The sequence below is a fragment of the Penicillium pulvis genome, assembly GCF_028828015.1.
Source record: "Penicillium pulvis strain IBT 33274 chromosome Unknown scaffold_8_segment0_segment0, whole genome shotgun sequence".
NCBI lineage: Eukaryota > Fungi > Ascomycota > Eurotiomycetes > Eurotiales > Aspergillaceae > Penicillium > Penicillium pulvis.
Genome location: NW_026643080.1, coordinates 4,386,362 through 5,446,872, shown reverse-complemented (window position 1 = coordinate 5,446,872; position 1,060,511 = coordinate 4,386,362). Strand labels below are relative to the sequence as shown.

Sequence of the window (1,060,511 nt, the reverse complement as noted above, 5' to 3'; positions counted from 1 at the left end):
AAAATGTTGACCAATTTCTGGTCCGAGCGCTCTGCCAGCGGATGGGCTGCTCTTGATTACCCTCTAAGTGTTATGGACCATGTTTTTGCCGACTGCGATATCATCGTACGCGAAGATGAGCCGAGCTCCCTCGTCGCATTTGCATTGGACTCGTCGGACTACAAAGAGAAATTGGCCAGTATTCAAAAACGGTATGAAATGGAGGAGCATGTCTCAGACCTTGAGGCTGACCCCGAAGTCGCCAAAGAGGCGCGAGTTGAGCACGCCCTTTTGCGGCCGACAGGTACTCACTTGAAATACCAGTTTCAAGAAGGCCAGGCCAAGATGCTTTGCAAGGTGTTTTATGCGGAGCAATTTGATGCGCTTCGCAAAAAATGCGGCGTGGCTGATCGTATTGTGGAATCACTGTCTCGATGTGCAAAGTGGGACTCCAAAGGCGGCAAAACCAAGTCATTGTTCCTGAAAACTCTGGATGATCGTTTTATTCTCAAGTCTCTGTCTCCCGTTGAGACCCAGGCCTTCCTCAAGTTTGCCCCAGCCTATTTTCAGATCATGTCTGAGGCATTGTTTCACGAGTTACCCTCGGCTATAGCCAAAATGTTTGGCTTCTACCAGGTTATCATCAAGAACCCTGTCACTGGAATCGAGTTCAATTGGTTCCTGTTGTTGATGGAGAACTTGTTCTACGATCGCAAGCCGAACCGTATCTTCGATCTCAAGGGTTCGATGCGCAATCGGAAGGTCGAGAGCACCGGCGAACGGGATGAAGTGCTGCTAGATGAGAACATGGTTGATTTCATTTATGAAACGCCTTTGTTTGCGCGTGAGCACTCCAAGAAGTTACTCGCCCAGAGCGTATGGAACGACACCCTTTTCCTCGGCCGCCAAGACGTCATGGACTATTCGCTCATGATTGCCATTGATGACAAGCGCAGTGAATTGGTTGTTGGTATCATCGACTGCATTCGCACTTACACTTGGGACAAAAAACTTGAGTCATGGATCAAGGATCGCGGCTTTGCTGGTGGCGGTCGCAATCGTCCGACTGTAACCAGTCCCAGGGAGTATAAAAGTCGGTTCCGAGAGGCCATGGCCCGATACGTCCTCCAAGCTCCGAGGTAAGTGCACTCCAATACCTGATTATCTTTGAATTGAATACTAACTTGATTCAATTAGTTGCTGGCATCAATTACAACCCAGTGCAATGTACCGATACCCGCAGGGCGAGGTGTCCAATGTCACCGAGTTGGACGTGGATGAGAATGCTGAAAACAGCATCTAGAGACAGAAAGCAACAACACCATTTCCCCTATACATAAGCTCCACCCCATGATGCTTCTCTGTTTTTTTCTTTTTTCTTTCTGCATTATGACTGATGACTTGATGACATTTGAACGTCCAAGACTGGTGTCTTGAGATATCATATTCGTTCCTTTCTAGCGCCATAAAGTGGAGATGTATAATAGAGGCATTTCACATATACTGCTGGGCCAAACCCTAACAATGCTTAGCTAATGATATTGAGCCACATAGTTAGTCACAATCATACAATTAATAAGGATTTGATCTCGTCCTATTGCAGTTTATAATACCCCAAACATCCATTTGTCCGGCGTTTACCTTGAATATGCCTAATAAATCAGGCCCAAATAACCCGAAGCTCCTCGGTAGAAACCGGGATCAATCGGGTCCGTTATCGGGAATTGTGTTTAGCCATTCAAGTCTGAAGTTTCCAATAATTATTGCTCCGATCCTTTCAATTCTTCAGTTTTCATTCCATTCAGCGGATTTTACACAGTGCGACTTTATGTGGTGTTGATGGGATATACAACGCAATAGCACCGCCGCAATTGCGCGATCATGCAGTCACCCATGCATAAGCCTCGGCCTCGGGCGTTTTCGTGACCTCTCCCCGCAACTGAGAGCCTTCGCTTCTCTTCCGGCTAATTGTTCTCTTTTTTTTTTCATTCTGCATTCTTTCGCACACTTTTATCCCCTCATTATTGTGGGTGGTTTGGAAGCGCCATACTTGGAGAGCGCTTTGCCTTACGAATACAGGCCAAACGGCTCGAGTGATCTACAACCACCATGCGAAAATTCACGCTATAAGGTTAGCGACGACACAGACTAACAGGGACGAGAATTGCAGCAACTCTAGGTCTATTGAACTTTTGTTTCCTCCAGGGAGAATGTCTAGACTAACTAACATCGCACTTGACCTGAAGGCATTAAATTCGTCTCACACATGTGTACATGAATGCATTAACTTTCTTGAGACGCGCGATGGTCCAGATCGCAGAACAGGAACGAACTTGGCTTTAAAGGAGAAACAGGCAAAGGAAAATAAAGGTATGTGTCCCACCATCGCACCAGCGATTAACCAATTAAAAAGAAGACAATGTTGGACCAGTTATCGATCCTTGTAGCTTACCAATTTTAGTTTGCTACGTTTACTCTTCGGCCAGGCCGAGGTTCTCCTCAGCAGGAACCACACGAACGGTGTTGGTGTGGCCCATACCGCCACGCCATCCCTGGACGCAGACAATGGGGTCGCCCTTGGTGATAACACCGAGCTTGAGACCGTGGTTGATAGCCCACTTGAGGCGGCGGTCGACATCCTCCTGCCAGATCTTGACGTTGAAGTCGGGCTTCTTCTCGGGGAAGTAGAAGGGCCACACACCACGGTACAGGTGGGAGTACTGGAGACATTGTTAGCATGGAAACCGAGCTCGAATCTTGAAGAGTGCAGCCTTACGCGAGAGGCGGTCTCGTTACGGGTGACCATGAGAATGGGGCACACGGGGCGGTACTTGGAGAGGAGACGGGCGGTCTTTCCACTGCAAAGTGTGTCAGTACATGCGGGTTTTTAACAAAAGCCATAGAGGGGATGGACATACCTGGTGGTGAGGACAACAATGGCACCGGCGTTCAGCTCGAGACTGGCACTGACGGCAGCCATGGCAATGGACTCGGAAGTCTCAGTGGGGCGAGGAGCCAAGTTACGCAGCTCATCGAAGACGCTGAAGTGAGGAGTGGCAACCTCAGCCAGGAGACAGGTCTCGTGCATCATCTTGACGGCCTCGCAAGGGTAGTTACCCTTGGCGGTCTCGCCAGACAGCATGACACAGTCAGCACCGTCGAGAACGGCGTTGGCAACATCGGAAACCTCGGCACGAGTGGGGCGAGGGTTGTATGTCATGGACTCGAGCATCTGGGTGGCGCAAATAACGGGCTTACCCTTGATGTTGCACTTGGCGATCATCATCTTCTGGGCAATGAACACCTTGGGGGCAGGGATCTCGATACCAAGGTCACCACGGGCAACCATGACACCGTCGGTCTCCTCGAGAATCTCGTCAAAGTTGTTGACACCCTGCTGGTTCTCGATCTTGGCAATAATCTGAATCTCCTTACCCTCCTCGCCGAGGACCTCACGGATGTGCTTGATATCGGCACCGCGACGGATAAATGAAGCAAAGATCATGTCGACCTTGTTCTTCACACCGAACTTCAGATCACTGATATCCTTCTCGGAGAGAGCGGGAAGGTCTACGTCGGTGCCGGGCAGGTTAACACCCTTGCGGGAGGAGATGTTGCCGTTGTTCAAACACTTGACCTTAAGGTTCTTCTCATCGACCACCTCGACCACCTCGAACGACAGAATACCGTCGTCGACATAGATGAGCTTGCCGGGGGAGATAACCTTGGTCAGGTTCTTATAGTCGAGGTACCTGTGATCGCGCGTTTGGTCAGCTCCAGTCTTCTACTCCGCTTGCACTCCGCTTCTCCACTCGATGGGGTCTTACATGTTCTTGTTGTCACAGGAAGTAGCATAGGAATCGTCGGTGGTAATGTTGAGCATATCGCCCTGGCTGATAGGGAAATCCTTATCATCGACGGTGTTACCGGTACGGATCTCAGGGCCCTTAGTGTCGAGGGCAATGGCCAAAGGACGGCCGGTCTGGATACGAGCAGCCTCACGGGCATTGTCGATCACAGATTGGTGGTACTGCCATCGAAGTCAATGGATATTCATTACTGGTGTCCGCAGACAAATTGCCAAGGGAAGTACTCACCTCATATGAGCCGTGGGAGAAGTTCATACGGACAACGTTCAAACCAACTATGATGCTTATCAGTCTTTGCTCGGATTTTCATTTCGGGTCTCTTATCGGGCTGCCATACCAGTGCGGAGAGCATTGATCCGCTCGACGGAGTTGGTCTTGGGACCTGGAGAGCAATTGTGCGTTAGCGAAAATTTCCCACGCCGATCATCAAGGTCCTCATTTTGAAGTAATTCAGAGCAAGAGGCATGACTGGGGGCTATTTTACGAAGGACATACCAATGGTACCGATGATGGAGGTACGGCGGAAGTTCTTGGCCGGGACCATCTCGGTGTTGAGCTTGGAGTACCACTCCAGCTTCATCCGGTTGGACAGGTGGTCAAGAGAGTTGGTGGCCGCCATTTTGAACTTCTGATCAAACTAATTGATTTTAGTATGGTAGAAGAGAATGAGATGATTTGAAGGTGGGATGGGGAAAGAAAGGTAAGGAGGGGAAGAGAAGAAGAAGTTGGGTGAGGGGCGGGGCCTGGAAAATGTTGGCCGCCGATACTATCTCCGCTCACCTAGAATCATTTATGTTGCCCGATGTTGCCCCGGTGTAGAACTACTCCATATTCTCAATTGATTACAAGTTCATGGATAGAAAGTGGATTTTAACCAATATCTCTTCTTTTGAATTACTTATTTCTATCGCTATTCTAAAGTTTAATTCCTTTTCTAGCTATAAGGGTTCCTCTCACCGTTTTTTTGGCCCCCCCGCTCCCAGAGCTATCGGCAGCGGCGGGAATATACAACTGCAGGCAGAAATGAAAAAAATGGATAGCAACCCCAGGGCAAAAAAGCGGAGGGGCCCGTGCTGGTCTGCCCAGCGTACATTGGATCCCTTTTATCAAGTAAACGTGACAAATAGCGACACCCAATTTGACCAAATAAAGCGGCTTCGACTGAAACGGAATTTCGGTGGGATTGAGCTTATCGATAATGGATGTGGCATATGTGGCGGTGTCTACATTATATAATCGAAGCTGTGGCGGTGCGGGAGTCTCCAGACGTCATGTGCAGCCCAATCTCCACGTGATCCTAATTTCCCCGTCTGCTGCCGTGCATCATCTGCCTAATTTCAGATAACAGCAGCTTTCCTCGGCTTGAATCTGCCATTCTTTCTGCACTCTCGGTGTTGATACAAATCTACAACCATGGTAGGATGGAAACGTCCTCCTCTTATCCCACAGGAGCTTCATGAGCTTCTCCAATCCATAAATATGGTGTGACTGACCGATACTCCAATAGCTCGGCCGTCTTACCCACTACGCATTTGATGCGGTCCTTTGTGAGTGCTTTTGATTTTGCACACTAGGCCTATAAGTGACTTTGAGCTAACATATCTTTCTATTATAGTTTCCGCTTTCCTTGCTGGCGTCAAGCGCTCCACAGGCCTCACGTAAATACGACCCCTCGGACCCCCTCTCTTCCTGCTTCTGTTGCTTGCTGCGTATATGCAATATGCCCATGCAATACCTGCATCCACAACCGCACATAAAGGATCGTCCAGCTAACTGTGTTGACCCCCGCGCCACCCTCCGTTGGGTCGTGTGCGTGCGGGGGCCGTCCTTAGCCCCAGTGTGAAGACCGAACAGCTCTCCGATAACAAAGAAGTCAAGAAGTGGTTTGACAACTACCTTGGTGTTGGCGAATGGGTTATGGATCAGTCCGTGGCGGTGATGGGCTCCTCCAGCTGGTTTGAGCGTCGACGATAGATCGGACAGAGATAACCGACTCGCTGAAACGGGCTACGATTGATTCCCTTTTAAGTTCTGTTTGCGCCTCAACTTGAATCATAGCTTTGAAATGGCGCACCACATGGGAGATGCAATATGCGTTTTGAATCACCAAACCGAACACTTTGTTGTTTTGTACAGTTTCAAAGTGCTGGACTTTCTAGCTGGCTTTCCCCCATGTTGGCTTTTGAGCAGATCCCCATATCACAGCTAAGGTGACGAGTGACGACTACATCTCCCTTCTGCACTGTTACTACTGCTTCCTCCTCATTCGACATCATGTTCAGAGCTATGGCGTCTTTGGCTTTTTTCTATGCGATACCTTTCCGTCAACTCTGCCTGTGTTATAGCATCTCCATACACAATCAATTGTATCCTCCACTATTGGATGGACATCATATCATGAACTTTGATTTCGGTATCAGGCTGGATGTCATCCGACTTGTCAAAAATATCGCTTTGGGCTGGGAGGGTATCGAGCGTTCAAAGGCTTAGCCTGTCGCGTAGGGACGAGTAGCTGCAATGGGTCAAGCTTACGACCATGAGATGAATGGCTCGCTTCTTGGGGCAGAAGCGGCGTATTTCAACCACCATATGGATTGGTCTAAACACAACATCTGTTGATTCAGCCCGTAGTGGCGTCGTCTTGTTATTCATAGAGCGGTATAGGGCACTATGTATTTGATAGTGACTAGACGCGACTCAGATGGGTATTTGGGAATTGAATATCACAATATGAATGCAAAATTGTAAAGCCGTTCATATCTGGACGAGGGCATCAATGTCCACTCGGCGGTAGTAGGAGACGTGGCCCATTTCCTTCCAATAATGTGCTATAAAGTTCGGGGAAATAAGAATAAGTTCGGAGTTGATGAACGTATCTGGGAAATTCTGTAGTTAGTGTTCTGCTCAAGGATAACACAGTGACGGAAATATTTACCATCCTGGAAGCCAATACCAGCGACATGACCCAAGCACCGCACAATACGTGCATTCTCAAACGGTTCCCTGTCGTCTACACGAACGAGGCCTCCAGGACCGATATCGTTTGCCACGAATGATATTTGGCCACGGGGAACATTCGGGTCACCTGTAAGCTTGACTGCTTCCAAGCTTCCGCTAGGACCCGTATCCCCGTCCTCCGCATCCTGGCTCTGCACACCTCGTTGAATGAACAAAAGGAACTCACACCCATGAGCTGAGTAGTCTCCAACCCAAATACCTTGGTACGGTCTCTCTTTCGTTGGTACATACAAGCTCGGATCAAGGGTAGCGTACGTTGTCCGTGCTTCGTTGCGTCCCGGGGAGAGCACTCCATGGAAATTGGCCCACCTCCGAATGCGAAATGCTCTCTCGGAGGCTCCAGAAGCGCATTTAGGATCCGGCAATCTCTGTGGGGAGTTCTCTCTGCGTATACGGTGCTCACTGGGGATGGTCACCGGAGGCCACAATGGTCCTTGGTTAATCTGAGGTTGCGGGTCTTCTTTGGGACACAATAAGATTGAGCTGAAAACACTCTGTGATTCCGCTGCCATTGGCATTTGACGCTCCATCTTCCAAGTCTGGCAAGCAGCCCTGGGTTCCATAGGCGCTGGGTCTTTGATAAACAGCACAGGGTCGTCCAGCCACAGGACTACTTTGGGATCGAACGATTGAATCATGACATCAGGGTTCGACTGCCACATCTGAAAGTTGGGGCTGCCTCGATCTGCGATCAATCGGTAGGCTTCGATAACCCCTCTTCGGTTATCATAACGAGCCAGAATCAAGTTGCCCGTGTGCTCGTTATCCGCAAACCAGATTTTGTATTGGGGTATGAACCAGTATGATAGGTGTGCAAGGTAAAGGCGTCGAAAGGATGGGAAAGGGCCCGGGTCGGAAATCGAGGAGGGCAGGTGGGAGTTGACGAGGTTGGCCCATAGTCGGTCGTCGGAGCCATGCTCGGAGAGTACTTGACAACTTGCAGACACGCGAGCAAGATCGCGGGCGGGCAGATAGGAGAGGATTTCGTGGATGATCTCGGCGGGGAGTTTATCCAGGATGGAGGTGTCTTTCATTGACTGGGTCCACGACTGTTCATGAAGAATCTCATCAACCAGTCTCTCGTGGTCTTGATGGTCGCGGTCGCTCGGCTGCAGTAGTGGGGTGACCCCTCGGTGTCAGCAAAAGCATCCACAGCCCTAGAACCAGACTATGTGGCCTGGATCTCAGATTTTGGGTATACTAACCTCTTGGAAGAGCGCCACACTTCCCATTGTGTATATGGTGGTCAGGGTAGTTTCAACGGGTCAAGGCAAATGTTGTTTGATGCTCGACCGCCTGCAGTAACGCAGATGACATCACTTGTAAGCGTGTTGAAGAGGCATCGCTGGCTCGCGCACTGTGCTTTCCAGATGCGAACTAAACGAAGCTATATAGGCACCAAACTGTTTTGAGCTAGACAATCTGTCGGCAATCCATGAAGGGCAAACAAAGCGATAGCGCTCGTGGTGGGTCTGATAAGAGATAACGTCAACTCCCCACTTTCCAGCGAATGGAACATAGATGATCTGAATCATCGTTCTATAACATGTTTCCAAGTTATATCTTTCCTTTCGAGGGTAAATTTATGGGAGCGGTGATTTGGATCCTCCTTGATTGGTTATTGACGTCACACTCATGGACCAGGCGCGACAATCGGGTTTCGGAATCTTATGATATCATCGAGCCAGACTGATGGATATTTATTGCACATGTATACGGTACAATTAAGCTGAACTGTTTTGAGACCCTCCTTAGATGCCACTTTAATTGCGCCGGGTCACAGATTATTACCAAATTCAATTTTCTACAATTCCCCATGAAAATGACACGCATCTTCATCACCGGTTCTAGCGATGGTATTGGCCAAGCCGCAGCCAAAATCCTTGCTGATCAGGGCCACTCAGTTGTCCTCCACGCACGAAACGCAGACCGCGCCGCCTCGGCCCATAAAGCTGTACCCAAAGCTGAGGCAGTATTAGTTGGTGATTTGAGTTCAATCTCCGAGACTAAGAAACTGGCAAAAGAAGCCAAGGGAAGCGGACCGTTCGACACCATCATACACAATGCAGGCATTGGTTACGGTGCCACATCCAGTCGGGAGATCACTGCGGACAATATTTCTGCCGTATTCTCAGTCAACACGCTTGCGCCATATATTCTCACTTGCTTGATGGATAAACCTACGTCGCGGCTACTCTATATGAGCTCGGATTCCCATTACGGTGGTGATGAATCTCTACGCAACGTGACGCAGTCACACTCATATGGAGACAGTAAATTGCACGATGTGATGCTCGCCAATGCTTTTTCCCGGCGATGGGGCGATAGTATACAGGTTGTGAGCATGCATCCAGGCTGGGTGAGGACCAAGATGGGAGGCTCTATGGCTCCTGGTGGAATGGACAAGCCGGCTGAAGCTTTGGCAAAGTGGGCTACTGGACAAGGCAAATTGGCCAGCCTCAAGAGTGGAGCATTCTTCACCCCAAGCGGCGAGGAGTCGACACACCCTGGGGCTGGTAATGTGGGGAAGCAGGAGGAGCTATTGAAGATTTGCCAGGAGGTGTCTGGAGTTCCAGTTCCGGAGTAATGAAGAGTTGGAGCATTGAACATGTTCCAAGGTTACAGTGCATATCCAGAGTGCTTCATAGTAATCCGATGTGGTCTATCCCCACCTAAATATCTTACCCGTCTCAGATCTATCATCATACCTGATACCCAACGCCTTGCATGAAATGAGATCATGCATCAAGGACAAACATTAAGGCTCGAGCCTAGAGTCCTTTAAGCTGAACTAGTCAGATGCTTCTCTCCATAGCTTTCCAAGCTCGTATCTTTTGGAGCCTTCAATATTTACATATACAAGTTTGGACGCGCCTTGATTCCACATTTGGCACCATGCCTAGAGAGCCATTAAAATACAATCGTGCATTTATCACCCAAAAGCATAAAATGAACATCTTGCGTCTTCAATGTACTGCCTTACTGCCTCATAACAGATGCACGTGACCGCCCAAAACAGCAGCTTGTTTACACGCGCCGGATCGGGGATCATAAGGGGGCCCTAGAACGCGCTGAACGCCTCTGCTGCCTGCAGGGACCCACTACTGTTTGTTTATGTTGTGATCTATAGAAAAACGCCTCGAAAGCGCCAATGGGATTTTTCTTAACAGCCGCATCCATTGTTTTTTTTTCTTATTATTCGTCCCACTTATTATCCCAGGTTCTTTTGTTCTCCCCAATAGCCGCAACTTGGTTATCTATATTCTCGATACATCTACTAGTCCTTTGAATACTCCATCCATTCAATATGGAGACAAGACAGTCTGTTAGGAAAAGGCGAAACAGCTCCGTTTCCAACTCGAGGAGCTCATCGCCTGTGTCGCACCGGACAAGACAGAGTATACCTGGATACTCTGAGCAGACTGCTGCATCTCCTGCACCCAAGTGCGCAATCAGCACGCCAAAGAAATCGAGGAAACGAGTGCGATTCTCGGATCCAGGTCCTCGACTACTCGATCATGATGTTTGCTCGACTGGCTTAACACCCGCCATGCAGCGAACTGCAATAGTTGCCGGGTTCCCCGGATCTGGGGACCGTACGCCCAGCCGGAAAGCCCGGCGTCGCTCGGCACCTACACCTCGCTTTCGCCGATTATTTGATCCGGTGGAGCCTTTTGATGAGACATCATCGGAGCGTGTGGTGCAATTCACCCCCTCTGCGACAAATTCTGGATACGCGTACTCAGCGGAGGATCAAACGGATAGGTCTGAGCGATGAGCTCAATCACATTCAGCGTGAGAAGCGCGACGTTGCGACTTTCGAGAAGACTTTAGCGACCTTGCTTCGGGAGCGAGATGCCCTGCAGCAAGAGTTGACTTGCATGAAGCAGTCTCGAGAAATTCCGGAAGACCAATTGCCGTCTTATGAGTCTTTCTGGATGTCTTCTCAGGTTCAAGCTCGAGAAGCCGAAGAACAGACAACCTTGCTATGTGATGAAGTATCCGTAGCCTCGCATCCGAATTTGGAAGGGCGCGGACCGTCTCTTGAACATGACGGTGATACTTTTATGCTGAATGATAGTGCCATCATCGCTTCCAATTCGCCTGTCTTCCGAGGTCGACGGAGCATCCACTCACGTAGTCCAGAAAGGCTAGGCCTTTTCGACGGCTCGGACTATGATGCTGCAGCTCAGACACCAGTCGATGATGGTCCAGAGGATACTGATATGCGAACCTTAAACCTTGATCTCGAGACCGCCAGGAACGAGAAGAGAGATTTATTCGACGCATGCCGCTCACAAATGTCCGCCCTCGAGAATTCCGAATTGGCCGATATTCTCCGCAAGCCATCTCCGCCTCCTGACTTCTTCGAGAACATCCTGGCCACTCTGACCGCTGCTTTATCTCGCGCCTCAGATGCTACCAAGACTCTTGAAGGTATTAGCCAGGAATGCACAAACTTAGGCTTCTCTGGAACCAACACGATTGAAGTAATTTCGGATATCAGAAGCCACTTCCGCTCAGCACGCCTTGAACTTGAGCGTGCCGTTCCAGGAGAAACAGCCGATGCAGCACTCGGGGATGGGAAAGCCACATTGCGCGCCTTGGTAAAACGAGTCAAATCGCTGGCTAAAGAGCTTCAATCGGAACGCAAATACCACCATGGCTCATTGAGTCGTGAAAAGGCCCTTCGCGGACAATTCGACAACTTATTACACCGATACGAAGCAGCTGCCGACAAAATTGGCAGCCTCGAGGACTCAATCGCTTCCTCTGCAGGTGACATGCTCCACACCAGAATGCGGATGCAGGACCTCGAGAGCGAAGACCAGGAAAAGACCGTTGGGATTGACAGATTAAACACGGCACTGGATAAGTACCACGAAGATGTGAAGGGCCTCGAAGATTTGGTCAACAAGATGGAGGATGAAAACGTCGCGATAAAGTCGAAGTACCGCGCACAGATATCGTCTCTCCGTGAACAAGTTGCTCACGAGCGCAAGCAACGATCCATCGCTGAGCGCTGTACCTACGAGCACGAATCTCGCATCCGTCAACTCGAGGAGACTGTTCAGCGGAACCAAACCCGTGCATCAGACCTGACAGCCCAGATCAATGCACTTGAGAAAGCGCACCAAACCGCTCTTCAAGAAAAGACACAAGACCAGCAGCAACATGCACAAGAAACAGGCACATTGAATGTGCGAATTTCAGAGCTCGCAACATCCCTTGATGCCATTCGGACGGAGGCTCAACGTCTCCGCCAGGTCAATAGTGGTCTCGAGGAGCAGTTGCAAATCGAGCTTGAGGCCCGTGATGGACTTTTGGATCAATGGGCTGCTGAGCAGGCACGCTCATTTGCTCATATGAAAGAGACTGTCAGCTCTGAGCGCCGCAGAGCTAAGGTTCGTGCGGCTAACTGGGAGCTTAAGTCCGATGATCTCATGTCCGATGGAACCACAATCGCGGGAAGCGAGCCTATTACCCCAGTCAGCATGACGCGCTTTGTTGATGTGGAGATGGGGAGGGGGAAGGTCCGAAGGCGCTTGGACAGTGGTGTTGGGATCCTTACGGGAGATGAGCTCCTGGGGAGCGAAGACGTCTCGGATAATGAATTGCCGACGTCCAATGTCTTTGGTTTATAAGACATGCTTTCTCTCATTCATTTCCTTTGTTGATACCTACATACCCTGAGCCTTGATTCATTTTGGATTTATCTTATTCTATACACGACTGCATATACATAATTGGACTCCGTTAATTACCAAAGTTGTTCACATCCAAGACCTTGTACAATCGACGATGTTTCTGGATGCACCAGTGTCCTGTCCTCTGGTAATATTTATGTGTAATGTTACCGCCTGGGTGCGTATGTATCAAAGTGACTACCAAGAAGCCAACGAGGAAGTCTTACGCCCAATGAATGTAGGTAGATGACCAAAGAAAGAATGGATTATTGAACACGAAACTCCAGAAACAAACTAGCGTCATGTCTCAGTAGAAGGACCAGAATGTGTCTGCCGATGTCTAACATCTGCCTGAGTATTAGGAGCAGCAGTCGACACTTGTGAAAGCTCAACACCGTCCGAAGTGGTCTTCCTGCTATCCGTTGCAGTAATAGGCTCAGACTTGTATTTCTTATCATGAGCCGGATCCCCAAAGATGGAGCCGAGCAAGCTGAACATGTTACTCGCACGTACCACCATACAATATGCCAATGTCATCCCAGTAATGAGCATCTCATCCCTAACGCCCTCCTCATTTGACGACGGACCCATCAATTCGATCTTTCCGATTTTCTTGATGCCCCACAAGTTCGCAGTGAACTTGGCAACAGGCATCTGTTGTTCGTCGGTACAAACAAAATCCCACTTCGAGGCACCGACATCACCTGTCCAGGTCATCACAGCGGGCTGGCCTTGGGGGTTCTTCAGAAAGCCGGAGCGGTGGGTGTATAGTGTTTTGAAACGCTTTTGGGCCACGAGAGTGTCTCTTCGGCCTCGGCACTCGTAGTCTGCGTCTATGCTGACCATATGAATAGAACTGGTACCAATGACATCTTTTGTGGAGGCTGATTTGTAGATGATTTGTTTGGAAGAGAACAATTTGTATTTGATGATGTAGAGGGGTTCATCGGGTTTGTTGATGTCTGAAACGAGAGATTTGAAATTTCCCCATTTGAAATCGATTTGGAGCGTGGCATGTTGATCGGTAGTCTGAGGAGATTGAAAGTGCGAGGATTCAACTGCAGTTGTTTCTGAAGATTGAACGTTGGTGATTTGTGGATGTTCAACGGGCTCCATTGTGGATGTCTCAAAGTTGAAATTAGGGTTCGTGTTTAGAGCCGTCATAGTATATAACAGTTCTTGAAAAACAGAAAACCCTCGCAAGATCAGCTGTCTTTCTCGTCTTTATGCTTTAGCCAGGGGCTCTGCTTACTTCAACGAAACCCCTCAAGGTCCACATCGCTCATTGAACCCCGGGGCGCAGGGGACTTGGCACGTTTAGGACCCGTCTGATCCACTCTGCTTCGGGAATTCATGACCTCTAAGCCAATCACAATTCTTCAGAGGTGAGCTCAGCCTTGCAGTCCATGCTTATGATGTCACGGCCCCCAAATTACACATCCATATATAGGAGACGGCCCCATGTTGCCCGTGGAATATTCCTTAAGTGGAGATCGGATTGTAGGTCCAATTAAACTTTACAGAGCACAGAATTTGGAGGCGGCTGAGATAGTGCTGATGGTGGAGAACGAGTAGAACGAGTATGCCAATCAAATGCCCATACAAAACCTCAGCATCACCACTGCGCAGCAACAGTCCAAAATCGAATAGTGATAAATGACCAAGCAGCCCTTACTCCAGAGCATGATTTGGTAGGAAGGAGCTCTGAAGTGATATCGATTAGGGCCCACAAAAGTACTATGCATTTGATAGTGGGCTTCTACTGGCTAACCCTAATTAACTCTATCTGGTGGCTGACCATCCAGAACAATAGTAAAGTAGGACAATGGGGCTTCTATTGTGGGCCCTAATTAATATCACTTCAGGGCTTTTTCCTGGCAAGCAATAGCACTTGGGGCTTAACATCCAGGTACCTAAGCTGCTCAATTGCAAGTCTCATGATGCTTCAAATTTGCCTGTTTAGGCTAGTGTCTCTCACGAAGTTTTCTACATCTTCATGAACTCTTCTCCTTCCTCCTTGCTTCCTTCTTCCCTCTTCGTGCCAATTACCAATTTTCACAGCCAATGGTTTACACTATCTCTTTTGATCCATTGGCATTGAACTTGACGACTTGGTACCCCTCCAACAGTTCGTTTCTTACACCCAATTGTCATTTCCTCTCGTCTCATTTTTCCTCCTCGTCATTCTCCTTGGCATAAATCGTCTGATACCATGCCTTTCCCTCGTCTTTACCCTGATTCGGGCGTCCAGTACCGTCTGCGAGTGATTGCAGGCACTGAGGACAACAGCACCCACCACCAAAACGTCCAGGTTAATGGAGCCATTAACTCCCTGATTGGCCGCTCGGCGACTGCAAACCTTGCCGTGAAAGTCAAGAACTACCATGGTATGTCACAAGTTCCAATGACCTACATCCATAATATAAATACTTACATGGTCCCCAGGCCTTCCCCTCTCCTCTCCTCTCACGTCGAACTACTTCGACCACGCCCTCCACCGCGATGATGAGTTTTCCATCGCTTTCTCTATCGTCTTTGACCGTGACGTAAATGGCAACGATCTGGTGTTCGGAAACTTCTTCGATCGCCCAATTGAGCACAAACTACCCGTTGGCTTCCCTATCCTGTCTGGCCTCGAGAAGAGGTGGGGGGACAAATCCATCGAGTTCAACGTGCAGGGCGACTTCCCGTCGATCCACGCTCCAGCCCTTACGAGCTTTTCTCAGCTCCGTATTGGCGTCGAGGGCCCAACGGAGGCTCAAAAGCTCGGCCGCCACTCCGTCGTCATGGAGGGTTCTGACACCGAAAGCGGCTCGAACATCTTCGCGCAGCAGGGTGTGCCCACCACCGCCAAGGGCCGCAAGCAGTTCTTCCAAGCTGCCGAAAAGCGAGAGGCGTTCTGGTTCTTCGGAGGGATCCAGTACTTTGCCGACTTCGGCAACCACGATTTGAACTTCCGAGGTCAGTGAAAGATAGTCTCTTTACCTGTTCCATGACTTCAGCTTCCATTCTCGAGATGTATCTGAGCTAACAACTCTCTGTATAGACCTGTGCCTAAAGTTCCCGGGGAAGGAGCTCCCCTACTACCAGCTCTTGGATGATGAGGAGCACGAACTACGATACACGTTGAAGAACGTGAAGACTGGGGAGGTTTACTTGGTGGTGGTCTTCTCCGTCGTGATGAGCGAGGGGGAGGCCACCACCTTGTCGGACAAGCAGACTGCTGCTGCCGACCTGGTGGCTATGGAGGAGGAGATGGCGAATGTGCGCCGCCAGAATCGGTGTCGATTCTGAGGGGATGAGGGGATGTGGATGAGGTGGAGATGGGGGGGGGGGGGGGGACCCGGGCTAGAATATCGATAATGAAGCCGTTTCTCCTCGCCTTCTTCCATTGTAATTGCCTTTCTCTGTTGTAAATGCTTCGATTCTCTTCACATAATACTTGCTCAACTACTGTTCATCTTCACAGTTCAAAAATAGGATTTTCTTCAATTGCATCTCATGTAAACCCTCCTGAATTCTTCGATTTGCCCTCACTTCCCAGCAAATTTCAACGATCAGAACTGACAATGGAAAAAATGTCATCGCGATGGAGGTTTGTGGTTCAAGTTTTCATACATGAGAGGGGCGGAGGGGCGGAGCAGTTCGAAGCAGGAGTAGTGGAAACTGAAAGGATAACATGAAGAAGAAAAAAAAAAAAAAAAAGAGGTCATTGAAGTCCCGAATCTTCATGTTCAAACACGGCGAGTAAGACAAGTGGTGGGAACCATACGTCGTGGAAACTGGGAAATGGTATGATCACCTTTTCGGGACATTATTTATCGACTTTCTCTTTCACTCTCGAGGTCCAGATGACAACAGCCACGGTCTGGTTTTGGGGTACGACTTCGACGACTTGACTATTACCATCAATTATCATAGCAAGCCAGTCCTCCCCCGATTATCCAGATTTATGCCCATGACAGCTTGCCGTCTATAATCGGACTTGATATAGAATCTACATGTATTGGAAGATTCACATAATGGGATATTCATTGAGTATACACGCAAATTCGAACAAATTTTTTGAGCCTTTACCCCAAGCACAACATCATCTATACACAACTAACCCCTTACAGGCGCTTCAGGACGTCGTCCAGAACCTGCTGAGTGGTAGCCTTGCCACCCATATCAGGAGACAGGAACTGAGCCGCATCCAGGTTGCCGTCAACAGCAGCGTAGATCTTAGCGGCAGCAGCCTCCTCACCAAGGAACTCCAGCATCAGAGCAACACTGCGCAGAGTAGCAATGGGGTTGGCAATACCCTGGCCCTCAATGTCAGGAGCACTGCCGTGGCAAGGCTCACCAATAGCGAAGCCATCACCAACGTTGGCGCTGGGAACAAGACCCAGACTGCCAACAAGGGCGGCGGCACCGTCGGACAGAATGTCACCGTACAGGTTAGGAGCAACAATGACATCGTAGTACTCGGGCTGGCGGAAGAGCTTGTAGACCATGGAGTCGACAATCTGCTCCTCGACATTCACGGAGGAGAACTTCTCAGCAGCGAGAGCGCGGCGAGCAGTCTCACGGAACAGACCGTCGGTCTGGGACAGCACGTTGGACTTGTGGGTGATGGTGACCATGGGAGAGGAGTGGACCGAGGCCACACCGGAGGTGGAACGAATGTTCTGGCGGCGGAGAGCGATCTCACCGGCAATGTTGGAAATACGGTAAGAGGCACGCTCGGAGATACGCTTAATGGCCTCAGCGACCTTACCCTCGGGGGTATCCTTGGTCTGCTCCTCCTTCACGTACAGGTCCTCGGTGTTCTCACGGACAATGACGAGGTCAATGGGCTTGCCGTTGCTGCTGCCGGCAGTGGTCTTGACGGGACGCACATTGGCGTACAGGTCGAGCTTCTTGCGCAGGGCAACAATGGGGGAAGAGTAGCCGGCGACCTTGGTGCTCGGGGAGCTAAGGGATGAGTCATTGTTAGCATGTTCCTCCAGCGCAATGGGTACATGCCCGATCACAAGGGAAATTCCAGCGGACATATTTACCTGACAGCACCGAAGAGAGCACCATCGCACTCCTTCTTGAGAGTGTCGACAGTCTTATCTGGCAGAGCGGAACCGGTGCGCTGGAAGGTATCGAAACCAGCCTCGAGGTCGACGAAGCTGAACTTCAGGCCCAGAGACGAGGGAAGAGACTCCAGGACACGACGACCAGCCTATTTCCAAGCAATTGAGACTATGGTTAGTGGATTGGTTCTGATTTGGTCGTGCTCATGCGAGAACGTACCGGGATCACCTCCCGTCCGATGCCGTCACCGGGGATGAGACCTATGCGGGGCGCCGATTAGCTTCAATTCGACGACAGACAGAACTCCAACCACCAGAATAGGTCTTACCAATGCGAAGAGTACGAGCAGCAGCAGCCATTGTGAATTGTTCAGGGTTGCTTCCTGATTTCGAGAAATGGCCGTCATCGGAGCTTTGTCTTTTTGTATGCGGAGCCGGGTGATCATTGATCCCACTCCGGGGTCCGTACGTCGGGAGTATAACGCCATCGGGCACAGTTGTACATATGGAAGGAGAGGTGTATCAAGGAGGAAAAATATGAGACTTTTTGATTTTATTTCGGACTTCGTATACAGATAGCAATCACAGAATGTAATAGCCCCCACTTGTCGTCACTTAGTCGAACATAGTAAAACTATGAAGCAAATAATAATTCTCGGATGTCGATCATTGCCTAAAAAGGACTGATGTCGCGAGCTTTAGATCTAGGTTGATCTGCGCCACTTCTATTCTACATGCTGATTTTTATCTTGTTTTTCCCCCTTCGCTGACTTAGGCACGAAATATGCATTCTGTGGTTGATCTAGACATTTTGAGAGTTCAAGTCAGCTAGCTTCTTTGACCGGTGGTGATCTCCCATTCTATGTAGTAGTCGCGGCCGCTTTTGTGAGCAAGCTTGGTTCAGGCTCAACTTGAATCAGCCCCTACATACAGTGAGGCTCTTTCAGAGTGATTGGCTGCCCGAGGTCGATGACCCTCCGTTGAGGCATATACATACTTCAGTATCTTCTTTCTTTGACGTTCTACATCGCCCCCTTCACCCGGGACACCATGGATCTCAGACTTCCAAAAGCGGGAAAAAGAAAGAAAAAATCGAGTAAAAAGCCGAGCTTAGCAACAAGAAATTAGAGGCTGCAAAAGCTTCAAAGAACCGTGGTACCAACTTTTTACAATCAAGGCTCTTTCAATAGGTCAAGGCATTACTCTGCATGAGGTCGCCAATCAAATCAAGTGCCACAAAGGTTGCGCCTCAACTTATAGAAACTTTCAATGAACTACACAAGTACTTGATAGTCATACTCAAGCATGCGAGAGATCATGTCGCCCTCATCATTTGTTGTTTGCAGTACTTATAATGTGAGCGATGATCAGAGCGGCTCAGAAGCACCCGGTTCATGCTATGGGGTTCGTGAGCCAAGACAACATTATTGAACCGGGGCTTTTCGGTAAATTAGAAGAAGCACCAGTGCTTGAAAGGCACATCAGGGAATAGGGTTGGAACCTATCAATAACTAGAAATTGATGCCTTCCCATGTGGACCTACATCGCGGTTACTGACCAAATTGGGTTTAGCGCGCATGTTCAGTACGAAGAGGCCCGGGATACGATAGAGGACCACCAGGAAGTCGCTCGTAGAATATTTAAAGAGAAGAGTTCTCCAGTTCTCTGGGATTTTGAAACGAAGTATCACCTTGTCTGACTGATTTTTTGTTCTCGAGAACCTGCCTACAAGTCCTCTACAACACTCATCAGCTTTCCAGCCAACATGACTATAAATCTCTTGTCCCGCGCGACAGCAAATGCTTCCATTCCAAATGGACTGCACAGCTTTGCAATCGCACAGATCATCCTCTTCTCCACTATACACTTGGTCCAGCTTCCCATGAGGTACAAGCAGGAATGGAAATACTGGCACCATAACAAACGCCAACACCCCCTCACGCTGTGTCCTTTACTCCGGGTGGAGCATGGTTGGCCTGCTAGCTATGAGTAAGTTAAGACATATTTATCGCGTCTGCTATGGGGCTAAGCAATTGTTTATGGGCAGTTCGTATCGTCGGATCGGCTATGGTTCTTTCTCATAGTAACCCGGACGAGTCGATGCTCACAGCGGAAATATCTTTGCAGAGCGTGGGCCTTTCACCTCTCATGTTTGAAGTCAGTCTGGTTCTTCTGCGATGGTATGTGACCTCTTCTACACAAAAGCAGGGCAAATGTATGCTGACAATTTCCTGTGGTAGTGGACAAGCTGGAGAATTCGGTCCCGGACAATCGAAACACCCCAAACCCTTGCGCTTCGCATTGCATGCATTCCGCTTCCCAGTCTTTGTTGCTATTGTCCTCGGAGTCGTGGGCAGGATTATTGAGATAGAACCCCTTGGAGAGGCTGGATCAGTCGTTCTGGTCGTGACTTTTGCGTTTGTGACTGGCCTTATTGCTTGGCTCGCAGTGAAGTCCCACTCAACCCTTCCCGTGGAGGGTCATCGTGGTGTCCTTTTGGTCTCCCTCGCTCTCCCATTTTTATGGGTACGAGTCATCTACTTCCTGTTGCAGGAGTATGGACCCGCAAGGTTCAGTCTTGCCTCGGGTGATGTGGGTGTCTTGGTGGGGATGGGATTGATCATGGAAATCATCACTGTCTCTTTGCTCCTAACAGCCCGCGCAGTTGTAGAGCCAATTTGGTCAACTGATGGCAAGAGGCGTGTGGTAGCTGATGACTTTGAACAGGCTTGATCTAGAGGTTCCACCGTGGGCAGGCATTGGACCGGCTGTTGTGATTGAATAGCTTTGGAATCACAAATGCTTCAGAGTCTTCTGTGACGGTTGTTGCTGCATGTATGTTTCTCTCAATTATGCATTTGCAATTGGCTTGTAATTCTCTGGTTTGGCTGCGGCGTAGATCTTTGAAAACTCTTGCAGGCGACTTAGAAGCCACGATCTTGTCACGTCGTCTGCAGTCTCAATCGCAACCCGCACGGGGAATCCAATTCGATAGGGGCCTAGTACACCAAATGCAGTGTATTCAATCGACTTGCATATTTGATCGCGAAAGTAAGAGACTATGGTCTCTTGGCGACCTGGGTACCCAAACGCTCTCAAGGCTTCGTGAATAATGATCATGTAAGCATAGTAGCCGCAATAGATCGATGCATCAAGTAAGTCCGCATAGGTCAGAATATTGGGGTATAAAGGGTCGCCCGTCGTAGAGGGAATCTCAACCGGAGGAGAGGAGATTCGAGACCACTTCTCGTACCAGGAAGTCATTTTGCTTTGCATGTCCAGTACTTGAGTCAAAGCCTGTGATATCTCCTGTAGAATTTCAGGATCCGAGTGGTTTTTCTCTCTCAAACTGTAAAGATTGTGTACGATGCGTGGAGAATGAGTGAAGTAGGCAAAGAAGTCCTCGATGCAGTTGTGATAATCCAAAGGCAACGTAGCCAGATGCTGCTGTCTCATCATGTGATGCCATTCATCAGAGGCCAAGAAGCAATCTTCGCCTGCGAACATCGAGTGCATGACTATCAGGCCCCGTGCAGACTTCAACAAGGAGATATCAAGCTGGTTGCAGTAACGTTCTGGTCCTCTAGCTTTCACTAATTGACCAAGTCCCTTTGCGTGCTTCATCCACGACTCCGGATCCTCAGTATCCGTAAAGAGCTCGTACATGCACAACAACACAACGGCACAAAATATATTCGAAGAAAGCGATTCTGAAGGGTTCATCAAAGCCTTACGGAGCCAGTGCAATGCTTCGCCGTAAGCGGAACGAGCATATATGATCATTTCCTGGTTTTGAAAGCCCCGACCAAAATGATGCGCTGCGAATGACTTAATTGTTGCATCCAATGCTCGGCTCTCCCCATAAATGGACGGAAGGAGTTCGAACCAGCTGGACATTACATAATTAGGGGCCTTCAAAACACGTGGGGATGAGAAATCCTCAATAAGAGCTCCTATGCTCTGTAAGACATTCACATCAACCGAGACCAAAGTAGGCGGAATCTCCCTTTGGACCAACACTTGGGTCTCTGGTCTAGACTCCCCTATGGTGGGGCTTGAGCTAGACGAGCTGGGACTGGCATTGGGTCTTGCATTGTTAATCCCAAGGGGGCGCCGCCGAGTTCGGTAAGGCTTCCCAGCGATAAATTTGAAGCCCTTGTCATATCCAGGGCATGGTTGACCATATGTCTCACACTTTGCACACCCTGGAGCACGTTCATCACACTGAGGCGTCATTAGTCTTGATGTCGGCTTCTTCGCAAACACACATACCTTGACCCGGCGCTTTACACAGAGTCGACAGCCACTGCTGCGAGGCACACCGACCATCTTTGGTCATCTTTTAATATAAGTTTGAAGTAAAGAGCCTCCCATGCTCTCGTATTTCCCCCACCTGCTTATATAATTCCGGGAATTAGTTGAGCCGGCCCGTGCCGGCTGTAATCATCAGTCGTGAAATGGGCAGGGGTTTTACAGTCATTTGATCGCATTGTATCTACAGGGCTATATCTATTGATTTGACTTTGCATTATGACTTGCGGGGGTGGAATGCCACAATCTGCCATGTGCTGGGCCCATCAAAATAGGTGCATGAAACCAAAATGTCACACATACCGGGTCCCCACTGTTTACGTAGGACTAAGAAGGAGCTATGTCCTGGATGTGGGGAGACATTGGCTAACACCTGTCCTCTGTAAGTTAGTGGGTTTTGTATCCTTCCAGGAATATTCTAGAACATTGGAATGGCATGAAGTTTTTATTATTACTAGTATACTCTGGATCAACCCGAACCATGGTCTTGACTGAAGCTATGAACCTTGGAAAGGCTGGAACGCCGATCGGTGTTTACCTACTGCCTGAGGCCAACTTTGTAGGCTTTCGTTCCTTTTGCCTGCTGTAAGGAGTTCTAGAAATAAAAGACGTGTCTAATACCAAACTGAAATGGTACTTGTTTCTCCATAACAGAGAACAGAGTCATATATGCCGAGGCAGTCGCACGGAGAGGGATCGGAGATGAGCAGGAATGAATAAAGGAGAAATGCACGAGATCATGTCACAGACAGATGATCTGAAACATAAGTTTGACAGGCGATAACCATAATACATAATACATAGTACAGTAAAAATGCCCCTGAAAGAACAAAAAAATAGGAGAGGGGTGTATAGGAACTGTAAGGCGCAGAGCTGTTTCACCCCATTGGATACGCTAATCAGTCACTAGTGCATTAGCTTTCCCTGATCGACCCTTCTTCACATCTTCTCCCCTTCCATTGACTCCTTGGAAAAACACCGTGTTCATTGAGACTTGTCTACCCCAGGAGGGGGCTCATACGGCCTATATTCAGTCGCTCTCCCTGCTTCTCCCCGCGCGTCCAGCTGCGCTCCTGACGCGTTCCTCCGCCCCTCAATTGCGCCTATGCCCCCTGACTACATTCCATACCCCAGAATGTCGGACAACAACGCCCACCCCGGCGTTCGAAGCCTGCTGGCCAAGTTTGAGAACAGCCCGAGTTCAGTCACGTCGCCGCCCTCGCGTGGAAGATCTCCCGTTAGCTCCGATACCCCCGGATCGTCCCGCCAGCTTTCGAAAGTCCGCGCCAGCTTCGTAACAGTTGACGGTGTGGTTCAGTCAAACCCAGGCTCACCACTACGGAAGACAAGTGGTCGGAGCGATAGCCCAGGAATGTTCGGACCCAAAATCAATGAGCAGGATGTGGAGGCACGTCGGCAAAGTTTGGCATCCCCCACACCTGGCAGTCTAAATGATGGTCAGAAGGGTGTCCTTGATCAATTGGTCAGCCCTGTCCTGCCAGGGCCAACCTCTGTTCCGACGACGCAATCAAAGACCGTACCTGCTGTCGACAATAAGGGTCCAGTAAAGCCAGAGATGAGTGCCGCCGCGCCTGCCTCAACATCCGCATCCGCAGTCGCACCTGCCAGTGGAACATCGGAACAGCCGGCTCATAAGACAGTCACAAAGCGTCCGTCGACTATCAATGCTACACGGAACAACATCCCAAATACCAAGCCTATATCTTCCCTGGCCTCAGCGGCCAAACAACCTGCCAACACAAGCACCAAACCCGCAAGCTCCCGGGAAATCGCAAAGGAACGCGCCAATACCCTTGCTAATAAGCCGAGCCGCGCTTCCTTGAATCCTGCAACGAAGACCGTTTCTCGGACCGTTCGGGGTTCCACACCGTCACAGGAGCCTTTGAGAACATCGCCCCCGAACAGCGCCAAATCTCACACACGATCACCCACTAGGCCTGTTCGCCTGCCAGCTTCCATGACTGCACCAACACAAGCATCTGTCGCAAGGCTAGGCAGTGCGGCGCCTCCCACTGGGCGAACCACCACTACCGCCTCAACACTCACGAGGAAGCCATCTTCGCTCAAGAGTGCTGCAGGAGCAGGCCAGACACGGCCTACTGCGGGGTCCACAGCGGGTGTGCGCAGACAATCATCTCGCTCTTCTCTTCCCCCTCAGCCTGCCCAAGAGCGGCCCAGCTCGCGGACCAGTGATGCTGGCCCCAAGCCGGCCACCGAAGGGTTCCTGGCGAGAATGATGCGCCCAACGGCCAGCTCAGCCAGTAAGACCCACGATCGACCGGAGCCTAAAGCTCCCCAGAAGAGCACCACAACCAAGCCTCCACGGGCATCAATGGTACGGGCACCTGAGCGCAGTGCGCAACAGCCCAAAGCCAAGCCTGCGGCTCTGCGTCCCCAGACTGAAAAGTCCCAGGCAGCCAACAAGGAACCCCTCCCAAAGAAAGAAAAGGAGGAGGTTAAGATCCCTCAGCCTGAGCCGGAGAGTGAAAAAGAGAATGTCGAAGAATCTACTCCTGTAATTCCGGAGGAGTCTGAAGTCGCCGAGTCCAAGGACGCTGTTATCGAGACCCCTAAACCCGAGACCACAGCCAACACGACTCAAGATGGGAAGTTGGCCGAAGAATCCAAGCAGGAGGTTGCCTTCGAACCCGTTGTGGCATCTGTCAGTGAGCTAATCGAGTCCACCATTGTGGACCCTTCCACAGAGACTCCCCTTGAACAAGTCCCCCAGGCAGTTGCCAAGGAAGTCATGGAGGCTCCCATTGAGGATCCTGCCGAGGTTCAGTCCAAGGATGGCCAAGCACCGGCGGAGGCTAGTGTTGAAGAACCCGCCGAGGCCCCAACGGAGTCTCCTGAGGAAGTCTCCCAGGCGCCTGCCGGCTCCACCCCCGAGAATGAGCTTGCTGCCGTTGAAGAGGACATCACCCCTGAAGAACTCGAGGTCCTTGAAGTCTCCCAGACAGCTGAAATCCCCGCCGTTGTGTCCAACGATAAGGTCGCTGGACCTGCTGAAGATGTCACCTTCGCTGAGCCTTCGACCAAGTCAGAGGAGCCTACTGTTTCTGCTGAGAAGCCTGCGGCTGAGGCCAAGCAAAACGTCGATGACATTGACTTTGTCAGCCTTGCACTCAACTAAAATGCATACATCTTCCCTCATCATATTCATTCTTACTCTATGGGACACTATTATAAACTTTGTGCTAATACATTTGACAATTCCGCCACCAGAACACATGGCTCGATCTTCTTCCTTGGCCATTTCCCCACACTTTGTTGTCAGATTTCTCTTCTTTTCCTCTCCAGAGGGCTCCTCGTTTCTACCGGCCTTCAAGATGGCATCTGGATGATTTTCTGGTGTCCTCGGGTGTCTCGCGTGGTTGCATTTTCTGGTACTCTGATATCGAGGGCATACTGTTTTATTAAGCGATTGATTGCATTCTTCGGGTTGAGCATATTGTATTTCTCTGTCATTTATCAACAAAGCGTGATTGGCTTTTTATTCAGGTCAAGGTCAATGTTACTTTTTCAGAACTATTTTTCTCTCCACTTTGAATCATATAACATGAAATTGCTGAGGACAATGGTTTTCGTAGTGTCTGCCACATTGATTCATGACTTGCATGAGCCGTCCAGCAGCTCAGCCGCTTAAAGATACCAGACTATGCACAAGAAAGAACAACTTGAGAGAACAAATAAATGGGAAGCGACAGGAGCAGGAATGAACCACCTAGCCTAGCTTCTTCTCGAGCCTCTTCAAAAACCGATTCACCCCACCCTCCATCTTATGCGCCTTGTCCTCTATTTTATGCGGCCGCTCTCCAGGCGCCTTCATCGCCTTGTGAACATGCTTCTGCGCATGCGAACGCACCTCTTCATGCGTAGGCCTGTAAACCTGACTATGAATATCATACTCTGATCCACTCCGCTGCACAGGCTGCGGCTGTGCTTGATCGTACGAGTAATTTGAGAGCCCAACTGGAGGCTGGTGCACTGCCTGTTGCGGCGGCGATTGTTGCGGCGTAGTGTGGCCCTGCTGGCCAAACAGGTGAGCATTAGGATCCTGCGGTGGCGGTGCAAAGGACATGCCACTGGCTCCAGGGAACTGTTGACCAGTCATGAAGGATTGCTGGTATGAAGGGAGCACAGGGCTTTGGAGTGCGGAACCCGCCCCAGGACCAGAGAGTGGGAATGTGTTTGGGTGAACTAAGCCTGCGCTTGGGGGTGGAGATGCATATCCCGTTTGCGTATATTGCATGCTTAGTGCTGAGGATGGTGGAGGTGCGAATGAGCTTATCCCGACACTGTTGGCCCTTTGATGTGGCGGTGTATATGGAACACCTGCATCTGCAGCTGCCGCCGCTGCGAGGCCTGTACCATCTTCTGGAGGAGGTGGAGTTTTCTCACGATGCTTGATCGGTTCTGGTGCAGCGGGTGCAGCTGGGTTATAAGGGAGTGGTGCGGGTGTCACATTCTCGGGCTCTTGTCTTTCTTCTGGGGTGATCGGGGAGACCGGTGAGTCTCGTTCTTGGGAGAACGACGGGTGTTGAGCAAAGGATTGGTGCTGGTCGGTTGATGGGCCGCTTGGAGGTGGTGGAGGGAAATTGAGGGATGCTGGAGCGGCCTGGGCAGTGGGTGCTGCTACGGGTGGTGGGTTGAATCTTGAATCGGGGGTTTGGCCATTCTGATAGGCGGGGTCTGAAACAGCAATGTTCTCGAGCTGCTGGACTACAGAGCTTAGGGACTGATCTGACTGCTCAACTGCGCTTTCCCGGTCTGTTTCCAGTTGGGCATGTGCCAGAACATGGGCGGCTGAGTCTAGGAATTGGTTGGCGTCGTCCAAGGTCCAGAAATAAACATCTAGCGTGTTGAGACGGATCAAGTCATTTTGCCCATCTGTGCTTGGGAGCCGCCAGTCATACTGGGAAGCTTCTTGTTGAGGTGCACCGGTGTATCCGTCCACCGTCACGGTGCATAAGGTCGGAAATTGTGTAGAGTGTGATATGTGGACATTATCCAATGCGCCTTGGAATGCATCTTGGTCTGATGTACCCGGATTATTGGCAACCTCGATTCTTGCCTTATTTTGCGAAGGATCTTTGTAGATGTATAGATAGGAACTTTTCTCAAATCGATGATAGAGAGGTTTAGGGGTCGGTGTAGTGAAATAGTAATGGATATCAGCTAACCTATCGCAATCAAGAGAGTTAGGATCAGCTCAGTCTGTTTCTAAACTATGATCGCGGGGAAGTGTCAGTCAACTCACACGTTCACCAATATTTCCTCGCCCGGTCGTGGAGGCATGGTTGCGTTAAATTGGATGTGCGGAGTGAGAGTGCAGGGGAGATGTACGAAGAAACAAAAGACCAGAACTTTACGAGAGAGAGAAAGATCAATTAATAGCGCATAGAGGGGTCATCATTTGAGCCTGTGAGACGCGGCCTCGAGCCGCCCTGTTTGGCTGGGCGCTTATAGTTAGTGTGATGTGATGGGTCACTAGTACTTGGCTATCACATCTACTAACTATGAGTGGGGCAAGTACTGTTGACTTGTCAACTGGTCAACACTGGAGTTGCCGGCCGGAAGTACTCTTTCTCCGAAAATTTCCATCGCGATCAACTCAAACATCGCGGACTCCGGACAAAGTCGACCTCGTGTGCATTGATTTCCTCCAGCCCAGACATTGAGGTGCTGCCTACATTGCATTCCTATTCTATTCTCTTTGGCACGGTTTCATTGCCTTCTCCGCCAGCCCTACCATCCGGGAACTGCCACTTGCGTCCTCCGCACTTTTCCTCCTTCCTCCGTTCAACGACCTCCGCAAATTCAATTACTACGCCAATCAACCAAAATGTCTCTCGTCAACCTTGCCGCCGTGTGCTCCCACCTGAACAATGCTACCAAGGCCCGCCTGGGTCTTACCTCCATCCCCAATAGCAACCTCCACCTGAAGCTCTGCCAGGCCTTGCAGAACTCGGGCTACATCTCCTCCGTCGTCCGCGGAGGCCCGACTCCTCCCCCGACACACCCTATTCTCGGATTCCCCACAGCTAGCGACGAGGTTGAGGGTGTGGAGGCCATCACCCGCGATAACGTTGCGTCGAGACGCCTCTGGTTGGGTCTGAAGTACTGGCAGAACGAGTCCGTCCTTGGAAAGATCAGCATGGTCAGCAAGCCCAAGCGACGAATCACTCTTGATGTCGAGTCCTTGCGACGGATCGTTCGCGGCGATGAGGCCCATCACGTTGCTGGTCTGCGTTCGCCCGGCGAGAGTCTCTACCTCTCCACAGACAAGGGTATTATGGAGGCTCGCGAGTGTGTGGAAAAGAAGATGGGAGGCTTGGTCCTTTGTCGCGTGCTATAGGTCCATCCGAAATTATAATCGGTTGATGGATCCGTCTTATCTAGGCGGGAGAGTGTGTACTAGGATACCTTGGTCTTGTCTTTCTTTTTGCATTTACTCTGGAGTTTGTTTGGTTCGTCGCAGCGGAGTCTCCTTTTTAAGACTCGTTTCTTTCGCGTCTTTCGCGACTGTTGGTTAATTCACCTCGGTCGAGGATCTGTATATTAGATGTTTGCGTGTATCGCATTTCTTGTGCTCTGCTCAAGGTGGTTGTGGATCATCTGAGCAACACCGTGTATAGATAACGACTTGAAAAAAACATGTCTAGATCTTGTTCAATTTTCCAATTAAGTTCTCAAGAGGATTGATTAAATTGTCAACATCAATCCATTTGTTGATGTGACGCCTACAATTTCGAATCACCCATCGTCGATCCCTCTCGGGTATCACACTGTGCCAGGAATCCAAACATTGCACTCTCAACCTCATCATGGACCCCAGTAATTTGAAGGACATGTTGAAATCGAAAAAATTCTCATCTCTGGGGGTACAGGGTTTGTTGGCTCCGCCACGGTGCATGCCCTGGCAGAAAAGCATCCCTGTTGCGCCATCACCGTCATCGACCGCAGCCCCCCACGCCCACCATATGCATTGCCAGAGGGGATTACATGCATGCAAGTCGATGTGTCCTCTGCGGCCGAGGTTTCCAAGGCATTCACGATGGTCAAACCGGATGTAGTGATCCACACGGCTGGTATTGTACCGGCGCTGGCTGACCGATTCGGTCGAAGGTTGGAGAAGGAGGTGTGGAAGGTCAACGTCGTGGGTACCCAGAATATGCTGGATGCAGCCACAGAAAATGGGGCCGTTGCATTCATTTATACCAGTAGCTGTTGTGCTGTGACGGACGACATGCGATCATCCTATGTTAACATTGACGAGCGATGGCCCACATCGCCAACGTCCCTCATCTATGGTGAATCCAAGGTAATTCCTCCCTTTCCGAATACCGTGATTTCTTCATTCTGGATAAGGAAAAGGGAAACTGACCAGAACTAGGCTACGGCGGAGGCTCTTGTTCTCCAGGCATCAAGCGATAAAATGGCGACCTGTGCCCTACGCCCCTCTGTACTTTGCGGTCCAGGCGACTATCAGTTGGTGCCAGCCATTCATGCATGCATTGCCAAGTCCGAAACTCCATTTATTATTGGCACTGGAGATAATCTGTGGGATGTCACTCATGTGAGCAACGTCGCCGATTCGCACGTCCTAGCTGTGGAGAACTTGATGACCTTCCGCACAGCGGCCGGAGAGGCGTTCTTTATCCAAAACAATGAACCCATCACTTTTCGGGATTTATGCCTGGCGGTATGGGCGCATTTCGGGCATAACCCGCCCTTCGAGATCCGAATTCCGATATGGCTAGCGTACTTTGCAGGGTTGGTCTGTGAAATCGTCACCTGGGTGACTGGGACCACCACAACCTTGAGTCGAGGGAGTGTACGAGATGCATGTGCTATACGGTATGCTAGCGGCGATAAGGCAAGGAAGATATTGGGGTACGAGGCTCGCATTGGCATGGAGGATGCCATTCGTTTGAGCTGTGAGGTAAGCCGAGATATCATCGTACCAGATGGTATCGATTCAAATCGTTCAAAGGTAAATTCAGCGACTTACCTCGGATCCGCAGGACTATGCTCGCCGTATCGGAGTAAAAATCCCTGTCCAAATCGATCAAAGATATCGGACACGAATCCATGAACATTGACATTAACTTTCTGCGCAATCAGGATTGGACACCTTGGTAATTAAACCAGATCATTATGGAAGCCATCGACTTCAGAGGCGCTCCTTAGCTCTAGCCTAAATTATTTGCCACTTGATGGGGTCAAGTGGTCCGATTGCATCTATTATGGGGAAAGCCGGTCATGTCAAGTCTGATCTATGGGAAATGTAAGACATTGGGCGGTTCATTGGGCTGCTAAAGCCCCTAAAGCGGGTTATACTTCGAGCGGATCACGGCCGAAGTAATCAAACTGAACCATAAAAAAAAGAACGCAGGTTGATCGCCGCTCCACCAGAGATAATCAAAAACTTGGTCCATGCGTTGATTGGGCAACAATACACTTACCTGCCCAATAATTACACAATGCGCAATCCCCGGGTGAAATCGAAGCTCTTCGAAGTTGTCAAAATGTGCCCTCGATGAATGTCACGGGAATTTCATGTGCTCCGCCTCCACCGTCAGGCTCACTCATCTTGTTCTTGCAGATCATCTCTCGGCGCCTTTCAAGTCGTCATCTAACCACTAGAAATGAGAGCCTGAGCCGGATCCATGCCGTCCTGCCCAACATGCTGCCCAAAGATGTTCCCCCGGTTCAATCGTCGCACCCAGGTGAGGTGCTGCGGCCTACTGTTGGTTTGAAGGCAGCGGGGCTTGTGAAGATCTGAGCTATGGATTTCAAACCCATCCCCATCCCGGTGTGGATACGGATTCCCCCAACCATTCTAGAGCCGCGTCGTAATGCCCCGTCAAATCAGTGCGCAAGGCGCACCGGTTTCGACCGCGATCGATCGACATTCCTGTCTGGAAAGACACCGGTGTGGCACAGGGGCACCGGGGGTGTTCCCTGTCAATGTTATGCAATTGGCCCCTGTCGAGAATAATCGCCCAAGGTCACTGGTGCATTGTCTTCCATGTTATTTTCCCCACTCTGGGCTTGATGCCTTGATGCTTCTCGCGCGGCTCTCCATCCACTTGTGGGTGTGTAAAAGCACGGTCCAGCAACGGGCGTCAGGCACACCTACCAGAAAGATTCGACCCAGGTCTTCTGGACATATAATACTCGGTATTTGGCCACCCTGCGCTTCTTCACACCCAAGGATTCGCCAACCCTTTTCATTTTTTTCTGCAACTTATTTCACGCATCTTGCTTTCCCCTATAAGTTACAACCAGCCCCGACTATTTAGTTTTTGTTCATTCCCATTGTTCCCTCATTCTGTCTCGATGGTCCCAGCCTTTGCTCCCCCTTTGACGGCTGTTCCAGTGAGCTTCCAGCCACTATCTGCGACACCAGCAAACATCCGATCTCGAGCGGGTTCGGTTAGCAGTAAATTGGACTTTCTGTCTCGCCCCAGGTCAGCACAAACAAATGCCATTCTTGCCTCATCCTATCTTTTCTTCCGTGTCTGTTGGAGGGAATGACTGGCTCACAATTTGACAGCAACAACATGGCTCAGAACTCCATGTATATACCTCCGGGAAACCCTCCCATCATTCATGCTCGGCAAAGGTACTTTTATGCCATGTATAGTGGTCTATCCATTCCCCAAATTTGGCATTTCATTGGCCTTAATTACTCTTGCTAAGCGGTAAAAGGGCTCCATCGACACCTCGACCATACGGCGCCAGGGACAACCGTCCACTCATGGTAGACTTTGAACAATCACGCCCTTACTACCCAGGAAATTCAGCTCCCATGGAAAACTACGGCCATATGATGAATCAACCCGTGGGACGCCTGTCTTATCCTCCAGGGCACTCCATGCCTCCGGTCCCTGTATACCCAGAATGGAATCATCCTGTCCACGAGCCGCTGCGACAGGATGTTGGACCCCTGACTGCCCCGGAAAGCCCAACTTACATTGTGGAAAGAGCCAACCGGCGAGGTGCGGATGCAAACCGCGGAAGTTCCCAGTACATTTCTCAGAGACGAACCTCCATCCGGGGTGATGAATTCGATGGCCCCCATCAAATCCTGGACCCTCCTTCGTCTCGAAGTGTGCCCACTCGAGAGGAAGAGCTACCACAGCTTCCCACTAACCTAGATGCTGCTGAACAAGACAAGATCTTGCATGAAGTCAATGACCGTCTGTCTCTATCAGCTTATGAGTTTTTTGCAAGATATCAATTCCCCATTCCCCTGGAAACGGACAAGAGGCCCGTTCAAGTCCCTTCAGACCGGGAGTGGAATGAATGGGTGCATCTTCTGAAAAGACTTGCCACTAGACGTCGGATCCCCCGACACACTCTGCACAACGGCCAAATCAAGCAGCTCATCACTGTTTTGGAAAATTCCCTAGAGATGCGTCATGCTGCCAAGCATAGCTCGCGACCCGTCAAGGATGACCGTAACGTGCTTCAGCTCATCTCCGCAGGAACGCAGGTTGCAAAAATCCTCAAGGATTCCAGCGCCATGCAGTTCTTCGATCGTCTTTATGTGGACACGGAGAAGATGATTCATGACCGACGCCGCCGCGTCAGATTTGCTAGCCCTTGAACCCCTGGAAATATGGCCATTTCTTAATCACCCTGATTACCTTTAATCCCATGGATGTTTCCTTCCGTGGATTACTATTTCCCTGGACCGCCATGCTTCTGTTTTTCATTTTTGCTTTGAAGGACCCGAAATTTCCGTGGATTGCCTCGATTACTCCATGAGGACCATAAGTAACGGCTCCATGTCGTGGCCCAAGGATTTCCTGCTGGCTCAGGATTTGTTTCATGTTCGGGGATTACCCCCTGGTTGGGGACATGAAACCACCCTGGCTCAGCAAATACATTAACTACGCCCACGACGGAAACCACTCTGCGCTGCCTACCCCATTTGCGCACCTCATACCTATGTCTGGAACAACTGCAAATTGTTGAGCTTACACAAGCTCTCACTCATTTGACAGTCAAGAGAAGGGAGGCCAGAATCTACCCCAAACCTATTTGTTCGGTTGGTTAATCATTTTTCTTTGGAAATCTTTTGTTTACGGCGTTCTCTTTGACGATTATGTTTCAAGGTCTTTGTCTTTTGTTCTCGGGCTGGCTGTCTCGTATACATTGAGTTATGTGTTTATGTGTTTATGCTTTGATGTCTTTCATGTATTACACCCCAAGACTAGGGGTAAATTGGACGCTGAAAATGACTATCTTTGACGCCAGTTAGGCGTCTTTTTTTTGCCTGTCTTTCTAATCATCGATAAAGATTTGGTGATCGAGACCCAGATTTCCATACGCTACGCGTAGCGCGTATCATGGGTGACAACAAAGAAAAGCCAGCAAAAGAAAGCCAGGGTTTCAGTGGTTCAACACAAGCCTGACTCAGCCCCGCACAAGAATGTACTATTCTCCCTTTGACAGACTCATGATGCTCCTTTGTCCACCACTTGACTTGACTTGGCAAGTAGAATATTTTCATCCGCTCAAGAAAACACTAACGACACCATGAGTTCACAAGAGTTGCTACCAGAGCTATGGTACCTTATTTTCCAAGGTGGATGTGCCCGTGCTCAGCTACGCTCTATTTCATAAACTATTTCATTACAAAACATCATACAGCTACCGACTCAAAGTGACCTGGTAAATGCTTGCACGGTTTTCAGGTCGTTTGAGAGTCTCGCTAAACCATTGTTGTACCTATCGGTCATACTGCGCACATCAATAACTGGTATAAGCTGGAATGCCCTCTCAAGTGAACTTAGAGATCCAGATAAAGCGAAAGAAGTATCCTTCAGCCTCTTCAATCAACTTTTTTCGAAGATCGAAATGAGCGTTTGAGGGCCCTTGTTCGTGATGTTACCATCCACGATGCAGGAGGCATGGGAAGAACCCAAAGGCTAGGACGACTCGAACATCCTTTGGTCCGCTTGTTAAAGAAATTACCTAATTTGGGAAATCTTTCGTACGTTACCTCTCTCTTACTTCTCTCTTACTCGAGACGACTTTCTACACTGTTCTAACTGGAATTTTGGACTATATAGCTTTCATCATGAATTTCTATGGCCAAAAAGACTTATCGAAGCATTTTGCAATCACAATAGATAGCCAAAGCTTCATCTGCTCGGAGAGCAAGGCAGGATTCAAGTAGAAGTACTTATGACTGGTGTTAGCACGATGTGTATCTCATTGAAGGCTCTTTCTCATGGTACAGGCCCCAAACGACAGGAATTGGATCTTGAGGAGCTGTTTGCTGCTTATTCAAATCTTGACAGTCTGTTGATATTGGTGAATAGACGCCAAAGTGGCTATAGAGTGGCAAATTCTCCAACTACTACGAGGATTAAACCACTTACTCCATCCAAGAACTGGACGTTTTCACCTCTGCAAAGTCTCTCCCTGAGTGGTTGTCATATCGACGAGCAGACGGAGACCTCTCTCTGGCGAGATTGATTCCTCTTAGAGGGGCTAAAGTCACTTTGTTTCGGCCACACGAAAATGAAAACCAAACCCTCCTCAAACAAATCAGCGGCCAGGTCAAGAATAACAGACATTGAGTGCACTGAGATCACCCACTTGGAGATTGATGTAAATCTTGGAAGTGCATGGGTATGTCCCACAAAGCTTGAGCTCCCTGGTCTCGACCAAACTAACGAGCTTTTCCTAGTCCGATGCCTTTATCAATGCCCTGGCTGTGGGTTTTCAAAATCGTCGTCGTTTTTCAATTCACATCGCACTATAGATACCGGTATACAGGAACATGGAGGGCGAAGAAGGAAAGCACAATTTGGGGCAGTATTGACAGATTTCAAATCACAGGACTTTGGAAGTCGCTTATTCGAGCGCAGAGGACCAACATCTTTTCTGGAGATGACAATTCTACATACAGGAGGGAGCTTACGCTTCTGCCTGAACTCCTTTCCTCTTTACACGGCTGTGGAACGCGAAACTGCAGAGATGTTCGAAGTCCACCGTCCTCGGGATATTGGAGATGAGCCTCTCAAGGAGCTGCCATACTGGTGTTCAGTCATGTTGGTGTGATGAAAGAGACCTTGCTCATATCTTGGGTAAGAAATCTCCACGATCTTGGACTAATTCTTTAAATCCAGGAACTGCCTATACTCTAGTGCAGCTGATCTGCAGTAGTCTTTGAAATTGATTACACCTCCACGATCTTATTGCTTGACTCGCGGATATTCACCAAGCACATTTAGCGTAGCACGATAGGAACAGCTTAGACAACCCGCTACTATACAATATCTCTGAGATATCATTGAGCATATGGCATTGCTTGATTCTAGTCAACAAGCAAGATAAAGCTTCATTCAAGCTGGATTGTGCACTAAAAGTTCAATACTAAGACTCAATTACTTCTTAACCATCTTCCAATCTTATCGTAGCCTGACCTTGGTAATGTGGGTATGTATTCAGTATTCTTACTCCACGTTTCGAATAGTGTGCCTTGCCTACAACTAACTTTTGGGTAGTTCAATTGTCACACTGCCTGGTCATAGAAGGCGGTCAAGGCTGCTGTCTTTTGGACATGTTCAAATTTGGCGGTGAGAAACGCGTTACACGCACAAAAAAAAGTTTAATATTCTGCCCAAGCAACAAAAAGAGCGTCAAAGCAACCACTTTTTCAAAAGAAAAAGAGAAAGCAAAAAAAAGATGACCAGACTGGGGCTCGATCCCAGGACCTTATCGGTGTTAACGATACGTGATAACCAACTACACCATCCGGCCAATTGATATCAGGAGGTGGAGATTTTGGCGTTATGAACCAAGACTTCTTCTGCCATCCACATTGTGGATCCAAGGACTACCGAAGCCGTAAATGGTCTAGTCTAAAGGCTCCGTGGATTTTCGACGACTGATCTAGTCAGTATTCGCTTGCGCGCAATGATTTTAAAACTGCATTAGATGTGTATCACTGCATATCAGGTATTCGATGTGCTGTGGCGTAGGTTTCGATGAATAATCTCGTGTTTGAGAAATTATGTTAAGGTTTTGGTTGGGTCTTGTATGGATATATATATGGTCATACCTGCCAGTGGCAGATCTAAGAGAAATGTGTGTTGGATAACCACCTGGGCAGACTTGATAATCATCGAGACAAATTGTGATGGCTCACCTGAATGTCTACCTGGGTATCTACTCATTCCGACCAAGCTGGCGTAGATAGTGTCGTTGTTCCAAAGTTGGTAATTTTTGCCAAAATCGAAGAGATGCTGAAGCAGTCGTGATCCAATTACAGCTCGCATCTGGCCTTGCTGAACTGTCGCTTCCGCATCGATAAACAGTATAATGGAGTAGGTGTCATCGGTGGATCATTCCTCTTCAAAAATGCACGTTTGACGTGTCTTGTTGGCCCCTTACCTGCATGTATAACGCATGCAGAAAGATGTCCCAAGAGAGCCACCTGTTCTATAGTGGATACAAAGAGCACTTAATGTTATTATGGGGCACCGGGCTGCAGATCAGTAACGTAGCTACAAGCGGGTTTTAAAACGAGGTGACAAGATCATGTGCACTAGTATAATGACGGCCACCTCAGAAACTGACATACCATCGGTTTTGATCGATATCCTGATTATTACGTCAGAATTTGTCCATGTATTCCGCTATAGTCGCTGACATTATTAATGAGCATTGTTTAAAACTTCAAGCCATGTTATAGATGCATTTATGTCTCCGGTCCTCTCGTTAGACTTCATGACAGAAGTACGATTTATTTTCCAGCCTTTGAGATCTGGATTTACTCAGATGAACCTGGTGACCCTCGACCGGAAAAATCAACACGAAATGAAAGTCCATTTCCGCATATTCACATTATGATGGACAGAACAGCGAAGACCAGATGTAGATGAGAATCGCGGCGTCACTTAGTGCGCAGTAAAAGCCCGTGCAGCTTGTAGAGCGCGAAAGTCTGTGATACAAAGCTTCCACGTTGTTGGCGTGGCTCAAGAGATAGAATGAGACGCCCTATCTTGTAATTGGCACATTCCTGGCAATTAATTCCATCTGTCTGGAAATGTCGCATTCCCCAGGGTTGGAGATTAGAATGTAATGCTATAATATTGTATTCGGTATATATCACTGACCGGATGGTGTAGTTGGTTATTCGGTATCGTTGATACCCTGTGAATTACGCAAAAAGGTTTAGCGGCTTTTTGTATTTGCTAGCAAATTCTCACTGCTTTGCTCTTTGTACTTGTAAAATGAAATCAATCCTCTAATATCAATTGGCCGGATGGTGTAGTTGGTTATCACGTATCGTTAACACCGATAAGGTCCTGGGATCGAGCCCCAGTCTGGTCATCTTTTTTGCCGGTTTTTTTTTTTTGGTTCCCATTCCAATCGGAAATTGAGAGAATGTTTCTGGTGGGGCGTATGGCATCCCATTGGCGGGTACCAAATCCCGCAACGGTAAGAGGAGCAGGTAACGAGCTTTGTTACCAAATTAATGCTATTAAATACGGTGCAGTGACAATTCAAAGTCCAGAGTGGCAATATAATCCAGTATAACCCGACACATAGCTCCAGGGCTTGTTACCCTTACAAGGCTATCCCCAGGCCTGATTATGCGATTGCTAGTCTAATGTGAATGGGATTCTAGAGTGACGCCCACCAAGTGGGCGCCTTTTACCTAGGATTGAAGTGTTACTGTAATTCCTGTTCGAATGAAATCTTATCCTACGTGGTGAGTTATTTAGAGCATGGCCATATACTTCAAATTTACTCAGATCGATACTTTATATTTCATGCTATCGCAAATCCAATCATTTTGCAATACTGGCTTAGCATTTCAATATTATGCCTAAGCAAAACCTATTATCTATCATAGGCAGAGATGACTTACATCCAACTTCCCCGACATCGCCCGGATACCTTGCTCACGATAAGATTTTTTGAAGCCTGTATATCTCCAGCAATTGGACTACCACTCCAATTGCCAGGACCGTTGCTGAAGATAGGTCGTATCGCATGAATTCCAGCTTCACCCGCGGCGATCGTAAACCCCTTAAGGTTTTTGCCATAAATGTCTACTATCATATATTCATCCGGTAGTCGATACCCCAAAGTCCACTCTGGCTCGTTCAAATTCTTTTTCAGTAGACCAATTCCAGTTATATAGGTGTCTGCTCCTTCGTACCGTATATATATGACCAAGCTAACGACTGAACCATATAGTGGAACCACTTGGGTGAAAGGGTTGTGTTCCACCCAGCATCGATCACATAAACTGCTTTGGGTTTCTTATTCACGATTTCTGTCACATCTTAACTTTGTCGATATGATTCTCCAGGATGTGTCGCCGATGAAGTCTTTATAGTCATCAGACGGCTTTATCATTGTGTACCTTTGTCTTAACCATCGATTGTTTCTCCACTGACGTCGCTTCTCCCAAAGAGGCGTACCACGCGGACCTTTTTTGCTTTATTAGTACACCGATAGATCATTCGCCAATCCTGCTCTCGTTTAGGGCTTCTGTGCTGTGTTGAGTGGGCTGATTGAGCGTCTGGTAGCAGGGAATAAAGGAATCTACGGTCTCCACATGGTGAAAGTCTTGACTTCCAAAACGATTGGTCTTCAAAGACTTCCGCCATTGATCGAGATAAAAGTCTCAGACTGAGAAAGTCTGATGTAGGTACCTTAAATGCAATTTTGGTCCGTATCTCCGAAGGAAGAAAGCTGAAACAGTCAGAACTAGAGCCATCGACATATTTTCGCTTTCTTTTCCGTTCCTTTGGAAGCTCGAGTCGGTTCTTGGCACTTCGAAGTCCTCGTACAACAGGACGTTTCGAAGGGGGATTTTCATTTTCTGGCAGGTTGAGTGTAGAACAATCTCTTCGACTATGTTATTTTTGGATTTGAGCCACTCAGAAAACGGGTTCTTGAAAGTTAACTCACCGTTAAAAAGTCTGCCTGAAGGAGGGATATTCTTACAAACTTCAAAAAGCCGATCGAAATTGATTATTTTCTGAAATTGCTGACTCAGGAATATCCAACATTCTTCATGGAACGGAAGAGCCTTAATGGTCTTGCCTGGGTCATTGGGTACCAAGGGCCAAGCTTTTCAGCAGTCTCGTCAGGGAAGCCGAACAATTCTTCCTCTGCCCAACTATATTCAGTCGAATTAACACCTCCTAGCTTAGTACCCCTCTCAGTCAGATAAACTAAATGTATTATGGAGGTTAGATACAGCATCCCAGAATACAGTAATGGAGCGAAGACCCACGTGCGCGATAATATCTCATCCAACAATTTTGATTCCCAGGATTCTTCCCTCCAATCGCCTTCCCACAAGATATGCAAAAACAGAGCCAGTTCTCGGAGGCAACGTCTGAAGGAGTTTGTGCGCGGGTAAAATCAGGATCTAGAGACTCAAGGCTCATTGCGGCTATTAAAGATGTCAAATCAAAGGGTCTGAGGGGTCTATTGAGGTAGAGGCAAAAATAAGATTACCCGGATCCTAGGCTATGTCTCAAGGAGACAACCACTTTTGGAGGTCATCACGACATCAAAATCCAAAATAAGTCGCCAAGTGGAACACTATGGAATCTCTGGACATAAAGATAGATAGAGGTCATCATGACATCGATCTTTCTTCCCTCCAGCTATCTATAGTCTATTGGAATGATATGATATTCTATCGATGAGTATCCATCAAACCACGATCCCACTGCATTCCAAGATTACCCATGCGCCGATTGAGCCATCATTTCCTCATATCTAGTCGTTCCAGTTCAATTATTGTCAATATTCTCAATTGAGCTCTCAAGGTTATTGATCAGATCTATTCAATTTTGCCTAGGCCTGCAGCAACCTTGGAAAAGGTACTGTCAATTGAACATCATGGAGTGTCGGTTAGACACCTCATTAAACACGTATGTGTGATGCAGTGTTTATCATTCATATAGAACGCTATAGTTCCCTATAAACCAGGCTTTAAAGGCCATATGACCTCGCTTGGTTCAGGTCAAATTGCCATATAATGTTTCACTCGAGCGCGGATATAGCCATAACAGGCACCGGCTCAGTGGGTATCAGTTCTTAATAACCGTCACATTCTAGGGTGGCCTAGTGTGAACCGGTAGGTACCTGAGAATCCATACTATAAAATTACTACTCGGAATATTGAATAGCGCGCCTTGCCTAATACCGTTGGTTTTCAGAGTTGGTGATCAATTAACAATTCTCCTTATAATAAGACTAGGTTTTAAGCAGAATTAGAACGAGTCTTTATATTCCATATACTAGATGTCCGTTTATTTACACCTCGTGGCATTGCACCAAGGCCAATACCAAAGGTTGTAGGGACAAATCGCTGGCATGAGATGATTCGATCGTTTGCAAAGCATGGAAGTACGAGAAGCCGCCAGAATGCATTATTTCCAAGATTCGAACATATAGCTTGAATTCGATGTATCCAAACATTGATGTACGCCTTCTTGCATATTTCAAGGCTGTTGACGCCGCATGAAAAATAACTGATAGGTATGCAGTAGCGCCTGCGCTAATAGATGATCGCCCAACCCAAGATATCCGGTTCCAATTTATTAAACAAATCATGTTTTTTGAGGCGAGGACCCACGGGTAGATGTTCCGTCTGTGGCAGATGACTTTTCGAGCTCAGGTGAACTTTCGAGATAAGGAGGAGTCGCATGGGTTGGCCTCTCCAGTGACGGAGACCTAGATTTGCTGCCTATGGAGGACTCGGCGACAGGCGTCGGAGTCCTGTGGGGAGGTCGTTGCGCAATTTTTGTAGACTCTGATGTGACATTGGTTTCCTTTGCCAACTCTTCACTTGTTGGCTTCCGTGCCCAGATACGTCGCCTGTAAATAAGTCAGTTGTGTCACTTAAGCATGTTGTGTTCGAGCTTACGCGAGGATGTAAATGTGATGGGCCGGGTTTTTCACTTCAGCTCGAGCCTTCGCCACTAGAACCTGAACTTCCTGTTTTGACCACGGCTTGGGAGTACCGTATCGTGTGAGCAGATACATGGCCCACCCCTCCATACCGGACTTCCACATTGTGGAATTTAGTCTCCCTGCCTCTTTCAGCACTGGGTCTTTTGCCCAGCCTCCGATTGGCCATTTGTACACTTTTTCGTGTACGTCGATGAAGCCGGCCTTTTCAATCTGCTCTCGCATGGTATCGAGGGTGCCCATCGGACGTCCTGATTTGTTTGAGGCAGCAATGAGATTATCTCCCCAACTTGCGAGAATGCTGTCTTCGGGTAAACTGCCATCATCCGACATTATATGGCAGGCACCTTCGAATTGCTCAATCCAGCCTCCGGGTGTTAAGTTGCTGAAGGTCGCTGTTATTGAATTGTCTATCTCGACTTATAAAGAGAGAAATCTTACTCGTAGCATTGCTTGTAGACTCTCTCCCATTCATCGGTGGAAAAAGCACCTAGCATGATGCTCATGTGAATGAAATCAAACGACTCGCGCCATGTCCATTCTTGAAGAACATCGTCTACCTCTAAGACGCAATTTGGAGGCATCCAGTCAACCGGTGGTGGAAAAAGATCGACTCCGCGGATCATAGCTAGCAAGGGTCAGCATATTTCACCACAAAGATTGAGTGGAGAGATTACCGCTAGGGAACATATCTGCCATATCACTATTGAATACTATTAGTGAGTCTCACTCCATCCCACTTGAACCCGCTTACATTGCCCAGGTCCCTCGACCTGTACCAATATCAAGAACATTCTGTACCATAAGTAGATCAGTACTCCAATTCAGAGGTTATATTTCCAATGATGATGTTACCTGAGGATTCTCAACGGGAGACTGGAATAAAGCGTTTGGGGATTCAGAGTCCATGACTAGTTGTGATAAATATCTACCGTAGTCAGCACGTGATGTGTCAGACGAACGGAGTACTTACCCTGCTTCGAGCGCCTCAAAATGCTGGTCGTCCGCCGGACCCCTGATGAAGTTAGCGCTCCTATTCTTAGTTCATAGGGGGTCGCCTTTACCAGTATTCGCCTTCGCGCATAGTTTGATACCTAAACGTAGAAGAATGAGCAACGATTCCATAATTTGGAGCGGTGGCTGTCAAAATACCGTCGACCATTTTCCATCACCCCCCGGTATATCGAAGAAGCCAGAGAGTATGTCTCTCTAAGTCGTAAAAAGGCAGATTAGGTCGGTTGTCACCGTCAACAGCAGGATCGCAAGCACCTACGAGTGAATATCATCATAATTTGCCTTGCCTTTTATAGCTTGGAAGCTAGGGTCCTGTAGAACGTGGAAATAAGCAGCGGGAAGCACGGTCGGTTCTCCATTTTAGCCCCCACTTACGACAAGAATGGAATTATCTGCCTCCACAGTGGAGGAACTTTCTCTCTTCATCCCGTCGAGTTGTACCGCGAGTTTCCGATCCCGAAGTAGAAGAAATAGGAGAGAGAGAAAAAAAACCAAGGGTGATGTTTGAAGGTGATGAGGCGGGGTTATATCACCTCAGTGAACCCCGACCCGAGAGTTTGGAGACGGTGGGTCAAAAGATTAGCTTACCTCTGGCGATTAAAGTGTTGCGCTTGTTCGGAGGCAAAGAGGACACGGGAAGGGTGATCATTCCTTGATTTAGCTTGAAATAGGCGCTGCGATGACACCGTTGTTACAGTGAGGCTACGAAAAGCTCTGAACAGGTGGTGTGTGCAGGGCTTTAATCTACGGGGAGGGTATTTCGGATCCTGGTGGGGTACTGAGGATCACTGATTTGTGGATATGTGATCCTGGAGGCAAGAATTCGGGAAAAGGCTGAAGGTTAGAGGTGCTATCCTAGAAAGTTGGAGCCCAGGGGACCCGACAGTCTGGGACGCCTGCCGAAAACGGCCAGCGTTAATGTTTCTTCTTCCACTAACCTTGGAAAGATCCTTGCCTTCCGGTACGGAGTCTATTAAGTACCCCGGCCCATTGTTCTCTAGAGATCTTCTACAGGGAACTTAATTTCAGAGAACCACCCGGCAGTATGTGGATATCTCCTTGAAAGGGGAAGAAGGGGGGGAACATGATGATGCGCATTGATAATGATTAGTCCAACTTTGCTTTTGGGCTTGACCGATCATGCACCGAGAATAATACGGGCCAGATTGGCTCCGAAATCCCAAAGACTTGGAACCATGATGCGTTCCCCAGACCAATAGTTTGGTCTAGCCAGCTGTAGCTTTCCCTGTGCTGCATGCAACGTACTTTGAGCCCAGTGATACGCTCCCGGCTATTATTTCCACGGTCGCGCGTAATTACTTCAAGTATAAGTAATTTCTCGATTTTAACCTTATAACAACAGGTCAGAAAAGGACTGCAAAAGAAAATGAACTTTCATGGTACACATATGCTCTGCACTCAATAAATGAAAGTCCAAAGGAATGTTCGTAACTACATCAGCCAGTTGACTTACTAACCCTTGCAAGCAATGAGGTTACACTTTCTTTTGCTTACATAATGATCACAGAATGTGCTTACATAATGGATTAACGTATTTCACCCCTAAGCGAGCCATCCCGCTCGGCCGGGCCACCCCATCAAATATTGATAATTCAATCCAACGTAATATGATCAAAACAGCGTAATATTTGATATGCAAGCTATTTAACTAAATTTGAACAATGTGTGATCTTATGCCCCCGAATTCCACAATTCGAACACTTTGGTGGAGCTCGCTGGCGTGGTTCTTGTGCTTGAGATTGACCGGTTGATGGGGGTTGAATTGGTGCTTCTGGAGCTTCTGGAGCACGTTGAGCTAGCTCTCGAAGCTCTGCCACGGATACGCCTTCTGGGCGAGCTATCTGCCGATTAGATCTTGCTTTTTTCTGCTTGATTTTCTCGTTTCTAGCACGTAGAAGCTGGTTTTCTCGAGCTAGAAAAGCTGTATTTTGCATGGTTATTTGGCACGCTTTTAGCACTTGATCTATTGCAGAATTCACCGGGCTTGGTGGACTTCTAGAGCGTGCTTTTAAGAGCTTTTTGATAGAAGAAGCTTGCTTCTGGAGCTGCTCGTAATTTGATGGCGTTCTTGGCTCCCATACGCTGCTGCTTTGACTACCTCTTGAAGGTGGTGGTGTAGGTGTAGAAAGTCGAATATTTAGCTTTGAAATCACGCGATTTGGATCATATGGGACTAAGCCAGTTGCTGCGAAGCTATTTTTGATCGTTTCTGGTTTAAAAGCTTCGATTCGTGCGGTCGGAAAAGCGTCGAGAAAGTCCAATTTATCAATATGGTTTGATCCAGCGCGTACGACGTTTTCAACACACTTTCCATATATACGCTTCAAAACCGCAAAACAACCCACATCAAGAGGTTGTAAAAGATGTGAAGAGTGCGGTGGCATACAAAGTGGAATCACATGATTTTGAGAGCAAATTTCGTCGAATTTTGGAGTTAAATGACTTCCATGACCGTCAAGAATGAGGAGTCGATATTTCCCCTTCATCCTCGAGAAAGTCGAAGGAAGAAAGACTTTTTGAAGCCAGCGAAGTCCAATTATATCCGAGGTCCATCCATTATCGCTAACTTCGAATTGCCAATCGTCTGGAAGTCCATCCGCCCAGCTTGTCATAAAGACTTTGCCCTTGAAGATAACCATCGGAGGAAGGCTAAATCCAGACGCGCCAGTACACTCGATCGAGGTTACCTATTCACGATTTCCAGGTTGTAAAAGAGCGCGCCGACCGTAATATTCAGCTCTCGTAATAACTTTCGCGGTCGCGGTCAAGCCCATCGCGAATCCTGTCTCATCAAAGTTGTATATATCGTCTTGCTGGATCCCGTTTTCGTGAATCGTCTTTTGGACCAAGTTAAACCATTCTTCTATGATTTTTGGATCCTCACACTTAGCGCGCTCGTAGTTATAACGTCTTGAAAATCGTGTAGCGAGTTCTGGGTGTCGTTTAACGTATTTCGTGACCCAATTTTTGCCAACAGTTTGAATTGGGGTTGTTCCACGCGTTGCAAGTAGAAGATTAGCCATCTCGTGCACAGTTCTATGCCGAGGTGCTGCTCCACGTATATCCATAGAGATAATCCATTGTTTTAACGAATTCTCCTCGATTTCTGTCAATTTGAACGATTTTACGCGTGGTTTGACGCGATTTTCACGCCCGTTGAAGCGCGCTTGTAAGGTTGAACGTGGTATGTTGTATATATCCGCTGCCTTGCGAATTGACAATTTTTCTTGCTTTTTAATAGCTTGTATAGCAAGCAAGATACGCCCCTCTTGCTCTATCAATTTTTGACGATTTTTAGAGCGAATTGGTGGCATGGTGGCTGGTTGAAGATGGATAGTCTAATTAATTACGCGTTTTGGTTGGGGTGGCCCGGCCGAGCGGGATGGCTCGCTTAGGGGTGAAATACGTTATCAAACAAACCGATTTCTTCAGCATTAAGTAAGCGAAACGCAGCAGGCCTCAGGAGTCAGAACGAGTCTACATGTGGCGTCGCCACTGACATAAGCAGAGGTCGCCAGTAACTAGGCCTAATTAGGAAATAGAATAATTTTTACTGGCGACCTCTACTTATGTCAGTGGCGACGTGACCTATAATTTTAGGTCCTAAAACGACTATATTACAGAAGGGCTTAAGGCTATACCCACTACCTTACTTTATACCCACATTCTAACTTATTAAAATTTAATAAATCTAGCAAAATATTAATAGAGGTAGATTCTCTAAGTTAACTAGTAAGTGCTTATTAAGCGTTTAGGAAGCGCTTATAGCTCTTACTTATCTTTTTATAAGGAGGGAGCTCTAACTCTCTAGTCTTAACTCTCTAGACTCCTAAAGGTAAATATATTCTATATAAATCTTATTAGTCTCTAACTAAATAGGGGGGCGAAACCTTATTAGCTATTATAAAACTAATTTAAGCACTTAAGAAGTACTTAAGAAGCACTTAGTAAGCACTCCATAAGTGATCAGAGTAAGTGCTCACAACGAAAGGGGGGAGTTCACGAAGCGGTGACAGAGGCGGAGAAGAGATGGTGGTGGAAGGAAGTAGAGTTGGTTTTTAGTAAACAGTAATCTATTATGGGGGACCTTCCTAATCAGGCTAGCTTACTTTCAATGGCGACCTGTGGCTTATGTCAGTGGCGACGTGACCTGTACCCTCAGTCAGAACTCTTTCGTCACCACGTGTTTTGATTTAAGAATGGGAACTAGTGTGAGTGGCTTCAAGCCAAGTCGGTTCGGACATCGGCCCGGTGCATACAAAAGTCGCCGAAACAATTGGTGCTCGGGGTAATAGATTGCACCGCCAGTGGAGAAATTTTGATTTAGTGGATACAAATTCAATGGGTCATTTACTGGCACATTCCCGAACCGGTAGATCGAGCGATGAATAACCTGCTGCGGATAGACCGGATTAGTGGAACCATCGGAGGTGTTTCTTAATGAGTTTTTTCCCCCTGCCGTGGGCCATGGAACGAGAAGAATTCTCTGGAATAACCTTAATCTTTTTGCCCCAGGCCTCGGCAGGTGGAAAACCGGCACAAGTGTTTGATGATGAGAAATCAAAGCTATGGAGTATCTTGATGGGGTCCTTTTTAAATAGCAGGCTCCGCAGCTTTCAATGCTATATCTTTTCCAATAACCAATAGACCGATAACGCCACCCATATACCCACGTTATAATCTCCATCTAACTACAACGCAATGAGCGTCGCATTCGAAGTTTTTCGTGGTTCGAAAGAGGGCAAGATCGTCGCCGACACCACAACACGCACCTTGGGCCCCAATGAAGTCTACATCGAGACCACGCACTCCGGCCTTTGTGGAACAGACGAGCACTTCCTGAAGTCCGGTATCGTCCTCGGCCACGAGGGTGTGGGAATTGTGCGCCAGATTGGCCCAAATGTCAAGAATGTCAAGGCTGGAGATCGTGTTGGATTCGGATACACCCACTATGTCTGCGGAACTTGTGAGAAGTGTTTGACTGGTACGTGCAGAGCTGGATAGAGACGGAATTCACTCAGCTAACTTGAATACCAGGGTGGGACCAATACTGCGAGAACAAGAAGGAATACGGCACACATGACCACGATGTTGGATCTCTCAGCGGCGGTGCTGTTTGGGATGCTGGCTGTGTGGTCCCCATTCCCGAAGGATACGATTCTGCGGACGCAGCCCCCCTGATGTGCGCTGGCGCCACAGTGTGGACATGTTTGACCGAATATGGTGTCCGTCCCACCGATCGAGTGGGCGTGATGGGTATTGGTGGACTAGGTCACTTGGCAATCAAGCTGGCCTCCGCCATGGGATGCCACGTCGTGGTGTTCTCCAGCTCCGAAGCGAAGCGGGAGGAAGCCTTCAGCTTCGGTGCCTCCGAGTACCATGTCTTCCGCGCCGGCCAGGAATTGAAAGATTGCAAGCCGGTGAACCATCTTCTGCTGTGCGGCAGTGCCAATGTCGATTATTCCTCGTATGTTACCGCGTCTATGTCAACAATGTTAGGGTCGCTTACTGATCTATTTCCACAGTCTCATTCCTTTGATGGATATCCATGGATCCATTTACCCATTGACCGTCGACTTCGCACCCTCCCCCGTTCCGCTCCTGTACATGAACGTCAAGGGTATCCGGATCCAGGGATCTTTGGTGGCGTCTCGGCAGAGCCTTCGGTCCTTGGTGCAGTTCGCAGCTGATAAGAAGATTGTCCCGACATCAATGCAGTTCCCTTTGACTCAGGAGGGAGTTGAAGAGGCAATGGAAACTCTTCGTCAGGGCAAGATGCGTTACCGGGGTGTTCTTGTGCGTTAATGAACCGAACAAAAAGTTTGCTGGGAATATACATAGATGTAGATATAGAGGTACTAGACTAAATGTAAATATACAATACATTTCATAATCATCGTCACTTGTTCTATGGTTTCCTGGTGTTGTGGTTATTATTGCCCACGGTTATTTCCTTCACTATTTAACGGTGTTTCCTCTCGACTTCTCTTTCCTTCCTCTCCCTCTTCCCACAACCCTCTTCTTCTTTTCACTCTTGACTCACCCACCTTGAATCAGCCTTAGCTTTGACCATCTGATCATTTGTTATTTCTCACTTCCACACCACACCTTCCTGCCTGACCCGAAGAGAAAGCCGCGACAATGGAGGACGCTCCACCCATCGAGGAAATGGCAGTTTCCATAGGGGATGGAGCAATCAATCAAGTTTTTGGCCTTCCAGAAAAGATTGAAATTGACGTGTTCAGCGGCATGGACCGACTGGAGGAGCCCGAGGACTTTGACCTTTGGCTGCGCAACACAACCCGTCTTCTGAAGTCTGCTGGCTTAGACAAGCTAGTTGATATCCACATCCCAAGACCTGAAGTACAGAATGAGGGATCCAAGCGCTGGCTGCTTTACTCAAAGTTAGTACAACACTATCTGTCGGAGAGTATTGCAGATGGTCTGTTGGCAAATATTGCGTCCCGAGGAAAATCCATCAAGCTTGCCGACGAATTCGTCGACGAAGCGAAAAGGGCCTTCCAAAATCCGGGAATATACGCAGACTTGGATGGAATTGCCAGTATTTGCTCTATTCAGCTGTCGAATCACAAGACAGCCCAGGAGTTTGTATGGGAGTTCAGAGAGCACTGCAAGCGTCTTTGGGATTTGCAAATTAGCATCCCACCTTATGTCGCAATCTGCAAGTTGATTAACCAACTTGACACCATGGAAACAAAATTTGTCGTGGCTTCAACAATTGCGGATCTGCACAGACGAGCGGAAACGATGAATCTGTGGACTGGATTTGAACAAGTGGACTTTCATGTGGTTTCTTTCAACATCATCCAGCGCCTTGAAGCGGAAATGCAAGATCATGACAGACCGAGATTCAGGATGCCTCTGCTGGAGAGTGTGGGGAATAAGCTCGACTTCGAATCTGTTGACAAAGAATTACAAAACTTCAAAGCATCGCTTGACCAGCATGCTGTGAAAGTACCCGATGTCGATCAGTCTGTTCGAGATCTGAAAAGGTTTACCAACGCTGATCGAAAGCACTTTCCTAAAGCCGGAGTCAACAGAGCCGCCTACGCACAGCAGCTACGCGATACATTGGGCGAACTGGAAAGCAAGGACTGCGCCTATTGTGGACAAAAGTTTCACACCGCTGCAAAGTGCTTTTACCTCAATCCATCCTCCCGCCCAAAGCATTGGAGGCCGGATCCTAGAATCTGGGTCTTCATGTACGGAGTAGTGGGAGAAGAGGAACCTATCCCAGCGAAGAAGCTCGTAGTAAGTCCGACTGAAAACAACAAAGTGGTGACACCTCCGGAGAAGAAGCCCCGAGAAAGCTTGACTGGAAATAAGAAAGTGCAGACACCCACAGTGAAGAAGCTCGAAGAAAGCTCGCCCCAAAACATCAAAATGGAGCCAATCGCAGTGAAGAAGCTCGAAGCAAGCCCACCCGGAAACAACAAAGTGGAACCAATCACAGTGAACAGGCTTGAAGAAAGCCCACCCGGAAACAAACAAGTGACAGTGAAGATGCCAGCTGAGAATCAAAGCGCATTAAAGCCGAAAGGGGTTATAACAAAGGAAGCAACAGGTGAAAACTCGTCGGTTGAATCCCTGACCAAATGTGATACGGATTCACCTTTTGTCGGATCTGCATTTGACACGTCCAACTCATTCACTGCGTCAAAGTGCGACTGGCTTGTGCTTAAAGGCCCCGGCCACCATATTTGTGCTGATCTGACTGCCATGACCGAGTACTATGAATATGGTCCCGAAGATATTCCATTTGAATGGACGTGGAACGCCCGGGGAAAACGCTCCGAAGCTCACGCTGTTGGAAAGGGCAAGGCAAAGATCAGCCTGTTGTGCGAAGACCGTGCCACAATCATGAAGCTTTTCGTTGATTGCTACTACTGCCCGGATTCTCGGTTCAGTCTACTCTTCATCGAGAAAGCCGAGAAGGATCTCCTTCTTGAATACAATGATGAAACCAAAGCCTTGCATGATAAGGAGAACGACATGAAGATCGTCGGATACACGGTCAATGAGCATGGTCTATCATTCTTAGGTACCTTGGACTCGACCATCAAAGAGGTCAATTTGATGGACATGGACTGAGCCAGGACATATCAAAGGATATGAAGAGCGTTTGAAAAGGTAAAAACCCACCAAAAAAGCCTCCGCTTGTTTCTTTTTTATTTTTTTAGTCTTTTTTTTTTTTCATTTTTTATGCTTTCAACTTTTGTGTCTTTGATTTTTACGGAGCTCGGTGTTGCTATTATGGACATGTTGAGGTTTTCAATTGCATCGGGTATGGCATATGGGCCAATGTATGGAAAACGAATTTTCAAATTTAGCGCTATTCTTATGTTAGTTCGCTTCTGGATTGGAGTCTTCCCTTAGATTGAGTGAGCCGTAAAGTCTTAGATTATGGTGACTTGATGCTGTGAAAGCTGATCTCATACGGGCTGTATGAGGTGGACGAGAAACAGATATCATGACAACATCGGAAGCTTCATTGAATCAAACGCATGCTAAAATGCGGCGAGACTTTGCCTGTTACTACCCCCACAGTATTCTTGATTTCTGGAGAGTGGAAGTGCGCAAGCTTCTGTCGCATATCATGATCCCCAATGTCAAGCTGGTTCAAAATCTCTGACACTGCCGAATACAATATCCCGATATTACCATCTTCAATCTTGACAGCAATTCCAACTGCGCCATCAGCGCCAAATCGTTTCGTCTGCTCAGACGCCCGAACTCCAACCCCATAACATCCGTCTGCCCCGAGCTTACCGATAAGCATCTCCGGGAAAGCGCGCATGAGAATAGTGCAGAACCGATCCTCACCCGCAACAAACTCAGGATGTCGAGACATGGCCCGGAACACTCGAGCCTGCATTTGCACTCTAGCACTTCCTGCACCGTTACCCTCACCATCAACTGTATCAACAGCCTCAGCAAAAGAAGCATACATCCGACCCAAAGAAAGCAAAGGAAAAGCCGGAGCAGGCAGATTACATCCATCAATACTCCAAGTTGACTCCCGCTCTCCAAGCTCACAAATCTCATCCACAGTCCTCTTCAACCGCACCTGCAGCGGATGATCACCCAAATGATATGTTGCTACATCAGCACCAAGCGTCTTCGTCGCAGCAATCATACCAGCATGCTTGCCAGAGCAATTACTGCATACAGAAGTAGGAACAAAGTCACCCTTGATCCATGCTCGATTCACAACCTCAGAAATAGGCGTATGACCACCGCATTTCAGATCAGCTTCATCGGCGTCGATCTTTGCTAGTATCGCGCGTGTGCGCAAGATATGGCGCTCTTCACTGCTGTGCGATGCACACATAAGAGCTAGATCAACTTCGTCCAGATCATATTTGTTGAATGCGCCGGTTTCAAGGATGGCGACTGCTTGTGCAGGTTTTGCGGCTGAGCGTGCGAGTGTTGTTCTTGCTGGGTCGCCTAGGGCGTATAGAAGGCGGCCTTTGCTGTCTACTACTGCGGCGTGGACAGCATGGCGGTTTTCAATTACGCCGCCTCGGTCTGAGACGACGAAGTCATTTGAGATGTTCGTTCGCATGATAAAGGGTCTTTATGTTTTTCTTGGCAAGTGAAGGTATGTTGGATTATATATTGCTTTTTGTTTTGTTTTATGGCAACCCCCGTGGGGCACTTCACTTTGTGGTCATTGGGCGGGATGTGTTGTCCTATTACGGCGTCCGATAGTGGCCGCAGGTTCGTATGCCGATTGGTGTGATCCTAAGGACCAGGAGGAGCAGTGGAGCAGATCGGAAAAAACTGCTCAAATTGGCATGCGAACCTGTGGCCGCTAACACCGTGATCATCTTTCGGAGGATGTTTTAGTGTTCTTTGAATTTAAGTGTTCTTTGAATGGATTTGTTTCTCTAGAAATTATATGATACGGCCTGCATATGTATTCTGCCTTCTCGAAACCGACATTTCACCTAATAAAGTCATGCATATATGGGAAAAGGCCACCATTAGTTACAGAGTGCTCTTTACACGCTGGTCAGTAGATCGTCGTATTCTCTCCGTGTTAAACTGGAAACATTCCGGAAGGCCAGTATCTTGCCACGAAAGGCCCGATATCAGCTTCGCCAAGCCAGGAGCACAGGTGAAAATCCCAGCCATGCCTATATCTTCTAGTCAGTCCAGTAACTTGAGTTCGAGAAATGGTATGCATATTTACCATGGCCATTAAACCCAGCACAGATCCATTGACCGTCAAGGCCCTCAATCGGCCCAACTAACGGTGCGCCATCGGCAGTCATACCAATAATTCCAGTCCATGCATGATCCAGCCCTTCACCATGTCGGAGTGAAGCAGAGTCTGGCTGGTGGCATAGACCTAGGAACTCCTTTGTACTATTTTGGGCGAGACGATCACTGTATCTAGAGTCGTCGAACGTGATCAAGTCTTCCGAAGTCATGTCTGAGCTGCTTCGTGTACCGGTACCACCCAGCACAACCGTACCATTATTCAACGCATTAACCGAGAAGAAGTGGTCTGCTCGATACCTCAATGCCATAGTATGTTTCAATGAATCTTCACCAGACAGAGAAAGCGGCGGAACAAACGAATTGACCTGTGACCGGCGAGGCGTGATAAACTTCCCCAGCTCCGGCAGAAGATATGCCGCATAAGCATTCGTACAGTGGACCACGGTCTCGGCAGTGACGATGCCACGAGGGGTGTGGACCTCCCACCTGAGACTGGGACTGTTGTCGCTTCTGAACCGGTCGATTTTGGTGACTGGACAATGAGTCCATAGCTTGCCTCCTTTAGCGATGAAGTCGTTCAAGATCCATTGGACCAGCTTCCCGGGGTGATTAGACGCAGCGGGTGACTCGTAGGCACATAAGGCTTCAGGACTCCTTGTTTCTTTCTTCGCTGCCTCTCCTTCGTAATACTTGACGTGTGAAACATCACCACCAGCAGCCTTGAACGCCACCAGTGACTTGCTGAGACTATCAACGACTTCGTCTGTAAGTGCTACCTCGAATGTTCTCATATAGTTGAAATCACAGTCGATGTTGTGCTCTTTGACAAAATTTCGAACATTCTCCAGGACAACGCGCTCATTCTCAAGGATCTTTCTTGCTTGTTCGGGTCCGTGAAATTTCGCATATCCAGGGAATCCACGAAAAGAATCTAGGAAAGAGTCAGAGTTAAAGATAGGGATTAGTCAACTAGGCATGAAAGACAAAGCTTCTTACCCGGTCGGATATGTCCAGCATTCCTTCCACTGGCACCAGAAACAGCTTCTCGGGCTTCGATAATCAAGATATCCTCAGCATTGACCCCACTTTCAGCCAGTTTCCATGCAGTCAGGACTCCTGAGATACCAGAACCAATGATGAGGTATTTTGTTGAAGTGGGAACGGGAGCTAGACGATTTGCATGGAGATGAGGAAATGAACGCGTCGTCCTGTGCCAGAGTGAAAGAGTTGAAGATGGCTGGGGGAGTGATGGCTGCATTGTCTTTGTCATATTGAATGAAGCAAATATTCAGAGTGGTTTTTCTTCCAAGCGATGTTTGAGTCTTTGAGAGAGTCAATTGCAGCGATACTGCGGTGTCACCATATGCCATGTTGATTGTATCGGAGCGGGGATATGTGAGAGGGGCTTATCAATGCTCTTTCTCCACTTTCGGAGGGTTTCCGACCAGTAAATTCCTATTTCAGTAAAGATTAGTATCTATAGGATGTAGTATTCTATACTGACTAGCTTATTTGATGTTCTATCTAACATTCACGCATATTGTCCAACCAAATGAGCGGCATCTATTTGCCGGACGCCGACATCGGAACTTCAACAATTGCAAAAACTCTAGAACGTAGCCTCAATGCATTCTTGATCCTATACTAGAAGCTTGTACACCTCCACGCATGAAGAGAATCAATTTCCACAAATCAATAGTAGTTCTTGGCTTATTTAGCTAGATCGGCCCATCCCCACCGGCACGGATATCCAAACAGTTCTCAGCCTCGTCCTTTTCCCGCTTAACCCACCCGAGACACTTGATTGGTGTAAAAACAGACCCTCGAGGTCCAAGTGGATACCAACAAACATGTACCCATCCTCTTGACCGCTGAATCAATCATAATGTCTCATTGACCTCGCCAAGACACTACCAAGCTACATCGAGACTGCTTGGTTCCCCAAACCTGAATCAGAATGGCCCCCAAAGCCGCATCTCACAAAAGTGGCGATCGGCCAGATAATATTTTCAGCCGCTTCTTGAAAATATTTCGCTGTTTATCAGTCCCGATCGCCACGCATTCTGTGGGGTTGTGAGCCACCACGATCCGCCACGATGGGGGGCTTCGTCGGCGAGACAGGGTTCTCGAGACTCATTTTACGCGCGGTCTCGCTTATGTCTGCCGTTGGGGGCATTGTCGCTGTCAGTGGCATAGACTATTATGCCCAGCAGTTTTATGACTATCTTTTCGTAAGTCAGGTAGTATTTTATTTGAAGATGGGTCGATCTAATAGATGGTAGCTTGGTTTATGCGGGTTATGGTCCTTGATCAATATCGGGCTGTTGTTATTCAAGCGTGCTTCACACCCTGGCTATTGCATCTTGTTCGACATGTTGCTAGTCGCAGCATCGGCATTTCTCGTCACGGTCTCGGGCGTTGGAGCTGCTTTTAAAGGATATGATTTGGTAGGACGCGGTATTGCCGCGGTTGTATTTGCGGCTGTTGAATTGTAAGCTTTTCCATTCCATGATTATGAGAAATCCTGGGTGGTTCTTAACCTTTGATAGCGTCGTTCATTTTGTTCTGTTCATGTTGGCTTGTTCCGACTTTCATGCTAGGCGTCGAAGGTCAAGTAAGAAGTTTTACAGACATGGAGAAAATGTCAATATATAATGAATCATAATTAAATGAGGTCTACGCTTAGAATGTAAATTAAAGTGACATTCAATTATTACTGTAGGTATATGACCCATAGGTGACTATCACCTATCATCAATGTCACTGTAGCTGAAACGGAAACTACCTTTCGAACACATGAGAAAAGTCCCATCAGGTAGATGCAGAACCCAGGCAGAAATCAAACGTATCCCAGCCCTGAAGATCCCATGCCCTTCCACACAAACAGAGCAAATCAATCAATGCACACGTACATGGGAAGATTGAAACCCTTGTGCAACTCCTCCATAACCATTTCCAAGAACCTGGTAACCATGTCTGCGGCGTGGTAGGTATCATTGTAGCAAGCCTTCAGCGTAAGCTCATTCCGCTGAATGTAAACGTAAACGTTAATGGCGGGTGTAAGGACTTCACAATGGAAGTCAAGCTCGACAACCTCCACTTCGCGGCCAGTATCAGGAATGAATCTTTCCAGATGGCCCAGGTTAGTGAGCAAAGCTTCGGCAGTACAGAATTCTTCATATTGGTCCAGAGAAATGGAGATATTGATCATTTCATCCACGACATTCGGAAGCATAGGATCCTGGACAATCTCCTGATAGTCATGTTTGAACTGACGCATGACACTTTTGAAGTCTGTAACATGGATCGAAGGGAACCAAACGGTGCTGTAAATGGTAGCGGGATGATAATCCAGATTGAAGGGGCCTCTTCCATCAACGCAGAATACACCTGTGTACTTGTCCGAATCGACGCTGATGTTGATTCTCTTTGTTGCGCATGCAATAGCCGCGTGGACTGCATGATGATAATGGAAATCCTCTTCGGCCATCAGACGGAGGATTGTCTTTGTCTGGCTGTCAGTCAGGCTCATAATGCAACTCTTGGTCTCGGTGGGTTTGTACCAAACCCAATCCCATTCCCAGATCTTGGTGGGAAGAGCCATGGAGAGGAGATCGGCACGGTATCGCTCCATCTCTCTCGCGGCCTTTTCCGTGTCGTGATGAGTGTGGACAGGGAGACAGGCGGTTGTGTGGTAAGGTGGAGACAGAATAACAGATTTGTAGACTGGCTCTGTCTTATCGGGATCGGTTGCATGGCGTAGCAGAGTGCCTGCAAGAAGCAGGATACCCTTGTGATCAATGTGGGTCGGTGGCGCTTTGAGAACTATCTCGTTCGATGCAGGCAGAAAGTAGAGAGTGGGTCGTTGAATTGAAGGGATCATCTCTTTTATCTGAGTAACTGTCATCGGCTCATTGACAACTTTGAAGGTTTCGCTGATCCAACTGTCTATCTCAGCATCATTGGGGGCACGGTACTTCCACGTTCTGTTAACGCGGTCGAGCTCGCTCGCCAGAGTGCCGTGATCGAGACGAATCGTCTTCCATGCTCGAAGCAAATCATCGGCAAACTGCATAGGGGGAATTGCAAGTTGCAGCCGAATTGTGACTGAGAGGGTTAGATGCCTCTTGTTGGATGTGTACATGCATGAGCGCATTCTCATCCAGCATTCCATTGGGCATGCATTACGCTCCCACACTCCAGAAGACGTCTCTCGCCATTGATCGGCCAACTCGGCCATTGTGTTGACTGGAACAACGGTTGAAGCCATGGCGGAGGACTTGCACGGAGCGGTATTTCCCCCACTTCCACCTCCCCCAATAATATGAGGAGGAGAAGAAGAGGAAAAGGGAAAGGGTAAAGGCGAGTAGCAGGAAAAATAAGAAGGTAATTCGTAGCAGCAGGGAGAATATTAAACGTGGGTATGTTTTTGTGTTAAGATCAAGGACGCGTCGCGGGGTTGTTGATAAATGGTTTCTAGAAGGTCATATATTCTGATTGCGATATTCGACGCTAGTACTATCGATAAAGTCAACCCATAAAGAAGTGAGAAGTATAAGGTTCCAAGGTTCTGAGAAATTAGCCACGGCAGGTAACCCTTTAAACACAAAGAAGCCCACGGGTCACACGAGTATAGGTACCTTATTGCAATTCCTAGCAAACGCAATTCCATCAAAGCTAGAACCATATATTAGAGCAGTGTTGCATTGGAGAAGATGATAAATGAAGCCATAGGCGCATACGCAGGTTCGCATCTTGCCTAGGCGAGCTTGAGCGCGATAATTGGACACCACAAAAATAGGTGAACGACCTCACCAACCGCACTCCAGGTAGCGCAACAATTGCAATTCAGAGGGATTTTATAGCAATTGTTTCAAGTACATCACATCACCTCACTTAATTCACGTCAATACACGAGATAACGCTTCATTAAAGCCATGATATGGGTAAGAAAGGGTGGCCCAGTGGGTATCACGCTTTAATCACATTCATACTCCAGCGTAGTCTACAGAGCAGCATGAGCAAGTAGGTACCTAGGCATGTACTCGATAATATTACTCCTTAAATCTTGCATACTGCGCTACTTCAAACGTGGTTAGTGAGGGTTTTTAACTATTTCTGTGGTGTTCAATCAAAAAGCTCCTTTAGTAATACGTGGGCAATTGCTTCATGTAGAATGAAGGTATATTGATATTATTCCATAAGAAAACCCAAGATCTACTATATAATAGCTAATAGGAAGGTTCAAAGATTTAGAAACGTCACTTGTTTTATTTGTAGCACGTATAGTCATGGGGCAAGGTGAGTTTGGCGGTTTTCCTGTGGCAGCACGACTACAAAGCAACCACACTTGTACAAGTACACGTGGTCAAATCCTGTGGAATCCTGCGTGAATTCTCCGCGGATCTTTCATTACCAAGTGCCAAATGTCCGATTCTTTTGGAGCTGTCCAGGCTTGTTACATGCATGCTGCATGTATGCCCAGCCGCCATTCTCACCCCAGCCCAACTCTACAAACCTTCTAGAATTCTCTCAAACAACCTGCCCTCCACAGCTGTTCCTTTCTTGACATATCCCAAAACCTAGTCAGTGAGCTATCCAATTATCAAAACCAACCATTGCTTAGCCCATCGCAGTCATTCCAGAAGTCCTGTTAACCAATCCACGCTGAGAAGCTTTAGTAACTCATCACACTGTTAAGCCCTCCGCGCGGAGATCATATGTTCTCCAAATACAGGGCTGCTGTTTCGCTTTCACATGAGGGACTCGGCAGTCTGATCAATACACAGGAGACACAGTTTCGCGCCCAGAGAGCATATAAAGAATTCCTTGCCGAGGAGACCTTTCAAGGACACAAAAGCTCTGCCAACGCCTGGGATACCCAGTAAGATCCATTCTGCCAGAATAAACGAACTGCAACCTATAATGGACGGCGAATTTGGGAAGTGAGTCTTCTATTCTGGTGATAATGAGCCAAGTCTTACGCATTACAGATGCCTTTCTTCGCCCCTGTTCACGTTCACGGTTGGCGCCGATCAGACTAAAATCACTGTGCATTCTTCTGCTTTGGCAGGGCTTTCAAAAAGTCTGGATACCCTTATGAACGGCGACATGATCGAAGCGAAAACGAGACACGCCGACTGGTCAGAGGTAGATGTGGATACATTCGTCCGTCTTTGCGAATTTGCTTATTTTCGGAACTACACGCCTCCCCCGTCAGGCTTGTTCAATGATCGTTCACATGTGAAGGGATATTCAAAAGCCGCAAAGAAAAGAGCGATGCGCAAAAAGGCTCGGTCGAAATGGAGCTGGAACGGGATTGTCCCTCCGCCAACTGACCCTGAGCCAGCACCAGATGCAGAACCCGAGCCTGAACCCGTGCCTGAACCCATGTCTGAGCCCGTGTCTGAACCCGAGCTTCCTCCACCTGACAAGACTATCTACGACGATTCTGAAATTACATATAAGGAACGAAGCATCTGGACCGGGCAGCTGCGCGATGCATTCGCAAGCAGTTTGGCCATTCCAGCTTCACGAATCCCTGACCTAAGCCATACTTTTATACCGCCCGTGAATTCTGGCTCTTGGGACGACTTCACTCCCGTATTTCTCGACCAAGCTAGACTCTATGTCCTGGCCGATAAGTATTGCATAGACTCACTGTGTCAGCTGGTCCTTTCTAAGCTGCACCAAACCTTAAGCAACTTCAAGCTTTATGACAATGGGGTAGATGGTATTATTGAGTTCGTTCGATTTGTTTACTTGAACACCCCACCGAATTATGGCGATCGGGTGGATGCCCTGAGGAATCTGGCAACACGGTATGTTGTTTCTATCCTTGGACAAATTGGCGAGAATGAAGAGTTTCAGAAGCTTTTAGAAGATGGCGGTCCTTTCGTTTCTGACTTCTGGCACATTATTTGGAGCGTTAAGGGAGAGGCGCACGTGTGAATTTGACGCCTTCGTGAAATGATTTAGTTGCCACGGGATTTATGCAAGTACTCTTTTGGCAAAAAGACTTTAAAACTGATGAAAGAGTAGCGCCCTGAGGCGATGACAAATAATCAGTAGGTCCAATTTTCGAAGTTGTTGTTCTGACGCATGGTCCATGGTTTATACCAAGGTCAAGGTTCCGACGCTACTTTTGGTATCTCAATAATAGGCAATTGCTCCATAACAACCCAGATAACGCAATCCTCCGATCTAAATTGGGATTCGCCTTTCCATTTACCAAAGATCAATGACGATATGTAACGGATCTCCCATGGCTTCAAGGTGGCTAACGCCATGGCCCCACAAACGCGTCATTGGCCGAATACGTGCTCACAAGTGGATCAAGTCTAGAATGGAGCTTGCTACTATTTATAAAATGGAAACGAATCATGAAACGTAGACCAGCTAGATTGAGTCCAATGGTGTATATTGTATATGCTTTGAAGATCCGAGTGCATAATCCAGATCTAAGTGTATAAGTGTATAATCTATCAACGCTAAAAAAAGAACATTTCCAAAGTCGCTTCCAAATCAAATCGCTAATGTAAACACGAAAAAATATAATCAGAAGGAACTCCAAATGTACAAATGTACAAATCAAAACCATAACAAATCTGTCGTATATGCAAAGAAAATGTCTAGAAGCTGAACAAGCCAGTGCGCTTCTTGCCGAAGGGATAAATGATAAGAGCAGACATGAACAGGCCGACGGTAATACCGATGGCAACCTGAATCATGCCGTATCCGAGACTGGAAACGGATGTATCGGAGTCACTGGTTGATGATGTGTTGCCAGCAATGACTTCGTTCGCGTAATTCAGACCGGAAAGGAGGGAACCACTGGATGCAAGACCCGAAGGCACGAGCACGAAGATACCGGGTAAAATAGCTGTGGCGGCGTGACCGTGCCACAGACGACTGTACAGGTTACCCAGGACACCGACTGTAAATGCGCCGACGGTGTTTGCAACTTCAGACGAGGAGCCGAACTTCAAGGTACTGAAGTAGTTGGCGATGTAGCCGGCTGTAGCGATGAAAACCATGACGGGCATTTGCTTCCACTTAGCCTGGTTGACGAGGGCAAGGAAGACGGCGTAGATGGCGACGAAGGGGAATTTTCGGACGTAGACGGATCCGTATACGTCAAGGTTGGGGCAAGTGGTTTGGGATGAGGCATTGCTGTCCATCAGTCCATAGATAGTGAGGCCGACTGTGATACCGTAACCCAGGAAGAGAGAGTAGATGATGGCGTACACCATTCGGATCGAGCCAGCGATGATTTGGTGTGACTGCAGTTCCAGACTGCTGCAGAGGACTGTGAAGCCAGGGAGAATGAGAGCGATGGAGGATTGAGCGAGGGCGGAGAAACAGAACAGACGACTGCCGTTTACTTCGATACTGCCGAGGGCGCGGGCAAGGAAAGATGTTAGGATGGCGGCGGTGACTTCAAAGACATTGGAATAGAGGACGGAGCGAGGAGCGAGAACGTGTTGCATGAAGCCCACCAAGGAGCCAAGGAGGAAGATGATAGGCATGTCGATTGGGCGGGCTTCGAAGGCGAAGGGGCCGACCGCGGTACTGGCAATACCATACAGCAAAACGATCAACCACTTGTTGTATCGTGGCTTGCGCTGCATGATGTCGTCCAGCTCTTGGCTGGCCTCCTCGACACCGATCAGATCGTGAACGACGTTCTTGTACACGTTGTGGGTATCAGCCAGGCGTCCAAGATCAACACCCTGGACCATCCGCACCAGCTTAACCTCAGCGGTACGGGTGGCCGGGTCGTCAAACGACATGATCATACAGCCGGGAAGGTACAGGAATTGACCCGAGATGTCCAGCACCCGCGCGGTCATTTGCATGTACTCCTCCAAACGGTGAGTAGGAGCACCATAGCGCATAAGCGCTCGGCAGAGCTGCATGATATAACGCTGACGAGAGATGATCTCGGCAATATGCACCGTAACCCGAATCTCATCCTCCAAGCGCGTCTTGCGCTTGTTCTTCTTAGGCCGCTTGCCCGGCGGCATGGCCTCAACAGCCGCCGGCAAGCTAGCGGAACTAAAGTTCATTGAGGCATTAACCAATGACGAGGTCGACCGGTGGGCCGACTTCTTGTACCACTTCAGCTTCTCCTTGCGCGGGGTGGCGGCACCCGAGGTGGGCATCGACGGTAGCATCGACGGGGAGCGCGAACCCTTCTTGGGTGTCGTACCACCCGAGGAGAACTGTGTCTCACTATCCGAGTCATCGGTGATGACACTCTCCGGGCGCGATGAGCTCCCCGTCTGCACGGCCTGCAACTTCAACAGCTGTGAGAGAATGCCACTGCCTCCGCCACCGAAATTACTTGAACGGCGACGGGCGGCAGCCGTGTAATCACGCAGCAAGCCCTCAGGCGTAGTCTGGCCAGACCGCTGGTACGCGCCACGAGGCTTGCGCTTCAGTCGGTCCTGGACCATGGTCATACTGCGCACGAGGCGATGAGCCTCAGCACTCGGCGCGGGCTGGGTGACCTCCTCACCAGCCTCCAATGAACGCAAGTTATCGGCATCGCGGCGTGCGCGACGAGCCTGCAGTTCCTCCAATGGGATATTGTCGAAATCATCCGGAAGGAGGGAGGCGTTGAGGGCCTCGCCATCGTCGGAGGGGCGACCGAGGCGTTCCGTCAATTTCGTGGTTTTCTGGCGAATGAGCTGACCCGCAGCTCTGAATCGGTTGCGCGCAGAAGAAGTTCGCTCGATAGAATCCGGGTCTTCTTTCTCTGATTTCTCTGAGAATTCGACAGGTGGGCTGCGACCGCCGTGGCGGGAATGCGCGGGGGCCGGCGGGGTGACGGTTCCGGAATTAAGAGGAACATTTCTCAACTCCGCGGGCGGCAACAATGGATCATTGGATGCGTCCGACTTGTCGGAAAAGACTCGATGGGAATCAGATGGGTGTAGGTATCGTTCACTTAGACGGCTCAAAGAGCGAAAGCGCACTCGAGGAGATCGGATGCGAGGTTCGATTTGGGGTTCAAGTTCGGCTACCGGGATTTGGGGCTCGGCCTCGGGTGTGGTGGGCGTGGTGGGCGTTGTGGGCGTTGTGGGCGCCTGCAGCCCTATGTATGGGTTGTCATCTGCTGTAGGTTCGCGCTCCAAGCTCTGACGGCTGGTTGGAGTAGTAGGAAAAGGGAATTCGGAATATTCTTCGGCAGGACTGGGATGCGGGAAAGGAGTAAGGTCGGACATTAGAACTGTAAGGGACCGAAGTACCCGAGTCTATGCACCGGAACGAATGTGAAGTGTATGAAGGAATGAGAAAACTAGAGCATGGAGGAGGGAATAATAATGTTATAGAAGTGGCAGTGTTCTAGATCAATGGAATCGGAGGATTGAGCTAAGTTTTCAGCAAAACCACGGATTCACCTATATTTATTGATTTTTATTTTATGCTAAAAGCGGGTTCAAGATAGGATCCACATGAAATCATCGATAAGCAAATAAACTGCATGACACCATCTCCACTGCTGATTCGCCGCTAAAAGGCAGAGATTTTCATACATTTGATATCCTTGTTGACCCATAAGTTATACTCTGTACAGGGGTGTACAGTATATCACATTGTGCTACAGGGCAGATCCTCAAACTTTGGTTCTAAGATTCTAGAATGAACACGTACCACCCGTACATCACCCATGGTGGATCCGTCGGTGGCGATCCAGAACCGGCGGCAGCCAAAAAACACCCCGAGGGAACCGTTTATCCAGAGTTTACCCTGCAAGCTAGATTTTTAGCGTCCATAGCTCAGCGAAAACTAAAAAATTGGTGCCCTTATCAACCGCACAGTCAGGGCACTCGGCCTACCCGAGGCGTCGATCCCGGGATGCCGGTCCACGGCCAAATCCCTTGGCGGATATAGCCACCTCCTGAGAGAATTGGTCCATGCGAGGATAGGAGAATATGACAGCGCAATGATCCACTCCTATGTGATCATCAAAAAGATCGTCGCAAGCTGAGCGCGAAGACGAACCACAACATGGAAGCGGGGAGCTCAAAACCCGGTTATAGATAGAAACATGAAAATCTCTGCCCCACTATGGCGAGCATCAACATTACGAATCAATTGGATGAGAAGTGACATGGAAAAGGGCCCTGGAAAACGAGCACAGACGCCACAAGTGGATCCGACGCACACCACCTGATGCTAGTGCAGAAAAATATCCATGTTTCGCTACACTCTACACTGGAAAATCCAGAACGTCCCCACTAGTATCCATATCACCGTGTTACATGCACTTTGAAACAGAAGCATAACACAACTATTCCGAGCGCTTTTTCTCCGGCAGTGTCCACCCATTGAGGTATCCAACTCCGACATTCAGATAGGTAGCGTATCCCAGCCACGCGGCGTACGGAGTCATTAACCAGAACGCCGTGCGGTCCGCACTCCACCAGTTGACGAGCAACAAGGCCACATTGCCCGCCAGGAGTGCCATATCGCCAAGGGCCGCGGCCGGCCGCCCCACCCCGAAGAAAAGTGGCATCCAGAGGAAGTTCAGCGCGAGTTGCGTAGTGTACAGGGTCTGGGCGCTAGCGTTGGCGTCATGCACGGCCATTGAGAGCGAGCGCGACGCCGTCGTGGTTGCATGGTGGGACGCATATCCCATTAGTCCATACAGGAGTGTCCAGGCCGGTCCGAAGAGCCAGCCCGGTGGGCTGAAGGGCGGTTGCCGGAGCTCACGGTATGTGCTTTGCGTGTTGTTTCCTATAGGATGGTCAGCGCTTGTTGAAGCTTGTTTCAGATTGTTTTTAGTGGTCTCCTCTACGCTCGGGATCGGAGTCGGGGGTTTCGGGGATTCTTACGGTTAACAAGGAGGGCCGTGGTTGTCCCGCCGATGATGGGCGTTGCGACCGCCAGTAGCGGCGACGTAAACACTCCCTGCGGGAGAGCAAATGACCAAGGCATTGTGTAGATCTGATAGTCGGGGATTGATGAGCTTGTTGTGCATGAACAAATAAATCTGGGCTTAAATGCAGGCGCGAAGTTGCATCGATCGCGATCTGGTAAGTCCTGCGTTCCACTACGTCACTGGCGCGTTCCGTGGCTTAGAAGGCCATCCCACTACACTATTTTTCAGCACTAGATACATAACATTCGGATGATTTTCAAGCTCCACCCGGGATTTGTATTTTCATGCGCGATATCTTCAGATAATTTCACTGCCTGATGAACGACCGTGCTTCGCTCCACTCAAGCTCATCCCCTGCACGTTCGTCACAGACCAGAAAAATCATGAAACCCCTTTTGCGGGTCTCATTTGCCAAGTTGAGACGGTCAAGGAGGATTAAGTATGACGCTGCCCAATAGATTGTCCGTGTGTTCAGGCCTGTGGCGTCGCGCAAGGGCCGATATCAGATGAAATGGCCAGATAAGGAAAGTCGAGCGAGGTCCAACGGTCAGCTGTTGGGTATTGAAGTATGAAACGCTAGATTCATGAGGAAGGTAGTGATAGCTACCCCTTAGGCATTGGTGGAACGGGCTAAACAATTAGTATCAATGGAAGAGCTTTTAGTGTGTAGCTTATTCTGAGGATCCATAGTTAATTGTTCAGATCATTGCATCAACCGTGACCAAGAACCGACCAGGTAATGATCGACCAGTATATAGTGTCTTGATCTTGACAGGCGGGCTAATTTGCCGATCTGCAGCTGCACCTTCCTGGAAAGCGTGGCCTCCGAGGGTTGTGTGGGCCTTTGCAGCTACATGCATGAAGCTATCCATGCTTTTTGCGGGCTAATTACTGGCCAATACATGTCGCTCATTCCCACCTTGGAACAAGAGAGGATATCGACGTAATGGATGGTCTGACTTGACCAGGATCTGAGTTGACCAGGATCAATCTTCTAACGTCTTAAGTGGAAAGCTCATGAAAACTTGGTTTAAATCAAAATTCAATTCCGCTACAGCCGCGGTTATTAAAAACAATAACTATTTACATGGTTGACCGCCAACCGCCTCTAATGATCTAATCTATCCACCCAAAATCTAATTATCTCTGACCGCTTATTCGGCCTTCTTGGAAGCCTTGGTTCGCAGCTTCATCAACAAATAAACAAGAGCGTACGAGCTGCACGCGAAGAGGGCAACAATGCCAATGTCACGCCAGCCGTAGTAGTACTCTTTCAGGTTAAGGTTCTTCAGATAGTCGCTTCCCTGCGTGTACTCGCAAACCTCGCAGCCCTCAGTGGCGTTGGGGTTAAGCAAGTTCATGTAGATACCAGTGCCAGACATATAATCGGCCAAGTAGTTGTAGCAGGTGGTTCCATTGGGGGTGTTGAAAACGGCCAACTCGGATTTCTTGCAGTTAACGGGGGTGTCCCATACGTTGAAGACAAGCAGACCACCGATGAGGTAGTTGAAGGGATTCAACCAGTAGATCCAGTAACGCCAGAACTCCTGGATCTGAGCGTATGGCACCAAGACACCACAGAAAGATACCAATGTACCAATAATCAGAGGGTTGACCAGGGCGGCGAAGGTGGCGTTGGGAGCGTATGCGGCGACGAATTGACCAATACCGGTGTAGACGAACTCGTAGAGGAGCATCATGAAGAAGGTAGCGCCGGCCTTGCTGGATTCACTCGGGAAACCAACGGTGTAGTACCAGCAGACGAAGTACAGCACAGCGCAGATGCACAGGTAGGGGATCTCCGAGACCACGAGAGCAGTGACGAAGGCGACCCACGAGTACATCTTGGACTTCTTCTCACGCTGCTCGTAGATTGAGCGACGCTCAATGAAGAGCGGTTGCAATTGGTTGATCACACCGGGGGCGACAAAGATGAAGTTGAAGATCGTGAACAAACGAAGCTGCATGCTGGCGACGCTGTCGCCGATCATCCAGAACGAGAAACCGTTAAACAAGGCAGACCCAATATGCAAGGCCATCTTGTTGTTGATGTAGTCGGTGTTACGGTACAAGGCAGTGCTCATGCGGATGGTCACCAACTTGCATTGTTCCCAAAGCGATGTGGCGAACTCCCGGCCATCATCGAATGTTCCAGGAGGGCTGGCTGCGGCGGTAGAGATGATCTGGTCAAGCTCCTGGGAGGCCTTTGTGTGCTCGGGAGACTCCAGCCAGACCTGATTCCAATCCCTGCCTTGGCTAAGCTGACCCGAAACGACGTCAATCATGTGTTCGGCAGGGTTGGCATTGGTAGGGCAAGGGGCACCATAGCGATTAAAGTAACCCTTAACAGTTTGACCATTATCACCGATGTCACCAAAGTAGACAGTCTTACCACCCTTGGTAAGGAGCAGCAGAGTATCGAATTCGGCAAACAGTTGAGCAGAGGGCTGGTGGATCGTAACGAGAACGGCCTGGCCAATATCGGCCAACTTGCGCAAGAAGCGCACGGTGTTGTAGGCAGATTGACCATCGAGACCCGAGGTGGGCTCGTCCAAGAAAATCAAAATGCTAGGCTTGGACACAAGCTCGACACCGATGGTGACACGCTTGCGCTGCTCAACACTCAGACCGGCACCGATGCGACCGATAAGAGTGTTGGAGATGTCGTGAAGCTCAAGCAGATCCAGGATCGTATCAACGTATTTCAACTTCTCCTCGCGAGGAACATCCCTAGGCTGACGCAATAAGGCAGAGAACTCTAGGGATTCACGGACGGTAGCGAAGGGCTCGAGAACATCAAGTTGCTCACAATATCCAGCAGAGCGCTGGAACGAGACCGGCAACTCACGACCATCAACCATGATGGAACCGTTGATCGTACCGTCAGTCTTACGCTGAGCCAGAACATCAAGTAAAGTGGTTTTTCCGGCACCCGAGGAACCCATAAGAGCTCCCAGCATACCCGGCTTCACCCATCCGTAAACATTGTCGAGCAGAACACGATCACCAGTGGGGGTCTTAACGGTGTAGGTCAAGTTCTTCCAAGTAAAGACGGATGTGTTACGAACGAGCTGATTTTCGATGTCATTGCTGGTATCACGGGCATCGTTCTCAGAGGGCTTAGTCTTCTCCGAAATCTGAGCCTCCTCATCGCCTCCAGAAGACTGGTGGTGAGCACTGAGCTTCTCACGAGGGATGACAAGGCAGGATCCGCCCTCGCCGGGGGATTGCCATCCAGACGTGGCAAAAATAGTAACAGCGACGAAGAGAACCCACCAGGCCCAGAGAATACCGAAGTTTCTCCAGAGATGCGAGTGACTATAAGACAACGAAGCTAGGTAGTCGACACCAGAGACGGAAGTAGCGCCCTGAACCGCTCCACCAACGCCCGCACAAGACTGGTATAGCGAGTTCTCGTAGCCAGAACCATTAGGGATGAGATTGTTTCCAACACAAGGAATTTCTTTGCCATAAAATTCATTGGAAAGAAGAGCCTCGAAACCGTAGGCCAAGGGATCAATCCAGTAGATCCAGCCAAGCCAAGGGTGCATCTCCGGCTTCTCGATCATGTAACCAACGTACATAATGAGAGCGGAGATCATGAATCCGGAGACCTTGGATGCACCATCAAATGTCGAGAAAAGAGCACCGATAGCTCGGAAAAAGGCAGTCATACACTATCGACAACGTTAGTACATGGTCTTTATTGGGAGAAAGGTTAACTTACCATAGTAGCCGTGAAGACCACAATCCAGTAGGTGAAAAAGGCGCCAGCAGACATAGTCAAGCCAACCATGAAGTAAACAACCAGCGAGAACATGCTAACTTGGAACAGAAGAACCGGGATATCCGCGGCAATCTGAGCCAAGCAGAACGCAGCCGGGTGGAAGTATGCGAAACCCTTGTGTTTGATAAGGACAGGGCGACCGCTAAAAGAGTCCGTAACCTCGGACATGGCGAGCAAACTGTTGTAGAGCAGGGAGAAGAAAAGGGCACCGGACTTCACGAACAGTCCACTAGAGTTGTCGGCAGCAGCGTAGAAGAGAGATCCAGCAATCAAAGCTTGCATCAGAGTCGCAACCTGCTTAATGATGAAGGTAGCCTTATCTCCCCAAATAATCTGGTATTGTCGCGCAATACAGGCCTTCACCTGCTCGATGATGCTAACAGTCAGGGGGCTGTTCTTAGGAAGCCCCTTAGAGGTCTCAAAGGCAACGCCGTCTTTGAAATCTTGTGTACGTTGTTGAGCGACGTCCGAAGTGGGGTAGTCGTATTCAGAGATCATGCGCGAATGAGTAGATGATTTATCGTAGACCTCGCGAAGCGCGTCCTTATTCCGTGGGAAGCGATTCTCGTAGCCCTCGCGAATGCGGCGCTCGGTGGGCACGGTGATACCAGTGAGGAAGTCGGCAACGTTAGAACCCTCACGACAGATGAAGCCCGCCTCCTCCATGAATGGACGAGCCTCGGCGCGAGGGCCGTAGTACACCTGCTCACCCTCGTCAAGAACCAAGACCTTGTCGAAAAGGTCGTAGATTCCGTTACCAGCCTGATAGAGAGTAACGATCGTCGAGAGACCCAGGGTATCGGTCATAGCACGAAGTGATTTGGCCCACTCCAGGGCAGTACTAGCGTCGAGACCACGGGTACTGTTATCCCAGCAGAAAATGGATCCGCGAGTAGCCATGCACTCGATGATGGAGACACGCTTACGCTCACCACCAGAGACACCGCGAACGAACTCGTTTCCGACCTTGGTATTCTCGGTGTGCGAAATTCCCATAGCTTCGAGCAAGAATTTCTTCGACTCTTCACGGTAAGCTTCGGGGGATTCAACGCCGTCGGGAAGTTTGAATGGAACCTTAAGACGAGTTGCGAAGTCCATCGTCTGGCCAACTGTCAAGGTGGGGAAGAACACTTCCTCCTCGGTATTGATGACGATCTGGCCGCGGTAGTTGCTTGCCTCATCAGAGGTCAATGAACCGAATCGAACATCACCCTCCACGGATTTATATCCTCCTCGCTTGTTGGCAAGCATCTTCAATAGTGTGGTGCAGCCGGAACCAGGACGGCCCAGGACCAGAAGCATCTCACCGGGCTTGACGCAACCATGACTGTTGTGCAGGATACTCCGGAGTGGGGGCTTGTTGCGCGACTCCTTAATGTGGGTGGGAATATTGAATTGCGAAAGGAAGTTTTCGTTGACAGCAGCATCGGCACTGACCACCTCCACGTTGAGATTTTGCCAAGTGACACCCAGTTCCTGGCGCTTGAATCCGGAGTTCAGGTCTCGCTCATGTTGTTCTTGGACGCGCGAGAGTAAACCCCAGTCGTTGGTATGGCTAGATGCAGAGCTGGATTTAGAGCTGTTCTTGACGGAAGCCTCCTCTCCAACGATAGTGACAGCGGCACTCTCTGTATCATCTTTAATATCCATCGACCCTCTTCGGGACGATGAGGGATGGTTAGAACCCTCCATGATGAAACCGAATTGTTGGTGAAAACGTAGGGTCTAGGTTCCAGGTGGGCAGCCATTTTCCTTTATAAAGAAGTAAGACGTATCTTCTCAATCTTTAGAGTGGGTCAATCATCTACGGAACGGCTTTCTAAATTTGCCCGAATGGCCGATTTCCAATCATGGCTCGGCATCAGGGGAATATATCCCGAATCGAGCCCGGAGACCACTGTTTTCCACGCGGCGGGCCAGCCAACAGCGACAGATCAATTGACTCCGCGACCCCTTTTTGACACATCTATTTGTTGAAACGAATCAGGGACCCACGTCATGCGTGGAAATTTCTGCTCTCGAACCAAAGGTGGATCTCCAGGCAGGGATGACCCACGATAATCATTAACTCGGGCCCTGGCCCTTCCGCTGACTCATCATTTACTTTGTTTCCCTTGCCATGCAACGGTTATGCACATTCTTTTCCTCCGGCTTTCTCATGCACAAGATGCATCTCATGAGGCTGTCAGCTCTAAGGGCATCCGGACCTTCCATCCATGTGGTTATCATCTCTTCCGATCGATTGATCGGTGTTTGTCGGCACTAGCGATGCAACTCGGGCTCCGGATGATTGTTCATCAACCGGGTGGAGTCGGTCTTTGCAAATACCCGCTGACTCAGCGGGACGGAAGCCAGCTTATCCCCTGGATCTAATGTAATGTTCCAGAGCCTGGAACGGATATACGGATGTTTAGTATTTTGAACCTGACCACGCTCCACCAGGATCACTAGGCTGCAAGATAGGCTGCAAGATAGGCTGCGGGGAACGCGTGGCTATATTCTCGTAATTGGCAATTATTGATCTGTGCTCAACTTCCAAGGTTCTCTCCTGGAACAGCACATGCTCTTGACTTTCTCCGAGGTTTGTCTTCTACCCTTTAATCTAGAACATATGTCGATAGATTTGTCCTTGCCTTGGGCACCAGCTTCAAAAGTTCATGATTTCTGGTGTCATCCAAAAGCCGAAAATCAAAACAAGATGAATTTTTTTTGAATAAGATTTATTCTATGTCTGAAGATCTCAAAATCGTACCTTGTGATGAGAAAATCGGAAAAGATCATCACGTGGCTTTTAAGTTTTGTGGGGCGGCCCGCGAAGCCCATTATACGCCTCCCGGGAAATCATATGCCTCCATGACACAACCCGGATCTCATGGTCATACATGTTATCTTTCATCTCGTAGAAGACGGCAAACCTGCAGGGCTGAAGCCACGAAATCCCAGCCTATCCCTCAAAAAGAAAAAGTAGCCCCGGTGGTGGTGAAACAAAGCAAATATCTTCACCAGACATCCCTCCTACCCGGAATAAACCTTTGACCAAACAACTGAATCTCGAACTTGTTCTTTGAAGTGCGAAACAAAGATTGTTCTTTTCCTTCATCATCGAGGTGGTATCCTAATCTTAGGCATTCAGAAAATGGGTGGACTGCCGGTAGCTTGAGTTCTTTAGGGATAGCCATCCCGAGGGTTCGGGGAATATATATCGCTGCCCTTGAGTCTTTGAGCGGATTAGTCAATCAACCAAGAAACATCGTTTGGCAGCCTATCTCGAAAGCCGTGCAAATAGTCTTCCAACTACCAGTCATCCAACCCAATTTTGAAACGAGGAGATGCCTCCCAACAAATTCTCTGGTGCACGAGAAAAAGTATTTCTCGAAATCGTAAGGCATCGTTCTTCTATGAGCGAACAGAAGGACCGTTTGAACAAAAGGATGGAATGAACGTGAAAATTGTCCAAGGCAGCCTGGGAAGATAATTTTGAGATGAACTTGCAAGGCTATCTTAGCTAGCAACTGATGACAGACCATTGAAACAAAGGATCCATGGATGCCGCATTCAAAGTTTCTGCAACCCAGACCTGGACCGGCTGCAGCTCAACCGTCTCTCTTCATCCCCAGCCGTGTTATTGTCCTCACCAGGACCTTCTTTTTTCGTCTCCTTTTCTTATGCAATAGCTGTCATCTATTGGGACTCACATAATGACGGCTTGTAATAGCCATGCGATGCCTGATCTGATAGTTACTGGCCGGGGCAATAAGCATACATGACCAATTGATATACTTGCGACTGTGATGAAGTTCAATTTGGGTATAAAATGGGTGTCAAACAATAGAGACTACAAGCCAAAAAGAGAATGCCAGCCAATGAGCGCCTGATACAAAATATGTAAAGTTCTGAAATTGAACTTCAATCCGAATCGATAACAATTGGATCAAAAAGATTGCCCATACCTTGAATAGACGAACATTGGAACCGTGGAATACTGTTCATGTCAATAGAGGCCATAGACTCTGGCTTGACATTAGATACCTGAAGGGCGGGTTCAATCTCAATATGACCTGTCTTGTAAGCGAAGAAGTTGATTTCGGGATCAGGCTGGGCTTCATCATCTTGCGGAAGTCCATAATCTTGCGGGAGTCCATCATCCTGCGGGAATTCATCATCCGGCGGAAGGTCATCAACCCGCGGAAGGTCATCATCCTGCGGAAGGTCATCATCCTGCGGAAGGTCATCATCCTGCGGAAGGTCATAATCCTGCGGAAGGTCATCATCGGGCGAGTATTCGTCACCGAGCTGAAATTCGTCATCGAGCTGGGATTTGGTGCCAAGCCAAGGTTTGATATCAGTCTGGGAACACGTATTGGCAAGGAGATCAGAGTCCATTCGGGATTCAATACCAAGCTCCGATTGCACTTCAAGCTCGGGCTTATTGTCGGCCTTAGGGTCGATCTCCATCTGGGATTCGACAACCCGCGACTGGTCATCATCTGGTTTCAACTTCGTTTCGTGAGAGCTCTCAGCGAAGTCAGTCGGCTCATCACCACGGCAGTTGTTGCAGCGGACATGCTCATCACCACACTTGTCGACAAACTCTGGACGATCTTCCTCGTGGTCTCCATAAATGCAGTACTTCTTCTCTTCCATGCAATAAACACAGATTCCAGAGTACACAAGGTTGGAGTTGCGGGGAGTACCACAGCTGAGACAAAAGTGGTATGGGATGATTTGTGGTTCCACCTTCGAGTCTTGGGAATCGACGGACATATCCTCCACCTTGGAGACTTCAGACTTGATGGACGCATCGAGATCAATTTCCATTTTCGTAGTCGTTTCGATGGCTGAGATTTCATTGACGGGGGTGATATATGAAACCTCATGGCTATGCAACGGTGGTGATCCAGTGCCGCTTGTTCCCAAAGCTAGAATCTCATCAGCGGCACCTTTTCAATGCTGAGGAGATAAGGACTTACACTGACTTCCTCGAAAGAACTTTTCATACTTGGTCGCGAGAGCCAGCATATTTTCACGGTGTTCCCTCTCCCTCCTTTGTCGCTTGTAAATCCGATCGGCCTGTTTAAGCGTTAGTGATATTCTAAGCCGCAGAGAAAGTAGAGAAGACTTGCATCACGATGGAACATCCGACACGCACTGCACATCTTGCAAAATTGCCGACCATTCATTGAGACAAACTCCTCTGGTCCGAAAACCTGCCGGCATTTGATACACCCAAGCTGTTGGATGCCCTGGGCCTGGGCGGCCTTGGCCGTATTCCAGCCCTCCATGCGAGCAAATGACGGGGAGGTATTGTAGAGGTGACGAAAAGAAGACGGGGGCTCTTGGGACATCTGGCGGTTCTGATGCACAAGGCGTAAGTTGTTAGGGCTCGAGAAGTTCGGGTTGTCAGATCACGGTTTGAACGACATGAGATTCCGAGTTGTGGACATGAGTAGGACGGGGCTGCAGGATCTGCTTCCACTGATGACGGAAGAGCATTCAAGTCTTGATTGTGCACATTGAGGTCAGTGTAGTAGTGGTGGATAGAAGTAGAGCTATGCAGGCGTTTAGACATAGCAATCAACCAATTGTCAAGTATACGAAGGTGCATATCGGATTGGTGGCTAAAACCCGTGAAACAATTATCTAGATCTGAACCGTTCCATGGCAGATTAATATTAACAAACTCTGACAAAGTAATAGAACGATTTGTGAAAGTGATCGAACGATTCCTCTAGCTTATAAGCCCGTTAATCGGATCTGAGTCGATAGGTTGTATAGATGATATCGAATTCTCAACATTTGCAACGTTATATGGCAAACGTTTTCTCATAGACTATGATCAAGTGATGGAACATTTTTGAGAAAGTAATTGAACGATTTATGAAAGTAAGCAAACGATTTTGCACCCAATACGCCGTTCAATTCCCTTCCATCACAATACTGATTTATATCACAGCTTTCAAAGTATACACCTTGATAAACCTCAACTAAGGAGCTCTATTAAACCTACATCCAGTATGAAATATGACTCACTATATACTATCTAGCCTGAAAATTTATCAAGCTAGACATATAAATCGGGCTAGAAGCTGGGTTAATCACAGCCAATACATAATGATATGGAAGGGCCGTAATGAAAGGAATTGTATATGGTCTGCAGGCTCTGCCTCCACTAGGTAGTGGAAGAATAGCGGACAAAAATGCCATCATGCCCCTTTTGTATGAGTAGTATGTAATGTAGGATCTTTTTGAGTACGAAAATCAAGTAATAGTAACAATAGACGCCTAAAGGGAATCACGGGTATGAATATGATACAATTATAATGCACGCCTAGTACGAAGCGCTGGCTTTACAAAAAAGTTCTATGGTTACTTGGGACGTTCTAATCTGGATTTGTGGGAGTTATTCACTCCTTGATAATTACCTATATGTTATTCCATAGACAATGGACTAGCTATCGCCTTTTATTTAGAGCCATTCATGGATGATTAGCCCACCCAAAGTAATATGAAGTTGATTATCAGATATGAATGTTGATTTAGAGCTACACGCGAATTTATAACGCCCCCATCCTACTACCCATATAGAGTATATATGAGGATAACAATCAATGTGTCTAGATATATGCCTACGAATTTGTCTACTAGTATTGCTTCAATAATTTTCCTATTCTATCAAATTTGGTACTCGGATATATAATAAAGCTTTTGTATTTGTTATTATTCCAGTCCAGAGTAAAGATTCGATGCCTTCCTTGAGATATTCAAATGTTAAGTACACACCGTTCCTCCTACCGTTTACAAATATTAACGAATAAAACTCGTAGGAAACAAAGAGATCAAACCCGGGCCAGCAAATTCTGCAGGTTACAGATTTGTACATAGGAAACTAAATTTGGTCTTTCCGTAATATTTTGAACTAACATGTTGAGACTGAAAATTGACACTACAAGTCTAGACCTCCTGGGACGATCGCTTCTGCCGTTGAAGCCTGCTTCGAAGGTGTGCTGTGTATCCGAACAAAAAAAGGAAGCCTATTGTCACGATGAATATCAAGGCATTGAATCTCTTGTGACATATTTGCTCATCATTGAAGCAGTTGCATGCGATTAGAGAACCATAAACCAAGATCAACAGCGCCAAGAGAGTTCTAGTCCTATTAGTCAGGGGTTTCCGCAGGGATAGGTAGGTTTGAATTTCTCACTTGAAAAAATGTCTGGCAAATGGCGCAATGCAATATTTGGCAACAAAATCTCCAGGATAGGAATCCACAATCTCAACAAGGCGGTTAGAGGGTGCTCCATTGTCCAGTTTGCTGTGACCCGATTGGGGCCCGCGACCTTGCGCATACTTTGGTTCCATATTGGCTAGTGCCGCTGATGAATGATATATTCGAATTTGAATCGGAGGAACTGAATTGTAGAAGACGGGATGTAGGGAATATCGCAGGAGAATGAAGAGTGGGGGCGCAGGCGGTCAGAACCTGAGACATTAATATCAGACCCAAGCTATACGCTCTTTCACCGGGTTAATCCCGCCATTCTGGAAGATAATGAACAATAACAGCTCGAATGACAGGTAAACAAGCACAAATAATGGCTAGTGCTGACATACTGGGCTCCGTGCTTTACCGACAGCAATAGATCTTTCAGGGCTGGCTCTGTAAAAATCCAGGACAGATTCCCTCATCCACAAGCTCATGCTCGGGGTCAGGAGGCGTGAGTAGGAAAGGAGGCGCCAAGTCGGCTTTCTTGCGAAAGAGAAAACTGTACGCTTGGTGAATTCATTTGTGATTTTTACTTATGACACAAGAGGAATTTGCATCTTTCAAGAATTGTCAAGAGGCCCGTTGCAACAGAATGGCCAAGGCAAAGGGTAGATATTTGCGAAGCGCGACGATATGATCTAAGTTCTGGCAGTCGAGGCAAGGGCATCAGACGCGAAGAAAAAAAAAACGTGCCTTAAGATCATGGCCGGCGAAGACACATGTTGAGTGGATGGCCAGTATAATAAGTCAAGATGATGACTCAATGGATGTAGTATTTTGTGACCAGTGTTTAATCAAGGTACACAATCTATTTGTAGTAACATAACTGCGCTTGAAATTCTTTGAAGCCATTAAAGCGATATAGTTATTTGTATATTGAACTATCGCTCTGCGTATCATTGGGGCTGGTCAAAAACTAGTGAGTGATGCAGCCCACGGATGTACTTGATACTATTGAAAAAATCCCACTGACCAAAACCGAATGTCGCTTCATGATGTACGTACTCCTGCCGCGTCCAAGTAATCTCCAAAATTAAACGCCTACTTAAAACTTTTCTTTGGCTGTGTGGAAAAAGTCAGCGCTGCCCCTGTGGTAGCGTAAGTGGTGTAGAAAGAAACATACCTCATCACATCTCCTTGATTTGCTGGAAGCAGATGAACCGAGCTAGCTCACCCCTCCTGCTTGCCGTTTCTAACTCGGATACAGCGATCTCAAGTGATCTCATGTCCATTTCGTCTTCATCCCCCATCAAAGGCTCATCCGCTCCCGGAAGTAAGGGCAGCGCGGGGATATCCAAAGCGGTTTGTAATGAATCAAGGCGATACAAGAGGTCTTGTTGTGCTAGGCGCTGCATGGAAGTACATGCAAGCACATGACGGATATCAGGCTCAGAAGCCCGGGCTTCCTTCTGGATCTTTTGTAAGGAGAGTTCGCATAATCGGTAAGCAAGTTGATCAGAGTCGGTGGGTGGGTTGTGTGTTGCGAATGATGGGGGAGGGGGGTTGGGTTGACCACGCGCAGTTGTTTTCGCCGTCGGTTGAGGCTTGGGGAGAGGTTGCGGGTGATGACTCTAGTAGCTTGCATGATGAAGAATATGATGCTGAAGAGATGAAGTTTGTGCAGAGGAAACACGATGAGGCTTTAGATATTAAAGGTTTGGACTTTCTACTATGAATTTATTGTATCATGGGCAAACAATGCCGCCGCGTCATACCACTCTCTGAACACTGCTCTTTTGGCGGGAAACCCCGTCTATGGTCCTTGCATGGCTTTCGCCACTGCATCATGCATCATGCCACCTCCGCACGGTTGTGCAGCAGCCCATCGACCTATTGGGGTTACAAATGGGCCATACCCTGTCGATCCTTTCCACCTTACATGTTTGCTAGTTCTGAGTTGTTTTAAATCCTTAAGTCGGGATTGCGAAAGCGCTACCAGAAGTGGGTGACGACCATGGTTACTCGAAACTGGTGCCATCGCTGCATTATTTTGCTAGGAACCAATGCCAAGATCCACTAGTCTATATTAGGAATGGATCAGGAATACCAATATTCCCGTATCAGTGTCAACACGGTGACTTGGCTTAACTTTAATACATTTGATCTCTCTTGTGACTGTATTGAAGAAACAAGGCCACTGGAAATTTCCATGTTAATGAGACCCAGACCTCGGAGCCTGGAAGAACCTCGAGAATCTGGCGAGGTCCAAGGAGGAACATCCAGGGGCCAATCAGTAACTACAGATATAAGGACTCCACCCTTCAAGCCTCTGACTTCCCCCCTTTCTACACCGTCAGCCTAGAGTCAAGTACCAATATTCCTCCAATGCCCGCTACAGTCGCGCAGATCATCGAGCATGATGAAAACGATCCCGAGCTCTTGGAGCGCATAGCCTTTCGAACGGTAAAACCACCAATCACCATTATTAAGCCCAACCCAGAATGGCCGCAGCGGTACGAAGAAGTCAAAGAACGGATTGAAAAAGCCCTTGGGGCCTTCATCTTAGACATCGCTCATGTCGGCTCTACCAGCGTTCCCGGCCTTCCAGCTAAAGACATCATCGATGTCGATCTGTCTCTAAAAGATGCCACGCATGAAGCATCCTACGTGAAGCCCCTGGAAGAGGCAGGATTTCGGTTCCTCTTACGCGAGCCGCGATGGCATCAGCACCGGTTCTTCGTGGAAGACTGGCCCAAAGCTTACCACGTCAATCTTCACGTGTGGGGTCCCGACTCGCCTGAAACTGTTCGACATCGTATTTTTCGTGACTGGTTACGCAAAACGCCAGCGGATCAAGATCTTTATGCCAAAGTGAAACGCGACGCGGCTGAACAGACGGCTGTAGCTGGAGATTCCCTTTTGGAATATAATCTACGGAAAGAAAAAACAATAAAGGAGATCCTAGAAAGGGCATTTCGTGATTTGGGCTACATTGAATGAGACACTTCAGTGATTTAAGTGGCGTCGGAACTGTGAATATGTATTTGAAGCTTACGAGTCATGCTGCTGCTCACTGAAGTGTTTTCTGTACGAAGTATTGGCTTCGTTTTGCCCTTACCCCGCACTTCTTATCTTTATGCAAAACACCAAAGCAGTGCCCAAACTTTGTACAGTGTGAGCAAATCGCACCTCATCTTCAATTATGATGTAAACACGCCATGGAGCATTAGATTGACTCGAGGAAGTTCCGTGAACATTGAATTCTTTTCTATGGACCTATCATTTACATACCTCCAGAGCTACATATACCTATCACCCGGTACATTCCGCTTCTTTATCCTGGCATACAAGGGTGACCATGGTCAAACCAAGGCTCAGATGTCAGTCTCTCGCAGCCACCTGTCATACATGGATATCAATTGAGGATATATCCTTGAAATTGGACAAAACACTCCTTCCAGGCCAAGTCTACCTAAATAGACCCTAGCTCCATTTCGACCCACATCTTTGGAAAGCCTTTCCCGATTGCGACCCCGAACCCCCCCAATACAACATCTAAGACCCAGTTTTCTCGGGATCAAGCCCGATCAACCAATCTTCATTCGTGAACAATGCAAGTTTATCGCAATGAGTCACCGAAGTCGGCAGCGACAACCGATACAAAATAAATCTCAGTCTACACTTTTCGTCGCAAAGAAACGCACCATCTATTACCATAACTCTAAGGTACTATAGCATGGCCACCGAGCACAAAGCCAGCACCATAATTGCTGAGCAACCATATCATTCAGCAGAGTATGGAGAACCTTCGGCATCAGTCACATCAGCCAATGTGTACCCCAGTGTACGTGACGAAGAAGCCCCGCAGTCGGCATTTTCGATCATCGAACCACCCGCGCAGCTTTCGACCGTCACAACGCACATTCTAGACCCGGTCCCCAATGACATTTTCCCCGATGGCGGTCTCCGCTCCTGGAGTGTGATCACAGGATCATTCCTCTTGCTCATGAGTACCTATGGCTTGATGAACTCCACCGGTGTGCTGCAGAGTTATTTTGCGACCCACCAATTATCGACTTACTCCACCAGTGCTGTGGGTTGGATCCCCGGTGTCTTTCTGTTTTTTGGACTGGGGTTGAGTGCTCAGGTGGGATCGATGTTTGACCGGTATGGTCCGACGGGGATTCTGATCACGGGTACTGGGTGCTATGTCGCGGGTCTCTTGCTTCTGGCGGAATGTCGGCTGTATTGGCACTTTATTTTGACGATGGGGGTGTTGACTGGAACGGGTTCGGCACTTTTGAGTACTGTTGCGTTGTCGGCTGTGCCGCATTGGTTTGATCGCAGGGTCGGGTTGGCCATGGGGACTGCTATGGCTGGTGGTGGAGCCGGAGGTGTGGTCTTTCCGCTGGTACTAAGGGCGGGGTTTACGAATTTGGGATACAGGTGGACGATTAGACTGCTGGCTCTGATCATTGGTATTTTATGTGGGGTGGCCATTCTGCTGGTTAGGTCTCGTTTGCCGAAAGGTCGAAGCCGGTCGACTATCAACCTGCGGGCCTTCAAGGATACCAGGTTCACTTGGTTAACATTGGGAACTTTTAGTAAGTGTACTTGAGATGGTCCATTATCAATCTTGATCGATGAGTAACTGAAACCTATGCAGGCTTGGAGTTGGAAGTCTTTGCCGGGATTGGTCTATACCCAACATACGTTGTGATGCAGGGTTTTAGCACTTCCACCAGTGTTATTCTTCTTGCCGTGCTGAGCGTGTATGAGCAATCATCCATCTCTTCTCCATGATGTATCTATGAGCTAACGCATTTGATCGGTAGATTTTCCACTGTTGGTCGGCTGATGGCTGGTGGCATCGCTGACAAGTACGGACGGATCAACACACAGGCCATTCTTATCGCGCTCGGGGCCCTAGCAATTTTCATAATATGGTTGCCATTCGGTGACACACTGCCTGGTCTGTATATGTTCAGCGCAGTGTTTGGGCTTGCATCTGGCTCTTTCCTGAGTTTAGCACCGGCATGCATCGGACAGATATCCAAGGCGAGTGAAGTCGGAGGAAGATTCGGGATTTGCTACTCCCTGGTCAGCATAGCGTGAGTATCGAATTCCTGTTATGCTCTTGATATTCAATGATCTGACTATTTATGTACCCACAGAACCCTGATCTGTATTCCTATCGGTGGTGAGATGTTGCAAAAGGTGGGCAAGAAAGCGATGGTCGGTTATCTGGGAAGCGTGCTCATCGTGGCATTGGGCATGTTTACCATGGCGCGATGGGCGTGCTTGGGCTATCGGTGGAGATGGCAGGCCAAAATCTAACCAAATACACACTGCTCAACAGATCAAAAGAAGCCGGGCGCATTCAATCTTTGGATAATTCATCATTGTTATGGCAGTAGACAGCCATGCAGGCGTGTCAAAGCTAAACTGGCAAATTTAGAGTACTTCGTTAAGACATAGATTGCCATTCATGGGCTCGGATGTTAAATCCGGTCTTTTAATTCACATAAAAGCTTGAATTGCGACCGACAAGAGTAGAGTGCTCTAGTTTTTCTCGCCACCTTGTCCGGAGAGGAGTTCCTCCCTAGGGTTTATTAGCACAAGCGACCGACGATTGACGGATGATGGAGATCTCATACAGGTGCTGGTCGAGTTCCTCATTGTGCTTCTTGTGTTCCTTCAGTTTCTTCCGCAGAAGCTCGAGCCTGCAGGGACGAATTAGAGTTGTGGGCAAGGTATTCGAGGGGTGCTGGAGGAACGGACTTCTCCTTCTCGAGTTCATAAATGTACATTCCCTCATTCGCAGCCTCACGTCGGGTGAATTGGTCTTTCCTGTTGCCCAAGTCAACATACATCGTACACATCTGGTCGAGGTCAAATCGGTAGCGTACTCGACCATAAATCCATGCGCCTTTGGGTTGCCCGTGTCTCCTCCCGCCATCATCGAGGGTACAGCGGAGAACGATCGTTTGTGGGTCGCGCGAAGGGTGGACCGGAGAATGGCGGACTGCATCGTGACGGAAAGTGGGGGGTTGTGGATCAACAAAATTGGATGGATGTAGGTCCGAAATTTTCAAGGAAAGCTGCTTTTTTGTTTCAAAAATGGCAGGAAAGGATTGAGGGGTTTCCGGGAGGGGGATGGTGCAGGAACCAAGGCGGGAAGTCAGTGACAATATGATGTGGTGTGATTCTGGCTGAATCCGGGAGCTTAAATTGGCTGTCATCGGTGTCATCGGCTTCTCCACACGAAAAGTGGGTCTAAGTGGAGAACATCAACCGGGGAGCAATCACGACTCAAGGGTACCTAGTATACACCTTGAAGAACAATTATTTGGAAGTGCGAAGGAAAAGGAAAAAGAAAACACAAGCAACGTATCAAGGGTCGAACCAGCGACCTTCCAATTCCGGAATAAATCAAAAAAGTGGTGAATCGATCAAAAAAGGAGGAACAAAACCACACTTGGGAAGCAAAATACTCACAACAATGTCACTCGTCCTCAACTCAGCCTCAAAGGTATCCCCACGATGCCAACCATAACTTCAAAAACCAACAACAAACCATATCAATTAGATATGTTTATTTTAATTTGACAAAAAAAATTTGCCGATACATTGTAGCAGGTCCGCTGCCCAGCTCCTAACCGCGGCAACCCCCCAAACTAACTGGGTATGGCCAGGTGTTACGCTCGCCGTACTACGCAGTATCCCCATGGCTCCCATGGGTCCCGTGTACCTGAAGTGGGGGCCCGCAAACCCAAGTGGAGACGATAGCGAGCTGGAAACCACTGGGCTACGTGGAGGCCGGATGGGATTTTGACCCTAGCTAGGGCCCTTAAGGGAGAAATATAGGACTTGGTTGTCTGCTCATTGCCTACCTATTGCTGCCTAATTGACCCATAGCTCTTATCTTGGCTCATATTATTCTTGTCCCAATCTATCTTTGCTCTCTTGATCCATTCCACCTTTCCCTATCCATGCCCCTTTACATGTCTATAACTACCATCCCCAACGACTTCATGAATTTTGATACACTACCACTTCTACTTCTTAAATTGTCTCCCTCAACTCTTGGTATCTATGATTTTGAATCAAATCCCATGAAAATTCAATCGGAATATCATTCTCGTATAAAAGACACAATTCACACTATAGAATGTACCGGAATCCCTTCTGCAACTGTCGTGCAGAAGCAAGATCAATTCCCTCAAAGTCCGCAGTGACTTGAAGCCGACGCAGCTCTTTGTCAGTAAGCTGGTGATCCTCGTTCTCCAAGCGTTCTTGTCGCTTGTTGAGCATGCGCAGGTTGAGATACATAAACAAACCACACAAGCCGCCAAGAGTTTGGAGACCAATACAGACACCCAATGCGGTTCGATAGTATGGCGCCTCGGTGGCAATGTAGGTGTATGGTGTCCAGATACTAGCCGAGTTGCCAATTGAATTGATGAAAGCATAAGCCGCCGCACGCTTAGCAGGAGGTCGAGGGATGGCATTGGCAATCCAGGAGTAGAGGGTGCCGTTTTGGGCAAATACGAAAACCATCAAGAACATGGAGAAGTATCGGGGGCCAAAAGACCCGACAGTCATGAAAATGACAAAGCCGACGATGGTGGCCACAATCGGGTAGACGAAGAACCAGAACCGGACTTCCATCTTGTCTGACAGCCAGGAGTGGGTGAGACTGTAGAAGACCATGAAGATGTATGGTGGTGCTACCAAGAGGAGGGAAATGGTGTCACTGTAGCCGAGGGTCTTGACCAATGTTGGGAAGAAGTTTTGGAAGCCAGCTGCTCCGGTGATGCACATGTAACCGAGAGCTAGAACGTATGTCTTGATATCTGTCATCGCCAACTTCAAGCCTTTCAGCTGGCTCATTCCGCCCTGTTCATCTACGTCCGCTTCAGCTGCTTCGATTGCAAGGCGTCGCTCAGCGACGCGACGCATCTCGGGCGTTAACAATTTCCATGTCTCCGGGAAGTCGGGGAGGATGCAGATAATCACGAGTCCGACACAGACGGTAATGGAACCTTCGATGATATACAGCCATTGCCATGCCGACATGCCACGCTTTCCCTTAAGACCGCTGAGAATTCCAGCGGCGATGAGGTTTCCAAAAGCACCACTAAGCAAAGATCCAGAGTAGAAGATGCTCATTCGGAATGCCAATTCGTTCTTCGTATACCACTTCGATAGGTAGAAGAGCACGCCGGCGAAGAAGGGGGCCTCTAAGCAAAATGGTCAGTGACTGCTTCCTCATACCCAATTATTTATGTTCCACTTACCGACCAGTCCCAACAGAAAGCGACACGCTACAATGCCACCATAACTCTTGACCTGGCTCGTCAGAGCTGACACGAGACCCCATGCACAAACGAAAAATCCCAAGTAGAAAGACGGCCGACCCATGTAGTTGAGAAGCAAGTTACTCGGGACTTGCATGAGGATATAGGCAACGAAAAGAATTGATAAACCAGTTTGGTATTGTGTGTCCGTGAGATGAAGCTCCTCTGTGAGGCCTTGAAGCTTTGCGGCAGCATAATTATTGCTTTCCAAATAGTAATTAGTATAAGATTGCCAGAGTTGCATGAAAAGCGACTTACCGGTCAATGTAATTCAACAAATACACCAGTACAACCAGGGGCATAATCAATGAGTCAATTCGAACGCGCAATTTGCGCTCAATGACCTTCTCCTCTTCGGTGAGCGAGGCCCTGTAGATAGCTTCCTCGTGTGAAACCGAGGCCTTGTCCACCGCTCCGGCTGGAACGACGGTCTCCGGCCTGAAGGCATAGTCCGTGCTATTCATGATGAAAGAAAAAGACCCAGTCTAGAGGTAAACCAGGGGAATCGTGGGCGGAGCGAAAAACACCCCTTGAGAACTGGGACGGGCCAACTCTTTATCGGTTTCTTTCCAAGGAGGGGCCCAGCTCGATCAGACCTTGTTGCATGCTTCTGCATGATAAGTCCAATACGAGGGAGTTAACCTCCTTCCATTCTTTCACCCGGCGATCGCATTTACCCCGAAGACAAGTTTCTGGGGTAGAGTGTGGGGCGTGGGGGGACCAGGTCAAACCCGCCAGTGAGAGGGCGGGATAGATCAAGAATGCGGAGAGATACCGAGGGTCGATGGCGTCGTGATATTCATACTCGGCCAGTGATAGGCTGGAGAATGTGGCACACCCCACGCGGTTAAAGCCACTTATATCTGGGGTACACAGCCAAGCCGCGTATTTCAAGGAGAGCTTGATGTACACGGTTCTTGTGATGGACCGTGTCAGTACTTTGGCCACCTTGCCCAGAATATAGGCGGTAATGGTCGGAGCAAGTCCGCGTGTTGAACAACCATGTTGGGGGTGGATCTGTGGAAAGTCTTGAGGTTTGATTGGCGGTTTTTGACTTTTTTCCCCGCGCGTGTTTCTCAGCATGGTGCTTGGTCCGATGATCGTTGCTGCACAGGTGACATGGAAACCCGTCCCCGAAGCTCTTTGTTGAAGAATTGACATCATTCGAATAGGAGGGAATCTGCAGGCACAAAGCATTCTTCTTGTGGCTTGGTCTGTTCCATGGCTTTTCGGTGCGTGAAATCATACCCGACAAGTGCATGACCAGCTACCCCTCGTTTTGACTACTTAGAGCATTCAAAGCCTTTGGTCCCCTTATCATAGTGATGAATGGCAAATTATTTGGATTACATTTCCTTGGCCTCAATCAGCCAGAGGCAACAGCCACAACCTTTTCTTCTTCTGAGTCCTGGTGGTTCCCCCATCTCCCGGAATTCACCCAATGCGTGACAATGGAATGCAATAACAATGTCTGTATCCATGACAGAGTTTATTCACTGGGTAATTGAAATGTCAATCTGCCCTTTGAATGCGCTCGAATAAAAAGAAGAAAGAAGGGTTGGAATGCGAAAAAGATGGGGCTGGTTATACTCGACCGCATGGCACCTTCCCAAAATAGAGAATTTATCCTTACATTCAAAAATGAATAAAACTCACTTTATACAGAATGCAAATGATCACCGCTTCCAAGAAAATAGGTTCGTCGAGCCCTGGCGGTGATTGTCGTCTACCCCAGGAACTACATATAAAGAGTCAGCTGCTGGGGTCTTTCTGTAGCCGCAATTTACAAGCTTATCAAAGCTCCCAAGTTAGTGATGGGTAGAGAAGTTTGCCCTCCAAGTAACTTTGTTTTCTCCAGTCTTATCGGAAGTGGCATCTCTCTTGTGTAGACAATATGGACCCGCAATGACTCAATACAATGGTCAACGTCAAACCTTGGCGTCTTGCTCATGTACGGCTGCCTATTATAACAAGAGCAAATGTTCTTCAAGGGAAACTGCGGCTATCGACTATACAGTCAAAGTATGGCTGCTCAGAACAACCTTAAAAGGATCAAGGCTTACAATCCCAGAGTTCTTGGAAATTTCGCAGACAAGAATCAGTACGAGGCTCAAAGGTTCAACATCGAAAGAAGAATTATCGGATACTCCATAGTCGCACCTATAATACCCTTAAGCTCATGCTGTACGAGATGCAAAGTGCCATGCTAACCCAAGAATGCCTAGTCATTGATGATGTTGGCTTAGAACGAATGGGCGAAACCCTGGCACAGGGGGTCTAACGCACTCGACACATTCTTTATCAAACCACAGTTGTTTCGGCTTAATATCAGTTTGCAGATTAATCATTTGAATCGTACGCAACGTCATGCCATTGGTGTTTGCATTGATTTGGTTCAATGAGATCAGGTGACCCTAGGTGACCCGAATAGGTAGGAAACCCGTTAACGCACATTACGTGCATTACATGTGTCTCAAGCCATTGACTTTGCTTAACTTACGGTTCCAATAAATAATTTACAGAAGAATTTCTATTTTCACCAACAGCTAACCTGGAAACCTTGAAGATGTTGTCTTCAAGGACGAGTTTGAAGCGTCTAGAAAGTAAAGTAACGAGACTAAATAACAAGCTGTGTATCAACAAAGACCTAAACTCATGAAACGTGGGGAAACAAATACACACAGACTCCATCCAAGATTCCACAAGGCCAATCGTACACAATAACATTACTAGAAATGGGTAAAATTGCTTTGCGCCAGGTGGACCTCCTTTATGGTCCGTCAAATAGACCACTGGGATGGAAATTTCGTACGGGTCGCGGAGGAGCTTACCTTCCCATACCGCCCAAGCCATTGGCCATCCCATCCACTGTTTCTCTTCCATCGAATCCGACAGGTCGTCTTGCAGCCCTAACAACTGGCCCCTCATTACCGATTAAGGCGACTGACAGCCTCCCATGTCTCATAATATTCCATCACGCCAATGGTGTCGCCGCGTGGCGGACCCGGTCGCAACGGGCGGAGCTGAACCACTTTCCACCTGGCCTATCGGAGTCACCATAGGGCAAGCTATTGAAGCTACCACCAACCCAAAACTGGGCCCTTGTGAAACGGCCCACCGCCCCGAGAAGGAGATCTCGGGCGAATCTCACTTCCCAAAATCTCGCAGTGTCGTTGGTTGCACCATGCTTCTCTCCTCCCCCTACACCCCATAATCGCGTCCCCATGGTCGGTGAATCGCGAACACCCGCCCCCGACTCACGAGCCAAGAAGGCGCCAAACCGGCAGTCGCGCTCCTGTAAGGTCTGCCGGCTCCGTAAGGTCAAGGTACGTCCCGTGCTCAGATCCCTTACGACGGGAGGGACCGACGTTCCCGTACCGGGAGCCCTGTCCCACTACATTCCTTCAACAGGGGCCTTGGAAACTAACGTCGATCCGCCAGTGTGACCGTGTCAAGCCTTGTCACGCATGTTGTGCGCACGGGTATCCGTCTAAATGTGTTTACGAAACAGTGCCTGGCGACGAGGCGCGCCCGATCAGCCAGGCGGAGGAAATCCGAAATCTGCGGGCCGAGATCCAAGAATTAAGAACAAGGATAGATGAGAGACAAGATGGTATGTTGGCAGGCCCCTGGTCGCCTATAGCGGGTACCCTCGGCAACTAGATCCGTCCAATTGTGGGACTTCCATTGACACGTTTCCTGCAGGGTCTCACGATCAAGATCTGGAGCGGCTGGACCGGCTTGAGAGCTTATTTGAGTCTATTCGCTCTGCCCCGCTTAGTGTGGTTGACCACATCGTGCGCGAGGTTCGATTCGCTCATGGTGGGATAAAGAAAGATTTGGTGCAAGTAGGGCCATGGGAGGGTCATGAGGGTAAGTCGGCCATTCCAGCACTATTGGACCTGATTGCGCATGCTCACATAACGGCCAATCAGCATATAACAGCTACCACAATTCACGTGCTTCTCCACCACTATCTATCATTCCAATCCGCCAGCGAGCAAGCGACTCGGGTTCGGACCTCAATTTCAGTGATCCTCCGATGTATGAGGATGATGACAGCGAAGACCAAATGTCTCTGAGCAGCGTTTCAGACTCATCGGGGTCCTCCGGTACAATTTATTTGATCGGCATGCAGCGGCCTTCTGTTGACGTTTTTGTTGAACGTTTCGTCGACGCATTCAGCCCGCAGGTTGACAACAAATCTGGTCGCGCAGGAGCATTGAGGGCCGCCGCAGGCATTCGGATGTTCTCGCCACTCATCTCGGATGCTTTTGAAGCAGTCTCTGTGGCTTTCTTTGGTCGATCTATCCAGAATAAACAACTCGAAGCTTCAGGATTCCGGCTGTATCCCCGCGTTTTGCGCGAACTGCAGGAGGCATTGATTGACCCAGAGCGGTCCAAGTCCGAAGCGACCTTGGTAACAGTGACACTTCTGCTTGCCTTTGAGAGTGTGGAGCGCACCACAGCTAAGGGTGTGCCAGCTCACGTAAGAGGTGCAGTACGCTTAATTGAGCATCGTGGCCCAGAGAATCATATGTATGGTGTTGAGCACCTCTTGTTTACCGAGCTCCGGCCTTATTGGATTGCTGGTGCATGTGCGGGTCGAGAGCCTTCATTCTTAGCCCACGAAGATTGGAGGACCATTCCGTGGTCGGCTGGGACGACTACCAAAGATATCCTGCATCATTTACTCGACCTCGCCACGGAGGTGCCCGCTCTGTTGTCCCAGTCTGATTCATTCAAGGCAGCGCAGCAGGGCGCATCCAAAATGGGAGCCCAAGAAACTGCGGCCAAACAGGCTGCACTTTGGAACGGAATCACCGATCTCACTGCCCGCTTCTATCAGTGGTATCATGACTGGGTCAAGTGCTACCCAGACGGCCCGCCGGAGGAAGTCGAGCAGACGGAAGACCAAGACTTCCCCATATTCAAACGACGCGATTTGCGCACTGGCGCTACCTACACACCAACGAGGCTCTCTTACCCGAACCTTCTCCTTGCACAAACCATGTGTGTGTATTACGCGTTCCGCCTGATCCTGTCCTCGATAGATACGCGCCCAGAGGATCGGGTGAGCGTTCCAGAGCAGTACGAACTGGGATGCGGTATTTGCCGCACCTATGCATTCTATATTCTTACAGCCCCAGGAAACATGATCAATCGCCTCGCATTCCCTACACGCGTAGCATGGGAGGCCTTCCCCGACAATGGGCCCGAACGGGCTTTTATGACTGAGGTGCTGCAATTGGTTGAGAAGCGCCATTCCCTAGCGCTTTGGGGTGGTGGCATGTCGGAACTCTCGGCTAGGCAAGGCACCCCCCTCAACACAGCATGATGATGATGATGATGACGATGCAAATGTATTTATCCATGATTTGCAATTAATGAGCGCTAGATATCCTTTCGGGGCTGAGTTCATGGGTGAATCCCCCAAAAGCTTACGTCAATTTGTTTCACATGGAGTATGATTCTATGCATATGTATGTAGGCAATAATAGTAACCCGTGCAGTAGCCCGCCCGTGTCATCTTAGCGAGCCGTGGAGCTGAATAGATTAGAGATGACAAAAGCTCGTTTCCCTAAGCGCTGTCATTGGGTCGGACCTGAGGGAACCCTTCCCCACTGAGATGAAGCTAAGCTGTATCGGACTTGGGGGTCCACTACACCAACCAGTCATAGTCCCATATCTGCGATCTGCATTCAATAGTGCCAGGAACCAGATGGATCCAAAGCCATTGTGGGAAATGAGCATGAAGAAAAGGAGATAGATCAGATCTTTCAAATGTCACCTGTCCGTGCCAGTTTTCCACCATAAAAAGAAAAAGCCCGGTCCCTGACTCGTACCGTGGGTCACTCCAGCTCTAAAAAAAATCCATCATCACAATGCCTTCTTTGCATCAATTATTTACCTCGGCCCTGCTGGCCGCTACCGCTGCCCACGCGACATCAGTGAACGATTTCACCTGCGAGAGCGACTCCAACCCCATTGTTTTCCTCCACGGTCTGGGCGCAACCTGGTATGAAGACCTGAATTACATGCAGGACTGGTTCCAGCTCCAGGGCCATTGTACATATGCCAAGACCTATGGTGCTTATGAGGGGTTCCCCTTTGTGGGCGGTCTCAAGGCTATCAATGAGTCCGCCCCCGAGATCGCCGATTACATCAATGAAGTCATTGAGAAGACCGGCGCAAGCAAGGTGAACCTGGTTGGCCACTCCGAGGGTGCCTTCCAGTCCCTCTACGTGCCAAAGTTCGAGGGCGTCTCGGACAAGATTGACAAGATTGTCGCTATCGCGCCTCCCACCCACGCCACAACCTTCGCCAACCTTTACGATCTCGCTTATATCGCCGGCAACCTCAGTCGCGACATCGTTGGTGATGTCCTCGATGCCGTGGGCTGTGCTGCGTGCAATGACCTCGGCCCCGACGGCCCTGCTATCGAGCGTCTGAATGACGGAACGCCCATTGCGCAGTCTGGGAATACCCTTACCATCATTGCTTCCAAGCATGATGAGCTGGTCACCCCAATTACCACTGCGTTTGTTCACGAGTCTGGAGTCAACAATATTTGGGTTCAATCTACTTGCCCGCTGGACCCCGTTGGTCACATTGGTGAGGCTTATGATTTGAATGTCTGGAACTTGGTGAAGAATGCCTTGGAGGATACTCCCAACCGTGAATTTATCTGCTTGCTCGGATCTCCTGGCAAATAAGGGCATTAACAGGGACAGTAAATATAGCATGGGAGGGGTTTTGGTCGCATATTGACTATAGCATTAATTTTGTAATTAGCCTAGTTTACCTTAATACACATAGTCAGGTTGATTATTATGGCTTCTGTATCAAAGAAAAGATGAGATTTGGGCTTATTGATCTCTCACATCTGACGCGTGTTGCTGGCTTTGTTTGACACGAGAAGCTCCACACCGCCTTCCCAGTATCTCCAATTGCAACGTGACACTTGACCGCTATCTTGACGAAGTTCTTTGATTGGGTGAAGCAGACTGGAATCCTGCAGAATATCCATGAGGGGGTCGTTTGGACACAAAAACCCGCAAAGTGGAAAAGATTCGCCTGTCACTTCCCTGGAACTCTGGGTAGTCTTTAAATATTAGCCCTCTTCGGGGCTCAAAATACCCTATAACTCCCTCCTCGACCTATCAACGAGTGAAAGGGGCAAATTTCCTTGATCGGCCACACGACATTGAACAAAAAAAATATCTCCGCCTCAAGATCATCCACGATGGCTGTGCCAGAAGGAGAATCGGCAATGGATGTCCAGATGCGGGAGATGAGGGAGCAGCTTGCGCTACTACGGAAAAACCGCGAGTTCATCGAGCTGCAGACTCAGCTTGTGCTGGAGAAGCAACGGAATGCGGAGGAGGAGAAAAAGCTGCAAGACGCAAAGGACAAACTCAATGCGACTCGAGAGTCAATCGTAGCGGCTCAGCAGCACACTCAGGCAGTAACTTCAGCTCCTCAAGATACGAGTAGTATGGTGGCAGCGTTCATTGAGTCGGTCAGAAGCCCTGACACTGAGAACCCATTACCTGTCAACGGACATACTGAGAGTGCAACTCCGTTCAAGGGCCTCAACAAAAACGGTAATTGGATCCAAGCTGGTACTCTTCCTCCACCAGGGAATGCGTTTCAAACCCCAAAGCCCTCACCCGTGAATACGCACCAAACTCCAAAGTCTCTGCCTGTGAACATACCCCAAGCCTCAAAGCCTTTGCCTGCGGACACGCCCCAAGCTCCAACCCCTTCGCCCGCACCCTCAAAGGTGATACCACGCTATGAAGTGTGGAAAAAGAAGGTGGAGCAGGAGCGGGCACTGGCGGCCGCGACTGCTGCTTCGAAGAATGTCAATGGGGCTGCAACTGCTCCAAATGGAGCTTCTACCCCTCCGATGAACCAACCATCTGGGAAGCGCCCGGGCGAAGGAACTGATATGACGCCTGTCAAGATCCAGAAGCAGAATCCACCTCCACCCCAGGTGGGCAACCAGCCGCCACAGCCACAGATATCGTCGACATCTGCTTTGTCTGGTGCTGAGAAGAGGCTGGAGCAAAGGCTTCAGCAGTTGCCAATGGAACAACCTACTGGACAAATTATGGAATCAGTTCCGCCGACTGGGTCCAGAGAGCGAGTGCGCTCGCCACCAAGACACCCAAGAGCACGCTCGCCCTCGAGACCGGGCCGAGGGTATTCGCCGCTCAGATCAATGAGGGCACCTTCACCTTCCAGATATAGAGCTCGTTCGCCTTCCAGGCATAGGGCGCGCTCCAATTCTAGGCCTAGAGCTCGTTCGCCGTCTAGATCAGGAAGAGCCCGCTCCCCGCCTAGAGGGTACAGACCTCGTTCCCCATCACGCAGACGCAGGACTCGTTCACCACCGAGAGAGCGCTTCCGCTCGCCACCAGGTAGCCGCTACGCATCACCCAGGCGTGAGCGTTCGCCCCCAAGAGCGCCCAGAGAGCGCACACCACCAAAGGCTCCCAGAGCTCATACACCGGCGCCGCCAAAGCAAAACCAACATATTCTACTTGGATCACCTGTCGCAACTGTACCCTTTCAAAATCGTCAAGTTCCTCCTGCACCCGCACCTATTCAGAATTCTCAAGCCCTTGCTGTGGGAACCCCACCCAAACCAACAGTACCCGTATACGGGGCAGCCGACTGGCAGGAATGCAGAAACTTTACTTGTAGCATAGAAGCCCACTTCCAGAGATATCGCACATTCTACCACAACGATGAGACGAAGGTCGAAACCGGCAAACTCGTGCTTGCTGCACCACTACTGGATCGGTGGAACGCATACACCATGCAGCTCCCAAGGGCTACCTGGCTCACTTTCTGCACCTTCCTCGTGGAGCTACTTCCACCCGACGGGACTGAGGAGGAGTGCCGTCGCACTTACTCGTCAATTAAACAGAGACCCACGCAATCTGTGCGGGACTTTGTTCTCTTCATGCTCCGATACCATAAATGCTGGACGGGCAACAACCATAACCGCCTGCGGCACCTCTGGGATCGGATTGTCCAACCCCTCAAGAACCACTCAGAGAAGTCATGGAAGGATTTTGAGGACTTCCATGAATTCGTCGAGTATTTGGAGGGGGTTGAGGCTTTTATGATAGCCCAGGATATTCCCTTCGGTGATGGTATGACCCCAAAGTCAGCGAGGTCGAAATCAGTAGGCCCCTCAAAGCGTGGCCGTGGAGGTGGAGAACGCGGTCGCGGCCGTGGAAAGCGTGGCCGTGGTTAAGGTTTGAACCCGCCATGTGAGTATAGCCCATTTTTAACATCAGTCGGGGTAGGGAAACATTTCGAACCAGTCATCTGGTTTTTGCCGCTACTATTTACTTCTTATGTGGGGGATAGAGAGACATCGAGACTTAGTGATTCATTTGCTTAGAGATATCAATTGCTAGAGTTACCATTTATTAGGCTCAAAAGCCAAACACATCTTTTCCATTGAATTCACGGTTCCTCGCATAAACCTCCATAAACATCAACGGTACCCCTCCAAGATCCGTCTACAGTTTGCTATCCATCTCCACTGCCTCAGTCCGCGCCAGGGCCTTTTCAATCTGTTCTTTGCAAGCCATCAACTTGACATCCCTCGTGCCATCCTCCTTATAGCCTGTAGACGACCCATACTCACTCTCATCTCCCCAAATATCACGATACTCCTGCTCCTCGTAATAGAAAGCCTTGCCATCGTGGAACCCACTCAGAATAGTCGCATCTGGATCCCCACGGCAGCAAGCACATCCTGTATCATCCTCCGGCTCAGGGACCATCGATCCATCCTTCTGGCCTGCCATGGCAATTTCGAAGACTTGGCCGTAGAGTTCTTCGAATGGCTCGTCCAGTGAATGGTGGGTCAGGCGGGTTTGGAACGAGGCGTGTTCTGTTGTGCAGCGATAAGCGCAGTCCAGGAAGATTCTTCCTAGGTCATTCAGGCGGGCTTCGCCTTCGTAGTCTGGGTGTCGGATCAAGTATACGCAGGTTGGGGTTACGCTTCCCGTTAAACCTGGTAAAAGGTCTGCGATGGCCTGAATGGCATCGGGTAGGGCGAGATTGTTGAGCTCGTCAATGTGGGGTTTGAGCTGAGGGGCCATCTTGGCTTATTGATTATTTTGAAGGGGACTGTTTCGTTGTTCTTGTCGGTATGGAAGTTCAACTTTGAATGAGACTGTGGGATGTGTGATAGTGAGGGAAGGTGGTGAGAGAGAGAGAGAGCTGGCAACCTGTTATGTTCTGGGCTTTGCGGCTCTGCGCTTCCTGACTCTTACGTCTTACATCACTCGACGTTGCTACTGGACCAAGGCATACCTTTTTGTCTAGTTTCATTGTGCTTGTATTGGAAACGCATTCTGACAAGGGCCGATAAATAAGAACCCTTGTGCAGTATATGTAACCTATAATTGAAAATCGATATGGTAAGTGGCGGCGAGCGTCGGTGTGCTACAGTGCCGACCGACTCTTTCCAGTCACATTTTCTTTGTGGCCTGTTATTAGCTTCTGCTGAAAGACCTTGTCAGACCTGACGACTTTGAGTGTTATGTGAGGCTCCAGAAGTCCCATACCCCCACTAGGCAGACTGCCATCTGCAGTATGACCGCACTATTCCAATAGTTCATGAGGCGCAACGCCCCGCAGAAGGCCGCAAGGAACCGTGCAACACCATCAACCCCCACAACCAATCCCGATGTTTAGGAACTGAAAGGCCCATTTTAACTGCTTATCTGATTTGGCAGTTCTTATCTGTCGCATTTGCATCCTAGCCACATCCCAGAATTCACACCTGCAGGGCCCAGCAGTCGGGCGGCCCATCAGAATACGTGGATTTCTCAGCCGATCAATTTCATTATTTGCTTTTTCTGCACTCGCGACCCCTCGGTCTGTATCTTCACCAATGAGCGGGTCTGGGTGGATGGCATCGTGATCGACCAACACTCCGACCGCTACATTCCTGAGCCCTGATAGGCCTTGCATCCAGGATGCCCCCACCCCGTGGACCCCCTTCGATCAGCAAGCCGTGGTTCAGCTAGGATTTCCCGGCTTTGTTATTATCTTACTTATCTACTGAGTGGTCCCTCGCCTAAAAAAAGGGCGCGATGAACATTCCTTTGTATATTCGTGCGGAAGGGTAATACCGTGGTTGTGGTCGCTTCATGAATCTGGGGAACTCGGCAGGAGGTCCTTGCGCTGATAATTTAAGTCGCGTGAGCTATGGAGGATTTGAAACCCACCGAATCAAGCCCTCCTTCTGGGAGAAGATACAAACCATGGCGAGAGAAGACTGGTCGCTGGATACTCGCGCTCTTGGCAGCTGTCGTTATTGTTAAATCTTGGATTGATTTCGTTCCTGTGGAGAAGCGGCGGGATCCGGATCCTTCCTCCACAGTAACCTTCAGGTGGGAAGAAGTGCAGCCCTCGGAGACGTTGTATTATTACGACTGTGGAAATGGCTTTCAGTGTGCTCGCCTTGAGGTGCCTATGGATTATGAATGTTTAGAAAGCCAAGCGCGACAATTCGTGTTGGCAATAGTGAAAGTTCCTGCCAAGGTGCCTGTCGGAGACCCTCGTTACGGTGGTGCCATGTTAATTAACCCAGGTGAGTCTGATGTCATTCATTACTGGTATTTATAAGCTTATAAGAGATATAGGTGGTCCGGGGGGTTCTGGAGCTTTGCAAGCGTTGCTGTCAGGACGCCATCTCCAGACAATTGTCGATGCAGAGAACGACCCGTCCTCGGGGCTGGGTGGCCCCGATGACAAGTATTTCGACATTATAGGGTTTGATCCCCGCGGTGTCGGACAAACAACACCGGCCGTAACATGTTTCCCCGATTCGACTTCTCAGCGAAATTGGGAATTGGCAGTCGAGGCTGAGGGATTGATCGGGAGCAGCGAAGATGCACTGCGAAGAAGCTGGCAGCGAACCCAGGCGCTGAATTTAGGCTGCTCTGTGCACGAGATGAATGATATTCAACAAAATGCGTCAATGATGGCCTACGTCAATACACCACTTGTTGCACGAGATATGCTCACCATCGTTGAACGTCATGGGGAGTGGCGTGAAAGGGAAGGTCTCAAGGCACAAGAAGCGCATGACAGCTGTCATGGCTATGACACTACGCGCTCAATTGCCAAACGTACAGAATGGCGCGAGGGTCAAGAACCGCTCTTGTACTGGGGTAGATCTTACGGCACGGTCCTAGGCACAACATTTGCAGCGCTTTTCCCAGATCGAGTATCTCGGGCTGTGCTCGACGGGGTTGTAAATATGGATAAGTATTACGAAGATAGAGGGCCGAGCGTCATCATTGACGCTGATGCTATATTCGACCGCTTCGGTCTCTATTGTGATGCCGTCGGCCCAGACGAGTGCCCCTTCTTTGTCGTTGGAGGCTCATCCGCAATCCAGGACGCGTACTGGACGCTTGAAAATCAAATTCTCAATAGCTCCATCCCGGTTATGGCATCCGCGACCCGGGGTCCCGAGGTCATAACCTGGACAGACGTGAAAGCCATTCTCCGCATAGCAGTGTACCAGCCACTGCTTGCTTTCCCTGTATTGGCGGAGAAGATCGGCGCACTTGCTAATGGGAATCCGGTCCCCATGGCGGATTTTAAGCGTGGTCGGCACTTCAGTACGTGTCCATCAAACGAATGCAGCATGATGGGTCCGTGGTCTCCACAGTGCACCCAAGGGCAGGATAATACGCTTTATGCGATGTCAGCTATCTTATGTACTGATGCTGAATTTCTGGTTGACAAGACTTTGGAGAGCTTCGCAGAGATGTGGATGGATCTCAAGGCTGATAGCCAAACGTTGGGGGATTATTGGGCTCAGATGCTACTCTCCTGTGCAGGATGGAAAGCAAAGGCAAAATATAAGTTTACAGGTATGGAACAAGAGTCCTCCGGCCATGAAAGTGCTACAATGCTAATATGATATAGGACCATGGGATGGCATCGTCACATCACATCCGATGTTGTTTGTTTCAAATACTCTAGATCCAGTGACGCCCTTGTATAAGTATGTCTCTTGAACCTTCCAAAGTGACCGGTATATCCACAGCTCTAACACCAGAACAGTGCTCAACATATGTCGGATAAATTTCCCGGCTCTGCCTTGCTTCAGCAGGATTCTGAAGGGGTGAGTCTGCTTTGCTTCTGATGAAATGAATAGCAGCTAAATATCTACTTAGCACACCACGCTTGCCGCACCATCCATGTGCATAGCAAAATTGATCCGGACTTACTTCCAAACAGGTGATCTTCCTGACGTTGGAACACTATGTCTGGCTGATTTAAAGCCAATGGTGGGACATGTCGACCAAATGCCTATAACCACTCAAAGTATGACTGCTGCCGATCGGAAGCTATTTGATGCTTTGATTGCAGAGACTAAGCAAGGATATCTTGCTCTCTGATGAATAATGACTGATTAATGAAATGTCTTGGTGGTTTTTAGCGCTTGCACGAGAGTTTCGGCTATATCCTTGATGCGACGCCGGGGGTGTTCATTTTATTTCATTCAATGTTTTTTAAGCAATCTCTGATACATCTATATCATTGATACCTTTAGCTAGAGTAAATTTTATTATATTTGCTATATTCGCTTACCCCCACTCTCAGGATCAGTAAACCTCGGACAACTGCGAACTCTATCAGTAATAATGCGGAGAACATTCCATCGACCTCGGCTTTACATCCAATCCAATGACAGCGATTAGATGGCAGTAACCCCGCCTCAACTACAAAACTTGGAATGAGACTCAACTTTCTTTTACGCTCAACTTTGAATAAACATCAAATTTATCACTTATCAGTCAAAATGACACCCCCGATCGCAACCGATCTAGCCGGCTCCGTCAGCGCCCAGGCTCATGAGCTGCACCGGACAGCTCGCGCCGAGAAGGCGAAAGTGAAGATGACTGTGCTCGAGCAGCCTGTCTTCAAAGATAAGATTGAGGAACGCGAGTACCTGAAAGGTCGTCTCGCCGCCGCGTTCCGCATTTTTGGCAAATTTGGCTATGATGAAGGTACTTGAGAATCATGATACTCTCGCCTTGGTCAATACTGATCATTTTTGTCGATATAGGCGTTGCTGGGCACATTACCCTTCGGGACCCTGTGGAACCGACGACATTCTGGGTGAATCCGTTCGGCACCGCTTTCTCACTGATGAAGGCTTCCGACCTCATTCGGGTCGATCACCTCGGCAAGGTGATTGAGGGTGGAAAGAATCGCATGCTCAACGCCGCGGCATTTATGATTCATGAAGCTATTCATGAAGCTCGACCTGATGTTATCTGTGCAGCTCATTCACACAGCCTTTATGGACGGGCATTTTGCTCGTTGGGTAGACCACTTGATATTATCACCCAGGATTCCTGCGCTTTCTACAACGTTAGTTTGTGATTCCCTCTGATCTATTGAATGTCGCACTGACCGTTATCTCTGGGTAGGATCATGTGGTTTATAATCAGTTTAATGGCGTCGTGCTGGAAGAGGATGAAGGTGTACAAATTGCCGAGACTCTAGGAAACAAGAAGGCGGCTCTCCTGCAGAACCACGGTCTGCTGACAGTTGGACAATCGGTTGAGGAAACGGTCTTCTGGTTTGTTAGCTTGGAGAAATCTTGCCATGCACAGCTCTTGGCAGATGCGGCGGCTGCAGGCCGGGGTGGAGCAACCGTTAAAATTGACGATGCCGACGCGGCCCTGACATACAAAACAGTGGGGACCCCCAAGGCTGGATGGTTCAGCGCTAAGCCATTATTTGACGTGATCCACCGAGAGACCAGGGGCGAGTACTTGGAATAGATTGCCGCCTCGGCGGGTAGCTCCACATCTAGCTAGGACTGTACCCTGCAAATAAAGAGGTGGAGAAATGACCCTCTAGACCAGGGTCGTTTCCACTTCCCTACATATGACAGCATGTGCAAATGAACACTCTTCACTCGTCGGATTTCAGTCTTATTCGAAGGGAATATCCACTTCTCGGACAATGCTCCGTCCCTGCGGACTGAAGATTAATGCGCCAATCAGCGATTCGATATGTGGAGAACCTCTTGTTTCACCAGCTAGCTTCCTCATCTTAATGCGTTTTGAGTTGGAACACCAGGGTCTTGGCTGACACCTTTTCAAGTAATGGGCCAATAGGGGACTCCACGGCAATTCAAAGCAGCAGCATAAATAGTGGGCTTGAAATCATGTCAAAACCGTTGTAGATATTGATTCAAGCTCGATTCTTTCTATCGTGAAAGCAAACAGTCGTCATGCAGATCATTCTTCCTCTTCTTGCCGGTGCTGGCCTTGCTAGCGCTAGCCTGCTCAATGGACGCTCCGCGAACGTCAAGAGAGATAGCTGGGGTGGAAGCGTGTCGCTCGGTCCGACCAAGTCCACTATCATCAACGCCGTGACCACTATTATCCCCGGTGCAGCCCCTGCTACCCAAAATGGAGAGTTATTCCTATGGCCTGGCATGTCCAACGGTACTGGTGACCTGATTCAGACGACCCTGGAAAGCTGGTCTAGCAACGCGTGGTGCGGTGCGACCACTGGCCAGTGGTGTGTCCGTGCCAGTGTGTTCGGATCTTTTGGTCAACTCGACGGTGATGGAAGCCCCGTCAGTGGAACGGATCAGGTGCGGATTGAGTACAACCTTGAGAGCGATGCGGAGACCTGGAACCAGTAAGCAAATTGTTGAGAAGCAGTTAATTATTTTGAAGGGGATGGATGAGCTAATAATACTTAGAACTGTGACCAATGTTGAGACTGGAGTGCTGCTGTCTACATACGCAATTGCCGCCGGACCATACATGACTGGGTGAGTCTATTAAATCAGGGCGTGTTTTATTTCAACTAACAACAATTAGATACGGGACTGGAACTGAATGCGATGATGACTGCACCGGTACTATCGCTGCCCAGAAGTACATCAACACCACCATCACTCTCAAGTCTGCCGACACTACCTTCGGAGAAACCATTGCGACTGCTGCTGGTGCCACTTACACTGGCTTAGCCTCAAGCCAGGGTGGCAAGGTCTGGACCATTGAGACCATGAACATCCCTGCTATGTAGAGGGATTCAGGCATAGGACGGAATGTCTGCTGTGTGATAGAGAAGAAGCTCGTGTACTTATAAAAACACCATGCCTCCCTAAAGAATTGAAATAGCCTTCCAAGGTTATATACATGCATATCTAAACACCGCATTACTCCTTATAATCTAGTATCACAACGAGCCGCACCGGTCCAGGAGAAGCAGCACCTCCAATCCCATCACTATTCCGCTCCGACTGTGTATAAGCATCAACAACCTTCTTAGCACCAGACGTAATCGTCGAACACCCTTGGCCATCAGCCTGACACATCCGCATGCCTTGAACATCCTGGTTAGCAAGCTGTGCCTGAATGGCAGAAACATCCCACCCTGACCATCCACTGTTCTCCAAATCCCCAAAACTGAACTCGCCCCAGGTAGACGTATATCCACCATATTGGTCCGTCGGAAGCCCATCCGTTCCAGGCGCAGCACCCCACGCACCCTCCGAGTCTTCATCGAAGGCAACATACTGTGCCTCGTTGGGTGCAAGGACGAAAGTCAACGCAGAGTGCCCGTACCAGCCATCAAGCTTGTTGTCGGGTCCGACTTTGTTCCAGATAGTCACTGTCCACGGCTCTGTGTTGTTGCCCGTGAACTGGACTACGTATTTGTACTTGTGAGCTTCTGTTGGGCTTACGGCGATGATGTTGCTGCCCCATGGAATGCCGACGTTTCCGCGGTAATTGATTCCAGCGCCTTTTGGAGTGCTACGACCTCCGAATCCGTCTGTGGAGACATCGCTTTCTTTGGGGTGAGATGTCCATTGGAGATTCAGTGGTAAGGGATGTCCGTTTAGGTCGAGGACTTCGCCGATTGAGTTAAGAACCGGTTCCGCTGTTCCTGGGAGCAGTTGTGGAAGTCCGGGTAAATTTGGGAGGAGTCCTGGCGCAGGGTGTGGTGGGGCATGTTTTTCGGCGGCGGCCTCCTTTCCTTTTGCCCCTTTGGTGGATGGCTTTTTCGCTACTTTCTCCTTTTGTAGCGCCTTTTTAGGTGTTTTTCCTTTCTTCGGCTCCTTTCTTGCTGGTGCATATCCAGCCAGGGCAATTCTTGCGGGTTCTTGTTCTGCATGAGCCTCCCCAGAGTGTTCTGTGATATCAAGGGCAACTGTTACGGTCGCATTGCCAAACCCAGACAGGGATGAAGTAACCGTAGTCGTAGAATGAATACCGCCCGTTGTTTTCTCCAACATGGCCTCTCGAGGTGGCGCGGTCATGTCAAGTCCCTGGAGGCCATCAGAATTGCCATTTTCAGGGACTGAGCCGATTGTCTTTGTGATCGCTGGTGTTTCTGTCACAACGTTCATCACAGTTCTTGTCATGTGTACTGTTGTCGTGAGCTCGGGCTCTGCAGAGTGTGTTTGACTGATAGCGAGTTGTGTGGGCTCAGGAAGCATGTGGGTTGGCTCTATCGTAATGTCTTCAGTCACGGTCGTGGTGACATAAATGGTATTTGTTGGCGCGCAATCCTCGTAGACCGTTGTTGTAATGGTACGGAATTCGATGAACAAGTCGGCGGGGATCTGATCAACCCATGCCACGTCTCTAGGCTCCAGTTTTTCGGCGTGTGGCATGAGATGGGCATGTTTATGGAGATGCCCGTGGGACGCTAGGACATAGTCGATGCTGGTGAGCACGAGCAGTATAGACGAAGTCCACTGCATGGTGAGAACTGCAAATGAAGATCTCTAGAGATTTCCGAGGTGGGGCTTTCAAAGGTAATTGAAAAGTCGGCCGCTGTAAATGAGTCTATATATTAGTAGGATAAAGTCTCTTCAATCCATGTCTAGCAGATCATGGTCGCAATGGTTGTCGGATGCATGTCTAGCAGGTGGACACGCGATGAGCGACGCGGCCAGGTTTTGTAGACATGACTAGGTACCCGGCACTTTGTACCGGGGGCGAAGTGGAATGTTGAGTCGCGTTGGATCTCAGAAGGGTGATCTGATATGGACTGTAGCAGCCCTGAATTCCATCCCATCTTGGCCTTGTCTTGGCCTTCAATAATTTGACCTTGAGCAAACACTCGCATTATTTTGATTAAGAGATGACCATTTACTAGACAGAACAATTCCTTTTGTTATTTCTTATTTCTTTGAGGTCTATCTGGCTCAGAGATCGGATGGGGTGAGCCAGTCCTGCAGCCCCTAGCGCGGGACATTCCCAGCCCTGGCTTACGCCTCGACTCACGTCTACACGTGGAGTTCCTAGAGGAGGCCAGATGGAATTCTTTGGCTTTCTATGGCGTAGGTGGCATCATGGTATTAAATACCTTTTCTAAAATGATCCCACCTTTCCAAATATTCCAACAACCGGGTTGTCCACTTGGGCACGATTATTCGAGTAGAGACGGGCCAACCTTGGAAGTACTCGTGCGGTATATATATTCAAGTAACAAGCTAGTGTTCTTACCAAGAAGATAAACACACTACCGCGAGTGTATTGGTTGTATTAAATCAAAGTAGGCATTCAGCTAATCCCAATGCCGCGATGCCCGCTTTCCATACTCGTAGATATATATCGAGCTCTTTGTAAGTTGTACAGGAGATGTAGAGAATGGTCTCAAATAACAACAGTCTGAATCCAAAGATCTTCAGACATTTTCTTCAACTAAGTTGTCCGCTCGCACTATATCACTCTATTCATCAAATATCAAAGTATCTTAGCTATCATCAATTAATCAAAGAGGGTTGAGCTACTGAACATTGGAAGTTCCCCTTTATCATTGGTGGATACTCCAAATATTGTGGGGCCATGTGTTGCAGTACAGATCCAGATGATCCGAAGTCGCACACTGCTGTGCAATTTGCATGAATGTTTTATGGTTGTTCTCCTCATTCAATATGTAGAACTTATCTCAGGGCCATAGCAGTGTTTTCATTTCTAATACTCCGAACCCAAAACTTTGATATCTCCAATTCCGAGAGCCAATGAGAACAACGCGACTATCAGCAGGCATCAACGCTAAACCGCAAATGGGGAAAGTCGCGCCCGGTGGACTAATCTCAGCCAATCACACCCAAACCCCCACCTGGCGAAAGATTTACTCGAAAGAGTTGCCAAGGGCTCCGTTTTCTTGGGGATACGGGGTGGGTATATAAGACCTAGAGAATCGCCGGGTCATCCAGAGTTCATCTTGTTTGAACCATTCGATCAGATCCATTCATCATGGCGAGCCTTCACCCCTTTGACCCCATCACCCCGGGAGAGATCCAATTGGCCGTTCGGATCTTAGAATCCGCCTTCTCTGGTGTCAAGTTGCGATACAAGCGCATTGACCTTCAGGAACCCATCAAGCAAGATGTCATCCCCTACATTGAAGCCGAAAGGCTGGGCAAGCCTCGTCCACGCAAGCCTGCACGTTTGCTGATGGTTCTGTTTCACCGTCTGGATAATGGATCTTTCTACAAGGCCCTGTTGAATGCAGACACCAAGTCTGTTGTGTACGCCAAGGAACTTCCGAAGGATGTCCAGGTACGGAGACTTATCCACAAAAACTTATCTCATGTACTGACAACCAACAGGGCCCCCTTGATGTGGACGAAATGCTCGAAATTGAGCAGGTCTGTCTGAATCACCCAGCTGTCAAAGCGGAGATTGAGAAATTAAAGCTCCCATCCGGCATGACTGTCTGCCTGGATCCATGGATCTACGGTACTGATGATGCCAAGGAGACCCGACGCTTATTCCAGTGCTATATGTACATCGTGGCAACAGACCATCCTGGCAATAACCAGTACTCTCTTCCTTGCCATTTTTCTCCAGTCTTCGATGGCATTTCCCACCAACTCATCCGCATGGACTACCTACCTGGTGGCGCTGATCACCAATTCACGGAAACACAGCCGTGGAAGCCTGTGCCCACTGTCCAATACGCCCATGACTTGTTGGATGAGCCACTGCGTACAGATTTGAAGCCATATATTGTGCAGCAGCCTGAGGGTGCTTCTTTTAATGTTATCGGAAATGCTGTTTCGTGGCAGAAATGGCGGTTCCGCGTGGGTTTTAACAACCGTGAAGGACTGGTATTGCACAACGTGACCTACGATGGTCGTAACACTTTCTATCGTTTGTCGTTCTCGGAGATGACAGTTCCCTACGGAGGTTGGTTTTGACCCTTTCTGCTCAAAGTAATTTCGTGAGATAAAGCTAACTGATGTAGATCCCCGTGGTCCTTATCACCGAAAGCAAGCCTTTGACGTCGGTGACGTCGGCTTCGGTATCACAGCGAACCAACTCGCACTGGGCTGTGACTGTCTAGGCCACATTAAGTACTTCGACGGTTACCGCACAGATGCCCAGGGTGCTCCTATCCAACTTAAGAATGTTATCTGCATGCACGAGCAAGACGCCGGTCTCCAGCACAAGCACACCAACTACCGCACCGGAGCTGCGACTGTTGTTCGCAACCGCCAGCTAGTCGTGCAAATGATCTGCACCGTGGCCAACTACGAATACATCTTCGCCTTTATCTTCGATCAAGCCGCTAATATCGAACTGGAGGTTCGCGCGACTGGTATCCTTTCCACGGTGCCTTTCGACAACACCAACGGACAGACAGTACCATGGGGTACTAACGTTGGTCCAGGCGTCATGGCTCCCTTCCACCAGCATTTGTTCTCTCTCCGAATTGATCCTGCTCTGGATGGCTTTAAGAATACCATCTATTACGAGGACAGCGTGCCCATGCCTGAGGATGAATCGAACCCTTGGTCGGTGGGCTACACTACCGAGGAAAATATTATGAAGCAGAGCGGTAGCGCCTTCACCAGCGTGGATCGCCACCGTGTGTTCAAGATCCGCAATGATAATATTGTTAACCCCATTACGCACCACCCCATCGCCTACAAGCTGCAGACATCGCCCAGTCAAATGATGTTGGCTTCGCCCAAGTCATTTGGATTGAAGCGTGCTCAGTTCGCGACCCGTCCTATTTGGGTCACCAAGTACCAAGAGGATGAGCTTTTCGCTGCAGGCGAATTCACAAACCAGAGTAAGAGTTCCGAAGGTGTGGAGGTCTGGGCTGGCAGAAAGGATCCTGTCGAGGATGAAGATGTGGTTTTGTGGCACAGTAAGTTCCTTTCCCGAATATGTTTTGGTGATATTAGCTTACAATCTCCAGCATTCGGTCTCACCCACAACCCTCGCATTGAGGACTTCCCTGTCATGCCCGTGGAGCGGGTTAGCGTTATGCTGAAGCCGGATGGATTCTTCACTAAGAACCCAGCTCTGGATGTTCCTCAGTCTTCGCAGTCGTTCAACAAGTCTATTGAGCACCCTGAGCCGACATGTTGCTCGGGTGCCCAGGACCGGAACCAGGTGAAGCTATAGACGATAGAAGAGTTACGATTCATGATCTAGTAAAAGCTGGAATATATGTGTGAATAATCCAAGCAAATTTGCATTAATTCTTTTGTTATGATACAATCTACCAAACAGTCCCTAAAAAAAAGTTTTTTAGAAGAGTTTATCGTATTCTGATACAGACCTTAGAGACATGCTGGCTAAAGCGAGTATCCAATTAGACTGCAGAAGTAGGAATGAAAGAGAAGTAGTGATACATGATGCAAAATTTGCCTAGTAAAGGTAAACATGATTCATGAAACTGCCTGCAAAGTCCTCAACAAGAATACCGCGAGTCATTCGTACCACTTTTGATTGCTAAACCCCATTGAAACATGATTCAAGTAAGTGCATAACCCGATTTTTAAGCATTCGAAGCCTTAATCCCCAACTGCCTGACCCACACCTCGGCATCAACAACCGAATGCTTCCTGTGGAAAACCTTGTCCATCAAAACACGGTGCACCTCCTCATCCCGATCCATACACATATCCCGCAAGATAGTAACACGGTAATCGAGATCAGCTGCCTGTCGAACAGTAGACAAAACAGCGCCGCTGGTGATAAGTCCCGCAACAACAACATGATTAGAATTCGCGCATCGGAGAATCATGTCGAGCTCTGTACCAAAGAAAGCAGAGACGCGGCGCTTAGTGATAATCGGCTCGGTAGGGGTTGGAGTGACAGAAGCATGAACTTGCACGGAGTGGTCGCCTTCTTTGAAGAGACCACGCGCTGCAACGCCGGGGACGGAGGAATTGGTCGAAATGTTCTCCGGGTAGCCATTTCGGAAGGCTGTGATAACGTGGACGACATTTAGGTTGTGGCTGCGTGCTGCAGCGAGGACTGAGGTCAAGCCTTCAAGGTATGACTCGGGACATTGGAGTGGGTCGACTGTGCCATTTTGCACGTCGAGGAGGAGTAGGGTGGTGCGGGTACCCATTGTGGAGGTTTGAGAAGGAAGGTTATGTGAGGATTGAAGAATTGCTTTGGGAGTGTGAGGTAGAAGAAATACTTTTATGGGTTGAGCAAATGAAGAATCACATACTGTAGAATTAAGGATTGCGATCCCGGTCCCGCTATTTGTGACGGTTAAGCTATCCCGGTTCCGGGATGCTGACACTAATAAGCTCAGGACCAGCAGTCTGAGGTCACTTAGGCACTGACTATAACACTGGAATTAAGTATCACCTTGCAGAAGATTTTTGAGTCTTGAATGGGAACTGGATTAGAGCAACAGAGTCAAATCGAGGTGCTTGCTTTGGCAGTAGTATATCCTTCCCTTTCTACATTTCATCTTTCCTTTTTTCTAACACCACATCACAAATACGCCAGATAACAAAAATAGCCAATTGGAGGAAGACAACAATGAACAACAAGCATACCATTGTGAGAGCATTGTGAAAAACGCGACCTGACCCTGGTTCGACCCGGGTTTGGAGCCCCTCCGATCCACAAAGTGGAGCCTCAGAACGGTAACAGTCGATATTATAAGCTTTGACCTGCCCTCAATATGCATATTCTCCGTATTCGTTTCAAGATCTCAGAATGGTACACATCAATAGTATAAGCATTAAGAACCCCAATTAAAGTTTGAAGCTAGGTACTACATCCAAGACAGCCGGAGCTTACATAACAACTACGTCGTCTCGACGCGCAACATTCATCTCAGAATATCTCCCTAATGCTCATGGCAGCTATGATCCTAAACCTCGGCGCAAAAGTGCGCATACGTTATTGATAAGGGCGCTTACAACCTAAATCCCGGTAAACAATCATGGCGAAAGTCTCATTCACACATGGCAGAGACAGTAAGTCTCCCGGTCTCGGCTTGAGCAGGTCAAGCTAACGAACGAATCAAGAGCTTCTGGGTCCCGTCGCACGTCTCAACGGCCGTGTATTCGATACGGACCCCGTTGTCACATACATGCTACTGGAAATGTCAAGAGAGGAACGCCTGGCATATCTGCCTATCTACTGGACAACGCTCGTCAAGTCAGCTCTATTGAACGATGCGATCATCACCGAGGCGGATGGTTGGAAAGCTGCATCCGTTATAATCCCACCTGGAAGATGCGTCGATAACGTCTGGACGCTAATCTATGCTGGATTCCTTTGTGTTCTGTGGAGGCTTGGCTTCTCGGGCTTTAAGGTATGTTCCGCAGGATTACTGAGATGAGAGACAGGGCTAAACATACTAGCGCCTTTGGACCGAGTTCTCCGGTATGACGGATAATGCAAAAGAGAAGGGCCTGCGTGGTCAGAAGCGGTATTATTACATTTTCAGCATTGGGACTGAGCCTGAACACCGTGGGAAAGGTAGGCTTGGCTTGCTGCTGCTTGAACTCGGGGCTGGGTTATTGACATTGCTACAGGTTTGGCAAAAGCTATAATGCTCGAACATCAGCATACTGCCCGGCGTGAGAACGTCCCTATTTGGCTCGAGGCTACGAGTCCAGGCTCCCGTAATCTCTATCTGTCATTGGGATTCAAAGAGATCGAAGAGATTATTGTTGGGAAAGGCAAGGTCGCGGCGGATGCTACAAGACAGCCAGGCGGTCCTGGGATTCCTATCTATGCGATGGTGTGGTGGCCGGAGCAGTCGCCCTCTGCGCAGCTGTGATTTGACACTCCTTTGTACTTGTGCATTCATAAAATATCCTTATGAAAGATCACTCGTTTACTCTGTATCACCTGCATGATGCATTTGAAGCTGTGTTTGATAGGGCGAGGGGATCTGAGCTGATATAGCCCGCAGGAAACTTTTTTGGTGACGTCGTAGTTGGGTTGGTACTGTCTTCCAAAACAGACTTCGAACTCAGACATCATAATTCTCGGTCGCTCGCGCCGTAGAATACGCCACATTCTCCTTTCACCATGGCTTTCTATTGTCCACCTGCATCCGAAGCATGCAGTTGTTCAATATTAGCAGATACAGAGTTTCAGACATCCAACTCTGTGCCTTGCAACTGGCGGTGAGAATCACATAAATAACCTGCCTCGATGGCTTCGTAATGCAAGAGACATGTAGCATTCGACCTTCCATATGTCCCTCATTTCCCGGGCGCTGCATGGCCAAGGGCATTTCATTTTCGGTTGTCTCATCTAAATCAACATTGACAGGGGACTAGGTACTTCTGTCTCTAAGAAAATGAGACACTAGAGACAGTCAACAGGATAGCAACTTCATCGTAAGGAAGACAGTAAATAAATCCTCAGTAACTCACCACTAGCCATAAATGGATCAATAATCACAAATCCAAATCAATAGAGCAGACTCGTATTGTACAAGCCGGCAGATTTAGGCGATCTCATCCCGAATAAATGTGGCCCGTTCATTAGGTTGCATCTTGCCGACTCTTTCGGCCGGTTGGCAGCTCACATTTCTATTTCGGAGAACGATCCCACCACAGAAATTTCCCCAGATGTATAGCCTATAGGCTAAACCCTGTTCGATATCTGCATGTAAGATCCGGACATAACGGCCCATCGCATGACAGGTCGGGCAGAACCCCACGAGAGCCCGGGTTTTGGGTGAACCCCGATGGCAGTGGGGCCAATGTTAGGGCCAATGTCGATCAGACGATCAGCTTGCGGTGATTTCTCGGCCGGCCGAACAGGATAAGGACTCCAATGTGGTTCGGGGATCGAAGCTACGCTACGCCTTGACGTAATAAGAGAGATTAAATGTTAGATATCCGAGGCGGTCCGCCCCGGGTCCGAGTGCGCTTGGGACGCCATGAGGATTATTTAGTTAGGGGCTTTTTCGCTGATTTATTTGAAACTTCCGAAAGTCGGTGACTCTGGTGTTTGGATGAGATGATATCATGGTATCACAGGATCTCTAAGTGCTAGCGAGGTATGTGCAAATAAACAACGCTTTCCCCTCCCAAAATTCGAAATGTTTCCCACTGCGCATTTGGAAGGCGTGTATTGACCAAATTGGCTGCAGTGGGGGTATATGACCCAATCATCAAAATTCCTAGCAAAACTCCCATAAACTCCATGCAAATTACCTAAGTGGCCGGGTTCTGTCCACTCATACTTGGGAACAGCATGACATCCGACACACGACCCAAAATATTGCGCATACTCCAATCATCCATGGGAAGCGCGGAACCGCCAGTAGCCGCAAAGCTTGGAGGGAAATCGGGGGTGGTGTCAATTGATGGAGGGGAAGGCAAAATTAGGGGTGAGTAAGGTTGGTATTGGCTTTGTGCTGGGGCAGTCGACACAGGTTTGCCAGTCGACGCAGGTTTGCGGACACGGAATGCCTCCCGAATCTCACGCAGGGCACGAAGAGACGAAGCAAGATGCTTAGCAGAATCAGTGCGATTGTTATGATTGGCGTCACCGTCTGCATATACGTGATCTGCTAGGACTTTCTCTAGACGATCAATGAGCTCCCATGTCCGCGGGCCATCATCATTGGTGATCAGCAGAAAGGCCGAAGCAATGGATCTTTGCAGGCTGATCCAGGACCGAGAGCAATGTGGATTGATTTCATGCAACTCCACGAATGCATCCACCGTGTCAATCAAGCTTCTAATACAGTCCTCCCGAATCAATACTCGACGGTGTTCATCTAAATGCGCATGCGAATCTAATGACACTCGACACAAGACTGAAAGAAGATACGAAGCGTGCAGTCGGAGCTCAGTTCGTTCGATATGTTCGGCTAGCGATCGGCAATGTTCTCGATGGCGCAGATGTGGTGCGGCTTCGGCAAGCATGCGCTGAATCCGGTGCTTGTATTCTTGAATCTCATTGAACCGGGGTTGGGAATGGTTTGGGTGCATTCGTGACCGCAACACCTCCAATGCAAGCGATACGACCCGGCATAGGGTTTCAAAATAGGATCGATGCCCCGGCATGGATTTACGATCATAGGGAATTTCGGGTTGGCTGACCATGGTGATGGAAGGTCGATCATAAGCGAGTGAAAAGTGGCTGTTCTGGAAAGCCATCGACCACCTAGCTAGGTCAGCTCGAATCTATTGTGGGGAGACTGAGAGTTTCAACTTACCAGACACGTCTTCGAATGTCTTGCTCCTCAAAGGAGAATCCGGTGGTTTCGACATGAAGACCGAGAACAAGACACATCCGTTCTGTCATGCCAAGTAATGTGTAGGACGCACCAGCGTTCATATTATATGATAATACATTGCTGATAATGAGTAGAATCTGTATAACCTCTACCGTGGGTTGCGAAACGTAATTCAGCATTCGCAAGCATTGGTATGCGCAGGATACTGCATCAGAAGTCAGCATTGTGTCCAAATGAGGATCAGACTCAGGAACGAACCGTATACCCATGATGTCAGCTCACGGTCACGCTCCGGAAGATCGGACAATTGACATCCCGAGGCCAGAATCGCAAAAAGCAAGCTGAGGAAGGGCAGCTCCATCCCGAAAGGTTTGACTAAACCATTGGCGTCCGGTTTATAGACCCCACCTGCCCGTTGCCTACCCAAAAGTATCTGATTCGTCTGTCGCTCGATCTTGTCAAGATCTGGTAGTACGGGGTACAACACCGCACCGATATCTTTATAGAACTTCACAAATCTGGAGATTCCATCGTCAGCATGGCTCCCAAATCCCCTTTCACCAAATTGCTTACCTCCGGCATTGAACATCGTCCGGTAGAACCGCGCACACTCCAGCAATGTTGAATGTGTAAGGATCGGATGACCAAAGATCCACGAATGGGTATGCGACCGACTCATTGCCCAGCGCCAGTTCGGCGAGGAGATCCTCCTGAGGTAGCGCCTGCGCTGTATCCTCCGAGCCCTTGGATTTGTCTAGAATATCTACCAACGCGGACCGAGAGCCGAGATGGACGGTACCGGTTGTCAGCACGTTCGACCCGTAGACACCCTCCGACCGGATGGATTCCTTCCGCTCCATGCTCTGATCGTCGGTTCGTTTCCGGGACGAGTGTGTTTGGAAGAGTGAATGCAGGCTTCCGAGAATCTGTTCCATAGCGACCATCTTGTTATTGATATCATCCCACTCGGCCTGCGAGATGTCGATGACCTCCGAGGGATCCAGGTCTGGTTCATCGCTAGCTGCGGAAGGCGGATCGACAGTATAGGATGTATATGATGAATCCCGTTGGGATTGGGAGTATGATGGCGCAACAGCGGGCGATGCGAACGACGACTGGAGCGGCGTGGAGGTTTGGTGGAGAGTAACCGAGGCTGATAATTTGTTGGACGGCGGGCGACCGTAAGAACAGGTGAAGTTCCGCTTGACGCAATTCCCGCAGGGCACTTCGCGGTCGCAGCGGACCTTACTAGCGCGACATGGCAAGCATGTCTTGCACTCGCGTGGTCGGCGGCGGATGGGATACGTCGGCATGTTTTAGAGCCCCGCGGGGTGGTCTCGGAGGAGGAAGGGGAGCTGAGGACAGGCTGCCTGCAGCGAGCGAGAGGCAAAGAGCAGCATAGATTGGCAGAGGCTAGTGGTGAGCTAGTAACCGTAAAAGCGAGGAGTCGAATCTCGGGTAAAAACCGATGCAGCTGTGGCGGCGTATCGTGGCAGGTCCGTGAGCTTGCCCCGGATGTTGGGAAAAAGCAGAAACAAGGATCGACGGGCCCGCAAGCGTTAGAGAACTTTCCCGGTGTATAACGTGCCGATCGCCAAAGGTAAATTTGCATGCGACAATCGCTAAGGTTACTGACATAAAATGTATGATTTCATAATGCATTCGCATTCCTTGGTTGATAGTGCCTAAAGCGGGATTGTTTTGGTGGCGTTTTGGGTTTTCTATGTAGGATTCGATATGTTTTCCCCCACTCTAACCGAAATAAACAAATAGTTATAGTAATTTTGGCTTTGATCATTGGCTTTAGTTTCTCGCTTTCTGCTACACTTCCTTGAGCTTCAATGGAAAAATGCTTGTTAACGAAACACGCTCAATCATGCTATGTAGGATAAAGAATCTCGCATGATCACGGCGCCGGCTTCTGAGCAACCTGCGGCACGCTCCACCAGTCATGCCATCGGTTCTTGGTCCCGATCTCGGGAATGGTCACCTGCAATTCCAGCTTCTTCTCGGTCGAGAGATTTTTCTTGACCATCTCGATAGCAATGCTAGCTCCGATACAGGCACGCATGGTGTCTTTGATTCTACGTTGCCAATCTGCTTCAATGGCAGTGGCAGAAGTCTGCGTGTCCCCGGACGGATCCTCAATGAAAGCGCCAAGGCTAAGCGTTGCCTCCCAAGCTTTCCGAGCCTCAGTGATCGCCTTCGAGGCACGTTCCAAAATCGTAGAATCGGTATCACCTTCCAGGGTCGCCTCGCGCTGGTACTCTTCAAATGGAACCAGCTCGGGCAGAGAAATGGGAAGGAATGGCTTCATGCGAATTTCATACCGTAATTTGTCCGTCGAGTATGCATCCGAGCCCGAGGCAGATGGGAGGATCTTGTGTCGGGCCAGGAGAACATATAGGGCATGAAGGGCAATCGCAAAAGCGTCCACCGCAATCAAGTGCGTCGTCAATCTCTCCAGGCACCGGAATGACTTGTGAAATGCGGAAGCTCTCCGGGTTGCATCAGCCGCCCGATTACTTGTTGAAGTTAAGTCTCGTCTTCGGGCCGCGACCATGAAAGTCCGAATGCGGTCTAGGTGGCCGAGGTGCGTGGAGCATATGTGCGAGAGATACCAGTACATCCCGGGCAGCTCCTCTGGGGAATAGATCGCAAGTTCAAATCCCATTTGAAGGATAAGCCGAAGCTGCGTTAGTTTCTGGTGATATGCCCAGCTACTAAGTGGGTATGAGTAAGTCGGCTCCCCACCCCCGATCTGCAGTGGGGGCTCTCCGCTGAGGGCTTGAAGCTGCAAATCTAGTTCCTCGGCCTTGAGGAGTCAGTATAGGTACTTTCTACTTGACAGCTGGGGATGTCTCACCTCCATCTGCAAACTATCCCAGTCCACGACAGTATGGCAAACGGTTCGACGAACCCGACACCGGTTCAGACAAGAACATCGCACTGAGTCCACAAAAGGCTGTAATTGATTAGGATCACTCGACGTTTCTATTTGGCTGGATAGACATACCTGGGCAAATCGTTTCACAAAACCGTCCATGTGGCGGGCAATTTGGAACCGAGGATCCGATGGGAGTTCCACGTCGTCGGTGTTTGCCTCCAGAAGAATACTACATGGCAGTACCAGCTCTGCAAGATCATCAAACAGGAATTTTTTCACTGAAACGGCGCCCAGAATGGTCATGTCGCTAACAATCAATGCCTGAATAAGACAGCGAATATAAACTGACGGCTGAGGTTTCCGGGACATGAGAGTCCATATGGCAGTCTATGGTTCATGTTAGGGCAAAAGGAGATATTGAAAGGTCTTTCCGCGCTTACCTTGAAGTTGGTTGGGCCACGATAGTCAAGTATCTGCACAATATCAATAGCGTCTTGGCAGAGCCGTTTTGAATGAGCAAGAGCATCTTCATGACTGATATGCACAATGGGACGTGGGGGAACAGTGCTGGCGAGTTTTCGTTGGATCTTCAAGCTGAAGGCTTCTGGTACAGATTTGCCTAGCAAGTGCGACTCTTTCAGTTCATCAAGGTGTGACAAACATGCCCTGAAGCTGTCTGTTGCTCGGGTTTCCAAAATGTCAAGATCCTGATCCAATGCAGCCAGAAAATCGTACCGGAACAGTAGTCTGCAGCGAATGGCGTCCTTGAGCTTTTTATCTATATCTTTCTGTTCATCCACCCACGCAACCGCCTGGTCCAGCAGGCGGTAAAAATGCGATCCATCAAAGACAGACAAGAGGTTACGATTATACAGCTGGGTGACAAAGTCCTCCTCCTAACAACATCGGACACTGTCAGCAGCTGTCAAGGACAAGTTCCTTGCCCAACTCACCTCGTAGTAATACTCGACCGCCACTCGGGCATGGACATAATCGCAAGCCTTGACCAGTGCAAGACAATATGCTCGAAGCACAAGGCTTACGAGGATCGATTCACTGGGCACGCGATCAAATCGAGCGTCCTCCATGGTCTTCGGCACTGGCGACAATAATTTATCAAGATAGATAGATGTGAAGAGGGTTTGTGAAAGCGGATGGCCCATATGCCATGCCATCTAGACACCCATCAGCACCGCCAAAATCCATATGAAAAGGGGCACACACCTCGTGGCAAAGTAGCTGATCCATCAAGCCCACAACCTCCTCTGGTGTCAATTCTCGTCGCACGTCGTAATCGTCCTCTAGCGCCTGCGCTTGATTTTCACCTGGGGCAATGTAACCGCTGTCCATCTTGGAGTCCATAATCTGTATCAATTCCATATCTCGTTAGCATCATCTTGCCCCGCATGTTTATTTCTGGTGTGACAAAAACGCACCTCCAATGCGCCCACGGCTTCGAAAAGGGTAAACGTCTCATCTTTCACAAGCTGGCCGGTCCGTAACTCTAATTTGACGAACAAATGTTAGTTCATAAATAAAAGTATCGGAATCGGCCTGTTGTGTCTTACTTGAGGCGGCCTCCGTGAACTCGGCCGTGATGTCGCGCCGAGGAGCGGACGGCGCAACTTGCCGCGGGGGCACTCGAACCTCGTTATTCGGCAGCATCGCAGAGGATTATGAAGCTCTGCAGTCTGCTGCCGGCTCTTGTCATGCAAAGAAAGAGTTCAACAAACTGAAGACGAAGTTTGGAAGAAAGCAAATGGATCGAGGGGTGAGTGGGGGAGGCTGTGGGCGGAAAAAGTGATTCGGGCAGGCAGACCGGGGACCTGTGACGTGCAGCTGCGGCCGACCATCAGATCACTCTACAACAATGCTTTCTTACGACGTTCCGAAAATCCATAGTTCAATGGCAGCAAGTATACGATGGAATATGAAAAGAAAAGCAGAGTGCGATTTCTAGGCCATGTCTATCCCAGACAGACCTGTATTGCTACACATGTACAAGTTGAATGCTTCCCCGGAGTCTCTTCTCCTTGGCCGCTCACGCCCGGGTCTATCATTTCTCCATCACACCCTCACGATCAAGGTATAGCTCGTTGCGAATTGGTCGTCTATTTCTCAGCGGCTTTGGCAACGGCCTCGTCGTTGGCCTCGGCGAGCGAGCGAACGTTGCCCTGCTTGCCGTTCTATTTATCGATTTTGGTCAGTTTCTCCGTCGAAGCTCCAGGAACTTGGTTTTCAACTGACCTCCCACTTGGCAAAACGAATGTCCATAAGACCGCGACGCTCAGCAGCAAGACGGGGCTCGTCCTTCAGGGACCGGCGCACCGTGCGGGCGGCAATCGCCAGGTAGCGGTTGTAGCTAGAACGATGTCAGAAAAACAATTGTCGAATGTATTGGTTTGCGGCGGCACGTACGTGAGGCCGGCGGCTTTCCAGGCAGCAGTCATTTTGAATGGTGTGGAAGGAGGGAGTGGTTCGATTGAAGGGGGTGAAAACGGCTTCGGGTGAGTTTGGAAGCGTTCGACTTCGGAGGATCGGGAGTGGTGATCACGTGTGTTGAAATATCACGTGTTAGAACTGTACTCATATTAACGTGACTGTTTGTGTCACGTGTAAATTTGGAATGAAGGAAATTAATTATTGTATCACGTAAGCTAATGCCATCGTCGGAGGGCATCCTCTACCTTGTCTCGACCACCTTTTGTTCATTCATTAGTAGCAAATGTCGCCAGTGCGTGGGCGCCAATCAGAATGTCTCTTATTCCAGGTGTAATTGATCAATGGTGACGTTGAGCTATGACAATAGGAATAGACAGGGGTATGTGATCCATGATTTCGGCGGATTTACATTGAGACCCTAGTCAGGGCGTAGCAACCCTGTGCTGTTTGGCATTGGGTCCCGCAGATGAGAGCTTCCGAATCAGTCTCTCCTCCATAGGCCTATTATCATGTATGTACTATATATGCCAATCAACGATTGGCTCCGACCACTTGCAAGCTCATTCTTACTGCATCGAATCCACCTTTCTCTGTGGAGCCAATTCTGTATTTGCTGCAACATTATGTTGACATTCTTCTAATATATTCCCATAATGTCATGTTAGCTCCAAGGAATTGAAGAGTGTTGAATTCGAACATCCCAAGTTGTTGGTCTCGAAGGCAAGGCATCGTGGCATACTCGATGTATCATCACGAAATAAGGCATAAGGCACCATAGCAGAGATCTTCTTGCTGTAATTTTGCTGTGCGTAGACTGTACAATTAGGTACAATTGGTATAGAAGTGGAAAGAGGTCCTGAATCGTAGTAGCTCTTGTGTCAGTCGTTTTGCTTCCCCAACGCGTCACTCCTGGGCCTGGGTCCACGATACATTTTGCACTGTTGACAATTACGCCCTCACTTATTAAGATTGAATAATTTGCTGTTCCCCCCATTGTAGCAGCAAAGTGATTTCAGTAACCTCAGCAGTTTCCTCTCACTTTTCTTCCTTTTCTTCTTCGCTCACCTCCCACTCGCACTCCATCCTCTATCCGTCACCCAGCCGCCCACAACAAGCTCGAAGGTCAGTGAACCAATATTTCCATGTTTTACCTCGCTTCCTCCGCCATATTCGGCTGGTTTCTTGGTCCATAGCAGAAAGACAGACAACGGGATTCGCGTGGTAGATCATGAAGGAGGAAGGGAGCCAATGTCAAGCCTGATATCTTGATCCTTCTGCCCTGAATGATGCCACTCCGCCTTTTGTCTCTTCTGGCCATGCAACAGTCAACGTCTGAAAGGATCGTGGAACATGTTCTCAGCGTTGTGGTTTCATGCTCAGGCTCAAGAATTTCTATCAAACCTCCTCAAAACATTGACGATCTAACTTTTTGCATGTACAGGCCATCCTCGGTATCCCAAAATGGCCCCAAATGGCAAAAAGTCAGGCGACAAGAAGTCAGGCGATAAAAAGCATAGTAGCTCAAAAGGCCGCACCTTGGTCCGCTGGGACAGTAAGTACTCCATTCGTGCTGCAATTTGCTTCAGATAAGGCTTTTGTCTTGTCTTGCTTTTGTCACTTTTCTCTGCGGATGCTATCTGCTCAAGTCCTTCTTTGCATCGGAATTTCCTTCTGGGTTTGCACATACAATATGCTTTCATGCAGTATAAAAAGTTATATCATGAAGAAATAGTGATCTGTGGCCAGGGCTGACCGAAAAAAGATGATCTAGACATTCAGCTCTTGCTTACCGTCCAGCAAGCATGCAACGCTAATGCCGTGAAGATCCCATGGGAGCGAGTTGCCGCCACTATGGGCCCAAAATTCACTGAGGGCGCAATCATTCAGCATCTTTCAAAGGTCCGTACTCGCCGTGAGAATGAAGGGAAGCCTAACCCACCGTCTCTACGCCGCTCAGTGCCAGCTTCTACATCGGCAATGACTCCTGTATCGGCATCTGGAGGGGCTGGTAGGAAGAGAAGAAAGACGGTCACCCCCAAGCGTGATGACGCGCCCCCGCCAAACGATATCGATGGAGAAGACGATGGCTATGACACCGATGAGAGTGAAGACCCTTCGTACTCAAACAAACCCAAACGTGCCAAGCGTACCAAGACCCCGCGCAAGAGGGAGACCAAGACCAAGAGACGAAATACCACTACCAATGGTGTCGAATTTGATACCGATGATGAAAACACCCTGTTGTGCGCTGGAGCACCCTTCCTTGCACTGAAAGGTGATGCTGAGTCCTATTCTGGATCTGATGGCTCTCGTGCTGAGTCCGCAGAGGGTGACGTCGAGGTAGAGGATATCTCGCAGGAACACGCCATAGAACAACAGTCAATGGTGGTTTCTCTGGGCGTCGACCCAGCTGCACTGCAGAATCTGCAGGATACCGGCAACATGATGCCTGTTATGCCCACGAGCGCCCTGGATCAGCATCTTTCGCCCTGGCATCAAGGCCATTTCCAGGATCATACTTCTTACTTTGGTCATCAGAATCCACACCTGGGTCAGTACGGGGGTATTCCGTATGGGTACCCCTCGCCTCAACCACTGACCACTTTCTCCGGTGGCCCTGCATACATGCCTCATGATGGTTACGACTCCAGTATTGATCCCAGAACCATCACGAGTCCCGGTGTCCAATTTGCGCCGCAGCGAGGCGGATATATGGCAGATTTCACCCACTTCGCAGATACCTTTCAACAGCAGTCAGTTCAAATGCCTGTTCAACAGATTACGGGGCAGCGTGCGGGGTCTAATGAGTTGCCTGACCAGCACGTGTTGGACTTCATGTGGACCAGATCGGAAAATGGCGAAGGTAATGAGTTGGAGTGAACAAAGGCAGTGTCTGTGGTTTAAACCTTGACGACTTCAAGTGAAAGAGGTCAATTAGTTAGGGGTGGCCAGCAGTCACTTGCAGGAGTATGTGAGAAAGTCGCAATTCTCGGCCTTCTTTTCTTCGCCGATATTGTGAGCCACAGTCTGGCCTCAGGTACTCAGGTGGATTTCTCGTTTCTGACAGTTTTGAATTGTTTTCGGGTATTTTCGACTGCTTTAATTCGAAGTTTCATTCGATTTGAGATTAGGTAGGGTGTCTGGTTTTCCGTCACTTTGACGTGAGGACGGCGTCGGGTTTGGGTATTGATGCTGCGGATTTTCCAGGGGCCAGGCAGTCAGGGTTAAGGATTGAGAGAGCTTAAAATTTCTGTGGCGTCATGATTTTCACTGCCCCTGGGTTTTGAATATTTTCTGAAATATTTCGAGCAACTTGAAGCCAAAGTTAGTTAACAGATTAGCAATTCCACTCTTACATATTATTATTCATCTGAGCATTAATGAGAAACTAAAGACCCATAGACCTGACAGGTTCGCGGCGCCTAGCATTTACCATCTAGTAGGTGATTTCCTGGTCTGCTTAGATCAACTCGGACATTCCCAAAGCTTTCCGGCATAGAGCGCACGCAAGTGCGACCCTTGAACCTTCGAGAAATGAATATATAGATACAGTACTGTAGAAGATTTCTTTGGAACCCTGAGACGTCTCTTTTAGTGAACAGTATCTTTTAACTTCATTAATTAGTTACATTAGTTGAAGAAAGACTACTCCGGGGATGCTTACCTCAGGTGTGCAACGGAGGTTGTCGTAATGAATTGCACATAGTACCTCGCAACCGTGGAATTGTACACCGAAACCCGAGTATATATTTTGCCGAACATAGCCGGTTCAACTATGATGGTGTTGCTTCAACGCTCAGTTATCCACGAATAAATTGAGAGACTACAGCATCAATTCATTAGTTTTTGCAAAGATAGAGCTCAGCCTTGAAAAAGTAAATAACTATATCTAGGTATAGGTAGTCGCGTAGGATAATGCCGCTGACCCGGCCCTCGGGTAGTCAGGTGACCTTCTAGCTCTTTCTGCCGCCAAGCTCTGGGGTTGGGGAAAGAGAAGCGCTTGGAAAATTTTCGAGACTTTGGCTTCATCTCCAGCTTCTATCCTCCCATCCTTCCTACCCTCCCGTGTCCAATTCCATCGGGCATTTCCTCTCCTCTATAATTTACCTTATTGTTTTTAATTCCGTTTGATCTTTTTTGTTTTACCTGAGCCATGCAGCGCGCGCTCTCTTCCCGGACTTCGGTCCTCTCCGCCGCTTCCAAGCGTGCCCCTTTCTGTCGCTCGACCCTGAACCTGCAGCAGCAGCGTTTCGCCCACAAGGTACGTAACGCCTTCAATTCATCTCCGATGATGCCTCCAATTACCTCCGATCCCAATTTCCGTCGATTCCGAAGAATCCCTGACTGACCGCCAACAGGAGCTTAAGTTTGGCGTTGATGCTCGTGCCAGCCTCCTCAAGGGTGTTGACACTCTCGCCCGTGCTGTCACCTCCACTCTTGGTCCCAAGGGCCGCAATGTCCTGATCGAGTCCGCCTACGGTTCCCCCAAGATCACCAAGGGTAGGTCTTTTCGTGATTGCTGTTCAGAATCAACAAACAAGCTAACCTTTTATTTTTCTTCATCAAACAGACGGTGTTACTGTCGCTAAGGCCATTCAGCTGCAGGACAAGTTCGAGAACCTCGGTGCCCGTCTCCTCCAGGATGTCGCCTCTAAGACCAACGAGCTCGCTGGTGACGGTACCACCACCGCTACCGTTCTTGCCCGCGCTATCTTCTCCGAGACCGTGAAGAACGTTGCCGCTGGTTGCAACCCTATGGATCTGCGCCGTGGTATCCAGGCCGCCGTTGATGCCGTTGTCAAGTACCTGCAGGAGAACAAGCGAGACATCACCACCGGTGAGGAGATCGCCCAGGTTGCTACCATCTCCGGCAACGGTGACGTCCACGTTGGCAAGCTCATCTCCACTGCTATGGAGCGTGTCGGCAAGGAGGGTGTTATCACTGTCAAGGAGGGAAAGACCCTGGAGGATGAGCTCGAGGTCACCGAGGGTATGCGCTTCGACCGTGGTTACACCTCCCCCTACTTCATCACCGACCCCAAGTCCCAGAAGGTTGAGTTTGAGAAGCCTCTGATTCTGCTGTCTGAGAAGAAGATCTCCGCCGTTCAGGACATCATTCCCGCCCTGGAGGCCTCCACCACTCTGCGTCGCCCTCTGGTCATCATTGCCGAGGACATTGACGGTGAGGCTCTCGCCGTTTGCATTCTGAACAAGCTCCGCGGTCAGCTCCAGGTTGCCTGCGTCAAGGCCCCTGGCTTCGGTGACAACCGCAAGAGCATTCTTGGTGACCTTGGTGTTCTCACCAACGGTACCGTCTTCACTGACGAGCTTGACATCAAGCTCGAGAAGCTCACCCCCGAGATGCTTGGTTCCACTGGCTCCATCACCATCACCAAGGAGGACACCATCATCCTCAACGGTGAGGGCAGCAAGGACAACATTGCCCAGCGCTGTGAGCAGATCCGTGGTGTCATGGCTGACCCCACCACTTCCGAGTACGAGAAGGAGAAGCTCCAGGAACGTCTTGCCAAGCTCTCCGGTGGTGTTGCCGTCATCAAGGTCGGCGGTGCCTCCGAGGTTGAGGTTGGTGAGAAGAAGGACCGTGTCGTTGATGCTTTGAACGCCACCCGTGCTGCTGTTGAGCAGGGTATCCTTCCCGGTGGTGGTACTGCTCTGCTCAAGGCCTCCGCCAACGCTCTTGACAACGTCAAGCCCGCCAACTTCGACCAGCAGCTCGGTGTCAGCATCATCAAGAGCGCTATCACCCGCCCCGCCCGCACCATTGTTGAGAACGCTGGCCTCGAGGGCAGCGTCATCGTTGGTAAGCTCACTGATGAGTTCGCCAAGGACTTCAACAAGGGCTTTGACAGCTCTACCGGCGAGTACGTTGACATGATCGCCAACGGTATTGTCGACCCCCTGAAGGTTGTCCACACTGCCCTGGTTGATGCCAGCGGTGTCGCCTCCCTGCTCGGTACCACCGAGGTTGCCATCGTTGATGCTCCCGAGGAGAAGGGCCCTGCCGGTCCCGCCGGTGGCATGGGTGGTATGGGCGGTATGGGCGGCATGGGCGGCGGCATGTTCTAAACGCCTCCCCTGTTCCCCAATAACCTTGTGCCTTCCTGACGACTTCCTTGCGCATCTCTTGCATCGCCGTGTCTCCCTCTACGGCCCTGGATCTTTGTAATGTTTTGGAGTTACTTCCTATACCTGTATTCTTGTGTGTCTTTTTATTTCCCCTCTCCACTCTCCTGGGGCTCGAAAAAGGTTCCGGCGCAAACCTGTATCATATTTTTCTCTCAGTCTATGTGGTTCTAATGCATTAAAATTTGATGCGATGATGTTTTACATTTTTTTTTTTTTTTTTTTTTTTTTTTCCATATTTCCCTTTTCCAAAGCAGAATTAGGACAGGACTGCGGAGTAGAGGATTGGGTATTATTGGGTCGGGGACTTTTCTCCGGGGATGACAATTTCAATGTCGATCGGCTAAGAGGTTGTAAGTGGACCAGGGAATAAGGATCGTCCCGCATTGACAGATCTGCATAAACTCTAGTACTTACAGGTGATTGTTTATAGATCATAGGAGACCACCTAGTTAGCATGCGCCTAGATACCATAAAGAAACACAGCATTCCAATGGTGGTGGCAAATAATTCCGAGGTCCATAGCTCGGGTAATTTGACCTTGAAAGTGAGGATTGCGCGCCATCGGCGGTCTAGACTAGACCCGAGGAAAAACCCCCGTGTTTGCTTTTCTCTTTCCCTTTGTACCACTTTCTCCCAATTTTGGTCTAACTTCCGAGAACCACTTTTTTTCTTCTTCTGCTGACACTCCGGGGAAGTAACCAGCTGTGGGACTTGGCAAGTCGGTTATGCATACGAGCGCGCCCACACGATTTCAGCCTTGCTGTACCTCTCATCTGCGAGGCGGGACTTGCTTCTCACCGGACCCCCGAGTCACGGGACATTTGTACGAATAACACTATCGGGATTTACCCCCTCAACTGCGACTTTGACTGTCAGACAAGAGTGGAGCACGTCACTCTTACTTTATCCCCACATCGTGGTGGTTGACATATTCACCGTCAGCGACTATGGCCGTAGAAATGGGCCCAGCCGCCGACGTTGATCTCTACCAGGCTCGTGCAGCCCTGCAGCACCAGCAGAGCCCGGAGGTTTCGGTTCCACGGGAATTTATTACACAGATTGTTGAGGAGCTCATCCAATGTCGCGAGGCTCACTCATCCATTGCCGAGATCGAGCGGGAGTGCTCGCATCTTCGGAAAGAATTACGCAAACACACCCACATCAACGAGGCGTTTCAGAAGGAACTGGGTGAGATTGGAGAAATCATCACTCAAGTTGCTCATGGAGACTTGTCGCAGCGGGCCCGCATGCACCCGCTGGAGATTTCGCCTGATATCGCTACCTTCAAACAGACCATCAATACGATGATGGATCAGTTACAGGTCTTTAGTCAGGAGGTTTCCAAGGTTGCTCGCGAGGTCGGCACCGATGGAGTCCTGGGCGGACAGGCGAAGATCGAGGGCATCAAGGGTATCTGGGAGGAGCTGACCGTCAACGTCAACGCCATGGCGAACAACCTTACGACCCAAGTTCGCGATATTACCACGGTGACGACAGCGGTCGCGCAGGGTGATCTCACACGCAAGGTGCAAGCAGATTGCAAGGGTGAAATCTTGCTGTTGAAAAACATTATCAATTCTATGGTGGATCAGCTACGGGAGTTCGCCTTCGAGGTCAGCCGTGTCGCTCGAGAGGTGGGATCAGACGGAACCCTTGGCGGCCAGGCTGTGGTTCATGGCGTGGAAGGAACTTGGAAGAACTTGACCGATAATGTGAATCGCATGGCCTCAAATCTAACCCAGCAAGTCCGCGAAATTGCCAAAGTGACGACCGCTGTGGCCCGTGGAGATTTGACTATGAAGGTGACTGCAGATGTCAAGGGTGAAATCTTGGATCTTAAGTTGACGATCAATTCAATGGTCGACCGACTCAACCAGTTCGCCTTCGAGGTCAGCCGAGTGGCACGCGAAGTGGGAACAGATGGTACACTAGGTGGCCAAGCACAAGTGGAGAATGTTGAAGGACAATGGCGGAACCTCACAGACAATGTCAACACCATGGCTCAGAATCTCACTATGCAAGTCCGGCAGATCTCCAATGTGACCCAGGCCATTGCGCGTGGTGATCTGAGCACTAAGATCGAGGTCCATGCCCAAGGTGAAATCTTGACACTGAAGGAAACGATCAACAGTATGGTGGATGGTCTGAATCAATTTGCACGTGAATTGAAAGGCGTGGCACGAGACGTGGGCGTGCGAGGACAACTGGGCGGACAGGCGAATGTGAACGGATCTCTTGGTATTTGGAGGTCGATCAGCGAAGATGTCAATACTATGGCAGACAACCTGACATCGCAAGTCCGAGCCTTTGGAGAGATCACAACAGCAGCCATGAGCGGCGATTTTACATCACTCATCACGGTATCTGCATCTGGTGAGATGGATGACTTGAAACAGAAGATCAATAAGATGATTTCGAGCCTACGAGATAGTATTCAACGCAATACTGCCGCTCGCGAAGCGGCTGAGTTGGCTAATCGCAGTAAATCTGAGTTTTTGGCGAATACCAGGTTTGTCTTCGCCCTCAAATCTACAGATGAACATGTTGAAACTAACAGACGACAGTCACGAAATTCGTACTCCAATGAATGGAATTATCGGACTGACCAGTTTAGCTCTCGATACCGACGATCTCCCCGCCTCTGTTCGCGAAACACTCAGTATGGTGCACAGCCTGGCTTTCAGTCTTTTAACTATTATCGACGATATTCTGGATATCTCCAAGATCGAAGCAAACCATATGAAGATTGAAAAGACCGCATTCAGTTTGAGTACTACCGTGTGGAGAGTGCTGAAAGCCTTCGACGTACAAACAGTCGAGAAAGCTTTAAGCTTGATTTACTCGGTCGACGGCAGTGTACCAGACTACCTCATCGGCGATGCCTATCGAATCCGACAGGTGATGATGAACTTGGTTGGCAATGCTGTCAAATTCACCGACGACGGCGAAATACATGTTTGCATCAAACACATCCAGGATAGCACTTGCGCACCTGACGAAGCTACCTTCCAGTTCTCGGTTTCCGACTCTGGCATTGGAATCGAACAAAGTAACCTGGGCCTTATCTTTGACAAGTTCCAACAAGCGGACGGGTCCATGACACGACGCTTCGGGGGCACCGGTCTGGGACTCGCTATTTCTAAGCGTCTCGTCTCCCTCATGGGTGGTGATATCTGGGTTACGTCCAACCCGGGCAAGGGAAGCACATTCGGGTTCACTTGCAAGTTGAAAGTCAGTGAGCCTCCAATAGCTCTCGCCGAGCAAATCCTGCCTCATCGAGGTTGCCAGTTCTTGGTTGTTGGCGATGCGGAAAAGACTGGATGTCCGGCTGTCCGCATGCTACAAGAGCTAGGCCTCCAGGCCGTGATAGTAACACAAGAACAAATCAGTTTGGGTCAATGCAACGGGAGCATAAGCCTTGCCTTTAGCGCGATGATTGTCTCAACAATGGAGGATGCCGTCGCGCTGCGCGCATGTGGCCACTTCTCGCACAACCCTCTTATCTTCATGGCCCCCGATTTATCCTTGCCAATGAAGACCGCCGGCGCACTCGGTATAACGGCCTATATCACCACTCCTTGCCGCCCTATCGATCTTTGGAATGGAATTGTTCTTGCTATGGGGAACCGTCAAAACCATACCCAACCCGGATATACGCGCCCTCTCTCAATCCTGCTCGCTGAGGATAATGAAGTCAACGTGAAGGTAGCCGTCCGTATTCTCGAAAAAGCCAAACACCACGTCACTGTCGTCGGAAATGGACTTCAAGCTGTGAAAGAGGTCAAATCGCGACGCTATGACGTGGTTCTGATGGATGTCCAGATGCCCATTATGGGCGGCTTTGAGGCAACTCAGACGATTAGGCAGTACGAGAAGCTGCAGCAACTCCCTCGAACACCCATTGTCGCGTTGACGGCGCACGCCATGCTTGGAGATCGCGAAAAGTGCCTTGAATCTGGCATGGATGATTATGTCTCCAAGCCCTTGCAACCCAATCATATGATCGAGACGATCCACAAATACTCAGCGATGAACATCTCATCATTACCAACAGGGAAGACTTGAAGGAGTTATTTGCTTGGTCACCATTTCTTTTTCTTGAACTTCATGCCCTCACAGGCCGACTCTGAGTCTCGTATACGCCTCGCTCTCAGGACAGATTCTATCCCATCATTTCCGCGCGCCAATTTTACAATGACTTCCATTTGATGTGTTAAGCTGGATTTGTTAGACCGCAATCCTTTTGAATCGCATATCTGGGTGCATCCTTTCCTTAAACATCGTTCGGGCTCCGTGCACCTTCTACTCTTGATTATTTGGTGGTCATTTTCATCAGTAAATCATACTGGAATCGAAGAGCTATAGTCACCATGTCCACCCATCACCTATCAGTACATATCGCTAGGGATGGAACTTGGGAAGGTATCAACTAGGAAGATCAATGCCTTATTTCTTTCCTACAATACAAAGATCTATTATTATGATGCATGACCAGTGAGAATCCTTTCATCGGAACTTCGAAAAGCAAGTCGGGAAACGTGTTTCCATGTGTTCTAGAGACACCCGCTACAGGAGTTGGCCATAAGGGTAACCGATCAAACTGCCAGGTGCAGGACAAACGGCGAATCAAACGGAAGAAAATCAAATTTGAATCCAAGCTCAAAAGAATTTATGATAAAACAATCAAACGAACATCAGAAACGAAATCCGATTAAAATTAGGCCCATCAAAGATAGGATATAAATGTAGAGGATCCATAAAATACAAGCAGTCCAACGCAAAACAAACATAAGAATAAATGACGCTTCCTTCCTTAGACCCACGCTTAGGCGAGAGCTTTTCGTCATCTGTAGTACCGTGAGAGACGCCCAGCCGAGCTCTGAGCTGGGGTATTTTGTTGAGGAGAGCGATTCCTTTTTCATTGAGACTTTCATGTCTCTGCTTAGGGTAGTAAGTCTACGGTCACCAGTATGGAGGCGCAGTGTCAGCGGTAAAGCCGGTTAGACTTAGGAATCAAAAGTAGCTTATCATTGTAAGGCTCAAGGAAAAGACAAATGATTAGAAAAGATCAAAAAGATCAAAAAGATCAAACATAAATCGGAAACGGGAAGGCAAAAAACCTGGGTCGTCTGAACATGCATACGTTCCGAGCCGTCACGCCGCGTAAGATTGGGAGGACAATCGACGCCACAAAAGCATGACAAACCCGTTAACCCTAAAAATATCAATCCCACAAAAACACATAGGCCGTGAAGGCATTTCACATCATGGATAGATCAGCCCTTAAATAAGGAAACGGTCGTCCTTGTAATAGATCTTGTCCTCCCCAGGGACGAGATAGCGGTATCCAGGCTCGCCATATTCGACGTCATCCATGCTCTCAAGGTGGGCAGAGTAACGGTGGAACTGACAACCGTACTTGGCGGCAAAGCTGGCGTCCTCTCGGCTGTTTGTGAGGAAACACAAGATGATCAGTACATGATCTCATGAAGGAAAATCAAATTGATATGCAGATGGAGAAGGAACTCACGCAATACGCTCGAGATCCTGACAAAATAAATCGATGAGGGACCCTTTGTCAGAGCGAATGGGCTCCATCCGATATTTGGCTTCACGCCAGCCACCAGTCAGCACCCACCGTTTAAGAACATTGACACTAGTGTTCCAAGCGTGGTTCATATTGTGGCGCATAGGGCGAACAACTGTATAACATCAGTATGTATGCAACTGGCCGCGAATACCACGGGACAGAAGCAACCAAGGAATTGTCAGGAATAAAGCTGGATACACTTACTTGCGCCGTGGTGTGCAGTTCGGAGATGGGCATGCATCTCGGAACCATTCTTTGCTTTGAATCCACACATAATATCGGGCAATACAACGATGATATCACATCTAGTAAGATAAGTTATGATCTTGTTGAATGATTCAAGAATGGAAGGAGATGCTTACATGCCGGAGTTATGGGGATTGATAAGTAGCATCTGGCGCGGTGGGCGAGGAATCACCAGCTTATGTTTGGTCTGAGCGGTGCTTTCAACTCCAAGTGCAGCCTGAGACCCCACAAGCTCCATAAACTCCCCCAAGATGCACTCAATGTCAATAGGCGGCTTCACGACGACCTCGTCTTCGTCCTCGCCCTCGTCATCTGAATTAACAGGTGTCTTCAACACAACGTTGGGGTCGAACATGGGACCTGATTGATGTTAGGAAATAATTGGGGGTTTTGCACACGCGTCATGTAAGATTATTGACTTACCATGGGTAAATCCCCAGTGCGGATGCGGGTTTCGGGCATTCAGAACCTCGGGGTTATCGAAGTCCTTCCGCGTCAACTGCATAGGCGTGGTATCCGTGCCAACCATGCACCGCCTCTTCATGATCGAACGTTTATGAAAGGGAAAAAATGGCGGGGGTGTGGTAGGCGTCCGAAAGACGCGATAGACAGACCACAGGAGAGGAAAGGAAGAGAAATGAAAACAAGCGGACCGATTTCTTAAAACGCCCGGAAAACGCCGTTTTCTCTTTTGATACGGTCAGGTAGCGGTGCACCTCATGTTTCGTTCCACAGAAGTACTCTTTAGTCTCATTTCAATAATGACATTACACTGGAACCACACGCATCGTTTCGCCCAATGAATCAGACTCCTCGGTTCTGTGATTTGCAAGCTTGTAGTTCTTCCATTCAACCTCCAAGACTGAGTTCTTGTCACCTTGCCTTCGTTTCCAAAAATCTTCGTCGAACTTAACCCGATGCTGCTCATAACCTAGATACTGGTCGAATAGTTTCCGTAATCTCGAACCCTCGACAGGCATAAGAGAAGGCATAAGACCCTTGATTGAACTCCAATGTAGAAAGCTTTTGACAGGATTGGAAACAAAGTCTTTCCATAGACCGTGGCCAATCTTACGAGACTTATTCACGGAGTCTCGTAGCTTTTCGCTAAATGCCATTAGGAGGGCTACAGCGATGATGGCAAAAGATGCCGGGCCTGGGTAACAGGTTAGTGATTGAGATTGCTTGAAGATAATCATTCGAGATCGTGTAAGCCGTACCAGCAATCGCAAACATCTCGCCCAGTGGGAGATTGGTATCTTGATCACTCCATTCCCGTGCATTCATGCCAAAGAGGGACGTGAAAAAAGATAGTGGTAGGAAACTAAAAAGATTAGTCACATGGTAAACAGATATGAACTACCGGGTCATACATTACTGTGAAGATGGTAAAAACCATCAAAGATCTTGATTGGTTTTGCGTCTCCTCTGCCTGCCAGCGTGCCATCTTGGCCTCGTCAACGTTTGCCTGTTTCTGCTTGAGATCTAGCAAGGTTTCCACCTAAGCATAAGTTGGTGTGATTAGTATATGACAGCTGAAGAAGAAATTTAATGACCAGGTAGCGGTGATCTTACTGCTTTTTGAGCAAGGTGGCTGTTCTCTTTCATCTCGCTGAGTTGCGATCGATATTCGTCAATCCTTAGCTGAGCAGCATCAAGAAACATTTTCCCGCAACCATCTCGATCGAAATATTTCACCATGCTCTTTATGACAGTATCTTGCTGATCAAGAAGCTTTATTATAGTCGAAAGCTCGTCCTCGATATCCCGGAGTTCCAGCAGAACAGACAAGTCATCTCGGTTCCGTCGTGCCGACTGGCGATCTCGTTGATCTCGTTGCGCAGCTGTCATAAATCTTCCTTCGGCAGTTCGATCATGATCAGCAGGTCTGTTGGCAAAACCGCGGTTACGAAAACGCTTGAAGGATTTGGTCACTGATTCCGTCTGCATATTTGGGTTTAGTATCTATCCACAAACTGTCGTGCGGAATTAGGAGCATACCAAAATACTGATGGACTCCTCGAAAATTCTTAGAACCTGCAGATCATGATGGAGGGTCCGTTCGAGCAGAACAGTCACAGCATGCAACATGATCAGGGCCGCAAGATCACCCGCTGTTTCAAATCGCCGCGCCAAATCTCCATTCAACTCGTTATAGATACTGCTATGCAGATTCGACTGCTCGAAAAGCTTGCCTTCGGAGGTAGTGGCTTCTTGATTGGGGAAGAACGTCACAATGGTCTTCTGGTCAACAATCCACAGCCACAGCTGATCAACCATTAGTACGTTACCATCCATGAACTCCGCTGGCTCCGATTCCTCAGGGTCGTCGCTTGCGGCGTCAAGATACTCTCGAAGCTGTTCATCCAGACGAGCCGGTCTGCGCGTGCGCTTCCACAGCATCTGATCGTCATCTCGAGCCACTGTCGACCGTAGATTTGGGTATCCGAATTGATCGAGTGTACGTCTAAAATGAATGGGTGGCTCGCAACCGAGGTACTGCCAGATAAGTTGGGCCTCAAGGCTGGATTTAGCAATTCGGGGTGGGACCGGATGAGAGCGACCCTGTCGTAGTCTATCCTCGACTACCTTGCGACGCTGTATGAGGTTGCGGTATGTGTCCCAATGAAGCTGGATGGGTGGTTAGTAGAAACTCAGGGACGCTTGCATATTACTCACGTAGGGCGTCTGCAAAACTATTAGTATGATGTCCTTCGCTATTTTGGCACGATGAATAACATCGAAATTAACTCACATAAAGCGCCAGCTGGGGATCTGCGGATGCCCCGGCCTTCGGACTTTGAGAGACATCCATCTGGCGTGCATGGATACATTGCGGCCGAACAAACCGAGCATGCGGCTCCAAATGTCGAGCTCGATTAAGATTAAGATACCAATTCTTGTCATTGATGAATTTTCTCACGCTGCATATATGTCACGGGTTAGTGGAGAAGCCTCCCAACACAAGGAATGAATCTTACAAATTTTCTTCATGGCGATCTTGACATGCCCGCCGAATAACTTGCGATACCCATCCCGGATGAGTATAGGGGACATGGATCCAAAGTAGCTTTTCAGTGCCGGGCTCGGGCCGATCAAAGCGAGGAACTGAACGAGGTATATCCGGCGCATCTGCATTTTGATTGATACGATCCCGCGTCGAAGCAGGAATCGCTAAGAACCCTGCGCTTTGCGGCGGCGATGTTGAGCTCCTATAGTTTGTCAATAGCAGTTTTTCATTTTTGTACCTCGAAGGAAATCTTACGATGCTGGACGTGAACTGCTTCCTTGTGAGCTAACATCAGAAGTATTGCGCCTGTGAGCACGCAGCTGTGTCAGACCCAACGCTTTGGCAATCGAAGTTTTCCGTTTCCGCTCTATCGGCGGCGGAGGACTTTCGCTTGTAGGACGATCGCGATCGAAATACCCATCCCTCCCTGCTTCTGTGATATGGATCTCTGGGGAAAAGTGATTTTCACCCGCTATGAAGCTGCGAATTTGTCGCATAGGAGGTCGTGAAGTTCTAGGCATGGCAGCAGTATGGTGAGTTTCCTGCTGATTTTCATGGTCTTCTGGATGGTCATCATTCTCCGTGTCTGCCGGGAGGTGTGTAAAAGAAGGGCGGCTGTCAAAACTGCTTAGAGAGGAATCATCTAGTCCAAGAGGCTGAATACGCTTCAAGCGCCCTCGGAGGCATGCGCCTGGACCCTTGGCCAGATATTCCTCTAAAGGCACGTGGGTTGACCACATCTTTAGTGGAGTATCGTCACTGACACCCAGAGCAGCATCCTCAAAGAACCCGTTAATTTGCACCATTACCGCCTGTTCGACGTTCAACGGAGTATCTTCGTGACCGGAAAGCTCCACGGCTGAATTGACCGCACCGGCTAGCTCGATCAAGAAAGCGTCGCGGAACGCCTCTTGGCCTTCGAAGGTTGCTGTTCCGGCATGGTCTGTCGCCATAGGGGTTTCCTTTTCATGTTCGATGTCCAATAATCCAGATCTTATGGAGGTTATAGGAGCATGGAATTCCATGGTATTACCAAGCTCCGCATCCGATATAGTCAGAGTAGAGTCAATAGTTTCCAGAAATGACCAGACTTTCATATCCGCCGACAATGCTTTGAACTGGTTAGAGAGATGCCACAGTTTCTCTTGTCGGGGACGGAATTGCTCTCTTAGCGAGGCAGGAATGTCCTGCTCAAGATGAAGCAAATGACCGATACTTGGCATATACTCTTCTGCGAATAAATAACTCGAGCCCTGGTGTGGTGTGGCAAAGAAGGCGATGCCATAGCAGCTGGTCAGGATAGCCTGGCTCGGCTCGGCCCGTGAAGCTAGAGACAAACACGCCTTCGCCACGAGGCCTCCTGTGCTATGGGAGAGGAAGAATAGTGGCCGACGACTACTGTGATGCCTCCGCTCGTCCATAAGGAGGTTCAATAAGCGTTGACCAAGACCCTCGATTGTGTCATGTTCATGTAGGTGCCCATGGTTGTACAATAGGATTCGTGCCCTAGGCATCCGATGAATCAACTCGGTCCGGAGCCAGGGTGTTTTTGAGCCCGCTGCAGTCCATGTTCTTTGATGATGTGCTCCAATAGGTGGTATGGCAACAATGCTATAAACCAGTTAAAATGGCCCCCAACGAGCGGGGAAAAGGGCCACATACTCCACGTTTGTTTTCGACACGGCTTGGATATGCTCGAACCATGGTGGACGCCCCGACCCGGACGATGGCGGCATACTTTATGCTTATCGGGTAGAATGGTGCTACCGTCGCAAAGGATATCCCTGGAAGACGGAAAATACAGGGATGGGTCCATCTTAAATCAGGGGAACTTTCAGCCTCAACGATCAGATGAACACGCCCGGCGCGCATACTAGTTCGCCCTATTCCGGCTGTGCCCGCTGATCACTGAGTCAAAGCACCCGGGCTAAATAAATACGAACTAATTACAGTCTCTTGTCAGTAACTCTACGGTGAATCACACCTAGTCTGGTGATATTACGGATTCAAGCTACGTAATCAGATTCCCGTACTAGATTTCCTTTCTTGCTAAGTCCGTTTTAGACAACAACCAGACAGATACCCACGACTCACATTGACCAGACGCGGGTAGTGACTCAGGGCTACGCAGAACACAGATCTCAGGCGTGTACCAAATACCTTGACCTCGAAAGCCACTATACGTAAAACGTGACCTTCGGACATTTCGTACCCAGGAACAGGTGATATGCTTTTCAAGTTGAGATTGTTTCCGAATAGAAAACCTTATGTACACAGGGGCTTTTTTGATCCCAGAAAACCACTCCACATATGCATTAAACAAAAGAAAACCGATGCGTACTCTATCATTTGGCTGATGCGGTATCAAAAATGAACGCCAGAAAGAACAAGAGAGTAGGGATGGGACGACCGAAGTGCGATCGCATGCATTAATAGTACAGACGAGAGGAGGATTAGGGAGTTTCGTGTCTGCGCTCATTGACCTCTCGGGCCATGCGCTTCCCCAGTTCATAGGTAGAGATCATGATTGCGCAGGCTGGCGCAACCTTAAGACAGCGTGCTGACCAGCCACGGAAGAGTCCAGCCATACCTTCTTCACGGAAAATATGGAGGAGGAATTTAGGGAGGGGGAGTTGCTCGGGGACAACAGCCTTTGCCACTAAAGTATTTCGCTGAGCGGTAGGAACGTGATCGTCCATGTGTCTGTAGACCTGCTGTCGCGTCTTGCCGACGTCGAAAGGCGTTGTCACCAATGCTGCGACGGATCCAGAGGTAGCACCGGCGATGAAGCTGTCCAAGAAGGCAGTGGCACTGGTGGGAGCTTCGATTTCAGCACTCGAGATATTCGGCGTCTGCTGACGTGCAAGCTCCAGATTTAGCTTGACCTTCTCATACCCCCACCAGTAGAGACCAGAAAATGGAACATCGCGCCACATTGTCAGCGACAGTCCACGCCAAAGAGATGAGTAGCCTTTGGCAATTGTCATCTGGTGTAGCCCTTGTAAAGTGGCCTTGAAGTGACCAGCACCGGTACCGGGGGTAGCCTGGAGACGGGTACGGAACATCTCGACAGGACTGGTGGCGGCAGCAGCTGTTGTTCTCGCGATCGCACCCCCGATGAATGGCGCATAGGCTTCTGGGACAAGCTTTCTTACTGGGCTGTTCTCGTCGGTGCGCAGCCAGTCATACCCAGCGAAATAGATTATATTAGCCGGAATTCCCATCATCAAGGTCGCGCTGAGACCGCGCCATAATGTAGAAACACCCTCGTTCCGAGCAATCTTCCGTAAACCATCCAAAGTCGATGTAAATGTTCGCCGCTGTGTCTCCTCGACGGCGCAGTCTAGCGCGGGATGTGCCTGATTCCCCATCGTACTGGCCTGGGGGCCTAACATGCACATCTGCGCATTGTCTCCAACCCAAAACACTTCACGGCAGCACGAGGTAATCCCGATATTAGCAGGGAGGTTCTTTAGAGACTGGGTTGTATGTGTGGTATATTGTGAAGTGTTCACCATCTGTGATTGCGATTGTAAACGAACTCGTACGACATCGAGAGGGGTGACTGTGATAAATATTAGTTATGTCATACATTTCGAGGACCTTGCCGAGCAGGTTCTCCAACTCACCGAGAAGTCCGGTCAAAATGTTTCCCGCTGAGGCAGATATCATTCGCTGTCCGATGGAAATATCATGATTCAGAGGCGCAACGGCAGTGGCCGGCGTAGCGCCCGGCACTACTGGAGTGGACATGGGAGTCTCGTCAAACTGGGACGCCCATGACGCCCCCGGAGCGGAGTCGATCTCGTTAACGAATTCGCTGCCAGGAGGACCTGGAGGGGTATGAGTATCGGTGAAATCCAACCCGGTCGGCATTCAATCGATAGGCACCGCCTGGAGATAGTTTGGCGATACTAGGTGCTTACGACGCGAGTGGTTGAGGTGTGGAAGAATGATGCGTCACGACCAGAAGATTTTCGGGGTTTTGCGGGAGGTGGCGAGCGGAGATAAGCTTCCCGGCTTTCTCTTTCTCTCTTCTACACAGCTCACCGAGTCTCGAGATCTCACACTTCGGAGATCGACCAAAAACTTTTCTTTCACGATCAATGGCGTCGACTGCAGTTGTTGTTTAGTCTACGTTTGTCCTTCTCTTGTGCTTTGAGCTTTGCCCCCAGTGGACCCCTCAGGTGGGCTTATCAATCGCGACCGATCTCCGAGACCGGATAGTGGCCCCCCTCCCGCCATGGCAGACAACCCCGAGCTCGAATCATTCCGTCGCAAGTGGCGCGAGGAAGTTGCTGGTAGATCTAAACCTAGAGCTGCCCCTCCCTCTGTGGCTCGGGACCCGCAACCGACAAGATTCCCACCCAGACAACATGAGGCGTCTCACCGCAAGGACCTTGAAGAAGAGGGGCCCCCGCCGGCATCTTTCGATCCCGAGGAACTGGCCCAACAGGTTGGGCAGCTTACCGTGAAACCAGAGGACGAGCATGAGGAGGACGGATTCACTCGTAAAGATCATCATGAGCCCCGCTCAGCCCTGGAGCACTTCGAGCGTGCAGTTGAGAAGGAGGCCGCAGGCAACCTGGGTGATAGCCTGCATCATTACCGCAGGGCCTACCGGGTAAGTGACAAACTTTGATATTCCAGCTTCACTCGAGATTTGGTACTGACTACTGCACAGCTAGACGCAAGTGTGGACAAGTCCTACCGGAATAAGCACTATGCCCACGTGTGGAAAAAGCCTACACAACCTGCACCCGGGACAGAAGCCGTTCCGGCCGAGGCTGTTCCTGCAAAAACCACGGCTTCTGTCGAATCAGAAACTATCCCTACTGCCGAGTTGGTTGCATCATTCGCGAACCTACCCATTCCCCCGGCAGAATCGCTCGTTGAAAACACTCCTCCGCCACCATGTCCTATCGCAAAGATGCCTTCCGAAGTGATAGGGGAAATTCTGCAATATGTTGCGCTGCAAGATCCGGCCACGTTTGGCCGAGTGGCTTTGGTTTGCAAGCGCATGGCATATCATTTCGCCCATGAACAACCAATTTGGAGAGCAGTATGCCAGAACCCTGAGTTTGGATTTGCTGGAATGCATTATACATTTGCCTGCGATATCTATGGCAACCCAGTCTACACCCTTGATGGCGTACGGTACACACCATTCCCAGAAGGAGGCTCCTTTGAAATCCCAAAGCCTCTTTCTTCATGGAGTCAAGTGTTCCAATCCTTCCCACGCATTCGATTCTCTGGTATCTACATCAGTACAGTCAACTACACCCGGCCCGGTGCCCAATCAAGCCACCAGACCGTGTCCTGGAACAGTCCCATTCATATTGTGACCTATTACCGTTACCTTCGGTTCTATCCGGACGGGTCTGTCGTTTCCCTGCTCTCAACCACAGAGCCGGTTGACGTGGTACCACACATTAACAAGGAAAATATGATGGCCGCCCGAGCTATCTCCCATAAGCAACATCAGCGACAGCTTGCAGACCAAGGACAGTCCTTATCTGGCGCAACTGATCCTGTACCTGCAGTCGCGATGAATGCGCTGAGACACGCTCACCGCGGACGCTGGTGCTTGACTTCACCTGTTCCTCGCCCAGAAAATTCAGTTGAAGAGGAGAATACGGGAGCAGGTCCAAACGGGACCGATGAATCCTCAGACCCACGGGATATTGTTGTAGAGACCGAGGGCGTTGATCCAAAATACGTCTTTACTATGCACTTGAGCTTGCGGTCCCCATCTTCATCCAAATCCCACGTGAACCCGTCAAAGAACACAAAGCTGGTCTGGCGCGGCTTCTGGAGTCACAATAAGCTCACTGATGACTGGGCAGAGTTTGGTCTTCGTAACGATCGGGCATTCGTCTTCCGACGCGTGAGAGGCTGGGGAATCCATTGAAGTGATGATTTACGATATAAAAGAACATATAAAGGCATAGATATCGATATTGAACGGAGTTATGTGCATTATGGAAGACTAATATCTCCACAATGTAGCTCAGCTCAGAGCTCTCACATAGGTGCTCATCATTCTTTTCTATTTTCCGGGCCTAGGTAGTAGTGCATGGTAACCTTAAGACTATCTGGCTTTAGGCAGGAAAGGTTGGGGCACCTGGGGTAATAGTCAGCACTAGAGACAACCCACACACGGAGACCATACAATTCATTGGACGAGGCTCGCGGAAGAATCCTGCCATTCTATTTTGCCTGGAAACCAAGAGCCCCAGACGGTCTGAACACCACCAAAAATTGCCGAATTAAGGTGAAGATGGATAACCCTTAAGGTCTATTTTACGGTTCTTGACTTCATGATTGGCCTAGAAGACCGTGCCCGGCTACCCGTGGGGCCTGTGGGCCTTCCTTTGGAACCTGAAAAGGGCCTTTTTGGGGAGGGACTAGGCACTAAGGAGTGCAACCCTGTAGTAACCGCCCCCGCCAAGAAAGCACTAACTAGTAGATCTATTCTCGTTATACTCAGGGGCTCTGATGGATTCGCTTGACTTGTGCATCCTGTAAAACCTTGTGAATGTCTTAAGAGGAATAGGCTGCGGCTCTATTCGAGAGTATAAATAACAGGCGGATTCCGGTCCTGTTGTCATTTTATACTACATCCATTTGTTTTAATCTACACTTGACCATGTCATTCCTACTAGCTGGCCTCTCACTTCTGGCTGCTGCTCATGCAGCTACTGTTGAGCCGGTTGCTCTCTCTAATTGCTATAATCTCCCAATGTGGGAGGCCACCGGCCCCTCGTCTGGCTTCTCTGGCCCCTGGGCTCTTATAGTGGATCAGTGTGTGAATACCACCGACGTTAACGGCGCGTGCACGATGGAAGGATTCCGAAGCCAGTCCTCTAGTATTGACCAGCAGGTTGATAAAGGCTATGTAAATCTTCCCCGCCATGGTGCTTCTGATGTCTTACACATATGCTAACGCAGGTATCAGATTGGTATTGTGGGACAGCAGTACAATGCCTACACTCCCCTCCGCTGCGTGGATGGAAGTGGCTTTGTTATCAACGTCGTGACTGGCCCGAGCAGCGCCGAGTTCGTGACTGTTAACATCACCAATGTGGCATCCGATGCGGACCTTGGGTACGGCCTGGGTACGGATACTGAGGCTATTCAGGCTTACACCCACTACATTGATGGCGTGAAACAGGATGGAATCTTCATCGGTGCGCATAATGTCACAACCTGGGGTATGCAGCTCCAGGGTGGTGCGGGGGCTTGGTGGAAGCTTCGGCTTCTGGGCCCGGGCAGTGAGGATGCCTCGACTGGAAACGCACTGAAGGATGGGGAATATCAAACTTATATCCGGATTGATGGAAGTTGAAGAATGATGGTTTGACATCAGCCAGTGTGAGATCATGACTGTGGAGTATATAGCTGAAGTTGGTTTGCGTGCTTCGAACGAGAATTATGAATCATTGGGATATTGTGCGATATATGCAAAAAAGAGACAAAATATAACACCGGCGCTTTTAGTTCCTCCAATTAATTAGTGTTTCTTCGTCATCGTCCACAATAACCACCATCCAGACTCCTACTTGACCATTACTGGCGATCAGAGGCGTGCAATGAACCCAGCGGTTGCGACCCTCGGTGTTAAACCGAGTGACCCATTTGATTCGTGCTGTGACACTGCGCCCCTGCATCATTGCCTCCACAAGTTCGTCCTTGACACTAGCAGAGCTACCGATACGAGAAAGAAAAGATGACTGAAGCATGCCAGGAATCTGGAGAGATGGGGAGGTAAAGAGGACGCGGAGGGACGGATATGGCCGAACAAGCAAATACTACATCTAACGATAAGCCTTTGATCATGAAACCATATATGCGGGGAATGACTTACGTTCTCATACACACCAGAAAGAGCTCCACGAAGTAATGGCGACTTCATATCTCGCAGGCGAATCGCTTCAGTCTCGCTCTCCAAGGAGTCGCTACCGATGGAGCCTCCGCGTTTCATCCACGTCCGATGGCCCCTCATCGTTGCCCGGTTGTTCGATGGCTGGAAGAGATCGCCACCGTGCTCATGAACAGAATTCAGTTCGCGAGGACTAAAGAGCTCGCATAATTCCTGGAACTCGTCTTTGTGTTTGGGCTCAGGCATCTCTGCCACACTTTCCTCGTCGGGATCGCGGTATCTGGATTGCAGCTCAATCAAGGATTCCATCTGTGCGCCGTCTAGTGCTAATCCCGACACATCGATTTGCGCGCCGATGAAGTACTTGACGCGACCTTGACTGTCGCAGAGAGGGGAGCATTGAAGAAGGTTCATGAATGGCGAACCATCACGGCGATAGTTGAGGAAAAGCTCCGAGTGATGACGGCACTCTTTGATTGCCTCTCGAATACGCCGAACACTGTTCGGGTTTGTCTTTGGCCCTTGTAAAAATCGACAGTTGCGCCCGAGCACATAGTCCATGCCATATTGTGTTGTTCTATGGAATTCCTCAGAGGCAAAAATGATAGGATTATCAGGCCGTGTCGGATCCGTTAAGCAAAAGACTTCTGCCAATGCGTTTGAGGTATCCCGAAACTTCATCGGCAGTGTACCACGCACACGTTCCTCGACAATCTTGCTGGTGATGGTGATACACCTAGCCGTGATAAATGCAGGAAGTTCTTCGGCTGTTAAAGCGCGCAGACCATCCTCGACTCTTTGCTCCAAAGCTTTGTTGGCGGTGATCCCGACAGCATCGCTGTCATCTTGAACATTCTGAATAGCGGCAGGCGGGACGTCAACCGATAAGCGTACCAGCGCATTCGCAAATTGGATTGCCTTCAGGGCTTTGGTGGCATTGAGGTAATAGGTGAGCGTAGAGATTGAGCGTGGCCGCTCTTCCAGAAGGTATTCGCGAAACCGAGCTAGGTAGCGCGGGTTATTGAGAATATGTAACATATGCTCGGTGCCGAACATGACGTCGGAGACCCGCTCCAACTTGTGGAGTGGTGCCTCGTCGCCCTCGAAAGGCGCAATCAAGTCATATGATGCGCCTTCCTCATTGACAGGGTGAAACTCCTCTGCATCCTCGTAGGGATTGGTTTGCTGGAGCAGGGGGAGGTCATTTGTTATACCCATGCCCAGGTTGATATCATTTGTTGTCACAGTCCGTCTCATATTCTTGATAGACGACCTGGGAGTGGGATATACTTTCTCCTCGTCAATGGCGTCGAGATTTTGAGGCCGACTAGGCGGATGAGGGAAATCGTCAAGGATTTGATCGTTTCTTGGTTGCGATTAGCGGTGAACAGATCGGACAATGGATTGTTCATTACTCACCGTGAAGACCTCCCAGATTCAGAGACCCATTCGTGATACTCATCCGGTAACGTCTCCGTAAACGAACGTAGAGACTCGGCGTCGGGACTTGTCAGTCCAACATGGAAATCTGCAGCCGCCATGATTAGGATAAAAAGGAAACAAGGTTTTTTCTTCTTCTTGTGCAGCGCAACTCCGAAAGCTGGGGAACTTGCCTTTTCTTTAATACCCTAATCAGACTCCGCCATTGGACGTGCGTCTTGATGCATCAATTGATCGACTGTGTTCACAGCTCAAATTCTATCTCTGTCCAGGGAAACCATGCGAACAAAAGTCCTCAACATAGAAGGCAAGACAACCATTACGACCGCGAGTGGTAGGTCACAATTGGCAAAATTGGCGATCGATCGAAGCGCGGCGGCTCTTTCCACGAGATCGGGGTCGATCTGGAGCGGTGATGCAATTGTGCAGGAAAGGATTTGTTTAAGACATTTTTAACATGGTTTGCTCATCTGCGGCAGTTTCCGAGTCTATTACGTTCCGCGGCAAGACTTTTGACGTAGCGCCGTGTTCGTGGTGATTGGCTTGCATGGTTTTCGATAGATCGAACCGTTCGACATGCACTCCATGGTTACATTAGCCATACGGCATGGGCAAAGAATAGGAGGTTCGTTTCAAGCTTAACATGATTGGCCTGGGCTCGGTTGCACAGCACTCGGGACATCTTTAAGCATATCCGTGGTTAATCGGGCTGTTTACATGTCACCCCTACGCTCGTCCCCTGGAGATCAGCTCGGCAAAAAGTACGAGGTCTGAGCACTGGCGCACTTGAACTCCGGGCCTAGATTTGCAATTTGACGGAGTTCGACCCGACCGTTTGGAACCGCACAAGAATAGGTCTAAGAGATCGACAAGACGGCAGCGACTATTAAAAAATCCCGTGTTCAATGTGCATTGTGGAGGCTGTGGATGTGACGAACTTGGAGAAGTCGGGGATGGTTCGCAGATAAGATAACGTATCGCCTTATCGATAAGCGAAAATTTTCGGGATCCGATTAGCTGTCACAGGCTTGTCCATGTTGACGCCCATTCACAATGCCCGAAAAGGTCCACACTCACTTTGGTGCTGAAGAGAAGTCTGCTCCTCAGCAGCTTCCCTTGACAGCGGCGTCAGCCCCCGAGGAAATTGGCCGGAAAAAGAAGCGTGGTAACAAACGGAAGCGCGACGAGCCCACCGAACCCCAACCGCCTCGCGACCATGAACCCATTCAACCCAAGAAGCCTGCACCAGCCCCTCCTTTGCTTGAAGAAGAGGCCAAGCCGGAAGCGGAACCAGAAGAAGTTCATCAACGATCCTTGAATAAGACCGCGCTCAAGGGGAAACCTAACAACAAGCCCAAATCCCTCACCGATACCAAGACCAACTTCACATCCCTCCGGGAAAAAGCCAGTATTCTCTACGAACAGCGAAAGAAACTTCCAATTTTTGGACATGCGGATGAGATCAGAACAAAGCTTCGGGAACAAGATGTTATGCTCTTGGTTGGTGAGACTGGTAGCGGAAAGAGTACCCAGATCCCCCAGTTTCTGGTGAACGAATTCTGGTGCCGACCGACACCAGCGAAGGTACCGCAGAAGGATGGCTCCGTCAAGTCGATGACGGTAGGTGGTTGTATCGCGATCACACAGCCCCGACGAGTCGCCGCCATCTCCCTGGCCCGTCGTGTGGCAGAGGAGATGGGAACACCACTTGGATCATCATCGCCAGCCAGTAAGGTTGGTTACTCGGTGCGATTCGACACATCCACCTCGCCGAGTACCCGGGTCAAATTCTTGACAGAGGGAATGCTTCTACAAGAAATGTTGCATGATCCTTGGCTTACTCGGTACAGTGCGATCGTGGTAGACGAGGTCCACGAGCGCGGTGTCAACGTTGATTTGACCACTGGATTTTTGCGAAACCTGGTGTCTGGGAAGCGGGAAGGCCGCGGAGGAGTCCCTTTGAAAGTGGTGGTCATGAGTGCTACAGCGGATATGGAGAGTCTACTTGGCTTCTTCCAGGAGGGATTCAAGAACCAACCCCAACTTCAAAATGGCGAAGCAAATGGCACTGCTGAAGAGCCGAAGGATGAGGAGAGCTCCAAGCAGATTTCTGTCTGCCATATTAAAGGTCGCCAATTCCCTGTGCAAACTATATATTCGCCAGAGCCTGTCCATGACTACGTTGATGCAGCTCTCAAGGTCATTTTCCAAATCCATTACAAGGAGCCGACACCTGGTGATATTCTCGTGTTCTTGACTGGTCAAGAGACCGTTGAAGCTCTGGAAAACCTGGTCAATGAGTATGCCGTCGGGATGGATCCCTCTTTACCGCGGATCCAAGTCCTTCCGCTTTTCGCAGCTCTTCCCCAAGTTGCCCAACAGCGAGTCTTTGCCCCTGCACCGCCTCGTACCCGCAAGGTGATCTTAGCGACTAATATTGCTGAGACTTCAGTGACGGTTTCTGGAGTCCGATATGTGGTGGATTGCGGTAAAGCGAAGGTCAAACAATTCCGCACCCGACTTGGTCTGGACTCCCTGCTAGTGAAGCCCATTTCCAAATCAGCCGCCATCCAGCGAAAGGGTCGTGCTGGTCGTGAAGCGCCTGGTAAATGTTACCGTTTGTATACTGAAAGCGACTATCTTACCCTCGATGAAACGAATACCCCCGAGATTCTCCGATGTGATTTGAGTCAGGCACTCCTCAACATGAAGGCTCGTGGTGTCGATGACATCGTCCGATTCCCCTTCTTGACGCGGCCTCCGCGTGAGGCACTCGAGAAGGCCTTGCTCCAATTATTGGGTATCGACGCGCTCGACGAGTCCGGTGGTATCAGCGAGGTCGGCTTGAAAATCGCCAAGTTGCCGCTTACACCCACCCTTGGACGAGTCCTATTGGCGGCTTCGGAACATGGAACTGAGTGTCTGCTTGACGTGATTGACATCATCTCCTGTCTCAGTGTGGAGAACATCTTCTTGAACACCACTTCCGAGGAAAAGAAGGAAGCAGCCGAGATCGCCCGTCGGGATCTTTACCGGCGCGAAGGAGATCATCTGACGATGCTATCAACGGTTCGGGCCTACGCGGGTGAGAATGTTGACCGAAAGGCATGGGCTGAGCGGCACCTGGTGTCGCACCGGGCGATGCAGTCCGTTATGGTATGTCCCTATCGCGAATTTATGCATGTCGCGATAACGTAAGCTGACAGGTATATTAGGATGTTCGAAAACAACTACGCAGTCAATGCCGCCAAGCAAAACTTCTGCCTCGTGATGACCGATTAGACCAACATTTTGATACGTCACCAGTGCCTATCTTGCAGAGCTTCTTGTGTGGCTTTGCGACCAACACCGCTCGCCTTGTCCCTGACGGTAGCTATCGTACTGTGGTCGGCAACCAGACTGTTGCGATCCATCCTTCCAGTGTCTTATTTGGCAAGAAGGTTGAGGCTATCATGTATAACGAGTTTGTGTTCACGAACCGCAGTTACGCGCGGGGTGTGAGCGCGGTACAGATGGACTGGGTTGGTGAGGCCCTTGCTGGCCAGTGAAACCTGTAGATGTTTTCCCTGTTTGGGATGTCATGCCATATTGTATCTTGTATATACCCCCCAATGAGCGATCATAATATGCATATCCAGTGGTTCCCAACATGTAGGGGTAGAAGCACCTAAAGTCCGATCAAGATGGATGCGGGCGATCAGCGTATCCTTGCATTTCTCCTGTTAGTAAGTCCGTAAACTGACGGATGTTTGTCGATCTCTTTCGCCACTTCCACGTCAGACATTACTTGTTTGTTATCTTGGCTTGATTTCAGTATTACGCTAATATTGTTTGGTAAAATTAGTCTGTCAAGGGGCCATATAGATTAAAATCGTTCTTTTTGCTAGGGAAATCACACGCGAGCAGTCACATCGCGCTAAGTACAACGTATGCATCTCCTGGGCTGACGAGGCGCCAGACATAATCTCCTGGTTTCGTATTTCCCTGATATCTCACCGATCCTTATATAGGCGAAAGACTTTCTTTTCCCACTTGGCTTTCACCTCTTCCCCATCGAAGTAATCAGTATTGCGAGAGAAAGTGTATAGAGTGGTCCGATACCGCCATTTGGATCATCCGGGGGCTCCACCGCCTTATCGCTGGATTTCGTTATCAACGCATCATCATCCCCCAACATCACGCTTTGTGTCTGTTCTTCCTTGATTCTCGTCCCCTTCTCCCACAATATACATATCGACATCTGTTGAGTGTGGGAACGCCCTTTTCAACGGATACTCCGCTTGTGACCGCTTCTACGGTTTTTCGTTGCGGGGACGATCCACATATCTAGAAACCTTGGAAGCCTTATCTGATTCTGTGCCTGCCCGAGACAGCAATCATGGCATTCCGTGTCCCTCCCCAGGCTCCTCGAAGGAGAACCTCTTACTCGACTCCGCAAGCTCCCCCTCCCCTCGATGTACTATCCTCTGCCCCGGAACAACAAGACGACGACACGACACAATGGGTACTGTTCTCTCCGACCGCCCGTACGCACACGACCTCTACCGACCGTACGCAGACAGCAGGAGCCTCTCGACTGAGTGACTTTGGCTCATTTGGTACCGCAACTCGATCCGCAGCTGGACTGGAGGGTCTTGCGGCTGATGAAGAGGCCTCGGAAGACCAGTTGGACGAAGATGGCACTGAGCTGGATAGCTTGGATGATGGGTTGCATGCGTTTCGCGCCCCATCACTGCCCCCCACATCCCCCGCACGGGTGGATCAAGGACCACCGGCCTTGCTTCCGGCTCACGATGGGTTGGGTAGCTTCCAAGCGTCGAGTCAGCTAGCTCAGGAACAGCTCTGGCAGCATGAACAATATAATCCTCAACGGCGACAGTATGCCTCACCACGTCGACGGACAAGTGTGCAGCGGCATCTTGATACAGTTGCAGAAGGGGAGGCAAATGTTGAACGCGATCGCTGGCAGCGGATCGAGCAGTGGAGGATGGATCAGAGTCGGGCTTTGCTGCAGGAGATTGAACGCCAAACTCGGCAGCAGCGGAACAGTCGTGCTAGCGGATCAAGTATCTACGATCCGACTGAACAAATTTCACCTGCCCGGATCACTGGAACATTGCCAGATGCCGTACCTGAAACCGAGGCAGACAACGAGGCGGATCCAGAGATGGATGAGACCTTCTGGCGGCGTATTACTCGAAAGGTGATTCGGGATTTGATTGGCATCGATGACTCCTTGCTCGCTGTCATTTTCGGCGAGTCGTTACCTGAAGAGGAAGCATTGACAGATCAGTCTGGAGAGCTCCATATGGATACTGTTCTGGCCCGTGAACCGGATCCAGATAACTCGGATTCGCCAATGTGGCAGAGCAAAGTACTTCAACGCATCGCACACGAGCTTGGAGTTTTAGTACATCAGCTGTGTGAACACCCGGGCGCATTTACAACGTACTACCAAATGACCAAGGATATCACGAGTGAATATGCAGGCATGTCCCTCGACCGCTTGGCTGAAAGTGGGATCTCCCAAAAGCCTACTGAACACGCAGACTCTACGTCTGCCAATACGGAAACCGATAGCTCCATGCTATCCCCGCAATTCATTCCCACCCTTCGTGACTCAAATCGAGAGCATGAAGCACAATGGGGCATTGAAGAAGATGATCCTGCAGCAGACCCAGTTTCTGAATCTGCCCGGTTGCAGCAAGAACAACAGTACTGGGAACATGGCCTAGATGCCATGATGGTCTTCCGTTACCTTCGCACTCGTTTCACTCGCCGAGGATACATGCCTAATGACAAACACACTTCACCACCATCACCCCGCAACACACAAGATGCCTCTCGTCGCGCCGCTATGATTCGTCACCACCACCCTCTTGTTGCACGGGCCCATTCCCGCTCCCAAACACAGGCCCGTCGGCCCGCTCAGTATTCTGGTGTGACAGGTTCCGTGGGCGTCTCATCCCCCTTACTTCGGCCCCATCTTCGTCGACCCAGCTCGAGCTGTGCGAGTCAAAGCGCGAAAATTTCTAGTCGTCGAACCCTGACAGGATCAAGTCGCAATTACTGGGATATTGGTGGTAGTGTTGAGAGTAGCAGTGCTATTGGCGTCGGAGCTGGACTCGGTGCATGGGGTGAGGTATGATTATTTGCTTATTATTTGTGATGTTTTTTACTGGAGTCCATCGGTGGTCATATACCTATATCATCTTAAGAAACTATACATAACAGCAGGAGAAGCGGGTTTGAATTTGTGTTTTATTTTCATTCGTTCAGCCTTTTGGCAAATCTCGGGGCGGTCCCATCATGCTTATGGCTTCATGGAGAATCATTTCTCTCAAGCCATTAAAGTTTATTCATGTTCATATCTTTCTATTCCTCCCTGGTCTCTGATATATATCGCATCATCCAGGTCTACTGCATATATTTTGGAAGTACATTGCCATCCAATAACTATACCCGGATAATGCGTACTACCCACATATATTGAGAAAACTGCTTCACACGCTAAGCCGAACAGAGGGGCAATATGGCAGTGTTGCGTACCAGGAATATCATACAAAATCCACCGCTGGTCACGAAAAACAAAATAGAAGGAAATGACTCGATGGAAAAATGGTGGGAAAGGGAGGAATGAAGGCGAGGTCAAGAGAAAGTGACCTCGGAGTCTGGAGTTTTCTAAGGAACATAATCCCATCCCTAATACTATACTCTATCTCTTACTTTCCCAATTTTCTTTCCCTTTCCCTTTGTTTTTCAAATCCTTCTCCATACATGAGCCACTCTGACCTTCCTTTGGTATCAGTTTGAATCAATTCTACGTACTGAGTACAATAAAAAAAGCTTGTATAATTTAAGCAGATGCAAGAAACGACGCAGCAAACAACGGCCTCTCGCCTCTCTTTGCCCTCCATTGATTCGTAGAACGTATAATCTCACTACAACCCCGAACAATCCAGCCCCATTTCGTCACGAACCCAGGTTGAAGCTCCCAATTCCCGATATCAGAAGGATCACCCCAGACAATCAGCCCCTGAGGATCTGGCGAACCTCCATTCCAGAAGCCCATGATATCTGTGCATAGGTCTTCATCGTCCCACTCATTTCCTGCCCTCACAAGGTTATCTCGCATTATAGGACAAGGAAACAAATCAATCCAGGTGTGGTGCTCACTCCTTCGCTGGAGAGGTGTTGGAATCAGGGTTGGCCGTGTCGGTAAGGCCTCCTTTGCCGGCCCTACCGTGTAAAATGGTGATATTGAATCGTCTTGCATCCATTCCCAGGTAATCCCCAAAGTTACCATATTGCACACGAAAGCGCGGTGAACGTTCATTTTTGTCAGGGTGAGCAGATGATTAGATAATGGACAGTTCATGACATAGCTATTGTGGTATGTGGCGAGTTGCTCTATTAATGCCTTTCGCTTGTGGGGCCATGGCATTGCGAACCAGAGTCTCATCATGTGCGGGGCGGACGAGAATTGTTCTGCGCAGGATTGACTGTCTCCACTCGAAGATCGGGGACTGGGTTGGGGAACAGTGGCTGCAGCAAGTATTGCCAAATCTTCAAGTTCGGTGATCTTTTGATTTGGAGCTTGATGACCCTTAAGGTTTTGCTCTACTTGATGCGATTGGCCAGCTGTGATGGATGGAGACAAGAACTGAGGACTGTTTGACTGTGCATTCGCATGTCTCCTTCTTCTGGCCTCTTCGCCTATTTACGGATGAACGTTAGAATATTAAATAGATCATATAGGAGGAGTGACTTACGGTGCCGTCGTTGATTTAACCGGTTTTGCCTTTTCCTGCGCTCCTTAGCATCCGCCAGACCATGCCAGTCATCTGCCGAGGATATCTCCGATTTGGTAAGTGGGATGCGCTCTCCAGTAACGTCAGCAGGATCATGCTGAGGAGCTGGCATTTTGGATTTGATTCGAGATCTCGGATCTTCGGGAACTGGAGTCTCCTAGACATCGACAGAGTTGAAGGATGCAAAATGCTGACACTTCGGTAGTTAAAGGACCCGGTTATGCGGAATGCTGACACCCTGACCCACTCGATCCACTCACCTTAACCCTAAAGTCCGGGCGTTATTGCCGGCCCCTTACACCTGGGCCAATTGAATCAATTATTAGATAGATCGTCTCCGGTGGATACATCTGTAGCCAAACCAATGAGAATGTTCTTCGTATACTTCATATACTGATAAAAAAGGGTTAAATTTCGGAAGAATGTCCAACACCGTACGTTCTGGACAAGTTTGTCAACCTAGTATCTATTTCTGAAGACTAATAGACTTTTGTCCTTCTACCCACTCAAATCGGGTGTTGGTCGCACGGGTAAGACACACATCCTGGGGACCAAAAGCACCTTTAGGCTTAGAGCCATCAAAAAGCGTACCACTGAGAAAAGTATGGGGGAAACCGTGATCGAATTCGTAAGCCGAATCAATTTCAGCAATGTCGCTTTCACTCAGGCGAACTGCCAGCGCCGGTACATTGTCCTTGAGATGATCCGTTGTTCGAGCACCGACTATGGGAAACACGAAAGGAGCCTTATGCATGACGTATGCCAAGGCAACATTGAACAGCGAGTGACCAGTCTTTCCAGACACTTCCTCAAGCTTACTAGAGACCTGCTGGTCCCGGGCGGAGAGAGGTATGAAGTTCCGTCCTGGGTTGTGCTTCTTCCGCTCCTCGAACCCTTCAACTGTTTGGAAGCGACCTTGGTTCAGAACGCCGTAGGGACAGAGACCCATCCCCTCGTCCATCACCATGGGAATGATATCTCGCTCGAAGTCACGCATCGCTGCATTCCACATGCCTTGGTATACCACGAATTGACGAAGACCGTGGTCGCGGGCATATTGATTCGCCTTCGTAACCACCCAAGCGGGGGCATCTGAAATACCTAAGTAATACACCTTCCCAGAGGAAACCAGGTCGTTCAGGGCGTGCATCAACTCTGGGATAGACGTGGTGTAGTCCCAGAAGTGGACGTAGAACAGATCGATATACGTGGTCTGCAGATTTTGGAGCGAGCGCTCAAGAGAGAGACGCATAGATTTGGTGCCGTTGCCATTGTAATTGGCCCGAATAGCTTTCGGGTCTGCGCAGTATGGGCTGGTGTACTTTGTTGCCAGCACAATTTGGTCCCGGATTTTGCGATCCGTCATCCACTCTCCCAGCCACTGCTCGGACTGGCCCTCGTGGTAGGTGTTGGCGGTGTCGATGAAGTTACCTCCATTATCGTAGAAGGAGTTCATGATGTCAAATGCGGTTTCCTTGGTCATTTCACCATACCGTTTGGAATGGGTGAGCCCAAAAGTCATTGCACCCAAGCATAATGGGGAGACTCGGACGGAGGCAGATGGTGCAAGCTGGCGGTAAGACGAAAGGAGACCCTGGGGATTTTCAGAGACAGACATGGTTGTCATGTAAGAACATGAATAGATGGTAAGTAGAGAATATTACAATCTTGGAATATGTGAATAAGTGAGATGCAGTTCAATCCCAGAGATCACGACAATGTCGGCTTTATATAAGTTTAGAAATCCAGAAAGAATACCTGCACTATCATTAGATTCGATGGATTTAATGAGCGGATTTAATGAGCTAGATGTTTTGCGGACTTTCTTGGGCAGGTCTGAGGATCCAACGAGGGCTTCTAACTTGGAATAATTGTGGGTCAGCAGTCAGCAGCCCGCATCACTCATTCCTTACCAGCTAGCATTTACCCACCTAATGTCTGCTATTTGATGACATTGAAACACATCACGACAATTACCCACTAGTGAGAGATGTGCAGTGGACCCAGCTGTAACGGAGTAGTTTAAGTCCGAAGAAAACGAACCTAGAAAGCTATTATACAAATATTCGAACTCAATAGGCTAGGGAAGAACGCTGAAGGGAAGAGAAAGAACAATATCTTCAGTTCCATCTCAAGTGCTGTATGTAGGGAGTTCCTTATCCATTAGAAAACAAAGCATTGAGTGTTGCTAGTATTATAAACAACTCGAAGTAATCATGCTTCTTGCTGCTTAACATGGCTTAACCCCAATTTTCCTACACTCAGGTCCTCCTTCGCTTGTTCAATATCGGCAGTCAAGCGACTAGGCTCTTGGCTAGCTTTGAATGCCCAGATACTCTCCTTCTCGAAGATTACATCAATCTCTTCCAAGGACTTGCCACATGTTTCTTGGAAGAGAAAGAATACGTGGATCGCAGCAGCGAAGCAAAATGTGCCGAATACACAATAGATCTATGGGCCATGAGTGGTGTTTTTCAAGCTGGAAGAAACGTGACACTTACCTTCCACTGAATATTTTGGAATGCTGGAGGAGTGAAGAATGTCAGGGCAAAGTTGCATCCCCAGTTGAAGAAAGTTGCAAGAGACACCGCCTTGCTACGAATGTATAGTGGAATGATTTCAGGAGGGTATGCCCTATATCAATATCAGTATGTTTGATCTGGTATTCATCGTTCGCAGCCATCCACGTAGGGTACTAACCAGCCGAGAGGACTTAAGAAGAACATGTTAGTAAATGGCTGGTCAATTGATATGGAGCAACTGTACATACCCCCAAGTTGGCGCATAGGATGCAATAAAAAGATAAGAGCACGCAATGATGGCTTTCGAGGCCTTTGAGTTGGTGACTTTCCATGTCACGGTCGGTGATCCTTCCAAGCCACCTGGTACGCTGTGGCCGTATGAAGCCACGAGTCCTGCCTGGGTAAATTGGAGAATACCCATTGCAAGAGCGCCGAAGATAAAGAGGCGACGCCGGGGAAGACGATCAATAAAGATGAGAGCAGGCAATGTCATCACAACATTGATAATGTACTGAACAGAGGCCGAGAGAAGCGTGGCGTTCCCAGTGAGGCCAGCCATCTAGTAATTTGTTAGGCACTCTACCAAGCCAAGGTGTCTGCGTTGTGGTCATACCTGAAAGATGTACACAATGTAATACATCATTGCGTTGGTGCCCGTCAACTGGGACCATACGTGTGTGAAGATACCGCAATGTACTCGAACTATGTTGCGCTTATTAAATAGTTCCAGCCAAGATGTGCTTTCATATTGACGCTCCAATCTGTATATTTCTCGTTAGTCAAAGTTTTTGAAAGCTGTTCGCAAAGAAAACTCACTCGATCTTCTCACGAATTTCATGGATCTGTGCTACGACGATAGGGTCAAGAGTATCACCGTTGCCATGTAGCCGAGCAAGCACTTCTGTGGCTTCCTCCCATCTATCCTGCGATGCTAACCAACGAGGTGATCGGGGTATCATGGGAAGAAAAGCTAGCAGCACAATAGCTGGGATCATTTGAAGACCCCATGGAAGGCGAAACACGCCATTATTCCCCATAAATGATGCGCCATAACTGATGAAGTACATGATCAATATCTGGAAGCTATGTCAGTAAAGAGATTGCGAATATCTGGAATGAGAAAACCTACCCCCCAGGTAATCATCCACTGCTGTAACGACAGCAGCCGCCCACGTTGATGAGGTAGACTGATCTCTGCAATAAGAATGGGGCCTTGACTGGTCAGCATTCCCACCGCAAACCCGTTCAAGACTCGCGACACGACCAGCATCGCAACGTCCTGCACAGCACACATCAATGTTGATCCAATCAACCAAATGATGCATGCAATAAACAGAGAATCACGACGACCAAATCGGTCGCTGGTCCACGATGACACAAGGGACCCCAACAAGGAGCCGCCTGCCATACTGGCCGTGATCCCACCCTGTCGAACTGCGTTGGGCTTATTGAAGTACTTCTTATACTCATCGGTGCCAATGATCGCGGACATACTCGACACGTCGAATCCCTGTATTAGGCCACCGATGGTCGTCAGTCCGCTGATCACATACACATTGTTCAAACCTCGCTTTTCCATAATGACAATTGACCGGACTGGAGGTACAAAAATAGGCCATGGACAGCCCTGCAATCTGCAGGCCTGGGGCCCCGGATTTTATGTACTCCACCCAATCGAGCAGCTTTCGCATGGTGAGCCAATGGCACGAGATGGTTAGCCGACATCCGTTGAGGACCGGGAGCAGCGGGGTCACATTCAGTTCGTCAACCAACGTCAGAATGGTACCATATTGACATTGATCCACAACAGACGAGTTCTCTCAAGTGAAACGAATGAGATTAATCTCCAATTGCTTGGAAATACGAGAAACCCAAATGTGGGAGGCATTTCTGCCGTAGGTCACCGCAGCTAACGCCAAATATAGCCGAGAGCCATGCGAGAGCCGTTTCTGCTCTTGACAACTATCCGCTTTTGCTATGTTGAGAAGCAGAGAGCCGATTGGGTATGATCCGGCGCTGGATAATGCATCCGAGACGCGAAGAGCTAGATCAGGTTAGACCGGCCGTTGGTTTCACGCCCGCTTGAAATTGACACCGACTAATATCTGAATCAGGTTGTACTGTATGTCGAGCTCGAAAAGTCAAATGTGACGAGACATGGCCGATATGCTTGAAGTGTGACCGTTTGAAGCTAAACTGTCCTGGTCCACCCGTGCCGAGAGCAAATGCTCGATCTAGGCCTCGCAGGCCAGGGTATTGGAACACAGAATTCACACAAGCCGGAATACTACGACGAAGAGTCGTCCAGTCCTGTAAGGAATGCCGTGCTGCAAAGACAAAGTGTTCTGGTCAGTCTGTCTGCGCGCGTTGCTCTGAGAAAGGCCTTGACTGTGTGTTCCCGATCACGTCGCGTCACATCATCGAGGAGCAAAGCAAACTTTCACGACAACCTGTAGAACAGAGTGAGTTCGAAGATTTCAATCAAAGCCGAAGGCTCCAGATGCCAATTCCAGGATCATCTTTATCTTCACCTGCGGTTAATAGCACGGCGAACTCGCTTGCATGGTACGCCATTGACTGTCTGCATTTGAAACCCTTACAAAGCTAACGGCAGAAGGCTACACGCCCCAGAGCTTCCAGATGGCGAGAGGCTGAGAACTTTGGTTGAAGAGTATTTTGCTCATATCCATCCGTTAAGGTGCAATGGGTTCATACACAAACCATCATTCATGCGACGCTTAGATGAAGATGTGGATTCATGTCGTCAGAGCGAGTCGTTGCTTCATATTATCTGCGCATTGGGCGCAAAGTACGTCAATTCTCTCATTGTTGGAGAATTTGACTGACATCCATCCAGATTCTTCGCTCTAAATTACACTTCCCAACTATCACCTGAGGCAATCCTCATGGCCGGAAACCAATGGGCCAAAATTGCAAAAGCTAGGATATTTGTGGACATGGATGATTTATCTTTAGAAAAGCTGATGGTAAGTCCGAAGAGTGCATCTGAGAATACATTGTTTGTGCCTATATACTGACCTTTTGGCCTTATGTTCAAGACCGCCATCTTACTATATGACCATGATCTTCGGATTGGAAGCTACGCCAGTGCTTTTATGTTGAGCGGCATGACAGCAAGGATGTCTCAAGCATTGCAACTGAACCTTGAAAACTCAGCAGATGTACTTTGTCAAAAATCAGATTCAACTACAGTTACCAGTGAGACTAGGCGGCGGCTCATGTGGAGTTGCTATTTGCTTGATAGTTGGGTGGGGAGCGGTGTCAACCAACTCACCCTACTTGAGGATCGCGATTTAAAAATTCAACTTCCGTGTCATAGTCAGAATTACACACTAGGTATTCTCTGCCTCACAGAAACGTTACATGAAGGGGAAACACTGAGCTTCATTCCCCGGGACCAAGTACCCCCAGACCCTTCCCAAAACATGGGCATTGAGGCGTATTTCATTCGGCTTGTCAGTATCCGAAAGAAAGTACTACGGTCGGTGAACCCCCTCTCTACCTTCTTTTTTCATTTTTCATAGCTGACGAGATCACAAGCTATGTCAAGCATCTCGATACAGCAAAGCCCCCATGGCAAGAAGATTCCGAATTCCAATTGCTATCTGCAGAGTTTGAAAATAGCCGTCTTTCTCTTCCCAAAAGCTTGTACTGGAACTCTGAAGCGATATATGCGCGAAAGGAATCCTCCCAGCTAGGGGCCTTGGCACTATTATGGTGCACTTTTCACCAAACATTGGTGGATTTATATCGTATTGGCATGCCGGCTCTATTTCGCCTTCAGAAGGAAGTGAAATTTCCGCCTGAACAACAGGAGTTCCTCCAGCACTGTCGCACATTCTGTTTTGAAAATGCCCGCCAAGTTTCCAGAATCATATTAGAGGCATTAAGATACGGCCTTAAAGTTCTCGCTGATTCGTGGATATGTATCATCGCCCATGACAGCACCAAGGTTATGCTCCATTATTTAACGCTGAATAAAAAGTCAACTGATTTTCATCAACGTGAGGTGAACGATACAATCTCATTGGTGCAAAGTAATCTTGATGCGTTGCTACAGATGAGGTCTATTGTAGCAACAGCGGAACATTGTGTTAGTATTCAATCTGAGAGGAGTCTGGAGCATCTATTGACTTTTTTTCAACAGTCACTTTCGATTGTTAAAATGATGGCAGCAGCTGGTATTCAACCTGAGGTCGGACTGCAAGCCCCCGCGAATGACCTGTCACGAGAGGAAGAAGATGCGTATGTTTAATTTTGATAGACAAATGTGGCTTTAGAATTCCAACTAACAGACTATAGGTCCTCTCCCATGCAATCAGCTCAAGAATCCCCGGATAATGTTCTTAACCCACTAGCCATATATCGTATGGCTCGAACAGCCTTGCACGAAAAGGACACCCAATCATCAGCGTCACATTCACCATCAACACATAATTCTGCCTCTCCAAGATTCGCCTCCGGGCCAATTCACTTCCAGCCTAGGCCAAGGCCACAAGTGCAAGCTCCAGAAATCACACATGACCATAATGGGGAGCAAAGCCAAGGGTCCCTTCAAGGAAGCAATGGAGCTCCTATTATGGAGTCGTTCTGTATACCTCCCAACCAGAGTAGGGACGACACATCTTCAATGTTCAATGCTATAGACTCACTATCAGGCCCTGGTATCGGAGGTGTATGGGATCCATCAGACTTAGCGTTCATGGACATGTTAGATGGAGGAATGACTCCATGGACAGCCGATTATCTGACAGATGGGCAGTCCGGAGTGGATCCATTTCTCTTCCCTTTCTAATGGCATTATGAGATTGACATCAAATGTGACATGATACAAGCAACTCAAATCAAAAACATACTGGAAATTTAGTTTCATGTCGGATAAGAGTGGGCATACAATACCAGGAGGCTCCAGCTCGTGTATCCCGACTAGCCACCGATTCCAATTCAGAAATTTCCGAGTCCAAGCCTCAGATGAACATAACATGTTTTCGAACAACCGTACGTGACCTTTTCAATAGTGCATATATAAGTCATATTATATCTCAAGGTTTTTTTATGTTCTATCTGACGGGCGATTGAACGGTTGCGAGATGGATACCGATGCCTTATGAAACTGGCGGCCTGATTTCCAACCCCTGCAGGTGGAAATAGGCATTGTTTGAATATGAAACCTTATTTCTCTCATTTGATATTTAACAAGCAGGGCAATCGTTTCCTAGTTCTTCTTTCCATACTATCTCACTTTATCACAAAACCTTTCCATGTCCTAGATATTGTTTTGGGCAAGTCTAACCGTCACGTGGATGCGCGGGGAAGATATTGAGATAAGCTTTTCATGAAGGAAGGTTGCGCCGATACTAGCTTATATACTTCAGTATACTTGAGAATGCCTCGATCACATGAAGATGTGGGCTCATGCAGTCATGAAATCTATAAAGAATGCCCGGACACTCCAGAGAGAGCCAACAGTTTAACCGCTCCTGAAATCCATCATGGGATCTACTCAAGTTGAAAACTACGATGTTCTTATTATCGGTGCCGGTCTATCTGGCGTATGTAGTCTCTACCACATGAGGAAGCGCTTCCCTTCCTGGCGCATCCGTGTGCTGGAAGCAGCTGAAAGCGTTGGCGGCACTTGGAACTGGAACCGTTACCCAGGTGCCCGAGTCGATTCTGAATCTCTATCCTATGCTTTCTCCTTCGATAAGAATCTGATGAATGAATGGCACTGGAAGGAATCATTTGCCCCTCAATCGGAAATCCTCCGATACATCGAACGAATTGTAGACAAGCACGATCTCAACAAGGATATTCAATTCAAGACCAAAATCCGGTCTGCCCGCTGGCAGGATCACCATCGGACATGGCTATTTGCAGATGAGGCAGGCACTCAGTACCAGTCAACCTTCTTTGTAAGTTGCATGGGATTTCTGTCCACTCCAACTCTGCCTGCAATTCCTGGCATCGATAGCTTCAAAGGAGAAGCATTCCATACGTCTCGCTGGCCGAAGGACTTCGATCTGAGTCACGACTTTGCAAACAAGCGTATCGGTGTTATTGGAACGGGGGCGACGGGTATCCAGACAATAACTGCTGTCTCCAAAGAGCCCAGTGTTAGGTCTGTGACTGTCTTCCAACGAACTCCCAACTGGTCTGCACCTCTCCACAATGAGGACATTACTCTTGAGCAAATGGCAGAACACCAAAAGAACTATGATGATATCTTCCAACTTTGCCATAAGACCCCCGGCTGTTTTATGCATCAAGCAGATCCTCGGAAGTCATTAGAAGTTAGCGAGGAGGAGCGTCTAGCGTTATGGGAGGAGGTATACGCCAAGCCAGGATTCGCCAAGTGGCTCGGCGTGTTCAGCGACACCTATACTAACCGCGAAGCCAACAAACTTTACTCGGATTTCATAGCCAACAAGATTCGCGCACGTATAAACGACCCGGAAGTGGCAGACAGCCTGATTCCTAAGACTCACGGATTCGGAACCCGGCGGGTTCCCTTGGAAAGTGGTTATTTCGAATCATACAATCGACCCAACGTTCACCTTGTCGACTTGCAAAAGACCCCTGTCGAGAAGATCACAGAGACAGGGATCACAACCACAGACGGTACACATCACGAAGTCGACATTCTCATCTATGCGACTGGCTTCAATGCTATCACCGGTGCCTTCAGCTCTATTGAGTGGCATGCTAAGGATGGGCGACCCTTGCTAGGTAGCAGTGATAGCCCGCAAGGCAAAGAAGCCATATGGCTTGATCATAGGCCAGAGACCTACTTAGGTTTGACTATTTGCTCCATGCCAAACATGTTCATGGTCCTTGGGCCCCACCAGCCATTTGGAAATGCCCCACGCACAATTGAGCATGCTGTGGCCGTGGTGACTGACTTGCTGCAATATTGCAAAGACAATGGTTATGACTATGTCGAGCCCACGCCTGAAGCGGTCGAGAAGTGGACTGCGCATGTGGTGGAGTGCAGCAAGGGACATCTTTCCAATGAGGTTGACAGCTGGATGACTGGTGTGAACAAGAATATCAAAGGGAAGACTGTTCGCTCTGTTGCGAGGTACTCTGGTAGTGCGGTTGAGTATCGCCGAAAATGTGCTGAGTGTAAAGTAGCTGGCTGGGAAGGATTGAAATTCCTCACTTCTCACTCTGGCAGCGAATAGGTGCATGGCGCTAGAAGAGAAGCATCTCATCTATAACCTTTGGGCCTGTACTATTCGTTCCATGGCGTGGTATACCATACGCCCCTCGACCTTTGGACAGCAGGATGCCATGGTTGCACGTTCCGTATGACGATTGGAGTCTATCAGTTTTTAATAGAATTATTCTTTGTTGGTCCACGTCAATGCTGCTTGCAGATAGTCGTCAGCCTCCCGCCGCTTTCAAATTAGAGTAGCCCGGTGAGGAAGTAGGTACCTGACACTTTTGGTGTTCAACTTTCTTCTGCCACACACAAAAGTAAATACAGAAGTAAAAATTCGGAGACCCCCTCCAAGCGCCCGGTTAGACCGAACCCTTGGTGGGGAGGTCCTTCATGGACACAGCCCTTCATCAAGCTCAGCGTCGTCGTCATCATCATCTTCACCAGAAACTATCAGGACTTTCACTCATCGTTGGGGTCGACTCCATACACTGAAATCCCTGTTGCTCACGGCAAGGTAAAGCGACCACTGTATAAGTGTTAGCGTGAGGGAGCCAAGTGAGACATGATGACCTTACCTTTGACTGCTCGTTGATTCTCAGCAAGTAAAGCGGTATATTATGTGCCACAAGGCTGCGATTTGTAAAGCAATCAGAAAGTAAAGATAAAATCCTTGAAAAGGGTACACAAGGCAAAGCTTCAACTCCCGGAGGTAAGAAGAAGAAGTCGATCATCCAGAAGGAGGAAGGACGTAAGGTAAACAAAAAATTCTCGGACTCGCTCAGAAGCAAGTCGAAGCAGCCATCAACACGAAGGAGGATAGACAAACCTTGCTTGAGAAGGTGATCAAAAAATTCTCGAATTCGCGCGAAAGCAAATTGAAGGTGTCGCATACGAGGCATGCCTGCGTTGTTATATATATATACCTTGTCGAGTGTCGTAATGTTGTCAAGATGTTGAAGCGTTGTCGTCCACCATGCCTGCCTGTCGCTCATCCCAAGTATCGAATTGTTGTCGAAGTATTTAAAGTGTAGGAAGCTGAAATGTCGAAGTGTCGGAGTGTCGAAGTGTCGAAATTTTGTCGAAGGGGTTAAGTGTCGGAAGGTCTGGTAGATCATGGAAGGAAAGGAAAGAAGAGGACGAGGAAAAGTTGGGGGTAATTATAGTCTGGAGATAGTGAAGTGAATTCACGACACGTCCCAATTAGGACATGTTTGCTCCAGTGATCTTCTATTTCTGTGGCCTTTTTTGTTATGATTGAGAAATGTTTTCTATCAATATCAGTTGCTCTCCAAATCCAGACGAGGTGTCGCCTGGGGTTATGCTTTCAAATCTAGGACAGTATTTCATTTCAAGTTGACGTCTTCTTTGATCGGCACCGCTCAACCTGATTCGTATCCTATAGAAATGGAGTCTCTGGTCAGCCTGGCTCTGGGGATGTGCATCGTGAATTTCCAGGAGTCAAGGTATAACATTGTGGAGGTGTAGTCAATTTCAAACTACTGCAGAAGTCAACTGGTGGCTTTCAAGTTGACGGCGGCTACAACAAATGTAACATCGCTTGGGTTTTAGGGAAAACCCCCAAATATCTTTTATTGTGACATTTGGAGCGGATACCTAAGTACCTAGCACTAAATTTCATTTTACTTATGCAACTAAAAATGCATATGGCCTGGTTCTTTCTTGTATAATTGGCTCTCCAATTGTTAAGGTGAATTTGGACCGTGAGGCGGATTGCAGATTTGTATAAGGGTACCGTACAGTATTGTATTGGTTTGATAACCGTAATTTGCAAAATGTTGCACCTTAACGATAATACAGGAAGAGCCGGACCCAGCACACATAAAGACCGTCGCCCCCTCCCGAATGTGCCAAAAAAATTCAGCAAAGTGACCTTGTTTATCGGTGATGGCAACAACCCTAAAAGAATTTGCTCAATTAGAGCCCCTCTGGGACAAAGCAATTCAGTCCCCAGGAGATATCTCATTAGGGGAGAAATACTTGCTGATGGAATGGCCGCCCCAAGACGAGATGCAAGCTAACGCCAATAAATACCTGGGCATGTCGGTGGAAGACTTGTTTCGAAAGGCTAGCGGAGACCCTCACTCCCTGACATACCCGGAATGTCGTCTCATTCGCGATAACTTCCGCATTATTGGAATCCTCGACCAGGGTGATCGATTCTGTTGGCGGCGGAAGCGTCCCGACCTTTACACTAAGAGAAATCAGGCCCGAGAGGCTGTGTTAACATCAACTGAGCTATATGCCGTCCAAGCTGTGGATGAACTATTCTATCAAAAAGAAGAAGAGGCCTTTGAGGCAAATGAAGAAAAGCGACAGCAAAAACCGCCACGACATATGCCGCGAGAGTGGGTACAAAAGATCATTGATCGAACAGACGATAAGAGCTGGGGTTACGTTTTCTATCATCCTAAGGGTATGGCCGGATGGGATGCGCTTATGGAATTATTTAAGGGCGTTTTTGAGATGCCCTTGTATTTCAACGGGTATGAAGAAATACACGATTTCAAATTCGCTCAATTCATCCCAGTTGAGACAGAAGAGGCAGAAATAGGATATTTGAAGCAGTGAGTCAGTCCGATCTACGTTGACTTATACCTAATATCTAACATAAGAACTAGGGAATTTCTAAGCCGTCGTGAGAGAGGTGACCTAAAACCTGGTGTTATGAAAAATGTGTTCTTCTTCATAACGGATGAAGATCTTTTATCTTGTGGCACATACGGCCCAGATCAGTTTTATGGACATCTTTTGGCGATCGATCCCGACTGGCCTTTATCAAGACTTGATGAAGATGATGATGGTTATAATGGCCAACTTAAAATCAATATAGCGCTAATATTCTACCGATTCTACGAATTCATGTCCATGGAGTATTCACTGAAGGATATTTGGCGGGATTTCCATTTCGTGAATTCTAATAAGCTATACCCAGCCTCCTGGGGGGAGCTAGAAGCTTGGTGCATTACGCACCTTGATCAGCCTGTATGGCCTTGGAATTGAGGTCTTTAAAATTTGTTGAAATTTCCGGTCTTGTTATTTCTTGCCTCATCCTCTTTTCGCGACCAGGGTATCATCCCTGACTACATTCACCCTAACAGACTTTGTGCTCTATTTTGGCCTGTCCAAATGTTATTGGGCGCGTTGGGATCGATGGAAACGTCAGTGCACTCGTCTTCATTTGCGAGAGCAAATCGCACTGTTCATCCATTAGCACGTTGCAGGTTGTCACCATTTCCACCATTTGGATAGGCTACTGACGTGATGATCATGATTCGCTTCAGGCCTGTCACTGGAACAATACCACAATTGATGGTGAATTCCCGGGGAGCACCATCACGCCTGTCCAATATATGAAGATATCTTTTTGTTGATTCGCTGTCTGAATTGGTTCCGTAGGTATCCAAGTCGATCGAATATTCAGTATCCCACTTGTCAAGATTACTGACAGGGCACGTCAATTTCGAAGCGCCAGAGGCTGTACAATTCTTGATCATTTGGTTCCAATAGGAAAGGTTGCAGATAATGCGTCCAGCAAGATCCTCTGCAATTGTAGGAAAGAACTCGTCAGCGACATCTTTTAAGAACGGAAATAGGGTGGTAGACACCAGGTAGATGAACTTAGCACCTATGATGTCGTTCCAGGCTTTGATTCCCTTGACGGCCTGGGAGGTCATGGTGGTCGCGCGATGTGCGTAGATAATATCCCTTAGCACGATGAGAATTTGATTGCTTGTGAAGACAGTCTGGTCCTGACGTTGTATAAAGATGTATTAGAGGAGCTGGTATATCGAGGAGCACATCTCAAACTGAGCATATCTGAATGTCCCCTTTTATCGACAGGGTCAAAAGTATCTCCGTAATTATACCCATAGCCGGCAGAACATTTGGGATTGTCCCTTCATATTGAACGGCACTGCCCACTTCCTAGTAGGTAGGCATAGAGCTCTATCCAAGATGGTCAATCATCTAATTGTCACTGTGTCTTTTTCTCTTGCTCGGGTGTTTGCCCGGTATACAGGAAGAAATTAAGACAGACCAAATAATCATTTTGATTTTTGGTTCATTATCATAGCAATATTTATCAGTACATCAATCTGGATAGGACATCTGGCTAGGAAAGTATCCGCGCACATTCAAGATAGGCAGGTTTGCGCTATTTTGCTCCACCCTTATCGGTTCCCCGCAAATCTCAGTCTCCACCCAAGATGTGCATCAACATCGTTGACCTGGCCGGTCCACTGCATTCACTATGGCAGGCGACAATTCTGAGCGGGCCGAGGCTAGCTCACGTACACGATCCTTCACTGGGTGCGCAACGGTATGTCCTCCTCAGCTTTAAAGTGGCATCAACTGACATCAGTAGTGCCGGCGTCGCCATGTTAAATGTGATGAGGGACATCCAACATGTTCTATGTGCTCGTCCTCGGGTCTATCTTGCGCTGGCTACAAGAAAGATGTTTTTTTCGATGCAAGAAACCCCAACAGTGGGGTTCGCTTTCGAAGACCCCCATTGACGGAAGACGAGCGCCAAAGAATGAGTCAATGGCTAATATCGGCCGCACCTCCCAAATCAACAAACCAATTACTCTTGACAATCGACGAAGAAAGCGAGAAATACAAATCGAGTCACAAAGGACTGCAGCTTTCTTTTGGTCCCTTCGGGGTCTTTCAAGTGCAACTGGAGCAAGATAAACCTGCTTCGCCAGATGGCCCTTTACCACCTGTGGAGGAATTTGAAGATGCATCTACAAGCAGTCCTTCGCAAGATATGCCACAGGTCCTGGATATCTTCCCCATCACCTCTGAGTTCTCACAATGGTCGCCTGGGTTTATGCAATCACTTCTTGAGCAGCCCGATCAAAGCTCTAGTCCATTGTCCCCAGACTTGCTGGGCATGCCAATGGATCAAACCCATGTGGATACTTCAATCCTCCCACGAGAATATCAGCTCACAAACTTTCTCTCGGATTCATATTGCAATCCAATGTCTCCCACCTCTCTCACCTCCCCTCCCAGTCTCACCAGGGCCATCCCCCAGGATGCCGTTTTTCTGTTGAGACACTACTCATCAACAGTTATAAGTCTCATGACCCCAGTCAGGCATAAGAAGACCCCTTGGCATATCTTATTCATTCCCCATGTCAAGGAATGCCTAGCAGCTTTGGCTCTGGGTGAAGACATGAGCCACGCTAGCCTATGCAACTTTTACGGCACCTTGGCCATCAGTGCATTCAGTCTGGGTGGAGTCTCTCGTTCTAAAAAATGGCTTGAGCAAGGAGAAACATATCTCCAACGCGCACGAGAACATGCAAAGTTAATGCTTATGACCGCCTACGATATTCCAAAACCAGCAAAATACAAAGCCATCTTGATGGCGATCCTCACTATGGTACAGGTTTCTAACTTCTCTGGACGTGGAGACCGTCACCAAACAGAGATATATTTCTTAGAGGCTGAGAAGCTTATCCGACTTAAAGGTCTTAAGCGAAAGAAGTCCCGCAAGGTCCGCCTCCTACATCACTGCTACGTCTTTGAACGTATGTTCCACGAGAGCATATTCATATGCGGTGCCAACTCGGTTCAGCGCCGCCATGTCCGTCGAGCAGTCGAATCCAGCGGCCTTTCTCGCTGCAGCGTAGATGGGCTTTCTTTTCGTCTGTATAAGTGGCAGAACCTGGAAAAGGAGATGCTACGTGTGAGAGATCGCGAGGAAGGTGAAAATGACCTACATCTTGAACGACCGGGGCTCTTCTCCGCAACACTCTACCCCGAAATATATGGTGTCCCAGAGCCATGGCTTCTTCTTCTATCCCTAGTCATCCGTCTTGGGGTCGAGAAAGATGAATCAGAGCAAGAGCTCAATGGCAATGGCCTCAATCTCAAAGATTATATCAGTCGTGCCAAGGCACTAGAGGACTATATCAACCAAATGCAGCAACCCAAAGAGCCATTCTTTATGACTCATCAATTCTCTATTGACCAACATATTCTCGAAACCATGCTCGAAGCCATGCGGCATGCTCTAGCCATCTACTTCTATCGGCGTATCCATAACCTGAATGCTTCAATGCTACAAGACAAGGTGGCCAGTGTCCGTGACTGTTTGCTACAGTGCGAGTACGCTGACTCGAGCGTCGTGCATGGGTCCGCGGGTTTTATCTGGCCTGCTTTCATTGCGGCCTGTGAAGCCGAAGACCCTGAGGTGCAGAAGTCGTTTGCTTCTTGGTTTGATATCTCTGCACAACGCAGTGGCCTTTCTTGCTTCAAACAGACACTAATATCAATTGAGAAGATCTGGGAAGAGAAGTGTCGGGCCCAAGGGCGTAGTTTTACATGGTTGGATCTTATGAGGAGAGCTGGTTCTCAACAGCAGGGCTTGGTCGTGTAATGATACGAAGCTTCCAGCGTCACTGTACAAAGCAAATCACTGTCTGTGATGTTCAATACTGTGAACTAGATCACCTGCCATTTATATTCAACGAATGATTTGTCATACCTACTCTTTCTTCCAAGATTGTCCGCCTACCTCTAGGTCTCTACTTCTCCAATTCCGTTGTAGTCTCCTCAAGACCCACCTTCTACAATGCGCGTGATAATCCCCGCATTTCGTGGCGATATGCAACTTGCCTAAATGATCTTCGATAACAGCCATCTGGCGGTTTAGGAAGGCTTCCGCGAACCCCACTGCGAAGTATACCCCGTTCTCCAGATTTGTTTACCACCAAAACAACCCTTGAAACTAATTATTATTGCTTGGTTCTCCTGTTACATCTTTCACAAGACCCATTTTTTTCAAACAACTCACAATGGACGTCCCCGGCATCGCATTGATCACAGGAGCCGCCTCAGGCATCGGCAAAGCCTGCGCAAACGCCTTCGCCAACGACGGTGCCTCCGGCCTCGCCTTACTCGATATCAACCAAGAGGCCCTAGACGCAGTCAAAGCCGAGATTGAAGACAAACAAAAACAAAAAGGTGTTGCGAACTCCATCCGCATCGAAGTCTTCCCAACCAACATCGCGGATGAGACCCGAGTCAACAAGGTAGTCGAAGAAGTCGCGAAGAAATTCGGCCGCATCGACTACGTAGTCAATGCAGCCGGTATCGCCATGAAACACCAAGGCGGCGCAGCATTCTGCGAAACAAGTGACTGGGAACGAATCTTGAATATCAACCTGTCGGGAACATTCTTTGTTCTTCGTGCTGCGGCTAGGATCATGCTTAAACAGGATCTTATTCTGTCCAGCATTGATGGAAGACCTTTGCAGCGTGGGTCAATTGTCAATTTCTCTTCTATTCAGGGTGTTGTTGGAATCCCGTTATCGACTGCTTATACGACGAGCAAACATGCTGTTATTGGGTTGACAAAGACTGCGTCCGATGATTATGCGAATCAGGGATTGAGGATTAATGCTATTTGTCCCGGTTATACTGAGACGCCGCTTACGACCAAGTCACCGCAGATTCTGCAGGCTATGATGGAGCGGGTTGCAAGTATGGTGCCAATGGAGCGCATGGGAAGGCCGGAGGAGATTGCTGATGGGGTTCTGTATCTTGCTGGAGGGCGCAGTTCTTTTGTCACTGGGTCTTCGTTGATGGTTGATGGTGGTTACACTGCGCGGTAGAGTATAGATCGAGCCCGCCAATCAAACGTCTACATTGCAAATTTACAGAACCTGTGAATATTTATAAGTGACTACAGAATACGCAAATATTCTATTCTATTTGTTTCTCCAAATTGTTAATTAACTTTTGATGACTAAATTTTAATCTAGAACGCCGATAAGCTGTCAGCCGTCTGACATCATCACTGGCTGATGCTTTAATCGACTCGACGAGTAAGAATGTCTGTAAAAATAATACATTTCCCTTATAAAACCCTCTTACCTTTACACTGAGTGTCATTAAATATGAGCAGAGCAAATCTGGTATATTCCTTGAACATTACATATCGTGCTCGGGCCTTCCAAAGGTCTCAATCGATCGCACCCCTCTTCGTACATACCAGATACGTTTCCACCAACACAAAACGGCCCTTTAACCCAGGGAAATCCGACATTGAACATAAAGGCATTCACCTACAAAAAACCAACATGAGCAGTCAAAGAGTCCCCATCGAGCCCCAGCGCGTCGACGCACCATTGACCTCGTCAGCAACCTTCTTGGTGGTAACAGCAACCGATAAACCGGACGCAATTAAGACCATCCGCTCAACCCTCGCGGGCCTAGACAGCCTCGCAAAGAACGTGTCGATACGCGACCTTAATGCCCAATTTGCCTGTACAGTAGGCATCGGCAGCGCAATCTGGGACACCCTCACCGGCCTGCCTCGACCAAGCGAACTTCACCCCTTTCGCGAGGTCAAGGGATCCAAACACACCGCTGTTTCCACACCGGGAGACCTACTCTTCCACATCCGCGCCGAGCGCCGAGATCTCAGCTTCGAGTTCGAGCGCCAGCTACTGGACCAACTAGGTGATGCAGTATCCGTAGTCGACGAAACAGTCGGATTCCGCTACTTTGATGTACGCGATCTACTCGGTTTCGTAGATGGGACTGCTAACCCGGTTGGTCCTTCTGTTCCATCTTCTGTGCTCGTTGCCGAGGAAGATACCTCGGCGCAGGGTGGAAGTTATGTTGTTGTGCAGAAGTATACTCATGATCTTGAATCGTGGAAAAAGCTTCCAGTTGAGATGCAAGAGAAGATCATTGGACGGACTAAATTCGAGAATATGGAGTTGGATGATGCGGAGTCTGGGCAGCGGTCTCATAAGACGCTTAATACTATTGAGGATGAGGATGGGAATGAGCATGATATCCTAAGGGACAATATGCCTTTTGGATCGCCTGGCAAAGGGGAATTTGGAACTTATTTCATTGGATATACGCGGAGATTGTGGGTTATTGAGAGAATGTTGGAGCGGATGTTCGTTGGGGATCCGCCTGGCCTGCATGATCGCATTCTGGATTTCTCGACTCCGTTGACGGGAATTACGTTTTTTGCGCCGTCGGCGAGTTTGTTGGCGAGTTTGGACTCGGATTGAATACAGCGTTGATTCAAGGTACAGAACACTGAACGCAAAGATGAACAGCTCCTGGTCATTAATTGTCAAATATTGTCGGATATCATTGACCTGGTATATTAGATGATAGACTCAATCAACTCTTCACATATTTTAATTCACAATTGAACTCCAATTCACCCCAACAGCCTTTTGAACACTTTGAGCAGGTAATCCAACCATTCCCTTCCAAAACTCCGACGTCCCAGGTGGGACTAGCTCCTCCACCTCCAACGAGATCAATGTACTAAACACCCAATCCTGACACTTTCTCCTTCCATCCCTCGGAGCCGGCTCCTGGCTAATGACCTCAATGGCAAATCTCCTCTGCTGAGAATCCAGCGTGGCAAGCTTGCACAGACCCAATGCCTGCATGATATTGAGATCAGTGCCAAAACGGGGCTCAAACTCGTACCAGAGTTTCTCGATATCGACGGGGCGGACGTGCAGGAGGTCACCGAATGATCGGGTTGGTTGATGGATGACAAAGCCCCAGTGGGAACGATGTTTGGGGTCCTCGCCTGTGCCGAAGACTTCGATTGAAAGATGGTATTGCATTGAATTGTGAGGGTTTGGATGTGAATTTTCATCTGGAGATGCGAGATTTGCCATCTTTATAGAAGACCGCTTATAATTGCATGTTTTGAGGCTTATGTTGACGAGTCAAAATGTAAAAAGCGGGGAGCGGCTTTGTGCTTGGGAAAACACCACAAAAGAAGCTCCACGTCTCGCGCAGACGCCACATTCAGAGTTTCACAGAACCAATATAGATGATTTTGGTTCAGCTGAAGTATTTTGCTTATCACTTCAATGCTATTGGACCGGATTATCTCTGTGAGGAACTGGGGTGGCTACAATGCATTTCAAGCCGATTCTAAGGTATATTCATAGCTATTTACGATCATGAGTACAGTAAAAGGAGTCCTAGAATGAGGGTATTGCAAATAGAAAATTGAAAAGTCGCCCGAAGACAAAGGGTAGATCATGCAAAGTGTACGCAATTAACCGTCCCATAAGTCTATCAAACAGTCATGACAGAAAACACATGAAACAAGACTCAGGTTCCAGTCATTAAAGAGCCCACTCGTCTGTCTCCGAGGCAGCGATGAAGGGCTTATCAATCTGCTTGATGGCATGATCACCGCAAAGAATACTGAAACATGTTAGTTAGAGATACAATCTAATACGAGAAAAGGACTCACCAAGTCTCAGCAACGAGTCCATCAAGCTCCTTGACAATCTCCTCTCGCCGGGAAGAAGAAGGATCTCCCTGGCTCAATTGTGCCTGCAGATCCCGAATATACTTCTTCTTGCCTCCTGCACCCTCCAACACCTCTTTACCAAGGCAATCACTGTGGAACGCATGCTGACAGGGAAAGACGAAGAATTGGCGACTCAGTAAAGGCAATGAACAGATCCAACACTTCTCGCCAGGTTCCACAATTGCATAGCGAGTATCCAAGCTAGCAATCTCGTTGCGGATCTGGCGGGCCGTATTGGCTGAATTATCCATCTCCTGGCGCAGAGCATCAATGTGACGTGAGTAGTCTTCCAATGCGGTACAGATCTCATCTTTGAAGTCGTCAATGACCACAAAGTCCGGAAAGAAGGGAATAAGGTCCTCAATACGGAGAAGTTCGCAGCGGCGCAGGAATTCGATCGCATCTTTGATGCCGGTGCCTGGCTGACGGATCTTCTTCTCGGCCACTAGAAGCCAAAGTTTCTTGCGGAGCTTGTTGTTACCTTCGGGACGATCGGCGACGATGGCAGCGAGTTCAATATCATCATGCTCCAGGGCAAGCTCTACTGCCTGCAGGTACTGGCCCATGGCGCTGTAGATATGGATGCATGACTGCACTCGCTTGTGCTGGATGCACAGTCGAAGAGCAAAGTCCGCATCGTATGCAGGCGGCGACGATGGTTGTGACTGGAGATAGGTGAGCAGCCCAGCTTCTGAGGTGGACTGACTGGAGGCGTGGATGGAGATGAGCGTATTATGAACAGCAGCGGAGGGATGCGGATGATTGACAATAATGAAGTTCAAGTATCGCACGGCCTGGTTATTATTCAAAGCGACACTGGCGGTCTTATTATAGTTTAACAGTGCGGGAATAAGCCGTTCTGGGTCAAGATTGGTTTGTCGCATCAAGATCTCGATCAACCCTGTAGCCGCATGTGTCATAAGCACACTGCTGTACTTGTAGAATACGTCGGGCTCGCTCTGTCGCTGAAGAACATTAAGAGCTTCAGACCATTTCTCTCGCTGGATCCAGTAAGATAAAACGTAGTTGAAATCACTAGCTACGGTCGCAAAGAAAAGTAACTCTTCTTCACGACCATGGCTGCTGATGATGCCATAGACGGTCTTCTTATCCAGGTCAGTCTTATGCTTAGTGACAAATTCTTGGAATTCAGCTCGAACAGTGCCAAGTTCATCCTTTATTTCTCCCGTGGTGGCACCATCGGTCAACTCCGCTTTAGTTGCGATATTATCATCCAGAGAGTTCAGTTTGGACATGAAAAGTTCCACCAGCCAACTTGCGACCATGAGTCTCTGCATGACAGATGCTTTTTTGTATGTTGATATCTGCGAGAGGAGGTATTTGCGCAAAGCATCATACTCCTTATTGTCGATCATTGTCAGGCAAACTTCTTCGAACCCTTTGCTGCTCTTGCCCCATACTTTCGCTGCCTCGAAGAAACGGCCTTCTTTGGCTAGGGAATCGCCTGACGCAGTCAAGACTGTATCACGCTGTGCGGGACTGCGAGCATATTGAAGCGCTTCATCAAACTTCTGCTCGCGGAGAAGAACCTTCCACACGTCTCTATCTTCGTCGTTGGCGACAACTTCATAGATCTCCTGGCTGGTGAAAAGCCAATAGGTGTTTTGAGTGAGATCCGTCAGAATACCTAGAGAACTTTGTCTAGGCTCCAAGACTGTTTGCTCGTACACAATCTCTTCATTTAGACGGTTGACCGCAACGACCTTTCCTTCAACAAGCGCCAATATATGCCACTGGGACAAGGCCATTGCCGTGATTGGATCCTGGATCATCTTTTTTCCACCTCGCGCAGATTCAGAGGCGGGAAACTTCGAGCGTGGGAGCATCTTCGCATTTTCAAACGGAGACGAAGAGGCAAGTTGGCCATGATAGATTCCATGGGAGCTGAGCCACGCAAACTCCTTTCCAGTGTATCCTTCAGCTTGGGATCCCCCAGCAGTAGATGTAGATGATGAGACCGTCAATGTTGATGGCGCAGAGCCAGATGGATGCGGGATTTCATAGCTCAGGGGTGTCTCGCGTTGGAAAAGCTCCGCATATATAGATCCACCCCCTTCCCTTCCATGTTTCGTAGACCCAACTCGACCCAAGAAATGAACCAAGCCTCCATAGGCTGCGACGATAATCCTTCTCTGGTCGGCTTTCGAGGAAACTGCCTCGGCGCTGATGCCAATGACGGGTGAAGCATCTGTCACCTTGTAAACAGCAGTGACATATTTCTCCTCGCGCCGATAGAATTCTGTCGATGGTTCGATGTATGTTTCATAGACACTACCATCCGTCGTACCCAAGAGGATCTCGCGTGTTGAGGCAGTTGGTAACGAAGGGTTCCAGGCAATGCTTTCGATGGATACACCCTTTAAGCGGGACAGGGCTTTAGGGTGTCGCGACTGGGTATGGAGGTAGTAATTTTCGCCGAGGGTAGTGCTGATGATAAGATGCGATGCAGAGGGATCAAGAAACATGCGGCGGATCAAACCGATCTCTGAGGACTTCTTGGGCAAGTCGATGTCTGTTTCAAACGAACACTAGTAAGCTCCGCCGGGTCCGGTCACGATTGCGGGGAAGGGCTCTGATCTATCTTACCATCGATATCCTCTGGGGAATCAAGATCAATCCGGAGAATTCGGTTGGTCGAGAGAGCCAGAATTAGCACATTGTTGGCGACCTGCGCCGCCACGAAGTCGGCCGCGATGGGGAACTGGAGCTGCACCCGCTGCACGTCGAATATGGGTAGGGAGTCTGCGGGCTCAGTCAGGTTGTTGGGAGCAACATAACTGCTGGATCCGTCCAGCGCCATTTTGACCAGCTATATCATGCCGCCCGTCGGTTCCGGGCAAGCTGCAGAGGAGCTGTTGGAGCTTAAGGTTGACGAGGGAAGACAAGCTGGAATGCGGAGGACGGGTGTGTGCCTGGATGCCTAAGGCCAGGCTACAACTCAACTACGTGAGGCTGGGAATGATACAAGCGGAGAATCGACTGACGCTGGGGTAGACTCTAGGACTTTAATTTCTCTAGAATGTATTTCTTCATGCCTCATGCATTGGGTATCATCAATCGAGAAGAAGAAGAAAAAAAGCCAAGCAGAAATCATTAGAACATATGTGCTTGGGGGTATCATGAATCCACCAGAAATAAAAACCGATTCCCATATTACATCACAATGCATTCCCGCTCTGGCTTGCGGACCTTTTCCTTCGATTTCTCCTTGCTCTTCCCTTTCATACCACGATCTTTAGTGCGCCCTCGTCCATTCTTCTCTTTGCCTTCGGCTGATTGAGGCGGCCCCAGCTTTCTGTCCTCGGGGGCGGGCTCGTCCACATAAACAGCCAACTCGTCAGCCTCACCCTCACTGTCAATGGTGAATCTGTCTTTGCTAAGCCGACCAGCAAATCGGGAAAAGGTTGCGCCAATTCGATTCTCACCAGACTGGCTACCAGCACGGCTTCCCGAGTTGCTCTTGGTGGCACGGGACCCGCGTCGTGAGAAGGGGAATCCTTTGCTGCTGTCCTCTTCCATAGGTGCCAGTCGTGGCGAGGAAGCGGGCACTGACCGAGGGTGAGGGGGGTTGTTGCTAGCTTCCGAAAAAACAATGCTACTCGGTCGGCCACCGCTGGTTGAGAGTTGGGGAGCGGTGTCTGGTGCGGTTATTTCAACGCTGGGTCGAGCGGAGCATCCGTCCTCGGTCATACTGCCGTCGGTTGTCTCATCAATGGTCTGGTTCGTGAACTTCTTAGAGAATTCTATCATGTCCACATCAAGCGTAGCATCTGAAGCCTGAGAGGACGTGGCCTGGCTTAGATAATTTACCATGGATGCATCCTGGTCGATGGGGAGGATCTGGTAGAACAGGAGATAGGGCGATTCCGTCTTCAGGGCTTCTTCGATGTCAATTAGAGTCACCCGTTCCTGGGCCAAGTCATCAAAGCGCATCCAGTGTTTGGGTGTTTCAGTGGAAATGTGACCTGAGCTATCACTAGAGCCCGGTGGTGCTGGGTTAGGGCTTGTGCCTCTAACAATAGAAATGTAGTGCCCCGAGTCGACTGAATTGCCCCGGTGGCAGACCATCGACTGCAAAGACAATTTAAAATTCCCGTAGATCGGGGCATTTGCATCGAAGTTGTCATCCTGAATGAAGTGGGGCAGGCCAATTTCGGTTGGGATATCGACGTATGTATTCAGCCGAACCGCTTTGCCATTAGGGAGGAACGAATAGCGTTTTAAGCACATGCCAAGAATGGGTCTCTTCAAAGAGAAGTGTGCCGCAACCTGAGCATCATTGGTTGGAGTGTTATCAGTGTACCATGCTACGCGAGTGAAACCATTAGTGCGATATTCATCATAAGTTTTCGAGGGGGAATGACATACGAATGAGGCTGAAGAATTGCCATGCGGGCATCATCACTTCTTTTCTGAGAATACCCCTTCGTTGAGGCGGATTTTCCGAGGCAGGTGAATCCGCGGCGCCTGCAGCATCATCCGGGGAGTCAGGAACAAACCGCTCACGAACTATACTATCCCGTCGACCAATTCTTCGTGCTGATAGATTTTCACTGAATTCCGAGAAAGAAGACCATGGACTTGGCTTCTCAGCGCGAGGCGAAGTAGAATGAATAGACTGATCAGGCGTCATAGTGGGCGTTGTTTCAACCTCCTCCACATGAGATGTGAATCCTTTCGAGATGGATAGCGAATCCATCGATCGAGTGGAGCTCACTGTATTTCGTCGTTCCAGATCCCGCTTCACTTCGATCCTGTTGTTGAAGTAAGCTTCCAGGCAGTCTTCGAGCGTAAGCTTTTGCCCATCGGTAGGCTCTGGTGGAATAGCAACTTCTAGCAGACGCTCGTTGATGAATTTGTGATCGTCGCTAGCATCCTCCTTCCCGAAATGGTAGATGTCCATTTTTAGAGTAAGCAATGGCAATTCTAGCTTTTCTGTAATGAAAGTGAATGCTTCAGAGGCATCTTGCTGCCGAAGCATAGCTGCATCTTTCCAGCCACATTCAGCCAGGGCATCTTGAATGTGTTTTGTCTGAAAGAAGTATTAGTTAGTTTATGTGCCTCGCAGAAAGGATATATTGACGTACAATATCGGTTGTAATCAATCTCCCGGACCGTAGCATATTGACCCAGAATCTCAGCAAGATGACAAGTTTCCGGCGTGGCTCATCGTTGAAAGACTTGTACAAGATCGCCTCAAAGCAGTCAAGACGGGCGAACATGGCAAACAACAGAGCGTCCAGAAAGCAGGTCACGCCCTGGCGGTTTTCCGCGCCGAGGAGTTTGGTACTTGGTGTATAATTTCTGATAATTCCCTCGATCGAATCTTCCAGTAACAACAGCAAACTTATTGCTTTATCGACGTCGTCCTTGGTGGACTTCAATGCATAACTAAAATGACGCTCCTCCAAGGCTGCGATTCCCATCGCTCGAATTCGGGCTTCAACTGTCTTGATCTATTGATCGATCCAAAAGATTAGAGGACAGGGGACAGATAGCGACCGGGAAATGAGGGGCCACCAACCTTCTTCTGGTGCTCTTGGTTATCCTCGCTTGCGGGGTGAGAGTCAAAGAATCCGTGAAATAAAGGGAGTGCAAGGGCGTGTGTTTTCTAAAAAGAATGGCGATATTAGCATTCATGATTCATAGTGCACAACCATGCCTGGAGCGACAGTAATGGTTTTGAAAAGGGCAAAATGGCGACCATACCTCTTCATCTTTGCCATGCTTGCGCCGGTCACGGCGAGTGAGAAAACGATGAATTCCGCTCATATCGGAGGCTGTGTAAATCAAATCTGAATATTAAGAGCCCTGGTCCCCCTAATGAACAGGGATGTCAAATGGATCGACAAGATCTCTAGGTAGGCGACATGCGGAGAGGCGGGTTAGGAAGCTCTATTAGACTAACGCCGGGCGGAATCGAGGCTGCAAGATTCCCATGGAGCGCCTGGAGAACACATCATCTGCCACAATGGCTCTTAGCGTAGGGCACGGGATATGTTAGAAGAACCACTCAGAATTCGAGAATTGGTGAATGCAAGATGATTCGAGAAGAGATCGCGGGATGATCAAATGAAGCTTAGACATGTTGATCACTTGCGCGGGGCATTGACACCTAACTTTCGCCCGATATATCAGGCGCCAATATACACACGTGACTTCTTCCGGCTTGCAAACAATTTTCCCGAATGTCCCTGGGACTCTAGAACGTCGAGTTCATCAGCACCATATCTCTCCCAACACACACAATGGCTTCCAGGGAGCCATCCAGATACCTGACAAGGGCATTGCCCCGGGCATTTGCACCTTCTGCTCGTTCCCAGGCCTTTTGGGGACGGCGCAATGTCTCCGACGAGGCTCCGGTTAGGCGTCTGTCCGATCTGGAGACCGAGTCTTCATTGATGACGGCTGTGTCCGAAGATGCAGCAAAGTCCTTTGACCCTATTGCGCGAAGCAAATCCCGCAAAAACCAGCTTCCACGGTCTCGGTACGTAATAATCAAGTCGCGACCTGATTCCCTTACTCGTGTGACAGCGAAGAGCTATCTCCATGATAAACAAGCTTGACTAACCCAAATCTCAGTTACCAATTCCGTTCCCCGAAGTACAATCGCGGTCCTCTTCACCCTCACCAACCGCCTCCTCCCTCCGATCCCTCATCCCGTCTCTTCGTCCCGGGCCCCTTCGCTCTTCCCCGTGCCGAGCAAACCTACAACTCGACCATCGCATCTGACATTCTCACTCTTTGCTACGTCCACACTCCTCCGGGCTTCACCCCTCCCCCTAAAGCGCCGCGTCTGCGTGAATGGGACGACAGCTCGCCGTACCACAAGAACCGTCCTCTCCGCGGTCCCCGTGGTGGAGATGTGCTGCGGTTGATCCGCAAGCCGATCAAATTCAACAACATCCCCAAGATCGAGCGCATTACTATCCACAGTTACGTGAAGCAGGCTGCGCAGGACAACTCTGCGTGGTTGCACGTTGCTGGTATGGCCGTTCAGGCTATCTCCAATGTGCGTGTGGAGACCTACAAGTCCAAGGCCAGTGTTGCTACCTGGAGCATTGCTCCCGGCCGTGACACCGTGGCTGTCAAGGCTGAGCTCCAGGGTGAGACTATGTACCATTTCTTGGGCAAGCTGATTGATGTGGTCCTGCCTCGCATTAAGGATTGGCCCGGTGTTAAGGGTAGCAGTGGTGACAGCAGCGGAAACATCACGTTCGGTCTGGAACCGGAGAATGTGGCCATGTTCCCCGAGATTGAGATCAACTACGATATGTGAGTTTTTTGTCCTTTGCCATGGACCGTCATGTCAAGCTCTTGGTTCTAATATTTCACTCTAGGTACCCTCCCAAGATGATCCCCGGTTGTCACATCACCCTACACACGACTGCCAAGGCGGATAAGGATGCCCGTCTCCTCCTCAGCGCCATGGGAGTTCCCTTCTACGGAAAGATCATCCACTGAAGTGCTAGATAAGTCGCCTACGGCACTGCTGGCCCTGATTTTTCTACTTTCTCCTTAGGGCGTTCTGTTCCCATAAAACCTGTAACTTTAGAGGTGGCCTGCATAGTGGTCATTGCGATTCACCAACCTTGTGTATTATTTTCAATTTCCAATTCATGTCAAGCGAAACATATCAGAGAAAGACCCTCTTAGCTGTTTACCACTTTACTGAGTAGGTATTGTGGTATGTTGGTGATGATCATCATATTTTAAGAATACCTAATTAAATTTGCGTGGATATTGATATCGTAATACAGACGAGAAGAGAAGACAGGATTAACAATACCTCATCATCCCAGCTTCGGCATAGCCAAGAATTTACACTTCAGCAACTCATCTGCGCTAGGCCGCTTCTCATAATCAACCTGGAAAGTCATGTCCAGGAACTCAACTGCCTCTTGACTAACATGGTCCGGAGCCGGCGGACGCGCCTGGTTGCTACCGATAGCGAAAATAGCCTGCAGCTGACTGCAATCGGGGAAAGGGTGAGCGCCGATGAACATCTCGACGACCAGACAACCCAAACTCCAGATGTCTGCTTTCTTTGTGTGGGCCGTTTGCCGCACAACTTCGGGCGCCATCCAGTAGACGCTACCCTGCAGAGATGGTCGGTTGAGATGACCACCACCGCCATGGCTGGCTCGGGATCCGAGGACATGGGACGCTTCGACACGTTTGGAAATACCGAAATCGGAGATCTTGACTCCACCCTTGTTATCGACGAGAATATTCGCACCCTTGATATCACGATGGATGATATCTTTGCTGTGCAGGTAGGAAAGACCTGCCAGGATCTGGCGGACAAAGTTCTTGACCAGGGGCTCCTGGAAGGTGTTGTATTGCTTCAGCATGGTTGCAATAGAACCACCAGGCACATACTCCAGGAAAATGTTCAGGTGCTCTTCATCGGCAGCTGTACCCAGGTATTGCACAATGTTCGGGTGGTGCATTCCTTGTAGAAGCTCAATTTCATGCTTAAGGGCAGTGACCATAAGGTTTTTGCGTTGATCGAACTCCGTGCCCTTGGTGCCGGAAGGAACCTCAACCTGCTTCACAGCCATAAGCTCTCCAGTGATGGAGTGGAGAGCCAGGAAAACACTTCCGAAAGAACCCTCGCCGATCAGAGAGCCCTTCATCCAGTTTGCCGGTGCGAAGTGATTGCCAGCCAGGAAATCGGACATGCCTGGGTCTTCCTCCTCTTCCTCCTCCTCTTCATATTCGGCTACCATAACACTCATTCGGTCATTACTGGAACCACCGTCGGTGGCAGCGACACTCATACTCTCCTCCAGCAGGCTCTGTCGTGAGTGGTTTGGCTCATCCGAGCCACTATCAAGTGAGACATAAGACTTGCGGTTCGGCTCTGTTGTAGTCGGAGACTCTTCTTGGAGTGGTTGAAGGGTGCTCGACGCAATCGAGTCGCGGTATGAAGATTGGGGAAGGTTGAATTTAGAGATAGATGCTGGCCGCGCACGCGCCGCCGGTGCTCCACCTTGGTGTTGAAGCCAGGCATCGGCAATATTGGGCATTGGGGGGATAGGAGGAATAGAAGGCAACGGCGGAAGTGGAGGCGCGTCCTTCATACTCGACGCAACACTGTAGTTGCTGACAACACTGAGGCGACTTGCAGCACGGCTGAGACGCTGCGATCTCCGCATCGTCTTTTCGATATCTTGTCGATCGTGGCTAGGGAAGAACGAGGGAAGCTCGTGAATAATCATCTCACTTGGAGGTCGCTGGCCGAAGAATGACCGAAGCTTAGCCACTGGATTGCGCTGGTCATTGGGTGACATCTGGTCTTGTTCGATGGAGGGGGTGGAGCGACTGCGAGGTCCCTGTGGAGAGACTGGCTGCTTGGTATTGATAACTTGCCAGGATTCACCTGTGAGCTGTTGGATCTTGTGTTGGTTGCGACGATTAGATCTGTTCAAGGCGATTTGATGTGTAACGGAACTTTCGTCCACAGCCAGCTGTGATGCCCGACGAAGTTCATCACCATCCGGCTCGCCAGCGTGAATCTTGCGCAAGATCAAACGACCGCGTTCGGACTTGCTGACGCCTTCACAAATTTCCATGAGCTCGCTCTCAGTCAACCGTCTGCAGTTCGCCAGATCCGGGTCTAAGCCGTCCAAAACGTAGAAGCAATAGTTCCTGTACTGGTGCTCTGGAAGCTGCAACTTTTTCAGAACGCCAACCATCACCTCATCTGGCGTTTTGCAGTGTCGAATATCAAGGACCTTGGTTTGTCCACCAGTGTAAATAACACGAATCACAGGCGAGTTGGGTGGGAGTGGACCCATTGTCAGCCCGTCAAGACTAGGATTCCGAGGGTGAGAGCTTCTCGAGCCGTCGTTGGCAGTACGACCGGTCCCTGAGCCTCCTGATGATGGCTGATTAAGATAATCTTTGCGCCAGGAGTCTCCAGGTGTTCCAGGTTGTGACGATTTGCCGAATTCCTCCCCTATCTGAGACATGCGTCCATTGCCGAGAGATGGGAAACCTGAGAAGCGCGAAGGTTCAGAGGACAGGGCTGCAGCCTCCATGGCAGCTAATTTGTTCTTTACAAAAGTCAGCATCTCAGTCACAAGTGAATTGTCGAAACTGCATACAATATTCTTTTGCCTTGGGTTCACCATGGCCTTGTTCCGAAGTTGTTTGATCGCAATAAAGATGCGCACTCGATCACCCACTTTCTTGATGCCTATCTCCTGCAATATCTTCTGGTCGCAGTCAATCAGATTGTCGCCGTTAAAGTTATTAGCTACAGCGATGTCAGTCCTTATTCATTCTGCCACAATAATCAGTGAAATGATACCTCTAAAGAACGATTCGTACTGGCCGCATTTGATACTGTGAAGCCATGCGACGACCTTCTTCTCATCCCAAGCTCTATATCGGGTCAGTCAGTGTCATTGTCGAGACCAATGCTGGTTTTTGTCTCACCGAATGGCTGCAAGCTCATCCTGCCCGTCGGAGAATTCGGACTTTGTTGGGCTTGTGAATCCAACTCCATCCACTTTTGTCGCCGTCGCGGGTCGAGGGGTTGTGGTGTGATAAGCTGTCACCGGAGTTGGTGCCCCTAGGGGACCAGCAGAGTACTGGGTTTTAGCCAGCATGGTTGTACCGGGTCCTGCCACGAGCTTTCCTTGCTATTTCGGTATTGAACTTGTCGGATGTTGATTGCGATCGGAGCGCCCTTGCCTCTGCGGACAAGGGCCTTTTAAGCCGAGGTTCGATTCGCAGCCGGAGGAAGATGGTGACCGGTCAAAACATGGTCTCAGCACCTAGGATCTTATGGTCAGCTTTCGTCGTTTCCAAGGCCTTGTAGCAGATTGTTAAATGATGGGGTTTGGGGGCCAAGAGGGGCAACGTTCGTTCCGGTCCGACGACGACATAGCATTGGGGTCCAGTGGCCAGGATGACGGAGGGCTGACTGACCTGCGTTCCACAATGGTACAATAGATGCGAAGGATCCCTGGTGGGCGGAAATGGAATTGGGGAAGAAAAGAAGGCGGGTGACGACTGATCTTGATGTCTGAGCTTTTTTGGGGTGAGATCGGTGGAAAGTGGACTTAGTGTGGTCGAGATCGGGCGTTATCGAGATAAACTCCCCACCGGGCTTGACAAGACAATTAATAAGAAGGAAATGAAAGGAGAAGATCTGAGGGGGGAAAGAAGTCGCACAGATCATAAATGAATTGAAAATTCAGTTCCTTATGAGATAGAGTCTCAACCGTGGTCTGCATCAAGGGGCTGCATCCCCCACACGTTTCAAAAAGGTACAAAGTTTGGTGCCATGTCATGTCTCATCCCTAGATTCTGAGCCAAATTTTTATACTCTCTTAAGGAATATATGGAACATATAGTCTTCGATCTCTGTGCCTTTGTAGTCTGCTCATTTTCTCGCGATACTCCTCAGTACCTGATTAATTTAGATTATCTAGATGTCTAAATATATATGGACCCCGTTGTTCATGGCCCCACTGGTGAAACAGCGACTCTATGGTCTGAAACTAGTCTTGACCATGTTCAGACCCATCCGAATCCCACTGATAGGAGTATTACAATTCACACAATGGATATTGTAATATGCTACTATATAGATAACATGATTCAATTGGTGGTGGTATATATCTCATATCGAGCAGGGTTCCAACCTGGGCCCAAAATTCATTTTCAGCTATGTTAGGGCAAACCTTCTTACCTTGGAAGACACTTGGGGACATTGTTATATTTGATAATGATTCAAGAATTCGGATTTCAAACAGACATATACCTACCTACTTTACTCACTTTCAGGCTAGATCCACGGGCTGTTGGAATTTTATTTTCGAAACAAGGTGCGCCATTGCTTGACTCTTTGGCCTTTCGTTGAAGTTTCCAATTGCAAATACCTGTGGCTATGAGTGTTGATCCCGGCATTTCCACGGAGACATTGGATGCTTGACATCCACGTGGGCTCGGTCATTCTCATGTAATGCACATTTATGTACCTAGTGCGGATGGACGGAGTAACGGGCCATACAATTGCCGTGGAAAGAACCCGATAAACCAACCTTCAGCCCGAACTTGTTCGAGCACGATACATGGGATCATAATTGCTGTGTTTTTTTATTGTCTATAAAGTAGCTACTAGTCAAGGTTCTCCATTTACTCCACCTAGGAAACTCAATGTTTTGCATTTGCATTGGCATTTTTCCAACTCCGGTCCAGCATGGCCTCTCCGCACCAGTGGAGACGACGTGCATAACGGAACCTTAGGCATGTCGGCCATGAAAAACCACCAACCATCAGACCCATCATGATCCCAAAAATATACATTCTCTAGACCTATAACGTCGAACTGTACTTATCGTCTGGTTGTTTCAAACAACACGTGACCGTGGCATCCCCCCTCACAGTGCGCACTAAAACCCCACAGTTCTTTTTTTTCCCCGCTCAGTTCCCAAAGGGCCTCAAATTCTTTCCCCTCTCTCCCCCAAATCGGAAATCCCCAACTTTTGCCCCATGGAGGACGACAAAGCTGCCAAAGTAAAGAAGAAGGGGACCACTCATCGAAAGTCCCTTTCATGCGAATATTGCAGCCGATCCTTTGCCCGCTTGGAGCATCTCCAACGCCATCTCCGCACTCGTTGAGTAACCCCCCCCAAGGCCTCCCTAGTCACTCGCTAATGTAGGACAACTCAGATACCAAGGAGAAGCCGTTCTCGTGTGACATCTGCTCCAAGTCTTTCGCCCGAAGGTAATTCCATAATCAATCTGCTTTTCCCCACATCACATCCCGTCGCAATCGTCCAATCGCTTATTCCGATGCACCCGCAGTGACCTTTTAGTGCGACATGAGCGCCTGGTTCATCCTGCTGAGGCTGCAGCCGGTCGAGAACATCGTACACACAACGGAAATGAGAACAGTCATCATGAGATTCCAGTCCAGTCGACGATAATCCAGCCTGCCCATCACGAGTCGCGCATGCTCGAGTTGGCCGACGCTATTCCCGTCCACACCCAGATTGCACCTCCACCTCCCGAGGTACAGATCCAACAACCACCCCCAATAGTAGAGACGACACACTTCAATCCGTCCTGGGGCTATGACCTCAATTTATTGTCGCATGCTGCAAGTCATGTCGCTTTGGAGGGACAACAGGAGAGCTTGGATTCAATTCGAAAATCGTCGCATTCAGTCGGCACACCATCACAATCTTTTCAGGCGCCAGAGAGAGCCATTACCGATAACTATGGTTTAGAGCCCTCCATCCTTGATCTGACAGACTTGGGCGACCCAGTTCAAGATTTCACGGTTTTTTTGGAAAGTGTGGGCCTGTCATCGGATTGGGATTCCGGAGTATTTTCATCAGTAGAAGAGCCTATGTTGCCTCCAGGTATACCAATGGATTCGAAACATCATGTTCGAGAGACACCATCTTCGACAAGACTGGGTGGTGAACTCATGAGTGACCCACGAATGCACATGGATGAGCAGCCATCTTTCTCTAATTTTGGGTCTCGATTGCCGTCGCTTCAACCCGAATCCCATGAGATTGAGGATCGCATTGGTCTCCAGGATGAAGGCTCACGGCCAGCTTGGGATATCACCAATTCCGATCGGCAAGTGTTCGTCTCAAAGCTCGAGGAATTCTCGTTTGTTCTTCCGAAAGGCTTTGTTCCGCCCTCGCGCCACGCTTTGTCCAGATTCTTCGCCGGGTATATCAACGGGTTGAATGAGCATTTGCCTTTTGTGCATGTCCCTACTTTATCGATCGCCAAGTGCTCACCGGAACTTACGTTAGCGACAGCAGCTGCGGGATCGCACTACCGATTTGAGAATGGTCGGGGAATCGAGTTATTCCATGCGGCTAAAGCCATATTGTTGGAGCGTATTCGTCGAAGAGACAGCCGGCAGGTACCTCTTCCCACGTGGAACTACATTTCTCCGCCTTCTGGCTATCCCAATTCACGGGGTTCTTCGATGATGTCGAACACCGCGAGCAGTCCCTTCCAAACCCAACACCATATGCCAAACCAACCCTTCAATGCCTCAATATATACGCCAGATGACTCAGATGCTCATATGGAAGTGATACGAACTTTCTTACTATTGACTGTATTTGCATCCTGGGAAAAGCAACCGGAACTTTTGCGAGAGATTCTATCCCTCCAGAGTACCCTAGCAAGACTTGTTCGAGAGCACGGCCTCACGGAGGCACCACCTACCATGGAACCCATCAGCTGGGAAGAATGGGTGCGAAGAGAAGGCAACAGGCGGACCAAGCTCATTGTATACTGCTTCTTCAACCTACACTCCATTATGTATAACATTCCTCCTTTGATTCTCAATGGAGAGCTGAAGTTGAATATGCCCTGCTCCCATGATCTATGGAAGGCAAGCAACGCGGTCCAATGGCGCCGAGTGTCCCGCACCCGCCAAGGCTCCGATGTATCTTTCCAGGATGCATTCGCTCGACTTTTCTTAAAATCTTCCACCTCCGTCCCATCCGCCCCGATCTCTCCTCTTGGAAACTACATCCTCATTCACGCCATCATACAACAAATATTCTTTGCCCGTCAACTCTGCCTCTCTGCGCCGAATATGCAAGGCACCAGCTTGAGACAAGAAGATCTCGTCGTCCTGGACAACTCACTGAGCGCATGGAAGGCTTTGTGGAAACGCACACCTGAATCCAGCATTGATCCCCAAAATCCAGCTGGTCCCATCGCATTTACATCCACTGCACTCCTCGGCCTGGCTTATATCAGGTTACATGTTGACCTAGGGCCCTGCCGGCACCTAATTACTCAAGACCCAATGCAGATCGCTATAGCTTTGAGCGAATCACCGCCTATCATCCGCAGCCCGCGACTGATTATGGCTTTACTACACTCTGCTCACGCTCTTTCTATCCCGGTCCGTTTGGGAATCGATTTTGTGGCAAGGACACACTCGTTCTTTTGGAGCATTCAGCACTCCCTCTGCAGTCTTGAATGTGCTTTCCTTCTTAGTCGCTGGCTGCTCGCCATTCCTGCAACGCAGCCAGACCAGCGGTTATCGGAACATGAGCGCAAGCTTCTCTCGTGGATCAAAAGCATGATGGATGAGACCGACATGGCTGTAGATCCGCCTGGGCCGCCAGATTTGGACTTCATGGCTAATCCGTATAAGGTGCGGCAATTGAGTGTCGCTATTGTCCGTGTTTGGGCCCGCACATTCAAGGGCAATACCAGCTGGGCGATCGTGGACCTCGTTGGCTCGAGCTTGGATGCCTATGCAGACCTCCTAGAGAACTAAACGGTCTTGAGTCTTGTATGCTTTTTGAAACTTCAAAATTCAGGACGCGGCTTCCTATATTAGAGAACTTCTCCGATGCCGTGGCCTGGCCACTTTAATGATGTTATTGCTTGAGGGTTTTCATATCTCCTGTTTGTGCTTATGTCTGTTGCTTTCTGGTGGACATGATATCTGTCGGAGTTCTGTACATGTTTTCTTTTTCTTTTTTGTGATTGTTCGGAAGGATCTTCTGGGAGAACTTTCAAGTTATTGTATGTATCATGACTCGTGATTGGTGTCTATACCCGGTACTGCGTGTTTGCCATTGAATTCAAAATTTATTTTCATGCGCTTTTGTCGGGCTTCGTGCTTACCAAATGAATGCTTACAATTCAGGTATTTAATTTCTATAGACTAGGTAATTTTGAGCAAATATGCCAAGGTTTAGAGAATCTGCTCCACAGGTGATTTTCCTGTTGCATAGAGAATGCTTGTGCAATGATCAAGATACATGGCGACACGCTGAAGAAGCTTCATTCATGATCTATTGACTCTTTTCTGCTTTATCCACACAAGATGCGATTTAATTGACCCTGTTGAGCAAGACTCTTCCAAAATTCCTGTCGAGTGTGTCAGGCCATGTGACCAGACACTGTAGCTATATTAGCTTTCCCCTCCTCTCTTTCTTCCCTTAACCAATCACCCACAATATGCTATTTTCGGATATGTCCTGTGCTGAAAGTACAATGTTCCTTTCAGCAGTCAGAAATGTAGACTTTTCCTGACTGGTATATTTGACGATCACTCAGGTGCTTACACGGACATGCATCGCCAGCCGTCTGAACCATTCTCTGCTCGTCTTCCACTTTGATATATCATTTTTGAGTACCTGATCCTTAGATGCCTCGATTGCTCCCTAAGAATAAAACAGATAGACACCGCATTTCTACGCTATTGAAGTTATATTCTGCTCAGCCACCTGGGCACCATCATCTTGTCACTAAGAGTTTATCTATTCTCTATGGATTCACAGACCTATAACTGATCTAGTATCTTCATAGTCTGATCACAATGTCCGAACGCCAAAGTGGTGTAGATCAATGGCTCAGCGAGGAGAAGGGATATGGCTTCATCACCCCAGACTCCGGCCCAGATCTGTTTGTTCACTTTCGGTCAATTGAGGGTTCTGGATTCAGGCAAAGAGGGACAGGCGGTCACTTTTGGAGCAGTCATGGGGGCGAGAACTCCCCAGGCGGATAAAGTCCAAGTGCCAAGTTAATATTTACATAATGCGACACAAAAGTATCTATATAGTCTATTTATTAGGATGTCTCTAGCTTTCTCATGAAACTAGCCTCGCTCCTATCACCGGTATAAATCAGAGTAAGAATGGTATCACAAAATGAGAGATGGACAGCACCTGAGGGGTCTACATGGATTATGAATAGATCTTGGACTCGAACCCAAACTTCAATGATATTCTTGAATCCAAATATTGGAATTCAGCCCTTATTCGTTATCCAAAAGGTCTATGGTATATGTCGTTTTAAGGCCTCGAACGCGATCCTTTCGCCCGGTTCCTCGCGACACTAGAAGGCACAAACCGAAGCGCAGACATGGACCGCTCCAGGTCATCGATTTCCATGTCATCCGAGGTCGGGGGCTTCATTTGAATTGGCGGAGGGATTGTTTGAGATGCTGAGCTCCGCCGCCGCAGCCGCCCCTCATTGATTGACGAGATAGACGCCGTGGAAATGCGCCGTCGGGTGCGGTCGCTGTTCATTGGCCGTAGTAGCGAGGTTTGCTTGTCGATTCCATCATTGATAATGTAAAAATTATAGCTCTGCCAGTCTCGTTAGGTTTTTTTTTCATTCTTCAATGATTTGGGGGGTTTATAATCCTTACCCGAGGAAACATGTGCTTGTCTATCAAGTGTAGCCTCCGTTTCTGGGGAGTCGAGCATTTCCGTTCACATGTCTCAACGAAGCAGCCATACTATTCAATTGATTCAATTATTAGCATTGACAGGGGGTTGGCCTAATCATGCGAGAAGAAGCATAATAACTTACAGTTTTGTCCCCTCGTGCCCTTCGAGCCGCTGCAAGAGGATCATGATTTTCCTCGATATGAAGATTCAGAAAATGGCCAGTAGGAAAGTTCTTACTACACTGTGAGCAGCGGTTGACATGTGCCTGAGCGTAATGAACTTCATAGTCCTCGTAGGAGGTAAATGATAGAGTCTCCCTATGTGGCGGTAGCGCACAATGCATGACCTCGGAAACAGGGGTCGAGTCCCGTGCGATCTTCGCTCGTTCTGAATCAGCAGGCCTGGTACTGCCTGTATGTATTGAGGACCTTGATTGTGACTCCGGGTCCGATAGGGAGTGTGAACAGCTTCGGGAGCGTTTGGACATGATTGCAAGGTACCTTTACTTGTGTCGGTCAAAGATGTGACCGGTCCACTTTGGCGGGGCTCAATGCAATAAGGGCGCGGCAAGGATTGGCTCATCCACCAGGTGAGGGTGTTATGACATGATTCAAAATTGGGATTACATAGAAAGAGAATCAGGAATTCAAGAATGAGTGTACTTCTACTGTATAAAACTCTCGGCATAAAATGAAATTGTACGATCAAAATCCCCACTTTGCTAAGCGCCCAATCACATCTCCCCACCAAAGGGGGAGTTTCCGCGCTTGTGCCTTTTACTCCACGCTTTTTCTTGATATCGAATCTGAAATTACTCTCCTCCTACCCATCAGGACTGATGGCTTGGCCACTGTTCTTTAAGTCCGACGTCTTTCAAGGAGCCATCTGACGGGCGTCTGAGCGGGGTTAACGGACTTCCCCTCCCCCGAGCATGGCGTCCTCGTTCCAGGATGCGTGGCAGTGAGTGCTCCTTGCCCCCAGAAAGCGATCATGCCGAACGAAAGAGTGAGATGACTGTGACATAAATGATGCTTACTTTGATTGCTTTAGAATTACGCTCGATGCCGAACGCGAGCTATTGCGATGCCTCGCTGAGAAGGAACCGACCTTCGTGGAATTCTCGCACTATCTGTCCGAGTCAGTCTTATTTCCGCCCGCGCGCCTCTCGGCTTACGCTGACTGGAAGGGTCTTCTTTGAACAGGTTCCGCACAGCAGCTCAAAACGCTATTCTCCTGGATTTCGATGCCGCCCGCGAATATGATATTGAAGGGCGCCTGTGGGATGCGCACCTGAAACTCAACACCCGGTTTCGCAAGAAGCTGTCTCGCGTGAGTGCCGACCACTGGAGGTCGCACGTAACAGGCTTTAGCTGACTAGTGCGATTTGGATAGCACAAGGAGGAAAATGTCAAGAAGAAGCCGGTCGAAAAACGGAAGCTAGAGAAGCATTACTTGGACTTCATCAAGTCAAGCCAGCGATTCTACCGCGGATACATTCAGCATCTCTCGTCTCGATTTGCTGGAATCCTGGAATTGGAGAAGGTTGCCTGCAAATTCAACTTCGAAAGTGCGCAATACCCTTTAATCTCCCTGGCTAGCAGTCCATCCAGGTTTGCTAATGTTCTCTTGTTCAGATCTGTCTGCGCAACCCCCGTCCACGGTTACCCCTGACCTGCGCAAGCGCATTCTCCAATCCTGTCATGCAACACTTATTCGACTGGGCGATCTCTCTCGTTATCGGGAAACTGAATTGGTCAGTAAAGATCGCAATTGGGGCCCGGCCATTGGATACTATGATTTAGCTTCGGTTATTTACCCTACGTCTGGCGCATCACACAATCAACTGGCAGTCATTGCGCTCGCTGATGGCAATCATTTTCGTGCCACTTACCATCTCTATCGGGCCTTGTCCGCCCGGGACCCCCACCCCTCGGCTAAGGGAAATTTGGAGATTGAATTTAGAAAAGTCATGAACGCATGGGCTAAGCGGGAGCTAATCCGTCCAGAGGATGCGGGTATTCCAGGTAGAGCTCTGGCTCCTTGGTTTGTCTATCTGCATGCGCAATGTTACAAAGGAAACGACTTCTCTGAACATGATGAGTTGGAGAGTGAAGTTATGAGCCAGTTCGCAGTGGATATTCGAGAACAACGATCACTGGAAGGCACGCTCCAGAAATATTGCCTTGTCAATATCGCAGCAGAGGATTTTGCTCGAGCACGATCCACTGAAGAATCGGCAAATGCACGCATCTTCTTCCAGCGCATTAATGTTAAGACATTTTTCACACTACTGCAAATTCTACTGGTTGAATTGGAACGCTTTGCTGTGGAGGATTCGGACATTAAGACCACAGACAATGTCCCAGACAAGGTGACTGTGGTCGCCCGTCGTATCCTGCCTGCGCTGCGTCATTACAGCTCCTGGCTTCTCACCACTTGTGACTTTCTTCTTGCACAGAAAGAAGAGAAAGATTCGGCTTTATCCATTCAAATCCAGGAGTTTTGGAAGATTTATGCAGGAACCTTGACTCTTCTTGCGTCTACATTCGATGTTGTGCATCTTCCAGAGATCGACTATCTCCTAGAGGAGGATGAAGAGAGCCTAGGGTTTGCACCCCTAGATCAAGAAGCCACCAGACGCCGATACTACGCTGCAGATGAGCAGCTCAAGCCTCGGGTTAACGACCCCGGTGTCGAAAGAAGCCATCCCAATATGGAAATGCTATACCGAATTCGTGAATTTGTCATCGATGGCCTTGATATGGTCGTGAGAAATAGAATCCCGGTCGTCCTTGTAGATGATGAGGATAAGAAGACATTCATCTATCAGGAAGATGGACTGCCTTCTCAATTCTTCTCCAGCCCCCATATCCACCAGGATACACTCTCCAGCGCTAACATTGAGCGTGAGGACATTCCGCCACCGACTCAAGATTCCAACTCTATTGCTGAGGGTCGCAGCATGTTCGGGGGCTCTCAGTCTGCCTCTGCATCCATGTCTGCTAATATGAACCGTATCGTGGAGGGTGTTGAGCGCCTCGTTGAGTCTGATACATATGAGAATGCGCCTGATGTCCCTGGTCAGTTTGAACCGTTCATGCCCGACACCGGAGACATGCCCACGCCATCCGGTCATATCAGGCCTAGCCCTCATGCTTTCCCCTTCAATGAGCCAGGTGTACAGTCGCTTGGTACCCCTATGGCACCTCCTGGGCTAGGTCCACCTATTCACAATGCTGAGACTCTTCGCGCGTCGTCGGCTCAGCCATACACACCATTGGCAGCTCTGCCCAGCATTCCCAGCATCTGGAATACCTCCTCTCCTGGTTCCTTGAGAGGTGCTGCATCACCCCGGACTCCACCCGGTCTTGGCCAACAGGCCCCATTGCATTCAATGGCGTCGGTTGGTACCAACGTCTCCGAGCGCTCTCCATCTCAAGAGCAGATTTCCAACGAACTACTTCGACAGAGTATCATGGGCCAAACCCCACTTACAGATTCTTACGAGACACCGACTGCCCCCTCGTGGATGGCACCTTCCAACATATCCGCTGCAGGTCACCCTCGTCCTTCCGCAAATCAATGGGAGCGAGAGTCCCTCAACCGAATGACTTTCGGCTCCTACCAGTTCCCCAGCCAAGCCATGTCGAGCATGCCAGCTCCATCATGGGCCAATGAAGCCTTCATCGCCAGCAGTTTTGCATCCGGTGGAGGCCAGTACCCCCCTGGGCTTGGCCCTCATCGCAAAACGGCCACCCAGCTCGGTGCAATCGGGCAGACTCCGCCATGCGGCCAAGGTGGCTGATTAAAGGTGTCTTTACGACTTTTATTACGATACGTATGAAACATCGCACTATGTGCACAGTGCATACAGCCCACATCTATCAGCTATGCGGGAAGAGACTGACATCGATATCCTACCTGCGCAACCGGAGTCAATTTTCCTAGTTTTCCGGGTATCGGTGTGCTCTGTTTCCCCGTTTCTCATGGACAAAGACTATACCCAGCACAGACAGCATGAACAACAAGATTGCCCATGCTCGTTTTGGCATTTCCTTTCCGATGCAGCTGTGGTTCTGGAACTAGGTCTAGCAGAAACCTTTTTCTATGGCCTTGTCTTCCTCTGGTTAGGAATGCTCATGGTATGCTTTACTAAAATACATGGATATCCGCAAGACCCTCTTTTCCTTTTCTCTTCACAGTCCTTTCCTTTCAGTTTCCCGTGTAGAGGATGGTAGGCGCTGTGTGTTCAACACTCAAGAAAGGGGATCGAATCGAGGGATTGGGAACTCCTTGTCACATTGAGTTTATTCTTTTCTTTTCATTTTTTGTTTCTGTTTCATACGAGATGAAGTCCAGTAACGAGTACCAAAATCGGTTATCTATCTTTATCAGCCCAGTACTTTTGTTTATCCCAATGTTTTCAGCTTGGAGGATTGGCATTTTTCGATGGCCCAGAGATATGATTTCCAGGAAAGGGTTTGGTCCAAGAATGGGTTTTCTTTATGCAGACAATGCGGCTAGAGTCAATGCAATGAATGTCACTTTTTACGTTTCTAATCTTGCTAGTATAAAGTAGTTCATCTTAATCTGTTGTATTCATTATATCGTTGTTGAAAACGGGGTACTTTTAGAGTTCCCATGCTCGTTTCTAAATTGCACATGACACCGTGCCATGAGACACTGGGTGGTCGTAACAGACAATCGAGATGACCGAAAGATTCTAAATAAGGACAGATACTAGAGAAACGAGAAACAATATTCTGACCAAAGGTCAAGCGCCTTCGCTTCATCGTCTCGATGTTAAGTCGAAGTTTTATAAGAAATGGAAAAGAAAGCAAAGAAATATTTGGGTATAGAGGGTTGAATCATCCAAAGGTTAGTAGTGCATAGTCAATTGGTATTGAGTTGCACCGAGATTTTCCAGAGTGGAAAATCTTGTGTTGAAAGGTCTTCATTACTGATTTTGGCTTTTAGAGATGGTCGTTTATGACCGGGAGTAGGTCTGCTTGGGGTAGGGGTAGCTGAAAACATTCAAGGTTAGTCATTTGTTTTCACATTCAACTGCGATAACAACAGAGAACTTACGAAGGTCCAAGCTCCTGGATGCTCTTGGCGGCGAGCCACTGGCCCATGTCAACGGAGTCCTCCAGGGACTTGCCAGCGACAAGACCAGCAACGAAACCACCAGCGAAAGCGTCACTGTTAACACTCAAGTTAGCTTATTGCAATACGAGGCATGATGTGGGCCTTTAAACTTACCCGGCACCGTTGGTGTCGTTGATAGCATCGGCGGAAAGCTCGTGGACACCGAACTTCTTAATCTCGACATCGCCGCTGGTGGAAGCGACGGCAACGATGGTGGGCTCGGTACCCTGGGTGACAATGGAGATACGGGCACGCTGAGTGTTCACCTTGGGGAGGAGGGCGAGCTTCTTGGCGATCTCGACAATATCCTCAGTACCCCACTGGTGGCTCTCAGAGTAGGCAAGGGCCTCAGTCTCGTTGCAGACGGTGTAGTCAGTGTAAGGGAGGACACTGTCCAACTGCTCCTTGAAGAACTGGGGGATGAAGGGAGCGGAGAGAGAAAGCATGAAGGGCTGGAAGAGTTGCAAATGTGAGCGGGTATGATCTATACGTTAGGGCAAGAAACTACATACCTTGTTCTTGGCAGCAGCCTCCTCAGCGAGGGCCAGGATGGCGGGAACGCAGACAGTCAGGTGGAAACCACCGACGAAGTAGAATTGGGCCTTCTCAACAAGGTCCCAGATGTGGGGCTGCTTAAGGTGCTCGAGCTTGTACTCGTTGGCAGCAGCAAGGTGGGTGCACAGGCTGCGGTTGTGGCCAGTGATGACGGCACCACACTTTCCAGTGGGCTGGGTCTCGTCCACACGGTACTCGGTGTGGACACCGGCCTCTTCACAGGTCTTCTTGAGAATGTCACCGTAGCTGTCCTTGCCAACACAGCCAATGTAGAGAACAGAGTTATCGGGGAGCAGGTACTGGGCACCACGGGCAGTGTTCTGGGCAGCACCACCGGGAATCAGCTTAGCATCAAGCTTCATGAGCTCATCGTAGAGACCCATGTGCTGCTCCTCAGCAAGAATAGCATCGTTGGCCTTCAGGCCATACTTCTCCAGAAGAGCGGTATCAGCACGAGCCTGGATATCGAGGAGAGGGTTCTCCAGGCAGAGCAAAGGGTAACCTTGGGGGGCAGCCATTTTAGAAAGAGTTAAATAATAGATTGAATAGGGGAAGGAAAAAGAGAATTGGAAAGGAGTAAGAAAAGAGGGACGGGGCCCAGGTGGGATGGAGGGGCTTTTCTGCCGGGTTCGGGGCGGCAAGTCCCCGGCTCCACTTCGATGATGTTCATCTCCTGCAATAAACCATCCAATCTGTTTACAGCTACGGAGTATAGGTCCCTAGCAAACTCCTAAATCACTCATCATGGCCGACCACGCGCTGGAGATCCCTGAAATTATTCAGACAGCCTCGATTCAACACAATCCTTCCGCCGAACACGACATCAACCCTGCCACCGCAGCTTCGGAGAAATACCCCGTGGTCGAAGCCCCAGCTTCGGAAGCCGGTAGCCTTGCCTCGGACATTGTCGATGAACACCGGGTAATCCGGCCCATCCGCCGACACCAGACACTTCCTCCCCTCCCAGATCTGCGCTTCGAGCAGAGCTATTTAGCTAGCTTGAAAGATGCTGACACTTGGGGGCGAGTGGCTTGGATTACCGTGAGAGACCAGGTAAGCAGGCAAACATACCCTTTACATCATGAGCCACGCCCGCGAGAGACTCCGTTTCAAGAAACTTGGACAATATGGCTGGAGCTAAATGAGACGCCAATGGCTAATTTCTCTTCACCGTCCTCTACAGGTCCTCCTTCCGCTGATCCAAGGTACCGTCTGGACACTCGCGCTTTCCGGCTGGAAGTTTTGGAATCGCAATGCCTCGCTCAGTGGACAAACGGTTGGCAGCCGTATTCGCAGGTGGTGGTATGATGTCAACAACTGGAAGCTTCCGCCCAAGTGGACGAAGAGCCCACAAGTGGCATCGCAGGTCGAAGAAGTAAGTAAACCGTTATGATTGCTTCTCTTCTGCTATTCTAATAGTTACAGTGCCGCTAACGCTACTGGAGTTTCTAAAGTTCTACGAGGCCCAGTTTTCCAATGCTGGCTCGGATTAGGTTTTGATTATGCTGAGCGTGGAATCTAGATCCAGGTGCTTGGATACTAGCATTTTTGGCGTTGGGTCTTCTGGTTTTGACTTTGTTTTCTTCTGTTCTATATCCCAATATCTAGAGTGTTGTCTCTTCCCACAACTAACTTGGATCTAAAAGTTGTATCTACCGGTATCACTTTCTCAGATAACTCGTGCATGGTACTTGTATAAGCAAATTTTCATTAGATGCAGTATTTCATGCCTATTCATAGTCGTCCCACTATAGCCTTGCAATAATACATGATGAGCAACTCAGGAAAAGCCCTCAGTAAGCAACAAAGTGCTAAGCTTAATAGAAAGGAAGGCTTATCACTCCAGGAGCATACAATGGCAGAATGTTTCACCGTCCGATATTCAGGGCTGCCTTTTAGCTCCTAAAATATTGAAACTTCAGCCTTGGGTAGTAGGTGCTTGTGGTTGGGGCAGTCCAGGTTGCGGCCGATTCTCAGTCCCGGTGCTATCTCGAGGCAATCCATTAGACTCAACTGGCTGCATAGATTTCGGTGTCTCTGCCGACGGGGCAGTAGGCATGCTTGATGCACTTGCCGTCATCGGTAGAATAGTCTCTTGGGGCGTGGGTTCGGAGGGTATAGGAGGTTCAGCTACCACTGAAGCTCTAAAGACCTGTTGGGGGCTCAGTGCCTGCGGTGGTACTTGGTCTGCAGCGGGCTGTGATTTTGGTGGTACAGCTTCACTGACATCCTTCATCTGAACATCTTTTGCAGGAGGAGGTTCATCGTCGGATGGTTTGTGTTCACTGGGGACATTGATTTTGCCGACACGAAGCTGAACCACCAGACTTTGGGGCTCGCCATTCGTAATGGATTCATCCCCGCTCGCATTTTCTCCTTCATCTTCACCCTCACCCTCATTTCCGTCGTCCCCGCTTTGCCACTCGTTCCCACTCTCAACTGCACTAGACTGGGCTTCCGACTCGTCCTCAAGGTCATCGGCAGCATACCCGGAATAACCATTGGGGTTGGTGGAAGTTCGGGCTCTCTGCGGTCTTGCGATATCCTCTTCCTCTTCTTCGGAGTCTTCACGTTGTCCAGTAAGCAATGTCTCTCCGTAAAGACCCCCAGCACGAGACCGGATCTGCCGCCCACTGGCTGTGAATCTAGTACGAGGCTCGGGAGCTGCCACGTTGGAAGATGTATTGCGAGCGGATCGCCTGGAAGGCTGCTCATCGGAGAAGATGTCCTCATCGTCGGAGTATGTATACTTCAACTTTTTACCACGCGTTCGGCCTTCGTACATGGAAAATCCAGGCTCAGGTCGGGTGAATGCCGCCTTGCGAGCAAGACGGTAGTCCCGACGTTTGCGTTTCTATCCATTCGTCAATTTATGAAGCCCTTATCAATTTCATGTAGCACATACCTCTTCTGATGCTTCGAACCGGGGAATGGCATTGTATATCCTTTCGGCAAGCTTCTTCGAATTTGTACCTTTTTCTTGCTGCAGTTTATCGGCGATTTCCTGTATCTCGGGGATACTCCCTGCAACGCTCCACCAGCTTACATGTTTGAGGGCAGGGTTGCTCTCTCGGTACAAGCGAAAGTTGGTATCATCTTGCCCTTCAATGAGCCAGTATCGCCGTTTCAAGCTATCACGGCCCCATGACTGAACGGATAGAGGCTGGTTGAGGTCGTCGTCGTGGCGCGCTTGCTTATAAGACTCCTTGACCTTAGCCTGAATAGCTTCGGACGACGAAAGTGACCAGAGGATCAAAGACCTAAGCAGCTCAAGCTATTAAGAACGGTCCAAGGTTAGAATTGTTGTTCCGATTAGTGTGAAGTTATTGGTTCATACTCGTTGTTCGGGTGTCATGGTCGTGAAGCTACGGCCTCCATGAAGGGGATTCTTGCCCTCCCACGATTTCGGCCACTGCGGTTGGTGGGTATGAATCGCCTCTTCCAGTGGCCGTGTGTAATGATTCCGTCTAAAAATGGTAACCATTTGATTAGCGATAGATTCTGTAGTCAATTGGCGGACGAGGGTGAAAAGCGCGCGGGTTGTCGGGGTCTGCGCGGGACCGAGTATCGGGTGGCGAACGTACTCAACATCTTTCTTGCGGTTCAAAACAAGACCTAACAATGCGCAAAGCAGTCGCTCGATATATTCGCCTGGAGTAGGCTCTTCAACACCTCTCTCGATGTCCTGTGGACCAAAATGTGGCAGGCTGCGAGGAAAAGCGTCATGGAATCGCGCGCGGAACATGACGATAAACTAAACATTGCGACGGGTCAGTCAACGTGTCTTCGAGCAAAATAAGCGCGTCACAGTCATGCTCCTGAATCTGTCATCCAGGCCACTGCATCGGCGACAGGAAAACTCACGGCAATACTGGGGTTATCTGCCAGCACATATTCATGCGGTGGTGATGGCTCCCGCTTTGGCGGCGGAGTCTCCGACTCCTTCTTGAAGTACTTTGCAATGCCAACGGGGGCTTCGTCGACAGCCATAGCTTCATCATCTGTCGGCGGTGCTGACGATAATGATGACAGATCTGAATCTGAGCGTGTCATATTGAAGGTGGTGGTGGGGAAAGTTGGAGGTGGTGCGAAGGACAAAGTTGAATTGCGCGCAGGAAGCGTCACGTCGGGCCTGGCACCTGCGCGCCCGAGATGATTATGAACGGAATTCCTTACACACTTTATGTGGACCATTCTGCCATATGCACTGTCTGGCCAAGACTATTGGGATGAATTGAGTTTGTTTCATTATATCAAGATCTATATAGGGCTCGACATGTTTTCATTTGGATACAGCAGAGCAAGAGTCGTATATGAGCATGCTGCGCTCGAGAATCACATTCATTTTCACCCAGAATGATTCAGAATGAAGCTGCACTATAGCACAACGATCATTCTGTCTCGATGAATTTGTGGCCACTATTGGTTCCTGAAGGCCAATCTTGGGACTTGATGGCTTGGGAGCATATTCGACGTAGACGCCTCTTTATATAGACTCCTCTATCTTTGAAGAAAGCGGGCTGGAATAGTAAGGTAAATCAAATGGAAGGAATCACATAGAAGAATGTTTATCAAGTTTATGCATGATAAGCTCCTGACCTCCGCATGGGAAGCACGGTCGGCAAGTGCAATGATGATGCCACTTCAGGGCTATCGGTCGGGTCATGTGACCTGATTTATCGAACCGAACAGTTCAAAGGAACATAGATAAGATCACATTCATTATATTTGACTTAGAGAAAAGGACTACCCATTTAGAGGACATAGTAATCAACTTGTAAACTGATTGCAACCCTTTATCTCCATTCACTTCCAAGGACTTGAATCAATTCTTTTCCGTGATGTTAGTCACATGATCGCGAACCACGGTCCATATCGATTTTACATAAGCAGTCAGACGCTAGCCCTGATTCGGTTTGGTTAGCGACCGCGCCCTAAAGCCCACACAGTCCCATTCTCCGTCGATTTCTCATCCTCCCAAACGACAAGCCTATCTTCAATTCGAGGTACGACCTTTTCCCTTCCACCGTCCCCGACCTCGTCTGTCCTCCTCGTTCAAACTAACACAGGTTCTTCTTTCCTACAGACAGTCGCCATGGGTCGTGTGATCCGTAACCAGAGGAAGGGCCGTGGCTCCATTTTCAGTGAGTGCGACCGCATCAAAATCCCACAAACACCTATATTCGAAAAATTGTCGGCGCTGCCCCTCAGAGCAGGGAAGAGATGGAAACAATACTACGGACACCACACACAACGCATGCGACAGGATTAGATTGCTGATATCGATTTTTTTTTCTCTTACAGCGGCCAACACCCGTCTTAACAAGGCCCCTGCCCAGTTCCGTACCCTCGACTACGCCGAGCGTCACGGTTACACCCGTGGTGTTGTCAAGGAGATCATCCACGATGCCGGTCGCGGTGCTCCCCTCGCCAAGGTCCAGTTCCGTCACCCCTACAAGTTCAAGATGATCACCGAGACCTTCATTGCCAACGAGGGCATGTACACCGGCCAGTTCATCTACGCCGGTAAGAACGCTCAGCTCACCGTCGGCAACGTTCTTCCTCTCGGCTCTCTGCCCGAGGGTACCGTCGTCTCCAACGTCGAGGAGAAGGCCGGTGACCGTGGTGCTCTTGGCCGTACCTCCGGTAACTACGTTACCGTCATTGGCCACAACCCCGAGGAGGGCAAGACCCGTGTCAAGCTCCCCTCCGGTGCCAAGAAGGTCGTCAAGAACACCGCCCGTGGTATGGTCGGTATCGTTGCCGGTGGTGGCCGTACCGACAAGCCTTTGCTCAAGGCTTCCCGTGCCAAGCACAAGTTCGCTGTCAAGCGCAACTCTTGGCCCAAGACTCGTGGTGTTGCCATGAACCCCGTCGATCACGTAAGTTATGGCCACTTCAGAGACTGTCTACTTTTGGCTAACCAGATTTCTCTCTACAGCCTCACGGTGGTGGTAACCACCAGCACATCGGTAAGGCCTCGACCATCTCCCGCTACGCCACCCAGGGTCAAAAGGCCGGTCTCATTGCTGCCCGCCGTACTGGTCTGCTCCGCGGTACCCAGAAGACCAAGGATTAAGTGCAGTGATGTTTTGTGGAGTTTTTCTTGTGACGGGTTGAAAATGGACTTCTGCTATGAGACATATGTACCTAGGCGACTGCGGATAAGCGTCCCATGCGCCCTTAGCGAATTAAGGCTGTGGTCACCATCCTTTTTCTGAATAAATCAACAAAAGGGTGATGGAATGGGGTCCGGGGTTGGCCTCATGTCAAGGGCAGGACGAAAAATCAAAAAGGCCCAATAGGGCTCTGAAATGATACATCTATGAAATTCAAACTGTCCTTGTCCCCACCCTGTAGATTGCATGTAGACCTGGGAGTGTAGACCTGAGACCTGGAGTCATCTAGAGAATCTGTCGACTCTCACCCTTCGAGGTCCCATATCCTACCTTATGACTATTTTGCTATCTCGGCATATGCATGCCAGCAGCACTTGAGTTCATATTCATGGCTCTTCAAAAACCGAAATGTTTTGAACCAGCATCCTATTGATTCGAGCCAGCTACGGATGCTGTTCCTCATGGTTCCCATTACCTACTCATCTTTCCAATGATTTAAGGTTTATATCCTGTTTCTTTTATAAGTATGCAAAAAGGTTCTGGGTTTCATGTTCGCATATATGCATCTCTAATACTGCGACCTTTGAAAGCCTACTTTTTGTGGGGCTAGGTTATCTTCCATGCTTTGCAGGAACTGGGATTGCCTCTAGAGCTATGTGCCTTTGAAGGTTCTAGCCGTAAGTCAACTGGCACGACTGAATTCTATAACTTGAAACAGTCCTCTAGGTAGGACTTCGAATCAATTCAATTCAGGTTAATAGACTAAAAGAATCACTTAGTATTTAAATCTATTATCTCAGCAGGTCTTTCTACTTTTTCGTGGGTTTACAGTACAATGAAGTGCACACTGGTGTCCTTAGATTGGCGGGGGCGGGGAGATATATTTTAGTACAAATTCTGCTTAACCGACCCTGATGTCATACGCAGTGTCGCCTTCTCAACCTACAACTAATTTAATCCGCAATAATATGATCGTAGAAAATTGTAAAATTGTACCAATATCCAGATCCTAAGGTGAAGTCCACATTGAGACATAGAAACTCACAAGTCTAGCCCAATGACTTTCCAACGTTGGGATCATTGATCTCAAATTGACCAATCAGTGACGTGGATAGGACCTTGGCACCAACTTGTGACCTTATCAACTAAAAAAGCTCCATCCCATTTCATCACTTTCTGATCTCTACGGTACTATGACATGCAGTTGATTCTACCAAGGCCTACATAGGCACTACTCCAAAATGACCAGTGCAGATGCCCCGCTGGAAATCCCCCGCCTCAGCCGATCGGGCGATACTCTCACATCCGCTGAGCGGTGGCAAGCCATCACCAAGCGCGACACAACAGTAAACAGCTTCGTCTACGGCGTTCTCACAACGAAAATCTACTGTCGACCGTCCTGCGGCGCGCGCCTCGCTCGGCGAGCCAACGTCGAATTCTACAACACTCCCTCCCAAGCCGAGAAAGCAGGCTTCCGGCCCTGTAAGCGCTGTCGGCCAGAATGCGGCGGCACGGCAGCGCAGAGTAATCCACAAGCGTTGATGGTTGAGAAGGCATGCCAGACAATACGCAACGAAGTTCTTGCAGGGCTGAAACCAAAGTTGCACGATTTGGCGAATCAAGCAGGGCTGACTCCGAGCCATTTCCATCGTGTGTTTAAGAAGATTCTCGGCGTAACGCCGGGTCAGTATATTAGCAGTGTGGTTCAGCATATCCGCCCATCACCGGAATCTTCGGCGCCTGATGGTTTGTCTGAGCTTGAAACACCTCCTTCAGCATCACCCCTTGGGTTTGTTGGGGCGGATGGGACGGAAGAGCTGAATTTAGATCGTGGCCAAGGCTCCGCGCTTCCTGGGTTGCCGGCGGTTAGGCTGGAGGGTTTTTCTCCTGTCATCTGGGATAATGCATGGAACGAGTTTGATATTTTGCTGGCGGCAGAGGACCAAGGGCAGATGGATCCTTTGGATTCAGTCTCAATTGATCCCCGGGTTCTCTTAGGGCCTAGGTGAGATGGGCGCGAACCGGTTCATTCCGTGACCATTAAGTTGTGGGTCCAGGCCCACGATGCTAATCTTCACTATTGAATGAAGCGTACGAATACGACGACAAATACCTAAATTGGAACATTCAAATCCTAGCTCCGGACTGTACAATGTAGATGAGCACGACCCAAGGTTTTATCAAAGGAGAGTTTAGCGGGGGGACTGTGCCAAGGGGCGTCCCTGCAGCAAGGCACCAGAAGAAGCAGTAGATTAAGTCAAATTTGATCTCCTCTCATGATTCGACGTGGCTATCTTCATCGCCACCACCATCCACTTGGCATCAATCAGCAAGGGCGGGGTGAAACACCGACGAAACCTGACCGAAGAGACGCTAAGACAGCTTTCTGGGTGTACCGTGCACCGGAGTACGTAGGCCGCTCAAGCATTGGGTTTTGAGCGATCGGCGACACGCATCCGTTGGGGAACTAGAATCTCCTCTCACAGCCACTGGGCCAGAATTCGATTGGCGCCTGGTTTGTGACCTGATCCATCGCAGGACCCTGTTTCCTTGACGGTGGCGTGTCACTTTCTCTGAAGATAATTATAGCATGAAGATCCGGGACAACTTCCTGGTCTTCCAATTGGAATCATGGTTTCCCCACTGATGGATCCACTAACGCGTGTCACCTTTAACCGCGATGGTCGAGCCCATTTGAAACACTTTCAATTTCCCGGGTTTTGGTGTGGATAAGGGGGATTGGTCGGCCTTTTCTGGGATTTTAATTTTTTTTTATTTTCATTTCTTTTTTTGCCTTTCAACAGGAGATGAGAGTTTATCTGTAGTGAAACTGACTGAGATCGGTGGCGAGGAAACCAATGTAACAGAGCGTGCATCTCCAATGAATTCATTGTTGAGGCGCATTCCCCACCGATCGACACCACATTGTATTTCTGCATGCAGTGAAACGCTTTAGTAGAATTTCGAGAAACTTTGTTAATGATTGATTATCAATTGCGTGCCATCAGGTTAAATTGAACTAATTAAAATCAAGTTCAGATTGGAGGGGTAGTACGTACTCTGTATAATATCAAGTGCTCCCTTGCCCCGTTCTTCCCAACCTCCCCTTTCTCTTTCCCCTCTCTTTCCGTCCACACCCTCTCTTCCAACAATACCCTTCGTTTTGATCTGAACCTCCGGATCTGTCCTTCGTGTTCGGATCACTTCACGATCGTTTTATAACACCATCGTCATCGCAAATATCACCCCGTCGATCATTACTCCGCTGCACCGCTGCTCCGGCTAAGTTTGACCTCAACCCTGCCATTCGATTTCCCACCTGGGAGAGCCAGCTACGTCCACAATGCACGTGAATAAGCGAATCGGTCGTTTCAAGCAATGGGCGGGAGAGCGCATGGGTGGTGAGGCCAAAACTTGTCAATCGGATGATTTCAAGGCCATGGAGACAGAGATGGGTGTGCGCCATGAAGGTATGCATCTTTAAATGACCGTGTTACTACCCTACATACTGACATTCTGCTTTTACAGGTGTTGATCACATTCACAAGTCCATGACTGCCTACGTCAAGGCCATCTCGAAGCGTACAGAAGGAGACGATAAAGAAAAGACCCTGCCAATCGCGCACTTGGGAGGCAGCATGGTCAGCCACGGAGAGGACTTTGATGGAAATTCCGAATACGGGCAGTGCCTGATTAGTGAGTTAAACTTCGATCCCAAGACCACGCCTGAATTACTCGACTGACAATCAGGGTAGTGTTTGGAAGGACCGAGGAGCGCATTGCACGCATTCAAGAGAGTTACATTACACAGGCGACTTCAAGCTGGCTTGAGTCCCAGGAAAGATCTCTCACTCAAATGAAAGAGTACCAACAGGCTCGCAAGAAGCTGGACAGCCGACGACTGGGATACGACACTTCTCTCTCCAAGATGGAGAAGGCCAAGAGAGAGGATTTCCGGGTCGAAGAGGAGCTTCGCAACCAAAAAGTCAAATACGAAGAAGCCAACGACGAAGTGCTTCGCCGCATGCAGGACATCAAGGAGTCGGAAGCTGATAGCGTGATGGATCTGGGCACCTTTTTGGATGCCCAGCTGGAATACCATGACCGGTGCCGGGAAGCACTTTTGCAGCTGAGAAATGACTGGCCTGGCGGGTGAGTGCTCCAAACAAACCAACACCCTCGAGAGACTGTACTAATCTTGCACTATAGGTCCGGCCAAGGCCCAGCGCCACGTCGCCCCACACGAGCTCGCTCCAATACTGCGCATTCATACCAGGAGCGGTATGAGCCCGTGCAGGAAGAGGTGACGAGTGCAGTGGAGAACCGGCCCACTATCCGGCCGACTAGGACTGTGTCGTCCAACTTGGCAGACACTTTCCCGAGAGAAGTCCAGAGAGAAGCTCAGCCTGCCAGCAGTGCCTACTCCCGTCCGGTTCTGAGTCGGGTCCCCACTTTCGAAGGCCCGACCCAGCTTCGACAGGAACAATCCCCTGTCGCATCGCAATGGATTCAACGAACGACCAGTGACACCCTCACTAGCCGACGCAACAGCACATACCTGAACACTCGAGCCGCTGATCCATATGCCGATTCTGAAGTCAGCTCCTACGGCTCGTATGGTCGCTCCAGCCCGGAACGTATGTATGGTGATCGTTCATGCTCCCCGGCTACGTCCCATGGCAGTAGTGTTGCCTCGCGAAAGCCCAGTTCCACCGCTTTGAATGCGTCCCATCTGAGCAAGAAAGCCCCTCCACCACCACCCCCATCTCGTTCAAAGAAGCCTCCTCCACCCCCACCCCCAATGAAGCGGAGTCTGTCCACTGCACCAACGGCGTAGGGTGAAATGATGGTTTTTCATTCGGGCCGGAGTTTTGTGGAGTTCTGGATTGTCATGACGACCAGTGGTTTCCGTTATTTTTATTTCCACAGCGTTTTACCTGCCAGTGCTCATTACCTACGGGCTATTTTTCTTCAAACTTGCGTCATTGTGATAGAGAGAGGCATTGAAATATTTCTCTGAAGAAATGCGGGTTTTGAGCCGTTTGAGACGAGCTGAATGTTAATGGTACATGGTTTGATCCGGGTGATAGTACTTGGGTCAGGCTGCAGACCCAATCGAGGCATACGTTACGATTTGCCATTATTTAAATCTCAAGATTATGAAACGGACTGAGAAGAACGTATAAGCGCATGTAAATTTGTAGATGGATGCCATGTTTAAGAAGCTTGGACATTTCCGTAGCTCGGTTGTTCCCGTGAAAGCACCAAGGTTGCATTGGTGCCTTAATGCCTAGCAAATAAAGCAATGTGATTGGGTCTGGAGAATACTAAGACGGGACTGATTCACTGCGTTCAGCACAGACCAGGCTGAATCAGCCATACACGTGACTCCCACTGAAATCTCCTCCTTCCTGTTGTTACCAACTCAGAGAGCACCCAGGTTTCCCCGAGAGAGAGTCGCGCAACTCGGTCCCCTCTATCTCCATTTCCATCCACGGCCACGCGCCATCCCCCCACCGTCACTGCCTTTCACTTTTTTGAGGCACTCACAGTGAATCTGCTGGGTACCCCCATTTAATTCCCTTTATCCCCTTTTGTTCCCAGTACCCGCCCGCCCCCCCATAATCCCATCGATCGCATCCCCGAACCGCCGACCACGCGCCTAAACATCGCGTCTTATCGCCAAGAGGTCTCTCCACGACCATTTTTGGCCACCCTCGACTCCCCAATCGTGCCCTACTTGTCGCATTTCTACCCTTCCACCGCCACCCTCCTATTCGGTGTCCAGTCGCGACCTACTGTAGGGACGAAGTGGAGTCCGCGACATTCACTTCAGTTCCGCGTCCATATCAATCCCATATCACTACCAACCTTGTATCACCACTTATGAATTGAAAGAAATCACGCGTATCATGGCTTCTACCCAGTCGGCGCCGAATATGGCGTCAGCCAATGGCACCAGCGCCGCACAGGGCGCGAATCCATTGCAGAACCTAAATGGCGACCAAGTCAAGGAGATTCTTCACGTAAGTACTCGGTCCATGCCCCCAATCTATAGTGCCTTACCACATTCAATACATTTTATCCTATCTCAATCCACTTCTACTATCTATATGGTCCATATTCTAACCTCGACACAGAAACTCCGCCAGATGAAAACACAGATGGACGCCAAGGGCATCCGCGTTGACGACCTTCCAAGCGACAAAAAAGAGACTTACAAATACTTCCTTTCTGTCTACGTTCAAGTCATGGCTTACCAACAAAAAAAGGCTGCTGCTGCCAATGGTGCCCAGGGTATGCTTTACTGCGCATTTACTTACCCAGGCGTTTCATTCATCGCTGATCATCCTTTTAGGCCAAAATGCTTCTACCCCGTCTAATGCTGGAGCTCAGCAAGTTCAGCCCCAAGCTCCCGCTCAAAAAGGTGCAACGGTCGGGAATGGACCATGGTCCAAAGCTCAATATGAGCTATACCGGCACCAACAGCTATTGCACGAAAAAGCGAAGAACAACCAACCACTCACCCCAGCTGATATGCAGAGCCTGCAGGAGTACACCTCGGTAGTCGCCCCCTCACGGCCGAAGTTGGTTGCTGCGGCAGAGAAGATCGTGAACGAGGTTGAGAAAGGCTCGGTTGAAACAGCTGCGAGCAACGGAGATGCCACTCCTGAGAAAACATGGTATAACAACCTCGAGCAACCTGATATTTTGCACCAGCAAATCAACTACCACAAATATCGCATTCGCCGCAACCGCCCCACCATTCCAGCTTCCTGGCCTTATGGCCTTGACTTGCAGGAGATCCGTGCGCGCCGCCAAGAATCCTTGGCCAATTCGATGGCTCGCCGACGAGATGAACTTGCTTCACAGTCGGCTTCCATCGGTGTTTGGGACACTGCCAAGAATGACACTCCCACCCGTGACGATTCATTGAAGATTCGAATTTACAATGAGCTCTCAGCACTGGACAAATATGCCAAGCAGCAACGGCTTCGGGACACCATCTCCCGGGAGATGTTCCAATACAGTCAAGGAATGACTGCTAACCGTTCTGTTCATCGCCGCCTGAAGAAGCCTTCGCTTCGTGAAGCTCGGGTCACTGAGAATCTCGAGAAGCAACAGCGGGATGCCCGTGAGACTCGGGAGAAGAAGAAACAGTTCGATCAACTTCAGGCCATTCTCAGCCACGGTGTTGAGCTCCTGAGCAACGCGGCCCAGAACCGGTCCCGATCCCAGAAATTGGGCCGCATGATGGTTCAGCATCACCAGCATATGGAGCGTGAAGAGCAGCGACGTGTGGAGCGCACCGCTAAGCAACGTCTTCAAGCCCTGAAGGCCAACGATGAGGAAACTTACCTGAAACTGCTTGGCCAGGCCAAGGATTCTCGTATTACGCACTTGCTCAACCAGACTGACAAGTTCTTGAAAGAGCTTGCTGCATCTGTGAGACGCCAACAGCGCAACCAGGCCGAGCGGTACGGCGAGGACGATGAAATGGAGGATGAGGAGGAGGAAGATGAGGAAATCGCCAACAGTGATGTTGATGAGGCTGAGCAAGATCCCAACAAGAAGACGATCGATTACTATGCGGTGGCTCATCGTATCAAGGAGCAGGTCACAGAGCAGCCTTCTATTCTTGTTGGTGGTTCATTGAAGGAGTACCAGCTGAAGGGTCTCCAGTGGATGATTTCGTTGTACAACAACAACTTGAACGGTATCCTGGCCGACGAGATGGGTCTCGGAAAAACCATCCAGACCATTAGTTTGATCACCCACATCATTGAAAAGAAGAGGAACAACGGCCCCTTCCTGGTTATTGTGCCCCTCAGTACACTCACCAATTGGAACATTGAATTCGACAAATGGGCTCCCTCTGTCGCCAAGGTTGTCTACAAGGGACCCCCAAATGCACGAAAGCAGCAGCAGCAGCAGATCCGTTGGGGTAACTTCCAGGTTCTTCTGACTACTTATGAGTACATCATCAAGGACCGACCCATTCTCAGCAAGATCAAGTGGACTCACATGATTGTTGACGAGGGTCACCGTATGAAGAACGCCAATTCTAAGCTGAGTAGCACCCTGTCAACATACTACACTAGCAGATATCGTCTGATTTTGACTGGTACCCCGCTGCAAAACAACCTCCCCGAACTCTGGGCTCTTCTGAACTTCGTTCTGCCCAACATTTTCAAGTCCGTGAAGTCGTTCGATGAATGGTTTAACACACCGTTTGCCAATACTGGTGGCCAAGACCGCATGGACCTCAGCGAAGAAGAACAGTTGCTTGTGATTCGTCGTTTGCATAAGGTTCTTCGCCCGTTCTTGCTGCGTCGTCTGAAGAAGGACGTCGAAAAGGACCTGCCCGACAAGCAAGAGCGTGTCGTCAAGTGTCGGTTCTCCGCCTTGCAGGCCAAGCTTTACAAGCAACTTGTCACCCATAACAAGATTGCTGTTGGTGATGGTAAGGGTGGAAAGACTGGCATGCGTGGTCTCAGCAACATGCTTATGCAACTGCGGAAGCTTTGCAACCATCCCTTCGTCTTCGAGCCCGTTGAGGACCAGATGAACCCTACTCGGATGACCAACGACCTTCTTTGGCGAACGGCAGGTAAATTTGAACTGCTTGATCGTATCCTGCCCAAGTTCCGTGCTACTGGTCACCGTGTCTTGATGTTCTTCCAGATGACTCAGATTATGAACATCATGGAAGACTTTCTTCGCATGCGCGGCCTCAAATACCTTCGTCTGGATGGATCTACCAAGTCCGATGATCGATCGGATCTTCTGAAGGTCTTCAACGACCCGGGTTCCGATTACTTCTGCTTCTTGCTCTCCACCCGTGCTGGTGGTCTGGGTCTGAACCTGCAGACCGCTGACACGGTCATCATCTACGATTCGGATTGGAACCCTCACCAAGATTTGCAAGCCCAAGATCGTGCTCATCGTATTGGTCAGAAAAACGAGGTTCGTATCTTGCGACTCATTAGTTCCAACTCCGTTGAGGAGAAGATTTTGGAACGTGCGCAGTTCAAGCTTGACATGGACGGCAAGGTCATTCAAGCCGGAAAGTTCGATAACAAGTCGACGAACGAGGAGCGTGATGCCCTTCTTCGAACCCTTCTGGATACCGCAGAAGCTGCTGACCAAATCGGGGAACAAGATGAAATGGATGACGATGACCTGAACGAAATCATGGCTCGTTCCGAAAACGAAATTAAGGTGTTCCAGCAAATGGACCAGGACCGACTACTCAATGATAAATATGGCCCCGGAAAGCGCTACCCTCGTCTCATGTGTGAGGAAGAGCTGCCGGATATTTATCTGCAGGAAGATAATCCCGTCACTGAGGAAGTCGAGGCGGAGGTGTACGGTCGTGGTGCTCGTGAACGCAAGGTCACTCGATACGACGATGGCCTGTCTGAGCAGCAGTTCCTGGATGCCATGGAAGGTCTCGAAGAGGGTCGACTTACTTTGGAGCAAGTCATTGAGAAGAACGAGCGACGTGCCGCTGAACGTGCGGCCAGGAAAGACAAGAAGCACAAGAAGGCAGCAGGGGCTGATTCTTCACCAGAACCAGAGCCGTCTATTGTTGATGAGGACGAGACCCCTCAGAAAAAGCAGGGTCGTCGTCGTGGTCCTCCACCCAAGCGCAAGGCCGAGGAGCCTATTGAAGAAAACCCACAGCCCAAGCGCAAGAGAGGCCGTCAGCCCAAGATCCCTGAGACTTTGAGTAGTGCCGACCGTGCCACCCTGACCCGAATTATCACCAGCACCATCCAGTCCCTAAAGGAGATGGAGCAGGAAATTCCGGCTGAGGGCTCCGATAGCGAAGAAGGCCCTCTTCTACGTGCCATCATTGAGCCTTTCATGAAGCCCCCACCACGCTCACAGTATCCCGACTATTACATGATTATCAAAAACCCTATCGCAATGGAACAGATCGAGAAAAAGTTGAAACGCGATGATTACCAGAGCCTGAAGGAGTTCCGGGATGATGTTCACCTGCTCTGCCAGAATGCCCGAACCTATAACGAGGATGGCAGTATCTTGTTCCAGGATGCGAATGATATCGAGGTAAGCATATCTTTTCGAACCTCCATTCTCTACACCACATGCTAACTATCCGTCCAGAACAAATGCGTAATGGAACTGAGAAGGCAGACCGAGGGCTACCCTCAATTTGCCAATTTTGATGATCCTGGGTCGATTGCTGGCGACGGTCTATCGACCGGAGCTGACACCCCGTTGACTGCCGGAACCCCCGGGGCCCAGCCTAAGCTCAAGCTTACCTTCAACAACTCCAACTTTGACAGTGCCAGTACCTTGAATGGTACTGATTTCAGTCTTGAGGATGAGTAATGCCCTGTTCACCAGGACAAGTTGTCATACATACATTTTTTATTCTTCCCTGCCTGTGTTAGTGTCATATCCACCCCGAAACTTTATTCCAGTCATGCAATTTCGGGAAGGCGTTTGCTGTGATTTGATTTAGGTGAACCGGAGAAGAGATTCATGCTTTTTTGTTTGCCACGATTCATTAACGAGAGGTGGTCTTTTTAAACCTTGTAAACGATCTTTAGATCGGTCGGACCCTTTTATGTTGTTAGCATGTATGGCTAGTCGAATTACTCAAGAACGATTTAAATAATCGGTTCATAATTTCCCACTCTATCCTTATTCTTAACCTTAATCTGATCGACCTCGTATTAAGCCATATATAGATAGCCTCGACACGTGATCGTGATAGTGGCGATGCTTTAACCTTATTTGATTTCAGCTGAGAATCCATCTTTGTCACAACATGCCTCATGTGTGGAAGTCAACGTGGATAAAAATTATATCCATTACGCCATGCCGGCGAGCAGCCATTCTCCAGAGCTTTCATCTTCCCATGATAACACTGGTGCTCGCAAGCTTCAGACTGTATTTCGGGTATCTCCCCCGGGCCAGAAACAGAATGGATTCCATTCAAGGAGGGCCCATAAGAAATCTCGAGCCGGCTGCTTGACATGCAAAAAGCGAAGAGTCAAGGTATGCTATAGCCGAACAAGCTCAGTAGAGCCATGCAACTGAGACCCATACAGTGTGATGAAGAGAGACCAAATTGTCAAAGGTGCAAAGCCCGAGGCATTGAATGTAGTTATTCCTCTGAATCAGATGATGCTGGGAATGATACAAAAATATTGATATCTTCTACGCCAAACGCCACCATCTCCTCTCTTGCTATTGAAGATATCACGAAAAGCATCCAGACTACATTGAGCTTTGACCCAGATTGGAGTCCATATGCTCTAATGAACAAGAACTCCGATCATCCTCTCAGTACAGTTGCCTTTCAGCATTTCGTCAAATCTTCAACCGATACAGTTGTCGTCCCCGCCATCCGCAATGTCATGCGAACAGATATGATACGCGTCGCATTCACAGTGAGTATCATGTCCACAATTGAAAATTCCTCTGTACAAACATTCTCATTCAAATGATAGAGTGCTCACCTAATGTACACCATTCTGGGTGTTGGTATGCTCCACTATAATCGATACTCACCAAACAAAGAACGATCAGTCGCAGAGTCTTATCTCTGGCAACATGCCATCACACTATACCAAAAAGCTCTCTCCTCCAAAATACGACCCGAAAACGTCGACGCTCTCTTATCAACCTGCATGCTCATGGGAATAATGACTATCTGCCCCGAGAAATTCGAGCCAACAGAATCGTGGGTTCTCACTAATAAACCGGAAGCCATGAACTGGCTTGCATTACAAAGCGGGTTGAAAACCATTCTGACGCTCGCATCTCCGTATCTTTCTACCAGTATTTGGGGAGAAGCATTTAAAGAGGTCGATGAAACAGGTGACAAGATATTCAAACAAGATGAGGCCAAAGGACGAGAAGGTCTTGATCCCCTTTTGGCAGATTTGTGTGGAATTGACGACGAAAGTACTGAGAATACGAGTGTTTACTATGCTCCTCTGAGTTATCTTTCCAGGCTTATGAAGCTAGAATTCAATGGACCTAATGCTGCTCATTGTGCGTCGTTCATGGGGAGGTTGGAGTGTGATTTCCTGGCTCTTCTGAGGAGACGAGATCCTCCGGCCCTTATGATTTTGGCCTATTGGATGGGACATATGTGTTTGTTGTCTGAGTGGCAGCCTTGGGTTGAGGGGAGGATTAGGCAGGAATGTGTGGCTATTTGTATGTTTTTGGAGTATAGTACTGACCCGCGGATCTTGTTGCTGTTGCGGTTTCCGGCGGAAGCGTGCGGGTATAAACTCAGCTTTCTTTAGAGTTCAGTAAGCATAATATGAAGAGACCCCTGGATTGTTTGTCATGTCTAGATCAAGTGATTATCTCCACGGCTTCCCCGCGAGAGTAATGGCATTTAAGTAAGTCATCATCCTGGTGACACCCAGTTTGTTTTGAAATTGAGGCACAATACAAGAAAAAGCAAGCAAAGATTCAGTTTCCATTGGGCTGATCTCCTTGCTTGGCTGCGCAAGAAGCAATTCTACTTGGGTCAGCTGCATTGAACCCATTGAAATCATTGGTGAGAAAGAAAGTTTACAAATGCAATATCATATGCAGCATATGCAAGGCTTTGAGACTATGAACACCGCACCGTGCAACCTTCAGTCTTATCCACTTGGGATAAAACAACGATACTTAATTCGATGCCGCGCAGTTCTGTGGGCTACCTCTTATCTATTCACCTGTGCGGGGTAGGAGGATCTGGAAAAAGAAGCCACACAACATATTTCCGGTACATCTTCTGCGACATCGGACCTACACTCTTCTCTGCTTGAAAAATGTCCGCGAATGAAGAATCATTGCTTATCCAAAGGTCCATTGCCGATGACCAGGATCTGGAAAATGGATCTACCAGATCGAAGATTGGGACCAGCTTTCTGGCTGTGATGCTTCTCTGTATGATGCCGCAACATATTTTTAAGGATCAATCTAATGGTCTTTTGATGACAGCTGCCTTTTTGGCTTCCTCCGATGACTCGTTCGTTCTCTCTACGGCCTCTGATATTGCAGCCGACTTTGAAGCTACCAACATCAGTACGTGGCTTATTACGGGATTCAATCTCGGATATATGGTTTCTTTACCGATTGTAAGCCAAAACAATTTTCTTCATCAATTGTAGTTGGTATTCATCCGCTGATTCCAACTAGTATGGTCATCTCTGTGATGCCTGGGGCAGAAAACGTACTTATCTATTCTCCTATATTGTATATGGAGTAGGCTGCTTGACAATGTAGGAATCGATCAATGCCTTGACGATGATTTGCATGCTTACTACTGATAGGGGAACTTCGCTCAATATCTACATGTCTATTCTTGCAAGAATCATCACTGGCTTTGGGAGTTCGGGAATGCTAGATCTATCTTCCGTGCTCTTGAATGGTAAGTCAAAATGGAACCCCAAGCTGCAAGAATTGGAACTAATCTTGGTTCAGATATCGGTGGTCCCTTCGGAGTTGCGGTGTTACGAAGCTACTTCATGACTGTGACGATGATTGGATTCAGTGCTGGAGGGGCTCTAGGGGGATTTTTAGCAACATTGGTAGGATGGAGATGGTGAGGATTCCCTGTTTATGGTATATTTCAATGTCTAATTATGATCTATTAGGTCATTCCTCCTCCATGTTCCGATTGTCTTCCTTTGCGCTCTTGTCACGGTCCGCCAGCTTCCAAAAGACGCCCCCCAGGACCCACAATCTGCCGTACTTGATGCTAATCAGGAGAGACAAGAAGAAAAAACCCCAGGTCCTGGAAACATGGATATAATAGGCATGATAATCCTTGTGTGTGCTATTGTATCAGCCTTGATGATGGTTCAGGTGCTACAAGGCACTATAACTCCAAAAAGAAAACTATACATTAGCACTGGTCTTGGGCTCGCTAGTTTGCTGCTTGTGGGTGTCTTTTGTGTGCACGAGGTTCAGTGGGCCAAGAGACCCTTGATTCCATTATCCTTTATGATGTCCAGTCAAACCGGCATTGTATGTGTAGTGCAGATCTTATCAATGATCGCAGACCTCGCAGTGAGTTACACTCCACCTTTGCCCTCATATTGACGAATGCTGAGACCTACCAGATTGTCTCGACAGTCAGCGAGTACTTTGTTCGGACAAAAGGCTTTTCGATGGCCGCCGCATCGGCCTGTCTAGCACCTCCAGCACTTGGAGGTGCCCTTGGTGGCTATCTAGCAGGAAGACAAATCCAATCGTTGGTCGCCCCTGTGTCAATACAGTGTCTTTCTGTCCAATGGAAACTAATGAGATTCCAGAACTGGTAAATATCATAGATTGACTCAGATGGGATTGATCCTCTGCATCGCGAGCTGCATCCTGATTGCAATCCGATGGTGCTTCTTCAATCCATCACTCTTGGAACTTGCCTATCCCTTCTGTTACGGGGTGGGATTGGGCATATTATTTTCCACCCAGTTTGTGGCATTATCTGCTCACTCACCGAAGGACTACTCTGCAAGATTAATCACGACGTATTATCTGATGCAGCAAATTGGGTCTGTGGTGGGTGTATCTGTTACATCCTGGCTAGTTCGAAGTAGCTTTGCGAATAGTCTGGGAAACGAATTTGGAGTAACTCCAGATGGGTTGAGAGTGAGTGAACAGTCTCTGCTATTGTCTTTCTCCTTCATGAACTGATAAACATGCAAGATGGTGAAGGAGATTCTAAAAGACCGTCACTACGCTGCTTCTCTTCCCAAAGAAGTGCGAAAATCAGTGGAGGTGATTTTCCGAAGAAGCTTCGTCGCTGCACCAGGTGAGTGGTCCCATAAACCAAAGATGTGTTGACCTAATAACAAAAGTATTTGTAATTGCGGCTCTGATCCTCACCGTTTGTCTCGTGAGAGGGGAAACGGAAGAGAAAGAGACTTGTCTTGATGAGCAATGTCATGATTAGTGCTTATTCACTGTGACCGCATGCACTATCGCTTCGTATTCACTCATGTGCTTTCAGCCGAGCAAGTCCAAGCCACAGAACCTTGAAGTACGGTTGACCTGCATCACCCCCGTGCATCAGTGGAACGAGTCAGATACACGAAACCAATTAGCTGTATATATTCCTCACCGATTCTTTTGCTGCAAAGCGACGATCAATTATTATATTGGAATTATTTTAACGAACCCCTCCAGACCAAAATTAACCTTCATCTTGTCACACCCCCACCACAACCATGACCGTAAACAAGAATTTGGCTGGAAAAGTGGCCCTGGGTAAGAAATCCCCTTTGGAAACGCGTTTCTTCATGTCTATACCATGTCTATACCATTTATATACCCCGTACATATCCACTGTCACTAAACTTAGTCCAGTCACGGGAGGAAGTCGAGGCATCGGCGCAGCCATCGCCATCAAACTCGCCGAGCACGGCGCAAACCTCGCAATCAACTATGTATCGTCCGCCACAGCTGCAGAGGCTGTTGCTGAGCAAATTCGCTCGCATGGCGTAATCGCCATCACAGTGAAAGCCGATGTTTCCCAAGAGGGAGAAGTAAGCGCGATGTTCAAGACGATCATGGAGCGATTCGGTCGACTAGATATCGCGGTCAGTAACTCTGGAATCGAGTATTTCGCTGAGCATTCGGAGACGACGGGCGCGGACATCGATCGGGTCTTCGGCGTTAATGTCAAGGGTCAGTATTTTGTTGCGCAGCAGGCGTATAAGTATATGGCGGATCATGGGCGGGTTATGTTGACTTCGTCGATTTCGGCTGTTAAGGTATGGGTATTTGACACTAGATCATGTCTACGCCGGAGCTAATCTGGGTTTCTTTAGGGTGTTCCTCGTCATGCTGTTTATGCTGCCTCGAAAGCCGCTGTTCAGGGTATGACCAAGTGTCTTGCCGTTGATTTTGGTCCGCGGAATATCACTGTCAACTGTATCGCTGCGGGTGGTGTTAAGACGGATATGTATGACGAGAACTCGGCCGAGTATATCCCTGGTGGAGATAAGATGACGCCGGAGGAAATTGAGGTCATGTTATCGAAGTGGTCTCCGCTGGGTCGTGTTGGGCTTCCGGATGATATTTCGAACATTGCGGCCTTTATTGCAAGCCCTGAGTCACAATGGTTGACTGGTCAAACCTTTCAGGCTACTGGAGGTGCTTATATGGTTTAGTCTAATGTCGCATTCAATCCGATAATCCAAATACCAGGGTTGTTATATTGGTCCTTTTTGAGTAGACGACCTCGAAAGGTCTTCAAAGGCTTAGAAGCCACTGTATTGTCTAGGTACTCGTGTATATTGTAACCTTGACAGAAAACCAGAAATTCAAAAAGAGCCAAGTATAAGTGGCCTGTATGCCAGGGGTATGTGCGTGAGAATAATTCAGATGTACGTGAGCGCTGAAAACGAATCAACTAGAAGACTAGGGCGCTGCACTGTCTGCAGAGTCAACTGTCATGTTTGTCCGATGTCTTGGTAGAGAGCTATTCGAAGAATGCGAGGCAGTAGAAGGTCTGTCTTCGAGTAAGTTGGTTGGGCCTGAATCGATGCCATTGACACCATTAACGCCATTTGCATGAGCACCGTTGACGCTCTTCGGGCTATATGTCTCCAATGCGTCAAAGACATGGTGAAAGACCTGTTGGTCCACATCAGACGCCCACAAGAAGTCCAAGTGCTCATAAGTAGGTATAGGCTTTGCGACAGTCCCACGAGGCAAGCCCTGCAACATAACATTGATATCGACAAGGCTATCACTGCCACCATAGAGGAGTACGATTGGTGTCTTGATGTTGCGGGTTGGGTACTTGACAGGCTTGTAGAAGCGTTCACTGGCAACAATGCTGAAAGGGGTTTGCAGTTCGTCGTCGTAGAACTGGAAATTCTTGTTGCGGATTATCTGGAACCAGTGGACAACGGACTTGGTACTCGTGAAGGAATACAGGTGGAGGTATGCAGCTAGCTTCTGGGTTCGGGTGATATTGCGGCATTGCCAGTTAAATAGGACAGACAGGGCCGTGTCAATGATGCGGACATAGATTGGCGGGTACAAAATTGTCTGCCACATCGTTGTCGAGGAGAGGATACTGCGTCTGCCGAAGAGGAGGAACAAGAAGTTCGGTGAAGCCTTCATAAGAGAATCGACGATGCGATTGCGGAGGCCAGACGGAGCCATTGCCGGAGCCAAGGCCACGAAAACATCAACCTTCTGGTTGAGCAACGGGTGGATAGATAGTGTTGCAAAAGCCTGCGCGGTACCCTGCGAGAAACCAATGTACGATAACGATGGCTGGGTGGTCACATCGAGGATGTATTCGATGCTGTTCGGGATATCGTGAAAGGCGAACTGATCAATGGAGAAGTCCCAAAACTCATTTGACCCTGGTGAGAATTGGGTAGACTTCTTCGCATACTTGTTGCCCCTGTTATTGCCCAGCCAAACATCGTATCCCTTTTCGACCAGCTGGAAGGGAAGACACCGCTGTTCATCGGTCAAGGCGACCCACACCTCACTAGACATGAGGAGACCATGGTGAAGGTAGACAACCTTTTTGCTAATTGAGCCAGGTCCTTGGTTAACCCGCATATTTTCTTCCCCTCTCCGGTAGGCCAGTCTATGCAGCCCAAGAAGATACCCATCTGAAGTCTGAACGATGTGCTCCTCCGCCTCATATCCGAACAGGGCGCACATGTCCACGAAATCCGACGCCTCTGCTATAGACGAAGCAAGAATCTCCTCTTTTGTCCGTTTATCATGCGATTCCTTTGAAATGAATACATTGAAGAGTTTCTTCGACTGATCGTGACAAAATCGAATGATAGGTGATGCTAGCTGCACGTCAGTTGGAAGCACGGGGCAGACAAGAAAATGCACTCACGAAGGCAGAATGTGATTAGATGAATGACAGTCTCCAGGAATACCAGGATCAATGATCCTAGCAGTGCCAGGTACTCAAACCTAAAGAGGTACGACATTAATTGCCACGATCTTCGAACCATGTTGTGGTACTTGGCGCGCTCAGGGTGGAAACCTACCAAAACAACCTCCCGATAAAGGGTACACGAGACATGATGACTCACTGTCTAGTTATTCATACATATATTCAGGGAGAAAAGCGTACAATTAAACACCGACAAGATCGCAAGTTGTTAAAGAAGTTGAAGATCAATTGACATCGATGTTCGCGACGTCATCTGCGCATGTGAAAGCGATCAGGGCGGCGCTTACTCATCCGGGGTCAACCAATCAGAATCAAGTGGTATGATCCGCCTGAATTTGTCCCAAATGTTCCGCTTCGGAGACTCACCAAGTCGAGCAGATCACCATGCCTAGCTCGTGCCAGGATATTAGTGAGTCATACACGATCTGGCAGCGGCATGGTCCCCGTACCGCCTGCCGGGACACATGTTCCCAATTTGTTTTGCCGGGGCGCTGACAACATTGTTTGTAGGGGAGGCATTGGCCCAATGCCTGCAGGAGTCGGACTGCATTATGGTCCAGCGGCACACGCCGCGTGAGTGCCTGAGCTCTCCGCTGGCAGAGCAATTGCCCACAAAATGCCAGCAGTTGAAGAAAGGATTCAGCGAGTGCAAGTAAGTGGATCATTCGGCGACAGCGGACTCTCGAGAATCCAATTACAACGAATAATGCTGATCTGTACTTCCTATTCTGACAGGCGCGGAATGATCGATATGCGCAAGCGTTTCCGAGGAAATCACCCGATTTCCATGGCCAAGGATGCCGATGGACATGGAACTCAGTCGGAACAGCTGTATGCTGGACGTCCGGCGTACACTACTGTTAAGGAGATCAGTGGTGATGAAGTGCAGATGGACCCCGAGAAGACCCGTGGTCTGTAAAGAAATATTTGAACATTTAGGGGAAGAAAGATGCCAATCGATTGCAGAGCAGCATGCTCTCGTTGTGCGGCTTCTGTGTATTCTACAAATGCGTGGAAATTTTGATTCATGCTGGCATGGTCTGGAGTTCTATTTTATCATATCATTGAAATATTGGCACGATCTCCAATCTCTATTATAAGACGCGATACCTCTACAGATATGTAACGTACTTATATACCGTGGAAACTCAGGTTCATTTGTAGCCTAAGAATACCTATGCAATCGCAGAAAAAAAAAAGTATATAATTTCACATCATCATTGACGGTACAATTGAATACAAGTCTACTGGGTCTTCTTGACCTTGTCAGCCACAGGGGCGGAGTAGAGCCAAACAACGACAAATGCCAGGAAACCTCCAATCACCGACCACAGACCGGCGATCCACACCCAGCCACCAGTGATGGCCCAGCTGCGAGGGTATTCGTCGTGCGCAAAGTGACGCACGGTAACCTCGTGCTTCTCCTCAATGTTGGTGAGGAAAGGACGCTTGTAGTCCACACGGAACGAGAAGATACCGTGCTGATCGGGAGTAGTGAACTGGGTGCTGTACACAGCACTGGTCTCAGTACGGACGGTAGGTTTGAGGGCCAGGCGGTGGAAGGGAGAGAGCATGGTGAATTCCAGCTGCAGCTCATCCTCAGCAGGGACCTCGAAGGGCACCCACTTGTCATAAGAGTATTCGGAAATCTCAATGTTGAAAACCTATTGAAGAAGAAAGCGGTTAGCATATAATGAAAAAAAATAGCTTCGAAATGTATGTTTGACGCACGGTTTCGTTCTTAACACGGTAGATCTTAGGGTTCATGTCTTCCACAGCCACCTCACCATCAGTGGCCAGGTGGTGCTCAATCTTTCCGACCTTCAGAATACCAGTCTCCTTGAAAGCCCAGCCAGTCAATTGCTTAGCAAACTCCCGGTTAACGGTAGGAACCTTCTTGCCGTTGGGAGCCTTGACAGAGCCGGAGAACCACTGGTCCTCAAGGGCCTCCACGGAACCCAGCACAACGAATCGGGCCGAGTTGAGAGCCTGAACAGCCGAAACCACATTCAACTGAGAGCCGGTGGCTTCAATGTCATCCGGCGAAGGCATCTCCTCCTTGGGGTTGTACGCGTAAGCGGTGGCAGGAGCTCGCAGGATGGGCGAAATGAGCTGGCTGTTGCTACCCAGAGTCTGGGGGGCGACATGCGGGAGAGCGAGAACACCCTCGCCATCGAAGAAGGCCTTCACATCGGGACGCAGGGGACCGGGGCGCTCGAGCAAGAGGACATCGTGCTTCTCAGCGGCCGAGATTGTATCGTAATTGAAGTGGTCAATGACAACAGCGGAGCGGTCGTTCGAAAGGTGGATATCGACTTCGAGGAGGAGGGAGCTGATAGCACTAGAGGTAGAGGCCTTGCCGGAGAGGGCAAGGATGATGTTGCCATCCTGGTTCATGAAGTCCAGGATGTTCTTCGGGGTCAGGTTGGGGCCAAGTCCTAAGTTAATTAGTCAATTGAAGTATTCCACTATGAATAGTCAAGCTACTCACCCTTGGACTTCGGGGGAAGGATCAGGAGGTGGTCGTAAGCTCTTTCGCCATGTTCGAAGAGGGACAGCTTGTCACTCTTAGGCGATTCGAAAGAAAGGTCGTATCCGCGGCCTATGAAGGGTAAGCAACAATAAATAAGGCTTTAATTGGTATCTATTACCTTCCAAGTCTGACCACAGTATCGAGTAAGCGCTCTTGTCTGTGGTATCATCCAAGACCACCAGCAGACGGCTGCCAGAGCTACTCAGAGCATTTACCGCAGCCGCAAAGGCGCTGACAAGCAACGCAAGGTACCACCGCATTTTGAGGATATTTCCGCACAGCGGAGCGGGACACCTTGAGAAAGAGAAAAAGAGGTGATGGAGGTTGGTGAGGGGAGGTGTTCGGAGTTGTATAGATCGCCAGAAAGGGCGACGTGTTAATCGGGTGGATGCCAAGACTTTCGGGACCTGCGCATCTTCGGAACTGAACCTCACCTCTTCCCCACGGTCTCTCGATTTTGATCCTCGTCAACGGTCTATCCCCCTCCAACACCACAACATACCAGTGGTCTCGCTTGTCCTCAATTTCTCTCGCCTGAAATTGTGGTCTACGGAGTCTTTCGGACATTGACGCCGCATTATCGAAAATCTTCACCTCAAAGTCTTGTCGACTGACCTCGTCCCTTCACCATGTCTTCCCCTCAATTCTGGTCAACTCCCCTCCGCTACGTCCGCTGGGCCGCTCACGAGAAGCCTGCCATTTTCTTCTCCCTGATCATTGGCTCCATGGGCCCGGTCGCGCTGGTTACCCTGCCCCCCATCCGTCGGGCTCTCGGCGACGTTGACCCCGAGCCTATTCCCCTCACATATCCTCGTAAGGACTCTCGACCCCTCCAAACGCTCGCTGAGTGAGAATTTCTATGTTTGAGTGTATAATTCTAATAACCCTACTCATTGCGCACAGTCCCGAAGGGCCCGCGGTCAGTTCCTCAGGGCTTCGATGACGAGTAAAAAGACCGATAAACGTCGAGCCGCTAGAAACAAAACCCACGTTTGACAATTTTTGGTCTTAGAGTTGATGCGCGTTATTTGAGACGGAAAGATGAGGATTTAGCAATGTTGCCTTCAATTACCGAGGTTGATAGCAGGGCTGTTCAAAATAGCCTGACCTGTTAACCAGCAAGAAACGATCCCATTCTTGATCGTTTCTCCCCACAAAGAGGCGTTTTGATACCAATCTCGTTCGCGTATATGGCCTCGGCACAGCGGGTGTCGAGACCATTGCGCTGCCAGTGTATGTACTATGTTTTGAGAGTGATCATATAACCGACACCGAGTCGCTTTCCTGTTCAAACTTATCTTCAATGACCTATGCTGGACTTAGTGTGGATACTGGGTTTTAAGATGTTTACGGTCATTTGGGCCCTTGGTATCAACGTAGACATACACCATTGGCCGCGTATACCAGGTTTACAACGTTAGATGCTCTACGTTGTTTTCATGTGTATCTCTTTTTGTACCATCAATTGATATGAGAACCGACCTTGTTAGCAAATCCGACCAAAACGTGGATTTTCTGTTCAGGAATGAGAACTTTCATTGTATTTATTCAGGTTAGAAGAAGTATAACTTAGAGATCGCACGCAACCTTGAACTGAGGATTTCGGGGGGTTCTTTCTCTTGTGTGCGTGTTAGGACGTCAAGAATGTGCTTGGCTGGGAAAAGTCGACGGTGTGAGTAGAGAAATCACTATAGTATCGATTGATTACCATGGCCCCACGCTAACGTCAAACTCCTTCGCGAATTATCAAACGGTGACATATGTACAACCATTCTGAAATAAGGTGATTAGTCTCTGGCGGAACCTTTTTGTTTTTTTAAGAAGTGAACGATTTAAGAAGATCAAAATGGAATTCGTACTTGGGATCGATCAGTCTGATTGGTCCTAGAGGTCACAATGTGGACTACCTCTGCAGTTTGAATTATTCTCTTCTTTAAAATAAGGAGGGATCGCGGTAGAGAGCCTGGAGAAAATGAATTGAAAGGTTCAATTAATATTGATGAGACCAATCAAGATCAAAGCGTCAACCACAGAACGGATAACGCCGTATATGCTCATATCTACATGTAGTTCGTTCATCAGCATCGCTTTATCAAAGCAGTCTCTCCCAGCCAGAAGGCATCAATCCAAAAAGCAAACATGCGAGGCGCGAGCCGTATGTCCCACCATAGGTCAAGTCAAAAGTCCCCAGGGGAATAGGAGCAAACATTGCTAAAAAAGAACACAAATCCTGTACACCATCAAAACAACCCATGAAAGATATAAAAAAGCATGACAAAACCCCATGGCTAGTGAGTATCCGGGCCAAGTCATTAAAAAACAGAAACGAAACATTTCAAACTGGAGTCAAGCCACCCTTTTCGTGAAACCCCCCGTTCAACGCATAATGCTCCTAACCGGCCAACTGCACGATAGCGCAGAATAATTAAATGTGGAAGACCCGTGGATCTTACTCGAATCACAGACCCGAGGTGTGGCGCCAGTGGTATCCAGTGGGGGATTCAGTCCGTGGAGAAAGAAATGGCATCCATATCCGACGAATCGTGGAAATTGGGCCTGACTTGGACCATGTACTTGATGAATAGTCCCTCGGTGGGGGACGTCCTGGACTTTCAAGAGAGGAGAGGAGAGATAGAGAAGAAGCAAAGTCGATGTTTGGAGAAGTGAGAGTGGAAAGGATCCAAGGAAGGTTTTTTTTTGTTCATCGACATCATCAAGTTCCAGGATTTCATCACAGTCCAGGGTGGCATAATGGAACATCTCATCCAGTGGGCCACAATGGGGGAGAAAATTATCCATGCAATGCACAAGACGAAACTAGATGCCAGGCTGGCTTAAGGTTTACCGCCGGCGATGCGGGTCTCGTTCTCTGGTGGGTTGTGGCCTACTGCGCTCGTATTCCGGGGTATATCTCGGCTCCATTCCTCCTATCCGGGGATCTGGGGCGGTAGTAGTAGGGTAAGACATCCCAGTGGTCTGGGGAGAGTAGTCCGGCTGGTCATTATAGCCGGGTCCTGGATATCTGGGGGCATTTCGGCCACCCTCGTAGCCATAACCAGTTGCGTAGGTATAGGAAGTGGGGTGCATGTCAGCAGCCGTAACCACGGGTTGGGGAGGACCAGAGTATGAGACTTGGGGTGGAGGGTACGGAGCTTGGCCTGATGCGTAGGGTGAATGTGTGGAGCTGTAGGAAGAAGGGGGTTGGTTGTAGGAAACATTCTGGGATCCGCCATAGGAACCCTGGGGATATTCCATGTAGGTCTGTGCGGGAGCCGCACTGAAGGTAGTTGGGGACGGCCCCTGTTGTTGGCGAACCTCATGGACAGCCGAAGTGGCATAGCTGGCTGCGCCAGAATTAGGAGGATGTGACATGTTCACATCTTGGATGTAACTACCTCGTGGATAGCCTAGGTCAGCCCGACGTGAGACGTCCGCCTCCCACCGAGCGGAGTCAGCCTTGAGATCAGCAATCATTTCCTGTTTATCCAGATGGTCCTTGGTCAGATGGAGTTCTCCTTGTCGTTGGCTTGGCTGGATTGATCGACACATGTCCACTTACTGATGTGAGATTCCGATAGGCACGGATGAAAAATCCCGGGCGGCCCTGTGGTGGGGTTAGTGAAGACGCTCGAAAAACATAGCAAAGAAAAGAGGACGGACTTCATGGTTGCCGGGTCGCACAAGTGCATCATTTCCAAGGTAGCGACAGATATCTGCCTGGATCACCTCGCGGCTGATTCCATCACCGGGGATAAAGTATTCATTTTGACGGCCTGTCATAATGTGTTCCTGAGGATATAAAAATGTCCGGATAGTTCAACGGTCTCCTCAAGTCCGGGCCAAAAAAAAACGAAAGGAAAATCCGTGGTATTGGGATCCTTCTGGTAAGGAGGTTGTTGGATCCGTTATATTGGAAAGAATGTACAAGGTTTGCTTTGGTTTTCTATAGAGCGACCGGTGTAAAGATGTCCACGGTCGTCACCACTTTTAATGACGGGAGCAAGTCGAATCCTGAGGGGAGTTTCACTGATTTCGAATATATTCCACGGAAGATGGCCACAGTAGAAAAAGAGGATCCTAGGGTCGGAAGAGCAAAACACTGGTGTCCTTTTGTCCAGGGGGAGAATATCCAGGGAATCCTTAGGAGTCCAGAGTGGTTGTCCAGGGCAAATAATTCAAATCAAATCCTAGGGAGATATATCGAGTCCAAGGTCGAAAAGACTAAATCAAGTCTGCGAGGCTGAGGGGGAGAAAAAGAAACACCGAGGCGAGATTGAAAGGTCCGGATATTGGAAAGCTAGGTCCACGCTTCCTAATTTTTCCGCTTTATAAGGGTATCCAGATTCTTTTCCCTGCAATAGACGAGTCGAGAGGAGAGGTAGGGGGGGGAGGGGAGAGAGATGTTGGATGGGAAGGAAGAAGAGGAGGAGGAGAAGGGGCGAACTAAAGTGGGCAGGGCGGTTGGGCCGTCCTCTTGGGCTGGTGCCACGACTCCCCCCACTTCTCTATCAAGTCAAGGCGTGAAAAGCATGCACGGTCGAATACGGCTTAGAGTGGGAACCAGAAAAACGGGAAAATCGAAAATTAAAAATTAAAACAAAGTGCAGTGTACCACTCTGTCCCTAGCCGATGCTAGAATCCACAGACCCTGGCAAATAAACCCCAACCCTGAGTTAATCCTTGTCCTAGTCTTGATCCTAAAAGACGCCGTAAACTTTGCCAAAGGCCGATCCCCCATAGTCTGTCCCAGCTTGGATTGCTCTTTAGTCTGTGCCTTTGGGCATCCTCTCTTCCCACGTGATTTTGATGGGTTTCCTGCCCAGTCTCTTGCGTATACCAACCTTTAGGTATATAACTGAAATGTTGAGTGGACCAGCGGTCAACACATAAGTGACTAAGGGGCACAAATGATGGAGTACTGCCTTGTGGCGAAAACACCGGGATTTTCATTCCGAGCTCGTGAACAAGGCGACTACAGTGGGACAAATCGGGGCCTGGGAGGCCTACGGAGGATGATCCTCGCCCTCCTGCTGCAACATCCGTTGCAGCAAGGGACCAATCTGCGGCCAGATCGGTGGGATGGCGACAGAACGTTGCCACTTTGAACCGCAGGACAAGCGTTGGGCACGAATGCGTGTTGGGCACGACTCCGTCAGCGCGTGGACCACTCAGAGCTCGGCTATGTCAGCACAGGGTGAGCTAAACGGGAGATCACACAGCGGTTCTTGTCGGGTCTCGAACTGCACAAGATGGGAAAAGCAAAACAGGTCTTCGAATCGCTGACGAAATTTGGATTCGAACGGGGAGGTCAGTTCACGGAATTCAAAGTGGTCGCTCTTGAACTATATGTGAGATCTTATTATGAAGTACATTCTGGAGTACATCGGACCCGAGATATATTTTGTTCAAATGTTAGATTGCTAGGGTATAAAACCATTGGAAATGGGATGATTGTAGGTCAAACATGGTGAGTCAGGTCCAGATATGAAGATACCTCCAGTCCAAGGTGGTTGAAAGATGTCATAAGACAGTAGTCATGATATCGAGTGATACTGATCCTATAGATCGTTGGAATGTTTGTTTGTGGAAAACCTGAGGCTCTGGAACTACACGTGACCATACTAATCCCGATTGGGACATATATCCAAGGGTCGCGAAAAACCCCAGAATCCAGTCCACAGATCACATCCCATCCTAGCTAGGGTCATTCCAAGGTTGCTGCAGAATTACCACCCCCGACGATGACGAATACCCAGGGATGTCGTCTGCAGACCCGCCCAACACCCCCGATGCCGTGAAACGCTCCCGCTACACCTACCGCCACTTCCAACTGCTACGCCAAAGCTCCACCGCAACACCGTTACGCGCCATTGCGCATATCGACCTCGATGCCTTCTACGCCCAGTGTGAGATGGTCCGCCTGGGGACGCCTCGCGACACCCCACTCGCGGTGCAGCAGTGGGATTCACTGATCGCCGTGAATTACGCAGCGCGACCGTTCGGTGTCAATCGCATGGTCAGCACCGCCGAGGCGCGCAAACTATGCCCGAATATTGTCTTACAACATGTTGCCACTTTCCGGGAGGGCGAGGGCGGTCACTGGGCTTACCGGGATGACTCGTTTCGGAGTGTAAAGACCGATAAGGTGTCTTTGGATCCTTATCGGGCGGCATCGCGGAACATTCTCGCGACTATGAAGGATGAGCTGCAAAGGTGGTGCACAGATACATCGGAAGGCCAACTTGATCACCTCACTCAGGGAATTACGCCTGGGCTGGAAAAGGCCAGTATCGATGAAGTCTTCATTGATCTCTCGCCTCTCATCTACAGTGTCTTGCTCCGGAGATACCCTGAGCTTCGGGCCATTGCTCAAGACGAGAAGCAAGTTGCCGAGCTGCCTTGCCCACCTACTACAGCGCTGCAATGGGCATCTGAGGACTCGCTGATAGATTTGGATCCACTAGAAAGCGAGGAAGATGACCCGGATTGGGATGACATTGTCATGCTGGTGGCCGCCGAGATCACGAGGTCGGTCAGAAATGCTGTGTGGGAGAAGCTAAACTATACCTGCTCTGCCGGTATTGCTCGGAACAAAATGCTTGCGAAACTTGGCAGCGCTTGTAATAAGCCTAATAAGCAGACGGTGGTACGGAATCGCGCTATTCAAAAATTTCTGGGCGGATACAAATTTACTCAGATCCGGATGCTGGGCGGCAAGTTGGGAGATCAGATCACTGCTTTTTTCGGCACAGAGCAAGTGAGCGAGCTTCTTAATGTGTCCCTCGAGCAGCTGCGTGCAAAACTCGATGATCATACCGCAACTTGGCTATATAGCACCATTCGGGGAGACGATCGCAGTGAGGTCAATCCTCGGACGCAGATCAAATCTATGTTATCTGCGAAATCATTTCGCCCTAGCATCAATTCAATCGATCAAGCAGAAAAATGGCTGCACATCTTTGCTGCTGATATCTACGGTCGCCTAGTTGAGGATGGCGTGCTTGAAAATAGACGTCGTCCTCGAGTGATTACTCTTCACCACAGAGTCGTGCAGAGTCGATCCCGTCAAACCTCAATCCCTGGTTCCATTACTATCGATGAAAATTTGCTATTCGAGCTGGCTAAGAATCTGCTTCGACAAGTGATGGCAGATGGACAGGTGTGGCCATGTGCAAACCTGTCATTGAGCGTGAGCAGCTTTGAAGATGGGGTGGGTAAAAACAAAGCCATTGAAGGCTTTTTGGTTCGTGCCGACCAGGCCAAGTCTCTGATCCATGCTAGACCTCGAGATGCCGGCATCCTCAGTGAACAGCCCCCGGCAGACAAAAAAAGGAAGATTGACGGCATCAAACGCTTTTTCAATCAACCTCATGCTGATGATCCTGCCGCATCTGATAATGAAAGCCCTCAACCCCCATTAGCTCAAGACTCAGCACCTATCATCCAGGAAGATATTGCAGTATCACCGGACACTTCTGATATCCTGCAGTTTACCTGCATTCGATGTTCCAAATCTATTCCCGAGTATGACAGAGAGGAACACGACGACTGGCATTTTGCCAAAGATATAGCGAATCAGGACAGACAAGAAGCACGGGATGCCCAACAGCAAAGCCACCCACCGACCAACTCCCGGGCATCTAATACTCGTGGCCGACCTAGTCGAGGTGGCCGGGGAAAGTCAGAGAAAGGTCAGATGCGACTGGCCTTCCAATGAAAGGAGCAATTTTGTGACATGGATATGCTGGTCTTTTCTAGTGGCAATTTCGCTCTATATCAACCTCACAATCACCCCTATCGTATTTTCATACCCAATTTAAGCCCCCATTGTAATACATGTTAATATTGCGACGTCATAATCGTCGATTTGTGCCCAGGTCCAAGTATATGGGTAGACCCAACCAGGGATGCCAAACTCAACCATGGATCGAGCCAATTCCGATCTATAAATCTAAAATCAATGTAAACAAAATAAAAGATCACCCCTTTTATCATGCAGAATTACCACACATCATCATGCATGGAGTGTCTTCACACCCCTTGACCCGTATGTGACATCAGCGGGGTCATAGGACAAGCGACTATCGTCGCTGCGCCCCAAGTAGCCCCGAATAACTTCTGCGCTTTCTGCCTCTTGTTCGCAGTGCCTTCTATTCCTAGGATACAAGCAAACGATCGCGAGTACTAACTTTCAACCACATTTCACCTTCCTCACGTTCCACGTCATTGCTTGGCGGCATTTGATTTTCGGGACGTGCCGCGCGATAAATGATTGTTCTTGAGTACCCCGCCGAGCTACTCTTGAAATCAACACGTCTCGCTGCGGCGTAAACTGCGCACGATAACGACAAGCTTCTTATGTGCCTGTCCTTTCTGTGAAGCCTAGTCACTTTTGGTTTGTTGCCTTAAGCTCTGGAAGTTGAAGCTAGCTCGTTTGCGCATGCGACTGACCGCAACTGACGAAACCTTGCGATTGTGAACTCGCAGATCTATTTTCACACAAGTAGATCAATGACCTGATGATCCGGGGCAACTGGGTTGTATCTTGTCCTTAATTTTTCGTGATCGTTTCCTTGTTGCTGCCTGATAACACCAAGGTTTGAAGTGAGTTGCCTGCGCATCGGGCTGCTCTTGCTGAAGACATTTCGGTACCCGACTTGCGACGAAAGTAGCCAGACTTGCGATTGTTCATTTGTATGACCTCTTCTCATACACAGGTCCATGACTTGACGCCTCTAGACGGCTGGCTTCTGGTTTCCTCCACCTTTCCTCGATCGCTTCCCTGTTGCCGCAGAGGAACCGGGCCATCTTGACTTCGCCTGAACACGACTAGATCGACCATGCCTCGCCGAGCACCACCGCCATCGGCGTACTACGAGGAAGATTACTTCGAAGCCGAACGCGAAAGATATCCCCGCAGCCGTCGACCCGAGCGGTCATCATTCGAAGATGACGTGAGATACAGACGCAGGGAATCAATGCCATTAGGCCAAGATATTGAGCGCATGCGGGTCCGAGAACGTCCTCCACCTCCAGGAGAGTTCGTGCGTGAGACTTTCATAGTCCCACCCCGAGACCTTGAACCACCCGTGCGTATGAGAAGGTCCGCAGATGATATTGGACCCATACCGGACAGGGAAGAGGGATATATGCGCACGCGACCACGGAGGAGTCACCGACCTCCCGATATTGATCCAGACGAACTCATTGATGAAAGAGATATGCGACGCAGTGAACGACATCACCCTCGCGATCTTGATGAACAGTATGCTTATGATGAACGAGAGCGACGTGCTCGAAGGCCTCGCCCGGAACGAGAATTCGAAGAGGAAGAGATCGCGATCCGGCGCAGGGCACAAAAGCCACCGTCACCGGTTTATGATAGCGAAATAGATCCACGGCCTCGGGAAAGACGCTACTCCGACGTGCGAGACGAAGTTTATGTTCGCTCTTCGGAATCACGTCGCAAGCCTCATTTTCGGGAAGTGCAAGTAGAAGCAGACATTATTGATGAGCGAGAAGAAAGACCGCGGCGCTCAAGGCATCGTGATGGGTCATCACCGACTCTGTCTAAGGAGGAAGAGATGGTCATGCAGTGGAAAGATAGACCTTCTCCTCGGGAACTTGAAGAAGAAGAGGAGATCAGAGTGCGAGATACGCGGCGGCGCTTTCATCAAAGCCCACCCCGGGCACGATATGGCCGAGGACCGCCGGGCAGCTGGCCCGATAGTCGAGACGATGAGGACGTGGATGTGGAGAATGATCTACGTTCTTCAAGACATCCCAAATCTAGACGGCAGGCAGAGGATGATTTGGAGCTGGATGCTCGCTCCAGAATGAGATCCAGACCTGGCCGGCAAGAGTTAGAGCATGATGAAGAGATTGATGTTCATTCGTTTAGGCGCCCCAATCCTAGATGGGAACACACGGATGACGACGAGCTTGATGTTCGCTCTTCAAGACGCCCCAGACTTGAGCGAGAAGATATCAAGGAGGACGAAAGAATAGATATTCGCTCTTCAAGACGCCCTAGACGTGAGCGGGAACAGATAGATGACGATGAGCTTGGTCCTCGCCCCCAAATACTTTCCAGACATGGACGTGGGAATATTGAAGTCGACGAAGAGATTGATATTCGATCTCCAAGACGGTCTAGACCTGGACATGGAGGTATCGAGGTTGACGAGGTGATCGATATTCGGCGAGATGAGTTTGATAGAGAGCCTCGCAGAAAAATTACAGAAAGCGAAGAGATTATCATTCGCAAAGACAGAAGGGGGTCGACATCTCGAAAACGGAGCCCATCGCCGGAACCTATACGAGCGCCTCCGATTCACCAGGACGTCATAACACACCACCGGCATATTGACCATGGTATTGTCCCTGAATACACGAGATTATTAGATCTAGCGCTAATTCGTGGCAGGGTTTGAAGATGTTCGACCGCCGCGCGCACCAAGCCCTGAAAAGGCATCCACGCAAACTAGCTTTGATGAAATCGACATCCGTCACCAGTAAGTTTATTCCTGTCGTAAACTATCTTACATGATTACTTAACCATGGCAACAGGACTCGAAGAAGCGGCCGCCAATCCGAAGAAGACATTTCCTTCAAGCATAAATATCGTGATGAGGAGGAATCCGTTTCGCCAACTAGCGATCGGTCTGCCGACTTCCGCAATCCATGGAAGCGTGACGAGCGCCGTTCACGCCCTAAGCCCCGGTCGCTAAGCCCCGAAGACGAATCCTTGGTTGCCGAAAAGTCCTATAGTCGTAGTCGGCGAGGTGTTTCACGCGACCTTGATGAGATCGAGGTGAAGATGAGCGAGAAATTGCAAGCTTCATCTCTTGGCGACGACATCCCGCGCACCAGTATCGATGAGTGGTCCGTTGTTCACGCTCCTCCAAAAGAGGAGACTGTGATGACCGGAGCCCTTCTTGACATAGTCGAGGTGGCTCCAAAAGGTGCTTCTCTTGTTGATTCGGAGTCTGAGGAGGAGGTGGAAGTCGAACAACATAGCAGAGCTGCACCAAAGGTGCACAAGGAGCGGCGCGATGAACGGTGGACTGAGATAACCAAGGACTTGGTGGTTCGTGATGCTATCGAACAGCTGGGATATGAGTTTGAGGAGACAAAGATGTTTTACTACATCTTCTCGTATCTTGAGCCGGTACGTTTTGCAATTCATATGGGGCCTTGTAAATGACTAACGTGATTGCTTTGTAGGCTGACATTGATGAGCTGGTCGAGCTATCAGACCACATTCGCCGGACTCGCCGGCGACGAATCAAGGAGATGCATCGCGAGCGAGTATCAATTCCTGCTCGCTCTGCATCCTTGATAGATCGAATGCCTCCTCGGGTTCGAACAGGAGGCGGGAGGCATATCAGGGAGCGGGAATGGGTTATCGAAGATCACCGTTGAGATGGTCAAGTAGAGGGATGAATGAGGCTTGCCGAGGTGGAGTTAACGATCATCATGAAGACGACATGACATATGACTAGAATACGACAGCAATTGAAATGAAGACAACAGATTTTATGTGCTCTACATGTCGACGACCTGCCCGCCGAGGCATTCGCGATACCTTTATTTGGGCCGTCTGCATCATTGTAGGACCTGTAAATCAGCATGACATGACCGTGCGCTTCTTTCTATCATTAGCTTTTGCTGCATCTCCTTTTCTCTCATCAAAGGCATTGCCAGCTTTGCTTTCTGCTGTCATATTCTACCTTCCAAGGCTTGTGGGTTATCAAGTCAGAGACTGCACTGTCATGCGCAGTCCCCGGTCGCTCAGGGGCTTCACGACAAACTCATCAACCATGATCCTAAGCAACTCACAATATTACTAAAATTGGCCCGTACTGCCACTGCTTCTATACTTGGGCTTCGGCATCTTACACGCTCTAGACCTCTACAGGCCTCGGAATATCCACTCAGTCACAGTGCGACCAAGCAAACCGGCACAAAGAACCGATAGACAGAGAATCTTCCATCGTTTTCCAACATATGCAGAGACATCACAAACAAAGACCAACAATGTGCATAAAAGTAAGACTCTAGATATCCCGAGGTTGTTTAATATTCTTAGCAACAGTACATGTATTCTTAGAAGCAAGCCACAGCCAAGTGGACGACGTCAACACATGGGAATCTTTTACCGCAGCAACAAATCAACACCAATCCCCCCTGTTGCCAAGCCCAGCCGCAAGCCACCGGACGCAACAATATGCACATGTACCGGGTTTCCTGTAAAACATATTCGACTAGAAAGAGTAATCAGAGACAATCTACCATTAGATCCAAGTTTAAAAATGCAAGTGCAGCCAGCCCTGGCAGTAGCCTGGGGCTCCCAACAAGCTCGGGACAAAAAGTTGGCGGGCGATCATTAGCCTAGAACCATGTATCCCCTTGGTGCAACCCAGTCCGCATTACGTTGCACACCTATGCACATCCCTGCCGCCACCCGCAATAATCTTGTGGGCTTGTCTCAGGCATATTAATGGACCATTTGGGAGTGGGGGGCTTGAAAGAGTCGGGTCAGGTACCAGGGGCCTGTCTAGAATTGAGTGATATTCCTTATGGAATTGGGTTTTAGGAGGCAAAAAATAAAATGGGGCTATTCGGGAAGTTTCGTGATCGTGATTCGTATACATAGCAGTCCATGAACGTATTTTAGCCTGGGCGGGTTGTGGGAGTACGGAGTATTGTTTTAGGTATTCCGAAATAAGCAAAGTATAATCTGATGTAGAATTGATGTGAGGGATGTATGTAGTTATATTCATTGGAATCATGGATCAGATTACAAATTGATCGATCGCGATCTCGTTACCGTACCGAGTAAAATGTCATTGAACTGTGCCAATTTACGTGGTGGAGCAGGTTTCCACTTTTTCCAAGATTCTGTCAAGTCTGGATCCGTGCCCCGTAAGATTAAACCCCGAGGACGTGGCCGTAAAGATGTGGCTCAAATGTTACTGACAAAGCTAACAAGGAATTTTACAATGTTGATCAACTCCGGAGTTGGTCAACTGGTGATAGATACCCCTGCTAGGGAGTGCACAACAGTACAGTCGGGTAGAAGTATAAGAACATCTTGAATGCAGGATACCCGGAAGTCTTTTGATATCGATAATCAGTTGACTGTTTTTTTCTGGTTTGTGGTACCCGGACATGGACAAATGTCAAGTCTGTCAGCATTTTGCTTATACCAAGCCTTACACTCGGATGTAGAAGGCTTTCGCTCACGGCTTTTACCCAGTCCTAGAAGACGCTGCCATCTAGAGTACCGGTGGAGATTTTGACACTCAGTACAATATACCCACAGCTTGTTTTGAAGGCGAAGAAGTAGCTCCGTCCTGGGCAATGTTGATAATACGGATATTCCACGTTGTCTGTTATATGAGACATAGCAGGCATGCAACCTTTTACAGCCAAGTGCAAAATATGCTTTATCTAGATCGGGAAGGAACCGAAAGATTGTGTCCACTATTTCTGATGGGATCGTCCAGAGTATCTTGAATTTCCGAGATTCGACCTTACAAAATGTGCTAAAAGTGCTTCGAGGCATGGTGAGGTATTGTAAGTTTATGTTTCGAAGGTGTGTACAGGGAAGTTCAAGGAAGTTTTAAACATGGAGAGAAGCTTCGGGGGACTGTCATATGACGCGCACACATGTCATAGACCACCCGTTCATACCTCTAGAGTCGGCTCCGGAATCAAATGAGCCAAGATGGTTCCCGAACGAGGATTTAGACTTTACATCTTTCATCTACAAAGTCCAGTACAATGCCATGTGTGGTGTTTCAGAAACAGCACTAAACTTAATTTGGCAATGCAGGTGAAAAGCCCACGATTTAGCCTCTTAAAGGCCACGCACAATGGTCTTTTCTTAACTGGAGTTCCTCCGTATCTCCGTACATTAGGAATTCAGGGGAACAAGAGAAATAACAAGCAGATTCTGACTGGTCGAGGGGCAATGAACCGCGGAGGGGAGTATGCATGTGCCGTCACACTCGGGTATCATTCTGAGTTCTTCACAGGATGATCGTCGCCTCTGGCGTTTATGCCCAGTTTTCTGATCAATCAGAATGGTCGTGGATATCATGGATATCATATCAGTTAATCAAAGCCAATCCACAAAGAGTGCAAGTTCCAAACTTTACTAGCAGTAAGACAGGAAGGGGCCAAGAGTGTATACCCGTAGTGTATTGTGGTTCAATCCTGAGACACTAGGGCCTGAATGTGATTTCCTTTCTAAGGTTGTGATTTCATATTAGGGGCTGTGCTAATTTCCTTGAGTCTGGGGAGTCAAGTAAAAATTCTGAGTGAAAGTCGATGCATAACTTTTCGTGTGGCTTACGGGTGAGCTCTATGTGGCTTGTTTGGGACGCAGCTCTGAGACCACTGTGATCCACACATTACGTATGCTTGGCTCTAGTTTGCGCTATCGCCCCTCTGGTCACACTTCCGGACTTCCGTGTACGTTGCCTTAGACCATCTAGAAGAGAGAAAGATGAAAGACGTGCAAGACAAAGAAACTACACTGTGAGGTATGAAGGGCCAGGAATGTCACGGGAAAGAATCTCGTACCTGGCCCAACTTCCCAGTTCCATTTTTTGATTTTGTTGCGCCACGCCAACCAATGTTACAAAAAGTGGAGACGCACCAATCTGGTATTCGGTTTACTGTGCGCGTCAGGTTTCGAGTCTTTTATGCAATAAACAAAACAACCGACCCATGGGACTTCTGCAGGGAACCACCATAGCTACCTACTAAAGAGAACAACAACGAAAAAAAGGCCCTAGAAGAGAGTGAATTATAGAATAGAGAATAAAGAAATCTATAATAAAAACCAAGACGTGCGAGAGCATAAATGTAGACAGAAAGTACCCACCAAGCTAGCGGCAATGCCGGGAGATACTCGTAGCAGAAACGTCCCTAATCCCCGTGACTTTCATTTACCCTTTCTCCTCTTTCCCTTTCTTTCCCCTGCACCCATCCAACCTTTCGGAACTTCCCCAGGAAATCGACCCTCTAGACAAGTTTAAGGGAATAATGCAAATGCCCCTTTGACTGTCGCTGCCTTCGTTTACAGAATATCCTGGTGGCTAGGTGGGGGATCTTCAATCGCTTCTCTCACCCTCTCCCACCTCCCGTGTATGGGTGATCGACATTAATCACCGGTCGGCACACACTGCGTTTTTCAATCCTATCACACCCGGAACAGCACCCTCGTCAAGGAAAGACCGTGTTAGTGGAGGGTGATCCTCAAGGGACACGACAAGAAAGGGCGTTGAAAAGAAGGACTGGGTGGTGGTCTGAGACTCGACACCCAACCTCTGCCCACCATGCACTTCTCACTGCTGGTGTCGGCTTTGGCTCTGTTGCCCCGAACTTTTGCATCTTCGACCTTGGCCTACTGTGCTACGGAAAATACTGGATCGTCTAGTAATTCATGTGGGTGATAAACGGAGTCAACATCGAATTGAATGTCTTGCTGACCATTGTACAGCATCGAGTATCTACCAATCTAACGGCCTCTGTGAGGGAGATTGTGCAAGTTACGCCTTCGGTATCCTTCAAGGAAAGGTTTGTTGGTGTTCGAATGTGGCACCGGCCTCCGACACTCGAGAGAGTACTTCAAAATGTGACACTGGATGCCCGGGCTATCCCTCGGATAGCTGTGGTAGTGCATCGAAGGGAGTCTACGCCTATGTCTCCATCTCTGGAAACAGTGCGACTAGCACCGCAAGCAACAGTGACACCACTTCGTCGTCATCGACGACGACGACCTCAGTAAGTTTCTCCTTTGCATCCTCAAAAATCCCCCAATAGTTCCTTGGTTGTTCTGGGTTTTTTGAATCTGCGCTTCTTCCATGGGGTCCCGATTTTTAATACCTGGATTAGGGGACTACTACAAGCACATCGTCAACCTCAACCATCACGACATCAACTGTACTATTATCAATTCCAAACGGCTAGGTTCATCCCGCTAACTTGGACCACAGACTAGCGGTTCTACCACCACGACTGGAGCCAGTGTCGCCTACACAACCTCCTCGAATGGCGAAGTCAAGACCATCACCGTTTCTGGCTCGAGTGCCACCTCCGGCGCGGACGGGAGCACGGTTACCACGACTAGCAACAAGAGCTCCGGCTTGAGTGGTGGCTCGATTGCGGGAATTGTTATCGGCGTCGTTGGAGGTCTCGCCCTGGTTGGCGCGCTTGTTTTCCTCGTCTTCTTCTACCGCAAACGTGCTCGATCATCAAGCCCCGTCCCAAGCCAGGATATGGCCGACCGAACAAGCCAGGGCTCGAACTGGTCCCGTGGTGTCTTCCCCGGTGGTGCTGGTGGATCTGACCTCGGACGCAAGGCGACTTTCACCGATAACCGTATGAAGACAAGCACCGCTATTTATCCCAATGGAGCTCGGGATAGCAGTGTCTCGCTGCAGGACAACGAAGACTACTCGCGACCTGTCCTTCGCGTAAGTTCTACTCTACATCCACTGATGTGAACACCTGCTAATCTATATCAATAGCTCACCAACCCGGACTAAATATGACTCGGATTCCCTATCCTCCACGTTTTCTTTCTTTCCACCCTTGACTCCGCGAGATTGCCCTCACCATTAATTCTGCGCGAATCTGCCCAAAACAATTCTGTTATGATACCCAACTGTCCCTTGACTTCTTTCCTATTCTTAAGGTGGTGGCCGTGAAGAAAACCGACATGGAGGACACTTGAACCAGGGCTTGAATTCCACCACAGCATTGTGAATGGATGAGAAAAGGATGGTTGGGAGGCACTACCCGACATGAAAACGAGCCTATTCGACCCCTGGAAGCGATGATCTGCCGTCGAGACGAGTTCACGAGCAACAGCATACATACCTACATACAATACCGTGGATGATGAGCCCCTGCCCATGTGATTCCAGTACATACATCCGACTCTCTCCAGATCGCCTCATCTCCTTGATCTTTCTTTTTTCCTAATTCTCATTTCATCCGTTGTACCATCCAGCCAGCTCTTTGCTTTCCTTTTATCCTAATCCACGTGTTTTTACTCGTTTGGGTTTCTGCCACGGCGTTCCCTCCCTGGTGTTTAGAGAATGATACATCTACAATTCTACTGAAATCTCGATAATTCCGACAACAGCCTCGGCTGGATTGTTAATGTAACCTCTCTAGCCGAGGGTTGAACTTCCCCCCTGACTAGTATTTACTTCGACGTGGCATGATGGATGCTGTATACTACGTCATGTCTGACTGTTCGTGGGCCAGAACATGTCCGTTGTGCCACTTGGGACAGTTGGATCTGCAGTTCTAGGCCATTTTCGAATAGTTCGAATAGAAAACTGGATCTTGTTTGTCGATCATTTGAAAATCAGACTAATTCAAACAATCATCTACAATCGCGGTTTACAAGTGGATTTCAAATCTGCAAGTCGTGCATTGTTACAGCTTCTATGATTCGACTAACATACGGTGGATCTCCGAATTTCCACTCGTATCAGCTAACCCAAAATCAGCAATACTCAATTCCGGCCGACGATCCCTCAGTAAGGATTGAAGGAATAATATCCCTGTGAATCCCCCGAATCACATCATGAATAAAACTTACAGGCGTGCGGATCCAACTGCTAGGCCCTCACAAGTCGATATCCACACCTTTGCCAAGCAGCAAGCCAACCATTTCCACTGACCTCACCTCAACAGCGAAACGTACTTCAGCCTTGTCCTCCCTAGTAAGGCGTTTCAACGCACATCTAGCCTCAATCAGCTCTCATGACCAATTCAAATAGCATTGCTGCAATGCCAAATGAAGCGCTGTAGTGCCATTGCTGCTTGTAAAATTGATATCGATACCTCCAGCAATCAACATCCACACTAGCTCCCCTTTACCTTTCTTGATAACAGTGTGAAGCGCCGGACTCATAAGGTCTGACATCATTCAGCATCCAGCTACACTCCGGTTGAGAAAGTTTTCAGCTCAGAATATTGTGATACCCTCGGGTTGCGGCAAACAGTAGAAGGGAATGCATCCACAGCAGATTAGACCTCATCCTCTCCAATGCCATTACTATCATCCTAATGTCCTTCTTTTCAACGATGTTCTCGATCTCACGAGTTCACTCAAATCCGCGCCAGCGAGGATCAATCGCTGCGTCATAAAATCATGTGGTGCGTAGCCCAGTTTTTTTTATTTTTATTTTTTCACATGGTATATCCCTTACATTTGGGATTACGCCATAACTGAAAAGCGAGTCTACCATTTCTATATCTTCGTTGTTGACTGCCTAGTTGAGAGTATGAGTTGTCATTCACGCCCAGTTCGAGGAGAGCTCGCACCGTAGAGTTTACCTCTTTGTACGGCGCGAACGAGCCGGCCCTCATTATATTCGAAATATTGGCGGTATGAGTTCGCTGCCCAGGTGGGAGTAAAGCTTTTTTTTTTTTTTTTTTTTTTTTTTGTTTTCGCGTTTCGTCTTGTCGAAGGCCAGGGCGGAATGGATGCCTTTGCAGGTTTGTGATAACCGGGCCAATGATTGAGAGTGTCGCAGAATGCCGCAATTATAGTCGGATGTTGCAGAGAGAGGGAAGATAGGGAAGGTCCCCTTTGGTTGGAGGCTTTTGAGCCCATGTTGAAAATGTGGTTCATTACGACTCAGATGTCCTATGATCGCGATATGTTGTGCCAGCAAAGTATATCTCGTTTGACACATGTATTGAATAGAATGAGAAGAAAATGATGATGAAAGGTTGTTTGTGGACCTATCTCATTTATGTCAACAAAGTCAACGGAAAGAAGCATATAGTGACAGTACTTAGGGCTTGATGTGGGGCTCTGTTTCAGGTGTTAAATCCTAGAGTGCGCCTGGTCAGCAACATGGATATGCATAATACTGATTCGACCCGGTGCTACCAGCAAGGATTGATTAAAGCAATATCATCGTAATACTGGTGTTTGGGGTGCGGTGCCCCCAAGGGGCTGGCTGCTGTGAGTATGTAGCATCGCCCCGCGGTAGTATAATTGATCAGTGAAGCAATATTCCAAACCATAAACCACAAAGGGGAATGACTGATCTGATACTGCCTGATATTGTGGCCACTCTTTGCGGGCAGCCACATGTAGCGTCAGATAGGTATCTGTTGTGAAAGTTTGCAATATTATCATTTCAGCTTGTTCAAAAATAGGACGGTACCAAGCTCGAAATGTCTGTCATTCGCGAAACAAGTTGACTCATGAAGCACCGAGCCTTGAACCTCCCAAGGTCAGGAACGGACCTGGGAGAGATCGAAAATGAAAGTGTGACCCAGTAGGCTATCATAAGGGCAACTAGGTTAAGATACTGATGTGTCCAATGAATGGGCCAACATTGCCCAGTTCGCGGATGCTGGACCTAACAACGAAGTATGATGTCTAGGTCAGGGCGACTAAACCTAGCGAAGGTACAACATTTGGGGCATGCAAACAAAGCGATCTTTTCATATGACGACTAAGTGATTCCATACGACGACTGAGCTATCCCATACGACGACTAAACGATCCTTTCGTACACCGACTAAGCGATCTTCTACGACGACTAAGCGATGGTTTGCGATGATTTTGAAGCTCTTCGAACAAAGTCCTACCTTCCTCCCACTTACCTTTCTGGATGACCACCTATCCTGTACCTAGTGGCTTCCATGCGACTTTTGAAGGTTCCCTCGTCCTAATTCTCCTCAACTTCTTTCCCCCAGAGATCTCATTCCAAAATGGATCCCCAGTTCCGACAGAGTTGGCCAGATGACAATACACCCGCTCTCGAGGGCTGGGCCGGCATCAACATTCCGACCCAGTGTGCGGTTTGCAGCAATCCAACCACCAGGCAGTGCTCCGGCTGTGTCAATGGGCTTGCATATCCCACTCCGGGTCTTAGCAACGTTTATTATTGTAGCCGTGACTGCCAGCAAGTCGACTGGCCATGGCATCAGGAACTCTGCAGCAGGTTGAAGCTGCGAACAAAGATCCATCGGATTGCAACCCTCCTGAAAGCAGTCATGCTTGCGTACCGAGAGATTGTCTATGATATGGACATCACCGACATCACAAGCAAAGATGGCATGTTTCGGTTCATTCAGATCAACCACACAGGCAACAATTGTCTGCACCGCGTGCATGCTCCTTTCCCGAACAACATCACCACCAATCCCGAGCACAAGGAAGTGGCTCTGCTTTTCGAACAAGGCACGGCAGCTATGGCTCTGCTAAGCCGCTTGACCAAAAAGCTCCTCATAGGTAGGGTTCCTGTGCTACCCCCGCCACTTCCTGATATACTAATGAAAGCATGCAGGCCTGGACGTGACGCTTGTCCCAATGGAGATACTCATGAAAAAGCCGAAGGTGCCAGCCAGAATTGGTCCAGGCCGAATCCCAGAATACTTCCCACATACAGTCTGGTTCATGGAAATAAACCGAAGCGGCGAGGTCTGGATTCTCGACCCAACAGGCGCCCAATATGGAATCCAAGATGTGTTCGTTCCCTGGAAACATTACATGAATGAGTATGAATGCTGCTTCATCGGCCACTACCCATATCATAGGACGGAAACAGGGGATCTGGATTATTTCGCTACACTCCCACAGGCGAGAAAACTCGCAGCCAAGATAGCGGTGGAGCGACAGGCCCGCATCGTCTTCTCGTCATTTGTCGACTATCTGGTGATAGGGAACTTGCTCGATGTGTCGGAGCCCGAGTTCAAGCGGAGGGTGGAGGGATTTCTGGAGAATCTGAAGGAACATATGAGCAGGTATTTCCACTACAAGGAAGCAAATGCGTAGGGACGGGGTCATTATTCTGGATATCAGTCTTGAGGATTTGGTGTGGTCCGTAACGGCCAAATATGTATGGATGCACAAGGTTGAAAGGATGTTGAATTAACTGAAGCTATCGACTTGCAGAATTAGCCATGCATGATCTTACTTGATTTTCTGTTCTACATATGAGATCCCTTTTCTTCCCCACATGCCGATCGATCCACTGTAGTTTTCAAGCAGCCCCAAGACGGTAATGAGCGACGGAAAGTGATATCTGGGTGAAACTCGGTGCAAACCCCCCGAATTAGACAAAGACAGCGAATCTTCCCCACGACCTCCCCACGACACTCTCCAGCCACCAAAATCCGCCCGCAAGCCTCAATGCACATCGCCAAGATGTTCGCAGATGCCCGACTGAGAGTTCCTTGTTTGAACTGGCTGGTCTGTGCGTGGGTGAGTCAACCCTCCATGTTTTCCCCAGATGCAGATGGGACGAGAAGAGGTCAAAGCCATTTGAAAACTACAGGTCAGAAACACCCGAGTATACTTCGCGCTAGCCAATCTCGCTCAAGGACGGCCAAACCCGAGCCAGGGACGGAGAAAAGGTCCGACTGCCATTGGTCGTTGACAGAAGCGAGTAAGCATTGGTCAGGGATTTCATGGCCGAGACCGGAAGAACCGGCATGTAAGCGGGTTCGGATGGCCGAAGCGAAATCTATTGCAGCAGGGAAAGGGAAAAAAAAAGTGCACTAGCTGCATCTCATCTCCGCCCCTAGGGGATGAGGACCACTTTGACAAATTAAATTGCCGTCTCTTGGACCCCAGATTTGCCTCCCCGGCATTTGTTTTGTATCGCTTCACCGGGCGTCTGGAACTGGCAAGGTGCTGAAAGGAAGCGATCAATCTCCAGGTTTCCCGCCCCATGGGCGAAATAACGGGGCCACGCGTCCATCCGTTACTCGGTTCCCCGAAAAGCTTGGCAACCATTCCGAGACAGCACAAAAATGCCGAGACAGTAGGATTGGGACAGACAAGTACGGAGGACGGGTAAGAATATAGGCCGGACAGCAGCCAATCCATGGATCTCACCCGAGAAAATTTACCTCGTGGCTTGTGGAGATGGGGTTCCAGAATGCTACGGTCCCTCCTTTGGTGCCCTAAATCATACATACCATGCTAGATCTGGGATCGCTCTTGATCTAGGTGATTCCAGATGAGGTTAATCCCCACCATTCTGGCCCCCGCTTTATCTAATTTTTTCCTTCTTTGCATCGTCGCCTGGGACGCCTCTCTCCAGAATCCACAATTAGAAGCAAGAAAATTTTCTTCTCATCACAAGGACTCGGCTCAGCCGTCCAGAGGCTCCGATAGTGTTGCGCAATTTGGGCGTTGCCAAGTATGGAGCATGGTCAGACCATGCTCGGATCAAGCCGAAGAGATTTTTTTTTACTTTCCTACTACCCTACGATACATTTCTCTACTACCCTAGTTAATTTTTTCAGGGTACCGGCCAAATATCGGTCAGGCGGGGTATTAAGGTCTGGAGGGAATTGCCCGTTGTCCCGCAGTAAGCACTAGGCATTAAACAGAAGCACCCCGGAAACAAGGACCCTAGGGTATTGGGGCCATGTTGTACTAGCTGACATACTGCACACAATAACTTCCGGCTCGGCCAATAGTGGCGTTCCGTGGGACAGAAGGCTTGTTCGTTGGGAAGTTCGGCGCCTGGTCCTCCACTCATCGCCATGGCTTGACACGCCAATGCCTCTTTCCTTGGCCACAAAAGCTTAGTGGCGTTCGCTAGCCTTCGAAGGTTTGATGGCTTTTGTTTCGTAAATCCGGATCATATCATTTCCGACGTATGCTTCCTCCCCGAGTCTAACCAATTCCATCCGTAGCGTTGGATTAGCTTGGTCTGGCACATGGGATCTTGTGACCCAGGGTCCCCCATAGGACGTTGTCAGCCGTGAAGCTGGGGCCATTGGCACGAGGACCGCTCTTTTTGCTTGGCTAGAACACTAACCCCAGAAAGTGGGAAGAAATGGATGGCGAAAAAGGAAGAAGTAAAAAAGAAATTGCGGGAAATAAAATGAAAAGACATGAGAAAAAAAAAAGTTTATATAGCCCCAGCTTGTCCCCTCCCCGGGGTTTCTTTTTCCTGCACATCATTTCTTCCCTTTTTACTTTTCTTACCTTTGATTATACGCTATCATCATGGCGGTTAGTCAGTCGGTGGTTGGCCGCAACAATGCGGAGAAGGCCCACGGTATCGTGGGTATGCTGAAGAATCCCTATGTTTTCTTGACATGTTGTTTCGCATCTCTCGGTTGTATCATGTACGGTTACGACCAGGGTGTGATGGGACCTGTCCTGGTCATGGAGAACTTCGAGAACCACTTCCCGACTTTCATGGGTTCCACCATCCAGGGTTGGTTGGTGTCTGCTCTTGAGCTTGGTGCTTGGGCTGGTGCTCTGATTAACGGTGTCCTTGCGGACCGCATTTCCCGCAAGTACTCCATGATGGTTGCTGTCATTGTCTTCACTCTTGGTACTAGTCTCCAGGCTGCTGCCCAAAACCCTGCCTACTTCTTCGCCGGTCGTGTCATCGGTGGTATTGGTATTGGTATGTTCTCTATGGTCATTCCTCTCTACCAAGCCGAGATTGCTCCTCCGGAGCTGCGTGGTTCCCTCGTGTCCCTGCAGCAGCTCTCCATTACCATCGGTACCGCAATTGCCTTCTGGATCGACTACGGCATGCAGTTCGTCGGTGGTAACACCTGCAACCCCGAGGGCATCAGCAACCCCTACCTCGCCGACGGAACCTTCAACGCCGCTGTCAACAACGGACACACCTGCCTGGGACAGAAGACCATTGCCTGGCGTCTGCCTTTGGCCCTGCAGATTATTCCTGCCTGGGTTCTGTTCTTCGGCATGTTCTACTTCCCCTTCTCTCCTCGTTGGTTGATGATGAAGCACCGCGAAGAAGAGGCTCTTTCCACTCTCTCCCGCCTGCGTCGTCTTCCTTCCAACGACCCTCTGATTCGCGCCGAGTTCCTCGAGATCAAGGCTGCTGTTATGTTCGACGAGGAGACTGAGTCGGAGCTTGTTGGCTCTGCTGGTCGTTTGGGCCCCTGGAAGGCTCTGTTTGCTCCCAACATGCTCAAGCGTCTGTGGCTCGGCTGCGGAACCATGATTTGCCAACAGTTCACTGGTATCAACGCCGTCCTCTACTACGCTCCCCAGATTTTCAAGAGTTTCGGTTTCTCCTCCACCAAGCAGACTCTTCTCGCTACTGGTGTGACCGGTATCCTGCAGATCGTCTTCACTGTGCCCACTGTTCTGTGGCTTGACAGATTTGGCCGTAAGACCTTCCTGATCGTTGGTGCTATCGGCATGTTCTGTTGTCACATCGTTGTCGCTACTGTCGAGGGTCTTTACGAGGATAACTGGAACCTCAACGAGGGTCTCGACAAGACACAAGGTTGGGTGGCCATTGTCTTCATTTGGCTCTTCGCCATTAACTTCGCCTACTCCTGGGGTATGTTTATTCCTTTCACCTTCTCTTCACTAAATTTAGTTACTGACTTCCATCACAGGTCCCGTCGCTTGGGTCTTGACTCAGGAGATCTTCCCCAACAGCCAGCGTTCCCGCGGTGTCGCCATCGTTGCCTCGACCAACTGGTTGTTCAACTTCATCATCGGTCTGACCACCAAGGACATGCTTGACAACATGAAGTACGGCACCTACATCTTCTTCGCCATCTTCAGTGGTCTGGGTGGTCTGTTCATCTGGTACTTCGCCCCTGAGACCAAGGACAAGACCCTGGAGGAGCTTGATGTTTACTTCGGTGGCTCCGATGCTACCATCGCCGCCACTGACCGCGAGCGCATGGAGCGTATTTACGAGACTCTTGGCCTGGCCGGTGTCGAGAACGTTGAGGATCTCAAGGTTGCTGTCACTGCTGACCAGATTGAGGTCGCCCACGAGACCAAGGCTTGAACTTGAACTCGATCAATTTATGTAATATGGATTTAAGGAGAATTGCTACGATCATACGCACGCAGTTATGTACTGAATCATGGTTTTATGGTCAGCAAAGTTTATATTGATTAATGCTTAGTGCTTGAAATGATAATCTCAAGACTGATGATCTGTGATTAAAGTCTTGCTTGAATATTGAATAACTTTTTTTTTTTATAACGTTCCATGTTGAAAGATGGTTTTTGCCTTTTGCCTCGTAAATTGGCAAAGCAGCCAAAGAAGGCTTATTTTACGGCCGAAACTCAAAGTCTCCAAGCCGTGATCTCCAAGGTTTTGGCTGTTGACGGGAGGGAAGTTTATCTCGCCAAGTTCCAGCCCAAAACTTATATTTGAAAATAGTGCCTTGGCGATGAACATGCCACTGGGGATTTTCACCAATGTCACAAAATTTTAAAGGTCATAAATAGACGAAAGACTCAGTTCCCGATTGATTCCACTTGATTCTTGAATATTCAACCTTGGAGATTTTGGACCCTACTTCCCGATGTTGACACTTCAGACTTATACAAGCGCCCCGAGGTAGGAAATCTCAACTGTATATGAGGGAGGTAAAGATGATGAATAGGAGTACAGTATTTCCAAAAATTGGTGTTACCGTCTCCACCTACAAAGATCTACTATACTGTATTTAAATTAGACCCGGGAATTCATATTTCTGTTAACTTACCTATAAAATAATTCACGTCAAGTGATACATGTGTCCCATTACTGCAAGGAGGAGCTTGAAATTGCCCATATTATTGCAAGGAAGATGTCACTTCCCTCTTTCATTCCCCTCCCCAAGTGACAAGGTAAAGGTCGAGTGAGTGCACACAGTTAAGCTATGCGAGCATAAAGGCTTACGGAGGGCCTCCACCATGAAGTCCTACCGGTACCATATTTTGCTCCGCCTTAAACGATGATTACCATGCTCGGAGCTCTAGTCGACTATGGCAAACTACAACGAAATAGAGTATGTTGAATTCAGAGCCATATGAATCTCAAAGGATCCTACTACCACCACTGTAGCGCCATTTAAATTGATCTTTGCTCCCAGGTCCTTCTAATAGATCAGAAAATAAAGACATGACAATGAGAATGATCGACACTACTAGGCTTGAAATCCAACAAATGAGATAAGCCCTGATGCGTTTCCTAGGGCAAGTAAATTGCCATTGATAGCGGAACAGCTAGGCCGGAGCCCAGGAGGAAGCCAAAGAACGTTTTTACCGTTCACCTTTATCCAATGTTGCTCGATGGAGATCTCCAGATTAACATTTTTGGAATAAGTTGCATGATTTCCAAAGCCGGGTTGAACATCAAGCAAGCCCAAATCAGTGAATAGACATGGCCCATCTTCATCAGATTTAAGGTCAGTGACTCGTCCATTGGAACTAAGAGTTTGCTGCAGCGCGCCTGTCGCCGCGTCCCAGAAATGCACGGTATCGTCACAAGAGGCGGACGCTAGCCATACGCCGTCGGGTGAGAAGGCCACTGAGTTAACCCAGCTTGAATGGCCGTTGAGGGTCTGCTGCAGCGCGCCTGTCGCTGGGTCCCACAGACGCACGGTTTTATCATCAGAGGCGGACGCCAGCTGCGCGCCGTTAGGTGAGAAGGCCACAAACCTAACCCAGTCTGAATGGCCCTTAAGGGTCTGCTGGAGTGCGCCTGTCGCTGTGTCCCAGAGACATACGGTTTTATCATCAGATGCGGACGCTAGCCGCGCGCCGTCAGGCGAGAAAGCCACTGATATTACAACGCCTAAATGGCCCTTAAGGGTCTGCTGTAGCGCGCCTGTCGCCGCGTCCCAGAGACACACAGTCGTATCATCAGAGGTAGACGCTAGCCGTGCGCCGTTGGGTGAGAATGCCACCGATATGGCCGCGCCTGAATGACCCTCGAGAGTCTGCTGTGATGTGCCTATCACCGTGTCCCAAAGACGCATGGTTTTATCATCAGAGGCGGATGCCAGTCGCGCGCCGTTGGGTGAGAAGGTCACTGAGTTAATCCAGCTTAAATGGCCCTTAAGGGTCTGCTTTAGCGCGCCTGTCGCCGCGTCCCAGAGGCGCACGGTTTTATCATTAGAGGTAGACGCCAGCCATGCGCCGTCGGGTGAGAATGCCACTGATGTGATCGCACCTGTATGACCCTCGAGGATCTGCTGTAGCGCCCCTGTCCCCGCATCCCAGAGACGTACGGTTTGATCATTAGAGGCGGACGCTAGCCGTGCGCCGTCGGGTGAGAATGCCACTGATTTGACTAAGCTTAAATGGCCCTTTAGAGTTTGCTGCAGCGTGCCTGTCGCCGCGTCCCAGAGACACACATTTTTGTCATCAGAGGCGGATACTAACCGCGCGCCGTTGGGTGAGAAAGCCACCGAGTTAATCCAGCTTGTATGGCCCTCTAGGGTCTGCTGTAGCGCGCCTATCACCGCGTCCCAGAGATAGATAGTGTTATCACGAGAGGCGGACGCTAGCCGCGCGCCGTTAGGCGAGAAGGCCACTGATATGACTTCGTCTAAGTGGCCCTCGAGGGTCTGCTGTAGCGCGCCTGTCGCCGCATCCCAGAGACGCACAGTTTTATCACGAGAGGCGGACGCCAGCTGCGCGCCATTAGGCGAGAAGGCCACTGATCTAACCCAGTCTGAATGGCCCTCAAGAGTCTGCTGTAGCGCGCCTGTCGCCGCGTCCCAAAGACGCACGGTTTCATCCTTAGAAGCGGATGCCAGCCGTGCGCCGTCGGGTGAGAACGCCACCGATATGACCGCGCCTGAATGGCCTTCGAGGGTCTGCAGTTCCGGACTCCACCTTTCCTCAACTCTTGGTAACTGGCATATCCAAGTGGGAAACTCGGCTTTGAAACCTTGCCGAATTATTGACATTTGGGGAGCAAAAACAAGCCCCGCACAATAAAGCTGAAGAGGCGCCTCGTCGGCTATTTGGCGATTTTTAAGAACGAATCGCTTTGCATCTTCAAGAGAGGTAGCTAGCTGATGTGACTGTATCTGCCAGTTAGTATAGACTATTGGTTCCAATACAACGTCACTGACCTTTGCCATGGACTGCAAAGCCGTAATGTTTCCAATCGCTTCCGAAACCCATCCAAGCAGGCTCATCACTTCCAACCAATGCAAGAAATGCAACTTCAGAAAGTTTTCTATCGGTCTCCAATCTACGCTGGACCGGTCACCATGCTCTAGATGGCGTATCCAGTATCGACAAGCGTATCGAAGCTCAGGTGAAACATAACTCTCAATTACCGTCTTTCCAATTTCGTTCCTTCTTACGCCCGGGTTTGAAAGGCGGGCTATGTCTCTCTTTAATTCTTGGTTCATACACTCAAGACAATCCTTGGCAAGCCGTGTATTGCCTGCCGCTTCGTCAATCCAGAAGTCGTTGGATGCTGAATGATCGACGAGAAATTCTCGAAACGAGAGATGAAGAAGCTGCACAGGGGCATCACTATCTTTTGGCACTGATAACACAGACTGAAGCGTACTGAGTCTGCTTTGGACTTTCTCTTTCTCTGAAGAAATGAGTCTGGCCAGGGAGACAGATGAGAGTGGGCTGAAGAGAAGTACAATGGCGCCCACAATTCGGCGAAAGTCATTCATCCAGCAACTGAGTTCTTTTGACTCTTTTTGCGATACAACATGCTTTAAAACAGGATGATAGATTTTGGTTAACTTTGAGTACTCGCCATCAATTTTGTCCATACCGTCGCTTGATTGTGAACATAATATAGCTTGCAGTCGGTCATTCGGCAGTTCTCCTTCGCAGTCGATAAATCGATATATTGTCGCGGCAAAAATGAATAGAGGAACAGCCATATTTACTAGCGCATTGAAAGTCTCTTCCCCGGGCCAGCTTTCCGCTAGTCCGTGATCATCTCTTATCCTCTCAAGCCTTTCCCGGAGAAAGACCGATATATCATGCTCGACAATTGACCTCTCAATTTGATGGAGAATAATCTCATCTTTGCAGATCGGTCGGAATCCTTTAATCACGGGTGGCTCTGGCCTGCTTGTAATGAAGACTCGTAATTGGACAGTTTTCAAGTCGGTCAACTTAGGCAAAGTCAAAAATAGAGCCGCAACATCAGACGGCACTTGACATTCATCCAGCGCGTCGATGACAATGACCAGAATTAACGGGGATATTAAACCAAGATCGAGGCTCTTAAGCGGCTTGAAAATCAATTTGTTGAACTGTTCTTGTGGATTGCTGTTCCCAATACCACGCGTTTCTTTGATTGCCCTCTTGATTGGTTCCTGAAGACGAGGTAATCTTTCCAATATTTGTTTGGTAAGGGTGGTGAACAGTCGTTTGGCATCTGCTCGGTCTGTTCCACCCCTTCTAAAGAAGAAGCTGCCACCCAGCAAGCCCTCGTCGTCCAACCATCGAGCCACTGTCCTGGACACAGTTGACTTTCCTGTTCCTGCCATACCCTGCAGCCAAAACACAGCTTTTCGATCCGGATCGGTCGCCCAGCTTTTGATGTCCTGAAGGAGTTCAGTTCGGGTGTCTTGCAGACATTCTTGATACTCCTCCCCGGTATTTGCATTGTAATGAGCATCTTCTGCAATCTTGAGCTCCGCAAGGACCGACTTGCTACTGAGTTCATTGAGTGAGTCCATGACTTGGTCAAGGTTAGTAAGCATTCTGTCCGCCTTTTCAACAAGCTCCTTTCCCCTGTCTTTCTGTTCACGTCGGTCAACGATCTCAAGCCATCGGCTCAGATGTGATTCCGCCTCATCAATAGAGACTCGGAGAGGGGAAAGAGAATCTCCAGAAATACTTTGCCAAATTAAGACGGCGCGGTTGCGATCATAAAGTGACTGGACTTGGGCAGCGAAAGTCAAAACCGCGACGTATACCTGGATAAGAGCTGTCTCAACGTATTGATCGGTATTCGGGTCATTTTGATACTCCCCTTCTACCAAGCTATACCGGGTAAGAACGTCTGCGAGAAAGGCGCAAGATTCCAGCCAAGCCATTTTCTGGCTGCGATAGTTTTGCGTCATCTAAAAATCGCCTCTTTTAGTTACTTGTTCTTGAGAATTTTCTTGAATGGGGAATTTGAGCATACAACCAACCCCAAAGATACAACTGCCCAGACGCTGGTTGCGTGTCCTGTTGGATCGAACGCTACAGCTGCCTGGACCAGGTCCTGAAAACCAAGAACAGCCTTGATGATCTTTTGGGCTGGTTCCCTGATCTTGGACTTTCCCTGGTCGACTTGATACTGAGTCTTCACGGTCTCGACTACCCCATTTAGTGCCTTTAATCGATTGGTGACGCTGGAATTTATTTTCACATCATTGGAGTCGATAGTTTTGTTTAACTCTGGTATCGATATAGATTTGATGAGTTGTTGCTTCTTTGGCTCGAGAGCATCAAAAGCGCGTTGCCACAGATCTGGTTTTGTAGCAATGGCGGATGCATGATGGGTCAAAGAATCATCCCTAAAATGATTCATTTGTCTAGACTGGGATATCTTCTCGTCGTCCTTACCCAATTGCCGCTTTCGGAAAAACCGTCCAAATCTTTCACGGGCCATGGCTGACTAGAATGAATCGTCGATGATTCTGATTAAGGAATTCGCTTTTTGAGAAATAAAAAAGATGGACGAAATCATAGGGTAGAAAGCGGGGCAAAAGGGGGGGTCTGGCGCTTCTCGAGTGCACCGCCTCATCCGGGAGATGTTTCCTAACTGTGGGCAAATTAATACATGTTGGAAAGCTAAGACTCAAAGTCTAGATAAGGTACACCACAAGAAGGGAGCAATTTCATATATTCAAGGGGGAGTACCGTAACTCAATCCTAATGTGCTCCGAGAACGCAAACAAAGTCATTCTGATGGTACTGGTTATCGGCCCGAACCGACCCAGACCCATGTCGTTGCTCTGCCGCTCGACTTGCCCCTCCCAGCTCGAGATCAGCGTGACAATATCACCAGCAGATCGCCGACTACCTCTCCAATAGCCGAAGCAACTGGCTGCAACAAAGCTTTCAGTCAAAATATCAGTACCAATTTTCAGAGGACTAAGTAGAAGAGAGTTCGATCAATTAAGCAAGTATTTAGTACTGCGGCTAGATTTGGTCAATTTGCGGCGGAAAATTGAGGTGGCGATATATTAATTAAAATGCAACATACAACAAGGTACCGCTTTGATTCCTCACGTACAATGCGATTGTACAAAACCTATTGACCGAGGTACGGTGTTCCGGAAAAACTCCCAGTATGTGTTAGCGTGTCTTGGCAATATAGAAGAGTCCAGATGGTGACACCAGTTACGGGAGGTGCTGTACTGTTGTAAAACTTGAGCGTTCCATTGATATTGAATCAAAGATTGAGTACTATATGGTATCATATTGTGATACTCGCTAGGTCGTCGATCTACCCATCTCGATTATCCGGGGGCTATACAGCTCCACTTTCATTGAAAGCGACGCTGCGCCCAGTTGCTTTCCCAGCCATTGAGATGTCACAAAGAGATAATGATGGCATAGTTGCAGTGATCAAATATCGCAGTCTCACTATAAGTTCAATTGTGATAACGACGAAAGTTCCAATTACCAATCCTCAATATTATTAATTAATAATATCTAACCCTATATGAACGATGCCTTGGGCATATTTAGAGCCATCATCCTCGACAACGAGAAATTGAGTACACATCGTTCATCCATTAAGTACTAACTCAAACATGCCGGAGTTAAACGAAGCAGAGCCGCCGGAAAATGAATATTGTGATGAATCAGTTTCTCCGGACCAATCCCAATGTCTATCCCTATCACAATCAGAAAGCGACTGTGACTGCACGGAGAAGAAAGACGCATCAAATATCCCACCACTTGGAGACCATGAAGCAGGACAGCAGAGTGGCAAGAAGAAGAAGAAGTTATCATTTCTTTTTTCCTGCATTTATAGCTCTGCTGCTTATGGTCTTTTTGGTTGTTAAGCTGGGGGTAAGATAGAGGAAAGAACTAGGATGAAAAGAGAGCGAGGGGAAGAAGAAATGAAACTAAATTAGAGAGATACTGACTGTTTAGATCCCACCTGGGTATCAAAAGGTAACATATCTCAGTCAAGGGCACAATATAGACAAAACTTCCGCCTGCATAATCAGGTATATCATCAAGGGGCGAACTAGTCATCGGCAGAACGGTAAGTCCAAAAGAACCTTGCATTTCGGATGTAGATTTTTCCATCAAGATGATGTGCCTTTCTGAGATACTCGAAGACGCTAACTGGCATGCAGCTTGGAATTTAAACCATATTTGAACGGAAAATCGAGTGTAACATGTGTTTACACTCCCGTAGGCCCAAAGTCAACTCCGGGTTTCATGAATCCCTAGTTGATCCTTGAAACACGTCAGCTCATCTAAAATTCCAATCAATCAGAAGCGAGGCATTAAATTCAATCTTCACATGAATATTACTGAAGAGCCCGAGTTGATAAATACTTTCGAATACATATGAACGAATTACGAGGGGTTGCAGAATACATTGAATCACTTCGCCTATCACAATTTTGACTCACCATTGTTCAGCATGAGAAATTTCACATACAAGGTCGGATCAAAAATTGGGCTGACCTTACTCAATGTTCCTTGGCATTAACAGAACATGAATCTTATGAAGTGGAACTCGCTTAGTACCTGTGCATGATCACATCGGGAAAGGATCTGATAAGATTTTTCGGCCCTAGCGCATAGCCAGGGATGTAGCCAGTAATCATTTATCCGGACTAATATTGTACAGGGTTGAGGGTCAAAAGCTGCGTATGCATCTGGGATCGACATGGAATTATTCCTCTTGCAATGGACTGGTGGACCCGATGTTCTATGTATCAGGGCAGGCATTCCTCTTTATGAGGTGCAGAAGCGTTGGCACTCGGGGCTTGGCCCCGAGGGCTCCGTCTTGGCATTATGCTCTTGGCTACTCATAAACAGGTGGTAGAATGGTCGAGCGTAAAGGTCGGAAGTTATTCACGCTCCGACATCCACCATACCCACATCGAACTAAACTACTTTGGGGGAATTTCGGATTGAACCGATTTAAACTATGTCGATCTTAATACTTCAGGGTTGGGGTACTGATATCAATCTGTAAAACCAACCAGTAAAAATGACGATTTATCGAAGGATGGTACACCTTGTGGATATCCAAGCGAAGTCAAGTGGATGGTTGCACACCCGACGTGTCATCGTGGCCCAGATTACTATATTCGTTGCCAATAGGCGAATTGCATACGGAAAGGTTTCGGATTTATGGAAATGGAAAATAGTAGAGTATAAATACCTGGTTAATTCCACGAAGTCTTTCCAGTGTGTCCATAGTTTTGACTGTCAGTTCGTTTCCATCTCACTCGGAAACTATGCGAGCATCATTAGCTCTATTGGCTGGCCTGGCTGCCAGCCCAGCTTTGGCTGGGTGCCCATATGGCTTTGACAAGAGATCAGATGCCGACGACCATGCGAAACTCCAAGCTCATGCCAACATGCGCCGAAGTGTTCCTTCTTCCAGCGTTGCTTCCGCCGCCCCGACTACCAGCAGCACCACTGATGGCAGCAAAGGTGTCTTTATGATGAATCGAATTGCTCCCGGCACCTCCGACCTGTACATCGCCAATGCAGATGGTACAAATGAGCGACAGCTTCTCTCAGACCCGGTATTTGAGTACCATGCTTCATTTTCGCCCGATGGAGAGTGGATCACATTTACTTCGGAACGAAACGGCGACGGAAATTCTGATATCTATCGCGTCCGACCAAACGGTACCGATCTCGAGAAGATGGTCGCCACATCTTCAGTTGAAGACTCCGTTATCATGTCTCCCAATGGAAGTATGGCTGCTTATGTTTCCACTGCCAACAACATGAAAGCAAACATCTGGATCATGGATATGGTGACCGGAAAGAAATGGAATATCACGGACAACGCGCTCACAGCATTCAACTCATCATTGATGGGTGGCTACTTTCGCCCCGCTTGGTCTCCTGATGGAGAGTGGATTGCATTTTCATCGGATCGCAATACGCAATGGAGTGGTCATGGAGAACCAACCTATCTTGGTCTCACTGGATGGGAAACGACACAAGAGCTCTCCATCTACGTGATCCGCCCAGATGGCACAGACTTCCGCCAGATCGCTACCAAGCCATACTACTGCCTGGGATCTCCCAAGTGGTCCAAAGATGGCAAACGTCTTGTCTACTACGAGATGACCCGCGAGGACACCTACAACGCGCACAGCTCATTTACTCTCGCATCGGCCAACTCCACCATCGTCTCCGTGGATGTTGCGACAGGTAAAGATCGCAAGGTGGAAGCATCTGGTGCCGGCATCAAGATTTTCCCTCAGTACATCGACAACAACGGAACCATTGCCTATTTGCTCAAGAGCGGTGATTCCAATGAAGGTTTCTACACCACTTCTGGTTCGTTCACCAACTTCACTGGCACCGTGCGCTCACCTTGCTGGTCTCCCGATGGCAAGCAAGTTGTGTACGAGAAGACAACTTGGGTGATTCGCGATGGCTACAAGAAACTTTACAGCTGGGACCCTGAATGGGACTACCGCTTCACCGATGTCTTCCCCCAATACTCCTCCGTGGATGATCGAATTGTCATTACTCAAAAGCAACTTGGAAATTCTTCCATCGTGACCCTGAACACCACCGGAGGAGACCTGAGCCTGGTCTACGACCCCAGCACAGCTGACTTCCTCACCTCCTCCCAAACCTCTGGCGCTGCCGCCTACAACCCTAACTGGTCTCGCGACGGCGAGTGGCTTGTTTTCGGAGTTGGATTCTGGTTCGAGACTCGCGAAGCATCTGGTGGCTGGATTGTGCGATCAACCGCCAACGGTTCTTACTCCGAGGTTATCGTCGACAGTGCATACTCCATCACAAACAGCACCACCCTCAACAATGGCTACCCTAGCTTCTCGCACGACGGAAAGAAGGTGGTATACCGTGTCTGGGGTGCTGACACAGCAACCTACGGCAACAAGTCTGAAATTGGTCTCAGAATCCTCGACCTCGAGACGAGAAAGACGACTGTCTTGACTACTGAATGGGATAACCTGCCTGAGTACTCCCCTGATGGAGAACTCATCCTCTTCACCCGGAAAACAAGTGCATCCAACTACGATGTTTGCACAATCCGTCCTGATGGAACCGACCTCAAGGTTCTGACTACTAGCGGTGCCAATGATGCACATGCTGTCTGGTCTCATGACGGTCGCATTATGTGGTCCACTGGTATGAACGGCTTCCGGTATGAGTGTGCGCTTTATGATGATACTTTCCAGCCTTACGGCCAGATCATGATCATGGACAAGGATGGTTCAAACAAGACACCTCTGACGGATTCCATGTGGGAAGATTCCATGCCGTTGTATCTCCCCAAGGCTGTTCTATGATTCGTGTCAGCAACTCCTTATTCTGCTGCTGGCTAATGAATCTGGTGCGAAGGAGATATTTGGCCTTCGTTTTCTCAAAATTACAAAGCAGGGTCTAGAGAGGAGATTCGCTTTTTCTTACATGTGCCCCGGGCATTGATTTTTTTTTCCTCGGAAATAGGTATACCTAGTTATGCAGCTGATTGAATGAATGACTTTCCGAATTATGTGAATATATCAAACAGAATCTCGAACTTAAGGTTGGCTCCAGGCTGGCACCTGGGCACCGTGAAAAGATTGGAATGGACATTTTACAGATAAAGTCTTGAGTAGATACTAGTAGGCATAGATGCGAAGCCTTTGCCATGCCGTTAAGTACTCGCTGCCATTTGGGGCAGACCAACCTTGGAAACAGTGAAGCACCCGGGTTCACGATGATGTAGGTTCTTCAAGACATACTAGGGATCAAGATCGAGTAGGTTGTCCGGCACGAGAGTAAGATCAATTTGTACTTGGAAAAGAAGATATGCAACAAAGCAAATGACAACGCAGCAAAGAAGAACAGAGAAACAATATCACGCTCCAAACGCCAAATTTGCATGCCATAAAGAGATCTGAATACGCGACCCATGTAAGAAGGGTACGTAAAGAAGCGAGACCAGAGTGAAAATTCACATCTAGCAGATTCATGAAAGCAAATACAACTGTTTTTTGCCTGTAGACAGCAAGCAACAGAATTACTAGATAATCGAGGTATCTGTAATCAAACGGTATATTGCGGAGTTTTATGCAAAAAGAGTCCTCAGTGAGAGGCAATAAAGAATGTGTTGGTAATCAAACACACGACCATAACCACAACACCATACCCGGCAAGGGCCAAGCTTAGTCGACGGAGCAAAGATTTGCGCCAATGGCGGGTATGGCGACGAAGTATGCCACTCTCTGTCAAGGATCTAGCCAAAGAGCCCTCCCCATCATCGTCGACATCGTCATCTTCGTCAGACATATCATCCGCAGCCTCGTCATCTTCCTTCAGGAGACCACGGTGAGCCGGTGAATCGGGTGCCGAGATCTTGTAATAGAACAACCCCGGCAAGATAAAGCTGATACTCGTGCTACCAGTGCTACCAACATAGGCCAGGACAGCTTCAAGGGACGACACTGTCATAGCAACGAGGTAGCTGAGGATGAGGATCGTAGTGGTGATGACCGAGAAGCGGAGGTCACTCATCGGTTCTGGTGTACGGGTTCCGCGAGGTCCCAACAGTGGGTGCCGATGAGGCGAGCCTTCAGCACGAGTGGATTTGGGATTGGGTCGCCACTTCAGCACGGCATCAACTGAGGCTCGGCAAGGATGGCATTGCAATGGGTAGGAGAAGATGACCAGCATGACAATCGCTGCTCGTCCGATGGTGGCGTAAACACCTGGGGGGTACATGCCAACGATGTTGCCTCCGACGTTGTTGCCAAAGGAAAGATAACCTGTGATGGCGACGAGGATGTAGGTGGCAGCAGCACTGCCAGCGCTAGCGACGACAACACTAGTCGTGCGGAAGTGGCTGTTGTTGGCGATTTCGTTAAGAATGGAAAACATCTAATAGAAAGTTAGTTTCGTGACAAAGGAAATGCAAGATATTGCTGAAAGCCTACATTTTGGTGACATGTGAAGGCAAAGATGATCACAGGCAGACTGCTCAAAGTAGGAATGGGGCCTGCCCAATGGCCCACACGGATTGGACCCCGATCAGCTATTGTGTCACCCTTGATAAAATGATAGACAACCAGAACAACGAGGTAGGCCATTGATACAAGGGCGGCAATGCTGGTGTACTTCAAAGAGTCCAATCGGCGCAGGTAGGAAAGAGGGATTACAATTAACCTGTTCAACATCATCGTCAGTATAACTTTCTTGGATGAAAAAGAGTTCTTCGCAGAAGCACATACATGAAGGCAGTCACCCAGAAATGGCGATCTACCAGGAAGTCGTAGGATGGGTCGCCGCCCACGAATCCTTGAACCACTCCTGGCATGAGGTCACCGATAATGATGAGATAACTCACTCCGACACCAAAACACTTGATTGCGATAGCGGCATCAAAAACCACGGCGGCGTTTGGATAGGTCAGTTGCGAAAGCGCAAAGAACGAAGCGCTGCCTCGATCCAGGTATTGCGCGCATCGAGATTGAAGGTAGAGGCCGAAACCTGCAGTTACAGCCGACCACAGGATAACGAATATGCCCAGCACGATTCCGAAATGCGATATAGCGAGTGGCATCGCCAAAACACCGGCTCCAATGACTATAATAGTTTCCATTCGTCAGTATCCGTCTAATGTCTTGTGACTATGCGCCTCCCACTCACTTGTGTTGACCAAATTGATCACACTGCTGGCCCAGCTAGCCTCGCCGACGATGCCCGTGGTTCGTTTACCCCGACCAATACGTCTGACCCAGAAATTAATGTTAGCCACTGCAATTCTTAAAATGCTTGACGAGCAGATAGCGCCTTGACTCACCGTCGTAGTCCGCCTTGAGAGGGACCGGCAACGCCCCCGACGGCCGCCTCTTCCTCCATGGCGATGAGAATGACACAGTTATATCGGTTGATTGATTGGATACGCAGGACCTGATAGCAACCGCGTCCAGCACAGCTGGGCAGAAGATGGTAGGCTGAAAGATATGTAAAAGAGAAGAAACGGCGCGCTGGCCTCTTATCAGTTCGGCCCCGATTAGACCCACCCACATGACTTTGTCTCTCCGCACTTCCTCCGCTTAAAGATTGTGGCTTGCTCACAGATATGGCATCATATGTTTCGTTATCGCCGTGATCTTCCTGACTTAATTTACAACTTCGATAGTCCCCATCCCTTCTGCGACAAAAGTTCCCAATTTTCGTTCTCCACCGCCTCGATGTCCGAGACTGTGTTTCCCGGCCGATTTCCAGGGCCCTCATCATTGAATTGTTTAACTTCCCGCGCCGTCTTTGACACCTCGATAATCGTCCCACCCTTCACCTTATACTGCGTTCCTCGACCAGATCGATCTCCAATGATTTCGCTCACCTGATCCTGCTGTACCATCGCCAACATCACCTCTCCTACTTCCTCGGGCGTCACCCAGGCGTCAGAGCTGTCAATCACCATTTTGATCTTTTCAGGATGGTCCGTCCATAAGGGAGTCTTGATAACACCAGGTGCCACTGCCGTGACACGGATACCAATTCTCTCCAACTTGGCTAGTGATCGCACCAAGCCGTTGATGGCATGCTTCGTGGCAACGTAAATAGGTGCCGAGAACGACTCATTTTGTCCAGCAATACTGGAGATGTGGATAATGTGCTTCAGGCGACCGTTCTCGCGGTGCTTCTGGAAATGCGCAATTGCCAGCTGTGTGACACGGATTGGGTGGGTGATATTGATGTCCACCAGTGCATATCGGCCGCTGTCACGGGAGTCTTTGCTTGCGGTTGAGCCAGGTGGACGCCAGAAGTTGGTCCAGTGCTGCGACGCTGTTAGCGGGCTTACGTTCACCGTTTGGCTTCGTAGATTATGGTAAACTTTGCTGCATGAATACATACTGGCTCGTAGATGCCCGCGCCTGGGCAAACAATGTCGATCGTGCCGAATTCTCTCTCGGCCACCTCGAACATTCGCTCAAGTTGGATCCAGTCTGTAACATCGGTCTGCTGGAAGACAGCTCGTACAGGGCCAGAGGTGTGCTTATCAACTAGCACTTTGGCCTCGGGGCGCAAAGCTAGGTCGGCGATGACAACGTTGCATCCATTTTCTACCAACAACTTGGCAAAGGCCAGATTGATTCCTGATGGGAATGTAAGCATATTTACAATTATGAAGCTGTAAGCATATGATATGATGCCATACCAGAGCCTGCGCCGGTGATGATGGCTGTTTTTCCTTGAACTGAGACTGCCATTGCCGTGGGTATGGGTACTTTCACGTGAGTGGAAATCGTGCAGGATAGGGCGACCCCACGAGAAAGTCTACGTTTCTTATATGCGTACGACCTTGTGGAACTTCGGGTTCCATTGCAGCGAGTATTCTAGCCGTTTTGGAGAAGAGGGGAAGCAGAGGATTTAACCGCACGTATGCAGTATGTGTTGTCAAGAAGGTTCGCCGAGGCCGGCAAAATTCCCGAGATCTCTGTGATTCTTTCGGCTTCATTTCTGGGTCTGCTTGGCTACCTTTGGCCAATCTGACGGGTCGGTGCGATACATGGCTTTCTCATTTCTTCATTCTCCTCCCGGGGTCCACTGGATCGTCCGTGGAGCAAACGGATAACTCGCCAAACTTACCATTTCAACATGCCACTGCTTCATATGTAGAAAAAGGTAGAGTAAGGCTTAAAACTTATTTAGTGCTTTGCAGACTTTGATTTGTTCTAGTGCATTCATTCTAAGGGCCTTCTTTATTGTCAAGGCTTCATATCGTTGCGTCAATCGGGTCGGCGCAACTCCGAGCATCATAGTCTGGCGGGTAGAATGACCTCATCTGGCAATGACCACTGCGGATGGGTTTCTAAAACAGGCAATGTAATCGTCTCTAGGAATAATTCTCATTAAAAATCTTTCATGCCAAAGGCCTAGCCTAGGAGAACATTTCTTAAAGGAGCTAGAATTCAAGAAGCAAAAACACGCTAAAATTTGCTGCCTCGCTCGATATAGATGCCTGGAACACCTGTTCCTTCTTAAATAGTCGCCAAGTGTTAAGATAGCAATCAGCTCGTGATCTCACAATCAGCCAATACAACCAAAGGAACACCTGTCGCATCCGTGTGGTTGTATCCGAGGTTAAGCGCCATGATCTGGCCAACTGTAATGTTGTACGTTGTCGCGTAGTCCTGTAGAGTGCCATAGTCGAAGGTAAATTGCGTAAATGTGCATGCCGTGTTATCGCAAATTGGGATTTTGACTGTCTCGCCCTCTTGCAGGACATCGTAGGGGCCTGGGTCCAGAGCAGCAATATACCCGGTCTGGGGGGAGTTGTTCATGATTGACTCGACGGTGATGTTGTAGCGCTCATTTGCAATCTTCTGAATTGTGTCACCCGGAAGGATGGTGTAGACGTGAGGACCACCGTAGATGCAGGTTGCAGTGGCTTCAGTGTTATTTGTGCTGAAACAAGAGGTGTCGTCGGGGAATGTTGCGATCTGAGGAATGAGCAGCGTCTCATTTGTGTAGATGTAATTGGGGTCGGCAAGAACGTTCACTCGGGCAATGTCACAGGCACCGACATCATACTTGGCGGCAATGGTGTGGATAGTATCATTGTCTTTCACAGTATAGGTACCGTTGCGGAGGGCAATGTTCAAGTTGAGAACACTTCCGGCTTCAGATGGGACTAAAAAGGGAGAAAGGAACCCAGTCAGAACTTGAGACGATTTAAAGACAGGAAATCACTAGGGCTTACCGTTATAGTCGATAGTTGCCGGGAGAGCGGTGCTCAGCCTTGCTAGGGTGACGAGACCAACCAGTTGCTTTAGATACATCATTGTTCTAAGTGAAATAATGTAATGAGCACAAGGGAATTGCAAGGGTAGCTAGTCAGAGTGATGTTGTTATAGAAAACTGACATGAAACTGAATGTTTAATCTTGTCTTCGGAGTGATTATCTGCATATTTATACCATGAAATTCTGGACTTGAAAAAATCAAGCTTGAGCTATATCCGAGCCTTTAGACCTCGGACAACCAACAATTTCGGGTAGTTCCGCTGAGCTTAGACCTAGAGGGAATAAGTGTCGGTGGAAAGCATCGTGTGTTAGTCCACTATATGGTGGAGCTCATACCACCGACCACTAGGGTTATTGCGCTAAGAAGCTTTCCTTCGCCTACTACACGTCCCCCCGCCTTCTGTATTGCTATCCCCACAAACATGGATTCTCATTATGTTTGCTACTATTGGACTAGAGGAATGTGGGTGGGCGGGGGCATAGTCTAAGCGGAGAAGCACACGAAAATTGGGATACCTCTCCAGGTTACGTTAACCCAAGTGTCTTAGTTCATAGAAAGGATTAGCATCTTCAAGTAAGCTGACCAAGATCTCATTTTTTGCATATCTCTTGAGATATGTTTTGATTGAGACTGAAATCATAGATTCTGTCTGCATCCTGTTCCACAATGTGACCCCATTAAGCAACTGGAAAAGGTCATAAGCACTAGGGGAAGATGATATAGCCGGAATCTAGCGCCAAAACACCTGGGGTTATATGATCCTTCTTCTGGGGTCCACGATTTGTAAAATTCGGCTCTTTCGGGTGGCTGCAACAACTTTTCAGTACACTAGCGTGAGAGTTAGAGTTAAAGGCTCGGCCTTGATGACCAGATTCGGGTTGACGCCTCCGCGGTTTGTTCCCCGGACTATGGACTTCTCCACGCCATTTCTCTTCTTTTTGACCGGTGGGAACTTGGAAATCAAGAGTTCCCTGTTATTCGTATCAAAATTGGGGCTATCGGCTTGACAATGTGCCGAAGAGAGTTTCGATATTTTTACGTCTTTGTCATAGACATGCAGACCGATTGTTGACATTGAATCTCCTTGATTAAACCAGTCACTCACAATGCTTCAATTAATTCTGTCAATATGCTACTGAATTTTGCACAATTATTATCCCCATCGGTTGACCAGAAAACTTTAGCGAGAAAAGAACTGGCGGGGTTTGGTAGACCAAAGTGGACAAATGAGTCACAGTGGCGCTGGAGTAGAAAACATCCGAAGTTATGAGACCTAAAACCTAACTGAGTCAATAACGTACAGACAATCGAAGCTAGAAGTTAAGGTAATCAATTCTGCGAGCTCTTTGAGGTCGAGTGACTGCTAATTCCGTGCCTTCAAGAGCTCTCGTCATCTAGACTCACTTCATCTTCTATATGAAATCGAATCCAGTCATGGCCCCTGCTCAACCTTCGAAGAAGCAGTTTTACAGCACCGCCTCGCCTTGGGAAGCTCGAATTGGCTATTACCGAGCAGTGCGTCACGGCGATTTGATTTGGGTGTCTGGAACAACTTCCGCAGATCCAAATTCATCACCATCATCACCACGGGTCCGCTTCCCTGGGAATGCTAGGCAACAAACGCGTCTTATACTGGAAGAGATTATTGAGGCTATTCAGGCCGTGGGCGGACGAGGTGCCGAGAGTATTGTGAGATGCCGTATGTTTGTCAGCAGGAAAGAAGACTGTGGTGCGGTAGGGGAAGTATTTCGAGAGGTTTTAGGGAAACACCGCGGAGCGCAGATTGGGGCGGCCGCAACGATGATTGTAGCCGATGGCTTTGTTGATGATAGTATGCTCGTGGAGATTGAAGCTGATGCAGTTGCTGACTTGGATGTTTGAGGCAAAGTTTGAAAAGTGGACTAAGCCTCCATCCAGGGCTCTTCATCTACATGTGATACTATTAATTTTTATCTTTATTTTGGAAAGCCTCAGATGTTGAGATGAATCCTGCAAAGATCCATGTTCTGTATATTAAACTGTCGCCCTGCAGAAAACAATATTTTCACACTCAAGATTTCTCATGAGATCTGTCTTTAGGTTATTGAGAGTAAACCTGACTTGCGCTACCGGACACTGGCTGGCCCAGGCCGGGGCCAGTTGACTGATATATATCTGCCAGTTGAGTAATGTAAAGTCCAAACAAACTTGAGCTCGCATTTTCACAAGAAAACTCTGTATATCAAAAATGATCACTTGAGCACACACAATCAGTCGCTAATTCAAGACCCCAGATGCTATCCAATGAGCGTTTGAAGAAGCTGGGGTGGATTTTTGAGGAGAAAGCAAAGAGTGTGGTCACGTCAACTTTGATTGGGTCCGGGGAGAGATCACCGCCCGCGCTTCGCCCGAAGCTCGACCAACACCACCTCACCCGAGTCAGCTCATTAATGCTCGCGCGATAGCAACATGAGGCTCCAAGTGGCCCTTTTTATCGCTGCGTGCGTGTCGCCCGCAGCAGCTATCTACCCCGATGAGGTGAACCACATTGACTTCCACCACGCCCTCATCGGTACCCCCTCCCCCCGACTCGACCTTCTTCCTCAAGCCTTCCTCCGCCTCGAATGCATCCCTTCTCTACACAATCTCCGATAAGTCCATTCTAGGTGCCGTCAATCCTCGCGATGGTGCGTTGATCTGGCGTAAGGATCTCTCTCGGGCGAGTTTCCCTACCAGTAAGGGTGGCATCCTGCGCGGCTCGGATGGACATAATGCTGTTGTCGGCGCAGCCGGAAACTATATCTCGTCTTGGACTGCCCAAGACGGCAAGTTGATCTGGGAAAACAAATTCCAAGATGGAGTGGTTGCGGACATCGAGCTGCTGGAGCTGGAGGAGGCCAGCGCGACGTCCGGTGCCAGAGATACCCTGGCATTGGTTGGTAGCGAAAGTGCCGGTATTGTGAGACGGCTGGATGGCAACACTGGAAAGACGAAATGGGAATCGAAGGACACCAGGTTGGTTCATTCTGGAGTTTTTTGAAGCTGTTGCTAATAGCTGGGTTTAGTGGTGATATTGCGTTTCAGGTGTCGTCTTCCCCCACGGAGGTCTTCTACATTTCGCTCCAGTCAGCTTTGCTGAAGGGCTACAAACTCAAGGTCACTGCATTGGATCCCGTGAATGGTCGCCAAACTCGCCAGTATGTCTTGAATTCGGAGAATGAAATTGCAACCCCGGAATCAGTTCTGTACGTAGGCGCCAATGTTGCCTCGCCCTTGATCGTCTGGGCGGACAAGACACATAAGACTTTGAAGGTCAATGTCATTGGCACAAAGCAAGTTCAAACAGTCAATATTGAGAACACCTCCGGCCAGGACATTCGTCAGATCACGGTTCACGCTCCTCACAAACTGAATTCGCTTCCTCACTTCTTGGTCCACTACGTGACTGAGAGCGGCGCATGGGCCGAGGTCTACCATGTGGACTTGATGACTTCTGCTGTGACTAAAGCCTATAAATTGCCCTACTTGCAGGGACAGTCTGCGGTGGCTACTAGCAACATTGATGCAAATGTTTACTTTACCCGCATTACTGACTCCGAGGCTACCATTGTTTCTTCCGCATCGCACGGAATTCTGGGACGCTGGGATATGGAAGCTGCTTCTACTGAGCGTGCTCTACACGCCGTGTCAGAAGTGGTTTCCAAAGGAAAGTCCGTGGCAGTGCGTGCCGTTGTTTTGCGGGAAGCTGGAGCCTGGGAGTTGGTCCGTAATGGCCAAACCGAATGGACTAGACACGAAGCCTTGATTGATGCCGTGGCTGCTACCTGGGTGGAACAAGAAGCCCAAGAGGCACTGGCTCACGAACTAGAAGTTGAGGGACACGAAAGCTTGATTGGCGCATACATTCACCGGGTGAAGCGTCACATCCGTGATCTCCAGCATCTTCCAGACTGGCTGAAAGAATTGCCTCAACGTATTGTGAGCAGTGTGTTGACCGACGAAGTCACTAACCTTGATAACTTTGGTGTGGCCAAGCCGGTGATCGTGGCCACCAAGAGTGGCCGTCTGTATGCCTTGAACACTGGCAAGCAAGGTGCTGTTGAATGGAGTGTCCAAGTCGAACAAACCTCGCAATGGGACGTGAAATCTATTGTTACTCGGCCTGGAGAGGCGACAATTTATGCCAGCGACGGAAGCTCTGCGACTGTCAACGTCTCTACTGGTGAAGTCACTTCCCGTACTGCTCCTACAGACGTCAAACTGCAATCAATTCTCTCCCTTGAGAACCACTCGATTCTTGGAATCAACGAAGACGGTTCTCCGGCTGCTCTATTTGACGATAGCATCGGTTTCTTGGTGACCACCAGCGCCGACGGTCGTGTTCTTGGCTGGTCTGGACAGGACAACAAGTCCCCAGTCTGGGAATTTGTGCCTCCTTCCAGCCAGAAGGTCATTCATGCAACCTCTCGCCCTGTGCACGATCCCATTGCATCGATTGGCAAGGTCCTCGGTAACAGATCTGTTCTGTACAAATACCTGAACCCCAATCTGGCGTTAGTCACCGCTGTGAACGAGAAGAACAACACTGCCGGGTTCTACCTTCTGGACGGTGTGTCTGGCAAGGTCCTCTATGCCACCACCCAGTACGGTGTTGACCCTACGCAACCTATCGCATCAGTCATCACCGAGAACTGGTTTGCTTACTCCTTCTATGGCGATGTTGTCGATGAGTCGTCCGCCAAGGGATACCAGCTCGTGATCTCCGAGCTTTACGAGTCATCTGCTCCTAACGATCGTGGTCCTCTGGACTCGGCTGGAAACTTTTCGAGTCTTCACGGCAGCAATGGTGACAGCCCTCCATCACCTCATGTCGTCTCCCAGGCATTTGTGATTCCTGAGCCTATATCTCACATGGCCGTCACTCAGACTCGTCAAGGAATTACTACTCGCCAGCTCCTCTGCACTCTGCCAGAGTCTAGCTCTATCGTCGGTATTCCCCGTCCTGTGTTGGACCCTCGTCGCCCTGTTGACCGGGACCCTACTTCCTCCGAGGCGGAAGAAGGACTCTTCCGTTACGCTGCGTTCCTAGAGTTTGATGGCAGATGGTTCCTGACTCACGTACGTGATGTTTCAGGCATCAAGACTGTCCTGTCACAGCCTACTCTATTGGAAAGCACCAGTCTCGTATTCGCCTTTGGTGGCGATATCTTCGGAACACGGGCTACTCCCAGCCAAGCTTTCGATGTCCTTGGCAAGAGCTTTTCTAAGTTGCAGCTTGTTATGACAATAGTAGCATTGTCAATCGGTGTCGCCTTCTTGGCTCCCATGGTGAGTTTGTCTCTTCTCAATGCTCGATGTTATTCGATGCAATTGCTAACCACACAATTCATAGGTCCGAAAGAAGCAAGTCAATCAGCTGTGGAAAGCGGTCTAAGTAAATGGTGGTTTTCTCACTTCCATAGATGCATGCATATATCTGAAATGGCGCTTTCTTAAGAATGTAATCTATATTATTCACAATTATTACTTTGATTTACATTGACAGTCTTCTGGCTGTTGTACGACGCATGGGATTGGTGGAGGCATGCCGGTCTTCAATAGGTGCGCATTTAGTGCGGAACTACCGCTTAACAAGTGTGCATTCGTGATAGTAGAATGCTTCATTGTCATGCCCAATACTCCTCGATATTATGCTAAAACTATTCGACTGTATCTCATCTTCAATCCGGGGCCCGCGTCCGCAATTCGCTGCTCATTTCAACCGCCGCTAGACAAGATTTGACACTAGCCTCCTGCTTCTGTTGTCAATTACCATGGGGAAGACCTAAATTGGTCATTGTTATAATATAGTAAGGGTCCATAGTATCTTTCATGCAGATGGCTCCAAACAGGTATTCCAGGTCTTGGTGATCTGGCAAGATCGTGAAGCAATGGTATTTCACCCCTCCAAAATTAATTTTTTGCATGGTTGATGAAGAATACACATAGTTTTGAACCCATAAAAATGGGCTCAAATGGGGGCCCATTTCAAGCCCAACCCAAACCAACCCAAGGGCCCAATCCATATGCCGAAGCCTAGCTCTTATCGTGCCGCATTAAGTCCGGTCCCCACCTGGAACCCTGACGATCAGCTGCTTAGCAGCCGATATTACTGGTTTTTGGCTCCTCATTCGCTCCCTGATCAAGGCCGGAATCGTAAACCTGCCCTTGAATCTCAACATCGAACAGTCAAAGATGACAAGAGAACTACACTTTGCTGATGATTAAATACCAAGAGGATCACGTGCGGAGCAGTAGAAAATTAGCAACAACATACCCTGTATCCTTATTTGACTTCGAGGTTCTTAAACTGTTGCCTAGGGGAAAAGCTTAAGTCCTTTTCGATGATCTGGTCTCAACGGCTGAGCCAACTGTATCTGGCTAGGATGTGTCTTCCCGGTCTATTAACAGCTTCTAACTTATCTGTTCTTTACGTTTTTGACCACGGACATTCAGAAGCTCCCGTCGTATAAGTACTTGCCATTTTCTTGTGAATTTCCCGAGCTGTCGAATCAATATCGCGTACCCTAGATTTATGATTCCGCGCTAGACGGTCTGTGATTATTTATCTATCAACCCCACTATTCTTTGGGAACGATGGATGGCTCCCTTGGCGAACAGTCGGTCTCTGGGTAAGGCTACTCCACATCAGCTTTAAACTAAACTAAGCATTGGTATTTCCAGCGCCGCTCATTATACGCCTTCAAACCCATCAGAGCCCAAATGCTCAGAGCTATTTCGAATCACTCCGCCAGAAAGCTGGGCCATCGACACAGGTAATTTCTGCCTACCAATCTCAATCAAACCTAAGCTGTCCTTCCAGATACAGCAACGATCCTCCTGGAACCAAGGCTCCATCTTCCCACTATTCAACATCTGGCGTCCAGGACTTTTTGGTAGCTCGCTTTCACAACTAGGGTCCGACCCTGTTAAGCTAAATCGCAAAAACGACCTCATCGTCACAGCACACGAAAATGACACCATTGACTTCAAGGAATGTGACAACGATATTATTGCTTTCAGCACAGAAGGCCTAATCGCCGGCATCGATGTCGATCCACCCCCTTCTTCGCTTGCAAAGTGTGCTGTTGCCACCGAGGACGAGTGTTCCTGCCCAACGGCGAGCGCTGGAAGTGGATTGAAATCGACTGCGAGCACTATCAATTCCAGCGCGACGATGATGCTCGGAATACGCATGTGCCCCTGAGGACGCTCATATGGCAATTTGACTGCCACATGATACCCAGTCGTTCCAGAGGGCTTCCGAAAGACTTGCCCTTTGCTATAGATGAATTTACCCGCGTCTGTCGGATCAACAAGTCCGGCGTGGACTGGGAGGCGGATCCGAATGAAAGCCCCGTCGCTGTTATGAATCGAGATGGGTTTGTTTTTCTTGATGGGATGGGATCGAAGATGGCTGAAAGTCAGAGTGAGGACAATCGGAATTTGATTCTGTTGTCGGGGCTTGCGATTGCGCAGTATGAGGGCTGGTTGACGGAGTGATGGGGATCTCATTGAATCTATTATTATTTGCTGCCTTTGAGCGGAACAAAACTTGGCCTGAATTCTCAACTGTGTATTGGTCATTGTACTTCAAGATTTCTTGCCCTCGCTTAAGCATTCGGCTTACGGGCAACCATTAGATACATAGGCGTGAACAGCTGCTCTTTCCCGCCAGCAACAAGGCAGTCTGCTCCCTCGGCGAGCGAATCAGCAGTCTTCTGCGAGCCCTTTGGGGCAACACCCATCATCTCGAGAGCCCCAACGAACTTGTGTGCCAGGCCACGGCCAATATGCGTCATGCGAATCAGTGTAGGCAAGTCCCAAATGCTCTGGATATACCCGAGGTTACCGCTGAGGGGCCAGTACCAGGGAAGCTCATTGTTATGGTCACGCTCGGCAAGATCCTCATTGACCTCGAGGTCGAACCCTGCCTTCTTTATCGCCTCGAGAGCAACAGAGATCTTCTCCATATTGCTAATACCATTGCCTTGCTCGATCCCAAGACGGATAGCACGGTGGCGTAGGTCATCGTTGTTATAATTCTCGGTCATCAACCACTCGTAGACACCAAAGACGCCGCCTGGCTTTAGCACTCGGAAGATCTCGCTGTAGATGCCCTCCAAGCTAGGAGCGTGCACAGTAGCCTCGATAGCGTAGACAGCATCGAAGCTGTTGTCCGGGAAGGTCATCTGCATAAAGTCCCCCTTTATGAAGCCGACTTGGTCACTAAGACCCTCCTTTTGTGCGTAAAGAGTACCACGCTCGACCTGGTAGTCGTTGTTGTTCAGACCGAGGACATTGCAGCCAGTGAACTTTGCAATCTCCCTTGCCGGTCCACCGACTCCGCAGCCAACGTCGAGCACATGCTGGCCCTCCTGTATGCCCATCTTTAGCGCAAGGTAGTGCTCATGTCGCGCTAAGGCCTGCTTGAACGCCTCGCCCTTGCTAAATCGGCAGAAGTGGAAGCTCTGTGCCCAGCCATACTCGTAGAAATCTGTCGCAAGGTTGTAGTATTGCCTGGTGAGGGTAGCGTATTCCTTGCGTCTTTCCTCGCGGGTCCCGGTGGTCTCGTCCACGGCGGCTTTGTTGTCCCAATGCTTGAAATATTCGTCGACGGCAACCTTCTGAGCATCCTTGTTCTTGCGTATGATATTCATAAACGAATTGCTATCCTGGCCCGTTTTGCCATGCAGCGCCCGCTTGAATTCTGCATCGCGCTTAAGGTCTTGTGGTTCGAGGGTGGCGGCCATGAGGCGAGTGTCACGTAGAGGGAGATATGAACTTGAGAAGAGAAGATGCGTCAAGGCAGTATATTGGACAGTGTGCTGAGGAATCGCAAGATGGAGTGACAGGTTTTGAGAATCTGGAAGCGCGTGTCCAACCGGGGGTGGTGGCCTAGGGGCCAGCTAAATATACAGGGGCCTGTCAACGGTTGTCGACAACCTCATCCGAAGTGGCCTGACACACTCCAAATTAAGAGCTAAGCCTTCGAAAGTACGGGCTGTTGCTTGACTAGGGCTACAGGCCCGCAGCGATCCGCTCATTGGATCGCGCATATTAAGAGCTAGAGAGATCTAGGGTGGTTTTCACCGATTACACGTAAGCATAATTTACGTCTTCATTGGATCCATTCATCCATATCATCCGTGTATCTATCGTGCAGCAACCCCTGCTTAGGCGCGATAACGATATGAGCTAGGTTTCGGCATATGGGCTCCTTGGGTTGGGTTGGGTTGGGTTGGGGTTGAAATGGGCCCCCATTCGAGCCCATTTTTATAAATCCAAGATTTTGTGTATTTTCCATAAATTATGCAGAGAAATAGTGGTTGCTATATGTATACAGACTAGAGTAGACGCAATCAAAAGAAAGTCTCGGCAAGAGAAATGCATTTCAGGCATCAATGTTACCCTAATAAAAACGCGGGCCCCCCAAATGGGGGCATGGATTTTTGGGTTGGGGTGGTGGCCCATACTTAATGGAGTTCGCACCTTGAGCCAATGCGGCACCCCCTCGGCTACACACTGACAGCTTTGATTTTGTATTGTCTGTCCGACCATTGAACGTCTTCTGGCCCTTGCGATTCAACAGTATTCAGTGCATTTTGTCGTAAAACTCAGGATCACCCTGCTTTGTTCACTTTATGCCAAGGGTCATTGTCATTTCAAGAGATTTGAAAAGAGAGGCAGAAACATTCCTGAAGGGTATTTGGTATATAGCAATTGCTAGCATTCTATTCTAGTTCTCGAGGCTTAAGTCAAATGGACGGGCGCATAACGCTAAAATAATACCAAAGAAACAGAGATTCGCCAGATTTCTGGACTCGTAGCAGGGGCCAATGCCAGAGTTCGTCATTGCAACGAAAGGCATCCCGAGATAGTGCAAGGTTATAGGCGCTTTGTGACCTGTGAAGGGACAGCCAGATCTTACAAAGCCCCAGCAGTCGACGTCCCCATGCGTCTCTCCTCAGCAATTCTCTCTTTGTTCATGGTGTCAACTGTGTCTGAGCCGGTATCGCTGGGGGGAGAGGAGCGTTTATGCGCAATGTTGGTTTCGTCCGAATTCATTGTGTCGGCAGCATCTAAGAGTTGTCAGCGTGTATTCGTCACGGGAATAATCAATCACGTTTAAATGACGACAAGACTTACCAGGTTGAGGCTCCTTGGGCGGGGGGCAATAAAAGCCAACAGCGAGGCAGATAATCATAAGAATAATCTCCTCGAGGACACCCATGCAGAGATTGACTGTGGGGTTGGGCTCAAACAAGTTGAACCGCGCGATGGTCGTGTAGTCACCCAAGCAGCCGTAGACGGTGCGCACGATGAGCAGTGGCGCACAGGCGTAGACTGAGTACAGGATGATCTTCTCGTTGCGAGGCATCTCGTTGCGGTAGATGGTCAGGTACCCCAGAATGGCCAGCAGAAGACCCAAGCAGCCGACGAACATGCCCAAAGCGGCTTGGAGCATGGGGGGAATGGTGTAGCTGTCGAGGGCCTTGATAGCGCCGGCGATACCAAGGGCCAGCCCGACCAAGCTGATGATGCTGACAAGGATGAAGATCCATTTGGAGAGCTTGTTGATCGAGGCGTTTCTGAAAAGGCATACCTACGTCAGTCTCGAAATATGCGTAGGTGGATATCAGGTTGCGACTTACACTCTTTGCAGCAAACCCACGGCAGCTAGTGTTAGGGGAGCGATGCCCAACAAGTCGCATGTGATTTTTGTGGTGACAACATCGATCGAGTCGTCAGTGATGGTGATGAGCTGGCATATAGCGCCGGCAATTCGGAGACAGGCGAGGATAATGAGAAATCTCCAACATGATGCCACAGCCTTCATTCCTTGCTGGTAACACAAAAGAATGGCGAGGAAGAGGCAGGGCACGAAGGCGATGAGCTGCAACAACGCGATACCATCTTGATAGCTAAAGGTCATCTTGGATCGAGAGGGGCCGAAGCGGCGAATATGGCGGGCAGGTGTCTTGCTGATGGCTGATTGATGGGCAATCTAGGTTACAAGGTCAGGGAGAAATTGAAGGCCCTGGAAAACCGTTATGATCTGATGAAACAAGTATGAAGGATAGGGCGAGAGTTGGGAGTCATTCGAACACCAGCTCTTGCCTTGGAGGAGAAAACAATACGAGGGTAATATATGGAATGTCCGAGGGTAAAATAAGAGAGCGTCCTCCCGTGGTGGAGCAGGTGTAAGATGAAAAGATTGCAATGCCTTCGGGCTGTGCACTTGAACGAAAAAGACGAACGAGACATTCAATGACAACTTGAGGGTTTCGACCATCTCCATGTGGAGCAACTAAATAGAGCATACCTCATTAGGAATAGACTCAAGATGTGGCAGTGAATGAGGTGGATACTTGTGGATACCTGTGCCTGCCGGCTAGTCTACTACTGGACTAGTCATCGCCCCAGAGATCTCCTTGGCGGTAAGGGTCCCCATCTTTTGGGCTCTGCGTGGTAGCCTCTCTTGCGCTATTCTGTTTCCGTCACCCTTTGCCGGGCTGCGAGCTATCCATCTTGGGTAATATTTCCCACACAACCTTACGGCGCTGGGCGAGGGATCCTGGCGGAGGGAGAAGAGCCCAGTCTCGTCCGGGTTGAAAGGGCGTGGAAGCTCATCAACTCGGGCATGAAGTTTCCGCCGGCGAACATCCCGTCTCCGATATCGACGTCGCCCATGTCCAGCATGGTCTCGTCGACGTCGGAGGGGCGGCTGGCGTGATAGACCGGTGCGGAGGTGTTCTGTTGGTGAGGCTGTGCGCTCCACCGAGAGGCGGTCGGTTGGGGCTGTCGAACTCCTCTTGGAGACTTTTGAGCGGGCGCGGTTGATGACCTGGGTGCTCTCATCGCGAAAGATGAGGCTTGAGGGATCTCTGTACCCGGGGCATCTCTGACCCGTGCGCAAACATTGGCCGCATTCTGGGACTGCTTTGTCGCACTTTTTTGAGGTTATATGTGAAACAAAATGTCTTTTTTCAACTTTTTTTCCCCCTGATAATTTGCTGTCTTTTGTAAAGGGGCGTAAACAGTAATGACTTACTCTTCTCTTCTTGGCGCGACAATTGTCGCAACTTGTTAAAGGACGACCGCAGTAGATCATGATAGCGATTCTACCAAGTGGTAATGATGGTTGTGGATGGATAGGCGGGGAAATGTGTCAGGCATCATATCAATCACTTAGTACGTGAACAAGAGAGAGGAGACTGTCCCATTGGACACAAGGTAATGCTGCATGAGGTGTATGCCACGTTCGGACAACGATACGGTAAAGAAGGACTGGAAGAGAAAGCAAGACGACAAGACGAATTGCTACCACTGTAGACAACCAACCCTAGTAGGCTAAAATGTTTTTGTGTTGTCTCATGAATCTCGCTCGCCATCGCTTTTCTATTCGCTCAGAATATCTGCGACCTCTTGTTCCCACGTACGCTGACGCAGATCTAGTGAGTCGATTGGGTGGATATGAGCGACAGCCCACTTCACTCGGGGACCATCTCCCAGCCTCGAGCGCAAGAACCTTGGACACGTGATTCTCAATATCTTAGAGAATCCGAATGGGAGAAGGACAAGGTCTATGATGAGGACCCGCTAAGTTGTATGTGATTTGAACGTCTTTGTCTGTTGGCTCAATTCCTTGAAGTGGTGATAGTCTTGATCCTTTATGTGTGAGATGACGTTGCCACTTTGAATGACTTGCTGAAGATGACCGACAAGGTCATCATTGTGCCTTTGCAGTGTTGCTGACGTCAATACCTTCTTGTCACCACTAGGTGCACAGCGGTGCATCGTCAAGCTGGCGATCCTAATTGGTACTCTTCGGTACGGTGTGGGGTGGCCCTTGAGTGCAGAAAAGAAGGCCGGTTGGATGACCGGATCTACACTTGCTGGGTGCAGGTGATAGTGCTTTTAATCCTCGATCTTGACACTGAATAGGTTGGCCGTTGCTGAGTTCTGCAAATGTACATATGTGACGGACACATGTTAGTGTTGGAACACACGGGAAGGCGTTTAAGTAGAAGGATCTGGAGAGCCGGGAAAGACACTGGACGAAAGCCCTTATTGGTGACACTAAAGTGAAATGGGGAAACGACAGAGCAAACCATGCAGAGCTATGTACAAACGTGCTGATCAGGTGAAATATCAACAATATGGTACCGCGTATCTTTCTGGCATAATCAATATAACTGGGCGCGTACACATTATCCACTCTGTGCCCTTGACTAGTGTCGACTGGGAAATAGATTTTATTGGCAAGCCAAAGGCCCCTGATGCCTTTTGGCCCAGCTGTATAGCACCTTCAAGAGTTATGAGCCCAGCTTGACACATCCCCATATACTCTCAGCATATCCTATCTCGGAATGATTGACATTGCTATAATGGTAAAACCTCTTCGACAATCCCTCACAATCAATATTCCAGGTACGCGAGATATTTGCTCTTTGACTCACTCAAAAAAAGTCTCGAAAGAGTCCGCTCCTTTTTCTCCGATCAGATTCTTTCAACGTCTAACCCCTCTCTCAATACCCCGCTGAACATTCACATCATGGAAAGGTTCCTCTCCGAGACTGAGACCCTGGCACCAAGCGGTGAGCAATGGATGACCAAGCCTGGGATGCCATCCGGGCATGACATCGTAGGCTCTGATGATGCAGGTACGGATGAAGATGTGCATTTCTCATCAGAGAGACCCTTTCAGCAAGACTGCGAAGCAACTCTGGAGTGTGGTCACCTATGCCCAATTCAATACCACCGGTAAGTCACTGAGTGAGCTCTAAGTGAAATGTTATACTGATTGGTTTTATCCTAGTTTCGACCATAAACTGGTGGCTTGCACGGCAAAATGCGGCCATATCTACGTTTGCTGCAGTGTCACATGTGGTCGATCATGCAAAGACCACCATGAGCACTCCTGCAACTGCATCGTCGAAGTGACGAAAATCCAAAAGGTTGACGACAACGAGGAGGATGAGATTCAAAAGATGATCGACGATCTTGGAAAAGCCGCGCTTGCTGGCGAATTTTCTCGTGGCCCGCTGCGTGGCCCCGTCAAACAAGGACGTGCGCCTGCCAGACAAGGCAATGGGGCCCTTCGTTACTCTCGGGGTTCATACCTGAACAAGGGTAAAGAAGCCCGACGAGGCTTTCGAGACTCCCGAGCTACGCCAGTAGATGCGCCGCAGGATTTTGAGGCCCGGCAGAAGTGGCATGCATTTGCGAATGGCGGTGCGAAGGAAATGGACGGTCACCTTGATGTTTTGTACAGAGCAACGGATGCAAACTCCGATGGCGTATGGAATGCAGTTGCCAGTCTTGACAGATCCTTCATTCCCAGAGCCTTTTGGTCCGTCAAAGAGGCCCAGGAGCTCCAGGATCAAGAGGAGTCAAAGAAGATGCTCAAGCGAGATGAAGAGCTTCGGCAATTCCAGGATCTCAAGGACGATCAGCAGGCGGGGGATTACAAGAAGCCCGATGCTAATGTAGCTGAGGGAAATCTCCTGGACTTGGACTAAGTCAAGCACTTGATGATTTTCAAAAAAGGAAGAGTTCTAGTAGAATTTGTGGTTTGAGGTCGGGAGAAGGGATGAAACGTTATTATTACCATTGAGAACAGGAAGCAACACACCTGGGCAGTGCTATTCTTGACTTTGGGCGGAGATGGTACCAAGATAAGTTATGGCTGTTAAAGGCTTTTGCCTAGCACAAAGCGAGTACGGGTGGCGTTGCCGCTATATTCTACAATGAGCGGGCGTCTGGGCAACGATAATATTTATTAGATACCCCTGACTCAAAGATGACGTATACAGAAAATCATATAAAAATTTAGTGGTCAATTATGGCTGCTTCCTACGTAGTGATCTTCCTGAAATAACGATCAAACCGACTTTGATCGTCGATATGCTTATTTCCAGATAGGAATTTGTCGATGGACTAAATACGTCCACAGACTCCACTTTTCCCAAACACGCCAAACCCCCGCAATCTCTCACTCTTATCAGCCCCACGCTTGGCTCTGAACGTGATAAGAATTGTCGGATGGGTCAGCCGGTATGGTATGACTAATATATAAAGGTTCGTAATGTCTGAAAGACTGCATCGAGACTGACATCCGCTTCCACCAGCGTTCGTCCCCCTTGCGACACATATCATCTATCTTTGAGAAGCAGCCTTCCAAAACATCAACTTACCAATCTTCTTGACCCGAGCTGTTCAAAGACCTTCAATTGGTCCAAAGAGCAACATTTGACCCGACATGGCGATCACCGACTTTGGCAAAGAACTTCTCCTTCGTGGCACACCATATGTACAGGGACAGGCTTCAGGGAAGCTTATTGCAAGTGATTTAGAATTGAGCTTCTGGGGTGGTGTTAATCCTCGGACTAGCGAGATTATTGACCGCCATCATCCATTGAGTGGACATCATCTTGAAGGCTCCATATTGGCTATCCCAGGTGGACGGGGCTCGTGTACCGGAAGCACAGTCATGCTCGAGCTTCTGCTCTGTGACAAGGGACCGAAAGCGCTGATATTCGAACGGAGAGAAGATATTCTCACTCTCGGAGTAATTGTCGCTGAAGAAATCTTTGGAAAGGCCATACCTGTGGTGGCCCTCGACCCAAAAAACTTCCGAGAACTTTTAAAGAGCAATGGTCGCCTTGTCCACGTCGCCGATGGTCAAGTCTCAACGAAGCCATCCCTTGATGTGGTAACAAAACTCTCACCAGGCACTAGCGAAACAGAGCCAACGCTTTCAGTGAATGACATGATCCTCACAGAATTGGACAAAGCTCTTCTCAAAGGTGCACACGGAGACGCTTCCCGTGCAGCAATGAGAATAGTTCTAAGGCTAGCAAGCATTCTCGGAGCCACAGAGTTGATGGACGTTACGCAAGTTCATGTAGATGGATGCGTCTACACAGGGCCAGGCTCTCTCGCCTTTGCAGAAAATCTACGAGACCGTGGGGGCAAAGTCCGAGTGCCAACGTCACTGAATTCCATCTCCGTCGACAAGAACCTTCGCCGAGTTCAAGGCGTCAGTCAAGAGTTCAGTACTGCAGCCGGCAAGCTGGCAGATGCCTACACTGATATGGGGGCGCGGCCAACTTTTACCTGCGCACCATATCAGCTTGATACCGCACCGAAGCTTGGAGATCAAGTCGCTTGGGCCGAGTCCAATGCAGTTGTTTACGCGAACAGTGTGCTCGGAGCGAGGACTATGAAGTATCCCGACTTTCTTGACATCTCAATTGCGTTGACTGGTCGCGCACCCAAAGCAGGACCGCATGTTCAAATCAACAGACTAGCTTCAATCATTGTAAAGGCTCCAAAGATCGAGAAAGCCAACGTTGATGATTCTTTATATCCCCTCTTGGGATACCAAGTTGGCAATTTGGCTACAAGCCAGATCCCAGTGGTGGTAGGGCTGGAACTTTTGAATCCGACCCTAGACGACCTGAAAGCCTTTGGGGCAGCGTTTGCCACGGTATCCAGTGCTCCGATGTTTCATATGGTTGGGGTGACGCCCGAGGCACCTACCCTTGAGGCAGCACTAAGCATAGGACCTGATGTCCGTTCTGTCGACGTGCACATGGGTGATATAATGGAATGCTGGGACTCTCTGAACCGTGCATCGAGCCAACAGCCAATTGACCTGGTTTCTTTGGGTAATCCGCACTTCTCACTGGCTGAGATCGCAAAGCTTGCCAGTCTCTGTCGAGGCCGCCTTAAGGACAAAAATGTCGCCGTCATGGTAACATGCAGTCGAGTGACTTATGCTTCGGCTTGTAAGACTGGCTTGACAAATGAGTTAGAATCGTTTGGAGTTCAATTCATTACTGATACGTGCTGGTGTATGATCACCGAGCCAACCATTCCTGAATCTCAAAATGCCATCATGACCAACTCGGGGAAATATGCGCATTACGGCCCGGGTCTCACCGGAAAGAGCTTTTATTTCGGAAGTCTTGCCAGGTGTGTTGAAGCTGCATGTGGAGGGGACTATGTGGGAAGAAGACCGCAGTGGTTTGAGTCTGAGTTGCAATAGATTAGTAAAAAAGCGAGCCTGTCCTGGCAAGGGCTAGGATATCAAGAAACGGCCATCTTGAAACCTTTGATAAAATTATAGAGCTGGTAGTAGCTGGTAATACTGTGTGGTTATTGAGCACGGGGACTGGAACTGGTCAACTCATTCTCTAGGCACGCCCACTTGACATGTCGCACCGATGCTAGCAATTCCCGCTCGAGAGTGTCTGCCTTGTCTTCGCCCGATCAACACTCACCACTCGCCTCGCAGTTCAATGTGGAGCTCTTAGCCGCATCCTCTAATGCGCCGCAGCGTCAATGAACCCACTTGCAACCTAGGTCGACCAATCATCATTTGCAGCTCTTTTCAGGACAGGATGAATTGTACGATGATCAAGTGCGCATGCAGTAGGGGACAACCCCCAACATAGTTTTTTTGGCCAATTAATCGCACTTCTGAACAGCCGCGGTGTTTAATTTCTATGGTCCGTGGGCTTTTTTGGCTTATACATGGATCGTTACATACTATATGGGCATACATATGCAGGAGGAAGAAACCGCCCCCAAACAGCCGTGGACGTTGCTTTTAATAGGTCTAGAGCCATTTTGCGGTACTAGTCGTCATCCAATAATAACCCGATTCTATACCGGGATGTGATCTCTCCCCCACCCGTAGCTGATATGCTGGTATCTTTGAAGTTAACACCCCTCAGAATCCCTCTGCCTAGACTCCTGTATCCATTTCCTACTGCTATTATCTTTCAATTTCTTGCCACAAAGCTATGGCTGCCCCCTCTTCTGCCACCTACTTACTAAAGCGCGATCGAGTCGAAGCAATCAGGTATTAAAGTCTCAGCCCTAGAGTCGAATCACGAAGACGTGCTAATCGGCCCGCACCGCACTCCAACCAGACTTGGATCACAGCATCTGTTATGGCAACTGCATATGAAACATCTCCTTCACCCTGATATCCCTGTTAAAAATGACATGGCAATTGCCGATATCGGGGCAGGCACGGGGTAGGCAAATCATTCACCCATGTCATTCAAAGACTCTTTGTCGTCTCTAATACACATCACCACGCATGCAGGATATGGGCTGTCGAATTAGCCGCTCAGCTGCCCCCCTCCGCTCAAGTTGTGGCGTATGATATCACCGATGCCCACTTCCCCACCCCAGAATACTGGGCTTCCAATGTCAAATTCGACCATCTCGACTCCCTCGGTGATATCCCGGAGTCTCTGTTCGGTCAATTTGATGTGGTTCATTTACGCATGTGGGCATTTATTATTCGCGATAATGACCCTAGCCCGCTGATCCAAAATGTCGCCAAAATGCTCAGTAGGTCTTCATGCGTGCTCCCTATGCGATAAACTGCAAGCAAATTGATTAATTATCTTAATCTATAGAGCCCGGTGGCTACCTCCAGTGGGAGGATGCCCGGTTCGGAAGCAGTGTGGTCAGAGGCGATGCCGCCCTCCAGATTCGACAGATGATGGACCGCATGGGTAGTGCCACAAAGCATAACTTCCAGTACGTTACAGCACTTTAGCTCATACCCCACATCCTCTCCAATGTTTCCCCAGCCTATATTGAACAAGCAAGAAACAACTTCCTCATTTGCTCTTCTTGAGCCGAATTCAGGTGGCTCGATGAGCTTGATCAACACGTCAAACGCGCGGAAGCCAGCCTGGATGTAGTCGACTGCCAGTACAAGCCCGTGGTCGACTCAGCTGATCCCACTCTGCATGGACACCTTCTTGGCAGCTCTGGAGAATAGCAGCGCCGCTTTGGACCGTTTGAAGCAAGTTGCGCCATCCGCTCCTAGCTCGGAAGAGTTCATGAATGCCCTGGAGGCTTTGTACAAAGAGATACGGAAGCCGGATGGCAATCAGCTCTACTGGCTTCCAGTCACGCTGCTAGCTAGGAAGAATGATTGATAGCTAGTAATATTTTAGACAAGCCTCATTATATCTAAATGCAGCCCCCGCCTGAATTATAAACTCGAATCACAGTTTTAGGAGAAGTTCAAAGCGCTCCATACCTCTTGAATGGTCAAATCTTACAATTTGTCGACTTTCTCGAAATGATATTGTTGCCCATGCGGGTCACATGACCTGTATGCCACCATATCCCTTCACTTTTAGTAGCTTAAACTTCTTCTCTCCATACCACATCTTCACATCGAATACGTTCCGTACTCTCCACACGTACGTCCGTAAAGATATAAGAATCTTGGTTTTGAACGCAAGAGAAGGGCGTGGCATCGTTTGGTGGAAATCCTGCACTTTACCTAGCCCTAGCAGCCAGGCGCCTCTAACCGAGCCAATTATTACCACTGCCAGGCGCAGTGACACGGCATGTAGAACAATTAGGCTATGAGACCCACTATATCCCTTTAGCAGCTGTCGATAGCCGCGCTCATTGAGTTTGACGTTTCGCCGAAGTAACCCCGCCCGACTTCTATCAGAACCTACTGGGATTAGCCAGTGTGACCCAAATTGACATTCTTTCCATTATATTTGAGTGTTTGTGTGGAGTCATAAGACCTTTTGGGGGCCTAAGCCGATGATTTGTTTCACTGGGGCACTCAATGGGCCAACTTCCACACAAAAATGTCTCAGTACATATTATCAACGGGAGCCGCGGCTACTAACATCTCAATATAAACGAAGTAGAAGGGAGCGGGCGTCACTAGGCTTCCTATCGTATTTCAATGTGGTAACTCATTAATGATGAATACCAGATCATAGGTCATATTTTGTTTATCATCAATGGTATTAAGTTATGGAGACTTGGGTGGGGTGACTCATCTCCACTATATCTGCGGGGGCTTTCTTCATAAATAGGACCAAATACCAACGAAATAGACCACCACTTATAGCAAGCGTCGTTGAATAGTTGATTTCTTCCTTCCACATAGATACATTCGGTCGTATTCTGCGATGATTCCAAGGTTGCCTGATCTTTGATAGAAATGGATGTTGGATATCAATCTGAAGGTGAAGATCAGATCAAAGTGGGCCCTGATTACTGAATACTAGACTACTGGTTTAATGAGCTTTATGATCTATCCAGTCTGACAAGATGGTTGAAATCGCATTCGATATCGGAATGTGATCCTCTACATTTAGTCCACACCGTCTTTGTCAGGCGAGCATTGATTATGCAGTCCAGAGTCAAATAACTTCCTATCATCGGGTAGCAGCATTTCAGCAAGGAGCATTCCTTGAACGAATGGCCATTAGAGCCCTTATCCCTTGAATTATGGAGCATTGCAGTGTCGATAAAGGTGAGATGGGGTGACTTTCTCATCCACACCGCCGGTACAGTGGCGCGGTTGCCGCGTCAAAAGAAAACAAGCTAATCGCGCTCTCTGACATGCATTATAACTGTTATCTATAATCAATATATTCCCCCATAGATCCTTATCCCTCTTTCTTTTCTTTTCAACTCCTCCAAATACTGGATCCCGCCCGCAATCTTCTGGAACGTGTGTTGAGATTCCATATCCCAAATCAAACGCACAGCCCAACACAGAACAATGATCTAAGAAAATGCAAAAGACATGTCATCCGATCCCAATGAGCATGGATTTTCTAATCTGCCCGAGAGATGCATTCACTCTCCTGATGAAAAACGCCTGTGGTGTCATTTCGTCAACGTCACGTGTCATGTGTTGACTCTGCCATTCGAGGGAAGCTATGACCCAATCATGTCGGGCATCATTTCGAAGGCCTTACACGATACAATGGTCCTGAATGCCATTCTTTGCTTAGGGGCATCGCATTTGATCAATCAATCTCAATCCGGATCATCCGAAGTAAAGTGCTTGATGGGAAGCAAAGAAAGTCTTCTGGGGGGAGCGCAGCAAGAACTGTCCACAAGGGTCATCGCTCTACGGTCGGCAAAGGGAACAACAGAAATTCAAAGTGCGGAATACGAGGCATTACTCACGGCCTACCTCTTACTTTACCTGTACGAAATTTCAGAAGGCACCGGTGACAACTCATGGAAGGTTCGATTAGATGATGCAAGGTCGTTTGTGTATGGCGTGCTTCAAAGCCATCGCAATCCGAGCGAATCAGGTTCTCCAGAGTCAGAAATTGATGAAGTTCAAACGCTTTCCTGTGAAGATTTCGAATGCCTAGGTATCGATATATTTCTGATGCAGTTCTTTTCTTATCATGACATTCTTGGAAGTGTGACCAACAACCACAAGAGCTCCTACCAAAGTCAGAGAGATGGTTTAATATCATTACAAGCCTTGCAGACCGATTACTATGATCATGAGCATATGCTAGGATTGCATCATGGGCTGATTGAGATCACCTCGCGCGTCCACGCTCTTCAATTGGATACTTCAGATTCTACAGTTCCCAGCCATGAGATCATAACCCGAGCTGTTAGTATCTGGCAGGATGTTAGTGAGTGGACGGTGCCTGAGTCTGACTTGGATCTCTGTCATATGTACGAAGCTTTTATTGCCGCTATATCTATTTGGATCTTATCTATCATACATCCGGGCGATGTTGCAAAGGACAAGGTACAGACCATGGTGTCTAGAGGCCTCAATAGCCTGTCTTTATTGGAAGGATTTGAGATACAGATGGTTTCACTATTACCATTTTTCGTCATTGGACTTGGTTGCATCCGTCAGCAAGATAGAGAGGCGCTTGAGAAGCAACTCAGGCGACTCGAAACGGCTCGGTGTTTGGGGTATATTCGGGTTTCTAGGGCGAAGATTCGAAAGACATGGCAGGATTATGACGAAGGGAACAATAGATCATGGAATTGGATTTGTATATCGCAGGCGGATGGCCTAAGCCTACCACTCGCATGAAATTGTGAGTCATTTGGGAATATAGATGAAGAATTAGACTTATTAGACAGAACGAATGCACCTTATGTTAGTTGGTTTCACAGTGTCACGAGCATAATTGCATAGCAAAACGTCATTTCAGTATCAAAAGTTCAAGGCTTCATTCAATCATGGGCATAGACATAAACTCTAGCATGGTATCAAAAATATAAACATCACAGACTCGGGAAAACAAACGGAAAAAGAAATGATCATCTGGCCAGCCGTCTACCCAATTTTATAGAAACCAAGCATGCACGGGAACCAAATCATATGTAGGACATCGACAAAAGTACCGCCACAAAATCAATACAGCGGCATGGGCGACTGATTCACATAATCCACATTATGCTCCACTGACTCAATGCGATCATAGCAAGTACCGAAAATGCGATCCCAAAGCCGAGTCTGCTTTCCATAGTTATGGCTCTTCTTCCAACCCTTCCGGTGATGCAAATCATGGTCCTCAATAACCAGCTCCGCATCAAAGTAACGCAACAGCCAGTTAAAAGTCGAAGGCGGGCTAGAGTGAACACGAAGACCACTGTGTCCCGCCAGCTCAGCGAAAACAACATACTGGTGACAGACCCACCACTCATAGAAGCCCATCGGCATCCCGACGAGCTTCATGGTGAAGTACGTCATTAGCGGGATACCAGCGATATCGAAGAACTCCTGCTCCAGATCCGCGTAGAGGGTGAGGAGTGGGTTGGGATGCTTGGTCAGGTGGTGGGTACGGTGGTATTTCCACAGTGGCTCGAAATCGTGCATGAGGCGGTGGTACCAGTAGAACCAGAAGTCGAGGATGATGCCGTATAAGCCGATTTCCAGGGGTAACCAGAGGAAATTCATGGATGCGGGTGCTTCGTTAGTGCGGTAGGCGAGGAATACGGACATCATGGGACGTATTGTGGAGGTTGAAATTAGGGATCGAACGACCTTTGCGACACCGATATCTGGGACGCCGTCGCGGGCGTGCTTATCGCCATCTAAGAAGCCGTGGATATGGCCTAAACGGCGGAGGACGTGTAGTTCGTGGATGGCAATCAGCTTGAAGCTGATGCTGTAAAAGATGAAGGCGGCGAGGGTGCTGAGATTGCGGCCTGTGTACTGGACGTAGGCGTGTTGTAATAGGAGTGGAATGACGGCGTGAGTGATGACCCAACGGTGTGTGGACCAGTTCGGTACATAGGGAACAGCGTCCTCTTTCAGGTGAACAGGGACGTTCTGGTCGAGATGTTCCGGGTGAACTCCGAGTAGTTCGTAGAACCAGTGGAACAGAGTCCACTCTGAGCGGGCCTGCCGGCGCCAAGTGGACTTCATGGAGTCCTTGGGATTCCGTTCAGCCATGGCGTATGATATAGTTGTCTGCGCAGTTTTAACGTCGAAATGCAGCGAACCTCACTTCCCCCGGGGAAACTGGGGTAGCGTGGGCTTATAAAGGATTGAAAAGGGACTTTGACCTGTCGATCCCCTGAGCCACTAAATCACTTCGGCATCATGTGAATCTCCACTCTCCGCAAAAACGAGCCTCGGACTGGTGTCGATCCCATCTGATTGTGGTATGGCGTCTTCCCCAACATTTTCGGTTCGAGTCCAGATTCCACTTGGCTTATGATGGCTGTGGATCATGCACGGAGGTTTATAACCATTTTGGGCGCTGGGGCGTTTACCTGCATCAATCATATCCGTGCTGTCCAAATCATGATGACACCATGATTTGTTGCTAGACGTATCAGATAATCTAAGCATATGAAAGTACTTACTGTAAGTCAACCCTATATGTATACTATGCATGTATAGATGTGAAAAACCGGAAATATGCACGTGTTGTTACACCTAAATGTCCCGAACCATGAGGAACCCCTTGATTACGTGATCGAAATGCTAATTGGTGGATGATATCTGGTGATTTTTTTTGGCAAAGGTGGCAAGGCATACAAAGTTATATTGATCATTTGAATATAGCAGACTTGTGGCATATTACCGAAACTTGGTTGTGTGAGGTGCAGATGGACCATAATGCTGAACGGTTTGGATGGAACCTGGTTCCTCTCCTGTCATGTGGACTATCGTGGAATGCCAAGTTGAATTCTAACTTACCTGAGTGGATGACGCGAGTAAAGAGATGAATAGTTCAAGGCAAAAGCAATCTTGGAAGTTGTGCCAGGTGAGCAGTAGAAATACAGAGAAATATCAAATCATCTAGTTCAAAAACATAACATCCATTCTATCTACTACCACCCAAGGGAATATAAACAAATATCGAATAAAAACTTGAACCAGATGAATAGATCCTGTAGGATCGTCGTCGGTTAGGCAGAAAGAAAAGTAGGCGAATCATTAAACAGGCTCAGCGGCTGACAGCCCACAAACGAATCCTAAAAACCCCGAAAATGAAAAGAGAAATGTTGGGACGCAAAGGCCCTCTAATGCAGATGCACATGCAAATCCGATATACTAATCAAACAATTTCCAAAACCAGGCAGACGCGATACATATGAGTCCACTCGATAGCCTCGGTTTGGTTGACGATCGACGTCTTGTAGTCTTGGAATCTTGTCCCGCTGCGGTTCTTTTTGCGTCTATGCCGCAGCGGTGGTAGTCTGAGCCTCCTCGGCGGAAACCTGATCAATGTTGACCGCTACCTTCTCGTTCTCCGTCGGGACGGGGGTAGATTCAGCGTCGCTTGCAGACTCGGTAGGCTTATCAGCAATTTCGGTGGCCTCTGACATAGGCTTCTGCTGCGCTGTGGGGACAGGGATGGTGTTCCGGCGGTCTTTGCCATTTTCAGTGCCCAACACCTCGATCTGATCGCCCTTGAACAGCATAGGTCCCTTCAAAAGACTCTTCTTGTCGCCCTCTTGAACCTGAGCGCCCTTCAGCAGTTCGCTAGCGGGCTCGTCCAAGTTTGGCATGTCGCCCCATTGCCACTCCAACTCGCCGCCGTACTGCTTCGGGATGCTGGCGGGGTCCATGAAGGAAGTGAGAGTAGGCTGCACCTCCGCGGCGGACAGGATGAAGATCTTAGAGGTGGTTCCTGGGTCGAACCAGCGCTTGATCCAGCCCCAAACGGTAGGGAAGAAACCCGGGGCTCCAACAATCTATTCACCAGTAAGAATCATACGTCAAGATAAAAGAGGAAAAAAACTCACAAAGATGCGATCCAGCGTCTCAGGATAATGAGCCGTAGCCAACACACTAGCGTCCTGCATGTGGCTCTTCAAGTTCCAGAACTGCTTCAACCCAACACCACTCACGTCCACAATATTGGTAGAGGTCACAATAGGCGTCTCGGGGTTGGGCCGGGACAGTGCCGTGCAGAGCGGCATAGTAAAGTGAAGAAGGTTCTCATACAAAGCGAACAAGTTGAGCAAGCGCGCTGGCACAGAAGACGATTTATGAGTCTCAGGGATAGCAGAGCTCACGGTAGAGTTGTATGCGGCCATTTCCTTAGAGTTGAGATGGCGGATCTCGAAGACGTAGATGGGGATGCCACGTCGATCACGACGACCAGTCCATTGCGGGTACTGTACAAACGAGAGATCGCGAGTTAGCCCGTTGCACCGCATTTCTGTACGGGGATGAGTGGGAAGGTGGGTTACGAACCATGCGTCGTGCCGCCTCGTAGGAGTCCACGCCAATGTTCTCGTACAATGACTCGATGGCATTCTCCTTGCGCCAATCCTCTGTGTCCTTGAACTGACCCCACGCACCCTCAACATCGAACCTGCGAGCGCGCAAAAAGCGTCTATGAAAATGATCAGCATCAATTTACCAACAAAACCTTCATATTTCATGGAGTAGAACATACAGCAGGGTCGCATCATCATGGCTGGCGGGCTTCTCCCCCTCAGCGGCGGTATAGTACCCACGCTCAGCACAGACCTTCTTGAACTCGACAAGCTTCTCTTCTTGCTCGGGTGTAAGGTGTTTTAAGTGACCCGCAAGCCATGCTGTGCCCGCGGCGGCGGTGGCGGAGGCGGCAGGGTCATTGTTGGACGCGGACGCGGTGCGCGACAGGTCCTCGGCCTGGCTGTGGTTGGACTTTGTTCGCCAAAGCATGGTGATGGCTGTTTGTGTTTTTCGAGAGTGGGATCGTCCCCTGTAAAATGAGAGTGGCGGAGTGTGATCGGGGAGAAAAAGAGGCGGTCAGCCGCAATGAATCTGCGGAGTATTTCCAGACCCTGGAAATGCGCCTCCCCAAATCCGGATGTTATCGGAATTTAGCCAGGGGTCGATCGCGGCTTATCTGAAGGATCTACCTTATTCTAGCTTGCTTCTAGATCAGGTTGCACTATATCTAGGACCCGATCTGCCATCTTGTCAGGTTTTCCCATGAATTTAGAAATGGTGAGGTTAATGGTGGCGTTCACAGGAAAGATTTTTAAGATCACGCCGATTTGTCTGGAACCCGTCCATATCAAGAAAAGTAACAATAATTATGATATATTAGAAGGATAACAGGTCCGAAATAAGGCAACTTGTCTATCAATTGCTCTCTATGGGTAGTTGAATATGATTAAGTCTCATGGCCAAGTGATGAACCTGCGGGGTATACTACTAGCACGGACCATGTATAAATTGGCAGATTCTAGACTACAGGACTCGATCTCTTACTGGAAGGTAACAGTACAAATCCGGATGGGTACGACAATAGACCCATACGTGCATGGCCCTCCAAATACTTGTACATATATGGAGGTTCAAACGGAGTACTACAACTCATACTTGGACAATACCCGTGAAATGATTGGTTCTAATAATCCACACGCGCGGCTACTATTTATACCAAATAGGCAACTCATTCTTATCGTCTCCACACGAAACCAGTTCCTGGAAATTGCTTCTCTCTCGATCAACATTTGGGAATTTATATAGTCAGTGGAAGTTATATTCCAAGGTCATCTCATAGGTGGCCTCAACGCAATCACATTTAATCTTATTGCGCGACTCTGCTCCTTCTCGTCACATCTCAACTGTTGCCTTTCCCTCTCAAGGGTATTTCTCAGAGGCTTGGAACCTCCACCATGCTATCCAATATCGACGAGAAGGAGAACTTAGCCCGCATGCAGCGGGGTGAGCTATATTACGCTTTCTCTCCAGAGCTGGTCGCTGCGCGCAAACGTTGCGGGCGTATTGTTGGCCAACTCAATCGTGCGGGGGAACTGTCCCGTCGAGAGCTGGCAGTGTACTGGAAAGAGTATGTCGCGAAGCTTCAGATTCCACGTTCTTAACCCAGAGAGCCGGCTTTTTGTCAACTTGATTGGAGGAAGATCTCATGACTGGACTCGCTAATGCAAAATTTAAACAATAGTCTAACGAAAGATCCTCGGCCTCTGCCACCCCCCGGTGCGACAGACGAAGAAGAGGATGCAATCCTGCATGAGTACCCGTGGATTGAACGACCTATCAATATAGATTATGGAACCAACATCAAAGTTGGCAGCAACGTCTTTATTAACTTCAACTGCACTATTCTCGACACATGTCTCGTGTCGATTGGAGCGCGCACTCTTATCGGCCCTAATGTGTGTTTCTTTAGTGGCACCCACCCTTTAGATCCCGATTTACGCAATGGTACCAATGGCCCAGAGCTAGGTCGTCCTGTCACGGTTGGAGAGGACTGCTGGATCGCCGGGAATGTCATCATCCTACCAGGAGTGACAATTGGCGATGGATGCACCATTGGCGCAGGAAGCGTGGTCACAAAGGTAAACATCACATCGTTTTGAAGGCGGCTATTCGGTTTTTCACAGCTAATTTTGGGCCTTACTGCGTCTAGGATGTTCCAGACTGTCATGTCGTGGCTGGCAACCCTGCTAGAATCATTCGCAAGATTGAGCGCAGTGGTAGACCAGACCCCGAGGCTAGAGTGCAAAGTCAGAGGAACGGTTCTTTACAGAATCATGAAGAATAGTATAATGGAGTCAAGCATTATGAATGGTACTACTGAATCTTCTAACAGGCGATTCTCAAGGTGAATGTATAGCCCGCAGAGACCAGTGGTCATGTTTAGGGTCCGTGGAGTGAGACGCAAGGAATTGTCCGGGCATCAAGATAAATCTCACAAATACCTCGACGTAGAATATAATGTACATACTTCTGTCTACGTGTATCATCATCTCGCGTGCATTGTTAGGCGACATTAGGTAGAATATAATGCCGAGGTATGGGAAGCAGAACAGATAGCTCACTACAAGAAGTAGCAGCGTCTATTCGGTTCTATATGGGAAACTTCAGAAGCGATGAAAGATGCCCTGCTTTTCAGGGCCTTTAGTCAGGCCCAGCCTTTTTTTGGTGACTCCTGCCAAGAAAACAATAAGTTCCACCACTTAAACTGCGTATTGCCACGTGATACCGTCCCCGCCCCATGGCATAGATGGTCATGCTCACACCTTTGCGATTTACCTTCCCGCGGATAATCCAGAGCGAAGATGACGGAAGACGCTTCGGCACCCCATGGTGTCCAAGTCAAACCACGTATGCGATGTCGAAGTGGCTGCTTAACGTGCCGGCGCCGCAAAAAGAAGTGCGACGAGACTCATCCCTCTTGCGCAGGTTGTCAACGCAACAATATCGAATGCCAGTGGGAATCTAGTGCCTCACTTTTGGTACCTAGACGTCGCACCCCACGATCGCGTCTCGCTGAGAGTATTCTGCCAGAAGAGGCGCGGGAAATGGTGAATGTGTTCACTGTCTTAAAGCCAGATATGATTACTCGCTTGCTCGGTCATTTTCTCAATGCCAGCCCAAGATGGCTTTCAACTCGGACGGGGTCACGAAGGACTGACTATCTCAAGTGGCTATCCCCTGCTATATCAGATAGCCCTCTAGTCCTGGACTGTATTCTCACAATTGCATCGGCGGATCTGCTCAAATATCACCGTGACGACCTAGAACTCCGGTATGTTGCTGTGGAATACTACGGACAAGCAGTATCGGGACTTCGGGTAGCCATTGAGAACGAGATCGCTGCTTCTCCGTCAGACAACTCTCTTACTGGTGCGTACCTCACTTCTTCCTCTTATCAGGTATATTTGAGCCAACACGCTAATACAATTTCATAGATTACAATCCGCTCGCGGTACTTTTACTATGTTTGCATGAGGTAATTAAGCTACAGCCCTCGTGATCATTTTCTCTGAAGCTTCGAAGTAACAATTTTAGACTCAGAACTTTACCGACAGCGAAAGAATACTCCCGCATCTTAATGCCGCTGTCTTTCTACTACAGAATCGCATATTACGTGGAAGTGCAAACTCAGTCCTACTGGGCTTCGTATTCGAAATGTTCTGCTACTTCTTCGCCCTGGCAGCGTTCTCCCTCGGTCCAAAACTATTGATTTATCAAGCCTATTTCATATTTAATTCCCCGTCGGTCATTGGACATATTCAACACGGCAATATTATGGGGACTTCGCAGCACCTATTCATTATCATTTTCCGTGTCTCAAGTCTAGCCCAACGTTTGGACTCTAAAAAGCCCGAAGAGGCATCCATGGCCAGAGCAGAGCTACTGCTGTTGGACCAGGAACTGGCTTCCTCCCAGAATGACTTCAACGCCAAGCAAAAAATGGACATTGGATACCTTAGTGACACTATCACATCGGAATTATATCGTTTAGCGTGTCAAATCCATGTCAAAAAGCTCCTTAATCCATCAACACCTGATGGAGATTCGGCGATCCCCTCTCTGGTAGAGGCTTTCGTTCATCAGCTGCAACGCCTTCCTTCAAACTCCCCATCACACAGCATCTTGAGCTGGCCATTAGTGGTGGCAGGCTGTTTCGCAACTATCAGTATACATCAACGAATAATCGCTGAAAAACTCGTGCAAATATACGACGAGTGGCGATCAGATATATTCTCAAAGAGTGCGGCATTCCTGCGAGGAAAGTGGAAAAAAGATAGGGAATTGAAAAAGGGTCTTCCTACTCGGTTGTCAACCGATACCAGTCCAGTCATCTGGTGTAAATTTCCTGTCATTTTGGCTTGAAACTATCTTCGATACATTCAAAGGTGCGGTTGATACCTTTTATACAGTTGGTGTTTATTACTAGTCAAAGCTTGAAACATGGATCATGAGACCAATTACCATGTTGCCTGATCATGAGAGGGAAGGAGGGGGGTAGGGTATAGCCATTCACCCTTCCTTGAAGCCATTCGAAATGTATGAGATCTAAATCGTTTCATACTACATCAGTCAAGAGCTCCACATATGTGATATTGCAAGCTTGTTGAACTATTATGGGGAAATCAAGAGCGAAGTTTGAATTAAAGTATATCTGAATTCCAATGCACTTAAATTCTGCAAAGTCTATTCAAATAGAAACCCAATCCACATAAAAACCGGCAATTGTGCCGTCACAAAGTTGCATAGGGCCACCCAGCCCCGGGAAAAAATCAAAACAAAGCAATTACAGAAGGATGCGTATCATATGGCACAAAGTTTTCCTTTTCCCATGCCCGAATCCCAGTTTTGTACAAGACAAGCCACTGCAAGGCCAAAATCTCCAAGACTATATGAAGTGAATTTAGTCCTCAGTCAGATCACCGTACTCCCACATGCCGCGGCGTTCGGCCTTGGCCTCGTCCTCGAGAGAACGAAGCTTGTCCAGGGTGTCGGCTGAAGCGCGCTCCCAAGCCTTCAGCTTACGGGGGACCATGGCCATACCCTCGGTGATAATGTCAGCGTTGATGCTCTGATCGAGGCTCTTGGACACTGCTGGGTCCATGAGAGTGACGTGCAAAACACCCTCAGGGTCAACATAGTCGACATTAGCGACGAGCTGGCGGTCAAAGGCTTGGTCGCCGATGAAGTTCACGGTGTCCTCAAGATAGTCGGGAGAGGTGGGGAACTGGCAGAAAGAGAGAACTGCATCGACGGCCTGGGGGCGGAGCTTCTGGGCCGAGAACTGGGGCTGGGTGAGAGGGCGTAGGCTAGACCAGGGTAGGGACTCGGAATTTCCAAAGTCAACGTAGACCACCTCAGCGGTCTGCTTCTCGCGGTCGTTACGGCGGATTCTGGCGCGGTACCAGTTGTTATCCTCTGTGAATTGAGCGGCAACCCAGTCACCAGCCTTGGGGGGACCCGCCAGAGGGGTGTCGTTGGCCTTGTTGATATGGAAGGAACGGAAAGCGGACATCAGCTCGGTCAGAGCGCTAGTTCCATTTCCAATCTGCTGCACCTTCAGACGACCGGTCTCGGGGTCAATGTAAGTGACCATGACATCACGGTAGTCCTTACGACGCTGGGCAGGAGCGGCATCGCTGTCAGTGGCGGTAGCATTGGCAGCATCTGCGGCGGCTTCGGCCTCGGCGGCCTCCTTTGCCGGGTCGTAGTCGTGCCAAAGACCCTTACGAGCATCCTTGGCACGTTGCTCAGCAGCGAAATATTCGGTAGCATGACCAGACTGCTCGGCTGAGTATGCGTGCACTGTAGCAAAACCCTCTTCCAGCAGGATCTTGGTGAAATTCTCCTTGTTGACGTACAGGGTACCAATGAACCCACCAACCTTATCGATGGTCTCGACATCAATCTCAACATCACGCTGCATGCAACGACGGTTGGCCAGATCGTGAGCTTCCTGGCCAAATGGCTCACCAGCCTCGTTGGGACCGCGGGCTGATCGAGGAGCACGAATACCAGAAAGCACAAGAGTCAACTTGGCATTCTCACGAGGAACCAAAACAGTGAAGCGAGAGCCAGACTTCACAAAGTCGACAACAGCGGGAATTCGCTTGGAGCGTTGTAGCACACCAACCTCAAGCTTGGCCTTCTGGACATTCTCGGAGTAGTCCACGTATTGCTTGGACTTAGGTGGCTTGGGGGACCACATACCACGGCCGTCCTTCTGCGCTTCAGCCTCTGCGGCAAGGAGAGCATCGTAGTCGGGGGAGCGGTCATCATCATCCATACGGTGGCGAATGACAGAAGCGTAACCAGCCTCGACCAGGGCCAGACCAATGTTGGTGTTGCCCTGGACAACAGTAGCAACCTCGCGTGCTTCATAGCCCTCAGTAGCAGGCTTCTTGCCATTTACTGTAACCTTAACGTTCTTAGCGATAACACGCTTGCGCAGGAACTCCTTGGCATTGGCGGCGAACAGAGCCTGGTTAGGGTCAGAAGGCTTAGGTTGGCGAATGCTGGTGAGGCTAATTTTCTTCTCCTGACCAGCCTTGTTGCGAATGAAGATAGTGTCAGCATTCAGCACGCGAGTGACAGTATAGTCCGCGGCAGTGGCGCCGGAGGACTTAGGTCCAACGTGGCCTGTGAAGACACCCTTGCGAGCATCCTTGGCAGTGTTCTCGGCCTGGCGGAGAAGGGCCATATCGGCACCGAGGAGTGTAGAATGGTGATCCTGGCAGCGGGCGAGACCAGCCTCCAGAATGAATCGAGCAATGTTTCCGTTTGGGTGGAGAAGGGTAGCCACAAGCTGACCTTGCGGTGTGAGACCAAGCAATGAAACCATCACCTTGCGCTGCAACAAACGCTCTTCAACGAATTGCTGTGCCTCATCACCGAAAGGCTCAGCAGCCTGCTCCTTGCCCTCGGCCGTTGTACGCTTAGCGGCAGGGGCGCGGATACCAGCAACGGCAACCACAGTCTGTGCGTGTTCCTTGGGCGAGACCAACAGACGCAGCACCACACGATCGCCATTCAAGACCTTCTCAACAATACCCTCAATCTGCTGGCCCTTGAACTTTTCCACGAGGGTTGCACTGCTCCATAGTTCATTGTTTGTGTCAATCAGGCCGTCGTCTGAAGTAGCCCAGGTACCCTTGTTCGCATCCTGTGCCAAGGACTCCAGCGCACGCAATCGACCCAACAGCTCTACAGTTTCCGGGGAGTCATCGCTCCGCTTTCCTGCCTCCTCGCGGACCCGAGCCCAGCCCTCTTGCACGCAGATGTCGGGCAATTGAGCGTTCAAGCCAGGTAGCCTGATGATACCATATTCACGCTTGGCGCCGGTGGGAATGGTGTAAACGACTTGGAACTGAATAACCTTGCCGACAAGGAGCTCACGGAGGAATTCACGGGATTGGAAGCCAAATGCCTAAAGTAAAGCAATGCGATGTCAGTTCAATATCCGTTCCCGATCTGCGGGCGGGCAATCTGCATCTCCAAGCAGCTCCAAGTGACGTGAAACTCCTAAACAAAGATGAAGATCGCCCATTGAAGTACCCAATTGACATGAGAGAGCACATACCTCATCACCTTCCCGCCTTAATCTAGGAGCCGATACATAGGCCAAGCTCAGGATGCGGTCTTGTGTAGGGTTGGTGACATGCGACAACACAACCGTATCGCCTGATAGGACAGACTTGACGCGAGCTTCGAAAGGCATGGTGAAAAAAGGACACCGCTACCAGAAAGAGGTAGCACAAAGAAATTCAATGACAAAAATGGACGCGGGAATTGAACAGCAGAAGTGAAGTCGAGCAAGAAGGGGGCAGCCAGCTTCGGAGGCGAAACGTGGCCGGTGTTTATGTGGGGGAAAGCGGTCTGGGCACTGACCACACGATTTAGACTACACGGAGAAGTATAAGGAACTCCCGACAATATGCACATACTACAACTGATCAATCAGAAGATTAAATAATAATTGACATTGAATTCATCTCATCCTAGCCAGGGAATATCCTGAACTTTTCATCTTCCAGAAAGATGGAGGGATACCAGAGCTGGTTCATCAAATTTAAGCGGCAATACCAATGACACCTGAAAGATTCCGTTAATAAAAGGCACATTGTAACCATCGGAATCGATGAAACTTACCACAAGCAGGGCGGGGTCCAGCGTTACCAGTCTTCTTAGACTCCTCGTTGCCACCCTTGCCGAGGTCGTCAGTGCCGGCGTGGACGACGAGAGTACGCTGTGAATGTTAGTGAAAGTTCCGGTCACATCATTTACAAATGGCTTGCTCAAAGGAGACTTACGCCCAGAACGCTCTCGGCACCGATCAACTTGACAAGCTTGTCCTGAACGGAGCCGTTGGCGTTGCCCTCAGCATCAGTCTTGAAGTTACCAAGGTCACCAACGTGGCGGTCGGCATCAGTGGGAGCACCGTGGGTCTTGCCGAAGGGGTTGACTATGTGCATTATTAGCCTCAATTCTTGGGAAGAGTGCATATATGGGGTATAGTCGATCTTACAGTGGGGACCGGCGGAGGTGCAGCCGTTGGTGTTGTCACCGAACTGGTGGATGTGGAAACCACGCTCAGCGTTGGCGTCGTGGCCGGTAATGTTCCAGGTGATGGTGGTGGGGACAGACTCGTCGGCCTGCTCGAAGGTAACAGTACCGGCGATCTTCGAGTCACCACGGATAACAGCAACTGACAGGCATTGTTAGCATGGAAATTGAATTAAGTGTATATATTCCAGAAAGCAGATGGAATGTTAATCGGTCCCGAGCCTGTGGAAGCTCGGAATGATCTGAGCATCCCGCTCCCGCATCTGACGAGCCTCCAGCCCCCAGCCTCTTCGCAGCAAATCAGGGGATAAGGACCCTGGAGAGTAAAGGAGTATAATATCTGGTGGAGAGGTGTAGGCAACAGGGAGCAAAGCCGATAGGTCCGGGCTGATCCCCAAGGTGCTCAAATGTGCTCACCCCAAGGTCCTTTGCCACGGACGTGGAGACGGGGGAGATCCAATAACAAAGCCCAGATCCATATAGAAGGAGAATTATATATCACTCACCAGCCTTGACCATTTTGACGGATATGAATTCAATTGATATGAATCTTTTGGGGAGGAAATAATTTGTGAGGGGAAGAAGAAGAGGAGAGAAAGGCGGGAGCAGCAGAATAATAAGCGGATGATGTTGACGTGACTGCGTTACCGGGAACCTTCCATACCTCAAGAGGTACTAGATACTTAGTGTGACCAGCAAAATTTGCGGTGGGCTATTGGTACCAGATACCCGATTACAGCACCAAAACAGCTTCCCCCACCTTCCTAAGCGGGACGAGGGGAAATGACATAATGCCGAACTCATCCCGAGTCAGCTATACAGCTATACCTACAACCTTGCAAGACTATTATATTTGATCATTTGGTCCTTTGTTCAATTATAAGATCCCCAGAATGCATATGGGCATTGAAACATCTGATAGAGTTCTCAGCGTAATACAATGTTACACTGTGTACAAGTGCGGGGTTCATTCCGAAGGTCTAGGATTAGGAATCCTGAATAAGCCGACCTGGTCCAGATCCCCAGCGGTTAGGCTTTGGCGTCGGATGTGTCGGTCCTGCCCTGTCCGAAGACTGAACATACTGCCGAAGGGTTGTATATTCCGAAAGTTGTAACCTACCATAGATACTAAGATATTTTACAAGGAGACATCCAGCATATTTGTAACCAAAAAAATATTCATATTCATCAATTCGTATCTACCGATTCCAGCATTTTGAGGATTGCCAATTTACAAATCATAACTGTAGAAAGAGGGGGTAACATCGAAAAAGAAAACAATCACTCAATCTAAGCCTCGATCTTGGCCTTGAGGAGATCCTTAAGGGTGACGGCATCGGCAGCGAACTTGGAGATACCCTCACGGAGCTTCTCAACAGCCATAGCCTCCTCGTTGAAGTCGAAGCGGAAATCGACCTCGTTGTGGAGGTACTCGCGCTTGGGGATGTCCAAGCTGGAAGCGTTGCCAGAATCGAGCTTCTTGGGCACAGCATCGGTGGAGTTGTACAGGTCCTCCAGCAGGTTGGGGGAGATGGTCAGGTAGTCGCAGCCAGCAAGCTCGGTGATCTCACCAATGTTGCGGAACGAGGCACCCATGACAATAGTCTTGTAACCGTGCTTCTTGTAGTAGTTGAAGATGGCCTCGACGGACTTGACACCGGGGTCCTCCTGGGGAGTGTAGTCGCGCTTGTGGGCGGCCTTGAACCAGTCAAGGATACGGCCAACGAAGGGAGAGATGAGGAAGGCACCGGCCTCAGCGGCGGCGATGGCCTGAACGAGGGAGAACATCAGGGTGAGGTTGCAGTTGATGTTGTACTTGGACTGCAGGATGTGCGCGGCCTTGATACCCTCGTAGGTGGAAGCGATCTTGATCAGAACACGGTCCTTGGAGATACCGTTCTCCTCGTACAGCTGATGTTATTGTCAGCTTTGAATTCTGCTGTACATTTTTAATTTCAGAATATGTTGCATACCTTGATGATCTCAAGGGCCTTCTTGACGGAGCCCTCAGTGTCGAAGGACAGCTTGGCATCGACCTCAGTCGAGACCTTGCCGGGAATGATCTTCAGGATCTCCTTGCCGAACTCAACCAGGAGGCGGTCCAGGGTGGCCTCAACCTGCTCATCAACGGTCTTGCCGACCTGCTTGCCGTGAGCGACAGCAGCGTCGATGAGGGCGGCATACTCGGGCTTCTTGGAGGCAGCCAGGATCAGGGAAGGGTTGGTGGTGGCATCCTGGGGCTTGTACTTGCCGATGGCTGTGATGCGTTAGTTATCTAGACCGAAAGAAAGATTGTTCGATGGAACAATGTTGGACGCCACTTGGTGGCGAACGAAGGAGTTACATACTGGCAAAGTCACCTAAATAGCGCGCAAGTCAGTGGAGTGTTCAATGCATGCTATATCCGGATGGATCGGATGAAACTTACCAGAGTCGCAGACCACGACAGTGCCGGTGGCCTTGAGCTGCTCGAGAGAAGAAGACATGATGATATGGAGGGATGAGTAGAAAATTAGAGAGGATGAAGAATTGGAGAGGATGAAGACAGAAGAAGGGAAAAGTGGCGAGGAGAGAGTATTTAGAGGCGGGGGTAAGGTCCATGGTTAGAGCCAGGTGAGCTATTACGGAGAGGTACATCCACTGACTATGGGACCCCCATAGTTAACAGAAGTACCAAATGGTTGATTTCAGGTGGGATGTAGAAGTGGGGCAATATGACGCTGCACAATGAAATCACTTGAATTGATCTTCCCGCTTTTGGCTACTTTTACCCCTCCATTCGACAGTTATTCAGGTACACTTTCACTTATACATGGTTAGTTAAGAAAAGAACTGGCTTAAGTTGCCACTGATTATTCAGAAGCCCATTCATCTTCCAATAACATACGAAAAGACTTCATTTGGTTTACAGAAGACCCTGGGAAACGATGATTCGGCGCAGAGTGCTCCGGCAGCGCCATCCGGAGGATGGTCGACCGGCCAACGGCCCACTAGATTGTAACGGGGCCCTGCACTTCTGCTTCACCGGGATCCGGTTAAATGTCATGGTTTACGGGGTTGTGCATGTGCTGAATGCTTTCCATTCCCGCTATGTATATGCAACGCTAAAAACCCCGGATCGAGGCGATGGTCCAGAGGACGCGACTAGGAAATAAAAACAGGAAATAACATAATAACCAGAAATTATCCGGTTTCGAGACTAAGCGCCCCATACTTTTAAACGTCACTGCCGTTTATTTGGAGGACAGTCTTCCGAACATTTCAATAGCCGTACCGACGGAACTCATATCCGAGTTTCAACGCCGCTGGACGCAATTCCACTCATACTAGATCTCTGTTAGTTTACGAATTCCAAATAATGCAGGGCAATTGGATCAAAGAGAGTACTCACCACCCGACCTGCCTCATCCCCCGTATAGACAACCTGGGGAAGAGCCAGAATACAACTAATTCCAGCAGAGATATTCGCGCCATTGTCTCTACTGTTGTCGGTATGATGGAGCTGTCGGATAAGCTCAAGCTCGAAGAGTCCATCATGAATGTTTTTGGCCCAGATATTGACCACACCTCGACTGTGGCCAGTTAACACGAGCTCACGCTCGAGCCATTCGTTTTGAACACCCTCATAATAGACACAGGATAGAACGTGATCATCGCTGGATTCACAGACAGGTTGATCGACCAGCACATCTCCATTCAGCGTGTACATGGTGATACGGTTGCCACGGCAGACAATGATATCTCCAGTCACGTCGTTGATTCGAGCGCACTGGGGGTTTGTTAATAAGACACAAATACTCATATAGTCGTAGGAAGTACTTACATCAACTGTGCCATCAGCTGGAAGAGCCCGGACGAAGCACCGTCGGTTCAAATCCCATAGCATGATCTGACCATCATTCGACGCAGACAGCATAGCGCTAAATGAACGGGAAGTTGCAAGTACGGTAACCGGGGCACGATGACCAAACAATGACCCAATGGGTTGGAGATCAATCGACCGAGCGGTCGAGGTCACTGTCCACAAGGAGATTGTACAATCTGTTCCACATGTAATAAGTGTGCGCGAGTCTGCGAAGCTAGCATATGAGAGTTGACCAACATGGAGGTGCTCAAAATGCCCGAGGAGCTATGAATAGTTAGCTATGGGTCATAATCGGAGTATTTCAGGATGTGCAGATCCATACCTTGCGACTGTCGGTGGAATAAAACCGCACGCTTCCATCGAAGAAGCCCCATTCCATATATTGGTCATACGTTGGTGGGACATTCAGTCGAAGTGCAGCAGTGCATAAAAGGCGATCCTGCTTCATGGACAGAGTATTAACTCGCTCTTCAATATCAAGCAGCGATAGTGGCATCTGTGTTAACGATTCCGCGAGGGTGTCGAGCCGGGGGATACGGTGTCGCTCATCTTCTCTCTGGGGATGGGTTCGCTGGAAGATTTGGTGGGGCGTCTGGCCAAAGTTATGAATGATGCCAATCGTGGCCAAACGTTCCATTGGGTCGTCAATGGCGTCCAGGTCCTTCGCACCCTTGTAGGAAAGATGATGGAATACATTGACAGCTTCCACAGCTGCATCCCCCTTTTGCTTGCTGCCGAACACAAGATCTATCCAATGGTGGAGGTTTTCAGACACATAAGGGCTCTCGAGGGCCTCACGATGCTTCTGGATGAAAATCTTGGGATCACCCTTGGCCCATGGTGGGAGCTCAACCGAGTCAATGGTCGTTGTCATGTTCTGTAATAGCCCAAAATCGTATTTGTTGGAATTGACCAGAAACTCTGGAAGATAGAAGAATTCAGGAGTCAATTCTCGGACATCAGTCATGTTTCCCCGTGATGCAGACTCCCATGCTTTACGGATGGAGTAGAAAAGGCGATCTGCATGATCAAAAGTGCCACCTTGAAGGAGTAAATACGACTTCACAAAAGGCTGGAGACGGATGAGGTATGAGCAAACAATCATGGCAGAGGAGTAGTGGGTTCCGTAATGGAATGGTGGAGAGTTGTCGTCACCCATTTCTGCAAAGGCATTGTATCTTTCGCGGAAACCAGCTTCACGATCTGGTGTTTGGCAGCCCATGGGCCTGGACAGGTCGCGGAAAGTCTTTGGGTTGGTGAGATCGAGCTCTTCACTTGTGTAATCGGCAAGAACCCATGGGAACACCGGGTACTGGGTCAGATCATTGAATGTCCGCCCGGCAAGCGTATTGATCAACATGAGATAATGGAAGTTGGATATTTCGCCCCTGACCCATTTTCGGGTCGCTGGACTAGATGGGAGGTGGCCAAAGACACTGGCAAACTTGGACCCAAGGGACTGCGGAGCATCCTCTTGGCTGCGCAAAGTCTCAAATCGCCATATATCCTCCGGCCGCGAGTGTCCTACACTTCCAGTCACTTGAGGAGCCTTGTTGCCGAGCTGACTGCACAGTTCATCCCGCACTCGCGCAGAGAGGAAGGTTAATAGATAGCTCGTGCCATCGGTGAAAAAGATCTCAAGGGCAACGTCCCTGAAGAGGAAGCGTCGTTTAGAGACGCTGACCAAATCGGACCATTTCCAGCTTCTGGTTTCATGCTCCTGCGATCGGCGGTCGTTCGATTCTCGCCCAGCAATCATTCGCACGTAGGGGTCTCGCTCCTCAGAGGGTGCTTGCCAAACATTGACAATCTCTCCATCAGCGCGTTGGAAGAAGTTATCCAGAATGTAGATGCAGTCTTTCCCAATGATCAGAAGGCCTTCGACAGCCTCGAGACCAATTATCCGTGATTGATTGCACACATTCTGTACCTGGTCGCCTCGTTGGAGCGATCGCATTACTCTGCGATTTTTGTCCTCGTAATCTTCCAGTTCAACCTTCGGATCATCGATCATTTCGAAGTTCTCTTCAAGTATGCTGCGGTCTTCGGGATCGCCATCTTGTTCCTCGGGATCAACAGCCTCTGGCTCTGTCGTGAGGCCAGTTGGGCTCCCGATGGCCTCACCTTCGGACAGTGCACGCACTCGAGTGTCAATCTTCATCATGGGGGGCTCAGAAGCCTTGCGTTTGGGTTGGTAGTCTTGGCGTTCGCCTGAATCATCCGGGACAACGCGTAAACGCATACGACTGCGGCCTTCCGTCTGGTCAAGCCTGGATTTTCTTTCTTTCTCCTCGGACAACAGACCACCTGGTCGTCGAAGATCCACCAAGAGGCCAGAGAAGGCTGACCACATAAAAGACGAATTGTCCTGGAGGTCTTGCAGACACCTCTGCGACTTGAGGGTTTCCGACGCGGAGATATTGGATATCCAATGGGGCAAGGTTGCATCATGTTTACGCGTTACTTCTTCATCAAATTTCTCCAACTGTACCCACTGCTTAAGCTTGTCCTTGCGTTTTGCAATCCGGGTTTTAGCCGATTCTTCGCTTTTAGTATTCTCGTCTTGGACGAACGCTTCCCATGTTCGGCCAAGGATACCTAGGAATAAAGAGTCCAGATCGTCACGCTCATCATCGATCCAATGTAAGAACGCTTCGTCTTCCATCCCCGCCAGAGCTTCAAAGCCATCTGATAGTCGACGCTGCAGGGAAGGAGGTCCACGAGCAATGATATTATTCATTTCGTCGGGCTTTTGCACCAAAATGATTCTCCAGAGACTAGCAGCAGCCAGGCGAATATCATCATCCGTGCTGATTAACTTTGTATAGAGAAGATAGCAGAAGAGCTGGAGATGTTTCGACTCGGTCTCTGATGCGCTGAGAAGGACTACCTGCCAATAGTTCAGACGTTTCAAAACGGCCAGAGAGTCATTTTCATCAGCCTCTGACAATTGAAACAAGACAACGCGATACAAGATAGAGTGGGTTGTTGCCACCGCTTGATTGCACAGCCTAATGCTCTTCAGGCTGGAGATGTCCGGTCGCTGGATATATTCCAAGATTGGGCCGAGGCTTTCCAAAGTGGTGGCAGCTCCATCAATAAACCATCCCTCGTAGACTGCCTCGGCTAGATGTGTTGCGAATCTGGCAATGTTGGTAAGGGTACGCGGTTCCTGAAGGAGCCGAGGTTTGGAGCTGGGTAGTGTCTTGAGAGTTGACAACAGGTGATTGAAGATCCAAGAATTGAAATATGCTTGATGTTCCAAAAAGCCGGGAGGATTTTTATGATAAAGCCCCAAGCCCGAGAAGTCCTTGCGTTCCAAGAGCTGATCCTCAAAGACGGTGAGAGCTAGTCCAAAGATGGCCTTGACAAGTGGGTGATCCACGGAAGACCTATCATTCGAAAAAGTAGGATGAATAACACGCCTAATACGTGCAGAGGACGGTTGATGGGTTGATTTATCAGAGGAGACAAGAATGAAGGATCCACGGCGAGCAGAGCCAGCGCATTCTTCGGGACTGGTGGGACAATCGACTGTGGTGGTCTGCAGCACCGTTGACGTGTTGGCAGCACTCGAACGTGGTCGCAGGACCAGATTGCTATCATCGAAGGAAAGACCACCATATCTGGTGTTCAGCTCGGTGTTGGCACTGATAGAATCCGAATTGACGATTACTGGATACAGAACAGCCAGGACCTCTTGTACATAGGTGGACTGGACGGTGAATTCTTGGAAGTTCCGAGATATGGTGCTCGCCTCCTCTAGGAATTCCACCACTGCGAATAAAAGAGAAACTTTCTGCCCTTCGCGGTCTCCCAAAGGAACATCTGTTGAAACAAGAGTGGTAAGTCAGAACATCCACATACTCAAATTAATTGTTGGAACGTACCATTAAAGTTGACCGATAACATCTTGAAACTCTTCCGATCTGGTTTTGGCATACCTGTGCTGGTTTGCGCACCAATATCACTTTTTAGAGCCGTGCTTCTCAGCCCACTCTTCAGCATTCCAGTGATCACCGGGAACATCTCAGGATTCACAATTCGAAGATCTCCGTCACTGAGAAACAGTTTTAGAAAGCCAGGGCCGTCAAACGGTCTGTCAAGGTTCAAAAGAGCAATGTCTCGACCAAATAAGATGGAAAAGCAGATGGTCCACAGTGCAGGAACGTTCCACCATCTTTTCAAGTGGTGCTCTAAGATCGTGTACCCCCCATTTTTGTCAGAGAACTTCTTACTATACCCACTGCCATGAACAACTAACAACCGAGCTAGTATCTTCGTAGCAAGGACCACGACTTCTGGTTCGTCTTCACATGACAGATAAAGTAGCCACTGCAAGCCTTGTCAGAATGGTGTTTCAAGTAGAGCGTAGCTTATAACAAACCTTGTTAGTTACCGCTTTGGCAAATTTCTTTAACGGTGTGGAGTCTAGCGGATTGCACAGCACTTCTGTATACAACCGCAACATTTCAGTTCCTTGCATGGTGGCCGAGATATGCTTTTCGGAATGGGATTTTGAAGAACCCGGTCGTGAGGGAGCCGCGACAAATCGAAGACTCTTCTTTTTCTGGAGACTAGTAGTGGGCTTTGGCATGTGAAGTGTATATGTGATGGATAAAGCAAACGACCGCAGGAGATCAGGAGACATGCCGCTCTCCATCAAAGACCGGAAAGCAGAGAGACAAGGGTTGAGCGTCTCGAGAGTTAATTCGCCGCCCTTCAGTGTCTCAATCAATTTCTTGCTGGCACGCATGCGACCAAGCCGTTTTGCGTTGAAGCGGTGATAGTTGCTGTCAGTAGCAAAGGCTCGGAATTGATTGTAGTATAGCTCGAGGACCGGTGCTTCGCCATATCGCCAAATATCCATGTCAACCAGCAAGACCCGGTAGGCGAGCGGGTTGGTGATAATAGAAAGGTTTGGGTGCTCAAAATTATATCCCACGAACTCCAGTGTCAAGCGCAGAAGATCCAAGGTAAGAGAATTTTGTTCTTCAGCACTTGAGTTGGCCACGGCAGGTTTACTAGACGAGAAGTTACCCAATTGAAAGCCTAGTTTTTCCCGCAAGAGCGCTGCAAGAATGCCATAGCCGTTTTCTCTTTCCATTGCTTCACTGTTTCTCCAATTGTCTTGGATAGCTTCATAAAGAGCTTCGACGGCCAAGCGGAGGGTTTCGGGGGAGCCAGAGGATTGAATCAAGCTTAAATGCACAGCGGCACAGCCACCAAGGCACCAACTGGCGTCGTCTAATGACCAGGGGACAGCAACCACCGGATCACCCGTTAAAATTCCGACTCCCTGGGGCTGAGTTAAGCCATCGTTGATTGCCGGAGTAGCCCCATTGATTGCAACGGCATTACCGCCGGCCTTGGTTAATTGTTGCAAGCTCTTTGCTGCCTGTCTTGATAAGCATTTTATGAGCTGTGATTCATCAACGTTGTTGCTGTCATCATCGTCAAGAACAGCAACTGGAGAAACATTAATTAATATCGAATTCTCACGAACTAAAGTGCTGGCTCGTCTCCTGATGGCTGTCACAATATCCGAAGACTCCTCCTTCCCAGGATGGAGGTGTTCGTTGCGTAGATTTAGGGTTGCAGAGGCCTTATAGGTTTGAAAAGAACCAAGACAATCCTGAAAGTTGCCATAGTAGCGGGGCCCGAGATTGTAGAAGACAGCTATCATATCATCACTAAAGGCCTCGTCGAGGAGTATCCCATTGGCCAAGGACCATCTGGACGTCGAAACTCCCTTGCCAAGACGCATTGCTAGATCCTGGGGCGTGCCAAAAAATGCTTGGATGTGAGGTGGTCTGTTCGGGTGATTACTGGTGGGAACGGAGGGGTAGTCAATCTTTAGCTGCTCCACAAATTCGCCATCTACGAACAGAAATGCTCGTGATGATGAGGTGGGCTTTGGCCGTTTGTGGACCATGCAAATATGATACCATCGACCAGGCTTGAACTTAACGGACTTGAACCGAACACTGGGGCGGAGACCACGGATTGACGTTTGAAGAATAAAGTTGTGAGTATCCTTCTCCAGGTAAGCAAGCAGGAAGCAGGTCTGGCTGGCATCGAACGCGCCAAATATCGTGGTATGTGTGTTGAGATCGAACTCATCAAACCGAACCCAGGCTGCCAAAGTATAGCCGCCCGAAGAACTTGGGGGAAATGGTCGACCCAAAGTCGCGAACTCCACAGAAGAAAAGCCATGTATAGACATGTCGAATTGTATTGCAGGAGGCTCTTTAGAAGCTTTGAGAGCAGACACAAGGAATTTCAAGACCCGTGGGTTCTGATGTGCTCGACGGTACAGAGCAACTGCGTCATCCAGGCTACTCATTCCCTGGACACTGAGAAGCCGAGCCAAATGCTGATAAAGTTCTGTCTCGTTGTCGGGCCGGCCGCTGTCGAACAGAAGTGGAAGAATGGAAGTCAGCATACCGGTGGCATGCAAAGCTACAACGTTCCTCAAGGATTGGGATGCCAATTGACAAAGACATGCGGGGATAGCAAGGCGTAGAGTACCATTGCCTGGGGAGGCAGATTGAGTCACCCACGCCCGAAGTAATGGTCCCAGAAGCTCTGCCACTTCTACAGTCTCGGCGGGTCCCATGCACTGGTCCACGGCATCCCGCAGCTGTGTTGGAGATTGGGACCTCTCAATATGTGGGAATTTCGCACTCAATGTTATAAAAATTCCCGAAACGCTCTCCTGGCACAGCGCAGCGGCCAAAACCGCACCATATATTTGGTGTGCATCATTTTCAGCCTGGCCTACTTTTCCAACAAGTACAGCCAGACTTCGCTCTAGGGCTGCCGTTCCCCCTCCGACGATCCTGCGCGCAAAGTATCGTCTATTGCCAAAATGATTCTTCAATGCCTCAGCCAAGACTCCCAGCACATCCTTGTAAATGGCTAGTAAATCTTTTCTCTCGTCCTTGGATAAAGCATTGATGTCATATAGCTCTGCTAATTGTTCGGCAACACGCAGCAGGGTCTGGAAGCCCCACAGTTGTCGGAATGCATCTTTGGCGGTTCGCGGGTGGGCATCATCAATAAAGGTATGGCGCAGACGGAGGAGAGGTTCGGTGGCTGTCAGTACCTGCGGGAAGGTAATTGGGTTGCCCACCGTTAGGGACTTTAGCTGGTCCAGCGCGGGTGCCAGCTCTTCGACTAATCGCTCAGTCGATCCGGAAGGGGAGGGAGAGAGGGGCGGCGGAGCCATGACCAAATCTTATCCACGACCGTTCCGATGGCGGGAGACCATCAGAGACCGTGAATGGACGATTGACGAGACAATTGAAGCGGTCTGCATTGGTATGGGGGGGGGTCGTGGTAAGTGGGGATCGGACCAGAGCACACTGACACACCAAAGCAGAGTGAAACACCAAAGTTGGTTCAGGACGATCCGGACCAAACAAGCCCCGATATTGCCTTGTACAGGCTACAAAAATGGATCGGCAGCCTTGGAGAGGCTCTATCGACGGCGGGGAGCCTATCAGGTGACTTTGGGGGCGTTTTGGGGCGCAGTTGCGTGTGCCAAGTTTGAGTGCTGTATTTCCGAGTATTGTTAGTCCTCTTTGGGCAGTAAAGTTACGGCATGATAAGAGCGATAGAAGATAACAGATAACTAGCAGCTAAAGTGTGGAGAACGGGGATCCCTTGTGATCAATGATCATGGTATTCATAACACTGTAGCGACTATCACTGGGGAATTTATCTAAGCCATGCATTGACATGTCTCGCGTCACCCGGATACTTACCTTGTAGAAAGCACGCGACTTCGGAGGCTGCAGTTTGCCTTGATTCGCCACGTAGATAGCTGTAAAGTCCGTGCGACCGTGGCCAACCCCCTGCCAGGTACCCGGGAAGTGCGACAAGACCCTTTTTGAGTCGGTCCGGTTCTCCATATGATAATGACTTTCTAGTTCCAGGAAAAGTAGTCTGATCATCCAGGGTAGATCATATGGCATCCAATAGAGAGCAATAGTGTATGACGAAGATGATGTGATATGGTGCGATAAGAGCATTCCCGGCTTTATCTGCTTTCCGCCTGCTCGTGTGTTACTGGGGAAAGCTGTTGTGCTTGTTACAATACATTACCGTAACGCCCACCCCCGGCCTCGCTCCCCACCCAAGATCGACAGCCAGCGCCAAATCGACAAGTCATCTGCCCCCGTATCCGTAATGTAATCGCCCGCTTGCATCATCTTCCGGGTCCCCTAGATAAGGTCACTGACTTACCTCCTCATTTCTCCTCACCTCCTCATCCTCTTCTCTTTCTCCTTCAACCTTCCTTCCAACCACCCTATATCCATCCCTCCCATCCACCCAACAGTGTCTATTATTCCTGTTCATTCTCTCCATTTCTTCTCTTGCTTCTGTCGTTAAAGTCGATTTCGCCCATCATGAAAGGCTTCCTCGGCTTATCGCTGCTGCCGCTGCTGGCAGCTGCGTCACCTATGGGAGTAGGCTCCATCCACAACGAAGCAGCTCCCATTCTCTCATCCATGACCTCTGAGGAGATTCCGGACTCTTATATCGTTGTGTTCAAGAATCATGTCGATTCATCGGTCGCAGCTGCTCACCACGATTGGGTGCAGGATATCCACTCCTCCCAGCAGCGTATGGAGCTGAAGAAGCGTTCGCTCTTCGGCTTCAACGATGATGCCTTCACAGGACTGAAGCATACTTTCCACGTCGCTGGTTCGCTCATGGGATATGCTGGTCACTTCCACGAGGATGTCATCGAGCAGGTCCGCCGGCACCCGGATGTGAGTCATTTGCCTTGAACCTCATTACAAAGTCCTCTATTAACCTGGTTTCTATTCATCTAGGTTGAATATATTGAGAAGGACTCTGAGGTCCGCATCAACTCGGAGCCTGCCCTCGAGAAGAACGCTCCTTGGGGTTTGGCCCGTATCTCTCACCGTGACAGCCTGTCATTTGGTACCTTCAACAAGTACCTGTACGCCGAGGATGGCGGTGAGGGTGTTGATGCCTACGTTATTGACACCGGTACTTACGTTGACCACGTTGACTTTGAGGGTCGTGCCACATGGGGAAAGACCATTCCCCAGGGTGATGAGGACGAGGATGGCAACGGCCACGGCACCCACTGCTCTGGTACTATTGCCGGTAAGAAGTACGGTGTTGCCAAGAAGGCCAATGTCTACGGCGTGAAGGTTCTGCGCTCCAGCGGCTCTGGTACCATGTCTGATGTCGTAAAGGGTGTTGAGTGGGCTGCTGAGGCTCACATCAAGAAGACCAAGGCTGCTAAGGACGGCAAGGCCAAGGGCTTCAAGGGCAGCGTTGCCAACATGTCCCTGGGTGGTGGTAGCTCGCGCACTTTGGATCTTGCTGTCAATGCCGCTGTCGAGGCTGGCATTCACTTTGCTGTCGCTGCTGGTAATGACAATGCTGATGCTTGCAACTACTCTCCTGCCGCTGCCGAGAACGCCGTCACAGTCGGTGCCTCCACCTTGAGTGATGAACGTGCCTACTTCTCCAACTACGGAAAGTGCACTGACATCTTTGCCCCTGGTCTGAACATTCTGTCTACTTGGATTGGCAGCAAGTACGCTGTTAACACCATCTCGGGAACCTCCATGGCCTCCCCCCACATTGCTGGTCTCCTGGCCTACTACGTCTCCCTGCAGCCCTCCTCTGACTCGGCTTACGCTGTTGCTGAGATCACCCCTAAGAAGCTCAAGGAGGCTCTCATTACTGTCGCCACTGTCGGCGCTCTCTCTGACATTCCATCTGATACTCCTAACGTAAGTCATCATTATTTGCTTCACAGACAACCTCGTATTGACTTTTTTAATAGCTCCTCGCCTGGAACGGTGGTGGTTCGTCCAACTACTCTGAGATTGTTTCCGAGGGTGGCTACGAGGTTGCCTCCGAGGCTGGTGTTGAGGAGCGTCTCAAGGAACTGCTTGGTCACGCCGAGAAGACCCTCCACCAGGAGATGGGTGCTATCTACAGCGAGATCAAGGACGCTATTTCTGCTTAAAGTAGACAATCAACAGAGCACCCGTCTGTGACGGGACTCTTCACATGGGCATATGGATGGATGGATTAACACACCGGCGCAGATCGTTTCATTTGGCTTTATCTCTTGATTTCATTTTTTCCTTTTTCGTTTTCCCTTTGGGATGGTCCAACACCACGGGGCGTCAATCCCTTCCCAACTGTCGTTCCCCGCTTGCTTGGTATCATTACCGTAGTATATTTTTTCGCTACAACGATACATTTCCGACACCATCTAGAATGTGTTTAGGGTTCATACACGTGTTTCAACAATCCTTTTTCCATTCGCTTCATGTAAACTCTCGGCCAATGGAGTGGATATAACGTAGTATTCACAACACTGCCTTGATAAGTCGCACATCACCCTGTTTCTCTAGATCCCAGCACCATTGACTCGCCTTCTCAGCCCGCTCCTGACCGAGCACAGGAATGCACTGATCGACGAATTTCTGGACTAATTGAGTATCCGTCATGGGTCGTTCCAAGCTCCCCACCGCATGACTCACATGCTTCTCAATCGTGACATTCTCCCCACTTTCATTCCTCAGAAACGCAGTAAGATGACACTCATCAGCTTTAAGATCCTCGTTTACCTTAGCTTTAATCCGGTTTCTCATCCCCACAACCCGTGAATCAGTAACGACCTCATCCTCATACTGCGCCGGTGTAGCCTTCCCAAACAACAATCCAACTGCTCCACCGTGGTAGACGCTAAATTTTCCTTCCAATCCATCCTTGGGCGCCGTTTTACCAGTCAGCTCAAGAACAAGGGGATGAACCTCTGCCTGAACTTCCACGACCTGATCGGCCGATAATCCAGCGCGATCCAGCTCTTCATGTAGCAAAATACACCCATCAATTACAGGATGCACCACAATCCCACAGGGAAATGGCTTAAACGCATTCTGCACGATCTCCCACCGTCCCTCGGGTGCAAGACTGCCGATCTGCGCATTGAGTTCATGTGAGCTGCTGACCACATTTGCCCAGCCGCGTTTTGCTTCTAGCGCCTGTGCAGAGCTAGTATAGTCCTCCTCTGCAAGGATAGCAGCTAACAGCCCGTTCTGAGCGGCTCGGCCCGGGTGGAAGGATTTCGTGTGTGAGCCGAACATCTCCCGTAGTCCTGTGACCTGTGTCGCAGCGAGACCGATTGCATGCGCTGTCTGGGTAGCGTTTAAGCCAAGAAGCTTGGAAACAGCCACTGCAGCGCCGATCGAACCGGTTGAGCTCGTGATATGCCTATTAAAGAGAGCAAATGCCGCCATAATCAGAACAATTTTCTTGTATCTTCGCGGTTCAATAAGCACGGAGTACCAGCACATACCATCCAACATCATAGTGGCTAGGCCAAACCGCCAACCCAACCTTACACTCCGCCTCCACACCCGCCACAAGCGCAGTAATAAATTCTTCCCCTGTAACTGGGCGATCCAGTGACTCGGACATTGCCAGCAATGCCGATGCTACCGGTCCAGTGGGGTGGATGATTGTATCCAGGTGTGTGTCGTCATAGTCATGCACATGGGAGGCGATGCCATTGAATAATGCGGCGTGCATCGCGTCGACATCTACGCCCTCCTCCGAGCCTAGTAGGCGGGAGGTGGCCGGTCCTGAGAACCGTGCGAGCGCTTTGCGTGCTATGCTTGTTGCGGGGTGGGCACTGCCTCCCACTGTACAGCCAGCCCAGTTGTAGAAGCTGCGGACGGCGGCGGTTCTAACTTCGCTTGGCAGGGAAGTATAGTTTAGGCTCACGGACCATTTGGCGAGGGCTAGTGTGGCCATTTTTGGATTCAATTTCCAAGATTCGATTTGGTTAAGGTGTGCAAAATTAGTGAGCTCGAAGGTCGGTGGTGCTGGGTCAATGATTGTTTTGGTGGTTGACGATCCCTCCGATATAGGAGATTTAGGTGCGGAGTGTATATATCAACGATCAATGCTTGATGGACGGCAAAGACGGCAACGGCAACGGCACCGGCCCCAAATTGTGGGGTCTTTTTGCTTGTTGGAAGTGGAGACAAGAAGCGCCTTTCCACAGCTAGTTCAAGAAATGACACGAGCAAAATCGGAATCTAGAACATGTAAGTGGAAGGTCAAGGATAGTCCGATCTTAGGCTGCTTCCCTGTCAAAGTGGTTATGGGCGATTTCAATGCACGGTCCACGAGAGTCGACCTTAGAAGCTTACGTAGTCTACGGAGGAAATCGGCAACATGGTAGTCAGAAGTCACCTTCTAAAAACTTATCGCGCTCATATTTTCCAGATGTCTCTCAAGGCTCCGGTGTCCCGAGTGATGTTGCACTTTGACAACTAAGACCCATGTTTGCTAGTTCAACGTTATACGTATTAGCCCTGGCTACCTAGGTAGTAAACATAAGCACCGGTGACCTTTCTCAAGGTTACGCCACGTGAAAAGCATCATGGTTATAATATGCGAGAGCAAAGTTAATCCATAATATTAAACTCTTGATGCGATAAAGATGTCAACCCTGATAAGCAGGTTCAACTAGCAAAATGCCCTAGACTCCGTAAAATGCATCCGTCATGGTAAACCGGAGAACGACCCGCGTTGTAAAGTTGAAAGAAAAGCCGATCTTCGCCATATATCTGTAGCCAATATGCCGACGCCGAATGCTGTGTTGAAAAAAAAGGTGGTGGCTTCGTGTCGCTGAAGTGGAGCGCGGCCAGCTGGCCTTCATAGACCCTTCTCGTCCTCGTCCTCGTCATCCTCGTCGGCATCATCCTCACTCGCAGTCAGTTGATCCATATCGGAGTCCCCTTCAGAGTCACTGCCACCGAAAGGGTCACTATCCACTTCCGAATCAGCCCAGAAGTCGGCATCATCCTTCTCCAGCTCCACGCGGGTTGTTTCCTGATCCGGCATCTTAAAATCGGGCGGAGTCATCGCTTTAGAGGCCTCGACATTCGCTATGACCCGAACACGATACTCATCTGGATCCTGTCGCAACATCACGGCCGCATCGACATTGGCGGGAGAAGAGACCTCGGCGTCGTCCAGCAAGGAGAGAATGGAGATCAGGACCGACTCTACCCGCTGAGCAGGAGACCAGCGCTCCGCAGCCAGCTCGCCCGACATCTCATCCTCGCCAGGAGGATGCAGGATGGAGATACACACTCGGCCGTCGGTGTAAATGTTGGGGTGGTAAAGAGGGAGGAGGAAGCGAAACTCTAAAGTGAGGTCTTCATCAGTTTCCGTGTCATCGATATGATCCAGCATCAACTGTATAGGGAAGGGAAAATACCGGGAGGTGAATAAGGGTAGTTCTGGGGGAAAGTCATCCGGGCTTTGAAATAGCCGCCATGATAAAGGGAGTCCTTGTTTAAGACGATGAGCGCAACATCCCATTGGTAGATGTTCTCCCTGTGTAGCTATAGATATGCAAGTTGACCGGTAAGCTTATATCGCTTGACATATAGAGACTTTGAGGAGTAGAAAGCGTTGCACTGACCTCGACGTTCAACCATTTCTCACGCGATAACGCCCGGAACTCATTCATGAGGATTCGCTCCGACATGGCGAAAGAGTGACAAGATAATTAATCAAAGCTACTTTATTTTGCTTTCACTGGTATCTTTTCGCGGCTTTCTTCTGCTGCTCGTCGCTAATAATCCACTGCGCGTCCCCGACTGTTGGAGTGGACCACCGGGAGAACCTGAGAGGGGGAGAAGAGAAGAGTGGATCGATGATGTCGAAGCGCAAAAAAGGAAAAAATTGGGGAACTGTTTTAGTCAGGCTCGTGGCGAATGGTCACACAACTGTGGCGATCGAAGTCTACGATTGCTTATTCTTTTGATTCACGTGGACTTTCTGATTCCTGCCCATTTGAGTCATATCATAGTACTTATTCGGCTTAGTAGCAGTATCAGGTGAAGTGAAGACAGATACTTTAGCCGATAACGGGTGGGGAAAGGCAAACATGCGCGATAAGCAGCGATCGGCATTTGGGGTCAGATGAGCCATCGAAGGAGTGTATGACTTCAGATCATATCAATCTGATGAACTGTCAATCCCACTCAATCGCGCTATAAGGTTATTCAGATCGACATATAATTGCATTGTTTCGGGAAATTTGGTTTTAGTTTCGGTCTCGGTTTTGCATGTAGTGGTACCTGGATCCACTACGCTGATGTAGTGGTGGTCCATGTCACCCTGTTAGAAAGCCGTTTTTCTTCCACCGCCGGCTTTGGCCCAGACCCCATTTGCCTCTTACTTCTCCTTCTCTCTTCTCTGGTGTACCTCAATTTTCGGGTTTTATAACTTCATTTATCACTTGGGATTAAAGATACTTATCCCTCCCCGCATCCTTGAGCCGTTTTCACCCCTCAACGGCCCTCGGTTCCGGACTTTTCCACCCGACCTCGCCTTTCCGCATTCGTTCGACTTTGCGATGCGAGCCTCGTCTAGTTGTCGAGCCGTGTATTGTCGCTAATTCTCTGGGGGTGGACCTTTTCTCTCACTGATTTACTATCGGGCGCATTGCATATATCTTAGTTGCGCGGTCGCAGAGCTTGAGAAAGCTGTGAACTGATCAACAATCGGCAACTGGCCCTCCAGGAGCTTTCTCCCTCGTTTTTCCTATCGTATCGCCCTATCTAATATGCTCCCACAATGTCCCGGCCCCGTCTGGGCCGTGGATGACCTGTCGCGGTGCTTCCAGCGCAAGTGAGTGGTAACGTTCCAGTTGTTTCTCATTCTTGATTTCACGTTTTGGTTTAATGCCGGCGACCGTTCCAGTACTGATCGTCGAAAATTTGATATAGCACTCTGCAAGTCACCCTTCCCCTCGCAGCATGCATCGTATCGCTGCTCCTTATCGTCACGCGTCTAGCCTATCGTTATGTGGTCTCCAGCAAAGGCGTTGCTTACAAGGTCCTCTCAAACGATGCCTCCGAAAATGAGGTTCCCAATGGCCCGGAATCCGAATCCGATCCTATGTTGTTCCAAGCGGCACAAAGTGAACTCGAACACTTGAAGCTGGAGGTGGACCGCCCTCGTGGAGAGATCGTGGTCGTCGCGCTGGAGATTGCCGCACTCGTCGGTCAAGTCGCACTCTATGTGGTGATTCTGTCGACTAGTGGTTGGGGCCGTCATGGTACTATGCCTGCGATCGCCGGCCTGGTTTCCTGGGGCTATATTCTCTTCTTGGTTCTGGTGCGACTTTTACTGTCGACTATGGATATTTCCTCCGCCCCGAGACTTTGGAATCACACGGCGGCGTTGTACGGCCTGCAATGGCTCTTCAACATCATGGTATTCCGATCTGCCGTCATTCATCCGCTATCGAAAAACGCCCTCATTCTCAGCAGCATTGGATTCGCGCTGAGCACATTGCTTCTCTTGATCGCGCTTACTACTCGCCGTGGCAACAAGCCCGTTCTAGTTGAGCGCGAGGACGGATTAGAACCTCCGCGTCATCCAATGGCGAGTCTTCTATCCTTGGCCACCTACTCCTGGCTGGATCCACTTATCATGAAGGGCTACCGGCAACCGCTAGATATCAACGATGTGTGGAACTTGACTCCTCAGCAAAAGGCGGCCGCGGTTGTGACCGATTTTCGAAAGCGGCAGATGAAGGGCTCTTTGGCGTGGAAGCTCATCCGATACTTCTTCGGGACCATCTTGAAGCAAGGCCTCTGGACAATTTTCGCCAATCTCTTCGTCTTCGTTCCTAGTCTACTTCTGAAAGCAATTCTCGAATATGTCGAAGACCCTCGCTCGACAACCCCCAATGCGGCTTGGCTATATGCGATTCTCCTATTCTGCTCTGCCATTGTTCAAGGTGTGGCAGATGGTCAGGCGCTCTACATCGGTCGTAAGATGGGTGTCAAGATCCGTGCTATCATCATTGGTGAGATTTACGCCAAAGCCCTCCGGCGCAAGGCTGGTGCGTCCACGGACGTTGCCCGTAAAGCACTCGAGGAGCACGAGGCACCCAAGGACACCAAGAAGAAGAAGAACCGGATCTTCTCGTTCGGTCAGAAGAAGAAGTCTGCTGATGAGAACGATGCCGAGAATGGTGCCAAGCCCGAGTCTAAAGTGGAGGAAGCCGCTTCGCAGGCTAACGTTGGTACCATTATCAACTTGATGGCCATTGACTCTTTCAAGGTCAGCGAAGTTGGTGCTTACCTCCATTTCCTGTGGGCCAGTGTGCCGGTGCAGATTGGAATGGCCATTTTTCTCTTATACAAGATCATGGGCTATAGCTCGTTTGCTGGTATCGTGCTGATGGCTTTGATGCTTCCAGTGAATCTCTTCATTGCCCGACAATTCAACCGCGTTCAAAACCAGATCCTCAAGGGCACCGATGCGCGTATCCATGCCACCAATGAAGTGCTCCAGAATATCCGGATCATCAAGTATTTTGCTTGGGAACAGCGTTTCCAGGATATTGTCAATGACAAGCGCCGGGCCGAATTGAAGTCGTTGCGACGTCGCTACATCCTGTGGTCTTGTGCTGCTACGGTCTGGTATGGCACTCCCATCTTGATTACTTTCCTCTCGTTCTTCCTATACACAGTTGTCGAGAAAAAGCAATTGGTTCCTTCGATTGCCTTCCCCGCCTTGTCCATGTTCTCGCTGCTGCGTGTCCCCTTGGATCAATTGGCGGATATGGTGGCCCACGTTCAGGAGTCCAAGGTCTCCCTCGATCGTGTGGACGAATACCTCAACGAGGAGGAGACTGAGAAATACGATCAACTACGTGATAGTCTCCTGGATGGCCCAACTCAGATCGGACTGGAAAAGGCGACCCTCACTTGGGGAACCTCCAAGCCTAACCCCAAACAATCCTCTTCATCTCCTGAAAATGGTGCCGACGCCTTCCGCTTGATTAATGTGGACGTCAATTTCCCGCTTGGTCGTCTAAGCATCATCGCCGGACCCACCGGCTCTGGCAAGACGTCCCTGCTCATGGCATTGCTTGGCGAAATGAGACTCATTCAGGGTCGCGTCCATCTGCCTGGTGGCATGGCAAATCGTGCTGACCTTCCGGTTGACCCCGAAACTGGCCTGATTGACAGCATCGCCTACTGCGCCCAAGAAGCATGGTTAGTGAACGACACCGTGAAGGAGAACATTATTTTCGCTTCCCCACCCGACGAGAAGCGCTACCGCGCAGTTCTGAAAGCGTGTGCCTTGGAACGTGATATTGCTATTCTTGATGCCGGTGACCAAACTCTGGTTGGCGAAAAGGGAATCAGTCTGTCGGGTGGACAGAAGCAGAGAATCTCTCTTGCCCGAGCCATCTACAGCAGTGCCCGCCACTTGCTGCTGGATGACTGTCTCTCCGCTGTCGACTCTCATACTGCTAAGCACATCTTCCGCCAGGCCCTGACCGGCCCCTTGATGATCAATCGTACTTGCATTTTAGTGACCCACAACGTTTCTCTCACCGTTCCCCAGGCTGAGCATGTGGTTGTCCTTGATAATGGAAAGATCAGCGCCCAGGGCAAACCTGATGACGTTGCTGCTACCGGCGCCCTTGGTGATGAGTTCTTGAAGTCTCGGCCAGCCTCGCGTGCTAGCTCACGCGGCTTATCTCGTGTTCCATCAGATGTCGACCTCGAAGACGAAACCACTGCTGCAATCGGGTCAACTAACGGCACGGCGGACAAGTCTCAAAAGGACGGACAGACCGTATTGAAGGAATCAATGGCTACTGGTAGTGTCAAGTGGTCAACAGTTACTATGTATCTGGGTTCAATGGGATCATGGTACTATTGGGTTATGGCTGTTGTGGTATTCTGTCTACAGCAGCTGGGCTCGGTTTCAACTAATCTCTGGATCCGACAATGGGCGAATGCCTACCAAACTTCTAGCGTGGGATCCAAAGATGATGCCGGTACTTACGCTGCTGTTGCTCACCTTAAGCCTCCAACTTTCAATGTCGGCAGTGTTTCCAAAATGAGCACATATGTACCCCCACAACTATCATCTAGCATCGGCCCCACCACCCCTGATGGCGATGTCAATGTGATGTTCTACTTGGTAGTGTATGCTCTGTTGGGTATTGGTTACATCTTGATCTCTTTGAGTCGCGAAGCTGTACTGTTCTGGGGTTCTCTCCACGCATCATGGAAGATCCATGACCGTCTTCTCAAGACTGTCATGCATGCCAAGTTCCGTTTCTTTGACTCTACACCACTTGGCCAGCTCATGAATCGATTCTCCAAGGACGTTGAGGCGGTTGACCAGGAAGTTGCACCTGTGGCAATAGGTATGCTGCACAGTCTTGCTTCGGTCATCATGATTGTCATCCTGATTTCTATCATCACTCCGGGATTTTTGATTGCGGGCATATTCATCACTTTGGTGTACACTGCATTGGGTGCCATCTACTTGAACTCTTCCCGTGACCTCAAGCGTTTGGAGTCTGTGCAGCGGAGCCCCCTGTACCAACAATTTGGCGAGACTTTGAATGGTATTGTCACCATTCGTGCTTACGGTGACGGCCCTCGGTTCATTATCGACAATCACCGCCGCATCAATGCCTACAACCGACCTCACATCTATCTCTGGGCTGCCAATCGCTGGCTTGCCCTTCGAGTTGACTGGACTGGTGCTCTGGTCTCGTTCTTCGCCGCGACCTTTGTCCTGATCAACGTCGGCAATATCGATGCCGGTGCCGCTGGTCTTTCTCTGACTTACGCCGTCACCTTCACTGAGAACGTGCTGTGGCTTGTTCGCCTCTACTCGGAGGTTCAGCAAAACATGAACTCGGTCGAGCGAGTACGAGAGTATCTAGAGGTTGACCAAGAAGCCGCTCCCGTTATCCCGGAGTCTCGTCCGGCAAAGGGATGGCCGGTTGAAGGTGCTGTGGAGTTCTCTGGCTACAGTACCCGTTACCGCCCTGATCTGGATGCGGTGCTTAAGGAGGTCTCTTTCTCTGTCAAGGCCGGTGAGAAGGTCGGCATCGTTGGTCGCACAGGTGCTGGTAAAAGTTCACTCGCCCTTGCTCTCTTCCGCGGATTGGAGGCTGAGAAGGGTAAGATCCTCATCGACGGTGTCGATATTGGTGCAATTGGTCTGCGTGATCTCCGTGAAGCCATCACAATCGTACCTCAAGACCCCACTTTGTTCACAGGAACCATTCGCAGCAATCTCGATCCGTTCGGTCTGTTCACCGACGAGGAGATCTTCACTGCGCTCCGCCGCGTGCATCTGATCGGTTCTCCGTCAGGATCTACAACTCCACTGACCGGAACCACGTTCAACGCAACCGAAGGCAATGGTGTTGTCGATGCTGGTGCCAACGGCAGCGCCGTGACAGTCGTCGACAATAAGAATGTCTTCCACAACTTGGAAAGCTTGGTCTCGGAGTCTGGATCTAACTTGTCTCAAGGCCAGCGACAGCTGCTGTGTCTTGCCCGCGCACTCCTCAAGAAACCGCGCGTTCTCATGATGGATGAAGCCACCGCATCCATCGACTATGCCACCGACGCAAAGATCCAGGAGACTCTTCGTGAACTCCACGATAGCACAATCATCACCATTGCCCATCGTCTGCAGACTATTATCGACTACGATAAGGTTTTGGTTCTTGATCATGGTAAAGTGATCGAGTACGACCACCCCTGGACCTTGATCAACAGTGAGGATGGCCTATTCCGCGGCATGTGTGAGAACAGCGGGAATATGGACGTGCTTCTCGATGGTGCGAAGCGTGCCTGGGTCCAAAAGCGCCTGGTCGATGACTCCTAAGTAGTTTCTCTTCCTTTCCTATTACTCGCGTACATATTCACTGTTCTTATCCTTCACACTTTTTGCCTTCTTGTCTATGGTCATGCCTCTTGTCTGTCACTTCTTTTGGACGGAGACGACATTGCAAAAAAGATTTCTTAATTTTCACAATTTCTGTTTATGGGTGGCTCTTGTGTCAAACTGATTGTTTTTGATCCTCATCGTTAGGTATTTGGCTTATCCTTGAACCTCATGGCGTCCTAAGACATTTTTTACATATACAAATCATTATTATTCCATTTTGCATATTGTGCTTTAGACTTTTCAAAACCGAGTCGTGTGGTTAGATCCTCCTGCTCCCCTTTTCCATTGCTCTTCAAGGTGGAATTTGACGTCATTTTCAGGGGTGAAACAATGATGAATCCCGAGGTCTGTTCAAGTCATTGACGTCCAAAATGGGAGGCATCAATCGATCAATTGACCTCAATCATCAACTATGACAAGTGCATTAAATCCCGGGTTCCAAGGTTTGTTCACGAAATGTGACTATGGGAGATGGCTAGAATCAAACTTTGGTATAAATTTATTTGAGTTTTTTTTTTTTTTTTTTTGGATAACTTCGTATTCTTATTTGGACAAAGTGGCCTAGATTTCTGTGTACAAATGTAAAGCCAGTATAGATAGAGCCACCGATGGCGACTAGTCAGGATGATTTCCAAGTCTCCGGGCCAGACAGAGAAGACTTTCGCTAGGAAGCGAGACTATGTGTTGTGCATGTGCAGCCCTCGGATTCGTAATTGGATATACGAATACGCCAGCTGCTTTACGACAAGGTGGGTCACACCTTGGTAGACAGTGTGCGGAGTACAGATCGCAACACCGGTCAATCGATAGATCTTTCAAGTGAGATTCGCTCATAAAATCTGCTTAATTGTGCCTGTAACGGTAGCCTTCAGGTGTCCCCAAGTAGACAGTTGTATATTCTCACAAGACAGGTCTCGAAGAAGGGTAACATCACAATTATGTCAATGTGTCGGATGCTGGTGCTACCGAGCTAGGCTGACATCAAATGTGGGCCCCGTGCTACCTGCTGCCTGATTATGGGACCCATCTGGTTTGCAGCCAGTGGATAGATGAAATCTTCACGGCGCGAGGGGCAAGTAGCTAGCACTCCATTGCAGGAGCCGCGGTTGATTTCTTTCTGTCTTCCCGTGTCGAGATAGGTAAAACCTATTTTTATTTGTGCCGGGAGGGGGCTGGGAAGATAACCACCCTTCACGACCAACGGAGCAAGGCAGGCGAGATTCCAGATCATAGGGCAGCAGAAGGTTTCCAGCGGTGTGCGGGGAAGCTTATGCAGGTGGTGCAGCTGGAAGGGGTAATTTGGTTTCGGGAGGATTTAGCATGTTTCTGTTATCGCAGATCGCGAAGCCCAATGAAATGCCAGGACCACAAGCGAAGGAGAAAAAGAAAGGAAAGAAACGCGACCGAGCGTTTCCACTTGGCATTCCTCAGCGTTGATGACGTACACCGCGGACCACAGTGGCAATGCACAGGATAGCAGCGATGAAGAGCAAGAACATCATGGATGGTATAATTGGGGGTGTAGCGATGAGGATTGGGGCTTCAGAGATGACCCAGTCGATTCGAAGAGCCTGGCTAATCACAGGGCCGTTCTGAATTTCATGCGCAGTACGTGGAGAATACGAGCTCTCCAGCGACTGGTCCAGCTCGGCACTCGACTCCCGATCAGGAAGAATAAGCATCCGTGCACGAGCAGTGTCGATCGTTGTAACATCCGGCGTGTCGATTGACTGCTGAGGTTGATCATGTGCCTGATTTTGGTGCACAGGTGTTTCGCTTCCTTTTTCGGATGCCGCCGCGCCGGTGAAGCCAGCTTCGCGGAGGGCAGTCAGTCTTTCGGCAATTTCATCGTTGTCGGGCATGGTTTCGGGAAAGTAGTAGGGAGTTCTTTGGGGGAAATCATGAGCTTCCGCGTTCTTGTTGGCTGATTGGGCAGATACCCGAGACAAATCGGTGGACTCCCCCGCTGATTGTGGTACGGAGGAGTCTCGGACGCTTGGGATTGAGAACGATGGAATAGCTGCCGATGTGGCGAAGCTGCTGAATGCCAGCAATAGAGGTAGGAAGGCGAGCATTTTGATCCGGGAGCTTGGTGTATACAGTTGAGAACGGGTCAATTGCACTGATAACGACTGATAAGAAAGAAAGTTGATCACATCACTGGCAATATGGGGAAGTTGAGGTGAGAAGAGCCAAAAAATAATAATTTAAGTCGTGAAGGAAGTGACCTATGATATGTGCAAAGATTGGAATCAATATAGTGAACGGAAGAGGGGAAAGAAAGGAAAGAAAAAAAAGATAACGAATGTGATTCGGATGCGGCGGGAGCTTCTGGCCAAGCGGGTCTGAGCTTAGTTTGCATTAATCCACTTTGCACTAACTGTGGATTCCTTTATGAAGTAAATATTTGAGCCCAAAATATGATTCTATTTTCCCTTCAGCCTCAAGTTGACCCGCTGTTGTCTGCACAAGAAAACGCGCCAGAAATCTGTCCATCGCGATAGGCCTCGTTGATCTGGACAATGACCCCATAGGTACCCCCGACCGCCATGAACGCCCCCAAAAAGATCAGAAAAACATGGAATCCATACATTATCTTGCGCAACAAAGAGCCCTTCCAGTAATCAGCATGACTGTACAGCCATAGCCAACCAGGCAAACTAATTGCCAGAGGTGCGAAACAAAGTGCGCCCACGAGAGCGAGCACGTAATTGAAGATAGGGATGGCGCATGCAAGGATGAAGGAAATGGCTGCCATGCTGGTTGTGCAGCCCAGCCAGGTGCCCCAATGCACGGCGGTATTAGCCTGCAGATGACGCGAGGTACGTAAGATTCGTACAAACAAATATTTCGCCGCGACATGCACATACAAACACCCGCTAATAATGAGACCAGGCAGAGCAACACCATACGCTACTCGCTTGACCGTGGTACCGGCGCTACCGAGTGAGGGCGATGCGATCCATTTACCACACCAGGCATATATGACAAGACTGAATGTGAGGTACGATGCAGTCACAAGACTCATGCTGAGGTAGACTGCTTTGGGGTAGTCCTTGGGCTTGCGCATCTCCGAGATGACGGGGAGAAATGCGGAGGTTGCAGCGCTAGAGACGAAGATGGTCGCGGCGGCGGTGATACCAGTCGTGAAGCTCGGGTCGCCAATGACCCTGTATCCCAGGTCAAAATCGCCCGTCTGGGGCGCAGCAGCAGGGCGATCTCTCGTGGTCACGCCGATACTATTATTGGTGAGCAAAAGCGAGAAAAAAAGGGGCAATGAACGAAACCTACACAATGATGAAGACAGCAATATAGACGCTAGCAAATCCGGCCCAAGTGAGCCAGCCAATGTGCGAAAACTTGCGCACACTCGCACAGGCAGCAATGACGATTGTGCCAATAAAGGAGAACCAGACCGTGCAAATGGCATGCAACGACAAGGCATTGAGCGCGGTGGAGACACCGATGATACCAGACGCAGCGACAATAACATAGCTGACCGTAAACAAAAACCCGACCACTTCCTTCAGGAGCGGACCCCCCACAACATGCGCCATATCGGCGATGGAGTGGCAGCCTGGGTGGGCATTGCGAAAATTGCCCTGCACAATAGCGCAGTATGTGTTGAGAAGTGTCCAACCTATAACATTGAGCGCACCCGGGAGAGCTCCCAGTTCATACATTAAGGATGGAATGGAAAGTACACCAGTAGCGAAGATGACTAGCAACAGAAAAATACAACTGTTAGTAATCCACATGTGCTTCTATGTGGGTATGGTATATAACTCACTTTTCAAAAAGATCACGCCTGCCCGAATCCAGCTTACAGTACGAAAGTCGACCTGGCCATCACCTCTCTTAAAGACCTCATTCTGATCCTCCATCTCTGCCTTCTGTGTATCATGATAGGAGTCATCTGCCAAATTCGAGGCATCCTTGATGTCATCCGCAAAGTCTGTCATGACTGAATGTGAGAGCTAGGAAGCTATGGCACAAACCAAATCTCCAAAATCGACCTCCAAAAGCTTCTGAAGGAGAATATATAGGCAGCAAGCGGCACACCAAGGGGCTTATCTCGGGCCCCCGGCTGGTCCATGCATGGCAGGATCATTTCCTGTTTCCGTGGCCTTGCAGTAGGTTCAGGGTATGGGTTTCCGATACTCTGGAGCTACTAGAGTAACGATAACGGGATTGAAGAAGTGGATTGGCTCCACTACTTCCCCACGAATTCGTATTATCTGATAACAAGCACATTGGTTCAAGCTAACGGATGGCCTGGAGTCATTTGTTGGAGAGTTCGTCGGAGTAGGTTCCGGCTTAATGGCCAAAATTGGTTAAGCGTCGGGGTAGAACATTCCAGTGCTAGAGTACGATGTGGCTGGAGACAGGAGATAAGGCTGTACAAGGCAGTGGAAAATGTCACTTATGCAGATTGTGATATTCACTAGGTAAAGGGGTTGGAGAAAGCCGTTGGGGTCATGGAACTATACTGATAGGATAATACGAGATGTAAGATTCTGATATTGATTCAATTAGAAATAGAAATAATGACATAGCAATCAACTATTCAGCATCGCCCCCACAGGAGCTGGCATCAGAGCCCCTGGAGGAGGAGCATTCTTCTTCTTGAACTCGTCGCAGACCTGCTCCATCGTGACAAACTCTACACCGTCATGCTTCTTGAAATGCTCAATGAGCCTAATCTTGATTAGTCTCAGTCCGTATAGACTTGATCTGAAACACTCACCTCTCATGCATCAAAAGCACATGTGGTCGACCAGAGACATCCGGATGGATTGTGATCGGGAAAATGAACTCATCATACTCTCGATAGAAATAGTCGAAATGATCACGCCAGATATCCTCCACATCCCGCGGATTGACGAAACCGTGACTGTTCGGTGCAGATTTGATGAACATCATTGGTGGCAGATCATCAATGTACCAGTTAGATGGAATCTCCACTAGTCCCGTCTGGGGACCATGCTCAAGTGGCTTCATCCAGGTCTCAGCCTTCTGCTTGTAATCGATGTTGGTCCAAGTGTCGCCCGTTCGCAGATAGTATGCCTGGCAATCTTCGTGACTCATGCTGTGGTCGTACTCGATGCCATAGTCAAGAAGTAACTGGGCACCCTCTCTGCTGGTTTCCCACCTGTATTTCGTCAATGTTAAGGTAGAGCCATAAGACGTAGATTGGAGTCTACATACCAAGGCGCTACGCTTCCTCTTGGGGGCTTTCCCGCAAACTCAGTGAGCATACGGTATGTTTTGTCAAGCACATCACGCTGTTGCTCAATGCTCATATCTGTTGGGTTCTCGTGCGAGTAACCATGCAGTCCGATTTCGTGTCCTGCATCTCGGACAGCTGCCATGTCCTCTGGGAAAGTCTCTAGTGAATGGCCAGGGATGAACCATGTTGTCTTAATGTTGTACTTGCTGAAAAGCTTCAGTAGACGTCTCGTTCCAATAGTACCCGCCCACATTCCTAGTTATCTGGTTAGGGGATGTTTTGATATTTGTCAAGGACCAACTTACCCCGACTAATGTCGTTGGTCGAATCCTCGCCGCCGTACGAGCCAAGCCATCCAGCGACAGCATCGACATCAACTCCATAGGTGATAAGAACTCGCTTGGGGCCCATTGTGTGTGGTTAGTTGCAAGACGCAGTGATGTGAATGTGATAGACTCTTTCTTGTACTGATCAACATGCGGGGAACATAAAAAGTACCCCTCTTGGAGTTGTCGGGGTCATTGCAATATTAGTGACCAGCCGATCGTCATATCATGAAACTTAGATAACATTATCACATTCAACAAGTAATCTGAATTAGTTATTTGACATCCCGCCTATTTTCTACCATTTTCATATCATATCATCGTCTCTTGGAGGTGGATAGCTGGTGTGGGTCGTGTCTGGAGTCGATTTGGGGTCGATTTGGAGTCGCTCGACGGTCGGCAAAACGGTCGCCAGGGACCCAGATTCATTGGGCAAAGGACTACTCCGTCTTGGAGAAGGAACATGTCGTCGGAGGGCGCCGGTCATGAAAATGAAAATCCTGGGGGCTCTATCATAAAATCTTCATTAATCCAAAGAATTTCCGTTTCACCATTCAGAGTGCCCGTCCACCATGTCCGTTCTTTTCACCAGTATATCAGAGTAAGTATTTCCGCCGAGATAACGTAGATACCGCAATATTTTATTGTTGATTTATAATACATCAAACTAACCACTCGGACTCAGGAATAACCCTGTCAAGCCAGGAGATGCTGAGGCTCTCATAGAGCACCTAGGCCTTACGATCGATCCTTCGGAATCGGATGATTTTCAAACGTTGTTAGCAGCGGTCCATGACTGCGCAGAAGGTGTCGCGGCCCTGCCAGATTATCAGCCGATCCCTGATCAGCTCAAGTATCCGCGAGAGAACATTCGTCGACCAAGTAAAGAAGAGCAGGTGTTTGGCCAAGCCTGGGCCCATCGGTTTCTTATCCGAGGAAAGGAAGGAGGCGTGTTGACTGGCAAATCAGTCAGTCTTAAGGATGTCATTGCAGTAGCTGAAGTACCTCAGCTATTGGGTAGCGATATCATTCCATCATGGACGCCTTCGACAGATGCGACCGTGGTGACACGACTTCTTGAGGCCGGGGCTGATATTCATGGGACATCAACATGTGAAAATCATTGCCATTCTACATCCTCATATACTAGTGCTCAAGGCACTATTGAGAATCCTCACGCGACAGGGTACTCAGCTGGAGGTAGCACGTCAGGGGGCGCTGCTCTGGTCGCAGCGGAGCTAGTCGACATTACCATTGGAGGTGACCAGGGGGGGAGTATCAGGGTCCCAGCTTCATTTTGTGGATGTAAGTTCAAACCTCGTGAACTGCTTTGATCCCTCTCTCTAATAAACAATAGGTGTTGGCTTGAAGCCAACATTCGGACGTGTTCCCTTTACTGGAGTTTCCAGTGGTGATGCCATAAATGATCATGTCGGCCCATTGGCTCGCACAACGATGGAAGTGGCAACATGTCTAGATACCATCAGTGGATACGACGGCATTGACGATAGATCGCTGGGCAGTTCGAAGCCAGGCTCAACCAGCTTTGCAACCAGCATCAAGGGCACAGAGAGACTTGATGGACTGCGGATTGGAATTCTCAAAGAAGGATTTGAGCACGATGCCGTATCATCAAGTGTCCGACACTCGGTGCTGACTGCTGCCAAGAAACTCGAAGATTTGGGCGCAACTATCGAAGAAATTTCTCTCCCAGACCATTTGCATGGGCCAGCAATCTGGACCATCCAACAGCGAATGGCCGGTGCACAGACATTACTGGGTCAAAATACCGGGCGACGTGGCCTGTACATGACGGAGATGGAGCAGGCCCGATTACCTTGGACAGATGAAGGCTTCCAACGAGCCTTCCCATCCACAAAGAATGTGATTATCAATGGCCTGTATTTGATGTCTCGCTTCCCGGGTCTTTATGGAAAAACTGCCAATATTGGGCGGCAGTTGAGTGACAAGTACCAGGCGTTGTTTGAGAAGTTTGATGCAATTGTCATGCCCACAACGCCGGTCGTGGCTCCCAAGCATGGAAAGCGTGGCCAGCCAGTGGAGTCACTTAAGCCAAGTATGGGGCTAACAATCAATACTGCAATTTTCAATGTGACAGGACACCCCGCATTGTCAATTCCAATTGGATTTGCACCTGCCAAGGAAGATGATCAGGTCATGCTACCTGTTGGTATGCAGATTGTTGGTGGGTTGTGGCAGGAAGAGAAAGTGTTGCGAGTTGGACATGTTTGGGAGACTCACTACGACTGGAAGAAGATGCAGTTCACGACTGATCAGAACTAGGCATGCACTGTGGATTTAGCGTTTGATCAGGTCCTACACTATTTCACTGAAATAGCCCTCTTTGAAAGAGTATTTACATAAGTACAAGTGTGCTAGCAGCCTCAATGGGCGGAGACCCCGCTTGAATGAATATTAGGTTATGGTGTGATCATTTCACAAATTTAGACTGTGATATAACCTCCGTCAACAACCATGGCATGTCCCTGGACAAATGAAGCTTGTGTCGAACACAGAAATAGGACAGCGTCAGCTACTTCGGCTGGTTTCCCCATTCGCTGCATTGGAGCAATGTTTGCTGCCGGAGTAATCGCCTCCCTTACTTCCGCCTTCTCCATAACCAAAGGGGTTTCAATTACACCCGGGCATACACAGTTCACTCGAATTCCATTCCTCGAGTAATCGATCGCATCGGCACGGGTCAATCCAATGATTGCAGATTTTGACGCACAATACGCCGCTATATGAATTCACCGTCAGCCACTCAGTGTATTTTGACTGCAAGGCTCACTTACGCGCATTTGGACGGCTGACAATCCCCAACTGGCTGGCGATGTTAACGACGGCACCACGTTGTGCAGGGCGAGTAGGGTCATGACTGGGAAGCGGATCTTGTTCAAGCATCTGCTTGAGCTGTGCACGGGAAGACAGCCAACATCCTCGATAATTAATGTTGTTTACTCGGTCAAATTCTGCGAGACTGGTTTCACTCGATCGCATAGGCACACCAAGTACGCCGGCACAGTTCACAGCATAATCAACGCGACCGAATGCTTTCGCAACTTTTGATACGAAGGACTCGGCAAACTGATCATCTGCTACATTTCCAGGCTGAGCCATCAACTGGACCTTGGGATAAGCTATGGCAATGGCGTCCCTGGTCTTCTCTAGAGTCTCTTCATTCACATCTGTGATTGCGATCCTCTTACATCCTGCTACTGCGAACGCATGAGCTACTGCTGCCCCGATTCCTGTGAACATGGTATCGTTAGTAAGGATATATATCTGACAGATCCCTTTGCTCGGGTTCAAAGGTAAGCATACCAGTTCCCCCCGCTCCAGTGATGACAGCCACGCCGGGGAAAAAAGTCTTGTTCAGCATTGGCAAACCTGAAAAGAGGTCAAGAAAAGTCGAATCCTGCTTCTATCAGTTTACAGTACTCCGTACTTGTATACACGATGGATGATAAGATATATGTGGAGACGCAATGGAAGCGGTGATAAGAAGTGGGGCAAATTGGAGTCACCGCTTGGAGAAATATGAGGAAAGTACCATTTCCCCCGAAACTTCCGACGAACCCGAGTCCACTTTCGCAGTCTCCAAGTACTCCGACATGACATCCCCATCGCCATCCCCCCAGATTAAAGGCCGAGCAAAAGCACGGATCTGTAGTCATTGCGGTCGAGGCTTTCGCCGGACTGAGCATTTGGAGCGCCATGTCCGAACTCGTAAGCGGCCCCATTGGAGTCTAGTACCTCGTGGCGAGACTGACCGCAAGCTGTAGACACCAAAGAGAAACCGTTCATCTGCTTCTGTGGGTCTGCCTTTACTAGGCGCGATCTATTGAAGCGACATAATCGAATTACTCACCAAGATACTCTCGCCTCCCCTGATTCACAACCTGCAGCTGTTGTGAAGGATCTCCAAGGACCCCACACTGTGACACCTGCAGCCCCTCCGCAGCAATATGATGCACCCACCCGTCCAGTAGGGTCAATTTCGGGGCCGTCCCCGGTGCATCAGTGGCCAGCACCTCCAAACGATCATGTGTCATATCTATCACAAAGTCAGGCGGGCGGCATGATGCCTGGCCATGCTAATGCCCCCTCGGCGCCAAACGGCCACCCCGGCATGCATGACCCGGCTATGCTCCAAGCAGCACAATTACTTCTTCCTGGCGATTATCAGACCACTGGTGCGATTTATGATACATCACATCCATTTATGGATGCAACTGCTGACAATCCGCCAGCACTACCTTACTTGCCAGAAGATCTCAATCATTTTCAAGAATTCACTCACTTTTTAGATTCCATTGGTCTTCCAGCAGAATGGCTACCTGCTGAAGGTGAAGCTGCTCAAATACAGGAAATTGGTCTTGAAGATGTGTCAAGGCCTAGTCAACCACCCCAAGAGCAACCAAGACCTCGAGGGCACACCCGAGAAGAGTCGCGTGGCGATTCTCCTTTTCGGTCATGGCTACCATCAGTGCCGAGGGGTGATCAAAGCTTAACCACAATTTCGGACACAGGTGTGCTTTGAATTTTTATGTTTGCTGTATCGACTGGAGACTGACAGTATCCAGAGCCGCCGCATGCCACCAAGTCCTCGGGTTTCAATGTCTCTGAGGACCAACGATTTCGACTGGCTGCTTCCCTCGAAGACTTTCGAAATGTCATCCCAGATTTTACCCTTCCATCTCGCCACACTTTGACCCGTTATCTCACGTCGTACTTTGAAGGATTCCAGCCTCATATTCCTTTTATACACATCCCGACCTTTCGCTTCAATGAGTGTTCTCCAGAATTAATATTGGCGATGATGACGATCGGAGCCCAATATCGATTTGAGCACCGAACCGCCGAGAAAATATTCCACGTATCCAAAGCAGTTTTGTATGAGCGCATGTCAAGAGAGTCGAGAATTGCAGCTCAGGGGTATTCGGTACCATTAGGAAGACCTCCATACTCGGAATCGAGAGAGGGCCAGCCCAGGAACGCGTTAGTAGCCAGCTCCTCGAGACAGATGGAGGTCATTCGTTGTCTCCTTGTTCTTATGGGCTATGCCACCTGGGAACGAGCCGGGCTAGTACAGGAAGCACTTCAGCTTCAATCTCAACTCGTGCAAATGCTTCGCGAGGCTACTTTGACTGAACCACAGTCTGACCCACACGCCTCATCGACAGACTGGTACGAATGGGCCGATCAAGAGTCAGTCCGACGTACAAAACTCATCTCATTTTGCTTCATACACATACATAGCATCGCATATAATGCCTACCCGTCGCTCAGGAGTAGCGAAATCCACATGCGACTACCCTGCTCTACGAAGGAATGGATAGCGCAAAATGCGACCGAATGGGAGGCTGCTCAGCGTGAACGAGGGCCTCAGCAACTTTTCTTTCAGGATGCCTTGACACTTTTACTGCAAAAGTCACGACCGGCAGTACCACTCGACCCTATTCCTTCGCCTCTGGGAAACTACATGCTTCTCCATGGCCTACTCCAGCGAATTCATATCGTGAGCGAGTTGTCGTTACCCAATGGAAATCACTCCACTTCTCTTCCAACTGAGGAGTTGAACAAAATTGAGCGGGCTCTTCGCTCATGGACATCCGTTTGGCAACAAGCCCCCGAGTCAAGCCTGGACCCACAGAATGCGAATGGCCCTATCCCATTCACGTCAAGTGCACTTTTAGGCCTTGCTTATGTTCGATTATCTTTAAATCTTGGTCCATACCGACGTCTCGAAACACGAGACCCATTAGTTATAGCCTCCGCCCTTTACCGATCCCCGAAGCCAGAAAGAAGCTACCGCCTCATCCCGGCATTGATATATGCAGCCCATGCTCTCAGCATTCCGGTGCGGTTGGGAATCGATCATATCGCTCGCAGTCAAGCATTCTTTTGGAGTGTGCGCCACTCACTGGCTAGTCTGGAATGTGCTGTCCTATTAAGTAAATGGCTTTTCACACTTGCTGAAGCTGCCCCGGACCAGGCACTCAGTGGTAGGCTTTCCCAATCTTTTCAGTGAAGAAAGTTCTGAGTTGCTAACAATCTAACAGAAAATGAAAGTCGAATCCTTCGGTGGACACAATGTATTGTGGAAGAGGCCTTTTCTTCTATAGACCTGGATGATGAATCCGATGCCCCACCCAACTTAGAGCCGGCATCTTTGGGAATGGCCGTTCTTAGATTGTGGGCAAGGTTATTCAAGCGAAATGCACAGTGGCCATTTATAAATATCCTTGGCCAGAGCTTGGAGAGATACATGTCTATGATTTGAACGTTTCTATATACATATCTATTACCTGGGCGGGATACCAGGACGTCCTTCTTACGAATACCCAAATGCTTTTTTTTTTGATTTAGGTCATGTTCGAGTCCCTTGAAATACTTCAAGTTAATGAGTCTTTCATAAAATAATCCCCATTAGCTCCATCACACGTGGCCTTTCTCGTGGTTCTTTGATGGCGTCACATAGTCATTACGTTGATTCCTGTAAGGTTACAAACCTAAATAAATGACTAGGCCTGTTAGGGCCAAGAGCGATTCACTTTATCACCCCCATTTATTTTTTTCTCCTCCCCGTTAATGAACATCTTAACATTACAGAAAGAAAATTGCCCGTTCTCAATATGCAACCACAAGGGACTATGGGGCTCCCTACGTTGGCAGTTGATCAGCTTCGCCTTATAGATGGTGAAAAGCTTTCCACCTCTGGAGCCGGTTTCAGATTCCAATTATGATACCCAAGGACTGCAGGTCTTTCCTTAGTGATATTGACACATCGATCTCCAACTCAGATAGATTACATGAGACTTCGTTGCAACAGCGTCTCATTTTCCTTCTTGCTGCTGTCTATTCTACTGCTCCTGAAGACCCTTGCTTCCCTGGTCTAACCCAGTTTCCTATATCGGGCAAATGTCCAATTATCATTTCAGCCAATCGCATACGAAGGAGAAATGCGCCGTCTTGAAGGATCCCCTGATCTTTCTCTTTGGTACCAACCAGATGCTGGGGAAGAAGGTCTAGACATCAGCTTTATTATCATGGACACAAAAAAGGGCCAATCTCATCTTGGCGTGCCCCAGGCCCTTGCATATATGGGTCAGCTTTTCTACTCTATTTTCACATCAGCGCTGATTATCTACCTAGGCATGATTCGTAGAGAGCGGCGCTATGAGGGCATGGTTGAACATACAATTTTTGGTCTCTCGACGGATCACAATCACTTCCAGTTCCTTTAAATCAATACCAAAGGAAAGGTAACAAATTCCACATTGATTAAATGAGTCACACTTAATCGCACTAGTGGTCTCAACTAGCCTTAGACTATTCTAGTCAACGCCAGGAGATTATCGACATCCTTGCCTACTTACACAGGCACGCCTCTATACTATCGACCTTGCCTTACAGTCGTGGATCTAGGAACTTCTCGAGTTCTCAAGTAGAGGGAGGCGTTCTCGAAAATCGCGTGGCAAATTGAAAAAAAAAACATGGTTTACGTTTCAGGCCAACGGCTGCGATTCGGACGATGATTCTGGTGGTGAATAGACCTAGTGATTGAATTGCTTTTTGCTTCGAGAAGATATCTAGACCAAAACCTATCGCTGTATGCTAAGTAATAGAAGTGAGCATTATGTCACTGCCTTTCCTAGGTTACCCATGGCTTGGGCGAGGAGCGTCTCACATTTGCCGATTTTATAGCAACGAAGAGACTAAATTCGGTGGCGCTCCATGGCCAATTGTGTGTTCACCGCTTTGAACCCATCTTGACAGTCGGATCCTATAGGAGTGGCAAAGTCGCCATGGAGTTGAGAAGATTATCACTCTTGTTGATTTGCGCGGTAGCTCGTCGCCAGGTCGGCTGTTGGGCACTGTAGGCCTATAAATCGTAGTAACTACGATTATAGTACATCGGAAGTCAGAAGTTTTCATGTCGCAATCTATTCAATTCACTATATTGAAGTGAGTTAGAACTAAGATATGACTTTTTATTGTTCCTGTAAGCCTTTAAGTCTTCTGTAGCTTATTCCGAGGTCCTTTCTATACAGCGGAATAGTTATGTGGTCCGTGCAGTGATGCGACCCTAGCGGGATCTTGATTATCCGATTTCAAGCGCCTTCCATATCCTCTGCTACTCAAAACCAGTCAATCCACTTAAATCAGCGGAGATTGAGGCTCACGTCTGCAACCTTGGGTGTTTTGCTGGAATTTGACACGCTACTATCAAGCTGCGCTGGGGCCGACAAAGTTTGCGCGTGCGCCGCAAGACTCCGCACAGGATCAACCATCCCCCTCAATCGCCCTTGTACCATACTCAGGTCTATTAAGAGCTCACAGTAGATCTTCGGAGGAAAGCGTATAAACTACAATCTACGGGAATCATGCCGTCCATTGACGAGGACGATGACCGCGATCTGGCCGGTAGGTCGCTCCTGCTCATTCAATTCTCCTCATACCCCACAAAGAAGGCGCGAAGCTGACAATCTCTTCCTCCTACCTTCTAGGTTCCCAAGATGGAAGTAGCGATAACGAAAATGAGATTGACGACAACATGCGCGATGTTGATGACGCAGATGCCGACGGGGACGGAGACAATGACAATGACAACGACAATGAAAATGAGGCCGATGGTGACGCGGACGGAGACCAAGACCCCGATAGCCCTTCAAATGCAAGCCAGACGTCAGAGGGCGGTATGAACTCGCAGCCTAATCAGGACTCAAGGACTATGTCATCGGGAAACGGGCACACGAGCATGGCGGATTCCTTCTCCATCTACCACCCGAGTGTGCGCCCTGAATGCCTAACGGCCAGCACCTACGATATCGCCCCTACCACTGCCGCACCTCATAGTACTTCCATCAATGCGATCACGGCGACAGCTGATATGCGCTGGGTTTTTACTGGAGGATCCGACGGTTATACCCGAAAGTTCAACTGGGCGGATTCGATCAACAGCAAGCTTATGTTGACGGTGGCACAAAGACACCCGTTTGTGGATAGTGTTGTGAAAGCCGGTGTATTGATGACATACTGGGAGAATATGGATGGGAACAGCTTGTCGTCGGTGTACTCTCTGGCATGCCAAAGCGAAGGCTTGTGGCTCCTCTCTGGATTGGAGTCAGGTGCTATTCGATTACAGACTTTGCGTCATGACGAAGGCAGAGAGATTGTGCAATTACGACAACACACTTCTGCTGTTTCGTGCTTAAGCTTAACTTCAGATGAAAAGTCACTACTGTCAGGCAGTTGGGATAAGCGTGTGTTTGACTGGGATTTGAATACAGGACAGGCTCGTCGCGCATTCGGCGGGAGCGCAGGTCAAATATCCACAGTGCAAATCCGACCGGAGTCTAGTCTAGCAGTTCCGCAAGATACAGCTGAGCCTTACCTGAGCAATGGCACCTATACTTCCAATTATCAGGCTAGGGACACAGGCACATTCAATTCGAGTGGTGCTGCCGAAGACGCTGGAGATTCAGGCGCCGCTGAAAACCCGCAGGCGGGATCACCAGCGGATTCACTCTTCGGTGGAGCAGATTCATTATTTGGTGACGGGGATGGTGGAGCAGGAGATGGAGGGGAGCCTTCCGGCGGCGTGTTTGGAGTGGACGAAGATGATGAGTTTGGCAAGGCGATGGTTAATGGACTCGCCGATGCAGATGCCCCTGGAGAGATTGACACCGATATGCCACAACCGGAAACTAATAACCAGCCCGATGCTGCTCCTGCTGAACCAAATGATACTGCGGATGGCCCACAGCTAACCAACGGACATATCGACACTGATATGTCAGGCACAGAGGCACACCCGCTTACGAATGGTAATCCCAGAGCTGAAGAGCTTGAGTCATTGACGGAACAAGATCCTCCACAGACAATGCCATCTGAGCAAAATGGATCTGGCACAGATAGTACATTCCTGGCAGCATCCATGGATGGAGCAATCCGGGTGTGGGATAGACGTCAACCTGATCCAGTTGCTCGGATCAGCCCTCATAACGTTCCTCCATGGTGTATGAATGCTTGCTGGTCTCCAGATGGAAACTACATTTATGCAGGGCGACGAAACGGCACCGTGGAAGAATATAGCTTGCACAAGGGCCTCCGCCAAGCTGAGCGGACATTTAAGTTTCCTCAAGGAAGTGGTCCGGTAACAGCACTCAAGGCGATGCCAAATGGTCGCCATCTCGTGTGGTAAGTTAATGATTTTTAGATGTGCTAGATCCCTCTAACATATTCCAGTGCTTCTCATGATATTCTCCGCCTTTATGACTTGCAGCATGACCAGTCCTCTCGTCACACTACTCCATTCTTGATTATTCCAGGCCACCGCACCGGCACCATCTCTCAACTTTACCTCGATAATGCGTGTCGGTTTATGATATCCACCAGTGGCAATCGTGGCTGGGAAGGAAACAGCACTGAAGTTCTACTGGGCTACGAGATTGGAGTTCCTCAATGACAGGGAGTCTGATTTGCTTTGGTTCCGGATTGATAGCGTCAATGAATCGTACCTAATGACTCGGGGATATGGATTTAAAGTCCTCCCCATCTGGCCCAGCTACCGTGATTGAATATGTAAGTAGTAATAAAACCTTCGAAATGCCCTTGCCTAGGTACCTTCCTAGGTCAAAGGTATGAAATAATGAAAGCTCGTTTAGCTATGTACCATGACCTCATAAAGGTAGAGAAAATTATCTTCACAAAACCAACGCCAGATCCAGGGCTCAGCCCGCTAAAGTGGTATAGTCCCAATTAACAATTAATCATCGCTCGTCACGGTAAAATCATCATCAAAGTCTAATCCATCGCAGACCTCATTCCGCTGTGCTCGCCAATTCTGATAGTAAGGGCTCCCCTGCAACTTGATACTCTGTTGATGGTCGGATTCAAAGTACATGTAAGCCGGCGGTTGAGCGATTCCGTCTCGATGCTCATCCTCATCTTGGGACATGATCATATTAGATCCCCGAACAAGGGCTTGAAACATAGGCAGGTTGGAGCTGGGCACATGTGTCCGAGCTTGAACATTCCCGCTTCCAATATTATTCACCGTTATCAAATAGACAGGTGGCAAGTTGGCATCACGATCGGGACGAAGACTCATTGGCGTCCATGCCAGATTATCATAGGAATCAGGGCGGTTTTTGTCATACACAAGTGGCAGTGCCTGCGACAGGAGAATATCGTCAAGTTTCTCCGTGTCTATGATCATGCCACGGGATGGCAGATATAAAACACTATCATACTGCATAAATTGGATTTGACCTAGTCGTAGCAGCTTGGTATCTGTTGCCGAATAGCCTTTTGATGACGCCTCAGTCATATCAATTGGTAGGAGCCAGATGTCGTATTTGATACTGGCAGTGCGCAAGATAGAAAGAGCGGTGAGAGCAGGCTTTCCAAGTTGCTCCTCAGACATCCGGTCCCATTCTTCAGGATACATGAACAGTCGATCCTGGATGACACTGTTGTTGGTTGCAAGTTGTTTGAAGAATGAGATAGAAGAGCAGATGTCAGAGGGATCTGGGCTTGAGAGCAACTGCAGATATGCGTAGTTCCCCCCTAAGCTAGGACGAGGGTCTGAGCCTAGATCTGAATTTGATAAGCCGCGTTTTTGAGCGGGACTCTGGAATGTGGATCCTTGTGATCCAGATCCTCCGTGACGAGATACAGGTGGACGCAAAGCATGCTGGATGTTCTTCACCGATTGTTGTTGTACCACGTATCCGGCCCAAAATAACATCAACGAGAAAATGCAGACTACCCCAAATGACACGATGGCGGAGACCGTCGATGAAGTAAGAAGGACCATGGCTTGTACTTGTGGACGCTAGACATGGGAAGAATGTAATTGTGGAAGATTGGACAGAATTTGAATCATCATGCAGACCTGCCTGGTCTCTGACACCCTTATCTTGTTGTGGTTCCAGACTCCATGGTGTCAGCCCCGTGTTTCAATGACATCAGTTGTTTACCAGGTTGGCCGTGCGACTATCGATAAGGTCTTGGCGGCCCTTGGCTTTCTGCCGCTTTTCACCTTCTTCTCATCCTGACCGTAGATCCTTTCCAAGCTCTTTACTCCACATTTTCGACATCCACATCGCTATGGCGCAAGCTCATCGTGCTGATGCCAGTCAATTTCTCGACAACCGAGGCTACACCGGTCCCCTGGTGCGCGGCGTCAACCCTGTCACCCTCTTCGAGAAAGCCGTGCGCGACCGCATCACAGATTCATACTACTGGAAGGAACAGTGCTTCGGTTTGAATGCGGCAACGCTTTGCGATCGCGCCACCGAGTTAACATTTGTCGGCGGTACATACGGTATTTCCGAGAAGCCCTCACCATTCCTCTGTCTCGCCTTCAAGCTTCTACAACTCAATCCCGAACGAGACGTCATCCTCGAGTACCTCAACTTCAGTGACCCCGGCAGCGACGATGAGGATGGACAAAATGCGGTGTTAAATTCTCGCGGCGACTTCAAGTACCTTCGCGCGCTGGCGGCATTCTATGTGCGACTTACCTTCGATGCGGTGGACGTCTACAAGACCCTAGAGCCGCTACTTCTCGACTATCGGAAATTGAAGCGACGAGTACGCGACTCGTTCACTTTGACATATGTGGATCAATTCATCGATGAGCTTCTCACAAAAGACCGTGTCTGTGGTACTAGTTTGTGGAAGCTGCCACCACGTTCACAATTAGAAGATTTGGACATGCTGGATGAGCGGATCAGTCCCTTGGCGGATGAGCTAGAGGAGCTCGATCAGGACAGTCAGAATGGGGAAAATGATGAGCACGATGATGAGCGCGACCGCAGTGATGGAGAAGTCTCGAGCTCGAAGGATGACAATCATGACTGAAGCTTTCATCTGCGAAGCCCTTCTGGTTCGTGCCACACTTACGCTACCTGGTGCCCAGTGCTCTTATAGTCAACCCAATTATACCCCAGACTATCAACGATCACTGATTGCATAGAAAAACAGTGGAGGAATGTTGATCATCTCCCCATCTTCTGTCTTTCGTTCAAACCGCGGGCTACCACATGCGAATCTTCACCTTACGATTTGTTGTCGGGCATATGTTTGTACACTTCACTGCAAATGGTGTTCAAACCAGACCTATGGGACAACTTTCCATTAACGCCTTCTGTGGTACTTCTGACTTCCGTCAAACATCAGAGATCATGGATGGATTCGGTTTATACCGAAGCACAATCAATCAATTCAGCAATTTAATCGATCATGCTGTGATTCTTGACGAAGCCATATCCTTCGAATGTATTATAGATTAACAGAAAGGCTCACAGGTAGTCGCGGATATGAAAGAAATGACCATAATGCAAACAAAAAAGAAATACACCCTAGAAGCCCTGTTGGCGATGCCATTTCCCCTCCCAGCCTTTAAACCAAGGACTGTCATCCAGGGTCGCAACCTCCCAATCCTTTGGAACAAGACCCGCCTCCTCCTGCTCCTTTGCCCACTCCTCCATCTTTGGCAGAACGACATGCTGAACATGCCATACTCCCTTATATTTCATCATGCTCTCCTTTCCCTCTCTCAAGAGCTTTCCCAACAGGGCTGGCACGGCAGGCTCGTCACGAAACTCTGATACCGGTGTGAAGAGCGCCTTGAAGTTGAAAACGACCGATGCCGACAAAGGTAGACGACGAAGGGTCTGCCAGTCTACACGCAGGGTGCAATCATCAAGATGCAAATTAGGATCCTGCGATAGCCTAAGAGCCCCATGTGGGTCACCCGGTGCCATGTACAACAACTCCTCGGCTTCGAGACCCCATGAACCTCGTTGGATAGGCTTTTCGGTTGGCATCTTGGTGAAATATCTATCATGAGTTTCATTTTCGTCAGCTTGGCAGAAACACAGTCGCGCAAAGGAAAGGGCGTCTTACCGGTCCATGGAGAACTGCATTTTCTCTTTGTAATCTGGAATGGGCTCGTGAATCGCATCCAATCGTTTATCAATCTTGGAAGCAACATTCCACCCCAATGCTGAGCAGATCACAGCTGCACGCAAGAAATAATAACCAGTCTTCTCGTCTCGCAGCGTGAGGGCAAAGTCTTCGGGAACATTGTCAAGAAGAATTTCCAAAGGAGGCTTGCTTCGAACATCCTGCTCTGTACCGAGGATTCGATTCTGCAGTATACTATTGTCGACCAGCGTGAAATATTGCGGATACCGAGCACAAATGAACTGCAGAACCATCTCCATGAGTTCCTTGCAGGCCAGTTCGGAGCCAGGCCTAGCGTCGAGAACTGCCTTGCCGTGCTTCGCAAACAGTTCTTTGCGTTGAGCAATGCGGCTTTTGTATGTGCTTTCAAGCTCAATCCACCAGTCTGGCTCCAGCTTGGTTAAGGCTATTTCAGACATGAGTGGACTTCCTTTCTCTCTGGGGGGGGGGGATTGAACTCATTTCCTGCACGTACACATGGTTTGATGATAAGCCCACCGGAACGGCCTGTATGGCCGAGGCTTAGCTTTCTCAATAACATGCTCGGGGTAAGAATCAGGGAGTGGAACTCCACTTAAAGTCGCATAATCCGGAAAGTCGCCAAGGGCTTTCACTTCGTCTACCGAGAATCCGGTGGGTGTATATAGGTTGCCTGGGCTTTTCATATAATCGACAGTCATGGGCAAGGCATTTTGGCGCACTTCGGTTTCGTCGATATCGCGCCAGCGAAAGGTGACTCCTTTAAGCTGGAGGAGCGACTCTCTACGCTGCGGTGGGAGGGCATGGTTGTAGCTTGGGGGAGATGTGGCGCTATTGGCATTTTTCTTCTCGGGTGATATGGATCGTGGGGGTGTTCTGGCTGTCGAGTCTTTGCGGCCGCGAAGGGATATTCTGCTCCAGAGAGGTTTGTTCGATGATCGATAGAGAATGGAGTAGACTGCGGTGGCAGCTACCAGTATTAGACCGATCTTCCAGGCGCTTTCTGGGCTCGTCAGGAACTCCATTTGGCTTACACCATGCGAGGAAAGCAATGAGGATTGAGTGGATATTCTTGGAAGTTGATTTATACTGCCGGGTCTGGTTTATTATTTCCAGTGGGCTTGGTGCATTGGGCTGTGGTGATCAACCAGATAGATGGATTGCAGGCAGGGAACGTGCCCTATAAGTACTCCTCATGTTTGACATATCCAGAACCAAGAAGATTCTGAGTTGCACTCAGACCAAGGTTCAAGAAGCGGGGAAACTCGTCCATTCAGAATGAGGGAATCCGCATCGAATAGCTTCTTTGGTTGACACTATTTGACTAACCTTTCCGTGTTTGGCGACTGTATGCGTCTCTATGCTTGCTATGACGAGATGTGCATATTGTAGCATAATATCAGAATGGCCTTATCTCATTGTTATCTTGTTATCTTAATATCGAGATTGATCTACTATGCATGCTTACTCTACTGGCAAGCCGAGGTGGTGATACCTGCTGCAAGTCTCACACTACTATGAATGCAGGCTCTGAATCCACGGACTTCGGTTCAGAAAGCTATTCGGAGAAGACAGTATTCATTAGGCAAATCGATACATCAAGCGCAAGAAAGAAAGATAAGGACAATCTGGAATGCGTGTACAGAATGGGATGATAGGTTCCGCTATACCCGAAAGGGTAAAAATGTCCAGGCGCTTGGCAAATGATGTTTGATCAACCAGCAAACAAATTAAACATAGAGCTTTAATATAGAATAGTGTCTGTTACACAACCCCTCTCAGCTCTTTCAGGCCTGTCCATTGATTCTGGAATTGAAAACAGGGCGTCGGTGCGGGCACAGGAACGTTCATAGTTGGTTCTTAGGTTCTCAGGTATGTGTTTATCATGAATTGATGAGAAACATCCAAAAGGCGAGCACTTGAAATTTACCATTATTGAGAATGCTAGAAGGTAGAAAAGATTTTGTGTGCGAGAGCAAGTCAAAACAACTAGTCATTAAAGTGGACGCATGGCTGAAGTTTTAGAAGGCTCCCCGGATTAGCTAGAAATTTAGCCATCTCGATGGCTTCATATTTTGGTATATACTTCCCGTACTCTGCCATTTGCTCTGACCAAATAGAGATCGAAGTCTGGAAAGAGATAGATGTCACTGGCGGTGCATAGAGAAAAAACTCAAATCACCTCGTTCAGTCTTCGAATTTTGATTCAATTCTAGCCCGATATTAAACTGTCTCTGAAACACCCATAATTCCATCTGGCTCTTTCTCACTACAATAAAACTTTCAAATTTAGTCATTGAGACATCTGACCGAAGTTTAACCCTGTCTCCATCCCGTCGGTTTCCAAGGTCATCGACGGCTTTGAGGCCCTGCCCTTGGACGTTCCCATTACAGCTCATGATTTGTGCCACCGACAGAAAGAGGGCCCTTCTTTGTCATGATAGTGAGGACCTCAAACAACACATCGGCAGCAGCCCTAGAGAGAAACGCTGTTAGAAACGCTGTTGGGAAAGGGAAGAACTTTGCTTACATAGTAGTCAGCTCCGCATTAGTATCATATGCAGGTGCGACCTCGACGATGTCGGCACCAATGAAGTTAATCCCATCAAGACCACGAATGATGGTTCTCAGCTCACGAGTGGACCAACCGCCAGTCTCGGGGGTACCAGTTGCCGGCGCGACTATTTTAACTCGTCAGTAGCTGTCTGCGGATTTGACAAACCAACTCATCTGGGGTAGGCCACATACAGGCAGGGTCGATGGAATCAATATCGATAGAGAGGTAGACGGGGTTCTCGGTGCCAACACGGTCTCGGATCTTTTTGATAATACCACCGGTACCTGGAAGGAAGATATCTATAAGGACCATCTTGGTTTGGGAAGATATTGGTTAACATACCGATTGTGTCAATTTCTCGGGCTTCGACAATTTCAAATCCACAATAACCATCGTTCTCATAGTCGGATGGCCCAGAGACAGTTGTGCGAATACCGGCATGGATGTTGGTGTCGTTCTTCAGCAAGCCTTCCATGGCAGCATGATAAAAGTAGGTTCCATGGTTGACGGCGGCAACCTCACTTGGAGAACCGCCAAAAACCTTTGGCTTCCACGAGTCACTGTCGAGTATTTTTGTTAGGAAAATCTCTTGCAAAGCAAAATGGAGTAATCGTAAATTACAGATGGCTATCAAAGTGTATCACAGTAACAGGGCCATAGGCTCTGTTGATGCTCCGCAGCAGGGGTAGGGTTATAGTGTGATCTCCTCCTAGCGTGATAACGCGAGGAAGAGTCTTGCCAGCGGTAGAAAGGCCTGCTTTATCTGCGTCCGTGTAGGGCCTGCGCATCAACACACTATTGTGTCCCTCTTCGATTTGCTGAATGGCCCATTCATTGTCGTACCTAACATGAAGGATTAAATGGAATTAGTTGACTTAGATACGCCTTCAATGTGAGGGTTCATCACTCACGAGGTGACTGGAATATCTCCGCAGTCGAGGATCTTCATGTCTCCGGAGAATGGATTAGCCTGAAGTGGCACATTATATCCTCCACTAAGTATCATCAGCATTCCTTCTCTATTCATGTCCATCTTCCCTAGACCAATCTGTCGTGTAGGCCGACATACTAAAGATTGAGACGACGAGACCCTTGTCTAATACCACTAGGTCCGAATCGTGCACCGGGTCGGTATGAGGTTCCAGTATCGAAGGGAGCACCCAGAAAAGCAATATCGTACTTCACGTCATCGGTGGACAGGCAAGGGGAATAAGGCAAGCGACCGAAGGTGGATATTCCAGAGAATACTGAATCAGCCTAGCAAAAGAGTACCAGGTCAGTCACTTTTAGACCTGCGGAGGTAAACATTGACTTGGATCCATCCACATACTTGAGTGCCCCCGTCTCCTGGTAGAGTATTGTACCAAAAGTCTTTGTGTGGACCTGCCATGGGGATTTGATCATGGTCTCCATGGGCCGCCGATAGACTTGCCAGGGCAAGGATTCCCGCAAACGATTTCAACATAGCAGAAATGATAAAAATTGAAATAGAAAATAGTATTTGAAGTAAGTACTCTCGAAATCACGAATTGGAATGTTCAAATTTGTGGCAGGGAGATTTTCGAGAGGTTATTGAGGAAATATATACTTGAAGGCAGTACTGAGATAGTACTGAGATCCACTTGTACATACTGCCTTCTTACTCGAACATTGAGACACATGGGAATGCCAGCGGCCCAACAAATTTGCCCATTTCTCTCCGAATTCTTGTGTACCAAGTATCTGCTCCCTATACGAAGCCACTTTTGTGACAATTACATCAGTATATCTCAGCACCCTATCTCTCCCATTTTTACCCCAATTCGGTTAGACGACATCCATCTGGAAGGCACGGTCAGAATATACCTAATGATCAGCCAGCATATCATTGGAACAGGTGGCTCAATGGTCCGTACCTTGAACTCTGCTGGCCTTCCGAATAGAGAAATGCATCATCGTATTGCGGAGTTTTCGGATTTAGCTGCACGTCATCATATGCAAGACAGGATGAAACAATCCCAAAAGGGAAGGAAATGGGAGAATTGCAAGAAGGCTGGATCTTATAACATGGGGAAGAAGATAAGGTGGATTTGGGTTATTGAAGAGATGGCTTATCGCTTGACGATCACTGGTTAGAGGCCAATGAGGGGAAGATCCTCTATCACAAACAACGAGAAATAAAGTGTCCTCCGACAACGGACATGAGATGTGGAGAAAAACGCCCCGCGGAGAACAATCTTATTTATTTTTCAAGTTTATGTACAACTTCAAATTTGTTATCTCTTTGTGTTGAAGTTTGTTTGGAATTCGGTGCGACGCTGCTGTTTTGGTTTTAGATAAGGCATTGGGTATGCTTGAACCACTAGGTACCATGTACTTCAGTGAAAGGCTTTGTTCGGTTACAGCGCTAGAACGATTTCAATAGTATTTCTGGTTCGATTGTGGCGTAATCATGTCGAATGGTGTTCTTTGCTTACGATTGAACACTAAACTATCTATGGAGTTGAAGTCACTGATAAGGGTTGTTCTAGGGGGGTAATCGAGAGTTTTCTAAGTAAGTAATATAACTTGTGAGAGGTCAATAGATGATAAATTCTCTGATTTAATAAAACTTATATCCTCTAGGCACTATTATATATGCTTTTTATTGCTCATTACTGTCATTATGAACGATCAAAAATATACCGAGAAAAGTGATCCAGACCAAAGACTCAGCGAATCTGGTGACCAGACACCAGTAAACGTCGGTCATGGAGCCCAAATTGCGATTGAAGTGCCGGCTGTCAACAAAGAAGGAATCAAGCTACATCCACAGCCTACATCCGATGCCTTAGATCCCTTGAACTGGTCAAAGTTTCAGAAGCATGTCATTCTTGCAATTGTTATGTTCAAGTATGTTTTCCAATTTGGAATTACTCTATACCAATCTCTGACTACGGCCTTGGTAGATACTTTTTGTTTACCTACCTTACGACAACCACGGTTCCCTCCTTCGCGGAAATTCAAACTCAATATCAGATCAACTACGCCCAAGTTAACTGGACTGTGGCTATTCCCGCCCTGGGTCTGTCAGTTGGCCCACTGATATGGTCTTCGTTGAGCGATATATATGGGCGAAGAACTATCTTCTTACTTGGGACCATCATATCGTTGGTATCAACAATTGGTGCTGCAGTCGCAGATACATACTCGGGCTACATGGCAGCGCGCTTCTTTCAGGGATTTGGTGTCAGTCCTGCATCAACAGTGGGAATGGCTGTCGGTAGGTGAGGTTCATGACGACTTGATTATTTAATAACTAATGGATCCAGTGAATGATTTGTTTTTCGACTATGAGCGTGGACAAAAGCTTGGCCTCTGGGTTTTGGCCATTGACTCTGGGCTTCTTCTTGGACCAACTTGTAAGTGAAAAATTCAAACTACGACAAGCAACTTAATTGACTGACTGAATTGAAGTTGGCGGTTTTTTGAATGTCGTTAGTGCTCAATGGATTAATTGGTTCAATGCCATATTATTCGCGGTGTTGCTGGTGCTTGAGTTATTATTCATGCCTGAAACTCTCTACCCTCGTCAGCAGATGTTGCTTAATGAAAGCATCGTGAAGTTCAACGAGCAGAATGTTTCTGAGAACGAAAAGCACGAAGCCGACAAAGAAGCTGTCACTCCCCAGGCAACAGTTCCAGCTGAGGTATCATTCTCAGACCCACCCCGGACACGGAAGCTGCCTTTCGTCAACTTACGACCTGTACCGGGTATGCGTCACCCTAAGCCGTGGGATTCGATTGTTAGATTTGCTCTCACTTTTCGGCTGCCTGCAGTGGTGATTGCAGTCATTGGATACTCGTTTCTCTGGTACTGGTGGGTTTTATCAGTTATTACCATGGTACCCTCGGCATATGCAACCTACAGTCCACTTATACAAGGTTTACTGTTTATTGGTTTGTTTTTGGGGACAATCCTTTCGGAAATATGTTGCTCTGGAAGTCTGAGTGATTATATTGTCGCAAAGCTCTCGAAACAGAATGGAGGCCATCGAGTCGCCGAGATGAGGCTGTGGCTAGCATACCCTGCTATTCTTGTTACTGCTGGTATGTACTGCATCAGGCTCATTGATTACTCAAATATTGACTTTCCTCAGTTGGGTTGATTGTCTGGGGCGTCAGTCTCGATCGAGATTACCATTGGATCGTCGGCCAGATCGCTTTCTTCCTATGTATGTTTCGTACCGAACGCCAGAGATAATGAGCCTAAGCTAATGCTTTCCAGTTGCTGCCGGCATTCAGGTAGGCAACACGGTTGCAAGCAGTTACATTGTCGATGCCTATCCTTTGCAATCGACAAGTGTCATTACTTTCTATGCAGTCTTTCTCAACTTGAGTGCATTCATCAATCCAGTAAGTGGGCGGTACTAAAACCCAATATGAGCATTTGAAGTGAGTCGCTGACTTGCTTATTTTTAGTTCTTCATTGCTTCTTGGCAAACTTCCATGGGATGGACCTGGACATTTACTACGCAAGCATTGATCGTCGTTGTGGGGGGAGGATTGATGATAGGCGCGCTTCACAGATACGGTGCATGGATGCGGGAAAAGGCACCCCAACCCTCGTGGGTAAACCCTGAATATGACATAGGTGTGTAGGTTCGAGCAATTGATAGACGCGGTTTTACTTGTTTGTCTGCAAACAATCACTGCGTATTGCCATAAGGAAGGCACTAGACCTAGAAAGGTTTAGCAGTCAGGCGCCTCAGGCATCCTGGCCTTGTCATGCGTATAATAGAGATTATTTCCTACTTTTCTGCCACTGAATAATATAAACACTGCTCCTTCCCAAGATGATAAATCTGGCAATATTTGACTTCGCTGGAACTCTCTCTAATGCACACGAAATCTATCTCCAAAACCATTAAACTCACCTTGAACGGCCTTCTTCCTTCTCAACCCATTAAAACCAAGCACATATTCTTCATTTACAATATGCAAGATAGCTAGCATTATGATCATCTTTTATTCTGTCAACTCTTTGAGCCTAGCAGGTATAACAAAGGTCTACCATTAAATGGTGCAACCCTTGCCAAAACTCCTCCTAGGTCTCTTTACTTCGAAACATCGATTCCCTCTCTTCCTCCCTCTCCCCTCCCCGATACAGAAAGATTCTTAACAGTTGAAATCAATGGTGCAGACACTGCCCTTTTGCAAACCGGAGCCGGAGACCTTGCCTTTGAGGGACGTCTGGTCGGCGTACTTGCCCTTGCAGGACGCGGGCCCGGCGCCGTAGCTATTGGCGGCCCAGACGAAGACGTAGGGCAGCTGAGAGTCGATGCTGATCCACTCGCCACCATATGGGTTGCCACTGTAGGAACCAACGGCATTGCCGTTCTTGTAAATGACAAGCGACCTATGCTCAATAATGGAGCTGCCAGTGAAGGTCGAGGTGTCTTTGAGGATGGTCTGGCAGTTGGTGGCGACGACCTGGGTGACCTGGAATAGGGCTGCCGCAGCCAAAACAATAGTTTTAGGGCTTTGGTTCGAGTGTTAGCATATTGCTTTCTTCTTTGTCTCTTCGAGTGGTGGATGTATAAGTATGCAAAAGACGAAGGGGCAATGACCTACCCGAACATTCTTCTTTGGATGTCAGATGGTTTGTTCTCGATTGTGGACTTTAGATGATTTCCTCTTGTATTAAAGGATATAAAGCATGCTTTTATATGTTTCTGGTATAGGTTGTGGGCTGGTCAAATACGCTAACAGAAATTCTACCACATGATTGTCTGTCCGGAGATGACTTCTACCGCTTTCTGGCGGAGGCCAATAGTCATATGGTACATTGAAGCTATATTGATATTTTAAATATGTTGAAGGGTTACATCGTGTCGAATCCTTTCTTCACCACGCAGTGGAGACTGGGTGAGTCCTGACCTCTCGGTCATAATTTCGGCAGGTCGGGTCACGCCAGGGTAATCTGGCCGGACGAAGCTTACTTCCTCGGAAATTAGTGCTCATGGCCAATCTTAGATGCTGAGTCATTGCGCCAGAGCCAAAGATCGGGATATGAAGCCACTGACCTTCAATTGCTCTCCCTCACTTCAAATGGCAAAGCTATACCACGTCGTCAGACTTGGGCTCTTTGAAATGTTGATGGAATTCAGACCCAAAGGAAGCTTTCATGCAGGTAAGCTAAGCCTTCGCTAGCAAGAGCACTCTCCGAGAATCCTGGTCATATAGCATCCAGGGTTTTCAATCCGTGATCAGCCGGGGATCTCCACATTTGATCCCCACATCCCTATTCAGTTAGGGTCTAAATTTGACCCACGAATCAGGATCTGGCTATGAAGAGCTGCCTATTGTTTTTTGTCAGTTGAGGCTTGCGCTAATACCGGTTAGTAAGAAGGGTCTGGCTGTAGGGCGAAACTTAACCTATCGCCTCGCCCTATTCCATGCAAGGGACCTATTGCTTCGGCTTATTCTCTCATACAATGGAATCCTTTCGCAATTAAATCTCCATATTGCCTCGGGATACTCCCGAAAGACCATCTAAACTAGGTCCGATGGGGTGCTACTCCGGCTATAACGCAAATCCCGGGCAAAGGGCAATTTTTCAGGTTTCACCTCCGTTTTCTTCTATTTACCTGTACCCACCCCACGTAGTACATCACAGAATTCCATGAGAATCTACAACTTCTTCTTGAAGCGATAGAATGTACACGAGTTGAAGTTCTGTTTCATGTATACATGAGATTCAAGTCAATTTATCTTAGTGGCTGTGAGTAATACGCAGCGGGGAGAAATGCTACTGATTTGTGGCATTAAAGGTACAAAGGTATAAGAGGCGAGTGATCCACGAGAGTTCAAAGCTGAAAACGGAAAAGGCGAGACGGTTTAGACGGTTTAACTCACATATATCTAGCAATAACATCAGGCATGTATCCCTAGCAATATGTATATGACAAAAAGTCTGATAAACGTCTTATTTCCTTGTGAATGATGGACGGATTGTCGTAGAGAGTAGTATGCCGTTTAAAAAAATTAAAGCAAAACGTGGTTAAAAGCTCAGCCCTTATTCCTCCTTTTTCTCTTTTCTTGCTCATCACCTTTCTTGTCCTTGTGACATAAGACTCTTTTTCTCTCTAAACGATTTGGCATATTAGAGCACCGTATCTTCCAATCAATCATTATTCAAAAACATGATTGAGTATAACCCCGAGCGTGGTTCATGTGTCAGCAGGTAAAAGGTAAGGGGTACATAGACCGCGGGGTCTTTGTCGGTGACAATGACATCAATTATATGCTTTCCTCTGATTGGACTATGGTGATAGCTTATCAGCTGCTTTTTTCATTTTTCTTGTACACTTTTGTGGGGTAATGGTGGAGTAATACCTACAGCTACGTGGAGGCAATCCGGAACTTCCGGCCTGCAGCGCAGTATTGAGGGCATGCACGAGAACATTTAGAGTCTCACTTTGGGTGATCATGCAGAATAGGTGTACATGTAATCTGAATCAAGGATTTGGTCTGAGAATCTTCGGGGAATTGATCTCGAAGTCCAGATTTTCGGCTTTCGGATGGGATCCTTTGAGGTAGCGTGGGCCAAGTTTGGACAAAGAGATTCAATGAAAAAAGACACACAATGAAAAATACCATAAACAAGGCAATGAAGTTAAATTTCATGAAATCTGTCAAACAATTGATGTGAAATTTTATGTCTGTCTGAGTGGTATTTCTCAAAGAGATTTGTCCCGCAGATAGTGTATGAAATGAAATATTCGTCATCATGGAGGGTGATGGGCGAAAGGCCTCAATGGGGATTGCCATTTTAAATCCAGAAACAGATTCGAAATACAATTCTAATGCTCCTATCTATCCAGATTGTGGAAACTTTATCTTATGCGCTATAAGGTGTCAACAACGCACTTACTACGTATTCTACCCCGCCTTCCTAATTGGGGTAATGTTTCGAGAGCCTCAGTGTGTCCGCTCTAGACCCATTGACGCGGTAAAATTCCATATCGAAGATAACCATGAGGATGTGTCACATAATGACTGGGTGATCTTCATTTGACCTTATCATCAAATCTATACCCAATGACATGGTTGTACAAACAAAACTCAAGATACCAAAAGCAAGATCAACCCTGCTTTGCAAACTGCTATACCCCGAAATCGGAGCAAAAATAGAAATGAATGAGCTGGCTGGCATGATAACTCACTGCACTTCCAGTTTGGGTTAAGTGGAATTAGCCTGTTGGGTTGGCTCCGATCTACCTCCTTTGTGTACAAGGTACTCCAGGGCTGTCTACAACTCTGCAGTTCACAAGCATATAAAATGTATTGTCTGCCTTATCAATGCAGCAGAACCGCTCCTCTCATTATCGCTTTTAATTGTTCTGTGTTCTGTTTGTTTCTGTCGAATCAATGGCAAACCTAGGAAAGGACTATTGCCCAACCATTGGCAATACCCCGACGAGTACACCAGATGAATATACATCACTCTTGAATCCGCCGATTCCACACAATGACCATGAAACCTCCTCGCCCGGCGCTACAGGCAAGACAAGGCAAAATTCTCTTATTGTTGAATCATGGGTCTTGCTCAAGGGCGCCGTTCCTGTCATTCTTGCCTACATGCTCCAAATGAGCCTGCAGACCGTCACTGTTATCATTGCAGGTCGCGCCTCCCCGCTGGATCTGGCCGTCAGTGCATTCTCTCTCATGTTTGCCTTGGTGACAGGATGGATGATTGCACTGGGAGGAACAACTGCTCTGGATACCTTAGCCTCATCAACGTTTACCGGCAGCAAAAACAAATACGACTTGGGTATACTGCTCCAACGAGCATTCTTGGTTCTTGGTGCCCTCTACATACCTGTCGCTATTATCTGGGCATGCTCCAATCCCATTTTTCTGGCTCTCGGTCAAGATCCTCAACTTTCGTATCAAAGTTCAAGATTTCTGATCTGTCTCATTCCCGGGGGGCTCGGATATATCTACTTTGAGATCATGAAGAAATACTTACAGGCACAAGGTAAGACAGAAGTTGTTGTTTTTATACGATAGTCCATTCGCGGGGTCTAATACACCGAATATAGGCATCATGAGAGCGGGAACATACGTTCTTATGATTACATCACCTCTCAACGCAGCCTTGTGTTATACCTTCTGCTATACACTCAATATCGGTATCCTCGGTGCCCCCCTCGCAGCCAACATTTCGTACTGGTTGTCCTTCATCCTCTTGGTTCTTTACGCAAAATATATCGCCGGTTCCGAATGCTGGGGTGGGTGGTCGCGAGATGCTTATAAAAACCTGGGGACGTTCACACGGCTGGCAATTCTTGGGATTCTACATGTTGGTACTGAGTGGTGGGCGTTTGAAATCGTCGCACTGGCTGCAGGTCGGCTCGGTACTATTTCGCTCGCCTCTCAAAGTGTGATCATGACCGCCGATCAGATTATGAACACCATTCCGTTTGGAATTGGCGTTTCTATTTCATCCCGGGTGGGTAATCTACTAGGATCACGAGAGGCCCAAGCAGCAATGCGTGCTGCTCACCTGGCCACCGTACTTGCTTGTGTCTTTGGCGCGGTGGTGCTTGCTATCCTGATGGGCACTCGAGATCATTTCGCCAAGATCTTCAACAATGATCCCCGTGTGATAGATCTCACTTCGGAGATTATACCATATGTTGCGTTGTTTCAGATTGCAGACGGTATTAATGGTGCCTGTGGTGGTGTTCTGCGAGGTATGGGGAGACAGCACTTAGGCGCGGCCGTGAACATTGTCAGCTATTATTGCTTTGCTTTGCCTTTGGGTATTTGGCTTGCATTTCAACATGGCTGGGGTCTTAAAGGCCTTTGGGTTGGTCAGTGTGTTGCTCTGTATTGTGTCGGTATTTTGGAGTGGATCGTTGTTGCCTGCACCAAATGGGATGACGAGGTGCGCAACGCATTCAAGCGTATGGATCATGAGATCTCGAATCATATAAATGAGGAACATGTGGGTGATGTTTGATTCATGGTTGAGAATTTTCTTATTTTCTCGATACATCCCAAAGTTGATAGACTTGGTTATTAGCAATTCCCCATTTAGCCCGCAATATGAACAAGCATTCCAAGGTTGTAAACTTTTCCACACGCTGACGTAGATGTACTTCTTTTTGGACTTGGTTTGATTCATTTTTGCATATACATCTTGTACTATGGTCGCAGTACAAGCGACCAAAATTTGGGAGCTACCAACCCAAGAATTATGCAGCATTCTTCAAGAAAGGGGTCTCGGATGTGGGACAAGAAACGTTCCGGACCCACACTACGCGACACGACCAATCAGAAAAGAACCCGAGGACATCGCAAAGCACGAGGCAACTTCGATGAAAAGTGGGTCTTCTGGAACAATTGATTGCTCGCTTGGACGTTGCCATGTGTAGTGCAGCTCGATAGGCACTCACGCATAAGCCAATAAACGTCTATTTTGGGAAGCACCTGTCGGTAAAGAGACGCTATTCCAAGTACAGAACAGATTTCAGCGCTATTTTGGTTAATCAGGGTATGGTTGCATCCCGTTCCCGGCCAATTAAATGAAGTTTAATGACTGAGTCAGGGACATCTCGCCCACTTTTGAGTGCTCGTGTTCGTATTGCGTACGTCCATACGCATAAATTTTAATGTGCCATCTGTGGAGATGGATCGGAAGCCTTTCCTCCCGAAACGACCAAATTCAACCTTTTGCCTTCTTATTTGACTTCCAACTCCTTTCCATTCTTTAGCTACTTTCTATTTCCAACTATCAGTCACTCGTTGCGCCTATCTTGCTTGGAATGCGCTAATCTTAATTTAATATTGGATCGTGCGTGAATACCCCGGACCACGTCATGATGCGCTTGTTAACCTTTGTATAGAATAAGTTCGGAGGTGCCTAGAAGCACAAATCCAGGGACATGTCGAATACCGCAACTACTGACAGGTCTACTGAAGACTCTGAGTATGTGGACGAGAAGCAGACCAATATTTCCCAGGGTAACACCGATGTTGACTACACTTCCAAAGAACATGACCTTACGAAACTTGATTCGAAGCGTGTGACTGCCGAAAAATCACTGGGTGAAGATGATCCATTCAAGAACATCCCTCCGGCAGAGGCTGAGATCCTGCGACGACAAGTTGAGGTACCGCCCGTTCAAGTTGGTATCAAGACCTTGTATCGCTATGCGACTACCACCGACTTGATCATTATTGCAATCTCCGCTCTTTGCGCCATCGCTGCTGGTGCTGCTCAACCGTTGATGACTGTTATCTTCGGTAACCTTGCTGGTCAAATTTCTTCGTTCTCCGCTGGCGGCAGTGCGTTGGAAGACTTCCGCAGCAAACTCTCTCACAATGTCCTTTACTTCGTCTACTTGGCTATTGCTAAGTTCTTCACAACCTACATCTCGACTGTTGGATTCATCTACACCGGAGAGAAGATCAGCGCACGGATTAGAGAGGAGTATCTCGCTGCTTGCTTGCGCCAGAACATTGGCTTCTATGACAAGCTCGGTGCGGGTGAGATCACCACTCGCATCACAGCTGATACGAACCTTATCCAAGATGGTATTTCCGAAAAAGTCAGCCAGAGTCTCGCTGCGATCGCAACTTTCATCACCGCCTTCATCATTGCTTTCGTCAAATACTGGAAACTCGCCCTGATTCTCTGCTCCATCATCGTTGCGATTGTGGTCGTTTTGGGTGGCTGCGGCAAGTTCATGGTAAAGTACAACAAGCAATCACTGTCTGCTTATGCCCTTGGAGGAACCGTGGCCGAGGAGGTTCTTTCGTCCATTCGAAACGCCGTGGCCTTTGGCACACAAGAGAAGCTGGCTTTGCAGTACGATGCGCACTTGGCCGAAGCTCAAAAGTGGGGCTTTAGACAGAAGTCTGTTCTGAGCGGTATGATGGGATTCGCCATGTGGGTGGTCTATCTCAGCTACGGCTTAGCCTTCTGGCAAGGTTCTCGCTTTCTCGTTGATGGTGAAGTTGGCATTGGTGCAATTCTCACCATCATTCTTGCTATGTTGATCGCGTCTTTCAGTCTCTCCAATGTTGCCCCCAATGTCCAGGCTTTCACGACTGGACTTGCTGCTGCCGTGAAGGTTTTCGACACTATTGACCGCGTCTCGCCACTTGATCCCAAATCAGAGACCGGTGACCGGTTGGAGCACGTTGAAGGAAGCATTGAACTCCGCAATGTCAAGCACATTTACCCTTCGCGCCCCGAGGTGTGTGTCATGCAAGATGTCAGTCTGTCCATTCCTGCGGGTAAGAAGACTGCTTTGGTCGGTTCCTCCGGATCAGGAAAGTCAACGATCGTCGGTCTCATTGAGCGTTTCTACGACCCAGTCGCTGGTACTCTCTACCTTGACGGTCATGACATCTCGACTTTGAATCTCCACTGGTTACGGCAGCAGATTTCTTTGGTGAGCCAGGAACCAACTTTGTTCGGAACCACCATCTTCGAAAATATCGCCCACGGTCTCATCGGCACAAAGTTCGAGAATGAGAGCGAGGAACGCCGGAAGGAACGAATCTTCGAGGCTGCAAAGATGGCAAACGCCCATGACTTTGTCAGCGGACTACCGGATGGATATGAGACTAATGTTGGTGAGAAGGGTTTCCTGCTTTCTGGAGGACAGAAGCAGCGTATTGCGATCGCTCGTGCGATGGTCAGCGACCCGAAGATTCTTTTGCTTGATGAAGCCACCTCAGCACTCGACACAAAATCCGAAGGTGTTGTTCAAGCCGCGCTGGAAGTCGCCGCGGAGGGCAGAACCACAATCATCATCGCCCATAGATTATCTACTATCAGAGATGCCGACAATATTGTTGTCATGTCCGAAGGCCGTATTGTCGAACAGGGTACCCACCATGAGCTCATTGAACAGAAGGGCACATACTGCAGTCTTGTTGAGGCACAGAGAATCGGAGGCACAAAAGATTCGACACCTCAAGAAGAGGATTCACTTGATGACGAGGCACTGTCAGATGAGCTCAACGATGAGAAGAGCCCCGTGGATAAAGTTCTCTCTCGCAAGCTTACGCTCGATCGCACCAACACGCAGAAATCCCAGTCTAGTCAGGTTCTGCGGAATCGTCAGCCGGAAATTGGGCCGAGGTACTCTATGTGGACTCTTATCAAGTTCATTGCCTCGTACAACAGCAGCGAATGGAAAGTCCTGCTAGTTGGTCTTTTCTGGGCCGGTATCTGTGGTTGTGGTAACCCAACTTCTGCTGTCCTGTTTGCGAAGGAGATTATTTCTATGTCAGCTTACGGAGTATCGGCAACTGGCGCTGAGGTTCGATCAAGCAGTGACTTTTGGAGCTGGATGTACTTCATGCTGGCGTTTGTGCAATTTATCGCTTTTGTCTCTCAGGGTGTGATCTTTGCCTGGTGCTCCGAGAAACTCGTCCATCGAGTCAGAGATGCCGCCTTCAGAAGCATGCTTCGCCAGGATATTTGCTTTTTCGACAAGGACGAAAATACCGCAGGTGCTCTTACCTCTTTCCTCAGTACTGGCACCACTAGCGTTGCTGGTCTCAGTGGCGCTACTCTGGGATCCATCCTTACTTGTCTGACTACACTGGTTGCCGCCATCTCTCTTTCGTGCGCTATTGGCTGGAAGCTGGGACTTGTGACTACATCTACTATCCCTGTTTTGATTGGATGTGGTTTCTTCCGATTCTGGATTTTGGCTCGATTCCAGGCCCGTGCTAAGAAGGCCTACGAGTCCTCCGCCAGCTATGCATGCGAGGCCACCTCTGCCATTCGCACCGTCGCTTCATTGACTAGGGAAGACGATGTTCTTGTGCACTACCAGGCTGCATTGGCTGCGCAGGGCAAAAAGAGTCTTCACTCGGTTTTGAAGTCTTCAACCCTGTTTGCTGCGTCCGAATCCCTCACTTTCCTTTGCATGGCGTTGGGCTTCTGGTATGGTGGTACCCTCATTACCAATGGCGAATATACCATCCAACAATTCTTCATTTGTTTCCCTGCTATCATTTTCGGAGCCCAATCCGCTGGAAGTATGTTCGCATTCGCACCAGACATGGGCAAAGCACAAGAGTCCGCTCGCGAGTTGAAAACACTCATCGACTTCAAGCCATCAATCGATACTTGGTCGACCGAAGGAGAGAAGGTGAATGAGATCGAAGGACGCATTGAATTCCGTGACGTCCATTTCCGTTACCCAACCCGGCCTGAGCAGCCTGTTCTCCGTGGTCTCAACCTCACCGTTGAGCCTGGTCAGTACGTCGCATTGGTTGGCGCTTCGGGTTGCGGAAAGTCTACCACCATCGCTCTTCTCGAACGTTTCTATGATCCACTTGTCGGAGGTGTCTTCGCCGATGGCAAGGAGGTTTCCTCTTTGAATCTGCCAGAATACCGATCATTCCTCGCTCTTGTGTCCCAGGAACCTACTTTATACCAAGGCACCATTCGTGAGAACATTCTCCTGGGTACCACTCTCAAAGATGTCCCCGATGAGAAAATCGAAGTCGCGTGCCGCGAAGCGAACATCTACGATTTTATCATGTCTCTGCCAGATGGTTTCTCTACCATCGTCGGTAACAAGGGAGCCATGTTGTCTGGAGGCCAGAAGCAGCGTATCGCTATTGCCCGTGCCCTTCTTCGGAACCCAAGAATTCTTCTTTTGGACGAGGCTACCAGTGCGCTAGACTCGGAGTCTGAGCGGGTTGTGCAGGCTGCCCTCGATAAGGCTGCCAAGGGACGCACTACCATTGCTGTTGCTCACCGGTTGTCGACTATCCAACGTGCCGATGTCATCTATGTCTTTGACCAAGGCCGAGTGGTTGAGGCCGGAACACATGGAGAGTTGATGAAGCTTGGCGGCAAATACTTTGAATTGGTGAACTTGCAGAGCTTAGCATCATAGTCCACGGGCTTAGACTTAAACATTACATTGTACATAGACTATTACACATCAGAACTGAAAATACAATCTCATAATTAATAGAGTCATTTGATCAAATGCTGCCAGGTATGACCATGACGTCATATGTATAACGTGACCGCTTTATGCGAGTTGGAGGGGCATTGTAGACAACTCACTTCTACCAGCTGAAGTTGCCATTCGAAACTCCATTCTTCCTAACAATTACGCAGAAATGTCTACAAGTGCAAAGACTGTCATCGCCACCGGCGCCTCGTCGGGCCTGGTACGACCCCCTACCTGAACACTGCAGACAATGCTCTAACACAGATACCAGGGCTTTGAATCAGTGAAACAATTGCTGGAGAAATCCGAGCCTTACAACTTCATCTTGGGCGCTCGAAACACTGAAAAGGTGCAGGCTGCCTACAATGACCTTGGTTACGACAACAGCAAGCATTCCGTCACTATCATTCCCCTTGATCTCTTGAGCCTGCGAAGTGTGCAGCTCTTCACACAGCAGGCACTCGCCAAGTTGGGGCCTAACCGCGTCGACATCCTTTACCTGGCTGCTGGAACGCTGGACAGCGCTGAAGGGCCCGGCCCCCACGGTTCTCAGTGGTGTGAGGGTTATGTAGTGAACCATTTGGGTAAGTGGGGAAATGCCCCGCTAGATCCGATTCCTCAAGAAATTGCGGCTTAATATGCTGATAACATTAATAGCTCAGCACTACCTCGTTCACCTACTCCGTGAAACACTCATTGCCTCAAAGACTCGTCTCGTCTTCGTTTCTTCTGGCGCAATCCGCAATGTCAGAGACCAGGACCCTTGTTAGTATTCACCACCTGACAACTAAACTATACCATTTGTATTAACAATTGGGTCTATAGCTACTCTTGATAAAGACCTAAAGGCCAAATCAGGTGCAGGTGTTGGTACAGTGTACAGTGCCTCGAAATTCGTGCAATTGCTGGGTGCTCACTACTGGCGCCGCAACCTGCCTGAGTGCACTATTGTTGCTGTGTCCCCCGGTCTTATTCCTAGCACTAACCTTGCTACGAGCATGGGTCTGAGCATGAGCATGCCAGATGCTAAGACTGTCCCCGAGGGTAAGGACCAATGTTCTCCAAGATTGTCTCTTTTAGACGTGAATTCTAATTTTCTTACAGGTGCTCAAAACCTTCTTCGTGCCTTCACTGTCAGCGACCTCCCTGCCGATCCGGAGCAAATTTTCCTCACTAGCTGGGGAGAGTGGTGGCCTAAGGATGTCTATGCTATGAGTCTTGACACCAAGCTCCAGGACAAGTGGTGCCTCAGCTTGGAGGAAATCGAGAAAGAGGAGGGTCTTTCTAACCAGTAAATGTCTGGATGGTAATTATTTAGATTACCATTTGGACCTTATCTGTATCATGTGTACCCAAGGTATATAGTTACATATTAGGGTTGCACATACATTGAGGTGTGACAGATCATCCTGCATGGGACGATCTCCCGTTCATAGCCCCTTTAGCTTCAACAAAGTTCTCGATTCTCTCAATAGGAACAGTCGTATCCTATTCCCAGAGAGGAGATGCAATTACCAATTGAGAGAGCTACTATCAATGTGTGTATTTTCTAAAGCGGTCGATTATTATTACACTGGTGAGCCCTGAAGATCAAGACTTCAATTGACGTTATTGTAATTGGTAAATACGTAAATAACAGGAGCCAAGTATTACTGATGTCCGAAAAGACACTCATACACACTCCGTTAGATTATTTTTGAGCATACTTCCAAAAATAGTTCTCTACTCCTTAAAGGCTTGTCGACCAAGCTCCTCTGTCTCCATGGTCAATTCCTTGATAAACAACGAGCTCAAGAAGCCCACAGCACCAAAAGCTGCAAGTTCATACCAGATTGTTTGCATCGCATCTTTATATGCCTCTCGGATGAGGTCACGTAGGGCAGGAGAGATATCCACAGAGCGCAATAGTGGAATAAAACTAATAGCCTCACTAGGATCCTTCAACAAAGCCACAGAAGCGGGCAGTGAGGCGATTGCATTAATCTTCCCTTAAAAAACGCTGCTAAACGTAGTCGCACCAATCGCAAGGCCAATAAGAGCGCCAAAGAGGTGAAATGCAACCATAATGCCCATAGCAAGACCTTGGTCTTCGGCCGTTGGTGCACTGGCCTGCAGGGGAATTGGAGGCACACTGAAAACCGTGCCAATACCAATTCCAGCAATCACCTGGAAGCTGGCTGTCATGGCAAGAGACGAGCTTTGACTCCATAATGATAGAATACCAACTCCAACTGCAAGAAACACCCATCCCACCCAGATCTCCCAGCGGTATTTTCGGAAGAGATCCACGGCCCAGGCGGCGATTCCCGTAAACACGAAGACCACGCAGCAGAACGGTAAGATTGAGATTGAAGACTTGAGCGGCGTCTCTAGGTAGACGGCCTGGAAGAAAAGTGGAAGGTACTGCAGCAGAGCATAGAGAATCATATCATGGATGAAGCTACCAAGGAGGGTCATCTGGGCAGTCCGTGAGCGGAAAATGCGGTAGGGAAACACAAGGTCATTCGGACGTGACTCGTAAAGTGCAAATCCCAATAGCATCAAGGCACCAATTACGAGCGGTACAATAGTCCGCCATGAGCTCCAGGGGTACATATTTCCGGCCCAACTCAGCGGCAAAGCGAACAGAATGCAGCCGACCATGAACATCAGCATTCCTAGCCAATCCATTCGTTTCACTTGCTCGAGAGGCTGTGATATAGGTCTTAGGCGCATGAAGAAGATCACCAGCACGAGTGCAATGCTGATCACGGGAAGATTGATCCAGCCGATTCAGCGCCAGGAGACATACTCGCTGAACACTGCACCGAGGATTGGGCCCATGACACATCCTGCTGCCATTGGAAGAGACAACATGCCAATGTACACAGCGCGCTCTTGGAGAGTGGTGTTGTCAGCGATGATCAATTCACTGAGGACGTCGGGTCCTCCTCCGCCTAATCCTTGAATCACACGGCCCAGGATTAGGACTGCCATGCTTCACGCGACGGAAGATACAATGGATCCGACTCCGAAGACAGCGAATGCCGTGTATAGTAGGATCTTACGGCCAATGATGTCGGAGAAGCTGGTGTAGATGGGCTGGACCACCATGACTGCTAGGGTGAATGATATTTTGGCCCAGAAGGCAGTTAAGTCGTGCCTGAAAATCTTTGGTGACGGCCTATCAAATCAAGTGAGCAGGTACGTATGTTCAAGGAATGTGCAAGGACCTACAAGGACTGGAACGGCCAAAGTTGTGGCGTTCAATGAGCTGAATACTCCATTTCTGTCCCCTACTAATCAAGCACCAGCTCTTTTAAAGCTATAATTGATCATTACATCATGCTGGGTCATTTGTGATCTTGGGTGTTGCATTTGGACCAAAGTGCCGCACTACATATTGTATTCTCCGAATCCAGGCATATTCTACTGTACATTATTACAGCTATCTCAAATTGACCAATCCTATTCTCTCAATCTTCAACGGTTGGCAACTTGGGGCCAATACTTTTGTCAACGTATTTTGCAGCGGTAAGCATTAGATTCTAATTGGACAGATGTGCATGGACGGCTGCATGATGCATGAATGATGAAACCACACCAAGCCTCAAAATTTTAACTCCTCTCTGCCTGCCCTTAAAACCTTTGGTAGTGGTTCTTGTACTTCCGGGGCAGCTTTTGCACTCATGTAAGCTCACTGCGTCAAAGAAATGGAATGTTTACATTCACATGAGTTAAACATACCCTTATATTATGCTGTCTTTAATAGATATTTCATCTGCTTATAGTGATGCTAGCTCTTTGGTCTTTGCAAGGTAAGATTACTCTAGAACTGATTCACCTTGCTAGCTATAGTTTGGGTAGTACACCCTAAAATTTGGACTCTTCAGATCCAGGGAACAGAAAATTATATGACTATTCCTGTGAGCTCGATGATGCACGGTACAAGAAAAAGAAGGGCTGGGCAACCCAGCAGAGCGAGGACCTCAAAGGCGTACATCGAGTCACTGGGAGTTTCGAACATGTGATGTACGTATTTGGTCCTGTTTGAAGCAAGGGAAGGTGTCAATCGCCAAACCTGACAGCCCCGGAGGATGCTCGATGTAAGGAAGAGAGGGTAGGAAGGAGCAACCTATAGCGGCCGCTGCTAGCACCTAGGGTCAAATAGTCATCGCATCGGGTGATCAGAGCCGTCAACAAAAGAGCTAGTACTAAGTATTTGGCAGACTGTCTAAGCGAAGGAAGCGGAGGAATCGATCTTGTATTATATAAACTCCTTTAACAGGCATCCATAGAAACCTTCTTGCACCTGGGCAAGATTGCACACCGCGAGAACATGAGACTCTCATACAATATTGATAAGCAAAATTTCGAAAGAGAGAGGTAGTAGCAATATGCAGGATTTGACTTATGATAGAGAGGTAATACAAGCAGAAAAAGGAAGGAAAGACACTGATTCTCATGATTCCAGCTCCGAGGAGCGTCCTAATTCCAATCTAATTCCGATCATAACTTTGCCTATTTGTGACCTTCTTTGGCAATAGATGCCAAGTACTGGTGCGCTTATTAAAAGCTTGCACCTAGTTGTTATTCTGTCCATTCAGGATACGGAGAATGGACATGAACAAATTCAGCACATCCAAGTAGAGCGAAATAGCCGCAGCGATTTCCTCCTCGACATGGTAGTGACGCATGACTAGCTGCGTATCAACCAAGATGTAACCCGAGAATATCAAGGCACCAAGCACGCCATATACAGTCTCCGTGGCGCTGCCGAATGGCAGGAACATCGCAACGAAGCCGAAGAGGATCATGAACCACAACGCGCCAAATAGATACGGCATCCAGCTTGTGAAGTCGTACTTTGTCTGGCATGCGAATAGTGTCAAGGCAAGGAAGATACCCAGAGTCAAAACGAGAGCCTGAACGACAACTCGCGCATCGTAGAAGGATGTCACCACGCTGATAGAGTAGGCTTCCATGACCGTGAAGGCGGAGAGGAAGAGCAGGTTGGAAGGATAGGACTTGCGCTTCCAGTAGGTCGCTAGCATGAATCCAAGGGCGCCGAAGATAGAGATGATCATCAGCCAGAAGTTGGATTGGATCCATGTACGGTAAGAGTCGTTGAAAAAGGAGATGGAGCTGAGGATGGTAGTGAGGAGAATTTGAGCAGTGCTGGGAGAGATTCGAGGTTAGTTCGAAGTTTCGACTTTGTTCGTGAAAAGGAAGCCCTTAGACTTACAGGATTGAGTACACCTTGCGCACAAATTGCATCCTGATTTCAATGGTTCCCTCTGCCACAGTACCTCCGAACTATATCAAGAGACCATTGTTAGTATCTTCTAATCCTGTCGTAAATGAGAGGATACCTTCTGAATATCCGACATACCTTGAAATCATCGGGAAGATTATCATTCTCGGTGCGAGGCCCAACTGGCTCAGCAGGCTCAGCAGTTGCCTGATAAGACGGTGGCGCTTGAGTGTAGTGCTGGTCCTCAAAGGAGTCCCGCTGCGGGGCGGGCTCATACCGTGCGTTCGCAGCCATGTCGTGGGGTATCAATATTCTCTGATCTTGCGTGTCGTTCGGCTCTTGGCTCGATGAGAGTACTGGGTTGATGTGGATGGAAAGAAGCGTGGAGTCCAGGATGACAATGGGGCGCGGGCCATGTGACGCTTGATCGAGTCACGTGTAGCCTTATCTGTCAGATAAGAGAATGCGGAGAGCTTCGACCACTGTATGGAGTATAGGATCGATCTACACTATGCACTAATGAACACTCCAAGAAGACAACCTTTTTCTACTTAGAATTGAAACTGAGCTTAAAATTGAGCTAAAAAAGAGAGCTGGCAAAAAGCTTTACACTCATAATTATTGATATTTCTCCCTTGGAACGACTATGTCCAATTCAGACTGGATGACATCATTAAGTATATGTGCATTTCATCAAAGAAAGGTTCAGGTAGCTATCATGAAGTCAAAATCATGTTATGTTCAAGCGAGTCGTATAACGAATTATTCATTGATCCGGTGCATCGCAGATCGCTGGTCACCTGTCATCTCTGCGTCGTCATGGTCGGGGCCAACATCAACCGTCGAGCCCGAGTCTTCATCGGTGGTTAACTCTTCATCCTCATCAGAGGAATCATCAGCACCGCGTAATGAGTCACGCGTGACTCCCGTACCGGCTAAGTACGATGGAAGGCGCCTTCTCTCAAAGTCGTGAGCATGGGCACCCGCAACCTTGTTTCCAACGCGAGCGAAACTAGCCGATGGACGTCGGTTTCGTGCACGTTGACTGGTCATGGATGATGGTGTTCCATGTTCAGCATCTCCTGCAGACATGAAAGGAGTGTTTTGCTGTTCCTGAAGCTGGACATCATCCGCATGGGCACCATCAAGCGCTGGTGTGGCAGTAATTTCATATGGAAGGGGTGTGTCTCGTGATGCACGGAACAAGAGCACGTTGGTGCAGTGCTCGTTCTCCACACGAAAGATAGTCCAGACGCCTCGACGGAAGACTTCTGAGAGTGAGACAACAAAGCTGAGGACAGCTGAGTGCTGGATGTCGTTGACAAATATGGCGTAGAAGATCCAATTAAACCGAATGATCACATCCAAGACCATTGCGACATAGTACACCCAGACTCGTCGAAATGCTAGCATTTCACGCAACAGAGGATGCCTAGCATATGCATTGCCCAAACTCCAATCCATTATCAAGTCCCATACTGAAGTATAGACAGAGTTCAGAAGTGCAAACGTGATGAATGAGGCCTGAAAACGAGTGTGACGGTCGATGCGATACATGCTCAGGGTGGCGTAGTAGAGGATGCTGAAAATGTACTTTCCCAAATTCAAGAGATGAGGGAAAGCATTCTTCGTGTCGACGTATCGCCTGATGCACTGAAAGGATCGCCATACTGCTGGAAGACAGGTGAAGAACCCAAGCAGCCTAGAGTGGCTCGAGTTACACTGTGTAGGGTTACTCCAAGCATTGGCGTAGAGACAGAAGAATAGCTCGATGTTCTAAAAGGGATTAGCGCAGTTGTTTGAAAAGGTAACAAAAATCCTTACCCCCATAGCGTAACTCTGGGAACAGTACATGTCACCGAGAAAGAAATCTCGGAATTCGACAGGGTAAACACCGGCAAGTAGAAGACGCCACTGTATTTGTTAGAACGAACAATAAAAAGCATCTAAATAGGCTTGACTCACATTCGAAAATGCCCACCACTTTCTGCTGCGGTGATACAGCACGCGGGCTGGCAAGAAGACGATGACCAGGGTCAGAAATATGAGCACAACAGGCCAGTATATGTACATGGAATTAATCCATGAAAAGTTGAGCCACATGAAAAGGCCCAGGGCGAACATAAAAAACGCGGGAATCTAAGGAGGCGTTAGTTCAAAATAGAAAACTGGAAATGGAACCATGAGGCGTAAACATACTTCAAGCAATTGGCGCCACTCCAGCGTGTGTCTGGTATCATATTCGAATACAAATGCATAGTTAATCTTCGACTTGGTCCAGATCATACAGTCCAGGGAAAATAGCAAGACGTGAAAGACAATTAAAAAATAGCCGCCATAAATCTGGATCGAGTCAGCGATGTACGGTTTACACGGGGGGTGACGTAAGGGAGGACAAACCTGCAATAGATAACTAGTGCGAACTCGCTCCACTGCTTCGGCAGCGCGCAAATGCTGTGACGCATATACCAGCGACTGTATAGCGAAAAGCACACCCGCCATGAGCAGGAGACCTGCTCGAAAAGTGCTGGGAGAATAATCGCCGGATTTGTTGATTGTGTGGCGAAGCTTGGACACAGCAATTTTGCGATTACCACGTTCAAAATATCGGGCATATAAATCTTCGACCGCCGCGATCAGATTCTCGGTCTCTTCACTCTGCACAAAGGACGCTTTGTTGACTCGTTCAGTCATGTACCGCAGCAACGGGCGGGCATTGACAGTTTTGTCGTATTTTTTGTTGATCTTGCGAAAGGCCTTACGGTTGAGATAAGCATACCCCTTCAGGAGTTCGACCCCACGGTAAAACTCCTGCAGTGCATGTTTGAGTTTGCGTTTCGCAGATCGATATGACACGTCATTGTTTTGTGGATCCTGTCGGCGCATGAAGTCTCGTCGGCTGGCAATAAATTCACGCTCTCGCTCAGGGATCCTCGGGGTCGCCATCGCTGCTAACGCCTGGGTATTCTTTCCGATCCGAGATTTTCCAGTCAGGGTATCCTTGATTCGGGAGCCGTTGAGTTTGCCGAGCTTGTTCGTGCGCTGGGTTTGGTCATCCTTCATCAGCTTTACGGCTCGTTTGGTCTCATACACCTCTTGGATGCGCTGATCTCGCATAACGTGCAACTGTTGTCGGAGAGCCTTAAGTCGGTTGTGGGCCTCCTGCTCTTTCATCTTATAGAAGGAGTCGATTTTGGTCAATTCGCTATCCAAGAACTCAAAGAACTCATCCTGGCGCTTCTCGGCGTCAAATGCAGAGTCCATCGCTGATTTCTTCCCTACTCCTTCGCCTTCTGTATGGGAGAATACTCGCCGAAGAAGCTGCGACCCACGCTTTTGTGAGTTCGTTTTGGTCAAATCTTCTCCTTGGTGGCTAAGACTCTGAGAAGTGGGATGCGTTGCCAACGATGGGACCCTTTGATCTCCCGGACTGTTTCCCCCTAGTTGAGCTGAAGGCGTACCGAACGTTGCGCGTCTGGTCATGACCGGGGACGGGGTCCTGACATCCTTGCGACGACCCGAATCCTGGTCGGTACTCTGCCCCGGCGGCGAGTACTCATCTGGGTCCATTATAGGATCTGGCAGCTCGAAAGATGCCCCATCTGATCCTGCCTTCCCCAAGGGCTCCGGCGGCGTTGCCATGATGCTTCCATAGCTCCCTACGGTCTCTGGAAACCGTGCCCCCGCAGCGCGCAACGGCTGTCGCTCTTGCCCAGGCGTAGATTTGGATCGTGGGATGGGCTGGGGACTGGAGCCCCGACGTCGGGCATTCGGTGTTGAAAGGTCATCTGGTGCGGTCCTGTCCAGAGGCTTATCGACGGTTGGTGTTTCAAAGGATGATTGTACAGCGGTATGTGAGGACGGAGCATGTCGAAAGGATGGGGGGAGGGGACTTCGGTTGCCCTTCTGGATGGCTCGTGTGATACCCTTGAGCTTTTTCTTGCCCGTCTACAGAGGAAGCATGTTAGTCACAAATCTCTTGGCGAATGTAACCATAGAGAGCCAGGATATACCTTGTAGTCGAGATACTTTGCCCTCCACTCAGGAACTAGTTCCTGTTCCAACTCTCTGTGTGAAAATGGTCAGTCGTCGAATGTGCTGTTGGGCATGAGGGGTAGACAGACTTCGCGAATTTCATCCTGGCCAGCGAATCTCCGTCATGGCATACCTCTGGGTGGTTGGGAGGGGAAGAGAAGTGAAAAAGTCAATTAATAGATTGGGCGTGAAGAATTCACTAAGATTGGGTAGTGCGATTCACGCCGGCGCAGATAAGCTGCAGGGCGCAACTTTCGGGTTCTAGTTGATACGGTGGAAGGAAGAACACGAAGTAAAGTATTCATCAAAAGCAAATAAAAAAAGTGGATGTCGATCTAGGGCTTGCCAGAATCAGGGACCAGGATTCTCGAACTCCTGTACCCCAAGATCTGGTTAAAGTCTCATCGCATGTACAGTTTAAACGCAACAATCAACGACGCTGCCTCGGGCACGTGCTGGTGATGATTTCATCGATTCCTGGATTCTCAGGCGATCAGGCCCCGCAATTGGTCAGCCGCGCTCTCTCACTGGCTGAACAACCGCGCTCATCTTCCGTGCCATGGCTGAGAATTCCATAGTTTATGTTTATGGTTATCGTGGTTGACTTGCAATCCCTGCAGTTTGTCCCACGCTCTATTGCTCAAGTACACTAGCCAGGGTCAATTGTTGGACATGGCTGGTATCATAGGCGAGAAAAGTGCAGATGGACATTTATGATCGACGAGCTTGATGGAATGCGATGTGGATCCGGAATGTTGCTCGGCGGGTTCTCATGGTGATGACTGGCTCGGGGGATAATCATGTAAAAACAAAGACCAAAGAAATCCGATCCCTGCAACCCTGGGCTGCAGCATGCATGTCATAATACCTTGAGGCATAATTCCGGAGCTACGTATGCCTATATAGGGCTACATACACTACTTAGCCACCCGAAAGGGGGCCGGGGAAATATGAAGGTGGATATGCAAACTAGAAAATTCCAGTAATTCTACCTTATCAATGCTCGTCTTCCTATACAAAAACTGGGGAATAAAAGAGCCCAGGGAATCTCATGGAAACAAAATCATGCCTTCGTCCAATGCGTGTCTTTTCGAGGCCGGGTTTACCACTGGCGCTCGAAGCGCTCACGGCGCTCAAAGTGCTGGGGGGGCTCGTAGTGGGGGTGCCACTCATCACCACCGTGCCGGCCGTAGTGCTCATCGTACATAGCCTCGGCGTGCTTCTGGCCCTCATGCTTGGCCTTCTCGCGATCAATAGCGTCCATACCCTTGGTCTCGGCAAGCTTGTCGACCTCGGCACCGATGAAGCCCACGAGAAGCTCCTTGGCAAGGGCGTGCTTCACAGGCTTGCCTGTTAAGAATGAGTCAGCAAATTGCTCGGATTACCATGCGTATAGAGCTTAAGGGGTGGATGAGGGGATCGACGTACCCAACTTGCGCTGGTGGTCCTCCCAGGCCTTCATGCCAGCGAACGAAGCGGCACCGGCGATAGCCTCGTGCGAGAACTTCGCCTCGTGGTGGTACTCCTCGCCCTGCTCGTACACCTGGCGGTGAGACTCCTCGGCGTGGTCTAGGTTACTTGTTAGTTTCAGCTCATAGAATATTTCTGACTTGAGACGAATTTGCGCCATGGGGAAAAGGTCAAGAAGACAGGTGACTGAGGTAATGCACGTGGTGTAATGCATGACGTAGATCCAAACATACCAAAGAAACCCATTGTGAATATAGTAATGTGAGAAGGTGTTTTATAGAGTAGTTTGATGATGAGAAGAAAAGAATATTTAGCAGGGGAGTTAGCGGGGTCTTATACCCGAGCTACGGGGGAGCGAATAATCGAGAAGTCTACAGAATACGTGTTCCGCTCAGTGTAGCCAAGAGCAGCTCTTTTCCTTTCCTGTCTCAGCCTGAGCTGCCCCACCAATCTGTGGACAGTGTGGCTGAGGTGAATTTCCTATGGGGGGTGCTATCCTGGGACAGTCATAGGGAGACGGAGTAGGACCCTCCAAAATGTTGTTGGACCATGGATTTCCACCGACCAACGGAGTCTTTGCCCCTCCATAGTGGAGCTGATCGATCGCACCGCCATCCTGAGTCTTTGTTACGTATGTCTGGGGGTTGGGCTGACGAGGGGCAATTTGAAAGCTGACCCAGTGATATCAGCGCAGGGATCTTAGTGTTATTGGGAGGCCTATCATGAGCTCTAGCTTGGGCCGCTGCATCGGACCACAACTGCGCCCAGACTCTAGGCATGACCCTCGAGGACGATCACATACTAGCCAAGAGTCTTTTTCGCCAGTATGCTTTCCTCATTAGCAACTACGACGAGTGAGGATGTCCCTCTATATCCCGTGCCGGTACACATTATCCGGCGCTCAACAACATTTACGACCTTCACCCAAGTAAACAACCGCCTACAGACTACAGTGATGCTTCTGGCCTTACATGACCGGAGCGCCGCGCTTCAGTGGTTCCGAGTGCTGAAACGAAACCGAAACAATATTCGAAAAAGGGTACGAGTACGTGTCCCACTCGGCCCAATCGCACGCTGATCGGGGGAGGGGCAGGATCCATTCAGCCCTACTCCGCTTACCGATAGACGAATCGAATCTGTGTACGCGCACCACTAAACTCAATTAGTCGTAGCGGTAAGACGATGGATGCTTCCGGAATACGCGGTAGTACCAGCTGAAGCGTATGCAGGTATTGTGATGTGCAGTGCATTGAGCCGGCGTCTCCGGGCCAAGCTTCTCCCGGGAGGCTTGTCCACACGCCTTACAAGGAGAGTTCTTGGCGGTATTGAACCAGCCACAAGGACAAGCGGTGAACAATGAACAACTCTTCACGTCTTGGTAATGATTGACCCGGCTAGAGTTCTAGATAAAACCACAGAGGCTCAGGTGATTGTTATTCCCTGTCATGTTCTTTGTTCTTTTTTTAGTGGGATACAGTATGGTTCACATTACGTACTCCCTGCACCGCCCCATGTGGCGCCCGGTCAGGGACTGCCGCCAATTCCGATTCTACTAGTTTGACTCATTAGACCACAGACCAAGAGACCGCCTTGCGTTTAGCGTTATGTTGATCGACTATTATACCTATGTGCATTGTTGTTTTGGTGTTTCATCCGACTTCTATCTTCGTATACATCAAATCGTAGTTCGAAAGTAAGTATATGGTCACTATTCGTGATCATGGAAGGGTTATATTGGCGACGCCATCTATATACATATTGCAGGGGTAGATTGTCTTGCTGCAATTAAGAACAGCCAGCTTAATTATCTCATTCAATGACCCTGAAAACGTAATTAGTGTCATAATACTACATAAACATTAGGAACGTAACTAAAGCTACCAAGGTCCTGGTCACCCGGAGAGTCTTGGCAGCGGGGATCAATTTACTCCCTAGGCAACGACAATACGACTATTTTTACATGCAATTTACACCTCCATACACAAAAATCAGCCCCGCAACCCTCGGCTCCCAACAATCCCTGGTTTATGACAAGATCTTCGGCATAACGCCGCCGACATCAGAAAGGGTCGTGTTATCCGTAATCTCCGAGCTTCAGCCACAATTGACGGCATTTGGTGATTCAGCCACAGGCAGCCACAAGCTGCTACACCCACCGGTCAATAATTTCGAGCAACTACTATTCTTAGAGCTTGAGAAGGTAGAGCAAAGCTCCCTGTCGACCAAACCAGCTTGTGAGGAGCTAAGCCACAAGCTATCCAGCTGCATAAGCATCAATTGAAGCCCTTGAAAGAAAAAAAAAACCACATTCACCATGCCCACCAAGACCCCAAGCCAAGCTGATTTCCCCTCCAACCTTACCGTCACCATTACACTCCCACCAAATCCCACCTCCAGCCCCTCCCCAAATATCCTGCTCCTACTCCACGGCCTCGGTGACTCAGCCGCAGGCTTCACGCCCTTCGGCCGAGCCCTGCACCTCCCCGAAACAACAGTCATCACCGTCCAAGCCCCCGCCCCGGTCCCCTTCGACCTAGGTGGTTTCCACTGGGGCGACGATGTCGCCTTCGACAGCTCCACCGGCGGCCTAGATATGGACGCCGGTTTTACGAGGAGTCCAGCTATACTCGTCAAGGACCTCGTACGGGGCGTTCTAGTCCAGAAATGCGGCTACCGACCGCGCGAGATCCTGGTGCTTGGATTTGGACAAGGTGGGATGGCTGGGCTGAGTCTTGCGCGGGAACTTGGCAAGGCTGGAGAGGGCGTGGATAGTGAGCCTTTGGCGGGTGTGATTTCGATTGGGGCGCCCTATCCGCTTTCTGGTTCGCGGGCAGGCTCCAAGAATCGCACTCCTGTGCTTTTAGTATCCGGGCGGGATTCGGTCGTTGTCTCGGATGAAGCGGTGCGTAGGACTAAACAAGTTTTTGAGTTTGTTGAGGTCAGTCGGTATGCGCGGAAGGGAGATGGGATGCCATCTAATCGAGATGAGATGCTGCCTATCATGCAGTTCTTTGCCAGGCGGTTGAGGAGTAGACAGGGTGTTCCCGAGGGAAGCGTTGAGCTTGGTTGAGAATGCAGGGAATAATACAGGGTATGTATCTCTTAGACGGCATAGATGGAGTGGTGTTTGTAGCATTGGTAGGCGCATGATATTGATCCAATAATGGCCCCAGCTGGCGTTTAAATGTTTCTGTTATATCGGTCCTTAATTCGGAGCTACAGATGACTACATTTACTAAGACCTTGATGGCACAATTCATACTATGTACGTGAATGATTCATTGCTATTTATATTACACGTGCTCTGTAAGCGGTGTTGATACAGCGGCCAGCTTACCCACCTTATGTATGTACTCATGCATATATCTCTCACAGAGAGAGAACCAACTCCTTCAACTTCTGGAAGTCGGGGGTACCCAGACCAGTCACTGGGTCCCATCCCGTGGTGGCATTCCAGTGAGCGCCGGGGATAATGAGTGCGCCCGAGACTTCCTCGTCACTCTGAGGGTCAGTGCCAGTGCATCCATAGGAGCTACCCTCGACAATATCGTTCAGTGCCTTGTAGCCCTCCGCGTACAACCAGGGGTTCAGGAAGCCCAGAGCGGGCTTTCCGGCACGCAGACGGGCATCATTCAGAAGACCAATGATGCCTGCGAAAGTAGGCGCAGCAGCAGAAGTACCACCAGAAAGGGACTCCTCGCCTTCGACAACAACGGCGATCCTGTGAATAAATATGTTAAAAATACAGTCTGTGAGACTAAGTCAGAGGGAAACATACCAAGGGTACAAGCTGTGAGCGGACACGTCGGGGAATCCACGGCCCTCAAAGTCGGCGTACTTGGAGTAGTATTCCTTGGTCTCCTTGGTGACGTGAGTGAGGTAGGTCTTGACGGCAGACTCCTGGTACCAAGCACGCTCAAAGAAGTTGGAGAAACCGCCAGATGACGCGTTCCAGGCGACCTCTGGGCTCACGGCCGAGGTACCACCCACGGCCGTAACGTAGGGGCAAGTTGCTGGGAAGATGGGGTTGAACTGGGGAGTGGTTCCATCAACAGCCTGGCAGGCCGAGCCGACACCTACAGTTGTTAGCTTAATCACTACTTTGGCATATTGCTGATCTACTTACCCTCATCACCGGACGAGTGGATAATGGTCAGGCCACGCAGAGTGTTCAAGCCGATCAGATTGCAGACAGACTTGGCATACTTCTCGGGAACGGTCTATAGGGAAAAATGTTAATAACAAAGCCACGATTGATTTGAAATGATTCTTACCTGCTCGTCATCACCATACGATTGCGAGATCACCTGAGGGAGCTCAGAGTTCTTCTTAGAGAGCAGGTACTCATAGTAGATCAGGTAGGGCTCGTTCTCATCGTCTGACTCGGTGGGCTCATCGGCATCAGGGATGAAGGGACTAATTACAATTAGCTTTTGAATCATGAAAACAATTGATAGACAACGTACGCAACACCACCGGTAATAAATTCATGGATGGGCAGAGGGTGAGACATGGCACTGATCAGCTGCACATCCAGGTTGGCTTCGCCGCGAGTGGTAGAATTCTGGTCGTTCGTACCACCGTTGAGAAGTTCAACGGTAAATGCCTGGGCAGGAATGTCGAAAAGTTTCTGGTACTCAGCCAGATCGGATTGCGAGGCAGTCTCGTTCAAGAAGCTGCCGAAACCAACAACACTACCGGCCGAAACCTTAGGGGTGTAGTCACCCACGTTGTACATCTCTCTGAGGCACGCAGGAGTAATGTAATCCTCGCATGAAGCAGAGACAGTTGTGCGAGCCTCAAGGTTGTTTGACTCGCGAGGCATAGGAAGAGCCTTGCGGGTCTTGCCAAAGTAAACAGTGGGAGAGATGATATCGATATAATCGCTTAGAGCACTGGGGATCGAATACTCGGTAGTGCGGAGCTTCACCGATCCCTCGCTCTCATAGTTGGCGAAGGTAGTGTTAAGAAGGCTGTTCATCGACTTAACGCTACCACTGAACTTGAGCAAAGCACCATCGAGGGTGTAGGATGTAATGTTTGCGCTCTTCAACCAGTTCACAACTGGAGTCTCGGACACCACAGGGAACTGGGAGTCCACATCGGCCTTCTCCAGCCATTGGCCATACTCCGACTCACCGGGAGTTGAGACTTTCGTCAAGGTGGATTGCAGCTGGTCGATGTTCTTGCGAGTTAACGAAATGGCTAACGACATAGTCGAGTCAGAGGGAGTGTCGATAAGCGACCAACTACTAGGAACACCTCCAGATAGACTTTCCCAGACCACGCCCATTGCAGGCGCGGCCAGAGTACAGAGCAATCCAGTATAGATTGTGGAGTGCATGATGAACAGTCTATCCTTGGAGAATGGAAAGAAAAACACTACAGAGGAGAAGTGGCAGGGATCGTCGGGTCTACTTATGCATCGTGCCCCTTGCCAGTACCTGAATTGCAGTGCAATGTCCTCGTGCGCAAATTATTGTTTGATTAGCCAGCCCCGCTCTTGCTCATCAATGCATTTTTTGGAGCTCATCGCGATTCAGCCGACGGACACCCCGGCCCGGGCCAGGAACCAACAATACTTTGTCCATGGGTTACATCCTGTGGGGTTTTGTTATCAGTAACGCGAGCTCCGCCATTTCCCCCGGGACAAAGGCAAATTGGAGGCACACATTGCTTACTGATTCCTCAGCGATGTAATCAAAACTCCCATGGCAACATGGTGTTGTTGTCGTCCCCAAAGTTCTGATTGGATCTTCCATGTCCTTTCCCTTAAACTCAATTGTCTCTCAACAATTCTTTCGGTTGAGTGAATAACAATGGGCTCATCGGCAAACATAGCGATCGGCAGGGGCTCCACTCGCCTGAGCAGATACTAAAAGCCGGAGTCCGCCGGGCTTGAAAGGAAGCCACTCTGCGAAGCTTGTCCTTTCCAAGCTTCTGCCGAACTTTGAATGTCTCCACGCATATTAACCGGCTCTCTAAGCGATTTTATTCACGGCAATTAAGTAGTCGCGTAAACGCCAATGCTCTCTGAGATTGCAAAAGAGGGGGATGCATGACGTGGAGATATGGGTCCGAGCTTCCATTGTTGATAACAATAAATCTTATCCGTTGCCCTGGCATAATCATTGCAACATCAAATAGAACGCGGGGCATAAGATGCGCGAGAAATCTGTGGAGATCTAGACTGTGGCCCTAATTCTTTCCTAAAATCCGGCTCCAAGGTGCCATTCCTTGCTTACCTGCCTTCTATAATCTTTCCAGGGCTCTTGCAAATTGGCCTTTGAATGCAACCTGCTCAGGTGAAGGACTTAGCCCGTATCATCTTGGTGATTTGAAGATATATTTGTCCAACTCGTATGACTGCAGAACGCCCACCCTAACGTTTCTCATTCATTATCTAGATTGGTTCTGCCGTAATGCGGTTTATCTCAGAGGATTTCGTTTTTCCTGAGATTTCGTCGGAAATGTGTTTGCCTATTTGCCCAATAAGTCCGATCGCCGATCGTACTCTGCTCTGAGACTGGAGCAATGGGGACTTCGGGATTTGGGGGAGCACAACGCCACGCCCCGCAGGGGAAATGAGGGTCTCATAATAATCGAATGGTGACTCTCACTCTATGATCAGTGGAGGATGGCGACACACTGTTTATGCAAACCTTGCTGCCGGATAGTACATGTCGAATTCCAAGGGAGGTATCTTGTCAGGTGATATGACATGGGTCACGGTAGACAGATCCGAAGATCTATTCCTTTTGAACATCTAGTTCCCCGAGCCGGCTCGCCGAGAAACTTATGAAAGCCTGGCTCGCGTCAGACCAAAACTGCTGCATTGATGATCTCGCACCTGCATTCTGGCAGATTAGAAGATGTGGGACAATTACCTTTGTGTCTCTCCAAATAACTTGTTTTTAAGATGTCGCTTGCAGAAAGCGAGGCCCAACAGTCGAAGCTTCAACGACTTCATGACATAGCTGACGGCACAGATCACAATTGAAATGAGGACTTAACAGGGTCAAAAAAATTATTATAGCTCACTAATGCTGTTATTAGTATAGTATTCAAGTATTCAAGTACTGACATTCGCTCCAGGGCTGCCATCAATTCCAAGGTCACTTCATTGTAAGTCAAGTCCTCTAAATTAGACCCAGCAGGGGAAATTAGTACTGAAGATACGACAACGAAGTAGAAAAACATATATGCTGTATCAAGTGATTTAATGAACCCAAAAAAGAGGGCTGAGATTACCAGCTTGTATATCAACCTTGATAATTAGGAGAAAGAGGTAGCAGACTTCACGAAATCTTCACTATGGGATTATATTTGCACATGCAAATAAGTACTAGAAATTTTCGACAGAAATTGCTTTAGCAGATCCTTAATCGACTTTTCTAATCTAGTTGGTCATATGGTCACGGAAGAAGTCCACAAAGTCAAAGATGGTCCTCTTGAAAGTTCGTGTGAGAAGGCCGTTGGTCCTATTGACACTTTGCATGCCGTACCTGCTATCATAGGTACCCAATTCGTTGTTGTCCACAAAGCTCCAGGCAACGGTACCGATCACGTTCACGCCGTCTTTGTGGATGGCTTTGAGCACTTCGTGTAGAAACCCCTGATAGTATAGTGTCCGTTCCAAGTCATATTGTTGTGCAGGGACAGTTTTTTGCGATTCGGCGAATACTGGGAAGCCAAATTCAGCAACCAAGATGGCGGATGGCTTAAATGTATTCCACAGGTAGCCGAGCTGCTGTCGCACATACTGTGGAGCGATATATGGATAGGCTTCCGATCCATCACCCATCAACCATCCGTTGGCTTGCACGTTGGTCAAAACGACGCAGTGAGGCCACAGAGGATCAGAGCTGTTTTGCACACAGGCCGTCATATCTTCCGCCGGAGAGGCGTACTGAGCGACATACGGGTCGATGGCTAAGAAGTCAATCTTGCCGTGAAACGAAGAGATTTGCTTTTGTGTGAGAGGTGTCAGGTCAAGGTCGGCTGTGCTGAGCACGTCCGCCGGGTATTGTTTGCCAAGGAATAGGGGGTTTCCCAGAATTCCAATCTCGAAATCTTGATATCTAAGTGCAGCAGATGTGTGAGACGATTTGCTCGGGTCTAGAGGCACCGCTAGATTATTGCCAAATTTCATACTGATTTGCCCAGTGCCTTTGAGCTCTGTTTTGTACCAGTCATACACTGCCGCATGGGCTTGCAAGATCACAGTCATAGCGTTGTAAGTCTCAAAGGTCAAGCCCGGGCCCATGTTAATCTCATTGACCGTAATCCAAAAGGGGACTCTGTCGGCGTATCGGGTCATAACTTGCTTGGCGTAGTACAAGAAGTGGGTTTGAAATTCAGGTTCATCAATATTGATCGTAGTGGGCAAATCAAAATGAAACAGCGTCACGATTGGCTTGATTCCATATTCGAGGCAAGTCTGGATCAAGTCATCATAGTGGTCGAGTCCCTCTTGGTTAATTGGGGATCCTGCCACTCCGAAAGGCATCACACGACCCCATGATATCGAGAAAGAATAGTAGGGAATTCCCAAGGCAGCCAAGCGAGCCAGATCCTGTTTATAAAGGAAATAATTCATGTCCGCCACATTCGAGTCATTGGCACCGGAGGATAGAGTGATGGCTCCAATTGTCTCATTAGAGCCAATTGCTCCGACCAAATCCACAATACTTGGGCCCCGTCCTTCCAGCTGCAGGCCGCCTTCAATCTGCCAGGAGCTCCCGGCAACACCCCAGATAAAGTCCGAGGGTAGTGTCAAATGTTCTTCTGGGGCCATCTGGAATGGAAGGTCTGGAGGGAAAACTAGCTCTTTCTTCGCTACTGGCGTCGGGGAGACGGTGGTGGTGAACGGAGGTATATTAGAGTATGATAAGGTGCCCCACATAGCAGCATAAGCACTCTGTCCATATTCACCGTCCATACTCAATGTTGCGCTTGGGTTCAAAGAGTAGGTAGTGTAAGTCGCATCTGTCGGTAACAGTGTGGATGCAACACCAAATGATGGGGCAAAAGGGGTTGGATAAGTGAGAGATGGTTTCAGAGCCGTGGGATAACGATCTGAAGTCACCTGCGTATAGCTGAACGTGCTGTAGGTCGGTTTTTCTGCTCTGGGGACGAGAGCAGCGGCTTGATCATGAAAGAGGAGCATGAGAAACAGACTTGATAGACGCAACAGATCCATCATGATTGTCGATATATCAAATGACTTTTTGAATTGTTGAGGAACGATCAATATTCGCAATCTCGAACTCCACAGCTACCCTTCTTATAGTTATGAGGGAAAGTTGGAGTGAGGCATTCTGCGAATGCTCTCTAGGTCTTCCTGCTTGTTTATGAGTATTGATTGGTGCCCGCTTTATAGGTGGCTCATTTAAGCGAACTATGCATTACTTGTTGCTGGAGAATCTACGGTGGGGTGTCAAGGCTCATCGGATGTTAAGCATGACTACTCCCACCACCTATGTATCATTATGTATCGATTAGCTGAGCTTTGAATCTACCTTATCACAACTTACTTTGATTACTGAAAACCAATAGCCCTGGTAGCAGGTGTTCGAACGTAACGGCGCAATAATAACGTGGGGATCCTCTGTCCCACTTCATACGTGCCGTGCAAGTGGCGCTCTATGCAGATGGTAAGCGAGGTTCTGTTTGCTTATTTTACTTTTATTTCTTGAGTTGATTGGACCTTTGGGAAACCAAGATTTTTCCATTGGTTGGAAAATAGCCCATTAGCCCTTCTTGCACTAGTAGACTACTCGGCTGGAATTGTCTTACCATAGTGGGACGCTCGAAATAAGCCAGCTCAGATGCCTTTGATACTTTGTGGGGCTAGAAGTTCTCCATGTAGAAGGGCTATCCGTTCTTGAAATGCGTATGCTACCCTCACCTCACTTTGAGACTTATTGTTCATATCGAAATAGCGCTGTTTCGAATAAGACTCGCAAGTACTTCCACTATAGTCACACCAAGTGATGCTCTATCCAACTGGATACAAATCAGGTCAATAGAGGACCATTCTCTGATTTCAAGGACAAGCTGGTTGTTATCTCTGGGATGGGTGGTCAAGGTAGGGAAGCCACTTTGTTCTTTGCTAAACAGGGCGCGAAGTCTCTAGGCTCCGATGTTCCCGTACGGGACTATATATATCCTAGCAAACAAGATCGCTTGAGCCAATAGAGAGACGTGGGACCATGGGGCTCGCGAGTGAATATCCACCCTAATCTGACATTTTTGCGTTCTGAGCGCCCGACCTGTATTGCAAAGGCCAAGGCAAAAGGATCGCAGCCATGAGAATAGGGAGAGGATAAACCCTGCTCCGAGTCGCTTTTGAACCATTCAGGTATTTACCTGCATCTTGATGATCTTTAGGCAATGATTCCAAGGAAACATATCCTTTTCGAGTAAATAAGCAGATAGTTTCGGGCTAAAAGCTGGAGCTGCGGGGAAAAGTGGGATGTGTAGTGGGACGAAGGCGTCAATGAGAATCCCCGCAGCCAGCTAAGCGACTGATAAATTATGTTAGAAATCAAGGAAGGTAGGGTCAGTGCAGTAAATCTAGTTTGTTTATTGGAAAATCATGGCTTTCTGCTTGGGGCTTCCGGACTTCAAAGCGATCCTCTTGAACCAATTTACTAAGAACGAGAAATTGGGGCCGTTCTCGCCCGCTATAGAGCAGCTCGGGTATGCAATAGATTCTAGGGCAACCTAGAAGGTGCTTTTGTATACGAAGATGTTTGACCACTATGTTTGACAATTCAAAGATCCCCGAAAATATTTAGTCATCAAGATCTGAGTCAATAGCTTTGTCTTCTTGCCACCAAGGAAACCCTGGTGGACCAACCAAATTCACCGCCGCAACAAGTTCCATGGGACCGAGCTAGGAAACGAATGACAGCTGTCAACCAGACTTATTATAACCACTTGGATCTCATCTACGTCGTCCATCATCTGATCATCATCGGGCCTGATAAAAAGACGATTTTTGGCAGTGAGAAACCTGGAAACCTCCAAACTAATGAATATTGAATACCTATCTATCCAACATACTCAACGGTCCACAGTTAAATATGTCATCAGGCTCATTCAATAACTTTCAAACTCTCCTTGACCAACAGGTCGGATCACTTCAAAAACCATCATCATGGCCACCCATGCCAGGTAGGGCCCAGGTTCTTTCAAAATCGAAATTGGCACCGAGCTGCCAAGTACGTATGCTAACACCGAATAGTCGCAACAGATAACCGGAACAAACAGACCCGCATACCGGCCAGCTCATTGCGTTTCCAAGGCGCTGCCTGGGTTACCGCTGGTGGCGGCATGGCTGCAACACTAGGTGGTGTCCGAAGGATTTTTCGAAACTTCCGGGGAATGAAGTATATCTGACGCGATGTCGAGAGGGCTCTCGAAATTCAAAAGTCATACGACAATAACGTTTCTTGTTTACAATCGATCCCACCAGCAGCAGAAACCAAGGTTCCGGGGTCTTTAATCTCAGTCTCGGTGTTTAGTGAAATATTAATGAATTGTTATCTCGAACGATGTCTATCTTGCTTTACAAATGTTGAAAACTGAATATCAATTACTCGTAATATTTAATGGTAATGTATTATGTTTTCATTCATAACATCGAATTAATTAGGTATTTAGTTAAGTTATCCAATGCCGCTTCATTAACACCATGCGCATCTTCTGAGATGATATTAGGGATTCAACACTTTAAGTCTAACCGTGGTCAAGAGCGTCCGGGGATGAAGGAGTATCGTTTTGCCTGAGAAGGAAAGGGAACCTTCCAAGGTTGGAAAGGCAAAGGAAAGACTTCGGGAATACTTCCACACTCAGCTCCAGGCCCCGTAGATCCAGAAGCAGAACTTTTATCTTTCATGTACACACTCACTTTCTCCCATTTGGAAAGGTCAAACATGTCTAATTTTTATTGGGAAGCCCGATCAAGGGTTCGCCGATATATACAATTCGTTCAAAAAGTCATGTCACATCATGTATCCACTTGTCACTTCTTCAATCCAATAACAGCCAGGTTCCGCGGACTCTCGCTATAATCAAACACAGGCTCAACCCAGCACTCCTTGACAGAGTCATGCTCCCGCAGGTATTGCCATCTATCCACAACGATAACAGTCTCAACAACCTGTGCGCTGAAAGCCATCAAGCTCCATACAACACTCAGATTCTTCCTCGCCTGCTGATACTCTGTATCATAGCGCTGGAAGTCCTCGTCAGACATGATGCTAACTCTTTCCGTAACTTTGGCGCCGTGGTGCGGATCGCGGGTCAGCTTGACTATCGCGGCACGCATATACGCGGTGAAAGACTTGAAGGCACTCTTGCCCAATGCGCCGACAATCAAGGCTTTGGTTCCAAGTGATTCCTCGTAGAGATCCTTGACGGCGCCGGGCTTGGGGACGACGCCGCGATCGACGAGAATGCGTTGGAGGAGGGCACGGTAGTAATTACGGGTGAAAAAGCCTTCGCTATCGGCATAACCCCAGTTGTAGGGAGCTTGAACAGCCATTGAGCGGGCAGTGATATTCAGCTTCATGCCCTCTGCGCCGGCACTTTTATAGTTCTCATAAAGCTTGGACATGGGGAAGCCGTGTGGGTCATATGAAGTTCCGGTTTCGTGGAGACGTGGGTGAACCGATCGAAGGATAGGAAGTTTGTATGTCGCAGGACCGAGGCGCTCTGTCATCAAGTTATAGCAACAGCCAATCATGGCGACGGCGATGACTGATGGGTTCAAAATAAGCGAGCGCACGCCATGGTGGACCAAGTTTCCGCATGAATGTAGGGAGACAACCATGACTCGAGGATCTGTTCGGCCTTCTTTCGTATGCTGCTCAGTGATCGAGGTTTCCTCAGGCTTGTTGCCGTTTTGCGTCTCTGCGGGTGATGGGTTCATCACATGGTCGATGATAGGCTCCAGGTACCCATCTTGAATCTCATGTTCAATGTAACTGAGCGTGCCTCGAGCCTGGATTGTTGGTTGCTGGGCCTTTTTGCGAGGCGCATTGGGTGTGCTCGAACCGGCGAGCTCTTCGGGCTCTAGGCTGATTTCTCCCAACATTTTGAAAATGGTGACATCCTCTATGTTCTCCTCCACTTCGCGCGCAGGGGCATCTCCAAATTTAGCATCGGATTCTTGGGCCTGAAGAGTGTCCGTTTGCTCAGAGTCTGCTATCTCTGGGTTCCCATCGCAGGCACTGCAAGCCTTATTCTTTTTATTGTTGACCACGTACGTCTGATCCTTCTTCTCTTTCTCAGCCAGTTTAGCATAAACATCCATGTCCTTAGCTCCACTGATATACTGGTGCTTTCGTTCAATGGCAATAATATGCTTGTGGTAGGGTGAACTAGCCAACGCTCGTCCAAGATAATTCTGCCCAGAGCCAAAATCCACAATGTGAGATACAGGCTCACCACGCCGTTGCTCAACGGTCTCCGAGAGGCCAGCCACATATCGTGAAAAATGCTGCACCTCATGAAGCTTCTTCTTCTTCATGCCCATCGCAACATGTTTGTTCAGTTTCTTATTCTTTTCCGCGTCGGGGGACTTGAACTCTCGTCGAAGAGCCAACCGACGAACGTTGTAAATGTAGTCCAAGAGGGTCGCGGGAGGGAATGCGCCTCCGTTCCAAGTGCGGTCCACACCACCGTCTTCTCGTAGAGGCCCAATATTCTCTCGTAGAAGCAATCGGATTATATCTTGCGTGTCATGTTGTTCGAAAAATGCGATCCAATCGTCCGGGAGTAGCGTCGTATATAAATCGGGCTCGCGCGTTAGGAAGTCGAGGATGTGCACGCCACCACATAGATTTATGAATAGCTCGTTCGATGTTGCGAAAGAGAGGAGTGCCTCTATAAAGGAATCAGGATCTTCCCACTCATCGGCGAGTGGAAGAGGGCGATTGCGAGCCATTGAGTAAGTTAATGCAACTGTCCCGCACAAAAGTCCGTGGAATCTTCATCGTGGGGAAGCGTTATCTTTTTTTTTTATCGGAGATCCGCTTCGCGGCTGAGTAAGAGAAGAGATGAAATGCATTGAACCTGACTGAATCACTTCAATTGCTAATTTATTTAGAAAGCATTGTTATGATAGTTCGAATGAATTGAGATAAAATCGAAAGTGAATGATAATTATGAATTTGACTGCAATATAACGCATCAGAGTTGTCGCTGTACCGCTTATACTTCTGGGCCCCGACCTTTACACGTGATTCCCCGAGAAGCTGCCAGCTCCGCATCAATCACTCCGTCAGCCATCAATCAACAATCAACAATCTCATTACACAACAACAATGGAGAACGCCGACCCTTTCCTTCAAGTCCAGGTGTAAGCTACTTCAACTGCCCTTGCGATAAATCATCCAGAAATCCTGGAAGGAGCGTCCAATTAACTTACCATGGTACTAGGGACGTTCTGTCCACACTGCAAGCCAGCCGCCCACTCTTCTCCTCATACCTTCGCATCCGCTCCCTAGCGAAGAACCCGAACAACCCAGAGCTAAAGCAATCACGCTCGGAGCTGGAAACCACATTAACAGAGCTAAATGCCGACCTCGACGACCTAGTTGAGAGCGTGCGCGCCATCGAACAAGACCCCTACCGGTTCGGACTCGAGCTCGAAGAGGTGCAACGACGGCGCAAGCTCGTCAACGATGTTGGAGCCGAAGTAGAGCAGATGCGACAGGAGCTGCAGCAAACAGTCTCTCATTCTGCGGCTGCTGAGGCGGCGAACGATCTGCCCAATCCGACGGAGTTCGATGCAGCCCTGGAAGAGGAGGAGCGCCAGCAGCGTGGTGGTGGTGGCGATGATTATTATGCTTCACTGGAGCAGCAGCGGCAGTCGGAGCTCATGCACGAGCAGGATGAGCAGTTAGATGGAGTGTTTCGGACAGTTGGGAATCTACGGCAGCAGGCCAATGATATGGGGCGCGAGTTGGAGGACCAGGCTATTATGGTGGATGAGGTTGACACCTTGGCCGACCGCGTTGGTGGGAAATTGTCGAATGGAATGTCGCGCATCAGACATATTGTTCGCCAAAATGAAGGTAAGATGCTACTGCTACGACCAAGCCATGGATATGGATTATTGCGGTATGGGAATCACGTATTTCAAGCTAACACTTTTCAAACCCCTAGATACATGGTCCTCCTTTTGCATAGCGGCGCTCATTTTTGCGCTTGTGCTATTATTAATTCTTGTTATTGTCCTGTGATAGTACATCATCAATAAGGGGGCCCATAAAAAACAACCAGCATCACCCGGAGCAAAGGCGTTATTATGACGTTGTTCAATGATTTAAGTGCGAACCTTCTTGCGGGGGTGGGAGTGATCGCACTCCTCGTCGTGATCGTGATCGTGTTCCATCATGTCGGCCTCAAGCTCCTCCATGTCAAGGTCATCAAGGTCGCCGCCAATCTCGAATGATTGAACTGTGGGATGTTAGCTGGGGTACGCCTAGTTGTCTCTGTCGGTGATACATACCGTAGTACTTCATGGCGTCGGTCCAGAGGTCCTCGGCAATGGAGATGGCGAGCTCCTCACCATCGGGGAAGGCCTCGCACTCATCAAAGTCGTCATCGAGCTCCTCGTCATCATCATCCTCCTCATCCTCATCATCAAGCTTCTCGCCGTTGGAGATCTTGACCCAGCGCTCCTCGTCCTCCTTGTCGGCTTCCTTGGACTGCTCAGCGGTGACATCACGGCCACGGTAACCGAACCAGTTGAAGAAGCTGATACCAGCGGGGCTGGAGGAATCATCATCCTCATCCTCATCCTCGTCATCATCATCACCCATCTGACCCTTCATGGCCTCAGCCTCAAGCTCGCTCAGCTTGTTGACAAGAGCCTCGAACTCGGGAAGCTTGGAGCGCTCGCCACCCTTCTTCTTCTCGGCATCGAAGAGGTCACAGGCAGCATTGAGCAAACCCTTGGTGACATCCATGTCCTTCTTCCAGTTGATACGGACAGGCTCGGAAACCAGACCCTCCCAGGTGCGGCGCTTGCCGCTAGCACTGCGGGTGATCTGCTTGCGCCAGTAGAACTCCTTGACGAGCTCAGAGTTCTCGAAGAAGGGGTTCTCCTCGCCGGTGCTGAAGGTGAAGGTGAAGCGCAAGCTGCGGGGCTCGCCCTGTCCCTTCTCGTTCACCTCGAATCGCTCGACTTTCATGTCCTTCAGGGTCTGACCGAGCACGGTGGCATCGGTGGGCAGAATGTACTCATCAATCTCGGCAGGGGCAGTGGAGAACACGCGGACCCAGAAGTCAGGCTTCACCTCAGGGTGGTTAATGATCTCATCGCGCTGCTTGAAGAGCGGGGCCAGAAGAGGGACTGACGCGCGCACTGTTTATGGGTTAGCATATGACCTTGCCTAGCATAATAAAACAATAGGAATTGTGCATTGCATCATGAAGATCGGTATTCCAACTCCTGATGCTACAACCGCGCAAAACGGAAATTTTCATAGCCAATCCAATCACATGAAGCAAGTACCCCCCACCGGCGGAAAAAAGAAGCAGAAGGACAATAACTTACGCTGCTCGACCTCTGCGCGAACAAACTGATCCTGCAGCTGGGCAATCTTGGTCTGCGCCTCAAGAGGAATAGTAGGGAACTCGATACGCTCCGAAAGGGACTGGTCGTTGGACATGATGTATGTGAGGTGGGGGTTTGGGTATAGATAGGTCGTAACAAATAGACAAGGTCAACAACAATTGATTCGTCTTGAAATATGCAAGACCGAAGACGTAAACAAGAAAAGTTTTCAAGAGGGGAAAAGGGTATATGGAGAGAATATGAAAAAGAGAGAGAAAAAAAAGAAGGAAGGAGGGGAACTAAAAAAAAAAATTCTAAAGTCTGGCAGATCAGCACAAGCTCGATGCGCGCATCAGAAACTTTGGGCGGAGAGCTCCATGTACACCGAGTGACTGGACGATACCTTTGTTTTGGTGGGGCTATTGGTGGGGTGACAAGTACCGATATGTAGTCTCAAGTAGACACGGTTGGTACACTAGGCAACGGGTGACGGATTCGTTGGCGGTAAGCTGTCAACGCCTGAGGAATTGGGTATCCATGGAAAAACTCGGTCGACGGGACCATATGACGAATTATGTGGAATCGATTGGTGCACATGGAGAGCTTGTAGTAGCTTCTCTATGATTCGATTGCCACCCGGGATTAAGTAAAATGTCTAGCAATCACAGTGCATTTTTACTGGGGCTGTGATATTAGCTCGTACATGAGTAATTCGGCCAGTTCTCTCTTGAACTCTTAATTGTAGCTGTCCCCAATTACATAGCTCTCCCCGGAAAATAAATCCAACAACACCTATTTGCAGCCAAATCGCTGATCTAAAAATTCTGAGCCGCCAATACCATATATAGATCACTGTATTCAATTATCGGAGGGCCCTGTCCTCCTAGCGAACCAGCCAACCAGACTACTTTTAGCAGCACGGTTCTACGCTCAATTCGGAGAAAGTGTTCAGCACATTGCTTTTTCCGACCCTCATTCCTGAACTCTAGTCCACTGGAGCAAGCGGGCCCTGGAAAAGGTAAAAGGCAAATAGAGCACTTTATTTCAACGGCATCTCATGCTAGAATTCTAGACTTGCAGCCCTGGGAGTAATTGAAAATTCTTTTCCAAAAAGGTTCGAAAAACTCGGGGGATCTCTCCTCATACACCATTCCGTTTTAGAGCACTGCCACAAGTCGCAAGCTTTATTTCTTTCGTGCACCGGTGACCACGAGAAAAGGAGCGGTCTGTCCAAGTGCGCGGAGTGGTCATTGGTCCGATAAGCATCCTTGCCATCAACATACTTCATGCTGCATACAACCGAGGTTATTGCAGCTTTGATGTCAAAGCGTAGTTCGGGTGATCTTATCGAGAACCCGATCAAGGGGTGCAAAGAAAGAGGAAGTTACAAAGAGAGAGAAATGAAATCCAAATAAATAGTTTGTGGGATTTTCGCCATGGGTGGTGGCAGATGGGAAACTGTCGTTGATATGTCATTTCGAGTGTTTTTTTAAAGAAAAGTAGAAGCCAGATGCTGTGCCGCAGACTTGGCGTCTCCCCTGGCGATCAGACACCGGTTTCAAAAGCAACATGTAATAAAGAGAACTTTTTTTGGAGATAATCAATCCCCATTTGGCCCGGGGGCATCCGATTAAGAACGGTGGGTAAAAAGAAAAAAGTCATGTCCCATGTAATTCCCATGCCCATTCGCCAATAATGCAACAATTAGAGCAAAGAAAAAAGAAACATAAAGCGCATGGCACGTCAACATGCACAGGCATCATCACCATGCACGTCTGCCGGGGATTGAACAGTCGCAAAGAGGTGAGCAGAATAGACCCCAAAAAATCAATCCAATGTGGAATGGGGTTGCGAGGTCATGAGCAACCCACATTCCAGCCTGCGCGGAATTTTCCCTGTCGTGATAAGTAAAGAAAAAGATAAAAGAAAAGATTAGATCTCGAAACTTGTAGCTTCAAAGCATCCAATCCAGTCCATTAGCTTCCTCTTCCACGGGGAATACCTCACGCGCATATTCCTCCATATCTCGCCAGCCCTGCCATAAATGCCGGGCCTCATCAGTCACGCGTTGTGAAACCACTCCACCAGGCCCCTGCATCATACCAGCACCAGCGCCCTTTCCACCTGCTGGGCCTAGACCCTTTGGTGAACCGGCGGCCGGTTGTGAGAACTCCGGCTGTGGGAAGTAAGGCGCATTAAAGTCGCCGAACAGGACTTCTAAAGCTTCGAGTTGTTCCCGGTATCCGGTAGGCACGTTGACTTTAATTTCGATCTTGGGCACGCGCACGTAGCGACAGGGCCGGCCAAGTGCGCGCTCAAACGCGGCGCACACTTGATTGGGGGAGAGGGTTTCGAAGGTGAGCGCGATTCTGTAAAAAGCAAGAATTAGCATTTTCTGTTTTCTTTGTCTTCTCTCGGCGAAACTCACCGATGGCCGTGCCATTTCTTCGGTCCATCTTTGAAGATTTGGAGAAGTGTGGGCCCTACGTCGTGCTCGGCGTCTAACCAAGGCAGTTGGGTTTCGGCATCAAACGGAGCGTGCCATTCAAAGGAGCCATCTTCAAGGACCTCCATTTGGAAGAGCGGGTATGGAAGACTTGTGAAATTGTTGTTGTAGATACCGGCGTAGACGAAGGTTGCCGGAAGACCTAGCTGGCGAATGTAGTTCTCGACGGTGAACTTGGGGGCCCATTGCGGAACTGCCGGCCAAGGTCCATGGACGGAATGATCCGGCATACTGCTGTAGATGTAGTGCGTGATAGAACCGGAGCGTTTGGCAGCATCCGCCAGGGCGCGGCCGATGGCCACCTCGTCGCCAGATTGAGAGGTGGTATTGATGAATGCCAGGGATGCGCCTTTGAAGAGGGCATCCATTAACTGGACATTGCCGAGCAATGGGCCCTGCAGGAGGGTCACATTGGGCAAGCTCTGAAGCTCATCTGCAATAAGACCCTTGAGGGAATGAATCTGGGCACGAACACTGTATCCTACAGCTGACGCGACTCGGATCAAAGAAGCTGCTTGCCGGCCTGTCGCGTTGACGACGGCAATGGTCTTATGCGGTTGTGTCATTCGGGGTTCGGGGTAGCCAACCGGTGGCTCGGGAGATAGGGTAAGTGAGGTAGGGGGGAGGGGGAAGCAGTAAAAGAAGTGGATCTGAGGTGATTTTGGAGGGCCAGGGCAGTAATAAAAAGGAAATCCGGAGTAAGAGCCTTGGCGAGAAAAAAAATGGAGGTGAGGGTTTTGCGATAGTGGGGTACCTTGGGAGGGGAGCAAAAAGTAGTATGTAACAAGAATCGCGATCAGACGGCGGGGGCGATCCAGCTCCACCGTGGATTATGTGATAGAAACAGTCATTCAGGACCAGAGGAGATCTGCAATAAACCAGTGGTTTCCAAAAGGGGGTTCAGTTGGAGTCTTCAGTGAAAGAATTTTTTTTGACAATTCCTCAAGAATTGGTTCCGAGAGAAAACGCGGAGAGCAGGATAAGATAAGGCCCTAACACTATATAAAGGCACTTTCTCGATAGTGGAGTGAGCTATATTTGAATTTTCTACTTGGCCCTAAAACAATACATCATGAAAAATTCGGTTTCCATGATGACACCATCGTTGGCCTTTTGGTTCTTTGGGGTTTTTCTTTACGTAAAAATCGGCTCTTTCGTCGGCACCACTTGGACGGGAGGATCCTGTACCGGCCACGCATCGGGACCCAGAGCTTCGGCCCCATCCATTCAAAGCACTTGTTGGCTAGACGTGCGAGTGAAAAAAATGATTAGGTCCGGTTAAAGGCTAAGCTAATGCCAAGCCGTGGATACTCATGATCGAGATGACCAAAGTGGTATTAAATAGCGCAAAATGGCATGGAGCAAAGAGGAAGGAGGACGAGGCACCAAAAGGGGGCATTAAATGGAGTACGGAGTAAATCAGTCATAGTATATGCAAATCCAAAATGTCATAGGTGTTCGTTCCACCAACAACCTGTCAGGGGCGCTCTCACGTGGTCCTGAATGCGGATTCTTTCCACTCCAATTGGCTTTATTATTTTAAACCAGTAAATAATTTCTCTTCATTTATGGGGAGGATGGAGCCTTGGGAATAATCTCTGTTTGATCAGCTGGACATCGGAGGGCCAACGCACTCCTTTGGCCCGGCCTGGCCGAGCTATGTAGTTCTGTAAGGAACCTTGGAAGTTCTGTACGAAGTACATCGGATCACCTCACGAGGGGGTTCCTTATCCGCTTCTAGTGCAGACCCCTCGCTGCTTTGATCCCGCGGGGTAGAATTGAGCACGATGCCTGATCTGCTGATCCAACCCCAATAAAATGCACCCTGACATAGCATTGCATAGATCTTCCCGAAACCAAGCCAAAAACACAACACAAACATGTGAACATTAAACTTGAGACACATGAAAATTACTGGAATGGAATTGGAGAAGCAAGCTGTTTGCGAACTAGTTTGAACTGCGGGGGTCCGTGACAAAGCTATATGTATGAGCGGCGGAGGGTTGCCTTCTCACCCACCTCTACTCCGCAGGCCGTCTTCGTTCGCAAGCCTCCGACTGCAGAGTCTCCAGCCATGGTCAAGGGCATAAATGTTTTCCCCACGGAAAACAATGAGCATTTTCCCGACAGCCATGTAGCTTGAATGTGGTATTTCAATTCCACACACACTTAAATGAAATTAATTGCATGCAACCCACTAAAAGCTCTTACGTTTTTGCAGACTGTGCGAAGCCTGGGCAACGAAACCCGGAGCTGTAAGGTACTGTATTATCTTTCTGCACAGCCACCAAGTCATACCACGCGCCACAGTTTCCGATACAACTCAACGGGAGCCGTAATCTAGAAACATCTCTCTCATTCAGAAAATCCTTTGTCACCGTTCTTCCATTCTTCCTCTCTGACGTAATAATCAAATATCGATAGGAAAGATGAGGGTTAACTAGAATCAATGTTCCACTATGTATATCTCCGTATTGCAACCTAGAGGTAAGTCTTTACCTCCCTGGGCACTTGCGCCGATTTTACGTAAATAAGTGTGTCCATAGTATGAAACCAGTGGTCTGCTCCCAGTTGCTCCTGAACATAACAATACCTATCATTTCCGTGGCTCATTAGCCTTTAATTGATTACAAAAGCGCTGGAGTTACTGCTACTGGCTTAGATGCCTTAGGTCTTAGGTGTCCTGCAGCGTTTGCATGCATCTACCCGTGGATATGGAGTATATAGACAGAGCTCATCCCTGGCTCTATCTTTCTACTTCTTCTTCTGCTTCCCTCTCTAAACAATACTTCTCCAACATACCAATACACTATTCTCCCAAGATCTTGTTTCTACTTACATTATACGACGCCACGGACCGCGTTGATGATGTCTTTTCTATGCTGCTCTCTTGCTACTACCTATAATTATAACGTCCAGGCTATGATTCTCGCTAGCGGCCCCCTTTGTACCTTGTTTCCATTCCACATATCCCGCGCATCACTTCCAAGCTTTCAAGGTTCCGACATGTGAGAAGCTACCGAATATACTGCGGACGCAGAAAAGTCATTTCGTTGATGATTATTCGATCGACTTCGAACGCTTTGCTCGATTCTGCTGACGAGTGTCGCATAAAGTCGGTATACAATTAAGAAAGAGGAGCAAAACATGAATGATTCTTGTTTGTATTATGCACTGCTCACTCGCTCCCTCTTGAAGCAACGTACGCTATGATATTCATTTTATACGCTTGCATTATGCGCTGCTCGCTTTCACAATCTTTACGAACGCACGACATGGCTCTTCCGCTGTCAGCTCCACTAGCAAAATCGCACAACATGTCACCAGTCTCCCACCTGTTACCGAGAGCTCGCTCGGCACCCGTGACGTACACCACTCTGGTCATTTGGGTATCGGTTATGATAAGCCTTGTTGCCATCTGCGGCTGCGTGGCCTTGCTCATTTTAATCAGACATAGGCGCCGTCACTCAAGGTATTTATTTCCCTCGAATTTACCCGCAAAGTTGATACCCTGCTTCTCCCGATCTTGGTGGCTTAATGGAACCCTCACTAATGGAGCTCATTGTCTAGGAACAACCAGAATACCACCAGGACCAATCGGCTTGATGCTGCCATGGATATGGAGACCTGACCGCGTGTGCTTTGCTTTTGGACTCCCCATCTATAGGGCTCACCTCATCTTCTGTGCATACCAGCGAACTACGAATATCATATATTGCAGCCTTAGGGGAAGTACATCATTCGAGTTTCATATCATTTAGTGTTTAGGATCAATTGAGACTACTCCAATGCTACTCTTCTCTGTCTGAAAAGAAATCGCCTGAACGTGGAAGTAACTTTATATTTTGGGTGGGTAGAAAGATGGAAATTTAAAAGACAGTCAATGAAGTGAAATAAGGAATATGTACTCCTATTACTAAGTACGTCCTCGGAGTCAATTAAAGCCTGAGCCTGTTCATTCACCCCATTCACTCTGGTTGTTCGTCATCAGGTCCGTTATAGATAGGTCTAAGCTTGACGGCAGCCCAGCCCCCGGCTGGCCGAGCAATCCGGTACCATAACCGCCCGGTGAAGGGAAACTAGCAAGACATTCTATAATAATTAGCCCCCGCGTTAGATGAGGTTTTATGTGGGATAAGAAAGAAACACAAAGGAACCAAGCCTGAGAGATGGTTTGTGTTCCTTTCCATATTCAATTTCTCACCTTGATAAGCTTCCCAAGCGAACTGATCGAATGGCATCATATTACTCGGAGATTCGAATTGAGTGGCATCAACAACAGCTTCGGTATTATCCCCGAAGAACGGAGGCACAGGGGCTTCTACTTCTCCCTGAAGCCCCAACAGATTACCAAGGTGCTTTACTGCTTGTCGGGCCTCACGAGATACAGTGCTCGAACGCAGCCAAATGGGATATGTGTCGCGTAGCAGGCTGTATATTTTCGACTGTGTTTCCTCGTGAATACAGATATCGGTCCGTGTTTTGGATAGTTGCACATAGTAGGTGAGGATGCTCATGCCGTGAAGGAATACAAATTGGCTGAGCGATGTCACCATCCAGCGGACAGGATATAATAATCCATCCGGTCGTGTCTCTTCGTCTAGCAACTTTTGGCATTCGAGGATCTTAATGCCAGCTTCTAAGCAAGCATTGCGTGAATATTCGTACGCCATCTGCTGGTGGGAAGAAACGAGGAATTTACGGTGGAGCCAGATTTTCAACCGCGGGATGGCAAGTTGGAGCCACACACGCTGCATAATGATGTGCGGCGGCACCATCAGCGACTGGCTGAGGGGTTGCCATTTGAAGATTGGCGGCAAAGAGTCCTCGGCTTGATTTAATCTGTTGTCCAGAGCCATGATATCTGAGTAGGAATGCTCCCGGGTGTCAGCGAGAAAATCGCTAACCAGCCCAGACATATGGTCAATCCTGTTCTTGGCTAGAATCGAAAGTGTAGGCGTGACTTCGGTTTCTGGTCTTGAAGGGGGTAGCTCGGTAGTCGTTTCATCAAAGTCTGAGTCCAGCAGGTTAGAGGGCTCTGCTGTGTCGCATTGATGTAGCTTCAAGAGGCGTGGAAATCCCATCTGACTTGAGAGTCGCAGATCCGTTTGCACTACAACAGCCCAGATGCGACGCCTCATTTCACCTGCGAATGCTGAAATTTTGGGGAATTTCTGAGGATCTCGGTGATAGCCCAGGCTTAGAGCAAGCTGCACAAGTATACCTAGTGCAAGCCAGACCCCAATGTCTGCATCCTTACATAGAAGCACTTCGAGAGTCAGGTGGTGAAGCAGCGTCTCAATCACATACTCTTTGCCCCTGGTGAATTCACCCAAGATCAGACAATTAATCGTCCTTTCACGGAATATTTGAACCCGAGATAGAGTTTCAGGGTCAGCTGGGTCTTCTATCAATTGCTGGTATTGCATAGTCAAAGCCATAACGCTGAACAGGAGGCCAATCCACAACAATGGAACCGAGGCTGGATCCTGCCAGAATCTTTCATACTATGTAGATGGTTGGGTATCAGTTACGTATGAGAAGGAAGGGGGAAATATACCATACCTCTGCGAGGAATTGTTTGTTATGCAGCACGGGCAGCGGGGCAGTGTCTCGGAGAAAAAAGTATCGCGCTACCATGCGATCGACAACGGGACGGGCCGGTATTGACGCTAGAATCTCAGCTTTGGTTACATTGACAGGTTGGTATAATAGAAGAGGACCAGGGCTGCGGTATGGCACACGGTCGTTATTGACCAGCATCCTAGCCTCTTCTTCTTCCTCGTAATGGTCCTTGAGCTCAGATATGCTGTCTAGTACCGCAGCCCAATGGGCGCTTCCAACGTACTCAGCACCGTGAGAGTGTGGACGCATACTTCCATATTCTGACGATGCTGGAGATGGAGCGGGCGATGTTTCATGATCTTTGCCTTTCGATACAGACGCATGACTGGATGGTAACATAGAGTCAGCATCGACCGAGAGCAGTGGCATTGCTCCTCCAGGATCTCGAAATACGTTGTGTGGTGACTTTCTGGGCGCAATTCGCGAAGAGCTATCCATTTGGTCATTCGTGGCCACAATATTGAGGCCTGCCGTCGGCATTGGTCGGGTCTGTTTCTGCCTGTTTTGAGCCAAGGAACGCACCAACTTGTCAAGTTGATCGATTCGGTCGCCAACGCTTATTTTGGCCTTGCCTTTGCTATTTGGTACATATGTACACAAGTGGCCAATTCCTTTACCTGTGCAGGTATTGCATGGCATCTGACGATCACATCGTACCCTGTTTTTTAGGACAGGGTTTGCGTCAGGACGAGAATGAAATGCATAATGGTGAGTATGGGAGTGGGCATGGGTGGTTTACTTGCGGGTCCTACAAAATGTACATGACAGAACAGATCTCTCTCTCCGACGATCTCGCAGACGTAGTGATGGGTCTGCTGCAGTGTCTGTCTCTGATGTTGCGAAGTTCGGGATTTCTCGATCAGCAGCTTCCTGATTGGCTGCAGACAAGTGGTCCATCCAGGGCGAATTCATAATCTTGGATGCCTTAGTTGCGAAGACACTGAGCGGCTACAGGGCGGAGTCCGATGATTGGCGGTGACCAAGGAAATTGCCGGATAGCAGAGTTGATGCATGCGATAGAATGGATTTCCTTCTTTTCTCGGAGCTTATTTAAACAATGGGGGCCAAAAAGCGGACCCACTATCACCTTTTTCCAACACTCATTCGTTATCCAGTTTATAACCTTGATTTTGGCTATTGGCCTCGGAGAACTATGTATTAGTCTATATACTGGTATATTCAAAGTGATAAGATTGAGGAGTTTGAAGAATAGAATAAGTGAAGCAGTGGAGAAATTCTCAACACTGACGGTCAGGTGATCTTTTACACAGTTATAAAGTATACATCATTCACCACGCTAAATATTCAAGAGCACAGATAGAAAGCGTTCGATCCTGCTCTGAGATCATTCTCAGCAGCAGGATAATCTAGTAGGTCGGGAGGGTAGCGAACCACTCCTTGAACAGCTGGACCTTAGCCTTGGAGGCCACGGGGATGGGGCCCCAACCGTTACCAACGTGATGCACACGCGCATCGTCAGCAGTGGGGGACCAGTGGACCAGACCATTTCCGTTGGGGTTGCCGTTCTTGATGAAGTTGGACCAGTATCCGTTCATCTTGGCAGCGATTTCATAGTCCTTTGCGGTCCAGGGCTTGTCAGTGGCGTAAAGGTTGTTGAGCACGTAGTTGATCTCAGACTCGTGGTAGGCGCCCTGGTCCTGGCCGGGCGGGGAGTGATCCCAGAAGTAGGTGTAGACATCCTTGTTGCTGGATTCAGCCCAGAGCTGAGTCCACATCCAGGTGCCAACCTTGGATCGGTCGGTCCACATGGAGTTGTAGGCACCATCGGCACGCTTGTCGTTATCGGCGGGGTAAAGCTCAAGGAATCTGTTGGACCAGTTACCGGTGGTGTAGGTATCCTCCAGATCCGCGAGGTATTCGGCCACAGTGATATTGGTCTGCTTCTCAGCACCACTCTCGTCCTTGGTATTACCTGTAAGGACTGGGACATTGTTGGCAGCTCCCTCTTTCAGAGTCACGGCGTATTTAGCGGGCATAGCGTAGTAGTCCAAGGTAGCACCGAAGCTCCAGCCATCCAGAACGTTGTCCTCGAGATCAGACATGGGCAACTTGCGCAGCTCAGCAATAGTGCTGACATTCTTCTCAGCGGTGTAGTTCAGGCCCTGGGCCATAACATACTCCTGGGTCTTGTAGCCCTCGGCAAGAGAAGTGCACAGAGGGTCATGGGGGTCACGGACACCACTCTCGATAATGGCATGCTTGATGAGGCCCTTGGTAAGGGGACTGTTGAGGATGTGGTAGGTCGCGGCAGATCCAGCAGATTGGCCCATGACGGTGATGTGGTTAGGATCTCCACCGAAGTCAGCGATGTTCTCGTGGATCCACTTCACAGCCTCCATCTGGTCGAGCATTCCCCAGTTGCCGGAGCTGTTGTGGCCAGTGGCCTTGTAGACCTCCTCGTTCAGCTCGGGGTGTCCAAGCCAACCAAAGGATCCAGTTCGGTAGTTGTAGTTGACAAACACAATACCCTTGTCGGCCATGCCGCCACCGTCGAAGAGAGCATCAGCAGCGGTGGATTCGGCCGGGTAGCTCCACATAACGACAGGAAGTTTGGCGCCAGTGGACTTGGCGGGACTCCAAATGTTCAAGTTCAGGCAGTCCTCGGAGATGGTGAGGTTGGTGTCGCTGGTGGCGGCAGGACACACGTTGCCAAACGACTTCGCATCTAGGGTGGTGTTCCATGAGCTTGCCTTCTGAGGAGGACGGAAGCGGTTTTCGCCTGCAGTGTCGGCGGCAAATGGAATACCCTTCCAGACGGTGATGTCCTTCCAGTTGGTCAAGTTGCCAGTGGGCTCGCTGGAGAAGGCAGGGTAACCCTGGACCTTGCCATACTTGGTCTCAATAACAGAGTTGTATAGCGGCGAGGAGCTAGGGGCGGCAGAAGCCAAACCGACCAGAAGACTTGCCGAAGCAAGAAGCTTCGGGATGGAGTAGTCCATGATAGTTGGCCAAGAAGGTTAGGGATGAGAAGGATGAGGAGAAAGTGCGAGGTGATAGGAAGCTTCAACTTCTTTATTAACCTAATGATAAAGCCAAGAACAATGAAACATCCAATAAAATCTTGGAAATTGTGGTCAACTTTGAATAACGGGGTACATCATCAGGTCCACTTCTGTTTTACGCGAAGGCTCGTCACGTAACACTATAATTCCTGCAGACGCGGCCAACCGAAGCTAGATACTAGGAATGGAAATTAAAGTGCAGATCTTTGCTTTTGAAGCCAAAATGCTTTTGAAGCCAAAATGCTTTTTCCCGCATATGAGACCACGGATTACCATGGACAATGATCTTCCGAACTATTTCATTGCTATCTCTTGGCATTCAGGGACTGGTCCCACCCGGAGACAGCGTCCAGCTCAATTTTGAATTCACACCATAACCTTTCGATTTTGCGTTGGCTATGTCATAAGGTTTCATAGGCTGTTTGAAGTTATTTTTTTTCCCCCCAAGTATTCAAGGTCTGGATGTAGTGGAGAATAGCAGCATCTGGACTGTATCCGGAGTGGCATGAAGCGGATTTTAGTTAAACCCCGAGGATCTACGGAAAGTGGCCACGCAATCGCCAAAAAGGAATTTTTGAATTTCCCCACATACCTTCCATCGGGTGCATGGACGAAAAGTATAGAAACTTGTATAATCGACCCCTGGGCAAAGCCGGCGTTAAACCTAGTCTAGTACCGAGTACCGATTACCGAACAAATAAGAGTTTCGAATAAGCCACAGTTACGCAATCCCCGCCTGTGGACCCACTTTGCATTCTATTCATCACAGAGATCTGCATCATAAGGCCAGCTACGGAAGAGGCGGAAATATAGCCCATTTGGGTAGTCGTCACAACCAAGGTAAGGAGTTATAATAATTGAAGGAGTCCTGGAAGGATAATTCAAGCATCCTGACAACTTTTCCAACCATGTTCCTCAAGACCCTGGCTGGCTGGGCTGCATTGCTCTCGGCTGCCAATGCCGCATTTCCAGTTGTCGACACTGCTCAAGGCAAAGTGAGAGGTACTGCGTCAGAGTATCGGTCCAATGTCACCGTATACAAAGGTATCCCCTTCGCTGCCCCGCCCACCGGGGGATTGCGGTTCAAGCCTCCTACCTCACCAAAAAGCCACGATGGAGTCCTGGACGCAACCAAGTTTGGTCCCCAGTGTATGCAGACGTCCAGTGGTTCTGCGAGCATTTTCTACACTGGTAGCGACCAGATGAGTGAGGACTGCTTGTACCTCAACATCTGGACACCCACCTACGATGATGATGAAGACCTCAAGTCTAAGAACCTGCCAGTTTACTTCTGGATCTATGGTGGCCGTTATGAAATGGGCTCTGGTGATGTGAAGACTTACGATGGATCCGGTCTTGCGATCAAGGATGTCATCGTCGTCACCGTCAACTACCGTGTCGGTGCCTTTGGCTACTTTGCCCACCCCGAACTCTCAGCCGAGTCTGCTCATAATAGCTCGGGTAACTATGGTACTCTTGATCAAATTGCTGGCCTAAAGGTAATTTCGCTCTTTCACTCTATTGGTCGGAGATTTTATACTAACTTCTTTATTTAGTGGGTTCATGAGAACATTGCCAACTTCGGTGGTAACCCGAACCAGATCGTCACTGGTGGACAGTCCGCTGGCTCGGCCAGTTCTCTGATCATGGCCTACAGCCCTCTGTCTCGCAAGTACGTTGCGGGAGCCGTCTCTGAGAGTGGTGCCCTGTCCCCTCACGACCCCAACACCGCCAGTATCGCTGTCAGCTACCGCCAGAAGGCCGAGGCCGAGAACTTCGGCGTGAAGCTCTTCAAGCAGCTCAATGTCACCACCCCGGCCCAGCTGCGCAACCTTTCCGCGGAGGTCCTTAACAACCTGGACTCCGAAAACGAGGATCTGCTCGCCGGAACTCAGTTCGAGAATCTGGACATGGAGCCCCCAGAGTGGCGCCCCGTCATTGATGGCTGGGTTCTCAAGCAGAAGTACGGCCAGCTGCTGCGGGACAACGACCATGCCGATGTTCCCATCATGACCGGCTTCAACAAGGATGAGGGTATCTCGGACTACAATACCACCGAATACAAGACTCTTTACGCACAGGTGTTCCAAAACTTCTCCTCTGAGTTCTTCAAGCTCTACCCTGGTGGTAGCGACGCCCAAGCGACTAACAGCTCCAACACCTGGAAGCGCGATATGTCTCGTGTCACTAGCTGGAAGTATGCCGCAGACTGGGTTGCTGGTGGTGCCGGCACTAACGTGTACACCTACTTCTTCACTCGTGCTCCTCAGGAGGATCACTCTGGTGGTGCTTACCACGGTGCAGAGCTGTGGTACACTTTCAACAACATTCCTTACGCGGACTACACTGCCAACCTGACCTGGCCGGCAAAGGACTACGCTATTGCTGACCGTATGTCTGACTACTGGGTCAACTTCATTCGGTCTGGTAACCCCAACGGAGATGGACTGCCCAAGTGGGAGCCTTCGACCCAGGAGGCCAAGAAGATCATGTACCTTGGCAACACCTGGGGCATGGAGAGCATCGCCCCTAATGCCGTCGTCGAATTCCTGATGGATTGGTTCAGCACTCTGTACGAGTGGTGATCTAGTGCGCTTGGCATACCGAAGGCCTAGCAGTATATTCTCAGGCATATAGATAACTTAGACAGTGTCACGATAGGTTTTATTCTAGATTTGGCAATATGTTTGGAAATATCCTCTTCTCGTTACCCTCATGGTCGTAATTTGCTACGTAAGAACAACACTTTGTATGAAACACTTTCACGAATGATCTTTCGAAACTTGGAATGAAGACAGTCGATACACGTATCTCACTTACTAGCGCAAGGATTTGTACAACGTATAGTTAACATATAAAATATATATATATGTCCTTGATAGGTATTATTATTAATACATGTAATGAGTATAAGTCTTGTAACAATAGAAGCTAAATTTGGTTTGTCTATAAATAGCTTCTAATGTTACAGCCGTCTGAAACTGAAGTTTCGAGGGTATGGTCTTGCGGCTTTCATTGTAATTGACCAACCTAGATTCTAGCATCATGATAAAAGTTTAGGTATCTTCCGAGAATTTTATCTTAGGGTGTTGGTTTAACCATCCGTGGATGCATATGTGAAAATTGAATAATTGACCTCATCGAGGCTGCATTGGACTATCTAAAAAAACAGTCTTGTGTAAATGATTCTAATATATATGGCGCTGGAAATATGCTTACCCGGCCTGAATGAAGTATACAGAGAGAGGGAAGAACGGTAAATCTTCCAAGCCCGCAGTAGCCAAAAAAGGTCTAGGCCTTAGTACAGAGGCAGCTTGTAGGCATCAAAGTTGTAGTTGAAAGTGTCAATGGAGGCCTGGTCGTACTCGCAGGTGAAGTTCTTGCCTCCATTCTTCCAGTAAGGACGAAGAGGCCAGGCACAGAGCTGCTCGTTGTCACCCTCGTAGTCACCCTGAAGAATGGTGGCATTCAGGGTGACAGGCTCAATACCCTTCTCAACCCAGCGAGACATAACCTCGAAGTTGGTCTGGGGGAAGGGACCGTTGGGCTGGGCGGTGTTGGTGTCACAGTGAGCAGCTCCGGGAACAAGGAAGAGCTTATACCATTCCTTCAGGGCAGCAGTGGAAGCGTTGTATGACTTGCCGGGGTACATGGTCTGGCGAACGGAGTTGTAGTAGTGGATGGAGGAGCCAGTGGGGATCGACTCATCCTGCTCGCCGTGGAAGTGGATAATCTTTCCACCGTTCTCGTAGAAATCAGTCAAGTCAGGAATAGTAGTCTGGAGAGAGTCCATGTAGCGGGTCATGCCCTGCTTCATGTAGCCAACGAGGGTGTCGTAGGTGTAACCCTCCAGGCTGGACAGGTTGTCCTCGTCGTGCAGCTCCAGGAAACGGGCAATCCATTCACCGCCAGCGCCGGCAATATCCTACAATCATTAGTAAGATGGAAATAGCTTCATTAGAGAGGAAAAGTCTTACCAGTCCCCACTCGCCAGTGGTAGAGTCGTAAGAGGTTGCGGCATCATCGAACGCGGCACCCATCTGGTAAGAGATGTAGGCGCGGCGACCCTTCGAGTCATGCAATCCGTCGACAATCTTCTGGGCCACAGCAACACCCTCGGCACTGACAGTGCCGTTCTGGGCGGGCTCGGTCGAGTCACGCTTGCCGAATCCAAGGCCAAGGCTGCTGGAGCTGGAGCTGGCGCAGTAGTAGGACTTGCCGATAATCGAGGTCATGTTGAATTGCAGCTGGCAGAGATCGGAACGCGACACAACACCATCCTTACGGCCATCAAGAGGATCACAGGCGGCAATGGTCTCGTTAACGATCTTCTCAAGCTCGCAAGGAGGGGGGTAGTAGTCCAGGGTCTTCTCGACAATGTTCGAGTAGAGGTGGTTAGCCTGCTGCTGACCGTAACGAATGGCGGGAGCACCAATCATCAAACCATCATACTCCTCACCAGCGCGCTGGGCTTGGGAGAATCCCTCACGACCTCCCTCGGAGCAGCCCTGGTAGTAGGAATAGACCTTGGTGTTGTTGGCGACGTCGTAGAAGTTCTTGGTGAATTGCTTTCCGATGATAGTCATCTCCTTGATAGCCTGGTAACCGAACATGTAAACAGACGGCCAGTTGATTGTACCGTTGTTAAGCAGGAAGATGTCATCGAAGTCAGTGTCCATGCTTCCGAATCCTCCATCGGTGAAGCCCGAGGCGGCGCCGTACATGACACCTCCGGGGGCGGACATCGAGCCGGACTGGATGGCATAAGCACCACCACCAGTAGCAAGGAAGCGGTTCTTGAAGTTCGAAGGCGCTGGCAAGTAGTAGCCAAGAATCACGGTGTCATCCGACCCTTCGTGGGTGTAGGTGAAGGTGACATTGCAGTAGTTGATGGTGGCATCGGGGAAGAAGACCTCATCAGAGTGCGAGGAGTTGTAGACAGCATTGGCAGTGACCGAGTCTTGGTCAAAGGTGACACCCAGAATGTAGCCGTCCTCGGGCAACGAGTCGCGAACACGCGCAGCTGTGCATGCACTGCTTAGAGAGGTTGCATAAGCCGCACTGGCCGAAGCAAGGAGAATCAAGGCCCGATTCATTCTGGCGGAAACTTTTAATGGTCTTGATCTACAATTTACTGGAACGGTCGTGGAGAACTTATACTAACCGTCTATAATTACTCAGTACTCTTCACATTAAATGAGATCATCCCTTAAATTACGCGTACGATTGCTTGTTCTGAGTTAAATTGAGCCGTACGTCGGCTGCATCGACCATTGAAGTTTGGTGACGCGGCCGGATAAACGCTCAAGACAACAGTGACGAAGGTGGGCCCTTGCAGATCGATAACCGGGCCATGATCGACGACTAGTTCTCCTCATCCGGTTGTTTTGTCCGTTTGAACCGAAGCCGAGGCCCTGTTCTTGGCACGACCCTGCCACAAATTACGGCACTTTGTCGGTGTATTTCAGACGGCGACTCCACTTTGAACCTTGGTTATGTTCATCCACTATAGCGCATTTATTCAACAAATTCGGGAGTTGTGCAAACCAGACTCCCATCTGGGAGCCCTACCATCAAGCCATTCCAGCCGCGTAGGCCGCGAATACTGATGAGGGCGTGAGGACGCGTCTTGTCGAAATCAAGGTATATCGTCATTGCGCCATCTGGATCTTTTGCTATAGAGGCACCCATGGGCAGATTAAAGTACAATCAATTGGAAACCCCAACAAAGTTGCTGAGGAGCATCGGATTGAAAGAAAGTTCCGCTCTTCAGACGCGCAACCCCTTGGAACGTGTGTTTGGAATACTCGCAGAACTAGCCCTTTCAAGTGTGATGTCCGGAGTCAAGATAACGCACTGCGATAGAAATCGATAAACTACATTTTGTGCTATCTACATGTCCTCAATGTGTCCTCGATCCTCAAAGGTCTCATGTCTTGTCACTCGAAAGGACACTGAGACTTGGGCGACCGTGGAAGTATTCAGCCTTATGGAGAACGGTAACGGAGTGAACTTCGCCATTCAACGCTGATCTGATTAGATGGTCAATCTAAACGCTTATTTCCTTATTTCGCACTGAGTGCTTGAAGCGAGGTCACGTGTGTCTTGTTACCCGCTTTGCAGCGCGGCAGTTCGCCTCTCTTGTTTTGCGCGTCAGGCTCTTCTGTTTCCAATGCTGTCAGATACCATCTCTAGTTTGTTTCCCTCTTTTGCTTCGTCATTCGAGGGGCATTTTGCCATTTATGACATGCTCTTTATGATTCTTCATCTAGTCATCAAAGGGTGACCAGCTAAACACTCGTACCTAAAGTTACTTAGTGAGGTCCGAAACCCATTAAATCGAAATTAACCTTTGGCACAATCTCTAGATGAATCCCAATACAGACTTCAGGGACTGGCTTGACAAGACCTGGTCGTAAAGCTTGAGAAACAGATAGATCCGCAGTATTTCCAATATTTCTCTTGATGCATTACTGAATATTGGAACACCAAAGCCAACTTGAAGCCAACTTGAATGACCTTAAAACATAAAGTGGCTCGGTGCTTCTTGCCCGCTTTATTGTGAATCTCGGTTGTTCATGGACCTCTTTCAGGCTAGATTTCATGACATTTATCGATTGCCTTGCATGAAATAATATTAGTTCAACAATCTGAAAAGGATGAACACTCGGCGGTAGATCTGGAAGGGGCTTGTATTGCTGTAGCCCTTCCAAGGTTGACACGATCGAACAAAATATCTCATGGCGATTGTCCCAAGAAATTGTTCGGTCTATATCCACGAGTGGCTGCTAGAAACTCAGTCTGGCCAGTCAATTCATTGGTTTGGAGGAGCAGTGGGTACACAGGAAGGTTGTAGCAGAGAGTAACGTCTTCGGTAAGTGAGTCGGCCATGTAAGCCAGCCGGCCACCCAAATCACATACATAGTCAACTGTACAATAATCACAATTTCATATCATAACAACAATCGGTCACAATGTTTGGCGTTAACTTCAATAGTCATAGCACTTTGCGTCAAGCTTAGGGCTAGCGCCTTAATCCGATTTGGAGGAAATTATTTGGCTTGGCTATTGATGAATTCAGAACTATATATTTCTGCTTCACATTGAGGTAATATCACATTTACTATTTGTTTTGGAGTGGCCAGCTGGCTTACATGGCCAACTCTTGCAAACACCTCAAGTGTTAACTCCGGAGAAATTAGACCTCGGGGTTGCACCAACAAATAGGTGTTGAAGGTCTACTCATGGTCGAACTGTCCTGTGTAGCAACCATGGACTGTATAATTGAACAGCTATTTACATTACCATACGCCGAATTTGAAATTTTAGAATTTGTGAGTGGCGGTGCTGGCTGCGTACTTTACTGTAATAGTGTGTACATGCGGCCCCCATAAATTACCTGAGCATGCCCAAATGGTTGGCTCTGATAGCTCAACTCACACCTGTCTCTTCCAAGACTTGCTGTCATATTACATTGAATAATCCAGCTCTCAAGGCTACACTTCTCTGGATCATGATCTAGATGAGGTCATCGGCTTCTAAAAAAAAAAAGAGCAGCAACAAATATAATGTGCCTTGAACCCTGGAATGTTTACTGCTCAGATCTAAATATCGGAACTACAGATTGAAGAAGCAATTATACTTTAACACTATATTGAGACTTCGAATGATATACTACAATAAAATCCAGTTCAAGTTTAGACCTTGATTTGCTCTGCGAGCTGAGTGCTCAATAAAGGGCCACTAGTGACGACCAAGCGGAGATCAGACTGAGATGTACGCGCAGAGCTTCCACCGTGCGGCGCTCACAAAAGCAGCGACAACTCACACAGGTACGCCCCACTTCAAACTTGCAGAAAAACGCAGGTATAGGTACGCATACGTACCTACGACGGTGTGCTGGAGAGGCTTTCCTTTTGGAGCCATACAAAATGCAGGCATAGACTCCACGCTGTGCATAGGTGCCCCCTAACCCCGCAAATTCAATCTGCGATTGGCAGCTGCCTTCGAAGAGTCGGAAAGGCTTCCGATATTTGGCTACAGGTACGGAGTCCTCCGAGGAGAAAGCTATCCCACTAGCAGGGATCATGGATGTAATGGGAGAGTCATGCAGCCAACTTAGAGCCACACAATGTACCTGACAGTATACGTCATTTCATGAGTCTGAACATTATTCTCTAAATTTCTAAGGATATGAGAAAAAAGCAAGCAAAAGCTACTCTAAAAGATGTGATGGATGGCGTAAAGTCGGGACGAAATGCGGTGACCCCAGAAAATTTGGTATGGCTGAGACCCCTCCGGCGGCAAGGCCCGATGTCCTCCGCGGAGATCTAAGCTCAACCTTGTGGTTCGATAACTTTCCGTGCGCTTAGGACTGTGCACTTGTACCCCTGTCCTACCGCGATGATGTGACCTGCCTAAGATAACCTTCTTTAGCTCCACCCCGCCTTCTGGAAGAGAGGCATGTGAGCAAGTCACGTCTTTACCCCTATAATCACCCCCACTCACGGTGCTGACCCGGCCATGGTCCGACTCCGCCCAGCGCCACTGTTTTCCTCGTCGAGTTCGCGTTGGTTATTTTCTCTGGGGTCAATGCCCGCTAATCCCCAAACACCTGGTCTACGACGAGCTAAGAGCTCAGCGGCCGGTCGCTCATCTGAGTGCAAATGAGCTCCGGATTTCCGGAGGAGCAACACATGATCCGAGAGACCTGCATTTGCGGCCAGGAATAGGGGTGTGCGACCGTTGCGGTTGCGTAGATGAACGGATCCACCTTGTGAAAGAAGGAAGTGGAGTATAGAAATGGCGGGAGATGTGGCCGCCAAGTGCTGATATCGATTAGCATGACAGAATAAAACAACACATAGCGACCAAAAGGGGAAGGCAGTAAAAATCAAAAACGCCATTGTTGCGTTGACTTACAATAGGTGTGTTGCCGGAATAGTCGGCGTCATTTAGTAGCCAGTGTTGTTCCGTTTTCATGATTGTCATGACTTTATCGAGATCACCCTGTGCGATGGCGTAACCCAGAACAGTGAGCGTCTGTACGCGCTCGGGCAGAGCTCCGTCGGGATGTCGGAACACCGGAACAGAAGATTCGGTCAGCTCACCCCGGAGGGATAGCGACATGTTCTGCGCGACGGACTCCGGTGTGGAATCTGGCAGAGCGAGTAAATAAGCGAGCTTTGTCAACGCGGCCTCTGTGGTCATATCGAGACCAGCCACAACACCTGCTCGTGATAAGCTCATGCCGGTGGCATAGACAGGGCTGACACTGCCAGTAAGACCTAGAACAAAAACCCCGTGAGCCTCCCTCCAAATCGTTATTCGCTGACAGTGGGGTAACTCACATTGAGTAATGTTAATAATAACAATTCCTCGCTGAATGGCGCTGGCCAGCACGTTAATCATGGCATTATCCTGCCCGGACGGCGCGTTACCAGCCCCAAATGTCTCCAAAATCAAACCACGCAGTCCGTCCAGCTTCAAAACAGCATCCACCATCTCAGGCTTGATACCAGGGAAAATCCGGAGACAAGCAACATGAGTCGTGTCCAAATTCGTTTGGATACGGAACTGCGCCAGGCTCGTGGGCCGGTGCACCATATCCCAATTCACATTGGTGCGCATCGACGTGGTCGTAGCCAACGGGGGACAGTTCGGGGCATCAAAGGCCGCAAAATCACTAGCAGAAACCTTGGTAGTCCGGTTACCCCGGAACAGCTTATTATTGAAGTACAAACACACTTCAGGGATCATGAAGTGGCCGGCCACGACAAGCGACCCAAGCAGGTTATCAGTCGCGTCATTTTGGAGCTCCAGCATCGGCGCCTGCGATCCCGTGAGCACCACGGGCTTTCCGAGATTCTGGAGCATGAAGCTCAAAGCAGAGCAAGTGTATGCCAAACTGTCTGTGCCGTGCAAAATCACGAATCCGTCGAACAGCGTGTAGTTCTGATAAATGGACTCCGCAATTTCAGCCCAACCTTTCGCGTTGATGGAGCTGCTGTCTAGCAGCTCTTCGAATTCATAGACCGTGTACCGCACTTTGCGGCCGTATCTCGTGACTGGGGTGCTCAAGCTGGGATGGGCTGTGATATCGCCCTTGGAGTTGGTGATGACGTCCATCGGGACCGATAACGAACCATCGTTGAATGAGGGGACTCGCGCCATGCATTTTTCTTGGAACCCTCGGGCAGGAATGAACCCATGTGGTGACTGCTGCATGCAAATTGTACCTCCGGTCATGATGATCAACACCCTAGATTCCAAGATCGCCTCCTCTGGCTTCTCATCCGCCAAGGTAGGCAGATTCGCATCGTTGAGAGCCATTGTGATTCCGGACGCCTGATAAGGCATTAAATGATAGGGGCACTTCACAGAAGTGAGATAAATCCCTATTGGATTGAAATCAAAGTCTTGAGACTTGTTAACTCGAGCAACTTAGATCTCAATTCGTATCGCTCCTTCAATGCGACGATCCTGTAAGCTCCAACTACCCCTCCAAAATATTCGGATCAGTGGATCGCGGGGAGATGACGCTAGGGCAGAAAATTTTCCTTCCCTTTTTTTTGTAGTCACGCACGCGGTTAGAGGCCGAGACACGAATAATGAATCGGGTCTACAGGTAGATCGTGATTGAATCATTTGGCCGAAATGTTGGTGGAAACCCCAAACTGACCCCGAATGTATTACGTACGGCAGCCTTATTGGAGAGAGATTTTCACCGATTTCCAACTTTAAACCGTCTCCACCTGGCCTGGACCAACGGCGCGACTCGGTTTCCGAAATTACCCCAATCATTTTTTCAATCGGAACATAAATTTTAAGATTTTAAGGCTATTTTCTGGGTCACTTTAGTAAATCAAAAGAACTATATGTTGTATGCCAAGCTTGCTTTTACATGTCAATTGCCTATCCACGTCATTTTAATGCGCAATCTTGGAAGCTTTCTACGACGGCAATCCAACGCTGGCCCGGGGATAGGTGAACTCCGCAACACGGAAACTGTTTGGCAATATAGCTCAGAGATCGCGGTTCCATGTACAGGGCTGTCCACCAATGATATGCCTTGGAAGAGAATATGGAAATGGGACGCGATATAAAACGATATACACAACCGTAAGAATCAAATATATCATTATATGCTGAATGATGTCGAGGTCTGGAACCTCATGTAGTATAATACAGGTGACTGAGGCATGGAAACCGAGGCATAGAAATTCACCCTGAAGAGCTGTCATAAGAATCAGCACAATAATCTTTTCCAGTTAGCCCTCAGATATTTGGATTGAACTGAACTAAATCCTCCTCCAAAAGCCCCATCATATACTGATTCCCAGAGAACCAGTTCCCCAACTGCGTCGCCTGCATCATCTCAGCTTCAGACATGGTCTCTTGACTCTGGCCTTGGGGTTGCATAAGTGGCCCAGCTACCTCAGTCATATGTGTCGCAGACTCCGGGACTCCAACATGAGTGGCTAGCATGGCATCAGGCTGAAAGTAACCTTGGCCACTAGTGATCGCGTTACTAGGCGCTAGTCCCAGGGCGCTAAGGTAAACGTCAAACTCCTGTCCGACCGAAGCAAGACCTGAATCTTCTCCAGCCTTATTTCGGGTTTTGGCTTCGACATATAGTCTTGCGACAGTGCCAAAGACAGAACAAATGTTGTGAAGCCGATCGACAGATTGGGAGATTGAGCATAGAGTGTGGAGGGAGGCGATGAAATCTTCTAGGAGAGTGAGATCTTTTTTGTCGGACGTTGCGATTACATGGCAGAAAATGACAATGAAAGGGACAAAGGGGGAGACGAGAATTGCCCTGTGCGATGTTAGGTGTTATAGGAGACTCATTCTTAAGATTCACTTACCAATGCATATAAGAGCGTTGCATGATCTTATTATTCTCTCCTATAGTACCAAAGCACATTTGGTGATGCTCAAGTGCAGCTCGAGCTGTCTCAACACATTCAGGTATGAATGTGCTAGACGAGCCAGTTCCGGCTGGTGCAGGAATCGCACGGTATATCAATGTTAACATTGATAGACGACTGACCTTGTCGCACTGAAGGTATAAGATATCTACTTCGCAAAGTCTTTGGTCCGAGGACATCATACGCTGTACGATAATTAGCAACCATGTAAATTCAATTGATTAGATCAGCGTACTTCAAATGGCTCGATGATGGTGGATTTCATCTCAGCGGCTAGACTGCGCGCATGAGATACTCTCACACTTTCGGGCTGATTCAGAGCTGCAGGGCTGTACAAAGTTGTGTACACTTTGTTCTGTATCATAGCCTGTGTGGTCCACAAGGCACATATGTGGCCCCAGATATCATTGCATGGGAAGGTCTCAAACGGTGAGGGCAGCGCGATGTCGAAGTCTTGGATCACAGAAGCACGCCCAAGTCGCAAAGACATCAAATTTAATATTGTGTACACAGACCAAAAGAGACATTGCTTTTCTTTCTGGACTGACGGGGGATCATGCTCCATGGACGATATGCGATGATAGCCTAATGTTTGACACATATGCATAGCAGTTGAAGCAAGTGTCCAACTAAGCGAGGGCTTTGAAATCTCAACTCCATGAAGCGCCTGATGTTATCGTTAGAAGTTATCCGTATTAACACAAAACCAGGAAGAATGATTACCCCGAGAGATAATGCCACGATATATTCATGTGTTGCAGGCATTAAGATGTTCAAGTTTGCCAGCGCTGCCTCCAGGCCGTCCTTGCACATCTGCACATATTGATTGTACTCATTCCGAGTGGCTGGTTCTTTCTCAGAGAATGATAACTCAATAAAGATGCTGTAGAGTCCAAATGTGGCAGCAATAAAGGCTGCATCAGAATAATCATCGGTGGAAAAGTAGACGTCTCGGCATTTTTCGATAAAATAATCTATCTCGAAGAATGGAATATAGCCACTGAATGACGATGTTGGATGTTCTGAACAGTGCAATGAGCGGGAAATGAGCTATCAAGTTTAATGGATCCGACCATACCTTTTAAATTTCTGAGAACTATCAACACAGCAGACAGCGGTGGTAGCTCTAGCTGGCGAACATCAAAACGGGCACCTAACCTGTTCTCTTGATCTGGAAACTGAGCCCGTTGGGGGTCAATCTCTCGTTGCTTATTTTGCATCTCAACAATCTGTCGTAGTGAGGAAAGTGCCTCGTTGATTTTCGGACTGGATAGGACTTCCGGCGTACTATGCGAAAAAGCAGATTCCAGAAACTCTCTTGCATAGGCCGAGTGTGCAGCAAGTGAGGAATTCCCCTCGAAACCAGAACTCGGATCATGTTGCTCAATAGCAGGGTTAGATGTATAACCAGGACCCTTGAGGTTGGCCTGATCGGATTTTGTCGCTGGAGAATCAACTTTAACACGCAGTAAAGGCGAGGGCTGAGATGATCCATAGGAATTCGGTGGCCTGGCCCCATTCAATCGGGAAACGGTGACCAATTCTTGCAGAGCCTTTTCGATGTTTCCCAGTCGCTCTTCCATCAAGTCTATCTTCTTCTCACTATCGATCAATGTTACCACCTTTGCTAAGGCTCAGTGTATTTGCGGAAGAAGAGAGCATTACTTACTATTGACTGGAAATAAGCACTCGCCTTCTCTGTTGCTGTGGCTTTTGACCCTCGCCGGTAGACCGACATACAACTTTTGAACTGCGGCAATTTGAACATGGCGAGCGTTTATCACAACGGATCTACGAAATTTCCCGTTAACGTCATATACGTGTGCAATCCTCTCCAACTCACTTTTCGGGTACGACACTGATCGCACTGGACAATTTGTTAGCAAACTCCATGATAAATATAACATTGTTCCTTAGAGAATCCACTAATGCATTATGCACTGGATCTCGGAGCGGAGTACAATACATACCGCACGTCGGGACAGGCCATTGTTCGGCACCTCGTATTCATCGTGGTCGGATCCCTCGGGTTCCATAACAAGGATTGATTGAGGATTATTGTTGAGCTTGTGGGATTGATGTCATCGGGTAAAAGCGGTGCTGCCTAGGCAAATCTTTGGTGATCACGTGGGGCCTGTTGAAAAGCTTAATATACATGTTCAAGTAATTGTCCTGAGATCTTGTGGAGAGACAAGCTTTCCATAAAGTCATCAAAGACAACAAGGTTCTATTGTATCTGATTGAAGAGAGTTGTGGAAACAAAGACGATGGACTACATGGTGTTCGCCCAGGGGGCTGCCAATCGGCGACATATCCAAACCCCTGATCCACTTCTACTCCATGCTTCCAACGACAAGGGATCGGAGGTTTGCAGTTGCTCTTTGACTGAGTGTCATCTTGATTTTGAGCGGTGTGGATAATTTAGCCTAGATTTTTAGACCAAAAGGGAGCCAATAATGCTCTACCTGCACGTATAATGTACAGTCTCTCACCCATCTACAAACTTTCCATGACTTCCAAGATAAGAAACGCCTCGCTGGATTGCGTTCCAGCCTATCTTCTTTGTCTGGGCCACTTAGACCACATCATCTACCCTATCAGATTGCTTCTTGACTATCTAGTGGACCGCCGGGACCCAACGGCTTTGCTTATCAAGCACGCGAGTCGGCTTGTGCGGGGGTTTGGGGATTCCTTGGTTCTTGGGGAAAGATTAGAAATACAGATATAGCGTCCTTTTGGTCTTGTTTATTTTCTTTCTTCCAAATTCCAACGTGCATTAATTTTCCGACCTGACATCTGCACGACCGTTGAGCCGCGATCAACATGACAGCGACAGCCCCACACCCGATGGATTTGTCACACCACTACTCCTACACCACCAAAAACCGTCTTGCGAGTTTCGTCAAAAGCTATTACAAGTACTACCAGATTCCAGGCCTGGCCAATTTTGCTGGAGGTCCAGCCCCCCAAAATCCAATGTTGGTGCAACCGTGACTGATTGTTTATTTACACAGGTTTGCCACACCAGACATACTTCCCTTATGACACTCTGGAAGCAAACATCGCCCGACCAGACCGCCTGAAGCCCATTAGCGCCGGCGACTCGAGATCAGAACGTCTTGTCGTCCCCAAACAGTCCCAGGCCACCGATGTTCAACGACGGATCGACTTGACCACGGCTCTGCAGTATGGCACAGCGGAAGGTTATCCGGCGCTGCTCTCATTTCTGCGACAATTCACCCGCGATCACCTCCATCCTAATGTACCCTACGCAGGGGGTCCGGAAATCATTTTGAGCTGCGGTAACACCGATGGCTTCTCCAAAGCTATTGAACTTTTGACCAATATCTGGAATCCCGATCGTGATTGGATTCGGCAGCGGGAGGGGGTGCTATGTGAGCAGTTTGCCTACATGAATGCTATCCAGACCGTCAAACCACGGGGATTAAATGTGGTCGGAGTAGCTATGGATGAACAGGGTATGTGTGCTTTTGGTGAGGGTGGTCTCGAAGACGTCTTGGAGAATTGGGATTTTCGACGTGGTCGTCGACCCCATGTTATGTACACTGTGACGTAAGTTGAAAGCTTTCACATCCTTTTCAAATCTTGGAATTGACAATTGAAAACAGCATGGGTCAGAATCCTACTGGAGGTGTGCTACAAATTGAGCGCAAAAAAGAAATCTACGCCCTTTGCCAGAAATATGACGTGATCATTGTTGAGGATGAACCATATTGGAACTTACAATTTCCGTCTGCTTACGAGATGGAAGCTCAGGCTCGCGGTTCGTCCATTCCAAGCCCCCGAAACTACAATGCGGAAGGAAAGTCATCGGGCTATCCGTTTTTGGATGCGTTGGCCCCATCATATCTATCCATTGATACAGAGGGCCGAGTAATCAGACTCGACACCTTTTCTAAGTCCATCGCGCCTGGAAGTCGACTTGGCTGGATCACTGCACAGCCCGCTATCATCGAACGTCTGACTCGCATCACCGAATGTTCTACTCAACAGCCTAGTGGATTCGTGCAGTCCATCGTTGCAGAGATGCTCATGGGTAAGCAAGACGGCGAGACAAAAGCTCGGTTTTACAAGCTGCAAGATTCTCCAGGGTGGCAGATGGATGGCTGGGTACACTGGCTAGAAGGCCTGCGAGAAGGCTATGAGAAGCGTATGCAATCCATGTGTACCATTCTGGAGGATAACAAATTTTTCCTCTCTGGATCTGCAGATCATGCTCAAGACTGGGAGGTAGTCGACAGAGCTCAAATGTTCGAATTTATCTGGCCAAAAGCTGGTATGTTTACTTGGATCGAGGTGTACTTCGAGGCACATCCTCTTGTGTCTCAGTATAGCCCTCAAAAGCTGTCCAGTGCTTTTTGGATCCACCTTACGCAAAAGCCAGCCTTATGCTTAATTGGCCCAGGCAGTATGTTTGCTGCCAGCCCTGAATCAATTGAGCTGGCTTACAGATACTTCCGGCTTTCTTTCGCACCAATGAATGCCGATGATGTTGCAAATTTCACACAGAGACTTGTTGATGGAATCCGGTCCTTCTGGCAGCGCAAGAATCTTGATGGTTTAGAGGATGCTGATACTTTGGATATGCGGATGCTACAGCTGAGCCCTGAGGCCAACTTCTTGGGTACTGGCTGCTAATTTACTTTCAAGGTGCATTATCCAGTGGAAGAATCTTTCTGTCCTGTGATCTAATCTAATGCCCTCTTGCTTAGTGAGGTTACGCTATAGATTGAGAACAATAATTTCTTGCTTTAAGAATGCGGGTTCGTTTTTAATGCCATTTTAGTGACACGAGTCACGAATCAAGAGTCAATTTCGCTTTCCTAGTACCAGACTGTTTCCCCGTAAATCCCAGGAATATCTTCATCTCTCAGTAACCCACTTTTCCAATTATGTCACTACTCCCATCCTCCTCCATGGCCTCCTCCATGGCCTCCTCCACGGCCTCCTCCACGGCCTCCTCCTCTGCCGCCACCTCCACCACCCCAGCCTCCGCCTCCTCGTCCTCCTCCTCTACCTCCTCCCCCGCCCCAGCCTCCGCCTCCTCTGCCTCCACCTCGGCCTCCACCCCCACCCCAACCTCCACCTGGAGGTCCCCTACCATCATCGGTGGTAGTACCCTCGTTCGCTGCCTGTTCCTCCTCAGCCCGTTGGACTATGTCAAATGCTGATGAGACTTAGTATATCATCTTACTTGCCGATCAAAAAAAGAGTACAAACCTGGTTCTGGCTCAGCAATGGCGGCCGCTAGGGCGGCGCTTGTTAGCCCAAGCAAGGCAAGTAGCCAAGCAAAACGCATTATTGCTGATTGGGTGGTTTGATGTTATACTTTGAATTCTCAAAAGACTCCAAAGAGGTGTAAAGGGGGTTTCAAGGAATCTCACAAGGAGACTTAAGAGAAATGAGTTAATCAGAGATAATGGCTTTCAAAATCAACATGGGAATCACTACGTGCTTTATATAGCCTCATGACTACCTTACAAGAAGCAGGGTTCCAGTTCCATTGGTTGGGATCTAAGAACTAGATATCCCCCGAAGTTGCCACAATCAACTCCAGTCACCGTGTCTCCTCGCTTCCGTCACGAAGTCAAATCATAGAAAGGGTTCCCTTGTACCAACTGGCCGCGCATTTTCTTGTGCTGATGACGATAGAGGACTGGTCCAGAAAGTCTACTAGGTTGTTTGATTCGAGGAAATACTTTTAGCATGTTTGTTGACGGAGCTACGGGGTCATTCAAGTATGCTGACATCCTTTGCTCAGGCTGTCCGGTTACGCTTGATTGACCTGTAAGACGGTAATCAATAAGGATGCCCCGGTCTAGCTTGCGAAGGGTAACAGCCGTAGAGGCAAGATGAGAAGAAGAATATCGCTTCATTCCTACTTAAGGGCTTGGCCTGGCTACCTACTTACTCCATTTAGATATCACATGAAGCTGACCTTATTGTCATAGCATTTAGTCTTGATGATATCCTGTGCGGGCCCTAGGGTATGTAGCATGTTCCGGCATTCCTGGGAAAGATTGGTGTGACACAAGTCAGGTTTCTAAAGTTACGTCTCTCACTGACTTCATGCGTTCATGACCCGTATATTCGGTGGCTCTGTTTGGTATACAACCCTGGAGTAAGACAAACATGTGGGGAATCGCCGTAAGCAGCTAGGATTACGATGCTGAAATAGAGCGACTTCTGAAGAATAGAGTGCATCACACGAGATTAGCTTTTTCAGGTTGAACATCTTACATTTCAAAATCCATAGATCTAGCATTAGGTGCTAATTCCAAACAACTCGGGTTAGACAATAATTGACCTTGTTAATTATTCGGGGGGGTATACTCAAGGTCAACCAGACAAATCCTAGTGTTTAGAATTTAGATGTATAAGTAAATGGAGATATCTCGCTGTATTGGTGAAGTGTCAATTTCGTGGGACAAGGAACTGCTATGAGGGTTTGTCTGCAGGGCATTTGACCAATCATAGGCAGTGCATCGGTTGATGGGAAGCCATGATCAATACAGTCAGCAGAGTAAACACAGGACAAAACTTTCAGTTGTATTTCCCATTAGATCAAGGAACAGGTCAAATGCATCATACTATCGTCCTAGGCGTAGAACTACTCTCAAACAACCTGATAGTATGCTTAATTCATAGACTGGATTAGATGTGTCCGTGCCTCGCAAAACACTAGCTCGATTGTCTTCGTCTCCTGCTCCTGCCAGACACATAAAGAATGGCAGTTGGTGCCTTGTTGCCTGAAAAGGATCTGCGGGGAAATCAACATTTCTCAAATGTTCTCCGCAGCACACCAATCCGCTCTCCAAAGCCATGCCTAACAATGTCGCAACTAGACAATCTACAAAACCGAGATTTGGCTGAAGAAATCGAAGCCATCAATGCCATTTACGAGCCCGATACTATCACATTAGACCGAGCGGGCGCATCGTCCACTGCGAACAACACCCTCGACTTGGGGAGCGCTGGGTCATCCAATGACGATGCGCGAACCACGATAACACTCCAGCTTCCCGGCCAACCTCATCTTTCTTTTATAATTGGGTTCGGCGAGACCTACCCGGAGACCCGACCTGTGATCCTTGGGACCGCATCGACTGCTGCGCGCGGGGAGGGAAAGATCGCCGTCGATGTATTGGAAGATATTGTGCAACGGACATGGCAGCCTGGTGCTGTGTGTTTGTTCGACGTTATAAGTGAAGCGGTCGAAATATTTCCTGAATTGAACATCGGTGGAAGCAAAGAAAGCGAGCAAACCGGGGCTGCGGATTCAACATCTACCTATGGATCATCTCTTAGCCAAGCAACAACAAAAGCCGATAACTCGACCACGATGCTTACAGAGGTAGCCGAGGGGTTCGGGGCTCTTTCGTTGAAAGATGCATTTGGACTCGATAGTCCACCGGATTGGATTCTCTCCGATGTTGTAACGGAAAAGAAATCCGTGTTTGTAGCCAGGGCAGCACGAGTTTCGGACCTTGCGCAGGCACAAGCTTATCTGGACCATCTCACTGCGACTGATAAAAAGGTCGCAGTGGCATCTCACAATATAAGCGCATGGCGTATAAAGCAGAAGAAGGATGTTCCTCCAGGTGCAGATGCAGCCGAAACGCAAATCCAGGATTACGATGATGATGGGGAGACTGCCGCCGGGGGCCGCTTACTGCATGTTATGCAATTGATGGATGTGTGGAATGTCCTCGTTGTGGTCTCGCGCTGGTATGGAGGTATTCATCTCGGACCTGCGAGATTTCGACTTATTAACGATGTTGGCCGCGACGCCTTGGTCAAAGGTGGTTTCGTCCGTGAGCAAACCCCTGGCCCTGAGAAGGGAAAGAAAAAGGGCAAGAAATGAGAGGCAGGTGGAGAGCTTTGGCCTCCAATACTCTTACTTATGAAACACCTACCAGAACTACTGGTATTAAAGTTTGGCGACATAACATCCGACCTGTCATCATAGTGATACAGAAAAGTCACAAATGAGCGAGGCTTGATTGCCTTGGGAATTGATCCCTCTTATGGATCATCACCAGCTTGGCCCTATGGTCACTCGGCGTCAAAAAAAAATCCGAGCGAGGTTGCCATCGTCTCCCAGCCGAACCATTCTACTGTCTGGTTGAATGGACCAACCTGGTCCGGAGCCCTGGTCGGATGAGAAATAATCTCTCAATGCATCCATTTTAGACACTGAATCAGAATTTAGACTTAGAAGGGTGATCGCATTCAACAAGGTTTGTGTGTGTGTTCAGAACCATTTTGCATGCCTAGATGTACACGATTTAAAATGCCAGAACAGAATCATCACTTGTGTGTTTGTGGATACGGCGTTCATTCTCCTTCTGCGGGTGCTACCAATTGATGTGACATTGGGGCCAGAAAAGCCCAATGAAACTTTTTTCGTATCAGACATTAAGTCATCAGGATCAGGGGACGCTGCTCAACATCATTGAGGCATTTTCGACATCACCGAGCATATCCGTAATTAGATACCCACAGTTTTGACATCTCGTTCTGGTGATGGCATATCCACTTCCAATTCTTGCACCAAATTGTTAGTCCCACGCGAAGCAAATAATCTAGGCAGCCATCTAGCGGCATGTTTGATTGTGATGGACAGCCTGAATACTTTTATGAGGTCGTGCGCGAGCAGATAGCCAAAGATCAGGGAACGGGCCCTGTTTACGGGAGTTTGTGCCTTAATTTCACATCGAGTCAGACCGAACTATCACCGTACCATGGTACGGGCAGCTCGACGAACGAGTCAGAAACTTCCTCGGTCGACCTTGCGATCGAGTGCTTGTGCATCGAAGCTATGAAAAACTAAACTATAAGGGCGCATCCACTTTATGCAGGGTTATAGTTAACCGAAATGGCGCCAAGACGCACGAAATTGCAGGGACCGACCATTAGAAGGTTATTAGGAGTTCTCTTACTCCACATCCGAACAACTAGGCTGACAGGTATCATATGGGGCTTGCTATCAATCTGAAACGGCTTCAATGACCCCTAAGGGATTGGCGGTTCGGGTGCGGAGAGCTAGAACCGTGGATTGAAGCAACATCAATATATTGCAGGCAAGTAAGACCCACAACATCACTAAAAGCAAAAAAACATAGTCTCCATTCTCGATAGCTTTGAAGCGGATCAGTATGAATGTCAGGCAATCGATGACTTGAGAGATACCCCTTGAATGACGTCTAAGAACGTGTGGCAGGACTCTGAAACAAAGTTCGGTTGATACCGTCCCTTCTGTTCGGGATACCCACAGCGATCTTTATAGCGCTAAGCCATACCATCCTGGTGGATATTCCTGTCATTCTTGAATTTTGTGCATGATCTACTGGTAAGTCAGTTCTAGCAGCATTGGCGGCTTAAAGGAAATGCGATAGTTGCGGTCAGCATCTCCCTGATCCCATGCCAAGGCCACGAAAATCAGTGTGATATTTGCAGGGTTTGCGAGTATGCATTTTGCTTCGTGATTAAAAAACGGATCTAAGCGGTCTGTTGAATTTGGCGCTGTGAATACGTCATGTTGTCACATCTAAGTTTGTTACCAGTCGCAAGGGCGCGACCCGTAGATGCATGGACATGCCAATCGTGATCGCGGGACACCGGAAGACTACTGCACAATGCCGAGTCTATGGCGGAGCTGTCAATATTAGGGCAAAGTGATGAAACGCAGGCAGCGTTCATGTTCATTGTAACCATGAGTTTCAATTCCGTCGTGCCATATCGGCATTTCCCGTCAATTGATTGGCGCTCGACCCGCTGGCAAGAAACCATAGGCGCCAAGGGTGACCCCCCGCAGCCAATCCCGCCGGTCGGAAGGACCAAACACATGGCACCCCTGGCTCCCAGGATAGATGGTGCGACACGGTATGAGGTCTCTTGACAAAGGGGGAGGCGTCTGGGGGTACCTTGCGCCGGTCTGTGCGGTGGTTGACTCCCTCCAGCGGATCAGTTTGGTTGGAAGAAGCAGATCGCAAGTACTGGAGGGTCCCCATTCTCGCGTCTGACTGGCTGGAGTCCACTAGTTCTTCAGCACCACTCATCGTCCAGATACATGCGTTTGCCAGTGAAAGGAGCGATTGTGAAACATCCCAGCTTTCTCGAAGTCTCGCTCCCCACTTGCGACCTGTCTTCGGATCTGGCAAAATGAGATCGTCGAGCATTTTCTCGTCTTGGCGTGGAGAAGATCAGACTTGAGGAGTATCCGATTGATTGGGGGACCCATCGAGTCCATTCAGGGTCTGCTTAAACATTGATGCGTGACACACAGGGTCCTGTCGTATGAGGAAGCTGAGCGGGATATATAAGACTCTTCAGCGCCTATCCTGCAGATTTCTTTTTCTCCGTCGTGCATCTCGATCTTCTTATTCACTTCCAAGGTTCACGGTTCGATACCTAGCAGGCTAGTCCTGTCTTTCTTTCTCTCCTTTCATTTTTTTGATCTGGTAGTCGTTGCCTGTGGCAGACTCCTACATTCCTTTTTTTGGATCAAAATCTGTGACAGTCCTTTGGTTTGTTCTAGCTTGAAGCAAAGACATTGGTATTATTCACTTGTTCCAGTCTGTTACAGTAAGGGTAGGTTATTCTTTGTTCACATCCTTCACCGGCGTTTGGTCCCATTTTATTAAATGGACGATCCACTCCTTTGCCAACAATACCTTTTCTTCCGGGTACATTCACTGGCTTCACTTCAATCCCGGCTATATAACCCCCCATTTTCTCTTCATCAATGCTGTTTTCTCCATCTCTAATTCTCTGGCGCAGGAAGCCTCCACAGTCTTTTCTACAATTTCGTGACTACCAAACTTCAATCCTTTTCTATTTGATTTTATTCGTCTGGTACGAATCAGATCATACATTGCAACATTTCTGTCGAACCAAACTCCCCCAAAAAGTATTTTTACAACATGTTCGCCAAATCGATGCTTTTTGCCATGCTGGGGGCCTCTGTGGCCAGTGCCCACATGATTATGACTAACCCTGTCCCTTATGGAGTGGACACCCTCAACAATTCTCCTCTGGCAGCCGATGGCAGTGACTTCCCCTGTAAGCTGCGCTCGAACACATACGAGGTTACCGAGGAGAATGTGATGGTGATCGGTCAATCTCACAACTTGACCTTTGAGGGTAGTGCCACCCATGGTGGTGGATCCTGCCAGATTAGTCTCACCACGGATTTGACGCCCTCTAAGGATACCGAATGGCAGGTCATCAAATCGTTCGAGGGTGGCTGCCCGGCCAATGTCGATGGCAATCTCTCCGGTGGTGCTACCATGGTTGATCCGTACTCTTTCGATTTCGCCATTCCAGAGGGCATCGCCGCTGGCAAGTATACTCTTGCCTGGACCTGGTTCAACCGTATCGGCAACCGTGAGATGTACATGAACTGTGCCCCAGTCACCGTGAAGAGTGCCAGTTCCTCTAAAAGATCCGAGGAGGTTGAGGTCAAAGCAGTCGAGAAACGTTCTTCCACCTTCCCGCCCATGTTCGTTGCCAACATCAACGGCTGCACTACCTCGGAGAACGTTGATATTCGTTTCCCTCAGCCTGGTGACGTTGTCCAGTACCTTGGCGAGGCTTCCAACTTGGCCAAGGTGGGTGCCGCAGCTTGTACTGGTACTCCCACCTTTGCCAGCGCAGGTGACTCTGCCACTGGCACCAATTCTGGATCCGGCTCCTCTGGGTCCGGCTCAGCAGTGGTGACGTCCGCCGCTGCAGCCACTACCCCTGCATCAACCCAAGCCGCCGAGCCTGCTCCAGCCTCCACATCGGCTTCATCTGCACCTGAACCTGCCGCTCCTTCCGCTACCTCTGCGGCAATCCCAGCTTCTCCTTCCAGTTCTAGCTCTAGCTCCAGCTCCGGTTCTTCGAGCTCTTCCAGCTCTTCCAGCTCGGGTGCTTTAAGTGGCTCGTGTAGTGATGAGGGTGCATGGAACTGCATTTCCGGAACATCTTTCCAACGTTGTGCCTCCGGTGTATGGTCTGCCACCCAGGAAATGGCTTCTGGAACCTCCTGCACTGCAGGTCAGAGTTCGGAGTTGACAATTGTTGCCACCAAGCGAGCTCGTGCTGCTTCGGAGTTGCGTTTCCGCAAGCGCAGCATTGGTGACTCTCACCACGCTTAGATACGAACAATACCTGCTGGTTTCGGGTATTGTCCTCATCCCTTCTTTTCTTTTCGTTGCATATCTTGCCCCTTTTATCTTTTTCTTCGTTTCCGCTCCTAGATAGGCGCCCTAGGATGGACCCTTTTCTTACCCCCTCAATGCATCATTTTTGTCCTTTTCATCATGTACATTTTAGGATACGTGGCTTAGATGTGAGAGTGAAATTTTTGATGGACCAAAGAAAATCAAATCTGAAAAACATTGTCAAGCAACTGTTCCCCAGGATTCGTCCAAGTAAGTCGATTTCTTTGAAATCGCTTCAAATCCAGAGATAGTGCCAGGTATACTATACCAAGTCGTGCATTGACTCAAAGCCATTCTTGGAGATTAGTATCGTATTTCTTGTTTCATGTTCTGTTATCCTGTAGCGCCAGGTTCACAGTATACCGTGGCATTCCTTCTTTCATGTACGGAGTATAAGAGAAAGTAAATGGTGGATCGCATTTGCTCCACGAGATGGAAGATCAGGTGTCAACAAACCTAAAAGGGAAAGTTAAGTGGAGCGGATTGATTACGTAAGGCGGTGTGGCCCCACTACTCTCAATGTGGTTAACCAGGGCTTAGGGTTTTTTCCCGCACTGACTGGCGCAAGCTCACTAAGCGAAGAAATCCACAGGACAGCCCGACTGGGAAACTTTTGATCTTCAACCTCACCAACGACACCGAACGACAACAATGGCCACTCGCCCGACCGTCTCGATCGCTACGGCTGAGGGTAAGCCCTCTGGGGCTACCCAGACCCTTCCCTCGGTCTTCTCTGCTCCTATCCGTCCGGATATTGTCCAGTACGACATCTCTGAAGAAAAATTGGTATCCGGGGCGAAATGCTGATGATTTCCCTACAGGCAGGTCCACACCGGCATGGCCAAGAACAAGCGCCAGCCCTACGCCGTCAGCGAGAAGGCTGGTGAGCAGACCTCTGCTGAGTCCTGGGGTACCGGTACGTGATTAAAATTTCAGTCTTCGATATGCGATTTGGATTTTGCTGGGGCATCATGAAAAGTGGGGGTGGATGGAGGCAATTGAAGAATTTTCGCTGGGGAACGCCAATGATGAAAGGAAACAGGCCGCTAACGAGACAATCTTCAATTGAACAGGTCGTGCTGTCGCTCGTATTCCCCGTGTTTCTGGTGGTGGTACTCACCGTGCCGGTCAGGCTGCCTTCGGTAACATGTGCCGTTCCGGTCGTATGTTCGCTCCCACCAAGGTCTGGCGCAAGTGGCACCAGAAGATCAACCTGAACCAGAAGCGTTTCGCTACTGCTTCCGCCCTGGCTGCTTCTTCCGTCCCTGCCCTCCTCTTCGCCCGTGGTCACCGCGTCGGCAAGGTCGCCGAGGTTCCCCTCGTCGTTGAGTCCAAGACCTTCGCCGGTGCTGCCCTGACCAAGACCAAGGCTGCTATCGCCCTTCTCCAGGCTCTCGGTGCCGGTGAGGAGCTCGTCAAGGTCTCCAAGTCCCGCAAGCTCCGTGCCGGTAAGGGTAAGCTGCGTAACCGCCGCTTCCGCCAGCGCCGTGGTCCCCTCGTTGTCTACAACCCCGAGACCGATGGCAAGGAGCTTGTCCGTGCTTTCCGCAACATCCCCGGTGTTGAGACCTCCTCCGTCTTCTCCCTCAACCTCCTCCAGCTCGCCCCTGGTGGTCACCTCGGTCGTTTCCTCGTCTGGACCTCCTCCGCTTTCGAGGCTCTTGACCAGGTCTACGGTTCCACCACCACCCCCTCGGCTCTCAAGAAGGACTATCTCCTGCCCTCCAACCTTGTTGCCAACTCTGACATCACCCGTCTTATCAACTCCTCTGAAATCCAGGCCGTTGTCAAGGCTCCCAAGGGTGAGGCCCGCACCAAGCGTGTCAACGTCCAGAAGAAGAACCCTCTGCGCAACAAGCAGGTTATGCTCCGTCTTAACCCCTACGCCTCTGCTTACTCCAAGCAGAAGCTCGGTCAGCAGAGCGTTGAGGGTGGCAAGCCCGCTCGCGCTGGTGAGACTTTCCTCAACACTCTGTCTGAGGAGTAAGCGTTGCCTCTCTCTTGTTTTTCACGGTTAAAAATGGTAGTGTCAGAGCAAAAATGAATTAATGCCTTTTTGCAATACCCACGGGTCCTGATTCGGAGTATAATATGACGGTTATGTTAATGATCCCATTATATTCCTTATCGTAGTATAGCGCTCAGGTGGTGAGTGATAGATGTAAGAGCCGCAGTTGACATTAGGTCACTCTCTCCCAAAGTCATGTTCAACTTTGACCTTCTGTAGGCATACGACTATCAACATTTGAAGTACTGGACTTGCCAAACTCTTTGCGGTGTGGCTCTACCTGTCACGACCCTCAACATTGAAAGTCTTCGGTCGTATTTAGATCCAATTGGTTTCAGGATTATGTCTCAATCTTCTTGACTTTCGTCGCAATGACACCTTCTAGCTTGACTTACAAAAAACACTGGGCAAAATCGTTTCCATGTCTTCGCTCCGCTCTACCTAGTTCCTACATCTACATGGGCAACCTTGGGTTGCTTTTGAACTCCAGACGCACCCAACACTTGAAATGTATACTAGGCAGTTAAGACGTACTGATTATAGAGTCCCAGGCCTGGAGTAGTCCATTCCAAGGTTTCAAGGTTGTAGAACATCGCAACCCTAGAGGTTCTTGGCCTAACCCAGGGCCCGGACCTTTACTAATTCCACCAAGCCACAACAAAATAAACGTATGACTCGGCATTCACGCTGACCCAGAGTTGTGGATATTGTTCTCCACGCGCCGGATCACATCTTCCTTCCTCGCGGCAGGCAACAGCATTCAGGTGTATCTGCAATATATGGAAGTATATGTTCTCCAAGCACCCAAGTAATTAAATGTGTCTTAAAGAAAAAGACTTTATTTAACCCCTGACGGCAAAGCAGAATCTGCCACGTATTATTTAGCTTTGTGAGACGTTTTATGGAAGGAAAAGCCATGATCCAGAAATTAGCCGATCCTTGAGGGAGCGTTGAATGTTGTGGCCTTGCGACTCCACATTTGACATACAAGGATGACGGCGGGGGATGCATGTGCCTGGATCGACTTTAAAAGACAGAGGGGGGCATATTCTGAAGTGCTCGAAGCTTAGAATTGAGTGTGAGGCCGAGTACATGGCTACTCGTCCGCTGAGAAGCATTTGAGTTCGGGGCGCTAGATTGATGGAGGCGTCTACCTCCCTAGCCCGGCGCTAGTGTCAACATGGATATACTTTTATGCCCATATGAATACAAAAAGCCACATTCGCAGAGCATACCGGATAGGCAGGACAAGGATCGGTAGTGTATCACATGCACTGTTTCGGCCGCGACCTAGGCATCTTGAGATCCAATCTTATATACCGCAATTTTAGATCAAATGTACGTTGATCCGGGGGCTGTGTCATATTTAGATTAAGACAACATGCAGAACTAGTGTAGCATTTTAATCACGTTCAACTGTGTACGAGACGGAGTCCGTTGACTTGATCCAATTGGCAATGGTACCATTGACATAAATTTGCAAGCTGTCAAGTTGGTGATCCGAATGGATGGAGATCATAACAACGTTGAGGCTGAAGACAGCAGTGCGACGTGAAATTAAATTAAATCCTAAAACTAAACCGCTCAATAAAATGAAAATCTTACTATGCTTCACATGTCATTCTTCTAGAAGCTCAATTTATTTAACGTTAGTCGGTAGGTGCCGGTTTCCCCATGGTAGTACATGGATCGATTGAAGAGAAGAAAAAACAAATTTACGCTGAAAGAAGACGGAAATATTTTCCAGCCGAATACATGGGTATGTTGGGATCCTACTAGAGCAGGGCGCAGGCGTTACAAGCAATGTACTTATGCATAAGCGAACAGAAGAAAAAGCCGACACGAATGAAAGGCCACGGATGAACGCTGGGATTCGGGAAAGTCGACCGAACGGTCTACAAGCGGCCCAAGCGATGAAGATCGCACGGGCGCCAAGCTTACATACCGTCAGGGTCCGCGGCTCATGGCTTTTAGCAACCAAGGAGGCCTGATTTGGTCGAAGTGGGGATAGATGTACGTCAGTCCTCGGGCGGCGCGGACTTTCCGTCTATCGAGCAAGAAAAGAAGGTTGGTCCTCTTTTGTCAAATGCCATAGCCGAGTTCGGGATTGAAAAGCTCTACCGTGGAATTGAGTTTGGGGCGTGCGGTACGATGACACAAAGTTCGTGTTTTGTTGGAAATTTTTATTTTAAAAAATAATAATAAAGAATTATTTCAGAAATCCTGTGCAGAGTTACACCGGGGCGAAGTTCGCTAGCGAGCCCACTATTGAGCTAAAATATGCGGTAACGAGGGACTAAGTTTCCGGAATAATTATGGAAGATACAGAATGTAACAGGAATGAAATAACCGAGATCCCTTTCAGTGCTTAGACTAGTCGGAGAATATTTGTCCTCCGATCCGGTTTGCGCTATACGTGTACAACTAGTTCACTAGGAAAAGGACTTTAGAATATGTACATAAAAGCGGTCAGATGACAGTCCTGCTCGCTCCGGATCTACTGATCTGAAGTAATCAAAATGGACACCTGTACATTTGTATATGCAAAGTAGCCAATACGGTGAAGTAGTTGAATGTTAACAAAAAAAAAACTGGATCCGTCCCGGATAGGCTAAGTCTCCATTTGCAGATCCCCGGCGATTTGCCATGTATAAGACGCATGTCTCACCTAACACGAATCTGGGTCAGGGGCGGTCTGCTTCCACGGGAATCAAGCCGACACGAGCGGGCAATGCAAAACATATCTATGCCTAGAGTCACAGTACAGTAGTGCCTTCGATAGCTCAGGAACCAAGGGACCCTTTTCCGGTTAGTCTTATAATCTTACTTTATATTAATCTAAATCGCATTTGAATTTTCTTGTTTTAGATTACTTTTCTTTTTCTTGGACATGGGGCTGATAGAGGATTTGGCCCTAGTGCATGAGTGTATCGCGTGTCACCGTCCTCATTGCTAGGATCAGATTGTTTTTTTTCAACCATTGAACGGGGCGTAAAAATAAAAAATAAAAAAAAACATGCATATGTATACTCCACAGAATTGGGCACGTTCTATGACGTTGAAAAGCCGAAATAGGATTCCATCACCGCGAGTGGATTCTCTCTACTATCTCAACTTTTTTTCTTTTTTTTTTTCTTGGCTCTAAAAGATTCCCCATACATACTAACTCTCAAATCAGCGTCGCAGTCGGTATTTATTCGGAGTAAAATTGGGTCCATGAAAAAGCTGAGCCAATGGCGTGATCGCACCCTAACCATGGTGAAAGACGCGAGTTCGGGTGGAAATGCCAGATGAGACTTTATTAATTGCCGGGTGGGAGTAGAAACCCGATAGCCGGGTCTATCCTCCTCCCCTAAGATTCGCGTTAATTACTTTAAATTTGTTTGTGATTTTTGTGACCACAGGGGCTTGGGACCGAATAGGTGACGATCCCGGATGACGGCGTGCAGATCAGATCGCCATGCTTTTGAGACACAGATACGTGGTCAACTCCGGAGTGCATCACCGTTGGAGTAGCAATTCCAGGAATAAATTAGTGGGGTTGAGTAGTCCATAAAGGCCTATTGGTAGAAAAGACCAGGGTTCCCGAATAGTGTAGAAAGCCACATAGAAGGGGGACAAGACTGCATACGATACTTCCTGAATAATTTGCTTCTAGAGGCTGCATGGCTGCCTCTTGGCGAAGAAAGTAAAAATCGATACCTCGTGTGTACGTATCTGAAGAAAGCACGTCGAGACCGCAAAATCTGCACATGCCAACCTAGGTATTTTCCGCCGAGCATGCGAAAGGGGTGGGGAGCAAGATTACCCACAGCCTTTGAGACCCAATATTCAGCAAATCATCCGGGAGGATCTCGGGTTTGCCTCTTCATTTGGACTTTAATTCCAGAGGACCAGGCCACAAGTAATTCGTACAACGTATTATACAGTAGGTGATATATGGAGAAACCAACCGAGCCCAACCGAGGGCCCTGCGCAAAAATTGGAAATCGGTGGTCCACACGGTCCACCTGCACGACCACGCGATCCAGCGATCCTCGTAATTCCAAAAGAACGATAAGCCCTGTGGCTCCGACGGATCCAAGGAGGATTTTCCTGACTAGGCATCTAGTCTTCCGCGCCACTTGTCGGCCGAGGACAAGCATGATCCACCATCAAGGATATTCGCGGCCGTCGTTCCGGGCCCCAAACAAGCTCTTTCATCCAGTCAGACGGCTTCGAGCTAAGGGCCAGCCGCCGAGCGTTTCTTCAGCCGATCGAAAGGTTCTGGCGCTTCGCCCCGACGGGATGACCGTAATCCTCCGTTATCCTCTGGACAAGGGAGAAAGGTCGAGCCAACCAAATCCCGAAACGCCGTCTTGGGTGCATAAGCAGGGAAAAGGTCTTTTGGGCATGAGACTGGTCAATCCATGGCTCCATCTACGGTAATACGGACAGTACAAGCAATATTCCGAGTCCTGGGCTTACATCCCTGATCCTTGGAATTAATATAAAAGGCTGGAGTTGGCTTTAAGGCATTTCGGATGAACCTAAGGGGCGTTCCGATGGTTTCCATTACTGACTGCGCCAATCGCGACGAGGCACGCACCGATGGGCGCACGCGCTGCAGCTCCCGCTATAATTCACCGTCTATGAGCACTCTCCCCACCACCCCCTTTGAATATAAACGCATTGTACCCATATTGAATCAGATCATTGGGAAATATACTCTCCCCACTCCTTTTACGGGTAGTGCCATCTAATTGCCGGCCCGGTTAAGGATTACGCCAGCGTTCCCCCATTATTTGATGTCTAAGACAAAGACCGAAATGCCGAATATTGATCAGAGTGGAACCGTGGGGGATCCACTCCTGTATAGCTCGAATGGCTTGTTCGATTTTTGGGGACTTTCTGTGTCCTATAGATGGCCCTATAGGGAGGTAGGAAGCGAATCGCGCCTTTGTCTAAGATTGGCACCGTCTCGGCCGTTGGCCGCATGTGGCGTTCACCAAGGAGAGCCTCCTGCAAGCCCATATCCGAAGAAAGCAAACGAGGGGTCCAGATGTCTCATTTCGGTATTGAATTTTGTGTTTGGGGTTTTTTGGGTTTTCGGTTTTTGGAGCAAATTTACCTGCGCGGACCGAGCAACCCAGAAGAGTATAGATCGATCCCACGTCGATCGTATGGTTGTCATGACTCGTAGCTAAATTAAAATCCATCAAGTATCTGTACTTTTGGACCCGTAATTATGTATCCATGATACAAACGGTCTGTTTAGTCCTTTTCTGAAGCATCGTGAACCCCTCCTCCTTCCCTCCCCTTTCGATCTTATCTTCCTTTCTGCTTCTTCTCTCCTTTTTGGTCTTTTCTTTTCTTTTTCTTCTCGGCTTTTGGCCCCTCCTTTACCCCAAAGTATTTGTGTGCTTAGCCTTTGCGGGTAAAGCTGCCAAGGGTAATCTCAAAGAGCAGTGCTGGCTCGCGGGGCAGCCCAATATCAATTCTTAGTGGATCAAATTCGTCGCGGAGGACGCTGCTTTAGCGCCTGATTATTGCCCGGGGTTTCCTGCAACTCGTTGGCAACGCACAAGTCACTTTCCCCAGTATAGCCAAGTCGTGTACCGAGGATTTCGACTTGAGGTTATCACAGTGCTCTATATACGAGTCTGCTGGACCGGATCAATCTGTTCTGCTTTTCTGCTTATGTTGGTTTCCTTATCTACTTAGTCCCCAACGCCCTAGACTGGAAGCCGCAGATTCTTGCATAAACACGGCGTTCGGTGAGCATTGGGATCACAAATTCTCCGTGATATTCCATTCCTGCGATCGTGGATCTATTTCTACTTTGATCAGCCGGCCCGCCTTCCGCGACTTCTGGGGTTAATTGATGCTTGCGACTCCCCGGTCCCTCGTCGCCTCCTGTGAAGTCCATGCGAGTCACTGGGATTCTGCAGCCACCCTGGTATCATGAACATGCCCCCCAGCACTGCAACTGCTATGGCCATTTGTGAAATGCTATTCTAAACCGATCTCGACCTCTTCATTCAATCCCACTTGGCGTTACAAGCAACGGAGTTAACACCGCTTTCTGGCCTCCAAGGATTCGAGTTTATTTAGCCACGGCCTTGGCAATTCTTTGGGACTTATCGCATTGGAGGACTTCTCGACAATTTTAACACTTTGAGATCTTGACTTGACAAATCGGCTTTTGGACTGCGGTTGCCTCGATTGCCTGTTCAACGACTTCCAACGCCACCTTCATTTTCCTGCAAAATCGCCGAGCAGTAATAAGCTGAGTTTGAAGAGTATGACTTAAGTATCTTGAGGCGCAAAGGCGAATAACTTTGCTAAGATGCTTATTAGTTTAGGCTTCGCGTTCGGCCATTCGATTTAGAGTCACGGATTCTCGATCAACAACTTTCGAAAAGGACTGAAAACGGTACCAATCTAGAAGATCGTGTTCCAGATCATTGTCACGGAATTTGCACAGATCGGGGGGTTTGAAAACCGGAGAAGACCGACGACATTGATGATACACACGTCTTTAAAGTAGATGTTGATCTCACACGCACCCAATCCGCATCCTATCATTCGATCCACACGCCTGCCATGTCAGGTTACTATGTTGGACCCTTCGGTCGTATGTTACCCGCTACCGACGGTCTATCAACCGAGCAGGATCCGGAAGGCCCAGCTAATAAGTCAGATTCCGGGGATAACCCATACCAGCTTCCACCACCACGTGCACCAGCAAACTTGCAATTTGGAACAGATCCATTTTTACGACAACGAGAAAATGCCGAGTCAGGAATAGGCCCAGGGGAGGCTGCTTCACAGCCGCAGCCCCAAAGAACCGAACAACTACCCTCTGTGCGACATTTGTTAACCCCTGCTGCCGGTCCAAACACGCCGCCTGCCTACCATCAGCCGTTTGGGAATTCTACGCCTGGGACCGACCATCGTGAATACTCCTATCCGTTTCGTGGGCATGAGCCATCACATTCTTCACAGATTACTCCAGTCTCTGTGCAAGATAGAGGGCGCTCAGAATCATTCCCGCAGCCACAGACAGGTAACCTTCCGTCACTGTCACAGGTGACTATGCATAGTCCTCGAGATATGGCACATCACGCGGCGACACGAAGTGACCCGTCCGCGACTTCCTTCCAGCATGGTCAATCACCGTACCACGGAGGGTCATATCACGAAAACCCTTCGAGTGTAGGAGACATCTCATCTCCCGAGAGCGCGAGTCGAACACAAGCCCAGTCTTCGCTTCCGCTGGTAATCGACGAACGATACGTGGAGGGAGAGGGAATGTGCTATTTTTATGCAGATGGATCGCATGTCCCGAAGCTGATTAATGGTGTCCTGGTGAATGCCAATTGGGGCGTCACCAAGGCTGGAAAACCGAGAAAAAAGATTGGCACAGGCTTGTCTGACTTGTCGGGAGAAGAAAATCAAATGCCAGCCGAACCTACCGAAGTGTGACCAATGTCAGAAGTCCGGGCGCGAATGCAGGTTCGAGAGTGCGTACGTATTTTTTTTGCTACCAGAAAGTCATACAATTGGGATTGACGCTGACCATCTTTCAAGTCCTCGCGGGAGTCGTGGTTCTCTAAGAGGATCAGCCTCAGCAGGACCGTCAAGTAGATATGACGCGAGAGAAGGCTTTTCACCAGGCCCTCATGCAGCCTCCGACGTTTCCCCCTCACTTTACAATATGCCTCGGGCTTCAAACAGCGCCACCTCGCTTCCTGGAACGGGCGGTCATTCGCCAGGGTCCGAAGGTCCATTGCCATCAGCAACCGAAAGCGCATACGATACAATGACAGATGCAGAGCGAGTATACCGGTCAAGAATGTACAGAGCCACACGCCCCTTCACTGCGGGTGATGACACGAGCACGAGGGCCTCTGAACATACCGAGATGCTTCGACCAGAGCATTCTGATATCTTTGGAGATCTAAGGGACATCAATGCCGATGACCCCCTTGCTGGTTCCTGGAACGTTGATCCATACGACAGTGATCCAGAAATGACAGTACACTACGTGGAGTCCTACTTCACATCAGTCAATGAACTTTATCACATATTTCCACATGCTCGTTTTGTCTTATGGCTGAAGTCTTGTCATACTAAGTCGGCTGAAGACAAGATGTTGCTATATTCGATGATGGCATTGGGGTCCATCTTCTCCGACCGGCCTGACAGACTCGGAGCACTGCGACGATATTCCAGAATTGCACGGTTTGCTATTCAAAAGAGTCAACATGCGCTGTCTTTGCAGCTTGTTCAAAGCCACTTAATTATGAGCCTTCTCTACTACGCCACGGGATCATTGGTAGGATGTTGGGATTCGATCGGCGCAGCTGGACGAGCAGCCAGTGGCCTGCGATACAACGTGGAGTCCGGAGGCGTTATCGTGGAACAAAACCAAGTCTGTGACTATGGACTTCATCCACAGGCTTTGATTGAATGTCGCCGTCGGACGTACTGGGTTGCGTTCATTTTCGATGTGAGAGACTTCAATACTTATACGAGGAGAGCACGGGCTAACATGATCACAGCGAATTTCAAGTTTCTTTTCCGCAACTTCCACCTTCATCTCGTCCGAAGCAGCTTTGATCCGACTTCCTTGTCGCGAAGAAATATACGAGGCGCAGCAATACGCAACCGCGCCATACTTCCAAACCGTTCTTAACCAGGCCACCGTCACAGATGATGATCTATCGGCTCTCAGCCCCATGGCTTTCTTAATCCAGATTATGTCAATTTGGGGAGACGTTTCTTTGAATGTGTTCCGCTTGGCACACGCTCCATCAGAGGGTTATGCCCAGCTTGCGGAGGAATTCCACGAGATAATCACCCACCGCGCCGAAGACTGGGTAAAAAGACTTCCTGAGCACCTAGTTTTCTCCGCTGTCAACCTCGAACGAGCCGCTCAAGTAAAGAAAGCGGACGCCTTCCTTTCAATCCATTTGTTCTACCACGCCACTTTGATGAAGCTGTACAGACACGCCCGATATTCGAGCCTGAGATCTGAGATACTGGTCCAGTATATCCACCGAGCTCGATTCCACGCAGTTGAAGCCCTGAGGATTGCCATAGCAGTCATGCCATACACCAACCCTGACACACCCGGGCTTAATGTGACGCTTCTCAGCCCACCAATGGGCTATTTGGTTCTATCTGCCGTGGATGTGCTCAGTGCAGCTGGCTTAGTGGCAGAGCTACCAGACTGTATTCCATTGATCAGAGGGGCTCTCAGCGTAGTGCAGCTCTTGTGCCGTCATTGGGACAGTTCTTTGGATTTGGCCAATTCCATACAAAGGCGTTTGGCAATAATGATTGATTGCTTTAATGACAGAGCCCGATCTCCAGACAAGATTGTGTTTGCAGTGGATGGGTCATCGTTAGAAATCAAGGCCCGCACCGGTGCGCCTTCATCTCAACCACTCGGTGGTCTTGATGAGGACTTATTCTACGGATCAATGCCAAGAGAGATGCTCCTCCATGCTATGCGGGTTGACGATATTCCTATCTCAGAGAACAGCATCTTCTGGCTCAAAGACCGCTAAATTACCTTTCTGCCTTTTTATTCTTTTTGTCTAAAAGCGGGCTATTCTTCTGATCTGATCTTTTCCCCAAAATGGGTGGTTACTTCATTCTGTGAGCGGTATAGAAAAGAAAAACCTCATTCCATCTGCATTTTCTTATCTAGTCCCGTCTGGAACTGTTCACATACTCGAAACTTCGAGAAGAGACAAAGGGCACCAATGACTGGCTGTCGTGGTGATTGCTTCTTCGACCTTTTTTACGACGTGATGGTAATATTGTCCTGGTAGCAGCTTGTTTCCCCTTGAAGCTCTCCAATCATCTTCGGCAAGATTAAACTTGTCTTTTTTTTTACTGAATTGTATTATACAATACGATATTCTACTCTTCTTGCTTGTTGTTATGCGTCTATTGAGCGCTTTTCTGTATATTATATCTTCATTTGGGGTAGATACCTGGATCGTTAGAACGGGAGGTGAATTTCTGTGTCTGGGTGTCAACACCTTCATCGCGCCGCACCCACATTTCAACTACTTTACCAACACTTTACACCCCGAGGCACCTATGAAACATAGAATTGTCGATCAAGAGCATAGGAAGATTATAATGTACATACATAAGTAGCTATACACAGGTAGCAACTGTGTTTATCAGTCCCATTCACTCGTATCGTACCGTCTGGCCCAAGCCACATTGCCCTTTGATGGATCCATGATAGTGGCATAGTGCGTACATTCATTCAGAACAGGATACGACGCCAGCCAGTCCACCACACGACCCTCTTTAATAGCAATATCAGAGCCATCATCCATGTTCAAAGCTGCGATCCGCTTTTGTTCCGCTTCTACCTCAATCTGCTCTTCTTCTCTCAGTTTTCGCAATCGCAATGATGATCTCGAACCTGATGGCTCAGCAAGGATCCGGGATCGCTTCGAGGGAAGTTGATCCGCTACTGCTTTTCGTTTTCGAACCTCATGATCCCATTTTGACTGCATACAATCCCGGCGCACGTTGCTGTCCTCAACCAGATCCGCCATAACCTGCATCCCGTCTGAAACCAAGGTGAGACCGACATGGTTCTTTCTTTTGGCATCGGCCACGGTTTCTGGTGGTGTTGAGTCTTCCTCTTGGTCATGATTTGTTGCGACGATGAACGACGATGAGGAGCGCACGACTGCTGTTCGGTGATCTTTCTCCATAGCCACCGTTGATGATCCATCACTGAAGATCAGATAAGCGGCTGTTGTGGGAATGCCAGGGACATTGGCAACGATGTCAGCCAGAGTTGTAAAAAGTGGCTTCTTATGATGGGCTTCAGAAGTCGGAAGCAATATGCACTGTCGCAGCAGCGAAGAGATGGACTGCCGCAATCCGAGAAGCACGAAGAGATGATTGGCATAGAATGCATAATTTCGGGTTGTATCATGCACAGGCCTAAAATTGAGTGAGACACTCAAATCCTGCCTCACGCCCGTGAGCACACCAACAAATCCGACGTAAGTGATGCTAGTTGCTATCACTTTCTCCGGATCCGCATCGCGAACGAATTCTAACTGAACAATTAAGTCGCGCAACGGATCCATGCCCCAATCCAGAGTCCTGAAATGCAGCATTCTTGTCCCAGATGCACTGGAGCATACTCGTACCCCGCCACTTGTGCAGCCCATGAGCAGGTCAAGCACTGTATTCAGGCAGATGAGCAGGTATATGTCGATATCGGTGGCGCGGCTGATCCCTCGCAATTCCTCGGTTTCATCCCTGGTGTGAAGCCTGCGCAGACAGAGCCAAGCAAGCTTGTGTATCAGCTGAACTGGAATTTTGGGATTGATGGACTTGATCAGCTCGTCGAACATGCCTCGCAAGGCACGCATTCTATCGCGGTACAATGTTGCCAATGCGACATATCGTTCAATTGGCGGGAGTGAAAGGTTGATTCTGAAGACTGGTATATTCTGACCCATTTGAGCCAAATCTACCGACTGTTCTGTGATTTCCGCCATGGAATCTGGAGTCAACGGGAGTGGCTTTGTGTAGACGGACTCAAGTGTTTTGAAGACTGCCTAGAATAGCGGGGATGGGGCTCTACTGCTGGTCCCCACCGTGTCACCCCAGACCCGCACCTACATAAGACGGGTCATTACCGTAGATCATCTTCAAGGATATCATTTTCTAAATTAGAGCAATTAGGATATTACATATTAGTACTTCCGTGGTTTCTTGCTTAGAGCAAAATACATTTAAGTCACGACATGAAGCTTTATGAATACCAAAGGCATAAGACAAATTGAAAATCTTAGGCTTTTAAATGACCAGAATCTTTGAGAATTAGAATCAAAATGTTTCAAATGCTGATACCTAAAATGAAGTATAATCAAACTGATCCTATTGTGTTTTAATGGTCGATCAAGTTCTGCCTCAGGCACCATTTGTTCCTTGTTCTTCTGGTTCCCAGTCAAACTGTACTTTTCGCAAGCTTTCCTCAGGACCTCTAATTATATAGCTTGTATTTGATTTAAATATTCAGCTCCAATATTACCAGCTCTCTTTTTTTCTCTCGATTGGCGTTATGAGCTCCATCGAACCTCATTTCAAGACCAATATATTACCCCTTCGATTTGCGGGGCCTGCGGAGACCGGAAAGTTTCTCCGATGCGGTCTCAACCTGGCTTTGTCGTACCACTGACCTTCGCTCAAAACCAACAAGATCATGGAGATTTGTCGCATGTGAAATCTCAGATACGATCCCGGCTTATAAAAAACTCCAATGTCGTCTACCTTCAGCGACAACGCGGCGACCGCGGCGCGAGGCTTCGGCGCAAGTGTGGAGGATGACGGACTCGACCCAGAGAACAGCTTGATCGCGGACGAATACCCCGACGAGGTCGACTATTATGCTCTACTAGGCCTTTCTCAACAACCACCTCCGACCGAGGCCGAAATCCGTTCCGCGTACCGCAACCTTTCCCTCAGCTTCCATCCGGACAAACAACCGCCGCATCTCCGCGAGGCCGCTAAGCGGCATTTCACCCAGATACAGGAGGCGTACGATACACTCATTGACCCTCACAAGCGCACGGTATATGACTTGCTTGGAGCGGAGGGTGTCAAACAAGAATGGAGTACCCAGGGTACCATGGGTCCCGGGGGAGAGGCGCATACACAGGATGTTGGCGTGAAGGCCATGGCGCCCGAAGAGTTTCGACAATGGTTCTTGAAGACGATGAAGAAGCGTGAACGGAAGGCTATTGAAAAGCTTGTGGCATCTAAGGTATGTCTTCAATGCTTTTGATATCTTATTATCTAGATCAACGTTCTTTTTGCTAACATGATTGGCTGGCACTATAGGGCACAATCATTCTTGGGATAAATGCTTCAAACACAATCAGGGTGGATAAGGTTAATGAAGAGGTATCTATACAAGTACCATCGCCGAAGCTGAGTACTTTTGGTGCCACATATCAGTTCAAGGCTCCCTTGCGTATGCCTGGGTTTCTTGCCAGACCCGAGAACAGTAATGAGGATGAGGAGGAGAATCAAGACAAGGACCAGTCAGCGGAAGCTGATACAATGGAGGAGGAGAATTTTGGAGATGTGACATTGAATGCAGCTGTTACCGGTGGTATGACTCGTCAAAAACAGCCCTACATTGTCCAATTCGAGGATGGAACAGAGCAGGAAATCCAGGTCAGTTTCTCTCGTCAGTATGGGCCCTAGTCTCCCTTGTTAACCACCATACAGGTACCGGGTCCTCGCCTGTTAGTAGCCAAGGAGATACACCTTGGTGCGACCTTTACTCCCAACCTCAGAAGCCTAGCAAGTAACAAGGGAATCCTGACTTGGCGCCCTTTTTCGTTTCTTAGAGACTCGGCAGTCTCTGTTGAGGGTATTCTTTTACCAGATCCAGCCTTAAAAACCTCGATCGCTCGAAGTATCCAGCCAGTTTCCGGTATTAGGCCGTTCTCAGTTACAGCCTCTAGCACTATCAAACACTCCCTGTTTGAAACTCCTCCTGCATTGGATATTCAAGTCAGCAAACAGGTCGCTCAGCGAAAGATAGCTTTCTGGTCATGGTCCAGTGGCTCATGGGGATGGCCTGAATTCCTCTTCAAGCGCCTCATATTTCTTGGTATGAGTCCCGATACCCTTTTCGCCACGGAAGAGGAACACAGCAACTTCCAAATCGGCCTTATCTCGCTGCCTGAATCTAGCGGAAAGGTGCATGATGTGGATGATGAGGAAGACGACGAAGAAGACGAGTATCGCCAACTTTTACAGAAGAAGCGGGCCGCCAGTCGTACTGCAGAGACGTGGCAAACATTCCTGCAGGTTTCACCTGGCGGAGGTGCCATTGTCTTGAAATATGGACGAAATTTGTTCTCTGGAAAACCAACTGATGACCCTATCAAATCAGAGTGGAGCGGAGAGGGATATTTCCCCATGCCGAGGATGGAGGAAGCTCGCGGTGTGCGACTCGATGTTAGTAGTGTTATTTCTCACGATCTGAAGCCTAGCTGGACTGTCAAGGGAACCCGACGAGTTGGCGAGTATACCACCGTTGGGTTGGGCGTTGGTATTGCACACACTGGTGTGCATATGACTGTTTCCTGGAACCGCCTTGGGCAGGGCTTCAATATCCCTATCGTTCTGTGTCCTGCGAACGAGGCTAACCAGGATGCTGCTGTTTTCGCTACGCTTGCTCCATGGTTAGCTTATTGTGCAATCGAATTCGGTTACATACGGCCACGCGATCGTAAGAACCGACGACAAGCGGCGGCTCGTCGTCACAATGAGTTGAAGAAGCTCATACCTCAGAAGCGAGCAGAGAGCCAAGAAGCCATTGAGCTTATGGCTGATCAAGTACAAAGGCGACAAGCCCGAGAAGCGAAGCAAGATGGCCTGGTTATTACCAAGGCTGAATACGGATATGTTCCCTCGACAAGCAAAAAGTTACGGGCTAAATTCCCGGAATCTCGACTCATTGATGTGACGATCCCGGTAGCTGCGATGGTTGATCAAGGTCAACTAGGTATTCCTTCAAACATCGTCAAAGTAAGTGATTTGCCATTCTTTAACCTATTGCTTCATGCTAATATAAGTACACTAGTTCCACATCATGGGATTCCATGACCCTGCACCTTTGTTACCCAAGCGACTACGAGTTTGGTACACGTTCCAGGGTCGCGATCATTTCGTGGATGTCGGTGATAAAGAGGGCATTTCTTGCCCCATGCGCACGCACTTGGTCTCGACCTGAGCATTTTAATACCCTGCAGATATGAGTCTTTGGCATTTGGAAGCGTCTGCTTGTGTTGTATTTGTATTGCATTTTTTGCCTCTAGATAGTCGCCACACAACATTCTCTGCTCATGTTGTCATCTACAAGAGTTTCCAGTGAACATAACAAGTCAAATCATTATTCATTTTCGAAGGCAAATCGAGATCAATTGAGACTTTGTAAAAGCAAAAGCGAAAAATGAAAAATAATTAAATATCAAGGAGGACGGGTGAAAGTATATGGTGATCGCGGTAGGGCGGGCTAAATACACCTGTTGCGCAGCTCCCCAAAGTCAAGCGCATCACTTCGAGATCTTCATCCCACCCAACCACCTTGACTTGACAGCTTCGCTTTGCTCTCAAGTCTCACAATGGCTTCTCTTGCATCAGGACTTTTTAAGTCCCTCCCAAAGCCGAAATATACTGGCGAGGAGGAAGAGATACCCAAGCATGCGCAACCCCGTGGTCCGCGTGTGGTGGGCGCCGACCACCAGCTCGACCAAACTCAAATCGTCCTACGGGTAAGCTCTCAACGGGTCTATTCAAGTTCTTCAATATAGGCTGACTCGACCTTTCTTGTTCTACAGAAAACTGGCCCCCCGCCCTACGGAAACCGCACAGGATGGCGACCACGAGCTCCCGAGGATTTTGGCGACGGCGGCGCGTTCCCGGAAATTCTAGTAGCACAATACCCCCTCGATATGGGTCGGAAGGGAACCCCCTCAACATCGAATGCGCTTGCAGTCCAGGTAGATGCTGAGGGCAAAGTCAAGTACGACGCGATTGCCCGCCGCGGCCATAGCGACAATCACATTGTCCATGCCTCGTTCAAAGATTTGATCCCGCTGCGGCAGCGGGTGGATATGGGAGAAATCTCTCTTGACAGACCATCTGAGGAGGATGTTCAGGCACAGATGGAAAGGACGAAGAATGCGCTGGCCAGCCTGGTGGATGGAGCCGTGTCCGCACAGAAGCCCAAGAACGTCAAGGGCGGAAGCAGAGCCGAACCAACTTTTCTCCGATATACGCCGGCGAACCAGATGGGTGATAATAACAGCAAGAATGACCGGATTATGAAGATTGTGGACCGACAGCAGGATCCCATGGAGCCGCCCAAGTTTAAGCACAAGAAGATTCCTCGTGGCCCGCCATCTCCTCCACCTCCCGTTATGCACTCGCCGACAAGGAAGCTCACTGCGGAAGACCAAGAAGCCTGGAAGATTCCCCCGCCTGTGTCGAACTGGAAGAACCCCAAGGGTTACACTGTTCCTTTGGATAAGCGTTTGGCCGCGGATGGTCGTGGATTACAGGATGTTTCGATTAACGACAAGTTCGCCCAGTTCGCTGAAGCTTTGTTCACAGCTGATCGCCACGCTCGTGAGGAAGTGCAACTCCGCGCTCAGATGCAGCAGAAGCTGGCGGAGAAGGAAAAGGCTCAAAAGGAGGAGCATCTACGACAATTGGCACAGAAAGCCCGCGAGGAGCGTGCTGGGCCCAGTCGTCGTGACTCTCGAGCCCGATCTCGCTCCCGTAGCGCCAGTCGCAGTGTTTCTTCTTACTCTTCGCGATCTGGTAGCCCGAGCGAGGACGAAAGTGCAGCTCGGGAGCGCGAGCGGGAGCGTCGTGAACGTCGACAGGAGAACGAGCGGCAGCTTCGTCAGTCCCGTATGGGTACGGAGCGTCGTATTCAGGCCATGGCGCGCGAGCAGAACCGTGATATCTCGGAAAAGGTTGCTCTCGGATTGGCCAAGCCAACCCAGAGCTCCGAGTCCATGTGGGATTCTCGTCTGTTCAACCAAACTAGCGGCATGAACGCTGGGTTCAACGAAGATAATCCTTATGATAAGCCACTGTTCGCTGCGCAGGACGCCATCAACAGTATCTATCGCCCCCGGGCTCAAGCTGATGCTGATGACCAGGAGGGCGATGAGGGCGAGATGAGCAAGATCCAGAAAACCAACCGTTTCGAAGTTCTTGGGCGGGCCAAGGAAGGTTTCCGCGGAGCTGCTGATGCCGAGGTGAGCAAATCTAAAATTCCTTCGTAAAGAATTCCTCAAGCTAACAATTATCATTTACTAGGAGCGCCAAGGTCCTGTTCAGTTCGAAAAGGACACCGCTGATCCATTCGGCATTGACAGCATGATTGCCGATGTGACCACAGGTCAGAAGCGCTACGGAATCCAGGAGGCTGAGGAAGAGGATCGTGGTTCCAAGCGCGCCCGAGTTGATGACGACTAAATCTCTGTATTATTGTGCATTATACGACTTTCTGGTTTATTTTTGTGCCCTCTGGGCGTGAGGCAAGGCGAGGGGCAGTCTTGCGTGCATTACGGGCGTTCGGCGATGCGATATCTACCCCATTTTCCAGTTCAGACAACCCAAAATTCAAGCGACTTAATTGAGATACCTCATGGAAATACTCCTGATGGGCCCAGATTTGGATTCCCCTTCTAACAGACCTTCTACTCATACCCGTCTACAGTACGCAGTGAGTCTGAACCACCGTAGAAAAGATCATATAATCAAGAATCCAAATTGACAAGTACAGAAACTATTAAAACTACATATCGAAGTCCCGCCAAACCCTAGTTCTTGACCTCCATTATGTTGGGAGAGAGCACATCCTCCAGCCACTTGTAGGAGACTGGCAGACTATTCGGGTATCCCATGTGCACCATACCTTCAAAAAAGCGACCTTCCTTTGCTCCACCGTGGTTGAACAGTACCAGGCAATCCTCAATTGGGACGACACCATCGTTCACGCCCTGGGGTAAATGTCAGCTTGATATCCTTGTTTAATGCACAAGGAACACATACGTTAAGCAACAGCAATCGGCAGTTAGGTTGATCAACAACACCAGTCTCAACGAGCGAGAACTTCTTCTGCGAGTTCTTGATGAAATCATCCGTGCTAGAATAGCCATACTTCTCAGCCCAGCAATCCGTGATCCTAAATCCAAACCGTCAGCTCCGAACCCTTCAACCCTTGAAAAATAGCTCTACTCACGTAAACGGATACTCATGATCATTCACCTTAGCCAACCACTCAGGACTAAGGAAATGATGCGATCCAGGGCCATGAGCCACCGAACCCGCAAGCTGAGTCCGATGCGTACAAGCCGCCCGAATAGCATAGAAGCCACCAGCACTAAGACCCCAAGCCGCAACACGACTCATATCAAACTCGGGCTGCTGCGCCATATACTTCAACACAGCAGTCCACTGCCGATCCGCCGACTCCGGATCCGCAGGATCAGCCGGCGAGTCTGCCGTACCAGGAATCTCACAGATAACCGCCGCCCAGCCGCGGTTGATGATCTCATGCGTCCGCTGGCTATTGTCAGGCCTGTACCCGTCCAGCCCGGTCATAAGCAAGACGACAGGAACGGGGTTCGAGGCGCTCGCTTCGTTGGGAACGCGAACGTACAGCGGGATGCTGGGTCCATCGTTTGCGGCGCGGTGCGTGTGTGGGATAATCACTTCTTTGATGATGGGGTTCCACAGGGATGCGGCCTTGAGGTAGAGGTCTTTCTGGCGGTCGAAGGTTGCACGCTTGATTGCGTTGTCTGGACGTGTGGTTGGGCTTACGTAGGGGAAGCGGGCGATGCGGAGGACGACTGATGCGCGGCGGTAGAGATCGGCGGCGCGATCGGGGTGGCCGTACTCGAGAGCTTGGGTGGCTTGTTTCTCGAGGTTGTCTACGATTGGTAGGAAGGTTTTGGTGTAGGCGTCTGTGAAAGGGTCGTTGATGTTGTCCTGTTTTTGTTAGTTCTATTCGAGTATAAATTGCAATTATATCACAAAAGTTGTACTCACGGCAATCAACTTCTCGAAAATAGGCTCAAAGTCCTCGAATGATCCATCGTGGAAAGGATAGATGGATTTCTGGGACTGTATGCCATGCAAGATTAGCACTGTGTATAGAAAGGGTAGCGGGGAACTCACGCAAAACTTCCACTTTGTCTCCCATAGAGCTTTGATAGATCCTTTGTGAGGATACACCGTATCAAACCGGTCTCCCATCATCCATTTCGACATGATGAATAGCAAGGTATTGAATATCTAAGGATAGATTAGACGGACTGTGGTTGGATTTTTGCTAAGAAGCAACTAGACTAGGAAATAATAAATCGAAACAGCGAATTGGCAGAGTATTTTAATTTAATCTACTTGCACATTGCGATGTTACTGAGAACAGTGGCATCTGGGTAAGGGTTTTAATGCATGATGTAAACGTATCTGCATGAAAACAGTAAATGTGGGGATAAGGAAAGACCAAGAGGGCATATGATCGGAGCCCTCGGTGTTAGTTGCCACCGAGTCCGAGACAAAGACCGCAATACAAGTGAATGGACTTGTTATTTCCGCGTGGCGGGGAGAACAAGGGGTCGCCGGATCCGGCGTCCTTTGAGATAAGCTGGGATTACGCTCTTTACTATACGCTATACCTATGAGCTATGTGTGCCTTGTACTTGTACAATGTTCAATGGATATGAAGCTGCTGCCTTGGTTAATTACTTCAAAGTCCATTGCAATATCTTCTTACAGATGTTTGGGAATCTCGATGTATGGTTGACTATTCCATGGATGTGGAATGTTGTGCCCACACGACTTGCTGCATGCGGAAAGAGGAGATCGCCAAGATGGCACCCCTACGATCCACATTCCCTGGTGCTGAGAATGTAACTTCGAGGAAAGAGAGGATGAGGGGTAATAGATACTAAGCTAGATTCGTTTACAACCTTGGAAGACAATTGATGTAGAAAGAAATAAAATGATTCGTATATTGATGGCATGAGAATTAAAAATTACTCCCAAGACTTCGTCGACCAAAGATTAGCGATATGCAGCTTATATACAAGCCTGTTCAACATGCAAATGGGGTCTTCTATTGCGTGTACTGTCCCCAGTACTGGAAGTCCTTGGGCAGGTCATTGGGACTATGAAGTAATTAGCAACATGTATTTGGAACGAAAAGATGAGAAACTTACCCAGAGTCGGGTGCAGGGTGGATGACATCGTCCCCATCCTGAACATATTCGTTGTTCTCTTGGGAATTAGGCCAGGGACCCTTCGTATCATCAGTGTGAGCGACGATAGGCTTGCCGTCACCGTCAGGAACTTGAGCTTGGGACACATCAGTTTGAGAGTTAGGCCATGGTCCCTTGGTGTCTTCGGTGTGCCCGTAGGTAGGAGGGCGACCATCTGACCCATCGCCAATTTGGCCGTGGCTCTGGTCAACATCGGACTGAGGCCATGGACCCTTGGAGTCGTGCTCCTGAGCGTAGATGGGCTCATCGTGAGGGGGAGAGTACTCGGGAATAGTCTCCACAGGGTGAGGGGCAGGATATTCGGGAGCCACTTGGGGAGCCGGAGCTGGGGCATGGGGAGCTGGAGCTGGGGCATGGGGAGCTGGAGCTGGGGCATGGGGAGCTGGAGCTGGGGCATGGGGAGCTGGAGCTGGGGCATGGGGAGCTGGAGCTGGGGCATGAGCCGGTGCTTTGCCATGAGGAGCTGGAGCTGGAGCATGAGCTGGTGCTTTGCCATGGGGAGCTGGTGCCTTACCATGGGGAGCTGGTGCCTTACCATGAGGAGCTGGTGCCTTCCCATGAGGAGCTGCCGCTTTAACATGGGGAGCTGGGGCTGGAGCTTGGGGAGCCGGGGCTGGGGGAGCGGGCTTGTGAGCTCCGGACCCTTGAACCTTAGTAGTCTGGGAAGTAGCTGGTGCGGCCTTAGCTGGCTCGGGATACATAGCACCGTGATCTTCAGTGGGAACTTGGGTATTGAAACCCGACATATCCAGACCCTTCTTGCCACCAGCGTTTCCGCTAGTGGGATTCGGGTACGCGGCGCACACGTTGTAGTGGCTCTTAGGCGGGGGGTTCTCCGACTGAGGGAAAGTCTCGGGAGCCTCAATGATAGTTGCCATTAGACCAGCCTCAACATGCCATTCGACGTGGCAGTGGAGCAGCCACACACCAGGGTTATCAGCCCGGAATCGCAGAACGGTGTGTGACTGAGGTTGAACCATGATTGTATCACGACGGATAGGTGTCTTCGAGACATTTTTGAAGTACTGTCCGGTGAAGAAGCCATAATCGGGTCGCTGCAGAACCTGGAACTGGTGGCCATGCAAATGCCATGGGTGCAAGTTGTTGTGGTGGTTGTTGATAACGAGCTCAACAACTTCATTGTGCTTCACCACAAAGGGGTTAACCTGACCGTATACTGCAGGGTTTGACGCATACTCCGGACCCACTGTGTTGGCAGTGTAGAGGGTAGGCACATCCTGCGGCAGGTAGGTCTGATTGTTGATAGTGAAGCGAGGCATGCCGTTGATTTCAGCGGAGGATGTATCCAGAATGATCTGGTGATTGACCGGTTCAAGCAGAGCTTCGCGGTCAGCGGGAATGAAAGCAACGTCATCCGCGAAGTCCAACTCCGCAATAACAGGTGCCGGGGGAAGAGGCTTTGCCTCGTCATATACAAGCCATGCGGTGACATTGGGGTTGTAGCCCGCTGGGATGGCCCGGTCCTCATTGAAGAACATCATGTTGACATCCATGCTGTCCCAAATAGCAAAGTTTTTGCTGGTGTCGGACTTGGTGTGGATGAGAACGCTCGTCCGCTGTCCAGTAGCAAGACGAAGCTTTTTGTCACCGGTAGCATAAGGCTCGGTGTATACACCGTCTACTTCAACCACGGTCATCTCATGACCATCAATGACCCAGGTATGGCCTGGCCAATTGCCAACGCAAATGATGTGCACCAAGTACGTTCTGTTAGGCTTTACCTTGATCTTGGTGTTGGTAGAATCATTGATCAATGCCGAATTGGGGAGTGGTTCTTGGCCGTGGAAAGCTGCCTCGTTTTCTTTTGACTGGTACTTGGCGAGCAGGTCTGGCATCTGGTCATGATACCAATCACTCAAGGTGATGGTGAACTCATCATCGTATTGGAATGGTGGCTTGGGGTCGTGAACAATCAGGGCGCCGCGGAATCCATCGGGATACTGGCCCATGTTGTGCGAGTGGTACCAGTATGTTCCAGTTTGGTTAATCTGGACCAAGCATGTCAGTATGATCTTAGAGACTACCGAGCTCCAACTCTTAACTTACGTCGAAGTGATACTGCATGTGCTCCCCCGGAGGAATTCCACACTGGGTAACAGAAGTGGCTCCATCCATGACACCAGTACCATACTGGTGGAATCCATGCCAGTGAATGCCGGTAGACTGGTTCCCTAGGTGGTTTTGCACATCCACAATCAGACGATCACCAACGTCCACGTCGATCTGTGGACAGGGCCATTGACCATTGATTCCAATCACCGGGCGCTCAAAGCCATCCGGAGAGGCATTGACCCAAGTGACGTTCCAATCCAGGTAGACATCCTTGGCCGCAGCCAACTTGGCGGCCCAACTGGCCAAAAGAAGAAAATTAAACTTTGCCATCGTAGTCGTATAACGAGTGACTATCGGACTTGCAATCAGAGCGATACCTAAATCCTCTGATAATGCAATGCAAGCCGATTGATGTGGTAGGCCGAAAAATAAAAAATTAAAAATTAAAAAACGAGTGTGTCGGCGGCGTTGTTGATCGAAAAGTCCAAGAGAATTCGAACGGACATGTCTTCCTTTAACAATGTTCCGGCCGATCTGTGCTAGGGAGAAATGTTGTTTGGCTCCTCAATCCGGTGCCATACTTGCTGTAGTGCTAATCTCCTCCGGCGTCATTCAAGGATCAAAAACAAAGCCCTACATACGGCGGCTCTGGGCCAGACAGCGCCTCAAGCTTGCTTTTTCGCTCCTGGGACATTCCAGTATTCGGCTGGCTGTTCCGGTATGTTAATAAATAACCCATTTCGGCCTTCCCTCTGAAATTGCATGCAAGGGGTCGCATACCAGCCCATTCCCTTCGGGTAAATCGTAAACACTCTTGAAAACGTGTAGAAGCGCAGATTCTTGCTCCATAGATATTAATCTGAGCTCAGACAGACACTTGGGATGCAGTTAGTCAGACTCGTGGGTCTGCAATGGCAATTCCACTCCATACAGTATGTTGGAGATTGCTGTCTATCATCCAGCTTGTAACATAGATGTCAGTTGGCTGAAATGAGTAGAATCCATTGGGACTTTGTGTATATTTTCTCACTCTGCTCCTGCCCAGGTGTAAATGTTCTATTTTCCTTCGCAAGATGTCAGGGTCAACGGTCATCAGGAAGTCTTGTGTGTCCTGAGGTCATTGTGGGCCAGCAAAAAAGGCCGGTCATCATTATGGTCACCACGTATCAGCGGGGGTATGAGCGCCCACTCATTGCACACATGGCTCCACCCCGGACAACCCATGGTCCTTATCGCAGATCGTCGTTCCGGTCGGGAGCCAACCCCAATCGAGTCCGTATCAGAGGGCCAAGCGGGGGCCTCATGTCCGAGAGCTGCCATAATCGGATGACAGAGCCGGTTGCCGTCGGCTGTCCAGGTGTAGAGATAGTGAAAGTTCCTGATTAGAGGCAGCTGCAGGATATATTTGCCCACAGTGGCCAGTGCTCCCGGTCGATCAAGTGGACAGCGCGGGGTTGCAGATTGATAAATTAATGTTGTCTTATTGGGTGACTAGGGGTAAAGGTCAAACTAATGCATCATCACAGGTACCTACCATGTCAGAGCTAGTCTTCATCTCCCCACAGAAGGTCAGGTACCAAGCTCACTGCACGACATAGAGGTCCGTGGGCAACCGGGCGCCTAGCGCGGGGTTGGATGATAAGAAGAGATAAAGCGGATTTTGCATGAAATTTGGTAAAGGTTGGGCGATTACGATTGAAAAGAAAATTCAGTCACGGGTCTTCCTCCTTTTCGCTTTCTCTTTTATCTTGCTCCTTCTCCCGTCGACGCATTTGGTTTCACCTTATCCTTTGACTCAGCTACGGCCCGAGTCGATCCTTCTCAAATCCCCACTGACGCAAACTCACTGCCGATGGCGTGTATCCCGTACTAGGTCTGTCGCTGCATCAATGGCGTAATTTTTGGAAACGCCATGACATGCAGAAAGACCCCATGGAAACTCAACGCACTGTAATTCTCGAGTTTTCTTCTTTTCCCTATACCACGATTAGCCCTCGTTGCGCCACTTGCCACCAGATATGGATCAATCTTTGACTCTAATCGACGCCCAGGTCCACTTTGTGGTAAGTGGAGCCCAGCCCAATTATCTAGCTCCGTCATTTACCACATGTAAAAGGAAGAGCGACTGGTCCTCGTTCACATCCCACTGGAGTTGTACCCTTACTTCTTCAAGTCCGTCTTGAGATTGATCTATGATGAAATCGCTCCATTGGAAGAAGACCATAAGGACGATGATGGCTCTGCGGACTTTGACGATGGCTCTGTGAAAGAGTCAGAGTATCGATCGCCGGCATTTTTGAACGTGTCCATCACCCCAGTCGAGGTCTCCGTGATCTGCCCCAGAGCTCTTGTCGAGAAGTACTTCGACCCTACATTCACCAAATTGGACCAGTTAGACATCCAACTTCGTTCGCGGTTGGTTGTGAGTGACAATGACTACATTGCGATGCAAGTTCTAGGCCAAGGCCTTGTGGCTGGCAAACGTGTGCTGGAATTGACTAGTCCGCTTGCGCTGGCGGGAATGTATGCTCATATATATCGCCAGCATATATGAAAGAGACAGTATCGTACTAACATATATCTTAGTTCCATCTTCTTCATTTCAACTTACTTTTCCGATTACATCCTGGTACCATTCCACAGCAAAGCAAGTGTAATATCCACTCTCGAAAACCGAGGGTTCCAATTCGAAAATGCCACAGCAGCCTTCATCAACAGCTCTCTCAGTCCAACATCGCCATGCATCGAAAAATCACTTGGCGAGCTGATTCCGCCTGTCACTCCACCTCCATCAACACTTGCCGAGCTTCAAACCCGCACATTTGAAAACCTTCGCAAACGCCAAATCTCCCCAGTGGTAGATGAAACTCTACGCCTTGTCCAGTGTGCTGCCCACCATCAATACAATAGCGAAGAAAGCTCCATGTCCATTCTCCGGGACGCCCTCACGACCACCCTCCTAGTCGACAAACCACGCTTTCTCTCTCTAACCTTGGCGGCGCTCGACCCCGCCGCATCCCTACTCCTAGAAAAGCGGCTACTCCCCCGCTTCGCGAGCCCGGCAGCCTCACACCAGAACTACGAAGACGGCTCGGGGCTTCTCCTCGGCTCCAAAGAGGACTACCTTATTCCCATCATGCTCGACCTGCGTGACCTGCCCCTTGAAGCATCTGGTATCGTTTGCGGCGTGGCAGGCCGACTTGCAGAAGCAACTGACAGTCACTCCCCCCGCACCCCGAACGAGACCCAGAGTCCTGCCAGCGGCAGCTCTAACAGTGTTATTGGATCTGTGACTGAGCTGTTTGATACATTTGGAACGCGATTGGCACTCGGTGGTCTGGATAAGAATAAACGTCCCCCGCCACACCAACCCGTACCCGCGACTACGCACCACCTGAAGCCGGACTTGGACTTGTCGGCGGATGCGGTGGAGATTAGTTTCTTAAGTACTGCGCGGGCGGGTACTATTATTGTTGGAGAGGATGAGTTGCGCCGGGCGATTGATGCCTTGGAGGCGGAAAAGATGCATGATGATGTTGTAGGGGAACCAATTCAAGGCGAGGAGCCCGACGACACTGCATAAGATAGTGCTCTGAACCCTGCTCACGCCATGTTTCATCTCTTGTCAGTTGCATCGGGTTGGTGTGTTTCGCTGGTTCTTCCGCTCTCATCTTGTTTGTGATGATTGAGAGTAAAAGTGAATTTGTTGTTTTACTTGATTTCTTTGCCTCTTTTATGTCGCCTGTTAAGCCATGTATGTATGATAACATGATCTCCCATGCCCAATTTAGCTCACTTCAGACTGATCTCTACTTTTTTGCCAACGTTGCTATGCGAGGATTTCATTATATGACTACATAATACGCAAGTGACTTAATGTGTTTGTTCCGAGATCCCTGCCCGTGGAAGTGTATATATATGTATATAAATCCTTATCCATATGCCGCATAAGTACCTGCTATTCCCATATGTGCAGTCCATATCCATCATACCGCCTCATAAACATACAAGGTTGAATTGTGCTGATCAGGAAGACAATAGATCCTCAATTTGCCATCCACAACTGCGATATCGATGGGGTTCTCTGTCATGGATGTGCCGAGATCACTTGTCAAGGAAATAGGTACCTCCCAGAGCGGCAACATGGTCTGCAGATCGATCAGAGCAATACCTCCCAGGTTGAACGAGGACGAGGATGATTCGATCGTAGCAACACCACCACAAAACATAATTGGCCTTGTGGGATTCCAACCTCCAAACCGGGCTGACATAGCACTAGGTAATGCATGATGACCAAGAAACTTGCAATCCTGATAATCAACAAAGAATGATGGGTCTGACACGGACGACTTTGCCTCAGTGAAGGCGGGAAGAGGGGCAAATCCTTCGGGATAGTCCTTCATCGACCAGGTTGTGGCATTGCGACCACCCCAATTCAGCGTGACAATGTCATCAGTAATTGTATCGTGCACGATCCCACCATTATGGTCATGGGTACGAAACAGGGCCTCTTTTTGCAAAGTAAGAGGGTCGATGCGAACAATCGTTGCTGTGGTATTTGGCCGATACTGAGCTATTGCGTCCCAAATGTAGCGGCCGTCGTAATCGATACCACCTGTGTGGTACTCAATATCCCCTGGAGGTGTCAGAGTAGCATTGGCAATGAGCCTACCCTGACTATCGTATATAAGCATATGTGCGAAGCCTGCGCCTGGGCTTCGGTCCGTGCCGTTGATCGGATGAGCATATTTCTGGGTCGCGACAGTATATTGACCGGCTGAGACGAAGAATCGGTCGTCACCAACACGGACCATGCCTTCTGGTTCGCCTGTGTCCCCTTCAAAATGGGTCTTCGAGATGAGTTTCCAAGTTGTGGATCGGCCGAGGTTTGCGAAAAGCTGGACGATCGATGCGCCATCCGAAGTGGCATGCGATGGTGGAAGCTTGTTGTCCGGAAGGAATGGATCATTAGGTCGAATAATGGTCACATTTGTGGCAAGACTTAATTTTAGTGCTGCAGCCACAGCAACGATGTTTGAAGCTTTCATTTCGATCTGTAAATGAATGGACGAATCCTGTCCTTTCAACCTAGTAGAGGATTATCGGCATAAATACCCTGTAACACTATACAGGTGAATGAATCTGCCGAGCCGACTCCCGCTATTTCAAGGCCTCGGAGTGATTCGAAATCCCGAAATCGGAAATGACGTTGAAAATCATCCACGAAAAATAGATTAGATGCGGAGACCCGTTAAGCCCACGTTGGGCGGCGGCGATCATTCGTTGGTTGATCCTTTGTTCAACCAAAAACCCGGACAGTACCTGATCAGCACGTTAGCGACAGTATCATCCAGCTTTAGTCAAACAAAGACACGCCACTTACCGTCAGAGCATCCACCGGCCCAATGGCCAGTTGGGTTCCAGGCCACACAACTCACCACCTTGACTTTCTCGTCCATTGGCACCGTCGCAGCGACCTCTCCAGTGAGTACATCCCAGGCAAAGACTGCAGCACCGAGACTTGTATCATTCTTCGCAGCTTCACTGCCACTGAGAACCACTCCATCGCCCTGCGCGAAGACAGAGCGGACTCGCAATTCAGCGTTCCGGTAAGTATGACGAGGCTTGGTAGCGTGCGAAAAGGAGTCCTTCTCTTTTTCTGGACCACCAAAAGCCGCAAGAAGGTTTCCATTAGAGCGATCCAGCATCCGGATGTAGCCATCCAGGGTAGAAGCAAGAAGGACATTCCCGTCTGCTGAGCACCGGATACTCGTCACTGGGTGCGCGAGGACGTCATCAGTTGTTCTGCCCATGCGAACATCGTATACTCGAACATGACCATCGTAGCTGCCGCTGGTAATAGAATATGATGGCATGTGAACATGTAGAGATGAAACAGTGTCGCTTGCTTCTGTGAGTGACTGAATAGGCTTGTAGTCTTTGGAACGGGTATCCCAGAGATTTACCGTAGTATCTGCGCTACCTGAAGATGACGAAACAACTGTCAGCAATCTCCAACGTCTTCATCAAGATTCGGACTGGGGTAGAACAATACCAGTGACGACAACCGAATCACCGTCGCCGGCAAATTGCACCGCCTCTACTCGACTGGTATGCCCCGTCCACCGTCTAGTCGTGCTGCCTTGCTCAACATCCCATAGGAAGACCTGACGATCCCCTCCTACGCTAGCGAATCGTGCATTGTCTGCAGCGACAGCCACGTCGAGGACAGAGTAGCCATGGGCCTCATAACGTTGGATCGGGGTGTTGGTTTCTACTGGCTCCGTGAAGCTTCCAGCATTATTCGGGATAGCGCGCGACAAGTGAATAGCGCGGTCGGAGGAGCCTGTAAGTATGTATGTGCCTGGGTAGCTGGAGAAGGTCACGGCGTTGACGGGGGCTGGCGAGAAGAGTTGGTGTTAGTATTAAGTCATTCTGTGAGGGCCCGGCACGCTAGAGCTTACCATTGTGTGTTTTCAAGGTATGCAGATGTCGGGTAGGGAATTTTTTAGCGGGCATGACGAGCGAGTCGTTGCAGACAAGTGCTGTTAAGTGGTGGGGGAAACTTGGAGAGACTGCGGATGCGCGTGGAGCTCGGCCAAACTAGGGCCGGAGGTCCTCCCTCATACTTCATGTAAATTGACAGCTAGGCTTCGAACTCTCCATACAAGCTATGGTAAGATAGGTACGCAAACTACTTTTTTGTTTGTTTGTTTTTCTTTTTTTTCCATGTGCAGAAGGAATGATTAACTCTGTATTTTCCCGCGCTACAGAAAACAGGAGGGGGTTATTATCAAGAATGTAGACACCATCGCTAGCTACCAGCGGTAAATGGATATAACAGAACAAAACGGACCAGCCTCTTGAGGCAAAGGTGCGCCCTCCCAAGCGCGTAAACCGGCAAGACGTAGGGTACTCAAGAGAAGAAAAAGAACGAGGGAGCATGCACAGCCTGCTTACTCCCTTTTTGACATAACACCATCTTAACGACGACCATGGCTGCGGGTGCTGGAGCCCTGCAGGTTCTCGATCTCGCCCTCGAGTTGTTTGATCCTAAAAGCAGTTAGTATCGAGTAGTGCAAATTGGAACCCAAGTGTAGAAAAAACATACGCTGCGTGGGTGGCCTCCAGGTCCTTGTTGAGGCGGTCGCGCTCGGAGATAAGCTTCTGCTCCCACTGGCGGAAGCGCTGCTCTTCGACCTTGACCTGCTCGGTGAAACGCTTGCGAAGGTTCTCCTCCTCCTCCTTGAACTTGGGGTTGTCCAACTTGCGAGGCCGAGCCTCGCCAAATTTGCGGGTCTCCATCTGCTGGGCGCGGTAGGCCTCGTAGTGCTGCTCCTCGGTAGTGTGGATGAGATCGAGCATATGGGTGCGGATCAAGATCGATCGGAGCTTCTTGAAGTCGCAGTGGTCCTCGTTCTCAACCTCAGCGACACCCCAAGCGTACTGACGACCCTTGACAACACGGCCATCGTTAGCCTTAACGTCTTTCTCGGAACCAATGACGGCGAAGGGCATGGCAGCCATCAAGCTGCGGGCGTGAGTAGCGGCGTGCTCATCATCCTCCTCGATAGGCGGTGTGTAGATCTTGATTCCCTGGGCCTCAATGACACGGCGGATCTACGAAGAAATTGTTAGTCGGGTTGTTTGTTGATTCCCTTATCGCTCATTAGCCTCCACTCACTCTCTCCTTGTAGCGAAGCAGGTCGGCGTGGCTCAGGGTATCGGCCTTGGCGACAACGGGGATCAAGTTAACACGCGAGCTCAGGCGCTTCATGACCTCAATGTCGAGGGGCTTGAGAGTGTGTCCAGTGGGGCGGATGAAGTACAAGCAGGCGTGCACACGCATGTCAATCTTGTCCGTCCGGCGGGGCTGCTGTTCCTGGAGCATGTAAGACTCGTGCTGGTCATCCAGGAACTCGATGATAGGCTGCCAGGAGTCACGGTTGTTGACATAGTCACCGAAGCCGGGGGTATCAATAACGGTCAGGCGAACTAAACAATAGACAACGAATCAGTAAGTGTCATTTATTGACCCCCTCCAGTCATGAAACCCCACCTTTGAAGAACTTCTCCTCAAGCTCGGCCTTGGTGATCTCAATCTCGACAGTGCGGTCGACCTGCTTCTGATGGCGGCGTTTGTGGTCGGCGTAATTCTTAATAGTAGTAGAGAAGAGGGTGTTGATGAAGGTAGTCTTTCCCAATCCCGACTCTCCAGCAACCTGCCGATATTGGTGGTTAGTCGTCAATGGATTCTGTTCTTGTATTGCAAGCTCCGACACACCATAATTGTGAACGCCGCACCCCGCTTCGCGACAATCTTGTGTCTGAAGGGTTATCAATTAGTATGTTTATCCTAGGCCAATTTGAGGTATCGAGTCGAGTTCGACGGAGTACGCACCGCTGGTTGGGGAGCTACATGGGGGCACATATATTGATTAGCGACGAACTCGATTAAGCTTCATTTGGAGGTTGCGGGAAATAGCTTACATTGGCAATGCCAATAGGCGTGGCGGTCTCAGTTGTCGACATGGTGGGCTTAAAGGGCAAATGAAGACAAGAAAAAGAGACTCCTCAAGTGTATACCTGAAGGGAAAAAGTGGAAAAATGAAACCCCCAAGAAAAGCGTTGAATTGTAAAAAGGGGAAGGCGTGAACTTGACTTCCGACCAGCGGTCTCTTTCCCCCCTGAATCTCCTTTCTCGTTTTCTGGAGTAGAGCTGGCCCTTGCCTATCTGGGTTTAGCGCCTAACACTATACCCCTTACGGTTCGGGGCCGGAAGAACTAAGGATGCGACGCTTATCGCATGGATTCTGCTAATCAGCTTGAAATTTTGCACCGTGAAGCTGTCGCAAGTGGGAAAATGAAGACCGATTTTAAGGTGAGCAGTGCTATTCTGCATGAATTGTACGGTGTATCTGACCATTGAATCACAGTTCTCCAACCTTTTGGGGACGGTCTATCGTAAGGGCAATTTGCTCTTTACTCCAGATGGCACCTGTCTACTTTCGCCCGTAGGCAATCGGGTCACAGTCTTTGACCTCGTCCAGTAAGTGCGCTTCTCATGGCTTTATTGTAGTCGTTGACGACAAATCATCCGGAACCTTTGGTCCCTGACTTTCAATTTTCAGCAATACCTCTTATACCCTTCCATTTTCGCACCGCACCAACATCGATCGCCTGGATCTTTCCCCGAAAGGCAACCTGTTGCTGACTATCGATGAAACTGGCCGGGCAATTTTGACCAATTTCCAACGGCGCATCGCTATCCACCACTTTTCCTTCAAGGGGCGCGTCACTTCACTCAAATTTTCCCCGTCGGGTCGGCATTTCGCAGTAGGCGTCGGAAGACGCTTGCAAATCTGGCAGACCCCATCTACCCCTGGAACCGAAACCAATGGCGAGATTGAGTTTGCTCCGTTCGTTCTCCACCGCGACCTTGCCGCGCACTTTGACTCTGTTCAAAATATCGAATGGTCGAGTGACTCCCGGTTCTTGCTGACCGCATCCCGAGATTTGACTGCGCGAGTGTGGAGCTTAAATCCGGAGGATGGTTTTGAGCCTACTACTCTGGCGGGCCACCGCCAGGGTGTGGTGACAGCACACTTTGATGCAAACCAGGAATCCATCTACTCTGTTAGTCAAGATGGAGCCCTTTTCCGCTGGGAATACGTGACGAAGAAAGACCCAGAAACCGATGAGGATATCGCAGAAGCCCAGTGGAGAATTACGAAAAAGAATTTCTTTATGCAGAATGATGCGAATGTCAACTGCGCCGCATTTCATGCACCCTCAAACCTGCTGGTGGTTGGCTTCTCCAACGGTCTCTTCGGGCTGTATGACTTGCCCGAGTTTAACATGATTCATTTGCTGAGGTATGTGGAAAGATTGTCTTTTTGTGGTCTCTTCGGTGTTAACTTACCATGATTGTGTTTAGTGTCTCACAAAGCAACATTGATGTTGTGACCATCAACCAGTCTGGAGAATGGCTTGCCTTCGGATCCTCCAAACACGGTCAGCTGCTAGTCTGGGAGTGGCAGTCAGAATCCTATATTCTGAAGCAGCAAGGCCATCTTGACTCCATGAACTCCCTAGTTTATTCCCCGGATGGACAGAAAATTGTGACCACCTCCGACGACGGCAAGGTCAAGGTGTGGGATGTAAAGTCAGGCTTCTGCATAGTGACTTTCACTGAACACACTAGCGGAGTGACGGCGTGCGAGTTCGCTAAGAAGGGAAGCGTTCTATTTACTGCATCCCTAGACGGCTCTATTCGAGCATGGGATTTGATTCGATACCGTAACTTCCGCACATTCACCGCACCTTCTCGACTTTCATTCTCTTCTCTGGCGGTAGACCCCAGTGGAGAGGTGATATGTGCCGGATCTCCAGACTCTTTTGATATCCATGTGTGGTCTGTACAGACCGGTCAATTGCTGGATCAGCTATCCGGTCACGAGGGCCCTGTGTCCGCCCTTGGCTTTGCTGCTGATGGTAACCACTTAGTCAGTGGCAGCTGGGACCACACTGTGCGCATCTGGAGTATCTTCGGCCGAACCCAAACTAGCGAGCCCCTTCACCTTATGTCTGATGTCCTCAGCGTGGCTTTCCGGCCTGACGGACAACAGGTTGCGGCCTCAACCTTGGATGGTCAGCTTTCGTTCTGGTCAGTGGAGGATGCTGTTCAACAAGGTGGTGTCGATGGACGCCGCGATGTATCCGGTGGCCGCAAAGTATCTGATCGCACAACTGCCGCAAATTCGGCTGGAACCAAGTCCTTCAACCGTATCACCTACAGTGCAGACGGTAGCTGCATTTTGGCCGGTGGTAACAGCAAGTATATTTGCTTGTACGATGTGGGAACAGGTTCTTTGATCAAGAAATTCACGGTCTCGGTGAATCTGTCTCTAGATGGTACTCAGGAATTCCTGAACAGCCGGAATCTCACCGAGGCTGGACCTCGCGCCCTCATTGACGAAACAGGAGAGGCATCTGACAAGGAAGATCGTATTGACAGTACGCTCCCTGGTGCGAAACGTGGTGATGCTGGTGCTCGTACTACTCGCCCTGAAGTACGAGTGACCTCTGTCGATTTTGCCCCAACTGGCCGCGCCTTCTGCGCTGCGTCTACTGAGGGCCTTCTCATCTACAGCCTGGATGACGACTTTGTCTTTGACCCCTTTGACCTTGACATCACGATCACTCCATCCAGCATCCTCGCCACAGTCGAGGCTGCTAAGAGCGCTGCGGCCGCTGGCACTGTTGATGGGGAAAACACATTCCTTAAGGCACTAGTCATGGCATTCCGCTTAAACGAATCCAAGATCATCCGTGCTGTGTACGAGTCGATCCCGCCATCTGATATCCCACATGTGGTCCGTGCCGTACCTACGGTCTACTTGCCCCGTCTGCTTCGTTTTGTCGCACACGCAGCCGACGAAACCCCTCATCTTGAATTCAACTTGATGTGGATTGAGTCTCTGTTCAGTTGCCACGGCCGATACTTCAAGGAAAACTCGGGAACATTTGCCCCTGAACTTCGCGCTGTCCAGCGAGCCGTTGATGATATCCGTGAAAACCTCAAGCGGTTGACCGAAAAGAACCTCTACGATCTCAACTACCTTCTCTCTAAGCCTGTCCTCGCCGATAAGAAATCATCGAGCGCAATGTTAGCAATGACTGCAGGTGACGCCGAGGAAGATGACGACCAAATGGCCGACGCCGACGTCGACGACACAGAGGGCGACTGGGTTGGATTGGAATAAATTATTTCGTAATTCCCCCTCTGTGTATGTCTACTTTGCATCTGCGCTTGGCGTTTGTATATTATAGGACGGTAAAGGGAATCTAATCCCTCAAAAGTGCTGTATCTAGGTATTAGAGATTATGTCGCCCTTTGAATGAAAACATATACCAAAAGGATTCTGCAGCTTCTTCTGTTTGTAGTTGTGCCCCCCGCGATTCTAGGGCTACATTTATAGAAAACCATTCAAATCCTTCAGTCCATTGTAGGTATGCATCTATATGATTTTTAGCGGCAAAGACTTGTTTGGATTTTGTGAGTTTCAATATATCTATGCTAAAGGCCATCAAAAAGATGTCGGGGTCCCCTTCACGCTTGAATGACTGGATTTCAGCTCTAGGGCTCATTTGAGACAGAGTAAATGATGGAAAATTTCAGATAGTTTGTCTGGTTGCCAAAAACCAATATGAGCAAAAAGAAGAGGTCGTGCCCGGGATCGAACCGGGATCGCCAGAATCAGAATCTGGAGTGATAGCCATTACACTACACAACCTTACTTGCTGTTAAGATGTGTTTTTTTGAATCATCAACCTGAGCTTCAGCCCAGCGTTACAAAGAAATCAATTCTAAAAAATAAATTGGCAAAACTTTACATAAGAGCACACCTTTGCCGATGATAATATAGACAAGAATCACAAAAATAAGGTCGTGCCCGGGATCGAACCGGGATCGCCAGAATCAGAATCTGGAGTGATAGCCATTACACTACACAACCTTAATTGGGTTTAGTGCGAAGTTTGAGCGCTTATATTGAATGTTACCAGTGACTACTTCGGGAGTGACCAACCTCGATGGGGATTCAGAAGCTGTAGTTTAATTGCACTCCAGCCTCGGCAGATATGCTAGCTATGGCCCGGTTGGAAAACCCTGCCCAAATAATCAATGGATTCGTGGACCGACATAGCGACTCGGAGGTAAAGGGGGCCAACTTAGTTGTATATTTATACAACGATGTCATCCATGAATGAGAGCACTTAAGCTTGGAAGCCAGGTGTTTGCGGGTGGCAAGTAATAGTTTGGAAGTGTAGTGGTCTAACGCATGTTTAGGAAAATACTGCTTGAATCTCATTAACCTTTCATTCCTCTCAAGATAGTCCCTGGTATTTGGATTGTATTTCTGATTCATCCAAAGAAGATTCTATTTGAATTATGCGTCTGTGGGCGTATTGAAGAATGTTTAATTTGGAAACGGCATTGAGAACGCCACACTAGCAATAGTATATAATCTGGAAGTAAGAGTAAGTAGTAAATTTGTAGCGCAAATAATTGTGATTAAACTAAATTGTCTCGGTTCGTGATCGGCTCATCCGCTAAAGCCGTCGAGGGCTTGTGGCTAAAACCGAAATATAGAGCTGATCGAAGCTATTTTACCCGGATCCACAGATATACCTGTTCAATAAGCAGCCCCGTTACAGCATTGAAAACCTTCCGATGACATGGGCGTTGGTCGTCAAACTTGAGCCCTAAATCGATTGTCATAACTCGTATAGATGAGATGTTAGCGTCAATTATGGCCAATCTGATATCACTTTCTCATACAGTGGTCCAGCCCGTTAGAAATCTGGGAAAGAGATTAAGGTGAATTATACAGTATAAACACTTGAACGAACGAGCTCCTGTAGAAGTGACTGTACACTCATCCATGTGTTGATAGTCTTTTTTCATCACCTGTCTTTCCCTAAAGAGACACACTTTTAAGCGTGACTTGTGAGTACTTCAAGATCACCCTTTCATTTTCGTTGATAGTTAGAGCCAAAAAATTATTGGAGGAGGGCAATCAGTCCATATCAAAGTACAGATTGGGGGGAAAAATTCGTCAAAAAGAAAAGGTCGTGCCCGGGATCGAACCGGGATCGCCAGAATCAGAATCTGGAGTGATAGCCATTACACTACACAACCTTACTTGTTAGAGTGATTCGACTATTAACCTATATGTTCCTACAGTATGATCTAGACTTAGTGTTGTTACTAGTGAATCTTGAGTGGATTCTTTCCTGATTGGGAAAATTTGACACCACAACCTTCCAACATACACGAAGGCCATTATCGCCGTCGGGAGTCTTTTTCCCTTTCTTCTTGGTTTCTAGCACTTAAAATAGCGCCGCCTGAGAAAAAAAAATTTAAAAATTTACAAAATTTTGCCCTGAGGATCACTACCGCGCGTTCTCATCCCGCCAATTCCTTTGCATATGATCACTGTGGACTTCATATCAGGCCTACCAGGCGATTCGCGTTAATCACCTATTTAACACCCTGATAGGAGGTGGTGGCTCATTTGATGCAATTAAATGATTGTAATCTCCCGGTCGTCATCATTACGGAGTAATACCATGGTCATGGTTGTCATGATTGTTTTTTTCATAATGAGATTTGCTCAAGCATACTTATTGGCGTAGCTCACCGATGGGCTCTACTAGAGCTTATTGGGGAGCGGGGTGTTCCACCTCTGATCTATTTAATAATTTAGAGAGGGTCCTCTTAACTTCATCCATGTTTTCATATTAGTACCATGTCACTCACAAGTGACAATCTCACAATCCTATACACTCGTTGTTTCATTAACTCTATTTTGTAATTACAGAACAATTCAAAAGTAAGGTGGAAAGCATCTTGCGGCACAGTTCTTGGTTTGTCCGAGGCCAGAATATAATATCACCAAGCTAGCGGGTCAATGCAAAATTCACTTCCGTCACTTGTTGTCTTATACGAAACCTTATCACAACTAAGGTTGTGTAGTGTAATGGCTATCACTCCAGATTCTGATTCTGGCGATCCCGGTTCGATCCCGGGCACGACCTTGTTTTTATCAGTTTTTGATGGTACTCTTGTTCTTCGAACGTGTTGTGGTGTGGGAGGATCCACCTTTTTTATATTCACCTCGGCTAATGCCCGATAGAGTATTAGATAAGTATGGCCTTGAGTCTTCCCGGTGGGTTACGTAATCGTTGGACGGCTCAGTTAGTTATCCAACCTTGGGACAATACATATGATCCCTACCTTTATGTCCTGTCGCTCTTGAAAACATTAAATTCGATGTTACTAATCCTGTAGCTAAAAGATGTTATCACTATCATGACCGTGCCATCGGTAAGGAATTCATTGTCTTTCAAATATCTTATTGAAGATAAAAAATTGGGCATGTCACCAAAAACAGATGCTGAAGACAAATGCAAAAAGAGGTCGTGCCCGGGATCGAACCGGGATCGCCAGAATCAGAATCTGGAGTGATAGCCATTACACTACACAACCTGAGTTGCTGAACCTGGCAGATTTTAAAAAATATAATGCTAGACTACGCCAAACAGGTCATACTAACAGTCAATTATGTAGAAATGTGGCTGCCTTGTTGCCTGGCTTTTTTGGGCACACCTCTTCTTCGCTATAATGCCAATCTCGCTTGTGTTAGACCAATTATATGGACTGTTTGCCTAGGAGTATAGCTTTCAGCGTAACGTAATATAAAATAGGCGTAAACATAGGTGCCATAATGCTCAAAGAGAGGCCCGTTATATATTTGCCGGCAACTCCGAAGGTCAACATCAACTCATAGAGATTATCGCAATAACGAAACCCGACAGCATAAAAGTGCTCACGCTGGTCGAGTCATCCTTGTCTTCCCATCAAATCGAAGCATCGGTCTTAATTTCGGTCTTAGGCAAAGCGAAAAGAGGCATCTGTGTTCCTGATTGGACGCTGACGTGATGCAGCTAGTTATACACCTCCGGAGTTAAAACGTGCGAAACCCGACCCAGGCGCCACCGATGTTCTGAAGTATATTTAACTGAAGCACACTACCATTCACCCCGGTTTAGATAATTATTGTATTCATCTCTATACAATTCATTGACACCTAAACATAACCTTTTAACATGGCCAAAATTGTCTTTATTACCGGCGCCAACACGGGCATTGGGTTTGAGATTGTCAAGGCCCTAGCTACCTCCGATCAATCCTATATCGTTCTCGTGGGAGGTCGGTCCCTAGAGAAGGCACAGAATGCCGCAGCTACTGTCCAAGGCCTTCCCGAGTCAAGCAGCCAATTTGTTCCCATCCAAGTGGATATCGAGCACGATGATTCGATCAAGCAAGCATTCCACGAAGTACAATCCAAGTTTGGCAAAATAGATGTACTTATCAATAATGCCGGTCAGTAATTACCTCTGTTAAAAAGCCATACAAGCCTCTAATAGCAACAGGGGCCCAATTCGATCGGCAAATCGATCAGATAGGGGAGCGCGAGATGTGGAATCGTACTTGGAACGTGAATGTGACGGGCACGCAGATTTTAACATCGACATTTGCTCCACTACTACTAAAGAGCGCGGACCCACGCCTGCTCTTTATCACCTCGGGCACATCGACGTTAGAGGGTACCGAGAACCAGATGGTACCAGTGAATCGAGTACCGGCCAAAGGATGGCCCAAGACAGGGATCAATTTGCCGGCGTACCGCAGTGCCAAGACAGGCCTGAACATGCTTATGCGAGAATGGCACCGCTGGCTGAAGGAAGATGGAGTTAAGGTATGGGCAATTTCGCCCGGCCTCTTGGCCACCGGCTTAGGCGGCGACACCGAAGTATTACGGAAGATGGGTGCGCTTGATCCCTCGATAGCGGGGCCGTTTATCCGTGGCGTCGTTGAGGGGCAGCGTGATGCTGATGTAGGCAAAGTGATAAACCGTGATGGGGTGCAGCCCTGGTGAAGAGGGAGCGGAAGCTGTATGTGATCACGCTAGGCTGTCGTGAGGAACCTAGAAGTGGTGTGTATCTCGCAGGTAGAAGCTCTCAAGTATCCTGAAATCTAGATTGAAAACTGAAACGCAAGCCTCTAAGTAGGCATTGGCATCTCTATTCAATAATTATATCTACCGAAACCGGTGATGAAATAAGTCAAGCTCTCAATTGTAATCGAGAGCTTCACAAGTTGGCTGTAGTATCCAAAATATCTGGGTCATGTCATCCTACCCAACCTACGGGATTATTGGCAAGCTGTGAAGCACGGGGAAAGCACAAGAGATTGGCCAGGGGAGAACAACAAAGCCATTATGTTGGCCTACTATAGTTTAGATACGAACCACGTTATACTCATTGTTTTACATCCGTACGTGGTACCGAAAAATTCAGCAACATCAGATATGCAAATGCCCTCTATAGCATGGCGAGAAAGACTAAATCGGCGCAACTAAGATAGTATAAAGGCTCGTTTGCATTCCCGTTTGCATTTTTGTTTGCATGTAAAATGGTCAGCTACATGCGTCAAATCTTCCGACTGATACCTTCTCTCATTTTATATCATCCGTTCACTTCCGTGTCACCCTCCCTCACTCTTCAATCCCCCTCTCATATCCATGACCACTTCACTCCCCGAATCCAAAACGTTTGGAACTTGTTTCTCTATGCCTGGCTACATCATATGGCCCCTCTTTGGGCTTTTGATGTACTTCCTGCTACGTCGGAAGACTGACTCTCGCCTCAAGCACATCCCCGTCGTTCGATACAGTGGCTACCTACCTGATGTATTCAACAGGTTCATCTTCTATCCAAGGGCTTCATCCATGATTTATCGAGGGTATGAGAAGGTAAGTCAAAAGCCTCTGGAGGTCACAATTTTGAGATAACTAATACGATGCAAAATACAGTACAAAGATGGACCCTTTCGCATACTGACGGGTGATGGCGAGCTCGTTGTCTTGCCAGTCAGATATCTGACTGAGCTTCGATATCTTCCACCTGCAGTGATTAGCTCTCTGGATGCACAGTACGAGGTATGAGCTTCTACAAGACCTATGCTATTGACATTGCTCGGGTATGACATTCTCACTTCAGAACTGAACATGCTGCATTCAGAACGCCCTAGGAGACTATACCAATATCATCATCAACAGCTATCTTCCCTCTATGACGGTCCGGAAACGTTTGACTCCAAATCTCGGTGCTTATCTGCCTTTCAGCAACCAATACCCTGTGTCCAATCGCTGACATGTACAGCGCGAGTGATTCCGTGGGTGATAGATGAGCTTCGCTATGCCTTCGATGCCGCCATCCCCGAATGTGAAGGTAGGACCAGCCAACCCGTGGCGTGCCCCCAGGAATCTATCAAAAACGTTCTGCTAAACACGTCGTCAAAAAGACCACTGGGCAGCCATAGACCCCCATAAGGTATTCGGGAACCTCATCACCCGCGCAACATCCCGCGTTTTAGCCGGCGACTCACTCCGCCGCAACGAACAATGGCTCACGACAGCAAGCAAGTACTCCGTCAACGTGGGCGTGACTGTCTTCCTCCTCCGTCCTTTTCCGAATTTTCTCCGACCCATAGTAGCCACCTTCCTGCCCTCTGTTCGTCAAATGAAACGCCAGCTCCGCTTCGTGAAAGACCTCTTCATCCCCATGATCATTGAGCGGCGCACCACACGCGAAAAAGCCATCGCAGAAAATGATCCGGGCTATGTGGCTCCTGATGACTTTCTACAGTGGATGATGGATATGGCAGAAGACGAACAAGATTTGGATCCGGAGCTGTTGGCGCATCATATGCTTTTGCTTATGAGCCTAGCGGTTGTGCATACGAGTTCTATGGCAATGTGTCATGCACTTTATGATCTAATTCTGATGCCGGAGTATCTTGCTCCACTACGGGAGGAGATTGGAGAGACGCTGGTGTCTGGATGGGAGAATGCGACGAAGGCGTCTTTTGATAACCAACGGAGGTTGGATAGCTTCTTGAGAGAATCACAGCGATTCGGACCGCCAGGAGAATGTGAGTATGAACTGCCTATGTCGTCGAGTTTGCTGTGTCTTCTCTCGCATCATTTAGGCCCCTGTCCATTTCCAAATTTGCCAAAATTCGAATGCTGATCTGATCTATAGTATCCTTCCACCGCATCTTGAAAAAGCCTCTAACCCTATCAGACGGCTTGTTCCTGCCCGAAGGAACTCATATCTGTTTTCCCGCAGGACCAACCAGCAAAGATCCGGCCTACGTTACCGAGCCACAGTCTTTCGATGGATTCCGCTGGTGCCGGGATCCGAAAGATCAACATGCTCTCTCAACATCTACCAGCACAGAATCCGTCACAAATGAGGAATACTTGATTTCTAGCGAAACGGACAAGCCAAATGAGAGCGGGCACACTCTCTCGCTGGTTCCATCGACATCAACAAGCTTTGTTAGTATCAGCGCCTCCAGTATGCACTTTGGGGCGGGCCGGCAGGCTTGTCCAGGTCGGTTCTTTGCAGGGTGTACGATCAAAGCGATTTTCAGTAAGATTCTTATGGATTATGAGTTTAAGTATGAGGATGGAAGGGGCCAGCAAAGACCGCCGAATATCTGTGTTGGAGAACACATCTTGCCGAATACTAGTACGCCAGTGCTGTTTCGGAAGAGAGCCGTTGGGATTTAGTTTTATTGCGAGGTGAATGCCTCTCTTCCGTTCTCCAAGATATGATAGACTGAATAACACGATATTTCTATACATAGGCACTCCAAGTATACTGTAGATGATGGAAACCATGAAAGGATAGCTGATAATATCAACTCTTTACATTTAGAGGTTGTCCTCCTTAAAGTTCGCCTCTAATTTCACAGAGTGGGAGAAAATCTCCAGTCGAGGTTTGTACATACATGAACAATTAATATGATAACATACTATCGCACACGGGAGCAAAACAGCTCAAATTACTGCTCGGTCGCAGCAGCAGGGCCTCCTCCACGGCCACGTCCACGGAATCCATTGCCACGGCCACGTCCACGACCGCGCCGTTGGTCCACTCCTGGAGGTGGCGGAACTTGGTTGTAGCTCTGTGGCCGGAAATTGGGGTTGTTTTGGATGATTCCCTCGCTAGGATCACCGCTTTCAACAGAGACATAACCGCCTCTACCACCTCTACCTCCGCGGTTGCCGTTGGTGGGAGCGGCTCGGCCACGCGGGCCACGCGGGGGGCCACCATTGACATGAGGCCGGAAGGGTAGCGTAGTGGCCTGACCATTGCCGAGACCGCCACGTCCACGAGGGGCATTGTTCCCAGACACAGCACCCTTGAAAGAACCCTTCAATGGCGCAGGGGCGGGTGCATTCTTAAGCTGCCCCTGCCCGTTGGGGCCCAAGGGCGCACCGTACCCGGGAACCGTTAGAGGAGTGGGTTCTTGCTGGGTTCGTTGACTTGTTGCGGCACGGGAGCTGGTGACCAATTGCCGGTAGGACAAATTCAGGACAGAAGACGCAGGAACTGTCTGGCCACGGAATGGAGCACAGCGCTTGCCGAGATCGGTGCCGCTCATAAAAGAGACATCAAAGACCACATCAAGCAGAATGGTGAGCGGGGTCCTGGTAAGACCCACCACTGTACCCCGAGTGGCAATGGGGACTTTTCCGGAATTCTGGGCATACACGACCCGATCACCGAGCTTGAATGTTTGGCTGCCAAGACGGTGCTCGACGTCCTCGGGCCGAAGTAGAGCGCCTCGGGGGACACCGCGGACCTTCTTGGGCTGCATCTCAGGGAGCGATTGAGTCAGTTCGTCGGCATCTTTCTGGATGAGAAGGACAATATCTGAGTCAAGTTGTTCTGCCTCGAGAGGAACTCTTGCAAAGTCCTTGGCCTCGGTCGCCTTGAGCCAATCGCGAATCTCCTTAATTTTCGCAAGGGCAATGTCCTCCGGGTAGAAATCAGTTGGTGAATAGCGATCGTTCTGAGGGTTGCGTTGGATTCCAGCAATGAACTCGGGGAAGGTAATCATGTACTGCTGCAGTAGGTTGACTGCTTTCTGGCTGAATTCCCAGCCAGATTGGCCACGGCGAGAGTATCCAAGGACCTTCTGTTTGCGAGCCTCAAACTTGAGGTTGAGACCAAGATTGACACGTTGGCCTTCTACGTCCACACTGAAGGAGGACGTGATCTTGGCGAGCACCAGAGGATTGAGACGGAGGTTTCGTGCAATAGCATACGAAGGCATGTAAGGGCAGGATCGCTCAGCCTCCGCAACATGTTTTCTTCCAAATTCTGGCTCTTTGCCTTTCACTGCTGCAATCAACCCATTTACCTTTCCGTCAGAGTGGCCAGTCACATGGACAGGTCGTCCGTAGTTAAAGTCACCCAAGAAAAAGCAACGAGAGTTTGCTGGGAACTCTTCTTCAATTGGCAGAGCCTCACGCTCAATAAAACGCTGGTCGGGGTTGACGACGTTGTCGACAACCACCTGAAGAGCATAGTCGGTTTCCTGTCCGGGAATATCCGCGAACTCCTTAATGGTAGCACCGTCATCGGTCTTGATCATACCCTTTAGTAGTTGAATATGGACCAAAGACTCAACACCTCCAATGATAATACCCAGCCGCTTGCTGTAGCCGCCCTCGATCTTGTCTGCTTTCTTCTTCCACTGCTCAATTTGCTGAGGGGTGTGTGGGATCTGGACCGCGTGCTGTTCGCCGGGTGGGAGAATGTAGTCAAACAGCTCGTCCGAAACACGAACAACCAGGGCTTCTTGTAAGTATGGGTATCCAACATGGACTCGTTGCCCAAGCTTTGTCTTAGCCAATTCAACACTGGAACGACTTGATGGGTCGATAAGGGTGATGACTTGGCTTTCGTTGCGGCTTTCCTGTTGGAAAACACAAACTCCGTGGAAACCCAATTGTCCAACACGTGGTAGAGTCTTCAAGCTTGGGAAGCCAGCCAAGGCAGCATCGCCTAATTGCACGCCGTCCATGAGTCCGTGGTATGGAATCAATCCATCCATAGTAGGGAGCTCAAATGTATTCTCAATACAGCGGCAGTTGGGAACATCGGGGAAGACGCCAGGCATGGAAGAAGGATATATGAAATTCACATCAGGCGAGAAGGTGAATTTCAAGCTAGCCCCAAAGCCGTTACGGGCTTTCTCATCGGGGCTAAGCAGCTGTTCTCGCGTTTTCATAGCATCCAGGAGCCGTTTCTCGTCAATGAAAGGAATTTTGACCACAGCTTCCCATTCCATCTTTTTCCCGTTCATGTCCAGATCGAAATCACGGGGGTAAAAATCGATGATAGGAGATTCCGGGGAAGTCATAAGCTCCCAGTACGCAGTGGGTACGATCTTCTTACTGCGATCTGGCAGCACACCCATCAACTGCTCGAAAGGTCGGAAGGGCTGACCGAGTCGGAAATTCATATCCACACCCAGTCCCTTCGTCACATCTGTTCTCCTCGTCAATAAAAAAACAGATGTAAGCAACATTTAAGAAACTGACCAGAAATCATGGGGGCATAGTGATACCGGAAGAACCAAGACCACGATGCGATACCCCGATAGTAGTAAAACAGAACCCATTGTAAACCTTGCACATAGTTCTCTGCAAGCTTTTTCAACTCCTCCTCATTGTCAAGACCCCATCCAAATTTGGAGCGATAATAGTTGTCTCTCCACTCATAGAACTTCTCATCATACTTCTTCTCTGCTGCCTCTTGTGCCTCCTCAGGGGTCATATCTTGGACTTTGGCCTTCTCATACTTCCGAATGATGCGCTGGATGGCTAAAGTGGCCTCCTCGTCTTCGTTGTCCTCCTCCTCATCACTGTCATCATGCTCGAGCTCGGGTAGCTGAAGTCTCATGAAGCGATCGCCGCCCTCATTTTCCGTGGTGGACCATGGGACTCGAAGTTGGTCTGCAAGCTGTTCGACAAAGCTTCGATCGCGGGCCGGTAGGGTGGACGGAAAATCCAAAGGTTTCGCTTCAGATCCCTTGCCTGACCGGTTCAAGACGTACTGCTTTACCTTCTTGAGAATGTCCTTCTGGGACGAGGTGATCGTCAATTCCTTGGGCTTCTTCTCCAGTTCGAGCGAACCGTCGTTCTTTTTCGATTTAATCCATTGCGCATCAGAGTTTTCGGCCTCAAAGAACCGATGCTCGAAAACGCTCATCGCATCAATAAGTTTGCCGAGGCGCTCCACATTGATGGTACCTTCCTCGTTGATGTAGCCACCCATCTTGGGTAAGACTTCCTTGTAGATCTTGAACATGAGCGCTAATGCGCCCTCGTTGATGTGTAGATTCGGCAGATTGGGCAAGAAATCATTTCCAACAAAAAATGCCATGAGAATGAAATCATCAATAACACGCTCCATATCGAATGGGAAGTCTAGGGCTCCCTCTTTCTCTAGTTCCTGGAACTCCAGTTCCAAATACTCCCGAACCATGCTAAGATGCAGGAGATAGAAGTTCTGATGTTCGAGTTCCTTGGGCTTCTTCTGTGTCTGGCGGCCAAATGTCACCTCCTCTCGGAGGAGACAGAAGTGGGGGTCATGACTGAGAAGACCCAACATGATCAAATCCGCATCCAGGCCATACAAACAGTGTCGCACGTTCGGATGGTAGCCGGGCTGCGCTTTTGCCTGACGAATGTATTCCATGATCTTGTGCTCACCTTCTCCAGGAACTTCATGGCCCGAGAGCACGATCTCTACGCCTTGCCAATCCGAATCCTCTGAGATCTTTTTGTTGATGAAGTATTTCAATTGTTGCGTCAGTCTTGCCATGAAGCCGGTACCGGGTGTAATGCAATTACTGTCGAATGGGTCCTCTTTCGGCATCTCCATTCCTTGCGCGATTGCCTTCTCCTTCGCATTTTCAGCGTCCAGCGCGGTTCGGAAGCGGCGCGCACGTTGCTGATTCATTTTGGCTCGAGGTGCGACACCGTCAACAGCCATGAAGAACAGCTTCTGTGGCTTGATCTTTCCAAACAAGTGCTCGATATAGTTGAAGATGGCAATAAACATCTGTTCCTCCGACATGCGGAATGTCGGGGAGTCACTGTCACTGTGTGTACAGTTGTGAATAATACCGTTCATGTCCAGGTATAAGCTGTCAAACTCGGGGATACGGCTCTCCTTGATCAGCATGGAGATGGCGGGATACCGCTCACTGAGCCATCGGAAGAATTTCGGAACACCCATAGTGATTGGTGGTGTTTGGTAAAGGATGAAAAGGAAATAACAATGGAGAAGAGATTGGTGAGAATGAAGCGGCGCGGGGTGGGTTGCCGTGAGAGTTGGGGTGGAAGGATGTGGATGCGTCACAGAAATCGGAGTACCGATCAGCGGGGATTCATTCAATATGTAAATCCGTAATCTCGTAATTAGGGAGAGAACAAAAAACACAAGGTCAACGCCAAAGATCCCGCAGAAGCGAAACACAGTGGAGATACAAAAAGGAATGGGAGACACGAAAGGTGAGAGTTGCAAAGTTGGGCGTTGAGCAAGCTCAAGTCATTGCCAAGCAATTCCCCTTTGGGACTAGCGCCTGTCGCCGCCCATTAACGCGGGTTCGCGTTTGGAATCGCCCTTCTCTGCTTAAACCTCGTCGTCTTTTTTTGAGACCTTGTCATCTCAACAGTTACTTGGTCGCATTATCATCTGAAACATAAAATTATTTGCCGCAATGGATCCCTATGAGGATGAGAACCGTAAGTGTGTCGGATCTGGAAATTGCGAGGAAATCTCCGTTCTAATTGTGCAGCAGAAGCTGTGGAGGAGCAGCAGGAGAAGGAAAGTGAGCACAGCAATGAGAAGATCATCAATGAGGGTATGTGTTTATCTTGTCTTCAATCGACTATGCTACTTTTCCCATCAACTTTCGCCCATTAGCTTCGAAGATTATGGCTAATTCGTCCACTCGCTCAGAATACAAGACATGGAAGAAGAACGCGCCATTTCTGTATGATATGATCTTGAGCACAGCTTTGGAATGGCCCACCCTTACAACTCAGTGGCTTCCAGACAAGCAAGAGTGAGTCCTCCAAGCTTCATTCTAATCCTAATCCGAGTTCAACGCTGATACTTGGTCCAGAGTTCCTGATAAGCCTTATTCTACCCATCGCCTACTCATCGGCACCCACACAGCCGGTGATGCGCAGAATTACCTTCAAATCGCCCACATCCAACTCCCCAACCCCAATGCCCCGAATCCAGACGATTATGATGAGGAGCGAGGGGAGATTGGCGGCTATGGTGGTGGGCCGAAGAAGCCCCAGATGGAGATCAAATTCAACATTGCTCAGAAAATTGACCACAAAGGGGAGGTTAACAAGGCCCGGTATCAACCCCAAAACCCCAATATTATTGCGACCATGTGTACCGATGGTCGAGTGATGATCTGGGACCGTTCAAAGCACCCCAGCCAGCCCACTGGTACTGTGAACCCTCAAATGGAGCTCTTGGGACACGAGGCAGAGGGCTTTGGACTAAGCTGGAACCCACATGAGGCCGGCCACCTTGCTACTGGTAGCGAGGACAAGACCGTTCGGCTCTGGTAGGTGGATGATCTCCCTCATGAATGTCAAGACATGACCCTAATACTAACTACACAGGGATCTTACAACATACACCAAGGGCAACAAGGCCGTCCGGCCGACCCGCACCTACACTCACCATTCTTCCATCGTAAACGATGTTCAGCACCACCCTCTCCACTCATCTCTCATTGGAACTGTCTCCGATGATATTACTCTCCAGATCCTTGATATTCGTTCTGCCGACTCTACTCGTGCGGCCGCATCGGCGGAGGGCCAGCACCGCGATGCTATTAATTCCATCTCCTTCAATCCGGCGGCAGAGACGATCCTGGCTACCGGTTCCGCAGACAAGACCATTGGCTTGTGGGATCTCCGAAACCTCAAGACCAAGCTCCACTCCTTGGAAGGTCACACAGATTCTGTGCAGTCGATCTCGTGGCATCCCTTTGAGGAGTCTGTTTTGGCCAGCTCTAGCTATGATCGGAAGATCATGTTCTGGGATCTCAGCCGTGCCGGCGAGGAACAGACCCCCGAGGACGCGCAGGACGGTCCTCCCGAGCTGTATGTTTCATATTATTGTTTGATTCATATTCTATTACGCTTGACTAACTTGAATTTTTTAGTTTGTTCATGCACGGTGGTCACACCAACCGTCTCTCCGACTTCAGCTGGAACCTCAGTGACCCGTGGGTGCTGTGCTCGGCAGCTGAAGACAACCTCCTCCAGGTGTGGAAAGTGGCCGACGCCATTGTGGGCAAGGACCTAGAAGATGTGCCGACCGAGGAATTGGAGGCATGATCTGCTTTTCCGATTCTTTCGCCTATTCTTTTTTTTGAGTTATTTGCCAAAGTTTTTTACCCTGTTGCCGGCGAAACATAGGATCATGTAATGAGGAGCAATTAAAAACCCCGACACTCCAATTTTGCTTGTAATCTCCGATGGAGAAAGAAAGGAAATTCCGCCTCGAGCGAAACTAAATCTCCGAAGTCGTACCTCATATATAGCAGGGTGGGGTCATGCAGATAATCACAACTGATATTTTATCACGCATGTAAATTCCGACCCTATACCCCTCCTAGACTAGTTACTGCTAGGTACGGCTCGCCAAAAAAAATATCAGTTGCCCACACAGTCCTAATAAAGTGTTTAAGCTTTCAATCTCAGTAGCTCCAGTCTCTAGCTATGCAACGATATTTTTCTCACGATATTTTGCCTCTTAGGGATAGTTGTCTGTTCTGAAAAAGTCGTCCGATGTCGCATTATCGTTATCGGACTTCGAGCCCCAGTAGTATAACTGTCTTCCGCGGACAAGCATGTTGAACTGTTGATTGGTGGACACGCAAGGCGGTGTATAGAGTGAGGGGGCTATTCTGTGAAAGCGGCTTAGCGTGCTCTCGGATGGCCGTTGCGTCAAAAAAAAAGTAGAGTCATCCATGCCGATGCTGACCTGATACTGGGGTGTTTTAAAGTCAATTTTTTTCTTCCTTAAAGAACGGACTTTGGCCCATTTACCTCTCTACAAATTCTAATATCTCCCCCCGCCCCACAATCCCAGTCAACGCTCAATCTCATTCATCATGGGCTCAGGATCGCCTCCGTCCTCCAAGCCGTCTGCTATCCCGTCCCACATGTTGAACGGTAGCTCTCCCTTGCAATCATCCTCAAGCTCCGGGTCTGGCAACCGAACGCGTGATGCCCGCGAGCGTGAGAGTCTCAATACCTCTATCCGCTCGTCTTTTGCTCCCCGAGTTCCTGCGGGGTTGGGTTTCGATGTTGAGGATGTTCAGCCTGCCCCACCTGATGATGCTACTCTCCGCGAGGAAGGGGCTTCCCACGGCGCTCTGGCCATCCGGTATGCTTTTCTTTCATTTTTCAATTCAAATCCACATTACGGATCTTCTAACAGTTACACAGTGGAAGACCGACTTTGAATGACCCTCCCCGTGATCCCCGGGACGAGGCCGGGCCATTGACCCCGCCGGCGACCGCATCCCGCCCCGCCAGCCCCTACACATTGAACCCCCCGATCGACTTTGATGGACTCAGTTGGCCTTGTAAGTTTTTCGAGTCACATTCTCTAGCTTAAACCCAAGTCCGCTAAATATACGTTGCTTCATAGGCCCTGGAACCCGGCAGCGATTGGAGTCTACCCCAGAAGAAAATGAAGAGCGTGTGAAGAAACTTGCAGGTGCCGTACGGACAATTTTGGAGTGTGTTGGAGAGGATCCTGAACGCGAGGGCCTTCGCGAGACCCCCGAGCGCTACGCTAAAGCTATGCTTTACTTTACTAAGGGATACGAGGAGAATGTGCGGGACCTGGTCAACGGGGCGGTCTTCCACGAAGATCATGACGAATTAGTCATTGTCAAGGACATTGATGTATTCTCCCTGTGTGAACACCACATGGTCCCCTTTACTGGAAAGGTACGATTACTTATCACTTGCAGATGTGCGTGGCGAATAGTAGTGCTGACGATGTGGGGCAGATGCATATCGGCTACATCCCGGATCGCCGTGTCCTTGGACTTTCGAAATTGGCCCGTCTGGCTGAGATGTTCTCCCGCAGACTCCAGGTTCAAGAGCGCTTGACTAAGCAAGTAGCCTTGGCTATTTCGGAGGTGCTGAAGCCTCGTGGTGTTGGTGTTGTCATGGAATCCTCCCACCTTTGCATGGTTATGCGTGGTGTGCAGAAGGTTGGCAGCACTACCACCACAAGCTGCATGTTAGGATGCATGCGGTCAAGTGCTAAAACCAGAGAGGAGTTCTTGACCCTCTTGAATCGACGATAAATCCCTCCTACTCTTTATTTGTTCTATATGCTTCCGGCTTGATCCAAGCTCGGAATCCTAGTTACGATCTTGGAGTTTTGGGTGTGACCTTTCAACAGGTTTATTTAATGCTGGTTTTTTCTTTTCATTTGAGCATGAGGCTCTAGCGGGGATTGGGTTCTGTTTTTCTTCCTCTTTTCCTCTTCTCCATGTTATCTTGGTTTTTGCATATACCACCGGTAGTATCACTGGATCCCATATCTCCAGGCTGCCTTTCAACACCTTGCCCACCTGGCACTCGTTTAGACCCATTCCGGGGTTTATGGTCATGATTGCTTTATGTTGCTGGGTTTTACGTTCCAGTTCAAGGATGAAAATCTCTCTTCGACTTCATGATGTTTCAACATTTTCAGCCCATCCAATGGGCTTCTGTGGTTTCTGTTCTATTGGGGGTTTACACTTTTGGAGACTCAAATCCTCTTGGCGGCGTCGGCCAGGCTGTTTCAACACTTGACGTTTTCATTGTACACAAAATTTTTGATAATCGGGCTGTATAGCCATGTTGTCTGTATTCATGGATATTATCCTTTTCATATATTGAATGCTATGTACGGCTAGATCCAATCTTCCACCACGCACATCAACTCTGGGTAGATCGTCCCCAACCTTGGAAGATTAAGCTGCTAAGATGGACTCACGGTAGAGACCCTTTGCTACTTCTGAGGTCATTTCTATGCGCCCCGTCTACGTGTACGGGTTTATCTCGCTGAAAATATTGAATTGCATGCGACCGTAGTTACTAACCTGTTACCCAATGCCTTAGCTAGTGAAAGAATTGACCCCAGACTGATACATAGGACTGAGGGGCAACCTCGGGAGACATATCCGCATTACCTTTCTGGGGTAACTCGTGGAAGAATGTATCTTCTTAGCGGGTTCGTTCTCTATAAAATAAATTTGTAGTTTGAGGTCAATTAGCTATGTTATGATCCGTGGAGGACAAAATTTGAGAAATGGGCTGGGGAGGGAAGAGGCAGGGACGGAAAGGACATTCACTGTTGTTTACCTCTAGGCTGTCAATAAGTGAATGACCTCCACCTGTAGTGAATGATATTCGCTTTCACCCAAAGGTTCAAAATTCACTGATTCTCCTCTTTATGAATTTTTGGTGCGTTCAATTTTTTCCTCTCGACATTCATGCTTCTATCCTTGCTCAATTGAAACCAAGCTGGGTGATCTTGTACCCTTTTCTGTGAGTGACGTTTATTTCCACATCAGCCTCTTCAAGAATCCACCACGAAGTCACTATAAGCAGACAGTCTTTCTTGGAATATTTGTGGTTGACCCATCGCTACATCGTTGTTGATACCATAGGGACAGCTGATTGTTCCTTCAACACTCCTGTGGAGGTAACTCAAGACCCCATCCACTTGTTGCTGTTTCTGCAGATATTTGAACCAGTATCGGATCAAAGGTCAGTCATTCATCAATCTCTAAGATCACTCACTGCCATATTTAAGGCTGAGACAACGAGCTGTTCAACGATTTCTACCCCATAAACCGTTTTGTGTAGATGAAACCTGCGGAGTGGCTGCAGACTTTTTACTATACTTTGAAAACCCCTGATACTAACGAGCCATATGATTCTCAGTTCACGATATCGATATGGATTTGTTCGACACAAATAATGAGAAAGTCGAGTCTACAGAGGCGGAGGCCACCAGGATTCCAACCTTTTCTACTCAGAGCCCCAGTGCTCAAGTTGTCAATGGACAGCATGTCAACACCTCAGCCTCAATTCTTCATGTTGACAGTTCCCAGACTCGTGCCACTCAGAACACATCAAATGTAGCCTCTGGTGTTCCTCCGACTGTGCATTTCAATGCTGCTTCTTCCAATTTCCTTGTTCAAACTGCCAGGACTTCTTGTGCTGGAATTTCTCAAGCTATAACCCCCCAAGCTAACACCACCACACTCGTTTCTGCGCAGGTTGATCCCTCATGTACCTCCAGCACCCCAAGTGCTCTGCCACTTGATAACTTCACGAAGGTAGTTGGTGTTCAGAGCGCCAATGATCATTATATCACGCCACCAGTCCCTAGGATTGATCCCAGTGGATCCCCTATGGATGGAATCTCCTATGATGATCACACTGCCAATATCCAGAGCCACACCTCTCAGACTGCTCCTTCAACCAACCCAGGCAATGTTAGCCCTGGCCTTGGTCAGACTTCCCACACAGTGGCCACTTCTCCATCAAACGTTAGCGCCGTTGGGTATCCCACAACTCTCTCAAACAGTGGAAACGCAAATGCAAATGCAAATGCAAATGCAAATGCAAATGCAAATGCAAATGCGAATGCGAATGCGAATATGCAGAACCTGCCCCCAGTCCAGATAAATACTGTCGCAGGCTCGCCCATCCCTGGCGCGCCTACCAATTTAAGGGCCAACAATCAGCGTGGTACTAGTCTTGCTGCCGCCAATCATCGCACGAGTACTCTGACTGCCGCCTACCGGACATATCACCAGGCATACTTGGCGAGCAATCAGTCGCGTGCTGCCGTCCAGGTGAATGCAAGCCATGGAGCCCAAGCCAACACCAGTCTCAATACCAATGTTCAACCTGTCCAGGGCCTGGGCCATGCTGTTAATCCTGGCCAAGCAACTAATGCCCGACGCCAGGCTGATGCCCTGCGAGCCTTGGTTGCCCAAGTCAATCAAGTTCGTACTACGAGCCCTCGCGTTCAAGATCCGCTTAATCATGCCCAGGGTCCTTTTCTCGACCGCAATGACCCGGTGAGTGTTGAGATCAGCCAACGCGTGACCAACTTACGAGCTATGACTGAGCACCATCATCAAGCCCATGCTGCCGTTGTAGATACTCAGAGTAGTCTAAGTCGCCAAACTTTTCAATCCACTCCTTCTATTCAGACTCAGTCCACACATCAACGTATTGACCCTCAAGCTGCAAATCAAGGCCCTGCAAGCTCGGATGGAACACTTCAGACAGGCCACAATGCCTTTGATGCCATGTTTCAAGTCATTGGAGATCAAGATATTCACCTCGCATCAGCTGGACTCGATAACCGTGGAAGTCTCATTCCACCGAGACCGATCCAGTTCTACTCTGAAAACGATAGTCTTCAGGCATACCTGATCCGACAGCAGCTCATTGCTGGTATACCTCCTGACGAAGTTGTTCCCATGAGCAGCTTTTCCACCCAGCAACGACTGTTGCATGGTGGTCCCATGAGGGCCTGTGATCCTGCCTTGATCAGAGTTCAGCGAAGTACTGGTGCAGTTACTATCCCCCGCATACCACGCGCACGTTTCAATGGTCGCATTGATCCCCTACCTTTCGACATGCAAAGCTTGGACCCAGCTCTTTCTCGAAACGCACAGACTACCCCATCTAATGGGTCTGTTCTCCAGCCTGACGAAAACAGCGATACCAACCAAGGTACTCTTGAATCCGCCGTGGAGTTTCTTCACCACGTCTTCCCAGATGATACCCAGCATACAACCGAAAATGACGTTGTCATGGATAACTTTGACGGCAATGCCGCTGAATAGCGAATACAGCAATTGTGCCAGCCCAGTAATGACTACATCGATAGAGATAAGACTGAGAAGAATGAAATGTATGGGCCATTGACGATGAATATGATGATCGACACAATGAGGTTCTGGTACAAATTCTAAGAGGACAAAAAGGATTTGTTATCGGGCAAAATGGAACGGCAAGGAAGTGACGGCAAAGATCCATGCAAGCGAAGAAATCGGTCAGATGGAGTTCAATAGTTTCCAACATGTATTCAACCACAAGAAAGGATTGATTGTGGATCATTAGCTGTTCGAACATTAAATTCTCCATATTTACATTCCCGCCTGGTTTGTTTAAAATACAGTACCTTGCTTTGTGTTCTATCTCTTTACCGATTCTTCTTGCTTCAGCAAATGATAATGATATTGGAAGACCAGAATTGGTACTTTGCCTCATGTGTACGTTTCAATGGTTTCATTACCACAGTACAATACAATATATGTAGGTCACGTGATTAAACACATGACCTTTTTATCGAAGTCCCTCCCGCAACCTCAGCCTGACGTGACATCAACAACACTTTCATGTTCCACTCGCCCCCATCGGCTTGCCGCGACTGCTCTCCTGAGTAAATCACCTCAAGATACCATCCCTGTGATCTGATGATCATCTGTTTAATTTCTACTATCTTCTCACTCCACCTGGTGCACTTGGAGCCTTAAGCCACACACGATGTCAAATCATCCCGCACGGTCCCAGATCAACGGAATCAACAACGCATTCAAACACCAGAAGCCTTGATTACATATAACCCTCCACCATATTAGGCCAACAGTCAGTTTTCCTATTCGTTCTACCTTATTTGAGAAAAGGGAGGTTAGGAAGGGGGTGACCGGGGACTGGCATGCTAGATGTTCTTACTTCACAAACCATCGGCGGACTGCTCATTCTGATGTCAAAAGTACTCAATTGACTTCGCTTGCTTGCAACTCTGGTGCGGAGTGCCCAGCGCTCCTCACCTTCGGCAACTTTCGCGCTCCCTATACATCCAGAGCGCTCTGCTAGTCTCTGTGAAACTCAACCCACTGATGCACACATAGCTGGTTTTCCCAGGAAATTTGGGGGAAGTTTTGGAATGTTTGGGAGCAATTTTTTTTTGGATGGGGACTGGGGGACGGGGCTCCCTTGTCAAATACATCCGATCTGGTTTAACCGGATGGGATCTGTTTTCGGATAGACATACCCTTTTGTCTATCTGCTGTAAACCATGACCGGCGCGACACTGCAGCGTATGGTGGATTCCTTGTCTTTTTATTTGATACCGGCGACATGTCATCCCAGTGGCTGGTCAGACCACCGCTCAAACATAACGACTCATAATGGGAGTGATCATGCCAGAGGTGAACTAGCCCGCAATTCCACGGGCACAATGCTACTGTCTTGAGTGAACTCTACAGCAACACCATGATCAAGAGCAAAAGGGCATATCTCACTATCGGTCGACTGAATTGACCTTGAACCAGCTTATTCAGCACTACTCGACTTGTGGCCAATGTGGCTTTATGCAGAACGTAGATAGAATGATCCACTTGGTTTTCAGTGTGATCCTGCCTCGAGGCGAATATGCGTTGCAGAAGTGAGAAACGCACGCCAAATCGAACCGAGCTTCGATTGAACTGATCACAGCCACGATTTGACACCCCTATCGGGAAACAACACAAGAAGGGAGTATCATTCTCGAGTTACGGATGTCAAAGAAAAAGGATCAAAAAAGAAGCAGAAAACACAGACTGGACTGGACCAGCCCGACTAATGCACGGTCTGTGCTCGTGATTACGGATCCAGTTGTAGAGCCGCACGGGTGGCCGCGCATACACTCAACCAGCATTCGACTCTTCGCATTGACTTGGGTCAATGCGGACAAGAACAAAGTAGACATATTGTGGGAGTTTGGTACAATATTCTTGCTGCATTCAGTTGGGGGATGCAATCTATATCACCTCGAGAGCCCCCGAGATATCCCCTTGCTCATCAACCTCACAGTGACCGGAAAAACCAATGATCCGGGATCTTTCCCCCCAAATCAGAACTTCCGCCTGAGCGACGCGGTCACGAACAAACCGGCTCCACTTGCGCTTTATTCGACTTCTTGCGGACATTGCCAACTTCCCCAACCCCGTTCGGTTCGCAACATTCATTCACAAGAGCCAAAGCCAGATGCTGCTGGCGACGGTTTCATGGCTGGGTCCCGTAGGAGTCCGGTGTTGAGAGACCAGTGGAGTGCCGACCCAGATCGCGACTCCCACTCTAGGGACACCCGTAGAGGTCGAGGGTCTCATCGAGATCGGGGTAGAAACCGCCATCGTGATCGAGGTCGTCCATCAAGGCCCAATGAACGCCACTTCGACTACCCTCCTCGCTCGCCACCTACATCTACACGCATGTCCCGCTTCGGCCCTGATTCGTCTTTCGGCCCAGGTGGTGAATCTACCTTGGATCGATCCCCAGCGCGTGGCTCCCCAGGCCCTTCTCCAAGATTTCAAGATACTCGACGACCGGACCAGGATCGACCTTCTTCATCTGGCGACTGGAACAACCACCTATCAGGAACAATGAACGGCGGAGGCCCAGGTTTCCGACGTGATGATTCCCCATCTGGGCCCCCATCCAAACGCAAAAGAACTCGCAGTCCTTCCCCTCGGGGCCAACATGGTCCATTCCCCCCCCGCCGCTCTTCATTTGCCAAATCTGGAGACCGGCGCGACCGCAGCCCCTCTTATAAGAACAGAGGAGGGCGATTTCCAGGGCGTGGTGGCCCTAGAAGAAGATCTCCTCGTCGGGGCCGGGGCGACCGCCGTGGAAAAGATCGCCGCCGCTCCGATATTCCACGGTTGGATCGGGACCGATCTAGGTCACCTGTGCGCGGCCGAGGATACCATCCATCACCAGACCGTCGCTCTCCGCCGCCGAGTGGCGACGGTCATAGCGACAGAGGTTCTCGCTACCTATCCCGCTCAGTATCTCGACATTCTGCTGGCTCAAGGAGATCTACACATCATCAACATGTACCAGGTGACGAGGTAATAAGTACAGTTTTACCAAGTAGGTCTGTCGGTGATGACTTTGGACGCTCTCCATCACCCCGACCAATCCCGAGCTTCGATGACAGCCAGCGTGGCGCTCCTCCAATGCATGAGATGCGGCAATCAGATGTGCCCAATAAACCACGCCGTCGGTCTCGGCCACATCTTGAGCCTCAGCAATATTCAACCTCGCCGCAGTTCACGTCAGCTAGTTCATATCATGGATCTCCCCCGCCAGTTTCTCCACACTCTGGAGGACGAGCTGGTTGGAACAATCAACCTTCTTATACCGCCCCTAGGTGAGTTGCGCCTCATTGTTCTATCACTTCTCCTCTGCCAAGCTCTTACTAATCTGCATTGGTCGTAAGTAGACCCTCTTCACCTTACCGAACAGATAATTACCACCCTCAAAATGCTCCCTCTGGACAGTCCCATCACATGCATCAATCATTCGATGGTCCACCAAACAACCATTCTCAGCCCTATGGTGGTTCGTCATATCGTGGAGGTCATTCTGGCTACCGCGGAAACCATGCAAACCAGGGCCCAGATCGCCGATTTTCTGGTCCTGGCTCTCACCAGTACAACAATGGGCCAGCTCACCGTGGCGGCAGAGGCAATTTCAATAACTTCCAATGGACCTCACGTGGTCGTGGTGGGCGTCAGAGCCCCCGGCCACTGCATTCTCATGCCCCCCAGACGCCTCCTCGCCCATCCTCGGTCAATGATCCTCAATCACCGCGCGCACCGGACAATGAGCACAACCATCGTTCCACAAGTAACAGAGATGTTCAAGGAGATGATTTCCGGGATCCACCGGTGCCAGAGAGTGGAGATGGTCCGGTGGACGGACGAAACATGCCACTACCAATTCGTGATCAAGAGGCTTCAACTCCGGCAGACAAGGGCGGAAAGTTCAGTTTCGCTTTCAAGGCGAAGACTACTCCTACTACGGCTCCGAAACCGGTGCCAGATCTGGCACAGCGAATGCAAGTCCGTGAGGCGCCGCCTCGTGCTCCTGCTGCCGATGCACCATCCCCTCGTAATCGCTTGACCAACGGACCTCTACCGAAATTCAAGCCAGAACCCCGGGCCGATCGCCGTGAACGGGATCGTGGACGAGATCGGGACCGCAGGAATACTCGCGACTCACGAGATTTCCGAGATCCAAGGGAGCATCGAGACGACCGCCGATTTGATCAGCGTCGGGACCGACGACGGGGCGACCGCCGCACTGATTTCCGACCAGATCGCCGCCGAGATGTGTCACCTGAGCCTCCAAGAGAGCCGCTCAAGCGAATGGTGACGCTGACTCGGTATAAGGAACGCCCAACCTTACCAGCGCACTACGCCACTGTTGACTCGGTGTACTACCGGAAGCCAGGCAACGAATCTGTGATCGGTGCAGGTACATACGGCAAAGTCTTCAAAGGAATCCATGTGTTTACCAAGCGTGAAGTTGCTTTGAAGAAGATTCGAATGGAAGGCGAAAAAGATGGGTTTCCCGTCACAGCTGTGCGAGAAATCAAGCTTCTTCAGCACCTTCGAAGTCACAATGTGGTCAGTCTTTTGGAAGTCATGGTTGAGAAGAACGAGTGCTTCATGGTCTTCGAATACCTTTCGCATGACTTGACTGGTCTCATCAATCACCCTGAATTCTCACTCAACCTAGCGCACAAGAAGGATTTGGCCAAGCAAATGTTTGCAGGGTTGAACTTTCTCCACCACCGCGGTGTCTTACATCGAGATATCAAGGCTGCCAACATCCTGATCAGTAATACCGGCTTGTTGAAGTTTGCCGACTTTGGCCTGGCCCGCTTCTTTTCGAAGAGCCACAAGATGGATTATACCAACCGCGTGATTACGATCTGGTACCGGCCACCCGAGCTTCTTCTGGGTGAGACACGGTACGGCCCTGCTGTTGATGTGTGGAGTGCTGCATGTGTTTGCATGGAGATGTTTACGAAGAAGGCCGTTTTCCCTGGCGACGGGGGTGAAATCAGCCAACTTGACAAGATCTACAACTGTTTAGGTACTCCAACTCGGGCTGAGTGGGCAGACTTCGTGGAAATGCCGTGGTTCCAAATGATGCGCCCACAGGAACGTAAGAAGCGGATGTTCGAAGACATGTATCGAGAGACATTGACTCCTGCCGCGATGGATTTGATCTCGTCTGTATTCCAGTACGACCCTGCCAAGCGGCCTACCGCCGAACAAGTATTGCAACACCCCTACTTCCTGACCGAGGAACCAGCTCCTCAGCAGGCCACTGAGTAAGTTTTACTTCATTCAAAAATCACGTCTAGTTTCCGCCCACTAACTTGTTCACAGGCTGGAGTTTATGGAAGGGGATTGGCACGAGTTCGAATCCAAGGCGCTTCGCAAGGAAGCTCGTCGCGTTGAGGCTCAAGCGCAAACCCAGAAAGATCGGGAGAAGCGCAAGGCAGAGGCCTCTAGTGATCGTGACTCCAAGAGAGCGCGGGCGGCATCTCCTGACGAAGCGGGACCCCCCAGATGATATTTTGCTTTTCTTATATTCGGCATCTGGCGTGTGGTTGGAGGGGGCTGACGCATTTACAGGGAATTCATTCGAAAAATACTATTTTGGGCTTGCTTTTGTTACTTATTGCCCACCTCAAAATTATTTCTAAAGAACGTCCTTGGGAGTCTTCTTTGTGTAAAAAACCATCGTGTTAACAGTAGACCAACGGCGGATTGGGGTGCTGCGGCGGTGCCAGTCTCTCGCCGTGAGAGCATTTGCCATAAACAAACTACGCGTATACATAAATAGACTTGGTACAAGTTAAGATGAGTGGATCCTTCTAGTGAATGCGCGTCAGTGTATGACCAGCAAAAACATCATGTTATCAACAGCGAAGGCCAGGATGATCAGACTTTGCCAAATAACCTCACGCCCAACCAGCCCCCGGCGAAGTCGCCTGGTAGAAATCAAGGGCGGTTGGGACTTCGGATTACCAGAGAGCTCAAGGAGTTTCTTCATTTAGATCGTGAAATTGGATTTCTATGGAAAACGTACCCTATAACTAATCAAAAGATCATGTCTCGTCAATCAGGTCATCAACAAATCCTGGGATGCTCCGAAGAGCCCTCGTGATGATGGTTTTAGATGCGACATTTTACTCTTGACTCACTCATCGGAAATGACCGGGCAGTAGAGAATGAAGCTTCCGGGCATTGATTTGAGTTGGTGGTCTTGCGTAAAGAAAAGAAAAAGAAGAGGAAAGCGAAGAAAAAAGTTTCTGTTAAAAAGGTGCTTCGGGAAAATAGACGGTGCGGGCGGCAGCCGAAATCAAATCTGATTGGTTATGATGGAGCTTCTGCGTTCGAGTCTCCAACTCCATTTCCATTTGCAATTCCAATTCCAACCCTCATATCCCGCTCTATCTCTGATTCTTGCCCGAAACCCTCCCACCCAACACTTCTCCGACGATCTCCCGCTTTTCAACTTCTTTGTCTTTTCGTCAAATCCCCTGCGCTTTCAGATACCCTCCGCCCGCCACCTCCGTCCGCATCCTCCGCCGCCATCCCACCCACTTTGCGTTTTTTCACGCTCAATTTAGGACCCTGTAACTGTCTACGTCACTGATCGGACTTGTGAGAGCTGTATCTTGTGGTGCCCTGTCGTCTTCTCCGAGCTCTTTTATTTCCCCGGATGACCGCTCGTGTCTCGGGCAGTCACACCCGCCGCGATGGATAATGCCAATCTGTGGACTCGTCGAGCAAAGTAAGCGGGACAATACGTCTTTTCACTCTCGCTCAAGAACCGCCATAGAACTAACCTGCTTTCTTCCTTCCTCTATCAGCTCCTCCAAACTGTCTTTGTCCATGTCCGGAACCGACGGCAAGGACGGTGCCCGCGTCGACATGCCCCGCTCATCCATCAAACGATTCGGCCCCGACAGCTCCCACGGCCGTTCCAATCCTTTTAACGCAGTATCCCCGATGTCTACTGGGGTCTCTTCTCCCTCAATCAATGCCTCATCCGCCTTCGGCCTCGGCTCGGGTGCATTCGCCTCGTTCGGCACCCCCAAGTCAGAAGTGAAGACTCCTGGTGAGAAGCGCGATCCTTCCGCAGAGCAGGAGGATGCCATCCGAGCCAAAGAAATGGATCAGGCTTCCATGTCTGGGCCCGGGGAGCACCCGCTCAAGTCGACTTGGATTGTCTGGTACCGCCCGCCTACACCCAAGTACTCGGACTATGAGAAGTCGACGGTGCCGCTGGCGTCGATATCGTCGGTAGAGAGTTTCTGGGCCGTATACTCGCATCTGAAGCGGCCGTCGCTGCTGCCGACTGTGTCGGACTACCACATCTTCAAGAAGGGCATTCGGCCCGTCTGGGAGGATGAGGCGAATAAGCGCGGCGGCAAGTGGATCGTGCGATTGAAGAAAGGTGTGGCGGACCGGTACTGGGAGGATCTATTGCTGGCGATGGTGGGCGACCAGTTTGCCGAGGCTGGGGATGAAGTCTGCGGTGCCGTGCTGAGCGTGCGGGGTGGCGAGGATGTGCTGAGCGTATGGACGCGGATTGATGGGGGGCGGAACATCAAGATCAGGTATGGGTTGAAACGCTTTCTATTAGCCGTCATGCAGCAGACTAATTTCTTTGACAGAGAAACGATCAAGCGTCTGCTCGCCTTCCCGCTCGACACCAACATCATTTGGAAGAGTCACGATGATAGCATTGCCCAGCGCTCTGCCATTGATCAAGCTCGTCACGAGAAAGCCACTTCGTCTGCCAATCCCGGAACTCACCTGGGCTCTGAGCGGCGGCGTGCCGGCCATGATGATTCAGAGAAGGCCTCATAATTGCCCCTCTGGATTGTGGCCTTGAGCCCTGTATAGTACAGCCGACCAAAAACCAAAAACACTTTTTTATGCACTTACTCATTGGGACGCGTTTGGGTCTGGGGGACGGCGGGGCATCGAGGCGAACTCAGCGGTTTGATTTGAATTCTATGTCTTTGAGTGAAACTCATTTATGTCTAGTTTGTGTCCCTTTTTTTCTTTTTCTTTTTCTTCTATCTGCCTTCGATCATGCGTGATGTTTATTTTTCTTCTCCCTGATGCGAAAAGTGCAGCTGTAATCTGCAGATGGCGTGGTCAGGTCCGTTCTATAAGTCTATCTAACTGTAGGTAGTATGTTCATTTAGTTGTGGCTCCAAAGTTCAGTTATGTATTGGAGTGTCTGACTCGAGCTATATGAATATACCAAGGTATATTTTCTATTTCTATTTCAGTCCAATGACCACCAATGTCACGGCGTTTAGCTACTGAGTGAACGACGTAACGTATTCGGTAAGCGGCTTTGGCGCCCATGTACACCCCATAGTTCTGCCTGACAAACCTGGCGTATGACCCTGACCGCCCGGCGATAGGCGATAACCACAAGCAAGAATCTTTATCCAAAGAGGAAAAAGTGACCGGAAAGAAAGGACAAAAAGCTAGAAGGATCACTGAGGATGGGACCGCTGCCGTGCTCGGTCCTGCCATAGGCTGCTGCTTATTCGTATGCCTTTCTTCGGGAGCCTCTCCGAGTTCATCGCCAGCTTGTCACCGCGTCGCCAGCAGCCCGCCGATCGCCAATCGCAGCACCAACAGCCCTCACACCGCAGCAATCCACTCTCCACGCGCCGTTCACCCTCCCCGACTCCAGCTGGGCCTCGGCGCCGCATAAATTTTGACCGGCATCAGCTCCCTCTTACCTCGGATCTTGAGAGAAATCATCACAGCCCGCGCCATATTCGCTTCTCGCCGCACTCGGCCCGGGACCAAGATATTGGTGTTAATGATCAGGTGTGTGGCTTTCAGCTTTATGATGCGCTTCCCCGCTTGCATTTGTTTGCTTGGGGGTTTACTGGTCACGTTCCGCCGAATCTATCAGGACTTAGCATCTAAGATCTCTGAATCTCTCCGTCCAACACACTCCCTTTTTGCTTTTTATCCCAGTCCTGTTACTTTTTAGCTCCTCTTAAAATACCATGGGACTTATTGCTCTTAACAGACAACTCAGAGTTATGCCAGAACTTTTTCTACAACAGACGGACCTGCAGCCACTCGTGGACAATTGCGGTCTTCACCTCTCCAGTCTATCATAGACTCCACCGCCCCGTAATTATGCGCCTCTCCCCAGCAGCTGGCATGTGCTGATATCTATCCCATACAGGTTGGGTGACGCACCGCAGATGTCAAATCAGGATTCAAAACGAAATGGAGCCCAGGAGGAGGATCGAAGGGCCGAGGCTCGCTTGTTGGGTTCGGGCTCGAGAGTCAAGTATGTCTCTCAGACGGAATTTTCTCAGTCACTCATCTATTTTGGAGGAATCTTTTTGCGGATCTTGCGCTGATCAAATCACACTACTCATAGGGATAAAAATGCCGTGAAGATTAAACCCGGTGCTTCGATGCTGAACCGGAATAAAAACCCCGGCGTAGGTACAACCTTTGGCTTTTGAGATAGTATTCGCTGATCATGTGGAATGTCAGTCAAATGTGGCATTTCGAGCGTACGACGGAATATCTAGCAATTCACGCGAGAGTGGACCAGTACGTGCACGGGGCAAGGCAAACAAGCCTGTCCCTAATAGGGACTTACCAGTTTTGGAAGATGCGTTTGAACCGTCCAATCGACCAAACAAGAGGCGACGTCAAGATGGGGTTAGTGAATTTCTCGACAAGGGAGTGAATGATCCCCTCTCTCCACCAACACATTCACTTTCTCGACTCTCACCCGAATCAAGCCAATTTTCCACAAAATCAAAGAACCATGCGCTCCCTTTTCGGCAGGGTGAATATCGTGAAGTGGAGAACAGTGTTCGGGTCTCTCATAAGAGCCCCCGTGCTCGTCGACAACAAAACCGCCAGACTTCGACCTCTACACAATCTCCCGACGAAAGGTTTACTGCTCAAGCAACTGAACAACGACGCTCCAAAGCAGGCAATATGGAGTCTCCCAATGCGAAATCAGGAACCAAAGGGCTGGCCCCGTCTGTTCTTGATGCCGTTGAGATACCAATTTTGAAGGAAAAGACTGCTGCTCCAACAAAGCCCACACAGTCTGTTTCGGTCAACAGGAATGGACTGAAACGACGATCCGATTCTGAAAGCTCAGACGAACTCCAGGGTGAAGTTACAACCCAGCCTATCCCAACGAATATTGATGAGAGACAAACTCAAGCTCGACTCGCAACCAAAGAACATTCTGTATCTCCGGACCGAAGTTCACCCACAGACATTGTGCCTACCAACTTTACAGGATCAAAGAAGAAGGCCAAACGAAAGCACAACAACTCAGATGCAACCCGACTTCGACTTAATATCATACATCTGCAATGTGGCTGTGACGGCACAAAAAGCTATGTCAATGACAGCAAGACCACCATTTATATCAATCACGATCATCAGAAAATCGAAATTGAAGATGACATCCTCGGCACGGGGGCGCCGGTTTCAATTGAATTCCGCAAAGTGGTCAGAATCATACACGGAAAGGATCCAAGTCCCAAATTGTGTCTATTCTTGTCGAAAGGTGCCTCACCACTGGGTGAAAATGTCGACATGGAGTTTTCAAATTGTCAAATGAAAAACCAGTTTATTAGCTCTTTGAATCTCAAGCCGATCGTGACTCTTGAGAAGAAGCCGTATGTATTACTACAATCTTTCTTTGGTCTGAAGGCGACTAACTGGCGAAGCAGGGATTTCATGGACAAAGTTTTTGCAAATCATAATGGTAACTTTGACAGGGCTTTTCAAAACCACAAGCTTGAAGCTCAAAAACATCATCATCCCAAAAGACCTCTGCCGGATCTCGACTCGATTTCAGCACCTCCTGCAAGATCATCTACACGTCAGAAGGTTTCGTCCAGCCTGCAGGGCTCGGTCGATGAGCCCGGCAGCAAGCGAATGAAACATGATTTTTCTTCCATTGCAAAAACAGGGGATGGTACCACGGAAACGCGAGCTCATGAAAGTGGCGGGAAGCCTGACCCGAACGCTGGCGTTGAGATTCCTGTCAAAAAGTCTTATGGGACCCAAGCTCCATCTGAGCGAGAAACACGATCAACACGACGGACATTCACCGATGCCAGTGTCGACAGTCACCATAGCCAATTCACCAAAAAACTTCTACAGGCAGAAGACGAAAATCGAGAGAAATGGAAGAAGCCAATGGTCTATCCTCGAATTGGGAAGAAGCGTGCAGAGGTCAGCGTTGAGGATCGAGACCGCCTGCGTGAGGATGAATTCTTGAACGATAATCTTATCGGTTTCTATCTGCGCTTCCTGGAGGATCACCTTCAACGCACAAACAAGGATGTCGCGGAACGAACTTACTTCTTCAATTCTTACTTTTTCGCAACACTCAAAAAAGGTCGTGGAATCGATTACAGTGCCGTTGAGAAATGGACTCGCAACATCGATCTCTTCAGCTATGACTATATTGTCGTCCCCATCAACCAAGATGTGCATTGGTACGTTGCGATCATTTGCAATTTGCCGAGTCTGGATCTTGCTTCTGCTGGCCCTGTGGACCAGTCCTCTGCTCTTGTGAGCGACAAAGAAGTCTCGACTCAGCCTGAAAGTGAGGTGCATGAAATCCCAGAGTCTCCAGAGCCTGAGCCGGTTTCGGCTGCAACGAATACCACTACAGACGCACAAGAAGCATGTAAGTCTATGACTTCTGCAACAATTGTGGAAGAGGAAAATTCAGCAGCCACTGAAGAGGTGGATACCTCAACACCAGGATCCAAAGAAAAGATGCAAGACAATTCTTCGCCTGGTTCTTGGCCTGACGGCGCAGAGAACATAGCTTCGCCGCCCCCAAAAATCCCCGGTATGCGTTGGGATCGAACAGATCCCACTACTGCTGCCAGCCAGTTTAGTCCCAAGACCAACAAGAAAGGAAAACCTGGTCTTGAATTGCAGCCAAGTCCCCCAATCATCATCACCTTCGACTCCCTTGATATGTCTCGTTCACCAACCATCAAACATTTACGTGACTACATTTGTTTGGAAGCTGCATCGAAGCGTGGCGTCGAAGTCGACCCCAAGGAAATCAAGGGCATGCGCGCTCGACAAATCCCACTTCAGCCGAATTTCTCCGACTGTGGGCTTTATTTGCTTGCATACATCGAGAAGTTCGTGCAGGACCCTGACAACTTTATCACGAGAGTGCTGCAGCGTGATATGGATGCGCAGGCTGACTGGCCTCCCCTCGGATCTGGTATGCTCCGAATCCGGCTTCGCAAGTTCTTGGATGACATGTATGAAGAACAGAAGAAACAGGACAGCCGCTCGGTCATGGCTGATCAGCGACGTGTCTCGTTTTTGCTGGGACAGGAAGATGATGAGGAGGACAAAGAAGAAGAGCGACAGCCAACGAGCCCTGATCGGCCTGAGAATTCTAAAATGATCCAGGAGAACCATTAGCATTTGCCAGCATTAGCCCTTGTTACCCTAAGCATTTATAAAATGAAACATTTATTATTCAACATGGCATCCCCAGGTCTAGAGCTAGTATTTGCGTTTGTTCAAGCCTGCCCCTGGGAGTCTCCAACCATAGTTCTAGGGCGCTGTAGGTCTACACAATGCACTCCGTGTTCCTAGCAATTCTATTCTCATCACGTTCTACGAAATACAGATATCTCCAAAGCAAAGTCAACCTACCACTGATCATCATCATCAAACCACCAAGCCATCTTATCCCTCTTGAATGTCTCAAAATCCCACTCCGCACCCTCCAGTCTCTCCGCACCATCAGTCCACACATAAGTCACAGCTTCTACCTCCTCGTTCTCATCCGCAAACTCCGCCCCAGCGGCCTCAAGAACATCGCGAAGATTCCTACCAGAGCCTGGATTACTGTGTTCATACTCCTGTTCTTGATGCAGCGCCTCCTTCAATGTCCGCACCTTAACCTTCTCGTGGGCATACTCGCTTCCTTCATAGATATCTAGACGGTGAACGTCTCCGTCTGTCAAGCCAGAGACAAGGGTTCCAAGGACAGATGTTCGAGCCAAATTGCTGTCCTCAATTCCATTTGTTGGCTCTTTTTCTGGTTGTTCTGTAGATTGTGAAGAATCGGATGCTCGAATGATGCCCGGGTAGTCTGCGCCCCGCACTCGATGGCGCCGGTAGCCGTGCAGCACGGCGGGCTGAAAGGTCAGAAGCGCTTTTTGCCAGTGCTCTGGATCTGCACGGCCATGTATTACACGGTGCAGTATCTGAGGAGCCATCAGGGTCCCTGCTGGTTGTTAGTTCATGATTCGTTGTAATTGCCTATTGGGGGATATGGAGCTATGGGGGCCGGGTTCTTACCGTAGAAGAATAGGACATGGTCGCCCATTGCTGTGGTTATAGATCCCACTCCAGCAATGATGGCAGATTATATGAGAGCTCCCAAGGAATCCTTCTTGATCGGCAAGATAAGTTGCGAAAGATAAAATAACAAAATCTCCGTTCAGGGACTCGAGTCATACTTGGGGAGCTTATCGGTTATCGCGATAAGCCCCAAACACGCCCAGCTGGCTTCATCCGCGCCCCGGTTTTCCTACTTGCACGACCCTGTCGCAACGATGCATTCCTCTCTCAACCGCGCGCAGGCCGTCTTCGGCTTCTTTACCACCGTCGCTTGTGTGGTTGCTGCCGTAGCTGCGCTTTCGACACTCTTATTCCCCACGACCGCTACGACGACGTCCGTGGACCTGAAGAATGTCCAGGTGTAAGTTATTTACTCTACCCCAGAGACCCATATCAGGAGGACATAAAGACCATCAAAAGGCGATTGCTTCTCAAGCTCACACATGGAGTTGTGACTCCATTCCATGATCATCTCCAGCTAATCACGTACCCAAATCCAGTGTCAAGGGCCGCCCACACTACTACTCCACCAAACGCTCCGAATATGCCCAGATCCGCTTCGACCTCGATGCGGACCTAACTCCCCTCTTCAACTGGAACACCAAGCAAGTCTTCGTCTACGTCTACGCGACCTACTCCTCATCCAACGACCCCAACACTCTCCTCCGAGACTCCGAGGCTGTCATCTGGGATGCTATCATTCCTGCTCAAACCTCCCCATACACCTGGGATAAGCTCAAGGAGAAGGCGCTAGATGCCCTCCCCACTTCGATTGTGGCGAAGATCTCGCCCGACTCCGTGAAGAAGAGCAAGCGCAGCAGCTCGAAGGCAGCGGCTAGCAAGAAGGCCAAGGCGAACGCGAAGGAGGAGCCTGCACCGGGCGTTCTGAGACTTAGAGGGCAGAAGGCCAAATATCAGATTAATGATATTACGGGCTTGTTGGCTGAGCGCCAGAATGTTACTTTGTCTGTTGGTTGGAATGTGCAGCCGTGGGTTGGAGCCTTATGGTGGAGCCCTGGATCTGGGGCTTTCCCTCGGACGGAGGGGACGGTCGTGAAGAGTGAGGTGTTTGATTTCCCGGCCTTGAAGGGAAAGAAGGTTGAGGGTCAAGCTGAGACTGTTTAATGATTTGAAGCAATGGGCATTTTATTGGGCAATATTTAGATATTCGTCTTTCATATTTCTTTGGGTTCCTATGCTATCAAAAGAACAAAATATCTACCCTTGTGAGAACAGGAATGATTAAATGGCAGTCAATAATTCAGTGCATTAAGTATAAGTAAGCTCAATTCGCTATTAGGGTACTCGATACGCTCAAAGGATATCCGGCATTGGGGATTGGATTCCCAATGCCAGAGCAAAGAAGAAGACCACACCATTACTCATAATGGAATCGCTCGTAACAGATAATAATGAGGTGCATCAAGGAGTTTCAAATCCTTAGATCGTACCATAGTTCCGGTTCGAGTGACCACCGTTCTGGACGCGATCCGAATAGATACCGGGCGCTGGCCGTTGAGTTGCGCGGGTCATGGGATCTTGCTTGCGACGATGATAATAGACGTATTCTAAGTAGAAGGCGTGGATATGACCAGGGAAGTATCTATGTCACGAATTAGAAGGTGCGTCCAGGATGGAGGGGCCCTCGTTACAACGGGCTGTAAGCGCGGGATCTGTTACTCACCCCAGAATAGTAAGGAGTACGTTAATCCAAAAGTCAACACCACAGCCTGCAGTGAGAAAGACACCGAGAGGAGGAACTGTTGTTCGTTAGCATTCAAATCTTAAAGCGCTGTTGACCTCCATAGAGTTTGTAGAGTAAGCTCTCCGCAATATACTACCTGCGGTAGCTATAGCGCGGAGCTTCCAAAAAGTCACTCGGAGCAACTCCCACTTACTGAAAATAGTGATAACAATCAGACAGATCATTGAACAGGCGCCTGCCATGATGAAAGTGTGTGGATGTCTGGTGTTTACTGTTCTTCGGGTTCGGATCGGCCTGAGCGTTTGAAGTCGGCAGTTGCTAGGAAGCTGAGTAGGATAATGGTGAAGAGGAGGACAAAGATATATATAGGAGTATTGTCATCCCTGGGCAAATTGAGGCGTTTCATGATCGGCAGTTAAGACGTCAGAGGGGGGTCAGATTTGCAACCTTGTTTTAGTAGAGCATGGCGGCTTGGTCCACACAAGGTCAATAGGGCTGATAGCTTGGATGACGTCATCCGCTTACTTCGTGCCTGGTGTACACACGTACACCGGAGATACAAAGTGGGTTGTCGCTTCGATGCCAATTTACCACGGTGGATAACAGGCAGCCGAGGTATACCTAGGTAGTCCCTAACATACCTCACGCGAGCATTTGAGTGGACTAAGTATAGCCGTACGTTGTACACCCAGAGAACAGAACAAGGCACATAGTACACGCGTATTGGAATAGATGATAAAAAACAGGGTTCATCCCCTCACACAGCATCTATGGCTGCACGTGTCGTCACTTGCTCGTTTTTGTTTCCTAGCTTCGAGATCTGCAGGAAAGCATCCACCCCGTAGCCTTCCAAACTATGCAATTCCAGACTGCCCGCCCAGTATTCAGCGTAGACCCGACTCATCGGCAGGCCCATACCTAATCGTAGGTTTGGCGGTCGTGAGGTCAGAGAATCCAGGGAACCCTCATGATAACCTACTGGTTCTGTCTTGCGCCCACCCACTTTTAACTCCTGCATTGTGGCAGCCATCGCAGGGACCCGCCCCAGGTTCTCTAGCCGCGTCTGTGTCCGGGGTCCCTTGCTGAAAGACCACAGATAGGGTAGGATCTCACGTGGGATACCACCGCCCTGATCCGAAATGCGCATGATGACGTGTTGAGGGGTTTCGCATATAAGTACCTGGATTGGTGGCGGCGGTGCTGAAGAATCGTGGTACTTCTCGATCACAGCCTGCACCGAGTTGCGCAGCAACTCACCAACAATGTATTCCAAGTGGCTCAAGATGTATGGGAACGTGGCGTTCAAATGACCCTGGACATTAATGGTAGGGATCTGAGGGGATTGAGTGGTTTGTCGCATCAGGTCTTGTGCCACCTTCCCGCAACGCTCAATTACCTCTTTTGCGTTGCATTTCAAAAAAGACTTCGCCTACGAAGTCTGCGTTCATATCTGTGCGTTCGTGCGAGTCGGGGAAATGCCATGGGGAATTAAAGGTGTCTGTCAATGCTAGGTGTTGCTCTGCAATAACGCGACGAGATATCCTCTAGATCCAGAGCACAGGACGTCAGTATTGATGTCACCGGCCAACCAACTCAAGATCGGGGTTTGTTTGCATACCGCTCGCAGCAGGGTGTTCATAAATCGATCCATCTCATCAGGTGGAAATAGCTCGCGACATTCCAGGACCCCGGTGGCCAAGTTGGGGATGACCACCAGGTGCTCCTTTAGCATCTCTTTAAGCACATCGCAGAACCGATCATTATCATCCAAGCTGCAAATCTCAGGAATCACTCGAAATCGTTCAAAGGCCTTGTAGTACAACTCGTAAACGAGGGATAGGTGGGGGTTGGAGACTACCACGTATGGCAGCTGCTGAATATCTCGCAGTCGGTGTGCCAGACTGCCCAGGGAACGTAGTTAGCTCTATGCAAGCTATCCCGAGCTTAGGGTTGAATTGGCCCAAACATACCGGGTGGGTAGCTCAGTCCGCACATAATTTGCCGAACTGATCAGCCGTGGCTCGGTTAATGTACGACCAAAGAAGGTCAACTGGCGAAGACTAATGGGGCGGATAGGGCGCTCCACCCATCTAGATATCACAACAGTTCCAGTCAGTTTCGGGGTGGATCATGCAAGAACTTTCCAAGTGCGGAGTCACATACTCATCCACTGCGGAGGCGGGTCGCCATGGTGGCGGTTGGGATGAAGAATAAAAGCGTGGTTTGGGAGCACAACGAAGAGCCTGCCAGCCTCTTGAACGTAACTGCATTGTGCTCCATGCAGTCGAAACAGTTTATTCGAAGCCTGAATCAGACCTTCGGAGCTCTTGGTGCCTTTGCATGTGCTCGGGCGGTGAGCCATACGATCCAGATGTGATTTTCACCGCCTTGGTTGTCTATGGGAAGTAGTTTACTCTTCTTCTTCTTCTTCTTTCTATCTTTTCCTTCCTTAATTGATTATCTCGAGATCATGAGAAATAACTTGCAATTTCTTGGCGTGAGTGTTTGTTCACTATGCTGAGCTTCGTGTTTAATGCTGCTCTAGCCGATCTATCCCATCATATGCTGAAGAACAAAACCAATTAGCCAGGCAGGATCACCAGATGGCGGGGAATGACGCTACAGTGAAGAAAGGGCTTCGAGACGATAGAATATAATGGAATAGAAGCATCATCCCATCTATCACACCATACGATGTATAGACGGCCTACCTAAGTAAAAATGTATCATTTTCACTGTATAGCTGCCTCGGTAGTGTGTATTAGGGCCAGGAAACCCAAAGCAAGATAATGCAATTACTGTTCCTTGGAAGAAAGAAACATCAAATCATAAATCAAAGACAATAATTCTTCCTTCGATCTTTCTCAATCTTGTTGATTCTCCTCTCTTTCACCTTTTTCTTTTTCTCCATCACCTGCTTCTCTCAGCTTGTTCCTGTAAATCACTGCCGAGCCTTCGAGGGCTCCGCCACCGCTAGCTCTCTCCAATCTGCTGCTTCAGCAAGAAATTCCTCCCGACAACCTCCTCCCCAGAGTCCGCACTTCTCACCCTCTTTCCTTTCCCCCCACCTCTTTCTCCAGTCAACTTCCTCTCCATTCCGACAAGTGCCTTCCGGCTGGACGGGAGGGCGCTTTCGCCATGGAAAACGTGAGTTCCCGACCGTGCCCCTCGCGTGTGTCGTCATTGCAGATCTAACCGTTAGGCCCCAGCTTGCGGAGAACGACATGCTTGTCGACGACTATGAACAATACCCCAATGAGAAGACTGATGTTGTCGTCGTCTCTCGCTCAGGCTCCGATGAGCCTGAGCCTGCGCCTTCTGCTGCTGACCGTAGGTTTCTTTGCTTTGTTTCCCCCTCTGCCGCCGCGGAACCCGATCATAACAAGCATGGCCCGGCCGACCAGGTGGAACGGGTTCACACGGATGCGACCGATCAGAGTTCCAACGGCCTGGGGCTGCAACATAGAAGATCCGGCTTTTCGGCGTTTTGTTACATCCGGGAAAAGTTAACAACTGACCGAGGCATATTTAAATCTTTTAGATGCGGCCATGATGGCACGAGTCCTACCTAAACCCGCTGACCTCGAGGCCGAAGACGAGATTCATCACACATGGCACATCAAGGATTGGAGGAAGTCGGAACGCAAGCTGCACGGGCCGGTCTTTAACTGCGGCGGGTCTCCTTGGTGGGTGATATCATGGAAAGAAATCCTATAAATGCAAGCATTGACTTTGAACTAGGCGAATTCTCTTTTTCCCGTACGGAAACCACTCCGAACATGCCTCGTTCTACCTCGAGCATGCCTGGGAAGGAGAACCACCCAAGGACTGGTATGCCTGTGTGCAGTTCGCACTGGTCTTGTCAAACGTGAAGGATCCCTCGATCTATGTCTCTCATGGTGAATATATCTTGAAAATACGGACCGAAATATCAAGCTAATGTGAATACAGTTGCAACCCACCGCTTCACTGCCGACGAGGGAGATTGGGGATTCACCCGATTTTACGATATCCGAACCCTTTTCAATGAGGCATGGGAAGGCAAAGGCGTGCCACTGGTGCAGGATGATGAGGCCAACATCACAGCATATGTTCGCGTTGTTAAGGATCCCACCGGTGTTCTCTGGCATAGCTTCCAGAAGTAAGCACTGCAGCTTCCCAAATGCGCATTGTGGATCAATGGCTAACTTTTCTCAGTTACGATTCCAAGAAAGAGACTGATATGGTGGGACTCCGGAACCAGGGTGCTACCTGCTATTTGAACTCGCTTTTGCAATCGTTGTACTTTACCAATGCTTTCCGCAAGGTATGGGATGGATTATTCGCTATTCCCCGTCAATTTCTTGACCGATTATTAACATTCACAGGCTGTGTACCAAATCCCCACTGAAGAGGAATCTACTCGCGAAAACAGTGCATGGACCCTCCAAAGACTTTTTTACAACTTGCAAACCAATGAATCCGCGGTCTCCACAACGGAACTGACTGTGTCTTTCGGTTGGGACTCCAGACAGGCATTTGAGCAGCAGGATGTCCAGGAGCTTTCACGAAAGCTTATGGAGCGATTGGAGGAGAAGATGAAGGGTACAGTCGCGGAGAAGGCCTTGCCTGACCTGTTTGTGGGTAAGACGAAGACCTATATATCGTGCATCAACGTCGATTATGAATCTTCTCGTGTGGAGGATTTCTGGGATATTCAATTGAATGTTCGAGGTAATAAGACGTTGGATGACAGTTTCCGTGACTACATTCAGGTTGAAACACTCGAGGGCGAGAACAAGTATGACGCAGGCTCTCCGTATGGCTTGCAAGATGCAAAGAAGGGTGTGATCTTTGAAAGCTTCCCACCGGTCTTGCACCTCCATCTTAAGCGATTTGAATACGACCTCAATCTTCTTACTATGATGAAAGTGAACGACCGACACGTCTTCCCCTTGGAATTCGATGCTGCTCCCTATCTCTCCGAAAATGCCGACAAGTCCGAGCCTTGGACCTATGAGCTGCATGGAGTCCTAGTGCATAGTGGCGGCTTGGACGCCGGTCACTACTACGCGTTCTTGAAGCCCACTAAGGATGGACACTGGTACCGCTTTGACGACGACCGAGTGAACCGTGTTACTGAGAAGGAAGTTCTGGAGGAAAACTATGGTGGGGAGTATGAACTGGCCAATGGAGCCGCTGGCGTTCGTCAGCCATACACCCGAACACTCTCAACCAAGCGATCTATGAACGCTTACATGCTGGTTTACATCCGAAAGACTCGCGTGGACGATGTTCTGCTTCCAATCACCAAAGAAGATGTCCCATCCCATATTGGTAAGCCTCTCTTACAGTAACCCAAATCTTCAAATTTACAGATTCTTCTTGAGAAACATACTGACCACGCCACAGAGTCACGCTTGGCTGAAGACCGTGCAGAGGCTCTTCGTCGCAAGAAGGAGAGAGAAGAGGCCCACTTGTATATGAACATTGGCGTCCTGACCGAGAAGTCCTTCCAGTCCCACCACGGATTCGATTTGTTCAGTCCCGATCTTCCCGCTGAAGACCCGGCGCAACCCACCCAGTACCGTGTTCTCCGGGCGAAGAAAGTGGGTGAATTTGCGAAGGAAATGGCAGAGGAACAGGGTCTCAATGTCGATGCTATCCGCTTCTGGGTGATTGTCAACCGGCAGAACAAGACTGCTCGGCCTGACCAAGTCATTACTGACTCGGACATGACCGTTGAAGAGGCCTATTCGAAATACGGTACTAAGGGTAACACTTTTCGACTGTGGATGGAGGTTTCTTCCGACGGCCAGTCTTTCCCTGACAGCAACGACTCGGCTTTGATCTTCTTGAAGAACTTCGATGCAGTCACTCAAACGCTGAGCGGCGTTGGACCTGTTTATGTTTCAAAGAGTCAGAAAGTTGGTGACCTTGGGCCTATCATTCTCAAGAAGATGAACTGGCCCGTGGGTACCGAGTTCATGCTCTTCGAAGAGATCAAGCACAATATGATCGATGTGATGAAGCCTAAGCAGACGTTCCAGCAATCTGAGATCCAGGACGGTGATATCATTACGTTCCAGCGGACAGTAAAGGAGTCGGAGCTCCCGGCATCGGCCCTCTACACCGACGCCAGACAGTTCTACGATTATCTTTTGAACCGTATGGATGTCACCTTTGCTCCTATCACGGCCTCCGAGACTGAAGAATTCACCTTGACTCTCAGCCGGAAGATGACTTACGACCAATTTTCGAAGAAGGTGGGTGAACATTTGAACGTGGACCCAACTCATTTGCGGTTTGCGCCAGTAATGGCGAGCACTGGCAAAGCCAAGGCTTTCCTCAAGCGATCCATCACTTCAACCTTGGCTCAAATTCTCAATGGCCAATATGGTACATATGGTTACACCATGCACCGGTCGGATGCCCTATACTACGAGGTCCTGGACATGAGTCTCAGCGACTATGAAAGTAAGAAGTGCTTCAAGGTGACAATGCTTACCGAAGGAATCACCAAGGAAGAGACCGTTGAGATCCTGGTGGCCCGCAATGGAACCGTCTCTGAGCTTCTCTCGGCTCTGCAGCAAAAGACCAAGCTTGATGACGAAGCTTTCCAGAATATGAGGCTCTTTGAGGCCCACGGTGGAAAGTTTTACAAGGAGCTTCGCGAGGACTTCAATGTGGCATCGATCAATGAATACTCCACACTGTACGCAGAGCGGGTTCCTGCCGAGGAGCTAATTATGGAAAGCGACGACCGGATTATCAATGCCTACAACTTTGACCGAGAGCCTAATCGCCCTCATGGAGTCCCCTTCAGATTTGTCGTCAAGCCTGTGAGATACCCTTTTCTTTTTATTACATTTTGATGTGTATTATTTGCTAATATTCGGACAGGGCGAGATCTTCAAGCAGACTAAGGAACGTCTCTCAAAGCGAACGGGCATCAAGGGAAAACCTTTCGAAAAGATAAAGTTTTCTATCGTTCCCCGCAACTCCTTCCCGAATGCTAAGTATATTGAGGATGGTGAGTCAATTCGATGACTTCAATCAGAAACTTTATGAGCTAACCTTGTTATGTAGATGACATCCTTTCAGACATTGCTGGTCCCGAAGATCTCCTTGGCCTGGACCACGCCAGCAAGAGCCGTGGATTCTGGGGCAAGAGCGAGAGCTTCTTCATTAGATAAAGTAATGAATTTCTACGGGGCGCTAGGGGGTGTTGAGGGCGAGATGCTGCGATCCGGTACATGAGCAGCCACAGCCTGAAAGTCATTGATTTCTTTTTTTTGTCATTTCCTTCCTCTTTTTTCTTTCTTTACCTTCCCTTGTTCGCTCCGTTCTATAGTCCCATAGTTGGAGTAGAGGCGATACAAATGGCACGAAGCGACGATTCTGTTTTGGCTGCAAAAGTACCACTCCAACCCTGGGCCTTTTGGAAATTGCCCATCAATCTGAATATTGGCGACATGTATTCAATCAATATAGTATCGTCTTCTGTTGAATCTATGATAGCTCTGTTCCGCTTTATAGTTATAGTCATTTGTGTGGAAACAGTAATTTGTTTGTGTGCAAACACTGCAAACAACCATCTGGCCAGAACAATTGAACCTCGAGATCCTCGACCTCCTGACGCGCATCACCAATTCACATCGTTAATTATTCGACATGCGGCTCGCACTCCTTGCTGGCCTGGCCTCTTTGGCCTCGTCTGTCTCTGCTACTGCTCTGACCTACCGTCTCGAGGCTAATGAGAAGGCATGCTTCTATACTGAGGTTGAACAGGCTAACGCCAAGGTGGCCTTCTACTTCGCGGTCAGTCAACACCCGGGGCTTTGACGTGTTATGCCAAAGCATTCGACAAGCAATTCTTCAAGTGAATACTAACATTGAATTCTGGTACAGGTTCAATCCGGTGGCTCCTTCGATGTCGATTACTCCATCCTAGCTCCAGGCGACAAGATCGTCGCTGCCGAAGAAAAGCAGCGACAGGGCGACTTTGTCTTCACGGCGCAGAGTATCGGCGAATACAAGTTCTGCTTCAACAATGAGATGTCTACGTTTGCCGAAAAGATGGTTGATTTCGAGATTGCTGTACGTTGCCCCTGTACCAAGAGAAACCCCACACAACCAACAACACCACTCCTACTCTCACATTATCGAAATAACTTCAAAACAACTACTAATATGTCATCTCCTTTCTTTTTTTTAGGTTGAGAACGAGCAGCGTGCCCAACTCCCCTCCCGCCAGGGTGCCAGCCCTGAACAAACCACCAGCCTGGAGGAATCCATCTACAAGCTCTCCGCTCAATTGTCCACAATTTCCCGGAACCAGAAGTACTTCCGCACGCGTGAGAACCGAAACTTCAGCACCGTCCGCAGCACCGAGCGCCGCATCTTCAACTTCAGCGTGATTGAATCGCTGATGATGGTTTCGATGGCCGCTCTGCAGGTCTTTGTTGTGCGCTTCTTCTTCCAGGGCGCAAGAAAGGGTGAGTTTTCCTCTTATCTCCATCTTTTTATCCCCTTTCGAAGAATTATACGAGATGCAGTAGTGCATTTGGTGTGGTAGGGTTGAATTGAACATCTGCTAACATAATCCGCCTACAGGTTACGTGTGATGAGTATGAGCATGAATTGAATAATATGATGCATTACTATTTCTATGTTTTGGCGATTTCTCTCCTCAAAACAAAGACTTGAGAGATTTCAGCGTGTTGGCCTAGTTTATTCCCATGTCCCTTGATATAGCCTCTAAAATCATTTCCCCATTGGACCAAAACAGGTTATCTACGCCAGGTGGAAAGGACCTTCTCCCTAGTATTGTATCGCTCCACAAGTTGTTCGGTCTGTCCCCGATACTATTTCATTGGCTACTCATGACGCGCAGGTGGCGGAGGAGGTGTAGCAAGCAGCAACCAGTTCAAGGAGTTTGCTGGGAGGACTGTTGGGGCTGGGAGGATGGTTGGGATCGGGATTTGGTTGCTGGTCTTCGCCGGAGAACTCGTACGAATGTCCGCTGCTGATTTCTGTTGGTTTACTAACTCGGAGTTGACTAGATGAGAAGTGAGGCGCACGAGTCTCCGTGAAGTCCCGCGGAACCTTGCTCTCAGATCGCTTGAGCCGGTTCTTGTTGCGCCCATTTGTGACATGCTTAGGCGGCAAAGTCATGTCATAATCATCGTCATGGTAAGATCGAGGCCGAGTAGCGTTGCCGTTGTCGTCGCGACAGAAATGTCAGACCTGTTTTGGCCATCAGATTGGTGTCATCGGGCTTTGCTTAATCAATAATTTCCTGGTCAGTGGCCTCTCATATGTCTTTGGTGGAAGGATGAAAGAGAGAAAGAGATCAACCCACCTTAATGCTTGACCAAGGCTTTGTGCCAGTGAGGCCCACATACAGTACCCTTCGCGCTGTAGTCAGGTTCACCGTTCAAAACAGGTTTCTATGGTTCTAGACCAGACCTTCTGCAAGGTACGGAGGCTGCGTGGTAACCATGAAAGGAAAGCAATTAATTCAGTGTCGACGAAGAGTTTCCTTTCCGAGGATCAGACCTCAGTGAGACAGACGATGATGCAACAGGGGGAGTCAGCGTCTCTACAGAGTATAACACATGCCATGCAGCAGCGATGACCTAACCGCCGTGCCACATGGCTGACTTTTTTTTCTCCCCATCGACTGCGGTGAGGTCATATTATTCTGCACTGTACTGTAACCTCAAGTTTACGTCGACTCTGCGAAATAGATGATGCGGGGAGTGATATCATCCGGGCCCCATTAGCGTACCCTCTGGGTCGTCATTTTCGCCTCCAGGTGTCGCGGGGAGCCTCAACGCCCACTCAACACAGGACACCCCGCTACATACGTATCTGAAACTCGGACTCTTTGGTTCCGGGCGGTACACAACGCGGTGCGACGTGGAGATTGATAGCACACAGTATTGAATGCTTTTCGAGATGTCATCTCAATTCGAGATTACCTGTATAGGGCAAGCTTCAAAGAACCATTGATCCCGGGAATGGGTCATTATAATTCATTTTTCTGATTCGACTACGATTTACAATGCCGCGCGACGTACGGAGTTGCGAATGCTGTGCAACACTGGTTTGTTGACTGCGGTAGGGATCTCCACAAAATGCGTTATGTTATGTCTGCGGAGTATAGGTGGTTGGGCGCTTCGAGCATCATTGCCTCATAGGTCACTAGCACTCTGCAGGTATCTACCTAGCAGTTTAGCCCCCAGTGTGACAATCTCAGTGCAGATTGTCCATGCGCTAAGATGCCAGCTAGCCACTGCGTCAGCAGCCTACAAACCCTCGTCTCCGATGGGTACTTCAATCTAGCGATGCAACCGCTGACGTCGGTGTTTTGCCAATGTGAATGGGTATGTAGCGAGCGAGCATCCCGGCCCCACGTCTGACGATGTACGGGTATGTTCCGTGCTATTCTATGGAATTTTATCTACCATCCCCTGAAGAAAGTTTCCAGAGACTTCAAATTTATGGAAACAATTGCACCGCAGGGATCAAAGTGGAGGTACGAAAAAGAAATCCGCCGGTACCGACCATGCGAGCCCCGTGTGTCGCCTCCCCCGCTACTGTAGGATGGCGAATGGCGAATAAGTGAAGCTCCGGACCCTGGGTCTTTTGCACGCAGCCCAGCTGTCACTGGTCGCGTCGATTGATCTCTCCTAAGTCCCCAGACTCGATGCAGTGGTTCTGGGTGTGCACATGATTGAAGCTTCTGTGGATCAAATATCCCTTTGCACGCCACAGCCATATCGGGTAATGGACAAATCGAGCAAATTTGGCATTATTAACGATATAGGATGTACAAATTGTGGAAGGTTTCTCCATTTGGCGGCCCCTTTGAGGTATTCATCAACATTTATTTTAACTCAATTATTATATATCGTGCATCAAGGTTTATAGATCAGCAAATGGACAGCGTGTCGATATAACCGTTATGATGCTGTAGGAATTGACGTCAGGTGTCGCGAATGCCTAAGGCATACGTGAAAAACCGAAAAATGAACATTTTCTCCACTTTTTGGCTTGTCGCCACTGGCGTCGCTCTCGCTCTGGTCCCAACTTTACCCCCATAATCGAACTCAATTTCCTTCCTACCTATGCGCTTTCTGTGAATTTCTACTTGAATATACGTATAACGGAAATGGGTCATACGAAGCTATTGTAAAATAAAAGCAAAACCTCTTGTTCCTGCATGATCATAAAAGTCTGGTGGCCGAATCGATACAGTCCGATCGACCAGACTATGACGGCATGGCTTGACTCCACTCTCGAGCCTCAGGTCGGAACCCACCGAAAATGAAACAAAACACGCTCGGCAGGAACACCTAGAATATGGATGGCAGAGTGAAGGTAGAAAGGAGACAACTGAGTATAGTCATGCTTGATCAACATGAAGGATCACGGACACCAACTGTTGATCAAGCCCCCGGATTAGCGTAAAGCCATGGCTCCACCGGGGACGCCCACCTCGCGTTCCCGCAATGCGCATACCCTATCCCGGCGGAGCACGACACCAAATGGGCTCGACTAGCCTGAACGCTCATCATCCATATGATTCGTCAGGTCAACGTCAAGTTGCAGATCTGCAGGGCCCCAGCCCAAATCTGCTCCTTTCTGATATCACTGAATTCGGTCCATACAGTACTCTTACACATTCCTTAGTGACCTCATCGGGAGCCTATGCCCCGGTGGATCGACGATACTACCGGGTCTCCATGTGCACCACTCGCTGTCTCGATGTGGACACGGGTGTGTTCATAATTTTAGACTTTCTGGCCATACACAGCCCGCGCTGATAGCGGCTATGGATTCCCCTTGCCCACGGGTGGAGAGGTACCGTTCGTATGATGTCGCCCAGACAACTTCACGACCTTCCACCCCCTCTCTTCGGCCAATGATGTCACTTGTACGGTCTAGCCGACGGAGCGTCCTCGACCTTTTTTTTTCTCGGGGTGATAGGCTCGTGTGGTGGGCCTATCAGCCATGCGCTGGGTTTGCCATCGAGTAATGAGGTCGATTGTGATTTCATCTTATCCGCCCCCCACACACCCCTTTCTCCTCTCCTCTCTTATATTTACCTTGAAGTACCCTCCTCTCAACTATCCCTTTCCCGTACATACCCTAAACCCTATAATTTCGGCCCCATAGACAACTTTTATTTTCGCAAGGCCCCATCAGAGCTCTGCTACCCACGAGATTTCCACCTTGACGGCTTTATCTTTCGACCTTTTTCCAACTTTGGTTCCAAGGCCCCCTTACAACCTGTCTAGTCAATCCTGATTTCAATTTACAAAGGTAAGTTGCCTGGTCCGCCCCCACTTCAAAAAATTGTCCCGCCCCTCAACCCTTGAATCCATGGTCAACGTCCACGGGTTTCCGCCTCACTGCATCGGTCATCTCCTCTCTAATGTCAACTTGCCTTCCCAATCACCACAACCACTGCTACTTTCGGGCTTTCCAACTAACAGTCTCACCGCAGACACTATCCACCATGACTGAAAGCTCTCAGATGCAGCAGGCTCTCTTCCATGATGCTGGAGCTGGCCCTCCTACCCATCTTGTTGATGCCAACCAGCCTATTGACCCTCGCATTTCACTTGAGGATTATAATCGTACTATGCTCAATTACACTCAGCGCCAGATGTCGACTTTTGTTGATCTTGACGGCCCTGGCCACTCCCGTGGAAACGGAACAAGCAGCCGCAGTAGTCAAAGTTCTGGCAACAGCGGTAACAGCGACAACTCATCCAACGGTGTATTGGCTAGCCAGGCCAACGGCCCCCCGCCAACTTCTGCCGGTTCCTCCGCCGATGGGCAGATGAAGTCTAATGTGATGGACCATGCCACATCTGGCTATTAAGAGCAGTGGCTCACTCTAAGTATGTTTTCCAAGGGTACCATGTCACATCTCCATGTTACGGATTCAAGCTGACTGACGCTTGTGCACCTTACAGGGGTCAGGTCTCTAATCCATTGAAGTGGCTGTGTTGAAGTGGCTGTAATGCGGCCGTGATGCGGCCTTTAATGTTCTTCTGGAGACGGAGTTTCTTCGGAGTTCCCAAGGAGTTTTTTAAGCGGCAAAGTGCCTGCAGTTTGTGCTTTCCAGCGATGCAGCATTTCCAGCCTTTGAGGTTTCATGTGTTCTCGACTTGAGTCGTGTCACTGTGGAATGGTTCCCCTTCTTCACACACCCTCTCTATATATCCCTATGCGCTTTACCTGTTTGATACAGAATCTTGTGGATCTCGATGAGTCTACCCAGTGTCTACCGATATATACCTATCGGGACAAAATTATTCTCCTTGAGCGCGAGTCTAGACGACCACGCGCTTGTGTTGAATGCACTGGGCTACTACAGACCATCGTCTCCAGCTCCTTACCATTCACATACTCATATCACAAAACCCGCAAAAAAACAGGTGAGATATATACATATATCTACACCCTCTGCCCTGTCTCAACTTTCTATTTCCATTCTCTCAACTTCACCTTCTTCATTCGTTCTACCCATCCTGGACTGATGACTGTTTCGGCGTTTCGATTCTCGATTCAAGTCCAAGAGCAGATCACAAACGATGTTCTATTCACACCATTCCATGTCCACTTGGGCCTTGCGGCTCTGTATATCAAGTCTGCTTATCCTCTGTCATCCCTTCTGTGAAGGGGTGGCGTGTACAACATGCGTCCCTTTGAACAGCGAGCAAGCGAGTCTTTTTTGGGTTTCTGGGTTTTTGGGTTTTCAGGTTTACCGGATTTCTTTTTCATTGATGTGTGCTGTGTGATGAACTCACGCCACAACCCTCGAAGATGCGCAATAATAGTCTCGAGTGGAAAAAATTTTTGCGACGAGCAGATGTATTCTTATGTTTTTTTGATGATTTGTACAATATGATACCGAATACCTGGATGTTGCTTTTTTGTGATTTGGGACTGCGCATCGTAGATGTTTTTATATAGTTCGATAGGTTATATATCTCGTAGACTGTCGTAAGTTAAGACCGATCAATTATACTCAAAATAAGTGGTTTATAATATTTGAATTGATTTGCATTGTCTTGAAAATAATTAAATTAATGATAGATGTGTTGCATGAGTGTTGTGGGTGTCCGGCAGGTGAGAGATTGCAATATATATTCTTCAACGTTCCACACCGCACATAAGCAGACTGTGGATACAACATGATTTTGCAAGCAGAGTATAATTGATATGAATTCCCTCTGCAATGTCGTCAAGTATTTAAATTGATTTTCCATCTCAAATTCCCGTGTTTGGAAACATTAGTCTTATCCATGGATCGTTGTTGTGAATCTTATAATCACATAACCCTAATTTGAATTCCTCCAGGGTTGCGTGATCACTTGGACTTCATAGATCGTAGATTATCCAGACTACAAGCTTGCCTAATCTGAGCGAGAGCGAAACGAGGGAAACTATCCCTGGAGGACCAAAATTGTCCTGATGCGGATCTTTCGCATTCTTTCGTGGCAGGGCGTTATCCCTTGCGTTCATAGCGTCGATTCCACACGATACACTCGTGCTCTCACCCAGGTACCTATTTACGTTTTGGAGGTCAAAAGATCCACAATGAGCTTCTTTCTTCTTTGTAAGTGTCATTTCTTATACAAGAAAACTTTTTGCTAGTACGTGTCAAGTATGTGATATAATGGCTTCCACGCTGTCCGCAGCTAGGCAACCAATCAATCCACGGATCACTAGCAACATACCGGACAATAAAACACCCACTAAAGCCAATCGAAACTTGTATCGGACATCAGCATTCCGAATGATCCAAACAGGCTATCTCTCCCGAATTTTCTTCTCGTTGCTAGCCTCATTTGGGACTCTGTAACCCCTGGAATGCCAGGATATGGAAAACCAAGCCAATAGTAAACAAGGGAGGTCAAGGGAAAAGAAAAAAAGGCAAAAGAAGGAAAGTCAGAAGTAATTAGCCGGGTCCTGTAATCTCAAATGAAATGACTCGAGGGCTACGTACATCGCCCTTCCAACTAACCCAGGCACGTCAACACAGGGGAAATAAGTCTTACCTTACCTTTCCTCCCTTCGACTGCCGGCAGCTTCACGGTTTTGTCGACAACCAACTTCAACTTCTGGATGACGCCCTTTTCGACTTAATTACGCCCAGCTCCTGTCATTCATTTTTCGCCGAACTGGTGTCGCGCCAACTATTCACACTCTTTGATTCGATTCGATTCAACTACGCCATTTCTTTCGGAAAACAATCTCTTCTATCCACTCAGTCCAGTCTATCCAGCGCGAATACCCTTGCGAACATCGAATAGACAACACAGCCTATTCACCATCGATTCGCGAAAGATCAATAGCGACTAAGCAAAGAACCCGCCAACTCCACCGATACCATGCATCTATCACCGCTCTTGACTGTTCTCGCAACTCTGTGCTCCATCACCATTGCCGTTCCACTAGGACAGGATACACCAGCACAAGATTTAACTCCAACACCGACATTCAAGCCCTCGGCATCTGCCTCACACTCACACTCCGCGTCGGCTTCTCCAGTGCGGACCCCCGTTGGCGCGTACCAGTGCCCTCAGCAACAGTACAAGGCATGCTGTCAGTCCCTCGAACAGGAGACGCAGGGAATTTTCCAGTCATTGGGTGACCTTGTCCCATTCATGGGAGGGGTTCAAGTTAGCTCGAAAGTTTCATTCCAATGTGCGTTATCCTCGTCTTTTCCGTGTACCTTCGCATGATTTATGTGGAGGGCAAATGCACGGACCCAAAACGTTTATCGAGTACTAATTGTGAAATCAGGCAAGAATATGGGTGAGAATACCGATCCGGCTACTTGCAAGGGACATGGATACTCGCCTATGTGTTGCTCAGACAGAATAGACGTATGTTCACCTATGCTTTCCCCGTATTTGTGTTTCACGCTAACATGCTTTTGCGCCCCTAGACTGCCTCTATCAACAGGTGCAAGTCTTTCGAATCTGTCAAGGAGAAATACTATCAATCCTTCGGTTACAATGTCGACGACGAGTCCCAGTCGGACTTGGTATATGATGTGTTGTCATGAGGATTGTACTGTTGCAATCTTCGTGGCATGTCTTGGAGTATATTGGGGTCAGTCTAGCATATGGGGGAAAGGTGGAGGCATTGGTGCTCTTCATTTCATTAGAGATAACTTTGGCATATTGCCTTCGATCTTGGTCACTTTTTATGTAGAATTATTTGCATTTTTCTATTATTATTTTATCATTTTAGACGACGTTCGAGCTTTTTAGTATGTACCAACAAATGATAGGCTACATTGACATCATAATAATAGTATCATCAAGATATTAGTCTCAAGCCATGTTCTTTTTTTTTTTCTTCTTTTTTTTCTTCTTTTTTTTTCTTTCCATATATAGGAGCGGAATTGTTCACTCCTGGCTAGGCTGATAAAGTGAATCGATAAAAGCTTTTTGATTATGAAGCCCTTACTTTCTGAACTCTGGAAACGGTTCAGTCAGGGTGTTGATTGATCGACACTACGAAGATGTACTAGACCCTATTGGAGGGACACAATACATGAAGAATAATTGTCAAGAGAAAGTACTTATTGGATATCATTTTCTGAGTAAAAATACATTGATCTATCCTACCGCCAACCACGTCCTGCCGGTGGTCCCCACGAGTCACCTTGTTGACCTCCGGAATGGGGAGGAGGGAAATGGTGTTGCCCCGGAGGAAGTGCTTGCCCGGGGGGCATATTCATTTGTTGAGGAGGATAAAAAGTAGGAGGGAAGGCTGGGTGGTTCATGCCCGGGCCGGGTGGGGGAAAGGGCATGGCTGGCATTTGTGGGGGTGGGGCAGGTGGCCAACCTCCCGAGTAGGGTGGAGGCGGAGGTGGAGGTGGGGCAGGGAAACCATATTGGTGACCATATGGCTGAGACGGAGCAGGAGGAATGGAATGATTGGGAGGTGGATGAGCGTGTGAGGGTTGGTGGGGAGGAGGGAATCGGGGCGGAGATGGTTCCCGGGGTGAATATGAACTTTCACGGCTACGTGATCGTCGTGGAGAACGGCTTCTGGACCGCGGCCGGGACCCGTGTTGGCGAGCCTCATGTTCGGGCCGAAATCGACTTCGGGATTGGGAGTCTGATCGTCTGCTTCGGTCGCTCATGGAGCTATCACTGTAGCGACGTTTGAGGCCTTGCACAGCTTGGTCCTGGTTCCGGCTGGAAGAGTCGGATTTCTTCTTTTTCATTTGCTGGCAGAATTCACGGGACCAGCCGTAGTAGGTTTCGCCATCAAGGATATCCCCTGTATTCTCATCTCGACTGACTCTTTGACCCAACTCGTCTATGTCAACATTTTCGTCGTCCTGGACAAGGTCCTCTTTGCCATAGATCTGATCCACGTCTTTCAAAAACTCTTTGAGAGCACTGACAAGACCTTCATCCGCAGGACCAGCCAGGAATTGTAATGGTTTAATGCTGTCCGGGTGAAGAGGGATAGTGGAATTGGGAATTATGTGAGGAAGCCAGTTGCCTGCCGGCAGGTCATAGTAAGGCGTCGAATGATCCCCATGGGTCGATGGCATGATAAAAGGTGCATCTTTCCCGGGCAGCTTCTTGGCAGGGTCGGCACTATCAAGCTCGAGATCGTTCGATAGCGGGGCTGCTCCGGTCGAGGCGGAGTGCTTCATGACCTCCCGCAGTCGATGGATCAGGTCGGGACTGAAGTATCCGTGCTCGGACCAGATCTCCAGCAGATCTTCAAGTCGTCGATAGTGCCGGGGATTCTTCTGCCTATCGTAGGCTGCAGTGTGACCGAGCAGGTCCACCATGTGTGGCTGCAAGGACCCGCTGACCGTGGAGAAAGTTGCCGTGGTATCCAGGTGGTACTTGCTGTGGTGGAACAGATCATTGAGCAGATAAAGTATGTGGAGCCGTCGACGCTTCGGAGACGGTTTGGGCCGCGCGCCTGGGGGGACATCCAAGGAGCCCGCTAACACGACCAGGTACTTGGCCAGTCCCGCTAGGCGGTTCGCTGAAGAAGCAACATAGTGGAGCAGCCAGGCTTTACAGGTCTGTGTGGGGCGGAGGGATTTAGTAACTCTGGGGAGCGCGACAGGGACAAGGTTGCAACAGCTCAGACCTGGATATTTGCTGGGGAGCAATGCGACAGGGCGCGGTCGAGGAGGGTGTGAAAGGTCGCGATCTCATCTTTAGGAACCGAGGTGGGATCTGGACGCAAGAGGCCAGCTGTGAATGAGGCCTTCGCGATCGCGAGAGTATGAGATGCCATGATCACTGGATCATAGGATCATCCGGGTTGGCGGGTCTGAACTTTGAGTTGTTTCAATCAAGTGCTTCCGGAAGCTTTGGAGCTGATCAGCTATCACACGTGACCTTTACTGATTATGTACACAATTACGCTTTTTGGACAATTCCACGAGTTGATTCGGATTCACTCGTTATTGGCTGTTCATCTGTATGACTTTAATGGCTTTTCTTCAGATCTACATTGCTTGTCAATCTGTGGAGTGTTACAATATCGTGTCGGCAATTCCACTTGGTTCAATATCCGGGTAGATCATGCTAAATGATAAGATTTGACATGATTTACATGTACATTTATCCACCGGCACGCAAGCTCGGGTATCTGTTCCATGTTTCTAATGGTTCGGATGCCCTCTTTCCCGCATCATTCCATTCCAACGCGGTGAAGCCTAACACTGCCTACACGACCCCTCCATGACTCTGGAAGGAGGGGCAAACTTGAGTCGCCCCACATACTCGGCCGGTGTTGGGCTGGCGCTTTTGGACCCCGCGATGGCGTGAGGCAATATTATTTGCTTTTAGTTGCCGACAGGCCGATGAGACGTGATCGTCGTTGCGTCTGATCACGGAGCAGTCTTTCCATCGAGAATCAGCCCATGCTTTAGCGTAAAACTCCCCGCAGCTTGCCCCCACACGGGTCACTTGCTCTTACATACGGGCTGAGACTCCTATAAATACGCGCTGTGCACCCAAGGTACTTAGTATTGTAGCTCTCGATTCAAGACAACTTTCCTCTCAGAGTTTCTTCTCACCGTCTCGTCTCTCTACACTCTGCTCCGAATTCATTTAGTCGATCAACTCTTCTCTCATCCTACCATCTTACTACCATCCTTCCATAAATCACCATGGCTGCAGTTATCGCTTCACAAATCGCCCGCCCTTCTATCCGTCACTTTTCCGCGCACCGCCCGCGCCCAGATAGTCGCGCGGCTCGCGCAGTGGCCATGACCTGCATTATCTCCGGCGTGGCGCTGCCCTTTGTTCCACCTGCCCTCGAAAGCTCGCGCCAGCGCAACTCCAGCTCCCCCATCAACAACAAGTGAGTACCTCGACACCATAATCACGAGCTTCCAACTAATGATGCCCCAGGCCACATCCTCCTCTCTGCTTCCACGCTCGATAAACAACCCATTCAATCCATAACATGCATGAGACGTGTCGCTACACTCGTTTTACTTTCCTACCAATTTTTGATTAGGTTACGACTCTCGGTGCCGGCGCCGACATGGAACCTGTCACATGAAGCATGATTTGAGGGCGTTAAGAGGATCTGGCGTTGGAACTTTTCTTATGTGATATTTATTGATACCGAGGAGCATGAAACTATGGACTTTACTCATGAAGGAGTCATCAAGATGCAACTAGGGCTTTATACCAAGTGATACAAATCACGATAAATCCTAAAATGTGAACCATATCCATTTACATGCTCCTCATCCCATATGGAACTAAGACGTACGATCGCCCCACTTTGCGAGCTGTGTACCTTATTTTCCTGTACCTTATTTTCCAGGTAACAAAGGGCATATGTATGACCTCGCTAAATTTAAGTCAAAATGCAAAATGACGCCTTAATACACTCTCGGCTCCAGGTCGATGAGCTTCTAGTTGTGACCTGTGGGTGCCCACCCCAGCAAGTATAGCTTCTCCCAACACGCACGCACACACATCATTTCAGCCGGGATACAGTACACTAACATTTCAACCCTAGGTAAAAAAGGCGCCGACTCAGGGGGTGTTCCACCCTTGAATCGCTTTCTAATTAGGCAACAACAAAATGACCAGGCCTCAGCGTAACCTAATGTGACTCATGAGTCAGGAGGCACCTAGGTCTGTACTCGACGGTAGCGGATTCGTTTCCCGCTGTCACGCTAACCTGAATACCCGGGCCGAGAATAAATCTTGAAGATCACATCAATAGAACCAGTCCAAGTATATTGTTAAGCCACAACCTCAAATCGGCCAGACTTTATATGCGATAGTGTACAGACCAAAGATAAAATACAATGGACACCGCTGAACCACCTTAACTGAAACGATTGCCACGTGGAGGTCGGAACGGCTCTGCCGCCTCATATTTTCCTTTCTCCAATACCCGGTCATTTTCAGTCATGGGTTCATGGCGGGTCGCAGCCGGGTCGTGCGAAGCTTCGGCACTGGGCGAGGCGACGTCGTCGGCAGCATTCTGAAATCGGGACATATTCGCGCGCTTCAAGCTGACGTCGTCACTTGGGGTCGGCGTTAAGGCTGGTCCGGCTAAGACGGCCTGTCGTCGGTGCTCATCTTCCATGGCCTTGTTCTGGGCCTTGCGCTTCATTTCGGTCTCAAACCGGGCTTGTCGGTCGGCGTTGATGGATTTTTTGGCAAAGTAGTAAGCACCGCCGCCGGCTAGAAAAGGGAATATCAGTTAGCGGCGGATGGGAACAAAATTTGACTTGGCGATGAAATAGCCGATCAGTCAACTTCCTTGGGTATCAATGGATACTAACCGGCGCAAAGGGTGCCCCAGCCAATCCTGTTGGGAAGTAAATAGTCATGGATCAGTCTGCCATCCTTTTCTCTTGTCCCTAGCTTTTTCAAAGCTAGAAGGGCAATGCCTGCTCACCAAGTGGATTTGATCTGGACTTTAGTTAGACTATAAGATAGGCCACTGTAGCAGCAGAAATGACTCACTGTGTTCATGATTGCAATGAGTGACCGACTGCGGAAGGGTGAAGGTGAATTGTGCTACGTCAGCTCAAGGCGGCTCCGGCCCGCTGACCAATCGGAGCTATCATTGTTTGCCTCAGGCAGCAGCGATTTATCATCTCAAAGCGCAACACTTCTGGTCCCAAGTACTTCACTTGTCATACTCTCGCTTACCCTTTCATCTTCACCCTTCTCTTCCGACCACCGACTGAACCAACCTTTCACCACCCTACCTCTTTTGTTCCGGTCTTGGTCGCTCTATCCAGTCGGCAGACGCCGCCTGTTTCTTGCGACCCTCTGCTTGTGGCATGCAGGCTTGAACCATTTCTTACGAGGCGTTGTTCGCCTCATCGAGCCCCGCGCTTCCCTCTTCGCAGTCCGCTGCGCTGCATTACCCTCACCTGGTTTATACAAAATAAACCTACGCGATGCCTCCCAAGAGAAAGGCGACTGACAGTAGGTATCCCAAAGGTTTGACAAAGTATCCAGATGGCTCACTTTCAATCCAGGTGGTCGGTCCAGCGGTGCTTCCAAGCGACCTACACCCGTGCCCGATTCTACCGAACTCTCTAGCAGCGATGAATACTCGGACGACGGGGATGATGAAGTACCGGAGCGGAACAACCTGAAAGGTAGAGTGTGGTGATCTGCTCACCTCGTGACTCAGATGCTAAAATTTGGCGGATAAAGAGGTTGTTAGCAAGTTCTCTCTGGAATCATTCAGCAAGAGATCGCTCAACAAAACCGATCCCAGATTTGGTTACAAGGATCTTTCTTATCTGCCCCTCAAGCTTGACCACTACAATCGACCTCTCTGGATCGAGCCGGTAAAAGGCACGATCACTCTCGAGAGTTTCTCCCCTTTGGCACCCCAGGCGCAGGATTTTCTTACCACCATCGCCGAACCGCTCTCTCGTCCCACCCACCTTCACGAATACCGCCTGACGGGTCACAGTCTTTATGCTGCCGTGTCGGTCGGTCTGAAGCCGCAGGATATTGTTGAGTTCTTGGATCGTCTTTCGAAAACTCCGCTACCAGAGAGTATTCGAACTTTCATTATCGAGTTTACGAAATCATACGGCAAAATCAAGATGGTTCTGCGGCACAACCGATACTACGTGGAAACGACTGATCCTGAGATGCTGCAGCGACTGTTAAAAGACGAGGTCATTGGTCCCCAGAGAATTGAGAGTACCGAGGGAATCATTGAGCGCGCAGCTCCGAAGATGGGAGGTCTTGTCATTCCTGGAACGAAGGATGCGGCCGGTGTAAGAGAGACTGGCACTCAGCAGAACGCTGCTGCTGCACCACCTCGGGATGAAAATGAGGAGGCGGCAGTGGATTACGGGATCGACGACGTTGGTGACGTTGATGAGGCTACCACATACAGTTTCGAAATCCCTCCTGCCGGAGTTGAAGTGGTCAAAGCCCGCTGCCAAGCGATTGGATGTCCCGCCTTGGAAGAGTATGATTTCCAGGGTGATACTGTCAACCCCAACCTCGACATGGATTTGAAACCTGCTGCTCGAATTCGTTCATACCAGGAGAAGAGTCTCAGTAAGATGTTCGGCAACGGACGCGCAAAGAGTGGAATCATCGTTCTTCCTTGTGGCGCCGGTAAGACCTTGGTGGGCATCACCGCTGCGGCCACTATCAAGAAAGGCACCATTGTTCTTTGCACAAGTTCCATGTCAGTGGTTCAATGGCGTAATGAGTTCTTACGATGGACCACTATAGACCCCGGCGATATCGCCATCTTCACATCTGACCACAAGGAGAAGTTCAAACGGTCCACCGGAATTATCGTCTCGACCTACTCCATGGTATCACAAACTCGGGCGCGTTCCTATGATGCTCAGAAGATGATGGACTGGCTCCAATCTCGAGAGTGGGGTATGATGATTCTGGACGAGGTTCACGTCGTGCCTGCCTCGATGTTCCGAAAGGTTACATCTGCGATCGCCGCACAGAGCAAGCTTGGTCTTACTGCAACTCTGTTGCGTGAAGATGACAAGATCAAGGATTTGAATTTCTTGATTGGTCCCAAGCTCTATGAAGCCAACTGGATGGAACTTGCTGCGCAAGGCCATATCGCGAAGGTGCAGTGTGCCGAGGTCTGGTGCCCCATGACAACTGAATTCTATTCAGAGTACCTGCGGGAGAGTTCTAGGAAGCAGGCTTTGCTCTACATCATGAATCCACGCAAGTTCCAAGCCTGTCAGTTTTTGATTGACTTCCACGAGAAGCGAGGAGATAAGATCATTGTCTTCTCTGACAACGTTTATGCGCTCGAGCGATATGCACTCAAGCTGAACAAGGCTTATATCTACGGTGGAACCCCACAGAATGAGCGAATGCGTATCCTGGAGAACTTCCAGCACAACGAGCAAGTCAACACCATCTTCTTGTCCAAGATCGGTGATACTTCCCTTGATCTACCCGAGGCCACTTGCCTGATTCAAATCTCATCTCACTATGGCTCGCGTCGTCAAGAGGCTCAGCGACTGGGCCGCATTCTTCGTGCCAAGCGTCGTAACGATGAGGGCTTCAACGCTTTCTTCTACTCGCTTGTGTCTAAGGACACGAATGAGATGGTTTATTCGGCCAAGCGTCAAGCTTTCCTGGTCGACCAGGGCTATGCCTTTAAGGTCATCACCCATCTTCAAGGAATTGACGAATACGAAGGACTCTCCTACGCGACACCCGCAGAACGCCGCGAGCTTCTGCAGGAAGTCATGCTGCAGAATGAGTCTTCGGCCGATGTGGAGCAGGTGAATGATGATCTATTCTCCATGCGCACGGGTGGCAAGCGCGCCGGAGGTAAGAAGCCTAATGCCAAACGTAGCGCTGCCACTCTCAGCGGTTTGGCTGGCGGTGACGATATGGCTTACATTGAATACAACAAAAGCAAAAATAAGCAGCTCAAAGACAAGGCTGGACATCATCCTTTGTTCAAGAAGATGGAACGGGAACGGCAAAGACGTAAGAAGGAGCGAGAAACAACGCTGCAATAAAGCGGAGATAGGGTCCTTTCGGATATTACTAGCAAGACGTACGATTCTAGCCCAAAACGTTGCAAATCAAAACTAATTTTCCATCGCGAAATTCATATGAAGCAATACGAGTCCATTGTTAAAATCAGTCAGCAAGCCGGGTCTAGTCCCCATAGAAGTTCATCCTTAACTAAGCATGACGTTGAATTGTCGCACCGAGACGCCCGAACCCCGAGCTCTCCACATCCCTTTCCTAATGATCGCTTCCTGATAGGTCAGCCCGGTCTTTGCTTCCTCCCCTAGTCGTACACGAGACCAAGGCAACCCCTACAAATGCTAGCTGTTGTCATGTTGTCATGCTGTCGCGGTCTAATTTAAAAGGTTCATGGTTCCCCGGATGATTGTCACAAAAGGAACTCACAGCTTCAAAGGGATAACCTCAAAGCTTTGGGCTCCGCTAAGCAAAACCCCGAGAAGAGCTATAGTGTTTCCCTCCAAACCTCTTCAATCGTTCAAGCCACAGCCGCGAGTAGCCGCGGTCCTTGGAGCTTCCCCACACTTCAGATCGTCTAGCTCCCACTTCGCGTTGAACACCAATACTTCCGCCATGGCGACTGCAACCAAAATTCATCTGGACCCCGTCAAGGATGTAGGTGTCTACAACTCTGGTGTTCGCGAAGATGCAGCTCGTGCCACCAGTAAGGTCCTACAAGAAGATATGGAGAGTCATCATGTCTTCTTCAACGACGAAGGATTTCATAGTATGTTTGTTCCCATATATGGAGGCTTGGCTGAAGCCTTGGCAATTAATACCTAACAAGATGCTACAGATCATATCGTTCATGGAGTCCTCACGCTTTATGCACTCGGCGCATCCCCCGAAGATATTTTGGCCAGTTATGAGAGGAACAAGGGCTACCAACGACCAGCACACCCTCCCAACAAGGAGACCGTTCAGGCTATGCATGATAGCGCTGATTTCCAAGGTTATCTAGGAAAAGAAAAGCAGTACTCAAATTTCCTGGCCTTCTTCCAGAATGCCATCAACACCATGGGAGTCAGCCAAGTCCTCGAGGAGTACTTATTTGCCGGAGACGACCGCGCTGAAACCATGTTGAGTCGACTTTTCGGAGGTATGCTTCCATTTCGTAAATCTTGCACAAGCCAGAAACTCACTGTAACCAGGACTGGTACATCCGCTCATCCACCTCGGCTTTGGGCTAGAGTTCAACCAACCTGCCATTGTGGCCCAGGCTTTAGCCCAAGCCGCCGTTCATGATGACTGGATGGGCCGTGACTACTTCCTTCCGGCCGAGAGGCAGGCTGGAGGAGTTGGGAAGCCCGGGCAGAAATCACTCCTACAGCTTTTGACTGAGATTCGCAAAGATGAAACCTTGAAAAGCTCTGTCAGGTTTTCTGACAGTAACAAGTTCAGGGACGGAGTTTTACACCGTGCACCGCAGGAGATGCTGCAGTATGCTGCGCAGTATACGGTGTCAGCGGAGCAGATACCCGAGAGATTGGCAGATATGATCAACACCGTTGGTGAGTTTTACCAAAATTTATCAGATCTATCAATCCCAAGAAGGACTGTCATGTACCGACGCTAACATAATGAATTTGCCAAGTGTACTATACGAGTACTGCGCAACGCCGCGACAAGGAGGTCAAGATTGATTTCTTCTTCATCCACTGTCTCAACTCCTCCATCTTCTTCTCCACACTCATGAAACTCCCATTCCTCGACCAGAAGTCAAAATGCCGTCTACTTGAGTGGAAAGGCCGTCTGGACCTTTTGACATACGTGTCTCGCAACTCTCCAGACCTCCTCATAGACGAGGTCGTACAATATCCAGCACAGAAAGACTGGCAGACCGTCATCTCGCATAGTGTAGCACACCCATCTGATGACGGGCATCTGTCTAAGCTCGTGCGAGCTGTAGCGCATGGTCAGAATGTATGCAAGCCGTTTGAGAAGAATGGCGCTATGCCGGTATCGGGGGATATGTGGCTCAAGATTGGAAATATGGGTAAGCCTCTATTCGCGACATTTCAGTGTCATATAATCGCTTGTTGCTGACCACTCTGCCTCCATAGCTGTTGACTCTACTGCTGGAAACGATGCGATGTGGATACGCTCAACAGGGTTTGATGAAGCGTGGCAGAATATTGCAGGACGTGCGCGCTTATAAGACTAGCCAGAGAAAGCAAGTTGAGTGGGTTATATGGGTAATTTTGCTTCATATGAGAAATCATCCGATATCTTCTTTCGTGTATCTACTGGCTTCAGTCCAAATTGACAATTCCCCGGTCCCTATGACCTAAACGTTCTGATCAAAAATTGTTCTTGAAGTGACATACCTAACCCGTGCTGATATTATGGGATATGAAGTAGGCAATCTCGTCACATTTCTAGGATATGGCCAGCCATCCGTGGATTCTTGACTAGCCCATATAAATGTCTCAATGTAGTTAGTATCTCTCTAGTAAATCGAGGCGCTTTTGACCCACTGCACTGGTGGGTCTGTCCCGTCATACGAAGCGATCCGTGTCTGGGCGCGCGAGGGTTTCATGTAGAAATGATCAGAGATTGATTAGAGTTTGTAGATCCAAAAACTTGTAGGCAAGGAGAAGATTAAATATTGGTATAAACAGTCGAAGAATAGCACATAGTAAGCACCTAACAACACCTTACTCATATAAGTAATGGCAGTGTAAGGGAAAAAGTGGGACTCACGTGGCGAGGTGGGGCTCCCCAACAGCTTCATCTTCAACATCTTTTGACAAGATCTTCCCTTGATTATCCACTTTCCATCATGCCTTCCGATCGGGATTCAGACAACGACCGCGACAAGTCCAACATGCCTCACAATAAAGACTGGGATAGCGAGTCCGAGACCAATCCCTTTGTCACGTTTCGGCGTTTCGCCGATGAACAAGTCTCTTCTGTGTTACAGTCAATCACTGGCCTTCCATCCTCCATGGGATCCCCCCAATCAGACAGCTGGACCATCTTCACAGATGACAAATCCTACAAAAATATGGCGTATCGCCATCACAACGGCGCGAAATCGAACGTGAATACGGTAGAGCGCGACTCTACACCAAATCAAAGCGCCGACCCCAACACGCCAGATGAAGAAGAGAATCCACCGAATTATAAGAGCAACAATCAGCAAACATCTCAACCCCCACAGAAACCATCATATTTCTCTGAAGAGGTCGAAAGATCAGAGCATTCCCCACCCAGCAACGAACACAGGCCTTCCGATTTCTTCGGCCTCGACTCATTCTTCAACCGCTTCGAAGACCACTTCTTCCCCTTCGCATCCTCCATATTCCACCCCCACGCCAGTTTGCCCTTCTCCGACATGTTTAATGACAGCAGCTCGCCGACCTGGCCACTTACCTACATCATGCTAAGCCCCTACTCCCCTCTCCACCTCGAACGCCAGGCCCAGTACCGCGCGCAGCGCGATCAGGGTGTGTTCTCCGCCATCGTGTCCTCTCTCCGACCTGAACAAGAGTTACAATTTGACCGCGATCCCGCTGAACCGCAATGGCGTGAGGCATTCGAGGATTTGCTCCGTCTGGAGAATGGCAAGTCTATGCTTGAACGCGATTCCCTAGCGCTCAGCAAGACCAGGCCGGAGAATGGAACGGAGTGGTTACATGGGTTGGTCAAGCGTGGTAGTTTGGGCGATCGGTGGAAATACGTTTCTGGTACTGACAGCCATCCTTGGTCTGGTGTTACATTTACTGGTCACAGTGAAGATGACAGTCAACTGCCCGATGGCTCGGCAGCACATGAAGAGGCCCAGCCGGAGAGCGAACTAGAACTATATGAGCGTTTCTTGCAAGATATTCAAGACCGTGAACGCGAGATCTCACGGGCGAGCCCATTACTGCGTGCCCTGCTCGAGGAACGACAGAATCAGCCGGATGCATCTGAGAACTTTCGACGAGGAATGACGTCCGATCCCGAGCAGGGTAATGATGATACGGAAAGCTGGCTGGATCTTGTCTCTGGTGGACACCGCAAGTCTGTGCCTGAGACTGAGACTGAGGATACGGCACCCCCAAAACTGGCAGAAACGAAGCAAGTTGAGTTGGCGTCGGAGCCCCGTGTTATCTCCACTATGACTCGCACAGAGCGTACACGTTTTTCTGATGGTTCGATCGAGACCAAAAAGGTTGAGACGAAACGCTACGAAGATGGTCGTGAAGAGACCGAGTCATTTGTTGAGACGTCGCGCCCAAAGTTGGAGACTGGCGAAGAGCAGCCCAATGAACAAAATACCCAGCCAAAGAATGGTTGGTTCTGGAAGGACTGATATTCTTGATCAGCATGATGCATGATCTGTCCAAATGATATGACCCATGACGCCTTATACTTCTCATCAGCGATTTCCTACATCTACTTGTTAAATTCTCTCATTTCATGGCTTGGTGTTTGCTTGCCATCTGTATACACTCGCTCAATATACAGTATATTCTTTTTTTTCGGATCAAATCAAAGTTTGGATATTATCCTTGCATCAGTTCACTAAATCTAGTCGATCGTAAGCACGTTAATATCATTAAATGAGATACCACAACCAATCCTATTCGGTCCGATCTCCTCAGTCCGCCTTGACGTTCTTCTTCGCGGTCTTGCCTGTATTCCATCCCCTAGATTCCCAGAACTTAACACTGTCTTCCATCTTCTTGTACGCCCATGTGAATGAAGGGTCTGGGAAGAAGCCATTAGCCTCTCATGAAGTGCTACCGAATAGCAGAAAGACTTACACAGGAACTGGCGAAGATCATGTCGGTTATCGTCGGGAGAGTATTGCTCTGCGTGATAGCTAGGCGTTAAGACAGTCATCTTGTGCCGGTTAATGGAGTAATTGTAGAAGAAATGGCGTGTCTTCTCGTAAATCTCGCGCGGACTGTACTCATTGCCCCACAGATGCTAGGTGAATTGTTAGTGGGACTACAATTGGAAGGCCAAGCGGAGAAGTTGAGAAATACCAATAGTTTCTCATACATCGACCATGGGCCTAGCTTGGACACCTTTCGAAGGTAGCCTTTAGAGCGAGTCGTCAGTAATCGTGTACAATAGAACATTTCGCTGTGACAACATACCGAAAGTCCCTAGCTCAGCGTAAGTCACACCCATATCAGCTTCGTCAGATTGCACATAAGTTGCTGTTCGAGGCTCCAATTCAGCCGTAGGCGTTGCGTGGAGGAACTCCTCAAGAATCGGAAGATCAAAATTAATGCCTGCCCATCCGATGAATTTCTTGAGGTCGACTTTGCTAATGGATCCAATAGGATTGAAATCGGCTGAGCTGGCATCGTATTTCGTCAAGTAGCCCCGCAGGCACTCGTCCACATTTGACGATGCAAGAACCAAGAGGCCACCACCACCGGGCCGTTGACGGACAGTTGGTAACAACGAAGCAAACAAATAAGAGAGAACCATTCTCAATCGAGCCTGGACATTCTGCAAGGCCGCGTTTTCAGCCGAACTACCTCCATGGACTTTGAATCGGGGCTGGAAGTTGGTGACGGTGGTGAAAAGAGCCATAAGAGCTGTTACCACGGTGTCGAAGTTGAAGTCAATATGGTAAGCGCCAATATCTGCGGCCAGTCGCTTAGCACGGTCTCTTGTCTCATGTCCTGAATTCTGTGTGCCCATGTAACTGGTGTGGAAGATGGCTCGGCAGATCTCCTGACTGGTCGTCGGGAGCCAGTCGGAGTCGGCGGGTTTAGCACAGAGCCGACGGACATCCTTGATGACCTGCTCATTGCCTTGTCTGACCGCTTTCAGAACCTCACGACACATCGAATGGACAATCACTGACGTGGCACAACTGTCGATACCACCGCTAAGAGGGATAAAGAATCCCGCGGCACCGCATCGCCGCAGGTAGTCCCAAAGCCAACAGGCCGGGCCGAGAGCGATCTCCTCTTCTGGAACATGGATACGAGGCTTGAATGGCACGGAGACCGTAAGGCTGGGATCTGCATCCTCGGCACGGCGGGAAAGTCGGACATCAATATCGAGGCGAACAAAAGGCGACTGCTTGCTCGCCTGCATTCCACGACTCACGGTTGAGCGGTAGGTTCGGACGTCTTCGATGTCGACAGTCGCTGTGACAACTTCCACGTCGTTCAAGGAGAATTGGGATCCTTGGGCCACAACGTCGCCATTGACGACAATCATCGCACAGCCGTCGTAGTATAGGCGATCGCCATCACAGCCCTGTTGGTTAGCATACAGGTAAATACCGCCGCTCTATGACGCGTTAGTAGGAGGTCTTGTGATATGAAGAAAATTTCTTGTACCAATTTTGTAGCTTGTGTGATAAGATTCACACGGGTGTCAAGCTTCTTCAATTCATGGTGGCTGCCAGAGGAATTGGAAATAATTTCCACACCTAAATTTGTTAGCAACCATATGGTACGTCCCCAAGTATGCTCTCAATGAAGTGTGATAGCTTACCAGCCAGTCCATAAGGAATATGAGGTCTAATTTATAGGATTAGCTGACGCTATCAACAGCAAATCGGGATTACAGCATACCCATTAGGAGTGAACAATTCCTCGCAAGTCTCCAGGCCAAAACAGGTGTCTCTCGTGCTGATAACGGCATCACCGAACGGGACCTTGTATTGACCAGTGATGTTTCCCACAATCTGCTCCAGGTAATAATCCTCAACCTCTTGAGGACGCTGCCACGGGATGAAGTGTCTGTGCTCTCTGTAGTTGCCATCTGTACCGGAAAAGAACATATAAGTATGGGAGGTAGATCGGCAGCACGGAGACGAACGAACCGTTGGCGAGCCACATCTTAGGCCGGATTAGGATGATCTTTTTGTTGTAGAAGATGACACTAGATGAAATCGAAGCCTAGATTAGCCAATGGCCATATAACGCGATAATAGTTTTAGAAAATCTCACCGGCAGTTGTAGCGCACATTACGATGGCGCACAGGCATACCTACATCTACCACAATATCCTGGCAGTCCGGGTGCTCGATGATACGAGCCAGCATCTCCCAAGAGTGCAGGAAGGTGTCCCCTTCAAGGAATCCATCTAGCACGCCGTACCCTGCCGAGCTGTGTCATTGTCTATCCTCATGCCTTGCAGTGCGGAGCAATTCAGTCATTTACCGGTGATCTCAAGCTCTGGACCAACACGAAGAGTCGCACCAGCTGCTTTTGCCTGCCGAACACTCTCAATAATGCGGGCCGCATTGCCCTCAAAGTCAAGGGCCCATTGGTTTAGAGAGCTACGAAGTCAGTAAATGAAGCTCTTCCAAGCAACTATTCAGGGCATACCATGTTGCTAGAGTGACAAGGTGCCCCATGATGCAGTCCAGTGGCATTAAACACAGCTATGACTCCTTCAACAAGAAACTGTCTTAGATAAAGAAGCAGAAAATGGGAAATTCATCATCTAGGTCACGTGTGTGGGGAGTCCGCGGTTCCCCGCTTTGGAGTATTAACATTACCATATATTACGAACAATACACCCCTCACGCCAGATAATCGGTGCAATTCCGATGAAATTTTGGGTTGTAACAATACACGCAGGAACGGCTACGCTGATTAATGCATATCGCAGTCGCAACTCTTCGATCATTTGTTCGGTTTGCTCTACTGTACATATAAACGTACCTATTCATTGCTACATATAGATCATCTTCAACATGAGCGCGTCCTCCCAAATTCCGGTCCCAGCTCATACGCTTGCGGAATCCATGCTATCCCGACGATTTGGCCGGGAAACCGCGAACTATTTCTCCAGTATGGAATTGCCGAGGGGATGAGAGACCGAAAGAATGAGGATATCGAAATGAATATTGCAATACTAAGAATCACCCACAGGTTCCCCAATCAACAGATTATCGTTTTTGCGCGGTGATCACCCATTCCTCTCGTCTGCCCTGAAGCACCCGTCTACGCAGTTCGTTGTGCTGAACAACCTCGCCCCCCTCACTCGCTCCCCGGCTGAGCTGTACTATGCCAAGTATGAGGAACTGCGCAAGCTTATCCCGCAGGATTTCTTTGATCAATCCGAAGAAGAGTTGATCAAGGCCTATGACTCGCGGAAGACCTACCCGAGCCTTATCTTCCTTGGTCTGGACGAAAGCCGCAAGGAGGAAAATGCCTTTGCCCACAAGATCTACTCCGGAGCCCCGTGCTTCGCTGTTGATGTTACCCCTAAGGGATCTGAGGAGCAGCAGTCTGCTGCCAAGGACATCATCAGTGAAATGGAATCGAAAGGCCTTTCGTTCTTCCAGACTAGAATCGTTACAACCTTTACTCCGGACGAAGGTATGTTGAATAAACCGAGGCTAATGATAACCCCACCAAATGATCCTCTTCTGGGACATATACTAACATTATATGAAATAGCCGCTATATATGCTCAGGCTCGTGCTTTGACTGACTGGAACAACCGTAACACCTTCTGCGGCACCTGTGGCAACCCCACTCTCTCAGTGAACGCAGGAACTAAGCGCACCTGCCCACCTACGGACGCTGCTCGCGTCGCTACAGGCCAACCCATTGAGCGCCCGGCCTGCACTACCCGCACCACACTGTCGAACTTGTGCTTCCCCCGCACAGATCCGACCATTATTGTGGCTGTCGTCTCCGCCGATGGCAAGCGTGTCCTACTCGGTCGGTCTAAGCGCTTCCCACCAAACTGGTACTCAACTCTGGCGGGATTCATCGAGCCGGCCGAGTCCATTGAGGATGCCGTGCGCCGTGAAGTGTGGGAGGAGGCTGGCGTGACCCTTTCGCGGGTTGTCATCCACTCTTCTCAGCCGTGGCCGTATCCTGCGAACTTGATGATTGGTGCCATCGCGCAAGTGGCTGACCCGGCTCACGAGAAAATCAATTTGGAGCATGACCCAGAGCTCGAAGATGCAAAGTGGTTTGAAGTTGAGGAGGTGGAGGAGGCGCTGCGAATCGGAACGAGCGATTTGAGTTCCGGCCCTGGACCGGAGTATAAGGGTGGTCTGAAGCTGCCACCGCCAACGGCGATTGCGAATCAGTTGATTCGGGCGGCAATTAGCAAGGAATATTTCCATTACGAAGAGAAGACTTCTAAGATGTGAATTACGTAGGTCAGTTCTTGTATATATGGCTTGTCATCTGTGTATAGACTAAAGGTCAGTATTAAGAAGAGACGAATACAAATATTTTGAAGCATATATGCATTTTTGGTCATTCAGAATGAGCAGACCTTGACAGGACTGATATCGTACTATATCAATGATTCTGTCTCACAGATTCGCATAAAGTGTACCGTCACGTAATTCATGGATGCTTTCTTTGCTGCTCGGGGACCCAACCTCGGTGTAGCGTCGACCATCTCGGAGTTCATGAATAGTAACCCGCCGGTGGCTCTTACGCGAGCGCTTCGAGCCTCGAGCAGAGGACGAAGGGTCACCACGAGTCACTGAGTCTATACTTCCGGATTCACTTATCAAAGCACTACCCTCTCTATCCACGCTCTCTCTGAGGATTGACGCTTGAAGTTGGTGGTCAGCGACCATGCTTGCGCCGAATTCGCTGTACCACTTTCGCAAGCCAGATGCATAAGCTCGCTCCTCCGAGCTATATTCAACAGGAGGACCATTGACTTGTGCTTCCGGTCCGGAACCATCGAAGACAGCCCATGAGCTGGATTCAACACTGACCAGCATGATCGAGTGATCGAAACTGCGAACTTTGAGATTTCGGAGTAACACTGCGTTCCCTTCAACCAATGTCGGCATTGCAGACTTGTAACGTCGAAAAAGCTGGGCCTGGAGGACAGTTCCAGCCATGGACGGATCGGTAAGTTGGACGGTCAGGAAGTAGTCTTTTGGACCAGAGACTGCTTTGGCAATTGGGGACACTTCGTGAACAATTGAGATGGTGTCCACCAAAGCACTAAAATGGTCGATAAGAGTTGCAAGAGGGGCGAAGTAAGACAGTTTGCTGCGTAGTCCATGGGCATGACGATCAGGAGCTGGGAGCTGACTGACGATAACGGCTGGCGTTTCCAGCATTTCCTCCTGGGAAGCGCCCGGCTGTTCCTCAGGGTGAGCAGTCTCTGTGGTTGGTAAGACAATGAGCGGGCCGCTTGCAAGGTTCTCATCAGAGATGCCTACAGGTGTAAAGGCCTGCTCTAGAAGTGATGAATCCATGGTGTTCTCAGATGCGCGGTCCGTAGCATCTGGGCCAGTGTCTGGTGCCGTTGGAACAGAGACATGCAACCCCATTGGGGATTCATGGGTGTCTAGTGTGGGAGAATCCTGCGTCATCTCCTCCCTCTCCTTGCTCACAGTAGCCTGTAAACCATCGACTTCTTGAGTAGGAGCAGGGGTCAAAAGTTGTGGCCAAACAGATGTTACCGGAGTGGTTTCTGCCTCTTCGTTCCCAATTTGATCTTCCGTACCCGATGGCGCTACTTCATCGGAACGTTCATCATGTGTGCCATCCAACCCATGCGGTACATTTGCCTTTGACTTTGCGCCAGCCCAAACCTTCTCAATTCGGCTAGCAGGCGCTGAGTCTTCCCGAGGGAAAGAATCTTCACCGGCCTTGCTAAGTTTATCTTCGTCAGAGTCTAGACCGATGACAGATTCTGTGTTTGTGCCGGGTTTGATAACATTGTCAGAATGATAGTCCCTTGATGAAGCCCCCTCTGAGGCTATGTCAGAAGTGTCGCCTTTGCCTTCCTCATCATGTACAGAAGACTCTCGAGTTGAATGTTTATGCAAATAATGGTCTCGTGCCAACACATCCACAGATGACTCGTCTTCTTTATCACTGTCATGAACTCTATCATCTTGACGGTAAGCCTCAACCCCATCATCCTCAGAATATTCGGCTTCTGATTGGGATATCTCCTCTTGTTCAGCCATATCCCACCCTTCATGTTCAGATTGTGATGATGAATCATGGTATGTTCTGCGTTCTTGGTGGATAGATTGCGGATTTGCCGGCTGATTGGAGGTGAGCTCATCTTCACTATCGCTATCCAACACAATCACTTCATGCTGGGTAGGGGGTTGGTGTGGCAGATCCGCTGCTTCGGACTCCTCATCGCTGCTTGCCCCTGCTTGAGTTTCGTCGTATTGATCTTCCAACTCAGAGCCTGACTCCCCATCTTCCTCGTCATAAGAGAGAGATTCATCCTCGGCTTGAAGACTCTCTTGGTCGCTATAATTGGCATGGCGCGGGCGATGATCTTGCCTTACCTGGGATTCGTCTGAAGAATCGTCACTCCCATCACTTGTAGTCTTCTCGAGCGCTGGTCCTTGTGTACGTTGTAGAGCTGTGTCGGTGCTAGTCGCCTCTAGCGCATGCAATGAAAATTCTGGGCTAGTCTGAGCATTTTCACCGCTGTCTTCAATGGCTTTGATTTCGGACCCTGTCTCAAATCTTGGCTCCCCCTCATGTTCCATGTTATGGTCCTCTTGACTTTCCCCTGATCCTTCAATCCCATCAAACGCGATTGGCTGAGTTGCCACTTCATCTGTCACGACCGACAGAAGCGGCTCGGCAACATGTTCATTATCAACGCCAGACTCAATCACCTCGGTGTCATTGATAAAATCGGACGAATCGAACAATTCTGTTTGATTTAATGCCGCTTCAATTGGTAGGTTTTCTGAGAAAAATCCTGACGGGGACTGATGAGGCACCAGGCCAGCTGGTGTGAAAACAGAACCATCATCTTGGTGTGTGCTCGCTATATCTGCAGCAAGTATCGGCGGTGCTCTTGGAGGAGAAACAGGTGAAATATGAGAGATGGATATGGGTTCCGAGGCAGTGACACTGGCATCGGCCTCCAGAGACACAGGATCTGCGCTTTGTGTTTGTGAGATAGTGTGGAAGTCCGAAAAGTAACCCTGTGAAGTGTTTGGATTTGAGACGATAGGTGATGGTATTGGAAGGCCAGGCGAAGGTACTGGTCGGAGTTGCGGCGTATCTGTAGGAAGATGCGAGGCTGACATCAGGCGCTGTTGGAAAGTAGTTTCCATCGCGCCATGGGGAATCTCGCTGGATTGCGGTGGCCGCCTGCCGAAAAGGCCACCAGAAATATCAAGAGAGGGTTTGATAAAGACAGGGGACTGCTCCCGAGATGCATTTCCGTTAATTTGATCCTCATCGGGCATCTCACTTTCAACCCGAGGCTCTGCATCTGCATTTTCCTCCACTTCCTGTTCGATACTCTCGTTTTCTGCCGACATTTTCTCCCAAGAGTCTTTCTCCCACCAATTCACCACAGGTTCCTCCTCCTGTGGGCTCATAGGTTCATCCACGATATGCCAATCATCGCGTTTCAAGCTATATCTTGGTCGTTTCCTTCCCTTTCCAATAATATACCCATCTTCCTCAGCTGACAGCTCTAGAGAGGTACGAGGAACGCTACCAAAGGCATTCGAACCGGATCGTAGAAAGGCTGGCGATTCCCAGGATCTTTGCTCTAGTGCCAATGGGTCCGTTGAAACGATGCGAGGTGTAGAGGGCGGAGCTTGTTCGGATTCATGTTGTGCCGGATCGTGATATTCAATGGAAGTTTTCGAAGAATCTTTTGATGATCGGTCGATCTAGTATCATGTCATTGGCATCGTAGCTGGGTCTGAATTGCAAAGGTCAAAATTACCTCTAGGGACAAGTCATAGTCGAAATGGATATCCCACGCGACATATCTCCCAGGAGTCTGTGTCGCCGTGTCATTCGCGACAAGTTTCGAACCTTTCAGAGCAAGACAAATGTTGTCACCAATACCGACATGGGACGCAGCAACTTGTTCCGCAACGCGCCCATGAAATATCGCCTTGACTTGTCCATGTAAACGTCGTAGGCGGAAATCAGGTTCGGCGAGTAAGAGGCTGAGGCGCTTGGTCGAAGATGAATACGGCCAGACGAGCGTCACAACTGCTTCGATGCATTTCTCGTGGGACTGCTTGAGAGTAGGCGACAGCTGCGCGATCGGGATTTTGGCGAGCTGCGGCGGCGCAATTGGTGCCGGAGGCTGGTCGGCTACATCCATCATTGTGTCCGCAAATCCCCGTCCGACATCAGCAGTGCGCGACCATCGGCATGCTATGGGGATGATCAGATCAAAGAGTACGAAAGGCTGAGAGGTGAGTGTTGAAAGAACGCGGGTGCAATAAAGAACTGGGGACTGCGGGTTGTAGCTTGGTAATACACATGTAATGAAACAACCGCCAATATGCAGATTAGATGTATTTTAACGTTTCGTTAATACCGGTTATCTTCACACCTAACGAATCTGGCATGAACATCGTACAAAGTAAGATTGTTATATCTGCGTGGCCAACTATTTTACGAGCTTGACTTCTTCGAAAATGAAATACTTTTCTCGTATATGACACACAAATCGTTGCTCAGTACCTCATCAAGTCTTGGAACAATAGCAATCTCCAAGTATACCTGCAAACCATGACCCTCTTGTGCCCCGATAAGCTCCACCGCTCCACTATGGCGCGAGTGCTAACCGGTCGGCTTCTCCAACATGACCCCTCGCTTGACAAACATTGAAGTATTTGGATAATGACATTCCGACATCCCGTTCGGCGAGTGGCTATCATAGGGGCAGGGCCCTCTGGACTTGCTGCCGTGAAGTAAGAAAAATCCTACCTGTTTTGGTTCTTATTTGGGCCGATCACGTTGCTCACCAACAGAACAGATATCTTCGGGCCGAGAAGTACTTTGAACGAATTGATTTGTTTGAGCAGAGAAGCTCCGTTGGTGGTGTCTGGAATTATACTCCCAGCTCTTCCAAAATTGGTGGTTCTACAAGTGTGCCCCATCTGAATCCGCACGAACCCGTTGAGAAGCCGATATGGATCAATCACTCTGAGGGGGCGAGCGAACCCATCTTTGTGTCGCCAGTATATGAAAAACTAGAGACCAATATCCCAAAGGAATTGATGCGATATTCGGATCAGTCTTTCCCCGAAGATGTCCAGCTCTTCCCTGAGCACCGCACTGTGAAGCAATATCTGGAAGAATATGCAAAGGATACAAAGAGCCACATACAATTCGAGACACAAGTCAAGGATGTGAAGCTTGAGAATCCAAAACTGAGTACTTGGGCCTTGACTACAACCAATCTTCAAACTGGCATAGAAGCTACGTCCACCTACGACGCTGTGGTTGTGGCAAGCGGCCACTTCAGTGTTCCATACCTTCCAAATATTCAAGGCATAGAATTGTGGGATAGAGCATATCCCGGTGCTATTTCTCATTCCAAGCTCTATGACTCACCCGAATCGTTTCGAGAAAGGAAGGTGGTGGTAGTTGGAAATTCTGCTTCAGGGCTCGATATTGGAGCCCAGATCAATGAAGTCAGCAAGGGCAAGGTAATTTTTTCCCAGAGGTCCGAGTCGTATCTGGCTGCATCATCTCCTTCGGATAAAATAATTCGTCCGGAGATTGTCGAACTCTTGGCTCCTACGGAACATGACCGGGGCATTCGTTTTGCTGATGGTCATATTGAGACGCAAATCGATGCTGTCGTCTTTTGCACTGGATATTTCTACTCTTTTCCGTTCTTGTCATCTCTTGAGCCGCCTCCTATAACAAATGGATGGCGCACGAGGAATGTTTACCAGCATCTGTTCTATATCGACCACCCTACTCTTGTCTTTCCTGTTCTTTCACAGCGAGTGATCCCCTTTGTCATAGCAGAGAACCAGGCATCTTTGTTCTCTCGCGTATGGTCAGGAAGGCTTCTCCTTCCAGAAAAGAGAGATATGAAAGAATCTGAGGACTCCGAAGTCGCACAGAAAGGAGATGGGAAGACCTTTCACGTCATGTCCTTCCCCGCGGACGCGGACTACCTGAATCTACTCTATGATTGGGCAGCTAGTGCCAAATCGCGTCCCGGGCTGGAGGACGACGGAAAAGGAAAATTGGGAACATACTGGGGAGACCGACAACGGTGGATACGGGCATTATTTCCTGAGATTCGACGAGCCTTTGTTCAGAAAGGAGAGCAGCGCAGTAATATAAAGACTCTCGAGGCGCTTGGATTTGACTTTGAGACCTTGAAACGGGATCAGAGGCAAAACTGAAGTTCAGCGAGGGATTCGGTGATTCATACAGATATATATTTGATTTTCAATATTGGAGCTCCAACAGTTGTGGCTGGATTCTCCGTATCCTGAAGCAATGTTTCAAAATTTGGAAAATTTGAATCAAGATAGAGAGATTATAATGACCTCAGAAGTATTGTCAACGGCCTTGGGAGATCGACAGAAGCGGGTGTTGCATGTTAGAAGCTTGCTTCCAAGGTTCGATACCCAACAAACAAAGTCTTGGAATCTGACCGAAAAGGTATGACAATTTTACAACCGTCTTCATTGGAATGGCCCAGTTTGATCCACTGAGCATATTAACCCTAAGTGAATTGAACCTCGTGAATGAACAGGTGTAGAGCCAAAGAACGCGCTAGTCCCGAATAAGCTAGATCGTCAATTGACAGTGTCATCACGTGATGATGGTCGCCATCTCCACCTCGAGTCGGGCCATTCACTCTTCTATACCTCCGGTTCGGGTGCTTCACCGCGGTTTTGCCAATTCTGCAGCTGGAAGGGGATTTTAAAGAATATCTATAAAAGTAATTGATCAAGTATGCCTCCCTTTTCTTTTTTGACAACCTCTATCCTGTTTTTGTCCCATGTGCCTCGAAAACAATTGCAATCGCAACACCTGATCCCTAACGTTAACCCTGCCAGTTCACACCGTCGCCTCGGATCAACTCCTGCAGTCAATCCAAAGTACCAAGTGCAAAGTTCCTGCCTTGTTGAAGATATTCTATCAAAGAATACCAGCTTCGTCAGCAGTGTTTAAACGCTTGCCGATTTGAAACTCGGAGCTTGCATACTGATCTGCACTCAAATCAAGGTCGAATACTATCAACTGTTCGGTTATCCGATTTGATGAGCATTCTTACTTGATCATTTTGCTTTTTTGAGAGCGTTTCGATCATCGGCTTCCCCTTGTTCTTTCTTTGATCTCCTTACCCCCCTTTTTTGTTATCGAGCCCTGTTATTGTCTTTAACAGTCTCTGTTGCCTCCTCTGGCCAGATAAATCTTCGAGTCTACTACGTTGTATACTCTGTTGCTTTTCTTCGAAGCGCAGGTTTACGATAACCTGTGTGACATCTACCGCCAATATGGAGGAAAAGAAGTTCCACCTGGGAAATCCCGCATCATCTGTCCCTGCAAGTGACACTCCATCTTCTGTCGGAGATATAGAAGCTGCAGAACCTCAATCTTTCCCTGAAACAGCAGTTCCACTGAGTGTTCGAGCCGAGAAAGAGAACATGGCACACTCCCACACTGCTGTCCATCATGCCCATGGAGAATCTTTACTGCAATCAACCCATCTCGCCCATGGCGAGGCCGGGATCCAGACCATTCAGCCTAGTGCATTGACAGTTGGTGATGTTGAGGTGACCCGACCGGGCGCTGTCCGTCTTGGTCCAGCCGAATTTGCCATTACACTGCCTATGGATTCAAGAGTCAAGGACGATTACGAGCGTGTCCTTACAGATGGTGCTGCAACAATGCAGGAGTTCTTGACTCACTCTAGTCCTAGTCCCCATACTCCGTCTTCTGATGTAAGTTCACCCGAAAAATCAACACCTGTGAGTTAGGGCTAATATTTGTTCTTGCAGCGAGAGTCATTGCATTCAAAGGTTTATGACATAATTGCTCGACTGAACAATGTATCTACTCATCCTGACCTAAACATTCCCCAACACCTGGTGGAGTCAGATACTGGTCCGGAAACACAGGCTATGTGGGCGGAGTATTCCAGCGCTAAATTCCTGTTGCTCGGGCATTTGATTGAACTCGCGAGCTCTCATGAGCTTCATATTATCATCGCAGCCCAGAATGATACGAAACAAACCGTTATTGAGCGCTATCTGCGGGGCAAAGGCTTCGACTACACTCGACCCCGGGAAGAGCTAGGTGGTACCCTGGAGGTATCTTTGGCGAAAGGCCCTCTAAGCTTTGGTGTGCACTCCAATGACAATGTGCAAACGCCGTTCAGAGCCCCGGCTGCGATTTTTGTTTTTGACACGGCATTCCATCCCAAAAGTCCGTCCGTGGAATATATCCGAACAACATATACTCGCAATGGTGGTCTTCTTCCCGTTATTTGGTTCCTCATTTCCAACACGTGTGAACACATTGAGCGCTGCCTGCCAGACACGACCGAGTCCGAGCGGTTGCGACTGCTCTTGCAATACACTGCTCGGCTCCACGATGAAGTGGGTGATCTCCAGCATGATGCCCTCAACGTGCAGGAAGATGCCGAAGAAATTGTCAATTATTTACTGCACAGCTTTGCTACTTGGCAGTTGCCTATGATCGAGCCTTTGAATTTTGCACCTTCTGAAGAATCGGATCAGACCTCATCTGACGAGTCCCAAGTGGCTGCTCAGAAGCGCTCGTTGGTAAGTTAATGTTTTGAAACCTCTATTGTATTTGTCACTAATTGTTGTTCAGCCCGACGACGATAAAGAGGACTACACATCTAAACGTGCTAGGGTCGATCTTCCAGAGACTAGTCAACCTACTCAGTCCACCAAGGGCCCCAGTCAAAGTTTGGACCACGAGCTTCATCATTTGGACGCAAATCTTGTTCGAATGAATGACCAACACGCTGCTGAAAAGGAACAATGGCAGAAGGTGGTGAAAGAATGGCAGTCGCGATACTGGGAAAAAGATCGATCATTAAGTGCCCTTCAGTTTCGCTATGAGAGTCGAATGATTGAATTTCACAAGATTCGGCAAGAGCGTGATAAGTTGGAAAAGTCCGAGAAGTCTACAGAGCAACGAACAGAGAAATTCAAAGAAGGTATCACCAAGTTGAAGGAGGAACGGACCCAGCTGAAGAGAGAACTTGAAGAGGCTCGCCAAGAACTCAAGAATGGTGGCGGTTCACTGGCCGATCTCGAGACAGCCCGCGAAGAGATTCGCACCCTGAAAAAGGACGCTGCAGGCCTAGAACGCAAGGCTGACTACGAAAGAAATCAAGCGGAATACACTCGAGAGCAATACCAAAACGCATCTAACGCTGCTGCTCAAGCTGGAAACGAATCGCGTCTACTCCAAGCTGAGAATGAGTCCCTCAAGCGCAAAGCCGAGAACAACTCTGTTCGACTTCGAGAAGCCGTCAATGCAAGTGACTCAGCTACTCACATTGCTAGAATTGAAGAACTTCAGCTTATGGTTGCCTCTCGCGATGACCTCCTGCGCAGGAAGGAGGAGGAACTGCGAGAGATTCGCAAAAATCGTCCGTCAACCCGGTCAACCAGCACACAACCACGAAGCCCAAAGTGGGGCGCATCAAGTCGCCCAACGAGCCCTGGGGTGAACAATGGAAATGGAAATGGAAACGGAAATGGCAATGGTGGCCTCGCTGGTCGAGGCAGTGGCTTGCGTTTTAGTGCGGAAGCTGGGCCGTAACAGTGTCTCCTTAGGAAATAGAAATTTATCTTTAACATTTATTTTAATGTCATCTAGATCAAAATCCTCCCTTTTAAGTAGTCTATGACGCATACAACTTTACAGCCTCGATTAGCTTCTTGAGAAACTTCTCTTCATATTTGCAACGTTGCCTTGCTGTCGTTACTACGCTGCTAGTCAGTCTAGCCATGGCCTCTCAGGCTCGTTACATTGCAATTGAGTTGCAACTCAATTTCCAACCAAGCCACCAAAGTCCAGACCATTGCATGCTTGAACCGCAATGGTTTCCAAGGCTCTACAGGAGGTTAATGAGGACTGTTTCTTTTTCCTGTCTTTTTTTTTTTAGAATTATAATATTATTGGCCTATACCACCAAATTATGTATACAATGACAGTAAGAGACACAGAATAAATGCCAACAGGATAAAATAAAGAATGAAGCAAAAAAACTCCCGGCAATCTCGTGAAAAAAAGAGGGAAATACAGAAAATGAAGAGAATGAAGGTAAAAATAACAGGAAGAAACGAAAAAAGCCAACGCTTTAAGACGAAGACTGCATAGCTTCGGCGATGAACGCCGCTAGCTCCTTGGACTTCTCACCACGAGTCATGGTGAAATGATTGGCGCCCTCCATCACAGTAATACCGCCGACATTCTTCGGGCCAACAAGGGTATCCCATCCATTGGGACCAAGGTTAGTCCGGTTGTTCAGTAGCCACAACATCTCCCTGGGGTCAGGGCTTCCATCCTCAGCAGGTGCAGGACGAGGATCGCTGTCCTTGTTACATACACCATCCTTAGCCCAGACCATGAAAGTCTTGGGAATCTTTTTCGCAAGATTTTCGTCATCGAAGGAAAGGCGTAGCCTTGTAAGCATCGAGGGAGTCAATGAAGGCCAGGAAGTGAGGAAGCAGCCAGCTGGGCGGGGGAGCTTTGCCCTCGCCAAACAGACCAATGGTGTCGAAAAAGCGGTACAGACGACGAGGAAGCTTCTCGAGACCAATGGGGAATGGAGAGTCCAGGAGCAGGAGACGTTCGACTTGCTCTCCTTGGTCGAAAATCAGATGGCGGGCTGCATCGTAGGCGCAGATACCACCTGCGGACCAACCACCGAAGTTGTAGGGGCCCTTTGGCTGGCGGCGACGGATCTCAGCCACGTAGGGGTATGTCAGCTCGTCCAGGCTGAACTTCAAGTTCTCAGGGTTCCGCATGTAGGGACAGTTAAGTCCGTACACGGCGACGTCGGGAGAAATGCCTGGAATTGTGGCGTAGGAAGTAGCGGATCCAGAGCCATCAGGGAAGAGGAACAGCTTCTGGGTGGCTGTCTTGGGGTTTCCTTGCAGGAGGATGGAGGTCGCAGGGGGATGCTGAATTGCTGTGCTAGACAGGACCTTGGGTGCTTCTCCCTGGATCTGCTTGGGAAGTTGAATTGGCTCAGGGGCTGGAGCGGCCTTTGGTTTCAGGTCAAGAGCCACTTCAACATCATTGATAGACTGGTTCTCAATAAAGAACTCTCCCGAGAGCTCGAGATCCAAAGTTTCGCGGATCTTGCCCAGGACGGTGAGCGACATCAATGAGTCGAGACCCATTTCCGCGAGGTTTGCATCTCCTTCAAGTTCGTCGGACTGGACACCAATCTCCTCTGCGAGAATCTCACAGATTTGCTTCATAGTGTCATGTTGTTCAGTCTCGAGCACCATGGTCTTCTCGTTAGCGGGTGTAGGAAGACCGCTGGAGTTAGGAGTCGAGAGGTCGGTCGAGGATGCCGCGGATGACATGTCGTTATCGCTGCCAGAACCATCACTGCTGCTCTCGGGGCTCATTGAGGCCAAGAGCTGCTTGAAGTCCTTGATTGTAGGCTGATCGATGAAGACATTGGAGTCAAAGTCAAGGTTCATTTCCTCTCGGTAACGTCCAGTCACTGTCAAGGAAAGCAAGGAGTCAACTCCATAGTCGGCAAAGTTCAGGTCGTCTGTCATTTCAGAAGCAGAAAGACCAACTTCCTCTGCCAGAATATTGAGAGCCTTAGCCGCAATACCAGAACCGGGAGATTTGGGAGATGGTGAAGCCTTCTTGACTGCAGGAGCGCGAGCCTTCTTGGTATCGATAGGTGCAGGCTTGGCCTTAGCAGCAGCAGGAGCAGGCTTAGAACCAGCAGGAGGAAGGGCCATATCCAGAATCTTCCGTGATAGCGCCTGGAACTTGACTCCACCATAGACAGCAACGATGTTTTCTCCCTCGAAGAGGTACACGTCACCAGCGTAGATCGAGTCCTTCCAAGGCTGCATCCGAACGTAGGTACGGTATGTGACGCTGGGGTCAAACTTCTTCAAGCACCGCATCGAATCCCATCCATGGTTGACGAATACTTGGTTCTTGGAATCGATACCATCACTGGCATTCATGATGAAACCAGAAAGATGGCCGATGCTGTCAATCCAGAATGGGTTGCGGTGGAAGTCTCCTGGAGGAGCTGCAAACTTGACCAACGCAGTGGCCTCGTGCTGCTCACTATCCAGAATAACTTCCTGGATAGACTTGTAGTTCTCATCGTAATCCACAAGGGCACTGAATAGCTTGTAGACCATTCCACGCTTCATGCGATGAGCTCCACCAGACTCGGTACTTTCCTGAAGATGCTGAATGCTTCGCTTGATCAGGTAGGTATGGCGCTTCCATTCTTCCGCAGCCATGTGGGTGTCGAAGAATTTGATGACGCAAGTAGCATGATCAAGGATCTTCTTACCCTCAGGAGTGACAGACCAAACCTTCACTTGAGCCTTCTCCTCGGCCCAGTTGGTTGTTGCTGAAACACGGAACAGCTGCTGGCCACCCTTGGCAATGAGGGGCTTTGGCACAACAACCTCACAAACATCATAGCCACGCTCCTTCCACTCGGGCTTGTACTTCTCGACCAAGAACTCGCCCAGTGTCTGAGCAATATCCGCATAGAGGGACGATGGACAGAGAGCGGCACCATTGACCTTGTGGCCTTGGATAACACGGTTCAACTCAGGATAAGCGATATCGTTTTCGATAGTCACTGTTGCTGTGTGGCTGTCTCCACTAGTCTCCAGAATCTTCTGGGCAGAGGTTGTGAGGAAGGTACTAACAGGGGCAGTTTCAGCGGTGGAGGCTGCAGGGGCACCCTTTAGGAGACAGAAGTTGTTGGTATAGGGGATCCAATAATTCTTCAGATCCCACTTGTAGGCAGGAAGGTTGAGGACCTCGTGCATGGAGCTGAAGTCCTGGTGATATTCTTTCCAGCGAATATCAACTCCAGCCATGTAGAGAGCCGAAAGGCTTGTCGAGAGAACCTTCCATGCATCCTCCTGGCGACGGAGGGATGCCACAGTGAGGGCCTGGGGACCAAAGGTGGACTTCACCATTCCAGAGCACACGGGATGAGATCCAATCTCGACCCAGATAGTCTTGTCATTCATCAACTTCTCGTGACGGACAGCCTCCAGAGCAGCAAGGAAGTTGACAGATTCACGGCAGTGACGAGTAAGATAAGTGGGACCAAGAACATCAGGGTTGGCTTCCTTTATAACGTCTCCGAGCAGAGCCGACACGAAGGGAATCTTGGGCTCATTGAACGTAACTCCCTTAGCAATATCCTCAAGGCTTTCAAGGATAGGATCAACCTGAGACGAGTGGAAAGCAAAAGGCACCTTAAGCTTTGTAGCCTTGAGACCTTCGTTGGCCAGCTTTTCGGCAAACTGATCAATCTTCTCGACAGAACCACTGATGACAGTCTCACTGGGTGCGTTGATGCAGGCCACTTCAGCGAGGCCATCCTCCAAGTATTCCTTCACCTGGGCCACTGAGGACTTGACGGCCAACATGGCATGGGTTCCCATCTGGCATTTCTCTGTGAGAAGCTGGGCTCGTCGACCAGCGAGATAGATAGTATCACTGGTGCTCAGAATACCGGCAGCATTCAATGCAGCATACTCGCCCAAGCTGTGTCCGAGAACAAATGCAGGGGTGACACCGAGAGAAATCCAGAACTTGGTCAAAGCCATCTGGATGCATGTAGTTCCCAGTTGGGTCACGATAGGACTGAGCTCCTCCACAGGAACACTTCCATCTACCAAGGGCACGATAGAGGGGAAGTCAAAGCTCTGTGCAATGCGATCCAAATGTTCAATATGAGTTCGGAACTGGGTGTTGTTCTCAAATAGCTGGCTTCCCATGCCGCTGTACTGAGCTCCTTGGCCAGTGTAAATGAAACCAGCTCCAGGCGCAGTAGCAGGGACAGGAGTGATGCTTTCACGGTTTGCACTTGCATTCAGACCAGTTCGGATCTCGTCCAAGGTGGATCCAGTAGCGCTGACCCGGAATGTATGGTGAATGCGTCGGGCAGTGGTGGTGTAGGCGAGATCGGCAAGCAGCTTGGCCTCGTTCACATTGAACAGGTTCTTGTTCGTGTCAATGTACTGGATTAGAGCAGCGGTGTTGTTCTTGAGGGCAGATTGAGATCTCGCTGAGATGGTCACCGTGTGCACAGATCGCGGGTCGCTGCCAGTGCGCTCTTGGATAGGAGCATCTTCCACCAACAATGCGGTGTTTCCACCGGCGGCGGAGAAGTTGTTGACAAAGCTAGATCGCTTCCCACCAGCAGGACGATTCCATGGAGTAGGCTCCATAGCGATGTGAACATTCCGCTGCTTGAGATCCGTTGGGAAGTTGTGGTTGATCTTTGTCTTGATTCCACAGTGGGGAGGAATCATGTTCTTCTGCATCATAACCAAAACCTTGATCAGGGCGGAGACACCAGAGGCGGATTCTCCATGACCAATGTTTGACTTTGCAGAGCCAAGGTGGAGCGATTGAGATGGGCCACGGCGATAGTCGGGAGCGAAGACTTCAAGAACAGACTGCATCTCCACAGCATCGCCGGCCTGAGTTCCGGTTCCGTGCATCTCAATGTAGCTGACATCCTTGGGGCTAACATTAGCCTCATTGAGAAGCTTGTCAAAGATGAAAGACTGTGCTCCGGCAAGAGGACGAGTGATGGAGACAGACTCGGCGGAGTGGTTCGTGTATGCGCCGTTGATGATACCGTAGATGGGATCATTGTCTGCTTGGGCATCTTCAAGTCTCTTTAAAACAACCGAGCCAATACCATCAGCACGGCAGTAACCGTCGGCACCGTCGTCGAAGGTGTTGCAGTTTCCACCTCGCGAGAGGAAATGACCTCGGTCAAGTCCCGCGTGGTTGTCAGGGTTGGTCAAAACGTTGACACCACCGGCCACGGCAGAGTCACAATCATTCTTCCAGAGCGAGTTGCAGGCTACGTGAATCGCAGCAAGACTGGAAGAGCAAGCCGTATCGACGCTCACGCTAGGACCGCTGAACTTGAAATAGTAGTTGATGCGACCAGGGGTAAAAGCGCGATTACCACCGGGAATGAAATAGGTATCAATGTCTTGGCCGCTGTTGATCTCACGGTAATCATCACTGGTCATACCATAGAACACACCAACACGGTTCTTCTGGGTGGATGGGGTGCTGTCCGGGATGAAACCAGCCATCTCAAATGCCTCGTAAGCAGTAAGCAGGGCCATTCGCTGGGCGGGGTCTGCCTGCAACGCCTCACGAGGGGACATGTTGAAGAACCGAGGATCAAACAGACCAGGCTCGTTGATCCAACATCCGTATTGAACTTTGCTGGTGTTTCGCCGATTGCCATCCATATCCACATGAGCTTTCACATCCCAACGATCGGCTGGGACTTCACGGTGAACGTCCAGTCCTTTGTGTAGGAGATCCCACAAAGCTTCAGTATCGGGGGCCTCAGGGAAACGTCCAGAGAGACCAATGATAGCAATCTTGGACTGCTCTGAGCGGCCACTGTGGTTTTCACCCTTTGAGTCCTTCTTTACATCACCAATGGAATTGTCGAGCTCAATGTCGGAAATTCCGGACTTCTTCAGCGCTGAGTAGAGGCTTTGTGTTGCAGTACTAGAGATCGGCAGCAAAGTGCACTTTCCACAGGTCATTTTCAGAGTCGAGGAGCATGTATCAACAACCTTATCCCAGCAAAGCTGTCTAAGAAGGATCTCCTCGAGAGAAAATCTTAACAACTCTTCAAAATCTTGAGCTTCAACGGCTTGCCCCGTCTCACTTGAGATGATGGGGATTTGCGGGACATAGCCTGAGAAGTCACTTTTTGGCCATGATTCCATGATCCGGTCAATATCCCTCTCATCATACAGATGAGCGGCATGGTATGGACCATGAATAGGAGCCCTCATGGGCTTGTGTTCCTTGGAAAGCGACTTCTCAATGAATCGATCCAAAGTAGTTGGGGGACCACTGACTGTCACGCCATTTTGACTAACAGCGCTAACATATGGCTGAGAAACACGGGGAACAGCCTATTCAGTATTAGTTTCGTTTTCCTTTTGTCTCATTTTTCCGAAACACTCACGTTCATGTCGCCAAATTTCTGGATCAGCTCTTGAGCCTCTTGCTCCCGAATTCCTGATACCAACACAGACCAACTGGGCGACGCTGACTTGTTCGCCTCTACTAGGTCCTTTACTTTGAAAACACACATTCCAAGTCGAAGGGCCAGAACAACAGTTTCGACACCGGCCGCCATGAGTTCTCCAACAGTCTTGGATGAGCTCACGGCTGCCGAAGCCAGCTCGCCAGTGCAAAGGCCGACAATGAAACTGTCAGATCCAGAAGGATACTCATTTCCAAGGTCTCCATAGTAGCTGTTTCTCCCGTTAGCCATAAAACTTCGCCAATGGGGGCTTATCGAGCCTTACTGAACAAAGCATCCCAGCTGATAGATGGTCGTCAATGTGCTTTCCAATGCAACATTGGGACCGTGCTCACGGTATCTTGCCAGAAGATCGACAATACTCGTGAAGCGGGGGAACATCTGCCGCTCGGATGGCGGCAGCTTGCTGATCTCGCTTCGCAATGCATGATAGCACTTCTGGAAGAAGGCCGTTAGGAGCGAGTCATTCTTGGCTTGCAGAAGGCGACGAAGACCCGAGTCGAAATCAGCAGTTTGATCTCCGAAGAGATACACACGACTGGGGCCCTGCATACTCAATCCCCAACACTGGCCAGGGGATGTCAAACTTTACTGAGAGAAAGCAAATGAAAAAGAGTTTAGAAGCCGGCGCGAATTCATGGGCATGATATTTTATACATCTACTATGGCTGCAACCTACTATGTGGGGCAGTTCTAGATCGAAAGACATCATCCATCATGGAAGCGTTTGATACCTGCGAATAAATCTTGGATTTGTTTTAATTCCCTGTTTTTCCTTGGGAATGTTATCCCGAAAGGGAAAAGACATGTTCTATCAAGGAGATCGACCCACCAAACCGTCTGCGTGGTCTGGCTCGGTAGCATCCGGTCAAATGGGAAAGGGGTCTGGCTAAGCTATGAATGGGACGTCAATTCTGGCCTGTGGTCAAAATAATATTGATATATGGTTATAACCCGGAATGTAATCCCATTTTCCCTATATAGAGCATGGTCATTGACGTTGTGAGCCAGTATATTACTCAGTTCCTTGGTTAATACTAAGAACTTGACTTTTTCTTGCAGTACAACAACAAAAGTACTTGGAACAGCGAGATGATGAGGCTATCCACATGCTGTTTGCGGTCATGACTGTAAAATTTTTTTACTCATCTGGAGCTTAAATGGGTACTTTAGGTAAGCCGCCCATGATACATGATCTAATATCAGGATTTTGGCGCTGGAAAAGACTCATATAGACCGAAAAGGCCTTATAGTTGCAATCGCCGTTTTCGGAACGTTGCACCCGGCTTCGGGATATCAGACGTCACGTGAAGGGCTTGCCCTAGGCACATCGCTGTGTTCAAGGGATCAAACCTTGTCAAAACCCTTGGGATCAGGAAAGGCATATGAAGTGAAATTGTATTGCATCCATGTTATTCCAGGGCATTTAATCCGCATTAACAGGGGCATCAGGGGCACTTGAAGTCTCCCATCATCTCTACTAAGATGCAGAATAGGGATCCTGAAAGCTAACATACCAGTGCGTGGCTTGATTGCATTTTGAAATATGTCTCGGCAAGCCGTGGCGCATCGATCGATCGGGCTCGGAATGTAACACTGAACAAAAGTAGTTTGGTGGCTGAAGATCTTGTGCGAATTCAGTAAGTGGATATAGATCTGTCAAGCAAGGGATATACAGTACAATACGTCATGACTACTACCTACAAAGTTCGGAATTTGATAATTAATAATCAGATTTGTAGGTGATAACAGGTTCCAGAATTCCAGAGATTATGATTTCTTGCATGAATGGTTCCGAGAAAGTTATGCTGGGCTCCAGAGTTATCGATCTTAGGGAACGCAGCCGGGAGGGCCGCGCTCATGAGATATCCCCGCGCCTGGCGACAGGACTGGCATACCTCTTAGACACCTGCATCTCGAAATAACGAAATGAGTCCATACAGGATATGTAATGCTACGCAAAGATCAAATCCCGATCGACAAAGGATCGTAGATCGTTGTGGGTCACACGTGCTACGGACCGAGAACGCCACAGAAAGAGGTTGCAAACAACAGATGACCGAAATGGGATCGTTTTGGTACTGCACTTGGACGGCTTGGGTCATTTGTGCACATACAAGTCAGATTTGTCTAGTTGTGTGTAGAGTAAAGAATATTGTGAGAATTTGGAACAGGAAACCAGACGTATTATAATCAAAATTTTGAATTGTCAGATTAGAATATTATAGCCATGGGAGTGTTGTTTTGCGCTAAAAATAGCACACAAGACTGAGGGATGAACAATATTAACTCCATGCACAGACATATACGAGTTGCGGTTACTCCAAGCTCATTGAGGCTTTCCCGCCAACTTCTTGTGAATTGTCTTTTCCTCAATCAGGGTAACTTCATGAGGATAGGCCTTGTGTCGCTTTTCTGCTTCCTCGCCTTCGGATTGTTCCATATTCTCGGTAGCACGGCGATCCTTGCCGTGTCTTGAAAGCCATGCCGACGATGGGGGCTCCAGGTATGGATCCAAAGTCTCGGACTGAGGGGCAGGAGTCTGCGCACTAGGTGTGTACGACTGAGGACTGGGGGTAGTCTGAGAAGGGGGTGCAGACGGCTGAACGCTGGGTGCATACAGCCAAGGGTAAGGAGTATGAGTTTGAGCGTTAGGTGTGTTAGGCTGCGGCTGGGAGCTGAAAGTGGATGGCTTGGTAACAGGTGTGGAGGATGGTTTCGCATATGGAGTCTTCGTTTGGGAACGGGGAGTGCTGCTTGGAGTAGAGACTTGTATGGGGTTGGGACTTTGGTCCTCACCAGCGGGGACCTGAGGCCAGGCATCCACGCCATCGAGTATAGCAACAGCCATGCCGTTTGCCATGTGTGTCTCAAGGTGACAGTGGAAAATGAACGGCCCAGGATTAATCACTTGATAACGGATTACCATCCATGTCGAGCCGCGGTTGCCGAGGGTAACAAAGGTGTCTCGCATTGAAGGGTTCTGCAGCTCGAAATACTCAGGATGCTCAGAAACTGCTTCTTCGGTGTTGGCCCAGTTGAAGAATCCGGGACCGGCACCAAGGATGAAAGCTTTGTTAGAGTGCTTATGAATGACATGAGCACCAGTCACGTCAGCGGTGTTAGGGAAATGACCGAGCTGCAGAAGGATATCGACCCAGGTGCCATTCTTGGTTTCGACGACAAGCTCAGGTGCTAGGTTATTCTTGGCTTGGAGATCATAAAGAATTGGGTCATCCAGGTTAACCATCTCGTTCCAAAGGTGACCACCAGTAATAGTAAATGTGTAGGACGCGCCTGAGCGACCAAGGGTCAGGTTAACAAACTGGTCGGCTTTGGCAGGGATAGTAACAGCAGGGTACGGGTGGATTGCCCGGTTGTCCATATACACAACGGAGGCAGATGTATTAGTTCCACCGTAATTGACGTAGGGATGCGATGCGTCCCGGTTGGTGGAGCCCTTGTAGCGCATGGTAGCAAAACCGGAAATGATCTGATCGCCCTGGGTATCCGGTACTCGAATGGTATAGTCTTTCCAAGGCTTGTCCAGCTTGATCATCGCTGCGTATCGTTCGCCGGTGTAGATGCTAGAGGCCTCAACAAGCATGGGCTCCACATAGCTGCCGTCCACTTCGTAAATGTACATCGGGTGTTCATCGATAGAGAAGATGAGGGCCTTCAAAGCAGCGGCACTGATGAATTTCAAGCTCACCCAACCAGCATTGCCATCTACCTCGATAATTTCATGGTTTCCAGTGGTGGGTTGGCAGCCCCAGTTGACACCCTGAGGAATCTTTGTCTCGTCGTAAGGAGGGAAGTTACCCTGCACCTTGTAGATGTTTGGCAAGCATCTGCAGTTTGAAGAAATTGCATTAGCATCCTGAGCTCATTATAGTTCCAAAATGTGTAACGAACCCTTTATCCGTCAAAGGTGTGTTGTCCATAGCAGTTTTCACGTAACTGAGCTCAACGTTGGAGATGTTCTCGCCCCCGGGGCAGTAAACTGCGCCACGGCCGTTGATGAGAACACTGTCCATACAGAAAACTTCCATATGACTATCCACCTGCAGCTTCTGATATTGATCAAAGGTCAAATGATCCCAATCAGACAACATGATCAGCTGTGGATCCTTCTCTGCCCGTTGCATTGCTTCGATGTCGGCCGGGTTGCTTGAGATAAGATGGAAAGGCTGCGGTGTCTCAGGTGCCGGACTGGCACTGGTTAGTATCCCGAGTTATCTCTGTACACTTTAAACGGTACTTACTTGATCGAGATCGGGCCATAGAGACCATTCATCATCTCCCCCAGGGCATGAGAATGGTACCAATATGTTCCATACTGGGTGGCCTTCCATCGATAGGTCCAATTGCGACCGGGCTCAATGGGCTTTTGGGTCAATCCTGGGACTCCATCGGACCATGGAGTATTGAATTGTTCGATTCCGTGGAAATGAACGGATGTATTAAAAGGTAGGCGATTGTGAACAGTGACCTGCTGACTGTCAGAGCACGGCACTTCAAATGATAAAAGTAATAGGCTCATACCTCAACATCATCACCTTGGTCTAATCGTAACTCAGGACCTGGAAATTGGCCGTTCATGAAAACCATTTCCCGAACATTGCCATCCGGTGCACCTTTTTCCCAGGTAAGGTCTAGATCAAATTGAACCAACTTAGCAAAAGCTAGTTGCGTCAAGCCTGAGCCAGCCAAGGCCAGTAATGTCTTTAAGGGCCCCATCTTGTGATGTTCACCCAGTATCGACAAGAAGTGAAAGGGAATATAAGTTTGAAGCAGTCAAGAGATTCGCAAGCAATTGCCTTATTTGATTGAAAGGTGAGTTTGATCTACAAGTTCTTATTACTCGGGCAACATGTCCATTTAATATTGTAACATTGAATGCGCTTTCAAGGTTGTGGCATGCTAATGGACCGGCCCGAAACAAGCTCTCTAGTGTCTGAAAACATGGATGCATAGTTCATGAAACGCCACAGCTCTGAGTTTTGGAGGTCAGAAGCTCAGAAGGAAGCACATTGTATACATGTTACGATGTGTGCGTCGAATTGTGATGTAGCTGGGGAAGAAATGTCTATAAACAAGTATCCGCTTCCGGCAGTTCGAGGGGGAGCCGATTTCATTCGGACTTCGAGTCGACGAGCGCTGAGCATCGTCGGGATTTGGTAATAATTTGCAACTGTAGCTTCCAGCTAGCCGCATTCGGCAAGTTGTTTGGATGTGGCCGGTCATTCCTGCAGTCATGGAATGTAGGCTTGACTACGCTTGACCTAATCCGGAGAGACGCAGCTCTGCCTCAACAAATCAACTTGGCGAGAAATCCTCGACTGATTGAGTTTGGTAATTTTCAGCAAAGGGCTTGCTATGAGAAGCACCGGTCGCAATTGCTCGAATCAGCTCAATTGACTGCCAATTGATTGTCCTGGTCACGGCCGGTGATCACGATAAATCATGGACCGCCAAAAGCTGGGGAATTTCAGTTGAATCAAAAGATCTGCCTAATGACTGCTATACATAGAGCTGAGGGCTTGGCCTACTCTTTGATCGACCATCATAGTTCTCCTCTCCAGGTGCCATTTCTGTAGGCGATCTTCCAGGCTCGCATTCCTGAATGGTAGCTAGGTGACAAAACAAGATGGACGTGACAGGAAATGTGTGATAATATTCAATGCAATGTAAACACCAGATAAATCGAAGCTGAAAGGAAATCATTGGCAAGCTGAGCTGTGGGATCGCTACTAGCGCTAGAGCGGGGTGATGTTTGGATGAGTGGGGAGGCGGGATGTTGCCAGGGTTTTGGATCGTGCTGACAACCATGGATCATGATCGGGAGGGGCTGCAACAACCACGAATCCGGATCTATAGACGTTGAATGAAGGTATGCAAGTGGTTGTCTAGCAGAAACTTAACCTACCGGCGCATTGATGTACAGCATCTGTATACTGCACAAAACAAAATCAAGCCCACCGCGCACGGGCCTGGAGTGCAAACACCCTGGAAACCGATGACAACCGTGCATTAAGCTTATCGATAAGACAAGTCTCCTGGCCGCTAGACCTAATTGGGTGATCTCCCGCGTAAACAAGCTCGGGTCTCACCGTCTGAACTGCTTTGCCCTTCTTCCCCAACTCTACCCTGGTTACTTTGCTCCCCAGGAACAGCATATCCCCCAATCCCTGGGATTGCCTCTTCTATCACCAAAACTTGCGCCATGGTCCTGGCCTAAGTCCTTTGTCATATTCGCGACTTCCGTACCTTTCAGCCCCCTCCGCGCCCAAACCTCGACTACGCTTGGGTCCAATAACATCTTCAGCATTCCACCCATTGGCCAGCCAGTTGAATCGTACTTGATCGAATTCTCCTGACGACCAAAACCTACGTATGAGTCGATTCATCAGTTTGCGCTCACCAGAATAATTCGCTATCGATCGCGATGGCACCCAGTACGTCCCAGTTGCCATCGCGGTTTCCATGCTGGTGCCGAGCAGTCTATTCATGGGGAGGAGAGACCACGCGGGACTTGGGCTTCGTGGAGGGTGATCTGATTGAATGTCTCAATGCGGGAGATGGGCAGTGGTGGATGGGGCGGTTGCGCCGTGATAAGCGCGCGGTTGGACTCTTTCCCTCCAACTTTGTTGAGCTCATGAGTGAAGACTTTGTCCCCATCAGCCGTGATACCAGCCCAATGGTTCAAGCAGGGTCTTCGCCGATCAACAATCCGACATCCGCACCGAAGAAAGCAAAAACCGTCTTCCGGAAACCATTCCAAGCGCATAAGGAAGCCCTTTCTCCAGCCTCGAACCTGGCTCGCAGCAGATCAAACACCCCAGTCAAGAGTTCCGTTCCACAAACACCCCCTAGAGATGGTGGTCTCCCCAAAAGCGTGAAACCTCTGCGTACCCATGCGTCTGTGGTAAAAAACCAGGGCTCTATGTCATCTCGTCCTTCGTCTGTCTCCTCCCGTCCTTCCTCGCGCGGTATTTCGCCCCGCGCATCCATGGAACCTGAACGGCCAGCATCTGCAATAATGCCCCGCGGCAGCATATCCTCATCGCGTCCATCTTCTCGTGAAGTCTCCCCAATGCTTCGGGAGGCTTCGCCAATGGCCCACGAAAGCTCTCCGGTGTATTATCAAGCCTCCCAGTCGCGTCGTGAAGCGTCTCCGTTGACACCTCGCGCGGCTTCCCCAATGCCCCATCGGTCAGTTTCGCCAATGCCCAATCGCGCAGTGTCACCATTACCTTATAATGCACCCACTGCGCGAGGCGCGTCTCCAATGTACTACGACGAGTCCCCTAGACATCGAGAGGTTTCGCCGATGCCCCACCGTGCCGTCTCGCCAATGCCCTACCATGCGCCACCTACTATGCCTCACCGAGCGCCCTCTCCTATGTACTATGAAGACTCTCCTAGACATCAACAGGTTTCGCCAATGCCCCATCGTTCTGTTTCACCAATGCCTTACCATGCGCCACCTACTATGCAACACCGAGCACCCTCTCCAATGTACTATGATGAGTCTCCGATGCACCGCGAGGTTTCGCCTATGCCTCATCGTGCCATCTCACCAATGCCCCAGCACGTCTCGCCGATGCAGATGCAAGAACGTGAGGAATCTCCCCCTCCTCCCCCTCCCCCACCACACCGAGTGGCTGTCAATCGGCCTCGATCACACTCCCCTCAGCCGCCTATGCACGCATCACAGCAGCCTCAGCGCTTGTTGCGCTCCCCACAACCCCCGAATCACTCTCGAATGCCTTCACGCTCTCCTACGCCATTGAACATGAACGATCGTTACGTGATATTTTCTCGTACTCCTTCACCTGGCGCAATGTCAGCACGTTCGGGCATGTCCGCCCAATCAGATGCAAACGGCAACACCCCATCTCCTCTGAGGGACGCCATGGAGGATGTCATGACTTCGTTGGAAGACATGGGGTTGTCACGAGATCATCCTTCACCATCACCTCATCAACCTCCCTCGCCCTCTCCACGCCAAGCTCCTTCACCATCTCCACCACCGGCATTCAACAACCCCTGGACTGGCGATGCGTACGATGATATGGATGACAGAACGCCCCCAGCTAACAGACGTCGACCATTGACCTCGCTCGGCTTCGATGGAAACAAGCAGCCGGCTCGTGGTGAGCTGGTGCACCGCAACAGCGTCTATTCCCATGATCATATGGACGGCCCGCCTCAATTAAACAACTATGTCCAACGGATGGAGAGCCGCCTTCGACAGCTAGAATCTCAAAATCGCCCGCCCGAGGACGAGGACACGGGAGGGGATGACATGCCTCCTCCGCCACCCCCAAAACATGCCATTCGTCACAATTCTATCCCTGCCCATTATCCGCATCTTAGCGAACGTAGGTCTGGGAAAGAAATGCGAAATGAAAGGTTGAACCGTACCTTCACAAGCAAGTCAAGCGCTACGAGCTCTAGTGGAGTGCAAAGCGTCGGGACTAATCAGACTACAAGTACGGACAAGACGGGCCAGAGCTTGATGAGTGGGTTTTCCGCTGGGGGCTTTAGTGCGACTAGCGCCGGGAGCTATGCGAGACGAAATGGGACATACCAAAGACCGAACACCGCTATGGATACAGTTCGATCCCGTGGCTTCAGCGATGCGGGACACATGGATAGGCCGGAATCTCCTATGACAGGGGTTTCTTATCACTCTAGCCACAACACATCTCGCCAGGGCGCATCGTCGGCTATCCCGTGGTCATCCAATGACAACGATGTGGGCGACGCGGGCGGAGTATTTGGTGGTCTTTCTACTCCAAAGAGTAAGAAGCAGGGCTTCTTCAAGAAAATTTTTGAATCCGCCAAGACAGGCGCTGCCAGTGCGAGGAGCAGCATTTCAGTCGGCCATGGCTCTCCGTCTCCCACGAAGGGTAACAGGGTAGTCGATGTTGTATCACCACTCCTCACATCTCACTCACATCGCGATACACCGCGGGATAGCGAAGTTAACGCAAGCGCCATTGACTGGGTTCAAGTTCGCCGCGACGTCAATCGAGCGTCTTCCCCCAGCCGTAACGAGAGAATTGACCGGGCCGAACGGTGTCAGATGATGGACCTCCCTGTTATATACGCTGTCGAGGAGTTACATGATACCGCAGAGGGTGACGAAAGCATTGATGGCTTGCCCATAACTGACCCTGTGAACTTCAATTCTGGGAACTTGACCTTGGTCGACAAGAGTGCGCGCTTCATCAATAGCGTTCCGCCAACAACAAACCCCGTAAGCCTCGCCCAAGGCTACATTTGTCGGCCTTATAAGAGTGATGTTCAGCGTCTACGCGCAATCTTCACCTGGGTCAGCGAAAAGATTGCGTGGGAAGAACCCGTCGATGGCATCGAGGTCGACATGAAAAGAGTTTTGCACGCTAAGCGGGGCAGCCCCCAAGAGATTGCAATTCTGGTTAATGATATGTGTGCCGCTGTTGGCCTTCACGCAGAGGTTATCCATGGATTCTTGAAAACACCTGGGAATGCTCTGGACCTTGACAGCCTCTCCCGCCCCAATCATTGGTGGAACGCAGTTCTTGTTGACGGAGAATGGCGCTTCATGGATTGTGCATTAGCGAGCCCGACCAACCCTCAAAGAAGTCGCTTTGTCACTATCAACTCTTCCGTGGCAGAAAGCTGGTATTTCCTCGCAAGGCCACTGGACTTTTGCTATACCCACATACCTCTTTATCCTGAAGAACAGCACATTTGCCCCCCGGTCTCGCCGGACGTCCTCTTGGCACTCCCAACTGTATGCCCGCAGTACTTCAAGCTAGGCGCTCAGTTTCCAGATTATGATACCAGTCTGCTCCAGCTTGAAGGCTTGGAATGCATGCAAATCTGTCTTGTAGTTCCCCCGGATGTCGAATGCGCTGCTGAAGTGGAGGCTCCCGCGTTCGCGCGTGACATGGATGGCGACTGCTTTGAGAGTGGTGATATTGTGCGCAAGCGTGCCCTTGTTCAGCCGGACTGGATCCGCGGCCAGAAACGCATTACTATCAAGGCTGTCTTACCAGGCGATGAAGGGCAGGCTGTACTCAAAGTGTATGCTGGCAAGAAGGGCCTCATGCACTCCAGCAAAGACATCCCCCACCCGCTGGCCCTCGCTCTCCCTATGTTCCACACTGGAGAAAATCCACCCTATGACTTTGTGCTGCGTCATCCTACACCGCATGCTCAACGCCATGACTTGTACATCATGCAACCCCAGTGCTCTCGATTGGCAGTCAACAACACCTTTGTCTTTGCCGTTCGCCAGCACCCCGCTTCTCCCCAGCCCCCGTCCAAGGATGAGTTCCCAATGAACGGCCGTGCCTCCCCTTCAGTGTTTAATCGACCCTCTAGTGCCCTGAGTATGGTTTCTAGTACTGCTGGCGCATCGACTGTATCGAGCAACTCCAATGAGTTCTCAGCATCTACTTCTGCCATCTCTTCCACTCGCTCTGCAAGCGGACGAGACAAACCAGCCAAGCTGGCCATCCAGTCCCCATCTGGCAAGATTATGCGTCTCAGCCGTAAGGCCGAACACATGATAGCCCCGGACAATCCCTCCGACTCTATCAGAGATGCTGCGGCTGAGGGTAGTATATGGGAGACAGTCATCAAGATTGGTGAGCGTGGAACCTGGCGTGGCCTGGTCCTTGCTGACCGAGTGGCACGCTGGTGTGTCTTTTGCGAGTGGGAGTGTGTTTAATAGACATGTTATCCGTGGTGTCTTTTGTTGAATTGTGTTTTTTGTTTGTTTGTTTGCATATCTCTTCTGTCTTTTGCGTTTCCTTTTAATTTTTCCTACTGGCATTTGCATAAGGTCGGTTTGGGGCATTGCATATATTGCATTCCACATCTGTTTCATTTTGACATATTTGCCCTCTGATCTACGGTGTTTGGGCATTGAATTAATAGGCTATCTTTCAAGTAACATTTCAAAATATATCCATCAGTCTTCAATATCTGAAATTGATCTTTATACGTGTCTATGAATACTCGGTGGGTTGACCAATTTATAACTTGGATACAGCATCCCGCAGCAAAGGAGCGACCTGCTTCCTGCTCGCCTTTGTATCCTTCTGGACCCATAATGCTCTCCAGATGCCCTTATCTCCATTCAGTGTAGAACGAATCTCCTCCTCAGAGACATCAACTACCGTACCATCCAACGCCGTCCACTCCGCAAGATTAAGGTGAGACGCAGTATGCGCAACAAACTTCTCAATACCCTCAACTGCAAGCCCATTATCACCCACCACACAGATAAAGAGCTCGCGAGAGAATTGGTCCTCGCTAGACGTAAAAGACGTCATAACAACCACAACATCCAGCTGCTTCCCTCCCGAAGTAGCAAACGAGCGCACACCATCTAAGAATTTCTGAGGATCACCCGCTTTCTCAATGACCCATCGAATAGGCTTCACAGACGAACAAAACCCGAGCGTGATACTCTGATCGGACTTAGCCGTCTCAGTCCACTCCTTATAATCCCGATCCAAAACCTCATGCAACGTCAACCGATCCAGACTGTTCTGCTTTGCTGCGAGAATCTGTTCATAGAATTTCTCCATGTTCCACGGATAATCGCCACCAGGTTGCGGCCGCAAGAACTCAACAGCCTGCACATCTACATCTGTGACTTTGCCTTCTGCTGTGAGATTCGAGGTATCAATAAGAATGGGAGCGAGAGCCAGCTTCGCGACCTGCGCGAAGTCATCCGCGCTTGATGTAGCTACGGTCCAGAAGCCCCGCTTATTCATCTCGTTTGTGATTAATGAAGCACATGACCCCGGGCCAGGCTGGATGATCAGCGGCTGTCCAGTCGGCAGGGCTTCTTTGTTGGGCATGAAGTCCTCATTGACGTGGTGATCAATGCAGCCAATGGCGTGGAAGGTAACCTCCGACAGAGTACCGCCCAAGGAACCCTTCCCGGCCGCTCCGTCGACGCGTTCTGGTAGCGCATTCCAGTCCACCAGCGTCGTGTCAACATCCAACTTGCGAGCTATGGATTGGTCCTTCAGATTCTGTGCAAAATCCGCCGTGGTGATGATATGTTCGCGTAGTACATTCCCTGCTGAATCGGAGGAGTCGTCGAATCGCTCATTCAGACTCAAGGCGGGGAAATTGGTTGAGAGCCATAGTGCTGTGACAAACTCCGGTCGGAGCCTATATAGCTCTGGGCCTGCGGGGATGTTGGGTAGGTTCAGGAGCGGGATATGTGGGCGCGAGGTTGTGGTTGGGAGGCGGTTGTTGGCGCAGTAGGAGTAGACGATTGCGGAGATAATCGAGTCGAGATCGGCGGAGGGGTTGCCTAGTACGTAGATTGGGGGTTCGGAGAGAGTGCCTGCGAGGAATTGGAGGTGCACTTGACGTGCTTGACGGAGGAATTGGAGGAGTGTCATGCTGTGTCTGTTTGGGGAGCTTTGAAGTTGGTTGGTTTTTGTTCCCGAAGGGTGCGCTACCGACGTCACTCTGAATACCCCACTACCATCACGGACATTTTGACGATAATCAGATATTCTTGAATAATTTGGGAGGTGTTGTGTTCTATTATCTTCTGATCACTGGGTAGACAAATAATTTATGTTGGTCCACTGCATCCCAATTTCATTCTGAAAAATCCAATCTATCTCACCTAAAGTCAACAAACTCAACACTATGGATTGGCATCCAGATTACTCTATTTTCAATGAATCTTCGCCATCTAGAAATGTCATTCTGCGTTAAACTAGAAGGAGACCTGGGTGTCTACTCTACTACTATTATCACTACTAATACTATGTTTAGTATCACTGCCAATCTTGGAAAAGTGAAATATATCGACGGCTAACCCCAGCTGGAAGCATGCTTGATTAGCTGATCGTTTGAAGGCATATCATACAAGGACAACCTTGGGAGTTACATTATCTGGGTTTATGTATATGCAATCGAAGACGAAGTCCTGCATAAGTGGATACCATGCAGGCACCCGTGGACCTGGGCAGGATCAAACATTGCCAAAAATACCCGTTCAGTTCAACTCTTTCATTGAACTCATGGGGACAATGGTGAAGCTGATAGCCCCAGCGTTCGCCGTACCCGCTTCTTTAGCGGGTGCCCTGACGGATTGGCGTATTGGACCTGGATGCCACAGATCCGGCAAGAACCCCGGGCACCAGTCGGCAAGGAATCCTCGCAGAAACCTAAGCCACCCAGGTCGAGCTCATGGATTCGCTCTGAGTTGTCTCAGCACGTTCTTCACTGTCCCCGCCCTCTCTTTCTAGGTTGATAAGAAATTATTTGTCTGTATCAGACACTGGGGCCATGCCATCATAGACTGGATGACTGGTTATTCGGATCATACTGACTTGGATATTAGCAATGTCATCATTCGCGTGGGCAAGTTCCCTTATCGATACACTAATGGAGGTATCATCTCCACCCACAAGAATGTCCTAGGCCACATATTTTTCTCTCTGTTGTCAATCACAATGATCTGACGGTTGACGATACGGTCTATCTTGCCTCGGAGTTTGCGGGTGATCAACGCGAGGAGTACGAGGCTTACCTTAGTGGTCAGATTTCTGTCTGGAAAAGCTTTACGAACCAGAGTATAGCCATGAAGGCAGGCTTGACGTTGTCAAATATCATGCAGCAGCTTGCTATTAAAGGTTGAGATTGAGCATCGTAGACCGAGAGATGTCTGAGCGATAGTAGTGATGGTTGCATTAATATTGATTTCCTTCGTGCTTTGCACTTCCTGATAAGCCATCCTTGATGCTCTCTCTTCTGCTGAATCTAGACTACTTCTACCCTATGTCGTGCTTTTAAACACCAATGCATCTACAAAGATAAGATTCCACCCTGTAGATCCTCCCCGCACTCCACATGCGCCTATTCAGTCCCCACATCTATCCGCACTCAAACCGAACCACCTACAACATACATCACCCTCATACGCAGAGCCACCATGATCAAAATGACCTTTCAACTCCCAGAACAATTCGCCCAGATACCTCGCTATCAACTCCTATATTCCCATGCATCACCAATTCACCCACTAAAATCGCTCGCACCCCCACCTGGACATCACCCCAACCATCCCAAGATATCCATCTTCGCCAAACGTGAAGACCAATCATCGCCCCTAGCATGTTCAGGCAACAAATACCGTAAGCTGGAATACATAGTCCCAGACATTCTTTCCGACGCCCCAAGGTATGGGTACCATGAACACCACCCACCGGGGGAAAAGATATTCCCCTCCGCGGACCAGCAACCATGCTCGTCACAGAAGGCGCAATCCAAAGCAACCACACTGTCCAAGTTGCCGCCTTAGCACGAAAACTAGGACTCAAAGCTCTGGTCCTGCTACACCGCGGTACGGGCGGTGGACTGCGCACTGCCTCTGACAAGGGGTCGTTTCTACGTACGGGGAATGTGCAGATCAATCGGTTCTTAGGTGCCGATGTACAGGTCTATGAAGAAGGGGATCCAGTGGCCGATGACGCGAATCCGGTTCTGGAGAAATTGCGTGGAAAAGGCGAGGTTCCCTATTGGATTCCTGGTGGGGCGAGCCTGCATCCGCTCGGCGGACTCGGGTATGCGCGTGCAGCGGTGGAGATTGCAGAGCAAGAACAGACGCTTCAGTTAGAGGGATCGGGAAAATTTGATGTTATATTTGTGGCATGTGGGAGTGGGAGTACGCATGGAGGGTTGATTGCAGGGTTTAAAATGCTGGATAAGATGGGGGGATCTACGGTATCGAGGAAGCTTATGGGAATTTTGAACTCACCGACGAAGCCACGAGTTTATCATGAGGAGAGGGTTCTTACTTTTGCGCGGCGCGCTGGTGCATTTATTGGGTTGGATGCAGAACAGAATATACGTAAGGAAGATGTGTGGCTTGAAGACGGGTTCGTCGGAACGGGGTACGGGATTCTGGATGAGCATACCGGCCTTGCTTTGGAGAGGATGGCGCAGATGGAGGGTGTTATCTTGGATCCGGTGTATACTGCTAAGGTTGCTTCGGCAATGATGCAGTGGGTGCAGGAGAAGGGGGTCAGAGATTATGCGGAGGAACATGGGTTGAAACATGTGAATGTGTTATTTATTCACACAGGTGGCCAGGCTGCACTAGGAGCATATGCAGATAGACTTTGAGGATAACAATGGGCCGGACAAAATAACAATGGCTGCATTCAACTAGTATTACACGGTGACTAGCAAGTAAAAAGAAATCGAGGAGGTGGACTATCGCGGTCATCAGAAACATAGCCGTTAGGTGGCATTTGAAAATAGAACATAGAAGAGAAAAGAAAAGAGAAAAGCGCTAAAAAACTCCACGGGCACGCCTGGCCCTGTCACCTTGTAAGACACCCTTGTCCGGAATCAACCCGCATTGGACAGGCGAGTGGTAATGAGAAACACGTGAGGAAAGATAGATTCAAAAAGAGGAAAAGTTGAGCACGCATTCAACAATAGCGATACATGGGAAGAGGAACAAATCAAGACTCCGCCTCAATCTTTTCGTCACTGATCGGCGCCGTGGCATCTTGGATGTCGACACTATGAACATCGCCGTTTTGAGCAGACTCATCATTGGGAGAGGGTGCTCGGCTACTGCCATTGCTAGCATTGAGTGCCTCAAGAGCCTCGTTGGCATGAGTGTTCTCCATAGCCTCTGCCTCGGGCTCGACGTCTTGATTGGTAAGATCTGCAAACATCTCGTCCATATTTGGACGAGGGCTGCTGCTGACAAATTGAGGATCACGATCGAAGCGAACTGGACTGAAAAGAGGAGGCTCAAGGCCTTGCTGGGGCGTTGGAGAGCGTGGTAGGAAAGAGGGGGATTGAGTAGCTTCGGCAACATGAGGCAAGAATGCGGAAGATGCAGGCGCGAAGGCCGGTGTTGAATCACTGGCGGGCAGGGAGTAATTGGCAGAGAATGGATATGATGTGTTATTGGCCGAGTCCGACATGGGAGTCAACGTCGGCCCGGTGGTTGGAGGCTGGTTGCTATTTGGGGTTGGCGTGGCCGGCTGCAAAGAAGTGGGTCTGGGAGTAGTCTGAGGCTGGGCCTGCAGATCGACCGACTTGCGCTTCGCTGCCATGTGCTTCGCCCGCAGATGCTCTGGGAGATCTTCGGGACGTTCAACACCAAGTTGCGCCATGATCTTTTGCTGCTTAGTGGGCCGAGGTTTGCGGGTCGAGAGGGACTGGTCCAGAATTGGTGGTGGTTCCGGTGCAACAGGCGCCCATTTATGAATCTCCTGCCGGAAGAAGTTGGTCTCATATGTTAGAAGAACCTCAGCACCTTCAATCTTCCGCAAGTAGAAAATTAACGTAGGTACTTCCTCCGTAGTCGTACAAGCAGCGTTGGTGAAGCCTTGGAGGAAATCACGGAACGCAGTAGCCTGGTTCACGATGCTATCCAAGACTCCCTCCTCGTCGGGCTGAAAAGGAAGGGTAGCGATCTCGGCTTGCCAGTCCAGCAAGTCTTCCAGTTTGGGGCGAGCTGCATCCCGAGGGATCTTCTGGCGCCAATCACAAATTGGACAAGTGTATTTGTCAAACTCCTTGACCTTGCCTCGCGCAATCTTCAAACATTTCCCATGGTACCTAGGTGGTATTAGTTATGGATGTTAATCTGGACTAGGTAAAAATCCTACTCACCACTCGTGACAAACTTCACATTCAATCATCATCCCTGCTTCCGAATGCCTACAGATGCAAAAAACATCCCGCTTGCGAGACTTCGGACCCCAAACGTTGGACACGTTAGGATTGGGATTCTCCAGCAACCCATCCGGAGTGTTGTCTCGGGAAGAAGGTTCAACAGGAGGACGATAGCTGTCCTCCAAGTCAAAACAGTAAGAATTTCGCTTCTCCACATACTCCATATGGGACTTCAGGATGTGTAAAGGAGCATTAGCTTTGCCGAATAGCTTTTTGCCCTTTCGCATCCAGTCCTCGTGGCGCTTCTGCTCACGTTCCAGGTCGATGGCCCCAATTGGCCGGCTGTTGAGTTGCTCGAGAGACTCGGTGAGTTCACGAACATCTTTGTAAACAGGTCGATTCCTCAGATCGGGATCCTTGCTCTTTTCATACAGAGTCTGGATCCGTTTCTGTGCCTCTCGCTGTTTGGTCAAGATAGCATCAACAGCAGCTAAAATGTCAGGGGAAACCGGGAAGCGAGTGGCTTGCGCCGAGAGAGCCTCCAATTGCTGGTAGTGTACCGCCTCGACCGCCATCAATTCCTTGGCTTTGGTTTCCCATGCTTCGCCGTGTCGGCCGAGTTCCTTGAAATGGAGCAGGTGCTCATTGGTGTCAGAAAGTCCTAGTTTTTGTCCTGTGGCAATAATCTCCTGGCAATCCTTTAGGGTGAGGTATTGGTCCCGCCTACGAGCGGCCTCTTCGGTCCATTTCAGTTGTTGCGATATTTTCTCCAAATGTTCGACTTCCGGGATCTCCACGTTGAAATTTCGGCCGGACTCAACGAGTTCCTCTATATCCTGGGTCGATCGGGTATGCGGGTTCATCAGGGCGGCGTTAACATCCTGGCGGAATTTTTCGATCTCGCGGGTCTTCTCTTCCAGAGCCGCCATCTGTGGACAGTCGAAGGAAAGTTTATCAGCCTCTGCCAGTAGGGCGTAGATACTCTCCACTCTGCGGACTTCACGATCACGATCGTCCAGCTGCGCCGCCTTGGAGCCGGCCTTGCGCCATGCTTTTTCGTTTTTTCTGCGGTTTTGCTGCTTCCGGGTGATGTAGTTGTTCGCCTCCTCAACCCATTTATCGCAACGCTGGACGAAGGCCGCAAGATCTTGGAGGCCAGGCAGGTGGTACGGGATTTTCTCACCTTCACTGAGCAAGTGGTGGAGGGCCTTCAGCTGGGGCTTTGGCTCATCCTCTAGGGTCTTGTCGAGCTTTTCCCCCCATACCTCGGGGATCCTGGCTCTTTCTTGGACTCTTTGGACCACTGCCTTGAGCTCATCATCACTGACACGGTAGCGCAGGGTGTGGCCTGGCCCCAGGAGTTTCTGGGGCAGGGACTCACCACAGCAGTCATAAGCCTCAACATGCAACAAGCAAAGACTCTTGCCTGACTTGTGGCAACGGAACTGCGTGAGGTAAGTGTAGGTCTTACAGTGCTGGCACTGATAGTCATCCTCCGGGAGATCCTCCTCTTCCACTACGAACTTAAGCTGACATTCACCTGTCGGGGTGTTGGTGCCAATGCCACAATTATGAGGCATAGCGTCCCGATGGCGGGTCAGGAACGATGCTCGGTCAGCGAGTTCCCGATGGCAAGTTCGCTCAAGTGCAGGTGCCAGCCACTTGGCAGTTGTAATGCTTGTATCTCGAGCAGCAGCCGTGAAAAGTAGTTCATCATGGGAAAAGCACGGATGCCGGCGGAATGTTTGTAGGCGTTCTACTCCTGCTGCGCCCCAGGGTTCCCAATCGGCAGGGGCAAAGTTGACCGCTTCATTGAAGTTGAATCCGTGGTTGAAGCCAGCATGGTACGCTTGGGGGAATGTCAGAACAAACTGACCAGCTCTCTGATCCACTGCATAGACGTTGACACCAGCCTTCCGCAGCTTGTCCGGCGGCATTAAGGTAACGAGCTGAAACAGAAGGTCGGGCTGGCCTTCGAATAGCTCCGGAACTGCCTCACGCATAGCTGCTTCAAAAGCCTGTGCATCGGCCCCAGGGATTCCATACCAAGTCTTGGTCGCACCAAAATGCTGGTAGTTGGCAGAATAGGCGTAATGATCCTCGTTGTGCCAGCAGAAGGTAGAGAAACACATTCCTACATAAACCCACGGCACAGTCATGCCAGAGACATCGGACTTGATGTGACGGAACAGCGAATCTCCATAGAAGGGGAGGACGTTCAAATTCCAAGGATCGGAGGAATGAGGATCAAGCGGGTTTCGTTCAATGGTGGGGAATCCACTGCCATGGGTGGTAGAGTGAATATCAGCACCGTATTCGACCTCAACCGTCTCGTGCAAGTCCACCACTAGTTTCCAGAACTCGGCTTCCACATCGTCCTCAGTTTCACGTCGATGTGTGTTGAGAACGGGATCAAATGGCATTTTGGAAGCGAAATAGCGCTTCTTGAACTCGTTCGCCTTTTCTTGGAATTGCTTCAATGAATAAACACCTCCGTCTTCAAATCCGAACTCGCCAGTTCCTACCAGACATTTGGGACAGTGCCAATCATAATCTGAAGGAGCTGTGGTGGATGGGTCGAGGCAGGTTGTGTGGTAACCGAGTTCGCAACTATCGCACATGAGAATACTCGAGCGGTCATCAGACTTGCCGCATGACTCGCATTTCTAAAAACAAAAGCTTAGTTAAACCAGTCAATATTCATTGTCAAAAAGTAGCTTACCTCGCCGGTCCGTGGCGCACCGTCCTTGCGCGGCTTAGGTTGTGCGGGCCGGAGAAGGGACATATGTGAGCCTGCCACAGTTGGAGCACCATCTTGTAAAGTAATTGACCGTCAGATAAGAGTCATAAAATAAGCACAAAACAAATACGATACCTTTCTTAAGGCGCTTGCTCCGCCGACCGCTGCCTCCGTCGTCCCCATTGTCGGGTTGGGAACCACTGTCATGACTAATTGCGCGCTTTACAGGCAAGCCGGCCTGGCCATTCGGGACAGGTGTCGAATGAGCGGGGTGATCAATGACATTTTTGGGTGTTGCCGTTCCATTTTCCCCTTCGTGTTTGATGGCTGGGCCATTGTTCACCACTGCAAAGCCCGGTGAGTGGATAGCAGGAGAGTGAGCAGCAGCAGGAGAGTGAGCAACAGCAGGAGAGTGAGCAATAGCAGGAGAGTGGTTGACGGCAGTAAAGCCACCTAGACCAGCATTTACGGGGGTAAAGCCAGAGGGCGCTGGACGCGGAGGGGGCGTGGGTTCGACGGATGGGGTGGGCATATCAGCGGGATTGTGCACTGGTGTACTCGCAGCTGGCACCATTCGCATTAACGGTGTTTCTTCACGCGGTTTGGAAGGGGTGCCATTTTCGTCCAGTATCGGCTTTTTGAGCATAGGTGAATTCCTCGGGGATGGGGTAAAAGGACCACCATGTTCCATCTCAAGCTGCTGCTGGACGCCAGGCTTGGCCCGAGCAAGGTATTCCTCGTACGGCTGTAGGTAACGCTGGTAGGAGTTTTTGAGCGAGGTCGACAGAGAAGACATGATCTTTCCGCTGTATCCAAGGTCGCGACCAATCTCTGCCCATTTCTTGGTTTTACACACTTGCTCGAATCCACCCCGAGTTTCAACAGCCTTTTTCAGCTTGTAGAGGTCTAGAGGGCGTTTGTCGACGCTGGGTAACCGGCTGTAATTCGTCCCGTGCTGCTTGTGAAACATGGCGAGCCCATCGATATAGTTCATATTGGCGCGGTTTCCTGGGTTAGAGTCTGGGTTAGAACCGCGCTGTGGAGTGGTTCCACCGGCAGCAAGATCAGCCGAACGCGGGGCCATACCTCCTTCGACCGAGTTGAGTTCTTGTCGACGGGTCTTGAAATGGAATCGCTGGAGAAAAGGATGCAAGTTAGTCGACCAAGTTTAAGACAGGATTGATACAGTAGATGGGAGGAGATGAAATGAGCCTCCACGCGTGTCGAGGCTCAGCAAATTTAGCAAAAATGATGACAAGGATCTTGCAAGAGGCTTACCTCTGTATCAATCGCAAAAGATGGCTGCCAGCCATCCGGTGGGATAACTCTGCAGATGCCATATTTCTTCCCCTCGGGTGCAATCTTCTGGATGTACGCCACAGGATCCTTAAACTCCTCCTCGGTTGGGCGAAATGTCGGCGCCTCGGGAATGCCGTGAGGGCGAATGCGCTTCGATGGCTCGCGAGGAGCATTGGACTGGCCACGCCGTTCTACAGTGGCCAAATCAAGTGGTGCGGATCTTCGAGCGCTCAAGGGTACGTTATGGGAATGCGACGGGTGGGTGCTTGAAGATCGGGTTGGCTGAGGGCCCATCGAGGGCCGGCTGGCCATCGGGCTCGCTCCGGTCGAGGCCGGAGCCACCATCTCTTCTGATTGTCGAAATTATGGGATATATGAGAGGAGGATTCCGGCCTGAATGCGCCTAATTCGAGTACCGAGGGAAAGGTCACTAGTAACGCGATGGGCGCATTGGAAGGGTGACGAGGTAGAATCGAGAACAAGGGCAAAGGTAGGTTTCCTAGGAAGAGTGAAGATGGGAGGAATTCGGAGCCTCGATATTAAGATTAGACCGAGGTGTAGGGGGTAAAGAGGACAGGAAACAAGGAATAAGAGAATCAAATGGGCGACAGTTAAGCCAAAGCCGCAGGAGAGGAAAGGAAAGGAAGGATAGATTTGATAGTGGAGGAATGGGATTATGTGCAGCGGATGCTCCGAGGTACCATTGGGGTCACTTCTGTGTGGGCCACTTACGGCAAAGGGACTTGTAAGTGACTCGACTGATCTCCATGGGACCAAATACAGTACCGTATGGTCATAGGCTGGTCATGATCGACTCCGGTCCGCCATTTAGGCGCGGTTCCTGACTCTGATATTGGTAATATACGGTAAGTATTGAAATATAGCGTAATCTATTGTAGTATACGGTCATATCCCGTAATGCGCTGGCACATTCTCGAGTAAGATGTGGTAATTGTACCGTCACTAATGCTCGAGGCCGCAAACGGGGAGACGCATCATACGGTCCGATTATCTGTTGGATCAGGGATTTACCGGCAGGTCCGAGCGCTTTTTTGTGGTTCAATACTGAGTGGGTTCGTTTGTGATACATGGAATTTTATGCATTATCCCCCATATTAATCGTTGCTTATACTGTAGACTTAAATAGTATGTATCAACCGAATTCCCTGCTAAACTAAAACCCTGCGTTTATCTTGTTTGCTCACAAGTTACATCTAAATTGTGATCCTTGATACGCTTTACTTGAAAATTATGACCACTCCGTACCGCGGCACGTCGTCCCATCAAGCTAAAACTAGATCAGCGCGATCGGCCAAGCATTATTGGGGCCAAATCGCCTCATCCATATTTCTTACACCAGGGAGAATGATGATTTCCAATACATGATAACATAATTGTTGGGCATTTTTGAAGTCGCAAATTGTCATGTGATCCTCATAGTTGACGTGGCCGCGACTTACGACCGACTTTCCTCCCAACCCAGGAAGATAAGCAAAGACCAGTCTGCAACTATGGAGGTGCAGGCTGAAATCCGGCCGATCCCGGGATATTACTGCTGCTACCTTCTTCGCTCAACCGTCCGACACGCCTCTCTTTACATTGGATCCACGCCAAACCCGATTAGGCGACTTTCTCAGCACAATGGGGATGCTAAAGGCGGAGCCAAGCGCACGGCTCGTGACCAATTACGACCATGGGAGATGGTTTTGGTCGTCGAGGGTTTCATGAGCCGCGTAGGGGCTCTCCAATTCGAGTGGGTTTTCTCGTATCCTCTTGTGCGAAATATGCAACTAATCATCTAATGAGACTAGATGGGCTTGGCAACACCCAGACAGAACGAGACACATCGCCTCAGATGCCGATGATCATCCATCTCAATCAAAAGTCGTTGTGAACCCAAAGACTGGGAAAACAAAACCACGACCCGGTCGCTCTAGGAGATCTTTGACGGCCCATCTAGAGGACCTACACACCCTACTACGATCGGCCTACTTTTCCACGTGGCCTTTACGTGTGCGGTTCTTCTGCGCAGATGTCTATCGCGTCTGGAGGGTGTGGAACGACCGTGTGAGTACGCCTCTTCCTGCGGACAAAGTCATCCTGGATGGGGACTGTTCAATGCAAGGTGGTGTCAATAACAACCAAAGAGTGGATCACATTCAAAATCTATCAGTCGACTACACACCACTCGAAAGCTACCTCGAGAAGTCGATGTTTATTCTGGACGACTCAGACGAGCTGCAATGTCAGATATGCAAAGCGCAAGTTGAACCCAGTACGCAACAGATCGTGATGTGTCCACAGAGTTCGTGCCGAGGCACCAGTCATCTATTGTGTCTATCTACCCATTTTCTCGATACAGGTGATGACTCAGATGCCCTTGTGCCGACACGGGGCAACTGTCCAGCATGTAAAGAAATTGTGGGGTGGCCGCTCATGATGCAAGAGCTGAGTCTTCGCAATCGAGCCGAGAAGGAAGCTCGATTAATCCTGCGCAGGAAAGACAAGCGCGAACGGAAGGAATTGGCGAAACATTCAAGTAGCCAAAGCAGCCCCAAGAAATCGACCACCGCGCGTGACGTCTCCATCGAACCAACGTGCTCTCTCACCGAACATGACCCCTTGTTGGATGATGATTGGTGTGAAAGAGTAGAGCTGGAGTCGGATACAGAGTTCAGCAGTGGGAAGCGCGCTCTATCATCTCCACAGCCCACCAGATTGGAAATCGTGATTGAAGATAGCGACTGGGATGATGCAGAATCGTAGAATGATGGAAGGAATACCCTAGAGCTTATTATGGTTGACCATAACATCTTAGTTGGCAAGGGGCCCCAATGTCCTCAAAGGTCCGGTCACATCAAGGCTTGAAATGCAACCTGAAACAGCGTTCTGGACTTCTTGCGATACTTCTTCCAGTGATTTTCCAGCATCGATCACACGAATATCCTCCTGTCGATCAAATAAGGTGCGAAAGAGCTCCCGGACACGTGTCTGCATTGTCTCATTCTCATACCGCTCCGCCCCGTAACCACCGCGTTTCGCAGCCTCCTCGGCGGAGATACTGAGGAACAGGCAAATATCCGGGCGAGGGAGGCCGATCTCTGGCTGCCATGCCCACTCCAAGGAGAGTGTGGGGTTGGCTTTGGCAGCTGAGTAAACGGCACCTGAGTAAGAGTAACGGTCCACAATGACCGTAGTACCGCTTGTGATGTCTTGTTCAATGCTCTTGGCGATCTCCCATCGGTTTGCTGAGAACAGAAGATGAATGGAATGGTCGTCTTGATTGGCTGAGCCCAGTAGGTAGTTATTTATGAGCTGACCAATGGGTGTTGTTCTGTCTGGGCAAATTTTAGAACAATATCAGAGTCACTTGATGACATTTTTACACACCTGGAAAACGAATGTATTTCACAGTCTTTCCTTGATTTGAGAGATAGTCTCGTAGCATTTCGCATTGGCTTGATTTTCCTGCGCGGTCGAGTCCCTCGACGACAATGAGCGTACCGCGCCGCGTCGGCGCATGCTCTGACTGGCTGGCCATTTCGAATTAGGGATTATCGCGTTATAGGACAACTCTGCAATGGTTGAGATGTTAATTCATATGCAGATATATGTTTAAAAGTTCATATACACTCACTTTAGCCTGTCTCTGTTCCACCAGATGATAAACACTTAGACCTATCTCGTCGCGTCGATGGTCCGAAGAGCGCGTCCCACATCCACGCCGAACGGTGTAAGTCTCAGCACGGCCCGTTGGTCACATGACCTACCAACTTAGGCACAAGACATAGATCTATCAGCAAGCAATGCAGAAGGAGAGCTGAAAATCGTTTCATTCGCTAGAGATAAGTAGCACCAATAAGATGTGAGATTGATTTCTTAGTGCGACCAGTCCAGACATTGGACCCTGGAGGTACCTGTGAACCGACCTTTGAGGATCAAACATCGAAATATATATATTTTGCAGTCGATGAGATATCATTAGGCATTTATTTTTGCATACGTGTCTAGAAATGCCACACAAAAGTGACATCGGAGACCTTGACCGCTCAGCAAACCTTGCAGCCTTTATGTGGCAGCTGGGTATATCCAAGGTCTTCCCCCCGCTTCCTGGGCTGGCACACAATTTGACGATCATATGCACCCTGCTCATGATCCCACTCAAGTGCTGGCTATAAAAACATTTTTTCTTTTTCATGCATGGGATTGAGTAGCTGCAACAATACAATGATATTAATGGCACCTGTAAAATTACCAATCGGCTTCAGTTGCCCCGAATAATGGCGGCAAAACTCGTTCTATAGAAATCAACCTCGTTTGCTCCCCCGGCTTTTCTCCCCAATACAGGCATCCAATGACTAGAGCTGGCCGGGCCCACACAGTAATATGCTAGGACTTAGGCGATACTAGAGTGCCATGTGAACGTCAAAAGATGAACAGCGGCAATACTTATTGAGTCGACGGACGAAGCTGAATGGAAGGCACTAGACTCTTGCAGGACGTCATCAATAGGTAGATCCGAATTGAAGTGTGCAAAAGTGCAACGTATTTATGAAATTATCATCAAGGTTGTTGCCTATACTTATGCAAGGGAGGCTGCGTCTCGTGCCAGATAAGAACGATGTTGATCTGTCGATCAACCCGGCATTGAGGAAATCGTGGATAATACTGGCTTTAATTCTCATGGTCTTCGAACAACTCCTCTAGCAGAAGTGCCTGTAGCAATTACACGAAAATTATCATGGAGAGAGAAGAAGAAGAAGAAGAAGAAGAAGAAGAAGAAGAAGAAGAAGAAGAAGAAGAAGAAGGATAAAGTTGATGAGGGAACCAATAAGCCAAACAACGAAGGATACATATGTGTTGGGAATTTGAATAGTAAAACATTGGAAACTACGCAGCTAATTATTTTCACTGAACTTCCAAGTGCTTTTCGATCAAAGGGGCCGGTTCAACAAGCCATCACCTCCAGTCTTCCTTCGGCTGTCAGATCCAGTGTAACATTATGGCCTTTACCACTCAATTTATACAGACAACGGAGCTACTGTTTTTGGAATTCTGCAATTTTGATTTGTTAGATTTCGGACGATAGAAGATTGAATGAGACGAGAAAGAAAGATACACCTACAATCGCAGGGTAGACGATAGCATTCTTTAGGCAACAGAGTGTGTCTTCACTCTCACAGTAACCCGAATCTGATGGGCTGGTTAGTAAGGAAATCAATGTCTTCACATTTGCGCTCACCTGCACCGCATCGAGTCCCAGCGGTATTTCGAACAACATAGCCGGTGCAACAATAACATGCTCCCGGACTTCTTGCGACAAACTCATTCTCATCAAAAGATTCATCAGAGAGTTCATCAGCGGCAGTAAAACTTGATAATGCAAAGAGAGTAAAAAGATGAAGTAACTTCATTTTCGTAGTGCTAAGCCTGTGGTGCTGTGGTAGAATGTAATGTTCAGATCAGTGGTCTCAAGATAATTACAAGCAAGGCAAAAACGTCAATTGAAAGTTTTGAAGATTTGCCGGCTACTTTAAATAAGCCAACTTCGGGTCTAGAATGTTAGTTTCCACAAGATTCATTGGAATTACCATTCATCATTGACAGCTCACCTTGCTAACTTGAAACCATGGAATAACTTAGTGGCAGCCCAGAGTCAGCTCCATGCTCCGTGTATTGTAGTTTTGCCACGTCTAGATTGTAGGGTTGGTGGCGGATCTAGTTAGTCGCGACATTGGGAATTGGGTACGATCTACAAGAAAGAAGTTCTCCCACATTTCCAAGGTCCAACACAGGTCGATCTCTAAACTTGCTTTCGATCGACGGCTGCTGAAAATCTAGCCGGTATGGTGATCCGAAAGCCAGATGGTATGATTAAGGGCCGACGGAAGATTCCTCATGTATGACACGGTATGCCATAAGAGTGCTGTCTTTTCGTAGTCAGACCGTGGTCGTTCGTAATCAACAGAGACAAGCAAAAACAGGAAAACAAACACAAAAAATGGAAGAAACTGGAGAAAGTAGCAGCTTTCGATTTTGGCTAGATTCAGATCCACTATAGATCTATATCGATGGTAAGAGCCGTTTTCAGACGTGAACTCTCTTTTGATCCACCGATGTCTACACCCTGGTTCCACCTAGACCACGCGGCAGTCCTTTAGGGAGCCTATGGGCCACATAACAAACGACAGGGCATAATCGTGGTTTAATCACACAGATGATCCTATAATTTCTTGTTTTTAATTGTGATTGCACATCTAGGCGCATACTCAAATATTGTTTGTAATGCGTCATTATTTTCAGTTTTGCAAGCGCTGGGTCTAGGCTATACCCGACCCGGGCTTTGGTGGAATCTGGAAGCCTTTATTTCCAAGGGTGAACTCGTATTATGAGCTTGTCTGGTTTTTCCTTGTGTCTACGTCAAAAGTGTATCTGTTCGTATCTTTGTCATGCTGCTAAAATGGAGCTTTGCCATCGTGAACGTGACTGCACTTACCCCCATGAATTGAGTTTATTGGCGGCAGCCTTTCCTACCAGCTTTGAACTACGTTCATTTGTCTCATCTTTACGGCTCACATGGGGTTTCAATCGGGCAAATACATGGTGATGCCGACTTCACAGACAACGTTAGCGACACCGGTTTTTTTAACAGAAATGAAGCTGGGACCCATCGACGCCGTTTACACATGGGTAAATGGGTCAGATCCAAGATGGAAAAGCGAGAGAGACTTTTGGTATCAGCAATGGGTTCAAGGATTTGATGGACCAAACCGGAAAATCCAAAATGAGCGTAAGAGTAGCTCCGAGGATGATGGTGCTTCTGCCGACTATCATTTTCGAGACAACGACGAGCTCAAATATTCAGTTCGCTCCTTGGACAAATATGCGCCATGGATCCGCCAGATATTTATTGTGACGAACGGCCAAGTTCCCGCTTGGTTAGACCAGGACAATCCTCGCATCAGAATTGTTAAGCACTCGGAAATATTTGATAATACCTCTCACCTGCCGGTTTTCTCATCCTCTTCCATTGAGAGCAATTTGGACAGGATTCCAGGCCTCAGTGATGCCTTTCTTTACTTCAATGATGACGTTTTTCTTGGTGCCCCTATATGGCCAGATGATTTTATCACACCATCTGGAGAGCAAACGATCTACCTATCTCACCCAGTTCCACTAGGTGATGATGCATACCCGGAGTATTGGGCTGGAGGCAAAGAACCTACTCCAGATAGTCCCGAATTGAAACGGGGGCGAGAGCTCGATGACTACGGCTTCGTGGATGATGAGCAGGGCGGTGTAAGGATTGAGCAGCTAGTAGGAAAAGTATATGCCTCTTCGGCATGCGATGTGGAAGCAGAGGTCCCTCAGTCCATACTTGATGAAGTTTTGAGGAACGACCTTCCTCTAGGACATGGTCACATTAATATTACCTCACTCTTAACCCACCAAAATCCCACCTCAAACGATGAGGTATCAGAGACGACAGAAAGAATGTCAGCACTGGATACCAAAAGTCGGATCAAACTTTTGGCGCTACTAGATGCATTACCGTATTGCCCCAATGACCATGATTTGGTGGCTGATGCAATTCGATCTGTGATAAACGCCTTCAACGAACGATTCAGTTTTTCAAAACACCTGCGGAGGGTCCCATCTCATATGCCTCATATGATCAAAAAGCAAGTCCTGACTGAACTCAAAAGAATATTTCCACAAGAATTCCAACAAAATTCAGCCCACCGGTTCAGACACCCCCAGGATCTACAGGTTGGCTTTGCTTATTTCAACTACCTCATCAATCGGCCCAACTTCTTGTCTTCTACCATGTGTGGGTTACAAGATCAAAGACCTGGCATAGATCGCAATTGCTGGTATGAAGAATATCATATCCGCACCCTGGAAAGCCTTCTGTACGGGGCCACTCCACCGGCAGGCTTTCACGACTCTTTTCAAAGGTGTCTTCACAATGGCTCTGGGTTCACAAGCGACTTACAGTTTCCGACCGATGCAGAAAAAAGAAGAGCTGTACCTATTAAAGACGTGGAGCGTTGCATCGATATGCCAAAGTTGCGATCCAATTTGCAAAAAGCGAAAGGATATAGACTGAAAATGGGAACCGATGTGGCCTTTCACATGTTGGGAGACGAATACCAGACTACGATGGACCAACTGCAGTCAACGAGAGACCGACGAACGAAATTCATCTGTCTCAATGATGATATGAAGAGCCCATCAATTGACTTGAGACGCGCTTTTAAGCAATTGCTTGAAGACCTGTGGCCCGAGCCTTCGGTCTTTGAACTGCAGGCAAGACCCGTTGCCCCCAACGAAAGCAATAAAGCAACGTCTCACGGGGAAGGAGATTTTCCGTATATCTTGTATATCTCCATTCTAATTTCGGGATGTACTCTGATACTGGTCTTGGGTTTGCGAATTTGGGCCAGACGAATTAGGCGCAGGACCACTGAGAATTAGCCCCGGTTTAGGGACGGATGCGCCGGAAGAGGCGTGGACAACAGATCTAAGAAAGGCGATTTGATCCATGGTTCATGACTACAACTGGGTCATTAAGAGTTCTGTGGCACGAACCAAACAAGATCCATGGATACTTGAACTTGGGCTGGATGTGGTGTTTCAAACTTCACGTAATTCAAGCTTACACTCTCCTTCGCCTAATACAAGCCTTGCTCACGTATCATGAAACACACATACTGCATTAAGCGTGTTAAGCTCAAAGATGTTTCTCAGAATTTGTCTCTCTCTTTTACTGGGCTCAATATTGACCAAATTGCCCCTGATGAGGTTCATTCCCCAAAGCTCTGCTTCATCTAGCATGACCCTTTTGCTCCTTCTCATCATTGGATCCCAAGGATTCATACTGAGCCCAGAGACAACATATGCAAGTCACTGGAAAGACATACCAACAGCGACAGATAATATTATCCGACAATCTCAAACATGTCCAGCGTCCTTCATTCCCCTTCCTAAAGGAACTCCAAGAAGAATCCCGCAGATCCAACACCAGTTCAATCCTGAAACTGAATACGATCGGCTTGAAAGGGCCGAAAGGCAACAGGCTGTGAAAGCAGCGTTCCAACATAGCTGGAATGGGTATAAAAACAATGCCTGGCTGTGGGACGAAGTATCGCCAATCAGTGGCGGTCACAAAAGTCCCCTTGGGGGCTGGCGGGCAACTTTGATCGACTCCTTGGACACACTACTTGTAATGGACTTGAATGAAGAGTTTGAGACCGCAATTGAATCCCTCCACGACATCGACTTTTCCACCTCGAAATCACCAAATATCAATGTCTTTGAGACAACCATCCGATATCTTGGAGGTTTGATCAGTGCATATGATATGACAGATGGAAAGCATTCTATCCTTCTAGAGAAGGCACAAGAATTGGCAGAGCTCTTGTATGGGGCGTTTGATACGCCAGACAGGATGCCACATACACGATGGCGATGGATCAGGTAGGCATTGAAGGTTTTTTTTTCAACTCTAAGAAATGACTCACCAGATCCTAGGACCAGTTTTCAGTCTTTAAAACAGCCCAGTGAACCTAAGCTCCTTGCCGAAATAGGTTCTTTGAGCCTAGAGTTCACTCGGCTTTCACAAATAACAGGCGATCCTACATATTATGATGCTGCACAGAGGATAACAAACAATCTACACAGTACACAAAACCAGACTAGATTACCGGGTCTATGGCCACTCTTGTTTGAAACTCATGTATTGAATCTCACAGAAGCCTACTTCACAGTAGGTGGCATGGCTGACTCCACCTACGAATACCTTGTCAAAGAGTATCTTCTCCTTGGAGGTCGATCATATCAATATCGGGACATGTACATCTCTGCAATGGAAGGAATCAAAAAGCATCTGCTCTTCCGTGGAATGGACAAAGATAGGGGAGATATATTATTTGCTGGAAATATCCGGTTCGACCCAGGATCCGACGAGGGGGTCTTTGAATATCAAATGGAGCATCTCAAGTGCTTTCTCGGGGGCATGGTTGGACTTGGCTCTAGAGTATTTAGTCGCGCAGAAGACTTGTCTATTGCACGAGAACTCGTGAACGGGTGTATTTGGGCATATTATCTCATGCCTACTGGGATTATGCCCGAAACTCTATACATTAGTGGCTGCAGAGATACAAATCGCTGTGAATGGGAGGAAGAAAAATGGTTTCGTGGCATTTTGGGATGGCCAGAAGGAAAGCAAATGCCTATGCATTTACGTGAGGCGACTCGGCTCATTATTCAAGATCATGGGCTACGGCCACCAGTACTGGAATTTGCTAATCCGAAATATCGTCTGAGGTAATTTAGAGTATCCGATGGGATTGACTGAGGTACAAACATACTGACTTTCCTTGACAGACCTGAGGCGATTGAATCTATCTTTGTCTTGTACAGAATCACCGGTGATAAGTCACTCCAAGAGGCTGCATGGCGAATATTTCAGAACATCGAGCGGTACAGCAAAGTCGAGCATGGCTATGCCGCTCTCAACGATACCCGTGACATACGGACAGCAAAATTGGATATTATGGAAAGCTTCTGGCTTGCAGAAACACTGAAGTACTTTTACCTAATTTTCTCAGATCCGAACTTGATCAGTCTGGATGAGTATGTTCTGTAAGTATGGCGTGTTCCTTTTGATTGGAGTTGAAGAACTCGACTAACAAGTTATACTCCATGATGTAGTAACACTGAGGGACATCCATTCAAATATGCATAAGTCCTTTCTACAATTTGAAAACCGCATTTTCCTATTTTAGAATCCAGGCAACGAGCTCGAAATCAAATTGTAATTTGTAATTGAACTCTTCAGTCTACCTTCTTCAACGGCTAATATCTGGCCCCGTGCCGGCCACCTGGGCACTCAAAGATCGAATATTGCGTATATGCTCTGTGATTTACGGTTGTCCCAAGATACTTTGTCTGCGACATGGACCAAGGAACTAAAATAATTGACTACCATGGTTCTAGTCTGCCACTATCGACTTATCTAGGCCGTCGACAGAAACGGCGAGAACACGAACACCACCCGCATATGTTTGGAACTATCGTACCGGTCATACGCCGATCTCTTCTCGAGCTTATTCTAAACTTGATCTGTAATTGCAATTTCATAGATCTAGGCATCCGTCGACTTCCGGTAGCTGCAATGCACTACCTAGACGTTGGATAGGGCGTTGGCCTTCAAGTCATTTTTGTTCAATATTGGCTGCCCTCGGAATATCATCAATCTAAAAGACGATCAACATTTCCTGGCTCCAAAAAAATCACTTCAGAAGTCATCCGAAAGGGAATAGCTGGTAAAAATGGTTGCAGCTATTGCGAAAGCAGGCTTCCCTGTTAATCAACATCCTCAATTGAGCTGGGACTTAATATTCACTGCTTGGCCTACGGGGCTGGTAACCGGTAACTATTCTTATGATACACAATTCAAACCTCAAGAGTTACCAGTTCTGGGAATAGGGAATTCTGTCAAGCTAGACTTGCAGGTTCCTGAGCTATCATCGTTATGGAATCAGACCAGTCATTCCGACAGTTCGAAACACTTTGTTCCAAGTTTACAGCTCCAAAACAATTACCAAGCGGTCGAATTTGAGGGCAGATGCCGTGATATCCCAGCCGTGCCTATTTCAAACGACCGGGGACAATTGCACAGCACGGAAATATTCTCACGTGGATGGCCTGACCAGGCCCCAGACACTGTTTGCGGCTGGGGATCCAGCGAAAAACATACCCGACTAGTTCGAAAAGAATTCGTTGAGTTATTAAACACCTACCATGTGAAAGTACTTAATGATGCTGGCTGCGGTGACCTTTCATGGATGAGCATGGTAGACCTCGACGGGGTCGACTATATTGGCTACGATTTATATGAGCGAGCGAACTGGGCCGATTTACGACAACGCGGTTATCATCTGGACGTTCTTGATATCACGGCAAATGAACTGCGCCCTGCCGATCTACTCATTTGTCGCGATGTTTTCATTCATTTGCCGAACGACATGATCCTTGCCACGTTGGAGCGATTTCGCCGATCGGCCTCCCTGCTCCTCACTACAGGCTACACCAGTGACCCGAGTCTGAGTGAAGGGGAATTCTCGAATTTCAAGCGAATGGATGAGCCAAATCTGCATCACAGAAAGCTCGATCTTACTCTACCTCCATTCAACCTTGGCCAACCTCTTGTTCGCATCCCAGAGGACTCGCCTAATAAATATCTCGGACTCTGGGACCTGAATTACCCGCAAACTTGCCTTTGATGACAGATATTGCTTTCTCAAACATGTTAAATTTCACGACTGGAGGAGAGGCTCTTGTAGTCTCTACTGAATTCATCTCGGGTGGACTTCCTTCCTGTATAATCGAGTAAATTGTTGTAAGTAGATTGTGTTGAAAATACGAAGTAAACGATTCTAAATGAAAGAAGCATACTGTGGGAAAAGAAAAAGACTCATTTGGAAGACCTGGACCGCGGGTAGCCATTTCAATGTTGGGTCTTGGATTCATTACATAAACCTTAATCAAGCTTAACTTGCTCATGGATTTGCTGACCACGAACCGAGGTCGAGTGACACGAGACCTTGCCAGACAAGAACCACGTAACTTCTATACAAATCAAGCTAGAGGAACACTGTCAGACCTGGACTTCCGGACCGGACCTTCCGGCAGCAGCAGGTCAACCTTAGAATAAAGTCTAACTTATCGCTTGTTGCTTCACCTAGTGTCCTCTCGAAAATTCCTATTGACTTCTGACAACCAGACTTATACTATTACTTCCAGTGCTTAGCATGGTGCGGTCTCTTCTTCTCTCATGTGGGTTGCTGTCGTTCGCTCTCGCAGAATCAGGTTGGCCGTCTACGTCATTCCAGACTGGAGAATGGCAACCCCCGTATCTGAGCCTCAATAAAACCGGTGAAACGGACCCAGGATATCTTTTTATAGGCGTTCGAAAATACAAACAAGCCGGCAACGCGCCCACAATCTTCGACAACAATGGCAACATGGTGTGGCAGGGCCCACATGGGGAGAACATGGATTTTAAGGTGCAAAAGCTTTTTGGCCGGGATGTGATCACATATTGGGATGCACAGCCAGATCTCAGGGTGCTAGGTTATGGATCAGCACATATTCTTGACACCTCATATCAAGAAATCTTCACAGTCACCCTGAACGATGACTTCCAGACTGCCAGTGGCAAAATATTTGACTCTTATATCGATGGTCACGAGCACTACATCACGCCCCAAAATACTATGCTGGTCTCGGCTGTCAATTTTACCCAAACAGACACTAGCCATCTGAGAAGAGGTAGGCCCGACATGTGGGTCATTGACTCTCTGTTCTACGAAATCGATATCAAAACAAATCAGATCTTGTTCAAATGGGATGCACTGGAGCACATTCCGATCTCCAAGACAAGACTTGACCTGAAAGGTGGCAAGAATTTGACAGACGCGTGGGATGCTTACCACATAAACTCGGTCACGCCTACGAGACATGGATATCTGGTTAACTTTCGACACATCTTCTCTGCTTTCTATATCAACAAGAACGGTTCCGTCCGATGGGAACTATCTGTGAGTGCACCTAATCATGGCCATATTGTTTTATCTCTTTTTATTTGTTTGCTTGAATATATCCGCTCACTTGATAATTCTTCTAGGGTGACAGTGAAGGTGGCGGTGACTTCAAAAGTCACAACGTAAAGTTTGAATGGCAACATGACATTCGTGTCTACAACGAATCTGACGAAAGCCTGGTTCTCAGTCTAATGAACAATGATGCCATGGAAAATCAGGACAAAGGCCCATCAAGAGGACTGGTTGTCTACATTGACCTCGTCAGCAAGGAGGCATGGAGAACACACGAGTTGACAGATCCAACGGACATCGTTGTCAGCGCAACCCAAGGTAGCCTCCAGTTTCTCCCATACACAGGAACAGAACACATGCTACTAGGCTACGGGTCGATACCAAAATTCAAGGAATACGATGCAGACGGAAACGTGGTTCTCAGTGGTCAATTTGGAATCAACCCATTTGAGGCGAATGCCTACCGGATATTTAAATTCCCATGGAGAGCTTATCCGCATTGGGATCCTGTTCTAGTCGTCAACCAAACAACAGAGTATACCACCGATGTTTACATGAGCTGGAACGGTGCTACAGATTACGACAACTGGGCCATTTTATCAGCCCCCTCTAAGACCTCCTTATTACAGGAAGAAAAACTCCTCCTGGCTCATGAACGGACTGGATTCGAAACCCATGTCCAACTTGAAAATGTCAACGCTAAATTCATCTTTGCTGTTGCCAGAGAGGGCGAGAAGATCTTGGCAAAGTCACCTATTGTGGAGTATTCTGCTTGCTTCATTACTCACGGACAAAAGAGCCTAAACGGCTTTGAGAAGGACGGATGGGACTACATTTGACACAATCTTCTTCACATGGTATAAAGGCGGGCTCTTCATTGGATCTCGCTCTCACATTTCTTGCATCAGTCATCAGTCAATTTCATAAACCGGATTCAGTACATGAGTTTTGAGTTCGGTACTATCTATACTCATATATCAAGGTTCATCCTGACGTGTACCTCCAGGTCATCCGACTGCACTAACTAGCAGAATACCTAGTAATAAATTACTTTAGTTTAACATTAACTCATAATGAATGACAGGGGTCACGTACTCTAAGCCTTAGTCAAGACAAATTCCTGTTCGAGACCAGGTTCATATCCAGCCAGTTTCAGCTTGTTATCGTCTGCGAGACGTAGGAAATAACCAGTTCCATTTGCAACCAGCTCGTATGTGTTATCCGCAACGAGCTCCGGGCGGTAGGATGTGGGATCCTCTCCAGCTGTGCATAGGCTATCCAGTGCTGGGCAATCGATGTATGCGCCAAGGGTATTTGTAACCAAGAAGTACTCTTCTTCGTCAGTCGGGGTAAAGTCCCAAATTTGGCCAGGGTGTCCATTGGCGGTGTTGAAGACGAGGTCTTCTTGACCAGGCACTTCAGTCAACACTTTGGTCTTCTCAAGACTGGCTGAACCGATCTTATAGGTGCCTTCGCTGAAGCAATATGCTGAGCTGCAAAGAGTGGCAAGAGCAGTCAGAGTGAGAAAGGACTTCATTTTGTTGGTGAGTGCAGACAAAATTGAAGAATATCGAAAGGTATAGATGATTTTAGGTTGAGATTGAGAGAAAGAATGGATTGTGTATTACATTGGACACGGAAGTTTTGCGCAATTTATATCTTCCAACAATATTTGGCCCGGGTGACCAATCTCGGAGGTTGGCTTGACCGTCACGGAGAGCCTGGAAAGAATGAGACAATTATGCGTAAACTATTGATCTGTGCATGGGTAAATATCGAGCTATTTACTGGCGTTACACAAAGACACATAGTATGCAGGGGGGAGTCTACTCGTGCCGGGTAAGGGCCATGCCGATCTGTCGATCAACCAGCCTTGGGGAAAATGATCATCATTGTATTCGTTGTTGCTATCTGACACAGCTAAAGAAGATGCTCAATGCCTCTTCTAAGCAACTTTCATGTGTTTTCCGCTCACGGGTCAGTATAGTATTGTTCATGCTTGCTGGATACCTAAAAGAATTGGGTTGATTCAGCTCAAGCTCGAGCCACAGACGTCATTATCCAAAGCCATTGGCTGCTGAAAGAGCTCGAAAAAGGAACGAAAATGTCCTAGTGTAACAAAACGATCTACTTTTGCGGTGTACAGTATGGAGCTCTTTCTGTGGCCATCGTGCATGATCGAGACTTACCTGCAGCATTCCCACGATGCGCCGTGTCATGTGGCTGGCTGGCTTGTGGTAATTATAATAATATTAGTCGCTGAGGTTGTGACCTCTGCCCAGGTGCGGAATGGAGACTATTGTTGATGGCTAATAGACTCATTGTTACTGTAGACCTCCTAACCCCGGAGAAACAAAAATCGAAACCTGAGATATCTTAATTGACTTCATAATTGTTAACATTCCTCCAATGTTAATCTGGAGACAAGCCGGCATCGGTCACTGCATCGGGGAAGATACGGCGGAAGGGACAAACGACATTTGACGACATTTGCAAACACATCAATGTTCTCATTATTTTTTGAATTATAATCGACCTAAAACTTCCATTTATCCTAAATGCGTATAAGGTTATCAAAGTTGGATATATGTCTTTTGCTTATTTTTTATACCTCGTATGCTTTCCAGTAAGGCGGCTGCGTACCAAGCTAAGCGGTCCCTCGATTATTTTTCTGCCAATAATGTCACCCCAAAGCCCCATGATGGTCAGTCAATGACAACAAGCGCCATGGACTCCGAGACCCCAGAACTGCGCAACATGACCTTCAGTGTCCTGGGTCCCGCTGCGCCCGTCCTGGCACCCCGAGCTGGCACATTGGCGATCGCCGGCCGTAAGACATTGTCTACGCCGCATTATCTGCCCGTCACGTCGCGGGGTGTCGTGCCGCATATATCCCACGACAATGTGCGCAAAGAGACCGCGATCAATGGCCTATACGTTGGACTCGAAGATTGTACGTGCGCCATTATCCACGAACCCTGGATTCCCCTTTCCAGCCTCCTCTCCCCCGCATAAGCTCTTTGTGCCTCCAACTGACAATCTATGCGCCCTCGGGCCTATATCAGTTATTGAAAAGAAACACCGTTCCCCGGTGTTCAAAATCCCTGTCGAAGCGAACGAGTCGCCATTGCGAAAATTCATGTGCGCGTCCAACGATTTGCCTTTGGTTCTAGCCCCGCGTCGGTTCCCCGCCATCCCATGCCCGCCGGTAAACACTCAGACCTCAATTGCGGTCTCCACCTCAGATGGGTTCCACCAGCTGTCAGCCCAGCAATACATTGAGGCGACACATAAGCTGAAACCTGACCTTGTAATTGGACTTGCGGATGTCGTATCTGGGAAACCACCCGGCAACAAGAGGCGGGGCAAGATGGTGGATCGGACACATGCGTATACGCGGGATGCGCTAGAGCGGTTATACGGAAAAACCGTTGCAGTAGACGAGAAGTGCAAGGCAGCGTATTTCGCGCCGATTCTGCCACTCGATAACGCGCAGCAATCGCTCTACTTGGATGATTTGGCAGACGAGTTCCGTGATCGTCTTTCTGGACTGGCATTATATGAATCCGATTGTCTCAGCTTCATCCCGGAGTCCCTGGGGGATTTGCCTCGTTTGCTCATCAGTGATCCTAGGGGACCTCATGCGATCCTCCGTGAGGTCTCGCTTGGCGCAGATCTTCTGACCATCCCCTTCGTTGGTGATTCTTCGGATGCGGGCATCGCGCTTGATTTTACTTTCCCAGCTCCTCCTAGAAGCGCTGACGAGAAGGAGCCATTGGCTTTGGGTATAGACATGTGGTCGTCCGAGTACGCGAAAGATACTTCTCCCCTGCGTGAGGGTTGCCAGTGCTACGCTTGTCGACGCCACCACCGCGCATACTTCAATCATCTCCTAGCTGCTAAAGAGATGGCTGCGTGGGCTCTTCTGCAGATGCACAATTTCCACACCATGGACCTTTTCTTCCAAGGAGTGCGAGAAAGTATTCAACGAGGCTCTTTCGAGCAGGATGTTGAGGCGTTCAACCGCACCTACGCCTCGACATTACCCGAGTCAACCGGCCAGGGTCCTAGGTACGTTGGAACCTACACTGATTGGAATTTTGATAGTCGCTGCAAATTCTTGCTTTATACTAATGGTTGTATAGACTTCGCGCCTACCAGCACCCCTCCGGGTCCAATCAACCCAGCCGCGCGCTTCGGGTATACGGTCGTCTCGACGATGCGCTCCAGAAGTTCCAAGATTCTCAGTCTTCTGTTGTTACTCCTGATACTGATGCAGAGGGTCTTGAGAAACATGGCTTTGCCGAGAAGGCTTAAATGAAAGCATAAACTCAGCGCGTTCCGTCCAGAAGCATTTTGGCGTCTTTTTGCTTTTATTTAGTGCATATATATGAGTTATGAAGAGACAACGAGTATATGACGAAGATGCTTAGCTCAATAAATTCCACACAAAGTAAAAGAAATGCATAGAGTCTAATTAGTCATCCCGTCAATTGCACGCTCAAGTACTATACAGGATCCCATATCTCGTGATACCATCAATCCTTTGCCCGTTTCCAAAAAGACGTGCATTCTTATTGCAATGAAAAAAATAAATAAAACAAAGCTGAAAATATGAACAAGAAACAAAAAACCCCAAGAAATGTTTGTTGCAGGGTATATCCGGCTGTCGTAAAGGTAGAAGTCGGTCACTACTGCGTCTCACCCGCCAACACGCGCCACATCCACTTGACCTCATCCTCTTCCTCCTTCGAACCAGGCTTCGTGCCAGCACCGTACTGCTGTCCAACGACACAAACAAGCCAGGCATCATTCTTGGTAGTATCGAGGAACCGCTCAGTAGGCGAGTTGCGTGGGTACACGCGGCGCCATTCCTCCCAGATGCGGAAAGCCTCCTCACCCCAAGCGCGGAAGCTGACTTCCTCAATAATAGTGGGTGTGATGATTTCCTTTCCACGGAAGACTCCCCATGTGACAGCGTTAGCGCTGTCCGGGTTCGACTCGTCGGCGTCAATGTCGCCTGTCGAAACTGGGTAAGAAGACTCATAGAGACCCTTTTGGTTGATAGCGAACCAAGCCAGCTTTTCGTCGTACTTTGCGAACATAGGCTGGAGGATCGTCTTGTAGTCGTTGGTAGAACAGAAGAACTCCACGAAGGGCTTCTGGAACACGAAACCCTCACGAGGAGGACCCCAGCCAAAGATGGGGTCGTCACTGCGGACGCCGTTGACAGCGGGCTGCGAGGCCAATGTCCACCAGCCACGGCCATCGATAAGCTTAAGCAGCTCCGGTCGAATAAGGTCAGTCTCCGGGTTCAAACCGCCGGTACCTTCTTCGGCACCACCTTCAGACCAGGGAACCATGTGAAGTTCACCGGAGACGTGACGCCGGAAAAGAGTGTTAAGGTCGGACGGTTCAACGGGATGGCCCCACAGACGGCGGGCGACGGCGTTGGTGACGTGAAGAGAGGGACCATAGCCATCAATCTCACCGAAGGCGGGCGAGCGGGCATCACCCCATCGGCCGTTGGGGAAGTCATCCCAAGTGGCCTCTCTGCCAAGAGCGCCGAGACCTTCAGAGATAAGAAGGGTTGTGCTGCGGTTAGGAGGCAAAGCAGGCATTCCCGAGCCGTCTGCTAGAGCCTCATGTGTAGAACTCCGAGAAGAGTCTTTTCCAGACAACTTGTCAACAATGACACGGTTGTATGGCTGTGAGTTAATAGAAGACCGGCGTCTTGACTGGAAGGTACGGGTTGGAACATCATCGATAGAGACGGTAGTGTCAATATCTATCGCGGTATCGTCCATGTTCACTGAGAAGGGCGGAATCATGTCACACTGCTCTAGGATAAATGACACTGTCTTCTCCAAGTTCAGTGTGTAGAAATGGAAACCCCGTGGCCCGGGAGACGGAAGCTCTCTGATACCTCCCACGATCTCACTGACAATATCCACACCGGCCCGCTTGACAGCATCGTCATCATGTTTAACAGCTTCAATGCGCTTAGCAACAGCCTCCGGCACCTTGACATGACTGAGCTTTGTCACGCGGGTAAGGATCTTGTAGCTGTGGATAGGCATCAAGCCTGGGATAATCGGGATTGTCTTGAAGACGCCCGACTCGTGGTTCCGAAGTGCGCTCTCAAACTTCTGGTACGCCTCCAGATCATAGGTAAGCTGTGTCATAATGAAGTCTGCACCAGCAACGGTCTTCTCAACCAAGTAAGGCAGATCGCGCATAGGATCCTGCACATCTTGGAAAGAATCCGCCGGGTGACCCTCTGGATACGCAGCGACACCAATGCAAAAGTAGTCACCGTGTGTCTTCTTAATGTATTTGACCAGATCAACAGCGAATGTAAAGTCCTTGTTGCTGTCGTCCTCTCCATCCATATTGTATTCCTCGCTGCGGGGCGGGTCTCCACGCAGGGCCAGGATATTGCGGATACCCAGCGCCTTGGCCTCCATCAATGCCGTATCCACCAACTCGCGGCTCATGTTGGTACATGTTAGGTGCAGAACGGTAGTCAACTGCAACTGGCGCTGGCAAACTTCCGCCAGCTCGAGGGATCGAGCCGCTGTGCTTCCGCCTGCACCCCAAGTGACCGTCACGAATAGCGGGCGCAGGGCCTGGGCCATACGCTCCAGACGTGCAGAGAGATTGACCAAACCCTATTGTAACATCGTCGTTAGCAGATATTCATATTTCTGGTGCAGCAGTATTTGATGCGCGGGGTTACCCCACCATTCGAGTCTTCGGTGGGAAGAATTCTAGAGAGAAGTAATTTGCGTCCGGCGGCAAGGCCGCGATCTTCTCTGTGAGCTTCTTCTCCATTGCGATGGGTGTTTGAAATGCAACGGGAGTAGGTTTAGGAAGCAAGAAAAGACTTGGGCCGAAGTGGACCATTCATGGGTTCTCCCAGGCCGCACCCGGGAATTGGTGATGTCTCCGCCTGCCGGTGGCCAACCCACAAACTAGGATCTACATGGTTCAGACCTGTTTTCAAGCCTGAAGCTACTCCTTTCCTATGAAAATTTATGAAGAAATCGCTTGGACCTCGTGTATACACAACTCGCCAAAAAATTTATTCTCATAATACCACTTAAAAATATAAAAAAAAGGTTGAAACCAAGGATCGACCCGATCCAGATTACTCAGCGATCGCCTTCGATCTAATCACGTAGATGCTCCGTAGACTTCGGAATTTGGCCTGTGCTCCCCATTGCTCAAGCTAGTCATGTTTTCCTGGTGAAACCTCAGCATCTCGAGTCATTGTCATCCAGTTAGGCGCTAACAATGGCATCACGTTCGTTTCCACGCTTTCGATGGAATGTCGCGCAAGCTAGATTTCCGTCGCGACGGAATCTCTCCACTCCTTCAAAGCACTCAACACCGGACCCTCGCTCCCGGCTACGTCAATTCAATGATCGTCTTCCCCGCTTTCTCCGTACCTTTACAACGCCCTTACTGGGAGCTCCGGTGACCCATGTTACATCCTTCCTCATCTTGCACGAAATTACCGCCATTGTGCCCTTGTTTGGGCTAGTCGCGGCGTTCCATTACGGCAATTGGATGCCAGATCTAGCATCAGGATCAGGGGAAAACAATGCATTCGATGAAGGAGCTGCACGATTTGGGCGCTGGCTCAGGAAGAAAGGTTGGGTCGACGAAACGGACGTCAGTGTTGTCGCGGAGCATGAAGTAACGGCATCTGGAGCTACTACCGGGAAGGAAGGGGCAGGCGTGCGGCTGATCCTCGAATTTGCGACAGCCTATGCGATTACAAAAGCGCTATTGCCTGTTCGGATAGCGGCGAGTGCTTGTGCAACGCCGTGGTTTGCGCGAGTCATTCTTAACCCAACAACCAAAGCAGCTAAGCGGCTATTTGGGAGGAGTTGAAAAGAAATTACCAAGTGTAATCTAGTGTAGACATATAGTCATGAATCATATGATCCTTGTATATTGTATTGGGTTTTCAGAGCCATCAGAGGCCTGTCTTCAGTTATCGCATTCTATATTGTAGAGATAGTCGTGGACAGACTCGTCAGACCCCAGGCATCATGGAAGACGAATAATTTACTCGTAGACCCAAGCGGCGGAGGCGTGCTTGTAGATGTTGAGCTCGGAAGGCTGGAACCAGAGGGCAATCTCCTTCTTGGCGCTCTCAACGGCGTCGGAGCCGTGGCAGACGTTGCGGCCGACATCGATGGCGTAGTCACCACGGATGGTACCGGGGGCGGATGCAAGGGGGTTGGTGGCACCGAGGATGACACGGCCGGTCTTGACGACGTCCTTGCCCTCCCAGACCATAGCGCAGATGGGACCGCTCAGCATGTCTGGTGGTGGGTTAGAAGGGAATTTCAGAACTGATGACTCGGAAGATCCGGGAACTCACAGGAAACAAGACCCTTGAAGAAGGGCTTGGTGGCGAGGTCAGCGTAGTGCTTCTCGAGGAGCTCCTGGCCGGGGGAGGTGAGCTTCATGGCAACGAGCTTGAAGCCACGGTTCTCGAAGCGAGAGATGATGGGGCCAATGAGTCCACGCTGTAGATATTATTAGTTTATGCGACTCAATTGCCGGTAAAATCCTTTATTTGTTGGATTCACCGGCGCGGAGAGTCTTCTCTTCATACCTGGACACCATCGGGCTTGATGGCAATGAAACTGTAACAAATTGATTAGCTTCACCGCCAGACAAAGAGGGGTAGCTAGCAAAAGACCATAGCTAGAGTATGAAGTGTGGGAGGTGGTATATAGGGCGAGGGTTATAACTTACGTCTGCTCGTCGGCCATTTTGATGAATTGAATTGAAGATCGGGAAGTCTGCAAGGGATGAGAAAAGAGGAAGAGGGAAAGAGGGAGAATAAATACCTGACAGTCTTTTTTTTGACCAGCCATTGGTCGATGGTGGGGCACGAGGTGCGCTGGCTTAGACACCTTGGTGCCTTGATACCTTTTGCCTTTTGGCCTTGTAGCCTTAGGTGTCTTACCCCAGCTCTCCACCGTCAGGCCAGCCTGGAGCTTCCCTATCACTAAAAACTCCACTGCGGATGCAGGTCATCATCCACCTCGAGATATTATTTTTGTCCAGGGATTGAGGGTCTCTGACTGCATATCTGTCTACAGTATGGCCCGGAGCCGGCCCGCGTCCCGTTGGACGCTATTCCTCTCTTTACTGGTTCTTATCGGGTGCATTGTTGTCCCCGGTGGTGAGTTGCCCTCTCAAGCTGCATGCCCACATGGAATGGCTACATGTCTAACTCTTGTCTTGAATAGCGACCGTGAAGCATGAAAACTTCAAAACATGTGACCAATCCGGATTTTGCAAGCGAAACCGGGCTCTCGCCGACGATGCCTCCGCCAAAGGTACATCATGGAGCTCCCCGTACGAGCTTGACCCGACCTCTGTACAGTTCAAGGACGGTCAATTGACCGGTACCTTGATTAAGACTACCACCACAAATGATAAAGTCCGTTTGCCTGTCATCGTATCTTTCCTGGAATCCGGTGCCGCACGCGTGATCGTCGACGAAGAGAAGCGCATGAAGGGTGAGATCGAAGTCCGACACAACAGCAAGGTGAACAAGAAGCGGTACGATGAGACCGAGAAATGGGTCCTTGTTGGAGGACTGGAAGCAAGCAAGTCCGCTGCGCTGAAACCTGAGACCGAAGCTGGATTCACCAAGGTCCAGTATGGGCCAGGTGACAAGTTCGAGGCTGTAATTCGTCACTCTCCATTTGAGCTGGAATTTCAGAGGGATGGCGAAACACATGTTCAGCTGAACCACCAAGGCCTTCTGAATATGGAGCACTGGCGTCCTAAGGTCGAGAAGGAAGGAGAGTCTGAGTCCCCGTCCGCTGAGGATGAAAGCACTTGGTGGGAGGAGAGCTTTGGTGGTAACACCGATTCCAAACCTCGTGGCCCTGAGAGTGTTGGTATTGATGTGACCTTCCCCGGTTACAACCATGTATTCGGAATTCCTGAGCATGCGGATTCGCTTTCGCTCAAAGAGACCAGGTATTTGCAGTTCACCATCATATCCACTGGGTGGATCTAACCATGATCTAGGGGAGGTCCCGGAAACCACGAGAACCCATACCGCATGTACAATTCCGATGTCTTCGAGTATGAGCTTAACAGCCCAATGACCCTGTACGGCGCTATTCCTTTCATGCAGGCGCACCGCAAGAACTCCACGGTCGGTGTCTTCTGGCTCAATGCTGCTGAAACCTGGGTCGACATCGTAAAAAAGACCGCCTCGTCAAATCCGCTTTCTTTGGGCGCCAGCTCAAAGACCAACACGCACACTCATTGGTTCTCCGAGTCTGGCCGAATCGATCTTTTCGTTTTCCTTGGCCCCTCCCCCGGGGAGATCAGTAAGACATATGGAGAACTTACTGGCTATACTCAACTGCCCCAGCACTTCGCCATTGCTTATCATCAATGCCGTTGGAACTATGTCACCGACGAGGATGTAAAGGAAGTGGATGCCAAGTTTGACAAATATCAGATCCCTTATGACGTGATCTGGCTTGATCTTGAATATACCGACGACCGCAAGTACTTCACTTGGGACCCGCTTACTTTCCCCAACCCGAAAGGCATGCAGGAGAAGCTTGATGAATCTGAGCGGAAGCTCGTAGTACTTATCGATCCGCACATCAAAAACAAGGATAACTACTATGTTTCGCAGGAGCTTAATAGCAAGGGTCTTGCTGTTCAAAACAAGGACGGTGACGTTTATGACGGTTGGTGCTGGCCCGGTTCTTCGAACTGGGTTGATTGCTTCAACCCCGCTGCAGTGCAGTGGTGGAACAGTCTCCACAAGTACGACAAGTTCCAGGGATCGATGTCCAACCTGTTCATTTGGAATGATATGAACGAGCCTTCCGTTTTCAATGGGCCGGAAACCACTATGCCTAAGGATAATATCCACCATGGCGACTGGGAACACCGTGATATCCACAACGTGAACGGTATCACCCTCGTCAATGCTACTTACCAGGCCTTGCTGGAGCGCAAGAAGGGTGAAGTCCGCCGGCCATTCATTTTGACCCGCTCATACTACGCCGGAGCTCAGCGCATGGCTGCTATGTGGACTGGCGACAACCAGGCCACCTGGGATCACTTGGCCATGTCCTTGCCAATGGTTTTGACCAACGGCATTGCCGGATTCCCCTTTGCTGGTGCTGATGTTGGCGGCTTCTTCCATAACCCGGATAAGGAGCTGTTGTCGCGATGGTACCAAGCAGGAATTTGGTACCCATTCTTCCGCGCTCACGCTCACATTGATACTCGGCGCCGTGAACCCTACTTGATCAGTGAGCCGCACCGGACTATCATTTCTCAGGCTATCCGCCTGAGATATCAGCTTCTGCCTTCCTGGTACACAGCTTTCCATGAGGCTTCGGTTAACGGTACACCGATCGTGCGGCCCCAGTACTACATGTTCCCCGAAGATGAGGCAGGCTTTGCCATCGACGACCAGCTGTACCTGGGCTCTACAGGTCTTCTCGCGAAGCCCGTGGTGACTGAAAACACATTCACCACCGACATTTACATTGCCGACGATGAGAAGTACTATGACTACTTTGACTTCACTGTCTACCAGGGCGCAGGCAAGAAACACACCGTCCCCGCCCCTGAAGACAAGATTCCCTTGTTGATCCAGGGTGGTCACATCGTCCCCCGTCGGGACCGCCCTCGTCGCAGCAGTGCCCTCATGAAATGGGATCCGTACACTCTCATTCTGACATTGAACAAGAATGGCGAAGCCGAGGGTACTCTCTACGTTGATGATGGCGAGACCTTTGACTATGAGCGTGGCGGCTATATCCACCGCCGCTTCCTGTTCCGTGATTCAACCTTGTCGTCCGAAGACCTTGGTACCAAGGGACCCAAGACTGCCGAGTATTTGAAGACCATGGCTGGCGTTACTGTAGAGCGTCTTATTGTTGTTGACCCGCCCAAGGAGTGGAAGGGCAAGAACACTGTGACCATCATTGAGGATGGGGCTAAGGCTGCCACCACCGCATCGCTAGAGTACTTTGACCAACAAGGCGGAAAGGCATCTTATGCCGTTGTCAAGAGCCCCAATGTTGGAATTGGAAAGGCGTGGCGGATAGAATTCTAAGGGATTAGCTGTTGTTCCTAGATATGACTTATATGCGATATTAGATTATCGAACAATTTGATATAGTAGATCTTGAGATTTCATGACATTCATTGCATCTGGAGTCTGATTGAGTCTTCCCTTGGGAGATGCCTGACAGTACTTCATTTAAAAAAAACGATAGGTAATTCAACTTTAATCTACTTTCAACAGGATCTCGGGAATCAAAGCGTATTTGATTCAGGTATTACTCAATTTCATGCCTTTCTGCATAAATTCGACAAATGTTTCCATCATGGTCATGGACTTCCAAAGACAAAGTCCCACTTCTAGACAGATACCAGCCCACTGAGTTCTCTCCAACAGCCTGCCATGTATTCTTGGCATAGAAGCTTGCCGGCTCGTAGTCTGGATAGTATTGTCGGAATGTCTCCATCGTTTTGTAGTTGGCAGAGTCTAAAGTGTAGAAAGCCCCCTCGATAATGAACTCTGGTTCATGATGGCGTATTATTTTTTCATGAACAACGACGAAGACATCTGATTGTGTGACTTGTTGAACCAAGTCCTCACGGGAAGCCTCATAGTGTGCTTTGTTGACTTCATCAATCAAGTCGGCCGGGAAGGGATATGTGTGAATCATATTGATTTCGTATAGCGAAGATAATTCTAAGCCGAAGTAGAAGAAGGTCACAGATAGGGCCAGCAAGTCATTCAAATGTATAACAAAGAATGACGTGCAAAGAATAGTACGGCCTATACCGGCTCTTCTTTTTTGACCTTCAATATTACGAGGATCCTAGGTTCGGGTTTCCTCAAAGTCTGGCTCTCTGAAACTTAATGATTGAAAACCATCCGAGGTTTCCCTACATTATATACCAGATGTCTTGTGTGTGATTGATTTAAAAGGAACTTCTCCAACGCCATTTTGTTCCAATTGGGGAAATTAGGCTTAAACGCCCACGAACAGTCTCCACTCAACTGCAAAGGGATTAGTGCATACATTGAATCCGTGGTGTAGCCGCCGTGTTTATGAAAAGTGACTCACTTGTCATAGTGTAAGCAGACTAAGATGCGAAAAAAACAACTTGGAGCAGGGTGATTATGATAGTATGTTTTTCCATGAATTTTAGTATGTTTATACTTCAATGATCGACAGGGTGCTGACATAAGCTGAAACGGGGAGAAAAAAAGCCGCTTGCGTCGTCACGTTGGACTCTCTCCCTTTTGGTTCCTCCCCGTTTCTCGTCCCTGTTCCTTGTCGCAAGGCCTGTTTGGGTCCTCGTTTGCCACTGGAGCTTATACATATTCATCGATTCCTACCAGAAACGACCCATATCCAAAGATAAACGAACAATCACGCCAATCAGTCGCTTTGTATACCCTCCGGACAACACGGAACATCTTCACCGGCAACATGTATCTCATTCAACTGGCAATTGACTATGCCGCTCCTGTTTTGTATGTTGGAACCAATCCCATATTGTGGCTCTAGATGAATGCGAATGCTAATCATATTCTCTTATAGTCTCATCTCGTCTCCCGTCACCTCTTACCTCGACCAGATCCTAAGCATCCACCGCTCGAGGAACTCGGCGGGTTTCTCATTGGACATTCCTCTGATTATGCTGGTCGCGTCAATCTTAAAGTGAGACTTCATGTTTAGATTTAGGCATATCGCATACTATGACTGACCTTGATACTAGGGTCTTTTATTGGTTCGGAGAGTATTACTCCAAAGCCCTTTTGGCGCAGGCCATGGTTATGGTTGTAGTGCAATCGGCACTGCTCAAGGTTGCACTGGACAACCGACCTGCCACCGGAGCGAAGAACGGTATTGAACATACACCATTTAGCAGCGGCAACAACGGCTTCACACGGCCGTATGACTTTTGGCAGTGGAGGAGCACAAAGCCGTAAGTTTTGAGCATCTGCGACAGAAAACCCGGACGCATATAGCTGGAAATACTGACCCATTGTGCTTTAGGTACTGGATGTTCCTCTCCTACTTCGTCGCTGTTCTGTTTGTGCTTCACATCACCCCGATCTCCGACTCCCCCTCCTACATCAGCCTGCTGGGCTGCGTCGGTCTCGCCGTCGAGGCCATTCTCCCCATCCCACAAATCCTGGCCAATCACCGCTCTGGCTCCTGTAAAGGATTCCGTATCTCTGTCCTGGCCTCGTGGTTGATTGGTGACTCGATGAAGATGAGCTTTTTCTTCTGCAGTACGGAGACTATCCCCTGGGCATTCAAGCTCTGCGGTATGTTCCAGTGCGTCTGTGATTGCTACCTGGGCTTGCAATACTGGATGTTCACTCGGAACTCCGTGCGGGCCGCAGGCAGCTCCCAGGAGCAGGAAGAGCGCTGGGGCGCCGGCGAGAAAGATATTCGCATGACCTGAAGACTTGATGCTTTTTTTGTTGTTTTGCGACAAATAATTCCTGTAGATAGATAGTGGAGATCCACTCAAACCATAGCGATCATAGATCTGTAATAATTCAATGAAACGACGTTAATAATGCACTCTTCTTTACTTTTAAAATGATCTTGTTATAGTAGATGTGCCATTATGTGAATGTATTGCCCTGTCGCGTCTGCCCCGCAAGCGCCGGTTCGGGAAATGATGGAATGCGAGCTGCCCCGCGATTGACTTCGACTTTCTTTAATCGCGGCCAACGATCCTCCTCTACAGCGATTACTACGTCAGCTGCCGGTAAAATCTACAAAATGGCTTCTGTATCTACTATTCGCATCGGCTATGTGCCTGGTACGTCCTTGTTATTAGTTTAAAGCTTCAAAGTCCCCGAAACGGCCAATAGCTATCCGAGCAAGATGTACTAACACCTCTTCTACATTGAATAGAGCACTACTTGACCCCTCTTCACCTTGCACTGCGCTCCAAGGCCGTCGCATCTCTTCCTTTCAAGATTGCTCTTACTCCATTCCCTTCTGGAACTGGTCATATGATCACATCGCTGCGCGGCAATGAGATTGACATTGGTATCGGTTTGACCGAGGGCTGGGTTGCCGGCTTGGCCGGTAAGCAGCAGGCACAAAGCGCCGGAGATGGTGGATACAAGGTCATCGGACACTGGGTCGACAATCCTCTGCGATGGGCAATTGTCACAGGTCGCAACCGCAGCGAGATCAACGGAGTGTCGGACCTACAGGACTCAAGAGTCGGAGTGAGCCGTCTTGGAAGGTGAGCAACACTATTCACGCTTGTTTTGAACAAACAGCTTTTATAGCGAAACTGCGGTCATAAGGATAACTTCTAACATCGTCTTACTAGTGGCTCTCACATCATGTCCTTCGTCCTCGCCCAACAGCAAGGATGGAAATCTGACTCCTTGACATCTGTCCCTCTTGGACCCTTCGGTTCCCTGCGGAACGGAGTGACTGGCCTTGACGAGGCCAAGCCGGAGCAAGCACCCAACCCCACGGCCGAATTCTTCATGTGGGAGCACTTCACAACAAAGCCCTACTTCCACCCGACAGCGGAGAAGCCCAACCCACCGCTCAAGAACATCGGCGAGATCTTTACTCCCTGGCCCTCATGGATGATGGTCTCATCGACAGCACTTTTCCCCGACCCTGCAAATGATGACCGCCTTACACAGCTGTTCCAGGCTCTGGACCTCGGAATCAAGGAATTCGAGGCTGATACCGCTCAGGTGGTCAAGCTTTTGGGTACTGGCGAGCTTGGCTGCACTTATATCGAGGAGGATGCTACGGAGTGGCTGAAAGATGTCAAGTTCACCGATAGCACTCGTGGTGTTGACCGCGACGTCATCAAGGGTGTTGTAGATGTGCTTAAGGTGGCTGGTGTTATTGACCCTGCCATGGACAACGAGGAGGCTATTCAGCGGGTCATTGGTATCCCTCGATGAAAATATCAAAATATTAGATTAAAAGCTGTGTCTACATCGACAGGTAAATACGAAAGCGATGAATGAATACTGTACTAGGACAAAACCAGACTTCCAACCTTGGAAATGCTTTATTCAAGTTATAGGACTGGCTGCGGAGAGCTAGAAGGGAGAATGTCTCGCAGCCACTCAGCCGTCATTGCCACCATCTCCTTAGTGCAACTATGCCCCGTATTGTCCTGTACAAAAAATGTAATATCTTGCTTGTCACCTAATCGCTTCTGTCGTTCTTCCACCCAAGCCGCCGTATACTTCGCTGGAACCAGCTTGTCATACTTCCCGTTACACAAAAGCAGCGGCACATCAGTGGGAAATTCGTCTGTGACTTGCTGATCATCTTGATTCACAATCTCTGCTAAAGCACGTGGCCATCGCTTTTGTTGTGTTGAGTTCATTGCCTGACGGAGTTTCTCATAATCGAATGGCTTTCCGGGACTGTTCCCAATAGTCGGGTCGATACCCAGACGGCTCAGAAGAAGAGTTGATATGCTTGGACAGCCGACAACCATGGCGTACGCGTGGAATTGACCTGGTGATGTCAATGAGGCGATACGCCACGCTGTGTGTCCGCCGAGAGATACCCCGAACATGATGTTGTAAAATCGAGTGAACTGAGGAAAATAGGTTGGAAGGTAATCCAACACCAATTTGAAATCCTGTGCGGATCCGGAGATCATGGATACCAGATCCATACTAGCGAATTTAGCATTCATGTTAATATTCCTGAGCATGAGGATCGGGACATACGCATGATTCTCGTTGCCATTCTTCCAGGTCTTGTTTGCTTGAGGGTCAACCTGTTGGGTATTAATAACGAAACACATGGAAAGGGGCCTGTATTTACCTCGCGATCTCCATGGTTTCGCATATTCATGGTTACAGCAATCAGCCCAATTGGCCCGCTCTTGCGCTTGTCTGTCCGATACCGATGAAGGATTTCATGTGCCATGTCTTCCATGACGCGGTAGGTTCGGGTACGGTTGTGTGCCATGTACAGAACAGCAACCTCCCCCGTCTGTTCACTTGACTGACTCGCATTGACCTCTTTTAATCCATATATATAGATTTTAAGCCCACCGATCACCAATTCTGTTTTGCTTGAGAGGGGTGTGCTAGGGGGAAGAGAGAAGCGAGGCTCATGGCCATCTCCAGTTTGAACAGCTGCCATTTTTCACTGTATGAAGATGATACAGTCGCGCAGCAATAAACTTAGAATCTCTTATAAAAGTATTGGTTCTTGGAAATGGTTGTATGGACAAATGAACCGGGTTGTCTGCTCGCAACCGATTGAGCCGAGATAATTAACGAATTAACCGCCCCACGCCCCCACCTTCCATGCTTGTTCATGCTTGTTCCAAATTGACCGAAGTATTGCCGCCCCCTCACAAACTATGTCGATCAAAAAAGGCAAGAATGATGGGAGTGGCATTGAAACTGGCCACATGGTGACCAGCTTGCTGATTATCTGAATTGGGCACAGTGCTGGGCCAGTCATGACCTATCACCGAATCATATACCAACCCCACCAATCCCCGACCAAAAGAGTAAATGACAGTGTCAGACGCAAATGCAAGCGTTTTGTTTCGTCGGCTGCTCAGCTGATCTCGTGCGGCCCATTGTTGAATGAAGTGCGGAATAGTTGGCAAGCACTCGTCTTTCCGTTCACCACCCCAGTACGAAATGGTTGTGTCGTTTCCACCGTGGAATGCTAGTAAAGGAATATTTGTTCGTGACGCCTTGCAGGGCATTCGTACTGTCGATGGTAGACAAGGTAATGTGTCAACATAATAAGCACCGGATACGGGAGCAAAGGCCGCGAAGCGGGAAGACATCTCGGGGTCACACGCGAGTACGTTGCAGAAGCCACCACCGTCAGATTTGCCTGTCGTCCAGATACGGGTGGTATCGATACAATATTGCGAAGTTATTTGGTCCAAGATGTCTCTTGTGAACTTAATATCATTGGTTGTGACGCCTGGGACGCCTTGCCATTTGTTCTGTGTCCACAAAGGTCAGAGAGAAAGACTTTGATAGTAACGAAATCAATTTGAAGGGTGGTTTCTTTCCTACATCTATACCCTGGGGATATACAACAATATCCTTGGTGTTGAACTCAGGATTGGTCAGTTGGTCAAGCTGCAATTGACTTTCGGCAGTCCGGTCACCTCCATGGTATGACACAATGACGGGATTCGGAATATGGGAATGATACTCCGGTGGAATAGAGATCAGAAAGCTGCGATCTATACCGTCACTTTTGATTGACACGTTAAAGAGACCACCTCTGGATTGCCCTGATGGAAGCTGTATGCCTCCACATAGTGTAGCCGCCGCAGCTGTAACTCCTAGAAGAAGTATCCCGATGTAAGAAGGTGCCATGACGGAAATTACTACTTTGCTAGATTGCAAAATAAAACAGATAGAGAATATGACCTACCATATCTGACTTATATGTGCTTTGCCCCTTCGCTCTCAGGCCTGCTGCACCATGCGCTCGGGTTACACATGCACTACCCCAGCTTTTCCCCGCAGAACATTCTTTGTACAAGATATAGTTCGCTTACGTAGTACTAGATCATGGTATGCCGGCTGCCACGCTGCTCTTGCCGGATTGCCGGAGAATTTCTTTGCAATCTAACAAGAGTGAGAGGTACTATCCCGGGTAAATGTTCAGATGCCCGACTGATGCTTATGCAAGGGGGCTTACAGATGGTGGGGCCGGTATTATTAGCCACTAGGACGATGATTATTGAGATTGAATACATGGTGATGAGCAAGGGCTGTTTTATTGAATCACATATTATACAGGTTCAGCGGTAGCTCTCCATCCATCCCATTTCCGGGAAAACCTGTGAATAGTCCTTGCGATTGGTCTGACAATGCAAAACCAGGGCTGAGTAATTGCTCAAGAGCATCAAAATCTGCAGAGTAATGGGTATCAAATCCGCCAGTAATGTCTTCCGCACCAAGTGCACCAGTGCCAGCACCATTCGGCATATACTGTGCAAGATTGGGTGTCATTATCTCTGTTGTGGAACCATTATTATCTTCTTGCCCAATCTGATTCCTGGCATTGAGAGGAGTAGTCCTTTTGGGAGTATTTAGGCCCTGAGCTCCATTGTTGTTGTGATTGATCAAAATAGCTTGTGCACGATCGAACAGTCGATACATAACACCGGCGCTCCAATAAGTATCGCGCAAACTTTCTAGAAATAACAGGCAGAGATTGAGCCTATTCTTCGCCAGGTTGGCTTGAAGTAAGCTGCTGGATTTGCAGTCGAATAGATGGATTTGCATGGCAGGAATCAAGGATGTGATGCTAAAACATAATGTCAGTTATTGAGCCTCAGGCCAAGGGCAAATACTTACAACATGGGCTTGATAGACTTGACGAGATCTAGCTCAATCATCTTTTCAAGGGTCTGGTTTGTAATTGAGGCAGCCTCTCGTGCCCGATTCTGCGCTATTTTCTGCCAGGTGGCTGACGAGTTTTCCGGAAACGATGAAGGTGAATTCAAAATATACGGCCGATAGAGTACAGTCACACTCGCTCTGGCATATGTTAGATAAGAAACAAACACAGGGCAGGAATGAACAAACTGGTAAAAGACCTGGAGGTGATATTCGTGATTACGAACAGTATCACTTGCGGCGTACATCACCGTTGGCTCACTTTGGTGGCATCCTAGCAGTTCTGCAGCCAACCCATCAATCTCTTCAACACTTGCCTTAGGAGCTTTAAGTCTGTAATGAGCCCGTAAAATGCGGCCAAGCACAAAGCTCGTCCTAACGAGCCTTACCCACATTTCAGCAAGGCAGTCTAGATCTGGAGGAATGAATCTCTGCCGGGCCTCCGCAGAAACAAGCTGCAATTCGTGCAATACATCATCTGGGCAAGGGAAAAGTGCGTCACAATCTTCATCATGAATTCGCATAGGTCGGCCTTTGGCCAAGGATATCCATCGATCTCGGAGTAGACACGTCCACCAAAGACGACGAGTAAGGCGTTGGTGCTCAGACGATGATGGGTGGTTATTTCTTGTTTGAGAGGTGCTACAGCGATGTATACCGATTCCTTGGGCCAGGGTGATGGCGATTCCAATCCAGTGTGACGCCCCCGTATGATCCTGGGCATCTGTATACCAGAAGCTCATTAGAAGAACTGATCGAATGAGGACAAGTTTATCTGTGCGGCGGTCAACGTCGTAGAAAGCCTAGAGAGAGAATTAGTGGCTACATCGTTTCTTCATATGTCAACGTGACATACCTTGGCTCTTCTGTACATTGCCCTCTTCATAGCTTTCCGAGATTCAAATCCCGCCCGTTGCAAAACTTCGATATCAGCATACTGATAAGTCATTAGTGACTAGTATCTGAGTTTAGGATTTGGCAGACTCACATTGGTCGCTGCAAGAAGCATACTCCAGAACAAAACAGGGCTGATGTTATTTGTTCCATTCTGTACATACTCATTGAGGAATGATGGTGCTTCCACCACGGGCTGGAAGAAATGTACATGATGAAAATAGCATCTTATGAGTTCATCACAGACATCCGTTGGTATGGTCGCAAATCCTCCTTCATGTCGAATATACTCTATCTCATGTGGTCGAAGATTCGTGCCTGTCCCTGAGATCTTGCCTGGTTCAATGCTGGCGGGTGATTGATGGGCCTCTTGTGGCACCCCTGGATGACACAACTCATATACAGACTGCCTTGGACCACGCGTATCACCTGGAGAATATCAGTAAGAGTACCCTCGATACAAAGAAGACGAGAACCTACCAATATAAGAGCAGGCACTATCATCAGGTAGAACGCCGTCCGTGTCCGTGGTCGCATCCGTTGTCTTATCGCCTGAATGGGCAATTGTTTGTGTCTCTTCCGTTCCGGCGATTGCTACCCTTGACATACGCGGTCTATCTTAGATCAGTATATCAAAGCACAGACCAGGAATAGACAGCTCCACTCACCGATGCTTTTTGCGCGGAAGAATCTCACATACAGCCGTCTCATGCTGGCAGTTTGTGCATGGTGGACCGATCTGCGTCACATCACAGCGAATCTTGCGTTGATTACATGGTTTGCATGCGACACGAGATCGTCGACCGGTCCTTTTACCGGAATCGTCCATTTTGTGGATCACAAACGTGGAGTGGAGGAGAGAATTGCCGCGGCCAAGAGATCGGGAAGACATGATTGCTTTATGTGTGGGGCCTCCCTACCGGCCCATTCGGTAATTTCGGCAATTATCTTCAGCTTGCACCAATGCAAATCCGGGGATCTGGGGAAAAGTCAATAATTATGATCGAGCTTTATCACAATGGAATGCTACATATAAATACCTTGGAGCTGTCTGTTACGGCCCTATGATGCTACTCCTACTGGGCACTTGAATAAAATCCCATTTTGAACATGGATGACTCCATCAGACGCGTCGAGAAGCTCAACCTCGAAGAGGTGGAGAAGGTGGATGAAATGAATAAGAATGTTGATCCCTTCTCACCCGGAGAAGAGAGACGACTGGTTCGCAAGCTCGATTTATGGTATTTCCCCACTGTGCCTTTCTTGACAGGTACCTATACTGACTTAACAGGATCGTTCCCCTTATGATGTTCACATATATGCTGCAGAGCTACGACAAAGGCATCATGAGTGCCGCCACACAGTTCAACTTCAACGATGATCTCGGTTTGACCACTATCGTAGGATATGAAGCAGATGGTACAGCTATAACCAACAATCGACGGTACTCCAATGCTTCGATGATTTTCTATATTGGCTACTTGGTGGGCACATACCCCATGATGTATCTGGCGCAACACTTCCCACTATCACGCGTTATTTCAGGGGCAACGTTTCTATGGGGAATAGTAGTCATGTCAACTGCCGGTTGCTCCAACTATGCTGGCATCATGGTCAATCGACTCGTGCTCGGCCTTCTCGAGTCCGCTGTCGCACCAACATTCACTGTCTTAGTCACCTTCTGGTGGACTCGTGATGAGCAGGCCTTGCGTACCGGACTTTGGTACTGCTGTGTTGGGGTGGCCACTACTATCTCGCCTTTGATTAACTACGGACTTGGCCAAATCCATGGATCCCTCGTCTCATGGAAACCCATGTTCCTAGTCCTTGGCGCTATCACCACCGCCTGGGCAATTGTCTTGTTTTTCTGCTTGCCAGACAGTCCTATCACAACAAAAGGACTCAATGAGAATGAACGCCAGATTGCTCTTAGCCGACTTGAGCGCAACCAAGCAGGCACAATCAGCCGTCAATTTGATAAAGCCCAGTTCCTCGAGACCTTTCGAGACTTCAAGACATACAGCTGCACCCTTATCATTCTCTTGACAGGAGTGCCTTCTGGTGCAATTGGTACTTTCGGAACTATCGTCATTAATGGGTTTGGCTTCAGCCACTTTGACTCGCTGGCATTGACATGTCCGATCGGTGCTATCACCGCACTATCCATATTGCTTGTCGGTTACGTGACACGAAAGTGCAATGGTACTCGCTACCTTTGCATAATAATATGCGCTCTTATCTCCATTGCTGGTACTTTGATCTGCTGGCTAGGACCTCGCAGCAATAAGGGTCTTCTATTTGCTGGAATTTTCTTGATCGCTGTCCAGGTTGCCGCTGGTGGATTGGCCGTCTCACTGGTTGCGTCCAACATCGCTGGCCATACCAGTAAGTTTTTCACCTTTCCCACGATGATCTAAACTTGGCTAACATCCAGCAGAAAAAGCAACCACCAGTGCATCCACATTTGTTGGTTATTGTATTGGCAACATTATCGGGCCACTCATTTTCGGTGCCTCCCCGGGACCTTTGTATCGTGCTGGGTTTATAGGCAGCTTTGTCTGTCTATGTGGAGTTGTGGTGACTGCTGCTATTAGTTGGGCTTACTTGCGTAGAGAAAACGCAAAGAGGGACAAGAGATTCAGAGCAGGTTCCGGTCAACAGCATATGCACTCAATTGACGAGAACTTGACAGATCTGCAGAACGAGGAGTTCCGATATGTGCTTTAGAGAAGTTCTCAACCTATTCAATTTACTTATGCAGAAATGACTCGCTACTATCTCGTATTATTAAAATGGCAGCCTGAAAATTTGCGCCAAAAAACGATCGGCGAATCCTCTATCGTTGTAATCCTTCGCTAGCGGCTGATAAGTATAGGACACTTGGCTTCCTGCTTACCAGTCGTCTCAAATCTTAACCAAGGATTTTTTTAAAAACCTCGAGTGAGAGCGAAGGTCAAATATTTCTATCTTGCGTAGTCCCTTTTGATCCTTCTTTTTTTCTTCATCCAAAATGGCATTTGCTGTTCAGCCCTGTTTCCCGGCAGATGCTCCGGGCCTTGCTACCACAATGATGGGCGCCCGTCTCACAGATGCTCATTGGGTGAAGCAATGGGAAGATAATGTTCTCCCTGAAGAGATAATCACCAAGGCTATCGACCGTGTTCCCTGGAACCTCATCAACGGTCGAGATATCAAGCGACATCAAAAAGTGGTTGATGTCGCGAGCGGACAAGTGGTCGGGTATGCACGGTGGCTGCTGCCTTCCCATCTAGCAAAGGATGAGGTCTGGCAAGAAGCGCAAGTAGCTGAGGCCACACCTGATGAGCGCGCTGTTTTCGAAAAGCTGTCTCAAGCATACACAAGATACGGTCGTCCCATCGGTCTAAAGTCAGGGGAAGAGATGAATTACAGAAGTGCACCGCTCGAGGAGGCTGATGAGCGGGTCACGCGAGATGGTCCATTCCTTAGTAAGTAAAAGCACTTGACGGTGTGAATGCCTTGGCTAACATCCCTCGCTAGCGCTTGATTATTTGACCACGGACCCTTCTTTCTGGCGACGGGGTGTTGGAACCATGCTTGTTGAAAGTGGGTTGCAAATTGCTGATCAGTATAAATTAAAGACCTATGTTATGTCTGAGCCGGCCGCATTGAAATTGTATCTTAATCTTGGGTTTAAGTTAGTAGAGACAGTGTCTACTGACTATTCCCAGTATGGGGGATTGGAGCCTATGGTGCACCATTTTCTGATTCGCGAGCCTTTGGTTACATGATCTAATTTCTGGGGTCAACCTTGTTTCCAGGACTTAGCCATGTACGCTACTATTGATCATAAATCCATGTCTGTTATAAGATAGTAGACAAGGAGTATGTGCGTAATGGTTGGAATTTTGACCATTCGAAATTCTTGCCGAAATTGACGGCGCTAGCACAGTGATGAGGTTAAAATTCAATATGCAGAGAATCTTTGCATTGTCCCTGGACACGTCAACCATTTTACGTTTCTGATTTATTTTTCCTAGTTTTCTTGGCCTAGATCGTATTGCCGCCTCGATAATTGTTGCCGAGTATCGGGATACATTCCTGGAGGCCCACCAGACCCCCTGACAACACGATTGGAATGCATCCCAGCTTGCTGGGAAATTACAACAGACGAATCACAAATGGGAGCTAAATATTGCCGCAATTATTGCTTGCAGGGCGCCTTATTCAGGTGGAGTCCGGAAGTTGTCAATCTGGTTGCTGGCGTGGAGAGCCGACCATACCACGGACGCGGAGCCCCAATGACGTACAAGGGAGCGATGTTTGTTATTGTCTATGGTATGCAATGGAAAGCAAAATACCTCAGCAAGATCTATATAAGCTATGCCTAGGCGTTGAGCCGTTCAACGGCTCGTGTGATCTTGGTCTTTTGTGCTTTCTTTGGGTTCATATCCCTTCCATTCTTTTTTCATAGTAATTCGACCTTTAATACTTAATTTCTTTTTCGTTTCCATTCTTGATATTGAACTCCCGATAAGATGCGCCGGTCTCAAGCGTATCTGCCCTGGTCAGTTTTGCTGGCTTCTTTGGGCGCAGTGCAGGCCAAGCTTGACTTGGACTCGGACAGCAATATTGTTGTCTACTGGGGTAGGTTTAGCCAAATTGGAAGGAAGAGTTTGGCTAAATGATTTACAAAGGACAAAACTCGTTGCAAGGGAAAGGCGGCGAAGTGCAGCAGCCGCTGGCACATTATTGCGAAAGTGAGTAATCTTGAGCAATCTTATGGGTCACTGGCTAACCGGAGTTTAGATGACAATATTGATGTACGGGAGATTTAGGCTGGACTGGAGGGGAAACAAAACTAATGGAAACAACTAGGTCATCCCAATCGCATTCGACATGATGGTCAACGGACCCGGTGGAGTCCCAGAGGTCGACTTCTCCGTCACCAGTCAGGACTGTGATGTGTTCCCGGGAACACAGTTGAAGAACTGCCCTCAGATTGGGTGAGTGATAATTTGAATGCTGGCATCCCTGCCAGACTAACATCCAATAGCCAGGATATCCAAACATGCCAGGACAAAGGCAAAACCATCCTCTTGTCCATCGGTGGCGCAACGTACAGCGAAGGTGGCTTCAAGTCGGAGGCGGACGCCAAAGCTGGCGCACAGCTCATCTGGGACACTTTTGGACCCCAGAAAGATGGCTCTGAGGCTTTGCGGCCTTTTGGCAGCGCCGTTTTGGATGGCTTCGATTTCGACTTTGAGGCCAGTGTCACAAACATGGCCCCTTTTGCCAACGAGCTGCGATCCCTGATGGACAAGGAGACTGGCAAGCAGTACTTCCTCACGGCCGCCCCCCAGTGCCCGTACCCCGATGCTGCGGACAAGGATATCTTGAACGGCCCCGTCTCCATCGACGCGGTGTGGGTTCAGTTCTACAACAACTTCTGCGGCGTAAACAACTTCGACACGGATAGCACGAACTCCAAGTACAACTTCGAAGAATGGGACAACTGGGCCAAGACCGTGTCACAGAATAAGAATGTTAAGGTAATTTTGGGCGTGCCAGCCGATACGACTGCCGCCAGCACTGGCTACATACCTGTCAGCAAATTGGCCGATGTGATCGAATACTCGAAGAAGTTCGAAAGCTTCGGTGGTGTAATGATGTGGGATACGACTCAGGCATATGCGAACCAGGGGTTCATTGATGGTGTGCGCAAGGCGCTTGGTGGTCCGAATTCCGGTTCGTCGTCGTCGTCCAACCCGGCGTCGGCCACGGCGTCTGCACCAACGTCCACTAACTCACCGAATACCTCGCAATCTTCCAATGCACCCGGCTCCTCGTCCTCCTCTTCCTCCTCCTCTGGATCTGGCTCCTTATCCGGTGGGCCTGAAAAACCGAAAGCTACTACCGCCTCGACTACCAGCGCCACCAAACCTACCACCAAGGCGAAGCCTACCGAATCCGCTACGAAGTCAGAGCCAGAGACGACTATCGCGAAGCCCGCCAATAAGCCGACTACGAAGGCGACTACCACGACCAAGCCCGAAGTTGCTCCTAAGCCGACTACGACTGAGCCCGCTCCGAAGCCGACTGCTGACAAGCCGACAACTACTGAGCCTGCTCCCAAACCGACTACCACTAAGCCGACTACGACTGAGCCCGCTCCCAAACCGACTACGACTGAGCCCGCTCCCAAGCCAAATACCACGACCAAGCCCGAAGTTGCTCCTAAACCGACTACAACTGAGCCTGCGCCGAAACCGGCCACTACTACCAGGCCCTCCGTGGTCGACCCTGATGATCTTGCTGATCCCGACCTTACTCCTATCGACCAGTCAAATGACGATGACGATGATGATGATGACGACAGCAACAGCACAAATAAGCCAGCCAAGAGTGACCTTATCAGCTCGGATCTCTTTGGTCTCTTGGATGGTCTCAAACAGGCCAATGGCGTCGTTGAGGGTCTAACTCACGGTTTGACCAAGAACCTCCGTCGTGCGAAGCGTATTGGATACAACTAAGCATCCCTTGGAAGAATCGGTGCTTCAATTGGAACACACCAAGCCAACCAGACTCAGGACTTGACAAATTGTTGGCCCAGAAGGATACTTGTCCCCAAAGACATAAGGAAAGCAAACAGTCTCCACGAGATATTGACTGATCTACATCAAGGACAATGAGCATTACTTCCACTCGTTTATATCACATGGACTGCTCACTGGATTTCACTCTTTCTTATGTACCCAACCTTCCTTGATACCCCAATTCATAATATCTCCAGTGATGCTATATATGGATGTCTCAAAATATTACTCATCGTCTTTGACATTTCACATGATTTTACTTGCCCAGCCAAGCCAATTCGTCCAGGCATACATGGGTAAGCCTAGGCATTCACAGTCACTTTGTAACTTTTCCAGGACCCAGCCTCTGTACACGAGCCATTGAATAACCCCTTACTCTCGCGACCTCCAGCAACACCAGAGATAACGCAGTCAATGTTCTCAGTGAAGATCGCTTTCCACCAGTCCACATAGTAGATGGAGTCTGCCAAAATGTAGCAGTAATCATATGTACCGCCAAGGCTTGTGCATGATAAATCGGCAGTTGAGCCGGACGCAACGAGGGTACCATCGGTGCACTAGTTTCACGATGAGTCAGTGGCTGTAGCTTGAAGTAAAGTCTAAATGTTTGGGCTTCGTTGAACTTACGGAATCCCCACAGTAAAGGGCCCAGTCGGCAGAAGCCACTGAGGCGAGGGCGAGGACCAAGGTAGTAAAATACTTCATGATGATTTGTTTCCTAGATCCAATCTTGCACGTTAGCACCTGAATTATTGATTTTTCCTGAACCAAGAAAATACCCACACTTACTGAAGTTGGCTCTTGAATATATTCCTGGACAAGATATATCAAAATAGGAGGTCGGAGATGTTCTCACCATCCGGGCAGTTATATATTTCTCGTAGAGCGAAGGCTTACGTACCTCCGGACAATCATACAACCTTAGAGATGTTTTGTTTTTCCACACATGCATCCTAGTGCATCCGCCGCCAAGCTCTTCGCGTGGGCAAAGGTACCAACATAATACGCTGCAGGATCCTCCAATGCGTATCTATTAGTTTAGGCTTGGTCTTTGCCCCGCTTCTGCACGGTTAGGTCAAATACGGCCTCCAGCGAACAGAGCCCCTTTGACACTCACTAGACAATGTTGGAAATAACCTTGGAAGAGTGTATCGAGAAGGCCCCCAAAAAACCCCTCCATAATTTAGTTCAGGTACAGTTTCGGCGTTTCCAAGCGCCCGAGGCTGCTGGAACTATTGGTGGCTTACGGAGGCTTGGCCTGCGCAAGGCTAGCTAGTTTCATCTCGAGGGCGCTACAGTACGAACTGTCACTGAAATCTCGCGTTAAGAATTATGAAGTCAGAATGGCTTAAGGCTGTGGATGAATGCTATGGAGTCGAGGCATTATAATTGGGTATGTTTATACAACTAGCATCGTGAAGCCCATACTTGGATTAAAGGGCCCAAGCTCAACGTTCATGCCACTCGGTTTGATGTAGAATAGAAGGATACAGTGTGGCCTTTTTGTTTTGGACGTAGCGAGTCACTAGTACCTACAGTATTCTATTCAACGTGGCGTCTGCCAAGCGTAAGCAATTCGTAAGCCCTTGTATCCTTGAGTGCTTCGACAATTACGGAAAGTCATTTGGCGCGAAGTAACTTATTCGGACATTGCAGATTCCCAAAATCTGGAAAATAATAGGAGTTTTTTTCTGCATCTGATCAAAGTAAAAAAGAGAAAATAGACAGCGACATACTGGATAAAAAAGCATCATGGAACCATACTCCGCCATTCCCCGTCTTACAGCCATAAAAACATTAATCATTGCACATGAAACCTCCTCAGACCCTGATTAGTAGGGAATGCAAGGGATATTGATAATCTCTTGACATAGCAGCCCACCGCAATGGAATCCAGGCACGCTCATTACTATCCGTTCTTACCCCTTTCCGGCCCTTCACTCCATTTCCTCCTCCTCCTTGCTTGTAGCCAAATGGTATCGGCCTGGGGGCCTACCAGGTTCTTCGTACTCAACATTCAAGCGGGATAGATGACCGAGCAAGCTCTCGATCTTGATTTCACCCTTGCTGCGCTTCTGGCGACCGAGCTCGTCGAGCCATTTAATTCTGTTGAGGATGAAGTAGACAAGGGCAATTACAATCTCTACGCCGAGCGAGTAGCCCCAGATACGGACGACCGTCACAATATCAGTCCATCCATTCCTGGTTTCGACAAAGGAATCGGGAGGGTCCGTCTTCATATCCTGATTTGTGAACCATCCGAACAGACAGAAGATTGTTGCGAGAATGTCCACACCTAGGATAGCGGAGACTAATTGTAGAGATGGCCAGGTGTCAATACCACGAGTCACAAAGATAAGCCAGTTCTCTGTAAGTGCGACCTCCAGGAATAGGACTTCTTGAATAGAACCCCAATTCTGGATGATGCCCCCCGACTTGAGGAACATACTGCCACGAACAACCCAGGTACCCAAGGCAAGAAGCAGGCCAAGAATTGAGGAGATAAACCAGATCTTCGGGAGTTGCCATTCCACAGGACGTAGTTCGAACGAGGCATGGTCGTATGCCACTGCGACGGTTGCAAGGTCGGCGAATAAAGCCAGGAAGACGATAAGCTCCACACGAATACTTTCGTTCAAGATGATCATCGCGGTCACCAGGTAGATTTCTAAATGCAAGCAAAGCGCAATCCGATACTGAATGTACGCTTTCATGCGGTGGAAGATCTGTCTTGCGACCTTGATGGAGTCGATGATCGTTGAAAGGCCAGGTTCGAGGAACACAATATCCGATGCCGACTGTGCTGCTTCCGATGCACCTTCAACAGCGATTCCACAATCCGCTTTCTTGAGTGACGGCGCATCGTTCACACCGTCGCCAGTCATTGCGGTCAGATGACCTCGTTCCTGGAGCATTTGCACCACTTGATACTTGTGCTCAGGGAACACTTCAGCAAATCCATCTGCTTTCTCAACCAGATCACTAGCCATAGCGCCGCTCAGACCACCGTGAATCAGCCTATCCGAGTTATACACCTTGGTGCCCAGAGCCAGCATCTTGCAGGTCTCTTTAGCAATAGCGATGGCATCGCCCGTGAGCATCTTGACACTGATACCTAGGTTCTGTGCTTCACTAATTGTCTGAGCTGTGTCCTCACGAGGAGGGTCGAACATAGGCAGCATTCCTAAAAGCATCCATTCTTCGCCTTCTTTTTGAACAGCCACGCCGAGTGAGCGAAAGCCACGATGGGCAAACTCCTGTGCTTTTTCCTTGTAGTGATCCGAGACTTGTGGCGAGCAGTTCGTGAGCGCCAACACTGCTTTTGGAGCTCCCTTCGTGCAAGTATATCGAGTTCCCTCGCATGTAGCGACAGTCACAATGCGTTTAGAGACCGGGTCAAATGGCGTAAACTTTTCGGTTTTCCAGCCACGACGTAAGATCTCTCGCGCTTTGGGATACTGGCGGAGTGACAGAACGGTGACTTTGTCGATGGGGTCCAACGACTCAATGTTATGCGAAGATGCAAGCACAGCGACTGCGAACATCCAGTCCACATCTACGCCTTCGGCCACGTAGGGATCACGGATACTGAGTTTATTGGCTGTCAGAGTTCCTGTCTTGTCGGAGCAGAGGATATCCACACCCTAAATACTGATTAGCATACATTCAGCCATTGTTTGACTTCAATGGGGTGGTGTACGTACGGCCAAAGACTCGATGGCGGTCAACTTCTGCACAATTGCTTTCTTCCTTGCCAAGTAGGCAGCACCCACGGCCATGGTCGTGGTGGTGACGACAGGAAGACCAACAGGCACCCCGATAATAAGCAAGGATAGAGTGTAGTGAAGCAGTGTCTGTTGTCCGGGTGAAGCGATTGGGATGTGGCGGAAGAATCCACCAATCCACGCAGCAAGAATCCAAGTCATTACGAGAAATAACAGAGATGTTCCGATATTGTCCATGACGAGTTCAAAGTGACCTGCGCCCTTAGCAGAGGCCACCATAGTCGCCGTACGGCCGACAAAGGAAGTCTTTGCACCGGTCTGGACTACGGCATAAGCCTTGCCACGCTTACAGCCGGTTGTATAGAAGATCATGTCACCCATGTAACGGTCCACGGCGAGAGACTCGCCCGTAATTGCGGAGTGATCACAGGCAAGAATGGGATAGCCGCGACGACGAGTTTTGTGCTTGTGGTTATCGGCTGCAGTGTCCTCACTGTTTCCACCTGTAACCTCTTTGCCTTCGGCCTCACCCTCCTTGGGTTCATCATCATCCGACTCAGACCCACCACCAAGCATGCCTTGCTCTTGCAATTGGTTAAACTCCTCCCAGCCGTGCGGGTCACTGAAGTCACAAATAACCTTGGCATCAGCTGGGATGACTTGACCTTCGCCCACGATGATCTGACAATGGTGTATTAGCAACTTAAAAACTGCCTCTAAAGTGAATTTTGCAAGAAGAATGACACACCACGTCTCCTGGAACCAGTTCACGTGCCAGGATCTCCTGTTGGGTGTTGTCTCGTATCACGATTGCTCGCATGGCAATATCACCTTTCAGACTGGCAACCACATCAGCGGCTTGCTTCTCTTGGTACCAACCGACAGTAGCATTCAGAGCAAGGATTCCGATGATGACACCGAAGTCAACCCAGTCATCTAGACCAGCAGCCAGCAGCACCGCCAGCTCCATGACTTCAATAATATTAGCGAATTTCATGCCATGAGGTGTAGGAAGCACGAACCGTAAAGAATGGGGCCGCGGAAGTAGGACAGAATCTTAGCAATGGGATTCTCTTTCTCCGAGACCAATTCATTCCAGCCTGAGCGGCGACGGCGATTGTTCGCTTCCTCAGTGGATAGACCCTCGCGAATATCGGTAATGAGCCAGTCGTCAGGGTATAAGCCAGCCGTTTCTTCGACTGACTTGACACGGACCTTGCGCTTCTTCCATGGCATATACCAGATGCGTTTCTCTATGAAATCACCCTGATATTCCAGGTTGGCATCGGCGCTCTGGAAGGTCGACACATACTTGACGAGCTTTCCGTACTCGTCCAGTTGAGCATAGTCCTCCTTTAAAGAGGCCCTGGAGATGCGGGAGCCACGACGGCCTTCGGCTCGCTCGGCATCGCCTTGACTTGCCATGTTAGTAGTTTGAAGTGATGAGGGTGGAAAGGATGGATGAAGCCTGGTGAAAAGCGAGAGATGGCCAGGTGCAATACGGAGAAAATTAGGAGGATGGAAGCTTCCGGCAGAAGCAAAATTGCTTTGCAACGACGAGCGTTGACACAAACGATACAAACGAGAGGGGAAACACTTCCTGTCCCTCAGCACATCAACCCACACAAGAACTAATCAGCAAGGCCAGGCTACTGGGAGTATTAGGGATTGTTTCTCCTTCGAAGCTTACAAGAAGGAACAGCTTGCAGGCTTCCAGGTTTGCTACGAGAGATTTTCGCTTTTTCCTCACTCAGTCAATCATGCTGACGTCGCCAAAGCTAGAAGAGATATTTTCTGCACTGACATCCGACATATCATAGTACCCCTGACAGGCCTTGACATACGAAACCGTGGGTAGAGCTATCCGGTCGAACCTTCTTAGCGGCGGGCCGTTCCTATAGCCATGGAAAACTGTACAATGCACCAGTGGGGAGCTTAACTAGTCTTTTCCCCGTGGAAATGCGAAAGCGTTCCATCCGCGAAATGTGGAACATTGTTTAAGCTTTTGACCGGCATAAATACAAAACAAGAAGCTTGTACACCGTTAGAGTGGAGATGGCGGGTAGATCACCCTTTAGCGTACCCGGTCTCTTCCGCACCATTGGCCAGTCCTCGGAGCTTCGGGGCTATTTCGACTTGAGTCCCCACAGCAAGAAGCCCAGGTCTAGTCACTGAACATAATTCATATAAGCTGAACAAGACGGTATTTGGGCCAGCTTGAAGCCTCGGATCGGTATTTAAACGAAAAAAATAATAGCCGATCCAGATCAGGTATTTGCTCAGCCTTCCGTGTCATGTGTATGATAGGTCCCGCTGGCACTCAAATATTTCTCGGCTTTCGAACTGCACTGATGCCTATGATCGAAAAAAAGTCAACATGAGTACAAATATGAAAGGGCGAAGAGATATGTCAGAGCTCAGTCTATACGACCCGAAGGCTTGGCCATGGCACTCCATCCACGCAACCACACGTGATTCGTGAGCATCTCTTGAGATTGATTTAGATGAAATTCAAACATTAGAATGTACAACTTTTGATTTGATTAGATAGTATTTCTATCTACGCATCCATTCATTCAAGTCACATTCTGCATCTCCGTCGTGAATCATCTACTTTTGCTTGCCGGTAGGGATGTTGAAGAAGACGGCAGGGACACCAGGAGCAGGGGCCCGGTCCACACGGTAGAAGCCCTTGCGGTCGAACTGGATGATGTCGCCAACCTTGACCTCAGACATGTTTCCATCCGCGAAAGCACTCACGCGGAACTCGGTGTTGAAGTTAAGAACATCCTCCAGGACATCGTCCTCGGCCAGGGAGTCCTTCTTGAGCAAGTAGTCGAAATCGACCAGCTCAACATCGACGAGAGTCTGGCCCTCAGTAGCGAGCCAAGTGACCTTCTTCTCGGTCTTCTTGACATCGCCAGCCATGTGGAGTTCAAGCTCGAGGTCGGTGACATTGCCGGCAGCATCGGTGGAGATCTTGCGAACAATGGCATTACCCCAGTTCATCAGAGTGATTTCCTCGTCCTGCTTGAACGACTTGGCGTCAACTTGCTCCAGCAAAACCGAGGAGCTGAAAGCGACAGTCTTCTCGCCGACAGCAGGGTTCTTGGCGTGCTTAGCTCTCTTCTCAGTGTAGGGGGTGGCAGGGCCGCCGGTCATGGTTGCCTTGACCATATCCGTCTTCTCAATTGCAGTGTGACGAGGAGCGACGGGATCAATGTACTTCTTGTTGGTGGCCCAGATCAAAGCCCAATCGAACAGAGTCACGTTCTTGGATGGGCCCTGCTTGAGGATGAACTCCCGAAGGGCAGGGATAGTCATACCACGTCGTCGAATACCCCGGATGGTAGGGAAGCGAGGATCATCCCATCCCCAAACGACTCCACTCTCAACAAGCTTGGTGAGCTTTCTCTTGGAGAGCAAAGTTCGGATAAAGTTCATCCGAGCAAAGTCCCAGACTTGCACAGTGCGCAGGCTCAAAGCATCCAGCATCCACTGGTACTGCGGGTTGCGGTCACGGTACTCGATGGCTAAAAGGACGTATTAGCAAATGCAGCGAATATGAGCAAAAAGGGGAGCACATACTTCGCAGAGCGTGGGTAACACCCTCCATAGAATCAACGATAGGACAGGCGAAGTCGTAAGTTGGGTAGATACCCCACTTAGCGCCTGTTCGGTGGTGAGGTGCAGGGTTGCAGCGGTAGATGACAGGGTCGCGCATGGCCTTGTTCTTGTCCTCGAAGGAGATCTTGGCACGGATACACCAGCGCAAGCCCTCGGGCGTACCCTTCTTCATCTCCTCGAAGCGGGCCAGGGACTCCTCGGGGGTGAGCTCACGACGCTGGCTGGGCAGGCCATCCCAACGCTGGGCGGCCATGGTCTCCTTATCAGTGTCATCTGCATAGGCCTTGCCGGTCTTGATCATCGTAATACAGTAGGCGTACACTGTAATTTGTCAGTAGCAAGTCAAGTGTATGGACTGATAGAAATTAATTACTCACATTCGTCGAAGTAGTCGGATGTGTAAGAGACCTTGTTGGGCTTGATGCCCATAAGTGCTGGTTGTTAATAGTCAGCAATTTGCTTTGGTCCGATATTATCCATTGAAGTCGACTAACCAAGATCCTCTACGATGGCATCCTGGAACTCCTGCTTCTCGTTGGAGGGGTTGGTATCATCGAATCTGAGAGGTGAATAAGCTTTCTGGGCATTTCACTTAATTTTCAAACATGCAAATCATACCGGAGCAGAAGAGTACCGTTGTACTTCTCATGAGCAAAGTCTGCATGTATAGGTTAGCACATTGCGCTGGAAATTGCATGGTGACATGAAACACACAGTCGTTCAACAAAGCAGCCTAGAGCAAAACGATTAGCGTTGGAGACATATAAGTGATAGATCACAAGAAATTCGAACCTTTGCGTGTCCAATGTGGAGGTATCCTCTGTGGTATGACTTAGTATATAAGATGTGGAGGTGGCTGAAGTAAACTCACGAGGGCTCCGGGGGGAAGCGAGTAACGACACCGTTCTCGGTGTTCTTCAGAGCAATGTCGTAGTTGGCACCCTCCTTAGACTTGGCAAGCTTCTTCTCGCGGGCGGCAGCATTCAGAGCCTCGACAGCTGAAGTGGCCCATGGGCACAGCTCCTCCAAGAACTTGTACCAACGGGTCAGGTTGACGAGAGTACCCCGCTTAAGAGCGGCAGCGGCGACACGGTTTCCGCGGAGAGCACCCCAAATAGCAATATCGGGGGTAGACAGGGAGTAACCAGACACGAAGGATCGCATCAGAAGGTGGGTATCTTGACCTCAATTAGCTGCTGCACATCCTGTGGAGGGTTTGCATATTCCATACCGAGGCGCTGCAGGAGAGGGTCCAAGGCCTTGAAATCCAGGTTGTCGAGGGATTCCAGCTGAGAGATCCATTCGCTCTCCTAAACAGATTGTTTACGTTAGAATTGTAAGACTTTGTTAATTCGATGGCGGCGTAGCTCACCAGCTTGGTATCCTTGCCAACCAGGAAAGGGAACTGAGCACAGAGCTCCTGGATGGCAGGGATAGTACCGAAGGCAGATTTGTCAGCGGCCTTGAACTGGATGAAAGCCTTGTCACCCTCGCTGAGGAGAGCAGAGTCCTCATAGATGATGTTGATGACTGGGGTGCTGTACTAGTATTAGTATAGTGACGATGGAAGAGTCATATATACATTGCTTACGGCCGGGCCTCGTTGATTGAGGTTGCGATGAGAACCACAGGCAGCAGCGCAGCCTGGCTGGCACGAGTGGCCACGTGCAGCTCGAATTGGGACATTATTCACCAGTGTAGAGCAGAAATGGGTGGTGATTGGGAAATTTGGTGGAGGGGCACTATCATTACTCACTATCAGCGATCACCGACCGGCCGTACATTTCTCCGACGCCGACAGCTTTCCGACAGAAAACAGTTGGAGCGCCAATTGTCGTGCCCACCCAACGCCATTCAGCAATGTCGTCCTTTGGCGCAGTTATGCCCTCCGCGGCACGCGGAATTCTCTCCTCATGCAGTCTGCCACTCCGACAAAGGGCAATTGCCCCGGCTTCCCTCGGCCTTCAGCAGGTCCGAGGCTTCAAGGACCAGAAGAAGGGTAAGGGCAAGGGAAAGAGCCAGCCCAAGACAGACCGTAAGGGAAACCGAGACTTCCAGCAGAAGAACTTGGCGGATATGGAACGATTTGCGCTATGCGATGCGATGCGGTAAGTTTAGATTTAGGTCCTTCACGATTCAATCGTCCATGATCTCCGTTCGGCTTTTTGACATTTGTCTCCGCAACAGCTATATCCGGGCAACAGAAGTCGGTCGCGAGCCTACGCTTTCGAAATACGAAATCCACATCCGTATCCGAACAAAAAAAGATGGACCTGTCATCCGAAACATGATCCGATTCCCTCATGCGGTCCAAACCGAATCCCGAATCTGCGTCATCTGTCCACCGGGATCAAAGGCGGCTACGGAGGCACTTGCTGCGGGTGCTGTTCTTGTTGGAGAGACTGAAGTGTTCGAGGCTGTAAAGGCAGGCAGGATTGAGTTCGAACGTTGTCTCGCTCACCCTGACAGTTTGCCGGCGTTGAACAAGGCTGGACTGGGACGAATCCTTGGTCCTCGGGGTCTGATGCCCAGCGTGAAGAATGGTACTGTGGTTGAAGATGTCGCCGGTCGTGTTGAGATGCTTCGTGGAGGTACCGTCTACCGTGAGCGTGACGCTGTCATTCGTCTTCCCATTGGGCAATTGGGATTCTCGCCTGAGCAGTTGCGGGACAACCTGCGCACAACTATTGATCAGGTCAAGAAGGATGCTGCTAAGCTCAACGACCGTATCAGCAAGGAGGTCTACGAAGTGGTAAGGCGTCTTGCATTACCCCAGTCCCCAAGTATTCCCGACTAATAATTGCAATAGGTTTTGAGTTCGACCCACGGCCCCGGCTTCAGCCTGAACGGAGACTTCGCGACCGACAACTCTCCTCCAACCTCTGCCTTGACTGGCGTGTAAAATACCATTTGTCTTATATTCGCTTGGCGTGTACAAATTATTATTGTTTTATTAGGAACGGACATGGTGTATCATGGTATCATTTCTGTTCAATAGAAGATTCGCAAACCAGAACCTGAACTCCGACGCTATGCAACTCTAGTTTATATCCAACCATTGGCGCAATGGGCATATTATAGTTTGAGGTTCTTCAGCGCGGCCACAGCACTGACATCCTCGCCCATCAAATCGTAAAGATGTAAGACAGCCATTGTTCTTGCATCCCGCTTCTCACCAACATGACTAGCCTGTTCCAAGGCAGTCTTCAAGTCAAGCAGCACTGTAGACTTGATCTTTGAAACACGTGGCTGCTGAGCAAGCAAGAATGGATGATCCTTGCCCACTGTCGTGGCGATGGAGGTCAGGAACACGTATTTCTGGACATGTCGCTCCAGTCGTTTGAGAGACACAGGGGCAGTTCCATCTTCTAGCTCCTCATCATCGTCACTTTGTTCGCTGCCGTCATCGTATAGATCGGAGTCCGCGTCCGACTCATCATTGATCGGAATTTCACGCAGAGATGACTTGTCTTCAATCATCAATCGGTGTTCTAATTCCTCCACTCGATCCGCATAATCCAATAGATTCTTGCCGATGTCTGCATGGGACCGGAGTTTCCGCTTCTCGTTCAATAGTCCCTCCACCTCTCGGCGTCGCTCTTCCACTTTGTCACGAATTGACTGTACATCTCGTCGGAAAGATAGCAAGCCCACTTTGACTCCCTCTACCTTCTCCTCACCCCCGCGCAATGCGGTGCCCAGGGATAGAAAGTCTTGGTAGTTCTCGTTGACGAGATCCAACAGCTCTTTGTTGAGTAATTGTTCTAGGCTCCGCAACTCCTGCCGTAGGTCTTCAAGACTCTGGTGCCGATTCGTCAAGGATGATAGGAAGGTAGTCGGGTCGAAATCAGGGGCAAGGAATGAAGTCCGGGATAACGGTTCGGGGAAGGGCAAGGAAGACGAATCCTCGTCAAAATCCGAGCCAGACTCATCGGAGTCACCAAACTGAATTGAACAATTAGTCGACCTCAATACATCAATCCAAGAAGCCAATTAACACTACCTTGAACCGATTCATGATGTGGCAGATCTCAGGCAGGGAGCGGTACCCGACGAAGCTGTTCAATGGTGGAAGCTCGGAGTCCAACCATGTCCGGTCTTGGCGTCTGTTTGGGTCGCGACTTCCTGTCATACAAAGTACACATTTCCTTATTTTCTTTTACAACTTCGAGAATTCACATTCTGAGCTTACTATCTGCTCAGACACTGCCAGCGCATCGAAAGCATATGCAACGCGAATGCGACTTACATGCACCTCTCCTCGTGAGTGCACCGTAGACGTGTACTTCCCCCCACCTACAAAGCACTACCGAGCGGGGTTTCCCTCGGTATACGCTGCCTTGCATTGAAAGCGTGACTTAGTTCTCTAGATTGGTACAATATGGACTCTGAAACACTGTCCACTTACTGGGACGGTACTCGGCTGTCATCATCACCTTTCTCGCAACAAGGATGGTCCCGACTATCTCCATCCTATGGACCGCCAACAAGCGATGCGGGCCCCTCACACCACGCAGATTTGCGTCACTATGAATCTGCATTAGACGAGTCAGATCGATCATACCGATCAACTGCCCTGCATCAAGCTCACGGGCTACGGCCTCTGTCCCGACGAGACAGGCCTGCCAACCCTGCTGCCTATAGACAATCGCCCCCTGTACCAACCCAGCCTGTTCTTGTCAGAGCGTACTCCGGCAATGCGGAGGGTGCAACTGCAAGATCGTCGACTATGTCTCCGCGCCGACTGTTCCCGTTCACGGGTTCAAAGAGTTCGGCTTCCTCCCACTCACCGGGCCCGCCTCTCCCCTCGGACAAGGATTTCAGTATCGAAAGTATACTGCAGGCCATCGAACCCGATATCCGTGGGACCCTTGACTCCATTGCTGATATCTGCGGACGAAGCAAGCTTAGTCTTGCTAATGAATATGGCAGTCACATCGCCCCTCTTGGTGAGATCCGAGCACCCCCGAGTGGCCTGGTGCCTGTTGAAGAAGTCAGTATGAGTGACGAACTACGTGATGAAGCCGTCGTGATCTTCGATGATGATCACAACATCATGGACGCTGGTCGCGATACACATCCTTTCTCATTCTATCGCTACGTTGAGAATCTCCGGCAAGCTGCCTCGGCACTGGAACAAAATAGAGACCCTGGTTCTGCAGAACCAGCACGGTCAATCACTGCACGGCCTGAAACATCAAATAATCGCACTGCTGTCATATCAGAAGCGGATGATATGAATTACCCGAATACTCGAGACTTCATTTCAAGGCCAAAGCACTCTGGGCGAGACCTACTCGCTAAGAACGCGATTCTTGAACATGAGTTTGCGCCACAAGATATCGCGACCCACGCCGTCGTTTCCGAGGTACATTTGGATGCCCGGGCTGATGGAAGACACCTAGTAGAGAACATCGGTGGCTCTGCGATGACTTCTTCGGCGTCCATGCACCCTAACCAGTGGCAAGCACCTGACATTATAAACTCTTTACTTGGTTGGCTTCGCTGGACGGCACGAATAGCTGGAACAGAGAATCAGCCTGCTTTGCAATCAGCCGAGAGCCGTTTGAGAGCTATGCTACAACAGTCAGCCGGCGACGGGACTTCTCAATCGTTGTCTTAGGCGCATTCCTACTGGTGACTATTCAATAACGACTTATGATGGAATTTTAATGATAAGTAACGACTGCGATGACCAACAACTACTAGCGTCTTTCCTTGTCTTTTGTACTATGAACCTTAACCAATCTAACTCATTGTATCGGGCTTCATTTTGGTCTTCTCGGAACACTAAATAATCCCCTTCTTTATGGAAAGAAAAACGCCATAATAAATGCAATATGAACTTGGAAAACCAGATCCAGATATCGCTGGAAACGAAAATGAACAAGCAATTTGCACAACCAAACCGCAAACTCGCCTTAAGCCGTGGTCTGCTGCAAGCCCCCAAGAATCGTTTTCGCAAATCCCTCAAACCGAGGATAGGACCATCCCTCCTGATACTTTTCAACAAGCGGCCTATCATCCGGCTCAGTAGGCTCAACCTGCTGCGCCTTCTGCGTTCCGTCTTCACCTTCCACCTCGTCCTCATCTTCGTCATCACTCATCTCCATCTTCCCTTCAACCAACTCCCCAAACTTGACATCAACAGGCACCTTTCCCAAAAATGGAATCCCGAGCTGCTGCGCCATAACCTCTCCACCCCCACTCGAGAACAAATTACTTACCTCCCCACAGCACGGACACGCATAGCCCGACATGTTTTCAATAACTCCAAGAATAGGAATGTTAGTCTTGACGCAGAAATTTGCCTCTTTGCGCACATCCGACGTTGCAACAGCCTGTGGCGTAGTAACCAGCACCGCACCCGCCAATCTAGGCACACCATTCTGCATCGCGAGCACCGGATCCGCAGTTGAGAGTGTAAGTAGCTGCTCAGCAAGCGCAATATGCTCGTCACTCGTACCCGGCGGCGTATCGATAAGCAGGTAATCTGTTGAGCCCCACGAGACATCCGAAAGGAACTGGCGGATCATAGCAGTTTTCTTGGGTCCGCGCCAGATTACCGCGTCGCCGCGGTCTCGGAGGAGGAAGCCTAGGGACATGCAGTGTAGGGAGCCACGTGCGGAGGGGGAAGATGCTGTGTCCGTTTGGGAAGTGATTGCACTGTGCACTGGAACTGGGAGCCAGCCTTGGGGCGATTGGGTGATCTTTGCATCTTCGAGGCCGACTAGGCGGGGGATTGAGGGGCCTGTTAGGTCTATGTCGAGAATACCGACGGATTTGCCTTGGAGGGAGAGGGCGAGGGCTAGTTGGAGGGTTACGGAGGATTTTCCGACTCCTCCTTTGCCGGATAGAACCTGCGATACGTATTCATTAGCGATTGGTGCTTTGGAGACTATTTGAGTGTCCTTCGTTTCTTTTGCACACTTGCGGCGTTATCGATAAGGAGTTTGAGGGGCAAGGGTTTTTTTTCCCTTTTGCTTTGCGCAAAATGTATTGCTCGTTTTTGCAAGAGAGCGCATTGAGATTCTGTAGAGAACTTACCAGGACAATATTTTTGACCCCGTCGAGAGACATTATGTGTATAGCTATGGTGAAGTAGAAACCAGAATGACTTCAGAGGAAAGACAAGTGGGGGTCCGATGGCCGGATGCTTATCAATCTAGTTCTGACTAAAAGAAGAGCCGTGGATGGACCTCTGGGAGCTCAGTAAATCATGGAATTTTCTTTATTCTTCTTTATCTTTTTGGCTTAATGGAAAGACAGTGATCTTCCCCATGATGATCATAAGAGTTAATGATCTATTACCCCGTCGACCCTCATTTTTGAACCCAAGCTAGACAAAATAAATTAATGTATCCTTCTATTTCCATTTCTGGACGACAACACCACCACGTTTCAAGTCAGGCAGATCGGCAAGAGTCACCTCCCAGTCGTTCAGTTCATTGTTGGGGAATGTTGTCATCAGTACCCATGCGCGGTTACGGCCATTCGGAGTGGCCGCAGCGACGAATGCATAGACATCACCAATAGTAGCGCTGGTGTTGAAGCGGGAAGTCATACGAGTCCCGTCTCCCAACCGAATTTGTAGTGTTACGCTTGGTTGCGACTCGTCTACATCATGCTTGGGGGGTAGCCACCAGAAGTGGGAGCTTGGGGCTCAGCGGGTGGAGGGGTCGAAGATTGGCTTGCGATACCCGGAGTCGGGCTGCCGAGGCGCTGACCAGATCCAGAGAAGGGCTTATACTTGGGCTTGGGCTTCACATATTTTTCTTCGTGTTGCTTAAGCTCCACGTCCACTTCCTGTCCGGCTTGCACATTCATGATTCCCAGCGGGGCACGGCCTTGTCGGATACCATCCAAAATCTCGGCATTTCGGGGATCATCGGACCGGTAAAGCTCGCCGTCGTCGACAGAGAATCCATCGGCCCAGAAGTGAAGAGTTCGTTGGACACGTTGAGCTCGTTGCGGGGCGGGGGCAGTAGGGTCTTCAATAAGGCGGCTTGGGGCCTCATCACCACCAAGCGTGCGGGCGGTGCCAGTGAAATGGGATGGGCGTGATTCAGGTTCATCTGAGTGTTGGAGTGGCGCAGCTCTGTTGATTTGTACATCAGCACTGAGAGTTATGCGCTATAACCAGAAGACCCGCCAGACTTACCTCCGAGCCTTTTCCAGAATTTTCTTCTTGAGATCATCTGGGTTCTGAACAGCCAAGCCAGACTTTTCTCCTCCGGCAAAGAAGTCATGATCTTCCGAGCCATCGTCTTCTGAAGAATCGCCCCCACTTCCTGACGCAAAGTCTCCTAATGTAGCAAACTTCTTCTTGGGCGCCGCGCGCTTAGTAGCTGGCTCAGACACAGCAGAAGAGGACGGGGCAGCAGCACCACCCAGGGATCGTCCTCCTGTAGCTGTTCCGGTGGATTCTTCAGCTGGGTTCATACCCTGTAGAGCCTCATCCTGCTCGGCAAAGAAGTCGGCTACGGCGGCTTCAATGTCTCCGTTGTTGTTGCCAAGATATTCCACAGCCTGTCAAATCAAAGAGCAAGGGTCAGTAAGCATATAGCACTTCAAGTACAGATTTGGAGATTCGTTATTCACATCTGAGGCCTGGACACCGGTCATGGCACAGAACTGAGCCACTAGCTCATCTTGCTCTGCGGGGTAGCGGTCCATCCTGGAGCTTGGTAGACGGTCTAGATTGATTTGTATAGGGGCGATAGACAGGAAATGGTAGAAGGTCGAGGGAGGATGTTTTGTAGGTTGGATATGAGAAGACGCGTGAAAACAAAGGACAAGCTGAGTTGGAGTAGCCAGCTAAACACCGCGGGCAGGTACGTCACTGCAATTGGTCAGCGGGGACAAGATCTTCCGCCCTTGAACACCCATTGATCTATACAAACAGCCGGATAAAGCCCTGTATAGAACACATAAATATTATCCTGTGGACCAGATTTTAGGGCAAGATCTATATGTTCACCTCACATGTTAGTATTTTAAGTACCGTCAAATCTCGATATTTGGTTAGTCTTGTTCTCACAAAATGCCTTTCTTGATGGCTTACATAATGCACTCCGCAGCGAGGAGCATCCCGTGCCGAGCTGTCGACCGATCTCAATGCAAACCCCCCCAATTGTTATTTTGCCTTGTCCCCATCTCCCCTTGACCTCACTCCAACAATCATGGCTTCCGATGCAACAGGCTCGCGAGGCGAGCTCTATGACTCCACTATGACTGTACCCTCCGACTCGGAGAACTACTCGGCCAACCACGAACTGTCTTCGTCTACTTCGAGCTCTCCTATGATCCTCTATAAGCCTCCATCTATCTGGGGTATTCTTCGCGGCGCAGCGATCAACCTCTTTCTCCCCTTTGTTAATGGTCTGATGCTTGGGTTTGGTGAGCTCTTTGCCCATGAGGCGGCCTTCCGTCTTGGATGGTCCAACACCAAGGTATGTGTCTAGAGTCTACCCCGCTAGATCTTAATGGATAAAACTGATCCATACAACTGCTTCAGATCTTTCCAGCATACCGCAGATCTCATGCCATGGGTCCTGGAGTCGAAGTTCGAGAGCTTCCCTCGGAGCGGAGGCGGACCTACGCCGGTTTGAATGACACTGCTTCTCTCGAGTAAAGTTCAGTCGCTCTCTCTCTCGAAATCCCCCTCATACTGGCAAAGCGGAGCGCTCTATCGTCAAGTCAAAAGACCTACATCTGTATGGAACCCAAAATCGGGATATGTTTGATCGGAGTAATATCTGCATCTAGGCGTTGCCTGGATATAGCACATGTACATAGAATGTTGTTTAGCGGAGTCTGGCGCTCTAGGATCTGCATTATGGCCTATTATTAGATCTTTGAAAAGGCAATGCCACTTATTTACGATTGTCTGCCCATTGTATACACCATCACCGGCCAATAACCTTCTGCTCAGACCGAGTCTCGGCGGATGTTTACTGACCGCTCTCCGCCCGGCAGAAAAGTCTCCCCGACATTAGTCGCAGGAGGTTCCTCTTGTACCCGCTCTCAATCACTCCTTTTACTTCTTTAGCGCCACAATGATGGGTGCTACTGGTCTCAAAGGGGCTGGTATGGCTACTGCCATTGCCCGGAAACGACTCATTGCTTCGCCTCGGTCTTCGCGATTGGTATGTCCCTCTAATATTCTAATCAACACGTATCGGGGATTGACTGATCCGCTGTAGATGTCTACTTTCCGTACCCAGCGCGTGCGCCTGCCTGGTTCACCAGGTCAACTCACTTCAGGGCTCTCCGGTAACGCGTCACGATGGGCAACACCGGCTGTTGCTGGCCCGGTCGCTGTCCGTTTCAACTCTACCACTTCCGATTCCCTCGCGCTTCCGACTCAGGCACCGGGCGAACTGCCGAAGATCGAGGACCTCTCTGCGATTGATATTGCTAGCATTCCGGAGCACATCGGATACCTGAAGAGTCTTGGTTTGGATTATGGCTGGGGTGTGTCATCATTGATGGAGTGGACCCTCGAACACATTCACATGTGGACTGGCATGCCCTGGTGGGCCAGTATTGTCAGCTGTGGTATTTTAATTCGTCTGGCGCTCCTGAAGCCGATGCTTGATGCCTCCAACAATGGAGCCAAGTTGCACAACCTCAAGCCCGTTCTCAACCCACTTCGACAGAGGATGTTGGCGGCTGCGCAGGCCAATAATCAGATCGAGGTTCAGCGCTTGAGAGCTGAAACCAAGCAGGTCCATGTCAACAACGGTGTCGCCCTATACAAGAGTATGATTCCTATGCTCCAGGCGCCGCTGGGTTTTGGAATGTTCCGAGTTCTCCGAGGCATGACAGGCCTCCCTGTGCCGGCCTTGTTGAATGAGCAGGTCCTGTGGCTGACTGACCTGACCGTGTCCGATCCATACTTGATTCTCCCTATCATCAGTTCTTATTGCTTGTACAGAACTTTCAAGGTTTGTCAATTTACCTGCCCAGGCTCGATTATATCAACTATTAACAATGACCGTAACAGAAAGGAGGTGAAGCCGGTTTGACTGAGCTCATGAATGGTCCCGCAGGCAAGGGCCTTCTCTATGGTCTCCCAATCCTCACCCTGACTTTCACTGCTTTCATGCCCAGTGCGCTCCAGTTGTACTTTGTTTCTACAGGTATCTGGGCCTTGGGTCAAGCCCACATCGTGCACAACCCGTCATTCCGCCGCTGGATGAAGATGGAAGTTCCTCAAATAGTTGGTGAAACCGAGCGGATGGACGATAGCCTGTCACAGCTGACCCGTCGTCTGCAAGAAGAGCAGCAACGAAGGCTCCGCCAGGCCCAAGCCCAGTACCTAGAAGCTGAAGTCGACCCCTCCAAGATGAGCGCTATCGACCGGTGGATGAAGGGTGGCAAGGATTATTTCAAGGAGCTCCAGGAACAAATCTCCAAGGGTGCCAAGAACGTTACTGGCTCTGGTGGTCCGGAGACAAACGCAGATGGTTCCCCTGCCGCGGCGCCGCGTCTTACTGAGAACCAGCGCAAGAGGGCGACAAAGGAAGAGGAGGAACAAAGTGCATATGAAAAGGAGGAGCGTCAGCGCCGTAATGAAGAACGTCGCTTAGCTCATAAGCAGGCGCTGGAGAACGAGAGAGAGCGTGCGAAGAGCTCAATGCGGAGACATCAGCAAGCTGCGCGACGACGGAGCTGATGTTGCTTGAATATGTATAAACTGTAAAATATGGCGCGGTACTTGAAATTTCATTCTTATGTACTTTGTACTCAAGTTTAGAACTCATTCTTCATATCATTCTGAATTGCTAAACAGGTCCACGAATAGCTCTCCAATACTGTGTTTTAAATGTATATTATTCAATTATTCAAGACAATGTTGAATCCAATAGTAATTTAATCCCCCTGAACTTATTCACATAGCTTTCTAGGTATGCATATGAACGCTAACACCAGAACTCCAGAAGCAACCCGCAATGTAGGCTGTATAGAACCGAACCTGGAACACATATATTAAGATTCCATAGCTCACGCAGTCTGCATAGGAATAGATGTAGCAGGCAAAGGCAAGCTCTCCTTCTCGCCTTCAATCCTCACAAAAACAGCCTTCTCTATCTTCGCCGTCATCCTCGCACAGAATGTATCGACGTACGCAGTCCAGGCCGTGGCACAAGCATAGACAAGCCCAATCCATATCGGAATACTAACACCAACAACCCACGGCGATCTCAACGGCAGCCAATCATCCCGAATATCATCCGTTGCCCCCTCGGGGCCATCCCATGGCTGGCCAGTGATACCATACAGCATCCAACAAAGCACAACGCGCAGCATTGTGCCGTGGATGAGGTATACGGCGAAACTCTGCTTACCCAGCCACAGCAAGACGCGGTTCGCGAGGAAGTCTTTCGTAGTCGGGGAAAGATAGATTGCCAGGATGATCATGTCCACTCCGATTGCTGTGTAGCGTTTGCCGATGTTCACGTCGGGTGGGAAGATGTATGTTGCTGCTTTGAACATGCCGTTGGACCAAGTTGCCCACTCCGGGTTTTCGCCTGGGTATGAAGCAATTAGAAGTCCTAGGATTGCGAGGGGGAAGGTGATTGCTTTGCGGAGGTAGCGGTGTTCTTGAATCCAGGTTTTGAGGGTTGTGTCGTATGAGAGGTCGCTGAGGAGCATACCATAGATAGCTTGCAGTTGGAAGGTTTCTGGTGATAAAGTTAGTGACCTTCCACAGCTATGGGATTAGCACAACTTACCAGTGTTTTTAGCCGCGTCTTGATGGAAATATAACATCATCCCAATATAGACCAGCATCCGGTACTTGAAACGCATAAACACCGTCGCCACCAGCATGATATAAACCAGCATTGAAGACATCAATAACGGTAAAAGAGCCCATTGATGATCATCGTAGGCCATATAGCCCGTCGTCCATGTAGACAAGAAATTTCCTCCAAGTCTGACAACCTCTTTCCAGAATGAGTCCTCCAACTCCGGCGCTGCATATCGGCACCACCAGCAATCAGACCGATTGGCCACAATGAAACCACCAAATTGTGCCACAACCCACGATATCAGCAATGCAATAGTAGCTGGGAGAATCAAGCGCGGTGGTCGTCGAAACGCGCTTTTAGCAACAGTTGTTAATGCCGCGCCTTTATCCCCGCTGCGGGATTGTTTAATTGGTTTCAGGGCACAGACGTAGCCCGTTAGGAAAGCAAATATCGTGACTCCTACCCGGCCTTGCCACGGGATGCGCAAGATGGGCCATTGGAGGATTCGGGGGGTTGCATCCTCGGTATCTCTCGGGGAGAAGAGGTCGTAATCCCACGCACGAGCGAGATGAGTTAGGACTACTAGGAATGATGCGATACCTCGTAGGCCCTGTTTGTTGAGAATAAATTAGCTATCTTTGCTATGTGTATTGATTTAAATTTCACCACTTACATCAATCCATTTAACACTTTTTCGAGGGTCGCCTTTTGTTGCTGAATCGCCTTGTTGCCATTGTAGGGATGTGGGGATCTTGTCCCGTAAACGAGTGTATAGGTGTGATGAACGAAAGAATGGCATGATATATAGATAAAAGAAAGAAATGAGCGAGTTGGATTGAATAGACAGATGGTTAAGAGTCAAGAGCGCTGGATAGATAGATCAGGATCAAATCTAGCATCTGATCACCAGCCAAGGAGACAGAATCCCTAGATATCCAGAGCAGCCAGGACCAAAAGAATGGAATGAACGGCTGAAAGAGTGAATGCACAGTTGAACAATAGGCTGACGGAATCAAAAGAATAAGAATATCCTACCTCGAGGGGTCGTGGTAAGCGGCAGGTCGAATCTTACGAAGGTACAGTACAGATTTGCCAAGAAAGAAGGGGCATGAACGAGACCGCAGCTTACTCCTGAGGTGGCAAATCAATTGAGCGAGGGGATGTACAAGATGAGTCTATTCACAGGCCGAATGGCGCCACAAATATCCCTTCATGCGTCTCGATGGGCGGTTCACCAAGTCGGATATGCTCAGCCAGATCACATACTCCACATTGTTTGCCAAAACACCCAAGCACGTCTTTGGTATGGAGGAGTCGAGTGGCTGTTATGCAGGGAAAGGGAGTTCGTGGTGGGTGAAATGCCCTTGCAGCGGCAAGACACTGCCTCGATGAGGTATTGATATGCAGAATTCCAATGCTGTCTTTGTATTATTCGGAAAGCTTAATTCTAAAAGACAGCGCTTTGAAGCCATTTCAATATTGTGAACAAAGAGCTTACCTATTGCACTGAAGTGATAGACATTAATTCCATGTACTGTACTGTAGAAATCGACGTGTCAACATGTTTACTTATGCATATATTTATCGACTAGGCGTCTGTACATCCCGCCAAGAATCTCCAGCCTCCTAGATCGACAGCTGAGCCAGATGAACGGAATGTTCGTCCCAAATTAGGATGGGCTATGCCCCGAGTAAGGGTAAATGAGATTAAATGTTCGAAGTGATACCCTTGGAAACAAGCAACGCCGAAGAAACACCATGGTATAGAGTTTTCTAGTCCATAAATCATGAAACAAATCCCAGAATGCGAAAAGCCCCAGCCAGACAGCCACTCAATCAACGTGACAAGATAAAAAGATATAAAATGGAACAGAGAAAGTAAGGTGAATATCTCTCCCCCCAAATGCGCCGCGCAATGAATGCAGTAAGAAATATTTTTAGCGGAATAGTCTGCGCCCGCCAACGCTGCCAGAACTCCATGTAAATGCACCCTTGACGCCTAGATTATCCATACTCATTCCAGAGAAGCCGACGCCACCGCCTTCACCGTCACGCTTACACCGTCGCTGTGCTTCCCGCAGATGCGAGGGCAAAAGCTGGCCTCGGTGGGGGTTAGGTGGCGGGCGAAATTCACGTCGCGGACGCAAAGGTACCGGACTGGGTGCTGCTTTCAGACCGAGGTGTTGGGAGGATTGAGAAGGTGCAGGGGAGGATGTGGAGTTGAGATTATTATAGCCGGGTTTCGGGGAAGCCTGTGCTTGTGAAGGGTCGGGGGACTCTTTCTTAATGCCATTGCCCAGAGCGGGCATCCCCGATGATGTCGGTGTTGCTCTTTTAGCCATTTCTTGGGCTTGAGCTTCAGCCTTTGCTTGCGCAGCTTTCTCTGCAGCAGCTTCTTCGGCATCGAAGGCAGCACGCGCCGCCTGGTCGTGTGCATCGGCCCACTCGGCCTGAACAGTTCGCGCCTTCTCAATCATCTCACCCGCAAAAACTTTGGTAAAACCATTGACTGATGTGACCACGCTTGCCGGGACAGACTGGGAGAGTGCGTGGTTGACAATACGACGAAGAGATTCTTTGCGTAGCTTTGCGCGCTTGAATAAATCGTATCGTTCGGATTGAATGGGATTGAAAGCATCCACCAAGATACTGTGTAGGAACCGCAAATGTCAGTATTCACATAAATCATCATCCTGTAGCACCTGGAGAACAAGACATACGCAAGATTCTTCTTCTCGGCCTCGGTGTCTGTAGCCCCCTCCTCACGACCCAAAAGCTCCCCCTCATCATCATCGTCATCATAGTCGTCCCCATCATCAGCTGGGCGCCCACCGCCCATGCCTCCCCGTACTGAGCCCTCCGCATCCGCAGATCCAAACCGACCTGCGTCGCCAGTTCGTGTACTCATCGCATCATCGCGTTCCCGCTCCTTATCAGCCTTGCTCTTCCGTCCGCGCTTTTTTCCACGCGCCGCACCGGCGAAAATCCCGTCCGCGCTGGTCCCGCCCAGACTCCCTGTGAAACTGCCTGTAACACTGCCGGCATCACTAGTGCCACCAAAACTGCGCTCCGTAGGCTCAAGATTTGCTGGGAATGAGGTCTGGCGAAGAGGGTGCATGCGCTGCTTCTTCATAATGGGTTGAGAGGTAGTAGATGAGATGGAGGGACGTTTGAGAGAAGTAGTTGGGGTCTGATAGGGTGGTGGTGACGACATTTTGAAGCTCTCGATAGGGGGTCTGCAGGAAATTTGTGAAATTGAGAGTGGTGAGGGTGAGAAGCACCGGGCCGGGCACGAGGGGCCGAATTTGAATAAGGTGCCCAGAAATGGTGTGTGATGATGTGACGTTAAGAAACTTCCACGCGGTCTGAGATGGATAACACCCGGAGATGCGATTGCTAAGTCCAGTTGACCATGTCCACCGCCTACCCTTTATGGCAGAACTCATATATCTGATTGGCCAATCACAGCCGACTTCATCTACAGTCCACCTGCAAATCCACTTTAACTTCTAGAATAAACCTTGACCAGATATAGTACGCTTCAACCTCCAAGTTAATTAGCTAGGCAAAGACCACAGAGCTCAAATGGAGCCCCATGGTCCTCTCTGTTCTTCTCCATCTCTTCCCGCACCCCCCTCCACCTGTCGTAGCATTCTCGGTACAAGGCGATTTGGTCATCGCTCATGTCCTCGTCATTCTCGAGCATATCAGCATTCTCTAGTGCTGATTGCATAAAATCCTGCACCCATGTCTGGCATACCTGTGGCAACTGAGAGGCATGGAGAGATGTATTTGTTGAGAGCACGCGTGCTCTCTAGGAAGTGGGGAGGATATGCTGAAACCTTGGAAGATGCCATCAAGTGGGAAGGCGGCAAGAAGATTTTGCAGAGTGATAAACAGCCTGTAAAGCTAATCTAAAGTTTGTACAGGGGTGCAAAGAAAGAAAAGTAGTGGGTGGGGGTAACTTATATAGTACCTGAAAACCACTATATTTATTACAAATACCTGGTTCCCAGGTATCCAAGAGTAGATAACCTCTCTAAATTAAGCTAGCATGCATAAGACACTATATTCAGGCCGCAGTATAGGTAAGAAAATGTGACATCTTTTTAGACTTTACTCCTAATAAGCTTCACGTTTCTGGGAATATACTCGTTAGGATTACTACTCTAAATGACAACCACCACGCTATCCGTGATATGGGCTACTTAAGGTGTCTAATAAAGTTTGTGGTGTTCAATTATTGACCTCCCATTTCGTTGATTGAATTTCCAGTTTGGCTAAGCATTATAACCCCGTATTACCAACTTACTACATATTTCCCACTTTCCCACTTATACCATTTGTAACACTATACTGAAAGTCTTTTTGAGGCTTTTGAATGTGCTTATGTAAAGCTTTCATTAATACTAGGTAGCTGTCCCTCGCAATTGAGACTTTGTGCTTTCCTCACCTTCCTTGATGTTGACTAGAAAGCGGGATAGAAGATACGGTTAAAATCTGAGCTCTATAGATCGGCTGCAAGCCTCAAGCCGGCCGAGACTCCGCTTGGCGTCGGCCCCACCCGAACTCTATTAAGTGGATTGGATGCTCGTTTGAGACTAGGCCATGATATGGAATGGATGAGCACGAAGTCAAGGTCACGAACCATGAAGCGTAGGACATAAGACTCCAGTAGGGGCCAATATCTAAGTGCACAAGGAACAAATGTAGGGCTAGCTAAGTGTTTCCCCTTGAATTACAGCTCTAGGATGAATCCCTTTAGTAGGATGTTCGTCAAGCAATTCTCGACATGAAATGTCTTTGGGCTATCTAGTGCGCGGGTTGTTTGATATTGCCTTGTGCAAGTGATTTTAAAAGGCTCTGACTTGAAGAAGTGGGAGACCAGCAGTGAAATTATTCGAGTCGGAAGGTACCGAAAAGCTTACGTAACCAGCCCAGATTGGCAGGTTTGACGAGCCCACTTCATCTTGTCATGCACATTTCTATAAAGTCAAAAGAATTTCGTTTAGTGTTATTTCTTTCTTTCTAATGAGAATCTCACCCAAGCTTGTATCTCTCATGTATATCCTGCACACGTGTATGACAGAACGAATAGAACCAATAGATTCAATTGTTCCGACATCTTCGGGCCACAATCGTCTTCAGCGGACCTGATCAACTGTTGACTTGAACATCCTCTTTCGCTTCTATCGCATTTGGCCCCAATTCCATTACCGACTTGGGGTATTAGGGCGGGGCCGGTCTGGTGGAGATGGGAAAAAGCCGGGAAGCCATGGCTTGGCTCCCAAGGACGCACGGTTGCGAGCGTCCGTGGTTGGTCAATACCATAGAAAAGGTACCACTTTGGACCCTCGACCAGTCCCTATTATGAAATCAGTATTCCGATGTGGAGCATGAAATATTTTCGCCTGCAATGGGCCATGGACGAAATACAAATAAAGGGACTGGTCTTGCCTCATTCCATCGCACCAGCTACCCCCATTTACCACTCTCACTCTCGCTCATCGTGGGTCTCGACTGGGAAAATTGGCATCCATCGGCTCGACCTTTGACCCTGCACTTCTCTCTTTTTTGACTTCTCTTGACAGATTTCGAAATTGTTCCTCACGACTACTGTTGGATAGCTTCGAAAAAAAGCAAAGAAATAACTACCTTTCGACAACCACAAGCTTTTGAGACTTTGAAAGTAGCAGCGAATTAGTTGCCATCTTGATCCCGTCTGCGACCTCGATTATATTTGTCTTGCCTTGCGACTCACCAGATTATCCATTGTGCGACATCTTCGATTATCCAGTGCACCTGCGATCCACCTAATCCATTGCGCCAATTTGCCCACGCGAAGTACATACCCCAAGCAAGAATACAGCCCTATCAACCACTCGAAGAAAGGCATCCTATTTCCTTTGCGACAACCGGATACTTTGCCACGCGACTATACACCAATAACTGTCCCGCTGCAACCTGAATAGCCATTCACCATGCCAAGCACTAATTGGAGAGACATACTGGCTAACCGAGACCGGCGACAATTCCCCGAGGTGGTTGTGCCTCTCGAAAGCGCCCCGTTGAAAACCAGGAATGATGCGAATGACTCCGACAATACCCAGGACGCGGCCTCCATACAAGAAAAGGGTGCCACTGCCGGCCATGGACAAACCACGCTGACTCTAGAGGTCCTGCGAGCTGAAATCCTCGCAGAGACGACTGCATCGGGTCACAATACTGCCTATGACCGTAAGTTCAAAATGCTTAGTTCTACCATTCATCTCATTTGGCAGCAGATTAGCGGTCTCTGTATCGCTGGTTTTGTATAAAAATTAATATGTGGACGGTCAATAGGCAAAGCAAAGGTCATCAACAGAGCGATTCAAGATATTGGCATGGGCCGCTATCAATGGGGTCTTTTTGTCCTATGTGGTTTTGGCTGGATCGCTGACAAGTAAGCAAACATTGCTTTGAAGTTTTATATGATGAGCCTTGCTAATGAGCCTTTGACGTAGCCTGTGGTTACAGGTATGATTCGAATTATCAACTTGCGATACGAGGTAACAACTAATCGTATGTAGGGAGTTGCCTTGACACTAACCCCGGTTGCCAATGAATTTGGTATCTCTGAAAGCCATTCTCGATTTGCTACCTGCGCCCTCTTTGTTGGTCTAATCATAGGTGCTTCCTTCTGGGGCATTGCTTCAGATGCCATTGGTCGACGCCCTGCCTTCAACATGACGCTGTGTATCTGTGGTGCATTTGGTCTCGCTGCAGGTGGTGCACCCAGCTGGGTTGGGTAGGTTTTTCCAAAAGCTCAGAACACATATAATCTTGCTAATGCCCAATGCAGCCTATGTGCATTGTATGCCTGTCTAGGTCTTGGTGTCGGTGGAAACCTCCCTGTTGATGCTGCAGTCTTCCTCGAGTGCCTACCGCCGAACTCGGCTAGTATTCTGAGTGGACTGGCTACCTGGTGGTCGGTTGGCACTTTGATTTCCAGGTGCGTTTGACAAAACACGATCATTCTTGATAACAAGGCTGATCCTGTCAAAGTATGCTTGCCTGGGCTTTTATCCCCAACTTCTCTTGCGCAAGCGCTGCTACTTGTACCAAGGCAGACAACTGGGGTTGGAGATACTTGGTTCTCTCCCTGGGTGCTATTACATTTGCCATGTTCCTTTGCCGTTTCCTCCTCTTCACCCTTTACGAGTCCCCCAAGTTCTTGGTATCTCGTGGCCGCCAAGACGAGGCTGTCGCCGCCGTGCAGGGAATCGCTCACAAGAACAAGACCACAACCTGGCTTACCGAAGAAATCCTGAATGAAATCGGTGGCGAGCCCGAGGTAAATGAGACGCAGTCTTTGTCCTATGGAGAAATCATCAAGAGATCGCTGGAAAGATTCTCCATGCAGCAAGTCGCGCCGCTGTTCGCAACCAAGCGACTTGGAATTTCGAGTATGATACACAAACCCTTATTTTTGTGGCGTCATAAACTAATCACACAAAACAGCTGTACTGATCTGGTTCTGCTGGACCTGTATCGGATTGGGCTATACTCTATTCAACGCCTTCTTGCCCCAATACCTAAGCGCCAACTCTTCCACCTACGTGACCTACCGTAACTACGCCATTACGGCTGTCTGTGGTATCCCAGGTCCCCTTCTTGCATGGGTTCTGGTCGATAACCCCTACCTTGGCCGGAAGGGCACGATGGCAGGTTCGACCGTTATCACAGGTGTCCTGCTTTTCTGCTTCACAGCATCCAAGGACCCCAACGTTCAACTCGTCTGTTCTTCACTGGAGTCCTTCTTCCAGATGGCGATGTACGGTGTTCTCTATGCCTACACACCCGAAATCTTCCCAGCCCCGAACCGTGGTACCGGAACTGGTATTGCTAGTTGCCTGAACCGCATTGCTGGTTTGATGGCGCCCATCATTGGTATCTATGCTAGTATTGACCCTATCACGCCGATCTACGTTTCTGGAGCGCTTATCCTCGCCGCTTTTGTCGCAATGGTCTTCTTGCCAATTGAGACACGGGGAAAGCAGTCTCTTTAGATCGGACCTGGAAGGTCTCGTTTGGAACTTGTTGTTCAAATATTGTTCCGATATTCCCAAAAGTTGGGGAAAGTTGGATGTGGCATTACATACTCCCAAAGGGAATTTGTTTAAGTAAATAGGTTATAGACATATAGAAGTTTGTATATACCGCAACGCTAGTTGGCTGTTAATTGGAGACCAGACCTTACTTGGATAAGGTCAAAAAAAACCTCTCATTCGTCATCTTTCACTCCCTACTATTGCAGCACCTTTCTGTCCAGGATTTATTGTAGCTCCAACCGAATTGCATCATACTGAACATAGACACTTGCTGGGAGAATGGCGGTCTCCGTATCTGTCGCATTATACGGCAGATGCAGCCGGAGAACATTATCTCCTACACGCAGCCAATCCGCAGGGAACTCCATCCTCGACCCAACTTGATAACAGCTCACGGCGGAGCGAACAATACAACTGCTCGACTGATTGAACCCGATGATCATGGTAAGGGGGTCCGACTGGTCGTTGATATAACTTTCTAAGGATAAGTTGGTATACAGCTCAGTCGGGCTGTACACGTCAGTATTACCCGACGCTGTCTTCGCGGCTGCCAGCTGTAGTGTCAAGGTACCCGTCTTCCGCTTCTTCAGCTGCTTCGAAGTGAGCGTGAAGTGGATGTCCCAGTCGTAGGTTGTGTCATACTCGACGTAGGAATCTCCAGCCGTCGGACCAAAGACTGACCAGTGAACAGTACTAAGATCGGTGGCCGGGTCACTGGTTCCGATGGTGTAGTTGATGCCATTTGGGAAGTCGGCACGCCAGTCATATGCACCCCAGTAGATCAGATACTCGGGTGGATGTAGTGGGTGGGTGGGATCTCTTGCGCTGCCTCGTCGGAACTCTCCTGATGATTTGTCTGGAACTCCGATTCTCCAGATCTCGGTTCCTGCCGACTCTTGCTCCCATGTATCGCGGACTGATGTCTGCTTTCCGGCGCGAATGACGATTCCATCTCGGACGAGGTCTCCAAAGATACCTTCGGCGTATACTGTCAGGCGGTATTTTCCTTCTTTGACTCGGTCAATGCTGAAGCTTCCATCTTTGTTGATGTCGGTCCAGTATTGATAGGAACTTGGCACCACGCTATTATCTTGGAAGTATTGGCCGTCAACCGTGAGGATGGCAATTGGGCGAGTGGCGCCCTTAGGGAGCTTCACTGTTCCTTTGACACTACCTCGCTGGCTGGAAGGGGCATATCCGACAACATGCTTGGCAATTGAGTCGTAGAATGCAGCGTTCCAATGAGGATTTGCCAACTCTTCTGCCTCGGATCGCAGATCTTCAAGAGATGCCGATGAATCTTTGCCGCCATTGAACAGATAGTACTGAGGACCGAATGTTCTATCAAATCCGTTTGTGATGTTTGGCGTGCCCTCTCCATGGTGATTGGAGACGATGTAGTTGTAGACAATACCATCAACTGTCAAGTCGGAATGAAGTGGCCCCTAGGATGTTTGATATCAGCTTTCAAAATTCATTGCGATAAACGCTAAAGAGACTTACACCGTAGTAGGTATCCTATGATATCTTGTCAGGAACCATTGAAGCTTGAGTATTCTAGCGATTGGACTGACCTTGGTATTCATCACCAGCCACGCACCATAGGTCGCCCCGGTGGACGTGCTTCCATCGGCATACATACCGTGAACACTGTTGTTTCTCCATTCTGTACACAATAGCTTGGTCAATTTGAGGCTCGTTTACACTTGGTAGAGGGTAATTCATACGGTTTGAGAAAGTGTACTTGGTAAAGTAGTCCGAGAATTGGGTGTAGTACGCATCAGTCGGCGTATTATTAAATGTCCATGTCGCATCTTGGACCACAATCTCATTTGAAATCGCATCCTTGCTCGGCAAAGGTGCAGTCTGAACCTCGCTAGACGTCAGATGTGTCCACAGATCACTGTTTGGGCGAAACAATGTTCGGAATTCTTGAAGATTGCGCAGGTAAGGGGTGGTCTCGTTGTAGTATGTCAATCGACTGAACATGTGCAGGCCAGTCTCGCCATCCCGCAAGAACCAGTACTGCTGGAATTGTTGACCCGTTGGTGTATAGGTATCAGTCAGAATCATGCCTCCATAATTTGTCCCTGTGGAATCTGTGCCCTGGACTACTTCCATGCTTGGGGTTGTGGCCCCAGCAGTGTAGAATCCAGAGGGGATGCAATAGCAATCAAGATATGGACCTATACCTGTCGACCCGGACTGGGGGCCCAATAGATCTTGGCCATCCAAAGAGAGATCAACGATCTGGCCAACACTCTTCTGCAGTACGGCAGTAAGGCGGTCGTTGGCGAGTGTGATATAGGTCTCATTCTGCGCAACATGAAGAGCCGCTGATGACACAACAGCCCATCCCGAAAGGGAGAGTAGGAACGAAGTCCTCATAGTGTATGGTTTGACCAGGCTTTTGAGTTCGATGTTTGGACAGGCAATATTCAATGTGTTGCTGCGTTATTTTTTATGGTTGGGGATCATACACAATCGAACAATCGTATGCATTAATATCATGCATATGCACTCAAACGGGCGATCAACACCCCGAGTTTGCCGATTGTTTAGTGCTTGCCAAGTCACCAGGCCATACGTTCATCGCTAGCCAACTACCCGCGCGAAGGTTGAAATCCGCCAATGATTGAGACTTCTCCATGGCAAAGCCCCAGAGCCAAGCGGAAGAGCGAGGAATTCCGCCGCTGCCATTGGTTGCCAAGGAAATGATGAAAGTGTAACAATGTTGGCGATCTCGCCTCGGCAATGTGGCGGACCTTCCAAGCCAATCTCAAGTCTGGGGTTGCGGGGTTCGCCCGCAGAGAACGGAGAAACTGCTCGGGCATTGCTCGCCCGACTAGTGCCATAAAGGTGTTAAAGCTCTTGAGTAATAGGGTGTGGGGGTTTCATTCAGGTCCATGTGGAGATTCGGCATGAAAGAGGGGCTGGGTAATGCTAAGGCAAATCGCCTTATACTATACCCTCTTGCACACTTTCTTCAGAAAGGATTCTTCGCCTTTCCAACCTAAAACGAAAATGGAAACATTTCAATGGCTCCAGGCTTTCACATCCAAGTCGTTGACCTACCTTCTCCATTCACAGACTTCATCGAGGCCAAGTGCCGATTTTCGCACCTCCGTCAGAATATCTTGCTTTTCTTCATAGCAAGCATTGAGTTGTATCAAAGTGCCGTATTCGGCAGCTGGATAAGTTGAATACCTAAGAGGGTCTGCAGTGTTTTTTCCCCTCATATGAATATGGACTTTCCTTACCAAAATTGATGAAACTTAACCATGCTGATGCGCAAGAAGTACAAGGATGGCTACTTCATTACCTCTTGTACAACGTGCTTGGTGTGAGTTATCTACGGTAAGGACCTCTAGGTACGGGTCGACGTATTTACGATCATTAGCGAGATTAAAGTTGTGGATCATAAGTATTCCGCGATTATCGAATGATTCATTTTAACACTGTAGAAAGAACAAATAGGGACGTAATGACAGGAACCAAAAGAGCATCGCGACAGAACATAGACACAGAAAATGACCGAGGCGCTGGATGCATATGAATGCAACGCTGTGTACTATGAAAAGTTGCGAGCTAAAAGATATACTGAAGAACGGATAAAAAGCAAACAAAAAGTCAAAGAACAGAAAAAGAAAAAGACCCGACGGTGCAACGTCCCCATGCATGGCATAGCTACAAGAGCAGATCGACGGGAAGTAACGGATGGAAGAAGATAAGCCGAAGCTGACTTACATCTTCTCACCAATCCGGGGTGCCCCCCCTTTCCAGTCGTTGCTCTCGTAGTAGCGGAACACAAGGTCGTATCCGTTCAGATCGTGAACAATGCGGTCTACACGACGGTAACCCTCCACGTGCTCATTCTTGGGGTTGTGGCGCAGAGCCTGTTGCTGCGAGTGCACCTCATGGAAGCCACTGGAATCGGCCTCGATGTCATCAACACTAGGCTTAGTCTCGAACAAGGTGATGCTGAAACGACCCGGCTTGAAGATGTTCACAACCTGTTGGATAATGTCCGAGGTGGTCTTGCCATTCTGCGAGTGCGGGACATTGGCCTCAAAGGATGCATACGAGCAGTGAGGCTCGGGTGTCACATGCACAGTGAAATAGTGAGTCGGAGCCTTGCTATCTGGGGCAGGTACGACACCATTGGCCGAAAAACCACAGGGGGTGAAGAGGTACGCGTCAATGCGAGCATCTGGGAACTTGCTCTTAGGATAGATGTCCGAGAGACCACAGGACTCAGAGACAACGGCACCAAGAGCGTGACCCTCGGTGGTCAGCTCAGATGGCAGAACCCGGTCACCCTGCACCTCAGGGTCATCGAGATCGGAGCCATTGCTGAAGACATCAACGTGCTCAATGCCCTCGTCCTTGTCATAGTTGCGATAGTTCTTGGCGGCCACGGCGGCGGCGTTGTCCAGATAGAACTGCTTTGCATTCTCCTCCTGCAGATCAGTCATCAAGATCTCCAGAGTTTCATCGTCTTCCTCGCATTTGGCGATCGGAACCTCCTTAGGGTAGCTGAGAATCTTGGTCTCGGTCTCTTTGAAGCTCTCCTCCGTAGGACTAGCCGGAGGCGTGAGCATGGTGTGAGGCTCAGTCAGGTACAGGTACCAGTGCTCGCCGTTCATCTTGCCAATCATGTAGGCACTTCCGTTGAGGAACAATTTGTCCATGTTACGGACCTCATCACGCCAGCTGCGGTGAGGGCCACGCTGACGATCGGGGAACAGGTAGTTTTTACGGCTGTAGAAGACACGATAGGGAGACGCAGCGACTGTGATGCCCCGAGAAGGTGGTGCGGTTGCACGCGGGAATCCCGCAAATAAGGCAGCAATCTCGAGGATGCGAGGGAGACCGGACAGCAGGGTAGTGGTTCCACAGGTCTTGAGAATCAACTTGTGTGGCCAGACAAACATGCTGGACTCGGAAAGCAGGTAGGCATCCACATCATCGGATGACACCACGGAAAGCACCTGACAATTGACCAGGTCCAGCATATCCTTCCAGATCTCGCCAGGCACTTTCTTCAGGCCTTCTGGGCCTGCAGTGCCGAGCGCATTGGCAGATGGGGCGAACCACACCTCTAGAAGCTTCTCGGGGCCTTCAAAGGCATTGGAAGAGTCGAGATCCTGGGTGGCCTCATAATTGATGGTCAAAGCAGGTGTCCCAGCAAACGAGGACGGAGACTGGGTGTAATTCTGGGGAATGCCGACGTAAACCATCTCCGGAGGATGGATGCAGCCGAGGCTGGTAGACTTGTGTAGAACGGGGTATAGAAGAAAATGGGTGACGTAGAATCACCCAAACAGAGGGATGGAGACAAAAAGGCTATAGAAGCACTGTCTACTTACCCAGACGAACAGGGGGCAATGCCCGTCTGAGAAGAGAAGGCCCTTGGACGAAATTTAGCTGGTCAGACCAGGCAGTGGAGGAACCCTATAGACCCAAAGGGGTGTTAAGGGGGCAGGAAGGCGAAGGCGAGAAAGAAGACGGTGCAAGGAATGTTGACTGTCAGTCGAGTACCCTCGTACTGAAGATTCCGATACCTATCAAAGTATCGGGTCTAGCAGACGAGTGTATCTGCTTTATGGTAGAAGTATGAAGAGTTTGTGGGTGTGAGTCGCGTTATCGAGGCCTGGAACACAATTGAAAGTCAGTGGATGTTTCCAAGTCGATGTGCAGTTCCAAAAAGGTAGGATGCAATGGAGAAGCTCGGGGAAATAAAAGACACGAAGACCAATGTTCAGGTGCAATTGCTTTTTCTTATCGAGCCCATAATAGTAGGTACTACTTTGTGATTGGGTCTCGGTAATGAGGGGAAAATGCAGGGGGGAAAAAAAGAAAAAACTCACTTGGCAGGCTTAGAGAGAAATCGCAGAAGATCCTTTGGGCTCATGGAAGGCAGGAGAGGAAATTCAGCTTAGAATTGCACGATGTCGCGCGAGGCCACAATCGTCAACATCAGCGGGGCAAAATAGGCAAATCGAAGATTCAGAAGCCCAACGAATGCCCAAGAGGAGATTGACAATGTCACAGTGAGAAGAGAGTTTTGTCTTCTTCAGGAAACCAGTAGTCAACACAAGAAAAGTGTTTACTCTTCAGACCTCAGAAGGAGGGGGGTGGACAAGCTGGTAAAAAAAAAGTTCGGTGTAAAAGATGTGGTTTGGTTGGTAAATGCGCGATTTTGTCTGTGGGCCCGTGCCTGCGTGGGGCGCGGAGCAAAATCTGTCTGACATCAGGGAACGAGCCCTGTTAGTTCCTTGGTATTTCAACATGTCCGAAATGTCCCGGATTTGGGACATCAAAAGGGTTACACACCAGTAGATCAGAATGAGATGCAGCACAAGGTCGTCTAGGACGGGACCTGAATAGTGTGTTGCTGAAGTTTGAAATCGAATGAAAGCGTACAAACCTTGGTCAAAGTCTGGGCACACGGGCGGTAGATCCAGGCAGAAATCTAAATTCAGAATTTGACCCGCATTAGGTAAGCTGGGGGAGGGTTCTCCCGTGATCGACAGGGCCTACGTAGGCTAGACGAGATTGGGGTATTACGTAGTGAGCAGGAAATATTATCCATATTGATTTGAAGATATACATCTCAAAAAAAGCTACTGGGAAATCAATCAACTCTGCCAAACTCCTTCATAACGCCATTAAATGGTTGCCGCATTCCATTCCCATCGGCGAGAGTACGTGAAAATGCAAGAAAAATCCCGGTTTATGATTCAAGAAGCAGGTAGGCCAGCTGCACCTCATTCGCCTCGGCAATTTTTGCTGCAAGGAGTTCGCCCACCTTGCCGATCAAACGGGAACGAAGCTCGTCACTGACAACGTCGGGGTGACCATTCGCTAAGGATGCATGGCTATCCCGCAGAGAAGCCAGGACTGCAAGCAATGCATTAAGTACCCGCTCAGCGGCAGGCCGACGAGCAGAGTCCTCAAGACCATCACTAAGAAGCTTCGAATATTCACTGAGATTAGGAATCATAAGCACGCGAATCACCTCTGCACCGCCTACTGCTTGCATGCCAATTACGGCACCATAATGAGCACCGAATGGTTTGGATGGATCCAGGAAACTCTTCAGGCACGAGCGGACAAGGCGGGGCTTCAGCATGTGAGACGAATGGGAGTACTTTTTAGCAATGAGACCAAGAAGTGAAGCAGCCAGATCACGAAGAGCACATTGCTCGGCCACGTCAGCAGCTCCACCAAGCTGTCGACCTATCAGACACGTCAAAATAGAGGGCACTAGAGATGCGACCTGAAAATAGTTAGCGTTTAGTGATAGATCACATCAAAGCGAGTCCACGCAAACATACATATGGGTCAACGTAGAGGGATTGGTTCTGCACCAGAGCCTCAGCCATGTGCATAACTTGCGTCAGGACAAAGATATCCTTCAGGCCGTGTGTGACCTTCTCGGCGATAAACTGCACAAAGTATGGTACTAGTTGATGCAGGCCAGGGTCCTCCCGTAGACTGGCATATCCGGACGTCCGGTAGTCCTCACTTGTCTCGTCCAAGAACGCACTGCAGACCTTCTCAAAGTACAACTGCAACTCTTTGGAGAGCACATGCTTTACCAAAGGTTTCACAGCCACGTCACCCGTCCCACTCATCGCCGCTAATGTGGAATTGGCATTTGGTCCCTTCGAGACCAGCTCGAGGTTCCGAGAGTCTGCGGCAGTCGGATTCTGGGGAATAGATGGCTGCACACCTTCCACGGCGAGCCAATGAGCTATGAAAAATGTTAGCGAAGCCGGAGAGTAGTGATTGCTAGTGTTGACCAACCTGTGAAAGACACCTCTCGGGGAACTTTGGGCAATGGAGCATTGATCAGTTTCTCAAAGTCCACCTCCTCGTCTTCGAGATAAAACAGCGGTTGACCGGGTCCCAGCGATGCTTCTCCGAAGCGCAACGGGCGAAGAGATTCGTATCCATAAAGAGGTTCCACATCCAGGTTTCGTAGAGCAAGGGAGATATCCTGAGTTGTCAAGATTGTGCGCTTGCCTTGGCGCATGGCCTTGAGTGCCTCCTCTAGGACTTGCGCAACTCGATATTCCACGTCGCGGGCGAGGTTCTCGGTCACATCATGGCTCAGATTTGTGAGACCAGCCGACTCAGCAACATCCCGAATGTTGTCTGGGTTCCAGACCGACATGATGGGTCAATATGACGCGTAGCGTTGGTGCGATGAACCGATCGGGGTTTCGTGAATGCAGGAATGATGGTGGGTCGGGCTAGGAGAGAAAGTGAGGATGGATCGTAAAACTTTGTTCAACGAACAGAGAGGCGCATTCTTGGGTATGTCAGGTCTTGAAATGATCAGATATAATATCAAATGATGCGATGCGACAAGGCACGCGATCTTCAATTGAATTCCATGGAAGGAGGAAAGCTACGGTGACAAAGTGGATGGTTGCGCGGTTGGTTTTAGTGCGTCTCCCCACAGCTCTATTCTGCCATGGTACACCGCCAATGTAGGCACTATCCAGTTTACTACATGCACTCTAAATCTCAAAGAAGCAAATAAATCTGAAATGGTATTATTAGAGCTGAAAAAGCTTGGCTGATCTAGAAGACAAGAAGACAATAAATGCCTAGGCTAAAACAAGAATGGAGAGTATCGGCCACTGCTCCTCCGGGTATCACAATCGACTGGTGCCCATATTAGGGGGCAATTTATGAGGCCGCTTCAACCTCGGTAGCCATCTTTGACTCTTCCTTAGTCTCTTCTTTGGCCTCTGTCTTGGCCTCCTCCTTAGCTTCTTCCTTGGCAGACTCCTCCTTGGCAGGGATCTCGACAGCAGCAGCCTCAGGGACAGCAGCGACGGGGGCAGCAGCAACAGGGGCGGCAGCAACGGGGGCAGCGGTCTCGGTGGCAGGCTCGGCAGGCTTAGCCTCCTCCTTGGGCTGCTCGTCCTCAGTCAACGGAACCGACCGCGCCCCATCCTTCAATGCAGCACCCTTTCCACCGTACACAGTGGGAATCTGATTGGCGATCGAAGCAGGGAACTCGCGAGCCAAGTTGGCACCGTTAGAGATGGGGTGGAACTTGCGAGTAGTGTTGCGGCTCAAAATGAGCTTCATAGCCGAGAACATCCAGCCCATGATAGCGGGAACGTTGACGAAGAACTTCTCGCGCAGCAACTCGGGGTAAGCGGTAGAGAAGACATCAATGGTCTTCTTGGTAGCAGCGCGCACGGCGGGGTCCATGCGAAGGAACTTGACATTCAAGTAATCGTGCACCTGGATCATCTGGTAAGGGTCCTTCTCGCCATCATAGTCGATGACAGTGGTGGCATCCTTCATATTCAGCTCCTGGACGGCAAGCTCCATGAGGGCGGCGCGCCATTTGACGAATCTGCTCATTGTTAGTTCGTCTATTCCAAAACAAATGCATTTTTGTATAACTTACTCGTCGGAATCCGAGAAGGTGGCGCTCATGTCCTTGACAGCGCCGTAGATGTTCCAAGTAAACACGAGCGGGCGTCCATCTTGCTCGTAAGTTGTCAGGTATCCCAGACCACCGAACTTGCGGGCGCTGTACTTGCCCGACTGAATGAGTTCCAGTGGGTTGGTCTGCTTGCGCCATTCCAATGCCTTGCGCAGCTGCTCCTCGGCTCCGGAGAGGTTGCCCTCGTTGGCGCGCAGGAACTTGATCAGCACGTTGACCGTGGGGATATCGTCACTGTCCTTGAGGGGAACACCCCACATCTCACTGTGGCCGGTCTTGCTAAGAATAGAGGGGAGGTTCTCGAAGAACTGGCCCAGAGAGGGAATGTTGGTCAGGTATTCGGGCTTCTTTTCCTCGGGCTTAGCCTCGGGCACGGTGGTGGCAGCAGCGGGCGCAGCCTCATTCTCAAGCGCGATGACTTCAGTTGCAGCGGGCTCCTCGGTGGCCTTGGGGGCTTCCTCCTTAGGAGCTTCGTCGGTGTTGATGTTTTCGGTCGCTGGGGCAGCGGGAGTCTCCGAGGGCTTATCGGTGGTTTCCACAATTTCCTCGAGCTTCGCGGGCTCAGCAGCCGGTGTCTGCTCAACAGGCTTTAGATCGGACATGGTGGATAGGTATTTTGGAATACAGGATGAAAGATGGAGAGAGAGGAAAAGGGAGGACAAATATTAACTCAGGGGGAAAAAGATGCGGCAGGGGCTAGCTTAGCTGCCTTGTCAATAATTAGTCGGGACCACTTATCAATCTTTGGCCCACACATGTCCCCACCTGTCATCCTGGTTGCACGACCTATATTACTGGCACTTTGAACCTAAACACGTATTCCGATGCCTATAAGCAACCATACTAGAGGGCCATGCTGACTCTCTTGTAGTATTATTGGGTAAGGAAAAGTCAGGCCAGAATATGTACATCGAGTTACATAGCTTAATGCAGTCTAAATTTGATCAGCCGTGCTAGTCTAGACCTTATTAGGCTCAGTCTAAACACGATGTATCAACTCTGTTTGTTTCATGTATTCCATTCCCCTGAACTTTCTTATTCTAATCTCGCATCTTTTGTGGTTTGTTATGTTTGTTTGAAAGGTCTAAACGTTCAATAAAGAAGCCTACGATTTTTCTGGCGATCGATATAGATCGATTTACATAGGCTGTGACTATGGCCCTGAGCGTCAACGGTGCGATTTTTAAACTTCCCACTCAATTGTAGATTATGTACATACGAAGCCTAATCTTATTTCTAACAGCCAAAGCTATGTTTTATTATCCCATCCACCATCTCATTTCCTTTAGCCCAGTAATCATTTAATTGGCCCCATATTAAGACTCTTGGCATAGCTCCAATCAACGACCGTGAGTGATTTGAAGATTAAAGACGGATATCTAAGCTAATTCAAGTTTGGCTTTATAGACATACTCTCTAGATCAAGAAGGCTATGATTTATTAGTCTAGTAATCTCAATTGGCGTAAGCTCCAATTGCAGTTTCTAACCACCATTCTAATTCCACGAACCTTGGCTTAGGCTACCACCAGATACAAATTTGAAGAAATGGGGTCAATATTCAAGGCTGCAGACCATGCCCCATATAGAAAGGGGATGCCCGAAGAGATGATATTATTGAACCCCGACAATTCTAAATTGAAAAGATCATTGGGCAACCGAACCAGCCCAATCGAATAGAACGAGACGGGGGCCACATCCAAAAGAAAATGAGATAAGAAAAAAGCATTCGCTTAGGGGATATTCAGGATTCGAACATGCAAAAAGAAAAGATCATGAAGGACATTTGCATCACCGAGAGGGGAGACAATTAAATAACACCACACGAAATCAAGAATTGAACTGACTATTGACCACTGCGAAAGCGCTCCGGAATCTGAGGAATAGAAGGTGGAGGGCCGGGCTCGGTCTCATCCTCGTCTTCTTCCATCTCATCCAGTTCTTCGGGGTGACTAAATTTGAAATGTCTAGTTAGGACCAGACGTGTAATTCAGGGATTTTGGGATGACTCACGCGAGCAGATCTTTGATGTTTCTCATTTCGTAATGTCTCTTTCGCTGGTTTTCGAAGATACGATGCTTTTCCTTCGCCTCCTCGGTCGTGATCAGACCTTCATCACCCGGCACAGCATCCCCGTTGGCTCCAGTACCCACATGAACATGCTTCTCACTCTTCTGGGACTCGGTGCTCATGCTCCGTTGACGATAGACACGTGGGTCCTGGGAATTGTCAAGTTCATGATGAGCCTCCTCCGGCTCGCCAAGCTCCAAATCCGGGATTTCGTCTTCCGAAACACCCTTCCTGTGTACAGGCTTACCCTTGTCGAGCTCATCCACCACAATATCCTGAGCATCGATCAAGGCAATTTTGGCATCCTCGATTTGCATCTCCTCCTCATCTTCAGCGGGGTCGTAGTGCGGGGCATACGGTGTCTTCGGCTCATCGATCTTCATCTTCGCTGTGCGCTCCTGCTCTGTCAGGTACAGGTTCGCCTCATCCCACTTCAAACGGGGAGAGTTATCATCATCAGCCATGCTAGCCTCGGATTGTCGGCGAGACCCGTGCCCCGTCTGAGAAGCCGAAGACCGACGTCTCGGGCCGGCGTTTTGCAGAGTATTTTGTAGCGTCAAATCTTTGGTGTCGGCAGGCTCAGCGATGGACGGTGGCACAATGGGCCTCTCCATTTCAGCGATGGGAACGTTTTGGAATGAGCGGGAGTTCTTAAGAATTCCTGTTATCGCGGCGGAAGCCGGTGGTCGTTAGCAACAGATTTCCTTCACCACACCCCGCGGTAGCGCTTCCTAGGAACAACAAAATTCACCTTTCGGTCGGTGGTGTACATTGTCACTGCTATAAGCCTTTGCAGGCATGTGTTGCGCGGTCGTCATCTCGAGTGGAGTGATGAAAGTGCCGTCCGATTTTCAAGCGGACGTGGATCTTTTAGAGGGGCAGGTTGAAGTGGGCTGTCAGCCGTTGTGTCAGATGGACGGGTAGGGGGGTTCAGCTGAAAGGTGGTCGTGCGATGTAGGTACGCGAAACCACAAAACTATATGGTTGGTTAGATCTGAGACAGAGCCTTGGGGTATAAAAAAAGAAACGTAAAAAAGCCTCGAAAGCCTTGTCTTAATACAGGCAAGTCAGCTGCGAGGTTGGGCAAGGGCGGCACGTGGGGCGTGATGACGTCGGGTCCCGTCGGCGCCTGACGTCTTCGGCATCACCTTCACTGATGAGCTGGTCACATAGTCGGGCACCGAGAGTCTTTCACTTTGGCTATGATTGAAACTCAGTTCACACAAATTTTTGCTCTCCTTCTTATCAAAATGGATTGAGGCTTATTCTAAGCTTATACCTCTGATGTTGCCAATAGCCTCATCTCTTTTTGACCTTGAAATGATGACAAATTTACTCACAGACAATTCTCCGAGGTTGCATTGACCACCATGACTGTACTGATAGTAGACTTTCTTGTTTCAAGCAAGGACACACTTACATGGATCGTCCTCAAGGATTTGACTACTCTATCCAGCACTGGGCGGAAATAGACCGAGTCATATATTCATCCAGCCAGTTAACTTCAAGATCCGAAATTCAATGCATGAAAAGATTATCTTAGGGCCAATAAAAGATCGTCCAGACCACCCTATATTGCATCATTCAGTTTCATACACCCTCATTCCATTGTGGAGTAGATAACTTGCGGGGATAACCATAAGATCTGTCGTCATTATGCATGAAACATCTCCTCAATATCCCGAGTTCAACTGCATATAGGCTGGATGGATGTTCCGAGTTCGATCCCGGGCCTTCGAACGTATTGGCTATGCCAGGATAGGATTCCGTCAGCTATAATTTGGTGACATCGATACTGTAAGCAGACACAACCTTGGAACCTTGGATCGTAATTCTGTGAGGTAATTGGTCGATGAAACAGATAATGGGTTTATTCATATTATGTACCTAAATGTTCAATAAATCGCATGCTTCAGAAATCCAAGAATAATAGACCGCCCAGTCTTTCAATGCATACAGGAACGCCATCACACGCCCATGCTACATCCAAATGTCCTATAAGGTCTCTTAAAGGCACGGTAAGAATCAAATAAAATCTCCTCTAACACCAGATAAAGCCCAGAATGGGGGGTATCTGCATATGCAAAAGCCAAGGCCCGCCTCGTGTAGACAAACCAAAATAGAAGAAAATGAGAAAGAAATGGAAAAAGAAAGGGTGGAGGGGGAAGTGATCGCCAAGAATAGAAGAAATATAATCACATAAAAGTGGAAAATGAGGGAGAGAAGAAAGAAAGAAGTCTCATGCAAGAGACTCAAACTCCTCTCGCTCACGAAGCCGGTTGCGAGCAAGAACATCACCTCCACTAGCAGACAACTGCATCCAGTGCAGTGCCAGACACATACTTTGCGGATCTGATTTTGAATCTTTACCACGCATATACATCATCTCGGCCTTAAAGGTATCTCGAGGGCGAGTAAGTGGTAATGTGACGCGAGGTAAGAGCTCAGGATGTGTAAGGTAGAGGATAGCCAGTTCGCGCTGAGCAACGGGGTTACCTTCTTGAGCTGTGATGATCCACATCCTCGCTGCGTCTTCAATAGCATGACCGGGCCGTGGGTAGAAGTCTGCGCCTGGGAGAGGGTGACGCCGCATAAGCTCCTGAGAGACGATGCGGTCTGCAATTTCAACCATACTATGGCACACTTCGTCCTTGAGGCTGAGTGCTGCAAGACCAAATTGCAGGAAGGCTGTGCCTCGGTCGCTTTTGCTTAGCTGGTCTGCAGGGACAAATGCTGAGATGAATTGAAGATCCCGGAAAAGCGTCTTGGGCTTCACTTCGAGTATCAGGTCACGGAGGGTAGCCACAATCTTATCTTCGGACGGAGAGTAGAAGGCTGATTGACGTGAGCCACAGGTGACAGACTCTGGCGGAGAGGAGACGGAAAATCCTGCTTCCATCTGGGCCACTTTAGGCAGTTGAGTCTCCGAGATGCTGTGGCGCGATGTTCTTTGGCGCGGCCGGAGGCCATTATTCCGCCCCCTTTCAGCCTCAGTGGATACTTCCTGGCCGTTGACATTTGTGGTATTTCCGTCTTGTGATGTTATTAGTGAGGCCACAACCAACGACCGCAAGTCTCGCAGTGCATTAAGTTTGACAAATGGGTTGCCATGTCGCGAGAATACCTCAATCAGTCGGTGGAAGACTGATTTGTATGAGAATGCAGAGTTGTCCTCCTCCTGGGAGGAGTCCAGATTGGCAGTGGAGGGTTCGGGGTTGGCAGTGGTGGCGCGCGTGCGCATACTGGGAGTATCTAGAGACCTGCTCCGTCGACCCCCAACTGACCGTCGGCGCTCACGAAGATGTTGAGACCGCTCATCGTAGTCAGCATAGAATTTCTGCACGGTAGCCCTCCTCTGCATTTGCTTCCTGATACGATTCTGGTCAAGGATATTTGTGAACCAAGCATCGGTCTCGCTGCCACAGCTCCAGACTGGAGAGCCCAAGTCACTGAGCAGAAGACTGGTGAGTGTCTGACGCAAGTTGTCCATGAATGCAGTTTTTCCCTGTGTTTTACGTTCAGTCCGACGAGGCTGTCGAGTTGCGGTCTCGCTGAACATGGAGGGGGGCCTTGAGTATATGCTGGAAGAACTGGTGGCATACATGGGGTGGCGTTGGGCACCAGACCAGAAAGTACTGAATGTATCCCCAGTCGATGTAGAAGCAGCACGGCCCGGGGAGCCACCGATAGAGCTGACATCAGTGGACGGCATATCTCGTTGAGGTCGCCATTTGTCAGATACTAAGCTCTGGATGGAAGTCTTGCGACCAAGAGATGGGACATCTTGGGACAGTCTGGTCATTGGGTCGGGCATCGGGAGATTAGACCCATGCAGATGGGAATAATGCATCGAATCTTCACTCGTAGTTGTCGAAGGACGTGGTGTGGTTGGCATGGACAATCCAGGAAACGAGCGAGTGCCGTAGCCCTCGTACCTTGCCCGTTCCCTCTGAAAGAGTTCACTGGCCCACAACACAGGGGTCTCTGCCATGGTCTCACCGACGAGACGATTGATACTAGTCTGCACTTCATAGCAAAATCGATGGATTCTCTCTTCACCTTTGCAGAAGTTTTCGATGCCATTAAGAGACAGCCATTTGCGGGTCAGTTCAACTTGCTCGTCGGATAGTTTCTTAGGTCCACCCTGACTGCTTGGTGCCTTCATGATGTTCATCACTTGTAGCTCGGGTTTCTGGAACAGAGAGCCACCTAATGATCGAGCTGTACTGCGAGATCTTGACTCTTCAGGGGCATCAATCAATGCTAGCGCAGACATTGTCTTGAGGGCCATGGCCACATGCCTGGCTTCTTCGTACCTCATAGAGTTCTTGACATCGGTCATGTACCACATCTTGTTTCGTACCTTAGAGATGGTGGTCATGAGATCCTTGACCTGTGTTTGCAGCCGACGCAAACTGTGATCAAGGGAAACAAAGTCTGTTTCGCAACGCTCGACGACAGCCCGTGATTTTTTCAAGGAGCGAATGCAAGAATTGTACATTGGGCCGAGAATCCATGAGTCGTCTGCAATATCCAAGGAGCCAGATAGTCGCCCCTGTCGAAGTTGGCGTGACGCATTCCACCAATAATGGGCGCCAACGAAGTCAGAGTCATTTGTGGTAGAAGCCATGGCTTGGTTGAAGCGTTGTTTCAAAGACAAAGGGGCAAGCTGTGAAGATCCTGAAGACCGATCGTAATCATCGGAGTCGTAAAGGTGGTTCTCCTTGACTAGACGGACGATTGCGGTCTGGAGCGCCTCATAGTTTTCTTCAAGGCCAAGGTTCGTAGACTGGGTATCATCATCACTCTCAACTGCAGATGTTTTTAATGATTCGGGCTCACAGGCAGGAAGTAAACTCCAGGTGAGACCATGGCCATCTTTAGAAACAGAAAAACTTGTCCAGTGCTCGTCAGATGGATGTTCCAATTTCGCGCGCTCACTGGGTTCATCCAGATCGGTCAGCTCGAAGCGAATCCGAGCGGCAGTTCGGGCAAGACTAGTCTCTAGTACAGAGACTGAAGAAGATTCCATGGAGAAGATAGATGCGTTTTGAGATGAGGGTCGCGGACTTGTATCATAGTTCGGACGGAAAAAGCCAGGTTCAGCAAACGGCTCCGGTCGAGCTTTATAGGTAGGTGAAAGACTTGCAGACCAGGGCGCGATACCGGTAGAAGCTGGGCTAGAATGGAATGAAGTAAAAGTTTGCGGGAAAAGAGCGTCTAAGAGTGTGAGCACGTCGGTAGCGGATAGCAAGAGGAAAGCCGATGAAGAGTTGCGCCGGCTTGGATCGGTCGCGGAAAGTAAAGACAGTTCAATTGTCGAAGTCTTGGGAGTGTCAACACGTTCAAGTTTACCAAGCATGCTGAGCACCCGCTCCTTGATAGAGGGTCGCAATACAGAGAAATGATGCCTTCAATAAAGTCAGCACAATGAATCGATGTGAATATATATTGACGAATGCACGCGCAGTGCAAAAGGGAAGACTCACATGGAGCGCAACACGGCAAAAACTTGGGAATAAGCGCGCATGCCGACTTGGTTGAGTAACTTGTCGCGCGCATCCTTCCGAATATGAAAATCGAGCAACAAGCCGTGCGTCTGTGAGACCAGAAAATCGTTAGCACTTACTCGCCATAGAAATCAACACTCATACCTCAGGGTAAGTCAAGGCGCCGAAGAGAAACTTGGGGAAAAACCATTGGAGGAACAGGTACTCCAAGAAGCGGCTGCGAATATCAGGGTTATCGATCTTCCTGAGGACTGCCTTGGCAAACTGCAGGACTGCACGAGGGAAGCCACCGTCTGGATCATCGAGCACCCGGAATAGGTCATTAATGGCAGAAGCAAAGAATTCCTCTGCGGCATCCGTTCGCAAGGGATCCAAAGCCTCGGGAGAGGTATCAGTGTGTTCCAAGAGGAAGGCTCCGGTTTGTAAAATATCCATAAGGTAAAGCTCAAATTTGGGACGGGCTTTCCAGTTGCTGCCAGTAGCCCAGGAAGAAAGGATCTGGCTGATCAGGGGATAAAACCTATTACTTCCATGGGAGATTAGTTGAGCACAGACGGACGACCAGACATCCACGCGCAACCGGGCTTCCGATGTCTCGGGCTCCAACGGCGCGGCATAAACATTAGAAAGCAAGATGGATAGCGGATCTGTCCTTTCGAAGGCAAACGCATGGTCCTTGAACGCAGATCGATTATAAGAGTACTGAGCCCGATGGCGGGAAGAAGGAAAGGCCGGGTCACCGCTATCCAATGCGGTCGCTGGCGCCGTAAATGCAGCTAGCTGGGCTGAGTTGAAACTGCGTAGACGATCGACCAAGAACTGTGAGTCAGAGCGAACCAGTCGCAAAATCTCCAGTACGTCCACCCGGGATTGGGGGCTTAATTGATGAAAGAAATCCGAGGAATGGTCCAGATTGGAATCCGGGGATAGTTCACGGTCGTCAGGGGAGTCATTAGAATCCTCGCGGGAGTTGGAAACGCAGGACTCCTGAAGATCATAGAGCATATGATATAGGGCAATGAAATTGGCCTTGTCATCATATTTTAGAGCTTCAACAAGGCCGCGCTGAACAGTATTTCCGATCCGAATGATGCGCGCAGAAACCCCGATGGATACCTTTGTCGCGTGCAAACGCTGTTCTAGTCGCTTCCTCTGGGCTTGTTTCCGCTGGCTCTGGTGATACCGGGTGGCAAAATCTTCAAAGGATACCTGGGGAACATAATCCTTGGACTTCTCGGATATCGTGGGCTCAATAGGTGAATCATCGTCGCGCGGAGATTCAGATTCGATATCGGCCACCAACCTGGTACTGGAACGGGCCGAGCCATCCAACTCACCTGGCCCCACGTTTTGTTCCGCTACGGGAACAGGCGAAAACACGGGGGACATGGTCGCTGAAGGCGACGCTGGGGGAGAAGGAGGAAGAGGCACCAATGCGGGATCAGCGCAAAGCGGCGGATCGCATGGTGGATCAGTCTGGAGAACGGGAATCCGCAGTGCTACAAGTCGGGGTTAGATTGGGACCAAATCAGGCACCGAAACGCAAATAGCAAATAAACAGTGGGGTTGGTCGGTTGGTCGGTTGGTTCCCTAACCTTTACCCCAACAAATTAAGAAAAAAAACGCACTGATTTGTGAAGCTAGCGAGGACGGCGAATAACCCTCATGGTCCACCATCTTGTCCAGACTCGCGCCAGAGGGTGGAGTGCACTGTCGCTCGATGCCCCTGGCCACCGTTGGCGGATGCTTATCGCATGGCTCTATCGCGGGGCAAGAAGCCGGGCGGTGTTCAGGACCACAAACCCGGTCGGAGGGGGTAGCGGAATAAGAAAAGTGGTCCAGGATGGATAGGAATAGACCAAGGTGGGAGAAAGGAGAGAGGGGGAGAGAAGTCAAAAGGAGGGGTTAGAAGATAGAAAAGAAAGAAAGGTATAAAATCACAAGCGTTGTATAATCAAACGCGAGACGAAGCGATCGCGACTCGAAACGGTCAGTTGCAGCAGACGATTTGTCTCGGAGTTCAAGTTAGTCAAGTATGAAGTACTGGTTAGTTACTAAACCAGTACTAGACGAGCAAGTGTCCAGCAGCAAGGGGTTACTGCAGTACATTGGTGGCTTGTACCGAGTACACGGACAACGATGCGTTGGCACTGCATGCAGGAGTGAGGTGGACAGTCTAAACTGACTATTTGATTCGCTCGCCGCCCTCCTTGCCAGTTCTGCGGAGTCAGCTTCTGCTGTCCGCGCATGGATCGGAGTGTGACCAATCGTATGTGTGGAAAATCTTTCAGTGACTGATTTCAAGGTGGGGAAAGTTCGGAGGAGCTGGGTTGATTTGTACAGAGTTGAGATCGTGTCATATCTATCAGTTTTTCAGCTGTGCTTATTATGGAGAAAGAAAGTAGGCTTTTCATTTGCCTCCATTCTAAAACCTTGGGAAAGACCGGCAAACCATATCCACTAGACTAAGTTCTACATGCAGAATGACTCTGATCCTACTGCAGTAAAACAAAAAAGACGGATCATCCTGTCTTTCCATTGGTCCATGCCATACAAGTAGCCACAGTATATCTGTGATCAGACCAGAGTAGAACACCGGGACATCCACCTCGGATGCAGGAGATTTTAGTCTCCGAAAGGAAGAAAAGAAGAATAAAAGAAAAATGGGGAAAAAAGCAAAGTAAAAAAAATACCCAAGGTTAGGGCCTCTTCTGCTTACTCATAAATAGACATGACGGAAATGCTTCAGGACATCATCACCCAAACGCCAAGCTATAGTAAATGCAACATGGAAGTAAATCAGAACACCTAATCGTGCATAAACAGGTCACCGACAGACCCATTTCTTATCCACCTCTTTTTGGCCCACGCGCACCGCAACTTGATCCAGCGTGGCCTTCAGCGTGTCTTTCGAGACCTTGGGGAACCTGCATGTACAGTAACGAATTAGTATGAGGCCTTTAGATGGGAGGAGAATCTGGGAGTGACACGTACCGCTTCTTGAGAATCTCAATCACTCCGATCTTACTTAAATCACTACCCTCAACCACCTCTTTAAACTCTGACAACTGTTCAGGCGGGAATGGACGCTTGGCTTTGAAGGTCGGTGGTGGCGGGGGAGTGTACTGACAACCGCGGCTGCATCAGTACCAGGTTGCACCCGGAACACGTCAAGGGAACCACCCGGCTTCTGGGTGACCCGGCCCTTGGGCGCCTGGTCGGTCGCACGAGGCTTCTGCCAGTATGCAGTGGAGAACGGATCGATAGGGAACTTGACGGTGTCAGAGATTACTTCCATCCGGTACCCCTTGAGTTCCTCGTCGACGCCATCCGTTGCCCAGCGAATCCCGCTGCAGACAGGTTCAAGCTCGCCGACAATCAGACGCCGCTTGTTCTCTTTCAGCGCGTCGTCCTCGTCATCCAGGAATTCATCCATGTCATCTTCGCCTTCATCGCTGGCTTCTTCCTCTTCTTCAGAATCCAAGTCCTCGCCCTCTTCAGGTTCTTCCCATTCGGCCTCCGAATCATAGTCGTAGTCGGTTTCCGGTAGGCCGCGGCGGTATGGATTGCGAGCGACCTTGTGCGCCACAGCCTTTGGAATGGGACGAGTATATGTGCCTTGGTAAGCCGGACGGACATCTTCCCCAAACTTGAGCGACTTCATGGGGATATGGCTCAAGTCAGATTTGACTGATGCTGACGCGACATGTGGTTGGTTGGCCGCATCACTGAGGGTATGCATTCGTTGCAGGATTTCCTTGACGGAATGCGCTTGGCGGCCACAACGTCTTTGATATGGAATTAGATTGAAAATTTCAGTGGGACGAAAGGGTTGGTGTTCATAGGTGCCGTTCTGGAGATTTAGAGAAGCATCAATTCTGTTCTGAACATGGGCCAAGGCGTTGGTGTCACGCTCAAAGCGATGTGGAGGGGCCACGATGGTATGGGACTGTAAGAAGAAGTCCGGGAAAGCTTTGGCATAGTCAGACCCAAGTGGCTGAGAAGTTCCAATAATTGCGTTGTTGACGGGTGCAGCTTTCTGTGGTGATGAGATGTTCTTTGTCGGGGAAGCAGGGACTTGTGGTTTCGCGAAGAACGAATTGAGCTTAGGTTGCGCCTGTTTTTCAAAATTGTTCAAGTTAGTTATGTGGACAGTCAAGGTCATAAGAGCCATGGCATATCGTACCCTCTCTTTCTTAAGCTTGGCCTCCTCCTTTCGGCGCTTATCATCTTCTTTCGCAACCTCTTTAGCAGCCTTCTCCTCTTCTTTGGCCTTTTTCTTTTCTTCTCGTTCGGCTTCCCGTTTCTTCTTCTCGTCCTCCTTCAGGCGCTTCTCCTCTTCTCGCTCAGCATCTCGCTTTTTCTTCTCCTCTTCCCTAAGGCGCTTTTCCTCTTCTCGCTTCTTCTTCTCCTCTTCTTTTTTTGCCTTTTCTTCTAATCTTTGCTTGTCCTTAACCTCCTTGCTAGCGGGCGACAGCTTGCGCTTTTTGGCAGCAGTCATGTCAGACTTCACAGGTGACCCTTGATTTGGTTCCTCAGCAGTCGACGGAACAAATGTGGTTTCAATGGTCCGGGCAACGGGGGACTGGTCGGGGGTCTTAACAGGAATCACTACCTGTGGTGGCGGCTGAACAATAGTATGGTCTTTTTCATTTAATTCTGTTGCTTCCTTTTGTGGCCCCGAAATCGGGTCATGGTTTTCCTGGTTGTTCTCGGTGTAGTTTGTTAACGCCCGTTTAGGGCCCACAGATGGAAGCGTAGCACCGTCCACTTCATGAATAGATCTTTTGCGCGGGCTTCCAGGTGATGCGAAGGACGGAGGCGGCAATGGAGAGAGGCTCATTTTAGGGGAGTTCATCAGGGTTGCCGATGGGGTGTGGATCGTGTGACCCTAGAATTTCAAGTTGTGCCCTGGTAATAATGAACGTAGCTTTTAGGCGAAATCTATAATACCACGCTGAATTGATCGGACACAAAGGAAATCGGAAGGAACGTGAGTCGTATTCTGGGTGGTGTGGTGCTCCTCTCCAAAGGGAAGTGGACTGGCGGGTTGACAATGAACGCGTTTCAATCAACTCGCGTCCGCGTCCGATAAGGTACGTCACGTGTGGTCTTATGTAACATGTGGTGCCCAACATTAGAGATTCGATTCGTCTGAGCTGAGTATATGATCCTTTGAATGCTAGTAAAAAGGTGATTAAGCTTTCAGCTTTCCCCGAATGACATGGCTCCCAGTTTTGACACTTCAAAATCTACGATGTAGTACACGAACGTTGAAGAGTCAAAGCCCTAAAGGATTGCACGACATACAAAAGTAAATGCATGATAAGAATTAAGGTTACAATTAATATCTCTGATCATATTGGAGCTATAAGAAGTAATAAAAGCGGGAGAATACCGGATGCAAAGGTAAAGGCGCAAGCAGACAAGTCAAGCAGCCAGTCCTTCCACGTTTCCCACATTGGTACCCCAGCACGGAGAGGCTGGAACTGCAAGCGCCACAGAAACAGAGAGACAGAAATATTGACATGAGTTGCAACACTTGAGCAAACCATCAAGGCCTGCTGAGTGCAGTTAGACAGAAGTGTCAAGGGAGGAGGTATTATGTGCAGCGTTGCGGAGTAATAAAAAAATAGAAGGTCACTTCCGACGGTTGAAGATCATCAGAAAAGGAGGGGAAGGGGAAAGGAACAGCAAACAGATTAAAAGAGACGCTGCGTAATTGGCAAATGAAGAGGTCCAAGCATCCTAATCACTAAGATCAGGGTTTGCAACAAAGAGTCGCACATTGGTCATAGAAGTAGTCCGCTCGTCGACACTACCTCGTCGCCGTAGCTCATCGGCTTTGTGGACCTTCTGGCTTGATGCAACAGCTGCACTGGGAGCCTCCATGTCACCAACCAGGTCTTCCTGTTCGCTGCTATGTGATGTTGCAGCATCATCCTTGACAAGTGATGATAATCGGCTCTTCTCCTCCTCCTGCATCTCAGCGGGTGTGTTTTCAGAGACATCAGGCAGATCACTCTTCTCATTAGGCGGTGTGCTATTGCTTCCCATGGTGCCCTGCGTGCGCTGGTAACCGCTGGGGTACCGGTTGCTTCCAAGCGAGCTGCGGCCACTGCCAGTCCTGCGGTGAATGATACCACCCTCACTACTATGGGCATCGTCGTCGGCATCGCCGATCTCGTTTGCACTGAGTCGCACGGGAACCTTGGCGCCCACCAAATTCGATGGCGAGAAATCCAGTCCCGCCTTGCCTCCGTGCCGAATCTTTCCGCTAGAACCGCCTGAACGACCGGCGCCAGCGCCATGGACCTCAAGATATGCTCTCTTCTTGTCCCGCAGTGCTGCCTCGCGCATGCGAGCATCTTCTGATTGCGCCCGATCGCACCAGACGGTCGCTTTCTGCCGCCGCATCAGAGCCACATACCCTAGTTGCGAACTTGCCGAGCGGTTGGAGGCGCTTCGTCGGATATTTGGGTCTGTGTGCGGCATGTGGTTACCGGTTGATGTAGTCGACGTAGTGGTGCTGGAAAGCCGCCGTGAAGGTGGAAAAGCGGTTGGAGGAGGCATGGCATGGTGTGGAATTGCAGGAGGTGTTTGTTGGTAATGTTGGTGGGAGCCTGATCCGTAGGGGAGCACGTGGGAGGAAGTTGTGCGAGTGCGACTGTGGGTTGTTAAAGGCGCAGCTGAGTGAGGCACAAGATTTCTAGGGGCATCGTAGGGCTGGTACGGGTAGCCATGTTGGGCAGTGTGTATTGGTTTCCGGGGTGGGGGACCCTGGTGCATAGGCACTCGGAATTCGGTCATGTTGAGCGGATGCTTGACGAAGCAGACCTTTCACTTGGAACCGATTTATGAGGTAATCCAGTCTGTTCACCCGTTCGTATGAAAATCCTGTGGCGGAGATTTCGGAGAGGCGGGGGTAGGGTGAACAGAGTAGTTGCGCAGGCCACCTTCAGGCAGGAAGACGTGCTCTGGGCCTCCGATGCGCGCGGCTTACGGGTCAAGCAATCTGCGAGTTTCAGCGCCCACTTGCAGTGGTGCAGCAATATCGGCCTCGGGGGGTGTTTTGGAGCGGGGGCTGGTGATTGACGGTTTCAGGTTTTCCAACGCAGTAGCTAACTGGAAAGCTTTCAATTGCCAGAAACAATGGAAATTGTAATAGCAGGAGAGTTGAAAGAGTTTGGGGTGTGGATCGGTTTGGGAGGCGCACACGCGGCCAAGTTCGTCTAGTACCCAATTGGTACCTGGCCTTCCAGAAGGGTCCGGAGGGGTATGTAATATTCGGCGAGACGAAATAATTTGTAAGAGCACGAGAGCTTGCCTGCTGGACCTTTGTATAAGGGGAAGATGGGAGGAGTAGGGGGAGGGGGGAAGCAAAAGAGACTTTGGTCGGTTCCCTCAAGTAATGTGATTGGCCGATACGGCGGAACACGACGGGCTTGAAGTACTTGCGCAGCCAAAGTTGGCGGGTGGAGTACTTAGGTACGATACGCTCAGCCACTTGAGGCTGGTGTCTGAAAATTACGCTCGTTTCAACGAGGTTTCATTCACTCCGCCGCCTTACTGTAACCGTGACTTTCGTCTGATTTCCATAATTATATCTGACAGGAACACTGAGCTTCACAGATATCCTACTGGCTGGAGAAAAAGCAATCTACCTTTATTCCGGCTATCGCACGCTGGCATGGTCCTACTAACCGGATATCTCCTAGCGGTTCCTGTCTACCTCGTAAGCTGACTCAACTCTCGGGAGAACCGGTTTTCCTTCAACGGGAAATTGCTACAGTTGCAAGGATCAACCCCTATCTGATTATTGATCAAATTAAAGATGTGTTTGACGAGCCCGCGAATGACTAAATGTAACATGGCCATACTCGCGATACCCGACGTTATGCTCGCGAAGAATAATCGCTCGCTGTCGGAAGTGCTTAGTATGGTGGTACGAGTCGTGGACCTCGATGCTCTCCCATCCCACATAGACAATATAGGAAAGGTTCCCCTCAACAGGCTCCACCACCCACCCCCCGTTGCTCCTAAGCATCCAGGCACCGTGGAGACAATACTCGTCCATAGCGCCCACGTTTTCTCCCATCCAGCGGGGTCAGGGGTCAAATAAATAGCGGTTCCGCTCACCGGAGCCCCGTGCCCCAAACTCTTGGGGTTTGTCGAAAATTCCGAGATCATGGCATGACGCACGGTCAGTTCTGTGGCGCTGGAGACCCCGAGAGAAACCAGGTTTTCTATAATCTGCTGCCAATCAGGTGAGGTGAGGAGAGCATAATGTTGGTGTAGATTGTCTCGAGCTAGCTTTGTTTATCAGTTGCTTGCTCGGTTATCTTTGTCACAATCCTACCGATGTGGAGGTGCACATGTCCTTCCTCGACATGGCGTCCCCAATAAAGCCGGCGGAAACCAGCCCAGCTCTCCAGAATATCCAGAATCTGAGACCATGTCTGGCCCTCTTTTGTAGAGAGGTTGTCGATCTGAGCCGCCCCTTGGATGGGGAGGATGATCATCTGGGTGGGGACTGCAGAGCGCGCCATACTGAAGACTTAGGCTTATCAGCACTAAAACAAGGTTCTTTTTTCCCGCTCAACGTGAGCACTCAAGCTTTCTATATATTAAATTTGAGTACCGGTGTCACAATTTGCCGAGGGCCGGGGGTTGATCAGTGCGGCCAGTTCATAGTGCGGGGTATACCTTCCCCAGATATCTGCATGAAGAGTGATGGTTTGCTTGGCATCACATAGTCAGCGTACTTACTTTAATTCATGAGTGATAGAAACTAAGCATTCCGAGGGTTAAGCGAAGATGATCTACCTAGGTAGTTGTAACTCAAAATATGGACCCCAACAAATTTGAATCAATCCCTCGGCCAACCTGCCCGTCTATAAATGGATGTACGGTGAAAGATTGTCGATAGGTCCGGTGCCGTGTTGTGTGTCCAATTGTGGCAATTGCAATTGGACTAAATGTTCGTCGATTGTGGAAGCAGGAAAGATCCCAACTACCAACCTAACAAAATAAAGTCAATTAAATTTACACTTTGCTTAATGGTAGCCAGTTTGGAAAATTTTACTGATTTTTCTGGGCCTCCAATTTGGCGTCCTGTTGGGAATAGCTTTGTCCTACCATACGCTCTCCGGAAAGCCCTAATTAACAACCACCACGCGAACGTCCCATCCTAGCCAGTAATAACAAGGACAAAACAGGGGCATCTCCAGATCTTGGCTGTACAGGCAGTTTCTAAGAAGGAATTACAATGAGATATTATGTAATTTATCATCTCGCTGCTTTGATCTATGCCCGGCAGATACCTACTATGTGGCCAACGACCAAAGCAACCTGATATGGCAGTTGTCAGCGGCATCTTGACATGACACTCTGCTTTGAGCATAGCTGCCGGTAAGAATCAGCAGCCTCTGGGGCTATACTACTGGTCCCATGCACTACCTGGTAAGGATTCTGTAGCTTTTCATACAATTGAGATGTCCTATGTCTTCACCAATATTCCGTTCGATGATTCTGATATGCGGTGGACTACCGAAGACTATATGATCCAGTCTAAGAGGAATCGTTTCTCGGATTATAATTGAATTGGGAATCCCAATAGTGTTGATTCCAAGCAGTGGAAGTGGAAGCCAAGTAAGGAGAGCCACGAAACCATGTGGTTGGGAAATAGTTGGAGTACGGGGCATTGTTGGAAAATCGTCACATATGCCTTTGATTACACAATTCTTCTCGTATCAGACACCGTTTTATTTGGCTTCATCACCATGGCGAATAAATGCATATATTATTTTCTCATTGACTTGGACTAAATCAGGTAGAATGTGTTTAGTAGGGCTGGGAGCTGTAATTTACAGAACTCATAACAGAAAGTTACGAACTGCGCCACAATTCTCTCGCGTGGGTGGTACTCGGTGGATCCGGAATGGGAAATTTGTTAGTCGTGACGTCAGTATGTTTCAATGCTTCCACAATTCCATTGCAACAAGAATAAAATGTCAAAGTAGGAGCGTTCCTGGTGACGCATTGAGTAAGAAGGGCTCAGGTACAATTGGCCCCCGTGCGCCATAAAACAATGATTGACGATCCTTACCGCATCGAGCGACGACACATATCTGAACCAAAGAAAGGTCAAAAGGAAAACAGTCATATAAGCCAAAATTTAAGATGTATGTACAAAAAAAACTTGCCCCAGTCAAAGGATCTCCACTGCGGATCATGTCTCACAACTTGGCCCTGCCGTCCACGGAGACGATCGCGCCGTCTTCCCGAACAAGGAAATCCTTGTTTGGCTCCCATCCCATCCAAGCTCGAAGTGTCTCCTCACCCCCATCCCCAGGCGCAAGACCCCCACCAACCCAACCGCCTTGCTCCGCCGTAAATGGGACCGCAGGCGTTTTAGACAAATGAACAGCAGGCCGCTGATCATACCCAGCAGCCTCAAGCTCCTCCTGCTCCAAAACAGGAGTCGCACAGGCATCCGTACCATCAAAAACGGCTTCCCATTCAGCTCGCGTCTTCTCCTTAAAACGGCGCGTGAATAAGTCCCGCAAAGCAGGCCAATTATCGCGGTCTTCACGCGCGGGAAGCTTTTTCGGATCAAGATTTAACCCGCGTAGCAATGCTGCATAAAATTGCGGTTCTAATGCCCCGACGGCAAAATATTTGCCGGCGTCCTTGGTTTCGTATGTGTCGTAGTAGGGACATCCGCTATCAAGCAGGTTTTCGCCTCGGGCTTTATTCCAAGATGGCAAGTGGCGTGCTAGCCGTGGAAAGGTAGCTAGGTAGGCCGATCCATCTACCATGTTTGCTTCGACGACTTGTCCACGGCCTGTGCTTGTGCGGGCGATCAAGGCGAGAATGATACCCAGAAAGCACATTGCGCCGCCGCCGGCGAAATCGCCGAGGATGTTGCCCGGTGCGAAGGGCTTGTCTCCAGCTCGTCCTAGCATAGATAGGACACCTGATACGGCGATGTAGTTTATGTCATGGCCTGCCATGTCTTTATATTTGCCATCGCGTCGGAACCCGGTCATACGTGCGACAATGAGACGCGGGTTGTGTTTCAGGAGGACTTCTGTTGGGGACAGGCCGAGCCGTTCAAGGACACCGGGGCGGAATGGGTCGATTAGTACATCCGCGGATGTGAGAAGGCGGAGGAGAACATCTCGAGATTTCGAGTCGCGGAGATCTAGTGTAATTGAAGACTTGTGTCGGGTCAGTTGGTCACCACTGGCGGCTTTGGGTCGGTCGATGCGAAGGACGGAGGCGCCATAGTCGGCTAAAAGGAGACCGGCGAAAGGCCCTGGGGTAAGAGTGTCAGCGGTGAGGCTTTCCGGGTTGTGAGGTGAGAGAAGCTACCTGGCGCTAGACCCGCTAGCTCAATTACTCGAATGCCTTTTAGAGGTGGAGCAGCCATTTTAAATGTTTGCAGGCGGGCAAACGCCAGGGCTTGAAGCATTAAATAACGATGTTGTCGATCATCAGTTCCCCACAACCGAGGTCCGCTTAATGCGGGGAACCGAGCATGTATAAAGGCTATCTACGGCATTTTCCTAACTTCCTAATGCACATGTGTAAGATGAAACACTAGCTTTCTGTCTCTTGAATTATAAATTAGATAACTCGGTCGGCTTCAAACTGCCATAACACATTATACTTCAAATCTCCTAAACTAGAGCCAGTCACCTCAACGCATTGAGTTCATCAGCTTGAGACCGAATAAATTATACAGGACTATATGGCCTGAAAAGCCTAGTCTCCAAAAATCCGTTCTTGAGACCTCGTGTTGGTCACCATGTTCAAGAAACAGGTTCTGAGACAGGCTCGGCATGTTCAAACTCGGTCTTTACCTTCTCAGACTCGACGAGCTCTCCCTCGCCAAGAAGGGCATACAGCCCAATTTCTTGCTCAATGCGCAGTCTCGTACTCTCATCCTCTGCGGCAAAGCTCGTCGCGCCAAAGACTTCGTCCATCTCTTCCAATGTGCGACCGCGGGTCTCTGGAACAAGGAAATGCACATAAAGAGCACCAATCGTGGTCACAATACCAAAGAAAATAAATGCTCCGTAGGAAGTCTTCGAAATGAACTTGGAGGTTGAAATAGCGACAGCAAAGTTGTTAAGCTATATCGATGGTTTATTAGCCATGAAAGCAGTTTCTTGCAAAAGGAACAACTCACCCAGTTGGAACTTCCACCAACGGACACACCCTTCGCACGCATACTCAGAGGGAAGACTTCAGACACGACAATCCATGCACAGGGTCCTGAATTTTTTCATGTTGTTAGTACTCGATATACCGCAACCACAAAATGAGTAGCACATACCCCATGAGTAGGCGAAGTTAATGACATAGATCCACACAAATACCACAGCCGCCCAACCAGCGGCACGGTTGTCGCCCCAATTGCCGGTATAGCTTGCGATAATACCCGCAACAATGAAATGGCAGACAGCCATACCAATGGCACCGGTAATGAGGATCTTTTTACGACCGATTTTGTCGACCAATAACACTGCAGGGATTGTGGCAAGGAATTCGACAACGCCTACAACTCCAGTCGCAAGGAGACTTTCGGAGTTACCGGTGAATCCCATGTCCTCGAAAATGAAGGGCCTGAGTTGGTGAGTATTAGTGAGGTACCATAAAATCGTGGGTCAAACTTACGCATAGTAGTTGATCGCATTGATACCATTCCATTGTTGGAAAGTCATGACCATGCACTAAGTGAGTTAGCATATAAATGCATCACGCGAGCTGATGATCCTTACAGCAACCGAAAGTCTCTTGAATAGAGATTTGTTGGTGATAAGAGACTTGTAGTCGTTGAGCGCAATCATAAAGTTGCTCTTAGTGGACCCATCCTGCCACTGAGGATACTTCCGAGCCGATGTCTCCTTTTCAAACAAATAAAGAGCTTTAATTTCCAAGAACTCTACTCGGACCGTGATATCATCCTGCGAACAACCGCGGAGACGAGCCAAGGTGGTCAGGCACTCATCCTCACGACCTTTGTTCATCAAGTGACGTGGAGACTGTGGCATGAACAGGAGCATTCCAGCTGCCAGAACCAAAGCGGGTAGGATTTGGATGCAGATGGGAATTAGGTAGGCAGCATCAGATTGTCCCTCGCCAGTGCCGCCAATGAAGTTGGTACCGTAACCGAGCTTAAAGCATGTCAGTATTTTTTTACACAGGGAAATCTGGAGAATAGACTAACCCAGAAGCTGACCATGATTCCGAATGTGATGGATAATTGTTGGATGGCGACAAGTGAGCCACGGATCTCGGGTGGAGCCTATACATCGGAGTTAAAAAGACATGCCACCCAGCAGGAGAAGTATGACTGTGAAGCTTCCATACCAGTTCAGCGTTGTAAAGCGGTACAACCATACTCAAGCTACCAATTCCCAAACCGGTCACGAAACGGCCAGCGAAAATGTAGTTCTTGTTCTCAACGCAAGCTTGTACAATTACGCCCACGCAGAAGACTGCGACAGCGATGCACACTGTGGCGCGACGACCGGCCGCATCTGCAAGGTAGCCGTTGAATAGGGTGCCGACCCAAGCACCCAATTCTAGAACAGATGTCAAGAGACCTTGTCCAGTACCGGTTGTGGCAGCATATCCTTGAGTCTATAATGAGCAAAAGGAACTGTTAGTAATGCTATTTAAGTTCAGGTCAAGTTCAGCGGCTTACCTTGTTGATAAAAGATGTCATGGTCAAGACCTGAGCGAACATTCCCTGGTTGTCTGTTGACTCGTCAGCCTCTCGAACCAAGGTTGAATAAACCTTTTCCATTCAAACCCACATCCATAGACAAGGCCTCCAAGAGAAGCAAACAAGCCAATAGAAAAGGTCTTCTTGTTGCCAATGAGACCCTTGAACCCCGAAGGGCCGGCAATTGCAGCTCGCTTCTCCGACAGGTTATACGTTGGAGGCACAGCCTTTAGGGCTTCCACTGGGCCCGTTTTACTCTCCATTATGAGGACCGATACAGGGTTTCAACAGAATAGAAGTAGGCAGCGGCTAGGTAGGATGTATAGAACCAACTGCAAGATGCAATGGAAATGAGGCACACCCATGCCAGAATCTCGGGACCAATCGTCCTTTATAGTCTTCCTTCCATACGAAAAGCAAACGGTTGGTCCCAACAGACCACGAGGCGCGTTTGCTTTGACCCCCGGCCGAGTTAGCCGGATCTGTTTTACGGCGTCGTGTGTTACTTGGAAATGGAACTGGCACTATATCTGCCCAATGCGATCGAGTGGATCTTGCCCAACGACCGAATTAAATTTGATTATTAGCCCCTAAGGAGCTTAGCACTGGACTCAGGTAATATAAAATCACCTACAGCTATCCCCATACCCCATATCCCAGTTCAAGTTTCTTTTTTTTAAAGAAATTGGAACGTCAAAGAAATTTCAAAGTCAGCAAAACTCCCACTTTACGCCACCTATGAAATGGTCGGACACACGGATTGATGGCGGCCACTCTGTAAAGCTTGGTAACGCCGTAACCGTAAGCCCGAAGCGCCTACGGGATGTCAGACTATACATTATATCCGGGTTTCGGCCCCCCGGACACCTCCCCACAAACCCTCGAACCCCGCGAAAACATAATAACATGGCAGACTCGTCTAGTTTTTCACATGACTAGACCTTAATTGGAGCGGAAGGCCGAGCAGGAATTACGTGGTGACGCGTCCTCCCACGTGAACAGATTGGCTTACAAGGTAGAACCCCCATGTTTCTGGGGAGCGGTGGTTTGATATGTGGGGGATGGCGTGGAGAAGTAACCAGTAGAAAGCTCCCCATGTTTTAGCGTACGCCACGGATTGTGAGTAAAATGGCCGACTCGAGGTTGATTGCTTCGGCTTTTTTCAGCTGGCTCTTTTTTAGTTTGGTTTAGGTATAGCCCCTTTTCTATACACGTCAGCATAGAGGTCTGGCCCTGGTCATCGGGGTCACCCGAGACTGGTCCGAAAGTCTTGGTACAATGCTTGTGCATTATAACTTTATCCGGTTGGATCATGAGTTGAGGGTGGAAGGCTTCGGGTTTGCTTTCTTATTGGGGAAAAGTTGAATCGTGGTAGATAGCCCCACACCGCATGTAGCCTCACGTCTGGTCTTTGCTTCCACTGTCACATCATCACGCACACTAGTTTCTCGCTACAAAAGAAGAGTGATGCATTTCAAATCAGCTCATATTCTTACAATGTACTAAAGTACAGGATGCCGCCGAATCAACAAGATAGGGCCGCAGTATGAAAAGTGTGCTTAACAAATTTCACCAAAATTATCACCATCGCCATAACGACGACGACCTCAAATCGTCAGGAAGATTGATCTCTAAAACGCTGGTTTCAAATAATGTTCGTCTTTTTGAGCTTTCTCTAAAAACCATCACTAGATGCATTGCAATCGCATACCTCTTTCGATACCAAGCAATCGAGGGCCAATCTCGGTTCTTTATCGCTAGTACGTTTACGATTGAAAGGAGCGGCCAGCCTATATCCCTGAGTTTTCCTAGCGATCGAACATCTACTTGATCGTATAAGCCGCTAGTACTATCTCTGATTGGTTAGATCCACTTCGGGTATGGCACCACTAAGTTCGCCAGCCAACACGCCAAAACTCAATTTTTCCATAGCTTGTTTGGCCCACAACGCCGGAATAATTCATGAGAGCGAGTACCTGGAATTTTTTTCCCCATCTGCATTCCCTATAATAAGAAAAACGTTCAAGTACGCCTTGCACTTCGAGCACAGAATATGAAAAACTGGGGGAATGGGTCCTTGCAAACCCGCCTGATTGTGGATCTCCTAAATTTAGCTTAAGCGATTTTTAGCTCTCGATCTCCAGCATACATGTGGGATAGGCTACATGTACAATTTCATCAATCCTGCCCCATGGAGGTTGGTGAAATCACGGTCATTGCTTTTTCATTAGATCAATGAGGAATCGTTCTTCTTTGGTAGGCTCGGGACATATTTATTCATCGTCGGCCTGTAAGGTGGAGGGTTAGATGAGCTCTAATCACTCCACTACCTATTGTTCCAAGCACCTGAGTTCTGGAGTTGAGCATATCAACAGCTCGGCTAATTCCAAAGCTTGAGCTGGAAAGACTCTATCTCAATTTGTGAATGAAATCTTGGAACTGATTTAATTCAAGTGAACGCAGAGACATATATCGTGAGCGGTAGTAATGGGGACCAAGTATGGGACCTAGAAATATAAACATCTGGCCTAACAATGAATTTTGATCGCCCCAACCTTGAATTATGGTGGTAGCCTGAAAACTATTCAAAGTTTGATTCATGAACTCTCCTTACAATTTCCAAGGTTGGATCTTGCCGTTGTCTTCTCAATAACCTTCGAAGTCGATTTGCGCGTATGTATGAGCACCACCCTGACTCGTCGAGGTCACAGATCATTCCAAGGCTAGCATATAATTTAATTGTTGGATATGACGGGACAAACATTGTTTAAAATAATGGTCCAAATTTAGATATAAATATTAACAGCCCTGGAGAGATATACCTGCAATCACCCGTAGATGGTCCTCTCCATCCCGAACGATGATATCTCGAGGTCGATTTAATAAGTGACAAGTAACAACCACGGAAGTCCATTGCCTCCTTTCTCTTCCCAGCTCTCCAAGACTCCCTCCCGCGGTCGTTTTTTTTTTTTTTTTTTTTATAAGCACTGCCTAGATATTGGATCTGGCAGGTACTGTTAGAAACACCTCGATGGAGAGACTGACCGACAGGCCTAGTGTGGTTGGGCCTGCGCTGAAAAATGAAACCTACCGAAGTAAGTAGAAGATTTAACATCCACATGTGCACCTAGGCGGCATAGAATCTTCAAATAAGTCCCAGCTGGTAGAGGAGATATGTTAACTAGTGGGGCTAATGACCTAGGTACTGTCCGAGGCTTGTTCGAGTTTACAACTACTATTACGCATGGTCGTTCTCAAGGGGCCAAGAGGACGGGTGGCATGAGAGCAGTCTCGCGAGAGGTAGAAAAAGCATGTAGAAGGAAGAATCTGTCATTGTGTTTTGAGCACAAGTCACAGTATACTGCAATATTCCCTGGTGCCTCTGTTCCTCGCAGATGTCTGATCTCCTACCACCCCATGAGTAATGCAGTATCAAGCCTTCTAGATACCACACACCGAGCCCTGAGATTACCGAAATTGGCAAAGAATCCTGGCCCACTGAACAGACTGCTGTGTGAGAAACAAAATCCAGGTAGAAGATGGAAGAAAAAAGAATATTTTTCATTTGGCATTCATCGCAATGCGCCTGGTTTCAGAAACGTTGATCCAGAAAAATGGTAGATTGGGGCCCTTTTTTATGTAGAGTCCTTCAATATCAACACACCCGCGCCGTTATACCACCATTGCAATATGAACCTAGACCCTCCCTCATACGTAAGAGATATCCCTTAAGCCTTGTTCTGGACGGCCTCACGACCCTTGGCGATGCGCGCAAGGAGGGCCTCACGGTCCTTGTCGATGTGCAGGTTGGTGATGACCAGGTTGGAGGCGGACAGACCGATGGGGACGGACTGGCCGTTGGTCTTCTCGCGGACGACACGCTCAACGTGAACGACGTACTTCAGACGGTAGACGGAGGTGATGCGGCCCTCACGGCCCTTCTGGGAACCACGGGCAATGGTGACGGTGTCGTTAACGCGGAGGGGAACAGCGCGGACCTGTAGAGTAGAACCCTGTTAGAATTTGATGTTTTTCGAGAAGATCCCTTCAATTTCAAGCTGGGCCTTTAAATGTCGAATTTGTGCATTTTTTCGAAGCCCTCCAACTCGGCCAGATCAAATTCAATTCGGCGGGTGAACGTACGTTGTACTTCTTTCTCAACTCAGCGGAGAGAGGAGCGGACATGCGAACGCGGCGCTCGCTGGAGGGGGCAGAGAAGTGAGCCTTGCGAGACTTGCTCCGCGAAGAGGCGAGACCTGTATTCATTTCGTTAGAATTGGGGATGGCGAGGATCGAATTGCGATGGCGAGAATGTACGCACCCTGGTTGCGAACAGTCATCTTGATGGTCGTGAATGGGCTCAAGGGAACGGGTTGTCGTTGGTCGTCGGAGAAGAAAGACTCTTTTAGGAGCGTGAATATTGGAGGTGGATGTGGGTTGTGCGTCACATGATTTTCCGCTTGGGTTAGCCCTCGAGCCCTGGTTTCTCACGTGCCATTGGCTGACATGAAAGACCCACTTCGCCCACTGTCCACTTACCTAATCACACCAGACACAAATTCGTTATCGATAAGAATCCATGTCTTATCGAGATTCTGGGCTTATCAGCAAGAATATTGACTACTGATCTGTGTTTCTTGTGTGCATCTAGTTAATTGATGTGGTTATTGCACTAAGAGTCAAATGTGTCCAAGGAACAATTTTATATTTGTTTTGTATTTTTATTAATTACTTCTTATTCTTCAAGTTGCTCAGTTTATTTTGGAGTTCACGACATCAAGTATCAAAAATGGAGTGAAAGAGAAAATTTTGCTTGGTAGAACGATTCTATGCTACAGTACAACATGGTATGAAAATTTCGAGATCTCGATGTTAGATGGTCAAAGTAGAAACAGGTAATATAAATCACTCAAAATCCCAGGGCATAGCCCGGCAGGTCAGAGATCAGATGAAGAAAGAAAGTTGGATAAATCGTAATGTGACATGGAAAAAAACAAACTCCTGCATGGCAATGGCATGTAGAGATATTAAGATCTTACATAGAAGACCAAGTGGTATCTTACATCAGGAAAGCGGACAGGAGGACGGCAAAGGCCACTCCGAAGAAATTAACCATGTCCGAGCGAGATCCAGCGGCGTTGTATGCCGGGGCAGCACCTTGGGATATGGCACTGGCGGTTGCCGAGCTGCCGGAGACAACGCTCGTGGTAGCAGGGTGGAAAACAAACGACGGAGTCTGGCTGGAGGTGCGAAGAGCGGCAACTCCAGTGACCAGAGCAGTGGAAGCCGGGTGACCGGAGATCACACCGACGGACCCACTAGCGGGGGGCTGAGGCACGCCACTAGGGCTAGATCCCTCACCTTGTCCGGCCGGGGCACCTGTAGCCCATGTCAAGGTGACTGTCTCAACGGAAGTAGCGACAGTGTACGCTCCACTAGGGCTAGATCCCTCGCCCTGTCCAGCACCCTGGCCAGCAGATGCACCTGAGCCCCATGTGGAAGTAGCTGTCTCGACAGCAGCCGGGGCAGTGTATGGCACAGTCACAACGACAGAGGAGCCAGTCTCGCCGCATGTATCACAGAAAGAGACAGTGGTGGTCCAGGTCTCGGTCCATACCTCCGTCACGGGCACGATGGCAGTCTCGGTGGTGGCCGCGGCGGTTGTCGTGGGGTTCGGCAGAGTCAGAGTCACAGTCGTGGGAGTAGCAGCACAGTGGGTGCAGACAGTCACAGTAGTGTGCCAGCCCTCAGGAACGGTGGCAGTAGTGGTGACAGCCCCCGATGGAGGGTTGGTGGCGGTAGCAGTGGCTGCGGTCTCAGGGCAATAATATGTGGTAATCGTGGTGGTGATGGTGGTGAAACCAGTAGGGCAGATATCCGTGTACGAGGTGACAATAACAGTTGTGATTGTCTCCGGGGACGAAGTGGGAGCCGGGGTCACTGAAGGAGAGGCAGTGATGGTAGCTGTCTTCGTAGAACCTTCACCTCCGCTTGGGTGCGACAGATGAGTTCCGCTAACGGTAGAAGTAGATCCAGCAGCGCCGGTACCGACCGATTCACCAGAAGTGAGGGTTGCACTCCAGGTAGATCCAGTAGAGGAGGCCGTCGAAGCATCAAAGGTGGATGTGGTAGCATCAGAAGAGGGACCAGAGCCACCCGAGCCACCAGTGCTGGTTGTGGCAGCACCAGAAGAGGCACCAGAATCACCAGTGCTAGAGGTAGAAACACCCGCGGCACCCGATGCACCAGAGCTGGAGGCAGCAACGCCAGAAGAGGCAGCTGAAGAACCAGCACTGGATGTAGTCGCACCAGACGGGACACCCGAAGCACCAGTGCTAGTAGCCGCAACGCCAGAAGAAGCAGTTGAAGCACCAACGCTGGACGCAACAACACCAGAGCTAGAGGAAGCAACTGATGAAGAGGCCTCCAGGCTCGAGCTAGAAACACCCGCGGATGTCGACTGCTTAGTGGGAACGACTGGAGTACGCGAGGGAACAGGAGAACGGATGGGCTTCGAGGTAGAAGCCACGCTCGGCTCCGACGAGGGGCCCACGGGTGCAACGGTCGAAGAAGATAGAGAGGGGCTTCCAGAACCTGAGGGCTTCACGGACGAGCTCGCGTGACCAGACTGAGAAAGAGAGCCAGATGGTCCGACGGACGGGGAAGAAGCTGGAACCGAAGTGTGAGCTGCCACGGGAGAACTAGATTGAGAGCCTGACTGGGTCGATTGAGCCGGGGCAGTCGAGCTAGAAATTGGCTTGCTGGAGCGGGTCACAGAGCCGGAAGGAGTAGCTGAGCTCGAAGGAGTAGCAACACTGGAGGGAACCACAGAGCCGGAGGGGGTAGCGATGCTGGAGGGAGTAGCGATGCTGGAGGGAGTAGCGATGCTGGAGGGAGTAGCAACGCTGGAGGGAACCACAGAGCCGGAGGGGGTCACAGAGCTAGAGGGAGTCACAGCGCTGGAGGGAGTAGCAGAGCTCGAAGGAGTAGCAACACTGGAGGGAGTCACAGAGCTGGAGGGAGTCACAGAGCTGGAGGGAGTCACAGAGCTGGAGGGAGTCACAGAGCTGGAGGGAGTCACAGAGCTGGAGGGAGTCACAGAGCTGGAGGGGGTAGCAACACTGGAGGGAGTCACAGCGCTGGAGGGAGTCACAGAGCTGGAGGGGGTAGCAACACTGGAGGGAGTCACAGAGCTGGAGGCGGTAGCAATGCTGGAAGGAGTAGCAGAGCTAGAGGGAGTCACAGCGCTGGAGGGAGTAGCAGAGCTCGAAGGAGTGGCAACACTGGAGGGAGTCACAGAGCTGGAGGCGGTAGCAATGCTAGATGGGGTCACCGAGGTAGGCAACGCGGTCGGTGTCACAATGGGGGTAACAGTGGGCGTTGGTGTAGGAGTTGGTGTAGGAAGAGGAGCATAGTAGTATAGAACCTCCTTCATCTGCTCCATGTAGGTCAATCCCTGAGCATCAACATTATTTTCGGCGGCGGTAGCCTCCCACAACATGATACCACCGAAGGTATCAGGATACAGGATCATGTACCTTCCAACCAATTCGGTGACTTGATCCTCCGTCAGGTAGTAAGCGCTGGTAGGGTCTGCAGGCAGTCCAATATATAGCTTGGCAGAAGGATTGGCACTGGCTAGAACAACAGCCACCCATGCATCGAAGTTGAAACCGCCTACGAGATTGAAGTAGGACACAGCAGAGCAGGATGGGGTGTTGTAGAACTGAACCCAAATGAAATCGAAGGCGGCATGGTCGATCGCATAGCCGAGCTGCGCATCGGGGATTTCACACTGAGGCGCACCTGAAATGTAATAGTTCTCCTCGGGGTAGTTGGCATAATGCTCGCGGAAGCGGGTGATCATGGAACCATATCCTATGGTTGTTAGTTTAGGGCCGTGATGGCTGCAATGGGATCATCCGAACATACCGTGACCGCCATCAGACTCGACATCGAAATCGAATCCATCGACAGTATTATTTTCGAACGGACGGGGAAACCCTCTGCGACAGCAGAGGCATTATAAGGACCGAACGAGTACCACAGGAAATCCGCGAACCACAAGGCAGTCTCATGGTCTAGGACACCAGTGGTGGCACCCTCTCCACCAAGAGAAAGTAGAACAGTCTTTCCCATAGCCTTACAGGTGGGAATATCTTCCCAGATCTGGTGGCATCCTTCAAGAAGTTCTGTACCTGGGTAGACTGTTCCATCACATTGATTACCGAAGTTGGAGCCGGGCCAATCTCCAACGGCCTGGGGGAAGACATTGATGAAGCCCAGGATGATGATATCCAACGTAGACTCCTGGCAGAAATGGCTCAGACGATCCTGATTAGAACCTTGACCCTGTATCAAGAGTATTAGAGTATGATCAAGAAGCTTAAGACAAAGTGGCGTACCCAGTAGACCGCGACGTTGGACTTGAGCTCCACATCCAAGGCAAAAGCAGCCGACACAAAAGTGGACAGCGCCGCCGATGCAGCGGCGAGAACCTTCATACCAACCATTTTGAAAACTGAATGTAGAATAATTAGGCTTAAAGAAGCAGCCTGGTGTTAAATGAATGGGAATGGCTATTTGCCAATGTTCAACGAACGAAAGGACGCAGACAAACGTCTGCTCGGGCTAGTCACTCAAGGAAAGGGAGTGGGAAAGAAAATTGAGAGCCTGGATAGATGGAAACAGGAGACCTAGCATTAAAAGGAACATCTCTCTCACTTGCCAGGCAGCATTACGGGGTACCTGGTACGGAACCACCGAGCCCAGTGTAATTTGCACTAGCTGACTGGTTTCGGCTAATGAATGTACGTATGGAGTCATGCCTGGCCACTGGTGTATTCAAGGTTCCTGGTTTTGTTCTTTAGTTCTACTTGGGCTCCACATGTCATGCTTGGCATATTAAAAGACTGAAATATTTGCTTTCTGGAGCCTTGTAGCCTGGGAGTCCTCATGCCTCATAGTCCTCCACATGAAAAAACTCCCATGACAGCGGATACCAGCTTCTTTTTGTGTAAAACAACATGGGATTACAGGTCACGGACGAACAGAATAGTTTGGACAAAACAGCCGAACAAACCACAAACCACACACGGGCATGACATTCAGAGCCGCATAGGATTCGCTGCCAAGAGACCCTCGCTCAGGGTCCGGGCACCCATACCCAATCCAGATGGAGGGGGGAGATAACCGATGCTTTTTCAACCAATCATAATCTCCTAAAACCCCCACTACAAGGATCTAGTTACTAGCGTAAACAATTGCCTCCAGATTCCCAGTTCCTGGACCCTTCTTCCGTCACCAAAGTCCTGGATTTTACTAGGATGTACGTTATACCTCGGAAGGATTTTTTTTTTTTCCCTTCAGGAAATTCTAGCGGCTAAGATTAAAACAGAAAACAAAGAAATAATGAAGCTAGTGGGAAATTAAATGGCATAGAAGCATGCAAGCGAAGGTACGCTATACTTAGTGCGGGCGCTAGTCTGCCAGGGACACCAATCACTGTCAATCGTCGAAACAAAGGATTTCAACCGGTACGACCGGCACCAACCGGATCATCGCACCGTTTGCCATCGCTTAGACAAGTTCGTTTTTAGCCCCAAATCCCCAATTTCCTGGTCCCGTAGATTACCACCGAACACTACTACCCTAATCTTGTGGCTAACTTGCCCTTCACCGAGCTGATCTGTTTATTTATTTATCTCCGAGGGTGCAGCTCGAATGATTTCACTGTTCCTTGGTAGAAAAATAACAATAAGCCTCGACCTTGCCCCTCAGGTTCCAAGGTTCTGACTTCACTCGCTCTTCTTTCCTAAAACAGTATGGCATAGGTGGATGGAGGCAAACTCGGAGAGAACGGACCCCTACCGATCCAGTCTCCACGTGAATCTGCCGATAAGGCTCCTACGAGAACCTGTCCTATGACCTGTGCCCAGCTCTGAGTTTCCTAAAATGGGAAAGTGCACTTAGTTTACCCCCGAGCCACGGAGCTTGGTCAATAGTCTAGACTAAAGGACCCTCCCGATGCCCACCGGGCCGCTCCTGCCATCGTTTCTGCGCCAATGGCCCAATTCAGAAAATCGTGTTTTTCCGTTAAATAGAGCTTGTGTGCATAGTCAATTTCTTTTGTCCGAATTATGCCAGACTCCGTTAAAAAAAAATCTTGTACTGTGGAACCAGGGTCCGTCTTCGGGGCCGACAAATCTAGTCACAAAAAAGCAAAAATAAAATAAAAAACCCCCTCGATTATTACCCTGGAATTTTTGCTCCGTACTTGCAGCTAAGATGACGAGAACCTTGGAATGCCAACGTGGCTTAATGCTAGCCACGTTCTTGATACGAATAAACCCCATCGGATACCAGTTTCTATAACAATTTTTCTTATTTTTCTCATGGGAGCAACCTAACATCTTTCGAATAAAACTAATTGATGGGTTCATCTTATGAGACAGTAGTCAATAGTTTGAAGCCCAATATCAAATTAAACCCTGACTCAGGTGCCGATGCTCAGGGTTCAGGAGGGATCGGAATTACTTTCGCCGACATTCAGGGATGAGACCCTTTTTTAGATGCAGGTCAAAAATCCGCAGTCTAAAGCCACAGCCCAACTACAAGAAATAGGCGAATCAAACTCTCAGAATGCTAGGCCTGAAGGCGCCTCATTCTCCGAGGTCGCCCCACAAGTGAGGGGAGTTCATCTCCACCTCCAGTACCTCTCTCTCAACGGGAGAAAAACAACAGCGGCACCAAGCGACTGAAAAACAGCCTCAACGCCACCAACTCAGGCACCAAAATGACTGAACCAGTAGAGACCCTAAGCACGGGCTCAGCCTTCTATGTCCCCCCAAAGGGCCGCATGGTCCTCGGCGAAGGCGTCATCTATCGAGCTAGCGATTCCACCCTGCACTGGTTTGATTGTCTCTCTTCCCCAGCCGAACTATACATTCTCCCAGTCGATCCCGAGACAGGATCTGCCACTGGGCCGGCCCGTATCCTTCCACTCTCAGACAGTGTGACCGTTGCTGCGTTTCGTCAGAATAAATCGCGCAGCTACATCGCGGCCTATTACCAAGGCGTATGCTTTTTAGATGAGGAGACCGGGAAATTAGAGGTGGCTTGTGAGATTATCCCGTCCTCAGAGCGGAGTCAATGCCGGTTCAATGATGGCGGTGTCGATGCAGCTGGACGGTTCTGGTTAGCGGAGAATGATCTTACAGCCACTGCTTTCCCCCCTGGAAAACTACCTGCCGATTATGGGGTTCCCAAGGGGCGTCTGTGGAGATATGACCCCGATGGAAGCTTGCACATGATGCTGCCTGGGGGACTTATCTGTGGAAATGGCGTTAAATGGAGTCCGGATAATCGGACGAGTAAGTGGCCCGCTTCACTGCTCTTTCTGGTTGTAAGATAGCGTGGCAGTGGGCTTACTAGTGCAGTGTACCTGAATGACTCCGTCGGGATGAAAATCACGGCGCTTGACTTTGATCTTGGCACGGGGAGTATTTCAAACCCGCGAACCCTTATTGACTTTCAAGGGGCGGGCGGGGAACCGGATGGAATGGTTCTAGAGTGCGTTCTTCCATTACAAACCATTTTGAACAAGCCTTGTTAACTCGGGTGGCAGTGCGGACGGTAATTTGTGGGTGGCAGTCTATGGAACCAGTCATATCATGGTCTTCACGCCACAGGGCAAGCTCTTGAAACAAATAGCACTGCCAGCGATGTATCCAACCTGTCCAACATGGGGAGGCAAGAGCCAGGACATCCTATACATCACTACTGCTAAAGACCGCACAGATACTCCAGATCCAAATGATGAGGGTGGGTATATGTATATGGCTTGCATCGATAAGGTGAAAGGTCAGGTCAAGCATGAGTTTCGAGGTTGATCCAACGCATGCTTGTTGTATAAATGCGGGAAGCTTCGTACTTGACAAATAGTCTTCCGCCAACATTGAATGAACGTGCAAGTGGAATGATTCGGGAGTAAAATAGGTTCATTAGGAGTTTGAAACAACCCCATTTCTCAATGTCCAAGGTTGCAATTTGCCTGAATAACTCGCTAAAGTACATCCATGGATGGAAGGTGTGTTGCAAAGCTCATTTGCATCCACAGGATATCAATCCACTACCCTTGTTTCTCTTACTACACCCTATATTGAGCTAGAGTTGAAATCAATTTGATCATTGGACTGAGCGGGTCTTGAAATAACATTAGATGCATGTAGGGGAAAAAACAGTTTTGGAGACGGACCCGTACATGCGCCTTCGTGGTGATATTTGTGCAATTTCCCACTTTGGAAGGAGAGATATATATTACTAACATTCTCGATAAATTTTAACACCTCAAAGCAAGGTTGTCATTCTAATTCATTTTATTATCTCTGGCTGGTCTAATAAAACTAGCGTTGAAGTAAAACATAAGTTGACGCGATGAAAGAATAGTTGGCATACCACATCAGAGACAGTAGGTGAGTTTATGTGCGGGCCGAAGTGGTCAAGTATGAGGCTCCTGGATGCTTTATCTCCCTCGCGGTCGACAGGAGCACCCCTCCGTTCACGTGGTTAGATTTTCTAAAATCGCGGCGATAGATAACATTGAAAAGATTATGATAGATGGGTTGTGAAATATTAATGATCGCAAAATTTGAATGTTGTTGGCGTTGTAGTAAAAAGGAGCAAATTGATGTAGTTGATCCGCACGTCATCGAGGGATGGGTGTGCTCCCTACCACGTACACAACGCCAATTACACGGCCCTTCACTCCCTCGATGAGCAACACCGCCTAAACTTAATGGGAAATTTGACAGTTCTCACAGGAATCTGGGAAGACTCGGAGATTTTAACAGGGGGCTTAACCAGAACTGACGTCGAATACTCTCGATCTGCAGGGATGGAGTCATTAAGCGTGTCCTCCAGAACCACCCTGCCACTGGATTGGGCAACAGGAGGGCCTCCTACTCAAACATTCCAGTCGATCCGCAGATTGATTACTTGTTCCAAATGAAATGAAGACTATGGTCGCGGTTGGGATTCTTTCCATGCCGGCCCCTCGGGAGGCACATTCCACCCCTCCACAGTCTTTTCGCGTCGACGCGCCATGGGGCCTATGCCAATCCATTTAATTCCCTTTTAGTCCTGCAATACTTCTTTGGTCTCTCCACCTGCCACTCACCGTTAATGAACTGCTAAACTAGCCGCGCCTGGATTGCACGGCTATCCGACGTGTTTCTACTTCGCGCCTCTTTACTCTCGGATACGACTCTTCGATCCATCGGATCTGGTATTTGATCGTCCAGGCGACATTGGAAAGGCTGCAGAGCAGCTTGGGTATCCTCACGATGGCATCTGGATTCTCGCCGGCACCGCGCAAAGAGGGCACTTGGACTAAATTGGTTATATTTGCGGCCATATACTGTTTGATTCTCGAGTCAATTCTTCAGATGGTTTTGGTGCTTTACCTCTACGGCAATGCAACGGTCGATTCAAAGATGACTACCAGTCTGATCTTGGCTCTGGTGTCGGTATGTTCGATAAATCTATCTTTATACCCGCCGATTACTGATTGAACTGCAGTCGATTCTTTCGATCCCATTGATCTCGCTCCAGAGCCTTGTCGCCTGGCAATACAACAACATTGGAGGATTTGGAGAACAGAAAACAGTATTGCATAATGTCTGCACCTACGTGTTGAGACTGGATCTTATGATGTGGCTCGCAGCCAGTGTCTCCGGTCTGGTGGTTGCCGTCCAACAAGTGTACTGTCTACCTGAAGGGACACACGCCACATTCTGGCGAGTAGGTGCCAGCTGTGCATTCCACCGAGCTACCGTGATAGTGTCTGTTGTGTCACTGTAAGTCAACCAGATCTAGCTTCCAGGGGGGTTTGGACTAACAAGAACGTTGCAGAGTCACTGTATGCACTATGTATTGCGCAAGAGAACTATGCGATCGACCATACGACGTTTCCATTATTGGAATCTATAGACGCCAACTGACAGTGAAGAATGGCAGCATTCTCTCTGGCAACAGCTGGGATAGTGACGAGACCCTCAGAAATGAGATTCTGAATCTTTGTCGCCAACACGATGGAAAAGCCGGTGGAGAGCCATGGTCTGTGGATCCCTTGGCCAACAAAGTCAGATGTCATCCTAGTATTCGACACCCAGCCCCTGTCCGTCTGCGGCCACAGCTCCGAGTCAACACTGACCCTGGCTCAGAATATGGTGATATCACTACAGCTACAACTATATCGCCAGATGATACCTTGCGTACCTCTCCAGGGGCACTATCATTGTCTAGTGATTTCTTCCCTATCTCGCGAACGTCGACTGTCATGACATCCCAGACTACTGGCGAATCACGAAATCTTCTCTCAGACTTTCCTGTGCCCAAAGTGCCGACTATCCCAAAGCAATTCACAAACCACAAAAGGGGAAAGTCGTCTCTATCTTCCTTGAAGCGCTTCTTCCCCAAGACCTTCGGAATTTCAGTTCCCTTGTCCTCAGACCCCCAGATCCGTGCATTGGCAGATCCAAACGCCGCATCAGATGTCGAGAAACAAGTGGTGACACCGTCAACCAGAAGTGATCCTCCTGAAGTGGCTCCTTCCAGTGACGCCGCACACTCGACAAACGACATTAGCAAATCACCAACCACAAAACCAGAAGGCCACACGCGCACAATGACAATGAACTCTGCCGACGCCCCAGAAGTAGTAGTTCAAAAGCCCGAGCCTAAAGTCCGTCGCTCCCAAACAGCAACAGCAGGCTTCGCACCACACCAAATCTCCATTCACCACCCCCACCACCCAAACTACACTCCAGGCCCACCAATGCCATCCCAAACCAACACCCGGAAATACTCCCAATCCTGCAGACAAAACTCCGCCATGCACCCCCTTCATGTCGAACCCGTCAGACGCAGCAGCTCTCGCCAGACCAACGGCATGCCCCATCCCCATCCCGTCCGCAGCACCACCTACCAATTCGATCAGCCCATTCCCCGCCACACTCAAAGCCAGTACCATCCACAGTTCATTGCACCACCAGCTCGCTGGGCTAGTCTGCACACATTTGATCCCAACCGAGTGATGGCCGTTCCGCGCAGGAATGACGTCGAAGTTATTTACCCCAGTACTCGCCGGCCGCGAAGCAATACACATGGAGGAGCGAGTGGGCCACTGAGCTGTATCCTTGAGTCGAGCTCTACGCCGCGTGCTTCGGCTGATGATATGCGGATGGCTGCTGCGAAATCTGAGCAGACACGCAATGTCATTGATGGAATGACCTACCGGGGTGCTAATCGGACTAGTTTGAGTTTCTATTAGATTGAGCTGAGGCTTGATTACTGTTGTCTGCTGGCCAGATTTTTATACTGCTTTCTTCTCGTTGGATTGAACCGTCTGGTTATATTGGGATATTGTATGATGGGCTGGAATGGTGGTCCTTTGATTTAATAGCGTGCTTGTGACCTTTGTACTTGATATTGATGCTCAGATACCATATACCAGACACGCTTTAGTAATAAAAACAATTTGATTTGGAAACACTGTCAATTTCATAAGCTTGACTCATAAAGGCAATAAATGGCCACTCTCAATGTCGCAGACATGATCGAACAAGCGGAACGGGAGATTGAAGCAGAAGAAGGGCATCGTGTAGTCAACTTCGATCATCACTTTTGTTCAGTCTGGCATTCCACCAACAACACTTGAGACTTGAGTGGATTCAGACTGAAATTGCATCCGAGATCAATTCCAGAAGTTCTTCTAGGCTTTTTCTAATTTCATGTCGTTGTTCGGGGTCCTCCCGCTTTGAGATGCCTAGGGCTGGTTTACCTCAGCAAAGTTCAAAAAGCCAAATAATGCAGCCATTTCAGACTGCATGATTATACACAAAATCCTGCTCAAACAAAAGCAAACCATGTGGTATCATCTCCCTCCAAATCACTATATTATAATCATCTAGTAAGATAATTCAATGTCTATTTTAACAGCTCGAAATATGCTACAAACGCATCAAAATGAAAAGAAACAGCAGGCACAGGCTCACAACGCTAAACTAAAGATCAAGCATCAGCTGGTTCGCCTGATCTTCAGGCAAACCTTGTGATGATTCTAACATAAGCCGATCTCTCAAAGCAAATGCCTCCTTCTCTCTCCTCAATTTATTAAGTTCGTTAGAGACATCTCTCGGCAAAAACAAAGCACTTGGCTGCTCCAGCTTGAGAAAAGTCACAATATCTTTCGTCTTGACACCAATAGCATCCAAATGTTTAACATGTCTCCGCTGTTCAGGCGTAAGCCGACGAGCAGCCGGATGAGCAGCCATATCCTCATCAGCAGGATGATTATGAAATGCATGCTTGATCTGCAACTCCCATGTATCAGTATCCTTCGCCTGTTTTGCATAAAGCTTAAAAGGACAGCCGCATTTTCTGGAGGCTTTGAGCCGCCTTCGGATACAGGGAGAGTCAGGGCCCATGGCCCTCTGTAAACCTCCTCGATCACAACCGATGTAGAGGCGTGTTTGTAGTTGGGTGGATTTTTGAATGGCTATCGCATAGCCTTTGGAAAAAGCGTGTTTGCGGATGTGGTCAAGCATCTTTTCTTTACCCAAGAAAATTCCCTCAGCTGGTGGCTCGAGACGATGCTCCTGCGGTATATCTTCTAGCTGAGCTAAGGCGGCTTGATCCTTTGTATTTGAGGTTTGTTCAGCCGGGGTCTGAGGAATATAAACACGAGAATTAAATGAATTTTGTGTGAAAGGCTCCATTTTTCAATATAATTCCTGGAAACACGGTTTGAATTAGACCCCACCTGGGTTTGGAGAAGGAATCAATAGTACTGGTGAAAAGAAAAGTGACTGTTGTTTGCCATGGGGTTTCAAACCACGTGACTGACGAGAGATATCCCAGCCTCAGGAGCGTTCAAAAGACCACGTGACTGATTCAACAACTATCGGATTCCAGTCAACCGAACATTTCGGGCATCAGATATAACCAAAACATTATTTCAGACGAGAATATACGGCAGTTGCTCTCTATTTAATCCAAAATGAGGTTTGATTTAGAGAACAAGAGAAAAATATGAGTAATAAAGATTCATTGTACATTCCAAACCCATACTCCTTTACTCCGAAACCAATAATTTAAACCCCAGAATGCAATTGCTAATACAGAATCAAGACGGATCAAAGCCATGATGTGACCCGAAATACCAAAGGTTAGAATTATGCCTTCCTCTCCCCACTCTTGGACCGGCTCTTCGTGTACTTGTACCGATACGCTTGACCCTGCTTCGTCTCCTTATCTCCTTCACGACGACGATTTTCCTTCCCTTCAGCAAGAACACCAGGGCCAGGACCCATCTCTTTCTCACCCCAGTACATCATCAATGCTTTAGCCATACGATCGCGCTCCTTGAGAAGGAGGTCTACGCGACGCTCCCACTCCCGTTCTCGCTTGTCAACAGACATGGCAATGCGTTGGTCAATTGCAACGGCAGTTTCATCCTTAGCCGCAATGACGGCTTCCAGACGCCTGACTTCTGATTTGAAAGACTTGCGCAGTTGAGATTCTTGTGTGGATACTGAGGTGCGCAAGGTAGTGAGATCGACACGAAGATTAGCCTCGCGTTCTTCAGCGGCCGTAAGAAGGTCGCGGATCTTGCGCATGGACTCGGCGTGTGATGAGCGGAGGGTTGATACAGCGGTAGAGTGCGCTGTTTGAAGGCTTTTGATCTGCGCTTGGTGGGCCTCTTCCATGGCAGCCGTGTTCGGAACGCTTTGTTGCTCGTTGATAGCAGGTTTTGGCGGCGATGAAGGTGGGTTAGGAGGCTGACGACTTGCCTCCTCTTGTAGACGGGCGATGGTTTCGAGGCATTCGGCGTGCTCTTCTTGTGTCCGTGTTAGGTCGTGTTGGGTCTTGTTGAGGGTCGTAGTCAGCTCTTCCACGCGGGTGGCAAGGCGGAGGTTCTCAGATTCGATGGTTTTGATGAGAGCTTGCGTTTCCATTGCTTGTTCTCGGAGGCGGTTGGCTTCAACTTCTGCGGCCTTCTGAGCCGCTGTAGCGTCCTGAAGCTCTTGCTGGAACCTGGCGATTTCGTCGCCCATATTGTGCACATTCGTATTCACTGGGAATTTACCTTGCACAGGAGATGCAAGGTCCAGTTCAGGCTCCGGAGGACCAAGGTCCTTGATCAGGTCCAGGATCTCACTATAAGTACTGCGACTGCTCATGGGCAGATCTGCAGCCACAGCTTTCAAAGCAGTCTCTTGTGCTTCCACCTGGGACTGGACGCGAGAGAGATCGGCCTCAAGAGATTGATTCCTCTCTTCTAGGGGCTGGTTCTTGATTTCGAGGTTGGTTAGGCGATCCTCAAGGGCTTCATAATCGGCATTCACGCGATCTAGCTCGGTTTCCAATTTCTCATTCTCAAGAGCCTGGTCGTCAAGATCCGCCTTGAAGCGATCGATCTCAGCGTTCTTCTCACGAAGCAGTACTTCCTTGGCGAGGGTAACATCCCTCAATTTTGCAAGAGTCTCATCCAAGGTCGCGTCGCGTTGCTTCACTTGCTCTTGGGTGAGACTGAGTTGCTGTCGTAGATGGGCGATTGTCTCCAGTCGCTCCGTATCCAAGGAACTCTGCGAATCCTTGTTCTGGAGTTGTTTTTGCATATCACGAATGTCCTGTTGAATTGAGCCAAAGTCCGGAGGTTGCGGAATTGCTTGCTGAAGCTTTTCATGCTCAGCGGCCTGCTTTTGTAATGACAGAACCCGTTCACGAAGCAATGCCGATTCGGCTTCTTTGGCCCCCAACTCCTCGATCTGATCATTCTTGTGTTGGAGCTCTACCTGCAAATGCCGAATTTGCTCGCCAGCCGAGGCCGCTTCCAACAAATGGTCGCGATTCTGAAGAAGCTGGTCATCTCTGTCCTGTGCCTCTTCTTCAAGTTGTGCGATGCGTTCTTGCAAGCGCTCTTCTCGTTCTAGCGCCTCGTCTCTCGAGGCATCGGACATCTTGCGAGATGATGGGGATCCCGGGCTTGGGAGTCCATCATTAGAGTCTACCTCGTCAATACCATCAAGGTGAGTCGAGTCTTTAGCGAGGGCACTGGTCCTGTGCAACATATGCGACGGAGTGGACATATCCACTGGCGGTCCAAATTCACTGTCTTCCCCTAGCTCCGGCTCTTCTTCGACGACTGGCTGTTTTGATCTCAAAGAAGATCGCAATGCGGATCCGTCTGCGCTGGCCTCGTTGCTACGAGCCTTCCGCGCACTCGACATGCCTTCGCCCATCAAATATTTCTCCATGTTTGCGGTGAAGTCCTCTGGGCCACCCACGTCGGAGAGTCTTTCATCTTCGTCGTTTAGATCAGGGAGCGGCATGTCTTCTCCATCACCGAATTGACCGCTGGGGAATTGGCCGAAGTCCAAAGTGTATTCATTGAGGCGCGCATCTAGATCAGATGCAGTAGGGCTTCGTAAAGTGGAGTGATGTGAGTAATGCCGTAACTCATCCTCATCCTCATTATCTAAGTCGTGCTCGTGATCATCGTTGTGATCGTCATATTCATGTTCCGGCTCGAAGCGCTCAGAGATGGGACTTGGGGGCGATGGGCTGGACTGGTGGCGAGGTGGGGAGGAAGGCATGAAAAGGGGCGTCGCTAATGTGGACTGTCCGATGGTGTCGTGAGACGTTGGAAAAGGCGACGTGTAGCCAGAGTTGGCCATGACGGACGCGTCTCGGTGATTTGCGGCGATCGATGCGGCCGCGCGATCAACAACAGAACTTCAAATCTCAGATTGACGGTGAAGATTGAATCGCATTGCCTGCAAGCAAAGGCCGCGGGAAATTAATCAAGTAAATAACAATAAACAATGCGGGGGAAGCGAAAGATGAGGTTGAAACAACAAAAAAATGCGGGTCGCGACAAAACGATCCTTGACGCCTCAGGCAATCTGTTTACCTCGTGCCGTTTTAGGTTTAAACTCATGCATCAAAAACTATATGCTGCAATTCGATAAAGAACATACTGTCTCTCATGATAATACATATTGCTTCCTACGAATTATGCCTCATTCCTAGGTTTTCCATTCTTCATACCCGGGTGGCACTATGGGTGGTTCATGCGATTTCCATGTACGACATTTGTGAGCGGGACCGTCTCGACCAAATTTCCTAGATGCCTCCTGATACTCTTGGATTGCTTCTAACTTAGCCTGTCCGCCTTTACAGATATCACGCTGCTTTTTATTAATTCATTTCCTGAATGAAGTGCAAATTATATGCCATCATACCTGCTTCTCGGGATCCATACTCTGAAGCCCACCGAAACCTTTTCCTTTTCCACTCTTCTTCACGCGGTCAGGTGCGAGCTCTTCCAGCCTTAGATGAGGTTGATATTTAGCTTTTCCGGTATTAGAATGGTGTATATGCGATGCGGTGGCAATGGCGCGCTGGTTCCTAATTCTGATGGCACTTTGTCGAATTCGGGCGAGCGCATAGCGAGGCAATAGCAATGACATTATTTGGGATGGGAAAAGAGCAGCAGTAAAGTGACCCTTGACTCTGCTGAGTATCTAGATGACTTTAAATTCCGATAGCGTACTCTCTGGTTTATATAGTTCTTGGCCACCCTCGCCACCACCTCTACCAAAATCAGATCCAACACATTTGGGAGCATCCAAACTTTGGCGGCCTCGAGAATTTGGATCTACTTGTAATTTGCTCGGAATTGGCTCCGTGTTATTTTCAATATGATGTCATCCCAATCAGCAACGATGTTAGGCCAGGTTCTACTATAAATGTCTTTGATCAACGATCCGACACATATAAGCAATTTGCGATAGACACCCTTGTGTAGGTAAGAATCTGATGAAGCAATAGTGATCATATGCTACAAGTTAATAAGCCCTGCGACCTCAGTAGATCCCTGTTTGATTTGCCCAGGATTCATTCATAGATTAATCACATAATTGGCAACATTTAGAGCCCTGGAGGTTCATATCAAAATCTTCGTCCCTGGTTCAACATATCTTGCAGCAGGTTATTCAAGCTGCTTGCCATAGCCCCAGGCGCCAAAAGCTGTTTAGCAGCGGCCACCACATCTTTCATACCCATACTGACTGTCATCTCCGCTGCCCACTGCCATGGCTCAGCCTCACCACCAGGCAGTGCATTGTAATACTCCCAACCCATCACACCACCAAAATTGGGGAACTGCTCGACCAAGGCTGCAAGAACAGGACTGATCTTCTCGCGCGACACATAGCCCTGTGACCCATTGCCTGGGTTAGTCAAAAGGCCGTAAACAACCCGGCGCGGAGACCAGCCCTGCGCAACGATCGCCGCGTACATCCGAGGGTCTTCAGCAGGGCCCCATCCATTATAGAACTGCGCATTGTACCAGTCGATTTTAGAAGCCCGCGCCTGCTCGAGCTCTCGGTAGTCAAAGCCAGAGAGATTGCCAGCGCCAAGAAGTGCGGCAGCAACCGGCGCGAGCGTGATAATAAAGTCGTTACCCATATCGGCCTTGAGTCGGTCGATTAAGCGAATCACGCCTCGAAGAGACATGCTCTCTTCCACGTCGAGATCGAGTCCGTTGAGATTGTATCGGCGGAGAATTTCCAGAAGAGGTCCATAGAATAGTTCGAATTGGGCTTGGTCGCCATCAAGTCGTGTGAATGAGCCTGGGGCCGCACCACCCAACATACCCATGACCTGCAAGCCGGCCTCCTGGACCTGGGGCACTTCCGCCCATAAAGGGTCGTACTTGGGGTTGTCAGGTGGGTCATTGTTGAGTGTAATGTGACCCGGTTGATCATTTATGTGAATCGCTGCCAGAATAACATGCGTGACGCCAGTGTTGTTCTCCACAAGTGGCATCATGGGGACATATGGGCCCGCGCCTGGGATCAGGGTTTGATGATATAAGACCACTCGCCGGCGCTCCAGCGACCGGTCTGGGAGGGGTGGCATATTTAGGCAAATGAAGTTGAACTTTAGTTTCCAAATCGGGGACAAGATAACACTACGATTCTTATCCGGCAATCGTTGGATAAGAACCTTGGAAGTGAAAGTCGAGTGAAAGCTCTTTGCAAAATACAGGGCCTGATAAATTTCAATCGGCTCGGAGATAAAGAAGAATCAGGATACGCAGGTAAATGCAGCAACAGGAAAACCAAGCACCATATGATATACTTGCAAGTCCAGGTAGGTGAATGATGCCACACATCAACATCACAGCTCCAGTCCGGCTATATCATGACTAAGCGAGGATTGCCCCCGCGATTGAAATTGATATCACTATTGCCATTACTAGCTACTTCCACCTGACGTTCTGAGCCCGACGTCGGATAACTCCAATGTTATCGATCTCAGAACAGTCTCTTCCATTTCTCTAGCATCTGCTGGGGCACTAGCGAAGTCGCCGTTGGCTAGAAATATACCGATCATTCTCGAAGTGTGGATTGCCTCCTTGACACCCTCGGAAACATCCCCAATTTCCTTGTAGAACTTCTGCCAGAATAAGCGACGAAGCTGGACATGCTGGGAGTGGAAGCGCATCCCTGTTGTTGTCCGTATACCGATAATATTCTCAAGTCCCCAGAGCTGTGATGCAAACGGACCGACTTCAGCATCGCCCCAGTCAACGATGCCGGTCAAATGGCCAGTCTGTAAATCCACGTGAATGTTGTTCTCAAGGAGATCCCAGTGGTTGATCACCATGGGATAGTCATCGGTGAAGAGGGACGATAATTGGCTTTTGAGCTTGTCCAGTAGAGGCGAAAAGCTGACGGGTAGTTTGTTTGTGATGCGTCCAAGGCGGGACAGATAGTCGTTCTGGATTAAGGAGCTGTTGAATGCGAGTATTGAGACTGGACGATTATGCCACGCAGAGGCAAAAAATCTAGATTGTCATCAGCTATGAGCTTCTTTGTCAGAATATCAGGTTGATGAATGTACACGGCAAAGTCTTGTACCGTCTGGCTTAGAAGACCAAAATTCTCGGCACTATGAAGAGCGGTGCGAGCGAGAAGAAACGATTCCCCGGATATATAGTTCATTTTATATACTAGCAGAGGACCTGGTCGCCCCTTAAGATGCTGACAGTCTGGTACTACCCGTCCGTATGTCTCGCGCGCGGTTGTCATAAGGTCGAGGTCGATAGGGGACTTGGGATCGCGGAACTGGACGACAAGACTCTTTTCATCATTCACAATCTGAACAGTATAGCTCTGGGCGCCTTGCATAGATGTCGGCTTGATAGTCCCCCCGCCAGCAATGTTAGCAGCTTCGTTATCGCAGACGTCTTGGGAGATTGGACTGAACTTTTCGAAGAAACGATCGATTTGATATTTTGCTAGAGCATCCATTTTACCGAGCTGATACAAAGAGTGTGCACTTGGAATCTGGTTAATCAAAGCAATAGCTGAAGTTCGAAAGTGAAGTGAATCGAGAGTTGTGCTGAATCCTGATGCAGGGATACCCCAGTAGCCCAGGCGGACACCAACATTTACCTTTTCTAGCTTTGTTTACTAGCGTGACAGTCATTTAGCTCCTCAAAGCTCTGTTACCATCTCATTCCACTATGAACATGGGATTTAAGTTCTGAAACTCGGATCATTTGGCCTTAGTGTTTCTGGAAGGGGTCAACGTACAACTCTAGGCAACCAAGTGACAATCTAACGGAGCAGTTATCGTCAGGACTTATTAAGGTATAGTATATACTCGAAATAGAAATGCTAGGCCGATCTAGCCTGCCTCATTTATTCATAGGCGATAGAAGTACTAAGCTATTGCTATTTCCTGCTCGGATGTATACAAATTCATGGTGGGCCCGTGGCTGGGTATAACGTCATTGCCAACCACGAACACCAATCAACATGCATAAAGACAACATGACCTCCCCTTAAACACCCTCGAGCTCTCCCTTTGAACAGTCTTAACTCCAACGCCTTAGGATCGCATGTTTTAATACTGCCATCCGTTGAATAGTGACAATGGTCTCCCTACGGCGAGTCGTTGTGGCCGCCAGCTCGGCTACGATCCGGCTGACAGCCTTTGTTTTTCTAAGATGGGTATGAGCAACCGCCACTTGATTCATGTTGTAAGCATTAATTCATGCCTTTAGATCCCTGGATATCCATTCTCACCTATCATCTTCACATCTTTGGTTATTTATCTATCATCGCTCTTCTCACTAGTTAAGGATGATCAACCCTCAGAGGATCGCCCCGAGAAGGGCGGGAAGAACTCCACCAGTGAGTCCACCCTTGGAACTTTGTTATGCATCAATGATCTAAATGAAACCTCAGAGGAGCATGCTCATGAATCGGGTGCAACTGATTCCGGCGATTCCGCGCTTAAGACTCTTCTTACAGGTCTCCCTTCCAAGGGGTCGCCTATTTGGACGTGGGCCACGGCACTAATCAACATTGGTGTTGCTCTACTAGCACTTGACTTCTTGGTTCGAGGATTCCTCGTCTATCCCACCGAAGATGTGACATTCTCACGTATTGGATATGTATCGCCGACCACTGCGAATCTGGTCTTCCGAGAGCCCGATACGGCTCAATTACCTGTAGTTGTTTCCTATCAAGAAGCCTCCCAAAATACCCAGAAATGGATTCAAGAAGGCACTGTCTACAAGCTAGACAACAGCACAGATTTTACAGCTGCAGTGAAATTGAAGAATCTGAAGCCCGGAACCCACTATCGATACTCACTGTCGAACAACAAGACAGGCAATTTTGTGACAACTCCGCGTCCAGGATCCCCGGAAGCAAACAGAATGTCCTTTGTCACATCAAGCTGCTTGAAACCAAACTTCCCATACAGCATTTTATCCCATCCACTGCGAGTTCCAGGAATCGAACAAATGACCGAAGCACTCGCCAAGTTACCGGCACTTCTCAAACCAGCTTTCATGCTCTTCCTTGGCGACTTCATCTACATTGATGTACCTTTCCGATTCGGCTCCTCAATGGACCACTACCGCAGCGAATACCGACGGATCTACTCATCTCCCTCGTGGGATTTCAAATCGGATGATGGAACTGCAATTGATCTCCCCTGGATTCACACGCTAGACGACCATGAAATCGAAAACGACTGGTCAAAGGGTAACAAAACCGCTCCCTACCCAGCAGCAGCCGACCCATTCACCCACTACCATGTCAGCGGGAACCCACCAGTCCCCGCGAAATCGTTCGCTCACCCAGATGACGTAACCTATTTCTCATTCGTGAATGGCCCTGCATCATTCTTTATGGTCGATACTCGCACATATCGCTCCGAGCCATCACAGCCAAACTCAACTATACTCGGATATGCACAGCTCCAATCGCTTCTGCACTATATCTCCACACCCGAGCCACCGGGTGTCCATTGGAAGATTATCTCATCCAGTGTCCCTTTCACTAAGAACTGGCACGTCGGTAACACAGATACGTGGGGTGGTTTCCTCGACGAGCGACGCATAGTCTTCGAAGCGATGTGGCATGCTGAGCGTACTTTCGGTATAAGAATTGTTCTTCTTAGTGGTGATCGCCACGAATTCGGTGCTACACGGTTCCCGGATCCGGAGCTTGCGTTGTCATCTGATGAGCTTCAGCCCAATACTGCTGGATTGGGTCTTCATGAATTTAGCGTGGGACCTCTTAGCATGTTCTATCTTCCCATTCGGACGTATCGTCAAACGGATACGGAAGATGTAGCGGTAAAGTATGCACCAGATGGGAATAACAAGTTTGGGCTTGTCAATATTGCTGAAGAGGTGGATTCGTCGGGGCGCAGCTCAGTTCTTACTTACTCGCTCTATGTGGATGGAGAAGTTGTGTGGAAGTATCAGCTTAGTGTTCCTGTTAGACGCACTGGAGGTCGAACTCTTCCTCCTGGTCGCGTGCTTGGGGACAACTTGACTCGAGAGGGTTGGGATGTTGTTTTCAAGACGGCAATTGGAACAATAGAAGAGATAGGAAGCGTGGTGCTGAAGAAGGCGCGTGTTGCGTATGAAGAGCTTCTGGAAAGGTTGCAAAAGGCAGAAGGACTGAATTAGATACTACAAGATACCGAGCTAATTGAGCAATTTCCAATCATATCCATGAGTTGTCGTATTGTGCAGGTGATATAGAATGTACTAGGAATATTCGAACGCCGAACACCAGCCCAGATGCTAAGAAAATGGGGAAACAGTAGGTAGAAATCATGCAAGAAGATAAGCAAAACAATCTTGCCGATTACCGTCCACCTTTCCCACGTCCGCGACCTGAACCACCACCACCACCACCGCCACCCATTCCACCTAATCCGCCCATTCCACCCATTCCACCCATTAAGCCGCTCATCTGGCTCATCATACTTTGCATATCCATGCCTCCAAGATTGGGCATACCACCGCCTCCTTGGCCACCCATCATCTGCATCATCTTGCCAATGTCACCCATACCGGGCATTCCACCCATACCACCCATACCACCCATACCACCGGCACCACCCATAGCCTGCATACGCTTCTGCATAGCAGCCATTTGTTGATCCTTGTTTCCGCCCTTCATCATGTTCTGTGCACGCTGCATCTGCTTCTTCTGGCCACCAACACGCTTAGCCATACCAGCCATCATGCGGTGCTGAGAGAGGAGGTCCTCAACCTCACGGACCGAAGTACCACTACCATGAGCGATTCGGACCATACGACTAGGCTTCTCAACGAACATCTTGCCATCACTGTCCATCTCAGCTGCCGTCATGCTGTCGAAGATGTAAACCATTCGGCGCAGCTTAAGGGAGCCATCTTCATCGTCCAGACCCTGGGTCAAGTTGGAAAGACCGGGAATCATGCCAGATAATTTGGACAGAGGTCCCATCTTCATGATAGATGTGATGTTCTCACGGAAGTCGCGAATAGTGTAGATACCTTCAGCGATATGCTTGTAGGTCTCCTTAGAAGCAGCCGAGTCATTGGTGATTGCTTGCACGTGGTCAAACAGACCGGCCATATCACCCATGCCCAACAACTTTGAGACAAATGAACGAGGCTCGAATCGCTCCAAGTCCATCATGTGTTCACCCGTTCCGAGGAAGATAATAGGAGTGTTCGTAGCGGCAACAGCAGAGATGGCACCACCACCTGCAGCGTGGCCGTCCGTCTTAGTGATAATAATGGCACCAAAGTTAGCAGAAGCCTTGAAAGCCGATGATTGGGCCTCCGCGGCCTGACCAATAGTGCTGTCAAGAACCATGATAGTCTGGTTAGGAGTGACGGCCTCCTGAATTTGAATCATTTCGTTGAAAAGTTCCTCCTCCTGTCGGTGACGACCACTGGTATCAACGATAATAATATCGAATTTCTCCTTCTTGAACTGGGCTACACCCTCTGCCGCCACAACAGCCGGGTCTGTCTGAGTCAAGCTACCATAGTAGGGAATCTTGGCCTTGGTAGCATTCTGCTTCAGCTGGTCGAAAGCACCGGCACGGAAGGTATCCGCGCAAACCAACGCGGTCTTGAATCCACGCATCTGGTAGTGACGAGCAAGCTTGGTACAGGTGGTTGTTTTACCCGCACCTTGTAGACCAACAAACATGATAACATTGGAGCGGCCCTTCTTGGGGCGGAAGGAGTCCGAGTGAGGGTCAACCAATGCCACCAGCTCGTCGAAAACGGTCTTCTGAATCAGGCGCTTCTTGTTGGTGGCCGCGGGGATGGAAGCAAAGTCGACGGTCTTCTTAATCGACTTCCGGAGGTTTTGTACGAGTTTCACGTTCACATCGGCGGATAAGAGAGCAGCGCAAATCTCCTTGAGCATGTCATCAAAGGCCTAGATGAATTAGCATATAGGTTTGTCTGCGGTTGGGTGAAACACAAGACATACCTTCTCATCGAGGTTGTTGGACCTGGCCAAGTCATTGACGGCGGCATTAATGCGCCGTCCCAGATCCTGAAGGACCATTGTGGATGGATATATTCAAAATTAACTTGAAGGAGAAGTATGGCACCAGCACAGGACACAAGAGCAAGTTGTGGAGGGGCGAGAAGCGGAAAGGCCAAGGAGGCAATGCGGAGAACCAATCGGGGCTCGGGAGGGTTTCACCGCCCAAAAAAAAGTTGCTCGGTAGAGAAACTCACTCTGCTCTTTCGATCTTCACTTCACTTTCAATTGTGATTATTCCTCCAATCAAAATGGTTGGCTCTTATTCAAAGAAGCGCAAAGTTGCGGATGGCATGAAGGGCAAGACTGCCCGCCCCAAGAAGTTCCGCAAGCAAGTCTCGTATCACAGTTCGGACGACGAGGAAGAAGACACCAACTTCGCAGCTGTCAACCTTGCCGATTCCGACGAAGAGTATGATGGAGGCGTTCCTGTGTCCAATACAGCCTTCGAGCGTGCAATGAAGAAAACAAAGACCGAATCTACACCTGCATCGGAGCCCAAACCCACCGCCAAAAAAGTTTCCAAGAAAGTTTCCAGTGACGACGAAGACAACGAAGAGCATGATGACGATGAAAACGATGCCTCCGGCTCTGAGCTTGAAGATGATGAGTACCTTTCCGACGCCTCCATGGATGCTGGTGAAAATGGCGAAAGACGTCGAGCCGTCCCCAAGCGCAACGATCCTACCGCCTTCTCAACCTCGATCTCCAAAATTTTGGCTACCAAACTTACGTCTGCTGCCCGAGCCGACCCAGTCCTGTCTCGAAGCAGGGCTGCCGCCGATAAATCTAACGATTTCGCCAACGAGAAGCTCGACAATGCTGCGCGAGCTAAGATGCGCGCAGAGAAGAAGGAAGAGCTGGACCGTGGCCGTGTCCGTGATGTGATGGGTATTGAAAGAGGTCTTGCTGGCCCTGTGGCCGAGGACGAGAAGCGACTGCGCAAGATGGCGCAACGTGGTGTTGTGAAACTGTTCAACGCTGTCCGAGCTGCCCAAGTCCGGGGTGAGGACGCCGCCAAGGAAGAACGCAAGAAGGGAACAGTTGGTATGGGAGAGCGGGAGAAGGCTACCAACGAGGTCAGCAAGCAAGGATTCCTTGAGCTCATCAATGGAAAGAAGGGAAAGCCTTTGAACATCGAGGAGGCTTAAAATGCGAAAAGTCCTATGATTCCCCATGGCATGTTTCTGGCGTTGGGCGATTTGTATTTTATTTTATGCTTGACATTGTAAACCCATCTTCTTATGGTCTTGTTTTAGAAATAGTACAGGAGATTTTTCATTCGGTATCTTGTCCGGCTTGACGCGACACAAATGCAAATAATACAATACAGGGTCCATTATATGGGTATGGACTGTCCCTCATCTGTTTCCCAAATCTTGAAGATCTACTTCAAGGTTAAACCCTTCCCAATTATTGTTTTCTTCCCAGCGGTCTTATTTCGATTCGAAATCGCTGGCCTGTAGATTCCGTGTCATGGTCGGCAACTTAACCACCATGCCTTCCATATCCTTGGTCACCAAGACCTGGCAACCTAACCGAGAGGTCTCGGTCAGGCCAAATGCCAGGTCCAGCATGTCATTCTCATCATCTGAGGGCTCCTCCATCTTGTCGAACATGTCCGGGTCCTCCACGATTACATGGCAAGTAGAGCAAGCACATGAGCCACCGCAAGCACCTAGGGGACATTAAGAGTTAGTGAACTTGAATAGCTATTATATTGGAGTTTCAAGAGTTTCGACATACCCTCCATCTCGAGGTCGTTCGCCTGCGCGATATCCAGCAGGTTGTCCCCCTCGGCGACCTGCAAATCAACCCGGGTACCGTCCTTTTCAACGAAAGTGATGTTGATCCTAGGATACCGTCAGTACTGCCAATATATGGCCATGCGCAATCTGTAGGCAACTTACTCCTCGCCGGGCTTCGGAGCATGGATGTGACCGTGAGCGGCTTGCGCCGAGGCAGAGAAAGAGCGCTGAGCCGATTTCAACCCTTGCGAAGACAGCTGAAGGCCCTTCTCTGTGCCCAAACCCCACTGGTTCACGTTGACGGTTCCTCCGATTCTCCGCGGGATTGTTGAGCTGACGTATCTCCGCGATTGAGTCAGGCATGCCTCGCCGGCAGCCTTAGGCAATACTCGGCGCAATTGTTGGTTGAATCCTTGCCAGAGGGCCATTGCGATTATAAAAAAGCCTTTTAAGAAAAAATAGAAATGAAAGGAAGAGGTGGAAATTAAGAATCGCGAGGGAAAACAGAACCGGGGCGGAGGAGACGATCGTCCAATGGCCGCGGAGGGAAAAAAAAGACTGACAAAGCCTAAAGGCGGCGTCTCGGACATCTCTCGCTGCTACTTTCTCCGACCCTTTTATCCCCGACCACCCCTCCACATCCAATCATGGCCTCTCGCGAAGGGATTAATCCCTTGCGGCCGTACTATATCCCTCAGTCGGGACTGTCGCCCGCTACGAATGCGACTAAAGAGGTGCCGGCGCCGTCGCCCTCGTCCGCTCAGGTGTTTGGGAGCTCCGCGCGCGACCTCATCCCGGATATCGACTACTCAGATTATCTCGACTCCTCGCCCTCGGTGTCAGATTGGTGCCGAGAAGCCATAAACAACTCTCTCATCCGCTATGCCCAGGTCTTGATTGCACAACCCCTCGATGTTGCAAAGACGATTCTGCAGGTGTATGTCGTATCTGATAACGCAGAGGAGGACCGGAGGTCGACTCCGGGACCTGGAAGCAGCACATACGACTCGGTAAGGAGATCATGTCCTGTAAACAGAGAAAGACGTACAGCTGACAAAACTATTAACAGGAGTCAGACTCATCTGATGATGAGAGTTCCTATTTCACTGCCGCCGCCCCTGCCACACCTAGCCCGAGCACACCGCGATCCCGAAAGGCCCGGCAACGCATCACAGACCGCAGTGGCTATATTCGTGCAGACGGTACCTCGTCAACGTCCAAACATGCCTTGACTATTAAAAATCCGACATCCTTAATGGATGTGCTTTCTCAACTCTGGACTACTAATGGGCCGAGCTCCCCCTGGAAGTCGTCCAACGCCACATTCATCTATTCATTGCTCCTCCCCTCTTTGAATACCTTCATCCGCAGCCTTCTTTCTGCGATCATCGGCTTTCCAGAGGAGGACATTGCCTCGTCCATGACTGCCGATATTTTGACAGCACCCTCGCCTCTTGCCACGCTCGTGCTGTCATTCGTTTCCTCATCGCTCTCTGCGCTCATTCTCTCTCCCATCGATACTGCTCGCACCCTTTTGATGCTGACTCCTGCAACACATGGTCCACGCTCCCTGATCCGGGCCATCCGTCAGCTTCCTACTCCCAACTCTACTATCCCACCCCACCTCGTCCCGATCACCGTTCTCCACTCCAGTCTCCCCAACTTTATTACCACCTCGACCCCTCTCATCCTAAAATCATACCTATCTATTGATCCTCTTCTCAACCCATCAATGTGGAGCCTTTTTACTTTCCTGGGCTCCGGTCTCGAACTTGCGGTGAAATTTCCTCTTGAGACTGTTCTGCGCCGCGCCCAGATCGCTACCTACACCTCTATCAGTCTGCGCCAAAAGTCCTCCGGTGGTAGCATCAATGCGGCATCTATTGATGCTGCTGATGTCGAGACTATTGTTCCTACTCCCCGCACTTACCGCGGTATCATAGGTACGATGTGGCACATCGTCCACGAAGAAGGTGTCAGCACCTCTCCTTCTGATGCTGAGCGTGCTCGTACTGTTCTCGGTAAGCCCGTGTCCCAGAAAGAGGTCCAGAAGCGGCAGCAGGGCCAGGGTATCCAGGGCCTCTACCGCGGCTGGCGGATGGGTATGTGGGGCATCGCTGGTATGTGGGGCGCCAATGTCCTCGGCGGATTGGCTGGTGGTTACGAAGAAGAAGTTACCATGCGAGGCGGTCATGGACGCTCCAGCGGTGGTCGATTCTAGTTGAACTCGGTATCCCCAAATGGGTACCTCTCACTGGTAAATTGGATATTCGGTCTTTGCTGAAGACCCATATTTCTTGGGCCTTTACCAACAAGAGAAACTCTGACAAGGTTCATGTGTCTCGAGAAAAGGATAGCACTTGCTTTGTGTTAACTAGAGATATGAATCTCGATTCACGCTCCTCATGTCTTTTATCTTGACTCTCCCCTCCTCCCTCTGTTCGCATCTTATACCCCAGGGAATGGATCCAGGGGGCAGGCGAACGGCGCTTTTGATTCTACGCCCTGTATAAAACTCCTCACTACATAGTTCCCAATAATATTCACTCTTTGGATTGGAAAACAGCCCTGATTCAAGCCTATAAAAGTTGACTATATGTATATCTGCCTGCTCTGGGATCAATTTCCTGGGAATGAACCTTGGAACGGATTCGTGCAATGTTAAAATTTTACTCGTGTTTCCTGGCGAAGAAAGAAAAACAGGCAAAAAAGACAATATTAACTCCAAAATCAAAGCTGAGTAGAGATGCGACATGAGGACACAACTTACTGTCTACTTTGGTCTAGTGAAACTCGTAGTGAGACCTCAAAAGACTGCGGAGTTGACGGGGCCAAGCTTTGATGGTTCATGGCGTATAGTGGGTCCAGGGTGGGGATCTAAAGAGATACGGTAAACATACCTTTTCCAGTCCTCAAGCTCTATGTCTGCCTTGTTACCACTTATCTCAAGGTCTGAATACATGATACAAGCTCTAGAAGGACTGTGAAATAATACAATTGTAAGTTTAACAAGCCAATGCTTGCTTGTTCTGATTCGAAATGAAATGAGGAACAGATCTCTCAAAGTACTATGGTAGACATTTAAGAGCAGCTCCAGCGTAAATAAATTCATCAAACGCTCTGAAGCAATCATGCATGACGCGTAATCATTTAACAGTCAATTAGATGGACCTTTGTCGACTTTCTTATCTTAGCGCTGCAGTTTCCCCGCAGCCGAGTCAGGCCACACGACTGTTGCAACGGCGTAGAGAACCTCACATATCTCAAAAATTTCTCATCTTTCTCTCATGATTGGCGTTTCCATCGATATTGACTTTGCATAGAATCTGTCTATTCAAAATTGCATTTCACTTCGCACAGCCGCTCAATGGCTTCTGGTAGCCCAACATCGTCAATATTCGGAGACAATGATGAGAGCCAGGAAGATTCTTTACCTCTGATCTCCATAAATGAGACAAAAATAAAGCTGCCTGACACCCGACCACCATCAAGTAAATTTCAGGTACTTGTTCTGGCTAGTGGGTTTGGGACGTAAGTTTCTCACTAGGTGGACAATTAGGTTCGAGGCTAACGGCTTCTTAGACTGCAGCTCGTATTTGCTCTCTTGGCCTCATATGGATCTGTAAGGCAGTCCTCCAGTTAAAGTTTGTCAGCTAACAGTAATACTCAGGCACAGCTACTGTCCGTTGGGGTCAGCCAAGCCGCAACGGGATTGATCTGGCTGGCCGGACCGCTTGCAGGGACTTTCGTTCAGCCTTTGATCGGTATAATAAGTGACAAACTCGGTCATCCGAAGATTATTGTCATTACCGGTGTCATTGGTCTCATCGTATCACTTTTAGGGCTTGGGTGGGCGCCAGATCTGAAAAAGCAAAGAAGTGAACTAGCTAGGGCTTTGGTGGTCTTGTTTATATACACGCTAAACATTGCCGTGCAGCCAGTTCAGCTTGGACTACGGATCCTAATCATAGAAGCTTGTCGTCCGGAACAGCAGACTGTGGCGTCTGCTTGGGTGGTGCGCATGATCGGAATGGGAAATATTCTTGCGCAGTTGGCTGGATCGGTAGATACGACGAAATTGCGGCCGTTCACGACGGGGATGCACTTTAAGGATTTGTGTCTCCTGACATCGATTGGTCTTATTATTACTGCAGTTGGTCTGGGTCTGTTTGTTAGGATTGGAAGGACTCCTGAATCTCGGTCCGAGAAACTGAATAATCAGCAAAAAGGGTCCATCAGGCTGTGGAAGGCTATGCGAACTATTTCTCCAGGTATAGTAAGCGTTTGGAAGGTTCAGGCGCTTTCTTGGATGGGGTGGTTCCAATTTCTCTACTACGTTACTATGTGAGTGATCCCCTTTTTTCCCTACTAAGGGTACCGTTTGTTCTAAGTAGATGATTTAGGTATATTGATTATCTTTGTAAGACTCGCATAACAAATATTTGAACGCTAGTGCTTCCACTAACTCTAAAATAATAGCATTTCATGACCTCCTGCAGCATGCAACAATAACAAACGAGGAACAACAACGGTCCATCAAAACGGAGTCTTTGCAAGTCGGATCCAGAGCAATGCTTCTAAACGCCTGCGTATCGTTCGTTTCAAGCATGTTACTTCCCTGGCTATTCAAAGACAATGAGCGGTCAAATATGTCAGAAATAAAGTCCAGCAAATATAGAACGCTATCAAAAATCTGGATGATATCCCAGGCACTGTTCGGAGCAGGCATGATATGCACTTTATGGGTATCATCAGTCATGGGCGCAACATTTCTTATCGCCATTCTCGGCTTTAGTTGGTGCTGCACCGCCTGGATCCCCTTTACACTGGTGAGTACGAAAGTCTCACAGGAATCGACAAACGCCTTGCGTCCGCACAGTCCGGGTCTTATAATGAGTTTGCACAATGTGTCTATTGCGGCACCGCAAATTCTGGCCAGTTTGATTTCAGCGTTGATATTCTGGGCTTCTCGTGATGGGGACAATCAAGCTAGATATGTACTTGCTGTAGGGGGGATGTTTGGACTGGGTGCAGCGTGGCTGGCAAGGAGCTTAGATATTGAGATGGAGTTGCATTAGTTGTTTTTAGCTGGAGTTTTCATGACTGAGGCTCCCTATGATCTGGCCCAAAACCATAACGCGGTGCCAACAGTGAGCGTGAGGAATCCTCTCACAACATCCATCAGGAAGAATCCAAATCTCAGCCTAGGCTCTTCTCTTCTTGACGCTCTTCCATCCTAGCCCCCAACTAACTACAAAAGCCGCCGTCGCAGTCCCAGCAACCATGTAGAAAACATGCTGAACAGCATTATTATAAGCCATAATCACACCGTCTAGACTAGAATGTGGTATCACAGATCGAATTCCCGATACACCAGCCGAAGTTACTTCCGCAAAGGAAACGTCTGGTGCGTATATGGGTAGAAGGTTTGCAAGACCGGCATTGAAGACTGTGCTGGCGAAGGAGAGCCACAGTGCGCCACCGAAGGTCTGGCAGAAATAGAGAAAAGCCACACTGACAGCGATTTTGGAGGGAGGGACATTGTTCTGGACTGCTATGAGGGGCTAGTTGGTTCGAAGGTGTTAGTACTGTTTGCCAACCAATCGACCTTGGTACAGAGTAACTATACCATTTGAAGAGCACAACCGCGCCCAACCCCCGCGATTATTTGATACCCGATCCATGTACCAATGCTTGTATGTGGAGTAAATTGACTCATCAATCCAGATCCAAGGGCGGAAAGGACTGTTCCCGTAACTGCTGAGGGCAGGTAATAACCCAAACGGGTGACTTTGAATACATCAGTTGCCCACTCATGAGGTAGAATAACAGAATGTTGAAACGTACCTGCTAAGCCAGATAAGAAACCAGAGGCCATTTGAGCAATGATACCCGGTAGCATATACACGCCACTAAACATCGGCAATTCGCCTCGCACTCCTTGGAAGTATATAGCCAGGTAGTAAGAAGTGACCAGGCTATTCGCATAAAGGAAGAACATAGTCAACGAAGAAGAACAGATGACCCGCTGCTTAATCATTTTCAAGGGGATCATCGCCGCGTCTCCCTTCTTGTATTCCCAAGTTAGGAATAATGCCAGATTGCCGGCCGATCCGCAGAATAGAGCGATTACCATCGTACTATTCCAAGGATATGTTGCCCCGCCCCATTCCAGAGCGAGAAGGAACATAACGAGGGTCGGAGAGAGGAGGAGAAAGCCAATAGTGTCGAGATCAGAAAAGAGAGAGGCGAAATGGATATCCGATTGCTGCTCAGGTCTGTTAAGACTGTGTTCGGGAATTGAAATGAAAAGAAGAGCAAGCACTGCCAGCCCGCCGATGGGGAGATTGATGTAGAAGCCTAGTCTGGTTCTTAGTATGTAGACTGTTTTTGGGGGTGGGAACGCCACGGACACCATCTCCAGGTTGCATATTCCGTCAATACACCTCCAATTAATGGCGAGCCCACCACGCCTATCTGACCACCTACAGAGCTTAGAATCAAAGTGAGCAAGTAACTGAAGGGGAACATACATGATCCCACAATGCCAAAGTACACTGCGTTTAAAAAGGTTAGTGAGATTCGGAACGATTCGGAACCAGGATGTAAGCCAGAACATAACATACGAGCTCTTTTTTCAAGAGGTACAGAGGCGGACAATATTGTGGCTGCACCGTTCAAGACGCCAGAACTCCCCATTCCAGCAATTGCTCTCCCTACAATGAGCATATTGGACGAGGTCGAAACACCACATACCAACGAGCCAAGCTCGAAAAGGGCGATGAAGGCAATGTACGTATACTATAATGCTATTAGTTCATGAAGTAGTGGGCAGGCTTATAGCAGCTAACCTTGACATTGAATCGTGTATATAACTTGCCTGACATAGGCTGGAGAGTACAGCTTGGAGATAGTTAGTAGTCTTCGACACTGAAGGAGACATAGGAGGATAATTCATTTGCCTTGTTAATAAGTACGCGCTTCCGTACCAACCGACACCGGCAGTAGAGTGAAAGTCGCTCGTGATTTTAGGGGTTGCCTGGTTTTAAACCGTGAGTCCATATCAAATACTCGATTGAGACGTGATTCACGCACCGTAGCGATAATGGACATATCGAGCATGATAAGTAAAGCAACACCAATGACCGCAAGTATAACCAGTGTCAATTCTACTCCAGTGATATATTGGACTTCATCTTCATCTTCATTACCCACGTCAGGGTTGCTCAGGCTGCTGCTGTCATTGGGCTGTGAGCTTCTCGCTTCTCTCGAGACATTTGTCTCCCTCATCATGATTGAAGCGGGCCTAGAATTCATTTCGCGTGTTTGTCTCTCGGTATGCGGTGTCTTAAGGCAACGATCGCAACGATGGAAGTAAAAGGTTGCTTTGCCGACTGATAGCGGGGTTTGAGTAGAGGGTTTTGAGCTTGACTGGAGCCTAGAAATGAAAGTGCAGGAGATAGAATGGGTGTAGACAAGCGGTCATAGCACATATTAAAGTGTTACCTGATTAGTGCAATTTGTCGGGCTTTAGCTTACAAATGGCTGGTCATTTCCTTTCATCCTTTGCACCGTGTTCCCATAATAATATAGTACCCCCCATGTCGAGTCCAAAGTAATTTTAGCCCCTTTATCTTTCCACTCGATAACTCCCCTCAATGTACGCTGGATGCACCGCCTTAGTTGATAAGGTGTATAGTATCCACCAATTCGGGCTCTTTGATGTATCTAACATATTTCCGGCTTGGCAAAAGCTTGGTTGGGACCCGGCGAATTGCGATGGTGCCCTTTTAAACCTTCCGACCAAGCTAGTGCCTATGAATGTCGACGTGGCGGAGCTTCGTACGACGCTTAAGAGTCTCACAAGAAATATTCAACCGCTAAGGCGTCGTTGTATTAGATTTAGATGATATTATTATCGCCCAGTGGCAGCTAGCGCCTTACAAAAGAAATTTCCAGAAGATGGCTAATTTTGCTGCTGTAGATCAGGCCAGAAACCCCGCTTTCATTAACGTCGTCATCGTGCACTACACACCCACTTTCTAGACCACAACACCTCCAACAACATATGAAGAAAGCCCTCAGAGGTTCTTTGACCAGCATAATCAGTGAACAGTCTGTCATTTGGAAACTAGAGTCCAACCGCGTTAACTTGAGGAGGATCAGGCCTCTCCAAGACCCGTAGGCTGGCCCGCTCGTGCGATGCAGTAAAAGCCCCACTCGAGACCCATCAGCCTTGAGAGTGGGTCTACATTGAACCATAAATCGTGCAAAGGTATACAGGGCAAGAAATGATAGCCACACACAAAGAAAGGGAGTAATACACACACGCATGTTCGCAGGGAGGTGTCAAGGTGTATAAGTTAATGTTGTAAGGCACAGTCGGATGTTAAAGAGGTTGAAAGCTAGGCGAAAAGGTTAGAATCATTGATGAAAAAGGGTAGAATTCGTCAAGGCTAACTCTTGCGTTTTAGAAGGATAGAGAAACCTCCTACGATAGGGACTATCTGAAAGAGGAAGTTGTACGTAACAAGACTAGTGTTATATCTCATTAATATAGCTTACATAGTCCTCTAACCCGGCTTATGCAGAGCCTGGCCACGCGAGAAAAGAATCATAGAAATCGTTGCTTTTAAGAACATGACATGTGCGGGCTGCTTTGCCGCGTACTGAAGAAAGACAGAAAACAATGTAGACCGTATATGGTGGTACATAGAGCAATCGGGGTATGGGTATCAAATTGACTCGTTGAGGTCAAATAAAAAAAAGCCCGATGCAGAATCGAAAGGGGGAAGGGGAGGGGGTAAGGTCTTCATTTCCATCTTTATTTCGAGGCGAAGCGCCTGTCAAAGTAGCGGAGCACGCCCATCACGCTTGCGGCCTCGACTTCCAAGGCGGCGCGGTCACCGTTGGCTTGTGCCGCAACGGCAGCAGCTTGGTCGCGGGGATTCGGGAGGGTATGGAGCTTAGGCAACCATGTGGAGATCTCATCGCTGGCTCGAGAGAAGTTGGGGTGGCGGGAGAGAGTGGTGAAGGCATCGGCACAGCTCAAGGTGAGCGCATTGGGCGTAGGGGGCTTGGGTGCGGCAGATTGCGGAGGCATGGAGGGGTTCTTACGCGTGGTCGGGGTGGCGGGGGCATTTCTTGACATGCAGCATCCTCCGTCGGTTCCCTTGCCGCCGCAGCAGCCTCCTCCCGCTGGAGTTCCGCTCGCTGACCGGGAGGCTGCCAGCGTCTTGCAAAAAAGGGTGCTTCGGGGATCGGCAAGACACTGGGCGCAAGTACCGGGCCCGTTCGCACATGGGTTGGTGGCTTGACTGATAGGTGGGAGAGTCACATCACCTTCGGAAGGGGGTGGAGTGAACTGTGAGATAGATTGGATGGGAGCGAGACGAGGGTTGTCGAAGGAGCTGCGGCGGCCGCGCTGCTCCTCCTGGGCAGCCATCTCGGCACAGATGCAGGGAGTGCCGTCCTGGCAGAAGCCACAGGGGTCAACTGGAGGCGAAGAAACGTTGTTACTGTGGTGAGAGCTCGACTGGGCAGGCACACCAGCAAAACGAGCAGTGAAATCAATTTCCATCTCCTCGGGGTCAGGCTTGATCTCGGGCTCTGAGAAGTCGCGCTCCGGGCTCCCGACGCCGTGAGGAGGATGTCTACCACGAGACTCGTGAGTGTCAATGGGCATTCCGAAGGCATCCTCAATGCACTGGCAGTGCGCGGAAGAACAGTCGGTGCAGCCCAAGGGGATGTTCTCCGGCTCCGGCTCGCGGTTGCGCTCCGAATTGGTAGAAACCACACCCTCCATGCGGGTGCTGCGGGTGGAAGGGCGAGTACGGGGCGGCAGGGGAACGGAGTCCGGTATGGGGGACTTGGCGTTCGAGCCGGACATCGACGCTCGGAATTCCTTGACAAGAGCTTCCTTTGCACTGCGTTCAATCGAAACTTCCTTTTCCAGGGTGTGGCATCGGTCGCGCCACCAGTTCATCTCCTCACGACACTGCTCGACCTCCCGCGAAAGGTTACTGATCTGCTCGGCGAAACTTGCAGATCGGCTGTCATGGTTATCTTCCATGTCTTTCATCAACTCCTCTAGCTCCTGGACTCGGGCGGCCCGACGCTCCCGGAATGCTCGCTGGGCAGCTCTATTCTGAGCCTTGCGTTTAGTGGGCGGCGTATCAGTGGCTGGCTTGCGACCAGGCTTCGGACGCGGTGGGATCACCCATTCTTTCGATGTGATGGAGCCGGGTGTGCCGGGACCAGGCGACGGGGCCACGGAGGGCCTAGCAGCTAATGCAGGTGCCATGGCCAGTGAAGGTGCCATGGCCGGTGCAGGCGTGAGAGACACGCCTGTCGTGGCCATTATGGTGGCTGTGATCAGTTCAAGTGCTGGATTGGGGTCAGCGGGAACATGGAGGGGAGCGCGGTCGGGTAGGTTCGGGCGTACGCACTAGCCGTCTGTCGGTCGGAAAACCGGATGTGCGCTCATGCGACCCGATAAGCGAGCTAGGACCACCCTTGATCAAAAATCAATGACCGAAGGGACAAGTGCAAATAAGCTTGTGAGTCCTGCAGGTGGGAAAGTTGGAGATAGCTAATAGGAAGCTAAAAAGAAGTTCGGAGGAAAAGTGGGAAAGGAAGGAGAAGAAAAGGGCGATGATCAGATTAGATTGTGCTCACATGATGCCGGTTTCGGATGGTCCAAGTCGGCTACAGCGGGGGGATCCATTATTACAGAGTTTTCTCAGTATTTCCTTGCATATTATTCGATTTTATCAGATCCGTGTGGAGGTAAGCTTGACCGAGTGGGCTGACTGTAATTATCTACATTTTTATGGTTCGGGGAGTTCATCGCCAACCGTGTTTTATGTCTACTGGAGAGATTCAAGCAATACTAAGCTATCCAGTGAACGGTCGGGTCTAAAATGACCATTTAGAATTGAACTTTTAGAGGAATCAGCAAAAGAAGAAAAGCGAAGCATAGCAGCACGGGAAATCAGATAACAAATTCAACCCATAAAAGAGGCAATGCAGTATCAAATCCTTGGGACGTGGATGGCCAAGTCCCCCACCACCTTCGGTGTAAACCCGACCATTACATAGCAGAAACGGCGATCCAACCAATAGCAAGTGTTATTGTGCGCGAAATCTCTTTTCCCGGGACAAAGCTAGGCTCTTTTGGTTCTTGTTCAGCGGTGAGCAGGCATGGATCGACGAGAACTCATGCCGCGTTCTTAACATTCTTTGGTCGAGCCCTAACTCCCGCAATTCGGTGATCTTATCTGATGGCGCTAACCACGCTCGCCTGCCCCCTTGGGCAATCCGAGCGCCCCTCGATCCACGTTTTTAAACCGTCGATGATGCGGCGACGCAATTGATTTTTTTCTTTCTTCGGAACACGGACCAAGTGAGCCTTGCCTGCTAAATTCCTTTGTATCATTGGTTGATCTTCCAAACGCATCTTTGGGTCCTGCTTGGCGGTTACACCCCCACAGCAAATTCTTATCAATCAGTGGCCATCTTGAGGTCTCCGTGCCGAGCAAAGGCCGAGAAACGGATTATGTCGCAAGCACGGCTCGGTTTGGGAAGTTCAAACCCTACTCCGTGCTTTTGTTGAATTCAGTGCCATTCTGGAAGGCTGGAGACCCTTACAATAGACCCCAGCGCCATTGAACCCACTATGGACATTGAATTCCGTCATCGCTCACCTCTAGCAGCCTGACTATGGATAAGTGGCAAATGGAAAAGAGGGGTTCATTGGCGATCCATTCCGGTGTGGCCCCTTCTGCTGAATTTTAGCACGTCAGAACCTATTCTGATCGGGTGGTATCGGCCAGGCCACGCAACCTCCCAGAGCAAATTTAACAGCTAGATCGAATGAATATTTGCTGATTGTAATGCGAATTAACGCAGTATGAGACTTTTTGGGTGGAATTCAGGGGGAGGCGTAGATTTGCCGGCGGAGCACCTGTGGTCGGGACCAAGATTTCCGAGAGCACCTGCACGGTTTAGTGTCGCCTGCCAAAGTCTGTCCTGTCCGTCAATGAGTCACGAGCATCATGAAGTATTCGATTTAGGTCAGTATTTCCTTGGCTGCGCCAGAGGCGCACTTTCCTTGTACTTTGTAGCCATTGCCGTCGAGACAGTGCGTTGATTGAGATGCATTTCGCCTGTCATAGGATTCTAGCGAAATTCCCAAAATCATAGCCGATCCTGCCCCTGGAGTACCTGAAGACTTTCCCACCGCTTGTCTTGGAATTTTGATCCCGCGATTGGCGCCACAATTTTCGTTCGTAGCGATGAATTTCGGGAACTTTCAAAAACAACCGTGTCTCACACTTTGATATCGTTGTATTTAACCGGTAATACTAGAGGAGGGGCTTACTTTCTGACTAGTTTGTGATTGTTTCATTGTAGAATTCAAGATCAGGAGCAGGGAAGATATGAATGTCGCAAGATGCTTGATGGGGCAGTGACTAGGCATCAGACGGCTTGGACCAATGTCTCCCCGAAGTCGGACTAGCTGATTATGCTTGAAGAATTCAACTCTATTTTGCATCTTGCGAGCTCAAATGTATCAATGTATTCCTTTTTTTAACTCGTTTTGATTAAGTTGATTTGAAGGATCAAGACTTCGGTAGAGCATCCTTATCATCGTTAACTGTAGCCATGAAGGCCTGGTTTTATTTAGCTTAGGAGCGTTACTGAATGTCTCCAGCTCCTTTTCTGTCATATATGCAAATCAGACATTGCAGGAGGCGCAAAGACTGAAAGCATACTCTGTTCCCAGCTCTAATAAGTCGAATCCTAAGATGGAGTCATCGTTTGAAGAAGCTGGAGGGGTACATACTGAGGGGGAGATCCGGAAGGCGTTCGTCATCCCTGATGTTGACGAGTCGGATTTCTCGATGCAGTGCCCATTCCTCCATGCTTTCCACTTCAGCAGACTTGCCATCGATGTGTACACTTATGTGAATGATAACAGGACAGCCGCTCTTCCCAGGCTCTCTATCCGTGCCAAGTGGACGCTCTGGCACATCGGCCCTTAGGAATTACGCGGACGTAAAGAGTATTGCATGCCACCCGGGCGTTCTCCACGGAGTTGACGACGACGCCGACGTTCCGTCTCACAACGCAAAATTGAAGGCAAACAAAACCCATCTGACCAGGGTCGAGAAATTTCTGATATACCAAGTATTTCACGGCAACGACTGGTACCAGAATCGTCATCGGCACGCTCAGCGCTTCCTTGATCAATTTGCCTGCCAGAACGTCGCCATCGAGAAAATCTTCCGGTAAAGCACAACCAATGCGTACTATAAAGGATGCTGATTTATTTGAATCTCTCACGCTCTAAGGTTGGATGTTTGTCTGTAGATGAGGAGTACACAGAGCACTGGTATACCGTATCACGTCATTCGTGGCCACGATATGCGCACCGTAGCGCACGTACTCGGACACAAAAACTGAATAACTTGAAGGTTGTTACCAGCAGTAATGGATCTTGAAAGTCCTGTGAATTTCAGGCAAGCTTAATATGCTGAGCTAGAAGGGGCCATGTTGATTTCCCAAAGCAGCCGGTTCCTGACGTTATCGGCCCAATCGAAGGCGGAACCTCGGCGATAAGCAAGGGGCCCCAGCCTCTTCCCCAATTCCCCTCACAAGACTCACAATCTCCAACTCCAACCTTCCACACTTCACCCCAGATTAAATAGACCTGAATATCAACCATGACCCGGAAACACACATTCGGCCTGGACAAGCCTTGGGCTTCCCATATCTCCGCCCAGCTGCCCGATTACTCCTATGGCCTGCCAGCTTCAGCTCCAGCTCCAGTGTCCAAACCAGCTGCGACCACAGCACCCATCAACCCCGATGACTACTCAAAGCCCTACCTCGAGTTCATGAGCTCCAACCCCACTATTTTCCACACCGTTGACACCTTCTCCAAGCAGCTCGAGCAGCATGGCTACAAGAAGCTCTCCGAACGTGCGGTGTGGACCTCGGAACTAAAGCGGGGCGGCAAGTTCTACGTTACACGGAACAGCAGCTCGCTGCTTGCTTTTAACATTGGCAAGGAATATGAGAGCGGTAATGGAATGGCAATTGTTGCCGGTCACGTGGATGCACTCACGGCCAAGCTGAAGCCTGTGTCGAAGCTCCCAAATAAGGCGGGCTACGAGCAGCTTGCCGTTGCCCCGTATGCCGGTGCACTGGGTCCCACCTGGTGGGATCGTGACCTCGGTATCGGTGGTCGGGTTTTGATCAAGAACCCAGAAACTGGAAAGATCGAGAATAAGCTGGTGAAGCTTGACTGGCCCATCGCCCGTATTCCCACCCTGGCTCCCCACTTCGGAACGCCTGCCAATGGCCCATTCAACCAAGAAACGCAGATGGTACCAATTATCGGTGTTGATAACTCGGATCTATTCGAGACCTCGTCCGCCCCGTCGATCAACATTAAGGCCGGAACCTTCGCTGCAACCCAGCCTGAGAAACTTGTGAAGGTTATCGCCAATGAGATTGGCGTGACAGATTACAGCTCGATTCTTGAGTGGGAGCTTGAGCTCTTTGATATTCAGCCCGCTCAATTTGGTGGGCTGGAGAAAGAAATGATCTTTGCCGGTCGTATCGATGATAAGCTTTGCTGCTATGCCGCCCAGGAGGGTCTCCTTGCTACTGATGACAACAAGTCACCCGGTATCGTGAAGATGGTTGGCATGTTTGATGATGAAGAAATTGGCAGTTTGCTGCGCCAGGGTGCCAAGTCAAACTTCATGGGCAGTGTGATGGAGAGAATCGCCGAGGCCTTTGCGGGGCAGACCTACGGTCCCAACGTCCTTTCCCAGACTGTTGCGAATAGTTTCCTGGTGTCGTCGGATGTCAGCCACGCTGTCAACCCCAACTTCCTCAACGTCTATTTGGAGAACCACTCCCCCCGTCTCAACGTCGGTGTGGCAGTCTCTACTGATAGCAATGGCCACATGACCACCGATAGCGTCAGCTCTGGTATGCTGAAGGAGATTGCATCTCGATGTGACTCAAAGCTGCAGCTTTTCCAGATCAGGAATGACTCTCGCAGCGGTGGTACCATTGGTCCTATGACCAGTGCCCAGATTGGTATGCGAGCCATCGACTGTGGTATTGTACAGCTCAGCATGCACAGTATTCGGGCCACGACCGGTAGACAAGATCCTGGACTAGGTGTGAAGCTTTTCAAGGGTGTTTTTGATCACTTCGAAGAAGTTGATAAGGAATTTGCCGACTTTTAAAGCATTCGCTTGAACATTACCGGCGTATATTAGATTTATACGAGCCTCATGGGCGGGTCTCTTGATTCATATTTTCGGTGAATTTTGGCTAGATCATGAATGACTGTTTCATACTTTCTTCACTCTCGTTGCTATATTTAGTTGTATATCCGTTTTCAAGCTCATAAACAATGAAAAATGTGACCAGAAAAGAAAAATTATAGAGAAAGAAAATCCTTTGCTGCCAGACAAGGGGAGCCCTGTCCTACCCGAAAAGAGCGTGCAGCCTTCGTAGGAATCATATAAACCCTAAATCAACCGGAACCAAATAAATGACACCCCGACTAACTCCCACAGAAGAAGTGTATCAATTCCGCGAATAGACAGACGTCTCAGAGACGGTATGCTGATGATGGCCAGTGTACTCTGAGTCCCTAAGTCCGGTAATTTCTGTAATATCAGGGACGCCCAAACCCTTAATCTTGTCTTCTTTAGACCAACGTCTTCCATATTTGGCAGCACCACTGGGAACAAGCTCGAGAATTCGTTCGGGATCTCCAGCACCGTACTCATGGTCTTCAGCTGGTGCCCCAAGCGTAGAACCATCATTCCATGTTGTAGTTCGCCGAGAATTCGACAAATGCTCACTCTTTTGTCGACGGCTTCCATTCAATGTAGACAAAAGACCAGGCGCAAGCTTAGAAATAAGCGGTTTCAGAGTGGGTAGACAAGCACAGATGATACCCGTATTGCATTCAATCGCGGACCACGACGCAGCACCCACATTATCCCATGTTGGATCTGTCGAGTCGGAGATCGTCTTCAAACTGACCAGACGGACAATACTGGTCACACAAACGAACCCACCCAATGCAAACAAGATCATCAACGCCAATTTCTGCTTCCGGGGTATCTCGATGGCGATGAGAGCCGGAATGGGGATAATCAAGATGACAAGGTCGGTGGTGATATGCATACTGGCATTCGAGAACCAGAGCCCAGGTTTACTTAGACAGAATCCGGGAATCGAGTCGTCCCAGAATTTGGCGACGGGGATGCAGTTCAAGAATGCGCTGATTACTGCCCATGTACCGTATATCGCAAGGATTGTGATCATTATCCAACAAACGAGTCGCATGCGTTGTGTAGGGAAGACGCGGAAGTATTGCATGAGGATGGATGCTTTTGCGCAGAGAACGGCGGCATTGTAGAAGGGGATTGTGAGCCAGAACGCCTAGGGAAGTCATTGTTAGATTGTCACCCATCCAGGACGTATTAGAAACCTACCTTCATCTGCCTCTCGAGGATCGCTGGTGGGATGTTTTTGAGATGCATTCCCATGCCACTGGTAGCCTCAACCATATCCAAGCCCATGAAAATATACGCGTTAACCTTTACGGGTTGAAAAGCTTTTAGTTTTCATTTTTTGTAAAATAAATTAAGGAGACACTTACTAGGGCGATAACAACCATCCAGTCATTCGACTCCATCCTCCTCATGATTTTGACCCGGGTATATAGACGCAGACCCACAAAGATGGTTGCTAGTGCTGTAAAGACAACACTGCAAGTCAGACCTTGTACACCGCGAGGTGAGAGGTATATGTCGCCACCGTCCCGCTTGAACAAATCCATCTTGACCGATTCCGTGGACTGGTAGTCAATTGATAGGATGGTGGGTCCAGTATAGTAAAAGTATCCCTATCTGAGCTACTTCCTCAGGCACAAATGAAAGGTTGGGGAGGTAAATCAAGATATAAAAGCAAGACAGTCTGAGTACTGTAGAAGATGGAAGATAAAAGGAAATAAAAGGAAAGACAGATCAGCTCAGTAGAATGAACTGATGATCAATAGCAATAAGCAAGACCACCAGCTATCAAGCAGACCGGGGATCAAACGAGCGATAAGAAATCAAATGCTTCCCCAGATTGACACAAGAGAGGAAGGACAAGGAGGGATATAACACTGCTACGTGCTAAGATCAATGCCCAGAAATTAGTAGGGCTCAGTCTAAAAAACAACTCAACCGGACTTCGATGGTAAACGGTTGGAGCGGGAATCCACTAGTCCGGTCACCCTGGGAGAGAGCGGGGCTCCCTGCGTGAAGGCTCCTCGCTCCCCGGATTGGCGGTACAAGACACTATTTCGGTCTAGGAGAGCATAAGGTGCAGTATGCGGCGCAAGGGGTTGAGTTCGACGAATCGGGGCCTTGACATGCGCAATAATTGCATCCCTATTGTTATTTACGGATTATCTGTATCTAGTGGAATCTTTAATTTTTTTTAGGATTGATAGTAGATGAAACAGGGCTCTATTTAAGGTTATGAATGTTTTACACCTTCCTTGGTATGAAAATCTAAGTTTTTCTGGGAGATTTGGAAGCAATTATCCCCTGGATTAATTTCTTAGTCATGGAGTTAGACTTTCCATGTGGACCCTAGATCATCGAGTCGATTGCGCATGGAGGGGCTTAACTAGATATGGCCTTAATACGGATCTTCGCATACGTACGCTGTAGTACTACATCCGAGCTCGAAGTCAACGTCATCAGTCGATGAGTTGAATTATAATCCGAAGGCTTCAATGCGGAAATTTACTATGGTGACACCCGCAGACTCAAGTCAACCCAAAATAATCTGACGGAGTAACACAGAAGAAGCACCGAAAGTGCTCACGCTCATCATTTGGAATAGAAGCGGTCCGATCCTTGTTTTTCCTCCTTCCCGTGGTTCTCACTTTCAAGATCGAACGATCTCCTGGGTTGGCCAGCAAACGTGTGGAATATCTGCGAACACGGATTCTATTGGCCACAAGGGATCAAAGAAACATTTTGTGCGATCTGATTGGTTATATCCGTGATTAGTTCGAGGCAATGTACATGATGCGTCTGCAGCGGGGCAGACAGCGGGCACTAGACTTGGGCGAAATTTATGATGCAGGAGGCATGCGATCTATCAACAGGACCTGCAGATCACCGTAGGGGTCAATGATCGACTCTTTTCAGCTTGCCTCGTCTCCCAGTATCTGGGCAAGATCAAAGCCGCTGGTTTATAGACCACGAGGTTGATTTGGAAGACATGTAAACCTTGAATTCCACGCTCTTGTTGGCTGCCATACACGCCAAGATTCATCGGGTATACGTCATGGCTTCGTTAAGCTCATCGCACGGATCACTAAGTGCAAGGGCTATATACTAATACCATTCGTTTCGAAGTCTAATGGTATTGCGTTTATCTTCGATATGGGTCAATTTAGTTGTCAAATAGATCTCAGAGATCATCATTCGGGCCCATGTAGCCGAGCCGCGGCTGTTGGGAATTTAGCAAGGGGAAAATGGTGCGTTACAAACTCACATTCAGAGTTCGAGGCGCAGTGGGTAAAGACTTTTTGTCATAATCAATTGTCATAATCAAGTTTCGTTCAACATACTGTAGTACCTAGTAGGTCTTCTTCCAACTTCAGCACGAGCGCAAAGCACGGTCTTGGTTCATTCACCCACGTCACACATACTGCAAAACATTCAATAACGCGAATTTGACCTGACACAAGAGCTACACGGTGGAGATTAAGAGGAAAAAAGGAAAGAAGATTCTTTGACTCAGCCAACTGTCAGCCAATTGTGGTGTGTCTATCTCCCGTTCAAAGAAGTCTCCGCTAGGGTTTGGCGCCACCCCACTGGGGTCAGATGATCTATCACACTCGCAATTTCTCAACTATCGAATCCTCGAACACCCCATCTTTTGGACAACCCGTAATATGTCTATATCACCTATCTTCCACGTTGCTGCAATAAGTTGTGTGACTTCTGTCTGTGCTTGTCGGCCCTGTCACATTGTGACTTGACCTCGTGGGACAGTGCTGGTTAAGCATGACCCAAGTTGACATCCTGACCATGGAAGGCAGCAGGCAATATTTCAGCTGATCAAATAAAACTGAAATACTGCCGTGGACACGGAAAGACCATCATAGTAGAAGGCAGTATGCTCTAAGATTCTCCTTAAATTTCCTATCCCGAGGCAAACGGATTCACTTGCCGTAGCATTGTTTGAAATAGCCGCTGTGACGGGTAAATACCTAGCCAAGTTTGGAATCCCATGCCCGGACGCATTGTTCCAAATGCACCGTTTTACTCCTTGGGAATCTCCATACTGCAGAGACCCTTCACCGTTCAGTCCGCAACGGTAAGACTTGGGCACATTTCATCCCTATTTCCAATAATTTGAATGTCGAAAATCCAACCTATATCTTTCCTGGGGCTGTGGAAAAGTATACCTGATTTAACATGGTCCATCAGCTGCAGTCTTTGAAGCCTTTTACATGTTTGACCGCTATTTGGACGATTCTGCCTTTGTGCCTGGTGGATTTGAGTCTAAGCACAATGCTCATGAGCAACTGCATGCATGACTGAAGTGAAGATGGCAACGACAATAGTGACATAAGATTTATTCTTGATGATGGGATCACGGATCACGGATCACCGCCCATTTCAAATTGATATTTCCAAGTGCAATCTGCAGGTTATCTCAGTGAGCACCACCCATCAAATGGATATTTCTGGATGCGACATAAAGAGTCATTTCCGTGAACACCGCCTTTTTCAGATGAATACTGATGATTGCAATATAGAGATGCATCTCAGAACGTCTTAGGGCACAAATACGGGAGCACCAGAGGATATCATATATCCAGGAACTCGTTCGAGAACGATCCTAGATCGAGTATCTGGATATATCCACTAGCGCCAAGCCAACGCTTGATACGTCCAAGGTCCATTTGGGAATCATCCAAGAGCCAGGTCGTAGTGGATATAAAAGAATACACTGAAGAGTGGTCCTGCAATCCAATTAGTCACATCCTATCCGCTTACAAACAAGGATATGTCTTACGATCAAGCCCTGTCAACCCCTTCGCAGGCTCATTCACGTCATTGAATACCAACCCCGCGCATCATTAAATTGTCACGCTCCGCAAATTTACGTCGCCTAGGCTAGCGCATGATGTCAATCGTGAGCCAATTGACGATCCAGATGGTTGATCTCTAAGACGAGAGAGCAGGCGCCCGGGAATGATTGAATAGTTGCCTTGAATCACATTGTAACAGACCTCACTCGGCTGACACGTGCTTTTTTGCAATGAGAAGGCGATATTATTCTGTCGGATCACGAAACATTAGTCAAATGTTACTGGATGATTTTGGGTCTCTTACCGCCTATTTTTTTCGCCCTTTCTTTTCCTTCGCTCGAAATTGCGCTCGAGGAAGATTGGTTTTCAGACTGTTTTTGGTGTTGCAATAAATTATTTTTCGTCGTTCTTATTTTCTGATGACTGCGGTTCCGAGCAGTGGCGTGATTTCATATCAGTCGATTGGATCACCTTGAATGTGACGAGACGAAGATATGAAACAAGAACACGATGGTGGGTAGAGCAACGGCCAGTCGAGGAGGCCCACTCGAGGAGGCCTAAGGCATTTGCAACTGTGTTCCATTTGTGCCGACCCCGTTGAGAGAATTTTCAAAAAGAGAGAAGAGGAGAAAGGGAAAAGAAGTTGGAGGTATTTATAGTCGTTGCTGCTTAGCAGTACCATGTGTCAAAACATGAAGGAGAATGTTGTCAACTGGAGGATGGGATTGGGATGCTTCGCAGGATGATCAATACCTTAGTGAATTCATTCCTGTACTTCAAATAAGGCAGCCGTGTGTTAGCGGGTCTAAAGTGTACTGTATCAACGCTATTAACCGAGTTGACCCTGCCATTTTTGTTCAATGACATAATTCAGTATTCAAGGTGAAATTGAAGGTAATGTGAGCATGAAAAGCATAAAGATCGATCATATCACGCGGTTTGGTCACCACAAATACCCCGTAGCAACACCAACCTTCGGGCCCACATCCAACTACAGGAGCCTATCTCAAGACTTGAATTGCTAAGACGGAGTATTTTCGTGTCTGATATATAGGAATAAGTCCTCGTGCTCAAATAAATAGTAGACAGTAGAGTTCGATATTGGTACGGTTCAATTCGGACATTGACTTATATTGTCTGAGACGCCCTTTAGATGATATTCCAACTATCAGCTTTGCCAACAAACCTCTCAGATGCTTTCAAGGGATTCAGCCATGGAAACTTTGCTAAAAGTTTTGAGACAATGGACTTCCGAATGGCCTGAGGTCTGGTTCTGAACTTCACCATTATACAATATATTCAGAAAGCTTACCATTGCTCAAATATATATTCTTTTCCGACCCGTGGACTTTGAGAATCCTTCACCCAAGTGTTGCTTCATCAGTCATTTGGTACCCAGACATATACCTTGACGGAAGTCTACCCTTGGAATGAATTTCGAAACCACTAAAGAAGTTGTGTTTTCTAGGCCCCTCCAACTCGTACCTTGGAAGCGATAAGATAGGCCGATAAGCGCGCACAGACCAACTGGCCGAGAAATTTCCTTTTCCACATCACGCCCACTACTTCCCCTCCACAACTAGATCGAGTTTCTATTTCTTTGATTCTGTGCGACCTGGGAATAGACGGAACAAAATGACGGACTCTGTGTCGTCGCCACCCAAGTCCATTCACACAATTGTGTTGGACGCCGGTCCCATCCTCAAAAATACCCCGCCGCTTTCTACCCTACTCGGCCAATGTGAAGAACTTATCACCACACCCTCTGTGGTTGCGGAAATTCGCGACCCCGATGCCCGCCTCCGTGTCGAGACCTTGTATCTTCCATTCTTGAAGCAGCGATCGCCCACCCCGAAGAGCTTCAACGTCATTAGTGAATTTGCCCGGAAGACTGGTGATCGCAGTGTTCTGAGTCGAACCGATATTGAGGTGCTGGCGCTTGCCTATGAAATTGAGTGTGAGCGCAATGGAGGTGACTGGAGATTGCGCAGTGTTCCTGGACAGAAGCGTGTCAACGGAAAGCCGCCCGTGAAGGAGGAAGAGAAGGTGGAGGATGCTGAGGCCAATGGCGTCGATGCCGTTACCGAGGTTGCCGAGGGCGCTCAGGACATTCCCGCCACGGAAACTGTGGAGGAACCCAAGGAAGAAGAGTCTGCTCCCTCGCAAGAGGATGCGCCCACAAGCGAGGATGTTGCTGAGCCCGCAGCTGAAGAGGATGCCCCAGAGGAGGACCAGGATGAGGAAGATGACGCTGCCGATTCGGATGGCGGAGAATGGATCACACCCTCCAACTACAAGAAGCGGCTGGCCCGCGACGACGCTGGTGCCGACTCTGCACCGGAGACGAAGACGATGCAGGTTGCTACTATGACCACTGATTTTGCGGTCAGTGAATAACCTCCCCAAAGTAAAATCAATATCGATACTAATCTACTATGCAGTGTCAAAACGTTCTTCTGCAGATGAACCTTAACCTGTTGTCAACAACAACCTTGCAAAGAGTCCAGCATCTTAAGACCTTCATCAAGCGCTGCCACGCTTGCTTCTCCACCACCAAGGAGATGAACAAGCAATTTTGCCCTCGTTGTGGTAAAGACACACTCACCCGTGTTTCTTGCACCACTACTGCCAACGGCCAGTTCACCATGCACTTGAAGAAGAACATGCAGTGGAACAACCGGGGTAACGTTTTCAGTGTTCCCAAGCCCACACACGGCAGTTCGAACGGAAAGTGGAAGGGAGGCGGTGGAAAGAACGGCTGGGGCAGAGAGCTCATTCTGACTGAGGACCAGAAGGAATATACTCGATCCACTGCCGAGGAGGAGCGCCGGCAGCGACGGGAGCGTGACCTCATGGACGAGGATTACCTCCCCGGCATCTTAACCGGCGAGCGGAACAAGATGGGCGGCCGTGTGAAGGTCGGCGCCGGTCGTAACATCAACTCTAAGAAGCGTTGAGCCTGAACGACTTTTGCATTACGATTGATTACATGGGCTGGAGTTTGGGTTATACGCACAAAAAGTCCTTCTTTTATCTCCTTTCAAAGGAGATGGCCCGCCTGTTGATGAGCAATGACCAAGTCTTTGTCTGATGGCTACAAAACCTTTGCACATAGATAGTACGGAATAGAATACCTTGAACGTTTATAAAAGACATGTCATTGGTAGTCGACATCAGGGACCAAAGTCCCCTGATTATTACACACCCCTAACACTCGGCAAATATCCGAAGCAATGCAAATAGCAGCCGTCCATCGACTGTACAAACTAACACCATGCGCCGAAACACAGGTCAAAGCACCTTGTGATCCCTCAAACCCAATTTTCCACCCTCGTTTCTTGTTTAAACAGCAGGAGCATCGTCTGAGCTGGATGTCAGCCTTCTGGCATTATATAGAGGTAAGAAAGTTCAAAACATACCGGTCTGCTGGGTGAGCAGGAGTCCGTAGCGCTTCTTCAGGGTAACACGGTGACTAGAAACGAAATGTCAGTTCGGGTCTTCTTTCTGTCTGGTGCCAGATTCACATACCGAGAGTACTTGTCATCGGGAGAGAAACGGGCGGGGTGACTTCTGTATGTAAGTAATTGCAAATATTGGTTGATTGGGGCTTTGGAAGCATACGCGGACTTGGAGACCTTGCCGTCAACGACCTGAGATAAACCGTTAGCACCAATATTCCCAGTGATAGTAAATCTTAAAGTAAAACTGACCTTCTTCAAGGTGTAGACACGCTTGCCATCGGGACCGAGAGTGTACTAGTTCATTGATTAGCGAGGTTGTTCCTGGCGAATTCCGAATTGATCGTAGGGTTCGTTCGATGGTCGCAAGAGGTTCGAACATACCATAAGATGCATTCTAAATGGTAAAAAGTCAGTAAATGTCCAAAAATCCAAGCACAGAAAAGTGCGCTCAAGGCTCAAATACTTACTTGGCGGTTTTGTCTTGTGAGTTGGCGATAAGAATTGCTGGAGTCGTGGTTGCTGGAGCCGGAGGAATTTTTTTTGACGCCGACGCACTCGGACCGCTCCGCTTAGTCATGCCATGCGCTTAAAAACCCGAAGCTCTCCAAATTTGACTTCTTCCCACTCTTGATCTCCAGAGGAATCTGCTTTGGATCCTCAACAGTGTTAATGATGCACTGATGCAATCGCTCAGCTATTAGCCTTAGTAGGCAGCTGTAATATCTTTCCAACACCAACCATTATCCTTCACTTGGCCCAATTCCGACACAATCGTTGGGCCGCAGAGATTGCAGGTGAGTTTGAACATAGCTCCATGAGCTACTTTTTTTTTTTTTTTCTGCAATGCCCCTCTTTTATGATGACCAAAATTCTAACTCAGGCATTGGCACTACTTTGATTTCAGCCTTTGCCGATGATGTTATTTTTGACTACAACGGTATCTGACAAGATTACCACTATGCAACTTTCACACTAGCATATTTACCTGAAGAGTTGGCTAACCCTCCCTCTTCACAGACATCTTTTCAGTCTTTATTTCTTCAGTAATTCTTCAACATGGCCGAAGCTTCGAGCTCAGCCCCAGCTAGCCCTGCCAAAGGGAAAGTCCGCACCCGGACTCGTTCCACTAGGCCCAACTACAGGGACATTCATCGCTTCCCTCTCCCCGTCACTATCCACCCTGTTCCTCCTGTAATTCCTCATAATCCTCTTTCTCTCATTAGTGTTGCCCTCTCGTATCTATCTTTCTTGATCTCTCCTCCTCGTCAAGAAGCCTACACTGCATACTTTGACTTGGCCACTTCTTCCGTACATGTTACCGATGAGCGAACAATCAAGGCCTTGTGGCAGATGGGATTCTTTGGCAAGGGTAATCTGAGTCGAAGTGAGCCCAGCTGGCTGGAGCGTGAGAAGAAAAGAAGAGGTCTACTGGGTGGGAACACTAGTGAGGAGGCCACACGGAAACGCAGAACAGAGCGCCGTGAATTGAAGCTCGAGCGTGCGAGGGTGGAAAGACTGATGGTTGAGGAAAGACTCAAAGCTGAAGCCGCAGCCAGAGAGTCCGGCGCCTCGTCTCCAGTGCCCGCTGATGGCTCACCTGCTACCTCCGTTTCGATAGAAAAGTTCTCAGTCAAGAAAGCCATGGAAGCCAAATACCAAAGGAACCGGCAACAAGCCATGCAGAACGGCAATGCTGCGCCAACTACTGATGTGACCAACTCACCCAATGGAAAATCCGTGCGGTTCTCGCCGGTGGTTCAGGAGAAGGAAGCGGCCCCCCCGGTCGATGATGATGCTGATCTCGACATGGAGTTCGCAAACGAAGAGCATCTCCAGATTTCGAATGAAGAGACATTCTTCCTGGTGTACTGCCTCGGTGCGTTGCGGGTCGTCGATCGCGAGACCAATGCCGTTATCCCGACCTCTACCCTTTTCTCCCTCTTGTGCCATCACTCCCACTATCCGCCGCGCCTCCCTTCCGCCGATTTGCAGCCCGACGACCCCTTCCTGGTTTCATATGCCGTGTACCACCACTTCCGATCCCTCGGATGGGTTGTTCGCTCTGGTGTGAAGTTCGGTACGGACTATCTGCTCTACAACCGGGGACCCGTCTTCTCTCATGCTGAATTCGCCGTCATTATCGTCCCCTCATATGAGCATTCGTACTGGACGGAGACTCAAGAACGTAGGGATCATGTGGCGCAGAAACAAGACCGAAGTTGGTGGTGGTTGCATTGTGTGAACCGGGTCCAGGCCCAAGTGAAAAAGAGCTTGGTGATTGTTTATGTTCAGATTCCACCACCCGCAGCTTCTTTTGACGATATCGGAGCTGTTCTTGGTCGCTACCGAGTACGAGAGTTTCTGCTCCGACGGTGGATTCCCAATCGGAGCCGTGATTAGGAATAGTCGGCTTTAATATCTTGTGTATAATATGAGGGCTTCAGATACCCAATAAACTTGATATCCATGTACAAAAAAGTACATATTTACACTATGACATTCCATGAAATAGTCCCTTGGAGGTATCTATAGAAAAGCTCTTTGGCCGCGGCTTCTTGTAATAAAATATAGACGCTAGACCTATTTAGGTAATATTACTGAATCCTCGGGTCACGTGGGTCACGCGTTTCGCGTCCGCCTCAATTCTCGATCGAGTCAGCGTTCACTACGTAATGATTATACAGATCTGTTAATTATGCCATATCATGATCCATAAAACATGGTAAGCGCTGTTTGATTAATTGTAGCTATGGAGGAAGGGATGGAGACCCAGGACAGTATCGATATTGCCCATCTGCAACGCGTCGCGTTGGGACTTGTATGTGTAATAACCTGCAGCGTTCCAGATTCTCATTGGGCTAATTTCGACGTCTTCAGGAGCACGAACAATTTCAGCCAAATATTTCCGGACAAGCGAAAATTGGCAGCCCCTCGCAAACACAGTCGATCCATTTAAATAAAATCACAAATCGCTCCTATAGTGACCGCTCCCCGACGGCTTCCCGACAATTATCTTCAACTCCATCGAACCCTACCAGCTCCTCCCAGAAGCGAAATCCTCCTCCTTCGTCCCACCGACACTATGAAACAGACCTCATGAAGCCCCCCAGTCAGCCGAATAAGTCCACGCCGGTCTCTGAGCCAGCACCCGCAGCTATGGACCCCGCGGACGTCACCCCGAGCGACACCCAAGTTGTCTCGCAATCGATCTACGATAGCATCATTCAACGAAATGGGGAGTCTATGTATGGAGGAGTGTCCGACAACGGTGCTGATGGCGCCACTCTTATGACGTTGCACGAGGGCGACAGTGGTCATATCGATCTTCTCGCTGAATTCGATACTGCACGCCACGAAGCCGACCTTTCCCCAATTCCAGATGAAGAAAGCAACTATGACCTGTCCGAATCTTCTCCGATGGCTTACCAGCCCGAGTTCTTTCCAGAGTCCCAGCGCTTCTTAGCCATGACCCCTGGGACTACGATTAAAAAACCCCACACACCAGGCACGTCGATGGAGACGCCTACCCTATCGAGGAATCCTCTTGCCGGAGATATAGAATCGAGCGGGGGGCTCATGGGCTTAAGTCAGCTCTTTAAGGCAACCCAGGCGCCATCATCTCCCCTGGTTCACGGCCAACAACCAGAACTTGTGTCTGACCGTCCGTCGCCGAATATACCCATTCAGCGTCCCCGGATCGCCAACAATGTTTCCTCGCCGCTGGTTCATTTTGCGAGAGAGTCATCTGAGCCGAATTTAAACTACATATCTATGAAAGAATCGCAATCAAGGCGGGATAAATCTCTAGGAGAGCGATTGACACGGTCTGCGGATGATATGCATTCGGACGATCCGCTTGACCAGGAGTTCAACAAGGAATCCAGCTTCGTCGAAAATGCACGGCGGAAGAGGCTATTCGATGAAGAGACCGCTGCCCAATTTGCAGCTTTGAATGCCCCTGCCGGGTCTGAAGATCGTGCTACTCCCCCGGAGTATCTAGATATGCATGTCGATGAAACCGGCGCTGCTGGAAGTGAAGAAGAAACGGAACAGGAGGATGACATGGGCCCTCAAGTTCCTCAGTCACAAGAGCTTCCTCACTCTTCGGAAGAGGATAAGGAAAATTATCCCAGTATGGTAAATGAAACTGATAGTGCACACGATCGTCTCTCACAAGTCCTTGGAATCGAAAATGAGCCATTATCTCGGGCCGATGCAAGGCAAGAGCATGATGTTGGAAGTACGCAGCTTGGCTCAATCGAAATCCATGATAGGGATCTGTCTTCTGGTCGATCTTCCCAGATCATGGTAAAAGACTCTCAACAATCACCGCAACCAACGCCGAGGCCTAACAACCATGAGGTCCAAGCCGAGCAGCGGTCAGTTACGCTGCAGCTCGATCCAAACACCAATAACATTAATAACGCCAATATTTCACCTATCCGACGACGTCTTCAGTCTACGCCCCCTCCTCCACGACCGGAAGATCGGCGCCATGCGGATGCCAACTCTCAACCGCAGGACCGACAGGTCGAGATGGTCCAAAATACGTCCTCAAACGAGAATGCACGCCTCTACTCTAGCAATCCCCATGCATTGCCAAGAACCGGGCCGTTCTCTAACAGTTCACAAGGTGGTCCCGGGAACAAATCTTCGTCAATGCCCTCGCGTGTTACTGAAACACCTGTGCACCTTCGCCCAGACCTTGGCGATATGGCTAGATTGACAAGTATCCCAGAAACAAGTCCTAGCCGCACCCAATCTAATGAATGGGAAGCAGAGTCAAATGGCGATGGAGTAAATAATGAAGATGATGACCTCCCCCCTATGCTCCCTGCAGGAAGTGTTCATCGAGTCGGTCAGGTGCGGCACTCGCAATCCCGAGCCCTCTCTTCGCCAATCAAGACCCTCATTTCTCAAGCACAATCCCAAATTCTGTCCAGTCCTAGTGGAAGACAACGCCGTGCTTTGACCGAGATTGCCTCAGACTGTTCTCCGCAGGTTGATTTCAAGATCGGGGATATTGGCCTGGATTTCTTTACTGCCGACGATGATCAGTACAACTCCTTGGTTATTGATGGATCTCCGACTCGCCCTAGAAAGAGAAGAAGAGGCAACCTCGGTCAAAGCTTTGGCCAGAGCTTCAACACATCCGACACTGCAGTTCCTGCAACACCTCGTGCACAGCCCCCTAAGACTACCGCGCCCATTCACGAGAGTCCCGCTCAACAGATCTCTTCCGCAGCAGTCCATGAACCTGCGCCTGCCCGCAGGCAGTCCAGACCTGCTGCTCGGGATGAAAATGTTTGGGAAATAGGAGACTCTCCTCAACAACCGATCATGCGACGAAGATCAAGGCACAGTAGAGTGGCTGCTTCTCAAGGTGTGGCAAAGCGGCCTGCACAAGCACAAAAGCCAGAGGTTCAAGAGCCTATCCAACCCGTTATCGCTCAAAAGCCTGCATCAGTCGCATCTTCTGAACTGACTGAGCTTACCGATGTTGATGTCGACTCCGACCGGCCTCTATCAGACAGCCACACCGCCAACAGCCCTCCTACCACTCCCCGGCCTGCCCGGACATCTTTTGACAATACTATTATTGCTCCTCATCAAGTGATTGCTGTCTGGATGGGCCAGAAACGAGCATACTACCCCGCAACCTGCTTTGGAACACCTCTTGGTGTCCCACAAACAAAGTACACCGTGAAATTTGAAGACAGTCTCCCCGTCGAAGTGTTAAAAGGCTTAGTCAAGAGATTTGAACTCCGCATCGGCGATGCTGTCAAAGTCGATATGCATGGTGTTCCAAAGGTCACACACGTTGTTCGCGGCTTAGAGGGTAAACTCACTAAGGAGGAGCTCTTTCAGGATGCTGATAATGGGTTTTGCCCCCAAACCGATATCTACGGCCATACCACGGTTATCCTTGGACCCAAACAACGCAAAAGTCTTCCCAATGGTGGCCTCAATAACAGTGAGAATGTGATCAAGGTACCTATCGGTCGAATCTACCTTGATATGACTCTGTGGAACCAGTTTAAGGATCGAGACTTTACCTATCATCAACCAGAGCCCGCACCCCAAGCAACTGTCTCTCATTCACCCGAGAAATCATCCCTACCAGCATCCCCCAACACTCGCTTCTCTCGTTCTATCCAATCTGCCAGCGGAATCTTTGCGAATATGGCCTTTGCAGTGTCTTTTACGGAAGATGACGGATCTAAAGATCGTGTTTCACAACTTATAACGGATAACGGTGGCTCAATATTGCTTGATGGTTTTACAGAGTTGTTTGAAACCTCGTCAATCATTCCCTTTGAGACTCCAACGAAAAGTGACAAGACTCAGTCTGGCAGCCTAGGCTTGCGCCTTACATCTCTGGCTGAAAATGTGGGCTTTGCATGCCTCATCGCCGACACACATTCTCGTCGTGAAAAGTACATGCAAGCTCTGGCACTGGGTCTACCTTGCCTTTCGGGCCGCTGGGTTGAAGATTGTGTTGCTAAGGGCCGCGTTCTCGACTGGGATGTTTACCTCTTGCCAGCCGGTGACTCCACTTATCTAAATGGTGCCACAAAATCCCGAATGATGGTACCGACACCACCTTGCGACACCCGGTTATCCGATACGATTGCGGCAAGACCTAAATTACTCGGCGGGAAGTCTGTGCTTATTGTGACTGGCCGAGGCAAAGCGGAGAAAAAGCGCCGAGCTTATATCTTCCTCACCTTTGCGCTTGGTGCTTCCCGCGTGGAGCGCGTACCCGATCTCGAAACCGCCCGCGCATTGATGCAATCCCAGTCCGAGGCCTCGCTGCCTTGTAGCTGGGACTTGGTTTACGTTGATGACGCAGATCAATCTTCTGCGAAGTCCATGTTGACTCCGAGACCGAAGACACAGAGAATCTCTCTGGTCCACGGGAAGAAGCGCAAGCATTCGGCTGTATTCACCTTGACGAATCCCGTTGATGATCCATCGCCCACTGCCCGAGTTGTTGGAAATGAGTTTGTTTGTCAGAGCTTAATCTTGGGCAGGTTATTTGAGGAGTAAAACATTTCTTTGTAGCTTGTGATTTAAACTATGTTGATACCAATTTCATTATAACATTTTTGTTTATATTGTTTTCGCTTGTAGTTTAACTAGTTGAAGAAGTGGCGTGTGTTACCTCCTCGACGGTGATAGTCTCATGAACACTAACGTGATACTGTGTTCGACCCCCCGTAGTACCCGGATACAAATGCTCTTCACTGCTATTTGAGTGAGGAAATCCAGGCTCCCTAGGTGACGAGACACTCGTAACCACCTTGGTATCGTCGATATCCGGACGCCAGTATCGGGGATCATTGGAAAGTTTCGCCCCACTCCCATCGCCCTTCAAACTGGCCAACGGATATCTAACAGAGCCACTTCTTTCATAACGTTGTTTTTGGCCATATAGACTTCCGTCCAAGAACCAGCGGAATAACGGGCGTAGAGTGACAAGACTTCCAGCGATAATGCCGAAGCTCGTTTCGAGAATGGACCAAATAGCAATTTGGTAAGTTGAGTCTAGATTACCAAATTAGCATGTTTTGTAGCCATGGAATTGAATGGATATGACATACAGAGAAAGTCTTGATCGGTATAGTAGTGAAGAAATGGAAGTCGGATGACCACTGCAACACTCGCACTGGAAATCGTTAGCATTCGTATCAGCAGTGTTGCGTGGATTCACATACATGGCACCTAGACTCAAAATTCCCCCAACCGCAAACTTGGTTCGGCGATTCATTTGAAGATTCCAGACAAGAAAGATCGGCAAAATGCCCAGTGAAAAGTCGACCACGATCGTGAGCGCGCTATATAGGTATGCGATATTCAACAGGATAGTAGAGGACAGACAAGACCCCTTTGCTAAAGGATTCGCTTGATGCCAGAAATAAGAAATAGGACGACAGTCGAGAAGAAGGATGAAAAAGAAATAGAGCGCATTGGCGATTGCTAGGCCGATTAAGCAGTAGAGGATTATCATGTGTTGTTTCCGCACGGTTAAGCGGAGGAGTGCGACGGCGATGGAGATTTTGGTTACAGCCGAAGCCCAGATGTAGAGCATTTGGCTGAGCCACCACCACTATTTCAATCATTAGATTTAGACCTAATTTTTTGGTGAATTTTGGAGTGTACCTACACGAAGGGCAGCTTCGTAAAGGGCGATGTTCTCCCCGAAGTCTACCATCTGGTGGCCGACGCCATCCATGGCGCCGTTGATACAGCCGACGGTTAGAGCTATGAAAATGGCCTGAAACAAAAAAGAAAAGGATGTCAGCGTTTCTATTTGGCGACAGGTTAAGAGGACATAAGTCATACCAGTGCTCCGACCATAAGTGTATCATCCCATCCAAATGCACGAACAAGATACCAACGAACAAAACATCTAAGAGAAACCGCGATGACAGCCAGACACATCATCACAATGGAAAGCGTAAACATGGAGAGACTACGCCCGACCAAGGGCATTGGTGAGTTCATGGCTGCGGTCTCAATTTCGTCAGTTCCGCATCAGCGAACTATCTCAAGCCCTTAACGAAGGACCGGCACGTTGCCATGAGGTCAATAAAACTCCAAGTCCACACTTCCGGAATACCCATTAATATAAATGGAGCCTCGCCAGGAGCCAGACTCCATCTCGCCAAAATTCTCCCACGCGATCAGGCCTAAGTGCCGAGACTAATGTATGCAATCTATGAAAGTTCGGTACTAGCCATGAACCCCGTGTCTCGAATCTCCGATGTGGGGAACAAAGCGCTTCTAGTCGAATCGAACCGAGATCTATTGTCGCCAGATCGATTGATTAAGGCCCATTACCGAGCGCGATCCATTCCATCCTGACGGGAAATTTAGATCCAGGCCACACACCGCTTCGCGCTAGATTGAAAACAGTACAGGACACGCGGAGTTCATCGCTAAGAGAGGTGGAACAAACAGGAGGCGTACTTCGACAATTCTGGCTATTGTCGGCGCAAATTTATTGAGGCGTGGGGCGCGCGACCAATCAATCAAGAACGGGGTGAATCTTCCCCCTTAGTCGCAAGCCACAGTTCGGCGCTATGGTCATCGGCTCCTGGTGCACGAGCACGATTGCGTCTCCACCTCGTCCGGGCTGATGCAACAATGGATTTGTCCGGGATGAAGGTAACAGGCATGATTGTATAGCCGGGTGTTTCAAGGCTCTGTTTACTCCCAGGAACCTGACATTCTTGACGGGCCGTTGCTCGGTTCCTTTGTTCGGGCTCCACATTGTCTTATCGTCTCGAGAGCAATTTGGCCGGAGGAGCTAACCAATTTGGGCTCTAGAATCTACGGGAAATCTTGGAATTTGCAGCTGATGCCTGAAACCGGGTGTTCCGAGCCTAGAAATAAACTCTATGGCGGTTTCTGAACGTGTAAAGGAAAAAATGAGGCAGATCGAAAAGATAAGCATGTATCAAAAACCAGTCAAGTGGTGGTTCTCCATCCTAATAGATCTCAATTTTGCATCTGTCCTGAATCATTTCCGAATATTTGTTCCTCTTGGATGACTCTGACTCGTGTACTATCCCCTCTGTTTACTATTTACCAGTACGTCAAATCCCGTACTATAAGATGAAGAACCGAACCATTGGTCAACCAGAGTTTCAGATCTACTCTGAAGCCATAATTCATTTCTAGTATCCACTTCAGCTACGCCTCAGGTGACTATCGTTTCGGAGGCCTCCACGGGTCATATATATGGCTTTCCAATGGCATTTGGATGAAACTTGGAACCAAGAACGGTACGGACATCACCGTTTGGCAAAACAAGGAGAACATGATCACAGAAGAATATAGGGATTTGCTCCGATGAACACACCAATGGCACAACTCAAGGCCTATTTCGTTACACTTAAACACGTAGTGTCTCGTAACATTCCAAGGTTGTTCGGTGGATTTACATATATCACCATTCGCAACGGAAGATATATGAACAACCTTTGGAAGATTCTCTCGGCAAAGGTAGTTTATATGGTATCGCAACATTTGTAGTCCTCTACCAGGTAATTCTCACTCATTTAACTATACTGTATGGATCTTGCGCCATCAAATCCCTCAGTTGATGTTGCAGATGCCCAGGTGTGGCTTAATCTTGTGCATCTCGGAATTGCCAACCCCATAGATTTCGATGAAGATTCCCTTTCACCGAGAAAGAAAACCTCAGAATTATTCAACTTGAAACAATGAACGAGTGACGTCTCAAGAGCTTGAATACATCAATACAATGATTTTGAGAGCTAGTGCACCGCAGCGATCCAGATCTACAATCAATCTCACTGATATGACGTGCCGAACCAACTATGCCAAACAAGCCCTGCATAGGAATGCTGGGCAGGGGCCTAGAATTTCAAGCTGGTGGATCCTCTATGATAGATCACGAATTGAAAACCCTCCTGACTACTCGTTCTGTGACACGAGAATGGCTGCTTATGTAGACGAGATTCCTGCAAGACATAAAACCTGAAGTGAATGTTGATTTCCCACGATCCGCCATTCAACCCACCAATTCCATCACTTACACAACCCAAACATCCATGATTCGACAAGTACGGCGCGCTCTTGCCTGGGGGCTTGTGCTCCTCGCTTCATTGGGCTCATGCGACGACAACACCATCGTCCGCGATGTCGCCATTATCGGCGGCGGAGCCTCTGGAACATTCGCCGCAGTGAAGCTCCGCGATGCAGGCAAATCAATCGTTTTGATTGAAAAAGAAGCCATCCTGGGTGGTCACACCAATACATATCAGGATCCGGTCACTAAGCAGACTGTGGACTATGGTGTCCAGGTATACCACAACCAGCAATTTGTCAAGGACTTCCTCGACCGTCTGAACGTATCTTGGACAATTGCGGACCCAAACTTCATTTCATCTGTTACACCGCAATTCCTGGATCCAAAGACGGCCAAGCCTGTCAATTACACCCCTCCAGATCCCACGGCTGGTCTACAGGCCTATGCGCAGCAACTTTCGCAATACCCGGATGTGGAACAAGGCTTCTTTCTTCCGGACCCTGTGCCCGAAGACTTTTTACTTCCATTTGGACAGTTCATTGAAAAATACCCCGATATTGCGAATGCCACATTCATAATTTGCAGTTACGGTCAAGGTCTCGGTGATGAACTCAAGCAGCCGACGCTATATGTGTTCAAGAACTTCGGCACGGATATTATTCAGGATATGGCGACTGGATTTCTGGTTACAACAAGCCAGAACAACTATGAGATTTATGACCATGCGACACAGCTTCTTGGACATGATGTCCTTCTGAATAGTACTGTGGTCAACACAACCCAAAGAGATAACCAAGGAGTGGAATTGCTCGTCCAAACACCAACCGGATACCAAAAAGTGAAAGCAAAAAAGCTTCTTATTACCATCCCTCCTAAACTCGACAATCTGCGCCCCCTCGGCCTGAACAATCGCGAATCAGATATCTTCGGCAAATTCATCAACACGGGCTACTACACCAGCTTAGTGAACAACACCGGCCTACCACCAAATTACACAGCATACACCGTTAGCCCAGATACCCAACAGAATATTCCCAAGCTACCCGGCGTCTACGTCGTTACCGGAACGGCAATCGACGGTGTCTTCGATATCAAATATGGAAGCCCATCACCTGTACCCGATGAAGATGTCAAACGCGAGATTCTCGCTTACGTCAAAAAGCTTCAGGCGAACGGAATTGCTGAAACGTTACCAGACGACCCGCAATTTGTAGCGTACAATAGTCATGCTCCGTTTGAATTGACCGTCCCTGCAGATCAGATTGAGAATGGGTTCTATGATGATTTGTATTCTTTGCAGGGTTATCGCAGTACTTGGTATACTGGGGCTGCTTTCCATACGCAGGATTCATCCATGCTTTGGAATTTCACTAGCAACTATGTGTTACCTGATCTGCTGGCATAGGCTCGAGACTGAATCAATTTGAACCAAGCTATCTTTGACTCGATTTGGTTTTACCTCGCAGTAAACGGAATCGTGTAGCTATTGTGTAGTCGACTAAATCTCCAAAACTAATATACACTATCTTGATTTCGAATCGGCAAACGACCAAAAAACCATGATGATCTTAGAGTCCCAGCTTGAATCCTCCCCAGTTTAAACGTGAGAAAACGCCCGACGGATCATAATCCGCTCGGATACTACGCATCCGAGCAACGTTCTCCGTGGGGAATCCTGCGAAAGGATCCTGCCATTCGCCAGCATCGCCCATATAGATGAACTCCGACGCAATGCCCTTCTCAACGTTGATGCTATGCAAATGCTCAGCAAGCTGTCGAGACCAGGCTTCAACACGGAGATCATCCTGAGCAAGGTCCCATCCAGTACTGAATTGCCAAACTGTTTCACTTATTAGCTAACATCCAGTCAAGGCATTCAGAGGATATGGTATACGAACTAAGGAGAGGCTCGTCTTCAAGACCCCAAACATTACCAATGCCGTTCGTCTTCGCAACCCGTGCAGCGGGTGCAGATGCGACATTCGTTACAAATGTTGGATACAGTCCTTGAATATCAGCAATTGTATCCACACCGTCTTTCCATGCCTTGTAGATCGATTATAGCACCTCTGCATCTGGTTTCATGGATTTCATCGAGAACATCACCCTTAAACCCTGTCAGCTCAATCAAACAACCACTAAAAAGAATAGACAGTAGAGTAAATCTTACCGAAACATCTGCTTAGGCGTCTCTAAAACAGATTCCCACTCTTTCATAGTTGTCACCTCATTAATCCGGGTTATAGCCGGGATAGCCGAGAAATTCGCAAACTGCGAAGGGGGGTTGCTAACACCCTCCTGAACACCCAAAAGCGAAGCATCAATCACCTTGGTGGTAACGTTATATTGCACTGTGGCGACCATCCCAGCTGCAATGGGGTTCTCGTCATCAAGTTTAGCAGCCTCACAAACAGCGTCGAGGAATTTAGGGATTCCGCTTTCATTGAACACCTGGATAGTCGTGCTGACCTTAGGCATATCATATGTCTTCAAAGTAAATTTTGTCACGATACCATAGTTGTTCGCACCACCCTTCAATGCCCAGAAGAGATCTGAGTGGGAAGTTTGGTTAGCGGTGACTTGTGTCCCGTTACCGAGGACAACATCGTAGCTGACAGCATTGTCCATTGCGTATCCGTATTTGTTGTTGAAGTAGTGGAAGCCGCCAATAAGGGTTAGACCTGGGACACCGATTGTTTTCATTCGGCCACCGATTACGACACGATCATATGGCTCGAGGGCTACCACAACGTCCCACCATGTGAGCCCTGGTCCGACTTCGACCGTGTCCGCGTTGACTTTGACTTTGTTGAGTTTCTCGAGGGGCATCAGGACACCACCGTCGATGTTGTTTGAGCCAGGGTACTGATTATGTTAGTATGCAGTGTGACATATACCTAAGGATCCCTCTTACGTTCATATGGCCACCGCCACGGACAGCGAACTGTGCATCGCAGGATTCGAAGATTGAGACTGCTTCTGCGACCTGTTTCGGGGTCGAAGGAAGGAAGATGCATGCCGGGGACAAATCAGCTCGAACATCCCAGTAGCGGTCTGCTGCTTGAAGGGTATAGTTTGCGCCATTAGGAGAGATGACTCCGCCGAATGAGCGGGAGAGTTTTGCACAAGCGCATGCTGCCCCTTTGGTAAGGGTGAAAGTGCCGAGGTCTGTTGTAATTGAGGATCCAACTGAGACCGCGGCACTGAGGCCGGCAGAGGCCAATGCAAAGAGTGATAGTTCAAAAGCTCTCATGATATACCGCCTGTATTCCAATGTCAATTGAGACCTGGAGCAGGTAAAATCAGGGTGGCATTTGAGCGTTTTATAATAACTTCCCCTGGACTAAGCTAACCATGGCATAACTTCGGGTCCTCTGTTGATCGTCCATCAATGCGAAGGTCTCTGCCGAGCGACGATCGCGGCTTCAGTTTGATCCAGGATGTCTAATTTTTGGCTATACATCGTACGATCATTGGATGATTTAGTTGGGAGTGAGGGTCCGACGTTTCGGAACCATGGGGGCTTCTGGTTGAGCTTGTTTAAAATTAAGCATGATTGTTGCCCTGCATTTGGGACTATTGATAAATCCATGGAACACATGCCAATGTGAAGTGTAGATGGGATGGCGATCAGTGGAGTAAACCCGAACCCGAATAAGAACCCGAGACAAACCTTAGAACAATGCTGGCTGCGGGCTCTTATTCGGGTTCGCATTAAGACGAAACCCTTGGTCCAAACTTTGTGTTTCAAGGTTTCCAGGCAACTATAGATGTGCAATGTAGACATGTGGTCCACCTTGCCAACTCTAGTGGTTGTGGAACGTGTGTCATGATACAGGCGGAGATATCATTGAAGGAAATTCTTTCTATAATACAGAGAAACACCGGAGACAAACCCTCATATCGCTACAGAAATCCAAAACGGATCACATCATGCACACTTATTTAGCCTTCTTGGCGGCCTTCTTATTGCCCCTCAAACTCTTCATCTCAGCAGCCCGCTCGGCACGAGCCTGGCGCTTTCTCCACGCAAGCCATCGGTTCCGGTTATCGTAGGGCTTAGCGAAGACACCAGCTGCCTCAGCAGCACGACCAATAACCCAATTGGCCTCACGGTACATGTATCCGGGACGAAGTTGAGGGCCGGTAGCGGCATCAGCAGCCGCCACGGATCCAACCTGGACGCCGTTCTCATCGATATTGGCTACCAGATCAGACTGCTCGGCAATGGGTTCCAATCGCGGAACCGAAACCATGTTCAGCCTGCGGCGGCTCGGCGCATTACGAGGGTACGGAAGCTTATCCTCCTTGTCGAACACAACTCCAATGTACTTCCGGTCGGGGTGCTGGAGAGGATCCAAGTAGTACCGGACATAGCCGGCTTGAGTAGCGTAGATGGTGTGGTCGCGACCCATGGCGCAGTTGTCGCCGGGGAACCATTTCGAGCCGCGCTGTTTGAAGATAATGCAACCGGGAACGACGTACTCGCCGCCGGAGCGCTTCGCGCCCAGACGCTTTCCAGCGGGATCGCGGGAGTGTCGGTTGGCCGTTCCTTGGGAGGCGTGAGAGGCGTAACGCACTTGGGAGAATGAGAGGAGAGAGGGTGTGGGTGTGGTTTTCGGGATGGTGAGGTTGGCGGAGAGGGTTCGTGTAATGAGCGATTGCGGCTGGTAGAGACTTGAAGCCGATCGGATGGATGGAGTGAAGGCTCGCTCCAGCGCCCGGAGGGGCGTCAGGAACCTAGGTTGCAGCATTGTTGGGCAATTCGAGGATAGTCTGGGGTTGCGGAAGTTGAAGCTCCAAAGGGGAACTTTTTCTTGGAGGCTTGGCGTCACGTGTGCGGGCCGTGAGCTGGCTTCATCTATACTTGACTTTCCATTTAAACGGCCAGGTCACACTCATCTTGGACTTATTCAACTCTTGTCCAGTGCACCATGCTGCGATCTGTTTTCCAGACTGTGTGGGCTATTTTCATGCTGGTCGCCGTTGCCCAGGCCCAGTTCAACTTCTTCGACCATATGTTTGGGGGCAACCAACAACAGCAAGGACACCACCAGGGCGCTCAGGATGTCTCCAGCGACAGCAGTCGGTACCAGAACTCATGGAACCAAGGTATGACGATAGTGTTGTGATGCGAGGATTAAATGTTTCCGTGCTTCAAGTTTACTGACAAGAGATTCTCCCACAGCTCAATGCAGCAAATATCTATGCCCTGATACGCTCGCCTGTGTTAGCGTCCCACACCATTGCCCATGCCCACACCCCAATGTCGAAGAAAAGGTCGAGCTAGGAGAAGGCAGTGCAATCTGCGTGTCGAAGGGTGGATTCAAAGCGGGCGAGGCTGCGCGGAAGATCGAATTGGCTCGCAAGGGATTGCTGTGAGCAATTGACAGTATTGGAGATACCGTAATACGCATTTTCTCTATATCTAGTGCCTGTATACGGGCTTTGAAGGGGTTACACTGCAATGGACTGTTCGCCGCAGGTCCGGATTGTCGTCCGCAAATATACATTTAGCATTTTCACCTCTCCATCACCTCCTTTTCAGGTATTACAGTAGGTGTATCAAATAAAAGGACATAATCAGATCCTGGTCCGACTTCAATACGTCTCCGGACTCGCCATTGAAAGTAGCACACTATTCAAGATTCTAAGAGTAATAACATTGAGTACATACCCAGGTAGCTACTCGCCCACGTTACTTTGTAGACTACGCTGGAATTTGAAGGTAATAAAAGAATGATGTGATACCCAATGAGCTACCTTGTCTTACTTACATCATGGGCTAACAGAACATTTTCTCATATATCGACGCAGATCAAGCGAAGTGATGCGATGTCGTTGAATAATTGAGATAACATTCTTACAATTACTGTGCGACTTCAAATGCGGTCAGTGAACGTGTCCAACTAATTCTGTGATCTTCAATTAAAAGAATCCCAAGATTATTGGATTACTGTAAGCAAGCTTGGAATATCCAATTTTTGTGGAAGCTAGAATCTTGTCGAGGCATCTTCGTAGAGAGCGATCTACACTCAGCGCTATCTCCGCTTAACGCCGCGGTGAGCTTTCGTCATTGCAGAACTTCTTTCCGCTCAGCACACCCTCCTCTGTACCCATCGTTCCCACCACTTGAATACTACATAGCGCCTATACATTGGCAGCTATCATCAGAATGTGGGGCAACAGACTCCGGCTAGTGTCGCTACGAAATGTTCCCTCTCAACGCGCTTTATCATCCCTAAGAAGCAGGAGTACCCCTCGAGGTTCCCGCATCTACAGACCACCGACTCAACCCGCCAAAAGCACACCCGAAACACCCAAGACGCCTGAAACGTCAGATGAGCCCGATCCAACAAGCCCTCAACCTCAAGATGGTCCCAATCCCAATTATGATCCCTCGAAAAACACTCTCCTCTCCCCTGTCCACATGCCAGAGGACCCGAATGGAGTGCTCAAGGAAAACCACCCCGCGACACGCATATTGGCAAACTCTGGACTAGTGGTTCAGCGGCAACTGGAAATTATGAATCTGATGGTGTGAGTGCAGAATATAACCCAGCTTATGGTCGTCTTACTAACACTCGTGTCTTGGTAGCGGTTTCGAACAAGCAAATAAATACGTTATTATGGATGCGCAGGGTAATCATGTTGGATACATGGCAGAGCAAGAGAAGGGAATGACAAATGCTATTTCACGTCAAATGTTCCGCACTCACCGAAGCTTTGTGACACATGTTTTCGATCGACATGAGAATGAAGTCTTGCGGGTAAGTCTATAAATCACGGTCTGTTTGAAAATTATTTGCTAATCAGTGCAGTTCCATCGCCCATTCTCCTGGATCAACTCTCGAATCAAAGTCTATGATCCTCTTGATGTCACCACAAGCGCCTATACCCCCTCCACTGCCCTCCAAAATACCACACCAGGGTCTCTTGTCTCAGCCAACGAGGCCTTGAACCCGCGCATTTCACCGCTCGGCTTTGATGAGATGCGGATTATTGGTGAATCTCAACAAGAGTGGGCGCCGCTACGCCGGAAATATAATCTCTTCACTTATCACCAATCTCCGAGTCAAGCGGTAGATATGGGTGTCCAGAAATTTTCACTTTCTGGATCGGATCTGTCAAAGTCCCAACAGATGCAAGTAGCACAGGGGTCTGAGTCAGGACAGGGCGAGTTTAACCAATTTGCATACGTCGATGCGCCATTCCTATCCTTGGACTTCAATCTACTATCTGCGGAAAATCAGTTAGTTGGGTCTGTGAACCGCAACTTTGGTGGCTTTGCCCGAGAGATTTTTACAGATACAGGTGTATATGCCTTGCGCATGGACTCCGCTGGAGCTGCAGCCGAAGCGTCACCCGCTGGAGGATCGCCTACTGAAGTGACAAACCCCACAGGCATGACACTTGACCAGCGTGCGGTTGTGCTAGCCACTGCCGTGACTATCGACTTCGATTACTTCAGTCGTCATAGCCATAGTGGTGGGTTCGGATTCATGCCATTGTGGTTCCCTGGCATGGGAGGGGAGGCTGCCGCTGGCGGCGCCGCAGCGGGTGGTGCGGTAGGTGGTGCGGCGGCTGGTGAAGCCGGAGCAGCAGGAGCAGCTGGAGCCATTGGCGAAGCCGCAACAGGCGCTGTTGGTCGAGCCGGTGCTGCAGGTGGATTGGCTGAAGGCATTGGCGCAGGCGCAACGGGTGCCGGTGCAATGGCTGGGTATGAAGCTATGCAACGTGGCATGTCGGGCGAACAAAGTAGCCAGGCACCACCGAGTGAACACCCCGATTATGCTACACACGAACAGCAGGCACAACAACAGCCTGGTGCCTCCCAAGATCCATGGGCTGAAGAACAACAAGAAGACGTCTGGAATGATGACCCTTTCGATGACTCTGGAGACTCTGAAGGTGGTGGGAGCATCTCTGACTGGTTTGACCTTTAAAGACTGTGACTCTGTATATTAAAATATCTCCCGATCGGCTATAGACAAAATAATCGCACCGCTCTCAATGTTTGATATCCGAAGCCTGGACCTGAGACGGGATCGACGTGGGGCAGACCAATGACGGTGTCCCCGCGGAACTCACCATTCCAATCATTCAGGATCCGCTGTTACACACTTTCACTTCTTTTTCTTCTTGTCTAAAATTCTGGATTTTATTTCTCACCAGTAACTACTATTTCACCATCTGTGAATTCCACCCAACTTGACCTCTTGATCTGTCTCCGCACTCTCAACGGGACTCCACCTTTTGCCACCCCTCGGAACCCAACCCAACCCACTTTCTTCAACAAAGCCTACTTCTTTCAAGAACTCGACTTCTAGTCTCTCACCTCCGAATTCCACAAAATGGCCTCCACAGTCGCCCAGAAGCGCTTGTTTCACGAGTACAAGAACCTTTCCACCAACCCACCGGAGGGCATCACCGCGGGCCCAGTGTCGGAAGACGACATGTTCTACTGGGAAGCCCTGATCGAGGGTCCTGGAGGCACTCCTTTTGAGGGCGGAGTATTCGCTGCTGAGCTCAAGTTCCCCAAAGACTACCCTCTCAGCCCACCAACAATGAAGTTTGTTGGCGGCGGAGTGTGGCATCCCAATGGTAAGTTCTTCCCGGCAATAGTCCGTTGTTTTGTCCCGCGTCTGCTAGATATCTAGAATCTGAGCGAATGCCAACTCATATGAAATGCATTAGTCTACCCCAATGGCACAGTTTGTATCTCCATCCTGCACCCACCCGGCGACGACCCGAACCACTACGAACACGCCTCGGAGCGCTGGTCGCCTATTCAGAGTGTGGAGAAGATTCTCATCTCCGTCATGAGCATGCTTGCTGAGCCCAATGATGAGAGTCCCGCCAATGTCGAGGCGGCCAAGATGTGGCGTGAGCGGAGGCCCGAATATGAGCAGAAGGTCCGGGATGAGGTGCGAAAGGGACTGGGACTTTAAGCGATTTGGCGAAATCGATAACGACACAGGATACGCGTTGATGACTTGGCGTCAGTGGTGGTTTCTTGAATTTTCTTGCATGGCTTGGGATTAGCTTCTCGATGCTTTTGTATGTCTAACGATTGAAAATGAGAGCGTGAGACAGTTTCATTATAATCATTCGGTCTCCGTAGGCTATACGCATTATGATATACTTATTATACAAGCAGCAGTAATCCACTTCTATGCCTGCCGGAACATCTTTCGATCAATCCATGCTTCAAGGCCACCGTCACGCTCATAGATCGTCTCAATTTCCGCTTTGACATTTAGCATCAACATCCTCTGCAGCTCAACACGCCATTCAGGCTCTGGCCCGCCATCAGCCCAGATGGGACTATTGCGGAGCATGGAGTGAATTTTCCTGTGGTCCCTGGCAGTCAAAGGAAGAAGGACGCTCTCCGAAACATCCGAGTCCACGACTGCGTCCGATACTCGAATTCCAAGATACTTCAATCCGGGCACAGCAAGTCGTGTGTTCTCATGGAGGTGCGCTAGAGACCCATACTTGTACGTCGACATAATCGCTATACCATCGGGATCTCCATCAACCAGTGCATAAATGGGCGGCGGGCGTCTATTGCTATTGGATGCGAAATCGAAGAGCCGTCGGATGAATGCACGCGTGCAAATATCCGGATATCCTTTCCCCTGGTTTTCTGTCCATTAGTCATGCATGTCTACAAGATTCGAATATCCCAGACTTACAGTGATGAGGATGCCTTTACCAGCAAGAGCTGTCGTGTGGTGATTATTCCTTGCAAGTCGATGGAACACTGCCTTCAAATGGTCAACCGCGCATCTGAATGGAGGGTATCTGCAAGATATGCATACTTCTTTCTCAATGATGAGCACCCAGCGAGCGCCAAATATATCAATTTCGTCGTTTTCCTGGATTCGAGGAATCAAAGTGTCCTAAGTGTCCTCCCTCCATCAGATCCACAGTCCAATGCCCATGAAGCCAAAATTTACACTACCTGAGAAGAAGACCTGGCATCTAGCACGATCTGTGATTCACGTCTCAAAACAAATGACCCAGTCACCAGTCCTTTCCCCGCTGCTTCCTATCGCGTGTGAGCATACCCCCGCCTGTATTTCGCAGGCCCAGGAGGAACTCACAATATTCAAAGCCGCTCGATCCACGCCAATAGTGTATGCAAGGTCATCCACAATTCTATCCACGACATGCTGCGATCTGAAGTATGCCGGGTCAGTATAGTAAATGTCCCTGTGCAGAAATACTCAGCATTTTTCCGCCTAATGCCATCGACACCAAGAACTGACTCACCTCTTCGAAATCAATTGTCCCACTCTTATCGCCTCATCGATCACTGAAAGGATTCGAACGATAATTGCTACCCGAGAAAACTCAAATCAGCATGCCATACAACAAATTGAGGACAAGAATCTCAAGAATAGAAGCTCATACTGAACCTCCATGCTTCAAATGCCGAGTTCCCTGGCCAGGTATAAGTCCGGTATGAGACCACCGGCTGAATTGCTTCCAGTGCGCCATTCTGTGGGTTGATGTTGTATCCAGCTGGATTTGTTCTCCGCCGCAGTGTAACTGACGGTTGTCCTTCTGACGGTGGTAGCGAAAGCTCATGGAGTAAAGTCGTAAGGGTATTGTCGATGTAGGTGCGGACCGAGGTTTCTCCAGCATCCCCGGTCATAGATGAATGTGTGATTATTGATGGCTGAGCCATTGGATGATTGTATAAATTGAGAGTACAGCAATTTTACATTGTAGTGCTGCACATGTCCATGCGGATGGGACAAAAAACGTGACCACTTCCATTTTCAACCTGGATTAGGTCAATTATCTCATCAAGTGATATTGATTCTATGGCTATCTTTGGACTCTATGCCTGGGATGTTTCAAAACAATGGATAGAGAATATTTGAAATATTTGTTTATTGTTTACTGTGACTATACTTCGAGAACGCCTTTGTTCCGAGTCCACTAGCCCCTTTGACCGTGTAATCCAACCAACCACCGCACCCATGAATATCCTCCCACTTCACGATATCAATTAATTATTTCTTCTCTGAAGGAAGAAGAATCCATTAAAATCAATAAAACATCGAATCGGCTGCATCACATGAAAATCCGCGTACTTCATTGTACCGTGAAACTCTGAGACTGCTGACTCAGCTTCCCCAGGGGGCTCGACCCGCTTTGAAGGTGATCCAATGTTATCAATTCTACCTGTTCCCAGGCTACAGCTAAACTTTTCCAATTGTATTCGGAGAAGTTGGTAAATTAAGAATCATGACTTCTCCAGTTGGTCCCTGGAGGACAGATGCTCAGGGTCACCTAAAGTCGGATGACAATGGCGACCCAAAGACCGACTACACTCGCTGGCGGTTGGTCAACGAAGAAGGCCGCCAGACTTGGCGGTATCTTGAATCCGACACAGAGAACTCTGCCTGGCTGCAGACAGTCGCTGAAAAGTACCACATGGGACTTCCAACAGTAAGTAGTCAAACCTTAAATTCGATGCCTCAGCGCTAACCTGTCTCTGCCAGGGTCTCCCTATTTTGCCAGAGGCCAAGACACCTCTCCAGTCAGCTGAGAATGGCCTGTCTTTCTTCTCAAAGCTCCAGCTAGAGCCTGGAAATTGGGCTTGTGAGTATGGAGGTCCTATGTTCCTTCTGCCAGGTATTTTGATCACCTATTATGTGACCAACACTCCCATCCCCCCGGAGTATGCTACAGAGATCAAGCGTTATCTGTTTGCCCGCCAAAATCCTGAGGATGGTGGCTGGGGCTTGCACATCGAAGCCCACAGCTCTTGCTTTGGCACTTCTATGAACTATGTCGCTCTGCGCCTGGTCGGTGCCCACGAGGATGATCCCCGCATGATCAAAGCACGTGGCCTGCTGCACAAATTTGGTGGTGCTACCTACGGACCTCACTGGGCTAAATTCTGGCTGAGTGTACTGGGTGTGATGGATTGGGAGGGTGTGAATCCCGTTCCTCCTGAGATTTGGTTTGTGGTATATAGGTCAAGTCATTGAGACTTTGCTAATTGATATTGCAGGCTCCTTCCCGACTGGGTTCCTTTTGCCCCCTGGCGCTGGTGGATTCACATGCGCCAGGTCTTCTTGCCTATGTCTTACATCTGGTCTAAGAAGTGGTCTTTCCCGCTCAATGACTTTACCAAGCAGCTCCGACAGGAACTTTACCCTCAGCCATACGAGTCTATTAACTTTGCCCAACACCGCAATTCTATCCATCCTGCTGATAATTACTACCCGAAGACTTGGCTCTTGAACGGTATCAATGAGCTTCTGGTCCGGGTGTGGAACCCATTCCTTAGAGTCAAGGCTATCACCAAAAGGGCCGAAGACTGGACCTGGGAACTGATCCGTATGGAAGACGAGAACACCGACTACGCAGGTTTGGGACCTGTCAATAACCCTATGAATATGGTTGCCTGCTATATCCATGATGGCCCTGATAGCTATTCCGTGCGTCGACACCGGGAGCGACTCAACGACTATATGTGGCTGAAGGGTGAGGGCATGTTGGCAAATGGTACCAACGGTGTCCAGGTGTGGGATACAACATTCGTTACTCAGGCGGTCGTGGTCGCTGGACTTGCCGATGACCCCAAGTGGCGACCCATGCTAACGAAGGCTCTCGAGTTCATCGAAGATCACCAGCTGAGAGAGAACGTGCCTGATCAAGAGAAGTGCTACCGGCAACATCGTAAAGGTGCTTGGCCTTTCAGTACCAAGACACAGGGATACACTGTCAGTGATTGCACCGCTGAGGGTCTTCGATCGACTATCCAGCTCCAGGAAATGTATGACTTCCCTAAGCTTATTTCTTTGGACCGCCTGAAGGATAGCGTCGACTGTCTGTTGTTGATGCAGAACCCCACTGGTGGCTTCACTGAATATGAGACTACCCGTGCATCTGCTAAGGTGGAGTGGCTAAACGCTGCCGAGGTTTTCGGTGGGATCATGATTGGCTACGACTACCCAGAGTGCACTACAGCGTCAGTGACAGCGTTATCCCTGTTCAGCAAGTTCTACCCAGACTACCGCGCGGCCGAGATTAAGGCTGCCAAGGACAAGGCTGTTACCTACATCAAGCGTGTCCAGCGGACCGATGGAAGCTGGTACGGATCTTGGGGAATCTGTTTCACCTACGCCGCGATGTTCGCCCTCGAGAGTCTGGCCAGCATCGGCGAGACATTCGAGACCAGCGAGAACTCTCGCCGCGGTTGCGAGTTCCTGCTGTCCAAGCAGAAGGAGGACGGTGGCTGGGGTGAATCCTATCTCAGCAGTGAGAAGCATGTCTACGTTCAACATGAGAAGTCACAAGTGTGTCAGACCGCATGGGCTTGTCTGGCGCTGCTGGAAGCCCAGTATCCCCACAAGGAGCCCCTTGAGAAGGCTATGAAGCTGCTGATGTCCCGGCAACAAGCCAATGGCGAGTGGCTACAGGAGTCTATTGAAGGTGTCTTCAACCAGTCATGGTATGTCCGAAATCCTTTCTCTGAAATTAGTGTGAAACTGACCTATTTTAGCATGATCTCCTACCCTAACTACAAGTTCTACTGGCCAATTCGTGCTCTTGGCCTGTATGCCAAGAAATTCGGCAACGAGCCGCTGCAGTAAAGACGAGCATCAAGGTGCTCTATTCTGTACCATTCCATTAATTAATAATCAGAGCCTCAAGCTCAGTACATACTATGAACATACTCTCGGGCATTGTTTATCCTTATCGTACCTATGACTACCTGACTTTGGGAGCCGCATCCCCACATTACGTAATCCGAGCTTCAGCGGAGAAAGCTGTAGAATCGGAGACTTGCATCTCCGACTATTTTTGGTACGTTCTGTTCACTCGTACATCCGGTCTTCCCAGGTGCTTTGACTTCACCCCACCCGCAAGCACGCGTCGGTTCTATTCTGTTGCTTTTCTAGAACGCCAACATATACCAAGCAATAACGCCCCTCTGCCCGCCACAATCACTCCATCCACCACCTGCTTCTCTTTTCCAGAAGCTACCAACCTGCCGACTGCTATCAACCGGTCAGACTTCCACTGCCGTCACCATGAACTCCGCATCGCAAGGTGAGAAGGCCCTCGCCGAGTCGAACGCTCCCCTTGCAATTCAACACTTCACTCGTGCCCTGTGCGAGTTACCCCGCGCCCCAGCATACTACATCAACCGCTCAACCGCATACTCACGCCTGAAGCCCGCTGACGGTGGTCCTAACCGGACTGCTGCATTGCGCGATGCTGAAATTGCAGTCTTTCTCGCTCGCGAGCGTGGCAAGCGCGAGCTTATTCTGTCTGCACAGATGCGGCGCGGTATTGTCCTCTTCCAGATGGAGCGGTACGGCGATGCCCACTACATTTTTGAGCAGATTGAAGCCAAGACAGGTGGCCCGAGCCAACCTGTTGATAAGTCTGAGGGAATTAAGAACGCCATGGCTGGCGGATGGACCAAAAAGGACGGATACAGTGCAGAGTTGCCGATCTGGATGGCGAAGGTCCGCCGGAAGCTGAGTGAATTTGAGGGTGATGAAAAAACCGCTGTTTCGGTTGCTGAGTACCCTACCGACGTACGCGTACCGACTGAGAAGGAGTTGAAAGCCGAATGGGAGAGACTCAAGTCTGGAAAATCAGGCGCCGAAGATTCACCAGCCGCCCAGCCTACTACTGGGGCTGCAGCTTCGTCTGCGGAGTCGAAGGCGCACGCCGTAGAGCAGCAGCCTGCTAGCAATGCTTCCGCCACAGCTATTCCGGAGAAGATTCGTCATGAATGGTACCAATCCCAGGATTCAGTTGTTGTGACGCTGTACGTGAAGAACGTCCCAAAGGACAAAGTCGAAACTGAGCTGAAGGACGACTCGGTAAGTTAACTTCTTTTGAATTTGTGCAACTGGTGAACAGTATAAGCTAACTATTATTTTGCAGATATCTCTCCAATTCCCTCTACCATCTGGCTCTGAGTATGATTTCACCCTTGACCCGCTCTATGCACCCATCAACACATCGGCCTCTAAGATCACTGTCATGGGCACAAAAATCGAAATCGTCTTGCAGAAGCAGACACCGGGCCAGAAGTGGAATGCCCTTGAGGCATCTGCCGGCACCACGAAGCTTGCAGACCGACCGTCCGCGCCAGCTGCACCGGCGCCAGCTACCGCTGGGCCCGCCTACCCGACCTCATCTCGCCATGGCACCAAGGACTGGGACAAGGTTGCGTCTGCCCTTACGGCTAAGAAGTCCAAGAATGCCAAACCCAAGGAAAAGGACGATGGGGACGATTCCGATGCCGAATCCGTAGACTCGGACTTTGGCGGTGATGCCGTGGATGGGTTCTTTAAAAAGCTCTATGCCGGTGCTGACCCTGACACTCGTCGTGCTATGATGAAGAGCTACCAGGAGAGTAACGGCACATCGCTGAGCACCAATTGGAGCGAGGTCGGAGCCAAGAAGATGGAACCCCACCCACCCTCCTAGTTAAAGGAACACGATCTATGCTTGCTTTGTTAGGTTCTACCTTTTATTTTTTCTTCTTTCTTTTACCGCATTCAGCGAATGGTGCATTGCTACATGTCTTTACGGCGCATACGAATAATTTGAAATGGGCTAAGAACCGAATTAATAAACAACCATAGCTTACCTTGGTTTTCATCAGTAACAAAGTTCACCTAATGCCGAGTTACGACTATGTGTAATACTATCATGCCAATGGAGAATGGATATTCATATCTATTTGATAATCCCATCCTTCTCAAACTCAAAGGTTGTGATGGACCGTTCTCGGGTGAAGCTGGACGTATTGGACATATTTATGACTAACACTGCCACGGATATTGCAAGCTTCACTTCCTTGGTTCCGATTTATTCCTTAACGCTTACTCATCCGAGGTAGTTCATTGTGGATATAGACTAAAATTTTAGCATTGACATCGGATATTAAGATCACACTCATTGGCCGCAAAGGAAACTACCGTACATATAAAAGAGAATATTCGGCGGACGATCATTCACTAAGGTTCTACAGAGCGGGGAAGTACTGAAGGATAAACGTCAAATGCTCCATAGTTGCATGCATTAACAAAACCATCCACACTATTAAAGAGGAAATCTCCAATAAAACTCTTATGTTGGGTCAGAACGCAGCCGTGTAAACCAAGGTTCTCACCGGGAGTGGGGCTTAAAATTAAGCTCATGCTCCGCGAACCCTAACTTTTACCTAATTCTCCCGATCAAGTTGGAGTCTGTTGGAGTAGACTTGGCACCATCTCTTACGCGGCGATGTTTTTATTACACACGAGTTATTGAAAGACAATATTCAGTCTAACTTTTTTAGCCAGTATTCCCGATGGCGCCGTGGGGTCGCTTGCTGTCTTATTTCAAACGCATCCTCCGGTAGCCGGAGGCCATCAAGTAAACCTACAACACAGATAGAAAAAAAAATCTCCAGAACAAACACCCATATTCATATCATAAAACCACCACAAGCAGCCATGGTCCGCAACATCCACATCGCAGTCTTGGACGTCGATATCCCTGCTCGTCCTCTGTACGAAGCAAGAGGCCTCTGCAGCGCCCACTTCCGCGACATCCTACGCGAAACAGCAGCCCACCTTAATAACACACACCCGGATAACACAAACCCTGTCAATATCACCGTTACGGCATTCGACATCCGCGGAGGTCATTATCCTGAATTCGAGCACCTGCGCGGAAGTGCCGCCCAAAGCCAGCAGCAATGGCCCGTCCTCAACCCCGTCGACGCAATCCTGATCACAGGCGGCTCGCCCGGCGTGTATGAAATGACCCACTCGCCCTGGATGCAGGTTCTGGAGAAATTCATCAAAAACGTCTACGACAACTACCCCGAAGTCCGCATTATGGGTACCTGTTTCGGCCACCAGCTTATTTCTCATGTTCTTGTTCGCGCGCCGGATGACCCCGTTCGCGATGTGTATGTTGAGAAGTGCCCTCTTGGAAGGGAAGTTGGTATCTATACTGTTCAGTTGAACGAGGAATTCGTGCGCTCGTTCCCGACTGCGCTCGGTCATTTGCCTGAGAATAAGTTGCGGATTCAGATGTTCCACGGTGATCGTGTTATGGCCGTTGAGAAGGGTGTTGCGGTCTCGCTGAGCGAGTCGCCGCCTGTTTCTCTTCCGGCACCGTGGATTAATATTGGAAGTACGCCTATTTGTCCTATTCAGGGACTTTACAGTCCTGGACGGGTCCTTTCGGTCCAGGGACATTATGAGATGGATGCGTTTGGCTTGTCACAGATGTGTATTGAGGCTGCTCCGGTTATGGGGTGGAAGGATTCAAAGTTGGCGCTCTTCTTGGAGCAGGTTGGGCCTGATCTCGTGGATCGTCAGGATGATGCTAAGGCTTTTGCGTCGGCCGTTGTTTGTTTCTTGGCTGATCTCGAATGACTTGAGTGTGACAAGGTCTATTATATCTATAAAAGTTTATCTTCAACTGTTTCACATATAGCATTATGGTGTAAATGTATTTATGGGCATAAGATCCGAACATGCGTAGCCTCATTCATCCTTCCAATCTCGCTTCTTTAAAGTGTATATCTGAACGAGATGTTCTGTCGATCTGTCAAATCTGCGAAGGCATTTGCCAGCTCCATCTCTTCATTTGTCTCGCCCACATCCTCCAATTCCCGCTTCTTGTTTTCCCGCTTGTAAAGCATGTAGAGAACGGAGAACAGCAAGATATTGATCGCGAACATGCACAGTGAAGTGACCATACCGGTGGTATACTTGGGCGCCTCGGCTGTGATAAACGTCTGCGGCGAGATAATATTGGCAACACAGTTGGACGAAAAGAACATGGCACCAACCAAAACCTTCTTCGAATAACCAGCCACATTACTCGCAAGTAGCGAGTACATGATTCCTGCAGCAGCGGCGACCATGGGCACGATGAAGATAGCAAAGAGATGCAGGTGCTTTGTCGAACTTTCGATTGGGCTGGCGTATAAGATGACAGAGGAGATTATACCGGGGATGTAGCAGAGAATAATGCAAAATATTCTCTTATCCTTACCCCACCTTGTGGAAAGGAAAGAACTGACGATAATCATGGTGACAGCCATGATAATTCCAGGGGAATGTTCAACAGGACAGCTTCGTAGGTACTGTAACCGAAGCCCTTGATGATGATTCCCATGAATGTAGTTTGGAGACTGTTGGTCATGTTGTGGCAGAAGATCGCAATGACAAGCATCCAGATACGGAGATCAAACAAGGTCTCTTTGAACTGCGCCGTCTTGACATTGCTGTTCTTCACACCGGTCTTGTTGCTCTTAAGGCGGTCCACGACAATGAATCGCTCTCGCTCAGTCAGGAAGCGCGCTGTCATTGGCGTGTCAGGTAGCAACCACCAGAGGGAGATGCCGAAGCAGAACGTTACTGCTCCGAATATGATGAACATCCATTGGTAGGCGAACAGATTACGCGCCTGGCAAAATTGAGGTTAGCGAGACTTTAGGTACGAATGTATAGTATGACTCACATGAAGATGTGCGATGGCATAGAAGATTGCGCCCGAAGGCGCTCCGATGAAGCCATTGGCACTGTACCACAACCCAACACGGAAGGGCTGTTCCTCGCGCTTCCACCACGATGACGTGATCAGGACAAAGCCAGGGTTCAGGGCTGATTCGAATATGCCGAGGAGGAGTCGGAGGGCTGCTAGGGAGCGGAAGGTTGTGCAGGCTCCGGTAGCTGTCAAAGTGGCACCTAGAATAAAGTAAACAACGTTAGTGACTGGCTATTTAAGGTTTAACATATATGCCACATACCCCAGAGCACAAATGTGATGGTCAAAACTTTCGCGATTGGTAGTCTTTGCATCAGCCAATTGGCCGGCCATTGGGCAGCCAAGTATCCAATGTAAAAGATCGTGGTGAGCAAGCTATATTGCTGTCCCACCAAGTGTGCCTCAGTGGCTAGCCCATAGGTTCCAGCATAGGACATAGTCTGTATTGTTTCTGATTAGCCCAAGAGCCTCGATATTGGGAGACAAGGATAAATTACATTCTTATCCACGAATTGAAACCCGTTAACAATAAGCATCAGTGTAAGCATTCGAATATCAACCTTGCGAAGAACACGCCTCTCTTCCTCCTTTGAGTAAGGCTCATGACCCTGCTGGAGGAATTGCAGAGCATCATCGCCATTGTGAATCTTGTCAACGACGTCCGCCGAGATAATTATAGGAGCAGGCTGAGCATTCTCGAGCTGGTCAACGGAGGGAGCGTCCTTGCCGTCTGCCTTCATGATGAAAGATGGTAATTGGAGGCAGAAGTGTCCTGTTCCAACCCCAGAATTTGGGGGTTTTTATAGCATAATTTCCGCATTCTGTCCACATATTCTGGTCTCCACAGCTACCCCGGATAAGTGATGATTGTGGGGAATCACAGGGATTAGAACCGGGGGAGTATTGATCCTGCGGGGAAATGCCCCCAGACTAGCACAACATTGCCGAGATACCTACCTAGCTTCGCTTAAGTACCGCGTGGCTTGGCTCTAAACTCCATCGAGACATGTAAACTTGAGCTGAATGGCGTTTTGAGTCATTTGACTTTGAAGGCTGATGTTCTAGTTCTGTTAGCTCGGGCTAAGCTAATACCCTTCCGAGGTTGATCCGAGTGATTATTTTACGTTTTGCCGGTTATAAAGATGCCCCTCATGTCCGCCTAACGAGTCTACTTCTTTGGGACAATTTTTCATTTGAAATGGCTGATACCACAATCCATATTAATGCTCCTTCTCTTGGTGCCGAGATCCTCGGTGCTCTCGACAATGACAGTAATATCGCGCTTTTCCGTGGAATCCCCTACGCAGATGTCTTCAAGCGCTGGACGCATAGCGTGACTCGACACTCATTAGAGGGCACATACGATGCGACGCAGTTTGGTCCTCGTTGTAACCAGGGAAATGGCATGGTTCTAGTTACAGGAGGAACCAATGATGCCACTCCAGGCGATGACGAGTTTAAATGCCTGAACCTCAATATTGCTGTTCCGAATGAAGCCATTGGAAAAGCCGAATCTTTGCCTGTTATGGTGTGGATTCATGGGTATGTGCACAACCAACTATGCCACTCCGAATCATACTAACTAATCGTCAACAGTGGTGGCTTCGCCTACGGCGCAAACTCTGTCGCCCGTTATCGTCCCCAGAGCTTTATGGCCCACGCCCGGAAATCAAATACCCCTGTCATCCTAGTCCAGATGAACTACCGCCTTGGCGCTCTCGGCTTTTCCGCTTCTACAGACTTGGCTACGGAAGTTGAGGGTAGCACAGAACCGATCGGAAACTATGGTCTCGTTGACCAACGGAATGCATTGGAGTGGGTTAACCAACATATCGCCGACTTTGGCGGTGACCCGAATAACATCACTGTCTTTGGCGTTAGTGCTGGTAGTGCCAGTATCCATGCTCACTTGCTTGCGGGTCATGAGTTGTTCGACCGAGCGATCATGATGTCCGGTGCTGCTCCAACTCTGTTCCCAGTCCGTAGTGAACTCTTTGAGGAGCAGTGGAATGGACTGTGTGAGCGGGCCGGCGCTACTGAGTCTACTGCTGGTGCTCGACTGGAACACCTTCGCAGTCTGGATATTAATGATATTCTCAAATATGCCGGCCAGGCTGTGATGGGACCGGCCGGCGATGGGAAGCTTATTCCTAAGACCTGGTCGTTCGATGATAATGTCTCCAATGCTCGTTGCAAGTCTATTATCCTTGGTGATACTAACGTCGAAGCACTCATCTTCGATGGTATGCTAGGCAGACTGACTCAAGAGAAGATGCATGAGGCTATCACACGGAGCTTCCCGGATAGCAAGGCGAGCGAGTTATGTCACCACTTTGGCTTTTCGCAAGGACAGTCTGCTGAGGATTTCCGTGATGCCTTCCGCCTTCTTCTGGGCACTATTTTGTTCCAGTATCCCAACATCGGTATTGCCGAGGCATCTCGCAAATCTGACTCGTGGAAGAATAATGTTTTCTTGTACCACTGGGAAGAGCCATCGCCCTTCCCTGGTGCTACAATAGGAATGTCTTATCATGGCCTTTGTGCCCTTCTCATGCATCTGAATGAGCTGGATTCTTGTCCTCAAGCCACTCGCGATGTCTCATTGGAAGCTGCTCGCGTTTGGGCGGCTTTCGCTCATGGTCAACAGCCATGGGAGGCTTACTCGACAAACTGTCAATTCATGCGCTTTGGGCCAGAAGGTAAGACGGGTCTTTCCGCCTTTTCTGATGACCATACTCGAGCATACGGTTTTCTTGAGTGGTTGGGAGAGAACTTTGACGATGTGAGACGGTTCATACGTGAAGACTTGATGTATAAGCTAGAGAACGGCACGATTTAAGAAAACGATAGTTAGATTTTACTTAAATCTCGTATAAATATATAAAAGGTTGTATGTTCGTCTGATCAATCATATATACAAATGCACATTCAGTATTCATTCATCGTGTTCATCAATATCCTTGGCATCGCGGTACAAGAAAAATTGTACGAAAATCGCCCCGTCTAGCAGCAATGTTCCAAAGCTGCCAATCAGCCACGACAAATTGACCAAGATATATCGTCCGTAAATAGCAGTGGTCTCACCCGGGGCACACTTAGGACGGTGGTGATGATGGGAAGAGACATCCACACTTTCCGTCCCCCGGCAGACGGGAGAGTATGCCAGGATAGACAGCACATAAGTAAGATTGCCAATGCAGGCAAAGAGGAAGAACAGGAAAGAGACACCGTCGGTAGATTTGCGCCGGAAGTTCAAAAGAATTTGAGGAAGCCGAGAGCCGAGGTACAGAGCCGCGCATAGGTATCCGAACACCTGACCCATTGTATCCATGGTGAGAGGCTCGGGCTCCGAGCTCGGTTTCTTCGAGGCCGGGCTGAAATACCAGCCTAACACGCCTGCAGTGCAAACTAGGGCAATGGCAGTGGTGTTGAACAGAAAAGCCTGGATGTTGGAGATCCGACGCTGGCGACGACGCGCGAGAGCAGCGGTATTTACATTTGCATCAATGAGAGGCGTCGCGGGAGAGAGATGTGTTCCATCGACGGAGTGCAAGATATCTCGGAATGAGGTTGCAGAATGACGTCGTTCCTGGGCTAATGAGGGTACAACATGTTGTTGATGACCATTGGTAGCCACATGCGAGTCCTGGATATTATGTCCATTGGGCTTAGGGAGCAGAGCTGATTGCTCAGTTGGTGCCGGCGCAGAGTCAGCACCTTCGCCTAATGCACCCGAGCCAGCATCTGAGGTGGGAGATGAAGAAAACTCTTCTCTCAGGTTAAAGCCTCGGTAGTAGAAGCACTGTCCAAGCAGAACAATATCTGCCAAGGTGTAGTAGACTGCCAAGATAATCATAGTAGGCAGAACGCCCTGCATGACAGCTCCAAGGATATTGAAGACATCGCCAGCCAACCAGACGACGAGGAAAAGAAGTGAGAGACCATCTGCAGAGCCACGTCGGAAGTTCTCAATGATCTGTGGAGAGAAAACCACCACCCAGCAGACAAGAGAGATTGAACTAAGAAAAGATCAGTAAAGTGTGGAGGCACTTTTAGGGTGTGGGGTTGTGACAGATCAGTCGATCACGTCAAATAGATGCAGGTAGAACAGAAATCCGCATACTGGGAGTCCCGCGAAACACCTGAGCATGCAACAATTGATTGGAGTATTGAAATATAGGCTTGACTTACCCACAGATGCCACTCAGGGCCTCAATGTTTAGGTTGCCCACCGGTGGGGGGAACATGGCGTGTGCAGAATAGTGATTTGAATCGATGTGCCGGCAACGAAGGACGCTGCTAAGGTGTATCCGGATGGGTAGGGCACAGCGATCAAAATTCACAGATTATTAAGTGAAAATCGCGCCCTTGCAATTGTTAATCATGCCAATTGATGTCAAAAGGAAAAAGTTAGAGAAATCCGCGGGACTAAATTAGATGACGTCGAGTCACGTGGTGTTCCATCTATGTGGATATGAAATTGGTGGCAAGCACCATCTCAGAAGTTTTCAAGTGTGTTTATATTCCTTCAAGAGCTATTTCACCTTCAGAACCATCTGTAGGTAATTAGAAGATAAGGTTGAGCTACTAGTTGAAAATAGTGAGACTAATGGCAAGAGGGTTGACAAAGATCAGGATACTAAGACAAGGAACGTCTGACATGTCAGTACCTCGCCCTAGCCAATGCCAGCCAAATGCCGGCCATAGCCTTACGATTCCTGTAAAAGTATACGCAGGAAAGCTGAGATATTCTACTCAATATGATTTTGTCCCGAAAACGCCGTGCGATGCATACATGAAAACCACCTGGAATACCCCCAAAACATAGATAGACATACGAAAATGCAAGAGTTTTTTTTTCTTCCGCTTAGGCAGATGCATCTATTTGGCCTGGCTTGCCAACCATGCCTCGTGAGCCTTCTTCTGGCGCTCCCAGTCCTTGCGAAGCTTCTTTGCCCGGCTCTTGGTGATCTCCTCTCCAGCGGTGTCACGGGTGGGAAGACCCTCATCATCCCAGGCGCTGTACTCGCTAGTGCGGAACATCTCTAGGTGACTGAGCTTGCCCTTCTCAAGTTTCTTGAGAGCCTCCTCTTCCTTCGCCTTCTGAGCCTGGACCTTTTGGCGAGCGCGTTCGGCCTTTTCCTCGCGAGCCTGGATCATTTCACGGGTCACAGGGCGGATGAGAGCGGGGAGGTTATCGCGGTCCTCGAGGTAGAGGCCGAGATCGAAGAGGTCAATGTCTCGGACGCGATCGCAGAGAGCCAGAATCTCCTTTCCAGCGGTGTCAGATGACTGCAAAGCAGAGGCCGAGGCACGGAAGTTGGAGAGGACCTCGGCGTAAGGCTTGGCGGCATCAGAAATATCCTGGGATGCAGACTCCTTGGTAGCCTGTTCAATCACCTGGGCGGAGATTCCCTCCTTTGAGCGGGCCGCTTGGCGGAGAGTATCACGCATGGTAGAAAGGGGCAAGATGAAAGGCTTAGCCTCCTCAGGGACATCGATACCCGACCAACCGATCTCAGTGGTGTCAGCGGGAGCGGATCCGTTGAGACCAAAGATATTAACCAATCGAGTGATGAATTGAGCGGCAGCCTTGACATCGTCAGGGTTGATAGTGGCCTTGTCGGCGGTGTTGTATTTGGTGATGAGCTCTGAGATGGCGTTCATAGCTCCCACGGTGTTGAAAGAATCACAAAGATAACCGTCTACAGCAGTCTTGGCCGCTTCAAGGTCGGCACCGAAAGTGTTGTCAGGGGAGGCAGAGCCCTGGAGAGCGGCGGGGTCCTTCACCTTAATGAAGAAGTTGTTCACCTTGTCTTCCCAGGAGCTGCAGGCAGAGACAAGCTCGTCAGTAATCTCTACGCCATCCTTCCAGCCACCAAGAAGGAATGTAATTCGCAGGCTTCTTGATGTCCACTGCTCCTTCTCTAGTGCTTCCCGAATTGTAGTGAAGTTTTTCAAGGACTTGGACATCTTGGAGCCCTGGATAGACAGGTGACCCATGTGCAAGAAGTAGTTAACCCACTGTTCGTGGTTATGGAAGTATGCCTCACTCTGAGCCAACTCATTATCGTGGTGGGGGAAAGCAAGATCGATACCACCCGAGTGAATATCCATCTGCTGGCCAAGTCGGGCAGACGCCATGGCCGAGCACTCGATGTGCCAGCCAGGGCGACCCTTGCCCCAAGAGCTGTCCCAGCTTGGCTCTCCAGGCTTAGAAGACTTCCAGAGAGCAAAGTCGGAAGCACCACGCTTCTCGCTGGTCTTGCTAGTAAGGGCTCCCTCACCCTCAGCAGCCAATTTGTTATCAGAGCGACTCCAGGGCTCAAGACGGGCGTACTTGTGTCCTGCACCCTCAAAAGCGTTGATATCGAAATACACCGATCCATCCTCAGTGACATATCCGAAGTTGTTCTTCACAATGCGCTCGACAAAATCCGCGATCTCAGGGCCGTATTCGGTAACACGAGTCAGCTCATCGGGGTCGAGGACATTAAGATCCCGCATGTCATTCATGAAACGCTCCTCATATTTGCGAGTGAGCTTTGTGAAGATTCCGTGATCATTGGCGTCGATCAATGCGCCCTTCAAGGCATCCAGGTATGGGAGGAGAACATCCTGAGCACTGGAGTAGAAGGACTCGGCAAACAACGCGGGGTCGGCAGCTGTGCTGGCCTGAGCTTGGGCAAGAACCTTTGCAGCCGATGCCACTGTCTTGATGTGCATTTTAACCTTGGCCTCGTCATCACCCGCCTTTTCGTTGCCAGCCAAAGCTCCACCGCTCAGCACCGTTGCGTAAGCCTTCTCCACCTCATTTTGGTATTCTGAGGGGGCGAGGTCAGGGCTCAACAAGGAGAGATTCTTCTTAATGTAGGCAGAGTAGGCCTTCTTGGCGGTGTCGAGCACGTCCGGTGTGACTGTGGGGTTGATTGTGACGAATTCGTTGAAGAGGTGTTGCTGTCTCGCGCGCAGGATGATCTATAGGTGGGGGCTATGTAAGTCGCCATTGCGCGCGATCTGGGGTCCATATCACCAACTCCGGGGGCCATACCTTGTCATCAACGTCTGTGATGTTCATCACGAAGTGGACGTCGAACTTGAAGTAGTCGCGCATAATGCGCCGGATGATATCGGTGCTAACATAGTTGCGGGCGTGTCCCAAATGCGAATCGTCGTACACAGTCGGCCCACACGCGTACCAGGAGACCTTCTTGCCGGCAGGGTCGATTGGGATAAAGGGCGTCTTAGACTTAGTCAAGGAGTTCCAAACTTTCAAAGCGGGGAGTTGCTGCGCTTCGGGGTGGGAGGCAGGTTGCTGCCATGGCGGCTGTTGTCGAGACGACATGGATCTAGACGCGCCAGAAATCGATACAGACAGAAAGCGGAACTGCTGCTTGAGAAAGAGAGGAGACCGGGGAAAGAGGGGCATAAAGGAATAAGAAAAGGCAGACCGAGACAAGACAAGAGGGGCACTTTAGCATGGAAACACGCAGATCGAGTCATCGCAACAGTTGGTATGCTCTGTGATTGGTCCATGCTCAACATTGTCCCGCAAGCCCTGAGCCCTAACATCCAAGATAGGAAATGTCAGTCTGCTTTTTCTCCAAGTAAATCGAAGCTTCTTAAGCTCTTCAAGATAAACCTTCACGCCCACGGGGATTGTCCCTGTTGTAACCGCCAATTACTCTGAGCCGATTCAAGCTCCCCGACCACCATGCCGTCTCCATTCCTCACTCCCGGCGCCTGCTCGGCGCCTGACAGTCTTGCGATGCTCCATATCCGTCGCGACCAGACTATTCCGACAATCCTCCGCACCCACGACGATGAGAACCTAGGTTACAAGGAAGGAAAAGTGGCCAACACTCGTTTCGGATCATTCCCACACACTACGCTGCTCGGTCAGCCCTGGGGCTCTCAGATTGCAGCTTCCAAAGTTGACACCGGTTCCCGCGGCCGCAAACCTCAGAACCCAGCCAAGCGCAAGGCCGAGGAGCTGGATGCTTCGGGGACAACCACGGGTGACGATGACACACCTTCCGTCAAGACACCGGTCACCGCAGCAAGTGGTTTCCTGCACATGATGTACCCAACGCCAGAATCTTGGACATATTCTCTTCCCCACCGTACCCAGGTCGTATATACCCCCGACTACAGCTATATTCTGCACCGTCTTCGCGTGCGCCCAGGAAGTACGATTATTGAGGCTGGTGCTGGTAGCGGTTCGTTCACCCACGCGTCAGTCCGCGCCGTGTTCAACGGATATCCCAGTGAGGAGCAACCCACAAGTAAGAAGCGGAGGTTCGGAAAGGTGTGCAGCTTCGAGTTCCATGAGCAGCGTGCTGGAAAGGTACGAGAGGAGATCTCGGAGCATGGACTGGACGGACTGGTCGAGGTGACCCACCGCGACGTTTACGAAGATGGATTCCTACTGGGAGATCCAAAGACAGGGAAATCGCCCAAGGCCAATGCTATCTTCCTCGACTTGCCAGCCCCATGGCTCGCACTTCCGCACCTTGTGCGCAAGCCAGCTTCCGGTGCTGAGTCTCCACTTGACCCTGCGTCGACCGCATTCATTTGCACGTTTTCACCGTGTCTCGAGCAAGCAGAGCGCACCATCCGCATGATGCGCAAGTTATCCTGGTTGAATATCTCCATGGTTGAGGTCCAGCACAACCGTATTGATGTGAAGCGCGACCGTGTTGGGCTCGATGCCGAGGGTGTGCGCGGGGCAACCGTTTACCCCACAACTGTGGAGGAGGCAGCTCACAAGCTCTGGGCGGATGAGGAGCGTGCCAAGCGCATTCGCCTCAACCTCCCCGATAAGACTGCCGACCCAGAAGACGCGGAAGCTTTGAAAGAGGATATCAAGGCCCCGGCGAAGTACTTGGTGGAGAAATCAACGGAGCCGGCATACAAGTTGGGTCGCCTGGTGCACCGCCCCGAGCCGGAGCTGAAGACTCACACTTCATACTTGGTGTTTGCCATCCTTCCCCGAGATTGGTCGGAGGAGGAGGAGCAGAAGTGTCGCCAGCAGTGGCCCTCGGCCAAGGTTGATGCAGCCCAAAATAAGCCAAATGAGAAGAGCAGGAAGCAGATGAAGAAGGAATTCAAGGCACAGCGGATCAAGGAAGAAGAAGAAAAGAAGGCTACCGAACAATCGGAATCGGAGATGAAGACTGAGGCATGAAGAGGCCGGGTCTACCAAAATAATGCATGTACTATTAAGCGGGCTGTCTTGAACATGATCAAATTTCTGTAATTTCCTTGAGTTTCGAAGAACACCTACCTGTCAAGACAAATTATACGACGTTAAGTGATGGTAAAAATCTTCCTGATATAGCCTTAACGTCATCTTTTTACAGCAGAAATGAAGATACGGAAGCGGACTGGGATCTGTTGTATTATGCAATCATATTCTCATGGGTCACATTTGCAGCCAATGCATGCTGTTATGGAAGATGTTCTAAGTATTCTCAAAGCAAATATGAGGGAATTCGGGTGGTGATGGAGGTGGTATGTGACAGAAACGGAACACAATGCTAGTAAACAAAGCATGAACGGGCAGTATAAAACTCAAAGATTGTTCTCCACCCTGAACTTATCCCAAGCTTCGTTCAGTGCTCCAAACACCGCGCCGGCAATCATGCGCTGCTCCGTAGTGGCTGTGGTGGAAATCTAGAGAGAATAGTTAGCAATCTAATCAAAAACTGATGAAGTCAAAGTTCGAGTAACATACCTTGTCAGGGTGGACCTTGGCAATGCCCTTCATGTACTGGATCTTGACCTTGTTCGGCAAGACCAGTTCTGACAATCCGACCTTCTTCCAGCCAGCCTCGGACCATAGCACTGAATCTAAGCTGCCTATGAGCGCACGCAGGTTATCCTGCTTCCCGCTCTTCCAGGCAGTGATTCTCGCATCAACACTATCTGTGAGGGCAAACTTTTCTTGATCAGCGCGCTCGGCAGCTTGATTAGCCTCACGCAGACGGCTGACAGCTTCCGAGTCCTGCCCAGGGCTCGAAGCCCCAGATAGGTCAGATAACGCAGAAACCTTCTTGGGTGCCGGGGGCGCTCTTTTCTTGGCGGGGGCTGGCGCTTTCGACGGCGGCTTGTTAATCCCAGCAGCTTTCTCGCACCTGTTCCGACCCTGGATGCTGGTGCTTCCACCATGGCCTGACTCCACCGCTAGCTTCCAAGCCTGTGCGGCATCGCCCCAGCGTTCGAGCTGTTCCAGAGCCTCGGCCTTGCGCATCAAAGCTTTGCCGAAGAAATCTTTCATTGGCTTGGCAGGCTCTCCATTTCCTAATTCAATCACTTCTTCCTCGCCCTTCGATGGACCGATCACATTCAAGATAATGTCTGCGTCGTCGATCGCGGTCTTGGGCTCACCGGTCTTCAAAGCCGTCATTGCACGGTTGCTGCGAATCATGATGGTGATTGGATGCTTATCAGGGAGCATGTCAAGAGCGGTAGAGAAGCTTTGGTGCGCAGCTGCATAGTCGCCCCGCTTGTATGCCTCTGCAGCTTTTTCGCGGTGGCGGTGAGTAGATTGCAGAGCCTCTGGGGAGACAGAAGGGACAGCGCGCGTTGGCGCCTTGGGTCGTACAGGAATAGACGCAGACCGTGCAGGAGGTGCAGATTTAGCTTGGGGTGTTGGTTTTGATGAAGGGACAGGAGAATCAAAGAGATCAACATCAGGCTCTGCGGCCGGTGGCGCCTGGGGCTGGGGCCGCTTGCGTCTCGCCGGGCTAACATAATTTTGGGCAGATTGCTCTTCGGCGGCAAACCGCGAAAGCCGAGATTTAGGTTCTGTGGAGCTGGGGCGTGATGGTCGTTGAAGGAAATTGGGTGGCTGCATGTGCTGACCAGCCGGGGGAGATGGCTGGGGGCGGAGATCCTGACCTCCTTGGGCGGGATGAGATGGCCGCGGCGGTTTACGAGGGCGCGACTCTCCTGAATCAAGCAGAAGTGCCTCATCTGTAAAGCCTGGGGCTTTTTGCCCTTGCGGTTGACCTGTTCCATCGCCTTGTCGGGTGGGCTGTGGCTGAGGAAATGACTCCTCACGAGGAGCAGATGCATCCCTCATCCATTTGGGCTGACTAGGGTCATTATCTGCATTAAACTCATTCACAGCTTGCTGGAACTTCTTGCTTCCTGTTTTCCAAAGAGAGTTTGCTGTCTTCAAAAAGTTGGTACCGAATTGTTGTGCCATCTGGGCCGGGTCTCTTTCGCCAGCGGCAGGACTCCGACTATCATTACGAGATTGAGGTGCCTGTGATCTTCCTTCACTCATCCAGGATGGTGCGTCACGATTACGACTCTGGCTTCGTTCGGATCGGTCATTGCGATGGCCGTTGGCCGGGGATTGTCCCTGCGACTTCTGTTGAGCCTCGGCGTGTGCCGTTGTCAAAAGCCAACCAACCGCAGCTTGTACGTCAGTACCTGATGGGGTTGTTTTCAGGGCCTGGCGAGCCTTGTCTGCCGGAAATCCCATGTCAACCAGCTCGGCAATAGCGCGGTCCACCTCGTTTGATGGCATAGGCGATGCATCACTTTCCTCTCGATCGTGGCTGGGAGATGCTCTTGTTTCCCGTGTCACCTGTTGACGTGGTATTTCCGATACTGGCTTTCCCAACAATCCAAGGAAATCATCATCGTCATCTTGCGCTGGCGCAGCTGCAGGACGAGAGGCTGATTTGGCCTTCATTTCGCGTAGGCCAAACGGATCGTCATCCTCATCAAATGCATCCATTCCACTCGTCTTGTCCTGCATTGTGATACCCCCACCATTCGATCTTTGTGGAGTGTTCGTGCCAATCCGAGGTGATGGAGTCGCGCTGGGGATAGGGAAATTCGTCGAAGCATCAACTGGTGCTTTCGCATTGAAGGCAGCCAATAGATCGTCCTCGTCAGCGGCTGGTGCGACAGATTGCGACAGCGTCCCACCTGCAGGGCTCTGGGTACGTCCTTGCTCAAGGCTATCCCAAAACTGCGAGTTCTGACCCCCATATTGCGATTCGAAATGGCTTCTCTTTTCAGCTTCCTTCTTTGCCTTCTCTGCTTCTAATCGCTTCTGCTGCTCCAGGAGGGATAGGTTCTTATTCGCGGCGGAGGAACCGAACGACACCAAGTTCGCGAAGCTGTCTCCGGCGGAGGGGGTAGGTTTTGATGGCGAATTGGACCGATTTGACGCTGCAGACAGGGGGGTTGACCTGCCGGAGGCGCTGCTTTGTCGCACATTAGGAAACATCAGCCCTGAGGACATTGGAGGAGGTTTGTTGGGCGGGGCATTAGAGTTGGAGGACCAGCTCAGCCCGTTGAGATCATCCATGGCGGCTATTTTGGTGCCCGGGGCCGGAGATAGGAGATGTAAAAAGGTCTATGATATTTTCGAGTTAATAATGTTGATGGGAGATGGATGAAGGAGGCACTCTGGCATACCACGGAGAATTGAATGTTTGGTCTAGACAAGCTTCATTGCATCGTCGACCACAGCCCCCTGTACATGTGGGGTGGGTGGTGACACGTGACGTTTCATCATTGATGCCTTATTTCACCTTCTCTTCATTTTAACCTATCTATATTGTGAAATACTCAATTGGGGTATTAAATGATTGTATTTGTCTCGTTTCTAAATGGACAGATATATTTACTAAGGGCTGCAGCCATGGTGAACCTATGAGTGTTGCTTTGTACACTTTGGATCCGGCCGAGATCGACATCGGCGCTATCCTCTTTTGGAGAGGACCACCGTTTACACTATTTCCATTCTAATACATTCTGATGGCCAAATTTGACGTAGTGAATTATCTTCTATAAACTAGCAGCCGTTAAGCATATGTTACAAGTTGTCAATATGATCGGCACCCGTGGACTGAGGTATTAAGGTACTCCAACCTGACATGCAGTAGTTTACCCCAAGGTGTAGTTATATATAGCACGCCTAGACCACACAGATAAAGGCTTGGTTAAGATCTCCTTCTGATATACCTACAGGTCTACGTATGCAAATGTTCGGATTTTTTTGGCGTTTCTCAAGACTACAGTACGTCCATCTGACTAACTTTCACTAGCTCCCCACAAACAACCACCTCGACTTCATAATGAGGTACCGCTCATCGCATACCTGGGTACGATTCTCACATCCTACATACTCCAATGTGTCTGATCAATTGATATCGGGAGAGACGGCATGTTAACAATAATAGACGTCCTGTTCAAGACGCAACCTTCCTTTGAAGTCTGTTTCATTCTTCTATTTGTCACTTTGAGATATGTTTCAGCCGCCTTCCGAACCATGGCATTCACCAACACCTGAATCAATTTCAAGCCATACTCAGACCCCAAACACGCCATGCCTAGCGGATACACATCTCCTTTTCCGACAGACAACTAGCTGACGTAACCGCAAGAGTATGTCCAAGAGGGTCTCCGCTCTTAGCGAACCCGAATGTTGTGACATGAAAGTCAATGCCGAGGGAATGTTTATGGTACGAAGTATACTTCCCAGGTCATTACATCCTGAACCTTTCACTCGTCTGTCACGATGGGAGTTTTACCTATCAAGCTCGCTGCAGAATATCATCGATTGAGAGTCAGATGAAGCGGGTCATTCTATGGTCTACTGACTCCAATTAGACAGGCACCAAAATTCCAAGCATCGCCGCCTCGGCCTTTCTAGTGACGTTACTCCAGAATCCCTAGAGTGGCAACTCAAGCAACCCAGTCCAAATTCAAATAATGGAGACTTGATCATCGAAAACGCCTTTGCTGGGATGATCATGCACCAACTAAAGCATTCCCTGTGAGATTGAACCACTGCCGAAGCAAAATGTGACTCGGTATTTGAGGCTTGCAGGCATTGGAGTCAATTCTCTTGGGCTCGCGCACTCTCTATAGGAACATTGACTGGGTCCACTTCTGCAAAATTGGGTTTTTTTTTTGGGTCATATTTCATTCCAAATTGGAGTTTAATGAACCCGCAACTATTGATTCACATCCTTGGAACTTTATACGAGGTATGACAACCACATCTTTGTCTGGAGTTACAAAAAACCTGTCAGCCAAAGTAAACACGTGTAGGTACCAGAGTACCTGACAACGCATACATAGAAAAACCTCGACGCGACCGTGTCGACTAAGGTACAAGCTGCATCGCGCGATAAAGCCCCACCAATTATACAATGCAATCTTGTTGCGTGGTCGGCCACAAGCGCTAAAATGAAAAGCGGGCAATGTCTCAGATGTACCGAGTCTCCTTGCCTGTTAAACACGAAAAAACCGGCCCGCCGAAAGTCAATTTCATGCCCAACCATCTCAGCCAGGAACAATGCAAGTACGGCACGGTGGCCCCCGGATGAGTTTATGATAGGCCAACGAGCGTGCATTGCAGAACAAGGGACCGCACAATGAACATTATGCACGCCGATAATTTGACAGATCGGGTCTCCAGCCCCACTTAGCTAAACCCCTAGTTCGCGGATGGCGTTGATACCTCCGAACTCCTGGCGAGCTATCGAGCCCAGCTTTTTCTTGGTTTTTTTTTAGATGCAGCGAAAATAAGAAAAAACTTTGGAGGCGTACAGTGAAATACGGTGAGGCTCGCATACGAAGCGACGCTATGGAAGAGGCTGGATTATTGTTGCGGATGTGACAGATCAGGGGAAATCTTGAAATCCGGTTGAGTTGGAAGCTGATCAGCGGAGATCTTTCTTGTCCAATTTCTCTTTCTTGACTAGCTCATTCTAGTTGTGATTGTAACACCTTTCGGATCTAGTCAGTGGCCGGCCGCCAGATCCGAACGGAAAAGGCTTGCAAGGCGAGACTGGTAAGCTACGTAGTGAGCTAGTGTGTCATTAAGGGGCAAGATTACTTTTGGACAAACGCCGCTGATAATGAGTGGAACGATTCTAGCCAGTCAATGCACGGTCAGGGAGCTGAACCCTGCTGGGTCTCGTTCGATCGTCCTCGATCGGTGGGTCATACTTTATAACGCACCACTGACATGCTATAGGATTGACCCATCCAACTCGCGTGGTGTCTAATGTATGTCGGCACGTCTAACCCCCTAAAAAACTCAAATGGCTCACAATTCCAAGCCCCGCGTTCTGTAGGATTTTATTGTAAATTTTTCCCTGGCTTTTGCTTTATATGTAGGGGCGTACGGGGCTGGAACAATCCTTGCGATCTGACTGTGCATTCACCTTAGGCCTTGGACGAACATCTTCTCCATAGTGTGGTTGCCTTTTATTAGTCTGGCATCGTCCCCATTGACCTTCATAAACGACATCTCGTAAGTATTGTATGCGAGTCATGTGCATGGTCCAGTGATCGAGGACGAATCCAAAACACAACCGTGGACTCCAACTCTCATTTCCCCGGATTACGCGCGTCAACTACGGCCATCGATTGTAGTTCCACTGCTTTGAACCAGTCATGATGCGGTGGTACCTGTTGGGGTTATTGCTCCTCTGCCTTCACTGGAGGCAGACATTCGCAGCTCCAGCAGAATATAAGTATCAAGATGCGAAAAACATTGCACTTCTCGCCGTCAGAGATGAGACAGACGCGACAACGACCGCATCCGATAATACTTCCAGTCAAATGACTGCGACCACGGCTACGACCACGACTAATACCGCCTCAACAACTACTTCAGCAACCTCCACAACACACTCGACATCACATTCCACCTCTAGCCAGACGAGCCAATCGACCCTAACCACATCCGTCCCGTCGCTAGTCTCATCTTCAGGCTCAAGTGATGACCAATCGAGCACGAATTCAACGGAACAGACCTATACCGGTGGATTGCCGATTCGGCCCTCAATTACACCGGCGCTGGGTGTGGGAGGATTCATACTTCTCGCAGCTGGTGGAGTGTTGAGTTTCGTCGGTGTCCGAAAGCCACGGTAAATTGGTCGACTGATAGTATAGTCGTGTATACTGATACTAACTTTTGGACAGAATTTCTATCTTTTTATCCACGGGATTACTGGCCGCACTGGGTGTTACCGTAAGCTTCCCGCACTGCGACGAATGAATCATAAATCATCTAACATGATTTCCTCACAGGTTTTGATTGAATATGTGATGAACCCCCCAGTGAGCAATGGAGTTCAAGGAGGATACCTAGTCGCAATATTCTTTACGGGTGCTATATTCGGTGGCCTGTCTCTCGTTTTCAAAGAGATCACCGAGGGTCTCTGTTGTCTGCTCGGCGGTTTCTGTATTGGCATGTGGTTCTTGACCGTGAAAGCCGGCGGTCTGGTCACGGGCGACGGAGCCAAAGTTGGGTTCATTTTAGCGTTTACTGGAGGCTTTTACTGTCTCTCGTTCAGCCATTATACCCGTTCCTATGGATCGATGCTTTGCACTGCTTTTGGTGGTGCAACTGCGATGGTTCTCGGCATCGATTGCTATAGCCGAGCCGGACTGAAAGAGTTCTGGCTATATCTCTGGGGTAAGTTACAGATCATGCATGGCGGGAGAAGAAAAAGCAAAACAAGGTTTAACTTCCGATTTAGGGCTGAATGCAAACTTGTTCCCGTTGAACACTTATACCTACCCGATCACCCGCAACATCCGTGTTGAGTTGGCCATTATAATCATAGTCACCGTGTTCGGTGTGATCTTCCAGCTAAGGTTGTGGAAAGTCATAAAGGAACGCCGCGCGAGAGAGGAGAGTGCCCGCCAGGAAGCCGAGAGAGCCAAGGAGGAGGCTGAAGCAGAAAATGGCCGCCGTATCGAGGAGAAGAACCTGAGAGAACGAGCAGAGTGGGAACAGATGTATGGCAATGGCAGTGAGGGCGCCAAAGAGCCATCTTTGTCCGAAACGGCCGTTGCCGACGATTCGCGACGCAGCTCGGATGCGTATGGATCTTCTGTCCGTGAAAAAGGAAACTCAATCGAAATGACAGAGATGACTAGCCCGGATCCTCTTTCGGCGCGAGTATCTGACAGTGGAAATCACCTCGAGGCAGTGGAAGAGGTTGAAGCGGAGACTATAGCCGAAGGAACGGATGGTCATGCGACAGAGGGACGAGAACCATCCCAGCACCAAGGAGAACAGGCAGACCAAGAAATAGCAAGACCGACAACCCCTGATCCGAAGGATTTGCACACCGAGACCAACATACACCCCGACAACAGCTCTGAGCATGGTGCTGTTCTGGGATCGGAAATCGGCACACCACGCTCGAAACGTTTCTCGAGCAGATCCTTGATGAACCGGATGTCCTGGCGCAGCGGACATACCATGAAGCCACTACCACATAATCAGTCCGAGGAGGCCTTAATTGATGCGGATGCATCGTCTTCCGTCGCAGGAATGGTAGACGACCTTCAAAGCGTTACTTCTGACAGGTCAAGCCTGGCGGAACTTGAGGTCGCGGCCGACACGACACCAGCAAGTAACTCTGGTGAAAAACTCCCGCCTAATGATGTTGCGTCTGAGACGACACCCAAAATCGATGAGCGCAAGGCCCTGGATACCAGCACTGCTTCCGTCGTGACAGCTGTCCGCGATGTTGATGCCTCGGAGGTTAGCACTCAACAAAAATCCATGCAAGGGGACGAAAATCCCCGCAAAATCCATGAATCAGGAGTCCTCGAGCAAATGGCCACTGCTGAAGCCACAAGTGGTGCCGAGATCAACACTGGCAAGTCAGATGCTATTGAGGATCAGCAACCGAGTCCTGTAGTTTCAGAACCAGCAGTGGCAAACCCTGAACAGCAGGCCGAGTCGGTGAAAAATGAGGTAACCAAGCCTGAAGGTACTATCGCAGAAAGCAAGTCGGCAACCGAAACTCGAGAGAAGGCCGAGAAAGATGCCGCAGTCCTTCCGGATGAGGTAGTCCCTGCTCAACCATTGGTCGTCCAACCAAAGCCAGTAAAGAAGCCCAAACTGGATGTGTCGACTGTGCAAAATATCCCCGAGCAGACTTCAAGAGTTGTGAATTCATTCCGCACCAGAGAATGGGCAAAACACCTCGCTAATGCAGATGCTCCGGATTGCGAACCAATTCAGTTCGAGAGCGAAGAGCAAGACGATCCCACTGCATCTGAAGAGATGGCAGCTCCGGTCGACATACACGGTCTGCTACAGACCCCTCTTAATGCCCAGCCACCCCCAGCTATCATGAGCCCAGCTTCCACCAGCCCAGAACAGACTTATTATCAATCTCAAACCTCACTGGTATCTCCAGATATCTCTCAGCTCAAAACGAGGAAAAGCATGCAAAACCTTACCAGTGCGAAGTCTCCCCCACTCTCTCGGAACGTATCTTCGGGCTCTTCAAATCCGCAAGAACACCATGAAATGGCTACGATGCGTAACAGCGCATCAACTCCATATCTGACTGTCACTACTGCAAATCCGCCCGAAGAGGTGGCAGAATCTCCTCGATGGAGTGGGCCTGCACCTCTGCTAGCTGTGCGAGAAAACATGATGAAAAACCGAATGTCATCGACATCTCTCCGTTACGACCCATGGGGACCCCGAAGCCAATCTCGCCAGTCTTTGGCTGACCCCACTCGAGTTGTATCACCAACAATGCCTATTCTCGAAGCAGAAGAAGCCGTCGCAATCTCACCCCACATCGAAGACGATATCCCTCTTTCCAAAAGACGCGCCCTGCTACAGCGCCAAACTATGCGATCGCCATCTGGGGCCAGCTCACCAAGCCTCGAACAAATTCGATCGCCCATATCTCCTGCCTCAGGGGACCCGAACAGATCAGAAGCTATGATGTCGGCATGGCGACAATCTGTGCGGGAGGATCTCTCACAACGACGCGATCCTCTAGCTATGAAATCACCACCCCTTGGAGCTACTAGCCCTGCTAGCCCTGACCGACCCCGGAATACCTGGGGATCTGTACAGCAGATGCGTGATGCTTCGGCAACCCATATTGGCAATAGCATTGCCGAAGGGATGCAAAAGGAAACATGACGGAGCTACACCGTCAAGCTATGCGGCGGATGCAAGCATCTGCCAAACAAATTTAGGCTTTGATGCTTTTACTTGATTGATACCCCATTCCCTGCTCTTTTCTCGTTGTTGATTTCTACGACGCACCTTATTGTTTAATGTTTTATGCTCTATTTTATAAATCTCTCGGGCATTATATCGGCGTTTGATGGATACTGATATGAGCTTGATCTAATACCTTCCTACCACTGCACATAATTAAACACACGCAACAGAATACCCCATTTACCATAATCAATTGACCTAATCATACCATTTCTACCATTTAAGCTAATAACCAAACACTCACTGCAAAAAGTGTTTCGGGGCCTTCTCGAAATGCTTAATAGCAGCCTCCAACTGCTTCTCATACTCTTCAATCTCCTGTCCCTCCTGATCATCCTCCACAACCTTCCCATCAGGCAGCTCTCCCTCCAATTCCTGCTCAAGACCATCCTCCTCATGCTGAAGCCCTAACTCCACACCCCTCCCAGCTCCATCCCTAGCCGTGTTCACAGACATAATATCCCGATAAAGCCCCATCGAAACCGGAAGGCTAATATCCCCCATCCCCCCTTTTCCAATTTTAATAAACTTCGCATCCAACAAACGAAATTGAGCAGCCCAAACATGCGGCTCGGCAACCTGCATCGCCATCTTCCATTTCGATCCAACACCCAAACTAACAGATCCGCCGACCGGAATGCCAGAGACAGCGCTAATAATCGCAGAGGAAACACCCGCAGATATCTTGGACGACTGGCCCCGTGATACGACTGTACGTGTATCCTCTAGTAGATACAAACCCGATAACATCCATACTTTTGGCCTCCGGGCAAATTTGAATTTCATAACGAAGTCGCTGTAGGCGGCCGAGAGCCACAATTTGAGTTTCTGCTGAGCTGTTTCATTGCTAAGGACATTATTGGTAAGGAAAGTTTCCGGACTGGAATTTGTTAGTTAATGCAGGTGAGGAACTAGAAGGGTTATGATTGGAGGGGAAGGTACTCTTTGAGTAGGATTCGGGTACCCCTCTCAGCTGTGACAATTCGTTCAATATCCTTATTATAAGCGAGACGAAGGTTCACGATATCGCCAGCTTCGAGGCCAATAGCAGGCGTAAGACGGGAAGAGCCGTGGAAGACGGCGTTGGTAACGTCGGTAGTGTAAGCATGTTCACGTAGAGCGTCGTCGCTGGTAGACTGTCAGATTCAAGTCGAATACGGGTTGGCAATTGCAAACCCAAGGCCAGATCTATAGAATAATACCTTAATAGCTCGTGAGTATAATGGCGAGCACTCATTGGCTGCCAATACTTTTCTAGAACCAAAGAACCCAAGGTTAAGGCCTCGGGCCGTTCCCCCATCCCATAAAGGAAGAACGAGTCATCGGCCATGATGCTTGTTTGCTGACTGTATATTGTATCTGATTTGATTCGATCGAATCTATTGGGTCGCTCAGGCCTGTCAACTCAATATTCAACGGTTGGAGAAAGTGAGAGTCAAGGCGGCCTTTCCGCCACTATTTACTGTCCCCTCCGTGGGGTTTCAGTCCGTGCTGACGGCTTATTTCGACGCTAATCGGGCAATTTTTGGCGAGACCCATTCGAATTATTCTTAGTGATATCGCGGACCAATCGATGTGGCGGGGTACTAATCTCCATCTTCCTAGACCCTGAGGCCCAAGATGGGACCATTTATTTCGGCTGTGCCGTTCCGTTGCTGCCTGTTGGATGTTGCCTCACGCCCAGGTGAGAACGATAATCATGTGCTCAGCTAAGATGGACTTTGAGCATTTTCTCGATCTATGCGGACGATCGCTTTTTGCAGAGGAATACAAAGGCGATTTGGACGCTGCTTGGGACTATTTGGATTCAGTACAATATGGCACACTGGAGTTGAACGACCGCGCAGAATATTTGCGATCCTCATCTATATACGCGACCTTGGTCGGTAATTTCGCCGATGCATACCGACATCTGGACTCGCTTCATGAGCTACTACCGCAATTGTCGCAGGAATGGGGTCTGCGATATACAAATTACAAAGTCCTTGCCGACTATACGCGCCGCTTCCCGCCAGCGCTTCGTTTCTATCATGAGCGGGGATGGCTACTGAATACCGTGATGGTAAGTGATATCATCGGGCCAAATCAAATATCCCTGAACTTCATGGCGAATTTCCGAAAGTACTCGCCGACCGGTTCGATCCGAGATCAGGGTCTCGGCATGGTCTTGAATATGGTGCAATGGGTCCCAATTCATATCCGTGGCCTGGCTTCTGAATTCCACCCTCTCTCGCCTCGTAATTCACGGCATAAACCAGGAGCTAATCCTGCGTCAAATATTGCTGAGAAAGTGACTTATTTGTTGAAGCTTCGTGCCTTGGCGGAGACGAATGGCGCAACGAGTATCGTGTCATATTTGACTCGGTTGATGGTTGAGATGCATGTTGCGTGTAAGAGTGACGAGACGGGCATTATGCTGGAAGAGTTGTATCGTCTTTGTGAGAAGGTTGATGATTATGCAGGTATGGCGAACGCGAAGTTGATGGAGGGAGATGGTATTCTCTGTGCTTCGTTTACAAGTCCGCTTGTCATGAACTTGACTGTCATTGATACTTCTGCTGCTATTGGCGATGACGAGCTCTGGGACCCTATTCAGCGTGATCTTGTGTTTGACTACTCTGCTGAAGTTAAGCAGTGCTATGAATCAGCGCTCGAGCTTTTTGGAAAAGGCAGCTGCAAGAGGGGACAGGCGACGGTATTGCTTCGGCAGGGATGTTGTCTACATTATATCGCGCGTTTCCATCGATCCGTCAACAAACAGTATCATGATATTCTGGGAGAAGCGGGGATTAAACTTCAAAAAGCGCTCGAGCTTTTTGGTAGAGACGAAGCCAGTGCACAACTGGTTAAGGTTCATCAAATCCTGCTTAAAATTTCCAAAGGAAATATTCAAGGTGTGAAGATGGCTGCTCGCGAGGTTGGAAGATGGTGCGCTGGCGCAAAAAATGAGTTCCTCGCCCATTTCATTGGACGGTTTCTTTTGCGTTTCGGCAATGAAGAATGGTTCAAGTACTCTAACCTGGACACAGCAATGCTGGCTTGGGAATGTGCCTACGAGGTTTCAAAGCCAGTGAACGACATTCTTCCCCAATTCCAATCCGTGACGTCTCGCGCATCTGCCCAGCAAGAATGGTTCAACGTCGCTGCAGCTCGATTGCTCATCGAGGAAGCATTAGCCATGGTCGATGCAGTCCGAGAATATTTCCACGCGAAGATTTCTTCTACCACGGATGACAAAATGGGTCAGCTAGAACGAACAACCTTGGTTACGATCAAAGGAAACCTCCTTTGGACATTCACTCGATATGTTGGCAGAGTGTATATCGGAGACGAGGACATGAAATCCTTCCGCGAGTGGAAATCTAGATACAATGATTGGCTCGAAACCGACGATGACCTCCGAGCCTGGAGGGAAATAATCGAGAATGCTGAGGATAGGCTTCATGGTAACAAGGCTGAGCTCGCGCTTGTGAAAGGCAATTTCAAGAACATATGGCAAAAAGCTTTGATGGCCGATGAAGCACATGAGCGGTATCGGATAGCAGAGCTTGGCTATCGACGATTGTTGAACGAGGGCAATATCCTGGGAGCAGAAGCGCTGTTTCGTCGATATTTGGATGAGACGGAGCACCAAGAGAAAGGCCGCACAATAACCGTTTATCAGGTTCTGGCTTGTCATAAGATTGGAGACCGAGTCAAAGCAAAGGAAGTACTAGACTCTATCACAGATGATGAGTTGTTAGAAGGCCACCTGGAGGCATTTCGAAAAGGAATTGCTCTTCCAACATCTTTTCCAACGAGGGCGCAGAATGCACTGACATTTTCCATCTTTGGATGTGACATGGACAGAGGTCGGAGGGTTGTTCAAATGATCATCGAGATGAAACCGACGTTTTTTGATACGGTGATGGATAATGCTTGGGACCATTCGATTCAAATCGCTCACTATGCAGCATTGATGAAGGAGTTACAGCCCGAAATATCTTTCACCAGGCTTCTTCGTTCTCGGGAAATTATCGAAACTCGGAGGAAACAGACCTCGGATTTGGATGCACGGGTGTGGGGTTCGGCTGCTGCTTATAGTATCGAGGTTTATCTTGACCTCGCACGCATCTGTCTGGCTACCGAAAGCTCACCACTGCCCTTGAGCGTGCTATCAGGGTACGAGATCCATCACTTTGAGGGAATGTCGTGGAAGGACCATGCACTACTATTTGTTGAGATGGGTAGAGCACGTGCGGTGCTAGAGTCTTTGCAGACACAGTCGACTCAAGCTTTGGGGTTATCCGGCGCTCCCAAAGCCGCAAATCTCTCCGAGGCTGTCCATAAACGGCGTCTTCTGAGATCATTGCTTTCTCTGAAGACGTTGACCCTAGATCAAGAGAAAGAAGTTGCGCAGTTACAGGGGGAGATCAAGGTCTTGGAGGAGGATGGGACACTCTCTTCTGCGACCACTTTCATAGAAACGGCAAATTCCCCTATTGAACCGAGGTTTTTGTACCAGAGTATTGACCATGATACTGTGGTTATCGAGGCGACATTCGGAAACAGGGGCCTTCTTGCGTTTGCAGTAACAAATCATGGTATTCAAAATACCTTTCAATCATCGATACGCTACGTGGACATTCGAAACCCCGTGATGAGGGCTATGCAGATAATGAGAGAGATGAATGGCTATGTCTGCGAAGAAGAAGAGAAACATAAGAGAACGTTGAACGAACTTTGCAACGAAATCTCTGAGGTGTTGCTGGTGCCATTCGCAGACGTTATCAGAACAAAGTCCCATGTCATATTCTCTGTATCCGACCCGCTGACGGCGTTCCCTTTCTCCGTCCTTCCTTTTGACAACAAACCCTTGGTCATGCAAGCCGTTGTATCTCAAGCCCCGAGCCTGACAGTACTCTACTATCTCTCTCAACGGAAGTCATCATCTGCCTCACCGACAGTTTCAGTCCTCGCAAAGGCGCCCACAGAAGAGCCATCTAGTACCACCCGAGGTGGCGAAGAAGTCAATCTACACATGGCGGGCATAGAAGCTATCAACATTGCCCGCTTGTTTGCGACATGGCCCATCGAGGCATCTCATTTGTCTCGAAAGGACTTCCAGGATCACGTTGAGGGGGGATCAGTGATCATGCATATTGGGACGCACGGTGACATCAACCCTCGCAACCCCCTCCTCTCGAACATTTCTATTGGTCAAGGCCAGGAATTTCGTGTGCTCGACATGTCAGCCATACGTAGCAACGTGAATCTTCTGGTTTTCGCGGCTTGTCTGAGTGGGTTTGGAAGGGCTACGATCGGTAGCGAAGTCTTGGGCTTTTCTCATGTTGTTCTGAGCACTGGATGTCAGGCCTATATCGGATCTCTTTGGAAAGTGAGTGATTTCGGCTCAATGCTAATCATGACACTCTTTTATCGACACCTTAAAGAAAACCCGCAGTTGGCTGTGGCGGAAGCTATGCGAGCGGCGCAATTGGATCTCCTACAGCTAGACACGGAGAAGGCCGATATACTTCTTGACGAAATGTTAGAAAACTGGACCTCTTCAGTTGTAACTGGTCAACGTCCCGCGGACTTTGTTCCCGATGCAGAATTCCTTTTGCTCACGTTGAAGATGATCCTGAGCCAGCTTGACTGGTCAAGTCCATTCTACTGGGCACCATTTACGCTTGTGGGGTATGGTGGGTTGCGCTTTGTGCATGAACCTGAACCTGAACAGATTAAAGAGAACCAGTCTATTTAGAATGTCAATCTTATCTGTAAGCTCCTGTATCTAGGTGGACTGTGCGTATTCAGATCTGCGTTCAATATATCTATAAAGTATATGCTCAATAGCTCTTGAATGAAACAAGGGAGGGGAATCAATACATGTGAAACAAATACAAACGACTCATCCAATAAAGGAGCAGAGCGTTTCCACATATAAGACACACCAATTGCCCCCAAATCACCAAATTGAAACTATTGATTTCATTTCTTTGTTGGATCATTGATTGCATCATAACACTCCACAGCGGGATAGGCGATCTATCTATAGTACGAAGTTTACTAAAGGCGCGGCCTAGAAGGATCCGTTGCCTCATTTTCAAGCCTGAGGATCCAGATCGGATCTACAGCAAGCTTAAGCAATCTTTTCAATTTCTTCATTTTGTATTTCATTCATTTTCTTATGTTCTCGTCTCTCATTTTATGTATGGCCCACCCATGAGACTTTGCCGATCTCGCTCGCGATCTCTCCCTTAGCTCCTCTTTTTCTTTTTCTTTTCCTCAATTTGTCAAAACGGCGTCCTCCACAGCTACCCCTCGAACGAGGGAGATTGAATCGAGTTCCTATCTACCTGCGCGTGGCCAACATTCCTTTGGCTTTCGGACAGCACCCGTGGAGGCGACTCCGCCATTCGCTCGAGCACAGCGGCGACAGTGCGTCCCCATCTCGGGCCCGTCGTCGTTCCCTGCAATTCTCCGTCCTCCAGCGGTTCGACTCGCTAACCCCGTCAACCACGTCCCCCGCATCACTCCTATTACTATCCCATCAGCGAGATCGGACGAAAGTCTCCCCCTAAGTCACCAACGCGACGCACATCCCCTCCTCAGTGTCCCCGAACGCCGTCGCAGTCGCTTAACCCCCTCCCCAACCAGCCTTATTGTCGAACATAGTCAGGGGGAATCAGAAAGCGGGCGCACCAGCATCGCTCTACCTCGACGTCACCGGCGCAGCGAGCAATTATCCCCCACGGTAGAAATGGCCGCAGCTTTTGCTGGAAGTGCGGCGCGGGAAGTCGAAAACCTGCGACCACCCGAGGAAGTTCATTTCGGCCAGGATGGCTCTCGTTACCGAGACGACGGCCGACCGCGTCACGCACAGTCCCAAACCTCTCTCCGTTCTCAATCGCAGATTGCCTCCGTTCCTTCAATCACAGGCCAGGCCCCCGATGTCGCCGAAGAGCTGGCATGGGGCCCCGCGCACCCCTGTTACCCTCACCTCAACTCACACGTCCCCATCAATTCGCCAGAATACCTCACTACGCGAATCATCCGGGTTCGGCGCGATTGGATGATCAAGGCGGATTTGGCGCCCACATTTTCCAATCTCTACCCTGAGATTTTGGATCCGTTACTGTCGGAACAGGAGTTCCGAAAAGTCATTGCTACCGTGAACAATGGCCTGATCAAGGCTTTTGACCCGTTCAGTTTGCGCAATTGGGTTGATGGCGCACTTGGCTTGTTGACTGGCTGGGTCTGGGACGACCTGAATGCACCAGCCGTCAAGGGCTCATTGGAATACGTTGAGTCGTGGCTGGAGAAATGGAACCGTGAAGTCGGTTCCAAGGACGGCGTTCACATCTGGAGTCTACGACGCACGGCATATATGTCCCTTGACATTCAGATCCCTGATCCAAAGGTCGGCATCGTTCCTAGCGAGGCACCTTCTTTGCCAAACACCAGACCGAGTACGGGAGTCGGTCCGGTTAACTGATGGACATTGCATGCGATGGCTGTATATTTCCTTGTAATCTTGTTGTCTTTCGGCTTTTGCATGATATCCCTTCCCCAGCGACGATTTCTTTCATTCTCTCCTACGCTTTTTCCTAATTCTTTCTTCCCAAAAAGGCTTGATTCTAATCCTGCATGCCGTCGTTGGGGATTCTTGTTACTTCAGCTTCTAACATCGCTTTTGTCCATTTGTTCATACTCTCAGCATCGTTCTACTTGTTAATCTTCTAAGAACCTGCAAAGCAAATACCAAGACCGTGTGGTCTACATCGAGCACATACCATTTTGCTTTTTCTTCTTCTTTTTCTGTAATCTTTGATACAGGCAAATGGTCAAATTACTTGCTTGAGTGGGCTTCTCAGGGGTATTTTTGTCGTGATAGGTAGAAGCGTCGACAAACGCGAAAACAGTTTTACACCAATTAACCCTCTCATATCTTCCTATAATGTAATTAATTGTCAATCCACGAATTATGCTCTCTTTTCTCATTTCTATTGTGGTTTGTTGAACCCTGAACTCAGGCGGTGTCGATAACGTTGATCCAGACCCCCACATCTTCCCCCCGAGAGCTCCTTCACTCCGAACCTCAACGGGATGAGCCCTGGATATCCACAATGCTCTCGGGTATCCTGATCTTCAATCAGAAGGGCGAGAACCTCATCTTCCGCGCTTTCCGCAGCGACTGTCGACCGCGCCTGGCTGATATCTTCCGCATCCAAGTCATCTCCAACCCGCAGGTCCGCTCCCCGATCCTGACACTAGGCTCGACCACCTTCAGCCATGTCAAGCACGAGAATATCTACCTGGTCGCTGTGACCAAGAGCAATGCCAATGCTGCTCTGGTCTTCGAGTTCCTGTACCGGCTTATCATGCTGGGTAAGAGCTACTTTGGCAAGCTGGACGAGGAGGCCGTCAAGAATAACTTTGTGTTGATTTACGAATTGCTTGATGGTGAGTTACGCTTCTATTGGTCTCCCCAATAATAGATCTAGATGTCTAATCACTGTCTCTGGCCTGCTAGAAATCCTCGACTTTGGATACCCACAGAACACCGACCCCGATACGTTGAAAATGTACATCACCACCGAAGGTGTCAAGTCAGCCATCGCGAACTCGCCAACAGACTCTAGCCGAATCACCATGCAAGCAACGGGCGCGCAATCATGGCGCCGTGCTGATATTAAGTACCGCAAGAACGAAGCCTTCGTAGACGTGATCGAAGACGTCAATCTCCTGATGTCAGCGACCGGCACCGTCCTGCGCGCCGACGTCAACGGTCAGATCGTCATGCGAGCATATCTCACCGGTACACCGGAATGCAAATTTGGACTCAACGACCGATTGCTCCTCGACACCAGCGACACCACGGGTGCAGCGAAGAGCCGCGGTGGTGGCGGGACATCAGGTGCTGGAAAGGCGACCCGAGCTGCGGCGGGCTCTGTCACACTTGAGGACTGTCAATTCCATCAATGCGTTAAGCTGGGGCGATTCGATGCAGACCGGATTATCTCGTTCGTGCCGCCGGACGGCGAGTTCGAGTTGATGCGGTACCGGGCTACGGAGAATGTAAACCTTCCGTTCAAAGTTCATCCTATTGTGCGGGAGATTGGTACAACGAAGGTCGAGTACAGTGTGGCCATCAAGGCGAATTATAGTGCGAAGCTGTTTGCGACGAATGTCATCATTCGTATTCCCACTCCGCTAAACACGGCCACGACTACCGAACGTACTAGTCAGGGCCGTGCGAAGTATGAGCCCGAGCATAACAATATTGTTTGGAAGATTCCTCGGTTCTCTGGCCAGGCTGAGTTTGTTCTCAATGCGGAGGCTACGCTTACTTCCATGACACACCAAAAGGCTTGGAGTCGGCCGCCGCTTAGCCTTTCGTTTAGTCTTCTTATGTTTACCTCGTCTGGTCTGCTGGTGCGCTATCTGAAGGTCTTTGAGAAGAGCAATTACAGCTCTGTTAAGTGGGTGCGCTACATGACCCGCGCTGGTAGCTACGAAATCCGGTATGTTTGACGTCGTGATCTCTTCTGATACCACACTAACCCACTTTTTAGATTTTAAGGTGATTGGAACTGGATTAAAGCGAGCGTGTGCTTCAAACAGTCTGTTGTCGCAGTAGGCTATGACCATCAGGCTAGGTGTCTGGCGTCGGGAGGTGTTCTGTACATTCATATCTATGCTCCAATGCATCCTAAAATCGCGTTCTCAATGCGGTTCCATACCTCATGAAAATGAAATTTAATATCGCACGAAACAGCCCATAAACAGGTAATCACTCCACAAGATTAGTCTCAGTAGTAATCCCCTCCCACTCCTCGCAGACCTTCAACCTAGCCAAACAATCTTCCCTTATGACCTGAAATGCATCTGGGCCAACAGGCAACTTCAATGGCAACTTCTTCCCAGCACACTTTCCCTCTCCCCTTACAGCCTCAACGACTAATTCACAAGCCCGCTCTGGATCCCCGGCCTGCGTCCCATGCGACGCATTACAAATATCTCCAATGAGCCCTTCCAATTCCATATAGTCGGGTAATTGATTCGGCATACTGTATTTGAGATTTTCCGGCGAAAATATTCCTGTCCGGAAATGTCCAAATATCAACAAGGACGTTCGGATTCCAAATGGTTCGATCTCGCCCGCCATCTTTTGGACAATGCCTTCTAATAGCCCCTTCGAGCCTGCGTAGCTTGATGCACCTGGTACGGTTGTGTAGAGTGAGGCTGCGCCTTCGAAGAGGAGGGTGCCTGTCTTCCGGGCGCGCATTAGAGGAAGAAAGGCGCGGGATAGACTGATAGGTCCGAAGACGTTTGTGCGGAGGATGTTTGTGAGATGTTGTGTGCTGTAGATAATTAGCATCCATTGCTTCATGACATACTTCAAGGGTAGTAAGGGAAATGTTTGCGCACTCATATTGTTCTGTGATTCCAACATCCATGTAGCCTGCATTGTTGACAACTACGTCTATATGACCGTATATCTGCCATGCCTCAGCTGCTATTTCCGCGAGCTTGTGTTCGGAGGAGTTTATGTCGAGTTCGAGGACTGCGGCGCCTGCTTGCTGGAGTGCGGATAGACGGTTCACTCCGCTGATGCCCTTGTTTGCTCGGGCTGTGGCTATGACTTTGTCGCCCTGTGTCATTGTACGTTAGCTATCTAGGGATAGATCAATGCAATGTGGGCATAAGTACCTTTGCAAGAATGGCTCGTACTAGGGCCTCACCGAGGCCTGAGGAGCAGCCAGTGACGAACCAGACGAGTTGGCCGGTCATCTTCGGTAGATGTACTGTAGACGGTGTCACTCCTGATATCGGTGTTGTTGTTGACAGGCGTGTATGCTGGATGGGATGAAGCTGTAGGATCTGGGCCAGCCTGGCAGTAATAAAGAATTGGTGGGGAGATAAATTATCCCATCTTTTATGCTATTGAAAGCGTCATCAATGGTCCCGACCCACTTGAAGCTCAGCCCCGACCCATATCTAATTATTGTACGTACCCGTATGGATACTAGGGTGCCTGATTGGGGAACCGAAACCCCACAGTAGCTGTTTGAAATCACATGACCTCATTGTGGATTCTCTACTCAACTCTATCCCATTAGGCAATGCAATTCTTCTTCCCTTTTGGCTTGTTTTGAGCCGTAGCTAGCTTACAATTTTGCTCTCTGGCTCTCTGGCTCTCTGGGAGAGATACTGCCGGCTATTCTGGAAATAAAGAAAATATCTACTAGCTCGTCTACGACGTACGTTACCAAGTATGAAAGACAATATCAAATGACCGACGGTCCTTTCTACATAGTACAACCCCATACTCAATATACGGAACTCCGGAGAATTGTATGAAAGGAATATATCATATGTCATAATACCGTCAATGTAATGCTCGAATAGCACTGCGTTATGTCCAATCAACGATATCCTTCATCAATAATCTCAATCCAACATCATCACCTATGGAACGAGGGGTATTCGTCGAACTTAGAGATCCAGACAAGGCCTTATGAGCTGCCTACCACTACTGAATCTCTAAACACTTCAAGAATCGCTTTAAGAGCTGGTCGATATTTCGGCCCTGATAGCCTCGGAACCCTAAAAACCTCGACATAAGCACCTTGCGCCAGCTTGCATCATTTCTTGTGCATCGAGCCATGGCTAAGTCGTCTTTGGCCATAGGCAAATTGAAAATGTCGAAGTAATCGTGATAGAGCTTGCTTTTGGTGGGAAAAAGAGAAGGAAAAGCCTTAGTCATTAGCGGGTTGAGAATTTTCACTTCTCTTCCCCATTCGGACTCCTTGATCGGAGTGAAGAAAAGGGCCTTTTGGACTGGTGGCGACGTACTGATCAGGCACAGCCAATTTCGAGAGACTCGAGCAGATGTGAGAAGCGTGCGCATATCCGTCTGAGTCAGGATCATCTTCAGAAGTTCTAGAGTATCCAGACTTTTTTTGGGTTGCATTTCCATGATTTGGGTACTCCATGACATAACTTGCCATTATGTCCTGTTGGACTAAAAAGTCCAAATCGATAGCCATGGTTTATGGCTCCTAAGGGAGGGGCGTAGAGGATGAGCGTGTTGGTATCTGCCAAATTGCGATCCAGGCAACAGGCTGCTGTTTGTCCATATTAGGATTAGTGCCTTCTTGTGACTTGAGCCTCGCCTGGCATCCTCTCTTCCTGGATCGCTACTCCCTCAATTTGATATTATCCTGCTCCTCTTCCTACATTTGCTTTGCCCGTAAACGTAGCATCTTACGCCGCCTACTCGTTCCATGAATGAAAGGTAAACACGTTCAAAGACATGATCGTGTGTTTATCAACCGAACATAGGTTCGAGTGAAATCAGGTATACGTTTTCTGTACTTTAAAGAGCAAAACCTATCCTTTCCCTTTGGGATCATTCTAGATTAAGACTGACTGACCTTGTGCAGACCAATTGGTGACTCTCGTTTCACCAAAAGGACCACGCTCTTCCAGGATTCCTGGTACTCAGTACAGTTTTGACTTGAATTGCTGTTCATCGAACAACCTGAAAATTTGAAGACTTATACATATGGAAGAAGCACTAAAGCATAAAGATCTCGCCAGTGCATGTCAAAAGAAAACATGTCCATATGATGAAAAACTTCAAAATCGAACGGCCATCCTTCCATCCTGCACGTTGCCAGCCTTCAACAACGCTATCATCTCATTAATATCCTCCAACTGGAACTCCCTCGGATTGATCCTAGGGTAAATCCCATTCTCATGAGAAAATGCCACACACTTCGAACACCCAACCTGCCCCGGAACCAGCGCCCCGATAATCCTACCAAGCATCAGCACACCTCCCAGCTTCCCAAAGGAGTAAAAAGGACCAAACTCACTTCAAAGCATAAGTCGCTATCATTGACATCGACACGGGAACACTCTCCAACGGAGCCCCAATAGCAATCAACCTACCCTCGGGCCTAAGAATCCCGATAGCAGTCTCATACGCCTTCAACGCCCCAGAAGTAACAACCACAGCATCAACAGCCCTCCCCCCATTCAACTCCTTGACAGCTCCCAAAACATCACTCGGCGCCGTAGTCCGCGTATTAACAATCCCATCCACTACCCCGGACTCTAAAACGCCTTTCAACTGCGTCTCATTAATATCCAGCCCCAGAACCTTACATCCCATTGCATGCGCGTATTTAACTCCCATCTCACCTAAGCCCCCGACACCAACAATAGCGACCGTCTCACCATCCTTCAGCTCAGCACGACTGAGACCATCCCAGACGGTAATACCCGCACAGAAAAGTGGCGACAGTTGCGCGGCCTGAATATTCTCTTTCTCTGGGACCTTGACCGCACAAGCAGCGTCAATAAGTGTATACTCACAGAAGTACCCCGGGGCATTCATCCCTATCATCTTCGCACTGGTGCAGAACTGTGGTCCAATGTGAGTGCATTCGTAGCATGTTAGGCACATATCACGCCATAGGGGTGAGCCGACTCGGTCACCAGGTTTGAAATTATAGGGGGATGCGTCGGGACCGAGTTCTTCGACTATGCAGACAGCTTCGTGGCCTATCACTAGTGGGTAATTTGACTGGCCGAATCCGCCTGATTGGGTTATGGCTATGTCGCTATTGCAGAGGGTTGCTACTTCGACACGGACGAGGAGGTGGCGGCCTGTTGGGGTTGGGGTTGGAATTTGTTCGATAACGATCGGTTTGCCGGGCTGTGCTTTCATGAATATTTCCAAGGTTAGGTGTTTATGTCAGGGTTATAGGATACCAAGATTATCGGGGTCCTATAGGTGACTTACCTCTTTACAAAGGGCGGCTTTCATCGTTTTTGGTGCCATGTTTATTTAGAAAGAAAAAGGTTTATAGTAGACCGTTTGTTGGGACCGGAAATATAGTTCTAAGTGAAAAGCGTATTGAAAGAATTATATACAATCAGTTCCGCGGGATATCAACAGATCTCGGAAATTTCAGTGCCCAATCACCCCTCTTTGGCTCGGCTCAAAATGTCATAGATCAAGTACTTTTTGTATAGGGATTACTTATACAAGCAGCACCCCCGCAGTGGCGTTACACAAATAGCGTATGGGGATGCAGTAATCGGATAAGAGGGATCCGTGGGGCATCCAAGAAGGGGTTAGTAGATGTGGGGAGTGGGAACTGGGTATATAGTGCATGCATAACAACACTTGGCAATTTGTACAAAGATGAGCGTCTGCGCTGGTATGCATGTGACTGCACTTTGGCTTTGTGAGCACTTTGGCTTTGTGGTCTAGACTCTTCCATCACAGGCAGCATAGTAAGTGGAGATAAATAGTCTTGAAATAATGCGATTGAAGTCCAGTGGTATCTCGATAAAAGTACAGGTTCGTAGGAATACATTGCTCAACAGTTGGAGCAGAAATCAATGTGCAGGAAGCCACCCGAAGCAAAATATCAGCCAGTTGTTCCGGCGGGTGGTAAGTAATCACATAGCCAGATGCGACTCAGAATCAGATAATGCCCAAATAAGAAAAGCCCGAATAAACAAACAGAAAACAATGGTGGGATCCCAAAAAGATGGTAGTACAGCGTTGATGATACAGGGGTGATAATACAGGATATTGTAGCAATAGGTCAGGGCATCGAGGAAGGTCGTATAATACATAGGTCACAATTTGAAGGGAAAGACAGTTTTATCGGCGGGCCGGACGGAGGCCAACGCGACCCTCTCCAACGAGAGAGTTCCATCGTTGGCCCAAATCAGCCTGGTTGCTGCGGCCCATTCGGCGCGCACACTCATCCCATTCTTGTTGGGAGAGTCGGAATTTTTCAAGGACCAAATCCATGAGTTGTTGGTCTTCTTCGGCAGTCCAATCAGATGATGCTGGAGTAGATTCTTCCAATTCGATTGAAGGAAGAGGCGCATCTGGATTGATGGGCGCAGATTCTTGAATGCGCACATCGATCAGGCGCTGGGCAGGAGAAGGAGGGGATTGCGTGACAGGAGGAGAGTGTAGGGAATAGAAGTCTGTTGAAGAGAGGCCGAGCGGCAAATTGTAGGGGGCTTGCCGACGGCGTTTGGGTGTGGTAAAACGATTACGTCTGCCCATGTCCGAGTCGCTGTCGTCATCCTCGCATGATCGGCGGCGCTTGTTGGCACCGCGCGATGGCGCAGATGGAGGTGGTGGTGGTGTGGAAGCGAGTGTGATTGGAGGAGGGGTTTGTCGTGGTGATGCAGGTCGTGCGACCTTGTTGCGCGTCCGCGGTGAGCGGCGCGGAGCGTTGATGGGAAGTGGACTTTGGAGGCGTTGAGGCTTGGATCGGCGGGGCGATGGGCTCGGAGATCCATGTAACATTGATTGCAGTGCGCGGCAGGTACCGAGAAGGCCATTGCCAGATGAGTATCCTCTGTCTGAGGGAGGAGGAGTCGAGAAAAGACGGCTGGGAGTGAAGCGAGACGACCGGCGCACATCGCAGGGAATAGCAGATGGAAGCAGCATTGTTGCGGAGGTTTATATTTCTGATCGGCGCAAGAGAACGATTGAGCGAATGTATCGAGATGTATATAGGGAAGTGGGTGTAAAGTCGAGAGTTGCGACTGTTTTGCGCGTGGATTTGTGCGCGATTTGCGACGTGCGATTGCGCCGGGGATGGTTGTGAGGCGCGACGACGGTGTTGGAGAGTAAAGAATGAACGGAAGATGGTGTTGTCGAAATGCGCTTCAAGATCCACCTGTTCCGAAGAACTGGCGACGTGGTTGGGAAACGGTTGTTGTTTTAGGTGTGGTTGTTAGGGGAAGAGTTGGCGGGGGCGAAATCGGGGGCGATAAAAGGATAAAAGAAATTCGGACGCAAACGGTCAAGCGAACATCTCCCGAAAAATGTCAACAAAGGATCCACTTTTTTTCAGAATCAAAGAGTGTCGATGCCCAATATGGTATCAATATAGTATAATATAGAGAAATGATAGAAGTTTCAAGGACAGTGTCAATTGTAAAAGAGAGGAAATAATAGTCCAAGCGAGAGGAATCCGGTTCAAGCAACGAATGACTTGACCGATGACGATTATGGATTATCAGGTGTTGAATACACACTGTACAAACTGTCCAGAGATAGCGCTCTGCTTTTTCTATTATACCCTACAATCTCTCTGTGCCTGACCCCTCGCACTCATCCCACTCTAATCGTGGACTCCCAGTGAAACAAAGGAGGGCAGGGCTCAAAGGAGACCTCCATGCAAGGAGGTTCACCACCCTCGTTATCTCAAGAGGGGATTCTGAGAGAGGCACGAGCTGCCCCCTGAAACGACTTGCACCGTGCATATTGATCTAGCGTCCTCATTACATTTCCTAGTATGGTTGCAGGCCCGCTATGTCTCCATAGATCATTGACAAAAGCTCCTAGTCGGGAGTGATCATCGGCCTCATGACTGCATCAATTAAAAATCATATGTCATGACGTGCAGGGCTTTAATTGGGACCGTGCATCAGGTACGAAGCGAATGAGCAACGAATCCTGGCTTTGGGGGCTTTGCCACTGGCCCCAATTGGTGCGGGCCGACGCGTTTTAATACTTCTAAGATACTCCGTAGGGTTTCCTGCTCCTTCAGTGGTCCAGGAGTTACTTCTCCCCTACCATGCCATTCCCTGGAAAGCCTACCACTGGGAGCATTCTAATCCTTCTATCCTTTCTGCCTTTCAAGGTTGTAGAGCTTTAGTCCAATGTACACTTTTCTATAGACGAAGATGACCTCGAGTTATACCGTAAGATAACCGTTTCGTATCGGCACGCGTCAGTCGCGTGTGAAAACCTTGAGCCACGCGACGGAGCGCGTCACGCATCGACCAATCATACATTACCGGATCCACTCTGTGAAAGTACCATGATTGGTTGATTACAACCGTACCTGACGATCACCAGTACGACTACGAGGTACTAAGTTTAGATTTGAAGAGAACTCCAAGGCACTTCAAGGGCCAAATTCAGATAAAAGGGCCACGGGCCAGAGCCAGCGGCCAGTGCACCCGGAGAAAAAGAAGGGTCGAGGGTCGAGCGTGAACCTTCAGCTGTTTACTTGGAAAACACGAAGTCCAATGGACCTTTCCACCTAAACCATTCCAGTTTACGAAGCTTATCAGTCTGACAGCGTGGAGCTATTGTTCAGATTCTATTCGAATGTTTTACACATCAAATCTTACATTCAAAATGTACTGACAATGTACAGCCTCGTGAGGACTGCGTTGTCAATTAAACTCCAGTACCCCGCTTCGTCCTTGCTTCCTGCAGACCCCAGTTGCCCCGGCAAGATCCAACTTGCAAGATTGAATTCAGGTTCGCATAATCTTGCAGAGCCGTCTGCAACGCTATTTTCGAGTCTGATCTCTACTTGCGGGGTGCAGGTAACTGAACGTGTCTAATCTCCCATGCACACAAATCCTATCTGATTCTATATCACATCTAAAAGACTGCTTTCTTCAGCCACACCTGTAATCCACTCATCCCACCTGAGCAAAATACTTTTCTCCCTTTCTCCACCGATCAGGAATGCTCCCTCGCCCGAGTACAGTTTCCTTCCAGTTGCCTCAAACAAAGGGATCCATTTCCATTCAGGAGTGTGGCTGGGCAGGTAAGAGCCTCTTTACCAAACCACGACCCACCCTCAACCCAAGCTCCAGCCCCTCCAAAAGTGGCTCCAATCCCATGCAAGGGGTAGCTGCGATTATCCTCCCACTCATGCTCCCTATAGGCCCATACAAGGTTAACCTCGAAAGCCTCGGGCACGGTAATGCAAAACATCTAGCTCCTGCAGATGGTCTTGTTTCCTAACAACACAAAATATACTCTCGGCCAAGGAATCTTGAAGCCTCGAGCACGGTTTGCCAATCACCCCTACACGACCCTGCGAGCTCATGCAAGACATCTTGTCCACAACGGGCGCTAAGGGGCGATCATCCCCACTGCCTTCGTGCACCGCGGTGGCTGGTTACTCCTGTTGCCCCTCCAACCGGAACCCGCTAGGGCTACTTGCTCCTTCACAGAAATCCGTACTATGTATTCATCAGGTTTCACAACTTCACCTTTGTGGTCTACTTTTCCTGTCTTGGCGGCGGGTCTGCTGTCCCTCTGTCTTATATTTGTTACCGATTTGGAAGTCGTGACATTCTTCGCTGCGGATGACAGGTGATCGTCAATTTCTATTGATTAATCGCTGGCTCCATGTCTGAATCATGGTGTTAGAATGGTGGAGAAGGGGGGCCAATAATTGGATTGTGCTCGTAAAGTTGCCCGCTTGGACAGTGGTCTTGATGCCAAATCCACGGTCTGTAGCCTTGTCCTTCAGAGGAATCGAACTTGGTGCTGGCGTTTACAGAGACTTTGTGGTCAGGATTCATATGTGTGCTGAAAATGATAATTTTGGTTCCGGCTTAGAAGCTTGGAGCGCTTGGACAAAGAGCCTGGATATGGTTTCCAAGTTCAATGTACCAGGAGCTCATGGCGTGATGTCTTTTGTCATGGGGCTTTTCTGCGACGAGTTCCCCTCTCATTGGCATACACACCTCAGCAGATCCACCGGTCTTGGATAGGATCGTCAGTTTGGACTCTTGCTGGGTCCAGTCTTCTCCTTCCACCTAGGTCCACTAGCCTCGGGCTACCATATCCAGGCTTTGCGGCCCTTGGTTACCCGATGTGCCCACCTACCCTCCTTATCTCCTTCCCAGTGGCTACGAGCCTATCCCAAACTTGGATTGATCTAGGGGCTAAAGAGCCCGCAGGCATCAATTTGATGAGCCGAGGCGCTTTTGTCCTCCATTACAGCCAATCAGGTGAGCCTTCCCCCCTCCTACTCTCTATCTTATCCACAATTAAGGGTTTTTATTCCTTCATCCCCTCTTTTCTGCACTTGCCACTGTGGGTGCCTTGTTGGATTATTGGTTCTGTGATCAACTCCTGTCTGAAGACCATGCTTTTTATGGTTGCCCTGCCTTTCTGGGCCCCAAGTGATGAACTGTTGTTTCACACTGCTTTTTCTAATAAGCTTCCAGCTTTGAAGTATTACTAGAAACGATCCCATTGGATCAAAAACCCCTCCATGTAGCTGATTCGGAAGTGATTCTGTATCTACCCAGGTCAGAAATACTTCCTCTGTCCCAACCAAACCAAACCTTGAAAGCCAGCATGAATCGTCTTTTTACAGGACATGCCTTAATTGTTGAGGTGTTGCTTGCAAGCTTGTTTGCTGTCTGCTTCGTCAGCTTCTCACCCCCTCCATATAGGCCTCTTGTGCGAGAATTCTTTTTCCACAAGCCATCATTCCTTGACCTCCCTTCTTAACCAATATATTATTAATTAATTTTTTTTTGTAAAAAAAAGGATCAACTATTGGATTATAGGTCCAATATTTGCTAAATTCTCGGGCCTCAGCTAGCTCGATATCGTCCACCTAACGAAGACCCACCATCTATACATACACAAGGCATGGCAGGTGTGCAACTTCAGAGTTCGAAGCTGTGATAGGAAGCGAAGTGATAAAGACCAAATTTGCGAGCAAATTTTATATTTGCTGACACTTGTTCATTACTCTTTGATAGTACTTCGGGAATCTTGGAGCAGGTGTTCAAAGTGCTGCTGCCATCACCATTAAAGTGCACGCATTCAACACCCCCCCTCCCCCCCTCAAAGACCTGATCATCCGGAAAATATCACTTGACTGACCGGGTTTCCACGGTAAGTTCTCGTTAATCGAAAGGTTATATCCTGTCTCGGTTGACAGATTGCCACATCTGCTGCAGTTTCATTGCAGGCAGGTTGAAGTTCTGGGGCTGGTCGAGTACTCGAGTTTTCGTAGGCTCAATCACAATAACTCTTCGAGTTCCGCGGCCGTGGCCGCACATGCCATAGGTGTGTTTGCCTGGCACAGACTGTCAATGCGTGCGTGGCATGCGACGACGCACGTTTCCCGTGAATGATTGACTCTTTGCCGGTGGGAACCTCGGAGCCAGCCAGGTGCCTATATAACAGCAATGTTTTTCGGCAGACTAATTGCTCGTTATGAAAGCGTGTGATGTAGTCGACACCGGTAATCGTACACATCCTCATTCACACCCGCGGCAATCGTGTCTTTGGAGAAGCCCTCCAGCACACCAATTAAATTGTATTTTCGACCCTTCAACTTGTCACTCCTCCCCGCGCCCAAGGACAAATTCCTCGGTGGGAAGGTGTGTGATTTTGTCGACATCGGTCCGGCGTCAATGAGAGTTGAACCTGACGGTATGGCAGGGTTCCATAGGGCGTCCCTGGCTCTCAATTCTGCCTCACTGCTGACTTCACTAGTACGTGAACATTGATCACATGTCAGTGATATCAGTAATGACCGCGCCACTGCGGCTACTCGATCTCTCTTCAGCGAGAGAGTGCCAGGACGCCTCCGCGCGTGCCTCTGCGTCGATTTTTATCCAGCAGTGACGCAGCGCCGCACTGACCCCCATCCGGTCCGCCTCGCGCCTGTGGAGCAATCTTAAGAGAAAGTCCTTAGCTGCCATGCTCACCTCTGCCTCATTCAGGTCTTCCTCCAGGATTGCCATTTGGGGAGACAAATCCACGTAGGGGTCGCTGATTGGGATTCTCGCGAGTAACAGCCAGCTGCATACGCAGCCGAGGGCCCAGAGGTCCACGGCTTTGCTGTAGCCCTGCGTGTTACTCCGGCGTAGCTCGCTGTTTTCCGAATTAGCTGGTTAATTTGGAGGCTTTGGATGGGAGAGACACTTACGGTGCGCAAAAAGGTCGGGTCCCGACTGGGGTCGTCATGCGTTCTTGACCAACGCGTCGGGAGATGCCAAAGTCGGTTAGTACCACCCTCGCATCATCTTCATGTCCTGTCATCAGGATATTCGCCGGTTTGATGTCCCGGTGAACAATCCCTTGACCATGAAGATAGTCGAGGGCAAGCAATAATTGATGAATAATGCTTGCCGCATGGGTTTCCTCTAGCCGACCCTTTTCCTGGATGAGGGAGGTCAGATCTCCACCGGTAAAGAGCTCGGTAAAGATGTAACTGGAAAGAATTAGCAATCTATGTGACTACTAGGTAACAAGATATTATCAGCTTACAATGAGACATCTGACCGGAAAGCCCTTTCCAGGTAAAGGATATTTGGCTGTGTCTTAATGTCAGTGGAGATCAAATTAAACCTTACGGAGAGAAACTTACATGGTTGAGGCCAGCAAGTATCCGAAGCTCTTGAGTATGAACTGCAAATTTTGCCTGGATGCGGCTCTCAAACCTCTCTCTCCGTATCGCGACGGTAGATGGTGAGTCCATGCTGGCTTTCGACGGAGCTCCTGGGCTGTTGGAGCGTTGGGGTGCTTCACGCCGGATTGCTGCCTCCACTGCCGCAGTGCATGCCACTCTGAGTGCCTGCAGATCGACCATCTTGCAAGCTACCTGACGTCCGGTGCTTTTATGAGTGGCCATGTGAACACGACCAAAACCACCGGCCCCTAGGACGCGGTCCGTTATGACGTATTCTTCACTGAAGGTCTGGAACTTTGTTAGTATTTAGAAGGTGAGTTGAGTCGAAACAATACATACGGCCATTTCTCGCTCTTGAAGGGAGCTAATAAGATCTTCTCGATCATACTTCTCCGGCTCATATTGCACATGGACGTCAGGTGCAAGCGTAAGCACATCCCCGTTGCTCAGTAGACATACTCCATTGTTGGGTTTCATGGAACATCCATTGTGCAATGTTCCATTTTGGGATATATCTTGAGCAAAAACGAGGGCCGGGATTTCCGGTCTGCTGGAAGATGCCGGGAGGATAGTGAAGATTCGGACGTGTTTGTGTGAGATGCCTACTGAAGAGACACGATAATTGCTAATTAGGGTGTCATACCATGGTTAATAAGGAGAATCAACACGTAGGTACGTACGTACCTACGCATGTACGTATGAACATACCAGTCTGGGTCATGTCCGATGAAAAGATCCTCATCACTGCAGATGCGCACTGGGTTCGGGCAATCCCCCACAAAGTCATATGGATATAACGTGCCCACTGGAAACAATAATTCCGAGGTCTCTGAAAGGTGCTCCATGATGGTAATGAGGAACCAACGGCGAAGACGATCAAGATGATGGAGATGATGACAATGATTGGGAAATTGATGGAATTGGTGGGATGGATGGAAAATTAGGACTTGAAGGTTGACGACTGTGAGAGAAGGTGGCAAGGCAAGGCGTAACTGATATTGTTAAGGATGAGTCGTTGATATTTCATTATTCATCGCAAAAGATTTTGTCACTAAACCACACGAATGGCAAAAAGGCAAATTGAGTACTGCAAATCAACGCTGGACGAATCCCCTCCAGTTACAAAATAGTTTAAGAACATTAGATGATTTGTAGTACGCAGTATGCGTGCACTCATTTGCCCTGCATTCGTCGGAACCGCTCCTCTGCGGCTCTCGCCCGTCGTTCACGCTCCAATCGCATCTTCATTTCAGGAGTCATTCCTCGTGTCTCTTCGTCTCGTTTCTCGGCAGCTGACTTTTCAACAGCTCCAACGGTGCGTCCACCAGGTCTATACGCCTGCTTGGCTGCTCTTTCGGCATCCTCCTTTTGCAAGCGCTCCAACCCAGCCTTACGACGATTATTTTCCTCTTCTTCAGCAGCGATTCGCTCCCGATCAGCCCGGCTTTCCACATCTAACTTTGACACCGCGGATGGGACCTTAGCGGCCGTCCAATCCCACTTAGATTCCCCTAGCTCATGGCGTGCAATACGGAAGGCATCACGTGTGGCCCGGTCTCCCGCAAGCTCAAAAGGTGTCCTACCCTCGTTATTCACGACAGTGGGATCTGCCTGTGCCCTGGTGAGGAGCGCATTCACAACGGCAGGACAATTCAAATTTGCGGCAAGATGAATAGGCATAGGACAACGGAAGTTTTGTGTTGAATCAGCAGGTTGAAATACAAACGACGGAGGAATGGAGTTGGTTGAGATGTATGACATCAAAGCAGGAATCTTTGACCGTCGAATGAGGGCCTGTATCTGTGATGTATGCAACAAGGCAGCTTCCTCTTCCTTCGATAGCTTCTGCTTCTGGGGCTGCGGGCGTGGGGTGGGTTGCTTGGCCTCTTCTTTCTGCTTGGCGGCTGCTGCCGCCGCTGCCAATGCAGCTTCGTCGATCTCGCTGATCTTTATCCTAGTCAATTCTTTAAAGCTTCGCATAAGCTCCGCCTGGGTCGCCCGGCGCGTATTGAAAGGAAATCCTCTGATGCGGGGATCATTCTGCTTCAAAACCTGGCCTTCATGCTTGTCGAAGAGAATCTTTCGGTTTGTGTTTCCAGTTGCGCGAATGAACAACACCTCGGCAGTATCAATCATTTTTCGCCAGTCAATAAGCAGCTCCCGGATGTCTTTCTCCAGTGCAGCTTCGTTATAACGTCGCAGGGTAGAACCAGCCGAGTGTGCTGCACCTCGTGAGGCGTCGCTTGCAGATTGAGAGCCACCCTGCTTTCTTCGTGTGGTATAACGGTGAAATGTCTTGTGCGCAATGACTCTCGCCTGTCGCTCCTCGACGCCTCCCTGCTTGCGATGGATCTCAGGCGCCAAGGACACCAGCATGGCGGCGAAATGACCACCTCCGATCATACACATGAAAATATGGGCACCCGATGCGGCGGGATCCTGGCCTTGCGCATTGTTGGTACGCGCCTTCACTGGTGCCAGTTGCTTTTTTCGTATGGTCTCCACCAAGTTACCCGGCTCATTCTGCTCGGCGGCCGAGAAAATGGCCCGATAGACGCCTAGCGACTTATTTGATGGCAGACCAGAGCTGGACATCCAGAACAAGGGATTTTTCGCCACTCCTTTTTTCACGACTGTCTCATCCTCGTCATTGTTTCCGGACAGCTTTGCTTGCTTTTTGAGTAAAGCCGTGAGTGTTGTGTCGGCGCTACCATCAGCTTCTTCTTCGTCTGATTCCGAAGATTCTGATCCCGAAATCGACTCATCAAGTTCACCAACTGCCTTTGCAAACTGGATCTCGTCAAGCGGCGCATTGCCGCGCAGTTGCGCTTTGATGTTGAACCGGTGGTGGTCGGAGCGCACGTGGCTACGCTGTTCCTGCACGTTTATATAGGAAACCTTGCAGAGCGCACATGATGATGAAGTTGCGATGGAAAGGTCCTGCGCCGCTTCGGTATCTCTCGCAGAGACACCGGATGTGGGGTCGTCGAGGGGTTGATGTTCAGTCTTCGTTGTTAAGGTCGCAAGAAGTTCCGGCGGAAGGTCATAGACTGTTGACGAGTCAGCGAGAAGGTTACCCCTCATTGAGGTAGCACCTACCGTATAAAGGCTTTTTCAACAGCTCTTCAAGGTGTGAAGAGTCGACCATGGTGAATCAGTCTTTAAATGGAGTGCTTTGAACGGAGTGATGATCGTCTTCCGGCGCGGGTTAGGTGCTGACCGCCTAGCACGGGCGGCAGGAGCGAGCTTTTATAACTGCGTTGAATAACCTCTCTGTCGGGTTAAGACTGTGGGGCTACAGCACAGCTTCCGTCACTAAGCAGTGGAAAGCAGGTAGATTTGTGAATGTGGCTGTACAGGACAAGCTATACCACAATCGTTGTCCGATATGACTCACGGTGGGGACAAATTTGAGGAGCCTTGGAAATTTTTTTGATGTATGAGTCGGAATGCGTGCCAATACCTTGGAAGCGCATTTGAACGTGTCATAAATTCAATGTGAATTACCACTTTTGATTCTTCAAACACTGGCCCTCCAGGACTATAGTACGGTGTTTTCTTTACTTGGGAAGACCCATGGATTACGACTGGTCTCTGATTACTTATTGCGGTGACCTAGTTACCTTAAAACTACCGCCCACGTGTTACGTCATACGCAAATGTATTCAACCACAACTGACTGTATGGTATGGGTACTGTAGCAACATTGTGTAGCTGGCCATGTCCGAACTTCTAGCTGCCATTTAGAACCTATGCGAGGATGTACGAGTTCGAACACCTAGGTAGTTTATGAGTATCCTGTTGCATATGCCCACCAGGTGGGTAAACATGCCAAGGTTGCAAGTATAAAAGGTACCTAGGCGGCTCAGATATATATTCAAGCTGTCCACCTCCAGGGCTGGGCAGATATGTCCCCGCTTAGGCAATCGGGTTCAGGTTAACACATATGCAAGGACCCGAACAGGTTCTACCCAAAAAATTGAGTTTGGAGATGGCTTAAGTATTCTCATAAACTTATAGATGATTAAAGGCCCAATCAAATATTGAGGATAATAGTTCTTGATAGGAGCTGCAGCGTGGGATCTAAGCCCGCATTGGGCCTAGTTACTGCTTATCATCAATCCACGTGACCGGGAGGGGGAAATGTGTAAAACACAACATCTTAAATTATTTTCAATTGCTGCAAATCGAGTACTGTCCAAAGCAGTTTCTAGATCCTAGGGTGTACCCCAAGAATCCTTGCTTTTGTCATACAGTGGGGAGTCTCCACTTTGGGACTGGGGCTCGTTGCGGTAAGCAAGGCCGACCGGAATTTACGGCGTCAGAAGCTCGGTCTTTTACTAAGCAACCGTTAGCCTTGGGAGTTTCCCGACTCACTTGACTTTCTTCTTGCGCAAACCCGAATGGAACACTGGGATCTTGTTGCTTGACACGAAAATGTTGGACGGCTCTTCCCAGGTGTTTCTGGGGGACTCCCAACTGGGAGTCTCGCAATCGCATCTCGTATCCGTCTTTGATCGTCAACGGCATTCTTTCTGCGGCGATTCGGAAGGATGGGGTCCGATGAGCTCCACGGGCTTCCACCTCACCCCGTGCTTTCTGGACGTCACCGTCGCCGTTGTCGCTGCCTGGGGCTTACTCGGTGGTGCTGGTGCGCTCTGGTTGTTGCTCAAGAAGCGGATTCCTGCGCCAGTCTCGAAGAACTGGCATTTCTACGCCAAGTTGGTTCGTGAATCCCTTATCGCTTTTTCGCCGTGAATGCAGATCTATCCGTTACTAACATTCCCAATCGATATAGGTCGTACTCGCTCATCTGCTATTCGTCACTGCCCTTCAAACAGCCATTCTAGCCGAGACACAACCAAACAGCTTCTGGGCCGACTTCCGTTTCTGGTCATCGGTCCTGACCTTTGCCTCGCAAGGTGTGATCTATGCAGTGCAGTATTTTGAGCATTGGCGGAGTCGCCAGCCAAATGGGGTGGTCCTGTTTTACTGGCTCTTCTTCATTATCGCTTATGCCGTCAAGCTGCAATCCCTTGTCTCCCGACAGGAGTACTTGACCAGTCTACCATATTTCGTCTGCATCAACGTCAGCCTGGGATTGGCGCTACTGGAATTCGTGCTCGAGTATTTTGTTCCGAAGAAGCAGAGTGCTTATGATGCGCTGGGCGATGAGGATGAATGCCCCTACAACTATGCCGATATCTTTTCGGTCCTTACCTTTGGTTGGATGACCCCATTGATGAAGTTTGGGTACAGCAACTACCTGACTCAAGATGACCTGTGGAACCTTCGTCGTCGGGATACCACCCGTGCCACTCTTGACGACCTTAGTAGCGCCTGGGAGGTAGAGCTCGAAAAGAAAAAGCCATCTCTTTGGATCGCACTATTCAAGGCGTTTGGCGGTCCTTATATTCGTGGTGCCATCATTAAGTCGGGCAGTGATATGCTTGCCTTCGTGCAGCCACAGCTCCTGCGGTACCTGATCACTTTTATTGATTCATACCGACGCCCTGATCCTCAGCCAGTCATCCGCGGTGTTGCCATTGCCTTGGCTATGTTTATTGTCTCAGTTTGCCAGACAAGTTGTCTGCACCAGTACTTCCAGCGAGCCTTCGACTGTGGCATGCGGGTGAAGTCATCTTTGACAGCCCTCATTTATGCCAAATCTCTGCGACTGTCGAGCGAGGGCCGCTCGTCCAAGACCACTGGCGATATCGTCAACCATATGGCTGTTGATCAACAGCGCCTTTCGGACTTGACTCAATTCGGTACTCAGCTATTTTCTGCACCCTTCCAAATCACCCTGTGCATGCTTTCTCTTTACCAGCTGCTTGGACCGAGCATGTTCGCTGGTGTGGCTGTCATGATTTTCATGATTCCGCTCAACGGAGTCATCGCCCGGTTGATGAAGAAATTGCAGATCACGCAGATGAAGAACAAGGATTCGAGAACTCGCCTTATGACTGAGATTCTGAACAACATCAAGAGTATCAAACTCTATGCCTGGAATACGGCTTTCATGAACAAGCTCAGCCACATCCGAAATGATCTGGAACTCAACACCCTTCGCAAGATCGGTGCCACGCAGTCCGTGGCGAATTTTACCTGGACGTCAACTCCTTTCCTCGTGTCTTGCTCGACATTTACTGTCTTTGTTTTGACCAGTGACCGCCCCTTGACCACTGATATCGTCTTCCCTGCCTTGACTCTCTTCAACCTGCTGACTTTCCCGCTCTCGATTTTGCCAATGGTCATCACCTCGATTATTGAATCCTCTGTCGCAGTGAAGAGATTAACTGATTATTTCCTTGCCGACGAACTGCAGACGGGGGCTGTCATCCTCCAAGACCCCGTTGAACATGCCGGTGATGAATCGGTCCGTGTTCGCGACGCGTCCTTTACCTGGAACCGCTATTCTGGTGTTACTGTATTGGAAAACATTGATTTGAGTGCACGCAAGGGCGAGCTAAGCTGTATCGTTGGTCGCGTAGGTGCTGGAAAATCATCTCTGCTCCAATCGATATTGGGTGAATTATGGAAGGAAAAGGGTGAAGTGGTCGTGCGAGGTCGCGTTGCCTACGTTGCACAGGCACCATGGGTGATGAACGCAAGCGTTCGGGAGAATATTGTTTTCGGTCACCGATGGGATCCTGCATTCTACGACCTCACCGTGGAGGCTTGCGCTTTGCTCGATGACTTCAAGATCATGCCCGATGGGGATCAGACTGAAGTTGGCGAGCGTGGAATTTCTCTTTCCGGAGGTCAAAAGGCTAGGTTGACACTCGCCCGAGCTGTCTATGCTCGTGCAGATATCTATCTTCTAGACGACGTTCTCTCGGCTGTTGATCAACACGTTGGCCGCCATATCATCAACAAGGTTCTTGGTCCTTCCGGAGTTTTGAGCGGTAAAACCAGAATCCTTGCCACCAATGCCATCACAGTGCTCAAGGAAGCAGACTACATTGGATTGCTTCGCGACAAGACTATTATTGAATCAGGCACATATCAGCAACTCATGGCTATGAAGGGCGAGATTGCCAGTCTTGTGAGCAACAACTTGGTGGAATCCGAAGAACCCTCTCCTGTCGGCTCTGATGACGAACTTGCGAGCCACGAAGGCTCCGAGGAGACAGCCATCCTCGACAATGAAGATGATTCGGACAGCGAAGGATTGGAACAGCCCGGTTCTCTTGTCCCAATCAAACGATCGGTTGGACCTGGACGCAAGAACAGCCTTGCCACTCTACGCCGCGCTAGCACTGCCACCTGGCATGGCCCCAGACGCAAGTTAGGTGACGAGGAGAACGTTCTCAAGAGCAAGCAAACCGAGGAAACCTCTCAGCAAGGCAAGGTCAAGTGGAGTGTGTATGCCGAGTACGCCAAGAATAGCAACATTGCTGCGGTCACTCTCTACTTGATCGCTATGCTGGCAGCCCAAACCTCCCAGGTGCTTGGTAACTATTGGCTAAAGAGCTGGACTGAAGCCAATGAACAGAAAGGCGGTAATGAAAGTACGGGTATGTTTATTGGTGTCTACCTAGCCTTTGGTCTGGGCGCCTCCCTCTTGGTTATTGTGCAGAACTTGATATTGTGGATTTTCTGCTCTATTGAGGCCTCTCGCAAGCTGCACGAGCGGATGGCGTTTGCTATTTTCCGCTCGCCCATGCAATTCTTCGAAACCACCCCATCTGGTCGGATTCTCAACAGATTCTCCAGCGACATTTACCGTGTTGATGAGGTTCTTGCCCGTACCTTCAACATGCTTTTCGCCAACGCTGCTCGCGCAATGTTCACGATGGTCGTCATCGCGAGCTCCACGCCTGCCTTCTTGTTGCTGGTCATCCCACTGGCCTACGTCTACCTCAGCTACCAAAAGTACTATCTGAGAACTTCTCGTGAGTTGAAGCGTCTTGACAGCGTGACCCGTAGCCCAATCTTCGCCCATTTCCAGGAGTCCCTAGGTGGCATCTCTACCATCCGTGCCTACCGACAGGAGAACCGCTTTGCTCTTGAGAACGAGTGGCGAATGGACGCCAATCTGCGGGCCTTCTTCCCGTCTATTAGTGCCAACCGCTGGCTTGCCGTTCGTCTCGAGTTTATCGGATCGATCATTATCCTGTCTTCTGCCGGACTCGCGATCCTTTCGGTTTCTACTGGCAGCGGTGTCTCGGCAGGTATGGTCGGTTTGGCCATGTCTTACGCTCTTCAGATCACCCAGTCTCTGAACTGGATTGTTCGTCAGACCGTTGAAGTTGAGACCAACATTGTCTCTGTCGAGCGTGTTCTTGAGTATGCCAATCTGCCCAGTGAGGCACCGGAGGTGATCTTCAAGCACCGACCTGCCATTGGATGGCCTGCTCAAGGTGCCGTATCCTTCAAGAACTACAGTACCCGCTACCGCGAGGGCCTAGACCTGGTCCTCAAGAACATCAATCTCGATATCAAGCCACACGAGAAAATTGGTGTTGTTGGTCGCACTGGTGCCGGAAAGAGCTCCCTCACACTGGCTCTATTCCGACTCATTGAGCCTACCGGTGGTAATATCAGGTAAGAATGCTCCCACGGTTATCAAATGACATTTCTGACGTTGCTATAGTATTGATGGTCTCGATGTGTCGACAATTGGCTTGTTTGATCTCCGGGGTCGCCTGGCTATTATTCCCCAGGATCCTGCCATGTTCGAAGGGACGCTGCGTGACAACTTGGACCCTCGACATGTTCATGATGATACTGCACTATGGAGTGTACTAGGTAAGTTTAAACCTCTACGACAATCATTAGCGAGGAAGGAAGCTAATTACATGAAGACCATGCCCGATTGAAGGATCATGTCTCCCAGATGGAAGGTCAGCTTGATGCTCCTATTCAGGAAGGAGGTAAGAATAACCCTAACCAATTCCACATTCGCTGGCCGCTAACTAGGTCACAGGATCCAATCTCAGTCAAGGTCAGCGCCAGCTGGTCTCGCTCGCTCGGGCTCTCTTAACCCCTAGCAACATCCTTGTCCTGGACGAGGCTACTGTGAGTGCAACCGTTTTTATCAAATAAGCAGCATCGGCTAACAAATCCAACAGGCCGCGGTCGATGTGGAGACTGACGCGCTGCTCCAGCGCACCCTGCGCAGCGACATTTTCTCAAACCGCACTATCATTACGATTGCGCACCGCATCAACACCATCATCGATTCCGATCGAATCGTCGTCCTGGATAAGGGTGAGGTGGCGGAGTTTGACACCCCGGCAGAGCTTATCAAGCAAGGCGGCAAATTCTACGAACTCGCCAAGGAGGCTGGCCTGTTGGAAGGCGACAGTCTCGCCAACTCGCAAATAGCGTAAAACAGCCATCGGTCGTAATTAGCGAGGCGTTCCCGCATGACGCGGCGGAGTGCTCAGTCTGCGCTTTAGAGGCGACCAGCTCCATGATTCTGAGTGGCTCGGGGAGTCCGGGTCTTGGAGCCATCAGGTCGATCGTTGGAGCCTGGATGCTGATTGTTCAATCAATTTCCAATTTGCCTGGGTCAAGCCGCGGATTTGACCCCCGCGCCACAGTGGGTGCGGGTGTCTGTGCAGAACTGGCATACATCCCTGCTCAGGAACTTGGTTTGGACAAGGAGCCCCTGGCAGGTGAAGAAGAAGGATTTTTTTTGCCATTTGCAAAACAAACATCGACTCCTGTCTCCTATGGTCGATGCAACGCAATCGAGCACCGCTGATTGGTCCTTGGATACTTCGAAAAGTGCTTTGTTTTGTTCTTCATTTCTTTTCTCACCATATTGCTTTCTTCTTGGCCATCTGTGAACCCAGATTGCGTATCTGTACAGGATAATTCGATTGTTCATAGCATTGAAAAATACAATCATTAGCACATACATGTACCTGATCCTTGGTTGCAGAATGCAAACCACAAGCCACAAAAAAAGTAAACCATCGGCGGATCAAGATCCATGAATCTACGCCTATGCAAAAAAAAACGGTCTTTGCGTGTCCCAAAGGACAGACCCCCAAATGCTCGGACATTCGTGCTTCTCCAACCCAGTTTTGCCATGATCATTTGCAGTAGCGCCGTGCACCAAACGTGGCGGTGACATCCTATATCAAAGGATTCACACCGTGACCATTGTAGCGGTGAAGCGGGCCACCTGGCATCACCCACATCAATGCACATAAGAACAGCAGAACCAAGCGCACTCCACCGCTTCCAGTGCTTAGTCCTCGAGATAAAGACGATTTAAAGAGATAACGAGATAATTGCCATTTGGAATCTTTTCATTGAAATCACATGGTCATGCACATCAATCTAGATCGATTTGGATATCTTACGCCACCACAACCCACATCCGCTCTCGTTCGAGGCTCACATTGACCAAGAATAGATCTTGGAAATTCAAATAGATCCTTGTCAATGCATTGTACACTCGGAGGAAAATAGAAGCGAAATTGAAGGATGCTGTTTGCATTAGTTCTCCACGTATCCCCTCAATAGTGGCAACGTATACGAGTATACAGCACCCCCTTGCTCATGTGTGCGGGACATCGTCTAAACTGGGTCCGAGTACGTCTGGAGTACATGTGCATTGTGCATGCGTCGATGAGAAACGCATGGCTAAGGGGAATAGGAGAATGGAAAGTTCATTCGTGAGAAGCGATTAGGTTTATTCAGCTTGATGGGGTTTGCAGTACTGTATGTGTGGAATATGCAGGTTCGAAGCGTGGGTGGGTAGGACAGTATCCGATTCAAAGGAGAAGAAGTCCGAGAGTTGTTCCGATTTCCAAGATTCGAGTAACCGGATCTCTACGCTCTACGTAATGATATGCATTGTACCTGAGTATGGAGGGGAAGAGGGGCAAAAGGGAAATCGGAAAAAGAAGTCTATATATCAGATTTATGGCGTGGCACAGCAGATGTTGCATGCCATGCCCCTCTGGATGCTCCCACAGCGTTACGAAGGGAGGAACCTTCCTGGACTTTGATCTACCCCATGTTTTTTCCCTGGTTGGATATCGCCAGAGCATTTCTACACTCCCGGACCTTCGTTTCAGCTATCACTGGTCCAGGCAAGGGGTGGGCTCTGACAGCGGTCAGTGCACGAATAAATTTTCCCGTCTTGATTCTAGATGGACTGGAGATTAACCTTCCGGGGATACAGGATGCGGTTCCAGCAATCTTGTTCAATGGGCCACGGAGCACCGATGACCCAATCATGAAATTCCAAGCTCAAATCCCGGTCAAGATCATATTCATAATCTGATGGCAGATCTATCTTGCATCGGGATCTGTGTTGGGCGTCTGCAGGTTGTTCGACAGGGTAAGAGGGGCAGGAAAAAGAGAAAAAGAGGGGCGTCATTTGACCTCATTGATGGATTACGATGATTCTCGGATCTTCCATTCCATCTTACTGGCTAGAATTGGCCCAGCCATTTTATTTTCTTTGTTTGGTGAGAGGGTCCATTCATACCGGAGTAACGTTTCCTTTTTAGCCCCGAACATATCCGACTAACTACTCTCCACGGTGTAGCACTCAAATAGAAAAAGAAGGAAAGCTTGGTTTCTTAGATGGGAAAGGTGATAAGGTGGCGGCGTTGTCAAGAGCTGCTTGTGTGACGTCGATGCAGGATATTCTACAAGTCCTTGCACATGTACCACATGTCCCATGTACACCATATTCGGCCAGAGCCGTCCCGTTCAAGTGACACGAGTGGAACTGGTTCTCGGGAGCATCTAGCCCTACAGGCGCTTGCGGATACTTCTTGCAGGCTCCTCAGCCAGCCTCTTCAGATTTCCCCTCAGATCGACGACAGCACCGACACTAATGTAGCACTGTAGTGTTCCACAATGAGAGATGGTTTTGCAAAATCATGTGTTGTCCAAGAAGCAGCTAGTGCGATTAGCGAGAAGTTTGGAAACCTTGGACCGGGCAAGGGCAAGTAGGCTTCCTCGGTACCGGTGTCATGGGTGACAATTCGGGATTGCCTTACGCCTTATGGAGGGGTAACTCTACTCTCCCCTTCAGTAGCCTGTTCTACCCATATCCATACCCACATCAATCCCGATGGTATGGGGACCCCTTGGTCCCCGATCCTGGTAGAATGATCCAGGTGCAGATGATCATCATCGCGGACCAGGATCGCGGGATTCTGAGATCTGGCTGCATCCCGGCGCTTAGGCCTCAAGCCACGGAGGAGAAAGGAAAAAATAGGATGGTGCAATGGGGATCTGTTCCGTGTGAAGGTTTGTGGGTACTTTTGTTCTCTCTGGGCGAGTCCGAGAGTGGATATGTGAGGGGGCGGGGGCGTTCATACTTTGTTGCGGGCTTGAAGCTATTCGCGTGCGGTGGTTTACTTTCCCAATAGGGTTACTTTTTGTAAGGTTCTGGAGTTCATCATTGCCATGTGGATATGGTGGGTACAAGATGTACTCCATAGTAGTGACGTTTCGTATACCAAGCGGTGCTCCGTGATAGACTGATGATAATGGCATGCAGTACTGATGAAGTATTTGTCACGCTCAAATCCCGATCGACTCGCGTGGATCCCGGGTAAGGTGGGCCAGTTCCGTGGGAATGGTGACCCTAGACATGGATATGGGTCAAGATTTCGGGAAAGGCTTCTTTCCAACCGGGACACTAGAGGATACAGAAAGCTCATTGGCCTTGCTATGCAAGTCAAGGCTCTTTGACCTTGTACAACATAAAGGGCCAAGTCGATCACGCACCATGACATTGTTTCAGCCACACAATTTCCAGTCATGACACGATTAGGTCCGGGCGCGCATATCCAGGGACGATCTCAAAAAACGCCAGTTCGGGAAATTTGTCCGTCCCTGCATCCCTCGAGGCTGGAGTGCATTGCATTAGATCCCCAAAAGATGACGGGCCACTCAGGGAGCAGGGAAAAGAGGGAAAAAAATAGTCAAGTCGATCAGAAGTTAGCTCCGCTAAGGAACGGGATGGAAGTTGCGGACCGGGGCTCCTAAAGGCAGAACCCGAAAAGTGTAAGGCGCTCCAGTGGGACGAACCAATGCACGCCATGAAGAAACAAGTTTCCGGTCTGGCGGGATTCAGAGTGGAAGTCTCGGGGAACTTATTTTTGTTTAGCGCGTCAGGAAAGTTTGAACCCTTCACTCATTTGACTTAGCCGATGAAGCGCCTGCCGCGCTAATGCAGGTTGATTGGTTGGGGGTGAAAGTTCGAGAAGGCGTTCCGCAAGGATCTGTGGATGCGGAAATGACGGGGCTTGGAGCTCGGGCTCCAGTCGAGTATCCAGGTATCCGGGATTCAGATCCTCCGCTATTCCGGGTATGAATTTTTGCTGTATGTGCTCATTTAGATCTCACATTTGAAAATTTCACATTGCAGCGAGTGACGTATGAATACTGTTGTCTACTGTTGTATACTATACTGCATGCATACCCTCGGTACAAGACACATGGTTACCCGCTGCATATAATAGCCACGTTGACCTGAAAGAAGGAAAGGGGGAAATGAACCTTCAATATACGAACGCAAGGGCTCTTTCTTTGATTTTGACACCATTTATTTGCTGACCAAAGTGAAGTTGGGTCGATCCCCCCACTAGACTCCACTAGTAATCACCCATGTGGACCTTCATGCAACCTGGGAATACGTAGTAGGTCGATCACAAAAGGAACAAAGTACGAGAACCGGCAAATTCAGTTCGCAATCTCCCGCAGGTTTTTTTTTTAACCATAAGCAAGGACCAGGTGTCATATCCACGCGGCAGATGCTCTGTGCTTTGTGCTCTGTGCACCCGAATTGTTTTCTTCCGCAGCACCCGCTTAAGTTTATCGATACAGTCGAGTTTGCAACGACAGGTGTCACCGACACCGATTCTAGGCGTTGATGCTGATTGGCTCATCGAGATGCATAACGCTTGTGAACCAGGGGCAAAGCCATAGACTGTTGCATGTGTTGCGTCAACGCGACAAAAGGTCAAACCGGAGCATGTCTTCCGTCCGGGAGTACCCATTATGCAATCCGTTGTAATACGAGGGAAATAAGATGGACTTAAGACCTACTGTGGCTTTTCCAAGTGGATGGTGCAGTAGGGCTGCCCTGCGCTGAGGCCACACATTGGACATAGCGCATGGGGCCATGGGGAAATTAGGAATAATTACCTGCAGTTTCACTTTGCTTTTTATTTGAATCTGCTTTAGGTAACAGGCAATGCTGCAGAGCAGAATTTTCATGTTTGTCATAGCAATCAATTGTATTGACGGAGGAGGGTCGCTTCTTGCAGGTATTGGCTGCATGATTGAATGCTCCTCAAATACGGATCTGCATTCACGCAGTATACAAACTTGACGTCTCAATGTATGGGATAATAGCAAGCGTCACGTCATATTTCCCTGACATAATCCTCGGGGTTTTTTTCCAGCCTTTCCCCAAATATAGGCGAAATCTGACATGGAACCCGTTCTTGAAACATACCCCGGGCACCCTCAATCTCAAATGCACGAATCGAGTTCGATCTGAGATCATATAGAAATCGCATCGAAATTCCAGAATCCCGGGTTTGGGCGATTTGTGCCTGGGCTCCCCATGATTGCCAACTTTGACCCTATTGCTGGGATTCCATGTGGACCCCGCTCTAAACCGCATCAGGGGTAGTTGACAGCATTAGCGTGTCCGGACCGGAATCCCCGGGCCGCCCCCAGCCACTGATGAGGTTGGCGGGGGTTGAAGTCTGGGCCTCAAGCGAGCTCCCAGATTTGGATCTCTTGGGCCAACCAGATCGATCTCTTCAAAAGTACTACTTTCCCAGACCAGATGACCATGAACTATCCTGTCAGCATACTTGACCCCTGGAGGGCCCGACCTCCGCCCCAAGCCATAGATGACGACATACCACCTGTTTTGGGGACCGATGAGAGCTCGATCGATGCAAACCATTGCACGATCGGGCGGGCGGCTGCTGGGTCACTCGCCCTCCGGTGCGTTAGTCGTGTGCTTTTCCGAGGCCCGTCTACTCTGTCCCGAGAAATCAAATAGAGTAGACGGCAACGACAATCCTCATCATTCAGGATTCTGGATACGAGACGACTATCCCCGGTTCGCCTCCATTGACCTCGCTGTCCCCTCAAGGCAATAATGACTTCTGATCGATCACGAGAGCATGCGGCGTACTTTTTCATTCTCGATTGCAGAACTAGAAACGACGGTCTCGATCGCGGTCTCGATAACTGACTTCCAGACTTTCAATTCAATATTCCCCTTTTCGCGCTAAATATCTAGAACTCGCCCCCCTGTCTCGCGATCAATACGAACTGTGCTCCTGGACCTCTTGGAAGATTTTGTAGAAAAAAATCAAGAGAGACTAGAGAAGAAAGTGCGAACGAGAAGAAAAAGTACCGACTCTTCTATGTACTCAGTGGCGGTGAGCCAAACAATGTAACCATAAACCGTTCCAACATGAAGCGCCCGGGAACAGACATGAAGAAGCTGCAGATCAAGTGCAATCACCTCAGTTCAGTTCTCCATGCGGTCATGATCTTGACTCGAAAAAAAAGCCCCCACCAATTTCAAAAAAGACGCCCAACCCCACCCCTTTTCGGGGAACTGTCAGTGCACCCTCCCGCTGTCACCAGCCAAGGCAACGCCTCAATCCAAGGTTTCAGGGTGATTGCATCAGACAATCATCTTATAAGCCACCGAACAGCTCCGGGAGCTTTGTATGATAATCTCGATCGTACATCGGTCATCGGAAATGGATATTAGCGTGGCGGTAATAGCGGTCACAGGATAATTAAGCAAATAAGAACATGTGTCAAACGCTACTCTGTCGTGAATATTGTACAGTGTTTTCTGTAGCTAACTGTGATTCCTTTTGTTTGCTACCTAGACAGCATCTAGTTATCTTCCAAAAAGAAAAACTAATCTCCACCACTAAGTTCGCCAAGTCCTGTCAAGATGCGTTGGCTGTCGAACATGACGGTGTTTCCTTTTTTTAGGAGTTCATTTTCTTCTTTTGTGCAAACAGGTTGGAAAATCTGGTCGCTAATGAGTAAATGTGGATGATTTGCTATAGTGGACAGGGAGCTCCCCTGTAGCTTTTATCTGCACTTCAATCTGGATTTGGCGTGTTGTGGGCTTAATGGCTTCCACCACTTTTAATTGGACCACCACAGATCAACCTATCGGAGCATGAGAAGCGACCACAGTGGACGGGCCTGTGGCGGTGCGCCTTACGTTAAGTGTGGCAGGTACTCCGTAGTAAGCTGAAAATAGCTGTGACTGAGCCACGTTGTGGCTCAACTCTAAGTTATAGCAGGGATGTGACAGGAAGACCTGCATTCCAATCGACCAATCAGAAGCACGGCATCGGGAGTTGGCGTATGTTGGAACTCGGATCAGCCTGTCACATCATTGATCGGGAGCCTAGGCCCTGCACATCACAGGATCTGGCGTTTTCCGTTTCTTTTTCAGCCATTGACCGTTTTGACGGGCATCCCGATTCTGCATTGTACAGAAAGATGGAGCCTGGTGGTGTAGTGGGGGTAAAGCAAAACAAGGAAAAGAAACCGAAAATTAAGGCAAATACAAATCAGTTGACAGGATCCATAGAGGGGCGATAACAAAGACTTTCCGCGCGAAACCCCCTTGCGATTGATAGTGGGGTTGGTAGCTCGCGCGGCTTCTCGAGCCGTTGCTAGTGTTCTCGGATTTCCTCTATATACGGAACTAGGAGTGACCAGGGTATAATGACAAATAACGGTCAAAAGTACAGGGGTTACGACAAGCTTGGGGAAACACAGGCTGTGTGGCAACTTAATTCTTAGGCGAATGCAACGATGATCGTTCTTTTGTATATGTCTTTGTGGCGGAATATTAGGATCGGGAGATTACTCAAAATTGAAAAACCTAATCAATTTGAGAAAGTGCGTAAGATCAAACACGCAGGTACGATGAATTGTGCAGGTCCACTCAGTTGCTGCAACTCATTTTACTTGATCTGTGTGCCCCGATCTGGTGCATGTCGTAAATATAGTATCGTTTGCCTTCTGAGAAAATTCTATCGAGTCCACCTGCGGGAGATGGGCACAGTGACAGTCGCTTGGGTGGAAATTCTCTTTCCCTTGGGCTCAGGTGTTCCTCCCCGAAGCACTAGTTTATTTTATTGTGATTTTAGTGTTGAATTCATTCCGACAAATTTAACTTGATCAGGAATTTTAGGGTGGGAAGTGGGGTTAAAGAGCGATTGTTGCCGAAACAAAGAAACTCGATTCAAAAGTACAGCGCTTAACCTCTCGGAGAGATCATGGGCGTCCCCCGATACTGTAAATTCAAAAGGACCGCTTTCGTCAACCTGTCTCGATTTGTGCTAGAGCCAAGCGCCTCACTCAATGTACGCGGCTAGAATAGACCAGTGGTCCTGACCCGCCATCCCGGTGCTTTGATGCATTCGCTTATGTATTCATCCTCCGAGATTCATGTTCACCTCATTTGGCGAGATTTCCAAGGGTCTGATCTCAGGGGTTCGCCGTTTCCCAGCTGAAGACAAGAAAACGTTTGTAGTCATATCCTGGTAACCGGTAAACCCCGCGGGCTCCCGTTATATCCAAGTCCCTGGGTTTCAAGGGAGATCGACAAATATGATGTCTTTAAACTGGATCGAGACCCTATCAGCGAGTCATTTCTGGGAACTTCCCAGGATCCAGGATGTTGGGCCACGCACAAGCCCTGATCTTGATAGGTTCACGGACTGGGGATGGCGTGGAGGGCCACACGGCGGTTGAGCTAGCCCATTGGACAAGATGGGCCCTGCAACTAGCGCCGGGGCACATCAGCCAGAGATCCGGGTCTGTTCGAGCACCGAGCAAAGTAGTGTGGTTTTGGGGTGGAAACTTACGCTTAGCACATGCAGTTCGCTCCCTATGATTTGTCAAGGGCTAATTCTCCCCGTATCCGTCGTAACACGAGAAAAAACAAAACCGAATTAAATAGGAGGTTCCTGACTCTGCAGCATTCCCACTGCACGGAACCTCCGACAGCTGAAGTTGATCTGCATTGTACCTTAAGAATAGCCACATTAATATTTTACGTGGGCCCCGACGCAAGGCTGGGCCTGTGCGGACTTGACTGAACACGAATTGTACAGCAGGTGACATTAGAGCATGGTGCGACCAGAAATTAAACGAGCTCCATGGAAATAAACAAAGAATGGAATTACTGGTTCAACGTAGATCCGCGGGGCGCTTTATCCCGAGGACCAGATAGTCAAACGTTTGCGATTAAGGGTGGAAACGGTCAATAGAACCGGTTGCCTCGCTCTTTGTCAGTTCTCTACATCACTACGTACATTTGACAGCCATGACATCCCGGGAGGTGGAGACTGGAAGGAGAGGGGCTAGGCGATCGATAATCGACAGCACCAGTCTCTATTGGGGAGTGCTTCCGAGCCGGGAGCAGTGGAGACTGTCATGGAATTAAAATCATTTTGAACCCCAAAAATGTCAGCGATCTACATTTAGTTTGGACAGGGATTAATGTCTAGATCGGGACAACCAATGGGCACTAAATGCGTACTAACAAACGACTACTGCAAGTTGCTCTCCAATACGCAGCCTGCATACTCCGTAGCGCGATCAGAGAAATTAATAAATTTAAAAAATGCTGCCGGGGATCCCCCGGCTTTCTGATGCTCACAGGGATCATCCATGCTCGATGTGGCACAGTGTTTGATGGGGGTTTTGACATTAAAAAATGGATTTTTAATTAAAATCCAAATAAGAAAAAAAATTTCATTCGAATAATCAAGATAATAATCCCAAAAAGAAAAAGAAAATGTACTTTGGCGTACAGATCTGACCCCCCATCGCTGCCAACCACGAAACTGAAATAGCCCTGGACCTCCAGTTGATCTCTTTTGGATTAATTTAAACACCCTGCTCTTCCCTCCCAGATTCGATACTTTTTTTTTCTACATTCTACATTCCCTCGACCCACTTCCAACAGTGCTTCATCCTGTGGCCCCCAACAAGATATTGTGTATACAACCAGGCCAACCCCGTCTGTACCACCCATCCGCTACTTGGGAACTATCGCGGAACCATACAAGTGGAGCTTTGTTCCATCTTGGTTCCTGCATTATAGCCGTCGGCTGCCAACAGCGACTTGGTTCTGGCTCTGCAGTTTTCCCTCGCATTACTTATCAATCCATTGGACCAAGTTCCCCAATTGTCCTCGACAACCCGTGAGTCTATCTGCAACAGTCCCCAAATAGATGGTTCTGTTCCAAATAGCTTGGCTTGAAACCGTTCGCGGGATGCCTTTCTTCACATACCGCTACCCGGCGGGGCACGGAGGATCATAGCCGCCCGTTGGGCATTGGCATCTACTGGCTGTCGAGGGCTTCCTTGAACGGTTTCATGCTGAATGCCTTGGAATAGAAAATTGAGACCACCAAGCTAACTATATGGCCTAGGGCAAACTTCACTCAGTGTTAACACTTATAAATCTTCAGCACCCGCTGAAAACACCAGCCTTCTACTATAAGAAGGTCCATTCCACTTGGAAATCTCTGATACATTCGAAATACTTCTTACGAGCTTCAGATTTAATTGTTGATACTACCGGATATACTACACTTCAGGACAATTTGTCCCACTCGACATAATGGTTTACGCCAAGCCCACTTCTTCGACTGGTGCTATGAAACGGTCCGCTTCTGCTCTTCATGAGGGCCCCCCCCGGGTGGGATGTGGCTCCAGTATGTTGATACGAGATGTCCTCAAGCTTGACTTTGGCTAACAAAAATCCAGCCTATGATGACCCCTTCTCGGCCATCTGTCCGTTTGCCTTACGCCCACTATGCTATGATTTACCTCGACAATGAGGGCAAGATCAAGGTTGACGAGTCTTCCTCCATTCAAGAAAAGAACTCCACTCTTTTCACTCCTGAGGTCCGCCAGAACTTCCTCGAAATCCTTGGTGAGAGTGTGAGCCTTCAGCCTGGTGCCCGTCGTACCATGGAGGCATCCCCTCGCCGAGTTCGTCGCCGCCGCGGAGATGCGCCTGGCAGCTCCGTCAATGGTTCTCGCTACGATGATGGCTCTGATAGTGATGACTACTCTACTAATGCATCCTCTGATATGGTTCCCATCCGAGTGGGAGATGTCCAGAAGGTCATGAGCTACTATGAGGGTGCCCTGAAGCATTTCCAACAACTCAACTGCCGTATGGTTGCCAAGGCATTCATCAAATTCATTGAGCCCCGCAAGCAAGTAAGACACCCTTACAACGGAGGAAAGCCCCCACCAGGATCCGCTCCCGGCGCCACTGGCGACCCAGAAAAGACTAAGCCCGAGTGGTGGCCTCCGGGTGTTATGCACAAGGAGCCCGACCACCTTCGAAAAGAGTGTAGGTACCACCTACTTCCCCTTAAGTTGTCACATACTGATCTCTTTATAGACCGCATTGAGCTCTTGCTCCACATCATTCGCAAACTTGGTGGCTATGGAATCACAGCCGATAAGCTTAAGGAAGTCGCTGGCGACACTAAGCGCAGTTTGAAGCACCCCTCGCATGTTGAGATCATCTACGAGATCCTTCGAGTGAGAAAGATGGAAGAGCGATTCGAGCGCGGTGAAGTTGGTATGTGCCTAGTACAATCAAGCCATTAGCTCTCACTTGCTAACATTATTCCAGATGGCAACATGGTTGTCTTCATTCAAAACCGGGGGCCAAGCCCCAAGGGTGACGGTGACGAGGACGAGGACTCCAACGAGCCTGCATCACTTGAAGTACCAGAACTCATCGAAGATGGCCTCATGACACCCACATCGTCCGTCGAGCACCTCGCCCCATTGACCACACCCATCGATACTCTTCCCATCGGAGCCCGCAGCTTACCTGGTAGCTTCTCTATGCCTGAGATCAACTTCGAAGGTCCTCGACAAGATCGACCCTACTACACCACCCCACCCCACTACACAGACTCCTTCTCCTCCCAGCCTATGCTCAGCACCCCAGTCACAGCAGAGATGATCAGTCCCCACGATGTCTCAGTGTTTGACTACTCTCAACCTCAATTCCCCGGCTCCAGTCCAGAGCAACAGCGGCACCAAGCTCCTGGGCACTACGACCCATGGGGTGCACCAACATTCCGTCAGAATGTCTTCGGGTCTGTGGACTATGGTGTTCCAACAAGTAGTCAATCTGTGACTCCTGTCTCCATGCCATACCATATGCCTATGGCATCACCGGCACAGTTGCATGACATGTCCCACCAACACCCCCACGCACAGTCCCCAATGGATCCCATGGCACAACGGTCTTTGCCCTTCCGTACTGGCTCCCTGGGACACCCCCATCCTCACGGGCTGCCACTATCTCACCCTGCCTAATCAACGGACGGGCTGGACCCGGTTGATAGGGGATGTGAAATGACTGAACTTGAAGAAGCTACGGGCTTCGTAACGAATATATGACTGATGGCTCAGAATACCACAACAAAGTACTCATATAGGGGCTTTTGCACGGGAGTTGTCGTTTGTGAATAAAAATTTAGGTCGGTGTCTACTTCAGGAGCCGCGCAGATATATGGTTTGGGGTTATTTGATTTGAGATATCTTGGATTGTTTGAATGTGGATTATGGTTGTTTGTTTTTGTTACCAATTTCCGGCTTTTTACCTTCTACAACTTTATTTGTTAACCTTCTTGACTCTCGCTAATACTCTTGTTTTGTCTCTTCTTTTCTTTCGTTGATCTTTGTCTTGTATATGGTTGTTGGGTTTTCTCATGTGTACGCTTCATGGGGCTATGTTGATAAGAAACTATTTGGTAGATAGTGAACAAGAATTACTTTTGAATAATATACTTCCTCCCGACTCTAGTATAAAGTCCCTGTACAATATCTGACGATTATGCTATATGGTCAATTGACAGACGCGGGTACAGATCAAGCGCCACTGCCGCTACGGAACCGCGCGGCTAACAGTGGAACCGTGCCGCTTTCTTGAAGTCGCGTGAATCAGCAGAGCTTCCATCAACCAAACTCCGACTCGATAGCTTTGTGGCCCTGTACGCTCCCCATTTCTATATCGAAGACGCGATCAACATCGAAATACAAGTGTGCCTAATTATCTCTGACAGTGCGCCCACTCTGCCGACATTTCTTTCTTTCACAATTCCTTGCGGCAGTCGCACCGCTTTGTCTAGAACCCATCCACCCCGTTCAGCTCCCACGAAGCCTGTATCAGTCGCGACGTGTTATTTTAATCCTTTAGACTATAACGGTCACAAGCATACGAAAGGTACCGATATTGCCCTCCCAGCGTTGACGACCCAAGCCTCCGCATTCGATTACCCACCACCTCATCTCTCAGTGAATTGCACGTCGGGCTCCACCGTTCATTACCAGCATGGACTGACTTTTTTGTTCTCGCCTTGGCGACCGAACTTCAATCTATAGACCTTTCTCATTCTCGCTCTTTCCCAACACGCCCGTCTAGTTTTGCACTCCACTCGACCCGACCTCGGATTCACTCCAATTGGAGTACTCAACAGTGTGGAGTGCTGAAGTGGCTGGTTGCGGTCTAACCATTCTCCTCCGCTCGTAGCGGACAGGATGGCTACCCCGTTCAACCCATTCAGTGGACGAGGCCAGAGAGGAGCGGCCAACCCTACAAGCACGGCAAGCCGCGGACACGGGACACCAGCTGGGCGCGGCGGACAATTTCCGCCAAGAGGCTCTAGCGCAGCTCGGGGGAAATACAACGTCAATCGAGGAAGAGGTCTGTCGCAGTCGCGCGGCCGGGGTCGGGGTCGTGGCGCTGGCGCTTCATCCCCAGCCTCATCGCATTCGGGTTCGGGCACACAATCTCCCCAATTACAGCCTACCAGTTCTCCCTTCAACCAATTGAGTCAGCAAAAACCCGCCTCAAATCCTTTCGGAGCGCCAAATACCCAGCAAAAATCCCCCTTTGCTGGTATCCAAAGCGCGCCAATTTCTCATACGGCCACCCAGGCTCCCCAATTTATACAAAAACCGATTGCAGCAAACCCCGCTGGTGGTGGATTGGGCAATGTTCCGGTGGAAAATGCAACAATCTTATCGCAATATCATGAGCGCTATGACCAGGTTAGCAAAACTTGTCTAACAACGATCTAGCCTAGATTTTTTAATAGACTTGTCTGACCAATCTTGCAGCTCAAAGTCGACCGTGCGAAGCAGAGGCAAAGGGCCATCAAGGATGGCCAGATGGCCGATCCAAATCAGCCTACCTCACTGAACAATGCCATTACACCTGTAGGTACATGTGCCAGCATGTGTCCTGAATTCGAACGCGTTGAGCGTATAGTGCAAAAGATGGTGGATAAGAGTGAAAAGGTAAAGTGCCTTGCTCCTTCCCAGTTTGTCTATATCTCCGCAGTATACTGACATCTCTCCAGTACCTCCATCCATCAACTAGCACTCTTCAAAACATGGAGACCAAAATGTTAAAGCGGTTTCGACGATCGGCTGCTGGATATGATGAGCAACTCCCTTCTGATATTCGAACTCCAAACGCATTGCTTCAGAGCACCAACTATCTAATCCGCCATATTGTTGGTGGGAATGAGCCGCTAGGCATCATTCACAAGTTTGTCTGGGATCGTACACGGTCCATCCGCAATGACTTTTCTGTCCAACAGGTCACGCAAGAAAGAGACGTCAAGATCGCCGTGACTTGCCTAGAGAGGATCGCTCGATTCCACATCGTATCGCTCCATCTCCTTTCCAGCCCGGAAAACGAAGAGCCTTTCGATCGTCACCAGGAGCGTGAGCAACTTAACAACACAATGTTATCTCTCATGTACTATTATGATGACCACCGTGGACGCATCCATTTCCCGAATGAAGATGAATTTCGCGCATACTACATCATTTTCTCCATTCACGACCAGCGGCCCGATCTAGAAGCTCGAGTCTCGAAATGGCCAACGTCTTTATTGACATCACCTCGTGTTCAGGTTGCATTGGAATTATACGCAGCCGCTTGTAATACTTGGGAGTACCAGGGAACCCTGGATGCAAGGCGACCCAATGCCATTGCACAGGGGTTTTACACCCGCTTTTTCAACATCATCAACTCACCCTGTGTGTCCTACTTAATGGCTTGCATCGCTGAAATCTACTTCAGCTATGTTCGGCAGACAGCTATCCGTGCGATCTGGAAAGGTTACTGCAAGACACCCATGTCTCAACAACATAAAAACCAAGAATGGACGGTAGAGGACTTGACCAGGGTATTGCATTTTGACGATGATGAAGAAACAATAAAGTTCCTTGAGGAGCAGGATTTGCAAACGGCAGAAAACGCCAACGGGGAGCTCTACCTTGACTGGGGTAATCGCCCTGTTGATTCCATCGGTATGTACTAGTGTCGAACCGCCCATTATTTTCATCGCCCTCTTTTTTACTAACTGGCTAGTAGGATTCTCACCATCATCTGAGCATGCTTATTCCGAGATCACCGTAGAATCAAAGCGGGGTGGAAGAAGCTTAGTTGCTGTCATTCTGGGCATGAACATTCGGGAGGCAGCAACAATGGGTTTGCTTGATGAATCTAAGCTACACGAGCATGCGAAACCCTCTTCTCAAGGTGGCACTGGCGAGATGAGCAATTCTCCTCTCTTCGTTAGCGAGGATGAGAACACGTTTTCTGCTCCTCTGGTAGAACCGGCCTTTTCTACACTGGAAAGTGATCGCCTGACGGAGTCATCCGCCTCAAGCACACCTAATCCCTTCCAAACCACTCTGCCTGATACAAGCCAACCATCAGGCCTCCAACCCGCCATAGCTCCCCCAAAGCCTTCGAACCCATTCAAAGCTTCTCCTCTGAATCCTTTCGCGTCCCCATTCCCTAGCAGCACCGCGACCAACAACGCGCCTGCAACATCTTCGACGGCTTTTAACCCGTTTGCTGCTGCTGTGAAGCCGACCACATCGACGTCAATTGCTCCTGCTCCGTCACCGCCTCCTTTCTCGTTTGGCAAACCAGCAGAAGAAGAGAAATCTGTGACGAAGTCCACGCCTGCCCAGTCACCTTCACCTTTTGCTACTAGTGGCCTCTTCAAGCCGACATCTGAGCCTTCAACTTCAGCTCTAAACCCATTTGCCGCCTCTCTGTCATCGTTAAAAGCTTCTCAATCATCGAACTCAACCCCTCAACAACCGACTTCGTTGTTTCCTACCGCCAGCCCTGGTTTCCCCTCGACGGCGCTCAAAGATGCCAGTGCTGCAGAAGTCTCTACTTCTCAACCTGCCTCTATGTTCTCAGCATCAAATCCTTCCTTCCCCTCCGCAGGTACAGGGGGTGTCAGTACCACGGATGCCCCCACCCCCAAGCCAGCTTCACCATTCAATTTCGCAAGTCCTACACAGTCCTCGCAATCACCTTTCACACTCCCTTCGTCCGACTCGGTGTCTCAATCCCAGAAGAGTTCATTGCCGCCGACTTCTGCCATCGATCCAGCTGAAAAGCCAAGGAGCCCCTTCAATGGTGCCAATGGTTTCCACAATCTAGGACAGTCTTTCTCCAAGGTATCTTCATCAGAACAGCCTTTCTCCGAACAGAAGCAGAGTCAAGGGGTACTTCCAAAGGCGGCCCCGCCTGCTCAGTCCACTGGAAAGCCTCTATCAGCTTCTAGTATCCTTGCTACTGAGCCCTTTCCTTCATCGCGGCCTTCAAACCCACTGTTCTCGGCTGTGAAGCCGACTGAGCAGGCGGAACAAAAGCTTCAAGAGGCCCCGGCAAATGCAAAGCCGCCTTTCACGCAATCGACGAATTTGCAATCTATGTTTCCTCCCAAGACCTCAATCAATGACACCCCTATCGGGAACAGTTACCAGCCCCAGAAGCCAGCACTACCTGCAGCAACGACCAAGACCAACTCAACAGAATCTGATAAATCTGTTGCCTCGTTAAATTCTTCCCTTTCGTCCCAGGACTCCCCTAATCCATCCATCAAGCGGAAGTTTGAAGATGGGCCTCCTGGTATGCTAAATGCTTTCAATCTTTCATCTTCCCAGGAACCTTCTTTTAACTCTTTTTCAATAGTTTATGCGACAAAGGAAGAAGAACAAAATGCCTGGCACGGCCTTCTCCAGCGACTCTCAGCGAAACAAGCCCGCAAAAGGGCGCGTAAACTGGAATTAGAGCAGCAACAGGAAAGAGAAGCCGAACAAGAAGAGAGACGGAAGGCGCAGGAAGAGAAACGGAAGAGGGCGTTAGAGGAAGCAGCTGCGGACGAGTTACCGGATGGACGAGAGTCGAAAGCTCTCAAGGTATCCGATCTACTAGACAATTCGGCGCCCAGCAAGGAATACTCTCTCTTCCAAGCATCTACCAGAACTCTACCCACTCTACCCTGCTTGGAGACTTCCAAGGAATCCACCGAACGCAAGGGACCGACCGATGCCGAGATTGAGGCAGCAGGCAGAGCTCGTCGACAACGCGAGATCGATCAGGATGAGCTGCTTCTCTCCGCCGCCCGGATTGCGGCCGAGCAGTTGAAGAACGGACCCAAGATCTTTGACCCTCATCCTTCTGAAAATACCCAGGACCGCCACTCGTACAATCTTCACAGGAGCTTTTCGGCTTCTACTCCATACTCACAGAGTATGTCACCACCTCCACCACCTGTGTATCCAAATCACGGGTACAACGTGGCCTATGCTCCTGATACACCGCTAGGCTTAGGTCGGACTATGTCGCGTACTGAGCAGAGGATTCGGCGGACTGGGGCTCATGGTCTAGCCTACCTTCCCCTTGACTTCAGTCGTGCCCACAGTAAGAGTCTGGACGACAAGAACAAGTTCTCACGAAGTGGTTAAGTTTAGACCATATTTCTCGGGGTGTCATCTGTTATGATAGTCATGGAAGTCTAAGTGAATGATTTTTTCTGCATTGCTGAAGGGCGTTACATTTGCACATTTTCATATGGTGTTTGAGGGTGACTTTGTAATAAATACCCTTGCTTTCTATTGCTGTATACTTCCTATAACCTAAGTTCATAACTATGGATGAAACATCAGTCATCTTATCAAGTCGTAGCTTATTCATACTCGGGTACCTGCTCATGCCCATAGCTGTAGTGTGTTGTTGTGGCCCATTTGGTTTTGACTTTGTGAGTCTGTTGGGGGTTGGACCTATTCAGAATACTATTCACTTGCCTTGTGATCATTGACGAAATTACTATCTCCTATGGATTCTTTACACGAGGCAGGGGCTCAATATTGTCATGTGTCTCTATATTCACGTGATGATCTGACGTAGCATGGAGACTCCTGCGGCAGGGATCCACTCTGCAGATACGCACTTCCATTGGGACTGAACGACAGGGCCCAAGTATAAGGCTTTTATCTCTACATGGCATTGCAACCGACTCTCAGGATAACATCAATTTTACACAAGAACTTGATCCTGCAGCGCTGCCTTATTCCACGGCGAGTCAGCCGCTTACATAGCACCAAACGTTTCGAGTCACTGCGGAAATTCTCCACGTCACGCGGCCAGGAGATGCGCATCGCAACGCTGCAATTCGCCCCTAAGTTGGGTGACGTTGAGGGCAACATCCAACGCGCCAATGAAATTATAAAACGAGGCAAGCTTGTTTCGTTGGGTTCTAGCCGGAGTTCGAAATCCAAATCTGATATCACTGCTGCTGTTGAGATTGAGAGATTGAGACCTGATGTTTTGGTTTTGCCCGAGTTAGCATTGACAGGTACGTATCAGATGAATATGATCCCTGCCCACCAGCCTTTACCGCGGTATACAGCGGGAATGAACATACATTTTTTTCTTAAACATGTCAAGTTTTGAAAGCCAAGTATATGCACTCTCTACTGAATCTTCCAATGTATCAAAGTACAATATACTTACCGATAAGGAACATTACAGGATACAATTTCCCCTCATTGGAAGCTATCAAACCCTTCCTTGAACCCGCAGGCACAGGCCGCAGCGCCACCTGGGCGCGCGACACAGCCAAGCGCTTAAATTGCAAAGTCTGCATCGGTTATCCGGAAATTGAAATAGGAAATGGTACAGACCCGGCTAAATACTACAACTCTCTTCTGGTAGTTGACCAGCATGGCGAAATTATCCACAACTACCGTAAGTGCTTCCTGTATTACACAGATGAGACGTGGGCCGCCGAAGGGAATGTGGAGCGGGGGTTCCACGAGCTTGACTTCCATTCGCGGAATGATGCACAGCGTGTATCCAGAGATCTCGTGGGTGATATCCACCGAAATGCAGATACCTGTGGCGATAAAGGCGACGGTGATGTCGTAGGATCAGCATCATCCAGCAAAAAAGTGGCAACATCATTCGGTATCTGTATGGATATCAACCCTTACAAATTTGAAGCACCCTACACAGCCTACGAATTTGCCTCGCGCGTTCTGGAGTCACAGTCCCAGCTTGTGATTCTCTCCATGGCTTGGCTGAGTATGCACAGCCGCGAAGCTCTGGCTGCATTAAATCGGGAACCGGATATGGATACGTTTAGCTACTGGCTCCAGCGGTTCATGCCGCTGCTAGAGAAAGAGATGCAGCATGCACGAAATGTGGATGAGGAGGATACCCCCAAACAGGTGGTGATCGTCTTCGCCAATCGAGCCGGCGAAGAGCCGGCAGCAGATGATACCAAGCCACCGGCGCTGTATGCGGGCACCAGTGCCGTTGTTGCGGTGACGCAACGGGCCGGGTCGGGGTCACGGGAAGGAGCACAGGCGGATAATGAGATGGAGGTGAAGATCCTCTGTTGGGATCAACTTGGGGCGCAGGAAGAAGGTATTTGTTTCGCGGATACCACGGCAGATCCGAAAATGGCTTTTGGGCTTCGTCGTGCGGAGTGAGACAATCCGAGACGAAACGCGTCATTGGAGTTAGGACTTTGTGGAGTGTAAAGGTGGGGAGGTGCGCCTAGGTGGTTGCCTACTAGTACGACTAGTGGAAAGATTAGTCGCAGGCGATTTACATGTTCATAGGAATAGAGCATATAGATATACATATGGGCACATGTTACGTATGGCGAGGACCCTGGAAGTACTAGGATTTGATCTTCACTGTTCGGAAGGAATCGTTAATCTTCTTTAAAAATCATTATTACCCCTCTGCACTAGTGGCTAGTGGTATCAGCCATGCCCATCTCGCCCAGGATGATCGCATGGGAGATCGACTAAATCTGCAGAACACATATCCACTTTATTTCGGGAGTCTTATGACCAGGCGATCCTTTACATACAGAGAGTCTAGCCCACTGACCCAGTGCAACCCCGGATCCACAGGATGAGAAATAGACTTGAAACATGTGATGGTTCATGATCGGCGAGTGTAATGGGATATTCAAGCGATATCGCGAGCATAATGCCCCAAAACTGGGAAATAGGAAAGATGGCGCACCATGTCTTATCGCTGATTCTATACTCTATACTTCCTCCCGAAATAGCGCACTTGCCTGATCCAGACTGATAGTGGCCCGTGCCCACTAAGTACACGTGATAGTGTGGCCGATCAGCCAATCAATGCTTGAAATCATGGAGTGTGTGTGAGGGGCACGGGACTATTGCACATGATCGAAAGTGTGAATCTTTTGAAGAGAAAATCAAAAATGAAAGAGGATATATGAAAGATCAAAAAGCAGTTCAAGTAGAGAATACTCCTACATTCAAGGAGTAAATCTACGAGAGTCTGTGTCACGGGTACCGGATACCTGCCTGGGTCGGATGCAGATCAGGTGATATTCGACGCGACTGGTCTTTCCCGCTGCCCGTATCGCCTTCTCCTCAAACCTTCCACGTGAGTCCACCTCGACTCGATGATTCCCCCCTCCAAAAGCATCCCTTTTGCATGTAATATCTGCGTTTTCGAGTGGATTATCAAACCGATCTCCTCTTCAGCTATCTATTTTTCTACTCTTTCTTCCCCTGCAATTTGGGGAGTTCTTTTTGAAGTTCGCATATCGCGAACAACGTGACTTCTGGTCTTGTTATTGTCCGTGGCAGGTGACTTCTTGTCAGGTGATAAAGAGGATCATCCAAGGTAACAAATCTCCCCATCGAACCCCGAATGCGCTTCCCTTATTTTCCCCTTTCCCTTGTCGCGTCGTGATGCTATTGCGACCTCACCCATCCTGGACTCTCATCCCCCTTGCCTGATTTCCTCGGTCGCCCGCAGCCATGACGCGCCTCTGATGGCTTCGCGCGCCTCTATCGCTTGCGACAGAGCCTCAGTGTGACCTTGAGTGGAATCAGAGCTATGTAGAGCTACTGTCGCGATGCGGTTAGTGATTCAAAGCCTTCCTGGCGATGAAACCGCTTGATCCCGACCGTCCGCTCGGCCATCCGCCTCAACGGGCGCGTCAACTTCACGCGTTTTTTTCTTCTGTTTACCCTAGGAGGTGACGATCGATCCTCCCGGGGACGGGCTGGCCCGACCACTTCACTAACCCAAGCGCTTCACTGATCTGATTATGATTCATTTCCTGAAACATACATTGCTGCTTTACACTTAACTTGCTTTTCCCCTCTTTCGATGACTAACCGCCCTCCCACCTTAGGCTTTCACACATATGATGTCTGATCCATCCATGAACAGTCCCGACGGGCATGTCCATAAGCGCAAGCGCGAGGGATCTGACGACTTGGGACACGATCCCCAACGTATGAACCGTTCTTCACACGGTAGCAACGGCAGTATGGATAACCAGCACAATTTCGGCCACTCTCTGAACTACGAGCACGGTCTGCCCAACACCGGCTCAGAACTCAACATCGACCAACAGATCCTTCAACACGTTGGCCCCCAGAATGGCATGTCTGATGATAATGCTCTGACTGCGAACGCGAAGGCTGCTCTCGCTGCTCACACTCCACAGCACAAGTACCCGCCCCCACCTGATGCGGCTTTCGATGCCAACAACTTGACCTCTGGCTTGACCTTCGGCGATGACATGGGTCAGCCACCCATGGGCCCTTCACACAACCACAACTCTACTGCTGCTGCGGTATATGCTGCGCGCGAGGCGCAGAGTATGAACCAGAAGCCTACTGTCGGCTCTCCGGAATGGCACCAGATTCGCAAGAACAACCACAAAGAGGGTACGTCAATATTCTGTGTCCCCGGACTAGTCTACTCCGGCACTAACATGTTGTTCTAGTTGAGCGTCGACGTCGTGAGGCCATAAATGAAGGCATCAACCAAATCGCCCGTCTGGTTCCCAACTGCGACAAGAACAAGGGCGCCATACTACAGCGGGCTATCGAATATATCTGCCAGCTCCAGGAGGAGCGCAAGAATATTGACGAGCGATTCGAGCAACACAGTCTCACCACAAATCATGCCATCACCGAGATCAGCACATCCAACTCCAAGTTGAAGGCCGAGGTCGGCCGACGCAACAACATCGCCCTGAAGTGGCTCCAGCGTTGCCGTGACGCAGGCCTCGAGTTTGATGACTACGAGGAAGCCAAGGACCTGGAGACTCTGGATATGGAGTAAACTCGAGCTCTGAGTTAATTATTTTATTTTTCTTTCGCATGTGCTACGACTCTGTTTTTCGGTGGTTAAGATCTTGAACATACCCTCATTCCCCGTTCTTCTTTCTGCCTTTTGGTTCTCACCCTGTTCTCTGGGTTTGATTACACCCACATCCCTTACCCTTTTTCGTGCTTATGCACTTCTGTCTGGGTGGATATTGCTATGCTTCCACCATTGCTTTGAAACTAGGAGGCGGCAGATGTTCTTGCGCCAGTTTTACTTGTGTATGGCGTATATTTTGTTTCTCTTGAACGTTTTCCTGCTCTATTCACCCTCTTCTCTGCACTTGTGCATGTTATTGGTTATTTTTCTCGCCCTGTTATTTCGTTTTATTACTACGGTTGGGTCGGCGAAATTTAGGTTAGGCTGGGTTTTTTACTGGAAGCCATGGAGCTGTCGGTATAATGAAGTTGACTTTATATTTCACCTGATGACCGTAGACCTAAGTTAAAACGACGATCTTATGATCTCTATTGTAGCACTAATTGCTTCTATCTTTCTCAGGTTAAGAGTAAACAATGGTATGGATTTCAAGCTATGTAAGAGGGGCTGAGGTCTTCTACATCACCGCGCATCCCACATCACCTCATTAAGACGCAGCAAAGCATCCGCACTAGCCTTCTTCGCCGACATGAAGTCCTCCCGATTCTCCGCACCACGTGGACCGCGTAAAATCTCCGAAAAGCACAGGTCAACCAGAACGCGAAGCTCCTCGTACGTAAACGGTTCACCATTTCCAGCAGCGAGAGCTTTATCACCCTGCGCCGCGAATGCACCCTTCTCCTCATTCGCGTAGTCCAACGCTTTCTCAGCACCTTCCAAGAACCAATCTAGGAACTTGGCGCTGCGAGGTAGAGCGACGACTTCTTGTTCGGTGGCTGGGTCGGCGGTCGGGTCGATGATGATGTTCTTGAGATTTTGCTGGAGAACGAGCACATCGAGTTGCAACCGTAAAGCGCCATTCTCGTTCATTGCGCCGATGTAGCGTGTACAGGCGACGAATACACGGTCGATAACTCGGGCCAAGCCGGATGTGATGAACCATCGCTCGGCGGGGCCAAGGTATGTGGAGATATTGGTGTCGAATGCGATAAGATCACCGTTCAATTGGAGGATTGTCGGGGATGCGGCTGTGGGCTGGTTCAGGATGATATGCCACCAGTTCTCTGTTACGCTCGGAGAGGGTGTTACGGGCTCTGAGTTTCGGACAGTCGGGGGATTGGGACCGGACATTGTCCGTGTCAGCATATGGATAATGCCGCAGCGGATGTCGATGTGGAGAGTTAGGAGAGCATATGATCCGAGCCGGTGGAGAGATTGTACAGTTTCGTCGAAGGCTGTGGCTGTCTCGTGGTTAAGGGGAAGGTGTACTGGTTGGCTGATGCTGTCTCGCTTGGGCTTCATGGCCCCGAATAGGGTCCATCTGCGGGACGGTCGGCCATTTGCGGTCACTTTTGATGTGCTGACCTCCTCAGACGTATCGACGACCAGTCGAATCTTGACAAGGTGACTTCCCAGCCATTGCTAAAATGGTATTAGTGAGTTATTGGGTGTGGGTATAGGGTGCAGCGCCTACCATGCTGTTGTATAGGAGTGAAAGAGCAACGACTGTCTTCGGGTCCGATATAATATCGTAGGGCTCCAAAGGCGAACTGTCCGTCCTCTTCAGAAGGAGGTCAATTTCCTGCATCTGTCAGCTTCGGCTCAATCAATACTATTGGACGAAGCGTTCCACGCTTACAGTGTCGATGAGAGTCTTCTTCTTGGCGCCGGGTGCTCGCCATAGCTCATCCACTACATCATGAATATCACCAGCTTCAGCAAATGCTGCGGCGGCCTTCAGCCGTACTTCGCCTCCGTGGTTGCGGGCGGAAACCTTCGTAACCATTGCTGTATCATGTCAGTAACAGGAAGATTTCTAGGTTCAGATTGACCAACCCTTATACCAGCCACAGCACTTATCATAGTACGTGACGATCTGGTCGATAAGAAGCTGTGTGAAAGCCTGATCGTGCGGGATACTTGATAGCATTTTGCTAAATTCGCGCACAATGGTCATGAACTTGACCGTTCCCTGGAGATGAAGTCGTTAGATACCATGAAGCATTATGCGAAGAGACAGACTCACTTTGAATATCGGTCGAGGCGAAACCTTGGTCCATTGGGGATCTTCGGTAAATGCATCAGCAGCAATGAAGCTCAGCGTGCACAGATCTGTCACAGTCTCGTCCAATTGAGGAAGGAACACGTTGACCATGAAATCGTCCAAGAAGGAAGTCAATGTGGACATGGAAATATCAGAATCGATTGGGACAATGTCTTTGAGGCGCTGAATGAAGGATAGCGATGGTGGGAGGAGAAGTCTCATGTTGAAAACGCTTGGCTCAAGAAGAAGCTTATGACCAGTACCCGAATTGCCTTGCTTGGATTGTGTGGCATCGGCAGCTGCTTCTTTTTGTCTAGACTTAGACACCAGACCGGGTACTGATGATTTGAGGATCTCGTCCAGCTCATCTTGCTCGGCTTTCATCTCCGAATTCTGGTCAATGTCGGATAGCTTGAACATTTTCTGTGAAGAACTTCATGTAAGCGGGAATATCTTAATCTTCTTGTTGGAAGTACGCACCTTGTTCTTATCCCGATTGCCCAAATTAAAATTCCGTCGAGCATCTGCCTCCTCCCCTCGAGACCTAAATGATGCCTCACCATCGGTCGCGAGGTAGTCATGCAATAAGGACCGAATCTAAAGACATTTAGTAAGTTGATTCATAAATCGAAATTGAAGAAATATCTTACTTCGCTCTGCAAAAGCTTCCACAGTTCCTTGAACCCGGCGCCAAGCGTGTCGCTTTTAGCAGGGCCGTCTCGCCCAATAATGGCCGAGACCACATCATGCACGACTCGGTGGCCTTCTGCGATTGACTCAAACTTCGCATAGAGGGTCCATAGGAACTCAGAAAGCACATGGCCGCGTTGCTCAATGTTCTCCGTAGGCAAATTAGACTTGAGCTGGTTGTCGTGTGAAGAATAGCTGCGGTTCGGGGTAGGATACCGCGCATCAACTTCCACATTTGTTTTATCAACCACAGTGAACAACTCCACCGGTAAGCGTTGCTCAATCCGATCAATAGCAGTGTCAAGGTGGCCCATCTTACTCAGAGCCTCGATTAATAGCTGGATATAAGAAAAAGTATCAGCTTCCGGGTTTCGAGATGCATCTTCAACTATTGGCGTCGAAGCATCAAATTTGGATAGGAAGCTGTAAACGGGACGCTCCCAAGACCGGTTGCTTGTCCAGTTCGTTGGGTTCGCTTCTCCATCAGTAGCGGGTGCCCTCCATCGATCTGAACAGTAAGGAGACTTGAGGTATAAATGATCATGTAACTCCTCAATCAGGATGTCCGTAAGGGACATCTCTTGGTTGGTAAAGTAGGCACGGATATCGGACAAAGCACCGATATCCTCAAGCTCAGACCGCCGCAGCAATCGCTGCCCAGTGTGTAGTACTTCGACAGCCGCAAGGAATCGCTTGTCTGAGATTCGAGACTCAAGTTTCTCTGGGAGAGATTGAATCTCTTCAATTTGGGCAAACAATTGAAGAATGTCATCATAGTTCTGAGAAGATGTTGCTAACCCTTTCAGCTCGGGTTTTGTTGACAGCAACCCAGACTTTGCCTCCTCCAGGGAGTTTCTGAGATTACGGACTCGGCTCTGAGAGCTGGAGATGTTAGATTGAATCTTGTGGTATGTACCAATAGAACTGTTGAATCCCTGGTGATGTTCTGTAACCGAATTAGCATAACTTCAGGGGGATCAGATCACAAGTAAGCCTACCGTTCACAATTGACTTCAGCGTCCGCTGAATCTGAGCATGCATTTGCAGAAATTCTGGCTCCCTATCTGCTTTACCCAATGTACTCGTGTCCATCAAGCTCAGAGCGACATTGACTGGAATGCATTCGGCATCCGTCATGAAATCCCAATCGCGTTGAATCGCCTGCAGCACCTCTATGACGCAGAGTTGTCAGATGTACACTTTAACAGAACAAAATAAGTACCAACAAACCTTCAACAGATTGTTTTTCACCAGTGTTGATGACAGCAGAACCCACTTCAGGAACAAGCCTGTCATGATTGCGATTATCCGCATAACGAGCGTCCTCAGTCGATCGATCCTCCCTCGCACTTTGGTATCTTCTATCGGAACCACCTTCCCTTGCCCGGGACCTTGACGTCGATTGAGAAGACGGCTGCTGCCTCTCCCGGTCCGACATATCACGCCTCCGCTCCGGCGACTGGCCCGGTGAGATAGACGGCGACTGGCTCGATTCAGCATAAAATCCACCGTATCCGCCAGGTCGGCGATCCCGGCTTCCTCCATTCGAGCCACTGCTGCCTCCTCCTCGACCGCCGTACCCATTTACTCCGAGGCTGTCGCTGCTACCGTATCGGCCATCTTCGTACCGGCCGGTGTCGGGGTACCCGTAGCCGTTGCCGTTACTGTAACCGCTTCTCCCACTCATTCCCAATGTTTTGCACTCTCTATGGTCGGATGCCTATGCGGTGGGGGCTAGTGTGATCGCCTGCGACAAGGGGCGGGTTAGGCGGGGAACCGCAACGGATGTGTATTATGTTGGTCGGAACTCCGTGCTTTAGGTTCTGTGGCTTGCGCGCGTTCGTAGGTAGAAAGGGACTGCGACCATTCTTGGTTATACAGTTCTGGGTGCCGAAAAGGATGATCGAAGTGGAGGTACTCAATGGCAGGGTTGAAGGTGCCTGGGGCGGGATGGGGAAGTCGAAGTTGAAAGCTCCACATGAGCTTCAGCGGCCGCATTCCTGTGTTGCTCACAGAACTCGACTCCAAACGTTTCCCTCTATGTACAATTAATTTTATTTACGATCTGAAACCATATAGACTGTTTTTTTTTTTTTTTTTTTTTTTTTGTTTTTGGAATGCTAATATTTCTCAATCCATGATAAATATGTGCCCCGGCATCGGGGTCTCTGGTGATAATGTATGGAACAAATGCCACCTTCCACTTTACTTGGAGATGGGCTTGGTCTCACGCTCGAGCCACTTCAGGGTCAACTCGTCCGAGTTGAAGTAGTGGTGTGTCTTGTCCCACACCTCGGCATGGTAGTCATTCACCCACTTGATCTCAGAATCGCTCAACAATGAGGGCTCGATCAGATTGCGACCAATGGGAGTCATGGTAACGTGCTCAAAGCCCAACCATTGCTTATCGCCAAAATTATTGGGGGTCTTGACCTCGCGTGCCATGATAATGTCTGCAAGGAAGAAACGTTAGCGCGTACTAGACACATTGTCAGGTCCTAGGAAACTTACTCTCAATACGAATTCCGAACTTGCCGTCTTCGTAGTATCCGGGTTCTAGAAATAGTCAGTACTGGAATGAATATTCAAATGCCTGTGGATTAGATGACGAACCATCCGAGATGACATTTCCGGCAGCAATGGGAACTTCGGTGTACTGAACGCGAGTACCAATACCAATAGGACCCTCGTGGACATTCAGGTAAGAGCCGACTCCATGACCGGTCCCGTGAAGGAAGTCTAAGCCCTCTTTCCACAGATGTTGGCGAGCCAGAACATCAATAGCAAAGCCACTGGTACCCTTAGGGAATACTGCGGTGTCAATGCCAATGCAGCCCTTGAGAACAAGAGTGAAGGCCCGCTTCTCAAACTCAGTAGGCTGGCCAAAGTGGAAAGTACGTGTGGTGTCGGTCGTTCCATCATAGTATTGGCAGCCAGAGTCACAGAGATAGATCGCGTTGGGGTCAATGATCGAGCAGCTTCCCTTCTCCGGCTTGTAGTGGATCACCGCACCGTTGGGTCCAGTAGACGAGATAGTATCAAACGAAAGGCCAGCAAATAGTTCGTGCTTGGAACGGATCAGCTCCAGCTTATCAGCGGCATCAACTTCATCCAACACGGTCTTCTTGTTAACGAGCTCATTCTCGAGCCATGCGAAATACTCCGACAAAGCCGCACCGTCCCGAATGTGGCAGGCGCGCATGCCCTCTAATTCAGCCTCGTTCTTAATGGCCTTTGCGTCTCCAATAGGGCTGCGGGCCTCCTCAACCTGGTCCTCACCTCCCAAGTTAAGGCTGAGTGCCCAAGAAGCTTTGTTGGATAACAAAAACTTAGCAGGTGCCTCGACATTGGATTGACTGCTAGCTTTGCTCAGGGCCTGAGCATCAGCAAAGATGGCGTCATATGGCTTGATGACCACATCGTCACCAAGGTGAGCCTTCACCTCTGGAGTAAGCTTGTCGCTATCAACGTAAAGATCCGCAGTGGTGGGAGTGATCACGGCGTAGGAGAAGAAAACAGGGTTGTAGGGGATACTGCTAGCGGTCAGTCGCTCGTGATTCAACAACATCGAATGAAGGCAAAAAGGATCACCTACTCGCTTCCTCGCAGATTGAAAAGCCAAGCAATTTCATCCAGGGTCGCTATCACCAACTGTTAGACAAATTATCATAAGTTGGCAGTAGAGACACCTTACAGATGATAAATCCTGCTTGTTTCTTTGATTCCAATTCCTTGCGCAAATCGGCGACCTTATCTTGGAAGCTCTTGCCGGCATACTTCACCGGGTGCACCCGCACCTTTTCACTCGGACGCGCGGGGCGGTCTTTACCCCAAACCAAGTCAATCAGATTTTGTTGGATACCAACAAGTGTCGATCCGTTTTTCTCAAGGGTCTCGGCCAGTTTCCGTGCGGCAGCTAAATATGTGTGTTAATTATGATACATCTGCATACGGAAATAGCATGGCACTCACACGCAGTGATCAAGGATGGATCCACACCCACAGCCTTTCCACCCTGGGCTTGTTCCGTAGTCCTATGGCATACTCAGTCTTTCTGATCCAGCAGAATCCCAGCATGCATTATGTATGGGCCATACCATTCCTGCCACGTCGGGACACCCTCAATCCCGCGCTTCAGTAGTGTCCAGTTGTTATCAAGCTGCTTCGCAGCCTGGTTGAAGTACCGTCCATCGGTGGATAGCGACGCTTGCGTCAAGGAGATGACCGCAGTGCCCGCTGAACCAGAAAAGCCCGAAATGAACTCTGCAATTGGAAAGTGGTTGACTGTAAGCATGTATTCGGAGGAACATGTGGAGTAGAGTGGTTTGCTAACCTCGGCGACCATCACACGGGGCAATGTACTCGGACTGGTGACTGTCTTCGGAGGGTGAAACTGTTGAACAAGAATTAGAAAGCTGATAAGGTATGGTCAAGGAACAATGGCATACTGTACACATCCACCTTGTGCTCTTTCATCAGCTGCCTCAGCTGCACAAGGCGTGCGCTGGTGTCCACAGTCCCCATTTCGATGTTGAAACGTGGGCAGGAGGTGGAAAAGAGCCTGGACGGTTTGAAAGGCGACCTGAGCGATCGCAAGGAATTCCAGGGAAGGCGAATGGGGTACGAGAAGAGCATGGGCTAGGGAGGTGGAGAGCGGGACAACGATGTGGGGGGAGAGGTCACCTGCACACAAAAATTAACGCGCGGGGAGCAAAAGATAAGTTGATAACAAGCTTGAAGTGTGAGAGGTCGCGAGGTCATAGGACGGTTAACGCCGGCTGATGTTTGCACCCATTGCACCCGCAGCTTCAGATAAGTGTTACCTCCACTGTCTAAGTAAACAATCGCTTAGGCTCATTCTCAATGGTCTTTTTCAATCGGCTCACAAATCTGGTACAATTGAACCCCACATAAATGATATTACACAAGGCACGGTATCCGAGAAGTAATATTATCGAGTCCAAACCCAGGTACCTACTCGTTCACACTACCCCGTATACTACCCTGGAATGTGAAGGTGATTATAAGTAATACCGAGCCATCTTTTAAGGATTATAATGCTGCATCCTGGCTCCAATGAAGCGTCTTCTTACATATTAGCTTGAATTAAGCGAGATGATATGTTCGAACATGGCATTTTGTTTGGATTCCAATCACTGCGCTACGCTAAATACGGTTAGTGAGGTCTCCAACTGTGGTGTTCAATTAAAGCCACCCCCCGGAATCTTGCCCGGAGTCCGGACCTTCGCCAAAAACCCGTGCAATGTCTGGCTTCTTTTTTTTTTGGCTTTCGCCAGAAACGCCAGATGACAAGTACTCACTGGTAATTCATCAGCATAGGTCATAGCATGGCCAAGTGTTTAGATACTCCTTGTTCCTCTTCTCAATATCTCTCATGTTTACTTTTATTTTTTTTTATTTTTACTAGCCGCGACTGTAGACCTATGCGGAGTCAATTTCAAAGTATAGATATGAAACTCTAATGTTGGAGCTTACAGTAGATACTCTGATAGTATCTATTTCTATATATCTAGTAGAATCTAAGTAGGCACGGTAGACTAAAGCTATGCTCCATAAAAGAACTTCAATTACATGGTAATGTTTCCATAGCTTAATATTACAGTACCATTTAAGCTAGAGCTTCAAAGGTACTATTTTCGATATTACTAGTAGAAAAGAAGATGAATACAAACTAGAATCTCGAAGCTCGGAAATAAAACTGCCATAGGTGAGTGTTGCGCCCGGCTTTTTCACGACGTCATTCATTTGGTCTTCCGAGAGACAATACATAGAGGATGTTATTGATAGGAACCGATGATCAACTCCCTCGCTTCTGGTGCTTGACTAGAGACCTGCAAGCAATAAATTCACTGTTGTACATAGGTGTACCGTGTAAGTCCCTAGCGAAGCGCCATTCGCAGCGAATCAAGTTTTTCCTGTATTCAAGCTCAGTCAAACATGAAATAAAAACCTCATGTGTGCAATGACCTGCTCTTCACACTAAACCTAAACATGAGAGCAAAATTATGGCGTCCATCTCTGCAGAGCCCGAGAAATTTCGGGACTTGACAGTCCTTTCCTTACCTGCCCTTTCGCTTCTCAAGGGTTTATCGAATGAATTCTGCCAAGAGTCATCTCCTCTTGCTTTAAAAAAGGGTTGCCCATTTTTGTATTTTTGCTGTCCGAGATAGGAGAGATTCTGAGACCTCAAGTCCTCAAATGACTGAGGTGCCATATTTTCAAAACACCAGCGGGGACTATGAGCCGTAAGATCACATATGGGGTCATCTCCATCAAGCCGTGCACGGGGTTCATAGGCGCATTGGACATGACATTTCCACAATAGGTCCTCCTGGGTTAGGCAAGGACCCAGATTAACCCATTTCATCATGACCAGGGCTAATTTGAAGTCAAACTCTGTGATTTCAACCAGGCAATCTGTGTTACACATTTGACAGTTATAGGCGAAAGAGTTATCCTCCCTCTTGTCGAAGGAATGCATAAGAGGGGTGAAACCAAGAGGACCAAAGTGTGGACATATTTCAAAAGGATCAGGGTTGAGCTCATTGGGATCAAGTATCAACTCATCCAGCGTTCTACCGACCAATATGTCCTGCGTCCGAATATATATAGCATGGGGTTTGGGACATATCTGTGCTTCCCTTGAGAAAAGCGAGATAATGGCTGGGTTACTCTTCTCGATAAGGTGGTGGCTGACTTGTGTATGGGACAAAGAAGCCGTACTAACCCCAGACTTTGGACCGTAGTAAAATCTCCTCATAGCAAGCTTAAGCTGGAGGAAAGAAATAGGGATCTTTGGATGGGACGGTACAGAATGGGTCCTCAGAGTTGATTCCAGGCCAAATCACTCTTTGACACACGGGAGTGGGCAAGATGTTTCATAATATAATCCACTCAGTCCGAAGCTTTCAGATCCATTATATCGATGAAGAAGTTTGCAAACATCGCAAGCAAAGTATTCTGGAAGATCTCGTTCCAATCGGGTCAATATCGAGAGCTTACCGTCTTGTGTAAGAGGAGGTAACCGGTGTATTTGTTTTAGAGACAGCTCACGGAGTCGATGATTACACATGGAGAAGCAAATAAGATCAATATGCGGAAGAGATTCGGATATTGACAGAACTAGCTCCGGCAGGAGTCCGCCGAGTGTATTCCCACCAGGGATCTCAAAAAAGGGGCCTTTCGCTTTGTGTTGGCGTGTGAAATGTGATTTGACCCAAGCTCGTAGATGCTTCATAGTCAAAGTTGGCAGGTAGTGGTGGCAAATAGTAGGTGGTGTTAAGTCAAAAGCGTCAGGGGAGGAGGAAAGAAAGTGTAGGAGGCCGGGACGTTGAGATACGGCAGACTTATCAGCTACTAGTATGTATTAGGACGAAGCTTCGCCAAATTGACATCAATACTATATACCAGTCTGATTCCCTTTTGAGCGAATTGACTCTTTTTAGTGTTCTGACCCGAACCAGATTAGGTTCATGTACGGAGTATGGGGTGTCCGTCCTATTACTTTATTGGAAAACACTTCTTCTCTCCTATATGATTGGCTGCAAGTCCGTAGAAGTGCCAAGGTCGCAGGAAATAATACAGAAGAGTATATGCACGGGAAAGAGAGATTTGATGCCTGACTGCAAACTGGGGCGTCAAACGCGTCCGTTAAATACACGCACTCCCGCGAGTCCCGCCCCTCGCGATTCCCACTTCTTTTCAATCCCGAGAACTGCCACTATCCGACCATGTCCCTAACAAGATCACATAGCCGGTGGCCTGGAGGCATTCCCTCCTTTATTCGCCGCCACGAGGAACCCGTGGTCCCTAATGCTCACGTTTACTCAGTGAGCCTGAGCATAAGTGCCCTCATAAAAGCGGCGGCAGCCTAATTAGGAAAGCCCCACCAGGCAGATATTATCCTATCTATATAGGTGCATATATACAGGATAATGTCTGGCAATTTTTTGTTTGCATTTCCGTTTTAGTGCTCACCCCTTGCCGCTTTTTGCTCAGTGAGTAAAACTAAGCACACCCCTAAGCAGCCTGATCCACGCACTGAGTAGTCACTAAGCACTCACGGAGGAGCATGATGCACCCACTGCGCACGACCCAAGAAAAGTGCGGGAGCAGCGAAGTCAGCAGCTCGCCTTAATAAATTGCACTACGCTATCCGCATCTAAACGTAGTCGTTTACCCACTCTTGGCCGTTGCCCCCTTGATAAAAGGCTAGCGTCATCTATGTGGCGGCTGATCCTGTTGTTTTATCTCTAGCTAGGAGGCAAAAGCACGGGGCCATCTATTGACATTGCTGTTCTATAGTGTTCCACTCATCGCGATATCGCGTCTTCCTAGTTGTGGTAAATAATAAACCCTCAAATCGGAGCTTTATAATACGTATGATAATCTCAGAATATTTAATTAAATAGCATGTTAACCTAACTAAGTGTCTTGTTCTAACGTTTCCGCTTGAATTCCTAATTTGAGTATGGTTATCAATAGATCTGAACCTCTCCGCGTTTTCCACCCAATAAACATAGCTTCTCAAGAAATCATTACCCAATCTATAATCATCTGGCTCTCTAAGACATTTAGCCGTATGTACCACCCGGGGTGTCAGCTGACTCACTTACCTGCTTGCATACGCACGCGGAGATTCCTTGAAAAGCAGAAGCTGGAACCTCTTAGGAGAACCAGCAATTAGTCTGATACCAACGGCATCGTGTGTTGGCGAATAATCCCTTTTTGTGCGGCTTTCTGGGAGCGCATTGTTCATATTGTGAAAAAGTAACCCTTTGAATGTACTCGAATCTACTCAATTTACCTTTAAAGAATTCATAGTAGCCGAAACGTGCAGCTTCAAATCATTCCAGCAAAACTTCTTTCAGCAGCTCCAAAGTATTCATAGCGAAGGCAATCATATTTTTTTCTCGATCGTCATCGCCTGTTTCAACCTCACGTGTGTACGTCCTCTGCGCAGTTGACACTGCCACGGCCACGTAACCACTGAAGGTCGTTAGCTTACCCGTCTTAGGCTTTGTCTCGTTCCGAACCCAAGTCAAACTTACGGGGTGCGGTTCTTGGATGACCCGCCTGTCGGCCCAGCGGTTCCACTTTCGCTCAAACCGTAGGTTGACTTGAGGGATTGTCGGACGTGATCAGCCAGCTGGGCCACAATATTAGTCGTTGGACCGCGGTAATTCTCGACGTCGGCCGGTGTCCAGCCAGCAAAGGCAAGGCGTGACTCCAGGGTATAAACCTATGTTCGTAAGTAATTGACTGCCCCATTGGTCAATAACAGGGAAAGGATACCGTAAGGCCGCCCTTGTATATCGCCGACGCTCCTGGAAGAGATATCAAGGATGCCGAAATGAGTCCTCCAGACGCCTAGATGATAAGCATATAGGTCATAGCAGGAAATTGTCAGCAAACCCTACCGTTTCCATAATAGACACGGTTTCTCCTCGAGCATTTAATAGTTCGAACACTTCTTGTGCAAGCAGTTGGAGGTTGGACGGTAATGCTGGCATGATATTGATGTTTGGAAGTGATGGAAAGAGTTAATCTCATAGGCGGTCATTTTACATCATCGAAGCGGAGCGCTGTTGCCGGAAGCGGTGTGATGTGACGGGCGAAGAAACGAATACCCAGGGGGCTCAGCGAAAAGCATTTAAACATCTTATTTAGGGCACGACACACCCAGTTGGTAGACTACGAATTGGATCCTACGGGCGCACTAAATAGAATGGATGCATATATCTGAATTGCTCACAGGCCCCTGGCTGTCAATTTGGATGGGCTCTAATACAAGAATAATCCCAGTGTATTGCTTATTAGAAGTTAGAATATGCGATCATGCCCGGCGATAAAGTCCACTCCGTTTCAGGTAATGGACATGATAGCCTGATTATTACAAATCAGGACTACTGTATTACCAACCGAATCAGGTACTTAGTTGTGAAATGCCAGCACCATAGGTGTGAAAAAAATTGCGTAAGTTACAATCGTCATATGTTATAGGGTTGTATATATTATACTAATCCTGAAAGTCCAAGTCATACCCACCACTCCATATATATGCGTCAGTTCACAGATTCAGCCCATGAGATCCACCGCCGCACGCACTCATCTACCTTCCGCAACGCCTCCTTCTCAGCTTCAACTTCAAACCACTCCCGATGCTCCTTACCACACTCCGGACATCGACCCAGATCACGCATCCGGATGTCCGCCAACTCGAGATGAATCAAGCGCTCAACACGATGCACATGCGGGACTTTTCTACCCGGTATCAAAATGGTATCTGAACCATTACTGCGACCAGCCTGCTTAGAAACAGGCACCCTAGCTGGGGAAGAAGACGCAGATGAAGATGGCGTGTAAGGATAGTATCGGATCAAGGTCAGATCGTAGGAGCATTGGCGGGTCCATTCGTTCATCCGGCGGTGCACGTTACTTGTGCGTCCAATTTTCAAACGGATTGTGCCTGGCGTGGTAGACGTTGGGTTTGTGGTAAGAGCGTTGATGTCTCGCGCGGCATTGATGGCATCGCTTACACTGCGAGGCTGGGTTGGTGGACGGAGATTGTTGCTTCCTGATGGTCCTGGGAGCAGTGATGAGGCGATTTCTCTTGGTACTGACGCTCCTGTATCGCTGCGCGTCGTTGTACTTGGGGGCGTTACCCAGAACATATAGATATAGCCCTCTTCATCAGCACTGGAGATTGGCTTGGCTAGCTCCGTGAGGACTGAAGAAGTTGTCTGTGGAGAAAGTGTCGTGGGAATCCATGACAATAGAGACTGGGTTTGCGATGCAGAGGAGGATTTCCTCGGGTTGGCCTGTGAGGGCCGCAACTGTGGCCGTGAAGCGGAGGATACTCGCTGTCCTGATGAAGGGGCACGCCCGCTTTGTGGACGTCCAGCAGAAGATACTTTTTGATGCGAATTTTGAGAAGTAGGCGTAGCCTGCGATGGACGAGTCTGCATGGGCTTTTGTACCGGTTTAGCCGGGCGATAATCTTCGCCACTCTCGTCCACAATATCGAAGCAGCAAAAAGTCTTCTTCGGGCGAGGCCGGCGCTTTTCACCAAACCCGCTCTGGGTTCGCCGCTTCTGGTTTTTCTCATCTTTGAGTTCTAGCACGCCGAGTCGATCCATCAGCGTGTCAATGCTGGTCCTCGGCTTGGCCGGTGCAATGTTATCATTCACTATCGTGGATGACGATGATGCAGCTTGGTCCTGATGCTGCCAGCAGTACAGAGAGACCAAGTCTGGAACATCATGTTGAGCACCTCTCTTTCGTGGAGAAGATGCTGGAGATGGAGATGGCGAAGACGCCAAGGCCCGGCGGCAAGGTCGGCCTTGGGCCGTAATACCTCTACATGTGGTTGCTGGATTCCTGGAATCTGAGCGAGGAAGCAAAGATTCTGGTGTGTTAGAAATTTGAGGCATGGGTCGGTTCTCATAAGACTGACCACTTGGATGGTCGTGAAGTGGATTCTATGGAGGATGAAAATATTTTAGGCTAGACCAGAAATAGCCCTGCAGGGCCATGATGCCGTGCGGTGAAGAGCAGGAATGTGGTGCCCGTGCCTTCGAATAACTCCACCTGCTCCACGTCAATAGTGTCGCGAAGGGTTTATTTTTAACCAGCACCGCCTTCTGTGGCAGTGCGGCTATGCTCAATACATTACGCCAGCTTTAGTACTCCCATAATTCCCCCATAAAGCTCTCGTGCTTATACTGGCAATGAATGGATTTGCCATACTGAGTACACGGGGATCTATTTAGATCAATGCACAAGTTGGGTTGGTCTTTGGCTGAGGCCCGAAGGTGGACAATCACTATCGACTGTATGTAGCTAATAATGGCGAAATTAAAATATACGAGTCGCGTGGTCTAATGGTCATGATTTCTGATTCACATCACCTAGTGTTTGAATCACTCAGAAGGTTCCCGGTTCGATCCCGGGCGCGACTATTTTTTGCCCCCTTTTTTCTTTTAATCCTCCCAAATGCTTGCTTGAGATGAGATAGATAGATTGGTTTGTTTCTATGAGGACCTATGCTATTTTTTGTTATCTTCCTGTTAATCACAGGACTAGGACAGTGTCATTGATCTGAATGCCGACGTCGGCACTTGCCCTCGTGTACAGTCTCCTCGCGCATAGTTCCTGAGTCGGAGCTCCTAACCAAATTAGTGTTAATCAGTATGTTCTCCAGGGCCTATATACGGCATTTACACACAGAGCATAGAAGATGCTGTATAAGCGTAATGGAGCTACGAACGTCAGGAGAACATTTGTTGAATGGGTAGATGAAGCAAATGCTTTAGTAATAATTTGTTGCGGAAGTATTGTCATCTTTTCACCAGAGCCTAATCCGAACAACTATTAGAGCTAGCCCTTCCATGCACCTTCTGAATTACTTCTGGCTATTTCCATTTCCTTTGGTGCTCGGGAAACTTGTCCCATGCTCCGGGGCAACCGGGTTAACACTTTTTTTCAAATAGACTGGTGGCTGGTTGTCCCCCGAATTGTGCCCCGAATTGTGCCCCGAATTGTCCCCCTTGTTCAAAAAACCGGTTAAAAAAATCTTCACTGGAAAGATCTTCACTGGAAGCGGTAGTCCTAGGCGGTTGTAGGTTTTGAAATAAATTGCTGGAGAATTTATCTTCATGAGTATCTGAAGGCTCTATAATCTGCCCGGTTGAAACAATGGGTGAGGCGGAAGGCTTATTAGATGACCTACCTATATTGGTTTGAAGTGACGGCGGGAGAGACACTCGACAAGCCCGCTGGAATACATAATCAGTGACTCAGAGCATTATTCGTACCTCAAAAAGCTACGTACCAGTGGTCGATGAAGGTTGTGAAAACAGGCCCAATCGCGGTGTTTTTGATTCCGGAGCTCGACTAGGAACACGGCGCCCTGCCGCGAATTGTTCAGTATCAGCGATTTATGTAAAGATACTCGGCATTTGTCGCAACAGTCCTTGCAGCTCACCTCCAGACTGAACATTGCCTGTCTTGGGTTGAGAGACAGGAGTTGAAGTTTGGGGGGCCGCTTGTCCTGGTGGAATTGTGTCCTGATCAGCTACACGCCGTTTGACGTATGAAGGGTAGAATGTTTGGGTACCCAATATAGGAGGAGCACTCAGTGATGACCCATCTGCACTGAAGGCATTCAATGCTTGTCTTCCCTTCCGCAGCTTTTCGAGCTCTCCAGTGAGACGTTCACGATCTCTCTGGGTGGTTACCGGCTCAGCTGCAATTTTGCAAATTTTGTTATTATCCAGATCAAGTACAGTTTGGCCGGTGAATATTTGCTCCAAGGGGCGGAGAAGGCAATTTTCGATTGCCAAAATGGCGACATTGTCGATGAACGTCACAATTGCGGTCTATGGAATATTAGCCAGTTTTCTTAGTGTCGTGAGGGTAGATGTGTTTTATCTTACATCATAATATGCCTGCATTTGAGCAACAATCTCTGTCACAGCATATTGATCACTGAAAGACTGCAATTTATATGCAGCTCGCTCCAAGTCATTGACATTGATTGTCTTCTCAAGAACCTCTTTCGAGAGAAACTGCTTTTGAAAGCCAAGATTCCGCTTAAGAGCATCAAGCTGCCGTTTCTCTCTGGACTCCTTGATTTTAAAAATGAACGAATTCCCCACGGGTAGTGGATGGCCACTTTTGATGTACGAAGTCAACTCATCGAGCTTGTTCAACAAAGATTCCTTCATCCCCTCCAACTCCGGTGAGATTATGTGTCTCATGAGCAAAGGTCGTGTATGATCGTCCGTGATATCTCGCAACACCAGTTGAATAAAGTACTGGACCGAGTCCCAGGAATTCATAATATGAGACTTGGCTATGCTCTCCCAGGGTTCACACTGATGACGAAACATAAGTCCTACAAGCAGCGGATTTGGGCTGCCTGGGAGCTCAAGTCCTCGGCTTTCGCGGGCCAACTTTTTGATCTTATTTTCGAGATTCTCCGGGGAAATGTAACTTGGTGTCCACCCATCCATGTATGGCTTCAATGCCGCCTGCTCAAGCTGAGAGGGAGGTAATCTGTCTCCAAAGTCTTGTGCTATTATATCTCGACTCCCACGAACATCCATGGCTTCTGCAAAATGCTCATTGAGCTCGCGAATGACGGCGCGCAACCGGCGGAAAGCAAATTCCCCGGTGCTTGTAGATTGATCTTGGAAACCACCGAAAAATTCATCAGTATATGCTCCATTCAAGGCCTGGTTTGTGATACGCGCAAATCTGCTGCTAATGTTGATGAGAAAATGCCGTTGCTCATGAAGCGTTGCACGCGATGTGCCCATCTTCGCTAGTGCCTGCTCGTTCTGCGAAATCCTTTCTTGTATGTCTGCAATGAGACCGGGAAGGTTGCGACGGACATGAATGAGTAAGATGCTGCTGAGACGACGCCTCAAGCTCTCGATTCCAACTTGCTCCCGAGAGAGGGACGTCCATTTTCCCTTTTCAAAGAACTCCATTTCTTGGGCATCTCGCTCATTATCGGAGATATTGCGCGTCTCAAAAGATCGGTTGCGCAACACATGCCACCCAAGTTGCAACTTGACTTTCTCGTTCTTGATGTACTGTAGATAATTCTCTTCTTCGTCTGATCCAGCTTCGAGAATATCGGGCTGGGTGACGATCCCCAAAGCCCTCTCGTATTTTGGGTCAAAGGTTTGCGCGATATTCAAGACCCGTTGGATATGGTAGTCGGCCCTCACGCTGATTACAGCCAGAATAATACTCCGAGAGCTTTTCATGTACTTCTCGGTCAGCCGCTGAACTACCATCCTTCCTTCCTCGCTTTGCTCACTACTATGAGAGTAGTAGAGCCCCGGAAGGTCGACAAGGGTTAGGTCTGGCTGTTCTGGGCCAGAGATTTCAACTTTGAGCACATCATCGCTGAAGCCAGAATTGGGTGAATCGGCACTGGAGAGTCCCATACACTTTTTCGCTAGGTCGATTAGTGTGGGAAGATCTCCACTGGAGGAAAAGGTTCCGGAGGTGAAGTCTCGAAGCTTCTGCAACTCCTGCTTATTCGTCCTAGAACTCCCAGGCTCAATGGATACACTGATTTTATCCCGTGGACTTCGACGAAGAACAACCTCGGTCGCAAACCGAGTGCAGACATTGCTTTTGGCAGGGAAGCGAACCCGGGAGATAGCTTCCAGTACAGAGCTCTTACCACTGGACTGATTACCACAGACGATGATTTGAGGCAGCTCCACAAGACCTCCAACGCCTATCGCTCGCAGTTCGTCAATTTTGTCCAGCAGCTCCGACTGCTCCGATTGAAGCTGATTCATGGCATCTGCGTCAAGTGGTGAGGACATGTTACTGGTGCTCTCTTCGGTATAGATTGGAATGAGAAAATGGGTTGCAGAAGGGAGAAAAGTTCATACAGGCCCGGGACTGGGACGGGCGCCGAAGATAAACAACTTTGGAAATACCATGGGCTGAAGGGCCAGACTGTCTAATCTAGTCTGGGTACGTATATTCTCATTATAGCCCCATATTGACCCCTGTAAGGCGCAGCTAGCGTGCATTAGTTCAGTACCGTAGTCGTCGATGCTATACCCAAACAGTAGAACAATCAATCCTCTCATTTCAAGATTGAACACAATAGTGTGAGTTTGTGTATATTTGATAGAGCATTCGATCATGTCTTTGAAATCTGGGGGAACTCTTGCTGGAAAGGCACATCCCAGGTGGATCGTGAGATCTAAGTTGAATCAAATAGATAGGCTCGGAACGACCATCAATGAAATGCTTTTAAATAAACATATGTGCTGAGAGGCTGTGTGTCTCATGTCTAGGAAAGACGCTAATCATATTGAATCTGCCAAAATTTCTACCAAAAGAGGCCAAAGAATTGTAGGGGACGAGGTTCGGCGCTTAAATGGTGTTTCGAGTTCCCGTGTTTTGGCGAGGATGACCCACTAAGATAACAGATGTAATGAATCAAAAAACACCATTCGGTGCACGTACTGTACTTGCATGGGTCTGGCGTTCAGTGGGGTTGGGGGCTGGATTTCAAAGTGGCAAGGAGGCCAGGAATTGTGAATCGAACAGGCTAACGATATGAAGTAAAGCGCAGTATTCATAACTCAGAACGCATTGTTCAATAACACAGTGAATATGGAGAAGTACTTGCTTTGATTCCAAGAAGTTACCCTGGTCGTTGATGCGACGCTCCATATCATATAATGCATTTAGTTATTAGTAAAATGCCCAGGTGAAACTCACAGTTCTCAACGCGCCTTGATATACTGGTCGTCATAGTATGAATATGGACGCGCCAATTCTAGAATCCTTGACTACTGCTTTACCAGTTGACGGGACTCCAAACGATTCCCGGCGTTGGACTGAGGGTCTTCCAAGAACGCGTAGAGCTTTTTTCTCCCGGTTTCCTCTCTTCATACCTTACTCTGCAATGAAGTGTGATCCAAGAGCTTTATTAAGCGGAATCATCGGAGAATATACCACCAATGTCGCGTTGAGCAATTGTGCCGAACATCGTGTAGCCAATCCCCATGCGCCCCACAAGCACCTGGGTGCTAGTGACCGCCGATGACATCACGCGGCATCTAAACGACCCCAAGCAGCAACACTGTACAAGCTCCCCTTTCTTAACATATACCTTCAAGAACATCGAATTAAACTCAATCGTCCTCTCCACCTCTCAATCTCCCCCAAAATGGCCTTCCAGCTCTTCTCTCCTCCAATCGTCCGCCTAGGTCTAGGCCTCGGCATCGGTCTCTCTGTCGCAACTCTCCACCCCTCTCCCCCTTCCGCGCAGCCCCCATTCAATGCCAATACAGCGCGCCCTACTACCGCCCTGAGTCACAGGCTAATGCCGACTCTGGCTGGGCTGTGAAGCCCGAGGACCCTCTTCTTAATAAGCAGGGTCGTACAGGCATCGCCGAGCAGGCGAAGGCTGCGTTCCTGTCGCCGGATAATATGCGACAGGTTAGTCTGGGAAGTGTATTGGGCCTTGTTGCTGGCGTTGGGCTGAGGGCTTTCTCGCGAGTACTGGTTGTCGTACTTGGTATGGGTATCGTGCTTATTGAGGTAGGTTTTTGTGCTTCCAGAACTCCTGTTTGCAAGCTCCTTGCAAGCTCTTGAGGCTGTCGACTAATTTGATTTGGTTTTGTAGTGGGCTGCCTCCAAGGGATATAACATTCTTCCTCTAGAGCGCCTCCAGAAGCTTATGAAGAAGGTTGACGTGCAGAAGGCTGTGAACTCGCACCGTCCCTTCAAGATGAGTTTCGGAACTATGATGGCACTGGCGGCGTTTGCGCAGTTTTAGAAAAGTGCCATGATTTATGTACATATAAACAGGTTTCCGGGTGCTATCTCCGGCCGTAACTAATGGCTACAGGTGCTTTTAGACACTAGATATTACTACACGGCCAATGCAAGTGTTGGTACATAGTATAATTCGTACAGGGGTATCATGACATCTGCGATCTATTCCACACTCCCGGGTAGGGATGATTATCCGAGCACCAGATCCTCTAACACGCCTTCCATTTCGTCGCGAGATAGTGGCACGCCCAGGATTTCCATGCCGCTGGGGTCCATGCGTGATGTGATCATTTGATGATCGTGGAACTCCTTCAGCAAAGTGCGGAACATCATCTCGGAGGAAGCGATGAATTCCTCCGTTGCCTTTTGGTATAATGCTCGGAATTCGATGCCATTGTCATCGGTATTGTCACCGCCATTCGCACCACCTTCGTCATCGGATTGGTGGCCATCGTCTATCAGAGTAATCACTTCCGTGAGTAGGAGGCGGTACAGGTTGCGTGCATTCTCGGGAAGACTCTTCAGGACGAAACCAACACCATCCTTGCCGCCGGCACGTTGGCCCTTACGGCCAAGTAGAGAGTTCACTTCTTCCACAACATCATATTCGACAGCGAATGGAGTGAAGGTAGTGCCGTCGTGGAAGACAAGATTTAACTGATCACGCAGACTGATATCCCACATCGCTGTGAAATTGGGGGTATCTGCGGTGAAAAGAAGACGAATACGTGGTGTGGCGGCTAGACGAGCAAGTAGAGCTTGATTAGCTGCTCGCCGCAATGGTGGAGCGTCGACAGAGTTGATCAGGACAGTCACTGGCCCTTCATTATCTGGTCGGTTTTTGAGCGCCGACTGGACGAGCTCCAACACTTCGGTTGGCTGCGCACCCAATTTAGAGGGTAGATCATCGCCAAGTAGTGCCGATGCAATCATTGCAAAGATGGATCGGATCGAGATACCAGGGGTGTACCCATTGACAATCACAATGGGCGGGTTTTTAGACGCCGAATGGTGGTAGAGCCAGTCGGCAAATTGTTGTACAAGCTTGCGCTTCGATCCGTAGCCAAACAGACATATGTTGAAGCCTTCCTCGAACTCGAAATTCCATTGCGGAAATGATCGATGGTGCAATGAAAGCAAATATTCCTTTTCCTCTGCGCAAGGATCCGCAGATTGCCCCAGCTTTTCGAAGTATTCCTCATGGTTCAACAATGGCACCTTATTCAGAGTAGTGTTGGATGTTTTGATAGTGCCTGCACGGTTTTGGAAGAAATAGCGTTCGTGTGCAGGCAGTTCACCTTCCGGCGTTGGTGACCGTTTATTCTTTGCGCCTTTAGGTCGACCTGCTCGGCGCTTAGGAGCCTTCGCGTCTTTGCCCTTCGGTTTCTCGGCATCCCCTTCCTCAATGCTTTCCGTCACTGGCTCGGTAGCCTTTTCAGATTCGTCATCCTGGAGAATCTCCTCCGCCAGCTGTTCCGAGCCATCCCAGTCGGCATCTTCGTCTCGTTCTAATAATACCCGGGCGCTCTTCTTCTTCGCAGACCGATCGGCGATTTTCAGCCGAGCCGGGGTCCCAGCGGCGGGAGTCTTGGGTTTCGTCGGAGTCGCAAACAAATTTCGAGCCTTGGTTCTATGGGTTGGGGTCTTCAGCCCGGATTCCTTCAACGGGGTTGGCGCGGTTCCATTGGCCTTTTTGGGAGTTGATAGACCTGGAGGATGTTCGTAGGTAGAATCGCCGTTCGGTGGTGAGTGGTTCGGCGCGAGATCGTTCAAGGCGCCATTGGCTTGCACCTGTGTGGTCCGCGGCCTTTTCGGTGTCGAGCCTGCGGGTTGGTCATTTTCCAGACCGGAATCTGAGAGCTTGCGCTTCATGATGGGCGAGTCAGCTTGCAGTCCTCGATGGCAAGGCCAAGGGGAGAGGGAATCAACAATACCATCAGATCCGGAGAATGTACAACTGGGACGCGATGCAAGGGGAGTCTTGGCTTTTTTTTACCCCCAGGGGCTGTCTCAGTGGTCAATGAAGATTATTAAGGGCAGCGAATGATCGGCAGCTGGAATGTGTTAGTCGATTGAGATGGATCGGTTTCCTTTCGAACCTGAAAGGATCGAGAGCTGTGAAGATCAGAGTTGATAACCGCGCAGTGGGTTTTCTCCGGCTCCGCCTCGCCTCGGCGCGTTATCTACGCTTAAAGCGCGTGCTGAGGGAATTTATCTTAATCCAAACACCTTCAATTGAGTGGTTTATAGTAGTCAATCAATTTGTAGCTGTTAAATATATTTTATAGCCTCCGACCAATTAATCAACTTCATTCCATGGATATGACAAATTCAAAAAACAGAGATACAAGTCATGTGAGCGCCGCAGATAATCCTTTGTAGATCTTTCAGTTCTCTAATATCTTTGGTTTCTTGTACCATTTCTTATCCTGTGTAATCTTTTGGCGATTGCGATTGATATTGTCTTATCTGAAGAGTGGTGGGCTCATACCGCTCAATCACTTCCCGGTCTCGGAGCGGGTAGCTTTTCAAGGTTCCCACAGTAGGTTGTTTGACTCATTCAGCTCTGGCTCATCGCACCCATACAAAACCCTAGGTTTTTTTGGTCTTACTATTTCTCTTTGAAGTAAATACATACTTCAGAGCTTCCACACATGATTCCCAAGCCTCAACCCGCCACAATGGCGGTTAGCACCCTTGCCCGCATGCTCAAGGGCCAGGTCCGATGCTACTCCGCACCATTGGATATGGCCATTCCGGCCTCCAAGCAGCGCTACATCCCTACTTCGGGCACATACCCTCAGGGATTTTTAGTCTCCGGTACCCACGTTGGTGTAAAAGCATCAAACACCCGATTCCCCGACCTTGCGCTCATTGCATCTGAGACGCCATGCTCCGCCGCCGCCGTATTCACCACGAACAAGTTCCAGGCTGCGCCAGTACAAGTGAGCCGACAGACATTGAGCAGTCGCAAGGGAGAGGGTATCCGGGCCGTGGTTATCAATTCTGGATGCGCCAACGCTGTCACTGGAAAGGGTGGACTGGAGGATGCTGTCAAGATGGGTCAAACCGTGGACGAATGCAGTGGAGCTGAGAAGGATAGCTCCTTGGTGATGAGCACCGGTGTGATCGGTCAACGGTATGTCTCTTCTAGGGCGAGCTGCGAATTATGCCAGAATTCTATACTAACATGAACCGCCAGATTGCCTATTAGCAAGATCCTGGACCGCATTCCCACTGCTTACGCCAACCTCGCCTCGTCACACGATGCTTGGTTGAGCACCGCTCGCGCCATTTGCACCACCGATACCTTCCCAAAGCTAATCTCTCGTGAATTCACTCTTCCCTCCTCCCCAGACCGCGTCTACCGCCTCGCTGGAATGACCAAAGGCGCCGGTATGATCCACCCCAACATGGCAACCTTGCTCGGTGTTCTCTGCACAGATGCCGCTGTTGAGCCCGCAGCTCTGCAATCGATTCTCAAGCACTCCATTTCCCGCTCCTTCAACTCAATCTCTATCGACGGTGACACCAGCACCAACGACACCATTGCAGTTCTCGCTAACGGCGCCGCTGGCGGCGAGACCGTGCGCGCACCATCGTCAAAGGCCAGCGCCGACTACGAGGCCCTGCAGACTGTGTTCACCGACTTCGCTCAGCAGCTCTCTCAGCTCGTCGTCCGCGACGGTGAGGGTGCCACCAAGTTCGTGACTGTCCGTGTTCGCAACTCTTCCGACTACGAGTCCGCGCGCCAGATCGCTTCTACCATTGCTCGCTCTCCCCTTGTCAAGACTGCGCTTTACGGCCGTGATGCCAATTGGGGTCGTATTCTCTGTGCTGTGGGTTACACTCAGGGTGTGGCTGATGGTGTTGTTGTTCCTGAGCGTACCTCTGTCAGCTTCCGTCCTGTGGATGGTAGCCCTATCCTCAAGTTGCTGGTCAACGGTGAGCCCGAGACTGTGGATGAGGAGCGTGCTAGCGCTATCCTGCAAAACGAGGACTTGGAGATTGAGATTGACCTCGGTGGTGGCGAGAAGGGTGCTGCTGGATGTGGGGGAGAGGATGCTGTCTACTGGTTCTGTGATTTCAGCCACGAGTATGTCACCATCAACGGTGATTACCGAACCTAAAATGTAAAGATGTATGTATGTTTAGCGGGTTAGAATATTTTGTGGACATGAACCTTGAAAAATACTAGGAAGGGATTGATTCTCACCCATATGGCGGGTTTATAAGTACTTGATATAAGCCCGGAATTCATCACGAGAATATCGTATCAGAATGGAATAGCTGCGAAAATCACACAGCTCAGCCTACGAATTAATAAAAAGCCTTACTCCTCTTTCCGCCAGGCATAAGAGACGGATCTCATGATGCCTGAGCAAGAGCTTAGACCCTTTGCTGAAGTCATTTGGGACGGAATTTTATCTCATTAACGTGTAAATTGAGATAAGCTAAAGCCATGTGTTTAGGTATTAGTATGCAATGAACATCTATTAGCCATGGCCCGCTGAATATGAGCTATACCGCAAAAATAGGATGTATTGGAAAATCCTCTAAAAGCTGTTGCCTATAATCTTGGAACACAAATAAAGCTAAAAAGGGATTGGTCAAGCCATCGAGTATCTAGATGGATAATTGGGGCCAGAGGAATCGAGAGAGAAGCTCTGGTCAAATGCCAGTAACTCATTACATGAATTCGTTCCTTATTGATTCAACTATATCCGCCCATTGCGGAGGGACAGATTCCCTAGGATCGATAAGTTCTCGGCATAAAAGATCCCCGATATTGCCGACAAACCAAGTATCCTTAAAGAACTTCAATCCTATGGCATATGGAAGAAAGATCAGTCGAGCAGTGAGATCCCCCATATTTAAGAGATCAACGATGGGATCTGGTAATTTCATCAGCCAAAAGAGTATCTGCCTCACATGATATATCTCTCGGACGTTTTCAACGAGAGACCAAAGCGTTTCTGTATAGATCTTATGGTGTGGTCCACGAAGCGCGTCATCTATCTCTCCCAGGCGAGTCAATATGAGAGAGGAGACCCTACGCCAAGAGGGTGCGGTTAGCAACTCAAAGGCCAGATTCATTTGTCAGTTAGTCTTTAATCGTACCGCTTCATTGCGAGCATTGCGTCTTCATATTGATGTTTGTTCTCTTTATTCCCGAGGGTGTGATGCAAAATCCGCTCTTGAACTCCAAATTGGTGGATAGCATTGTGGAATACAACACAACCGTGCATAAGCTTTTTCAGTCGTAGAGCCTCCGAGAGGTATGTTGGACCAATTTTGATGCCAAGCGCGCCATGCTGGGCCATGGCAGACAGGGCAATAAGGACCGAGCATGCAAAAGCTGATGGTGCTGTCGAAGGCGAAAGCCGACTAATGAGTTTCGCAAACCCCGCATATGCTTCCTTGCTGTACTCCAGTGCAAGCCTTATCCAGGACAGTCGTCTATTTGGTTCTAGATAAGCTAGATGCAGGGCCGCAAATGCCAGTATACTGTCCAAGACAGGTTCATTGCTGGTGGCCAGGTCGGGTAGGGTGGTCTGCCAGACTTTTTGGCTGTGCTCATCTTTTCCAATTGACTTGCATGTGCTAGTGTAGTATTGGTGCAGCAACTTCGCCTCTACTAGTCGTTTATTGAGGAACATGCCATTTCCATCAGAATCGCTGAGTGCGAGAGAAGTAGTGGTTTCCGGGCTCGGTCCCACCGAAGGCACAGTGCGCTGCCTGCCCTCGGCTCTGATAGTAACGTACTCGCAGTGTAATTCACGGTCTGCACACGAAGTACATTTGGGGAGACCTTCATCACACTACGTAGAGTATTAGGAAGGCTGAAAGACTGTGGGGAAATGGCTCGTGACAATCGCACCTTGATATGTCGCTCTTTACATCGTATGCATCCGTTCCTCGATTTTTTATGACTCCGACGAGTCACCATCGCGATAGCTCGATCCACAGAAGGATTTTATGCATGCAATATATACACTGACGAAAGATTTAGACGAATGAGAAAGGGCGATGTACGAAAATATACGGTGAATACGTACTCTAAGATCTTTTGGATCCACTCACGGATATTACACTCCGTTAACCCCGGGATCCACTGAGTCGCTAACCGCTTTTGATGCAGTTCTCGCCTATATGATAGATCGGTGGAGAACACGTAATCTACATATAGCCCGTTTTTTCCCTTATACGCTATACGGGCCGCTCTGATTGGGTGCCGGCCTTGGGTCTATAGATCAACCACATTCCTAATTCTAGGCCGAGAGTTAGATTCATCTAGTTGGAACTGGGCTGTGTTGATTTCAGGAGAAAACAAAGTCAAACTTCTTGTCTCAATGGGCTCCGTGACTATATAGTTACTATGGCCACAAATCAATCGTTCCAGGATTCAATTCATCCACCTTGATAAAAGTCGGTTTCAATCACATTCAAAATGACAGTACTAGTAAAGTATATTCATCAATATGACTTTGTGCCCTCCGAGGGAGCTGCCATTGCTTTCGCCATTATCTTCTTTATTACCATGGCTGCTCACGGATTTCAACTATTCCGCACCAAGACCTGGTTCTTCATTCCATTCCTAATAGGACTTATATGTAAGTCTGATTCGTTGGCAAGTGGTTTCTGAATACTGACTAGAGCTGTACCATAGTTGAGTCCGCTGGTTATATAGCAGTAAGTCAAACATCATCGCATATTCCAAGGCTTTTCTCCAATCAACTCGCTCAAAGCTAACAAGCCTTTGCATAATAGAGAGCATATTCATCTACCCAATACCCCGACTATAAAATCGCGCCAATGTTGATTCAATATATTCTCATCCTGGTAGCCCCGGCCCTCTTGGCTGCCAGTATCTACATGGAATTTGGTCGAATAATCCTTGTAACGAACGGCGAAAACTACACTATCATCCGACGAACATGGCTCACCAAAATATTTGTTTGCGGAGATATTATATCTTTCGTGGTGCAGTTTGGAGGTATGTTGCAGGACCTTCTTGCTCCGAATTGTTTCTCTGATATCATATTCTTCACAACACAGGCGCCGGCATGCTCGCCAACACATCCACCGCCTCCTCTGGCCCAAAAATCATGGAGATCGGCGTTGTGATCCAAATCCTTTTTTTCGGTCTCTTTCTGATCACCATCATTATCTTCCATGTCCGGCTGGTAAAAATGGGCTCTGCAACATTATATACAGTGCCATGGAAAAGGCATGTCATGGCCTCGTACGCTAGCGGTGCTTTGATCTTTGTTCGGTCCGTTTTTCGCCTTGTTGAATTTACTGAGTTTACCGGAAGCACGGAGGGGCCTATTGCGAAGTATGAGTGGATGTCGTATGTTTTTGATGCTGTGATGATTTTGATTACCAGTGTCATCTTTAACTGGGTTCACCCCTCGGAGATGATCCCGTATCTTCCGAGCGAGCGTGATTCCACTGATATGGAGATGTTGGCTGAAACAGAAGAGAAGGATTGTATTTAGTACAAGTACTAGACTACTCAGGATTCCAAGGTTTCAAGATGGAGCACGATAATTGAACACCACAAGATTAGTTCAACACCCTCACTAACCATATTTGAAATCGCGCAGTACTTGTAATTCAGAAAAAAAAATTATCTCAAACCTCTCTTGATCAGAGTCAATATATGAATTAACGCTTTATTAGAGAGCCATGACGTGAGTAAGAAAAGGTAGCTCAGTGGGTATCATATCATTCCTCCTCTTCAAATTCCAGCCTAGTCTACAGAGTAACGTGAGAAAGTAGATTCCTGGATATGTACTCAATGTTATTCTGAATCTTGAATACTGCGCTACTCTGAATGCGACTAGTAAGGGTGTTCAATTACAAAGCTCACGATTTTCGATCTTGAAAATTCAGCTGTGATTAGCGGAGTTGTTTCTGTTTCTGGCACGTCAGCACGTCAACGCGTCGTTCTGGGGTGGTTGGGGTCATCGTGCAGATGATGTAGAAGTAAACCCGTCCAACTCCGCAACTCCGCAACTCCGCAAATGAGTATCTTCTTCCAAACTCAACCCGACATATTGTTGTTTGAATATGACAAGTACTAGATTTGAGAGTTCCTATTACGTTCCAAGCGTTTTATGCAAATTGAATTCTGATCGAAATTTGAGATGTTCGTGGATAGCAGCCCAATCTCCGTCACTCCGGCTCAGCATTTCCAAGTGCACTGATACTCTCACGTCAGCCTATTAGACAAGCTCTTGCAATATGCGACTAGTTTTTAGACTGAATTGATCCCTGCTAAACCCCACCTAAACCCAGAATAAAATATCAGATGGCATGAGCATAAGCTTCAATATTTCAAACACCGCCCACACCGCATCTTTCAGGATTAATAATTGAACTTCGACGACTTTCTACGGGTAGAATTCCCCACAATGGATACATCCAATGGGTGCTGCACATGGTGTTTCTCGGAGTCTCGGACATTCCGCTTGTTTGGAAGAGCCGTAGTATTGAACATATAAACCAGCTTCGATCACCCACATAATCCCTCAATCAACTCATCCAGACCACTTCAATCATCTTGAATCCTATTCATCCACCGCCATCATGCCCTACACTCTCTACGACGGATCCATTGTCCAGGCCAAGGGTGCCATTGCCTCCTTGATCCACCTCGTCGAACTGGCCGAGAAACAATCCAATGCCGACGCCATCCTCACTGCTTCTCTCCACCCCACCATGAAGCCCTTCACCTTCCAGATTTTCGTTGTCCTCTGGCTCACCGAAATGATGCTGGCCAAATTGACCGGTCGGGAGGCTGCGTCCGTCGAGAACAACATTACCACATACACTGAGGCCAAGGAGCGCCTTGAGGCATTGCAAAAGTCCCTCTCTACAGCCGATAAGGATGTTGTCAACAGCAACGGTGACAAGTTGGGTCCCGTGAAGATGGGTCCTACAGACCTTGGCGAGCACACTGCTGCTTACCACTGCACTTCTATCCTTTTGCCCAATATTTACTTCCATCTTACCACCGCCTATGGCATCATGAGAAAGGAGGGAGTGCCGCTGGAGAAGGTGGACTATCTCACTAGCTTCGTCAAAGCGCCGACTGCTTAGATAGTGATTGGGTTTTGGTTCTCATATCTTTTTTTTCTTTTATAGAACTAGCAGCCCCAAAACATGTTGTATTTCTGGTTTATTTTTGCTTCAATTGACCAGCATGAGTGTTTCCTTCCGTACAATGAGGTGTCTAGTAGGAAGTTGTTTTATAGAGCGCTTCAAGTAAGGTGTGGGGATTATGCCAAGAATGCAGCAGAATATATATTCTGGCTCCGCCGCTATCATAGAGATAACACTTATTCAAGCTTCGAGGTCCACGTGCGCAACTTCCAAGGTTAATATTATGAATTAGAGAGACCTTTACAGCTACTGTTGGGGCTACATACTTTCTGCAACCGTGGAAGTCGTGATACGTGACCGAGGTACCTGACCTAAAACGCGGGGGTTTACGGGGTCACATTCAAAATCCCCTTTGACGTCATTCGCAGTCAGATGAAGAACCTTGAAACTTGGATTCTGATCCTGTGCTCATCCTATATCCTGCAAACGTAAAACGGCCTGGAAATTACGATCGGATATCGTCGGTTCCACAAGGCCCATATTTTGTTGCTGGTTCATAACGTTCTTCCTCCCACATCAGGACTCCGGGAGAAGAACTACTGCCCAACCTTCTGCACCTTGTGCATGACAACTAGGACTGCCAGCTGTTGAGGAACAAGTGGTCAGGGATTCCAGCTACACGATCCCGTCCATGTTATTTTACAGTGCTCGCCAGCTCTGCTTCAGGAATCTCGCATGAGCTCACCTGGCAACGTTTAAATGGTGGATAAGGCAGGTGCTTATTGACCGCCCTCCCCGTATACCCACCCCACAGCTTCGAGACAGCTGCGAATAACCTGAACTCCACTAACCGTGATTTGGACCCATTCTTTACAGAAATAGCTAGCAAATTACTCGGCTACTGAAAGCTCCACATGTGCTGGCATTCCCTCCTTTAATCCGCGTGCAACTGTATCCTCGAACAGGATCCACAGCCCCCTCCTTCACCACACCCCCAAGCTCCGATCGCTCATTAGAATCATCCGATTCCAAATTAAGACTCCAGTGCTGTGGGTGAGAGATGTGTCCCTCCATCAATATGAAACCCCCAGCGGCCAATTTACCCGAAGGCCACGGCTCTGTCTACAAAGAAGTCCGGTTTTCGCCAACGTCAACACCGCTCCGCCGAGCTCAATCGGTCTCCGGCAGTAATCCCTCGGCGAATTCCAGATACGTCCAAACACCGGTATACGGACGGAACTTCCCAGTCCTGGATACTTCATATATCGACCAATCACGCGAGCTTCTTGAGAAGCAACGGGCGAATTTTCAAGCGGAGAGGGAGCTTTTTGCGCAGGAAAGGCGATTGTGGGAGACAGAGCGGTCGCTGTTGAAGGCTAGGATTGCAGAGTTAGAATCGGTGAAGTCTCCAAGAGCACACTCAAACACAGCAGTACCTCGTTCTGCCGGTGTGCTTTTCGGGGCACCACAACTTCAAGGATCCCGTGATACCTTTTTGCACTCAGCTCAGGTGTGGGAAGGAACAAGCCCAGGAGGGCGACCAACAAGGGTCTTCCTCAACGAAGAGACCCCAGAGAGTCTCCACCTGTCGACGATCAACGAGGGGAGTGACAATAAACCCCCGTCACTAGACGCAGCCCTTTCTCCCCAGGCACGGGCTGCAGACGCGCCCGGAGTAATCGTAAGCGTCCCGGTGCCGATCGAGAAGCTTGACAGCAGGCTAGATGGGATTACCCTCAAGTCAACTGGCTTGCCGCCTGGGGTCGTAGCCCGGGTGATCACTCCACCATCGCCATCACCCCTGACCACATCCTCTCCTGCCTCTTCGGACCCTGCAAGGCCCGACATGGAACACCGAAACAGTCTCAAGTTGAAGCTGTCAGAACTCGGCCCACCCAATGAGAATCTCGTTCGGGACGCAGGACATACCCCGATGGTGATAATCGAGGCCGATGGGAGTCGTCGATCCACCCAAGATGCTACTCCTGCTCCCGAGGCTCAATGTCAAGAGGAAGCCCCTCTGGCACCTGTGCATACGGAGATCGGCCTGCCGACAGAGAATGCGGAGTCCTATTTCCCCGATCTGCCTGAAGATCCTGCCCTGAAGGGGCCGCTTGGTCTGACCAACGATGAAGAGCATGACAATAGCTTCCTGAATGAGCTTGATCAGAAACTCCTGGACCAAGCTAGGCGGATCCTTGGTAGCTCAGAGGAAACGGCCGAGCCCAACGAGACTGAACATGAGAAGCCTAGTCAGGGTCAGGGTGAACAGGAACCAGAATTCAAGTTCAAAAATTCCACTAACTTTGGCACAGCCTTTGGAAGATCGAACTGCGGTAAATTTTAAAGAAATTGAATTTGTCACTAGTGATCGATGGTTTATGATATGTCGAGGTCATGTTGGCGTGTTGTGAAATATCTACTTCTGCTATCTACTTTTTTCTTATTCGTTTTTTTTTTTTTTTTTGTTTGCATTGGCATATTCCCTCATATGTTATGATGTTGCGACGGTCTTGGTTTCTGTCAATGGCGATGCTTTACGACTTCATGAGATATCCTTATATCCCGCATACGATACAATGCAGAACTTGTTTTGATCCTAAATTGTGCTATTTTGTCTCTCATGTTGCCAGGGCCATATCAGGCTCTTTCTGGCAGAAGGGTCCAGGCTTGCCTCGGTCAAATTTGAAGCCCGCATGATGACTCCTGAGCTCTTTGATATTGGACTTTCCTTGCGTCTGATGTGTCAGATGTGTCAACCTGGAGTAGCCCACTAACCAATCGACGCTATTCCTTAAAAAAGTGCCTTATGCAGGAGAAGTGAAAGTGCACCCCTGTATCTGTCCCTTGCATGGGGTTTGCAACCTTCGACCCCAAGCCCCACGTGTTGCCCAGAGGATCCCTCGACCATCCCATCCAGGCTGAGACTACGACAGCTCTCGGATGAACGGGCCCGGGCTGGTGCATAAGCTTCATCTGCTAGAGCAGGAGGCGAACTGCATGCCCCATGGTCAATGCCCCTGATAAGGCCATGCACACAAATCACACTAGTCCTACTTGCATGAACCCCCGGACCCAACTTGACATCTCTCACACAGCATGTCTCTATCTTTGGCAACTCATGTCTCTCTTTAATTTGGTACCTTGCCGATCAGTCCTTGTGGCTTTCCTAACGAAAAGCCACCAAGGGCTAGACGTGGCCTTGCAGCAGCCTGGTACCTGACTAGCCCTTGGCTCACCCCACGACACCCCTCGGATACTGTCTTCAGAAACTATATAACGGCCATGGATTTCGGTCCACAACCTCTTTTTCCATCATCCACAACAACAGTTCCTCGAACAGCCACTCTTTCGCTTCTCTCTTACATCTCTCGGAGCCAGCTCCTCAATCACTCTTTTCATCTTTCATCAAGATCAATCTTTGCTACTCTCACCAACACACTCTTTAAGTTCTTCACTTGTTCTTTAATACTCCGCAACAATGCCTTCCACTACTTTCAACTTCTCCGCCGCTCTGTGCCTTTTCCTGGCCGTTGGCCCCGCTACCGTTCTCTCCGCTCCCCAGCTGGTTAGTGTCCGAACCACATGGCTCAGCCTTGTATATCCAACAATGAATCCAAACTAATCACAATATAGAATGGCCTGCCCCTTCTTGGCGGCGCTGGTGAAACTCCCGCCACTGGCAACACTGAGAAGGATGCTGGTGCTGGGTACGACGTCGGCATCCCCGGCGGACCTAACGTTGCCTTCGGAGCTGGTGTCCACAGCGAGAAGCATGGTCCCTGTGGCCCAGGAGTGAGCTCCGAGAAGGATGCCGGCGCTGGCTACGATGTTGGCATCCCCGGTGGCCCCAATGCGATCTACGGTGCTGGAGCCCACGAGCAGCACGACGCTTACCCTTGCCCCGAGCCTGTCGCTGTGCCTGTGCCTGAGCCCACCACTGAGCCTGTTGTCGTTCCCATCACTGAGCCCACCACTGAGCCTGTTGTTGTTCCCGTTCCCGAGCCCACCACTGAGCCCACCACTGAGCCCACCACTGAGCCTGTCGTCGTTCCCATTCCTGAGCCCACTACCACCTCCACCTCCACTTATGTCCCGATGTACATCCCCCCGACCTACACCACTCCCATGGACATGCCCACCATCACCACTGTTCCCGCCTACGTACCTCCTCCCATGGCTCCCATTCGCTCGACTCCTCTGATCCAGCGCCCTGCTCCCTCGGCTACACCCTCTTCTATGCCAGTCTACAACGCCGGATCCTCCATGACCCCGAGCTCCCTTCTGGCCCTCGCTCTCCCTATCATGGCTGGTATCTTCTACTAGATGGAGATTGAATCTCGTGATCAAAAAGCTGTATCTTTCTTGTTTGGACAGCCCGCCGTGCCGGATGACTTGTATCTGTATCCGTCTTGTGACTTCTCGACGGATGTTTTCTCTTTTGTTTCTGTGACTCTTCTTTTCCATGTCTACTCTTCCTCATTTACTTATTGATTCGCCCTTTTGATTGGTGAATCCCTCCAGATACCTGTATCTACTACTCATGAGGGTCTTGTGACTTTTGACTTTTTATCTGATGTTGTTGCATTTATGTTGATTCGGTTGGGTTGTTAGGAGTCCGGGCGTGCTTTGCACCTTCCGTACTATTTACTACTTACATTTGATGGATTTCGTTGGTAATACTATATATGAATACGATGCTTTTCAAACAAAATTCCATTGTGATTTTTTACTCGGGTATTCAGTAGTGCGTTGTAACTGGGTAATTTCGTGCCATAGTGGCTTGCATGTTAATCTAAATTGTGGAGACGACGATCTCCCGGTCTGATTTCGAAGCTAGGGATGTAGGGTCATTAGACCATATGATCTGTCATCTTAAAAAGAAACTCCAATGAACCACAGAATACAGTACCATGGATATCGTCACACAAGAATCGATAAAAAAACCCTTGGAAGTAATCAGGTTTTCATCTTTTCCTTCGATAGATAGCTCATGGCGCTATTGATATGATATGTAGCAAAAGAGAACTTGGAAGTTAAAGCAAATTAGTTCATAGTACCTGCAGCAAATGAACGCCAAAATTCATATCGTGTCATGTATATCACCAAAGAGTCAGGAGGGAGCCGATCCCCCGCCCATTGCAGATCATAAGTCAATCAATTTACTGGGACAAGGCCTGAGCGCGAAAGGGGAGGCCCACGGTCCGCCTGAGCCCATCTAACTGGGAATTATTATACCCCCATCGTAAAGTCATGCTCAATGCCCGGTGTAACGCTAGCAATGAATTTGAGGAACACGACCAGGTACTGATCCACTCGGATAGCAACTTGCTCTTCTTCATCATGCTGAAGAACCTCCCACTCATCACCGCCAGCCTGTTGGTTCTCGCCGAGAGACATGCCCTTCGTATCATCCACCAGACCTTCCAGACCGTCTCCACTTCCGTGTAGAATGCGGTTCGCCTCTTCAGGGGATTGCGTTTGCTTCAGCTTGTCGCGTCGGCGCTTGAGTGCTGCGTCGGCGCGGTCAAGTAGTGTCTTCATCACTGAGGCATGACGACATGGGTGCACGGTGGCCATTTTCACACTGCCTTCGAACCAAGGGAAGTCCTCCAGAGTCACTGTTTTATCCTTGTAGTCCCCGACGATGTCCTCCATCATCAAGTGAGGTGGAAGTGGTTCAGAGGGGGATAGGTATCCAGATAGGTAGAGGCGGGGTGTGCGATAGAAGTTAGAATAGGTGATGTATAGAGTATAGGTACGCATGGATCTAAGCAGAAGGTAAGCACAGGTTACGTATAGACAATAAGGATGATACTTACTGCGTTGTTCCAGACTGTCCCGCCGGCTCGCGAATAATCGCCTCCTCGTCGTCATCGTCATCCTCCATATCGGGAATCTCCTCCTCATCCTCTTGCTCTCCCAAGTTCCCAGACTCGTCAACCGTCCGCACATCTCGGATCCTAGCCTCCTGTTGATTCCGGTCGGGGCCTCCTCCGGTTCGGAGCCACCCATCATCGCCGTCGTCGCCCGCTGGGCCCTCCTCGCCTGCACCAGAGAGCATATCCCTCACGATCTCGTCTTCGTGGCCTGCGTCACCGGCAAAGTTGTCGTTCAGTCGACGCTCACATGGTACTCCACGTGTAACGAGAAACTGCTTTCCAGCGGGGAGGTAGGAGACACGTTTTGCTGGGCTGGAGGCATCACCCCAAGACCATGTGGGGAACTTGTAGACAAGGTAGTCGCCGGCAAGAACGAACTCCTCTGGAGTGATTTGGCCCGAAGCACGAAAGGTAGACGTTCGGGAAACTGGGGCTAGACGATCCCGCCAGGTTGATAGTGTTGAATGTAGGATATTCATTGTATTTGGTGGTCTATGCTAAGAGTTGTAGAGGGGGAGTTTATGAGGTGGGGAGCGACAACTCTGATAAGCGGTGGAGCACATGATCGGCCCCGCGTGAGCTCATCGCTATCACATAATCCCAACCTCAAATCAAATATCTCCCTGCTCTCACCTGATTTGTGTCTAGGCAACTGATGATTCTCTTCTTTTCAGTATCCTTTTCCCAAGCTGTTCACTCAAGTGACCATGCGAAAGATCTCAGATGCCTTTGAGCTATCTGGCTTCGGTGAGCCAGATTTGATGGGTCTCTTTATATGAAAATCCCCACCGGGGAAAATCCAGGGCCCTTGACCAAAGGTATAAGCAAGCTCCTTATGGGACAAATTTGTCCCGACAAGTGTACTAGTCCGTGTATCCTTCCAGTTCACTCGCCTTCATCCATCATTCGGCGCCGCTCAATCTCCGATTCAAGATCATCTACCACCAGAGGAATCTTCTTGCCCTTCCACTGCTCTGTTTCTTTCCGCACGAAACCTTCCAAGCTCCTCATGGCCACAACTAGAAACCCGAGCTCTTCACGATCGACATCAAAGACCTCCCACCAATTAGCATCTACCAGTTTGACTCCCTCCTCGCGTGCTGCGAGATAAATAGCTGCGACGGCGAGCGCATTCGGTTGGTGTGTTACATAGAGAAGTTGGGGAGACAGGAGTGCGGCGTTGAGGTGCTCCACGACGCGGCGTGCGACGCCAGGTCTTGTCGCGCCCAATGTTTGCAGATAGGTAAGGGCAATGGCGTGGGGAAGAGCGACATGTGTATCGAAACCGAGAGCTCGTAGGATGATCGACTCAATGCGTAAAAGTGTCAGCCTGGCGGCTTGGTATCCACCCTCAGAGAGGACGTATGTCTCTGGAGCAGGAGGCTGTGCGGGTGCCCCACGCGGGTTCACGAACCACAGTGGCGAGGCATCTTGCGAGAGAAGGAGGGTATAAACGTTTAAAACGGAGCGCGGGGAGGTCGGAAGGAATGAGAGCTTGGCTGTCAGGTAGAGTGAGGCTGCTGATACATCCTAGTTCGAGAAGAAAAAAGAAACGTTAGAGGGACGATGTAAGGCAAAATCGCGATTTGCAGCTTGCGTACCTTGGCCGAGTAGATACGTAAGCTTCCTCCATCTGCTCCCAGCCAGAAACGTGTGAAAATCACGATCGCCTGAGCGATGATGTCTTGCGACAGACCAAGTAGCACGCCAGCAGCCTGCGTGAGCTGGGCCCCAGCACAGCGGATCGACGTTTCAAGATCGGAAGGTACGCCATCGATTGACGAGGAGGAATTAGAGAGCTGATCGAGGGTGGCGAGAGCATTAGAGAGCTGCTTTAGACCGTTGGCCGCCATGATGTCGCAGATTTGCTGGGATCGGAGAAACGGAAAACGGGGAACGTGGGGGAGCGACGAGGTCGTCAAGAATAAAGTTTCTGCCGTATCATGTATACACAGTCGAAATTGGCTTCTTCTCTTCTTTTATTGCATTCCGTCACTGTGGATCAGATATTCAGCTCGAATCCAGAATAATCGAAGAAGATTCCTGTGGACCCTCTGGATCCTCGGGTGTGGAAAGCTTTCAGCCACCGCTATTTCATACTTCCCAGCCTCTTCAATTATTGGTTTCAAAGCCCAAACAAATTTCCTTTGGTACTTTTTCCTGATCAAATCTCATGCTGTGAAACATCTGTGCTTTCCTAAGATCCAGACCTCAACCCTTATTATCCGTCTAGTCTTTGTTTCGTGAATTCCCCATTCCTACTTCCTCCGCCGCTAAAAACAACCTAAACAACACATCTGCATTAATCCCCACCCCTTTGAGGTCACACACCAGCCGCGCCACACACCCTGATTCGACCCTGTCGACCCTGATTCGAATCTCGCCGGCTCTACTCCCCTCGTCATCATGTCCTCCGATCTCTCCCTCCCCACCGCTGCCCTACATTCCGATGCCTCGCAGGGGCACGAGATCGTTGCCTCCTCACCCGCAATCCCTGTGATCCCTCCCAAGAACCGATTTCACAGCTTGCCATCACATCGTCGGGCAAACACAGAATATATTGCACGTCCCCCTATTTTCGAAGAGGCCATCGATTCATCCAACGAAGACCAGACAAACCGATCAACCCCCTCGTGGAGCGGTACCTTTCCCAAAAAGAAGTTCGAAGCACGAGCTCGTGTTCTGTCAGATTGGTTCCAAGGCAAGTCGGAACCAGTCGATTTGGGAATCAAAATGCGCCCTGACGGCGAAATGGAAAGGCCTGCCATGGGGTCCCCGCGTCTAACGGCTATGACGCATACTCGAAAGGGTTCGGTCCCAGCAACGGGTCGATTCAACTTCTTTGGGCTCCGCCGACAGGAGGAACAAAAGCCCAACCCCCCACAGCCGGCAGATGACGAGTTTCTTAACCTCGATATTGCCGCAGCCCTTTCTTTGCCTATCTCCGATGCCAGCGACGACGAAGCCCTTGATATGCTTCGTGAACAGGCCACAAATGTACTGCAACGCATGCAGGAGGCATATAAACAAAGAACATTTATCATGCATCAAGCCATGGCAGACAGGAGCGAGAAACAAGAGGAACTGGAAGAGACCCGGGCGCGGGTGGATCACTTGAAGGTCCAGCTAGACGGCATGGCCGCCAAAGTGTCAAGCCAAGAGAAAGCCATGCAGGCCATGGCTGAAGAGCTCGAGCAGGAAAGGCGTCTGCGGCAGCAAGAGGAGAACCGTAGTCGCAGCCATACTGTGCGCGCGATTGCTCCCGATGATGACATCCCGTCGCTGGTACTACAAACCCCCCACCGCGGTGGCAAACGTACCAGCCACGGAACCTTTGCAAGCGACTCCGGCTTCGAGTCTGGAGACGAGAGCGTGGCGGACAGTGTCTTCTCTCATCGGGAAGGTGTTGAGTCACCAACATCTACACTCACCGCACCGTCGCCCAATATATCTCAGGTCGCTCTGTCCACACCGACACCAATGCCAACCATCCAAAAGAATCTTGTTGCAGCTACGAATACACCCACACCAAAAGCTTCATCCGCATACGATCGAGTTCTAAAGGGATTCGCTTCTACGCGCCTGGGAAGCTCGTTCGTGGGTAACTCCAACCAGAATCAATGCGATATCTGTTTCGGAATCCCGTCCCATGAAGCCTGGAGCGTTATGGGTGTGCTGAAAGATGAGAATCGCGGCCTCAAAACTCGAGTTGGCGAGTTAGAGCTGGTGATCGATGATTGTCTTGGCCTTGTTGGACCTTAGATTGGAAACGAAAGATTGTTTTCATACGGATATTTATGACTATACTTGGGCAGCTCTCAACACTCTCAGAAAGACCTGGCGTCTATATAGAGCAGCGGGGCGCGTTTTATTTTTGTCCAATCTATGATGTTTAGATACCAAATATAGAAAGTGATGATCTATTCGATATTGGAAGATCACATAATGCGATCTAACTCGGTTATCCAATACCTAGCAGCTGGATCCATGGTTTAGATAAGGAAGAACCACTCGTGTTGTAGAAGATGCTGGATAGACCCTGCACCGATCCGGTATAGTGTGGGGATAAGCTCGGGGGCTTCGACACTGGGGTACACACATACCATACGGATGCTGTCATTATATAGAGGGAAATGAACAAGTAGGCAAATAGGATATATTAAATATACTAACCTATATCAAATTGACAATCCGTCAACTACTCGTATCCGTTGGTGTCGAGTCATAGCTCTGATAGTGTTTGGTGCGGTGTTTGCGGCGAGACCAAGTGGCCTTAATTAGCGCGAAGCGAAAAAGTGGCCAGCGAACGACTTCCCTCCTCTTCTTCCCCCATCTCCCTCCTCGACCTTCCCTCCTTTCCCCATCCCCTTTTCCTTTTCTTTTTAATCAACTTCCTTTCCATTCCTTCTGCTGGTTGACAATCCCAGCTTCTTCTATTTCTTTTTAGACGGATTGGGAGGAAGACAGTCACCATGAGCGGCCGTGAGTTCGCCCCATACCCACCACGCGATCGCCATCAACCTCCTCCGATCATCTCCAATGGACTCACATATACTGATTATGGATAACAGTTCGCTTCCTTGACTTGATCAAGCCCTTTACGCCCCTCCTCCCGGAGGTGGCAGCTCCTGAGACCAAGGTGCCCTTCAACCAGAAGTTGATGTGGACAGGTGTATGTGGCCTCCCAATCGCTCTTTGTTGCGATGAAACGAACTTCATTCTAATGACGATGCGATATTAGTTGACTCTCCTGATCTTCTTGGTCATGAGCCAGATGCCCCTTTACGGTATCGTGTCCTCCGACACCTCGGACCCCCTGTACTGGCTGCGTATGATGCTGGCCAGTAACCGTGGTACTCTTATGGAGCTGGGTATTACTCCTATCATCTCCTCCGGCATGGTCTTCCAGGTATGCGATGAACAAAGCAATTGACATAACGCGGCGAACAAATCGAGCTGACCAACTTCGCTCTCCTAGCTCCTTGCTGGTACCCACCTCATTGACGTCAACCTTGACCTCAAGACCGACCGCGAGCTCTACCAGACCGCCCAGAAGCTCTTCGCTATCATCCTTTCCTTCGGCCAGGCCTGTGTTTACGTCCTGACTGGTCTCTACGGCCAGCCCAGTGACCTCGGTGCCGGTATCTGTGTTCTCCTGATTGTCCAGCTGGTTGTTGCTGGTCTGGTTGTCATTCTGCTGGATGAGCTCCTCCAGAAGGGCTACGGTCTCGGCAGTGGTATCTCCCTCTTCATTGCCACCAACATCTGCGAGTCCATCGTCTGGAAGGCTTTCTCCCCCACCACCATTAACACCGGTCGTGGCCCTGAGTTCGAGGGTGCCATTATCGCCCTGTTCCACCTCCTCCTGACCTGGCCCGACAAGCAGCGCGCCCTGTACGAGGCCTTCTACCGCCAGAACTTGCCCAACGTGATGAACCTGCTGGCCACCCTCCTGGTCTTCGCCGCTGTCATCTACCTGCAGGGCTTCCGTGTTGAGATCCCCGTCAAGTCCTCGCGCCAGCGTGGTATGCGCGGTTCTTACCCCGTTCGCCTCTTCTACACCTCGAACATGCCCATTATGCTCCAGTCCGCTCTGTGCTCCAACATCTTCCTGATCAGTCAGATGCTGTACTCTCGCTTCTCGGACAACCTGCTCGTTCAGCTTCTCGGTGTCTGGGAGCCCCGCGAGGGCTCTGCCCAGCTCTACGCCGCCTCGGGTATTGCTTACTACATGTCGCCTCCTCTGAACTTCACTGAGGCTCTCCTCGACCCCATTCACACCGCTGTCTACATCACCTTCATGCTGGTTGCCTGTGCCCTCTTCTCCAAGACCTGGATTGAGGTCTCTGGCTCCGCTCCCCGTGATGTCGCCAAGCAGCTCAAGGACCAGGGTCTTGTCATGTCCGGCCACCGTGAGCAGTCCATGTACAAGGAGCTCAAGCGTGTTATTCCCACCGCCGCCGCCTTCGGTGGTGCTTGCATTGGTGCCCTTTCCGTTGCCTCTGACCTTCTCGGTGCCCTTGGCAGCGGAACTGGTATCCTCCTGGCTGTGACGTAAGCTGCATCTATCCTCAATTGATTTGAATCATAACTAACGCGATTTTTAGCATCATTTACGGTTACTTCGAGATTGCTGCCCGCGAGGGTGACATTGGCGCTGGCCTCAAGGGCCTCGTCCCCGGCAGCTAAATGAACAGACTGCTGGATTTCTTCTTCATGAACAGTATTGATAAAAGGCTGCACTTGTAGTCTTGCAGATTTCTGATCATTTTTTGCCCTCTTTTTAATCGTCATGTTTTTTATACTTTGGAGAGATGAATTGGCAGTCATTATGAGGCTGGTAGCCTTCTCTTAGGCAAGGCCAGACTGGGATACCCGGTGGCGGATATCGTCCAATCTACATTGGACTCTGCATACGAGCGTCTAGCTTTTATACGAGGCCAAAGAGGAAGATACCAGGCTTGTGGATCATGCCGCCAACAGTCGGAAGCGCCCTATTTAGGGACTGTAACCATATTTTATCAATCAAAAATCTAACCAAGTGACGTGTCTTGAACATTAAATTGCGTATACTTTGGGGGTGGATTGCCCAATGGACACAATGCCCTCATATCAGTACAGTCTTGTCAATGCATACACATAACGTTGTAATTTTATACACCAAAAACCAACTCGTGCTCGCAGTTCTTTCCAGTGACTTTGCATTGCTTCTAAGGGCTTCCCGATGTGTGTTTAGTTCAATCATCTTACACACTGTGAGGCAATAGTCAACTTATGGTTGACATGCGTCAATAGCTTGGGCCTTGCTGCTGACCTGAACCATCCATGGTCTGAGGTGTTGTCCACAAAAGTCACTTTTACCACTATTTTCATGAAAAAATGCCCTACTTTGAAATCGTTTTCTTTCCCTTCTTCCCATTACTGTTTCGCTTGTCTTCCATTTCCTCCCCCCTCATTCCCCCTAGCAAACCACCACGACTTGATGAAGTAATCTCCCTTCCGTTACTGACCTTATATGACTGCCCAGAGGACCAAGGGGCGCAACTGAGAAGTTGCCGTTCTTGTGGCTGGTTGGAAGTTAGGCAAATGCAGTGTCTAGGTCCGACGCTTTAAGACCTCGTCGACGCCAAAATCTATTATTGACTCACTCTCAAAGATACGGGCTATTCCCAGTCAATCCTGAGCGCCCTGGATCTGCCACAAGTGGGGGTTGAAACTATATCTGCGAGGAATGCGACTACGACTCCAATGCTTCAGGGAAAGTTCAAGTCCACATTAAAAAAGCTCGGCCATCTTCTGGAGGGTCGATTGTATGCATCCAAGACTAACAACTGTGATACCAGACTTGTAATGCTAGCTTGCTTCGGCTGTTACATGGTGTTCACGGTTTATCATTGTCATGTCCCTCTTGGTTAGAAAGCTAGTGGCATGCAGTATACAGGGCGCTAAGCCCCAAACAAGACTTTGCCACAACTCTGCATAGAATGTCCCGATTCTTAGCATCAGCGGTATACACGTAGAGGATGTAACATTAAGTAAACGGTTATTATCTGCCTTAGTACGTACAGTACATCCATCTATTGAGTGCAAGTCACGGTAATTCGCCCAGTTTCCAGGAAGCAAGCCCACTTGTAAATATAAAACCCTAAAACAAGAAATAGCACGTAGACTTAAACTCCGCCACGCCGCTGACGCTCAAAACCCAAACAGATCAAGTCATTAGGTAGTAAAGCTTCTGCATATATCAGCTAAGAAAAGGCCAAAAGATCAGGTCATGCAGCCAACACCGACGTCACCCTGCAGACCTGACACACCATCCCACAATCTGCAACAACCGGAATACCCGAAGCATGTTGATTTGTGAAGAAACAAGTGCATTAACCAATCAATCACTTCCATCGAAAGTCTCTACCCTACCAACTCAATTGGGTAATTCCCCGCATTGCCCTCTCCCATTTTCCCTCCAGACACCCTCTTCTCCACAGGCACGCGCCGCTCCGGCGAACGACTCCTCCAAATAACCTGCTTCGCCTCCTCAACAAGCCGGTGTTGAGAATCAGGTAACGGGTAAAAGGTAACATCTAATCCCAGCTCAAGTGACCCAAATCGTCTCGCCAGATCAAGTACACCCCTCGCAGCAAGTTCACGCCCACCCACACAAGCAGCAGGGTAATAGAAGCGCGGATCCAAATAACAAAGTACGTTCTTCCAATTTGGTAATCTTTCACGTAGAACATCTCTTGCACGCTCGTATTGTTTCAGCGTACGTTTTGGTACACATTCATCCGTGTGCACGAAGAAAAATACCTCGAAGCCCACGCTGCGGATGCTGGCTCGGGCTGTGGGGCTGAGTGTATCGAGGAAAGCGCCTATTCTGTCCAGGTCGAAGGAGTTACGGAAGAATAGCGTGTGGGTTTTGTAGAGATAGTCTTCTGCTTCGAAGTGGATTTGGCGATTCACGGATAATAAGGCTCGGGCTGTGCCGTCTTCGCCTTCCCAGCTTGGACACATTGATAGAGCTCTATAACGACTTCGGGATGTGAAGACGTTGCCGCGGTCGTTTATTACTATCAAGGGTTTGTCTGTATAGGTGTTCGGGACTGTGAGGGCGTATTGGTAAACTTTTAGCCGGAGCTCCGGCGGGAGGCGCATGAAGTTTGGTCGATTGCATTGCTGGTCTTGGTGTTGATTTAATGTCATGTTTGCTGGGTTTTGATTGAGGTCGTTGAGGTTTGTGGCGTAAAATGAAGTGTCATCTGTTACACTTTGGATGGATGTCGTCATGTATGCCAGTGGATATTGAGGCCGATGTTCGTTTGAGTCGACTTTATAGTTTCAAACCGTTGGTAATTCGAAAGACATTCGAATTCCGGTCTAGCGGTCTAGGTCAATGATAAAATGTTGAAAAACAAATATTAGATACAGGTGGTACGTTAAAGAGGGGAATCCTTGGTAATAACTATCATGCGATATTTATATAGAAAAACCACCCGATCGACACGGCCCTCTACTATCGTCATAATGGGGGCCCAATCCTCCCGTCAGTCCACACGATCAAGTCTACTGATCAACCTTGGAACGGGATTATTATTTAGGTATGCGGGTCTTTACGTTCGGTAACCTATCTTGTCTAGGATTGGCGTCCTGGCCCCCACAGGGACACTGGACAACGGCAACTCGGATATAGAGTGTATATGGACAGTGAATCAGAATATATGAACTATGAGAAGTATATTCGTTCATATACACCAATAACCCGCAACGATAAGAAGCAGTGTATCTCAAGGTGAACTGAATTGCTATATGCCCATCTACAGGATGGAGGTGAACAGCAGAAATGGGAAATTACCCGGACCAAGAATTATAGTTCCCTCCCAATACTTTATTCTGCAATACCTACTCAGGGGCTCATCCATCATAAATTGCCGAGAAGATCGGCGTGGGTAGTACTGAACTCGTAAACCTGGACCCGGTCCATTCGCGGGCCGATTTTGTACTTCCTTTTTCGGGGTACTTGCTTCACTTATGCAGTGTGCCACGGACAAAGGGCTTCAGAGTGCATGGGGGCAGTGACGAATCGGGATTAAGTAGAGATCGAAGAACTTAAGATCGGAATGACATGTTCTCCGGGCTGACTAGGAATTCTGTCAGGAGATGGCGAGAACGCGGAACGTTGAAAACCGGGAAACCGAACGTGGTTCCACTTGATAGACTCGGGTCCCGAGACTAACCAATGCATGGAAGGAATATTATGAGCTAGTTTTAGTTTCTGGAATATATTGAATAAGGGCTTTAAATCCCTTCATGTTGCCTCTCAATATTGTATAGCTATGTCCTCTTGAAGTGGGTATTCCACTCCGGGGGCCGCCCCATTTTACAAAACACCACAACGCCCAAAATATCAGCCAGTGAACTAAGGGTGGATTTGGTTGTGTTCATCAGGGATTTGTAATCCGTATCTTTCCGCTCAAATCACGTTTGTTTATAGATGCCCAACGACCAGGCGGCTCGTAGAAGCGCCAGGCCCCAGGCCATGCCGATACTATCCCGCAGGACATTCAACTTGCTTCCCTTGACCTCTCGCCATCCAATTGGAACCTCAGCGACAGGAATGTTAGCAAATTCAGCTAACATAAGCATCTCCACATCGAAGATCCAGCCCTCGGAGTGCATATACGGCACGATGTAGGGCAGTGCAGCGCGAGAGAAAAGTTTAAATCCACATTGCGTATCCTTAACAGTGGCCGTCCGGGGCGGTGTCATAAGCCACAAGATCAAGTGGAACGAATGCATAAGGAAGTTACGCAACTTAGACCGCTAGTATCCACCGATGTTAGCACAAGACTGTCTCTTCAATGTGATATCATTCTCCGAATTTCGGCAATTTGCCATATTAGGTAGGGCTCAACGTACCTGCACCACAGCCTCACTACCAACCATATGCGCGCGCGATCCAACAGCCACGCCGCGCCCATCGGCATCTTCGATCTCCGAACACGCCGTTACAAGCTTCCCGAGATCGCCGAATTTGCTCGCCCCATCGGCATCTGCAAACACAACGTACTTTCCACGAACATGGCGCATGCCGTGTGTAACTGCACCGCCCTTTCCGCGATTATGCGTCAAATTGACCACGCGGATCGTACCGGGCGGGATATGCACGCCTTCTTGCGCTTGGGGCGTCCACGGCCCAGCGTAGCCCTTTGGATGTAAAGAGAGCTGGTGGTCTTTCGCAAAGCGGAATGCCACCTCCTCGGTACGATCTGTCGAGCCATCCGAGACGATGATGATTTCCCAGCCTCGGTCCGATGCCGAACCCGTGGCGTGACCGTTTGATGACGATCCGTTCGGTTTCCGCTTTCGCATGGATCGAGTTTCTACGGCATCAGATTCGTGCTCGCTAGCTAGTGTGCCGTACATGTGTTCCAGGTAGTTGACTGCTTCTTCGAGCATGCCTGAGAGTCGATCTTCTTCGTTGTAGGCTGGGACTACGACCGACATGAATAGCTCTGCTTGTTCGATGTGGTACTTCTCAGCGGGCTGGCTTCGCTTTTTGTTGTCCCCGGCGTCGCTCCAAGAGGGTAAAGCTTCGGGCTTGGTGATCGTTCCATCTTTCGCCAGAGTTCTGTACTTCTTTTCTTCCGGTAGAGGAGCGCGGGGAACCGGGGCGACAAGGGATAAAATGATATATAACTGTCGATAACGGGCGGCGTTAGTCTGATTGTTCGGGTCTAATGAGGCGCAAGCAGTGAGGCGCAATTGGTAAATGCGCGCATCACGCGCGTTGCGGGAACAGGTGGGGACACGGTCTCACCAGAACAAACAAGCCGAGGGCAGTAGCAAGGAAAGCAGCCAGTAAGATGACAGGTGGAACATCACCCACAAGAGTGATGCATTGGCGACAAATGTCAGCCCAGGATCCGTCCATGGCGGCGATGTCGTGCGGAGCGGAGCTTGGAGCTGGGGATAGGGATGCGAATCGAATCGCGAGAACTCGAGAGTTGCCTAAGGAAAAAGGCGATCACCCCATGCAATGCGAAATCAAACTAAACTCATAGAAAGCTTGCAGGAAATCCCCATTGGGAGGAGAGGGGTGGAAGGAAGGTTCGGATTGTGGTGATACTAGTAATCGCCAGCTTGGCCTTTCGGCAACGCGCAAGCTCGCCCGAAATAAAGTATGGAGCGCGGGTCCCCACGTTTCCCAGAAAACGCAAAGGATTTTCTGCAGCTTCTGATTCGTCCATTTGATTTAGTTTCCCAACAATGGCATTTAACTCCGATGTTTCGTTGTTTACGCCTCGCAATTGATCTACAACCCTCCGTGAACTCCGGCCTCAGGACACATGTGCAGGACTTTCAAGGGTCAAGTCATGTCACGGGTTGCTCAACTCTGGTAATACAAGGTAGAATATACAGTTCATTCTGTTCAACAGCCTAAGTGAACCAATCATGATACTTTTAGCCACCACCTGGGCGCTAGCACAGCCGCTATCCACGTCTCAGTCAGGCCAAAAACCTCTGACCTCTCTATTTGCAGCAAAATCCACAGAATTCCCAAAAAGGTTAAAAAATCCAAAGGGGGTATTGAACAATAAACTCCGATATGGCTTGATCGGAAAGTGACAGGATTCGCTCTTCATTTCGCTTCCGATTTGTCGTGTCTCGTTAAAGTGGGTTCCTGGTTTGAATCGAATATCTTCATGTGCCAGTAAAACCCGTGATCCGCTGGAAAAGATAGCCAGGTTCTTGTACTCTGAAATAATCCCGCAGGTAAAAATGGGTTTCCATGTGGATAATGATCCTCGGGAAGGACACAGGCCAGGGCATCCATGTCCAGGGTATTTGGTTCCACGGCTTTTTCTGAAACATAATCTGTCGTAGTCGAGGTCGACTGATATCATTCCAGGGACTCATATACGCAAAGGAAACGAACAGTAAATAAAGAACAGAGTAAGGAAGAAAGCAAAACGCCCGGGTGTGCCATAGTCGATCCAAGCCCGAAGTTGATACAGGCCGAAACTGCTGCAATTGTCGACTCTGACTGTCATAAATTTCCAAAGCTGGTGTTTCCAGATCGATCAGATTTCATCCATATTATGGTCAGCTGGTGATCCTGGGAGTGCTCTGCTGTTGAGATGGCCACAAGATTCCGCAATAGGCGCGTACTCATGCGCGAGCTGTGTTGGTATGAATTTCTGATCCCGGCTGTATGTAATCCAGCGATTGAACTATTTGTATTGAAATCTCGTTAGTTGCATGCTCGTCATGGTACAATAGAATTTTTAAGCGAGTACAAACCGTTGCTATTCGCACACCTAGCCAGAGGCATCTGTGTTGCCTTGGTATAATTGTCGTTGGCTCCTCAGTAACTGGTCTGTTGTCTTCTGAGGGAGCATCTTCGAAGAAGTTTTCTGGATAGTAGAATTGACTCCAGAGCTGACCACGGATGAGGAAGTCCTCTGAGAGTTGCTGTATTGTCCCGTCTTCGAAGTAAGGAAATGCTTCGTCTTCGATCTTGGAGAAGTTTGTCTCGGGCCGAAGTAGTGCGTTGAGGAATCGGGTGATTGGTAGCCATGGGATTATTGTTTCGAGTTGCTGCATGGCATTAGGGCGAAGGCATAAACACCATAGAAACGCTAAGGAAGTATGGACACTGGGATATATTTCAGGGTCGTCTATCTGATCAAGAAAGACGTTAAGAGTGTGGAAGGTAAGATAGCTTCCTTGAGGGATAATTGAGGACATTGGACGCGAGATCGGACTTGTGATCGAGATTGTACCCTTGGAGCTGATATCTGATTCTGACCTTGGGAATGATCCTGAGCTAGAAGTCCACTTTAGCGCGAAATTATGTGCCTCGGCTGCTGTCTCGCCTTGCTTTGCTGCGAATTCTAGTGCCATTATTCCGTTAGCTTCGCCATATTGTAGTATCGAAGCAAAGTTGGAAGACATCATATAGACCCCTTGTAGGCCTTTTCGATCTAGCCGAGCAAGGTCCCTTCGCAAAAGTGATAAGAAAATATTAGCCAAAGCAACGAATTGCTCGGCTGAGTCTTGAGAGAATAAAGCCCCATGTGTTGCAATAAAAGCCGTGATAATTGTGTGCTGCGTCATTGGTTTATCGCTGCAAGGATTGAAGAGAAGAACGATGCTCTCTCGGGCATTTTGGAAAGGTTGCACGCAAACCAGAGCTTTGGTGTAGTAGAAGAGTTGTTGAAGATTGTCGGGTCGAGCTAACACGGCAAGATGATGCTGGATTCGGCCCACGTCGGGGCTTTGGTCTGCATCTAGATTGTACCAGTAACGAGATACTCCTGCCCAGACTTCACGGTCTCTCATATCAGATTCCTCGATAGCCATGCGATACCGTGCTAGGTCGCCTAGACACTCAAGCCATGTTTCCCTGAAAGCCGAGACACTCTCCAATAGCAGCGTAATCATTGAATAGGCGAGGTAGATGAAGTTTAACATATAATCCAACGAATTCGGGAGCTTCTGTCGTAAGAGCTCGAGGAATGAGTGAATTCCATAGCGCCACATTCGTGCCGGCATAGCATATTTTTCAGCAAGTCGTCTCAACACAGGACTAGCCGTTGGATGATGTGAAGCAAGGAAAAAGTCGTGATGCTCATATAGCAAGGTTCGATGCATAGATATCAACGCTTGCCACTGCGATTCTGATAAATCCGCTTTCGACTCCGATTGTTGTTTGTCGATATCAATACACTTCTTTTCCACCATCGCTAGGCCGAAATAGATCTGTCGTACTTCATTGATCAATTGATCTTGAGTGATGGGATTGATTTCCGGCTGTCTAAACATCCCCTCGTACCCTCGCCTGTCTATCTCCGGGGTTGGTGCAAAGTTCTTGATATCTGACATCTGGTCAGACATTTCTATATCATTTGACGATTGCCCCGAAACATCCTGAAACCGCATGCTGCCCCGCCCACTCAAGGTATTCGCAGATGGACTCGTCATAGGCGTTGGGCTTGAGTAATATCTGTGTAATTCTGGGCGCGAAGCCCCATGCATGTGATCTGGCCACTCCGGCACCCCTGCATCAAGTGCTCGCTGCGGTACCCCAGCCACATGGCGACGATAATTAAGAATTTGACTAGAGTCTCCCGAAACGCGATTCTTAGCAGTATTGGGACTTGCTCTGCGCCGGATCTTCTCGGCACGCGTGGCAGTAGCGCGAGGTGATTTCACTCTCCTCACGCCATTACTACTAAGCGTGTCGAGGGTTCTATCATCAATCATGATAGAGTTCGAGCGGTGACTTGGTCGTGGCGAGCTAACTGATGCAGGGGTGCGGTTCGCCATTGATACGGAAATAAAGTCTTCCGGCCCAATATGTTTTCTGAGGATGCAAGATTTAGTGCGACCCACTACCATAACTTCGGGAATTGGAGTTTACCTTGCGAACTGGGTCTGGCTGTAGATAGCTTTCCAAGCCTTGGGTGCCAACCGGGTGCCCGACTGTACGTAATCAGGACGGGTGCGGAAATTTAAAGGATTTTCGCCCATGGTCTTATTTAATTTCTGCACATGATCCGATCGATCAGTTGTGATCCTAGATCGGGGCTCAGTGCGCCTAGCTCCAAATGGCGGTGGCGGGTTTATGCATGTGTTGGGCAAAGGTAAAGCGGGTAAAAGGGAGATGAAAGGCTGACGTCGATAAACATGGAAAGGGCATGGAAGGATGCTTTTGTAGTTTGGGATTCTTACAAAGGCAACCAACAAACACCCTAGATTGGCTGATGTTTTTGCCTTGGGAAAACACTATCATGGGGTGGGTCGAGGGAGTCCACAAGTACCCGTAACTAGTGGCTGCCTGCAAACTACGTAATGTACTCCCGTAGGTATTCGTGTTGCAACATGCACCGTACTTTTGCACATCAGAATCGCCCTTAAATCACCTAGGGAGCACGTACATATTCGTTTTTCGTGAAAGAAAATGTGGGGTATCAAGTTACAGACTATTTGTCATTCCATGACTTGAAACACGTTCTCGGGATGCTCTAAGCGCGCATGACGAGGCTGAAGTGAAAGACTTGCTGACAGCTTCCATTTAATACAATTGCTTGCCTTAAGTATCTCGTCATCTATAGCAAGACGCCAACAGCGCTAGATTATGGAAGCTTGAGACAAAGTCCACCCTTAGGGGGCTGGAAGCCATAACTTATAACCCCTTCGTTCTTACTCATGCCCAACAGCCACGATTCCAAGTAACGCTCAATATTCTGAACTTTGGTTCATGGCAAACCTTGTGAGGCATTTGAAGTTTTTTTGGTCTGGTGTTGCCCTTCTTCTTTTGCTCGGCCCTTGCATCCAATTCCGCGGCTTTCCATCCGGTCACCGCTCCCCTTCTACACCGATATTCCCATAAAGTAACAGCACTGACCATGTCTTAAGAAACCCCATTCGACCTGAAATGGGCATGCTAACCGGTACCGGTGAATTCGGTCTACATCCGTCGACCTAAACAATCTTCCGGTGACGTTGTTGTCCTCAAATTGCGCACTGTGCTGTTCGAATTGGGGGGGCCAGGCTCTATTTTGCCGCTTTTATCGGGCTGCTCTGCATCTGAATGGGAGCCCTTGGGTTTTGATAAACCGCGTACCCATATTATTCTGATTGTTTACTGGCTGGTTGATCTGCCTAGCCCCTCATGGTCAGTGCTTTGATGCGCTAATTAGCATGGAATCCTTTGGCGGCCTAGTGATTAGGCAGGATACCTAAGCCCGATAGGCGTTCAGATTATAGCTTGGGAGATGTTATGATGCATGAACACGTTGTTCGTGGTGCTTTTGGTTTACTGAGAGCTTGCCCGCTAATTCATCAGAACCAGAACAAAGAAACACTCCAAGGCGCTCGTTCGTTGGAGCTATACTCTTAGCGGGTCGTGTTTATCTTATGTTCATAGTGGGTCTCAATTTGACTCAAGCAACTAGGCACCGAACTCCACATCATCAATTCAGCCTCCAGCAAAATGCCATATATCCAGGCGACCCGCTCTTGTGAATGCTCAGAGCACATAGATCATAGTGATATAGATCTAGCTTGGGGGACGCTAAGCGACTCGGATGATCAGGATATGTTTGTTGAATGAATATAAACAGTGTTACTTATTAAGCCTAATATTGAAATCCAACCAATATTGATTCAAGGCCCTGTAATATCCAGTCAAGCAAGGCCTAGATACTCCACACAACGCCATCCTCGACGCGCCAGAGCTAATGTGTGCCCCATGTCATATCCCCCGGGTGAAAAACCACGCGATACGCGATACGTGCCTTAGTTTGCAGCAATGCGTCAAATTTGAACATCAAACAATCCTACTCGGCAAAGATATATATATTATTTTTTTTCTATTTTGGGTCGTTTGTGTGAGAGCTAGGCAAAATACCCAGGCAACAAGCCACATCGCATGGACACCTCAGGTCCAGGGATTAAGCTCTAGCGCAGGATGCGCAAACGAATTTTAATGACTATTTTTATATCCTAGTGAAATAGGAAACAATCGAATAATACCATTGATATTTTTCATCATTTGATATACATGGGCGCGCTTATATAGGGGGAAAGAGAGAGGTCCACTTCAAATCCTGATATACAAGGCACACACACACCACATACGGAAGTGGAGCTCCAATCGCCAATGCATGTAGGTACATATAGGCAGTCCACTATGTTGGTAAGTTTGTGTCCCACATGGAAAACGACAAGTTCCCAGCAACCTGGATCCCTGGAACCTTGAGACTGGGTCGCATGTCTGAATTATCAGGCAACCGCCCTCCCGGAAAACGTTCTTATCTTGTTGGATCTACCCCTGTTTACAACAAAAACCTGAACTTAAAAAAGACAATGTAAGGAGAGCAGGGGTAAAGGAACATTCCACAGTGGGGTAAAGAGAACCCGGGTGAAAAGTAAAGCATATCAGATGCCGGGATATGCATCCTGTTCCCCGGCCCCTGAATTCCACAGTTCCAAGGTTGTGGATTAGGACGTTTTATTCGGATTTATGGAGCAATTATTTGGGGGCCAAAACTTGGCTTGTTACATTAATAGAAGGCACCGGCACGGAAAGGTTAGGGATATGATTGAGATGAGGATCGTGATGGGGACACACTTCACCCGGGTGAATTATGAGCACAGTCCTATTTCATTCTAGATGCGCTTATGCATGGCCTGGCACATCCTTCCATGGTAAGTCTCATGCAGGAGCGATTCTATTGGATAAACGCCGAGGCGGTCTATTTTATGAGGTGTTTTGATCAACGCTCGGATCTTGGCTGACTTATCAATCATACAAGTGAAGCTCATATATAACCTGCGTTAGATGGGTGGTATGCTTACTAGGATATAGATTGGGGTGATTTGAGAACATAGTCCAGGCCCACCACTACTATTCAATCAATACCTACTTCACAGGACAATGCGATCTCCCCGTGTGACAGAATAACAACCAAACTACCAATCAATCCACGCGCTTCCTGGAGGCGACCAATATCAAGGAGCCTGCCATTAACCGCCAATCACCGAACAGTATCTTCAAGCCTCGCATTTTATAAAGGATGTATCACAATGTCTACATATCCCATTTAGTCTGCATATGCAGAAAGAGAACAACTCAAATAAGTTACATCATGCGGAAAATAATTCATGCTCAAGGGGAGTATCTGTGCAGCGTACAAAGCATATACTGGAAGTACAATGTACATATGCATGTGTGGACCCGCCCAGCCCCTTCTCCCTAGCAAATACGTCATTACGTCCGAGCAACCAAATTCACCCTGCGCACCAAAAGAAAGCAAACCACCTGGGCAAATCCTTGAAAAAAGGCAAAGGGGGCGCAGCATCATTCCAAATCCAAAATTCTCCGATCCATCAATTACACTTTCACTTCACCGCCTCCGATCATCGATCACCAACAACACTGGACGGGATCGAACCCCATGTTCCGCCGACTTAGTACCGCGCGGCATTTGAAACACCCGTGTTCGGTACTGACACTGACCCCCAGACCCGTTACTGGAACTGCAGCTGGTCTTGGTATTTCAAGATCTGCAGCCATGGCTACTTTTACGCTCCCGGGCTCTCATACACGTGTCAATAGCACGGCGGATCTGTCAAAGGATGAATTACTGGCATTTCCAGCGTTTAAGGTCTGGACCTCGACGCTTCAGCGCTCGTTAGCGAGACAATCGAGCCCCGAACATGAGTTTCACGGGGATCCATATGTCCTTCGCACGATTGATATCCAGGCTGTTGATCGGTTTGGGGGCAGTAGACTGGGATTCGTCAAGTTGAAAGCTGATGTGTCTAACGGCCGGGGTGAGAGTTTGCCTGGGAGCGTGTTTTTACGAGGTGGGAGTGTGGGAATGTTGGTGAGTTGTTTTTGATTCGATACTTCTATACCGTGCCCAGGATGAAGGTTCTTTTTCCTTCAATAAGGACTATAAATAAAACCCAGGGTTTGTTCATGCGATACCATCTAACCATTTGCCAGCTCATCATACAACCAGATGATATCCCCGCTTCACAAGAAAAGGGGAAATGGGCTGTCCTCACCATCCAACCCCGTATCCCGGCAGGCTCTTTGGCCTTTGCTGAAATCCCAGCTGGAATGCTAGATGATCACGGGACTTTTGCTGGTGGTGCTGCGCAAGAGATCCAAGAAGAGACAGGGTTGCTTGTGCAAGAAAGTGACCTGATTGATATGACCGCACTGGCATTGCAGTCCATGCCTCAACGATCTGATAATGATGAAGACCTTCAAAAAGCGGTTTATCCTTCTGCCGGTGGCAGTGATGAGTTTATTCCACTATTCTTGTGTCAGAAGCGTATGCCCCAGAAGGATATTGAGGAGCTGCAAGGGAAATTGACCGGAGAGCGTGATCATGGAGAGAAGATTACGTTGAAGGTTGTTCCGCTGGAGAACTTATGGAAGGAAGGATTGAGAGATGGGAAGACTTTGGCTGCTTGGGCTCTTTATCAGGGTCTATTGCAGGAAGGGAAGATTTGAATGAGGCCATCTTGAAGATATCGAAAAGTATGATGGTTGCATCGCATCTGAGTCTAGTTTCGCCGAGCTATGTGTGCAAAGTTAAACGAATCGGCCAGTAGATAGCTATGTATTGCTAGAATAATCGTTGAACAGTCAAGTATATCCATGCTGTGTATCCTGGTGTATGTCTGTCTATGCATGTTATAATCAGAGCTTCCATTTCTTCATCAACTCAATTCCTTCAGCCAGGGTGCCAATTCGAGCATCGATCGCATAGCCCTGTTGTTCAAGTTTTTTGGTCTCCTCAAACAAAGAAGCTAGGGGAACAGAGAAACACTCGATGAATTCATTTTCCTCCAGCTCTGGCTTCGGGTTCTGGTTCTCAGGAAGGCTCATATCTACGCTCACATGAACCATGTTGAGATTGGTATTGCAGAAACCCGGGTCTAAGAACAAGCAAGACATGAGTAAATGCACTATGCACAGCAAACAAGAACATGATAAGAAACGTGGAACATACCGTTGTACATAATCGGGCTCGTCTGCTCCGCTACACCGACATACCCAGTCTCTTCTTTGAGTTCGCGTACGGCGCATTGCTCGGGAGTCTCACCGGCATCGATAAGGCCAGCCGGAACCTCGATAACAACCTTGTCAATCGGAGGCCGATACTGCTTTTGAAGAAGCAATTCTGGCCCACTCGACATGTTCAAGATAGCAACGATCCCCACACCGTCGATCTCAGCCGTAGCAGGACGAGTCTAGTAAAGCGGCGTCAGTTACCATCGTTTCCAGTGATTTTCAAGTCACGCAGCGAGCTAAAAGGGGTGACAATGTCGTGGTCCATTTTAGGAAATAAAGTGAGTGACACGTCCAGAAACAGTCACGGTCCCACTGAGAGGCAACCGATAATGGCTAGACACGGCAAATATACCCGCCAATACGAGGCCCGATCAGCAAGGTAAGCTTATGCTGACGGATGTCCACCGGCGTCACACTTTTGAGCTCGCAATCATGCGGCTGATGCTCAGACATGGTCTCGTGAACAATGGCGAAGGGGCCTTATTTTGGACTCGGATATGGTCCGGTGGGGTGGATATTCACAGCCAGATCTGGGTGATCAGATGTGCGCATAGGGGCCCGAAAAATGAGGCTGGGTAAGTCTTACCTGTCGCTCCGCAGATTCCCAGGTTCGCTCAATGCCCAGCGGATCAGTATAGGTTGTTTTGACCAATCGAGTCCATTTGGCCTCAGCAGGATCCTGATACATGGTCAGTCATGTGTTCACAGGGCGAAGCCGCAATTAAACTTTCTGTTGCTTTTCTTGTGGTTCGTTGCCTTCACTATAAGGATACAATTTATGCAAGCGAAGAGGAAGCAGAACTAGCAATAAAACTTACCAGGGGTCCTTGCGAGACTTGCTTGGACTTTGTTAGGCTGGGGGGTGAAACCATGGTGGATTGAAGGATTGTGTTCAATGTAAGATAAATGAAAGTTTAGTCGATAGTTCTAGCCAGATTTAGATGGTAGAAATATCGTATTCCGAGCTTAGTTCCAGACTATGCCTAAAGTTGGATAGAATGATGGAGGAGAGTGGAGGGTGAGGGGAGAAACAGTGGCTGCGGTGGGGCTCGCTTATCGTGTATCTTATCGGAGCTATAACATCGATAGCTGCAGGTATCTCTTTAATGCATGGGTTTGGTGCGAAAACTCTGATTGCTAGAGACTTACGACAGAGGCTCAGACCTCTGGGATCACTTCATAGATTTAGCTCGAGCCAAAGTATCATTGCATAAGACCTATTGATCGCGAATACTGAAGGATACCACATAGCAATGCAGAAGTATATAAAGAAGCACTAAAACAAGGTGGATGCTTTAGGGCTCAGAGGGGGCGATCCTTTAAGCACCTTGCATTGACAAGGCTTGCGACCAGTCGAATAAATCATACAGGACAGATACCAGGTGAGCGAGAAAACCAAAAGCTCCGAAACGACCAAATGCTTGCTGTCATAATATCATGTAGGCGTAGAATGTTGCAAAGAAACCATCACAGGCTGGACTGAGGATCTGTCTTGGGAGGCAAGTTCTCGACGAATGTCATGCATCTCTCAAACTCAGCCCAGTCATTCATGATGATGTGCACTCCAAGATCCATCAGGCGGGCGCTCATCTCCTCCTGCATTTCCTTGCCGTTGTAGCTGCCGACATACCCGATCGTCCAGATACCGGCACGGATAGCAGCAAGGGCACCCGATTTGCTGTCCTCAACTGCAACAGTCTCGCCAGCAGTCTTCTTCACATAGTCCAGCGCATGCAGGTAGATGGCAGGGTCAGGCTTAGACGTGGGCTTGGGGAGGGAGCTAGCTGCGCTGAATACCCTGTCGGCATCAAAGTATTGGTCCTGGCCAACCTTCTTGATAGAGGCTTGTACCCGACGCAAAGCAGAGGATGAGACCACAGCCAGACCGTATTTCTTCGACTCGTAGAGCTTGATCAATTCCTCGGTAGCGCCAACGCAAGGTTTGGCCTTGGCTTCCAGCTTGGCAATCACCTTGTCTTCCTCCTTCTTGACATAGGCCTCAAGCTCATCGGGCTCCAACTTGAAGTTGTATTTGTCCTGCAGGGAGAGCATCATGCCGCGGAAGTTCTGACCGACAAAGTCCTTGATGAGTTGTTCGCCTGTGTAGCGATCGGGAAGGCCCTTCTTCTCGAGGATTTCATTGGCAAGATCGGCACAGGCCTCGAAGGCCAGCTCTTCCGAGAGGACCAAGGTGTTGTCACAGTCCAAGAAGATTTCCGTGATCTGCACTTCAGCGGTTAGCGGGGTAGATCCAAGTTGACAACAAAGAATGGGATTGTCGGACCTGAGGCATGGTGAAGAGGGGTACGCTGGTTCTGTTCTGGGAGTAGCGGAGAATATAGGGAAGACTGAAACGTCAGAATTGTATAGAAGAATTGCGACTCAAGGGTGACCTAGTAGATCTATGGGATGGAGAGGTAAACAGTTCCAGCAGGAAAAAGAATAGCGGGACAATCAGCCAGAGGGGAAGTCGCGACCCAATTGTTTTAATCCAAGGGGCACGACCATCCCGGGAAAGCATGACGCCGGCATACTCCAGTAAACCGGGCCCTAGCGGGATCGCGGGGCTGAGGTCATACAGGACATAAGTACAGGGTACTTTTGCTTGCATACATGCCCACGAGGAAAATCAAGTACTCGGTACTCGAGGACTTCCAACGGCCCAAGCCACGGGGGCTAATCTCCACCAATGATATGATAGATGAACATGAGTCAGCAGCCCTGGTCCCTCCCTAAACCCGTTTGGGAATAGCTTGCTCTTTGTATTGGAAAGTCGTAGAAACTCGGGTTGTTTCGCTCTACGTTCTAGTCTCTTCCAAGGGGTTGGGAGTGATTATTGGTGAAGAGGACATGTTCTTGGCTCGGATCAATGTCATGGAAGGGAGGGCTCATTCTTCCCTCGGTCGATCTCAAGGTAGTATTTCCCCTCTAAGTAAGACCTGCAGAGAGACAAATGTGTCCCCGCATCGTGCTTACATCTAAATGTTCCATTGGACCGCTCAGCCCTATAAGTCCAGTGCCTGGATAAATCAATTCCATTTGTACTGTTACTTGATTTGGATAACTGACAAGGTTTGGCTATGTTGCAATATGACCTGAGGTATAAAGGACAACCCGAAGACCTAGGTATAAACCGGGTTGCATGGAATGATTATATGCCTCATGCTGAATTTGTTCGCATTTTAACGTCTGTATTTCTATGAACTTTCTCTTCCGCCAATTCGCTAGGAGCTTCCAAGTGCAGGCCAAAGCGTTGGATCCTGTGATCCAGAATGTGTTATTAAATATATACAAAATCCAGTAGAGAAGACCCTATCTGAGAGCATCTCACAATTTTTTCGCGCACTAATAACGAAACTGGAACCGACCCTGTTCTTAACTCCATCTTTACCTCGCAATTCAAGGTTGTCCTACGATTAACTGCGATATGTCTCCACCATTCCACCAGCTCGACGATGATTGGCTAGTCCCACAACGGCGGCTCACAAACGCATCTGCTATTTTCGTAACTGGGCAAGAATTTCGACACGGACCTGGTGGGGTGCAAGCTGGAGATCTTTTTTCTTTGCATTGGTATTCATTATTAACGCTCCTTCCATTCAAGTCAATTTGGCAACTTCCCCTCATCATTCCAGGCACCGGGCTCAATCAAGTGACAGTGCCACCCCAAAATATCACCGGGTATACTTGGCAATACCCTGTCTAAAATGGGGTCATCAGGCTCTTTCCCAGCCCTGGAGGACTTACATTTTCCATCAGCACAAGTGTCCATCTCGCAGACCCTCTCATCTCTGCGGCGTTCTGCTCTATCCGTCACCAACCGGCTCCAGTCCATTGAGGCGGATGCTGCGTTTGTGCAGGAGGTGGCTGAGCAATATGGCCTTCCGCTAATTGCAAATGAACGCTGTGGCAGCTGGTATATATCTCCCGATGCCAAGAAGGGGAGTGCCTATTTCAAGAGTACGGATGGCCACACGGGGCAATGGGATTTTAGCTTTCGTAGGCTGAACCTGCAGCTTCTTCCGTTGGCAAACGAGTATGGAGGGTTAGTTTCATATTTCACCCGTTTATTGCCGGGCCCGACGCTGTATTGATTGGTGCTTTCACCTGTCAATGTACTCACCGGTTTCCTCCTTTTGGTCTCACCTCTTATACGTCTCAACTGGACATCCCGGCATTGTTTCGTCCAATTGGTGGATCCACTTCGAATCATATGTTTCCAAACTGACATTGCCGTTTATAACCACCATACAGATGTGTAATTGTGGACTCAACTCGCCGGGGGAAATGTACGTCAAAATCCCAGTGAAACCAGGAGAAGGCACCCAGTCGGTGCCTTTGCCTGCAGTGTGACCCCGCTGACGATACCCAGTGATGCCCGACGCCTTATCCAAAACCATTCCTATTTGGAGTGCAGTGCTTAATCGCGCCCTATTCCCCACGGAAACCGCATGCCATGCTGTCCAACTGCCACCCAACTACCTCGGTAAATCAGAGGAATCGCAAATCGAGAATCGTATTGATGGTTTCGTCCATTCTCTCAAGGTGCGTCGAACCCATGCATCTAAACCACAGAGGAGGCTAGCTGTTACTACCCCTCTTCACCCGGGTGACAGAGGCTGCGTTGGAAACGAATCGACTAACGTTCTACACTGTGAATAGTCCCTCAAGCTTGATCTAGACCAGCTGCGGCAGCAACTCGGAAAGCCTATTCGAGTGGCTTGGGCTAATCCGGAGTACTTCTATCCGACGGATCTGCGAAAAGATGATGCCTCGTGTCTTTTCGTCCTGTGCTCCGCCTCGAAGCGTGTTCATGGCGCTGAGATGTCCGAAGGTGGATACATCCAAGGCGCGGGCGACGACAGCGAGGGCTGGGCGCATGGGCTGACGCCTCCCGTGTTCTGGGCGAATCAGGCTGCATTGAAGCAGACCTCAGAGGAGGATCTGCCAGATCTGATTGCGGAATTGATCGCCGAGTATCAGCAGCAACGTGGTGAACAGGAAGCGACGCTTATCTCTCCGACTAAGAACCTCTACATCAATCCGACGGATCCTAGTGTAAACGGTAGCGGTAGGTATGACCTTGTTATTGACTGCAATGGTGATCCGGCTATCGTGGAAGAGAACCCAAAGCGTCTAAATTTAGGTTGCGCGTCGGCCAAATTGGGGAGTCGGGATCTACGAAAATCATTGGATAAAGTGCGAGATTTTGTCAATGCACAACTTGGATCAGATCCATCGCAGTCAATATTGATTACTTGCGACACAGGCAAAGATCTCTCAGCTGGAACACTATTGGCGATTGTGTGCCAATTTTACAACGATAACGGTATGTCTCATGAATGCGTGAGGTGAAATTTAAAGCGCTAGATGAGAACGGCGTTGGGAATCAAGATAAACGAATCAAAACTAAAAAATCAAATCCAGGGGAATTCGATGCGTCGCTAAGCAAGCGCTCAATCAGCAAAACCTTCATCCGACAGCGACTTGCGTGGATCGTGTCATCGAAACATGACGTGAATCCGTCTCGCTCGACTTTACAGTCGGTGAATGCCTTCTTGATGCAGCCTCCGGATTATTGATGACCGAAATTATTATCCTGCACTGCGAAGCTGTCTTGGCTCGCAGGCTTTTGTCGTGCAGGTGCTCACTCGTTGGCCACGGCCTCAACGATAGCTCCGGCGTCGCCCTGGTCCAGCGAATCCAGGATCTCCATATCCTCTGCCTGGAGTTGAAAGTCGAAGACGTCGGCATTCGCAGCAATGCGGTCAGGGTTATCCGTCTTGGGGAGCGGCACCCATTGCTTCTGCAGCGCGTAACGAATCAAGACCTGTTGGGTTGACTTGTTGTATTTCTGCGCCACCTCGACCAGAGTGGGGTCATTTGCTTTATAGTTGCGCACAATAGGCGAGTAGGCCTCGACGATGATTCCATTCTTCTTACAATATGCGTCAATTGTGCGTTGTTGGCACCAAGGGTGCAGCTAGAAAACGAGCATCAGTCAGCACACCGGTTCCAAGTAAATATGAAACAAACCAGCAAAATCACAAGATGGAACGGATGAGAAATGCTTACCTCAATTTGATTGACCTGTGGCGGCCACACCTTCGCGTAAGACTTCATCTCCTCAATGTGATGCACACCAAAATTGCTCACACCAATACTCTTGGCCTTGCCTTCAGCTTGCAGCTTCTCCAACGCCTGCCACAGATGCTTCCGACCCGCAGAACCAGACTTGGAGCTGTGAATCAAGAACAAATCAACATATCCGCCCGGCCCGCCGATCTTCTCGACGCTCTCCAGTAGCTTCTCGTATGTCGCCTCAGGTGACCCCGCGGGGCTGAGAATCTTGCTTGTAACAAACACCTCCTCGCGCGACAGGTTGGAGGAGCGCAGCGCCTCACCGACCTCAGCCTCATTGCCGTAAAATTGAGCTGTATCGATGTGTCGGTATCCCACCTCGAGCGCCTTCTGCACCGATTTGACGCATTGGTGTGCTGGGGAGCGGTAGACACCGAAACCAATGCACGGGATACTCTCGGTGGAGTTTGGCAAGGGGAGGAGGTCGTTAATCTTGTAGGCCATGTTGTCGTATTCTCTCTTTTCCAGCTTTAGAACAGGGGAAAGGTTATTGAGGAGCTGGTTGGAGGGGGAGAATTGGCGACGAAGCAGTTTCGGTGTTGTAAAAGCATTCCTCGCCCCGCTCTACGGAACCGGATCGAATGATATCATTCTCGTTGATTACTCACTGAGCACACCATCTACAGGGTCTAGATTAGATTTTATTTGTCAAGTTTATTGCACCATTTGATATTAGTTGCTCGGGGTATTTTCTTCATCGTTCCTGAGTATATACAAATGTACCTTCCAAGGTTCATACTTGTGAACACATAAACTTCGACATTCTGGCCAGGGATATATACTTCCCGTGAGGACAAGGGTCTATGGAATGAGGACTGAAATAGCATCTACATTAGATGGACAAAGCGCTTTGTATGATGATTGGTTGAATTGAAAAGGCATGGAGTGATCACCAGGGATAAAGCGCTTACATGCACTTGCACATCTCACAACCCCTCGCTCTGCGACTGTTTCAGATGCAAAACAAGGCCATTGTTTTTCTTCTCCAATTCTCACAAACCTCCATTGTGTAAGTAGCCCACTCGGTATAGCTTCAAAAAAAAGAAAAAAGGGTGGTTGCTAGGGTGACTTGCGGAGTTGCGGGAGAGACAGAAACACCCCGCCCCTATCGACTTGAGACTCGATCTTTTGACAGCTCTCCTGCATGGATTATCTCCTTCTCCGAGCCTAGTCCAAATCCGCAATTTTCGAGTTTTTAATTTACCAAATTCGAGATCCTTCTCCTATCACTAAATCTCCAAAACTTGCCGGCCCTGGATGCCTTCCTGATCGACGATGTTGACGGTTGAGAAGCAGTGGATTAACGTGCAGCAGAAGACCTTCACAAAATGGTGCGTTCCCCCCAGCGCGCTCATCAGCACCAAAGCAATGAACTGACCGAGGAATCACCACAGGTTGAATGACAAGCTGAAGGCCAGGAGTTTGGCGATCGAGGATCTGGTTACCGATCTCTCAGATGGTGTAAGTGTCCTACCCTTGGAACGCCCCATTCCGCCCACGGTCGTGACTACGACCGGTACCAAACAACCCTCCTGATATGGCTTTTGCTAATCTGTTTTACCTGACCAGGTCATACTCATCCATCTCCTCGAGATCCTTGGCGGGGAATCACTTGGTCGATATGCGTCGAAGCCCAAGCTGCGGGTGCAGCGTTTCGAAAATGTCAACAAAGGTCTGGACTTTATCAAAGGGAGGAGGATTCAGATGACCAACATCGGAGCGGAGGATATCGTTGATGGCAATCGCAAGATCATTTTGGGTCTAATCTGGACACTCATTCTTCGGTTCACCATCAGCGACATCAACGAGGAGGGTATGACCGCCAAGGAAGGTCTGCTGCTGTGGTGTCAACGGAAGACGGCATGCTACGACGACGTGGAGATTCGAAACTTTTCCTCCAGCTGGAACGATGGCCTGGCATTCTGCGCTCTACTCGATATCCACCGACCCGACCTCATCGACTTCGATTCGCTGGATAAGAATGACCACCGCGGCAATATGAAGCTCGCATTCGACATTGCTACGAACGAAATTGGTATCCCCGATCTGCTCGATGTGGATGATGTGTGTGATGTGCCACACCCCGACGAGCGTTCCCTGATGACCTACATTGCCTACTGGTTTCATGCCTTCTCGCAACTGGAGAGAGTCGAGAACGCCGGTCGCCGAGTCGAGAAGTTCGTCAATAACATGCACGGAGCGTGGGATATGCAGTCTGGATATGAGCGCCGGATGAAAGAGCTTCTCCGATTGATTCGAGCGCAGCGCGACCAATGGCAGAACTCCTTCTTTGAGGGAACCTACAAGGATGTCAAGGAACAAGCTGCTAACTTCTCGCTCTACAAGCGAAATGAAAAGCGTCAATGGGTGGCAGAGAAATCTGACTTGGCTGCTCTGCTGGGCAATATCAAAACAAAGCTTGGGACGTATCGATTGCGAGCCTACGAGCCACCCAAGGAGTTGAGCTTGGAGACCTGTGACCAAGAGTGGGAATGTCTGACCCGGGATGAACACCAGCGCAGCCAGTTGATCAACACGACCATTCGGGATATCAAGAACGCCCTCCGAAAATCATTTGCAGACAAGGCAAATGACTTTGCGTTGACGCTGAAGACGTTATCTCTGGCCATATCTGGCCTGGATGGAGATGTTGAAGACCAGCTGGACCATGTCCAGAAGTTGAACGATAACCTGCCTCCCCTCGACGCCTTCCTCGATACCATTGCCGAACTAGACGAGCAGTGTGCCGAGGCCAATATCGAAGAGAATGATTTTACCACCTATACCTTGGACGAGTTGTCATATGAGCTCAGCTTGGTGAAATCCAGTATCTCGAAGAAGCTGGCCTTCCTCGAGAACCAAATGGTGGCTCGCAATATGACCAACTTGACCCCCATCCAGCTAGAAGAGTTTGAGTCAGTCTTCCGCCACTTTGATCGAGATGCATCCAACACTCTGCATGAACTTGAATTTTCTGCCGCACTCGCCAGTCTGGGACTGGTTTACGATGAAGACGAGATGCACCAGGTCTATGTGGAGGTTTGTGGGGTAAACCGATTATCCCAAAATGCCGGTGTCAGCTTCGAGCAGTTTATTCGCTTCATGGTTAGCGTGACTGAGGATCAAAATACTGCCGAGCAGGTATTCCAAAGTTTCAGGGAGGTTGCTGATGGCAAGGTCTGTATATCCAACTTCGAGTGCATTTTCTTATCTCTGAATACTAACTTCTTTTAAGCCATATGTCACGGAGCTCGATCTCCAACATTCACTCATCCCCGACGAAGTCATCGAACACCTGATAAAGACTATGCCCCAACATGAAGGTCCAGACCTGCTCGAGGACCGTGATCTTACCAAATTCGACTACATCAGCTTCATGGAAAAGATGATTGAGGATCAGAAAAAGAATGGAAAGGACTGAAAGAGGAAGATAGTTCCTGTTGTTCCTTGCACAGCGTCGCCGGTTATAAATGGGGGTCTGCTTCGATAGGGTGTTGTAGTGGTTGTTTTTATGGGGTGGTGTTCCTGTCTTTTTGTCAAAGGGCTTTTTGAAGGCTTTGGCTTGCTTTATTTTTGCCCAATATCCAGCATGCATTCTGGGGTTCGGCGGTTCTCCCTCGGTTTCCATCGTATTCTATGTGCCCATATTGTTTCTTGTACTGAACTTAGGATATCACCAATAAGGTAAAATCTGCATTCCAAATGTCGTTGTGATCCAATGATGTAGATAGCCAATTCTTTAGTACAAATATAGATTGGACCCATGGATCGCCATGGCCCCCTCACGTGATGTGTCTCGTCGACACGCCGTCCAGTATTCAATTGATACCGCCGGTGAATTCAACCCCTTTCACATCATTCAATTCTTCCATTTTTAACTGGGCCGACCTGCTGTCTATAAGTTAAACATCCAAATTTCAATTTCCTCTTCTTGACACCCATCCCCGTGCTCCATTCAACACCGTCCAACATGGATCGCAGCTTGGATGAGATCATTGGCGAAGACACAGTAAGGCACCATCTAGCCTCAATTGTGAAACACTTCCTCCAAACATTTGACCGGCTGACACGCTCACAGCGCAACCAGAATCGTCCCTCCGGTGGTGGACGCCGCAACCAAGGCCCAGGCCGCCGTCGTGGCGACCGCGATGGCGTTAGAAAGGTACTGCCTGCTCCAACCCAATCCCCAATCCTCGATGATCGCGTCGCACATAAAAAAGACCATTGCGTTGACTCAATTTCCATTGCGGACAGGTCCGCCCTCCTCTTCCTGTACCGAGTTTTTTTTGCGCCGTGATAAACAATCTTGGCTACTAGTCCTCTGGATGGCCGGAGACTCGCCATTGAGAAAAAAAGCCACGGCGAACTTGGGAAACCAAGCTAGTTCATGCTCCATGCTTTGATTTCCAGCTAACCTCTACATCTTCTTTCAAACGCAACAGCCTTATTCCCAAGACCGTGTCAACCTGGACCTGTGAATATACCTTGCTGAGCCGGTCAGAATTCACGCTAATCGGGATTTATCAGTGATTGGGTCCATGACAAGTATGATGACGACAGAGATAGTATGTTCTGCTTTTGACCTGGCTCATTTTCCTAAATCTGACTTTATGCAGCTCGTCCCACCCGTGGTGGTCGTCGCTCTCGTCGCTCAACCTCGCCTGAACGGTATGAAATTGTGCTTCAACGCTCGCAATGACTGGAAGTACTAATTTGTCTTAGTGGCGGCCCTATGTTGACCAAGGTCCGCGTCGAAAACCTTCACTACGATATCAATGAGAGCGATCTGGAGGTACGCTGCGAAAATTCAAACGGCAACCCTCGTGCAATGCCCGTTTCCTAACAATAATGGCATATAACAGGATCTCTTTGGCAAAATTGGCCCCGTTACCGACCTTACCCTCGTCTACGACCGCGCTGGACGCTCCGAAGGCGTGGCTTACGTTACATACAAGCACCTTAAAGACGCACACGAGTCTGTGAAGGAATTCGACGGTGCTAACGCCAAGGGCCACCCTATCCGCCTGACTCTCGTCCCTGGCCGACGTGAACAACACAAGAGCCTCTTTGACCGTGTGGAGCGTCCTGGTCGTGATGCTCGCAGTTTGAGCCCCGGAGCTACTCGTGGTGAGCAATCAGATGGGCGGCGCCGTGGTGGCCGCGTCCGCCGCAGCGATGTTTCCAAGCCTGCCCCCGAGAATATCGACCGCTATATCCCCGGAGAGCGTGGTGATCGTTCTCCACGCCGTAACGGTGGCCGACGAGGTGGCCGCGACAGCCGTCGGAACGAGCCTCGGAATGAGACTGGAGGTCGTCGCGCCGCGAACGGTCGTCCTCGGAAGACACAAGAGGAGCTGGATCAAGAGATGGAGGACTACTGGGGTGGAAATGCTGGTACAGAGAATGCTGATAAGCCCGCCGAGCAAGAGCAGCAGACTGCTGCTCCTGCTGCTGCCGCCGCTACCACCGCCCCAGCCGCCCCAGCCGTGCCTGTGAACGACGACGACATCGACATGATTGAGTGAATACGCCAAAATGTGGATCCCCTGTGATCGCATATTCTAACCTCTCCTCTTTTACTTCTCTTCTTTATCCATCTACTTTGCACCGCTGCCGCTTTTCACCTTTGCGAAAGGTCCATTAAAGATTTCGCGTCGAGCTTGCTCAATCACAAACCGATGGCTTGCGGGGACCTGTAATTTTACCGCCAATATGAATTTGTCATCTGGTGCCTTGGCCTTTTGCTCCGATCTGTCTACTTGTACGCCGCACAAGACCTAGCTAGCCGTGTCTAGTCCCAATCAATACCTCTCAACTTTCAGAACTGCCATCCTCGCACCAGCTACCTACTGTAGCACATCAACGGATTACAGGCCCAATCTAGGCCATAACCCTATCAAAGCCGCTACATTCCTACAATAGGATCAGAATAATTCGGAAGACTTGGAACACCCTAGGGTCACATTATAAGATACGCTGCATAGCAGACGGAAACCCCATTCGAACCTTTTGCTGTACATAGCGGAATTCTCAAATCTAAACTTGAATTCCACTTCACCGCCATAAGCCGTATGGCTCACGGCAAGCCTTCCACAGCTTGATGGTTCCATCTTCACTACCAGTGCCGTAGAGCTTGCCATCAGGAGAGAAGCTGATGGACCAAATAGGTCCATGGTGACCCTTTTGAACCTCTGTAAATTGATCGTTAGTCTTGTCCTCCAAGTATAGTATTTAAGCAGAGCAAAACAGGGGAAAAAACATACCTAACTCTTCATTTGTGTTCAAATCGTAGACCCGGGCCCAGGTATCGTTCGCACTACCTGTGACCAAGCGCCCAGACTCACTGTTGACTGCGGCACTGGCAACCTCGTATCCAAAATCAATCTGTTTCAAAAGTCGACCAGGCTGCAGCCCATCAAACAGATACACACTCTTGCCCGCGGCAACAGTCAAGATTCCGGAATCATTAGGTCGAGTAGCAAGACTATTCAGCTCACAAGACCCAATAGCACCCTCAACCGCATACTCCAGCACAGGATGCCGAGACCGCAAATCCCACCATCGAATCTTCCGGTCCTCAGCCGCGGTGGTGACAATATTGTAATCCTGATTCCAGACGATAGACTTAATCGTGCCACCGTGCACACCAGGTCCGATTTCATAGCTCGTCACTGTATCTGTGTTGGCTTCTCCTCCACTTCCGCCGCTGCTGGGTGTTGGGAGAGCCGGAGATGATCCGTTGCTGCCGCCTCCGCCGGGAGTAGCAGAGCCGCCGCGAGTTAGGTCGAAGATGCGCAACTTCTTCTCTGCGCCTCCTGTTGCGAGAACTTGGGGGTTTGTTTGGATGGGGAAGGCAATTGCTCGGACAATGTGTGCGTGTTGCAACGTGTGCAGGCATTCCCCTGTGTATGTATCCCAAACCTTCGCTGAGAAATCAGCCGCGGCGGTTGCGGATATGGCTGCGTCTGCAGATAGCCGGGCTTGCCAGACTGCTCCCTTGTGACCGAGAAATGTGCCGATCCTAGGTGGTGTGTTAGATAAGGGGGAAATGAAGGGAGGGATGTGTTCTGGAAGCTCAATGTTGAACGTACCAGTCACCAGTGATTCCATCACGGAGCATAGGGTTGTTATCTATAATTGAATGGGTTAGCTTGTGGTAAGCTTATTTGGGCATTGCTTTCAAATCTTTGGGAACTACCTTTGCATGCAGAGATTAAATAATACTGCTCGTCCTCGAGGTTCGAGGAAAAGCTCAAATGCGTGACGGGACGAGAGTGCCCGTGACAGGTCAACGGGACGACCTTGGGGATATCTAAAGTGGGCAATGTATTAGCAGTCCATTCAAGGACACGCCAACAAATGCAGCACTAACCGGTAGCCATTGTAAAATGTGAGAAGAGTAATTCCCTCCGAGTATATGGGAAGAGTAAAGAGTAATGTTAGATGTCGTAGGCACTCAAGAAGCGCGTGACAGTGCCTTGTTCCAACGTAAAAGACCCGAGCTGGGCTGAACTTTCGAGCTTAAAGGAAGGACGCAAAGAGATTCGTCAGGGTCGTCACGTCGTGAAGGTGAGAGTACAGGACAGAAGGACCGAAGTGGGATGACTGCCCACGCAGTTTGGGAGAAATTGAGGATTCGATATTCAATGATTTAGGTAAATCGGGTCACCTGCAGCCCACTTTGATGAGGTAAGCGGGCCCGCTTTAACACGTGCTGTTCTATAGACTGTGAGGACGTCAACTCCGTATACAATTATACATTGTAGATGCGTGAGATAGCATGCAATAGCTTATTGGTGGAGTGTCTAGTATCGAGGAGAATCTTGTTTGCTGGAAAAGTCGTCCTACCGTCTACGAAAACCTTTCTAAATCGCATCAGTCCTGGCTTGTTGTGAGGAGGCTATTAAGGGGCTTCTTTCACCGCTAATTCCAATTCTACCCAGGCACCAACCTTGCTTAAGTCCCGGAGACACTGAAATCATAACGTTGTAGATCTTCTTCCAAGTGGAGGCTCTCATTGAGTGAAGGCCAAGTCATCACCTCATGCCCCACTACAGTATGTATTGTATCGCATACTTCTCGACATTGTTGATGCGTCAACAGAAGAAGAATATGGAGTATTAACTGTAAGGCCAAATCAATTGCCATATTATTGATTCTCAATATGGCCAGACTGGTGGATTTTAGACCAAGTAAAACCGTTACTAATGTGAGACAATTCTAGCAGGTTCGTCATAGGATCTCCACCGCCCACGTGATATGATGCGCAGGCGGGGACCCCAGAACGACTAAAGGACAACAACCTCCCCTCACAGCAGCACACATCTATCAGTGATACCCTTGGTGCTTTTCGCGTCTCTGTGTTTCTTTCTCCACCGTTCTCGTGCTCCGGTTGTATGTATGCCTGACTTCAAGATCTCCGCTTCTCTTGAGGGTCATGGCGATGATGTAAGGCTCCCAGGAACTCCCATGATCTCGTACCTTGTTGGCTAATTTACTGATTCTTTCTCTTTTTTTGATCCCAGGTTCGCGCCGTGACCTTCCCCAACCCCAATGCGGTATTCTCAGCCTCTCGTGATGCCACAGTCCGTCTTTGGAAGCTCGTCTCAACTCCGCCCCCCACCTACGATTACACCATCACAGCGCATGGCCAAGCATTTATCAACGCCTTAACTTACCTTCCACCATCATCCGAATACCCTGAGGGTCTTGTGTTATCTGGTGGCCAGGACACCATCATCGAAGCTCGGCAACCTGGCAAGAATGCGGACGATAACGCGGATGCTATGCTGCTGGGACATGGGCACAATATCTGCGCTTTGGATGTCTCTCCAGATGGCCAGTGGGTTGTGAGTGGTAGTTGGGACTCAACAGCTCGACTCTGGAGGGTCGGCAAGTGGGAAACCGAAGTCGTGCTGGAAGGACATGAAGCCAGTGTTTGGGCTGTCTTGGCTTATGATAAGGACACCATCATCACCGGTACGATATCTTGCCGAGCACAAAAAGTGAAAAAGACTAACATTCCGGTGCTTTTGCAGGCTGTGCCGACCAAATGATCCGCGTTTTCAATACTTCAGGTACTCTCCTCGGAAGCGTCAAGAACTCCAACGATGTCGTTCGAGCTCTGTGCAGAGTTCCCGCGTCGAACCCAAGTGGAGCTCAATTTGCATCTGCTAGTAACGATGGAATCATTCGACTTTACACTTTGAAGGGTGAATTAGTCGCTTCGCTTCACGGTCACGAGAGCTTCGTCTACTCTCTTGCTGCTTTGCCCTCGGGCGAGCTTGTCAGTGCCGGAGAAGACCGGACCGTTCGTGTTTGGAATGGAAACCAGTGTGTGCAAACTATTACACATCCTGCTATCTCAGTATGGAGTGTTGCGGCGTGTAAAGAAACCGGCGATATTGTCACTGGTGCTAGTGACCGCATTACTCGCGTCTTCAGCAGAGACCCAGAACGGCAGGCGGCGCCGGAGGTCATCCAACAGTTCGATCAAGCAGTCAAAGAGTCAGCGATTCCAGCTGAGCAGGTTGGAAAAGTCAACAAAGAACAACTTCCTGGCCCAGAGTTTCTGCAGCAAAAGTCAGGAACAAAGGAGGGCCAGGTACAGATGATTCATCAGGGAGATGGCAGCATCACTGCCCATACTTGGTCATCTGCGACTCAGGAATGGATTGCTGTTGGTACTGTGGTTGATTCAGCAGGAAGCAGTGGTCGAAAGACAGAGTATCTAGGACAAGAGTACGACTACGTCTTTGATGTTGATATTGAAGACGGCAAGCCTCCACTCAAACTCCCTTATAATGTCTCACAAAACCCCTACGAAGCAGCAAACAAGTTTATCGGTGATAATGAGCTGCCCATTTCATACTTGGATCAGGTTGCGAATTTCATTACACAGAATACCCAAGGCGCCACCCTTGGTCAGTCCCAAGAGCCCGCAACTGAGGGCGCAGACCCTTGGGGCTCAGACCGTCGATACCGCCCCGGAGACGGAGACGCCGCAGCCCCCCGAGAACGCAGCACCACCTGCTCCTCAACCACGCCCTCAAGTCCTACCACAAAAGACTTATCTCTCAATCCGGTCGGCGAACCTGAAAGTCATCGCAAAGAAGTTGCAGGAGCTGAACGAGAAGGTTTTGGCCGAAGCCGGAAAGGATATTGCCTTGGATCCGACTGAGATCGAAGCTGTAGTTGCTCTATGCACCCAATTAGAGTCCTCCACCCAGCTTCCGGATTCACCTGTTGTGCAATCTGGAATTCCATTGATTTTCAGAATCGCAACTGCCTGGCCTGAAAGCACCAGACTTCCTGGATTGGATCTCCTTCGTCTGCTCGCTGCTGCTGCACCATTTACCGCGTCCGCAGAATACAACGGCAATAATCTTGTATCTGGAATTATCTCCAGTGGGGTATTCAACTCCCCTATCAATGTTAACAACGCCATGCTCACTATTCGAATGCTTGCAAATCTCTTCGAGACGGATGCTGGTCGAAACTTAGCCATGAGCACATTCGATCAGATCGTCGCTGCGGTTAAGTCTGTTTTGGCTAACAGTGGAGAATCGCCAAACCGTAACCTCACCGTTGCCACCGCGACACTGTATATCAACTTTGCCGTCTACATTACTTCTGAAGGCAGGGAACAGGATCCCGCCTCTGCAGAGCGGGGTCTAGTGCTTCTGGAGGAGCTTATCAAGATCATTGCAAAGGAGAAGGATTCGGAGGCCATCTACCGAGCGCTCGTCGCTTTGGGTACTTTGGTGAAGGCTTTGGGCGTTGAGGTTCAGAGTGCCGCCAAGGAAATCTACGAACTCAATAATGTTCTCACCCGGGTTTCTGGTTCGGCTGCAGGGAAAGAACCGCGGGTGAAGGGCATTATCGGGGAGATTCGAGATTCGGCTCTTTAATGAACCATTCAGTATCCTTTGTTTAAGCGCATAACTAGATTCCCTTGTCGCTTCATAACGACCGTGATGCAATTCTTCAATCAACTTTTCAATAATATCTTTGATTCTTAATCCCCTTCCAAAATCTCATTCATTCTCAATAACATGCGTCGTCACGACAAGTCTGTTAAAGTCTTCCCTCTGCATCAACCTTCACCTCCAGGACCTGCTCAATCCCCGGGTACGGGGGCATATCCAATCCATACTTATCTGTGATATCTTTGGATAAAAACCTGCCTCCAACAAAATGCCGTCCCGAATAGAACTTCACACAAGGCTTCGGTGCCGTCAAACTAATCAATGCCTTGGGCATGAACTTAGCACCCGGCCCTTCCTTCGGTGGACCGCTCTGGATATCCCATGAACTAGGCGCATCAACACTGAGCACGGGAATATTGGAAGACTCGATGCGCGAAACGATGGAACCGAATGGATCACGGAGTGGCCCACCGAAGGAGAAGCCAAAAATGGCATCGACGAGGAAATCTGTATCTTTTAAAGCGGCATCGAAGTCTGTTATGAAGGGGACGGAAAGGTTATGGAGTTGGGTCTTGAGGCGCTGGTACAGCTCATTTTTGCCTTCTTTAGGATAGTAGACTGATGGTTTGTATCCGTATTGTGCGAGGTGTCTGGCTGCTACGAGGCCATCTCCGCCTAGATGATGTTATTAAGTCTCATACCTTTTTGATTGGGTTTAGGGTAACCGGGCTTTGTGTTGATGTGGCATACCATTATTACCGGGTCCACACACCACGAGGACATTTGGGCCTGCGCTGAGGGGATGAACTTTCCATACTAGAACCAAGGTTTAGATTGATTGGTCATCGCGGCTTGGGTGAGGTAGAACTGACCAGCTTGCGACACAGAAAGACCCGCCAGCTCCATTAGCTGATCGAGGGACCAGCCGCCCATATCCATGAGATCTTTGTCGAGTGAGGCGGCATCTTTTGCCGAGATTGCCTGGTAGTACTCTCAATAACTGCGCATCGGTAGGAGATTTCTCGTGATCATACTTTGAGAGACATTGTGAAAGATTTGCTGTAGCGTCGCACGGTGGGCAATGATAACCGTTTTGCAAATGAGCCAAACATGCAAGTGACAAGCTGGTTGTCACTATGGGATGTATACTGCCTGTAGGACAATATGCAAGTGATCTAGCTATAATAATGTATCCTACTTGCGTGCAATGAAGCAGATATGAAATTAATTTCTAGGAATACTTGCGGCGGTGGGGAGCCTTGTAGTTAGTTAGGTCATGGTACATTACATCATCCTCATTGACCTCATTGACGCTAACCCTGATTGGGAATACCCGGATCATCCAATCTTCCGATCCTCCTTGAACTTTTGCGGAGAGTCCATTTTACCTCGTTCGAGCGGATTCAAGACCACATTCATCGCGTACTTCTCTCACAATCGCCGCCATGGTTGTCCGAATTCGACTGGCGCGCTTTGGCAACAAGCACAGCCCCTTCTTCAACATTGTCGTGGCGCAGGCACGGTGTGTACCAAATCCTCTGCTTTCTTCCCGCTACCCGATATCTTCGCCGGTCACATCCAGGTCTATACTCTTTCAGTGTCGGAAAGAAGACCTCAATATGCACACTCGAAACGGAGAGTAGTTTTCAATTGTTGCTAATTAATGATCCAGGTCCGCCCGCGGCTCCAAGCCCCTTGAGGTCATTGGCACCTACAACCCCATCCCGAAGCTTCCGACGAACTTGTACGATGAGAACGCCAATGCACGCCCGTATAAGGACATTGCGCTTGACCGGGCACGTGCGAAGTACTGGCTCGGTGTTGGTGCGCAGCCTAGTGAGCCGGTGTGGAAGCTGATGAGCATGGTACGTGGACATGTATTTGAACTTGGCCAGGGACTGGAGTCATAGTGCATGCTGGATTCATTGAGATCGGTTTGCTACTTGTCTTCTGATCTATGGTCAACTTCAATAGTGAAATTCTGGTGGTTAAGCCTGGATGCTAATCAGATGTTTACAGGCCGGCCTTGTCGAAGAGAAACCAACCACCTACCACAAAGCATAAATGCCGTGATCTCGATTGAATCTGTCTATTCCAGAGTTCTCTATCTGCTCTTGTGATCTGGCAGATAGGCACTGGGCTACACCCAGAGATCTACCAAGAGACCCTGGGGGAGACCAGTTGGGATGTCGACTATCCCCTGTACTCTTTTGTTTTTGATTTTGGCATTTGAGGCGTTTCTTGCGAGTTGGGCCATTCTGGGAAGCCCATTTAGGGGGTCGTATATCCTCCAAATATTCAATGTACTGATGTATACTACTATGGAAAAATCAAGCGCGCAACAAATAAGCATTTGGTGAGATGCGCATCCCACTCTATGACTGGACCGCTTCTCTTTGTCGATCCGATCTTCACATGGCCCGAAACAAAGGGCCGATTCGAAGGCGCATACATTAGCCAAACACAAACTGTACAGACCCAGGATTGGCGCGCGATCAGGCCATACAAGTCCCCTCCGCCCAAAAAGTAAGGTAAGTGACGCGCCTATGACCGGTCCTTCGCACACACTTTTCCAGGCACGTAGGGAAGGTACTAGACCACATCGAGGCCAGCCTCTGTCCCCCGAGGGCGGTGCTTCTCTCCACGGCCCAACCATACGAACCATCCGCGCTCGATAAGACCAAGCCATTTCCCTGTGCCAGCCAATCCGATCGAAGATCCGGGTCAAGCCCGTGGCAATTGGTCAGCCGCCCTGGAGGATCGCCGGCTTTTGAGTTTTCAAATTCCACGGATTCGGGCTGACAGTCTGGGTTGGTTCTCTTTGTACTCCGTACTGGTGTGTTGAAATGGGCGGTCAAAATGGGTGAAGCACTGACTTTTGTTTCCCCATTACTCCAGGAATGCGCACGGGTTGTCATTCTTAGCTTTTTTAACTCTGCGGTTTTAATTCCATTGTATTTAATTTTAACGTTCTAAATCAATTTAAATTATAAGTGTGGGTTCTATGGAGTAGATCTGGATTTATAAGCCATTCAACTTACAAAAGAACTGATATCCTTTGACGATCTAGAATCCGGGAACTTCTCGATTTTAGGTCGATCTCTGATACTGAAGATGCTTTTATTCTGGGAGGAGAGGCTGCAAGTCCGTTGACTGCCGTGCTGACGCCTTTAGACCAGGGGGTTGTTCTTAGCCTTGCAGCCCTTCACCCTTCCTATTTGCTCCCTTTACTTGTTAGTCAGGACTAGGCTCCAAAGCACTAGCTTTAGTCACTCAGTATATATAAGATCTATTATGGAATTCTAATACCGAGGCCCATGCATTAGGAATTGAACGGCAACCCGCATGGCTCCATGAACCTGCGTGTTTCTAGAACAACCCCAGTTTCAAGTCTGAAAATAGAAAGAATGAGAAAACGAAAAAAGCAATGCAGAAAACTGGGGCATTCCTCTGCAGCTCGGGGCACGCACTTTACCCACACCCACGTTCTGCAAGCGGCCAGGTTCCAGGGCGGCGCAATGTAATGATATGACGACGTATGGTCATTTAATAGAGGAGTACTTATACATAATATGTGGGGCACATAGTACGGCTAGGTTCCTTCCCCCTGTATTATACATGTTTCCCCCCGTTAAGTCGCGTCGTGAAAGCAGATCCATGGATCTGGCACCTGGCTCTTGCACTCGACCGTTCCGGACTCTTTTCTTTCCCCCCTTCCCCCTTCCACCTTTCTTTTGCCCCCCTCCATCTCTACCCCCCCCCTTTCCATCTTGCATCCATCGTTCCTTCTCTTTTCAACCCGTCATCACATTCTGGTGAGATCGAGATCGAGGTACGATAGTTCGACTGATAGAGACCCCCCTCCCCCGACTCGAGTCCCGCGCGCGCCACTGTCGCAGATCCGATGAGGATCGAACGTCCTTGCCATACAATCGATTGACTCACTCGTCTCGCCCACTCCTTTCATACGCGCATTCTCGCCTTCGTCGCATAATTTCGCGCGCTGCGCTCCTATACCTCAGCGACTCCTTTTCGCGGGCAACTTAATCCCGTGTCGCGAATTTCGATCCTTTTATATTTCAATTTTCGTGAGGGATGAGCGGCAGCTCGAATCAGTCAACTCGAACGAGTCCCGGCTCTTTCGGAACAACCCAGCGCACAGAGTCTGTATCTTCTGGTTCGTCGCCAACTCAACAGCCACTCCACAAGGTATCCGCGACGACTCAGCATGCGATGTCGACCGACGTGTATAGCCCAACTGTCTCGCAAGCGCCCACATCTCTAGCACCTACTTTTACATACCCTTTTTCGCCTCTCGGCTCCTCCAGCTTCGACAACGGAATGCGCCTCGGTGATGCCGATCGCAACCTCCAGGGCCTGAACGGCCTGGGACGCGCGAACAATGGAGGTGCGATTTTCATGCGCAAACTGCCCCGGAATACAAGCCGTGAAGCCCTTCGCAGTATGCTACTTTTCGCTAAGGACTTCGTGGATGCCGATTTCGTGACCTCCGACTACCCGGAGGACGACGGGTTCCTGAGCGCGATCGCGCGCTTCAACACTCTGCCTGCGGCTGAAGAGGCCCGTGCTCTTCTCGACGGCAAGCCAAACTCTAAGAACGACGCAAACATGGTGGTTGAGATGTACCCTGGTCCGGTCGGATCCAACCTCTCGAATGCGCGTCGCAACACGATCGATCATACCGCGGCGCGTGGCTTACTGGGCGGCGTCCCCAATGGCCACCTTTCGCGTCAGTCATCTCGTTTCAATGGCACTTTCCAGAGCCTAGAGAGACTTTCTGCTTCGAATCCGTCTGGACAAGCGATCGGCGAAGGATTGCCCTCCGCATCCGAGTCGGGATCGCGTCTCCATAATTTGTTCTCTCCACAATCTCCGATCGGAAACGGAGTTGGCGATCTGCCACGCGTGACCGGAAAGTCCATGATCGATGAGGACCCCGACGAGGAGACTGGAGAGCTTCTTAAGGACCCCGTGGGCTACGCGGAGAATGGACACTCGGCTTCGGTCAATGTTGGGCGTCGCTCAACCAACCCTCAGATTCCCACTGGTCGCTTCGGTAGTCTGTCTCTCTCGACAACCATGTCCTCGCCTCCCTTACCTAATTACGCATCTGGAGGTCCTGGCCCTCGTATGAGTGGAAGTGGCCCGTCGTCTGCCTACCCAAGCAACCATAGCCAAGGCCAAGGCTTCCCCTACGGTAGCCAACATACCCCTCGGCATAGCCTGCCAGCCGCTAATCCTAACGACCTCAACCCACCTTGCAACACACTCTACGTCGGCAATCTGCCTCCCGACACTTCTGAAGAAGAGCTTAAGGCGCTTTTCTCCAAGCAGCGCGGATATAAGCGACTTTGCTTCCGCAACAAGCAGAACGGTCCCATGTGTTTCGTGGAGTTTGATGAAGTGGCGATGGCAAGCAAGGCTCTGAATGAACTGTACGGCTATAAGTTGTCCAACAGCGTGAAGACCGGCATTCGTCTCAGTTTCTCAAAGAACCCCCTTGGTGTTCGTTCTGGTCAACCTGGCAGCATGAACCCTGCCAACCCACTCTCTGGGCCGGGTGGTGTTCCAGGTGGGAGCAACCTCAGCGGTGTACCCAACCATATGTTCTCATCAGTGACTGGACCACCTCCAGGCCTCGCAGCACCTCCTGGTCTTGCCATGCCCATGCGCAATGGCAACAACGTCCACTCGCAGGGAAGTCCCCATCCAATGATGAATAGCTCCCAGTTCAATCACAACTCCGGCCTGGGAATTCGAGCCAATGGAGGCAATTCAATGATGATGTCGCCACCTCCTCAAGGCGCTGCCAGCAACAATGCGGGGCCAAACATGAATGGCTTCAATTCCTTCTACCCTGATTACATGATGGGTCGTTAAGGCTCCACTGTCTTGCTTTTTGAGATGATGTCCGGCATGTTTCATGAATGAACTGGGGTATTGGCGCATTGGGGGTTGCTTTCGTTTCGCGAGCTAGATCAGCATTCGGCGGCTGCATACCTCTCGGGAGTCTTGATTCGACACTGCTCTTATGTTTTTTCTCCTCTGATTTTATTGCTTTTCTCATATGCGTTGGCTGTCTTTGTTTCTTTGTATTGCATGGGGACTCGGGCGCTCTTTTTCACATTCCTTTTTCCCCTTTGGGAGGATTGCATTTCAGGTCATTGTTGAGCTTGTACTCTTATTCTGGTCGGTGTGTGGCGCCCACACAGCGCATTTGTTTTTGTCGACCATTCGCGTTCTTCATCTCCACCCTCATACCCTTGTTTTGCTTGCTTTAGTTGGGTCTGCTATTATTATTACTATTTTCCTCTTCGCCTGCGCAGCCTTAGGTGTCTTCGGCCATTTCCACCTTCACCTTAGAAGGCGTATTGACCTTCCTAAGAAGCTGCACAGCTTTATTTGACCGTGATTCCCCTATTTTTTACCAGCTGATTGATATTTTTTGTCCTTTTAACCAGAGCATCTTCACGCGTGAAACGGAATGGATTTTGCTATTTTGTCGCTGCAACCTTGTTCTCTTTTTGCAAGTACCGAAGGTGTCTTATGTGGCTTGTGTTTGCCTTCTTTGACCTAATATCCTCTACTCCATGGCATGGGCTACGCAATGCTGTAGCCTTGACTTCAGTCGACTACGCATTAACGACGGCGTTTCCCTTGGCTGTTTCCATACATCATCTCCTGGAACGAAGGAGAAAAACAAGGCGTCCGGCTCATGTTGGTTCTGTTTTCGATTCATAGCGCATTTCGCTCATGCTTGTCGCATCTCGCTTGCATGACCACTCACGTTCTTATGCTTTCCCTCTCTCTACTTCTCTTAAGTGGACTCTACTTGACTTGAGGCAATTTGCCTACAAGGGTCTGCTAGCTCTCTTTTATGATCGTTATGTCTGGGACAAGACGAGGAAATGCGGCGTGTCTTGTATCTTCTAACGAAGGTATCTTTTGTGTCTTTATCTACTCACACTCTTTCTGCCTTGCTTGGTGGACCTGATACTGATATATTTGCTTCAATCTGTACTTGATACATTGGATCTTTGCAACCAAATTTTGCCTACGCTGTAATCCGAGACCCTTAAATTTATTCTTTGCTAGGTATTTTTGTTGTTCCTCTTTGGGGGTACGTTATCATGTAAATCTCTCGTTACTCATCTTGATGTAAAAAATTTGAAGTCTTCAATGAATCAATGTACTGTAGTAAACTTTACATACCTTCACTGCGTAGGCCAAGTGTTGCATTAAGGTTAGGTCTGAATATTAGCTGAACCAATGGTAGTTGGAGCTTTTGCTGTTTCTGGACGCTCCCGATATTCAGATAGGCAATACACATCACAAAGTCGGTTCTGTCTATCATGTCAAGAGCCTAAAAATAGTCTTTGGGAGTGCTTTGCATGAACTTCCATATTAATATTATACATACAAGAATAACTATTCATCTATGTTCAATCGATCGAGGAGAAGATCCAGGTTCCAGTGATCAGGAGATTATGATGTATCCAATATTGCATCTTATACTGTACATACTGCAGTCGTTGCCTCTAGTACGCCTTCGCTTCACGCCACTCCACGCTGTATAATGACAGATCCCATCAGATTGCCCCTACTGAGTTCGTCTTCCGATAGGTATGTGAAAGACTGGAAATCAAAGATGTGTGGGCACTGCACCTTGAACTGCCGTGTGATTGAAAGGGCAGTAAACCACTACTTTGGCGAACATCATTCGGTTGAAATCAACCTAGTACTGACCAGTAAGAGTCTCTGACTTTTGGAGTATGTGGCTAACCATGGGGCTTTTCAACTCCCACCCTCTCTAAGTCTCAGCGACAGGTCGAAACAACTGGGGTCATTAGCAGTACGCTAACAAGGGTGCCGATTCTCTAGCTTCAGATCTCCTGTGAGCTGGGCTCTTCCAGTGGTGACCAGAAGTCTCAAGGCATTCATACATAGATTGTAAGCGTTATTGCTCGTGCTTATCGGTATCTGTGATGAGTAAAGAAGTTGGACCTTACGATGAGCGTCGCCGGAATGAGAGCATACCAGCTCTGCTGAGAGGAAGCTGGACTTGATTTTTGCAGACGCAATCTTTGATCGGGGCTCACAGCAGTTGCGGGACTCTGGATTGTCGACCCTGGTAATTGACCCGTATCATGACCATTGTACCATCATTCAGACAATTCTACGTGCGGTCTTACGTGTACGTGATAAGATTCAATCAAGTCAATAGATCGTACTTCATAATTGGAAACGTGCTTTTCATTTTCTGTTATGTCTCGGAGTCCATGCTGCCGTGATGATGGGCGAACTGGTGAACTGGTAACTGGCGGAAGCCGGGGGAGCTAAGCACGTGACACACCACGCCAACTTCCTCGCCGAAAAAGTTTCTTTCCCTGCCACAAACACAAACCCCCAACATCCGCAACCCCCAACCCACCAATTGCAGCACTAGGCTTGTTGTTGGCCGCTGCTTTTGTGGATTATCTATTTCACACCATCTTTTAGCATTGGTTTCCTAGCTTGATAATTCACAGGGCAAAAGCCCCCTCCCCAGATGGCGCCTCGGATACAGACCCGCGTGTCCAACGCACTTCTCCCCTACCTCACTTCCTCCACATCCTCATCCTCCTCAATTCCCTCATTATGCTCTTCACAATCCCTTTCCCGCCAATTCTCGGCTACGGCCGCCTCTCAGACCAGGCTTCGCCGACAAATGTTTGAGTGGCTCAACACCCAGGGAGCTGCCTACAAACACCATATTCCTGGCGAAACCAATTATTTGAAGGATGCACGGGATATGGATCTCACTGATACAACACGCCCTTTCCCAAACAACCGGAATTTCATTAGCGAGAGTGTTCTCAGTGAGGACCTGCGCAACGAGGTTTACGTGCGGGTCGTCGAGAAGAAGAAGAGTCTGCGCGCCGTCAGTGTCGAGCTTGGTATTGATATGAAGCGGATCGCAGCGGTGGTGCGTTTGGTGGAGCTGGAGCGAAGACAAAAGTCACAGGTAAGCTTTTTCTCTCCCTATCACTCTCCCTCTCTGCCCTTAGCTTCGTTCTCGAAGTCCTATCCCCGACGCATATGATGAGTCAAGAAAAAATCGATTAGTCTTGAAGACACAAGCTTTGCTTGACTGGTTAGAAATTTCCTTTAAACTGAATTGCTCGCTGTCATCTTAATTGAAGTTACACATGATTGTTTGCCGGCGGTTGCTAATATTATCTGCAACAGGGTAAACCTATGGCATTGCCATACGCTCGTGCAGTGCACGAAATGGTTCCGGTCACTCCGCTTGCCCAGCAGGGTGAGCGCCCGACCTTCCACGAGCCCATCAATGACCTTCCCGTCCACCCTTCCACTGGCTCACAAATTTTCTACCCTGTCCCTGAGTCGCGCTCGTTCACTCGAGTTGATGCCGGTCGAGTGTTCTCTGGAGCCCCGGCCATGGAGAATGAGCGAAAGGAGAAGATTTCCCACCCCTCTGACCTTGCCGAGGAGGTGATGCAAAATCCTGGCTCGATCGAGTGGGTCGGCAAAGGCGCCAACGCCCGCCAGGTCCTCCAGCCTGCGGATGTGCGTATCCCGCACCCGCAGCTGGTCCAGCTGGAGCGTGATCGCATGGCTCATCCCAATGAGCGCCGTGTGGTCGCTGACCTTCACGCCCAGCGCCTCAAGCGCCAGGAGGAGGCTGAGAAGAAGCGTCGGGAGCGTGCTCAGGAACGCCGTGAGAAGAGCGTGAAACACGTTGAGCCTGTTGGTGGCCGCTTTGATTACCGCATCCAGGATGCCGTCTTTACCAAGGAGACTGTCGGCGTTGATGGTCGGGCTCCTTGGGCTCCTGGTCGACGCTACGGTGTGCCTACAAATGACCGCACTCGTGGCACGGTCAAGATTCCTACTCGTGTTGAGGCTTAAGCTTCCACTCGATTTGTATAACCCTTTGTGTCTTTAAGCGTTTGTAATCCCCGGTTGGTGATTGAGTCTCCTCGGGAGGAGCTCTACTTGTACTATACTTGGTGTATGGCGATGTTTCTATTTACCCATGTATCTATACCTACCATTTATGAATTCGATTCATTACTGATTAACATTCAAATGCTTCTGCTTGACTATTGAAACTTGGAATTAGTGACTTGTATTGGTATGATGAAGATGCACTGAATCAACCTTGATATAAAAAAGAGCCTAAATGAATGCCCTTAATCCCGAAACCAAAAATCCTCCCAAGTCTCTTCTCGAGCTCATTATCATAAATCAACGAACTTCCCCAACAGAACGACACCGACCCCGCCCCCTCCGCACCCCAACCCACGCCTCAACAGCATCAGCCTCAGTATTGTCCGCAGGTCCATTGTAAAAAAAGCCCCGAATCGAGGACAGTATATTTTGGGTCCAAGTTGTGTCACCGGTGGTATTTTTGGTAATTTTATGGTCGGGAGAAGACGTGGGCGGCTGCATGGTGATTGAGGGATTTGGAGATGGTTCCGCGTATACCATAGGCATGAATATGGATGCCGATAAGATTCTTATGGTTGTGTGACCCCGATGATTCTCTATTGTTGTCGTTGTTTGTGTCAGCATGGGATCTTGAAGCAGAAAAACCGTGGAAATCCAATGAAAGCTGGTATGCAAGTAGGTATCTAGTGGTAGCTAGAGGGTTACGATTTACAGAACTTGCTGATAGGGCAGGCCATCGAGTAACAATATGTTCAATACACACCTTGAAACAAACGTGTTCAAATCCCCAATATCGGCCCTCAAATTTATTGACTGGGACTGGGTTGCTAATAAGAATGTGAAACTGAACAGAAAATCAAAGAGTGAGGGGGCTGGCACCCATGAGACAATGTATGTCCAAGCCACTCTGTACAACTACGACATGTGCATGCAGATCTCCCATCATTTCCAAACTAGTCGTCCTGCTGAAGCGCTATCAACCAACTCACTAGGGCGCATGTACGACCAGACTAGACCCAGATCGGCAATGTAAGGGCCCCGAATTGTGATCTGTAGATCTTGAACTCGATAAGATCGGCGGGGTCAGGTTGTCTGGACCATATTACTGGGGCATTTCTGCATGTCTGCTCTGATATGCGATTGCTGCCCGAGGTGGCGCATGTGGTCACATGTGAGACTCGCGTTACACATGTATGCATATGCAAGTATGACCACGGATGAGGTGGTTCGTGTTATTGATCATCGGGGTCTTGGCCTGCAGAGTTCGATTTCAAATCGTATAGATTGTAGAATGTAGATACATGAATGGGGAAGAGTAGGCAGGACAGATGGAATGTCTATGTATTTTCACAGAAAGTTACATGTTCATCGTTTCGGTCTGGAAGCACCGGGCTACACCTGCCAGAAACGTGGCTTGACTCCCTTAATAAGCGGTCTGCTGGGAAAAGTAGTCCATAATGAAATCAACGTATTTCGAGGACTTGGCAACGGGGACATTGCCAAAGTAGTTACCCAGCTCCATAACGACCTGGGTACCGTTGGGGCTGTTGGGAGACCAGTGAGCCAGCTTGCCCTTGCCCTGGTAGGAACCGCCGTTGTTGGGGTTGAGGGTCTTTGCGAAGTTGGCCCAGTAGGAGGACATCTGCTCCTGGATCTCGTAGTCGATGGCAGTGAAGGGGTAGGTGTCTGCGTTGGCGTACAGGGCGTTGAGCGCATACATGATCTCCGACTGGTGGAAGGCACCCTGGTTCTGGCCAGGAGGAGCGTGGGTCCAGTAGTAGGTGTAGAAGTCAGCGGTGGCAGCCTTGTACCATTCGGTTCCGTAGGCCCATGAACCGACCAGCGACATATCGCGGGCAGCAGCGTTCCAGGCGTGGTCGGCGATGGTCTGGTTGTCGTGTGCGCCGTAGAGCTGGAAGTAGCGGCTAGCCAGGTCACCGTACTTGAGGGTGCAGTAATGCTTGTATTCCTCAAGAGTGTAGTCGGTGGAGGGGGAGGCACCGGACTCATCCTTGGTGTTACCGGTGATGACGGGGACGTCGTTGGCGGGTCCATTCAGCAGGGACTCAATGTACTTCTCAGGGAGGACGTAGTCGTCCAGCACCGGCTTGAAGATCAATGGATAGTCGGCGGAGAGAGCGGTCACCCACCAGATCCAGGTGCTGTTAACACGGTCCTGAGAGCCGATCAGGAGGTCCTCCATCGACTTCTCACGCAGCTCAGCGATATTGGAGGCATTGTGGAAAGTGGTGTAGTTCGTTCCGTGGAAGAGGGCAGCAGACATGTTGGTGTAAGAGGTGGCAAGACCCGCCAGCATGGGGTCGCGGGGCCAGCGGATACCGGACTCGGAGATACCACCGTGGAAGTAACCCTTGAAGAGAGGGCTGTTGACGGCGTGGTAGACCTGGGAAGAGCCGAAAGATTGGCCAGCAATAGTGACGCGGTCAGGGTCACCACCGAAGTTGGCGATGTTCTTCTGGATCCACTTGAGAACCTCCAGCTGGTCAAGAATACCGTAGTTACCGGAAGTGTTGTGGCCAGTGGCCGCCAAACCCTCGGCGTTGAGTTCGGGGGTGGCCAGGTAGCCGAAAGCATCGTCACGGCGGTTGAAGGTGATCAGGATGACATCCTTCAGGGCCATACCACCACCGTACCACCAAGCATCGTTGCTAGTCTCATCGGAACCCTGGTTCCAGAGCATAACAGGGAGTTTGGCATTGGCACTGCCAGCATTGGTCCAAATGTTGAGGTTAAGGCAGTCCTCGCTGATGTTGGTGGCATCCTTGCTAGGGCAAGCGTATCCCCATGTAGAAGCATCGAAAGTCTCGTTCCATGACTCACGGGGCTGCGGGGGCTTCCAACGGTTTTGGTAGGCAGTGTCGGCAGCGAAGGGAATACCAAGGTAGGCTGTGACGTTGGATTCGGAGCGGTTGAAGTATGTCTCAAGAGTCGACTCATTGAAGTACTTGAAACCCTTGACAGGTCCCAGGGAGGTATCGATTACCTTGTCCCAAAGCTGGGCCTCGGCGACAGCAGCGCCAAGGGCCAGGGCTGCAAGGCCCTTATTAACAAAAGACGTCATCCCACTGTGTGGATCCTTAAGACAAGAATCGGAAAGGAAGATATAAGAAGGGATGGGTTAAAGTCAATTGATCGACGAGACTTGAGGTTTATATATGTAGAGCATGCAGTCAATCCCCCGGAGACGAATCGCACCACTCATTGCTGATACCTGCCAAGATGGGAAGATGTCTCCGTTCTCATGCAAAGAGTTAATGACGATCATCTCGGGTGAGGCTTTGAATAAACTCCGAATGTGGGAGTAGATTCGGGCCAAGGCCGAGCTTCCAAAAAATGACGACAGTTGCCTATTGATTAAACTCCTCACTTGCAGGTGCAAGTGCGTAAGGAAATGTCAAAGGCTGCTAGTTCAACCGCCATTTTAGGTTAATAGCCGTTCGTGCATACTCTGTCCTCCATATTGAGGATGAATTGACATGTATACTCGGCAAAACGATGCCGATTTCAGTTGGTGAAGCCTGCATGTAGCGACAGAACCTGAAGAACCCAAATGCCGGTCCTGCAAAAAAGCGGGGAAATCATGACGATCATAAACTAATCGGTACTGAGTTTGCCAGGTACAAGGAAAGCCGCGTGTCTGATGAAGACATGATGTGAGGGGTGGACAAAAGCAGGGCTGCAAGTTTTGGTGGTGGTCGGCTCGATCTTCTATATCAGGAAATGTCGGCCGAGATTCCGAACGTCCGACGTCGGACCATTTATGCAGGTACGGCACAGATATTGGATTTCTCCGGACTCTCCGTCTCGTCCGGTAGCATGCGAATAAACGTGCATATTTGAAGACAGCTTCCTGGTACTGTAGCATTCCAATAGTACTATACTTCGGCGTTTCACGTCAGACAGGACAAGTGCTTTTCACCTCCTTTGGTCCGTTCTATACCTTTTGTCTTCTTTGCTTAGCCACGGGCGACCTGCAATTAGAGCCCACTCAGCTATTGGTGGTAGAATTGAGCCCGGGAATGATACAGATGTGCCGTTTAGGAAAGGCAACTTCTCGTGGTCTTGACATGGATCAACTAGGTACCTCGGAGTCCGTATTCAAATGCCATATAGTCATGAAAGTGAGAAGTTCAACTCGCAATGACCCTCCAGAGCTAGCCTCCTGCTAATGTTAGAGCGTTTGGTATCAATCAGTGATATATCCTCCCTCGATGGACATTATCTCATGAACTACCTCTTGATGCGGCTTAATCCATCTTCAAGGGAGCGTAGCTGGATCTGCTTGTAGAAAATCGTGAAAGACCGGTCGGGCTAGCAAGAGCAAGGATGAACCGACATCTGCCCTACTGCCACCTGACCGATCTCCTTTAGTCAATCTGGATAGCCTGCATTCTCTCAGCCCTGATATATCTTCTTCATCTGGGATGATATATATGGCTGATCTCCTCGTTATGAACACGTGCTAATATTGAATGTAAACGGCTTATGCAATGGTTCGGCCCGGATTATTTAAAAGCTCGAAATCTCGAATCCTGTTCCATTGTACTGGATTGCATAAGATGTTTCGTTTGTCAACAATCTGATTTAGGAAGGCGCGATTTTCGAGTTTCATCCCCCCTCTTTTCAGATTTCAAACCTTTTCTTCTGTTGACTCTTCTTCCTTATTTCTCATTCTTGCAAGCAGCTTTATCTCAGGTCCATCAAATCCAATAGTCAAAGCTAAAGATGGAGAATATGCAAATTGGTCGGGGTTTTATATTTTTGAGTTAAGTCATCGAACTGAGACATGCATATAACCTGATGACTGGATAAGAGATGCGAATGCTCCCTACAAACATCTGATTTCCACTTGTCCATTACTTTTATCGTCTCTTCAACAAATTGATCGATAATATTTCTAGACTCAGTTCCAGACGCACAATTTTCATTTTTCAATCCCCGAGGCACAACTCTCCCCCCAAGCTCACCCACACTTATCAACAAAATTCATCCTATGTCAATCAATTCACACCCGACTTACAATCCGATTTTACAACCTCCTCAATTTGTGATGTCAAGCAGATCACAGAAACCTAGTCACCCCGATCATGCGATCCAAACACACAAGGTGCCAGCTCATGACATGGTGTTTGGCTGCAATCGCAAAATGTGCAACTCTACAATAGCGTCACAATACTTTGATTCTGTTAGGCTGGTTTGAAAAGGGGCTTCGACATGAGTCGCGTGCGAATGATGGAAAAGTTGTTTGCATTGTGGCTAAATCTGATACGTGGTAAATGTAGTCGCCTATGTTATTTATTGCCTTTGCCTGGTGCTTGGTTCAATTGTCATAAAGTCTCAAAGGTCCATGATCTACGAATCAACGGTCGAGTATGCATAGTGTCAGGACATATCCGTGGAAATATGGTCATTTCCCCGATCTTGAATTTCGTTTGAACGAGGGCGACTTGTCAAATCAAGATAGCCTTTTTTTGGTCAATATTGCTTGATAACAAATTTTTTCTTTGCCCGTACCGATACGTGCGTCAAGCTCAAATATAATTCGGGATATACCGCGGAGGAAGTATTGCCGCAAGCTTACAGAAGCACAGATTGGACAGCGAATGAATGTCCTATGGAAGAAATTGGAAAGAACTTGGGAGGGCATTAAAAAAAGACAGAGAGAAATGGCGAGTATGAGTGAGAGACGTATCTACATATCTGACCTGGGTCACAAGCTTGCATTCCCATGCCGCCAACAACATTAGACTTCTAAATTCTAGGTACGCTGCTGTTAGGTGACGCCTGAGGCAATTTCAAAATGTCTGAAAGTGGACTCCTTTGAAAATAGCTAAAAATTAGACTTTGGACGCTACTATGGTTCTGGCATTTACCTTTTTCACAATCGCGATAAGATATCAATGAATTCCGCTTAGAATACAACTATGGTCTGGTGATCTCCGTGTCGCGTAGATAAGCCTCCGCGAAAGGGTCGTCTCCTTTACCATATTTAGACAATGGCTGACGAAGCATGCGTTGCGATTCAGGGGTTACGGCAAAGAAAGCCACATCTTGTAGTTGACTATCAAAAAATGGTGGGGTTGTAGAACCTTAAATAGAGAGAGAGAATACAGAGATCCAGGATCCTAGGAAATCGGTCACCCTTGAACCAGATTTATGTGGCACATCTTTCTCTGTAGTTCTCGTAACTTGGAGGGATTTGGATAATTATCTCCAATGGTCATCATAGCGAGGTTGTTGAAGTGAATTATGGCCTTCAAACTTTCTCCTATCTTCGCCACACCGACATTAGTCCACGGGCGTCGACAAAGCTCGGCTCAATCGCTTAGACCTATGCAAACGTGCACGTTTCTGCTTAGAGAAAATGCCTTAAATCCACCCTTTTAGCGCCAGCCGCCCCTATACACAGGGTGTCCAGGCCCTCGGGTTACTTTGATTCCCGCCATTTCACCTTTAAGGGGTATATAGTAATTTATTGGTCTGGATTTAAATCGATCTAATCTAAGATTATCTCCTTTGCGACCTGGTCCAGCGCCTAGATATATTACATAGTTCGTTTACAATGCCTTTATCTGTCAAAGTGGATAATGTCTTAAAAACAAGACTTAGTTGCCGACCGGGGGCCTAGGCCTGACACCGTGAACAGCGTACGCCTATACGGAACATGTACGTTAAACTCCACATCAGCATGTGCCAAAAGTGGAGTTCAAAATGATTTTCATGGGTCTGCGAAGTCTCCAACTTTGTTACTGCTGGAGACTTACAAAAGTACAGGTCATTTAACTTCTTCTTCTGCAAGGGGTTCGGTACAGAGGTTCTAACCCTAAAAAGGTGATTAATTACGCCTACGTCAAAGTTTGCCGAGGAATAAGCAGGGGGTAAAAATCTAGAAAACGTGGCTTTAAGCCACACACACTACAGCATACTAGTCAAATTGCTAAGTTCATAGCATTGTTAAAACGCCTCGGTACTTGGCCATTCGGACTTCCGTCATGGCCACGTGTGTAATGCGGAGAACTTATTCTAATGCCGTTGTAAGGATCATAGAAGTCCCCGAATAGGAAATTCCTTTCCGCCAGACCCTGTTCACGGCTTCCTCTTGGCGAATGCGTGGTGGGGCTTTCACATCAGTCTAGTCCAGTTCGGCATGAATAGGGCTAGGGCACGCCACATCCGGACTTCTTGCATCACGACCTTTAACTTTTAAGGATGGTTTACAAACCCGTTTCATCTAGATTGTCGGAAACTTAGTTATTTGGTTCGTAGTAGATCCGACCCGACCGTGGACGTGGAAAACCTAATTTTCTAAAGAAGGACAGAGCAGTATTTCGCCCTTGAAAGGCATTTACTAACAGCCTGGTCAGTGTGTAAGACATGCAATTTCCTACTTGCAATGCAAAGACCCACTCTGGACACTGTTAAGGCTTTACGTAGACTAGTAAGACTGTAATCGCTGGTGCGTTTCTGCTCACGGACTTGGCACCTTATTCGGGAGATTAGCCCGGGGATCTGCACGAACCACAAATTACAGTCTGTACACTAGTTTAATGCTCCTTCTTCAGGAAACAATCTTCGGTGGTGACCTTTTTCCACTATGAAATGGATCCCAGATTGGGTTCTGTCATGGGCCTGTCAACCTGCCAGTCTCCTATTTAAGTCACTGAATGGATCTGTACCGAATCATTTCCGACCAAGAAGGTCATGCTATCATGCTGATCCGTTTTGCCTTTTGCCCGGTGGACCGGTCTAGTCAAGCCCCTTTGACGCTAGAAGCCGCCCCTGAAGACGCTCGACCCCCGGTTTCCGCTGTCTTGAATTTGCGGCTATTTGCACTGTGAGAATCCTGTTTAAAGGATCCGCTGCCCCACAAGTTTTCCTAATGTCTTTCTGTCACTTTTAACTGACATGTCGGACGAACATGCAAGGAAAGTGGGCGTGGAGACCGTTGCGGCGGTCTTCATGCCCCTGGCGACCATCGCGGTCATGCTGCGCTGCTACGTCCGCGCCCGGGTTGTGAGAGCCTTTGGCATCGACGATGGGGCGATGGTATTTGCAGCGGTAAATAAGCCATTCCCTTACTGTGCCACCGAGAACAACAGGCTAATTTGTGCAGGTGTTCTTTATAATGTTCTGTGCTTGTGTGATCGGAGGTACTCGAAATGGTACTGGGTACAAATTTGAAAACCTTACACCGGATCATCGCGCGATAGCCATGAATTATTGGTGGCTTTGCGAAGTTGCTTATTGCTTTGCTTCGATTGGATGCAAGATTTCAGTGTGCATTTTCCTGATGCGAATCACTGTCAAGCGGGTCCATATTTGGATTCTTTACATTGTGATGGTTCTCACTGTTCTTGCGGGGTTGGTTTTCTTCTTCCTCATGCTTCTTCAGTGCAAGCCGGTGTCCTACTTCTGGAATCGAACAAGAGAAGATCCCTCTATTGAGGGCTACTGCATCGATATCCACATCATCGTTATTATGACATACATTTACAGTGTGTTCTCCGCACTTTGCGATTTCACCGTTGGAATCCTTCCGATCTTCCTAGTGAAAGACCTGCACATGAAGAAGAACGCCAAGGTGGCCGTGATCGGAATTCTAAGCATGGCTTGCATGTAAGTGACCACGGACCATTTTTCACAACCCTGGACCAATCACTAACAGGAAACAGTGCCTCATCAGCAGTTATCGTCCGTTTCCCCTTCGTTCGGACATTCGAGGACCCTGACTTCCTTTGTATGTTCCACCCTCTCGCCTTCTTTTTTCTGGAACAATCCTAACTGATTTAGACGCTACCTATCAAATCGCCATCTGGTCTATCACCGAAGCCGGCCTCGGAATCACAGCAGGTAGTCTAGCAACCCTCCGTCCCTTGCTCCGCCACTGGCTCGGCTCTCGTGCCGATAACTACCCTTCATCCGGATTCCCTCGTGCATCAGATGGCCGACGCGTCGGTGGCAGTGGACAGAGGGCGGTACCGCTGGGATCGATGGACACCGCCAACAGAAGCGGACTGCGACCCGATAAACTGGCGGTGATGGTGACAAATATTGAGAGCCAAGGGGGCATTGGAAGCCCCTGGACGAGAACGTCCAGCCAAAACAGCAGTGAAGAGGGATTGACTATTGAGCACTCGCCTCGTCTTCCCGCGGGACAAAAGATAGAAGTCGGTGTTCACCAAACGTTTGAGGTTACACATGGTGATTTCCCTGAGGGATCTCACAGAGATGCCAGTGTGAAAGAACATGTATAAAGTACCTCAAACATGCGTATGTATATATAGAAGTCGAGATTTTACGACGTTATGATCGAATAAAAGATTTAATACTAGTATCTCTGAGGCGCACTGCATTTTTCAACTTGATTGTTGGGAGAAGACACCAGGTTTGCTAATTGACCATCAACTGGGCCCGAGATGCGTGCTGAGGATAGACACCAAAGGTTGTTTGGCTAGAGCATGGACTCGGATTTGGTACAGGAGTGCTAAAAATGACAGTATTTAGGGGTAATACATAGCATTGAGCGTTTTCTATCCGATGCCTCCCCAAGCCTTCCAAACCTTGACTCGCCTTTAACCCAACACCCAATCAAATGTTCGTGGTCTTCATATAAACCACCCCAAAACAAACCCAAAGTACCCAACCATACACATAGATGGCCATCCAAACATACCCCAAAATGTATATTCGTCAAATCAAGAACACATAATTCATCTACTACCGTGCTAGATTATCAGCCAACCCCTCCAAGTCAAACATATCAATGTCATTGCTAAAGTCTACATACCTAGGGTTCACCTAAACTTCATCCTTGTCTCATTGCACCGTTCCGAGGCCGGCCAGGACCTTGTACACGGCATGCTTCTTGAAGATCAAGCACATTTCGCCAGCGTACATTCCTCATATACTGCTTCTGTTCTATAGACATTTCAGGCTCAAATTTGTCGTCTGCGAATCCGTTGGTCGAGATATAATGGAGCGAGTAACCAATAAATGTGGCGACGACACAGCCAACGATGATAACAAATACATAAAGACTATATGAGGTCATTTCTTGAAGTGGCACGTTAGAAAGAGCAGAACAGCTTGGTAATAGAGTATCTTACTTGAAAATAATGCGGTATGTTACCTAGTCAAATATTGGTGGACTATTTGCTTTGTGTATATTGCCAAAAACAGCTCAACTAATCCAGAGACATAACCCCTCTTTAAACGAATTGATCTGGAAATGGTTCATCCCATCACGCGTATTCTGTCTCAATGTCCTGTGGTTTGACTGCTTCCATTTGGACTAGTCTTTCAAATCACCTTGGCGATGTATGCAAGTCCGATTCTGTTGGTCTAAAATAAGTAAATGTGACGTCAATAACCCGAGCCGGCCAATGAGCAGGCGTTGATTGAGCAGAGAAGTAACCCACTTCAAGATACGCTAGAGGAATTATGGGCTCTGATTGGTTGAAACGGTAGTTTCAAGACAAGTGACAAGTAAATTTGATGTGAACCTAGTTAGACTCAGAATTTTCATATTAGAGAGGTAGTAAGCGAATACTTTAGAGTAAGCATGGTAGCCTAGAGTTAGTGTTTGCTTTTCTCTGTATCAAAGGTGAGTGAAGTCTTATTGATTTTCCATTTCAGCCCATTCATTCACTGGATGATCTCGATTTCTAGAAAATGTAAGTCTATGAAGGCGCATAATTCGACACTATTTCGAACTCTTCTTGACAACCAGTACCACGGCCTGCATGGCTCCCTTGAAACTCTCTTTTCCCTTCTCAACCCCAGCCTCATGAAGAAGTCGCTCAATTGTCCTCCGATAGATCTTCAAAATATCATCCTCAGTCCCGACCGTGTCCGGATGCGCCTCCCTCCATCGAACAACAGGACTCATGGTCTCAAACATCTTCTCCATAAGATCCAATTTCACCTCCGGCTGATGAGCAAGGAATTGCTCAGAAGCATCCCAATCCTTCCTGACGAACTCCGCTTCCTCGAATCCCGGCACAGGGTGTTCCAAATCCCACGGCATGGGGAGGTCAAGATAGCGGTTCCGGGTCATGAAGTTACCACGAGCCATGAAGGGTTTCAGTAGTGTTTCTTCTAGATGATCCATAGCAGAGTTGATGGCAGCCGCATTCGGGACAGAATGATGAATGCATGTCTTGCCAGTCGTCCACATAATGACACTACCACCGGGCTTGAGGACGCGGGCAGCTGTTGGCCAGAACTGGGACATATCGAACCAGTGCGCGGAATTGGCGGCTGTGATCAGGTCGATACTTTTATCTTGAATGGGCTGCTGTGATAGACTGGTACCGAGATGTTCAGCAGTGGAAACCTCATAACGAATGGGTTCGGAGGTCGATGTGACGCCACCTATAGAGCGGGCGGTGACTACCATTCCTTCGGACGGATCGAGACCAGTAGCATGGGCGAAGTGTGAGCTCAGCGCTCGAGCGGCATTTCCAGGGCCACTTCCAACGTCGAGAAGAGTGTCGAATTGACCACCGGTTGAGGTATGAATATCAATGACATACTGATATACTTTGGGGTGATAGTCAGGACGGCCTTGAGCGTAAGCTTTTCCTTGCTCCTGATTGTAGTTGCTGAATGTCTTCTCTGTTGTGACAGGAATCGTAGACGTGTTTTGTGACATGATGACTCACTGCCTAGTCCTGTTGTCTGTTAAATTGTGTAGAAGATGATTTCTCCGGAGCCTTGTATCAAAGTAGAGAGCCTTATATCAGAGTAGGGGATATATTTGACAAGTCAGATTATGTGTGCTTATGGATTTTTAAAGCAATGAATCCGGAATTCAGAGATCTGGGGAGTGGTGTTGCCTGTTCCTCGGCACGAAACCCGAATCCCGAAAGCCGATCAAGCATTGCGGCTGATGCCGCCAGTACGAGTGCTGCGGGGCTAATCAACATGTAAATCTATGCAACCAATGAGATTTTGAGCGCTTTGCCGTCCGTCATTTTTTCTTTTTGGAGAAGTGGAGTCTCTATATTTATAGGGAAATGACCAATTTTGCTTTAATGTGGGACCGGAATGAAGGATTTGCCTCCGGTAAAGCTTTCGAAGTCCAACGCGTCAGGATGGGACCACGGAATTCAGGCAAAAGCCAGTCACTTTTCTTCTACTTGATCTTCCCTTATTTATAACTTGAATTTGATTTGTACATTCATAAATACTCCATATTTAAGGCTTCGTGGCAGCAGATTTCCCAGTTCCAAGGATATCACCATCCTCCTCCTTCCCATTCAATGCCCGATCAATACGGAACTGTGTGCTCTGGAACAGCCCGGGGAGACCAGTCTTCTCAAATGAAACATCTTCCATAATCATCTTGGCCACCTCCTTCGATGACAGCCAAATGACAGGCATACCATGGCCATTGAATCCAGCAAGAATGTACTGATCCGACTCTCCAGGAACAGCACCAATGTGCGGGTTGGAATCGTATGAGTATCCCATAACGCCAGACCAGAGCTTATCAATCTTAGCGCCTTCCCAGCCATAGTATGTTCGCTGCATATAGTCTGTGTAATAGTCCTTGGCAGCATCGATCAGAACACTGTCATCCACATTGTCATACCACTGATCCTCGGCATTCCGGAAGACGGCCGCAGCACCACCGACGACGATACTGCCGTCTGAACGAGGAATCAAATATGAGAGCACATTTTCATCGGTTCGGTTGATGTATGAATTAGTGAGTAAAGGCGCCGCTTCCTTGGATTCGGGAAGTGTGATTCGACAACAAATTCCTTTGCAGGGGATAATGTTCTTCTTATACTGGGGGAGAGAATGCCGGAGACGTAGGCGTTGTTGGCGTAAACAACCTTTCCTGCGTGCATCGTTCCTCGGGGGGTGGTGACGGTGAAGCCGCCTTGTTCTTGTGAGCATGGCTCCACGGATGTGACAGGGGTATGTGTTTGCAAGTTGACACCAGCTGTAACAACCAATCGGACAAGATGCATGATGAATCTATAAGGCCACATTGTACCGGCTGTGAAGCTTGCACATGCCTTTGCACCCTTGACACCGGAGATCTATCGTATGTCAGTAATAATTCCGGAGTATTCTTCACTTGGAAAGAAAGTATGACTTACTCCTTCACTCCTGTCTCCAGTATAGAAAATCACGTCATTCATATAATCAAGATTCTCGGCAACCATCCGGTCGTAAACCGCCTTAGCTTTCTTTGCGGACTCCTCATTGCACCAGACATCTGTTGATCGAGTCAAAGTAAAATCACAATCGATCTTCTCCTCCTCGATGATTTTCTTCAACGCTCGTAGATTGGCAATTTCGAACAGGGCAACCTCAGCACCGGCTTGAGCTCCTGCTCGGTCCATGTAGGTGGGGATGTGGCCATAAAGATCAGGTCTGCAGTGACCACCATTTCTACCAGTTGCACCGGAGCAAGCACCCCGGGCCTCTAGAATGGTGACGGACTTTGCATCGTAATCTTTTACGAGATGATAGGCAGTACCAACACCAGCATACCCAGCACCAATGATCACAATATCACTGTGCTCAGGCAATTGCTCGGTCGATCGATGATCATGGAGCTCATCTTTCTCGGTCTGCCAAAATGTTTCTCCGGGGGTGACGGTTGGGAGACATTTCTCAGTTCCAGCAATAGCGGTGTAGCCGTTGGCTAGGCCGTTTGCTTGGGTCTTATCTGTGGCAGAAGGCATCGGGAAAGGAAGCAATGAACAAGGTTTGAATGAGAAAAAAAAGCAAATACTAAATCGAAGAGCTTCTTTTTTTATAAGCTTAATCTTGACCGACTTTATCAGATGGTCCGGTTACCGGGTCACTATCGGACCAGTATCTGGCCACTTATCAATTGTCACCGCCGGACCGGCATAGCCCGATAAAGATGATACCGACTTTCTTAAGCCCCACTGATTAACCTCCCCCGCATATTGAACAGGGGTTGGGGGAGGGCATGTGAGGTCAGTGCGTCTATCTGGTGTTTTTGACGTTTATACACTTTGTTATCACGATGCCGGTCTTAGATCCGGTCGTATCCACCAACGAAACTCTGCCAATTGCCAATTAGCCGCGATAGCCTGGCGCGGGTCCACGATGATTGGTGCCCGACAGAGTCTAAGGAAGACATGCAGGAAAAGTGGAAAAAGTACAAAAAAACGAGATGGGAAGGGTTTTAAATGGATTTAGCAATTGAAATTTTCATTCTTCCTTTCTTACAGTGTTGAAGATGTCCATCAACAATTCACCTGACAGAATGGACATCACCTTGTCAGACAAGAAATATCCTATTTACGACACCGAAATGCAAAAAGAGGGAGATGTGGAGAATGCCGCTGGGCAAATGGAGGAGATCATTGATCTCAAACAGGGCCTCCACCAGCGACATATTCAGATGATTGCCCTCGCCGGTACTGTCGGAACCGGTCTATTTCTAAGTTCTGGACGAGCCATTGCAGAGGCGGGACCTCTGGGCGCTTTCCTGGGATATGCAATTATCGGTTTAATGGTGTCAAGTGTCGTCTTTGGTGTCGGTGAAATGGGTGCTCTCGTGCCCCTCAATGGTGGTGTGATTCGTTACGCCGAAATCTTTTGCGATCCTGCTCTGGCCTTCGCCAATGGCTGGAACCAAGTCTATTCTTACATCGTCTCAATTCCCGCCGAACTTGTCGCCTGCGCCGTGATTGTCGAATTTTGGGTCACGGTCAGCTCTGCGATCTGGGTTACCGTCTTCGGCGTGTTGATGATCTTGACGGCCGTCCTCTTTGTACGAGTTTACGGCGAGCTGGAGTTTGGATTCTCCCTTCTCAAGATCATGCTGATTATTGGAATCAATATCATGGCGTTGGTCATTACATGTGGAGGAGGTCCTAATCATAAGGCTATCGGGTTCGAGTACTGGAAGAGCCCTTATGGTCCTTTTGTTCAGTATCTAGGATTTGGTGGATCTCTGGGTCGATTCTTGGGTTTCTGGACGGTATTCAACAATGCTCTCTACGCCTACTCTGGAATTGAGAACATCACCATCGCTGCAGCTGAGACTCGAAACCCTCGACAGGCAATTCCCATGGCTGCCCGACGCATCTTCATCCGAATCCTACTCTTCTATGTCCTCTCGATCTTCATGGTCGGTCTGGTCGTGTCTTCCGCCGATCCAAACCTTCTCGACTCTACCGGCACAGCGTCAGAGTCTCCTTTTGTCATCGCAGCTCGCAATGCTGGTATCAAGGTCGTCCCCTCTATTATCAATGCCGTCGTTCTCACCTCCGCCTGGTCCTCGGGTAACTCCAACATGCTTGGCGGCTCCCGAATCCTCTATGGCATGGCAAAGCAAGGTCACGCACCCGCAATCTTCATGCGCCTGAACCGATTCTCCATTCCCTATGTTGCCGTGGGTCTTTACAGTGTCTTCATGGCCCTGGGATACATGACACTGTCAGACTCTGCCAGCACAGTGTTTAGCTGGCTTCAGGATCTTGTCTCAATCGCGACAATTGTGAACTGGCTTTGCATTCTCATCGTTTACTTGCGGTTCCTCTATGGTTGCAAAAAGCAAGGCATTGATCGCCATAAGGAACTCCCGTGGGCTGCCCCCTTCCAGCCGTACACTACCTGGGTCTCTTTGGTCGTGTTTATTCTCCTATTTTTCACTGGAGGTTATAGCACTTTTATTAAGGGGCACTGGAGCACCGAGACATTCGTCTCTTCTTACTTCAACTTGCCATTTATCTTGATCGTGTACTTTGGCTACAAGTTCTGGATGAAGACTAAGATTGTCCCGTTGGCGGAGATCCCTATTCGGCCTTTCATTGAGCAGTATTTGAATAACCCTGAGCCTGAACCAGAACCGAAACGGGGACTCAGGAGACTCAATATTTTGTGGTCATAAGGAGAAGAATACATAATGTCAATTAGCGTACTTGAAATTTATCTAGATATACCTCAACATTATTATAGAATTTATTCACATCACATTCTGCGTAAAGCTCGGGCAACCATAATAAAAGCGAACCTAGGTACGTAACTGTCTAGCCACTCCAACCTTGGAAGGTTTCCATTACATGATTGTCTTACAAGTCCCTGGTTTATCTTATCTTACTCTGTCCAGACCTTAACTTTGCAACGCCCCCCAGATACCAGAACACGGCCATATCGATATCGGTATTGATAATGCTAGAATTCTTTTGGTTATCAGGATAGGAGGCGAATCCCAATCTATTAAGAGAGATTGTACGGAAATTCTCCGAGGCATGATAACCCTCCAACCAATAACATCGAACCGGCCCGGACCTTCCCGATTAGGTAAAGCCAAAATACCGGGATCCGAACTGATTAGATTGTGGATTCCGGTGCGGGGGAACTATCGTGAATCACACACTTTCTAGTGGCATGTATGCTTCTTTTAGCTTCTAAATCCTTAAATTACCCCTCTACATTGACAATTGTCCTTTGTTAAAACCACACTGACACCCGTAACTCAAACCAACATCTCAATTCCAATCTAGTCTTCCAGCTACATCCACCAAACACTCCTCACTACCCCACCATGTCCCCCAAGAAGCACGTCGTCTTCGACGTCGTCGGCACCTGCGTCTCCTTCGATGCCTTCTACGCCGGAATTGACCGCGTCATCGGCCCCAAGCTCCTCAAAAACAACATAACCGCCCGCTCCTTCGGTTTCACCTGGATGACAGCTGCAGAGCTAGAATTCACCTTCCTCTCCATCTCCGAGCGCTACAAGCCCTACAAAGAAATCATCCGCGCTCTGTTCTTCCGCACACTCTACATGATGGGTATTGAGGATCCCCGATCCTTCGCAACAGAGACCGAGCGCGAAGAGTGCGCACAGGCATACTCGGAATTGGAACTGCGCCCTGGTACAAAGGAGTGCTTTGCTACGCTCCGAGAGGCCGGGTTCACCGTTTGGTGCCTTACCACTGGTGATGCGGTTCGGGTTCGCGGTTACTTCGAGCGGGCTGGTTTAGATATGCCGTTGGAGAACTTTATTACCTGTGATACATCTGGTGTGGCGAAGCCGGCGCTTGATGCTTACCGGCCTGCGTTGAAGAAGTTTGGGGAGGATGATGTTAAGTGGTTTGCGGCTGCTCATATGTGGGATGTTACTGCTGCTGTTAAGGTTGGGTTTAGGGGGGCTTATTGTACTGTTTATGAGAAGGAGTCTTGTGCTGAGATCTTTGACGCTAATTTGGATGTTATGGAGGATAGTTTGTTGGAGATGGCACAGAAGATTGTGGCCGCTTCATCGTGAGGGATGCAAACTACGTTAAAATATTTATCTTTAAAAATTTAGAATTGTTTACGAAGACTTGAGTACAGTATATCGCTTTCATTATTTTACATTAGGCTGGTACAATGTTATACACTATCTGTTCATCATTCCCTGACTTCCTCCAAACTCTGGATTGGTCAAGAATTGCTCCAGGACCTGGGTCTCTGTCCAGGTTGGCCATGCTGCTGATGGAGAAGAGTTTTCGGTGCCGAAGATCGTCATTCCTATGACAGAATCTAATGCTCCAAACATTCCAGTATCGAAATCTTTGTCAAAAGACGTTTCCGCACAGTCAATTTCCACCATGTCATCATTAGTGCAGAGCTGATCCGAAGTCGGAGGTGCCCTAAGATGACGAGCTGGAACATTGTTCACATTTCCAGGTGCATCACTTGCCGCTCCATCCCGCAATCTTGCACCCCAGTGCTTAAATATTTCATAGTCAGAAACAGCTGTCTCGGGTTGTGTCATATCCTCGATCTGCTGGGACTGCTGTGCTCCAGTATGCAAGCGGGCCAGGGCACGCTCGAGTGTTTCGATCAACGCTACCTCATAACGAGCCGACTCTCCAGCCACTGACATCTCTCGAATCATGTCCAAGCCAGTGTACAGTAATTTGCGGAATTGCTCCGAGAAGCTTTGTATGGAGTGAGCAATCAGCACGAGCAATGATGCTCGGCATGAGCTATACTCGATGTATGAGGCTCGTGCTAGGCCGGCACCATTGTCTCTTATATCCTGGCAAATTCCCAACGCTTCGGTTGCCGCCTCAATACAGTCTTCGATTAAGTCCCTGCGAGTGAAAGAGCCTTTGTGATTTCCAGGATCGATCGAGGCATGGTCAGATGGACTGGTCTCTGAGTGCGGTGAAGTACCCATTGTGCTCGACGTTTCTCGTTTAAGCAAAAACGGTCGCCCCATGAACATTCGGACCAAACAGTATTCCAGCCGGAGATGCATCATTGAGCGAATATGCATTGGAGATCGAGGTCTTTCCCTTACGACCTCCTCAGGAAGGGAATTCCACCAAGTATGCAACGATACTTTGCGGGCTAACAGGTTCTTAATGATCTTTGATACTTGCTGTTTCTGACAGCTCCGAAGAAGGGTACTGTAAAAATATCAGTTGAACTGTGTCAAATATGGCAGCACAAAACGTTCTTACACTTCATTGTACATGTCTTCTAAGAAATGGGTTAATTGAATAGAAGCTTCTGCTCGTGCGACACTAGCTCGAGAGTCACCCAACGCCAATTCTGGTTTATGAAGGGGAATTGTGGCATCAACATCCGCTCTAAGCATTGACAGAGGCCGACCATGAAAGATAGATATTTTTCTAGTATTATTAGCAGAAATCTCGGTTTGGGCTACGGGGCCCTACCTTTCAAGCAGATATGCAGTCCACCATACACGATTCCTTGTCTCGATCATCTTCGGACTGTATGCATCACTCTTGCACTTTCGGTGCATGCCATTTTGCATGGCCAATCTAATGGCGATATTGATGTAGATATACCCCAGCCCCGAGGCATCAAATGCAAGTGCGTAGCAGCCAAAAAGCAAACAAGCTTGAACACTTTCAACAGATGAATGCTCGATAATCTCTGGTAAAAGTCGAATCGCTTGCTGATAGAATGCGGTGCCAATATCCTCCTCGGCAAAGTTGGATTCTGTGGAGCCCGAAGGATTCTGTGCGGAGGATTCCAGATGGGCATACTGCGTGCCAATAGCGAATACCATGAGGATGATGCTGATAGTCACTTCACAACCTTTCTTGGCAAAGCTCCCTTGATCGCTATAATACATATTCATCCGTTCAAGAAGCCAAGTCTGGTCAACAAAAAAGTAATGAGTTTCCGCGTACTTGAAGAAAGTTCTTGCCAAGAAGTCCGCAATTTGCCGTGGAGGGCAACACGATATTGCTGCCGATAAATGAGCTTGTCCTGGTCGTAGGTGACGGACACGCGGCGGCTCCTCTTCTCGATCCGAGTCAGGCAGGTCCTAATTCTATCAGTTGCAAGCGGAGGAGAAAGGGGCGCACAACAGCGAAATAGCACTTACCCTATTCCCCAAACCTTGCATTCGTTTCTCAATGTGATCCTTCACTCGCATGGAGAAATTCCAATATGAGAATTCACCTGAGAAATCTGCTTGAAGTTAGTATGAATCAATGGAGGCAGATTGTATGACTGACGCGTAACAGTATCCCCAACAGGTTCCATTGTGCAAGCCTCATCATCTATCACCAGTCCCTCGACTTCTTTAGCATCTGATGCATCAGCATCCAGTGCGTCGGCCAATCTGGCCAGACTTTTTGTATCAAGTCTAATGCCTTCAATAGTTCGTTTTAATATCCGTTCCATATATCTCGAGCGCTCAATCTGCTCCTGCAGATCGGACCTCCCAATCTGCTCCCTGGTGCTCTTAGTATATGTCCCAAGACGAAAGTGATCAACAAACTTACCTTGGCATGTAAGGGCGAAATTCCCGCGTCCTCGAAATTAAGCCCTTAAATTCACATTGTCTCCGATAATGAGAACACCGCCTGCAGGGGGCTCCACCTTCACACTTCTCTTTCAGCCGCCTGCATTCGTCGCAACTGTAAGTAGTTAGAGGTTGAGCGATCAGTCTTTCATATTTCTTGATACTAACGCTCGAGCCGCACGTTTCCGGTGATCCATGACCTTGTTTTTTAGTCGCTTACTCTCAAGAGAGAAGTCGCGACTCTAAGCTAGACTACATACCCGACAAAGTGTGGGGTTCGTCCCGTGACTTCTCCAGCGATAAGGGCCACCAATGAGAGAGTGTGAATATGTGTTATGCATACTGGAAAAAGCAATCATATCGTGAAGTTCCCATAAGTTGAGATAAGCAGGGCCTAGACGCCACGTGGGATTTCCGCTTATTATTTTTACTTCAAATGCTTCAAGTGGTTCTGAGGTTTAGCTTCCTTTATTGGCGTGGTTCCATAATGACATTCCATAGGCGGGCTCCGAGACTGGATTAGTGGCATTGAATAGACCCAATCAAATTTTGTTCCGTGCTTTGGCTTTAAGACATAAGCCTCCAAGACATAAGACATCGCTTCCCACTTCTCTCCTCAAAGATTCATTCTAAGGGCCTTGATCCGGTATACACAAAACATGGCAGATGACTTTTTCCCCCGTCAGCCGGTGTATGCACTGGTTCCATCATCTGGGCCATCCATTGAAAGTGACCGACTCCTCCTTCGCCCCGTCGAAGATCGTGACACTGCAGCATTATTTGCCGTACGTGCTCGACCAGAAGTAGCAAAAACCAAGTAGGACAACTCATAGCAGCCATCTAAAGACCTCGACTAACACCAATAGTCACCCCAAAACGCCATTCCAGTCAATTGAACAAACAAAAGAATGGCTATCGAGCAAAATATTCAAGGCACCAGCCAGTGTCATTGGTCGTTCGTTTGTGTATTCAATCGTGGATAAATCAATTCCAGATACCCAAGAACAAGTCATTGGTTATATGGGCATCAATGCCGTCGACCCGTGTCCAGAAATCGGATACTCGCTTCTTCCAGAGTCTTGGGGTAAAGGGTTCGCAACGGAGGCATTGCGAATGATGTTGAAGATGTGGTGGGATCTTCCCAGACTGGACCTGGATGATATGGATCGAGCCTCTGGATTTGTGGAAAAGGTTTATGCGCTTTGTGAGAAGAATAATCTTGGGAGTTGTGCGGTGTTGAGCAAGTGTGGGTTTGATATTGTGGAAGAAGTACGGTTTGGTACTGATGAGCTATACATGTGGTCTGTAAAGAAGCCGGAGGGCTCTCAGAATGTGGGTGCAAGTGTGCAATATCGCTACATTGAGATTTAGAAAGATCGCTGAAACGATAAAGTGGTACATATATTGTCAGTCGTGTTCGTAAAAGCTTTTTTTATTGGGTAATCCCGTCTAGGGTATCATATCTCCATAACGGCATTTCATAATTCGGAATCTTCGGCAATCTCCAATCTACTTCCCAGCTGCAGCATATCCCTGCTGGCTTTGCTGGCTTTGCTGGCTTTACCCATACTGTACCACTTCTCCGGCGATGTAGTAGTTTTGGGAGCTTCATTCTCGATGTATTGAGAGTCTCGATCGGGATAAGTCGGAGGATCCAACAGATACGCAACGGGTACCCAGTTGTTTGCAATGGTGAGATAGCAAACATGGAGCAATGGCGGCCAGGCAACTGAGGTGAGCAGCTTTGTGGTCAGGTCCTGGTCGTTCGGGGACAGGACAACGGCTGTCGAGTAGAAAATTGCACCCAGGGTCGTGATGAGCATGATAACGTTACAAAAGAGGCCATTTTGCCAGAGGTCTTTGTACAATCTCATGTATGAAGACATTGCCGTAAGACGATTCCAAGAGTTGGCCGTGCTACCCGTCACAAACGAGCCTTTCGGCTTGCTGGTCAGTAGATAGAATCGTAGGATAGAATAGATGTTTCCTGCGAGCCTAATTAGTTCAAATTGCAAGAATGGGAGCCTTTCAAGCCATAGACTTACCGGCAGCCTGCCACTTATTTTCCAGATGGGCAAATGGAGCGCTTTGAAAACCTGTCTGTGCAGCTTGACAAAACTCATATGTCCAGGTTGAGAGCACATAAGCTGCTGCTAGGACAAATTGGAGCATAGTCATTAGTGTTGAGGTAGCCGGTATCGTTTTTCCGGCGAGTAGGAGGACCGGGACTGCTGCAAAGCTGAGCAGGCAGCCAAATTCACCTCCTATAATTCCCGCTCCATTCCAAGCAATAGTCTTTCGAAGTTGCTTGGGAAAATTCGGAGGATTCGAAGAAAGCATGGAAACTATTTGTTGGGAATGACCAATGTTCCATCGGTTTCTTTGAGCGATGTGCCCGGTTATGGATGTTGGAACGAGACCATACTGCAAAGGCTCCTGGACCTGCATGGTTGGGTATCCGAATCCTTGCAACACCAACGATAGCTGCCAATCCTCAGAGAATGAGAAGGTCGGATAAAAGCCAACGTCAATAATAGACTGGCGCCGGAATACTGCACCAGACCCCGCATCTATAGCGCGGCCCAGAATATCGAGTTCCGCATTCTGGCAGGTGTAGAAGTGACAGCGAGCCTGGGACAAAGGATCACCTTTAGGGAGATTGGAGAAGTATTGGCGGGTAGAAACCAATGCCGAAGCAGGATTTTGCAATAGATGAGGGAGAATTGCACGAAGAAATTCCGGCGATGGGATGGAGTCCGCATCTAAGACTGTACAGAATTGCGGCGGATTCTCATTCTGCAAGGTGGTCAGGGCATAATTCAGGTTGCCAGATTTGGCAAAAACCTGACCAGACTGTCTACCACGGGAATGATATGAGAGGTGTGGCCATTGAGCCTGCAGTCCCAGAACAGTCTTCTTCAGCAGAGCCGAGCCCCCGTCGTCTAGAAGCAGTACGCGAAACTGAGAGACAGGATAGTCCATGGTGCATGCCGCTCGCACCGTTTGCATGATGACGTCCACTGGTTCACCACAGCAGGGTAACAGGACATCCACACGAGGAAGATCATCGTTGCCCTGAAGGCGCAACCTCTTGCGCGGGCCACCTTGCGGCACCTTGCCGGCAATAACAGAACGAAGTTGTTCTTGCCGGGCCAGATCTAACATTTTGGTTAGAGCCAGGCCTCTGATCATTGCGAGATCACTTACGAGCAAAGACCAATTCCACCGCTAACATTGTCCACATTTGCCATGTTTGCGATGGGCTAGACAAGATTGCGAACAAGCGGACAGCGAAGTACAGATAACCAATCCAAATTGCGGCCTGCGCTACGTAGTAGAGATGCTTTTTGTATCGGTGACCGGAAAGAGCCCGCTGATCCGGCGGCAGCTCACTGATTGTGTACGTTCCATTGGAAGTCATTTTTGTTTGATTGATTCGAAGATGTGGCGGTGAGCCTGAACCTTGGAACCGACGCTCTGATCTGCCTACCTGGGCTGTCAATCCCACAGGGGCGTCTCAGGATTTGAAAAGTTTGACTGGGACTAGAATTATATATAAGTAAAACCAAATGAAATGCCGGAAAAAAAAGAGAAACCCACAGAAAGGGGGTGAAGATGCCCCGTGTTTGTGCGTTACGATGAGAGGCGCTCACCCAGAATGATCTAGTCAAGCCACAAGTGGATTCTCTGGGCCGGAGCGAACCGAAAGTCTCTTCCGCTGAAGGCCGGTTCACAAATCAAAATCATTTTGGGGAGTATGATAGCTTTGTCGGCTCAGTTTTGAGGCTGATATTGGGAATACGAATCATGTATTCGAGGTCGCTGTGTAGTTGATCGTCGGTGGAAATTCTGGGGTTCCTCAACCCCACGTTGCGGCTAGGCCCGAAGGAGCCCTTGAGTCGATCCACATGTGTTTTTTCAATTTCAAGGATGTTAGCAATACAACACCAAGAAGTGAGGATACAGAACGGAAGGAGGGAAGGGATTGTTTTTCATCTGAGTGCCGAGGACCACTACCTAGGCAGGTTCATCCCCGAATAAAGTTGGTGTCTCAGATTTATTCGTATTGATTGAAAACGGCCGTGAAGCAGACATTGATATGGAATAGTCGGGGAACAAGCGGATTTGAGAAAAGAATAGTATGTGGTGTATTGACTTCTGGGTTAGAATAACATCTCAAAGCATTATACATTATCGCAGCAAAGAACCCAAAGGCAAAACAATATGGGGGGTGTATATAAAAGATACCGGGTACTCATATGGTACAATCATCGATCCGGTGGGTATTACTCCTCAGTCTCTTGACATCAATTCAGGTATAGCCCGATGAGAGTCCAACTCCGTTGGCGCAGAGCTTTTGGTCATGGTCGCTGAAGGGCTACTGACACTGGCATAGCCTCCATGACCAGCTCCCATAGAGCCCAAGGATTGGCTCAGTTTGTTCGCACGTCTTCTTTCCCAAAGCGCCCAGGCCAGCGTACCAAGTGCAATGATCCCAAGTGGAACACCTACTCCTGCGCCGATCGCAACGTCGTGCGAGTTGCTGGATGCTGATACCGACGAGGAAGGGGATACGGAAGATGTCGTTGAGTTGGCAGTTGTCGTTGAGTTAGCAGTCACAGTTGTAGTTGAGTTTGTAGAGTCCGAAGACGAATCCGTGACATTGGCAAGTGCGGCGCGTCCGATGATGATGTCGGCATCAGCCAACTGGAAGCTATCTCCGTATGGACAAACAATCTCTGTCCCATTGTAGATAGGTGTACCGCAACAGTATAATGAGGTGCCGTTAATGAGCGATAGGTTTATAATTGACGCGCCCTCTGACTTGGTCACGTCCTCTAGTCGGGTCGGGGCATGTCAGCTTAAATCACGGGAAAAAACCGGAGTAGTTGATGCTCACGGCATTGAGTTGGGCATCCATCTCCCCATGTCTTGCTTGTGCAGCCTCCTCTGGAAAGAACAAAGGGCTGAGAGACATCAAGACAGAATCCGTTTGTTAGGCAAATTCCGCCACTCCCACAACAATGAGTGATATCGTCAGACGTGCATGGGTAGGTGCCCGATGCCGTGTCCCCTTCGGGAAAATAGCATGTGCGGTCGTCTGTACTCATGGTGGGTATATTTTGAAGTGAAACAGGCTCAAAAAGGTAAAAAGTGCAAGGTGGGCCTCATAGGTGTCGAGGTTGAAAGTAAGTTCTCGGTTCGAACAGGGGAAGTTGGGAAAGGCAATGTTCGGGGGCTACACCAAGTTGGGGGCGAAATATGATGGGCAACTTTAATGGACAAGGCTTAAGCCAAAACGGCTGAGGCTGACCGCTGCATGGCCAATACGAGCTAATGGTGGAGTTTAGTTGAGCATTCCGATATGATCTGATAGGTGAAAAACCACCCGAGCTCTATAACTTTCACATAATATAGGGGGCTTACTGAGGCATCCACCCATAATATCCATTCCTTCACGCCTCCAGAAGCGCTGAAATATAACGATTTACCCTCATTGGGTTGATAATCCTTTAGCTCTGAGACCATCTAACCATCTTAGGAGGTCGGAGTGGGGCCTTCCTGCGACACGTAGGCCTATCAAGCCACTGTCAGCGCGACCTGCTTCCCAATCCAGTTACACTCCCTGTTGATCAAGAAGCCGTCAAATTGGCGTGAGATAATGAAGAGAACATGGACCAAAGCTCCTCGGCGAAACCATCTTATTTGACATTTGGTTTAGGTTCCTCCCTTTTGATCACAGAAGTATAGCATGCCTTTCTGCTCCCTCATTGCTACTCACATGGCTACTTCCCCGTCTCTCTGGCTTCGTCCAGCACCCCAATGCTGACAATTACAATGATCACTGCCGCTAATGATCATTCAACCCGATCATTCAACTCAGTCAAGTTAACTCTGGGTCACAGAGCAAGGAGTATATTGGAATGGGTATCTTTAGTGCTTGATGACTCTATATGTACAAGCCCATACAGTGAGCTGTATCACGATAGGTCTCGAGACGTGAGAAAACTAAGTTTGGAAATGAGCTGTTAATCTGAGTTTGCGGGTCTTGTTGGTAGGTCTAATCAATTGATTCATTGATAGATGGTATTTAGATACTAGAAAGTGTTCATTCCAAGCCCATGAGAGACAAAAGTTACAAGGCCCCCGATAAATATGACCCAGGGAGAGGGCCACGTTGAAGATAGTGTAAACCAATGAAACCTGAAAATATAGTTCGAGACGTGGGAACATCTCATTCGTGTGCGCGAGTATGTTCAATGCGAGTAATGTATATGCGCGTCATAAGAAGTAATCAAAAAAAAAAAAAAAAGAATTGCAGATTCGAGTGAAGGGCACCCGATTCTCTGGTTGATGTGAACCACAGATACAGGGGGTAAAACAACCTCGAAGCTGAGACCTCACAGCGCCCATGCTACCACGAAGTAAAAAAATCCAATAGAAAGAGGTAACAAAACATGAACAAGGTGATCGTTGCTAAAAGGGTATCCAAATGGAGAAGACAATAGTCGAGACATATGGAAAGATTCATCCGGTTGCTCAGAACCGGAGCTGCATGAGTGTTAGATAGTCACTGCTCCGGCGATGGAGCAGAGGACTCAGAAGGCTGCTCCGCTTCTGCTGGTGTTACGTCGGCACTCGTGAGAGAGTCGCCGGTATCGCCACTTCCACTCCCCCATGAATCCTCTCTTAGTACTTCGGCGGCTTCAGGCAGAGTAGGCCTCTTAATGCCTTTCACTTTGGACTTGGTGCGGGTTATTGTCGGTGATGGTGCTTCTGCTTGCTTCTGGGAATCGCGAGCGCCGGTTTGCATAGGGCTGGCTGCACTATCAAAGTTGGGAGACATGTTCCGGGGAGAGTCCATAAAACCACGCCATTTGCGCCAACCTTCAAAGTCGATCAGGGCTTGCATGCAGCCCCACTCTGTCACTTTTTGTGAGAGCCATGGGAAACCCACAGGCTATTGGACGAGTCAGTAAATTTAATGAAGTACTAAACCTCACAGTGTCGACATACCTTGGTCAAGAAATCATTGCAGCCAGCAGCCAATGCCTCGTGACGATCACTTTGCAAACTGCTAGCTGTCAATGCAACAATAATCACAGGACTCCTGAACAGCGACAAATCATTCAAAGTATCTTCTTCGCTAACGGAGCGATAAAGTCCAGGCCGCTTCTCGGAAGTAGCGCTTGATGCACTAGAACGACCAGATGCCGTTTTAGGGAAAACGCCAATTCCATTGAGTCGCTCCAGCCGACGGATCTCCTTGGTGGCATCCAAGCCGTTCATGACAGGCAGCTGGATATCCATAAGGACCAAGTGAAATCCACCTTGGCGCCATTTTCGTACAGCCTCCTCGCCGTTGGCTGCGCACTTCCATCGCACGCTGAGGCGTTTCATGAAAGCTTCTAACAATTTTTGGTTGATGATGTTGTCCTCCACAATGAGCACATTGATTGGTGGAACGGTGCCATCGATCAATCCACCAAAAACTGCTCCCGGGGATGCAGCGCCTTTCGATTTGCGTAGAGTTCGCGGGGAGGCAACAGGTGCTGGTGGAGTATGTGATTTGACTTGCGGAGACTCGATCACAGTCGCGGGGGGCGTGGGTACGCTCTGAGTCGGGTTATTTGCAGGGGTTTGAGAATGGGGAGAAACGCCCGTTTCTGCTAGCGTGTTAGTGTTCATCGCTTTCAGAACGAAAGATATTTTTCCTTACCAGTCACAGTAGGCGCTTGACCAAGCATGGTCGGTGAATTAGTCGTATGGCGTTGAAGCGCTGGTCGGCGATGCTGACGAGCCCGAGATCCCGGGGATCCAAGTGGTGGGGGCACGCCGGTTGTGAGAATCGATATCGAAGGTGCGTTGTTTCCTCCTGAACTAGACGCATGCGTAGGCGGGGTCGGGACCTTTGCATTGGCAGGCATGAGGGGGAAAATATTCGCCATGCTCGCCAGGCTCGGAAGGGTGGTGATGATGATAGCCAGTATGTCGTGGAGATGGCTTTGGGGTCCGGCGCGTGGGTGCCTCGATAAGCAACGCCTCTTGAATTGTTTGACCTCCGGGGTAATACGAGTCGAGGACACTTGATAAGGACTCCTCTGGACTCAAAAGCCTTTCTGGCGTTGTGAGTCGATTCGCGCTTTCGCGTGCCACAATCCTTATCACAATATCCGGGGAATCAAATGTCCTGCCTAACGAGTTGCCATATTTATTGATGACTTGGTCACGCAGTTCATCCACCACCGCATCTTCCAAGCAAGGCACTAATGTGGCGGAGCCACCCGGCCGTTTCACCCAGATTCGACGATGGACCATATTGGCAGCAGCTATAGGCGTGCGACTGCTGCCCGGGTCACCTTGTGAGGGAAAGAAGAGGCTCTGCTCCAGCAGTCCACTTATCAAGTGCTGATGTGACGTGGGGAGAAGAGACTGTCTGCGGATGGCGAGACTGGGTCGCTTGCTGGCAGGGGTAGGGGGAAAAGATGAAGAAGATGGCCGGTGATCTTCTGGAAGGGTCTCAACAACGGTATCGAGAGTTGGATCCAATTGATACTCGGCTAAATTTGACGTGCGAAATTTCACTTGCGGCGCAGCCTGAAGGGAGGCGTCGTCAGAATGCTGCGGAGTGGCGATCGGGCTTTCGAGGGGGGAGGAGAGCTCGTCGGAGAGAGGGGTAGGCGGTAATGAGGATTTCGGATCTGTCGCCGTAGGAATGCTAGGTGGAAGGTCTGATGAGGGATAGCGATGGAGCTGGTGTTCCGACTGTAGCGGGGATGGATTACTGGGCTTGGTCCGGCGGCGTGACTTGTGACTGTGTTGCTCGTGCGCGTCGGGAACCGAGGCGGTGTCGTCGGTGGACTGGGCCGCTGAGGATCCGACACTGTATGGAGATTTTTCGCTCGCGGAGTCAAAGAGATGATGAGTTTCAGAGATACCAGAGGTTGAATTTGGGTGGACACGCGGGTCCGCCCCGTTGCCCGGATTTGGTACCGCGGGTATTGACGATCGCCGCAGCAGCTTCGACTTGAGGAGACGTGATAGTCGTCTCTTTGGCATCGTGACTGCTGCCAATGGACACGTCAAGCTCAATTCATAGCTTGAAAGCTTGTTGAATGAGCTAAAGAGATCAAGATGGATGGATAAACAGTGTGCACTATTGTCCTGAACAAGTGACTGGGAGAGGTGTCTCCTTAGCCCCCAATCGTGATATAGCTGGAGGAAAGGGTCTAAGCACCCTAATACTGTCAACGGCACCGGAAAGCCACTAGCAACAGGGTAATTCTTTTGTTTGGGATATCGGAATCAAGGTTGACTGAAGAGGGGAAGTCACACAATTTCTCAGCAGATTGTGCTGATCTCCCGGAACGTTGGGCAAGAGCTTTGGAGTTCTCACGCTAAGGCCGAAACGAAACACTGATCTGGCACGGGTATCGGCATCAAACAGACGGGCCAATCCCTGCCTTGAGTATATTTTAATTTACGAATTTCCCTTGCTATTGGTTATACAGCTCAATAATTTGGAAATAGAGATTTGAAATGTTTGTTTTCTTTCCATTCTATTTCCCTTAAAAAGGTCTTCCACCAGGGAAACATCATTAGAGCTGGGTTGGAGCTTAGTGTTCGCTGTGGAAGGGACACATCCTTGCATCTACATGAATAATAGAGAGGAATCTATTGTCCTCTTGTTATGCTTCATGATATTGTTGCATATGCAAAGTTTTAGACGACTAAAACCCCCATTTCTGCGAGTCTTCTAGGGTCTGGCTCGTCCCCCGGTTGGTACGTAATAGACCTAGCAACACCGTCTTGGTTGAAACTCAAGCCGCTGGTCCCCGGAAGTTGGGTATTTGCAAGGCCCGGATTGCACATCTCCATCCGCAGCTGCATGATCCATCTTTTGAGTGATATATTTGCTCTCTCAGCATCAAAACAGAAAGCTATCAAGGAAGACTGACCCCTGGTGGGATCGGAATAGATCTCTGACCAGTTGATCGAACGCCGCGCATTTGAATCCGGCTGTGCATCCGGCTGCCCGCGTTCCATATATAGGTCATCTTGCAGAATGATCTCTCTTCCACGGTAACCAAGACTAGACAATTGGACAAACCGCAGCTTGGGGCTATCTGCCAACAATTCGAAGCTTCGCTTCCAGAGTTCCTGGATCTTGTTGATGACTTCGAGAGACAGCGAAGAATCCCAACTACTCGTCTCTTCTGTGAGGGGGCCTGGATCTCGTGCTCCGATTATCGCATCTGTCAAGCTGACGTTCTTCATACTCAGTCGCCTCAAGGTTGGCGCTGCTGTCCGAAGAAAGCGCTTGAGATTCCCCACTGTCAGCTCAATAGAATGAAGATGAAGTTCTTCTAGCTAGGAAAACCGGATGTTCTGGGAGAGATCCTGAAAATAGAAAGGAGACAATTCTTCCAAGGGACTCCATTGAGCGAAGGTCAGAATATTCAATTTTGGTGCGACTGTGACCAGCATACTGAGAAGACATTTGAAGGCATCTTCATCGAATGTGTCGTTTTCGTTATCTTGAACACGAATGCACATATGTAGAGTCGTTAGATCGGTCAAGAGCGGTAGGAGTAATTGATACTGTGACTCTGACAGTTTTATAGACCCTAACTTCATGCCACATGCTAAATTGCCGCACGCGTGGAGGGCACGGGCTTTATGGCTAGATTTGATTATAGCCTTGATCACTTGTGAAAATGCTAAGCCTAGAGGTATGGATAACATATTTCGCTGGAAACTTGTGAATATTAAATGAACACTCATATCATCGGTGTTGAACTGGTTCTTCAGTTCACTAAGCCAAGGCAGCGAAATGAACGATAGTTTGCTTTCAGGAGGTATTCAATGGGGTAACACCATAAGCCGACTGTGGTGGCGTTTTCGAGGCGCGGTAGGCATTTTTCAAGAACCGCAGTAAGTTCCGAGTCGAGAATAGCACGATGTTCTTCTAGTGTAGCTTGATAAGAGGTGAATAGAGCGTCAAGCTCAGCCTCAGCCTCAATGTTATTGAATAGTGGTTCTTCCTTTTCACCGCGCACCATTCTTAACAACCTTTTCTGCTTCCGCAACGACAATCCCCGCCTTTTGAAACTTTCCTTATTCTTTTCTGGCCACCCCTCGAACAAGTTTGGGATGATCCGAATCTCTCGAACTGAGCCTCGTAAGGTTTAACTTGCTGCAACACCCTTCAGATTGTCAATGCTTTCACGGGTGAGAAGAAGTGGCAAAATTTTGAAGTAGCGCGTTGCATAGGCTTCCAGTGTACTGCCGTGTATTTCGTGACAAGTGATTCTGAGCGCACCCCACTCCTGAGGCTCCAGATATTCACAAATATGAGACAATATCTCTGGAGGCAGGTTTGTCATAGACATTTTGAATTAATAGTCACGCAGATTGTTAAGGATGTGGAAAGTGGAAGAGACAGTTAGAGGAGAAAAGCGGCGGCAGCCCAGTTAGGAAAGACCCACCCGGCAGCCCTGGAGGCATTGTCCTGTCTATATAGGTGCATATTGCTAGGTATGCTTTTTTACCGCCACAACACAACATATATACTTCCTACAGATCCGCAGATCCAAACATTTTCCGCACACAAAGCTCTTTCGCAGTAGGAAATCGCGATTTGCAAATCAACTATCAATTCTCTGACCCGCGACCAACTCCCCGTCGGTTCGGGGTAATGCTTGCTCTTGCTTCTCGACATCGCCCGAGGAATCCAGCACCCCTATATGTGTGTCTCGAGTATCTTCTGTATCATTTCTTGTCAAATTAAGTAGATCATCAATACTTATTCCGCGCATTTTCGCCTCTTTGCGAAGCTTGCGGTAGCGAATACGCCAGACAATATGGCTGACATAGATTCCTCCTTCAAGGACGACACTGGAATGGCCGAGTCAGTCCTATCACTCTACGGTAAAATTAAAGCGACAAGTAAACGACTCACACGAGGATATACATAATGCCACCAAGAATATCGAAGCTTCCTTGAGCCGCTAGAAACCGGTCAGCGAAACGAGGCTCGTCAGTCGACTTGTTGCAATCATACCTAAGGCAAATAGAGAAAACAGTCCACCCAGAGTGTCTATGGATAGAAATACCCAGTCTGCGTGAAGAGTTTAGAGTTCCGACTCCAAATTATGACAGCGGGAGTGGAAGCATACTGAATCCAATAACACGGCCATCTCTCTTCCATAATTCAAAGTATGGAGGCAACAAGCCCCCAGCCAAGAAAATGGTAGCAACTACACCAACCACAATATCTGGCCATGTGACACCTTTATTATACGGGATCTGTAAGATGATGAGACGAATGTTTCAGAGAACGTTTCTACCAAGACCGGAAGGTAGGTAGAGGTGTATGAACATACCCGCAAAGTAAGAATGAGAAGAGCTTCAAGCCCACCAAATAGTGCAGAGCAACCCAAGCAAAGTAGCGTTGCTCTAAGTCGACTATAATCACTTTTTAAGATGTCAATCCCAGCTCAACGTAAATATTGTTCGATAGAAGGAGAGAGTAGTCATCGCACTTACTGATTATAATATAAAACCTGACACCAACTAACCAAAGAAAAAAACCCCAAAGATCTGTGGCTGAACCTGTAATGGGATGTTCACTCGCTGCAGTATAAGATATGCACCCATTGGGACCGAACCTAGAAGTCATTTGATTAGTGTATCTGCTGTCGAGAGTTCTTTCCAATCGAACAACTTACAGCTCGCCCATAGGAACATCATAGTAGCTGGAAATCCATCTGTCTTCTTTCTTCGCCAGTTATACCAGATCTGGGGAATCAACTGGACACACCAGAGTACTGTGCCAATTGTGCCGAGCACATTGGAGGCTAGTGTGACATTTCCATCTGACATGATTATAGTGAGATCATCTGTAGATGATGTGAAATCGCTAACTGAACGGCGAGGGTGTAGAATAAACTCCTCCGCTGCTAGCTCGTATCAACACGACTGTCAGGTAATGGGAACAGAAGAGCGCAGACAAAGCTGACCTGAAGCCTGTTATCAAACTTCAGTTCCTAATGTGGACGAACAGTTCAAATTTTTACAAAACAATGCAAGGAAATTCGAGGAAGAGAGGAAGGAGGAGAAAGGCCGAGTCCAAGACCAGCGTAGACTAGTGGGGAACCCACTAACCCAACAACGAACCGCTCGCTCTATAACTCCGCTATAGGCGTAAGCGTCAAAACACCATCCGATCCCAAAGCGCTGTTCGAGCAGCACCATACATGCATGCATGTATATGCAAAGGCCAAGCAAGCAAGCCCGGAAACACTCAAAGGGACCACCTTAAGTCCGAATTCGGAGTAATAAAATCAACCGCAGATCTCGTTGGCCGGGCCCCTCTTGCCAAGTGCACTGCAGGGCCGACAGGCTAAGACGAGAAAGGTTAATCGATGGAGAGGGAGCTTTGGGATGATGCACGTTGCGCGATACGCTGCCAAGTCGAGAACGGAATCGGCATGAGTTGCATGGCACCGTAGGGAAGATTTATTTCATTGGCTTTGGTCTTCACCGTGTTTTTTTCTGCTTGCTGATAACGGGTCGTTGATCTGCGGTGGGTTAAACGGTTGGGTGGGGAGTGGTGGCGATATCATAGATTGTGCCTTTTAGGTTCGAAGAGTTCATTGACATCATTAATAAACTACAAGTTGAAGAACCTTTTATAAGATGCTTTGTCTCTTTGATGTAGCGAATTGAGAGGGAAAATGGGATTGTGTACCTTGGTAGTGTATACTGTTTAGCACGTGGTGCCAAAATCGAAATATGCGATGATGCAATAACCGCCTAAACGGCTTATTGTGATGAGCAAATATCAACTTCAGCAGGAAGATACAAACTTACCTGCAGCTACGAATATTGCAGGCCTTTACACTACGGCTTAAGCTGGGTAGTCCTTGTCTTACGAAGTTATCATTGAGAGATTGACAGAATATCAGATTGCATTTCAGGCAGCATTGCAATGCGTGTGTATAACACGGATAAGCCTATGCACCCGACTATCTGCGACCTTTCACACTGAAGGCCATACTTCTAGCAGTAGGCCTTAAATCTCCAGACATGACAATCGAATAGCACCTGAACCATAAACGCACAGTATAACTGAAAAAGAAAATAAATGCGGGACAGACGGCCGCCAGACACGGTAACCAAACCGGGTTGAGAGAAAAAGCGTTCCAAGGAAAGAGGGGAAGAGTATAAGGTGGGGCATGCAAACAATTCAAGATAAGAAGAAGAGGAGGCCATCAAGACATCACGTTAGAGGAACCAGAAATACACACACGTCGAGTGAAGATTCCGAAGGGTATCAAAGTACAGATTTTGCGAAAAGGGGCAGAAAAATCAAAACATGGAGAAAGGACTAGTCATCATGAATGTGGCGATCACAAGAGGATGAGATAGTTGGAGGGCGCAATGCCGGTATCTCCATTTGATTTCCGAGCCTGCCACCATCGGCCGCTGACGTCGGATACTTCGAGAATCTCATGCTTGGCGAAGCTGATCTCGTTGGCGTCTTCGGGGTTGGCGTCGTACGAGTAGATCGCCTTTGCGCGGTAGGGGTATTCAGTAGGCTGGGGCACCTCGCTGGCCTCCTGGTTTCCAGTGCTGGGACCGGGCACAGGGCTGGTGCTGGCAGCTCCGAAGCGGGCCAGGGAAGAGTTGCGCTCGGCACCGGGGGCTCCACCGGGGAATCCTGAGACGGGGGAAGAGGTCTCGAAGCCGCTCAGTTGGGCGGAGGTGTACATTTGTGGGGTGTTGTTGGTGGCCATGGTTTCTGGGCGAGCACCGAATGCGCTGGACATCGGGCGGCTGCCGCGGTAGGAAGAGGGATCGGGCTGCTCCTTGTTCAGGGCGAAAGAGTCGATAAATCCGCGGTGAGTGGCCTGGGGTGAAGAGCCGAAGTAGAAGATCCAGATCACCTGATTGAATGTGAGCCAAAGGTTTCCGTATCAACTGAATTTTTGCGACTTACAATGACCATGGAAATCAGGATGAAGCCTGCACCGGCGGCTTGCTGGGCGCCCTGGTGGCTGTAGATTAAGTTGTTTGCGCTGGTCGAAGCCAGGACCAAACCACAGGCAAGGTAGCCAACGATCTAATCATCAATCAGTACCACTGTCTTTGTTTGCGAAAGATCGAATAAATGCGAATCGTACCGCGACGCCGTAAACATTGCAGGTGTCCGTGCCAAACGTGACAATCAGGCCAAGGATCACACAGAACATATAAGAAATTGCCCACCAATCATAGTTGGGATATTGGTTGTTGGGCTGCGTTTCCGACACAATAGAGGCGACGAAAGCGATGAGCCATGCCAGGATGGAGATGGATAGTGTCGCTAAGGCGAACGGGTCACCCAGGATGTTACTAGCGCGGAAGTTCGGCATTTTGTGTATGCGGATTCGTGTATGAGGGTTCGTAGTTGTTCAATGAATGTCGGAAGGTGTGGATAGAATCGATAGAGATTAAAAGATGATGAGATGAATGAATGCTGATGCCAAAGGAGGGGGTCTTTCTATCGGAGCGTAGTTCTGTTTCCCCCAGAAAGCGAGTCGAATCGAATCGGTCACGTATCAAGTTGAGAGGAAGTTCCTTATTGTCGATCAAGAAAATCAGTCACTCCAATGCGAGGAGGTGAAACTACTAAGATGCGCCCGATTAGTCCCCGATCTCAAGAGTCTTGGTCGCCGCGTGGGGTCCAAGTCGTTTTTTCGCTGGTTTTCAATGTGGCGCTCTCTCGCGCTTATAACGAGAGAAATCCTCCACAAATTCCCCAAAACCGCGTTCAACTAGAATTGGTACCTGGCGCCTGTGTGTGTTCGTACCTTTTTTTTCTGAGACAAAGTGGGTTCGTAGCGAATTGACGGACCGCGGGGAACGGGTAGGGAGTGTTGAGGGAGGGAAGAAAAAAAAAAACGAAAAAAAAGAAGGTAAAAAGAAAGGCTAGAATTCGAGAGACAGCACCAGGCTGAAGAATAGAACAATGAGCGAATGAGCGAATGAAGTCCAATGAGTTTGGAAGGGGAAAAGGAGAGGGAAGTGAAAATGGGCGGTGGATCCCGCCCCAAAACACACAGACAGACGCGCCCCCTGGAATCGAGACCACAGTGGAATCCGGGAAATGAAGTGTGACTGCTCCACCTCATTTTAAATGTTCTCTATTAGATCCTGGGCTTAATTTCTTATTCCATGGATAATTTATGACTTTTATGTCTATAAAACTCAGGTACATCGCACTGATCCAAGGTTTGATACACTTCCAGAATACCTAGGTACCAGTCTGTTCCAAATTTGCGTAATCTATAAATATCAGGACGCCTTAGTCATCCGGCTCCGCTTTTTGTTCAGGCTGACGCAGGCATCCTTGGCCCCTACATTTTCTGATCATTTCCCCAAGGATCATGATCTGATACCGTAGAGCCCTGATCGACAATGGCCCCTACTCCGTAATTTCGAGATCTAAATCATGACTGCTCTATGTTAGGGTAGCCTTATAAGACAGTATATCTCTTATAGCCTGGGGCACAACGTTGACACTCCACGCCCCACTCGATCGATCTCGTACCTTTTGCCATGCCACTAGTAATCAATTCGTGGGCGTGCACACGTGTCCGAATGTGATCGACAACGGGCTATGCTCGGTCCTCCGTGTTGTGGCCGGGTACACAAGACAATACGTACACGAATCAGAGACATGGACTCATTAAATTGGGTTTATTGACATGTCAGCCTCACGTAATGGTAAAGTTATGATTTAAAATAAATGGGTTGAAAATAAGAATATCTATATGCCTCGGCCCCAATATCCATGGTTCTCGAAGCCAGGAATCTGGGGTCGCGCTTGTTTCATACCTCAAGGTCAACATGCGTTCACGGTCAACTGATGATTTTTGGGAACTGTAACCCATTAATGTCGATGTAGAGATCAATTGGTATGTAAATTCCAGCTGCCATTCTACAACCCCATTATTCGTCAGCCCCGCGTGGCATTACCATTGCGTAGCAATGAAGTCACTCAACATTCTTCATTTATGTAAACAGAAAAAAGAGGCACCAGCATCATATCAAATGCGCCCATAACCCAAGCAACCCAAGCAGGATATCACCGCAAAAAAAGAAAACAATGTAAATGCATCGGTAGAACAGAGGTCTCAAAAAGGTAGTAGGAGAGTCACATCAAATCTCATTCTCCCTCCTCTCCTTGACAACCTCTCTTCTTCTAACTCCTCTCTCCACACCTTCCAATCGTGCCTCCCATTCGGCCCAGCACTCTCCGCTCCCTACAAGCCCTACCTCGTACCATCGCTGTAACACCTTCGCTGTGCGCACCCGCAATTCTGAGATCTCTGCCGCTTGCTCCGCCTGTGTCTGTGCGACGCGGTCCATACGCGGTTGGAGGTCGATCAGTGTAGCGGAGCTCTGGGCATCCGGGATGGGGAGATCATTGAGAGATGTGAGCCGGGAGGCGGTTTCTGGGAAAGCGGTCGCGTAGGAAAGTACAATTGAGGTAAGGGCGCGTGTGGAGAGGCCTTCTGGAATTTCGTGAGAAGGCGGGGATTGGAACAGATCGGGAAAGCGGTCGTCTGATCATGATTGGGTTAGCATGTAAAGAATGACAGACCTTAGAGGAATGTTTTTGTTTGTTTTGGGGTAATGGGATTTAATGGTGGGACAAGGAGGTGTTTGTAAACAGTGCCAATGCTTCGGGATTGAACGTACGGAGCTGGATCACGTCCCTTACAACAGGAACGCTGCGACTGAGCTTCTCCAGCTCTCGCTCCAAGCTTGCAAGTCGACGCGATACGGTCTCTTCGAGGGAGGCTGGCTTCTCGGGCGTTGATGGGATCCCCGTCCAGTCAGTTGCGCCACCTAGGAGGTAGGTGAGGCGGCGCAGACGTCCCTCTAGGAGCTCGATGGTGGCACCAGTCACGGAATCACTTTCAACCGTCATTTTGGTAAAGAAAGCGACTGGTGTTGCGTGGAAGGTCGGGGTGGCAGAGGTTCTCCGCGACAAGCTTGGGATGTCTGCAAACACGGCAAATGTGGGGACGCTCCTTATCAAATCTAGATCCGAACTTTGGCTCGTTGGAGGCTACAAGAGCGAAACATGGATGAATAAAATACATTTTCATTGCTCATGGAGCTATGCTAAGTCATATTTCGAGTGTTCTGCTCGATTTCGATTGGTCATCATTCATACAGGAACCCTTGCTTAATTAGCAGTTGCATGTTCGACATGGTCTGCCATATCTTCGTCACTCTCCGCCCTCCACAAGTCATTATCATCAAGGGCATGAGACATCGACTGGGCCGCATTCCCTTGCCCCGCTAAAGGACTCGAGCCTACTTTCTCTTGCATTTCCTGGCCAGCGCGCTTCTCGCTATCAAAGTCTCGCACTTCGTAATCAAACACGTTGACGGTCGGGTCCTGCTGCGATATAGATGGTGTCTGGGTCTGCTCTCCCCCGATCTTATCATCTGCATTGGCAGTAGTTTGACTGCATTCGACCGCAAATACCTTGTTGTCTTTATTTACGAAAGCCTGTTTGGGTGAGTAAATAATCAAATCAATGGGAAATTCTTAGGACATACCTGAAGCTGGGAGGGTGCAGGTTCTACTTTGACATCTAGAGCGGCATCACTAGCATAGACCAGCAGCACTGATCTATATTCTTCGCGAGCTGCCCGGAGGACTTCAGTCTCAGGTACTTTGCGAGCAGTGTAGCCCATGACGTCGCCATTCGGCATGGCTGCCTGGTCGCCCTGGGCTTCTCTCTTCTCGGCTTGTCGAGTCTTGCCATCCTCGGTAGAAAAGCTGATGCGCCACCACTGAGAGCCGTCCTGCTCGCTATCGACATCCATGGCATCTCCCTGAATTCTAGCCTCACGGTGTTTCAATACGTAAGTGACGTGCGGTTCAGTGCAGACACCTCGTAGTGAGTATCTGTGCGAAGGCGGCTCATGCGGAGACTCTGAGGGTTCTGTAAGCATCTTGGAATAGCTGTTCATGGTTTCTAGTGCCTTCTGCTTTTGAAGCTCGAGCCCTGTGGTTGTTTGGTTAGCGAGATCACCAGGCATGAAATCTATCAGGCAAACATACCCTTCAGCTTCTGCTCTATCTTCGCGGCGAGTGCTCGCAGTTGTTGCGGGATCCGCTCTGCTCTTTCCTTTGCCACCTCGGGTGTCAAATTTTCCGATTTCCCATCCATGGCTGTCTTCAGGGCTACAGGTATAGCGGCAGCGGTCTTTTCAAGAATCTCCTGTCTCGTGAGACTGACGAGAGGATTTGGAGACGCAGTGTATTGCTGGATGCGCTGTTCGATTTTCGACACAGCTTCCTGAGCCTCGAGCTTTTTAGTGCGCATGTCACGCGCGAGGCTTTGACAGGTGCTCAGATAACGGTCCGGGTAGAACACGGCAGGAATCGTCACATCCACTGATTTCGACTGCTCAAATGAATCAAGCTTCATGACTAGAATGTCACCAACGTGCTCAAGCCATACATCATCGAGATCTTCCCCGGGTTTGTCACTCCAGATAGCCGTGTCCAAGACATCGTAGAGCGTTTGTCCGTGATCCTGCTCAACGACAGGCTCGAAGACAAATAGCTCCTTGGAGATCGGTTCGTCGGCTTCGTCAAAGGGTGATTTTTTATAGGCATGTGACATGAAAGATGTGACTAATGGGTTATTGGGGTCTGCTCGAACTGCTGCTGCATGCCATGTCTCAAGGAATCGTGCAACTATCTCTTCGGAGTCAGAAGAGAACCAGTTCATTTGTTTGAGACCAGCAAGTGCATCACTGCTTCCGAAAGCGCGCTCTGTAGAGTCCAGGAAAGCCATCAATCGCTGGGCCTCATGGATAGGGTCTTCCCAATCACTATCCTCACTGCCTTCGTGGACAGTCACGATCTTCGGCAGATTAATTGGCTGCCCATTCCACCACTGCGAATCTTGACCATAGTCAAAGAGAAGCTTGTTTCTTAGAAGTAATGCCTCTCGCGCAAGAGGAATTTCGTGAAGGATGGTGAGGAAACCTCCAATGTAGAGGTTGTCTTGTGTTGGGCGGATGAATGCTGGCTCGTCATCTATTTTCTTGCGATCCTCGGGGTCCGGAATGGTGATGACTTCTTGAGAAGTCTCATTGAACAGAGTCATAGCCCATGCATTTTCTTCGTAGTGGTCGCGCGTGGCTTTTCCGAAGTGGGCCGAGCTATCCGTGGCTGCTGCCGTTACTCCAGTCTCCTGTGTGCCCATGCCTTGATCGAGGGACATGGCTACTGCTTGCTGCAATTCTTGTTCCTCGCGCTCTGCTAAGCTCAGCCCTTGTCCGGTTCCAGTTGTAGCTGACCAGGCGTTAGTATCGTATCTCACGGTCTGTAGAAGGGCAGCCAACCTGGATTTCCCGATGTATGTGTTGCAGCTGGTGCATCATTGCCAGAACCCTTGGTTGTATCATGCATGTTTACCCTGGACGGTGGACGGGAAGGAGGGGCCGTAGCAGGCATTCGCGGCCCGTGTTCTTGGTCGCCGTATCCAAACGCTGCAAAACAGGCTGTCAGTCACACGTCACCGAAGCAAAATTGAAGGAAATTATCTTTCTTACGAGTCAGGTTGCTTTCATTTGCCCAGCTTGATGTCTGGAGAGCTGGTCAGCTTCCCCGAGCCGATCGCTCCGGTAATACGACGGTGACTAACGCTTGCTGGGTGAGGTCCCGATGGATCTTCGAAGTATGCATTGATGGCTTTTTGAGAGTTACCATCATGGGCCTGTATTTCAAACCCCGTTGAAAGTCAGCTGGAGTAATAAGAAAGAAAGGCGCGAATGCGGGGACGGGGTACGACCTTCAAGAAGTTGATCGCCTGTGGGCGTGTGGCACTGGTAAAGCTGATAAACTCGGTGATCGCTCCTTCGGAAGGTTCGGAGGCCATGATGACGGAGGCTGACGAGCCAGGAGGGTCAGTTCAAGGTTCAAACATCGCAGTGAGGAAGGTGCATTGATGATGGCCCGCGGAAGCTTCCCCACCACATGACGCCAAGCATCGCGCTCCACTCTTTGTCACCCGCGAGTCACCAACACTTTCCCTTATCTACCGTCGCACCTGTCCACACCTAGGAATATTGCTGCATAATTTGGTGGTGTCGGAGCAGCTACTAGCTTTATACTTGATTTATCACCCAATGATCTTGATAAGTCCTTTTCAGATTTTGAGATCTCAGGACCTGCGAAGGAGTCTGACCTGCTAGACAGGCTGCAGACGTGGTAAAGTATGTGTATGCGTAGGAACCCGGAAGGACAAAATTTCCCAAATCATGCTATATCAAAAGCTAACTAGAATTTTCCAGCTCGCTGGAGCCTACACAATACCTCACTTTCTCTTACTTTCACTTTTCTTTCTTACACGCTCCACTTTGCCTCTATCGCTCTCTACCTTATACCTACGGTGATCCTGTCTTTCACAAAATATTAAGGCTCCTTTTAAACATGTGATCGCGTGGCTCTTCTGAACCTACAAAAGGTCTTTCTAAACTTACTTGTTCCTCCTTCTACAAAACATCACACCTTCCAGGAAGAAAACGCCCACAAGAACGCAGCGCAGAGCAACGCCACTCTGAAAGATGATATAAAAGGCATGAAGTACGGTAGCATAAGCTAGGCCTGGGACCCCATGGCCCAGTGGTGCGCTACGCAAGCTAAAAGAGCTTGGAACACGCGAAAAGGGATGCCCGCAAAGACAGCAAAGAACAATGCCCCTGTACAAGACTTATGTTACGCCAGAACTTGATGACCACCTTAAGCCACCAATCTATAATGGGAGGGCCTGAATCTCTTAAGTCGATACTCGATAACAGACTAACGCAGTTGCTCGCTTACACACTTGTATACGTATCTCCAAAAAGATGAATGTAATTAACATGATCTTCCTCCAACCCTGTTATGTGCCTGAAATAGAAAATTTCGGAAGAGGAACTAGATCGGCATACTTTGGCATTGTTCCTTCGCCTTGCTATAGTCTATTGTTAGGCTAAAGCAATGCAAAATCTCAATAAGATTGTTGTTTTAGCCGGATTTCTTTGTAACGTCGATCACCAAAATCGGTTGTCCAGGCCTTCAAAGTCTATTAGTCTATTTCTGGACTCGAAAATATCTGATACACTCTGTTTTTTGTCCCCATGGCATGATACAATGAGATAAGAACTTTTTCTGTAGCAATTTATGGCCGATCATAAAGGAATGATGAAAGATATTATCTAAGAAGTCTATTTATGGTTCCTTTGGAAAGTGTAACCACAGTTATATACCTAATGTTCTTTGGAAGTCGACAAGGCCTTACAAAAGAAATCCGAGCCTTATCTTATGCTTCGAAAGACACAGGGTATCCAGAATTAGAGGCACCTTCTATTGTCGCATTTATTGATGTTCACAGCAGTCGAAGACTCGAAAATAAAAGCGCGGCCTTTTCCACTGCAAATTCCCTCCATCAAAAACAGTCACCACACAGTCACTAACAAGACAATTCATACTGTAATCCTTTTGTTCAATACAGAAGACTATAATCACTGACAAAATGAGTACAGCCGGAAAAGGGGCAGTCCTGAAGAAAGGTAGAAAAGGTGGTCGCCCTGCCGGGAGCCCCGCAAAGCGGCGTCAGTCCACTGTGGAAGAAAAAGCCGTTGAAAAGATCGCAGCCCTGTATTGGGACTTAAACTGTGTCGCGGTATTTCGACAAATCAACATTGGCGGTAAACCCTCTCCCGAGGACGATGCCAACTACGACAGTATGCAGCAAAATACCACATTGTTCATCAATAGCGCTATGAGGGAATGTTCCGCAACGTTCCATGATGGTGTACTGCCCACTCGATGTGTCAATTTCATCAATGAGCTCGGGTGGAAGATCTTCGGCATTTGTGCACAATCCGAATGCTTCCGGGTATCAACTGACAAAATCGATGCGGCAAACTGGCTTCATTTCCAGAAACTAATTTCTGACAACAGACGCAGTATAGATGTATTCGCTCGATCTCGTTTGGTTGATTGGCGAGGGCCTCTCTTAACATACACACAGTATAATCTGCCGGGCCTCAACGACGCTTTATCTCCTGAAATTAACATCGCTGGAGAACACCCTCACCACATTGTACGAGAAATTGATGATCACCTCAAGCGACCAATCTGCAATGGGAGGGCTCAAGTGAATATGAGTTCTAGCCGTTGGAACCCCGATAACTTCCCCAAGTTTCCAAGGCGCAACCCGGCCCTTCGAAATCCAGAAATGGGTGTTTGCTTGATGTGCCACTCTCGTGAAAACTGTGGATGCCGCCTCACATCCATGGCAGGTGATTTGGTGGAACTGGTTGAGTTTAGTGGGCGAGGTACTGGGGTTCGAGCGCTCGCCAATTTTAAGAAGCATGATATTCTCGGTGAATATGTCGGTGTTTTGGTTCCTCTGGGATCTGAGCTGAGTGATGAAATCTACGCGCTGACTACTTGTGCTTTCGATCCAGCCACAGGTAAGTTGGAAAATGTTTGCGAGATCTTTCCGAGGAAATTAGGTAACTGGACACGCTTCCTGAACCATTCCTGCAGTCCAGCAGCTAATTTTATCTGGGGACTGGTCGGCGACCAGGTCGTCACGACCATCCGAGCAGAACGGAATATCTCTATTTTCGAGGAGATCACTACCGACTATGGTAAGGAATACTGGAAAGACACAGATTATTATTGTCTTTGCGGGTCGGCTAACTGCAGAAAACCCCCTCCATCTGAGCACAATTGATACTGTAAGGCTGGACTCCTTTCGCTTGTTCGTATGTTCGCTTCAAGTCCTTTGTTCTTTGTGATTTCAAATTCTATAAATTTAGATCTAGCCAAACTCATGTCTAATATTTGCTTTGTTTAAATGGCCGCGTGTGAGCTTCCTTCATAGCTTACCGCTTCCATCAAATCAAACTGGTTATCGAGATCCATGCCAAAGAACGATATGAAGTCTACATATACTTGAGTGACTATTTGTCAACACACTCATCAATGTTTTGGGAAGTGGATCTTACATTAGAGCACCTTGGTACCCGAGAGTAAGGACAAATTCCAGAGGAATGCCGAATAAATCCCTTGGAAGATGATTGTTGTAAAACCAAAAGCTATATTGTATATGAAGTTCTATAAGAGCCTCGGGCCCGGGTAACCCCGCAGCTAGCCGTGATGCGGGGAAGCCTGTGCGTTACAACCTTGGTAAACTTCTCCTGCGGATTTGAAGTCTCATATAACATTTTATTTTAAACTTAAATGTTTCTGTGACCTCGGATGTTAATCCATGCAGCTCTTGTGAACGGGCATCAAGTGAAAGTTGACGATGTTGACATGATACATTGAACGGCAACCTATCCCTTCTTTCTCCACCCACCCCGCTTCAACAAGTTGAATAACCGTGACATACTCAAAACTCCGTTTCATTTGATTTACCAATCGATTTACCAGAATGCCCATTCGTGGACAAGCTCTTAGAGGCCTCCGCTTTAGAAGAAGGCTCGGAGGTACCCCCTTGTTCAGTCGAGGACTGTTGACTCAAAGCTATGCTCGGGGTCCGTCTCAAGTGAGTCAACTCGTCTATATTTACTCTGCATTTCTTGAAGTTATGGGTTTGGATTGGTGGCTAACATTATGATAACTCGCAGCCGCCTTTGATTGAGTCGACAGTAGGAGATCATTTTGCGAAAGTCGTGGCAGAGCATGGAGACCGAACGGCGTAAGCAATCTGTGAGCTCAATGTGAGCTAAATCGAATGCTGAATCCTTGCAGTGTGATCTCAAAACACCAAAATGATCGTATCACTTATGCGTCCCTCGATACTCGAAGCAATGCCCTTGCGCGGGGACTCGAGTCGGTTGGAATTAAAAAGGGAGATCGGGTTGGCGTGATGCTTGGAAATTCCATGGAATATGCAGTGGTATGTTGGACCACATTGAGCTTTGGGATTGGTACTCATGGTTTCAGATAACATATGCTTTATTCAAACTTGGAGCCATACTGGTAAGTCTTGTCCTTTCTGATGTCAAGTCGCAATGCAGTGTCTCTAACACCCTATGACAAGGTCCCATTGAATCCATCGTTCAATGCCATGCAAATTGCTTCAGCATTGGGGCACCTCGAGTCTAGCCACCTCATTATCAACACAGAATCCAACCTTCCCCGCAAAGATCCCCGAAACAACATTCCACTGCTCCAACATCTTGTGGAGGATCTCTCCAGCTCAAAGCTGGGCTCCTGTCTAGTCCCCAGTTTGAAGCAGATTATCCTGCTTGATAACTCTGCCGGTCGTGTCGACGTATCCTCCTACAAGAGCTTGACCCCATTTTCATCCATCACATCCGACTTATCAGCAGACGGGCAACCCTTGACAGAGCGAAACCTTGACCCAAACGACATCGTCAACATCCAATTTACATCCGGGACAACGGCCATGCCCAAAGCGGCATGCCTCACCCACCGATCCATTCTTAATAACGGTTCCCAGGTCGGCGACCGCATGCTCCTTACCCCCGAAGACATTGTTTGTTGTCCACCGCCCCTCTTCCACTGTTTCGGATGCACACTAGGGTACATGGCGACAGCAACCCATGGCTCAGCCATCGTCTTCCCAACGGAATCATTTAACGCCCGCGCAGTACTCAAAGCAGTCCAAGAAGAAAAATGCACAGCGCTCTATGGTGTCCCGACCATGTTTTTGGAGGAACTCGGTCTCATTGAATCAGGAGAGATCTCGAAGGATGGTTTCCAGTATCTGCGAACAGGCATTGCAGCTGGAAGTAGTATTCCGTCGGAATTGATGAAAAAGCTGCATCGTGTACTCAATCTGACGGAGCTGACCATTTGTTATGGAATGACGGAGACCAGTCCCGTCTCTGCGATGACGCATACCGATGATCCTATTGACAAGCGCTTGAATACGGTTGGTCGACTTATGCCGCATGTCGAGGCGAAAGTCGTGCATCCGGCGAACAGAAAGGAGATTCTTCCTATCGGGACGCGGGGTGAATTGGCTGTTAGTGGGTATCTTTTGATGAAAGGATATTGGGGAGATCCCGAGCGAACGGCAAAGGAGATGTTTGCGGATGACAACGGGAAGCTTTGGATGCATGTAAGTTGGTTCAGGAATATGTGGTTTGGAACTGGGACTGATCATTGAATTAAGACTGGTGATGAAGCGTCGATGTCACCAGACGGATACATCACTATTACTGGCCGCATTAAGGACTTGATTATCCGTGGTGGCGAGAATATTCACCCATTAGAGATAGAAGATTGCCTTTTAGCACACCCGGGTGTCGGTGAGGTGTCTATCGTCGGTGTTCCTGACGAACGATATGGCGAGGTGGTTGCTGCTTTTGTGGTTGCTCGAGAGCCGGGTTCCCTTACCCCGGAGGACATTCAGCAATGGGTGCGCGGGAAGCTGAGCAGTCATCTTGGTAAGTTCATCAAGGAAGCTATTCCGATGGCTAATATTGGTATTGAGACGTATTGTTACTAACATAATCTTTACAGTTCCCAAATATGTCTTTTTCCTCAAGGCATCGGACGCGTCCGCAAAGACAGCAAGTGGGAAAGTCCAGAAATTCAAGCTTAAAGAACAAGCTATAAAGCTTCTGGCTGAGAGATTATAAGACCCATTGGGCACTAAAGGAAACCTGACTCATGTATGTACATATGGAGAGCTCTGAACATCATCCAGGTATTGGCATGCTCTGGTAGCCGTCCAGTTTTCGGGTTGTGAACAAACATATTTATAAATTTATTTATATGGCTTATACGGCCTTTGGAATGCACCTCGAATGTAGATTAGACGTAGGATCCATCTAGTTTGTTCAACCCTCTGAATGGGTCAATGTATCACATATCTTTTGCTGGTGGAAGAAAAGTGTGAGTTCCCGCAATTATGTTGACTTGAATAAATTGCTGGAGTCGAGTGGAAACCCTCGGCTAGTGCTTCAGTGCAGCAGAACGTAGCGGCTGAGGGCATGGTTTCTCGGAGACGGGTATGATCACCAATGGATGTACTGTTCGTACTTGTCACCAACATCTCGTCAATCGAGGATCATAAAGGGGATCTCAGAGTATCGGATGAGTATTCGGCAAGAGCTACTGTGGATACCAAACGCCATCAACATGTTTGCGCTTTGGAGAAGAGGAGCGAAGCATCGTAAGCCCTTGACGACAGCTCCGGCGGGGAAAAGCCTCGCATATTCCCCATCATGAAAGTTGTAAAATTCTGGACTCTCTTTCGGCTCAGAAATCCTGAATGCCAGTCTCACCCTGAAGCTGCGCCCCCGCATTCTCGCCTCGAAGATCATCGACCACCCACTCCGGTTCCTCATCTTCAAAGTACTCATCCTGCAGCTCAGACAGATCATCGTACTCCTCATTCTCATCGACAGTCGCATAGTCGAAGTCCTCATCATCGCCTCGGATAAAGCGCAGCCCCATCTCCCACTGCCACTGTTTCTCGCCCTCCTCTTTGCTAGCGGGGATATCGTCACGGTCCTCAGCTAGGATCTCGCCATGAGGACCACGGGTATAGCTCAGCATCGCATGGGGATCAGGATGCGCTAGCGCATCCATCTTTGCCTCGGAGCGCAGCAGGTCCGCTTGCAAGACACCCGAGAATCCCTTTTCACGTCCTTGCGCTTCCCGTTCTTGTGGTGTCTGAAATCGGCGAATAAGACGATCGTACAGTAACGGATCTAAAGGGCAATTCATTTGGGTTAGCATGTCATATGATTACATCGCTGCTGTGGTTCTCGGAGCCACTGGGACCTATTGGCAGCTAGGAAAGAGCAGGCGGACCGGCTAGCTCGAGCTCCGCCGAGTAGTATTCTGGATGCATGTCCAGGTACCGCTTTCGGCGGTTCTTTATTTGGATCGAGGGACGATGCGCATCAGTAGATGCATGTTCGGTTGGCTCAAATCCGGAATCCATGGGGAAATGGGGCATCTTGGCCGGTTCAGCTGTTGTTTGGGGTTAGAATGAGGTCGCGGGAAGCGGGCGGCGAAAGATGTAACGGCTACTTACATATGGTTGGTTGTCCTATTTAGGCCTAGCGCCCGATGATAACACGAACTATAAGAATTGTCGAATGAACACTTCTGATTCAATTTAGAAACCTAAGAATGTGTTTCTCCTTGGTATCCTACTAAATATGTTCTAAGAGGGGTGACAATAGGCCCCTTGGCTAGGTAGCCTACAGTGTACCTACTCAGGTGGGTTCCAGCGCACCTAATGGCCGACGTAACCAATAACGACTTTCTACCTACGGTTAGAATATGTTTATCCTTCCGACGTTGCTCTTTGCGTATTTTTGAGTCTATTGAAAGGAGATCAGTAAAGAGATAACTGTAGTAATGGCCAGTATATGCAAGAGATCATTGTGAGAGACATTCGAGTCCGTGATTTGGAAAGCGAGTTGGTACAAAGGAGGATCGCTGAGTAATTTGACAGCTCATTAATCAACTTAGATAAGCTCAAACGCATGACCAGCAAAAAGTGCTTAACAGGTAGATGTGGGGTGAAGAGATCAGGGATGCGTGTGGATGTGAGGGAAAGAAAAAGGTTTAGCTTCGGCAGTACTCAAGAGTTAGAAGCGTTCATTCAATGAGTCGGACGTGTGAAAATCGTTGAGAAGAAGCATAGTAAAGTAATGGATTGAAGCGTGCCATTCTCGGTTTCATCCCTCTTCGCGGGGCAATATACAAAACTTACGGCTTGGGTGCGTAGACTAGGCTAGATCTGGAGACTACTGTATCTTCATCTCTCTTAATCATTTCCTTCCTTTTTATTCTTCTCTTTCCCTCCTTCCTTACTTCTCTCCCGTCTGTCAACAGATAATTTTCCCATTAGCTGGACGGAACATTACCAACCAAGCCTCATCTCATCTCCGGTAAGCACTCTGAAATACCTACGTCATCCCTTAAGACTCGAACTCTGTGGCCCTCTTGAGGCACTTAAAGTCAGCTTGATTAACACCCATACCCGAAAGACAACGAAGGAGGTCAATGAGTTTTTCACCTGCCAACTTCTCTGAGAATGCACTAATAATCATAGATGTCCTGATGTGGTTGGCAACATAAATAAATTCGCAGCTTCATGAACCGGATGACGAACAACCCTTGACTGCCACAGAACTAGAGATCCCATCATCCCATCAACAATGGCCGGCGGAGAAACCCAGTTAATATTCCCCTACACAATTCTCCAGGGACGCACTGACCATCATAGATGCCCATATGTGGTCGGCAAGAAGATAGAATTGCAGCTCAACAAACCCTATGAAGGACAAATCTTGACCGCCACAATAGTGAAAATCTTCGAACCATTCACCCTTTCTTGTGCAATGGTCGTTAGAATTGATTGCCCCACTTTTGCATCAGAAAGCGATATGGTATTGAAGCTTTTTGACCCACGTTTTGCCATGCAGCTTCGAGAGGATGAAAAAGTCGGTCCTTGGACTTCGAGCAAAGAAAGGAAGTACCACCAATTTATCCTCGACGGGGGTGCATCGGAGCTGATAGCCGACCTCAACGACGAGAACGGAATAGCGCACCTGGAACAACAGACATGGAATGAAGCTCAAAACGAAGCCCACCTGTTTTGGCGCATGTCAGAGTTGTTTGACACGGAAATCGCAGCGTACAACGCGCTCAAGGATACTCAAGGAATCACCGTCCCCAAACTGTTTGCATCTCTCATAATCCCCAGCTCTAATGGAGAGCAGGAAGTGCAAGTCAAGCAGTATACCAATGTTTCTGGACTTCTTTTGCAGTACATCGACGGGTTTCCCTTGACCGATATTGCTGATTATGCCCCACGAGAGAGCTGGCAATCCGTCTGCGAAGAGGCCATTCGAGTTCTTCATGTGACCGGCGATCACGGAATACTGAATGATGATGTCAACACACGAAATTTCATTGTGCAGAGGAACAAGGAAAATGAATATCGTGTTTTCATGATCGATTTTGGACTATGCAGCTTTCCTGAAGATTTTGACGACGAGGCCGATTGGATTAAGTGGAAGGCAATAACAGATGAAGAAGGGGCTGTTGGAGTTGTCATGCACAAAAAGCTAAAAAGTGGGTTTGTCTACACTCCATCTTCCCGTTATACATATCGAGATCCAGACGACGAGATGCATTCGGATGAGACGGATAAGGAGGATTCAGATCAGAGGGAGTCAGATCAGAAGGAATCAGATAATTAGTCCTTCAGATAGATCTTCCTAGCTACCCAAGTAGCTAGTCTCTGGACTGATGCCTTAAAAATTGAGACTATTCCCACCAGGGCCCCGGGCCGGGGATACTAATAATACACAGATGATTGGATAATGACTCGCTGGTTCCAAACACTTCTAAAATCTATATCAGTAGTCATGACCCAGCTTTTGGAAAATTATTGATTTTCTGGCCGACGCAGGGCCCTTTTTTAAAGAGAGTTCTTGTTATTGTTTGGAAGGCCACCGATCTACCCTCCAAGGCCAAGCGATCATCAACATTCCCCGCGAGTCGACTCAACTCACGGGTCTCAAAGTCATATGCCTTGGCGCTTCCTATAATGTCTAATGCACTCTCTTCTAGGTAATATTTTGCAAATCTGGTTGAAAGTGGTATTGCTGCGATTGAACGACAAGTTTGAACGTAGTTGTAAATCTGACAGAAAGGGTGTGCGGTGTAGGTAGGCAGAATGGTGATGTCAATATTTCGCTTTTGGCGGTCTCAAGTCTGTTTTTGTCTTGTATTTCGGGTTCATGGGAATGGACCGCTGATTGATATTCCCAAAGTACTCTTGGACCCATTTCCACGTGTAAACTACACCAGCCAAGCATCATGTCAGTCGCGCAATTCGTTCGGCAGATCGATGCCTACCGGCTCGGTACCGGAGTGGCATTGCTGTTCCTTGCTGCCTTTTACTCCCCTGTTATGGGCCTTGTGCTATCCCCTGTCTTCGGTACTCATCCCGTACATATCTTCCACAGTTATGCTGTGGCTGTTTTTGGCGCAGCCGGATGGTTCCTAAAGGACCATATACAAAGACGCCTAGGTCGGCTCGCTGCTTATCTGCTTCCTGTCCTGGCGTTCTGGACCCCCACGCTGCAGTACTTTGTGATGCAGCAGAGCTCCAAGCTAGGAAACCCAGCTGGTCCAATGGTCACCGAGCTATTTGGCTACTTGCCCCTGGTGTCGTTGACTGTGGCTATCGCCGGCAAGCAGGTCCAGGCCGCTTTGAATCTTGAGTCGTATGGAGAGGTTGCCGCAGAGCATATTCCTCTCCTTGGAACGTATCTCATCTATTCTGTTGGTGAGCATATTGGTCGGGCAATCTTGACCCGTGCCATTGGTTTTACTTTCCTCTTCTCCCGTGCCGGTATGCAGTTTGTCATTGCTATCCTCTACGCGGTGATTGTTCCTCGATCCAAACTGCTGCTTCTGGCTATTCCGTCATTGATCTTTACCATCACTTCTGATGTCCACTTTGGTGGTATCGGTGCCGTGAATTCTGCCCTCCAGCATGAAGGCTACACTCTCTTGGCACGACAGGAATCCAACACAGGATATCTCTCGGTCCTTGAGAACCAGGATGAAGGTTTCCGTGTCATGCGTTGTGACCACAGTCTTCTCGGTGGTCAGTGGACAAAGTCTATTGCCGGGTACCACCCCCAGGTGGAGGACCCGATCTATGCAGTCTTCGCTATGCTTGAAGCTGTCCGACTAGTTGAACCCGATAACGGTATTCAGCGTGTGGATGCTGAAAGCAAAGCCTTGGTGATGTAAGTTCTCCCGCCGCATTGATAAATCCTGATGACTAACCTATAATAGTGGCCTTGGAATTGGTACCACTCCGTCAGCCTTGATGAAGCACGGAATTGACACTACTATTGTTGAAATCGATCCTGTTGTGCACAAGTTTGCAACTGAATACTTCAATCTGGCCCCCAACCACGTTGCAGCCATTGAGGATGCCACCACATTCGTCAAGAAAGCACAGAAGGCTTCCAAGCAATATGATTACATTGTCCATGATGTTTTCACCGGCGGTGCCGAGCCAGCGGAACTCTTCACCTGGGAATTCTTGAAGGATCTGCACTCCCTGCTTAAGGATGATGGTGTTATTGCTATTGTACGTTCAATCGATTCCCATGACGCTCCCCTCAACCCCCGGATTTTTCTAACTTGATCAATTTCAGAATTACGCCAGTGACATCACCATATACCCCACAGGCCTGGTCGTCCGCACCATCAGAGCCGTTTTTCCGTCTTGTCGCATCTTCCGTGAATCAGAAGCGAACCAAGATGACTCGACCTCCGACTTTACTAACATGGTTCTCTTCTGTAAAAAGAGCAAAGACTCACAGTTGCAATTCCGTGAGCCAACCTCGGCCGATTTCCTGGGCAGCAAGTCGCGTGAAAGCTATCTCGTCCCGAGACATGAGATCGATTTCTCTTTGTTCGACACTGTTCCTAAGGGCGGCAGACGTCTCCTTGTGGACAAGGAGGTTGGCCGGCTGTACAAATTCCAGGATCGGGCAGCGCTGGAGCACTGGGAGATCATGAGGAAGGTTATCCCTGCTGCCGTGTGGGAGAACTGGTAGACGTTGAGGCTCTGAAGCCTTTGGCCAAAACTAAAAGTTTTGTGCTTGAATGTACTATTGCTACATACTTTCTGGTATATCCTGTGTTTTTAGAACAATATTTTAAAGTCATTTATACATTTTTATTATCATCATTTCACTATAGTCATCCTGGGCGTCCATTACACCAATTGGAGTGGGTATAACAGGAAGGAAAGGATTGAGAGATCGGGAGATGGGGCTTAAGTAGTCTGCAGATCTGGTCTAGCCTACGCACCAAAAATATGGAACTTTGGAAGTTACATATCCATGGATATATTTCGTGGGGATCAGTAGTTCGACACCACACTCACCATAGTGTAGGGCTTACTATGTTTTCAATACGGGAATGGAAAGGAAAGAAACGCAATACAACGAATGATGCAGCCGAGCTGAAACAGTATGTCAATAATCTCGACAACCAATACCTAAACTGTTACTGTAAATTGGAATATGGCCAGCTGGAAGCCGACCCACGGAGACCGCAAGCCAGGTGGCGGCGGTGTGTTTCACACCTCATGCATGGAAACTTGGGAACTGACTGTGCGGGTGAAGATCTCCAGTAACTTTACTAGAACTTTGATGGGGCCTTCGAAAAACCCGGGCACTGAGCAGCCCACGAAGTATGAAGTCGACAAGAGATTGAAGGAGAGGGTGTGAGCTTTGTGGTCTTGAGGGCTCTGTCTGCCTCGTTTTTCTTTCCTTGTTTCTTGCCTTCTAAGGCTTTCAGCATTCGGCGCCTGGTTCTTCATTATCGAATGAAGCCCTTCGATTGGGCATCACAAAATTAGTTGAACGCCCTCACCAACCACATATGGTGTCATGCAGTAATTGTAACTCACACAGAATGCCATCTCATATTCAAGGACATACATACCACCTCACTTGATTCAAGTCAACATGCAAGATAACGCCTCATTTAGGCGGAGATCGACTCTAATAACTCAACCCTGAGCATCATACTTTAGTCATCTTCACATTCCGGAGTAGACTGGTGTGACCAAGTAGATACCTGAGTATGTTCTCGATAATATACCTATTCTGAATCTTGAACACTGCGCCTTACCTAATACCGTCAACGCGCTGCTTGACTAACCCAGCTTGGTCTTTAATTATGAATCTCCTCATCGGAAGTACTCTTCCCGTACGTGGAAAGCTGTTCATAGAGTAGTCGGCTAGTAGGGATGTAGGGACCAAGTAGTGCATCGTAAGCTGGAATACTGGTAAATAAACATCAAGTAGATTGAACTTGAAACGATTTCATATTGGTATCATTATCTAACACCCCGCAGAAAGCCATTGGAATCTCAGGAAAAGAAAACTATGAACAGGCCTTTCCCACAACCCGAATCCTCTACCTATATCGGAATTTATGCCGTCACCCAAGGCCGACGCGCCTAACCCACTCCACCGCATGAACACAAACAATATGTACGCTCGGAGAACTAGAATACAACCCAGGGAATATTCAAAGTTGAGAAAGAGGACTACTGGGACGGGCTTCCACGAGGACTGCTACCGGGTTTCTTGACGAGACCGGCGAAGAAGTTTGCCAGGGCTTGGTTGTGGGCCTTCTCGTCGCCTGGGTTTGGAACGCTCTCTTTTCGTTGCGCGCGACTGGCTTCGCGGTCCTGTGAGTGCGTTAGTAAGGCATTTCGATGGGAATGAGGCGAATGTTGAGAACTTACCCGCAGCTTCTTCAGCATATCATCTGCGTCTACCTGGATGCCACCCATATTAAACTGGACTGGACCGATGTGCTCATTGACTCGGCCCTGGTCATCCATTGGTGACATCTCCAAAGTTGGTACTGGCTCATTCGCACGGTCCTTCTCATCCTTGGCCTTGAGCTGTTCGAGCATGTCAAGTTGTTGTGTAAGGAATCCTTGTAAATCAGAAGTCTCGACTTCAATTTTAGTCCCATTGCCTGAAGCGCTCGGATGGGCGATGGTTGTGTCACGCTTGGGATCTTTGATGGTCTGCTCGAACACTGTGACGGCACTTGTGCCGTCCTCTTCCTCGTTTACTTGGTGGGCATCGGTATGCTGGCCAAGAGGCTCGGGAGGATCTTGGATCTCAATTGACCAGGCAGTTGAGGCTCCTTCCATGTCGAAACCTTCGCGGATAATCCGAATCTTGCCCCATGAGTCCCAGTTGGCGGGGACGAGAATCTTATCGCGATCGATCACATTATGTTTTAATGACTGTCGTTTCAAGAGGGAATGTATACCCAAGGATGAATGAATTAGGCTTTGCAATGAGTTCGCATGGAAAGGTGTTGTATAAATGAGAGATGCGCCGTCTGTCTAGAGTTAGATCAATCGAAAAATAAATGGAATCCTGGAGGTACCCACGCTTCAACAAGATTGTTCTCAGGAATTGAAGAATGAAATCAAATTGTTCTTCATGCCAGCCATGATCTTTCTCCAGTTTCTCGATGTTATTCGCCTGTATAGATAGAAGTAAATTAGCAAGTATCCTGGAATGTCATAGAAGTCAATATTTAGTCCACATACACCTTGGCAAACCACACACATCGGGATCCCCAGCCCTTCATCCCATTCACCAGGTCCCAAGGGTATTGTGACTGGGCCTCCAGAATTTGGCAAGCTTCCTGCGGCACCCGCACTGGCATCCATTCCTCTTTTACGATCGCGCCACTCCGTCATGGTCTCTTCCATCACAATCTTTGTATCGTCATCGAGGGAAACTAGGACAGAGCGGAGCAGGCGAACCCATTCTCTTAATCGCCGAATCCATGTCCACGGATCCGACCAGTCCATAAGAATGACAACTAAGGTTTCCGGCACAGATTGAGGGGTCAGGAGAGGTTTGAGAAGAGGTGCAAATGATGGACAGGGTTCAGATAGGAGGTAAGCCGAGACGCGCGCCAGCGTATCTTAACCGAAAGTTAGCTCTTTCAAGTCCGGCAAAGCTCTATCATAGGTGTACATACCTTCTTGATCAGCATCAAGAACATCTCGATATGTGTATCCAAGTGCAAATTGATTGGCGATAGGCGGCGTCTTTCCCTTTCTTTTTCCATTCACCAAGTTCGGGTCAGCCGAGGTATCCGCTGAGAAACTCTCCAGAAATTCTCTCTGGCTTTCAGGTGTACCTCCTTTACATCTTATAGTCAGCTTCCATGTTCCAAGCACGCGAAGCAAAAGCTTTGATCGCCCCTCCACCCAAGACCGCAGGCCTTTTAGAATCACGTACCGAGAATTAATAGGTTCTTTTCAGGTAGGCGCTTGCCATTGGCGACGCCATCGAGTAGCGAGGACCAAATGTTTTTCTTCGAGCCATCCTTGCTGGTTGGGCGACTATTGGTCCCGGGCGCCTTGGACCCACGATTCGGACTTGAGGACATCCTCTGGTCTAGTCCCACCATGCCTCACAGAGCATGTAACATTCCAACTGGTGGAAAATGGTGTACGGGTGTCTAGCGGGGCGCGTTCAAAAAGAGTCGGAGTCGGGGGCGGAGGGAAGATCGAAGCAGAACGCGGTCAGGGGAATATGGAAGTGGGGATGGGACCGATATTGACTCTAGGCCGCGGTAGACGAGATCCGCGTTTACGGGAAAGTATTTCAAAAGGTAATAATTGAAGTCCACAAAGAGCACCTCGAGACAAAGACGTCACAGTGGTTGGGGAAAGGGAGTTCCTGCGTGAGTAAACAATTGGCGATTTTACGGTTCCGCAGATGCTCCGGGTGGAACCCTTTTCTTCCTCACAAAGCTTAAGGTTCCTCTTTGACTACCTCAACCACCCAACATGAATTCTATCCGCCAGGTGCAACAGCTCAATAAGCGCGAGCTGGAACATGCCGTGTACGTCTAGCTAGATGTCGCATTTTTGTCTTTTCCTCCCTGTTCTGAAAGCTAATTCAGTTCTTGTCTAGGCCACCAGAGGCATCATGGCATGCGGACTACCGTGACACCGCATATATCTACATTGGCGGACTTCCATTCGATTTGACAGAAGGCGATGTCGTTACAATTTGCTCGCAGTATGGCGAACCGGTCTATGTCAACCTGATCCGCGACAAGGAAACTGGCAAGAGCAAAGGCTTCGCGTTTCTCAAATACGAGGACCAGCGCAGCACCGACCTTGCAGTGGATAACCTAGGCGGCTCGACAGTTCTTGGTCGGATGCTTCGAGTGGATCATACTCGTTATAAGCGACGCGACGATGAGGAAGAGGTGGATAATGTCGCAAAGCTGATGGGCGATGCGCCAACCATTGAGAGCAAAGGAGAGAAGTCAAGCGACCGACACCGAGGATCTGGCGATGCAGATCACGAGGAGAGAAGGCCGATGTTGAAGGAGGAAAGGGAATTACAGGAACTGATTCAAAACCATGACGATGAAGATCCGATGAAAGAATTTCTCATCGAGGAAAAGAAGGAAGAGGTTGCGCGTGCAGTCGAGAAGTACAAGAGCAGTGAGAAAAATTCATCACGTCGACGAGGGGATAGCAGGGAACGGTCAAGCCGACACAGTCGGCGACATCGGTCTCGCGAGCGTAGAAACCGAGATGATCGTTCTCCTGGTCGAGAAAGGACCCGGCGCCGATCGACGGATCGTGAGAGAGAATCCCAAAGAGATCGAACACCAGTCATGTCTCGATCTGATCGCGATCGCGGTGATCGCTCGCCAGCCCGTGAGAGAATGCCACGGCGTCGATCAAAGGAAAGGTCCAGAAGAGATCGGACGCCAAAGAGATCACGCTCACCCGAGTCACGAAGACATCGGAGTGACCGAGACCGGGATGATCGCCGCTGAATGCGATTTGTCGCATTCCTGTGATCCTATACTAGGTTGCGGCCGAAGTATCGTCAAAAGAATCTCTAGATTGGCCCCCGTCGCATTATTCCGTGGTTCGAGGCTGAAGGCCCAAAAGCACATTGGTCCCTTCAGTCCGAGTGTGCGTGGATTTCACGGGCATCAATTATTTACAATCCGGAAAATGCGCAAGAGATCTGAAATCACCATTCCTTCTCGTCTTCACCCGCCAAGATATCTTTTCCACCCATCTCTGATACAATATCGCCTTCCATCTTCACCATCTCGAAGAATGAACTTCTCCCAACGGCCTTCTCTACCCGAGCCAATCACCAAAATGGTCTGGTCATCCTGCCAGCCTATGACGCCTTTAGGTGGTCGGCCCAAAGATGAACCTAGTCCTGGCGCGGATGGGGATCCTGGAATTGCTTCATCGCCCATCTCGAAATGCGCACTGGAGAACGAGTACACGTCCGAGAACACTCGTGGCATGAGGGGCAATTTGCTTAAGATTCCCCACTTCTGATTTGAGCCCTCCTCTGTTGCAGATGCTGGAGACTGGCTAGGACGTCCAACGTGAGTTGGATGGGGTACATCGAAAACGTGTAGGGTAGATTTGTCGGATGTTACAGCAAGGAGAATGTTAGACGGTGAAAAAGATAAAGAGAATATCACTGCGTGGTCTACACCCCGGCGAAGCTCGGCCAATTTCGTACAATTTGCTGCTGAAAATACTCGAATCAAAGTACCCTAGTAGAACGTCAGGAACTAACTAATGACTGGAGTTGCAAGGGATATCTCACGGTTTCACTGGCCGTCGCCAGCACCTCTCCATCTGGGCTTAGAGCCATTGCCCTTAATGCAGAGCTGTGTGCCGGTATAATGCTGATATTTCCTGTTTCCAGCTCTATTAATTGTACCTGCCCAGGGGACCGGCCAGGGAAAGCAAGAACCTTTTGGCCCAGGCAAGCCAAACCCAGTGGGTTGTCGGAGGTTTCAAATACAGATAGCTTCTGTGGGGGAGTTGAGAAAGCAAATACGTGGATACTGTTCAACAATGCGACGACGATTCGAGACTTGGATAGGCGGACGCCAAGGACGGAAGTGCGAAACTCGAGGGTAATGGCGGCTTTTTGTTTCGCATCGTCCCAAATAATGAGCTGCGGCAGCAGCGAATTAATTTAGAAACCTAGTGGAAGGGTAAACCGGCAGAGCTTACCTTGTTCTGGGGGAACTTGGGGGTTCGTCCGCCACCGACGATGGCAAGATAATTTGACTGGCCGAGCATCTCGACTACACCAATACCAGCATTGAAGTCTGAAGAAGAGATGATCCCATGTCAGTGGTAGGAGCTTCAAGTTGAGGTACTGGACGACCTTACCGCGGGAGACTTTGAGCTCACAAGGATTTGCATTGAACACTATAGGATGAATGTTAGTCTCGAAGTATTTCCTCCCCAGCTTCTAGTAGCTCGGAATATCTTAAGAAAGCTATTTTAAGCTTTCTAATTCTGTCTTACCGCAGAAACCTGTCTCCAAGCCCACGGAGAAGCAACTGCTGTCATGGTTGAAAGTGGCGGATAGTGAGTAGGGCCCAACGGACTCATCGATGACTTGACGGGTATTCATGATCGCAACAGCATGACGTAAGTCAAGCGCTGTGAAGCCTGTGCTGTGTCGTGATTTAGGGTAAGAAGCTGGGGTTGAAGATGGGGGAAGCTCAAGTGCGGATCAGCGATAAGACCAAGATGCGGGCAGCTCCATACTTATCGTAGCGATAGCAAAAAACCCAAAAAAGAGATCCACGGTTGCCTCAGGCGGATGGCTTAGGTAATGCTCCGGCGGCCAGGAGCGACCCACCATGACTAGGAACCCCTGAGTATTGATATTCGATGATGGTGAACACAATGACTAATTAAGAAAATTGTAGAAGCGTTGGAGGTGAATTGATTGAGCTATAGATACCATATGATTTAAGAAAACAGCTATAATTGATTTGAATATAGTATATGACAGGTAGTTGGAAGTACAAGCTGGAGAAAGAGGGCGTCCCGTGATTGGCCCGCACCCAAAGGGAAAGGGGGAAACACGAACTGTCTTTCCTTCCCCCCTACGACTTAAACTACCCAGAACTTCAGGAGAGTTTCACCCTTTCCCTTTCTCTTCTTCCTTGCTTTGGATACCCCCCAATTTATCTGTTTCTCTCGTTCTTTTCCAGTTCCTCCTTAGCCCACAATGTCGTCGGCTCTCAACGCGGTATGTGTTTCCCCTTTTATTTCTCATGACCCCGAGTCCAATGGGGGAGGTCCCCATATCTCTCCGCGCCCGATGGGAAAAATAATTGCATATCCAAAGCTGACTCGAGTCCCCGCCGTGGGCAGATGAAGATCCGTCGCAAGAAGAATGTCAAGAAGGGAATTCAGTTCTGTTTGATGGTGTGCGGTGCTAGCGGAACTGGTATGCTTGCAACCCTTTCCCCGAACTCAATTTCGGCGATTGTCAACTGACGATTGTTCCTCTTGTAGGTCGCACAACCTTTGTCAACACTCTCTGTGGCAAGCAAGTTCTAGAGGGCAAGGATGCCGATGATGCGGAGAACGCTCATTTGGAGGAGGGCGTCCGCATCAAGCCCGTCACTGTCGGTGAGTATCCCGACTCGTCGCTATAAAGGAATGGTCGTGGGATCCGCTGATCTAATCATCGTTACCATAAAACAGAGCTTGAATTGGATGAGGAGGGTACCCGTATCTCTCTGACCATTGTTGATACCCCCGGTTTCGGTGACCAGATTGACAACGAGGCCAGGCATGTCTCCTAACAACTACCCCGGCCCCGCACCCGCTAACTGGTTCCTGCAGCTTCGGCGAGATTGTTGGTTACCTCGAGCGCCAATATGATGACATTCTTGCGGAAGAGTCCCGAATTAAGCGTAACCCCCGCTTCAGAGACAACCGTGTGCACGTCCTGCTGTACTTCATTACCCCCACTGGACACGGTCTTCGTGAGCTCGACATCGAATTGATGAAGCGCCTGTCTCCCCGTGTTAACGTCATCCCCGTCATTGGAAAGGCCGACTCCCTTACCCCCGCAGAATTGGCCGAGTCGAAGAAGTTGATTATGGAGGATATTGAACACTACCGCATCCCCGTCTACAACTTCCCTTATGATGTTGAGGAGGATGATGAGGATACCGTTGAGGAGAACGCTGAGCTCCGTGGCCTGATGCCTTTCGCCATCGTCGGCTCGGAAGATTTCGTTGAGATTGACAACCGCAAGGTCCGCGCCCGTCAGTACCCATGGGGTGTGGTCGAGGTTGAGAACCCTCGGCACTCGGACTTCCTCGCTATCCGCAGTGCTCTTCTTCACAGCCATTTGGCCGATCTGAAGGAGATTACCCACGACTTCCTCTATGAGAACTACCGTACGGAGAAGCTCAGCAAGAGTGTGGACAGTGCTTCTGGGTACGTTACTTCCCTTCATCGTTTATTATATAATGCTAACCCCTCTGCAGCCTCCACGATTCCTCTATGAACCCCGAGGACCTTGCCTCCCAGTCCGTCCGTCTCAAGGAGGAGCAACTCCGTCGCGAGGAGGAGAAGCTGCGCGAAATCGAGATCAAGGTGCAGCGCGAGATTGCCGAGAAGCGGCAGGAGCTGCTGGCTCGCGAGAGCCAGCTGCGGGAGATCGAGGCTCGCATGGCGCGCGAGGCCAGCCAGAGCAATGTCAGCGAAGCCAATGGAGAGGCCTAGATATACCCTGTCGACGATGCGGCTTTTTTCAGCGGGGCGCCGGTTCGCAAAGTGATACCGTTTGTGCCAAAATCATGAACTTCGTGGCACGAAGTTGGTTTTTGTTTATGGGGATAATATTGACTGTTTATTCACGTTAATAGCTTTTTTTCTTGTTTTCTTTTACTTTTTTCTCTTTCTTCCCGATGTCTCTGCGGAGATGGGCAAAATCCCCAACATAGTGTGCAACTCCCCAGCTTTCGACGATGGGCACTTTCAGTCCCTGAATATCAACTCATCAACGACTCATTTGATTTATACCCCCTCAAGTCTCGATCTCACTGTTGGGTGTCCGAAGAAAGAAAATCATCTTTCCTTATCCTGTTTCTTGCTACCTCTGCCCACTTCATCCATGGAGTCCGAATTTCTGTCATCCTCCCCTCCCCTCTTTTCTAATGCCCCCAGCTCTTCTATTTGCCCCTGGGGGGTTCATCTCTTCCTGTTTCAATTTATCATCGCCCCTGGCACCTTGTCTAAAGTCCGCAGCGCAGATTCCCTCTTCCTTTCGCGTTTCGTGTTGTCCTGAGCAGTTCTCTCTATCTTCCTTTTTATCTGTCCTAGCTTGGTAGTGAATGAGAAAAGTATCCTGGTCTTGATTTCTTGTCTAGCTCAAGGATCTCTAGCTACAGCCCTGAAGGGGGAAAATAGGGTTTTTATGCAGGTATTGCCATGGCAGAAACTTACTCAATGGTCCGCTATTTGGAGAGAGGCATGCTGCACTGTATAAGATTACTCCATGGGTCACATCTCACACTCATTCTTGTCCTCCAGTGGGTCTATTTCAGGCCAATCATCTGACCGGATCCGGGTCTACAGCGAACCAAGGATAAAGCTTGGGGATCCACAGTAAAGTGGAGTCTATTTATAGTAAAACAATATGATAGATACAGTACAAAAGGGGATTGTAAGGCGAGAAATCGGGCACTGTCTACGTATTCATGTACGCAATATCTATCTCTGAGCGTCTTCAGGACGACTAATTGGACTGTTTTGTAGTCGATCCCGAGTCTTCCCGGTCTGTAGCTTTACCACCGATCCATTCCTGAAGTCGTGCTCATTTATGTACAACGTCCACTTCATTTTTGGAATGGTCTGCGTGTAGAAAATCCGTCAATCAAAGAACCTTCAATTGTTCTGCGCCCCGAGACTTGATCCAGACACCACATAGTTTCGACATTCCGTGCAGCTAGTAGCTTAATGTGGCATATCAGGCAATGAAACGCGGATCACATTGAAATTCAATGCTGTCAAGTAGAAAATGAAATTGAGACAAATGAAACTTGAGCGGTAGGCGATGGAATCATGCATGGAGACAGACTGCCAGATGTGATTATTGTATGTGTTCTTACAGAGTAGGAGAAACCTTGGAAAAAGGCAATGGAAATCATATCATAAGCATCTGAGCAGTCAATCAAAGAAAAGCTAGCTGATATATTGATTTCATGATATAAACGGGTAGAAGACTGCTCTTTTGGCTATGGGTGGCTGAGTCCCCAATTTCGGGATTGATTACATGGGATTAAAACAGTCACTCATAAATCTAGTGGGCATTCTATATACATAGGTGTCTACCTAGATACAATTTACCTAGGTACTTGCTTTCAACCACTTGGCTGGGGTCGCCGATGGTTCTCACTTCCCCTCCACTGCAGTGCTACCATCAACATTACAAGAAAGGTAATGGATGGAAGAGAACAAGCTAGTTGAAAGATTTGAAAGAGAAATAGACCTGGTCATCACGCAGGCCATGCGAAACACAGAAAGCGAGAAACACTGAGATAAAAAGGGGTGAAAGAAATGAATAAAATTTTAAGAAAAGACGAAGAATGAGAAGATGCAGAAAATGTAGGAAAAAGAAACAGCGAGGCGAAAAGAGAAAAGCAGACACGCAAGAAGTGGTATTTGCGCTCCATTGTACACACGAAAACGAGACAAGAGAGGAACACTCTTACTGAGGTTCTTTTGAGAAATCGAGGTTGAGAGGAAGTAGTGTTGATGGAAGGTGAAAGGGTGGACCGGACACTTGTCAAGACCTAGTATACATCACAGAGGACACTGACAGGGAGTGATTGCCCGGAATGAGATAAAACACGAGATACACAGACATAGTGGGTAGGCCCGAAAGGTGCAAGATCATGGAGACGTCGAGGGACCTGTAAATTCAGAGCAGGACAGCTGCTTTGGCTTGAATGCTGCTTGGTTGTGATAGTCCAAAGATATCTATCCCAAGCGAATAGTCCAGAATCCGGGATTCCCAGAATGCTAACCCTTCAATGAAAGAGGATAGAAGTAGCGAGGGGAGGAAGAACGTTTGAAACGTTCTTAAGGGGGTTGTTGTGTGAGCAGCTAGAATTAAACCTGTTGAGGCTTGCTCCAGAAGTCCAGGCTAGCAACCACATCCTCACCCTTCTCGTCTTCATATGCATAGATGATCTAGATTTGAAACATTAGTAAGCGATAATACCAGCGCTTTTTGAAGACAGCGTACCTCTCGGGTGGAAGAATGCAGCATGCGGATGTTTCTTCCAGTCATTATGTGAATCAGTTCACTTGTTTCAACATGTCGAATCTCAACGAAGTTGGGCTCAAATGCCAGAATGTACGGGTAAGATAGAGCGAATGCGTTCGGGTTTCCCTCCCATGAGATCCTCCAGTCTGGACGAGCTCGCCATCCATTGCGATTGACAAAGAATGAGAAATCGCTGTAGTTCAGAAGGAACTCTCCATTCATGCGTTCAATGTGAATGGGCTTCACATTTTCTTTACGTGCAACAAAGTCAAGAGAAGTATCAGCCTGATCCAACAGAGACTGGGTCTCAGTGGTTTCGAGACTAACGACCTCAAAGCCTCGAGCACAACCAACACATAATGTTGAACGCAAGAAGTGAATTGAAGACGATTCAGCTGGGATGTAATATTCCTTGAATGGCTTCAATGTATCCTGCCCACTCTGGAACATTTTGCTCACAGCAGACTTCTTCTTTCCCTTTGCCAGGTTGTCCATTGGCTCGTAAACCTTGATAGTGCTAGACAAAGCTGATGTCTTCACCGAGCAAACAAGATGCCGTCCAAGACCGATACCTGCTTTGAAGAAGTTCGCATGACCCTGGATTTTCTTCGGACGCTTGGCCATGGCATTCTGACCCTCTGTTAACTCAAGAGCCTCCATAGGGTAAGATGATAGAGTCTTGTTCGCCAATACCAGGAGCAACTGGTACTCTTCCAAAATATCGATTTGCGTAACCTGACTCGCCTCCAAGACCCGACGAGGTTTGGCTGACTTGTCCTTAGGCCAGCGATCAGACAGGTAAATACCACTGTCAGTACCATAGACCAACTTCCGACCTCCATCTATAGGATCATTAGCAAGGCACGATAATTGCGTCAAGTATATACTTACCAACTGGGACAAGACAATTGACACGGTTGATAGCAGAGAAGAAATTCTCGCAGAGGACTGTCTTGTTGTAGAAATTGCTATTTCGCTCCCAAAGCTTCCTCTGTTGCTCTTCCACCATTTCGATGAACTTACGTCTCTGGGTTGGAGAAGTGGCATACAGTGTCTGTTCGTAGCCTCCCTTACCAAGATGTCTGAATGTGATTGGCAGTCCACCATCTTTGGCCGGAGGGGGATTTGGCGCGGCTTTGTTGGGCAAAAGGCTGGATGAGGGTCTCTTCGCAATTCCCAGGCGTGGAACAACTTCATCCATTTGAGCAATCACCAACAGTTCAAGGGGAATAGGCTTCTTATAAACTCGGTATTCTTCCCGCTTGTTCACAATCTTGATGCGAACAAGAAGGACCGCATGATCGAAGAGATAGGCGGTTACTTCTGAGCTCTCAGCAGTGGTCTTCTTGAACGCCATTTTGGAGAGCATTTGACGATTTTCTTCGGTGAGCTTCAGATCCACATAGTCGCCTGGGCCGAACTTTAGGGCAGCATTTAACTGCACCAAGTTGAAGTGATTTTCAGCCTTGCCACTCTCGGTGTTGACACGAGACAGGAAACTCTTTATCATCTTCACCGCCTCAGGGATGTCTTTCTTGTCCGGGTTGTCATCCGCAGTATGCTTCAGTACCGACTCGAGAAGAAGGGGGTATCGGGCCAGACGGGTTGTGGGCTTGGTGAGGTAACCATTCAACTCCAGCTTTCGAGACTCCTTCAGCCGCTCAGTATCATCAACGAATTTGGAAAATGGCTGATTTGATGCCTTCTCCTTCTCAAACTCATACTTTCCGTAGAGTTGATTGGCACCATACTTAATGAAAGGGTCGAATCGGGGCACATGCTGAAGGAAAATATCACCAACAGTCTGAACAATTTGGCTTTCCTTCTGCCGAGTGTTCAAGGCTTCACACAGACCCCCATTGACCTTCAAAACTTCCAAGCAATTTCCAAACACAGTTCGAATGAACTTTTCTCGTCGATGCTCGGGAATGGGGGAGGTCTGGTTCGGACCTGCGGCACGCAGGGGACGCATCCAGAAGTCCCGTAAGTATTCAAGATCCTTGACGAAATCGCGTTCGGTATACATAATCTCAAAAATAATTTCTTGCCGTTTCTTCTCACGGTCATCCAAAGCATCAGAAACCTCCTTCGGAACCATGTTGATCCAAAGTTTCTGATTGTCATTATCATCGTCATCGTCGATGTGCAGGCTGCCTTTGGAGCCCGAGGTTCTCAGTACCGGCTGAGGCTTCAGGTTCAACCTGGCCTGCTGTTCCAGTCGCCGTGGACAGGCGATAGAATAGCAGAGACTGTCTCGGTTACAGGTTGGAGAGTAGCATTCAGTGAGTAGAGTGAACACGCCGTTGACCTCCGAGCTGAGAGTGTCCTCTCCCATAGTCTCCTTAAATTGATATACCTCACCGGGAGCGTCTCGAAGACGGTGATCATAAGTGACGTCGTGGAAGAATTTCTGAGCATCCAGTGCTCGACCCAATAGAAGAGCAAGGTTGCGATCGTTTGTTCTGACGATAGAACCAATCAAGTCTACGGCATCAGTACCGGAGAAAGCATTCTGATACGACAGGCCGTTCTTATGGCGTTCACCGAGCGAGACCTTCTCCCTGAATACATCGGCGACCCGAGAAAGCAGAGCGGGGTAGACTACGGGAACTCTGCGCTGCGAGCCACTTGTGACAAGCAACGGCCCAGACTTTTGCGTTGACTGGCTCTGGACGCTCATCGTGCGATCCGGGATAATGGTCGACGCCATCGACATAGTACGAGATCGTGTTGAAGCATCACTGGGCGGGCGAGCATTGACATATCCTTCGCCGACATTCGTAGGCATGGAATCGAATCTGGCAGGAGCTGTTTGCTCATGGCCAGATGGTGGTCGTCGATGGGGAATTTGTCGACCACTGCCCATGATGTGGGTGTGATCCGGCGCCGATGCGTAGCTGGTCATCGACATGGCTCGCTCATTAGCATGTCTTTCTGGGACCGGTCGGCCTAGTTGAGTCATTGTTGGGGCACCAGCATGGTACGGCTCCCGGCGAGAAGCGATCGCCGAAGTGTGATTGAAATTGCTCGGCGTGGGCGGGGCCTGTTGGAATGGTCCACTCAATTTGGCCATCGAGCGTGATCTTCCCGCATCGGAGTTCAAGGCAGGTGGAGGCATAGGGCGACTGAAATCACGAGGATCCGGGTACTGGGGGGTACCCGGTCCTTGTCTAGAGTCCACGCGATGGGGTCGAGGGTATACGGGGCGTCCCGGATACGGTCGCGGCGGCTGGGAACTCATTGTCGCACCCGTTGGATTGTATGCCTGGTAACCTCCCCCGGAAGGCGGCGCTGGGGCGTAACCATTCACTGGAGAAGTTTGTGGCGGTCCATATCCGTTGGGCATTTGTCGTGTTGGCGGGGGCGGCGGCCGGTGGAATTGTGGCTGCGGCACTTGCGACGACATAGTGTGAGCACGACCCTGAGGGAGCTGGGGAGTCTGCGAGGTCATAGTCTGGGAACGGCCTGGTGGCGGCGCCCCGCCAAAGATGTCGGAATACGCAGCATCTCGCTGTGTGGATGAGGCCGCGCCATAAGGCCGGTAGTTCCGGTTACGCTGGGCCCCCAAATCCGCCATGTTCCCCCGAGAATGATACTGAGTCGAGTAGATCCGATCTAGATTTTCGGAAACGATGTCGATGCCAGGATGGCAATAAAATGAGGGCGGCGAGGGGGTTTCGAATTAGGGGATGAGGGGTGATATCCGAGTCGATCGTGGAGAGCGTTCAAGGCGTCGCAAGAGTGGCTGATTCAAGATCGTAGACAACGGAAGGACAAGTGAACGAAAATGGCAATTCCCCTGGGAACAATGGTTTTGATCCGAACTGATAGGAGCTGTGATTTCTGTGGAAAAAGAGGATCTTTAATATGCCATCGCTACCCTTCAGTCGTTTTCTAGAGATTGGGATTGAATTGAGAATGGCGAGATTCAATAGCCGGAGAGCGCCAGGAGCCGTGAGCGCAACAAAGTCAGGGCTCCTTGGAATATCATACCCTCAGCATCCTCCAGTTACAAGCCACCAAGAGCCGGAGAGGAGAGGTGAGGGGGGTGGGGGGAAAGAGGAGTGTTGAAACTGGCGATAGAACTGGGGGGTTATGGAGGGACCAGGAGAGAGAGGATCGAGGTTGAAGGTGGACGGCCGGTATTGTGTAATGAAATTACCCCTCGTACCCGTTTATGGGGAATTGTACAGGAGATAGGCGGAGTTAAGGAGGAGCTGATCCTCATCAGGCGGTAAGGTAATGTCACGGTCGGTCACACCGAGGGGGGAAGCGCGAGAGTGGCTACGGCGGACCAAAAGTGACAAACCAACACCAAACAGCAACCGCAAGTACTAACGACCTCTCCCTATCTCTTCCACCCCCCATTCTAGTCTCTTCTCGACGAGGCTTCATCGTTTCTCCCTTATCCTCTGTTGGTTTCGCCAATCCTACCCATCATGGCCGAAAGCGAGCTTGCGCCCAACTTCGCCCCGTTCCTCTCCTTCGTGAGTCGCCCAACCTACAGGAGCTTCGAGCTGCGGACTCTGAGCTTTGAGCTAGAGAAACAATATACTAACAATGTTCTCTTTTAGGCCGGAATTGCTTCTGCAGTGAGTCCTATCAGATAATCGAAACGTTCAAAGTCGCTAACAGCTCCCCTTGCAAGATGATCTTCGGATGTACGTGGCTCGACACATGACCTGATATGATCGGAGACTCACAGCTTACCCCCAACAGGCGCAGGAGCAGCATATGGCACAGCAAAGTCTGGCATCGGTATTGCCGGTGTGGGTTCATTCCGACCGGACTTGATCATGAAGGCAAGTAATGTGACTTCCTGGACATATATTAAACTTACTGACTCGGATTTTTTCAGTCCCTCATCCCCGTCGTCATGTCAGGTATTATCGCAGTCTATGGCCTCGTTATTGCGGTCCTTATCGCAGGAGCATGTCAACCGGAGGCGAACACAAGCTTATACGCGTAGGTTGGACAACGACGGTGTTCCCAGATCGGAAGCTAATAGTGTGGTTACAGGTCGATCTTGCATTTGGCTGCTGGATTATCAGTCGGTCTCTCGGGTTTGGCCGCCGGATATACGATCGGTATTGTCGGTGATGCGGTGAGGATGCGAAGCCTTCTGTGGAATCTGCTTGGTGCTAACGACCGTCTCAGGGTGTTCGGGCATACATGCAACAGTCTCGTGTCTACGTAGGCATGATCTTGATTCTTATTTTCGGCGAAGTTCTCGGTCTGTACGGGTATGTTCTGGATCAGATAAATTTATAAACAACGCACCAGTGACTCTGCTAACGCGACTGCCAGTTTGATTGTTGGTTTGATTCTGAACTCCAAATCTTGAGTGTATTGCTTTGTTGCTTTGCAACCACTCCATGCGCCTTCGCTTCTCAGCATTATATGATCGCGTCATTTTCTACTGTCTCTTGTTCCAACTCAAAAATGGATGCGATGGCTCTTCTGGGGTGGAGGCCCGCGCGCCACAAATCTCCAGGATCGAGATCCGGACCAGCTGGCTTCGGAATCGCATGGACTCTATTCCTATCTATTCTATTTTCGGGATGTATTATAACCATTGAAGAGCCTTGTTCGCATATAGATTGGAACCTGGTAAATGAACCCCTTTACTACCTACTACCTCGGACTGTACCTGGTTCAAGATGTTCTGCAATACTTGTATGCCTAGGTGGTGCCGCCCACCTATATAAAGGCATTCGAGTATAGACATGGACCATGCTAAGTTTACACCATGTAACTGCATCTGATCCTATATATATATCTCACGATGTTATCAACTAGGAGGTCAAAAGACGGATAACAAAAAAAAGCAAATGTAAGCTCGAAAAGGTTCCGATTTATCACCGTACTTCCCCGTCCAGCCCCGCCCCATGGGATACGTCAGAGCTGGCAGAACTTCCTTTCACAACTCTTCTGCCCCGCGCCTTGTGCTCAAACCCCCATTTCCCCTTTTTCACCTGGGGATTCAAACTGGCAAATGTTGCTTGGTTTGACTTAGGAGCTCCCGAATCCAAAGCTGCGTTGCTGACGCGACCTGGTGTGGCGCGCTAACGTGGTGGACTATACTTTTTTTTTTCTCCGTTCCTCTCGACCGCGACGAAACGGAGATGCTCGGTCATTCCAATGGCAACCGGGACAATCGAGCATACTACACCCTCTGAAGGGCAAGGCAGTCACTTTACTCCCAATACCAACAATATGCGGACCCACGATCTCCACCAGACGGAGAAGAAGCTGGTCCAGGCCTTCCGCGCTCCGGCTCGAGCCTTGAACCCGTTCCTCATCACCGAGCGCCAGGACGAGAAACAATTATGTATCTCCTCAAGAAACTTACATGTGAATGATTTTGCTCTTTTGAAGACTTTAGGCACTGGTCAGGACCCTCCCTTCGCTCTGTGGGCTTATCGCGACTTGTATCTTGCGATCTGACAGTCTTTTCTTTGGGTGCTTCTAGGTACTTTCGCCCGAGTATGGCTCGCAAGGTTGAAGGACCAGAAGGATAAGAATAAAGTCTACGCACTGAAGATACTTCGCAAGGCCGATGGTGAGTGCGCTATCATCTCTCGACCGCACGCATCCAGCGCTAATTTGGCTGGCAACAGTGATCAAGTTGAAGCAGGTCGAACATGTGCGCAACGAGCGCAAATCTCTCGCGGCGGTCGTCGGTCATCCTTTTATCACAACTCTCGTGGCATCATTCTCGGACGAACAAAATTTGTACATGCTGGTATGGGCCCGCCTTTTCTTATATCGGTTTTTGTAGGGTGCTAATCCGAGTCGCAGTTGGACTTTTGCCCTGGCGGCGAGATTTTCACATACCTTCGACGTTCGCGCCGGTTCAACGAAGAAACCTCGAGGATATATGCGGCCGAAATTGCCATGACCATTGAGTTTCTGCATGATATCCACGGTGTCGCCTACCGTGACTTGAAGCCAGAGAACATTCTCCTCGATGCGGACGGACATATCAAACTCGTAGACTTCGGTTTTGCGAAACAAGTGGATAACCGTGAAACCTATACTCTCTGTGGAACCCCCGAATATTTGGCTCCGGAGGTCATCCATAATAGCGGACACGGACTCGCAGTGGACTGGTGGGCTCTGGGGATCCTCATCTACGAGTTCTTGGTCGGACAGCCTCCGTTCTGGGATCAGAATCCTATGCGCATTTACGAACAAATTGTGGAAGGCCGACTACGTTTTCCACCAAATATGCCCCCGGCAGCTCAGAATATCGTCAGTTTGTTGTGCAAAACAAACCCCTCGGAACGACTCGGCCATATCTCTGGTGGTTCGACTCGCGTGAAATCTCACCCGTTCTTCGCGGGGGTCGCTTGGGACGATCTCTTCTACAAACGAGTTAAGGGACCAATCATTCCCCGAGTATCTCATCCCGCCGATGCCGGTAATTTCGAAGACTACCCAGATATCGACACCAAAAACCAGAACCTCTACACCGAAGATCTGAAGAAGAAATTCGAGCCTCTGTTCAGTGATTTCTGATGATTCCTCGGACAGAAGTCTTCTTTAATTGAGCATGCTTTATTTCAACAACTTCTTCGACACGGGTCTCAGATACAAAGGGATCATGGCTCTTTCCTCTGACATTCCTTCGGACCGAACCAAATTGGCTCGCCATCTCATTTCAACTATGCTGGTTTTAACATTTCTCATTGGCATTAACTGCCTGGGTCCTGCCAGCCCTCGAGTATGGATCCCATATGGGCTCGAGAATATCCTCGCCTAGCTTTGGTCCTTGAAGTAGGCCATATCAACACCCTTCACTCTCCCACTCTCTGGTCCCTACCCCCACACTCTAAACGTGGGGGGGGGGGGGGGGGGACGATCCAAATCCTGCTCTGGATAATAGTTTCATCATATGCAGGGACCCAGCTCACGTCGCCATGACCTAAAGGTCTGACGTCAGCCCTCGGACCCTTCTGCACTACCCACCTTCCTTCACCCTGATACCCTACAAGTCTCTTCTACCTTGATTTCTGGCTTCTTTTCTTTCCCCTTTATTTTCAATATATGTTGACCTTAGGGATATGGATTGATTGACAGGAATGCTTTCCTCCATATGGTCCAATCAACTTGCAATCTACAATGCACCTGGCTGAACACTCAGCGCAACTTAACGAGGATTTTCTTCGAAGAATGGCGGCTTTTTGGTTTCTTGTTCATATTTAATACTTTACTTGATCGACATACAAGTGCATATACGCTGAATGAAAATTTCCGGGATCTTACTACCTCCTTCCATTGAATATCTCTGAAAGTTGGTTGAAATTCTTTTGAAGCGCCGCTATTTCCTTTTCTTATGCCAGGGCTTGCAAGCTCGCCCGCGAATCGAGAAATTACACAAGAAGTCACCAGAAATAAAAAGGCCCATCTATCATATATTTCACCGAGAAAATTCCCAGTCCATCTAGCTATCGTACCGAAATAGATATAGAACAAGAAACAGAAAAAGCAATAACAATTATGGGAATCATATGTGCGAGGAATCATGAAACATGAGCCGTGCATGTCAAAGGAAGAAAACCCGTCGGTGCCTAAGAGTAGTCGTCGCGAATGCACGAACGGATGAAAAGCTGCATGCGATAGGAATGGAGTGACAAAAGGCAATTTGGTGTTTGGAGAAGTCAAGGGTGGAGATTTTAGGGATATTGGAGGTGTAATGCGGGTGATCATTATGTGACAGCAAGTTCTGCCTGCACAGTTGCTGGACTAGAAAGTCGAGTCTGGTGGAAGGGGTATAAGGCTGAACGAGCCTGCCAAGGTAAGATAATCTGCGCAAGCAGTCTCCAGAGAGGAACGTTAAATGTCATGGACCCATTATCAGGTGCTGAGGTTGGTTGGCGTAGAAAAAATAGAAGGCGCCGGATGTTTCACAGGGATGGATCCGTTTTCCACGAGCCTGGAACATAGAAGGTCAGTATCTGGTCATGCGTGGATGTACAAGACAGTCAGATTGGATTGGACATACCATCAAAGTTATGCTTCACAAAAGCCATGGGGTCATCAACTTCACCTGCTCCCATTTGTCCAACACCAGGACTGAAGCTCGTAATTGGTAAAACAACCACATCGCCGACCTTCCTCTCCGTTGTTTGCTCAGTGAAATCTTCATATGTGATGTTATTGTCTCCGGGCTGGATATTGAAGTATTCCGGGTTGTTGAAGTAGCGGAAGATAGCATCTGTCCAAGCTCCAGGACCCGTAAACTCCATAACGGTCTTGTCCATACTGCCCACCTTGAGGATTCCAGCCTTCTTCATCCGCAGAGTTTCCTCAGTAACGTAAGCAACCATGTCACGCAGAATGGGATGACCGGGCTTCGAAACGATGGTCCATTGGCAGAATTGGATGCGACGGGAGTACCAGTCGTGCCAATCTGGGCGGTTGGGATCCGCCTCAATTCCAGCAATGAATCCCACGGTTGACCGATCCAGCTCCTCAGGCAGCCAGTATCCTGCTGGCTTCAGCGCCAATGTGTCGATATCACTATAGACACCGCCGCGTGCGAGAAGAACCAGGTATCGGAAGAAATCCGCTTTCATTACGGGTAGGGGTAGAGAGTCGTATGCCTCGAAGACATCGGGGACGGACCCGTAGAGGTATAGAATCAGATGTCGCTGCGTGTCATCGGTGACAACCTCGTGATGGAATCCAGGGTGCAGGTTCGTCCAACTAGCCTCTGTGCCACGAAATTCATCACCAAAATATTCCGACGTAGGATCGTATTTCCAAGTCTGCCAAATGTATGCGGGGAAGCCTTTGCTCATATCGTAGGGGAACTGGTAACGGAGGCGTTCGCGTAGTGGCGCGGTCGGTGTCGCGCCGAGGGGTAATTGGCCACGCCCGCTGGCTTTTTGAAGCTTTGATTGCGCGTATGCATCCTGTTCCTCCTCATAAATCCCCTGAACAGGTCTGTAGCCCGGCGCGCCGGGTACGTCGGAGTCTCGGCTCGAATGACGGAGGAAGACGACGAAGGCGATCAGGCAGATGACGGCGATTATCGCCCTTCGGAAGGTTGGCATGATGGGCGGCTTCTCACCGGTTGGATTGCGCCCCTGGCAAAAACTGCGACAGCCACGCGCACTCGGTGCGACGGGGCAGATTCCCACGTTCCAAGTGCGTGGCTTGGCTTTCTCGGTGCGGGCCTTGGCTTCGTATCTGGAAGCTCGGGCTTGATCGGCGAGTTGGAGATTCCCGAGCAGAAAATCGCGTGGTCGCGTAGGAATTTAAACTTCACAGGATCGGAAGATTGGCATGTCAGTATTTCTAAAACTCATGTGAATGCTCGATCCGTCGTCATTCGCAATGCAACTCCCCGGTCGGAGGTATGCCGCAAACAGAAAGGAGGTGCCCGATAGGTAAGGTCTCCAGGCAGGTTGGAATTGGAGGAATAGAAGCTGAAGAGGATAAAATCAAAGCCTCGGGACCTGTCTTTTTCTTCATGAGGAGCCCAGTCGAAAGGATTGCGTATGCGTATGCCCACCCAAGCGTATCTACTTTGGGTGTGGAGCTCCCTCACGTGGCTTGGCGCTGTTCCCCTTTTTTGTTTGGTACGGAAGTATGAATATCTTCATTTCCCGGATAATTCTATTACACCTGCGGAGTCTGTTTCACATATATATCCTCATGCCCAAACCTATGGTCCCCGCATTTTCCAGCCGTTGTGATAATGGCTTTATGATCGCCCTAGGGAACTCCCCTAGAGCCACCCGAAACCTAATGCCCGAATATTGCTCTTGACCCCATTTTGTAGTGGAGATTATTGCATGCTCCGTTATGAACGGCATTTTGTGCCGGTTCCATGCATTCCAAAGACATCCATCTTATCCTTTTTTCGATATTTGTTTCAATCAGATGGGATCAACCTTATTAGAATATCTACTTTCTGCGTACTTGAGTAAGACGCCACCCTTCTCACGAATACAATTGTTCGAGTTTTCAGGGCCGCTTGGCCACGTCAGAGTATCGGCTAGCTAGAAAGCACCTGTACTAGACTGTGCATAGATAAGCTAGATTTGAAGCTAGGTACGCAGTGACCAATAGATGTTCCTATATAGCAGTCCTTTCATACCCGATCGGCCCACGCGAAAGTTTCAAGATAGCAGTAGGTCTGAAACTGACTCTTCATGCCAAGTCAGCTGAGCTCGGGCTATACTTCGGATCAGCCGGATTGACAAATAGATCGGCCCAACACAAATCTGACATTCGGCAATTTGATGATACGAATGGAATTCGTGTTCTGCAAAATGAACGATCTTAATCTGCCATGGCGCCGCGAGCCTAAGAAGTCACTCTAAGCTAGATATTCGGATTTTCTCTCTCTAAGCGATGCATCTGTGTTCTGGGACAAGTTCTAACCTTGAAATCCCGAGATTTATAACTTGGTATGAACTTTTCCTCACAAGATTTCCGCGATTCAATGGCATCGGCTTTTTGGACCAAAATGGGAACTCGGTTCTCCAGCACATAAACGTCCGTTTATTAACATAACCAAGCCAATGCTTAGAGACAAGATTGATTTTTTGAAATGGTTCGAAAGGCAAAAGATAGAAAAACTCTTCGTTGATTGTTCTGAATCATGAAACGCCGGACTTGCTCACTGTAAGAGCCCCCGAACACAAATTAGAATATCCATGGATATTTCAATCTTTCACAAAATGTGGTATCCCCGCTAGTAGTCTACACTCCGGGAGCTCGAAAGCTTTGGAATCGTCAAGGATCAAATCCCTCAATGGGAATAAGCCACAGTGCTCTTGTGGCGATGAATGCTTTCATTGAACATGATGACCCCCCTCAAGTCACAGCCGAGAGGGTCGAAATAAGCTTCTCAAACCGCCTTGCGACTATGTCAAGTTACGCGAGCATATTCATTAGCGAATCCATGAGTTCAATCGCAAAAGATCAAATGCAAAAATAATCATGGAAAGGTCAGTTCAAGTCTTGTTCTGGTTTGGCTGCTCGTACAAAGTTAGAGCCCAGTCATCTAGGCAATCTTAAGTTGTATAGAGCACGTTCTCATGTAGTACATTAGCACTTTCCTAAGGCTTTCTTATATCAAGAAGCCCCTTTAAACCATACAAGTCATGTTCCAGACCAGGTAATTGATCAGTGCGAGTTAAGGGTTTGGCGAAACGTGGAAGTGATATTCATCCCACGTGGGCACAGAGACATGTCTGTGTGGCCCGGAACTTTATGGAAAACTTTTTTCCCAACTCGTCTCACCTTGTTTTATCTTGGCGTGGAATCGATTTACTCCGTATTATTCATGGAAAATTTCAGCACTACATCCGTGGATGGTTTGATCCATGGACACAATAGAGATTGGGAAGTTGAATGGTGCTGCCTGGACTCCATTCGACATCGGTGGGACCGTGTTTCCCCACATTCTCGTGAAACGGCGAAACCCCAGGAGAAAACATGAGAAATTGTTCCATGGGAGCTGAACAGGCGACAGAGACTAGCCTCTGGGCGATTCTCGCTTGCAAATATTTTGCGCAAAGCCTCGGGATTCTTGGGCCCAGATGTACTCTATCGAAGTAAAAACCCAAAGAGCTAGGACTTCACCGTAGGCCCCCAGGGCCCAGTGGATCAACAGGAGACGGGGCCACGCTATACCAGAAATAGAAAGGCATAAGCTGATGGCAGAAGCGCATTCATTGGTCCCGCTGAACCCTCGATGAGATGTCGAAAAGCTTGGCTCCTGTGGAAGAACACCGTTTCACCGCGACTTAAGGCCTCAGCCTCAAATGATGGGATCCAGGGTCCATGGGTCCAAACCGTATCGGGTGCTGCCTAGGGTTCTTGATACTACCACAGTGAGACACACAGAGAAGACGTGGGTCGTTCCTCTAATTAGAGTTGATGGTGAAATTCCCTTTTCTGGTTGTGTGATTGGGGCTGTCTAGTCTAGATGCGACCGAGTCACCAAGGGACCCCCAACTTCATGGGCCTGTTGTACGGTCCTGCATTCTCTTCCCAAACTTTAGACCCCAGAGTATCTAGTTGTCGCCCCAGTAGTGCCCAATAGGTGGCGCCTCGGCCCTTATTCCCCATTTTACAGCACTGGCCCTCGCTAACGTTACCCGCGATCAGCCGTGTCTGTACACGGTAGACGATGTATAAGTAAAGTCGCCGCCTCACTCAGCGTCCCTTTTTTTTTTTCCGCAAATTTTTATTCGGCCCCCATGATTGATACAGGCCTCAGAAGTGGAGAGGTGGATGGACAGCCTCGTTGATCCTAAGTCACCCTGTTTGACTCGTGCATAGCCTTGCTTATCCACAGCCGCATCTATTCATAGTCGGCCTATATTTTGTCAGACCCTCTCTGTCAAGGCTTGTTTCAGTCAAATTTACACTGGGATCGACAATTTACCAGTCTGGCTTGCCACAGAGGAACCTTGAATGGCTGCGAAGATGGTGGACTTTCTATTCGCGCGAAACGGGGATAACCCCTTATCTCCAAAAGCGTTGCCATCTGTCCATGTCCATGAAGGAAGCGAGGAGAATAGCAGCATAACAAGTAACACAGTTTCGAAATCGGAGCAATTATCAGATTTTGAAGGTGGGGAGAAGAGAGGATTTTTTTCACAGCCTTGGACACCGCGGCGAATCGCGCTTTTCAGTGTCGTTGGGTTCTTAGGGCTGGCTATTATTGTACTCGTGATCGCCCTTCCAATCGTGCTCACGAGAAATCATGACTACCCGGGCATGTGGAAGCCGACAGGGTCAAATCATGATGACTCCAGTTATGCTATCGAGGCAAACGCTCCCATTTGGGCGATCCATGACTTCCCCGACCCAGGCCTCATCCAGCACAACGGTACATGGTATGCCTTTGCAACAAACCCCAAGAAGGGTGACCCGAATACGATTCATGTGCCCGTCGCCACATCGACCAACTTTGTTAACTGGACCCTGCATGAGGGCTATGATGCGATGCCTACAGTCGGCCAATGGCAGAAGAAGATCAACACCTGGGCACCGGATCTAATACAACGGGTAAGTCAACAGAATTTGTCTTCTTTTACAGCGAGCAAAATTTCTCACTTCTTATCCAGGATGACGGAAAATTCGTCCTCTACTATGCAGGAGAGACGAAGAACTTCTCTCCACACCACTGCATTGGAGCGGCAGTCTCGAATGGAACAGATCCGATGGGACCATATACCCCGCTCAATGAATCGTTAGCTTGCCCACACGAATACGGAGGTGCCATCGATCCATCTCCATTCAGAGACACGGACGGCAAGCTCTACCTGGTCTACAAGGGTGACGGCAACAGCGTTGGATCTGGGGGCGCCTGCGGTAACAGCAAGTCACCTCGCAAGTCTGTACCGATCTTCCTACAGGAGCTGAAAAGGGATGGCATCACCAAAGTTGGCGAACCAGTGATCATCCTCGACATCAGCAAGACTGATGGTCCACTAGTCGAAGCGCCTGACATTATACGCATTGATAATGGCACCTACTACCTCTTTTTCTCGTCCCACTGCTTTACCTCCTTAGGCTACAATGTCAAATATGCCCATTCGAAGTCGATCAAGGGACCTTACACGAGAGCAGATCGGCCACTGCTTCAGACAGATGACTTTGGCCTCAAAGCACCTGGTGGTGCAACTATATCTCCTAGTGGAGATAGGATGGTATTTCATGCAAACTGTGGTGGTTGGCGGTGCATGTACGCGGCAGCCATTGATATTCGGTCTAACAATGACACCATTGTCCTGTCTACACTGACAGTAGAGAGTTCTGCGTCGACGAGCTCTACGAGCTCCAATGGAAGCTCCTAAGAAGGCCGAGAAAGCTGCACCACCAATGAGATTCTGTTTTACCGGGCTCATTGCATTGTCTTCGCATTCAGCGTTCTTCTTGTCTTGACTTTTTTGTCGCGATTGAACAAATACCCGCATTGTTAGTAGCATTGGATTTTGCAAGTGAGCGAGGCGTTCTGGTTTAACGAGGGAAAAAAATATAGATCATATTCAAATACCATTTATAATTCAAATTACATGAATAATCATTCACCGGGAACCTTGGAAAGATGATATGTAATCCACTGTAGCTTATAGATGCGGGACCGGGGAAACGGCCCGATTGTGACCAATCAACATTGAGAAAGATGACGCCATGCCGGAAATTATGCCTGAGGCGACAGGATATTCTCTCCGCCCGCGCAATCGGGCAATATAATATGCACTTTAAAGAGCTGCCCGCGGTGAACTGTTTCACGCTCAAACCAAACTTTCGATTTCGTCACAATGCGTTCGCTTCAGAGTGCTGCCCGCTCGGCCTCGCGCACTCTTCGCACCTCCCAATGGCGACCTAGCGAACCCGCATCACTGCTCGCCGGCGCCAGTCGGCCGTTATCGGCGCAGTTCCGACTGCTGCACGCCGTGCCACCACGAAAGGGCCCGTCAGCTACTGCGAAGGACTCGTCCAACCCTGCTATGTCGTTCCCTTGCCTCGATGCCCAGGAGGCTAAAACAGCTATGCTCAATGCTCGATCGCTCGAATCCGGGCCTGAGCCCTCTTATACTACCGGTCAGCATGAACAATTCCATTGTGATCAGCCGCTTCTTCTCGACTGGGGCGGCGTGCTGCCGGAATTCGACATTGCCTATGAAACATGGGGTCAGCTGAATGCTGATAAGAGCAACGCTATCCTTCTCCACACTGGCTTGTCAGCCTCAAGCCATGCTCATAGCACTGCGTCCAACCCGAAGCCGGGTTGGTGGGAGAAGTTCATTGGACCCGGCCTACCTCTGGATACCAATAAGTACTATGTGATCTGTACCAATGTGTTGGGTGGTTGTTATGGTAGCACAGGCCCTTCCTCGAAGGATCCTTCAGATGGCGAGCGATACGCAACACGCTTCCCAATCCTCACGCTGGACGACATGGTACGAGCCCAGTTCCGTGTTCTCGACGGTCTAGGCATCCAGAAGCTGGCTGCATCCGTTGGATCCAGCATGGGAGGAATGCAAAGTTTGGCAGCTGGTGTGCTGTTCCCCGAGCGTGTCGGCAAGATCGTCAGTATCAGTGGCTGTGCTCGCAGTCACCCGTACAGCATTGCCATGCGACACACACAGCGACAGGTGTTGATGATGGACCCAAACTGGGCCCGTGGCTTCTACTATGACGCTATCCCTCCACACTCGGGTATGAAGCTCGCGCGTGAGATTGCCACTGTCACCTACCGCAGCGGCCCTGAGTGGGAACAGCGATTCGGTCGTCGCCGTGCCGATCCCAGCAAGCAGCCTGCGCTGTGCCCCGACTTCCTTATTGAGACTTACCTCGACCATGCTGGCGAGAAATTCTGTCTCGAGTACGACCCTAATAGTCTCCTGTATGTGTCCAAGGCTATGGACCTATTCGACCTGGGCCATACCCACCAAACGGAAACACGTCTTCGTCGCGCCGAGGCCGAGGCTCGTATCGCTCAGGGTGATATGTCTTCGGGTACCACAGATTCATCCTGCAGCTTGACCTTGCCTGATCAGCCATACGAGGAACAGCCCCAGGCTACTGCCTCCGTGCCACCCGCCGACCAGTCCGTCTCCTCCCAGAAAACCGAAGAACCCCCAGCAGACCTGATTGCCGGCCTTTCGCCATTGAAAAATCACCCGGTTCTTGTTATGGGTGTTGCCAGTGATATCTTGTTCCCGGCATGGCAACAGCGTGAGATCGCCGAAACCCTCCGGGCCGGCGGCAACAAGAACGTTGAGCACATCGAGCTTGGTGAGGATCTCTCCCTGTTCGGTCACGATACCTTCTTGCTTGATCTGAAGAACATCGGTGGTGCTCTGGGACGGTTCCTGAAGTAAGCGTTGTTATATTTGAGTATCGAAGTGGGCTGCGATTCGAGCCTGAACGATATCGCCGCTGTTACGAATTACCTGTACATTGTCTCGCAGCGTGCGATGACCAAAATAATGCATTAGTGAGCGTTCTTTACTGTGGAATAATACACATCTCTTTCTTTGATCCAACAATTCACTCGTAGAATTCCATGCCATGGTCATGTCTTTGTGAAAGCTTATCCGCACATGAGTCTAATCGAGAACTTTATTGTAACAACCACTATATACGAAGAGACAAAATGAAGAAGACAAAAAGTATCGCTTGAGATTCACTGATTACGAAGGAAAATGCTAGAGTAAGACGCATTGAAAAGGACATGAAGAACAACAGGAGAACGCAGCAAAAAGTAAACAAAACCCTCAGAAAAGCTCTCGTCGCGTCAACGGCATCCATCATAACCCGAAGACCAGAAGATCCTCAAGACTGCGATGCCTGCAGAATTGGCTTTAGTGTCCGTCATTCGAAGACGAACTCATCACAGGGCAAAAACAAAAACAACAAAAAGGAAACAAACTAGACCAGTATAAAGCAGAAACTACTTGGATAGCTATGCCACGCAAAGATGAAAACTGAAAATAACGAAGTCAACCGACATGAAGGCAGGCTGAGTTGATTGATCGACCCGAAGGAGGAAAGACAAAAGGTAGACAAAAGGTCCTCGAAATCGTCCGAAAGTAAATCGAAGTAGTTGCAATGTCGAGTGTTAGTTCAAGTTTTCCACACTCCTTGTCAATTTCTGTTGCCCAAATAAGAGGGGAGTATCATCTTGAAAGGAAGAAAGAGAAAAGTCGAGTAGGGCTGAAAGAAGAAGAAGATTTGTAGGTTCTTGGAGGTTCTTGAAGGGATTTGTAGGCGAGAAAAAGTGCTGTTCATTCTACAACACATCCAGAATAGGACAATTTTGCTCCAGTGACCCTCTGCTGCTATGGCTTTTTACCCTTTCCGATATGAACCTCATTTGGCTCGGGACTCCCTTCATAACTTGACCTATTACATGCACGTATGCGTTGTCTTTGATGTTGTTTAGTTTCTTCCAAACAGTAAATTGTAGATCAAAAGAGGGAGAACAGGTAGACACTGCTTGATCAAGGAGATCCAAACCTCCAGTTGTAGCACACCCTCGGATTGAAAACTACCTTTGGTTGTCACTCGTCATCGACATGCTCAACGCCGTTGCCTTCACAGGTATACAGACGGAGCATAATATACAGTCTCGTAGTGTGCGACGGAAATTGTCGTCATGGGGTGGCATGAAGGATATTTTTCCAAACTGGAGGCTTCTGAGGGTAAGATGGAGTGCCCGACAATGCCACGGCTGGTATAACGTAGTGGGAATACCCCAATCGGGAACACGACATCGATTGGTGCCGATAAGCAAGATGTTGAGGCAAATATATGAATGACGTTTTGATTACCTATATCTGTAGCATACATTCGATCTGTTGTATGTACATTTTGTGTTAAACATGATTAGCAGGTCAAAATTCAAGCCCAGCACAAGGTACTGGCTGGGAATCGAGAGGACAAAAGGGGCAGTCTCTAAGATCTCTGTTCATTACTCAGTCATTTACCCCAAGCGAGCGTTTCCTTCCACTGGCGTCTCAGACAAGCTGGTCGAGGGATGGAATCCGCTGCCCCAGGTTCCTGGGCAGGGTGTCATGAGAAGCTCTTGAATGTGTGGGTTATCATCATCGAGACAGGAAAACTGGTTGGTTACAACAAGATTTTCTGGGCTGTCCAGAACATCATTAGCCTGGATCTGTATTGGGGAAAAGCCACACATACCTGTTGCGTGAAACACGCGTTGCGTACAAGGTTGGTGGACGTGTCGTGGGATTTGGTGTTCTAGCGCGCTCTCACGTGATTATCTTAGTCTCCACCGAAGCTTCATGTCAGCAGTGGGACAAGGCCCACTATTATTGCCCTAGCATTCCAAGTTACTCTATGGATTATAGTAACTTGAAGGAAGGGTATGCCTATTAGATCATAACTGTCAAGAGACGTATTGTTTTTGAGATGAAGATGCTTTTACTAAGTAACGGCTTTTCTTCTTTCCTATTCGTTGGTTTGAGCTACGAAGCTGAAGCTGCGCCCCTCCTTGAGCTTTGGGGGCCAAAGAGCCCCTCGCTTACTGAATGGTTATCTTGTTGCGCTCATTGTTGTGCTCTTTTTTTCTGGCCCCCATATAGATCCCCATATTGAAGTTAGGGGCTTAACAGACATCGAGGCAGGTAAAATTCTCAGGATGGCGTTGTCTCAACTGGGAGTTGCAGTCTTGGTGCTACTAGCAGTAGGTATCTGATATACTTCCAGATACAAAGACTAATGCTGCTTAGTATCCGCTTGGTAGAATAATCTACAACATTTACTTCCACCCGCTGGCTCATCTACCAGGCCCTCGCAACTGGGCTGCGACCCGCTTACCATTTATCTGGGCACTGCTTCGTGGTACGATCGTTCACGACTTCGAGAAACTGCATCGGCAATATGGATCGGTTGTTAGAACCGCTCCTAATGAGGTCAGCTTCGCCAGCGGGGATGCATGGAGCGCCATTTTTGCGAATACAAATCGCTCCGAGAACCGACAATTTCTCAAAGATCCTCTTTGGTGGGCAAAACCACCTGGAAAGCCCAACACATTACTCAGTGCGATCAGCCCTTCTCAACATGCGCGCATGCGCAAAATGCTGTCTCCGAGTTTCACCACTCGAGCGCTTCGTGCGCAAGAGCCCGTGCTTCAGAAATTCACGAATCTTCTTGTGGAAAGACTAAGGGAAAAGGTGGAATGCAGCACTGAGAAAAGCAATGGCACCGAGGCAGAGATCGATATAGCTCCTTGGTTTAACTTCACAACCTTCGATATTTTTGGCGATTTGGGGTTTGGAGAGTCTTTTGAATGTCTACAAAACTCACAATATCATTCATGGATAGCGCTGCTATTCAATAGTGTAAAAGCTGCGTCCTTCCTCGCTGCAGCACGATACTATCCTCTGGTCGGATTCCTATTGAAGAAATGCATCCCGGCTTCTCTGAGCAAAAAGGCTGTGCAGCATCAGCAGCAGATCGTTGACAAGATAGATCGGCGCCTGAGCTGGGAGCTTCAGCGACCAGATATTATGTCGCATCTTATTGATGACAACGGTGAAGTGGCATGGTGTCGAGGAGAGCTGGATGCTACCTTTGCGATGCTCACTACGGTGGGAAGTGAGACGACTGCCACTGTTCTGATAGGCATCATGTGTTATTTAGTGAATGAGCCCGACAAACTTGCAATTGCTACCAGCGAGGCACGCCAGGCGTTCTCCAGCAGCGCGGATGTGACTCTTGGCTCGGTCCAATATCTTCCTTACCTCAAAGCTGTGATTCACGAGGGTCTTCGACTCTGTCCACCCGTTCCCTGGATGCTGCCTCGCCTTGTTCCCGAGGGTGGAGAGGTGATCTGTGGGAAATGGATACCAGGAGGAGTAAGTATCTCCGGTGTTGAGACTAATGCTGCCTATTTCCGATATGCTGACGGACTTCCATATAGACCCCAGTTTCCCTTCAAGCATATGCTTTGAATCGCGACCCTAACACCTTTTACGATGCTACATCATTTCACCCGGAGCGGTGGCTGCCGGAAGCCTCGAGCCCTAAGTCTGTGTTCTTCAACGATGATCGTCGTGCAGTTCAACCGTTCAGCGTTGGTCCTCGCGCATGCTTGGGTCAACATCTTGCGTGGGCCGAGATGCAGATGATTCTTGCGAAGCTGTTGGTAGTTTTTGATTTTGAGGCTATTGAGAATAAGCGTCTGAGATGGGAAGATCTACGAACTTTTCTACTCGTAGAGAAGCGACCGTTGGATGTTCGAATGAAACTGGCTGTCTAATCTTCTCAGCTTGTGCAGTTATACCCACTCATATATGGAACCTGAGGAATCAATCATGTCGATCTATCCATATTATGATGCCATGTATACAAGTGGGCACGAGATTATTTACTTTTACCTGATCCTCTACATATCTTTTCCTTTGGTCTTTTATGTATGTATATTTCATGATGCACTCATGCCTCAGGCACCATACATGTGCAAATATGCTGAGCTAATCGGCCTCGGGCCCTCAGGTCCCACTGATGAGCGCATCGGGCTTGCAGCTTTGCATTCTCGAATTATAAGAGGCCCGGTGCCCAGCAGTTTGAACTGGTAAGTAACTAATAATCTCAATAATAAGCCTGACAATATCGATGGCACCAAACAACTCCAAATGGTGGCAAGCGCCCGACGAGGCCGACCTAGATTACGGATTCGATTCTGACGACTTGGATGCTAGATTCGAATCTGAGCGGAATCTCCACCGCCCTCGCCCACCCACGAACCCAAGAAACGATACACGGACACGAGAACGAGAACAAGAACAAGAACAAGACGCTCAGGACAGGGGTGTAATTGGAAACATGTCTTCCTGGCTGCATCGTCAAGCTGGGTCGCAAAACTCGCAGCTCACCACTACCGCTGTCTTATCCGGTGCTGCGGTTGCGACTGCGATTTTTGGTTACCAGGCTTACAAGAGAAAAGAGGCTGTTTATGATCTGAAAGCTTCGATCCCGGCTGCTGATGATCAGCATCCATCAGTGAAGGTGAAAGGAATTGCCTATGCCACTTTGCAAGCTTGTTTCGTAGCTAATTGGTTTACAGTTGACGGACTTTGGTGCTGCGGAAGACGGAATCCCACTGAGCAAGGAGGATGAGCGCAGTGCTGCTCTGGCTCGCAGAGCGCAGAGGGGAGATTATGATGATGGTGCGAAGAACTACTCTCACAAAGAAGCTGGGCGAGCTAGCTAACCGGGGTTGCGACCAGATCTGATTCTTGAACAACTAGCCCGAAACCGGGTCTTCCTCACTGACGAGGGTCTCGCAAAACTTCGATCCTCCTTCATTGTTGTCGTCGGCTGCGGTGGCGTTGGATCCCATGCTGCGGCAGCGCTCGCTCGATCTGGCGTGGCAAAGATCCGACTCATCGATTTCGATCAAGTCACTCTCTCCTCGCTCAACCGACACGCGCTTGCTACACTAGCTGACGTCGGAACACCCAAGGTGCACTGCATTCGGCGACGACTGGAGCAGATCGCTCCCTGGGTGATGTTTGACTGCCGGAACGAGCTGTTCGGCAAGGACGCCGCCGATCATCTTCTTGGCCCGTGGACTTTGACACACGAGGGCGAGGGCCGCCGACCTGATTACGTGCTGGACTGTATTGATAACATAACCTCCAAGGTAGATTTGCTGCACTACTGCCACTCAAACTCGCTGCCCGTTATTTCGTCCATGGGTGCTGGTTGCAAGTCTGACCCTACTCGTGTTGTTGTTGGCGACATCTCACAAAGTACGGATGACCCGCTTTCTCGCAGTACCCGTCGCCGATTGAAGGCGAAAGGTGTGAGTACAGGTATTGCTACAGTATTCTCGACTGAGAAGCCTGGGCCTGGCAAAGCGACTCTACTGCCGCTCCCCGAGGAGGAGTTTGCCAAGGGCCAAGTGGGCGAGCTGGGAGTTCTTGCAGACTTCCGAGTTCGGATTTTGCCGGTCCTTGGCACTATGCCCGCTGTATTTGGATACACAGTGGCCAATCACGTCATCTGTAGCGTGACAAACTACCCAATGGATTATAGCATGTCGAACAAGGGCCGCGATAAGATGTACGACACTGCTCTGGGCAACCTCCAGGCCTGTTCGGAGAGACTCAATAAGCAGATTGCTGGTGAAGACCCCATTAGTCTGCGTATCCCCGTCAGCAAGGATGATATTGCGTTCTTGACGGAAGAAGTCTGGCGTGGCAAGAGTGGCATCTCCGGACTGCAGAACCGGCTTGTATTTGTCCCCTGGGAGACACCCGCTCGAGGATGGGGAATAGTTACGACCTGGCAGCAAGATGGCCAAAAGCTCCTGCCTCTTGAGCTGACCAACTTGGTTTGTATGACCAAGGAAGAGGCTGCCTACCATGAGCGTGAGGTTCTGCGTGGTGGCAAGAAGGTCGAAGAGGTGTACGAAGAGCTCGTGTTGCAACGGGTGAACCTGCGCCGAAAGGAAGCCGAAGAGTATGAACAGTACCGGGGTTAGACTCCACTATTTCACTATGTACAAAAGCAAATATAAATTAAGAAACTTTCTGTTACTATCGATGTTCAGGTACAGGTACCCTTGATCGACGTAGATCGTTGGGTGGGGAAGGAGTTAAAAGCGGGTCGAACCAATTTATTCGTGGCGCGGCCTCTTCAGTTGCCAAGGGTCAGCTTCTTAGCCCCAAGCAACTTTCTTTCCCAGAGGGTGGCCTAAACCTCCATTCTAGGCTACTTGGTTTGTGAATACCATCGCATTCTATTCCTGTCCCCATTCTCCTCCATGAAATACCCCCAATAAACGCCCTCCGCAACACCCGGAAATATGGCAACCTACGAGTCAGATCACGAACTCGACGACTCCGAAAACCTCTCCTACCACCACTCCTCCTCTTCTTCACCCTCCCGCTTTTCCCGGATCTCTCGCCCCTTAATTGAATCTGTTCGGAATGGCTGGCAATCCCACTCCAACATCTCTTATCACTCCCTCTCCCCCGAAAATGACAAGAACCCGCGCTGGCTACAGATGACCCTGTCCGTCGTCGCCGCCCCGAGATTCCGCCGCTATGTCGTCGTTTATGTGACTCTTTTCATACTGAGTTGGTGCGGATGGAGCCTGTTTCTACACCCGCTTCTTCAGGATCGCAGTGACTTGCTCCATTCGTTGGATCCTGCTTCCAAGGCAGAGTCTGGAGGCTGGTTCGGGTCGAACTCGTTGCCAAAGTTTGATGATCTGATTCAGGTTCGCACATTGGATGCGGATCTGGTTCCTATGGCTCCGTTAGAAGGGGTAGATGCGGCTGAGTGGAAAAGCAAGCGGTTAGTTGTTGTGGGTGATGTGCATGGATGTAAAGAGGAATGTAGGTGTCTATTGTTCTCCAACCGTTTCTTCGGGAAGATGTATTGTGGGAAGGAGTGTCGCTAATTGGTCTTTTCTTTTAGTGGTTAAACTTCTTGATAAAGTTTCGTTTTCTGAGGAGGATGGCGATCATTTGATCTTTACGGGCGATCTGATCAACAAAGGGCCCGATAGCGCCGGTGTCGTTGATTTGGCACGCGAGCACTCCGCCTCATGCGTGCGCGGAAATCATGAGGATCGGGTCCTTCTTTTCCGCCATGAGATTATGTCACCGACCGCTATGACCGAGGCCGAGGAAGTACAGAGCCAGATCTTTTCGAGTAAGGAGCTCAAAGAGCGCGCACTGGCTCGCTCATTGACCGATGAGCAAGCGCAATGGCTGGAAGCTTGTCCAGTAATTTTGGATGTGGGATTCGTCCAGGGTATGGGTCAGGTGGCTGTCGTACACGGAGGTCTTGTTCCTGGCGTGGACTTCGAGAAACAAGATCCATCCAGTGTGATGACCATGCGTACCATTGATTTGGACACCCATGTGCCAAGCGCATCGCATGATGGCTTAAACTGGGCCAAGGTACGAGCTATTTTGTTTATTTTCGAGTGCTTATGCTAATTTGATGCTAGATGTTTGACAAGCACCAGTCCATTTTACATACGAGTCTGAAGCATTCCAATGCGGATCCTCATTCTCAAACCACTACTGTTATATATGGACACGATGCCAAGAGATCTCTCAATATCCGCACTTATACCAAGGGTCTTGACACCGGATGTTATAAGGGTGGTAAGCTGACCGCACTGGTCATCCAGGATGGTGGCAAGCAAGAGCTTGTTCAAGTGAAGTGCCACACCAATTACTCAAAGGACGAGTGATTTTTAATGTCTTTTCTTCCATTGTTTATTTGGGTCATTACATTGCATGCATCTGGTGGAGTTTTTGTTTCACAGTCTCCTGACACATGACTGTTTTTTCCAGTATACTTATTGCTGGGTCCGTTGACAGCTTGCGTGTTCATATTGGTTGCTATTGCCATATGGCGTTGGATATATCATCTGTGTATATATTGATATTGATCAAAAAGCGTGTAATAAATAGAGACCGTAGTGTTTATAAGCCATTATATACTACGTAACACATCCTTCCTTGTGTACATCCCCTGGCGGTTCCTGGCTTTCTTTTCTGTGGCAGTGCCCGCCGCTTTGAGCCGGGATCAGCCTTAAGTTAGTTAATACAGTGCCTGCCCAAGTGCTCTAAGGGTGTGATCCGTTGAGCTCCACACAGAAGACCTAACTTCAACAGTATGTTGTAGTGCAGGTTTGCTCCGCACCTCATCTTCTATAATAACTCTACTGGTGGTTTTTGAAGACTTGAGCACATCAGTGCCTCAAAGGTTATAAGTAAGATCTGAAGACCCTCGCAAACAGCCCAATTCCTTGCTGCACAGTACAGCCACCGTGATTGACCTCAGAGGACCCTGAGTAGCATTATGGTGCAGCCCGCTTCCACTCCCACAAAATCAATATAACTGTGTACTTCCATTGGTATGCCCTGAACAAGTTCCACATATCCCGCTTGATATCATCAATTGATTGATAGATGGACTTCGCTTCCTTGAACTCTGTGGATTGCATTCCAGTGCTTCGCTCCACATGTTCAACGAAATCGTTCGATAAATCGCCCCCTACAGCCTATATTAGTACGCTAGACGTTTGTCACGAGAATTGAACTCACTTTCCCACAGCTTGAAAACATCAAGTAGATTTGGCCTGGGGCTCATATATATACGTAGACGATCGATCATGAGCTCACATATCCGCAACACAGTATGGATTTGACCCTGATAGACTCGTATATCCAGGTCCAGGTCTGCAGGGATTGCACTTGACCGCAGTATCGAGGATACTTCGTCGAGACCCGAATACAAGGCCCTAAGCTCTATGAGGTTTTGACTGGCTGTTTCTTCGATTGTGGTTTGATCAGCCATGTCTTCGTGTTGTATTTAGTTGGATCAATATAGATGACTTAGGTAGCTCGTTGGTCGTGGTATTGGAAGTTTCAGTCGAGAAGACGTCGCAAGTCCTCTTATAAGTCATTGCACTTTTCGGTGACTTGGTCGGGAGAGATCAGTGGTGACCAATTGGGATTCAGTTGGTATGTTGGTCACAGTCCATCACATTATTTTTTGCCCCAAGATAGGCGATCCTTGTTCGTCTTTGCGGGGTAGGGTAACCCGACATCTTGATGGTAAAATTAATAATCCATGATGAGGTTAATGTTCTTCCAAGTATCAGTTTTCAATTGTTTCCATATGTTATACGCAATTACAACAGAATGATAATTGTAGTGTAATGAAGCCATGTGCAGCTAGATAAAAGAAACTCGCAGAGGAGATTTGAAGTGTGCGGTATCTCGCGGTCGATTTTGTTGGTGGCTTGTCTTTCTACACTGCCCGAAACCAACAGCGGCAAGGAAGCGCCAACCATTGGCCGAGTGGATGGGATAATCCGACAATGGAAGATGTGCAGCGAGACCCCTAGAGACTTCTCCTTTGTATTTCAAGTTCTCAGCCCCTCAGTTTCCCATTTTACGTACCCTTCTCTTTTGACAAAGTTTTGCTCCACAAGAGAATTCAATTTGGTTTCTCTTTGCCTTAATATTGACCAACGAAATCATGCCTTTTACAGGTCTTACTCCCGAATATTTCCTAGCTGAAGTTACCAGAATGATGCAAGCGGGGTTACAGGGCGTTAAAATTGTCGCGACTTACAGCAAGCCTGCTCTTGAAAAGTCCACAAATCTGACAGCAGAGGTTAGTATCTACCATCGATGTGAGGCAATGATCCCGTTCTCAAACACTCACATCTAGCAGGTATTTGCTTGGAGCGTTCAAAATCCAGGTCAAGCTGCCTGTGCGGGTCTCGGTACTACTGGGGCATTCATCCTGGCTGCCCCTGGCCTTGTAACAGCCCCGGTACTGTCCATCATAGGTGTACTGGGTAATATTAAAGCAGGTATGTATATTGCAGACCCAGCAATGCGCTTTACTTGGCTTTGTAAAAACTGGATGCGCATATGTTGACAAGATGCAGCTTCTGTATTCGCAGTCGCCCAAAGTTCGATAGGAAATATTGTAGCTGGGAGCCCCATGGCTATAGTGCAGAGTGCCGGTGCAGGAGGAAGTGGCTTGGCAGTTGTCAACGGAGTTGCACAGCTAGGAGGTGCTGCGATGGCTGCAGGAAGTGCCACCCTAGCGTGGTTCAATGCTACTTTATGAATGGTCGTTCGTTGATAATGCATCAAATCATTCTCTAATTTCGACATTATTCAACTCCGCGTGTCTTAAACAAATTTTGACGTTCTCTACTTTAGAACCAACAGTTTTCAGGCCCGCTCAATAGATTAGTATTTGTCTTTAGACAAGATCTCATTCTCAGAGATCGTAATCACGTTCAATGAAGCTTCTCAGCCCCGCAATAGGTAAGCCCCAATCGGCAAGGGAAAGACAATACGTACACCTATCCATTCATGATTCGATTGCAGTATATAAAGTATTTATCTTCTGATATTCGTGTGCAGGTTAGAATCAATAATGTTCATTCGCTATAGTAGCTTTCGGAATTACTTATACCGCCATACTCCTGATACACCGACTTTGTCATGACCCCCACCCCAACTCACCACAGCAATCACTTTTCCTAGAATGACACACCTTCGCGCCTTCAAGGCTCATACAAGTACAGGGGACATGTCTTCAGAAGCTCTTCTGCTTCGTGGCCTCTCTCACCCATGGTATGATAGAGATACACTCTTCCTGCTTTAGCATCTCAAGTTCAATAATCAGGCTATAGAAATGGCGGCATGCCACTAAATTGAGCAGCTCCCTCGATGGGATTCATCCACTTGAGTCGGCTACCGCAGAATAACTCCGCTTCGGGCTTCCGTTGATCCAACATTTCGATGTCATCGAATATTCCCGCCCGCACGACTGTAACATCATTAGGTTCTCCGTCAGGCTTGATCTTCCATCCATATAGGGGCGTGCCTGTAAATCTCGTCAGATGCTGTCTTCCTAAATTTAAGCTTATGATACATACCACAGTCAGGACAGAAATAATTCCTGACGGTATTTCCACTATCCGATATTTTGGGCACTTCTTTTGGACTTCCAGTGACTTTCAACTCTGCAGTATTGACGACAAAACTGTATGAGTAGTGTGATCCGGTAAGTTTGCGACAATCGAGACAGTGGCACAGTCCCTATTGTTGAACAATGTTAGTTTGGGTTAATAAAGGAATTGGATCTTATTGGTGGCACTAGCCGACGTTATGGGCTGGCCATTGAATTCGATACGAATATTGCCACAGAAACAGCCACCAACAGCCATTTTATAGAATTTCTGTGATGGATTTTTTTAGAAGAGTTGAAGTCAAGGGATGTTGACTAAATCCAGGCTGACCAGGCTGACTTGTGTCATGACTAAGCATTTAGTAGTTGGCCCCCTACGTCCCCAACAATTTAGTATTGGGCAAACTCAGTCCAACCATTTAGGATGACTCATTTTATCTACATGATTACCATTATTTTGAGATTGAACAGCGGTAAGGCTGAACAGATTAGAAATCATTCTCGCTGTACCTCGGCAAAGGGTGAAGGACAGATATGGCCATCACGATTGCTATGTGAACAATTGAGATTGTGTCAATGCTCTCCAATCAGGGAGCCTCAGAGTTGGTAATAAGTTTCATGGGAGGCCCACAGAATATAGCAAGACTTAATCTCTGATGCTTATCACTCCCTTGCGTAGGACGGCAAACTCGATGCACACATGCACGAACTTTAGCTTTACCTAGAAGACGCTGTAAACGAGTCCCGGCAAGTACGATGACCTCACCTGCCACTGCGGGCACGGGGATAAAATTTGCTTCTCGTCCTATACCCTCACTGTCGATCTTATCGGTTGATCGCAGATCGGCAATTTCCAGCCCATCGCATGCTTCACTGGACCGTACCAGAATTGTCAATATACTGCTGTCTTTGTGAGCTGGGTTGAAGTAAGCTCTACCGAGGCTCAGTTCATCGGAGTCATAGAAGTTCAGGCCGACATGGTCGTAGTCAAGAGTAGGTGTACCTATCAAAGGCTCCGCCGAGTCTAGGATGGTGGATACTGTGCCGAACAATTCGTTTCGCAGATTAGTCCATTCCTTTGTGAGAATTAGTGTTGGCATGTCAGATTTGTCAAAGACAACTTGCATCGTGGAATGCTTTGATAGAATTTTCAAGGTCAGGAGGGGGCTGGTTGAGTCATCGCCGCCCTCCCGAAAGAAATAAATGGATTCTTTGGGGATGGCGGTTTTTCCAAGGATGAGTTCTGTGTCGAAGGCCGAGTAGCCTTTTGTTTTTGTTTTTGTTTCGATTGGTAGCTGAAAGAACCCAGGGGCCTACGGTAAATGTCAGAATGAGGGTTGTACGTTGAAATCAGGATGTTCTTGCATTTTGGAACACTCTTTGTGAGAGGTTCCCAGTGAGTTGTGGGGCCACAAGTCGAAAGGCACCAAATCGTTGCAGACTCGCTTGTACACTGGGTATAATCGAAGGATCGGGACTTGTAGTGACGTGGATAACGGGAAGGTCTTCTTTCGTGCACATGATGGTAAAACGGTGCGATGATCTCGAGATGAGGGGAAGATTCCCCGCCTTCGAAGATAATGATTAGAGACTATAGCGGCATCCCTTCGGTCGTTGCGAAAAAACGATCTAATTTTGGCAACATACAGCATGGTTTTTATTTTGTTTTTATGTTCTAAGGGAATCAATCAGGATACAAGTGGCGTCAAGCTTGAAACGCTTCTTTGTACATCAAGCCTAATTTCCTCTTTTTTTCATAGTAAAATTGACTCCCAATTATCTCACCTTGACTCAAAGCTTCCCAAATTTCTACTTTCCATGCAAGGTTTTTCGAGCTTTGTATTCAAAATAACGAATTGAGCAGAGTCTGTCTATCATGCGCACAGCCATCGTTCCTCGACCTTGGCTTTGTTCTTTCATACACGAATGTTATCCTATCCAAATATAGTGTATTTTTGTAGGAGATCTTCTTTCTTTATCCCAACTACTGTCGGCATTCGGCTGCCCAGACAAAAGTATACATAGACCAAGCTCTATCCTGTCATTCACATATAAGTAACAATCGAATATCATACCTCTTCGCATCACCCACCATTCAAGACTCAATTCATGGTCTTTCAACTCGTTTACTTTTATTAAACCCTGAATCCTTGATACAAACCCCTTTATTTTGAATTGACTTTTTGACCGAAGCTCAAAGCCGTACTTGAGGTCTCAAAATGGGAAGAAAGGTCCTCAGGAATCTGACGAGCCCTATCCGTAGCATTAGGGATAGACATCGTGAGCGTCGTGAAGTTCGTGAAGCAGCGCCAGGACCAGGTCGGAGAGGGGCGCGAGGCCGGGGAGAGGCACCAGCTGCTGCACCACGAATAGAGGAAGCTATACCAGGTCCGGATTTGGGTTTGGACGACAGTACGGTCGAAGGAATGCTAGAAGCTGTGAAGATAAGAGTAAAAACGGTGAAAAAGCCTGCAGCCAAAATACCTACTATGGTGGTCGCAAAAGACACGGAGGGGAACTCTCGATCAGGCAGTGGAGTTTTTAAAAAAAGGAAATCAAAGGACTCTGGATCTCGTACAACGAGGCCTGAAGCAGGTGTCAAAAAATCAAGCTCAGGAAAATCATCTAAATCAGGCCGGTCAAGCGCTAATGCGGGCGAGGAATCGGCAGCAGCGAGGAAAGGAAAAGCGCCGGCAAAGAAAGCAAGCACAGCTTCCCTTGCATCAACTGTTTCAAGTCGTCTTTCTATAGAAGGGGCCCGTGTAGCTGGCTATTTTGAGGGTACATATATTCAATCTACGGGACTCACAGCCCGTCACCGTGCAACCGCCCCGGCCGCAACCGAACCTTCGGCGTCAGGGCCAGGTTCTTCACTCGCAGCGCCTTCGCAAGGAGGCCGACTCGGCAGGATATCAAGTGGAGATTGGGAAGAAAAAGATGCCTCTAAGCCTCGTGAATTCCTACGTGAACGAGGGATTCAGATGGCTCGATGGATCGAGGAACCCAGAGCGCCCGGCTGTCCTATCTCTGAGAGCAAGGTGACCACAAAAGAGCTCCTCGAACATACGGAGGGTATAAAGCTCAACAATCCGGACTTTAAAACTCTTGGGCAGACTGAGATCACCATGTACCTACCCCCACCAGAAGTATTGCCCCGGGCACATGGAGACTATAGACGTTTGGTCATAGACTCCCTGAACTTCATGTGCTACACAGTTATGTCTAAGCATGTTATTCTTCTTGAAAACATCTGGCGTGATCCAATGGGCCGGGTCAATTATCCACACATATCCGATGCTGTCGTTTGTATGCACAGAGAATCGTACGGAACAAATGAAATGCTCAGGTATATCATTGCGTCGGTTGTTGTAAATCCACAAACACAGACTTATGTCGAAAGCGTTCTGTACCCAGGTGGATGGCACACTATCCCGCAGTACCAAGGTGGAGAAAAAGAGGGAGATTCACAAACGAAACCAGATTTTTTCGCTCGCGGCACACCTGAATTTCAGGAGCTTCTAGGTACCCGGATTGGAAGGACTGTGGGGGCAATTTTGCTGTCAGCTTTTCCCCGGGGTACAAGGCGAATCACGGGTATTCATGTCTGGGTTTGTGTCGGTGGATTGCAATTTCGGTTTGATATTAGGTCAAATTAGACAAACCAAGCAGACAGTGTAAAGTGCACTTGTACAGATTCATTGAGCAATCGAAGAAGTGGCGGGGTGAAGGAGAGAGAAAGAGAGGGCCTGATAGGTGTCAGGTGACAGGGCTGACTGTCATCCCGATCACCATCTTCACTTTATCATAGACTGTTATGTTTGCTTTTCTTTCCCTGACTGTCTTGATGGCCTTACTTCTGTCTTTCTCTATTACCTGCTTAGTTGTTTCGTTCATTCCTGCATTTATTTGATGAAAATCCTTTTTGAGCTCCTATCATGTCTCTCTTGTAGCCTTTATGTGAATTTATTAGTACGCGTGCCACCTCCTTGCTTCATCAGAGATTGTCTGTGCTTTACCTACTAGCACCTTTAAGGAGGAGTCGATCCAGGGGCCGCTGTTCCTGTCTGAGTAAGATGACGTAAATTCAAATATAGGTCATGTCGATCACCGGATGGCTTCCGTAAATAGAATATCCATATCAAATATTGCTAGCCTTGAACTCCACAGTTCGGGGTGGTGAGGCTAAATCAGGTGTACTTAAGGTCCAATATTTACAAGCAAATACCTAGATAAAGGCATACCAAGTAAACACGATGAGAAAGAGAAACATGCTTCCCAAATACATATTTAGACCGGCTTTCAGTCATGAATAGCAGGAAGGGGTAACTATTAGAGATGATTGTGGCAAGAAATTTACGATGACTTATATTGAAGCAAAGATGGACGTATCTAGCAGAGATACATGAAAAGGCATTTACTTCTCGAGTATCAAAAAGCCTCAAGGGAGAATTCAACACACCGAATGACAATGTATCCATTCAGTTCCTCAGCCAGAGTAGTCACCACGGTAACGCTTAGTGACTGTGAAAGTGCTGTCAGAGGAGCAGCTCTCACTGGGAGCATAGAAGCCTCCACTGCAGGAGCCATCAGACCCAGCGGCAATTCCGATGAATGACAGACTGGACTTGGCGGTTCCAGAATAGTAAGTGCCATCAGGAGCGAAGGCCGAGCACTCCTTGGGGTTGCCATCGAACTTGGAGGTACACCCAAAGGTCCAGGTGCCATCCCAGCAATCGGAAGTGATTTCGATCTTCTCACTGTTTGACATACAGGGAGAATAGCCACCGGGGTCGGAGCTGCTGTAGAAAACATTTCCACTGTTGTCACCAATGGCGAAACCAGCGGTGGCGCCACTGCCAGAGCCTTGAATGGCGGAGAAAGAGGAAGTGTCGTAGATGAATTGGAGGTTGTTGTCTGCAACGGCTGTAGTGGCCGCGGCGCAGATGAGGAGGAAAGACTTGGCTAGCATTTTGAATGTCAAGTTTGAGAAATTTACTATAGTGTAAACGATAATTTAGTTCAATCGAAAGCACAGAAAGTTCAAATGTGGATAGACTGACTCGTCTGATGTTTGTGCTGTTCCTGAAGTGATTTCAATGTTGTTTTCTTGCAAATTCTGGGGAATTGGGGCAGTATTTATAGCCAATTTGCATTCTTAGATCCGGAGAAGCCCGACTGACTACCTCCCAAAGATACCCAGCACAAGGCAAAGGGTGGGTGCTACTACCATCAGATTTTGGGGTCCATTCTACAATACCACGCGAGGCCCACTTTTTTTCATCGGCCATTGCAGGATCTGTGGGGCAGGGTCAGGGTTCAGCGGGGTGGATCAGGGTCAGGGTTCGCTCAACCTTTCTCACATATTCCTCCTTTGAATTGAATTAATATCAGATGCCTGAATATTGGGCCTCAAGGCGAGCAGAAATCCTTCATCGAATATCATTTTAGCTTGGTAGGGACATGCTATATGCTAGTCATCGTGGAAATATGATGTTCTAGTATAGCTAATCAGATCTCGAATGGCTTGTCAATTATGAAAAGACAAGGAATTTAGACACTCCTACCCACAAGCGGATGGATTCTCCACCTTCTGTACGCCCGAAAGACATGACGCATTCGTCAATCCAAGTGGAGTTCTGATGTCAAATGTCTTGCAAGCTCATCGGCTTTAAACAGATATTTCGGCTTTATGCTCTCCGCTATGGTTGTAAGTTTGAATACACCCGTGGGCAAGCGCTGGAGAGTGGTTGCATGTCTACAGCGGTGAAGGCCTTGAGGGAAAAGTTGGTCGGCTTCTACTACTCGTGGGATCGTTCGAAAAGTTACCTTGAACAGTCATGTTGTAGTTTGCTTCAAGGATTCAATGTTTGTAGGTATCAAATTATGGTCCTCTATGCTCATTCATACACAGTTTTTAGTCTACACGAAAAAAAGAAGCGCTGTCTATCTATATACATGGTGGTTCCCCAGTTTACCAAGCTGAATCCCTAGATTTCTGTCTCTATTGCGGGAAGGGTATAGTTCCCGTCAGGCGTCCAAGTTGCAGGGTCTGAAAAATCTTCATACCACACGCCCCCAAGCGCATTAATATGGACATATCCAAACCGGAAATATTCGACCGAATTCGGTCGAGCCCTCGTCCACGCGAAGTCTGGTACTTTAGCGCTATCCTTCGGTTTCATCTCCTTAAACCTTTGGACATCATTCACGATGACGCTGACCCCGTCGACGTGAGCCGGAATGTGGGGGAACGAGAAGATGAGGTTGTTCGAATCCGCCATGGTGGTCGCGTTGACTACCGGGGGTACGGTGCCAAGTTTACCGCCATCTAAGAGGGCAGCAGGTGTTTGGAGAATAGAATCAAAGCCCCAGCGGGCGATTCCATTGATGAACAAGCCGATTAGAATACCCTGGAAAAGGAGACTAGGGCGGGTTTGCGGCGTTGTTCCTGGGAGGAAGAAGAGGGCGAGGATGTAATGGTGGATCCGAAGATTCATATGCGGGACGGCGACGAGAATAAGAATGATCAAGACAAAGAAGCCATATAGTCCCAGCCTGGACAGGAGGCGGCCTTCGCGGCGGAAGGCATGAGCTTGGAGGAAAAAGACTATGACGAGAAATCCGACGATGATTATGAGTGCTGTCACAGCGCCGGGTTGTTGTTGGATATCGTGTGGCGTTAAGCGCGAGATTGGGATCCGGTCAAAGGTATCAGTGTTCAGAGCGCCAACCCAGCACCCACCTAGCCAGAGGATGGTCTTGTCGATGTGGGCGTCGAGATCTCGAAGAGTGTGTCGTACACAGAAGTAGTAGAGGGCGAAACCGACAAAAGCGCCTGGAAGGAAGCGGCCCAAGCCGATAGAGACGAGGTTATAGTACCCTGATGTTGGGGGGTCCGAAGCCATAGCGACCTGAAACCAGACAATGAAGTAGATGACGCTGTAGAAGACCGGTGCTGAGGTGACGGTCATGGAGAAGACAATTGTTGTCAACACTGTGAAGGTGAAGAGTGGCCAGCGAATATCGGAGCACTCAACCGGTTTCGCGGCGCTAGATCCCGACGAGGACGCCTCTTTGCTCAGAAGGAATGACATCGGGAAGTATGACAGGTACTCAATGCTCTCAATGCCATTCTGCACCACGGATTCAAACTTTTCCCGCGCACCTTGGCGACGCAGAATACCACACCCTCCCTTCGCATCACTGATCATGCCTGCATGCAGTGCCGAGGCACAAATCGAAGAGTCACCACGATAAATGCCACTATTGTGACCGTCAAGTCGGAATGGTTTACCACCAACAACTAGCGGCCGATAATTGTACTCCTCGCCACCGACATAGTACGGCTCCAGCAGTATAGCTTGGGCACAGCCCGCCGGACAGCGAAAAGCAAAGGCCTGATCATCGAATGGTTGGCAGAGATCACCATTTATTCCACAGTCAGTAGCATTGCTCCTAAAAGGTGTATTAGCACAGATCCAAAACAAAACAAAACCAAAAATTCACACTCCTTTCAGAACATACCATAAGCGGCTGTGACAAGACAACTTAACCGGCTGTCCATATCCCAAGACCTCCTGGTCGGCCACAGAAGCCTTAAGGGACGAAAAGAAAACAGCAATCCAAAACACCAAGCCAAGGAAAAGCAAAGCGATTTTTGCTCCCATGCGCGGAATAAATCGATCAATCAACCGAGTCGGCGCAGCCTGCCATCGCGGGAACCACGGATTGATATGATAAACATGTGGCGGCGTAGGTCCACGCAGCCAAGCGGAGAAGCCGGACAACGTGCATGAAAACGGGGGATCGTGTCTAAATTGATCCGGGGAAATGGACTCGTCCGAAAAACGGAACTCTGAGTCGCTGTCCTCGAAATCATAGTGCTCTGCTGGTAAGAGAGGTACATTCCCTAATTCTATATCTCCGTTTACAAGATCAAAGCTTCCGCCCGCTCCTTTGCCGCTGTCCCGCGCATCAGAGTCGTGCTCGGCATCATGATATGGTGGTGGAGACTGGGCATTTGAGGCCTTCTCGGACGATCGGGGCGCGTTTGATCCCGCGCTCTCGCCGACCTTCCCTGATTGAGTGCTCATATTGCTTTTGGCCGACACACCGAATTGATGTGGGTGGTGTCCTGGTCTCTTTATTTCAAATTTTCGGCTGCCAGCGTGGCGTTGAGGATGGCATGCCAAGCTCGGACGGGGTCTTAGTAATCGTTTCAAAATGCGGTGCAATTTAAGGGATCTACAGGGTTGGCGTATCAAGTCGAAAATGAGGGGAACTTGGGATCGTTCGGTCCCTGGGATATCTGAATGAACCCCAAAGAGCAGGCAAAAGTCGTAGACCTCCATTTTTGATACGAACATTTGCACAAAGTTTCCGAGGGTCTTACTTAAGGTTTGCGGCTCGGCAGGGGTAAGATCCTATAGCTGGGAGGTTGAAGTTCCAAGATGCAGTCGAACTGGTTCTGCATTCAATTCATTAAACGAGTGACTGTCACTAAACACCAAAGCACCAGGTCATGAGTCCACCAAGGGTATCAATAAGTCGTAATTCGTTTGCCCCGTTATCATGAGGAGCTGGAGAATGCGACAAGAAAGCAATAGATAATCATGAAACGACCGAAATCCACCATTGTTTTGAGTCATGCGAGGAGTCACAAATCACAAAGCACACCCAGCGATTATTCCGCCGAGGAAGAATGATTGGGTCGGATTAACGAGCTCGTGAGACTCCGCGGTATGAGGTTCTCTATGCCGTAGCGGCGGCATCGACTTTGCGGGAGCGACCCCAGCGACGGCGAGTACTATGGATAATTAGCACGGGATCATAAAATTATTGTCAAAGCTTGTTAGAGTTGACGAGACGAGCGATATTGGGGAATCACATACGTGGTGGCTTCGGCAGTAGTGTCGCGCTTGCGGAAGGTGAACCAGATGCCCTGTAAAGTATGTTAGAATTACTCAGAGTAATATACTTGAATTTTTCACATACCACGAGAGCAGAGACGAGCCAAAGAATTGCAGAGAGGAAGCTAAAAGCTTCCGCAGCCTTCCAACGAGCGCAAACAGAATCACCGCGGAATTCCCATGACCAGATGCTGCCACAGGGCAGGTGGTGGATGGCGTCGACCAAAATACCGAAAGCGGCAAACCAGGCGAAGGAAATCAGGACATCAACTATGCAGGCAGTTAGTAAATGTGTGTATTCAGGTGATGTCCACAGTCCCAAAGAACATACGAGGCCAAGAGAAGAATCCAGAAGAGAATGGGATCAGCCAAATCAATCCTAGTAGTATAGACAGCCCACCGATGACTTCAGTATAGATCCATCGCGCCTGAGGCCAAGGATCAATTGAGTCAAAGGAGGCAAGATAATGTCCAATGATACCCACAACAACCGCAGCAAAGGCGATCTCTGCAATGCGGAGTGGAATAGACAACAGGCGCGAGATGACAGGCATGGTGGGCTGTGATCTATGTGATGTGTATCTTCAAGGGAAAATGCTGATGAAAATGATCAAGGCTCAGAAGGCTTGGATGATTCGAGGCTGGTTGGAAATTCACGATGCTGGGGATCGACGAGGTATATAAAAGGTATCGGGAGGCAGAGTCGCACAAAGGCTAATTCCGAGTAACAACATCACCAAGCAAGGGTCCATGAACCAGGAAAAACATTATCGAAAATAAAATTAGAAAGCAACAATTCGCTCAAATCATAGCTTCAACTGTATAGACTAGCTGAGACCCACAGACCATGCCAGAGTCAAAATACCTGATAAAATCAGATCATTTCCAAAGTTGGCTGTAGACTCGTTATTTTGTCTTTATTGGACTGACTTTTGTCAGTACTTCGTGGCCCAACTTATGACCAATGGATCACCCCTTGGGTTCGCACTCCGACCGCTGATGCAGTTTGTGGCTTTTTTTTTTTTTGTTCCCCGATCGGAGTAAGGAGCTGCCTAGTGGTGCGCCGCCCTGTCAGGATCCCTGGAGCTAGGACGACCCCAGTCACACGTAATTGGGGCGCAGCTCAGTTTCTGGAGAAAAAAAAGAAATGAAATGAAAAGATAAACTACGTAGTGAATTGTTGTCAGGTTCATGGAAAGTTAGGTCCATCCCTGTTTTGAGTTGATTTGTTTGGTGTTGCTGTTCTGATCTCGCGTTGATGTGTTGGTTTTCCGTGTCATTCGTTGTAGAGCGCCGTCCCCTTCCTGAGTAAATTCCTCACAAGGTACTGACATCTCACTTCGTATTCCACCACTGACTTCCACAACGCCCTTCACTTAGCTCGCAGCACAAGTAACAGTTAGCACGATGGTCCTCGTATGGCTTAAACACGGGAGATGCATTTCTCGTGTCATTGTCCCGTGGTCGAGAGCGTCGATCATTTTGACTATTTGCCAATAGTAGCGGGGGTTGATTATCGTCATTTTGGGTTGTGTGGTTCCACACTGGCGATCATTGTCCGTGCTTGGGCCTGCAGAATTGAATCCTATCGCGGTGGCCGATCCGTGCTCGTGGGGTGATGCCTAGGTACCCTCCATTCCGTGTTGGTTCACTACAACTATGAGTGTGGATACGGCATTTTGTATCAATATGGTTGAAAAGACATGCCAAGTCGTCGTATGTTCCCGAGTGTCAGGTCGTACAGCCCTTGCCTTGACCTGAGCAACATTCCTGGTGCTAGTCGCTCTCAGCCCTATGACGTGGGGGATGATGTACCCTTCTTGCATGGTCATACATGGCCAGGTGACAACTCTGCACATAACCAGAACAGATGGCGAGTAAAGTTCCGAATGGATCTTTGCCAAATACCCAACTCTGACACATGCAGCTCCTCCAACTGCAAGTGCAGCCCCGATCGGCGCAACAGATGTGATCCATAGATAGAACTGAGATCACATGCACCTGGGCCAGGCGGTCCCCAGTTACAAAAAAGAGAATGAAAAATCGTTGTACCTAAGCGTTTTCCAATTAAGAATGAAATCCTTGGTAATTATGTCCTTGGGGTTCCAAGGTAGGATTAATGATATACAAAGAAGAGGCACCGCACAGCACCAGGGATATCCGACGCTCCAAACAACATAAAGCAACAAGACAATAAAGAAGCAATGTTACATCATCCGCGCAGTCGCCTTAGACATTCTTCTGATCATTTTTCAGGTACCACGCCATGACATCCTGAAACACCCCCTTGGCACCCTTTTCGACCACGTCCCCATGGCACGGAATCAGACGGTCAAAGTTCCATCGGTCAATCCGGCGCATGGACTCTGCGAACGAAGTCCTGTCCTTAGCCAGTATATACCAAGCGAAGCGTCGGTGTCCCGTCGAGGGTGCGTGTAGACTCAATGCGGGAAGAACCAACCGCGTCAAGAAGTTGGCGGTGGCACCCTCCTTGGTCTTCGAGTACTGCTCGGTGGCGGGCAAGTTGAAAATGAGATCACCCTCAATGAGCGTACGTGAGGGCTTGTGGAGAAGAACAACCTCGCGCGAGCTATGCCCCTGCACGTACTCAACGTCAAACTCCGCGTCAAACTCCTCCGAAATTGACTTTGGCGCTCCGTCCTTGTACACATGCTCGAAATGCGTATCTTTAAACTCGGGGCTCTTCTGTCGCTTCTCCCACAGACCATGCGGCGCAAGGATGTGGGCATCCGGGAAGGCGTCCTTCCATGCTGTGAGGTGCAAGTGGTGTTCAAGATCAGGCGCGATGATGTACTTGACGTTGCCGCCCTGCGTCTGAACTGTCTCACGGACTTCGGGTGTGAGGCTGATGGGGGAGAAGATGGCGAGAGAGCCAGTTGCGAGCTTGACTGAACGCAAGGAGAGTTAGCTTTGGCTTTCACGACCCACTCGAGATCTCCAAGGCTTGCGCCCTGCTTTGTTCTGCAAGGGTGGGAGAAGACGAGACTCACCTAAAGTTCCTCGACCTCCGAAACGCACAATTCCAAACCGCGCGAACGGCAGACTGAAAGTGGTGATTTCTGGCGTCACTGCGCGGATGACCATCGACGACGATGGGTCGGTCGGAAAGAGCTGCGGCATTTTGGATGTATTACGCTTAGTCACACAGGTTTGCGAATTCCTATATCTGGAGCTGCTCCTGGCGTTGAATGTCTCAGCTGCTGACAGTCCGTTCAAACAATGCAGCAATCTCGTGGGGGATGGAGAGAGGTGGGAAGTCAAACGACGGATAATCTTGGAAGGAGAGAAAGTTGCAAGCATTTAAGTAGGTATGACTGGGGTAACGCTATTCCTGGCAAGAGCGCGATCGAGGAAAGACGAGCTTATGACGTGCCTAGACCGAGGTGGGCCGTCGGATCATTGGAAATCACTTGCTTACCTAGCTCTCCCGGCCCAGACCCCACAATCCACCGTATGATCTATAAGCTGGTCTTTTATCCCCGACCAGATTTACGCATAATTCGCATAACCTATCCCGTTGGAAACACAAGAGGCAACGAGGCAAATTGAGCTTATTCGCAAAATAAAGACCAAATTCAAAGAATCAACAACTAGCTCAGGGTATCATATTTGAACAAAAGCAGAAAGCATGGTCACACCAAATCTTCATTAGCGGCCACCGTACCAGGTTGTCGCAGCCTGATCCGCAGTCTCATTGCGGTGCGGAATGATCGATTCTGTAATGCTAAATGCATCGATCAACTGCTCCCATGTGTCGAAATCCAGGCTAAAAATGGCCTGACGCTTCTGTATGCCCCGAGAGTGGGCTTCGCTTGGTTGATACGGGTCGGCAGTATCTGTTCAATGGTCAGTCATCTCACGTGAAACAGACAAGGACAAGATTACTTACGGAGAGTCGGAAGGCCACGGCTATCTGTGCCAACGCCGACACTGCCGTCTCGGACAAGGAAGCTGACATAGAAAAAATTCTCGACGCTTTGGCCAAATGAATGCGGGTTGATACAGAAGCGGAAAAGGGGAACACCACCATCGTCCGCAACATCATGTTCAGCCATCATCCTCTGCTTCGTCTCTTCCTTCGGCTCATCATCCAGATCACTGAGCTTTAGGTCCACGGCCTCTTGGCCCTCCATCTGGACTTTGCCTAGTAACGTATTGATATTTTGGCAAATGGTTGTCAGGTTTGCGTTCTCTTGTCCACTAAGATCATCTTGCACCAATTCATTGGGTTTAGTGAGCTGTGTGGGATCGAACCGCTCGGTCTGAGTGCGCTGCGTCAGCTGGCGCGTCCGCTTTTGTACGGAGAGTGGTCCCAGCAGCCACCCTGACACAGTGGGCCGCATATTGTATGGAAGACAGGCAGTTCGACCTAGCCAATCCCAGTTCATCGCGTCACCCTCATCCGCCTCGTCGCTATCGTCCGGATCTCTTTGGGTGGCAGCATGGCGGGCACGTCGACGTGGTCCGGCATTAGGCGTGAGAGTCGAGAGTTCAGGTCCCCGTCGCATGTAGGAGATACATTTAGAGACAAACTCATCGACATCAATACTGGCAGTGCTGTCCCCGAGTGCGAGTTGAGCAGTCTTTTTATGGGAGAGATCGGCTACATTGACGAGCAGGCGCGAGTCGAGGGTGGCGTCTGAAGTTTGCTTTACACTGCCAAACAGTTCGTTGTTTTTCTCGAGAGTTCTTATGATTCCATCATTGCCTGATCTCATGTACTCGGCCCCCGAAGCTGTATGTAGACGCTTTGTTAGAAACTAGCCTCATCTCCCATGAACCAACTGGAGAGTTTTCCTACCGTGGACATCGCTTTGCAAATCTCTTACCCCCTTTCGGTAATTTCTTCGCTCCTCAGGGTCCTGATCAGGATCATAGTATTGCTTGCTATCATTGCGCCGTGAAGAGGCCATTTGCGACTGAGTATTGAAGGTGCGATCGGTTAAACGGCGACGTTTGGATGCGCTGGCGGATGACATCTGGGTTCTTTTATTCGATTTTTGTGGATTCTCTTTGTCTGAGGAAGATGTAGGTGATGGATGGCTGGGGCTGTGGGCTGTTGGTTCCTCCAGCTGAGAGTGCGAAACATGGGCCATGATTCGAAAGGATTCTTTGGGATATGCGCGCGCAAACAAAGGGCCCTCAATGGTCAAAGGACAAACGAATGGGTGGGGCAAAAAACGGGAACTCCCTATCCTTTGTGGGAGGAGCGCTATGATGGAAGCGATTTGTAAATAAATCAAGTTGCAAAAGCAACACACCGTTAATTGATGTAAAGTTGATGCATCGATTTTCCCATTTCCGAGCGCGCGTCGCGTGCCACACGTGACCGCGTTGGTGGGGACTATGTACTCCGTATGCTGTAGAGTCTGTGATGTTTTGGTGAATAGTTAACTACAAATTGAGACATGTGAGCCTGACCGGACGATAAATTGTACTTCCTCTGGTTCTAAACTCTTCGCCCCGCCTTAATATCATTTGGTACTTTCCTCTCGAAAGATACATGCGAAAATATTGTGTTGCCCATATGTAAGGCCAATTTGGCGTAGTAATGTGGGGCATTCTCAAAAAGTGAGAATTGCAATTCCTTCAACTATCATCCCGACGGCCAATCTAATGTTCTTTTGCAAGTATGGCCGAGTGGTCTAAGGCGCCTGATTTAAGACTCTTTCACGAGAGTAAAATCCCAGGTCTCGAGAGAGGCGTGAGTTCGAACCTCACTGCTTGCAATTCATTTTTTGCAATTTCTTTTTCCATCCTGACGTAAAAATGTCCTAAGTTCCTGTTATACCCTACAATCAGAACATCTTGCCAATTATTGCCAATACCTCCAACTTAAGACTGTGATGCATACCACAACGGATGCCAAACAATCCCACGAAACGGCACCTCCTGTGGAGCTTCTCCCACGTGACGATAAGCATTGCTGAGTCAGTCCCCGCAACAGCTTCATTGCGTCCACTCCCAGCTGTGTTGCCTTATAGAATGCCCCACGAAGATGGAGGCATTCACCTTTGCGCTGTCCACCCAGGTGGATCTGCCAATATGCATCAAAGTGTATGGCTCCAGTCCAAGCAGCATAAAAGACCATATCTCAGCTGACAATCCACAGCGGCTCACTAGAGGGCAAACAGAAGCAGATCCCGTTCTCCCGTCTGCTCCAGAACCCCGAGTTGCGATATCTAGGCTCCGCCCAGAATCCTTGTTCTGATCTTTTTGTTACCGCGCAATTATGGTCGGACTCTAAACCACTCGGTGTACCTCTCCAGACCTCATACAAGGCCTTCAAGACCACTCGTTCATGGAACGAATGGCTACAGATGCCCATGTCCATCAAGGATGCTCCGCTGAACTCTCAACTGGCTATTACGGTCTGGGATCTGTCCCCGCTGGCGGGTGATGGGCCTCAAGGCCACGACATTCCCTTTGGTGGGACAACGATCTCATTATTTGATCATGAGGGCAAGCTGAAGATGGGAAGGCAGAAGTGCAAGGTCTATCGTCACAAAGCTGCGGATGGCTTCTCATCAACAACCACCCCATCTGCTCCTCCTCCCAAGCGGCGCAAACCCAACGCTCGTGGCGTCCTAGCTCCATCCTCAGAAGAAGCAGAGCTGGAGCGGATCGAGGTCCTGATCAAGAAGCATGAAATGGGCGAAATCACTCGGATCGACTGGATGGATCAGATGGTATTCCGTCAGCTTGAGAAGCTCAAGCTTCAGGCAGAGGATGCTGCACGTAAAAGGGCCATCCATCTCAAGAATATGAAACCGAAGAGTAAAGATGCTGAAGATGATAGCTCAGATGAGGAAGACTTGGATGATGAAAACTTCGTTCTTTATGTGGATTTCCCCCGTTTTGATCATACGATTGTCTGGGCCGATCATCAATACCCTTCTACCCCGATATCTTCCTACCCTCAGACTGTGCCTTCTATCCCGAACTCCACCCTGAAGCCCGTCCCAGAAGTTCGATTCGGCCCTGGCATTGAGGGCGGAGATGGTGCGGGAGTAGTCAGAATCTATGACCCGGAAGTTGGACAGACCGGAAACCCGTGTGAAGATAAGCACCGGCGCTTGATCCGTAGCCATCGGACTGGTTTTATGGATCGGGAGCTGAAGCCCAACCCAAAGAACCGGGACGAGCTGAACGTTATTCTTTCATACGAACCGACACAGGACCTAACTGCCGAGGAGAAAGATCTTGTGTGGAAATTCAGGTACTATTTAACACGAGAGAAGATAGCGTTGACCAAATTTGTGAAATCAGTCAACTGGCGTGATGACGGCGAGGCTCGACAAGCTGTGGAGATTCTTCCCAAGTGGACTGAGATCGATGTTGATGATGCTTTGGAGCTTCTGGGCCCTACCTTCGACAACCCGGCGGTGCGTTCTTATGCCGTTGCAAGGTTACGCAAGGCGGATGATGAGGAGCTTCTTCTTTATCTTTTACAATTGGTGCAAGCCTTGAAATACGAGGAACACTCCGACAATGACGTTGATGATGTTGCCCATGATTCTTCACTTGCCAACTTCCTGATCACACGTGCTGCCAACAACTTCAAGCTGGGCAACTACTTGCATTGGTACTTGATGGTTGAGTGTGATGATGCAGGCCCGGGCACACTTTCTACACAACGTCGCCTTTTCGCGCGAGTTGAATACTACTTCATGAGCGAGCTCGAGAAGGTTAATGCAGAGCACCGGAAAACTCTCCTTCGACAAGGCGAACTCGTTGCTGTGCTCTCGAAAATTTCCAAAGACATTCGCTTTTCTCGAGAAACCCGGCCTGCAAAAATCGAAAAGTTGAAAAAGCTGCTTCGAGATCCTAAGAACGACATTATCAATATCGATCCTCCATTGCCACTCCCACTAGACCCAGACGTTTCTGTGGTAGGCTGTTATCCTGATGAATCTAATGTCTTCAAATCGACATTGTCTCCCCTGCATATCACATTCAAGACCGCCGATGGTCGCCGGTATCCTCTCCTGTTCAAAGTGGGTGACGATCTTCGCCAAGACCAACTGGTCATTCAAATTATTATTTTGATGGATCGACTCCTCCAAAAGGAAAACCTGGACCTGAAGCTCACACCTTACCGAATCCTCGCCACGAGCTCCACAGCGGGTGCCGTTCAGTTTATTCCATCCACTTCCCTCTCTGCCGCCTCGGCCAAGTACAAGTCCATTCTCGCCTACTTGAAGGAACATAACCCTGATGATAACGAGCCTCTTGGCGTTCGAAAGGAGACCATGGACACATATATCAAGTCCTGTGCGGGTTACTGTGTGATCACTTATCTTCTTGGTGTGGGTGACCGGCACTTGGAGAACTTACTCCTAGCCCCAGACGGTCACTTCTTCCACGCTGACTTTGGTTTCATTCTCGGTCGTGACCCTAAGCCTTTTGCTCCTATGATGAAACTCTGTAAAGAAATGGTAGAGGGCATGGGCGGTACAACCTCACCGCATTATCTGCAATTCAAGCAGTATTGTTTCACTGCGTACACCACATTGCGAAAATCAGCCAATCTCATCCTTAATCTGTTTAGTCTGATGGTCGATGCCAATATCCCAGATATTCGCGTGGAACCTGATAAGGCTGTCTTCAAGGTGAAAGAGCGCTTCCACTTGGAAATGTCTGAAGAGGAGGCTATTCGTCACTTCGAGCAATTGATTGGGGACAGTGTGAACGCTATATTTGGCGTGGTGATTGATCGTTTGCATGAATTTGTGCAAGGCTGGAGGGCATAATCCTTTCCAAGGACACCGGTTTTTTTTAAAACTTTTAGAGCATTGGGACTTGCTGGAGTTGAGGCTATGCATATACAGAATAGGATACCCAGCTGAAATTTCATAAAACTTATTATTCTTTCTTTCGGCCTCCGCAATTGTCTATTGATTTTCAACTTCTTATCAGGGAAACCTTGCTATTTTAGCATAATCAAGCTCGTTTTATAGTTCATGCTTACCGCCCGGCACACCCACCGCCTTCCAGTCCGCCCTTATACAACGGCAATTTTCTGTTCCTATTCCGATAATTAAGTTGATTGTGATCCTGGAACTTGATTTTGCAAGTCGAAATGACAGCCCTTCCTACACTTTGATTATTTGTTTGTATATGAATCGATGGCGCAATTTATACCACGCCAGGCTTTTCCTCATTATGGGGCTATCCCAAGGTCTTACTTCCTGGGACATCACCGGGCTGGATTGACCAAAATGAAGAGCATGCTCTCATTGATTGACTATGTCGTTGAGTGTCGTGACTACCGGGCACCTGTTACTTCCATTAACCCCATGTTTGAAGAAGCTTTGGGCAAGATTCGGCGACTGATTGTCTACACAAAGAGAGATCTTGGAGGCGTTCTACACTCAGCAGAGCAGCAGTCGGTGAGTCGCATACCAGGATACCGGAGGCGCAAGAGTCGCGAGCTAATTGACTCCAATTCAGTTAGAAAGAAAAGTCCGAAGCTTCGACCCGACTAGCACTGTCTTCTTCACCGACTCATCCTCCCGTGCAGATCTCAACCGGATTATCCGACATCTTCGTGAAGATGCTTTCGCACCTGATAAACTGACTGGATGCCGTATAATGGTTGTTGGAATGCCCAATGTGGGTAAATCGACATTGATCAACCATTTGCGAAATCACGGCGTGGGGAAAGCAAAGGCCCTGAAAACCGGTGGCCAGCCTGGAATTACACGCAAGATCGCAAGTCCTGTCAAGATCATTGAGAGGGAGAGTGGATCGCATACCTATGTTCTTGATACACCCGGTGTCTTTATGCCTTATGTGCCTGATGCGGAGAATATGCTTAAGTTGGCTCTTGTCGGGTGTGTCAAGGATACTGTCATATCACCCGTGACTCTCGTGGACTACCTGTTGTATAAGATCAATTTGCATGATCCGCAGGCATATCGGCGTTGGTCTGAACCTACAAATGAGGTTACTCCTCTACTTGAGGGATTCGCGCGCCAGACTGGGTTGCTCATGAAAGGTGGGATACCCAATGTGGATGCTGCTGCTCTCCATTTTATATCGAAATGGCGATCGGGCGATGTTGGGAAGTTTATTCTTGACGATCTAGACGCCGAAAAGTTGCGAATGGAAAATCCCGTGGAGACCCAGCACATGAGCATGTCCCAGGCGTTGAAATTTGAAAGGGTAAATCGAAAAAATAAGTCGAATGCTGATATCCCATCCGAATAATTTATTGTACATATATAATGAAAGAATATTTTGAATTGAATTTGAATACGATGTGTATCTTTTGAGGACCGAATCGATATGGAAAAAGCAAAACTAGACAATGCTTGAGATGTGAATATTTCGTAAAAGCATCCGTAACGCCGACATGAAAAGGAAAACCACAAAACCCTTGACACACATGCAGCATGATTTATCAGGAAATCTTGTCCAAGAGCCGTCTCCGCCGACGATCAACCAGCTCCTCTTGCACTTCGTCTAGTGTCGGTAGTCGCCACTCAACCCCATCGCCAGCATCGCCAGGTAACGGCTCCCAACCATCTTCAGCGTCATCCTCGCCTTGACCACGCAGATGCTCGATAGACTCCTTCTCCTTCTGTTTCTCATAAGCAAGCAATGTGCCATCCTCCTCATCAAGTCCATAACCAAAGTAATTGGCATCAACCTTGCGGGTAGCAATATCTCCACCGCGACCTGCACCCGCACCCTCTTCCTCAGCAGGTCCCTTCGACCGGCGTGCAGCATTCTCAAACATCTCTTTGACACCAGGCAGCTCCCTAGCTCGACCAAAATATCGATATCCCTTCCCACCACCAGGAATCTCTCTTCCTTCATCGTCATACACGCGACCCGATCCACGCATGTAGTTCGGTCCACCCAAGTTCCGAATCTGCATCTCCCAAGCCCACTTTTCCCGCATAAGCTTATTGATCTCATCGTTCAGATCGCGGATCTGGAAATCGCTCAAACTTTGTTCTTGAATGCGCGATACTTTGCGGGAAACTTCTTTCAGAACCTGGCCGCGCCAGCGCTCGCAGGTTGGGACGGAGTCGATGCTTGTAATGGCTTTGGGGCGACGGGTACGGCCGAGATCAATGATTCCCATGTCCGCTGCTTGTTGCGCCCGGAAGCGGAACAGCATGGACTGCGCTTTTTCGCTGTTGCGAGCCTATTTTCATGGTGAGGGGTGACCGTTAGCAAAAAATCCCATGATAGGTGGATTTGGTTTTGTATGGCTTGGCATTGGGGGCGAGGGGTGACTTTATTACCATTTTGAAGGGTAGGCCTGGTCAGGGACCGAGGTTGTAGTGAACTGAGGCCGTGGGAGGAATCCGGAGTTGGAAAGTGAAGCTTGACAGCTGCGGATGAGGTTCAGCGCTAATGTCAATTGCCGCGCCTGCCGCGCGGGTATCACGTGGTCTCTTGGCACCGCGTGTTGGACATATCTGAAGCGTACCAGAGAAGCTGGGTTTTTATGTTTTTGTATACCTACTTGTAGACCAGTATCTAGGTATGGTTATTTCCGTAGAGTTGGAAGAATTTCAAAAACAGACGTTGATACCAAAAAAATGAATGTTTCCTGTGATGTATGGATAGAATCACCGAAGTTACAAAAATATATAATTGTGGCTATATAAGAGCACCATTGAAACCTGACACTATCATGTACTCTTTTCATATGTCCACATGATTGATTGTGAAAAAGTAGTTGTTTCATCTGATAGATACCTACGTTTGAGATTCCATAAATACCGTAGTTGAAATACCCCCACTTGGAGCCTATTTTCTTGTTAAAAGACCCTGGGACACCCGACATACACCTGTGGACTTGCATTCGTCTCACGGATGCCAGGTGAGAGGACAGATGGAACAAACGCTGGCATATGAACCTTCTCAATGAGGAAGCCGAATATCAACATTCTGTTGAAAGATAGTACTACAGTAGGTAGGTTGACTTGATCGATCTGGCAAAACAACCCCGCGAAAACATACACTTCCTATCAAGGAAAGCCACACCATCCAGCCCAAGTTCACCCAAGGCAAGGACCTAAGAAGTAATTTCTCCGAGATACCACTCCTATCTTTCTAGTTGCACCTCTATGGGCGAATGTGCTGGTGCCTACACCTCATTGCAAGCCGCTACCGGAAATAATGTTTTCTAAGCTTATCCACACACCCCGCGCACCTTCTGTGTATCTCATGAAATCCACGTCATTGAGTTGAAGTTGCTGCCTGAGCTGCATCATCCTTTCCCAGGTTCGTGCCTGTATACGCCTCTGTTCGCCAATGAATTCCGTTAGGGGTTCCGCCTCAAGGCTGTGACCCACCGGACAGGCCGCCTGCGCCTTAAGGGTGGTCATGACGCAGCCGTTGAAAGGAGTCATGAAGGCGATAGTCGTGCCCCAACCATCGAAGTTACGCTCGCAGGCAACACGCAGGCCGGCTTCAAACGTCCACTTGTCGAACTCTGTGAAAGGAGCCGTGTCCACTCTGCGCAGTGCAATCTCCGCGTCGGCGGAGGCTGGCTTCGCGGGCTGGGGCGGGAACAACAGATTATCTGGAGGAGGCGCCATCCAGTACGGCGAGTGTATGTAGTCGGGTTCAAAGGTGACGGGATCGGTACTAAACTTGCGCTTGATCGGGCGGCCTTGTATCCAGGCCGTGAGCTGATGTCGCGGCATGTCGTACTGCACATTGAGACGTCTGAATAGCTGCGTCGCCAGCAGCTCGTGTCGATCTTCGCCAACTAGGAAGCGGATCCCAATCGATATCGTTGGAATCCCCATGAGCGTGAAGAGGTCCAGGCCGCCGCTGCGGAACCCCACAACCATGTGGTACCACCCTTGCTCGTACGCCCATTTCAGGAAGTAAGCCTCGATATCTCTCTTGGTGACGCCATGAACGGTCCCGAGACGTGTCCAGTACTGTCCGATATTCGGCGTGGAGACGACTTGGCCCGAAGTAACGGGGAATATATGCGAGAGAAAGTGGAAGCAGTACAATATGGTACGAAGTGTAATATTGGGTAGCGACGAGGAGAAGAAGAAGATCTACAAGAGGTGAAGCCTAAGTGGTGGGATGGAAGGCACTAGTCCCAAAGGGGACATTAACAGAATAGCGTCATTGTCCCCTTCGAGCTTTTTTGGGCTGCAATTATACTAACAATTTGCGCTAGCGCTTCACCTGTGTCGTACTCAGGGTACGGGCCGTCCTTTCCCTTACCCGAGTCGCGATGCAGCACTAGGATGGTCCTCTGGTCCGAGTTGGGCTTCGGCCATTGTCCAAAGAGGTGCGTGTTGGAATTTTCGAACATCTGATGCAGCACGTCCTCACTGCCCTGGACAATGGTCATATTCGCCTTGACTGCATTCCATATCGCTCTAGACTCGTCCGTGCTCACAATATCGGCCATCCGCAATGTGGCATATCCCTCAGTGATGAAGGAGATATTTTGGAAGGTGAGTGATCCGTCGTTGTTCAAGTCCAGTATCGTCTCCTTAAATCCGGCTTTTTCTTGTGGGACTCCAAGAATACACCTGCCATCCCTCGGTGGGCGAGCCGAGGCTTGAAGAGTCTCACGGCCATATGAGACGAGGAAATAAGGCATTCTCAGTTTCTGGGCAATGGCCTTGAGATATTCTATCAAGTCGTTCGGTACGTATGGGCAGTCGTGAAGATATAAGTAGCGGGCTACCTTCTTGTCAACCCTGACCTGTGCAATCATGGCCGCCCGAACTTGATACATGTCGCCGCGGTGAGTTGCCGACAGCATGAAAATTGAGTTCTTGGTGGCAGGCAGTGCTGCCGCAGTCCACATCCTGGTGGACGTCTTCAGAAATAAGTCCTGGAAAGTGCTAAGAGCATGCTTTGCTACCAGCGGTTCGAGAGTGGGTGGAGGTCTCCGAGCAAGAACGGCTACTGGTGATCCGGCCTTGATATATTCTGGCAGATGAGGGAGGGAGAGAAAGTTTACTCTACGAAGAGCACCAGATGTGCTTGGAATTTGCATAAAGTATCTGGGTGGTGTTCCGAGACAAGTACACAATGACGGCTGAGTGATGCGTTTCTGAGCCAAGCCCCTCCGCATGTGTCCCTGCCTCTAGAGGTGGTAAGGCGAAAGCAGAAGTGACTGGCTGTTGTTTACATATTTGCTAGGTCAGGGTGCAGAGACGAGACACCCCGTACTGCCCCCAGTTAGGTGCATAGCAGTCTTAAACGAGGGCAAATACCACCAGGACTGCACTTCAGTGGTCTCTTTTCACGATATGGCTCAAGAAGTCGGGTGCAACGACAACGATGATACTCAATGCCTACATCAAGCCGTGTCGAGGCACAGAGGTAAAGCATCTGCTGACATAGATGATACCCTACGTTGCGAAGGGGACAAAGGAGTGGTTCTCTGTTTCTCCACGCTGGCCCGCGACCATGAGAAAAAGAAACCTGGCGACCTGAAAAGAATCACCAAGCCCTCTTTTGGGAATACGTTACTTAAAAAGCCTAGAGTATTGTTACGACTAACCATTCTCCTGCAAGTGAAGTTGGGGCGACCCCAGAGCCTGGTGATACATATTCCTTCATTTAGAACAATGGATCGATGAAGTTGACAATCAATTATTTACTGTGCCATTATTAGGAATACCCATCCACACCAAAACTTTGTCATGCTTATTGCTTGTTCGTTCGATGTATGTCGACTACAATAAATAGGTAGCCCAAGGTGATAATATTCGGCAGTGGGAAGATGATCAGGCATAGAGATATCCACAGATACATGCATCAATAATCAGATCTTATGCGCTGTACTTCTTCACAAACTCAATCAACGCCTGGTCCACTTCTTTGGGGTGAGAAGCACTCAAGAAATGAGCACCACCTGGAACAGTCTTAAGGCGTGCGTCAGGAGAGTTCACGAATAGCTTAATTTCGCGCTCGGCGTTGGCGACAGAGTAGACAACATCATTAGTTCCCTGCAGGAATGGTAAGTTAGTGTTTCTACTCGGATACAAAGCGAAATATTGGAAAGGATAGGTGCAAAAACTTACATGCAACCACATCACGGGGCATCGCACATCAAACAGCCTCGGGTGCAGGCCATCCCGATCCCTCAAGTTGATAGATGCCATGCGAATGCGACGCCGGCCATCGTCGCCTTGGTAATTTTGGCGGATGGTCTTACGCCAGTAATCGCGGACATCAGCTGGACATTCATCTTTACCGAAGCCGATATCGATTAGGAAATCGCAAAACTTCAGGTCGGGCTCAAACTGAGGTGTGGGCTCCTGAGAAGTCCACTTCTCAATATCGGCGGTCAACAGTTTAGGCGCGTCCCAGCAGTTAAGGTCGCGGGTTGTGGCGGTCTCAGCATCCAATGATGTGCCCAAGGGGATGATGCCAGCGATCTGAATACCCATGTGTCAGCATAGTGGTGTCTTATAATTCAAGATTGAAAAGGGTTTATTCACCTTCTCCGGCCGCATCAGCGCCATGCGCACTGTGATCCAGCCACCTTGACTTGTGCCGAGTACAAAAGCCTTGTCGATGTTCAAAGCGTCAAGGACTTGCAGATTCATCTCAGCAGTATCCCAATACGTCCAGTTTTCACGCTTAGTGCGTGTTTGGCCGTGACCAAGAAGCTCGATGGCGAGCAGATTCATTGTGTCAGTCAGCTCCTTGTTGGCGTACTGCTCACGGTACAACTCTGCCGAAGTGGTAAATGAATTGACCAGAACCAAGGTTGGCTTTTTCGAATCGTAAGGGTGAGGCATCTGGTAAGATGCCTCTATACCACCGAGGTGGGGGACATGCACGGTTTTGGTGTTAGACATGACGGAGGGAAGTGCACAGAGCAGATTTTATGACGAATGGCAGATTGAGTCGGTAGACAGGAAATACTTGTTCTCGAATTTGCGCCAAATGAGGCTATAATTTGAAATGCTATCGGGGTCAACTAGGAGGCTATATAAGCTACCGTCCATGATTGATGAGCTCATGCTTAGGCCGACCAATCCGCAGCCCCGCATAAACAACCGTGGTTCACAGTAGATCATCGGCTTCTGTTCTCCAAATCCCGAAGAATCCGAAATTTCCGAGTCACCCACGGCTAACAATTATGACGTGTGGTCTGTTTCAATCCCATTTATGTACTTCTTTATAAGTCTCACGGTCTCCCGCGATAGACCAAGAGTTGTCATGGGTTTGTCGCGAAAGGAGCAACAGTTTAGAACAGTCGGATATCGACAAGCAGAGTGAGCAACCTACTCCGCATTGTGTTGTGTCCAAAACTTTGTTTATCATCCACGGCGGGGTTCCTCTATAGGTAACTAGCTCGTTCTACGGGGTGAATTGGTCATCGTATCCATCCCTAATTAGTCAGTTACTATAGTTGGGTAACTTAGTTATTGAACATCCCCGCTTCAGTTGCCTATATCCCCGCCTCGGTTGCCTACGTACCGGAGTTCCTTTGACGAGTCTTGGCTTCCTTGGATTAGTGCTCACCCCCTCGCCGCTTGAACTCACCAAGCAGATCTGAGCACGGCCTCCGGCGAAAACACAGGTCGTTTCGCAGTGGTCGGATTAGTGAGTATTACTTAAGCCTTGCTCATGCTCAGTGAGCCGATCAATTTACTTAGAAAGCCGGGCCTGAGTAGACTGATCGGCTTACTGAGCGCACTCCACAGCAGGCTAATTACATGCGTGAGCTACCCCAATAGGATGAATATCACTATGCTTCCTCAAGGCCCCACTTGCTCAAAACAAGAATTTCATCATCCCACCTAAAAACGAATGGCCATTCCCACTTAATTACGTACTATCCTCATTTAATAATGAACGATGTGATCAAATAGTATAAGTAGCAAATTTGGGCCTATTACTAGACTTATTTGGATGATATTGAAAGTGTCAACTATGGCGATTCTATTTTAGATGGACGGAATCCTTCAGGGGAAGGTCCCTGGAAGATGTTCCCACAAAGAACGAGTATTGACCAGGCACGAATTCCCATTTCTAGGAGGCAGTGCTCCAGATGGTCAATTCGTCAACGCCCAAAGTAAATTCGGCCTTTGACTTGCGTTTCGAGTCGATGGCAACCTTTTGGAATCCTTCCAGAAGCCTAGGTGGTTCCTGGCGTTCTTCGGGGAACTGCACGTAAGGAACGACTGGAGTCTCTTTTCGGTTGGGAGGGACTTTTTCAGCCATGGCTGCTGCTCGGCAGTTGCCAAGCTGAGCGAAGACGAAATAGCAAGTAAACCCAGCATTCTAAATAACACCGGTAAACCAGCGTCGGCGTTCGGGATAAGCCCTTGAGCTGTTTCGATAACGCTAGTAATCAAAGCAGTGGGTCCCTGTTCGTTCCGTTTGGAATATCTTATCGTAAATTTCAGATCCATTATTCTACCCAGAGCTCTGGATACTTCTTATCTCAAATGTCAGAGGCAAACAGTACGAATATACCGCCTTGGCCATGCTGGCCAGATCAACTTCCACTCAGCACTGGGCAAATAATGCCAAGCTGTGATGCCTGTAATGATCTGGGTGGGCTTCATAGATACCATTGAAGATAACGCTGAAAGATTCCGTAGATACTATATGGTCTACGAAGTGAAGCAAAGTAAGTAGTCATCATTGTGTTCATACGATATTTGGGGAGTTTTTCAGGTGTCCACGGAATTCTTTAATTTGTTCTCACTAAGCCAAATCATATGAAGACTTTAGAATAGGTTGCTTATCTAAGGTAAAAGATGGAGGTGGAGCCTCCGAAACGGTTGGAAATGACGACTTCCAAGGTGGTTCTCTTAAGGGCCGCGGAGTGAGCTAACCTAGAGATCCTCACCTGCCGGCTTGTCTAACGGAACGACAGTAGTCTCAGAATGGTTAAAGCTTCTGATGCCGGTTCGTACAATCTTGAGCTTTGATGGACAATGAGGATCAGGGCACGCAATCAAGGCATCCGTTGTCATCCAATCGTTTTTGTCTGTCATGCGTTGTTTGGCCGCCAGTAAAGGCAAGACAGAACCTAGTTATCTGTTAAGCACCAATCCGCACGCCAGGCCAGTATGTCAATCCTTACCTAAGCTGTATATACTCATTCCTTGTCCAGGGGGCAAAAACATCATCTCTCCCTGAAGAGTAAAGAAGTCGCCTTCTTTAGCACCACACATGATTCGCTCTCCTGTTGGGCATATGACCTCCACGCGAAGGTCATACAATCGAAATTCCTCACTCATAATGAAATGGATTTGATGTTATCAGGCGCCAATGGGGATTTATTATGCTTGATGGATGTTAGTTCGTTTACACGTCGCGCTATATAATCTTCTACGCATGCGAAGTAAGCGTCGGTGTTCTATTCTCCAATCGGCCAAATCTGCCGGTGATTAACCAACGGGCGGTAGAACGCCGGTTTGCACGTCCCTTGTAGACTCTAATCTCTCCGCATTTCGGGGATTCTGATTGGACATGGGGGAGATAAGCTATCTCATGTGCTAAACCATTCGAGTCTTTATAACCGTTATTGACCTTGCTGATATCAAGGGTTCCTTCTGCATACAGCGGCTCAGACTGCTAGCTCTCAACAAAATGGCCTCTACAATCGAATTCCCAAAAGACGTTGAGTCCAAGACTCACAGCTTGGGGGCCGATGAATCCATCGATGCCACTGAAGGCAGTTTCGAGGAGGTCAAGCGTGACCTGAAGTCACGACACATCAACATGATCGCCATTGCTGGCATGATCGTTAGTGCTCCCCCGCCCCATTGAATCGCCTAATAGTGACGCTAAGAATGTATAGGGAACTGGTCTTTTCTTGAGCTCGGGTCAAGCCATTGCCACTGCAGGCCCGGCCGGGGCCTTCATGGCCTACATCGTCATGGGTTTTGTTACAGCTGGAGTATCTTACACCACGGGTGAGATAACCGCGTTCATGCCCTCAACAGGTGGATTTGTAAGACACGCAACGAAGTTTGTCGAGCCAGCACTTGGGGCTGCAACGGGATGGAACTTCTGTCAGATCCCATTACCTTGTGCATTGGGAATTACGGGTGACTCATAATGTTAGGGTATACTATGGCCATCTCAGCACCAACGGAAATCACAGCTGCCGCTACCTTGATACAATTCTGGAATACTGGAGTCAACGTCGCCGTATGGATTGCTGTCTTTGGCTTCTTCATCGTCGCTCTGAATTTCTGCGGAGTCCGACTGTACGGTGAAGTAAGTCAACCTAATACCAATCGCGCTTCGATAATGGTGCAATAGTTCTAACCTTGGCAATCTTATTTAGTCGGAGGTTGTATTTGCTTGTCTCAAAATTATGCTCATCATCGGTTGCATCTTTGGAGGACTTGTCATTGACCTTGGGGGCGGCCCCGACCATCATCGCCTTGGTTTTCACTATTGGAACACTCCGGGTGCCTTCAACGAATATATTGCGTCGGGTTCCACAGGCAGATTTCTTGCCTTCTGGAAAATCCTCCTGACTGCGGCTTTCAGCTACGGAAATATTCAAGTTGTGGCCATTGCTGGGTCCGAAACAAAAAACCCTCGCTTGACCATCCCAAATGCCACCAGAAAAACCTTCATCAGAGTCTTCCTATTTTACGTCCTCGGAATTTTCATTGTTGGCTTGATTGTGTATGATGAGTCCCTTTTCCCTCTTAGAGCTTGCCATATTCTAATCAATCGATCTAGGCCTTTCAACGATAAATCTCTGTCTCTTTCCACGGGCACAGCTTCCGAGTCTCCGTTTGTGATCGCGTTCACACGTGCAGGCATATCTGTGGTACCGCACATCATCAATGCAGTCGTCTGTACTTCTGCCATCAGCAGTGGTTCAAGCTGTATCTTCTTGGCATCTCGTACTCTCTACGGTCTCAGCCAAGATGGCCATGCCCCTCGAGTATTCCAGCGATGCAACCGTTTCGGAACTCCATGGTATGCCGTGGGTCTTAGCTCTGCTCTGATGCCGTTGGCATTCATGTCAGTCGGTTCTACTTCGTCGGTCGTCTTTGGATGGTTTGTGAATATCACAACTGTGGCTGGACTGATTGGATGGATCGTTATCGAGGCGACATACTTGCGATTCTGGCGTGCACTCTCCGCCCAAAACATCTCTAGGGAGAGTGAGCTTCCCCTCTCCGTTCCTGATATTTCAATATATACTTACATCCAATAGGACTACCATACAGAAGCCCATTGCAGCCTTATACGGCAATTGCCACTTTGGTCATGGTAACCTTGATTGTCTTTTTCTCTGGTTAGTTCTAACTCTTCCAACTTGATATTGCGAAAGCTCTTAACACAAATAGGCTTCGACGTTTTCACGACAGGAAATTTCACTGCGTCAGGTTTCTTGACTTGCTATCTCAACATCGCGATCTTTGCTGGTAAGTGACATCATTGATCAGAGAACATACCAAGCTTCCTCCAATTAGTACATAACTAACTTCAAACAGTGTTGTATATCTTCTTCAAATTCTTCCTGAAGTCAAAGATTGTGCCGCTGAAGGAGGTGGATCTGGATACCGAGCTAGCGGCCTTTGAGGAAGAAAAGGCTGCCATGCAGTATTCAGGTGAATCGGCCAACAACCAGCCATGGTGGAAGTCTATAATTTAGAGAATTCAACGATCAAGTATAGTCACTTTGATTTAATAATGCTGTGTAACTATGAATGAAATGTCTTTCAAATTCAAATTCTTGAACCGCTCTGATTGCGTAAAAAGATATGCCAAAAGCAAGCTCAAAACACTTTCTACAGAGGTGAACCAGCAGCACCGTAAAAGTGAATTTTGTAGAGTAGTATTGACTGACAGGAGCTTTCGGACACAACCACTGATATTTAATGTTCGGATTTGACCTTACATTTTTGTAGACTAATTTAGCCTTAAGGCAAGCAACCTGTACAGACCCGTCGAGTTGTGAAGTCACAGTGGATAGGCGAGAACGCTAGAACTGCTGGAAGCCTACCGTATGTCAGCTTAACCTGAATGGCTTTATATAGTCTCTGTCAGCATTAATAGCATCAGAGGCATGTTCAACCAAGATGAAGGTTTGATATCTAGGTGGTCGAGGAAACCAGCGATCAAAGAGACAATGTTTCAAAACTTATTCCTGGAAATCTCGCGCCCTGCTTAGTCTAAATCACTCCTATGGATTTACACTATACGGTCCAAAAGGCAACCAAAATTATAATCACTCTATTGAAAACAACCAATTTTCCCTATGACGGCTTCGTAAAGCAAGTAGTCTACCTATCTATATTCACCACCACAGTCACCTAGACTCTCAAACATCTCAGTCCTGTGGCTCCGGTTGAGAATGTCTTGGATTTGCTTTTGGTCATCAGCATCCAATTTCCAGCCAAGCGATGCCAGGCTCTCGTCACATTGCTGGCTGATACCCATTCTTGTGCCAACAATGACCGCACCAACGTAAGGGAAGTCCAAGACCCATCTGGTGGCCACGTTCGAGAGAGAAGCACCATGCTTATGGGCAACAGAATGAAGAGTCTTCAGCAGCTCTTGGAACAAAGCCCAACCTCCCCAGCTGTTGATCATTGCGAGATACTAGAGTTTCCAGATCAGTTCAATACCTTTCAAACGCCGGAACATTATAGGGTAGCTTACCTTCCGTTGGCTGGGTGTGACTGTCTCGCCATAAAGATCAGGTGCGTCCTTTCCAATCCATCTCTCCGCCACGAGACCTCCACACTATAGCCAAGAATCAAAATTTGAACCAGGCCAAGAATGGCATTCTTAAGATACGTACCAAAGTTCCATATGTCAGCAGCTTTATATCGTGTCGCTCACAAAGTTCCGCCATGCGAACAGTTGGCCGGGAATCGACAAGGGAAAACTTTAAATATTCTTAGCGATAACCCAGGGCTCGAGATATTTAGATAATTTACCTGAACTTGGTTAGTATATACCTTGACTCCGCTGTCAATGACCTTTTGCATATGCTCTGTATCGAAGTTGCACAGTCCCAAATTCTTAACGCGAGGGTCCTCTTGTATGTACTTCAAGGCCTGGATATATGAGCTGTCCTCATACTGCGAAGACAAGAATAAGCATTACTTTTCAAAAATCGACCTTAAAAGATGAACGACTTACATGTTGCCAATGAAACTGAAGGAGATCAATGCTGTTCGACTTGAGCCTCTGACACCGTTCATCGATGTTGGCAACCACTGCCTCCCGTGAAACCGTCATTGGATGAAACACGCAGTATTTGGTAGCGGCGAAAATCGATTTCGAAAATGCACAAGATAATCGGTATCGTCCCTATAAGGTCTGTTAGCTCGAGAAATCTTTGAGGGTGGGGGTGCTCAGGTTTATTCACAAAAATAACTTCGGCATCCCCATAGTGATCTGCCATGTCGAAGGCCGTGAGTCCACTTTCAACATACTTGGAGAACTGCTCCATGATTTTGGACTGGGGAGCAGAGCCCCATGCTGGGCTTGAAAGTTGCCAAAGCCCAGTGAAGACTCTTGGTAGATTGACGCCATTCAGCGCAAATGATTCTGAGATCTCAGGGAGATCCTGGGTGGATGGTGGGATAATAATGACAGTAGAATGGCCATAGGTTTCGGGGTGGAGGAAATCCTCGACGGTTTCAAGGCCTCGATCTAGCAAAAATAGCTGTGACTGTTCTTCGCTAGCGACCTTGCAATTGGTGAGCCTATCAAGTAGTCTTTCAAGCAACTTGCTCTCATTTTCAGAAAGGTTCCGCGATCCTGTGGAAGAGACGAGAGATTTCTGAATAGCTGTGACAGCCTGAACAATGACTCCATCCAATTGGGTGACCTGATACGAAAGTGAACTTTCGTCTGTCGGGTTTCCTTCGGTCAATGCTATAAACCGACCGATGGCCTCCACTGTGCTTTGGAGAACAGGGAGTGCCTCGTAGCAAAGACCGCACCCAAGCATACAGCAGACATGATTCCTAGCTTTCTGGATGTATTCGACTGCATCCTTGGATGTCTCGACAGACTCGGCACTGGGTAGCGTCATGTCGCGGGTGTAACTGCGGGCTTGGTCCTCGAAGGTTGTGGTGCAATCAGGTCGGCTTGCGAGCATGCCACGCAGCACAACGCGTAGTCCCTGCAATGGAAGATTCGCAATCAGCGAATCAGCCATCATATTGACATGCGCCGTTTTGAGCTTTGTCTCCGTCATCCTGAGAAGCTAAAAGTTGTCCTTGGGAATTCCTTGGGCGAGCCGTATGCAGGCAATGTATGAATTTAAGCAGCTAGCAAAGGTAAAATCACAATGACCGCCTTCCAACGGCCGTAATGTTTGTCGCGTCGTTTCAAGAGTGGACGCTAGCCTTATCGCACCCCGGAAGGCATCTGATCCACCGGCATTCTAAGCACAGAATTCGCCGGTATTTGCCACTGCGGCCCGTTCCGGGCTCTTATCAATGGAGGTTGACAAAGGGAAACCCCGCGCTCCTAGAACCCCGAGATGATCCGAGGAGGCTAAACTTCATTCCATGGAGTCAATATCTATAATCTACGTGAGATTAAGATATCTGGAGCCGTGTTTGGGATAAACTTTGATAAGCGTTGAGCATCTAAATTACAATTCTGTACGCTAAGCTAGGAATGTTCCGTCGTCAATATTGAACCCGGCACTTGCAAACACATTTGCCCAATAATCGTCACTCATAAAGGTTTCTGGCTCTTGGAGCGGTGCTTCTGCCGCTGCCATATCACGTTGTTGCGAGGCTTCCTGTGTGCCGTTCTTTAAAAACCGACCGTCACAGATCGGGGTTTCAACGGTGTCGAGTCTTCCATTAAGAATACTCAAATCTGTAAGAAGGGGGTCATTTTGTCTCGGAGTATCCGTTTCGGATAGTCTTGCCGCAATATTGCCTAGGAACTGGGCCTGTAGAACACAAGTAGACCCATTGGGTGCTCCTTGGCTAGAGAAGGCCGCGGTTGCTTCGCGAATTGCTTTTATTATCTCAGGTCTTATCTGTTTCGCAATTGTTTCGGGTACGGCGTGAGCCAACTGATTTTCATGATGGTCAGTCTCTATACCACACAAGAAAAGAAAATCAAACTTGTAAGTATACGGGCAAAATAACTGACCTTCACGAGGAATGCACCACTATATGCATTCATCACATGTATCGAGTCCTGAACAAAGTAAATTTGTGCCGAGAAGTCTGATATGAGCTTGAGCATTGATAGCGCACTCGAATATGCCATCCAAAATGTTCCCAAGTCAAGTGAAGCCTCAGAAGCACCAGAACTCAGCATGACTTGCAGTGGTAACGAAGAGAGCTGAAGTTTTATATGAGATCCATAGAAGCGTATCAAGAATTCGTGACAATTTTCTTCGCTGGTTGATAAGGCCTTGATCTTTCGAGTCCATTGCTTTTCCCACTTCCTTATGCGTGTATCAATAAAGTCCAACTGCAATTCAATTCCTTGCATTTTGGCTCTTTTGCCCTCCCAGCCTTGGGGATTCAATAGTCTGACTGCTTCGGAGGTCAATATCCTCAAGGTAACAAATGCTCCCAGGAGATGATCATGCCTGGTCGCGAGCGGATCGTTGCACCATGTCTCTATCGACTCAATGAATTCGTCACGCTCAATCATCCAAGGTCTGCCTGTTTGTAGACTCATGCTGTATTCTTGTGTCAGCCCCCTTCACATCTGGCTTGAAGCGATCAGCATACCTCCGGTCGTAAACAAACAAAAGAAACCAAGTTCTTTCTTTATCTCGAGTTTCTCGCCTTTCGCTTTCGCTTATTGTGTGATTTTGAGATTGAGCAGGAAGGAATTTATGCCATCCCATGTCTGTACACATTCTGATCACGTAACCAAGTAGGACCCAGGCCCGTGTATCACGAGGCTCCTTCCAATACGTTAGGATGAGAATCCCCTGGGCTATTTCCGTAGATTTAATCCCACTTAAAAAAATTTTGCCCAATAAAGATTCGGCATGTTTGTAAAGTTTGGGATAGAAAGTTGGGTTGAAAGCCTTTGCCGAGCTTGCGAGGATTGTACTAAGCAAAAATGACGATTTCCGGCGCACGTATGAAAAGGTATGCAAGGCAGGGTCAAGCTGAGAAATATAGGGATTGAAGACGGTGATGAAGCTATTCATAGTGTTAAACCTCGTTGAATTTTACTGACGCCAAGTCCCACTCACTGATCAAATAGGCACTGGGCAATAGATATATTGATCAGACCCAAACGAATCGGATCGTCGGGCGAGCCGCTGTGGTCGCCTTCATGCCGCTCCGGTCTTTCAATTTCTCCCGAGCCAAGAATATATCGCAGAGAAAATCGCCCCTTCATGGCCTCATGATTGAGCACACCAGAAGGCTGTAACCCATCTGAGCCGGTAGTTGACCGTGACATTGCGGGCGGCGGTTCGAGTTCAGGGACATCTTCCTCTGCAACTGCCGTCCTCTCGGGTCGCAATCCATTTGACAAGTTGTATCTCGGTGTCACCGACTTTCGCTTTGATACCCTTGGGACAATTAGTTGGGAATGCTTGATCTGCGCCTGCATTAATACCTCGACTTACCTTGTTCCGGGCCTTCGGCCTCGACGGTGGGGCTCAAAGATGCATTCAAGCAATTTGCGCGCGCAGCGTTCACATGCAACAGCTTGCGCGCCCGGGATGCATTTCATTTTCACTCGACGACATTGTAGACACGCGTTCATTATACCGGTGCTTCTCAAGTTGATTGATGATCGATTGATGGCTTTTGTTGGCTGGAGTCGAGATAAGCGGCCCGCCTAAATTATTGGCAACACCAGTACGGCATCAGTAAGGAGACACGGCGTGCAATGGGGTGAGATCTATCTTGAGATGACGAAAAGAAGTCATATCGGGGTTGTAGAGGAAAGGGGAGCAGCGACGAAGATAAGGGAGTTAAGTAAAGGAAGGCGCTTATCTTCCATCGCGAAGATAAACTCACCCTCACGTCATACTCGGAGGGAACAATCTACGAAAAGTCCATCAAATTGCTGATGGGTCCGTAATCAGTGTCGGGAACTTATGCTTCTTGGGGGATAGACTGCCAGTAGACTGGGTGGTAGATAAATGCCTCTTAGTAAACAACGGGGTATGGGTGATATGACATGACTACGAAGAGCCGCTCAGTGTGAGTATGAGCACCCTCATAAAAGCGGCGGCAACCCGAACAGGAAATCCCCACCCGCCAAAGAAAATCCAGTACTGCCTATGTCCCCGCATCAGTCACCTGTATCCCCGCATCAGTCGCCTATATCCCCGCACCAGTTGTTGAGATTAACAGGAAGAAGATGAATGATTCACAAAGGAAACCCTATGACTGTATGTCTAGCTTTTCTGTCTTCTCGGGGATGATTTATACCTTTAACCCTGGGAATAATCTACTCCTATGATAGAAATAGAGAAATCCTAGTCCTACCTATAGGACTAAGATCCGTAAGATAGGGAGCTTATCAGATTGACTCCATGTGGGAACACCACAGACCAAAACATTCCAAAAATATCGAAAAAGCCATTGATATAGTGAGTATACCAATGGAAACTTGACTCAAACCCCGGGAGACTTTGTCTACTGGTGTGGCAAAATCGGGGTATCTACCCAAGAGGGACAAACGGTGTTCACTCGAACTCCATAAATGGCTAGATTTGTGCCGGTCCAGGGGTGAGCAAAGCTAAGTAGACGATCTATTATTCTTTGGTTCCATACATACAACATATGGCGAATCAGGTACACCTGCTTGATCATCAAAATTTTAATGTGAGGAGGAAGGTGACCAATCGCGAGGAATAGACAGGGCAGGTTGTTAACCGATCACGATGCCAGGATGAGAAGTGGGGAACAGAGAATGCATACAGGAGAGTTCCGTCAACAGTTGCGGGGCCACCCTGGGAGATCCAATTCTCGAACCCTGGCGTGCCCACCAAATCTGACTGGCCTAACTCAATTGCCTCGGTCGGTGCTGTTAAAATGGTGCCGCCCTTGGGCGTGTTGGCCTCCAATACCTTAGCACTGTAGGTGCAAAGAATAATAGCGCTGGCCAACAAGCCTGCTGGTCCTAGCACGTTGCAGAGACGTTGGTCGTTGATTTTATAGAGATTGCTCTCCCGCTCATAGATACGCTTCAACTGAGCGGCGTGGTAGACTGCCCGGCGACCGTCAGGAGATCGGGCCCAGATCTTAATGACATCTTCGATGTTGGCTTCCTGGCAAACTGAGCAGCATTTGTTGTGCTCCAGTAACCGCATATTGGCATAGAGCTTGAGGCAGAGAAGGTGGTACAGGGTGAGATTGAGACCGAGGAAATGGTTAGAATCGCCTAAGCATTCCCCAAAGAATGTTTCTTCCAGCTTGTCAGTCTTTTCGATGTGGACTCGCCAGTCATGGATATAGTCTTTCCAGAGCTTCACTCGGTCTGCCGTGCGGTTTAATTCAGGTGAACGGTAGTCTCTATGGTGCTCCTCATGGGCCTCTTTTGAAATACCCCATAGCTCGGACAAGAAAGCACAGAGACTGAAGTGATTGTCCTCAAGGGACAGGTGGGGCATTCGAAGATAGCCAGTCATGAAACCCTGCGACTCCAGCCCGTCGCGGACCATTGTTGAAAAGGCACTTTTGGTTCGGCCCGCAGGTTCATACCATTGGAAGTTAGTTCTGTCTGCCCTTGTCTCTGCTCGCCATAGAGCCTCTGAAACGGGTAGTGGTAGTCTGAACTCCTGGTAACGCATGGTAGGGGGGCGATCGAGAATAATGCACAAATAGGTATCGATGCGAAGGACTGTGTATACTAGTCTAACAATATATTAAAAACCGGGAAGCTGTAGATATGATAGGGGGAATGCCAGTGGCTGTACCTTTTCATCTCCTCGGTTTGGACCCATCGATCATCAGCGGATTGCAGTTGTTCTTCCGGGGCCCACCTATCATCCAAAACGCCGAGTCGTCGCAAAGAGGAGATTGCGATGTCGGTCCACTGGGCTGCCCAATTCAAAATGGACGCTGGTGCCTGGGGCTATTAGTGTACTTGTTCCCGTTTCAGGCTATCGAGGAAGAAATCCTACATCTCCGAGGATTGCATAGATTAACGTGATGACCAGTGCCTGTACAGTTGGCAGTGGTATATCAACCGCTGGTCTTTCCGTCAGGGCCTCTTCCGTCTATTACAAGGTTAATTCATCTTTCCGTGTTACAAAACCCATACAAGCAACACTCACTATCCTCGGCATTAGTGCCCGTTGCAGCTCCTGATTGATTGCGTACGGAACCAGATGATGACGGTTGGCATTTTGCATCCACATCGATAAGTTGGCCAGCGCACTTGTCATCAGACCAGTCTGCTTTTCAGGGGCCAAAGTGGGAAGATGTAAGAAGGGCCACGCTTGGTGGAAATGTTCAAAGTCCATGGATTTGACCTGTGCAGTGATGAAGTGAACTTGGCTTGTAATGGCCTCGTGCAAATGCAGCCACTCATTGGATGATGCTGGGGTGGATATTTCTGGGCCTGTCATACTCAGTATTGAGGTAGCTTCGTCGCCAAGTTAGATAACAGTGGCCATGAAATCTGCCAGCTTGTAGCATCTACTCACTCGAAACACTGCGGGCGGGGAAAAAGGCTGGTACAGCAGTTGTGTGTATCTCAGATGATTGGTCTGTAGTGAAGTGATCTCTGGTTTCTGAAGGTTGACGCATTGGTGTGTCAAACGGAAAACTCATAATAGCAGGTGGCTCGCAGAAGTACAAAGGAGGGGCTTTGTTCGGCGTGGATGTGGCTGTGTCCATCCCAGAGATTATGGCAATCAAAGGATCGGATAGCGGTCGCAGAGGATCTTGATCTGTGCCAACATTTCTCGACGCGGGGCGAGTGTTGCTGACACTGTTGCTCCCACTTTGGTTCATTGGTGTGATCCATTCCAGTCGCGGAGGGAATGTTTCCTCTGCAGTGGACATGACTGGGTTTCCAGGTCCCTCGGGGTCTGCTTCCTCCGTGGTTACGGTTGGTCTCTTTTCCTCCGCAAGGGAACCCTGGCAGAGCGATCGGGTTGCTGGGTTGAATGTCTGCATACTAGAGGGCTCACGCACACATGGCTCCCCACTATCGGCGCATGTGGAACAAGGATAGTTCGAATCGCACTTCGTTTTACGACGGCGACACGTTTGGCATGCTAACAGAACTCTTTTTGCACCGTCAGGAGGCACATTATGCTGGAGCACATGTCGGTTCAGAATATCACTATCCGATTGATCAGCGGGCCGACATCGACGGCCAAGACGCCAAGCGACCAGCGGGTCTTACCTCCTGGCAAAGCTTCGCCCACAGATGAAGCATTTATGCCGGCGGGAGTTTGTATGTACGACGAGATGGCGATTGAGATGCTCTTTGCGCAGAAAGGATTTGCCACAGTCAGGATTAGTACAGACAAAAAGACCTGATGAGGCAGCGGAGGCCAGTCGGGGTGGTGATAGGTCCATGACTCTTATGAACAAAGCCGATCAAGACGATCATGAGTGGATCAAAAAAGCTTCCCGCGTGTGGAGGAGTGGGAAGGAAAAGGAGAACCCCGCAAAACGAACAATCCTGGCAAGCAGGAGAGTGTTCTTGGGTCTTAAGAAACAGCAAAAAAAAATAAAAATGTCGCTCTATGGCAGAATTTAGCAGATGTAGAGCTCTTAGGATTCACGAGCTGCAGACTCACCAGGGTGGGGTGCCTATTGGTGCCTTGTCGCGACTAACTTGGGAATACCCCAATCCTATCGGAGACCTTCGAGGCCTAGCTTCGATAACTCTACAGTGCTCCGGCCCAAAGTTACGTCACGTGGCATCTGCAGTAGCTTGGTGATGGCGGAGGTGTCGTCACCTCAGCATCTAGAAGGCTTAGTTCGTAGAGGACAGAGTGGTGGTTTGTTCCAGTGCTCGTTTCAATTCGTCCGCCCTCGTCAGCGCTGACGAGAGGGCGCTCCCTCAAAGACTTACTGGAAAGGGTAAACATCGCACGCCAGGTCTACACCTGGCAGAACCACCCGATTCCTATTTGAGATCCTTGGCCAAGCGAGCCTCACTTCAGTGAGAAAGATCAAAATGTCCTAATTCTTCTACCCATTCGGTGTGGATCAGCCCTTCGAGATACAGAAACAGTTTATCTGTAACCCTGAGCACCCAGACACCGATTTCAATCCCGTGGGCCGGACTGATGGCCTTATCGTGCTCGCTACGGGTGAGAATGCACTGTCGCAGACACTCGAGACATCTTTGGTGGAGAGCGGTCTGATGAAGTCGGCTATTGCCTTAGGTGGTCGCCAATTTGAGATTGGAGTTACTGTGGAGGCTATCGCCCCCATTAACCCCCTTGAGAATCATAACCTCGTGAGAGAAGCCGTGTGGCCAGTTGTTGTGCAAGCTGGAAATAAGATGGAAAACCTTGCCAAGGTCTCTTCGTCAGATGCCATCATCGTGGTACCTTCCGGTACTGTCGCTCCTCACACGGATACTGTAAGGGGTCAATTGCCCGCAGGGAGGTATATAAGCTCTTCGAGAGGAACAGATTGCGCAGGTCTAACAGACCCTCGATACCCGCCCGATTGGTTATTCATTGAAACCTCTGGATACCGAAAATTTGGAGCAAGGATTGAAAGACGTCATTGCCTTACTGATCTGACATTCAGTGAGCAGAAGCCCTCGATCGCTTACCTCCTCAAGAATACCGTGCGACAATCCTGGAGTGACATTTTGATCACACTGGGCTCCCAGCTGGAAATTTGCCAGTTTCTATCATTCGAGGACTGGTTATATCTGGTACTTAAGTCGGACCCCAAGTGTGGACCTGGACAGAACCCTGTCCTTCAACTGGAGGAGTTCTTCCGCGAGGACTTCAGGCGCATAGCCTGCGGCTTGGTCATCATGGCTACCGATGAGGCTAGAAAGCGATCGGGGACTTTGCGAATGGTCGATGCGGTCTTTGACGATGTCGTCGCTTCATATTTCCAGCACTGGCGCACATCAGGCTGCCTTTTAAAACATGATTTGATTTTGTTGATATATTAGATCCTTCGCTGTGTTCTTAGTGTTTTCCTGTCAGTCGATAAATTTGCATTAATCTCAATCATGATAACATGACTTACCCTATTTTTATCATGCTGCTGTGGCCTGAATATGATTCAATAAGTCAAAGGGTGTAGCTGCCTCTGGTCGGCGACACTTGGAGATGAATGGTAAATATTTCCCACTCGAGTGGAGGGATTCATCGGTCTCTGTCAATGTCTGCCTGTCTGCCGTTTTAGCGTAGGATCTTTGCGCTGCATTGCGTCGTTGCATCACTCCTGCGTAAAGTAAGTTGCTGGGTCCTGATCCTCGACATAGAAAATGTCTCATGATCTAAGCACAGAGTGGGGTTAGATTCATCATGTCATTGGTGAGCTTTTCACGGAGTGGCTTGTTCTGTCTTTGCGGTTCCGGTGGGATGGAGCTGTTAGCGTGAGTGGGCGATTGAGGGTCAAGTGCTAAACCCTCCATATATATGAAGAGCGTCGACATGATAAAGGAATTCGAGGAAGCATTTATTCCACCCTGTGGAAACCGATGAGTTGATCATTATTCATATTCCTTTAACCCGTGGCATTAGTCCGTTCCATCTGTTCAGCAGCCGAACTTATGGCTGCTCTCGCTGGCAAGGTTGCTATCATTACCGGTGGCTCTAAGGGCATCGGTAAGGCGACAGCTCTTCGTCTTGCGCGCGATGGCGCAAAGGTCGCTCTCCAGTACCTCTCCGATGACCAAAGCGCCCAGGAGGTGGTCAATGCAATCGGAGAGGAGAACGCCCTGGCCATCAAGGGAAATGCGGGCAGCGTGGCCGACAGCGACGAATTGATCCGCCGTACAGTGGATAAATTTGGTCAAGTTGACATTCTGATTGCCAACGCCGGTTCTTTGCCCGTCCGAGACCTAGCGAGCACCTCGGAGCAAGACTTCAATGACTGTATGGATCTGAATGTCAAGGGACCATACTTTTTGGTCCAGGTACAAGCTCCACAGCACGAGGACTGGGTCACAGCCTTGGCTGCAGAATATTTGGAGAAAGAGACATTGCTGATGGTCGATGATTATAGAAAGTGGTCCCTTACCTCCGCCCCGGCGCCCGCATTATCCTTGTTTCCACAACCCTTTGCCACGCGTCTACAATCGCCCCGTCCTACCTCCTTTACTTGACGACAAAGGGCGCCGTCGAGCAGATGGTCCGTGTTCTCGCTAAGGACCTGGGCCCCAAGGAAATCACCATCAACGCGGTCGCTCCCGGTCCGACTGACACCGTTCTGTTCACACGTGGTAAGCCGGAAGCCATGCTGAACGCCATCAAAAACTTGAGCCCGCGTGGGCGTTTCGGTAAGCCAGAGGAGATTGCGGAGGCCATGGCATTCTTCAGCTCTCCGGCCAGTGGCTGGGTCTCTGGGCAGATTCTGCGTGTGAATGGCGGTATGGCTTAGGAGGAATGCGGGAGGCGCGCAATTGATATGTACGTTGATCGGCTCTCAGGTAGAAGAAACGTACGCGTATCGTTTGAGCTCTATAGATCTGTCATCGTCTCTCAATAGCTGGAAATATCTATTGCCTGAGCTTCAGGACATGACTCAAACCTTAATTAGTCTTGCGAGCTTGTGGCCGCTGTAAGCATCTGTACTTTTTAAACCGAGGACAATCACCAACTAGAAAAAAAAGAAGAAGAAATGAAAGTGTACAAAGCGAGTAATGGGGGCATTGTAGCTGTTTGGTGGGCAAAATCGATCTTTACCAACAAGGAATAAGTATGTAACGTTTGTTGCATGCATTATACAAGGTCCTCTTCTCTATACCTTGATTCTTACGCTCAGTCCTGTCTGGTGAACGAACCATCGGTTCCTGACCTTCCAGTCTTCACCGTTTGGGTGAGTGAGCTCGAGGTATATGAGCGTTAGCCAGTAAGTTGGTCGGCCATAGGCGAACATAGCAACGCATCTCATAACGCTGGAAGAGTGTCGGCATCAGTTTGTAGATCTCTAGATAAGAGGTGTGCTTCCCCAGGCAGAAATCAGACTGGTCACTATATTAGCGCAAAGTTATTCTCAGACTTGTCATTTTTGATCTTTCGCGACGGAGGCTACCAGTGAAAGTGATTACATCCCAATGCTGCGGCGAGTAGACGATTCTTCTCCATGGTCACGTCCGTTCGCTACGTGGGTAACTATCACTCCAAGGTTGCATCAAATACCTAAGAGTGAACGCAATAATCAAATGAAATCTCAGAGTGGAAGAACTCCGACTGAAATTCGCATTTCTCATAAAAAGGCCGTCAGAGCATGAAATGTTTATTCATAATACCGAATTGCATATAAGATACTGCAATCCACGTGGAAGCTGAGTCCAAGATTCTCAAACAATCATCACGATCTTGGCCAATGCCCCCTCTTCCTCCATCAATCGATGGGCCTTTACAATCTGATCCATCGGAAAAGTCTTGATAGGCAACTCTATCTTGCTTGTCGCCAGATCTCGAGCGATCTCCTCAATTGGTGTTTTCAGAACGGCGTCCGTGGTGCTCGCATAGGTAGTCAACTTAACAGAGGTCGGTATGGACGCCATGGGCGTGAACTGTTCAAAGGTCCATTTATTCCCAGCTATACCTGTCATACAAACAGTACCACCAGGCGCCACACATCGGAGAGAATCTTCTAGTGTGGTGACCCCAACCAGCTCGAGAATCTTGCTGAAAGGAGCACGTTTTTGAACTTCTGACGATATTGAGCCGTCATCCATAATGACATTGTCAATACCGAGACCACGTAAGAACTCTACACGTGCTGGGTTCCGCGTTGTCGCGGTGACGGAGGCCCCGTGCGATCGAGCAAGTGCCGCAGCCGCCAGCCCCACACTTGTAGTTCCACCACGGATCAGCAATCGATCACTGGGAACGAGATCGAGACTGGTGAACAGCGAGCCCCAAGCCGTTTGCATAAGTTCGGGAAGAGCACCCAAGATGTCCCAAGGCACGGGCTGATCGGGGCCGAAGGCAGCGGTGGCGTTAACGCGTCGCACTTGGGTGGCCGGCACTACAGTGTATTCGGCGTATCCGCCATCGAAGACACGGCCCATGCCACCCATTGCAGTCACAACGACTTCACCAACTTTGAAGCCTGATTCCGGGTCTGCATCATCGACAAGTCCAGCGGCTTCGATGCCCAGAACACGCGGAAATGTTACACCGGGTGAATGACCTTGACGCGTGAACACTTCCGAACGATTAAGCCCAAATGACTTGACCTGTATCCGGACCTGGCCCGCTGTGGGCGTTGGTTTGGGCACTGTCTGGAGCTTCAACACCCCAGGACCACCAATTTCGTGCATCACGATAGCGCGCATTGTATCAAAAGACATAATTGCGCCAGCTGTTGGAGAGAAGATAGTGTCTGCAATAGAGTTGTGGTCACAGTGGTTTGATTATGTGGCAGTGGCGATAGCCAAAGGTACGAAGTGAGGAGAACAATTGCAGGCAATTCAAGGAGAATGGCCGGTGAAGAATGTCGCGTTATGAACGTGTCAAGAGACTAATCTTTGCCTAGGCGATACTAACATGTCGCTGAAATCTACGTTTTGTTCTTTATGTCAGCAATCCCTTCGCGTGATAGTTATGTGTCGAGATTCGAAGTCGGCGTTGGCCCGGTGGGATCTCAATCATTCACCAATCACGGCGTCTCCAGGCGGATCAAAGGGTGATGATGCGGTTTAGTTTCCGGTGGGATATTGCGTTTCCGATTTCGGTCTAGTATTCCCGCTGGTCTATCCGTTCTGATTGGATAACCGGCATACATGAGAGATCATTTGCTCTAAATTCAGGGTCACTCTGTTTGTTTGGCAAGCTGGAGCTGTACTCAGATCCGCTGAAAGACAAGGATGCCTCGCAGTGTCGGTCTACTTCGGGCTCCGTCCTCAAGGCCGAGGCCGTATGCCAGCTTGCTGTACGAAATATAAATCAGGAGACTACTTCTCCAGCCAAGAAATTCGGGACGACCTCTTGTTTGAGCTTTCTGATTCAATATCTATAGTGCCATATTTTAGGTACAACAGGCTTGATTCGAGTCATACGAGACCATCAGACCGGCTTTGTTCGACTGTGAATCCTGACGAAACACCACAATGAGCTTTTCCCAGGACAGCGATAGCTCGCCTTCCTCCACCGCTGGTTTAGAGAAGTTGAATCCTCAGGAGAACTCATCGTCCGATGCTGACAGCAAGAAGGATAATCCAGTTCTCAAGCCCACCGGTTCAAATCCAGCAGACTTTCCTGATGGTGGTATGCGAGCGTGGACAGTTGTGGCAGGATCCTGGTGCTGCATGTTCGCATCAATGGGCTGGATTAATTGTATTGGAGTCTTCCAAGACTACTATGAACGTGACCAGCTCGCTTCGTACTCCGCTTCCACAGTCGCATGGATCAGCTCTACAGAAACCTTTATGATGTTCCTTGGCGCCCCCATCTTTGGCAAGGTTTTCGATAACTTCGGCCCTCGATACATGCTCTTGGGTGGCACAATCTGCCACGTTCTGGGTCTGATGATGACCAGTCTGGCTTCTGAGTACTATCAATTTTTCCTGGCCCAGTCAATACTCAGTGCCTTGGGTGCCAGCTCTATCTTCTATGGTTGCCTCAACCCAATTGGAAGCTGGTTTATGAAGAACCGCGCCTTTGCCTTTGGCATCATCTCTGCGGGAGCATCCCTAGCGGGTGTCATACTTCCGTAAATAGCTCCAATCTACCTAATCCATGCATGCATCCAATTAACATCGTCTTAGCATCATGATTGACCGACTTATTCCGACTGTTGGATTTGCCTGGTCCATGCGCGCAGTGGCATTCATGTTCCTGGGTCTGCTTATTATTGGAAACTTGACTATCCGGTCTCGTCTGCCTCCAAAGCCTACCCCGATTGCCGCAAGCCAATTTATAGTCCCATTCAAGGAGCCTCCCTTTCTCTTCGTTGCACTTGGAAGCTTCTTTTTCTTCTGGGGAGTTTTCCTGCCGACCAATTTCATCATTCTGCAGGCGCAGCACGATGGCATGTCTCTGGATCTCTCTGGTTATCTCCTGGCCATATTGAACGCTGGCAGGTATAACGACCCTATCTTAAATCTTTGATGTGCTAGTCTTCGGCCTATACTGATCTTCATCGTAGTGTCATCGGTCGCATTCTTCCCGGATGGCTTGGAGACCGTCTCGGACGTTTCAATGTCATGATTGTCACCACCTATCTCACTAGTATCATTGTACTAGCACTTTGGATTCCCGGCCACGGTAATGCTCCTACAATCGTCTTCTCGGCTTTGTTTGGATTCACCAGTGGCACATTCGTGAGCATGATTCCTGCTATTGTGGCTCAGGTGACAAAGGATATCCGGACTATTGGTGTCCGTAACGGCTCGAACTTCTTCATCATCAGTATCGCAGCCCTTACTGGAAATCCAATTGCTGGAGCCCTGGTCGCACATGACGGAGGTGACTACTTGTACTTGCAAATATTCTGTGGACTTACAATGTTCCTGGGTGCTACGTTCTTCCTCGTGGCTCGCGTGGTGCAGGTCGGCTGGATCTGGAAGCGGATTTAAGGCACCTTACTGTTCCATAGCGTGGCAAAGGCAGACGAGAGAGGGGGGAAACTATAGAATTGGGAAAGGTGGTGAAGACTTGAGCTGCCTAGGAGGTAGGGAATATCTATAAACAAATCCTATGGGCGGGCAGCGATGCCCTCTGTTTAGCAGGCATCACTTAGCACAACTGGGTTACTCTCGAGGTCTCTGGCTTGTGTATTCTTTTCTAGCCTTTATGACTCTTATCAGTATCACAATTTCTATAGATTAGGCTTGCATTTAAGAGAATAAACCTCAATTGGAATGCAGGTGGTCGGCCTATTCGTGGATTCCGTTTGGCTGCGGTTACGACATTGCATGTCGGTCGGGTTCCCTGAATTTGTTCTCTGTACTTTTCCAGAGGCGTGAAAAGCGGAAGTGCTGGATTATTTAAGACGACGACCAACTCCAAAAGTCATCAGATTATATGGTTGGAGCATTTTCAGGACCATGTGACCGCACGAGCTGGAGAACTAGCCCGGTCAGAAGTGGTAATCTTGATCTATATGTTCCAAGGCTTCATTTGAAGGGTACTAAGTACGTGTGTATTTGAAGTCATTTTTGTCCCCTTACGGCTTTCTCACCGGTGCCTGTCAATTGGTAGCTCGAGAGCATACCCTATCCTTCCCCGCGTTTACCCCAGATTACGGACAGAACCCCGGTTCAACTATTGGAAACATAGTGCAGCTGATACGTCCCTGGAGGGGGCTATAGAGGGGCTCAACTATAAATGCTCCAGAATGCCCGCTCCGTGTTGATCCTCGCGCGGTGGCTGTAAAACTTGCTGCTTTGAATGAGACGGTTCTTCGTCCGTTTCTTGTATTCAATATGGATGATATCAATCAATCCAAGCCTGACACTGAGTCATTCGAAGTCGTGAAGCCTATCGCACTACAACAGCTTCCTCTTCCAGAGGAACTAGTATCTTGGGACAGTCATGACCTCGATAAGTTAGAGAAAGGACTAGTGAGGAAACTAGACTGCTGTTTACTCCCTGCTGTTGTTATCCTATTTTTGATGAATATTCTCGATCGGTCAGCCTGGCCTAATCAAAGGTATGTATGGCAGAGCTAATATCATCCCAGAAACAACATTGCCAATGCAAAGATTGTCGGACTACCCGAAGCACTAGGAATATCGGATGCACAGTACAATGTTTGCTTAATGATCTTCTATGTTGGATGTCAGTTTCCAATTATCTGTTCACTATACAGAAGCTGACAAGATTAAGATATCCTCACTCAACTGCCCTCTAACTTGATAATCACCAAACTCAAACCATCTATCTATATCGGTACCACCACTGCCGCATGGGGGATCGTATCCATGTGTCAGGCCTTCACGCACAACTTCGCCGGACTATTCATGTGCCGGTTCGTCCTTGGACTGGTAGAAGGACCGTTTCTGCCCGGTGTGTTCTTCTTAATGTCATGCTGGTACAAGAGGTCCGAGCTGCCACCCCGAATCGCCCTTTTATACGGCGCGAACATGCTCGCTTCTGCTTTTGGTGGGCTAATCGCTGCGGGTATTGTCGCCCGCATGCAGGATAAGATGGGCAGACCAGCTTGGGTAAGTCGGACTCCAACCTTGACAAAATGCCCAAGTGATTGATGCCTTTTGGATAGGAATGGCTGTTCATCATTGAAGGCTCCATGACTATTGCAATCGCATTATTGGTCATTCCATTCATCCCAGATTATCCGGGACTTACTAAGAGATGGTGGTTACCACGTGAGCACCAGTTGCTAGCAGTAAGTATCGTCTCCTATTTTGCATGCATGTCTACTCTCATACCTTATGCCGGTACCAACTCCTATGGGCATAATTTAGGACTGGCGCCTACGTAACGAAAATGCCGGCCTTGTTGATGATGATGCGGACTCTATTCTCTGGGGCGTCAAGCAAGCTTTCCTCGACCCAAAACTGTACATGTTCATCGTGCTCCAAATGGCCCTAATCACAGCCCAGTCATTCAACAACTTCTTTCCTTCTATCGTCGGAACTCTGGGATACGACAACACAATTACCCTTCTGCTTACAGCACCTCCATATGCTTTTGCGTTCTTCTGTTCTCTAGGGATCTCCTTGCATTCTGCCTATAAACAAGAACGAGGGTATCATATCGCTATTCCGTTGGTATTCGCGTTACTTGGGAACTTGATGGTACGAGTCCTAATCATTCAAGCCTACTCATTATCTAATACTTTCTAGGCGATATTCGTTCCAACGACAGGTGCAAGATACTTCAGCATGTTTCTTATGACAGCTGGTGCTTACTCGCCGTACAATCTTTGTGTATCTTGGCTGAGCTCGTCTCTGCCCCGTCCTAAAGCAAAGCGCGCGAGCGCATTGGCAGTTGTTAACTTGATGGGAGCGGGGGTTGCGCATTTCTATACATCGTATATGTTCCCTGACTCTCAGAAGCCGCGGTATTATGCTGGTGGGGGTGTCATGAGTGGAGCGTGTGTGGTGTGTGCTGCGATGGCACTGGGTATTAAATGGCATTTGAAGAGACAAAATGTAGAGCTTGAAAAGGCTGAGCTGGAGGAGGGGGTACTGGCTGGCTCAGTAATTGTTGAGTCACGCTATGGGCAAAGATCAGATGGGCTTGTTTCTTTCCGATATGTGCATTGAGGTTGCTCATTTCGTGACATCTTATGGACAATTGAACATCGGGCAAATGGCATTAAGACTAGTGTTAAGGCGTAAACCAGGCGAAGATTATGAGATGGGTATATCAAAGTCCAATGTTCAGGTATTGATTCAATCTTGTAAGCCTCCTCATAATATGAACATAAGCTAAATAGAGAACTTGCCAAGAGTGCTGGCAAAAGACCGAAGCATACCTCTCCGAATGCACATGTACGCCGGTGACAAAAGCAAGCTAACAGAAAACCAAATCAAAACAAAAAACCCAAAATTGTAACTCCGTTCACCGCATGGTACACATCTCAACCCTTATTCACAGGAATCCCTTAGTATTACTAGGCTTTCGCTGGGGCATGTCGTTAGACCCGTAAGCAGCACTGCCTCGCCTGCTACCCACGTCGCTCACTGCAGCCATGGGCAGGCGACCGATTGTGCTGGTTCGCTCAACTCGTAACGATTTCCATCCTTCCAATTCCCTTTCCAGGCGCAAGGCCTTCTCTCGTTCTTCACGAAGCTCCCGCTCCGCGCGGCGTGCCTGCATCTGTGTCTCCGTGTCGACTTGCTGAAGCTCATCGATGTTCTGAAGGAGTCGCTCGATCTTTTCGCGGCCCTTGTTGAGCTCCTCGTTAAGCTGAGCGTTCATCTTCTCGCGTCGGTCAATCTGGGATTGAAGATCCTTGACTGTGCGATCAACATTACGAAGAGAGCGCTGCTCGGCGCTGTTCTTATTCTCTTGCTCTTCAAGGTGGGTCTCCAGCTGTAGGGGAAGAAATTAGCATGAATTTATCAATAAAGCAAAGCCGTGGCAGTAGCTTACCTCCTTAATTCGTTTGTGCAGGAATCGCACATCTTGGCTGCCCGAAGAATAGCTCTTGGTCTCAAGGTCGACGCATCGAAGTTGAAGCTCCTTCAGCTGCTTCTCCAAGCCAGCTTTATCCTTGAAGAGTTGGCTATTGGTTTCACGTTCCGCAGTGAGTTCCTTCTGCATTTCAGTGGCCAAAGCATCTGCGCGACGCATCTTGCCAACAGCGGCGGATGAGACATCCTCTTGCTGCGCAAGTTTGGACTTCAGTTCCAAAAGCTCGCGGTCCATGCTAGCCGCATTGCGCATAGAGGGACTTTCGCCCTTGGCAAGGTCCTCAAGACGCTCACCGGCTTCAGCCAATCGACCTTCCAGCATCTTCTTATCCTTCAAAAGGAGATCACGTTCTGCGGTGGTATCCTCGATGGAGGTACGCAGGTTTCGCACCTGGGATAGGAGTGACACAATCTTCTGTTGAGCTTCGTTATGGGCCGCGCTGGCCTCATCCCGGGAGGTAGTGATGTCTTGTACAACCAACTCCATGCGAGACTTCTCTTTCGACCAAGTAGAGCTGTTGAGAACTTCATTGTCCCACTTGCTTCGCAGATCTTCCAGCTCCTCGCGGAGTCGGGCATTCTCGCCACGGACATTGAGCAGACGCTCTCGCTCGATCTCAAGTTCTCCATTGATTGTCGAGAACTCCCGCTGGTATTTCTGTCTGGTCTGTTCCATGGAAGTTTCCTTGTCCTCAAGATCAATAGCTCGCTGGTTTCGGTAATCCTCGAGCTCATTCTGAAGACGTTGCTTGGCTTGTAGAGCCCCCTGAAGCTCAGCGGCATTGTCCTCCATTCGAGCCTCTAATGACTGTGTTTGTCGCTGCAGATCCTCGACAAGATCATCCATCTGCTTTCGCTCGGACATAATTCGAGCGTATGTCTCTTCAGCCTCTCTGCCCTGTGACTTGGCAAACTGCTCAGCACGGTTGGCCTTGAGAACAGTGATTTCCGCCTGTTCAAGCTTGCTGAAATACTCATCAGCCCGACTCTTGTACAGAGTGAGACTGGATTCGAGATCGGCATTCCTTGATGTCTCAGCATCGAGACGGATCTGCAAGTCTGAGAATTCTTGTAGGAGTTGATTCCGACTTTGAACATCCTGTTCCCGGGTGTACTGCATCTCTTGAGTCTCGGAGAGAGCATCACGCAGCTCAACTTCCAGGGTCGCCTTGCTGCGCTTCAATTTCTCGTAGTGACTCTTAGCATCTGCAAATTCGGCCATGGTGTCATTGTGAACCTTGAGCAAAGAGCGACGAGATTGCTCCTGCGAGTTAATGAGGTCGTATAACTCTTCGTGGGATTTGGCCTGGACGTCTCGAAGGGATAGTTCACCAGATCGGATGCTACGCTCCAGTGTCGATACCTTCTTGGCAGAATCATCAAGTTGGTCATGAAGGCGTCCGTTTTCACGTTCCAGTAGGTGTACACGACGGATTGATGGGCTTTCATCTTGCCAGATGTCACGAGACGGGGTGGACCGTTCGAGCTGGCTCTGGAGATGCTTGTTCTGCATCTCAGTCATCTGAAGCTTGTTCTGAAGTTCCTCGATTTCAGCGGCTGTGTCCATCCGGCGCTGGTAGCCCTGGGTATCAACTGTTTTGTCGGACCTGGCAGAATCGTTTGCTTTTTCGTATGTAGGGTAACGACGATTGGGCGTGGAGGGATTAGACACCCCCTTCAAAGCATTTTCAGAGTTCTTGCGGAAGTGAGCTGGTGAGCGAGTGTTGGCCACCTCATTCTGGTCGATCTCTTCAAGCAAAGCGCGCTTCGAGGATGAGTATTTGGCATCTAGTTCCTTCATTTCATCTCCGTGGCGACGACGCATTTCAGCAAGCTGACTTTCAGCCCTAGCATACTTCTCCTCTGTGACCCGGAGCCTATGTTGGACTGTGTCAAGAACCTGTGCAATATCAACTTGCTTGGACAAATGCGGTTGGACAGCCTCCCAAGACTGAGCTGGCTCGGTTGCTTCTGACTCAAAGACCCGGTGCAACAGAATGAGTTGGCGATGTAAGTCCTCGATTTCCTTGTTAGCTCCGTCCAGAGTAGCCTGAGTCTGTCGAGTATTCGCTTGAGCTTGGCTGCGCATCTGCCGTTCATTTTCAAGGCTGCGATTCACCTCTGCTAATTGAAGATTGGCCGTGGAGGCAGCCTTTTCGGCATTTCGGCTTGTCTTGTGTTCACGGTTGACCTCATGATTTAGATCCTCAACGTTCAAGGTCAGCTTCTCCTTCTGTTTCTCGAGTGACGTGATGGTCATTTGGAGATCTCCGATTTGACGACCAATGTTCTTGTTCTCTTCTTCCAACTTTGTCTTCTCTTTCTGGAGGGTCTGCAGGCGCAATCGGCTGTTATCACTAGCCTTTGATGTGGAGCGAGCGATGTCGAGATTCTTTTGCTGGATCTTGGTGAGAAGAGACCGGTTATCATTCTCAGAGGCCGTGAGTCGGCCCCGGAGCGTCACAAGCTCCCGTTCCAGCCGCTCCTTATGCTGATCGTGGCGAATACGAAAGTTGTCAGACTCAGAAATTGTATGCATAAGCTGTTGAATTCGACTGGAAAGCTGGGAGCGCTCTGCATCAACTTCTTCAAGCTGGCGAGCTTTCTCATCAAGAGCATTACGCAACCCCATGATATGCTCCTCAGCCTGCTTTTTGATCTTGCGTTCAGCTTCAGCGTCTGCATTCAAGCGTGCAGTTTCCGCGTCCGTAAAGCGGTCGCGAAGCTTGATTAATTCTGACTGTAGCTCCTTTCGCGATGTCTCGGCAGCGACACGAGCCTCGGTAGCGCGACGAAGACTGTCCTGTTGAATGTACATCTCTTTCTCGATCGTGATTTTAGACTCATTAAGCGCTTCGTATTTCGTAGACAGGTCCTTCAGATTGTGTTCAGCAAGCATCTGAACATCGTCTCTTGACTGGCGCTCGCGGCTGAGATCTGCTTCGGTTTTGAAAAGTTGTTCTTTCAAATCATGGACCTGTTGTTCTAAGAGCTTCCTGCTCTCGCCCGCCTCTGCATCCTCGGATCTCTTGGCTTCAAGCATCTTCTTGACGTCTGCCGCTTCTCGCTCTAGCTGAACCTTCTCCGAGCGCATAGCATCCCTTTCTGCCTGGACTTCTCGAAGGCGGGTTTGCATGTTATCGTGGCGGCTAGTAAGTGATTTCTTCTCCGCTTCGATAGTGCATCTATCCTCATCATGCTTCTTGGCGTCGTTGCGTAGGATGGCAATTTCACTCTCCTTGCGCCGAAGAAGATCCTCGTAGCCTGTCGATGTCGTCGACAGCTCGGATATTTGCTGGCGAATGGACCGATTCACTTCGACTAGCTCTCGGACCTCTTTCTTCGACTTGTCAAGTTCTTTTGAAGTGTTGGCGAGCTTGATATCAAGATCTTGATCCGTCTTTAGCAATTTGGCTTCAAGCTCCTGTAGTTTTCGATCCTTCAAACTGAGGTGACTTTGGAGCATTTTAATCTCTTGGCCGAGCTCCTGAATTTCTCCTTCTTTGGTGGAGAATTGTGATTCGGCTTCAGAGAGTTTGGTATTGACCTCCTCCAGTCGGGCTTGGAGTTCATTTTTCTCTGACTCGAGTTGTTGGATGATCTGACCAGCTTGTTCAAGCTGGGTGATCCGAAGATCCAATTCGTCATCGGTCCTCTTCTTTGCATCGACCAACTCATCTAATTGTTCCTCGAGGCTTTCCTGGTCTGCGATCGCTCCTGAGAGTTTCTCGGCAAGTTCACCTTCTCGCAGTTGCAAGCGCTTGAAAATCTCTTCCTTATCCAGCGCGAGCGCACGCTCACCCTCTAAGGTCTGCTGGATCTTATGAATCTCCATTTCCGTGCGTCGTCTATCTTCTTCAAGCTTTTGGCGATCGGAGATGTCTTGGACCATTTTTGCTTCAAGCTCCTTGATCTTGTCATCTCTCTTTTTCACTTCCTTTGCGTTTCGGGTATCACCAAGGAGAGGTTTCATCGTGGAGAACAGCTGCCACCAAGGGCTTCCTTTCAAATCTAGGTATGAATGGAAATTCTGTTGAATGATACGAGTTGCTTCAGCTCGGTAGAGGCGCTTGTTAGAAATGCGCCGTTGGATGAATCCTCGCGCAACAGATTGGAAGCGTGACATAATGCTGCGAATGAGCTTATCACGCTTTTCTTCCAAGTCAGCCAGAACACCAGCCCTAAAGAAGACCTTTGTTCGGCCCACGCGATACCAGGCCCGGTCCATTCCGAGCTTCTCTAACATGATTTGAGCAGCACTCTGTCCCTCCAGGTAGCCCTTTGGCATGTTCTGGCAAAGCACTTCATAACGTTGACGGAATTCGGCAAAGGGCAGGCGGTTCGGAAAACCTGTTCGGGCAATTCTAATGCCTTCGAGGACACCGTTGCAACGAAGCTGGTCCAGGACCAATGGAGCATGAAGCATCTTTGGGCGCTTCTTGTGGTTTGGCAAGATACATCGAACGAAGTGAGGGTGAGTGGAGTGAAGTTGGGCCATTAAGCTGGACAGCTGCTCCTTGTGCCTTTGGGCCACGGTTCGGAACAAGCCCTTCTTTACCCGGCTTCGCGGATTCTCGCTTCCCTCCTCGGGGTCTGCGCAGTCCGCAAATAGATTGGCAACATGTGGATCATCTGAGCTGGCAAGTAGCCGTGTGATGTTATCGTTCATTGGATCTTTGTTCTTTTCAAGCCAATCCTGCGTGTTGTATTCTACCTCGGCAGCGTAGTGGGTAAGAACGAACCCTTGGCTGAGGCGGGAAGACCTGTATTTAGGGGTCTTGCGGTCCCACAGAGAATGAAGCTTCTCTGTGAAAGACTTGTCCGTGGCCTTGGGCATTACACAGTCTTCATCAAGACATGAGAAAATACCGATTGGGTTTGTCAACTCAATCAGATCAATTGTGGGCTGTAAATCTTTGCCGAAATCGATGAACTGCCACTCAATCTGCTCCCGAGCATACTCCTCCTGCTCAAGAACAAACATGTGGTGGTTGAAGAATTGCTGAAGTTTCTCATTTGTGTAATTGATGCAGAGCTGTTCGAAACTGTTGTTCTCGAAAATCTCGAAACCAGCAATATCAAGCACACCGATGAAATAGTTATCCTCGGTCATCGAGCGCCCCAATTGTTTGTTGATACGAGCCACCAGGTCGCCGAAGCCACGCTCGTATATACCCTTAGACAAAGCATCTAATGACAGGCGAACCTGCTCGGGTGTTTGCACTTTCTCAACCCATTCACGACCAGCCTTTACTCTAGGATGCAGTAGGCCTTTCACGAACGGATCCGCAGAGATTCCCAACAGTTGACAAGCTTTCTCGACACTTGCGTATCCATTGGTGCCAAGGGCGGCTTGGTCGGCCCGTATACTCTCCTTCGCAATAGTCACATTACCCAGGTGGAGAACGGCAGCAATGGTGCGCAAGATGCAGAGTTGGTCGTCTTCCGAGAAATTCATGACATGAAAAGCCTCGATCAAGGAATTCCATTCATCTTTGTCAGAAACACCCACAATGGAATCATTACCATCGCGTGTGTAAGCAAAGTCCTCAATCTCAAGGCCGTTCAACAATAGCTTCTCTCGGGTGCTGCGGTCAGCACCCTGCAACAGTTGGTAAAAAATGTGATAGTTGCGTTCGTTGGCATTTGGCTTGACCACTCGAGACTTCTCCAATAGATACCAATCGATCCATGCGCCACAGATCTGACCGGATCTCGAAAATTCAATGCGAATGAATTTGCCGAAACGTGAAGAATTGTTGTTGCGGACAGTTTGCCCGTTACCGAAGGCTTCGAGAATAGGATTGGCTCGTAGAATTTGTTGTGAAAGGTTAGATATTTGCTTGGTTCCGGACCGCGCATATGGAGTATCAGAAGTTGCCACTGCTGCGAGGTACTGAATGACTTTCTTGGTGTTTTCGGTTTTACCAGCTCCCGATTCACCACTACCAAAGAGAGTCAGTTTAGGCTTCTGATGAGGGAAATTTAACACAACACTTACGTGACGAGAATACTCTGGTTTTCGCCCTCTTCCACCAAGTTCCTGAATGCTTCATCGGCCATTGCAAATATATGCGGACGTGTTTCCTCTCTTCCCCGCCCCTTGTACATCTTGACGTATTCGTTGGTGTAGATAGGTAACGGGCAATAAGGATTTATGGTGACCAAGAAAAGCCCTGAGTATGTCTGTTGCCCAAAATATTAGTATGAGTAATCGCAGGGAATATTTAAAACTAGACTGACGTAGATCAGATCTGACTGGTATCGCGTGTGCAGATTGTGAACCACCGATGCCTCGTTAAGGTGCGTCAATTCAGCCATATCATCTGCCTTGTCGAACTTGGCCGGGTTGACTTTGTCCACTTGGTCCGCATCGACTTCTCGTTGCTGTTCAGGCTGTTAATTACCCCACCACGTCATCGTTAGGATAGATATGCCTACCTCGCCATCGTCACTTTGCACCAACAAGCGATTTCCCTCCAGTTCCTCCAGCACTAACCCGCGCACAAATGCCTTTTGCGGGTCGCGTAACCAAACGTATTTGTTGCCTGAAAAGTCGTTCTCACCCTCAAGTCCTCGGATTTCATCCGCTCCCCGTCGCATCTCCTCGGACTTAATGAAGCTCGGGGCAAAAGTCCCAGACGCTACATTAGTGCGCGAGTTTGAACGTTCCCGGTTTATAGAGGCGGAAGACAGTGTAGGCGATAGCTGTGAGACTGATGAGTTGCGAAGATGTCCTTTAGCGAGCTCTAGTCCATGAGATGGTGCGATGATAGCTGATTTGGGGCGCGTTTGCGACTGGGGTGCTGGTGAGGGAGAGGATCGCACGAACGCACTCGCCCGCTTTGGCGAGTTGTTCAGCTGAGAGGGAAGCATATCGAAAGAGTGGTCAATAGATCATTATTTGCGCTTATGAGCGTTTCCCATAGTAAGATGAATACAGATAAGAGGCCAGCTCTGGGAATTGAGCAGTCAAGCGATGGTAAATGTAGTAGAGTACAAGGGAATGCAAGAAACAAGTCCCGAGATGGAGGTGGAGTTTGTAGACGTGATGTGACGGAGGCGGAGACACTACTGACGCTGTTTGTTTACACTGCGTTCCTCGGGTTCCCGCCGATCGGTGGCCCGTGTCTAGTCACATGACCAGACCACTTTTTTTGCGCGCTTAATTTCTATCACATCACCAAGATATGAGATTCACCTCGGGAATCCTAGCGCTTCCTTTTCGAACCAACTTCGAACCCTCCACATCCACTTCATCGTCATCGAATTCGTTCCATTAAATTACGAGTATCTATCTGCCGATATCATCTAGCGCGAAATTGTTCGAGTGACGCGCGTTGATCTCATCATCGGCCATCTTCAAAGCTTTCCCAGAGTATCTGCGACCACACCACTTCACCATGACATTTGCTGTTTGAACTCGCTTTAACCCTCCCAAAATACTTCATATGAACTTTTGCGACTCTGTCCCCAAAGACGCGCGATCTCGATATGTCCAACCAACCACCCCCTGCCTTCGGTGGCCAGCCGAACTACTCGCAGCAGTGGCCTCCCCCATATCCCTCGATGATGCCTCCCGATTTTCATACAAATCCAGATTATCTGGCGGCGGCTCAGATACCCCCATTCAACCCAAATCTGCCTTTTGATCCCAATTTGGCGGCCTTTTACGCCAATTCGCAGCTGACTGGACCCGCCAGTCACGCTCACCCATACTTCCCACCTCCCTTGCCATTTATGCATCCGTTTGACCCATCACAAATCCCCCCTCAACCTTTTCCACCTGTGCCGGTACCACCTCTGGATTACACATCGTTGCAGGCGCCCGCAGGGTCCTCCAATCCAAAGCCAGTGTCTGCGAAGGTACCTGCAGCGAACGAAAATCAGCGACCGCAACCCCAATATCGGCAGCAATCGAAGACAAGATCTGGGCTGGTCGATCGCAATCGTGAGGAGGGCGAGGTTAGCGATGAAGAAATTGAACGGTCGCGCCCGAAGAAAGATGCGAAGGCCTCCAACTCGACCAGGTGGAAACGTCAACCAAGTCACCATTCTGAAATGGAAGAGGGTGAAACAATGTCATCAAGGTCACGCACTTCAAGTAGAAGCAGCACACGTATGGAATCCCCTCTTCCTTGGTAAACTCTTTCAAGCTAACACTCAATAGCCTATAATCCTCCTCTCTCTGTGGCTGCTGACCCTGAGGTGCTGGATCGCGCTATTGAAATGCAGAAGCGGGAAAGCACGACCGCTGCCCTGAAAGACTCTCCGTTATCCAGGTCAGCTATACAACTTCGTGTACAAGCTCAGGGTGCCCTTCTCAGCTTAGTGCCTCATAACATCCAGTATAATGAACTGGTGGCAGAAGGCTTGAACCCAGCAATTCTGAGAGAACTCTACAAGCAGGTTGGAATCAAAGTTACCACTGAAGCTGAGAAATCTGTCCAAAACTCAACCGCTCAAGTGCCGGTATCGATTAAGCCAGCACAAGCAGCCACGCCACCTAAGGTCGATGATGTTCGACCGAAATCTACTGCTGCAACTCCGATCTCTGCATCGGTCACATCTTCCGCCCCACAGTCCGACTCGGGGAAGCCGATGGAGCGAAAAGAAGTTATCGCCAGAATGCTTGCTGCGAAGGCCGCGAAATCATCGGAGGCTGCAACTAAGGCGGTGCCAAACGAACCTCGAAGCGTTGCGGCGACTCCCACCCCCACCCCATCTTCTACATCCAGTGATGCAAAGGCCAAATCAATTGCAGTCCCTATGAGGGAAAAAAATAAAGCTCAGACAGAGTTGGCAAGACAGCGAATCGAGGAGCTCAAACGGCAAGCATTGTTAAAAAGCCAACAAAAGGTTCAGCTCAGTCGACCTAGCAATGTCTCCCAGGTTGATCAGGCTGCCGACAGCTCAAGTACTGCGGCACCAGTCGCCCAGCATCCACTACCTGTCCGTCCCCCTGTTTCTCAACCCTCGGAATCCGCCACCATTCCAGGACTATTCATGACTGGGTTGAAGCAGGATGCAGACCTACAAACCCCTACTGAAACATCTCAGGGAGTCGTCATCGATACGGCACCCATTTCCCGAGCAAGCCAGCGCAAACGGCCTCGGGCCTCGGACTTTGACGAGCCTGACGCAGCTTATAAGAAGCAATTGGGTTATGGGACGGGTCATTTACGTCCTGCAGATCGGGTCGTCATTGAGTTCAGTGATGATGATGAGGACGAATCACTATATGGAGACGACCCTGACTCCATGGATGTGGACTCGAATCACGAAAACGAGGCCCAGGCTGCGATGGTCCTCGATAATACTCGGCCTTCGCTTCAAAAATACCCTTCATCATCTTCCACTCCACAGGGCCTTTCGTGGCAAAGTGACAACGAAAATATGCGACAGAAAGATTTGGAGATTCAGGCAATGCATCGTAAGATAGCACTGCTTGAGCAGCAGCGAAAGGCACGGAAGGCGAAAGAAGCTGCCAACCGAATTGAGTCACCCCGTACCGTTGATGATTCTGCTACATCGTCCTCTGCAGAAAATTTGAGTCCCATGGATGTTTATGAAGCAGAAACCTCTGTCTCAGCCTCCACTGCAAAGGCAGCGGCCGGCACAAGCACCACGATGACCAGTTTCGCTGACCAGTCGAACCTTATTGATTCCTTCAGTGAGTCTTCGGTGCGTGTTCTTGCTTCGCTGGATTCGGCACAGCTAGACAGTATCAGGTCCAAAGTTCTCCACATGAAGGATATTGAGTCTGATCTTTCGGGTCTGGACCCTGAAACTATGGGCCGCGACTCTCGCCTTGCGGCCTGCAAAGATGAGGCGGACAAGCTGCTTTTCGAAATCATAAAAGCCAAGGGAGTGAGAGAGAAAAAAGTACCACTTATCGAGGAGATGAAGAACCTTACCAATGAGAGTGGTAGCCTAACATTGGAGATTTTGGATGAGTTACAACAACAAGCCAAATCTAAGGAGCAGCTCATTACCCAAACTGAATGTACGTGCTTAGAGTTGACCCCTGACATCATATCATTGCGTCATATACCTAACAATTCATTCGCAGTGGCTTCAAGCTCTCAGGTATTCAGATCCTCGGACAGGGAAGAAAATGACATTGGTGAAACAGACGCCTCTGTCCCACATTCCTTCGCAACGGCCCCTTTGGTCGCTCAAGAAGCTGAAGTCAACCCTTCTATCAATCAAGCCAAAGATCTTGCTGCATCACGTTCCAGTCCCTCGCAGTCTGAGTCTTCTGGCTCCGCGATGGATGAATCTGAGGATATCTCTAGCCCCCGCGATGGTTCTCCTAGTGATGATGAGCCTGCTACGCTTGGCGAACCACAAATATTGGATTCCGTAGCCAGCTCGACACCACCCCACGCCGAGGCCTCTATCCCGGGGTCAAATCACATTTTGTCTACTAAAGACGGGGCTGTCGATGCACTGAGCACTGGACAAGGCTCGAGTGAGCAAGAGTCTCCTACTGAGCCTCCAGCTGTGCCTCTTGCCGAGGGCCCACCACTCGACGTGACCCAACACAATATCATGGAGGATACTGGCGACCAGGATGTCGATGCAGAGCAGTCCTTGCGTGAATCATCCGCAGCATCGGAAGAATCGGAAGCGTATGAACCTCCGGAGGTGGAGACTACAGAAGAGCCTAATTCACCCTACAGTCCACCTTTCAGCCCCGCTCCTCTAGAGGATCCGAAGAACGATATGGCTATTCTGGACGACCTTCCAGTTGATAAACCACTAACGGGTGCATCTCAGGTGCCGGTATTGGAACCTCAGCCCGATTCTCAGGTCGGAATACTTGGTGTATGAAAAACATCTTTTCTAGAGGAGACTTGTGGGATTGAAGTACTGACCCCCATAGAACCAAACGTCATCAACACCTGCCACCTCGAACTCAAAATTTACTCCCTACGTCAGCCCTCTGCGTTCTTTTAAGGCCTATCGATACCACCCTGGCTATACTGAGGATGTTTCGGACGGTTACCGTTCGCTAACTTACAGCCATGACATTGACTCGATGAATTACTTTTGCCCTTATGAACTGGCTGGTGGCGTGTGCAATGATCGGTCTTGTCAATTCCAACATTTCCGGGACATGACTCTTAGCGGTGCGTCGACGACTTAACAGCCGTGCAACATTTCAAAATGGTTTTCACTTCCCTTTTGTATTCCATTGTCCTCCCATCTCCCTTCCTGGGTGCTCCTACCTTGGTGCATTGGCTCCCCCTGTCCCTTTTCTGCCAGTCCCTCATCTTTCACTGTTCCGTTTATATGTCAACTTCGCCTTCACTCTCTTCTTTCTACCCTGTTCGCGTGCTGACCACAGTGTTATTAACCTCGGCAGATGACAAGATTCTTATCGAGATGGGATCCGTTCGAGAGGGCGAAACCGAAGAAGAAAAAGAAAAGTATCTTGCCGGACTTAAAGAGATCATCAACGAGATGCGACGTGACAAGGTGAAAGATTTCAGCACTGTGGCTGCTGAGATAGCCGCATACCGTAGGCGCTTTCTCCAAGACCCCTCGCGCGTCTTGTCCCTGTAACATTGAAGCACATCCTCCAAACCAAGGATGTCCTCAAAACGAGCTGACACAGCCTATCTGGCTCGCTCGTTGCCATCTATTTGGATATTCTTGATACTCCCTTTCCCTTGCCTTGCCCCCCTTTCTTTGCGATACCCCCATCCCCGTCCCTTTGGACGCTGAGGTATTTTCCGTCTCCTTTTCTTCTACCTTGTTTCTTGCATCACTAGCCAGCGCGGCGTTCTGCCTGCATTCAAAATTCATCGACATAAAGCAGGTCTTTCCTGAAGTCAATCGGACTAAGATCTTAGTCGATCTCGGTGCTGTGAATATTCCAGTCCACGACAACATGGTGCTTGGGTGCCTCCATCTCAGCTTATGGTTGTATTTACGCCGTTCAGCTTCCGACCTTGTCATTTTAAAGCCCGGTCTATCTTGGAGGCTCATTGCATGCTAGGCCTTTTGATTTTGGAATGAAAGGGTGTATGATTATGATTAGCCGGATGGCAGTTATTGAAGCACATATTAGCGATTCAATTGTGAATATCACTTACTCTTTCTCACGACTATTTTCGCATGATTCAAAATTTGGATGTAAACTCTAAGTCCTTCATTTCGGTACCATTTTTGTCTTGGGAATGTAGATAAGGTACACTAGCCTCGGGAAGTTCCCAGTCATGGGTAGCTAGCTATGTAAATACGTAGTTCTAATCATCATGGACATAAAACCCCCCAAGGTTTGCCTGGGTAGCAAATCTTGCAAGTAAATCTATATCTTGATTTTGGTGAGGCACCTGATAGTAACCGCCAAGGAGCCACGTTGTGTTTACCTGGGTTGGAAGTATACGTCGGCCCAAATGCAGATGATCTCACAGCCACCGCGATCCAAGGACTAACCTGCATAGAGTTTATGACTCAATTCCCATCGATACGATACGTTCCCAGCACTCTGGTTCGATAACCCGACCAGGATCATGAAACTTTTGACTCATTATGGATATATCTCCCCAAAAATCGTTGATAATGCAATGATCCCACGTGATCGAGTGCAACCGAGAATGATGCGACACCATCTATTGATGATCAATCTACAAGGACTATTTTTATTTTTGAAAATGGATTCCAATATCGTCAGATGTAGAAAAGAATTAAGCGCCGGGGGCAGGGGGCCAATTCTAACTTCGGTGCATCAAAAATAAACATTCGTGCAGAAATATATTCACCCCACTCGATGTCAGCATATGAGGTATACATACACAATGTGCTGCATCATCCCCCTCTCAGCTACGATCATGGGATAATATATATCTAAAACAAAAGCTAAATAAATCTCCAATCGCAGTAGCTGATACGACCGTTACAACGGTTTGAAAATGTATTTGGTGCTAAGTATAGTAATTTTATCCAGTCGGGGCTAAAAACACCTGCGCTTCTTGGGTATGCAACACGCACAAATCTGTGGGGTTCGTACGACGACATAGAAAATAGAAAAATGTTTCAGAAGAATGAATCTTCCTCCAATAACGTGATACAATTCTAGAATATTCGCGTCGCACTGGGATGTAGCTGACACGTGTAGATAATTTAACATTTCAGAGCGCGATCAAACATTGTCGATAATAGCTGAACCTAAGGCACTAAGCGAGTATTCTCAGCTGAACAAGTCTCAGTCTAGTAGAAATCGAGCCCGGGACCTCTGCCACCGGAGGCTTAGGCTTATGTATGACGTCTAGCTGTCAGGGCTGATATTGATAAGCTGATAAGTGGGGCACGAAATAAACCAGGCCAGGAACACTGTAGATGTCAAGCAAAGTGGAATTAAATCAGATAGGTGGCTTACGCTTAGCTTCTGAGCTACACTAAATGCCCCAAGGCAGATTTTCTACTTCCTCATGCAGCAGGACTGAGACATACGAGGGTCGGGGAAGACTCGCGGGTATAGTTCGATCGCGATCTGGGCTACTATTGGCTCCAAGCGGGGCATAAAGGTCACGCCTCACCTTTCAAAGTGTATTTGTTGAGAACGGCATCTCGGCACCCTGTAAACAACAAGGAATTTAGATTAACCCCGTGCCTGGGTGCGGGCAATTCTGGGTGAACAGAAGATCCCGTGCTGGTGCCCGGGGGCGCCAGTCCGCGCCTGTGCCTGGGTGGATTTCTGACCCACTTTGTGGTCTTATGTCATTGTTATCTAACTGTGCCTACCCTTTATTTTATGAGTTCACGGCTTTGTTGATATATGAGCTCTTATTATATAGTTCATCTAATATAGTAATAGATTACATGTATCACAGTTGTCCGATCCTTGTTCGAAATTTCCCATGTTTTATAATTATTATATACATCGTAACAATAGCAATAGCACATTAACATTGATCAAGTCAAAAAAACGACGTCACCGCGGCTGAGACGAAGCGACGTGGTGGGGGAATCGAACAGGGGAACTAAGAACGAAAAAAGTAAGCTCCGCGGACCAAACAGGTGGGCGCAAATCCTCGAGCGGGACAAAGGAAATCGAGTTTAGTCTAGAACGAAAAACGCCGAAGGGCACGGAGACGGGAAATGTATGAAATTCCCCGTTAGCACAGCCTCGAATTCGCGCATAAAAAGGCGCCCATGTGGGCCCTCTTCTTACTCTCCCCTTCATGGACCGGTCCGTTCTATAATGCGTTTGGCGGGGCTAAGACGCGCGGGAGCGGATTCAGGTGGATTTAACAAAGAGTCGTTTTGGGGCCAAGAGTGTGGGTATGGTTGGGGACTTGATTTGAACTTGGGCGTGGATGTGAGCGTGGATGTAGGCGTGGATGTGGGCTCAGAGCCATGGGCTAGATTTCAAGGTTATTTGCGACGGACCGCTACTTTGGCAAGGGCTGTAGGGCTGGCAAGCTGTCCATGCGGGCGTAAAGGGCGGTGGATTGATTTAATTTTCTTTGCGCATTTCTTTAGCTTCGGCTTTGACCTTAGCTGAATTTTGTTATTAATATTTTCTTGGGGCCAGGAGCAACAGACTAGTCCCGGGCGCATTGACGTGGAGCCCGTCGGGATAGAGGGTAGACTGGGATTGGGTGACTCGTAAAAAGGACTTTGTTTCCGCCCGAGCCTCAGCTCGAACCGCTAAATGGGATTGGCTAGGGCTTGCGGCTCAGCGAATTACAGGGTTGTTGCCAGGTTTCTCCAGGAAAGTGAACACCCTGGTTGCAGATCCACTAGGAGTCATGGTATGACTCGAACATTTCTGCATGGCTGCGCCATCATTCTAAGGTTTTGGATAAATGGAGAATTGGAAATGGAATGACATTTCATTCTTTGAACAAAATAAACCGAAATGATAGGGCCAACGAGGCAGACAGGCCGGCTGCTTACCTCATCACCCAACTAAATTAAGCAACAGAAATATACATAGCTCTCATCTAATCGTCATCCAATGAAATAAGCTGAAAAATCAAAAAGAAAAAGAAAAGGCAAGACGAAAAGGAAATCAGAAAAAGGAAACACATGCACCGGGCCATGCTGAGTATCGTAAATGCTGGAAAACGCAGTAGGAAAACAAAGGATCCAAACAGTAAAATCACATAGGTATCTATAACTGGAAACAAGGTCAGCGACTTGGCCTCAGGGCTGAACAGGAGGAGAAGATCCTTACCATTCACTCGTAGTTTTCAATCACAAAACCCAAATTTAGAATCTCACTTGACGGAGATACAGCTGCTGCAGGCTACATGTTGGCATTCGGTGCATTGTGGTTGGTGGTTGTAAACCTTGGGTCCATCGTTGCACTTGCAGCAAATGTACATGTATGTTTCAGAGTACGTTGTTGCTTGAAAGCCACCAAGTGCAGAGTATTGTGGGTGTGCAGCAAGGCCCGGCCGCAATGATCGAATCTGAGGTAGATCGATACCGGCGGGCAACATTGATCGTGTGTCGAGAGAAGGCATGTGAGCGGCGTTGAAGTTCACGGCCGTTGGGTAAGGCGAAGTCTCGTGGCAGCTATGAGAGCTGGAGTGGATGTGGAGAGAGTCTTGAACCTTTTCTTCTTTGCAGGCTGGGCAGCGTCGTGCGGTACAGCTGATGCAGGCGACGTGAAGGGCCGCGTTGTGAGGGCCGAAGGAGCATTCGCAGCAGTACCAAAGCGAAGGCATGATGATAAAGATGGATAGGTGCTTTAGTGAAGTTGTAGAAAGCTCTTTTGGTAGTTGGTGAGATATCAATAGAAGGATAAGAGCAAGAGCAAGACTTTGTATACAATGAGGTCTGTGGATCTAGGCCGGTAGGATTCGATCAGGATGAATTGAGTTGAAATGGATGAAACAGAAAAAAAGAAGAAGATATGTTTGATCTATATAAGGAATTGAGGAAGAAGAAAGAACACTAGACGTCAGGCAGCGCCGGAGCACTGTGGCTATTCCTAGCCAGCCCCGGTAGTCTGCCTAGGGCACCCGTATTGGGATGGAACCTTCACCCGGGCACGGGGGCCATGATTCACGGGGTCCTAATTTGCACATCATCCCGGGGAGAAGGCCCCGAATGAGGTCCCGACAATGTGGCTTGTAGCCTGCTTTACCAGGGTGAGATAACCCACTTTGTGCCTGGATGCCGTAAGGAATTCTGATTCATGGGGTTGAGGTTGACTCAGGGTGGATTTCCCCACTAGCAAGGCTGCATTTCACACCGTATCCGCAGGGCAATTAACCCAGGGGAAAAGTAGACTTTGGGTGCATCGATTGTGGCTCGGCAGTGCTAAAGAGACGGTCACGGTGTATGGAGATCATGTCCGCACAGAATGCCTTGTGTGGCCTTGAACTAGTCTCCACTTCTTGACAGGCAGAAATCCAGCAATCCAGGCATCGGTGACTCGATCTTTGAAAGAGTCATAATCAGGTGCAGGCGCTAGCCTGTTGCCTAAGAATTCAGTCACCAATAACATCATGAATGTTAGTTTTTGTCATAGATTCCAGCTCGAGGAGTTCGTGTTCTTTCCCTAGAGATTGGCATTGTAATTTACGATTTATGATTTTCTTTTTTTCCCTCTGTCCGTGCAAACATGGGGATCCTTCTGATTCCCCAATTTCTCCTCTTCATTCCTTGCCCGTTTTTATCTTTTTGTTCCTATACAAATCTTTGGCCCCCTCTACAACAAACGTGTGGATTTTCAGGTACCACAATCCGACCAGGGTACAAAAATACTCCAAAGATACTACCACGTTACAAAACGCGATGATCATATTTGAGCCTCAATATGGTCCCGCATGCCTTCATTTCCCCGGTCGCAGGCAACATTAATATTTCTATATTTACTGGAATGATGTTCGGCCCACCGTTCTTCCCAGACCCAAAGACCGCAGCTGCGGGATGAGTTCCCAGTTTCCGTTGTCTCAAATGATTACGTCAGGGGCCGTTCGCAACCTCACCCCAAGGCTTCAACTCTTCAACACCCTACCTTATGCATATCTTTTAGTGTTTCTGTGGAGGCAGACGCATTTTGGTTCTTCGATGGCGACCCGCGCACAGAAGCGCGTCAACCTCGCGGTTTCCAAAATCGTTCCACCCGTGTTGGTCGGGTTTATGATTTATGCCTCTTACGGGGTCACGAAACCATTATGCAGTGAGTGATCCTAAACTTAGCCTGGACTTGTGAGAACCTTGAGAACTGACCAGGGTCTTTCTGCGACAGTTGACTATCTTATCCACCCTTTACCTTCCTATAATCGAAGACCTCGGGTCGGCGCTGGCGCCGCAATTATCGTCATCTACTACCTCCTCTTAATACCCATGCTCGGGACTTACTTCCGACTTCTTTACAGCGTTGTACGGAACCCAGGCTATCTTCCTCTCGGCGCCGAACGTCTGCAGGCGGATGCGGCTGAAAAAGGCTCGAAGCCTTCGATCAAAAGACGCGGTTGGTGGAGCTCAAAGTCTCAAGAGACAGAAAAGGTGGACACGGCTTTGGACTTGGAGCACGGAGGAAACAAGTATCCTGGTGGTCAAGGATTACAGGGAGATGAACTCAGTCTAGAGAGCTTCTATACGAAAGACGTCTTTGTGTGTCAGGACGATGGGCGGCCTCAATATTGCTCCACGTGCTGCCAATTCAAGACTGACCGAGCGCATCATTGCCGAGAAATCAATCGCTGTGTGGCAAAGATGGACCACTTCTGTCCTTGGTATGTTGGAATTCCGTCTCAAAACTTCAAATGCTCATGGTATTTAGGGTCGGTGGTGTGGTATCGGAGACAACCTTCAAGTTCTTTATTCAGTTTGTGGGCTATACGGCAATTTTCTGTATATTTGTTCTCATTGTAACTGCATACTTCACAGCAGAAGTACGTCGCAATGTAAGTTCTCACCCTCTCTCAGTCACTTGTTGAATACTGACCTTACTTACCAGACTGGATCCGTCAACCCGCATTGGTGTGTTTGTCTTGGACTGTAAGTAATATTGCCCATGCATACTCGAACCGCGGACTTACTCATCCTTCAGTGGCGCATTCTTCGGCTTCTTTACCGGCGTCATGACCCTCAGTTCTATCCAAATGGCCATGGTGAACGTCACCACAATCGAAAACCTGAGCCGTCGATCCCGCGTCTGGACCCTCGCAATCCGAGTCCCCGAGCATCTACTTGAACGACTCTGGGTCAACGAATCCGCATGGGCTCCTACATTCCGCATGGTTTCATACCCGCCGGAAGGAAGCATATCACCATCACAACCCCGACCCACCGATTCCTCCACAACAGAACGCCACGTCTTCGCCATCCTGCACACCAGCCCAGGGGAGAATCCCTTCGATCTCGGCATTTGGAAAAACCTGCAACAGGTCATGGGCTACAGTCTCACTGACTGGCTACTTCCTCTGAAACCGAGTCCTTGTACCGACCACACCAGCCAAGAAAGCGCCTTTGCTCTTGGCCCTGTAGTAACTCGACTCAAGCAGGAAGCGGGCTTAGTAGCGCCGCCATAGCAGATTCCGACCCCAAATAGAGAACCAAGGAACATAGCTCTACACGAGGTAAACATAGAAATTGATCTGTGCTCATTCTTACTTTGGCCCCATTTCTATGTATCCATGGCCCTGGCATAGGTTATTTTGTATCCGCATTGGTTTAAAAAAAGAACAGACAGTATGTTTGAACATGGGTTTGACTCGTTCCAGTTTGATCAACATTGAAACAAAAGCGTACTTTTTCTGCAATTTCGGATTATGTTTCCTTTGAAGACATTCCCGCCCCATGCATATCGTAGGGCTGAAGGCGCAATGCATCCCAAGAATTACAGGGATCAGCTCAACTAGTGGATACTCAGTTTTTTTTTTTTTTGGCTGACGTCCTGACAGAAATAGGATCCGACAAGAATAGAATAGAAATGGCCACCTTAATGTTGACATCAGACCAGATTTCAAAAGAGTCATCAGGCCCGAACATACCCCCGAACATACTATCCTTGGAGGATCGATGATCAACCGACTCTTCGCATTGTACTCCTATTTTGGAAGTTGTGAACGAGGCCACGTTCTGCAAATGCGAAGATCCGGCGCTGGGCATAGATAGCCAAGATTGGACCCCACGCTAGTCTTCGCACAGTCCACATGCCGCCAATTTGCGGAAATCATGTGAGCTTTTGATCCAAAAATAACTGCCTGAGGTTATTCGAGTTCCTTGTTTCCTTTCCGGGTCTTTTTGTCATTTCGTACTTTTGTCGGAGGGCCTCGTGAACTGGGACTTGTGTAGCGTTGAAGGCATATAGTTCAAGTGGGATTCCGCCCGAGTGGATCGCGCGGCTTCCCGGGCGTGGACTAAGATGGTAAAGTGCTGAATCTAGCGGGTTATACCGGGAGAGTGGAAAGGATGATTCAGACTGAGCCATTTAATATGGTCAGGTCCTTTCAATTCGTCTTGCCTTGTTGCTTGTAGGACATTGGCAGGCATATCTGAGAGCTGACTTTCTTGAATCAAGAATCATCCATTGGTACGCATGGAATACTTGGAAGCTCAGAAGCGCTAAATAAAATAGGTATCAAAAACATCAATAGATTGAACGGCGATTGAAGGACTGTAGATCCAATGACTAACTCCAATTTGTTCCAGGACTCCCAAATTCACCATACAACACCAGCCATGCTGTAGAGACAGACAAAATAGCAGATCAAAGCAGCAGATATAGATCGCATACCGAAATTGAACCCTAAATTGCGCGAAAGGAACACAGCTCTAGCTAATAAGCGATGTAAAAGAAAGAACCCAACAAGGATCGAACAACACAAGACAAAATTCAAATAGAAACTTGATTTCCCAGTGCAAAATCGTGATGCCTAACTCCAGATAACCAAGACATGAACCATAGAGATGTAACCGTGAACCTGACAATGACCGTGCCTGATCAAGAGAACCAATACCAAAGCGCCTTGCTCGATGCAGAAAAGCAGATGGCAGGACCAGCCTAGGTAGGTACGCAAGTGTGGCATCGTGTATGGTTGCAGCAGGAGCATCGTTCAGGGGACAGAGCTTCACTATTCATCTCACCACAGCTACAACACGACCAAAAGCCGGCATGGCTTACTGGAGTTCCGGAGGCAAGATGACGGATACCGATAGCGTTATAAGAGGAGCGGGTGCGATCAATTGAGAGGTGTGCTTCCGAGTCGGCCTTGACCAGATTGCGAGCTTGGGCAGCGTAGCTGATGGACTGTTCTGAGGTTCTTATGCCGTAGCCAGTAACGTTGGCGAGCTCGAAAGGACGTGTGAGAGAAGACATTTTGTTGAATGATATTGATTTCGTTGGACTAATGGTATATGATGATGTATCTTCGAGAATGTATAAGGTCGCAGAGTATGTATAATGTAGAGTCAATGGAATAAAGCTCTTCGAATGTTGGAGTCAAATTAGGTTGCTGGCTGGCTGATAAAATTCAAAGTATGGATCTCAAAGACCTTAAATACGATCGAAAAGGTGAGGTTTATGATAGACGTGTCAATCACCCTCACCCGCACCCTTTGCTAGCAACTCATCGAAGGAGCTCTGCAATAGCCACGGCACCTGCAACAATTTGTTGCCTGGGAGTATCCAGGCAATGAGGCCGGGCAAACTCCATCGGGGCGAGGGCGAAGGAGACCAGTGAAGCAGCCATCCAGTGGACACGATTCCAGGGGCGCGCTTGCAGTATATGCCAATAGTGCATTCCCAGTAGCCCTGAATGAGCGGAAAGTTACACTGCCGCACTGGCGCCCACGCCCAGGTTGCGTGCCTAGCAAAATATCCATCTAGATATTCAGGCACTGCCGCACTGATGCGCTGGACGACCCAAAAGTGGAAATTGGTAAAATACGAAAAAGCCCAGCATAAGAAATCAAGTACAGTGCCTGACGGCGATTGTAAAAACTTGCATCACGCCTACTTACTAGTTACATACCTAGTACCTCAAGCTACTGCACCCAAAACGTGCTACTGCACCTAAAACGTGGTATTTGTCAACTTGCGGTGAGAGACCATGATTGTGAGTAAATGCCTCTCCCAGGGTCTTTTATTCACCAATGATCGAATGTCCCACTGTTATAGCCCCGGGTAAACAGCGTGGCAGCCTGTGCATGACTTCGGCGATCCCGAACAGCGGCATCGGGTCAGGGGTCAAGGCAACGAGCCGGCGCTAGGGCCTTGAAACTGTTTCCAATGATGTCTGGTTACATCGGTGTGCTGCAAGCCTTCTGGTTGGCCCCTGTGGGCGTTGGCTCGCCTTGAAGTGTCCAGGCGAAGCCCCCTTGGGTTACAGGCAAATAGGCTAACCTATTTGCCTTGGTCCGGGTGAATTATGACACATGACGGGACTGAAGGATACCACTTTTTCAAAAGAGGAAGGAGGTGTTGGAGAGGGATAAAGTGGAGATAGGTGGGATGCATTATATTAGAGGGGATCGCCGATTTCCTCATCCCAAACTTCTAGAAAACGGATATCCTCAAGGAGTTGAAGCGGGCCAATCATGAAGCAGGGGTAAATGGATTTGCAACCAATGATGACGCATCTGCAACGGCCGATCGGATCTGGTATGAAAATTATGGGGATTTTATGGAGCCGGACGGAGTATAAACCTATTGTTCTTGACCCGGAAATTAACGCAGGATGCGAATGGTCAGTGGGTTGTTTTTATCAGGATTCCGGAGATGCTTCCTAGTTTCCGTGGACTAGTGCCGTCGGGAATTGGGTTTATGTGGGTTCTAGGTCTGGACTCTGATGTTGAAGTAACCTGATTGCGAATGGTCTGATGGTCTGATGGTCTGATGTTCTGATGTTCTGATGTTCTAGGATCTTGATCTTTGACTCTTGTTTCATGGGAGTTGATCTCAGTTCTCCGCGGGATGAGAACCCTCCAGCTTCATTATGTCATGTCCGGATGACGTGAAATCGTAACTCTCCCCAGGTGATATTGCCCGGCTCACCCGGGCGAATTAGTGGATCATAGACAGAGCCGCAGGATTGACTTTCCAGAATTGCTGAGATTTCGGCATTCGGGTGAAAATCGGCAAGGAAACCCCATAGAGGGGATCCATGGTTTCAGTGCCGCGGGTCTCCAGACGTTCCACTCATTCCTATACCGGGAATCAATGATCTACCCGTTAATATGAATTCTGTTTCATCAGTACTTTTGTTCCGAGAAAGTTAAGTTAGCGTTGTGCAGTTGGGCTGCAAAAGAAGAAAGTGGGGTCTTTGTCATCGCGTCGCCCACTTTTGCGTCATTGCCCTCACTTCTCCTTTTCCTCGTTTCAACTCTTCACTGGTGCTTTGATGGACTCAACTTATCCCCACTATCTTTCAGTTCCGAATTGATCAGCTCTCCTCTTTGTGACGTGCAGCGTCTCGTCGTTGCTTTTTCTTTGCCGTCTGTCCCGCTTCAGCTTGCTCTTTTTTTTGCCTTTCATCATTCTATCAGATTTTGAAAGTTTCCAAGGTTCAAAAACAAAACACCACAAAGAAAAAAACGTTCCTTCGGCGTCACCTGTTAGTTGGTAATCCTTCCGAGCTTCCCATCATCCTCTTATCGCAAATATTCTTCTGACACTGACCCCCGGTCAGAGCTATTGGAACGCCACCGAGTCAAGGCCTCGGCCTTTCGTAGCCCTCCTATTGTTTTGGAAATTGCATCTGCAATCCTATTGAAAGGGCCATGAGCTTCTCAACCCAGCACCGCAACCTTTCTCCTAGCGGTGGGCGACACCATGTGGCCGGTCCACGAGCGTCCACTGGCATGGTTCACCTTGGCTCCTCCGTCGACCCCTATGAACCACCCAGACGCCATTACGAGCATGATGAATATCCTTCCGATGCAGGATACGGTAGTGCCTACAGACATTACCCGATTCGTCGATCGCCAGTAGAGGCCCGACCGGTTTCGACGCAGAAAGTCCGGGATTCTGGTCATTCGACTAAGCGAACGGAATATACTATCGAACCTCAACCTCGACACCGAAGCAGGAGCAATACAGCATCTGCTGTTGATATTTACAATAATTCTGCTCACTTATCGGTGCCTTCATATCATCACTCCGTTCACTCTGTTCATGGCCGTGATACCAGCCCCCTGCCCACTGGTTCGGGCCATTACGTGGTGCCCACTCATCATGTTGGACACCGTCGATTGCAGAGCACTGACTATGCAAGTGATACTGGTCGTCTGGATTCGCATGACCGAATCAAACATCAGTCAAGTCGCCATGCATCGCACCATGCTCCTCCGCCCAGCGGACGGCGGCGATATCCCGCTTACGGGGATGTCAAGAAGGGCGAAGACATTGACAACTACGACGCTTATTCCTATACGACCCCCCGAGAGCAGTTTGACCGTGACTATCCAGTCAAGCCACGCCATCCTGCGGGTAGAAAGTCGCTTGATCGGCCTGCGAGCATGATCGTGATGGATGACGAGCGTCCGCAGTGGATGCCTCGTAAAGAGAGACCGCACGGTCCTCCACCAACATCCTGGGGAATGGAAAAGCTCGACCGGGAGGGACGAACCCGCACTGGTCGTGCTGATGATCATCACCGGGATGGCTCTAGGTCGAGGGGACATGACCGTTCGCTGGTCACAGTGCCGCATTTATCAGACGATGATCATGATTCCTACAGTGATAGCCACCGTCGCCGTCGCCGGCATCGTAGATCTCATCATGAGAGCGACCGGCACCGCCAGGATGACAGATCCCCTCGTCCCCATCATGGTGGAGAAAGTGAACAGGCATTGGTAGGACTGGGAACAGCTGCTCTAGGAAACGGCTATGCGGACATGTCTGACTACGACCACCGGCCGTCGCGGCAACACAGACGCCCACGCGAGTCAGAGCGCGACTACCAGCCCCCACAGTCAGCATCTCGGGAGCTAGTCGAAGCAACGCCAAGTCCTGAAAGAAAGCAGCTTTACCTCGAGCCAGGTGACTACCATCGACGTCACCGCAGTCGGTCTCGCAGGCGTTCCCATTCTCGGCGACGCAACGGAGAAGAATCAGACTGGCCCACGGATGATGAGGATCTTCGCAAATACCAGCGTGAACCGTCCGCAGCTCCACGTCGGAAGCACAGTAGCGAGGATAGCAGCGAGGATAATCAGGCAACTAGGGGACATCGTCGTCCACGCGAGCGCTCACATGTACGTTCGCGCAGTCGATCAATCTCCAATGACAGCAAGGATGGAGGGAAGAAGGTTGTCGCAGTTGACCCGCCTGCGCAGAAAGAGCCCGATACCATGCCAAAGGGAATCTTGAAGAAGCCTCGTCCGGCCTTCCCTGAAGAACCCAACCCAGTGCGAGAAGGTGTGGCTCCTCTATCCAAGGATGCAGATAAGCACGGAATTCCACCTGGTGCTCGTTGGACCAAAATCGATCGACGATTAGTCAATCCCACGGCATTGAAATTGGAAGGCATACGGTTCGAGGAGCGGCCGGATTATGTCATTGTACTAAAGGTTTTGTCGAAAGAAGATATTCAAAAGCTCGCGTTGGCGACTCAACTAATTCGAGGTAAGTATCTCTTCCATGGAAAGGCTCAAAGCTCCATTCTTGCATTGGATCTTTTGAATGATAGACACTCACAAGGGATATAGATGCCCGCCACAAGGACCACGTGCGTGACAAGCGTCAGCACAGAGATGAACATCAGCGTGATGGTCATCACAATGATTCAACCTCGAGCGATGACGAGGATGAGGGGGATGAGCTTTTGAAAATTGAGGCACCCTCGGGGACCGAGTCCCAGCGTCAGCACTTGTCACTGCCTGAGCATCCTCGATCCTCGAGCCACTCCGTCCATGAAAACACAAAAATGAGGATGAGCCCTTCTGCTGCGCCGGCGTAGAGAAGGGCCTATCATGACGATGCCCCAGATAAACAAGCAAGTCGGAATGTGAATGAATGTGTGTATTGTGCGGGTATGAGATTATTTCGCGCCGCGCGGACCGCAGCGAACTAGTCACCATCTCTAGTCAAGCACCTAGCCTAGTTCGCCAGGTTAAAGCCCTGCAGCCATTTCGAAATACCCTGTGTCCTCCCTACTGTACACCGGTTAGTTGCGTTTCTGTACGATTAGAGCGCATGGGTTTACATTTCTAGAGATGCTACGCATAGAAGGGACTCTTCCGAGCCAATCTTTGTCATTGCCATGCTCAGCGAAATAGAAATTACGAATTTTCTTTTTCTTTACTCTCATCTCTCAGTTTGCGCTCTTTGAAACAGACGTTATCTTGTAAATGAGGCTGCAGTACTCTCCGGCCTGACGCATCCACAGTATACTTAGTAGGATGTTCGAGACGAGCAGCTGCCACTTCAGCTCTGTGCAACCATCGATAAGATGATTGGATCTCCTATTCCCATCCATCTACACAGATGACTACTGCCGCAGAATCGAGACCAAATGATGAGTCGACCAAAAATCCCGCAAATACCATACTGTACGGCCGAATCGAATCGAATCGAGCCCCAAGAAGAAAGACCGGAGACCTCCGCTGCTTTCTATGCCCTTCGCCCCTCGGAGTGGTATTTATCTCGGCGTTTAACAAAACCGTATCACTTTTCTCCACTCCCCCATCACAATGCACGCCTGATCGGCGTCAAAGATAGGAAATGTCCGCAAAAGGGGCGAGAGTCCCCAACCAGTGCATAGGTCGGAGATAGAGATAAAAGACACAGCACATTACCGCAGAACATCTGTTCGAGGTAGATACAGGAAGAGTGTAAGATGCGAAAAGCAAAAGCAAATTGGATTATTTTGGAAAAAGGGGTACACGCATTGCACGAGAACTGCAGGTTCTAGGTCCTCGACAGGCGCGCCACAGAGAGCAAACAAAAAAAGCTGCATCTCCCCGAGGGAGATCCCTATATGCTTACGCAGCTGGGTAGAGTGGGTTTGTAGCTTGTGCCCGCTTACAAGCATGGCCTCAATCGATATTAGGAAAGAGTTGGTTTATCCGCTAGAGTGGACTACTATACGTGAGTTAAGCTGCAGTAGCGTATACCATTTCGCAGCCCAGGGAGATTTTGTCTGTATTTTATCGAAATTGAAGAGTATTTGGTCTTTTTAATCCAATCCTTTGGAAGGATGGCGTTACATCGGGACACCGGCTGGAATCCTGTCCAAATCTTCGTTGGCGCCAAACTTTATGTTCTCTTTCACCTGGGTGATTTTCAAGCCATGTGCTTGATTTATAATCAGATAATTATGATATGTGCCTGGGAGAAGAGCCGTTTTCCAATATTCTCCGTACCCCGTACTCCCCCAAAGAAGATGAATGGAACACTCAAAAAGGAAATCCGAATAAACAAGATATTCAATCAATTTTAATCCCACTTAACTACAAAAAAGTCGATTTTCATGCTCAATGTTGCAACCTCGACTGATATCCCACCTATTCCAACAACCAACCCATTGGATGACACTAACGAAGTGTGGGACGGGGCAATTACTTGGCGTGAATGATCACCAGTCCCTTCAATCCCTTCTGTCCCAGTCTAGTATATACTACGTGCAGCGGGGAGGCACCCAAATTTCTCCCCGAGGATTTCCCAGACCTGGTATCCGTCCGTTGTGGCTTCGTTACTGGCCGATCTTGACAAAGATCAGAAGTGGATTGGCGCATGAATCCTTTCTGCCTGGGGCTTACGTTTACAGGTCTGTACATTTATTTTGTATCGCTCTAGTATTAGTATATCAATTCTTAAGTCTTTTTCTTGTCTATCTTAGCCCAGCAAGTATATATGTACCCAAGACCCATATGAAACAACTGATCGACAACAGTTTGCTCAATGTCCCTGCCTTATTCGTCATCCCGTGCTCGGCAAAGCCAAACGTCGGCTGTTGAGCGGGACAGGAACAGACGGGGCCTTTCCCCATCGTCAGCATGTGATGATTTCACCGCATGCGACGCAACGTAGTCAATCTATCGTGGAGACATGGCCCTGTTCTGTGATTCCTGTGTGATTGTGATTCACTTCCTGCCCCCGCGTTACAATCAGTTTGAGCGACTCAGCGACGTAGGTTGGTAGGCCCCCAAATTCCACATCCAAGGATCAATTAAATCTCATTGGACAAGATGGCCTAAGTTATAGTAGATCTCGGCTACTGATACTGTTTTCTGATCAAATCTTTGATTTTACATAGGGCTCGGAACTATACAAAGCGGGTACAAATGGATATTACTCTATTTGATTGGAAGGAAAAATGTGCCGGCCCCAGCATATGTACAGTACAGTATGAGAAACGAAACCAAAAACGGGGGGGCCTTACTGCCTAGATGTCTCATTTTGATCGCGTTGGATGTAGTCTAGATTGGAGAAATTAGATTTTCCAAGTTTGTTATCTAATCCTGGGTTGCAAGAGACCCATGTGAAACCTCTGCAGCTTAGCGAGTCCCAAGATTATGGGTTTGATGTTCTGGTGTTGCGTATGCCTGAGATCAGAGGCGTTTCTCCTTTCTTTTCTTGGACACAATTTATATTAAATTGTATCATCGAACAGGATTCTGCGACCTTGAATGAATCGCGATTTGTGGAATCATCCCTTGGTTTATCTGTCAGGTCGGCGTGTCGGAGTCGTTCGTGTGAAGGAACATCCTATGGAGTATAGCGAACTCGTACTATTGGCAAGTATACTTGCAAGAAAGAGGGCCCAAATTTGCTGCAATCTAATCCCGGTCCTTTAGTTTCTGTGGCAAGGCGGAATCGGAAAATGATCGACGCAAGCACATGCGGTTCGCTGCTGCTTTACCCCCTGCGTCCGCCTTTCGATGTGCTCTTGATGTCATTCACAGGAGCGGTGGGGGAAGAAAACCGTTGGTGGTTGGTGCGTGTATAGAGCTTGGGTTAATAAAGACTACGTCTACTCTGCAAATCCCGATCAGTCCTGTCTTCCGGCGCTACTGTGTTCGTGGTAGCAAATGGCGCTTAGATGATGAGAAATCCAAATCCAATGATAATTGCGATGAAGCTGGCTATTGTTTCCAGTACCAAACATCCTGTCTATTGGTGTCGCTTAGATATCGATCGTCCATGTACATACACTTTAGTCAAGAACGGTGAGCGTTTAGCGCATCTCGCCAATCCAACCTGCAGGGATCAGCCCTCGGATTACTATTTGCTGTCTTAGGCTGATTTTCTACTCATCCATTCCCCTCGCAGGTGCAGAGATTCTGAAACAACTGGGTAGCTCCGGGCCACGCGACCGCCACTGCAGGTTTAACGCCTCCCGCTAGTCGATAGCTCACAAGTACACTTTGCATACGAACTGACTCGTCGCTGACAGAATCCTGATGCAATCGTGATGAGAGGAAAAGTATCGGTGTGTTGCTTCCCCGAAAAGGGATAATAAAATTCGCCGATGACGGTGTACAGTATGCCATGCGATGTGGGCTTGC

At 49.0% G+C, this 1,060,511-nt stretch overlaps 413 protein-coding genes across 413 annotated transcripts in view; 200 read left to right on the top strand and 213 right to left on the bottom strand.

Annotated features, from left to right (window-relative positions):
- Positions 1-1,326, top strand: part of N7503_011473 (1-phosphatidylinositol-3-phosphate 5-kinase FAB1) — a gene marked incomplete at its 5' end in the record, with an annotated part of 7,611 nt that extends 6,285 nt beyond the window's left edge. The window contains 2 exons of the mRNA XM_057071019.1: positions 1-1,118; positions 1,177-1,326. The exon at positions 1-1,118 is cut by the window's left edge and continues 6,285 nt beyond it. Of these exons, the coding sequence (XP_056917630.1) occupies positions 1-1,118; positions 1,177-1,282 (1,224 nt within the window). The 3' untranslated portion in view covers positions 1,283-1,326. The remainder of the gene's footprint in view (positions 1,119-1,176) is intronic.
- A 1,124-nt stretch (positions 1,327-2,450) lies between these two features.
- On the bottom strand, positions 2,451-4,467 carry N7503_011472 (pyruvate kinase CDC19; the record flags this gene model as incomplete). Its single annotated transcript, XM_057071018.1, has 7 exons — positions 2,451-2,699; positions 2,756-2,837; positions 2,898-3,731; positions 3,807-4,009; positions 4,077-4,123; positions 4,186-4,230; positions 4,344-4,467. 7 exons carry the CDS (start codon positions 4,465-4,467, stop codon positions 2,451-2,453), a joined length of 1,584 nt encoding a protein of 527 aa, XP_056917629.1.
- Positions 4,468-5,261: 794 nt separating this feature from the next.
- On the top strand, positions 5,262-5,822 carry N7503_011471 (DUF1748 domain-containing protein; the record flags this gene model as incomplete). Its single annotated transcript, XM_057071017.1, has 4 exons — positions 5,262-5,264; positions 5,356-5,395; positions 5,464-5,506; positions 5,681-5,822. 4 exons carry the CDS (start codon positions 5,262-5,264, stop codon positions 5,820-5,822), a joined length of 228 nt encoding a protein of 75 aa, XP_056917628.1.
- A 780-nt stretch (positions 5,823-6,602) lies between these two features.
- Positions 6,603-8,309, bottom strand: N7503_011470 (uncharacterized protein; the record flags this gene model as incomplete). Its single annotated transcript, XM_057071016.1, has 3 exons — positions 8,072-8,309; positions 6,784-7,975; positions 6,603-6,724 (listed from the first exon to the last, which is right to left on the bottom strand). Exons 1-3 carry the CDS (start codon positions 8,096-8,098, stop codon positions 6,603-6,605), a joined length of 1,341 nt encoding a protein of 446 aa, XP_056917627.1. The 5' UTR covers positions 8,099-8,309.
- A 379-nt stretch (positions 8,310-8,688) lies between these two features.
- Positions 8,689-9,453, top strand: N7503_011469 (uncharacterized protein; the record flags this gene model as incomplete). Its single annotated transcript, XM_057071015.1, has 1 exon — positions 8,689-9,453. One exon carries the CDS (start codon positions 8,689-8,691, stop codon positions 9,451-9,453), a length of 765 nt encoding a protein of 254 aa, XP_056917626.1.
- Positions 9,454-10,173: 720 nt separating this feature from the next.
- On the top strand, positions 10,174-12,511 carry N7503_011468 (uncharacterized protein; the record flags this gene model as incomplete). Its single annotated transcript, XM_057071014.1, has 2 exons — positions 10,174-10,566; positions 10,613-12,511. The coding sequence occupies 2 exons, from the start codon at positions 10,174-10,176 to the stop codon at positions 12,509-12,511; spliced, it is 2,292 nt and encodes a 763-aa protein (XP_056917625.1).
- A 342-nt stretch (positions 12,512-12,853) lies between these two features.
- On the bottom strand, positions 12,854-13,669 carry N7503_011467 (uncharacterized protein; the record flags this gene model as incomplete). Its single annotated transcript, XM_057071013.1, has 1 exon — positions 12,854-13,669. The coding sequence occupies one exon, from the start codon at positions 13,667-13,669 to the stop codon at positions 12,854-12,856; it is 816 nt and encodes a 271-aa protein (XP_056917624.1).
- A 1,096-nt stretch (positions 13,670-14,765) lies between these two features.
- Positions 14,766-15,847, top strand: N7503_011466 (DUF1769 domain-containing protein; the record flags this gene model as incomplete). The annotated part of the gene is made up of 3 exons (XM_057071012.1): positions 14,766-14,940; positions 14,999-15,514; positions 15,600-15,847. The coding sequence occupies 3 exons, from the start codon at positions 14,766-14,768 to the stop codon at positions 15,845-15,847; spliced, it is 939 nt and encodes a 312-aa protein (XP_056917623.1).
- Positions 15,848-16,665: 818 nt separating this feature from the next.
- Positions 16,666-17,976, bottom strand: lysB (homoisocitrate dehydrogenase lysB; the record flags this gene model as incomplete). The annotated part of the gene is made up of 4 exons (XM_057071011.1): positions 16,666-17,509; positions 17,596-17,765; positions 17,837-17,877; positions 17,946-17,976. The coding sequence occupies 4 exons, from the start codon at positions 17,974-17,976 to the stop codon at positions 16,666-16,668; spliced, it is 1,086 nt and encodes a 361-aa protein (XP_056917622.1).
- Positions 17,977-19,381: 1,405 nt separating this feature from the next.
- On the top strand, positions 19,382-20,349 carry N7503_011464 (uncharacterized protein; the record flags this gene model as incomplete). Its single annotated transcript, XM_057071010.1, has 3 exons — positions 19,382-19,605; positions 19,701-19,796; positions 19,857-20,349. The coding sequence occupies 3 exons, from the start codon at positions 19,382-19,384 to the stop codon at positions 20,347-20,349; spliced, it is 813 nt and encodes a 270-aa protein (XP_056917621.1).
- Positions 20,350-20,466: 117 nt separating this feature from the next.
- N7503_011463 (Zn(II)2Cys6 transcription factor) lies at positions 20,467-21,945 on the bottom strand (the record flags this gene model as incomplete). Its single annotated transcript, XM_057071009.1, has 2 exons — positions 20,467-21,840; positions 21,889-21,945. The coding sequence occupies 2 exons, from the start codon at positions 21,943-21,945 to the stop codon at positions 20,467-20,469; spliced, it is 1,431 nt and encodes a 476-aa protein (XP_056917620.1).
- Positions 21,946-23,062: 1,117 nt separating this feature from the next.
- N7503_011462 (uncharacterized protein) lies at positions 23,063-25,084 on the top strand (the record flags this gene model as incomplete). Its single annotated transcript, XM_057071008.1, has 1 exon — positions 23,063-25,084. One exon carries the CDS (start codon positions 23,063-23,065, stop codon positions 25,082-25,084), a length of 2,022 nt encoding a protein of 673 aa, XP_056917619.1.
- Positions 25,085-25,675: 591 nt separating this feature from the next.
- N7503_011461 (uncharacterized protein) lies at positions 25,676-27,249 on the bottom strand (the record flags this gene model as incomplete). The annotated part of the gene is made up of 2 exons (XM_057071007.1): positions 25,676-27,134; positions 27,212-27,249. 2 exons carry the CDS (start codon positions 27,247-27,249, stop codon positions 25,676-25,678), a joined length of 1,497 nt encoding a protein of 498 aa, XP_056917618.1.
- A 547-nt stretch (positions 27,250-27,796) lies between these two features.
- N7503_011460 (mitochondrial 37S ribosomal protein uS8m) lies at positions 27,797-28,309 on the top strand (the record flags this gene model as incomplete). Its single annotated transcript, XM_057071006.1, has 1 exon — positions 27,797-28,309. The coding sequence occupies one exon, from the start codon at positions 27,797-27,799 to the stop codon at positions 28,307-28,309; it is 513 nt and encodes a 170-aa protein (XP_056917617.1).
- Positions 28,310-28,801: 492 nt separating this feature from the next.
- N7503_011459 (3-beta hydroxysteroid dehydrogenase/isomerase) lies at positions 28,802-30,049 on the top strand (the record flags this gene model as incomplete). Its single annotated transcript, XM_057071005.1, has 2 exons — positions 28,802-29,275; positions 29,348-30,049. Coding segments are annotated over 2 exons (1,176 nt in total), but the record flags the coding sequence as incomplete, so codon positions are not given.
- Positions 30,050-31,296: 1,247 nt separating this feature from the next.
- On the top strand, positions 31,297-32,569 carry N7503_011458 (uncharacterized protein; the record flags this gene model as incomplete). Its single annotated transcript, XM_057071004.1, has 3 exons — positions 31,297-31,427; positions 31,514-31,582; positions 31,669-32,569. 3 exons carry the CDS (start codon positions 31,297-31,299, stop codon positions 32,567-32,569), a joined length of 1,101 nt encoding a protein of 366 aa, XP_056917615.1.
- A 7,996-nt stretch (positions 32,570-40,565) lies between these two features.
- Positions 40,566-42,095, bottom strand: N7503_011457 (class I SAM-dependent methyltransferase; the record flags this gene model as incomplete). The annotated part of the gene is made up of 9 exons (XM_057071003.1): positions 40,566-40,833; positions 40,883-41,311; positions 41,368-41,554; positions 41,604-41,629; positions 41,681-41,721; positions 41,782-41,854; positions 41,900-41,941; positions 41,991-42,020; positions 42,079-42,095. 9 exons carry the CDS (start codon positions 42,093-42,095, stop codon positions 40,566-40,568), a joined length of 1,113 nt encoding a protein of 370 aa, XP_056917614.1.
- A 4,567-nt stretch (positions 42,096-46,662) lies between these two features.
- N7503_011456 (NAD(P)-dependent alcohol dehydrogenase) lies at positions 46,663-47,766 on the top strand (the record flags this gene model as incomplete). The annotated part of the gene is made up of 3 exons (XM_057071002.1): positions 46,663-46,945; positions 46,999-47,428; positions 47,487-47,766. 3 exons carry the CDS (start codon positions 46,663-46,665, stop codon positions 47,764-47,766), a joined length of 993 nt encoding a protein of 330 aa, XP_056917613.1.
- A 336-nt stretch (positions 47,767-48,102) lies between these two features.
- N7503_011455 (uncharacterized protein) lies at positions 48,103-50,073 on the top strand (the record flags this gene model as incomplete). The annotated part of the gene is made up of 1 exon (XM_057071001.1): positions 48,103-50,073. The coding sequence occupies one exon, from the start codon at positions 48,103-48,105 to the stop codon at positions 50,071-50,073; it is 1,971 nt and encodes a 656-aa protein (XP_056917612.1).
- A 397-nt stretch (positions 50,074-50,470) lies between these two features.
- On the bottom strand, positions 50,471-51,547 carry N7503_011454 (asparaginase; the record flags this gene model as incomplete). The annotated part of the gene is made up of 1 exon (XM_057071000.1): positions 50,471-51,547. The coding sequence occupies one exon, from the start codon at positions 51,545-51,547 to the stop codon at positions 50,471-50,473; it is 1,077 nt and encodes a 358-aa protein (XP_056917611.1).
- A 425-nt stretch (positions 51,548-51,972) lies between these two features.
- On the bottom strand, positions 51,973-53,467 carry N7503_011453 (NAD(P)/FAD-dependent oxidoreductase; the record flags this gene model as incomplete). Its single annotated transcript, XM_057070999.1, has 3 exons — positions 51,973-52,121; positions 52,178-53,140; positions 53,206-53,467. 3 exons carry the CDS (start codon positions 53,465-53,467, stop codon positions 51,973-51,975), a joined length of 1,374 nt encoding a protein of 457 aa, XP_056917610.1.
- Positions 53,468-54,305: 838 nt separating this feature from the next.
- On the top strand, positions 54,306-54,704 carry N7503_011452 (uncharacterized protein; the record flags this gene model as incomplete). Its single annotated transcript, XM_057070998.1, has 2 exons — positions 54,306-54,440; positions 54,492-54,704. 2 exons carry the CDS (start codon positions 54,306-54,308, stop codon positions 54,702-54,704), a joined length of 348 nt encoding a protein of 115 aa, XP_056917609.1.
- Positions 54,705-55,102: 398 nt separating this feature from the next.
- Positions 55,103-56,479, bottom strand: N7503_011451 (uncharacterized protein; the record flags this gene model as incomplete). The annotated part of the gene is made up of 1 exon (XM_057070997.1): positions 55,103-56,479. The coding sequence occupies one exon, from the start codon at positions 56,477-56,479 to the stop codon at positions 55,103-55,105; it is 1,377 nt and encodes a 458-aa protein (XP_056917608.1).
- A 1,841-nt stretch (positions 56,480-58,320) lies between these two features.
- N7503_011450 (uncharacterized protein) lies at positions 58,321-59,160 on the top strand (the record flags this gene model as incomplete). Its single annotated transcript, XM_057070996.1, has 1 exon — positions 58,321-59,160. One exon carries the CDS (start codon positions 58,321-58,323, stop codon positions 59,158-59,160), a length of 840 nt encoding a protein of 279 aa, XP_056917607.1.
- Positions 59,161-59,840: 680 nt separating this feature from the next.
- Positions 59,841-62,438, bottom strand: N7503_011449 (threonine/serine exporter family protein; the record flags this gene model as incomplete). Its single annotated transcript, XM_057070995.1, has 1 exon — positions 59,841-62,438. The coding sequence occupies one exon, from the start codon at positions 62,436-62,438 to the stop codon at positions 59,841-59,843; it is 2,598 nt and encodes an 865-aa protein (XP_056917606.1).
- Positions 62,439-63,508: 1,070 nt separating this feature from the next.
- Positions 63,509-64,155, bottom strand: N7503_011448 (TspO/MBR family protein; the record flags this gene model as incomplete). The annotated part of the gene is made up of 2 exons (XM_057070994.1): positions 63,509-63,954; positions 64,053-64,155. The coding sequence occupies 2 exons, from the start codon at positions 64,153-64,155 to the stop codon at positions 63,509-63,511; spliced, it is 549 nt and encodes a 182-aa protein (XP_056917605.1).
- A 7,637-nt stretch (positions 64,156-71,792) lies between these two features.
- Positions 71,793-72,704, bottom strand: N7503_011447 (uncharacterized protein; the record flags this gene model as incomplete). Its single annotated transcript, XM_057070993.1, has 1 exon — positions 71,793-72,704. One exon carries the CDS (start codon positions 72,702-72,704, stop codon positions 71,793-71,795), a length of 912 nt encoding a protein of 303 aa, XP_056917604.1.
- Positions 72,705-76,277: 3,573 nt separating this feature from the next.
- On the bottom strand, positions 76,278-76,505 carry N7503_011446 (uncharacterized protein; the record flags this gene model as incomplete). The annotated part of the gene is made up of 1 exon (XM_057070992.1): positions 76,278-76,505. The coding sequence occupies one exon, from the start codon at positions 76,503-76,505 to the stop codon at positions 76,278-76,280; it is 228 nt and encodes a 75-aa protein (XP_056917603.1).
- Positions 76,506-77,475: 970 nt separating this feature from the next.
- N7503_011445 (GrpB family protein) lies at positions 77,476-78,090 on the top strand (the record flags this gene model as incomplete). Its single annotated transcript, XM_057070991.1, has 1 exon — positions 77,476-78,090. One exon carries the CDS (start codon positions 77,476-77,478, stop codon positions 78,088-78,090), a length of 615 nt encoding a protein of 204 aa, XP_056917602.1.
- Positions 78,091-78,820: 730 nt separating this feature from the next.
- On the top strand, positions 78,821-80,459 carry N7503_011444 (uncharacterized protein). The gene is made up of 4 exons (XM_057070990.1): positions 78,821-79,694; positions 79,757-79,862; positions 79,926-80,201; positions 80,265-80,459. Exons 1-4 carry the CDS (start codon positions 78,827-78,829, stop codon positions 80,425-80,427), a joined length of 1,413 nt encoding a protein of 470 aa, XP_056917601.1. The 5' UTR covers positions 78,821-78,826; the 3' UTR covers positions 80,428-80,459.
- A 193-nt stretch (positions 80,460-80,652) lies between these two features.
- Positions 80,653-81,121, bottom strand: N7503_011443 (uncharacterized protein; the record flags this gene model as incomplete). Its single annotated transcript, XM_057070989.1, has 4 exons — positions 80,653-80,692; positions 80,748-80,813; positions 80,872-80,940; positions 81,000-81,121. The coding sequence occupies 4 exons, from the start codon at positions 81,119-81,121 to the stop codon at positions 80,653-80,655; spliced, it is 297 nt and encodes a 98-aa protein (XP_056917600.1).
- A 1,133-nt stretch (positions 81,122-82,254) lies between these two features.
- On the bottom strand, positions 82,255-83,914 carry N7503_011442 (putative MFS transporter; the record flags this gene model as incomplete). The annotated part of the gene is made up of 3 exons (XM_057070988.1): positions 82,255-83,333; positions 83,391-83,653; positions 83,709-83,914. 3 exons carry the CDS (start codon positions 83,912-83,914, stop codon positions 82,255-82,257), a joined length of 1,548 nt encoding a protein of 515 aa, XP_056917599.1.
- Positions 83,915-86,674: 2,760 nt separating this feature from the next.
- Positions 86,675-88,788, top strand: N7503_011441 (uncharacterized protein; the record flags this gene model as incomplete). The annotated part of the gene is made up of 4 exons (XM_057070987.1): positions 86,675-86,776; positions 86,892-87,063; positions 87,156-87,323; positions 87,386-88,788. The coding sequence occupies 4 exons, from the start codon at positions 86,675-86,677 to the stop codon at positions 88,786-88,788; spliced, it is 1,845 nt and encodes a 614-aa protein (XP_056917598.1).
- Positions 88,789-89,335: 547 nt separating this feature from the next.
- On the top strand, positions 89,336-90,166 carry N7503_011440 (esterase/lipase family protein; the record flags this gene model as incomplete). The annotated part of the gene is made up of 1 exon (XM_057070986.1): positions 89,336-90,166. One exon carries the CDS (start codon positions 89,336-89,338, stop codon positions 90,164-90,166), a length of 831 nt encoding a protein of 276 aa, XP_056917597.1.
- Positions 90,167-90,696: 530 nt separating this feature from the next.
- Positions 90,697-92,721, top strand: N7503_011439 (uncharacterized protein; the record flags this gene model as incomplete). Its single annotated transcript, XM_057070985.1, has 2 exons — positions 90,697-91,658; positions 91,899-92,721. 2 exons carry the CDS (start codon positions 90,697-90,699, stop codon positions 92,719-92,721), a joined length of 1,785 nt encoding a protein of 594 aa, XP_056917596.1.
- Positions 92,722-92,992: 271 nt separating this feature from the next.
- N7503_011438 (uncharacterized protein) lies at positions 92,993-93,580 on the bottom strand (the record flags this gene model as incomplete). Its single annotated transcript, XM_057070984.1, has 1 exon — positions 92,993-93,580. One exon carries the CDS (start codon positions 93,578-93,580, stop codon positions 92,993-92,995), a length of 588 nt encoding a protein of 195 aa, XP_056917595.1.
- Positions 93,581-94,694: 1,114 nt separating this feature from the next.
- Positions 94,695-96,904, top strand: N7503_011437 (alpha/beta hydrolase; the record flags this gene model as incomplete). Its single annotated transcript, XM_057070983.1, has 5 exons — positions 94,695-95,079; positions 95,132-96,373; positions 96,429-96,507; positions 96,567-96,627; positions 96,680-96,904. 5 exons carry the CDS (start codon positions 94,695-94,697, stop codon positions 96,902-96,904), a joined length of 1,992 nt encoding a protein of 663 aa, XP_056917594.1.
- Positions 96,905-97,308: 404 nt separating this feature from the next.
- N7503_011436 (class II aldolase/adducin family protein) lies at positions 97,309-98,299 on the top strand (the record flags this gene model as incomplete). The annotated part of the gene is made up of 3 exons (XM_057070982.1): positions 97,309-97,516; positions 97,576-97,883; positions 97,943-98,299. The coding sequence occupies 3 exons, from the start codon at positions 97,309-97,311 to the stop codon at positions 98,297-98,299; spliced, it is 873 nt and encodes a 290-aa protein (XP_056917593.1).
- A 455-nt stretch (positions 98,300-98,754) lies between these two features.
- On the top strand, positions 98,755-99,563 carry N7503_011435 (uncharacterized protein; the record flags this gene model as incomplete). Its single annotated transcript, XM_057070981.1, has 3 exons — positions 98,755-99,170; positions 99,235-99,306; positions 99,356-99,563. 3 exons carry the CDS (start codon positions 98,755-98,757, stop codon positions 99,561-99,563), a joined length of 696 nt encoding a protein of 231 aa, XP_056917592.1.
- An 816-nt stretch (positions 99,564-100,379) lies between these two features.
- N7503_011434 (uncharacterized protein) lies at positions 100,380-101,247 on the bottom strand (the record flags this gene model as incomplete). The annotated part of the gene is made up of 2 exons (XM_057070980.1): positions 100,380-100,469; positions 100,552-101,247. The coding sequence occupies 2 exons, from the start codon at positions 101,245-101,247 to the stop codon at positions 100,380-100,382; spliced, it is 786 nt and encodes a 261-aa protein (XP_056917591.1).
- Positions 101,248-102,751: 1,504 nt separating this feature from the next.
- On the top strand, positions 102,752-104,914 carry N7503_011433 (Copper amine oxidase N2-terminal; the record flags this gene model as incomplete). Its single annotated transcript, XM_057070979.1, has 4 exons — positions 102,752-103,057; positions 103,108-103,687; positions 103,746-104,654; positions 104,706-104,914. The coding sequence occupies 4 exons, from the start codon at positions 102,752-102,754 to the stop codon at positions 104,912-104,914; spliced, it is 2,004 nt and encodes a 667-aa protein (XP_056917590.1).
- A 376-nt stretch (positions 104,915-105,290) lies between these two features.
- N7503_011432 (cysteine hydrolase family protein) lies at positions 105,291-105,869 on the bottom strand (the record flags this gene model as incomplete). Its single annotated transcript, XM_057070978.1, has 1 exon — positions 105,291-105,869. The coding sequence occupies one exon, from the start codon at positions 105,867-105,869 to the stop codon at positions 105,291-105,293; it is 579 nt and encodes a 192-aa protein (XP_056917589.1).
- An 834-nt stretch (positions 105,870-106,703) lies between these two features.
- Positions 106,704-107,549, top strand: N7503_011431 (GNAT family N-acetyltransferase; the record flags this gene model as incomplete). Its single annotated transcript, XM_057070977.1, has 4 exons — positions 106,704-106,737; positions 106,789-107,078; positions 107,128-107,245; positions 107,302-107,549. 4 exons carry the CDS (start codon positions 106,704-106,706, stop codon positions 107,547-107,549), a joined length of 690 nt encoding a protein of 229 aa, XP_056917588.1.
- Positions 107,550-108,942: 1,393 nt separating this feature from the next.
- On the bottom strand, positions 108,943-111,286 carry N7503_011430 (uncharacterized protein; the record flags this gene model as incomplete). The annotated part of the gene is made up of 4 exons (XM_057070976.1): positions 108,943-109,900; positions 109,953-110,178; positions 110,232-110,491; positions 110,547-111,286. The coding sequence occupies 4 exons, from the start codon at positions 111,284-111,286 to the stop codon at positions 108,943-108,945; spliced, it is 2,184 nt and encodes a 727-aa protein (XP_056917587.1).
- Positions 111,287-111,879: 593 nt separating this feature from the next.
- N7503_011429 (N-alpha-acetyltransferase 35, NatC auxiliary subunit) lies at positions 111,880-114,525 on the bottom strand (the record flags this gene model as incomplete). Its single annotated transcript, XM_057070975.1, has 8 exons — positions 111,880-112,788; positions 112,840-112,938; positions 112,990-113,247; positions 113,301-113,756; positions 113,814-114,035; positions 114,085-114,225; positions 114,297-114,364; positions 114,429-114,525. The coding sequence occupies 8 exons, from the start codon at positions 114,523-114,525 to the stop codon at positions 111,880-111,882; spliced, it is 2,250 nt and encodes a 749-aa protein (XP_056917586.1).
- Positions 114,526-114,971: 446 nt separating this feature from the next.
- Positions 114,972-115,393, bottom strand: N7503_011428 (ATP synthase subunit epsilon family protein; the record flags this gene model as incomplete). Its single annotated transcript, XM_057070974.1, has 3 exons — positions 115,279-115,393; positions 115,108-115,222; positions 114,972-115,046 (listed from the first exon to the last, which is right to left on the bottom strand). The coding sequence occupies exons 1-3, from the start codon at positions 115,308-115,310 to the stop codon at positions 114,972-114,974; spliced, it is 222 nt and encodes a 73-aa protein (XP_056917585.1). The 5' UTR covers positions 115,311-115,393.
- Positions 115,394-116,763: 1,370 nt separating this feature from the next.
- Positions 116,764-118,182, top strand: N7503_011427 (uncharacterized protein; the record flags this gene model as incomplete). Its single annotated transcript, XM_057070973.1, has 2 exons — positions 116,764-116,854; positions 117,065-118,182. 2 exons carry the CDS (start codon positions 116,764-116,766, stop codon positions 118,180-118,182), a joined length of 1,209 nt encoding a protein of 402 aa, XP_056917584.1.
- Positions 118,183-119,455: 1,273 nt separating this feature from the next.
- On the top strand, positions 119,456-121,389 carry hsp60 (chaperone ATPase HSP60; the record flags this gene model as incomplete). The annotated part of the gene is made up of 3 exons (XM_057070972.1): positions 119,456-119,563; positions 119,661-119,802; positions 119,873-121,389. The coding sequence occupies 3 exons, from the start codon at positions 119,456-119,458 to the stop codon at positions 121,387-121,389; spliced, it is 1,767 nt and encodes a 588-aa protein (XP_056917583.1).
- Positions 121,390-122,396: 1,007 nt separating this feature from the next.
- Positions 122,397-125,514, top strand: N7503_011425 (CheY-like superfamily; the record flags this gene model as incomplete). Its single annotated transcript, XM_057070971.1, has 2 exons — positions 122,397-123,958; positions 124,014-125,514. 2 exons carry the CDS (start codon positions 122,397-122,399, stop codon positions 125,512-125,514), a joined length of 3,063 nt encoding a protein of 1,020 aa, XP_056917582.1.
- Positions 125,515-126,732: 1,218 nt separating this feature from the next.
- Positions 126,733-127,829, bottom strand: N7503_011424 (uncharacterized protein; the record flags this gene model as incomplete). The annotated part of the gene is made up of 5 exons (XM_057070970.1): positions 126,733-126,895; positions 126,980-127,151; positions 127,244-127,344; positions 127,402-127,645; positions 127,709-127,829. 5 exons carry the CDS (start codon positions 127,827-127,829, stop codon positions 126,733-126,735), a joined length of 801 nt encoding a protein of 266 aa, XP_056917581.1.
- A 223-nt stretch (positions 127,830-128,052) lies between these two features.
- Positions 128,053-132,031, bottom strand: N7503_011423 (uncharacterized protein; the record flags this gene model as incomplete). Its single annotated transcript, XM_057070969.1, has 10 exons — positions 128,053-128,441; positions 128,506-128,609; positions 128,659-128,786; positions 128,861-129,229; positions 129,287-129,916; positions 129,965-129,973; positions 130,041-130,209; positions 130,267-130,497; positions 130,551-131,906; positions 131,958-132,031. The coding sequence occupies 10 exons, from the start codon at positions 132,029-132,031 to the stop codon at positions 128,053-128,055; spliced, it is 3,459 nt and encodes a 1,152-aa protein (XP_056917580.1).
- Positions 132,032-132,748: 717 nt separating this feature from the next.
- On the bottom strand, positions 132,749-134,342 carry N7503_011422 (putative mitochondrial carrier protein; the record flags this gene model as incomplete). Its single annotated transcript, XM_057070968.1, has 2 exons — positions 133,925-134,342; positions 132,749-133,860 (listed from the first exon to the last, which is right to left on the bottom strand). Exons 1-2 carry the CDS (start codon positions 134,169-134,171, stop codon positions 132,749-132,751), a joined length of 1,359 nt encoding a protein of 452 aa, XP_056917579.1. The 5' UTR covers positions 134,172-134,342.
- Positions 134,343-134,538: 196 nt separating this feature from the next.
- N7503_011421 (putative F-box protein (Pof7)) lies at positions 134,539-136,206 on the top strand (the record flags this gene model as incomplete). The annotated part of the gene is made up of 2 exons (XM_057070967.1): positions 134,539-134,919; positions 134,980-136,206. 2 exons carry the CDS (start codon positions 134,539-134,541, stop codon positions 136,204-136,206), a joined length of 1,608 nt encoding a protein of 535 aa, XP_056917578.1.
- A 738-nt stretch (positions 136,207-136,944) lies between these two features.
- N7503_011420 (uncharacterized protein) lies at positions 136,945-137,643 on the top strand (the record flags this gene model as incomplete). Its single annotated transcript, XM_057070966.1, has 2 exons — positions 136,945-137,193; positions 137,254-137,643. 2 exons carry the CDS (start codon positions 136,945-136,947, stop codon positions 137,641-137,643), a joined length of 639 nt encoding a protein of 212 aa, XP_056917577.1.
- A 148-nt stretch (positions 137,644-137,791) lies between these two features.
- N7503_011419 (uncharacterized protein) lies at positions 137,792-139,718 on the bottom strand (the record flags this gene model as incomplete). Its single annotated transcript, XM_057070965.1, has 3 exons — positions 137,792-138,106; positions 138,163-139,543; positions 139,597-139,718. The coding sequence occupies 3 exons, from the start codon at positions 139,716-139,718 to the stop codon at positions 137,792-137,794; spliced, it is 1,818 nt and encodes a 605-aa protein (XP_056917576.1).
- A 952-nt stretch (positions 139,719-140,670) lies between these two features.
- On the top strand, positions 140,671-143,165 carry N7503_011418 (putative ATP-dependent RNA helicase (Hrh1); the record flags this gene model as incomplete). The annotated part of the gene is made up of 2 exons (XM_057070964.1): positions 140,671-142,773; positions 142,833-143,165. The coding sequence occupies 2 exons, from the start codon at positions 140,671-140,673 to the stop codon at positions 143,163-143,165; spliced, it is 2,436 nt and encodes an 811-aa protein (XP_056917575.1).
- Positions 143,166-143,995: 830 nt separating this feature from the next.
- N7503_011417 (uncharacterized protein) lies at positions 143,996-145,765 on the top strand (the record flags this gene model as incomplete). Its single annotated transcript, XM_057070963.1, has 1 exon — positions 143,996-145,765. The coding sequence occupies one exon, from the start codon at positions 143,996-143,998 to the stop codon at positions 145,763-145,765; it is 1,770 nt and encodes a 589-aa protein (XP_056917574.1).
- A 708-nt stretch (positions 145,766-146,473) lies between these two features.
- On the bottom strand, positions 146,474-147,540 carry N7503_011416 (DUF3425 domain-containing protein; the record flags this gene model as incomplete). Its single annotated transcript, XM_057070962.1, has 2 exons — positions 146,474-147,333; positions 147,390-147,540. The coding sequence occupies 2 exons, from the start codon at positions 147,538-147,540 to the stop codon at positions 146,474-146,476; spliced, it is 1,011 nt and encodes a 336-aa protein (XP_056917573.1).
- A 354-nt stretch (positions 147,541-147,894) lies between these two features.
- N7503_011415 (NAD(P)-linked oxidoreductase) lies at positions 147,895-149,046 on the bottom strand (the record flags this gene model as incomplete). Its single annotated transcript, XM_057070961.1, has 1 exon — positions 147,895-149,046. The coding sequence occupies one exon, from the start codon at positions 149,044-149,046 to the stop codon at positions 147,895-147,897; it is 1,152 nt and encodes a 383-aa protein (XP_056917572.1).
- Positions 149,047-149,642: 596 nt separating this feature from the next.
- Positions 149,643-151,529, bottom strand: N7503_011414 (sugar porter family MFS transporter; the record flags this gene model as incomplete). The annotated part of the gene is made up of 7 exons (XM_057070960.1): positions 149,643-149,879; positions 149,930-150,062; positions 150,129-150,140; positions 150,199-150,509; positions 150,564-150,711; positions 150,767-151,026; positions 151,080-151,529. The coding sequence occupies 7 exons, from the start codon at positions 151,527-151,529 to the stop codon at positions 149,643-149,645; spliced, it is 1,551 nt and encodes a 516-aa protein (XP_056917571.1).
- Positions 151,530-152,175: 646 nt separating this feature from the next.
- On the top strand, positions 152,176-154,766 carry N7503_011413 (fungal specific transcription factor domain-containing protein; the record flags this gene model as incomplete). The annotated part of the gene is made up of 8 exons (XM_057070959.1): positions 152,176-152,340; positions 152,412-152,515; positions 152,568-152,759; positions 152,808-152,937; positions 153,010-153,452; positions 153,512-154,064; positions 154,119-154,216; positions 154,274-154,766. The coding sequence occupies 8 exons, from the start codon at positions 152,176-152,178 to the stop codon at positions 154,764-154,766; spliced, it is 2,178 nt and encodes a 725-aa protein (XP_056917570.1).
- Positions 154,767-155,463: 697 nt separating this feature from the next.
- Positions 155,464-157,152, top strand: N7503_011412 (flavin-containing monooxygenase; the record flags this gene model as incomplete). The annotated part of the gene is made up of 1 exon (XM_057070958.1): positions 155,464-157,152. One exon carries the CDS (start codon positions 155,464-155,466, stop codon positions 157,150-157,152), a length of 1,689 nt encoding a protein of 562 aa, XP_056917569.1.
- Positions 157,153-159,038: 1,886 nt separating this feature from the next.
- On the top strand, positions 159,039-160,154 carry N7503_011411 (uncharacterized protein; the record flags this gene model as incomplete). The annotated part of the gene is made up of 2 exons (XM_057070957.1): positions 159,039-159,718; positions 159,773-160,154. 2 exons carry the CDS (start codon positions 159,039-159,041, stop codon positions 160,152-160,154), a joined length of 1,062 nt encoding a protein of 353 aa, XP_056917568.1.
- A 200-nt stretch (positions 160,155-160,354) lies between these two features.
- Positions 160,355-160,828, bottom strand: N7503_011410 (uncharacterized protein; the record flags this gene model as incomplete). The annotated part of the gene is made up of 1 exon (XM_057070956.1): positions 160,355-160,828. The coding sequence occupies one exon, from the start codon at positions 160,826-160,828 to the stop codon at positions 160,355-160,357; it is 474 nt and encodes a 157-aa protein (XP_056917567.1).
- A 575-nt stretch (positions 160,829-161,403) lies between these two features.
- Positions 161,404-163,542, top strand: N7503_011409 (Zn(II)2Cys6 transcription factor; the record flags this gene model as incomplete). Its single annotated transcript, XM_057070955.1, has 2 exons — positions 161,404-161,472; positions 161,518-163,542. The coding sequence occupies 2 exons, from the start codon at positions 161,404-161,406 to the stop codon at positions 163,540-163,542; spliced, it is 2,094 nt and encodes a 697-aa protein (XP_056917566.1).
- Positions 163,543-163,960: 418 nt separating this feature from the next.
- Positions 163,961-164,779, top strand: N7503_011408 (SDR family NAD(P)-dependent oxidoreductase; the record flags this gene model as incomplete). The annotated part of the gene is made up of 1 exon (XM_057070954.1): positions 163,961-164,779. One exon carries the CDS (start codon positions 163,961-163,963, stop codon positions 164,777-164,779), a length of 819 nt encoding a protein of 272 aa, XP_056917565.1.
- A 468-nt stretch (positions 164,780-165,247) lies between these two features.
- N7503_011407 (Dyp-type peroxidase) lies at positions 165,248-166,198 on the top strand (the record flags this gene model as incomplete). Its single annotated transcript, XM_057070953.1, has 1 exon — positions 165,248-166,198. One exon carries the CDS (start codon positions 165,248-165,250, stop codon positions 166,196-166,198), a length of 951 nt encoding a protein of 316 aa, XP_056917564.1.
- Positions 166,199-166,330: 132 nt separating this feature from the next.
- N7503_011406 (uncharacterized protein) lies at positions 166,331-166,774 on the bottom strand (the record flags this gene model as incomplete). The annotated part of the gene is made up of 1 exon (XM_057070952.1): positions 166,331-166,774. One exon carries the CDS (start codon positions 166,772-166,774, stop codon positions 166,331-166,333), a length of 444 nt encoding a protein of 147 aa, XP_056917563.1.
- A 428-nt stretch (positions 166,775-167,202) lies between these two features.
- Positions 167,203-170,354, bottom strand: N7503_011405 (vacuolar protein sorting protein DigA). The gene is made up of 3 exons (XM_057070951.1): positions 170,086-170,354; positions 167,419-170,011; positions 167,203-167,369 (listed from the first exon to the last, which is right to left on the bottom strand). The coding sequence occupies exons 1-3, from the start codon at positions 170,297-170,299 to the stop codon at positions 167,288-167,290; spliced, it is 2,889 nt and encodes a 962-aa protein (XP_056917562.1). The 5' UTR covers positions 170,300-170,354; the 3' UTR covers positions 167,203-167,287.
- A 298-nt stretch (positions 170,355-170,652) lies between these two features.
- On the bottom strand, positions 170,653-173,271 carry N7503_011404 (ubiquitin C-terminal hydrolase family protein; the record flags this gene model as incomplete). Its single annotated transcript, XM_057070950.1, has 5 exons — positions 170,653-171,806; positions 171,868-172,531; positions 172,587-172,955; positions 173,024-173,110; positions 173,209-173,271. 5 exons carry the CDS (start codon positions 173,269-173,271, stop codon positions 170,653-170,655), a joined length of 2,337 nt encoding a protein of 778 aa, XP_056917561.1.
- Positions 173,272-173,705: 434 nt separating this feature from the next.
- Positions 173,706-174,963, top strand: N7503_011403 (mitochondrial 54S ribosomal protein uL5m; the record flags this gene model as incomplete). The annotated part of the gene is made up of 3 exons (XM_057070949.1): positions 173,706-173,986; positions 174,082-174,774; positions 174,840-174,963. Coding segments are annotated over 3 exons (1,098 nt in total), but the record flags the coding sequence as incomplete, so codon positions are not given.
- Positions 174,964-175,292: 329 nt separating this feature from the next.
- On the bottom strand, positions 175,293-178,118 carry N7503_011402 (STE11 family mitogen-activated protein kinase kinase kinase; the record flags this gene model as incomplete). The annotated part of the gene is made up of 4 exons (XM_057070948.1): positions 175,293-177,560; positions 177,612-177,763; positions 177,818-177,891; positions 177,946-178,118. The coding sequence occupies 4 exons, from the start codon at positions 178,116-178,118 to the stop codon at positions 175,293-175,295; spliced, it is 2,667 nt and encodes an 888-aa protein (XP_056917559.1).
- A 1,891-nt stretch (positions 178,119-180,009) lies between these two features.
- N7503_011401 (uncharacterized protein) lies at positions 180,010-182,788 on the top strand (the record flags this gene model as incomplete). The annotated part of the gene is made up of 3 exons (XM_057070947.1): positions 180,010-180,133; positions 180,190-180,244; positions 180,325-182,788. 3 exons carry the CDS (start codon positions 180,010-180,012, stop codon positions 182,786-182,788), a joined length of 2,643 nt encoding a protein of 880 aa, XP_056917558.1.
- A 1,050-nt stretch (positions 182,789-183,838) lies between these two features.
- On the top strand, positions 183,839-184,027 carry N7503_011400 (cold response protein 1; the record flags this gene model as incomplete). The annotated part of the gene is made up of 1 exon (XM_057070946.1): positions 183,839-184,027. The coding sequence occupies one exon, from the start codon at positions 183,839-183,841 to the stop codon at positions 184,025-184,027; it is 189 nt and encodes a 62-aa protein (XP_056917557.1).
- A 286-nt stretch (positions 184,028-184,313) lies between these two features.
- On the bottom strand, positions 184,314-185,181 carry N7503_011399 (Zinc finger C2H2; the record flags this gene model as incomplete). Its single annotated transcript, XM_057070945.1, has 3 exons — positions 184,314-184,610; positions 184,673-184,762; positions 184,837-185,181. 3 exons carry the CDS (start codon positions 185,179-185,181, stop codon positions 184,314-184,316), a joined length of 732 nt encoding a protein of 243 aa, XP_056917556.1.
- Positions 185,182-185,625: 444 nt separating this feature from the next.
- On the top strand, positions 185,626-188,499 carry N7503_011398 (uncharacterized protein; the record flags this gene model as incomplete). The annotated part of the gene is made up of 5 exons (XM_057070944.1): positions 185,626-185,654; positions 185,745-185,831; positions 185,897-186,023; positions 186,087-186,261; positions 186,329-188,499. The coding sequence occupies 5 exons, from the start codon at positions 185,626-185,628 to the stop codon at positions 188,497-188,499; spliced, it is 2,589 nt and encodes an 862-aa protein (XP_056917555.1).
- Positions 188,500-189,681: 1,182 nt separating this feature from the next.
- Positions 189,682-190,915, bottom strand: N7503_011397 (adenosine kinase; the record flags this gene model as incomplete). Its single annotated transcript, XM_057070943.1, has 4 exons — positions 189,682-189,718; positions 189,783-189,896; positions 189,957-190,294; positions 190,355-190,915. The coding sequence occupies 4 exons, from the start codon at positions 190,913-190,915 to the stop codon at positions 189,682-189,684; spliced, it is 1,050 nt and encodes a 349-aa protein (XP_056917554.1).
- A 226-nt stretch (positions 190,916-191,141) lies between these two features.
- Positions 191,142-191,890, top strand: N7503_011396 (DUF1770 domain-containing protein; the record flags this gene model as incomplete). The annotated part of the gene is made up of 3 exons (XM_057070942.1): positions 191,142-191,450; positions 191,581-191,772; positions 191,852-191,890. The coding sequence occupies 3 exons, from the start codon at positions 191,142-191,144 to the stop codon at positions 191,888-191,890; spliced, it is 540 nt and encodes a 179-aa protein (XP_056917553.1).
- Positions 191,891-192,315: 425 nt separating this feature from the next.
- On the bottom strand, positions 192,316-194,450 carry N7503_011395 (uncharacterized protein; the record flags this gene model as incomplete). The annotated part of the gene is made up of 4 exons (XM_057070941.1): positions 192,316-193,251; positions 193,303-193,671; positions 193,735-194,151; positions 194,262-194,450. The coding sequence occupies 4 exons, from the start codon at positions 194,448-194,450 to the stop codon at positions 192,316-192,318; spliced, it is 1,911 nt and encodes a 636-aa protein (XP_056917552.1).
- Positions 194,451-195,359: 909 nt separating this feature from the next.
- N7503_011394 (60S ribosomal protein uL2) lies at positions 195,360-196,789 on the top strand. The gene is made up of 4 exons (XM_057070940.1): positions 195,360-195,403; positions 195,484-195,541; positions 195,702-196,279; positions 196,339-196,789. Exons 2-4 carry the CDS (start codon positions 195,493-195,495, stop codon positions 196,474-196,476), a joined length of 765 nt encoding a protein of 254 aa, XP_056917551.1. The 5' UTR covers positions 195,360-195,403; positions 195,484-195,492; the 3' UTR covers positions 196,477-196,789.
- A 968-nt stretch (positions 196,790-197,757) lies between these two features.
- On the top strand, positions 197,758-198,525 carry mpt (putative DNA repair and transcription factor Ada; the record flags this gene model as incomplete). The annotated part of the gene is made up of 1 exon (XM_057070939.1): positions 197,758-198,525. The coding sequence occupies one exon, from the start codon at positions 197,758-197,760 to the stop codon at positions 198,523-198,525; it is 768 nt and encodes a 255-aa protein (XP_056917550.1).
- Positions 198,526-199,859: 1,334 nt separating this feature from the next.
- On the top strand, positions 199,860-201,353 carry N7503_011392 (uncharacterized protein; the record flags this gene model as incomplete). Its single annotated transcript, XM_057070938.1, has 4 exons — positions 199,860-199,986; positions 200,045-200,212; positions 200,272-200,668; positions 200,726-201,353. The coding sequence occupies 4 exons, from the start codon at positions 199,860-199,862 to the stop codon at positions 201,351-201,353; spliced, it is 1,320 nt and encodes a 439-aa protein (XP_056917549.1).
- A 1,075-nt stretch (positions 201,354-202,428) lies between these two features.
- Positions 202,429-206,878, top strand: N7503_011391 (putative RSC complex subunit (Sth1); the record flags this gene model as incomplete). Its single annotated transcript, XM_057070937.1, has 4 exons — positions 202,429-202,542; positions 202,657-202,813; positions 202,875-206,593; positions 206,651-206,878. 4 exons carry the CDS (start codon positions 202,429-202,431, stop codon positions 206,876-206,878), a joined length of 4,218 nt encoding a protein of 1,405 aa, XP_056917548.1.
- Positions 206,879-209,328: 2,450 nt separating this feature from the next.
- Positions 209,329-209,768, top strand: N7503_011390 (uncharacterized protein; the record flags this gene model as incomplete). Its single annotated transcript, XM_057070936.1, has 2 exons — positions 209,329-209,584; positions 209,671-209,768. The coding sequence occupies 2 exons, from the start codon at positions 209,329-209,331 to the stop codon at positions 209,766-209,768; spliced, it is 354 nt and encodes a 117-aa protein (XP_056917547.1).
- An 86-nt stretch (positions 209,769-209,854) lies between these two features.
- N7503_011389 (uncharacterized protein) lies at positions 209,855-210,825 on the top strand (the record flags this gene model as incomplete). The annotated part of the gene is made up of 4 exons (XM_057070935.1): positions 209,855-209,930; positions 209,984-210,104; positions 210,157-210,529; positions 210,625-210,825. The coding sequence occupies 4 exons, from the start codon at positions 209,855-209,857 to the stop codon at positions 210,823-210,825; spliced, it is 771 nt and encodes a 256-aa protein (XP_056917546.1).
- A 385-nt stretch (positions 210,826-211,210) lies between these two features.
- Positions 211,211-211,457, top strand: N7503_011388 (uncharacterized protein; the record flags this gene model as incomplete). The annotated part of the gene is made up of 2 exons (XM_057070934.1): positions 211,211-211,316; positions 211,363-211,457. 2 exons carry the CDS (start codon positions 211,211-211,213, stop codon positions 211,455-211,457), a joined length of 201 nt encoding a protein of 66 aa, XP_056917545.1.
- A 274-nt stretch (positions 211,458-211,731) lies between these two features.
- N7503_011387 (uncharacterized protein) lies at positions 211,732-212,676 on the top strand (the record flags this gene model as incomplete). The annotated part of the gene is made up of 3 exons (XM_057070933.1): positions 211,732-211,771; positions 211,871-212,277; positions 212,335-212,676. The coding sequence occupies 3 exons, from the start codon at positions 211,732-211,734 to the stop codon at positions 212,674-212,676; spliced, it is 789 nt and encodes a 262-aa protein (XP_056917544.1).
- A 250-nt stretch (positions 212,677-212,926) lies between these two features.
- Positions 212,927-214,574, bottom strand: N7503_011386 (sterol esterase; the record flags this gene model as incomplete). The annotated part of the gene is made up of 3 exons (XM_057070932.1): positions 212,927-214,332; positions 214,383-214,462; positions 214,540-214,574. 3 exons carry the CDS (start codon positions 214,572-214,574, stop codon positions 212,927-212,929), a joined length of 1,521 nt encoding a protein of 506 aa, XP_056917543.1.
- Positions 214,575-214,829: 255 nt separating this feature from the next.
- Positions 214,830-215,364, top strand: N7503_011385 (PET191 family protein; the record flags this gene model as incomplete). The annotated part of the gene is made up of 3 exons (XM_057070931.1): positions 214,830-214,854; positions 214,956-215,097; positions 215,181-215,364. The coding sequence occupies 3 exons, from the start codon at positions 214,830-214,832 to the stop codon at positions 215,362-215,364; spliced, it is 351 nt and encodes a 116-aa protein (XP_056917542.1).
- A 325-nt stretch (positions 215,365-215,689) lies between these two features.
- Positions 215,690-217,238, bottom strand: N7503_011384 (dolichyl-diphosphooligosaccharide-protein glycotransferase; the record flags this gene model as incomplete). The annotated part of the gene is made up of 4 exons (XM_057070930.1): positions 215,690-216,109; positions 216,177-216,883; positions 216,937-217,047; positions 217,097-217,238. The coding sequence occupies 4 exons, from the start codon at positions 217,236-217,238 to the stop codon at positions 215,690-215,692; spliced, it is 1,380 nt and encodes a 459-aa protein (XP_056917541.1).
- Positions 217,239-217,607: 369 nt separating this feature from the next.
- Positions 217,608-217,928, top strand: N7503_011383 (NADH:ubiquinone oxidoreductase subunit NDUFA3; the record flags this gene model as incomplete). The annotated part of the gene is made up of 2 exons (XM_057070929.1): positions 217,608-217,791; positions 217,882-217,928. The coding sequence occupies 2 exons, from the start codon at positions 217,608-217,610 to the stop codon at positions 217,926-217,928; spliced, it is 231 nt and encodes a 76-aa protein (XP_056917540.1).
- A 1,891-nt stretch (positions 217,929-219,819) lies between these two features.
- N7503_011382 (putative transcription factor RfeG) lies at positions 219,820-220,758 on the bottom strand (the record flags this gene model as incomplete). Its single annotated transcript, XM_057070928.1, has 3 exons — positions 219,820-220,455; positions 220,538-220,582; positions 220,639-220,758. 3 exons carry the CDS (start codon positions 220,756-220,758, stop codon positions 219,820-219,822), a joined length of 801 nt encoding a protein of 266 aa, XP_056917539.1.
- A 1,978-nt stretch (positions 220,759-222,736) lies between these two features.
- Positions 222,737-224,695, top strand: N7503_011381 (DNA-directed DNA polymerase eta; the record flags this gene model as incomplete). Its single annotated transcript, XM_057070927.1, has 1 exon — positions 222,737-224,695. The coding sequence occupies one exon, from the start codon at positions 222,737-222,739 to the stop codon at positions 224,693-224,695; it is 1,959 nt and encodes a 652-aa protein (XP_056917538.1).
- Positions 224,696-225,818: 1,123 nt separating this feature from the next.
- On the top strand, positions 225,819-228,402 carry N7503_011380 (uncharacterized protein; the record flags this gene model as incomplete). Its single annotated transcript, XM_057070926.1, has 4 exons — positions 225,819-227,352; positions 227,405-227,492; positions 227,548-228,148; positions 228,205-228,402. 4 exons carry the CDS (start codon positions 225,819-225,821, stop codon positions 228,400-228,402), a joined length of 2,421 nt encoding a protein of 806 aa, XP_056917537.1.
- Positions 228,403-231,896: 3,494 nt separating this feature from the next.
- N7503_011379 (ER membrane protein Wsc4) lies at positions 231,897-234,135 on the top strand. The gene is made up of 5 exons (XM_057070925.1): positions 231,897-232,437; positions 232,493-232,776; positions 232,888-232,935; positions 232,989-233,468; positions 233,523-234,135. The coding sequence occupies exons 1-5, from the start codon at positions 232,329-232,331 to the stop codon at positions 233,538-233,540; spliced, it is 939 nt and encodes a 312-aa protein (XP_056917536.1). The 5' UTR covers positions 231,897-232,328; the 3' UTR covers positions 233,541-234,135.
- Positions 234,136-236,742: 2,607 nt separating this feature from the next.
- N7503_011378 (zinc finger MYND domain-containing protein) lies at positions 236,743-237,808 on the top strand (the record flags this gene model as incomplete). Its single annotated transcript, XM_057070924.1, has 2 exons — positions 236,743-237,265; positions 237,321-237,808. 2 exons carry the CDS (start codon positions 236,743-236,745, stop codon positions 237,806-237,808), a joined length of 1,011 nt encoding a protein of 336 aa, XP_056917535.1.
- A 2,190-nt stretch (positions 237,809-239,998) lies between these two features.
- Positions 239,999-241,784, top strand: N7503_011377 (sugar porter family MFS transporter; the record flags this gene model as incomplete). Its single annotated transcript, XM_057070923.1, has 2 exons — positions 239,999-241,322; positions 241,381-241,784. The coding sequence occupies 2 exons, from the start codon at positions 239,999-240,001 to the stop codon at positions 241,782-241,784; spliced, it is 1,728 nt and encodes a 575-aa protein (XP_056917534.1).
- A 1,132-nt stretch (positions 241,785-242,916) lies between these two features.
- N7503_011376 (uncharacterized protein) lies at positions 242,917-246,801 on the bottom strand (the record flags this gene model as incomplete). Its single annotated transcript, XM_057070922.1, has 1 exon — positions 242,917-246,801. One exon carries the CDS (start codon positions 246,799-246,801, stop codon positions 242,917-242,919), a length of 3,885 nt encoding a protein of 1,294 aa, XP_056917533.1.
- Positions 246,802-246,848: 47 nt separating this feature from the next.
- On the bottom strand, positions 246,849-247,364 carry N7503_011375 (uncharacterized protein; the record flags this gene model as incomplete). The annotated part of the gene is made up of 1 exon (XM_057070921.1): positions 246,849-247,364. One exon carries the CDS (start codon positions 247,362-247,364, stop codon positions 246,849-246,851), a length of 516 nt encoding a protein of 171 aa, XP_056917532.1.
- Positions 247,365-250,188: 2,824 nt separating this feature from the next.
- Positions 250,189-252,237, top strand: N7503_011374 (TolB C-terminal domain-containing protein; the record flags this gene model as incomplete). The annotated part of the gene is made up of 1 exon (XM_057070920.1): positions 250,189-252,237. One exon carries the CDS (start codon positions 250,189-250,191, stop codon positions 252,235-252,237), a length of 2,049 nt encoding a protein of 682 aa, XP_056917531.1.
- Positions 252,238-253,018: 781 nt separating this feature from the next.
- Positions 253,019-254,791, bottom strand: N7503_011373 (uncharacterized protein; the record flags this gene model as incomplete). Its single annotated transcript, XM_057070919.1, has 5 exons — positions 253,019-253,810; positions 253,867-254,095; positions 254,161-254,515; positions 254,579-254,661; positions 254,733-254,791. 5 exons carry the CDS (start codon positions 254,789-254,791, stop codon positions 253,019-253,021), a joined length of 1,518 nt encoding a protein of 505 aa, XP_056917530.1.
- A 268-nt stretch (positions 254,792-255,059) lies between these two features.
- On the bottom strand, positions 255,060-256,149 carry N7503_011372 (uncharacterized protein; the record flags this gene model as incomplete). The annotated part of the gene is made up of 3 exons (XM_057070918.1): positions 255,060-255,716; positions 255,794-256,035; positions 256,098-256,149. The coding sequence occupies 3 exons, from the start codon at positions 256,147-256,149 to the stop codon at positions 255,060-255,062; spliced, it is 951 nt and encodes a 316-aa protein (XP_056917529.1).
- Positions 256,150-256,950: 801 nt separating this feature from the next.
- On the bottom strand, positions 256,951-257,724 carry N7503_011371 (LysM peptidoglycan-binding domain-containing protein; the record flags this gene model as incomplete). Its single annotated transcript, XM_057070917.1, has 2 exons — positions 256,951-257,573; positions 257,643-257,724. The coding sequence occupies 2 exons, from the start codon at positions 257,722-257,724 to the stop codon at positions 256,951-256,953; spliced, it is 705 nt and encodes a 234-aa protein (XP_056917528.1).
- Positions 257,725-259,119: 1,395 nt separating this feature from the next.
- On the top strand, positions 259,120-259,566 carry N7503_011370 (YjgH family protein; the record flags this gene model as incomplete). Its single annotated transcript, XM_057070916.1, has 1 exon — positions 259,120-259,566. The coding sequence occupies one exon, from the start codon at positions 259,120-259,122 to the stop codon at positions 259,564-259,566; it is 447 nt and encodes a 148-aa protein (XP_056917527.1).
- A 567-nt stretch (positions 259,567-260,133) lies between these two features.
- Positions 260,134-263,182, top strand: N7503_011369 (uncharacterized protein; the record flags this gene model as incomplete). The annotated part of the gene is made up of 4 exons (XM_057070915.1): positions 260,134-260,202; positions 260,273-260,679; positions 260,730-262,992; positions 263,057-263,182. The coding sequence occupies 4 exons, from the start codon at positions 260,134-260,136 to the stop codon at positions 263,096-263,098; spliced, it is 2,781 nt and encodes a 926-aa protein (XP_056917526.1). The 3' UTR covers positions 263,099-263,182.
- Positions 263,183-264,300: 1,118 nt separating this feature from the next.
- N7503_011368 (uncharacterized protein) lies at positions 264,301-265,206 on the top strand (the record flags this gene model as incomplete). The annotated part of the gene is made up of 3 exons (XM_057070914.1): positions 264,301-264,335; positions 264,388-264,900; positions 264,951-265,206. The coding sequence occupies 3 exons, from the start codon at positions 264,301-264,303 to the stop codon at positions 265,204-265,206; spliced, it is 804 nt and encodes a 267-aa protein (XP_056917525.1).
- A 110-nt stretch (positions 265,207-265,316) lies between these two features.
- N7503_011367 (sterol methyltransferase) lies at positions 265,317-266,456 on the bottom strand (the record flags this gene model as incomplete). The annotated part of the gene is made up of 1 exon (XM_057070913.1): positions 265,317-266,456. The coding sequence occupies one exon, from the start codon at positions 266,454-266,456 to the stop codon at positions 265,317-265,319; it is 1,140 nt and encodes a 379-aa protein (XP_056917524.1).
- A 1,174-nt stretch (positions 266,457-267,630) lies between these two features.
- On the bottom strand, positions 267,631-268,639 carry N7503_011366 (uncharacterized protein; the record flags this gene model as incomplete). The annotated part of the gene is made up of 3 exons (XM_057070912.1): positions 267,631-267,785; positions 267,853-268,295; positions 268,359-268,639. The coding sequence occupies 3 exons, from the start codon at positions 268,637-268,639 to the stop codon at positions 267,631-267,633; spliced, it is 879 nt and encodes a 292-aa protein (XP_056917523.1).
- Positions 268,640-269,259: 620 nt separating this feature from the next.
- N7503_011365 (uncharacterized protein) lies at positions 269,260-269,565 on the bottom strand (the record flags this gene model as incomplete). The annotated part of the gene is made up of 1 exon (XM_057070911.1): positions 269,260-269,565. The coding sequence occupies one exon, from the start codon at positions 269,563-269,565 to the stop codon at positions 269,260-269,262; it is 306 nt and encodes a 101-aa protein (XP_056917522.1).
- Positions 269,566-271,261: 1,696 nt separating this feature from the next.
- N7503_011364 (uncharacterized protein) lies at positions 271,262-272,228 on the top strand (the record flags this gene model as incomplete). The annotated part of the gene is made up of 2 exons (XM_057070910.1): positions 271,262-271,470; positions 271,526-272,228. 2 exons carry the CDS (start codon positions 271,262-271,264, stop codon positions 272,226-272,228), a joined length of 912 nt encoding a protein of 303 aa, XP_056917521.1.
- Positions 272,229-272,968: 740 nt separating this feature from the next.
- On the top strand, positions 272,969-274,759 carry N7503_011363 (aconitase family protein; the record flags this gene model as incomplete). Its single annotated transcript, XM_057070909.1, has 1 exon — positions 272,969-274,759. One exon carries the CDS (start codon positions 272,969-272,971, stop codon positions 274,757-274,759), a length of 1,791 nt encoding a protein of 596 aa, XP_056917520.1.
- A 965-nt stretch (positions 274,760-275,724) lies between these two features.
- N7503_011362 (class I SAM-dependent methyltransferase) lies at positions 275,725-276,677 on the top strand (the record flags this gene model as incomplete). Its single annotated transcript, XM_057070908.1, has 4 exons — positions 275,725-275,756; positions 275,828-276,078; positions 276,147-276,270; positions 276,449-276,677. 4 exons carry the CDS (start codon positions 275,725-275,727, stop codon positions 276,675-276,677), a joined length of 636 nt encoding a protein of 211 aa, XP_056917519.1.
- A 3,227-nt stretch (positions 276,678-279,904) lies between these two features.
- On the bottom strand, positions 279,905-280,948 carry N7503_011361 (sterol desaturase family protein; the record flags this gene model as incomplete). Its single annotated transcript, XM_057070907.1, has 1 exon — positions 279,905-280,948. One exon carries the CDS (start codon positions 280,946-280,948, stop codon positions 279,905-279,907), a length of 1,044 nt encoding a protein of 347 aa, XP_056917518.1.
- Positions 280,949-282,183: 1,235 nt separating this feature from the next.
- N7503_011360 (SEC14 family lipid-binding protein) lies at positions 282,184-283,663 on the bottom strand (the record flags this gene model as incomplete). The annotated part of the gene is made up of 4 exons (XM_057070906.1): positions 282,184-282,702; positions 282,754-283,128; positions 283,208-283,349; positions 283,413-283,663. 4 exons carry the CDS (start codon positions 283,661-283,663, stop codon positions 282,184-282,186), a joined length of 1,287 nt encoding a protein of 428 aa, XP_056917517.1.
- A 965-nt stretch (positions 283,664-284,628) lies between these two features.
- Positions 284,629-285,518, top strand: N7503_011359 (sugar O-acetyltransferase; the record flags this gene model as incomplete). Its single annotated transcript, XM_057070905.1, has 3 exons — positions 284,629-284,801; positions 284,916-285,312; positions 285,384-285,518. The coding sequence occupies 3 exons, from the start codon at positions 284,629-284,631 to the stop codon at positions 285,516-285,518; spliced, it is 705 nt and encodes a 234-aa protein (XP_056917516.1).
- A 517-nt stretch (positions 285,519-286,035) lies between these two features.
- Positions 286,036-286,733, top strand: N7503_011358 (Zn(II)2Cys6 transcription factor domain-containing protein; the record flags this gene model as incomplete). The annotated part of the gene is made up of 2 exons (XM_057070904.1): positions 286,036-286,603; positions 286,669-286,733. 2 exons carry the CDS (start codon positions 286,036-286,038, stop codon positions 286,731-286,733), a joined length of 633 nt encoding a protein of 210 aa, XP_056917515.1.
- Positions 286,734-288,134: 1,401 nt separating this feature from the next.
- N7503_011357 (putative transcription factor (Snd1/p100)) lies at positions 288,135-290,948 on the bottom strand (the record flags this gene model as incomplete). The annotated part of the gene is made up of 2 exons (XM_057070903.1): positions 288,135-290,657; positions 290,811-290,948. 2 exons carry the CDS (start codon positions 290,946-290,948, stop codon positions 288,135-288,137), a joined length of 2,661 nt encoding a protein of 886 aa, XP_056917514.1.
- A 351-nt stretch (positions 290,949-291,299) lies between these two features.
- sod1 (superoxide dismutase SOD1) lies at positions 291,300-292,312 on the bottom strand (the record flags this gene model as incomplete). Its single annotated transcript, XM_057070902.1, has 5 exons — positions 291,300-291,322; positions 291,380-291,476; positions 291,541-291,692; positions 291,756-291,935; positions 292,300-292,312. The coding sequence occupies 5 exons, from the start codon at positions 292,310-292,312 to the stop codon at positions 291,300-291,302; spliced, it is 465 nt and encodes a 154-aa protein (XP_056917513.1).
- A 771-nt stretch (positions 292,313-293,083) lies between these two features.
- On the bottom strand, positions 293,084-294,279 carry N7503_011355 (sedoheptulose-7-phosphate:D-glyceraldehyde-3-phosphate transaldolase TAL1; the record flags this gene model as incomplete). The annotated part of the gene is made up of 4 exons (XM_057070901.1): positions 293,084-293,704; positions 293,767-294,050; positions 294,142-294,153; positions 294,222-294,279. The coding sequence occupies 4 exons, from the start codon at positions 294,277-294,279 to the stop codon at positions 293,084-293,086; spliced, it is 975 nt and encodes a 324-aa protein (XP_056917512.1).
- A 522-nt stretch (positions 294,280-294,801) lies between these two features.
- Positions 294,802-302,889, bottom strand: N7503_011354 (Beige/BEACH domain protein; the record flags this gene model as incomplete). The annotated part of the gene is made up of 6 exons (XM_057070900.1): positions 294,802-295,119; positions 295,185-295,562; positions 295,617-295,922; positions 295,981-299,486; positions 299,549-299,993; positions 300,046-302,889. The coding sequence occupies 6 exons, from the start codon at positions 302,887-302,889 to the stop codon at positions 295,090-295,092; spliced, it is 7,509 nt and encodes a 2,502-aa protein (XP_056917511.1). The 3' UTR covers positions 294,802-295,089.
- Positions 302,890-304,072: 1,183 nt separating this feature from the next.
- On the top strand, positions 304,073-305,679 carry N7503_011353 (S8 family peptidase; the record flags this gene model as incomplete). The annotated part of the gene is made up of 3 exons (XM_057070899.1): positions 304,073-304,438; positions 304,502-305,440; positions 305,494-305,679. 3 exons carry the CDS (start codon positions 304,073-304,075, stop codon positions 305,677-305,679), a joined length of 1,491 nt encoding a protein of 496 aa, XP_056917510.1.
- Positions 305,680-306,028: 349 nt separating this feature from the next.
- On the bottom strand, positions 306,029-307,478 carry N7503_011352 (MmgE/PrpD family protein; the record flags this gene model as incomplete). The annotated part of the gene is made up of 2 exons (XM_057070898.1): positions 306,029-306,935; positions 307,021-307,478. 2 exons carry the CDS (start codon positions 307,476-307,478, stop codon positions 306,029-306,031), a joined length of 1,365 nt encoding a protein of 454 aa, XP_056917509.1.
- Positions 307,479-308,387: 909 nt separating this feature from the next.
- On the bottom strand, positions 308,388-309,228 carry N7503_011351 (uncharacterized protein; the record flags this gene model as incomplete). The annotated part of the gene is made up of 3 exons (XM_057070897.1): positions 308,388-308,881; positions 308,956-309,082; positions 309,163-309,228. 3 exons carry the CDS (start codon positions 309,226-309,228, stop codon positions 308,388-308,390), a joined length of 687 nt encoding a protein of 228 aa, XP_056917508.1.
- A 514-nt stretch (positions 309,229-309,742) lies between these two features.
- Positions 309,743-315,413, top strand: N7503_011350 (uncharacterized protein; the record flags this gene model as incomplete). Its single annotated transcript, XM_057070896.1, has 2 exons — positions 309,743-310,376; positions 310,475-315,413. Exons 1-2 carry the CDS (start codon positions 310,312-310,314, stop codon positions 315,411-315,413), a joined length of 5,004 nt encoding a protein of 1,667 aa, XP_056917507.1. The 5' UTR covers positions 309,743-310,311.
- A 1,490-nt stretch (positions 315,414-316,903) lies between these two features.
- N7503_011349 (uncharacterized protein) lies at positions 316,904-317,551 on the bottom strand (the record flags this gene model as incomplete). The annotated part of the gene is made up of 1 exon (XM_057070895.1): positions 316,904-317,551. The coding sequence occupies one exon, from the start codon at positions 317,549-317,551 to the stop codon at positions 316,904-316,906; it is 648 nt and encodes a 215-aa protein (XP_056917506.1).
- Positions 317,552-317,919: 368 nt separating this feature from the next.
- N7503_011348 (putative neutral amino acid permease) lies at positions 317,920-319,438 on the bottom strand (the record flags this gene model as incomplete). Its single annotated transcript, XM_057070894.1, has 3 exons — positions 317,920-318,715; positions 318,768-319,197; positions 319,267-319,438. The coding sequence occupies 3 exons, from the start codon at positions 319,436-319,438 to the stop codon at positions 317,920-317,922; spliced, it is 1,398 nt and encodes a 465-aa protein (XP_056917505.1).
- Positions 319,439-320,035: 597 nt separating this feature from the next.
- On the bottom strand, positions 320,036-321,117 carry N7503_011347 (polysaccharide deacetylase family protein; the record flags this gene model as incomplete). Its single annotated transcript, XM_057070893.1, has 4 exons — positions 320,036-320,174; positions 320,224-320,628; positions 320,685-320,961; positions 321,012-321,117. The coding sequence occupies 4 exons, from the start codon at positions 321,115-321,117 to the stop codon at positions 320,036-320,038; spliced, it is 927 nt and encodes a 308-aa protein (XP_056917504.1).
- Positions 321,118-321,604: 487 nt separating this feature from the next.
- Positions 321,605-323,336, top strand: N7503_011346 (putative amidase; the record flags this gene model as incomplete). Its single annotated transcript, XM_057070892.1, has 3 exons — positions 321,605-321,633; positions 321,718-322,337; positions 322,390-323,336. 3 exons carry the CDS (start codon positions 321,605-321,607, stop codon positions 323,334-323,336), a joined length of 1,596 nt encoding a protein of 531 aa, XP_056917503.1.
- A 161-nt stretch (positions 323,337-323,497) lies between these two features.
- Positions 323,498-324,435, bottom strand: N7503_011345 (SDR family NAD(P)-dependent oxidoreductase; the record flags this gene model as incomplete). Its single annotated transcript, XM_057070891.1, has 3 exons — positions 323,498-323,793; positions 323,849-324,304; positions 324,378-324,435. The coding sequence occupies 3 exons, from the start codon at positions 324,433-324,435 to the stop codon at positions 323,498-323,500; spliced, it is 810 nt and encodes a 269-aa protein (XP_056917502.1).
- Positions 324,436-324,667: 232 nt separating this feature from the next.
- N7503_011344 (C2H2-type zinc finger protein) lies at positions 324,668-327,339 on the top strand (the record flags this gene model as incomplete). The annotated part of the gene is made up of 5 exons (XM_057070890.1): positions 324,668-324,782; positions 324,839-325,249; positions 325,307-325,585; positions 325,640-327,061; positions 327,119-327,339. 5 exons carry the CDS (start codon positions 324,668-324,670, stop codon positions 327,337-327,339), a joined length of 2,448 nt encoding a protein of 815 aa, XP_056917501.1.
- A 2,104-nt stretch (positions 327,340-329,443) lies between these two features.
- On the top strand, positions 329,444-331,527 carry N7503_011343 (WD40 repeat domain-containing protein; the record flags this gene model as incomplete). Its single annotated transcript, XM_057070889.1, has 3 exons — positions 329,444-329,483; positions 329,567-331,259; positions 331,308-331,527. The coding sequence occupies 3 exons, from the start codon at positions 329,444-329,446 to the stop codon at positions 331,525-331,527; spliced, it is 1,953 nt and encodes a 650-aa protein (XP_056917500.1).
- A 300-nt stretch (positions 331,528-331,827) lies between these two features.
- Positions 331,828-332,880, bottom strand: N7503_011342 (uncharacterized protein; the record flags this gene model as incomplete). The annotated part of the gene is made up of 1 exon (XM_057070888.1): positions 331,828-332,880. One exon carries the CDS (start codon positions 332,878-332,880, stop codon positions 331,828-331,830), a length of 1,053 nt encoding a protein of 350 aa, XP_056917499.1.
- Positions 332,881-333,173: 293 nt separating this feature from the next.
- N7503_011341 (PRP38 family protein) lies at positions 333,174-333,929 on the top strand (the record flags this gene model as incomplete). The annotated part of the gene is made up of 1 exon (XM_057070887.1): positions 333,174-333,929. One exon carries the CDS (start codon positions 333,174-333,176, stop codon positions 333,927-333,929), a length of 756 nt encoding a protein of 251 aa, XP_056917498.1.
- Positions 333,930-334,429: 500 nt separating this feature from the next.
- On the bottom strand, positions 334,430-336,040 carry N7503_011340 (heme-dependent oxidative N-demethylase family protein; the record flags this gene model as incomplete). Its single annotated transcript, XM_057070886.1, has 3 exons — positions 334,430-334,910; positions 334,977-335,442; positions 335,512-336,040. 3 exons carry the CDS (start codon positions 336,038-336,040, stop codon positions 334,430-334,432), a joined length of 1,476 nt encoding a protein of 491 aa, XP_056917497.1.
- Positions 336,041-337,403: 1,363 nt separating this feature from the next.
- N7503_011339 (agmatinase) lies at positions 337,404-339,037 on the bottom strand (the record flags this gene model as incomplete). Its single annotated transcript, XM_057070885.1, has 8 exons — positions 337,404-337,491; positions 337,546-337,696; positions 337,764-337,856; positions 337,915-338,132; positions 338,194-338,415; positions 338,484-338,567; positions 338,642-338,829; positions 338,903-339,037. 8 exons carry the CDS (start codon positions 339,035-339,037, stop codon positions 337,404-337,406), a joined length of 1,179 nt encoding a protein of 392 aa, XP_056917496.1.
- A 1,179-nt stretch (positions 339,038-340,216) lies between these two features.
- On the top strand, positions 340,217-342,186 carry N7503_011338 (uncharacterized protein; the record flags this gene model as incomplete). The annotated part of the gene is made up of 7 exons (XM_057070884.1): positions 340,217-340,443; positions 340,500-340,813; positions 340,863-340,952; positions 341,008-341,640; positions 341,691-341,765; positions 341,819-341,946; positions 342,013-342,186. Coding segments are annotated over 7 exons (1,641 nt in total), but the record flags the coding sequence as incomplete, so codon positions are not given.
- Positions 342,187-342,708: 522 nt separating this feature from the next.
- Positions 342,709-343,172, bottom strand: N7503_011337 (uncharacterized protein; the record flags this gene model as incomplete). The annotated part of the gene is made up of 2 exons (XM_057070883.1): positions 342,709-343,072; positions 343,165-343,172. The coding sequence occupies 2 exons, from the start codon at positions 343,170-343,172 to the stop codon at positions 342,709-342,711; spliced, it is 372 nt and encodes a 123-aa protein (XP_056917494.1).
- Positions 343,173-345,963: 2,791 nt separating this feature from the next.
- Positions 345,964-347,560, top strand: N7503_011336 (MATE family efflux transporter; the record flags this gene model as incomplete). Its single annotated transcript, XM_057070882.1, has 2 exons — positions 345,964-346,573; positions 346,638-347,560. 2 exons carry the CDS (start codon positions 345,964-345,966, stop codon positions 347,558-347,560), a joined length of 1,533 nt encoding a protein of 510 aa, XP_056917493.1.
- A 925-nt stretch (positions 347,561-348,485) lies between these two features.
- On the top strand, positions 348,486-352,472 carry N7503_011335 (ABC transporter permease/ATP-binding protein; the record flags this gene model as incomplete). The annotated part of the gene is made up of 1 exon (XM_057070881.1): positions 348,486-352,472. The coding sequence occupies one exon, from the start codon at positions 348,486-348,488 to the stop codon at positions 352,470-352,472; it is 3,987 nt and encodes a 1,328-aa protein (XP_056917492.1).
- Positions 352,473-352,704: 232 nt separating this feature from the next.
- N7503_011334 (short-chain dehydrogenases/reductase) lies at positions 352,705-353,830 on the top strand (the record flags this gene model as incomplete). Its single annotated transcript, XM_057070880.1, has 5 exons — positions 352,705-352,755; positions 352,807-353,119; positions 353,193-353,300; positions 353,361-353,579; positions 353,640-353,830. 5 exons carry the CDS (start codon positions 352,705-352,707, stop codon positions 353,828-353,830), a joined length of 882 nt encoding a protein of 293 aa, XP_056917491.1.
- Positions 353,831-354,257: 427 nt separating this feature from the next.
- On the bottom strand, positions 354,258-355,511 carry N7503_011333 (MFS-type transporter sphD; the record flags this gene model as incomplete). The annotated part of the gene is made up of 3 exons (XM_057070879.1): positions 354,258-354,523; positions 354,554-355,278; positions 355,327-355,511. 3 exons carry the CDS (start codon positions 355,509-355,511, stop codon positions 354,258-354,260), a joined length of 1,176 nt encoding a protein of 391 aa, XP_056917490.1.
- Positions 355,512-357,097: 1,586 nt separating this feature from the next.
- On the bottom strand, positions 357,098-358,062 carry N7503_011332 (Bax inhibitor-1 family protein; the record flags this gene model as incomplete). Its single annotated transcript, XM_057070878.1, has 3 exons — positions 357,098-357,692; positions 357,760-357,830; positions 357,907-358,062. 3 exons carry the CDS (start codon positions 358,060-358,062, stop codon positions 357,098-357,100), a joined length of 822 nt encoding a protein of 273 aa, XP_056917489.1.
- A 468-nt stretch (positions 358,063-358,530) lies between these two features.
- N7503_011331 (SPX and EXS domain-containing protein) lies at positions 358,531-361,906 on the bottom strand (the record flags this gene model as incomplete). Its single annotated transcript, XM_057070877.1, has 7 exons — positions 358,531-359,544; positions 359,593-359,682; positions 359,734-359,907; positions 359,968-360,111; positions 360,169-361,716; positions 361,782-361,836; positions 361,893-361,906. 7 exons carry the CDS (start codon positions 361,904-361,906, stop codon positions 358,531-358,533), a joined length of 3,039 nt encoding a protein of 1,012 aa, XP_056917488.1.
- A 999-nt stretch (positions 361,907-362,905) lies between these two features.
- On the bottom strand, positions 362,906-363,519 carry N7503_011330 (DUF3759 domain-containing protein; the record flags this gene model as incomplete). The annotated part of the gene is made up of 3 exons (XM_057070876.1): positions 362,906-363,153; positions 363,232-363,372; positions 363,507-363,519. 3 exons carry the CDS (start codon positions 363,517-363,519, stop codon positions 362,906-362,908), a joined length of 402 nt encoding a protein of 133 aa, XP_056917487.1.
- Positions 363,520-365,587: 2,068 nt separating this feature from the next.
- On the top strand, positions 365,588-366,343 carry N7503_011329 (alpha/beta hydrolase; the record flags this gene model as incomplete). The annotated part of the gene is made up of 1 exon (XM_057070875.1): positions 365,588-366,343. The coding sequence occupies one exon, from the start codon at positions 365,588-365,590 to the stop codon at positions 366,341-366,343; it is 756 nt and encodes a 251-aa protein (XP_056917486.1).
- Positions 366,344-366,642: 299 nt separating this feature from the next.
- N7503_011328 (S53 family peptidase) lies at positions 366,643-368,617 on the bottom strand (the record flags this gene model as incomplete). The annotated part of the gene is made up of 5 exons (XM_057070874.1): positions 366,643-366,994; positions 367,052-367,349; positions 367,400-367,493; positions 367,548-367,689; positions 367,740-368,617. 5 exons carry the CDS (start codon positions 368,615-368,617, stop codon positions 366,643-366,645), a joined length of 1,764 nt encoding a protein of 587 aa, XP_056917485.1.
- Positions 368,618-370,672: 2,055 nt separating this feature from the next.
- N7503_011327 (beta-glucosidase) lies at positions 370,673-372,478 on the bottom strand (the record flags this gene model as incomplete). The annotated part of the gene is made up of 1 exon (XM_057070873.1): positions 370,673-372,478. The coding sequence occupies one exon, from the start codon at positions 372,476-372,478 to the stop codon at positions 370,673-370,675; it is 1,806 nt and encodes a 601-aa protein (XP_056917484.1).
- A 2,826-nt stretch (positions 372,479-375,304) lies between these two features.
- N7503_011326 (uncharacterized protein) lies at positions 375,305-377,230 on the bottom strand (the record flags this gene model as incomplete). Its single annotated transcript, XM_057070872.1, has 1 exon — positions 375,305-377,230. The coding sequence occupies one exon, from the start codon at positions 377,228-377,230 to the stop codon at positions 375,305-375,307; it is 1,926 nt and encodes a 641-aa protein (XP_056917483.1).
- Positions 377,231-377,609: 379 nt separating this feature from the next.
- On the top strand, positions 377,610-378,530 carry N7503_011325 (SNARE domain protein; the record flags this gene model as incomplete). The annotated part of the gene is made up of 3 exons (XM_057070871.1): positions 377,610-377,644; positions 377,725-378,362; positions 378,454-378,530. 3 exons carry the CDS (start codon positions 377,610-377,612, stop codon positions 378,528-378,530), a joined length of 750 nt encoding a protein of 249 aa, XP_056917482.1.
- Positions 378,531-378,613: 83 nt separating this feature from the next.
- N7503_011324 (histone chaperone napB) lies at positions 378,614-379,964 on the bottom strand (the record flags this gene model as incomplete). Its single annotated transcript, XM_057070870.1, has 3 exons — positions 378,614-378,747; positions 378,800-379,657; positions 379,850-379,964. 3 exons carry the CDS (start codon positions 379,962-379,964, stop codon positions 378,614-378,616), a joined length of 1,107 nt encoding a protein of 368 aa, XP_056917481.1.
- Positions 379,965-381,799: 1,835 nt separating this feature from the next.
- On the bottom strand, positions 381,800-383,257 carry N7503_011323 (NmrA family NAD(P)-binding protein). The gene is made up of 2 exons (XM_057070869.1): positions 382,278-383,257; positions 381,800-382,218 (listed from the first exon to the last, which is right to left on the bottom strand). Exons 1-2 carry the CDS (start codon positions 382,919-382,921, stop codon positions 381,804-381,806), a joined length of 1,059 nt encoding a protein of 352 aa, XP_056917480.1. The 5' UTR covers positions 382,922-383,257; the 3' UTR covers positions 381,800-381,803.
- Positions 383,258-386,310: 3,053 nt separating this feature from the next.
- Positions 386,311-388,460, bottom strand: N7503_011322 (fungal specific transcription factor domain-containing protein; the record flags this gene model as incomplete). Its single annotated transcript, XM_057070868.1, has 3 exons — positions 386,311-386,447; positions 386,560-387,862; positions 387,921-388,460. The coding sequence occupies 3 exons, from the start codon at positions 388,458-388,460 to the stop codon at positions 386,311-386,313; spliced, it is 1,980 nt and encodes a 659-aa protein (XP_056917479.1).
- Positions 388,461-389,347: 887 nt separating this feature from the next.
- On the bottom strand, positions 389,348-390,940 carry N7503_011321 (carboxylesterase/lipase family protein; the record flags this gene model as incomplete). The annotated part of the gene is made up of 1 exon (XM_057070867.1): positions 389,348-390,940. The coding sequence occupies one exon, from the start codon at positions 390,938-390,940 to the stop codon at positions 389,348-389,350; it is 1,593 nt and encodes a 530-aa protein (XP_056917478.1).
- A 971-nt stretch (positions 390,941-391,911) lies between these two features.
- On the top strand, positions 391,912-393,588 carry N7503_011320 (carboxylesterase/lipase family protein; the record flags this gene model as incomplete). The annotated part of the gene is made up of 2 exons (XM_057070866.1): positions 391,912-392,502; positions 392,560-393,588. The coding sequence occupies 2 exons, from the start codon at positions 391,912-391,914 to the stop codon at positions 393,586-393,588; spliced, it is 1,620 nt and encodes a 539-aa protein (XP_056917477.1).
- A 713-nt stretch (positions 393,589-394,301) lies between these two features.
- On the bottom strand, positions 394,302-396,099 carry N7503_011319 (tannase; the record flags this gene model as incomplete). The annotated part of the gene is made up of 2 exons (XM_057070865.1): positions 394,302-394,928; positions 394,981-396,099. The coding sequence occupies 2 exons, from the start codon at positions 396,097-396,099 to the stop codon at positions 394,302-394,304; spliced, it is 1,746 nt and encodes a 581-aa protein (XP_056917476.1).
- A 3,408-nt stretch (positions 396,100-399,507) lies between these two features.
- N7503_011318 (putative lysophospholipase) lies at positions 399,508-401,335 on the bottom strand (the record flags this gene model as incomplete). Its single annotated transcript, XM_057070864.1, has 3 exons — positions 399,508-399,831; positions 399,926-400,290; positions 400,354-401,335. 3 exons carry the CDS (start codon positions 401,333-401,335, stop codon positions 399,508-399,510), a joined length of 1,671 nt encoding a protein of 556 aa, XP_056917475.1.
- A 945-nt stretch (positions 401,336-402,280) lies between these two features.
- N7503_011317 (uncharacterized protein) lies at positions 402,281-404,972 on the bottom strand (the record flags this gene model as incomplete). The annotated part of the gene is made up of 8 exons (XM_057070863.1): positions 402,281-402,824; positions 402,874-403,121; positions 403,172-403,603; positions 403,660-403,958; positions 404,015-404,538; positions 404,606-404,727; positions 404,780-404,803; positions 404,907-404,972. 8 exons carry the CDS (start codon positions 404,970-404,972, stop codon positions 402,281-402,283), a joined length of 2,259 nt encoding a protein of 752 aa, XP_056917474.1.
- Positions 404,973-405,759: 787 nt separating this feature from the next.
- Positions 405,760-407,595, top strand: N7503_011316 (putative aromatic amino acid aminotransferase; the record flags this gene model as incomplete). Its single annotated transcript, XM_057070862.1, has 3 exons — positions 405,760-405,892; positions 405,951-406,509; positions 406,566-407,595. 3 exons carry the CDS (start codon positions 405,760-405,762, stop codon positions 407,593-407,595), a joined length of 1,722 nt encoding a protein of 573 aa, XP_056917473.1.
- A 232-nt stretch (positions 407,596-407,827) lies between these two features.
- N7503_011315 (uncharacterized protein) lies at positions 407,828-408,256 on the bottom strand (the record flags this gene model as incomplete). Its single annotated transcript, XM_057070861.1, has 2 exons — positions 407,828-408,054; positions 408,178-408,256. The coding sequence occupies 2 exons, from the start codon at positions 408,254-408,256 to the stop codon at positions 407,828-407,830; spliced, it is 306 nt and encodes a 101-aa protein (XP_056917472.1).
- Positions 408,257-409,789: 1,533 nt separating this feature from the next.
- On the top strand, positions 409,790-410,821 carry N7503_011314 (IMPACT family protein; the record flags this gene model as incomplete). The annotated part of the gene is made up of 1 exon (XM_057070860.1): positions 409,790-410,821. The coding sequence occupies one exon, from the start codon at positions 409,790-409,792 to the stop codon at positions 410,819-410,821; it is 1,032 nt and encodes a 343-aa protein (XP_056917471.1).
- Positions 410,822-412,679: 1,858 nt separating this feature from the next.
- On the bottom strand, positions 412,680-413,138 carry N7503_011313 (uncharacterized protein; the record flags this gene model as incomplete). The annotated part of the gene is made up of 1 exon (XM_057070859.1): positions 412,680-413,138. The coding sequence occupies one exon, from the start codon at positions 413,136-413,138 to the stop codon at positions 412,680-412,682; it is 459 nt and encodes a 152-aa protein (XP_056917470.1).
- Positions 413,139-413,882: 744 nt separating this feature from the next.
- On the top strand, positions 413,883-415,100 carry N7503_011312 (lytic polysaccharide monooxygenase AA11 family protein; the record flags this gene model as incomplete). The annotated part of the gene is made up of 1 exon (XM_057070858.1): positions 413,883-415,100. The coding sequence occupies one exon, from the start codon at positions 413,883-413,885 to the stop codon at positions 415,098-415,100; it is 1,218 nt and encodes a 405-aa protein (XP_056917469.1).
- A 717-nt stretch (positions 415,101-415,817) lies between these two features.
- N7503_011311 (60S ribosomal protein uL4) lies at positions 415,818-417,153 on the top strand (the record flags this gene model as incomplete). Its single annotated transcript, XM_057070857.1, has 3 exons — positions 415,818-415,927; positions 415,988-416,082; positions 416,240-417,153. 3 exons carry the CDS (start codon positions 415,818-415,820, stop codon positions 417,151-417,153), a joined length of 1,119 nt encoding a protein of 372 aa, XP_056917468.1.
- A 6,606-nt stretch (positions 417,154-423,759) lies between these two features.
- Positions 423,760-424,641, top strand: N7503_011310 (uncharacterized protein; the record flags this gene model as incomplete). Its single annotated transcript, XM_057070856.1, has 1 exon — positions 423,760-424,641. One exon carries the CDS (start codon positions 423,760-423,762, stop codon positions 424,639-424,641), a length of 882 nt encoding a protein of 293 aa, XP_056917467.1.
- Positions 424,642-424,873: 232 nt separating this feature from the next.
- N7503_011309 (fungal specific transcription factor domain-containing protein) lies at positions 424,874-426,731 on the top strand (the record flags this gene model as incomplete). Its single annotated transcript, XM_057070855.1, has 2 exons — positions 424,874-425,668; positions 425,721-426,731. 2 exons carry the CDS (start codon positions 424,874-424,876, stop codon positions 426,729-426,731), a joined length of 1,806 nt encoding a protein of 601 aa, XP_056917466.1.
- Positions 426,732-427,358: 627 nt separating this feature from the next.
- Positions 427,359-428,708, bottom strand: N7503_011308 (uncharacterized protein; the record flags this gene model as incomplete). Its single annotated transcript, XM_057070854.1, has 1 exon — positions 427,359-428,708. The coding sequence occupies one exon, from the start codon at positions 428,706-428,708 to the stop codon at positions 427,359-427,361; it is 1,350 nt and encodes a 449-aa protein (XP_056917465.1).
- Positions 428,709-429,472: 764 nt separating this feature from the next.
- On the top strand, positions 429,473-431,962 carry N7503_011307 (J domain-containing protein; the record flags this gene model as incomplete). The annotated part of the gene is made up of 4 exons (XM_057070853.1): positions 429,473-429,976; positions 430,054-430,392; positions 430,447-431,757; positions 431,813-431,962. The coding sequence occupies 4 exons, from the start codon at positions 429,473-429,475 to the stop codon at positions 431,960-431,962; spliced, it is 2,304 nt and encodes a 767-aa protein (XP_056917464.1).
- Positions 431,963-432,353: 391 nt separating this feature from the next.
- N7503_011306 (SKIP/SNW domain-containing protein) lies at positions 432,354-434,220 on the top strand (the record flags this gene model as incomplete). Its single annotated transcript, XM_057070852.1, has 3 exons — positions 432,354-432,503; positions 432,570-434,000; positions 434,062-434,220. 3 exons carry the CDS (start codon positions 432,354-432,356, stop codon positions 434,218-434,220), a joined length of 1,740 nt encoding a protein of 579 aa, XP_056917463.1.
- A 347-nt stretch (positions 434,221-434,567) lies between these two features.
- ayg1 (heptaketide hydrolyase ayg1) lies at positions 434,568-436,020 on the bottom strand (the record flags this gene model as incomplete). The annotated part of the gene is made up of 5 exons (XM_057070851.1): positions 434,568-434,747; positions 434,800-434,932; positions 434,990-435,738; positions 435,799-435,873; positions 435,928-436,020. The coding sequence occupies 5 exons, from the start codon at positions 436,018-436,020 to the stop codon at positions 434,568-434,570; spliced, it is 1,230 nt and encodes a 409-aa protein (XP_056917462.1).
- Positions 436,021-436,870: 850 nt separating this feature from the next.
- abr1 (multicopper oxidase abr1) lies at positions 436,871-439,436 on the bottom strand (the record flags this gene model as incomplete). The annotated part of the gene is made up of 4 exons (XM_057070850.1): positions 436,871-436,922; positions 436,974-437,358; positions 437,548-439,042; positions 439,101-439,436. The coding sequence occupies 4 exons, from the start codon at positions 439,434-439,436 to the stop codon at positions 436,871-436,873; spliced, it is 2,268 nt and encodes a 755-aa protein (XP_056917461.1).
- Positions 439,437-439,549: 113 nt separating this feature from the next.
- On the bottom strand, positions 439,550-439,845 carry N7503_011303 (uncharacterized protein; the record flags this gene model as incomplete). Its single annotated transcript, XM_057070849.1, has 2 exons — positions 439,550-439,640; positions 439,748-439,845. The coding sequence occupies 2 exons, from the start codon at positions 439,843-439,845 to the stop codon at positions 439,550-439,552; spliced, it is 189 nt and encodes a 62-aa protein (XP_056917460.1).
- A 1,279-nt stretch (positions 439,846-441,124) lies between these two features.
- Positions 441,125-442,689, top strand: N7503_011302 (ACT domain-containing protein; the record flags this gene model as incomplete). Its single annotated transcript, XM_057070848.1, has 3 exons — positions 441,125-441,169; positions 441,223-441,629; positions 441,693-442,689. The coding sequence occupies 3 exons, from the start codon at positions 441,125-441,127 to the stop codon at positions 442,687-442,689; spliced, it is 1,449 nt and encodes a 482-aa protein (XP_056917459.1).
- A 403-nt stretch (positions 442,690-443,092) lies between these two features.
- On the bottom strand, positions 443,093-444,154 carry N7503_011301 (uncharacterized protein; the record flags this gene model as incomplete). The annotated part of the gene is made up of 1 exon (XM_057070847.1): positions 443,093-444,154. One exon carries the CDS (start codon positions 444,152-444,154, stop codon positions 443,093-443,095), a length of 1,062 nt encoding a protein of 353 aa, XP_056917458.1.
- A 251-nt stretch (positions 444,155-444,405) lies between these two features.
- N7503_011300 (WD40 repeat domain-containing protein) lies at positions 444,406-445,625 on the bottom strand (the record flags this gene model as incomplete). Its single annotated transcript, XM_057070846.1, has 4 exons — positions 444,406-444,428; positions 444,490-445,089; positions 445,162-445,506; positions 445,571-445,625. The coding sequence occupies 4 exons, from the start codon at positions 445,623-445,625 to the stop codon at positions 444,406-444,408; spliced, it is 1,023 nt and encodes a 340-aa protein (XP_056917457.1).
- A 464-nt stretch (positions 445,626-446,089) lies between these two features.
- On the bottom strand, positions 446,090-447,638 carry aspC (septin CDC12; the record flags this gene model as incomplete). The annotated part of the gene is made up of 7 exons (XM_057070845.1): positions 446,090-446,159; positions 446,218-446,726; positions 446,791-447,101; positions 447,166-447,328; positions 447,391-447,433; positions 447,508-447,521; positions 447,597-447,638. The coding sequence occupies 7 exons, from the start codon at positions 447,636-447,638 to the stop codon at positions 446,090-446,092; spliced, it is 1,152 nt and encodes a 383-aa protein (XP_056917456.1).
- Positions 447,639-447,969: 331 nt separating this feature from the next.
- Positions 447,970-450,871, top strand: N7503_011298 (snoRNA-binding rRNA-processing protein PWP2; the record flags this gene model as incomplete). Its single annotated transcript, XM_057070844.1, has 4 exons — positions 447,970-447,987; positions 448,043-448,155; positions 448,238-448,981; positions 449,044-450,871. The coding sequence occupies 4 exons, from the start codon at positions 447,970-447,972 to the stop codon at positions 450,869-450,871; spliced, it is 2,703 nt and encodes a 900-aa protein (XP_056917455.1).
- Positions 450,872-454,778: 3,907 nt separating this feature from the next.
- Positions 454,779-455,611, top strand: N7503_011297 (putative short chain dehydrogenase; the record flags this gene model as incomplete). Its single annotated transcript, XM_057070843.1, has 2 exons — positions 454,779-455,055; positions 455,106-455,611. 2 exons carry the CDS (start codon positions 454,779-454,781, stop codon positions 455,609-455,611), a joined length of 783 nt encoding a protein of 260 aa, XP_056917454.1.
- Positions 455,612-456,256: 645 nt separating this feature from the next.
- On the top strand, positions 456,257-458,311 carry N7503_011296 (cytochrome P450; the record flags this gene model as incomplete). Its single annotated transcript, XM_057070842.1, has 6 exons — positions 456,257-456,487; positions 456,548-456,673; positions 456,756-456,840; positions 456,897-456,965; positions 457,039-457,668; positions 457,779-458,311. The coding sequence occupies 6 exons, from the start codon at positions 456,257-456,259 to the stop codon at positions 458,309-458,311; spliced, it is 1,674 nt and encodes a 557-aa protein (XP_056917453.1).
- A 275-nt stretch (positions 458,312-458,586) lies between these two features.
- On the bottom strand, positions 458,587-462,839 carry N7503_011295 (chromatin-binding exonuclease XRN1; the record flags this gene model as incomplete). The annotated part of the gene is made up of 2 exons (XM_057070841.1): positions 458,587-461,084; positions 461,138-462,839. 2 exons carry the CDS (start codon positions 462,837-462,839, stop codon positions 458,587-458,589), a joined length of 4,200 nt encoding a protein of 1,399 aa, XP_056917452.1.
- Positions 462,840-463,323: 484 nt separating this feature from the next.
- On the top strand, positions 463,324-464,974 carry N7503_011294 (WD repeat RBAP46/RBAP48/MSI1 family protein; the record flags this gene model as incomplete). The annotated part of the gene is made up of 6 exons (XM_057070840.1): positions 463,324-463,348; positions 463,405-463,467; positions 463,566-463,671; positions 463,732-464,193; positions 464,252-464,737; positions 464,800-464,974. The coding sequence occupies 6 exons, from the start codon at positions 463,324-463,326 to the stop codon at positions 464,972-464,974; spliced, it is 1,317 nt and encodes a 438-aa protein (XP_056917451.1).
- Positions 464,975-465,753: 779 nt separating this feature from the next.
- Positions 465,754-466,965, top strand: N7503_011293 (GTP cyclohydrolase I; the record flags this gene model as incomplete). The annotated part of the gene is made up of 4 exons (XM_057070839.1): positions 465,754-466,028; positions 466,091-466,230; positions 466,296-466,600; positions 466,663-466,965. 4 exons carry the CDS (start codon positions 465,754-465,756, stop codon positions 466,963-466,965), a joined length of 1,023 nt encoding a protein of 340 aa, XP_056917450.1.
- Positions 466,966-468,609: 1,644 nt separating this feature from the next.
- N7503_011292 (uncharacterized protein) lies at positions 468,610-470,520 on the top strand (the record flags this gene model as incomplete). Its single annotated transcript, XM_057070838.1, has 1 exon — positions 468,610-470,520. The coding sequence occupies one exon, from the start codon at positions 468,610-468,612 to the stop codon at positions 470,518-470,520; it is 1,911 nt and encodes a 636-aa protein (XP_056917449.1).
- A 2,680-nt stretch (positions 470,521-473,200) lies between these two features.
- Positions 473,201-476,092, top strand: N7503_011291 (putative protein kinase; the record flags this gene model as incomplete). Its single annotated transcript, XM_057070837.1, has 4 exons — positions 473,201-473,571; positions 473,661-473,873; positions 473,946-475,847; positions 475,906-476,092. The coding sequence occupies 4 exons, from the start codon at positions 473,201-473,203 to the stop codon at positions 476,090-476,092; spliced, it is 2,673 nt and encodes an 890-aa protein (XP_056917448.1).
- An 851-nt stretch (positions 476,093-476,943) lies between these two features.
- Positions 476,944-478,841, top strand: N7503_011290 (eukaryotic translation initiation factor 4E). The gene is made up of 3 exons (XM_057070836.1): positions 476,944-477,319; positions 477,399-478,148; positions 478,206-478,841. The coding sequence occupies exons 1-3, from the start codon at positions 477,285-477,287 to the stop codon at positions 478,399-478,401; spliced, it is 981 nt and encodes a 326-aa protein (XP_056917447.1). The 5' UTR covers positions 476,944-477,284; the 3' UTR covers positions 478,402-478,841.
- Positions 478,842-479,103: 262 nt separating this feature from the next.
- N7503_011289 (uncharacterized protein) lies at positions 479,104-483,018 on the top strand (the record flags this gene model as incomplete). The annotated part of the gene is made up of 5 exons (XM_057070835.1): positions 479,104-479,388; positions 479,606-479,703; positions 479,759-479,866; positions 479,960-480,023; positions 480,079-483,018. 5 exons carry the CDS (start codon positions 479,104-479,106, stop codon positions 483,016-483,018), a joined length of 3,495 nt encoding a protein of 1,164 aa, XP_056917446.1.
- Positions 483,019-483,251: 233 nt separating this feature from the next.
- N7503_011288 (gamma-glutamylcyclotransferase family protein) lies at positions 483,252-483,934 on the bottom strand (the record flags this gene model as incomplete). Its single annotated transcript, XM_057070834.1, has 2 exons — positions 483,252-483,832; positions 483,907-483,934. 2 exons carry the CDS (start codon positions 483,932-483,934, stop codon positions 483,252-483,254), a joined length of 609 nt encoding a protein of 202 aa, XP_056917445.1.
- A 222-nt stretch (positions 483,935-484,156) lies between these two features.
- Positions 484,157-485,073, top strand: N7503_011287 (signal peptidase complex subunit SPC3; the record flags this gene model as incomplete). Its single annotated transcript, XM_057070833.1, has 2 exons — positions 484,157-484,309; positions 484,449-485,073. Exons 1-2 carry the CDS (start codon positions 484,164-484,166, stop codon positions 485,071-485,073), a joined length of 771 nt encoding a protein of 256 aa, XP_056917444.1. The 5' UTR covers positions 484,157-484,163.
- Positions 485,074-485,388: 315 nt separating this feature from the next.
- On the bottom strand, positions 485,389-485,985 carry N7503_011286 (YqaE/Pmp3 family membrane protein; the record flags this gene model as incomplete). Its single annotated transcript, XM_057070832.1, has 3 exons — positions 485,847-485,985; positions 485,633-485,708; positions 485,389-485,551 (listed from the first exon to the last, which is right to left on the bottom strand). Exons 1-3 carry the CDS (start codon positions 485,893-485,895, stop codon positions 485,389-485,391), a joined length of 288 nt encoding a protein of 95 aa, XP_056917443.1. The 5' UTR covers positions 485,896-485,985.
- A 425-nt stretch (positions 485,986-486,410) lies between these two features.
- N7503_011285 (protein kinase PKP2) lies at positions 486,411-487,923 on the bottom strand (the record flags this gene model as incomplete). The annotated part of the gene is made up of 5 exons (XM_057070831.1): positions 486,411-487,028; positions 487,087-487,197; positions 487,272-487,554; positions 487,624-487,743; positions 487,817-487,923. The coding sequence occupies 5 exons, from the start codon at positions 487,921-487,923 to the stop codon at positions 486,411-486,413; spliced, it is 1,239 nt and encodes a 412-aa protein (XP_056917442.1).
- Positions 487,924-488,791: 868 nt separating this feature from the next.
- On the top strand, positions 488,792-492,828 carry N7503_011284 (ubiquitin-specific protease UBP15; the record flags this gene model as incomplete). Its single annotated transcript, XM_057070830.1, has 10 exons — positions 488,792-488,800; positions 488,863-488,983; positions 489,195-489,339; positions 489,395-489,552; positions 489,605-489,794; positions 489,851-489,959; positions 490,021-490,969; positions 491,045-492,474; positions 492,536-492,665; positions 492,722-492,828. 10 exons carry the CDS (start codon positions 488,792-488,794, stop codon positions 492,826-492,828), a joined length of 3,348 nt encoding a protein of 1,115 aa, XP_056917441.1.
- Positions 492,829-493,306: 478 nt separating this feature from the next.
- On the top strand, positions 493,307-494,259 carry N7503_011283 (p24 family protein; the record flags this gene model as incomplete). The annotated part of the gene is made up of 4 exons (XM_057070829.1): positions 493,307-493,453; positions 493,544-493,732; positions 493,851-494,130; positions 494,249-494,259. 4 exons carry the CDS (start codon positions 493,307-493,309, stop codon positions 494,257-494,259), a joined length of 627 nt encoding a protein of 208 aa, XP_056917440.1.
- Positions 494,260-494,515: 256 nt separating this feature from the next.
- N7503_011282 (uncharacterized protein) lies at positions 494,516-494,809 on the bottom strand (the record flags this gene model as incomplete). Its single annotated transcript, XM_057070828.1, has 1 exon — positions 494,516-494,809. One exon carries the CDS (start codon positions 494,807-494,809, stop codon positions 494,516-494,518), a length of 294 nt encoding a protein of 97 aa, XP_056917439.1.
- A 2,342-nt stretch (positions 494,810-497,151) lies between these two features.
- On the top strand, positions 497,152-497,518 carry N7503_011281 (uncharacterized protein; the record flags this gene model as incomplete). Its single annotated transcript, XM_057070827.1, has 2 exons — positions 497,152-497,419; positions 497,457-497,518. The coding sequence occupies 2 exons, from the start codon at positions 497,152-497,154 to the stop codon at positions 497,516-497,518; spliced, it is 330 nt and encodes a 109-aa protein (XP_056917438.1).
- Positions 497,519-498,161: 643 nt separating this feature from the next.
- N7503_011280 (uncharacterized protein) lies at positions 498,162-498,530 on the top strand (the record flags this gene model as incomplete). Its single annotated transcript, XM_057070826.1, has 1 exon — positions 498,162-498,530. The coding sequence occupies one exon, from the start codon at positions 498,162-498,164 to the stop codon at positions 498,528-498,530; it is 369 nt and encodes a 122-aa protein (XP_056917437.1).
- Positions 498,531-501,048: 2,518 nt separating this feature from the next.
- N7503_011279 (uncharacterized protein) lies at positions 501,049-501,828 on the top strand (the record flags this gene model as incomplete). The annotated part of the gene is made up of 3 exons (XM_057070825.1): positions 501,049-501,364; positions 501,464-501,546; positions 501,609-501,828. 3 exons carry the CDS (start codon positions 501,049-501,051, stop codon positions 501,726-501,728), a joined length of 519 nt encoding a protein of 172 aa, XP_056917436.1. The 3' UTR covers positions 501,729-501,828.
- A 464-nt stretch (positions 501,829-502,292) lies between these two features.
- Positions 502,293-503,944, bottom strand: N7503_011278 (RNA polymerase II-binding domain-containing protein; the record flags this gene model as incomplete). The annotated part of the gene is made up of 2 exons (XM_057070824.1): positions 502,293-503,726; positions 503,795-503,944. The coding sequence occupies 2 exons, from the start codon at positions 503,942-503,944 to the stop codon at positions 502,293-502,295; spliced, it is 1,584 nt and encodes a 527-aa protein (XP_056917435.1).
- A 769-nt stretch (positions 503,945-504,713) lies between these two features.
- N7503_011277 (uncharacterized protein) lies at positions 504,714-505,150 on the top strand. The gene is made up of 2 exons (XM_057070823.1): positions 504,714-505,018; positions 505,069-505,150. The coding sequence occupies exons 1-2, from the start codon at positions 504,825-504,827 to the stop codon at positions 505,100-505,102; spliced, it is 228 nt and encodes a 75-aa protein (XP_056917434.1). The 5' UTR covers positions 504,714-504,824; the 3' UTR covers positions 505,103-505,150.
- A 613-nt stretch (positions 505,151-505,763) lies between these two features.
- Positions 505,764-506,661, bottom strand: N7503_011276 (uncharacterized protein; the record flags this gene model as incomplete). Its single annotated transcript, XM_057070822.1, has 4 exons — positions 505,764-506,367; positions 506,469-506,494; positions 506,585-506,598; positions 506,653-506,661. 4 exons carry the CDS (start codon positions 506,659-506,661, stop codon positions 506,006-506,008), a joined length of 411 nt encoding a protein of 136 aa, XP_056917433.1. The 3' UTR covers positions 505,764-506,005.
- Positions 506,662-507,070: 409 nt separating this feature from the next.
- N7503_011275 (TFIIH/NER complex ATPase/helicase subunit SSL2) lies at positions 507,071-509,681 on the top strand (the record flags this gene model as incomplete). The annotated part of the gene is made up of 3 exons (XM_057070821.1): positions 507,071-507,123; positions 507,177-507,299; positions 507,358-509,681. Exons 1-3 carry the CDS (start codon positions 507,096-507,098, stop codon positions 509,679-509,681), a joined length of 2,475 nt encoding a protein of 824 aa, XP_056917432.1. The 5' UTR covers positions 507,071-507,095.
- A 586-nt stretch (positions 509,682-510,267) lies between these two features.
- N7503_011274 (questin oxidase family protein) lies at positions 510,268-511,852 on the top strand (the record flags this gene model as incomplete). Its single annotated transcript, XM_057070820.1, has 5 exons — positions 510,268-510,421; positions 510,491-510,793; positions 510,846-511,205; positions 511,289-511,690; positions 511,758-511,852. The coding sequence occupies 5 exons, from the start codon at positions 510,268-510,270 to the stop codon at positions 511,850-511,852; spliced, it is 1,314 nt and encodes a 437-aa protein (XP_056917431.1).
- A 624-nt stretch (positions 511,853-512,476) lies between these two features.
- N7503_011273 (uncharacterized protein) lies at positions 512,477-513,994 on the top strand (the record flags this gene model as incomplete). Its single annotated transcript, XM_057070819.1, has 1 exon — positions 512,477-513,994. The coding sequence occupies one exon, from the start codon at positions 512,477-512,479 to the stop codon at positions 513,992-513,994; it is 1,518 nt and encodes a 505-aa protein (XP_056917430.1).
- Positions 513,995-514,282: 288 nt separating this feature from the next.
- On the bottom strand, positions 514,283-517,036 carry N7503_011272 (glutamine-dependent NAD(+) synthetase; the record flags this gene model as incomplete). Its single annotated transcript, XM_057070818.1, has 11 exons — positions 514,283-514,392; positions 514,449-514,614; positions 514,674-514,729; positions 514,788-515,943; positions 515,994-516,085; positions 516,151-516,176; positions 516,231-516,420; positions 516,482-516,540; positions 516,609-516,759; positions 516,822-516,940; positions 516,990-517,036. 11 exons carry the CDS (start codon positions 517,034-517,036, stop codon positions 514,283-514,285), a joined length of 2,172 nt encoding a protein of 723 aa, XP_056917429.1.
- A 228-nt stretch (positions 517,037-517,264) lies between these two features.
- N7503_011271 (NAD(+) diphosphatase) lies at positions 517,265-518,868 on the top strand. Its single transcript, XM_057070817.1, has 3 exons — positions 517,265-517,457; positions 517,539-517,988; positions 518,070-518,868. Exons 1-3 carry the CDS (start codon positions 517,361-517,363, stop codon positions 518,774-518,776), a joined length of 1,254 nt encoding a protein of 417 aa, XP_056917428.1. The 5' UTR covers positions 517,265-517,360; the 3' UTR covers positions 518,777-518,868.
- Positions 518,869-518,944: 76 nt separating this feature from the next.
- Positions 518,945-522,714, bottom strand: N7503_011270 (uncharacterized protein; the record flags this gene model as incomplete). The annotated part of the gene is made up of 2 exons (XM_057070816.1): positions 518,945-522,265; positions 522,322-522,714. The coding sequence occupies 2 exons, from the start codon at positions 522,712-522,714 to the stop codon at positions 518,945-518,947; spliced, it is 3,714 nt and encodes a 1,237-aa protein (XP_056917427.1).
- Positions 522,715-523,235: 521 nt separating this feature from the next.
- On the top strand, positions 523,236-524,761 carry N7503_011269 (putative flavin dependent monooxygenase; the record flags this gene model as incomplete). The annotated part of the gene is made up of 2 exons (XM_057070815.1): positions 523,236-523,306; positions 523,372-524,761. The coding sequence occupies 2 exons, from the start codon at positions 523,236-523,238 to the stop codon at positions 524,759-524,761; spliced, it is 1,461 nt and encodes a 486-aa protein (XP_056917426.1).
- Positions 524,762-525,865: 1,104 nt separating this feature from the next.
- On the top strand, positions 525,866-528,170 carry N7503_011268 (uncharacterized protein; the record flags this gene model as incomplete). Its single annotated transcript, XM_057070814.1, has 3 exons — positions 525,866-526,312; positions 526,370-527,155; positions 527,208-528,170. The coding sequence occupies 3 exons, from the start codon at positions 525,866-525,868 to the stop codon at positions 528,168-528,170; spliced, it is 2,196 nt and encodes a 731-aa protein (XP_056917425.1).
- Positions 528,171-528,711: 541 nt separating this feature from the next.
- Positions 528,712-535,242, bottom strand: pksP (polyketide synthase alb1; the record flags this gene model as incomplete). The annotated part of the gene is made up of 4 exons (XM_057070813.1): positions 528,712-529,036; positions 529,119-534,556; positions 534,610-534,901; positions 534,956-535,242. 4 exons carry the CDS (start codon positions 535,240-535,242, stop codon positions 528,712-528,714), a joined length of 6,342 nt encoding a protein of 2,113 aa, XP_056917424.1.
- A 1,777-nt stretch (positions 535,243-537,019) lies between these two features.
- On the bottom strand, positions 537,020-539,430 carry N7503_011266 (multicopper oxidase; the record flags this gene model as incomplete). The annotated part of the gene is made up of 4 exons (XM_057070812.1): positions 537,020-538,541; positions 538,606-538,902; positions 538,956-539,182; positions 539,236-539,430. The coding sequence occupies 4 exons, from the start codon at positions 539,428-539,430 to the stop codon at positions 537,020-537,022; spliced, it is 2,241 nt and encodes a 746-aa protein (XP_056917423.1).
- Positions 539,431-541,138: 1,708 nt separating this feature from the next.
- N7503_011265 (putative SH3 domain protein (Cyk3)) lies at positions 541,139-545,419 on the top strand (the record flags this gene model as incomplete). The annotated part of the gene is made up of 1 exon (XM_057070811.1): positions 541,139-545,419. The coding sequence occupies one exon, from the start codon at positions 541,139-541,141 to the stop codon at positions 545,417-545,419; it is 4,281 nt and encodes a 1,426-aa protein (XP_056917422.1).
- A 307-nt stretch (positions 545,420-545,726) lies between these two features.
- On the bottom strand, positions 545,727-547,115 carry N7503_011264 (putative exopolyphosphatase; the record flags this gene model as incomplete). Its single annotated transcript, XM_057070810.1, has 1 exon — positions 545,727-547,115. The coding sequence occupies one exon, from the start codon at positions 547,113-547,115 to the stop codon at positions 545,727-545,729; it is 1,389 nt and encodes a 462-aa protein (XP_056917421.1).
- Positions 547,116-548,973: 1,858 nt separating this feature from the next.
- N7503_011263 (1-aminocyclopropane-1-carboxylate deaminase/D-cysteine desulfhydrase) lies at positions 548,974-549,855 on the top strand (the record flags this gene model as incomplete). Its single annotated transcript, XM_057070809.1, has 1 exon — positions 548,974-549,855. One exon carries the CDS (start codon positions 548,974-548,976, stop codon positions 549,853-549,855), a length of 882 nt encoding a protein of 293 aa, XP_056917420.1.
- A 344-nt stretch (positions 549,856-550,199) lies between these two features.
- On the bottom strand, positions 550,200-555,754 carry N7503_011262 (uncharacterized protein; the record flags this gene model as incomplete). The annotated part of the gene is made up of 6 exons (XM_057070808.1): positions 550,200-551,313; positions 551,368-554,036; positions 554,093-554,184; positions 554,246-555,118; positions 555,197-555,245; positions 555,389-555,754. 6 exons carry the CDS (start codon positions 555,752-555,754, stop codon positions 550,200-550,202), a joined length of 5,163 nt encoding a protein of 1,720 aa, XP_056917419.1.
- A 1,125-nt stretch (positions 555,755-556,879) lies between these two features.
- N7503_011261 (structure-specific endonuclease subunit SLX1) lies at positions 556,880-558,175 on the top strand (the record flags this gene model as incomplete). Its single annotated transcript, XM_057070807.1, has 2 exons — positions 556,880-557,162; positions 557,221-558,175. The coding sequence occupies exons 1-2, from the start codon at positions 556,921-556,923 to the stop codon at positions 558,173-558,175; spliced, it is 1,197 nt and encodes a 398-aa protein (XP_056917418.1). The 5' UTR covers positions 556,880-556,920.
- A 16-nt stretch (positions 558,176-558,191) lies between these two features.
- N7503_011260 (bifunctional thymidylate/uridylate kinase) lies at positions 558,192-558,971 on the bottom strand. Its single transcript, XM_057070806.1, has 2 exons — positions 558,800-558,971; positions 558,192-558,747 (listed from the first exon to the last, which is right to left on the bottom strand). Exons 1-2 carry the CDS (start codon positions 558,948-558,950, stop codon positions 558,224-558,226), a joined length of 675 nt encoding a protein of 224 aa, XP_056917417.1. The 5' UTR covers positions 558,951-558,971; the 3' UTR covers positions 558,192-558,223.
- Positions 558,972-562,063: 3,092 nt separating this feature from the next.
- Positions 562,064-566,060, top strand: N7503_011259 (uncharacterized protein; the record flags this gene model as incomplete). Its single annotated transcript, XM_057070805.1, has 4 exons — positions 562,064-563,790; positions 564,245-564,889; positions 564,944-565,738; positions 565,799-566,060. 4 exons carry the CDS (start codon positions 562,064-562,066, stop codon positions 566,058-566,060), a joined length of 3,429 nt encoding a protein of 1,142 aa, XP_056917416.1.
- Positions 566,061-566,745: 685 nt separating this feature from the next.
- N7503_011258 (class I SAM-dependent methyltransferase) lies at positions 566,746-567,699 on the top strand (the record flags this gene model as incomplete). The annotated part of the gene is made up of 1 exon (XM_057070804.1): positions 566,746-567,699. One exon carries the CDS (start codon positions 566,746-566,748, stop codon positions 567,697-567,699), a length of 954 nt encoding a protein of 317 aa, XP_056917415.1.
- A 528-nt stretch (positions 567,700-568,227) lies between these two features.
- On the top strand, positions 568,228-569,870 carry N7503_011257 (arylsulfotransferase family protein; the record flags this gene model as incomplete). Its single annotated transcript, XM_057070803.1, has 2 exons — positions 568,228-569,016; positions 569,103-569,870. 2 exons carry the CDS (start codon positions 568,228-568,230, stop codon positions 569,868-569,870), a joined length of 1,557 nt encoding a protein of 518 aa, XP_056917414.1.
- Positions 569,871-570,127: 257 nt separating this feature from the next.
- On the bottom strand, positions 570,128-570,568 carry N7503_011256 (uncharacterized protein; the record flags this gene model as incomplete). The annotated part of the gene is made up of 1 exon (XM_057070802.1): positions 570,128-570,568. One exon carries the CDS (start codon positions 570,566-570,568, stop codon positions 570,128-570,130), a length of 441 nt encoding a protein of 146 aa, XP_056917413.1.
- Positions 570,569-571,758: 1,190 nt separating this feature from the next.
- Positions 571,759-573,348, top strand: N7503_011255 (tRNA-ribosyltransferase family protein; the record flags this gene model as incomplete). Its single annotated transcript, XM_057070801.1, has 3 exons — positions 571,759-571,984; positions 572,028-573,102; positions 573,177-573,348. 3 exons carry the CDS (start codon positions 571,759-571,761, stop codon positions 573,346-573,348), a joined length of 1,473 nt encoding a protein of 490 aa, XP_056917412.1.
- A 374-nt stretch (positions 573,349-573,722) lies between these two features.
- N7503_011254 (methylenetetrahydrofolate reductase (NAD(P)H) MET12) lies at positions 573,723-575,929 on the bottom strand (the record flags this gene model as incomplete). The annotated part of the gene is made up of 2 exons (XM_057070800.1): positions 575,776-575,929; positions 573,723-575,702 (listed from the first exon to the last, which is right to left on the bottom strand). Exons 1-2 carry the CDS (start codon positions 575,863-575,865, stop codon positions 573,723-573,725), a joined length of 2,070 nt encoding a protein of 689 aa, XP_056917411.1. The 5' UTR covers positions 575,866-575,929.
- A 398-nt stretch (positions 575,930-576,327) lies between these two features.
- Positions 576,328-576,930, top strand: N7503_011253 (uncharacterized protein; the record flags this gene model as incomplete). Its single annotated transcript, XM_057070799.1, has 1 exon — positions 576,328-576,930. One exon carries the CDS (start codon positions 576,328-576,330, stop codon positions 576,928-576,930), a length of 603 nt encoding a protein of 200 aa, XP_056917410.1.
- A 177-nt stretch (positions 576,931-577,107) lies between these two features.
- N7503_011252 (nucleoside diphosphate kinase) lies at positions 577,108-577,823 on the bottom strand (the record flags this gene model as incomplete). The annotated part of the gene is made up of 4 exons (XM_057070798.1): positions 577,108-577,367; positions 577,427-577,574; positions 577,664-577,694; positions 577,807-577,823. The coding sequence occupies 4 exons, from the start codon at positions 577,821-577,823 to the stop codon at positions 577,108-577,110; spliced, it is 456 nt and encodes a 151-aa protein (XP_056917409.1).
- Positions 577,824-578,157: 334 nt separating this feature from the next.
- Positions 578,158-581,164, top strand: N7503_011251 (glucan 1,3-alpha-glucosidase ROT2; the record flags this gene model as incomplete). The annotated part of the gene is made up of 3 exons (XM_057070797.1): positions 578,158-578,239; positions 578,307-579,048; positions 579,100-581,164. The coding sequence occupies 3 exons, from the start codon at positions 578,158-578,160 to the stop codon at positions 581,162-581,164; spliced, it is 2,889 nt and encodes a 962-aa protein (XP_056917408.1).
- A 226-nt stretch (positions 581,165-581,390) lies between these two features.
- On the bottom strand, positions 581,391-581,783 carry N7503_011250 (uncharacterized protein; the record flags this gene model as incomplete). Its single annotated transcript, XM_057070796.1, has 1 exon — positions 581,391-581,783. The coding sequence occupies one exon, from the start codon at positions 581,781-581,783 to the stop codon at positions 581,391-581,393; it is 393 nt and encodes a 130-aa protein (XP_056917407.1).
- Positions 581,784-582,470: 687 nt separating this feature from the next.
- Positions 582,471-583,572, top strand: N7503_011249 (PQ-loop repeat-containing protein). Its single transcript, XM_057070795.1, has 4 exons — positions 582,471-582,601; positions 582,669-582,788; positions 582,847-583,056; positions 583,128-583,572. Exons 1-4 carry the CDS (start codon positions 582,558-582,560, stop codon positions 583,540-583,542), a joined length of 789 nt encoding a protein of 262 aa, XP_056917406.1. The 5' UTR covers positions 582,471-582,557; the 3' UTR covers positions 583,543-583,572.
- A 296-nt stretch (positions 583,573-583,868) lies between these two features.
- On the top strand, positions 583,869-585,031 carry N7503_011248 (uncharacterized protein; the record flags this gene model as incomplete). Its single annotated transcript, XM_057070794.1, has 3 exons — positions 583,869-583,908; positions 584,004-584,343; positions 584,434-585,031. 3 exons carry the CDS (start codon positions 583,869-583,871, stop codon positions 585,029-585,031), a joined length of 978 nt encoding a protein of 325 aa, XP_056917405.1.
- A 119-nt stretch (positions 585,032-585,150) lies between these two features.
- On the bottom strand, positions 585,151-586,238 carry N7503_011247 (alpha/beta fold hydrolase; the record flags this gene model as incomplete). The annotated part of the gene is made up of 2 exons (XM_057070793.1): positions 585,151-585,867; positions 585,915-586,238. 2 exons carry the CDS (start codon positions 586,236-586,238, stop codon positions 585,151-585,153), a joined length of 1,041 nt encoding a protein of 346 aa, XP_056917404.1.
- Positions 586,239-586,452: 214 nt separating this feature from the next.
- N7503_011246 (CE1 family esterase) lies at positions 586,453-587,449 on the bottom strand (the record flags this gene model as incomplete). The annotated part of the gene is made up of 2 exons (XM_057070792.1): positions 586,453-587,067; positions 587,162-587,449. 2 exons carry the CDS (start codon positions 587,447-587,449, stop codon positions 586,453-586,455), a joined length of 903 nt encoding a protein of 300 aa, XP_056917403.1.
- Positions 587,450-587,863: 414 nt separating this feature from the next.
- N7503_011245 (uncharacterized protein) lies at positions 587,864-590,204 on the bottom strand (the record flags this gene model as incomplete). Its single annotated transcript, XM_057070791.1, has 6 exons — positions 587,864-588,389; positions 588,440-589,284; positions 589,338-589,418; positions 589,470-589,804; positions 589,856-589,974; positions 590,044-590,204. 6 exons carry the CDS (start codon positions 590,202-590,204, stop codon positions 587,864-587,866), a joined length of 2,067 nt encoding a protein of 688 aa, XP_056917402.1.
- A 281-nt stretch (positions 590,205-590,485) lies between these two features.
- Positions 590,486-592,102, top strand: N7503_011244 (uncharacterized protein; the record flags this gene model as incomplete). Its single annotated transcript, XM_057070790.1, has 3 exons — positions 590,486-590,616; positions 590,667-591,760; positions 591,813-592,102. The coding sequence occupies 3 exons, from the start codon at positions 590,486-590,488 to the stop codon at positions 592,100-592,102; spliced, it is 1,515 nt and encodes a 504-aa protein (XP_056917401.1).
- A 283-nt stretch (positions 592,103-592,385) lies between these two features.
- N7503_011243 (uncharacterized protein) lies at positions 592,386-593,145 on the top strand (the record flags this gene model as incomplete). Its single annotated transcript, XM_057070789.1, has 2 exons — positions 592,386-592,842; positions 592,895-593,145. The coding sequence occupies 2 exons, from the start codon at positions 592,386-592,388 to the stop codon at positions 593,143-593,145; spliced, it is 708 nt and encodes a 235-aa protein (XP_056917400.1).
- A 747-nt stretch (positions 593,146-593,892) lies between these two features.
- Positions 593,893-595,887, top strand: N7503_011242 (glycoside hydrolase family 18 protein; the record flags this gene model as incomplete). Its single annotated transcript, XM_057070788.1, has 5 exons — positions 593,893-594,001; positions 594,052-594,114; positions 594,164-594,177; positions 594,233-594,360; positions 594,411-595,887. The coding sequence occupies 5 exons, from the start codon at positions 593,893-593,895 to the stop codon at positions 595,885-595,887; spliced, it is 1,791 nt and encodes a 596-aa protein (XP_056917399.1).
- Positions 595,888-596,252: 365 nt separating this feature from the next.
- N7503_011241 (uncharacterized protein) lies at positions 596,253-596,655 on the bottom strand (the record flags this gene model as incomplete). The annotated part of the gene is made up of 2 exons (XM_057070787.1): positions 596,253-596,507; positions 596,578-596,655. 2 exons carry the CDS (start codon positions 596,653-596,655, stop codon positions 596,253-596,255), a joined length of 333 nt encoding a protein of 110 aa, XP_056917398.1.
- A 1,232-nt stretch (positions 596,656-597,887) lies between these two features.
- On the bottom strand, positions 597,888-601,100 carry N7503_011240 (putative plasma membrane H(+)ATPase; the record flags this gene model as incomplete). The annotated part of the gene is made up of 4 exons (XM_057070786.1): positions 597,888-599,594; positions 599,655-600,356; positions 600,424-600,647; positions 600,698-601,100. 4 exons carry the CDS (start codon positions 601,098-601,100, stop codon positions 597,888-597,890), a joined length of 3,036 nt encoding a protein of 1,011 aa, XP_056917397.1.
- Positions 601,101-602,236: 1,136 nt separating this feature from the next.
- N7503_011239 (glutamate--tRNA ligase GUS1) lies at positions 602,237-604,988 on the bottom strand (the record flags this gene model as incomplete). The annotated part of the gene is made up of 11 exons (XM_057070785.1): positions 602,237-603,208; positions 603,264-603,623; positions 603,680-603,736; positions 603,797-603,861; positions 603,921-603,960; positions 604,017-604,035; positions 604,095-604,122; positions 604,174-604,480; positions 604,534-604,612; positions 604,675-604,840; positions 604,894-604,988. 11 exons carry the CDS (start codon positions 604,986-604,988, stop codon positions 602,286-602,288), a joined length of 2,139 nt encoding a protein of 712 aa, XP_056917396.1. The 3' UTR covers positions 602,237-602,285.
- Positions 604,989-605,162: 174 nt separating this feature from the next.
- On the top strand, positions 605,163-606,204 carry N7503_011238 (mitochondrial 54S ribosomal protein uL1m; the record flags this gene model as incomplete). The annotated part of the gene is made up of 3 exons (XM_057070784.1): positions 605,163-605,410; positions 605,490-606,054; positions 606,112-606,204. 3 exons carry the CDS (start codon positions 605,163-605,165, stop codon positions 606,202-606,204), a joined length of 906 nt encoding a protein of 301 aa, XP_056917395.1.
- Positions 606,205-606,377: 173 nt separating this feature from the next.
- N7503_011237 (COG2 family protein) lies at positions 606,378-607,439 on the bottom strand (the record flags this gene model as incomplete). The annotated part of the gene is made up of 2 exons (XM_057070783.1): positions 607,306-607,439; positions 606,378-607,247 (listed from the first exon to the last, which is right to left on the bottom strand). Exons 1-2 carry the CDS (start codon positions 607,432-607,434, stop codon positions 606,378-606,380), a joined length of 999 nt encoding a protein of 332 aa, XP_056917394.1. The 5' UTR covers positions 607,435-607,439.
- A 244-nt stretch (positions 607,440-607,683) lies between these two features.
- Positions 607,684-608,925, top strand: N7503_011236 (uncharacterized protein; the record flags this gene model as incomplete). Its single annotated transcript, XM_057070782.1, has 1 exon — positions 607,684-608,925. The coding sequence occupies one exon, from the start codon at positions 607,684-607,686 to the stop codon at positions 608,923-608,925; it is 1,242 nt and encodes a 413-aa protein (XP_056917393.1).
- A 298-nt stretch (positions 608,926-609,223) lies between these two features.
- On the bottom strand, positions 609,224-610,410 carry N7503_011235 (Mrp/NBP35 family ATP-binding protein; the record flags this gene model as incomplete). The annotated part of the gene is made up of 2 exons (XM_057070781.1): positions 610,350-610,410; positions 609,224-610,162 (listed from the first exon to the last, which is right to left on the bottom strand). Exons 1-2 carry the CDS (start codon positions 610,380-610,382, stop codon positions 609,224-609,226), a joined length of 972 nt encoding a protein of 323 aa, XP_056917392.1. The 5' UTR covers positions 610,383-610,410.
- Positions 610,411-610,668: 258 nt separating this feature from the next.
- On the bottom strand, positions 610,669-610,866 carry N7503_011234 (Cdc48-dependent protein degradation adaptor protein (Shp1); the record flags this gene model as incomplete). Its single annotated transcript, XM_057070780.1, has 1 exon — positions 610,669-610,866. One exon carries the CDS (start codon positions 610,864-610,866, stop codon positions 610,669-610,671), a length of 198 nt encoding a protein of 65 aa, XP_056917391.1.
- A 53-nt stretch (positions 610,867-610,919) lies between these two features.
- Positions 610,920-612,036, bottom strand: N7503_011233 (UBX domain-containing protein 1; the record flags this gene model as incomplete). The annotated part of the gene is made up of 3 exons (XM_057070779.1): positions 611,904-612,036; positions 611,464-611,831; positions 610,920-611,400 (listed from the first exon to the last, which is right to left on the bottom strand). Exons 1-3 carry the CDS (start codon positions 611,976-611,978, stop codon positions 610,920-610,922), a joined length of 924 nt encoding a protein of 307 aa, XP_056917390.1. The 5' UTR covers positions 611,979-612,036.
- A 448-nt stretch (positions 612,037-612,484) lies between these two features.
- On the top strand, positions 612,485-612,936 carry N7503_011232 (TOM13-domain-containing protein; the record flags this gene model as incomplete). The annotated part of the gene is made up of 2 exons (XM_057070778.1): positions 612,485-612,754; positions 612,820-612,936. 2 exons carry the CDS (start codon positions 612,485-612,487, stop codon positions 612,934-612,936), a joined length of 387 nt encoding a protein of 128 aa, XP_056917389.1.
- A 424-nt stretch (positions 612,937-613,360) lies between these two features.
- On the top strand, positions 613,361-614,982 carry N7503_011231 (membrane insertase OXA1; the record flags this gene model as incomplete). Its single annotated transcript, XM_057070777.1, has 3 exons — positions 613,361-613,450; positions 613,508-614,251; positions 614,311-614,982. The coding sequence occupies 3 exons, from the start codon at positions 613,361-613,363 to the stop codon at positions 614,980-614,982; spliced, it is 1,506 nt and encodes a 501-aa protein (XP_056917388.1).
- Positions 614,983-615,311: 329 nt separating this feature from the next.
- N7503_011230 (acyltransferase family protein) lies at positions 615,312-616,859 on the bottom strand (the record flags this gene model as incomplete). Its single annotated transcript, XM_057070776.1, has 3 exons — positions 615,312-615,991; positions 616,043-616,670; positions 616,734-616,859. 3 exons carry the CDS (start codon positions 616,857-616,859, stop codon positions 615,312-615,314), a joined length of 1,434 nt encoding a protein of 477 aa, XP_056917387.1.
- A 1,138-nt stretch (positions 616,860-617,997) lies between these two features.
- On the bottom strand, positions 617,998-619,274 carry N7503_011229 (transcription initiation factor TFIID subunit 11 family protein; the record flags this gene model as incomplete). Its single annotated transcript, XM_057070775.1, has 2 exons — positions 617,998-618,709; positions 618,781-619,274. 2 exons carry the CDS (start codon positions 619,272-619,274, stop codon positions 617,998-618,000), a joined length of 1,206 nt encoding a protein of 401 aa, XP_056917386.1.
- A 339-nt stretch (positions 619,275-619,613) lies between these two features.
- Positions 619,614-619,917, bottom strand: N7503_011228 (uncharacterized protein; the record flags this gene model as incomplete). The annotated part of the gene is made up of 2 exons (XM_057070774.1): positions 619,614-619,783; positions 619,821-619,917. 2 exons carry the CDS (start codon positions 619,915-619,917, stop codon positions 619,614-619,616), a joined length of 267 nt encoding a protein of 88 aa, XP_056917385.1.
- A 2,124-nt stretch (positions 619,918-622,041) lies between these two features.
- Positions 622,042-624,108, top strand: N7503_011227 (uncharacterized protein; the record flags this gene model as incomplete). The annotated part of the gene is made up of 7 exons (XM_057070773.1): positions 622,042-622,297; positions 622,403-622,502; positions 622,564-622,576; positions 622,630-622,847; positions 622,902-623,051; positions 623,105-623,505; positions 623,561-624,108. The coding sequence occupies 7 exons, from the start codon at positions 622,042-622,044 to the stop codon at positions 624,106-624,108; spliced, it is 1,686 nt and encodes a 561-aa protein (XP_056917384.1).
- A 266-nt stretch (positions 624,109-624,374) lies between these two features.
- On the bottom strand, positions 624,375-626,538 carry rglB (polysaccharide lyase family 4 protein; the record flags this gene model as incomplete). Its single annotated transcript, XM_057070772.1, has 3 exons — positions 624,375-625,595; positions 625,656-625,816; positions 625,878-626,538. 3 exons carry the CDS (start codon positions 626,536-626,538, stop codon positions 624,375-624,377), a joined length of 2,043 nt encoding a protein of 680 aa, XP_056917383.1.
- Positions 626,539-627,893: 1,355 nt separating this feature from the next.
- Positions 627,894-629,390, bottom strand: N7503_011225 (adenosylmethionine decarboxylase SPE2; the record flags this gene model as incomplete). Its single annotated transcript, XM_057070771.1, has 1 exon — positions 627,894-629,390. One exon carries the CDS (start codon positions 629,388-629,390, stop codon positions 627,894-627,896), a length of 1,497 nt encoding a protein of 498 aa, XP_056917382.1.
- Positions 629,391-630,886: 1,496 nt separating this feature from the next.
- Positions 630,887-632,332, bottom strand: N7503_011224 (TATA-binding protein-associated factor TAF6; the record flags this gene model as incomplete). The annotated part of the gene is made up of 3 exons (XM_057070770.1): positions 630,887-631,432; positions 631,491-631,909; positions 631,963-632,332. 3 exons carry the CDS (start codon positions 632,330-632,332, stop codon positions 630,887-630,889), a joined length of 1,335 nt encoding a protein of 444 aa, XP_056917381.1.
- Positions 632,333-632,853: 521 nt separating this feature from the next.
- sfh5 (CRAL/TRIO domain protein) lies at positions 632,854-634,230 on the bottom strand (the record flags this gene model as incomplete). Its single annotated transcript, XM_057070769.1, has 2 exons — positions 632,854-633,535; positions 633,590-634,230. 2 exons carry the CDS (start codon positions 634,228-634,230, stop codon positions 632,854-632,856), a joined length of 1,323 nt encoding a protein of 440 aa, XP_056917380.1.
- Positions 634,231-635,314: 1,084 nt separating this feature from the next.
- On the bottom strand, positions 635,315-636,735 carry N7503_011222 (PP1-complex regulatory subunit GLC8). The gene is made up of 3 exons (XM_057070768.1): positions 636,448-636,735; positions 635,640-636,357; positions 635,315-635,578 (listed from the first exon to the last, which is right to left on the bottom strand). The coding sequence occupies exons 1-3, from the start codon at positions 636,512-636,514 to the stop codon at positions 635,473-635,475; spliced, it is 891 nt and encodes a 296-aa protein (XP_056917379.1). The 5' UTR covers positions 636,515-636,735; the 3' UTR covers positions 635,315-635,472.
- Positions 636,736-637,935: 1,200 nt separating this feature from the next.
- Positions 637,936-642,595, bottom strand: N7503_011221 (uncharacterized protein; the record flags this gene model as incomplete). The annotated part of the gene is made up of 3 exons (XM_057070767.1): positions 637,936-641,107; positions 641,186-641,295; positions 641,351-642,595. 3 exons carry the CDS (start codon positions 642,593-642,595, stop codon positions 637,936-637,938), a joined length of 4,527 nt encoding a protein of 1,508 aa, XP_056917378.1.
- A 1,438-nt stretch (positions 642,596-644,033) lies between these two features.
- Positions 644,034-646,064, bottom strand: N7503_011220 (putative chromatin assembly factor 1 subunit A; the record flags this gene model as incomplete). Its single annotated transcript, XM_057070766.1, has 4 exons — positions 644,034-644,133; positions 644,201-644,274; positions 644,337-645,323; positions 645,393-646,064. The coding sequence occupies 4 exons, from the start codon at positions 646,062-646,064 to the stop codon at positions 644,034-644,036; spliced, it is 1,833 nt and encodes a 610-aa protein (XP_056917377.1).
- Positions 646,065-646,954: 890 nt separating this feature from the next.
- Positions 646,955-648,016, bottom strand: N7503_011219 (uncharacterized protein; the record flags this gene model as incomplete). The annotated part of the gene is made up of 1 exon (XM_057070765.1): positions 646,955-648,016. The coding sequence occupies one exon, from the start codon at positions 648,014-648,016 to the stop codon at positions 646,955-646,957; it is 1,062 nt and encodes a 353-aa protein (XP_056917376.1).
- Positions 648,017-649,515: 1,499 nt separating this feature from the next.
- N7503_011218 (uncharacterized protein) lies at positions 649,516-649,755 on the bottom strand (the record flags this gene model as incomplete). Its single annotated transcript, XM_057070764.1, has 1 exon — positions 649,516-649,755. The coding sequence occupies one exon, from the start codon at positions 649,753-649,755 to the stop codon at positions 649,516-649,518; it is 240 nt and encodes a 79-aa protein (XP_056917375.1).
- Positions 649,756-651,444: 1,689 nt separating this feature from the next.
- N7503_011217 (CaiB/BaiF CoA transferase family protein) lies at positions 651,445-652,640 on the bottom strand (the record flags this gene model as incomplete). Its single annotated transcript, XM_057070763.1, has 2 exons — positions 651,445-652,526; positions 652,583-652,640. The coding sequence occupies 2 exons, from the start codon at positions 652,638-652,640 to the stop codon at positions 651,445-651,447; spliced, it is 1,140 nt and encodes a 379-aa protein (XP_056917374.1).
- Positions 652,641-653,022: 382 nt separating this feature from the next.
- Positions 653,023-655,207, bottom strand: N7503_011216 (uncharacterized protein; the record flags this gene model as incomplete). The annotated part of the gene is made up of 9 exons (XM_057070762.1): positions 653,023-653,346; positions 653,403-653,488; positions 653,550-653,839; positions 653,891-653,946; positions 653,995-654,390; positions 654,444-654,521; positions 654,587-654,859; positions 654,924-654,976; positions 655,036-655,207. 9 exons carry the CDS (start codon positions 655,205-655,207, stop codon positions 653,023-653,025), a joined length of 1,728 nt encoding a protein of 575 aa, XP_056917373.1.
- A 3,465-nt stretch (positions 655,208-658,672) lies between these two features.
- N7503_011215 (60S ribosomal protein uL24) lies at positions 658,673-659,284 on the bottom strand (the record flags this gene model as incomplete). Its single annotated transcript, XM_057070761.1, has 3 exons — positions 658,673-658,942; positions 659,088-659,200; positions 659,266-659,284. The coding sequence occupies 3 exons, from the start codon at positions 659,282-659,284 to the stop codon at positions 658,673-658,675; spliced, it is 402 nt and encodes a 133-aa protein (XP_056917372.1).
- Positions 659,285-660,003: 719 nt separating this feature from the next.
- Positions 660,004-663,457, bottom strand: chiA1 (class III chitinase ChiA1; the record flags this gene model as incomplete). The annotated part of the gene is made up of 4 exons (XM_057070760.1): positions 660,004-662,822; positions 662,877-662,950; positions 663,010-663,296; positions 663,350-663,457. The coding sequence occupies 4 exons, from the start codon at positions 663,455-663,457 to the stop codon at positions 660,004-660,006; spliced, it is 3,288 nt and encodes a 1,095-aa protein (XP_056917371.1).
- A 2,282-nt stretch (positions 663,458-665,739) lies between these two features.
- On the top strand, positions 665,740-666,835 carry N7503_011213 (SMP-30/gluconolactonase/LRE family protein; the record flags this gene model as incomplete). The annotated part of the gene is made up of 3 exons (XM_057070759.1): positions 665,740-666,316; positions 666,383-666,515; positions 666,571-666,835. The coding sequence occupies 3 exons, from the start codon at positions 665,740-665,742 to the stop codon at positions 666,833-666,835; spliced, it is 975 nt and encodes a 324-aa protein (XP_056917370.1).
- A 1,452-nt stretch (positions 666,836-668,287) lies between these two features.
- Positions 668,288-670,275, top strand: N7503_011212 (uncharacterized protein; the record flags this gene model as incomplete). Its single annotated transcript, XM_057070758.1, has 3 exons — positions 668,288-668,470; positions 668,523-668,800; positions 668,856-670,275. 3 exons carry the CDS (start codon positions 668,288-668,290, stop codon positions 670,273-670,275), a joined length of 1,881 nt encoding a protein of 626 aa, XP_056917369.1.
- A 733-nt stretch (positions 670,276-671,008) lies between these two features.
- Positions 671,009-671,722, bottom strand: N7503_011211 (uncharacterized protein; the record flags this gene model as incomplete). Its single annotated transcript, XM_057070757.1, has 1 exon — positions 671,009-671,722. One exon carries the CDS (start codon positions 671,720-671,722, stop codon positions 671,009-671,011), a length of 714 nt encoding a protein of 237 aa, XP_056917368.1.
- Positions 671,723-672,178: 456 nt separating this feature from the next.
- Positions 672,179-674,683, bottom strand: N7503_011210 (putative spindle pole body associated protein SnaD; the record flags this gene model as incomplete). Its single annotated transcript, XM_057070756.1, has 1 exon — positions 672,179-674,683. One exon carries the CDS (start codon positions 674,681-674,683, stop codon positions 672,179-672,181), a length of 2,505 nt encoding a protein of 834 aa, XP_056917367.1.
- Positions 674,684-675,244: 561 nt separating this feature from the next.
- N7503_011209 (uncharacterized protein) lies at positions 675,245-675,478 on the bottom strand (the record flags this gene model as incomplete). The annotated part of the gene is made up of 1 exon (XM_057070755.1): positions 675,245-675,478. The coding sequence occupies one exon, from the start codon at positions 675,476-675,478 to the stop codon at positions 675,245-675,247; it is 234 nt and encodes a 77-aa protein (XP_056917366.1).
- A 481-nt stretch (positions 675,479-675,959) lies between these two features.
- N7503_011208 (putative class III chitinase) lies at positions 675,960-676,931 on the bottom strand (the record flags this gene model as incomplete). Its single annotated transcript, XM_057070754.1, has 1 exon — positions 675,960-676,931. The coding sequence occupies one exon, from the start codon at positions 676,929-676,931 to the stop codon at positions 675,960-675,962; it is 972 nt and encodes a 323-aa protein (XP_056917365.1).
- Positions 676,932-677,270: 339 nt separating this feature from the next.
- N7503_011207 (Protein kinase-like protein) lies at positions 677,271-678,328 on the bottom strand (the record flags this gene model as incomplete). Its single annotated transcript, XM_057070753.1, has 2 exons — positions 677,271-677,862; positions 677,919-678,328. The coding sequence occupies 2 exons, from the start codon at positions 678,326-678,328 to the stop codon at positions 677,271-677,273; spliced, it is 1,002 nt and encodes a 333-aa protein (XP_056917364.1).
- Positions 678,329-678,955: 627 nt separating this feature from the next.
- On the top strand, positions 678,956-681,012 carry N7503_011206 (alkaline phosphatase family protein; the record flags this gene model as incomplete). Its single annotated transcript, XM_057070752.1, has 3 exons — positions 678,956-679,033; positions 679,087-679,216; positions 679,271-681,012. The coding sequence occupies 3 exons, from the start codon at positions 678,956-678,958 to the stop codon at positions 681,010-681,012; spliced, it is 1,950 nt and encodes a 649-aa protein (XP_056917363.1).
- A 181-nt stretch (positions 681,013-681,193) lies between these two features.
- N7503_011205 (RNA-binding signal recognition particle subunit SRP54) lies at positions 681,194-682,903 on the bottom strand (the record flags this gene model as incomplete). Its single annotated transcript, XM_057070751.1, has 2 exons — positions 681,194-682,771; positions 682,826-682,903. The coding sequence occupies 2 exons, from the start codon at positions 682,901-682,903 to the stop codon at positions 681,194-681,196; spliced, it is 1,656 nt and encodes a 551-aa protein (XP_056917362.1).
- Positions 682,904-683,133: 230 nt separating this feature from the next.
- On the top strand, positions 683,134-684,033 carry N7503_011204 (rRNA-processing protein RRP15; the record flags this gene model as incomplete). The annotated part of the gene is made up of 1 exon (XM_057070750.1): positions 683,134-684,033. The coding sequence occupies one exon, from the start codon at positions 683,134-683,136 to the stop codon at positions 684,031-684,033; it is 900 nt and encodes a 299-aa protein (XP_056917361.1).
- A 285-nt stretch (positions 684,034-684,318) lies between these two features.
- Positions 684,319-685,058, bottom strand: N7503_011203 (ferredoxin family 2Fe-2S iron-sulfur cluster binding protein; the record flags this gene model as incomplete). Its single annotated transcript, XM_057070749.1, has 3 exons — positions 684,319-684,560; positions 684,629-684,735; positions 684,793-685,058. 3 exons carry the CDS (start codon positions 685,056-685,058, stop codon positions 684,319-684,321), a joined length of 615 nt encoding a protein of 204 aa, XP_056917360.1.
- Positions 685,059-685,277: 219 nt separating this feature from the next.
- N7503_011202 (mitofusin complex protein UGO1) lies at positions 685,278-686,851 on the top strand (the record flags this gene model as incomplete). Its single annotated transcript, XM_057070748.1, has 2 exons — positions 685,278-685,640; positions 685,700-686,851. The coding sequence occupies 2 exons, from the start codon at positions 685,278-685,280 to the stop codon at positions 686,849-686,851; spliced, it is 1,515 nt and encodes a 504-aa protein (XP_056917359.1).
- A 2,983-nt stretch (positions 686,852-689,834) lies between these two features.
- Positions 689,835-691,947, bottom strand: N7503_011201 (MFS general substrate transporter; the record flags this gene model as incomplete). Its single annotated transcript, XM_057070747.1, has 8 exons — positions 689,835-690,181; positions 690,478-690,990; positions 691,044-691,115; positions 691,164-691,187; positions 691,257-691,431; positions 691,482-691,533; positions 691,620-691,669; positions 691,726-691,947. The coding sequence occupies 8 exons, from the start codon at positions 691,945-691,947 to the stop codon at positions 689,835-689,837; spliced, it is 1,455 nt and encodes a 484-aa protein (XP_056917358.1).
- Positions 691,948-693,454: 1,507 nt separating this feature from the next.
- hapX (bZIP transcription factor HapX) lies at positions 693,455-694,990 on the bottom strand (the record flags this gene model as incomplete). Its single annotated transcript, XM_057070746.1, has 1 exon — positions 693,455-694,990. The coding sequence occupies one exon, from the start codon at positions 694,988-694,990 to the stop codon at positions 693,455-693,457; it is 1,536 nt and encodes a 511-aa protein (XP_056917357.1).
- A 2,449-nt stretch (positions 694,991-697,439) lies between these two features.
- Positions 697,440-697,926, top strand: N7503_011199 (uncharacterized protein; the record flags this gene model as incomplete). The annotated part of the gene is made up of 2 exons (XM_057070745.1): positions 697,440-697,588; positions 697,677-697,926. 2 exons carry the CDS (start codon positions 697,440-697,442, stop codon positions 697,924-697,926), a joined length of 399 nt encoding a protein of 132 aa, XP_056917356.1.
- Positions 697,927-698,357: 431 nt separating this feature from the next.
- Positions 698,358-699,899, top strand: N7503_011198 (M18 family aminopeptidase; the record flags this gene model as incomplete). The annotated part of the gene is made up of 1 exon (XM_057070744.1): positions 698,358-699,899. The coding sequence occupies one exon, from the start codon at positions 698,358-698,360 to the stop codon at positions 699,897-699,899; it is 1,542 nt and encodes a 513-aa protein (XP_056917355.1).
- A 346-nt stretch (positions 699,900-700,245) lies between these two features.
- N7503_011197 (uncharacterized protein) lies at positions 700,246-701,512 on the bottom strand (the record flags this gene model as incomplete). The annotated part of the gene is made up of 3 exons (XM_057070743.1): positions 700,246-701,112; positions 701,166-701,270; positions 701,333-701,512. The coding sequence occupies 3 exons, from the start codon at positions 701,510-701,512 to the stop codon at positions 700,246-700,248; spliced, it is 1,152 nt and encodes a 383-aa protein (XP_056917354.1).
- A 4,902-nt stretch (positions 701,513-706,414) lies between these two features.
- N7503_011196 (rRNA-binding endoribonuclease) lies at positions 706,415-707,736 on the top strand (the record flags this gene model as incomplete). Its single annotated transcript, XM_057070742.1, has 2 exons — positions 706,415-707,164; positions 707,221-707,736. The coding sequence occupies 2 exons, from the start codon at positions 706,415-706,417 to the stop codon at positions 707,734-707,736; spliced, it is 1,266 nt and encodes a 421-aa protein (XP_056917353.1).
- A 385-nt stretch (positions 707,737-708,121) lies between these two features.
- N7503_011195 (H/ACA ribonucleoprotein complex subunit NOP10) lies at positions 708,122-708,817 on the bottom strand (the record flags this gene model as incomplete). The annotated part of the gene is made up of 7 exons (XM_057070741.1): positions 708,122-708,141; positions 708,199-708,251; positions 708,308-708,346; positions 708,401-708,429; positions 708,490-708,534; positions 708,622-708,634; positions 708,708-708,817. 7 exons carry the CDS (start codon positions 708,815-708,817, stop codon positions 708,122-708,124), a joined length of 309 nt encoding a protein of 102 aa, XP_056917352.1.
- A 479-nt stretch (positions 708,818-709,296) lies between these two features.
- On the top strand, positions 709,297-710,640 carry sen2 (tRNA splicing endonuclease subunit SEN2; the record flags this gene model as incomplete). The annotated part of the gene is made up of 1 exon (XM_057070740.1): positions 709,297-710,640. One exon carries the CDS (start codon positions 709,297-709,299, stop codon positions 710,638-710,640), a length of 1,344 nt encoding a protein of 447 aa, XP_056917351.1.
- Positions 710,641-710,989: 349 nt separating this feature from the next.
- On the top strand, positions 710,990-715,290 carry N7503_011193 (chromatin-binding protein RAD9; the record flags this gene model as incomplete). Its single annotated transcript, XM_057070739.1, has 2 exons — positions 710,990-711,058; positions 711,118-715,290. 2 exons carry the CDS (start codon positions 710,990-710,992, stop codon positions 715,288-715,290), a joined length of 4,242 nt encoding a protein of 1,413 aa, XP_056917350.1.
- Positions 715,291-715,375: 85 nt separating this feature from the next.
- On the bottom strand, positions 715,376-716,748 carry N7503_011192 (P-type ATPase; the record flags this gene model as incomplete). The annotated part of the gene is made up of 5 exons (XM_057070738.1): positions 715,376-715,788; positions 715,845-715,909; positions 715,959-716,350; positions 716,408-716,518; positions 716,587-716,748. The coding sequence occupies 5 exons, from the start codon at positions 716,746-716,748 to the stop codon at positions 715,376-715,378; spliced, it is 1,143 nt and encodes a 380-aa protein (XP_056917349.1).
- A 2,075-nt stretch (positions 716,749-718,823) lies between these two features.
- Positions 718,824-720,206, top strand: N7503_011191 (amine oxidase, flavin-containing superfamily; the record flags this gene model as incomplete). The annotated part of the gene is made up of 1 exon (XM_057070737.1): positions 718,824-720,206. The coding sequence occupies one exon, from the start codon at positions 718,824-718,826 to the stop codon at positions 720,204-720,206; it is 1,383 nt and encodes a 460-aa protein (XP_056917348.1).
- Positions 720,207-720,369: 163 nt separating this feature from the next.
- On the bottom strand, positions 720,370-722,054 carry N7503_011190 (FAD-binding oxidoreductase; the record flags this gene model as incomplete). The annotated part of the gene is made up of 5 exons (XM_057070736.1): positions 720,370-720,641; positions 720,700-720,837; positions 720,869-720,939; positions 720,972-721,666; positions 721,716-722,054. The coding sequence occupies 5 exons, from the start codon at positions 722,052-722,054 to the stop codon at positions 720,370-720,372; spliced, it is 1,515 nt and encodes a 504-aa protein (XP_056917347.1).
- Positions 722,055-722,742: 688 nt separating this feature from the next.
- Positions 722,743-723,555, bottom strand: N7503_011189 (mitochondrial 54S ribosomal protein bL27m; the record flags this gene model as incomplete). The annotated part of the gene is made up of 1 exon (XM_057070735.1): positions 722,743-723,555. One exon carries the CDS (start codon positions 723,553-723,555, stop codon positions 722,743-722,745), a length of 813 nt encoding a protein of 270 aa, XP_056917346.1.
- A 180-nt stretch (positions 723,556-723,735) lies between these two features.
- On the top strand, positions 723,736-724,183 carry lcl2 (the record flags this gene model as incomplete). The annotated part of the gene is made up of 2 exons (XM_057070734.1): positions 723,736-723,913; positions 723,990-724,183. The coding sequence occupies 2 exons, from the start codon at positions 723,736-723,738 to the stop codon at positions 724,181-724,183; spliced, it is 372 nt and encodes a 123-aa protein (XP_056917345.1).
- A 793-nt stretch (positions 724,184-724,976) lies between these two features.
- N7503_011187 (scramblase family protein) lies at positions 724,977-726,747 on the top strand (the record flags this gene model as incomplete). Its single annotated transcript, XM_057070733.1, has 3 exons — positions 724,977-725,341; positions 725,400-725,571; positions 725,623-726,747. 3 exons carry the CDS (start codon positions 724,977-724,979, stop codon positions 726,745-726,747), a joined length of 1,662 nt encoding a protein of 553 aa, XP_056917344.1.
- A 408-nt stretch (positions 726,748-727,155) lies between these two features.
- Positions 727,156-727,752, top strand: N7503_011186 (E2 ubiquitin-conjugating protein UBC7; the record flags this gene model as incomplete). The annotated part of the gene is made up of 2 exons (XM_057070732.1): positions 727,156-727,405; positions 727,499-727,752. The coding sequence occupies 2 exons, from the start codon at positions 727,156-727,158 to the stop codon at positions 727,750-727,752; spliced, it is 504 nt and encodes a 167-aa protein (XP_056917343.1).
- Positions 727,753-727,974: 222 nt separating this feature from the next.
- N7503_011185 (uncharacterized protein) lies at positions 727,975-729,497 on the bottom strand (the record flags this gene model as incomplete). Its single annotated transcript, XM_057070731.1, has 7 exons — positions 727,975-728,442; positions 728,500-728,571; positions 728,626-728,706; positions 728,769-728,855; positions 728,911-729,019; positions 729,080-729,146; positions 729,221-729,497. The coding sequence occupies 7 exons, from the start codon at positions 729,495-729,497 to the stop codon at positions 727,975-727,977; spliced, it is 1,161 nt and encodes a 386-aa protein (XP_056917342.1).
- A 566-nt stretch (positions 729,498-730,063) lies between these two features.
- On the top strand, positions 730,064-732,423 carry N7503_011184 (terpene cyclase/mutase family protein; the record flags this gene model as incomplete). Its single annotated transcript, XM_057070730.1, has 4 exons — positions 730,064-730,267; positions 730,321-730,784; positions 730,836-732,281; positions 732,333-732,423. The coding sequence occupies 4 exons, from the start codon at positions 730,064-730,066 to the stop codon at positions 732,421-732,423; spliced, it is 2,205 nt and encodes a 734-aa protein (XP_056917341.1).
- Positions 732,424-732,864: 441 nt separating this feature from the next.
- N7503_011183 (co-chaperone SGT1) lies at positions 732,865-734,281 on the top strand (the record flags this gene model as incomplete). Its single annotated transcript, XM_057070729.1, has 2 exons — positions 732,865-733,668; positions 733,733-734,281. 2 exons carry the CDS (start codon positions 732,865-732,867, stop codon positions 734,279-734,281), a joined length of 1,353 nt encoding a protein of 450 aa, XP_056917340.1.
- Positions 734,282-735,294: 1,013 nt separating this feature from the next.
- N7503_011182 (type 1 glutamine amidotransferase) lies at positions 735,295-736,227 on the top strand (the record flags this gene model as incomplete). Its single annotated transcript, XM_057070728.1, has 1 exon — positions 735,295-736,227. The coding sequence occupies one exon, from the start codon at positions 735,295-735,297 to the stop codon at positions 736,225-736,227; it is 933 nt and encodes a 310-aa protein (XP_056917339.1).
- Positions 736,228-736,364: 137 nt separating this feature from the next.
- Positions 736,365-736,721, bottom strand: N7503_011181 (uncharacterized protein; the record flags this gene model as incomplete). The annotated part of the gene is made up of 1 exon (XM_057070727.1): positions 736,365-736,721. One exon carries the CDS (start codon positions 736,719-736,721, stop codon positions 736,365-736,367), a length of 357 nt encoding a protein of 118 aa, XP_056917338.1.
- A 164-nt stretch (positions 736,722-736,885) lies between these two features.
- N7503_011180 (uncharacterized protein) lies at positions 736,886-738,087 on the bottom strand (the record flags this gene model as incomplete). The annotated part of the gene is made up of 4 exons (XM_057070726.1): positions 736,886-737,266; positions 737,321-737,547; positions 737,610-737,787; positions 737,845-738,087. 4 exons carry the CDS (start codon positions 738,085-738,087, stop codon positions 736,886-736,888), a joined length of 1,029 nt encoding a protein of 342 aa, XP_056917337.1.
- Positions 738,088-738,545: 458 nt separating this feature from the next.
- Positions 738,546-740,186, top strand: N7503_011179 (uncharacterized protein; the record flags this gene model as incomplete). The annotated part of the gene is made up of 2 exons (XM_057070725.1): positions 738,546-738,889; positions 738,944-740,186. The coding sequence occupies 2 exons, from the start codon at positions 738,546-738,548 to the stop codon at positions 740,184-740,186; spliced, it is 1,587 nt and encodes a 528-aa protein (XP_056917336.1).
- A 96-nt stretch (positions 740,187-740,282) lies between these two features.
- N7503_011178 (PQ-loop repeat-containing protein) lies at positions 740,283-741,594 on the bottom strand (the record flags this gene model as incomplete). The annotated part of the gene is made up of 2 exons (XM_057070724.1): positions 740,283-741,366; positions 741,539-741,594. 2 exons carry the CDS (start codon positions 741,592-741,594, stop codon positions 740,283-740,285), a joined length of 1,140 nt encoding a protein of 379 aa, XP_056917335.1.
- A 634-nt stretch (positions 741,595-742,228) lies between these two features.
- Positions 742,229-744,692, bottom strand: N7503_011177 (cysteine--tRNA ligase; the record flags this gene model as incomplete). The annotated part of the gene is made up of 2 exons (XM_057070723.1): positions 742,229-744,325; positions 744,399-744,692. 2 exons carry the CDS (start codon positions 744,690-744,692, stop codon positions 742,229-742,231), a joined length of 2,391 nt encoding a protein of 796 aa, XP_056917334.1.
- Positions 744,693-745,061: 369 nt separating this feature from the next.
- Positions 745,062-746,534, top strand: trm61 (tRNA 1-methyladenosine methyltransferase subunit GCD14; the record flags this gene model as incomplete). The annotated part of the gene is made up of 1 exon (XM_057070722.1): positions 745,062-746,534. The coding sequence occupies one exon, from the start codon at positions 745,062-745,064 to the stop codon at positions 746,532-746,534; it is 1,473 nt and encodes a 490-aa protein (XP_056917333.1).
- Positions 746,535-746,920: 386 nt separating this feature from the next.
- On the bottom strand, positions 746,921-749,678 carry N7503_011175 (UBA/TS-N domain protein; the record flags this gene model as incomplete). The annotated part of the gene is made up of 2 exons (XM_057070721.1): positions 746,921-747,022; positions 747,084-749,678. 2 exons carry the CDS (start codon positions 749,676-749,678, stop codon positions 746,921-746,923), a joined length of 2,697 nt encoding a protein of 898 aa, XP_056917332.1.
- A 3,107-nt stretch (positions 749,679-752,785) lies between these two features.
- Positions 752,786-756,299, top strand: N7503_011174 (TMEM198/TM7SF3 family protein; the record flags this gene model as incomplete). The annotated part of the gene is made up of 4 exons (XM_057070720.1): positions 752,786-753,258; positions 753,314-753,362; positions 753,422-753,809; positions 753,874-756,299. 4 exons carry the CDS (start codon positions 752,786-752,788, stop codon positions 756,297-756,299), a joined length of 3,336 nt encoding a protein of 1,111 aa, XP_056917331.1.
- A 324-nt stretch (positions 756,300-756,623) lies between these two features.
- N7503_011173 (uncharacterized protein) lies at positions 756,624-757,713 on the bottom strand (the record flags this gene model as incomplete). Its single annotated transcript, XM_057070719.1, has 3 exons — positions 756,624-757,263; positions 757,326-757,511; positions 757,586-757,713. The coding sequence occupies 3 exons, from the start codon at positions 757,711-757,713 to the stop codon at positions 756,624-756,626; spliced, it is 954 nt and encodes a 317-aa protein (XP_056917330.1).
- Positions 757,714-758,097: 384 nt separating this feature from the next.
- N7503_011172 (uncharacterized protein) lies at positions 758,098-763,863 on the top strand (the record flags this gene model as incomplete). Its single annotated transcript, XM_057070718.1, has 2 exons — positions 758,098-762,067; positions 762,683-763,863. The coding sequence occupies 2 exons, from the start codon at positions 758,098-758,100 to the stop codon at positions 763,861-763,863; spliced, it is 5,151 nt and encodes a 1,716-aa protein (XP_056917329.1).
- Positions 763,864-764,494: 631 nt separating this feature from the next.
- N7503_011171 (AP-2 complex subunit mu) lies at positions 764,495-765,950 on the top strand (the record flags this gene model as incomplete). Its single annotated transcript, XM_057070717.1, has 3 exons — positions 764,495-764,831; positions 764,902-765,892; positions 765,944-765,950. The coding sequence occupies 3 exons, from the start codon at positions 764,495-764,497 to the stop codon at positions 765,948-765,950; spliced, it is 1,335 nt and encodes a 444-aa protein (XP_056917328.1).
- A 211-nt stretch (positions 765,951-766,161) lies between these two features.
- N7503_011170 (uncharacterized protein) lies at positions 766,162-767,162 on the bottom strand (the record flags this gene model as incomplete). The annotated part of the gene is made up of 3 exons (XM_057070716.1): positions 766,162-766,732; positions 766,800-767,023; positions 767,082-767,162. 3 exons carry the CDS (start codon positions 767,160-767,162, stop codon positions 766,162-766,164), a joined length of 876 nt encoding a protein of 291 aa, XP_056917327.1.
- Positions 767,163-769,013: 1,851 nt separating this feature from the next.
- Positions 769,014-770,109, bottom strand: N7503_011169 (uncharacterized protein; the record flags this gene model as incomplete). The annotated part of the gene is made up of 2 exons (XM_057070715.1): positions 769,014-769,194; positions 769,253-770,109. The coding sequence occupies 2 exons, from the start codon at positions 770,107-770,109 to the stop codon at positions 769,014-769,016; spliced, it is 1,038 nt and encodes a 345-aa protein (XP_056917326.1).
- Positions 770,110-771,057: 948 nt separating this feature from the next.
- On the bottom strand, positions 771,058-771,864 carry N7503_011168 (uncharacterized protein; the record flags this gene model as incomplete). Its single annotated transcript, XM_057070714.1, has 1 exon — positions 771,058-771,864. One exon carries the CDS (start codon positions 771,862-771,864, stop codon positions 771,058-771,060), a length of 807 nt encoding a protein of 268 aa, XP_056917325.1.
- Positions 771,865-776,708: 4,844 nt separating this feature from the next.
- Positions 776,709-778,458, bottom strand: N7503_011167 (serine/threonine-protein kinase; the record flags this gene model as incomplete). The annotated part of the gene is made up of 6 exons (XM_057070713.1): positions 776,709-777,075; positions 777,131-777,415; positions 777,472-777,518; positions 777,572-777,901; positions 777,953-778,238; positions 778,322-778,458. The coding sequence occupies 6 exons, from the start codon at positions 778,456-778,458 to the stop codon at positions 776,709-776,711; spliced, it is 1,452 nt and encodes a 483-aa protein (XP_056917324.1).
- Positions 778,459-778,786: 328 nt separating this feature from the next.
- On the bottom strand, positions 778,787-780,761 carry N7503_011166 (putative C2H2 finger and ankyrin domain protein; the record flags this gene model as incomplete). Its single annotated transcript, XM_057070712.1, has 2 exons — positions 778,787-780,663; positions 780,713-780,761. The coding sequence occupies 2 exons, from the start codon at positions 780,759-780,761 to the stop codon at positions 778,787-778,789; spliced, it is 1,926 nt and encodes a 641-aa protein (XP_056917323.1).
- A 1,289-nt stretch (positions 780,762-782,050) lies between these two features.
- N7503_011165 (ATP-binding cassette glutathione S-conjugate transporter YCF1) lies at positions 782,051-786,951 on the top strand (the record flags this gene model as incomplete). The annotated part of the gene is made up of 6 exons (XM_057070711.1): positions 782,051-782,338; positions 782,412-786,163; positions 786,213-786,367; positions 786,424-786,492; positions 786,546-786,637; positions 786,691-786,951. 6 exons carry the CDS (start codon positions 782,051-782,053, stop codon positions 786,949-786,951), a joined length of 4,617 nt encoding a protein of 1,538 aa, XP_056917322.1.
- Positions 786,952-797,246: 10,295 nt separating this feature from the next.
- Positions 797,247-798,976, top strand: N7503_011164 (uncharacterized protein; the record flags this gene model as incomplete). The annotated part of the gene is made up of 4 exons (XM_057070710.1): positions 797,247-797,324; positions 797,393-797,990; positions 798,042-798,224; positions 798,279-798,976. The coding sequence occupies 4 exons, from the start codon at positions 797,247-797,249 to the stop codon at positions 798,974-798,976; spliced, it is 1,557 nt and encodes a 518-aa protein (XP_056917321.1).
- Positions 798,977-800,200: 1,224 nt separating this feature from the next.
- Positions 800,201-804,451, top strand: N7503_011163 (uncharacterized protein; the record flags this gene model as incomplete). Its single annotated transcript, XM_057070709.1, has 5 exons — positions 800,201-800,713; positions 800,783-800,962; positions 801,025-801,985; positions 802,050-803,612; positions 803,676-804,451. The coding sequence occupies 5 exons, from the start codon at positions 800,201-800,203 to the stop codon at positions 804,449-804,451; spliced, it is 3,993 nt and encodes a 1,330-aa protein (XP_056917320.1).
- A 685-nt stretch (positions 804,452-805,136) lies between these two features.
- Positions 805,137-806,479, top strand: N7503_011162 (putative protein N-terminal asparagine amidohydrolase; the record flags this gene model as incomplete). Its single annotated transcript, XM_057070708.1, has 2 exons — positions 805,137-805,341; positions 805,518-806,479. The coding sequence occupies 2 exons, from the start codon at positions 805,137-805,139 to the stop codon at positions 806,477-806,479; spliced, it is 1,167 nt and encodes a 388-aa protein (XP_056917319.1).
- Positions 806,480-807,241: 762 nt separating this feature from the next.
- N7503_011161 (basic helix-loop-helix domain-containing protein) lies at positions 807,242-809,135 on the top strand. Its single transcript, XM_057070707.1, has 3 exons — positions 807,242-807,665; positions 808,183-808,723; positions 808,783-809,135. The coding sequence occupies exons 2-3, from the start codon at positions 808,195-808,197 to the stop codon at positions 809,121-809,123; spliced, it is 870 nt and encodes a 289-aa protein (XP_056917318.1). The 5' UTR covers positions 807,242-807,665; positions 808,183-808,194; the 3' UTR covers positions 809,124-809,135.
- Positions 809,136-809,726: 591 nt separating this feature from the next.
- N7503_011160 (exocyst subunit SEC8) lies at positions 809,727-813,685 on the bottom strand (the record flags this gene model as incomplete). Its single annotated transcript, XM_057070706.1, has 9 exons — positions 809,727-810,686; positions 810,739-810,846; positions 810,904-811,052; positions 811,101-811,236; positions 811,291-811,731; positions 811,789-811,905; positions 811,959-812,944; positions 812,997-813,170; positions 813,229-813,685. 9 exons carry the CDS (start codon positions 813,683-813,685, stop codon positions 809,727-809,729), a joined length of 3,528 nt encoding a protein of 1,175 aa, XP_056917317.1.
- Positions 813,686-814,100: 415 nt separating this feature from the next.
- Positions 814,101-816,718, bottom strand: ampp (aminopeptidase P). The gene is made up of 9 exons (XM_057070705.1): positions 816,447-816,718; positions 816,332-816,391; positions 816,096-816,261; positions 815,971-816,032; positions 815,693-815,914; positions 815,594-815,639; positions 814,612-815,531; positions 814,510-814,554; positions 814,101-814,451 (listed from the first exon to the last, which is right to left on the bottom strand). Exons 1-9 carry the CDS (start codon positions 816,631-816,633, stop codon positions 814,204-814,206), a joined length of 1,956 nt encoding a protein of 651 aa, XP_056917316.1. The 5' UTR covers positions 816,634-816,718; the 3' UTR covers positions 814,101-814,203.
- A 4,147-nt stretch (positions 816,719-820,865) lies between these two features.
- N7503_011158 (CinA family protein) lies at positions 820,866-821,531 on the bottom strand (the record flags this gene model as incomplete). The annotated part of the gene is made up of 4 exons (XM_057070704.1): positions 820,866-821,007; positions 821,070-821,260; positions 821,314-821,388; positions 821,439-821,531. The coding sequence occupies 4 exons, from the start codon at positions 821,529-821,531 to the stop codon at positions 820,866-820,868; spliced, it is 501 nt and encodes a 166-aa protein (XP_056917315.1).
- Positions 821,532-822,083: 552 nt separating this feature from the next.
- N7503_011157 (uncharacterized protein) lies at positions 822,084-823,451 on the bottom strand (the record flags this gene model as incomplete). The annotated part of the gene is made up of 1 exon (XM_057070703.1): positions 822,084-823,451. One exon carries the CDS (start codon positions 823,449-823,451, stop codon positions 822,084-822,086), a length of 1,368 nt encoding a protein of 455 aa, XP_056917314.1.
- A 1,294-nt stretch (positions 823,452-824,745) lies between these two features.
- On the bottom strand, positions 824,746-827,369 carry N7503_011156 (uncharacterized protein; the record flags this gene model as incomplete). Its single annotated transcript, XM_057070702.1, has 4 exons — positions 824,746-824,795; positions 824,852-824,929; positions 825,005-825,398; positions 825,456-827,369. 4 exons carry the CDS (start codon positions 827,367-827,369, stop codon positions 824,746-824,748), a joined length of 2,436 nt encoding a protein of 811 aa, XP_056917313.1.
- Positions 827,370-828,569: 1,200 nt separating this feature from the next.
- Positions 828,570-829,413, top strand: N7503_011155 (uncharacterized protein; the record flags this gene model as incomplete). Its single annotated transcript, XM_057070701.1, has 3 exons — positions 828,570-828,648; positions 828,746-829,107; positions 829,193-829,413. 3 exons carry the CDS (start codon positions 828,570-828,572, stop codon positions 829,343-829,345), a joined length of 594 nt encoding a protein of 197 aa, XP_056917312.1. The 3' UTR covers positions 829,346-829,413.
- Positions 829,414-829,533: 120 nt separating this feature from the next.
- Positions 829,534-831,216, bottom strand: N7503_011154 (origin recognition complex subunit 2; the record flags this gene model as incomplete). Its single annotated transcript, XM_057070700.1, has 1 exon — positions 829,534-831,216. The coding sequence occupies one exon, from the start codon at positions 831,214-831,216 to the stop codon at positions 829,534-829,536; it is 1,683 nt and encodes a 560-aa protein (XP_056917311.1).
- Positions 831,217-831,998: 782 nt separating this feature from the next.
- On the top strand, positions 831,999-833,474 carry N7503_011153 (bifunctional ornithine acetyltransferase/N-acetylglutamate synthase; the record flags this gene model as incomplete). Its single annotated transcript, XM_057070699.1, has 2 exons — positions 831,999-832,483; positions 832,547-833,474. The coding sequence occupies 2 exons, from the start codon at positions 831,999-832,001 to the stop codon at positions 833,472-833,474; spliced, it is 1,413 nt and encodes a 470-aa protein (XP_056917310.1).
- A 981-nt stretch (positions 833,475-834,455) lies between these two features.
- On the bottom strand, positions 834,456-835,300 carry N7503_011152 (Zn(II)2Cys6 transcription factor domain-containing protein; the record flags this gene model as incomplete). Its single annotated transcript, XM_057070698.1, has 2 exons — positions 834,456-835,166; positions 835,226-835,300. Coding segments are annotated over 2 exons (786 nt in total), but the record flags the coding sequence as incomplete, so codon positions are not given.
- Positions 835,301-835,795: 495 nt separating this feature from the next.
- On the top strand, positions 835,796-836,846 carry N7503_011151 (RTA1 domain-containing protein; the record flags this gene model as incomplete). Its single annotated transcript, XM_057070697.1, has 4 exons — positions 835,796-835,958; positions 836,015-836,037; positions 836,116-836,341; positions 836,404-836,846. The coding sequence occupies 4 exons, from the start codon at positions 835,796-835,798 to the stop codon at positions 836,844-836,846; spliced, it is 855 nt and encodes a 284-aa protein (XP_056917308.1).
- Positions 836,847-837,939: 1,093 nt separating this feature from the next.
- On the top strand, positions 837,940-838,452 carry N7503_011150 (DUF1993 domain-containing protein; the record flags this gene model as incomplete). The annotated part of the gene is made up of 1 exon (XM_057070696.1): positions 837,940-838,452. The coding sequence occupies one exon, from the start codon at positions 837,940-837,942 to the stop codon at positions 838,450-838,452; it is 513 nt and encodes a 170-aa protein (XP_056917307.1).
- Positions 838,453-839,533: 1,081 nt separating this feature from the next.
- Positions 839,534-840,802, top strand: N7503_011149 (uncharacterized protein; the record flags this gene model as incomplete). The annotated part of the gene is made up of 1 exon (XM_057070695.1): positions 839,534-840,802. One exon carries the CDS (start codon positions 839,534-839,536, stop codon positions 840,800-840,802), a length of 1,269 nt encoding a protein of 422 aa, XP_056917306.1.
- Positions 840,803-841,936: 1,134 nt separating this feature from the next.
- N7503_011148 (putative cell wall protein) lies at positions 841,937-842,781 on the top strand (the record flags this gene model as incomplete). Its single annotated transcript, XM_057070694.1, has 2 exons — positions 841,937-842,023; positions 842,092-842,781. The coding sequence occupies 2 exons, from the start codon at positions 841,937-841,939 to the stop codon at positions 842,779-842,781; spliced, it is 777 nt and encodes a 258-aa protein (XP_056917305.1).
- A 906-nt stretch (positions 842,782-843,687) lies between these two features.
- N7503_011147 (ATG3/ATG10 family protein) lies at positions 843,688-844,816 on the bottom strand (the record flags this gene model as incomplete). Its single annotated transcript, XM_057070693.1, has 2 exons — positions 843,688-844,225; positions 844,278-844,816. The coding sequence occupies 2 exons, from the start codon at positions 844,814-844,816 to the stop codon at positions 843,688-843,690; spliced, it is 1,077 nt and encodes a 358-aa protein (XP_056917304.1).
- Positions 844,817-845,129: 313 nt separating this feature from the next.
- Positions 845,130-846,190, bottom strand: N7503_011146 (putative cyclin; the record flags this gene model as incomplete). Its single annotated transcript, XM_057070692.1, has 2 exons — positions 845,130-845,867; positions 845,939-846,190. 2 exons carry the CDS (start codon positions 846,188-846,190, stop codon positions 845,223-845,225), a joined length of 897 nt encoding a protein of 298 aa, XP_056917303.1. The 3' UTR covers positions 845,130-845,222.
- A 553-nt stretch (positions 846,191-846,743) lies between these two features.
- N7503_011145 (uncharacterized protein) lies at positions 846,744-848,099 on the top strand (the record flags this gene model as incomplete). The annotated part of the gene is made up of 1 exon (XM_057070691.1): positions 846,744-848,099. The coding sequence occupies one exon, from the start codon at positions 846,744-846,746 to the stop codon at positions 848,097-848,099; it is 1,356 nt and encodes a 451-aa protein (XP_056917302.1).
- Positions 848,100-848,570: 471 nt separating this feature from the next.
- Positions 848,571-850,724, top strand: N7503_011144 (translocon subunit SEC61). The gene is made up of 5 exons (XM_057070690.1): positions 848,571-848,819; positions 848,909-849,009; positions 849,079-849,246; positions 849,316-850,391; positions 850,445-850,724. The coding sequence occupies exons 1-5, from the start codon at positions 848,810-848,812 to the stop codon at positions 850,524-850,526; spliced, it is 1,437 nt and encodes a 478-aa protein (XP_056917301.1). The 5' UTR covers positions 848,571-848,809; the 3' UTR covers positions 850,527-850,724.
- A 1,521-nt stretch (positions 850,725-852,245) lies between these two features.
- N7503_011143 (uncharacterized protein) lies at positions 852,246-853,121 on the bottom strand (the record flags this gene model as incomplete). The annotated part of the gene is made up of 1 exon (XM_057070689.1): positions 852,246-853,121. One exon carries the CDS (start codon positions 853,119-853,121, stop codon positions 852,246-852,248), a length of 876 nt encoding a protein of 291 aa, XP_056917300.1.
- Positions 853,122-854,309: 1,188 nt separating this feature from the next.
- On the bottom strand, positions 854,310-855,765 carry N7503_011142 (dolichyl-phosphate beta-glucosyltransferase; the record flags this gene model as incomplete). The annotated part of the gene is made up of 3 exons (XM_057070688.1): positions 854,310-854,654; positions 854,751-855,530; positions 855,652-855,765. 3 exons carry the CDS (start codon positions 855,763-855,765, stop codon positions 854,310-854,312), a joined length of 1,239 nt encoding a protein of 412 aa, XP_056917299.1.
- Positions 855,766-856,915: 1,150 nt separating this feature from the next.
- N7503_011141 (uncharacterized protein) lies at positions 856,916-859,367 on the bottom strand (the record flags this gene model as incomplete). Its single annotated transcript, XM_057070687.1, has 3 exons — positions 856,916-857,065; positions 857,136-859,200; positions 859,258-859,367. The coding sequence occupies 3 exons, from the start codon at positions 859,365-859,367 to the stop codon at positions 856,916-856,918; spliced, it is 2,325 nt and encodes a 774-aa protein (XP_056917298.1).
- A 3,048-nt stretch (positions 859,368-862,415) lies between these two features.
- N7503_011140 (putative NUDIX family hydrolase) lies at positions 862,416-863,868 on the top strand (the record flags this gene model as incomplete). The annotated part of the gene is made up of 2 exons (XM_057070686.1): positions 862,416-863,230; positions 863,353-863,868. Exons 1-2 carry the CDS (start codon positions 862,799-862,801, stop codon positions 863,866-863,868), a joined length of 948 nt encoding a protein of 315 aa, XP_056917297.1. The 5' UTR covers positions 862,416-862,798.
- A 189-nt stretch (positions 863,869-864,057) lies between these two features.
- On the bottom strand, positions 864,058-865,304 carry N7503_011139 (MutT/nudix family protein; the record flags this gene model as incomplete). Its single annotated transcript, XM_057070685.1, has 4 exons — positions 864,058-864,296; positions 864,371-864,611; positions 865,019-865,111; positions 865,251-865,304. 4 exons carry the CDS (start codon positions 865,302-865,304, stop codon positions 864,058-864,060), a joined length of 627 nt encoding a protein of 208 aa, XP_056917296.1.
- A 595-nt stretch (positions 865,305-865,899) lies between these two features.
- On the bottom strand, positions 865,900-866,725 carry N7503_011138 (HAD family hydrolase; the record flags this gene model as incomplete). Its single annotated transcript, XM_057070684.1, has 2 exons — positions 865,900-866,655; positions 866,717-866,725. The coding sequence occupies 2 exons, from the start codon at positions 866,723-866,725 to the stop codon at positions 865,900-865,902; spliced, it is 765 nt and encodes a 254-aa protein (XP_056917295.1).
- A 1,414-nt stretch (positions 866,726-868,139) lies between these two features.
- On the top strand, positions 868,140-870,014 carry N7503_011137 (initiator tRNA phosphoribosyl transferase family protein; the record flags this gene model as incomplete). Its single annotated transcript, XM_057070683.1, has 5 exons — positions 868,140-868,477; positions 868,687-868,721; positions 868,805-868,977; positions 869,095-869,761; positions 869,860-870,014. 5 exons carry the CDS (start codon positions 868,140-868,142, stop codon positions 870,012-870,014), a joined length of 1,368 nt encoding a protein of 455 aa, XP_056917294.1.
- Positions 870,015-870,079: 65 nt separating this feature from the next.
- On the bottom strand, positions 870,080-871,017 carry N7503_011136 (aldo/keto reductase family protein; the record flags this gene model as incomplete). The annotated part of the gene is made up of 2 exons (XM_057070682.1): positions 870,080-870,415; positions 870,508-871,017. 2 exons carry the CDS (start codon positions 871,015-871,017, stop codon positions 870,080-870,082), a joined length of 846 nt encoding a protein of 281 aa, XP_056917293.1.
- Positions 871,018-871,848: 831 nt separating this feature from the next.
- N7503_011135 (alpha-actinin, sarcomeric (f-actin cross linking protein)) lies at positions 871,849-873,994 on the top strand (the record flags this gene model as incomplete). Its single annotated transcript, XM_057070681.1, has 4 exons — positions 871,849-871,904; positions 871,968-872,034; positions 872,143-873,750; positions 873,809-873,994. 4 exons carry the CDS (start codon positions 871,849-871,851, stop codon positions 873,992-873,994), a joined length of 1,917 nt encoding a protein of 638 aa, XP_056917292.1.
- Positions 873,995-874,543: 549 nt separating this feature from the next.
- On the top strand, positions 874,544-876,098 carry N7503_011134 (putative RNA binding protein; the record flags this gene model as incomplete). The annotated part of the gene is made up of 7 exons (XM_057070680.1): positions 874,544-874,582; positions 874,652-874,735; positions 875,016-875,047; positions 875,101-875,138; positions 875,190-875,241; positions 875,296-875,365; positions 875,436-876,098. 7 exons carry the CDS (start codon positions 874,544-874,546, stop codon positions 876,096-876,098), a joined length of 978 nt encoding a protein of 325 aa, XP_056917291.1.
- A 418-nt stretch (positions 876,099-876,516) lies between these two features.
- N7503_011133 (WD40 repeat domain-containing protein) lies at positions 876,517-878,544 on the bottom strand. The gene is made up of 6 exons (XM_057070679.1): positions 878,495-878,544; positions 877,946-878,438; positions 877,772-877,885; positions 877,665-877,704; positions 876,837-877,594; positions 876,517-876,764 (listed from the first exon to the last, which is right to left on the bottom strand). The coding sequence occupies exons 2-6, from the start codon at positions 877,953-877,955 to the stop codon at positions 876,628-876,630; spliced, it is 1,059 nt and encodes a 352-aa protein (XP_056917290.1). The 5' UTR covers positions 877,956-878,438; positions 878,495-878,544; the 3' UTR covers positions 876,517-876,627.
- A 339-nt stretch (positions 878,545-878,883) lies between these two features.
- N7503_011132 (WD repeat PLAP family protein) lies at positions 878,884-881,483 on the top strand (the record flags this gene model as incomplete). Its single annotated transcript, XM_057070678.1, has 4 exons — positions 878,884-879,021; positions 879,099-879,552; positions 879,612-880,453; positions 880,485-881,483. The coding sequence occupies exons 1-4, from the start codon at positions 878,974-878,976 to the stop codon at positions 881,481-881,483; spliced, it is 2,343 nt and encodes a 780-aa protein (XP_056917289.1). The 5' UTR covers positions 878,884-878,973.
- A 166-nt stretch (positions 881,484-881,649) lies between these two features.
- N7503_011131 (NADHX epimerase) lies at positions 881,650-882,644 on the bottom strand (the record flags this gene model as incomplete). The annotated part of the gene is made up of 4 exons (XM_057070677.1): positions 882,536-882,644; positions 882,374-882,482; positions 882,252-882,317; positions 881,650-882,176 (listed from the first exon to the last, which is right to left on the bottom strand). Exons 1-4 carry the CDS (start codon positions 882,611-882,613, stop codon positions 881,650-881,652), a joined length of 780 nt encoding a protein of 259 aa, XP_056917288.1. The 5' UTR covers positions 882,614-882,644.
- Positions 882,645-882,946: 302 nt separating this feature from the next.
- N7503_011130 (mitochondrial 37S ribosomal protein bS16m) lies at positions 882,947-883,565 on the top strand (the record flags this gene model as incomplete). The annotated part of the gene is made up of 3 exons (XM_057070676.1): positions 882,947-883,023; positions 883,174-883,366; positions 883,521-883,565. 3 exons carry the CDS (start codon positions 882,947-882,949, stop codon positions 883,563-883,565), a joined length of 315 nt encoding a protein of 104 aa, XP_056917287.1.
- A 2,031-nt stretch (positions 883,566-885,596) lies between these two features.
- N7503_011129 (RNA-binding protein) lies at positions 885,597-887,402 on the top strand (the record flags this gene model as incomplete). Its single annotated transcript, XM_057070675.1, has 1 exon — positions 885,597-887,402. One exon carries the CDS (start codon positions 885,597-885,599, stop codon positions 887,400-887,402), a length of 1,806 nt encoding a protein of 601 aa, XP_056917286.1.
- Positions 887,403-890,070: 2,668 nt separating this feature from the next.
- N7503_011128 (mitochondrial 37S ribosomal protein mS45) lies at positions 890,071-891,434 on the top strand (the record flags this gene model as incomplete). The annotated part of the gene is made up of 2 exons (XM_057070674.1): positions 890,071-890,526; positions 890,751-891,434. 2 exons carry the CDS (start codon positions 890,071-890,073, stop codon positions 891,432-891,434), a joined length of 1,140 nt encoding a protein of 379 aa, XP_056917285.1.
- Positions 891,435-892,899: 1,465 nt separating this feature from the next.
- Positions 892,900-894,558, bottom strand: N7503_011127 (carboxylesterase; the record flags this gene model as incomplete). The annotated part of the gene is made up of 1 exon (XM_057070673.1): positions 892,900-894,558. One exon carries the CDS (start codon positions 894,556-894,558, stop codon positions 892,900-892,902), a length of 1,659 nt encoding a protein of 552 aa, XP_056917284.1.
- Positions 894,559-899,402: 4,844 nt separating this feature from the next.
- On the top strand, positions 899,403-900,751 carry N7503_011126 (uncharacterized protein; the record flags this gene model as incomplete). The annotated part of the gene is made up of 4 exons (XM_057070672.1): positions 899,403-899,555; positions 899,611-900,113; positions 900,170-900,234; positions 900,288-900,751. 4 exons carry the CDS (start codon positions 899,403-899,405, stop codon positions 900,749-900,751), a joined length of 1,185 nt encoding a protein of 394 aa, XP_056917283.1.
- A 1,448-nt stretch (positions 900,752-902,199) lies between these two features.
- On the bottom strand, positions 902,200-903,150 carry N7503_011125 (class I SAM-dependent methyltransferase; the record flags this gene model as incomplete). Its single annotated transcript, XM_057070671.1, has 1 exon — positions 902,200-903,150. The coding sequence occupies one exon, from the start codon at positions 903,148-903,150 to the stop codon at positions 902,200-902,202; it is 951 nt and encodes a 316-aa protein (XP_056917282.1).
- Positions 903,151-903,695: 545 nt separating this feature from the next.
- On the bottom strand, positions 903,696-905,200 carry N7503_011124 (NAD(P)/FAD-dependent oxidoreductase; the record flags this gene model as incomplete). The annotated part of the gene is made up of 3 exons (XM_057070670.1): positions 903,696-904,292; positions 904,316-904,549; positions 904,610-905,200. The coding sequence occupies 3 exons, from the start codon at positions 905,198-905,200 to the stop codon at positions 903,696-903,698; spliced, it is 1,422 nt and encodes a 473-aa protein (XP_056917281.1).
- Positions 905,201-905,754: 554 nt separating this feature from the next.
- N7503_011123 (aromatic amino acid and leucine permease) lies at positions 905,755-907,386 on the top strand (the record flags this gene model as incomplete). The annotated part of the gene is made up of 1 exon (XM_057070669.1): positions 905,755-907,386. The coding sequence occupies one exon, from the start codon at positions 905,755-905,757 to the stop codon at positions 907,384-907,386; it is 1,632 nt and encodes a 543-aa protein (XP_056917280.1).
- Positions 907,387-908,043: 657 nt separating this feature from the next.
- On the top strand, positions 908,044-908,766 carry N7503_011122 (putative 2-haloalkanoic acid dehalogenase; the record flags this gene model as incomplete). The annotated part of the gene is made up of 1 exon (XM_057070668.1): positions 908,044-908,766. One exon carries the CDS (start codon positions 908,044-908,046, stop codon positions 908,764-908,766), a length of 723 nt encoding a protein of 240 aa, XP_056917279.1.
- A 114-nt stretch (positions 908,767-908,880) lies between these two features.
- On the bottom strand, positions 908,881-911,468 carry N7503_011121 (transcription factor domain-containing protein; the record flags this gene model as incomplete). Its single annotated transcript, XM_057070667.1, has 7 exons — positions 908,881-909,898; positions 909,953-910,123; positions 910,169-910,788; positions 910,849-910,934; positions 910,982-911,202; positions 911,252-911,386; positions 911,440-911,468. The coding sequence occupies 7 exons, from the start codon at positions 911,466-911,468 to the stop codon at positions 908,881-908,883; spliced, it is 2,280 nt and encodes a 759-aa protein (XP_056917278.1).
- Positions 911,469-911,930: 462 nt separating this feature from the next.
- On the top strand, positions 911,931-912,642 carry N7503_011120 (GNAT family N-acetyltransferase; the record flags this gene model as incomplete). Its single annotated transcript, XM_057070666.1, has 2 exons — positions 911,931-912,088; positions 912,138-912,642. The coding sequence occupies 2 exons, from the start codon at positions 911,931-911,933 to the stop codon at positions 912,640-912,642; spliced, it is 663 nt and encodes a 220-aa protein (XP_056917277.1).
- Positions 912,643-912,749: 107 nt separating this feature from the next.
- N7503_011119 (glycosyltransferase family 2 protein) lies at positions 912,750-914,692 on the bottom strand (the record flags this gene model as incomplete). Its single annotated transcript, XM_057070665.1, has 3 exons — positions 912,750-913,258; positions 913,317-914,429; positions 914,479-914,692. 3 exons carry the CDS (start codon positions 914,690-914,692, stop codon positions 912,750-912,752), a joined length of 1,836 nt encoding a protein of 611 aa, XP_056917276.1.
- An 872-nt stretch (positions 914,693-915,564) lies between these two features.
- On the bottom strand, positions 915,565-916,382 carry N7503_011118 (uncharacterized protein; the record flags this gene model as incomplete). The annotated part of the gene is made up of 2 exons (XM_057070664.1): positions 915,565-916,109; positions 916,172-916,382. The coding sequence occupies 2 exons, from the start codon at positions 916,380-916,382 to the stop codon at positions 915,565-915,567; spliced, it is 756 nt and encodes a 251-aa protein (XP_056917275.1).
- Positions 916,383-917,842: 1,460 nt separating this feature from the next.
- On the bottom strand, positions 917,843-919,220 carry N7503_011117 (response regulator; the record flags this gene model as incomplete). Its single annotated transcript, XM_057070663.1, has 3 exons — positions 917,843-918,232; positions 918,289-918,938; positions 918,992-919,220. 3 exons carry the CDS (start codon positions 919,218-919,220, stop codon positions 917,843-917,845), a joined length of 1,269 nt encoding a protein of 422 aa, XP_056917274.1.
- Positions 919,153-920,331, bottom strand: N7503_011116 (uncharacterized protein; the record flags this gene model as incomplete). Its single annotated transcript, XM_057070662.1, has 1 exon — positions 919,153-920,331. The coding sequence occupies one exon, from the start codon at positions 920,329-920,331 to the stop codon at positions 919,153-919,155; it is 1,179 nt and encodes a 392-aa protein (XP_056917273.1).
- Positions 920,332-920,994: 663 nt separating this feature from the next.
- Positions 920,995-921,828, bottom strand: N7503_011115 (uncharacterized protein; the record flags this gene model as incomplete). The annotated part of the gene is made up of 2 exons (XM_057070661.1): positions 920,995-921,605; positions 921,762-921,828. 2 exons carry the CDS (start codon positions 921,826-921,828, stop codon positions 920,995-920,997), a joined length of 678 nt encoding a protein of 225 aa, XP_056917272.1.
- A 251-nt stretch (positions 921,829-922,079) lies between these two features.
- N7503_011114 (uncharacterized protein) lies at positions 922,080-922,334 on the bottom strand (the record flags this gene model as incomplete). The annotated part of the gene is made up of 1 exon (XM_057070660.1): positions 922,080-922,334. The coding sequence occupies one exon, from the start codon at positions 922,332-922,334 to the stop codon at positions 922,080-922,082; it is 255 nt and encodes an 84-aa protein (XP_056917271.1).
- Positions 922,335-922,919: 585 nt separating this feature from the next.
- Positions 922,920-924,156, bottom strand: N7503_011113 (PQ-loop repeat-containing protein; the record flags this gene model as incomplete). The annotated part of the gene is made up of 6 exons (XM_057070659.1): positions 922,920-923,169; positions 923,234-923,282; positions 923,336-923,392; positions 923,451-923,580; positions 923,887-923,942; positions 924,003-924,156. The coding sequence occupies 6 exons, from the start codon at positions 924,154-924,156 to the stop codon at positions 922,920-922,922; spliced, it is 696 nt and encodes a 231-aa protein (XP_056917270.1).
- A 1,529-nt stretch (positions 924,157-925,685) lies between these two features.
- sho1 (osmosensor SHO1) lies at positions 925,686-926,690 on the bottom strand (the record flags this gene model as incomplete). The annotated part of the gene is made up of 3 exons (XM_057070658.1): positions 925,686-926,222; positions 926,276-926,398; positions 926,460-926,690. The coding sequence occupies 3 exons, from the start codon at positions 926,688-926,690 to the stop codon at positions 925,686-925,688; spliced, it is 891 nt and encodes a 296-aa protein (XP_056917269.1).
- Positions 926,691-928,479: 1,789 nt separating this feature from the next.
- N7503_011111 (putative nuclear distribution protein RO10) lies at positions 928,480-929,254 on the bottom strand (the record flags this gene model as incomplete). Its single annotated transcript, XM_057070657.1, has 2 exons — positions 928,480-928,886; positions 929,023-929,254. The coding sequence occupies 2 exons, from the start codon at positions 929,252-929,254 to the stop codon at positions 928,480-928,482; spliced, it is 639 nt and encodes a 212-aa protein (XP_056917268.1).
- Positions 929,255-929,515: 261 nt separating this feature from the next.
- Positions 929,516-932,234, bottom strand: N7503_011110 (ubiquitin-associated-like domain-containing protein; the record flags this gene model as incomplete). The annotated part of the gene is made up of 7 exons (XM_057070656.1): positions 929,516-929,845; positions 929,896-930,347; positions 930,404-931,648; positions 931,699-931,845; positions 931,909-931,942; positions 932,001-932,072; positions 932,148-932,234. The coding sequence occupies 7 exons, from the start codon at positions 932,232-932,234 to the stop codon at positions 929,516-929,518; spliced, it is 2,367 nt and encodes a 788-aa protein (XP_056917267.1).
- A 1,638-nt stretch (positions 932,235-933,872) lies between these two features.
- On the top strand, positions 933,873-937,968 carry N7503_011109 (uncharacterized protein; the record flags this gene model as incomplete). The annotated part of the gene is made up of 8 exons (XM_057070655.1): positions 933,873-934,998; positions 935,863-935,900; positions 935,983-936,053; positions 936,107-936,254; positions 936,302-936,337; positions 936,399-937,445; positions 937,500-937,773; positions 937,850-937,968. 8 exons carry the CDS (start codon positions 933,873-933,875, stop codon positions 937,966-937,968), a joined length of 2,859 nt encoding a protein of 952 aa, XP_056917266.1.
- A 622-nt stretch (positions 937,969-938,590) lies between these two features.
- N7503_011108 (uncharacterized protein) lies at positions 938,591-939,328 on the bottom strand (the record flags this gene model as incomplete). The annotated part of the gene is made up of 2 exons (XM_057070654.1): positions 939,149-939,328; positions 938,591-939,045 (listed from the first exon to the last, which is right to left on the bottom strand). Exons 1-2 carry the CDS (start codon positions 939,294-939,296, stop codon positions 938,591-938,593), a joined length of 603 nt encoding a protein of 200 aa, XP_056917265.1. The 5' UTR covers positions 939,297-939,328.
- Positions 939,329-940,509: 1,181 nt separating this feature from the next.
- Positions 940,510-941,556, top strand: N7503_011107 (uncharacterized protein; the record flags this gene model as incomplete). Its single annotated transcript, XM_057070653.1, has 1 exon — positions 940,510-941,556. The coding sequence occupies one exon, from the start codon at positions 940,510-940,512 to the stop codon at positions 941,554-941,556; it is 1,047 nt and encodes a 348-aa protein (XP_056917264.1).
- A 622-nt stretch (positions 941,557-942,178) lies between these two features.
- Positions 942,179-943,941, top strand: N7503_011106 (uncharacterized protein; the record flags this gene model as incomplete). The annotated part of the gene is made up of 3 exons (XM_057070652.1): positions 942,179-943,119; positions 943,169-943,469; positions 943,537-943,941. 3 exons carry the CDS (start codon positions 942,179-942,181, stop codon positions 943,939-943,941), a joined length of 1,647 nt encoding a protein of 548 aa, XP_056917263.1.
- A 471-nt stretch (positions 943,942-944,412) lies between these two features.
- Positions 944,413-944,619, top strand: N7503_011105 (uncharacterized protein; the record flags this gene model as incomplete). The annotated part of the gene is made up of 1 exon (XM_057070651.1): positions 944,413-944,619. One exon carries the CDS (start codon positions 944,413-944,415, stop codon positions 944,617-944,619), a length of 207 nt encoding a protein of 68 aa, XP_056917262.1.
- Positions 944,620-945,438: 819 nt separating this feature from the next.
- N7503_011104 (dynein family protein) lies at positions 945,439-947,393 on the bottom strand. The gene is made up of 6 exons (XM_057070650.1): positions 947,179-947,393; positions 946,916-947,080; positions 946,476-946,858; positions 946,314-946,407; positions 945,648-946,261; positions 945,439-945,590 (listed from the first exon to the last, which is right to left on the bottom strand). The coding sequence occupies exons 1-6, from the start codon at positions 947,348-947,350 to the stop codon at positions 945,447-945,449; spliced, it is 1,572 nt and encodes a 523-aa protein (XP_056917261.1). The 5' UTR covers positions 947,351-947,393; the 3' UTR covers positions 945,439-945,446.
- Positions 947,394-947,725: 332 nt separating this feature from the next.
- Positions 947,726-948,742, top strand: N7503_011103 (IST3 family RNA-binding protein; the record flags this gene model as incomplete). The annotated part of the gene is made up of 2 exons (XM_057070649.1): positions 947,726-947,788; positions 947,860-948,742. Exons 1-2 carry the CDS (start codon positions 947,733-947,735, stop codon positions 948,740-948,742), a joined length of 939 nt encoding a protein of 312 aa, XP_056917260.1. The 5' UTR covers positions 947,726-947,732.
- Positions 948,743-948,964: 222 nt separating this feature from the next.
- On the bottom strand, positions 948,965-950,370 carry N7503_011102 (phosphatidylinositol-3,5-bisphosphate binding protein HSV2; the record flags this gene model as incomplete). Its single annotated transcript, XM_057070648.1, has 5 exons — positions 948,965-949,492; positions 949,546-949,902; positions 949,962-950,059; positions 950,124-950,162; positions 950,262-950,370. 5 exons carry the CDS (start codon positions 950,368-950,370, stop codon positions 948,965-948,967), a joined length of 1,131 nt encoding a protein of 376 aa, XP_056917259.1.
- A 606-nt stretch (positions 950,371-950,976) lies between these two features.
- On the top strand, positions 950,977-952,490 carry aspA (uncharacterized protein; the record flags this gene model as incomplete). Its single annotated transcript, XM_057070647.1, has 6 exons — positions 950,977-950,997; positions 951,123-951,198; positions 951,267-951,383; positions 951,459-951,546; positions 951,600-952,202; positions 952,253-952,490. The coding sequence occupies 6 exons, from the start codon at positions 950,977-950,979 to the stop codon at positions 952,488-952,490; spliced, it is 1,143 nt and encodes a 380-aa protein (XP_056917258.1).
- A 2,391-nt stretch (positions 952,491-954,881) lies between these two features.
- Positions 954,882-958,644, bottom strand: rom2 (putative Rho guanyl nucleotide exchange factor (Rom2); the record flags this gene model as incomplete). The annotated part of the gene is made up of 3 exons (XM_057070646.1): positions 955,930-958,644; positions 955,018-955,880; positions 954,882-954,962 (listed from the first exon to the last, which is right to left on the bottom strand). Exons 1-3 carry the CDS (start codon positions 958,613-958,615, stop codon positions 954,882-954,884), a joined length of 3,630 nt encoding a protein of 1,209 aa, XP_056917257.1. The 5' UTR covers positions 958,616-958,644.
- Positions 958,645-959,477: 833 nt separating this feature from the next.
- Positions 959,478-960,382, top strand: N7503_011099 (V-type proton ATPase proteolipid subunit; the record flags this gene model as incomplete). The annotated part of the gene is made up of 8 exons (XM_057070645.1): positions 959,478-959,525; positions 959,613-959,630; positions 959,687-959,699; positions 959,758-959,840; positions 959,897-960,003; positions 960,058-960,142; positions 960,196-960,281; positions 960,346-960,382. 8 exons carry the CDS (start codon positions 959,478-959,480, stop codon positions 960,380-960,382), a joined length of 477 nt encoding a protein of 158 aa, XP_056917256.1.
- A 797-nt stretch (positions 960,383-961,179) lies between these two features.
- Positions 961,180-962,559, top strand: N7503_011098 (cAMP-dependent protein kinase; the record flags this gene model as incomplete). Its single annotated transcript, XM_057070644.1, has 4 exons — positions 961,180-961,429; positions 961,511-961,600; positions 961,659-961,783; positions 961,840-962,559. The coding sequence occupies 4 exons, from the start codon at positions 961,180-961,182 to the stop codon at positions 962,557-962,559; spliced, it is 1,185 nt and encodes a 394-aa protein (XP_056917255.1).
- Positions 962,560-963,947: 1,388 nt separating this feature from the next.
- N7503_011097 (glycosyltransferase family 32 protein) lies at positions 963,948-965,099 on the bottom strand (the record flags this gene model as incomplete). The annotated part of the gene is made up of 2 exons (XM_057070643.1): positions 963,948-963,976; positions 964,046-965,099. The coding sequence occupies 2 exons, from the start codon at positions 965,097-965,099 to the stop codon at positions 963,948-963,950; spliced, it is 1,083 nt and encodes a 360-aa protein (XP_056917254.1).
- Positions 965,100-968,784: 3,685 nt separating this feature from the next.
- Positions 968,785-969,866, top strand: N7503_011096 (glycoside hydrolase family 43 protein; the record flags this gene model as incomplete). The annotated part of the gene is made up of 2 exons (XM_057070642.1): positions 968,785-969,075; positions 969,135-969,866. The coding sequence occupies 2 exons, from the start codon at positions 968,785-968,787 to the stop codon at positions 969,864-969,866; spliced, it is 1,023 nt and encodes a 340-aa protein (XP_056917253.1).
- Positions 969,867-970,334: 468 nt separating this feature from the next.
- N7503_011095 (homoserine O-acetyltransferase family protein) lies at positions 970,335-971,900 on the top strand (the record flags this gene model as incomplete). Its single annotated transcript, XM_057070641.1, has 1 exon — positions 970,335-971,900. One exon carries the CDS (start codon positions 970,335-970,337, stop codon positions 971,898-971,900), a length of 1,566 nt encoding a protein of 521 aa, XP_056917252.1.
- A 2,282-nt stretch (positions 971,901-974,182) lies between these two features.
- N7503_011094 (cytochrome P450) lies at positions 974,183-975,805 on the top strand (the record flags this gene model as incomplete). Its single annotated transcript, XM_057070640.1, has 3 exons — positions 974,183-974,227; positions 974,274-975,401; positions 975,467-975,805. 3 exons carry the CDS (start codon positions 974,183-974,185, stop codon positions 975,803-975,805), a joined length of 1,512 nt encoding a protein of 503 aa, XP_056917251.1.
- Positions 975,806-976,161: 356 nt separating this feature from the next.
- Positions 976,162-978,034, top strand: N7503_011093 (tRNA threonylcarbamoyladenosine dehydratase; the record flags this gene model as incomplete). The annotated part of the gene is made up of 3 exons (XM_057070639.1): positions 976,162-976,554; positions 976,613-976,715; positions 976,776-978,034. 3 exons carry the CDS (start codon positions 976,162-976,164, stop codon positions 978,032-978,034), a joined length of 1,755 nt encoding a protein of 584 aa, XP_056917250.1.
- Positions 978,035-978,358: 324 nt separating this feature from the next.
- N7503_011092 (putative serine/threonine-protein phosphatase) lies at positions 978,359-979,762 on the top strand (the record flags this gene model as incomplete). Its single annotated transcript, XM_057070638.1, has 3 exons — positions 978,359-978,893; positions 978,976-979,463; positions 979,514-979,762. 3 exons carry the CDS (start codon positions 978,359-978,361, stop codon positions 979,760-979,762), a joined length of 1,272 nt encoding a protein of 423 aa, XP_056917249.1.
- A 1,799-nt stretch (positions 979,763-981,561) lies between these two features.
- N7503_011091 (uncharacterized protein) lies at positions 981,562-982,164 on the top strand (the record flags this gene model as incomplete). The annotated part of the gene is made up of 3 exons (XM_057070637.1): positions 981,562-981,699; positions 981,760-981,901; positions 981,980-982,164. 3 exons carry the CDS (start codon positions 981,562-981,564, stop codon positions 982,162-982,164), a joined length of 465 nt encoding a protein of 154 aa, XP_056917248.1.
- Positions 982,165-982,732: 568 nt separating this feature from the next.
- N7503_011090 (GFA family protein) lies at positions 982,733-983,275 on the bottom strand (the record flags this gene model as incomplete). The annotated part of the gene is made up of 3 exons (XM_057070636.1): positions 982,733-982,932; positions 982,985-983,147; positions 983,210-983,275. 3 exons carry the CDS (start codon positions 983,273-983,275, stop codon positions 982,733-982,735), a joined length of 429 nt encoding a protein of 142 aa, XP_056917247.1.
- A 328-nt stretch (positions 983,276-983,603) lies between these two features.
- N7503_011089 (2OG-Fe(II) oxygenase family protein) lies at positions 983,604-984,143 on the bottom strand (the record flags this gene model as incomplete). The annotated part of the gene is made up of 1 exon (XM_057070635.1): positions 983,604-984,143. One exon carries the CDS (start codon positions 984,141-984,143, stop codon positions 983,604-983,606), a length of 540 nt encoding a protein of 179 aa, XP_056917246.1.
- Positions 984,144-987,502: 3,359 nt separating this feature from the next.
- Positions 987,503-987,985, bottom strand: N7503_011088 (uncharacterized protein; the record flags this gene model as incomplete). Its single annotated transcript, XM_057070634.1, has 1 exon — positions 987,503-987,985. The coding sequence occupies one exon, from the start codon at positions 987,983-987,985 to the stop codon at positions 987,503-987,505; it is 483 nt and encodes a 160-aa protein (XP_056917245.1).
- Positions 987,986-989,003: 1,018 nt separating this feature from the next.
- N7503_011087 (LCCL domain-containing protein) lies at positions 989,004-991,109 on the bottom strand (the record flags this gene model as incomplete). Its single annotated transcript, XM_057070633.1, has 2 exons — positions 989,004-990,471; positions 990,541-991,109. The coding sequence occupies 2 exons, from the start codon at positions 991,107-991,109 to the stop codon at positions 989,004-989,006; spliced, it is 2,037 nt and encodes a 678-aa protein (XP_056917244.1).
- A 658-nt stretch (positions 991,110-991,767) lies between these two features.
- On the bottom strand, positions 991,768-992,479 carry N7503_011086 (MARVEL domain-containing protein; the record flags this gene model as incomplete). The annotated part of the gene is made up of 4 exons (XM_057070632.1): positions 991,768-991,822; positions 991,908-991,957; positions 992,011-992,195; positions 992,257-992,479. The coding sequence occupies 4 exons, from the start codon at positions 992,477-992,479 to the stop codon at positions 991,768-991,770; spliced, it is 513 nt and encodes a 170-aa protein (XP_056917243.1).
- A 1,675-nt stretch (positions 992,480-994,154) lies between these two features.
- Positions 994,155-995,066, bottom strand: N7503_011085 (uncharacterized protein; the record flags this gene model as incomplete). Its single annotated transcript, XM_057070631.1, has 2 exons — positions 994,155-994,834; positions 994,937-995,066. 2 exons carry the CDS (start codon positions 995,064-995,066, stop codon positions 994,155-994,157), a joined length of 810 nt encoding a protein of 269 aa, XP_056917242.1.
- Positions 995,067-995,594: 528 nt separating this feature from the next.
- N7503_011084 (uncharacterized protein) lies at positions 995,595-997,042 on the bottom strand (the record flags this gene model as incomplete). The annotated part of the gene is made up of 3 exons (XM_057070630.1): positions 995,595-995,782; positions 995,836-996,681; positions 996,748-997,042. The coding sequence occupies 3 exons, from the start codon at positions 997,040-997,042 to the stop codon at positions 995,595-995,597; spliced, it is 1,329 nt and encodes a 442-aa protein (XP_056917241.1).
- Positions 997,043-997,802: 760 nt separating this feature from the next.
- On the top strand, positions 997,803-1,000,699 carry N7503_011083 (phosphatidylinositol 3-kinase VPS34; the record flags this gene model as incomplete). The annotated part of the gene is made up of 2 exons (XM_057070629.1): positions 997,803-998,003; positions 998,059-1,000,699. The coding sequence occupies exons 1-2, from the start codon at positions 997,945-997,947 to the stop codon at positions 1,000,697-1,000,699; spliced, it is 2,700 nt and encodes an 899-aa protein (XP_056917240.1). The 5' UTR covers positions 997,803-997,944.
- A 375-nt stretch (positions 1,000,700-1,001,074) lies between these two features.
- N7503_011082 (putative GTPase MTG1) lies at positions 1,001,075-1,002,158 on the top strand (the record flags this gene model as incomplete). Its single annotated transcript, XM_057070628.1, has 2 exons — positions 1,001,075-1,001,338; positions 1,001,400-1,002,158. The coding sequence occupies 2 exons, from the start codon at positions 1,001,075-1,001,077 to the stop codon at positions 1,002,156-1,002,158; spliced, it is 1,023 nt and encodes a 340-aa protein (XP_056917239.1).
- Positions 1,002,159-1,002,351: 193 nt separating this feature from the next.
- N7503_011081 (pre-mRNA-splicing factor ISY1) lies at positions 1,002,352-1,003,207 on the bottom strand (the record flags this gene model as incomplete). The annotated part of the gene is made up of 2 exons (XM_057070627.1): positions 1,002,352-1,003,104; positions 1,003,205-1,003,207. The coding sequence occupies 2 exons, from the start codon at positions 1,003,205-1,003,207 to the stop codon at positions 1,002,352-1,002,354; spliced, it is 756 nt and encodes a 251-aa protein (XP_056917238.1).
- Positions 1,003,208-1,004,062: 855 nt separating this feature from the next.
- On the bottom strand, positions 1,004,063-1,005,753 carry N7503_011080 (uncharacterized protein; the record flags this gene model as incomplete). Its single annotated transcript, XM_057070626.1, has 2 exons — positions 1,004,063-1,004,986; positions 1,005,100-1,005,753. The coding sequence occupies 2 exons, from the start codon at positions 1,005,751-1,005,753 to the stop codon at positions 1,004,063-1,004,065; spliced, it is 1,578 nt and encodes a 525-aa protein (XP_056917237.1).
- Positions 1,005,754-1,006,726: 973 nt separating this feature from the next.
- Positions 1,006,727-1,007,761, bottom strand: N7503_011079 (alpha/beta fold hydrolase; the record flags this gene model as incomplete). The annotated part of the gene is made up of 3 exons (XM_057070625.1): positions 1,006,727-1,006,903; positions 1,006,979-1,007,335; positions 1,007,399-1,007,761. 3 exons carry the CDS (start codon positions 1,007,759-1,007,761, stop codon positions 1,006,727-1,006,729), a joined length of 897 nt encoding a protein of 298 aa, XP_056917236.1.
- Positions 1,007,762-1,008,941: 1,180 nt separating this feature from the next.
- On the bottom strand, positions 1,008,942-1,009,133 carry N7503_011078 (beta-glucosidase; the record flags this gene model as incomplete). Its single annotated transcript, XM_057070624.1, has 1 exon — positions 1,008,942-1,009,133. One exon carries the CDS (start codon positions 1,009,131-1,009,133, stop codon positions 1,008,942-1,008,944), a length of 192 nt encoding a protein of 63 aa, XP_056917235.1.
- Positions 1,009,134-1,009,753: 620 nt separating this feature from the next.
- On the bottom strand, positions 1,009,754-1,010,161 carry N7503_011077 (TIGR04076 family protein; the record flags this gene model as incomplete). The annotated part of the gene is made up of 2 exons (XM_057070623.1): positions 1,009,754-1,009,950; positions 1,010,005-1,010,161. The coding sequence occupies 2 exons, from the start codon at positions 1,010,159-1,010,161 to the stop codon at positions 1,009,754-1,009,756; spliced, it is 354 nt and encodes a 117-aa protein (XP_056917234.1).
- A 352-nt stretch (positions 1,010,162-1,010,513) lies between these two features.
- On the top strand, positions 1,010,514-1,012,548 carry N7503_011076 (uncharacterized protein; the record flags this gene model as incomplete). The annotated part of the gene is made up of 8 exons (XM_057070622.1): positions 1,010,514-1,010,669; positions 1,010,725-1,010,938; positions 1,010,992-1,011,146; positions 1,011,217-1,011,566; positions 1,011,624-1,012,054; positions 1,012,108-1,012,188; positions 1,012,241-1,012,318; positions 1,012,388-1,012,548. The coding sequence occupies 8 exons, from the start codon at positions 1,010,514-1,010,516 to the stop codon at positions 1,012,546-1,012,548; spliced, it is 1,626 nt and encodes a 541-aa protein (XP_056917233.1).
- A 635-nt stretch (positions 1,012,549-1,013,183) lies between these two features.
- On the bottom strand, positions 1,013,184-1,015,110 carry N7503_011075 (aldo/keto reductase; the record flags this gene model as incomplete). Its single annotated transcript, XM_057070621.1, has 6 exons — positions 1,013,184-1,013,498; positions 1,013,559-1,013,642; positions 1,013,701-1,013,787; positions 1,013,840-1,013,983; positions 1,014,045-1,014,215; positions 1,014,274-1,015,110. The coding sequence occupies 6 exons, from the start codon at positions 1,015,108-1,015,110 to the stop codon at positions 1,013,184-1,013,186; spliced, it is 1,638 nt and encodes a 545-aa protein (XP_056917232.1).
- A 417-nt stretch (positions 1,015,111-1,015,527) lies between these two features.
- On the bottom strand, positions 1,015,528-1,016,198 carry N7503_011074 (uncharacterized protein; the record flags this gene model as incomplete). Its single annotated transcript, XM_057070620.1, has 2 exons — positions 1,015,528-1,015,947; positions 1,016,028-1,016,198. The coding sequence occupies 2 exons, from the start codon at positions 1,016,196-1,016,198 to the stop codon at positions 1,015,528-1,015,530; spliced, it is 591 nt and encodes a 196-aa protein (XP_056917231.1).
- An 894-nt stretch (positions 1,016,199-1,017,092) lies between these two features.
- Positions 1,017,093-1,017,661, bottom strand: N7503_011073 (Zn(II)2Cys6 transcription factor domain-containing protein; the record flags this gene model as incomplete). The annotated part of the gene is made up of 2 exons (XM_057070619.1): positions 1,017,478-1,017,661; positions 1,017,093-1,017,420 (listed from the first exon to the last, which is right to left on the bottom strand). The coding sequence occupies exons 1-2, from the start codon at positions 1,017,615-1,017,617 to the stop codon at positions 1,017,093-1,017,095; spliced, it is 468 nt and encodes a 155-aa protein (XP_056917230.1). The 5' UTR covers positions 1,017,618-1,017,661.
- Positions 1,017,662-1,018,674: 1,013 nt separating this feature from the next.
- N7503_011072 (fungal specific transcription factor domain-containing protein) lies at positions 1,018,675-1,020,988 on the bottom strand (the record flags this gene model as incomplete). The annotated part of the gene is made up of 5 exons (XM_057070618.1): positions 1,018,675-1,019,719; positions 1,019,782-1,019,933; positions 1,019,989-1,020,084; positions 1,020,142-1,020,428; positions 1,020,514-1,020,988. 5 exons carry the CDS (start codon positions 1,020,986-1,020,988, stop codon positions 1,018,675-1,018,677), a joined length of 2,055 nt encoding a protein of 684 aa, XP_056917229.1.
- Positions 1,020,989-1,021,126: 138 nt separating this feature from the next.
- Positions 1,021,127-1,022,966, top strand: N7503_011071 (NRPS-like enzyme; the record flags this gene model as incomplete). The annotated part of the gene is made up of 3 exons (XM_057070617.1): positions 1,021,127-1,021,327; positions 1,022,040-1,022,440; positions 1,022,588-1,022,966. The coding sequence occupies 3 exons, from the start codon at positions 1,021,127-1,021,129 to the stop codon at positions 1,022,964-1,022,966; spliced, it is 981 nt and encodes a 326-aa protein (XP_056917228.1).
- Positions 1,022,967-1,023,572: 606 nt separating this feature from the next.
- Positions 1,023,573-1,024,402, top strand: N7503_011070 (short-chain dehydrogenase/reductase-like protein sdr; the record flags this gene model as incomplete). The annotated part of the gene is made up of 2 exons (XM_057070616.1): positions 1,023,573-1,023,938; positions 1,024,028-1,024,402. 2 exons carry the CDS (start codon positions 1,023,573-1,023,575, stop codon positions 1,024,400-1,024,402), a joined length of 741 nt encoding a protein of 246 aa, XP_056917227.1.
- A 922-nt stretch (positions 1,024,403-1,025,324) lies between these two features.
- On the bottom strand, positions 1,025,325-1,026,326 carry N7503_011069 (zinc-binding alcohol dehydrogenase family protein; the record flags this gene model as incomplete). The annotated part of the gene is made up of 1 exon (XM_057070615.1): positions 1,025,325-1,026,326. One exon carries the CDS (start codon positions 1,026,324-1,026,326, stop codon positions 1,025,325-1,025,327), a length of 1,002 nt encoding a protein of 333 aa, XP_056917226.1.
- Positions 1,026,327-1,027,085: 759 nt separating this feature from the next.
- On the top strand, positions 1,027,086-1,028,552 carry N7503_011068 (Major facilitator superfamily domain general substrate transporter; the record flags this gene model as incomplete). Its single annotated transcript, XM_057070614.1, has 3 exons — positions 1,027,086-1,027,687; positions 1,027,743-1,028,057; positions 1,028,123-1,028,552. 3 exons carry the CDS (start codon positions 1,027,086-1,027,088, stop codon positions 1,028,550-1,028,552), a joined length of 1,347 nt encoding a protein of 448 aa, XP_056917225.1.
- Positions 1,028,553-1,029,401: 849 nt separating this feature from the next.
- N7503_011067 (uncharacterized protein) lies at positions 1,029,402-1,031,207 on the top strand (the record flags this gene model as incomplete). Its single annotated transcript, XM_057070613.1, has 6 exons — positions 1,029,402-1,029,607; positions 1,029,659-1,029,756; positions 1,029,805-1,030,142; positions 1,030,199-1,030,324; positions 1,030,404-1,030,736; positions 1,030,785-1,031,207. 6 exons carry the CDS (start codon positions 1,029,402-1,029,404, stop codon positions 1,031,205-1,031,207), a joined length of 1,524 nt encoding a protein of 507 aa, XP_056917224.1.
- A 281-nt stretch (positions 1,031,208-1,031,488) lies between these two features.
- On the bottom strand, positions 1,031,489-1,039,146 carry N7503_011066 (type II myosin). Its single transcript, XM_057070612.1, has 5 exons — positions 1,038,522-1,039,146; positions 1,038,324-1,038,467; positions 1,038,082-1,038,266; positions 1,032,040-1,038,025; positions 1,031,489-1,031,979 (listed from the first exon to the last, which is right to left on the bottom strand). Exons 1-5 carry the CDS (start codon positions 1,038,954-1,038,956, stop codon positions 1,031,536-1,031,538), a joined length of 7,194 nt encoding a protein of 2,397 aa, XP_056917223.1. The 5' UTR covers positions 1,038,957-1,039,146; the 3' UTR covers positions 1,031,489-1,031,535.
- A 428-nt stretch (positions 1,039,147-1,039,574) lies between these two features.
- N7503_011065 (uncharacterized protein) lies at positions 1,039,575-1,043,719 on the top strand (the record flags this gene model as incomplete). Its single annotated transcript, XM_057070611.1, has 5 exons — positions 1,039,575-1,040,199; positions 1,040,251-1,041,753; positions 1,042,153-1,042,910; positions 1,042,969-1,043,215; positions 1,043,452-1,043,719. 5 exons carry the CDS (start codon positions 1,039,575-1,039,577, stop codon positions 1,043,649-1,043,651), a joined length of 3,333 nt encoding a protein of 1,110 aa, XP_056917222.1. The 3' UTR covers positions 1,043,652-1,043,719.
- A 3,597-nt stretch (positions 1,043,720-1,047,316) lies between these two features.
- N7503_011064 (uncharacterized protein) lies at positions 1,047,317-1,047,769 on the bottom strand (the record flags this gene model as incomplete). Its single annotated transcript, XM_057070610.1, has 1 exon — positions 1,047,317-1,047,769. The coding sequence occupies one exon, from the start codon at positions 1,047,767-1,047,769 to the stop codon at positions 1,047,317-1,047,319; it is 453 nt and encodes a 150-aa protein (XP_056917221.1).
- A 1,078-nt stretch (positions 1,047,770-1,048,847) lies between these two features.
- N7503_011063 (DHHC family palmitoyltransferase) lies at positions 1,048,848-1,050,589 on the top strand (the record flags this gene model as incomplete). The annotated part of the gene is made up of 5 exons (XM_057070609.1): positions 1,048,848-1,049,232; positions 1,049,302-1,049,791; positions 1,049,839-1,049,962; positions 1,050,016-1,050,056; positions 1,050,109-1,050,589. Exons 1-5 carry the CDS (start codon positions 1,048,980-1,048,982, stop codon positions 1,050,587-1,050,589), a joined length of 1,389 nt encoding a protein of 462 aa, XP_056917220.1. The 5' UTR covers positions 1,048,848-1,048,979.
- Positions 1,050,590-1,052,004: 1,415 nt separating this feature from the next.
- On the bottom strand, positions 1,052,005-1,052,379 carry N7503_011062 (uncharacterized protein; the record flags this gene model as incomplete). Its single annotated transcript, XM_057070608.1, has 2 exons — positions 1,052,005-1,052,064; positions 1,052,185-1,052,379. 2 exons carry the CDS (start codon positions 1,052,377-1,052,379, stop codon positions 1,052,005-1,052,007), a joined length of 255 nt encoding a protein of 84 aa, XP_056917219.1.
- Positions 1,052,380-1,054,781: 2,402 nt separating this feature from the next.
- N7503_011061 (uncharacterized protein) lies at positions 1,054,782-1,056,961 on the top strand (the record flags this gene model as incomplete). The annotated part of the gene is made up of 2 exons (XM_057070607.1): positions 1,054,782-1,056,627; positions 1,056,711-1,056,961. The coding sequence occupies 2 exons, from the start codon at positions 1,054,782-1,054,784 to the stop codon at positions 1,056,959-1,056,961; spliced, it is 2,097 nt and encodes a 698-aa protein (XP_056917218.1).
- Positions 1,056,962-1,060,511: the final 3,550 nt, after the last annotated feature.

What these genes read in the sequence shown, in the direction of transcription:
- N7503_011444 (XM_057070990.1), top strand. Translation starts at nt 78,827, where the DNA reads ATGGCCACCGAGCACAAAGCCAGCACCATAATTGCTGAGCAACCATAT. An exon ending in GTTAACATTGGGAACTTTTA is followed by an intron (nt 79,695 to 79,756) that starts GTAAGTGTACTT and finishes AAACCTATGCAG; the next exon opens with GCTTGGAGTTGGAAGTCTTT. An exon ending in CTTCTTGCCGTGCTGAGCGT is followed by an intron (nt 79,863 to 79,925) that starts GTATGAGCAATC and finishes TTTGATCGGTAG; the next exon opens with ATTTTCCACTGTTGGTCGGC.
- N7503_011405 (XM_057070951.1), bottom strand. Translation starts at nt 170,299, where the DNA reads ATGGCGCTGGACGGATCCAGCAGTTATGTTGCTCCCAACAACCTGACT. An exon ending in TTCCCCAGAGGATATCGATG is followed by an intron (nt 170,012 to 170,085) that starts GTAAGATAGATC and finishes CGTTTGAAACAG; the next exon opens with ACATCGACTTGCCCAAGAAG. An exon ending in GGACTCGTTGCTGAGACTTG is followed by an intron (nt 167,370 to 167,418) that starts GTGAGTCCTTTT and finishes AACATGTTTCAG; the next exon opens with TATTCTTTGCGGTGATCATG.
- N7503_011394 (XM_057070940.1), top strand. Translation starts at nt 195,493, where the DNA reads ATGGGTCGTGTGATCCGTAACCAGAGGAAGGGCCGTGGCTCCATTTTC. An exon ending in GGGCCGTGGCTCCATTTTCA is followed by an intron (nt 195,542 to 195,701) that starts GTGAGTGCGACC and finishes TTTCTCTTACAG; the next exon opens with CGGCCAACACCCGTCTTAAC. An exon ending in CCATGAACCCCGTCGATCAC is followed by an intron (nt 196,280 to 196,338) that starts GTAAGTTATGGC and finishes TTCTCTCTACAG; the next exon opens with CCTCACGGTGGTGGTAACCA.
- N7503_011379 (XM_057070925.1), top strand. Translation starts at nt 232,329, where the DNA reads ATGCACTTCTCACTGCTGGTGTCGGCTTTGGCTCTGTTGCCCCGAACT. An exon ending in TGGATCGTCTAGTAATTCAT is followed by an intron (nt 232,438 to 232,492) that starts GTGGGTGATAAA and finishes ACCATTGTACAG; the next exon opens with CATCGAGTATCTACCAATCT. An exon ending in CATCGACGACGACGACCTCA is followed by an intron (nt 232,777 to 232,887) that starts GTAAGTTTCTCC and finishes TACCTGGATTAG; the next exon opens with GGGACTACTACAAGCACATC.
- N7503_011323 (XM_057070869.1), bottom strand. Translation starts at nt 382,921, where the DNA reads ATGACACAACCGCATAAGACCATTGCCGTCGTCAACGCGACAGGCCGG. An exon ending in AAGAAATGGCACGGCCATCG is followed by an intron (nt 382,219 to 382,277) that starts GTGAGTTTCGCC and finishes TGCTTTTTACAG; the next exon opens with AATCGCGCTCACCTTCGAAA.
- N7503_011290 (XM_057070836.1), top strand. Translation starts at nt 477,285, where the DNA reads ATGGATAATGCCAATCTGTGGACTCGTCGAGCAAA. An exon ending in CTGTGGACTCGTCGAGCAAA is followed by an intron (nt 477,320 to 477,398) that starts GTAAGCGGGACA and finishes TTCCTCTATCAG; the next exon opens with CTCCTCCAAACTGTCTTTGT. An exon ending in GGGCGGAACATCAAGATCAG is followed by an intron (nt 478,149 to 478,205) that starts GTATGGGTTGAA and finishes TTTCTTTGACAG; the next exon opens with AGAAACGATCAAGCGTCTGC.
- N7503_011277 (XM_057070823.1), top strand. Translation starts at nt 504,825, where the DNA reads ATGGCTGCAGTTATCGCTTCACAAATCGCCCGCCCTTCTATCCGTCAC. An exon ending in AGCTCCCCCATCAACAACAA is followed by an intron (nt 505,019 to 505,068) that starts GTGAGTACCTCG and finishes ATGATGCCCCAG; the next exon opens with GCCACATCCTCCTCTCTGCT.
- N7503_011271 (XM_057070817.1), top strand. Translation starts at nt 517,361, where the DNA reads ATGAGCGCGTCCTCCCAAATTCCGGTCCCAGCTCATACGCTTGCGGAA. An exon ending in AACCGCGAACTATTTCTCCA is followed by an intron (nt 517,458 to 517,538) that starts GTATGGAATTGC and finishes AATCACCCACAG; the next exon opens with GTTCCCCAATCAACAGATTA. An exon ending in AACCTTTACTCCGGACGAAG is followed by an intron (nt 517,989 to 518,069) that starts GTATGTTGAATA and finishes TATATGAAATAG; the next exon opens with CCGCTATATATGCTCAGGCT.
- N7503_011260 (XM_057070806.1), bottom strand. Translation starts at nt 558,950, where the DNA reads ATGGCCAGCCAGTCAGAGCATGCGCCGACGCGGCGCGGTACGCTCATT. An exon ending in GAAATACATTCGTTTTCCAG is followed by an intron (nt 558,748 to 558,799) that starts GTGTGTAAAAAT and finishes AAATTTGCCCAG; the next exon opens with ACAGAACAACACCCATTGGT.
- N7503_011249 (XM_057070795.1), top strand. Translation starts at nt 582,558, where the DNA reads ATGTATCTCATTCAACTGGCAATTGACTATGCCGCTCCTGTTTT. An exon ending in GACTATGCCGCTCCTGTTTT is followed by an intron (nt 582,602 to 582,668) that starts GTATGTTGGAAC and finishes ATTCTCTTATAG; the next exon opens with TCTCATCTCGTCTCCCGTCA. An exon ending in CTGGTCGCGTCAATCTTAAA is followed by an intron (nt 582,789 to 582,846) that starts GTGAGACTTCAT and finishes CCTTGATACTAG; the next exon opens with GGTCTTTTATTGGTTCGGAG.
- N7503_011222 (XM_057070768.1), bottom strand. Translation starts at nt 636,514, where the DNA reads ATGACGACCGCGCAACACATGCCTGCAAAGGCTTATAGCAGTGACAAT. An exon ending in TGTACACCACCGACCGAAAG is followed by an intron (nt 636,358 to 636,447) that starts GTGAATTTTGTT and finishes CCGCGATAACAG; the next exon opens with GAATTCTTAAGAACTCCCGC. An exon ending in AACATCAAAGATCTGCTCGC is followed by an intron (nt 635,579 to 635,639) that starts GTGAGTCATCCC and finishes TTTCAAATTTAG; the next exon opens with TCACCCCGAAGAACTGGATG.
- N7503_011161 (XM_057070707.1), top strand. Translation starts at nt 808,195, where the DNA reads ATGATGTCTGATCCATCCATGAACAGTCCCGACGGGCATGTCCATAAG. An exon ending in CAAGAACAACCACAAAGAGG is followed by an intron (nt 808,724 to 808,782) that starts GTACGTCAATAT and finishes ATGTTGTTCTAG; the next exon opens with TTGAGCGTCGACGTCGTGAG.
- ampp (XM_057070705.1), bottom strand. Translation starts at nt 816,633, where the DNA reads ATGCTCTTCTCGTACCCCATTCGCCTTCCCTGGAATTCCTTGCGATCG. An exon ending in CCCGTGTGATGGTCGCCGAG is followed by an intron (nt 816,262 to 816,331) that starts GTTAGCAAACCA and finishes TTCCAATTGCAG; the next exon opens with AGTTCATTTCGGGCTTTTCT. An exon ending in TCCATCCTTGATCACTGCGT is followed by an intron (nt 815,915 to 815,970) that starts GTGAGTGCCATG and finishes ACACATATTTAG; the next exon opens with CTGCCGCACGGAAACTGGCC.
- N7503_011144 (XM_057070690.1), top strand. An exon ending in AGAAGTTGATGTGGACAGGT is followed by an intron (nt 849,010 to 849,078) that starts GTATGTGGCCTC and finishes ATGCGATATTAG; the next exon opens with TTGACTCTCCTGATCTTCTT. An exon ending in CCTCCGGCATGGTCTTCCAG is followed by an intron (nt 849,247 to 849,315) that starts GTATGCGATGAA and finishes TCGCTCTCCTAG; the next exon opens with CTCCTTGCTGGTACCCACCT.
- N7503_011133 (XM_057070679.1), bottom strand. An exon ending in TTTAATCTCTGCATGCAAAG is followed by an intron (nt 877,705 to 877,771) that starts GTAGTTCCCAAA and finishes ATTCAATTATAG; the next exon opens with ATAACAACCCTATGCTCCGT. An exon ending in GAACACAAATGAAGAGTTAG is followed by an intron (nt 876,765 to 876,836) that starts GTATGTTTTTTC and finishes ATCAATTTACAG; the next exon opens with AGGTTCAAAAGGGTCACCAT.
- N7503_011104 (XM_057070650.1), bottom strand. Translation starts at nt 947,350, where the DNA reads ATGGTGGGACTAGACCAGAGGATGTCCTCAAGTCCGAATCGTGGGTCC. An exon ending in GAGAACAATCTTGTTGAAGC is followed by an intron (nt 946,262 to 946,313) that starts GTGGGTACCTCC and finishes AACTCTAGACAG; the next exon opens with ACGGCGCATCTCTCATTTAT. An exon ending in ATATGCTGAAGAAGCTGCGG is followed by an intron (nt 945,591 to 945,647) that starts GTAAGTTCTCAA and finishes ACGCACTCACAG; the next exon opens with GACCGCGAAGCCAGTCGCGC.
- N7503_011066 (XM_057070612.1), bottom strand. Translation starts at nt 1,038,956, where the DNA reads ATGCTTCCCTCTCAGCTGAACAACTCGCCAAAGCGGGCGAGTGCGTTC. An exon ending in ACCAGTCAGATCTGATCTAC is followed by an intron (nt 1,038,267 to 1,038,323) that starts GTCAGTCTAGTT and finishes TTTGGGCAACAG; the next exon opens with ACATACTCAGGGCTTTTCTT. An exon ending in AACCAGAGTATTCTCGTCAC is followed by an intron (nt 1,038,026 to 1,038,081) that starts GTAAGTGTTGTG and finishes TCTCTTTGGTAG; the next exon opens with TGGTGAATCGGGAGCTGGTA.